At 43.9% G+C, this 1,063,180-nt stretch overlaps 3 protein-coding genes, 2 long non-coding RNA genes, 4 other non-coding genes and 4 pseudogenes across 17 annotated transcripts; 5 read left to right on the forward strand and 8 right to left on the reverse strand.

Moving 5' to 3' along the window:
- Positions 1-141,391: 141,391 nt before the first annotated feature.
- Positions 141,392-645,633, reverse strand: LOC141579999 (uncharacterized). Of its 2 annotated transcripts, XR_012511983.1 has the most exons (7): positions 644,408-645,633; positions 643,029-643,192; positions 593,674-593,803; positions 589,581-589,783; positions 503,376-503,450; positions 297,470-297,536; positions 141,392-141,592 (listed from the first exon to the last, which is right to left on the reverse strand). It is a non-coding gene; the product is annotated as an uncharacterized LOC141579999 (long non-coding RNA). The 2 variants fall into 2 exon arrangements; XR_012511984.1 differs by lacking the exons at positions 141,392-141,592; positions 297,470-297,536 and adding an exon at positions 313,604-313,737.
- A 397-nt stretch (positions 645,634-646,030) lies between these two features.
- Positions 646,031-749,970, reverse strand: ACTR3B (actin related protein 3B). 7 transcript variants are annotated; one of them, XM_039472908.2, is made up of 12 exons: positions 749,893-749,970; positions 725,165-725,220; positions 707,403-707,527; positions 706,092-706,202; positions 690,027-690,122; positions 688,082-688,189; positions 684,558-684,701; positions 681,565-681,738; positions 679,976-680,068; positions 648,334-648,459; positions 647,326-647,409; positions 646,032-646,441 (listed from the first exon to the last, which is right to left on the reverse strand). In XM_039472908.2, the coding sequence occupies exons 1-12, from the start codon at positions 749,934-749,936 to the stop codon at positions 646,346-646,348; spliced, it is 1,257 nt and encodes a 418-aa protein (XP_039328842.2). In that variant the 5' UTR covers positions 749,937-749,970; the 3' UTR covers positions 646,032-646,345. The 7 variants fall into 7 exon arrangements, with proteins under 7 accessions (XP_074234967.1, XP_074234969.1, XP_039328842.2 ...); XM_074378867.1 differs by lacking the exon at positions 749,893-749,970 and adding an exon at positions 724,615-724,712; XM_074378866.1 differs by lacking the exon at positions 690,027-690,122 and having other exon boundaries at positions 646,031-646,441.
- Positions 745,295-745,926, forward strand: LOC101044846 (large ribosomal subunit protein eL29 pseudogene; annotated as a pseudogene).
- A 40,980-nt stretch (positions 749,971-790,950) lies between the features above and the next one.
- On the forward strand, positions 790,951-792,715 carry LOC101050440 (keratin, type II cytoskeletal 8-like; annotated as a pseudogene).
- Positions 792,716-803,396: 10,681 nt separating this feature from the next.
- LOC120365424 (U6 spliceosomal RNA) lies at positions 803,397-803,503 on the forward strand. Its single transcript, XR_005580365.1, has one exon. It is a non-coding gene; the product is annotated as a U6 spliceosomal RNA (small nuclear RNA).
- Positions 803,504-829,295: 25,792 nt separating this feature from the next.
- XRCC2 (X-ray repair cross complementing 2) lies at positions 829,296-876,030 on the forward strand. 2 transcript variants are annotated; one of them, XM_074378873.1, is made up of 4 exons: positions 829,296-829,439; positions 854,854-854,935; positions 865,090-865,205; positions 868,225-868,297. In XM_074378873.1, the coding sequence occupies exons 1-4, from the start codon at positions 829,401-829,403 to the stop codon at positions 868,285-868,287; spliced, it is 300 nt and encodes a 99-aa protein (XP_074234974.1). In that variant the 5' UTR covers positions 829,296-829,400; the 3' UTR covers positions 868,288-868,297. The 2 variants fall into 2 exon arrangements, with proteins under 2 accessions (XP_074234974.1, XP_003929940.1); XM_003929891.3 differs by lacking the exon at positions 865,090-865,205 and having other exon boundaries at positions 868,225-876,030.
- Positions 847,425-851,362, reverse strand: LOC120365354 (zinc finger protein 273-like; annotated as a pseudogene).
- LOC101050115 (large ribosomal subunit protein eL6 pseudogene) lies at positions 873,541-874,408 on the reverse strand (annotated as a pseudogene).
- A 26,048-nt stretch (positions 876,031-902,078) lies between the features above and the next one.
- Positions 902,079-902,200, reverse strand: LOC120365500 (small nucleolar RNA SNORA26). Its single transcript, XR_005580424.2, has one exon. It is a non-coding gene; the product is annotated as a small nucleolar RNA SNORA26 (small nucleolar RNA).
- Positions 902,201-918,964: 16,764 nt separating this feature from the next.
- Positions 918,965-919,065, reverse strand: LOC120365518 (small nucleolar RNA U13). Its single transcript, XR_005580439.2, has one exon. It is a non-coding gene; the product is annotated as a small nucleolar RNA U13 (small nucleolar RNA).
- A 21,652-nt stretch (positions 919,066-940,717) lies between these two features.
- Positions 940,718-940,824, reverse strand: LOC120365435 (U6 spliceosomal RNA). Its single transcript, XR_005580376.2, has one exon. It is a non-coding gene; the product is annotated as a U6 spliceosomal RNA (small nuclear RNA).
- Positions 940,825-1,037,766: 96,942 nt separating this feature from the next.
- LOC141580000 (uncharacterized) lies at positions 1,037,767-1,053,652 on the forward strand. The gene is made up of 3 exons (XR_012511985.1): positions 1,037,767-1,039,046; positions 1,044,095-1,044,232; positions 1,052,966-1,053,652. It is a non-coding gene; the product is annotated as an uncharacterized LOC141580000 (long non-coding RNA).
- Positions 1,053,653-1,057,251: 3,599 nt separating this feature from the next.
- On the reverse strand, positions 1,057,252-1,059,328 carry CCT8L2 (chaperonin containing TCP1 subunit 8 like 2). The gene has a single exon (XM_003929890.4). It carries the CDS (start codon positions 1,059,056-1,059,058, stop codon positions 1,057,394-1,057,396), a length of 1,665 nt encoding a protein of 554 aa, XP_003929939.1. The 5' UTR covers positions 1,059,059-1,059,328; the 3' UTR covers positions 1,057,252-1,057,393.
- Between the last annotated feature and the right edge of the window lie 3,852 nt (positions 1,059,329-1,063,180).

The raw sequence follows: 1,063,180 nt of genomic DNA on the forward strand, positions 1-1,063,180 counted from the left end.
CTGAGTGTCAGTCAGTGCCTCAGTCAGCTTAGCTGCATAACAAGGGGTCCTGAGCTGGGTCTTAAGCAATGGACATTTATCCTCACATAAGGCAGGAAGTCTGAGACCAGGGAGCCAGCGCGGTTGGGTTCTGGTGTGCACCCCTTCCAGCCCGCAGACTTCTGACTTCTCATGGTGGCAAGAGGAGGAACTAGCTCTCTGGCCTCTTCTTAAAATGTCACTAATTTCATTCACTTGGGCCCCACCTTCCTGACCTAATTATCTCCCAGAGGCCCCACCTCCTAATACCATTATACTGGGGATTGGATTTCAACTAAGAAGTTTGGGATATAAAAACTTGAGACCACAACTGTCAGTGTATCTTATTTCTCTTTGTAGACTCAGTACTTTGCCCAGAGTATGGGACACAGTACATGCTCAATGTATATTAAATTGGTTATAATATAAAGTAAGTTATATTATAGCAATGAGTTTCTTAGTACATCAAATAACGTGCAAGAATGCTCACAAGATGTATTAAAAATGGGAGGACAAAGCCAGATCACATCATCTCCCTTCCCTAAGTACCTAGTAAATAAATAAATACCCAGTAAAAAAATTCTATTATAATAAGCAAACAAGGAAAGGGTTCTAACCTAATGTACCATGTTATACCTATAAAAAATGCCTCTTACATAAGATACATAAGCAAACGAAAGAGGTTATAATACAGTTCAGTGTGGCGCCACATCTTTTCCCATCGCCCCTCTTCCCAGAGGCAGTAATGACAAAAGCTGAATCACCAACATCCTTAAAATTCTCCCTAATAACTTACAATTTGGAGCACATTTTTAACACATTCAAGGAGAAAATTAAAACTCCTATTTATCACCCAGACAGCTACAAGAGAAGAGAAGGGCCTCTGGGATGTACCACTTTACAGAATGCTACAGATATTTTTTTTATTCTGGTTAAAAAAAACACCCAACATTAAATTGGCCATTGTAGTTATTTTAAATATGCAGTTGCGTGATGTTAAGTATATTCACATGTTGTGAAACAGATATCTAGAATTTCTTCATCTTTCAAAACTGAAACTTCATACTCATGAACACTCATTCCCCAGTCCCTGACAATCCCCTTTCTACTTTCCATTTCTATGATTTTTATGAATTTCGATATTTCATATGGACTCGGACAGCATCTCTCCCTTTGTAGCTGACTTATTTTGCTTAGAATAATGCCCTAGAGGTCCATCTATGCAGTATCCTGTGAAACAAATTTCTCTTTTTTAAGGCTGCATAATATTCCATTATATGTACACAAGGATTCCAATATCTCCATTTTCAATTCTTTTGATGGGTGCCATTCCAGTGAGTATGAAGTAGTATCTCATTGCGGTGTTGATTTGCATTTCTCTCATAATTAGTGGTGCTGAACATCTTTTCATATGCTTGTGGGCCATTGTATGTTTTTTGTGAAAATGTGTATTCAAGTATTTTGTCCACTTTTAAATCAAGTTATTTGCATTTCTCTCATTGAGTTGCAGAAGTTTCATATATATGGACATATATATTAACCTTTTATCAGATAGATGGTTTTCAAATATTTTATTTCTCTCCACAGATTGCCTTTTCACTTTCTTGATTGTTTCCTTTGATGTGCAGATATCTGTAAGTTTGATACGGTCCTGTTTGTCTATTTTGGCTTTCATTGCCTGTGATATCGTATCATATCCAAGAAATTTTTGTCAAATTCAATGTCCTGAAGCTTTACCCCTATATTTTCTTCTAGGATTTTCATAGTTTTTGATCTTATATTTAGGTCTGTCATCCATTTATAGTTAATGTTTTGCATATGGTTCACAAAAAAACTTCACCTTTATGCACATGAATATCCGCTTTTCCCAGTATCATCTGTTGAAGAGACTGTCCTTTCTTCAGTGAGTAGTCTTGGCACCCTTGTTGAAAACCATTTGGCAATAAAGGCAAAGTTTCTCAGTTCTCTATTCTGTTTCATTGGTCAACACATCTATCTTTATGCCAGTACTATACCATCTTGATTATTGTTGCTTCATAGTTGTTTTCAAATAAAGAAATGTTAGGCCTCCAACTTTATTATAATTTTTTAAGATTGTAAGACTGGCTATTTGAGGTCCCTTGAGATACCATATTTAAGTTTTTTATCTACTTCTGTAAAAACTGTCATTGGGATTTTGATAGGAATTGCATGGAATCTGTTGAGCACTGTGGATTTGTAATTTTTAATTTTTGTGAGTATATAATATGGTAGGTGTATATATTTATAAGGTACATGAGATATCTTGCTATAGGCATGTAATGTATATCAATTACATCAGAGTAAATGTGGTATCCAACATATTTCAAGCATTTATCCTTTGAGGTATAAGAAATCAAATTATATGATTTTAGTTATTTTTAAATGTACAATTAAATTAACTGTTAGGCAAAATAAGCCAGGCACAGAAAGACAAACACTTAACAGTTTTGTTCTGTTTGCTTAGGATAATTGGCTTTTTGGTCTTCTGTGGTTCCATATAAATTTTAGAATTGCTTTTCTATTTACATGAAGAATGTCATTAGTATTTTGATAGGAATTGCATAGAATCTGTAGATTGCATTGGATAGTATGGGCATTTTAACAATATTGATTCTTTTAATCCATCAACATAGAATATCTTTCAATTTTTTGTATCCTTTTCAATTTCATCAATGTTTGAGAATTTTCATTGCAGAGACCTTTCACTTCTGCAGTCAAGTTAATTCTTAGGTATTTAATTTTATTTGTGGTTATTGTATTTCTTGAATTCTTGTTCACTGTTGGCATATAGAAATGCTGCTAATTTTTGTGTGTGTTGATTTTGTATCCTGCCACTTTACTGAATTTTTTTAAAAAACAGTTCTAATAGTTTTCTGGTAGAGTTGTGATGTTTTTCCCAATAAAAGATTATGTCAGCAAACAAGGACAATTTGACACCTTCCTTTCCAATTTGGATGACTTTTATTTTTTTTTTCTCTTGTCTGATTGATCTGGCTAGGACTTGCACTCCTGTGTTGAATAACTGTGGTGACATGGCATCGTTCTTATGTTCCAGATCTTAGAGGAAAAGCTTTTAGTTTTTCCCCATGAAGTATGATACTGGCTGTGAGTCTGTCATATATGCCTTTTCTTATGTTAAGGTATATTTTTTTCTATAACCTGATTTTTGAGGGTTATCATGAAGGAATATTGAATTTTATCAAATTCTTTTTCACATCAATTTATCATATGGATCACATGGTTGTCCCACTTGGTCGTGATGAATGATTGTTCTGACGTATTTTTGAATTTGTTTGCTAGCATTTTCTTGAGGGTTTTTGCATAAATATCCATCAGGGATACTGGCTAATAATCTTATTTTGATGTGTCTTTGGTTTTAGTATTCGGGTAATACTGGCTTCACAGAATTAGTTTGGAAGTATTCTTTCCTCTATTTTTTGGAACAGTTTGAGTAGGATTGGTATAGGTTTTTTTAAATGTTTGGTAAATTCAGCAGTGAAGCTATCAAGTCATGAGCTTTTCTTTGCTGGGAGACATTTTATTACAGTTTTGATCTTGTTACTTGTTACTGATCTGTTTGAGTTTTGAATTTCTTCATGGTTCAATCTTGGTAGACTGTATGTGTCTAGGAATTTGTCAGTTTCCTTTTTTTCCAATTTATTGGCATAGAGTTGCTCATCGTAGCCATCAATAATGATCTCTGAATTTCTGTGGTATCAGTTATAATGTCTCCTTTTACAGCTCTGATTTTACTTATTTGGGCCTTCTCCCTTTTTTCTTTGTTAGTCTGGCTAAAGGTTTGTAAACCTTCTTTATCTTTAAAAAAGAAGACTTTCTGTTTTGTTGATCTTTTGTGTTTTTTAATATCAATTTTTATTTTTGTTCTGATTTTTATTATTTCACTTCTTCTACTAATTTTGTGTTTGACTTGCTCTTGTTTTTCTGGTTCTTGAAGATGCAGCATTTGGTTATTAGAAGTTTTTCTTCTTTTCTGATGCAGGCACTTGGTTTCCATCGTACTACTGCTTTCATTGTATTCCATACATTTTGGTATGTTGTGTTTGCATTATCATTTGTTTCAAGAAATTTTTTTCTTTCTTCTTAATTTCTTCATTGACCCATTGGTCATTTAGGAGTATGTTATTTAATTTCCAGGTGTTTGAATAGTTTCTAAAAACTTCTGTTATTGTTGATTTCTAGTTTTGTTCATTGTGGTCAGAGAAGGTGCTTGATATTTCAATTTTTTGAATGTTTTAAGATTTATTTTTATGTGTGCCCTAAAAAATGGTCTATACTTGAGAATGATTCATGTGCTGAAGAGAAGAATATGTACTCTGTGGCCTTTGGATAAAATGTTTTGTAAATGTCTACTGGGTCCATTTGTTCTATAGTTCAGATTAAGTCCAATGTTTATTTATTCATTTTCTGTCTGGGAGACCTGTATAATGCTGAAAGTGGAGTGCTGAAGTCTCCAGCTATTATGTATTAATATCTACCTCTCTCTTTAGCTCTGAAAAATTTTTGTTTTATTTGATATATCTGGGCAGTTCAGTATCGGGTGCATATATACTTATAATTATTATATTCTGTTGCAGCATTGATCCCTTTATCATTATATAATAACCTTTTTTTTAATCTCGTCTTACAGTTTTTGTCTTGATATCTATTTTGTCTGATATAAGTATACCTACTACTGCTTTTTGGTTTTAATTGGCATGGAATATTTTTTTCTATCCTCTTAAGTGTATGTGTATCTTTATAGTTGAAATGTGTTTCTTGTAGGCAACAGATCATTGGATCCTGTTTTTTCTATTCATTCAACAAGTCTATGTCTTTTGACTGAAGTGTTTAGTCCATTTACATTCAATGTTATCATTGATAAGTAGAGACTTACTCCTGCCATCTTATTATTTGTTTCTTGGTTGTTTTGTCATTTCTCTTCTTTCCTTCCTTCCCATCTTCCTTTTAGTGAAGTTGATTTTCTCTGGTGCTATTATTTAACTTCTTTCTTTTAATATTTTGTGTATCTTTTTTGTGTTGTTCAATTTGTGGTTATTGTGAGTGTTGCAAATAACCAGTTATTTAAAATTGATGACAACACTGATAACATAAGCAAACACAGATGCAAACAGAAAACTAATGACAACTCTATACTTTAACTTCATTTCCCTACTTTTTAACTCTTCGTTGTTTGTATTTATGTCTTATTATATACTCTCTATGTCTTGAAAAGTTGTTGTAGTTATTGACTTTGATTCATTCATTATTTAATCTTTCTACCTAAGAGCAGTTTACACATTACAATTACACCATTATAATATTCTCTGTTTTTGTATGGGCTTACTACTACCAGTGAGTTTTGTACCTTCAGATAATTTCTTATTGCTCGTTAATCTCCTTTTCTTTCTGCTTGAAAAATTCCCTTTAGCATTTATTGTAGAACTGGTCTGATGTTGATGAAATCCCTCAGCTTTTGTTTGTCCAAGAAGGTATGTATTTCTCCTTCATGCTTGAAGGACATTTTTGCTGAATATACTATTCTAGGGTAGAAGTCTTTTTCCATCAACACTTTAAACAGTCATGTCACTCTCTCCTGGCCTGCTCTAAAAAGTCTGCTGCCAGACCTACTGGAGCACCATTGTATGTTATTTGTTCATTGTCTCTTCCTGCTTTTAGGATCCTTTCTTTGACTTTTTAGAGTTCAATTATTAAATACCTTGAGATAGTCTTCTCATATTAAATTGATGTGGTGTTCTATAACCTTCTTGTACTTGAATATTGGTATCTTTCTCTAGGTTTAGGAAGTTGTCTGTTGTTATTTATTTGAGTAAACTTTCTACCCCTATCTCTTTCTCTACCTTTTCTTTAATGTCAATACCTTTTTTTTTTTTAAGGCAATAACTTCAAGGCCACTAACTCTTTCTTTAAGGCCAATAATTTGCCATTGGAAGCTATTTTCTACATCTTATAGGTATGCTTTATTCTTTTTATTCTTCTTTCTTTTGTTGTTTCTGATTGTGTATTTTCAAATAACCTGTCTTCATGCTCACTAATTCTTTCTTCTATTTGATCAATTCTGCCATTAAGAGACTCTGATGCTGTGGTGAAATCAAGTATTCTTAGGTGAAGCCTTTGCTTCAGGTGAAGTTGGGCCTTCTTCAGGCAAGGAGAGGCTACCCTTCTCCAACAAAAAAGAGAGTGCTGCTCTTACATCCTAAAAAGAATTTGTGGTTTAAAGAAACTCAGGCTTATCTAGTGTATTAGTCTGTTCTCATGCTGCTGATAAAGACATACCCAAGACTGGGTAATTTACAAAGAAAAAGGTTTGATGGACCTATAGTTCCACTTAGCTGGGGAGGCCTCGCAATCATGGTAGAAAGCAGAAGGTATGTCTTACATGGTGACAAGCAAGAAAGAATGAGAGACAATTGAAAGAAGAAAACCTCTTACAAAACCATCAGATCTGATGAGACTTATTCACTACCACAAGAACAGTATGGGAGAAACTGCCTCCATGATTCAACTATCTCCCACCAGGTTCCTTTCACTACACATGGGAGTTAGGAGAGCTACAGTTCAAGATGAGACTTGGGTGAGAACACAGCCACACCATATAATTCCACCGATGATGGCCTCTCCCAAGTCTCACATCCCCACATTTCAAAATCAATCATGCCTTCCCAACAGTTCCCCAATGTCTTAACTCACTTCAGCATTAGCTCGAAAGTCAAAAGTCCAAGTCTCATCTGGCACAAGTCAAATCCCTTCTGCCTATGAGTCTGTAAAATCAAAAGCAAGTTAGTTACTTTCTAGATACAATGGGGGTGGAGGCATTAGATAAATACAGCCATTCCAAATGGGAGAAATTTGCCAAAACAAAAGGGCTACAGGCCAGATGCAAGTCCAAAATCTAGTGGGGCAGTGAAATCTTAAAGCTCAAAAATGATCCCTTTGAATCCATGTTTCACATCCAGGTTACACTGATGCAAGAGGTGGGTTCCCATGGTCTTGGGTAGCTCCTCCTTTGTGGCTTTACAGGCTACAGTCTCCCTCGCAGCTGCTTTCATGGACTGGTGTAGAGTGTCTATGGCTTTTCCAGGTGCACAGTGTAAGCTGTCAATGGATATATCATTTTGGGGTTTGGAGGTTGCTCGCCCTCTTCTCACAGCTCCACTAGGCAGTGCCCCAGTGGGGACTCTGTGTGGGCGCTTCAATCCCACATTTTCTGTCTGCACTTCCCTAGCAGAAGTTTTCCATGAGAGCCCCATCCCTGCAGCAAACTTCTGCCTGGACATTCAGTCATTTCTATACATCTTCTGAAATCTAGAGGGAGATTCCCAGATGGCAATTCATGACTTCTGTATACTCACAGACTCAATACCATGTGGAAGCTGCCAAGGCTTGGGGCTTGCACCCTCTGAATCCATGGGCTGAGTTATACCTTGGCCCCTTTTAGCCATGGCTGGGAGGCTGGGATGCAGGGCATCAAGTCCCTAGCCTGCACACAAGAGGGAAGCCCTGGGCCCAGCTTACAAAACCAATTTTCCCTCCTAGACCTCCAGGCCTGTGATGGGATGGGCTGTCTTAAAGATCTCTGACATGCCCTTGAGACATGTTTCCCATTGTCTTGGCATTAACATTTGGTTCCTCATTTCTTATGTGAATTTCTGCAGCCGGCTTAAATTTCTCCTAAGAAAATGTGATTTTCTTTTCTATCACATCATCAGGCTGCAAATTTTCCAAAGAAAAAGTTTTTTGAGATGGAGTCTTGCTCTGTCACTCAGGCTGGAGTGCACTGGCATGATCTCCTGCCTCAGTCTCCCGAGTAGCTGAGACTATAGGTGCATGCCACCACTCCCAGCTAATTTTTGTATCTTTAGTAGAGATGGTGTTTCACCATATTGGCCAGGCTGGTCTTGAACTTCTGATCTCGTGATCCACCAACCTCAATCTCCCAAAGTGCTGGATTACATGTGTGAGCCACCGTGGTCAGCCAAATTTTCCAAACTTTCATGCCCTGTTTCTCTTTTAAAACAGAATGCTTTTAACAGCACCCAAGTCATGAATGCTTTGCTGCTTAGAAATTTCTTCTGCCAGATATCCTAAATCATCTTCCTCAAGTTCAGAGTTCCACAAATCTATAGGGCACAGGCAAAATGCCACCAGTCTCTTTGTTTAAACATAGCAAGAATCACCTTTATTCCATTTTCCAACAAGTTTCTCATCTCCATCTGAGACCACCTCAGCCTGGATTTCATTGTCCATATCATTATCAGCATTTTGGTCAAAGCCATTTAACAGGTCTTTCGGGAGTTCCAAACTTTCCCACATTTTCTTGTCTTCTTGTGAGCCCTCCAAACTGTTCCAATCTCTGCCTGTTACCCAGTTTCAAAGTAGCTTCCACATTTCCAGGCAGCTTTACAGCAGCCCTCCAATCTACCAGGATCAATTTACTGCATTAGTCCATTTTCACATCGCTGATAAAAACATACCTGAGGCTGGATAATTCATAAAGAAAAAGAGGTTTCAAGGACTCACAATTGCATGTGGCTGGGAAGGCCTCACGATCATGGCGGAAGGCGAAAGCTATGTCTTACATGGTGACAGTCAAGAGAGAATGAGAGCCAAGTGATAGAGAAAACTTCTTATAAAACCACTGGGTTTCATGAGACTTATTCACTACTACAAAAATAGTATAGGGGAAACTGCCCCCATGATTCAATTATCTCCCACCAGGTCCCTCCCACAATATGTGAGAGTTCTACAGCTACAGTTCAAGAAAAGATTTCAGTGTTGACACAGCCAAACCGTATCATTCAGTGTCACCATCTGAGGCCTCTGCCTCCCATGATTTTTCTAATTAGTGACCTGTCTGGGCTGCATTCTGTCTTTTTTTCAGCCCAACACTTTATGGTGTGATTGTGAACTTCATCTTCAAAGTTTATCCTAAAGCTACGAGAGGTGAAAATCCTCCAGACGAATGCTGTCAAGGCCCTTTGGCTTTTACAGAGTGTCTTAAGTTCACATTCTGATGCCCTCAGCCTACTATTTATTTTTTGAAATGTTTCCAATGTCATTAATGAGGCTGAACCACTCCACAGTCCTTATAAACATTAGCTTCCCCAATACTACGCATTACAATCCCGACACACCCCGATGCCAACTGTATCTTATTCCAATTAACCACAGGCAATTTCATGGATGACAGGGATTGTGAACACCATTCCTCTTACCACCAGCACTGGGATTCCTATTGCCAGTAATGAGTCCAAAAATACCAAAACATCATTTTGACAGGCTATTTTCCTAACAATCTAAAGATTTTGAGGAGTGCCATTTTTAGTGCCAATATTTTAGAATAAATTCAATGAATTGTTTAGAATGAATTCAGTGAATTTTAGAGCATAAAAATGAAGGTAGGGCCAATGTGCTAATACTATTTGAGGAAGTACAATTCCAGAGGCCGGACTAAGGAATGCAAGTGGAGGGGGCAAGGTAGGAGGAGGCCGTATAGAGGTGAGTTGTCAGGTGAGCCACTGCTAAGTGTGAATGCTTGCTTGATTCATGGAAATGTGACCCCAAGAAGCATGAAAATTGCATCTTAAGATCACACTGCTTGAGACTGTGGAGGAAGTGGGAACAATTTAACTCCAATTTTCCATTAGTTAAAATGTCTTATCCTGGGTGTTACCTCCTCTGCACGTTGGGGTCAACTCGGTGCTAAGTGGGTTCCTATAGTGAAAGCCACAGGGAAACCCAGAGTGGGAGAAGAAATGCCCAGCATAGCACGTTGCATCTTTATAAAACTGCTGTGAGACAATGGAAGCCTGCAACAGGGGACAAGCGAGGCCATGAAGATCTGAGTGGTGTGTAAGAGGTATTTGATTCTCTAATCTTTCTTAGGCTTTGAACAAATGTATGGAAACGAGTTTCTAAGGGAGGAATAAATATTAATCTGAATTTCAACTCTTCCTTAACTTTTTCTCTCTTGGATAGAATTAAGAGCTATTACATGTAATACTTTTAAAATTTAAAGTAATATGTATGGACTGAATCTATACTGAGAAATTTCTTTCTCTTGCTCTTTGTCCTTCTATTATTTACCTGTGAAGAGAAATACCTGAGATGACACTTACCAAATAACAATATTAATTTTGAGGATTTGAGAAAATTTATTATTTTTAATTTTCTGAATTGTCTATTTTATAGTGAGCATGTATCATTTGTATAAATATAATAAAGTGGCCATTCAAATAATAATGTTGGCACCATAGTCTTTGATGTCACTATGGGAGAGACTTTGCCCAGTTTCTCTACAACATGTAAATTCACCTAACTTCACCCAGATCAGGAGAAATTCACCTCATATTTATATTAAAAGGTGATGTTGTCATGTAAATCCTCCTTTACAGATGAGCAAACTATGTACTGAAGTGCCACTGTAGCTTCTTCAGTGTTGCAAAGCTAGTTAGTGACATCAGCAGAATTATAACCCACTTACTCCATTTCTGTATTAACCCCAACAGAAGACAAAATTTTATCATTTTACCCAAAACACGTAGGAAGTGCACAAAACCCTCAACAACAAGCAGGACAAAGAAGGATATTTGATACGGTCTGGCTGGGTCTCCACCCAACTCTCATCTTGAATTGTAGTTTCCATATTCCCCACTTGTCATGGGAGGAAACCAGTGGTAGGTAATTGAATCATGGGGGCAGCTACCCCCATGCAGTTCTCAGGACAGTGAGTGAGTGAGTTCTCACCGGATCTAGCAGTGGAATTGCTGGATCATATGGCAGTTCTATCTACAAAGAACTGAAACAAATTTACAAGAAAAAACGACCACGTCAAAAAGTGGATGAAAAATATGAACAGATAATTTTCAAAAGGAGACATTTATGCAGCCAACAAACATGAAGAAAAGCCCATCATCAGTGGTCATTAGAGACGCAAATCAAAACCACAATGAGATACCATCTTATACTGGTTAGGATGGCGATTATTAAAAAGTCAGGAAACAACAGATGCTGGAGAGGATGTGAAAAAATAGGAATGCTTTTATACTGTTGGTAGGAGTAAAAATACATTCTTCAACAGCCAATGAGTCAAAGAAGAAATCGGAAACAGTTTGAGATAAATACAAATGAAAACACAACTTATCTAAACTTACAGGACGTAGCAAAAGCAGTACGAAGGGGAAGTTCACAGAAATAAATGCCTATGTTTTTTAAAAAAGAAAGACTGCAAAAAACAACCTAACCTTACCTCTCACGGAACCCAAACAAGAAGAAACGAAGCCCAAAGTTAGCCTTTATAATCTCCAGTAAGGTGAAGTGGTTAGTGCTTCTCACCTCTTGGGTGGCTCATTTGCTCTTTGGCCCTGGTCCCCTGGAGGTCTCACTTTTGCCCAATAACTGCAGAGTTACTGCCTCTCCCCACAGGCATTACGGCCACTTACAACTGATCAATAATGACCTTCTTAATCAATGTTTATTTCTCCCTTCCTCTGTTTCCTTGGGACCCTGTTTTATGTGTGAATTGGTAATAACGTTGAGGATTTCTGCTGTTCCTGCGAGGATTGCAGGTGGTGAGTGGTCTGCAGGATGCCTGTGGTGAGAGGCTGCCGACTCATACCCCGTGAGGTGTGAGCAGGCAGCAACCTCTGTACTAGGATTGACAGAACCATTCTGGAGGACATAGTTCTGTAGTGGAAGGTGGAAGAATGGAAAAAGGAAACAAAATTTGGGGTGAGAAAAGGAGGAAGAGATTTAGAGGAAGCTTGAAGAGACCGTAGATATTATTTCCGTGTATTAATACAACACCTTTTCATATCAATAGCAAGCAAATCCAGAATTTGATAATTTTAGTATAGTTACCCATTTGAATAACAATATTTTTGCTTAGATTTACCTTTTTTGGCTTAAGAGTTACCTTTTATTTTATGGAAAATGTTTTAATTAATAATCATAATTATCATAATTACATTTTTCACAAATACATAATTTTTGTGTATTTTGGGGGTGCACGTAATATTTTGATACGAGCATACAATATGCGAGATCACATCAGGGCAATTGGGGGATCTATCACCTCAAGAGCATTTATTATTTATGTTTATTACAAACATTCCAATTCCACTCTTCAGTTGTTTTGAAATGTACCATAAATTACCATCATAGTCATCTTATTGTGATGGCCTATACTCATCCAAACACTAAATTTTATTTTTTCTAACTGTATTTTTGCACCCATTAATGCACCCATTAACCATCTTATTTTTATCACTCTCTCCTCACCACCCTTCCTAGCCTCTGGTATTCATCATTCCATTCTTTATCTTCATGAGTTCATTTTTTTTTTAATCTCCCACTTATTAGCAACAGTATGCAACATTTGTTTTTTCACGCCTGACTCATTTCACTTATCATAATGTCCTCCAGTTTCATTCATGTTGCAGATGACAAGACTTCATTTGTTTTTATGGCTGAATAAAAAAATAACATTCCATTGTGTACATGTACCACATGGTCTTTATCCATTCATTCAGTTAGGCTGATTCCATGTCTTGGTTGTTGTGAATAGTGCTGCAGTATACAAGGGAGTGCAGATATCGCCTTAATATACTGATTCCCTTTATTTTGGATATGCACACAGCAGTAGAATTGCTGGATCAGATGGTAGTTCTATTTATAACTTTTTTGAGGAACCACCATCCTGTTCTCCAGAGTGGCTATACTAAATATTCATTGTGTTTTTTATTTGGAATTCCTTTTTTTCTAACGGTAGGTTTGATAGTGATTTATATACCTACTATTAAAAGGGTAATTGATATAATTTTTAAAAAGCAGTGCATTCTAATGCAAATTAAAATGTGTTGAGGCTACAGGTCTTACAAAGGAAAAATGTTTCAGAGAATTCAAAAATTAATTTCCTATTTTGCAAACGTTTGGCCATGGCTTCTGTAAGCCCCACTGGCTGGCTGGCCACCCAGATAGACAGAGGAAGGCTTTCCACTCTGTGAGCCTCCTTGAGAATCAAGAGAAATTCCTCTCTACTCAGGAAAATATGTAGAAGAGGAAACCACCTCTCCTTCCCCAAGAGACTCCTCCCACCCCAGGGCGGTCCTTTTTGCTTCGCCTAGTGCCCTTGCTCTGAGTTCAGCAAAAGCAAACAAACAGAAAGCAAAGGAGTGACTCTCTTCATTCTATAGACAAATGGCTCACAATCAAACTACAAGTGAAAGAATGAGGACGATATTCAAAAACGATTTATTGTGTGTGTCTGCGCACCAGGGATCTTAGGTATTAGCAAATACAATACACCCCTACTCTCCCAAACTTAGGTTCTAGTGAGGAAAGAGATAGTATGAAAACATAAACAAAAGCTCCATGTTATAATGCCAGATAGTGATAATACTATTAAGAACAAACACAGCAGAAAAGGAGAGGGAGGGTTATAGACACGGTCTCAGTGCGCTGTGCAGGGCTCTGCCGCTCACGGGGTGTTGCTCACAGGCCTGCCTAGAGACAGAAAAAGAAGCCGTTCTTTTCCCAAGCTCTCTGTAGTGAGGCTTTTACAGCGACTTCCCTCTTCTCAGAGACAAATGGACATCAGAGGTGTGGTAGGAAAGAAAGAAACCTTCTCGTAATGTGGCCATTCCCTCCAAAAGGCTGTGCCTCCACTTAGAATCCTGGATCATGTCCATTTCCTTCCTGGGAAAACTGAGTCAAAGGGCGGACAAGATGTCCAAGTGCGTGGAGGGGGTTCCTGGCAGCAGAGCTCCTGTGGTTGGTCGTCTTCCCAAGCTCTTCAGTGGCGGTGATTCACATCCTTAACATCTTCATCATGCTTTTGTGCAGAACAAAAATACCTGCCACGCATTTGTGCAGGACTAGAAAAGATGAAAAACCTCTAGCATCTCACTCTTGGTGTCAGTGACTTTTGCTAACATTTTGGAACTTCACTGGATTGCTCCCAAGTTTAATTAGTGCACCAGTGACTCACAGGTTACGATCTCTTGCAAAAGTGACTAACAATGACAAAAAACCTTCTGCGATTTCTGTGCAAACCTCAGAGAACACACCCAAAATCAAAGGGCTTACATCTTCATTCACTTCATACTCCTGAAACACAGGTTGCTGGTCCTAAAGGCTCCATTGCAAAGAGCTTCCAAGTGATCACATATCTTAGTCATGTGTCTCACTTAAAATTAAGCATGTTTGCTTCTCTTAGCCTGTAGGCAGATCCCATGAAAGGAATGGAATAAACGTCTGGTTAAATCTATTTGTTACCTTAAAATGTGTACATAAAATTTTAAGAATGTTAATTTGAAGGTAACATTTTACTTCATATGTAACCATTCATTTTATTATTCATGTGTAACCACTGGTAATTTTAAATAATTTCAAACTTTTGAGATTTTGAAACTCAGGAGTTTCCAGAGGGTATAGTCTCTCTATCAAATTGTGTTTTTACTGCATCTCACATAATGACCTATGCTGTCTGGAGCTTCTGTTTGGTTGAAATGTCTATCTCTCTTCCCTCCTTCATAACAATGAAAATTTATTGAGCACCTATTCTGGTTGAGACACTTCCTATTTTTTTCATGAGAAATCTCAAGTAACCCTGCCTCTTCATCTTGTCTGCAAGATGGGCACAGAGAAGTGGGGTAACTTGCAAGATCTCACTGTGTTTAAGTGGCAGAGCTGGCCACAAAATATGGCAGCCCCTCTCTTGAACCCATGCCCTCACAGGTCTCTCACAGTTCTCCAAAGCTAGACCAGTGGATTAAGTCATGCTCAGGGTGAACCTCCCAAAACCCCTCCAAGAAACTGAGAACATGATAGGATCATGGCCACAGATACAGAGAGCTTTAGGCATCAGCAAACAAAAAGAGAGCTGCTTTTATCAATGTCTCCTAAAATTTAATTTGAAGGATGCTGCAGGGACTAAAGGCAACAATAAAAAAATTTGGAAAAAGTTTGAAATGGCTAAAGACTTGCGTTTTCTCTAACAATCCTTGCTTATGCCACTGTCTGTGGTGACTACATGTAATTTTAAGTTGTGTTAAATTTATCAGTTGAATCGTTACAATTTATGTCTCTGAAAATAAACCACAATAATTATGTCAACATAAAATGCTATTTTTTTCTGTATTGTGCTGTGCTGTGAGATGTGATAATTTCTAGTTAGCACGAGGCTCTGCTGGAGATGTTAGACTCCTATTGTTCAAAACCAAAGACAGCTGTGGTATGTGGAAACAAGGGTCTGAGTAGGTGGACCTTCTGGTTAAGTGAATGTTTTGGTTGATCTAGCCTTTAGACAAAGATTCTTGTTGACAGTGTTCGAATCTTCTGTGTTGGGACATCAAAGCCAAAATCCAGTGACCCTTTGGGACACTGGCATCGCTGCCCTAAACATGGTGGTAGTTGTCACAGGTGGGAATTGGGCTGAATAAATGAGAGGAGGCCAAGCCCCAGGACATGTCCTGGAACTTAATAGGGCCAGTTATTTGCTGCATGGAAATGCCTGCTATTTGTTGCCTTACCAAGTGCTTTCAGTATAAGGAGAATTCATCTTTGGGGAAAACATCCTTTGGCTCAGTGGCTGGGTCTGCCAAGTCTTTGCACATCGACTTTATTTCTGTTTATTTTGTGTGTTTGGTTTTGGGGGCGTTTTGTTGCTTGCTTGCTCATCAATCCCTTCCTTGTTCCTGGCCTGGAGCTGACCCACACGTGAGGATCAAGAAACAGATTTGGAAGCTGTGTCCGAATCGCCTTGCCCTCACACTCACAGAAACCCATGTCCCTGTTGCATGTTGTACATTAGATCATAAGCCAGATGCCGGCAGCAGACGTGGCCTCTCAGCAGGAGATGCCAACGGTAAGCAGGGGGCACAGGGTAATGCCTCAGGGGTGCCTCAGAGGGACCCTGAGAATCTTGACAAAGCCATTCTCCTAGTGGTAGGGTGGTTCAGCTTAAAAGGAGTATATTTTCCACCTGAACTGAAAATAGTGGCTTAGATCTTAGAAATTTGATCAAGACAGAAAATTTGTTCAGAAACAAGAGAGAAATGTCTAGTTGTGGTGGCCACACACTCTGTGAAGAGGGTTCCGTCTCTCACAGGAGATGCTCGCTCCCCACCAACAGAAACAACCAGGTTCTATCACCAGAGGATCACACATCTCACTGTTAACCTCCACTTTATCCTTCATCTGGCACCCCATGCAGTAGGTGCTTGGCTAATGTCTTGTGTTAAATGGGTCTGATGTCACACTAGGGTTTTTCCACGGTCACTATCTTTTCTTGGTTAAAATCCTTTCTCTTAAGAAAAAGACCTGAAAGAAATGCCAAATATTATTGCCATTATTCCCTTTAATAAACCTATTAACCAAAAAAACCACTGTTTCTTATATAGAAAGGGGGAAGGTTATTACGGAAATTGTTTCACTTGCTAAGTTCCGCAGAAATATTATTATCCATGACACAATTTAAGAGAAACAAGAAAACAATAGCTACATACTTCTTGGGAATGCTGTGTTTAGACATGTTTTTTCAGAGGATTCTTGTTGACACTGACATTATACTTGCAGTTACAATTGTAGGGAGTTGGAAATTGTAGGCGATGGAAAGTGATTTCGTCGCTTTTGTGTTTAGCAAGGAAAGGTGGCCACTCTGCCATCAGGTGCTCTTTCCTGGATGGAAGATGGACCCAAACAAAATGTACAGAAGCTGACTTTGAAAGTGAGCTTCTACCACGTGACTCCGAAAAGTCTAATGAGCAGTCTAGTTGTCTTGCCTTTTCTTTTCATGTTCTTTTTGGGAGTTTTCTTTTATTAAATACTTGGAAGCACAGCAAGGGGTCTGATACGGTTTGGCTCTGTGTCTTCACCAAAATCTCATCTTGAATTGTACACCCATAATTTTCATGTGTTGTCGAAAGGATCTGGTGGGTGATAATTGAATCATGGGGGTGACTTCCCCCAGACTGTCCTCATGATAGTGAATAAGTCTCATGAGAACTGATGGTTTTTATCAGGTGTTTCCATATTTGCATCTTCTCCACTTTTCTCTTGTTGCCACCATGTAAGAAGTGCCTTTCACCTCCCACCATGATTCTGAAGCCTCACCAGCCAGGTGAACTGTAAGTCCAATTAAACGTCTTCTTCTTCCCAGTCTTGGGTATGTCATTATCAGCAGTGTGAAAATGAACTACTACAGTAAATTTGTACCAGTAGAGTGGGGTGCTGCTGAAAAAAATATCCAAAAATGTGGAAACGACTTTGGAACTAGGTAACAGGCAGAGATTAGAACAGTTTGGAAGGCCCAGAAGAAGACAGGAAAATGTGGGAAAGTTTAGAACTTTCTAGACTTGTTAAATGGCTTTGGCCAAAATGCTGATGATATGGATGAGGAAATCCAGGCTAAGGTGGTCTCAGATGGAAATGAGGAATTTGTTGGGAACTGGAGCAAAGGTGACTTTTTTTATGGTTTAGTAAAGATACTGGCAGTATTTTGGCCCTGCCCTAGAGATTTGTAAAATTTTGAACTTAGAGAGATAATTTAGGGTGTCTAGTAAAAGAAATTTCTAAGCAGCAAAGCATTCAAGAGGTGATGTCGGTGCTGTTAAAAGCATTTGGTTTTAAAAGAGAAACAGAACATAGAAGTTCAGAAAATTTGCAGCCTGACAACGGAGTAGAAAAGAAAAATCCATCTTTTTGAGGAGAAACTCAAGCTGGCTATAGAAATTTGTGTAAGTAACAAGAAGCTGAATGGTAATCCCCAAGACAATGGAAAAACATTCTCAAGGCCATGACAGAGGTCTTCATGGCAATCCCTTATCATAGATTCAGAAGCCTAGAAGGAAAAAATGGTTTTGTGAGCTGATCCCAGGGTCCCCACGCTGTGTGCAGCCTAGGGACTTGGTGCCCCGCATCCCAGCTGCTCTAGCCATTGCTAAAATGGGCCAAGGTTCAGCTCAGCCCATGGTTTCAGAGGGTGCAAGCCCCAGCCTTGGCAGCTTCCACGTAGTGTTGAGCCTGTGGGTGCACAGAAGTCAAGCACTGAGGATTAGAAAGCTCCGTTTAGATTTCAGAAGATGTATGGAAAACGACTGTATGCCCAGGCAAAAGTTTGCTGCAGGGGCGGGGCCCCCATGGAGAATCTCTGACAGGGCAGTGTGGAAGGGAAATGTGAGGTTGGAGGCTCCACACAGAGCCCTTACTGGGGTACCGCCTAGTGGAGCTGTGAGAACCACTGTTCTCCAGACTCCAGAGTGGTAGATCCACCAACAACTTGCACTGTGCATCTGGAAAAGCCACAGACACTCAATGCCAGCCCATGAAAGCAGCTGGGTTGGTGGAGGGGGCGGGGGGCTATACTCTGCAAAGTCACAGGGGTAGAGCTTCCCGAGACTATAGGAGCCAACCTCTTGCATCAGCATGATGTGAATGTGAGACATGGAGTCAAAGGACATCATTTTGGAGCTTTAAAATTTGACTGCCCCGCTAGATTTTGACTTGCATGGGGCCTGTAACTACTTTGGTTTGGCCAATTTCCCCCATTTGGAACAGCCATTTTTAGCCTATAGCTGTGCTCCCATTGTGTCTAGGAGGTGACTAGCTTGCTTTTGATTTTCCAGGTTCACAGGCAAAAGGGACTCAGATGAGGCTTTGGACTGTGGACTTTGAGCTAATGCTGAAATGAGTTAAGACTTTAGGGGTCTGTCGGGAAGGCATGATTGGTTTTGACATGAGATTTGGAGGGGCCAGGGGCAGAACGATATGGTTTGGTTCTGTGTCTCCACCCAAATCTCATCTTGAATTTTACTCCCATACTTCACACGTGTTGTGGGAGGAAACTTGTAGGAGACCATTTGAATTGTGGGGGCAGTTTTTCCTATATTGTTCCCGTCGTAGTGAATAAGTCTCACGAGATTTGATGGGTTCATCAGGGGTTTCTACTTTCACATCTTCCTCATATTTCTCTTGCCACTGCCATGTGAGAAGTGCCTTTCACCTCCTGCAGTGATTCTGAGGCCTCCCCAGCCATATGAACTGTAAGTCCAATTAAACGTCTTTTTCTTCCCAATCTCAGGTATGTCTTTACCGTCAGTGTGAAAACAGATGAATACATGGTCTCATTATGAACTACAGGAGACATCACGTGGGTGGTTGTCTTCATTAGCCACAGAACAAGTTCCATTTGAACCTCTACTTTGTGAGGGTGACTCTGAGGTGTGAGCTGAAGGCTTTCCCTTGTACCTCTCACAGGCCAATGTCAACATCTGTACCTTCTAGTATTTCATAATACTGATGTTCATAAACATCAGTACCTTCTAGCACTATTCATAATAGCAAAGACATGAAATTAACACAAGCTCCCATCAACAGTGGATTAGATAAAGAAAATATGGTACATATACACCATGGAATACTATGTAGCTATAAAAAAGAAAATAATCATGTCCTTTGCAGCAACATAAATGTAGCTGGAGGTTGTTATCCTAAGCAAATTAATGTAGAAACAGAAAACCAAATACTGCATATTCTCACTCATAAGTAAGAGCTAAACATCAGGTACATATGAACATAAAGATGGAAACAGTGGACACTGTGGACCACTAAGGGAAGAGAGAGGGGGCAAGGGGGAAGGGCTGAAAAACTACCTACTGGGTATTAATACTCACTACCTGGGTGACAGAATCATTTGTACCCCAAACCTCAGTATCATGCAGTATTATTACAGTCATATAACAAACTTGCCCTTGTCCTCCCTGAATGTAAGGTAAAAGTTGAAATTTAAAAAGAAAAACAGTTAAACAAATACAAATGATCTTGTCTGTGCCTTAATAAATTATGGGAATGAGCTGTAACACAGTGAAAATGTTTCCTACAGGGTTATTGGTGGCCTGTGACCATGAGCACCTCAGTTTCCCCATATACAGAATAGCGACCGTCATGCCTGCATGCTACACTCCTCCAGGTGACAATGAGCTGCCAACGAGGTAGGCAGTGTTAAAGGGTTTCCACTGCCACATGTCTCACCGATGTTACGCCACTCTCAGAAATAGGCCATGTTGACTCTGGGAGGGTAACACAGACAGCTGCTTAGGCCTCACCTTGAAGTGGTTTCATCAGATACTCTCCTGTTGACTACTGGATTACAGAAGCAGAAGGTGCTGGTGTCTGGGGATGCAGCAATATGGGACATGCAGGGGAGCCCACTGGAAAGAGCTTCAAGGAGCTTTGCACTTCGGGTCAGCTTTGCTCACTGCCCCTGTGACCAGGACCAGTAACACACCAGGGGCCCACAAAATCAACAGAGTAAACTACTTAGTCTATTAGGAGGACATTAGAACAGGAAATGGGAAAATCAACCCTTGCCCATAGCTCTGCTCTCCTCCCTCCTGGCCTCACCCCCACCTTACTCTTCTGGTTCCCAAATGTCCTGAGAGTTTCCTTTCTTCTCAGGACAGGATTCCTTAACTGGCTGAAGAACACATCCTGAGGTCTTAACAGAGGGAGGCTAGGATGGTGAGCTGGAGGCCTGCCTGCAATTGCACTTGAGTTCATGACTGCAGAGGCTCAGATGCCCAGCAGGCTGACAAGGTCCTTCCCAGGGAGACTACTGTGAATTTGTGCTGATGGCTTCCCTCTTATTGTCCCCATGGTAGGACAGATATGATGAGGTTTTAAGAACTTTGTCTTAGTGCAGCGACAAGTCTGTTTTTTTTTTGTTTTTTTTTGACTGAAGACAGTTTCCCCTGATGTTTAAAATCAAGAACCCACATTTCATAGGAAAGCACCTTGCCTACTACCATGCATTTTCTATAAATTTTTTTTAACATCTGGTTAACAGGGAATCATTTCATCAGCCACAAAGCCCAGCTCCGACAGTTGGAGATGGAGTCACCCATTATCCTGTCATCTGCCACAGCAGATTCGCCTCATGGCCACGGCATGTGCTCTTACTCTGTCAGGAAGTTGCAAGGTGCACTGAGTTTTCTCAGATGCTTCTGACTCTCCAGTGTTGTGTGAACTTCCTGAGGGTGGGAGCCATGGGTCTGCTTCAGTATCTATTCCAAAGAAATATTTTCTGACTTAAAATCAATTGGCTAGAATAGTAACCATTAAAAGAATATTCCAAAAATGCTTGAAACTATGCTGAAGATTTTCATTTGAAATAAATTACATAAAACATAAATAACCAATCTAAGAGACTAAGTGCCCTAAGAATGTGCAATTACCCAACTCATGAGAATATCTCATGTGGTTTGAAATTATTCTTCCTTTGATATTTGATGGATGTGCCCATTTTAGGTGCCAAGTCCTGGATTGAAAGAAATCGCACGGCCAGATAACAAATCACTTTGAAATTCCCCAAACAGATGCTGGAACAGATACACTGTAAGGGGGAGTAATGCTCTTGGGAAAAGCATCATTTCTACCCATCTTTTTGAAGGCGGGCATAAGTGCTCTTCTCACTGCATTTTCAGTGGTCAGAATAAAATGCATGGTAAAGAGCATGCATGCATGCTTGTAAAGCATCAGGTCAAGGTTTTGCTAAATGCTTGCTATCAATCAATGGGCCAGCCACTCAGCCCACATTAATTAAGTGCCTAATGTGGATAAGGCATCAGGTGGTGGGCATGAGGAGGTCACTGTGGTGTGAGGCATGGTGTACCACTATTTGCATGTAACAACCATAAATAATCGAAGTCAGAATATAATTAGGTGCTAAAATCTACAACAAAGATTCAAGAGCTGTAGAGAATTTGAAGGGAGGAAGGGTCAAGGAAGGGCTTCATTTTCGACACAGAGCTGAAGCTGAGTCTTGAAGAAGGAGTTGGGCTTGAAGAGGAAGAAAGGAAAATGAACGAGAGCCCTGGGCTGGTGAGGGCAAGGTGGGTGAGGGGAAGACAGCGTGAGGTGGGGGAGGATGCTGGCCAGAGTGCTGGGCCACAGTGAGGAACCTGAGAGCGTCAAGAAGAGGAATCCATGTTCTCAGAAAGAATCATGATACGTATACTGATGAATTTAAAAATTTGGCACATTGATAAACTAGAAATAAAGTTGGAGGTTACATATATATATATGAAATTTGATTACAGGCAGGGCATGGTGTCTCATGCCTGTAATCCCAGCACTTTGGGAGGCTGAGGTGGGCAAATCACCTGAGGTCAGGAGTTCAAGACCAGCCTGACCAACATGGTGAAACCCTGTCTCAACTGAAAATACAAAAATTAGCTGGGTTTGGTGGAAGGTACCTGCAATCCCAGCTACTCAGGAGGCTGAGGCAAGAGAATCGCTTGAACTCAGGAGATGGAGATTCTAGTGAGCTGAAATCACACCACTGCACTGCAGCCTGGGTGACAAGAGCAAAACTCCATCTCAGAAATTAAAAAGATTATATATATATATATATATATGAAACCATGCAGCCCATTGCGAAAGCTCCAAGCAGTGTGCTCAGAAAGAAGTTAAGAGAAACTTATGACCTGTCCGTGACCCCTCTGTGACTCAGTCATTTGCTCTCAGTAGCCTTGGCCTGAAGGGCAAGGCCAGGCTCACTCACTTAACAACTAGAGTTTTCCTCCCTGAGGAAGGTGGTTCCAAAAGAAATCTAATCGTGGAAGCAGAGGCCAGGACACAGGTAGCCGAATATTCATCCCGTTTACATCAGTTTTTAGTTCTCAGAGTTTAAACTGCAGTAAGCCACCTCCGTCCCTCCCTGAGAGTTTTCTCACTGGAGCTGGAATATGCTTCTCTGCTCTTTTGTGGACATCAGCCCTAACGGGTCCGCTCAGACCTCCTGCTTGCAAGAGGACGAGTGCCAGTCATTCCAGGAGGGTTTGATGTCCCATGCACTGCTGGTGGCACTGCAATGCTTTTCCCCAAGCCTGTGTTTGGAAGGTACACTCAGGGAAGAGTCATCTGGAAATAACCAAGGAGGTGAGGAACTTGAGCTACCTGAATAACCCTTTGCTGGTCAGAATTTCCAGGAACCATAGAGGAAAACAGCAAAAGACGACCATGCAACTTACTTGTGCTAAAAAATTAGATACTACATGGACTGGGCACAGTTATATTAATGAAAACCATGCAGCCCATTGCGAAAGCTCCAAGCAGTGTGCTCAGACAGAAGTTATGAGAAACTTACGACCTGTCCGTGACCCCTCTGTGATTCAGTCATTTGCTCTCAGTAGCCTTGGCCTGAAGGGCAAAGCCAGGCTCACTCACTTAACAACTAGAGCAGCTACTGTGTGCCAACCCCGCACTGGCCAAAATGTAGAGGTGTGGGGAGAAAAGCGACAATCACCGGTGCTCCTGTGTGGTAGGCACCACGCTGGAGATCTGGTTGGGTTTTTACCTTTTATATTTTAATTTTATTTTTATTTATTTGTTTATTAATTTATTTATTTTATTTATTTTTGAGACAGAGTTTGGCTCTTGTTCCCCAGGCTGGAGTGCAGTGGTGTGATCTCGGCTCACCGCAACCTCCGCCTCCCAGGTTCAAGCAATTCTCCTCCCTCAGCCTCCCGAGTAGCTGAGATTACAGGCACACGCCACCATGCCCAGCTAATTTTTGTATTTTTAGTAGAGACAGGGTTTCACCTGTTGGCCAGGCTGGTCTCAAACTCCTGGCCTCAAGTGATCCACCCACCTCGGCCTCCCAAAGCGCTGGGATTACAGGTGTGAGCCACTATGACCGGTTTCTGATTGGGTTTTTAATATTCATCTTTACTCATTTAATCCTGATTTCTTCTTAAAGAAATAGTAAATAACAAATATGTTGGCCTTCCTGTGATAAGAGCCCATGAGAATTTTGACTACATGAGTAGTCAGACACCCTACAGGTGAGTGACCAAGAATTATTACTTTTCTCTGCTCACATGGGGAAAGGAGGCAGCAATTCCTCTCCCCTCCTGCAAGGCTCTCCTTGGAAATATGGTCCTTATGCCAACCCTTCAGTACATAAAGATACCTTTGCAAGGGCCTGAGGATCCCTCGGGTGCTGTGGTTTATTCCTCCTGAAATGTGAAGGCCTAGGGAGACAGCTCAGTGCCCTTGGCACATAAAAGCTTAACTCAGGGCTGAGTTAGAGCTTTAACCATTTGGCCTTCCTGGGCTATAAAATAAAAATTGGAGTCATGAAATAGCTACAGCTCTCAATCACATGGGAACTAGGAGAACTGGTCTCACGCAGAGACTCTCAAGCATCTCCAGAGGCCAGGAAGAAACCTATGGAAGCGTGATTTCCCCACCGGTGTGCGAATGATTTCGTTCCTCTTAGCATCTCTGTGAGGAAGGTCGTACTATGCCCCAGCACTGGTGGTGCCTCCCCTAACACGGTTTCCTGCTAGGAACACAGACGCAAGAAACACACTCTTAGTCACAGTCCAGCTCTAACAGATTAGGGAGGAAGAGACCAAGAGCCTGTGACTCTCCCAAAATGGCACAGCTAAAGAATGACAGAGCCGGGACCAGACTCCAAATCTGCTGACTACACCGAGAGCCATCCCCGTAACACTGCACGTCTCCAGCGCCCCTGTGCGTATGTGTAAACAGCTGTCACGCAAACAGATGGGACGGCCGGTTTTTGCGTGTGAGTGGAGTTGGGGGCGGGGTGGTATTTAACTCTTTTAAAGCTCAATGTGTTTCTTGGTGATTACTGATGTGAAAACAAATAATTGAAAAAACACAAATCATAATTCAAATGCCTTAGTCTTCATCATTGAATCATATCTGACCTTTCTCCACTTCCTTTCTCTGCTCACAGATTTGGACAGAGGCCACCTGCAAAACCAATTTTGGCCCCACATGCAAACTTGTCTTGCCCAGGAAAACATTAGATGCTAAATTGGCAACCTACTCTAACATACAAAAGACTTAAAAAGCAATATGTACAAACATTGTAAACGTTGCCTAAGATATAAGTACCATGTGAAGATAATTTGCGACCATGATTACTATTTGCGGATTGGGGAAAACTCTCAGCCTACTACCTCAATTCAGTATATTGTGTCCTCTGTATACGTAAGAAATATCTTAAAGACAGTAGAGTGGAAGTGATTTGTTAGTATCAGGATTCAGAGCACTCCCTACACAGTCAATTAACACACTAGTATTTTAATGAAATAAGGGCTTAGTCAAAAACTGTGAGTAATTGGTTTATTCTATGGACATAACTGAAGCAGCTGCTATGAGCTAGTGATACAGTTTGGATGTGGTTCCTTCCCAAATCTCATGTCACCATGTGATCCTCAGTGTTGGAGGTGAAGCCTGGTAGGAGGTGTGATTGGATTGTGGCAGGGAATTTGCCACGTGGTGCCATCTTCCCCACAGTAAGTGACTTCTGGCAAGGTCTGGTCATTTAAAAGTGTGTGGCACCTCCCTCCACTACATGCTTCTCTCTCTTGCTCCTGTGATGTGTCTGCTCCCTCTTTGTCTTCTGCCATAATTGGAAGCTTCCTGAGGTCTCCCCAGAAGCAGGTGTCACTATGCTTCCTATACAGCCTGCATAACCATGAGCCAATTAAACCTAGTTTCTTTATAAATTACCCGGTCTCAGGTTTTTTCTTATAGCAATACAAGAATGGAGTAATATACTAGGTACTTCCTACTAATCCATGTAGAACATGAGCCAAGTCCTGAGGATTCAGCTATGAATAAAACTCAAAGTCTGCCCGCAACAGACTTACCATGCAATTGGGGAGATTGGTTAATAAAGCGCTTATTTATTCAACAGTGAAGCAGGTGCTACATGAAGTGAAGCCCAAGCCGATCCCTGGAGATGATGGTTGAGGGATAGGAATGATAGGACCTGGGGCTTAACTACTGGATTTGGGAAATGAGAAAAGGAGACAGAGAAATGTTACTTGCACTGGGGAGCTGGGTGGTTGGTGCTGTTTCATACTAAAAGAAGTAGTCTTTCTGTGTCTCTGTTCCATATAACTGGCAGTAGAAGTGGGACAAGGTGGGTTTCCAGGAACTGTTTATATCATTCCATGAAGGCAGCCTTCACTCTGCTTATCCTTACACCTAGCCCTAAAGCAGGCTCACATAATTGCCTTCCCTGCCAGTGTCAGCTAATCAAGGCCCCAAACAGCCCAGAGCTAGCAGTCTCCCTCTTTTTTACCAAAATGGTGGGGTCATGTCTGGTTTCTGTAAAACATTCTTAGCAAATAACTAATGGTTTCAGCAATGGAAGTTTAGACACTGTCACACTGTGGCTCTCGGTGCTGGGAGGACACTGGCTTAGGACGGAATGTAGACTTATCTGGATGATCACAATGACCTGAGCTCATGACGTAAACCAGCACTGAGCTACAAAGGCTCCTTGACTTCTCTCTTGCCTCAAATAATAAATGAAGAGACAATAGACTTCCCATCTATCTCTAAAGAAAATAAAATGTCCAACCTTAACAATAACAACAACAAAAGACAATTTCAGTAGATAAAGAAATGAATGGGGATGAAAATGTATCAGATGCCTAATATGTGCTAGTGGCTATGTTCATGTAGATTTCATCTTCAAAATAAGCCTGGTGTTATTCCCACATTTACATATAGAAAAACTAAGGCTCACAGAAATAAATCATTTATCCATGCATCATACAACTAATTATTCAAGGATTCAAATCTCATTTTGTCTCTTCTGAAATCTTTAATTTCCCCCTGCAGTATCACAGGTCTTTAAGAATAAATACATTAAGTAAAGATTGCAGGCTTGGAACGGGTTTGGGCAAGTTCCTACCTGCTTAGGGGAAGTCATTGGTGCTTTGCTTTATAGATTCCTGGCTGCGCCAGGCTTATTGGGTCAGTACTTAGGGCTGATGTAGAACTGTCCAAATCCCAGCCTTCCTGGAAAAATAATCCTTCTGAAAGTAAGATGTACCGGAAAAATAATCCTTCTGAAAGAAAGATGGAGTCATTCCTATGACTTCTTTGCTTGAAAATGCAGAAAGAGTAGGGAAGAGTCAAGATATCAGCACATGTATCCCTAGAGCACCCATACTGTCTCCACGTTTGATATCAACACTTCTAACACAAGGTAGTCACTAGGATGGCTTTGCTTAGATTATTTCACCTACATATAATTTAAGTGTCATAACTTGTTGACAAAAATATCTTTGCAACAGGTGGTAGAGTGAAAAGTCGCAGCAATGATTCCCCTTTCTGTACCCATGCCCTGTGCAGCGTGACTTTCTTATGATTTCATCAAAAGGTGGCATTGATTTTCCCATCCACTGAGTCTGAGATGGCCTCGTGACTTAGCTTGCCAGTCAGAATGTGACAAGAGAGAGGATGGTGTGACGGTGCCTAGGAACTTTGCATATTTCCACTTTCTTCCCATCCCTTGGAGGAACAACCTTCTGGCAGAACAGAACTGACCACAGACACGTGAGGAAGCCCAGCCAAGACCAAGTGAGCTGCTCAGCTGAGCTCAGCCCCCAGATTGCCGGCCCACTGGATCGAGAGCTAAATAAACCTCTGGTTTTTGAAGTAAGTGTTTGGGTGGATTGCTAGGTGGCAAAAGGTGACCAATATGTACATCAGACTAGTATCATCTTTTGTCCCCCTCACAGTTAAACTGGGGCTGAGGGATATTTGAACAAGGATAGAAGGAGGTAAAAAGCAAAACCGAGTCTTCCCTGAAGTAGCGTAACATCTAGTTAATAATAACAATTCACACTCCCATAAATAATGAACTAAGCAAAACAGCAGTTAATTACATGATCAGCTGTGTGTCCCGAAGAGCCCAGAGAAGGCAGAGATAAGCAGACAGGATGAGTCAGCTGCTTCTTACCCACAAGTTTTTCCATTTCTGCCAACTTGGACCGTCCCAGCAGCTAATTTTCTTTGGAGAACACTTGGCCAATAATTACATTCATGACCAGCTCAGTGAAATCCAGTGCCCTGTGATAGTGGTCTGGTTTCATTTCCTTAGGTCTGGCAAGAATAGATCTACTCAAATTACCTAGGTTAATAAATATTAATATGGAGAAATTTTAATCCATTATTTATTTCTCATCATCTGCAAAATATCCTCTCAGGTAAAGCTAATAAAAGCTTTACAAGATTTGGAATTCAACAGCATCTCCAAACAGAAATGCAGTGAAAACAGGATGGAGTCTAACTGTTAGGAGAAACACTTTTTTTTTTTTTTTTTTTAAGAAAACTTCAAAACATGTTTCATGAGATGTGACTTAGGCATCTGAGTCTCAGAAATCCATCCACTTTCATAATGCGGAAATCCTAAGACAGGAGCATTCCCTCTTCTTCTGTGAGATGTTCCTTCTTTCTCACTCCCCAAAAGCAGAGTTGTGGCAAAGGTGTGTTGCTGGCCCCATCCATACCCCCAAACTCATGGGACATTCCAGGAGGACACAACCAGGAAAATAATATAAGCCAACAAGCTAGAAATCATTAAACGAGGATTCATTTATCAACCCCAGCAGACCCACAGTGGTTTTGTTATAGAATAAACTTACAGAGAAGATCAACTCCACAAGACCAGGGAGCTTGTCTGAAACCCCAATGTGTCCATAGTCCCTAAAACAGTACGAGGCGCATCCTCGGCACCCAGTGAGCACATATTTACTAACTGAGCACTGCAAGGACCGCCACACCCTCTGCAGCCACTGGGTTGCTACTTATTTCTCTCTATGAGTGGTGGGAGTCCAGAATATTTAGAAGTGGAATCTCAAATACCTAACTAGATGACACATTATTTTAACAACTGTTCCTGTCGAAGTCATCTATAAAAATCCCCTGATACATAGTTCTGTTTGGTCCTAATATATAATGGGTATTTAGTGTACGGAAAAGATAGTTTTCCAAGGAATGGGGTTAAAAAAAATAAAGATGAATTATTAATAAATAGTCTTAAAACTAGCTGGCATTGGCAAAGAAAAATAAAGCTCTATCTCTACTTTATTCCTTACATAAAAATAAAGTATTGAAGGATCAAATAGTAAAATGTAAAATAAATGCAGAATACAAAAATTGATCATCTATTTATAAATGTGGTTATTTAATTAAATCTGAATTATATGATCCAGTTTTTTCTCATAACAAAGAAAACATTTTTAAGAATAACAAATTTTAGCATGAAAAAACTGTAAATGTACAGAAAGCTACAATAAACAAGATTCAAATGCAAAAACCAATCTGAGAAAACTTATATTTTATATTTTCTGATGTACTGTCTATTGTAATATGTTTTTATATATCAATTATGAAATAAAAGATGTGGCCAGGCGCAGTGGCTCATGCCTGTGATCCCAGCACTTTGGAATGTGGAGGCAGGAGGATTGCCTGAAGCCAAGAGTTCCAGACCAGCCTGGGCAACATAGATAGACCCTGTCTCTACAAATAAAAAATAAATAAATTAGCTGGGTGTGGTGGTGTACACTCTTAGTCCAAGCTTTGTGAGAGGCTGAGGCAGGAAGATTGAGTCCAGGAGTTTGAGGTTGTCACGAGCCATGATTGTACCACAGACCTCCAGCCTGGGTGATAGAGTGAGACTCTCAATCAATCAATCAATCAATAGAAGATGAAGTTGCAAAGTTGAAAGTGGGCAAAGGGCAAATTTATCATAGAATTACAAATGATGAATAGACATATTTGGTTTAAGTATTGTTAAGGCTGAAAATTGCAATAACAATATTCTGTCTATCAGATTTGCAAATATTTTTAAAACTGACAAAATCTAGAATTGGCAAAGATACAGGGATGAACACACACCTACACTGGTTTGGGGAGCATTACAGATAATCTTTCTAAGTTATTCAATGGCTAAGAACAGTTTACAGCCATACAGTGATGCATACAAACACATATACCACCCACCTCCTGCACACATACACACCTGCATACATATTTCAAACCTCTCAAAGGCAAGCATTAATTATCAGAGATCCATAAAGAGGAAAAAGAAATATATGTCTAAGTGCCTCGCAATCTGCACAGAGCCCATTGCTCAGAGCAGTCTAGTTATTTCACGTCTTGCAAACAGAATTGGCTTTTTTCTTTCATCTCCTTCTTAAAGGTTGTACCCTAAGATCCAGAAGGAATAAGCAAGTGGGCCCATTGGAGTCGCACTCACATGGCCCTCTCCCCTTAACTACACAAAATCTCAGCCTGAGTTTTGGAATGACCATTTATAAAGACTCAGTGAATTTTTTTAGCTTTTTGCATTTCATGTAAGACAATGGGATGTTTTATTTTTCCCAGTGACCTCTCATGTATACCTTCACACAGATGTTAACAGAGGCACATAGGCCTAGAGAGATATCTGGGAGAATACTCACCAAAATGTTAACAAGAGTTTCTTCTTTATGGTGGAATTTCTGTAATTTTGAATTTAGTCTTTACAAAAAAGTCTTTACTGAAATTTTAAATTTAGTCTATTTAATTTTTATTTTATTTGAGATAGAGTCTCGTTTCTTACTTCCTTCTACCTTGTTCAAATATCCCTAAGAACAAGTTTAACTCAGAGTGGGACAGAAGAGAGGATGGTGTGACAGTGCCTAGCCAAGTCCTCAGGAACCTTGCATATTTCCACTTTCTTCCAAGCCCCTGAAACGACAACCTCCTGGCAGAACAGAGCTGACCACAGACCCATGAAGAAGCCTGGCTGAGACAAGGAAAGATGCTCAGCTGAGCTCATCCCCCAAATTGCCAGCCCATTGGATCTGGAGCTAAATAAATTGCTGGTTTTTGAAGTAAATGTTTGGGTGGATTGCTAAGTGGCCAAAGCTGACCAATTTGTACAACAAACTAATGATCTGGAGTGCAGTGACGCAATCTCAGCTAACTGCAATCTCCACCTCCCAGGTTCAAGTGATTCCCCTGCCTCAGCCTCCTGAGTAGCTGGGACTACAGGTGGGCACCACCATTCCCAGCTAATTTTTGTATTTTTAGTAGAGATGGGGTTTGGCCATGTTGGCCAGGTTGGTCTTGAACTCCTGACCTCAAGTGATTCACCCTCCTCAACCTCCCAAAGTTGCTGGGATTACAGGCATGGGCCACCGTACCCAGCAATTTTATTTTTTAATATACATCATTTTAGTTTCTTAAGACTGCAATCACAAGGTGTCACAAAGTGGATGGCTGAAAACCATGGAAATTCACTCACAGTTTTGAAGGGCAGGAGTCTGAAATCAAGGCGTCAGCAGGCCAGGCTCCCTCTGAGGCTGTAGAATCCCCTCTTGCCTCTTCCCGGCTTCTGATGATAGCTGCGCCACTCCCATCTGTGCCTCTGCTGCTACATGGCCTTCTATGTGATCCTAGTCCAGGCGTCCCCAGACTTTTTACATAGGGGGTCAGTTCACTGTCCCTCAGACCGTTGGAGGGCCGCTACATACTGTGCTCCTCTCACTGACCACCAATGAAAGAGGTGCCCCTTCCTGAAGTGCGGCGTGGGGCCAGATAAATGGCCTCAGGGGGCCGCATGTGGCCCGTGGGCCGTAGTTTGGGGACGCCTGTCTAGTTATTTGGGATTAGGGGCACATCCCACTCTCATATGACCTCATCTTAACTTATTATATCTGAAGCACAGTATGTCCAAATAAAGTCACATTCGGAGGACTTCGACATATATTTTGGGGAGACACAATTCAACCCATAACATGCAGTGTTCTTGTAATCAGAAAATAATATTTCCCAAACTATCTGCCTGAGATGCCACAAATGAAAAGATTGAAGAGAATAACGAAAAAAACAGACGAGCTATCAGAATTCCTCTTAACATGGTGCAAGACCTTCAGGAATTATCCAGGAAAGAAAGTAGCTAAGAGTTGCAGGTTTGATATGGTTTGACTTACCAAAGTAGGGAATAAACTAGGTTAAACCAAGCAAAGCATTTGGCAAGTAATAAGGAAAAGCAGAGCAAATAAATAGGTGAGACGATGATTTTATGTCTGTATTAGTCCATTCTCACACTGCTAATAAAGACATACCCCAAACTGGGTAATTTGTAAAGGAAAGAGGTTTAATTGACTCACAGTTCAGCACGGCTGGGGAGGCCTCAGGAATCTTACAATCATGGTTGAAGGGGAAGCAAACATGTCCTTCTTCACAGGGTGGCAGTAAGGAGAAATGCCTAGCAAGAGTGGGGAAAGCGTCTTATAAAACCATCATATCTCATGAGAACTCACTCACTTCCACAAGAACCACATGGGGAAAACCAAGCCCATGATCCCAAGGATCTCCACCTGGTCCCTCCCACAACACCTGGGGATTATGGGAACTACAATTCAAGATAGATTTTGGTAGTGACACAGTCAAATCATATCAATTTTTGGTCACAATCAGAAGATACTGTTTTCCCAAGACTGAGTTTTCAGCAAATGCTGCGGGACTCATGGAGCAGGAAAGTGAGGTGTTTTCAGTGGAGAAACCTGGGCCCGAAGATCAAACCTTGGAGTTTAATTGCTGTGTTTGTGATCAACTATATCTGTTAAGGCTCTTCCCACTGTGGCTCTGAAGTTTTCACTAGCATGCAAAGTCAACTGGTGATGGGTCATGCAGTGAGGTCTGTGGAGTATGGATCTGTTTACTGTAAGTTAGGGCTACAATAATTTAGCCATTTCAGCAGGTTAGAAACCTGAAGGTACAATAGGAGAGGAACACCTGGTAACTAAATCATGAGGTGACAGCCTACATTGTGCCGAGAGGAAGAATGTATAGCCAGGAGAACTAAAGAAAGAATCTTAGGCAAGGTAAATCAGGACTTTCTCTGAATAACATGGCCAGAGGATGTCATTCACTCCTTCGGTTTTCCCCCAGAGGACTCTGGTTGGTGTGGAATGTGCAGCTTTTGAGTCAAAGGCGGAGATTTTAGAGTCTCTTAAAAACAGTTCCTATGGCATGATTCTTTCTGTCACTGGAGAAGAAAGATGGAATAACTGGAAACACAACGTCTAGAAAAATATTTTACTATTGCCACAGTAGTCGCTTCTCCAAGAAATACTTTGCTCACTGGGAAACAGCTATAAAATAAATAGTCAATAACATAGTCCATTTTCATGGCTGAAGCAGCGGAAGGCAATTCATCTGTGGTTATTTAAATGTGACTTGAGACAATGCTTCTCATCTCTGCCCCACTTTTAGAGTTTTGCCAGTTTACAAGTTTGACAGATGAGACAAGTGCCAGGAACAGCCTTAGAATTTGAGTGAAGTCTTCTTACCAAAGACTGAGCACCTCTGGATAATGTATCACAGTGATCAAGGCAAAATATTCAGCTAATTCTTACGTATGTAGACAAAGGGAATAAAAACAGTGAGAGCACAGGGAACATTGTCAAACTTATATCAAGTGCACCATGATCACCTCAGATCGTATCTAATTGATAAAGGCTTCGAAACCCAAGCACAAAAGTCAATCCGCAGTTATTGTACCAGTCTACGGAACAATATTAAAATAGTCTTTGTACTTGAATTCTGCCTTTAAAATATATTTTGAAACATATATATGAACACATTTTACTTCTATCACATAAAACAGAAAAGACTGAACTCTTCCTTTAATTTGTCAGAATTTTCCCCATTTAATCTTAAGTTTGGTAAAATAGAAAAGAATTCTCCCAATAGTTAACCATAGTTTGAATGTCAGGTCAACTCTAATTGTTTTAATTGTCCTTCTTTTATAAACTAAAACCACAGATCTTTGTGTTACTTTTTGCACATTCCAACAAACACAAAGATAGTTTTAAACATTTTTAAAAATCACATTTTCATTACTCTGATTTAGGACTTGAATTCAGAAAAGGCAAAAGTAAGAACTGTCAGGGGAACAAGTCATGAATATAAGTTGTATTTTTTCTGGGACTGAAAAATAGTTCTAGGAAAACTAAAGGAACGGAAAATAATGATTATTTTAACCTTTCCAAAATTGAGAACCTTTTTTAGATGATCCAAGAATATGCCTTAAGTACAGGGAATTAGCAGAATATTCTTGATCCTTCCAAAAAACGTTCTTTCTTATAACCCTACTGGTCTCAATACCTAGAGGTTGTTTTAGTGTTGTCAGCCAGTACCACATATTTAAAAGTGTGTGGGTTGTAGTGGAAGCTGTGCTTAGAAAGAAATGCAAAGCTTTAAAGTCCATGTTAAAAGAAAGAATAAGGAGGGCACAGTGGCTCAGGCCTGTAATCCCAGTGCTATGGAAGCTGAACAAGGTGGATTGCTTGAGCCCTAAAGTTCAAGGCCAGCCAGGGAAATGTGGCAAAACCTCATCTCTACAAAAAAAAAAAAACACACACACACAAAAATTGACCAGGTGTAATGGCACATGCTTATAGTCCCAGATACTTGGGAGGCTGAAGTGGAAGGATCAATTGAGCCTGGGACATTGAGGCCGCAGTGAGCTCTGATCACACCACTGTGCTCCAGTCTGGTTGACAGAGAGAAAAACTGTCTCAAAAACAAATAAATAATTAAAAGTGAATGAGATAATCAGTCAACACCAACAACATTGAAGCTGAGAGCCAAATCAGAAATGCAATCTCATTCACAATTGCCACACAAATAATGAAATACCTACAAATACAGCTAACCAGGAAGGTGAAAGATCTCTACCATGAGAATTATAAAACACTTCTCAAAGAAATCAGAGGTGACACAAACAAATGGAAAAACATTCCATCCTCACAAATAGAAAGAATCAATATCATTATAATGGCCATACCACCCAAAGCAATTTACACATTCAATGCTATTCCCATTAAGCAACCAGTGACATTCTTCACAAAACTAAAAGAAACTGTTTTAAAATTCATATGGAGCCCCAAAAAGAGCTCAAATAGCCATGGCAATCTTAAGCAAAAAGAACAAAGCTGTAGGCATCATGTTACCCAATTTCACACTATACTGCAAAGCTATTGTAATCAAAACAGCATGGTACTGGTGCTAAAACAGACACATAGACCAATGGAATATAATAGAGAACCCAGAAATAAGACCACACACCTTCAACTATCAGGTCTTTGACAAACCTGACAAAAACAAGCAATGGGGACAGGATTCCCTATTCAATAAATGGTGCTGGGATGACTGGCTGGTCATATGAAGAAAATTGAAACTGACCCCTTCCTTACTGTATACAAAAATTAACTCAAGATGTATTAAAGACTTGAATGTAAAACCCAAAACTATAAAAACCCTGGAAGGCAACACAGACAATACCATTCAGGACATAGGCACAGGCAAAGATTTCATGACAAAGATCCCGAAAGCAATTGCAACAAAAGCAAAAATGGACAAATGATATCTTATTAAACTAACAAGCTTCTGCACAGCAAAAGAAACTGTCAACAAAGTAAACAGATGACCTACAGAATGGGAGGAAATACTTGCAAACTATCCATCTGACAAAAGTCTAATATGCAGCATCTTTGAAGAACTTGAACAAATTTACAAGAAACAAACAAACAACCCCATTAAAAAGTGGACCAAAGACATGAACCCTTTGCAAAATAAGACACAGATGCAGCCAACAAGCACATGAAAAAAATAGCTCAACATCACTGATGGTTAGAGAAATGCAAGTCAAAAACACAATGAGATACCATCTCACACCAGTCAGAATGGATGTTATTAAAAAGTCAAAAAATAGCAGACCCTAGCAAGGCATGGAGAAAAGGGAATGCTTATATCCTGTTGGTAGGAGTGTAAATTAGTTCAACCATTCTGAAAAGCACTGTGGCAATTTCTCAAAGAGCTAAAAAAACAGAAGTACCATTCAACTCAGCTATCCCATTACTGGATATACATCCAGAAGACTTCAAATCATTCTACCATAGAGACACATGCACGCAAATGTTCGCTGCAGCACTATTCACAATAGCAAAGACGTGGAATCAACCTAAGTGCCTATCAATGGCAGACTGAATAAAGAAAATGTGGTACATATATCCCATGGAATACTATGCAGCCATAAAAAAGAACAAGATCATGTCCTTTGTGGGAACATGGCTGGAACTAGAAGCCATTATCCTTAACAAACTAGCACCAGAACAGAAAACCAAAACCACATGTTCTCATTTATAAGTGGGAACTAAATGATGAGACCACATGGCCACAGAGAGGGGAACAATGTACACTGGGGCATTCTTGAGAGCAGGATGTAGGTAGAGGAAGAGGATCAGAAAACACAAGTAGTGGGTAGTAGGCTTAGTACCTAGGTGACAAAATAATCTGTACAAAACTCCATGACACAAGTTTACCTGTATAACAAACCTCCACGTATGCCCCTGAACCTAAAAGTTTTTAAAATTTTTTAAAAAGTGACCAAAAAAATGCTATGATTAAATTTTAAAACATAGTTTTTTTAAGTTCTGAGGGTTTCATCAGGGTTTTATACTTTTGTGTCTTCCTCATTCTCTCTTGGCCTGCTGCCATCCATGGAAGGTGTGACTTGCTCCTCCTTGCCTTCTGCCATGATTGTGAGGCTGCCCCAGCCAGGTGGAACTATCAATTAAATTATTAATTTAATAAATCCAATTAAACCTCTTTCTTTTGTAAATTGCCCAGTCTCGGGTATGTCTTTATCAGCAGCATGAAAACAGATTAACACACCAGGCAACAGCCCAGGCATCCGGCAGACAGAGTGCCGTGCTTTGAAAGGGTGGTTTGTACGGGGATCTGGGAAGCTCACCATAGTTCAATCATAGCAAGTAATTAAAGCGGTTTCCTTCTGCTTTGAAGCACCCTTGTATACCCCTCTGCTTTGCGCTGGGGCTGAAATTCTGGAAACCACATTTTCTCTTTGCCAATTGATTTCTTGTCAAGCTCTAACAATAAGAGTCTCTCTCTAGAGATTGGGGAACTGGAGGAGGAAGAAAGGCATCGTCTTGCCTGTCTACTTCCTGTTGGTTTCCTCTCCTTGTCAGGATCACCTGACACTTAAGTGCAATTACTCTGACATCAGCCTCATGGCACCCCTGAGGACACCAGCAGGATGGGACCCCTTCTCAGAGATCCGGGTCTCAGCCCATGGAGCACCTCCTCTGAGCCCAGAGCCCCCAGCTACAACCAGGCAGCATCCCTTTCCAGAATTCTTGCACTCCCACTGTAACAAATATTTGTATACTGCAATAAGCTTCTCACAGTCTTATTGCTAATTTTTGGTGTAATTAATGCTCATCTACTAAAATTACTTTTTATAAAAGCACCTTGCAGAATGTGCAATACACCATTTTAACAGCTTAATTTATACTAAAGGCCCTGGTTGTCATGTTGTTTAGGTTCTGAAATGGTTTCCTTTTTGAGCGTTACCAGGTGTCTCACTGCTTTCTTCCTTTGCCTGGATTAGAATGTAACAGGCACATGAAGCCGGAGTGGATGGTGTGTGCATGTTCTGAGATTTAATAGAAATAGTTACAAGGGTAACTTATAATTCTTACAATAATAATATGAGTTTAGAATTCTTTGTGATTTTTTGTTGTTGTTTTTGAGACAAAGTCTCACTCTATTGCCCAGGCTGGAGTGCAATGGTGCAATCCCAGATCATTGCAACCTCCACCTCCCGAATTCAAGTAATTCTCCTGCCTCAGCCTCCTGAGTAGCTGTGATTAAAGGCACACACCACTGCGCCTGGCTAATTTTTGTATTTTAGTAGAGACAGGGTTTCACCATGTTGGCCAGGCTCTTCTCAAACTCCTGACCTTGTGATCTGCCCGCCTCAACCTCCCAAAGTTCTGGGATTACAGGCGTGAGCTGCCACACCCAGCCAAATTAGAATTTTTTAAATGTCAGGTTCTTATTAAAATGTAGATTATAGGCTGGGCACAGTGGCTCACACCTGTAATCTCAGCACTTTGAGAGGCCAAGGTGGACAGATTGCCTGAGATCAGGAGTTCGAGACCAGCCTGGCCAACATGGTGAAACTCCGTCTCTACTAAAATTACAAAAATTAGCTGGGCGTGGTGGCAGGCACCTGTAGTCCCAGCTACTTGGGAGGCTGAGGAAGGAGAATCGCTTGAACCCAGGCGGTGGAGGTTGCAGTGAGCCAACATCGCACCATTGCACTCCAGCCTGGGTGACAAGAGCAAGACTTCATCTCAAAAAAAAAAAGTAGATTATATTTTAATAACTGCAGGCAATTACAGTTTGGCTCATATGCCAATTCAAATCTAAAGAGGCAATTTAAATATCAATAGGAAATGAATGTGGAAAACCTATATTCTTTTGGTGGCATGGATCATTTATGCAATCTATTTAGACAATAGACAATAAATATCTATTAAGGGCCTTCTGCATACCAGAATAACATTTTAATAAAAGTTTTCAGAGAGTTATTCTCCCAACCATTTTTTCTAACCATTTTATTGAGATACAATGAAGTATAAAGAGCTGCTCAAGTTTAACATGTACAGCTCAATGAGTTTGGGGTTAAGTATAGACCTGTGAAACTTTCACCACCATCAAGGCCAGTTTTCTCCTGCTCCCTTTATTTTCATTATTGGTAAGAACACAAGATCTACCCTCTTAGCAAATTTTAGGTACATAATACAGAATTGTTAGCTATCGGGACATGGGGTACAGTAGGTCTTCAGAGCTTGTTAACTGCATAACTAAAACTTTGCACCTTTTAACCATCATCTCCCTGTTTCCTCTTCTCCTTGGTCCCTGGTAACTACTAATCTACTCTTTGCTTCTGTGAGTTTGATGATTTTAGATTCTACATGTAAGTGAAATCATACAGTATTTGCTTTCTGTCCAATCTTTTCTTAAACATATGACCTCTTGTGATAAATATAAAATGCCCACTTCCATCTCCTCTCCAAGATCTTATTATAGTCTCTATCTCTTGAGAACAGCTAATATAAAGTCAGGTACTGGCCAGGCCTGGTGGCTCGTGCCTAAAATCCCACCACTTTGGGAGGCCAAGGTGGGTGAATCACTTGAGGTCAGGAGCTCAAGACCAGCCTGACCAACATGGTGAACCCCATCTCTACTGAAAATACAAAAATTAGCAAGGCGTGCTGGTGTGCACCTGTCATCCCAGTTACTCAGGCGGCTGAGGCAGGAGAATTGCTTGAACTCAGGGGTCAGGAGACAATGGTTTTAGGGAGCCAAAATTGAGCTGCTGCACTCCAGCCTGGGTGACAGAGTGAGACTCCAACTCAAAAAATAAATTAACAGTCATGCACACTTGGTCATTTGAAAACAATGGTTGTGTGGTCCTCTGAATAAAAGAATCACTTAGCTATCTTCATAATATGTACGACTTAAGCTCACAAATAATCCCAGTGGATTCCATTCAGACATTCAAAGCTGATGAAATCATATTAGGTAGTGCCTGGCACTTGGGACTTAGCGTCTGAGGGGTGAATGCTTTACATCAACTCGATTATTTAATCCTAACCACAGCCTTGCAGAATCACCATTATTATTCCCATATTCACAGATGAGAAAATCAAGACTAACAGACAGGATAGTCATTTGTTCATAATCAAACAATGAGGGTGGTCATTTGCCTTCTATGCCCAGGCAAGGGTGGCATGGCAGCGTTCCCCACATATAATAATGGCAACAGCACATAGGCACACTCAAAGCCAGAATGTCCAAGAAAATAGTTCCTACCAGTTTATCCCTGCATTTCTAACTTCTGCTTCCTACACCACCCCAGTTACTATGTGTAATGGACACTCTCTTCTATACATAACCTAATTGGAGAGTTCACATCACATTCATGACTACTTACGTTCCAAACCAGCCCTATTTTTCCCTTGAGATACCTCGGTAAAAAAGTGAAACGGCCACTGGAATTTGGAAATAAGAGAAAAAGCCAATCTATTTGAATTTTAAAGTCCACACATAATAGATTAGAATTAGGATATGCTTACATAATCTTCAAGCTGACAAACTCTTGGGCTGACAAGACAATAGAATAATCTAAATATATGAATTAAATCTAAATAATCTGTGAATTAGAATGGAAAAATCATTTTAGGCAAAGGTTAGGTTCCCCCAAAGGCACCAAGCAGAAGAGAGGAGATTCACACGGCAGGTTGTATATTTTGTATACCTATGTCTATCTGGAACTCCATGAATACCTGCATATTGATTACACAGTTATGTTGTCATTGATTATCTCACTACCAAGCTTTGCCTACGTGATGAAGTTGTCTGAAGTCACTTTAGTTGAAGAACAGACTTTTAATAAATAATTTTTATTAAAGTAATACTTGAACAAATATTTAAAAACCATGTAACACAAGTATTAGAAGTCCTATAACAGTCCCTCAGTCCCTTTCCAGGAGATAACCATTTCTAAGGCTTTGCAGCTTTAATTCTTCTGATGGTTATTTCCGCATTGTTAAATTATATGTTGTCTCCCTATTTCCTGATTGTTTATTAAATTCTATCTGTAAGAGCAAAGGATTCAGCAATCCTATCTTGATTTCTGCCTTCTGTTCATTGCAAGTTGTTACAATTACATCACTGACTTTCGGTTCCTCGAATTGGTCCTATTTCAAATTAAGTACATATTTGAAGTCTGTCTCTTTTTTTGTCAGCCTTCATAAGTATCTTTTGAACCCACACTTTTTAGAGAGTGAATTTGTACCCCTCTGTTCTCAAAATCTGTACTCTATATTTTATCAACAATATTAATATTTACACTCTTTTCATATCCATAATGAAGCCTTCTAGGCTTTGTTTATAACTTGAAAATTTGAAAAACCAGCAATGTAATCACTTCCTTTCTAGAATTTCAGTGACACAATTCTTATGACTGAAGACCATTAACTGTAGGCTTGTGGTGAAATGCAATCTTCATTTTTTTATTTCCAGAATCGATTGAGGGTCCTATGCTCTGCTTTAGTTTTCTTGATATCTAGACAATAATTTCCTTACACAGCTTTTTTCCTAGAGTTTCAAAAGGACTTTATTTTGGTAGGGAGGGGAGCTGAAACTTACATCATCTTCACGCTATTCCCTATTCTTGCTCTGTACACCGTCTACACCCCAGTCCACTTTCCTCAGAAAGGCACTGTCCTTGAAGCTCACTGACTTCCTGCTCTAATTTGGACACATGGTTTGCATACTCTGCAACCAGACGATCATCCTAGGATGTCTTTTCGGTAAACTCTTGGGTTCGTTTCTCTGTTTCTGATACCCACATCTTCCCTTTCCTTCATTTTTAGGAGTATTTTGCTAGAGTATGAATTCAAGAGACTTCATCAGGAAGGCTTTAGAAAGTACAATTTTTTCCTCTTTTGGCTGCAAGTGATGTGATTTTGCTTTTAGGCATGATTGAGAGTCTTTCTGGTACAGATTCTAAGTTCAGAATAATTTTCCGAAAACATTCTGAGAGTACTTGACTGTGTTCCGCTGATGGAATGTCTGACACCAGCTAAAGCCTCAGTTCTTTGTAAGTAACCTGTTTTGTGTGTGTGTGCTCTCAAAGCTTTTTATGATCGTCTCCTTAATCTGGCATTGTATCATTTCCTAAGTGCATATCCGGCTATGGGCATCTTTGCATTCATCCCTCCTGACACCTGAAGGCCCCTTGCAATGTGAAGACTCAGTTACCACTTGGGGCTGGATAATTTTCTGTAGTCTTTGATTATCAGCTGTTTGTATTCCTGTTGGTCACTCTTTCTGAAAGTTGTATTCATTAAATGTTAGAGCTTCTGGATTAAAATTCTGGCCCCCTTGTCTTTCTTCATGGTTTCCCACGCTCTATTTTTGTGCTCTAAATTCTAGATGACTTCCTTAGTCTTCCCTTTGAACCCTTACACGGAATTATTAATTAACACTCTCCTCCGAAATATAATCAGATTTTATCTTCCAAGAACGAATTCTTGCTTTCTAATTGAGTCTTCTTCACACCATGTTTTGTTTGTTTTTGTAAACTGATACGTGTTTCTTCATTTTCTTATGGAAGATGCTAAATTTTTCTTTTATGTCTTTGTCTGTTTCTGCTGGTTGTTCTGCTTATCTCCATCTTTCTTTTTCATGCTACAGGATTTCTTCAAATATCAAGTTGTTCTTTTTTGCCTCTTCCTCTGTAGAATGAGGCACACAGAAGGCACATATCAAACCAAGGTATGCCAAGCTTGTGAAGAAATTGCTAAATGCAGAAGCAGGAAGGAGAGGTGAAAGACGTTGATGGTACTCCTGTGTGTGGCCGCACATTTTATGGGAAGGCCACATCTTAGCCCACTTCTGATGAGAGACCAGCAGCCTGACCTGCATGAACCTATCAGGATGGAATTCTCAGGATCCCGCAATGGTGCAGTGACATCAACTGAGTTTAAGTGAATCTAAATGCCATCACCTCATTTCCTGCATCCCTTCTCTAGCTATGATTTCTTCCCTTCATGCATGCTTCAAAAGAATCTTCTCTACATGATGATGGGGATCTTGTTTTACTCACCTTTAGTACCCACCCACCCCTAGTATAGTGCTTTGTACAGAGGGGATCCTCAGTTAATAGATGTTGGGTGAAAAAATGAATGAATGAATGAATGAATGAATGAATGATAAGGCAGGACCAGGAAGAATTCCATGTTTACTAGTCATTTTACTGAGATGAACGAACATAAAATGACATATTTTACTTAAGTAGAAGGCAGAGAAATTAATGGTTGGAGATATTACTGTTGATGGAAGATAGCCTCTTCGAAAGAAAGGGATGGCATTAAAATAATTGCCACAAGCATTCCTGGTTTTTGTTTGTTTGTTTTGATTTTGTTTTTTGGTTTAGTTTTTTGAGATGGCATCTCACTTTGTTGTCTAGGCTGGAGTGCAGTGACATGGTCTTGGCTCACTGCAACCTCTGCCTCCTGGGTTCAAGTGACTCTCCTGCCTCAGACTCCCAAGTAGCTGGGACTACAGTCTCCCATCACCATGCCCAGCTAATTTTTGTATTTTTTGGTAGAGACAGGGTTTTACTGTGTTGCCCAGGCTGGTCTTGAACTCCTGAGCTCAAGTGATCCGCCCACCTAGGCCATCCAAACTGCTGGGATTACTGGCATGAGCCATGGTGCCCAGCCATTCCTGTTTATTTAAACAAAAAACTAAACTCTCTTTAGGTTTCTTATTCAATGACTAAATTTAGTAAAGGCAGAAGAAGATAAGGAGGTATCAATGAATGACTACAATTTTACTTTGTTTAAAACAACAGAAAGTCTGAAAACAAAATTTAAATACTGTGACAGTCAACCTATTGAGACTCAGTTATCAAGTGCACTTTAAGTCTGGGCAATATGAAGAGTAAATTCAGGAAAAAAAATCGTGCATTTAAAATAGCACACCTTTGTGCTATCTGGTTTTCAAAACACATTCTATTGGATCACTTTAAAAGCTGGGAGGAAATATGACTGAGAATTAAAAGAAGTGAAGAAAAGAAGCTTTTGCTGAGCTGTCTTTAAAGTCCTTGCAGCACAAGACGTGGAGTCCCTGCTCCCTGAGTGCGCTGGAGCTCCGGGGCCATGTGACTGGGAGGGAAGCCACTGGGAAGAGCGCATGCCCTCAGACATCACAGGGAACCTGCACGCATTCCTATCTGCACTGCTTCTCCGCTCCTCATGTGCTCCCAGTGCTGTGACTCCTGTCAGGAGGGGCAGGCTCCAGGCCAGCCTTCGAGGAGCCCTTTCAAAGCCATTCCTGTCTCTTGTCTGCTTTTTAAACAGTAGGGCCTAGGGTGGGGTGGAATCCAATCCTTCCCACGAACTCGTAAATTTCTGCTGAATGGAATCACAAAGTTCCCTAACCACGAAAAAGCACAGCAAGGAGATGAGTTTTGCATCCCAATTCCAAACAGAAGGGAGCATCTGGAGAGGAGGCCGAGGCAGGTGGATCACCTGAGGTCAGGAGTTTGAGACCAGCCTGGCCAACATGGTGAAACCCCATCTCTACTAAAAATACAAAAATTAGCCAGATGTGGTGGCACACACCTGTAATCCTAGCTACTGGGAAGTCTGAAAGAGGAGAATCGCTTGAACCTGAGAGTGGGAGGTTACAGTGAGTCCACTGCACTCTAGCTGGGAGACAGAGCAAGACTCCGTCTCAAAATAAAAAATAAAAAAAGAAGACTGCAGTGAAGACATTCCATTAACAGCAGTGCTGAAAGCAAGGCAAGCCCATAGGCAGCCAAGCTCTGTGGGGCATGTAGACGCCAGGCCACAGATGCAAGGGTGGCCCAGAGAGTGACTGCGCTCCTGGTTTCCTGCTGGCCAGCTTCCCCACTTGTTCCATCTGTGGATCCCACAGCCAAGAACCCTGATCTGTAGCAAAATGACTGCTTTCGCAGCCACTTTATCGGGGGCTGGCTGAGTCTGATAAGAGTGAAGGTGTCTGGAATCTCATAGGTGCCCTAAAACCCTGGTTCCTGACCTTCCGGTCGGTCTGATTCCACCAGATCATTCTTGTTCTTGGAAGCACAGATAATACAATTTCTATCATAGAAGGGTTTTTTTTTCCCCCATTGGCTTAAAACACTATCTCTAGGAGAGTCCCTAAATTACACACCCGCAGCTATGACAGATGACTTCAGTATTGATAACCGTCCTAGGAAATCTACATTTCTCAGCTGGTTAATTACTCAAAAAGAGAACTTGGCTGGGTGTGGTGGCTCACGCCTATAATCCTAGCACTTTGAGAAGTGAGGTGGGCGGATCATTTGAAGTCAAGAGTTCGAAACCAGCCTGGTCAACATGGTGTAACCCCATCTCTACTAAAACTGCAAAACCCTGTGTGTGGTGGGTGCCTATAATCCCAGCTACTCAGGAGGCTGAGGCAGGGGAATTGCTTGAACCTGGGAGGCAGAGGTTGCAGTGAGCCAAGATCACAGCATTGCACCCCAGTCTGGGCGACAGAGCAAGACTCTGTCTCAAAAGAAAGAAAGAGAGAGAGAGAGAGAGAGAGAACCTGGAGAAGAAGTGCCTGATCTTAGGAGTCACACGGGGGTAAGGATGGGAGTTCTGTGGTTAGAAAGGTATTGTGTTGTTTGGTTTCTCTAGATGGACAGGACTCATAGAACAGACATATATATGAAAAGGAGTTTATTAAGGAATATTGACTCAGATGATCACAAGGTGAAGTCCCACAATAGGCCGTCTGCATGGAAGCCAGTCCAAGCCCCAAAACCTCAAAAGTAGGGAAGCCGACAGCACAGCCTTCAGTCTCAGGCAGAAAGCCTGAGAGCCCCTGGCAAAGCGCGGCTGCATGTCCAAGAATCCAAAAGCTGAAGAACTTGGAGTCTGACGTTCGAGGGCAGGAAGGTTCCAGCATGGGAGAAAGATGAAGCTGGAAGACTCAGCAAGTCAAGTCCTCCCATGCTCCTCTGCCTGCTTTTATCCTACCCACCCTGGTAGCTGATTAGATTGTGCCCCCCAGACAGAGGGTGGGTCTGCCTTTCTGGGTCTGCTGACCCAAGTGTTAATCTCCTTTGGTGACACCCTTGCAGACGCACCCAGGAACAATACTTTGCATCCTGCATTCCAATCAAGTTGACACTCAGGGTTAACCATCACAGGTATGAAGCACAAAATTAACAGAAAGGAAGCAAGCCTGGGTCCGGAACTGCAGGGGAAACAGTGAGAGCCAGGGAAATGAGGATGGGCGTATCAAACAAGCAGGTCTTAACTTAGCAGTTTGGGGACCACATCTGGTACCCCACCAGCCTCTAAATCACTTCTACATAGCCATTGTGGTTACAGGGCATTAGAAAAGGCAATGACTCCAATGGGACCATTTCTTCCTGCCAGGCAATGCCAGAATTCACTGCTGATTGGGAGCAGCACTCTGTCTCTCCTTTCTGCAGCTCTCTGACCACAATTAAGTAAGCCACTTCATCTCTCCAGGGTACAGTTTTATCAATCTTTATCTCACATGGCGACTGTGAGAATCAAATAAGATAATATAGAGTAAAGGAACTTGTATACATACAAGTATAAACACTTACTGTGCAAAACTTCATCTGCAATGGCTTTGTATTGCTTTTGTCATCCGGCACCCTCTCTCTGTGGGGGACTATTCTTGCATGGTTTCGTTGGGACCATCAACAAGTGACCCACCTACTGCTGCCTGATGACAGAGTCAACGATGGTATTTTGTCCCCCTGTCTACAGGGAGTGGCCTACAGGGTTGACATGCACCAAACACAGCCAGACATGATCCTTAAACGAGATTAAGTAAATGAAAGCTAAAAGATGGAGAGTAGGTCGGGCGCACGCGGTGCTCACACCTGTAATCCCAGCACTTTGCGAGGCCGAGGCGGGTGGATCACAAGGTCAAGAGATCGAGACCATCCTGGTCAACATGGTGAAATCCCGTCTCTACTAAAAATACAAAAAATTAGCTGGGCATGGTAGCGCATGCCTGTAATCCCAGCTACTCAGGAGGCTGAGGCAGGAGAATTGCCTGAACTCAGGAGGCAGAGGTTGCAGTGAGCCGAGATTGCGCCATTGCACTCCAGCCTGGGTAATAAGAGCGAAACTCTTGTCTCAAAAAAAAAAAAAAAAAAAGATGGAGAGTAGAGATGGTTAATTTTATGTGTCAACTATGACTAGGACATGGGGTCCCACATGCTTAGTCTAACGTCACCCTGGGTCTGTCTGTGAGGATGATGCTGGGTGCGATCAGCATGTGAAGTGATGGGTTGAGTAAAGCAGGGGGCCCCCTGATGTAGGTGGGTCTCATCCAATCACTTGGAGGTCTAAACAGAACCAAAATGGCAGCCTTCTCCAGAGGAAGAGGAGTGCCTCCTGCCTGACCATTGGAGCTGGGATATCGGCCCTTTCTTGCTTTTGGACTTGAACTGAACCTTGACTCTTGGGTATCTAGCCTGCTGGCTTTCAGATTAAAACTTAGACCATAGGTTCTCCTGGTTCTATGGCCTTTGGACTCAGCCTGGAATGACATCATCATTTCTCATGGGTCCTCATCTTTCCAATTGCAGGTCTGGGGACATCTCAGCCTCCAAAATTTGTGAGCAAATTCCTTATAATAAATCTCTTAATATATAGAATAGATTATACATATATATATTCATGTGTGTGTGTATATATATATAAACAAAACATGCATATCTACTATACACATACACAGAATATATATATCTATAGATAGATGATAGATGATAGAGATAGATAAATGATGGAGACAGATGATAGACAGATAGACAGTTTCCCCAGAAAACTCTAACTCATACAAGTCTCTCTTTTACAGCAGTTGGGAGACACCCAAAAGTTCATATTGTCAGCTATAACCAGAAACGTTTCTTCTGAAAACCCTAGAGAAGCAAACTCGTCTTTGCTCACTCTCCTCTGAATCAGCAAAGTGCCCATCACCATCTCTGTCTCCATGAGGCTCCCATGGCCTTGAGCAAACTCAGTGGCCCAGGCTGGCTGGCTCTTCCTGGGAGAAGCTGTTCTCCCTCTTCCTCAGCCACTCCAGGTATGTCCTACCCCGGGACCCTTGAGCTAGCGATTCCCTCGGCCTAAGACACTCTGCCAGAGATGTCCATGTGGCTCTCTCTCCCCTTCTTCAAGTGCTTGCTGAGGTAACAGCTTCTGGTGACATCTTCCCCGATGCCCAGTTCCAAACTGCAACCTCCCCTGATCCCTATGCAGGAGCTCCTGATCACCCATTCCCTTCCTTCAGTCACTTATCCCATGTCATTTATCACCTTCTAACATATGACATTTTAAATATGTGCACATATATGTGAAATGTATGTACACATATGTATGCACACAGAGATACATACACTGCTCTGCACACATTATATATATAATCCTTTTATGTTTGCGGCATATTGCCTGTGTCTCCCGGTAGAACATAAGCCCCCTAATGCAGGCAGATTTTGGCTTGCTTTTTTACTGCTCCATCCCAGCCCTAATTCTGTGCCTAATGCAGAGTGACCATTCAATCAATATTTCTTGGCTGAATGATCAAATATAGTCTTTAGGTATTTAACCATCTATGTCACTAAATGACATCTCTTAATGTGTATTTCTCCCTTATGGAGCTGCAACATCCCTGACTGTTTCCCATTTTTTGATTAATAGCTTCCAAGAAATGAATAAAATATTAACACTGGTACTACTGTTCCTGACTCTTGTGACTGCAAGGCAACTGATCAGAGGGCTATTGTCAACATTTAGAAATGTAAGCTCCTCACCACCAGTCAATCATTCTGTTATCCATTCGCTAATTCCATCTTCATTCAGTCAGTCAGCAAACATTTGCATTCGTACTATGTTCTAGGGCTGCACAAAGCATGATTATTTTATACCAATCACATGTAACACGGTATCAAACGGGTGAAACCCTCAAGCTTTATATTAAAACATTTACTGAAAAATTAAGAAATAATAAAATTATAGTATTAATTCTCATTGTTTTGCAATCATCTTTGGAAAATAAAACATTTTTAGTCTTCCAAAGACAGCTCAGCCATCTGTGCAGAGCCTGGAGTTGAGGAACGTTTCCCCATTTCAGTCTCAGGTTCACTGTCCTGTTTAGACAAGTCACCTGGCAGGGCTTCCAGCTCCCCAGTACGTGTTCCCCATCCATCACTTCTCAGTAAGATGTCTAAAAAGTAGATGCACTTGGAATTCTTTGAAAGAATAGTCGAGGTGGATTTATGGCTGGCTGTCAGATGCAGATACTGAGGGGGAATGGGGCAAGGGGGATGCTCAGGTTTCTGGCTTGAACAGTGGGGGCTGGAGGTCCTGTTTACTGAGATGGAGAAGACTTGAGAAGGAGCGGGATTCAGGTGGGTTTCACCAGAGAAGCAATAAATAAGAATCCCCAGAACAGACTTCCTATTCAATGTGTACTCAAATTACTTCCCCAAAGAGGCAGCACATTCTCAGTATAAGACACCCGCATCTGTGCTGCTTCGCTGGAGTAATATTTTCTCCCCAAATATTGGATGGAAATTGCTTTCACATAACTAAAAATCCCATGGGAAAATGAAGTATGTTGGAGTGGGTGGTGTTGATGAGTTACACTCTGTGTTCATTGTATTTCATATCTGTTTTTATTTCCTCAGTAGGACAAAAGAGGAGGGATAACAAGCAACACTTGTACCAAGAAAATGTTAACGTTTTTATGGGGTCTCACTCTGTTGCCCAGGCTGGAGTGCAGTGGCACAGTCTCCTCTCATGGCATCCTCCACCTCTCGGGCTCAAGTGATCCCCCAACCTCAGCCTCCCAAGTAGCTGGTACCACAGGTGTGCACCACCATGCCAGGCGAATTTTTTTTTTTTGTAGAGACAGGGATTTGCCATGTTGCCCAAGCTGGTCTTGAACTCTGGAGCTCTGGTGATCCACCTGCCTCAGCCTCCCAAAGTGCTGGAATTACAGGAGTGAGCCACTGCACTTGATCAGAATGTGAATTTCTCTGTGATGTGGGCAAAGCTGAAGAAGGGAAAGAGAGCCCAAGACAGCATAAAAAGCCCCAGTGGAAATGAAAATGTTTAAGAAAATGCTATTGCATATTCAACTTTATCAGATTAGCTTCAGACACCTGGCTGAAGTCCTAAATTAGGTGTCTGCTAAGCCTAGACGTGCAGGAAAACAGACTCTGTGCAAAGCAACATGAAGGGCTATGTGTGCATGCTGCTTGTGTAGTGTGTATATGATGTGTGTTCAGTGGGTGTAGTGTGTGGGGATAGTGTTGTGTTCAGTGTGTGTAGTGTGTGTGTGAAGCATGTCATATGTGTAGCATGTTCTGTGTGTGGTACACAATAGACTGGTTAGTATGTGTAGTGTGTTGTGTGTGTGGAGTGTGTTGTGTCTGTAGCATGCTGTGTGTGTAGTGTGCTGTGTGTTGTTTGGTGTGTATCTAGCATGTGGTGTGTAGTGCTTGCTGTGTGCAGTGTGTGTGTTGTATGTTGTGTGTGCATGTGAACGAACGTGACCAAGTGGGAGCAGCTGAAACGGGACCTGCTGCTCTACTTTCTGCCCCGATCTGGCCTCATAGCGACGCAGCTCCCAGGTGGAGAGTCTCCTGGCTCCAGCCCTTGGTAACAGGCTGTGGCCTGCACTCCTGTTGTGGGGGGGTGGGGGGGAGCGGGTGTCAGAGGCTGCAGGCCTTTGTGGGTACACAGATGGACTCACAGGTGGTAATTAGTATAACACTTTGCAAAACAAGCTTACAAGGAGGCATCGAGCCGAGGCGTGGGCAGTCGGAACAAACCAGCGACAGGAACATGGAGCTCCTCCAGCCTCCGTCCCAGGCGCACCAGCTCGTGGTGACACCTGGTCTCCATGCCCCACCTGCCTTCCAAGGCCCTTGATGTCTGTCCACCCTTCATACTTCCCTGTCTTAAGTAACACCCTGAGCTCTGCTCCTTCTGCAGAACGTTTGTGTTCGTTCTATTTGGGAATTTCTATTATATTGTTCTCTTCCAGCAATCCTTAATCCTTTCCCCCAAATCACCTGTGTTCAAGGCCAAGCCCAGAGTCCCCTTAGTGTGAAATCTATCCTAATACCCCCGGAAGCCTCTGCGCTGGGAGAGCTTTGCGTGCTGACGACTGTGCGTCTTGCTTTTCTGATTAGCAGGCACCTGCACGCTCCCAACATGTCTGCTGTTAGATTCATGTGTCAGGCTCCATGATTAGACAATAAACGTTCAGGAAAGGAGCTAAATCTCAAGCTGTGTTCGTGGCCCGGTAACACCCTGCAGCCCAATGCTGAGCCCACAGTTTCTACGGGGAGCGTGGAGAGGTGTCGAATGCCCGTTAAAGTGCATTTCAGCTCTGATGAGTGGGACCAATTCAATCGGCGAGGAAGGTCGTCTCTGGGGTCTTGCCTCTGGGGCCTTGACGGGCTTCACCGCCAGGGCTGCCACCCCAGTCAGTCTCAAGAGCCCTGGCCCGTGGGTGACCATCTTCCCAAAGGGGCCTGGGGAGGGTGCCGCTCTGGGCTTGTCTCTACCTCTTGCTGAGAAATGTGAATGTGAAGGAACACACATCTGGAAGGCTCATGTTCTTGGTCCTGAAAAGCTAAGATCAAGGAAACAAGAATAAACAGACGGATGAAAGGAGAAGTATGTCCTAGAAGACTAGGAGATGCACACCTCCGTGTGACTTGAGGGGCGACCAGACAGAGGCTCCACCTTCAGCAAGCGTCATTCACAGAGGGACTGTCAGGGAAGGGGCTTTTGGAAGGAAAGGGGACGCTTCCTGTGGGTAACAGTCACGACCAGAAGCAAGGCCAGGGCTGGGCAACTGCAGCCAGCCATACCGGAACCATGAAATGCGCAGCCAAGTAAAACTCTTCCCTCGAGGGAAGACATCGTGGACCCTCTGCGAGAGTTGTTTCAAGGAGACCTCTGTTCCATGGGCGAGGGGTTGAACTTGGATTAGTGATTCTGTGGCTGAGCCAGGTGCCACAGTGGGTGCCCTGAGCCACAACAGCCATGGATACCCGAGGCAGCGCCGAGGGGGATGCCTGGGATCAGCAAACCCACCTCTCCATTTTGACCCAGGGCTGCCCCTGATCCTGGGGGTCCCAGACATGCATCCATGTACTCGGGGCTTGTGGGAATTCATAGGGGTCCCTCTGGAGGCCTTAAATACTCAAGGGAAATATGACAATCCTGCACCCCTGCTATACAACACGCACGGCTCACTCTGTAACAGACACCCCAGCAGCAGACGGCACTGCCTTATCTTTGCAAAGCTGGGTTTTGGTGGCTGCTGTGATTAAAACAAAAAACAAAAAACACCACATGGAAACCAACGTGGAAGAGGAAATGAGAGCCCAATTTACCTCCACCGTGCAGCGCCAGCACTGCACGGGAAAGTGATTATGACAAGGACTAATACAAAACTATTTAGATTAATGTATTCCTCTAAGAAGTTAAGTATTAAGCTATTAAGTCATAAGGGTTTGGTAAGTCGTTTGGACCGAACTCCTTCATAAGCTGTTGGTAACTTCTTTTGGCCTAAAAAAAGGGGGAGGGAAGGTGCCTTCTCCCCAGAGTTTGGGAAACACTCCCATAACATTTCACGGAGAGGGGCCGTGACTCATATTCTTCTAGGCCGGATGACAAATTCTTTCCAATGGTGCCTCTTCTCAGAAAAGCCCCACTGGAGAAGCTGGAGGTGTATCAGTCAGGTGTTATAGCTTGGATTTTTGTCTCCGCCCAAACCTCATATTGAAATATAATCCCCAGTGTTGGAAGTGAGACCTGGTGGGAGGTCATTGGGTCATTGGGGCAGTTTCTCATGAATGGCTTAACATCATCCCTCTTGGCACTGTCCTCTCAATAGTGGGTGAGTTCTTGCAAGATCTGGCCATTTAAAAGTGTGTGGCAGCCCCGCCTCTCCCTGTGGCTCCTGTTCCCAGCCTGCCCCAACTTCACCTTCTGCCATGACTGGAAGCTTCCTGAGTGACAGAGCAGACGCATCACCATCTTAGACAAACACCACCATTTTAAGTTCCCCTTGATTAAAAAACTACCTAAACCCAGCCCCAAAAGATCAGCCTAATGACCAATGTCAGCATAACCAGAAACATTCCAACCCTAAGGTAAACTCCCCTCCACACCAAAAATATGCCAATTCTGCAATAAACCTTCTCTCACATAGAAACATTCTAAGCCTGTGATAAGTTCCCCACTTCCTAAACCCTTAAATACCCTTAGACTGTAAGAGAGAATGCTCCTGACTGAAATTGGCCAGAAGCCCCTCTCAGGTTTAGTCTCCAAAATAAACCTGCCTTTGATTGTTAAGCTGCTTTTCATGTTTCTTTCCTCTTTCCCAGAAGCAGATGCTGGTGTCATGCTTTCCATACAGCCTGCAGAACCGTGAGCCAATTAAACATCCTTTCTTTATAAATTACCTAGTCTCAGGTATTTCTTCATAGCAATGTAAGAATGTCCTAAGATAGCAGGGGCAGTGTGGCTTGAGTACAGGAAAAGGAAGGCAAAGTGATCCCATCCTAAAAGAAGCAAAGGGTGTCAGCCACTGACTCCCAAGCCTTCCAGCTTAGGCCCTTGTCTACCCTACAAGTGGGAGCCTCTTCACTCCTTTCCAGCCCCAACCACCTTAATTCTCTAGCTCTATCCTTCTCCATCCTTGGATTAATCCAGTGAATTGAGTACAGGTTGAGTATCCCTAATACAGAAATTTGAAATTCAAAATTCCTCAAAGCCACAACTTTCTGAGGACCAACATGATGACACAATTGAAAATTTCACATCTGACTTCATGTCATGGGTCTCAGTAAAAATACACTTAAAACTTTCTATGGACTAAAAATATTATCAAAATGTCCTTTCAGGCAATGTGTTTAAGGTGTATTTGAAACATTAATGGATTTTCCATTTAGACCTGCTGTCCCAAACGCAGATGTTCCAAAATTCAAAAAGCGTTTTGGAAAAGGGAGAGTCGACCTGATTCTCCATGCTGGATGCGATGAGCTGGGTTTCGGGGACACAGGGAACAACCCAGCACATTCACATGCAGAGCTGGAGTGAGAAGAGGCCCTGGGTCTGTGACAGCAGGAGCGTCACATGCGATTGTGGCCCTGCCATGGCTCTGGATTGCACTCCAAGGTCAAATGGGGGCTTATCTGTCTCCGGAATTCCCCAGGCAGTATTCATGTCAAGTGAGGTCACACACTCAGCAGGCTGTGCTTTCCCCATGCCAGGCCTTCTGTCAGGGCTTCCACGGCAGACGAGCTCCCACTCAGCCATTCATCCTGTTTCTGTCCTGCACGAAGCCCCCACCGCAGTAGGACTTCTCTATTCCCTCCCACACCCCAGTTATATTCTTTGTGGGTCCCACCTCCACAGCTTTGCCTATCTGCCCCACCACCCTCTCTGCACCATCCGAGCCAGGGGCTCTCATCCTGGGCAGATCCCACTCATCCGTGGGGAGCCACGGCTCGACCTTTCCCATGTCCTGAGTTCCCAGTCTATGTCGTCAGGGGTGGGGAGGTTCTTCAGCGTTTAGCACAAGACTTCCGGGTTCTCTTATCGTTTCACTGGTACACATCTCAGCTACCAACATGATTGTAATCCTGGAGGTTAATTTAGTTTGTGGTTTAAATCCCACAGCAAAAGACCTCCACGGGTCTTTTTTATGCATCTTTGAGATGATGAATAAATATCCATATATAATGGAAAGCAAAAAATACTCAAGATTATAACAGTTAACATTAGAATAGTAGCTGATACGCAGTACGCAGTATAAAAGTAATTTATACAAATTAACCTATTTAATTTTCATAATCCTATGGGATATGCACAGATAGGAAAATGACGACACCAGCGTGATGGGTTAAGTGGCGAATGTCAAGACTACTAGAAAGTGGCGGAGCTGGGATTTGAACTCAAGCAGGCTGGCTCCAAAATCTATACTATTTACCACTATGTTCTCCTGCTCTCTTGATTTTTCATCTCGGGTGCAGCCCAAATAAATATATATGAGACATATGTTGGTTGCCATAGAGTTTAGAACTAAGTATTACTTATAAATGAAGGAACTTTCTTCCACTAGAATCTCTGGCTGTAATGTTCCCTTTCTTTCCCTGTTAAAACTCTTTTTAAATGAACTATTCTGTGTTAACATTATTTTATTAAAAAGACCAAACGTGCATATATCTGTGGAATCTGATTTCCAATGAATATATTTGTTTATTCATCTTTTCAACTGTTATTTACTGAACATTTACTACGTAACACTCACTCTGCTGGACACTAGGGATATGAGCAAAGTGCTGTTTTCTGTTTTTTTTGTGAGTCTTTTTTTAACCGTAAGGATGTCCAGTTTAGCCTGAAGGATATTCATAGCAATTATACAGCACTTACTGAGTCAAATTTTGTGCATGCCTCATCTTGTTTAATCCTCATAACGACGCTGAGGGAGAGTTACTATTATTATTATTACTGTTATTATGTATTATTTCATTAACAACAAATGAGAAGACCAAAAATCAGAGGAACTAAGGAGCCTGCCCAGGATTGCAGAGATAATAGTTGCAAGGTTGAGACTGGGCCCCACGTGTGACCAACAGCAGCACTGGTACCCCTCACCCCTTCTCTGCGTCCTGAGAGGCGGTGCCCCTAGAGAGAGGTCTGTGACTGCATCGTGCCTGGGGCACACAGTGCTGTGGAGAAAGTGCTCTGAGGACCTGGAGGGTGGAGTGAGGCATTCCGCCAGGAAGACACGCTAGTTTCTTTCATTTGGGATCAGTACTCACCAAGGCTCCCATGTCTCATCGGTGAAATAACATTGGTATCTTGGATATTCAAACCACATTCTCACAGGGTCTCGGTGTGCACAGGCGCTGTACCTGCCACTGTCAATTCCATCCTTCTACTCCCAAGTCCACACCCAGCATGCAAACAGTGGGCATGGAGGACTAACCTTGTAAAAAATATTTCACAAATTGCAATCTAAATAGGATGGTTCTGCCTGAACACTGTGCCACCTTCCCCAACAGGGAAACTAGCTAGTTCTCGAAGCAATGCCTTATTAAGTTATAGTCTATGCCATTTCATTGAAAAGAAGTTATATCCTACTCCAAGTCACCTTCTGAACCGTCAGGGCCATGTGGACTGAGACCAAGTGCAGAGGGTGGCCCTCAGCTCAGCTCCAATTTGCGTGGGCTGGCCAGGGAGGCCACCATGTCTACAGCAGAGCTCCCCCACCAGGGCGCAGCTGAGGCTGTGGATGGAGTTGCTGCTCCAGAAGCTCAAGTTGGGAGACACCCTGGAGCAGGAGCACTGAAAGTGAGGGCCAAAGACCTTCTCAGATGACAGGGCCTCTGCAGGTCTGCAACGCCAGCCATCTTTGTGATTCTGTTTCACTAAGTCAGAATGGTGGCTTCCTCAGATTTGCCACATGGTTCATCAGAAGGCACTAGAGGGGTTCTCTAGGAAAAAAGTGTTCCCCCAAAAACATGAAACTGGAACACCACCCTAGTAGGATCTGAGGAAATAATAAGCCAAAGGGTGAAATCATGTATTAATTTACATTTGACATTTCCTAACTTTGTTTTTTTTGCTATTTGAATGCTTCCTCCTGGGGACTTTTAATGTGACTTTGTTTAACCTTTGACTACTGTTGGTCTCTAAACGCACCGAGAACCAGGATGGCATCTTCCCACTCCTTTCTCTGTCATTCTAGGATGTGACCTTGTACGACGGGGCTGTGCCTGGGCAGATGATTCATAAACAGATCTACAGGACCAGCCACAACTTCTCTCCCTCCACCTCCTCCTTGGAGAAGCTCCAAAAAGCTCCCTCCCTCCCTGTGAACACCTAGTACACAGGCAACTGTTCTTTTTCTTCGGAAATTGCATAAACAGCATCTCCCTAACAGGCAAAGCTCTCCTTAGCAGAGTGTCCCTGTCAGCTGCCTGAAGTGAGAACATAAACACGGTCACCAAAACAAACGCCACCCCGCTGGCCTCAGCCCCTGGTCTCTGCAAAGGTGGGCTGGGGAGACCAAGAACAGGCTTAAAAGGAAAGGAATGCTCCGTTTCAAGGCACGGGGCCTGCCTTTGGCAAGCAGACCTTGAGGCTGTTCAATTCATTTCTCCCTGTCTTGCTCCCTGGCACTCGGCTCCCACCCTCTCTTAGCACAGAGGTGGCTGCTGTAGGGAGCTCTGCCAAGGTCTCCCGAGGCCATGCCGGGGTCACAGCACAGCCAGGGAGGGCAGAGACGAGGGCACCTGGGTGATCAGCTCTGACTGAAGAGCCATCGAGGCTCTCATCACAGGTGTGTGAGAAAGGCCCCGTTATGCCACGAATGGTTTGTCTACCCAAAATGCATGTGCTGAAGCCCCAGCCCCCAGCACCTCAGAGTGGGATTGTACACACAGACACGGTCTTTTAAAGAGTAGCTGAAACACAATGAGGCCATAGGGATGGGCCCTCATCCGACCTGACTGCTGTCATGATAGGACAAAGATGAGGACACGGGCACACACGGAGGAACGGCCACGTGAAGACTCAGAGAGAGGACGGCCTTCTGCAAACCAGCAGCGAGGCCCGGGAGAAACCGATGTCTCGATCTTGGACTTTCAGCTTCTAGGACTCTGAAAAAACACGTTTCTGTTATACCAGCTGTCTATCTGCGGGACCCGGTCACGGCAGCTCCGGGAGGGGTGGGAAGAGGGCTTTCCAGCGCGGACAGTCCTGCTCACCCCTCCTTCCACTGGCACTCACACTGGCATGCACGTTCCTCCCACGCCCAGGCTCCCGATGGACCCAAGCCAGCTTGTCTGCCAAGCAAATCAAGCTCCACTTGAAATTCTTAAATTGGTGAAACCGAACAGACTTCAAGGAGGGCCCAAGACAATTCTTCTCACTCCTGTGGTTTCAGCATAACGACCACTGCATCTTTTCTCTCCTTAATCATATTTTGTGTGATAAATTATTTATAATTGTGTCTATATACTTTTACCTATGCCTGCTCCTAGGTGTCAGAATACTAAGTAATTAATAAAAGAGAATAAATTATTCTACTCATTTTTTGAATACCAACATCTAGTTCCTTTTCAGTGGGTTAGGAAATATGACATTAATCACAGTATGTTGAAATTATTTTTTTCAACATTCACTAGATCTACTGTCGGAGTTCAGTTTCATGTAACTAAGAAGACAATTCCCTCTTTCCTAGGAGATTCTTGGATAAAAATGAGTCTCTGTTCAGTCTTTGGGTCTTGCCTAAGGTCACACAGTAGCAGAGTCAAAACTAAAATGTTTGTGTTTACCTCATTTGTGGGCCAGAGTTCAAGATTATTTTTATCTTTTGGAGGGTGTGGCTGGGAGGCGGAGAGGATGAGTATTTTTTTTTCTGTTTGTTAATTTCTTTGATTTGTTGGTTTTGGCCGAATATTTGAAAATAAAGATAACAGATCTCACCCTGATAGGCTCAAGCATGGAAAGAACATTTCTCTTCTTTTATACAAAAGAAAGGAAAGAAAACGTTTGAGCTGCTCCTGAGCATAAGCCCAGAGACAGGCTTTGCCAGTTTTTTTCTTTCGTCTTTTCTCTTGCCTCCTGTTTTACTTCGTGATGATCTGTGGACCATTTGTCTGTGCAGAATCCTGTTGGAGATTTGAAACCCATTAAAAGGTTCTGTGCTGTCCTTGTTCTTCTGTTTCAAATTGCAGAGGGAGGAGTGAGGTCAGGTTTATATTAGCTCTGAGTCAGAAAAGCGGCTCTGAGCACAAGCATTGGGGACAGGGAGGCAGGCACAGGACTCCGATTCCCCTTTGCTTTATAAAGCAGCGAACGCAGGAGCACGAGGCAGACATTGCTCCTCAGTGATGGATGGTCCAAGGGCGCACAGAGATTCGTAGCCAGCTGGCATGAAGGGTGGCCTTGACGAGCGTGCTTGATAATTGCTTGAAGGAAAGCAGTTTTCAGAATGAAGAACATCATGTTCTAATGAGGTATTTAGTACCTGTGAACTTAACTAGAAATGGAACAACAAAGCTGTCCAGGAATGAGTGGAAAAGCTTCAGGAGCAACTCACAGAATGGGAGAGCTAGAACAGGAGAGAAAACGTAGCTATGTTGATGGAAGAAGTGGAGTCTATGTTATTGCAACAAGATATATTATATGCAACTTTTTTTTATTTTTTTTGAGATAGAGTCTTGCTCTTGTGGCCCAGGATGGAGTGGAGTGGTGTGATCTTGGCTCACTGAAACCTCTGCCTCCGGGGTTCGAGTGATTCTCCTCCCTCAGCCTCCCGAGTATCTGGGATTACAGGCACCTGCCACCATGACTAGCTAATTTTAGTATTTTTAGTAGAGACGGGGTTTCACCATATTGGCTAGGCTGGTCTCGAACTCCTGACCTCAGGTGATCCACTCACCTCAGCCTCCCAAATGACTGAGATTATGGGTGTGGGCCACCATGCCCAGCCCCTATTTGCATTTTTTTTTTAGATGGAAGTCTGGCTTTGTCAACCAGGCTGGAGTGCAGTGGCACGATCTCGGCTCACTGCAACCTCTGCCTCCCAGGTTCAAGCGATTATCCTGCCCCAGCCTCCCGAGTAGCTGGGACTACAAGCACGCGCCACCATGCCCAGCTAATTTTTGTATTTTTGTTAGAGATGGGGTTTCACCGTGTTGGTCAGACTGGTCTATGTGCATTTTTTCACAACTGTTTTGGGATATAATTTAACCCCACTCCACCCACTGTAAGGGCACAATCCAGTGATCTCCAGTAAATGTGTGCAGCTGAGTCATCCCTACGATCCCGTTTGCAGCATTTCCATCACCCCAAAAACTTCCCATCACCCTATTTGCAGTCAGCCAATGCTTCCATCACCTGCCTCAGACAATCACCAGTCTGCCCTCTGGCTCCATAACCTTCTACTGAGTAAGGATTCTTTGTGTCTGGCTCACTTCACTTAGCATGTTCTGGAGGTCTGTCCACGGTGTAGCAGGTGTCAGTAACTCTTCTGTTATTGCTGAATAATAATACATTGCATGGAGATACCAGACTCTGAATTCACCAGGTGACAGACATGTGGGTTGTTTCCAGTTTGGACTGCCTTTAAGAATGCTGCCATGAACATTCACATACAAGTCTCTTTCAGGATATGTGTTTTTATTTCCCTCAAGTAGATTCCTAGAAGTATAATAACAAGTTCTTATGGGAATCTTATATTTACCTTTTAAAGAAACTGCCAAACACAGTGGCTGTTTCATTTGACATTGTCACTAGCAATGTACGAGGGTCCGGGTTTTCTTCTTTTTTTTCTTGAGATGGAGTTTCACTCTCGTTGCCCAGGCTGGTGTGCAATGACATGATCTCGGCTCACTGCAACCTCCATCTCCTGGGTTCAAGCGATTCTCCTGCTTCAGCCTCCCGAGTAGCTGGGGTTACAAGTGCCTGCCACCACACAGCTAATTTTTTGTATTTTTAGTAGAGACAGAGTTTCATCGTGTCGGCCAGACTAGTCTCGAACTCCTGACCGCACGTGCTACACCTGCCTTCGCCTCCCAGTGTTCTGGAGTTACAGGCATAAGTCACTGCGCCCAGCCCAGGTTCCAGGTTTTCAAATCCTAGAAGTGTCAACTTTGTATTGTGCATCTTTTTAAAAATTATAGACATCTTTAGTGTGTGTGAAGTGGTTTTAATTTCATTTCTTTAATGTTTATTGCTGTTTAACACATTTCTAAGTGCTTAGTAACCATTTGTATATCTTCTTTGATAAAATGTCACTCAAGTCTTTTGCCCATTTTTAAGTCAAGTTGCTTGTTATTATTATTGTTGTTTATAATAATATATGTGTTCTTTATGTATTTGGTATATCAATCCCTTATCAGAGATATGATTTGCAAATACTACCTAACAGCCTGTAACTTGTGTTTAAATTTTCTTATGGTGTACCTTTGAAGAGCAAAAAACCTCTGACACTTAAGAACTTGAGTTTAGGAGCAGCTGCCTGTGGTTGCTAATCTGTTTTGCATCATAAGTTCACTTCCTCGGTTTCTTAGATTTCCCTTTATCAACGTAAGCAATTTCCTCCCAAATTTCTTCTGGTTTAAGAACTACGGGTAGTTTCTGTTTTCCTTGTTGAACCTTGACTAATATAACTATAAAGTTCTGATGTTTTATTTCCTTCTAATCATGCATCTTTCTCCACGTGGTCTTTCCCTCCAGAATGGTCTCTCTAATTTCTTACTCCTTCCATCCAGGGATCCCCACACACATACATTTAACCAAGAAAACTTTAATTCATGATTTGGACCTCAGCTCACAGGTCATTTCCCTTATACGTCTTCCCTGACCCCTGGTCTAGGCAGCTTTCTTCTCTTCCACAAGTGTCCACTGCATGAGAACGGGTGTCCCTTCTACTCACTGCCATGACTCCCGTCAGTCAGCATGATGCCTGGCACACAGTGGGAGCTCACTGAACAGGTCTGAACAAATGAAGGTGATAATCATTCAGCGTGTTTTGTTTGTTTGTTTGTTTGAGACAGAGTCTTGCTCTGTCACCCAGGCTGGAGTGCAGTGGCGTGACCCTGGCTCACCGCAGCCTCTGCCTCCTGGGTTCAACAGATTATCCTGCCATAGCCTCCTGAGTAGATGGGACTACAGGCATGTGCCACCATGCCCAGCTAATGTTTTTTGTATTTCTAGTAGAGACAGGTTTTCACTGTGTTAGGATGGTCTCCATCTCCTGACCTCATGATCTGCCTGCCTCAGCCTCCCAAAGTGCTGGGATCACAGGCCGCCCATTCAGTGGGTTTCTAAGCCTGATGTCTCATATCCTGAAAAGATTAGAGTAAGGTAAAGAGCTATTGAAACAGGGAGAGCTGAATAGCAATCCTTGATTTGTAAAAGTTACCCACGGGGCCAGAAGCGATTCTCATATTAATGCATTAACAGCCTCTGGAAAGCCTGGGTGACAGAAGAGGTGAAGGGCCAACCCGAGCCGGAAACGAGGGGACCCGGGACTCTGGCAACAAGAGCAGCTGCTCAAAACAATGAGTGTGAGTCTTGCTTGCATTGGATTGAGGAGAGAATGAGATACCAGGGGCCCTCCCAGCAGCAAGAACCACAAAAAGCCTGGAACGAGGATGCCTGACATGGGCTTTGTTTTCCTTTGAGACAGAGTCTTGCTCTGTCACCCAGGCTGGAGTTCAGTCACTCGCTCAGCTCACTGCAACCTCCACCTCCTGGGTTTAAGCAATTCTCATGCCTCAGCCTCCCAAGTAGCTGGAATTACAGATACAGACCACACACCTGGCTAATTTTTGTATTTTTAGTAGAGATGGAGTTTTGCCATGTTGGCCAGGTTGATTTCAAACTCCTGACCTCAAGTGATCTGCCTGCCTTGGCCTCCCAAAGTGCTGGGATTACAGGCATGAGTCACTGTACCCAGACGATATGTACTTTTATGTTCGTTCTCTCTCTTTAAAGCATGTCTCTGTTGCAGACTGGAATATATGTTCCCAGAGAATTCTTGTGAAAGTTCTAACTTCCAGTGTGGCTGTATTTGGAGTAAGAAGTAACTAACATTAAACGGGGTCATAAGATTGAAGCCCCGATCCGATGGGATTATTGTGTTCACAAGAGACACCAGAGAGCTTGATCTCTTCCTACAAGACCATGTAAGATAAAAACACAGCAAGAAGATGACTCCCTGAAAGCCAAGAAGAGAGCCCTCACCCAAAACGGAATCAGCTGGATCCCTGATCTTGAACTTCTAACCTCCAGAACTGAAAGAAAAGAAATTTTATTTGTTTAAGGCACCTGTCTGTGGCATTTTGTTATGGCAGTCAAAGTAAGTAATACAGCCCTACCTTTTCTCCAACCGTTAGTAAATTACATTATATACAATGCTTGATTCAAGCAGGAAGGGAGTCACTGTCTTTGCTTGAATGACAAAGTGAGGAGAATAAACAGCCCCTGCAGAATGATGAGAACGGTGCTTATACTCACAGAGGACTTACTGAGCTGGCCAGGAGTGAGTGCATCCGAGGAACCCATCGTTTCACTCCCACCACGCCCCCAGAGACGGAACCAGGAGCCCAAGGCACAACGTGATTCATCTTGTTACTCAAAGTTGCACAGCTCATCTATGGAGCTTCACTTCAAACCAAGCTATTCAAGTTCCAGAGCTTATGCCCTACAAGGACCCTCAGAAGCACAGGCCAGAATGGGGCAGGTCAGATGACAGAGGAGAAAAAAGGAGCGGGACTCGGGCGCTGGAGGAGACAAGTGGCTGAGTCTGTCTCACTTTGATCCTGCTGCTTGCTGAGGCAGGATTGAGAAGAGTAGAAAGGTAAGCATCGAATCTTCATGGCATATTGAAAGTCTGTTCCCTCCTACCCACATGCTTATCCTGCACTCAGCTCATCTTCAGCAGCAGGCTGGGGACAAAGACCAACCAAACCAGAACAAGAAAGGCTGTTTACTCAGCGCCTGCTGTAGCAAGGGAGTCAACCAGCATCGCTCCTATATTGACAGAGACTCAAAGGCAGGCATGGCAGTGGGAAAGCCTTATGGTGGCAGAAGGGGTGCCCCCGCTTGGGGCTCTTGGCATCAAGAAGCTGGGGTTGGCTAATTAGAAACAGGGTATCCTGAGCAATTGGTTAGGGGACCATATTTGTCCTTCTCTAGATTGGTCTTAAGTTAGAAGTGGAAATAAAAATCTGGGAACCTGTCAGTGATTAACCAAGCCCTGGCCATTTCAACCCAGTTGTTAGAAGGGTTATGGTTTGGGTTCCTGAGCTGGTTGCTGGAGAAAGTGGTCTGACTGCCTGTAAGTCTGATCTGTAGATAGCAAGCTGACTTTCGGGACTGGTTACTGGAGTCAGGGGGTGTCCAGTCTTTTGGCTTCCCTGGGATACACTGGAAGAAGAGGAATTGTCTGGAGCCACACATGAAATCGTGAACCCTGAAAATCTGAGACAGGGTCTCAGTTAATTTAGAAAGTTAATTTTGCCAAGGTTAAGGACACAGCCTCAGGAGGTCCTGATGACATCAGAACTCAGTTTTGTTTTATACATTTTAGGGGGACGTGAGACATCAATCAACCTATGTAAGAGGAATGTTGATTCGGTCTGGAAAAGCAGGACAAGTCAAAATGGGGAGGGGGCTTCTAGGTTGTAGGTAGACAAGAGACAAATGGTTGCATTCTTTTGAGTTTTAGATTAGCCTCTCCAAAGGAGGCAACCAGATATGCATTTATCTAAGTGAGCAGAGGGGCGACTTTTAACAGAATGGGAGGCGGGTTTGCCCTAAGCAGTTCCCAGCTGGGCTTTTCCCTTTAGCTTAGTGATTTTGGGGCTCCAAGATATTTTCCTTTCACAAAATACACTAAGGATAACTGATCAACTAAAAAAAAAGGCAAAAAGAAGAATCTCGTAATGTTTTAAGAAAGTTTATGAATTTGTGTTGGGCAGCAATCAAAGCCATCCTTGGCCACATACAGCCTGCGGGTGGCAGGTTGGATAAGGTCTCTGTAGAGCATGGGCTGGCCTCCCAGGCTGATTGCTGAGGATTGTGGGTCAGAGTTCTATTTTTTTTGTTTGTTTTTTTTTTTTTAATATATCTGGCCATATATTCAGTCTGTTAATGCTAAAGGAAGATATATGTCATTGGAGACATCAATTTATTTCAGTATATTTTGCCTTAGGTGGGAAAACTCTTCTTAAATCGGTAGTGCAAAGCAAAGATATTATAATCACTTGGGAGTTGAAAGAAAATCACCAGTTCCCAGAGCCTACCCCAAGGCCAATGAAGTCAAAATCTTCAGAGTAGGGTTTAAACATCAGTATTTTCTAAAACCTGCTCAAGTGATTCTAATCTACAACCAGGACCAAGAACCAGTATTGTAAAGGCTGGAAACAGCCTGAGGCTGAGCCAGGAAAGAGTTCCTCAAACATTAATGTGCAAACAAATCCCTGGAGGATTCTGTTTAAAATGCTCGTTCTGATGAGGGATGAAGGCTGCTCCTCTGCGTTTTTACAAGCTCCCAGAAGGTGCCAATGGCTGCCGTTGCTCTGGCCACCGTTTTCATAGTAAGAACGCAGCATTAGGCTCGGGGAAGGCGTAATTGAAGGACCACTATGGAGGGATTTCCCATTCACCAGGACTATTGACCTAGATGCTACAGAAAAATCAGCAGCGACAAGGCAAGAGGTCTCAGTTTTATTGCTAATGAAATAAAAAATAAAAAATAAAAAATAAAAAAACTGTGTATGATCTCAGGTAAGCAGCATATACTTTGCAAGCCTCAATCCCCTAACTTACTACCTAGGTAGTTTGTACTAGGTCATCTTTATAGAATGAAAATGGTAATTAATATTTTAATGCTTACTCTATCCACACAATATGCTGGCATTTGATGATGGAACTATTTAGGATGATAAATGAAACCTTGTTAGGGTTGTCAGATTAAACACAGAATGCCCAATTCCATTCAAATGTCAAATAAACAACAAATATATAGTATCATTAGGCCCCATGCAATATTTGGGACAGAGTTGTACAAAAAAGGATTTGTATTTTATCTACAATACTAATTTAACAGTGTGTCCCGTATTTTTATTTTCTAAATCTAGCAAGCCAAAGAGGTCTTCATTATTTTTTTACTTTTATTGAGATTCAGGGGTACATGTACAGGTCTGTTATATAAACAAATTGCACGTTGCCAGGGTTTGATGTACAGATTATTTTGTCACTTGGGTGATAAGCATAGTACCTGATAGGTAGTTTTTGATCCTCACCCTCCTCCCACCCCCCACCCTCAAGTAGGCTCTGATGTCACCCAGGTGATAAGCATAGTACCTGATAGGTAGTTTTCTGATCCTCACCCTCCTTCTACCCTCCACCCTCAAGTAGTCGCCAATGTCTGTGGTTCCCTTCTTTGTATCCATATGTACTCGGTGTTTAGCTCTCACTTCTAAATAAGAACATGCATTATTTGGTTTTCTGTTCCTGCATTGGTTCACTTAGGATAATGGTCTCCATCCGTGTTGCTGCAAAGGATACAACTTTATTCTTTTTCATGGCTGCATAGTAGTCCATGGTGTACATGTACCACATTTCTTTACCCAGTCTACTGTTAGTGGGCATTTAGGTTGATTTCGTGTCTTTACTGTTGTGAATAATGCTGCTTTGAACATACCTGTGTATGTATCTTTATAACAGAATAATTTATAGTCCTTTGGGTATAGCCCAAGAATAGGGTTGCTGAGTTGAATGGTAATTCTGTTTTAAGTTCTTTGACAAATCTCCAGACTGCTTTCCACAGTGGCTGACCTAATTTACATTCCCCGAGGCACTGTATCAACATTCCTTTATCTCTGCAACCTTGTCAGCGTCTGTTAATTTTTGACTTTTTAACAATAGCCATTCTGACTTCTGCGAGCTGGTTTCTCATTGTGGTTTTGATTTGCATTCTCTAATAATTAGCAATACCGAGCATTTTTCATATGCTTATTGTCCACACATATGTCTTCTTTTGAAAAGTGTCCTTTTGGCTAGGCATTGTGGCTCATGCCTGTAATCCCAACACTTTGGGAGGCCGAGGTGGGTGGATCACTTGAGGTCAGAAGTTTGAGACCAGCCTGGCCAACATGGTAAAACCCCATCTCTACTAAAAATACAAAAATTAGCCGGGCATGGTGGTAGGCGCCTATAATCCGAGCTACCTGGGAGGCTGAGGGAGGAGAATCACTTGAATCTGGCAGGCAGAGGTTGCAGTGAACCAAGATTGCACCATTGCACTCCAGCCTGGGCAACAGAGTGAGACTCAGTCTCAAAAAAAAGAACAACAAAGAAATGTGTCTTTTCATGTCCTTTGCCTATTTTTTATGGGTTGTTTTTTGCTTATATTCATTTTAGAGATGAAGGCATGTTTCCAAGATGTCAAGTAACCTGCCCATAGGGGCCCAGCTAAGTCCGTGGAGGGGTTGGTAAATGAAGACTCGGTCTCCCTGTAACGCTCAGATTTCTAGTTGCTTTACTCTCTTAGATTGCCACAACTAGTTGAGAGAGCGTTACATTAACAAGACAGGGTCATTAGCATGTAGATGAAAATAGGGAAACCGTCACCTGTGTGAAGGCATTTCATGTAGATTTATTTTGTTCCTGAATTTGTTTCTTGCTCTTTCCTGTGTGCGATGGGGCGATGGCAATGCCTTGCTTCCTCAGCAATGGTTAGGACGCGCCCCAAAGATGAAGCCTCTTTTCTCTTCTGACTAAATCCAGGTGCTCCTATTGCTCCATCCGCAGTTTCAGAAGGAGGGCCCTTCTTCTCCTGAAACTGAGTTTTGTTGCATGCTGAGCAGCGTAGGAGCCTTTGAGCTTGGGAATATTTGCATTCACAGGTTGGAATGCACGGTTTCTCTTGGATTTATTTCCTCCAGGCGATGAGCATCACTTAGGGTCTAAAAGAAATGTGAGGATTTGCCTTTGTGAGCCCATACCCGTCATCCTTTGCTTGCATTCAGTGCTCCATCCCTCACACCAGACTGAACCAAACTGCATCCTCTCCTCCCAGAAGAACTGCGGAGAGAACCCTGTCTTCCCCTTCCTCTTCTCCACACTGCACTGCTCACCTGGGCGCCAGCTTATACTTTTACCTGATGCTCAGGTCTCCACTTTCTTCCTGCTAAAAATAACAGGTATGAGACTCACAGTCTGGGAGTGGGGAGGATCCAACCCCCTTTTGAGAAGCTTCTCTCTTCTCGGAGCTTGCTCAGGCTGATCCCTTCAAAGAAACCCCAGGCTAGAATGCCTTCTCCACTTCTTTACTCGAGAGGAGGCTCCCAGGGGAATGTGAGTTGCTTTGGGAGTGGTGTCTCTTTCTGATAATCTCCAACCATCTCCAAGTCTGCTTGGGCTGGAATAATATCCTCAGTCAGCCTTGGACCAGGACCCAGGGTCTTAACACCACTGCTCTCTGATTTGACTTTGCTTATTGCTGCTAATACTGTGCCTTATCCCTTGTGTGGGAGGCTTCCACATGTTTATGAATGTGTTTTTTAAACTCTGAAACACCCTTAAATCCAAGTCCTTCTGTTTGCCGGGTCACTGTCTCACTGGTTTCATCCGTTGCCGGAAGCCTGCCAAGCACCCGGGTCAATGAGACTGGGATCCTGCCACAGCTCTAACACTCACGTCAGGAATGAGAGACATCCCCCTCACCTCGGTCCTGCCAACTCGCCAGGCCCCCACCACAGAGACACTAAGGAACCTTACCTACGCCATCACCCAGTGACAAGGTGAACTCCCCTAGAGAAAATCTCTTGCTTCCAGAATTATTTGGCGATGATTGGAGCCCACTTTTCTGGACAGGATATGAACTCTCACTTGTGAAGTTAATAGAGAAAGCATTTGTGAAGAGTAGATTTAAAAGGTGACCTTTATCCTCAAACACCGAAAATTAATCATTAACCAGTTTTTCTCCTGACCACTTCCTCTAACGATGCCAGCTTTTCATTGCATATTAGGTGAGCAGGAAATGGAGACATTTAGCTTAACGGAATAAGGCTAACGGAGAAGAGAGGTGACACCTCGATTTATCACGGGGTGAGGGAGGGAGACAGACAGGGGTGCTGGCCAGGAGGCAGCTGTACGATCATCACAGAGAAAGGCGCCTTAGAGGGTTGGTGGTTGTTTAGAAAGGCAAAGCACAGAAGGGAAATCCTGTAAGTGGACGGTATCCCAGCAGGGGAATGGAGAAGAACTGCACAGATCCCAAGCAAATGGGTGGTTTAAGTTGGGGATTTGGGACTGCTAGGAGATGCCAGCTACCGGATTTGGGATTCAGAGGCAAGATTCCAAACCCCAGGAGGAAGGCAGCGTCGAGCCCCAGTGTAGAGCCTCAGAAATCAGAATGAGGCCACTGGCCACATGAAAACAGGACACAAAGACCCGTGCCCCCAATCATGATTTCACAGTTACAGAAACTATTTTCGTTTCATTCTGCAAAGCAGCTTTTATTTTCATCAGAGAAATATTCTTCTGAATTAGTAATCATTTTCTTCTCGGGTGTGTGTGTGTGTGTGTGTGTGTGTGTGTGTGTAAGAAAATAGCAAGGGATGACTATTAAAACTTCAATTCCTTCAACAGCAGTACAACTTTACAAATAGATAAATGGCAACAGTTTTATATATTTTGTATTTACTTATTAAACACACACAATTTTTTGGTGTTATGGTGGCACTGCAAATTTTGGTAGAACAGAGTGTTGTAAAAACGACATTTTACTGATGAGGAAAACTATGGTAAGTTCTACTTTGATTGTAAAATTGCACAATTTGTTTAAATGTGCATGTGTGTACGTATGAAAAGAGAGCAAGAGAGAGAAACTGAACTACAACATTTTGTTTTAAAAAAAAACCTGATGTTGAATCCAATCAAATACATGAGCACAGTGGCGCCCGTTTTCTGTCTTCGGGCCTTTCCTCAACCCAGTAGGAGAAACGCAGGGGCCTTTGAAGTATTTCACTATAAATCAACCTCAGGGGCCTGCCATGGTATTAAACTCAGTCTGTAGTAAATTCATCCTCAAAATTTGGATCACATGATCTCAAAAGTCAGGTGCAAGTCTTTTCAAACCATTTTATTTTTAATTGACAAATAATAGTTGGCTGTATTTGTGGGGTGGATGTAATATTTTGATGTATGCTTACACTGTGGAATGAGTAAAGCAAGCTCACTGACCTCTCAATCACCTAGGACACTTACGCATTTGGTGGTTTGCAGAGGCAGGAGGGGAGTGGATGGGAAAGGGGAGATGTTGATCAAAGGTTACAAAATTTTGGCTAGCCAGGAGGAATAAGCCTTAGTGATCTACTGCACGGAATGGTGACTATAATTAATAATAATGCGTTGTATATTTCAAAATTGCTTCAAGATTAGATTTTAAATGTTCTCAGCTGCAAATCATTTTATTCAATATTTTCAACAACCAATATGACAAGAATAACTTTAGATTTTATAGCTTTTAGTAAATTGTAATTTAAAGTAAACCATATAAGGAGAAGGGGCCGAGATTTATTTCTTTGAAAACAAGAAACCTGATAAATTAAATGGAGCCCCCTCAAATACTGTAAAAATGTAATTTTGAAATTTTGTAACTGTACTTTTGAATATCTTAACATTTTTAATGGATACATTTATTTTCTGCAGTGGAATAGAATAACGTGGAAATGTCAATGATCTGTAGCATACGAATTTATCTACTGCAGAATTTTATGTTTTATTTCGTAAAAAAAATTTTAGAAAATCTAGTATAAATTAAGCAAAAATAAGTACCTGTGAACATATCTGGACTGATATTTTAGCCATTTTAAAATAAAAGAAAATAGAGAATATTGTTCACTTAGCAGAATTTGTTCTGTGATCACTAGGACCTCAGTACCCAGGGAAGAAGTGAGTATATTCCAGACATAATTATTCTGCCCATGTTACTTTTAAAATATGTATAAAAACAATATGAAGAATGTTTACTGAATCTTAATACATACTGATGGCTCATTTTAAATTTTGAAGATGATTTTGTTTCTGAAAATGGTTTTGGAATTTAGCTAATTTATAGTAATTTGTCAGACAGTTGATACAAACTCAAGCATTGCTCTATTTATAGGGCCTTTCCTGTTTCTCCAGAATAAAGTTCAGCATTGAGGCTTCTCAGAGATTGTTTACTTCTTTGTAGGAACATCTGAGGAGGCAGGATTCCTAGAGCACAGGAAGATGGAAAGAGACAGATTCAACAGCAAAAGCCACCTCGATAAAGGAGGTGGTCGCTAGTATCTATAGCCCTGGTTTCTGCATCAAATTCATTTCTTACGACATAAGCAATTGAAAGAAAGAAAGAAAGGAAATATTTAAACAAACTACCCCAATAAAGCAGCTTTGTGAATCATTTTCTTGAGAAGAAATGACCCTCCAATCAGCACCCTCCCTAGGAGTTCCAAAACACTCTGACTCCTCCCACGGAGAAATGCCTGCCCCTGCCCTGTGTTCCCTTTGGTCTGGAGTTGAAGGGAAGAATAAACAGCTTTTTATCAAAGCCATAGATTTGTTCTCCCTTTCAGAGAAAATATATTGGCTGTAATAACTATTTTAAAATTCACAGCCAGTACAGTTTGAATTAAGCTTCACAGACTCAAATAGATAAAAATTAAATTGTTGTAGTTGGATATACTAAAAGACTGAAATAGACAATAGTCCCAGGAAATGTATTAGATTGTTCGGCTATGAATTTAATATATAACTCATTCTTGTGAGCCACTAAAATACAATCGTGTTCACACTAAGTAAATTCAGTAAAAGGAATTAGTGAGAATTTGATTTGCACTTTGCCTTGGCTGAAGCACGTGTTTTGACAGTCTGGATTTCTGTGTCCTGTAATATAGAGGAGACTATTTTAGTTTGGAAAGTGAGAGCCCATTACTTCTACTTCCTGTCCTGGAGATTTCCCTGCAGCTCCCTGTGCTAAATTTTAGTCTTACACATCAGAATGACCGCTCTTCCTCATACATGACTGGTGTCTAACATATAAGACTCCCTTATATTAATGAACCTCGAAGAATTTCTGTGCGGCAGGCTGGGCTGGAGAATTCATACATGGATAAATGACAATCAAGCACCTGGTGAAGTTCCATTTGAGATATCTGATATTTCAAAGGGGCTATCTAATGCACACATTCTGACAGTACAATGGATATTTAATGATTTTTTGCTAGAAGAAGCCAGAACATTAGATCACAATGAACACACGCTGTATTATAACATAGTAAAAATAATTTTGCAGGCAACTAATGTCACTGAGAGGTATACCCTCTTCCATTTGGACAACATGTCTGCGTGTTTTAAAAACGTGTATTTAAATGCATTGTCTATTATGTTACCTGGTTTTTCTAACTGCATTCTCACTTGTATTCAGTAACAGGATAAAGCTGATACATAAAGCAGAAAGTTTGTCTTCAGAAAGTAGCAGAAATGTAAGTTAATGATTTTTCTCTTTTGCCTTGGCAACAAGGAAGCGAAGAAGAATAAAATCAATTAGCTGAAATCAAGCAATAGGTTTTTACTTGGCATTAGAAGGGTTACTATAATTAAAATTTTTTTGTGATGGGGAGGAAGGCAGCAAATCACACTGCCACGTGTGTACCTATGCAACAATCTTGCATGTTCTTCACATGTACCCCAAAACCTAAAATGCAATAAAAAAAATTTTTTCTTATTCCTAATTATGCTTAATTTTTAAGATGTCTCAAAACTCTGTTAGTGCCTGATGGAGGATAAATTCTAGTTGAGATCCATGAAATAAACCAAATAATGGGCTACTTTGTTCTGGTTGTTACGTATAGGTATTGAAGGCTTAGGGGACTCTAAGAAATGTTTACCTCCTTAAATCTTTTCTCTTCTTTCCAAATTTTCTTTAATGGATCTATTTCTCCATATGTCTATCTCAAGTAAGAATAAGCTTTAAAACTGAATATTTCTTCAAGATCCATTTCAAGTTTTAGGCCTTCCACAAAAATGCTCAATCAACTTCAGCACACAGTGTTTCTTCTGGCTTAGGACATTCTACAGTAGATTTTGTCTATATCTCAAATTATGTCACTTAGCTGTAGTCTGTATTTTATGCCTTATAAGCTATTTGAGAGTATAAATTATACATTATTTATGTATTTATTGCTCAGGTATTTTCTCTTTGTTATTTTATTTTATTTGATACAGAGGCTCGCTCTGTCACCCAGGCTGGAGTGCAGTGGTGCGGTCTCAGCTCACTGCAACCTCTGCCTCCCTGTTCAAGTGATTATCCTGCCTCAGCCTCCCGAGTAGCTAGGACTACAGGTGTGTGCCACCACACCCTGCTATTTTTAATACTCTTAGAAGAGATGGGGTTTCACCATGCTGGCCAGGCTGGTCTTGAACTCCTGGTCTCAAGTAATCCTCCCTCTTTGGCCTCCCAAAGTGCAGGGATTACAGGTGTAAGCTACCGTGTCTAGCCTACTCAGGCAGGCTGGATAGAGCAGGCCAGATAGAGAGCCTAGTAGACTGGATAGGGCAGTTGAAGAGTTTGGAGAGACAATTTGATGTAAATTAATGATGGTGGTGAGAGTTTCCCTTTAATTAAGAACTGCCTATACAGATTAGCCCGAGTCTCAATTAATGGTTGTAGAGGCTCTAACTCCCATCCTGTGGTTTTCTGATTCTATCCAAGCATGGTGGTGCGTGCCTGTAGTTCCAGCTACTCAGGAGGTGAAGGCAGGAAAATCACTTGAACCTGGGAGGCGGAGGTTGCAGTGAGCCAAGATTGCACCACTGCACTCCAGCCTGGGCAATAGAGCAAGACTCTGTCTCCAGAAAAAAAAGAAAGAAAGAAAGAAAGAAAGAAAGGAAAGAAAGAAAGAAAGAAAGAAAGAAAGAAAGGAAGAAAGGAAGAAAGGAAGAAAGGAAGAAAGGAAGAAAGGAAGAAAGGAAGAAAGGAAGAAAGGAAGAAAGGAAGAAAGGAAGAAAGAAAGAAAGAAAGAAAGAAAGAAAGTGAGGGAAGACACAGCAATGACACTCCCCAGGCAGAGTGTGCATGTCTTGGGAGCTGGGACCTTAGTGGGAGGCTTAGTACCTTAACACCAGGGTCATAGAGGGAGGTACTACCTGGCAGGAGTGGGAATCTGTGGCAGGAGTCACTGCCAGAGACCCTGCCTGTAACAGAGAGAGGGGGATGTTCCCTGGCATGAGTCTCCCACTGGCCAAATCAAGCCAGAAAACAGCTGGCAAAAGAACCCAGGAAAGCCAGGTTTCAAAAGACAGAACCTCCAAACGGAGAAGAGCAGGAAGAGAAAAGAAAGCAAAACACGCCGGAAAGGTCAGCAAAGCAGGGAAAGCGTTTAGGGGTGCACTCTGCTAAACTTTGATGTGGGAGAGAAGGGACAGGGACACTCAGGGCGGAAGGAAAGGCTGCCTCCCCCTTCGTATGAGTTCACAGTGCAGCCACTCTCCCAGAAACCACAGCACAGACGACTCGGTGGGTGAGAGCACCGTCCACAGGGGCCACGCGTCTATCAAGCCCAAGAGCTGAAGGGAGATTGGAGGGCGAGGCCATGGACGGATGAAGCCACTTCCTACACATGGGGAGTAGATCGGATTGCTAAAGGATGGGTTTTGGGGGCAGTCAGAACAAACCTGAGAAAGACAAAGACAGCCACACTAAGGTGAGTATAAAAGCCAGCAGTGGCTTTTCCTGAAGACGGGGTTCAGGAATTAGAAAGAGCACACTCAAGCACGTGGCAGGAATCCACCCGGCAGCAGGAAGGCTTGGGAGGTACAGAGGATGAATCCACCTGGCCAGGGAGTCACACCGAGGATCATCAGTGTTGGCTCAGCCATGTGGGGTTCTGTTTCCAGGCACTAAAACCAAAGCATGGGTGCAGAAAGGGCTTCCGCATCGTGAGCAGAGGCCAGGGCAGCCCTGGATCCTACGGAGCCAGAGAGAGTGGCCAGCCAGCTTCCCAAACCACTGGCTCCATGGAGACCTGCAGGGAGTGGGTAGACTAACGTGTGAGAACTTGGGCCAGAGATGGGAGACAATGTGAGAATCCAGCACCAGGCCCCTTGAGCAGAAAATCCAGCAGGCCCTGCAAGGCAGACTCAGGGATCAGCTGCAGAATGCCTGGTGGATCCTGGGTTCTTTACCCTGCTCTGTGCTCTGGTCCAGGCCGCTGTCATGAACTCCAGAGGCCAAGTTTCAGATGGACCCAGGAGTAGCAGTTAAGCACGCACTACTTCCAGGGTTACAGGATACAGACACAGGGGCAGGGTTATGGAAACTTAGGCAAGAGGTCACACATCTCAATCTCATTTGTAGAAGGAAGGTGTTGGAGATATCTGGACTGTTTGGAAAGACTATTTCTAAGATCAGTTCAACAACAGCTAAGCACTGCTTTGTAGCAGTGATGGCTAACTGGAATTATATGCAGTGTGAGTGGCCGGTACTGTTTGTCGGGAGCCCGAGTGGTCAAGTGTCATTGCATTTGTCAAATTCTTCCTCCGTGTTTCCAACTCAGACTTCAAACAGTCCCTTCTATGGTTTGCTGCTGGCCTCTGCCTTCCTGCTTCACCAAACACACCATCTGCATGGAGATCTACTCATAAATGTAAATAAGGAGAGGAGCACCAGCTATATCTCTATACATAATTCATTTGCACAATAATGGAATGAAAAGCACATAATATTTCACCATTAAAGTTTTATGGTATGATGGCGAATAGGCATTTCTGATTAAAAAAAAATACATTCTCATCATTTAAATGGCTTTTTAAAATTAATAATTGCTTGAAGCATTTGGAAGTTTCCCTGATAAATAATTTTCAATTTTTCTTTTATTTTTAATAAACCCAACTATTCAATTGAAAATTTAATAAGAAGAAACATTAGACTGTATAATGAAGTTTAATTTGGAGATTATTTCTTAATCCCGCTGTACTGGAACAAAGTTTTAGGTGGTTCATATCATCAGCAGATTACTTCTTGTAGGGTTTAAGATGAATTCATTTAAACATTTGATAACAGTTTTTCCAGGAAAACCTCTGTTTTCAGAAGAAATGAAACGATGACAAATTAAATATAGGAACATGGACATGTTTGGCTTCCCAAACAGTGTACAAGCATACTGCAGGTTCAGTTCCTGACCACACACTACGGTGAATATTGCAATAAAGCAAGGCACGTGCATTTCTTGGTTTCTTGCATATAAAAGTTATGTTTACACTATAATTTAGTCTATTAAGTGTGCAATAGCATTATGTCTAAAACACAAGGTGTCTACCTTAATTTTAAAATATTCTGCTTGCTAAAAATGCTATCAGCTTAGACGTCAGCAAGTTGTAGTCATTTTGCTGGTGGAGGGTCTTGCCTCAATGTTATGGCTGCTAAGTGATCAGGGTGGTGCGGTGGGGTGACTGTGGCAGTTTAAAAAAATAAGACAACAGGCCAGGCACGGTGGCTCATGCCTGTAATCCTAGCACTTTGGGAGGCCTAGGTGGGTGGATAACTTGGTTAAGAGTTCGAGACCAGCCTAGCCAACATGGTGAAAACCCATCTCAACTGAAAATACAAAAATTACCCTGGTATGGTGGTGGAAGCCTGTAATCTCCACTGTGCAGGAGGCTGAGGCATGAGAATCACTTGAACCCTGGGAGGAGGAGGTTACAGTGAGCCGAGATCGCACTGCACTCCAGCCTAGGCAAGAGAGCAAGACTCAGCCTCAAAAAAAAAAAAAAAAAAAAACAAAAAAAAAAACAACGAAGCTTGCCAAATGGATTGATTTTTACACTTTCATGAAAAATTTCTCTGCAGCATTTGATGCTGTTTGATAGCATTTTACCCACACTACAGACATGAACAGAACTTATTTGAAATTGGAGTCAATCCTCTCAAACCCAGCCACTGGTTTATCAGCTAAGTTAATATAATAAATAAATCTCTTGCTGTCATTTCCGCAATGTTCACAGCATCCTCACCAGGAGTAGATTCCATCTCAGGGAGCCACTGTCTTTGTTCCTCCCTAAGAAGCAACTTCTCATCCATTCAGGTTTTGCCATGGCACTGCAGCAATTCAGTGATATCTTCAGGCTCCATTCACATTCTCATTCCCTTGCCATTTCCTTCACGTCTGCAGTTATTTCCTCCACTGAAGTCTTGAACCTCTTAAAATCATCCGTCCGTTTTGGAATCAACTTCTTCTTCTTCCAGGCTCCTGGTAATACTCTTTTTTGTTTTAAACCTCTTCCCATGAATGACAAATCTTCCTAATTTCACCTAAAAATCTTTTCCAGAAGGTTTTCAATTTACCTTGCCCAGCCAGATCCATAGAGGAATCACTATCTGTGGCAGCTGTAGCCTTACAAAATATACTTCTCATATAATAAGACTTGAGAGACAAAATCAGTACCATGCCGTTTTGGTTATTGTTGCCTTGTAAGTATAGTCTGAAGTCCAGTAGCATGATACCTCCAGCTTTCTTCTTTTTGCTTAGGATTGTCTTGGCTATAGGGGCTCTCTTCTTGTTTCATATAAATTTTAAAACAGTCTTTTTCTGATTCTGAGAAGAATGTCAATGGTAGTTTAGTGGGAATAGCATTGAATCTATTACTTGGGCAGTATGGCCATTTACATGATATTGATTCTTCCTATCCATGAGCCTGGAATATTCTTCCATTTATTTGTGTCCTCTCTGATTTCCTTGAGCAGTGGTTTGTAGTTCTCCTTGAAGAGATCCTTCACATCTCTTGTTAGCTGTATTCCTAGATATTTTATTATCTTTGTAGCAATTGTCCATGGCAGTTCATTCATGATTTGGCTCTCTGTTTTCCTGTTGGTGTAAATGAATGCTTGTGACTTCTGCACATCAATTTTGTATCCTGAAATTTTTCTGAAGTTGCTTATCAGCTTAAGAAACTTTTGGGCTGAGACAATAGGGTTTTCCAGACATAGGATTATGCCATATGCAAACAAAGACATTTTTACTTCCTCCCTTACTATTATTTGATTATTTACCTTTAATTATTTCTCTTGCCTGATTTCCCTGGCCAGAACTTCTAATACTATATTGAATAGGAGAGGTGAGAGAGAGCATTTTCTATTTAATAATTTAATAAGCAGTACTGTGAGAACTGGCTATCCATTTGCAGAAAATTGAAACTGGACCCCTTCTTCACACCTTGTACAAAAATTAAATCAAGATGGATCACAGACTTAAATGTAAAACCCAAAACTGTAAAAACCCTAGATGAAAATCTAGGTAATAGTATTCAAGACATAGGCATGGGCAAAGATTTAATGATGAAACCACCAAAAGCAATTGCAACAAAAGCAAAATTGATAAATGGGATCTATTTAAACTAAAGAGCTTCTGCACAGCAAAATAAACTGTCATCAGAATGAACGGGCAACATACAGAATAGGAGGACATTTTTGCAATCTATCCATCTGACAGAGACCTAATATTCAGAATCTACAAGAAATCAAACAAAGTCACATGGAAAAAAAAACAAACAACCTCATCAAAAAGTGGGCAAAGGATATGAACAGACACTTCTCAAAAGAACACATTCATGCAGCCCACAAACATATGAGAAAAAGCTCAACATCACTGATCATTAGAGAAATGCAAATCAAAACCACAATGAGATACCATTTTACACCAGTCAGAATAGTGATTATTAAGAAGTCAAGAAACAACAGATGCTGGTGAGGTTATGGGGAAATAGGAATGCTTTTACACTGTTGGTGGGAATGTGAGTTAGTTCAACCATTGTGGAAGACAGTGTGGTGATTTCTCAAAGATCTAGAACCAGAAATACCATTTGACCCAGCAATCCCATTACTGGAGATATACCCAAAGGCATATAAGTCATCTTATTGCAAAGATACATGCACACATATGTTCATTTCAGTAGTATTTACAATAGCAAGGACATGGAAGCAACCCAAATGCCCATCAACTATAGACTGGATAAAGAAAATATGGCACAGACACACGATGAAATACTATTCAGCCATAAAAAGAAATGAGATCATGTCCTCATGGAGCTAGAAGCCATTAACCTCAGAAAACTAAGGCAGGAATAGAAAAGCAAACACTGCATGTTCCCACTTATAAGTGGAAGGTGAACAATGAGAACACATGGACACAGGGAGGGGAACAGCACACACTGGTGCCAGTCTGGAGGCTGCAGTGGGGGGTGAGGGGAATGTTGGGCAAAATAGCTTATGCATCCTGGGCTTCATACTAGATGAGGGGTTGATAGGTACAGCAAACCACTATGGCATACATCTACCTAAGTAACAAAACTTCACATCCTGTACATGTAGCCCAGACCCAAAAATCAAAAAAAGAAAGTCAAAAATCACTCTCTTTAATGCGTGGACTGCAGAGTAGATATTGTGTTAGCAGGCATGAAAACAATATTCATCGCCTTGGACACCTCCATCAGAGCGCTTGGCTGACTAGGTCTATTGTCAATGAGCAGTGTGCTTTAAAAAGAAACTTTTCTTCTGAGCTGTGGGTCTCACCAGTGGGCTTAAAATATTCAGTAAATTATGTTATAAAATAAATGAATGTACTGTTATCCAGGTTTTGTTTTTTCCTTTGTAGAGCACAGGTAGTGTAGATTTAGCATAATTTTAAGGGCCCTAGGAGTCTTGAAATAGTACATGAGCACTGTCTTTAACTTAAAGTCACCAGCTGCGTTATCTCCTGACAAGAGAGTCAGGCTGCCTTTTGAAGTTTTGAAGCCAGGCCTTGAATTCTCTCTAGCTAGGAAGGTTCTAGATGGCATATTTTTCCAGAAGGCTGTTTGACTGACATTCAAAATGTATGGTTTAGTGTAGCCACCTTCATCAGGGATCGTAGCTAGACCCTCTGGATAACTTGCTGCAGCCATTGCATCAGCACTTGCTGCTTGACCTTCCACTTGTATGTTGTGGAGATGGCTTTTCCCCCTTAAACTTCATGAACCAACCCTATGCTACCTTCCAACTTTTCTCCTACACTCTACTCACCTCTCTCAGCCCCCAAAGAATTGAAGAGAGTTAAGGATTTGTTCTAGATTAAGTTTTGGCTCAAGGGGATGTCATGGCTGGTTTGATCTTTTATTCAGACACTAAAACTGTCACCCTCTCAGCAAGGCTGTTTTACTTTCACATCATTCATGTGTTCACTGGAGTAGCACTTTTTACATTTCTTTCAAGACATATTCCTTTGCATTTACAACTTGGCTAGCTGTTGGTGCAAAAGGTCTAGCTTTTCCATCTCAGCATTTTACATGCCTTCCTCACCAAGCTTAATCATCTTAGCTTTTGATTTAAAGTGCGATATGTGACTCTTCCTTTTACTTGAACACTTAGTGACCATTGAAGGGTTATTAATTGGGCTAATTTCAATATTATTGTGCTTCAGGGAGCAGAGAGGCCCAAGGAGAGGGAGAGAGACAGGGAATGGATGGTCAGTGGAACAGTCAGAACATACACAGCATTGATGGATTAAGTTTGCCATCATACATTGCCACAGTTTCTGAAGCATCAAAAGAATAACAATAGTAACTTCAAGGGTCACTGATTACAGATCACCATAACACACGTAATCATAATGAAAAAGTTGAAACATTGTGAAAATGACCTCAGTGTGACACAGAGACATGAAGTGAGCTCATGCTGTTGGAAAAGTGGTGCTGGTAGACTTGCTCCATGCAGTGCTGCCACAGACCTCCAACGTGTGAAAAAAAATGCAGCATCTGTGAAGCGCAGTACAGCGAGGCTCAATGCAATGAGGTGTGCCCATGTGCCGCCTCGTCTACGCCACTTAAAATCCCTGTGAAGTAGGAAAGAACGTCTCACCATTTACAGCACAGACCCCTTTCATCTACCCACTGTCCACCTCACAGTCAAAGAAGCTGAATATTCAAAAGACCTTGTCAGTGCCTTATGCAGGGTCTTATAACAGGGTAAGAGGACAGAGGTCATTCTGGATTTCAGTCTAAGCCTCATCACAGCTACTGTTGTCTGAAGACCGGTGTCCCCCCAAAATTCATATGTCGAAATCCTAAGCCCTCAGGTGATGAGGTTACGTTGTTGCAGGAGCGGCCGCGGGAAACAGATCTCTTGGACACCGAATATTAGAGGAAGGAGTTTATTCGGCTGGGAGCTAGGTGGCATATTTGCTTAATATCCAAGCTCCCTTAACAAAAGAAGTTTTCTTCTTTATATAGGGTTATACTTTAGATAGTATACGTGGAAAAATCTTAGGTTCATAGCTTAACATATGAAAAGGGTCTTAGTTTACAGTCTTAGGAATTACATATGAGAAGGGCTTCGGTTTACAGTCTTAGGAATTACACATGAAAAGGGCTTCAGTTTACAGTCTTAGGAATAAGAAGGGGAAGTTTACAGTCTTAGGAAAAGGGAAGTTGACCTAAGATGCCTGGGTCTCCCTCTTCAAGGTAAGGCCTTCAGGGGTGCTTAGGCCATGAGGGTGGAGTCCTTGTGAATGAGATTGATGCCCTGATAAAAGACACATGGGAGAGATTGTTTATCCTTTACATCAGGTGACATAGCACCATCTATGAACCAGAAAGCAAGCCCTCACCACATTCCAAATCTGCCTGATCTTGGACTTCCCAGCCTCCAGAAATGGAAGAAATAAATTTCTGTTGTTTATTAGCCACTCAGTCTATGGCATTTTGTGGTAGCAGCCCTAATGAACTGAGACAACACCTTACTCCCCTTCTAGTGCCTTTAGAAAGTTGCACCTCCTTTAGAGATCTGCATCAAATTCCTGAGAATAAGCCATCTTCAAGGTCCCTAGCTTGTTCTCTGGAGAATGGACTCGATTCACCTCATTTAGAGTCAGTCACATCAACGTAAGAACACCCTCTAATTGACTGCTGCTTTTTCCCATACCTGAAGCTGCACACACAAAAGAACCCACAGAAAACACACTCTGATTCCAAATGATTGCCAGTGGGGTCCAACATCTGTCCCGTTTTTTTTTTTAACCAGCCTGATTCTACTTTGGACAAGTCATTTCAATGAGGGTCTGGTCCCCTGGCAAAGACATGGTCTGAGCTGCCTGGAGAGGTCCTAGGAGAGTGAAGGATGTCCATCTGTGCCCCTCCACAGCTCCTCTGCTCCCTAAGGTCACTAGCCCATCACTTGCCACCAGTGCTGATCAGCTCACTCCAGAAATACAAATTCCCTCTCATTTCTAGGGAATGAGGAGGCAGTGGTGTTTTCACAAATGATTATTTTTATTGTCTTTTGATATTTATTTTGTTTTTTGTCTGAAATCACTCAAAAGCCCATGGTGGTAATTAGCCAAGGTCAAGGAACATCAGATGTATAAGCAAAGTCTAAGCCACTAATCACTGTAGCAGTTTTCAATGCAAGGGCCTATGCCCAATAACTCTTGGTTTCCTTTGCTTCCTGGCATGTCCCTTGGCACCACCTACAAGGAATAAGCAACTTCTGGCACAGAAGGTAATTTTAAAAAGCTGGACTGCAATGCTCTTTTTTCTTTTTCTTTTCTTTTCTTTTTTTTTTTTTTTTTTTTTTGAGATGGAGTTTTACTCTGTTGCCCAGGCTGGAGTGGAGTGCAATGAATGGCACGATCTCGGCTGACCACAAGCTCCACCTCCCAGGTTGAAGCCATTCTCCTGCCTCAGCCTCCTGAGTAGCTGGGATTACAGGTGCACGCCACCATGCTTGGCTAATTTCCTATTTTTAGTAGAGACAGGGTTTCTCCATGTTGGTCAGGCTGGTCTCAAACTCCCAACCTTAGGTGATCCACCTGCCTCAGCCTCCCAAAATGCTAGGATTACAAGCATGAGCCACCCACTGTGCCTGGCTTGGACTGCAACTTTCTATCAGTTTCTAGATCTATTCCTGCCACTGGTGAAGCTGCTTCCGATTAACCAGTGTTTTGATTCTTAGAAACACAAAGAAGAGGCAGATGCAGGGCACCAGAAATGAGAGTGCTTCAAAATGAAGGAATGTCGAGACAGTGAACTCAGAGACACCTAGGGCAAATTCTCACACGATATGTCCTAGCATGGCCCCTCACAGTGCCTGGAAGGAATACCACTTCCATTTTCAAAATTATGAATGATTTCAAGCATGCTGAGTGTACTAGTCCACTCTCATACTGCTAATAAAGACATACCTAAGATTAGGTAATTTATAAAGGAAAGAGGATTAACTGACTCATGGTTCCACAGGGCTGGGAAGCATCAGGAAACTTAGAGTCATGGTGGAAGATGAAGAAAACACATCCCTCTTCACAGCGCAGCAGTAAGAAGTGCTGAGCGAAGTGGGGGAATCCTCTTATGAAACCATTAGGTCTCATGAGAACTCACTATCGTGAGAACAGCATGAGGGGACCACCCCCATGATTTAATCACCTCCCATGAGGTCCCTCCCCCAACACATGGGGGATTACAATTCAGATTGCAATTCAAGATGAGATTGGGTTGGGACACAGAGCCAGACCATATCATTCTGCTCCTGGCCCCTCCCTAATCTCATATTTTAAAATGCAATTATGACTTCTCAACAGTTCTCCAAAGTCTTAACTCATTTCGGCATTAACCCAAATTCCAAGTCCAAAGTCTCATCTGAGACAAGGCAAGTCCTTTCTGCCTATGGGCCTGTAAAATCAAAAGCAAGTTATTTACTTCCTAGATACAATGGGGGTACAGGCATGGGGTAAATATACCCATTCCAAATGGAGAAATTGGCCAAAACAAAGGAGCTATATGCCCCATGCAAGTCCAAAATACAATAGGGCACTTGTTAAACCTTAAAATTCCAAAATGATCTCCTTTGCCTCCATGTCTCACATCCAGGTCACACTGATATAAGAAGTGGGCTCCCATGGCTTTGGCCAACTCTGTCCTTGTGGCTTTGCAGGGGACAGCACCCCTTCTGGCTGCTTTCGTGGGCTGGCATTGTCTGTGGCTTTTCCAGGGGCACAGTGCAAGCTGTTAGTGGATTACCATTCTGGGGTCTAGAGGCTGGTGGCCCTCTTCTCACAGCTCTACTAGGCAGTGCCTCGGTGGGAACTCTGTTTGGGGGCTCCCACTCTCCATTTGCCTTCCACAGTGCCCCAGCAGAGGTTATCCACGTGGGCTCCACCCCTGCAGCAAACTTCTGCCTGGATATTCAGGCATTTCCATACATCCCCTGAAATCTAGGCCGAGTTTCCGCAATCTCAGTTGTTGAATTCTATGCACTCACACCACACATAAGCCACCAAGCTTGGGGCTTGCACCCTCCAAAGTAAAGGTCTGAGCTGTACCTTGGCCCCTTTTAGCCATGGCTGGAGCTGAAGCAGCTGGGACACACGGCACCATGTCCTGAGGCTGCATAGAGCAGGGGGGCCCTGATCCCAGCCAACGAAATCATTTTTCCCTCCAAGGCCTCTTGGCCTGTGATGGGAGGGGCTGCTGCGTAGGTCTCCGACATGCCCTGGAGACACTTTCCCCATCATCTTGGTGATTAATATTTGGCTTTTGGTTACTTATGCAAATTTCTGCCAACAGGCTTGAATTTCTCCATAGAAAATAGGATTTTCTTTTCTATTGCATAGTCAGGTTGCAATTTTTCTTTTAAACAGAGTCATACTCTTTCACCAGGCTGGAGTACAGTGGTATGATCTTGGCTCACTGCAACCTCTGACTCCCTGGTTCAAGTGATTTTCCTACCTCAGCCTCCCGTAGCTAGGATTACAAGCATATGCCACCACACCCAGATAATTTTTGCATGTTAGTAGAGACAGGGTTTCACCAGGTTGGCCAGGATGGTCTCAATCTCCTGACCTCATGATCTGCCCACCTTGACCTCCCCAAGTGCTGAGAGTATAAGCTTGAGCCACTGCGCCTGGCCGAGGCTGCAAATTTTCTAAATATTTATGCTCTGCTTCCTCTTGAACACTTCACTACTTAGAAATTTCTTCCACCAGATACACTAAATCATCTCTCTCAAGTTCAAAGTTCTACAGATCTCTAGGGCAGGGTCAAAATGCTACCAGTCTCTTTGCTAAAGCATAACAAGAATCACCTTCATTCTAGTTCCCAACATGTTCTTCATCTCCATCTGAGACCAACTCAGCCTGGACTTCATTGTCCATATAATGATCAGCATTTTGTTCAAAGCCATTCGACAAGTCTCTAGGGAGTTACAAATTTTTCCACATTTTCCTGTCTTCTCCTGAGCCCTCCAAACTGTTCAAACCTCTGCCTGTTACCCAGTTTCAAAGTCACTTCCACATTTTTGGGCATCTTTACAGAAGCACCCCACTACCTGGTATTATTCTCATGCTGATGATAGGAATTCCCCATGACTGGGTAATTTATAAAAGAAAGAGATTTAACTGACTCTTAGTTCTGCAGGGCTTCAGAGGCCCAGGAAACTTACAATCATGGCAGAAAGGGAAGCAAGTACATCCTTCTTCACAGGGCAGCAGGAAGAGAAGAGCAGGGTGAAGGTGAGAAAAACCGTTATAAAACCATCAGATCTCATGAGAACTCACTCACTATCATGAGAACAGCATGAGGGGACCCCCCCGCAATGATCTAATCATCTCCCACAAGTTTCCTCCCCCAACACACGAGGATTACAATTTGGATCACAATTCAAGATGATATTTGGATGGGGACACAAAGCCAGATCATATCACCAAGGATCATCAAAGAAGTTTCCATCTGGTTCCTATGCTGCGCTATGATGTGGTGGACACTTCCACAAGACTTGGCCCTCAGCTCCAGCAACCGTCACAGTTATGCTGAGAAAAGGGATTTATCATATGACGTTTAAACATAAGACAACACAGTCAACTCAGCCTTTGGGTTACTACTTACAGTTTCCTGTGATTTTAACTGATTTTAATTACTTGAAATGGATATAACTAATAAAACACATTAAACATCCTCAAATAGCAGTTAAGGAGGGAAGAAAATACATAGGTATATAGCTATGCCTAGTGACCTGAGTAAAGACATGCATTTTACATTATGAGCTCATGCACATGTGTGCACACACACACACTACACACACACATATGCACATGATACAAGACTTAATAATCATCTTGTTTTCTAATGCTTTCTAGTCTTCACTATTCTATTTAATATTTAAAAATCTTATTGTGAACTGTGAATTGATTTTACAACCTATTAATGAATAATGTCTCATAGTTTGAAAAACTATGATTTAGTTGATCCCTATTACCTGTTACAGATCAGATCTAATGAGCAGAAGCCACTAGAGAGGCGCCTGATATGAAGATGAAGTTGGGGGGAACCTGTCCAAAGCACTGGGTTGTCTGTTCACTCTGATGCTAGTTTCTTTTGCTGCGCAGAAGCTCTTTAATTTAATTAGATCCCGCTGTCAATTTTTGCTTTTGTTGCAATTGAAAAAAGCATTTTTCAAACACAGGATGGCACAAGGAAAAGCCCTGCTAACAAGTTGCCATCTCCTCCGACAGGGGATGAGGCATGTACTTGGTTTCACACCTAATATTAATCAAAGGAAAATAGAGCTAAAGTAGATACAGTCTTCTCAACAAGCACATGTTTGCAGGTTCTTTTGAATTAGGAGGGATGGATCGATATCATTATTGGAATCAATGGACTCCAGTTGATTAAAAGGCATTGAGCCTTCAGGGCATACTGCAGAGTTGTCTATTTCAGATGTCATCATTAGCTTTTCTTAAGGAAGAAGGGAATCCTAAAACCTAATCTGGTTACAAAGAACAAATTTCATCAATGTACCAAGTAACTCAGAAGTTGTTCCTCGAGGGCCTTCTGTGTGCTTGGCATTGCTTAGCTACTGTGGGGAATTTCAGATAAAACCCGAGTCACCAAAATCTCTACCACTGCCAAGTGAGACAGCAGAGACAAGTGCTCTGAGGTTGTCTGAACCTTAATTCTTGAACATACAGAGTTAGTACAAAAGGGGTTTTAGTTTTATATTTGTTTCTAGTGTTTATCAATCTAAGAATTTTCCATTTATTTAGCCACCAATTTATTCAGTAAATATTTATTGAAGATGTTCTAACTGTCAAACACTGTGCTAAGCAGTGAGATAAAATGGTGAATGAAAATAGTCTCTCTGTTTATGTCTAGCATGGAAGAGAAATATTATCAGAATTAGAAAACTGCAAATGTGAAAATGCTACACAGGAAATGCAAGAGACACGTGGTGCTACAGGAATGCAACAAATAAAATTTCCTTGAGAAACTGCACTGGATTCTAAAGTGAAATAATGAGTAGAAGTAAATTTTGAATGGCAGAGAGAATTTTTTAGGCAGTATATGCAAAGGCTCTGTAACAAGAGGAAGTATAGTGAGTTTGAGCAACCACTGGCCTTCTTTCAGTTTGAGGAGAGTGCTAGGAAATTAAAAAAAAAGAAAGAATAGACTGGGGAAAATACAGAGGCCATATTATGTTGAATTTATTGGCTATGTTAAGGGATTTTTTTCTCTCTCTCTTTATTCAAAGACTATTAATAAGTTCTTAACTGGGTTAAAACATCTTATTTAGTTTTCAAAAAGTGCACTCTGACAAAAATTTCAGAATGTTTTTAGGAAGCATAGACTGATTAGATGAGGAAATTCAGGTTTATACAAGTGAGAAGTAATATCTTCTAAGGAGGCTGCAGTGGAGACAGAAGCACTCTAGACAAAGTTAAGAAGTATAGAATCAGTTGGTGAATGTTTCGTGTGAGTCAGGGGACTCAGTTATTTCCTTCTTTTTTCTCCCTCCCTCGCTCCCTGCCTTCTTGCCTTCTTGCCTGCCTGCCTTCTCTCTGCTGTTTTTTTTATATGGAGGTACAATTATTTCAGAAACATTCATTTAAAATTTCTGGTTTTTTATGCATTAAATAATAAATGCATCATTGCCGAAGGTTAACTATCCAGAAAGATAAGAACTTACATCCAGACTTATCGTTTTGTTCTATTGATCTCAGTGTGGATTTTCACACCAATGCTACGTGTTTTAATAACTGCAGCTGATTTTCTGTAACAACTGTAGCTTTATTAATATTATGCTGTGGAGGCCCTAAAACTGTTTGTTTACAAAATTATTTTGGCCATCCTAGGTAATTTGTACTTCCATACAAATTTTAAAATAAGCTTGCCAGTTTCCACAAAAACAACTAAAAGAATTTTGATAACAATTGCACTGAATCTATAGGACAATGTTGAAAAAATGTCCATTAACAAATTGAGTCTTTTAATCTTTGAACACAATCATCTCTCCATTTATTTGCATTTTTATTTTCTCTCAACAATGTTTTGTAATTTCAGTGTTCAGTTCTTACTTCAGTATTTTTGACGCTATTGTAAATGGAATTCTTTTCTTATTTGCATTATAGGACTTTGTGTTGCTAGCCTATAAAAACGTAATTAATTCACTATGTTGACCTTGCATCCTGCAAACTTGCTAAATGTGCATATCAGATCTTCCTTCTTTGTAGATTGCATTGGATTTTCTGCAAACAAGATTATTTCATCTACAAAGACAGTTATACTTCTTTCTTTCCAATATGATGCCTTTAATTATTATACTTGCCTTCAAACTTCCTGTACCAGCCCAGTATCTACTAGTAGAAACAGTGGGAACAGGATTATCTATGTCTACTATTAAGTGGACAACATGCATGCTTTCAACATTATGTGTGATATTAGCTGACATTTTTTTCCTTTTTTTTCCACAGATGCCCTTTATCAGGCTAAATTCCCTTCCATTTCTAGATTGATGAGAATTTATTTTTTAAAATCATGAATGAATGTTGAATTGTATCAAATATTTGCTGTATGTCTCTGAAATAATTATCCGATAATTTGATATGCTGCATTAATTGACTTTCACACGTTAATCAAACTTGTGTTCTGGAAATACATTCCACAAGGTCATAATGTATAATCTTATTCTGATACTGATTTGATTTGTTCATATTTTATTTGAGATTTGTTGTGTCTATATCTATAGAGGATATTTAAATAGCATTTTATTTTCTTGAGATGTTTGGCTTGTGGTATCAGTGCAAAACTGGGCTCACAGAATTAGGAAGTGTTTCCTCTATTTTTTGAAAGGTGTTTGTACAATCAGTGTTATATTATTCCAGAGTTGTCTGATAGAAATAATAAATGAAGCCCTCTGAACTTGAACTTTTCTTTATGAAAGTATTTTGAAATTACTAATGCAATTTATTTACTTATTATCAGTCTATTTGAGTTTTGTGTTTCTCCTTAAGTCAGTTTTACTTGTCTTTTTGTAAAATTGCCCATTTCATCCAAATTTTTAAATGTTTTTGCACAAAGTTGCTCATCATATCCCCCAATACCCTGTTAATTCCTGCGAAGTCTGAGAGACATTCCTATCTTATTACTCATTTTAGTAATTTGTATCTTCTTTTATTTTTGGTAGCTCTTGCTAAAAGTTTATCCATTTTGTTGGTATTTACAAGCAATCAACTTATGTTTCATTAATATTCTCTATTGTTTTTCTGTTTTCTATTTTATTTCCTCTTTGATTTGTATCATTTATTTTCTTTTATATACTTATTTTGGACTCAATTTTTTTCTAACTTGTTGGGTTGGAAGTTTAGATTATTAATTTTAGAACTTCTATTACAAGAATTTAAAGCTATACATTTCCCCATAAGCACTCCTTTAGCTGACTTCCATGCATATCAGTTAGGATTCAAGCAGGAAATGGAAAACATGGATTAATTTTAACGAGGGCTTAACACTGAAAATTATTAACAGGGGATTTGAACAAGAGGAACTGTCTAATAAGCATAAAAGAGGACTCCAAATAATACAGGAATAATGGATTAAAGATCAACCATAAACAACACCTGAAGAAAAATCACACACACTCCAAACTCCAAGACTTCATTGGAAAAGTCACACTCACAGCTTACTGGATGACTGACAAGTTGCTGAGATTGAATTTGTGGAAATTGCTTAAATACGTCATTTGAGGTGCCAGAGAAAGCCATCTGCAGGGATGTCCCACACTTTAGAACTTGTAGTCTGCCGATAGGGTTCTAAGAGAGGCCATTTATCGACAGATGTCTTGGCCACGGAACTTCACTGTACAGCATCTGGAGGAGATGCCAGTAGAAGTTATTGGCTGCTGGAAGCTTCTGGATACCACAGAATCAGAAACTAGATCCTGGAGGAGTAATCTTCTGCAAGAGTCAGATGTAGAGAGAAACAGCCCCTGCAGAACTAGATAGTGATGGCAACTTCACCCTGGAGGAGTTTGGCACAGGAAAAAAGTTTTGTAAAAGCTGACTGTTAGAGAAAACCACATCCTGCAGAAGTGTAGCACAAGAAAAACTGCAATTCAGGGGTCTAGAACTAGACAAAATCTTCTTTACAGGACACTAGCAAGCAGGACGTACTGTAACCAGAAATATAAGAACTATTCCTCCATAGCATCCTTTACTGACAGCCTTAACATTGGCTAACTGGCGGTGGTGAAATAGTTACAGCCCACCTCCATTATCACACAGCTAAACAAGGATGGCTATGACTTTCTATGTAATACATTAGAAACTAACACACAAGACATTTTGATGTATTTGTTTTTATTTTTATTCAACTAATTTCCAGTTTTCCATTTTTTTCTTGACTAATATATTATTTGAAAGTGTGAATTGGGGTGGTGAGAGAGAACAACCTTGCCTTGTATCAGTTTTCAAGGAGAATTCTTTCAGCTTTTGCCCATTCAGTGTGATATTGGCTATGGGTTTATCGTATATTCAACATAGTATTGGAAGTTCTGACCAGGCAAATCAGGTAAGAGAAAGGAATAAAGGGTATTTAAATAGGAAGACAGGAAGTCAAATTATCTTTGCAGATGACATGATCCTATATCTAGAAATCCCCATTGTCTCATCCCCAAAGCTTCTTAAACTAATAAGCAACTTCAGCAAAGTCTCAGGGTACAAAATCAATGTGCAAACATCACTAGCATTCCTATATACCAACAGGCACGCAGAGAGCCACATCATGAATGAACTCCCATTGATAATTGCTACAAAGAGAATAAAACACCTAGGAATACAGCTAACAAGGGAAGCGAAGGACCTCTTCAAGAAGAACTACAAACCGCTGCTCGAGGAAATCAGAGAAGACACAAATAAACAGAAAATCATTCCACGCTCCTGAATAGGAAAAATCAGTATCATGAAAATGGCCATACTGCTCAAAGTGATTTATAGATTCAATGTTATTCCCTTTAAACTACCATTGATGTTCTTCATGGAATTAGAAAAAAACTATTTAAAAATTCATAGGGAGTCAAATAGCCAAGACATATAGCCAAGAGTCCATATAGCCAAGACAATCCTTGAAGTCAGGTAAAAGCATCATGCTACCTGACTTCAAACTATGCTACAAGGCTATAGTAACTAAAACAGCATGGTACTGGTAGAAAAACAGACACAAAGACCAGTAGAACAGAATAGAGAACCCAAAAATAAGACTACACATCTATAACCATCTGATCGTCAACAAACCTGACAAAAACAAGCAATGAGGAATGGATTCCCTATTCAATAAATGGTGCCAGTAGAACTGGTTACCCATATGCAGAAAATTGAAACTGGACCCCTTCCTTACACCATATATAAAAATTAACTCAAGATGGATTAAAGACTAAAGTGTGAAACCCAAAACTATAAAAACCCTAGAAGAATATCTAGGCAATACCATTCAGGACATAGGCACAGGCAAAGATTTCATGATGAAATACCAAAAGAAATTGCAACAAAAGAAAAAATTGACAAATGGGACCTAATTAAGCTAAAGAGCTTATGCACAGCAAAAGAAACTATCATCAGAGTGAACAGACAACCTACAGAATGGGAGAACACTTTTGTAATCGACCCATCTGGCAAAGGTCTAATACCTAGAGTCTACAAAGAGCTTGAACAAATTTACAAGAGAAAAAAAAAATAACCTCATTAAAAAGTGGGCCAAGGACATGAACAGCTACTTCTCAAACGAATACATTTATGCAGCCAACAAACATATGAAAACAAGCTCAAAATCACTGATGAAAGAAATGCAAATCAAAACCACAACGAAATACTATTTTATACCAATCAGAATGGTGATTATTAAAAATTCAAGAAACAACAGTTGTTAGTGAGGTTGTAGAAAAAAAGGAACTCTTTACACCATTGGTGGGAATGTAAATTAGTTCAACCATTGTGGAAGACAGTGTGGGGATTCCTCAAAAACCTAAAAGCAGAAAATACTATTTAACCTAGCAATTTCATTACTGGCTATTTACTCAAAGGAACATAAATCCTTCTATTATAAAGATACATGCACACACATGTTTTGCAGCACTATTCACAATAGCAAAGGCATGGAATCAACCCAAATGCTCATCATCGATAGACTAGATAAAGAAAATGTGGTACATATACACCATGAAATACTAGGCAGCCACGAAAAGGAATGAGATCCTTTCCAGGGACATGGATGGAGCTGGAAGCCATTATCCTTAGCAAACTCATGCAGGAACAGAACACCAAACACTGCATGTTCTCACTTATAAGTGGGAACTGAACAATGAGAACACATAGACATAGGGAGAGGAATAACAGAGAGTGAGACTCCATCTCAAAAAAAAAAAAAGACTCCATGAAGACACAGGAAATTATAAGAAGATATTTAAGCTATAGTTAAGGACTTACACCTATAATCCTAGCACTTTGGGAGGCTGAGGCAGGCGGATCACTTGAGGTCAGGAGTTCGAAACCAGTTTGGCCAACATGATGAAACCTCTTCTGTACTACAAATGCAAAAAAAATTATACCGGCATGGTGGTGAGTGCCTGTAATCCCAGCTACTTGGGAGGCTGAGGCAGGAGAATCACTTGAATCAGCTTGCTGCAACTTCTGCCTCCCGGGTTCAAGCAATTCTCCTGCCTCAGCCTCCTGAGTAGCTAGGACTATAAGTGTGTGCCACCACACCTGGCTCATTTTTTGTTTTTTAGTAGAAACAGTGTTTCACCGTGTTTAGCCAGGATGGTCTCGATCTCCTGACCTCATGATCCCCCCTCCTCAGCCTCCCAAAGTGCTAGGAGCCTTTTAATGGTAGCATCTGTTTTAGCGACAATATTTGCCTCCTGCCTTTTCCCATCTTTCCAGGCGACAGTAATGTGAGTTCCCCAAAGTAAAACTTGCAGTAGTGTGGCTGGGGCCTCCAGGCAGGCCAAGTGTCCAAGCTGGCACGAGCCGCGTGTACAAGCCCGTGGCTCATGTGGATGTGAGCAGACATGACTGCACAGACAAGAAGGCCAAGAAGGAAGCAGACGGGGCTGGCGGAGCCCAGGAACAGGGCCGAGAAGCCAGGCCATGGAGAGAACAGACAGAAGCTTTTTCAACTACAGTTTCACAAACCAAGTTCCACACATGACTTTACACCGACAATCCTCACAAAGGGGATGAGATGGGAATTATCATCCCCATGCCACAGGTGAGAAAGCAGATCCTCCCGGGGGAATCCCTTTGCCCAGGAGCTAGCTTCTGACAGAACCCGAACTAGAGCTCAGGTCCCCAGACTCCTCAGCTGGTGTTTTCCCCGTTAGCACACGCTACGTTCTTCATGACTGCCATCTCCTACCATTTCTCTCTTGGGGTAACTCCGAGTCCAGGCTGTCTCTAGATCGGTTGTGTTTTGTTTTGTTTTGTTTTGCTTTGCTTTGCTTTGAGACAGAGTCTCACTCTGTCACCGGGCTGGAGTGCAGTGGTGGGATATCTGTTCACTGCAACTTCCACTCCCAGGCTAGAACCAGTTTTGCACCAGCCTGAGACACAGGACGTCCCCTCTGCTAGTCTGTGTCTCAGAGTCCAGTTGGCTTTCCCTGCCTGTCCACCGCCCCCTTAGAGGCAAGGCCCACTTCACAGAGTCTAGTGAGGAAATGGCCTTTTGGACGTGACGAACAGATGGCATTTGAAAGACACAGAGGTTTTCTCTCTCTGTTAATTAATTTGGAGGTAACCAAGTCTGAACGATATGCCCTACAAGAATTAGCTATGAGTCATGTCTCTGCCTCTGACCTCAAGCTGTGTGTGAGAAGCAAAAGAAACAAAAGTGGTCAACGGAGGCCTCCAGGTACGCAGACACCGTCGGGAGGCACGGCCCCTCCCCTCTGCCAGTGGATGCCCTTGACCTCATTAAAAATAAAAAGGCAGAAATCAGACCAGCCGTGGCCTCAGCCCTAGAGTCTGGTAACATTAGCAGGAGCTCCAAAAGCCACTCCATTTCTTGGCCATAGACTCCTGGGGAGGGGCCAGAGACAGCACGCTACATTAAAAATGCATCAGCCACAGAAATTATTTTTAGCAAACTGACGACTTCATGGAGCGCTGGGAATACTACACAGAGGGCCGCAAAGGTGACAGGCACAACCAGGTCAAATGGATGTCAGTCATTTTACCTGGCAAGCTGAGAAGTGCACTCAAGAGAGCCTGCATTCACGTCCCAGCTGTGCAGAGTGTCGGCAAGCTATCCAACTTCTCCATGCTTTAGGCCCCACATCTGCACAACTACATTGCAAGGGTCTGAAGAATATGAATAAAATATGGAAAATGCTTAGGATCGTATCCAGCTCTTCAAAGGCGCCCAGTACACGGTAGGCAAGAATTGTAAACTATGAATCAATGTAAACATTCTCTGTGCTTCCTTACTGGTCTCCGTAAAATATCTGACCTAGGTGTGGAATGTTACTAGTCCTATATTAGGACTCTGTTTTTAGGATTTTCTCAGCTCCTGTACTCAGGACACATGGTCTGTCTTTAGTAGCCTGGTGGGGAAAAGTACATAGCCCAAGTGTCTCTTGTAGGAGTGTACACGTGTGGGCACTCTGAAACATTTGGTGGAAACAGGGGTAGGAAATGGAAGACTGTGAGGAGAGGAGGAGGCTGACATCTTTTATTCGCAAGCATCCCTGGTCCCACAGAGTCAGAACAAGGTTCCAGTTGAAGACAGTGTCTCCACCCTCTCACTGTCTCAGTTCATTAACCAGGATTGATTTGGCTGTAAAAGTAGTCAACAGAGTAGCTGGGGACCCCTTATACGAAGCTGCTACTTTGATTTTCCAATTGGTTTTAAATCTCGAAGGCAGAGAAGCCTTGGCTAGGCAGGACCCAGAAACATGGTGCAGTTGCTACAGTCATTTGGGAAGTTAGGAGGGTTTAGAGCCCTCTCATTGTGCTCTGACGCCCTCCCACCGCGAGTGCTGACTGCTACTGCCGTGTGTAGAGAGCACGAGTATTTGCTCACTCTGTGGGGTCCTGCACTGTTCACTGTTGCAAAATGGCAAGGAATTCGATTATAGCAGTTTCCTCTTATCCAAGTGGGAGACGTTCCTAGATCCCCAGTGGTTGCCTCAAATTGCAGAAAGTAACAAACTCTCTATCTACTGTTTCTCTCTCTTTTTTTTTTTTTTTTTTTTTTTTGAGACGGAGTTTCGCTCTTGTTACCCAGGCTGGAGTGCAATGATGCAATCTCGGCTCACCGCAACCTCCACCTCCTGGGTTTAAGCAATTCTCCTGCCTCAGCCTCTTGAGTAGCTGGGATTACAGGCATGCACCACCACACCCAGCTAATTTTGTGTTTTTAGGAGAGACGGCGTTTCGCCATGTTGGTCAGGCTGGTCTCGAACTCCTGACCTCGTGATCTTCCCACCTCAGCCTCCCAAAGTGCTGGGATTACAGGCATGAGCCACCATGCCTGGCTTCTACTGTTTTTCTTACACATACATACTTATACTGAAGTTTAATTTACGAATTAGGCACAATAAGAGATTCACAGCAATAAATAATAATAAAAGAGAACAAATATAACAACCTACTTGGATAAAAGTTATATGAACATGGCCTCTTTATCTCTGAAAAATATTTTAATATTTAATATTTTAATATTTTCAGATCATGGTTAACTGCAAGTAACAGAAAGTGAGGAAAGTGAAACAATGGATGGAGGGGGGACTCCTGTACTTGGAAACAGAAAGGAGGGGCGCAGATGTTTTGTTATTTATTTACGTTTACTGCTTTAGAAAAAAATACAAGATGATATCGTAACAACCTTCACTATTTATTGTGCTAAGCATCATGGCGGCTAAAAAGAGATACAGTTTCTTCCCTCAATGCTCTTAGGATTTACAGAGCGGGAGAATGGGGTCATTTGTTTTGTTCGTCCACATCTTCAGCAGTTCACTCACCTGACCTGCACTTGGACATACTCAGTTGACAAGATTGTGAGGCTAATCCCAGAACAGATAAGACACGTGGGATCTCGAGAGGGGGTAAGAGAGTGGGAGAAATGTAAATAATCTGGCCAGAGAGTGGAGAGGTGCTTGGAGAACGCGTGTGCAAGTTTTTGCTATTTCTTCCATGAACAAGGAACTCTCATTTCCCTTTCTTTGAATACAGATCATCTTACTGACTCACTCCTAATCAGAGAACCTGGCAGAAGAAACCCTAAGCGACTTCCAAGGTCAGGTCTTAAAATGATACGGGCTTCTGGCGGGTTCCCTCTCCCTTTTTGGACACTTGTCCTTGGAACCTGGCAGCTGCTGAGCAGACTTCCACCAGGCAAAACTGTTGGGGGTTCTGTCTAATCCCAAAATAAGATGTGTTAGTCAGGGCTCTCAAGGGGAACAGAAGCCAACAGGAGAGGGAGGGAGGGAGGGAGACAGACAGACAGACCCAGACACATGGACAGCGGATGGAGGTTGGGAAGTCCAAACTCTGCAGAGTGCATGGTCCGGTCTGAGTCTGAAGAGCAGCAGCTGCTGTAGAACCAGGAAGAGCTGATGCCTCACACTGAAGGTACCAGGCAGGGAGAATTCTCTCCTACTAGTGGGGAGGGTCAACCTTTTGTTCTGTTCAGGCAACTGACTGAATGAAGTCCATCCTCATTACAGACGACAACCTGCTTCAGTTAGTCTACTTGTTAAAATGTTAATCTCACCCCAAAGCCATCAAAGCTCACCCAGAAGAATGTTTGACCAAATATCTGGGGACCGTGGATTAGCCAACTGGACACAAATAGTTAACCATCGCCCAAGACGTGTCTGGTTACTCTGCTGACCACCAGATCCACAAAGACTCAAGACAAATCCAGCTGTCTCAGACTTCTGTGCCAAGCAAGGCACCTTTTCTCCTGGATCCTTTCTCGGGTCACATTTTGTATGTGGTCTCCCTACCGTGACTTTGCTGTCAGTGCGTAACCCTGCCTGATCCACACCACTGAACCCTTCCAGCTGGCACCGCTGACTGGCCAACATGAAAGCAACACAAACAGAACTGAGTTTCCCAGGACAGCAGTTCCTGAATGGAGAGGAAAGCCCTGTCCTTATAAGTGGCATTCTCTATGGTGGTGCTTTGTTTCTGGCTGATTCCCACGGTATCACTCACAGTGAAACTTTGCTGTGGCTGTTCTTGGGTCAGTGCCCCAGTAACTGTTTGCTCTTTGCAGATGGAAGCACTTAACCATCAGCCTCAGACTCAGGGTCTAATCCTTTCGTTGAAGAGTAACATCTCAGCATCCTGGGCCATAGTATCAGGGACTTATGTCAACTATGGTGCTTTCTCCCTTTTGATAACACATCCCTTAAACTGCCTTTCTGCCATATCCCTAGAGAGGAGGCCAAATGAAACACCTGTTTCTGTAGGTTCTTAACTTGCCTTCTGGGCACTGAGGCTCTCTCTTTCCTTTAAACACTGGTCATCACCTTTTCCTTAAGGCCTGAGGTCTTACACTGCTGTTTTTTTCCCCAACACATTTTTTTTTTTTTGAGACAGAGTCTCTCTCTGTCACCTAGGCTGCAGTGCAGTGGTGCGATTTCGGCCCACTGCAACCTCTGCCCCCTGGTTCAAGTGATTCTCATGCCTCAGCCTCCTGAGTAGCTGGGATTACAGGCACCCACCACCAAACCCGGCTGATTTTTGTATTTTTAGAAGAGATGGAGTTTCGCCATGCTGGCCAGATTGGTCTCAAACTCCTGACCTCAGGTGATCTACCTGCCTCAACCTCCCAAAGTGCTGGGATTACAGGCATACCCAAGACATTTTTAACGCTTGGAATTCTGTTTGTGAAATTCATTCTTTGTGAATCGATGCATATTCTCTTCCAGATGCTACAGACCTCTTTGATGGAATTGCTCCTTTTTTTCCTAATATTGAGACACATTGCTCCTATCTGCCCTGCCCTCACGGCTCTCCACCATCCACACCACAGAATCCACTCATCTGACCTTGCACCATGGGCTGAACCCTTCTCCTGGGAGCAGCGAGCGCCCCTAGGACTTGTCCTGGCTCATAGTACCCACTCTAAATGCTGCCGAGTGAACCAGTTAGAGGATAGTGTGAAAAGCTTTTCCTGCATGAGAAAAGGCCAGGTGGCTCCTCTGCCCTACAGACCGACCCTTCCTGACCTTGGCTTAAGGTCAGCATTGCCCGTCTCTACCAACTGCCCATCTGAGTGGATGCACGAGAGCCGACCTCCCTCTGAACCACACGTCTTCCCCTGAATCAATGCCTGCCAGAGCTGATGGGCATGAGCGCCTCCAAATCCTTCATGAAGGCTGTTAGGAGCAAATGGCATTTATTTCCTTGGTTACAACCTTGGAGACGTGGTAATTTTAAGGTTCAGCCTGCTTCAGTTACCTGACAGTACCCAGATGCTATGAGCAGGGAAATCATGAGATGCCAGGTCACCTGGAAACGAGAAAGTGGCATTGTTATCTATCAGTTATTCAGACCAGAAACACAGGCATCATCTTCGAATGTCTTTTTCCCTCACTCCCACATTCAATCCGGAAGAAAATTCTGCTGGCCTCATCCTCGAAACAGATTCCAAATCTAACCACTCTCACCGCCTCCATGATTGCCACTGAGCCTCAGCCTCAAGTGTACATGTGTTCCTGCCTGGACGCCAGCAGCCTCCTGGCTGCCCTTGCTGCATCCACACTTGCTTCTGATGTTCTGTTTTCCACAGATGCCATGGCACACAGGCCACGCTTCTGCTCCCTTCCCTTCACGTACATCTGTGGTCAATGGGACCACAAGGGATAGAGCCCCTGCCTCTCTGACGTCAGCTCCGCCAGCCCTTCCCTTAGCCGATTCCCTCCGCACGCAAGCATTTTGCTGTTACTCAAACTCTAAGATCCTTCCCTCTCAGCAAAGCATCCTCACCTCCGTACCTTCTACCTGCATGCACCTTCTCTTCCCTGGGCTCCTCCCTCCACTTCAGTCAAGTCACGCACATTACAGAGCACAGCCCTGATCCCACTGCACTGCTCTTCTTACTGAAGTCCATGCCACCTGCTGTGCCATGACCTTGCATCTCTGCTTTTTTATTTACTGCTGGTGTCCACAACCGTGCTCTGTGCTCCCAGGGGACTTTGTTTTTGCTGTGCCTGTGCTTATCACAGTATGCCTGTCACACAGTGCTGTCACCCAGTGCCTGTCACACAGCAGCTACTCAAGGAGACAGGGCTGAAGGAATCGTGTATGTTTCAGGGAGATAGCGTGTCTTGTTCGCTTCTACAGATACCTGTAACTCCAGAAGCTCTTACTGATGTTCACTGTGTTCTCATGTCTGAGTTTGCTGCTGTGAGGTTACCTGAGATTGAAGAGCAGAGCTGCTACCTTCAAGGGCTTTACCATTTATGAAAGGCAATCGCACTAACATGAGTGAAACAATTCACATGGCGCCTGAGGATCTTCTGGGATGCTTTGTCCTCTGTGGCAAAGAACACTAGCCTCAGGAGTGCAGAACATGGGCCGGGCTGAGGTCTGCAGCACACAGAGAACAGGTAGAGCCCCAGCCAGGCCTGAAAGCCCTTGAGGAGTTTAGATTTAGGCAGCAGGGCCGGGCCCATGTGAAACATTGAAACAAAACGTTACATCTTCTTTCAGGTATATGTCTGCCCCCACCCCCCACCAAAGTTATCCAAGGCCTAAGAGGAGTTTCGACAACTGGAGAGCAATTCTGAAAAAGGCAAAATTAAATCTGTTTCTCATACCATGCACAAAAATAAACTCCAGATACATCAGAGATATGAAAGTGAAAAAAATAAAAGTATACACACGGAATCCCTCCACACCTTGAGTATCCCTTCACGTACATCTTTGGTCACTGGGGCCACAAGGCATGAAGCCCCTGCCTCTCTCTCTGACGTCAGCTCCGCCAGCCCTTCCCTTTGCTTATTCCCTCCACATGCAAGCATTTCAGTGTTATTCAACTTTTTTTTTTTTGAGGCAGAGTCTTGCTCTATCCCCCAGGCTGGAGTGCGGTGGCACGATCTATCACCTTCCTCCTTGAGTATGGAGGAAGGCTTTCTAATTATTAACAATCCCCATACAGAAAACCAAAAGATAAATGTGACCACATAAAAATAAAACTTTTGCATATCAAAAGCAAAAAAACTAAAAATAAGCAAATACACAAACTACTCAAAGGGTAAACACCGTAAGCAAAGGAGTTAAAGGCAAATGACCACCGGGAGAAAATATTTTTAGGATTCATCACCCATCACTAATACTCCTAAGTTGAAATATCTTTTAAAAACTATGAGAAAAAAATGAAAAAAAAATTAAACAAATTAGCAAAGACACAGAGCAACAATGCACAAAAGATAACATATGAAAAGATGTTCAGATTTCTCATTAGAAGAGAAATGCAGGCTAAAACACCAACACGATTTCTCATCCATCAGATTGGCAAACTTAAAAGTCTGCCAGTGCCCTCTGTTTGTGAGGCTGTGGGGAAACAGGCTCTCTCCTACACTGCTGTTGGAAATAGCAAAGGTACCGTCTCTGTGAAGGAGGATTCGGCAATATGCAACAAAATTACATATGCATTTGGTTTCTATCCTGGAAATCCCACTTCTAAGAATTTACTCTGAAGACAAATCTTCCCCTCACATAGTTATTCAAGGCTTAAGAGGGACACTATTTTCTTCATGACCTATTGTATGCACAAAGGCCAAATTCAGTTGGCTCATCTAAGACTCAAAGACAAGATGGGATAACAGAATCTCAGAGAGGAAACCAAAGCACAGCATTGATTCCCACGCTGTGTCCGATGCTGAAACTTTCTCTACTATGACCTCAGGAGGATACACCAGCTTCTGCCCATGTACGGACAATAACTCACAGCTCCACTCTGCTTTTAGAAACTTCCCATTATTAATAACACTATTCTGAACATGAAATCCAAACCTATCTCTCTGTAAATTATACTTTGCTCCTTGAGGTCAAACAAATTAACTTTCATCAACTTAGCAGCCTATAATATAGGCCTACAAATATTTGAATGTAAGTCATGTTTTTTATGATTCTCTAGGACCCAGTTCCTTCACCTAATCATTTATTTGAATCTCTACTTTCAGGGCTTCCAGAAATGAACACAATATTCCAAGATATGGTAGAGTGGTCATCTTCTATAGTCTAGAATCACAAGACAGTTTGGGACTAGATTTACTTGTATAATCAGGACAACATGTTGACCACATGAGTGAATAGGTCACATGAGTGAATCACAGCCCCATGATTTTCTCAGGTATTTAGCCGTTAAGCCATGACTCCCATTTCTGTTCAAACAGGTGATCGAAGTAGCCTTTATCCCTCTGCCTTCAGTGAAGCCTAACACCTAACTTCCAACCCATGCTGATCACCTGTGATGAGCAAAGCATCACACTTAACATCATGAATGGGAAGAATGAGGAGGAGTGGAAACAAAGGTTGAGGGGATGCAGAAAAGCTGGTAGCAGGAAACCCAGCAGGAGAACCTTCAGGAGACTCATGTAGGAGAGCTTACAGTTGACCCATCCAGAAGACCTATGCAAAGGAGCATGCAGAAGAGCCCATGCAGAGAACCCATTCAACCCATACCTGACAGTGTTGTGAGAAATACAGTCTTTTATCAGTACCACATCATATCAATTTAGAAGTTTAAATGAAATCTCGGTTGGCTCCTTGTTTGTTATTCTCTTCCCTCATTTTCTTTCATGTCTCCATTATTAAGGACAATTATAGGCATACCCATATTTAGACTGCATTCTAGCCTGGGCAATAAAGCAATACCCCCATCCTCTCTCCCTCTTCCTCTTTCTCTTTCTTCCTCTTCTTTAAAAAAAAAATGCAGAATCTCAGGCCGTGACCCAGACTTACCGAATCTTTCACAAGATTCCCTGAGTGAAATGCACAAAAAAAAAAAAAAAAAGAGAAATACAGTCTTTACCCATCAAAGGGTTGAGATTCCAGGGCTTTTGTAACCACAGCATATCTATTCTATTCCCATGAATACAGTGGGGAATCACAGAATGGGGACTGTATTAGTTCATTTTTATGCTGCTGATAAAGACATACCCAAAGTGGGATGAAAAAGAGGTTTAATTGGACTTACAGTTCCACATGGCTGGGGAGGCCTCAGAATCATGGAAGGAGGCAAGAGGTACTTCTTACACGGTGGTGGCAAGAGAAAATGAGGAAGAAGCAAAAACAGAAACCCCTGATAAGCCCATCAGATCTCGTGAGACTCATTCACTACCATGAGAACGGGATGAGCGAAACTGCCTCCATTGATTCAATTATCTCCCACTAGGTCCCCCGCACAACACATGGAAATTCTGGGAGTAAAATTCAAGATGAGATTTGGGTGGGGACACAGAGCTAAACCATACAATTTCACCCACGGCCCCTCTGAATCTCTGTCCTCACATTTCAAAACCAATCATGCCTTCCCAACAGTCCCGCAAAGTCTTAACGCATTTCATGGTTAACCCAAAAGTCCACAGTCCAAAGTGAGACAAGGCAAGTCTCTTCCACCTATGAGCCAGTAAAATCAAAAGCAAGCAATTTACTTCCTAGAAACAATGGGGGTACAGGTATTGGGTAAATACAGCCATTCCAAATGGAGAAATCGGCCAAAACAAAGGGATTACAGGGCCTGTGCAAGTCCGAAATCCAGCAGGGCAGTCACATTTTAAAGCTCCAAAATCATCTCCTTTGACTCCAGGTCTCACATCCAGGTCACACTGATGCAAGAGGTGGGTTCCCATGGTCTTGGGCAGCTCTACCCCTGTGGCTTTGCAGGGTACAGCCTCCCTCCCGGCTTCTTTCACCCGCTGGCATTGAGTGTCTGTGGCTTTTCCAGGTACGCAATGCAAGCTGTAGGTGAAGCTCCCATTCTGGGGTCTGGACGATGGTGGTCCTCTTCTCACAGCTCCAATAGGCAGTGCCCCAGAGGGAATCTGTGTGGGGGCTCCAATCCCACATTTCCCAAACTTCTGCCTGGGCATCCAGGCATTTCCATATACCTCCTAAAATCTAGGCAGAGGTTCCTATACCCCAATTCTTGACTCCTGTGCACCTGCAGCTTCAACACCACTTGGAAGCTGCCCAGGCTTGCAGCATACACCTTTTGAAGCCATAGCCTAAGCTCTACGATGGTCCCTTTCAGCCACAGCTGGAGCAGCTGGAATGCAGTGAACCAAGTCCCTAAGCTTCACACAACGTAGGGACCCTGGACACCCCCCCCCCACCACCACACACACACACAAAACCAGTTTTTCCTCCTAGGCCTCTAGGTCTGTGATGCAAGAGGCTGCCATGACGATCTCTGACATGACCTGGAGACATTTTCCTCATTGTCTCGGGGATTAACACCTGGCTTCTCATCACCTATGCAAATTTCTGCAGCCAGCTTAGATTTCTCCTCAGAAAATGGGATTTTCTTTTCCATTGCATTGTCAGGCTGCAAATTTTCCAAACCTTTATGCTCTGTTTCCCTTTCAAAACTGAATGTCTTTGACAGCATCCCAGTCACATCTTGAATGCTTTGCCGCTTAGAAATTTCTTCTGCCAGATACCCTACACATCAGCTCTCTCAAGTTCAAAGTTCTACAAATCTCTGGGGCAGGGGCAAAATGCCACCACTCTTTTTGCTAAAACATAACAAGAGTCACCTTTGCTCCAGTTCCCAACAAGTTCCTCATCTCCATCTGCGACCATCTCAGCCTGGATTTCATTGTCCATATCACTATCAGCATTTGGTTCAAAGCCATTCAACAAATCTCTAAAAAGTTCCAAACTTTTCCACATTTTCCTGTCTTCTTCTGAGCCCTCCAAACTGTTCCAGCCTCTGCCTGTTACTCAGTTCCAAAGTCACTTCCATATTTTGGAGTATCTTTTCAGCAGCACCCCGCTTTACTGGTACCAATCTACCATACTAGTCCATTTTCATGCTGCTGATAAAGACATACCTGAGACTGGGGAGAACAAAAGGTTTAATTGGACTGACAGTTCCACATGGTTGGGGAAGCTTCCGAATCATGGTGGGAGGTGAAAGGTACTTCTTCCATGGCAGCAGCAAGAGAAAATGAGGAAGAGTCAAAGCGGAAACCCCTGATAAAGCCACCAGGTCTCGTGAGACTTATTCACTACCATGAGAACAATATTGGGGAAACTACCCCCACGATTCAAATTATCTCCCACCAGGTCCCTTCCACAACACATGAGAATTCTGGGATTACAATTGAAGATGAGATTTGGGTGGGGACACAGAGCCAAACAATAGCATGGACCAAATGGGGAGAAATGAGTGAGAAGGCTATTCCAGAGGCAGAAAATAACATGTGCAAAGAACTCAAAAGTAGAGCAAGTCAAAAAGAAAGAGGAGAAATGTAAGCCTCTCCTCTGAAGTCACCCAGAACACTTTTCTTTAACACTGAATCTTCAATTACAAGCTGGAAATCATTTTTGCATTAGTAGTTTTGATGTTTTTCAGTTCAATGTGACGTATTTCAGGCATCTCAATCAAATATCAATAAATAAAATGTCAAATTTATGCTGACTTACTTTGCATACTAAATAGCAATGAAAGGTCATTGTTTGCAAAACCTGCTAACTTGGACAGGGCTTTGGACTGGGAGCTGGGCTACTGATTCTAATTCCAGCTCTGGTCTAAGGTCATTAACACATAACCATTGAGCCATTAATGTGAACAATCAAGTTGGAAAATATCATGTTAATGGTTTCCGATAATTTCGACAGTGTGTACTTTTATGATTCTGACAAGGCTTCGTATTTCCTAAAGGTTTTCACACTGTAATTGTCTCACGAAAGCTTAACAAACCAAGCTTGTCCAGCACTTCCACAACTTCCTTGTGGTAGTAATCGTTTAGATCCTTATCAAATTTAACGAAGAGCTATACAGGCAGGAGGATAGATGGACAGATGGAAAGTGTTCTTTCTAAAATCAAACTTAACTCTACTTACTACGGATATACAGAATGCCTTGTGATATTATAAGAAGGTATGACTCATGCCAAAACATTATTTGAATTGTTTGCAATCTATCCTTTGCTATACCATATGGAACGAGTTCTCTAACTTCTGTATCTGCTGTCCAACGTATTTTTTTCTCGTTATTTTGTCTTTAGGCTTCCCCATAGCTCCTGTTGTGCTATTTTTGGATTTTAAGACATTCGTGTTCATTCTTTCCATCGACTTCATGACTGTATACAGACTTTGATCACCTTCACTCCTCAGCCTGGTTTTTCTGGCTTGGAAACTTCTGTTCTTTGTAGTTTATCCTTATAAGACAGCTTTCTTATCCCCTTGATCATTTGAAATTCTCTTCTCTGGATCATCTCCAGTACCATTAAGGATTGTCAGCCTGTCAGCTTAAAAGACATAGAGGATGGGAGGGAGAGTAAACAGAGGAAAGTAGCATCAGTCATGAGACTGATGTTCTGAAAATATGAACATGTGTTAATTGCCGGTTGAGGGATAGACCCTCTAATGTGCTTCCCCTAACCCTTCATATTCTGATAGAGTATTAGAGTTGGGAGCTCGCTTCGAGAGCACCTAGACTACTCTCTCCACACCTGCTCCATCATAACAGCCACCTGGGCCCTTTGTTAAATGTAGATTCCAAGGCCTCAGGCACTGTCCAATATGCTGGCCACTGGCCACCAGTCGCTGCTGAGCACATGACATGTGGCTACTTTGAATTGAGTTGTGCTATAAGTGTAGGATACACAATAGATTTTGAAGACTAAACACATAAAAAAGAAGGCAAAATAACTTGTTACTACTTTAAATTGGTTCTATGTTGAAATGTTGAGATTTCAACTATAGTAGATTAAATATGATATTATAATTAATTTCATCTACTTATTTTTTCTTTTCAAAAACTATAGCTGCTAGAAAATTTGAAATTCAATGTGAAACTCACATTATGTTTCCATTGGACGAAGTTGGTCCAGACATTCTGAATCAGAGCCTCTAGGGAGCTGCTTCTGCTCACCAAGTATTCCTTGGGATTCTTATAATGAAGGATTTTTTTTTATCTGTTTTTTGAGACAAGGTCTCACTCTGTCACCTAGGCTGGAGTGCAGTGGTGAGATCTCAGCTCACTGCAAAACCTGCCTCCCAGGCTCAAGCCTTCCTCCCACCTCAGCCTCCTGAGTAGCTGGGACCACAGATGTGTGCCACCACACCAGGCTAATTTTTTTGTATCTTTGATAGAGGTGAAGTTTCACCATGTTGGCCAGGCTGGTCTCGAACTCCTGAGCTCAAGTGATCTGCCCACCGCAGCCTCCCAAAATGCTGGCACTATAGGCATGAGCCACTGCTCCTGGCAGTGAGGAGGAAGTTTTCAGAAACACTCATAACACAATAAACTCATTTGATAAGTTAGAAAATTCAGGTTCAAGAAGTTTTGTCACGTCTCCCAAAGTCATACCCAAACCACTAATGGAAGGGCCCTGGAATCAAACTCTAACCTTATCACAGAAATGTATTGCTGTTTTGCTCACAGCTGTATCCCCAGGGCTTAGAACAATGTCTGGCATCAAGTTTTTTATCAACATGTGGAATGAATGAATGAATACACGAATGAATGAATGACAGGGCCATTTAGCCACAACACTTGTGAAGCTAACTGCATAATTTCAGTACTACAACACGCTGACCTGCTTTGTTCTGTTCTTGAGGTTGTAAATAGCAGCATTGAGCAAGGGAGAGAATAATACAATATAGGTCATCTAGAAACCACCCATTCCTTGAAAAAACACAACGAAGGCCACATGAACATCTACTAGAGGGCATCTTTTTTGTTTGCAAACCTGGCATCCAAGTCATTCCTTCAGTGAGTGTCTGAGAAATGATTTGTGCCACTAACAAACAATCTCTACAGTTTTTTTTTTTTAATTTGTTTTTTTTAAGTCTACCTTGGGCATACTGCCTTCGCTACTAAAAATAGAGGAGAAAGGTTGGTTTGTTTGTTTTAAACTACTTAAGCTGTTCAGCACCCAGGGGTTCTGCTCCCCACTCCCTCTGGGGCTAATGGTTTCTATTTTTAATCTCTTCTGTGTGCAGAAAGAAAAACAGCTTTGAAAGAAGTTACTTTTCAGATAAACTGTAAACATCCTCTGGCTTCCACATGTGGATGTGTCAGACCAGTGCACTTTCCAGAAATCAGGAATGACAAGAAAACAACTGCGTTTGAATCACTCAACAATAACAAAAAACGAAACCTAATTACTTGCCTCATCATCGGTGTCCTGTAAGTTACTCAGCAGGCAGTGCCAAGGAGGAAGCACGCTTTCATAGCATCATTAAGAAGTGATGGAGCGAACCTTCCATGTGGGCAAACATTTAGTTAGACGGGAGAGTGACTCACAGACCTTTCTGCCCTTGTTAGAATTAGTCCCCACCTGCCTCTCTGAGGGCTGAAATAATCCGTTGTCATGCTACTGCAGAAAAGTCTAATTACAACCTCCATCCCCCAGCCCCTCTTGAGTTGCTCACAGGCTTAGCTTTAATTACATAACACTGGGAGGGAGCAGCAGAAAAGGCAAAGTCTGTGTTCAGCCTCCAGGAAAATGGAAATTGGTGGGAGTTCCGTCACATACCTGAGGGCTCTGGGAAACATGTATCGTGTTACCTGGAAAAATTCCAGTACATATTTCCAGGGCCCACCCTAAAGTCGAATCACAGTGTGAGTTCCAATAATCAGCATATTTTTATCAGTTCTGGGTACATGTGCAAAACACACAGGATTGTTACATAGGTACACACACACCTTCGTGCTTTGCTGCATCCATCCCCCCGCCCCTGTCATCTACATTAGGTATTTCTCCTAATGTTCCCCCCCAATCCCCCCACCCCCTGCTATGCCTCTCCTAGCCCTCCTACCCTCTGACAGTCCCCAGTGTGTGATGTTTCCTTCCCTGTGTCCCTTTGTTCTCATTGTTCAACACCCACTTATAAGTGAGAACATGCAGTATTTGGTTTTCTGTTCTTGTGTCAGTTTGCTGAGAATGATGGTTTCCAGCATCATCCGTGTCCCTGCAAAGGACATGAACTCATCCTTAACATTCAATTATGAAGACACATGCACATGTATGTTTATTGCGGCACTGTCTACAATAACAAAGACTTGGAATAATCAGGATATTAATAAGGTCCCCCAAGTGATGCACATAAATGTTTCAAAACCATGAGTCCAGAATCATGTCAACCACACCTAATTTTTTTTTAAAGTAGAACTGAATTATATGGATGAATAAATAAAAGTGTCACTTTCTTTATCCATTCCAGTACACAGAGCTCTTTCTCCCAGCATAAGGCTCTCCTGCTGACACCCAGCCTGGCAGGACATGCTATGTAGTAGCAAGTCCCAGTCAACAGCCCAACGGAAGACCCCAAATCCCCAGATTCCTTATCTGCACCAGAACTCTGCAGTATTCATTTGAGATTCTGCTTCCGCCAACCTCTGAATTAAATACAGCTTGTGTGCTACTTGGACGTCTTCCCCACCTGGCAGACCCTCCACAGACCACTTTAGCTTCTGCCACGGGCACACCTTCCCCTGTCCTGCACGGGCTGCTACCACACCCATGCGCCTTGTGTCCCGCCCTTAGCCATGTTAGTGCCCACCATGGGTGAAGAGTTTCAGAGACAGAAACCGTCCAGGAGTAAAATCATATTACATGTGTGCCTCAGCTGGGTTCAGAAGGTTGGGGGTGGCAGTGGTAAGGAGAGGAAAAGGCATTCAGGGTGTAGGATTCAGAAAAGAGCTGGACATCCATCAGGGGGCAAACTAGATATGGAAGAGCAGAGGAGCCCGTGCTTCAGCACTGGGCAGGGAAGGCCATGAAGGAACACGTGGTCTGTTGCTACTTTGTCTTCAACTTCATCCCTGCCTCACCAGCTCCTATGGCTGACGCCTTCAAGACTGGATGTAGGTCCAAGGGCATCAGGAGAGAAGGTGCCTTTTACATTTACAGGGAGGTAGAGGGAAGGTACAGCCCTCCCTCCTCTGTCTCCCCTCCTTTTCTGTGTCTCTGTCTATCTCTGTCTCTCCATCTTTGTGTTTCTGTCTTTCTCTGTCTCTATCTCTGTCTCTCCCTCCTCTTGTGTTTCTGCGTTTTCTGTATTTCTTAAGATTCTGCATCCTTCCAACTGAGCAACGCGTCATCCCAGCTCTCCCCCCAACTCCCCGCTTTGCCCCTAAGTGTCTGTGGACCATCTCCCTCTCAGGATTCCTCTCCCCCAGGGTGATCTTCCTGAAAGGGATCATTTGAAGACATTCCCCAGGCATCTCCGAAAAGAAGAATGTTCAGAAGCTGCGCAGCTCTGTGCTGCTGTCTGTGGAGACGACACTTGCTCACAAGAACCGCTCCTCTTGGCTTTGCTGCCGGCCATGGAGCTCAGCCACATCCTCTCTCCTGGAGCTCTTCTCCTCGAGCCTACCTGGGGGTCAGACGCCAGGCCACGGATTCTGCACACTCCACGGGAAACGTGTGCAGCCTCCACGTGGTTTTCTTGAGTCACCTTTCACTCATCATGAGGCAAAAACAGCACATCCCATTTTCCACCTCCCTGTGGCGGTGGTGAGGCAGCCACATGGAGGGAAGTGTCTGATTATTCTGAAAACCCTCCTCAAAGGAATTTCCTTCCTCAGCCTCCTCAACTGCACCTTCCCATAGGGGATGGAGCTGAAAAATTAATGGATGCATGACGCAGCCAGCTTTAGTTCATTCTGCAAGCAATGTCTGTATAACCACCCAGCTCCTCTCCATAAAATGAGGCAATACAGTATTTTTGTTTCCGGGACAAACTCTTCAGTCTCAATTTACTAACTTGTTTCTCATCTAGAGTTATAATTCAAGGTGATATTTATTTTAAGAGAACCATGTATATATTGCCATAGAATTATGATGTAATCGAGGAGAAAAAATAGGAGGGAGCGTCTCACCTTGTCTGGGACAATTAAGGAAATCTTTTCAAAGGAAGTGACACTTGAGCTGAGTTTGAAGGTTGGGCTTCTGGGTGGAGACAGGGAGGGACAGGTGCTATTCTCGGTTGAATGTCACCAGCTACTTCCCTGTCATGTTCTTTAGCTCGGATGAGAATTCAAAAATGGTTTCTAGAGCTGCCACATACTGGATGTCAAATTATTTGTAGGGGGGCAAAAAAAAGGGAGAATGGGAAGAGTGAGGACAGGATTTAATAAATGAATTAGAGAGAAGCCAGCCCTGTCCCCAGACTGCAAATATGCTTCACTGATGCCTGGGAGACTGTAGGACTCCAAGACAGTGACGTATTCCCACTGTGCTCTCTCCCTCTCCCTCCATTCCCCAACCCATGTGTGTGTGTGGGGGGTGTGTGTGTATGTGGGGTGTGCATGTATGTGTATGTGGGGCATGTATGTGTATGTAGTGTGCGTGTGTGTGTGTGTTATGTGGGGTGTGTGGGTATGTGGGGTGTGCACATATATGTATGTGGGGTATGTGTGTATGTAGTGTGTGTGTGTGTGAGGGGTGTGTGTGTGTGTATGTGGGGTGTGCGTGTATGTGTATGTGGGGCATGTGTGTATGTAGTGTGTGTGTGTGTGTGTATGCGGGGTGTGTGGGTATGTGTATGTGGAGTATGTGTGTGTGTATGTAGTGTGTGTGTATGTGGGGTGTGTGTGTACGTGTATGTGGGGTGTGTGTATGTAGTGTGTATGTGTGTGTGTATGTATGTGTATATGGGGACTGTGTGTGGTGTGTGTGTATGTATGTGAGCGGGCGTGTGTGCATGTGGTGTGTGCATGTATGTGTATGTGTGTGGTGTATGTGGTGTGTGCGTGTATGTGTATGTGGGGTGTGTGTGTGTGGTGTGTGTGTCTATGTGGGGTATATGTGTATGTGGTGTATATGGGGTGTGTATGTGGGGTGTGTATGTGGGGTGTGTGTGTGTGGTGTGTGTCTATGTGGGGTATGTGTGTATGTGGTGTATATGGGGTGTGCATGTGGGGTGTGTGTGTATGTGGGGTGTGCATGTGGGGTGCGTGTGTATGTGGGGTGTGTATGTGGGGTGTGTATGTGGGGTGTGTATGTGGGGTGCGTGTGTGTGTGGTGTGTGTCTCTGTGGGGTGTGTGTGTATGTATGTGGGTGTGTGTCTATGTGGGGTGTATGTGTGCGGTGCGTGTGGTGTGTATGTGAGGTGTGTGTGTGGTGTGTATGTAGTGTGTGTGCACGTGCAAACAGGCCATGGTTTTAGGGTCCATTTTTTGACCCATCTATCCAAATCCATGTTAGACAATAAGTAATCCTAGAAAAAGGAAAACAGTGACTGTAGCAGCCCAGGAGTTTCTATAAAATCGAAGGCTGATGTCCCACAAAGCTTTCTGAAGGTGCCACAGGAGAGAAACTATCTAGAGAGACAAAAACACGCTGAATGTGAAAGGTTCCTGCAGAGTGAATACACGCTGTCTCCAGGGCCCGAGCAGATGGAAGCCTCATCCATCAGGCATTTCCTGGGAGGCCGTGCACAACGTGGTCTCCCTAAACCAAAGCATTCATCAGAGTCTGCCATTAGATACTGAGCACTAGTGGCTTCTGTGAGTTTCTCCGAGGGCCAAAGGTGGAGGTTAGATGATCAATCGCGCTTTAGAGCGAGGAGGGATCTCAGAGACCAATTCACACAGCTAATTTTACAGATGAGGAAATCAAGGCTCTGAGGCATGTGTTGTCTTTCGCCAGATCTCATTAATCACAAGTTACAAATAATGAAAGCTCAGGGTTCGGGCTTTTTATGAGAGCATGTATGAGACAAAGAAAACGCTAAGACCCGAGATGAGGATGGCATAGAAGATGCGTGTGTATCTCCGGACTGTCCCTCTGGAAGGCCCCGTGAAAAGAAGGCGAATGCGTAACGGAAAGCCATGAACCACAAGGGCAGCAAGAACAGCTGAGATGAGATGAGAGACGCCAACGAGATGTTAGAAGAGGCAGCGCGGATGCATGGGTGGTAAATAATATATCGCAGTGGAAAAAGCTGAAACCTCATCTCTTGCGGAGAAAGCAAGCAGTAAGAAGCAAGGCGATTCACACGCTGAACCTAGAGAAAGCCTCAGGATTGAGCTGAAAGCAGGACTGTGGGGTGGGGCTAAAAACAGGAGATGCGGGAACGTTTGCCTGCAGAATGCTGACAACCTCAGAGGGCTCTGTCCCCTTCCCCGGCCACGTGGCCACCCAGCTCTTGAAAGCTATGCCTCTAGGCAGATACCCACCTCTTCATTCACATGCCCTGAAGGGCCGAAGGGCAGGACTTGAGCTAAGGACTTAGGTGTGAGTTGTTTATCTAGGAATGTGATCCCAAGAGGCACAAGGAAAGGAACCACAGAAATGAAAAGTGAAAGGGCCAGGGTCATGATCATATTGGCCAGGGTGGTGGGTGACAGTTGCTCCATCCGATGGGACTCTCTAAGGCGGCTTGGGAAATGAGGCTCAGAACCATCTTCCCTGGGTGAGGAAAGAGGAGTGCACTCTCCTCTCCGTCTACCACTGACCTCCATCCACCGTCTTCCCTGCCCTGCCAGGTTGCCCTGTGCCAGCGCCCACTGGGTTTCTACTTCTAGGCCCCAGAAAGCTCAGGGGCAGGAGTTGGGGTCCAAGTGCTGCCTGGGGCCCCTGCGTGAGACTAGCCACAGCTGCGTGGGATTCGTCACCACAGCAGTGGCTGGAATAAGAGGTGGATAGAGAGGATTTAAAGTGCAAAAGGTGTCTGTAATAATACAATTACGGAACTGGAGGCTCTGGGTTTGGAAGTTTCAGATTCAGTGGGAGTTTTTAGCAAGGGGCTGGGAGGTCATAGCAAGGGGCTGAAAACAAAGGCTTTAATATAAAGCCCAGAGACTGAAAAGAGGCTATCCCAGCCCACTTACCTTGCTTTGGTCTCAGGATACTGGTGGCCAGACACTTTAGGCAGGAGGCTGCAGGAGCTTCCCAAGAGAAATAATCTAGCCCAGGACGAAAGACCTATAAATACTGATACTTTGGGATCTCTCTAACAAAATAGTCAGGTCCCAGTCCAACAACCCTAAGTGGAATCTTAGCATTCAGTGACCACGGACACATGGCTTCCAATAACTTTCATCTCTCACTCTGAAATAATGGACAGCCAGAAGCCATCAAAAAATTGAAGCAAGCCTGTAACATCAAAGACAGCTTTTGTTTGTAAATTGTTCTCTTATATACATTGACTCTCTTCCCTTCAAGGGCATTTTCATGTTTGTTTGTTTTTGATTATTAGTAATAGCCTCAGAGAGACAGAAGGATCTTGACATTCAAGAGGCAGCACTGAACTCGAGTGCTTACAAACACTGGGATCAAAATCTGGTTCCATTACCAATAGCAATGTGAAATCAGGAAAGTCACTGGACTCATCTGTACCTCAACTGCCTCATCAGTAAAATGAGGAACAATAGACCCCACATGCCCCTGGTGTCACTCACCTATAAAGAAAGAGCTACCATTGTACAGGGTACCATTCACCTCAAATGAATGTAAACAGCTTCCTCTGGAGTTGTGCAGCATCCAATACGCCCAGCTGCATGAGGGAGCCCTGTTTGGCAAAGCTACCAGGGAGTGCCCACAAAGCTCGGCATGCCACTGCCTCTCCCAGACGTCACACCACCATCAGAGCAATGGCACTGCAGATGCAGAGACGCTCCCGTCTTTTAAAACACTGGAAGAAAAGTACCTCCCTTGAACTCACGTGCCTCTCTAGCTTCTTGTCCGCTTGTCTTCTTCCCTTTATAGCAGGACTCATCAAAAGCATCGGCAATCCCTGAATCCATCTTGTTTCCGTCATTATTATACGCCTGGCTCTGGGGAAACCTTCTCCTCCGCACCCCCAGAATGCATACCCTCGCCACCACATAAATGAAATAATCTTATCAGCCTTTCAGCCCGTATACCTTAGTCACCAATTCACAAGTCATTCCTTATCAGCCAGAAACTCGCCCCATTTCATGTGGTACATCCCTCCACAGAGCCCAAGTCCCCAACTCCTTCCACCTGGCCTTCTAGAGCTCAAGGTCATTAGCAAAATAATCTGTATGCCCATCACCTCTCTGAGCTTTCCCTCCTCCTTTCTCTACTAGCTGAAACCTGCCGGACCCTTGAGGGGACTGCGCCTCCTCCAGCCTGTTCTTTTAAAGCCCTTGAACCAGCGAGCATGGAAGTGGTGTAGGCGTTCTCCCAACTCTTCATCGGGCTTCTAGATCATGATCACTTCCTGTTAATAAAATAAACCTAGTTCTTGCATGTAGACAATATTATTAGCTATCCATCATTGTTACAGTCTTCCATAAGTCAGTCGGCCAATTCCCTCTTTTCTTGAAGATCATTGTTTTGATAGCATCTGTTTACCTGTATGTAAGGACAATCCCTCCTTTTGCTGGTGTCCTGAATTTAATCCCCTCTAGTCTACTCAAAGATATCAGTGCCCTTATTTTCCATCCTCTCTCGCAAAACGTTTTCCTCTCTGCGGCTCATTTCCATGGTCATGAAAAGATGCTCCCATCCTGAAAACAGTGAAAGAAAAGAACCTCCCTTGAACTCACGTGCCTCTCTAGCTTCCTGCCCAGACGTCCTCTTCCCTTTATAGTGGGACTCATCAAAAGCATCTACAATCCCTGAACTCCATCTTTTTTCCATCATTATCTTTTGAAATCACTTCCATTGGACTGACAATAAAAGGGAAATCACCCTCGGCAAAGTCAACCCCAGGTCATCAAATCTAATGGTCATTTTTCCAGGGTGATCTTAAGTCATCATTTGATGCCAACGATGCCTCTCATTTCCACAACACGTTGCCTTCACTTGACCTCCAAAAACCCATTCTCTCCATTTTCTCACTTCTCCTCCTGCCACCCTACTCCTTCCCAGCCTCTTACTCAGTTCCCTGACCAAAACATAGCATTGCATGAAGACTCAGTTTCCAAATGCCTCCTGTCATTATTACATTTATCTGCAAGCTCACCTCATCTGTTCAACTGGCTCTAACTTCCATCCATAGGCAGGGGTGGTCAAACATATGTGGCCTCTCCCCTGAGTTCTGCATAAATCCTCTCTCCTGGATGTCTGATAGGTATCTCAAACAGAACACTCAAAACTGAACTAGATTTTGCCTCCCAAATATGCCACTCCCATACTCTTCCAAAAACCAACTACTGGTAAGTGCGTTCTCTCATTTAATCAGGCCAAAATGACTATTTCTTTTTTCTCTAAGAGTGACTCCCACATGCTACATCCATTCTATCTGTATGGACAGGTGACGGATAGATGAGAGAGAGAGAGAGAGAAAGATGCCTGTACCTACCTTAAATATTTGTAAAACCCTTTCCGTTCTATGAGTCAGAAGTCACCTTTCACTACACATTTTCCAGTGGTTTCTGCATTGCTTGTGTCTCTGTTAAGCCAGATGAGGGAAAATGTTCTTATCAAACACAGCCCTAAAGAATAATCAAAGACCCTAAATAAATGGCCTGCTTCAACCTATACTGTACCACATAGGTAGAAGAGGGTAAGTAGTTGAGCTTTTACCACCTCTACTCAAGCAAACATCAAGAAGCTTCTGCTGTCCACAGTGAGTGATGACCTTGGAGTCCTTCGGGTCAGGGGCTCTTCCAGGGCATTTCTGCAGTCCCAGAGCCCGCAGAGGAGTCCATGGAAAGAGCCAGCACAGGAGTCTACCTGTCTGGCCCTTTAAAATTTGGGACAAATCCTAGGATTAAAATAGGCAGAGTATCTTTTCTACATTTTTCATTGCACTTCAATTCAATAAATACTTCCTAAGCACGCGAATTTGCTGTCTTACATTGTGTGGCTGCAAAGATGTCTAGAAAGAAGACATCCTCATTTGGAAAAGCACTCATATTCCCTTTCTCCCTCTGCACAAGCCTGCTTCTCCTGACTGCCCTCAAATGTCCAGCACGTCTTTTCCCAGTATCTAAAATCACATCTTTTCTGCCCACTATCAAACATTCCTCAGCTGTCTTAGGGATAAAAATTGCTGATTACACTCATTCATTCTCAGGCAGAAATGACTGGGAGTTCCCTTTAAACTCTCACATTTTTTAATATACAATTCTTCATGTTTAAAACAAGAATCAATATTTTACAGCCTAATAAACTTTATATGTATACCCAATGCATATACTAAGAATAAAATTAAATCAAATAATAGGCTGTTCATTCTCATAGATCTATTTCTCTTTAATAAAAAAAAAAAAACTTAAATTCTTTCATACTTGAAAGAGGTAGCATGAACCAGAGTTTGAACATTTGCAAGTTTTACTTGCATTTTCCCCTTGTATTTTTTTTCCAGACCACAGCACCTGACACTGTTTCTGTAAATTGTATAAGTATACAAGGTATTGACAAGTTTTCTAACTGAGAAATAGTTCTTTCTCCCCTCCGACTTCTGAGTCACTGTCTGGGAAAGCAATTGGTTACATGTTGGGCTTTATTGGTGCTGTCATTCCCATGTCCTGAATTCCAAAAAGTCATAGCAATGTAAGTAGTAAATAATTTATTGGTAATCCCAGAATAGTTTTATTTGAGAAAATGCCATTCCGCTGGAGTTTTATAAAAGATCAAAATAGTTACTAAAAAAAAAAAAAAAAAAAAAAAAAAAAGACCTAGAATTTTTGCTGAGGTACTATTTGAAATAGAAGGGCATGAATACAGCATCATCTAAAGTTCTCCTCATTCTCCATAACCCCCACCTTTTTTATTTGATTTAAAACATGTTTATCTTTCAAAATCCAATCCTCAACTGATGACATCCCAGGGGATGTATACTGGAGGAGGTGAATGCCCTGGGTTGGGATTCACACTGTGTAAGAATTCCCGGCTGCTGCCCTCCAGCCCTTCTCATCTCCAGGAACAGACTGCTCAACCCTGGAAACTGGGAGTCATTTCCTCTTCCTGCCATCAATAACCTTCACACCCAATCCCTCCCTAGGTCTTGTCATTTGCTTCCACACAAGGGATCTCAGCTCTGTCAGTTTACCTCCGCCATCTCTACCAGCTACCATTTCAAGGCGGCCATCATCTTTCACCTGAACTAGAACAATAGGCTCCTAATTGCTATCCTTTTCTGATGGATTCAAACCCATTTCATACCTAGCAACTAAAGTGCTCACCCTAAAGTGCTATTTGTATATCACTTCTTGTTCAAAATATGTAATAGGTTACATACATGAATGGGCCGTTGTGGAGAATCTGCATCAAGGTCCAAGAAACCCTGCAGGATCTGGCTATAAGGAACCCCTTCCCTTGACTCACTTGCTCTGGTCACCTTGCTCTTCCTTCCGTTCCCATGAAGGTCTTTTCTGACTCAGGACCCCTGCGCATACTCCTTCTTGGACAGATACTAAGTTAGCACACACTTTGTAAATTATAACTCTAAATTGTAGAATCAGAGAAATCTTTACTGAGCCCTAAAGAGTGAGTAGGTCATCCATCCTGTTATATTGTCTCATAGCTGTCCCCTTGAATATATTAAAGTCATTAATTACATAATTATAACTATTGACTGTAAGCCTCATGAGGGCAGAGATATGGCCATATTCCTGTTAAAGACATCTCCTTTGCAGGAAGCGCCCTCAAAAATAATTGCTTACTCAAATATTTGTTAAAAATTAAGTAAAATAAGCCATGCATAGAAAGACAAGTACTTCCTGTTCTCACTCATATCTGGGAGCTAAAAAAGTTGATCTCAAGGAGGTAGAGAGTGGAATGGAACCTGAGTTGATTCATGAGTACAAAACTACAGTTCGATGGAATACATTCTAGTGTTTGATAGCACAGTTGGGTGATTGTAGTTATCAATAATTTATTATATGTTTCAAAAAATAACTAGAAGAGAAGATTTGGAATGTTTCCAACACAAAAAAATGATAAATAAGGCAACGGACACCCGACAATCCAACTTGCTTATGACACATTGTATGCGTGTATCAAAATATCACACCCCATAGATGTGCACAATTATTACTTATCAATAAAAATAATAAAATCTGGCCTGCCTCAGAATGGGTTTTTTTTTTTTAACCTAGATTCATTTTTGCTATTTTTAACGAAAAATGGTCTTCCCGAGAAACAGGGAGCTCTCTCAAGTCCATTTGTTGCTATAACAAATAAATTGTGTTTGAGCTATGGCACATTTTCGGATTTATTCCTCACTCATGTAATACTCGACACGAGTGCTCCTGACCTGCAGACAGCTCTCCTTGTCAACAAGGAGACCCAAACTCTTCCCATCCAGAGAAGCCACCATGTCCAACACACAGCTGTCAAGGCTGCATCATGCATTTTTTTTTTTAACTATATTTTAGGTTCTGGGATACATGTGCATATCATGCAGGATTGTTGCATGGGTACATACATGGCAAAGTGGTTTGCTGCCTTCATCCCCCCATTGCTTATATCTGGTATTTCTCCCCACGTCATCCTTCCCCATCCCCCACTGTCCCTCCCCTAGCCCCCCACAACTGACTGCAGTGTGTGATGCTCCCCTCCCTGTGTCCACATGTTCTCATTGTTCAACACCCGCCTATGAGTGAGAATATGCAGCATTTGGTTTTCTGTTCTTGTGTCAGTTTGCCGACAATGATGGTTTCCAGATTCATCCATGTGCCTATGAAGGACATGAACTCATCATGTTTTTATGGCTGCGTAGTATTCCATGATGTATATGTGCCACGTTTTCTTTGTCCAGTCTACCGTTGATGGACATTTGGGTTGGTTCCAGGTCTTTGCTATTGTAAACAGTGCTGCAATGAACATACGTGTGCATGTGTCTTTTTAACAGAACAATTTATAATTCTTTGGGTATATACCCAGTAATGGGATTGCTGGGTTGAATAGTATTTCTATTTCTCGGCCCTTGAGGAATCACCACACTGTCTTCCACAATGGTTGATCTAGTTTACACTCCCACCAACAGTGTAAAAGTGTTCCTATTCCTCCACATCCTCTCCAGCATATGTTGTCTCCTGATTTTTTAATGATCGCCATTCCAACTGGTGTGAGATGGTGTCTCAATGTGGTTTTGATTTGCATTTCTCTAATGACCAGTGATGGTGAGCATTTTTTCAAATGTTTTTTGGCCTCATAGATGTCTTCTTTTGTAAAGTGTCTGTTCATAGAAAATCAAACACCACATGTTCTCACTCATAGATGGGTGTTGAACAATGAGAACACATGGACACAGGGAGGGGAGCATCACACACTGGGGTCTGTTGGGGGGAAATAGGGGAGGGACAGTGAGAGTGGGGAGTTGGGAAGGGATAGCACGGGGAGAAATGCCAGATATAGGTGATGGGAGGAAGGCAGCAAATCATGCTGCCATGTATGTACCTATGCAACAATCCTGCATGTTCTTCACATGTACCCCAAAACCTAAAATGCAATTTAAAAAAGTGTCTGTTCATATCCTTCGACCGCTTTTGAATGGGTTTGTTTGTTTCTTGTAAATCTGTTTTAGTTCTTTGTAGATTCTGGATATTAGCCCTTTATCAGATAGGTAGATTGCAAAAAAAATTTTCCCATTCTTTTGGTTGCTGGTTCACACTAATGATTGTTTCTTTTGCTGTGCAGAAGCTCTAGAGTTTAATTAGATCCCATTTGTCTATTTTGGCTTTTGTTGCCAATGCTTTTGGTGTTTTAGTCATGAAGTCCTTGCTTATGCCTATGTCCTGAATGGTTTTACCTAAGTTTTCTTCTAGGGTTTTATGGTGTTAGGTCTTATGTTTAAGTCTGTAATCCGTCTGGAGTTAATTTTAATGTAAGGTGTCAGGAAGGAGTACAGTTTCTGCTTTCTGCACGTGGCTAGCCAGTTTTCCCAACACCATTTATTAAACAGGGAATCCTTTCACCATTGCTTGTTTCTGTCAGGTTTGTCAAAGATCAGGTGATTGTAGATGTGTGGTGTTGCTTCTGAGGTCTCTGATCTGTTCCGTCGGTCTATATCTCTGTTTTGGTACCAGTGCCATGCTGTTTTGATTATCAGGACGGGGAGCAGGGAGGAGCAGAGAGGTCCTACCTTGGGAAGTAGGGAAGCAGTGCACCTGAGGACGCTCATATTCCATCACCCAAAACTCTGTACCTGGCCACAGCCTGAATGAGAAATGACTTCATGATCAGTTCAAAGGCATTTCCCAACTGATGAAGGTATTCCTCTCTTAAGGCCGTTGTTTAGGATGTAGAAAGCACTTTTTTATTCCCAGCACCACTGTGGTGCTGAGGTCTTGACGCCAGCACACAGGACCCTATAAACCCATAAGGATCACAGCTGAGGCCATCTCTCTCTTTCTTTGGCCCATATCACACTCTCTTCTTTTGCACAGGCACTTCCCAACCTGCAGGACTCCCCCAGGTCTCTAAGTCACCACCAGCCTCTGGGCCTTGGAATCAGCAGCATTGAAACAAGTCCTGACAAAAGGAGGCACTCAGAGCTTTGGAAAGGAACAGCCTGCAGTGGGGAGACGTGGAAGGGAAATGGCAGCATGGATTGAGGCCGTGACTCCTAGCCGCACACACCTGGTTTTGCTGAGAGCCACCGGCGACCTGAAACCCCAGTGACCTCCCCTTCCCGCCATCACCACTGGGCTTTCTCTCTTCCTCCATCACCTTCTAACTTCTGACTGAAACACAGCTTGTTTTCCTCTCAAGTGTTTTGTTTCAAATTAAACTGTCAGTGAAAAATTCTCTGCGTCTTAAGGGTCTTGTTATGCTGTGAGTTTCCATACAAGGACTCAGTAAAAAAAAGAGGGAGGATTGGCCTGCCTAAGTGGAAAATTCTGTATTTATTGTCTTTCCTGAGATGTCCTACAATTTGAAGCAAAAGTGACTGGCTTGCTTCATGGACCATAAAATATAAAGTAAAAAATATGCCACAGTGGACCAAAGGCGAGATGTCTACATTGGAAGGAATAAGTTAGGAGAGAAAAGACTACAGATACTCCCCTACCCCTAGGTGAATCAAATAGAAGGAAGGGGCTGAGGAGCTGCTTGAGACAGCTGAGTGTCCATGAAGGATTAGGCAGGCCTATAGCAGTCACCCCAATTCCCAGAAGAGGCGAATTACCACCTGGTTTTGTGGGGCTTTGGCACAGGAGGGACACCTGAAAGAGGTATGTGTCTTCTCAATAACAGCTCCACTCCCTTTCTCAGAAGAAAGGGAGCAAAGACATGCAAAGTTGACAAAATAAACCCACAGTCTATGTACCTAGTATTCTTGTTCAGCAAAGTTATCCAGAGCTTTTATTTGCAAGACACACATTTAATTTATGAACTGCCCAATTGGACCCATTTCTTTTTTTTTTTTTTTTTTTTTTTTTGAGATGAAGTTTCACTCTTGTCACCCAGGCTGGAGTGTAGTAGCACAATCTAGGCTCACCGTAACCTCTGCCACCTGGGTTCAAGCGAATCTCCTGCCTTGGCCTCCCGAGTAGCTGGGATTACAGGTACCGATCACCATGCCCAGCTAATTTTTGTATTTTTAGTATAGATGAGGTTTCACCATATTGTCTAGGCTGATCTCGAACTCCTGACCTCAAGGGATCCGCCCTCCTCTGCCTCACCTGGCCTGGGCCTATTTCTTTACTTCAATATGAATGCATAAGAAAACCATTACCTGGGAACAGTGTGGTCTTAAGTACCCAAAGTCAAATTTTCTAAGGCTTCACACTCGATTCCTTTAGCTGCCTCTGCTTTTCCTCCACTTTCTCAGCTCTTTCTGCTTTATCTTCTCTGCTTTTCTCCGATTTCTCCTTCCTTCCGTTCTGTACGGCTTCTGTTTCCCTGTCTCCTCTCCCAAGGTCAGTCTCAGCACTGCCATGATCTCGGAGGCTCTGGTCCAGCTAATTTCCTTCTCATGCTGGGCTGCAGATGCTCTATTTCCACCCTCATTCCACTTGTGATGAATCAATCCAAAAATTCTTTCTGAGTGCTTAGCATGTGCCAAGTATAGAGGTAAGATTGTGGGGCAGGGACTTTCGTTCCCAGAATGTCAGAAAGTCTCCAAACTTAGTGAAATTCTTAGGCGTGTTGTCAGCTTTGCTGTTATCCTGGAACTACCATTTATTAGCTCTGAAGCTTTATAAAAAGTGTTTGCATTTTCCAGACTGCTTTCTCAGTCATAAAGCAGGCATTATAAGAATGTCTACTTTTGAAGGTGCCAGTGAAGATCAAATAAGATAATCTACGTGAAACATTTGTCACAGTATGGGATGCACAGCACGAACGACAAATACCTACTGAGATCTCATCACCCCTCATATTAATGTTGAGTTGGCAAAATGACAACATGAATCACCCTGACATCTGCAGGACACTTGACCATTCTGACAGCTGAGCCTCAAGGGTGGGTATGTCCCCATCCATCATGCAAAGACTGATGTAAAGACTGGTCATTCCCACAGCTACATCTGCCCCAACGCCTCCCTGCCTTCAGTCCCACATCTGCTGGCCTCTGGCTGGGAAAGGCATGGGGAAGGAGGATCAAGCTGCCAGCAAGATGGCGCAGGAGCCCCATGCCCTCATGCAAGGTCTTCCTATCTGAAAGCCACACATGCCGGTGTGCAACAGCGCTCTCAGCTCTCATATGGGGCTTGGAAGTTAGAGTGTTCTGGAAGCCTGAACCCCAAAAGTCAGCAGTGGAGCGAGCGCTTTGCCCAAGTGATCATGCAGACTGTGGCTTTATCTGGTACTTTACGTTTATTACGGCCAGGGAAAACTTCCTCCCACAGCAGGGGAACTAGGGATAGTGCTCACGTACTGCATATGGTTATGCCTCAATTATGATTTTTATGAGAATCATGTCTTTCGGAGACAAGCTCAGGAGAGATTGCTCATTTTTATTGTTTTGCCTGGAAATAGGAAATTCCCTTCCTGCAGTGATGCAAAGCAGTCTCTTGATCTCCCTCCAGACACAGACATACGCTAGCACAATGCGTGTCCTCCAACTCCCTTCAGTTGGGCATGGCTTGCAAAATTAATGAATCGGAAAGATACCAGTTGCACAGTAATATTAATGATGATAATTGTTTCAGTGATATTTTTGACTTTTCAAAATGCTTTCATATCCATTCTCATTTCATTCTCAAGTGCACTTGAGAAGGAAGGCCGCATTTTATCGGTATTGGCTCACCTATGATTAAATGGTAGCCTCAAGGAAGTCACCCAGCTTTCCTAGGTCATGGGGCTAGCTGGTTAAAGAAGACGTTGTACCAGAACAGCAGGCTCCAGGTTTCTGGCCACATCCTGTTTCTACCTTACTCCATTGCCTTGTACCGACAATGCTTCCTCTCCATTCTTCTTTCCATATTCAGCAAATAACAGTCTTATCCAAGCTTTCATGGCGACCTGTCTTCTAACCTTCCTATCCTATTGCAATTGCCATCAGATAAAACTGACCTTAAATGCTTACAATAGCCCTCCATAAGTTCTTCACTTCTAGAAGTAAAGCACCCTGACATGTATCCATTCCTACATCATCGCAACATCACGCCTCCGAAACACAGTCTTTGTCACTCTATTATCTGTCAAATAAAACTCTTTTCTCAGGCATGTGAGACCCCCATGTATCCTCAAGCTTATTTCCAGGGAGAATCCTTCTCTCCAAGGCAGCTGCATTGGCCCACTGGTCTCAGAACCCACCTCGGATGCTCTGATCTGAGACCTTGTCCCCATCCCTCCCTTCCCCTAGAACACACCCCTGCTCCACCCCGCCCCACCTCCCGCGGAGCCCTGTGGAGTCCGTGCTGCCTGTCCATGAAGCCTTTTCTGACCACTCGAGCCAGCAGGACACAGTCTGCTTGCGCTCCTTCAACACGATCTTTTTTGTTCACTATCCCCACCGAACTCCAGGAAACTTGAATGCAGCACTTTAAGCTCTCAACCCCGGGACAGCCTTCTGTACATCACAGGCGAAAGGCATAATCCCTGTGCACCTCCGAGCACTTGGAGAGAAGAGGCAAAAGGGATGTCAAAAATAATTTTGAAGACAAGCCAAGGATCTACAGCGTAGACACCCAAATACCCTTGGCAATGGCAGCTAAGAAGGGCTCTAGAGTGGATGTGAATAATTTAGTCTCCAAGTAGACCGAGGTTTTGACTTAAGTTCAAAAAAAAAAAAAAATGTCTGTGAAGCACTCTGAAACTACAGGGGAAGAGCAAAAGTTCCCTATGGATCTTTTTGAAGGATGTTTTTTCAAAGGCATTCAGTGCGGTTACAAGTTTACAGAGAGGTCTGCTTCAGAAAAGAATGCTGGGGGAGTCTCTGCATCTACACTCATTTCTGATGAAGATATTATGTTTCCTGCAGCCGGTTACTCTCAAAGACTTTGCAGTGCCCCATGACATAGCCTAAGTGAGCTCAGGCGTAAATGCAGCAAAAAAAGACAAAGCAGCAGCCAGATGCCCGATGTTCTCCACTGACTCGGTTGGGGTCCTGCATTACTGGGAAGAATGGCACACGGAAGAGGTACCCTCCTCAGTGTGTCCTGTGGGGTGACACTGTGTGCTGCACACAGACACTAGCCTGGACCATGTGGCAGGAGCACTTCCCCCTGGCCTCCCCCAAGCCCAGTTCTCCTCTCTCTTGGCACTGGGTCATGGCACTTCCCCTTGAATAGCCCCAAGCAAGTATCTATTATTTACTACCCACCTTGGGTATGTCTCTCCTGAGATTGTTAAGTGAAGTGTTCCAGTTAATATTGCTATTACCTAATCAGCATTTCCCAGGGTTTCTTCTTACTAAAAGTTTTATCCACAAGACAGAGGGTCAAGGCTTTATCTAATATGACTTGCCTGTTCAGTTTAGATAAGTGTGTTAGTCCATTCTCACACTGCTGTGAAGAAATACTCAAGAATGGATAATTCAAAAGGGAAGGAAGTTTAATTGACTCACAGTTCCCCATTGCTGGGGAGGCCTCAGGAAACTTGCAATCGTGGTGGAAGGCAAAGGAGAAGTAGGTACCTTCTTCACCGGCGGCAGGACAGAGTGAGTGCAGGCAGGGAAAATGACAGACACTTATAAAACCATCAGATCCCGTGAGACTCACTCACTATTATGAGAACAGCATGGGAGAAACCACCCCCCTGATCCAATACCTCCACCTGGTCCCACCCTAGACATATGGGGATTATGGTGATTACAATTCAAGGTGAGATTTGGGTGAGGACACAGAGCCAATCCATTTCAGTAACTCAATGTCACTTGCGGCAGTTGATTGACAACCTGATGGGCAATGCAGCTCGATCCTACTTTCAATGAGACCTCAATCATTTTGTAATAATTAACATTTATGCTCAATAGAGGATACTGGCTTGAGGAGGGTCTGGAGATTCCCAAATAAACCATAATTATCAACAGGTAACACTTAGGGCTGTTTACTATGTGTCTGGCATTGTGTGTGCACTGTCTCTCTCTCTCTGACATACGATTCTCACTTAACAGACTAAGAAACATTACCTCTCTTTCTCCCACACTTGCTAGTACCACAGTCAAACCCAAAGCCCACAGTCAACATCCAAACCCAAGGCTTACACTCAGCACTCCTGTACTGCCTGGCCCTTTCTGGAAGGGTTTCTGTTCTGCTGCAAAAGACAGTTTACAAAGCATTGCTTTAGAGACTGAGGAACTTGAAGTTTGGGTGGGTCTTTGCTGTTCAAGTTTCCAAAAATTCCTAAAGAATGAAGCAGGAAATATGAATTTTAACTTTACTCAGCCACTAATCATTAAGATCATCTTAGGAAAACCACTAGTACGTCAACAAACACAGCAGAGGAAGATTATTGTGCCTTTCTTGCGTTTCTCACACCGTTCTTGAGTGCAGAGCCCTCATGAATGAGATAGGGCCCTTATTAAAGGGACTCCAGCGAGCTCACTTGCCCCGTCCACCATGTGAGGACACAGCTAGAAGGTGCCGACTCTGAACCATGGAGTGGGGCCAACAGGATTATGTCTTGAGTGTGCCCTGTGTCCTCCAGCTCTCCGAAAAGCATTGGGAAATCTAGGCTAGAACAGTACAGCATGATACAGTCACAAAACTCACACAGGAAATCATTACGGAATGCTTCTATGGAGGTGACCACGAGCTCAGGGTTCACGGAGCACTCAGAGAAGGATTCATGTTGCGGACAGGACCAGAGACGGACCTGAAGGGAGGACTCGGATGAGTGGGGACAAAGAAAAGTGAGCTTTCTAGGCAGGGTACATGGCCAGGGAGCAGTTGAACAAGGCACATGTGGGTGTGCTGGGGAGACAGTGTCATTGCACCTGAGTGTGGGTTGTTACCGGGGAGGCAGGGAGGAGCTCCTTCAGGCGGGATGGCTTGGACTTGAGAGCGACATTGTGGAAGCCACCCCACTCCTCCCCTCAGCCTGCTGAGTGCACTAAACCCCTTATGGGGTCCTGAACTCTCCTTGCCTACTGCTCTTAAGCCTCTTCCTGCACCAGGACTCTTAGGTACCTTGCTAATTTCAAGTTATTTCTGTGTGAGTTATTATTATGCCAATTCGTTCTCAGGTGAACCAGTGAGATCATCAGAATGATTAAGTCCAGGATGTAAAGGATACACCGTCTCTAAGGAAGGGTTTTTAAAATGCATGGGAGCTTCCTTCCTGTCTGCATCCCTGACTCCGCCTCCAAGGCATTCATCCCTTTCACTCCCTCCTCATTTCCTCTCTTGCCCTCTCTGGGCTCTGGCTCTCCTCCTCCACATTCCATTTTGTCTTCTGTTGTTAGAGAAAGATAAAACTTGAGTGACCCCCCCGGTGCCCAGCATGTCTCGTCTCTCATAAAGAATGTCCTTGCTGCTCTACTCACGCTGCTCGTCCCCATCTCTGACATCCAAGAGCACTGGCCCCAGGTCATAACAGCAGCAGCAGCAGGGGCCACTCCTTGAGCATGGGCCACGTGCAGGGCACTGGGCGGAGAGGCCTGGTGAGGAGCAGGTGGAGACACAGGAGGCAGCCAGCACCACTGTCCAGCCTCCTCGCTGAGGCCCTAGCAGCCAGCAGTCTTCATGCTTCATGGGGAAGGAAATCACAGGGGTTATTAAACGCCTTCCAAAAACTGCTGTGTGGTCAGACCCTCCCTGGTTTCGTCTCTGTACGGACAGCAGCTGTGTCTGCCTTCTGTGAGCAGAATTCAGTGGCAAAGTCTCTTCCCTACTTAACACTCAGCCTAGGCTGGGCTGCGGATCCAGCTGCCTACAGTTTTCGTTAAGCAGCTGACCTTCCAGGTCATTCCTGTTGTAGCCCAAACACAGGAGGAAGCGGGCTGCTCCCAGGAAGTCCCCTGGGCCTTCCATTCCAGGCCTAGAATGAGAGTCTTTTCAATGGGACTCAGCCCTGTGAGGACCCTCAGGGACACAAGGCTTCATTGAGTCAGATGGAACCGACCTTCTTCCCCGGGGAGCTTCTCTCTTGGGAGGTCCTTTTCTTCCAACAGTCCTTCCAGAATCTACTTCACCTCATCAGGGGCGAATTCCCTGTTGTCCCTGATCTCTGGTGACTGTCTTAGTCCATTCAGGTGGCTGTAATAAAGTGCCATAGATTGAAGGCTTATACACAACGGAAATGTATTTCTCACAGTTTTGGAGGCAGGAAGTCTGAGATGGAGATGCTGCAGATTTGGGGTCCGGGGAGGGCTGGCTCTGGGGTTCAGTCAGCACCCTCTCCTTGTGTTCTCACACGGTGGAAGAGGCAGGTGATCTCTCTGGGGTCCCTTTAATTAGGGCCCTTTCTCACTCATGAGGGCTCTGCACTCACGATGTAATCCCCTCCCAAAAGGCCCCACCTCCTAAAACCGTCACTTTGGGGGTTAGGATTTCAACATACAAATGTGGGGTCTGTGGGAGGGAACAACATCCAGACCATAGCAGCGACCCATGGTTTGCAGACGAGAAGTTGCTCTTTGTCATTCCCATGCTGTTTCTCTCTGCAGCCAGCCTGACTTCACTCAGTGGTTCATCATGCCTAGCACCTGGCTGGGGCTTGGGAAGGCTTACAAAACGCAGGAAAGTCACCTATTTCAGCCAGAGGGGTTCTAGCAGTCATCTGCTCCAGGCCCTCCACACACACAGGAGGAACCCAGCTTCCAGGCTGCTGAGATCACCTGTCCCAGATTACACAGGCTCCGAGTGATACAGCCAAGGAAGGCACTTTCTCATCCTCCCTGAGTCTCTCCAATTCAGACTGTGAGACCAGGTGAGAAGTTTATTAGAAATAAATCTAAACGAAAAAAGAATAAGAGATGTGATAAAGGCCCGAGAAACTCTGTTATGAGTGAAGCATAGATAGATCACACTCAGTCCACTGAATTATTTTAGGATCATTTCTTTTCACTAAGCAGGTGGTCTTGCTTGGTGCTGATCACGCCCACCTGAGGATCCCGAGGTCTCTGCTCACTGATGCTGCCCCTCAGTGGAATTTGTGTCTCTTTCCAGGAGCCATTGGGTGGTGTGTAGATTGCAGGTGCAATAAATATTTTACACCTTCCAGAGGATGGATGAAGATGAGCTGCCACCCCTAAGGGAGCAGTAAGGAGAGTCAACAGCGGCCGATCCTCTTTCCCACCGCAGAGAGAGGGAAGGGGTGAGCGGGATCTCACAAACACCTCTAACCTGCCTGCCTCCTCGCTCATTACCAGCCCGGCATGGCGTGACAGCTGCATTAACATTCTCCAGCTGAGGTGTTTATAGGGCAACCCTGAGCAGGCAGATACAGAGACGGAAAGTCATCCCACAAACGTCATCGTTAGGCTCGACGAAACCACCAGCCAACAGCAAAGCAGAAGCACTGGGTGAATAAATGACAAATTAGTATGAATCGATGTGAAAAACTTACACCCAAGGGTTAAGTGAGACCTGGGTGGATGTCTGAGCTCTCAGCTACGAGAACAGGGGCTAAAAATGGGAAACCTGTAACCCACGGAGCCTGGAGTCAGTAAACTCATTAAGCCTGGGTCTTCACAGACCAGCGTGGGAAGGTCCGGGTACTCACAGCTGTGAAGAATTCCAGTTTCTCCATTTCAACTTTCCGCTGAAAAACTGAGTGCAATGTTGGCTTTTAATGATCAACACTTTTTAGTATTATTTTCTAAATACTAAAAAGCCTTCAATTTGGGAGTTCAGACTGCGTTTCCTGTGGAGTTTCTTTTATTTCTGTTTTCACTATTATAGCTGCCATACTATTTAAGGTGTGGATTAATGAGCGTATGGGCCCGAGAGTGCATTTTCATATTTGCCCTCAGGAGTTTATAAAAACATAAGAAACACAAAATACTTCGATATTCTTGAAGTGTTTATCATTTCCTGATGAATGCACTGTTAATTGGAAGCCCCTCTCTCATACAAATTACCAAAATAATGACTCATCTGGAACTCATGAGAAATTAGGAATATTTTTCCTGTGCTAAATCACCAGACATTCCTTTAGATTTGTCGTGTACTAAAAATTCTCAAGGTCATCTAACTTCAAAACAGAATTTTAAATAGCATGGAAGTGAAGAGAATCTCCCAGAAATGTCATTACTGGTTTTGAAAGAAATTCTGTATTTCCATCATGCTTCATCTTTAAAAGAAAATAAGAGACATGTAAAGAGAAGGTAGGGTTAGAAAGCGAGGCACTTGGGAAGGGGGAGAAAGAGAAATGAGTTAGTGTGAGGAAAACACAATAAGGGAATCTCCAAGAAGCAACGTCCACAATGTCCAAGAGAACAAAGAACACACCGGCCCTGCCCCACTGCCAGAGACCAAACAAGAGCCTTTACTACAGCCTTGCTAAAGAGGGCAAGGCTCAGGGGCAGCACAGCACGGAGGAACAGGAACACAGGCTGAAGGAGCAAAAGCAGGATGTTAAAAAGACACGTGTACTGTAGAAGCCAATCACCAGTCCCTGGAGATTATAATCTGAAAATAATCACGTTGAAGACTGAAAGAAGCAAAAACCTAAATTGACTGAGAAAAGATAAAGAATCCTCACGGGCTGTGAATAAAAGGAAAGTCACAGGAGTTAGGAATTCTGAAACTATTTTGTTCTGTGTTCTGGGGTTGAATAAATAAATACAAGTAATTTAAAAAATCTCTCGTTGTTGAAGGAAGACTTAAATTCTTCAAGAAAAGGGAGAGACTGGGAAGGACTCTGTGGTGCTGGATTTGGAATCGGAGCAATACAGATTTACAGTGTAATACATGTGCTGAAAACTAAAGGAATAAACACAGATGTGTATTTGCATGTGTTAAATAAATAAATATATTCCTAGCTCTATGCATTGAGGACCCCTAGAAGCAGCAACAAGACCCTGGTATCAATGAGCACAATTATCACACGCATCTTGGTTTCTATATATCATTCTATATTAACAATAATAATAATAATGTCAGGGCTCCTTAGTGAAATGACTGATTCAGGGACTGGAACAAAGAACATGTAAGATGATCCTGGACCATACTGTGGAGCTAGAAAATAAGAAAACGCTGAACAAAACAGCACACATACTGAAAGGAGATGGGAACCAACCTCCCAATGGCCAGAGTCAGAACAACTTGAGGAAACAATTACATAAAATAAATAACAACAGTGATGGATTATAACCCAAAGAATACAATAAATATCCATGAGTCCATACTGAAAGAAAGAACTGAATAAATAAGTCAAGGGAAGACGTGGTAACCCTTCCTTACAGAAGAATTCCAGTGAATAAATGTAGAAGGAAGGAGAAAAATCCAAAATTACCATTAGAACCACAGAGTAATATCAGTGCAGGCAAGATCCACTGATAAATGTTAAAATTAGGGGGTAAAACTTTATGTAGAGATAGGATATTGTATTTGTCAGTTCTCACGCTGCTATGAAGAAATATGTGGGACTGGGTAATTTATAAAGATAAGAGGTTTAATTCACTCACAGTTCTGCATGGCTGGGGAGGCCTCAGGAAACTTGCAATCATAGCAGAAGGCAGCTCTCCACGGGGCAGCAGGAACGAATGAGTGCAAGAGGGGAAATGCCAGGTGCTTATAAAACCATCAGGTCTCGTGAGACTCACTCATTATCACGAGAACATCGTGGGGGAAACTGCCTCCATGATTCAATTACCTCCACCTGGTCCCACCCTTGACACTGGGAATTATGGGGATTACAATTCAAGGTGAGATTTGGATAGGTGCATGAAGCCAAACCATATCAGATATCTTCATAATCTCAAGGTATCCTTCCCAAAATAGAATAAAAATCAGCTCCACAGCAGAGAGGCCCCTTAGTCACATGATCAAGGCCACTATCACCAAAACATACAAATTGAAAGGTGGTACCATTTGATAAGATGCCCTGAGAGAGACGTGCCATCTCTGCTTTCTAGTAACATATAGTCTTGATCTGATCACTAGAAACATCAAACTCAACTTAAGGGTTGTTCCATAAAATGCCTCGCCAATATTCTTCAAATGTGTCAAGGTCATGAAAGTCAAGGAAAGACTGAGGAACGGTCACAAATTGCAGGAGACTAAAGAGACAAGGTGACAAAATGTAACAGGGAATCTTGGAGCAGAAAAAGGACATTATTGGAAAAAGAAAAACTGGTGAAATCAAAATAAGGTCTGTACTTTATTGAACAGCATTATATAAAGGTTAATGTCTCAGTTTTGAATGACTATTCTATGATCATATAAGACAGTGACTAAAAAGAGATAGGATGTTGGATGTATGGAAACTCTGTACTATTTTTGAAGCTCTTCTTTAAGTCTAAAATTATTTCAAAAGAAAAAGATTAAGAGAAAGTCCCACTGATACAAATAATAACAAAATGGCAGTGGTTAGTAAATGAATGGCATCATGCAGCAGACACTAACTTGATTTAATGTTACCTGATAGAATCCATTGGTTCTTTTTTAAGAAAAGTGCTTATACAGGAAAATGAGAAAAGGCGCTGTTTTGCTGATTAAATATGCTTCTTGTACTTTGTTGATCTTCACTGCACTTGGGCCAGCCCTCTCGACATTCCCGATACAGGGTTCTACCGCCCATCACTCATCCATTCCCCTGGTTTCAAATCGGGAGACTCAAGAACTCATGCCAAATCCCTTCTCTTTTAATTATTTCCAAAAGAGAGAGAATCAGAACATGATCTAGTCTGCGGGGACTTTCCTGATTCTTAATTATAACTGCAGCTGAGCTGAGACTGTCTTCCAAGGAGAACCCAGTAATCCGGTCTGTGGTGGGCCGCTGGATCCTAACATGATGGAAGAAAGAGGAAGATGTTTCCCCATGAGCCCAGAAGGCCAGCAAGAAGGAAGCTGCTCCATGTCCTTGGCAGGTCTCCTGTTCTTGGCTCTGGGACAAGCAATGGCGTTAAGTTTCTCACTCCAAGAACACTAGACCCTCAACATCAGGCCTTCTGGAGAGGTGAACAAGTGAAGGGAAATGTTCCATTTTTGTGCCCCTTTGTTCTCTACTGAAAAATCGCAGAAGACCTGAAGAAGCAGCCGATAAAGGAGCAGAGAGGCTTCTCATCGTGTGAATGCCCAGGCATCCTCCAATGTGAATATTGCTTCTGACACCATTGCATGTTCAATATTTCCAAGCACTCACATCTGTCTTCTGACTGCAGGCCACTTACAGGTGAGGAAATGGGCACTTCATGCACATAACATCGTCTGCTGCAGCCAGGTCGTGCGCTAGGGGCTCACTAGAGGCACGGGGTGAACAGATTAGACACTGTCTCCGGCCTCATCGATCCCAGCAGGTGCGGCAGAGGCTGACGACATACATCTATCTGCATGTGGGTTTTATGATTCACTTTTGTAGCCTAACAAACTCCCATTCCCCCTCAAAGTGTGATAATACATGGGCCTGGCATAGACTTGGGGTTCAGGGAAGGCCTGTCAGGGGGAGATGATGGCTACACAAAGAAGGAAGATAACCAGGAGGTGCCCAGCCTGGGTGAAGAGAAGGAAGAGTCCCGGAAGAAGGGAAACAGGAAGGGCTAATAAAACCCATGCCGAAACCTGACAAATGGTGAGTCACACAAGAGGAGCCCAGAACAAGCTCAAGCTGGATGACGCAGTTTCAAAAGCCACTGTAAGGATTTGGGGTTTAGCGCTCGAGCCCTGGGAAGCTAGAGAAGGGCTTTGCAGGGGCGAGATGCGAGCTCAGGGAGACGTTAAGTGGTGCCAGAGAAAAGCTGTGTGACACAGACGGGACACCCTGACGTCATTCTTACCGAGGGTTCTCACCACAAAGCAGGACAGGGAGGCAGTGGGGTGAGACCCCGTTTCCTGACCTCTAGCTCCATGCTCTTTGCCTGTTACTTCCCTGCCCAAGAGTTAAAGAACTCACAAAAATCCAGGCAGAACTTTTCATTTAAACATGTTGGATTGGCATGCATTTGTTTTGCCCTGCCCCAGAAATGTCTGTGCAGAAGTAAAAATATAACAAATTCGCAGAGGAAAAAAATAGAACATAAAAGTTTTTTTAAAGAGAAAATAAATAAAATAAAATTTTTGATAATGAAAAATGGATGAGAGAAAGTAACTTGGCTGGCAGAATGGAGGAAGAGGAAATGCATGTGCCCAGCGAAAGAAAAACGAAGTGGGAGGCTGAAGAATAGCAAGCTGATGTCCCCCAACAGGCTCTTGGAAACGCTCCAAACTGACCGTAGAGGTCTCTGGTTAAAAAGAGTGGGATCACCTCAAAGTCTGTATAAGGAAAAGTTCGATCCCAGGTTGCCCTCTCTCCACTAAATGGCAGGTGGAAGGTTCCTTCTCAGGAGAAATTGGAGTGGCAGATGCCATAGATGGGAGGAGGAGGTGCCATCTGAAGCCATCAGTTAGCAGGTGAGTCCCAGCCACCTTCCCCAGTGATGCTAGAGTCAAGAAGAAATTACTTAGGCAGATAGTGAGGGTACGGACGTCCTCAGTAAGGTTTTCCTTTTAATGAAAAGCAGCCCCAAACCCTTTTCCTTTCTAACGAAGACCAGCCTGTAAAATCAAGCTGCAGACATAGATGCTGGCAGTTGTGCCAATCATGTTCAAAATGGCAGCCCCATCTTCCCTTGTCTCTATCAGCCATGTGCATAATAAGATTAGGGTGGGGCTGCCAGCCTTCCCTGATGTAAATGTCATACCTGATTGAACCAATCTGTGAGCCCTGTGTAAATCAGACACTGCCTCCTCAAACCTGACTATAAAATCTGGCACATCCACCACCTATGGGTCCTTTCTGCTGGGAGACCCTGTCTCTGTAGAAAGAGCTGTTTTTCAGCTGGGTGTGGTGGCTCACACCTATAATCCCAGCACTTTGGGAGGCCTAGGCGGGTGAATCACGAGGTCAGGAGTACAAGACCAACCTGGCCAACATGATGAAACCTTGTCTCTTCTAAAAATGCAGAAATTAGCCGGGCATGGTGGCATGCACCTGTAGTCCCAGCTACTTGGGAGGCTGAGGCAGGAGAATCGCTTGAACCTGGGAGGCGGAGGTTGCAGTGAGCCAAGATCATGCCACTGCACTCCAGCTTGGGTGACAGAGTGAGACTTCGTCTCAAAAAAAAGCGGGGGGTGCTGTTTCTCTTTCTCTTCTCTTCTGCCTATTAAACTTCCACTCCTAAACTCCTGGCATGTGTCCCTGTCCTAAATTTTCCTGGCACACAATAATGAACTCCAGGATATATACCTCAGGCAATGTAGCAGCTTCTTCAGCAGTGGGATCAGTAGAGAACAGCCTGGGAAATGGCCCGTGGATTGGACTTTAGGGGAGAAAATTATTCCGAAGGGGATAGCCTGAAAACGCTCTATCATTTGAATGTTTTCCAATGAAACGAAAAATACTTGTGATGGGCAGAATAATGGCCCCTAAAGATATCCAGGTTCGAATCCCCAGAACCTGTGAATACATCACCTCTCATAGCAAAAGGGACTTTGCAGCTGTGATTAAATTAAACATCTTGAGACAGGAAGATGATCCTGAATTAGCCAGGTGGGCCCTGAGGCAGGAGAATAGGGCCTGGAAGCAGGGAACCTAAGGACTTCCCAGAACTAAATCAAATGGAAACACTTCAGGGCCTCTTCATGTACATACACCGAGTAAGAGACTTTCTAACTTTACTTCAACCTCTTCACTGTATACAGCGTATACCAAGTAACCAATGAAAACCTCTAGAAGGTATTTAAACCCCAGAAAATTCCGTAACCAGTCCCTTGAGCCACTTGCCCAGGTCTGCTCCCACCCTGTGGAGTGTGCTTTCATTTTCAATAATTTTCTGCTTTGATTGCTCCATTCTTTCTTTGCTTTGTTGGTGCATTCTGTCCAATTCTTTGTTCAAAGCACCAACAGCCTGGTCACCCTCCACGGGTAATAGGCCCTAACAAACTACCTGGGTCCTTACAAGGGAAGAATCTGTCCGAGTACCTGTTGCTGAAGAAGGGCCAGGAGAAGGCAATGTCGCTGACTTGGAAGATGAAAGTAGGGGGGCTATGGGTAAGGAATGAGGGCAGCAACTAGAAGTTAGAAAAAGCAAGGAAATAGCTTCTCCCCTACAGCCCCAGAAGGAGCCAGTCCAGCAGATGCTTTCACTTTAACCTAATGAGACCCGCCTGGAACTGATAATGGCTCCAACCAGCTAGGAACATCAGGGTTCTTGACTCACGCCGAATTAAAGAAGATGACGTGGACACACGTGGAGCAGTTTTAAGGAGTAGAGAGTGGAAGTTTAATAAGCAAGAAAGAAAGAAGAAAGAGGGAAAGAAGCTCCCCTAAACAGAGACAGAGCTGAGAAAGGCTCCAGAGCTGAGAGACCTGCTGAACCACGGAAAAGTGGCTGCTTACATAGGTAGGCTGAAAGAGGTGGCATCTGATTTGCACAGGGCTCAGGGGATTGGTTTGACCAAGCATGTCACTCATGCAGCCCGCAAATAAAAGTGGCCCTCCCACCCCAGCCTTTTAATATGCAAATACAGGGCGCCATGATGTTCTATACACGTGGGGATATGTGGGGGCAGCCATGTTGCCAGGCACATGTTGGGGCAAGGACAAGAACCCTGTGGGAATCACCATGTTGAGTGTAGCCAGTTTCTAAAGGCTTGTATTTGCTTATGAAAGATGACTGGCCTGGGTGGACCCAGCTCCTAATGGCTTGCATTTGAATAACAAAGTTTGCCTGGGGTGGGGGGGGGGTAGGATCTAAGAGCCAAGGCTTTTCTGCTAGACAAGAAACGTTTTTGGAGCTTCTTTAAAAGAGACAAAAACTTTCTAAGGACCCCCGTTTCCTCTGTATGTGCCTAAAATAATTTCGTAATAACTCCTACCACAGGACTTCAGACCTGTAAAATGAAGAATTTGTATGGTTTCAAGCCATTCAGAATTCCGTAGGTGATAACTTGCTGCAGCAATAATAGAAAATGAATACAGCATCTTTCCCAAAAGTTACTAAGAAGCAACAGCGAAGAGTGTGAATGTCCCTGTTGATCGTGTAAACCATAAGGCCTCAATCGATTTAGAAAGTTTATTTTGCCAAGGTTAAGAACATGCCCATGACAGCCTCAGGAGGTCCTGACGACCTGTACCCAACGTAGTTAGGGTACAGCTTGCTTTTAGACATTTTAGGAAGACATGAGACTTCGATCAATACATTTAAGATTTACAGTGGTTCGATCTGGAAGGGTAGGACAACCTGAAGCCGGGGCAGGGTTGGGGGATTGGAGGGGAGCTTCCCAGGTCCCAGGTAAATTTAAACATATTCTGATTGGCAATTGGTTGAAAGAGTTATTATCTATAAGAAGCAATGTCTGGGTTATGTTAAGGGGTTGTGGAGAGTGGGTTTTATCATGCAGATGAAGCCTCCCAGTAGGGGCTTTAGGGAGAACAGACTGTAGATATTTCTTATTAGACTTAAGGTCTGGGTTGATGTTGATGCTGGAGGGGAATAGTGAGGCATCTCCAAGCTCCATTTCCCATCATGGCCTGAACTTGTCTTCCAGGTTAAATTTCAGGGTGCCTTGGATGAAGAGGGAGTCCATTCAGATGGTTGGGGGCCCCTTGAATTTTATTTGGGGCTTACAATTGCAAGGAGTAGACTGAGCAGCGGCTGCCCGAGCTCTGCTCTTCATCAGCAAAGGTGCTCCTTCCTGATGTCTCTGCTCTCGGCCCCTTAGGATTAAAAAACAAACAAACAAACAAAATACCAACAACAAAAATGGCCTTTTCCATTCTATCCAGAGGGCACAGTTGCTCTCCTCACCACCCAGTAGGAATAAAAGTCCCCTGGGATTCATGACTAGGCCATAGTTTTGTGGCCCAGCCCAGAGAAAGAAAGAAAATTAATTTACACTTGCTCCCCTCAGGATGAGGGACTCTGCCTCTCGCTCTGGCTCAAGTTCTTTCTTTCCAGTTGGAATCTTGCACGATTTACAGTTATCAAAGGGGTTAGACACAAGGCCTAGGCAGAAATCACGCTGCCCTGGCTCTGACTTTGCAGCCTGTAAATCTGACCTGTGTTGCTTCCCTTACCTCTTCTGACTTGAAAGATGTTAAAACATGTGCTCTGAATCAAGAGACCCCCACTCCCGCCTCCAAACAGGCTTTGTGTGAGCATCATGGCTGTTCATTCACTTGGGTGCGGATGGGCTGAGTTTGAAAAGAGAGTCAGTGGAGGGCAGTGAGATGGGCATTGGTTTTATGGGTTTGAAGTAGGCAGTGGAAGGTTACAGAAGTTACAGTTTAGGGCAAGCTGGGAGGAGGGTCATAGGATCTGGAGTCGCGAGGTTGACTAAGGTTGGTTATAAAGTTCAATTGCCTTATCAATTGAGGCAAGAACGAGGAACAATAGAGAATGCCCTCAAAGTTAGTTAGGCACCTCAGGGGTTGATCATTCTCCCTTTTCTCATGGTCTTCCGATTACTTCAGATTTTCTAATTCCAGGAGGCCATCCAGAGGTGTACGTGCAGGTCACGGGGTTGCCATGGTATCCATGGTGCCATCAGTCAGCCTAAAAGACCTTACAAAAGAATCATGTCACTCTCTAGCAAAAAAGACTACCATCTTGTAGGACAATCATTCAATAGACTTGCATTAATTATCTATTGCTGCATAACCAAGTACCCCAAAACTTAGATTTGAAGCAGTAAACATTTATTTTCTCACAGTTTCTGGAGGTTGAAAATCCAGAAGTTTACAGGAAATTTGTGGCATAAACCCCGTCATGAGGCTGAGGCTGCAGTTGTTTGAAGGTTGGACCGAGGCCAGAGGGTCCACTTCTAAGAGGCTCACTCTCATGCCTGGCAGGATAGCTCCAGCTGTGGGCAGGAGGCTTTAGTTTCTCCCTGTGTGGACCTCTCTCTAGGACTTCTTAAGGGTCTTCACAACGTTGTGGCTGGTTTCCCCACAGTAATGAACTACCAGGCAACCAAGCATCAGCCATGATGCCTTTTGTGGCCTAACCGTGGAAATCACACGATGTGTTACCGGTCACATAGTCATCCCTCTTCAACGTGGGAAGGACTATGCCAGGAGGTGATGGATACTAGTGAATGAGCATGGTTGGAGATTATCTTGGAACCTCACTACTTTTTCTACAATTTTAGAAAAAGAAAAGAATAATGAAGCCAGGATTCTGTGGTTTATAAGATGCTCACGAATCTGCATTTCATGTGGACTTGTCGCAAGAACTTCATCATCTGAGACCCGCAAGGAGCCAGTCACACTAGCTGAGCCATTCCATTCTCCCGGCAATGTCTTGACAATTTCCCCCCACCCCAACCCTCCTCTTTGCGTGTGGCTCAGAGATTAGAATCCATTGATTGGAGCCATTCTTGATTAATTGGCAGGTGAGGAGAGGAGGCAATGAAAGGCAGTGTTAGTGAAGAATGTCAATCATTGCTGAGAAAACTTCTTTAAGCCCCATGTTTCTTCTGCTACTCAGGGGGATGGCGCTGCCCTTCAGACTTTCTGAGAGATCAGAAGAGGGCTATGTGATTCACACAGAGCAGATTTCAGTGCTGCAGACAGGTCGAAGGCCTACCACAAATTTGACTTTAATGCATCACTTTGACTTTATTACTGAGTTTACTCATCTATTGAACAAGAGTAGAACAGATCAGTGGTTCTTGAATTTGACTGATTATCTCCTTCTTCTGTGCTAAAGTCAGATCGCCAAGCCCCACCTATGAGCACTATGCGTCAGTCAGAATATGTTATTTCCCAGAACCTACGTCTGATACAGGCTACTTCAGATGATCTGAAGGTTTAGGGACTAGCTCAGACTTTCTTCACTAGAGACGGCAGATCCTCTTACTTTGAGGAAAGAGGTGCCATGAGATAGTTTTCCCCTTAAATTAATTTTTACATCATTTGACATGGACTAGATCAGGGGTCCCCAACCCCTAGGCCACAGATAGTTACTAGTTCGTGGCCTGTCGAGACCAGGCCACACAGCAAGAGGTGAACTGCTCATGCGAGGATCTAGATTGTACAGTCCTTATGGGAATCTAACTAATGCCTGATGATCTGAGGTGGAACAGTTTCATCCCAAAATCATCCCCTCTGCCCTCCTGCCCTGTCTATGGAAAAACTGCCTTCCACAAAACTGACCTGTGGTGCCAAAACTGTTGGGGACCACTGGACTAAATAATTGGCAGATGGTGTTCCAGCTATAAATTTCTAAAACCGTGTGCTTCCACACAGGAAAAGAAAACTTGTGTATGGTGGTGCAAAATCTTTTTACAGATTTGGCACAGTATTGATTTATTTATAAGTTTGTAATGATTATTACTTTTCTCTGGAACAGTCATTCTAGAACTCTAGTGTCAAGAAAAATCACCTAGGTCACATGTTACAGTGCAGAATCTTGGGCTCCACCTCGAGACGTTGTATAATTCGATGTGGAGAACATGTTGAATTGAAAGTTATGCAGTACCAACACTGCCTTCCCACATGACTGGTGGGAAACACAACACTCCCCCAAAAAACAAATTCACCTAAAGTATACATTTAAAGGCATGTTAACTCTTGGTCACACCCGGGAGCACATGACCCTGTCTTCAGGTTTCTGAATATAAGCCTAGAATTATCCTCCTAGACTAGGGTCTCCAAAACTTCCTTGATGATAAGAACGTGGTGGTGGTACTTGTTCAACGCAATGCATAGAGACTCTTCCCTGATTCAAATTTGAAATACCTAGGTTGTTTTGTAAACAAGTATTCTAGGCAGGTTTGGGAGATTCTGTTCTTAGAAGCTGTAGGTGAAGGAAATCTAGATATCACATAGCCCCATCCTGTCCTTGTGCGGAGGAGGTGAGGGAGCCCACCCACTTGGCCAAGCCTCACAGCTGGCTCATCTCCACTTGAACTGCATATTGTCTGAAAGCTTTTTTAATATTTAGGTTTAAGAAGTAGTGTAGGCTTGTCAAGTTTGGTTGGTCTCACCAGAGGGAGATTAAAGTAATAAGATAATGCAAGTCAGGAAGGAAAAACTGATTAGCAAATTCATTTTATGCCCTGTCAAAATAAAAAAGGGAAAAAGAAAAGACAATGAAGACTCTGAAAAAATGTTATTTAACCCATGAACCAGAGAACTCCTGGAGTCCAGGAACTGACAGTTGCAGGAGGAATTAGAAGACAAATAAGCTATTCAAATTATAAATGGGAAACACGCTTTTAAACCACTGACTACTCGCTCTATATTATTGTAAGGGTTGCCAATTCCAGTAATAATCACAGGAATACGTAATTTGTATACATCATTTCTTATGACAACAGAAACAGGCACTCTTTAGATCAGGCGTCCCCAAACTTTTTACACAGGGGGCCAGTTCACTGTCCCTCAGACCGTTGGAGGGCCGCCACATACTGTGCTCCTCTCACTGACCACCAATAAAAGAGGCGCCCCTTCCTGAAGTGCGGCGGGGGGCCGGATAAATGGCCTCAGGGGGCCGCATGTGGCCCGTGAGCCGTAGTCTGGGGACGCCTGCTTTAGATAGTTCCAGGGAGACTATATTACAGAACAAGAAGATATTGAAAAGTGTTTATGAAGACCAGTAAGGAAATTTACTTTCTTGATTCCAGACCGCCGCAGGGGCTTCCTGTTGAGAGGTGCTAAAATGAGAGCCCCTGCCCACTCTGGATGGGTAACAAGCTCCTGGGCCCTACCTTGCTGCTGACATGGGGCAGCCTAAACAGAGTCCAGGAGGGTGGAACACAGCCTTTGGATCCCACATCCCACCTACCTCATTCTCTTCTCCCCTGCAGATTTCTGGCTGCTGTTGAAGTATAAATACAAACAACTGAGTCAAATTGGAAAGAGGACAACAGCCGAATCGAGAGCAAAGTAGTGTGGAGAACAAAGTTGGGGACTGAGACTGAAACAAAAAGGAGTGACAACTTCTTTGCTCCGTGAACTGAAGCCAGGGTCGCAGAACAGAACCGGCCTACGGGCAGGCTGTCCATTTCACCTGGGAGCTCCCAAGCCCCATGCGAGGGTCCAACAAGGTGAGGTGGGGGCACTTGCAATGCAATAGCCCTTTCTCTTTTTTCTTTTCTTTTTCTTTTTTTCTTTTTTTTTTTTTTTTTTTTTTTTGAGATGGAGTTTTGCTCTTGTTGCCCAGACTGAAGTGCAATAGTTTGATCTTGGCTCACCGCAACCTCTGCCTCCCGGGTTCAAGTGATTCTCTTGCCTCAGCCTCCCGAGTAGCTGGGATTACCAGGCATGCCCCACCATGCCCGGCTAATTTTGTATTTTTAGTAGAGACAGGGTTTCACCATGTTGGTCAGGCTGGTCTCAAACTCCCAACCTCAGGTGATCTGCCCACCTCGGACCAAAGTGCTGGGATTACAGGCATGAGCCACCACGCCCAGCCCATCTCCCTTTCTTAACAGACTGTGTCTCATAAGAGGGAAAACAGTCTTCTTCCAAACCTTGAAACATTATGCTCTCATTGTTCTGAGTGCTTTTGCTGGGAAAGTCTGATGTCATGGTATTTCAACTTTTATTTCTGAAGTTAAGCACCGTACTTACCAAAGACGCCATCATTGCTTTGTTAACGTCTTGATTATTTCTTGTACACAGTGGCATCGATATTGATCAGACCCAGTGCATTCATTACACAAATTTTGCTCGTGGGTGCCGTGAAGCGTGAAGGACAGTTGGAAGGAAATGATAACCAACCAGGTTTTTTCTCTGGAACAGGAAGAATAACCAAATGCATTATTAAAATTTAAGTAGATACCTTTTCTACTTTCTCTATAGAAGCACTTTCTAATATTTAGAATTCTTCAGCCCAAGACAACGTGTTACGGTGCAGTGAAAGAAATAGAAGTCCTGAAATGAGAACCAAAGAACTACTGGTTGTCTACTTACACCAGGTATTTTAATACAAGCTCTCCATTAAACCTCCCAATAATCGCATAATGTAAATAGTATTTGCCACCTTTATAAACAAGAGAACTGGAGGTTTCTCATGGCCAGTAAATCAAAGAGCTGCATTTGAACAGGGGTTTCTCTAGAACCCATATCCTATTTTACCACTGTTTCCCGATTGCATCAATACATAGTTCACCACTCTCAGCACAGACATGAAAGAAAAGTTGCAACTCAGGAAAAAAGTCTCTATGCTACACCAGAATATCTCAAATCACATGTGAGAAATCCAGCTTAGAAAGCACATCCGAAATATAATGCGACACTGCATGCTCCTCATTAGCAGAGCCCAAAAGGTAGCCGATTTGCATTTCCCTCCCCAGCACTTCACATCGTGCCCCAGCACCTTGCCAGTCCTCCAGAAAGAGTTTGAAAGGTCATTTTTCAGACTCCCTCAATCCTAGCAAATGTCAGTGTGAGCCACTGCTCTGCTCACCGTAGTTTCCCAAGACTACCCAAAAGAAATCGACTTATTGGAGGGAAAATGCAGTCTAGAGATCCTTGTGTTGAAATACAAATGAGGTATCTCTGTCATATTACAGGGCACAATTATACGATATGTTCAGAAAACCTACAGAGCTGTTCTACTGTCAATAAAAGGAATCGGGACACAACAGGCCAGTTCCTAAGTCTTTCTTGTGCACTCACCATTTCTCCAGGTTGTTTTACCGTCAACATGACAGTTGCAGGAGAATTGTGGCGTGCAGCCGCTGCACCAGAGATGATGATCTTTCACTTCCATATGTGGACAGGATTTATACCCACTTGGAAACAAGCCAGCGTGAACAGGCTTGGAGTGTGTCCATGCCATTCTCAGTGAACTCTTTGTATGAAGGCCTGTGTCGATCCATGATCTAAGTAAGCACTTAAGAGGCTTTACTATCATCCCCACTCCAGGTGTTGTGTGCCCCTGCTTTACAGTATAATAAATGGCAGGACATTCTGGGCCTAGAGAGAATTAAAGGGACAGAACCAGTGACTTCCTTTCAAATTCTATAGTTTTAGAGAGTCTTTCCTAATCGCCCAACCAGCAACACTTTCACTCCGTTTCTTGTTGCTCAGAAACATGAGGATTCCAAAATCCCCAGATATCAATCTCGGCCTCCAAATTAAAAAAATGATTCCTTTGTCTTTTGTTAAAATGTTTCACCCTTAGGTTCTAAAACCTCTAACCCAGCAAAGTCCAAAGTTAGTGGAAACAGAAATAAAAACTAGTTGCACATGGGTCCGTCACATGAGAGATTAAACAAAAGCAGACAAGCCATCAACCAAGGTCCTCAGGGAGGGAGGGGCCCTGGGCTTCAGCATCTCTTGGGTGCTGGTGTGAGACCCAGTGCTCCGGGCCTGGCTGTGCTGAGGGGTGTCAGTTACACGACCCACAGGGGCCCGGAGCTGCAATCTCGGGGCCTGAGCAGGGAGCACCCAAGTGCGCCCATTTTCACTCTGAAGACCACTCCAGCCCGTGCGGTGACCTGGACCAGGAAAAGCAGATCAAGTAGGGACCAGCCCCACAGGTCTGACTGCACAGGGCATAGTTTCAACACAACCCTGGTGAGGCCGCGGCTATAGCAGGCCACCCAGACCCCAGGCCCTTTCCAGCTGGGTGTGAAGGTCAGAGGGACCCCGGCTCCCCCATGGGACCCTGGAAGCTCTGGGACACCTTTTGTTTTTTATTGTCACTTAGTTTTATTTATTTATTTAAGACAGAGTCTCCATCCATTGCCCAGGCTGGAGGGCAGTGGCACGATCTCGGCTCACTCCAACCTCCGCCTCCTGGGTTCAAACGATTCTCCTGCCTCAGCCTCCCAATTAGCTGGGACTACAGGCGTGAGCCACCATGCCTGGCTAATTTTTGTATTTTTAATAGACAGGGGTTTTGCCGTGTTGGTCAGGCTGGTCTTGAACTTCTGGCCCTTAACATTCACTATTTGGTTTCTAGACCAACATAGTCTGGCTGTGATAGAAAAATAACTATGGATTATTCACTACTTCACCGTATCTGAGTTTATCTGACTTTTTTTTTTTTTTTTCAGCAGAGTTTTGCTCTTTTTGCCCTGGCTGGAGTGCAATGGCACAATCTCGGCTCATTGCAACCTCTGCTTCCTGGGTTCAAGTGATTCTCCTGACTCAGCATCCTGAGTAGCTAGGATTACAAGTATACACCACCACACTCAGCTAATTTTGTATTTTCAGTAGAGACAGGGTTTCAACATGTTGGCCAGGCTGGTCTCGAACTCCTGACCTCAGGTGATCTCCCCACCTCAGCCACCCAAAGTGCTAGGATTACAGGCATAAGCCACCACACCCAGCCTTATGTGACATTCTAAATATTTAACAGTCGTTCTATTACTGTAAGCTTAACAGTTTCTGAATGCTAAGCTGTTTGATAAGATCAGGGAATCCCATGAGCGTCTGCTCACTGCCTCACTTCTTTTGCCATGAAGAAAACTTCTAAACAAAAACCAAAACAATCTGCAATTAGAAGATAGGTGTAAGATATCAGGTCCACAAATGACAGTGAAGGCATAAGAGGACACCACCTTCCACGCCCCAGTTCTTTGGAGATTTACAATGCCACAGCATGTAAATCAGCATGCTGATATCAGCACGCTGTGTAGAGCTGTTTCAAAACTTGGCTTCACTTGATCCTTTTCAGCCCATGTCCATGAATAATTTCTCACCGATGTGCAGGCGCAGGTGTTGCTGAGGGAGGAGCAGCAGTGCATCAGGACCAGCCACTCTGTTTATGAGAGGTATTCTCACAAACCGCCTGAACCCTTAGATTCTACTCCCAAAGGTGCCACATCCCATTTCTGTTTGATCAAAGAGAGCTACTGGGCAAACTCAACATCTGGAAGCCTCGGATGTCAACTCAGTTCTTTCTGATGTTCACAGTCAGCTTAGTGGCAAGCTAAGCTGTTTCTCCAAGGAAGAGTGCTGTTTGCCAACGAAGGGATAGATTTGCTCCACAGTCCTAGGCTCTTGCTACAGACTCACACAGCATCCCGCTATGTCTCTGACACATTAAATGTCATTGGATCTGCTGCTGCAGTGGCTGAAGAAAAAAATTTTGCACTGCAGCCATGCAGCAATCAATCATGCAGCTAATTGCATGGCTTTCCCCTGCTCTGGGCTCTACTCAGCGCTAATAGCTTTCCCAGTTACCTATCAAAGTGCTTTGACTAACACACTATAATTTCACAAATACTGTCCTATTTTCCTTATGGGAAAAGGAGACAGAAGATATTACAAAGAGGATATTACAATTCTTCAGGCTCAACTTTTTCTTTTTCTTTTCTTTTTCTTTTTTTTTTTTTTTTTTTTTTGAGACAGAGTCTTGCTCTGTCACCCAGGCTGGAGTATAGTGGCATGATCTTGGCTCACTGCAACCTCTGCCTCCAGATTCAAGTGATTCTCCTGCCTCAGCCTCCGCAGTTGCTGGGATTACTGGCACCTGCCACGATGCCTAGCTAATTTTTGTATTTTTAGTAGAGATGGGGTTTTGCCATGTTGGCCAGGCTTGTCTTGAACTCCTGACACACAGTTTTAAAACTACCATATCTACAAGCTAAACCAAAAGGCACAATGTTTGTTTTAACCAGAAAAATGCTTCTTTCACTGTATACATTCTTTTTTCTCTTTGAGACAGAGTCTGACTCTATTGCTCAGACTGGAATGCAGTGGCATGATCGCGGCTCACTGCAACCTCCCAGGTTCAAGTGATTCTCCTGCCTCAGCCTCCTAAGTAGCTGGGATGGTGGCACATGCCACCAGGCCTGGCTAATTTTTATATTTTTAGTAGAGACAGGGTTTTGCCATGTTGACCAGGCTGGTCTCGAACTCATGACCTCAGGTGATCCACCCACCTCGGCCTCCGAAAGTGCTGGGATTATAGGTGTGAGCCACTGCACTTGACCATCATATACAATCATTATTTGTAGATTGCAAACTCTCAAACATCTGCCACAGCCTTCTGTCAGGATGCCTGCATGAAAACTAGTGGACAGTAATTTAAACTTCAGAATTTTAGGCCAAGACTGTGGGGAAAAAACTATCTACTGAACACTGAGGTAATATCCAAGAATCTGGATTTTAAAAGTTTAGATATAATGATCTTTTAATATGTCCATTGGCTAGACTGACGATCTCAGCTACTTAGTCAAGTACCAATCTAGGTGTTGCTGTGAAGATATTCACTGATGAGATTAAAGTCCATAATCACTTGACTTTAAGTAAGGGATATTATTCTGAATAAACTGGATGTACCTGATCCAACCAACTCAATGGGACAGCTGATAATTTTCTGTGAAAGAAGAAACCCCTCCCTTAAAGAGTAGCTCCAGCGCATGCGTGAGAGCTCCTGATGGGCCACCCTATGGAGCTGGAGTTGCCTAGATAGCCCCGCAGTCATGAAAGCCAATTCACTGCGATAAAGCCCCCCACACAGGTCTCCTGCTGGTTCTTCTTCCTGGTTAAACCCTAATACAGCTTTTGGTACTGGCGATGGTGCTAGAGGAAGGTTATTTTAAGCACGAGTTTTCTAAAAATCTCATGCTTAAAATAATCTGGTTCCAGATTTTCTGGGATTGGTTCTCGAATCTGATTAGAGTGAAAGGCACTAATGACTACATCCAATGGGGAAGAGAATTGGTAGCTCATAGCTGGATGCTCAAAATATCACATGGGATATCCGTAATCAAATATTTACAGAAGACAAGGTCGGTGAGCATGTATTTGCTACCTTAGAATATTTTAGTCAAACTAAGGGGTAGATAGGGTTGGCTGGTTGCTCCTGGCTGCACTGGAAAAATGAAGAAGAAAAAGGATGAACTTGGCCAGGCACGGTGGCTCACACCTGTAATCCCAGCACTTTGGGAACCTGAGGCAGGCAGATCACAAGGTCACGAGTTCAAGACCAGCCTGGCCAATATGGGGAAACCCATTTCTACTCAAAATACAAAAATTAGCCGGGCATGGTGGCAAATGCCTCTAGTCCCAGCTACTCTGGAGGCTGAGGCAGGAGAATTGCTTGAACCCAGGAGGCGGAGGTGGCAGTGAGCCAAGATCGTGCCACTGCACTCCAGCCTGGGTAACAGAGTGAGACTGTCTCAAAAAAAAAAAAAGAAGAAGAAGAAAAGAAAAGAAAAAAGAAAGAAAAAAGAGAAGGATGAACTTGGTGATCTGAATTTCCAAATGATGTAGTGCATAGAATACCTGAAATCTGTATTTTGAGTAAAGAAACCTGTATCTCCTAGAACTACAGAGTCCAGATTTCTGAAAATCCTACTGAAACTCTCAATCTGAGAGTGGCTGAATTACAATATAAATTCGATTCTCAGCCTCACAGAACATCTTCTGCTAAAGTGAGAGCACTGATTGGGAAGAAACTGGATCCTGAATATTGGAATGATGCCAACGGGCAGGTCCTAATGAAGCCGGAAGCATGGAGTCCCTAAATCCTGCTGAGACTTCTTTGCCAATAGAAGCAGCCCTTCCACCCCTGTCAGGGAAGGTCAAACCTTGTATGTCGAGGAAACTGTAATGGCCTCCTCTGAGGTAGTTGCCTTGCAGAGCTCTGCTAATTCTCCTCAGAGCCTATCCCACCACCCCCTTTGCATCTATATCCATAACTAGACTGAAGTCCCAGCTTCAAAAGGTGAGGTACGAAGTGATTCCTGAGAAGAGGTACCGTGCTCCAAAATAACTAGATGACTTTTCCAATTTATACAAACAGAAATCCCAGGAATGGGGATGGGGATGGCTATTAACAATGTGAGATAGTGAAGAAAGGAACATGAAGTTGAATCACGTGAAATTTCTTGATATGTGCCTACCAAGCGGTGATCCTGGACTTCACATTGTAGCTGAAGGAGTGAGAAGGAGCTCTGGTCATTAGTTTGGCTGGTGGGTTGGTTGGTTGGCTGAAATATGAACCCAAAGGTAGCTCAACTAGATGACATTGAAATGCCAGAACTGTTTTAGCACGCTGTACAGGAAGGGGCCCAAATGCTCAGGGAGATTGCAATGTCCGAATGGACTTCACCCAAAAACTCTGTGTTCCTTTCTGGTGAAAAGGTGAGCTTGTATTTGTTCTAAGCAGGATAGCTGTGTCACGCTGGGTGGAAATATGACTTTATTATTGACTTTTCAGTTAAAGATGACGTATGGTTTGTGGAGTTATGTCTGGTGTTGAGTTCACAGGGGACAGACTGCGATGGGCTAATGATATCTATGTAGCTTAGCTACAATCCCCAGCTTTTCACTAAAACACCAATCTGTGGAGATGTTTTGGCCACATGATTGTAGCTGGTATTTATAACTACCTTCTCCCATGACAAGAAATGTAAGAAACTTAAAAAATAACTTTTCAAAACACTTTCATATTCATCATCACAATAATTCCACAGTTTAGATAAATTGTGAATGGTCATGCACAATTGACAGGCATGTAAACGGGAAGGAGAAATTAGTTTTTCAGAACCACAGAGACCCAGATTTAAAGCAGTAAATATATCCGTCTGCATTATTTTGTTCATTCTGCTCATTAGCAACTTAACTAAACTTGAGGGAAACACGAGGCTCCTTTTCCCTTTATGATTCTTCGTCAAGCCCCCAAACCTCACTACAGGGGGTAGTTTATCTTGACATTGACTATCCTTCCAGAAACATTTTTGTATAATTAATAACCTTTACTATTTCTGTCACCTACAAAATCAGATGACTGTCATTCTTAACATTTAATCGCATCAATTTTGACATTCTCTGAGAATTAGATTTCTGTAAATGCCTGCTGACACAATAGCATTAGATGGAGAAAATTTATGTAACCAAGGAACCAAGCCTGAGATCATCGTGAAACTGACATTGCTGAAGATAAGAGTAAAAACTTCCTGTTGATTAAAAAGTGGAATTAAAAGAAAGCCACCCCCACCAAAAGCAGGAAAGCCAAATGGAAAATACAAGATGATTTGGAGAGGTGTTTTCAGCTCATTCTAACCTGGGGAAATAGATTGATGCAGGAAATCAGGAGATAATAGTAGACCATTTAAGGGATAATACTAGACCCAGTAAAGAGGAGAAAATTCAAAGTTCAAGCTGCTGCTCTTCCAACTGAAGAGACAGACCAGCCTGACAGCTTGTCAGCTTCATTACCTGTACCTGAGAAAGTCAGGTGAGCTATTAAAATTTTCCCAGCAGTATACGTGTACTTCCAGCCGTAATAAATAGCAGCTCTCATATTTCTCTTTCCACTAAAATCAAGTCAAAAACTGGATGAATATATGTGAAATAATAACCTTCAGGCACTAAACACTGACAGTATAAGAATATGAACCATAAAAAAGGGGGGAAAAATGAGATAACCCTGCCCATGACCTTAGATTATAGCCTGAAGCAGTTTCAGGTCCCAGCACAGCAGGGAAAGCTAAAGAGAGCCCCCACTGTGATGGTGGTTACTCTGGCCCATAAATGTGATGAAACCTCTGAGAACACTATGCGCCCGGAAGCAAGTGCATGTAAAAATGGGTGAAATCCAAATTAAGTTGTTAGTTTGTAGTACAGCTGTAATGTCAGTTTTCTGATTTTGATATATGTGCTATGTTTATATAGGATGTTATCATGGGGGAAACTGGATAAAGGGTATATGGGAAATCTTGGCATTAAATTACCTTCTATGAGTTTTAAATTAGTTTCAAATGAAAAGATTTTTTTCTTAAACTAAAGCCTAAATACTTTTTTAGAGGATGAAACTGAGATAAAATTTATCTCCACCAAATTTTTACTATAAGAAATATCAAAGAAATTTCTTCAAGTAGAAGAAAAATAACACTAGATAAGAATTTTCATATACAGAAAGGAATGAGACCATTGGAAAAATGGAAAATATGTATTAAATATGAAATATATTTATAATCTCTTAAAAGATGATTGACTGCTTGAACAAAAATGATAGCAATGAAAGTTAGTTTGCATTCACTATTTGTTGATGCATAACAAAATACACTAATCAGTGGCTTACTACAACGAACATTTGTTATGTCACAGCTATTGAGGGTCAGGGTTTAGAAATGGCTTCACTGAGTGGTTCTGGCTCAGAGTCTTTTATGACGTTGTAGTCATGGTGTCAGTGAAGGAGGTCATCATCTGGAAGCCCAACCAGGGCTGGAGAATCTGCTTCCAAGATGGTCCCTTGCTGGCTCTTGGCGGGAGGCCTGGATCCCTGGCTGGCTGTGGGCAGCAGGCCTGTTTCTCTCCACATGGACTACGTGAGTGGCCTCATGACATTGCAGCTGGCTTCCCCCGAGTGAGGAATCCAAGATAGAAAACAGGGCCAAGGCTGAAGTGCCCCTTAGGATGTACTCAGAAGTCGCACGCTGTCATTCCTATCACGTTCTAAACTCTAGACGAGGCGTCCCCAAACGACGGCCCGTGGGCCACATGCGGCCCCCCCTTAGGCCATTTATCCGGCCCCCCGCCGCACTTCGGGAAGGGGCACCTCTTTCATTGGTGGTCAGTGAGAGGAGCACAGTATGTGGCGGCCCTCCAACGGTCTGAGGGACAGTGAACTGGCCCCCTGTGTAAAAAGTTTGGGGACGCCTGCCTCTAGCAGAAAGTTACTAAGTCCAGCCAGGCCACCCTGCAGGGGAGGTGAATTACACTCCATTTTTTTGAGAGGACATACTTCAGAGCCACCACATATAGAAGCAAGATGTCTAACAACGGGGGCACAGGGACAGGAGGTGGAAAGTGGGAGTCTATGATCCCAAGTGTCTCATGCTGCAGGTGCAGTGGATGATGCTAACTGAAGGTAGACTGTGATACCTGCAAATCAAATAAGATGTCAGAAACTCTAGGGAAAACACTAAATGAACCATATATTGCTAATAAATCAATACGAGGAATAAAATGAATCCGTAAAAAAGTACTCAAGTAATCAAATAAAAGGAGAAAAAAGAATAAAGAACAGATAGAACAAACAGAAAAAAACAGCCAAACGGTACATTTAAACTAATCAACAATTACATTAAATGTAAGTTGCTGAACACCAAAAATTCAAAGATTATTAGCTTGGTTTAAAAAATAAAACTATGTTCTGCATACAAGAAACATACTTTAAATTGTAGCTATATTAAATGTAAGACGGTGGGAAAATAAATATCATAAAAAGATGAATCAGAAGAAAGCTGGAGTAGCTATATTAACAGACAAAGTAGATTTCAAAACAAGGAATACAACTAAGAAGAAAAATTGAATCTTAGGATAAAGGTGTTAATTCATTAAAAAGACATAATTTTAGATGAGTATGTACCTAATAACAGATTATTTGAAATATGTGAAGCAAAATCTAGTAGAACCACAAAGAATAAATAAATAAGTCAGAAAAAGTTGAATTAGATACACACATGCATGTGCACGTGCGCGCACACACACACACACACACACACAAACACACACTATCAATGGGATTTTAATGCCCCCCTCAGGAATTGCTAGTACAAGGAGACAAACGCACAAAAACAAACAATAAAAAAACCCCACACATATCAAGCACATGAAAAGGTTGAACAACGCCATACCTTAGCTGACCTCATTAACACTTATAGAACACTCCAACAGTGTACTAAACATTTTTCACATGTAATGAGAGCATGTATGAAAGGAGACTATTGTAAGTGTTATTTAATGAGTACCAATACATTCATGAGCAGGAATTTGCAAGCTATAGCCCACTGGCTGAATTCAGCCCACCACCTGCTGCTGTAACGAAGCTTTGCTGGGTCACAACCATCCGTGCTGCTTGTGCATTATCTGTGGCTGTTTTTGTGCTACGATGACAGAGCTAAGCAGTGGCTACAAAGAATAGGAATGGGCCACCAAGTCTACATTCTATCTACCTTCTGGCCCTTTACAGAAAAAGTTTACTGAAAGCTGGGCACAGTGGTTCAGACCTGTAATCCCAGCACTTTGGGAGGCCAAGGAGGGAGAATCACTTGAGACCAGGAGTTCTAGAGCAGCCTTGGCAACATGGCAAAACCCTGTCTCTACTAAAAAGACAAAAATTAGCCAGGCATGGTAGCACTTGCCTGTAGTCTCAACTACTAGGGAGGGTGAGGCACAAGAATCACCTAAGCCTGGCAGGCAGAAGTTGCAGTGAGCTGCGATTATGCCACTGCACTCCATCCTGGGCATAAGAGTAAGGCTCTGTGTCAAACAAACAAACAAAAAAAATTAAATTAAATTTTTAAAAAAGGAAAAGTTTACTGACCAGTGTTTAAAAAGATGAGAAAATAAAGATCATAAAGTTTGATAACAACAGAATTAAACCAGACATCGGGAACAGAAAGATTCCTAGAAAATCCCCAAACAGTGAAAAATTAGATAACATGGCCAGGCACGGTGGCTCATACCTGTAATCCCAGCACTTTGGTAGGCCAAGACAGGCAAATCACCTGAGGTTGGGAGTTCGAGACCAGCCTGACAAACACGGAGAAACCTATTCTCTACTAAAAATACAAAATTAGCCAGGTGTGGTTGCACATGCCTGTAATCCCAGAAACTAGGGGGGCTGAGGCAGGAGAATTGCTTGAACCTGGTAGACAGAGGTTGTGGTAAGCCAAGATTGCACCATTGCACTCGAGCCTGGGCAACAAGAGCAAAATTCTGTCTCAAAAAAGAAACAAACAAACCAAAAATTAGGTAACACATTTCTATATAATGCATGAGACAAAAAAAGAAATCACATTTTAAACTAGAAAGTATTTTGAACTAAATTAAAATAAAAACACAACGTATAAACATGTATAAAGTGCAAATAAAGTGGTTCTTGAAGCAAATTTAAAACATTCAATCCGTACATTAGAAAAGAGGAAAAAAATTTCAACTTCAGAGCATTGAGTCTACCTTAAGAAATTAGAAGAAGAGAAAAATTCAAAATAAGCAGAAAGAAGGAAATAGCAAGAGTAAGAATCAAAATCAATGCAATAAAAGAAAAGAAATGTGATACAAAATATCAGTAAAAGCCAAAGCTGGTTTTTTTAACTAAGCCATAAGTTTGATAAAAGTTTGGTCAAATTGTTCAGGAAAAAGAGAGAAGAAACAAATTGTCAATGTCAGAAATGAAAAAGCAGGTGCCACTGCATACTCGGTATTCATTAGAGGAATCAGTGACTATTGCAAACACCTCGAATAAAACTTAGAAACTAGTTTCTAAGATAAAGTAGACCAATTTCTCACACAATCAACACCTATTAAAGCTTGATCAGAAAGAAATGGATAATATGAATAGCATTGTGTATATAAAAGACATTAAATTTGTACTTCCAAACCTTATAGAAAGAGAATCCAAAGCCCAGATGGTGTCATAGATCAATTCTCCCAAACACTTAGGGAAGAACTAATAAATCTACTGAAACTCTTTTAGAAAATAAAAGAGAAAAAAAGCTTTTTAGATAACATTATAAATAATGAAAACTACAGACTAATATCATACCTCATAAACACAAATAGTCTCAAAACATTTTTAGCAAACTGAATCCAGCAATATGTTAGAAAGAGGATAATACATAATGATCAAGAGGAAATTATTATAGGATGCAAGACACGTTCGAAAATCAATCCATGTACTTCACCATATTCACAAGCTTACAGTGAATAAAGTAAACGTAGATGCAAAAAAGGCATTTAACAAAATTTTTAATCTATTTATAATAAGGACTCAGAGTAAATTAGTAAGAAGGCCACAGAGTCATTTTGATAAAACGCAACTGTGAAAAAGTTATTGCATATGTTTGACTTAATAGCATAAGACTTGGTATGTTCCCGTTCAGTTCAGGCACGAGGCAATGATGCCTGCTCCCACCACTCCTATGCCACATTGCACTGAAGGTCTAAGTCAGCACAATACAGCAATGAAAAGAAATAAAATACATACAGAACGGAGAGGCAGAAGTAATTTCTCCCTATTCACAGATGACACAAATGTCTCTGAGGATAATCCAAAGGAACCTACAAAAAAGTTAGTAGAAACACTAATTGAATTTAGCAAGAGCTCAGTATATAGGATACAGAATAAAATATACTAAGGATGCAATAAACTGATAATTATGTTTCTATATTCTTACTGTGAACATGATATAGTAATAAATTTAACCAAATGTGTTCAGTTAAAACAACAAACTATAACTGAGAGAAATCAAAGATATAAGCGTATGGGAAAACACAACATGGTCATGTATTAGAAGACTCTATAGTATTAGGATGTAAATTCTCTCACAATCGATCTATGAATTTATTGCAACTCTAGGCAAATTCTCAGTGAACTTTGTTATTGGAATTGATACGTTGATTCTAAAATTTATGTAGAAATGCAAAAACTGAAATTGTCAAATTAACTTTGAAGAGGGGACAAGTCAGAGGAATGACACTAAAACCACAGTGATAAAGATGCTATGTTACTGGAACATATTGGAAGATGCTATGCTATATCAATGGAACAGGATAAATGTTCCAGAAATATGCCCTCATATATATGGTCAGATTTTAAACAATGATGTGAAGGCAATTTAATGGGGTAAAGATAATCTTTGGGGTGCTGGGAAAACTGGTTTTCTGCATGCAAAACATAATGAGCCCTAGCCGTTACATCATACCATATCCTAGAATCAACTCAAAAATAAATGATAGGACAACATCTATGAGTTTATAACTACACAAATAAAGGTGAAAATATTAGTAACCTTGAGTTTTGTAGAGATTTCTCAGAAAGATCACAAAAAACATGAACCACACAAAAAAGTTAAGAAACTGGATTTCTTCAAATTCCAAATCAGAGCTTTTAACCCAAATGCCCATCAATGATAGACTGGATAAAGAAAATGTGGTACATATATACCATGGAATACTATGCAGCCACACAAAAAAAGCAATGAATTCATGTCCTTTGCAGGGACATGGATGAAGCTGGAAACCATCATTCTCAGCAAACTGACACAAGAACAGAAAATCAAACCCCGCATGTTCTCACTCATGAGTGGATGTTGAACAATGAGAATACATGGACACAGGGAGGGGAATATCACACACCAGGGCCTTTCAAGGGGTGGAGAGGACTAGAGGAGGGATAGCAGCAGGTGAGGGGATTGGGGAGGGATAACATTAGGAGAAATACCCAATGTAGGGGGTGGGGGGGATGGATGCAGCAAACCACCATGGCACGTGTATACCTATTTAACAAACCTGCATGATCTGCACATGTACCACAGAACTTAAAGTATATAAAATAAAGAATATATTATGCAAACAAAAACATGAAAAAAAATAAGCCATAGGCTGGAAAAAAAATGTTTGCAAATTATATATCTGAAAAAGGATTTGTACCAGAATATTTAACGAACTCTTAACATTCAATTATAAGAAGACAAATAATCATATTTTTAATGGTAAAATATTTCAACAGGTACTTCACAAAAGAAGCCATACAGATCAACAGCAAGCACATGGAAAGATGCTCAACATTATTACTCATTAGAGAAGTGCAAATTAAAGCCACAGTACCCACTAGAATGTTCAAAACTAAAAAGACTGACACCATCAAGTGTTGGTGAAGATGTGGGGCAACTGATACTCTCAAACATTGTTGGTAAAATTGCAAAATTATACAACTGCTTTAAATATTTTTCTGGCAGTTTTGTAAAACATAAACCAAATACTTGCTGTATGGTCCAGCAATCATACTTCTAGGCATTTACCCAGAAGAAATGAAACTTTCTATCTCCGTATAAAGACTTGCATGCGAATATTCATCTCAGCCTTATTCATTATAGCCAAACTGGAAAAATTCAAGCGTTAATTCATTGGTGAATTAATAGGGTGTTATCTATTCACATAGTGAAATAATACTCTGCAATAAAGAGGAATAAACTACAGATACGGTTCCATTATTAGAAAATTATAGAAAAAGTAGAAAAAGTAAATTGTAGGATAGAAAGCATATCAGAGGTTTCTAGGGAGTAGGTGGTAAGGGGAGAGAAGTGACTGCATAATAACATAAAAGGAATTTTTGGAGCATGACGATTCTGGGGGAAGTTAGACAGTCATGCACATCCCAGTGGGGCCCTTCCTCTGGCCAGCATGAAGGGAGGGGAACGCTGGGCACTAAAGACTAAAAGAAGCCACAGGAGAGCTGAAGCTTTATAAGCCACTGGAGAATATCTTACATGTATCACAATGTTTAAATCCTGCTAGAAAAGGGTGGCACAACTCAGTAATTAATCAACAAATAAAAATTTACAAATAGTCATTTTATCATATCAAGAATATATATTCCTTGCAAAGATATATTATTTGGGATCCTGTTTCAGAGACAACTGGAGACACTTGACTACCTCTAAATGCTACTGAACACACAACATCTACTCTGAATGCAGATACTACTCCCATAAGCTCTGAAAAGAAATTCTCAAAGGTGGAAGGGGTTGGTGCAGAATGTTCTCATGCTGGTAGGTTCCTTTCAAGGGCAGCCTTTTTCAGTCTCCCTGGGGAATTGTTGCTACGGAAAATGCTGATATTTATGGAATTAATCTTATCTCCCTCAGACACAGAATAAGAAAAATAAACGTGAACCCCTGTCCTTTGCAGCGTCCGATCCTATATATTGACGTGTAGTCACTGATACAAATGTCACACCTCTTGTCCAGCGTGCACACGTCACGATGTAGCCCTTTCTGCACCTGAGTACTCTCATGCATGCACAAAGCCAGAGTGTTTTTTCAAAATGCTAATTTGGTCATGAGCCAGAAGCCAGAAGACTTGATGAAGAATAATTTGACAGAGATCTTGAGCACAGAAGTAAACAAATTAAAGTAAAAGAGAGAAGTAAGAAACTGAGTGAGCAAGGCTTAGGAAAAGAACTAGGAGAGGTTCCAATGGGAATCAAAGGAGCTGAGAAAATCACTGAGTCCTAAACCTGGAGCACATCCGGAAAGCTCCCGGGCCAACTTCCTGTTCCCATTCATTTATTCCTTCATTCATCCATTTGCCAAATATGCTGTTCAGTGTGAGTGGTGGTACAGGAGTTGGGGCAGAGGGCCCCTTTCCTCTTAGCATGCACAGTTAGCAGGGAAGGTAGACGCTAAATAGATATATATAATAACATGTCATGATTGTCACGGTGGTGAGCACAGGCTGCTGGGATGCTCAGGGTAGAAGTCCTGACACAGACAGTGGGCCCAGGAGGCCTCCCTGGAAAGCTGGCATTTACACTGAGATTTCAGTAATGGGTATTAGCCGCTGGGTGGAGGCAAACAAAAGTGTACAATTCCAGGGCAGGCACAGTGCCTCACACCTGTAATCCCAGCATTTTGGAGGACAAGGTGGGTGGATCACTGAGGTCAGGAGTTTGAGGCCAGCCTGGCCAACATGGCAAAACCCCATTTCTACCAAAAAAATTAAAAATTAGCCAGGCATGGTGGTAGGCGCCTGTAATCCCAGCTCCCGGGAGGCTGAGGCAGAATTGCTTGTACCTGGGAGGCAGACACTGCAGTGAGCCAAGATTGCACCATTGCATTCCAGCCTGGGCAACAGAGTGAGACTCTATCTCAAAAAAAAAAAAAAAAAAAAAAAAAAAAAGCATGCAGTTCCAGGTAAAAGATCTCCATGTGCAAAAGCTCAAAGAGACAATGAATCTTGCCTAAGAACAGGAACGAAGTCGGCATGGTCAGAGTCCACCATATAAGGAAGTGAGAAGAGGGGAGGTGAGGTAGTTAAAGACCTTAACTACCTAAGGAGTCTACACTTTACAGGTATTGATCGCCTTACGACCTAGGCAACTTACGACCATTCGACTTTATGACCACAATCGCTGGCCACGACTGCTCCGCGTCTGGCAGCGCAAACGTTGCCCAGCTGGGCGTTCGACAGTGCGGACCAGATTCCGGCAGCACTACCATCTCCTCGTGCACCATTTCAACTGTACATACAGCCGACTCAACTTACCACCAAATCGTGTTACGACTGTCCCGCGGTCCCGACCGTGGTCATAAGTCAAGCAGTAGCTGTATCCTCAGGAAAATGGAATGTCATCGAAGCATTTGAAAAAAAGGAGGGAGGTGATCAGATTTGTAATTTTCAAAGATTTCCTGAGATGCCGTGGATTTTACAGAAAAGGCAACTGAGAGGCAAAACCCATGCTCACATCACGATTGAGTCTCCTAACTCGGACAAAGCAATCAGCAAATTCTAAGACCAAATTCTGGCAGCCCTGACTCCGAAGGTAAGCCTGTAGATCCACTGCTGGCAAGTGGGGCTGAAGATGACTGTACACAGTTTTCAGGAATATCAGAAATAATCGCTGGAACATTAGAAATAATCACATCTTTGACAACATCCTTTCATAGGAGACTTAGGCAATGCCGCTGGAGAGTGCCTGCTATCTCAGAAGGAGGGTGAGGGCTTCAGAAAGAAATATCAACCCGAGCCTAAGCATCATCTTGAGTGTTTGCCAGGAAGGCCCTGTGGGCCATAGAAGTGGGTGCTGGAAAGGCAGCCTGCCATTGTGGAGTGCTATAAGAGATCGGGGAGCCAATGGTGTGGACACTGTCAAGCTGCCACGTGCCCGAAACCTGCCTCCCTCAGGTGTGACAGCTGCGGCCTCCATACTGTGGCCACAAATGGGGTTCGGCTACCTCTCCTTCAGCTCAGGTGATAGCAGGTTTGGAAAGCCTCATCCAACCCCACACTGTGTCAGGGACTCGGGGTCTAGCAATGACTGAAACGTGGGCCTGGCCCACTGGTAGCTTACATTTCCATACAAAAATGCAGTGCTAATCAAAACCAAGTGAATAAGCCAAGTCACCTCAGGTTACATTAAGTGCTATGAAATTTATAAAAGGGGCGTAAAATCGTGAGTAACCAGCGAAAGCCAGTGTAGACTGTGCGCACAGCAGGCATCCCACAGCTAAGGGCTGAGAGGAGAACAAGGCCTCTACAGGGTACGCACAGCCCGGGCAAAGGAGCAGGAGCCTCTGCCTCCAATAGCAGGAACCTCTTCCCTGATTTTTAAATGGTAGAGTTTCTGCCAGAGCCTCGTTTTTACACAATCTGCTGCAACCCTACCAGGGTTTCAACTGAGTGCCTCAGCGCCCATAGAACACTCTTCCTACTCTGAGGTGCTACCCAAATTCCACTTTTTCTAAGAGAGTGGAACTAGCCAGCCAAATCAAAGTTGATCTTTTCTTTCTCAAAATTCCAATATTCAGCAAATATGTGAGTCTACAATATACCATGCCCTGGAATTTATACAGACGTAGCCTTCTTTTTTTGGAAGATCTCTGATCTCTCAGGTCACTGGTAGGAGGGTGTGGCCTCACACCGGTAATCCAAACACTTTGGAGGCTGAGGCCTGTGGATCACTTGAGATCAGGAGTTTGAGTCCAGCCTGGCCAACATGGCGAAACCCCATCTCTACCAAAAAATATAAAAATAAGCCAGGCATGGCGGCTGGTGCCTGTAATCCCAGCTACATAATCGTCTTGCATAAGCTCCTATGCAAGACGATGTTGTCAAATGTGGCAATAACCCATCAAAATTGATCTTTCCTTTCTCAAAACTCCAATATTCAGCAAACATTTCAGTCTACAATATACTGTGCCCTGGGATTTATAAGGACGAGGCCCTTTTTTGGAAGATCTCTAATCTTTTGGGTCATTGTGCCCTAAAACAGGTTAACATAATGTCCCCCAGTCACATGAGGGTACGTGACATAGAGCCTCCAACTCCCGACCTCAAGTGATCCATCTGCCTTGGCCTCCAAAGTGTTGGGATTACAGGAATGAAGCAGAACACCCTGCTACCAACAACCTGAAAGATTCGAGATCATGCAAAAAAGGCCACATCTTTATAAGTGACTTGGTCTTCAAAAATGATTCCATCTTATACTTCAAAAGGCATCATGCCAGCAGGGACCAGATAACAGAGTACGTAATCAATAGAGATGACACGCAACCAGATGAGGGTGTGACCCTTTACTGTCACCCTCACCAGTGGACTATGGGCTATCAAAGAGCAGGACCTCACCTGCTTTATACAGCCAGCTCCATACACCTCGTCTTGCTGTTACTTGTGATCAGCACCAAAGGAAGTGTCCACCAGAAAGACCCTCCCTTGCAAGACGTTGAGGACCCTCAGGATCCACCCATGAGGGGCTCCTTGTCCATACCACTCTCCTTGTACTGGTTTGCTTGCTATCCCCTTTTCTTCTGATGGTGAATGTTACTCTGTTTGCTGCGAAAACTGTCATCGATAACCTTTATAGATTGATTAAGTATACTATCATGCATGGCTTGCAGTACTGACTGCCCTGTGCAGCGGCTTCAGCCTGCATGCCACGGTGGCCCTGACTCCTGAGTGCATGGGAAGCTTAAGACAACTGGCTTCTCAGGAACTCCACAGAGCGTGTGGTTTTTATAACTGGAATAACATCGGTCAAGTCTGACCATCTGCAGAGACACAAACGTGTGTGGGTTTGGCTGTGCCTGGCCTTATGGGTTCATGACATACCTTACCCACCATTTTCAGCACTTTCTTCCTTTTACTTTGAGTTATAAATAAAGACACAAATAAATACGCTCTGTATTGTTTTTCTCGACTGGTGCCCTTTGGCACCCATTGCCCCTGTAGTTGTGGCATAAATAAAGTAGCTGGTATTAGGGACATCAAAAATATCCTTTGAAGTCAAATCTTTGGAGACAAGGAGGGCAAGAATGGCCTTTTTTTTCGAGGGAGGAGAGAAGACTTTGCCATGAGCAGTTTAAAATGCTGCAGAGAAAACTGCTGTGAAAGGCTCAGCTGTACCCCCGCTCTGTTTCATGCCTGGGGAGGAGCCGGCTGCAGACGTGGGAAAGAAGGATGCCAGGTGAGCCAGGGGCCAGCACCCCATAGGACGAGGCTGCCAAGGATGTAACCCACAGGCCCAGCCAGCGCCGTTCATTCTTGGCGATGGAAGGAGACCCTCCCAGCATGACTCTGAGCACCTCTGAGCTTCATCTAGCAAGGACAAGGCAGCCAGCAGCCTGGCTTTGCCAAGATGAGGGAAGCCTGCAGACTGCAGGGGCCTCTGTGGGTTTACGGGGAGCGCTCTGGGATCCTCTGCCCTGTGGGGTGTGAGGCTGGGAGGCAATGGCCACATGCCAAGGAGGCAGAAGCAAGTTCAAGGGCAGAAAACTTGTGGGCAAAAGTCTCAAGAGAGCCTCACTGGCCACAAGACTGAGCTCGGTGCTGAGCTCATGGGGTTGCGGTAAAGCCTAATGGCATCGTCATTTTCTCCACAATAGCAATAAAAAAGGCAGAGCTCAAAGAGGTCAAGGCAAACTTGAGGACGCACAGTTCACTGAGGGGTGCGATCAGAGGCTAGGTCCTGTGTGGCTGGCAAGGACGCCACTGTGAAAATGACGGAAAGGAACTCAGGCAGGAGACACACGACACACACGGGAGACACACAGCAGGTGCAGCAAACACACACATGGGACCACAGCAAGCATGGAGCTAGATAGGGGAGCCCCAGAAAGGAACACAGAACCAGCTTCATTTTACAGGAGCCAGGGAATCCATGGTCTGTGAAGATAAATTGTATCCATTCAGTTTTTCATGCGATATAATTGAGTGTCTTCATAGGCATAGGAAACACACAAATGGAAATAAGTCACAGACTACCCTGAAGGCATTTGGGTGTTTTCCAGGCTCTGTGGTTGTTCCTAAGATGATAAATATGAAGGAAAAAAAAAAAGATTCGTACAAACTGCCCTCAGGTCCTTCCAGCTTTTAGGTAGAGAAATAGAGGCAAGACGCACCCGCTGTGAATATTCTGTCCAACCGAACAGTGACTTCCACGTTATTAGGTCATTTGGCTCACTTGGTAAATTCTGTCATTTCCAGCTCCCAGGGAAAATAAACTAACTGAGACTAGTTTTTTAATATGAAACATGCTGAAAATCATGAAAAGTAGTACCAATTCCACCATTTTCTAAAAAAATACTGAAAGGGTTATTAAATTGAATATCCAATTAGCAACTGAAATAGATATGAAATTGCATAAAGAGAGAAGCCAAATCAAAATGTCTAAGTTTTAAAGGGCATTATCCAAGACTTCAAACATTCAAAGAGTTATGAGAGAGAAAGGAGGATTTGGAGAGATTGCCGCTTCATTTGCATGCTCAGCAACACCTCACTGGGCACTTGACGTTTTGAGTCACCGCTCTGATCACCCAGCACCCAACAGTGAGCAGTACAGACCAACACCCCTGCCCTCTCAAGCTTGCATCCTCATGGGAGCAGGTGCATCAGCAGTGTACATATAATAAACGGGTAATTGTATAGTAGGTTGGAAAGTAATAAGCATCATGGGAAAAAATAGCGCAGACTCAGGGGTACAGGACTGGAGGCATGGCAGGAGAAAGTTGAATAAGGTGGCTGGATTAGGACTTGCTAAAAGGGTGACTTTTGAACAAACAAGAGGAAAGGGATTCGCTACGTGGGCAACCGAGGGAAATGCTTTTCCAGCACAAGGTAGAGTCAGCGCCAAAGCCCTGAGACGAGGTTCTGTGGGGTCAGCATGGATCGGCAGTGCAGCCAGAGCCAAGGAGCTGGGCAGGAGCGGAAGGTGAGGTGGCAGGAGCTGGAGGGCGGATGGCTTCCACCTGTGGTCCTGGGAGAGAAGGAGGCCAGGTTTCCCAACCGTGCAGAGACAGTGAACTGGGGTTGGACTCCTCACCACCCCCGACGCTGAGGCTCACCCCCTGCAGTCACACTCAGGAAGCAGAAGCGGAGTGCAATTATAGAAGGGTCATCTCACATGCCTGGAGTTCATCGAGTGAGGGGTGAGTATAGGAGGCAGAGAGCTGGGTGGAGTCCTCTGGGGTCTGATCCACTGGATTGCGCCTAAGGGCTGAAGAGGTCTCAGAAAGTGTAAGCTCAAGAGGACAAAAGAGGATTCTGCAGCCTCCAAGAGTCACTGTCAGCATGACACACCTTCAGCCCTTCCGCCTTCTCTCCCCTCCATCTCAGCTTCTGAGTGTGGACGGAGGTGAACGGGGAAAAGTAGAAGGGACAAAAGTCACATCCCCTCCCTACAGACCCATACTGGGGAAGGGCGGAAGATTTACCTTAGAGTCAAGCTCAGAATTTTGATTAACATCTTGGCACACACATTTGCATTTCTGAATTGAGACTTGGCCATAAAAAATGACTATACCCTTGTATATTACCTGAACTGAGCAGTAAAAAAAAAAAGTCATGGTCCTCCTGGGACTTTTATTCAGAGACAGGAACCCTGAACAGGTAGGAGAAAGGGGATGTTGAGAAAGAGACAAAGGCACGTGGAGATACATGCTGACCGCCAGGTGGACGTCCATGAAACCCAGCACTGGCCCTGGGTCCACATGCCTTTGCTATTACCCCAATACATTTTCTTCTGCAGAGCAAGCAACAGAACACATGCAGACCTCAATAAATACCATTAGGTAATGTGACAATGGCCAAATTCTCTTCACGGGGGTAGTGTCACCCAGTTTTGCTCCCTTTTAATTCCCAGGGCTCATAAGTAAATAGCTCTAAGGCTTTCCTCTACAGGGTTGATGCATATGACACCAATGTTTCCCCTAAGCAGTAATAATGCCAGGATATATATGCTATCTTAACGTCAATATACATGCTTAATGTCAGTATATGTTTCCCCCTAAGCGGTATAATGTCAAAATATATATGCGATGCTTCTGGGTTTGGTTTTTCAGTGTTGGGGTGAGTGGGTTTTATATTTTCTGAAACAAGAGTTCATCACCAAAGGGAAAATGATGTCCATCCCACCCTCATTTGAAAGAAAAGGCTCAGGCCATAATTCTCCAGATGAAGGACATGTTCCCGATCAGCTATTTCTTATCACTTGATTGGATGCTGACAATGGAGGTAGACGCACTGCTAATTGCGGCCGCACAGCAGGAAACCTAATTCGCTTTGCTGCAGAAACACCCACACAGAGAAAGCGGGAGACGCCTGCGCAAGAGGCCCCACGGGGAGGCAAACGCTCACTGCAGTTTCTTTCCCAAACATTTCCAAGTAGACCAGATAAATGTGAATTTGCTCACTAGTTTTTTTTTTCCCAAATGAAAATGAATTTCACCCGGCTCCACAGGTGTAGGCATTCCACACCCTTGTCCACACTGGTCCCAGGGGAAGAAGCTCCAGGCTGGACGGCCTGGGCCTTCCAGGGCCTCTGGCCAGAGGTCTCGATGTCTTCACACGTGCAAACTCTCCTGGACAAGGGCTTCCTACCACATTCCCGCGGGCTCTTCCCTCCACTCCTTGACCTCCATTTCTCTACCTTCCCTCTCCCAGTCCTCCACGGGACTACGCGGTTAGTTACAGAAGTACAAGCTAGCACACAGCTACCGTAGACTGGGCCCTCCAGGGTGGCCAGGCGACTGTCTCACAGATCAGTCTATGGCCCTCACAGAAACTAGAACTTGCTTGGGCAATGAGTATCAAGAGCATTAGAAATATTTACACTTTTCCATTCGGTCATGGTATAAACTGAATCTGGGCTGAGATTCTAAGAATATTGAGCTGTATGAGAATGCACACGGCTCTTTATTACACTTTTTTAAAGTAATGGAAAAATTGGCTAGAATTTACGTACCAGCAGGGCAGATGTTTAATAAACTATGATTTATCCACCTTCCAGGATTACCATGCAGCCACAAAATGATGGTTATTCTCATTATTTTTGCCATGCTTTATCTTTTAATATTCTGATACAATTCTATCTCATTTCGTCTGGCTTTTTTAAGAAAAGTAAATATAATACTAACTATAATTACCAGTGGTTGCTTTTACTACCTTTCTGAGTTTTCCTAATTTTTATGATCACCATGAATTTCTGTACTGGGGAAAGAAGCAAACTTATAAGGTGTTAGAACAGCTAAAGGACATTTCCAGAATGCTCTGCAAAGTCCTGGCTCCTCAACTGAAAAAAACTGTGTTTTCTCAGGCCTCAGCCTGCTGGAGACCCAGACTGGAGGCACTGTGGTTAATATCTGTAAGGTGGGTTTTCTGTTCTTCTCAGGTTCTCCATTGAAGCTCATACACACACACACACGCACACACACACACACACACACACACACACTACACACTGATGTTTATAACACACCTGGCCCTGTGTTATTAAGTAGCCTGGTGTAAACTCGGGAAACAGAAGGAAAAAGCCCGCAATGGGATGCACAGTGTGGCTGAGACCCCTTCCAGGAGAAGAGAGTGAGTGAGAGGGAGGGTGGAAGACAGATGGAGAGGGCAGAAGGAAGTCTCAGTGTCTGGCAAGCACAGAGCCAGCTACACAGAGTCCTTTCTACCAGATGAAGACAGGGAATGGTCACAGTCAGAGCCTCGATGTGCAGTTTCTCTGGTGACCTCAGAGTTTCTGCATCTGCCACCCCAGCCTGGTTAACACAGCACTCTGTAATAAAAAAAAAAAATGTCTAAAATTCTAAATGATAGCAAAGAGCCGCTCGCCAGCTTGCATCATCTTTTCTCCCTAGAGGGTAAATAGGATCCACGGCATCTAGTTGTTTGTAGGTAAGAGATGCTGGCAAGAGTCAGGACAGGCGGGACCCTGTAAAGGTTAGAAAGAAAACCATTCCTTCCGCACACACAGCATGTCCCCAAGCCCAGCCAGCTCTGCCTCCCCTCTAGAACCTGCCACCAACACCAAGCTTCCCTGGAGAAGCCCTTCCCCAAGTCTTCCCATCAGTGAGTCTCGATCCTCACTGACGTCTTGGTTCAAAAGTCACATCCTCAGGAAGTCCTTTCTGAGCTAGCCTCAGTAACTAACCTGATTCACCTGATTCCCCTCCATATGACGTCTCCAACTTGCACTTTCTCCAGAGCACTCACCGTGTCTCACATTATCTAGTTGGCTTATTTTATTTATGTTAAAGTCTCCACTAAAAAGTAAATTTACTGAGGGCAGGGAACCGACAGTTCATGTCCACATTCCTGAGTCTGGCCCATAATGGGACCTGAACAAATATTTCTTGTGGAGGGAGACTTCAGCAGCAGAATGTGCCATGCACGCAGGTCTGCTCTGTGTCCTCCACTCTGGCCTTTAATATTCCCGTGCCTCAGTTTCTTCTGGTCTCAACCCTTGCACTCTCTGAGGGGAGACGGGCCTCTTCACTGTTTTCTGTCTTGAAGATTATGAGACTACACAGAAGCAGGCTGAGTACTAGGAGACCCAGGATCTGATTTCAGTTTTTCTATATCTCATTCTAACTGTATGGGTCTGCAGCGACTCAGTTCTTGCCTCTTCAGAAGAAAGAATTCAACCAAGAGGCATAAGGCAGAGTGAGAGACCAAGGCAAGTTTTAGAGCTAAAAGTTTATTAAAAAGTTTTAGAGCAGGAACAACAGAAAGTAAGGTACACTGAAAAGAGAGCCAAGCAGGTGACCTGAGAGAGTCAAGTGTGCTGTTTGACCTTTAACTTGGAGTGTTATACAGTGAGATGCTTCTGCAGTTGGTGATTTCTCCCCTGATTCTTCTCTTGGAGTAGGCTGTCTGCATGCTTGGTGGCCTGCCAGCAACTGGGAGGGGCTGCAAGCACAGGGTGTTGACTGAAGTTGTACACATGCTTGTTTGAGGCATTTTCCCCATACCTGTCAAGTATTTCTTCTTCTAAGAAAGTCATATACCTGTTAACGCTGCCATTTAGCTCTTAGTGCGCATGCTTGAGCCCACTCACCCAACTGCTGAGATCTTGTTGGGAAGCTGCTGGTCATCAGCTTCAGCTGTTTCTCATCTGTTGAGAGCGCGCCTTTCCTTGGCACCAACTGCAACCAATTATTATTTTAAAGAGCCAGTTAACAACCACTTGTCCATAACCTGATAGTCACCTGACATTCTTGAGTTGGGCTGGGACCTCTCCTGCACTGCTCATATCTACCTAACTACCTGTTCTAACATTTCCACTCTCAAGAGTTCAAGACCCAATTTTCTGGGAAAGATCAGTCTTCTGTAACTGCTTCCTGCTGACAGAGAGGTGGTTGTGGTTGTCCTATGGGTCTTACTCTCTTGCTGGCTGTTAGGGCACGGTGGCTTCATGGGCTGGTGAAAGCAGTATCCAGCCAGGTCTAAGAGAGATAGGGGCAGGATTTTGCCTCTGTCATGTCCCACAGATGGGCAGTTGAGGGGTCCTCTGTAAAGGGTGACTCGAATATTGAGAAGATGTTATTTCTCACTGAGGATCATCTGGTGCTTGATGGCCCACCCCTCTTGCTTCTGAGCTTCAGCCATAGATCACTGATTGGTTCACAGTAATAAGGAGAGTCAGTCTAAACTGCAGGGAAAAAAACTCTCAAAAACAACTAGGGAAACTAGAATATAATAACAGGTGTAACATAATTCTGGAGACACAATTTTTCTCTTTGCCGTCCTCTTTCTTATTAATCTTTCACAAACCTTCCAGAACTTGCTTATACCTTCAGCTTTATGCTTTCTAACTTCAGACAATCCTTTAAGCCTCTAAACTAGGTCAAAAATCGACATTCCCCATGCCTTCATATCATCTTTTACCAAAAACACATTCTACTTTCCTTTCACACCTTGCACGTAAAAGTGTTTTCCCAGTTGTGTCAAGTACATGTTACACTGTTATCTCTTAACGACTTTCACTCTTGGTGAAAAGCCTTGTAAATAAGCCATTCTAATTATGTATTCACTCTGGAGCCTAGGACACCAGACAAAAGTGAAAATCAGGTTTGACTCTGTCCAGCATAGTTAGAGGGCACAGATAGCTCTGTATGTCCCCAAGCCTTACCCAGAATTTAACAGCTTTAAAACAGTAAAGTTGTAAAGTTAAAAGTTAGAGTAGCAGTTTATGAAGCATTTAATAGGCCAAATAAACTTTAAAATTGTATAACATTTCTTTAATTCCCTTTGATGAATCTTTTTCACAACTTTCACAGAGCATCTATGACATGCTTGAAATGTCTGACCAGTCCTAAATATTGCTCTCTTAAACAACTAGTAATTTTGCTTTAGGACAAGAATTTACATACAAGATCCCTTCTCATATAAAATATCTTTTCTGTCTACCTTTCTTACGAAAAATACCTATTTACCTTAATAATGCTTGAATTAAACAAAAGTCCTTTTCCTTCTATTAGGAAGTTAAGGTTTGTACTGCATGTTGCCGTGCAACTCCTGTGAAGGGAGAGAGATGAGGAAGTTATCAATATGCTGTAGAAGTTAGCCCTCAACAAGAGATTTCTTGGTTGGATTTTTGCTAGGGCTTATCTGAATAAGTACGGGCTATTTATAAACCCCTTAGGTAGGACTTCCCAGGTTGAAGGTATTGGTTAAAGATTTAAGTGACATTCCCAGGAGAAATAGGGCTATGAGAGAGAGAACTGATCAGAGGTTGGGTAAATTTTACACAGGCACCCATCTTGGAAAGTATATTTTTGCCACAAAGAGATGCAGGGTAGTTAGACATTACCAGAGACTGGTAGGAGAATGGTAATTGATCCCTTGAGTAATATAAAGGAGCATTAATGTTTTCTTTTGGAGGAAGGGAGTACCATTTGCCGCAATTATGAAACAGTATTTGAAGGAGAGTTACTCAGAGAAGGAGATTAGCACACAGTAGGGAGATATTGAACCCCAAAGGGAAATTTATAATTTTATTTGCTGACTCCAAAGTCACCCTTGGCTTTGTCTTATAGATTACAATGTCTGATTTGGAAGCCAACTGGAGCAAAGAGCCATTTCAGCTCAAGGCCATCAGGGTTTGGGATTCTGTCCTGGGGGCACTGGAAATGGGATTACCCTGAGAATCAAAGGGCCCCCAGGAGGGTCTCTGCACAAAAATTCACACAAATCTGGGCAGCCATTTCAACTGGTGCCTGGAACACCTGGGAAACATAGCCACCCATTCGACTGAAAAAAAAGGGGGCTGAAACAGGGAGCCAGGTGATCTGGCTTGGTGGGTCCCACCCCACAAAGACCAGCAATCTGAAATACTCTGGATTGAGAGTTTCACATCAAGTGCAGTGGGACCCAGGATGGTTCAGCTTTGTGGGGGGAACAGTGTCTGCCATTACCAAGGCAGTCCACCACTACTGAGGCAATCCGTCATTACCGAGGCAATCTGCAATTACAGAGGCAGTCCGCTATTACTGAGGCAGACCACCATTACCAAGGAAGTTCTAGCAATACCTCTATAAATAAAACTACAAGGAAGTTCACACATTAGCTGGTCAGAGCCCACGGCAGCTCAGCAATGCCTCTGCTGGCACATTGTGATTAGGCTACCTCCTGGCTGGGCAGGGCATCTCTGAAAAAAGGCAGCAGTATGTCAGGAATTTATAAATAAATCCCCACTTTCCCAGGACAGAGCACCTGGGAAAAAAGGCAGTTATGAGTTCCACTGCAGCAGACATAAACGTACCTGCCCAGCAGCTCTGAATGGAGCAACAGAGCTCACAGCTCAGCCCTTGAGCTCCTATAAGGGTCAGACTATCTCCTTAAGCAGCTCCCTGACCCCCATATATCCCAAGGGACATCTCATAAAGGAGAGCTTAGGCTGACATCTGGCAGGTATCCTTTTGGGACTAAGGTAACAAAAGAAGAAGCTGACAGAAACCATTTCTATTCTACAGCTACCACAGGTGATCCCCAGGCAAGCAGGGTCTGGAGTGGACCTCCAGCAGTCCTACAGCAGAGGGGCATGACTGTTAGAAGGAAAACTAAAAAACAGAAAGAAATAACTTTATCATCAACAAAAAGAACATCCACTCAGAGACTCCATCCAAAAGTCACCAACTACAAAGACCACAGGTAGATAAATCCCCAAAGACGGGAAGAAACCAGCACAAAAAGGATGAAAACATGTAAAACCAGAATGCCTCTCTTCCTCCAAAGGATTACAACTCCTCACCAGCAAGGGAACAAAGCTCGATGGAGAATGAGTCTGATGAATTGACAGAAACAGGCTTCGGAAAGTGGATAATAACAAACTTCTCTGAGCTAAAAGAACATGTCCTAACCAAAGGCAAAGAAACTAAGAACTTTGAAAAAAAGTTTTGATGAAATGCTAATGAGAATAAACAGCTTAGAGAAGAATATAAATGACCTGATGGAACTGAAAAACACAACATGGAAACTTCGAGAAGTTGCAATAGCCAAATTGACCAAACAGAAGAAATCACAGATTGAAGATCAACTCATTGAAATAAAATGAGAAGGCAAGATTACAGAAAAAAGAGTGAAAAGAAATGAACAGAGCCTCCAAAAAATACAGGACTATGTGAAAAAACCTAATCTACATTTCATAGGTATATCTGAATGTGATGGAGAGAATGAATCCAACCTGGAAAATACTCTTCAGGATATCATCCAGGAGAACTTCCCCAACCTTGCAAGGCAGGCCAATATTAAAGTCTAGCAAATACAGAGAACACCACAAATATATTTCTCAAGAAGAGCAACCCCAAGGCACATAATCATCAGATTCACCAGGGTTGAAATGAAGGAAAAAATGCTAAGCACAGCCAGAAAGAAAAGTCTGGTTACCCACAAAGGGAAACCCATCAGATTCACAGCAGATCTCTCAGTGGAAACCCTACAAGGCAGAAGAGAGTGGGGGCCAATATTCAACATCCTTAAAGAAAAGAACTTTCAACCTAGAATTTCATATCCAGCCAAACTAAGCTTCATAAACGAAGGAGAAATAAAATCCTTTACAAACAAGCAATTGCTGAGAGATTTTGTCGCAACCAGGACTGCCTTACAAGAGCTCCTGTAAGAAGCACTAAACATAGAAAGGAACCAGTATCAGCCACTCCAAAAACATACCAAATGGTGAAGAACATCGACACAATGAAGAAACTGTGTCGACTAATGGACAAAACAACCAGCTAGCATCAAAAGAGCAGGATCAAATTCACACGTAACAATATTAACCTGAAATGTAAATAGGCTAAATGCCCCAATCAAAAGACACAGACTAGAAAATTGGTGGGTGTTGAACAATGAGAACACATGGACACAGGGAGGGGAACACTACACACAGGGGTCCGTTGGGGGGAAATGGGGGAGGGATGGGGGGTGGGGAGGTGGGAAGAGATAGCATGGGGAGAAATGACAGATACAGGTGAGGGGACGGAAGACAGCAAACCACACTGCCATGTGTGTACCTATGCAACAATCTTGCATGTTCTTCACATGTACCCCAAAACCTAAAATGCAATTAAAAAAATATTTAAAAAAATAAAAATTAATTTAAAAAAAAAAAAAAGAAGTCAAAACCCATCATGTATCCAGGAAACCCATCTCATATGCAAGGACACACATAGGCTCAAAATAAAGGGATGAAGGAAGATTTACCAAGCAAATGGAGAGAAAAAAAAACAACAGGAGTTGCAGTCCTAGTCTCTGATAAAATAGACTTTAAACCAACAAAGATCAAAAGAGACAAAGAAGGACATTACATAATGGTAAAAGGATCAATGCAAGAAGAAGAGCTAATGATCCTAAATATATACACACCCAATACAGGAATACCCAGATACATAAAGAAAGTTCTTAATGACCTACAAAGAGAACTAGAATCCCACGCAATAATAGTGGGAGATTTTAGCACTGCACTGACAATATTAGACAGATTAACAAGACAGAAAATTAACAAAGATATCCAGGACTTGAACTCAGATCTGGAACAAGCAAACCTAATAGACATCTACAGAACTCTCCAGTCCAAATCCACAGAATATATACATTCTTCTCAGCACTACATCATACCTACTCTAAAACTGACCACATAATTGGAAGTAAATCACTCCTCAGCATATGCAAAAGAACAGAAATCCTAACAGTCTCTCAGACCAAAGTGCAATCAAATTAGAACTCAGGATTAAGAAACTAACTCAGAATCACACAACTTCATGGAAACTGAACAACTGGCTCTTGAATGTTTACTGGATAAACAATGAAATGAAGGCAGAAATAAAGATGTTCTTGGAAACCAACAAGAATGAAGAAACAAAGTACCTGAATCCCTGGGACACATTTAAAGCAGTGTCTGGAGGAAAATTTATAGCAATAAATGCCCACATGAGAAGCAAGGAAAGATCTAAAATCGACACCTTATCATCAAAATTGAAAGAGCTAGAGGAGCAAGATAAAAAAAACTCAAAAGCTAGCAGAAGACAAGAAATAACTAAGATCAGAGCAGAAGTGAAGAAGACAGAGACACAAAAAAACCCTCCAAAAAATCAATAAATCCAGGAGCTGGTTTTTTGAAAAGCTCAACAAAATAGACCACTAGCCAGATTAATAAAAAAGAAAAGAGAGAAGAATCAAATAGATGCAATAAAAATGATAAAGGGGATATTGCACTGATTCCACAGGAATACAAACTACCATAGAGATTACTACTAACAACTCTATGCATATAAACCAGTAAACCTGGAAGAAATGGATAACTCCTGGACACTTGCACCCTGCCAAGCCTAAACCAGGAAGAATCTGAAACCCTGAATAGATCAATAACAAAGGCTGAAGTTGAGGCAGCAATTAATAGCCTACCAACCAAAAAAAGCCCGGGTCCAGATGGCTTCACAGCCAAATTCTACCAGACATACAAAGAGAAGCTGGTACCACTGCTTCTGAAACTATTCCAAACAATACAAAAAGAGGGAATCCTTCCCAAATCATTTTATGAGACCAACATCATCCTGATACCAAAACCTAGAAGAGACTTAACAAAAAAAGAAAACTTCAGGCCAATATCCATAATTAATACAGATGCAAAAATCTTTAATAAAATACTGGCAAACCAATTGCAACAGCACATCAAAAAGCTTATCCATCACGATCACATAGGCTTCATACCAGGGATGCAAGGCTGGTTCAACATACGCAAGTCTATAAACGCAATCCACCACATAAACAGAACCAAAGACAAAAACCACATGATTATCTCACTAGATGCAGAGGCCTTCAACAAAATTCAACAGCCCTTTATGCTAAAAATTCTCAATAAACTAGGTATTGACAGAACATATCTTTAAATAATAAAGGCTATTTATGACAAACCCACAGCCAATATCATACTGAATGGGCAAAAACTGGAAGTATTCCCTTTGAAATCTGGCACTAGACAAGGATGCTCTCTCTCAGCACTCCTATTCAATGTAGTACTGGAAGTTCTATCCAGAGGAATCAGGCAAGAAAAAGAAATAGAGGGTATTCAATTAGGAAAGGAGGAAATCAAACTGTCTCTATTTGCAGATGACATGATTGTATATTTAGAAGACCCCATCGTCTCAGCCCAAAATCTCCTTAAACTGATAAGCAACTCCAGCAAAGTCTCAGGATACAAAATCAATGTGCAGAAATCACAAGCATTCCTATACACCAATAACAGACTTAAAGAAAACCAAATGAAGAACAAACTGCCATTCACAATTGCTACAAAGAGAATAAAATACCTAGGAATACAACTAACAAGGAACGTAAAGGACCTCCTCAAAGAGAACTACAAACCACTGCTCCAGGAAATAAGAGAGGACACAAACAGATGGAAAAACATTCCATGTTCATGGTTAGGAAGAATCAATAACGTGATAATGGCCATACTGCCCAAAGTAATTTATAGATTCAACGCGATCCCCATCAAGCTACCAATGACCCTCTTCACAGAACTGGAAAAAAACACCTTAAACTTTGTATGGAACTAAAAAAGAGCCAGCATAGCCAAGACAATTCTAAGCAAAAAGAACAAAGCTGGAGGCATCACATTACCGGGCTTCAAACTATACTACAAGGCTACAGTAATCAAAACAGCATGGTACTGGTACCAAAACAGAGATACAGATTAATGGAACAGAACAGATGCCTTGGAGGCAACATCACACATCTACAACCATCGAATCTTTGACAAACCTGACAAAAAACAAGCAATGGGGAAAGGATTCCCTGTTTAATAAATGGTACTGGGAAATGTGGTTAGCCATGTGCAGAAAGCAGAAACTGGACCCCTTCCTGACACCTTACACGAAAATTAACTCCAGATGGATTAAAGACTTAAACATAAGACCTAACACCATAAAATTCCTAGAAGAAAACCTAGGCAAAACCATTCAGGACATAGGCATAGGCAAGGACTTCATGACTAAAACACCAAAAGCATTGGCAACAGAAGCCAAAACAGACAAATGGGACCTAATCAAACTCCAGAGCTTCTGTACAGCGAAAGAAACAATCATTATTGTGAACCAGCAACCAACAGAATGGGAAAAAATTTTTGCAATCTACCCATCTGACAAATGGCTAATATATAGAATCTACAAAGAAGTAAAACAGATTTACAAAACAAACAAACAAACAAACCCATTCAAAAGTGGGCAAAGGATATGAACAGACACTTTTCAAAAGAAGACATTTATGTGGCCATCAAACATATGAAAAAATGCTCATCATCACTGGTCATTAGAGAAATGCAAATCAAAACCACATTGAGATACTATCTCATGCCATTTAGAATGGTGATCATTTAAAAATTTGGAGACAACAGATGCTGGAGAGGATGTGAAGAAACAGGAACACTTTTACACTGTTGGTGGGAGTGTAAATTAGTTCAACCATTGTGGAAGACAGTGTGGCAATTCCTCAAGGACCTAGAAATAGAAATTCCATTTGACCCAGCAATCCCATTACTGGGTATATATCCAAAGGGTTATAAATATTTCTATTATAAAGACACATGCACATGTATGTTCATTGCGGTACTGTTTACAATAGCAAAGACCTGAAACCAACCCAAATGCCTATCAATGATAAACTGGACAAGGAAAATGTGGTACATATATACCATGAAATATTATGCAGCCATAAAAAACGATGAGTTCGGGTCCTTTGTAGGGACATGGATGAAGCTGGAAACCATCATTCTCAGCAAACTGACACAAGAACAGAAAATCAAACACCGCATGTTCTCACTCATAGACGGGTGTTGAACAATGAGAACACATGGACACAGGGAAGGGAGCACTACACACTGGGGTCTGTTGGGGGGGCATATGGGAGGGACAGCAGGGGGTGGGGAGTTGGGGAGAGATAGCATGGGGAGAAATACCAGATACAGGTGGCTGGGGGAGGGAGGCAGCAAACCACATTGCCATGTGTGTACCTATGCAACAATCCTGCATGATCTGCACATGTACCCCAGAACCTAAACTACAATAAAACATATATTTTTAAAATAAATAAATAAAAGTTAATAAATAAAAAGTAAAGGTCAAAATTTATCATTTCTAAATCGTAAAATTTGTATGGTAAATGCCTAAATTTTACCTTGATGCTTTTTTTCACCAAAAAAAAGGGGAAAATAATTTCCTTCAGACCACCTTTTTCTTAACAGCAGCTCTCACACTGACAGAGAGGACATTTTCTACCCTATTCAGGAAGAATGAAAAAGTCAATGGCTTTCTCAATGAAGGAGGAAATAGAACCTTTGGAAAATTGCCTTAGTAGCTGGCTCTGAAAGTGGATGATGATGAAGGGTGACCTCAGCCTCCCGGAGCTGCTGGTCCCGCCACCCTCACCCTCCCACCCAGCTCCAATGTCACCACACGACTCCTGCTCCCCAAATACTCTGCACTCTACCTGCCTTTTCTCCAGTTTCAGGAGGGCTGAGATTGTTACAAGTGGAACATACCTGCTGTTTCTCACCCTGTGAATTTGGTTGATGATAAAGGGTGACCTCAGCCTCCCTGACGTGCTGGTCCTGCCACCCTCACCCTCCCTCCCAGCTCCAATTTCACCACACGACTCATGCTCCCAAAAATGTTGGCAAACAGAGCATAGGAATCAAAGGTGAGGGGCAGGAAATTCAACCCCCTCTTCTGTCTCCCACAGCCCTGCCTGTGTCTGAACCAAGCGGTCCAGCCTTAGAGTAAGAAAGCACACTGATGCATCTCTCTAAGCCAGGTCCCCTCTCCCCACCCCCACACACATGCAGAAAGGACTCAGAAGGCAGAAACGGGAGGAGGGTAGAGGAATAAAGAAATATCAGCACAAACTTATTTTAGAAACTATGATCGACAGGAAAGCCTGCCTCCTATTCTGTTTCTCAATCTGCCATGCTTCTAAAAAATCTGAGCTTTCAGAATAAAGGGAAAAGGCAAATGCACCAGTATTTACTTACTGGAATCAACACCTGCACCAGGAGTCAAGCATTGACGTTTTCTATGGAAAAGACTGTGAAGCAGCAACAGCATGCAAGTCATACACAACGGTGACAGGTGGGGCAGGGAGAAAGTGGGGAGAGAGATGATAGATACAAAGATGCAAAATGAGAGGGAGAGCACAGTAAATGCTGACAAAACAGAGCATACCCAACCATTTTCTCACATCCAAACTTCGCTGTTTACATTTCCTTGGCAAAGCCCTGAGTTAACACCCGATCTCTGTTTTAAAGCCCTCTTATGAGAAACACATAACTTCCATTGGGTTAAAGCTATTTAAATGCAGCAGGGTTATTTTTGATAACGAATGTTTAAATAAATGCAGCAATTCTGATTGCCTCCCCCTGGGAGGAATATAGTCCTGGAAGGCTTAGTTATGTCAAATTCCCAGCTAGAAAGGTAATTGCAGGATCCTGCCCCTGTTTCACAAACATCTCCAGTCCATGAGAAATGAGCTGTATCTTACGGTGAATAGATAGAGACAGAGTCTTGCTCTGTCGCCCAGGCTGGAGTGCAGTTACACGACCTCAGCTCACTGCAGGCTTCACCTCCTAAGTTCAAGCAATTCTCCTGCCTCAGCCTCCCAAGTAGCTGGGATTACAGGCGCCCGGCACGATATCCAGCTAATTTTTTTGTATTTTTAGTAGAGATGGGGTTTTACCATGTTGGCCAGGCTGATCTCAAACTCCTGACTTCATTTGATCCTCCCTTCTCAGCCTCCCAAAGTGAATCTTGATATAGTCTCCACTCTCATGATGTCACACGCTCCTGGTATCATTTTCCATTTTCTCCAGTAGAATGTAAGCCCCACAAGGGCCCAGATTTTTATTTCTTTTGTTCCCTGCTACATTTCTACACCTAGAACAGTGCCTGGCACATAAAACAAATTTAAAAACTATTCACTCAGTGAATGAAGAAATGAAGGACACAAGCAGGCAGACTTCAAGGTCTAAGTAAGATCCATGGTTTATCAGACATTCGGAGCTCATTTCCCAGACTGCCAATGTTGACTTCCCCAGAATTCTGTCTTTTGATTAATATTACCAAAATCACTCTCCTTCTCACATGAGTCCGACCTTAGCTCATCATTAGACCCAAGAGCTAACAGAATCAGGCAGTACTAGCTTTCTATGAATGGGACTCCCCAGCACCTCCCCCATCACCCACCACCAGACTGTGGACAAATGCATCATTATCTGCTCCCTCACATGCACATAACTTAAATTTAATAAAGATGATGTTGCAAGCATTTTAATAAGAAAAATTCACTCAACAGTCACTGAGCAGATATCTCCTATGTGCAAAGCTCTGTGTTTCCTGCTGGCCCACCTGCCAGCCTCACTCGGGAGAAGAAACAGGAAAAATATATATAATTTTACCACAATAGAAGAATGAAGAGTGCAATAATGATCGTGACGGACTGGCAAACAGATTCTGCACGTTGTATTCTAATCTTCTGCAGCCCACACATGCACAAAATGAGGCAGATTTTTACCCTTCTCCTATCTAATTTGTCTAATATACTTTACATCAATATATCAACAAGAAAATAATAAGACATACCAATATGTTCCTTTGCAAATATAATTATGGAAACTTCTGGAAAACAAATAAACTCCTAGCTAACGCAAAGCTTGCTTTCAAAATATTTCTTCTCTTTTTCTGCCCAGAGCAGGCTTACAAATAAATATTGAATGTGCCAGGAAATTGCTCAATTATTCATGTAATAAACTTTTTAAGTGTAGCTGGGAAAGACAATCTCCTTGAATTTACCTACTTGCCCCAAACCAATGTGTTATTCATTGGCAGAAGAGGTTTCTCCATATTCATTCTATTTACTTGTCTGTAATTCACGTCTAGGTGAAGTATCTCAAAATGCATTTTAAGCCACTTAACTTTACCAGTTAGCATTTGTCTTCCCTAAGCTCCAATTCAAAGCATTCTGCCCAATTATTGGGGCAGAAGTCAGAGGCACACATTATAAGCATCTATGAGCCTGTATCCATCAATCTTTCACTCCACCAGTCATGAGACGCGAGGCACAGTGGAGAAAAGACAACGCACTTGAAGCTGAGAGATGCAATTTTCTGCGCAACACAATCACGTGTCAGCTACGTGACCCTGGCCATCACTTAACTCCTCTAAGGCTCAATTTTCTCATCTTGCAACTAAACCCTTAGAAATGTACTATTTGCTCTGCCTACCTGCAAGGCTGAGATTATGTTCATTAAAATTTCGTACGGATTAAGAGGTGATTTCACAGAAGCATGTGCTCATAAAAATATCTGTGTTCCCTAAAGTAGGCATTTGCATGCATCTCCCAGAAAACAAAACTGCACGCGTCTCCCTGACTGAGCTGGTTTTCATGGGTGGGAATCTTATCCTTGGCTGCAGGGCTTTCAGGCCGTTCCTATATCTAATTATTTCACAAACGTTTATTGGAGTGTTCTACGTATCACATGATGAAAGACGCTGGCCATACCAAGATATTTCAGTGAGCTCAGAACTGTGGAGGAGTTAGGAAAGTCATAATAGAGAGTGATAAAATGGCTTATAAGCAATTCCAACATTCCAGATCCCCCATAAAATGAAGATATTAAACTACTAAAATAGTCACAGTGGAGCAGAAAATGGAGTGGAGTCCCAGAGTCCCAGGGTACACTTGGTGGTGTTTGTGACGTGGATGGAGTAACTCGATCAGGGGCTGCTAGAGAAAGAACAGACGAAGATTAAATAAAAATATAAGATTCATGTTTGGTGACGCAAACTCATAAATTTTATTGTGTATGGAGAGGTTGCCGTGGCGTCCTTACCCAGAGGACACGTCTCCAGAGAATCTTAGGCAAGTGTACAGGGAATTTGCAGAGGATTGTGCCAGAGCTGCTGGCTAGATGAAATATAGGATCCACCTCCAGGATTCTTACCATCTAGCATTGCAATGGCCGGAGGTCTGTCGTGGAGAATATGGAGGTTCAATAGCAAAACCAGCTTCTCATAATACTGTCCTTCTGATGGGTCGGCAGGAGAATTTCCTCATGAACATGAAGGCAGCTGTCCAGGGCATAAGTCAAGTTGACAGGCTCTCTAGCTGTTTTGTGTCCCTTGCTCAGACAACAGTTATTTTAACCCACCCCTCACCCAACCCCTTGGAGTGCCTTAGGCAAATCTCTAAGAGCTTCCACATACGAAATTTACTTGTCCCTAAGAAGTCTAAAAGAGCAAAAGAAGAAACCGTATTTCTTTTTCATAACCATCTTATCCATTCAAAAACACATATCCGTAACTGCAGCCTAGCATTCGGGAGAATTCAATTTTATATCTGTGCATGATATTAATACACAGAGTGTCGAGGCTCAGACAGAAGAAATTATTTCTCAAGGGCACCCAGCTAAGGTGGCAGGACTGATACGAAGACCTGGGCTCTGTGCCTTCAAATATACCGTCTCCACAAGGGTCAGAAGCTTATTCAATCATTTATTTCACAGACCTTCTTGGAAGCTGGACACACACTGGGTGCTGGAAGAAAGATGGAGGCGGTGGCCCCTGCCCGATGGAACGCACTGGACAAAGCCACTGAACGTCAGACGTTTTCTGGTAAATCAGCCTTTTGAGGTAGAGTCCCTCCCAGGCCTGTCTGACAGGGGATCATGCAGTGTCTGCTAAAGTCTAGTGGACATGGGAATTCACTAGTGCTGGAGGTGACTGTCCATCAGAACTCTTGAAACCCCTGATTCCATTGGTCTCTGTCTTGCTCTGTCTTCACACTTCCCACAGGGCCTTACCTCACCTCCTATCCTAGTTCCCTGGCCCTTTTCTTCCCCTTTTTTGAAAACTATCTCACATCCCAGGCTTCCCTCCCTGTTCTCACGGTGAGACCTTCTCACCTTGGGCAGCCAAGTTCGAGAGGCAGACAACACTGCCTCCTGGTGGCCACTCCGAGGCTCTACAGAAGGGTGAACCTGTCCATGCCACTCTCTTTATCAACCCAGAAAAAGGGAAAAAAAGATATTTCTCCCCGTTTTTTGGCAAGTAAAAGTGGAGGGAAGACAATCCATCAGCATAACAGAGACGTCTGCAGCGATTGGCCCTGGAACGCAGCATCGTTTTTCTGATCATCGCTTTCACTTGGTGATGCTGAGCTGCCCATTCCCCAGTGAGTGCCCGCCTCGGACCCCTCCCTCCAGCACAGAGACGTGTCTCTAGGAGGGCCCGGGGTCAGGAGCTTATGGATCCCGACTGAAGCCGCAATCCATTCGATTCACACCACAAGAGCTCCAGCACAGGCCACGTTTAAGGCATGGTCCAAACAGGAGAAAAATTAATTAAAACAGAATTTCACTTTTTACTGGCAAATCTCAAAGGCTATTATGGACAGGCTAACATCTAATACCTAATAACATGTCTCACACTCCCTGTTACCTGCTCCAAAATTAGCCCTTACCTTTTCCCCCAGGATACTGTTCTCTTTCATTCCTCTCCTACCTTCTAAAACAAGCGGAATAACACCTGTTCTTTCTCCTTATTCCCCACCTCCCCCAAGTCTCTACCTACCCCAGCCTTTCTTTTTCTCAGCTCTTTATTCTGAACACAGCTCCTCTCCCTGTTCTTTCTTTCTTCTTCTTGCTCTAGTCCTGTTCATCTCTCTCCTTGCCCACCTGTTCTCATAAACGTCCAAAGCACCTGCATGTGGCTGGCAGATCCTTTTTTCAGTGCAGGGAACAGGAATCCCCCTGAAATGACAGACCCCTTTGCTGCAGTAGTAAAGTGCAGGGCTGGGAACGCTGATAGCTGAGCTATTGGGTTAAGCCACATGCACTCCTGGGCCTCTCCGTTGCCTCCCTTGGCCTCAGACGTGTTTGTGGTCAAAGGAATATACCGGGAATTCCACCCCCCCACCCACAACCTGCAACACCACTGCCACCACCGCAAGCCTTACGAACGGAATTTAAAACCATTTGATGGGAATGGCAGTTTAGTGACCAAAAGAAAAGACAAGAGAGCCTTCTGAAGGTGATCAGATTCTGGCTCTGAACTAACACTAATTCTCAGATAAGCGGAAAATAATGTTCCCACAGAGGGGCTTATGGAAGCCAGGCCACAGATATTCTCAGCTTGACTCTGTTACAGGGAACCCAGTGGAAGAAGAGGCACATTTTTGTTTATTTCCCCAGCCCCAGAACATGTATAGAAAGCAGGTTATGCTTAGTACCTGGTGGGAGCCCTCCACTGAACTGAGGAGTGAAGGCTATCGTGGTAGAAAAAGCCACAAGACAGCCCCCCTAGGACCGCATCCTCTCCACCAAAATAATAAACCAAAAGCAATACCACATCCCTGGGGGAACTTTAGAGACTGATGCTAGCAGAACCTGTAGAGTAAAGATGATCGCACATCCGCAGCTGCCTGACCTGTTTAGATGATGCGAAAACCAGTTGAATCTTGGGGAATGACCGCAGGTTACTGCACACGTAATTAGGTGGTGATATCTGTGTAGCTGCGACTCCACGTGTGGAGTCTTTACTGAAACAAATCCACATTGCCCTGCCACCCCGCATGCAGCTGTTGATTTGCTGTTTAATGTTTCCCCATTTCTATCAGGAAAGATTCTCAGAAACCATTTGCCCTCGCTCGGCAGGAGCATCAGTACGCACATCTTCATGAGCTCATCTTGTGGTTACGCCAACTCCCTTGTTTTGATCGTAGGCAAATCAGAGCGAACTGGAATAGCTTATCCTACCAAGCACCCCATTATGTCAATAATATTTTGCTAAATGAATCTGATGAGAGGAAGGGGCAAGTGTCAAAGAAGGTGACATGGTTCACAAATTTTGGGGGATCTACCACAGTGATAAAGTTTTCCAGAGGCCCAGTGATCTGAAATATGTTAGAATACCTCCTCTGAAGTGAGAGATATGTTGGAATACTTTGTGGCATGGATGTAAAACATACACGTAACCCTTGATAGACGATGCATTTTGAAGGACACACGGAGGCTATTTCAGCATGCTTCTACTTTACAGGTATTGATCGACTTACGACCTAGGCAACTTACGACCATTCGACTTTACAACCACAATCGCTAGTGACGACTGCTCCGCGTCTGGCAGCGCAAACGTTGCCCAGCTGGGCGTACGACAGTGTGGACCAGCTTCCAGCAGCACTACCATCTCCGCGTGCACCATTTCAACTGTACATATAGCCGACTCAACTTACCACCAAATCGTGTTACGACCGTCCCGGGGTCCCGACCGTGGTCGTAAGTCCAGCACTAGCTGTATAATGATTGCCTCACCTCCAAGATTGCAGTGTGGAAAGTGGAGGGAGTAAAGAGAAAGAAGAGCCCTGTATCAGGTTCGGGAAGTAGTTCAAGCTGTCTTGTCCCCTAGGGCTTGTGCTTATTTGCTTATTTTTAAATTTTTTTTAACACCCTGACTTTGTTTCCTTCGGATATATACCCAGTAGTGGGATTGTTGGAGCATATGGTAGTTCTATTTCTAATTTTTTGAGCACCTCCATACCGTTTTTTATTAGTAGTATACTCCAAGTTTTGGGATACATGTGCAGAATGTGCAGGTTTGTTACATAGGTATACACATCATGGTGGTTTGCTGCATCCATCACCCCGTCATCTACATCAGGTATTTCTCCTAATGCTATCTCTCCCCTAAGCTCCCACCCCCTGACAGGCCTCGGTGTGTGATGTTCCCCTCCCTGTGTCATGTGTTCTCATTGTTCAACTCCCACTTATCAGTGAGAACATGCCGTGTTTGATATTTTATTACTGTGTTAGTTTGCTGAGAATGATGGTTTCTGGCTTCATCCATGTCTCTGCAAAGAACATGAGCTCATCCTTTTTTATGGCTGCATAGTATTCCATGGTGTATGTGTGCCACATTTTCTTTATCCAGTCTGTCACTGATGGGCATTTGGGTTAGTTCCAAGTCTTCGCTATCGTGAATATTCCTGCAATAAACATACATGTGCATGCGTCTTTATAGTAGAATGATTTATAATCCTTTGGGTATATACCCAGTAATGGGATTGCTGGATCAAATGGTATTTCTGTTTCTAGATCCTTGAGGAGTCACCACACTACCTTCCACAATGGATGAACTAATTTATACTCCCACCGACATTGTAAAAGTGTTCCTGTTTCTCCACATCCTCTCCAGCATCTGCTGTCTCCAGATTTTTTAATGGTTGCCATTCTAACTGGTGTGAGATGGTATCTCAATGTGGTTTTGATTTGCATTTCTCTGATGACCAGTGATGATGAGCTGGGCTTGTGCTTTAACACGTGCGATAGCATTTCCTGTGTGTAAGACAGATAAGATACTATAGAGACTTTGGCAAATCACTGCATAGATCCCCTGGGCTCTGGAATGAAGCCATGCCGTCTTCTGCCAGCAACTATCCTCCATTTGATAAGCAGGTCCTGGCCTCCTCCTGAGCCTGGCAGAAACTTAATGCTTGGCCATGACTGTGCAATTCAAACTTGCCCATCGACTATGTTTTTTCTGATCTACCAAGTCATAAAATCAGATATTAATTGTAGTATTCACATAAACATTGGAAACAAGATGTATCAGGACAGGTACAAGTAAATTACACAAGCAGTTGGGTAGTTCACTCATCTGGTACCAGTGCCTGTTGCTGTGTCTGTATGTTGTCCTTAACACATGTCTGTGACCTTGTTTCTTATGAAAAGTCAACCAAAAGTATAGTACTAATTACAGATGGCTTTGCATAATAAACACAAAACCAGCCTAAAAGATTGTAGTAGAGAAAAATCCTCCCAAGAGGCAGATGCCAAGAAATCAGTCAGATTGTGCATTTCAGTAGAATGAGAAATGGCCTGAGTTATCCAAAGGGATCTTGATTCATTCGCTTAGACAATCATATTGGACCACTGCTCAAAAACTTAAAAATAGCAATCCCATTACTGGGTATATATCCAAAGGATTACAAATCATTCTATTATAAGGACACATGCACACGAATGTTGACTGCAGCACTGTTTACAATAGCAAAGACTTGGAACCAACCCAAATGCCCATCAATGATAGACTGGACAGGGAAAATGTGGCACATATACACCATGGAGTACTACGCAGCCATAAAAAATGATGACTTTGTGTCCTTTGTAGGGACATGGATGAACCTGGAAACCATCATTCTCAGCAAACTGACACAAGTACAGAAAACCAAACACCGCATGTTCTCACTCACAGGCGGGTGTTGAACAATCAGAACACATGGACACAGAGAGGGGAGCATCACACACTGGGGTGTGTGGGCAGAAATAGGGGAGGGACAGTGGTGGGGGGGAGTTGGGGAGGGATAACATGGGGGAGAAATGCCAGATCTAGGTGATGGGGAGGAAGGCAGCAAATCACGCCGCCACGTGTGTACCTATGCAACAATCTTGCATGTTCTTCACATGTACCCCAAAACCTAAAATGCAATGAAACAAAAATTTAAAAATTAGCAAGTTTGGAAGGATGACAAAGTAGCCTGAAAAAGAAGTATGTAGATAACTAACTCTTAGAGTTGTCATAATGAAGAAGATACTTGTCTCCCATGCAACTGCTCCCCATCCAGCCAAAGACCATCCAGTGAGATGTAGGCTCCCAGTAACCAAGTGGAAAAGATAGCCCATCCTACAAATATTAGTGTCTCCTTCTCTGGCCACCTGTGCATTGGTCTAAAGCAGGGGCCCCCAACCCCCAGGCCATGGACCAGTACTGGTCTGTGGCCTATTAGGAGCCAGGTCCCACAGCAGGAGGTGAGAGGTGGGCACATGAGCAAAGCTTCATCTGTATTTACAGCCACTCCCCATTGCTCATGTTACCTTCTGAGCTCCACGTCCTTTCAGATCAGTGGCGGCAGCAGATTCTCATAGGAGCGCGAACCTTGTTGCGAACTGTGCATGTGAAGGATCCAGGTTGCGTGCTCCTTATGAGAATCTAATGTCTGATGATCTGTCAGTGTCTCCCATCACCCCCAGATGGAACCATCTAGTTTCAGGAAAACAGGCTCAGAGCTCCTGGTGAGTCTGCATTATGGTGAGTTGTGTAGTTATTTTAGTGCATATTGCAATGTAATAATAACAGAAACAATGTGCAACAATAAATGAATGCCCTTGAATCATCCTGAAACCAACCCCCTGACCCCCTGATCTGGGGAAAAACTGTTTTCCATGAAGTCGGCCCCTGGTGCCGAAAAGGTTGGAGACTGCTGGTCTAAAACAGCAGTTGTGACAGCAGCATTGAATAGCATGCATATGTGCAAAACAGGGGCTTCTTTCCACCAGGCATGCCCCTGCTAACCATCCAATCTTCAAAGAGCAGAGGCCAGCGCTGAGCCTCTGATTTGGCACCATTTTCAACAGAACCAGGCAGCACCTGGGGGCAGGCTAATTATTCCAGCCTCTCCATCACGGCAGGTGTTGCTCTGTGCCATCCCAGGGAAAGGCCCCAACTCTGGACATGGATTGGCCTTTGCTACCCACAACGTACCTACACCATCATCATTGGTGAGCTTAGCAAATGTCTTCTTCATGGCAATGGAATTCACAAGATTTCACCTCTAAAAAGGCCTCCTTATTACACCAAAGGAAGTATAGCCAGAGGTTTCTGCCCATGGAAACTGTTGATCTTATTACATGTGTTCCAGCACCCAGAAGCAGGTGTTTCATAAAAATAAAAATAAAAAGTGGGTTGGACCCTTTTATTATTACCACGAGTAAACCCCTCAAGATGTTGTTTCTTGCCTTTGGGGGAAGTTGATCCTACTGTCAAGGGAGAAAGAATTCTGATGAAGTGAAATTTGAGCAATATAACCTTGATGAAAGAGGGACCCTGGATGTTGTGGACTAGAAGGATTAGCAAGCCTAGACAGAAGGACTGCCAGGCCAAGCCACTGCCACCTAACAGGAGTGAGGATGACTGGGCCTGAATTCAGGAGAGTCACTGGGTGACTCTTAACTCCCTTACCCCATAGTTCAGGTCAACAGAAAACTGCAACAGCCCAATAAAACTGGGAACACCAAAGATTTGGATAATCTATTAAAGAAAGTTTGAAACAACCCGTAGGATAAGAACCCAGTCCAGCTAAGCTGCTGTAAAAGCACAAAGGGAATATGAAAGGAATCCTGGAAAGTGGCCATTGCAATGATCAACTCAGGGATCATTAGCAACTAAAGAATCCGGGATGTATTTGCTATGCGGTATGCAGCTTCATCACTCATTTTCTCCCTGTCCACCCCCCACTCTCTGGAGAAGACTGTGGTGGCTAATATTTGAGGTTTCAGGTACCGACAGCACTCCACAATGGCAAGGCAGCTCATGAGGCGTCACTGTCTCCTGCACTGAGAACGCTTTTTGTTGTTGTTGTTTTCAACTTGAGCAAAAGACAGAGAGATTTGAGGGGACAATAGGAATGAACTGTTCTGGACACTTCCAATATACCATCCAAATCCATCCTCTGGCTTTCTTTAGTCTGCTTTGTACCCGAGGAGGCTGAAGTTTACGGACTTCCTGATGGCTTCCTTGCCAGCCATCTTCTTGTTGAGTTACATTCATGGGAATTATTGGCAGGAGATTGGCTTGGGGAAGAGGATGAAACCAAGTAATTATTCCCTGGATTCTTCCACGATGGATTGTCATAGGTTAAATAAGTTTCATTTTTAATGCCACAACATCTTTCCCACCACAACAGCTACTATCTCTGAGTTCTGGTGTACTTTTCTTCCCTCTAACCCTTCAGTCCTAAAGATGGTAATGGCTCCAACCATTGGTAGTTTTGAGAGTGCTTCATCCCTTCTTGGTCGCCTGTAACCCTGCTGACACATTTGTAAAGAGCCACTTCATTAAACTTTCCTTAATTACCCCATTTGAATGTAGCATCTGTTTTCTGTTAGGACTGTAAGTGATACACATTAAGATCAGATTCTCAGGGCAAGAATTCCAATGATTAGAAATCAGCAACAAGCATAGGCTTAAAAATGGGCTGTCTTAAATTACTCATGAATTAATAAGTTATTCACATAGGAAACTATGAGACGTGTACAACTGGATAACAAGAAGTGTACCACATCATAACCATTTAAAATAGGACAAAAAAGGGAAATTTGTGTATTAATAAAAGAGAAAGATTGAAAAGAAGTTTCTCAAGAAGACAAAAACTTACCAAAAATAGAGAAGACACACAGACAATAAACTAATAACATTTAAAAAGAAACAAGTGAGCTTTAACGAAACAAAAACTATGCTTTTTCAATGAAATCAAAAGAGAAGAAATTGAACAAAAAAAAAGTATGGCTGGGTGCGGTGGCTCACGCCTGTAATCCCAGCACTTTGGGAGGCTATGGTGGGTGGATCACAAGGTCAAGAGATCAAGACCATACTGGCCAATATGATGAAACCCCATCTCTACTAAAAAAATATATAAAAATTAGCTGGGCATGGTGGTGCGTGCCTGTGGTCCCAGCTACTTGGGAGGCTGAGGCAGGAGCATTGCTTGAACCTGGGAGGTGGAGATTGCAGTGAGCCGAGATCGTGCCACTGCACTCCAGCCAACCAACAGAGTGAGACTCCGTCTCAAAAAAAAAAAAAAGTATGACCAATTATACAGATTTACTATAAAACTGTAGCAATTAAAACAATGGTTTTAATGCAAACATAGAAAGTAGAAAAGATCTATTTGTATACAGAGCATTGAAAAATGACATTACCAATTGGAGAATAAATGCTAAACTATTCCACAAATAGTGCTGAAGAAATTAATTATGCACATGGAAAAAATTGATACCATGTCACACCATAAATAATAATCATTTATTGATGAACTAAGTATCAATCTGTAAAAAGGAAACCCTAAAACCTTAGAAGAAAAATGGAGGACAATTAATTCTTTTGTATAAAGAGGGAATTATTTAAAAAGACACAAAAATTACAATCAATAAAAAAGATAGATAAGTTTGAATATATGTGTGGGTATACATGCTTTATGTTTGCAGAGCTGTACATGTATTGGATAATCAACAACAAAAAAAATCTTGTTCATTCAACAATCCTTACTGAGCAACTACAATGTGACAATAACTTTCCAGAGTGCTGGAGATTATGCAACAAGCAAAACAGATAAAATCTCTGCCCTATATAATATAGTGAGAGATAAGCAAACAAGTTCTATTTAGTATGGTAAGGCAATGATAGATAAATGCAGGGTACCATTAGCACACAGAAGAGCACTATCGAAGTCTGACTGGGGATGGTTGGGAAGGACAGGCCTCAGGAAAAGCTTTTCAGAAGATGCGGCATCAAAGTTGAACAAGCTGCACTTGATAGCACAACAAAAACACTGCAATGAAAATGTTATCAAGTCCATCGTAAGACAGCATTATTTCCAGACGATTTATTAATCAATGATGCGTTGTGGTTTTGGTGAGATATGGCAGACCAGAAGATGACTGTCTCTCCTGAGGCATTTGGCCTATTTGTTCAGTCATTCAGTAAATATTTATTGACTGATTCTTGAATCCCAGACACTATAATAAGCACTGGGATACAAGATGAATAAGAAATCACTTCTCTACCCACAAGCAGAAAAGCTTTGAGACTAAAGATGGATGGAGGCAGACCCACAAATAGAAAAGTACTGTATGATGTGATGGGCATTATGATCCTGGGAAGCTTGTGGTGCCCTAGGAGCATATTAAAGCACCTGCTTCCGACCCTGGGGTAGGGGAAGGGTGTGGGGTATGATGGTGCCCCAAATGCCCGATGAAGGCAAAGAAAATATTTTAACTTGGATGACTGAGTGAATCTGACCTAGGTCAGAATTCCAATTGCATAAATTGCAGTAAAAATATCATCATGTGTTAAAAGCTGTCATTTCAATGTTGAGCCACCAAGGTTCAGGGGTTCCATACAAAATGGGTAAATCAGAGATCTCAGCAGCAAGTTACCCACAGATGGAGTTTTCTGAGATAAGGATTATGTAACAATGAAGCAACTGTTGTTTCTTGGGAAAGCATTAAACTAAGAGGCAACAGACTTGAGTGAGTTTCAGTCTTGCTTTTGACACACACTAGTTATCTAAAGCCTAGAGTTTACTTATTCTCTCAGTTTGGGAATAATATCACAATGTGATATATTTATTGTGAAAATTAAGTGGAAACATTAACATGAAAGTGCTTAATAAAGCACTATTCGTAGGTCATTATTAAATGGCATGTGCTTATAAAGACTGTACTAACATTTCTTGTTGTTGAAAATTACATCATTTTCATAATTGCTTCATTCTGCTTTATTGAGGCATAATTTTCACATATTAAAATGCACACATCTTAAGTATATTGTCCATTGAGTCTGGCAATTGTATAAATCTGTGTAACCACCAAGAAAATTAAAATGCAGAACTTTACCAGAATCTCAAAAAGATTCTCTTCCCATAAATTCACACCACCAAAGAAAACAACTGTCCTATTTATATCATCATAGATTTTTATCCCTTTATTAGCTTCACATAAATGAAATCTTACAATAAATATTCCTATGAACCTAGCTTCCTTAACTCAATGCTCTTAAGATTGTTCCATATTGTCACACGTTTTAGCAATGAGTCCTTTTAAATTGCAGAGTCGTCTTTTTTTCCGGTATAGACTGCAATGTGTTTCTTCACTTTCCTCTTCTTGCTACCAGCATTTTTATGACATAAAAATTCATTTTCTTTGTGTTAAAACCTAAGAGCAGAGTTATTTAGTCATAGAATAGAAGTATGTTTATAGGAAACTCTCAAATTTTTTTTCAAGGTAGTTGTACTATTTCATTCTAGAGTTCCAATTTTTGTTTTTGTCAGACATTTTAATTTCCGCCATTATACTGGGTATAGATATCCAACTGGTTGTTTTAATTTGGCTTCTCTAAATGGCTACTGATGTACATACTGGACATTCATATAACTTCTTTGATAATCTGTTCAAATCTTTTGTGCATTGTTTCTTTGGTTCATTGTTTTATAAATTATGGACTTGTAGAAGTTTTTACATAATCTGGGTACAAGTCATTGTTCAGAGATATGTAATGTGAACATTTTCTTCCAGTTTGTGGCATCTCTATTCATTTTCTTTAAATGTTTTTATGATGATAAGTTGACAAGCGTCAACTTAATACATTCTTATTTGTCAGGTTAGTGTTTTTGATATACACCTTATGTATGAAATCCTTGCCTACCCTAAGGTTGCAAAGATTTTTTTCCTAATGTTTTTCTCCTAAAAATTTATAGTTATAACTATTGATTTCATGTTTATAATCCATATTGTATTAATTTTTGCATGTGGAGCAATGTAACTACCAAGGTTCATCTTTTCTGCATATTACTATAGAGCATTTCCAACACAATTCGTTGAAAGACTTTTCTTAGGGCATTAATTGCATTGGCTCAGTGGGATATTTCTGAACTTCCTAACTGTTCCATTAATGCATCCTATATTCTTAAGTCAAAACAAAACTGTCTTTATTATTTTCCATTTATAATAAATGTTGAAATCAGGTAGGTAAGTCCAATTTTCATATTATTTTCAGAAATAGTTCACAGTTACATAAAAATTTTAGAATCATGTCATGAATTTCTACCAAAACAAAAAGCCTTCTGAAATGTTGATATAGATTGTATCAAACCTATATATCAATTTTGGGGGTATTACTCTCTTAGCAATATTAAATCCCTCAATCTATGGTCTATTACTCCTATATTGAGATGACTTTAATTTTTCTCAGCAATTTTTGTAGTTTTCAGTATGTAATATTTGAACATCTTTCATTAAATGCATTCCAGGGTATTTGCATTGAAGGTTTTAAATGCTGTGAAAAAATGGTGTTTTTAAATTCTATCATCAAATTTTTCATTGCTGGTATATATTTATTGATTTGTATATGCCGACTACATATACAGTAAACTTCCTAAAATTAGTAGACATCATTTTTTAAATTCCTTAAGGTAATATGGGAACACAGTCATTTTGTCTGCAAATACAGAATTTTCCTGTAACTTTTATCTATTTATTTATCTTGCTTTATTGCACTGGCTAGAATATTCGGTATGATGTTGGTTCAAAGTGGTAAGAGTTAAAGTCTTGTTTCTGATCTGAGACAGAAACTCAAATGTCTTATAACTAAATTTGATTTTAGCTGTAGGTTTAGCATAGGTGCCTTTTATCTGGTTGAGGAAATTTCTTTCTACTGCTGATTTGCTGGGGATCTTTATGAAGATTGAGTGTTGAATTTTTCAAATGAATTTTCTGCAGCCATTTAATTATCATCAAAAGATTATTTTCCTTGTTTACATCTTGAGTTTTGTTGATTAATTTTCAAACATTTAATTAGCTTTGTATTCTCAGGATAACCTTCATGTGATCATATCATGTTGTCTTTTCATATAATGCTAATGTTGATTTGCTAATACTTTTGGTAAGAAGTCTTCCTCTATGTTTATAAAGGATCTAAATCTGTAAATTTTTTTCTAGTAATATCCCTGACAGATATCTGATCTCAGGATTATGCTGGACTTATAAAAACATTTAGAAGTACCTCCTACTCTCTTTTCTCAAAGAAAAATGGGCAAGAATTGTAATATTTCTTTAATTGTTTGATGGACTTCACTAGGGAAGTCAACTAGATCAAACTATCCTTGATACATTTCTTTTTAAAATTTAAATATAGTTTTATATTTAATACATATCTATTTACATATGTCCACGTTGGGATCTATCAATTTTATAAACCTTTTGAACATTTGAGTTTTTTGATCTCTGTTTTTTGTCTGGAGTCTATTTTATTGATTTCTGCTCTATATAATATTCCCTATTATATTTTGGGGGGGTTTAAAAATTTTTTTCTTTCCTTAGCTTCCAAACATGGAAGTTTATATGAGAAAAAGATAAAAGTTAAAAATCAATGACCTAGGTCAAATGGGATTTCTATTTTTAGGTCATTGAGGAATCGCCACACTGTCTTCCACAATGGTTGAATTAATTTACACTCCCACCAACAGTGTAAAAGTGTTCCTATTTCTCCACATCCTCTCCAGCATCTGTTGTCTCCAGATTTTTTAATGATCGCCATTCTAACTGGCGTGAGATGGTATCTCAATGTGGTTTTGATTTGCATTTCTCTAATGACCAGTGATGATGAGCATTTTTTCATATGTTTGTTTGGCCTCCTGTATGTCTTCTTTTGTAAGGTGTCTGTTGATATACTGGATATATATCCAAAGGATTATAAATCATTCTACTATAAGGACACATGCACACGAATGTTCATTGCAGCACTGTTTACAATAGCAAAGACCTGGAACCAACCCAAATGCCCATTGATGATAGACTGGATAGGGAAAATGTGGTACATATACACCATGGAATATTATGCAGCCATCAAAAACAAAGAGTGTGTGTCCTTTGTAGGGACATGGATGAACCTGGAAACCATCATTCTCAGCAAACTGACACAAGAGCAGAAAATCAAACACCGCATGTTCTCACTCATAGGCGGGTGTTGAACAATGAGAACACATGGACACAGGGAGGGGAGCACTACACACTGGGGTCCATTGGGGGGAAATGGGGGAGGGATGGGGGGTGGGGAGGTGGGAAGAGATAGCATGGGGAGAATTGACAGATACAGGTGAGGGGAAGGAAGGCAGCAAACCACACTGCCATGTGTGTACCTATGCAACAATCTTGCATGTTCTTCACATGTACCCCAAAACCTAAAATGCAATTTAAAAAATAATAAAATAAAATTTAAAAAAAAGAATAACTGAGGGAGTACAACTGGAATGTTTGTAACAAATAAATGGTGAATGCTTGAGGTGGTGGATACCCCATTTACCCTGATTTGATTATTACACATTGTATGTCTGTATCAACATATCTCACATATAAATATATACACCTACAATGTGCCTATAAAAATTTAATAAATTTTTTAAACCCCCCCCAAGAAAATCAATGACCTAAACATATAAAACTATAACTTTTATTTTTAGCACTGCTTTAGCTGCATGTCATAAATTTCTATATATTGAATTTTCATTATAATTCAGCTCAAAATGTTTTTAATTCCCTTTGTAATATTTTCTTTGTCCTGCAAATTTTTTATTGCATAATTTCCTGGTATCTGGCCCTTTCTAAATAAAGTATTAGAAATGTTTATTTTTCACATTTATCGTCAGAGATATACTTTTACAATTTCATTTCTTTGAAACTAATTAAAAATTATTTTGGAGCACAGTATGTGGTTAGTTGTCGTAAGTATTTACAAATACATGTTTTTGTGTATACTGCTCTATTCATGTAAGTTAGGTTACGTTGGTTGATAGCAACATTCAAAGGCTCTATATCTTTATTATTGTTTTATTTTTTGAAATGTGATCTCATGTTGTCACTCAGGCTGGAGTGCAATAGTACAATCATGGCTCACTGTAGCCTCTATGACCCAGGGCTCAGGAGATCCACCTGCTTTAGCCTCCTTAGTACCTGGAACCACAAGTGTGTACCACCATACCTGGATAAATTTTTAAAATTATTTCTAGAGATGGGGTCTTGCTATGTTGCCCTGGCTGGCCTCAAACTCCTAAACTCAAGCCGTCCTCACACCTCGGCCCCCACAAAGTGCTGGGATTACAGACGTGAGCCACTATGCCCAGCCTATTATTTTTTAATGAGTTGTTTTATTCCTTACTGAGAGGGGCATTAAAAATCTTCAACTCAGATTATAAATTTTTATATTTCCTTTTTACTTCCACCAGTATCTGCTTCATATATTTTGAAGCTCTTATTAAGTACATACAAATATAAACTGCCATATCTTATTTTAATTCTGAAATTGTCATCGTTTCTTTTTATGGTTTTTATTTGTCTGTTGACATTTTTTATCTGCTTACACATATTGTTCACCTTTTCCATTAATCCTTTAAGATATTTATGATTGTTGTTTTATAGCGTATCTCTGCTAACTCTCTAAGCTGCATCTTTGGATCCGATTCTTCTGACAATTTTTTTTATCTTGAAAATGGGTCACATTTTGTTGCCTCTTTGTCTCTTTAATTTAAAAAACTACATTCTGTAAGTTCCATGTAAAAGAGCAATTGAGAATTAAATGTTACAGATACTATTGGCTTCAAAAAGAGTAAGAAGCTGAATCAATGATATCTGCAACTGGGCTGGGTCTGGGCCTTGTTGCAGCTTTTATGATGTTCATTGCTCCTCTGGCTTTGAGGGAAAGAAAAATGCTTTTATGTCCTAAGGAAAATTTACAGCTTGAGGATTGGTGAGATTCTGAGGGTCTCTCTAAGCACGAGAGCTGGCCTCAGGAGATCGCGCCATCCTGCTGTAATAGGGACAGCCTTTGGCTTGCTGCAACTCTGCATTCAGTAACGGCCCACTGTACCTTAGGATCTCATGCAGCTTCCCTGCACTCCCCAGGCCTTCAGCAGGGCCCTGCCACGTCATCAGTAAAGGTTCTGTGCACCTTGGCTGCTGACTCAGTCCTCCTGCCCCACCCTCAGTCTTTGTTGCTGCTACTGTGCACACTGTGAAGGGCTAGGGAAAAGATTTGGTGGGTAGGTATAGGTTTGCTGTGTGACTGGAGATCCTCAGAATTCCAGACTCTCATGTCAGCTTGCATATGGCATATAAGAGTTCTTTTATTTAAGTTTGACCACATCAATCCTACCATACATTGGGATAAAGAGAAACTTGTCAAGGATAAAAGTAGCCACAGGCCCTTCTCTTCCTGGAAGGGCTTGTCTCTTACTGAAATTTAATTCATTTAAATGATTCTCAATTGCTTTTAAAAATATCTATGATTGGCTGAGTGTCGTGGCTTATGCCTGTAATCCCAGCATTTTGGGAGACTGAGGCAGGTGGATCACCTGAGGTCAGAAGTTTGAGACCAGCCTAGCCAACATGGTGAAACCCTGTCTCTACTAAAATACAAAAAAATTAGCTGGGCATGGTGGCATACTCTTGTGTCCCAGCTACTCAAGAGGCTGAGGCAGAAAAATCGCTTGGACCTGGGAGGCAGAGGTTGCAGTGAGCTGAGATCACGCCACTGCACTGCAGCCTGGGCAACAGAGTGAGACTCTGTCTCAAAAAAATAAAAATAAAAATAAAAATAAGCCTATAATTATAGAACTTATCTAGACTGTGCTTATTTTTAGGGCAGGAACAATCTAAAAGAGACCGTTGTTTCTCTGGCCATTTACTATATCCTGATGACATGTTTATGAAATCCTTTCTTAGTATCTAAGATATGGATGTAAATAAATAATTCCATGATGAGAATGGAATAATAATGGATTTACATAGTTATCCAGGTAAATGTTTAATTTCAATCAGTTTTACAAACCTTTAAGAATAAAATTGTCTTTGCTACGTAACATGTGCCCCTTCCTAAGGGCTTCCATGTGAAGCAACGTGGATGCTGTACTGTTCCAAGTTTCCAAGCCAAAGGGGAGAGATGGGACTTGAAATACAGCCACAGCTTTGTTTTCCAATTTAACTTCTCAAAGGATCATCTGTTCCTTATTCACACAATGGTCCCATGTACAAGGGCTTGCTATGACCCCCAAGTTTTTGCCATCTTCTGTGGGTAAGTAAATCCCCACCAGCAAGCAATAAGTATGCACTATCCGTCTTCCTCTCTCGTACTGTTTCTCTCTTTTTAACATAAAGAATATAAATTGTGCTGTACAAATTAATAATGACATCCAGTACAGTCTACTGTTACCATACCGTGCACTCATTACTTGACACTTCCTTTCTCAAGTAAGGAAAGTTCTCCAAACTCAGAAACAAAGTAGAAGGTGCCTGAAATATTCTGGCTTGAGTTTTCAAAAAACAGAAACTGTAGAGAAATCCCTAATGTAGATGACAGGGTGATGGATGCAGCAAACCACCATGCCACAGGGATACCTGTATAACAAACCTGCATGTTCTGCACATGTACCCCAGAACTTAAAGTAAAATAAACAAACAAATAAATAAATAAATAAATGAGTGAGTTGGGTTAAATGAAGGGAGTGATGATGAGGAATGGATCATTTAAATAAAAGTTGCTCCTCATGAGTCTCTTTAATTAAAAAGAATGTGGCCAGGTGTGAAGCTCACAGCTGTAATCCTAGCATGTTAGGAGGCTGAGGCGGGAGAATCACTTGAGCCCAGGAGTTCGAGATCAGCCTGGGCAACATGGTGAAACCTCGCCTCTACTAAAAAAAAAAAAAAAAAAAAAAAAAAAAAAAAAAAAAAAAAAAAAATACTGAAACTTTTAAACTCAATGTTAACATTCATCTCTTCCTTCAAATAGAAAATTTCTGCTGATTTTCTTGATTGTGATATACCTCAGCACTTGACTTGCTGAATAAGACACACAACTGTGGCAATTATTACTCCCCACAAGAATATTGTGCAAATTATCTGAATAAATTGTTATATATCCAGGCCAGATATATATGAAAGAAAATTGACAAGGTGGAGCAAGTATCCCAGCTGTTAATGTATAAGTCACTGGTGTCTTTAAGGAAGTTCATGCAACATAGTAGAAGAAATGTTTTAAAGCAAGAGTTTTTTTCATGCACTTTGCAGGCTCATTCCTCTGACAAGTGTGAGTTTGTCTTACTTATACATTATTTGAAGTCTGAGTCCAAATAAGTATGAAATGATACCTGATCCAAAATTTACTTAAGGCCTTTTGTTCATCTGTGTACAAATATATGATACAAAAACTTGTAACTTTTTAATTTAATTTGTTATAGCAATAAATTTGTATTGAGGTTTTACTTTTTAAAAATTCACTGTTGTCTTCTGAGTTCTTACATAAATGCCTACCAGAAAATTTCTGTTCTTTACATTCTAGTGAAACTAATGTAAGAAGAATATGAAAAAAAAATCAATAAATATGATCATTTCTGGAAGTGATTTGTACACAGCCAGGAATAGCTGCCGGCACTCAACACCAGCTCATTAAAGCAACCACACAGGCTGAACCCTGCAAAGTCACAGGGGCGGAGCTGCCCAAAGTCTTGGGAGCCTAACCCTCACACCAGTGGGCCCTGGGCATAGCCATGGAGTCTTACAGATTATTTTGGAGGCCCCACACTGAGTCCCCACTGGGGCACTTCCTAGTGAAACTATTGAAAGGGAGCCACCATTCTTCAGTCCCCGGAGTGAGTAGAATTGACCAGCAACTTGCACCCTGCACCTAGAAAAGCTGCAAGCACTCAACAGACTCTGAGAGCAGGCACAGGGGCTTTACCCTGAAAAGCCACAGAGGCAAAGCTGCCCAGCACCTTGGGAACCCACACCTCGCACCAATGTGCCCTGGATGTGGGATGTAAATTCGAAAGAGATTATTTTGGAAGTGTAGGATTTCATGACTGCCCTGCTGGGGTTTGGACCTGCATGGGGCCTGAATCCACTTTCTTTTGACTGATTTCTCCCTTTTGTAATGAGAGTATTTACCCAGTGCCTATAGCGCCATTGTATCTTGGGAGTAACTAACTTGTTTTTTTTTATTTTACAGGCTCATAAGGGGAAGGCGTTTGCATTGTCTCAGATGAGAACTTGGACTCTGGACTTCTGAGTTCATCCTGGAATAATGAGTTAAGGCTTTGAGGGACTATTGGGAAGGCATGGTTGTATATTGCAATGTGAGGAGAATATGAGATTTGAGCCCCAGAGGAAGAATGATATGGTCTGCATTTCTGTCCCCACCAAATCTCATGTCAAATTTGAATCCCCACTGCTGGAGGTGGAGCCTGGTGGGTGGTGGCTGGATCACAGGGGCGATTTCTCATGACTTAGCACCACCCTCTTGGTGCTGTTCTTCTGATAGTGAGTGAGTTCTTACGAGGTCTGGTTGTTTAAAAGTGTGTGTCTCTTCCCTCCTTCCTCCTCTTCTGGCCATGTGATGGGCCTACTTCTTCTTTGCCTTCTGCCATGATTATAAGTTTCATGAGACCTCCCCAGAAGCCAAGCAGATGTTAGCATCATGCATCCTGCACAGCCTGCAGAACTGAGAGCCAACTAACCTCTCTTCTTTTTCTTTCTTTGTTTTTTTTTTTGTTTTGTTTTGTTTTTTGTTTTTTTTTTTTTTGAGATGGAGTCCTACTCTGTTACCCAGGCTGCAGCAGTGCAATGGCACACTCTTGGCTCACCACAACCTCTGCCTCCCGGGTTCAAGTGATTCTCCTGTGTCAGCCTCCTTAGTAGGTGGGACTACAGGCGCACCGCACCAAGGCCGGCTGATTTTTGTATTTTTAGTAGAGACAGGGTTTCACCATGTTGGTCAGGCTGGTCACGAACTCCTGACCTCATGATCCACCTGCCTTGGCCTGCCAATGTGCTGGGATAACAGGTGTGAGCCACTGCGGCTGGCTTAAACCTCTTTTCTCTATAAATTACCCAGGCTTAGGTATTTCTTTACAGCCATGCAACAGTGGAGTAACACAATGTGTTAACTTGCTGTTTCAACAAATGGTCAAGATGAGGGTTTTTTCACCAAAGTGTATTCCTTTACAAAGTGAATAATGTCTTACTTCTGTAAAAGGTCTTACAAAGTGAATAATGTCTTACTTTTTGTAAAACTTCAAGTACGCATATGTTGGTTATGTGTAGTACATCTTTGTTTTCTGTGTGTAAAGCATCATACTAGAAGATAATAAGTCTTGGGAATGACATTAAGGGGTTATTTCAGTTTTCTAGGTCCAGGGCGAGTTCAGAATAGAATAGCATGAGTGATTGTAAGGTAGGTGTTGTTACAAGTGAGTGGAGTCATGACCGGTTTCCACAGGTCAAAAAGCATTTTGCTTACTAATAGAAAGTCCTGCATTGTTCAAAAAAATCCATTGCAGAACGTAATAGAGGAAAATATAGCTTGACAACAGAGTTAACTAAAACCTCCAACTACTTTGGCAGTAAAAAAAAAAAAAATCATTATGTGACAATGTTACTTAAATGTTAACACAGTTTTAGAATTCAGTCATGGATATATCATTTCCAAATAATGGAAGGAGGTCATGCACTCTATTTTGCTCAGATCACATCTGGAGTAAAGACTAATTAGAAAATCTGAGGAGCGAGAAGGCTGGAAACCATGCCACTAGGGAAAGGTGAAGGGAACTGGCTTCACTTTGAACTCACGAAGAGAAGGCCAGAGGAAATTGGATTGTTGGCTTCAGACTTAAACAGGGCAGCTGTGTATATTGCACCTTTTTGACTTGCTCTAAACCAGTCTTGACATACTTGACCCAAAGGTTACATGTGAGTCTTCAGCTTCGATGTACCTCCTATAATCTTGTTTCAGAATAAAATATTAGAAATGGACTTCTATAGTGCTACTTCTCAAAAGCACATTGCTGATAGGTGGGAATGACTGGGAAAGGGCCTTTGGTAAAAGGAGAGTTGACTGGCCGGTGCCCTCCCTCTGGTCTGACCAGCACTTTTCACTTTTAAAACAACAATGTTGGGACACAGGGTGTATCTTAAAGGAACACTCCTACGGTATTTGTCAGTTTTCACATTGCTATAAAGATACTACCTGAGACTGGGTAATTTATAAACAAAACAGGTTCAATTGACTCATAGTTCTGCATGGCTGGGGAGGGGCCTTGGGAAAATTACAATCATGGTGGAAGGGGAAGAGGAAGCAGCACCTTCTTCACAAGGTGATAGGAGAGAGAGAGCAAGAGGGGGAAGTGCCAGACACTTATCAAACAGCCAGATCTTGAGAAAACTCCCTCACTATCACTACAACAGCAGGGAGGAAATCTACCCCATAAACCAGTCACTTCCCACCAGGTCCCTCCCTCCACATGTGGGAAGTACAATTCAAAATGAGATTTGGGTGGGAACACAGAGCCAAACTACACCACTCATGAAAAAGGTGTCTTCTTCAGGCCCTGGACAGCAGCCACCAGGAACCTTCTCAGTGTCTGCTCTGAGCTGCACCTAAAATAGGGTGTCCAAGTGAAACGCTGGGTCCTCCAGCTGCCAGGAATTCCAAGAACTGAAAAAACCTAATCAAAGACAGGTTTTGAGACACGAAAAAACACCAGGATAATGATAATGAAATAAAATGAATAAGGATAGCGGCTGCCAAGTAGTTTCTAATGTTATTGAACTCTTAATGGGTACCACGCGTGGAGCTAAGTGTTTTATGCTATCACATATCCTCGAATAAATCTATATGGCGACTCCAATGATTATGCCCTTTTATAGATAAAGAGACTGAGGCTGAGGGAAGTTACAGACATGGCTGATAAATGGGGAACTGAAGATTCGAATCTAAGCTGTCTCACACCCAAGTCTGAACTATTCTTCACTACCAAACAGAGACTGCTCTGCCTCCCAAGGAATGGAAGACGACAAGGGTCACAATGGCAAGAACAGAGGAGAGCGTCCCTCAGACTCCGAAGAGGCCAGAGTGAACCTACACATCCATGTGTCTTCTGCTCCCATTTCTTGTCTTCCCTCTAAGGCCCAAGGAGATGTTTAAATCATTTTGTATTTCTCACTAAGAAGGCAGATACAACGGTTTCCCTTCACAGAAATCCTCCTGGATCTGGAAGCGCATAGATGGTAACTAGGACTTAACTCAAACACAACAGCCTGTAATGAATTCTGAAGATCTGTGCAAAAGAAAAGATACTTCATATATATTTCATAACATAGCCATCAAACCAATAGTTCACAAAATGTAAAAGCTGTTCCTTTAATAATGTGGTCTCAGCTGTGTTTTAAATAAACATTAAAAATAAATGTAGAAAAGAAAGCCTGCAAGAAGCTGTAATCAAAAGATTCTTAAAAATTAGTAGGTGCTAATTATGAAAGAATAGAAAATACACAAAGGATAAATAAGAATTGCAACTTCTGAGGCAATGACTAAGCCATTAAATGGTAGCATAGGTGGAGTGTGATGGTTAATACTGAGTGTCAACTTGATTGGATTGAAGGATGCAAAGTATTGTTCTTGGATGTGTCTCAGGATGTTACCAAAGGAGATTAGCATTTGAGTCAGTGGGCTGGGAGAGGCAGACCCATCCTCAATCTGGGTGGGCATAATCTAATCAGCTTCCAGTGTGGCTAGAATAAAGCAGGCAGGGCTGGATGCAGTGGCTTGTGCTATAATACTAGCACTTTGGGAGTCCAAGGCGGGCAGATCACTTGAGGTCAGGAGTTCGAGACCAGATTGGCCAACATAGTGAAACCCTGTCTCTACTAAAAAAAAAATTACAAGAAAATTAGCCAGGCATGGTAGCATATGTCTGTAATCCCAGCAACTCAGGAGGCTGAGGCAGGAGAATTGCTTGAACCTGGAGGCAGAGGTAGCAGTGAGCCAAATCACGCCACTGCACTGCACTCCACTCAAAAAAAAAAAAAAAAAAAAAAAAAACAAAGGCAGACAGGAGAAGCTGGAAGAGCAGACTTGCCGAGTCTTCTGGCCTTTATCTCTCTCTCATGCTTGATGCTTCCTGCCCTTGAACATCAGACTCCAGGTTCTTCAGCTTCTGGACTCTTGGACCACAGATTTGTCAGGGGCTCTCGGGCCTTCAACCACAGACTGGAAGCTGTGCCGTCGGCTTCCCTGCTTTTGAGGTTTTGGGTCTTGGACTGGCTTCCTTGCTCCTCAACTTGCAGATGGCCTCTTGTGGGACTTCACCTTGTGATCGTGTGAGTCAATACACCTTAATAAACTCTCCTACATAGATACATCTATTCTATTAGTTCTGTCCCTCTAGAGAACCCTGACTGATACAGTGGAGAGACTATGTGTTCTGAAGATGGTTGAAAAAGTAGCTCTGATTCTAAATGTCTCCTGGCACCTTGCCACATCCACATGAAGAGGTGGGGTCTACTTCTTCTCAGCCCTGATGCTGGGAAGGCTTGTGACTCATATGGAACAAGGAGGCTTGCCTGTGGGCAGAGGATGCTGTGGGAGATTTGGGGTGATTTTTTACCCTACAATAGATGACTAGAACTGCAGGTGTAATCCTCACTTCACAGATGTTACCAAGAAATAAAGTAACTTTCCTGAGAAACACAGTTAGATTACATACTAGATTAGATGCTAGATTAGAGGTCGGATCTGGAGCTGCCTACTCCAGGGTTATTTCCACAACAGCTTTCACTGCCATCAGAAATTTTCTGATTTTGCCAATGTTTAGTACTGAATTAATTGGAATTTAAATTAAGCTCCTAGGTTGTTTTAGCAATATATTACCTTTTCTTATGTTGCTAGCCAATATGTTGTACCATAAGAATCTCTTCTAAAAGGTGATGTTTAAAAAAATACATTGTGGCCAGGTATGGTGGCTCGCACCTGTAATCCCAGACTTTGGGAGGCTGAGGTGGGCAGATCACCTGAGGTCAGAAGTTGGAGACCAGCCTGGCAACATGGTGAAACCCTGTCTTTACTAAAAGTACAAAAACATTAGCTAGGCGTGGTGGCATGCACCTGTAATTTTAGCTACTCGGGAGGCTGAGGCAGGAGAATAACTTGAATCTGGGTAGCAGAGGCTGCAGTGAGCTGAGATCATGCCACTGCACTCCAGCCTGGGTGACAGAGCGAGACTCTGTCTCAAAAAGAAAAAAAAAATACATTATCTTAGTTTTTTTGTACATTTTCCCCAAAAGAGATTTATGCCAGCAATTCATAACTCTCCATTTTGCATTTACTGTAATTCCAATTATTATAATAGTTGCTATTAATTTTTTAAAAGCAAGAAATTAGCTTCACCTTTTCTTTAATGGAAAAAATGAGAAGAAATTTCCAGATTGAAAATGATCTCAACAGAATATATTAAATAGGATATGAGGAGGCTGGACTTTAACAAACACAATTAAAAGAAACCTATTGACCAGAATGTATAATTTTGCTCTGTTGATTTCTTCCTTTCTTGCCTCCCTCTTTAGCAAAAGAAAAGGAAAAGGAGTCGCATGAATCAAAGTTTAAAAGGAGGACTAACTTTAAGTAAAGTGAAGCAGTTTTGTTATGACAGTGAGATGAACCTCAGCAGAGGTAAAGCAGGAAAAAAATGTGGAAAAATGAGAAGGAAATGCAGCAGACCCAAAAGAAAAGGTGAGAGAGTTCAACCATATATTCTGACTTCGTATTTATAATCATAGACCAAATAAACACACACGGGTACATTGTATGTATGTGTATGTATGTGCGTGGTAGAATTTTGGAGCAGAATTCACTCTTTACATTATCTTTAAGGCCCTTCATCTGCTGAATGAGAACACTGAGCCTGGAGGTAACTTTAAGCATCTTTCCCAAATCACACTACTAATCCTTGGCAATAAGGGGGAAAATCCCATCCTTAGACTAGTGTTCTCTACATAACCAACATCTGGCTCATTTCTACTACTAGAAAATGCTCTGCCAGCCTAGAAAACATGGTAAAACCCCATCTCTACAAAAAAATACAAAACATTAGCTGTGCATGTGGTTGCAGGGGGAACTGTAGTCCCAGCTACTCCAGAGGCTGAGGTGGGAGAATCACTGGAACCCAGGAGGTGAAGGCTGCAGTGAGCTGTGATTGTGCCTCTGTACTTCAGCTGGGCAACAGACCCTGCCTGCAAGAAAAAGAAAGAAAATGCTCTAGCTCTGTTTGTGATCCTGGAAAGGTGACTGGGGACACCCAAGAGTCTCTCAAGGCAAGGCTCTCAGGCTGCCTCAAGCCCTGTTTTGTGACTGACTGTTCTTACCCACATTGGTTAGGTTTCTGTCCATTTCTTCCTCTGCACCAGTAGCTAGCATAGAGTCCAGCATAGTAGAATTTTGATAAATATTTGCTTAAAATTTTAAAAAGTAAGACAGATCTGTCATATATATTAATGTTTGGCTGGATATTGGATACCAAGCATAGGTGAAGAAATAAAGTTATGACCAAGGCTGGGTTGTTTAAGTTGCAGCCCAGAAATGCTATCTTCTGCCCTTCTGGACTTCCTGTTTCTCCAGCTCTGAGCCTCTCCACATGCATTTAGAGGAGAAGACTGAAACTCAGTGATATTAGAAAAAGAATATTAAGATGCTGCAGTTGTAGCCCAAGAAGCAAATGCCAACTCCAAATGTGAAAACTGCTTGAGAAGCCCTGAGGACTTGCGGACTTGGGAGTGGGGAAGGGTTCGGGAGGGGATAAAAGCTGATGTACTGGGCACAGCGTACCCTGCTCAGGTGACAACTGCTGTGAATTCTCAGAAATCACCACTGAGGAACTTATTCAGGTCACCAAAAACCACCTGTACCCCCAAAACTATTGAAATTTTTTAAAATTTAAAAAAGAACACCTCATGTTCTTACTCATAATTGGGATTTGAACATTGAGAAGACATGGATGGACACACAGAGGTGAGCACCAAACGTCAGGGCCTGTTGAGGGGTCGGGATGAGAGGAGAAAATTCAGAGGATTGGTCAATAGGTGCAGCAAACCCTCATGGTACATGTATACCTAAGTAACGAACCCTCGTGGTACACGTATACCTAAGTAACACACCTGCATGTTCTGCACATGTATCCCAATTTTCTTAGAAGAAATTTCAAAAAGAAACAGTCCTCAAAATAATGGCTTAACTAGGACAAAAGTTTTTCACACCTGTAAAAACTCCAAGTCCATTCCAAGGTGGCATGTTACTCTGCTCTATAAAGATACTGGGGCCCACTCATTTTCTTGTGGTTCCGCCATCCCTGTGGTATTCTCTTTATCCCCCATGGTTCAAGATAGCCACAGTAGAATTAAAGTCAGTGGGGAGAAGACAAAAGGAGGGCTGGCCCTTTTTACCTTAAGAATACTACTCTGAAGTTTCACACATTGTTTTTTCCCATGATATTGTCAAGAACCTAGTCACATGACCACATCAGTATTTAAAGAAGTCCGGAAAACCATCTTTTTATTTTCCTTGAGTTGCCATATACCTGCTTAACATGTCTACTTTTATAGAAAGGGAGAACAATTATTGGGCGATAAGCAGCAGTCTCTGTCACAGTTTTGTAGAAACTGAATTTAGAGAAGCTGTAATTAATCTTATAATTAATCATTTATCCACTTCTTCAAAAAACATTCACTGAATATCTAACATCTCACTACCAAAAGTAGATCAGGACCTCCTGTTCCATTCTTACAGATTCTAACACCTTTCATTTGTAACATTAAATAGTTAATAATGATTTTGAAATTTGATTAAAACTTATTTCTACCACAAGACTTTAGGCCCCATGAAAGTAAAAACAAAAGTGTGTAGCTCCATATACACCATGGAATACTATGAAGCCATAAAAAAGATGAGTTCATCTCCTTTGCAGGGACATGGATGAAGCTGGAAACCATCATTCTCAGCAAACTGACACAAGAACAGAAAACCAAACACTGCATGTTCTCACTTACAAGTGGGTGTTAAACAATGAGAACACACGGACACAGGGAGGAGAACATCACACACTGGGGCCTTTTGGTGGGGTGGAGGGGCCAGGGGAGGGATAGCAGGGGGTGGGGGGATTGGGGAGGGCTAGATTAGAAGAAATACCTCATGTAGATGATGGGGCAGATGGATGCAGCAAACCACCAAGGCGTGTGTGTACCTGCACGTTCTGCACATGTACCCCAGAACTTAAAGTATAATAAATAAATAAATAAGTGTGCAGCTCACTGAAGATACGTAAACATAATGAGAATATGTGAAAGTCATTGATGCAGAAGAGAGGAAAAGGGGTATTCTATTGTTTCCTCCAGCTGATCGTGTGTCAAACAGATGGAAATAAGGCTAAGCTCTTATCTACCCTATATGGCCCTCTGATCTCTCTCTCCTCTGTCAGCATTAATTATCTAGAGTGGATAACCTAGAGTTCCTACCTAAGAAAAGAGGCACCACAGAAAAAGCAACCCTGATAACACAAATAGATTCTCAGTTTTACTCTAAAAACAATTGCATTTTTTCCTGGATTATCTTGACTTTATATTTATACTCATAATGAACACATCGTCATGTGCAGTTAGTTGAAGAAGATGAGAAAGTGGTTTTCCTAAATCTAATATATAAAACTTAACATTTTCCATCAAGTTATTGCAGAAAGAAAGATTACTTATAACAACCTGCATCATATCAAATTAATGCATTCTGCAACACCTCCAAGTAGGAGAAAAAAAGTCTTTAGGGAAAAGGTGAAAGTAAAAATGCATGATGGAATAGCCACAGTGCTTACATTTCCAGGAGAAAACGTTTTCCTTTCCTTGAGTCGATAGAAGCAAGATTATGTGTTTCTAGGAGGAATGAAGCTCTTTTTCACCTGCCACGGCTTACCTAAACAGAGTAAATCTTTTTACATACCTTAAGTCCCCACAGTCACATGGCTACATCATTAAGCCGGGAGAAATGTCCCAGTGGATCAGAGCCAGGTACAAGATTAAGGTAGTTCTGAACAAAGTCGCTGCACAGGAATGCCTGGCTGGCTTTACTGTGCTGTTTTGCCTTGACCCTGACTTCCATGCCCACTTCTTGTCTTTTTCCTGTCCATCGTGCCTAGTCCTAGCCTTCATTTTCCAAGTTTGAGCTTATTCTTCATCGCCTTGTTCATGAGCCCATGGCTACTGAGTCTAGTATCTCTGAAAGAGGCTACAAGAGACAATTTATTTGAAACATTCTTTTATTCACTAATGTCAATGTCCACTATCTGAGTTGTTAGCCCCCTCCATTCCTATCCCCCTTAAGGAAATGCAGCAAATCCTTCCTTCTACTGAGGCAGACTCACTCCCCAGGAACTTCTAACCGCCCCAGCTACTTCACAATATTACTAAGGTGACTTGTCAATCAAGAAGAGGGAATGATTCAGGTTGAGGTTAAATCACCGTCTCTCCCAGGTGCTTGAGAAAGCTTCTAACAGTGGAAAACATATGGGAGTGCACAACCTCTAGGGACGACCTATTTCTTGCACTATGGTCCTAATTGTTTTATAAATCTCTGCTTTTATCTAAATCCTATGTCTATATTTACCTCATAGCCACACTTGGGAGGCTTAATATCTACATTATTTTAGGGTCTGAGGCAAAAGTTGACTCTAAAATGAGAAAGAAATTATGAGTTGGGGGGTGTGCAAAAGGAAGTCACTTCAGAGAATGCCATGGAGAAGAGCTGGCTCAAAGACTATACCCCAAATTGTCCAACCCATCCAATGAGGGCCTCTCCTGCCACACCCCACAGGCTAACTCATTTTCAGGCTTACTGCCTGGAGGAGTTGAAAGAAGCATAATTATGGCCCAATAAAGAGGAACAACATGTCTAGTTCAAGCAGGTGTCTTCTCTTCTCCAGGTATCTTTTGTATGTCAGGCTATAGATGAGGAAAGCGAGTCCATCTCTAGCTCCCAGGCTTTGATCATAGGATGATAAGGACTTGAGTGGTTTTACTAAGAGCACATCTCTGGGAGGCTTTGACATCATTACCTAATACAATGCCTTAGCTGGGTCATTAATACTGAAACATCTTGCTGCATCACGTTTCTCTTGGTTAGCATTGCCCTTCTTTAGTTTGTAATTTCAATTGACACATGTATGTTAGCTCATTCTTAGAAGGTGCTGAGTATTGAAGCACCAATCTTCAGGCAGACACAGACCTGTCACCCTTCATAACCTGCACACATCCATTCTCTCCACGTGCCCTTTCTAAGTGATTTCTTCTGAAAGACAATGTCTGTGGTATTGTCATAGGAGCAACACAAACAAGGCTTTGTTCCCAAGGTCTAGGACCTCACAGTGTAGGAGGGAAGACAGATCACTCAGAAAAGATAGGATGACACCGTCAGTAATAAATGCCATGGCTATGGTACTTGGAAGAGTTAACAGTCTTGTCATTCTTAAATGAAAAAGGGAACTCTTTGTGAGGATTTGTAAATCACAAGGTGAAATTATTTTCATTTTTAAATAGGAATCTTGGTCCCATATTACTCCCTAGCTTCATGTCACATGATAGTTCCTGTCCCGTCAAACAATACTTCTCATTTTGCTAACTCTGCTTTTCATAAAACATCTAAAGTATACTTTCTCCTTCAACTAAGAGTCTTATCCTGTATACAGAATATATTCTAAAAATAACTTGTATACATTTAGCACGTGTTGTTTCCCTCTCCTTTCAATTATATATATCACTTAGTAAGTGCAGCATCATATACACTAAACTAAAAAGAATTTTATTGTTTTCTGTTTTGTAGGAAGAATACGATATTTTTTTTCAGATGGAAACTGGCTGTGTTGCACAACCTAGAGGGCAGTGGCATTATCTTGGCTCATTGCAACCTCTGTCTCCTGGGATCAAGTGATTCTCCTGCCTCGGCCTCCCAAGTAGCTGGGATTACAGGTACCTGCCACGATGCCTGGCTAATTTTTTGTATTTTTAGTGAAGACAGGGTTTCACCATGTTGGCCACGTAGGTTTCGAACTCCCGACCTCAAGTGATCTGCCTGCCTTGGCCTCAGAAACCTCTGCCCAAATTCTGGAGAAACAGATAGAGAGTCACAACTGAAATCTTTTACCTGGAGCAGAAGTTGCTGGAGCCACAAACTGGCAAAAACACTTAAATTCAACACTTAAGTATTTTGATGAATCCATTGAATCAAGCTGGGCACTGAGTAGGACAAGCACAAGAATAATAAACATCCTGAGACCACACTATTGGAGGTGGAATACAGCCACACTTCCTGGAGCTTTACTTCCAAGAACCTCACCAAGCTTACATGATGAAGATCTGAGAAAAATGCACATATGGCTCTGGCAGAGAGATAAACTATAAAATGTCCCCAGAGCAGTTTCCACAACAGAAGCCTGCTTTCTATAGGAAAATATTTTGTCAGAGATTTATCCAGCAGGTAAAAGGGATCTTCTTCCACTCCAACACCCTCTAGTCTCCTTTCTCACCTACTAGAGAAAAAATACATGTAAGTGGAATACCAGAGGAAGAAGAGAGATCTGAGCAGAAGAAATAGTTGAAGTAATAATGGCACAGAACTTTCCAAAGTTAGTGGAAGACATCAAATCACAGCTCCTGAAGCTCAAAGACCACAAACAAGAATAAGTACAACAAATTAAACTAAACTAAAAACAAAACAAAAATAGGTATATAATAATCAAAATTGTTTAATTGAGAACTGAAAATCTTGTGAAAAGTCAGAGAGGGATAAAAGATGTTACCTGTATAGGAACAAGGATAAGAATTACAGCAGACTTCTTGTTAGAAACCATGCAAGCAAGAAGAGAGTGGAGTGAAATTCTTAAAGAATTGAAAGGAAAAGCTACAAACCCAGAATTACAATGCTATATTTGTTGTAACTATCTTTCAAATGTGAAGAAGAAATGAACAATTTCTCAGATGAACAAAAACAGGGGGAAAAAAACCACCAGCAGACCTGCCTTGAAAGAATTGATCAAAGTTTTTCAGGCAGAAGAAAACTGATATAGGTTGAAGAAACATGGATATACATAAAGAATAAAAAGCAACAGAGGGGAAATAAATAAAGGTAATGAAGTAATTAATTCATCTTAATTCAATATGAAAGATAACAGTTTATCCAAAGCATTATTAACAATGATGTATTGAGTTATTCAGCATGTGGATTAATAAAATGAATAAGAACAATATCTCAGTGGATAAGAAATTGAAAATACTCTCTTGTAAGGCACCTGTACTACATGAGGAGTCATATAACATTATTGGAAGGAGGTCAAAGAAGGATAAATATTAGTTACAAATTACATTACAACCTCTAGGACAATCACCAAAATTTGTAAAAAGACATATAACTGACATTCTAACAAAGTAACTAAAATGGCCTCATATGAAACATTTAATTAAAAATCAGAAGGCAGAAAAAGGAGGAAATAAAACACAGAACAAAGGCATCAAATATGAAGTTTAAAAAATGGGACATATTAATCCAAGTATGTCAATAATGAATTTAACATGGTCTAAATATACCAATCAATAGGTTTTCAGCCACTTAAAAAGCAAACAACAAACTAAATAATATCTATAAGAAACCCATTTCAAATATGGCAGCTCAGGTTAAAAACAAAGAAATAGAATAACATTTGCCATGCTAATATTAACAAAAGGAAGGTAGAGTGGGTATATTAATTATAGACAATGCAGACTTCAAAACAAGGGCTACTACTAGGGATAAAGGAGGCCATGACTTAATGATAAAGAGGTGAATTCTCCAAGAAGATATAACAATCCTTAACAAGGATGCATCTAATAAAAAAGCATCAAAACACATGACTCACAAATACTGACGCACCTGAAAGGAGAGATAGACAAACCCACCATGATAATCGGATACTGCATAAAGACAATCTCACACTGCTATAAAGACATAATTGACTCACAGTTCCACAGGCTATACAGGAAGCTTGTCTGGGAAGGCCTGAGAAAACTTACAACCATGGCAGAAGGCAAAGAGGAAGTCAGCAGGTCCTACACAGCTGGAGCAGGAGAAAGAGAGTGTGAAGGGGGAAGTGTTACATACTTGCAAACAACCAGACTTGTGAGAACAGCAAGGGGAAATTCAGTCCCCATGATTCAATCACCTTCCACCAAACCCCTCCTTCAACACACGGGGATTACAATTTGACACAAGATTTGGGTGGGGACACAGAGCCAAACCATATCAGAGATTAAATAAACCTCTGTCAGTTTGATAGATGGAGCAGACAGAAAACCAATGAGAATACAGATGACCTGAATAACACTATCAATCAAGTTAAACTAATTTATATTTATAGGATACACCATCTAAAATGGTTTATCTCATGCTTGGATGAAACATTCACCAAGATAGACCATAGACTGGGCCATAAAAAACAGTTAGCAAGTTTAAAAGAATAGAAATCATACAAAGTACAGGTATACATTGGAGATATTGTGGGTCTGGTTTCAGACCACCACAATAAAGTGAATACTGCAATAATATGAGTCACGCAAATTTCTTGGTTTCTAGTACATATAAAAATTGTATTTATACCGTACTGTAATTTATTAAGTGTGTAATATCATTATGTCTGAAAAAAGTATATATATTAATTTAAAAATATTTTCTTGCTAAAAAAAAATCCTAATGATCATCTTAGCTTTCAGAAAGTCATAATCTTTTAGATAGTGAAAGGTTTGCCTTGATGTTGATGGCTCCTGACTAATCAGAGTGGTAGCTGCTGAAGTGGCTGTGGAAATTCCTTAAAATAAGACAATAATAAAGGTTATTGTGTCAACTGACCCTGCCTTTCACAAATGATTTCTCTGTAGCATGCAGTGTTATCGGATAGCACTTTACACATAGTAAAACTTCTTTCAAAATTAGAATCAATCTTCTCAAACCCTGCTGCTGCTTTATCAACTAAGTTTATGGTGTCATTTCACCAACGTTCACCATATCCTCACCAGAAGTAGTTTCCATCTCAAGAAACCGTTTTCTTTTCTCATGTCTAGGAAGCAACTCCTCATCTGTTAAAGTTTTGCTATGAGATCACAGCAATTCAGTAACATCTTCAGACGCCACTTATAATTCTAATTCTCTTGCTATTTCCACCACATTTGAAGTGACTTCCTCCACTAAAGTCTTTGGTCACTCCAAGTGATTCACAAGGGCTGGAATCAACTTCTTCCAAACTCCCGTTAATATTGATATATTGACTTCCTCTTATGAATTATGAATGTTCTTAATGACGTCTCAAATGATGAATCCTTTTCAGAAGGATTTTACTTTACTTTGCCCAGATCCACCAGGAAATCACTATTTATGGCATCTATAGCCTTATGCAATGTATTTCTTTTTTTTTTTCTTTTTTTTTTTTACTTTTTTTACTTTAGGTTCCAGGTTGTATGTGCAGGTCATGCAGGGTTGTTGCATAGGTGCATACTATATTCAGCATTTCTCCCCATGTAATCCCTCTCCAGCCTTCCTACCCCTCACTGTCCCTTCCCTAGTCTCCCCACAACAGACCCCAGTATGTGATACTCCTCTCCCTGAGTCCACATGTTCTCATTGTTCAACACTCACCTATGAGTGAGAACATGCAGTATTTGGTTTTCTGTTCTTGTGTCAGTTTGTTGAGAGTGATGGTTTCCAGATTCATCCAAGTCCCTATGAAGGACACGAACTCATTGTTTTTTATGACTGCTTAGTATTCCATGATGTATATGTGCCACATTTTCCCTGTCTGGTCTATCATTGATGGGCATTTGTGTTGGTTCCAGTTCTTTGCTGTTGTAAACAGGGCTGCAATGAACATACGTGTGCATGTGTCTTTACAGTAGAATGATTTATCATCCTTTGGGTATATGCCCAGTAATGGGATTGCTGGGTCAAATGGAATTTCTATTTCTAGATCCTTGAGAAATCACCACACTGTCTTCATGCAACATATTTCTTAATAAGACTTGAAAGTTGAAATTAGTCCTTGGTCCGTGGGTTGTAGAATGGATGTTGTGACAGCAGGCTAAAAACAACATTCATCTCCTTGTACATCTCCAGCAAAGCTATTGGGTAACCAGGCGCATTGTTAATAAGCAGTAATATTTTAGAAGAAATCTTTCTGAACAGTAGATCTCAATACTGAATCTTAAAATATTCAGCAAACCATGCTGTAAACAGATGTGCAGTCATCTAGGCTTTGTTTTTCCATGTAGAGAACACAGAAAGAGTACACTTACCATCATTGTTAAGGAAACTAGGATTTATGAGATGGTAAATGAACATTGTTTTCAGCTTAAAGTAATCAGCTGTATTGGCCCCTACAAAAAGAGTCAGCTTTTCCATTGAAGCTTAGAAGCCAGGCACAGACTCCTCTCTAGATGTAAAATTCCCAGAGGGCATCTTCCAAAGTAAGTCTGTTTCATCAACGTGGAAAAATCTGTTGTTTGGTGCAGCCTCATTCACCAGTTGTTAGCCAGATCTTCTGGATAACTTGTGCAGCTTCTAAATCAGCACTTGCTGCTTCCCCGTCCACTTTTATGTTATGGAGACAGCATCTTTCCTCATGAACCAGCCTCTACTCAATTCCAACTTTTCTTCTGCAGCTTCTTCACCTCTGTCAGTCTTCATAGAATCCAAGAGAGTTAGTGCCTTGCTCTGGATTAGGCTTTGCCTTAAGGGACTGTTGTGGTTGCTCTGATCTTCTATCCAAACCACTCAAACTTTCTCCATATCAGCAATTAGGCTGTGTCACTTCTTTATCATTCGTGTGTTCACTAGTGTCGTACTTCTAATTTCCTTCAAGAACTTTTCTTTTTCCATTTACAACCTGGCTAACTGTTTGGCACAGTGGCCCAGCTTCTGGCCCATCTCAGCTTTCGACATGTCTTCTTCATTAAGCTTAATCATTTCTAGCTTTTTATTTAAAGTGGCAGATGTGTGACTCCACTTTCACTTGAACAATTAGAGGTCATTGCAGGGTTATTAATTGGCATAATTTTAATATTATTGTGTCTCAGAGAATAGCAAGGCCCAAAGAGATAGAGAGAAAAAATGAGGCAGAAAAATGGTTGGTCAGTAAAGCAGTCAGAATACATACAGCATCTATCAATTAAGTTTGACATCTTATATGGACAGAGCTCATGACACCCCAAAATAACTACAATAGTAACTTCAAAGATCAGTGATCACAGATCACCATAACAGATACAATAGTAATGAAAACAGTGTAAGAATTACTAAATATTTCAACATAAGCATCCGCTGTTGAAAGAATGGTGCCAACAGTCTTGCTCAATGCAGGATTGTCACAAACCTTCAATTTGTTAAAAACAAACAAACAAAAAAAAACACTAAACTCAGTATCTGCAAAGTGCCATCAAGTAAGATATACCTGTATGTTCTCAGAACACAATGAAATTAAACTAAATATCATTAACAGAAAGATACCAGAAAATCCCCAAATATTTGGAAATTAAACAGTATGCTTCTAAATCATCTGTGAGTAAGAGATGTCTCAAGAGAAATCTAAATTTATTTGAAACTAAATAAAAGTTAAAATATAAATTAAACTTTGTGGAAAGCAATGCTTGGAAGGAAAGTTATAGCATTAAATTCATATGTTATTAAATAAGAAATATCTCTTAAAAAAATTTTTTATATAGATGAGGTTTCACCATGTTGCCCAGGCTAGTCTTGAATGCCTGACCTCAGGTGACCTACCCACCTCAGCTTCCCAAAGTGCTGGGATTACAGGTGTGAGCCACCATGCCTGGCCTAAAGAAGAAATATCTCAAACCAATAATCTAAGCTTTCACCTTAAGAAACTGAGATCAAACATAAGCCTAAGTAAGCAGAAAAAAATAATAATAAAAATTAGATCAATGAATTTTTGCTTCCAAAGAAGATAAAGTTAGTGTACTTTCCCCTATTTTTCCACCAGGTATATCTAAAAAGCCAAGAAGACTCTGAAGGTAGAGGGGAGAAGGCAGCCTGGCTAAGGATGCGCTCTGTGGAATAACTTGGTGCTGGGTTCCCTGGATTTTCTTTGTGTTTCATAAATTCCAGACTAGAAGCTAAAGAAACTGACAACTCAAACATGCCAAAGGACAAAGGGAAAGTCTTCCTGGAAAAACAGGAAGTTTGTTGCTCTACTCTAGCCAACACACAGAAAATCTGTGGCCTCACCTCTAATCAATACCAGCAGAGGTTGGGTCGGGAAGCCTAAATCGCTACCCTTGCAAAGATGTTACAAGACGCAACAACATTCCCACTAGGGTAATGTCAGAGGAGATCGTATAGGCAGCCAGTACTTCACCCCACCATCTGGTAGGGAGTGTCCACTCACTATCACTGTCAGTGGAGACCAAATGGAGAATCCGGACTTATACTCACACCTGGCAGTAAACAGGAGTCCCTCTTCCTCTCTACTGGGTTGGTGTCAAGCAGACCTAGTGAAAGTCAGGACTTTCCCCATCACCCAGTAGTAACTAGGTATTCCCACAGCAGTGTCAGGGAAGACCACGCAGGGAGCCATCCCCTACCCACAAGGCAGGAAAGAGGGGCTCACCTTTGGTCACCAGTGGAGGCCAAGTTAGAAACCACAAACTTCACCCCTACTTAGCAACAAGGAGGTGGTGTCCCTGTCCCACCCTCTATCAGAGAAATGTCAAAGAAAGCCAGATAAAACAGAAGGCTTAAAGAAGATCCATAGTCTCAGAATGTAATACAGAAATGTTCAAGTTTCAAAGGAAAATTACTCATTACACTGAGAATCAGGGTCATCTTAAACTGAATGCAAAAATAAAATCAATAGATGCAAACATGAGATGACAGAGATGTTAGAATTATGTCATTCTAATGCAGTGTAATAAAAATGTTTCAAAGGACAATTACAAACATGCTTAGAACAAATTTAAAACTAGAAAGCCTAAACAAAAATATAAAGTCTCAGCAAAGAAATAGATGGCATAAATAAGGGGAAAAAACCCTAAAATTTTAGAATTGAATACTGCAGTAATTAACTACGAAGCTCAATAAATGATGTATATGGACAAAACAACCGAGTTGCAAAATATGTGAAGCAAAACTGATACACTCAGAAAGAGAAATAAACAAATCCACAATTATAGTTGAAGGCTTTGACACCTCTTTCTTAACAACTGACAGAACTGGACAGAAAATCAACAAGGATATAGCAGAACTCAACAATACTATCAACCAACAGGATTCAATCAACATTTATAAGACACTCTAACTAACAACAGCAGAATACATCTTCTTTTCAAGTTCTCTCTCTCTCTCTCACACACACACACACACACACACAAACACACACACACACACTACAAAAATAGACTACATCCCTGGGCATGAAATAAACCTCAATAAAATCTAAAAAATTGAAATCATAGAGTATGTTCCTGACTCCAATTAAACTAGAAAAAACAAAAACAAAAACAAAACAGAAAGATAATAGGAAAATCTCCAAATACTTAAAACTAAAGGACACACTTCTAAATAATCCATGAATAAAATAATAAGTCTCAATAACAAAAAAAAATGCATTCACTGAAGAAAAATCATAGTGGAACAAATCAAAAATTTTGAAACACAACCAAAGCAATGTTGAAAGGAAAATTTATGGCACCAAAATGCCTACATTAGAAATAAGGAAAAGTCTTAAATCAGTCACATAACTTTCTGCCCATAGAACCTATAAAAAAGGACAAAATATACTCAAAGCAGCAAAGGAAGCATGTAATAATTATCAGAGCAGAAATCAATGCAATTGAAAACAGGAAAGCAAAAGTGAGAATAAATTAAACAAAAAGCTGATAAGGACATGGAGTGACAGTAACTCTCATCATTGCTGCTGGAAATGCAAAATGGTGCAGCCATGTTGAGAGACTGGCAGTTTCTTACAAAGCTAAACACAGTCCTGCCCATTATGATCGAGCAATGACTCTCCTCAGTATTTACTCAACCAATTTGAAAATATATGTCCACCAAAGAAAAAAAAAACCCTGAACATGAATATATATACTGTAGCACATGTCCATTCATAATCACCAAAACCTGGAAGTAATCGAGATGTCCTTCAATAGGTAAATCAACAAACTGTGCCCCATTCACACTGGGACTGTTATTCACTGCTATAAAGAGATGAGGTATCGGGCCGGGCGCGGTGGCTCAAGCCTGTAATCCCAGCACTTTGGGAGGCCGAGGCGGGTGGATCACGAGGTCAAGAGATCGAGACCATCCTGGTCAACATGGTGAAACCCCGTCTCTACTAAAAATACAAAAAATTGGCTGGGCATGGTGGCGCGTGCCTGTAATCCCAGCTACTCAGGAGGCTGAGGCAGGAGAATTGCCTGAACCCAGGAGGTGGAGGTTGCGGTGAGCCGAGATCGCGCCATTGCACTCCAGCCTGGGTAACAAGAGCGAAACTCCGTCTCAAAAAAAAAAAAAAAAGAGATGAGGTATCAATCTAGGAAAAGACATGGATAGATTTCAAATGCATATTGTCAAGGTCTGCCTATGATAAGATTCCATTTATATAGCATCTGGAAAACTACTGACAATGCAGATCAATGACTCTAGAGGATCTGAGGTGGCCCTTAAAAATATGAAGCATAGGGTATTTTTTTAGAATGATGAAACTATTCTCTATGATACTGTAATGGTGGCTACATGACAATATGCATTTATCAAAACCCATAGGCAGCACAAAAAGTCAACCTTAATGCATCTACAATTATAGAAAGCCATTAAGGAAGTTATATTTCCCAGGATGGAATGCAGATTGTGAGAAAATGATCTACCTGCATTATTCTCCCATACCTGGCATTACAGAAGTATGAATACACTTTACTGAAGGGGTTGGGATAAATGTGTAGACAAGTAACTTTGGAAATGAGTGGAGTCCATAAGACTAAAGGCAAAAGGGCCTGCACATAAGCACGATTCCCTAGTTGATACAGTTGTTTCATATGGGGATATGGGCTCACAGTTCTGAAACTGTCAAACATTTATACTCTAATCAAACTATTAAGTAAATGATAATCTGATTTCTTACTATTGAAGTGAGAGGTTATAGTTAAGCAAGGAGCAGAGGCTAAAATGATCACCATGGTAATGGATTAAAGTTGGAGACCTCAGGATGAACTAATGTTTAACTTTATCTAGATACAGATGGTAGCATATAGAATATATATGTTAGCATTAACACTATATTTTATGTTGCCATATGAGAATGGCTGAAAGAAATGACACCCCAGGAGCAGTGAACACGTATAGCACATAGATCTTGGTTTCTATTACCAATCTTCAACAAAAGAAACCAGAGGTCCCTGGAGAAATGCCTGATTGTAGGATTGGAGCAGAAGATATATGTAAGATGATGCTGGAGCACCTTGTAGTGCCAAAAAGTAAGAAAGAACCCCCATAAAAAACCCACACGAATAGGGGCATGTCAAAAGGACACAGAAACCAACTGAAAGAGCTTCCACTGGCCAAAGCTGGAGTGATTTGAACAAGATAAAGTTGCATTATATTATACCCAAAGTATAAAGTAATTATACAGAAATCCATGCTGGTATAAATAAATGATCCAATCAATAGATAGTGGAGGAAAAGAGACATCTCCTATGTGGAAGAATTCCAAATAATTTATGTAGCTTCTTATGTAGTTACTCAAGGAAGACAGTACATAACTCTCTACTTCATAAGAGTGGACTATACCTAGGGACTTCCTTCCAAAGAGTACATTAGGTGAAGTGAGGAAAAAGAGCCAATCTACCATGGAAAACCCTGACCAACACTACCTCAGCAAGATCAATGTTGAGGTGAACATTGACAGTCATGAATCATATTAACAGTATGTATCCTTCACAATATGAGGAAAACAGCACTTTACCTCTGTGGTCCTCCTCCACGAAACCCACTATGATAGTCTAATTATGAGAAAATTATCAGGTAAATTTTAATTGAGGGACATGCTACAAAATATCTGACCAATACTCCTCAAAACTGTCAAGGTCATCAAGAACAGGGAGTCTGAGACACTGTTGCAACTGACAGAAGCTGAAGGAAATGGGACTACTCCACGTAATGTGGCATCCTTCATGTGATCCTAGAGCAAAAAAGGTGGGGTATTAGGTAAATCTAAGGAAATGTGAATAAAGCATGGGCTTCAGCTAGTCATATTGTTTCAATGTCAGTTCAATTATGAAAAATATACCACAGTAATACAAAACAGTCATCACCCAACCTGGGTATCTGTTATATGGGAATTCTGTGCTCTCTTCACAAATTTTCTGTAAACCTAAAACTATTGTATAATTTCAGAATGCATATATACATAATTTAAAAATTATAAATATATGTAATGGGAAAAGGTAAAGGAAACCAACGTGGGTCTAACCAGAATTTAAGCTTAGGGTTTCATAAACTTACACATTTAACCATTATTTTTCCAAAATTAACACATCCTGTTTTGAATAAAGGAATTGAAAAGGACATGTGCATAATTTCAAAATCAGAGTCATACATTGCTTGCAAATAAATTCTGCATTGGTATCTTTAAGTCCGCATAGAGCTGAGAGCTGGTGAGCAAAATGCAGGCATTTACTTCTTCATGTAGGAATCTCTTGAAAATCAGACATCTGTACAAAAACCGGGATTTTAATTTCTGCTATATTTAAGGCAGATCATATAAACACAAACTCTCCCACTAGTTTCCTTGAAGATCACTAAAACACAGCAAAACACCCACATGTAAATAACAAACTGTCAGGTTGAAACTGTCACCACCAACATGATTGTTACCCGTTGTTCTGGATGCAGCAAAGGATCTTAGTTAAAAGCAAGAACATTTGAGATGCACAATGCCTTTGCTGACACACAGGTGCTTTTTAACAACATCCACAAGTGATTCCCACATTCTACCAATTACATTTGGAATGTAATTGAGGCTTTTGCTGCACGTTTTGTTAAAATATATATTGAGTTTTAGGGATATAAATAGATAGTTTTTTCTACATAAACACTGGCCAAAAAAAAAAAAAACCTTCAATACTGAGAGATGTATGTTCTCTGAGGCTTGTAATAGATAATTTTTTCTACATAAACATTGGCCAAAAACAAACAAACAAACAAACAAACCTTCAATAATGAGAGATGTATGTTCTCTGAGATTTGTGCATTAAAAACCAAAGGAAACAGTCCAGAGTACACCCAAGTACACATGCACATTCACCTGATTTATGACCAAGATGAGGCTGCAGCGCAGTGAGGCAAAACATGATGTGTTCAATATGCAGTGCTAAGCCAATTTTATATCCATGTACAAGATATACACACCCCCATCACACAATACCAAAATATCAATACCAGATGGGTTGCATGTCTAAATGCAAATGATGTAACAAACTTTTAGAGAAAACTATAGAGAACATCTTAATGACCTTGGCGCAAGCAAGATTTCTTTAAAAGGACAAACAAAAAACTAAGGATTAAAAAAAATGTCATAAAGAAAATCATATTAAAATTAAGAACTTCTGGCTAGGCGTGGTGACTCATGCCTGTAATCCCAGCACTTTGGAAAGCCAAGGCAGGTGGATCATGAGGTCAGGAGTTCAAGACCAGCCTGGCCAACACGGTGAAACCCCATCTCTACTAAGAATACAAAAATTAGCTGGGCATGGTGGCAGGCGCCTGTAATCCCAGCTACTCAGGAGTTTGAGGCAGGAGAATCGTTTGAACCTGGAAGGCAGAGGTTGCAGTGAGCCAAGATCACACATTGCACTCTAGCCTGGGCAACAGGGCGAGACTCCGTCTCAAAAAAAAAAAAAAAAAAAAAAAAAAAATTAAGAACTTCCGTTCATCAAAAGACCCCAGCAAGAGAGTAAAATGTAATCCAAAGGGTGGGAGAAGATAATCATAATTATATCCAACAAAGAACTCATATATAGAATATATAAAGGACTCTTAGAAATCATTAAGAAAAAGATGGAGCATGTGATAAAAACTGACAAATGTCTTGAGCAGATACTGCACAAAAGAAGAGCTCTAAATAACAATGAACATAAAAATGTGCCAACATCACTAGCCATTAACGTTCAATACCACAGCTTTGCTGCTAGAAACAACTAAAAATACCAAATGTTAAGGACATCAAGAAAACAAAAATCTTACATATTGCTGGTTAGAGTGTAAATTGCTACAAACACTTTGGAAAACCATTTGCTATTGTCCATTAAAACTAAAACTCTGGGCCAGGTGTGGTGGCTCACACCTATAACCCCAGCACTTTGGAAGGACAAGGTAAGGGGACCACTGGCGCCCAGATGTTCAAGACCACCCTGTGCAACATAGTGATACAGGTGCATGCCACCATGGCTGGCTAAATTTTTTTATTTTTATTTTTTGTCTCTACAAAAAATGAATTCTACCAACCATTCTCCTCTAGAAAGAAGTAGGGTTCCCTGGAGAAGTGGCCAAATCCAGGACTGGAACAGGGAAGCAAAAGGTGAGACTGGAACATTGTATTGTACTGGCATGTGAGAAAGTCCCAGTATCACAGAATGCTGGGGACATGCCAGATGGACACAGAAGCCAACCCAGGGGAGCCCTGACTATCTGGACCTAGGACAATACTGGGACAACGTGATCAAGAAAAAAAGTAAAAATAATAACAGATCATAATTCTATTTTATACAAATAGGATGAGTCCCTATGAATGCAAGTGAATAAATGAATAAATACATGTAGAGAAAAGAAATCTTTTCCCTAGAGTAGAATGCCACCTAATAAATGTAAATGTTAGTCAAGTGCAATCATACAGTATTTATCTTTCTGCAGTGATACAGAATTTTGACCTGCACCATTAATCGTGTCGCTAACTTGATCATTTAAGTTTTCTGCTGTAAAGTTTACTTTATGTCCCTTTGTCTTTAACAAACTTTTCTGAGGAGGTACTTCAAGACTGCAAATATCTTATTCCTTATCAAACATTCACCACCAGCACTATAGCATTCATTGATATTTCTCGCTGAACTGTTACTACCATTTTCTAATTATAATGGTTTTCTAATTTCTCATTTCATTTACATTTGTTAGGTGACATTCTACTCTACGGAAAATCTTTCTTTTCTCTACATTTATTTATTCATTTACTTACTTACATCCATAGGGACTCATTCCTATTTGTGTAAAACAGGGTTATGATCTGTTACTGCCTTTACTTATTTTTCTTGATCCTATTGTCTGAGCATTGTCCCAGGTCCAGCCAGTCAGGGTTCCCCTGGGTTGACTTCTATGTCCATCTGGCAAGTCCCCAGCATTCTGTGATGATGGAGACTTTCTCATATGCTAGCACAATACAATGTTGCAGTCTCATCTTTGGCTTTCCTGTTCCATTCCTGGATTTGGCCATTTCCCCAGGGAGCCCTACATCTTTCTAGTGGAGAAGGGTTTAGAGGAGCCACGATCTGAGTGCCTGGTATGCTCCTTGCTATTTAGGTTTCCTGCTGTCACACCCTCTCAGGGTCACACCAATACCTTCAGTTCCAGTCCGGCACCACAGGGCCAGCTCAAGCATTCTCCCTTCCCATTTGTGTAGCTGCCTTCTCTGGTACTGAGACTCATGGCTCCTCTTGTCCTCCATATGTTGACTTATCAAATCCACACCTGTAGGTAGCGACCTGCCACCACTTGGGAGCTTCTTACCTCCCCAGAGCTCAAATACCCAACCCTGAGATATGGAACATGGTGAGGGAAAAAGAGCAGAATATAAAGAAGGCAGGATGAATAGACTTCGAAATAACAAAGAGAATCTCCCAAAATTGCCCCCAAAAGAGAAAGCTGAAATTAAGAAAGCACCTGAGTTGGGAGAGATGAGGCTCCAGAGCTCCCTGAGCAATGTGCCCTCCTCAGAGGCTAGGTCCTCAGGGGCTTTTCCCCCGTCACGGTGAGTCTGTGGCTCAGCTTTGTCAAGAGCTGCATTTTTCTGTTCTGCATTATCCACAGAAGTCAATATTACTGTGCTGCTCATCCTCATCTAACACTGATGCCCAATTATTCTAAAAGTCCAGGGATTTTGCTTCTGTGTCATTGAGGCTCAGCCCCACTCACTCACTTCAATGGTTATCTGGTTGCCCTTAGCAAATAAGCCTCTGTCTTTAAAAAAGATCAAAAAGAGAATAAAATACCTCAGAATACAACTAATAAAGGATGTAAAGGATCTCTTTAAGGAGAACTACAAACCACTGCTCAAGGAAAGAAGAGAGGACACAGATGGAAAAACATTCCATGCTCATGCTTAGGAAGAAACGGTAACGTGAAAATGGCCATACTGCCTAAAGTAATTTATAGATTCAGTGCTATCCCCATCAAGCTACCATTGACCTTCTTCACAGAACTGGAAAAAAAAAACACTTTAAACTTCATATGGAACCAAAAGAGAGCCTGCATAGCCAAGACAATCCTGAGCAAAAAGAACAAAGCTGGAGGCATCATGCTACCTGACTTCAAACAAGGCTACAGTAATCAAAATAACATGGTACTGGTACCAAAACAGAGATATAGATCAATGGAAGAGAACAGAGGCCTCAGAAGCAAGACCACACATCTACAACCATCTGATCTTTGACAAACCTGACAAAAACAAGCAATGGGGAAAGGATTCCCTGTTTAATAAATGGTGTTGGGAAAACTGGCTAGCAATATGCCAGAAGCTGAAACTGGACCCCTTCTTCACACCTTACACTAAAATTAACTCCAGATGGATTAAAGACTTAAACATAAGACCTAACACCATAAAAACCCTAGAGGAAAACCGAGGAAATACCATTAAGGACCTAGGCATAGGCAAGGACTTTATGACTGAAACACCAAAAGCAATGGCAACAAAAGCCAAAATAGACAAATGGGGTCTAATTAAACTCCAGAGCTTCTGCACAGCAAAAGAAACAACCATTAGAGGGAACTGGCAACCAACAGCATGGGAAAAAAATTTTGCAATCTACCCATCTCATATATGGCTAATATCCAGGATCTACAGAGAACTAAAACAGATTTACAAGAATAAAACAAACAAATCCATTCAAAAGAGGGCTAAGGATATGAACAGACACTTTTCAAAAGAAGACATTTATGCGGCCAACAAACCTATGAAAAAATGTTCATTGTCACTAGTCATTAGAGAAATGCAAATCAAAACCACACTGAGACACCATCTCACACCAATTAGAATGGCAATCATTAAAAAATCTGGAGACAACAGATGCTGGAGAGGATGTGGAGAAACAGGAACACTTTTACACTGTTAGTGGGAGTTTAAACTCGTTCAACCATTGTGGAAGACAGTGTGGCAATTCCTCAAGGATCCAGAAATAGAAATTCCATTTGACCCAGCAATCCCATTACTGGGTATATACCCAAAGGATTATAAATAGTTCTATCATAAAGACACATGCACACGTATATTCATTGTGGCACTGTTTACAATAGCAAAGACCTGGAACCAACCCAAATGCACATCAATCATAGACTGGACAAAGAAAATGTGGCATATATACACCATGGAATACTATGCAGCCATAAAAACTGATTAAGTTCGTATTCTATGCAGGGACATGGATGAATCCAGAAACCATCATTCTCAGCAAACTGACACAAGAACAGAAAACCAAACACCACATGTTCTCACTCATTGGTGAGTGTTGAACAATGAGAACACATGGGCACAGGGAGGGGAACATCACACACTGGGGTCTGTTGGAGGGTAGGAGGCTAGGGGATGGACGGCAGTGGGTGGGAAGGTTGGGGAAGGATAGCACTGGGAGAAATGCCTGACGTAGGTGATGAGGGGATGGAGACAGCAAACCACCATGGCATGCATGTACCCATGCAACAAACCTGCAAGATCTGCACATGTACCCCAGAACTTAAAGTACAATTTAAAAAATGGATTAAAGACTTAAACATAAGACCTAACATCATAAAAACCCTAGAAGAAAACCTAGGCAAAACCATTCAAGACATAGGCATAGGCAAGGACTTCATGACTAAAACATCAAAAGCATTCACAACAAAAGCCAAAATAGGCAAATGGGACCTAATTAAACTCCAGAGCTTCTGTACAGCAAAAGAAACAGTCATTAGAGTGAACCAGCAACCAACAGAATGGGGGAAAAAATTTGCGATCTATCCATCTGACAAAGACCTAATATCCAGAATCTACAAAGAACTAAAACAGATTTACAAGAAAAAAAAAACAACAATCAAACCCATTCAAAAGTAGGTGAAGAACATGAACACTTTTCAGAGGAAGACATTTATGAGGCCAACAAACATATGTAAAAATGCTCATCATCACTGGTCATTAGAGAAATGCAAACCAAAATCACATTGAGATACCATCTCACACCAGTTAGAATGGCGATCATTAAAAAATCTGGAGATGGTGTGGAGAAATAGGAACACTTTTACACTGTTGGTGGGAGTGTAAATTAGTTCAACCATTGTGGAAGACAGTGTGGCGATTCCTCAAGGATCTAGAAATAGAAATTCCATTTGACCCAGCAATCCCATTACTGGGTATCTACTCAAAAAATGATAAATCATTCTGTTATAAAGACACATGCAGAGGTATGTTCATTGCAGCACGGTTTACAATAGCAAAGACCTGGAACCAACCCAAATTCATATCAATGATACACTGGACAAGGAAAATGTGGCACACATGCACCATGGAATACTATGCAGCCATAAAATTGATGAGTTTGTGTCCTTTGTAGGGACATGGATGCATCTGGAAACCATTATTCTCAGCAAACTAACACAAGAACAGAAAATCAAGCACCACATGTTCTCACTCATAGGCGGGTATTGAACGATGAGAACACATGGACACAGGGAGGGGAGCATCACACACTAGGGTCTGTCGGGGGGGACTAGGGGAGGGACAGTGGGGGGTGGGGATGTCGAGGAGGGATAACATGGGGAGAAATGCCAGATACAGGTGATGGGCAGACAGAGGCAGCAAACCACATTGCCATGTATGTTCCTATGCAATAATCCTGCATGATCTGCCCATGTGCCCCAGAACCTAAAGTACAATTAAAAATATACATATAAATGGCAGAAGCTCATTCTACTTATAAATTTACTTTTGTCTTCTAAAGCAAAGTGCATTTTTGAGAGGCCCAGGATTCTTCCTTCTCTGAGCACATAACCTGACAAGTCTTGCCAAATGGAGGATTTACAAAGTGCCCCACATTAGAAGATACAGGATTAACCAGGGATCAATAGACTTCTGATTCAATGCACCTTCTAAGTGTGGGCCAAAAGGAAAAATGCTGTGGGCTGTGGATCAAAAATGTTTCTCCTCTTGGGTGGGGAACTAAAAAATAATAAAGAAATAATAGAGATCCTTTAGAAAGTAAACATTGTGAAGTTCAGAATTAATAAGAGAACAGATATCTCAGCTATTTCTACAAAAGGCTTCCAGGATTTTCAGAAGAGCAAAGAATAGATGTTCTGCTTTCTGTGCAAATACCTGGGCTCCAAAGGAGGATAAGTCAAAAAATGTTCCAGTGGCATAGGTAAGGCTGACGGAGTTTACAGCAGCTCCTTCTTTAAAAGATATTCCATTAATGATACTGCCCATACTTTCAGAGATGATGAATCAAGGACATTTCAGCAAACTATAATTCTTCTAATTTTTTGACTGAAGTGCAGCATACATAGAAAAAATATACATGCCTGATTGAGGTTCTGAGCTCAATAATTGGTTATAATTCATAAAACTAGCATGAACCTGGGAAAAACAATTTAATTTGCTTCCACAATCTTCACCTCGGCCATTCTGCTATCTCTTCCTGTCACCGTGCCACGTGTGACATATCCAGGAACCATTTCCAAGAAAACAGATGCTCAAAATGATCCTTATTTTTTAAAATTAAAAACGAAAGTGAGAAAGTACCGTTAAGTGTTAGATGAACAAAGAACCTTGATCTCCTAGGAAACGATCTTTATTATTAGGGAGGCTACCTTAGTCATATATCGAGACGTTTTACTGGCATCTACATCCTCTCTCCTGACACTAACTGTCACTCCCCAAATATTTGCAAAATACCAATTGCCAGAAATTTCTGGCTACCGTCCTGTAGACTGTAGCTATTTTTAGGGACGGCAGGCACAGAAACCTTATTTAAACAATCACCTCCCTACTTCACCTACTTCCAACAAGCGTTCACACTTCAGGAAGACTCGGTATGACTGAGGCTTCTCCAAGACAGAGTTAGATGGCAGGTGCAAATAAGACTGAGCATTTGCCTATAACAGAACAACTCAGTCCGCTGCAAGGATAACAGGGAAGCTTCTCAAGGCAAGCTTTGACCTTCTCTATCCAAATAGAGCTAAAGAGTCACAAAGTGAACAATCAATATTCTGAATGTGAGCCTATTTCTAAACATACCTTACAAAAAGAATGTGTGTAATAGAGACTCTAGGTTACAGCAGGGCACTCCTTACACTTATCAATAATTGAGATGTTCGGGCCTTGGTCACACAACAGCATCCTGGGGAGTGAATTGAAAACCAGGGTTTATTGTGACTAACAATAAACATTTATAACATTTGCTGTTTACGTTTTCAATCAACTACTGAGGTGTCACCAAAGCACAACATCCAGATGCAATAATTCTGGTATGACTAACATAAATCCTAAGATATAGTCCCTTAATACCTTTGTAGCACAGCACAAATGCTTTTTGATGATGAGATGCCTGGCTGTCATGCTGAGTAAGGATGCCTTCACTGGTAGCTAAGTGGGCAATGAGAGCAGTGTTGATTAAAGTCAATATTCCAGGTGCTTTCTGGGTGCTGTAGATTGTTTTGTCTGACCCCTTAAAATTGCCTGTTGAAATTTGAGCCCCAGTGTTGGGGCTGGGGCTTAGTGGGAGGTGTTTGGGTCCTGGGGCAGATCTCTCATGAACAGATTACTGCCCTCCTTTGTGGGGGGTGTGACTGAGTTCTCATTACAGCTACTTTGAGAACCGGCTGTTAAGAAGAGCCTGGCGCACCCCTCCTTGGTCTCTCTTGCTTCCTCTCTTGCCAGGTGACCTCTGTACACGTGGGTTTCCCTTTGCCTTCCACCATGAGTGGAAGCAGACTGAGGGGCTCACCAGAAGCAGGGACTGGCACCATGCTTCTTGTACAGACTGCAAAACCGTGAGCCAAATGAGCCTCTTTTCTTTATAAATGACCCAGCTTCTGGTATTTATTTTCTAGAAATGCAAACAGACTAAGACACTGGATTTTCTGAATCAGAATCCACCGTGAACGTGCACAGAGCCGAGAGTAGCACTGGCAATAATCGGAGAACTGTGTTGTTGAAGGTGCTTTGGCATCGTATGTATTTTTCATATTTCATATCTGTGCTCCTTCAGTACAGATCACAAGCCCACCTCCTTCACTGGGATGCTAAATACATTGCTGTACCTCCCTCACTGGGGTGTGATCTCCCTCCCTCCTGGGTATGATAGACTGAATTCTGTCTCTCCTCCCTATCCCTAAATTCGAATGTTGAAGCCCTAACCCCTAGTACCTCAAAATACGACTGTATTTGGAGATAAGGCCTTTGGAAAGGTGATGAAGGTAAAAATGATGCCTCTGGTGTGAGCCTTAATTTGTTCCAGCAACCGGAGCAAACTCATGCACTGGGGTTTCATTCCTGGAGAGAATAAGCAGAGACTTTCACCTTGACATCTCATTAAAATTACCCTGATGCTCTCCAGCGAGCCTGAGCCTTTTCTCCTGAACTCATTTCAAGACTAAATTCTACTTTTCAGGAGCACCGAAGCTGTCCTCAAGGACCTTATGACTCCGGTTTTCCATTTACCAGCTTCCCTTGATGTGGCCCTGTTCCCCAGCCTCTCCCCAACTTCCTTTGGCCATCTTTCTCCACTCTTCACTTTCTTTCTACTGTACCTCTCATTCCGACGTGTGGCTGAATTTTTTAGTTTGATTATAAAGATACCGTTTAACTGGTAACCAAATGGGCTAAAATAATGTTTTTATACCTTGCATATCTTTAGCTTTCCATAAATGGCATTTTCTCCTCATGGATTCATGAATATTGTTAAGGGATTTTGTTCACGGCTTTCGCTGACCTCTCTCATGGCCAGATTGAGTCATAAATGTCTCCACTCTCCTCTTCCAAAGTCCCAGATATTGACGCTGTGTAGAAATGACAGCCCCTTTCTTCTCCAGCCTGAGAATGGTCTCTGCCTGTGCCAAGCCCTCGATGTACCACACACCTCGCGAGCCACCTACGGTTCCCCAGCAGAGCCTTGCTTCCCACACACAGCCCACTGCTACCTTCCTCCCAACACGCAGGCCTGTCTTACCCAGGAATCCACATTTGACCTCTACATCAATCGCGCCACGTAAGCATGTGCATCCAGAATAACCCTTTGCCTAGAACGTGTACCAAAAGCTGCTGTGATGTGCCCAAGTTTGCACCACCAAAGGGTGGCTGAACCTGGAGTACATCCCAGGTCAAACTTCAAAAATACCAATCTGTTCTCTGCGTGTATGTGCCTGACCTTTTCATTAGCAGTGCCCATCAAGCCCTAAGGAAGTGTAGGATTTTTGTTAAAGATTTAAGAGAAACACTTATCCTCCACTCCAAAATCAAATGTGATGTCTTTCTTCACATTGTTCCCCTCCATTCCATCACAAAATAGCTGAGAAAGCTGAAAGCAGCCCAAGCGTCTGGCGGCTGTTGATACCTGCCTGCAAAACAGGAATCCTAGCAGGTGCAGTGGGACAAAAGTCACCTTTCAGAATTAAGTTTCTGGGCATCACTTTTTATATCAAATGTTAAAAAGAACTAACCTGGCTGAGATTTGCGTGGAAAAGCAGCCTAGTTCTCTCTTTCCATAATGCTTTGAATAGTTAAAACACATAAGATAAATACATTAACATTTCTTAAATCCTCCAGGCACCAATGAGTGTGGAGAAATGATTATTTTTTGAGATCCTCAAAGGATTTGAAAATTATTCCTAACAAGTCACTTTAGAACTGATACACAGTTAAACCTTGATTTGTTATTGATCACTGACCTAAGATCTGTCTTTCCCGATGGAGATAGCATAGCTCATTGATGATCCGTGATAAGGGCACACCATCAAGGGGTGGTGGCACTATGGGAAGGTAGGGGGGACATGGACATTGGAGTCAGATCGGCTTATGCTCTCGTCAGGCACAGCCACTCACACACTCTGTGACCTTGGGCAAGTTACAACCTCTTTCAGTTTCCCCTGCTGTGAAGTAAGGATAACAGTATCACTGACTTCACAGAGCTAATCATTGCTGCCATGGTGCCTGGCGCCAATTTTAGTGCTGCACGTCTTTGTTTAATGAAATAAATACACACATACAGCTTCTCTGAGTCTATTTTAAATACTTCATATGAATGGAATCATGCAGTTATCATCCTCTGTGCCTGGCTTATTTCACTTAGCACGTCTTCCAGGTTCATCCATGTTGTGGCAATTCATAGAATCTCCTTCTTTCTAAGTCTAAAATAATAATGCATTGTATGCATACCACACATTTTCCAAGGCATCTAAAATAGTCATGAGCAGAATGATGGTTGCCGGGGGCTGAGGGGAGGAGGAAGTGAGACGTTGTCACTTGATGAGTATGACGTTTCAGTTATGCTAGACACATGAGTTCCTGAGATTTGCGGTATAACATAGCATAATAATATGGTATCATGCACTTCAAAATATGTTGAGTTCTCATGTTAAGTGCCCCTATCATGCACAAACAAAACAAAACACCAAAAAAGAACACAAGAAAATTTCTGAAGGTGACAAATACATTCAGTTCCTAAATAGTGGTGACGGTATATATATATATATATATATATATATATACCCACACACACACACACACACACATACATACCCATGATATATGTGTGTGTATATATATATATATACATATATATGTGTGTATATATATATATACACACATGCACATGCATACGTACCCATGATATATATATGTATATACACACACACATATATATATCTATACACACACACACATACATACATACCCATATGTGTGTGTATATATATATACACACACACACACACACACATACATACCCATGATATATATATATATCTATATACACACACATACATATATCTATATACACACACACATACACACACATACATACCCATGTATGTGTATAGATATATACATATATATGTATATATCTATACACACACACACTCATAAATACCCATGATATATATATATATATATCTATATACACACATATATATATCTATATACACACATACACACACATGCATACCCATGTGTATATATCTATATATATACACACATATATATGTATATATCTATATACACACATATATATGTATACATCTATATACACACACACACACACATACCCATGATATATATATATGTACGCACACATATATACACACACACACATACCCATGTGTACATATATATGTATACACACACACACATATATATATGTGGTATGTGTTGTGTGTGCATGTGTGTATATATCCAAGTTCATGAAAATATATATATTAAATATGTGTAAGTTTTTATATTCATTATACCTCAGTAAAACTTGAAAAGCATACAGCAGTAACACATATGAAAAGAAAGCAGGAATGAGATTAAGGAGAGTCACTTCCTAGTCTCAGCTTTTTTGGGAGCAAATGGAGTAGCCTGCCTACAGGTCACCGTATTCTTTGTACCTCACTTTTCTCATCTAGCAAATGAGGAACTTAAACCAGGAAGTGTTGGTAATTTCTTTCTGCTCATCAAAAGAGGTGATGCCAATGACTATAATGGATGGTGTCACAGGAACTTTTAAATGGCATGTCTAAAATATTGCAGGAGGTTAATCAGCCCACACACCTTCTGATGAGATGAAATTTAGATGGAGAGCTGAGGACTAATAAAACACAAGTGGATATAGAGAAGACAAGACATTAAACTGAGATGTAGTTACTTATTTTTCTTGGCTTCTTGGTGAAATTCCATAAATAAAGAAAGAAATGGTTGTGGCAGAAGTAACTTCAGCTGCCTTATTGAGCACCAAATGTCTTTGCCATCAATCAAAGATGGGGCAGGCTCATCTAGAGACTGATGGATTGAGTCTTCCTGGTAGTAATTTCTGCTTTTGGAGAAATGAAAATATCCTGTGTCTGCTTTTAACCCTAGCATTCCATTATAACCCCATACCTCATTTGAACACACTAGAAGTGTGCTTCTGGTGAGGCAGGTATACAGGGAAGGGAAGGACTAGACTGACCCATCAGATGGTAAATGAAATCCAACTCAAAGGAAATATAGGGGTATGGTGGAGATTTGCTTCCTTCAGCATTTCCTTTAGCACTGAGTTAGGAAGGACACCAGGCTTTAGAGGAGTCCAACCCTCTGCTCTCTCCTGCACTTAGAGTCCAATGGAAGATGTGTAACCATGGCCTGGGGCAAGTGCTGGGATCAGAGGAAGAGAGGCACTTGACTCTATATCACATTGAGATTTCAATCTATCATCTGTTCTCTCTCAGTGAAAAACTCTGGTCCTTAACAAGAACCAGTGAAAACCCCTTCAAGAAAAAAGGTCATAAAAGTGAAGGTCATGCTCAACATGGAAAAGCCATCAGGTGACAATGCCCATTCCCGGGGCATGTATCTAAAGGCACCATCATCTTTTTCCACTTTATCATTTCTAGCAAAGCCTTTGCATGAGGAGAAACATTTCTTCTGAAGTCACGCAGTCACAAAAAGGGAGTTTCATGTCCACTAACATAAAAACTGAATTTCTACCACTCCTGGCTTTTAGCAACGTCAAACCCTATCTGTGTGTTCTTAAAAGAAGAGGCTGTGCACAGACCACTTTTGATATGTGAATGATGGAGTTACCAATCAGAAGCCACTCCAAATCATCACTGAAATGAAGTAAGTACTGCTGCTTCTCCAAATAAAGGCTATTAAAAAAAAAAAGACGTAGAGAAAAATTCAATGCATATTACTAAGACCCCCAAAAAGCTATATATTGTATGATCCTATGAAAAAGCTATATACTGTATTGTATGTCACCATGGGACATTCTGGAAAAAAGCAAACCCATAGAGTCAGTAAGAGATCAGCGGTCGCCAGTGGGTAGGAGGGAGGGAGGGATACATAGGTGACGCACAGAGGATGTTTAGGGTGAAACTAGTCTGTGTGTGCTCTCGTGGTGAATACATGTCCTTACACATTTGTCCAAACAAATAGAATGTCCAACAGCAAGAGTGAATCCTAATGTAAACTGTGGACTTTGGTGATTATGCTGTGTCAATGTAAGTTCATGGATTGTGGCAAATGTACCACTCTCATACAGGAAGTCGATCATGGAGAAATCTATGCATGTGTGGGACCGAGAGGTTTTGGAAACTCTGTACTTTCTGCTCAGTTTTTCTGTGAATCTAAGATAAAATCTATAAAAAAATTTTTCAAGTAAATATCATGGTAGTTAATCCCAGTTTCTATAAGAGATGGTAAAATACCTGATTAGTAAAACACAAAATTGTTCTGGTTTTGATCAGGGCATATGCTGAATTCTCTATTTTGTATTTGGATATAATTCCTCCTTAAGGGTATTATTATCTTAAAAAAATTATTGTTGTTTTGTTTCCATAAAAATACTTTTTCTTAATATCATGGCCTCTGATTTAATGCCGATTGAAAATGTATTCAGTGGTGAATGTTTCTGATGGTTAAGCAAGGTCTGAGGCCAGATGGAAGTGAGAAAGGAAATGAATTCCCTCCACAATAAAGTGAGCTATATCTAGAGGGGTGGGCTAGGGGGAAGATTTAAGATTTGGCCTTATTGCTAAATAAGAGGACCAGCAAGCCACCAATTAAATGTCATGAATTAAAATATATATATATATTTGCAAATTGTACTAATAGAACATTTTATTTTAGCACATTCCGAATGACTGGTTCATAAAAGCATCAGAAACTTTGCTTTTGGGAAGGCATCAAAGGACTCTCCCATTTGGGGTGCCCATGCAGCTGATCCAGTCCTTGCACAGATGCCTGCTTCACTGGTTATATAGGCTTCTTGGGCTGTTTCACTTTAAATCCCAAGTTTTCAAACAACTGTAAGCCTCAAGTCCAACCTTAATTAAACCTCTGAAGAGCAAACGACAATAAGCTTTAAAGATCCCGTTTGGCTCATAAAATCTCAGCACAACAAACCAGGAAATATTCAATTATTCCTAGGACGCCATAAACAGTTTATGGCTCTGTCCTATTATTCCTCTTAAGTCGCTTTACAGCAGGGATGGTTGGTCTGTCTCACGCCTCTCCTCCTCTCCCCTTGCATTTGATCTATTTTATGTGCTTGAAGGCTGGGTTTGCTTTTCAATTTACACTCTCTCCCTTCACTCCAGTTCTTTTGGGAGGAGAGGCAGGGAGGGGAGAAAAATGCTCCTGGAAGCAGAGAGTAGCAGCCATGTTTATGTTTCTCTCACCAGCCTACAAAGACATAGGAAACCCAGCAGCTCCCTAAGTCATACACGAGGTGAGACTGGAATTAATGCAAGCTGCACCAACTTACAAATGGAGGTACCCAGTGCACCAGAAACGTTGCTCTGAAAGTGGCATTGCTCTCCACCCACTTCACACTCCAGCTGCCACATCTGCACCAAGTCCTCTGAGTCTACATATCTTTGCTCCCCAGCCTGCAGTCTCCTGCCAGCCAGTCTTTCTTCAACGCTTTGGACTAAGTTCATTCACAGCAAAGATTAATGGAAATCAAGCTTAACATTTAAGCAGCAAGACCAAGTCAAGCTTGCGGCTAAATTAGCCTAACTGACCTTGGCCTTGATTCTAACTGCTGGGCTACTGCTTTGTTCTCATGTAAAAATGTCTAACGTCTGTGGGTCAGCTGATGTTTGCTGCTGTCCTAAACACTCTACGTGTATCACCTCATTTAATCCTCATGAGCCCTACGGTGTGGTTGTTCCGTGATCCCCATTTTACCGGGACACTACTGGAAAAGGAGAGATTAAACCATTTGCCCACGATGAGAGAGCCAGAGAGTGGAGGAACCAGGATTACAGGGCAGGAAGCCGGAACCGAGATTGGCCACTGGGTGTTTTACAAGGTGGTCCCTCGACAGTATCCCAGTTCTGGTAACAGGGTCCTGGCTTCCTTCCAATCCCCTAACTTGAGTCCTTTTCTAAACTGTCTCAAGACCCCATGCCTCCCTAAGGTTGGCCTCCTGCATGACATTTCTCTTTTGGGGATGAAGTTTTTGCCTTGAGTTTCACCCATTCATCCATTACTCACTGGCCCTGAGGCCAGCTCCCTTCCTGTCTCATTCTCCAAATACCACATGCTCCTTGGTTTCATACAATCGAATCTCCCACTGTTAGATGTCCCCAGGTGATGCGTTCAGCTTTCCTGCATAAACTTCATCCGAAGCCAAGAAGATGAATTAGGACTGAATTGAAAAATGCCCCCATCCAAGGAGAGCTTTCAGTTTACTGTTCTAAAAGACACACGGCATTTTTCTAGATGCCTAGATAGACCCTAAGGGACCCCCCAGACCCGTGCCAAGTAACCCTGGTGTCCCTGTAGTGTCAGTATGGTACTCAATAGAATTCTGTAAGCTAGACTGGTCTCTGCCTTCTCTATGAACCTGACACCTTCCCACACAAGGGAGTCAATGGTGAAGTGCTTTATACCACCAGATGTCAACACAATGTGAAGAAGCTGTCTGTATCAAATTAAAGCCGTAGGAAAAACAATTCCCTCTTCTGCCTTTCTTGGTGGTAGTCCTCATTACTTGTTACGAGATGTCTGATATAGTTCAGATATTTGTCCCCGCCCAAATGTCATGTTGAATTGCAATCCCCAATGCTGGAGGTGGGCGCCGGTGGAAGGTGCTAGGATCACAGGGGCAGATCTCTTATGGCTTGGTGCTTTCTGTGTAACACAGAGTCCTCAGGAGATCTGGTCATTCTAAAAGTGTGAGGCACCTCCCTCCCCACTGTCTCTCTCTCTGCCTCTCTTGCTCCTGCTCCAGCCATGTGACATGTCTGCTCCCCCTTTGCCTTCTGCCATGATTGGAAGCTTCCCGAGGCCTCCTGAGAAGCTGAGCAGATGCCAGCACCATGCTTCCCGAACAGCCTGCAGAACGCTGAGCCAATTAAACCTCTTTTCTTTATAAATTACTGAGTCTTGGGTATTTCTTTACAGCTATGTGAGACAGGGAGAAGGTGCTACATAAATATTACAGATCTTTTAAAAGCGAAAACAAGCACAGTTTATAGAAACTGCAAGTTTATGAGACTTAGTTGGGCCTGAAGCCCTGCATTCCTGTGTACAGAAAGATGCATGATTCTGGTTTCGATCTTTTGTTTCCGAAACTTTTTAAACTAAATTTTCCAGAACTGAGTTCTAAGAAGTTTCCTTCCTTAGAGTGAGTCTTTCTGTGTCCCCATAAATAAGGTCAGACAATCAGAGTCTTAAGAGGGGACTGGGTGTGTGAGGAATTCTCTCTGGGGGCATTTGGGGCTCACAGAGAAAGGCCAACCCCCAGCTCCTTGTGAAGGGGAGTGGTGTTGAAACAATTCTCCTCCCTGGAGCTGAGGAAGGAGAAGCCCACAGAGCACGTGGTGACTGAGTATCTTGGGGATGTCTGTTCAGTCCCAGCTCACTGAGCTACGGGGCGGAGCCACTGCTGATGATCTGTCCACTTGGGAGGGGAAACATAAATCTGCAGCCACAAAAAGAGGGCAGAGGCCCCTCAGGCTCTGGTGTCATGGGGTCCAGGAGGTCATTCTGCCCACGTACAGGCTCAGAACTGGGGCTCCTTGCGTCCCAGCAGGGGTCCCTGTAGGACAAAGAGCATGAGTCTTCTTGGGTACAGCAATGCCTAGATGTGCCATTGGAACTGAATCCCCTCAGGAGAGCACACACCCTAAAGACCCAACATGATATGTATACATATAGGAGGTTTAAATTAAGGAGGTGGCTCACATGATTATGGGAGCTGGAAAATCCAAATTCTGCAGGGTGGGTCAGCAGACTGGAGATCCAGAGAAGAGCTGATTCTGCAGTTAAACTCCAAAGGTCATCTGCGGCAGAATTCTCTCTTACTCCAGGGATGTCAGTCTTTTGTTCTACGCTGACCTTCAACTGATTAGATGAGGCCCACCCAGATTAGGGAGAGCCATCCGCTTCACTCAAAGTTCATGGATTCAAGCGTTACTCTCACCCAAAAGCACCCTCACAGAAATATTCACAATGATGTTCACCCACATACCTGAGCACCATGTCCCAGGCACGTGGACACACAAATGTAACCATCACACATACAAATACCCCAGCTAGGATCACAAACAACCTGAAAGCAGAAACTCACTACTGGCAGACCGCTAAGAAAACACCTTTTCCCTTTCCCTCTCCTTGCCCCAACTGCAGGGCAGTGAGCACAGAGAATCGGGGGGTGTAGAGAGAGAAGGCTAAGGGTGCTCCAGGCCTCCAGGGTCCTCACTTTAATCCTCTTGGCCTCTGGCTGGCTTCAGCCACAGCTGGGCGGACCATCCCACACAGCGTGTCACTTCTACAGGAATCCATCTGTAGATACACAGAGAGATTCCTATAGAAATGATGAATGTTTGCAGTGATGGATGCCCCAATTACCCTAATTTGCTCATTGTATGCATGTATCAAAATATCACACGAACCCCATAAATATGTACAATTATTATGTACCAATAAAATGCAATTAAACAATTGGAAACATCATTTATAAATAAGCAAGACTATATCCCAAGAAATGGCACACAGCTGTTTTAATGATGAAGGTGACTGAAATGTGTGAACCGAGTTAGGTGTTCAAGGGAGCCCCTGTGCAGAAGTAGACGGCATTCCCCAGCACGGCATTAGCAAGGATGGGAAGGTAAACACCGTTCCTGTTTGTGTCCATATTCAGGGTTGCACGGTCAAACCCAATCACGCTTTTCTGGAATCCTAGCGCTGTCCCCTGGCTTGCACTCTGCCTGGTTTGCTTTGCAAAGTAAATGTTTTGTCTCCTACCTTTACCTGTAATTCCAGGATGAGGCTAAATGCAGCCTGTGCCTCGCTGTGAGGTCTGTGCCAGGACAGCTGAGGCTGCCATGGGTCTGTGTGTGGGCTGCCCCTAGAGCGCCCTGAGTCAGCCCCACAACACCCACAGCTGCCCCAGCTGCCCCATGGGCATTGTCACCAAACCTGCACTTGACGTGGATACCACAGAGTCAGGTAAATAATTAGAGCAGCAGTCATAAGAGTAACAAATCAAGGTGGTTGTACAAAGGGATATCCACAGGAAAGGGAACACGTGACCATCAAGAGAAGGATCATGAGGGTTCCACATGAGGGGAACGTGTCATGGCAGCAGACATCCCAGCTTGGTGGCTGATGATTTGTATAGACCTTGGCCAGATCACAAGTTGCTCCAGAAGTCTGTATGCCCTAAAATTCTGCAAGCTTAAAAGTTCTAAAATATTCTTCAAAAATGATGTTCTCTTGCATATATGTTTTATTTTTTGTCTTATTTTTAAATCTCAAAATTCTTTTAAGCTCTACTGTCATTTAAAAAAAAAAAAAATCAGGCCAGGCGCGGTGGCTCAAGCCTGTAATCCCAGCACTTTGGGGGCCGAGGAGGGTGGATCACGAGGTCGAGAGATCAAGACCATCCTGGTCAACATGGTGAAACCCCGTCTCTACTAAAAATACAAAAAATTAGCTGGGCATGGTGGCACGTGCCTGCAATCCCAGCTACTCAGGAGGCTGAGGCAGGAGAATTGCTTGAACCCAGGAGGCAGAGGTTGCGGTGAGCCGAGATCGCGCCATTGCACTCCAGCCTCGGTAACAAGAGCGAAACTCCATCTCAAAAAAAAAAAAAAAAAAAATTAGCCTAATTCACTGAAACCCAGAAAAAACACAAGCAGAATTGTAAATTAGACATTTTATGAAAGAAGAGACACCTTCTGAGAAACACCGCCATGCCATACAAAGACTATGATTTCCCCCAAACAACTGTTTAACACATTAAACTGAACACCGAAAGAATAGAGTTTCCAATTAATCTTCTGAGTACATAGAAGATAACACTTTGATTTTTATCTGCCCTGCATTTTCAAGACAACACAAACCAATGCTCATTTAATTTGGTCTTGATAGATCAATATGATAAATAAATCACATTGACTTTATTGGTATTTGGCTGAATATTAACAGACTTATTCGGCCTGCTTCGTGCAGACCGTTAGTATACACCAAGCAGAATTCACTGGCGATAAGCTGTCAGGCAGAGGCCACAAGCTTATTTCACGTAAGAGCATTGAGTCAACGCTTTCCCAAAGTTATTGTGAGCAGATAATGCTCAGGGTATTATTTGAGGATAAATGGCAGTACCAATTTCCAATACGTGAATGAAGCTTAAATAGGACTTCTTCCATTTAAATTGGCTCATCTTTCATTTTTCCATCTACACTAATGATTCCCAGCCTTTTTTTTTTTATCTGGCTGGTCACACTCGACAGGCACAGCTCACTACGGCAGGAACCCTCAATGGAGAACGCAAGGGCTAGGGAGGGGGTCAATCCCTCAATAAGAAGCCTTTGCCAACGCTGAACTAAGATGCCTGAGGCTATTTGGATTTGTGTTTCATGCCTTTTTCTCCTCAGAGTCCCCCGAGAAGGGGCCCCCCGACACTGCAGGGCTCTGCGGCAGCGTGACAGTAGTCTAATGTGTCTCCACATAACAGGCAGTCTGGGAGAGGAAGAGGCTGCCGCTCGTCTTGTGCCCTTTGGCTCAGCGTCCGCCCCAATCAAACGCTCAATCAAGTTTGCTGAATGAGTTGGTGAGAGGGAGGGGAAAAACAAAAGCAAAGTCCCTGTAATGTCTGAATATCTACACCAAGACAAGGTATACACTGCCCAGGTTTTCTTACACACTGCCTCGAAATGCATCAAGCCTTCCCAGGTGAAGGGGCCACCCTCACTGACCCAGAAGGTTAGTCTTGGTGTGTCTGCCACATTTTCTAAGCAACCACCTCTGCTTAAGTATGGAGATGGACTGTGGTACCCATACCAGACTCATCCAACAAACATGTATGGTGGCTTTTCCTAGGTATGATTTTAAATTTCCAAAAGATGTAGTCATTATGTATGACATGGACACAGTGTTATCATTGGAACTCATTTTTTCCTTTGTCATCCAAGCAAGACAGGGATCATCGTATGTCAGAATCACAAACTCGGTTCAGAAAGGCTGGTCAGGTAAGACCAGTAGACACAATCTGAACACGTTACTTGGCACCTTTAAACCACGATTTCTTCATTTGTAAAGTGAAAATAATTAAACAAATATATAGAGAATGAGTTTATTAAATGTTAATAAAGCACCAAACATTGGCTCTTAATCATTACTACCCCAAGAAATGGACTTCTGGTTCTTCCAGTAAACAACACTGGAATAAATACCAAGCTTTACCCATTCACCACAGCTAGCCACTCTCTTATCTGTATTTCAGAGCTTGATACTCAGACATACGGAAACATCAAAGGCAGGCAGGCCATACCTTCTGAATGCAACAGGGGGCAAGAAAAGTGCTGAGCTGAGCATCGGGGCACCCGAGTCCCAGGCTCTGTTCTGTTACTGCTGACCTCAGGCAAGTCACTCCTCCTCCCAGCCTCATTTCTCCCAACTGTCAACGAAAAAAATATCTTCCCTTAAAATCTTGGCAATCAAATGCAAATTATTCAGATAGGATTAGGCTTTCCAAAGCATGATTAAAAGGGGTTCCTATAGCACTGTCCTGGCAGACACAGCCACGTCTGGAGGTGGGGAGAGAGCTTGGGGTCAGAATGGCCTTCTGCAGAGAGAAGTCTTGGGAAGGTATGGCATTCCTGATTGGGGGGCTCACACCCACACACAAGGGCTTGAAGGGTTGCAAAGCAGTCATCTCCCCATGTCCCAATGGCTGCTGGAGGCACCTGATTCAGAGCATTCTCACTGGGTTGAGGCAGTGTGCCCCCTGCAAGAAGTAAGTTTAACTATTGCATATGGATGTTTTAATCCCATTATCATCTAGCAGACAGAACGCTACACTATGGAACAAAATAGAGGCGTTTCTGAGGGAGAAGAGGAAAGATGAAGCATCCTGAGACACGGTCGGATGCATGGAGGACCAGCAGGTGAAGAACCCTCGGGAAGGTCACTGAGTCCTGACCTGGAGGAGAACTTTGTGTCAAGAATTGAAGATGCCCCAGCAATTGGGTGGGGGGCCATGAAATTGTTAGGGACTGTTCTTGTCAGACAGAAGAGGCAGATAGAGATCTCTATTGGGGAATATCTGTCTAAGACCCAACTTGAGTTCACTCTGCAGGCCTGAGCTTCTCAGACACCTGCCCCACTTTGCCTCTGGTCTCGTGTGACCGTTAGTGTTATTTGCAATTTCATATGTGTGTCAGTCTAATCCCTCAATCTAGATGACACATTAATGGGAACGAGGTCGATCACATTTGCTTCCTGGCCAATGTCTTGCTTCCAATGCCTGGAGACTTGGCCTGCCTGACATGACCAGATTCCATCTCTGCAATGTGCAGAGTGGAATCAAAGACTTCCTCTGCCCAGCAGCTAAATATAAGGTGGGCCAAAGCCACCTAGCTAAAGGGCTAGTTACCTTTAGCCTCTAAAGTTCATTGAAAGACTCTAACTTTTCATTTCTTTTCCACACTTGACCTTAAAAAGGGAGAGAGAAGAAGAGAGAGAAAGTGTGTGGTCATTGCCCATTTCCACTAAGCTCTGCCTTAATGTGTCAGCAGGAGGAGAGCCCGACACTACTGTACGAAACAGCAAAGCAAGATTTATTCACTCGTAACTCCATTCCTATTATATCACTCGCCCAATATGTTTGTCTTACTGAGCTATAACACACGTAGGGAGTGAAAAACCCACAGAACATATAGCAAAGTGCCATTCATGACAATGTAAATTAAGTAAGCATAATTTACCAGTTCTAATAAAATCACTTTTATGTATGTGCCAGTCCTAATTCATTCGGACATACTCTTAATTTCTGTTTTGTTATTTGTGAAATAGAAACCTGACAATTCACTAAATCACCTCAAGCAGTTCCTTTTAAAATCTATTCCATTTGCAGGACACAAAGTATTTTTTATTTAAGCATTGCACTGGGTTTCAGCAATTCAAAGTTTGCAATAAGGAATAAATAAGTCAGATGATGGCCTAATGATATAAACAAAAGGGGCTTCACCAAAAATATGAGTCTGCCCTGACTGTCGTGGTGCCTGAAATCCCACCATTTGTTCTTGTTTCTTTAGGTTAAAGAATTTAACAAGAAAGTCCTTGTACCTGGCGGGGTCCCTGTCAAAATCAGAACAATGAATCTTGGGAAACGTGAAGAGTGTTTATTTGCAAAGGGACTAATTACAAAGGCATGGACAGACTGCAGGGAAAGCAGAAGAGGCAGAAGCCCAGGGCTGGCAGCTGTGGATCGGTTCTCATCCTGAGCCAGCTGGGACAAGTCGAAGAAAAGGTTACTCAGTTCCAGAAGGCACGAAATACTGCAGGGAAAACTCTCATGAAAGGACAGAATATTTTAGTGAAGGGACACAGCTAGACCTCAGAGAGGGAGCCGATGGGATACAGAGCCGGACCTCACCGCCTCCTACCTCTGATCTCTTTCCAAGGGCTTTTGATTCTTGGACTGATAAGTCCTGAACAAGTATCACAGGAAGCTAGAAAGGGAACACCTGCAGCAAAGGGACTGAAACAGGCCCAATGCCAGAGAGCGCAGGCTCTGCTGGGGAATTACAGGGCAGGATCCCTGAGGAATGATGAAAGGGGAACCTCACAGCACTATTTACAGTAGCAAAGACTTGGAACCAGCCCAAATGCCTGTCAATGATAGACTGAAAATATGGTACATATACACCATGGACTACTACACAGTCATAAAAAAGGATGAGTTCCTGTCCTTTGCAGGGACAAGTACCACCATGCCTGGCTAATTTTTGTATTTTTCATAGAAACAGGGTTCCACCATGTTTGTTGGGCTGGTTTCAAACTCCTGACAAGTGATTCACCTGCCTTGGCCTCCCAAAGTGCTGGGATTACAGGCATGAGCCACCATACCCTGCCTATGTGTGAATTTAATCCTGTCATCATGATGCTATTTGCTAGTTCTGCACACTAGTTGATGCAGTTTCTTTGTACTGTCATTGGTTGGTGTTTTTTGGATGGATGGATGAAGCTGGAAGCCATCATTCTCAGCAGACTAACACAGAAACAGAAAATCTAACACCGCATGTTCACACTCATAAGTGGGAGTTGAACAATCAAAACACATGGACTCAGGGAGGGGAACATCACACACTAGGGCCTGTCATGGGGTGAGGGGTACAAGGGAAAGGAGAGCATAAAAACAAATACCCAATGCATGCAGGGCTTCAAACCTAGATGACAGCCTGATGGGTGCAGCAAACCACCATGGCCCATGTATACCTATGAAACAAACCCGCATGTCCTGCACATGTATCCCAGAACTTAAAGTAAAATAAAAAATAGTAATAATAAAAGGGAAAGCTCACAGACTTCTAGGTGGAAAGAATCTCGGGTGGGAACCAGGAAGGCTGGTCTTTCCACCTGTCATTCACATGTCAGAGTTGTGAAAAAAGCACTACTGGGAGAAGGCACCTGGATTCTCTATTTTCCTTCAGTTGTTTGCAGGGAGTAAGTTAACCCTGGTCCCTCCTAAGCAGGGTAGAAACCAAGCGCTCATTCTCCTTTACACTGTCTTTTATTGGTAGCCGTATTTCGCATGTAAATACATACGACGTCACTTTCCTTCAGCCATACTTTAATCTCCTTAGGGCAAACTTTGTTCTACCTCTTCCATTCCCCAAAGAGTACAATCCTAGCAGAACTTTATCTCAGTAAATATCGGCTCATTGGTTAAGGGGTTTAGAGCAAGTGTCATTCTAAGTAACAACAACAAAAACTACAAACGATTTTAAAGGAGAAGTAATGTTACCTTTTACCACATTGAATAAGGTAACCCATTATTAAGGAAGGTGACAATTTAGAGGGATTCTTTGCATGCATTTTGGAAGAGATAAGAGTTTGGGGGTTTCTATAGTTCTGGGGTTTAAAAAGAATAAGTATGGACATTTCTTTTTTTTTTTTTTTTTTTTTTTTTTTTGGTGTTCCAAAGAGAATGTTTACAAAATCAAGAGACAATAGATGCTGGAGAGGATGTGGAGAAATAGGAGTGCTTTTACACCGTTGGGGGGAGTGTAAATTAGTTCAACCATTGTGGAAGACAGTGAGGTGATTCCTCAAGGATCTAGAACTAGAAATACCATTTGACTCAGCAATCCCATTACTGGGTATATGCCCAAAGGATTATAAATCATTCTGTTATAAAGACACACGCACACATACACTTATTGAGGCACTGTTCACAATAGCAAAGACTTGGAACCAACCCAAATGCCCATCAATGATAGACTGGATAAAGAATATGTGGCATATATATATACCATGGAGTACTATGCAGCCATAAAAATGATGAGTTCATGTCCTTTGCAGGGACATGGATGAAGCCAGAAACCATCATTCTCAGCAAATTGACACCAGAACAGAAAACCAAACACTGCATGTTCTCACTCAGAAGTGGGTGTTGAACAATGAGAACACATGGACACAGGGAGGGGAACATCACACACCAGCACCTGTCAGCAGGAGGGGAGCTAGAGGAGGAATAGCAATGGGTGGGCGGATAGGAGAGGGATAGCATTAGGAGAAATACCTAATGTAGATGATGGAGTGATGGATGCAGCAAACTACCATGGCATGTGTACACCTATGTAACAAACCTGCACGTTCTGCACATGTACCCAGAACTTAAAGCATGATAATACTTTTTAAAAAGAAATTTACCATGACCTTTTCAGTTTACTTCATCGAATAAGCTGAGCAGGCCTTGTGTAGTCTCAATTTGAGTATTAACTGGCTTTTCATAGCTCCTTCTTCAGAAGAAACAAAGGTAAGCCCCAGCCTAGCTTCTAGTCTATGAATCAGAAATAAGGAGATTCTGAAGAATGAGGGAACACGCTTGCAAAAAGGATTTAAAGCAACTGGTCTGAATGATGAGATTATACTGCAATTTTTAACACAAGGGAATTAAGTCAAACAATGAAGAATAAAGTTTTATAATCAGCTTTCCTCTCTAAAACTGCTGGGAGGATGAGTTCTGTGAATGAAACAAATATTGGAATTTAACAAAATGGGGCAGATTCAATCATGATGACTCATACAGGCGAAATGTGCAGAATCTGAGTCCACATCTTTTCACATCCCAGATACGCAGTCTCTTCGGAAGCTCTCCCTCCCTGACTCTTGCATGTATTCCAGAGCTACAGAAAGACAGTTCCGGCTCGTTATTTCCTCTCCGTCACCCTTCCTTTCCCATAGAGTAGGAAAATTTTGCAAACTCTCTCTCCCGATTTCATGTCACTTTCGTTCTCCCTCAATTGATGGACTAGAAGAAAGTCAGGATAATTTGTTTTCATCTCCTCAGGCTCTCCAGGACCTAACACAAGTCCATTTAAAAAACAGACATGCAGCAGCCGCTTTAGGAAAGCAACGGAAGGTTTCCATTAAATGTGTAGATGGAGTCATGTAAAGTCAGAGGTACAGGATCCTTAGAAACCATCTCATTAAACTATGTACTAGGAGCATTAAACAGAAGACTCAGAGCCTCAACACTTCCTGCCAACGTCACTGTTCTCTTGTTCATTTCACAGCTCCACATTCTAGCGCGGTTCCTCAGGCTGCTGTCTTCCTGTGACCTGTGGTCCTGCTTCCTTCTGGGTTCCAGTGGGTCAGCTTTTTAAAAACTCTGGGCCATGTGATACTGACTTCAGACTCCCTCTTTCACTCTCAGTGTAAACCAAACTCACAATTTACTTCATATAGTCATGGGATTTAAAGCAGGAATCTCCTGCCAAGGGTGCTTCTGATTATCTGAGCTATCTCAGAATAGTCTAGGCCTTCCAATACTTCCCCGACAGCTCTTCAGTCCCTTCCTTCCCTTAAGGTTTATTGTTCTAGGCCATTAAATCTCCATCAGCTTGTCCTAGTTTCATCCTCTATTACAGAAAATCAAGATGTGTAGAAATCCACATACAGCTGGGATTGCAGCACGGGGCTGGGACTCTGAGAGCCCTGGGCATAGCTAGACGCTGGTGAAGTAGCCTTTCAGAGGTGTCCTCACACCTCCCAGAGGTGTGCTAAGGAGATTCCTAGCAAAGAACTGATCTGGAGAAGAAAGTCAAATTTCTCACATTAAGTACAGAGATGGGGCATTGCCAGAGACTGGGGAAGAAGAATCCAACCACAACGCCATGTCTATCTCTTCAATTATTCATCACAGCCCTGATTGACATAAAGAATCCCAGGATGAAATGACCCATGAATCTCCAAGTGAGAAGTGGAAGAACAGTTTGTTTAAAAAAAAAAGCAAAGGATGTCTGCAGAATTGATTGTAGCAGGTTTGGCAATGACAAGAGGAAGTGCCCTCAGTGTAGACATGAGCCCCTTGGCGTCTAGCATAGGCAGCCTCCTTTGAACGATGGCATCAGCACCCTTAATGATCATTGGTGGCACAGACACTGATGTGGCAATTCAGCAATGGGAAGCGTGACCACAGCAAGCCGGAGCAGCAAAAAGACAATTGGTAATGACGTGAGACAGCCAAGGAAACTTTGTAAAACACCCGAGAATCCCAGGGATGGAGAACTGATTTGTGTCATAACATACCTGGGACAGCTGACAATGGCCTCTTTAGAGAAGTTCCTTCTTTGTTCCTGTATTTTTTATTAGGTTGGTACAAAAGAAATTGTGGTTTTGCTACTTTTGACGGCAAAAAGCTCAAATCCATTTGCACCAAGCTAATAGCTATAAAAGGCTTTCCAATGATTTCAGAACTAAAATGACAGTTCTTGTCAGTAAAGACCAACAATGCATTACCCATATGCTTATCTCAAAACTTAATCTTTTTAATATCATGCTGATATTAACTTTAATCTGATTAACTTTAATTTGAAAGGTGTATTAGTCAGCTATCACTGCACTAGTACTGCGTAACAAACCACTGCAAAACTTAAGTGCTTGCAACATGCATTATGTTTTTTCTTGCTTATGAGATAATTGGCCACCTAGAGCAGCTCTGCTTCTGGCCATGAGTCAACTGAACATGGCTCTAGGCTTTTTACTGAGTTTGGTTATATCCTAACTTGTCTCCACATTCTCTTTGGACCAGCAGCTATCTGGGTCATGTTCTTCTAATGACAGACCACAGAAATGCAAGAGGCCAAGTCAAACTACTCAAGCATGTTGATTTCCTGGATCCTGAAGTTTTATTGCATTCGTTTATCAAATCTAAGAGTCTTTTGGAGGGGTCTTTTGGGTTTTCTAGGTAGTAGATCACAACATAACATGATATATCTGTGTAACAAAAATTCCGTAAATAAATAGAGAGAGAGAAGAATAAAAAAAAAATCCACTCAAGCACATTGAAGGTCTCACAGCAAGTTCATTAAAATTTTATTGGCCAAGCCAAGTCACATGGTCAAGCCCAACCCTTTTAGAACAAAGAAATATACTCTCCCCACTCAAGCTCACAGAAGGCTACTTGCCATGAGAAGAGAGTGAAGAAATTAGGACAAGCCAGTCTGCTGCACAACATCTAATTAACGTTTACCACTTCAGTGGAAATAGAAACAATTGCTTTCATTAGCCCTTTTTTCTAAAGCACTGGCATAAACCAGTGCCTTGCCTGGCATAAACCCAGCTTAATAAATTAAGCTTTGTTAAATAAATACAAGTATTAGAGAAAACTACTATCACTGATTTTATTTTTTCCAGTGTTTCTTTGCTTCCTCTTATTTGGTTATTTCAAAAACGCCCTGCTTTCTGTGTCTGGCTTATAGCACTTAATGCCCTCCAGGTTTACCCATGTTTTTACAAATTATTTCTATAATAAAGGATTTTTACAATAAAGGATTTTATTCTTTTTATGGCTAAGTAGCATTCTGTTGTGTAGACATACCACGTTTTCTTTATTCACCCATCCATTGACGGACACTTAGGTTGACACCATTTCTTGGCCATAGTGAATAGTACTACAATAAACATAGGAATGTAAATATCTCTTTAACATACTGATTTCATTTCCTTTGGATATATACCAGCAGTGGGATAGGTGGAGTAGAAGAAGATAAATGGGGAAGGGTTTCTAATGGTTATGAAATTACTGTTTTGGGTGATGAAAATGTTCTAAAAATGCTTGTGGTAATGATTGTACAACTCTGAACATACTCAAAACCATCAAATTGTTATGATTTAAAACTGTATATTGTATGATATATGACATAACTCGATAAGGCTATTTTTTAAAAATGCCCTGCTTTATTTCCAAACTTCAACCTAACTTTTCTCATACTAACTTGGAAAATAACAGTTTATTTATAAATAAGACTAGTTCCAACTAACCCTACATGACATTCAAGATCAGTTTCCAATAGACCATGTTTCTGCTTCTCAAATCCATAATACCTTCACACTTGTTAATCTCAGGAGAAGTCTCTCAAAAGGCTTTGTTTATCATAGCTGACTCTCTGCTCTCAATATACAGAAGCCAGGTGGCATAAGTGACATTGCTAAATAGGCTATGCAGAGCTAGTGACTCTAGGAAACCTACGGGAAGACGATAGGCCCAGCAATGGCCCCCATCATCAGGGACTCGTGCCATCCCATGGGGAAAACAATGGGCGTAGCAGAGAAGCCAGGCATCCACAAGGCAAGTGCATTCATCCTCTCTCAATAGCTGCCTGGTCTCTCCCTTGTGGGAAAGAAAATAGATTTAGTAAAAGACAGAAAATCTATATCCACTATTTTTTTAGGTGGCTTATTATATCCACATGATATGTCTGTATTTATTAGCAGCCTTCACCTCTTGTCCTGTTAGCATCACACCATGACACTGTTTGCATTTGCTTATCGGGCGCGGATTAGGAGATGATTGCTTTGACTTGTTTGAGTGCAGAGAGGAACTAATTTGATTAGATAGAAACCTGGAGCTGCCAAGGCTGCCGTGGAAGGAGCTGTCACCTATTCGCTCCGCGGCAGTCAAATGTGCCAATTGTTCTCTGAAAGGATGCCCAGCGATGTTGTCAGATGTCTTGGTCTTAACTGAACACAATTAAAGACTGATTACACTAAGCATTTTCTTTCTGTTATGCAATTTCCCAGGGTATGATATTTATTTATCCTGGGATCCTAAAAAGCTAAAAAATAAATAAATAAAAATTAAATTAAAGGAGGTGGGAATGGAGGAGAAAGAAGTAAAAGCACAAATAAATTAAATATTTAGATACAGCCTTACCCATCCATGACACAAAAGCAGGCAAGGACTGGCCCCTGCCCATCAGACACTGGATACCGGTTATTTTAATGCCCCTTTTCCTTCTGGACCCAGCTGCCCACCTTCAGTTTACAAGGCTCTCCAACTCAGTCTTCTCTATCCTGCCCTCAAAGAGGTATCCAAATCATTAGCCTGAGAAGATGAGAAGTCAGAGAGGTTCACCAACACTAAACACACACACACACACATACACACACACACACACACACACACACACACAGAGAGAGGCTGAGGAACAGCAAGGGGTCTTTTCATCTGGAAAAAAAGCAGGTGAGGAAAACAGATCTTGGTTCTAACTGTGTGAATCTCAGAGAGCCTTTTTATGGGAAGTCAGATCAAGTGTAATCTCACTTCTTGACTTCCACAATGTATATGCCCAGTGATGCTTCTATGCCAGTTGTGACACACAGCAGTGTGCACTGGCTTTAGTGATGTTTTGTAATCATCTATTTGAAATCGACTTTCCACAGGCAGTCATTTCTCAAGCTGTAACGGCAGCCAGTGGCTGACTTTTCCTGCTCCTTGAAGATGGCTCTGGTTCCCTTAATACCCGACTGTACCACCCCTTTCTCATTTGTTACCAATGAAAGAAACATCATTTCGCTGCTGAAGATAACCAAGGGGTGTTGGGCAAACCTTTTGGCAGGCATTTCCTAGTAGTGCAGGGGTTTTAAAGTGTGACAAGAAAGCATCTAATTAGGACGTCTGAAATGCATGTGTTTTCACAAGCACAATTACACCTCCGAAACCTCTCTGACCACAGACTAAAAGAAAAATAAGTCCAAATCCCTTCTACAGCAATAAAAATAAAGGAAGGCAGGGGAAGGGCAACATCTGCACCAGGAAACAGTGTAATCATTGCCTCTTGTCCAAGAAATTCCAAAATTCCTTCTTTTCTGCAATTAACTTCAATGATGAGCTCCCATCTTTCTGGAACGATATGAAACACCATTCAACTTCAGCCATTCTTGCTCACCTCTGCCCAGGATCACTTCACAGTTCTGCGATCTGGGCGGGGCCTCGGCGTGAGACGGCCAGCATCTGTTCCGGTGGCTTCCTCCAGAGATGGCCATTGCTCCTGTCGGCACCAAATTGTCTTTCCCCATCCCGTCATTCCAAAGCTATAGCAGCAGCCAGAGGCTGACTTTTCTTGCCCCTGGATGATGGCTCAAGCTCCCCTAGCATGGACCAGGCCTGGGTGTGAAAGTCTTTGACAAGAATGGCAAGCCGGCACCTGCAGCGCCTCCTCCTCCTCCTCTTCTCCGAAGGCAGAGTCCAACCAGAGCACTGGCTTTCCCCTTACCTCAGGACTCCAGATCTCTCTATCCCCCGCTTTTCCAAGCATATTTGTAGCCACGAAACCCTATCCTCTCTATGCCCATTCTTTCACAGTAGACTCTGATGGCTTAGCAACCCTGGAACTAGAAAAAAAAAAAAAAAAAAAAAAAACCTAGGCTATTTTTTCTCCAAATCAGAAAGGCCTTAGGGTTCAGGCCACCTCAGGAGGCAAAAGAAGATGTTTGCATTCTATTTTTCTGATGCCACAAAGGGAGGAGGACACCCCAAAATGTCCATATTACCATATTAAAACATTTATATCTTCCATATATTATTTCAATAAGTCTAATGGATCTCCTGTATAAGAACAAAGATTGGGGGATTGGTACTTTTGTTTCTGTCTACTGCAAAGACAACCCACAATGCCTGGGAGCAGAGTATAAGCCTTTGCTTTTTTTTTTTTTTGAGACAGTCTCACTTTGTCACCCCGGCTAGAACACAGTGGTACAATCTCAGCTCACTGCAACCTCCACCTCCCTGGTCCAAACCAAACCGATTCTCCTACCTCAGCCTCCCGAGAAGCTGGGATGACAGGTGCATGCCACCACATCTGGCTGATTTTTGTATTTTTAATAAAGATGGGCTTTCACCATGTTGGCCAGGTTGGTCTCAAACTTCTGACCTCAGGTGGTCCACCTGCCTCAGCCTCCCAAAACGCTGGGATTACAAGAGTGAGCCATTGCACCTGGCCCAGAGTATAAGCCTTTTCAAAAGATGGTGCTCTCACAGCTCAATGGCCAGACCAGAACTGTTCCAGGAGCCTGCTGACCACCTGGCAGCATCCAGCCCCAGCCACCTCACTTCGGTTTCTCCCCACTGCCCGTGTTCCACTCCCTGCCTGGGTTCTCCCCACTGCCCTGGTCCCCCCACTGTCTGGGTTCTCCCTGCTGCTCAGGGTCCCCCCACTACTCAGGTTCTCCCTCTGCCCGGGTTCTCCCCTCTGCCAGGATTCTCCCTGCTGCTTGGATCCCCTGCTCAGCTTCTCCTGGCTGTTCAGGTTCTCCCTCCTCCTCCGTTTCTCCATCCTGCACAGGTTCTCCCCCTGCTCGGGTTCTCCCCACTCCTCAGGTTGCCCCCACTGCTCGGATCCCCCCACTGCCCGGGTTCCCCTCACTGTTCAGGTTCTCCCTGTTGCCATGCTCCACCTGTGGATTCATCTCTTTCTGATATCAGCACCTACCTGGATCATAGCTGAGTTTGCCTTTACTTCAGATGCTGTTCACTGGGCTGCCTAACTGTGCGTCCTGGGATTAGACCTGCAACCGGGTTAGTTTCCCCGTCCCCATCCTATTCCACACCAGCCAGGTTGCTGAGGTCTCAGACCCAAGACCTGTACTAGGTTGCCCAGTTATTGCCACATGCAGATACCATGCATACTAACCTACCAGCGGTCCTTGAGTTTCTCATTGACTGGCTTTGAGCTGGAGGTCAAAAACAGATCTCATTTGTTCTAAGATTGCGTTGAGTTGAACTGAATTGAATTGAAGACTCCTGGTTTCAATGTTAAAGGCCCTGGGCTATTTGTTGATGGGGTTGAAAGCAAGTGATTCGGGATAAATAGAAGACAGAATGACTTGGTAACTACACTCTTCCACATCACTGTACTTCTGCTCCCCTTATTAAAGCTGCTGTAAGGAAAGTTGCTCACATTTCATCCTCCTCTCTCTCCGTTTACCTATTCTTTGTCATGTTTCATGACAGTCGGCAAGCTGGAAGCTCACTAACCTGAAAAACTAGTTAGTTTCTCAACTAAGCTGTTAGAGGGCAAAACGGTAACTGAGGTCACCACACTCAGATTAGCATGCCTTCTGGTGACAGGATGATGTAAGTGAAATGGGATAGAAGAAAATCTCTGAAGCACCTTGCACTGGTGGGGCACAACTCAGTGTCCCCCATATCACCAGGACACCAGCTCTAGACACAAAGGTGCCCATCTGCCATGATGGTACACTTGACTTTCCTTCGCCTCACTTCTTCCTACTGGAGAATCTCTGCCCAAGTCAACAGGGGCTCCCTGGGAAGCACCAGGGGCCTGGCAGAGGAAACAGTGCTACTGACCTCCTAAATGGTGCTGTGATGGCAGGACTGTGACCATCTGCCTCCCTCTGAAGGGCCAGCTTTATAAGGAAGATCAAGGGGTGACTGACAGGTATATTTCATTTATAGAAAAGCCAGTCAGCAAGAATCCTATGATCAAAAATATCAGTCTTTATCATTTTTCAACAAATACTGAGAAAAGTTGGGAGAAAAGAAAACTTTCTCCTACTGTGAAACCTAAAGGGTGATATTTCCTCTCTCCCATACCATGCTCACTTTCCCTACTCCCTCTTCCTTCATTCCTTCTCTTGCACAGATACACACACACACACACACACACACACACAAACACATACACTCACTCACGGTTACACATACACTCACACACAAACATGCACACATGTGGTGAGTGTCACATCAGGTCTCCTCACACAGGGCACCACCTGTGACCTCAATCACGTCGGGGTCACCACCTGAGACACTGATCACCACCTGCAGATGTCTGTCCTGCAGACCCTGACTCAATGACAGATGAATAAATGCACCCTCACACCCATTACCGTGATTCAAGTGGGTAGGGACAGTCATCGGCTGCTTTCAGAAGGCAATTGCAGCCAGCCAAGACTCCCCGTACATCCTCACATTTATTCAGTGTAAGTTTCATAACAGAGGCTCTAAGTCAACATGCTTGTGGATAATTAACATGGTTAAAAGAGTGGTTTTATGAATGATAAAAGCTTTAGGTTCTAGAGCCCAGAGTAAAGACTATTAACAGGTAATTTCCCTTTGACCTCCCACTGAGAGGACCGTCCAGCACAAAGTTTACATGAGCAAACAAATCAGGGTAGAGGCAAAGCAAAGTGGAGTAAACAGACTTAACCGGGAAAGCCTTGACTCTCCGTCTTTTTCCCTATGCTAAGATAAGGAAGTGGCTGCCTTCAGCCTGTCTTAAAACCTTTCAGCCTTCCAAAACGTTTGAGACTATAACCTTCCAAAACGTTTGAGACTATAACTATAACTTTCCCTAATATTTTTCTAATATTTTACCAGCCACCCCGAGTGATCTCAATGCACACACACACAAACATACACACAAACACACACAGAGACACACACACACATGCACACACACACTCACACACTCACACATTCACACAAAGGTACTGCTTCCACACAGTGGACTTATCAAGATACATTCTCAACTGAAGTCAGTCTTTTTCATTAAAGAAATTTTCCTGCAAATACTTAAAAACATAGCATCTTCATACACACACACACACACACACACACACACACACACACACACACACATTTTCCTTTTCAGAGGCGCATTTGAGGCTTCAATGCTGAGGACAGGTCCAACTGGATGAGTCTGGAGGGAGAAAGATGAATTAGTCACTCTGAAGAAGAATCCAAGAGGAGACAGTGCTGGTGTTAGGAAAGGAATATGCAGATTCCCCAGCCTCACAAACCTGCAGGTCCACTGAAGATCATGAGCATTTATACCCACAGTCCGCAGTCCATGGCACTACTTAGATTATGTGAGATCTCAGTAATGTCAGAGCTCTTGGGTCACCTGCCTAAGTATTTCAGGTAGTTCTCAGGGTATCTCATACATTTGATTATCAATCAAGCCCCAATCCTGCAGCTCTCAGGTCAAGCCAAGTGTATGGTCACAGGTACTTCAAAGGATGTGTCTTCATCCAGACTGGCAAAGCCTGGAGCTATCAGAACTGCCATGTGTTTTGATTTGTGCCCAGGGCCATTCTCTCCATGTTCAGTGCATGATGGAGAACACGTCTCACATTCATGGGTGGAGGAGCCAGGTACCCTGCCATCTTGACCTCGCTCTTTTTCTTGTCATTTGTCTGGTCTCAAAGAACAAAAATGCTTCTTTTTCACAGGCCCTCTACTGCCTTGCCAGTTACTTCCTGCAAGATAAGTAAGCTTTTCTGCTTCTAAATATCCAGTATCAGTGAACACTGACTTCTGCAACATCCACGATATTATAGATGAATGTTCTGAAGACCCAAAGAAATATTTTTGTTATAATAATACATGCATATAGTGAAAATTCCAACAGTAGAGAAAAGTTAAAGGATCAGTATCCTCTGCCATAGACCCCCACTTTCCCCATCTGCCTTTCATATTTTAAAAGTAATTGCTCAAATAATTACTATTTGACATTATAAAGATTATGTGCCATTAGACTGCCTCTGGCAGTAATCTTTATAATGCTACTTAATAATAGCAAACATTTATTAAATATATTATGTGTATTACATATAACATGTGTATTTATATACAGTAGTATATTAGTTCTCACAAAAAACCCTGGAAGGTGGCACAATAATCAGTGGGTAGGGTAGAACTCAAACCCAGGAAGTCTGGCTCCAGAGTCTGTGCCTGGAACTACTTTGTCTATAACCTCTCAGTATGTGGTCATCATAGATTTATAATTTATACTTCATTTCCCCTTCCTGTTTCTTCTCATTTTTACCGTCTTACTAGTTTTCTGTTCTATTACCGATGACCTCTAAAGCTTCAAAAAAACATTTAAACTTCTATTTTGAAGCACCTCAATTTGATTGTCTCTTGCCTTTATTTTGCCTTATCACTGGCTGTTTTGACTGGTAAAGGATTTTATATTTTAAATTATTTCCCTTAGGCTTAAAAGTATTTGTCTAAAATTACAGCTAGATGATAGGCATAAATTCTAGTATTCAGTAGCACTGTTTGGGGAATATGATTAATAATAACTTCCTGAATATTTTCAAAAACTAGAAGAAAGGATTTTGAATGTTCATAACACAAAGAAATGGTAAGTGCTCCAGATGAAGGATATACTAATTATCTTAATTTGATCATTTCACACTGTATACATGTATCAAAATAGCAGTCTGTTTCTCATAAATAAGAACAATTATTATCAGTCAACTAAAAAATTTTTAAAAAGAATGTTCACAGCCAAGAGCAGAGGCCAGAAATCTATACCTTAATGGGCAAATGTGGCCCTCTGCCTGTTGTAAATAAAGTTTTATTGTATCAGAAAAAAAAAAAAGCCCATTCAAAAGTGGGTGAAGGATATTAACAGACACTTTTCAAAAGAAGACATACATGAGGCCAACAAACATATGAAAAAATGCTCATCATCACTGGTCATTAGAGAAATGCAAATCAAAACTACATTGAGATACCATCTCACGCCAGTTCGAATGGCGATCATTAAAAATCTGGAGACAACAGATGCTGGAGAGGATGTGGAGAAATAGGAACACTTTTACACTGTTGGTGGGAGTGTAAATTAGTTCAACCATTGTGGAAGACAGTGTGGCAATTGCTCAAGGACCTAGAAATAGAAATTCCATTTGACTCAGCAATCCCATTACTGGGTATATATCCAAAGGTTTATAAATTGCTCTACTATAAGGATACATGCACATGAATGTTCATTGCAGCACAGTTTACAATAGCAAAGACCTGGAACCAACCCAAATGCCCATCAATGATAGACTGGACAGGGAAAATGGGGCACATATACACCATGGAATACCATGTAGCCATAAAAACGGTGAGTTCGTGTCCTTTGTAGGGACATGGATGAACCTAGAAATCATCATTATCAGCAAACTGACACAAGAACAGAAAATCAAACACCGCATGTTCTCACTCATATGTGGGTGTTGACCAATGAGGACACAGGGAGGGGAGCATCACACATTGGGGTCTGTTGGGGGGAAATAGGTGTGGGACAGCAGGGGGTGGGGAGTTGGGGAGAGATAGCATGGGGAGAAATGCCAGGTATAGGTGATGGGGAGGAAGGCAGCAAATCACACTGCCACATGAGTACCTATGCAACAATCTTGCATGTTCTTTGCATGTACCCCAAAATCTAAAATGCAATTTTAAAAAAGAGCAAAAAGAAGTATTTGTCTTGTTTTCTCACAATACTTCTGATAATCATATTGTAATTCACTGCAGAAAAATGATGTGTGTGCTTAATTTTATTCTCTCTGGAGCTTTTAGGATGTTTTATTTGTGCCTTGTTTCTTACATTTTAATTAGGGTATATCTAGCTATCAGATTCTTTTCCATTCACATTGATAGCATCTATGGATCCTTTGAATAAAGCCTTTCACCTTTTCTTGACGTAGAGAAGTTTGATTGTTTTACATTTCCCCTTCTATATTCATTCTCTTCTCTCTTTCTTGAACTCCCATCGTATGATTGATCCCATTGATTAGTTTCACAAGAATTTGACTCTTGTATCATATCCTCCATCTCTCAGCCTTTTCTGCTCTATGATCTGAAAATTTTTCATCACTTTCTTTCACCTCTTGCTCTGAATTGCTCATTTTGGCAATCATATTTATACAATACAAAAGATTTTCCCTTTTTCGTAGGAAGTCTTTTGTTCCAAACACAATATTTCATCGAAGCAAATTCAAACAATAAACATTTAAAAATATTTTTTTCAATAGTGTCCTCCAAAAGGTTAATTTTGCCTGTAGTTAATTGTTCTCTTTGAGTAAAATAAGCATCACAAAAGAAATGAAGATTGTCTGCTCATACGTATTAACTGCAGACCTTATCAGTTAGTGCTATAGTCTGGATATTTGTTCCCCATCAAAACCTCACATTGAAATGTTGACTCCCAGTGTTGGACATGGGTCTTAATAAGAGGTGTTTGGGTCATAGGGGTAGACCACTCATGAATGTCTTGGTGCTTTCCAAGTCATGAGTGGGTTCTCACTCATCAGTTCTTCCAAGAGCTTGTAGTTAAGAAGAGCCTGACACCTTCCCCTCTGTGTCCTCTCTCGCCACGGATCTCTGTATATGCTGCATCCTCTTCATCTTCTACCATGATTGTGAGCTTCCTGAGGCCCTCACCAGAAGCAGAAGCTGGTGCCATGCTTCTTGTACAGCCTGCAGAACCATGAGCCAAATAAACCTCTTTTTTTAAATAATCTGCTCAGCCTCAGATGTTCCTTTATAGCAACACTAAGTAGGCTAAGACAGCTCACATAGGTAACTGGAGCAGATTCCATCTGCTGCTTATCTTTGCCTTAATGAGAGTGCCTGAGCTTTGCATGGTACCACTGAGGCATGTTAGATGGCAGGTTCCACTTTAAGGCACCAGGCAAATAAGATAATCTCACTGTCAATGGCAAAAAAAAAGAGCACTTTACACTGAGATGCCAACACCATCCTAGGAACTCTAGGAAGAGTTTCTCTGTCTTCAGCAATGGTGTCACTGGTTTGTGCCTGAATCTAAGTGCTTACTACCATGTCTCAATGGGTTCGGGGTAAGCCAATAGCACAGCTGCTCTTCAGGAGGAAGTCTGACTATTCAGTGTGACTCTCCCCTTCCCACTCACCTCTACATGCCTGTAGATTCCATGCTTATAACATTCCCAGAGTCCTCCTAGAGGGATTAGCTCCCTCCTTCCCTGTGGCTTTCTCCAGCTTGCTAATACTGGAGCTTCCTCGGCCTTGTTTACCGACCAGTAGGATCCCATCCTCTTCTCACCTTTAAGAAATTTCCCCAAATTTCTGATCTTCTGATAAGGCTTCCATTAGAAACTACTTTTGTACTTCTTTATGGTAACTTTAAAGTGATTTTTGTGGAGAAAGGAGACAAAGAGGTGAACTCAAGTGGCCACTGTGAATAAGAAACACTAAAGAACACCGTAGGTTGAGATGCCAACACCTGTCCTAGGAACTTCGCGTTCATACAAAAAGGCAAATACATCAAGATATGAGTCCGAGAGTTGTAACCACTTGCAGCCTTTTTGTGCTGGTATCTTAGTTAACACCGGGGCAAGTAAGGAAAGAATAGGACATGGGAAACAAGCTTTTATGCAATGGCCATTGAGAGGGAAAGAAAGGCAGTGGGCTTGGAGAAAAGAAAGCAAATAAGGACCTGGCTAAGATCAGATTTACTCTTCTTGATGGATATTGGGTTATTTCCACCTTTTGGCCACTGTGAATGGTTCTGCTATGATCATTCACATACAAGTGTTATCTGAATAATTCTTTTCAGTAAGTTTGGTCACATATCTAGGAGTGGGATTTCTTGGTCATATAGAAATTCAGAAAATGTTTACTTATTTATTTATTTTTATTTTATTTTGTTTTTTGAGATAGAAGTCTCGCCCCATTGCCCAGGCTGGAGTGCAGTGGCACTGTCTCAGCTCACTGCAACCTCCACCTCCCAAGCGATTCTTCTGCCTCAGCCTCCTGAGTAGCTGGGATTACAGGCGCACCCCCATGCCCGGCTCATTTTTTGTATTTTTAGTAGAGACAGAGTTTCGGGATGCAGCAAACCACCATGGCATGTGTATACCTATTTAACAGTCCTGAACAATCTGCACATGTACCCCAGAACTGAAAATATAATTTTAAAAATTCAGAAAACAGCTCATTGGTGTGGAGAAATCTGGCAGAAACTCACACCTCAGAACCTGACCTCTCCTTTCCTTTTCATATCCCTCAACTATAAAATGGATAGGACGTAAGAATAAAATGAGATTATATATATCAAAATGTTTTTTAAAGTAACAATGGCTTTATAGTTGTATATGTTTCACAATGTCCATTTTGTCAAATCTGTCCCTTTAACTAAAACCTTTAAGTGTCAGTCTCATTGGAACACTACAGAGAATGCCACTCAGATAAAATCTCAGTCCTTTCAACAGCTATAGGAGTAGGTTTAGAATAATTAGGTTAACCAAAACGCTTGAATGATTGAGCTGCTCTGTGCTACAGTTCATATTTTTTAAGAGAAGAATAGTGCTAGGCAGGGTAAGACAAATTAAAATTACTGCCCTCATTCAGACCCCCTGACATTGGGGAAGAAAAGAGAAGCAGAGGCTAATAGATGTGTGTAGAGGACTTTCGGACTTTCATTCCTTATTCCTATTTTTTTTTTTTTTTTAGACAGTTTTACTCTTGTTATCCAGGCTGGAGTACAATGGCGTGATCTTGGCTCACCACAATATCCACCTCCCAGGTTCAAGCAATTCTCCTGCCTCAGCCTCCCAAGTAGCTGGGATTACGGGTATGTACCACCCTGTCTGGCTAATTTTTTTGTGCTTTTAGTAGAGATGAGGTTTCACTAGGTTGGCCGGGCTGGTCTCAAACACCTGACCTCATGATCCATCCACCCTGGCCTCCCAAGGTGCTGGGATTACAGGCATGAGCTACCATGCCTGGCCTCCTGTTCTTTTTCTTAGGAGCCTGAGACTTAAATCTTTCCTGTGGAAACTCATTTTGAGTCTAGTACATGGTTTATTTTTCACATTCCCTTCAACATTGCTCATCCTTAATTTGGATTTTCAATTGCTTTAACATAAAAACTCAAAACCATTCCTTATTTTGAAACTTGAGGATTCTTTGGTCTCTTGGCTATGTCACATTATACATTTTATTAAACAGTAAGAAATCTATAACTTTTACTTGGTATCCTTAAAGATAATATTTATTTCAATTATTTTTTCTTTTGCTTAGGTCTCCTGATATAATCATTCTTCAGACTTCTCCTTGATTAGTCGATTCTGTACATATATATTTGAAATGATTTTCTGTATTTATTTTGAAGCCTCAAAGCTATTTCTTACTAGTGATTCCTTTACTTTACCTAATCCCATTTCTAGAGCACTTGCATAGGCTAGACACCGATTGTACCGGGTGCTTTGATCTCTTATTGGTCATCCTCATAACAAATGCAGTAGACGTCATTACCCTCATTTAACAGATGAAGAGCATGTGGGCAAGTTAAATATCTGCCTGGGCTCCTACAGCTACCAATGGCAGAGCCAGGACTCCAGTCCAAGGCGGCCCCCTTCGGGCTTGCTGCTCCTTCTGCCACACTGCAGAGCCACTGCAGCAAACAGCTCTATAATTCTATTTAATTATTTATTTATTTATGAGACGGAGTTTCTGTCGCCCAGGCTGGAGTGCTGTGGCACTATCTTGGCTCACTACAACCTCCACCTCCCGGGTTCAAGTAATTCTCCCACCTCAGCCTCCCGAGTAGCTGGAACTACAGGTGTGCACCACCACGATCGGCTAATTTTTGCATCTGTAGTAGAGACAAGGTTTTATCATGTTGGCCACGATGGTCTCGATCTCTTGACCTCGTGATCTGCCCGCCTCAGCCTCCCAAAGTGCTGGGATTACAGGCGTGAGCCACCGTGCCCGGCCTATAATTCTAAAACATACTGCAACGCCTTTTGTTCCCATACAGGAAATTATCATTTCATCCAAAATGACCTTTAACATTTACAAAGTCACTGATTAGTCTCGAACATCCATTTTGGCCCTAACATTTGATATACATGTCTCTTGGTTTGGCACCATTTTAGAAATGTTACGTGAGGGAATGATCTTCAAAAATGATTCAGTCCTGGGACTAGAAAACAGTATTTCTCATTTTCAGCTTCCTGCCTTTTCAAACCCATACCCACCTTATTAAATGTCAGAAATCTATGACCACATCTCACATTTAAAAAATTCTAGAGAGTTATGTGGAGCCATTTCCTAAAAAAGTCTAAAACACTCTGTAATGAAGCATTTGAGAGTTTGATTTGATGGACAGAAAACATAAGTGAATCACAGAAATATATTTGAGCTCACACAATTTGATGTGACAGGAAGGATATATCTTATTTAAACCAGTTTTTAAAATTTCAACTCACATTTGGTATTGCAAGAATTTAGACACAAGAGAGCTAAGTTATCCACCAACTAATCAAAACAGAATAGTCTCCAAGTATAGACAAACAGCAATATATTTCGAGAGAGAGAGGGGAATGTCAGAAATTGTCTACCAACAACCTGTAAATTAGAAGAATGTATTTGTTGTCACTTGATATTCTACCCAGCGGTTTGTCTGCTGATAGCTGACACTGGCATGTGTTGAGTTGGACTAAGTGAAAAACAGTTGCCAATATTTTCATACTTAGTTTTAAATCTCCTTGGTATAAAAAGACACTATGATGAATTTAGTTTAATAAACAAAATATAAGGCTGAGATTAGAAGTGTCAAAACAGACACAATTTCTTGACTGACAGGTCACAAGGAGCAGTGCCCTGGACACACTAGATAGCATCTTCCCTTCAGTTGGCAAATGCACCCTTTCATGTGGCTGGATGTTTTCTATGCAATCTATAAAAGAGGCAGGATCTCAAGGGAAACCCGAGCAGAATCCCAAAGAAACTGCTCTGTTCTACATGATGAGATCTGAGGTTAATATAATCACAACAAAAAAATCTGTTTTTGAGATAACAGCACAGTCCTTGCACTGATATTTCCAGTTTCTGCTGAATTGGGGGTGAGGGTGAGACTCTGTTCTCCTAGTGTGGCCAGGGAAAGAAAGTGTTGGGGGTGGACCACTCACAGGAGTGGACGTCAGACAGAAAGCCCCCAGGAAGAGCACAGATAGTGCGGCCCTTCCTCCCCCTCCCCGTACCCCCACCCCACTTCAGGACTGCTAACTCCCTCCAGGCCTCCCGCTGTCAGATACTTCCATAGCAGAAATGTAGAGACGGGCTCGCAGAATCCCAGACCCAGTATCAGGGAAGAGACTGGTGCACAGCTGGGAGAGAATGACCTAATAACCAGCGCAGGGCCTGTCACAGCTGTGAGCAAGAAGGACATGGAAGCATGGACCAGAGGCCAAAGGTGGTCGAAGAAACTGTCCCCCAGCGCCAGAGGTTCTGAACCACCGAGCTAGTTCTTCCTGTTGTCTCGCATCTGGTGTCTGCATCACTGAAATTAGGGGTGCCAAGGACCAACCTGGAGGTTCAGAGGTAAAACTACCACCCAAGGCGGCCTTCACAGCCCCTCAGCTGGCCACAACTTCAGAAGACTTCTTCCTGACCCTTGCCCCTGACCTTCCTTTACTGACAGCATTTATTTTGGAGAAATTGTAATTGTAAGTTATTTCTCTGCCCTTTTGAGATGCAAATCTTTTTAAAAGGTCTCCGGCCAGTTCTACAACCCAGGACTGTCTTTTTCAAGGACCTGGGAGCTGTCCCTTTGAGATGTAATCATCAAGGAAGATGGTGCTCCATCTCCCGGTCTCCATGGGAGGGCAGGCGTCTAATGTGCTCCAAGCTGTAAAACTGGCTGCTGTGATGAGTACAGGAGAAAGTTTACTTCCCCTTCCAGCGAAGCAAACTAGAAACACAGATGGCCTACAACCCCCACCCCAGCTCTTAAAACCTCCCCTGCCCTTTGTATCAGCAAATCTGAGTATCTGGGCTTGGTCCTCGTTCTCTTTCCTACTGCTCTTGATAGTGTGGGAAGAAAACCAACTTCAATTTGCTTATCTTGTCCAGTGCAGTTTTTATTTAACAACAGATTGAGGGTTTCTTAGAACCAGCAATAGTCTTACAGCCGAAGGAATATTTTGCAGAATGTCATTTTAATCTGATGCCCAATGTATTTACTAAAACAAAAGGGGAGAGATTAAAATTCATTTAAAATATTTTTAAAATAAGGTTTATCTAATGCCGAAACATACACTGTATGAAGGTTTCATAAAAATGCTTGCATCATTGTCAAACCTTTACTTTTAACTTCAATTACCTGCTTTGCACTTACAGCAATAGCCAGAATTTAGCACACAAAAGTGAAGGAAACACACTGTTGCTGTCAATATGAAATTCCATTTTACTCGCCGTAGAGATTTGCATCCCACGCTTGGAATTAGAACTCATTCAATATATTTACATCAGGTCATTGTCTCAAACTTTATGCGTTCTGCTAAATAACTTTACAGATAATTTTAAATTCAACCTACAATTTCTACGATTGTATTAAGAAATATATAAAGACTTAATGAAACTCCTACAAAATAAATCAGAAACAGCCAAACATTCACTTAGCAGCTCAGGTAATGAGGAAGAATACAATGAATTTTGAAAATACAAGCACTGATAGGAAAGCAAGTTGTTTTGCATTCGCACAGGGGCAGATGACAGAGATCCTTATAGGACATTCGCCAAGCTCTTCTTCTGTAATGCCCAAGTGGATCTGCTTTGAGCAAAACGAAGTCTGCAGTCACAACAGAATAATATCTTGCAGTGTTCCTCAAAACAATTATCTATGTATAAGCACTTTTCTTAAAAAATGCCATAGTTACATATTCAAAGTCAAATATGTAACAATCGAGAGATTCAAATCCCTTCATACAGCCAGGGAAGCAAGACATCGCAAAGCGTGGCGTCAGGGAGCCGGGCTTCTGACATCACTTGAAAAATGTAAACATATAATAAACTTCTGCCTCCAAAAAGAAAAAAGGAAGCAAAAACGAAACAAGATGACTTCGTACACTTAAAGTTGTAAGCCGTCTAGCTTTTGTGATTCTCCCTCATCTGAAGCCACCGAGGCTAAAGAACAGAGAACTTCTAGACATTGCAGTTCTTCCATTTGGTGGCAGGGCTGCACGCAAGAAGAGGTCCGATAAGTCAACAGAGCAATCACCTTCCCACTGGGCCCATGCTCTACCCATTCCCCTCAGAACTCTCAGGGAGGAGGCAGTAGGTCTCCATGGCATAGAATACAAAGGGCATGAAGGGGAGGAGAGTCACAGTAAACGAACAGCCTCAAGAGGGGATCGCATACCTGAGGGTCGTCCAGCGTTTGCTTTGACTTAATTTACAGGAGTTACCATTTCAGAATTCTAGTTCTTAAGCTTTTTACATTTAACTTCTATATCTTGTCATTCTAAGTCTAGAAATACTAAAAAATTACTTCCAAGAGGGCCTCTGAATAATGTTCACTCCTATTTGCAAACATTTATTAACACCTTTGAACATTTAAAAGTGCATTCATAAACTTTTATGTATTCCAGTTGTCTGACAAACCTCCCAGTTCTTAAGTAATTCTTAAAATTTCAATTAAATAAGCTTAAAACCACAATGAAGACAATATTTTCCTAATTATTCTAATGTAATTTATATTCTTGTGAGATTTTCAATAGCATACTTTAGACTACCACCCTAAAGACCAGCTTCTCCAAAACAAGTGAAAACAAATTTAAACATGAAGTTTCCTTAATATGAAATAGTATAATCTGTTCATAGTATTTGAAAAATCATTATACTTAATACCAAATCTTTGAGAGGTGAAAGATGTTGACCCATAGAGGATGACCATGACCTTCTCAAGGTTGCATAAGGACAAGGGGGTTTGAGAAAAGGTCAATTTAATTCTCACCTGTTTGGAGTTTTATTAAATGACTCAGTTACTTCAAGAGGGAGACATAGTTCAATACCACAGAGCTTCTTCCTGGTTAACATTTCCCATCAGTTAACCTTTGGCTCCTAACACCCAGACAGCACAGAATGTAAAGTACCTGTTGAGAAAGACTGTCCTGCACAGCCTGGGGACCCGATACAGCTGCATCGGGGTGTGCCTTGGACCTGGAACATTCCCTTACGTGGAGAGCAGGAGACCTCAGCCCACGTGCTGTGCACATGGCCTTGTTTGGGAATGACTTGCCCTGTTCCAGGAGTGATGTGTACTTTGCTCTGTTTGAACATGTGTGTGTCATACAGAGAGCAGTTGGGGGTGGGGGACAGGGGACGGGTCTTGTGCCTGCTGCACAAGATGGGTGTAATGCATGCTGACCATCTCCTGCACAGGCCGTGGGGTGACACCTGTGGGCCTTGGGAGACCAATACTCACTATTAAAACTGATCTTGCTCTGATTTTTCCCCATGTGGGCAAAGTGTTGTTACATTCAGTGCCTGTGTGAGTTGTATCTCTCTTGATGCCCCTGACACCTGCAAATCACGTCGTGGGCCAACCTGGGACTGCTGCTCCTGATCCCCAGCCTTATTAGGCTCTGGCTATCCTCCCTGCCTCAGGACTTCTGCCCGGGAGGTGGTAACCTGTGTCATTTGCTCAACAATATCTCTTAATACAAAGTTTGGGGGCCTAGATTTACATAAGAAACATTAACACGTATATAACCAAAACCCAATATGATATTTTTATCAAATGAGTTTTGGGAACAGTTTCAAGTTTCACCGCAAATACAGTGGATAGAAGATTGGAATCGCATATGGATGTTTTGGAAAGGAATACATGCTTCAGATTATTTTGTTACTATTAGAAGTTCCAATAAGCAGTTCTTTGAAGATAACTGTATGAATTCATAATCTGGTAGCAATGTTTTTCTTTCTACATAATAGTCTGTTCCTTATATATAATTATTTGACTATGTTTTAGCTATATATTGGAGTTGACTAATAATGTGTTTTAATTTTGTACATTGTTTGGGAGCTTATTTCTCATTATTTGACATTTTGCCACAGAAACTCTGATGTTCAGAAACTGACGACTTGTAGAAAGGAGCTGCCTGTCCATTCACCTGCTCACAGAAGGCTGCACTTTCCATCTACGTCTATCATTTAATTATATTTTACATTCCTTTGGCTGCTCATATGAAACTATCTTCCCAAGGTCTTTGAATTTGAAGGAAATTATATTTTTTTCTTGTTCAGACCATACAACTCCTACATATATTAAAATAATACCAAGTTGAAATTTGGATTTCTCTAGTGATTTTATCTAATTTGCAAGTATAACCTGTAGCCTAATTCCACTGACATAAATGAAAACAGCCTTTTACAAAGAGCTTACAACAACCTAATAACACAGCTTCTGACAAGCAGCTTGGCCTGAATCTGCCCTGATCGCAGAGCATAAATGTGATATTACAGGGTGGAGGAGAGAATGTGGTAGGCTTTCTGGAAGAAGCATTATGAGTTCCCCATGTTACAAGATTCTCCATGCACTGCCATTCTGCTTCCAACGTATTGTATATCTGTGATGTTCTGGGCATGGAACAGGTGTTGGGGAATGCAGCAATGACCCAAACGGACAAAGACCTATACTCTATTTAGCCTACTTTTTTGTTTTGAGACAGAGTCTCGCTCTGTCCCTAGGCTGGAGTGCAGTGGCATGATCTTGGGTCAATGCAACATCTGCCTCCCAGGTTCAAGTGATTCTCCTGCCTCAGCCTCCCAAGTGGCTAGCACAGTCCACCATGCCCAGCTATTTTTTGCATTTTTAGTACAGATAGGGTTTCACCATGTTAGCCAGGACAGTCTCAGTCTCTTGACTTTGTGATCCACCTGCCTTGGCCTCCCAAAGTGCCGGGATTACAGGCATGAGCCACCACGCTGGCCCAGCCTACATTCTTATGGGGCAGAGGAAGCAAGCAATAAATTACACAAAAATGAAATGCATCATGCGTGAGGTGGTGGTAGGTACCAGAGAGGAAGATGTGGGAGATGCAGAGAATGACACACAGTCGCTGCCAGGGTGCTCAGGGAACCACGGTAGCTCACCTGTTCCTCCCCCTATGCCACTAGCCCAGCCAACGGCTCCTCTCACCACTCTCAGTAACCCTAACCTACCCAATCAATGACTGCTAGCCCACAAGAACGATGCCTTCCTCCTCTGAATAACTGTTTTTAACCAACTACTGTCCTGAAGGTTACAGAACTTTGGCTAGCATTTCTTGCTAAAGCTCTATAAAAACTCCATGTCCCCCTGCCCAACATGGAATATTTCATCAGAATTGTTTTGTACCCCACAAGCAAAATTTTAAATCAAGACTTACAAATAGTGATGTCCTGGTCAATCTCCTGAAAAACTCTTGGTACCATTACTCAGATGGGGATGGAAACCCCTGCTCCGCATCCCAGGCCACATTCAAGTATTGAGCACCCTAAAGAGCCTCTGACACCTCACCTCCCCAGAGTCCCAGTGATTGGTCCGCCAAGTGAGTCCCACATGACCAATTCTGTTCCCTTATGCTGAAGGGACATCTAAACCGTTCACCTTTCCTCAGTAGGAAACTTTGATTTCTGAGACATGATATAGAGGTTTAGTGTGAGATTCTCAGGGTCTGATTTTTGTCTATTGTTCATCCTTATCATTTGAATACGTGACCTGGTGATCACGAGTGGTCCATTGAAGTGCCAGGTCATTTTCCGGCTTTTTGTATGTACAAATGTCATGGTACCAGTGATACCACATACTGAAGATTTGGCAAAAGTTTTACCAAAGACAGTCTAGAATTTCAGTGGATTGTCTGTATAACTTGAATTATTAAGAAAATAATTCAGCTGGGCACAGTGGCTCAAGCCTGTAATCCCAGCACTTTAGGAGGCTGCGGATCACTTGAGGTCAGGAGTTCAAGACAAGCCTGGTCAACATGGTGAAACCCAGTGTCTACTAAAAATACAAAAATCAGCCGCATGTGGTGGCAAGCACCTGCAATCCAAGCTACTCAGGAGGTTGAGGCAGGAGAATGGCTTAAATCCAGGAAGCAGAAGTTGCAGTGAGCAGAGATCATGCCACTGCATTCTAGCCTAGACAACAGAGCAAGACTCCATCTAAAAAGAAAAAAAAAAAATCAATAAAAAAAGAAAATAATTCACCTACCTGGATCTTTACAAGAAGAAAGGAGTTTACATTGGAACAACAGAATTGAACATTGCAATAATGTAAATTAAGAAGCATATAAATGGGTGTAATAAGAGATTAGACATAGGGAGGAGGTTATCTAACTGAAGGATAGGTCAGTAGAGTATATAGTGTGGAGAATAAAGGTTGGAGAAAATAAAAGGAGGACCAAGACAGAAGAAAAGCATAAGTAATGTACAAAGCACATGGTAAAAGAAAAAATGACACCATACTTGTAATTAGGGTCTCAGGAGAAAAAAGAGAGAAGGGGACACAATGTTAGAAGAGATAAAAACAAGAATTTTTAGAAACTAACAAAATACACCACTGATTTAAGAAGCACTGCAGATCTCAAGCAGGATACAGATGTAGATATAGATCCATCTCTACAACGCTTAGTTCCATTTGAGTAAACACCTGAAAATCAAAGATAAAAAAAAAATTTTTAAGAAGCAAGAGAAGTAAGCGCATTTCCTTCGACAGAGCAGCAGTAAGATTGGCGGCTGACATCTCGGAAGAAACCCTGGATGACCACAGGGTCGAGAGCTAGACAATGCTGCAGAGGCGAAGCCCCTAAGTGGAGAAGCCCTGCTGGTTGCCTCAGGCTCAGCTGAGAACAGAAAATCCACACCCCAGGAGGAAGAACCCTGTATTAGGACAGCTCTGGAAATTTAAAAAAAAAAAAAAAGGATATAAATCATTCTATACACTATCTGCCTAATGAAGGGAAACTTAACCTTCTTAAGAGAAAAATAGCATTATCCTGAATTTCTACTGATTTTATTTCACAATGTCTCACATCAATCACGCATTTATGGAATTTGATTACAAAGACTAAAAACCAGGTATAAAAACATGACAGTGGCAATAGACACACAGGTGATACAGACATCACAGTTCTCAAACGGGCTCTTTAATGTAAACAAAACTATTATGTTTAATAAAATAGAGGAAAGGATGGAGAATTTCACCAGAAACTTGGGGTCTAAAATTGATTAAATAAAGAAATAGTCGAATGGAAATTCTAGTACTGAAAAGTACTATAATTAATTAAAACACAATAGACGGTCATATACATAGATAGATAGTGTGTGTGTGTGTGTGTGTGTGTGTGTGTGTGTGTGTGTATAATGTAATCTATATCGACAATATAGCCATATGTAGATTATATACATATATAGATTATATATAGTATATATGTATAGATGGATATAGATTATATATAATGAGTATATATACTTTATATGTATATATTAGAAAAGCATATTTTCTACTTTTACTAGAAAACATATGCCAAAGCACAAAAAGATAAAGGGATTGGGGGAAATGGGGAGATGTTGGTCAAAGGGTAAATAATTTCATTTATGCAGGGTGAATAAACCCTGCAGATCTGATGTACAGCATGGTGGCAATAGTTAATAATCCTCTACTGAATACATGAAATTTTTAAGAGAATAGATCTTAAATATCCTCATCAGAAAAAAATAATAACTATGTGAAGTAATTGATATGTTAATTAGCTTGATTGTGGTCATCACTTCACAATGTATATGTATATCACATCATCACCTCGCACACTATAAATAGATATAATTTTTATTTGTCAATTTTACCTCGTTAAAGTTGGAGGGAGAAAGGAATTGAAAAGACATAAATGGCCATATGATACATATGGGATGTGATCCAAATCTCTAACGTAAGTATAACCAAAGCTCCAGAAAGAAAATATATCCAAATAGAAACCTTTTTTTGGAAGAGACTCTGTTTTGCTGGAGGCATGAATACTGTTGTAGAGAGCGATTCCCCTCTGACAACCTAAAAAAGAAAGGTGACAGAAGCTTAAGACGACAGCCAAGGGTGCTCTGTGTCATCAGGGAGATGATGGTTCCCTCTTTGAAGAGAACTGGATGAAAAATAGATGAAAAGCAGCCACTCATAAGCAGACTGGATGACACACGGCAGTCTAAGCTATGCCACGTACATACCCAGGCATGACAAGTAACACTCCTGGTAATGAAAGAAGACAGCTTGGAAATGTCTCTCAAAAAGTCCATACTGGGGAGGAGCCAGCGGTAGTAGTAAGGACCCACTGGAGATTCAGAAACCCACTGGGACATAAGACAACCAGGTATGTCTGTGCCATCTGGAAACTTCGCACAGTATAAACTGTCTCCTGAAAACATCCGCTGAAGGCTTACGCTGAAGCCAGACATAGTGCAGTTCTGAGGACAGTGAAGATCAAAACAATGCAGGGAGAGAGCTCAGGCTAGAAATGACATATCAATTCCCTGTATGTCCCATATTATTTGGGGTACATAGAAAGGATTCCAAGACCATCCTAGGCCAGTCAGAAGTCTCCTCATGTAAAGATATAATTTTAGACGTGTTCATAATTTTCAGTTATAAGCCATGCGTATTTGTAAAGCTGTCATTGCACCAAGACTTAAATTGAACAAAATCTCACGGTGTAAAAACCTTTTGAAGAAATATTTCATTTTTTAATGAATGAGTTTGAGGTCAGCAATATGATAATGAATAGAAAATCTTGATCTGTCCCTTCAATTTGTATGGTCCAGGAAAGGAACCTGATCTTCAATATTTTAGAGAGAGTAAAAGGACAGGTTTAACTAAAACTTGTGAAAACTTGCAGGATGAATAAGGGGGCTGATTGTATTTTAACTTAGGAAAACCAAACACAAGATGAGAAACGGCAACAACACAGAAATCTATGATTAAGGAAACTAAAATCAGAGGGGAATCATCATCTGGACTCACAGAGTCGTCAGAACATACCTAATCAAGGATACTTAACCACACCTCACCTTCCTTTCTATTGTAAACTTCCATCTGAGACTCTAAGGAGATTTGGAAAATAATCTCTTCACTCGCAGATGGCTAACCTAACACCACCTAAAGATAATGCAGTACCCCACTTGAATATAATTAAGCCTATCTACTCACCTGCTTCTCTCTTATATATGAAAAATCCTACAAACTTTTAAAGAATTCTGGCTAGGAAGTTCATCTTCTCTAAGTTTGCTTCATAAAACACTGTAATCATTTTCAGAGATTCAGAGCTCTCCAACCAGTTCTATTAGTACTTTTACAATTTAAAAACATGGTTTTCATCACAGCTAGACATTTCAGGGCCATGTGCAATTGAGAGCTGAGGCCAACATGCTTTCCTGTCCATATTATAGGATTTAATACACAAACGACAACGGCCAGTCTTTATAGTTGTAGAAGTTTTACCCGCAACCTCTGCAGCAATTGATCCACAATGGTCAGGACTTGCTGGGTGACTGTCACCTTCCCTATTTTTTGCTCCTGATTCCTGTTCCAGACCAACCAGAGAAAGCCAAATATGGTCCCAAAACTAATTACCTAAGACACCATGTTTCTAAGTGAATCAACTCTCAGCTTTTTCAGGCCAACAGCCTCCTATCAGAACATTCCTGAAGCTGTCTCTTCTTTTACTATAAATCTTTCCTGCTCCATTGCCTGCCCTTGCATCTGAGGCAGGTGGAAGTGATGATGGTTGACTTCCTTGCTGTACCAAGCCCTGAATAAGTAGCCTCTGTTCTCATTAAGGTGGTCTTTGTTTATTTCTGCAATGTGCTAAACAATTCTGGGAAAAGGCATCTTTTCCTACTCTGTGTTAAACAATACTTATATGAGGCATAAATAACTTATCTTCCAGAGCAAGTATTTGCTGAGAAAAATAGCTAAGGCTCAGAACCAACTCAGACTGCTTAATAATTGAAACAAATACCTCACTCACCAATGTTCACTTTAAGAATTCCATCCTACAGTGCCCACCTATCCAAAGCTATCATAGCTTCCCCAACACCAAACAGTTGCCCTCCTTAAGTCATTCAGCCCTGGCTGCAGCCCCGTAAATATACACCCAGCTTTCCTCTGCTGAGATACTTTCAAGACTGTAAACATGGCATTCTCCCTTCCTTCAGTAAGTCTAATAAATTTGTTTTGCTTATTCAACACATTGCATGGTAGTCTTTTGGGGAAATTGAGAGCTGATAATCTTGCAGATTTTGCCAAGATTAATCAAGACCCCCTTGCTACTGTGGCTCAATAAACACAACTCAGAACTGCATAGAGCTCCTCCGAGGACCCCTGAACTGCACACTCAAAGGTCTGAACTGTGATCCCTTTTTGTCAAGCTCCCAAACACCAAGTTTACTTTGTTGCCTAGGGATGAGTAACCCTCTTTTGGAATCCTTAGAGTACCTGGTCAAAATTTGTTAGAAATATATATATATATTAATATATATATTAATTTAGAAATATATATAATCAATTACATATAGTATATATATTATTGATTATATATAATAGTAAATATATATATTTCTAAATCATATATATATACTTGTAATTGTTATATCTTCCTGATAGATTTTATTCATTTTTCATTATAAAACGTTCCTTTTTATCTCTAGTAACATATTTTGTCTTAAAATCCTTTTCATCTCACATTAGTATAGCCATTCTAGCTTTCCTATCATTTCTGTTTGCATGATATATCTTTTCTTATCCTTTAATTTTAGCCTCTTTGTATCTTTAAATTAAATTGTCTCCTGTGCACAGCATATAATTCAGTCTTGTCTTTGTAGTCAGTGTGAGGGTCTCTGTCTTTTAATTGGATTGCTTTATCCACTTACATTTAATGTTATTATGGGTGTAATTGGATTTATATCCAATTAACTTTTTTTGATATGTCTCAAGTCTTTTCTTTTTCTTTTTTTTTTTCTGAGATGGAATCTCACTTTGTCACCCAGCTGTAGTGCATTGGTATGATCTCAGCCCCCTGCAACCTCCAACCCCCTGGTTTAAGTGATTCTCCTGCCTCAGCCTCCTGAGTAGCTGTGATTACAGGCATGTGCCACCAGGCCCAGATAATATTTTTTTTTCAATAGAGATAGAGTTTCACCATGTAGGCAAGATGGTCTCAATCTCCTGACCTCATGATCTGCCGGCCTCAGCCTCCCAAAGTTCTGGGATTATAGACATGAGCCACCATGCTTGACCTCTTTTTGTTTCTATATACTTCTTTCATGTATTTTTTAATGTAAAATGAATATAGCCAAATGTAACATTGTAATTCCTTCAATAATTTTTTAACTATATTCTTTGAATTATTTTCTTAGTGGTTACTTACTGTAGGGTTTACCATGTACATCTTAACTGGGCAGAATATACTTCAAATTTATACTAACTTAATTCCAGTGAGATATAGAAATATCACTGCTATATAGCTCTATTTCTTTCTTCCCTTTTCTGTGCTACTATTGTTGAACATTATATTATACCTAATATGTATTAATATATACTTCATATATTATCAACAGTTACTACTTTATATTAGATATTTATTTGGGGTAGATACTTTATATCTCAAAAATAAATATGTAATATTTATTGGGATATGTTATTACATGCCAAAAATAAATATATTATGCACTAATGTATATATTACATAATATATTTCTCGACAACAAATATATAATATATAAATACATTTATAGAATATACAAATATATATTAACATACATACATAGGTATATCCTAACAATTCATTGTTATAAATATCATTTCATATAATTTTGTGTATATTAAAGAAGCTGAGAGAAGAAAGAGAAGAAAATATGTAAACAGCTTGTCATATTAATTTTGTTTACAATTTCTGGTACTCCTCATCTAGCTTTCCTCATCTGTCCCTGTGGTTTAGAATTGCCATATGGTGTCATTTTCTTACTCTAATATAGCTTTGCTCTTACCCACTACCAACTTCTTTCCTACTACTATTGCCGAATTTGTTACATTTCTATACAATATAGGCTCAACAATACAATTACATGCATTTGTATTATATAATTGCTTTTTAAATTCAGTTAGGAGGAAAGAGACATGTATTTAGTATTTATAGTGTCATTTACAATTACATAACTGCTTTTATCATTGGGGTGTGTGTGTGTGTGTGTGTGTGTGTGTGTGTGTGTGTGTGTGAATTACTGCCTGGGGTCACTTGCTTTTAACCTGAAAAACTCCAGTTTTATTTATTCTAAAGTAGGTCTACTAACAACAAATTCTGTTTTTTAAAAATCAGGAAATGTTTATTTTACCTTCATTATTGAAAGATAGTTTTGCTAACTATAAGATTCTTGGTTGACAGATTTTTCTTCTACCACTTTAAATTTGTCATTCCATTGTTTTCTGGCCTCCATTGTTTCTAATGATAACACAGCTTTTAATCTTATTGGGGTTCTCTTATAAATTACAAGTCATTCTTTTGTTGGTTTCAAGATTCTCTTTTTTTAATTTGGCTTTGGACACTTTGACTCTCACATGTCAAGGTGTAGATCTTTCTGAGTTTTTCCTGCTTGGAGTTTGTTGAGTTTCTTGAATGTATAAATTCATATTTTTCATCAAATTGGGGAAATATTTTGCCATTATTTCTCTGAATAAATTTTTGTTCCACTCCCTCTCTCCCCTTCTTCTGGTATGAATATGTTGGTGTACTTACGATATTCTACATTTATCTGAGGCTCTGTTTGTATTTTACTGTTCTTTTCCTCTTGTTCTTCAGATTTTATCATTGCTAGCAGTCTATCTTCAACTTTGGTAATTCTTTCATTGGCCAGTTGAAATAGATTGTTTAGCCCATTTGTGAATTTTTCATTTCAGTTATTGTACATTTCAACTACTGAATTTTTATTTGGTTTTCTTTTATAATTTCTAGTTATTGATATTCTCTATTTTATTAAGCATTTTCATTATACATTATCTCATCAGTTCTTTAAATATATTTGTAATGGCTGATTTTAAATCTTTGTTAAATCTGACATCTTGTCCCTTTCACAGGCAGCTTCTGTTACCTGTTTTTTTCCATGTGTATGGGACATACATTTCTTTTTCTCTGCATGTGTCATAATTTTGTGGATTTTTTAAATTAAAAATGGGTATTTAAATAATATATTTCATCAACTCAGGATTCTTGTTCCTTTCTTCCTCTCCAGTAGTTGTTATTGTTGTTTGACCTAATTTATTTGGTAAACGACTGGCTTAAATCATACAAAATTACAGCAAGGACAAATTGGCCACTGTATTCAATCAACATTGGTGATCATTTGTAGTGTATCTCACTTATCACTACCATTAACCAGACAAACCTATGAAAAACAGGACAAGAATAAGAGTCTAAGAATCAGGGTGTCTGAATATGTTTAAATGTCTTTCATACAGCCATTTTCCACAGTGGGTCTTAACCATTTTCTAGTGATTATTTACTTATTAGTGGAATGGACTGATGCTTTTCCTTGCCAAAGAGCTATACTTCTGAAAGTAGCAGAAGTATTGCTTAATTCTTTGTTTACAACCTGGGGAATTCCAAACTAGCAATAATGAAAATCCTTCAAAATGTGTGCCCCTGTCACTGGAAAGGTTTTGTAAAGCCTTACCACTTACTCAGAAATTTCACTGCCCATACTACCCTCTAATCTTAAGAAAATATTGAAAGAACAAATAGTGTTCTTCAGCTAAAATTAGCATAGTTTTCAGAGATCTTTGGCTTCTATTGCCTAAGGTATTATCTTGGTTTTAATAACAATGCAATCAACTTCTTCTGGGATTCACTAACTCTCCCACTATAAGTTAGTAGCATGCCACCCATGGCTGTAGTAATTGCATCTCTGATTCTAAATTGTGCCCTCTGGTAAGTGGAGTTGGAAAAATACTGCAAGGGACTAATACAACAGATACAGCCTGAGCATCTGTTGGCATGAGCAGCCTTTGCTCAACATCCTCCTAAGCAGCCTTGTATAACCTATAACCTGGAAAAATAACTTTCTTTTCTAGATAGATAGATAGATAGATAGATAGATAGATAGTTGCATTTTAGGTTTTGGGGTACATGTGAAGAACATGCAAGATTGTTGCATAGGTACATAAGTACATACATGGCAGTGTGGTTTGCTGCCTTCCAGCCCATCACCTATAACTGTCATTTCTCCCCATGTTATCCCTCCCCAACTTCCCACCCCTCACTGTCCCTCCCCTAGTTCCCTCCCACAGACCCCAGTGTGTGATGCTCCCCTCCCTGTGTCCATGTGTTCTCATTGTTCAACACCAGCCTAAGTGAGAAGATGTGGTGTTTTTCTGTTCTTGTGTTAGTTTGCTGAGAATGATGGTTTCCAGGTTCATCCATGTCCCTACAAAGGACACAAACTCATCATTTTTTATGGCTGCATAGTATTCCATGGTATATACAAAGAGACTTCTGAGAAAGATGGCCCCCAAAACATGACAGGCATGATCTTATCAGAAACTGTTAAGTTGCACAGTAGGAAAATCTGATGAGTTCTGTCCTTAGATACACACTCCCCACCTGCTACTCCAACCAACACCCTAAATACATAAAGGCACATTTTAATCATTGAAATTTTGTCCTGGATGGAAACCTGAAGCTAAAAATTGGTATTCCCCAAAAGTGAACAATTATTGGAAGAAAGCAGTTCTCATCAAAGGCTTTCAGAGCAAGTAGACATCTGCATGAGTAGAGAAATTCAACCCACAACCCACAGAACATTATATAGATAATTGGAGTCACAGATTCTCATGCTTTAATTTGCATGCTTTGTTTTCTGCATTCTTACGTAACTTCTTATCTCTTTACTTGCTGTAAGGTTCTGGGTTATTAAGAAATATTTTTATCTATTAGTTATGGTACTCATACTGTCCTTATGATTAAAATATAATTTTTTATTCTTAGATACTTCTTGGCATGAGTCCAATATCAAAATGTAATTTATTATTAATGACTTGGGAAAATAAATAAACAAATGAACCATTTTCTGCATTCATTTTCCTTTGTGTGCCACTTTGCTTTCTTCGATAACACATTCTTTTAATAAGTCAGTTGGATTCCTTGGTAATTAGACTCTAGTAGCAAGCAGTTTTTAGGTTGAAAGCCACTCAACAGGAGAGCCAGCCAGAAATCAAAAACCCCCTATCAGACTGTATACAGAAAGGGGGTTTTCTACCTCCACAGAAACAGTATTCAAGTGCCCTTCATAGGAGATGCCTTTTGTAACAGAAGTCTCTGGTAAGAAAGTTTCTAAAAGAGTTAGAAAAACTGTTACTGTATATTTGGAAGTTGTCTCATTTTTACTGACATTGTAAGAAAGAAGAGCTACTTAGGCTTAATGCTAAGCTCTCCTGCTTTAAATCTACCCGACGATCTCTATTCTAAACCAATCATCGCTTGGCACAGAACCACATTTGATGAGTGAGATCAAAACCTTACTGTATTATACCATGGCAACATATTGTCAGACCTGCTTGGGCTAAAGTTTAATTAGATTATACCTAATAACTGATTTTGGATTTGTGATGCAACAGGCTATTGCCTATGACCTGAAAATTGGGCAGCAATCTATTTTCTCTGTACATTACCTGTCTTCAAATAGTCCTCACTTGAGAGAGATTCTATGAAAGGGGGCAGGTGGTGATTTAGAACAGAGCTAAGTACGTAAGGTACACCCTTCTCAAGGTGGAGCATACACTGCCTTCTGGGAAGAATATTGTACTCAAATACCTACAGATCTCTCAGGATACAAAATCAATGTGCAAAAATCACAAGCATTCCTATACAACAGTAACAGACAAACAGAGAGCCAAATCATGAGTGAACTCCCATTTGTAATTGCTACAAAGACAATAAAACACCTAAGAATACGACTTACAAAGAATGTGAAGAAAAATGCTCTCTTCATGAATACCTCTTCAAGAAGAACTACAAACCACTGCTCAAGGAAATAAGAGAGGACACAAACAAATGGAAAAACATTCCATGTTTATGACTAGGAAGAATCAATATCGTGAAAATGGCCATATTGTCCAAAGTAATTTATAGATTCAATGCTATCCCTACGAAGCTGTCACGAACTTTCTTCACAGAATTAGAAAAAAACTTCTTTAAATTTCATATGGAACCAAAAAAGAGCCCATATAGCCAAGACAATCCTAAGCAAAAGAACAAAGCTGAAAGCATCACACTACTGACTTCAAACTATACTACCAGGTTACAGTAACCAAAACAGCATGATACCGGTACTGAAACAGATACATAGACCAATGGAACAGAACAGAGGCCTCAGAAATAACACGACACATCTACAACCATCTGATCTTTGATAAACATGACAAAAACAAGCAATAGGGAAAGGATTCCCTATTTAATAAATGGTGTTGGGAAAACTGGCTAGCCATATGTAGAAAACAGAAACTAAACTCCTTCCTTACACCTTACACAGAAATTAACTCAAGATGGATTAAAGTCTTAAAGGAAGATGAAAACCTAGGCAATACCATTCAGGACATAGGCAAACACCAAAAGCGATGGCAACAAAAGCCAAAATTGACATGGGATCTAATTAAACTAAAGAGCTTCTGTACAGCAAAAGAAACTATCATCAGAGTGAACAGGCAACCTACAGTATAGGAGAAAATTTTTGCAATCTATCCACCTGACCAAGGGCTAATATCCAGAATCTATGAGGAACTTAAACAAACTTACAAGAAAACAAAACAAAAAAAAAAACATCAAAAAGTGGGCAAAGGATATTAACAGACACTTCTCAGAAGAAGATATTTATGTGGCCAAAAAACATTTAAAAAGCTCCTCATCACTGGTTATTAGAGAAATGCAAATCAAACCACAATGAGATACTATCTCATGCCAGTTAGAATGGCAAACATTAAAAAGTCAGGAAATGACAGATGCTGGAGAGGATGTGGAGAAACAGGAATGCTTTTACACTTTTGGTGGGAGTATAAATTAGTTCAACCATTGTAGAAGACAGTGTGCTAATTCCTCAAGGATCTAGAACTAGAAATACCATTTAACCCAGCAATCCCATAACTGGGTATACCCAAAGCATTATAAATCACTCTATTACAAAGATACATGCACACATATGTTTATGGCGGCACTGTTCAACAATAGCAAAGACTTGGAACCAACCCAAATGCCCATCAATGATAGACTGGATAAAGAAAATATGGCACATATAAACCATGGAATACTATGCAGCCATAAGAAAGGATGAGTTTATGTCCAAGGACGATAGGTTGATGGGTGCAGCAAACCACCATGGCATCTGCACACCTATGTAACAAACCTGCATGTTCTGCATATGTATCCCAGAACTTAAAATTTTTTTAAGTATTGATTTTTTTAAAAAAGGTAAATATATTTTGAGAGGTATCTTTTATTTTAATTTTTCTTTCTTGATTTGAGATTCTGAGACAAATTATGATTCTGTATCAAGACCAGAAATAGATGTATGGGCATTGCTCAAAAAAAAAAATGACCAAAAAACCTGGGGAAAAAAAGATAACATGAAAGTAGATAATTGAGCTAATACCCTTATGTAGCTCTTCAGTTTGTGGGTGACACATTATATTTCTGTTTAATGTGGATGTTTTTATTTAATTTGGCTTAGCTGTGGACTATAAACTTGGACCATAATTCTTCTCATAATATTTTTCTGTATTGTACTGCTCAAATGTGTCATCTCCACTGTTAGTGCTGCTGTACAGCCCCTGTTCCATCAAAAGACCTAACAATCTTCCAACAGAAAGCACAAGAAACTCTGACATGTATAATAAAGGTTGGAATAATAACATCAGAAACTCTGCATGTGACCATAGACAGTAAACAGTGGTGAAGATCAGAATTGATCACGTCCCCGGAAGGCAATGGTCTATCCTTTAATGTGGTTGAAGAATTATCAAGGGAAGTTGGCAATAACTGAAACCAATATGCTCTCCTAACCTTATATTAATTCTGAAATCAAACATATCTTACTTTCCATGGCCTAAAAACTTTGGGACAAACATCTTTTCCTGTTCTTTGCCAAATAATTTATTGGGGTCAAGCAAAAAAAATCTCAGATACTTGCTCCAAGGAATCATTGCTCCAGAAAGCTAACACCATAAACCAATGAAAGAAAAAAAAAAAAAAAACTATACCTCTAAAGACTTACAACTTACTCATTAATACTCTCCAAGATCTTCCTCTCTCTGTGCCCACCAGTTAAAACTATTATAATATAAACTTTTCCCAAAGCCAGTTATTATCTGCATACTAGGCCCACCTTAAAGTCATCTATCCAAGGTACTAAAATTTCATAAACAGCCTCTCCTGACTTTTTCCTTCTGAGACACTAATATTGTGTCAAGGTGGTGCTTTCTCTTACTGCCATAAATCTAATAAACTTAGCTTTTCCTGGTCAGCATGTTTTACCAATGGTCTTTTCAGGGATTTGACAGTGGTTAAGATCACTAGTCCCTTCAACATAAGGCATCTGAAATCATATCTACCATAGAGGTGTGATTCCCATTCTTGAAACCCTCTCTCAAAGTATGAATTCTCTCTCTGAAGGTCAAATAATAATTTATTCATTTTTCAATGGGAATTTGGATTGTTTCCAGTTTTTTCAAATTATAAATAGAATGCTGTAAATATTATTGGTTATGTCTCCTGGTGCACATGTCAAATATTTTTTCTTGAATATATACCTAGAAGTGGGATAGCTTCTGATCACAAGGTATGCAAATGTTCAACTTACATGAAAACATGACTTTCTTTTTAAAAACAATTATCCCAGTTAGTGTTCCCATCAGCAATGAGTACAAGTACTTCCTGTGATCATCCTTTCCACATTTAATTTTATCAAGTTCCTTAATTCTTCCAAGAATCAGTGATGAAATGGAATATATAATCATATATTTATTGGCCATTTAGTTTTTCAATCTATAGTAAAATGTCCACTTACATCTCATGCCCATTTTTATATTTTTCTCTTATTGTTTTGCAGACATTTTAAAACATATTTTAATAATACTTTATTAGTTACATGTGGTCTGTTTATCTTCTCTCCATTTTGAATTTTTATTTTTATGATGTCTTTTCATTAATAAAAATTCTTTTTAAATTATTTTTACTGCATAAATTTAAAATACATAACAATGTTTTGATATGCATATACATAGGGAAATTATTACAACGGTCAAACAAATGATCATATGCATCATCTTTTATAGTTATCTTTTTGTGGATAAATTCTGTATGTTAAAATAATTAAATGTACTATTATTTTATTTTATGGTGAACATTTTTTTCTTTGTTCAAAAAAAATCCTTTCTCGAGGATATGCCTTCCTCTTTCAAAAAGATACTACATACTTTCTTTTTGAAATTTTTGAACAGTGCTGCAGTAAGTCCTTAATTCATTTATATTTGATGGGTAGAGGAGGGAACGGGTCAGACAGGAAGCAAGAACGCTCGTGTCTGCGTGGAGCCCACAGGGAAGTCTCATTATTGTCACTTTCAGAAGAAGCGTGTAGATAGAACTTGCTTTAGTCCAACACAGACCTGAGTGGGGATCCTGACAAGAGTAGGCAGTCTCCTTTAGGATCCTCCTCACTAGGAGTTTATTGTGCAATTCCACTTTAATCAAACATGACATAATTTACAGTGCATGAAAAAAAACAAAATAAATCGGCCAAATCTTCTCCCTTCTGATCTGCACCTGGAAATTGAAATTCCTTCATAACTAATGTATGAGTTGTAAGAGAATCAAATGTCAAATGCTCATGCTACAGCTTTACGTTCAAGACAGCACAAACAGACAAAAGAAATGCTAAAAATATTGCATGGCATATAATAGTAAGATGTAGAACCAAGTGCAAAAGAAGACTAGAAGATTTCATATAACATGTATTAATTTGTCCAGTGTTTATTGTGCGTATACCAGGAACTATGCTAAAGGGCAGGGAAGATATCACTGTCCATAGAATCTTTGGCATAAATGAGTAAATCAGGATTGTAGGAAATTGAAAGAGCCAAGAAGATAGAACAATTGTATTTGACATATCCACTAACTTCTGACCTATGTCCCTTAAACTTCATATTAGGTATAGCTTACCAGGCTGCCACTAACATTTCCAGGACCTGGGCATAAGTAAAAATGGAGGCCCACATACCACATGCCCCAGGGTAACGTATTTACAAATATATTTCATTGATTTATATCTTTGTCTCATTGGCAAACTGAAATTTCATTTCACTGGCAACTTAAAATTTCATTTCATCATTTTCATTGACAAATGTATCTCCATAACAGCCTAGAACTCCAGGTTTAAATTTTGAATTCTCCAAATCATTAAAATTCTGTGCTGGCATTAAAATTCTCCTCACAAGGAGAGTCTCAAGTTCATCTGTGTAGCAATCTCAAGCTGCTCATCCCAGCTCAGTCCCTACTCCTTCCACAACCCCACAATGTATAGCATCTGCCTAGTCACTGCTTGTGCCTAAGGCTGTTCACTCCAGAGGCATCATCTGTCTTCAAGAGAATCACCTGGAAAGAAGAGCCTTGCAGGTGCTGAACCCTGCCTTGGGGCAGGTGTGCAGAGAATGCCAACGCCCTGAGTGCCTGGAACATGGCATAAAAATAGGCAGATGGGGTACAAGCTCTGAGTGGACACATACCCTGGGCCCAGGGACCCCTCACCTCCATGGACAGAGCAACTAGATGATCAGAGTCAAGTGCTCCCAGACATGGGGGCCAGGGCAGAAGACACTCTTGTCTCAGGTCAGGACTGCAACTCACCCCAATTGTTTTGTTGTGGGAAGATTTTTTAAATGGGGCAAATCAGAGAATAAAACCTAATTAAAAAGTTGAAATAGTGCCCTGCTGTTAGAAAAGCCATTATCAAACAATAAAATAAATTACAAGTGTCTTTGAAGATGTGGAGAAATTGGAACCCCTATATGTAGATACATTGGAATATTATTCAGCCTTAGAAAATGCCCTGCCTTATGCAACAACATTGATGAACCTTGAAGGCATTATACTAAGTGAAATAAACCAGTAACAAGTAGAACAAATACTTCATGACTCTACTTACATGAAGAATCTAAAATAGTCAAACAGAGAATCAGAGATACAATGGTGGTGCTAGGGACTTAGGGAAGGGAAAATAGGGTTTAAAAGGCAAAAAGGCTCAGCTATGCAAGTACATAACAAGATAGAGATCTGCTGTACAAGATTGTCCCTATAGTCAAAAATACCATATTCTGCAGTATTATGAAGTGTTATCATGATAATTTTAAAAATCTGTGTGTGTATGTATAAAGCAGAGGAGGTAACATGCAAAATTGCCTATTAAATGGCAATGCACCAGTAACAAGACATAAAAAGACAAATAGTAAGGATCAATTTGCCATGTCAATGGTTTTATGGCCCTAAATTTCAGTGAGGTATCCTGGTGGGAGGTTAAGATTTATTTTCATTTTCAGGTCAGAAAGGGACCAGAACTCAGCTCTGCCCTTGCATGAAAATTTTATTTTAGTTTCTATGTGATACTCTTCTTGAATTATCTTCAAATCTTTAATTTTTATTACAGTTTATAACTAAGATTCAATTTTGCTATAGGAAATTAAAGGAGAACTTATGAGTGATACAACAGAGTCATAAGGTAGCAAGGTACCCCTCCCCCAAACCAGAAAACGATAATAATTATAGTCACCAGCAGAGGACAGCTGTATTAACAGCAAGATCATCAATGGGTGAGGCAGCCTAGGGATAAATGACTAAACAAGAGCAGAAAATCTCAAGATGCTGGTCTGAATATATGTGAGACAGGCTCACAGGGACCTTTCCTATATACCTGAGAGACATTTTAATGGGCATCTTCCTGGGACCTGAAGGAGGAGCTCCATATAATTAGCATACTGAAAAACCAACCTCATCAAAGATCAGAAAAATATATGGGCTATCAGATTTTAACCTATTAGATTGTCAAGAAGTTGAATGATAGTATCCAGAATATGAACAGAGAAGTCGTTTGACATCATTACTGGTGGAAATGTAAACCGAAATAATATTTTTAAAGGGAATTTGACAGTAGTATTAGCAACTAAAAATCAAAGACTTTTAATACAAAAGTCAGCTTCCAGAAGTATGTAATGATATATAGACAAAGATGATCAACAAAGTACGGCTTTCTGGTAAGAAAAACTAAAGAAAAAAGTGAATATTCATAAACAAAAGAATCATCACAGAAGTTAGAGAAAATCCATGCAAATTGATATAGTTTGGCCGTGTCCCCACCCAAATCTCATCTTGAATTTTAGCTCCCATAATTCCATGTGTGGTAGGAGGGACCCAGTGGGAGGTAATTGAATCATGGGGGCAGGTCTTTCCCATGCTGTTCCCATGATAGTGAATAAGTCTCACAAGATCTGGTGGTTTTATAAAAGGGAGTCCCCCTGCACACTCTTTCTTGCCTGCCACCATGTAAGACGTGTCTTTGCTCCTCCTTTGCCTTTAGCAATGATTGTGAGGCCCCCTAGCCACGTGGAAATGTGAGTCAATTAAACCTTTTTCCTTTATGAATTACTCCGTCTGAGGTATGTCTTTATTAGCAGTGTGAGAACAGATTTATTAGCAGTGTGTGAACAACTTACTGTATTAGTAAATTGGTACAAGTAGAGTAGCTTGCTGCTGTAAAGATACCCAAAAATGTAGAAGTGACTTTGGCACTGGGTAACAGGCAGAGGTTGGAACAATTTGGAGGGCTCAGAAGAAAACAGAAAAATGTGAGAAAGTTTGGAACTTCCTAGAGACTTGGAGGGCTCACAAGACAGGAAGATATGGGAAAGTTTGGAATTCCCTAGAGACTCATTGAATAGCTTTGACCAAAATGTTGATAGTGATATGGACAATAAACTCCAGGCTAAGGTAGTCACAGATGGAGATGAGAAACTTGTTGGGAACTGGAGCAAAGGTGACTCTTGTTGTGCTTTAGCAAAGAGACTGGTGGCTTTTTGTCCCTGCCCTAGAGGTATGTAAAACTTTGAACTTGACAAAGATGCTCTGGGATATCAGGAAGAAGAAATTTCTAAGCGGCAAAGCATTCAAGAGGAAACAGCATAAAAGTTTGGAAAATTTGCAGCCTGGCAATGTGATAGAAAAAAAGAAACCTATTTTCTGGGAAGAAATTCAAGCCAGTTGCAGTAATCTGCATAAGTAACAAGGAGTCCAATGTTAATCACCAAGGCAATGGGGAAAGTATCTCCAGAGCATGTCAGAGACCTTCAAGGCAGCCCCTCCTATCACAGGCCTGGAGGCCTAGATGGGAAAAATGGTTTCCTGGGCCAGGTCCAGGACCTCCCTGCTGTGTGCAGGTTAGGGAGACTTGGTGCCCTGCATTCCAGCTGTTCCAGCCATGGAAAAAAAGGCCCAAGGTACAGCTCAGGCAGTTGCTTCAAAAGATGCAAGCCCTGAGCGTTAGTGGCTTCCACATGGTGTTGAGCATGTGGTGCACAGAAGTCAAGAACTGAGGTTTGGGAACCCTGCCTAAATTTCAAAGGATATATGGAAACACCTGGATGTTCAGGAATAAGTTTGCAGCAGTGGTGGGGCCCTCATGAAGAACCTCTGCTAGGATACCGTGGAAGGAAAATGTGGGGTTGGAGCCCCTGCCAGAATCCTCACCAGGACACTGCCTAGTGAGCTGTGAGAAGGGGACCACCATCCTCTAGACCCCAGAATGGTAGATCCACCAACAGTTTGTATTGCATGCCTCGAAAAACTGAGATACTCCACACCAGCCCATGAAAGCAGCCAGGAGGGAGGCTATACCCTGTAAAGCCACAGGGGTGGAGCTGCCTAGGACCATGGGAACCCACCTCTTGCATCATCATGACTTGGATATGAGACATAAAAAAAAGGAGATCATTTTTTAGCTTTAAGATTTGACTGTTCCACTGGATTTTGGACGTGCATGGGGCCTTTAGTCCTCTCATTTTGGCCAGTTTCTCCCATTTGTAACAGGTGTATTTATCAATGCCTGTACCCCCATTGTATATAGGAAGTAACAAAATTGCTTTCGATTTTACAGTCTCAGAGGCAGAAGGGACTTGCCTTGTCTCAAATGAGACTTTGAACTGTGACTTTTGAGTTAGTGTTGAAATGAGTTAAGACTTTGGGGGACTGTTAGGAAGGCATGATTGGTTTTGAAATGTGAAGACATGACATAGGGAAGAACCAGGGGTGTAATGATACAGTTTGGCTATCTCCCCACCCAAATTTCATCTTGAATTACAGCTCCCATAATGACCATCGTGGTAGGAGGGGTGCAGTGGGAGGTAATGAATCATGGAGGTAGGTCTTTCCGAGGCTGTTCTCATGATAGTGAATAAGTCTCATGAGATCTGATGGTTTTCCAGAGGGGAGTTCCTTTGCACACATTCTCTCTTGCCTGCTACTATGTAAGATGTGACTTTGCTCCTCATTCACCTTCCGCCATGATAGTGAGGGCTTCCTAGCCATGTAGAACTGTGAGTCCATTAAACCTCTTTCTTTTATAAGTTACTCAGTCTTGGGTGTCTTTATTTGCAGTGTGAGAAAAGACTAATACACAAATATAACACAAAATTGCTGTTTCAGAAAAAATAGGCTAACTTCATATGTACAGGTGATCCCTAAACAATGCAGGTGTTCACAGATCCAACTTGTATTCAGTCAAAAATCCAAGTATAACTTTTGACTTCACCAAAACTCAACTACTAATAGCCTACTGTTGACCAGAAGCCTTACTAATAACATAAACAGTTAACACATATTTTGTATCTTCTATGTATTGTGTACTATGTTTTTACAATAAAGTAAGCTGGAGAAAGGAAAAGGTTATTAAAACATCATAAGGAAGAGAAAATATATTTACTATTCCTTAAGTAGAAGTGAATCATTTTGAAGGTCTTTATCCTTGCCCTCTTCACAATGAGTAGGCTGGGGAGGAGGAGAAAGAAGAGGGGGAGTTGATCATGCTGTCGCAGGGGTGGCAGAGGCAGAAGACGTGAAGGTGGGAGAAGAGGCAGGCACAATTGGTGCAACTTTTATAAAAAAAAAATCTGTGTATAAGTGGACCTGCACAATTCAAACCCATGTTGTTCAAGGGCCAATTGTATTGATTTTCATCACTGCCACTTTAGCCTGGATCCCTTAAAAAACAGAACCTGAACCAATGTATTCAATGGGAGGTGCAAACCCAGGGCAGCAAGAGTGTAGGAAAGGAGACACGTTGTGTAAGTGAGCCAAAGGCAGCAAGAGTGAAGGAAAGGCCATGAGACAGTGTTGTATAAATGATCCAAGGTCAGCTCCTGTGAATTGACCTCCAGGCTGTTTACTTCTTCACAGCAGGTTGAGACCCATTTGTTCAAAATCCTCCTAGCACCAAACAAAATTTTTCATATTCAACCGTTTAATCACAGATCAAATAAGCATATTTTTAGCCATTTAGAGCCTACCTGCTTTGCATGCCCCACAAAACTGTGCCTGATATGTGCTAACCATATGCAAGATAAACTCAGGGCTATAAAGATGCCAACCACTGCTGCCCTTTGGAGCTCTCTGACCCAGACTCCCCACCAGGCTGCTGAGCAACCTCACCTGCACACCTGAGCCCCTTTCTAACCCCCTCACCCCCTGGGATTCCCTTCCAGCCTTTCCTTCTGAGTGGTGGCCACATCCTGCAGCTCTGGAAGGTCTCCTGCTATAGAAGACTTCCTTCCTTTTCATGTGAACCCATCAAAACATCACCCATCACCTAAATAAAGCTGCATGTGTCACCTTGTGGTCACACTTTTATGCTAAGCCCCCATATCTCTTGGGCTCTCTACAGGTAACAGGGGATGGGAAACCATACCAGGTGCAACATTACTTCACTGTGCACTGTCTCATAACAAGTGATGAAGTGACACAGCAGGTTGCTTGCCATGACAGTCTGCCGAGCCATAGGCCATGTTCCTGGGACCAGCAGGCCACATATACTATGTCTTTGATCAGGAGAGGAAGAAAGAAAAACCTAGCCTCCTGGTTTCCTTATATCCCGTTTCCAACTGGTGGAAATTCATCTACTGGGGAGTTAAAACCTCTGCATACACTTGTTCATTATCTGCTCTCTTCTGCATACACTCGAGATACTAGAAATGACAGGAAGAGTCAGAAATTCTGGGCATGCCGTGCTTGGCCCAGCTCCCTGGCAGCTGCCACAGGGGAGGGTAACTGGCCAGCCCACACAGCAGAACCATACGGGTCCAAATTGGTGGGTAGTGAAGTGTGGTAAACATCTGTGGATTCAGGAAGCAAACAAGGAAATCTAAGAAGATCCAGCAAATATATCAGGTACATTTTTATGATATACAGTTACAGCAAATTGCCAGAAAAAAACAAATTGCATTTCATATGTGTGTAAAATCATTATCTTGATTTTGGTATATATCCTTTCATCCATGCCTTTTCAAAGGATGTGAAAACTGCTTATAGCTATTTTCTCTGGAGGCTAGGGAGTTTTCCTTTGTCATTTTCTTTATTAGAAAAAGTAATGTATATTTACCAAATTTTAAAAATGTGAATGTGTATAAAGTAAAAAGTGACTGTAATCAGTTTTTAGGTACTAGATATTGAGTTCTATCAAATATGGGGGTATGCCGTGATTTTTTGGAAGGTAGCATTTAGAGAACTCCTCCCTTGACCTCCCAGAATGGTCTACTCTAAAGTCAGAAATTAAAGGATATGACAGATGGTACAATTCCTAATGAAGGAACCACATTCACTGCCTATAATTTTGCAATGTCCCTCCTCATGTAAGTCTCTGGAAAACTACAGGGCTTCACCCCTTAAAATCAGTAATCCACAAACTCCCCTAAACTAGCACAATATTCAGTTGCAATCCCTCATCCGCAGAATGGGCCAGGCCAGGACAATGGGCAGAAAAATCTCTCAAATAAAGCATATACAACTCATTAAGAAGTTTTCTAGACAGTCAAAAGGACCAAGTGCAGATCTGTGAGTGGTTTATTTTTCTGTTTGTTTTCCAGAAATATAGCTGAAAAACACTCCTTAACTCAGAAATAAATCTTGTAGGAAAAAACCCTGGAGTCACAGAACGCAATGGAAAACTCACACAGGAGCAGGCTATTTGGATCTTCGTTTCTGAAAGAGTAAAGGAATCCAGGCTCCCTGATAAGGGGTCATGTTGATGAACATTGGCAAATGAAATACTGGAGACATGGACTTGGGGTGGGGAAGGGAGGACAAGAAGAAAGCATCAATCCAAAGGGAATACCTCAACCAAACCAGGATTCTGAGCAATTTCTCTGATCTGCGTGCCTTGGGGACCCAACCTAGCAGGCAGCCAGTAAACCTGGCCATAATCCACACTCCATACTCCTTCCCCAACAATTTACACCTGAAAATACTAGGTTCAATAATACGATGTTTCTCACCCAAGATTATCCAATTGCTACATGGAAGATGAGTATGAAGGAAGACTCAACTCAACACAGGTGCTGTGGTCTGAATGTGTCCCCATAAGTTCATCTGTTGGAAACTTTATCTCCAATGCAGTAGTGTTGAGAGGTGGGACTTTTAGGAAATAACTGCGTCAAGAGGGCTCCGCCATGAATGGATAAATCCATTCATGGATTAAATGATTAATGGATTAATGAGTTATCATGGTAGGGGTTACTTATCACAAGAGCAAGTCTATTATAAAAGCCAGCTTGGCTGTCTCTCATGAGTGCCCGCACCATGTGATGCCCTGTCCTGCCTTGGGACTCCATCAGCAAGATGGCTGTCCCAGATGCAACCCCTCAACCTTGAACTTCTTCCCAGCCTCCAGCAATGAAAGAAGTAAATTTATTTTCTTTATAAATTACCCAGTCTCAAACATTCAGTTACAACAACAGAAAATGGCTAAAACAACAGGGATAGGGTACTGCTACCAGCAATTAGTAAATGAGCAAGACCAATGAAAGGGGGATGGGTGCTCAGAGGCACAGCCCATCCCTCCAGACTGGAGCAGACACAACGGCTCATAGAGAAAAGGACGTGAAACCTAGGTATGAAAAGAGGTGAAAGAGGGCACTGCAGATGAAGCACAGTGTGGGCAGGAACATCTAGAAGAAAATGTGCATATGCACAAGACAAGAGGTTACTTTAGATACACCCTGATATTTGTGTAGAGGAATAGCAGAGGACAAAGCTGGAAAGATGCATGGGTCAGAACTTGGCAAACATAGAATGTCAGCTTGAATTTTATATTTTGAATGACGTTTCAATGCACACATTAGTCATCTTTTTTTTTACAAAGTATTGTATGGAGAAACTCCAAGAGTGGCTGTGTTGTTGATGTGCCTCTCAGGTTTTCTTGCTTGAATCATCTTTAACGCCTCTTTGATTCCATCTCAAGTCTCCAGGATCCCAGATGGCTGGGATTCTGATATACTCATGATCACAGAGGCTTAATTAAATGCCCTCAGATTGCAAAGTACAGAATTGTAAGTCAGTCACCAAAGTACGTACTCCAAGAGTGTCCTCAGTTTGTAGAAGTATGAGGGTCACTGCATGGGCCACCATTGTGTGAAAAAGAAAACAGAAGCCCACATTAGTTATTGTTATGCATATCAGGGAAGAGAGGAAAGAAACTGTTCTGACTGAGAGATGTTTAGATATTCAACACTTAAGGCACGAATGTTTTGGAGACAGTGCTGTAAGAACATTTTCAGACAGAGTTCTGTTTTGATGTTTTCAAAGCTTTCCTTGAAGCCAGTCAAGACACAGAGCTATTTGCATATGAATGTAAAACAACAATGTACCCTCATACTCCCTGAATACACAGTTGCTGGAAAATGACCTTAACTCCCTCCCTTGTTCTCTTGCTAGTTCTCTCCTTCTGCCAAGGTCGCTTCTTGTACGTGCTCCGAAAAAGGAGACGCTTATGCTCTTTGAAGCCACAAGTAAAGATAATGAACAATTAAGTCATAGGAAATAACCATATCCTGAAAACTGGGCCAGAGAAAAGTTTTGATTTTTTTAAAAAACGAACAGTTTTGGCCAGGCACAGTGGCTCATGCCTGTAACCCCAGCACTTGGGGAGGCCACAGCGGGTGGATCACCTGAGGTCAGGAGTTCAAGACCAGCCTAACCAACAAAGAGAAACCCTGTCTCTACTAAAAATACAAAACTTAGCTAGGCATGGTGGTGCATGCCTGTAATCCCAGCTACTCGAGAGGCTGAGGCAGAAGAATAATTTGAACCCTGGGGGCTGAGGTTGTAGTGAGTCAGGATCTCACCTTTGTACTCTAGCCTGGGCAATAAGGGTGAAAACTTCCATCTCTAAAAAAAAAAAACAAAAAACAAAAAACAAACAAAAAAAAAAAACAGTTTTATTGAAATATAATTTGATGGTTTGACATACATATACATTGGGAAATGATTACTACAGTCAAGGAATTCAACATATCCATCACCTCACATAGTTCCCGATTTTTATTTAAAGTTTTGATCTTCTGCAAACTCAGAGCCATGTGTCCTCAGCTGAAGGTCTGGGAAAGAGATACAAAAAAACACTTTCTGTCAAAATCAGGAACTGAACTCAGAGTCAAAGACAGAGTGAAAAGTCATGGCCAGCCTTGCATTTGTGGATAGGACCAGGAACAGAAGACAAGGATATTTAATTAGAATATTCGAGCCTACAGTGGTTTCCCATTTCCTAGCAGAAAGGATGACCAAATAATTTGTTGGAGACACTTCTACAGGTCAAAGGGATACTAACTACCCCAGAACAGAACCTGTCCAGGACAAATCTAGACACATGTCACCCTACTGTTTGATCATATCCGAGTCACTTTTCTTGTCATTCGGGGTCTGATATCACCTCACCTCACATGCTGGGTCCTCAATATGGTCAGTTCTCAGGTTGGTTATCTATTAGTCCTGAGAGCTACCTCTACCTGGTTTTCCCAGCCTGCAAAACACATGCACACACACTCACACATGTGCACGATACCCATGCAGGGACACACATGCACACTCACACATATGTGTACACAGGCACATGCACACACAAGCATGTGCTAGGCACACCCTTCTGACCCTAGAGCCTTCCATTCTCTGGAGTTCTGTGTTCTCCCATCTGACCCACTCCAAATTTCCCTTACTCCTTACAGTAGATCAAATCAATCCCACCCCCACTCCCTTATCCATCTTCATTTGATTTCACTCAGAGATTTCTGTGAGATTTCAACAAATGCTACAGAATTAGAGGCCCTTGGTCTTCAACATCCAAACAAACTAATAGGGTGGAAAGAAAGCAAGTGAGGGAGAAAACCATCAGGAGTTGGTGACAGTGACTGTGTCCTGCTCTGTTGCTTGCCAAAAACAATTTGAATTCCCCTGAATGCCATTCTGACTCTCAGAAAACCTTTTCTTTATTGCAGCTGCATATAGCTGAGTGAGAACACAGCACACAGACTACCTCCTCCCCCTCTGACCAGTTCTGCTTCACACACATCCTGGCAGTTGTGAGGTCTTTTCCACACTCTCTGCCTCCTGTTTTGCTATCAACTGAACTGGAAATCAGGAGCTCTGTTAGCAGTTCCTGTGGCTGTCCAGCCATCTCGCATGGACACATCTGACCCTGGCCCACTCTCCTCCCCTGTAAAATGAGCACAATCGACCACCTAGACCTCCCTCTAAAGGTTGTTAGAACTATACAGAAGCAGTGCATCGGTAAGTGCACAGAATCTCCTACGCTGAGCTGCGGACTCCTCCCCTACCCCTCCCTCTCCACCCTGTCCTGCCCGTTTCCCTTGCTAGCTGGGTCTGGTTGACAGCTCCCTTCCAGCTGCCCTCCTACCCCAGGCAGAGACCACTGCCCTCCTAACCACAGCTCCTGCCAGAAGCCCCTTCAGGGTTGCAGCCCCACCTGGTTCAGGTAACATCACCATTTCCTCCCCACTCAGCAGCAAAGCCTCCTGCAATGTGTAGCTAGCTTCACTCTCCCTGCTGTATTCCTAAACCTTAAAGCATAGTCCTCTGTAATCAATGCCTTTGCCGGGTTTCTGCAGCTACAACCTCTGAGCACAATTGTATTTTCTGACAGATCTTACCTGATGAAGCACAAAATGTACTATAAAAGAGAAACACTGTACTGGGAGCTCCAATGATACTAACTGATATGATGAAAACAGTGTGAAGGGGACCTACAACTAAATTGGAAGAGAAAGATTTCAGTGTGAACAGTGTCCTAACCGGTTTCTTGAGAACACTCAGAGTTTACACCTGTCACTCCTGCAAAATGATTAACAGTGATGCAGGATTTTTCTCAGTCACTTTGCCAGCTGGGGACCTCTGGCCGATGATGCCCCCACTGAATCCTCACTCAGGCATGCTACCTGCTGCAGGAGGCACATGAGTTAAGTCTGGCTTGCACACGAGCTCAGCCCACACTGGGCCAGGTGTGGAGCCCCAGCCCACCTGTGTTTATACTTTGTACCTATATTCAGTGGTTTCCAAGCTCTTGTCCCACATCCAAGAAGAATGAGGATATGCTGACAATTGAAGGGTGAGGAGGGCAGAGATGAATTTTATTGAGCAATGGAACAGCCTTAGCAGAGAGGGGACAGCCAGTTGTTTTCTCAGTGTGGCTGAATCGAGGGATTCTATGAACTCAGAATAGGAGAGTGCATGATGATTGGTTGGTGAGTATCCAAAGAAAGGCTAAATCAAAGGCACCACTTAAAGCTGGGCACAGCAGTATAGGAAACCAATTAAGAAAGGGTAGGTATATGTAAAATAAGTGAAGGGTGAGGATCAATCAGAGGAAAGCATGTCAAATGGGAAGACAGGTTCTCAATCCAGCCCATGGATTTGACTTGTAGCTTGGCTTTCAGACTTTAAGCTGTCTTCGGCTTGGAGGTGGAGTTTCACTGGAGACCAGCCCCATCTGCCTAGGCATTTGTCAGCCTCCTGCTGCTATCAATGGCACCTGCCTTCACTCTTAAAGTGTCCCAATTTGGATAGTAAGTTCAATGGTGAGAAGGAGAAAGCAGCTCCAGGAGCCAGCCTCGTGTCCTGCTGCAATTTACACAACATCAACACTAGGCAAGGCCACTCTGTGATCATGATGGATCAAGACAAAACCAAGACCCTCTGTAATCATGTCTGAACACAGAGCATCATTGTGAGCAAACATACCACCATTCTAACTGATGGGAGTTCCTGCCACTTCTTCATTGGTTAGAATAATTGGCCTCAGTCTAGTCTTCCTCTCTTCTCAGTGAGGTCTATAAAGCTACTGAACTAGAGAATTAGCCCTGCCTCCTGATAATAACCAGTATATAGCAAAGCTCTACTTCCTGGGACCTTCCTCTAGGTCACCTCACAGAGATTCAAGCTCCTGTAATAATTCCTTTCTAACACTCTCCAACAGAGATGCTGGCACTCTGCAGTTCTCCATCATAGGCTTCTTTTTTTCAGGAGATTCAGCTCATTTAACAGAGTGAACTCCAACTCATTCAATTCAGATATGTACCTGGTGGTTTTTGGCTGGAGGGCTTTGACTGTGGTCAGCCTAGACTTGGAAAACAGAGAATGGAAGCAGGGCTTCTAAGCCAGAATGAACACTTGAAATTAAAAATAAGCAAGGCAGGTCCCAAGAACTTTGAAAATTGCTATGAAATTGCTTAAATTTATCACTGTTGACCTACAGGTTATTTTCCGTTCCAGATCATCATCTCCCAAATGATTACAAATCAATTTTAAGTTTCTACAATCCTGACTGCAATTCCTGAAAGAAAAACCACAAGTGAATTGTCATGTCCCACAGAACGCCCAGATGAGCTCTTGGCTTATTCAACCCAGAAACAGCAGCAAGCACACTTATATATAGTGATGAGTATTAAATAATATGTGTCCCCTCATGATTACTTTCCATTTGCAAATTAGATCTAAAAGACTGCTAAAATGCTGATCACTTCTGAGGGCTATTGAGTCCCTGTGGCTGAATCATTCCATTTTCCAAAATACTTAACATAATTAAGTTTTGTCAATGAGTAGCTTAGTTACCCACATGGGATCATTTATGACTCATCTTAAAGCCAGGAAGCTAAAGGTTTGTGTTTTTGTTTCTAGAATCATCTTGTATGTATAGCAGTAGGTCAACATAATTGAATAATCTGGCCTGTTTTTTTTTCAGCCCTGGCTATTGAAGTTACTAATATCTCTGTGTTTTTTTTTTTTTTTTTTTCAACAAAGGCCTGGATTCTTGAAAGGCTGTCCAGTCTAGTCAGTGAAGAGCAGAATAGTGAAGAATGGCCTGGTGAAAAGAGCTCTTATGTGCAGAATAAGGAACAAAGTAAATTTGCCACTGTGTTGGTACTGATCCTCTTTCTGCTATCATGCCTCAGAGGTAAGTGATGACATCCTCACCCAGCTCCTGCCATGAACTGCCCCTTACCCTCCACCTCAGATATCCACAGCACACTCTCAGAGAGGCTATTCTGCTCTGCTGCTATGCTACTGCACATCCCCTCCCTCTTCCTCCACACCAGACACCTCAGTAGTCACCTGCTCCTGTCTCCTTTCCTCAGCATCCTACTTTCTGAATCACGGCCATGGATGGGGTCATTTGTGCTAACTGTGTTCCTTCCAGATAGCCCAATGTGCATTGTTTTGTGATGGACACCCTAAAAATTCTGATTTGGCTGCTATGAAATCTATGCATACAACAAAATTGCATATGTACCTCATAAATTTATACAAATAAAAATAAATAAACATTGGAATCCAGGTACTATCGTGAAGCTTGGGGAGAAGGAGTAGAAGTGTTTATAGACAAGATATTAAGAAGAAAACAGAAATACTAACAAAGAAATTGAGAGAAAAGAAAAATGAATGTAGGAAAAGAAAACTAAGGTCAAGCCAGAAATAAAGTTAGAAGACAAAAGGCCTTTCCTGCTATCCTGTTGCTAGAATCCTCAGAGGGATTTCACAAATTGACTTTAACAGCTAATGCCAGTGGGGGACTATGACCCACATGGATTTTTAGTTGGAGCTATGACAGCCTCCCAGGGATTGGGGATTGAATGAAACACACAGTTGCCCACTAATCCGTGTGCAGCCCATGCTACTCATGTATATCAAAGGAAAGGCCCTGGGAGGCACAGCAGGGTAGCCAACTGTGGCAATGCAGGGATGAGAGGGGAGCACGGTACTGTCTACCTGGGACAGGCACACAGAGCACTGCAGAAGTGCATTGCATTTGTCAGTATCCTCCAGAGAAACAAAGCAAAACAAATACATTCACGAATGTGTACGTCTCTCTCTTTGTATATGCGTGCATGTGTGTGTGTGTGTAGACAGAGAGTGGGAGGGTAAGGTATTAAAAGGTATTGTCTCATATGATTATGGAGACTAAGAAATCCCGCAATCTGCCCTTTGCAGGCTGGAGACCTGGGAAGGTCAGTAGTGTCACTCAAAGGCCTGAGAGGCAATGGCATACATCCCAGTCTAAGCCTGAAGGCCTAGGAACCAGGACTTCCCAGGGAAGAAGAAGAATGCCTCAGCTCAAGCAGTCACACAGAGGGAGAGTGAATTCCTCCTGCTTTTTGCTGTATTCCAGCCTTGAATGGACAGGATGACACGCACCCATGCTGGGGAGTGCCATGGGTTTTACTGAGTCCAGCAATTCAAATGCTCATCTCTTTTGAAAACAGCCTCACAGAAACGCTCGGAAATGGTGTTTAACCAGCTATCATCTGGGCATCCTGTGGCCCGACCAAACTGACATATACAATTAACCATCACACACATCAAACAAATTTAAGATCCAATATGTCTATCAATAACATCCCCAGGAGACTCGTCGGTGTGAGAGATGGAAGAAGAGTGAAAACAATGAGTTTTGAAACATGCTGCTCAGAAAGCCAGAACTTCTGTGATCCAATCATACAATGTCAGAAATAATCTGAATTAGCTAGTCCATACTTTTTGTTTATCTAAGAAATAAAAATATATAGAATGATACCTGGGAAGGCAAATCAGACTTTATCCCAGGCCATCCATAGATAGCTCTTGATCTCAGCTCAGTACAGACCCCCTCGAGAGCTTTATTCCATTTTCTTACTTGCTATCTTTTGGATAATTAAGTCAATCAAGACACTGGAAATTACTATTAGGACAAAATCCTCCCTAATTCCCTACCTCAGTCAGATGAAGCCTTATTATCCAGATGAAAATGTATTTGCTCTCAAATGTAAACACATAATAACTGAATAAACAAATAAATTAAGATACGTGCACTCTGATCCCGTGGTTAATCTGTCTCACCCCAGCACTGCCATGTTGATTTTACCTAACGAATGATTATATTCTCTTCTATAAACAGAAACACAGCACACGTACCTGCGTATGTCCCACGCGCCAGCCACTGAGTTAAGGATTGTGGGTTTTCCCGCTAGACTGCAAGGACCTGGAAAGATAAATTTTTAATTACTTTTCAAAACAATAATCTACAAATACATATTGAATACTGCAAGACTACAAGACAAAAATGTGTAATGTCGCTTACGTGGTGGTGCTGGGGGTAGGGTTGTGCCTGGAGCTGCTAAGCCCACCTCTGTACAGGTAAGTACTGCTTTTGCCTTCTTCCAGAAATGTGCGGCATCTTTCTGACAGAGCAACAAGCTTTCTCCCACCAACCAAGAGAACCCCTAGATTGAAGTGAAGATCCTGTCCAGGCCACCTAGAAGCCCATCTCCCCTCCCACCATGAGAGCAAGTTTTACCTTCCTATCCCTTCCCAGCTCTTCTGGGGATTCTGGCTATGATTCTGCCTGCACATCCTGGGAAAGCTATGGGTAGTAACCCCAGCACATCAGTTTCGGAGGGTTTTGTTTTCATTTTCCAGCTTTGCTGAGCTATGATTGGCAAATAAAAATTGACTATATTTAGGGTCTGCAACATGATGTTTTGATATACCTATACATTGTGAAATGATTCCCACAGTCAAGCTAATGACCATATTAGCTTGACCCCCTTACTTTGTTACCATTTTGTGTGTGTGTGATAAGAACTCCTGAGAACTACTTTCTAAGCAAACTTCACACACACATTATCACTAACTATAGTCACTGTGCCACATAATAGACTCCCACAACTTACTTATCTTACAACTGAAGGTTTGGACTCTGTGACCAACATCTTCCAGTTTCTCCCAACCCCCAGAACCTGGTAACCATCGTTCTGTTCTGCTACTATGAATTTGACTTTTTTTGACTCTACCTATCAGTCAGATCACAAGGTGTTTGTCTTTCTCTGCCTGGCTTATTTCACTTAGTATAATGCCTTCCAGGTTCATCCATGTTGCAAATGGCAGTCTCTTCTTTTTAAGGCTGAATAGTATTCCATTGTGTCTATATACCACATTTTCTTCATCGGTTCATATTCAGGCACACATTTCAGTTGTTTCCACATCTTAGCTATTATAAACAATGCTTTACATGGCTTAGTATTTATTGTGAGGCCAGGTGAAGGTCAGGGTATCAGATCAGTACTCAGCAGGAAATGGTCTGTATACTCATAAAAGATAATTGAATTGGGGAAAGTTAAATGAAGGTGTCCATTAGTACCAAATTGAGGAAAGGTCATACAACAAAAACCATGGCAACGCTGAGATAAGTTAGATTAACCACGGGATCAGAGTGCGAGGTATCTTGATTTTTTTTGCATTTCTGTTTGAGATAATTTTTTTTTAAGACAGGGTCTCACTGTGTCACTGGGCTGTTGTACAGTGGTGCAATCTCGGCTCACTGCAACCTCTGCCTCCCAAGTTCAAGCGATTCTCCTGCCTCAGCCTCCGGAGTAGCTAGAACTACAGGTATGCACTGCCACACCCAGCTAATTTTTGTATTTTTTAGTAGAGACGAGGTTTCACCATGTTGGCCAGGGTAGTTGCAATCTCTTGACCTTGTGATCTGCCCTTCTCAGCCTCCCAAAGTGCTGGGATTACAGGCATGAGCCACCACGCCTGGCCCAATTTTTTACTGGAGAGTGAGATAATCTGATGGAATGGTGATTGCCAAGGATTTGGGGCTGAAAGAAACCAGTAAAAGTTCTATTTCAAGAGCTCCAAGGATCTTGAATCTTTCGCCACTTCAGGATGGAGATCCTAAGTGAATGTATTCAGCAAGCTAATGGCATAGATCAGTCTCCAAAGAGGAAACAGCGGAAGTGAGTCATTTTCCCAAATTACACCTGCTCTACTACCCGCAGAGCCAGACGAGGTTCTCAAAGACAGGAGGAAACACTTCTGACTCCCAGGGGGACATCTGGCAACGTCTGTAAATATTTTGCTTGTTTTTAAAATTGTATGTATTTATGTGGGAGAAGTGATGTTTTGGTATGTGTATGCAATGTAGAATGATTAAATTAAGCTCAAATAATATATCTATCACCTCACTTATTTTTTGTGCTGAGACATTCAAAATTTACTAGCATTAGTTTTGAAATATACAATACATAATTATTAACTAAGAGAACAATGTCTAAAACAAATAAGGAGTTCAAACAACTCAACAGCAAGAAAACAAATAACCCAATTTGAAAACAGGCACAGGATCTGAACAGATATTCCTCAAAAGAAGATATATAAATGGCCAACAGTTTCATGAAGAAAAGTTCAACATCATTAATCACTGGGAAAATGCAAGTTAAAACCACAGTGAGATATCACCTTACACCTGTTAGAATGGCTACTACCTATAAACATTTTGGTTGTCATACCCTGGGAAGAAGGGCTGGGGTGCTACTGGTGTCTGGTGGGTAGAAGTCAGTGATGCTGCTACACAATGTACAATGCACAGGACAGCCCCTCACAGCAAAGAATTATCTACGAAAAATGTCAGCAGTTCTGGGTCCGAGGACATCTCTTGCTGCTGCAGAGAATCATTGTGAGTTATGAGAAATGGTGTGAAGGGTATGTCTTTGGCACATGAATGAGGTAAAGGGTAGAGGCACAAAAAGGAATGGAAAACTTCGCAAGAAAAAGTTAGAAAAGGCCCTTGTTAGACTCAAGCCATGGGGCAGTTAAGTAGTGAGTTGGAGAACCTGAAAAGGTTGAAATGTAATTTGGAGTCATCCCCTTCTCAACTGCTGCTCTTTCTCCATATTCCACAAAAGTTCCAATAAACCTTCCATAAAGGGAGAAAGTTTGGGAACAGAAAATTTTTCTTTTTACATCTTCTTAATTCATAGTTTTCCCTACAGGTTGAATGAATGCTGCCATATACTCCATCTATAAGTAACTGAATATTGATATTTTTAAAAAGCAGCTCAAATATGATTCTGTTTGAAATGACATCTGATCTCTGAGTAGAGATAAAATATTGAAATAAATAGGGATGACTGTAAGTTCTATGGGAATACTTACCAAGTACCTCCTGTATTCATTTCATTATTCATAACAAAAACATGATTCATAGCAGCTTAAATAATAAAGTTACTTTGATTGGTTCTTGAAATTGCAAAGTCCATGGGCATGCCTTTATCTCGTGGTTTAATGATGCTCTCTCTCTACTCTGTAAAAAGCTCAGGCTATTTAAATAAGATTAACATTCATGAAATAGTGTGAGAACAATACAGAAAAGAAGCATTTATGTGCCAGCATGCACAGAACAGACTGAAAATGTTAGGAATTCTGAAAAGAATACTCTGACTTCCAAGAGGAGAAGAGATTAAAGTTAGCCTCAAAAGACAGATATGGTTTGCATCAAACGCAGAGGGAAATGGGGGCATGCCAAACAAGAACAAGAAGTGAATGAACTGGAGACATACCTGCCTGGAGCAGAGAGTGAGAAACCAACCCGAACCTCCAGACTGATTTCCTCTACTGAGTACCTGGGTTTACAATCCACAGTGATCATGCTTGCTTATTTATTTTGACAAGCTCATTTAATTTGAGCAAAAAGAACATCTCATTGAAATGGAAAAGATTTGGGTAGTCAATTGCTTTTATCAGTTTTCCTTTCCAGGAGAAGCATTCTACCTATCACTTTTCTTCTTCAAAACCATTAGTCAATCAGCAAGAAACAGAATCCTTGCTTTTGCTGTGCTGGCTGGTGACAAATGAGGGTGGTAATTTCCCTGAACAGGCACTTTGGTTTACCATTTGCCTAACCAGCATCAGACTAATACAGTGTCTGGATAGTGTCTTTAAGATTGCAATGGCCTTTTATAAGCGATAACTCAAGAGTGATTCGAAATGCTACAACTGCAGACTTAAAGAATGCAGCTCAGCTGTGAAGGATTGCTTCTGTATGGACCCATATACTTATTGCAGGCACAAAGGTGATAAATTCTTTCTAATTATTCTGCTTAGTATGAAGGACAGCCAAAATATGTCTTCTAAGTTTCTTACAGAACGCCTTTGTCCCATTCAAGAACATGTATGTGGCTCACTGGTCTTTTTTGGAATGCCAACAGAAGATTTCAGTTAAGATATATGTTATAAGGATCACCACAGGCTGACATCACTATAAAACTCATAAGCTTTCACTTGCCAATATTCATGCAGTTCTTTACACAAGGCCAACCGCCTCACCATTGCTGCCTACAGAGCCCATCTATAAATTCAAATAGTACAACATACAAAACATTGATTCACAGCAAGTGAGAGTAACAGTAGCAATAACGGCACCAATATTGATATGTTCTTTGAAATTCTGCAGTGTAAACACAGCAAAGATTATTGATAGCTTCTTTTGTTTGTTTTGTTGGTTTTTTGAGATGGAGTCTTGCTCTGTCACCCAGGCTGGAGTGCAGTGGCACTATCTTGGCTCACTGCAACCTTTGCCTCCTGGGTTCAAGCAATTCTCGCCTCAGCCTCCCAAGTAGCTGGGATTACAGGTGCATGCCACCACACCCAGATAATTTTTGAATTTCTAGTAGAGACAGAGTTTCACCAAATTGGCCAGGCTGGTCTCGAACTCCTGGCCTCAAGCAATCCACCTGCCTCGGCCTCCCAAAGTGCTGGGATTACAGGCATGGCCACCATGCCTAGCCTAATAGCTTCTTAAGCCTAGAATTTCAATTGTTTTTAACGATTTTATGCAGAAGTCACTGGTCAGTGCTTTAGTCCATTTAGGCAGCTGTAACAAAATACCTTAGGCTGGGTAATTTATAAACACCATAAATGTATTGCTCCTAGTTATACATTTGGAACTGGAAAGTCCAAGAGCAAGACACCAGCAGATTCAGTGTCTGGTGAGGGCTCACCCTCTGCTTCGAAGAGGGTGCTTTCTAGTTGTGTCCTCACATGGCAGAAGGGGCTAATGAAATCCCTTGGGCCTCATTTATAACGGCATGTATCCCATTCATGAGGCCTACACCTCATAAGTCATCACCTCCTGAAGCGCCACCTCTTAATAGTATTGTATTGGAGACTAGGTTCTAACATGCTCATTTCGTGGGGACACAAACATTTTCACTTTATCTGTAGAGAAAAAGTCATAAAATTTCCAACCACATTTGTTAAGGCCTTGATGTTTAGTCCCTTTTTCATCAGCATTTCTTTAAGAATAGCAGTCAATGTTTTATTTCATCATGTTTAATAAAACTTTATAGTTTATGGACCTCAGTAGACTTCTTGATGAAGGCTGATGCTGGTAACATTGCCAAAAGTCCCAGGACATAGGCAAGATACATGATTCCTCCCCAGTGTGTCCAGGAAACTATTCCTAGACCAGTATTATTAATCCTTACGTAGGCAAGAAATCTTGGAAGTATGGAAATATGAAAGAAAATGCCTGTGAATTCCATTTTCCCTGGAGAAAATGTTGCAGCTGCATGCTTCCTACCTGGAGAGAGCCTAAGAGGCAGGATCAGTACAACTGCCCAACAGAATGAGACAAGAATGGATATTTTTACAAGTATTGATTGATACTACCATGTGCATTTAAGATTAGGAACTAGTTTTGGAACCAGTGATTAAACTGCATATGAGAAGCCGATACAAGGTGGCCAGAGTTAAGGAAGTGTGGTTCACTTTTATTTGTGCTACCACTCAACCCATATTAGCCAAACTGTATTACATGAAACCTTAGTCATGCAAAATGCTTCTGAAAAGATAACTCTACCATCAATAAAGTTTTAGAAACTGTGAATTAGTCAAGGGCGCAGCAGGAAACAGATAGAATGGGGAAATTAGGCATTTCAAAATGAATGCCAGAAGGTGTAGACAATGCCCATGAAAATCGCAAGATAGTGCAGTCTGTGGGTGCTGCAGCCTGTGGGTGCTGTTTGCACTTTGCTGAAAGAAGAGTGAGCAGTCACCAAAACAGATAGAAGGCTGTGCAAAGAAGGCCCTGACAACAGCTGTGACTGTCAGTCAAGGTATACAATCAGCCGTCAGCCACCCACAGGAGGGAGCCAGGGGAGGAAATATCTGACTATTCTCTATTCTTTCCCTCTTACCTACTGAGTCCCCACTGGCTAAACCCAACTGGAAACTGGAGAGCAAGGGGGCTTGTTATGGAATCAGAAGCTGCCAGTAACAGAGCAGGGTGGAGAGTGGTGGAGAGTGAGTCTGGAAGGGCAAACAGAAGCCCGGTTCACCTTGCTTGCTACCCCTGCATTTTGGAGAACAACAGGGCATGTCAGCTTGTTAAAGGCTTGAGAGGTTCTCTTAAACAGAAAACTAATTAGTAATGTTTTGCCTATTGTTTCCCTGAATCATTTGACCTCAGCCTGTTTTCTTTCACTTAACATGCTGTTCTATGGAACCCATTGGGGAAAATGTTGTTCTTAACTGACCAATTCTATGTGAACCTACTTATGCATTTACTCATGCCTTCCCAAAGTGTCAATAGAGCATCCCAATGGGTGAGGCAGCGTTGGATACAGATGTGAACAAGATGGTTATGATGGCCTCACTTTCCATATTTACCCAGCACAGATCTGATGTTATTACAATTGTAGCATGGCCACCTGGATTACCATAATTGCACCCTACTGATCTCCTTGCTTCTAGTCTTGCTCCCTGCGACTCTCCACCTATGGGTAAAAATGCAAATCAGATTCTGCCACTCCCCCCATTAACACTCTTCAACGATGTTCCATTGACTGTAAGATAAAATGAAAACATAATACACTAGTGTGGCTTCCAACGCCCTTCAAGAGCTGGCCAGTTCACCTGTACAGCTCAATTTTTTTTTTATGTCATTCTCTTCAATCATACGGAACTGATCATTTTCAGTTCCCTAAATATATTTTATTCTTCCCTGGACTTTTCCTACCCTTCTCTCCGTTACCTTGTTGAGTACTCTAAGAATTCTCTGATGACTCTCCTACATCTGATTCCAGTGCCCTTCTTTGTGCTCCCATAATATTCTGTTGTTTCTCCATTTAATAGGTTTTGCCCTTCATTGAAATTGCCTTTTCCATGTCTAAATCTCCTTCCAGATAGAAAGTGATGTCTAATTTTATTCCAAAATTGTGTTCAATATAATCATATTTATATCTCTGGTATCTGGCACATAATAGATGGTCTATGAATATTTGTTGAATAAATACATATAGGATTAGTTATTGCCTTTTCATTGTAACAACTTTCAATATATAAGCACAACAAATCATGGAAGGCACAACAAATTATGGGAGACACAACAAATCACATCCCATGCCCTTTCATGAAATTCCATTATCATCTCCTTTTTCCCTAGAAGACACGGCTATGGGTACAGCAAGATGAAAGTAAGGTAAAATTTTAAAAGAGGACTTTGCCTTTTAAAAAGTGCTATGTGCAATGTTCACTAATTTTATAATCTTGCCTGAGATTTGAACTTGTTTTCAAGTTCAAATTGTAAGAGAATTGTGATAAAAGTTTTTGTCTAATTACATAGCTCGTCAACAATTACTCTGTAACCTGAGAAGAAATAAGAGAGAATAAGAAATGTCACATCCACCCCTCAGTTAACAAAGATATTCGCCCAGAGGTCTATAGAAAATTAAGATCCAAAAAAGAGAAACCAGTGGAATGCTTTGGAAACTTACCAAAAGCAGTGAGGCATCCACAAACTATGGGGTGGACACCTCTCACTGAAATGTGCAGCCAGGTGCATGTTAAACATGATTGTAAAAGCAAAAGGGATGAAGAAGGAGAGGAAAAGCATTGAAAGGCACCTGAGGACAACGTGGAAGAAACAGAATTCACAGGCAACCAGAAGTAAATAGAAAGAAAAGGTAAATCTAATAATGAATAAAATCCAAATTGCTACAAAATAGTTATCTAATTTTCTTTTCTGTTTTTTCTTTATTTTTTAAAATTGACCCATCTGAAGTCCTAGCCAAAGCAATCAGACAATAGAAAAAAAATAAAGATCATCCAAATCTGTAAAGAGGAAGTCAAATAATAGATGGTCTATGAATATTTGTTGAATATTTGTCACTGTTTGCTGATGATATGATCATATACTTAGAAAACTCTAAAGACTCATCCAAAAAGCTCCTAGAACTGGCAAATAAATTCAGCACAGTTTCAGGATATAAAATTAATGTACACAAATCAGTATCTCTGCTATACACCACAAGCAACCAAGCTGAGAACCAAATCAAGAAATCAACTCCTTTCACAATCGCTGCCAAAAAAAAAAAAAAAAACTTAGTAATATACCGAACCAAGGACATGAAAGACCTCTACAAGGGAAACTACAAAACACTGCTGAAAGAAATCATCGATGACACAAACAAATGGAAATACATCCCATGTTTATAGATATAGAAACAATATTGTAAAAATAATATAGATATAGAAACAATATTGCAAAAACAATCTACAAATGCAATTCCCATTAAAATATCATCATCATTCTTCACAGAACTAAAAAAAGCAATTCTAAAATTCATATGAAATGAAAAAGAGCCCACATAGCCAAAGCAAGACTAAGCAAAAAGAACAAATCTGGAAGTATCACATTAACCAACTTCAAACTGTACTATAAGATCGTATTCACCAAAACAGGTATTGGTATAAAAATGGGCACACAGACCAATGGAACAGCATAGAGAACTCAGAAATTAAGCCAAACACTTACAGTCAACTGATCTTTGGCAAAGTAAACAAAATTATAAAGTGGGGAAAGTACACCCTATTCAATAAAGGGTGCTGGGATAAGTGACAAGCCACATGTAGAAGACTAAAACAGGATCTTCACCTCCCACCTTACACAAAAATAAACTGAAGATGGATCAAAGACTTAAAGCTAAGACCTAAAACCATAAAGGTTCTAAAAGATAACATCAAAGAAACCCTTCTAGATATCGGCTTAGGCAAAGACTTCATGACCAAGAACCCAAAAGCAAATGCAACAAAATCAAAGATAAATAGATGGGACTTAATTAACTAAAAAGCTTCTGCATAGCAAAAGAAATAATCAGCAGAGTTAACAGACACACAATGGGAGAAAATCTACACAATCTACATATCTGAAAAAGGACTAATATCCAGAATCTGCAAAGAAGTCAAACAAATCAGCAAGAATAAAACAAACAATCCCACCAAAATGTGTGCTAAAGTTATGAATATATAATTCTCAAAAGAAAATATACAAATGGCCAACAAACATATGAAAAAAAATGTTCAACATCACTAATAATTCAGTGAAATGTAAGTCAAAACCACAGTGCGTACCACCTCACTCCTGCAGGAATGGCCATAATCAAAATATCAAAAAATTATAGATGTTGGCATGGATGTGGTGAAAAAGAAGACTTTTACACTGTTGGTGGGATGTAAACTAGTACAACCATGATGAAAAACAGTGTGGAGATTCCTTAAAGAGCTAAAAGTAGGTCTACTGTTTTATCCAGCGATCCCACTACTAGTTCCCTACTAGAGGAAAAGAAGTCATTATATGAAAAAGATTCTTGTGCATGCATGTTTCCAGCAGCACAATTTGCAATTGCAAAAATATGGAACCAGCCCAAACGCCCATCAATCAAGAACTGGATAAAGAGAAATAAGTATACCATGAAATACTACTCAGCCATAAAAAGGAATGAAATCATAGCATTTGCAGTGACCTTGATGCAACTGGAGACCATTATTTTAAGTGAAGTAACTCGGGAATGGAAAACCAAACATCGTATGCTTTCACTCTGATATGGTTTGGCTGTGTCCCCACAAAATCTGATCTTGAATTGTAGCTCCCGTAATTCCCATGTGTTGTGGTCAGGACCTGGTGGGAGATAACTGAATCATGGAGCAGTTTCCCCCATAACGTTCTCATGGTAGTGAATAAGCCTCACAAGATCTGTCAGTCTTTTATGGGGAAACCCCTTTCACTTGATTCTCATTCTATCTTGACTGCCATCATGTAAGACATGCCTTTCGCCTTCCGCCATGATTGTGAGGCCTCCCCAGCCATGTGGAGCTGTGAGTCAATTAAACCTCTTTCCTTTATAAATGACACAGTATTGGGTACGTCTTTATCAGCAGTGTGAGAACAAACTAATTCACACGCATAAGTGGCAGCTAAGCATAGGACGCAAAGGCATGAAAATGATACATTGGACTCTGAGGACTTGGGGGAAAGGGCGGGGGCAGCAAGGGATAAAAGACTACACATTGGCTACCGTTCAGGTGATGGGTGCATCAAAAACTTGGAAATTAACTAAAGAACCTATTCGTGTAACCAAACACCACCTGTGCCCCAAAAAACTCCTGAAATTTTAAAAAATTTTAAAAGGTCATATTATTTAATATTTTAATGAAGACAAAAATCCTTGCTATTAACTAAAATAAAAAATAAATATGTCTTAGTTACTCTTTATTAAATAAATAAATAAAATCAGCCCATCCAATAGAAACCTGATGTTGGTGACCAGAGTCTAGTGAATCAGCTGGGTTGAGCCACAGTCAGGGTGTGAGAGAGAATAGTCAGGAAATCTTATTTCTAGTCTTGGCTCACTACTCATTGCAGTTTTTCCCAGGAAGGTTTCTGTGCCTCAGTTTTCTTCTCTGTAAAATGAGAAAATATTGCCTGGATTACTCACGAATTAATCATTTCAAGGGAAACTTGGAAAATAAGGCAATATGCAAACCTAAAAAAATATGTGTTTGAAGGCAGATGCTCTATGCCATGAGTTAATAAACTACACCATTGGGCCCAGTCCAGCTCCATCAGCTCATGCAGGTAGTCTTGAAGCACAACCGTGCCCATTTGTTTACTATTGTTCATGGCTGCCTTTGTATAACAACAGCAGAGCTGAGTAATCAGAGACCATATGGCCCACAAAGCCTAAAATATTTACTATTTAGCTCTGTACTAAAAAAAACTTGCCAACCCAGATCTATCATGCAATTTTGAACCTGATAAACAAATGCACAAAGGCGATTTTCATGAATTATTTTATACTATGTCTACTGCATGTACCTTTGTCTTCCTTCTAAGTAGTCATGACCCCAAATCTCCTTCCTGATTACCAAGTGACATGGTAGAAAGTTTCCTTTAGATTTTGTGGCTTTTTAATTTGACTATAGTTCCCTGAAGAGACTATACAACGTTCACTGTATTTTAGGGATTCCCTCCCCAGGATTTACATGTGGAGTGCGTTCACTGGAATGGCAAGTATTCCTTTAGTTAGAGTGGATTTGAATGCTGGAAACACCTACATAGGTGGACTCAAATGTGAAAAAGAAACAATTTCAAGTGTTGCTTTGTCATCTTTGAGGCCGCCAGGTCCCAAAGGAGCCCCATGAGTTCCCCTGCTCCTTGTCTTACCTGCTCCCCTGTTGGCTGGACCAGTGTCCCCATCAGTCCCCAACCTCACGAGCTGCCTTCATCCCTTGCCAGCCCATGAAGCAAACAAGCCAATCACATCCTCCCACAGGCACTGGAGCCACCACACTCCCTTGTTGCTACGAGCCTGCCTCCACGCCCCCCTGGTTCACACTGTTCCTAAGTGCACCCCTCGTGTGGTCCTGCCTGGCATTCAGTGTCCTCCTCCCCAGGCTGTGGGTATATGTAACTCACAAACCACTGCTGATCACATCTGCCCAGTGCAAGGTGTCATGTGTTCAGCTACCTTGTGTGACGGAAGGCTAGAGGCATTCTTCCTCCACCAACATGGTGAATAATGATGATAGAACAGTGTGCAGCTGGGAGCTACCAGCAGCCAGGCTATGGGAAAATCATCTCTAAAGAAATGATCTTGGCAAAGCACCACAGTATTCACTAAAGTTAATCCCTTCCACTCCACAGATCAACTTGCTTTTTACATTAAGTTTGTCTCATTTGAGAAAAGCACTGGGATCACTGAGCACCAGATTCTTCCCTATGCCAGCTGTGTGGCAGAAGGCTTATTTCCCACGGGTAACCAGAGTCAATTTTCCCTACAGGTGGTGACTTTTCTCTTCTGGATGGTTTCTGGGCACCAGATGATCAAGCAGCAGCCATAGCAGAGGTCAATGAGACTCTTAATGTGCCCACTGGTGGAAGCCAGGACCTCTTAACATGTAGAGCTTGAAATTGCAGGGACCAGAGCATAAATTTCAAGTGAGTCAGAGAGCCATGAAGAGCATGGTGTCATCTCTATTTTCCATCCCTTACAGCAAGTGAAGACACAGCTGTGTCATGTAACAGTCATTGATTTAGGGTGTCAATGCTATCCTAGAAAATGGCACCTGTGGTAAATTTAAGATGGCTTCAGATTTTTTGCTACTGGTCCCACTGAGATGTCATTGGGAGGGAGAGTCTATTTCCCCTTCTCCTGAATCTGGGCCATGTCTGTGACTCGTGTGCTTAATAATGTGCTACAGAAATGATACCCCATGATTTTCAAGGCTGGGTCATAAGAAACCTTGCAGCTAGTCCTGGAATGTTTGCACTTGGGATCATCCTTCTTGGAATAAGCCATGAGGCTGTGAGAAGCCCAAGCCACATGGAGAAGCCACCAGTGACGGCTACAGTTGATCACCCCTGTTGAACTCCCAGCCAATAACCAGCACCAACTTTAAGCCACTGTGGCTGGAGGGATGAGTTGGAGGAGTGGTACCAACATGATAATAGAAGACATGTGGTCTGGGCCACCAGCTCATGTAGCTTACTTATACCTGCTGGATTTGTTCTTGCCTAAACCCACATGCACCATTTCTGTTTAATGATGAATTTCTTCCAGGCTCACTTGCCTATGTCTTTGAGGGTATGACGCGATGCAGCGCATGATGTGGCACTGGTCAGTTGGTCACTTGATGCTCCTTGGTCAAACACTGTGCCTCTACCAGAGCCCAGGAAAGGCAGGACAGGAACCACTTTTGGAATGCTTTATATTTATCTGCTGTGGTTGGTAATGTCCTTGCTCCCAGTGAATCCTAAAGGAATACATTCTGATTATCCAGTTGAAGCTTGCCAAATGTTCCACACAGCATCTTTTCCCATCTTTATGATAACCACAGGGTCATACATCTGTCAGGTGAAATGGCAAAAATGGGAGGACCAGCTGTGCTGCAGCCTGGAAATGATACAATCCCTGCCTGGGCTCCAGTTCCACTCAAAAATGCATTCCCTCCATGTCTCCTCTAAATGGGTACAATAAGTATTCCCAAGTGTCAAGGATGTTGACTCCATAATCCAGAGTGCCTGTCAAATTTTTCTCTTCTTTCTTGCTGTGAGCAATACTAGATTCAACAATTCAACCTTTACTTAGAGGGGATGTCCCAGCAAGTCCAAGACTTCTAGACACCTACAAATTTTATGAATATGACAAAACCTTCACAACATTTGATCCCAGAACCTTCATAATATTTGTTTTTCCATCCTCTGAAGAATGTAAACATATACCTTGCCAAGTTCGCTAACATATGTCATAGGCTGTTCGTCCAGCCTAATTCACAGTATATCAAAGATAGAGTGCACCCATATAGTATCATATACAATTTCTAGATGGTCCAGGTATCTTCAGACTATAAAATGACAGATGGAGGAAGAGTTAACATAACTGCTGAGCAAGACTCTAAATGTTTACTCTTGTGCTTTGCACATAAATTGTTTTTGATCCGCCTACCTGATAAAGATGTTAAAAATGTATTTGCCATCTCATCAGCTGCATACCTAGTACAGGAAACTGTGTTAATCATGGCTTAGTATGTGCAATTATCTGGTCCTTTTGATCCTTCCTTCTACCATCTGTCACAAGAACTCTGGAATATCTGCTTCATGTAGTGTGGGCCACTGATTTTCTCAAGAATTTCAGAAGCCATCCTGGCAACATATCAGCACAATTCCCATGGCCCTTGACAGTTGTTATATCTTCTATCACGGGGTATCACTTCCACGTCCATCAATTCTCCTTCACCCAATTCTATGTTCTGCCCTCCTTCATCCAGCACCTTTGGGATGTACTCCCATGTCTACTAGCAGACCCTGGAGTATTTTGGATTATGAGCCTCCTCCTCACTTGGCAGCTCAGCATGAGCCTTTCTGGGCTCTGCTGGGATTTGACACTTGTTAATAGATTGCTGCCAGGAACACCCTGACGGGGAAGGCACTGTCTTTTAAGAAACCTGACTCTTTTGAGTCCTCTGCATAATCTTCAAGAGGAGCCATCTTTTAACAAGATGGAGAATGCCACTTCTTTAGAATGAGCAATATGGGAGACACTTGGATGCTCAAGTTTCTCAAGAGCATCTACTCACCTGCCCTCATCTCTGACCTCTGTTATGGGGTTGATTTGTGTCTCCCCCAAAATATGTTGAAATCCCAATCTATAAAACCTGGAAAAGTGATCTTATTTGGAAATGAATCTTTACTGAGGTAATCAAGTTAAAATAAGATCACTATGGTGGGTCGTAAACCAATATAATTGTTGTTCTTATACAAAGGGGAAATCTGGACACAGAGACAGACACGACACAGGGAGAAGGCCATATGAAGATGAAGGCAAGGATTAGGGTGATGTGTATACATGCCAAAAAACACCAAAGATAGAAAACCACTAGAAGATAGGGAAGAGGAACAAAACAGATTCTCCCTCACAGTCCCCAGAAGGAATCAATCCTACCAACACTCCTGTCTGGGACCTCCAGCCTGCAGAACCAAAAGACAACCAATTCCCATGGTTGAGCCACTCAGTGTGCAGTGCTTTGTCACCAGAACCCAAGGACACTGATACAAACTCCTTCCCTTCTGGGGTTCCCAGGCTGAGAGGAACTGTGCTTTTATGTGGGTGTCTCTCTTCCCCACTTGGATTGCCTATTCTGGGGGAAGTTCTGTCATCAGCAGCCCCACGGAGAGGCACACGTGGTGAGGAAATGAAGTCCTGCCAAGTCATATGAGTGAGCTTGGGCACAGGACCTCCATCCTCCATTGAGATGGCCACAGCCCTGCCAACGGTTTGACTGCAACCTCAAGAGAGACCTTGAGTCAGATCCACCCAGCTAAGTCAAGCCTGTTCATAACTTTTTGTTTTTTTTTGAGACAGAGTTTTGCTCTTGTTGCCCAGGCTGGAGTGCAATGGCATGATCTCAACTCACTACAATTTCTGATCAACACAGAAGGCAAGTGATTTCTGCATTTCCAACTGAGGTACCCGGCTCATCTCACTGGGACTGGTTACACAGTGGGTGCAGCCCATGGACGGTGAGCCAAAGTAGGGTGGGGTATTGCCTCATCTGGGAAGCACAAGGGGTCAGGGAACTCCCTCCCCTAGCCAAGGGAAGCTGTGAGGGACTATGCCATGTGGAACTGTGCATTCCGGCCCAGATACTACACTTTTCTTATGGTCTTCATGACCTGCAGACCAGGAGATTCCCTCAGGTGCCTATGCGACCAGGGCCCTGAGTTTCAAGCATAAAAATGGGTGGCCATTTGGGCAGACACTGAGCCAGCTGCAGGAGTTTTTTTCATACCCCAGTGGCACCGGGCAAGTGAGATTAAATCACTCCCCTGGAAAGGGGGCTGAAGCCAGGGAACTAAGTGGTCTAGCTCAATGGATTCCACTGCCACAGAACCCAGAAAGCTAAGATCCCCAGGCTTGAAATTCTCACTGCCAGCACAGAGTCTGAAGTTGATCTGGCATGCTGGAGATTGGTGGTGGGAGAGGAGAGTCCACCATCACTGAGGTTTGAGTAGGCAGTTTTTCTCTCGCATTATAAACAAAGCCACTGGGAAGTTCAAACTGGGTAGAGCCCACTGCAGCTCGGCAAAGCTGCTGTGGTCAGATAGCCTTTCTAGATTCCTCCTCTCTGGGCAGGGCATCTCTGAAAAAAAGGCAGCAGCCCCAGTCAGGGGCTTATAGATAAAACTCCCATATCCCTGGGACATCACACTTGGGGGAAGGGACAGCTATAGGTGCAGCTTCAGCAGACTTAAACTTGTTCCTGCCCCCTGGCTCTGAAGAGATCAGTGGATCTCTTATCACAGCACTCAAACTCTGTTAAGGGACAGACTGTCTCCTCAAGTGGGTCACTGATCCCCATGCCTCTTCACTGGGAGACACCTCCCAGCAGGGACTGACACACACCTCATACAGGAGAGCTCCAGCTGGCATCTGGTAAGTGCTCCTCTGGGATGAAACTTCCAGAGGAAGGAGCAGGCAGCAAGCTTTGCTGTTCTGCAGCCTCCACTGGTGATACCCAGGCAAACAGAGTGTGGAGTGGACCTCCAGCAATCTCCAGCAGACCTGAAGCACAAAAAAAAAAAAAAAAAAAAAGCCAATCAAAAAAAGCCCAGGACCAGACAGATTCACAGTCAAATTTTATGTGAGGTACAAAGAAGAGTTGTTGCCATTTTTTCTGAAACTACTCATTTTATGAGGCCAGCATCATCCTGATACCAAAACCTGGCAGACATACAACAAAAAAAGAAACTTTCAGGCAATATCCCTGATGAACATCAATGCGAAAATCCTCAATAAAATACTGGCAAACCGAATCCAGCAGCACATCAAAAAGCTTATCCACCACTATCAAATCAGCTTCATCCCTGGGATGCAAGGCTGGTTCAACATATGCAAATCAATAAACATAATCCATCACATAAACAGAACCAAAGACAACATGATTATTTCAATAGATCAGAAAAGACCTTCCATAAAATTCAACACCCTTTATACTAAAAACTCTCAATAAACTAGGTATTGATGAAAGGTATCTCAAAATAATAGGAGCTATTTATGACAAACCCACAGCCAGTACCATACTGAATAGGCAAAAGCTGGAAGCATTCCCTTTGAAAACCGGCACAAGACAAGGATGTCCTCTCTCACCACTCCTATTCAACATAATATGGAAGCTCTGGCCAAGGCAATCAGGCAAGAGAAAGAAATAAAGGGTATTCAAATAGGAAGAGAGGAAGTCAAATTGTCTCTATTTGCAGATGGCGTGATTGTATATTTAGAAAACCCTATACTCTCAGCTGAAATCTCCTTAAGCTGATAAGCAACTTCAGCAAAGCCTTAGGATACAAAATCAATGTGCGAAAATCACAAGCATTCCTATACACCAGTAATAGATAATCAGAGAGCCAAATCATGAGTGAACTCCCATTCACAACTGATACAAAGAAAATTAAAAACCTAGGAATACAACTTACAAGAGATATGAAGGACCTCTTCAAGGAAAACTACAAACCATTGCTCAAGGAAACAAGAGAGGCCCCAAACAAATGGAAAAACATTCCATGCTCATTGATAGGAAGAATCAGTATTGTGAAAATGGCCATACTGCCCAAGGTAATTTTTTGCATTATACTTTAAGTTCTGTGGTACATGTGCAGATTGTGCAGATTTGTTACATAGGTATACACGTGCCATGGTAGTGATTTGCTGCCTCCATTGCCCTATCATCTACATTAGGTATTTCTCCTAATGCTATCCCTCCCTAACCCCCACCCCCTGCTATTCCTCCCCTAGCCCCCCACCCCCCAGGCCCCAGTGTGTGATGTTCCCCTCCCTGTGTCCGTGTGTTCTCATTGTTCAACACCCACTTACGAGTGAGTACATGCATGCAGTGTTTGGTTTTCTGTTCTGTGTCAGTTTGCTGAGAATGAAACTACCCAAGATAATTGATAGATTCAGTGCTATCCCCATCCATGTACCATTGACTTTCTTCACAGAATTAGAAAAAAACTACTTTAAATTTCATATGGAACCAAAAATGAACCTGTATAGCCAAGACAATCCTAAGCAAAAAGTACAAAACTGGAGGTATCACACTAACTGACCTCAAAATATACTACAAGGTTATAGTAACCAAAACAGCATGGTTCAGGTAACAAAACAAATATATAGAACAATGGAACAGAACAGAGGCCTCAGAAATAATGCCACACATCAACAACCATCTGATCTTTGTCAAACCTGACCAAAAACAAAACAAGCAATGGGGCAAGGATTCCCTATTTAATAAATGGTGTTGGGAAAACTGGCTGGCTATATTCCGAAAACTGAAACTGGACTCCTTTCTTACACCTTATACAAAAATTAATTCAAGATGGTGGATTAAAGACTTAAACATAAGACCTAAAACCATACAAACCCCAGAAGAAAACCTAGGCAATACCATTCAGGATATAGGCATGGGCAAAGACCTCATGACTAAAACACCAAAAGCAATTACAACAAATGTCAAAGTTGACAAATGGGATCTAATTAAACTAAAGAGCTTCTGCACAGCAAAAGAAACTATCATCATAGTGAGCAGGCAACCTACGGAATAGGAGAAAATTTTTACAATCTACACATCTGACAAAGGGCGTATATCCAGAATCTACAAAGAACTTAAACAAATTTACAATTTAAAAAAAAAAAAATTAAAAAGGTGGGCAAAGGATATGAACAGACACTTCTCAAAAGAAGAACTTTATGCAGCCAAGAAACACATGAAAAAAACTCATCATCACTGTTCATTAGAGAAATGCAAATCAAAGCCGCAATGAGATAATGTCTCATGCCAGTTAGAAGGGCAATTATTAAAAAGTTAGGAAACAACAGATGCTGAAAAGGATGTGGAGAAATAGGAACACATTTACACTGTTGGTGGGAGTGTAAATTAGTTCAACCATTGTGGAAGACAGTATGGCAATTCCTCAGGGTTCCAGTAACAGAAATACCATTTGACCCAGCAATCCCATTACTGGGTATATACCCAAAGTATTATAAATCATTCTACTATAAAGACACATTCATATGTATGTTTACTACAGCACTATTCACAATAACAGACTTGGAACCAACCCAAATGCCAACAATGATTAATTGGATAATGAAAAGATGACACATATACACCATGGAGTATTATGCAGCCATAAAAAATGATGAGCTCATGTCTTTTGCAGGGACATGGATGAAGCTGGAAACCATGATTCTCAGCAAACTAACATAGGAACAGAAAACCAAACATCACATGTTCTCACTCAGAAGTGAGATAGCACATGGACACAAGCAGGGAAACATCACACACTGGGGCCTGTCAGGGTGGGGACCTAGGAGAAGGATAGCATTAAGAGAAATAACTAATGTAGATGACAGGTTGATGGGTGTAGCAAACCACCATGTTATGTGTATACCTATGTAACTAACCTGCACATTCTGCACATGTACCCCAGAACTTAAAGTATAATAATAATAATGATAATAAAAAGAAATTTCTCAAATCAGTCATTCAACATTTGGAAGCTACATTTTCAAAATATATTGCTGTGAAGCATTAAAAATAAAAGTTATATCATAAAATAAAAATTAATGTGCTTGAGAACTAGAGAGTGAAGATTCAGTCCTTTAACACAAAGATAATTATAGATTACTGTGCTCACCAACACCCCCTTCTCAGGGCCATTGCACTCAAACCACGCTGCTAAAAATATGGACTGAGAGTTCACACTGCATTTCCCACTGGAATTATCCTCAGCCACGTGGAACTGCGTCAGTCAGAGTTATGACCTTCCAGGACTTATTGATTCAGTGATACAAAGGATGAGCTTCTTGCTTCAAACTGGAAGAAATATGAAGATATATCTGCGCTCCAGGTAGAACTGGCTGGAGCCACAGCTGCAATCACACTGCAGTTCATTTTTCCCTCTGGCCAATCCTGCATACCTTACTTCCTCGCCATTTCAGTGGTTAGTCCACCTTGTCATTTATTTCATATATTGTGCTATCTTTTTTCCTCGACCAAAGGAACTGGTGCTTTGTGATGTTTTTTAACTTCCAAAAAGAAAAAAGGAAAGAAGTTTTCAATTTACATATTTGGTACATTCTTTTCTACATTCTCATGCTCTGCTTTTTAATTTCCTTCTGTGTGCTTTCTTTTAGTTTGCTTTGTTTCCTTTGGATCCCCAGTTTTTTGAACTGATATTTGATTCATTTATTTTCATTCTAATTGATCAGTGTTTAGTCATATGAATTTTCTTCTAATCACTGCTATAAATACATCACATAGATTTGATAGGTCATTTTCCATTATCATTAGTTTTTAGAAATTTTTTAAACCAATTTGCATTTCCCCTTTTCCTCGTGTTATTTAATAAAATTTTACTAGATGGGGGAACCTTTTTTCTTTCAAGATTTTGTTAATAATCTCTAGTTTTATTGTATTTTAAAACAAAACTTTGTTTATAGTATTTTACTTTTTGGAACTTTCTGTTTATTAATATTTATTAATATACAGTTAATTTTTTAAATATTCCATGTAAACTTGAGAAGAAGGTATATTCTCTGTTATGAAAATGTCTAGTTTGGTATGTATCCACAGATATCTTTGTGACATTATTTAGGTCTTCCATATCCTCACTGACTTTTGTCAAGATGATCTGTCCTGTACTGAAACTGATATGTTGATACCTCCTTTTTCTTTCTGTTACATCTCCTTGCATCTCCTGTAATTTTCATTTCACAAACATGGTTATCGTGTGAATTGGTATATACAAGTTTATTACCATTATATCTCCATTACAAATTATGTTTAGCATTTTAAAATATCCTTATTTGTCACATTTAATACTTTTAGAATTCAATTATGATATGTATTAGCCATCTCTTCTCTCATTGTTTTCACTTGCCTGGTATACTTTTGTTCATCTCTTTATATTTAACCTTTCTGAAGTATTTCATTGCAGGTGTGTTACATGTAAATTTTCAGTGTTGAAAAGAAAAATCAGTACTGGGACAAAGGATCTCTCAGCAAAGCAGTATTTTTACTTCCTGCAGAAAGGGTACCCACGTTAGCAATCTTGCCACAACAGTACCACGAACAAAGGAAAGCAGACATATTTATCCCTTATGCATTTGGGGTTGTTTTAACTGCTGTATCTGATCTCCAATGGCTGGAGCCAGACTTTGCAATCTCAACTAAAACCCATTTGCCTAACAACTTAAAATTTTTCTAAACAGGTAAGAGCAATGGAGAACAAAAAGGAAGTCCAAATAAGAAAAAGGCATAGGCTGCAAGCTGGGACACGCCTGTGAGCATGTCCAGCACAGACATCTTGGTTAAAGTACAAGGACATAGAATGTACTACCTGCCTGTGAGCAGGTCTAACAGCTACATAGAATAGGGCTTAACAAAAAGTTATTAGCAAAAAGCAAGAAGGCTTTGAAGAAAGTGTTTAAAACAAACAATTATTTCTAACACTTATGATTTTTCTTAAACAAGAAAGGAAACTTTGAAGAGAAACTTTTCTACTTCCCACAGGTGTATTTCTTGTTAGATAATAAGTCTTTGATTGTATAACAAATTAAAATCTTTGTATTTTAACAGTACATTCATAATTATCAATATGACTAATCGAATTGTAACTTAGTCATAATATTTTAAATATTTTGTTATTTACTATCTTCTTTTCTCTGCATGACAAGTATATTTTGCTCTTTATTTTTAAAACCTTTACTCTTTTATATTTGGGAATTTTGTATTTTTGTTATAGTGTTTGTCTTTGTATCTGTTTTTTTTTTTCAGTACCACCATTTCTCTGTTTTCTTATTGCACTTTTTACTCTCTGATATATCAATATTTAGTAATATACTACATCTCCCACCTACTTTCTAAAAGACAACAAATGGTTCTATTTTCCTTTTCTATCTTTTCCTCGTACTGTTAAAGTCATCTTATTTCTATTTTTCATAATATGTAACATTTGTATGCTAGTTTTCTTCCTTGCCTTTGCCTTTGTTTTGGCCTTGTATGTACAATCCTATTGCTATGCAGATGACTGGTTGTTTTGCTGAAATTTTTATAGTCATCCCCTGTTTCACTGGAGCTCACCCTCTGTTAGATTCCTCAGGAGGGGTCATAGATACACAATTCCCTATATTGCTCTATGTCTAAAATGCCTTTCTGTATTCTTGGCACCTAGACAGTTTGACTGGAAATAAAGATCCTTTTCACATTTCCTTTCACATGCATTTTTTAAATTCTGCTCCATTTTTGCTTTTCCTTTCTTTTTATGTTGTTTTTGAAAATTCTAATTACAATTTAATATTTTTCTCTCATATGTTACTTAATGTTTTTGCTGAAAGTCTTGGGATTAGACTTATGCTCTAAATTTACAACTTAGTTAATAAGAAGACATTTATAAAGCAGTGAATTTTAAGACACAATAAATAACTAAATTCTAAAACTGGTCTAATAAAAAAGTGCTACTCACTTTGGGAGGCCAAGGTGGGCAGATCACAAGGTCAGGAGATTGAGACCATCCTGGCTAACACAATGAAACCCCATCTTTACTAAAAATACAAAAAATTAGTCAGGCGTGGTGACACACACCTATAATCCCAGCTACTCCGGAGGCTGAGGCAGGAGAATCACTTGAATCCTAGAGGCGGAAGTTGTAGTAAGCTGAGCTCACATCAGTGCATTCCAACCTGGGTGACAGAGTGAGACTCCATCTCAAAAAAAAAAAAACAAAAAGTTCTCATTTTACCTTGGAAGTCTAATGGTTTTACTAGGATACATCTGGAAGTTCATCAGTCATTCCTGCTTTATTTTCCCAGGTATTCAGTGACCTCCTTCATTATGTACATTTGGGTCATTTTATTACTGGAAAGTATTTTGGATTCAATTTAAATATTAATTCTGTTCTATTGTTTGGTTTTCTATATCAATCACTTCAATTTTATTTATGTTGTTTCTTATGTATCTTCCAGTCAAACACTTTCTCTTGGGTCTTTTTACATCTTCCTTTACCTTATTTTCATTTGCAGATTATTTTCTTGCCTTTCATCAATTCATTCTATTATCTTCCATCTGAGTCTTCTTCACTCTGAGATGATTTTGTCTTTTCTCTTTTTTTTAATTTCTTTGCTAAGTTCAATCAACTCTTTTTTCATTTTTTTCTGATTTTTTCTGTCTATTTTTGCTTTTAGTTTTTGGATTTCTGATTCAAAGTGGTTCTTTAGATTTGAGTTTTCTGTTTTAGCATATTTAACTCATTTTGAATCATTTCTTACATTTTTATTTTGCTTCATGGTTGTTTCTGGAGAGAAGTTTCATCCAGCTGAAATGTGTTAATTCTTACTTTTGGGGTCTTTGTGGTAACTTTGCATAGACTTACCCCATTTCACATGTTTGTGGTGGTTTACAAGATTTCTAGTTTAATGGCTTGGTGTCCTCCTGTCTGTATAGCATAGTCCAGATTTTTTAAGGGATTAGCTTTCTGTTGATGTGGGAAGTAGTTCTGGACCCTCCAATGTTCATGTTACCCTTTGCCTTGTAAGACTGTAACTTTTCCTTCCACTTCTTTTGTTTTTTACCACCCAGTCACCGAAGTTTCCCTTAGTTTTTTTGTCTTTTTCTCTCAGAAGCTATATCTTTTGAAGAATGCCACCTCAAATCACATGCACTATAAGTCTCTTCTCTGTAATCAGTGCTGTGATGGAGTAATTTTTTTTTTTTTTTTTTAGTGTTTTCACAAATAGGATAACTATCATCCTGGTGGTTGTTTTAGAAAGATTTTAGATCTGCTGCTCACTCCCTTCTCTCTTCTATGCAAGTTTATTTTTTTAGTTTTTATTAGACTGCCTTTGCCTACAACAAAGGCTTGCAGCACAGCCTGAGTTCTGTGTGGTTGTGTAAGTTCTTCCCATGTGTGGTCTTCTGTATTGTGGTGAGGTGGATTTAGGCAGCTATCATTGTCCCCAAGTACATAGAAGAAAACACGTTTTCTTAGAGATCTGGATAGTCTTAACTTACGCTCTAAATTTACAACTTAATTAAAAAGAAGACATTTATAAAGCAGTGAATGTTAAGTGATGATAAATAACTAAATTCTAAAACTGGTCTAATAAAACCTTTACAGGAAGGTATACTTTACAGGAATACGAGAATGAATTTTGAGAGATAAGGTATAGCATAGTGTTTAAGAAGGCAGGCTCGGGAGTCGGACCGCAGTGAGTTTGAATCATAGCCCTGCTGCTCACCAGCTGTGCTGTCTCTGGTAAGGATTTTTATGCTCATTTTACAGATCAGGAGGCTGAGGTCTAGAGAGTTAATCACACACCCGCTATCACTGAATACTAATAACTATGTGAAATAATGCGTAAAACGGGCTTTCGTGAGAGTTTATGAAGCATAGCAAATGTTCACTAAGTGTTAGCCATTATTATTAACAAAATAATGAAAGAAATTAGGAAAGGCTTCATAGAGTATAGGGCTTAATGCATACATTATAACCTAGGTAATAATGTGGAGAGGGATTCCTAGGAGAGTCACAGCATGAATAAAGACCTAGGAATGATCTGGGGGCCCAACACATGTGCAAAAAGATGGTGACGGGGGAGTTGCAGGAAGTTAAGACAATCCTTTCCCCCATCTAATGATTTATTTGGAAAAGCAGAGGTAGAGAAGATTAGGTTGACTTGTGCGCCTGATTGTGGATGGAATTGAATGAGTTTGAGGACTTAGGATTTACCTAATCCAGTGCTACTGGAAAAACTGGTCCAGATAAAATTAACAATCTGCCCTAATACAAATGTGTTCTGAGTCTATATACATTTGGAATGATAATATTAAGTAAAGCTAAAGTAACTTCCCTATGTTAAAAACACTCCGAGCTTCAGTAAGCTGGTTCGCACAGTGAATCTTCAAAGTGTAAATAATGTATTCAGCAATATTTCTGAAACTTGAGTACCGTCTGTGACCCTTTTAAGGGAAAAATAAAACATAGAGGTGCCAGTTTGACTAGGGCAGAAATAGAACTCAGATCAGGGCTGGGCAGAGTGACCCACACTTGTAATCCCAGCACATTGGGAGGCTCAGGTGGGCAGATCACAAGGTCAGGAATTGGAGACCAGCCTGGCCGACATGGTGAAACCCCATCTCTGCTAAAAATACAAAAATTAGCTGGACATGGTGATGGGCATCTATAATCCCAGCTATTCAGGAGGCTGAGGCAGGAACATGCCTTGAACCTGGGAGGTAGAGGTTGCAGTGAACCAAGATTGTGCCACTGCACTCCAGCCTGGACAACAGAGTGACAGATTCTGTCAAAAAAAATAATAATTTAAAGGTAAGAACTCAGATCAACCTGAAATTGGCCTATTAAGGGATGCTGTTGGGAAACTGACCATTGCCACTTCACCCAGAAGCAACTGAAAGACCTAGAGGACATTGACATCTCATTATAAAGGCGGAGTTCTTTACCTGACACAATCCTTCTTCCACATGACAGGCATTGTTGATTTGCCCTCAATCTACATGGTGAGCTCTGAGGATACAGACAGCCATCAATTCATCTGCTTCCCCCAGTTATCTTCACACATCTCTGAACCATTTTCATTCAAGTCATGTTGCATCCTAAGATGGTTATGGGCACCTTCCCGTCAGTCATGTGACCCTCTGCTCTGATTTCAATGTGGTCCCTGCAGGTTCACGTGCTGGAAACTTGGTTGCTACTGTGACGGTGTGGAGAGGTAAGGCTTTGGGTCATGAGGGCCCACCCTTGTGAGTGGGTTAACTCTGTTATCACAGGAGTGCTGTTTCTGCCACATGCAATGTCTTGGCCTCCCTGCTAGGAAGCAGGGAAGGCTCCTCTGTTCTTGGGAACCTGCAGTGGAATGAATGCCAACTTTTTTTTAATTTTTAGTTTTTAAATGTTGTGGGTACATAGCATGTGCACATGTTTACGGGATATATGAGATACTTGCTATGGGCATGCATCATGGAGAATGGGATATCCATCCCCTCAAGCATTTATCCTTTGTGTTACAAACAATTCAATTATACTCTTTTAGTTATTTTTAAATGTGTAAGTAAATTATTTTGACTACAGTCACCCTATGGTGCTATCAAATACTAGTTTTATTCATTCTTCCTAACTTTTTTTTGTACTCATTTAACCATCCCCACCTGCCCAACATTCCCTTCTGCCCTTCCCAGCCTGTGGTAACCATTATCTTTCTCTCTGTCTCCACGAATTCAATTGTTCTGGTTTTTACATCCTACAAAGTCCTGTGTCTGGCTTATTTCACTTAACATGATGATCTCTAGTTCCATCCATGTCATTCCAAATGACAGGCTGTCATTCTTTTTATGGCTGACTAGTACTCCATTGTGTACATGTACCACATTTTCTTTATTCATTCATCAGTTGATGGACACTCTTCCAAATGTTGGCTATTGTGAACAGTGCTGCAATAAACATGGGAGTGCAGATACTCTTCAATTTATTGTTTTCCCTTCTTTCCCCAGCTATTTTCCTGGTATATACCCAGCAGTGGGATTCCTGGATCCTATAGTAGCTCTATTTTTAGTTCTGGAGGAACCTCCAACTGTTCTCCATAGTGGTTGTACTAACTTACATTCTCACCAACTGTGTACAAGAGTTCCCCTTTCTCCACATCCTCTCCAGGACTTGTTATTACTTGTCTTTTATATTCTTTTTTTTTTTTTTTTTGAAATGGAGTTTCGCTCTTGTTACCCAGTCTGGAGTGCAATGGTGCAATCTCGGCTCACCGCAACCTCCGCCTCCTGGGTTCAGGCAATTCTCCTGCCTCAGCCTCCTGAGTAGCTGGGATTACAGGCACGCGCCACCATGCCCAGCTAATTTTTTGTATTTTTAGTAGAGACGGGGTTTCACCATGTTGACCAAGATGGTCTCGATCTCTTGACCTCATGATCCGCCTGCCTCGGCCTCCCAAAGTGCTGGGATTACAGGCTTGAGCCACTGTGCCCAGCTCATTACTTGTCTTTTGGATAAAAGCAAATGCTGACTCTTGCAAAACCAAATGGACGCTATTCTCTCATTCCTCTGTCTCCTGTCATGCTTGCACCCATCCCACCTTTATACTTGCCCTACCATGCTTCCAATATACCTTGGATTCTGCATTACTAGGAGCGTGGTTTTTTGGGGGATGAATCTATCATAAAACAGTCATATTGCCTCAAAGAAAAACTAAAATACTGAAGATGCGAGCTTGTGTAATCTTTTAGTGGTGACTTTAGAAATAGTCCCATATCAAGGCTTGAAAGAGCCCATCTCTTTTGAAGTCTGCAATTCTCCAAGGCACAACTCTTCTCTGTCTGGTCTCTACTGAGGGGCAGGCCCATCTGGAGGGGCTCCCGCAGGTTTTTGCCTTGTCTCAGTGCCTGCAGAAATGACTCACTGGTCTTCCCAAAACCCGATGATGCATCAGCCATGCCTTCAAGCTGCTGTGATGGCCCTTGCTTATCCTGGATAGACAGCAGAGTTTGAGTTGGCGCTACTGGATTCACCTTCACTCTCTAGGAATAGCTTCCACTCTCACAAACTCAGAGTCCACCATAAGGGTCTTAAACAGCACGATAAGCCTCTCCTGAAATCTGTAGATAATCTAATTTTATCAGCCAAGGCTAACAAGGCTGCACCTGCCCTCTTTCTCCCTCTCTCTTCTCCTTTTTGATCACCAGGTGTCTGTCCAGGATCTGGGCAGCACATCAAAGTATTCTTCAACTCGGTGCTGGAAACCAAAAGGCATCTGAGACCGGTCTCAATCAATGTAGTTTATTTTGACAAGGTTAAAGACATGCCTGAGAGGGAGCTCATTGCCTTTCTTTAAAGATGATTTTGAGAACTTCAGTAACCAATGGGGCAAAGCAGGCTGGAGAGAAAAGAGGGAAGATATGATTACATTACTGAATCCATACAATGAAAAAAAAAAAAAAAAGCAGCAGGTAGGGGAACTGTGTGCGTTCATCTTCTCACACTCAGTACATCAGCACTTTACACAAGATAAGGTGAACATATAGTAGCTACTTGGAGAGATATTTCACTTTTTATTTGTAGCTCTTTGCTTCAGAACAAAAAGGCAAGGCAGTTTTTTTGTTTGTTTTTGTTTTTTTTGTTTTGTTTTGTTTTGTTTTGTTTTTTGCATGACTCAGCTTTCAGCTTAATTTTTTCTTTTGGCAGAGTGAATTGGAAATCCCAAGTCTTTATTTTCTTTTCACGGTGCCATCAGAGGCTACTGGCATTTCCTAATTCAACAGGAATTCTGAGAAGACAACTCCTCTCACCATCCATTTTCTGAGTATTATTGGTATTGTTTTGAAAAAGAGTTGGCCTAGATTCAAAGGGCTGTACTCTATCCATGTTATAAGCACTTCACAAGTATGTTTGTTGATTCTGGACTTGGTCACCTCCTATGATAACTGTGATTCTCAGCCCCAAAATTCAAGAGAGCAAAACAACAGCAACAACAGTATTTCTTTTGTCCACCAGCTTCATTACTTACTGAGGTCCCCATTCCACCAGAAGACTGATCTGATTAGGATTTTCCCATCTCCAGAGTGCCCAGGCATTTGCGGAGGAGAATCCGTCCTCAGCCACCAGCCCACACAGCTTGCTCCCAAGGTGTCCCCAGGGCCCTCAGTCCTGTCTCCCTGCTGTACACAGGCCACTGGCATCTTCAGAAAGTCAGTCCCATCCTCCTGGAGGCTCCATGCAGCTCCCTCTGGGCTCTGGCTGCCTCTGTAGCAGAAATTCTGAGTATCAGGAGCCAAAAGGCAGTTTTGGTCTCAGGACTGGTCCCTCCCCTGCTTCTGCAAGATTTTTCTAATTTGCCCCAAATTGTTTTAAGCTCTGGGCAGGGAGGATGGGTTGTACACACCACTTTACCTTAAACTCTCCCACACACTTAACTTCTTGACATGAAATATTAAGCCTGCTCCCTGCTCATATGGGTGAATAGATAAGGGGAAATTGTGGGATGCAAAGGGAATGAGTCATAAATTAATGTTGCAAAACACCATTTTGCTGTATGTATAAAATATACTGATGAAAGAGGAGAGAAAACAAAATTATTCCCACACAGGGACAACCATCACCACTGCAGTGAAGCATCCTTTCATGGTGAGATTGGGGAAAAAATTATCAGCAAAGCTTGCCTTTGAAATTCAGTAGAACTGTCCCAGATGGACTCCTGACAATTACCCATCAACAGGCATGAGGTTGTTTTATTGCAGAAGTAAGGAAAGATGACAAAGAGTATCCTTTATTGCTGGGAAGGAAGAAAGTGTTCCTGTAGTGATGGTGCCTGCTGAACCTTAGAAGTTGGTGAATCTGACAAGGCCCAGTTCCTAACAGGCTGCTCCAGTCATGCAGCATTTGATGACCCACAGTCACAGCATCCCACATCTCCTAGGAGCTGGGGAGTGAGACGCAGAAGACAGCAAAGGCAGTGACGACGCATTCATGAGTGGTTTGTTACTGTGATAAGATGAAAACCCAACAGCCCTCTGAACTTTCCCATTGAGGGGCAAGGCTGCACATTTGTCCATCATCTCCTCTCCTTACAGACTGAGACTTGTTCAAGGGCATTAACTCTCCAACACTTCTAGCCTACCCTGCTCACATGCAGCAGAGGCAGAGGCACATGGAGTCTTTGTCACACAGGACCTTTCCCTGGGCCTCTGGGGCAGATCAGGGCATCTGAGTAGGACACAAAGTGGCAGTCAGGGCACAGACATGTGACAAGAAAAACTGGAAAGAAGACAGAGAAAGAGGAAAAGAATCACATGTAAGGGCAAAGCTGAGGCTGCCTCTGTCCCAAATTAAAGAGTCAAATTCAAGGGTCCCCTAAAGGTTGCTCTCCTTCAACACACAGTCACGCCACAAACAATCTCAATACTTTCACAATTGCATGTTCAGTACAAAGAAAACAACAAAGGCATAAGCTCTAATTGAGCTCCCTATCAACACAGCATCTGAGACATGTCTCAATCAATGTAGAAGTTTGACTCCAACAGCCTCCGTGCACATTAGGTATGAGCAGAAGCCGGGGGCCACTCTGCCGGCATCCAAAGTCCTGCTCTGACTTTGGGCAAGGTTTGGTACCTCTGGTTGCTTCAGGTTCCTCTTCTGTAGACCAGTGACACTAACACAGGTCTTAAAATGGTAAATTTTAAGCGTTAGTCTGACTGGATGAAAGAGTGGCCAGGTAGCTGGTAAGATGTTATTTCCAATGTGCCTGTGAAGGTGCTTACAGAAGAGATTAGCATTGGAATCAGCAGACTGTGTAAGGGAGATCTCCCCTCACCGACATGGGTGGGCACCAACCCATCCCTCAAATGCCCAAATAGAACCAAAAGGCAGCAGAAGTGTGAATTTGCTCTCTCTTCTGGACCTGGGACATCCATCTTCTCCTGCCCTCGGACACCAGCACTCCTGCTCTCAAGCCTTCAGACCCAAACTGAGCTACACCACTGGCTTTTCTGGTTCCCCAGGTATTTTTGTTTGTTTGGTTGGTTGATTGGTTGGTTGGTTGGTTGGTTTTGAGGCGGGGCCTATCTCTGTTGCACAGGCTGGTGTGCAGTGGCACATTCTCAGCTCACTACAACCTCAGCCTCCCAGGCTCAACTGATGCTCCCACCTCAGTGGGATACCCTCTCTCAAGTTGCTGGGACTACAGGTGTGCACCACTGTGCCCAGCTGATTTTTGTATTGTTAGTAGAGACAGTGTTTTGCCATGTGGCCCAGACTGTTGACAAACTCCTGGACTCAAGCAATCTGCTGGCCTCAGTCTTCCAAAGTGCTGGGATTATAGGCAAGAGCCACCATACCTGGCAGGGTTATCCAGTTCACAGAAAGCAGATTGTGGGACTTCTTAGCCTAAACATTCTCATGACTCAATTCCTATCGTGTGTGTGTGTGTGTGTGTGTGTGTGTGTGTGTGTGATGTTTCTCTGGAGAACTGTGGGAGTTCAGTCGGGGTAGTGGCAAAAATATTAAGGAAAAATATTAGAGAAAGTTATATAGTCATAAACATTCTTGGAAGGCTGAAAAGTTTGCATAGTTTTAGTAGAAGTTTCACCTGAAGGCAGCCTTATCTCCTTTACTTTTAGTTGATAAGAAAAGCAAATAGCTAGGAAATGTGGGGCAGTTTATCTGAATAACTTGTTTACTCGTGTGGTCCTATAAACTAACCTTTAATCATTCCAGTGGGGGAGGCTCTTTCAGTACAGGAGGTCAACCAGGGATATTACCCACTAATGGTGTTTACTTTAGGCCTCAGAAACTGTCCTTTAATCTCTTCACTCTAATGGTGTTGACTCAAAGCTTTTTTCATTTAATGTGTGCTGAATAAAGGCCAGAGAGGCCAGGATGTAGGGGGCCAGTAGCTGCTATCTCTTTACAGCACTCTCCTCAAGTATCTGGTAGTGGCCTGGACACACCAGCCCACTCATTCACTGTATTCTGTGTGTGAGTGAATTTATTCATCCATCATTGAGTCAGAGTCTGGAGGATAGACCCCCACAGGTGATGACCCCAACACAGAACCTTGACTAATACAGGTCTATAATCCCATATTCACAATTCCAAAACACAAGAAATTCTGAGAAATTTGTTTTCATAACTTTTTGGCAGCACTTTGATCTGAATTAAAATGAGGTGACTTATAGTCTACGTTTTCCCCACTAATCATAAATATTCATATATTGCTCTGAGAAAATGGTAACATGTTTAGTAATGGGGTGCTGCTAAGGATGTAACACTATATGTGGCATAGGCACCATAAAAAGATAGTGAGGAAAAGACTTTTACTCAAACCACATCTGGTCTGAAGGGCTTTAGACGGGGAGTGTGTGGAACCTGTCCACCTGTGTTGTGATTGCAGAGATCCCCCATTAGTGTTGATTCCAGATGCAAACCATGATACATTACATACACCCATAGTGCTTACCACGGATCAGGCGCTGTTTCCAGCCATTTATATGTAATAACTTACTTATGTATTGCTTATAACCCCCTAATATTTGCATCTGAAATCATCACCAATATTGAAACTTTCCAGTTACAATCACAAGGAACTTCCAACATTGTGGGCAGGAAAATCTTCATGAGTTACAGGTTTTGTAAAAATTTAAAACTGGACTTGTGAAGCCAGCACCTTTGTGATGAACGGGGAGTAGAGTCACTGCACTGAGAGTGAGTCCAGGCCGGAGAGAGCCAGCTTCCTTGTGGATGCAGCTGCTCATGATGTTTCATCAGCAGCACAGAAAGCTGGCTCCACAGGTAACCATGCGTGACAGCTGTCCAGGGCCGACTTCCAACCAGATGAGAAACCATTAGGCACAGAGTGAGAAGAGTTGGGTGTGGGCAGAGGAAGACAGATGGCCAAGCAGGATGGAGGTTGCAGCTTGGAAAGTTTGCCTGACTTTTTTAGTTTTTTATTTTTATTTTATTTTCTCAGACAGTCTCACTCTTCCACCAGGCTGGAGTGCAGTGGCGTGATCTTGACTCACTGCAACCTCCACCTCCTGGACTCAAGTGATTCTCCTGCCTCAGCCTCTCGGGTAGCTGGGATTACACACACCCACGATGATGCCTGGCTAATTTTTGTATTTTTAGTAGAGACAGGGTTTTGCCATGTTGGTCAGACTGATCCCAAAGCACTGATCTGCCCGCCTCAGCCTCCCAAAGTGCTGGGATTACAGGCATAAGCCACTGTGCCCTGCTGGCTTTTTTATTTAAGATGACACTCCTTAGTCACTGGTGAGGTGCAGTGCTAATAATTCCGTGTCAGCACTCACTGTCAGCACTCACTCAGGAGGCTGGACAGGGAAGGCACCAAAGCAAGATTTAAGAGCCGACAAAGCGATGGCATCTAGCTTCTGAAGGTCTCACACTGTCAGTAGATTGCCAAGTCCTCCCCATAATGTTCATTACTGATATTCTTACTGCTAAATAATTGAACCAAAAGATGGATACTGAGGGAAAGCAAATCCATACTGACTCAGCTTGCAGGTTGAATGTCCCCCAATTGAGATGACCTGCCCAAACACTGGAATCATAATATGCTGGAAAGAAAAAGGGCGATGTAGCCACACGCAGAGAGGCAGGGCAGGAAAGCACAGGGTTGATTTACCAACAACAGGGCCAGGTGCCAGCTCAGATGTTTCTCATTTTGTTTTTAATGGCTAAATCACTCGCATCATGTTTTCTGTAGTGGAACAAATACAGAAGGAACTGGCAGGACACTAGGATCATCTTACAGTTGTCAAAGCTAGAATCGGTATTTTTTTTCTGGATATTCTGAGCACGTATGAAGTGAGTTGCTACTAGATGAGTAATGGAGGAGGTGGTAATGGCAAAAAATAGTAACAGTAACAATAGTATACCTCATTCACATACTGTTTAAAACATACAAGGAACTTTAATGTGCAATTAATCCTAATAATACCAGGAAATAATTAGAATATTATCCAATTTTACAGAGGTAAACCTTAGGAAGAGTAAATAATTACTCCCAACTGGAAGTGGCAAAGCATGAAATAGGAGTCACAGTCTTCTGGCCCTTAGAAAATGCTCAAGAATAAATGTTTGAGTTGAATTCACGTAAAAAGTCAGCATACCCTATAAGAAGTGTAGTTTATACCTGGTTGAGTATAGAGGAAGGAACAGGAAAGAAAGCATAGAAATAGGGCTACAAATTAGAACACTTTTCATACAGTTGTGCTGTTCTGACCTGAAGAATTCACTAGAGTAATTTAACAATAAAAAGATCTAAATGGACTTTATAAGAAAAATATAGGTCAAATGGAAATATTTAGATATTCACCTATCTTGCCCCTAAATTTATGCTTCACTCATTGAATTCAACCCAGTTTTCACAGCAGGCTTAAACAAAATGTTTGTATCAGTTGCCTGCTGAATCCATATGGAACATGTAATATAGTAAATTAGCTTGACTGATACTTGCATTCATGTAACTGAGTTTTGGTCAATTCAGAGTAAGCCCTCTGAAAGACTCTACACATGTGTTTGATGCTACTGCAGCATACATCAGTTTTTAAACTTCTCTTTCAGAAGAGCCATCAATCCAATTAGCATCTTTTATCTTTAGCATCTTTCCAAGTGCTACATCCTGAAGCTTGGAGGGAAAATTTAATATTTAGAAGTAGCCAAAATCATTATAAGTCCAGTTTTAAGGTAAACTATTACCATTTTTGGTCAAAAGCTAACCTAGTAAAGCTAATTTAGCTTAAATTGCTTCTTAAGAGAATTCTTAGAGTTTTTAAAAGGTAACACCATTTTTTTGCCATATGTTTAGAAATGTAGTGCCCTCCCCCAGCCAAGAGAACACTTTTAAAACTAGCATTTATTTTAGCACATAGATCTGATAGGCAGCTAGAAGCCCTGTTACTTTATGTCTTCTCACTAATGTTAGCACAATGTCTTCGACCATGCATAAGCTCCTCATTCTATAGTTCTCATGTTCAGGGCAGCTTCCATCAAAAGGCTCTTGGGGATTCCAGGAAGATGATGAAATAAGAAGCACCAGGAATTCATCTCCTCACCTAGACAACAATTGCAATGGAAGAATCTGTCTCGTGTAACTATCTTAGAGATCAGGAATCACTTTGAGGCTCGCCTTGGAGGCTCCAGGGGAAGGGTTGGATGGTAATTTTGGTCAATTTCAGCTCTTAGTATACTAGCAGTTACCCATCCTTTGCCCTCTACCCCATGGCAGGCAGTTGGGCATGTTTTCTTGGAGGAGTTTGCACACCGTGTGTGGGTGGGCAAGAAGCACCCTGTCCTCCAAATATCAGAGATCTGTGCTCTGATCACTAATTACTATTTCTGATCATGGAGTTGCAGTCAGAGGGTCTGGCAGCCATTGTTGTTCTACCTCCCCATGCTGGTATTGCCAGCCCCCTCCCTCTGACTGAAGTGACTTCCAGGGAATTTAAACAGCCGGTGCCCTTTTTCCCTTGATTAATGTTTTTCTTGTTCCCCTGTAAGAGCCAACCATTAAATACCAGGTCATTCAAAAGCATCCACCTATACAGGAAAACAAAGAGACTGTCTGCACATGCCCAGAGAAAGATATAGGCTCAGAAAAGACCTAAGGAAACTTTAGGTTTATACCTTAGGCTGACCCTTGGCATAGAGACAGACTACAATAGTTAAAAAATGAAAACAACAAACAAAAATAATAACAAAACCAGCAGACTCTAAAGTAGGAGAATCTGCTTTCCAGAGCTCCCACATTATTAGATTCAAATGTCCAGACTTCAACACAATAAAAAACTGTAAAGCATATGAAGAAACAGCAAAGCATGGCACATTCAAATGAAAAAATTATCCAGCAGACACTGTCCCTGAAAAAATATCTGATGACTGATCTGCTAGACAAAAAGTTTTAAATAACCATCTTGTAGAAGTTTGAAGAACTAAAGGAAGACATAGGAAGTCAAGAAAATGATGTCTGAACAAAAAGAAAATATCAATAAAGAGAAAGAAAGCTTAAAAACACACAAACAAAAACTCAGAGTTGAAAAGTACAATAACTAAAATTTAAATTTAAATCCCTAGAGAGGGATTCAAAGTCAGATTTGAGCAGGGAGAATAAAGAATCAGAGAACTTGAAAATAGGACAATAGGAATTATCAAGTCTGAGAAATAGAAAGAAAAAATAATTGGATAAAAGCAAACAGAGCCAAAGATACATGTAAGACTTCACCATGGGAACCAACACATGCATTGTATTGTGGGAACAGCAGAAGGAAAAGAGAGAGAGAAAGGAGAAGAGAAAATATTTTTTAAACAATCACTGAAAATTTCCCAAACTTGATAGAAGACATGAATGTAAACATTCAAGAAGATCAACAAATTTCAAGTAAGAAAAACTCAGAAAGACCCATACAATATAATGAAATGTTTAAAAACAGAGCCTCAAAAACAGCAAGAGATAGAAAACTCATCACATATAAGTGACTGTCAATAAGATTAACAATAGATTTATCATGAGAAACTTTGGAAGCCATGAGGTAGTGGGCCAATACCTGCAAAGTGCTTTAAAAAAAAAAAAAAAAAAAAAAACTTATCAACCAAGAATCCTATATCCAGCAAAACTATGTTTTCAAAAGTGAGGGAGAAATTAAGATATCCACAGATGAACAAAAGCTGAGGGGTTCATAACCACTAGACCTGTCCTACAAGAAATACTCTAACAGAGTTCTGCAGGGTGAAATGAAAACTAGACAGTAACTCAAATATATATGAAAAAATAATGCCAGACATGATGGCTCATACCTGTAGTCCAAGTACTTTAAAAGGTTGAGACAAGTGGATGATGAGGTCAGGAGTTCAGGAAAAAATAGATTCTAACAATGGTAAGCACATGGACAATTTAAAAAGCTAGTTTTGTTGGAATGATAGTCTGTTCTCTACATGATTTAAGAGAAATCAGTAACAGGAGAAATATTGGAAAACTCACAAATACATGGAAATTAAACAGCTTGCTTCTGAAAAACCAAAAGGTCAAGCAAGAAATTAAAAGAGAAATTTAAAAATATTTTGAGACAAGCTAAAATAAAAAGGCAACATACAGAAATTTGTGGGATGCAGCAAAAGCAATTCTGAGAGGGAATTTTATAGTAATAAACACCTACATCAAAAAGAAGACTATCTCAAATAAGCAACCTAAAGTTAAACCTCAAGGAAGCAGAAAAAGATCAAAGTAAGGCCAAACAGCAGAAGGAAAAAAATGAAGATTAGAGCATAGACTAATACATTGAAAGAATAGCAATTATTAGTCTAAAAGCTAGTATGATTACAACTTTGTTTTGTAACTCATTTGTTTTCTACATAATTTAAGAGACTAATGCATTTTAAAGAATTATTAGTTTATGTTTTGAGACACACCACGTACAGACCTACATCAGAAATATTGTGGGTTCAGGTCCAGACTACCACAATAAAGCAAATGTCATAATAAAGAAAGTCACACAAATTTTTTGGTTTCCCAGTGCATATAAAAGTTATGTTAATATTATTCGGTTGTCTATTATGTATAAAATAGCATTACGTCTTTAAAATGTGCATACTTCAACTTAAAAATACTATATTTCTAAAACTGCTAATGAGGTGAGCACATGCTGTTGAAAAAGAATCATGCTAATAGACTTGCTTGACACAGGGTTCCTGCAAACCATCAATTAGTAAAAAATTCAAGATTTCCAAAGTGCAGTAAAGTGAGGTACAATAAAATAAGGTATGCTTATAAGAGGATATAATTTTATGACATCAACAACCAAAAGGAGTGGGGATGGAACTGTAAAAAAGCGGAGTATTTGTATGTTGTTAAAGTTAAATAATATAAATTTAAATTAGAGTATTACAACATTAGGATGTTAAATGTAGTCCCTATGATAACCATAAAGAAAATAGCTATAGAACATACACAAAAGGAAATGATAAAGCATTTCAATATTTCAATACAAAAAAAATAACTAGACACACAAAAAAAGACAATGCAAGAAATAAAAAAGCTATAAGATGTATAGAAAACAAACAGTAAAATGACAAAAGTGAGTTCTTTCTTATCAGTGTCCAATTAAAAGACACAGAGTAGCAGAATGCATAAACATACATGATCTAATTATATGCTGACTACAAGAGGGTCACTTTAAATCCAAAGATACAAATAGGATGAAAGTGAAGGAATGGAAAAAGATTGAAGAACTTACGTAAACAGTCACCCAAAGAGAGCAGGGATGGCTATAAAGGGTCAGTGTCTCTTATCTAAAATATTTGGGACCAGAAGTGTTTTAAATTTTAGATTTTAAAAAATATTTGCATTACACTTACTAGCTGAGTATCCCAAATTCAAAAGTTCAGCATCAATAAAGAGAAAGAAAGCTTCAATGCTCACTGGAGCATTGCCTTAGAGCATATGATTGCCTAAAAAGTTGCAATTTTTTTAGATTTTTAAATAGATTTTTTATAGATTTTAAAAAATGTTTACAAAAGACAAAGAAGGATATATGTTAACAAACATTTCAATAGAGTAAGAAGTTATAACAACTATAGGCCAGGTGTAGTGGCTCAAGCCCATAATCTCAGCACTTTGGGAGACCAGTGAGAGAGAATCACTTGAGCTCAGAAGTTCCAGACCACTCTGGACAATGTGGTAAGGCCCCATCTCTACCAAAACTTTTAAAAAATAGCCAGGTGTGGTGGTGCATGCCAGTAGTCAGAAATATTTGGGAGACTAAGGGAGGAGGACTGTTTGAGCTTTGGAGGTGGAGACTGCAGTGAGCTATAATCATGCCACTGTACTCCAGCCTGGGCAGCAGAGTGAGATCCTGTCTCAAAAAGCAAGAAGTTAAAACAGTTATAAACATTTACACACTTAATAACAGACCATTAAAATATACAAAGCAAAACTGACAGAACTGAAGAGAAAATAGTTCTATAGTAATAGTTGAAGGCTTCAGTGCCCCCTGCTTCAGTAATGTATAGAACAACATACAGAGAATAAATAAGAAAACAAGGGACTTAAACAACACAATAAACCAACTAGATTTTTTCAGACATACATAGAACGTTCTGCCCAATAGCAACAATATACACATTTTTTGAAAGTGCACATGGGACATTTTCCAGGATATGCCATATGCTAGCTCACCAATTAAGTCTCAGTAGATTTTAAAAGATAGATGTCATGCAACGTATCTTCTCTAACCACAATAGAGGAAGTTAAAAATAAAAGAAAAATGTGGTACATATATACCATGGAATACCATGCAGCCATAAAAAATGATGAGTTCATGTCCTTTGTGGGGACATGGATGAATCTGGAAACCAGCATTCTCAGCAAACTGACACAAGAACAGAAAATCAAACACCGCATGTTCTCACTCATAGGCGGGTGTTGAACAATGACAATACATGGACACAGGGAGGGGAGCATCACACACTGGGGTATGTTGGTGGGGCTAGGGAGGGACAGCCAGTGAGGGTGGGGAGGTCAGGGAGAGATAACATGGGGAAAAATGCCAAATGTTGGTGACAAGGGTATGGAGGCAGCAAACCACCTTGCCATGTATATACCTATGCAAGAATCCTGCATGATCTGCACATGTATCCCAGAACCTACAGTACAATTTAAAAAAAAAAAAGGATGGGGTGCTGGGTGTGGTGGCTCAAGCCTGTAATCCCAGCACTTTGGGAGGCTGAGGCGAGTGGATCACGAGGTCAAGAGATCGAGACCATCCTGGTCAACATGGTGAAACCCCATCTCTACTAAAAACACAAAAAATTAGCTGGGCATGGTGGCGTGTGCCTATAATCCCAGCTACTCGGGAGGCTGAGGCAGGAGAATTGCCTGAACCCAGGAGGCGGAGGTTGCGGTGAGCCGAGATCGTGCCATTGCACTCCAGCCTGGGTAACAAGAATGAAACTCCATCTCAAAAAAAAATAAAATAAAATAAAACGCAAGTCAAACCCCTACAATAAAAAATAAATAAATAACAGGAATAAAACTAAAAACTCACAAATTTGTGGAAATTAAATAACACACCCTTAAACAACCAATAGCTCAAAGAAGATATTACAAAGGACACTAGCTTATTGAGAGTATTTCGCATAAAGGGCAGTTGAATTTTGTCAAAGGCCTTCTCTGCATCTATTGAGATGATCATGTGGTTTTTGTCTTTGGTTCTGTTTATGTGGTGGATTATGTTTATAGACTTGCACATGCTGAACCAGCCTTGCATCTCCCAGATGAAGCCTACTTGATTGTGATGGATAAGCTTTCTGATGTGCTGTTACAATCAGTTTGCCAATATTTTATTGAAGATTTTTGCATCTAAGTTCATCATGGATATTGGTCTGAAGTTTTCTTTCTTTGTTGAGTCTCTGCCAGATTTTGGTATCAGAATGATGTTGGTCTCATAAAATGATTTGGAAAGGATTCCCTCTTTTTGGATCATTTGGAATAGTTTAGAAGGAGGGGTACCAGCTCCTCTTTGTATGTCTGGTAGAATTCAGCTGTGAACCCATCTAGACCTGGACTTTTTTTGGTGGGTGGGCTCTTAATTGCTGCCTAAACTTTAGCCCTTGCTATTGGTCTATTCAGGGTTTTAATTTCTTCCTGGTTTAGGCTTGGGAGGGTGCAAGAGACTAGAAAATAATTCTTAGACATGAATGAAAACAAAAACACAGCATACCAAAATTTATGGAATGCAATGAAAGCACTGCTAAGAATAAATTTTATAGCTATAAACACATATATTTAAAAAGCAAAAAAGATTTCAAATTAACGATCTAACTTTGCAACTTAAGAAACCAGAAAAAGAACAAACTAAACCCAAATTTAGCAGAAGGAAGGTAATAATAAAGATTAGGGTAGAGGTAAGTGAAATAGAGAATAGAAAAACAATAAAACCAAAGCTGGTTTTTTGAAAAGATCAACAAAATTGAGAAACTTTTAGCTAGATGGATTTAAATTTAAAAAGAGAGAAGACTCAAAATATTAATGAAAGCAGGGACATTGCTACTGGTTCTACAGAAATAAAAATAATTATAAGAGAGTACTATGTATGATAGCAAAACAAAAATTGAACAACCTAGATAATATGAACAAATTTCTAGAAAAAGAAAGGCCTACCAAGACTAAATTGCAAAGAAATAGAAAATCTGACTAGACCTATAGCAGCCATAAAAAATGATGAGTTCCTGTCCTTTGTGGGGACATGGATAAAGCTGGAAACCATCATTCTCAGCAAACTGACACAAGAACAGAAAACCAAACACCACATGTTCTCACTCATAAGTGGGTGTTGAACAATGAGAACACATGGACACAGGGAGGGGAACATCACACACCAGGGCCTTTCAGGGTGTGGGGGAGCCAGAGGAAGGACAGCAGAGGGTGGGGGAATTAGGAAGGGATAACAGGAGAAATACCTAATGTAGATGACAGGGTGATTGATGAATGCAGCAAACGACCATGGCATGTGTGTACCTATGTAACAATCCTGCATGATCCACACATGTACCCCAGAACTTAAAGTATAACTTAAAAAATGAAAATAAAAATAAAAGAGATTGAATTAGCAATCAAAAATCTCCTTAAAAAAAAAATGTTCTGGACCTAATGGCTTCACTGGTGAATTTTACCAAACATGTAAAGAACTAATACCTATCTTTCTCAAACTTTTCCATAAAACTGAAGAGGTAATAATACTTCCTAGCTCATCCTATGAGGCCAGCATTACTCTGAACTCAAAGCCAAAGATACCATTGAAAATAAAACTGTATCTCTTACGCACGTTGATATAAAAATCCTCAAAAAAGTACTAGTAAATCAAATTCAAAAGCATATTAAAAGAATAATATACTATGACAAAGTAGGATTTCTTCCTAAGTTGTGAGTATGGTGTAACACACAAAAGTTGATCAGTGTAACACATTCCTTTAATAGAATGAAGGAAAAAGCCAAGTGATCATCTTAATAGATACAGAAAAAGCATTTGACAAAATTACACTCAAGATACCAGAAATAGAAGGAAATTACCTCAACATAATAAAAAGCCACATATGAAAACCCACAGCAAACATTGTATACTTAATGGATGAAAGACTGAAAGCTTTTCCTCCAAGATCAGAAACAAGGAAAAGATGTTCACTTGCATCATTTCTATTCAACATCATACTGGGTATTCTATCAAGAGAAATTAGGCATAAACAATATATAAAATGTATTTAAACTAAGGAAGAAGTAAAATGATCTCTGTTCACAGATAATATGATCTTATATATAGAAAACTCTAAAGTTTCCCCCCCCCAAAAAAAAAAAAAAGCTGTTAGAATTAATAGGTTTAGCAAAGTAGCAAGGTACAGAGTCAACACATAAAAATAAGTTGCATTTCTATTCACTAACAATTAACAATATGAAAAGGAATTTACAGAAACAATTCCACTTAAAATAACATCTAAAAGAATAAAATAATCAGAAATTAATTTGACCAAGGAGGTGAAAGACTTGTATAATGAGCACAATAAAACATTGCTAATACAAAGAAACTAAAGAAGACATAAACAAATGCAAACACACCCCATGTTCATGGATTGGAAGGCAATACTGTTAAGATGTCACTATTACACAAAGCAATTTACAGATTTATGCAATTCCTATCAAAACCACAATGATTTTTTGCAGAGATAGAAAAATCTATTCTAGAATAAATATGAAATCTCAAGGAACCCTAACTAAACAGTCTTTCAAAGAAAGCGAAGTTGGGAGATTCACACTTTCTGATCTCAAAACTTACTACAGAGTTACAATAATCAAAACAGTCTAATACTGGCATAAAGACAGACATATAAACCACTAGAATCGAATAGAAAGCCCAGAAATACATACTTAAATAATATGATCCTATGACTTTTAACAAGGCTGCCAAGACCATATAATGGGGAAAAGATCATTTTTTCAACATACGATACTGGGAAAACTAAATATCCACATGCAAAAGAATAAAGTTGGATCCTAACCTAACACCATATACAAAGTCAAAATGGATCAAAGACTTAAACATAAGACCTAAAAGTAGAAGCTTCACAGCATCTCACCTGGCAATGATTTTTTTATTATAACACCAAAAGCACAGGCAACAAAATAAAGAATAGACAAATTGGACTTCATGAAATTACAAATTTTGTGCATCTAAATACAATATCAACTAAGTAAAAGTGCAACTCACTAAATGGGAGAAAATATTGCCAATAATATATCTATTAAGAGATTAATATCCAGAATATATAAAGAACTCCTAAAACTCAACAACAATTCAATTCAAAAATGAGCAAAGGACTTAAATAGACATATCTCCAAATAAGATATAAAATGGCCAATAAGCACATGAGAAAATGTTCATCACTGCTAATTATTAGGGAAATGCACATCAAAACTACAATGAGATACCACTTCACATTTATTAGGATGGCTTCTATAAGATAAAATTTAAAAAGAGAACAACATCCTTGGCAAAGATGTGAAGACACTGGAACCCTTTTACATGGTTGGTGTAAATGTAAACTGCTGCAGCCACTGTAGAAAACAGTATGTTGTTTCCTGAAAAAATTAAAAATATATTACTATGTGATCCAGCAATTACACTTCTGGGTATATACTTAAAAGAATGAAAAACAGAGTCTCCAAAAGTTATGTGTACACCCTTGTTTATAGCAGTATTACCCCAATATCTACATGTGGAAGTAACCCAAGTATCCATCAACAGATGAATGGATAAGCAAAACGTGGTCTACACAGACAATGGATTGTCAGACCTATAAAGAAAGAAAATCCTGTTACAACTTGAAGACATTATGCTACGTGCAATAAGCCAATCACAAAAAGACAAATGCTTCATGATTTCACTTACATGAGATACTTACCATTAGTCAAAATCAGAGACAGAAAGTAGAATGGTGGTTACCCAGGGCTGGGGTAGAAGGGAATGGAGAGTTATTGTTTAATGGGTACAGAGTTTCAGTTTTGCAAGATGAAAAGAGACGTGGAGACAGATGGTGGTGATGGTTGTGCAACATTATAAATGTATTTAATGCCACTGAACTGTAAATTTAAAGTGGCTCAGATAATAAACTTTATGTTATGTGGTATTTTACAACAATTAAAAAAAAAACTGTGGGGAATAAAAGTTCTTGGGTACAGGCTTGCATCGCAGTCTTCACTCTTCTGACAGAAAAAAAAAAAAAAGAAAAGAAACAAGATCCTCAGGTTTGCCTAAGTTTTCTCTCTTCTGATTCCATTTTTATTTGAGCAGAAAATGAAAACATATACTTACATTTTTCAAGAGAATACCATGCCACTCATTTCCATAAGCCCCTTACGATTTTTAACCAGAATAGAATATCTTCACTCCACCTAAGAGGCCAAGTTGCTCTACTCTTTTATAACTAACAGCTTAAAATTTATGGGAAATGCTTAAGCTTGCTTACTAAACTCTGAGAGCTAAGCTTCTATTCAATGTTTATACCTGGTAGCTAATTCCACTCGTATTAGCAAGGAAGCTTTGGGTTATGACCTAACAAGACTTGCTTTAAATGTATTTGTTTTCAGACAAAGCCTTGAAGCAAAGATATAAGGTATATTCTCCACATCCAAGTATAACACCAGAACAGACATGGCCTCACACTAACATTTTGTAGTAGCTGTGTTTACATCTGAAGGTAGTCTGTTGCTGAAATAGTAATATTTCCCTCTTTAACGTGCTTTGATTTACTGTTTTGCTGCGTTTCAGACAAAACTCTTAGTAGAAGATGTGTATCAGAGGACAGGAAGATAAGCAAGGGTTTACCTTGCTTGTTGTCTACTTTAGTTAGGGATATCGTTATTTTCCATTAAGTGTGAGTCTCTTGGCTACAGCCTAGGAGGGAATTTAGCACTTTGGGAAATTATATTTACTCCTGCAAGCAACTAAGGCACTATTTAGTCAATTACTGATCCAAAGCAATAAAGTTAGCACACGATAGTTTTCAAACTTCATCAGAATAATAAAGTTCTACCCAAGTTAAAAATCTGCACTGACACACCTCTTATTTATCACCACAGGTGCCTCCTCACTCCCATCCTCATCCTGTGATGGCTTGTATTCGAAAGTAAGAGAGAAACAACCTCAACGTCTAACATCTACTAAACTCCGAGCACTTAATCATAACCTGACACTTAGTAGGTGCTCAGAAAACAAAGAGTCAAATGAAATACTACCAGTCACTGTCCTAGACAAAGACAATGGAAGGAGGCCAGAGGGAAAGGCAGGTTTGTTGGAGACAGCATTACATTGGGTCTTTGCGCTCAAGGAGCTGGTAATCTGATTCAGATAAGGCATCATAATGTGAAAATTCACTAATTTGTGTCACATTTTCTCTATCCCAAAGAAAGACAAGAGCCTCAGATGTTTAAAAAATAGAAAATCACTGAGCCTAGCTATGACATAGTGGAGAAAGTGAGGGTACGAGACAGGGAGTCAATGAAGGGCCACAGACGGCAAGGAGCCTATTCATTCTGATAATCTGAATCCCCTGATAGGTTTTAGGAGGCAAACAACAGCTTGAAGAGTCACTGTAGTTGCCAGTGGAAGAATAACAGGAATGGATGAAAGAGGAAGCAGAGAGACCCTTGAGGAAGCTATTGCCTTACACCGGATGAAAAGCAAAGGCAGTGAGGCCTACAGTAACAAAAATGGAGAAAGCCAATGCAGTGGTGATCTCTGCTGGAGATGAAGCTCTGACTGCATTTTCCGATGAAACAGTTGGTCAAGGTAAGGTAAAAGATATCACGTGAAGGGTGGTCTGTAAATATTTAGCCAGCAACCTGTCACCTCTCCACTTGAACCCCAGATGGTTTTCTTCCAGCCTCTCCCACTTCAAAAAAAAAATAGCAGCCATGAACTTCATTTGGATAAATGAATTTTGAGATGTGTATTCACCCACATAGCAGTTTCAAGCAAGTGGCTGAATGCCTGAGTCAGAACTTAGCTTAGTGGTCAGGGCTAGCATCATCAGCATCCAGGAGATTTTCACAGCAGTAGAACTGGATGTAACCATTGAAAGAATAAGTGAAGACAGGGATGAAATAAGATCTCAGGTCAAAGCCCTGGGACACCCCAGCATTTATGATGCAGGCAGTTGAGGAGAAGCCTACAAAGGAGGCGTCTACATCAATGCTGCCAAGCTGTCAAAGAAGAGGAAGAATAAAATATCAGGTTTGGAAAGACTGGGGTTGTGGATAAATTTGGCAAGACTGGTTTCTATGCAGTGACAGAAATGGAAGCCACAGGACAATGTTTGCAATAAAATAGCAAAATAAAAAACAGACATCACCTAGCTATACCACAAAGGAGAAAAGTCTCAGGCCTTTTGCCCAAGCACAAACTTTGACTTGCTGTGACCATGAACACACAGCCTTTGTCACCTCTCCAGTATCAGTGGAATGTATGCTTCAAAAGGCCAGAAGGAGGTTATGGAACTGCCTGCATCATATGACTCACCTCTTAGACACAGGGTGCCTATCAGTTCCTCTAACATGCATTATTGTTCATATTCTATATTCATAATTATTCATCTGCAGCCCCTGAATTTAAGGATTTAAGAAGGACTATATGCAAGATTATGTGCAAATGCATTTTTCTAGTGAAAGAGTCTAAAGCTTTTATCATATTTTCAAGGAGTCTATGACACCCCCTCAAAAAATGAAATATTAAGAACTTTGCCCTACACCAAAGAAATTACACAGCTCACCAAACAGAGAGACTTTCTCTGAGATCAAGCTCCTATGAGAGCATCATTTATCATCATCCAGGGCACTAAGCAACATTTGCTCCACAGTCAAAGAAACTCCAAATAGCCCAGCAACCTAATAAATCACCCACCCATCTCATCAGGCACTCCTCTAAGCTTTTAAAGGCTTTGAATCCAGGGAAATGTCACTTCTGGGCATGGAGCTTCAGAGGTTGATAAATGCTAAACAATCCATCAAATTGCATGAGGACAGTGCAAAGCTTGAGTGGGAAGCCACAGTGTGCTATGCCTAAAGAATCGTAGCTCAAGCACAAAGCCCTATCTGATGAGGGTCCTCCTAATTCAATTTCTGAAATCAGTTCCCATCAGGAACTCCTTCTGTGGGTAAGATATGGTGGCTGCCTTGTAAGTGGTACTCAGCATTCTGATTGGGTCAGTGCTATCTCAAGGGTTTCATTCCACTTTGAATACTTGGGCAAAGGCTGCTAGAAATGTTTGGCAATGATAGTTGCCAGAGGTGAAGCATAAATTGAGTCTCTATCCCCACAGAGAAACAATGTGCTACTTACAAGGCACCATGAAACAGTCAGATGTGAAATTTCAACCTCAACTAAAATTCAGGTTTAACTCCTCAGCTGCCACCACCCTATTTGGTCACTACAGAGTCAGAGCTCACGTCCAATCAAGAACATGACATTTAACTACTAGTGGAAACACAGCTGTCTATACTCTGAAATATCCTTCCTTAGGAGTAGTCTCAGTCTTCAGTCAAAACACACAAATGTACCAAACATTCAGTGCCCAAGGGCATGGCAGGGGCTCAAACAGGGATGATGCCTCTCACTTTTTTTCCAGTCATCAAATTTCAAGACAACAGCTGCTTATCCAGTTACTTCTCTTTTATTTTCCAATCCATGGTATCCAGCACAGTGTCTGACATGTAGAAGCAGCACAATTGTTTTTAATCAATAAATAGAGTGTTGAGAGATTAAATGAATGCTCTATCAGTCAGGGTCTGGTCAGAAAACGGAAAGCAGGCTAGGATTTCAAACAAAGGGAATTTAATATGAGGAACTGTTTACGCAGGTATCAGAAGATTGGGATGCCTAGAAAGACAATGTGGCAAACTAGATTCTAGTAACAGCAGGTGTCATTCCCAGTCCCAGGTATGAGGCAGGTCTCCCAGGGCTGAGAGCTGGATAAGCACAGTGGGGCTGCCTGGCCACAGTCAGGAGTACAGAGGGAAGGGGAAGGGTTGCCCCCAGAAGAACCGAGCACTGAGGAGATGCTGTCTGAGATAGAAAGCAGGTGTAAAAGCCTTGACTTCCCTCCTTCCAGTCTTGCACTAGAGTGTCCATCAGCAGAGGGCAAGGGAGGCTGACAGATGTAGCTGTTATCCACAGCAGAGCAGACAAAGATGGTGAATAGGTAACTAACTCCCACAAACACTCCTTCCTTAAGATACAAAAAGCATATGATGGTTTCCCAAGGAACTGATTAGTATTAATTAGTGACAGCATCAAGGAATACATGAGACACGCACGCTTTAAAGGATGCAGTAAGCCTGTTCAAGTGTGAAAAGAGCAGCAGAACACCAAGGCCTAAAGCCATCCCCAAGAAGGAGAGATGCATATGCTCCTCAGAAGACAGGCTGGGGTGTGCCCCTCTGCATCTCAGCACACAAAAGGTTTTGATTCAAAAGACATGGACTGGACTGATTTCCACTGTTGACAAGAATGGTCTGAAAGGGTTTCCACGGAGCACATGAATGGGTTCCTGTTTTTGAAGGAGGGGAAGAATTAAGCTGAAAAGGAGAATACAGGAATTCTAGAATGGCAGCCATAGGTGTGCAGAGGCTGAAATGAAGAACAGAGACGTAGCGTTGTGCCAGAGCACGGCTTGCCTCTGGGCAGCACTTCTGCTCTGGGTCTCTCTAATGACTCCAGAGTTAATGTTGTCTCCACCTCAAAATTACAAAATCTTTGAAGGTAGGAATGGCTCTACTTCCTCTTGTCCCAAGCCTCTCAGTTCTGAAAATGTTGTTCAGCTGTTGGTTTCGTGTCCTCTGTCTCCCCTTGACCTCTCCCTGGAATCCTTCTCCTCACCCACCTGTCACCTTTCAAGAAGGTAGATAAGCTCCACGTGTTTATATCTCCTCCTCCTCCTCCCTAAATTTCCACTGAAACGAAAGGGACAAGAACAATCTATAGGTCATCGGAATATTAAAATGGTGCAAGCAGGAAAAATAAGACTTGGAGAACTTCTGGGTCCGTGATGGATGTGGACAACTGGGGGGCACTGATTGGAGCTATGAGGATGCAGACAACCAGCCAGCACCGCAGCAGCAGAAGGCAGTGAAGAAGGGCTCTGCCCTTCCAGCGCTTTTTCTTTGCCTCTCTCGGGTGAGATTCTCATTCTTCCCACTCTCTCCAGCTAGAGCTTACTTAAGTCTTTTCTGTTTCCTTTCCAAGGGAGGAAGATGCAATCCTGTAACTGGTCAGGACCTGAGGCTCCTATTTCACTGGGTCTCAAAAGCAAGAATGGGCCAGGTGCTTGCCCCCTGTGCAGATGTGACGGATGCCTCTGCCACCTCCACTCCCTGCCCCCTCTGCTTCTGCCCAGGTGCACAGGCCACCTGGAGGGAGCATTTCTCTCTTCCAGCACCTCTGCTTGTAACAAAGACAGATTTATCAAATCAGGATGCATCAACTCCAAGGACAGATTTATCAGATTAAGTCTTGAGTTTCAGGCGGGTCCCAGCTACCTCGAAGGCAAGTGCCAATCTTCAATCCAGTTTTGTCCTTAATGAAAATATTATTATTCAGCAAAGTACACATTTCAAAACAGTTTTAATCAGCAGGAATTGCCTTCTAGGGCTTACAAGACACTCCCGTCGCTTTAGATAATAGATAAAGTTCTCTCTGTTCTGCTAGCTTTTTCTCTGCACATAAGGTGCATCAGCTAAGACCCAGGCAGGATAAAGGGAGGCATGCACCCTCGAATCCTCAACAGGAACCATTCCCTAAGTATTCTTGAGGGGAAGGCCTCTCATATGTATATCCTCCTGCTTAGGGATACGCTAAGGAAAGAGAAGGCTGACCCTTAGAGTTCTCAGATAATTCACTCCCATTGATTAACTTGGACCTGCCATAAAGTGTAAAGAAGCATTAAAAGGCAATGAATAATCACCAGCTATTAGAATAAACAGCCATAAACAGGGAAGTAATTTCAAAAATTTTACAAATTTCAAAAAATTTCTTCATCGCCTAGATGATTTGCTTCCATCCCCTAGAAAACTGTGAAATACAGAAGTCCACCATGATGGCAGTGCAAACAGTGCAACATCACAGCAACAGCACGGCGAGCAGTTTCACTGCTGTATCTGGGACCTTTTACTTTCTAGGCAGAGCCAGCAAATTTTCACTTAAGTGAATACCATCATTACCTTTAATGCAATATTGAAGAACTGACTTCTAATTAAGGTTAATAAAAGAAAAAGTCATCAATAACTAAAATTCAACATGAGTCATAAAAATCTTTACGGAGTGGCTGGGGAGAATGGAGAGAATGCAGAAGGCCGTGACGGGGTAGCTGGGGATGTTGCTCATAAGCTGCCTTCTGTGTAGCTGATTGCTCCTCTCTAGTCTTCTTTAGTTGGTAGAAACCTTCGCCTTTTTTCCCTGTAGTAATTTAGTTTTATATCTTATTTCCTTTGACAAGTGGTTTTCCTTGAAAATTTAAAGACGAAAATTTAAAGAGAATTTAAATTTACTATCTCAATTGCCATAACTTGAGATATATTAGTAATCTCAGTGGGTTAAAGTCTCTATTAAAAGGCATATTATGATAGTTTAAGTGCATGCTGTTTACAACAGACTTACCCAAAATCAGACGGCACAAGAAAAACATAACAAATTAAGTAATAGATGAGACACATGAATAAAATGCTAACAAATGAATCAGGTGTAGCAATACTAATATGATTTCAAAGCAAACATTCTGAGATGGCAGAAAGAAATAATTTCATATTGATTAAAGAGATAATTCACAAAGAAAATATAATAGTCATGAATCTTCAAGCACATAACAAACCACCAAAATATCTACAGCAAAAGGCACATAAATTCAAGGAGAAACTGGAAAAGGAAAAACACATTTCTCAAAAACAGATTCAATTTTTAAAATGAGATATTAGAATTTCACCAATAAGACTAACAAATTTGGTATAATATTGAATAACTGTAAAACTTTACACCCAAAACTAAAATGAGCATTTTAAAAGACTAATAGAATGTTTAATAAGCATTTTATTAGTTTATAAACATAATCTTCACACGTTCTTCCTAGAGATCATACAGAACATATTTTTGAACATTACTCAATGAAACTAGAAAAGAACGAAGAATAGGATAGTCAAAATAAATCTAAGCACATAGAAAATAAAAACACTCAAATTTTTTGGACAAAAGAAATACAAACAAAAATTGCCAATCTCAGGTGAGTTTTTTTTAAAAAAAAAGATGCTTTCAGGCCAAAATCAACAGCTTTCCACAGTGGACAACTGTGTGCACTTGTCTGTAACTTGCCTGACAGTTAATTGCCTGTACCCCTTTTCGACTCAGTGGTCGTCTTCTCATCTGTATGTGGAGGGAAATCCACCCTTTGTTATCTGTACTGCCCCGGCTTTCTTTCAAACTTTCACTCCTGTTTAGATTTTCTTTTCTGATATCTTTACAAATAAAGATATTTTAATTTGTATGTGGCTAGGAATGTTAGTCTTTTTCTTTCTGTGTTTCTAGTCTTACTCAAGCAGATACGCCTCCGCAGCCCACATTACCAAACTATTATCTTCAAATTTCTTGTTTTAAGTCACCTGTATTTTTATATCTAATACGTTTGAAATTTATTTCATGTATGATTGGTATAAGAGGTCTAGTTGCTTCTTGCAAAAAGCCAGTTATGCCAAATCAATCAAGTGGGGTTCCTTTCCCCTTTGATGTGGACAGCAACCTTGATAGCATATTTAATTCTGTAGTGACAACTCCCGCTGGCTCATTCTCTCTCCTTCATCCACTTTTAAGGACTCTTGTAATTACACTAGGCCCACCCAGGTAATCCAGGATCATCTCTATTTTAGTATGTATGTGTGTATTATTGTTGTTAGTAGGGGCATCATTTATTCTTTATTCTTTATTTTTTATTTCATAGGTTTTGGGGGAACAGGTGGTGTTTGGTTACATAAATAGGTTCTTTAGTGGTGATTTCTGAGATTTTAGTGCACCCATCACCTGAGCAGTATGCACTGTACCCAACGTGTAGTTTTTTATCCCTTACCCCCTCCCACCTTTCTCCCTGAGTCTTCAAAATCCACTGTATCGTTCCTACACCTTTGCATTCTCATAGCTCCCACTTATGAGTGAGAACATACGATGTTTGGTTTTCCATTCCTGAGTTTCTTCACTTAGAATAATGGTCTCCAATTCCATCCAGGTCACTGTGAACGCAATTATTTCATTCATTTTTAGAGCTGAGTAGTATTGCATGTTACATATATATACCACAATTTATTTCTTCACTCATTGATTGAGGCACATTTGGGCTGGTTTCACATTTTTGCAATTGAAGTTGTGCTGCTATAAACATGCATGTGCAAGAATCTTTTTCGTATAATGACTTATTTTCCTCAGTGGGGATACCGAGGAGTGGGATTTCTGGATCAAATGGTAGATCTACTTTTAGTTCTTTAAGGAATCTCCACACTGTTTTGCATAATGGTTGTACTAGTTCACATTCCCACAGCAGTGTAGAAATGTTCCCTTTTCACCACATCCATGCCAACATCTATTATTTTTTGATTTTTTGATTATGGCTATTCCTGCAGGAGTAGTCTCACATGGTAGTTTTGATTTGCATTTCCCTGATAATTAGTGACGTTGGGCATTTTATCATATATTTGTTGGCCATTTATATATTTTCTTTTGAGAATTTTCTATTCATGTCATTAGCTAACTTTTTGATGAAATTGTTTTTGTCTTGCTAAGTTGTTTGAGTTCCTTCTGGATTCTTTATATTAGTCCTTTGTTGGATGTATAGATTGGCAAGATTTTCTCCCACTCTGCAGGTTGTCTGTTTATTCTGCTGATTGTTTCTTTTGCTATACGGAAGCTTTTTAGTTTAATTAAGTCCCATCTATTTATCTTTGTTTTAGTTGCATTTGCTTTTGAGTTCTTGGTCATGAAGTCTTTGTCAGGCTCAGGCCAATGTCTAGAAGGGTTTTTCTGATATTATCTTCTAGAACTTTTATGGTTTCAGGTCTTAAATGTAAGTCCTTGATCCACATTAAGTTGATTTTTATATAAGGTGAGACATGAGGATCCAGTTTCATTCTTCTACTTGTGGCTAGCCAATTCCATGATCATCTCTATTTTAAAATCAGCTAAGAAACAACTCAATTTCATCTGCATCCTGAATTCCCCTTTTCCATGTAACCACAGGTTCCAAGAGTAAGGACATGGACATTATCTTGCTACAACAGATTATATGACTGGAACTTTCACCTCCCTCTCTGAAGCTAAAAGTCTGGGGCTGCGTGTCCCTGACTGCATGAGATCATGAGGGTGCCCCGCCTGGGATTATAAACTCAGAGCTTGTATGCCCGTTTGCTACACAGGCATGAAAAGACTTAAGAAGCAAGAGAGGTGGGGAGCAAAGGGCCCTGCTCCTGCTAACCAGAGTTCAATAGGCCAGATCAAACCAGTTTAGTCATGCTTAACAAACCAGTTACGCTTCCTTACATGGGCAGATGAGAGTGAACTAGTGGCCAATCAGACCAGACAGTCCTTCCCCCAGGGAAGCATTCATTGATCACGTGCCTCCTTGCTCTCATATCCATTACCTTCACTTCCCCTATTTGCTCTGTGGTCAGGTCATTCCATTTTCCCGGCTCCTGTGCCAACTGGCTTTCTGTCAATTTTGACCAATAAAAGGTGCATGAGAAGGAAGGAAAGGAGGAGGGGAGCCAGGCTTTTGTCTCTCCCTCGTGCTGCCTCAGGCCGTATCTCCAACCTCTCCGTCCTGAAAATATGTCTCACCAAAGTCTTCTCCCTAGATCTTCCAGAACCTGGCAAAGGGCCCCAGACCCTGGATTGTGGCCACACTACCTCCTTCAAGTGTCCCCTCACACACAAATAAGCCAGTGTCTTCCTGTTGTTCCTAATCCATCTATTGCCTTAGTGTCCTACTTGACTTTTCCAGTCTTTTGTCATCAATGGACACAGTTCCCTATATTGAATTCCCTCTGTCCAAAGACCTAGAGCGGTTTTTGCTTCCATGGGTTTGAACTAACACATGACAGTAAATTCTCTCCTGAAAACATGAATGTAATAGAATCAGGACTCAGATACCCAAAACAGCTATCATTAGAGTCAAAAGTAAGTAGGAATTCACAGGGGCACATAAGTACCTCCAACTGCAAAAGTAGATGACCAAAGACAAAAATTATCAAAACACTTTCAGGCCTGAGTTTTTCAGATAGAAAATATTGCTGCCACTGTCTCCATTTCCAGACCGATTCACTTACACAATGCAATCCTTGTGCATAAGCAGAGCGTGGGAGTGTCAAGAAGTAGCGATGCTGTAACACATAATAATCTAACTTTGGGGTTTACACAAACAACCTAGTGAGCCAGTTAAAAAAATTAAATGTATGTGCCCCAACTTCAAACATTTAGAAGTTCTAGGTGAGGCCCCTAATCTGTACTTCAGTACACCAAGTGATTCTGACACACATCTTCCATGGGTTACATGCTGAGAAACTCAGTATGGTCAGTAATCTCAGAAGATTATTTCAGTGTTCTTGGCCTCAGTTTCCCCATCTGTCACATAGGAATGGATACAACAACCTCAAAAATATACCACAGGATTAAATAACCTCCTATAATATAAAGCATCTGATCTATGCAGGGTAAGGATAGCAAAAGAAGAAACGAGGTTGCAAGCCTCCTACACGTTAATTTTTGCTGAATATTCAGGACAAGTATCTTTCTTTGATATTCTTATTTTAACAACACATTTTTATATTTTGGGGTATTCATATTGTTGATGCAGATCTAGACTCAGAATGTGTCCCAAATTTCTTGAGCTGATACAGAATAGAAACAGTTCATCCAAGCCCAACATCAATTTAAGTTAGGAAATCTCTACTTTTAGTATAACTTAAAAAGCTATCTGACAGATAAGAGACATCAGACGTATTTTAAAAATGCTTATTAACTTTACAATCTGGTACACTAAATTTTTTTTAAAAGACCAAAACCTCAGTTAGAATATTTAATTAAGAGCAGTTGAATTATTTATGTTAAGGGAATCCATTCATAAGGCCCAATAATCTTTCAAAAGTTACCTCTTATGAATGTCGTTATAAAATGTTAAAAACTACTGTTAACAACTCTTCCAAAGCTAAACCTCACCAGCTCCTGCCTTCCTTCCCTACCCTCAGAAATTAGCCAGTTGAAGAATTAGCCAACATACACAGCAATTTAGAGATCCCTTGATAATGCCCCATCCAATTGTTACTTAATCATGAATAAAATGGTTTTAAAGTGAGTTAACATGCTAATAGCATCACCATTAACAGCCCCATTTATTTTTCACATTATGTGAATAATTTGTGGGTAGAGCTCTCTATCTGAATGGAGCTTTGTTGTCTCACTGGGTAAACATCCCACAAATACCACCCATTGCACAATCTGCTGCACAGATATGTGTATACACTTCTGTCAAGTATTAGGGTGGGAATGAGGGTCACACAGAGAAAGTAAAAACTCATGCAAATGAGTATGGAGGTTTAAAAAGGAGCAGTAGAGAACTGGAGGGAATTCTAGAACAATGAAGAGCAAATCAATGGTCTTTGTTTGGAATCTGTGACTTTCAAAATCTTTTACAACCAGGAAATGTTTCCACTGGGAGGAAAAAGGGGAATAGCTCAGCGTCTCAGAGGAGGTTGGATTCAAAAGTACCAAGAAAGCCTTGGGATGGCCGCCACGCCACAGGTTTAGAAACAGAGAATTTCACAGCTATAGGCAGCTACAGACATCTATGAGTAGGGGAGAGGGATTGCAGTAATCAAGTGTCCCAAGTCCAGTGCTTTCCACAAAGAACACTGGGAATAGAGGTCCACACGTAATGGAGCAGCCTTTGGGTCCACATCTGCATCCTTAGTCAGTGAAGACGTAGTAACAAGGCAGATCTTCCTTCCCTCTGCCCTTCCTCAGAATGGAAGGCTGTTCTACAAATATATGGAAGCTTCTATTATTCTGAGACTCTGCATGAGTCCAGAATTCCAAAGACACATTCAAAATGAGAACGTGGCTTAAATAAGAAATGTAAGGAAAACCATGCTACAACTAGATCCGGTAAGTCAATGGAGCAGGAAAATTAAACGTCAAAGAAATACCCATCCAACCACTAGCCCACTATCCACCCAAATAACTGGAAAGGCAGAACTAATGAAAACTGAGTTTGGATCTGCAGAGCGTAAGTCATTTCTGTATATCCCATAAAAGACAAAGAGAACCAAGATTAGGGTCCTCACTAGCTATTTTTCAGAAACCCTTTAACAACAGGCCGATACTCAACACAGTAGCCAGTTAATGTTTGATATGCAGTGGAAACCACACCATCAACATATCCGTCTAATTGTTTAAACAGTATTATCAAGACAATCACAAATGATATGACAAAGTTATTAAAGGCTATTGCTCAATTAAGAATTTGCTGGAAATTTGTTCACTGGTAGCCTGTGAGTAAAGCAAATAAGTTCTATTAAAATGGTCACTTAGTGACCTGGAAGAATCCCTGATGTTGCTGGGTTCCCTGCAGGAAACAGACCTCAGAGACAGGAAGCTGCAAATTGCCTTTGGTCTAACTACTCATAAGGCAAATTCAAACTCATAATTATTTTTCCTGTATTTAGCAGTGCGCATACATACAGACACACAAATACCTTTGCCAATAGACTCTAGGAACACAATTACAGTTGGATAGTGGTCTTCCAAACAGTCTGTCAACTATCAAACCTGAAGACACAGCCAGCTTCTCTGCAAAGACAATCAGTATTTTCCATTCCATTTGCACATACTTAATATAATGATTATAACATATACTATTAAAACAACTAACATTTATTTAGTACTTACTATGTTTTAGGCACTATGAAAAGTGTTTTATGTATAATGTCTCATTGAATCCTTACGATAACCTTTTGAAATAAGCAGAGCACCTCCTATAATTCCCACAGTATCAACAGGCAATCAAAACTCCTAAGTCTTGAGGGCACTGACCCAGGATCACCACGCTAGCAAGGATAAAACAAGACCTGAATCCAGCCTTTTAGGTCAACACCAGTGTTCTTTCTGCTATCGCACAAATCTTTTTGGTAAACATTACTTATTTCCATTTTTGTCTCCATTGTACCTTAGAGTACATTATTTTTTAAACTTTCTATTTTGAAAAAAGATTCACAGGTCAAAGGGTACAAAGTTGAGTTATCATCAGTGAATAAGTCCAAACATCTAATGCACAACAGCATGAAGACTGTAGTTAATAATATTGTATACTGATAATTTGCAAAGAGAGTAGCTTTTAGGTGCTCTTACCACACACAAACACAAATTAACTATGTGAAATGATGAATATGTTAATTGGCTTGAGTGTAATAATCATTTCACTATACTACATATATATAAAAATATATATATAAATATATATATATATATATAAACATCATGTTGTATGACTTGAAAATATACAACTGAAAAAAAGATTCACAGAAAGTTCTAAGAAATATACAGGGAAGTCCTACATACCCTTCACCCAGTTTCCCCCAAGGATAACATCTTGCCTAACTGCCCTAGAAAATCATGAAGCTGACATTGATATAATCCACAGAGTTTATTCAGATTTCACCAATTATGCATGCTCTCATTTGTGTATGTTCACATAACTCAGTGACATTTTATCACACATGTGACTCCATGTGGCCACCACCACAATCAGGATTTCCAACATCATCACAATGCTCCTTCATTGTAGCCCTTTTATAGCCACAGCTACTCCCTGCCCTTCATCCCTAACCCCCTGACAACCACTAATTTAATCTCTGTTTCCATAATTATGTTTCTCAGCATTTGCTATTCATTTCACTATTCATAATTACATGGCCACTATGATATTTTAAATGTCATGCAGCATATACCCTTTTGAGGTTGACATTTTTCACTCAGCATCGTTCCCTGGAAATTCATCCAAGTTACCATACGGATCAATAGCTCACTCCCATTTGTTGCTGAATAGCATTTCATGGTACGGTTGTGCCAGTTGGTTTAGCCATACATCCATGAAAGAACAATTGGTGGTTTTCAGCCTGGGGCTCTTGAACATAAAGCTGCTGTCAACATTCATGTACAAGTCTCTGCATGAAAATAAGTTTTCATTCCTCTGAAATAAACGGCCAAGCATGCAACTGCTAGGTTGTGTGGCAAGTTCATTTTATGAAGGTTTATGAAGAACTGACAAATAATTTTCAGAGCAGCTCTACCCGCTTACAGTCCTAGCAGCAATATGCAAGTGATCCAGTATCTCTGCACCCTTGACCAGCATTTGGTGTTATTAAGTTTCACTTTATCCTTTCTGATAGACATGTGGTAATGTCTCACTATGGAGGTTTTTTGTTTGTTTCTTTTTTTTCTTTTTTTAAATGGAGTCATGCTCTGTCACCCAGGCTGGAGGGCAGTGGCACAATCTCGGCTCACTGCAACCTCTGCCTCCCAGGTTTAAGCAATTCTCCTGCCTCAGCCTCCTGAGTAGCTGGAATTACAGGCACCCACCACCATGCCTGGCTAATTTTTGTATTTTTAGTAGAGGCGAGGTTTCGCCATGTTAGCCAGGCTGGTCTCACACACCTGACCTCAGGTGATCCACCTGCCTTGGCCTCCCAAAATGCTGGGATTACAGGTGTGAGCCACTGGGTCTGGCCTCATTGTGGTTTTAGTTTGCATTCTCTAATGATTAATGAAGTTGGATATCTTCTCATGTCATGAAATCTCATTTCTGTGTTTTGTCCATTTTCTAATAGAATGATTTATTTTTTTCGTGTGGAGAGTTTCCTATATATTCTAGATTCAAATCCTTTGTAGAACACGTGATTGCCCACAGACTTGAATACCTGCCTGTAATACCTGGAGCAGGTAAGGGCTTTGAAAATGAAATTCCATCATGCTGTAGCTCACAGAATTAAATGTATCAGGAATGTAAACACTCACCATGTGCTTCATCAGGGAAGCGGCAGAAAGCCCGGGCCGGGCTTTCAAAGAAGCAAAAACTAGAGACAGACATTAGACCAAGGATATTCAAGTACAGAACCCTGAGGAGTGGCCGGCACCTGCAAGGAGGGTGTGGCCTGAGGGAGACACTCCAGGCTGGGCTCCAGGGCTCCTCCTCGCCATCTCTGCGGCTCACGCGCCACCTTGTGGTCCCTGCGAGCTCGGCAGGGCCCTGTGGAGAGCAGGCTCACGCTTGGAAAGCACCTGGAGTGTTCTCACCCAGGCTCATCCCCAGGAACGATCTATACACCACACCGTGTCTACCCTTGCGACATTCATCTCCTACAACGGCTTCCAAGAGGAAAGCTAGATCAGGCAGTCATCGATGCTTTATTCTTTGTGATTGATGAACCACCAGAAGGGTGGGAGATGGCTGAGAGGCCCCGAATGCAGGGAATCCCATAACTACACATACCCAGGCCTACGGGGCTCCTCCTGTGGCTGCATGCTCACCCTACAGAGCGCTGCTTCGCAGATGGAGCTCACCTGCTCAGCACGACATTCACCTTGAGGAAGGGGACCTCAGGGCGGCCTTTCTTGGACTACCAGTATAGAGGCTGCAATGGGCTTTTCTCCTGGTATTGCCACTGATGTGTGCTGTGCTGGGAGAGCTTGCACCAGGAAAGGCCAGGCTCAGCTCCTGTCTCATTTTAAACAATCAGAATGTAAGAACCCAGGGAAACAGTGACTGCATTTTTTTCTTTTGAATGAAAAATAAAGATTTGTCTCTGACACAGGCTTAACCAATAGCACAAAGACTCAAAAGCTGTCATCATAATTAGATCATCTAGCCCAGAATCTTTGCTTTAAATAGAAGCTTATATTGCAACCCAAACATGTAAGGAACATACATGTGGTGGAAAGCAGGAACAGAGGAAGGAAGTATGAGCCTAGGGGGCCCCAAGATCGCTCAATGGCAGATCCAGAAGCACTGAGAAACCCACTGCCATGTTGTAAATGGGAAAGGGGGTCGAGAAATAATGACCTCCCAAAAGACACATGACTAGTTAGGGCAAAACCAGGATTAGAATCCACGTTACTTACCTGGCTCCTCATGAAACCTCTGTCCTAAATATTTGGTGTCTCCATACCTTGTTTCAATGGACTCTTCATGCCAGAGATTTTTTTCTTTATGGGGCATGAAACGGCACTGTCACTTTCTCCAAGTTAAGCTAAAAGCTGAAGCCATCACAGGAGAAATCATGCCATGCAGGAAAGTACCCACAGGTCTTCTTTCTAAGGTCTTCAGAAACCCAGCCTGGGTACTTACTGCCGCACCCTCCCAGACTCAGAAAAGGAAACTGTTACAGACAGTCCTTCCGTTTGGTCTTTGCCTTTGGTGAGTCTATGGAGAAAAGCCTCTGCCACCTGACCACAGCCCCACATTTTCCTATTCTTCTCCATCACTGAATCACTTTGGAGACGCTGAAACAGCTGAGCACAAACTACAGCTCTAGGGGAAGGGCTCAGAGGGGTAATTCTGAGGGTGAAGGAGGGAAGTCAACTACCCAGAGGCAGACAGAGGGATAAGAGGTTACGCAGGAGAGGGGCTTCAATGAGCAATGATGGGAAGGCACAGGAGTCCTGCTTCCCAGGATGGAAGAGAACAGATAGTTAGAAAAGGGATGAACACTGCACAGTGACAGCTGAGTTCCAGGTCTTTACCTTTTGCTGACAGCCAGGCCTGGGGGAGCAAGCCGTATCTTGGGAGGAAATCAGATCTCTACCTTCTGGCCATTTTCCTGTGACCCAGAGAATTAATATCAGACAATTGCATTTTAGCAGATTTTTGCAAACTCTGCCAAATTGACAGATACGAATTTCATTTCTTCAGGATTGTCATTTCTAACCCAATCAAAAGAAGATGATGAGTCATGGCAGAACTTGAATCGCAGCATTTGCAGAGAGGAGCACAAAGCAGAGCACGTGGACCATCACACAAAGTGGACGCCAACCCTGATCTGAAAGTCCTGTGTAAAGAGGGCTTTCAAGCCCTTGTCATTACGTGCAGTTGGAACCAATTGACCAATTATATTTCACCTGGCCCCAGAGGTACCTATATTACTTAAGACAACAGCAGTTGCTAAACAGTTCGCCCATGAAACCTCAGTGGTCTAACTCCATAAAAGTTTCTCACCCAAGTAAAGCCCAAAAAGAATGCTGCTGATCATTGAGTGATGTTGCTTGAAGTGATACTCTAGAAATCAAGATTCCTTCCATTCTATGTCACTTTCAGTTACCATCCACAGTTTCAGAGTTCACCTGGGAAGGCAAAAGAACATGAATAATTGCCTGGGGGATGCTTAGATGGGCCAGGCCTGGAAGTGGCGCGTGTCAATTTTACTCAAATTCTATTGGCTATACATCAGTCACATGACCAGATCTAACTGCAAGCGATGCTGGGAGATGCAGTCCAACTGCCGAGGAAGAGCGAACCAACAAAGGCAGTCTCAGAAGACGTCACATGGTCATTTTGGTATAATTTTCCCTGGCAACTTTTTCTGAGGCCACTATGGATATCCTGGACTTCTGTGCAGAAAAATGTGTAGGAGTACTTCCATAAAGCCTTTCCAAAACCTGCCTGTGATGTTATATAAAATATTTTATTTTAGAGACCAGAGGAATATATCAGTAAACTATTTTAATGTGTAGTACTTTAGTACTTTCAAAATGATTTCTCAAACGTTATTTTATTTGATTTTCTTATCACTCTTCCTCTCAGTGTCTACAAGCTTCATTCAATCAGGAAATGCTGACTGATTTCCCATTTTGCCAGGCTCTGGTCTGGGCACTAGGGATGTAGTGGTGAACAGATAAAAGACCCCTGCACTCATTTTTCCTGCATCCAAGGAAAAGCAGCTTATATTTGCAAAGCTCAGGTGCTAAGAGTCCCAAAGAACAAAACTATGGTGAAATGATTGAGGATAAGGCCACCTGGGGTAAAGTATGTGTTAAAATGTTCTTGGGATTTTGTTTTAATCAGTTGAGGTAAGATGACAGACACAAAGACAGCTGCCTTGAAAAAAGATTTTATTACTCACAGTTCCCTGCAGGAGGGGGATGCCACACCACACAGTGCCACACAGGAAAGTACCAGGGTTGGCCAGGAGGCAGTGCAAGCAACGAGAAAGCGTGGGCAAGAGCCATTATTTTAGATTTCACAGGAAAGAATGAGGGTGGAAGGCTGGGCAGGCTGAGCAAGTTTAGGATTGTATACATTGAATAATTTCAGTGGGCTTTTGACTATAGCAATAGTCCTGAGTTTCTGGTACCTGCCCCTGGGATGATTTAGGGCAGGAAGAATATTGGCTTGGTGTATGAGTGACATAAAGGAAGTAGTTGAGTCATGGGCTTTGGATTGGTTGGTTTGCATATAAAAGCCATGCTTAACATGGTGAAACCCTGTCTCTACTAAAAATACAAAAATTAGGCAAGCATGGTAGCAAAACATGCCTGTAATCCCAGCTACTCGGGAGTCTGAGGCATGGGAATTTCTTGAGCCCAGGAGGTAGAGTTTGCAGTGATCCAAGATCAAGGTTGTGCTACTGCATTCCAGCCTGGACAACAGAGCAAGACTCCATCTTGAAAAGAAAGAAAGAGAGAAAGAGAGAAGGAGGAGGAGGAGGAGGGGGACAGGGATGGGGAGAAAGGAAAAGAAAAGAAAAAGGCATTCTTACAAGCAAGTTCTTTCCTATTCCTAGGAGCCAGCCCTGGAACCAGCCCTGGAGGGTCAGTCTCTCCAGGATGACCAAAACCCCAAAATGTCAAAACATCATAAAGCACAGAAAATAAAAACATGATTAATACAATGCAGCAGTGGGCACACAAATTGAGAATAGAGGCTCAACAAAGTCTTCCCTGAGGAGTCGATATTGGAGATAAGATTAGAACCACATGAAGGTGCCAGCCACACAAAGATCCAGGGGGAGAATACGACAGGCAAAAGCACAAGGCAAGCACAAGCTTAGCCCAGACCAAGAGAAGGGAAGTGACCAGCATGGCTGGAGTACGGAGTGAAGAGAGGGTAGGAGGAGATGAGGCCAGATTGGTAGGACCCTGGAGGCCACGGCAGGACTTCGGATTTTATTAGGACTGCAGTAGGAAGCTATTAAAGGGTTTTTGCACAGAGCAATGTCATCTGATTTGCATTTTTAAAAGGTCACTCTGACTGGTAAGGAGAAGAGATTGCATGCAGGCACCAGTGGGAAGCAGTGCGATGAGTCATGCAGGGGGTGCACTAAAACATCACTTGAGAAGTCAGACACAGCTCCCTCTCCCGCTTTGTCTGTCTAACCCTGACACTCTGGCATGCCTGCACTTTATGTGACTTGGCTCAGATGTGACCTTTGTTTGAAACTGAGATCATTTGTTTATCACTTTTTTTCACAAATCTAAGTATTCCCATTCTCAAAGTGATCCTCCCACACTTTTCTTACCTGTCATGCTATCGATGACAAGAAGGACCCCAGTTGAGAACTCTCTATGGATTGTCTAGTATGTGCCCCCAAGTGTTTGGTAACTCCGGAAATATAGTTTATTGAATAATAATGGTCCTAACCTGTAAAGAACTGAAAAATTCTACTGTAAACCCAAGAGAATATGCATAACGCAAAAGGAAGAGAGACTACCCCTAAGATGGAGAGCTCCATTCTAGACGACTCAGAGCAGGATTCACAAGGAGATGAGACATAAACTGATCTCTAAAGCATAGGCATTGTTCTTTTTGAATCTCAGAGCACTGAAGATAGGCAGAATATTCCAGAGCCCACTTACCACCAACTCACACTGCAGTAGAAAAACATTTTTTCATAAAGAACTGAAAGGAGCATAACAGGAAAAAAAAATGCTATTATAAACTGTCGAGTTCCAATTTGATGACTTGCTTATGATTTATTTAATAATAGAAAAGCATAACGGGGTATAAACCATAGTACATGTTAAAAATAATTCTGTGATTTTAAAACACTTATCTTGATCATAAGTTGCAGGTTATTTAAATATCACAGGTTTGCAGGTCCTCAAAGTTGAAAATGTATTATACTCAAAAATCGCAGACTGGGGCATTCTATGCATCTATTACGCAATAGGAGAATGGAAAATTCCTTTTGTATCACAGTACAAACACATTTTAAATTTTAGATTGTGGAAAAGCATAGGTCAAAAAAATACTGTTGACTCAAATACACATCAGTCACTCTACTTTGAAGAGGTAACCAATCAGTTGAAGCTAAACAAATTGTAATTTATGATCAAACAGCAGCAATTAAAGCCCATGACCAACTCAAGGCAACACAAACGCGACACCAATAACATATCTGCTTGCAGAGAAAGGATGTGTCTGTGTGGGCACACACACAGAAGCATGTGGTAACCTTGCAACTCTGCCATTACTCCTGCAGATACTGTCACTATTGCAGAACCTAAGATTGGCCTTTGGAGTTGTCTTTTCAGGTATTTGCATTTCAGTGGCTCCACCTAGACCTGCCAAACCTCTGCTGACCAGGCCTTTGGCCACTTCCAGATATACAACCTCTACCCTGGTCTCAGACTTCCTCCAAGTTCTGCAAAGGAAAGAGTGGCTCCTGCAGCACCAGCTTCAGCCAAGGCACTGAAATCCCAACTTCCGCCAAATGACACACCCATTAAACTGCCATTTATATTTAAGGCCTGGGAACGCACAGAGAGGTTGTGCTTGGTGAAGGGCAAGCCCTTCCAGTTAGAAAGCGCTGCCCAAGTACAGAGGGAGAGGATTTCCAGGAGTGCCCCCGAGGCCCTGTAGCTGTGTCATGGTTAGCTTAGAAATCCCATAGATTTGCATTGGTTGGGAACGGCATAATTTCCCCAAGTTCTAGAGAAGGTCAGAGGCAGCAAGAAGACTCTGGCTCGGGAGGGACACTGGGAGAGGACCAGTGAGGACTGATACTCAGCAATGTGCCTGGAGGGATGGCAGGGAAGAGCGACCCTAATCAGTGCTTGCCCCCAGAAATCGGATGTAATCCTAAGGAAAGGAAGAAAGGGAAACCAAATTATTGAGACTGGCAGAACGAGGGCTTGGATACAAATTAAGGTCAGATATTTTTAAAATGTATGGTCTGCGACTCACATTTACTATCAAAGACTATAATTTTTAAGCATAAATTATACTTCGCAATGTAAGTAAAACCTAATTCCCTATACACAAACGTATTTGTTGCCAATGGTAGCAACAAGCACTAATTTTGTACATGTCCTTAATATTGATATGTAAATAACCTCAATAACAAATCCCTCAAGAAAAAAAAAATCCCTGCCCAACAATGTCTTTGCTCCCCATCCAGGCATTGCCATATTTGTTACCTTTATTCTGGCCTCTCATTCTCTAGGCAGTTTGGCCTGGATTCTTTCACCAATAAGTCTGTTAGTTGATGTTGCTATTTGGTATTCTACACACTGAAACCAATGTTCCTGGATCGACCACACCTGATTTCATAGCCCTGCTTTGGCTAAAGCTCTTTTGACACGGTTTGGCCAAAATTGCATCATGAATTGTAATCGCCCATAACCCCCATAATCCTCATGCATCAAGAGCAGGCCCAGGTGGAAGTAATTGGATCATGGGGGCAGTTTCCCCCATGCTGTTCTCATGATAATGAGTGAGTTCTCACGAGATCTGATGTTTATAAGGGCTCTTTCCCCTTCACCCAACACTCTTCTTTCCTGTCACCTTGTGAAGAAGGTGCCCTAATTTCCCTTCATCTTCTGCCATGATTGTAAGTTTCCTGAAGCCTCCCCAGCCATGTGGAACTGTGAGTCAATTAAGCCTCTTTCCTTTATGAATTTCCCAGTCACAGACAGTTCTTTACAGAAGTATGAACGCAGACTAATACATCTTGGAGCTTTATTTCTGGACAATTGGTTATAGCATCTACCAGTCCAAACTCATGCCCATCCCTCAACCCAGCCCAGATCCCTGCCACAAGATGGTCTGTAGGATTCAGACACAGAAGAACTCTAGGAAGCCACCAGCCTCCCCCCGAGCCCCCAAAAATAGACATGCAAAGAGGACAAGGCCAAAGGGCAATAAGACCCTAAAGAACAGAAGGTAAAACTGTGAAGCCTGAGATGAGATTTCCACATTTCACACCAAACTCAATGAACATATCATGGTTGCCAAGGTACAAACACGTATTTATTCAGAGTGGGCAACATAGGTAATTTGCAGTTTCAAAGCAATGAAAAGAGTTGATATGAATAATACATTTTTATCTATGCCAATATTTTAAAACAAAGCAGCAATATCTTATTTATACAAATGTATCTCTTTCACATTATGTTCTAGTATGAGTGTTTTTGTAGAAATTCCATTTGAAATGTGAAACTGTTTATGCTACTGACACAAATTCAAAACAATCCACCATCTATGGATTTACCATAGTAATGGATTTTTAAACATGTTTATTATTATAGAATCACTGTGGAAGAGAGAGCCCACAGATGCAGCACAAGTGTGATTCTCTTCATGACATTCCCCAAGGGTATTTCTCTTGCAGAGATTGAAAGTCTGTGAGCAATAGAGACACCCTAAGGAGATATACGTTCAGCCATGGAAAAGAAGGAACTCTAGCTCAAAGCTAAAATGTAGGAAATGCAGACCAGTTTCTTTGCTTCACCTCTGTTGGCTTCAAAAGTTTCCAGAATAACAATGGAAATGAAAAGGAAATATATTGGCAGCTTGAACACAAGAAAAAGAATTTAGAATTCTAAGCTGTTGATTCTAGTGGTATTTCCAAATCACTACCAGAATCACAAAGCATTAAATGTTGCAAATCATGTCATGTCTAGATGTCCTGGATGTACTCTGGCCAGTTGCTGGGACTCACCACCTTGCCACAATGGTGAAGTTTTATATGTCCCGTGGTCCAGAGCACATCAACATATGTTTTCATGGAGCAGGGAGGCCAGGGGCTTTTATGTGCCTGAAAGATACTGCAGCCATGGTATGGAGCAGCAGCAGACTATGCCCCATACAACAGCCTGCCCTGCAGCTCCCTGCTAAACAGGGACTGCCTTCTTCTGGATGAGGTCCACAGTGCAGCCACCATGCCCTCGAATATGCATTTTAGCTACAGCCAAGGCTCTTCTTAGCACCCAACCCACAGAGGCTGGTGACCTTCTCTTTGACTCCCACAACCGTGGCTGCTGCTACCACTGCCACTGTGACCCCTGACATCCCAGGGCCAGGGAAGGAGTGAAGAAACCAGGCACCTTAACTTGCCCCTAACAGCAAAATCTGGTGCTGCTTCAGTAGGAGGGAAGTGTCAGCAAGTCACATGTCCCCAGCTGCCATCCTCCATTGCTCCAGGTGAAGGGCCTGCCTTCCCCAGTGAAAAGCCCGCAGCCCAGCCACCCTGCTCCCACGCAGCCATTCCAGCTGCCACTCAGAACCCTTTTGAGATTCCAGCTCCACAAGCCTATGATCTGCCTTGGGGCTCCCACTGCCTGCGCGTCAGCCCCTGCCTGTGTGTTCTGCCTGTCCCTGCCTGAGAGTTCTGCTTGATGACCTCCATACCAGACCACCCCTCCCCTCCAATGGTCAGCACCTGAATTCTGGGGACCTGAGAAGAAGCCCATTGGCCCAGTCTTGGTCCCAGTTCAGTCCCTTCAGGACTCATACAGGCCATCCAGTGGGCCACCTAGGGGTCTGGGAGTTGGAGCTTTACCTAGCTTCAGCTACTACTGTAGGCACCTGATCACTTCCTACCAGCCAATACCACCACAGCTGACACTCACTTGCACATGCTGAAAAGTGGAGTTCCCCCACTCCTGTCTCACAAAGCAGCAGCATTACCACATTGGAGAACCGGTAGGCCACAAAGCTTTCTATAGCAGGCTGAGTGAGGAGCTTCCACCCAGAAACCACTCCTACAAAGAACCACAAAACTGACAACTTTCATGGCTGCCAGCTACACTGTGGCTTAGAGACAGACAAGAGTGCATGTCTGAACTGAGTCATGAGCCCCAGGACAGAGTGTGACAGGGAAACAGATCGTATTCCTGCCTATCTATGACATGGAACCAGTGCAGCCCTCCTCACCCCTTGCAGGGACCTTGGTGTGTTCCACTGGAGCTCCCCCAACCCCTCCTATCAGAGTGGGTACCCACGCTCATCATTAAGGTATTTGTGGGCAAGCCAGGTAGTCAAGCTGTGGTCAAGCTGTGTCCAGTTATGTCCCCTTCTCACCCTATCACTGAACAGGAAGTTCAGGGCACTGGAAATTCCACTGTCCAACCCATTACTTGAAAAAAACAGAGAGCATCTCACAGTAAACAAAGGTCAAGTACATACCCATCTGCTATCGCCACAGCTGGCTCTTACCTTGAAGCACATCCTATTGGCCTGTACCTCAAACTGCAGAACCCAATAGAACTCAATAGAAAACACGACAACAGAAGTTCTCAGGGTGATAAAAGCAAAGCAAAAAGAACATATTCAACATTCTGTATAGTTACATCCTTGGGGTGGGGGGGACATCCCACCCAAACAAAAGTAAATTCAAAAATAAGCAGTGGTAGCTTCTATAGATGAGAAGGAATCAGCACAAGAACTCCAGCACCAAGAAGAAACAGAATGTTGTGACCACTCCAAAGGGCCACACTATCTCTCTTGCAATGAATCATAACGAAAATGAAAATTTTGCAATGACAGATAAATAATTCAAAATGTGGATTGTCTGAAAGTTCAATGAGATCCAAGAGAAAGTTGAAAAATCAACACAAAGAAACCAGAAAAACAGTTCAGGAAATGAAAGATGAGAGAAATACTAAAACAATGACAACAAACAAGTAAAGAGAATGTATTAGGGTTCTCAAGAGGGATAGAACTAATTGGATTGACATATATATAAAGTGGAGTTTATTAGGTGTTAATTCACATGATCACAAGGTCCTACAATAGGCCATCTGCAAGCTGAGAAGCAAGTAGAGCCAGTCTGAGTCCCAAAACTGAAAAACTTGAAATCTAATGTTCTCAGGCAGAAAGCATCCAGCACAGGAGAAAGATGTAGGATGGGAGGCTAGGCAAGTAAAGTATTTTTATGTTTTTCTGACTGCTTTATACTCTAGCTGCACTGGCAGCTGATTAGAGGGTACCTACCCAGATTAAGGGTGGGTCTGCCTTTCCCACCCCACTGACTCAAATGTTAATCTCCTTTGGCAAAACCCTCACAGACACACCCAGGATCAATGCTTTGCATCCTTCCATCCATCAACCATCACACAGAACTTCCGAAAATGAGAATTTCACTAAAGAAATTTTAAAACCCAGGAACAGCTCTGGAGTGCAGTTTCCAGCAAGAACAATGCAGAGGGTGAGTGAACACCACATTTCCAAATGAGTTATTATTGCCCACAGACCAGGATATTCCCAGGCTGAAAAGCACCATGAGTTTCCAGCACAGCTGCTTCAGCCGGCGCAGCAGGTCTCTGCACAAAAATTTACACAGATCTGGACAGATGTTTCAACTGGCTCCTGGAATGCCTGGGAGACAGAGCTGCCCATTCAACTGAAAAAAAAAGCGGGCTGAAACAGGGAGCCAGGTGATCTGGCTTGGTGTGTCCCATGCCCACAAAGACCAGCAATCTGAAACACTCTGGATTTACAGTTTTGCAGGAAGCACAGCTGAACTCAGGATGGTCCAGCTCTGTTGAGGGAAGGGCGTTCGCCATTACAAAGGCAGTCCACCACTACCAGAGCAGTCTGCCATTACCAAGGCAGTCCACCATTACCAAGGCAATCTGCCATTACAGAGGCAGTCCACCATTACTGAGGCAGTTCTAACTATACCACCGTAAACAAAACCTCATGGAAGTTCACACAGCAGCTGGGCAGAGCCCATGGCAGCTCAGCAACACCTCTGCTGGCAGACTGTGACTAGGCTACCTCCTTACTGGGCACAGCAGCTGTGAACAAAGGCAGCAGCATGTCAAGAACGTATAAATAAAGCCCCACCTTCCCAGGAGAAAGCACCTGGGGAAAAAAGGCAGTTATGAGTTCCTCTGCAGCAGACTTAAATGTGCCAGCCCAGCAGCTCTGAACAGAACCATAGAGCTCACAGCTCAGAACCTGAGCTCCTATAAGGGACAGACTGTCTCCTCAAGCAGCTCTCTGACCCCTATATGTCCAAAGAGTCACCTCATAAAGGAGAGCTCAGGCTGATGTCTGGCAGGTATCCATCTGGGACAAAGATAACAGAAGAAGAAACTGGCAGCAACACTTACTGTTCTGCAGCCACAACAGGTGATCCACAGGCAAGCAGGGTCTGGAGTGGACCTCCAGAAGTCCTAAAGCAGAGGGGCCTGTTAGAAGGAAAACTAAAAAACAGAAAGAAATAACTTCATCATCAACAAAAAAGGGCATCCACTCAGAGACCCCATCCAAAAGTCACCAACTACAAAGACCACAGGTAGATAAATGAGTGAACACCACATTTCCAAATGGGAAGAAACCAGTGCAAAAAGGATGAAGACACCCAAAACCAGAACTCCTCTCCTCCTGCAAGGAATCACAACTCCTCAAAAGCAAAGGAACAAAGCTGGATGGAGAAGAAGTCTGATGAATTGACAGAAACAGGCTTCAGAAGGTGGGTAATAACAAACTTCTCTGAGCTAAAAGAACATGTCCTAACCTAATGCAAAGAACCTAAGAACCTTGAAAAAAGGTTTGACAAAATGTTAAAAAGAATAAACAGCTTAGAGAAGAATATAAATGAATTAATGGAGCTGGAAAACACAACATGAAAACTTCACTAGGCATACATAAGTTTCAATTCCCAAATCAACCAGGCAGAAGAAAGGAAATCAGAGATTGAAGATACATTCAACGAAATAAAATGAGAAGGCAAAATTAGAGAAAAAGAAGTGAAAAAAAATGAAGAAAGCCTCCAAGAAATATGGGATTATTTGAAAAAAACTAATCTATGTTTGATAGGGTGTACCTGAATGTGATGGAGAGAATGAATCTAAGCTGGAAAACACTCTTCAGGATATTAACCAGGAGAACTTCCCAATCTAGCAAGGCAGGCCACCATTCAAGTCCAGGAAATACGGAGAACACCACAAAGATATTCCTCAAGAAGAACAACCCCAAGGCCAGGGTTGAAATGAAGGAAAAAATACTAGGGGCAGACAGAGAGAAAAGGTCGGGTTACCCACAAAGGGAAGCCCATCAGACTCACAGCGGATCTCTAGTAGAAATCCTACAAGCCAGAAGAGAGTGGGGGCCAATATTCAATATCCTTAAAGAAAAGAACTTTTAACCTAGAATTTCACCAGCCAAACTAAGCTTCATAAGCGAAGGAGAAATAAAATCCTTCATGAACAAGCAATTGCTGAGAGATTTTGTCACCACAAGGTCTGCCCTACAAGAGCTCCTGAAAGAAGCACAAAACATAGAAAGGAACAACCAGAACCAACCACTCCAAAAATGTACCAAATGGTAAAAAGCGTCAACGTAATGAAGAAACTACAACAACTAATGGGCAAAACAACCAGCTAGATTCAAAATGGCAGAATCAAATTCAAATATAACAATACTAACCTTAAATGTAAATGGGCTAAATGACCCCAAAGACACAGACTGGCAAATTGGATAAGAAGTCAAAACCAATTGGTGTGCTGTATCCAGGAAACACATCTCACATGCAAGGACACACAAAGGCTCAGAACAAAGGGATGAATGAAGATTTACAAAGCAAATGGAGAGCCAAAAAAAGCAGGAGTTGCAATCCTAGTCTCTGATAAAATAGACTTTAAACCAACAAATATCAAAAGAGACAAAGAAGGGCATTGCATAATGGTAAAAGGATCAATGCAGCAAGAGGATCTAATGATCCTAAATATATATGCACCCAATACAGGAGCACCCAGATACATAAAGCAAGTTCTTAATGACCTACAAAGAGACTTAGACTCCCACACAATAATAGTGAGAGATTTTAGCACTCCACTGTCAATATTAGACAAATCAAAGAGACCGCAAATTAACAAGGATATCCAGGACTTGAACTCAGACCTGGATCAAGCAAACCTAATAGACATCTACAGAACTCTCCACCCCAAATCCACAGAATATACATTCTTCTAAGCACCACAGCATACCTACTCTAAAACTGACCACTTAATTGGAAGTAAATCACTCCTCAGCAAATGCAAAAGAATGGAAATCATAACAAACAGTCTCTCAGAACACAGTGCAATCAAATTAGAACTTAGGATTACGAAACTAACTCAGAACCCCACGACTTCACAGAAACAGACAACTAGCTCTTGAAAGTTGACTGGATAAACAATGAAATGAAGGTAGAAATAAAGATGGTCTTCAAAACCAATGAGAACAAAGACACAATGTACCAGAATCTCTGGGACACATTTAAAGCAGTGTCTGTAGGAAAATTTATAAAAATAAATGCCCACATGGGAAGCAAGATCTAAAATTGACACCCTATCATCAAAATTGAAAGAGCTAAAGGAGTAAGATAAAAAAAACTCAAAAGCAAGCAGAAGACAAGAAATAACTAAGATCAGAGCAGAACTGAAGGAGATAGAGACACAAAAAAACCCTTCAAAAAATCAATAAATCCAGGAGCTAGTTTTTAAAAAAGATCAACAAAATAGACAGACCGCTAGCCAGATTAATAAAAAAGAAAAGAGAGAAGAATCAAATAGATGCAATAAAGAACGATAAAGGGGATACCACCACCGATTCCACTGAAATGCAAACTACCATCACAGATTACTACAAACAACTCTATACACACAAACCAGTAAACCTGAAAGAAATTGATAAATTCCTGAACACTTGCACTCTCCCAAGCCTACACTGGGAAGAAGTCAAAACCCTGAATAGACCAATAAAAATGGCTAAAGTTGAGGCAGCAATTAATAGCCTACTAACCAAAAAAAGCCCAGGTCCAGATGGCTTCACAGCCAAATTCTACCAGACATACAAAGAGGAGCTGATACCACTCCTTCTGAAACCATTCCAAACAATTCAAAGAGAGGGAATCCTTCCCAAATCATTTTACGAGACCAATATCATCCTGATACTAAAACCCAGCAGAGACTTAACAAAAAAAGAAAACTTCAGGCCAATATCCATGATGAACATAGATGCAAAAATCTTCAATAAAATACTGGCAAACCAATTGCAACAGCACATCAAAAAGTTTATCCATCACTATCAAGTAGGCTTCATACCAGGGATGCAAGGCTGGTTCAACATATGCAAGTCTATTAACATAATCCACCACATAAACCGGAACAAAGACGAAAAACACATGATTATCTCAACAGATGCAGAGAAGGCCTTCAAAAAAATTCAGCAGCCCTTTATGCTAAAAACTCTCAATAAACTAGGTATAGATGGAATGTATCTCAAAACAATAAAAGCCATTTAAGACAAACCCACAGCCAATATCATACTGAATGGGCAAAAACTGGAAGAATTCCCTTTCAAATCTGACACTAGACAAGGATGTCCTCTTTCAGCATTCCTATTCAATATAATATTGGAAATTCTAGTCAGAACAATCAGGCAAGAAAAAAATAAAGGGTATTAAATTAGGAAAGTAGAACATCAAATTGTCTCTATTTGCAGACGAAATGATTGTATATTTAGAAGACCCCATTTTCTCAGCCCCAAAACTTCTTAAACTGATAAGCAACTTCAGCAAAGTATCAGGATACAAAATTAATGTGCAGAAATCTCAAGCATTCCAATACACCAATAACAGACTTAATTAGAGCCAAATCAAGAACGAACTGTCATTCACAATTGCTACAAAGAATATAAAATACCTAGGAATATATAACTAACAAAAGAGAGAAAGGACCTCTTCAAGGAGAACTACAAACCACTGCTCAAGGAAATAAAAGAGGACACAAACAGATGGAGAAACATTCCATGCTCATGGTTAGGAAGAATCAATATTGTGAAAATGGCCATACTGCTCAAACGAATTTATAGATTCAATGCCATCCCCATCAAGCTACCTATGACCCTCTTCACAGAACTGGAAAAAAAACACCTTAAACTTTATATGGAACCAAAACAGAGCTGGCATAGCCAAGACAATTCTAAACAAAATGAACAAAGCTGGAGGCATCACACTACCTGACTTTATACTACAAGGCTACAGTAATCAAAACAGCATAGTACTGGCACCAAAGCAGAGATGTAAACCAATGGAACACAATAGAGATGTCAGAGGCAACGCCACACATCTACAACCATCTGATCTTTGACAAATCTGACAAAAACAAGCAATCGGAAAAGGATTCCCTGTTTAATAATGGTGTTGGGAAAACTGGCTAGCCATGTGCAGAAAGCAGAAACTGGACCCCTTCCTGACACCTTACATCCAGATGGATTAAAGACTTAAACATAAAGTGCAACACCATAAAAACTCTAGAAGAAAACCTAGGCAAAACCATTCAGGACATAGGCATAGGCAAGGACTTCACGACTAAAACACCAAAAGCATTGACAACAAAAGCCAAAGTAGACAAATGGGAACTAACTAAACTCCAGAGCTTCTGTACAGCAAAAGAAACAATCATTAGTGTGAACTGGCAACCAACAGAATGGGAAAAAAATTTTGCAATCTATCCATCTGACAAAGGGCTAATATCCAGAATCTACAAAGAACTAAAATAGATTTACAAGAAAAAAAATACAAACAAACACATTCAAAAGTGGGCAAAGGATATGAACAGACACTTTTGAAAAGAAGACATTTATGAAGCCAACAAACATATGAAAAAATGCTCATCATCACTGGTCATTAGAGAAATGCATATCAAAACCACATTGAGATACCATCTCACGCCAGTTAGAATGGCGATCATTAAAAAATCTGGAGACAACAGATGCTGGAGAGGATATGGAGAAACAGGAACACTTTTACACTGTTGGTGGGAGTATAAATTAGTTCAACCATTGTGGAAGACAGTGTGGCAATTCCTCAAGGATCTAGAAATAGAAATTCCATTTGACCCAGCAATCCCATTACTGGGTATATATCCAAAGGATTATAAATCGTTCTATCATAAAGACACACACACATATATTCATTGTGTTACTGTTTACAATAGCAAAGACCTGAAACCAACCCAAATACCCATCAATGATAGACTGGACAAGGAAATGTGGCACATATACATCGTGGAATACTATCCAGCCATAAAAAGTGATGAGTTTGTGTCCTTTGTAGGGACATGGATGAATCCTGAAACCATCATTCTCAGCAAACTGACACAACAGAAAATCAAACACCACATGTTCTCACTTATAGGTGGGTGTTGAACAGAACACGGGGACACAGGGAGGGAGCACCATACACTGGGGTCTGTTGGAGGGGAATAGGGGAGGGACAGTGGGGGGTAGGGAAGTTGGGAAGGTTGGGGAGGGATAATGGGAGAGAAATGCCAGATATAGGTGACAGCAGGGGATGGAGGCAGGAAACCACATTGTCATGTATGTACCTATGCAACAATCCTGCATGTTTTGCACATGTACCCCAGAACTTAAAGTGCAATAAAATATATATTTTAAAAAAGAAAGAAAACATATTTAAACTAAAAAAAAAAGAAATTTTAAAACCCAATTAATAGCTTTAACAATAGACTAGACCAAGCAGAAGAAAGAATTTCTAAGCTTGACAAATTTCAGAGCTTGAAGACTGGTCTTTTAAATTAACCCAATCAGATAAAAATAAAAAGAAAATTTTTTAAATGAACAAAGCTCTCAAGAAATATAGGATTATGTAAGGCAAACAAACCTACAACTTACTGGCATTCCTGAGAGAGAATAAGAAAAAGTAGGAAGTCTGGAAATATATTTGAGGAATTAATTCAGGAAATTTTTCCTGTATTTGTTAGACACATAAACATACGAATACAAGAAATTCAGAAAACACCTGAAAGATACCAAACAAATGAACATCACCAAGGCATGTAGATACCAGACTATACAAAGTCAATGTGAAAGTATAAATGTTAAAAGTAGCTAAAGAGACATGTAAAATCACCAATAAAGGAAATCCCATCTGACTAACAACAGGCTTCTCAGAAGAAACTTTACAAGCCAAAAGAGATTGGGGACCTATTTTTAGACTCCTTAAAGAAAAAATATGCCAGTGAAGAATTTTATATGCTGCCAAACTAAGCTTCATAAATAAAAGGGAAATAAAATATTTCCTAGACAAGCCAATCCTAAGGGAACTCATTGCCACTAGACTGGTCCTTCAAGAAATGCTCAGAGCAGTTCTAAGAAATGGAAATGAATAGCTAATACTCACCATCATAAAAGCACATTTAACTAGAAGGCTCAAAGATACTATAAAGCAATTACGCAATTGAGACTGTAAGGCAACTAGCTAACAAAACGATGACAGAAACAAAACCTCACATATCAATGTTAACCTTGAAAATAAAAGGCCTAAACGCTTCAATTAAAAGATATAGACTGGCAAATTGGAATTAGGGAAAAAAAAAAAAAGCACAACCATCTGCTGCCTGCAAGAGACACCTAATGGCTAGAGACACTGACAATCTCAAAATAAAGAGGTGAAAAAAGACATATTACACAAATGAAAAACATAATAAAGCAGGCATAGCCTTTCTTATATCATGTAAAACAGACTTTAAACCAACAACAAAAAAAGGCAAAGGTCATTATCTAATAATGAAGGGTTTCATATAACAAGTTTTAACTATCCTAAATAGACACATACCAACACTAGAGCACCTAGATTTATCAAACAAATACTACCAGACTTGGGAAAAGAGATTCACAGCAACACAGTAATAGTTGGGGAGTTCAACACCCCACAACAGTACTAAACAGAACTTCAAATCAGAAAGCCAACAAAGGAACTCTGGACTTAAATTGTACTATATATCAAAAAGACCTAATAGACATTTACAGAACATTCTACCCAACAACTGCATAATATACATTTTTCTCATCTGTACATGGAACATTTTAAAACTGACCATATTCTTGGCCATAAAGCAAATCTCAATAAACTCAAAAAATAGTGAAATCATATTGTCTTCTCAGACCTCTGTGGACTAAAGTTAGAAAGCAGTACCAAGAGGAACTCTCAAAACTACACAAGTAAAGGGATCCTAAACAACTTGCTCCTGAGTGATTTTTGAGTAAACAATAAAATTAAAGAAGAATTTAAAAACATTGAAATGAATGAAAATAGAGACACAACATACCAAACCTCTGGGATACAGCAAAAGCAATGCTAAGAGGAAAGTTTATAGCATTAAATGATCATGTCAAAAAGATAGAAAGAACTCAAATTAACAAACTGATGTCACAACTTAAGGAACTAGAAAGACAAGAGGAAACCAAATCCAAAGCTAGCAGAAGAAAAGAAACAACAAAGATCAGGGCAGAACTAAATAAGATGAGACTTTAAACATTCCCTGTTTAATAAATGATGTTGGAAAAACTGGCTAGCCATGGGCAGAAAGCAGAAACTGAACCCCTTCCTGACATCTTACACTAAAATTAACTCCAGATGGATTAAAGATCTAAACATAAGACGTAACACCATAAAAACCCTAGAAGAAAACCTAGGCAAAACCATTCAGGACATAGGCATAGGCAAGGACTTCATGGCTGAAACACCAAAAGGAATGGTTAAAAAAAAAAAAAAAAGACAAAATAAACAAATGGGATCTAATTAAACTCCAGAGCTTCAGTACAGCAAAGAAAACAATCATTAGAGTGAACTGGCAACCAACAGAATGGAAAAAAATTTTGCAATCTACCCACCTGACAAAGGGCTAATATCCAGAATCTACAAAGAACTAAAACAGATTTACAAATGAAAAACAAACAAACCCATTCAAAAGTGGGCAAATGATATGAACAGACACTTTTGAAAAAAAGACATTTATGAGGCCAACAAACATATGAAAAAATGCTCATCATCACTGGTCATTAGAGAAATGCAAATCAAAGCCACATTGAGATACCATCTCATGCCAGTTAGAATGGCTATCATTAAAAAATCTGGAGACAGGCCGGGCGCGGTGGCTCAAGCCTGTAATCCCAGCACTTTGGGAGGCCGAGGCGGGCGGATCACGAGGTCAAGAGATCGAGACCATCCCGGTCAACATGGTGAAACCCCGTCTCTACTAAAAATAACAAAAAATTAGCTGGGCATGGTGGCGCGTGCCTGTAGTCCCAGCTACTCAGGAGGCTGAGGCAGGAGAATTGCCTGAACCCAGGAGGCGGAGGTTGCGGTGAGCCGAGATCGCGCCATTGCACTCCAGCCTGGGTAACAAGAGCGAAACTCCGTCTCCAAAAAAAAAAAAAAAAAAAAAAAAAAAAAATCTGGAGACAACAGATGCTAGAGAGGATGTGGAGAAATAGGAACACTTTTACACTGTTGGTGGAAGGGTAAATTAGCTCAACCATTCTGGAAGACTGTGGCGATTCCTCAAGGACTGAGAAATAGAAATACTATTTGACCCAGCAATCTCATTACTGAGTATATACCCAAAGAATTATAAATCATTCTATTATAAAGACACATGCACATGTATGTTCATTGTGGCACAGTTTACAATAGCAAAGACCTGGAATCAACTCAAATTTCCATGATTGATAGACTAGATAGAGAAAATATAGCACATATACACCATGGAATACTGTACAGCCTTAAAAAACAATGAGTTCATGTACTTCATGGGGACATGGATGAATCCTGAAACCATCATTCTCAGCAAACTGACACAAGAACAGAAAACCAAACACCGCATGTTATCATTCATAGGCAGGTAGGTGTTGAACAATCAGAACACATGGACACTGGGAGGGGAGCATCACAAACTGGGGTCAGTGTGGGGGGTTAGGGGAGGGACAGCGGGGAATGGAAAGGTTAGGGAGGGATAACGAGGGGAGAAATACCAGATATAGGTAATGGGGAGATGAAGGCAGCAAACCACATTGCCATGTATGTACCTATGCAACAATCCTGCATGATCTGCACATGTACCCCAGAACCTACAGTACAATAAAAATAATAAAAAATAAAATAATTATACTAATACAAAGCATCAATGAAAACGAGTTGGATTTTAAAAAGGATAAACAAAGTTGGCTAGTTTAACCAAGAAAAACACCAGAAGATTCAAGTAAGCACAATCAGAAAATGATAAATTACAACTGATATCACAAAAATACAAAAGAAAATCAGAGATTATTATGAATGTCTATATACACAAACTAGAAAATCTTCAGGAAATGAATAAATTCCTGGAAACATACAACCTCCCAAGATTGAACCAGGAAGAAATAAGAATTCTGAATAGACCAATAATGACTAATAAAATTGAATCAGTAATAAAAAAAATCTTGCAACAACAACAAAATCCCAGGACCAGATGGATTTATGGCTGAATCTCACCAGATGTAAGAAGAATAGACGATACCAATATTACTTAAATTATTCCAAAATATTGAGAAGAGGGATGCCTCCCTAACTCATTATATTAAACCAGTATCACCCTGATACCAAAATCAGGCAAAGACACAACAAATAAGGAAAACTACAGACCAGTATCCTTAATGAACACAGATGCAAAAGTCCTCAACAAAATACTGGCAAACCAAATCCAAGAGCACATCAAACAGATAATTCAACACAATCAAGTGGGTTTTATTCCAGAGATTCAAGAATGGTTCAACATTTGCAAATGAATAAATGCAATCCACCACATAAACAGAATAACAAAATTAAAACCAAAATGATTTGACCATCTCAATAGATGCAGAGAAAACATTTTATAAAATTCAACATCCCTTCATAATAAAGACCCTCAACAAACTAGGCTTTGAAGGAACATTCCTCAAAATAATAAAAACCATCTATGACAAGCCATCTATGAATTAGGTTTGCTAGCATTTTGTTGAGGATTTTTTCATCTATGTTCATCAGGGATACTGGTCTGTAGTTTTCTTTATTTGTTGTGCCTTTGCCTGAATTTGCTATTGGGGTGATACTGGTTTAATAGAATTGTTCACAATAGCAAAGACTTGGAACCAACCCAAAAGTCCATCAGTGATAGACCAGATAAAGAAAATGTGACACATACACAGCATGGAATACTACACAGCCATAAAAAAGGATGAGTTCATGTCTTTTGCAGGGACATGGATGAAGCTGGAAACCATAATTCTCAGCAAACTGACACAAGAACAGAAAACCAAACACCAAATATTCCACTCATAAGTGGGTGTTGAACAATGAGAACACATGGACACAGGGAGGGGAACATCACACACCGGGGCCTGGGGGTGAGGGAATAGGGGAGGAATAGCAGGGGCTTTGGGGATTGGGGAGGGATAGCATTAGAAGAAATATCTAATGTAGTTGACAGGGTGATGGATGCAGCAAACCACTATCATGACACATATATACCTATGTAACAAACCTGCACAATCTGCACATGTACCCCAGAACTTAAAGTGTAATCAATACATTTTTAAAAAAAGAATTAGCCAACATCATACAGAATAGAAAAAAACTGAAAGTATTCCCCTAAGAACTGGAACAAGAGAAGGATATTCATTCTCATCATTCCTATTCAACATAGTACTGGCAGTCCTAGCTAGTACAGTTAGGCAAGAAAAGGAAATTTTTTAAAAATCCAAATTGGAAAAGAGGAAGTCGAAATATCTGTGTTTGCAAATAACATGATCTTATACCCAGAAAACCCAAAAGACTCCTGGACCTGATAAACAACTTCAGTAAAGTTTTGGGATATAAAACCAACATAAAATAATTAGTAGCATTTTTATACACCAACAACATTCAAACTTAGAACCAAATCAAGAACTCAATCCCACGTCCAGTAGCCACATCAAAATTAACATGCATAGAAATACAAGTAACCAAGGAGGTAAATGATCTCCATAAGGAGAACTACAAAACAAACACTGATGAAAGAAATTGCAGATGACACAAACAAATGGAAAAAAAAATTATATGCTCATAGATTGGAAGAATCAATACCATTAAAATAACCATACTTCCCTAATCAATTTATAGATTCAATACAACACCTATCAAATTACCAACACCATTGTTCACAGAATTAGAAAAAGAAAAATCCTAAAGTTCATATGAAACCAAAAAAGAGCCCAAATAACCAAAGCAATCCTACGCAAAAAGAACAAAGCTGGAGGCATCACATTACCTGACTCCAAATTATACTACAAGGCTGTAGTGACTAAACAGCATAGTACTAGTACAGAGTAAACAGACAACCTACAAAATGGAAGGAAACATTTGCATGTTGTGCCTCTGACAAATGACTAATAGAATCTACAAGGAACTCAAAACAACTCAATAAGAAACAAACAACCCCTTTAAAGAGTGAGCAAAGATCATTGTCAAGATTTTTTCTTGTGAACAGACATTTTTCAAATGAAGACAAGTGGTCAACAAACTTACAAAGAAACGCTCCACATCACTAATCATCAGAGAAATAAGATAAGTATTAAAACCACAATAAGACACCATCTTACACCAGTCAGATGGCTAATATTACTGTCAAAACACAACAGATGTTGGCAACAATGTGAAGAAAAGGAAACATTTATACACTATTGATGAGAATGTAAATTAATACAACCTCTATGGACAACAGTATGGTGCTTTCTCAAACAATTAAAAATAGACCTACCATTCAACCCAGGAATTTCAGTTCGGCGCATCTACCCAAAGAAAAAGAAATCATCATATAAAAAAGATATCTGCACTTGTGTTTATTGCAGCACTATTCACAATATCAAAGTCATGGAATCAACCTATGTGTTCATCAACAGTTAATTGGAAAGAAAATGTGGTATATATTCAGCATGGAATATTATGCAGTCATGAAAAAGAATGAGATCACATTCTTTACAGCAACATGGAAGAAGCTGGAGGCCATCATCGTATACAAAATAACCAAAGAAATGAAATCAAACACCACATATTCTCACTCATAAGTGGGAGATAAACAGTGGGTACACATGGACATAAAGATGGAAATAATGGACACTGGGGACTCCAAAAGAAGAAAAGTGAGAGGGAGATATGGATTTTAAAATTACCTCGTAGGTACACTGTGGATTACCTCTTGGGTACAATGTTCACTGTTTGGGTATGGGTACACTAGAAGCTCAAATCCCAACATTATACATTATATTCATGTAACAAACCTGCACATCTACCACAAATCTAAATTTTTAAAAATAAAAATGAATAATAAATAAATACCCACTATAGTGAAGGATAAGTTGTTGTACCTTGTATTCCCACCACTAAAAAGATCCACTTCTTAGTGGGCCCCTTCAGCAGCCCTCCAAGTCAACAGACGGTATGTAGAGTAATATTCTCAAGCATACTATGCGCTATTTCCAAAATCTAGTTTCGAGTATGTTCCAGAGCATAAGAGAGTTTTGCAGCAAACCCAACTGCCTCCCGGTTGGTCTGTATGCCCAGCAGATCCAAGACACTGGGTGTATAAAAGTAAGTCTCTGAAAAACCCCAATAGGAGAGTCTCAGTATAGACCCCTGATGTTTCAGAGTAAGACTGTGTCTTCTGCTGCATAGAATTTCTAGATTTGAAAATCAACGCCAGAATTTTAGCAGAGATAAAATATTTGACCATGCATGGAGAGCTCTGGAGTGAGAATTGCCCATCCTAAGATCTCATATTGGACCAAAATATCTGGGTCTTAGAGGCTGCCTCATACCTCACTCAAGATGTGAATTGCCCTAGGGAGGTTGTGACTTTGCTTCAAGCAGGTCTCTAGACTTAAGGCAGGCCCTGGAGGGGCAGACCTGGGAGTCCATTCACTGACGACACTCCTCCCAGCTGGGCAGCAGGTCCTTCTTTGGAGGGAGATCTGGGTAAACATCTCCATATCTAAGATTTTCCTCTTGATGAACTGATACTTTATTATTATGAAATGTTCTTATTTCTGGTTATATTGCTTGTTCCAAAGTCTAATTTCTTTGATATCAATATAGCCCTTCCAGGCATATTAGTCTGCTTGGGCTGCCATAGGAGAATACCATAGTGTGAGTAGCTTAAACAACAGAAATTAATTTTCTTACAGTGCTGAAGGCTAGAAGTTCAAGGCCACAGTGCAGCATAACTAACTTCCGGCCATGCCTCTCTTCCTGGCTCACAAATGGCCCCCTTCTTACTGTGCCCTCACATGGCCTTTTCTCTGGGCAGGCAGGGAAGGAGAGAGAGAGAGAGAGCATGCTGGTTTCTCTTCCTCTTGTTATAAGGACAGCAGTCCTATTAGATCACAGCCTGATACAGCTTTGATGCTTGTGGCCTACAAATCCAATGTTGAAATGTGATCCCCAGTGTTGGAGGTATTTGGGTCATGGGGGCAGATCCTTCATGAATGGCTTGGTGCCATCCCCACAGAAATAAATGAGTTCTTGCTTTATCAGGTCATACAAGAGCTGATTGTTAAAAAGAGTGTGGGATCTTGCCCCTCTCTCTGTAGCTGTCTGTCTTATCACATGACTTTCCTGCTTCCCATCTGCCTTCCACCGTGAGTAAAAGCTTCCTGAGGCCCCCACCAGAAGCTGGGCAAACACCAGTATCATGCTTCTTGTATAGCCTGCAGAACCACAAGTCAAATAAACCTTTTTTTCCTTATAAATTACTAAGCCTCAGGTATTCCTTTATAGGAATGCAAAGGGAACAAATGCAGGACCCCACCCTTATGGCCTCATTTAACCTAAATACCTTTTATAAGCCTCTGTCTCCAAATATAGGCACAATGTGGAAGTGTATTTTTAACTTATCACAGTCTAACTTCAAATCAAACCACTTCACATGTAATGTAAGAAATCATTCCTTCAGGATGAATAACTTTTAAAAATATTTCTTATAGTATGGGCTGCTATAGACAACTTTTGTCAGCCTTTATTTATCTAAACGTATTTTTATTAAAACTTCATTTGTGAAGGATATTTTTCCTGGACATATAATTCTACATTGACAATTTTTTTCCCTTTAAGTTCTTTAAAACCATTCCATTTTCTTCTGTCTTGCATTGTTTAACTTAAGAAGTCAGTAGAATTATTATCACAGTTGTCCTTTGTCTAACGTGCTCTTTTTCTTTAGATGCTTCCAAATTTTTAGTTCCATCATTTGCTTTTAGAATCTGATTATGATATGCTTTTATGTGATTTCTTTATTCTGCTTGAATTATTTTGAGCTTCTTGGGTCCATGAACATATATTTCTCATCAAATATTGAAAATTTCCAGCTATTGTTACTTCAAATATTCCTTGGGCCCTCAAAATCTTTTTTCTTCTTTTGCAACTCAAATGACACATGCTATTCTACTTGATATTGTCTCACAGGACACTGAGGCTCTGTCCAATTCTTTTCCAGTAAATTTCCTCTCAGTGTTTTATTTTGGATAGTTTTTATTATCCAGTTTTCTACTTTACTGACCATTTTTTCTGTAGTGTCTAATCGATTGTTAAGAGCAGTTGGCAAATTTTTTATTTTATATATTATGTCTTTCAGTTTATCATCACCATTTGGTTCATGTTTATAGCTTTTATTTCTCTATTAAGATTTTTCCTCATTATACTCCTGTTTTCCTTTATATCCTTGAGCATATTTATGACTGCTGTTTTGAAACATGTTTCCTCTAATTACTGTCATTTCTGTTTCTGTTCTATTGACTAATTTTCCCTTGATTCTTGGTTACAGGTTCCTGCTTTTTCACAGATCTAATGGCTTTTTTCTTGTGTTGCACATTGAATTCCCTTGAAATATGCCTCTGAGATGGAGATTATAATGTAGCACATTTATTAAGGAGTACTTTAGAACCTACAGAAAGGAGGAAAAGAACGTAAGAACGGGTAGAAGGAGAAACTGAGCTGCCATATGATCCCAAAGAAAGTACCAGTTGACCCCCTGAGAAGCTCTGGAGTCAGTGTGGCTTTGCAGAGATTTCCCAGCGTGAAGCAGGAAATCAGGCCTTTACACCCCTCTGTCAGTCAGTCACTGGGTGAGGCGTAGGCTACTCCAGCAAGGAGGTGGGGCCTGAGACAAGGCAACTCTTTTTACTGGGGCGAACCCTTAAGGAGCCTAACAACTGAAGGCTGCCTGCCAAAAGCAATCACAACAACCAGGGACATGAGAGCTTTATTAAGCAATCTGTGCCACATGCACAGTGTTCACTGTGGTTTGCATCCTGAGCGTTATGAATTCAGCTGAACATTATGAATTCAACCTTGCTTGCAGTATGATTTTGTGACCATTCTTTCAAGAATATCCAGATTTGCTTTGCCAGACTATTAACGTACTTACATATCATCCTGATCTTTTTGAAGTTTATTATGAGTTTTGTTATGAAGGATCTATAGCATGGTTTTAACTGGGTGTCAATTTTTTTAAATTTTCACAACTGAAACTTGCTAGTGGCTCACAGTGGGTAGAAAGCAGGGACGCTGCTAAATATACTACATTGCATGGTACAGACCCCTCTCTGACAAAGAGATCAGACCCAGAATGTTAATAATGCCCAGGCTGAGAAACCATGATCTGCAGTAGCCTTTACTGCAGGGCTAAGTAAGGCCTACTCCTAAATCACGGCATTCCAGAGGTGACAGTGGAGTGTCCAGAGTGCTCAACATGATATCTCTGCTCCAGGTGGTCAGAAGTTCCATACCTTCTCAGCCTATAAAAGAGCCAGCAGCTCCGTAGGCCACATCCCCCTAGCAGTGGTTCATTGCTAGGGCACATCAAATCTCACCTAGTGCAAATACAGCTTAGTATTCAGATAAGAGAACCCCTTTGCAGATTTGCGGAGCTCTTTTCCTGTGTAGATTCCTCCTCCCCAGCACTCTACCCTGCAAAGTCCATGAACCCTCAGCAGCCCTAAACCCCCAACTCTGTCCACAGTTCAGCAAGACGGGTGTGTTCAATTTGTCTCCCTTTCCCTACATCATGGCTCAGACATGAAGGAAACCAAAACAGTTCTCTCCAAAATATTGAGAATTACTAAGTGAAAGACACCGAAAACAGGGAGCTCTCCTCCTCTGGCCCTGTTTGCCCTACATCAGGACATCCATCCTTTCTTCCTGGGGAGGACCCCAACCCGTACCAGGGGAATCTGGGGGCAGATCACACTGCCTTTCCACAGGTCCCCTCCTTTAAAAGAAGTGAGCTGCTCTCCTTGGCACTGTCACTGTGTAGGATTTATGACTGTTTGTTATCGAACTACTTAAGCAAAGCCCCTAAGCCTTAAGAGAGAAATACTTTTGAACTGAGGCCAGGTACAAACTTGTACTTGTTTTTCTTGTGATAATCTGATTTTTGTTTTCAAGAGAGTGTCTCAACTAAGAACCTAAAAAAGGAAAGAAAAGACATTGTTTTCTCTTCCCTACAGACACTGCTTCCAGTCAGAGAGCAACGCGAATGCAGGGTTCTCCTTGGTTCTTCCCTCTTTCTGGGGTTGCAGGCGGGTGCTGCTAACATTCAGAAACGGTTGTTTTATAGATTGTGTCCAGCCTCATAGCAAACAGGGGAGGTTAATCTAATACCTGATGCTTCATCATGAGCACAAACAAAAGGCCCTTACAATCACGTCTTGGTAAATTTCCTTTTTTTATTTCTCTTCCTTCTCCTACCCTCGTTTCCCCTTCAATCTTCTATGTATTTATCTATGTGCATACATGTGTTTGACACACATAAATCACAGATAAATTGAACACAGACAAATCCCTCAGGAATGTTAAAATCACTCTCATCATTAAATACAATTCACCTGTCCTCAAATCCATAAATGGCACTCACAAAACAGACCTACAAAACCAGTCAGAAATGTTTTATCCTTTCTGCTTAACGTTCCGGACTTCATTTAAAAAATAGCTCCTGAGTCACGGAGCCTCCCCTGTTGCTCAAAACTGGAAGGGCATGAGGCCTTGGCTGCCTTGAAGCCTCATTGGTGGAGGCCCTTCTTTGAAAACTGTGCAAGTGATGCAGAATGGGCATGGCTCAAAACTGAGGTATAGCAGGGAGGATTCTTGACTTCAGCTAGGGAAGGACTTTAGTTGAAGCAGCGGGGTACGGCAGCAGAGGTCTGCTCCTTGCAGAGTAGGGCTCCCCCACAGGCAGCGAGCCCAGAGTAGTAGCTCAGAGGCAGTTCTGCACTCATATTTATGCCCACTTTTATCTACATGCAAATTAAGGGAGGTTTATGCAGAAATTTCTACAATGAGGGTGGTGATATGGGTTGGTTCTGTGTCCCCACCCAAATCTCATCTCGATTGTACTCCCATAATTCCCATGTGTTGTGGGAGGGGCCTAGTGGTAGATAATTTGAATCATGGGGGCTTCTCATGGTAGTGATTAAGTCTCATGAGATCTGATGGTTTTATCAGGAGTTTCTGCTTTTGCATCTTCCTTATTTTCTCTTGTTGCTGCCATGTAAGAAGTGCCTTTCACCTCCTGCCATGATTTTGAGGCTTCCCCAGCCATGTGGAACTGTAAGTCCAATTAAACCTGTTTTTCTTCCCAGTCTTGGGTATGTTTTTATCAGCAGTGTGAAAATGGACTAATACAGGTGGTAATTTACAGGCTGTCAGGTAGTTGCCATGGAAAGGAGTGGTGACTTCCATATGTTGCCATGGCAATGGCAGACTGACATGGCACAGTGATGGGCATGTCTTATGGGTAGGGGCTTCTGCCCTGGACCCGTTTTAGCTAGTGGGATTGGCCCTTTGTCCAATCCCACCTCTGGAGTCAAGTTCCGCCTCCTACCTCACAAGGTTTGGTATATCCTGAAAGATGTCCTCCCAGGCTCCTCCAGCAGTCCTGCGGCTCTGGAGGAAATACGTCTACACGGATGGGAACAGTCTCTCCTCCTACTTGCCTAGGGGACAGGATGGGTTGAATAATGATGTCGATGACTTCATCGACTGTAGGGTCATAGGATTCTTTGCACAAACTCCTGGGGGTTGTAGAGGGTCACAGAATTGTTTGCGCAAACTTCTAGGGGTTCCACCAAATCATTCCAATTTCACATGAGAGGAACTTATTCTGTTCCTCTCTGTACATCTCTGAACTGCCAGTTAACCACCATTTTCAGCTCTCATCAAAATTTATTTTCACTTAAACAATTTTTGCACTGCCTAGAATACTCACAGCAATTTCTCAAATGGCTTGTTCTTATTTACACACAAACACAAAATGTATGGCAGCCTCAGCCGCATCACACTTTAAAGTCATTATTGAATTTGGCATTCTGCACTTTTGAAGTTTGAGTTAAATCCTCTAAGAACCATTGCCTTTTTTAACTGTTTCGTTTTTATCAGCTGCACTAGCAGTTGTTGTCCTTGGTGGGAGGGGCACGTTTTCTATGGAAATCGAATTGATCATAAGTCAGTGAGCACCTGAAAGTAAAAGACAGCAATCTGTGAGGCCACGGCAATGTCCAGACCCAGTGGCCGCTGGCTTTCCCTTCATCCAAGTGGCCACCCTTCCCTGTGGAATAGACTCAGAGGCTGAGGATAGAAGTATCTCCCCCTGTAACATGACAATATGGCTGGACTCTCAGCATTACTCATGAAGAGCTGGAACCATGAATACTAAAATACCCCATACACAGCTGACAAGGGACTTGAGAACCCAAATGCCTACTGAACAGAGAGAAGGCCTTTGGCCTGAGATTGCATCAATCTGAAATTCCACAACAGTACTTTCTGCTTATTGTGAGCATTTCCCAAAGTCATTATAGACAGTAAGTACTTGTCTGGCAACTTAACTAATGGTTTTAAAATATTCCATTATATAGATGTGCCATGTGTCAACCATTCCTCTATTCTTGGGACATTTCTGTTGCTTGATTCTTTCTAATTTGGTACCCATTTGCCAAAATGGAGATAATAAGCAGGAATGTTCTACCTCTGCCACCTCAGAGATGAGGCGGGGACAATCCCAGGTGGAAAGGCTTTAAAGAAACACCACTATTAAGCTGGGCATAGGCCCCACACCCATAATTCCAGCATTTTGGGAGGCTGAGGCAGGTGGATCACCTGAGGTCAGAAGTTCAAGACCAGCCTAGCCAACATTGTGAAACCTCGTCTCTACTAAAAAATACAAAAATTAGCCAGGCATGGTGGCGTGCACCTGTAATCCCAGCTACTCAGGAGACTGAGGCAGGAGAATCACTTGAACCCAGGAGGCAGAGGTTGCAGTGAGCCAAGATCATGCCACTACACTCCAGCCTGGGTGACAGAGTGAGACTCTGTCTCAAAAAAGAAAAAGAAAAAGAAACACCAGTATTACAGAGAGATAGTTTTCAGGCTTCTGGAACATGTTAGAACTCACCATATAGTGCATTGTGCTATCTGCAAATTAAATAATCAGGTATACATATACTTAAATAAGTTACGAATTGGGGTCCTTAGTAGATGAACCCATTGAGGAAAAGTAAAACAGATTGTGGGTAAGAAATAAAGAATATGGAAATGGAAGAGGTAAGAATAGATCATAGGAACACAGGGAGGCATTTGCCCTTGACTCCAGGAAGGGTACAGCTGAAACGGGCATCTCTTATCAAGCCCCACACAAAGTGACTTTGAGTGACCATATACAGCTCAGCAGGATCAGTGTGCAATCACCTTTGCAAAAATTATAACAGTGAGAAAATTATAATAGTGAAAGGCATCTGATCCGACCAGTCCCCATCTTGTATGTAACCTGCAAACTGCCCTTAATCCTTCCTGAACTTGAGCCAAGCTAACATCAGGAGATATTTAGTCTATAGTTTAAATGATAATAGCCCTTCCCCAGACTAAACCATGTTTGTAAAACTGAGGGAAGACCAACAGGTTTGGAGAATAAGGAGCCTGAATTCTGGTAAGGTGTAATCATAAATGATAATCAGCCATTATTCTGGAGGTCACAGGATTTGCAACTTTCCCAATAACTCCTGCAAATAGCATCACGCCTGTAGAAGCTAAGGTTGGCCTTTTGAGATGTCTTTTTAGGTTTTTGCATTTCTGATGACTGATGGTTCCACCCAGAAGCAGACTGAACCCACAAGAGGACCATTTTCCACACCCCTGTGATTGCACCCCCAGCCAATCAGCAGCATCCGTTCCCTAGCCTACCAAACTACCCTTTGAAAACTCTAGCCTCCAAATTTTCGTGGAAACTGATTTGAGTATTAAGATGACTCCAGCCTCCGATTCAGCCAACTCCATGTGAATTAAATTCTTTCTCTATTGCAATTCCTCTGTCTTGATAAGTTGGCTCTATCTGGGCAGTGGGCCAAATGAATTCATTGGGTGTTTACAGGTAATAGGATATTTGGAAGCCCAGATGCAGTATAAGCTGCCATTCATGCTGTGAAAGGAAAATAAACCTTTGGTCCCCAAGATCACTAAGCTAAAGAGGTAAGTCAAGCCAGGAACTGCTTAGGGCAAACCTCCCTCCCATTCTATTCAGTCATCCCTCTGCTCACTGCGATAAATGCGTATCTGATTGCCTTTTCTGGAAAGGTGAATCAGAAACTCACAAAGAATGCAACTGTTTGTCTCTCTATACTACCTATAACCTGGAAACCCCTCCCTGCTTCAAGTTGTCCCGCCTTTCCGGACCAAACCAGTGTTCATTTTAGACATGTTGATTGAGGTCTCACGTCTCCCTAAAATGTATAATGATGCAACCTTACACGAAGGCCTTCTCTTTGTTCAGTAGGGGTTTGGATCCTCAAGTTCCCTTCCAGCTGTCTATCCCTTATAGAGGATTGGCCCTGTTATTACCCATCTCCACCAACAATTACACACAGCCTCTGTATGAGCAGACAACTTGAAGAATAAGTAAAAACAGCTTTACTAGTTCAATTTAAATATAGAAACCAAAGATTCAAAGCCATGTGTGTGTTCTTGAAAAAAACATGAATAATTTTCACTTCTGGCTGAATCTATATCACAGGAAAATAGGAGAACAAAATAATTTCTTTACCAAAAAGTTAATTATTCAAATCAGAGTTGACATTTACAGTTCTCACTTTCTAGAATTATACCGTCCAAAGTCACAAGAGAGAAATGAAATCCAAGTTCTTAATAGGCAAGTACAGTCTTGGTACAGCATCAAAGGAACAGCAGGTGTCTGCCGTGTTTTAATAGTCAGTGTCCTTAGATGTCACATCCCCACACATGATTGCATCAGAAGAGAGGGGAGTGGCAGGTCATTCATCTGACAGGTTGTTCAGCCCAAATCCCTGCATATTTGTTTCTCTAAACTCAATTATTCTACAGGCCCATATTATATTGAATTACACATCTCACAATATTCGAAATAGCTCATTTGTTCTGGGAATTACATGCCTCTAATTGTATCATGAAATTGCTGACAACCAGCAGAATGGTAATGAAACACAGCCTACCAGCAGGAGCGGTGGCAAGAATGTGAAGCAATCAGGCATGCTTAAACATTGCTACTGTGCCATTCAAGTGCAAAATGTATGGAAGCAAATGCTATTAGGTACAATAATGATTTGTATTTATGCCATTCACCCCTCCAGAGAGTTGTACTGTAAACCTTACAGCCTATGGGTTTGCTTCCTGTCTTACAGATTAAAAGACTACTCAATTATTCTTTCAACAGTACCTAACCACTTCCAAATAACCATTTTGCCACTAACAATAGGTTGCATAGGAAAAAACAGTGACCTCCCATAATGAAAGTCATGATGTGCCACCCGGATTCTCCCCAGGGCTGAAGAATTTTTCCTCAGCTGCTGAGACTGTTCGAGAGCCAAGGGAAGCCAAAACCTAAGATTGTCCAATATGGGATAAAAAGGCCAGGTCCCATCAGGGCACCATGGAAGGACCCTAAAAGCCCACCCAGCTTCAGAGTTCCCAGTGGAACTGGCTGAGGCCTTTTTGAGACTGAATCAATGCCATGCCTTCCTCTGTTCAATACTGCTTTCCACAGGTGCCAGTCCAGAAAACACTTCCTGCTAAACTTCCTGCACTCCAGTCTCCATCTCAGAGTGTGCCTGAATCTATTATCCCTTTTCATTCACATTTAAACTGGCTTTTTTTTTTTTTTTTTTTTGAGATGGAGTCTCTCTTTGTCACCCAGACTGGAGTGCAGTGGCATCGCAGCTCACTGCAACCTCCACCCCTTGGGTTCAAACAATTCTCGTGCCTCAGCCTCCCAAGTAGCTGGAATTACAGGCATGCACCACCACATTCAGCTAATTTTTATTAAAGACGGCTTTTCACCATATTGGCAAGGCTGGTTTTGAACTCCTACCTGATGTGATCTGCCCACCTTGGCCTCCCAAAGTGCTCAGATTACAGGCGTGAGTCACTGCACCTGGCCTTAAACTGGCTTTCGAGGTCCCTAGAATTTAGTCCTACCTCCTTCAATAAGGGCAGACTTATCCCTCTGCCATTCACACTGTGAAAGGAAAATAAGTCTTTGGTCCCCAAGATCACTAAACTAAAGAGGTAAGTCAAGCCAGGAACTGCTTAGGGCAAACCTCCCTCCCATTCTATTCAGTCATCCCTCTGCTCACTGAGATAAATGCGTATCTGATTGTGTTTCCTGGAAAGGTGAATCAGAAACTCAAAAAGAATGCAACTGTTTGTCTCTCTATACTACCTATAACCTGGAAACCCCTCCCTGCTTCAAGTTGTCCCGCCTTTCCGGACCAAACCAATGTTCATTTTAGACATGTTGATTGAGGTTTCATGTCTCCCTAAAATGGATAAGACCAAACTGTGCTCTGACCACCTTGGGCACATGTCTTCGGGACCGCCTGGGGCTGTGTCATGGGTACATGTCCTCAATCTTGGCAAAATAAACTTTCTGCATTAACTGAGGCCTGTATCAGATTTGGGGATTCACCATGCCATATTCATTTCTGCAGCTGTGTCTTTTCATTCTCTTCCAAGTTGGGGGATTATTTTACCCGAAATATTAATTGCTAAGCAGGAGAACTATATCCTCAATAAAGAATGACAGTTCAAAGGTTTCTCAGAGATTGGCATAGATGAGAACAAAACAAACATATAAATGTGGCAGCCAATTTTGATGGAAGAAAACAACTATCACCATATCCACTTCAGGAGTGATCCAGGTGCCATGGGAATTTCACAGTGCCTAGCCATGAGCTTCACAGCAGGACTAGGGGAGAGTGGTAAGAAAGGAAAAAAGATGGTCAGACACTGGAGAAGAAGAAAATGTGAATCTTCACACAGGCAACACTGCTTACTCCAAATTTACCAATCTAGCCCATCAAGGGCCAGTTCTAGAGAAAAACTGGGTATCTACATTCCTGAGAAATGTTCCACTTCTGACGTCTAACAATGGATTCACTTTTTTGTTAGGATGGGGCAGGGGGGAACATAGAGAAGAGATATTGTAAAATCCTAGTTCTAACTCTACATTCACTCAGAGAGGCCAGATGCCTCAGCTAAGATCACAAAGTTAATAAAAGCAAATCTTACCATTTTAACTGCAGTACCCTTCTTACTACCTCGAAATACCTCTAAGGTATAATAGACCAATGACACCAAACAGCACTTTTACTGTGACAGACACACCACAGGCCATGATTTATTAAAGAATTAAATCGATAATGGTGACACTTCAGGCAACTTGCAGAATTTTAGTTCATATTAAACAAATGCAAATCCTTCATAATCCTTTTTTAAAAGTACTTAAAACTGATTTTTACTCTAACAAAAGCCAAGTTTCCAAAATCAATGAATATAATCCAAAACTCTCAATTACACTTTCTTGAGTAGGTTCACTCTTTGAGATCGTTTTTCCTGGGGCCTGAAAATCTTTTTAGTACAGGGTTGAGCAAGCACATGAGGGGCACTCTAGGCTGTATTCATCCAACCAGAATTCTATCAATAATAATTATTGAACCATGTTATAGAATACCTAAGTTTCAGGGAACAAAATCTGTTAACATTATTTAGCCTACTGTGGAATTGATAAATTGTGTTGTTAAGCAGAATTATTAATTTCTACTTGAAACTCTAGTAAGTTACACCAAGCTTTACTGTCCTTTGCAATTTACAATGAAAGAAAACAATTCAGAAAAAAAAGAAACTCATCAATAGACTCACCAATGTTCATGGCAAAAGTGTTCAGTGGCTCTTTGAAAATTACTGTAACAGAATACATGTGGTTGATATGGTTTGGATGTTTTGTCCCCTCCAAATCTGATGTTAAAATGTAATCCCCAGTGTTGGCCATGGGGCCAACTGGGAGATATTGGATCATGGGGTAGATTCCTTGTGAATGGCTTCGTGTCATCCTCATGGCAATGAGTGAGTTCTCAGTCTGTGAGTTCATGTGAGATCTGGTTGAGATTCACCTGGGGTGGCTGGAAAAATATTATAGAAATATTAGGGAAAGTTATAGATTAGTCTCAAACCTTTCAGAAGGCCGAAAGGCTTTATTGACACAGGCTGAAGGAAGCCGGGTCCATCACTAGCAAAGAGATAGGGACGTTAAAAGGCTTTCCCAGTTTAAGTCTGTTTATCCCACATCCCTTTGCCTCTACTCTGTTTATGAATGTAAACTTTGTGCTGGATGGCCCTCTTAGATGGAGATCAAAGGGGAATTACCCATTAACAGTGTTTACTCTGGGCCCAAAATCTAAAGTTTTCATCATTTGTATAACCACTCTTTTAACCATGCAAATTATCCACACGTGTGTTGACTTAGAATCTCTGTTATGAAATCTTGACCAAATAAATGTGTGGATGTATGGGGGGTGTTGGTCTATTGGCTGCATTTTGCCTTCTAAAAGCAGCCAACGACCATCCCTATCCCACTTGAATCAGTGAACCAAGTATGAGAGTGCATTTATTCATCCATCGGTGAGCCAGGGTCCACAGGACAGACCTCAGCAGGTAGTGGTAAATGTCTCATTTGGGTCATGGGGTTGGATCCCTTATGAATGGCTTGGTGTCATCCTTCTGGTCATGACTGAGTTCTCACTCTGTAGTTCATGTGAGATCTGGTTGTTGAAAAGAGCCTGGCATCTTTCTTGCTCCCTCTCTTATCATGTGATGCTTTGCTTCCCCTTCACCTTCTGCCATGGTTGCAAGCTTCCTGAGGCCCTCACCAGAAGCATATGTAGGCACTAGGCTTTGTGTACAGCCTGCAGAACTATAAGCCACATAAATCTTTTCTCTTTATAAACTACCCAGGCCCAGGAATTCCTTTATAGAAATGCAAATGGAGTAACACAATAGTTTACTTGCAAATATAGTGTGTATATCAGGATTTTCTGAGGAGCTTATTAAAAAATGCCTGAGCCCACCATAGGCAGATATAACAGACTCCCCAGGGTTGGGTGCAGGCATCTGCTTTCTAACAAGTTCTCTAGGTAAGTCTGCTAAAGACTCAAGCTTGAGATATACCCTAACCCCATTATAATAGACAAATATCATAGTCCTAACCCTGGAAGATATTCCTTTTCCTGGTATGTTTTTCTTGTCCTAAAAACTCTGGAAAGTTTACTTTTTCCATGAAGATTTCTTTTATTTGTGGGGGGCAAGGGGAGAATGGCAGTTTCTAAAACCACATGTAACTATCCAAAACGTAAGAAATATCCTAACACACCCCCGCTCAGCAAATGATCTACACATGAAAGCACTTAGGAGAGTTTTGCCAATGAGAAAATCTCAACTTTAATGCTATGTTATATGCTCTAGGTATATCTTGAGGTTGGATAACTTAAATCATAGTTCAACACATTACTGGCTCTCACAGCAATATTAACCTTTTTTCTCTTTCTTATAAATTAAAAATCACTCAAAAGTGAAGTCATTGCTTTATAAACAAAATTTACAATACAAATCTTTGAGTCATTGTTACTTATTTTAATTATTGTAATAAATAGGAAGGCTCACAACATAGGGATTCTTCAGTTTTTTTATGATAATTTGATCATTAGTGGCTAAGTGCCTGCCACTCTTGTAACTTTGTAACACCTAGCCATTAATAATTTATTTTTTAACATTCTGATTGGAAAGAAGATCTTTCTATGACATTAGTTTCTATTTGCATACATAGTTTGATCTCTCCAACAAAATAGACGCCAAGCAAGCATCTTCAAATTCCTTCAAAAGTTATAGAAATAAGAGACCAAATAAATCCTACTAAATATTATAAGGTTATGAAATTAATTGGCTCTCTCAAAATGTTGCTGCTAATCAAATATAAATTCTCAACAAAAACTCAAACGGAATCAATGATACTGTGTTCTCCTCTTTCTCTCTCTCTCTCTCTCCCCCTCCCTCCCTCCCTCTCTCTATCTCTCTCTCTCTCTCTCTACTTCTCTCTCTCTATCTCTCTCTCTCCCTCTCTCCATGTCCATGTCTTTTCTGGCATCAAGACACAGGTGAGAAGGAGAAAATCTTGGACCTGAAACACATTGACACTCTCTGGCCATGGATTCATGGATTCCCAAGGGAATGATAAGCCAAAAATGAGACACTGCCCATGTCTGTGCTGAGGGTAGGGTCACTATTTGTATGGTCATTCCCAACACCATGTCTATTCATCAAGCCCTCTACCTTAGGCTTTGCCTCTGAGTATAAGTTCTCTTCCTGATTTTTTTTCCTGTCTCCTTAAGTTAAAAGGCAAGCTACCACTCCAGGTTTCCATAACAGATCCTAGGTTGCCATGTGTGTATCTTGTTCAACAGTAGTTTTCTCCAATTCCAATTTCACCTCAAATTTGAAGCATTTAGCTCTAGCTTGTGGGGAAGTCTGACTACAGTTTAGATCACTGTCCCTCCTCATTCAGGGTCCAGCAGGTTACATAAGTTGATGTCACACTCTGTTTTGTGCTTCTACAACAGAATTCCTGAGACTGAGTATTTTATTTTATTTTTTTTTTATTTTTTTTTAGGTATAATTTTTTTATTGCATTTTAGGTTTTGGGGTACATGTGATGAAAATGCAAGATTGTTACATAGGTACACACATGGCAGTGTGCTTTGCTGCCTTCCGTCCCCTCACCTGTATCTGTCATTTCTCCCCATGCTATCTCTTCCCACCTCCCCACCCCCCTGCCCCTCACCCATTTCCCCCCAACGGACCCCAGTGTGTAGTGCTCCCCTCCCTGTATCCATGTGTTCTCATTGTTCAACACCCGCCTATGAGTGAGAATATACGGTGTTTGATTTTCTGCTCTTGTGTCAGTTTGCTGAGAATCGGGAAACAACAGATGCTGGAGAGGATGTGGAGAAATAGGAACAGTTTTACACTGTTGGTGGGAATGTAAATTAATTCAACCATTGTGGAAGACAGTGTGGCGATTCCTCAAGGACCTAAAAATAGAAATCCCATTTGACCCAGCAATCCCATTACTGGGTATATATCCAAAGGATTATAAATCATTCTACTACAAGGAGACTGAGTATTTTATAAAGAACAGAACTATATTTTCTCACAGTTTTGGAGACTGGGAAGTCCAAAATCAAGACGCTGGCATTTGGCGAGGGCCTTCTTGCTGCATCATCCCATGGCAGAAGGCAGAGGGGAAAGAGACAGCAGGGGATGTAATTCACCCTCATAATGATATTCATCCCATGAGAGAGGAGTCCCCACTCTTAAAAGTCTCATCTTTTCATACTATAACAATGGCAACTAAATTTTAACATGATTTTGGAGGGGATGAGCACTGAAACCATAGCAGTTGGCATATGCTTAATCTAAAATTTGAACCCCATGTCCTCTGTTTTGATGAGTGATCATCTGTACCTGGCTTCATTCTTTCCAATGTTCTAAGGCTGGGTTCCCCTGTCCCTATCTTGGCAAAGATCATTGACATTAAGCACCCATCTAAGTTACCCATCAAAATTTAAAAATTAATTTTTACAATTATTTAGTTCATTTTCTTTTCTCTTGTAGAAATATCTGTAACTCAAACCTTAACTTTAAAAGCATATCAGTGGTTTCAGACTTACCTCTTAACTGATAGGGGAGGAGCTAGTCTCATTCTCTCACAAATATACATGATATAGAAGTGGTAGACATTAGATCTGCTTCACATAGAAGTACAGTAGACATCAAGCTTCATCCTAGGAGTTTACAATCACAAGGATGGCCTTTGGGTCCCTATATAGTCTATCTTCTCCCTGGCTTTTCAAAAATCTCATAATAAAGGGCAGAGCCTTTTCTTAAAACTCACATATTCAGGATGTCAGCTTGCACATACAGCACCTTCACAAGACTTAGTCAAAGGCACTCCATGAAGCACAGAGTTATAAATGTCACCCTTATTTTCTTAAATCATCCACAGTCTCGGGAAATGGCAAGTGGAGAGTGACCTGGATTCAGCCCAACCAGTTGCCCTCATGGCCATGTACTCCTGCACAGGGCACTGCCAGTACAAAACATAAGTGCTGGCTCCACCAATTCCTTCAGGAGACGGAGACATCACCTAGATTCATGCAGTAAGCATGCCCTTCTAAATCAGTGTTTGAAAGCATGGAAAGAAGAGTAAGAAAAGAGGGCAGATAATGCTTGATAAAAGAAAGAGGTAATTCAATAGAAAAGGAAAGGGAAATTCAGAAACACAACAACAAACTTTTATTTACTTAATAATTTTTAACACGTGCAACTTAGCCTGCCTGGGACAGTTATCCCTCCAGGCAAAGCTTAGGTTAATCTTTCTACGTATCCCTACGATATCACTTGGAGTATAACCTACAGTAAGTCTTCAACGAGCTTGTTGGTTTATGGAGGAAAGGTGAGGAGTGAATAGCTGGCTTCTTATGAGCCTAAATGATTAAATTAAAACCTGCTTAAAAGCTACAGCCCTACATGAATGTGTTTCAGCAGACCACTTACTTAGTAAGTATAGTTTCAATAGATCATCCATAAGTTTCAACGATTCAGAGATTATATGGGAAATATACACCCAGTGTGGTATGTTAAATATGTGAAAGATACTAAACAATGTATATAAATAATCTTTAAAAGGCCAAGGGAAAAATATATTCCTGCTCCACTCAATTTCAGCAAAGATCAAAGAATATAGCACAGCATAAAGGTAACTTGGCTCCTAGCCTTGGTTTCTTTCAGTTATTGGTTTCCCATTAACAGTGGGGATAAAAAAGATTAGAGAAATGCAATCAAAAACACACTGAGATACTATCTCATGCCATTTAGAATGGCGATCATTAAACAATCTGGAGACAACAGATAAATTATCCAGCAAACATAAAAATCTTAAAATATTTGAATAGAATACACACATGACTAAGTATTGAAGGAGCTACACAGCTTTGTTGTCTTGTCATAAAACCCCTGATATACTCTAGCTAGGCTAAATTTCCCTTTAGGGAACAAATACAAAATAATAAATTTGTCTCTAAGACTAAATTGAGAGTTTAAATTTATTACAAGACTATTGGTCCAAAGGCATTTTGTTAATAACAACTCACAAACGATTGAGCTAACTATTCACGGAACAAGAACTGCAGCCATATAACATACTTCTGAATCAAGAAGGTATAACAAAAATGTAGAATTCCAACAAATATTTAATAATATCAAGGGACTCAGTATCATTTGTCAAAAATAAAGCTGTATCAGCTAGAACTTTACTTTGGATAAAAAACATAATGTTTAGCTCTCATAACAGGGCAGGCAATTGAAAAAAAATGCTTTATTCTAAATAGTTTAGTTTTGTCTTAGAGGTGGAATTCTAGAATGGCAGCTTAAAGAGCATAGTACCTCTCTCCCCAGAAAAATGAAATAAACCACTTAATTCATGAAAATTATTTCTTAAACAATTAGCTAAACTACAAATTGTTCTAAGAGGCATTTGGCAAATGGAGAAATATTTACTTAAGAAACCTACGAAATCTCAGTAAGAACAGCAACAGTGTGCAGCATTTAAGCTGCTCACCCAAACCAGTTTTGTGTAACTTTTCTGGCCTGGCAGGTGCAGACAAGACAGGTGCTCTCTCTCTACCTTGCTTTCAGTCTAGGGTTACAGTTTCACTTTGAGAGGGGTAGGCCACTGGCCCTTCGTGTACTCCCTGGAGTTTCAGGCAGGCATGGTTCAAAGGATGAAGTTCCATTCCCCCACGGCTCTTCTGTGCAGGGCAGAATGTCTAAATGTCTACTCCAGGCACAGCAGGCTAACAATACTGAGGCTCTGATTGATTTCAACAAAACTTGCTGATAGGATGGAGGTTCCACATGAGGAGAGACAAGCCCAGAAGATCAAGTGCTACACTTGCAGAGCAGCTACGGTATTCCAAGAGAAGCAAAGTAGAATAAGAATGAATTAAATAAGCATTTGGTTTAGTTCCAAGTCTTTGCTATTGCAAACAGTGCTGCAATGAACATTCGTGTGCATGTGTCCTTATGGTAGAATAATTGATAATCCTTTGGATACATACCCAGTAATGGATTACTGGGTCAAATGGAATTTCTATTTCTAGGTCCTTGAGGAATCGCCACACTGCCTTCCACAATGGCTGAACTAATTTACACTCCCACCAACAATGTAAAAGTGTTCCTATGCCCATCAATGATAGACTAAAACAGGGAAAATGTGGCACATATACACCATGGAATACTATGCAGCCATAAAAAACGATGAGTTCATGTCCTTTGTAGAGACATGGATGAACCTGGAAACCATCATTCTCAGCAAACTGTCACAAGAACAGAAAATCAAACTGCATGTTCTCACTCATAGGCAGGTGTTGAACAATGAGAACACATGGACACAGGGAGGGGAGCATCACACACTGGGGTCTGTTGGGGGAAAATAGGGGAGGGACAGCAGGGGGTGGGGAGTTGGGAAGAGATAGCATGGGGAGAAATGCCAGATATAGGTGATGGGGAGGAAGACAGCAAATCACACTGCCACGTGTGTACCTATGCAACAATCTTGCATGTTCTTCACATATACCCCAAAACCTAAAATGCAATAAAAAATAAATAAAAATAAAAAAGAATGAATTAAATAAGCCAATCAAAAACTGAGATTATCAGACTGAAATATATATATATATATATATTTTTTTTTTTTATTGTACTTTAGGTTCTAGAGTACATGAGCAGATCACGCAGGATTGTTGCATAGGTACATATATGGCAATGTGGTTTGCTGCCTCCATCCCTCCATCATCTATATCTGGCATTTCTACCCACGTTATCCCTCATCCAACCTCTCTAATCCCCCACTGTCTCTCCCCTAGACCCCCCCAACAGACCCCAGTGTGTGATGTTCCCCTCCCTGTGGCCATGTGTTCCACTGTTCAACACCTGTCTATGAGTGAGAACATGTGGTGTTTGATTTTGTTCTTGTGTCAGTTTGCTGAGAATGATGGTTTCCAAATTCATCCATGTCCCTGCAAAGAACACATACTCATCATTTTTTATGGCTGCATAGTATTCCATGGTGTATATGTGCCACATTTTCCGTGTCCAGTCTATCATTGATAGGCATTGGGGTTGGTCCCAGCTCTTTGCTATTGTAAACAGTGCCACAATAAACATACATGTACATGAGTCTTTATAATAGAATGATTTATCATCCTTTGGGTATATACCCAGTAACGGGATTGCTGGGTCAGATGGAATTTCTATTTCTAGGTCCTTGAGGAATTGCCACACTGTCTTCCACCATGGTTGAACTAATTTGCACTTCCACCAACAGTGTAAAAGTGTTCCTATTTCTCCACATCCTCTCCAGCATCTGTTGTCTCCAGATTTTTTAATGATCGCCATTCTAACTGGCATGAGGTGGTACCTCAATGTGGTTTTGATTTGCATTTCTTTAATGACCAGTGATGATGAGCATTTTTTCATATGTTAGTTGGCCTCATATATGGCTTCTTTTGAAAAGTGTCTTTTCATATCTTTCACCCACTTTTGAATGGGTTTGTTTGTTTCTTGTAAATCTGTTTTAGTTCTTTGTAGATTCTGGATATTAGCCCTTTGTCCGATGGGTAGATTGCAAAAAATTTTTTCCCATTCTGTTGGTGGCTGCTTCACTCTATTGATTGTTTCTTTTGCTGTACAGAAGATCTGGAGTTTAATTAGATTACATTTGTCTACGTTGGCTTTTGGTGCCAATGCTTTTGGTGTTTTAGTCATGAAGTCCTTGCCTATGCCTATGTCCTGCATGGTTTTGCCTAGGTTTTCTTCTAGGGTTTTTATGGTATTAGGTCTTAAGTCTTCAATCCATCTGGAGTTAATTTTAGTGTAAAGTATCAGGAAGGGGTCCAGTTTCTGCTTTCTGCACATGGCTAGCCAGTTTTCCCATCACCATTTATTAAATAGGGAACCCTTTCCCTATTGCTTGTTTTTGTGAGGTTTGTCAAAGATCAAATGGTTGTAGATGTGTGGTGTTCCCTCCAAGGCCTCTGTTCTGTTCCATTGGTCTATATGTCTGTTTTGGTACCACTACCATGCTGTTTTGATTACTGTAGGCTTGTAGTACAGTTTTAAATCAGGTAGTGTGATGCCTCCAGCTTTTTCTTTTTGCTTAGGATTGTCTTGGCTATGTGGGCTCTCTTTTGGTTCCATATGAAGTTTAAGGTGGTTTTTTCCAGTTCTGTGAAGAGGGTCATAGGTAGCTTGATGGGGATAGCATTGAATCTATAAATTACTTTGGACAGTATGGTCATTTTAACAATATTGATTCTTCCTAACCATGAGCATGGAATGTTTTTCTATCTGTTTGTGTCCTCTCTTACTTCCTTAAGCAGTGCTTCATAATTCTCCTTGAAGAGGTCCTTTATATCCTTTGTTAGTTGTGTTCCTAGGCATTTTATTCTCTTTGTAGCAACTGTGAGTGGGAGTTCCCTTGTGATTTGGTTCTCTGTTAGTCTGTTATTGGTGTATAGGAATGTTTGAGATTTCTGTACACTGATTTTGTATCCTGAGACTTTGCTGAAGCTGCTTATCAGTTACAGGAGATTCGGGGCTGAGATGATGGGGTCTTCTAAATATACAATCATGTTGTATGCAAATAGAGACAATTTGACTTCCTCCTTTCCAAATTGAATACCCTTTATTTCTTTTTATTACCTCATTGCTCTGGCTAGAATTTCCAATACTATATAGACTAGGAGTGCTGAGAGAGGGCATACTTGTCTAGTGCCAGATTTCAAAGGGAATGCTTCCAGGTTTAACCCATTCAGTATATTGGCTGTGGGTTTATCGTTAATAGCTTTTATTATTTTGAGATATGTTCTGTCGATACCTAGTTTATTGAGAGTTTTTAACATAAAGCGCTGTTGAATTTTGTCGAAGGCCTTCTCTGCATCTATTGAGATAACCATGTGGTTTTTGTCTTTGGTTCTGTTTATGTGGTGGATTACGTTTATAGACTCGCATATGTTGAACCAGTCTTGCATCCCTGGAGCCTACTCCATCATGATGGATAACCTTTCTGATGTGCTGTTGCAATCGGTTTGCCAGTATTTTATTGAAGATTTTTCCATCTATGTTCATCATGGATATTGGCCCAAAGTTTTCTTTTCTGTTGAGTCTCTGTCAGATTTTGGTATCAACATGATGTTGGTCTCATAAAATGATTTGGGAAAGATTCCCTATTTTTGAATTGTTTAGAATGGTTTCAGAAGGAGTGGTACCAACTCCTCTTTGTACATCTGGTAGAATTCAGCTGTGAATCCATCTGGACCTGGATTTTTTTTGGTTGGTAGGCTATTAATTGTTGCCTCAACTTCAGCCCTTGTTATTGGTCTGTTCAGGGTTTTGACTTCTTCCTGGTTTAGGCTTGGGAGGGTGCAAGTGTCCAGGAATGTATCCATTTCTTCCAGGTTTACTGGTGTATGTGCATAGAGTTGTTTGTAGTAATCTCTGATGGTAGTTTGTATTTCTGTGGAATCAGTGGTGATATCCCCTTTATCATTTTTTATTGCATCCATTTGATTCTTTTCTTTTTTATTAGTCTGGCTAGTGGTCTATTTTGTTGATATTTTCAAAAAACCAGCTCCTGGATTTGTTGGTTTTTTGAAGGGTTTTTTGTGTCTCTATCTCCTTCAGTTCTGCTCTTAGTTATTTCTTGTCTTCTGCTAGCTTTTGAGTTTTTTTGATCATGCTCCTCTAGCTCTTTCGATTTTGATTATAGGGTGTTGATTTTAGATCTTTTCATGCTTCTCATGTGGGCATTTATTGCTATAAATTTTCCTCTAGACACTGCTTTAAATGTGTCCCAGAGATTCTGGTACATTGTGTCTTTGTTCTCGTTGGTTTTGAAGAACATCTTTATTTCTGCCTTCATTTCATCATTTATCCAATCAACATTCAAGAGCCATGTTGTTCAGTTTCCATGAAGTTGTGTGGTTCTGAGTTAGTTTCTTAATCCTGAGTTCTAATTTGATTGCACTGTGGTCTGAGAGACTGTTCGTTATGATTTCCTTTCTTTTGCATTTGCTGAGGAGTGATATATTTCCAATTAAGTGGTGAGTTTTAGAGTAGGTATGATGTGGTGCTGAAAAGAATGTATATTCTGTGGATTTAGGGTGGAGAGTTCTGTAGATGTCTATTAGGTTTCCTTGGTCCAGATCTGAGTTCAAGTCCTAGATATCCTTGTTAATACTCTGTCTCAATGATCTAATATTGACAGTGGAGTGTTAAAGTCTCCCACTATTATTACGTGGGAGTCTAAGTCTCTTTGTAGGTCATTAAGAACTTACTTTATATATCTGGGTTCTCCTGTATTGGGTGTGTATATATTTAGGATTGTTAGCTCTTCTTGTTGCACTGATCCTTTTACCATTATGTAATGCCCTTCTTTGTTTCTTTTGATATTTGTTGGTTTAAAGCCTATTTTATCAGAGACTAGGATTGTAACTGCTGCTTTTTTCTGTTTCTCTCTCCATTTGCTTTGTAAATCTTCCTCCATCCCTTTGTTTTGAGCCTATGTGTGTCCTTGCTTGTGAGATGTGTTTCCTGGATACAGCACACCAATTGGTTTTGACTTCTTATCCAATTTGCCAGTCTGTGTCTTTGGGGTCATTTAGCCCATTTACATTTAAGGTTAGTATTGTTATATTTGAATTCGATTCTGCCATTTTGAATCTAGCTGGTTGTTTTGCCCATTAGTTGTTGTAGTTTCTTCATTACGTTGATGCTTTTTACCATTTGGTACATTTTTGGAGTGGTTGGTTCTGGTTGTTCCTTTCTATGTTTTGTGCTTCTTTCAGGAGCTCTGGTAAGGCAGACCTGGTGGTGACAAAATCTCTCAGCAATTGCTTGTTCATGAAAGAATTTATTTCTCCTTCGCTTATGAAGCTTAGTTCGGCTGGATATGAAATTCTAGGTTAAAAGTTCTTTTCTTTAAGGATATTGAATATTGGACCCCACTCTTCTTCTGGCTTGTAGGGTTTCTACTGAGAGATCCACTGTGAGTCTGATGGGCTTTCCTTTGTGGGTAACCCGACCTTTTCTCTCTGTCTGCCCCTAGTATTTTTTTCTTCATTTCAACCCTGGCAAATCTGATGATTATGTGCCTTGGGGTTGTTCTTCTTGAGGAATATCTTTGTGGTGTTCTCTGTATTTCCTGGACTTGAATGGTGGCCTGCCTTGCTAGATTGGGGAAGTTCTCCCAGATAATATCCTGAAGAGTGTTTTCCAGCTTGGATTCATTCTCTCCATCACATTCAGGTACACCCTATCAAACATAGATTAGGTTTTTTCAAATAATCCCATATTTCTTGGAGGCTTTGTTCCTTTCTTTTCACTCCTTTTTCTCTACTCTTGCCTTTTCATTTTATTTCATTGAGTTGATCTTCAATCTCTGATATCCTTTATTTTGCTTGGTCTATTCAGCTATTGAAACTTGTGATGTTCCGTGAAGTTCTCATGTTGTGTTTTTCAACTCCATCAAGTCATTTATATTCTTCTCTAAGCTGTTTATTCTCATTATCATGTCATCTAACCTTTTTTGAAGGTTCTTAGTTTCTTGCATTGGGTTAGAACATGTTCTCTTAGCTCAGAGAAGTTTGTTATTACCCACCTTTTGAAGCCTATTTCTGTCAATTCATCAGACTCATTCTCCATTCAGCTTTTCTTCCCTTGCTGGTGAGGAGTCGTGATCCCTTGGAGGAAAAGAAGAGTTCTGGTTTTGGGTGTTTTCATCCTTTTTGTGCTGGTTTCTTCCCATCTTTGTGGATTTATCTACCTGTGGTCTTTGTAGTTGGTGACTTTTGGTTGATGTCTCTGAGTGAACATCCTTTTTGTTGACATTGAAGTTATTTCTGTTTTTTAGTTTTCCTTCTAACAGTCAGCCCCCTCTGCTGCAGGACTGCTGGAGGTCCACTCCCAACCCTGCTTGCCTGCGGATCTCCTGCAATAGCTGCAGAACAGTAAGAGTTGCTGCCAGTTTCTTCTTCTGTTATCTTCATCTGCCAGATGTCAGCCTGAGCTCTCCTTTATGAGGTTTCTGTTTGGATATATGGGGGTCAGGTAGCTGCTTGAGAAGATAGTCTGTCCCTTATAGGAGCTCAAGTGCTGAGCTGAGAGCTCTGTTGTTCCATTCGGAGCTGTTGGGCAGATACATTTAAGTCTGCTTCAGCAGAACTCATAACTGCCTTTTTCCCCAGGTGCTCTGTCCTGGGAAGTTGGGGCTTTATTTATAAGTTCCTGATGTACTGCTGCCTTTTTTCAGAGATGCCCTGCCAAGCAAGGAGGTAGTCTAGTCACAGCCTGCCAGCAGAGGCATTGCTGAGCTGCTGTGGACTCTGCCCAGCTGCTGTGTGAACTTCCTTGTGGTTTTATTTACAGAGGTACAGTTAGAACTGCCTTGGTAATGGCGGTCTGCCTTAGTAATGGCAGACTGCCTTGGTAATGATGGACTGTCTCAGTAGAGGCAATTGCCTCGGTAATGGTGTACTGCCTCCATAATGGTGTACTGCCTCAGTAATGGCAGACTGCCTCAGTAGTGGTGGGCGTCCTCGGTAATGGTGAACGCCCTTCCCCTCACCGACTTGGACCATCCTGGGTCCAGCTGTGCTTGCTGCAAAACTCTCAATCCAGTGTGTTTCAGATTGCTGGTCTTTGTGGGGGGTGGGACCCACAGAGCCAGATAACCTGGCTCCCTGTTCCAGCCCCCTTTTTTTCAGTTGAATGGGTGGCTCTGTCTCCCAAGTGTTCCAGGCACCAATTGAAATAGCTACCCAGATTTTTGTGAGTTTTTGTGTGGAGACCCACGATGCTGGCTATAACAGCCGTGATGGAAACTCATGGTGCTTTTGAGCCCAGGAATCTTCTGGTCTGTGGGCAGTGAAAATTTGTTTGGAAATTCAGTGATCACTCACCCTCTGCATTGTTCTCACTGGGAACTACACTCCAGAGCTGCTCCTATTTGGCCATTTTGGATTGCGGATCTAAAACCAGACTGAATTTTTTAAAAAGATCAAATGATATGCTATCTACAAGAGAAACACTTTAGATTCAGTGATACACAAGGGTTAAAATGAAAGGATGAAAAAATAGTGTGCTAACAGCATTCATGAGAGAGGTGAAGTGCTTATATTAGTATCAGACTAAATAGACATTAAAACAAAAATGATTATTAGAAATTAAGGACATTTTATAATAATGAAAGGGTTCATCTATCAGGAAATTATAACCATTATAAACATATATGACTGCTGCTGCTGGTGCTACTTGTGTGCTTGTTCAGGGAGGACCTGGTACCTCTTCTGTGAAGCAGCAGCTGTGGAGACTCTGGCACTAACCATGGTCAACAAAAAGCCCAACAAAGGAGTTAAGACTGAGAACAATGATCATATTAATTTTAAGGTGGTGGGGCAGATGGTTCTCTGGTGCACTTGAGAGGCATACACCACTCAGTAAACTAATGAAAGCCTATTATGAATGACAGGGGTTATAAATGAGGCAGATCAGATTCCAGTTTGATGGGTAACCAATCAATGAAGCACACACAACTGCACAGTTGGAAATGCAGGATGAAGACACAATTGATGTGTTCAACAGCTCGCAGACAAGCACGTCTACCAAAAAGGAAGCCTACTTCTTTACTCCAGAACTCTGTTCTTTACAGACCAAGATGACATTCTCAGTTAGAAAACAACTGAGTCTCCTCAGCTGTCACTTCACAAAAGAGGTACCAAACCCTCACTGAAGGAACACACAAGTAGCACCAGCAGGTGCAGCCATATATGTTTATAATGGTTATTATTTCCTGATAGTTGGAACCTTTTATTATTATAAAATGTCCTTCATTTCTAATAACCATTTTTGTTTTGTTTATTTAGTCTGATACATCCTGACTACTACAGTATAATTTCCTCTATTCTTTCATTTCCCCCTTCTCCATTTCTTTGTTGTAAATAAAGTAGCTGGTACATGTGCACAAGAATATCGCATTTTTTAAAATTAAACAGCCAATTTTGATTAACATCAAGTGGAGACAGGATGGGGAAAAATACTGATTCTCTGAAAATGCCCCCTTTCTTTATTAGTGGCATGCTCATTCAGCTCTTATCTTTATATTCCAGTAAGTTATTTTGCGCTCACTGTTTTAACAACAAAAAAAGCCAAAAAAAAATTCTGCATACCTTGTTCAATTGAATAATTTTAATGATTTTCATTTATCATTGTAAAACCAATGACAATTTTATAACTTTTTTGCATGTAGCTGTTACACGTAGGTCAATCTGTCTTTAGGTAGGGATAAATTACTCTAAAAAAAAAAGGGATCCTTGTTAGTTTTCCCTTCGAGTCAAACATCTTGTTTAAATAAGCTTCTTTTTTAAAATAAAATATATATATACACATCATATATATATATACACATATATATATATATATATATATATATATATGCACCTAACGACAAAGCTGCAAAATATGTGAAACTGACAGAATTGAAAGAAGAAATAATGCAGTAAAGAACTTGAACAACACTATAAACCAGCTAGGCCTAATAGACCTCTACAGAACACTACCCAAACATAGCAGAATACATATTTTTTTAAGTCTACATGGAATGTTCTCCAACGCAGACTATATTTTATGTTATAACAAGTTTTCAGAAAGTTAAGGCTGGGTGCAGTGGTTCCTGTCTGCAATCCCAATCCTTTGGGAGGCCAAGGTAAGTGGATCACCTGAGGTCAAGAGTTTGGGACCAGGCTGGCCAACATGGTGAAACCCTGTCTCTACTAAAACTACAAAAAAATTATCCTGACATTGTGGCATGTGCCTGTAGTCTCAGCTATTTGAGAGGCTGAGGCAGGAGAAGAGCTTCAGCCCAGAAGGCATAGTTTGCAATGAGCTGAGATCATGCCACTGCACTCCAGCCTGGTCAACAGAGCAAGATTTCATCTCAGGAAAAAAAAAAAAAAAAGGAAGTTAAAAGCATTGAAGTTGTATAAAGTATGTTCTTTGACCACAAATGAATAAGGACATACCTTGACATAAATAAAAACAAAATATGTCATACCAAAATTTAGGGGATGCAGCTAAAGCCATGCTCAGAGGCAAACTTATAGCTGTAAACATCTATATTAAAAATAAAGATTTCAAATGAAAACCTAGCCACCTCCTACCTTAACAAACTAGAAAAAGAAGAGTAATCCAAACCCAAAGAAAATTGAAAAAACTGTAAAGATTAAAAGGACATAAGCTTTATAAAGAATAGAAAATGACAGAAAAAGTGGACAAAACTAAAAGTTCTGTGAAAAGATAAACAAACTTAACAAACTTTTATCTAGACTAACCAAGAAAATGAGGGAAATCTCAAATTACTACAGTCAATCAAACATGAGAGTAGGAACATGACTACTGACCTTAGGTTCAAATTACTACCATCAGGAATTAAAGTAATGTGTTTTAAAATACCTCCATTTTGAGTTCAAACTGGTGATTCAACATCTTCCTCACTGCTTCTCTAATTGTGAACCTACACCCATTGATACTCTTTGATAACAAACCCAGCTGCTATACTCTGTTCTCCTTTCTCCATGGGCTTGGTTTCCTTTCAAACTACCCAGGGAAATTCCCTGGTGCCGATAAGTCACAACCACGCTTCAGATGACTTCAATAAAGATTTTGGCCCACAAGTGCTCTCTCACTTACTCTCTGTGTTACCCTCTTTCCCCCTCCCCTTCCTTCCCATTTTTCTTTTTTTTTACCACACTACTGGTTGTATTCCTGTGTAGCTCTGCATCCTATAGAGTCGCTCCCTCTCTGGGAGCCATGTGTATAATAAACTTTTTTCTTTCAAGCCTTGTTCTCATTTTCTCCTGCAGTTACACCAGCTTTGCCATACCATATCAAACATACACACTTAAACAAGTGAGAACATCATGCTAATATTTCAAAAATAAAAAGGATCATAAAGAAATACTGTAAATAATCGTATGCCAACTAATCAGAGAATTTAGATGAAATGAACATACATCTGAAGAGACAAACTAATCAAACTGACTCAAAAATAAAAAATCTACATAGTCCTATAACAGGTAAAGACACTAAATTAGTAATTTTTTAAATTTCCTCTCAGAAAAGCTCAGATGGCTTTCTTAGTGAATTCCACCAAATATTTAAAAAATACTTAATGGTCATTATTCACAAACCCTTCCAAATAATAAAGATGAAATAATACTTTTCATCTCATTCCATTATTACCCTGATATCAAAACCAAATAAAGATATCACAAGTAAACTATACACTAATACATTTTATCATTATAAATGCAAAAATTCTCAACAAAATACTGGAAAACCAAATCCAGCAACATATATAAAGAATTATACACAATTATACACTAAAAGTGGGATTTATCCCAGGCATTTAATGTCAGTTTAACATCCAAAAACTAATTAATATAATACCATATTAATAGAACAAAGAACAAAAAAAGCATGATCACCTCAACAGACACAAACAAGTTTGACAAAATTCAATATATTTTCATATTAAAAAATAATAAACTAGGAATGAAAGTAAATTTTGTTAAGCTGATAAAGAGCATCTGTAAAAAGCCTACAGATAACATCCTACTTAATTGTTATAGACTGAATGCTTCCTAAGATTGGGAATAAGACACAGATATTCATTATTACCACTTCAATTCATTATTGTTCTGGAGGTTCTAGCCAGGGACCAAAAAAAAAAAAAAAAAAAAAAAAAAAAACTAAGTGGTTTCTAGATTGGAAAGGAAGAATTAAAATTATCTTTACTTGTAGATGACATGATCTTATACATAGAAAACCATATGGAAGGCACAAAAATTACCAGAATTAATAAATCAGTTCAGCAAAGTTTTAGGATCTGAAGTCAGTATTTAAAAATCAGTTGTATCTATAAATTACTTTGGGCAGTATAGTCATTTTCACAATATTGATTCTTCCTATCCATGAGCATGGAATGTTTTTCCATTTGTTTGTGTCCTTTTTGATTTCCTTGAGCAGTGGTTTATAGTTCTCCTTGAAGAGGTCCTTCACTTCCCTATTGACAATCTTCACAGAATCAGAAAAAAACTATTTGAAAATTCATATGGAGCAAAAAAAGAGCCCCTATAGCCAAGATAATCCTAAGCAAAAAGGACAAAGCTGGAGGCATCATGCTACCCAACCTCAAATTACACTAAAAGGTTACAGTAACCAATTATAAACAGCATTGTACTGGTACTAAAACAGACATATAGACCAATGGAACAGAATAGAGAACTCAGAAATAAGACTGCACATCAACAACCATCTGATCTTTGACAAACCTGACAAAAACAAGCAATGGAGAAAGGATTCCCTATTTAATAAACGGCACTGGGAGAACTGGCTAGCCATATGCAGAAAATAGAAAATGGACTGCTTCTTTACTCCTTATATAAAAATTAACCCAAGATGGGTTAAAGTCTTAAATGTAAAACCCAAAGCTACAAAAAACCCTACAAGAAAATCTAGGCAATATCATTCAGGACATAGTCATGAGCAACAATTCCTTTTTTTTTTTTTAAGTATTAACACAATTTATTAGGCCATATGAAAAAATAATCAGACTTTTTAAAATCAACGCCAATATTATCAGATAAGTATTTACATATTGAAAGGGCATCAAGTCACAGTGGTAGACATAGGATTTCAAAAGTTCTAATTTTCTCTTGATAGCTCAAATTTGATTGCTGTCAACAATTTCATGATGAAAACACCATAGGCAATTGCAACAAAAGCAAAAATTGACAAATGGGATCTAATTAAACTAAATAGCTTCTACACAGCAAAAGAAACTATCAACAAATCAAACAACCTATAGAATGGGAGAAAAATTTTGCAATCTATCCATCAGACAAAGGTCTAATATCTGGTGTCTACAAGGAACTTAAATTGACAAGGAAAAAAAAATGAGCAACTCGATTAAAAAGTGGGCAAAGTGGGTAGAAGGCAGGACTAGATTGCAGCTCCCACTCAGACAGACAGAGCAGCATGTGGAAACTCATATCATAAACTTTCGCTCCAGAACTATTACAGGAATATATCAGGAAAGCCAAGAGAATCCACAGACCCTCTGAAGGAAGCAGATTGCTCCTGCAGGACTGAGAAGACACCCCAAAAAATGTGAGTGTCCAAGCTGTGAAAGTGGGAAAGGGGCATCATTGTCCCTGAACAGACACCCTCACTGGGGACCCTGGAGGTCCAGATCACAGGAGAAGGATTGGACCTTACCTGGAGATGAGTCAAATTAGAGAATCAAGAGAAATACGGGGGGAGAGGAAGCAGCAGGAAAAGCCCCTAGGAAGCTATTTCTGCCTTGTTTCACAGGGGTCTTTGGGGAGGGCTGCCAGAGGAACTGAAAAAAGACCACAAGGAAAAGAAAACCTCCAGCTGAATTTTGTAACAATTCCAACTGAATATGAAGTCTCCTGGCCCGATCATGGGGGAGGGTGTGAATTCAGTGTGCAGGCTCGACAGGTGGAGAGGCACAAAAGGCCTGCTTGCTTTCTCAGGAGATGGGTGGTAGCCAGGGGCAAATTCTCAGCTCCATTCACCCACTGCCTGGAAATAAACGCAGTGCTGCTAGCAGTGGTGGGCATGGTGGGAATGAGACCAGCCTTCTGGTTTGCATGGGAGCTGGGTGAAGCCTGTAACTGCTGACTTTCCCCCACATCCCTGACAACCTGCAGGACACAGCAGAGGTAGCCATAATCCTCCTGGGAACATAACTTCATTGACCAGGAAACCACACCTCCAGCCACCACAGCAGCCACAGCATGTGCCTCCCAAGGAAAGGCTGAGCTCAGACATGCCTAACCCTACCACCACCTGATGGTCCTTCCCTACCCACCCTAGTAACTGAAGACAAAGGGCATATTCTCTTGGTAGGTATAGTGCCCCACCTACTTCATGATCCTCCCTACACACCACAACTGATGCTCTCTTGAAAGTGCCACCTCCTGGCAGGAGATCAAAAAAATAGCACATTAAACAACCCAAACCAAGGACCCTCAGAGTCCATTTAACTCCCCTGCCACTTTCACTGCAGCAAGTACTGGCATCCATAGCTAAGAGATCTGAAGACAGTTCACATCAAAGGACTCTGCAGATAACCCCTAGTACCAGCCTAGAGGCTGGTAGCCCTGATGGGTGGCTAGATCCAGAAGAGCAGTAACAATCACTATATCTGGGCTTTCAGGAAGCTACATCCCTAGGAAAAGAGGTAGAGTCAAAGGAACACCCCACGGGACAACTGAATCTGAACAGTAGTCTTGAGCCCCAGATCTTCCCTCTGACATAGCCTACCAAAATGAGAAGGAACCAGAAAAACAATTCTGGTAACATGACAAAATATGTTTCTTTAGCAACAGCCAAAAGTCACACTAGCTCACCAGCAATGGATCCAACACAAGAAGAAATCCCTGATTACCTGAAAAAGAATTCAGAAGGTTGATTATTAAGTGCTAATCAAGGAGGCACAAAAGAAAGGTGAGGTCTAATTTAAGGACATTTAAAAAATGATAAAATAAATGAGGTAAGAAATATTCAGTGAAATAGACAGCATAAATAAAAAACAATCACAGTTTCAGGAAATAATAAACACACTTAGAGAAATTCTAAGTGTTCTGGAAAGTCTTAGCAATAGAATCAAACAAGCAGAAGAAAGAACTTCAGAGCTCAAAGACAAGGTTTTTAACCCAATCCAACAAAGACAAAGAAAAAAAGAATTTAAAAATGAACAAAGCCTCTAAGAAATTTGAGATTATGTTAAGTGACCAAACCTAAGAATAACTGGTGTTCCTGAGAAAGAAAAGAAATCTAAAAGTATGGAAAACACATTCATGGTAATAATCAAGGAAAGCTTCCATATCCTTACTAGAAACCTAGAAATCCAAATACAAGAAGCTCAAAGAACACCTGGGAAATTCATCACAAAAAGATTATTGCCTAGGCACACTGTCATCCGGTTATCTAAAGTTAAGATTAAGGAAAGAATCAGTAACCTATAAAGGAAAACCTATCAGATTAACAGCAGATTTCTTAGCAGAAACCCTGCAAGCCAGAAGGTATTGGAGCCCTATCATCAGCCTCCTTATACAAAACAATTATCAGCCAAGAATTTTGTATCCAGTGAAACTAAGCTTCATCAATGAAGAAAAAGAAACAGTCTTTTTCAGACAAACAAATGCTGAGAGAATTCAGCATTACCAAGCCAGCACTACAAGAACTATTAAAAGGAGCTCTTAATCTTGAAACAAATTCTGGAAACACATCAAAACAGAACCTCCTTAAAGCATAAATCTCACAGAACCTAAAAAAAAAAAAATTAAAAACCCAAGCTATACAGCAACAAATAGCAGGATTAGTATGGATTAGTAATGGAATAGCAGTACCTCACATCTCAATACTAATGTTGAATGTAAATCTCCTAAATGTTCCACTTAAGATACAGAATTGCAGAAAGATTAAGAATTCACCAACCAAATATTTGCTGCCTTCAATAGATTCACCTAACATATAAGAACTCACAAAAACTTAAGGTAAAGGGGCGGAAAAAGACATTCCATGTAAATGGCCATTAAAAGCAAGCAGGAGTAGCTATTCTTTCATCAGACAAAACAATCTTTAAAGCAAGAGCAGTTAAAAAAGACAAAGACAGACATTACATAATGATAAAAGGCCTTGTCCAACAAGAAAATATCACAGTCTTACATATATTTGCACCTAACACTGGAACTCCCAAATTTATAAAATGATTACTACTAGACCTAAGTAATTAGATAGACAGCAACACAATAATAGTGGGGGACTTCATTACTTCACTGACAGCACTAGACAGGTCATCAAGGCAGAAATTTCACAAAGAAACAATAGATTTAAACTATGCCATGGAACAAATGAACTTAACAGATATTTACAGAACATTCTAACCTGCAACCGCAGAATATATATCCTATTTATCAGCACATGGAACCTTCTCCAAGATAGACCATATGATAGGCCACAAAATAAGTCTCAATAAATTTAAGAAAAATGAAATTATATCAAGTACTCTCTCAGACCACAATGGAATAAAACTGGAAGTCCACTCCAAAAAGAGCCTTCAAAACCATGCAAATACATGGAAATTAAATAACCTGCTCCTGAATAATCACTGGATCAACAATGAAATCAAGATGGAAATTTATAAATTCCTTGAACTGAGCAATAATAGTGACACAATCTATCAAAACCTCAGAGAGACAGCAAAGATAGTGCTAAGAGGAAAGTTCATAGCCTTAAATGCCTACATCAAAAAGTCTGAAAGAGCACAAATAGACAATCTAAGATTGCACCTCAAGGAACTAGAGAAACATGAACAAACCAAACCCAAACCCAGCCAAAGAAAGGAAATAACCAAGATCAGAACAAAACTAAATGAAATTGAAACAAAAAAATATATAATAGATAAATGAAACAAAAGCTGGTTCTTTGAAAAGATAAATAAAATTGATAGACCATTAGCAAGATTAATCAAGAAGAGAGAAGATCCAAATAAACCCAATTAGAAATGAAATAGGAGATACCACAACTGCCACCTCAGAAATACAAAAGATCATTCAAAGCTTCTATGAACACCTTTATATGCATAAACTAGAAAACCTAGAGGAGATGGATAAACTCCTGGAAAGATTCAACCCTCCTAGCTTAAATCAGGAAGAATAAGATTCCCTGAACAGGCCAATAACAAGGTAGCAAGATTGAAATGGTGATTTAAAAATTAACAACAAGAAACAGTCCAAGACCAGATGGATTCACAGCTGAATCCCACCAGACATTCAAAGAATGATATCAATCCTGTTGACAGTATTCCACAAGATAGAGAAAGAGGAAATCCTCCCTAAATCATTCTATGGAGCCAGTATCATCCTAATATCAAAACCAGTAAAGGACATAACCAAAACAGAAAACTACAGACCAATATCCCTGATGAACATAGATGCAAAAATCCTTAAGAAAATACTAGCTAACCAAATCCAACGTGTATCAAAAAGATAACCCATCGTGATCAAGTAGGTTTCATACCAAAGATGCAGGAATGGTTTAACATATGCAAGCCAATAAATGTGGTACACCGCATAAACAGAATTAAAAACAAAAACTGCATGATCATCTCAATAGATGCAGAAAAAAAATCTGACAAAATCTAGCGTCCCTTTATGATTTAAACCCTCAGCAAAATTGGCATACAAGGAACATACCTTAATGTAATAAAAGCCATCTGTGATAAACCCACAGCCAATATAATACTGAAGAGGGAAAAGTTGAAAGCATTCCCTCTGAGAACTGGAACAAGACAAGGATACCCACTCTCACCACTCTTCTTCAGCATAGTCCTGTAAGTCCCAGCCAGAGCAATCAGAGAAAGAAAGGGCATCCAAATCAGTAAAAAGGAAGTCAAACTGTCACTATTTACTGATGGTATGATGGTATACCTATGTAACTGTAAAGACTCATCCAGAAAGCTCCTAAAACTGATCAATATTCAGCAAAGTTTCAGAATCCAAAATTAATTACACAAATCAGTAGTTCTGCTATACACCAACAGTGACCAAGCTGAGAATCAAATCAAGAACTCAACCACTTTTGCAATAGCTGCAAAAAAAAAAAAATAATTAATTAATTAAAATACTTAGGAATATACCTAACCAAGGAAGTGAAAGACCTCTACGAGGAAAACTACAAACCCCTGCTTAAAGAAATTATCAACAAACAAATGGAAACACATTCCGTGATTATGGATAAGTAGAATCAATATTGTAAAAATGACCATACTGCCAAAAGCAATCGACAAATTCAACACAATTTCCATCAAAATACCACCATTATTCTTCACAGAACTTGAAAAAAAAAATCCTAAAATTTATATGAAACCAAATAAAAGCCCACATAGCCAAAGCAAGACTAAACAAAAAGAACAAATCTGGAAGCAACACATTACCTGATTTCAAACTATAATATAAGGTCACAGTCTCCAAAACAGCATGGTACGGGTACAAAAATAGGTACACGGACCAATGGAAAAGAACAGAGAACCCAGAAATAAACCCAAATACTTACAGCCAACTGATCTTTGAGGAAGCAAGCAAAAACAAAAACAAAGTGGAAAAAGGTCGCCCTATCCAACAAATGGTGCTAGGATAATTGGCTAGCCACACGTAGGAGAAGGAAGCTGGATCCTTATCTCTCACCGTATACTCCAGATGGATAGATGAGTCAAGGACTTAAATCTAAGAAGTGAAACCACAAAAATTCTGGAAAATAACATCAGAAAAACCCTTCTAGACATTGGCTTAGACAAAGACTTTATAACCAAGAACCAAAAAGCAAATACAACAAAAACAGAGATAAATAGCTTGGACTTAATTAAACTAAAAAAAAATCTTTTGCATGGCAAAAGGAATAGTCAGCAGAGTGAACAGAAAACCCGCAGAGTGGGAAAAAATCTTCACAATCTATACATCTGACAAGGGACTAATGTCCAGACTCTACAATGAACTCAAACAAATCAGTAAAAAAAAAAAAAAAAAAAAAAACAATCCCATCAAAAAGTGGGCTAAGCACATGAATAGACCATTTTCAAAAGAATATAAACAAATGGCCAACAAACATATAAAATGCTCAACATCATTAATGATCAGGGAAATGCAAATCAAAACCATAATGCAATACCATCTTACTCCCAGCAAGAATGACCATTATCAAAAAATCAAAAAATAATAGACATTGGGGTGGATGCAGTGAAAAGGGAACGCTTCTATACTGCTGGTGGTAACGTAAACTAGCACAGCCACTGTGGAAAACAGTGTGGAGCTTCCTTAAAAAACTAAAAGTAGATCTACCATTTGATCCAGCAGATCCACTACTGGGTATCTACCCAGAGAAAAAGAAGTCATTATACAAAAAAGATACTTGTACACACATATTTGCAGCAGCACCATTCACAATTGCAAAAATGTGGAAACAGCTCAAATGCCCATCAATCAATGAGTGGATAAAGAAACCGTGATATATATAGACATATCTTGTATATCACCTCCCTTTCCCTCTCTGGCTTCCTCCCTCACCACGTAATGTCTGCACATGCTGGTTCCCTTCCCCTTCCACCGTGAGGGCAAGCGGCCTGAAGCCCTCACCAGAAGCAAATGCTGGTTCCATGCTTCTTGTACAGCCTGCAGAACTGTGAGCCAAATAAACCTCTTTCTGTATTAAAAATTAAAATAAAAATCAAGTGTGCTTCTATACACTGAGAGTGAACAATCTCAAAATTAAATTAGGAAAACAGTTTCATTTTAATAGCATCGTTAACGGTACTTTAAAAGGTGCACTTAAAACGGTGGTTGAGAGAAATGATCTCAGGTTAAGTGTTCTTACCACAAAAAGGGAGGTGGGGCAGGAAGATACTGCAGAGGTGATGGATATTTTTATTACTTTGATTGCAGTGATGGTTTCACAAGCGTATGCATATATTCAAACCATCAAATTGTGTACATTAAATAGGTACAGTTTTTTATATATCACTCACACCGCAACAAAGCTATTTTTAAAATACACTGGCCTCAAGAAAAGAGTGGGATGTTGGACGCTGGAGGAAGATCACCAGAATCATAGTTTAAAAAAAAAAAATAGGTTATTCAAGCAAACCTGCCTTAACAGCATTATTACGAGCACCTTGGGAGGCGGAGTGAAGACAGCAGGGTTGCGGGAGGCAGACGTGTCCCAGAGAAAGTGAGCCTGGAGATGGAACAGCAAGACATAGCGTCATGAAACAGGGCAAGCACGTGGGAGATTACCCGAGCAAGTGTCTAGGTAAAGTCAAAGACAGCTTCTAGGAAGAGGAGGAACTGGGACCAGGGAGACAGCATCAGGATTGGGACGTCAGAGATGGCAGAGGAACAGTTATGCACACAGGGGCAGCGAGAGGCTGCGCGGTCACTACATTTCCATCTGTGCAGCACTCTGGCTTTCAGCAGCTGTAGCCCGGCAGGCAGGACCTGCTCCCACCATGTTCCACATGTTCGGATCAGCAGGGCTGCTGGGAACAGCGGTGCCGGTTGTACAAGGCACGGTGTGGGGGACCACGGTTCACCCCACGGGGCACTGTCCGCAGCCATGCCCTGTCTGATTTACAACACTGCAAACCCAGTGAGGGCTCCAATTACAGTTAGTGACCAAGAAAAGATCAGCAATGGGAGTATAAGCCAGCGAAAACTGTCAGGAAGAAAACATTGGACTAGGTGAACAAGAATGTTAAAACTTTTGAGCCAGCAATTCCTCTGCCTCTGGGAATTTCACTTTATGAAATAACCGTGGGCCTGCACAGAGAGTTAGCACAAAGGACAGTCGTGGCTCAGTGCTCCCAGTAAGAAACAACCTTCATATCCAAAATCTGGGGATCAGTTAAAATCATTCTAAATGTTTTAGATAGAGGACATGCATTACGACAAATAGGTTTTCAGCAAGTCCATCTCTTAGGTAATTTACGGGAATGGTGAGGCAACCCAAAGGCTCACAACAGCAGGCAAAGCCCGTGGCTCCATGGTAGTGGGCTGTTCTGAGAGGCCAAGAGGTGGAGTGGGAAGCTCCAGACCTCAGAGCAGGTGCCACTGCCTGTGCCAGAGCGAGGAAGAACAGTACCTTGCAGCCTCCTTTCCTCCTGCCCTCCAGTCTTCCACCGTGTCTCCCAGTGGCCTAACCTGGATGAAGACCCTAAAGGTATCCTGGAAACTGTGGTCCCCATGACAGAGCGGAGCAGAAGGGTGGGAAGAGCGTGCGTACAGATGGAGAATCAGGTGGGAGGACTGAATATATATACAGCGTGCACATGGGGAGAGATAATAGGCAAAATATGCCTCTCTCTAGCTGTTGGGATTAGGCATGGAATCGTATTCTTGTCTATGTTTCCCAAGTTATCTACATAAACAAGTGAAGTGAATGCAGGGAGCACCGGCCAGCATCCCTCCCAGATGCTCCCTCCAGGGAGGCCAGGTAAAGTTGCTCTTCAAACCCTCTGCCCTCGGCTGGAGAAAGCCACTGGCCCAATGCCATGCTGCCTCCTGAGGGTGGCCCAATTTCTGGGTATCTCATGCCCGATCTTTGAAGGAAAATTAAGGCCTGCCTTCACCCCATTTCACGGTCACTCCGAGAGCCATCCCAGACCAAGAGCTGCTTTTAGAACCAGGGAAGGTAACCAGGGCTGCTGGGAATGGGGCGAGCACAGGTGGGAGCACTCCAGAGGTTGCTGGATCCAGGAAGCAAGTGTGTTTGTTGTCATAGAAATGCTTTCCCATGACATGGTCCCATCCAAATGATATACACTCTACCCAGCTGTCGCTGATTTTCCAAAAGCAGCTTTCGCTATATGAGGTTCTGGTGATCTTCCCCTCCCCTCCCAGCTCTGACCTAAGGTTGGTAACAGCTCTTTCCATTGCTGCCCTCTTTCATCAGCCCAGAACTTTATAAACGGTCCTGTGATTACATCCCCCTCAAATCATCCTGCTTCCAGTCTGTCACCTCTCTCCTGTGAGAACCCTGATGGATGCAGCAGCCCATTCCACCCTCGGCAGGGGCTTTCAGTGAACTTCCAAATTAGTGGGCATGGCCATGGGCATGGGCTGAGCCAGCAATGGAACCAGGCTTGTGCTGTCATTCACCTGTCTCTCTTCTCACTCCTCCTGAAGTTCTAGCCATCCTTTTTCATTCTGCAGGAACTTCAGGCTCTAAAGTCCCAGTGATTACAAAGAGACGTCTTTGTAGTGGGATTGACTGGAAGTCGTTCATCCAGTTTTATGTAAGAGAATACCAATAACAATATAAAGCATTACTTTTAATTAACAAAAGCAATTAGCACTAATTTAAAAGCTCTCACATTTGTCAAAGAGCCCATTTCACCTTAATTGCTAGGTGTGTTAAATAGGCAATTAAAAACAAATTAAAATGAAGACCATAGATAAAAGGGGCAGGCACACACATCTGTGACAGCGAGCAGGCGGAAATGCTCCTCTGCTTCAAAATGCAAAACCGCGCCTCATAGCCATTATACCAACCCCTGGTCCCGGATGCTTAAGAGGACAGTATCTTAGATATGTATTAAGGGAGTCATTTAAAAAACAAAGTAAGCAAACTTGAATTTTGGCACGGAAAGGTAGAATTCTTTCCGAAATTTCACACAATCCTCACGAGTCCTTTGCATCTCCTTTTCAAGGTCTGCAAAGAATATGGAAACAAATTTCCATCTACCCTCCAGCTGCTTAGACGGATGCTGCCTTGTTAGACACTGTTTTAAGTGCTCAAGTAGATGGAAATGATGGTAAATGTAGTAAATACACTCAGGAAAATAGCTTGTTAGAGGGTGTCATAATCAGACAGGGTTTAATGAGAGAAATAGAATTTGAGTCAGACCTTGAAATATGAGTTGAAAATATTTTAAATAAGAAAGAAGAAACAAGAGCATTCTAGGCAAGAATACCCTAAACTAGGCTCAGAGGTCATTCTATGTACTTGCTAACGGGTAAGTTGTGTTGTACACATATCTGTAAGATATGTTGGTTAGAAATATGTCTTTTGGAGTGACTCGTGCCCTAGGAGAGCAAGTGAGTATTTTTCAATCGAGTAAGTTATATGATAATCCTGGCGTACTGCCCCCATGGCCCAGTGACGAGCCGGCTGTTCTGTGAGAAGCAATAAGGGAACTGTCTAATTCTCCAAGAGTCATCTGGCTGCCAAAGGGCAAGGTAAGAGTCAGCGTTTAACTCTAGCCCTAATGCAAATGCGTGACCTTCTGTAAGTTACTTCATCTCAAGGTAGTTCTGTCCACAGAAGGTGAGAGTGACACACTATCAGGTTAGCCAAGGACAGGAAGGCATGAGCACGTAAAGTTCTTTCTAGGCCTCACAGAAATGAATTAATAGATATTCAGTATTATTGACTTGCTATAACCTCACTGACAAAAAGACAAAGTTTGGAGATATTACATGCTGTTTCAGTGGTTGGTTTTAAGGAAAGCGAAAACATTCTAGATTTCATTACTTTGAAAGCATTCATATTACAAAAGGTCTTGAGTCAATGTCACCATCCCAGATGAAAAACGTCTCCCCTCGGGGATTTCTGAATATTTCAAGACCGTTGCAATTAAAAGCAAATGTGAGGCACAGACATTTGTTTGGGGGCAGGTGGGGTGGTGTGGGGATGAATAATAAAATGGTAGGTATCTCAAGATTTAAAGTCCAGATTTAACAATTTCTAACTCCAAAAGATGGAGCAAAGTCAGCGTATGGCCAGATCACTTGTAATCCTAAGGCAAACTCAGTGACCCAGGCGCATAGAAGAGGGAGCCACACACAGTCTCAAAACTCTGATCCCAAAAAATAGACGTGTGTGTGTGTTTGTGTGTGTGTGTGTGAGTGATATCACATCCCAAGCTCAGGAGTATCTTGTAGAGGTTGATATAAAGGACTTGTCAGGCAATGGTACCAACCCCCAAAGGACATGTGGAAATTATTAGAGTATTGCTGTGGAGCCAATGTGTGGGGAAAACCTTGATGTCAGGAGAAAGAGAGGCAGAGATCCCTAACACTTTGAAATACACGGGGTAGACCAACCCAATGAGAGTCATCTCTCCCAAAATGCAACAGCATCCCATTGACAGACACCAGGATAGCCTTGCAGCCACTCCCACTCAACTCAGCCAAGTAGTCTTCTGGCCACATGATCTACTTCCTGCTTGCTTGGACCTAAATGAAGACAAAAGCTCTATCATCCAAGAAAAAGGACAGATGAGGAGGCCACCATTATGGGTGTTGTTTTACCCATAATACTAGTTGTGACAAGTTTCTCTTAGCAGAGTTTCAGGAAACAGAAAATATTATTAGAATTTTACACAGCCCTTTTTAATCTAAGCCCAATCATCAAACAACACTCAGATCAGAGTTCCAAATCAATTGTTCCCAAACTATAGACTACATCTAGTAGTATGACGGCTAAAGGATGAAAGGTTCCCCTTTGAGATCATGAAACCCTCTAAAATTGACAGTGGTGATGGTTGCACATATTTGTGAATATCCTAAAACCTGTCAAATGTTATGCATTTAGTGGGGAAACTGGGGGATATGTGAAATATATATCAATAAAGCTGCTTTTAAAGTGGAGGGAAAATTAAGACATTCCCCCCCAAAGAAAGTTAATGAGTCTGTTGCTATCAGATCCGCCCTTCAAGATAATGTGAGTCCCTCAGGCTGAAAGAAAAGGACATTAACAGTAACTGGAATCCACACAAAGAAATAAAGAGAACCAGTTAGATAGCCACACAAGTGAACATAAAAGTTGGTATTCATGTAGTTTTTTTGTTCATGATTCCTTTTTTAAAATCTATTTTTAAACACTACATAATGCAATAGTTACAAATCTAAGTTGATAGGCATCTGATATATTAAAGTGCAATTTGTGAAAATAACAACATAAACGAATGTATGGAGTTAAATAGGAGGAAAGTATTATGTGCTATTGATGTAAAATTGGTATTAACCTGAACTATGTTGTTACAAATTAAGAGATTAATGATAATTCCCAGGGCAATCACTAAGAAAATGTCTCAAAAAATGTATAGTAAAGGAAATGGCGATATAATTAAAATTCTACACTAGAAAAATTCTACACTTGCTTATTTAACACAAGAGAATGCAATAGTGAGAGAACTGAATAAGAAAAGAGACATACTACATTTAGAAAAAAAATATTAATTTCCAGAAAAGAAATAGAAAACGTTATCTAAAAGTTATATCCCTCAAAACACTAGGCCAAATGATTTCACAGAGAAATCTACAAAACTACATTATCCTAATGCCTATTAAATTATTTCAGAGCACAACAGAAAAAGGAAGAAAACTAAAAATTCCTTAAGAACTGCACGTACCTTTGATATTTCATTCTCATAAAGATTGAACAAAAAAAATTCTACAGATCAATCTCATCTATAGCTATCAGTGTAAAAACCATAAATAAAATAATGGCAAAAAAAATCAATGACATTCCTAATACAAAGAAATCATGACTATATAGGATCTATATTTCAGGAATGGAAGGACGTCTCTATAATGAGAAATTTATATGTATAAATTCACCTTTTAAAAAGATCTAAGAAGAAATATATCATGTGATTACTTTTAATAGCTATAGAAAAGATCAAATGCCCAAAAACGCCCACAAAATCAACATTTACTCCTGGTAAATACATCAATAAAATAGGAATCAATAGATACCTCCTTCACATGGAAATGTATATACACCTCAATCCAAAAGCCAGCATTTTACGTAATCCAGAAACACTAGGTACATCTCCCTTAACAGAGAAGAGGGGGAAAGATGCCCATATCTTCCCTATTACTTAATATTTAACTTTGCATTGGATATTGTTATAGTTTAGATGTTTGTCCCCTCCAACTCTCATATTGAAATGTGATCCCAGTGTTAAAGTTGGAGCCTGGGGGAAATATTGGGCCATCAACTTGGATCCGTCATGAATGGCTTGGTGTCCTCCCTGCCATCAGGAGTTTACATTTTCCTAAGCTATCTTTAGAATTATCAAGTCTACCCTTATTTTTACTTTCTAGTAAATGAGAAAAGTTGCTACTTGAAAAACATTTCTTATTTTATATTTTCATTTTAATACAGAAAAACAATTCAACTCATGACCAAAAAAATATTTTATGCAAACAGCATGAGTGAACTTGTTGGGAAATGAAAATATTCTAAGCCTAGATGGTAGTGATGATGCCAGTACAATTCTATAACAGTATTAAGAATCAGTGAATTGTACATTTACAGTGGGCAAATTTTGTGATATGCAAATTACTTTATTAAAGCTGTTTTATTTTTTAAAAATTAACTTAAAAAACGTTTTAGCAAGAATAGAACTTCCCTAACCTGAAATCTCTGAAAAATATACTTACTGAGTATATTCCTATCAAATATCTCCAATAAAGTCCAGTAAAAGAAATTGGCAGTCTTTTATGCCAAATCTTATGGCAAGTGCAATAAGAAAAAAGAAATTAGAGATATACATTGTTCGTAGATGGACAGATAAAATGTACTACTTACATTAATTCCTTTCAAATTAATGCATAAATTCAATGTAATTTCCATAAGAATAGATAAATGGAATATAAGAGAGATCAGTGCTCAGACGTTCCTCTTTCTCATCTGTTATAAAAGATGAGGCCAGGCGCCGTGGCTCACACCTGTAATCCCAGCACTTTGGGAGGCCGAGGTGGGTGGATCACGAGGTCAAGAGATCGAGACCATCCTGGTCAACATGGTGAAACCCCGTCTCTACTAAAAATATAAAAAATTAGCTGGGCATGGTGGCGCGTGCCTGTAATCCCAGCTACTCAGGAGGCTGAGGCAGAAGAATTGCCTGAACCCAGGAGGCGGAGGTTGTGGTGAGCCGAGATCATGCCATTGCACTCCAGCCTGGGTAACAAGAGCGAAACTCCGTCTCAAAAAAATAATAAATAAAAAAAGAGATGAACACCTCCCCTACCTAGAGTCAATCCTTTCACTGGCAAAGGTAATGAATCACATCCCGAACTTTAGTCCTGAAACTATTCCCTTTTTCTTCTTTCTTATCAAATTCTCTCTATTGATTGGATATTTCTTATCAACATACAAACATCAAAGCTCATAAGGGGACCAAGGACTTGCCCACTGAAGACTATGAAAGAAGCCACTGCAGGTCCAGATTCCCTCGTCTCTAAGTATACTTAGGTGCTGGGTGACGTCACCGAGTCCTATGGTTTTCATTACTATCTGTATACAACCACGTTTATATCTGCAAGCCTAACTTTCTTCCTGAGTTCCTGGAACTTATTCATTAGTGCTTACCAGACATCTCCATGTCTAACAAGCATGTCAAACTTAACATTTTTTAAGATAACAAATTATTCTTTTTTTTTTCTTTTTTTTATTGCATTTTAGGTTTTGGGGTACATGTGAAGAACATGCAAGATTGTTGCATAGGTACACACATGGCAATGTGATTTGCTGCCTTCCTCCCCTTCACCTGTATCTGGCATTTCTCCCCATGCTATCTCTCCCCACCTCCCCATCCCCTGCTGTCCCTCCTCTGTTTCCCCCTGACAGACCCCAGTGTGTGATGCTCCCCTCCCTGTGTCCATGTGTTCTCATTGTTCAACACCCACCTGTGAGTGAGAACATACAGTGTTTGATTTTCTATTCTTGTGTCAGTTTGCTGAGAATAATGGTTTCCAGGTTCATCCATGTCCCTACAAACGACAAATTATTTCTTTATATTGCAAAAAAATACATCATATGATACTGTGTTCACAAGAATGTGAAGAAATAAGCATACTGTAGACAAAAAAGTAAGCCGGTATATTTTCTAAGAAAATAAATCTGGTAGGATTTGTTAAACTTGCAAATGAAAATTTCTTTTACCTGAAAACTGCATTTCTAGAAATTTATCCTTACACTTGTGTGGAATTATATATTAATAACTATGTCTTTTAGCTATACAATGTTTGGAAAAATTGAAATAATCTATGGGGCTAGTTAAATAAATTATATACAACCATGCTATGTGTGATTTTCTTCCTTCTGGGTTTAAAAAAAAGTTATTGAAATTTTATACATTTATGGCACATAATGGCATCTTTTCCCCTCTTCTCTGCTAAGGGAGATGTACCTAGTATTTCTGGATTATGTAAGATACTGACTTTTGGACTGAGGTGTATATACATATCCATGTATACAATTATGAAATTGTATACATTTATAGTAAACTGATTACTATAGTCAAGCTCATTAACATAACCATCTCTTCACATAATAACCACTTGTGTGTATGTATGTGTGTGTATAGTGAGAACACAAGTTCTAAATGCAAATTTTTTGCACAGTATTGTTAAATATAGTTGGAAAGCATTGTCATATCACATAAATGTAATAATAGAATGGGGGAAAATATGACCTTTTCTACTTCCCCTGTTCTGACCGGCTCTTTGAAGCATTCATATATTCAATTTTAAGGTTTTCTTGCATGAAAACACCAAAAGGTAATTAAGCCTGATTAGAATACTAGCATGGTGGCTTTTGGATACTGGTATGTGCTCTGCATGTATCCTAAGCATTTTCTCTCATTTCCCACTTTCTTCTTTGAATGATTATATCCTCTCTGGGTGGTCATGTGTGTTTCTTTCAATCAGGAAGTGTTCAATTTGTGTTAATTCTTTTTCTCTATCCTTTCCAGCAGCCAGCATTCCTGTCTTCAAAGAGTTTACAGAAACGGTATGAAGATAATGCTAATACACAAAGCCAATGGAAAACAATAGTTCTGGTATCCACGTGTTTCTGCTAGAATCAGGAGCCTCACCGTCACTGACATAGCCAAGGAACCTCCTCGCATGTAGTATTCTTTGGCACACTGGGAGGATATGAATTCTATCATTCAACCTGAATGAACAAGGAAGTCACAGAGTTCGGCTTCTCATCTGGAGGTGCTGCCTCCATCCATCGGGTTTACTCTGGTTAAGTTATGACTCAGCACTTTTGGTGACCACTTAGTTGTCATTTAACAAACCCATCACATTAAATTCAGAGTGAGTCTTTTCTATATGAATCATGCAAGTCAGTAACTCACTATGATGAGCAAGATTATCCAGAAACTGAGCGTGAGAGTCCACTAAAAAAAAGAGACATCACCTATCTGCAAAGTGAAAGGGGAAGGATCCCACCAGCAACAACACTCTGTGATCTTGGACCACCTGCTACTTCACTAGGAAGTGACACCAACAGGCCAGGTCGTATTTCTGAAACGCTGGGGAACCGAGGGAGGGATCCTGTTCCATGAACCAGCCAGAAAGTGTTTGTTTAGCCTCTCCTAAGCTTTTAGGCAGACTGTCCTGCAGGGAATACAGACAGGAAAAGATATGGTCCCGGTTGGAGATAAGAGAATAATTCCAATAACAAAAACAATAATAAGATCTTGACAAACACTGTTCCATACATTCCCTCCCTCCTTACAACTTCACGATGTAAAAGAGAGAGAGATTCAAATTAGACCAAGGATGCTGAGCAGGTCAAGGGTGAAGCCAGAACTCAACCAATGTTTCCTGACACCAAATGCCAAACTCTTCCCATGATAAAAATCTACCGTGTCAGTCTGGAAAAAAGACTACAAAAGCAGGAAGCCTGCAACCCATCATCAAAAAGCCTACACTAAAACCCGGATGTGAAAGCTGGTTGTTCATGCCTCAGTCTTCCTGAAGAGGATTTCCCCATCACCAGGTGCCAAACCCTTCTCTGCTGCCCCCTATCTCTGCCAACCCACACACTGCTTCCTGAGTGTCCATCTTCTTTTCCCATCAAATATTCCTCATCCAGCCAGGCACAGTAGCTCATGCCTGTAATCCCAGCACTTTGGGAGGCCAAGGTGGATGGATTACCTGGGGTCAGGAGTTCAAGACCAGCCTGGCCAACATGGTGAAACCCCATCTCTATTAAAAATACAAAAATGAGCTGGGCATAGTGGCGCATGCCTATAATCCCACCTACTCAGAAGGCTGAAGCAAGAGAATCACTTGAACCAGGAGGAGAAGGTTTCAATGAGCTGAGATCATACTACTTCACCCCAGCCTGAGTGATAGAGTGAGACTCTCTCAAAAAAAATATATGTATATATAATAAATTATGTACTATATAAACTATACTATAATTTATATCATAATTATAATATATATTATATTATAAATAATAATGTATAATATACATATGTAATATATATAAATTATATAATATATAATACATATATTTTATGTATGTGTGTATATATATGTGTGTGTGTATATGTATGTGTGTATATATATATATACATATACACATCTGGAGTCTCATGCTAACCTTACAGCCCACTGACACTGCCGATAACCAAGTTGGAGTTTCGCAGAAACAAGGACCACATGTCACGTGCCTTTGTATCTACCTTGCCATGGCCAGTGTCTAGTGCAGCACCTCAAGTATAAGACATTACATTTTAAATCAAAGGAAGGCCATACACTGCCCAATGGCACCTGCTCCAGATACCAGGAGAGGTGTTTTTGGAACTCCAGAGGGTGGATGAGAAAGCTGTTTAATAAAGGGCATGCTTTGGCCCAGCTTTCCACATGTCGTGTGAGTCTGACTATGCGTATAGCCCAGTCACAGACTGCATGTGACCTTAGCAGCTCCTTTCCCCGCTCTCAAACATGCCAGAGTACTTTTTTTTAGCCTTTTAAAAGTTACTTTAAAGCACAGACATCAGATGCCTGAGACTTGAAGCTAGAACTCTCTGGCTGTCTCAAGGACAGGATTTTTACTCGCTGGTCTGAGTCTTATCAGGCAGCATTAGGATATGGTGTATCTGACACTCACTGATGCCAGTGGAATCCCTTAGGAAGCTTGAAAGGTGAGCCTTGGGCAGCTCTTAGATTCCCTCTGTCCTCTGGATCCCAAGCCACTTACCTGTCTTACCTAACACCTTGGCCTAACGACACTGAGGGCTGGTACACACTGCACCTCATCCCTTCTTCCTGTTCAATGCCCTCCTCAGAGGGGACAGGGTTTTGGCCAAAACCAGCGCATCTTCCCAGCCACTAGCAGAACACTCGGAGTCCCTGACTATCATTCACTTCCACAATGCAAGTGAAACACCACATCACAGGATCTGACCTTCCCTCTGGCAGCTGAAGAGGCAGCTGATACCCCAGGAGGCAGGGCAGGTCAATATCTTGAGGCCAAGGGCAGACAGGGCAGAAAACCTTGCTTTCCCTTCTCCCAAACTGACTGTTGCAAAGCGTGAGTTTTCTTCCACATGGCCAAGCCGGGATACGAGCACAGTGACCCAGTGTGTCTCCCAGCAGCTCCCATGAAAGCAGGGCCAATTCCCTCACATGGACCCGAACTTCTTCCCCACCCCTGCCCCCTGCAGTCTCCATCACTTTTTGCCCTGGGATTGCACAGCCTGTAGCACCTGCAGATAGAAGCTTGCCCGAGGCTCCGCTGTCTTGAAACTGGCTGTCACCTGGTTTTCTCTTCTGATCATTAAATGAAACCCAGCAGCAGCCTCCCTCCTGAGCACCAGATGTGTGAGGCCCATGCTGGTGTGGGCTGGAAAGAGTTCACATCCAGACAGAGTTCAGCTAGATGCTGACTTTGCCGCTAACCAGCTATGCAGCCATAAACAAAGTACTTCCTCTCTGAATTTTCTCTAGCAGGAACTTCACAAAACTCTTGCAAGGTGATTAAACAGAAATTGGCCCATTTGACAGATAAATACTCAAACAAAATTGAGTAACTTTCCCAGGTTCACACAATGAGTGGCTGTCTTACAAATCTTCCTCTTGGCTGGGTGCAATGGCTCACGCCTGTAATCCCAGCCCTTTGGGAGGCTAAGGTGGGCAGGTCACTTAAGGTCAGGAGCTTGAGACCAGCCTGGCCAACGTAGTGAAACGCCATCTCTACTAAAAACACAAAACTTACCCGGGCGTGGTGGCGGGTGCCTGTAAGCCCAGCTGCTTAAGAAGTTGAGGCACAAGAATCACTTGAACCTGGGAGGCAGAGGTTGCAGTGATCCAAGATTGTACTACTGCACTCCAGCCTGGGCGATACATTGAGACTCTGTCTCAGAAAGAAGAAAGAAATCTGCTTCTCATTTATTTCTCCAAAAATGTTTGCATTTTATTTGATGTGCTCAACAATTACTACAGCCAGCTATGATGTTTTACTCTCCCTTATTCAAAAAAAAAGAGATTAATACGCACACTGACATTATCTCTATGACACTAAAGCAACCTCTTTAAATTATTTTGGGAAACAAGGATGTGGCATCATGAAGGCCAGAATAAAAGTTTCATAAACTAGTTTTGTAAATTGAGTGTCACACACTGTAAACATCCACACTGCAATCATCCACACCGCCAAAAAAAAAAAATCATTTGATGACTAAAATTTTTGCCAGCCTTATGCTAACATCAAAAGTCAATCCTGTAGGCTGCTGTAGGGTTTGTACTGTGTTTCAGGGGACCCACATCTCCAAGGCACTGCTGAGAGCCACAACCTGTGCCCTCCACAACCACACACAGCCTCAGCACTCCAGCTGACACTGTGCTAGTCCATGCCCAGGCGGTGTCCACAGAAGCATCCACAGAAGTCTGGATGCCAAGAACAATCATGGAATGTACAACCCATGCTTGTGGGAGTCCCATTCCTGACAGTGTTGGGAAATAGTTTCCTATAGGAAGCTCTGACTATTAAGCTAGAATGCATAACAATGGCAGTGTTATGGATAGAGCCACAGCTGCCCATATACACTTGCTCCAATGCTGGCATCTGTGCCCACCAGGGGCTTTTGCTTTACTGGGGAAGACAAAGCAAGCAATAACAAAGACATAATCATTAAAGCATTGTATTGTAGAGTGTGATTAATGAAATTCAGAAAGCACGGTGATTGAAGCATGAGTAAAGGGAAGAGGCATACTATTTTGATGTGGAGGGTAAGGTGAGACCTCTCAAAAGTGGGATGTCACTTGGTTAGACCTCGAGGAGAAGAATGAAGGAAAGGGGTTTCTGCACCCAGAACGAGCAGGAGCATATGCTGGCCGAGGCTGTGTTTTCACAGAAAGCTGGTTCTGAGGCAGAATACCTCAGGGTTTATTCAGGGTTTGGGGGCAGAACACCTCAGCAGGTTTGAAATAGAAAGTGGGGCCAGGCATGGAGGTTCACACCTGCAATCCCAGCACTTTAGGAAGCCAAGGCATGTGGATGACTTGAGTCCAGGAGTTTGAGACCAGCCTGGGAAACATAGTGAGATCCCATCTCTACATAAAGTACAAAAAAATTAGCCAGGCTAGTGGCGGGTGCCTATAGTTCCAGCTCCTCAGGAGGCTGAGGTGAGAGGATCACTTGAGCCCGGGAGGCAGAGGTTACAGTGAGCAGAGTTATGCCACTGCACTCCAGCCTGTGCAACAGAGCTGATCGTCTCAAAAACAATTTTTAAAAATACATTAAAAAATAAAATGGGCTGATGTGACTGGGGTGGCCACGTGGGGCCAGCAGGATGCTAAACAGATTTCACTCAGTGAGCAGGGCAGCCAGGGAAAGTTTCTAAGTAGGGGCATGTCATGCTCTCAGTGACTCCTAAGAAGAAGGTAGGAGCTTACTTATTTTATATCCACTACCTATCCGAAGCTAAGAATGCACCACTCTCCTGTCACACAGCAAATTCATGGTTTGTCTAAAATTGTTAGCTCAAGATTCAGGGAGAGCTAAATAGCACTGAAGTCTCCCATGAGGAGACTGAACAGGATGCAGCGTCATGCCACGGTCTGCATTCGGAGTTCTCTTTATTGAAGCAATATCACGGGCAGCTCAAGGGACCCCAACTTCATTACTCTGCACAGCTGTGCCCAGCTCTATCCTAAGCATACCCCTATTTGGAAGGATACTAGATATACAAAGAGCCAGAGAAAATAATGCGTGAACTTTAGAAAAGCTAGGATTTTCTGCTCAGTGCACAATAGTGTTTTCAAAGCAGCCTGCCCCGCGAGAGGTCAGCAGGGTGGAAGTAGAGGAGGACATGAGAGCGTGGGTCTTTTATTTTCAGCCATCCCATCCCACCCTTGTCCTATGTCTACTTACAGGCTATGGTAGCGGGGGAGCACAAATTCAACAAAGCTTCCCCTACCATAGCCTGTAAGTAAACCACAGCCTGTCTACTTACAGGCTATGGTAGGGGAGGCTCTGTTGAATTTCTCAACTCCTGAAAATATGTCCTAAAATGGTTACAAGATGATGAAATATCTTTGGTTAAAAATTTACATTCAGAAGATTTACAAACAGCCAATAACATGTGAAGACAGGTTCAACACCATTAGTCACTAGAGAAATGCAAATCAAAGTCACGCCGAGATGCCGCTTCATACCCACTGGGACGGCAATAACAAAAAATCAGAAAACAACAGTGTTGGCAAGGATGTGCAGAAACCAGAGCCCTCAGACGTCACTGGTGGGAATTTGAAGTGGTGCAGCTGCTGTGGGAAACACTTTAGCACTTCCTCAAAAAGCTAACTATACAATTGTCATATGAGCCAGCAATTCTGCTCCTAATGTGTACCCCAAAGAATTGAAAACAGGGATGCAAACAAATGTATGGGTGTGCATGGTGGCACTCTTCAGAATAGTCGAAGGGTGGAACCAACCCAAATATTTATCAATGCATGAATGGATGAGCAAATTGTGTATATTTATACAATGAAATATTAGCCATAAAAAGGAATAAAGTTCAGATACAGGCCACCATGAACAACTCATATATGATTCCATTTATATGAAATATCCAAAATGGATTAATCATAGGAACAGAAAACAAATTGGCATTTCCCAGGAGCTAGGAGGTTGTGGGGGATGGGAGTAGCTGCTTCATGGATACAGGATTTTCTCTGGGGGTGATGAAAATGTTTTGGAACTACATAGAGTTGGTGGGTGCACAACATTTGAATGTACTAAATGCCAGTGAATTTTACTGAGTTTTACACTTAAAGGAGTTAATTTTATGCTATATGAATTTCCCCTTAATAAAAAATAACCTATGTTCAGCCAACACTCTCTGAAATAGAAATCTCCCCAGTTCAGCCCTCCACAGCCCACTGTGTTGAACTTCCCTAGGCCAAATGGGTTCCAGCATTCTCCAGCAGCCTCTGGTCTCCTCTCCCTCCCAAACATTGCCATGGGAGTGATGGAGCCAGGAGAAAGGAAATGGTCATACATTATTAGTTTCTGTTCTAGCTTATTGTTTTAAGACAGAGTCTCACTCTGTTGCCCAGGCTGGAATGTAATGGTGCAATCTTGGCTCACTGCAACATCCACCTCCTGGGTTCAAGCAATTCTTCTGCCTCAGCCTCCTGAGTAGCTGGGATTACAGGTATGCGCAACCACACCCAGCTAATTTTTGTATTTTTAGGACCAGTATTCATGTAGGGGAATCTTTGAGGCCAAAATACTGAAAGTGTAAGTAGTGTAATCTTAGTCACTGAATGAACTTGAATTTGAACTAGGTAATATCTCTGGGTGTAAAGAACAATACCATGTCTTCTTATCTAACTTATAGAGGTTTTGTGATAAGCCAATGCAATTTTATAAGTGAAAGTTCTGGATAGAATAAAGCATTTTGTAATAACATTTTTTAAAGTTATTGTACTTTTATGCATAGCATCGCTTTTTCCTACCTGCAGTTAGGATGTTTAAAGAGGGAGACATTGTTGGAAATTAAATATTCTGACTGATATCAAATTGCCATACACATTCATTACAAATGTACCAGAAAAAGACAAATAAATATCTTATTTCCCACTGATAAATTACTGGACAGTGATAAAATTTATCTTTGAAGATTGAGCAGGCACTTTGCGGTCAGTATTTATGTCCCCAACACCCAAGCAGCAGTTGCAAATAAAGCCAGTGGAGATTTGAACTAAAAGGATGCCAGATATCGACATGCTTAGACACGTGCTGGCTTATACGAAAGGACAAGTAACAGAGGGAATGGGCAGATGCAACACAAAGCCGACTTCTGGCACAAATGTGTGGGTTTCAGGGACTTGGATAAGAGCCACAGCCGCTCACTGGCTGGCCCCAGTTCTAAATCATTCTCTTCCTGCTTCTTATCAGCAAGGGAAGGGTGATGACACCCAGCTGGAGGAGGCTTCAGGAGAGACTGATTCAAGAGGAAAGCAATGTTCTGCCTCATGTATGCAAACATCTTGAGAGATCTGCACAACATGGAGAGCCCTGGGGATTGAATTAGTAATCAGGACCTAGAACACTAAGGAAAGAAGAACAAGAGGAGAAGTGTGGAGGAGGGGGAGAACCAGGTGGAGGGAAAAGAAAGGAAAAGAGAGAGGAGGGGAAGGGAGGGGGAAGGGAAGGGAAGGAGGGGGGAAGGGAAGGAAGGGGAGAGGGAGGGGAGAAAAAAGGGAGGAAGAAAGTAGGGAAGAAAGGAAAGCAGCTATGCTGTATCAGAAAGAAAATAAACCATAGTGTGCTACAGGCCCCCGCTCTGATGAGATTTACATGGTCATAGTAATGTAAACACTAACATGTGATCTAACTAAAATTATACTAATAGCACACTGGGAAGGTACAGAGTAGTGGAGAAATGGGGTGAAAAAAAGGCTAAATCCTCCGCTTTCTTAATGGGAAAACAAGATAATGCCTAAAGCTTAAACATTTAGAAAGCAGAAATATAGGCATGATAATTGGAGTAATCGATGTAAATACCAATAAAATATGCTAGAAGGGTTCAAAGTGATAGCTTCTGGGGAGAATACTGGAGGAGGAGAAATATTCTCTTTCACAACCAGCTTTGGAAAATAATTTCACTCTTGAAAACATGTGTCCATATCTTTGTTCAAAAATAAAAACTACACTTTAAGAGTGCAATGGATGGCATGAATCCTGTAGATCAGGGAAGTCAAGAGTCGTAAATTTAGAGGCTTCCCACTTGACACTATTCTGCACTCAGGAAGTGTAGCCCCAGGTAGGAACTGAGCTCTGTCCCTCACAGCACGCTGCTATGGTGAGGTCATTGTGGACTGCGATAGGCTTGGAGTCAGCCCAGAAGTCAAGTCCAAGTCCTGCTGATGACTTGCTAAGTGAATTCAGGCAAGTTACAACCTCCAAGTTCCACTTGTTAATCAGAAAATGGAGGGTACTACCTAGTTCTCAGTTCGGCTTGGTGTCAGGGGACTCCAGAAAAATGTGGGAATGTGCCCCACAATCTGTACTTACCTTTCCTGTTAAGGACTTTGGCTGGATTCTTGGAGAATAATTAGGAAAATACTCAGCTAGAGACCTTACCTGAGCCCAGAGTTCCTTAAACAGCCACGGGTGCCACAGGGAGAGGAGCAATCATTGCCCAGCAGAGGAGGAGCATTTGTGCACCCTCCCAGTTGCACACGCTTGACTTGTTATAGCTGGATTTAGAAACAGAGATAACAACACGAAGAGGCTCAGCCTCCTGGGGAGTCACTGTCTTCTTTTCACAGCTCTAGTGTACAGCTGGCTCAGATCAATCCCAACCCTCACTCAACAGGCACATTCTCTTTCTGCAAACAATTTATCTCAGGTTAGGTAGGAACCTACTTACCAACCCCCCACCCCCCACCCCCCGCCGTGTCCCATGCTCGCAGATATATGGTACTCATCTTAGATCAAGAGTCACACTGTCCAAGTCTCAATATCCTAGTGGAAGACACGCACTGAACAACACTGAGCCTCGCCTGGTTCTCCCATGTCAACCCCACAGCATTTAGGTTCAGGACAATCAAATTAAGTTCCCACCATAACTTGACGCAAGGCAGTGCTTCCCACTCTCGGGGAACCTTCAGTATCCCTACACATTAGGTACTGCCCCCACTTCACTAATAAGTCAATGAACATTCACAGATTTTAAATTTCTTACAAGCAAGTTATTAAGAGGTCACTCTGATTCAAGCCCAGCACAGCTTCCTTAAGGCAGCCACTGGGCAGCTTCATGTTCACAGAACAACAGAATGAAAAGGAATGGAGGCAGAACAAAACTACATTCAGGTGGAACTTGCCCCTAATTGCTTTAAATCATTGATTGAAGGCTTACCAGGAAATTGGACCTAAAAAGCCCCCAGCCACATACAGTCACTCAGATATTAACAAGGCAGTACCAAGTGGAAAGCTTTTGAGCACCTGCTTTAATGAAAAGAATTATTATTAGCAAACTAATTTGTGTCAAAAACTCCTCCCTGAATGCAGTTTTATTAAGATGAGCACCCCCCACCCCAGGTCTTGTTATTAATTTGCCTTCTTAACTGTACTGCTCTCATCAGGGGCTGCCGGTAGTAGACAATCTCGGCTCACTGCAACCTCTGCATCCCAGGTTCCAGCGATTCTCCTGCCTAGCTGGGATTACAGGCATACGCCACTGTGCCTGGCTAATTTTTGTAATTTTAGTAGAGACAGGATGTTGCTGTGTTGGCCAGGCTAGTCTCAAACTCCCGACCTTAGGTGATCTGCCCGCCTCAGCCTCCCAAAGTGCTGGGATTACAGGTGTGAGCCACTGTGCCTGGCCCACGCTTACTTTTGCACCAACTTAATACTAGCATGTTGGTAACCAAACCAACTGTTTCAAAACCTCACCCGTCTAGAACAGAATTAACATTCACCACAATGTCAGCATATTCTGTCTTCTACAAGATTTGCTTTATGGCTCCAGGATTTTATCTCTGCATTAAACTCGTATTCACACTAAACAGACATTAATAAAAACAGAAGTGTAATTCTTCATTCCTTCTAGGCAGGTTTGTATCCAAGGAAAGAAAATTCTTGACTAGGATAGTTCCCCCAGGGACATATGTTTGCAAAGTAATCATTTCAAGCAATGCTTAGGATGTGTTTGAACTTCATGTTTATATCACGCGGACTTCTGCCTGCTCTGCCTTCAGTGGTCGTAAACTTCAGCTGATCATTGAATTTAGTGGGGCATCTTTCCATATCATGGGACGTAGGATCCCAAGTAGACAGAATCGAGAGAGGGAAATGAGAGCCGCCTGACTGAAGAGACGCAGGGAAGAGGTTTGCATATCCAGAGACGGAAACTGGGAGGGAAATAGGAGCATCATGTGAAGCAGGCAGCTCCATCTCCACCCCAGCCCGTCAGTCTCACCTGACACACTGTCATGCTTGTGCCCTCGAGTAGCACATGCCGAGATGGAGGCAGGAGTGACAGAGATTTATGGAGGGGTGAGGAGCGGAGAGTGCCTGTGAAAGATAAAGAGAAGAAGAAAGATGGAATATCATCTCATACTGTGGAACGGCACTGATAAAGTCTCTGCAAACTCAATGGGAGCTTCGGGGCAAAAATTACCCCCTGGAGGTCCTGGGCAGAAGCGATGAGCCTGCACTCCTCTCACTGCGTGCTCAGCAATGGCCCGGGGCCCCTCAGGTTGAGCCCAGCCTCATTTGAAAGTGAGGTGGCCTCTGAAGGGGCTGAGAGCGGGACGTCGTGAGCTGCCTGCACTTCTTGCTGAACAAGAAGTGATAGCTGAGGTCTGTGTGGGGCTCACCTCCGTGGTGGCTGAGGTCTGTGTGGGGTTCTCTTCCGTGGTGGCTGAGGTCTATGTGTGGGGTTCTCCTCAGTGGTGGCTGAGGTCTGTGTGGGGCTCACCTCCATGGTGGCTCTGTCCACCCAATGCACCTCCATACATGTACATGGAGAAGATTTCCTGAAGTTCCCCTGAGCCTCCCTTTCTGAGGGGAGATACAGAAATGGGGGCCAATGGCACAAGCTGTGGCGGGTCATGCAATTGCAACTGGCCCTCATTACCTTCCTTCCTCACTGTACTTCATAATTTCCCCTCTCCTTGGTCCACGTCCCCTCTCCTGCTCTCAATGGCTTACCTGGTGTTTTGGTTTGCCCTGTGTCCTCCAGAAAGGTATGCTGAGGTTCTAACCTGGGCTTCTGTGAACGTGACTTTATTTAGAAATAGGGTCTTTGCAGATGTGGTTAGTTACGATGATGCCAAACTGGAGGAGAGGAGGCTCCGATTCCAAGTGACTGGTGTCCACATGAGAACAGAAGACACAGACACGCAGAGGGAAGACGGCAGGTGTGAAGGCAGAGACAGCGCTTGCAGAGATGCATCTGTAAGTCAAGGATTTCCAGGAACTCCCCGAGACACGAAGAAACAAGAACGGACTCTCTCCAGCATGTTTCATAGGGAGTGTGGCCCTGCTGATGGCGTGTTTTCAGACTTCTAGAGAAAATGAATTTCTATGGTCTGAGTACTTTGTTACAGCCGCCCAAGGAACCTAAACATGATCCCATCCTGCTTAAAGGGGTCTGGGCCCCTGAGGACTGTACATACGTTAGGCCAGGGTTGCTATTCTTGTTGATTTACAATTGCAATCAGGCAAGGGAGTACCCATGGGTGCCAAGTGAATGGCTGGCGTCCCATTTTCCCTTCCTGGTCTTATACAACAGCAACTCGATCTTCCCCTGCTAATCAGGGCCACTTATCCCCACTAAGACAGCAACCCCTCTTCTCGTCTGCTGGCCCCTGGGCACAAGGAGTCCAAAGCACCCAGCCAGAAACGAAAATTCAAAGCTCACTGGGACCTTTACTGAGTCTGCTAGAAAGAATATGCACCCTTTGGGGACCACAGTCTCTAACACTGCAAAGCCCAGAGTTGTGGGGATGGGAAATAAAATGCCCCCCACCCAGTGGTGAGAATCTGTGCAGGTGACCTGCCACTGACCTGAAAATATATACATATCTTCTTGGGCCACTTCTCCTTCCACACAAGTGGACAACCAGCCAACACTTTGCCCCTTGGGAAGACTTTCCCTGGCAACTGTCTTCAAGGCCACCTCCAAATGCAGTTACAATGCCGCTGCATCTATTTGTGGTTTGTACCCAATACTGGGCCAACTTACCAGTAAACCAAACACTGGTTTTTCTTCTCCTTCAGCTTGTCATCTGGGATCCCTTTGTATGGCCACAGGGACCAGCTGAAGGAGCAGCCAGTGCAGCCATAAGGGGTGGTATGAGTGTCTGGGGTCCCTGTCATGCAGCTTCCACATGGCTCAGGCCACCCTAGGATGTACCGTTTCCAGCTTATGCTGGACTGCTGCTGGGCCCTTCTGACTTCGTAATTTGGTGGGTCTGACAATCCGCTCATGATAGGCCATTTCTGGTGCATGGTCCTTTGGCGCTCCACAGCCACGCATTCTGTCTTTCCTTTTTTTTTTTTTTTTTCTTTGAGACACACTTTCACTCTGTCACCAGGCTGGAGTGCAGTGGCACAATCTTGGCTCACTACAGCCTTCACCTCCCAGATTCAGGCGATTCCCCTACCTCAGGCTCCCAAGTAGCCGGGATTACAGGAGCATGCCACCACTCCCAGCTAATTTTTTTGTATTTTAGTAGAGATGGAGTTTCACCATGTTGGCCAGGATGGTCTAGATTTCCTGACCTCATGATCTGGCCCCCTCGGCCTCCCAAAGTGCTGGCATTACAGGTGTGAGCCACTGCGTTCAGCCTACCACATATTCTGGCTCTACCAGAGCCCAGTAACACATCAGAAGCTGTTTGTGAAGATCTGCAGCTCCGTACTGCAAGTGGCACATCAAGCTCTGGAGCCCCAGTGGATGTCTGACCTCGTGGAAGAGGAAACCAGGGCAAATGCCAGGTCAGTAAACTGGTGCTGCTGGATTAAACCCAGTGCTCCTGATTCTGCAGCCTGAGCTCTGAACTTCTGAGTATTGATGACCATTTGGTTTGCTCAGGGACCAGGAGAGTTTCTCAGCTGTCAGAGAAGGAGAGATGAGCACAAATGTAAAAAAAAGTTCTCATGAGAGTCACAGCGATGCCACACCATCTTCAGGCCCAAGCCTGGATGTAGGAACAAGGATGAAATGGGTTTTAATATAATTCTTCTTTCGTTCTCAGGGGCTGGACATGTGTGTGCACAGAGACGGGGAAGAGGTCTGACGGACCCCATGCTATGAACTCAGGTGTTTTCCCCCTGATGCATGCCACCTGTTGAGTTCCCAGAGGATGAGAGGATGAGTGTCTTTCAGCAGACTTCTTACTCCTCTCTGCACTGTGCAGATAGGCTCCTGATAGTCCAGCCTACAGACCAGTTCTGCGGACACGCATGGTCATGTTCAACTCCTAGCAGTGTACAGATGAGGCTCAACCTGGGACCATTGCTAAACCAGAAAATGGTCATGTCCTCAAAATATGAAGAGGCTAAGGGCCAAGGCACTACCACTTCTCCATCAAACTTCATCTTCCCTTCCTCTTTTTCTCTTTCTTTCAGTCAAAAAGTGTTTCCTCCTATAAATACTTTAGAAACTTCTTGGGATTTTTCTTTTCCTGTAGTGTAATTTTATTCATGCTGTGCTTACCTTAAACATAAGCATATTGGAAGAGCTCCCAGACATTCTGCGTATTTTTAAAACATTTCGAGCTGATTTTCTTTAGTAAAAACAATCTTCCTTCTTCCTGGAAGTTTCTTTAGCAGCTGGTACTTCCTTTGAGGACCACCTTCTACTGCATGCAAAGACTTGAAAGGGGGAATGCTTTAGCTGGCACTGAGCAGAAGGATAAAAAGCTCTGAGTAATCATTGTTCGCACTTCCATAGAGGATAAACAAAATGGATTTTCAATGGTAAAGAAATACTTCTAAGGTAATTTTCACAGGGGCTTTCTCTGATTCTAAGCTCCTAACTCTTCAGTTTACTGCAGAACTCTCTTGTCTAGTAAGCAAGACAAGTCTGCCTAAAGTCTTAGAATGCCTGCATGCATTACAGGTAGCTACCTGTAATGAAGTCATAGCATGCAGGCATTCTAAGACTTTAGAATTAAGTGAAGACTATTGAAATTCGTTGGGTGGTGCACATCACCTCCTAGCTCCAAATTACATGTGACTCCATCATGACATCTTAGGCACAGCATTCAATTTAAATTTATTTCAGTAGCCACTGAGGACCATTAATCAAGTTCAATGTTCTTCACAGTCTGGCCCAGGGATGACCTATATCAGAATCACTTGGATTGCTTATTTAAAAAACAAACAAACAAACAAAAAACAAACAAACAAAAAAGATTTCCTCCTTCTTACTCCAAAACTACTGAATCAGAATCTCTGAGGGATAACTACAAATATGCATTTTAAACAGGTTCCCTGCATGACTTATAAACACAGAAAAGTGTGAGTGCCATCACCCCACAGTGATTACTCTTCCGTATCTTCTTCTAGCCTGGTCCTTGGGAGTATCCCTTGGACTGAGAGTAAAGAAAATGCAGTTAGAAGTAATGGGTATGGAGTTATGAGACACGGGATCAAGATCTGACTTTGCCTGGAATGTGCCACTTGTCTGACTTCTTCATGAATCCTCTTTTCTCATGTCTGAAACAATCATGATTATATTTTTTGCCAAAAGAGTTGTTGCAAAAATTCAAAGACATAATAAATGTAAAGCTTTAATGGACTTAAATTCTCCTTTTTATTTTTTTTTTAAACCATCTAAACCGTACAGAAAGTTCACAATACAAACTTTTGGTACTGAAACACAGTAGCAAAAAATCCTTTTTCTTCTCTGAGCCATTTGAGAGTAAGTTGCCATCCTGATGTTTTAGTGGATATTTTCTACCATCTAGGATGGTCTCTTACATAACCATAATTCAACCAACAAAACCTACAGTGATACCTCACCAACATCTAGTTATTTGACTACCTTCAACTTTTGCCGGTTGCCTCGGTAAATTTTTTACAGCAAGATAAATCTCGTTCAAAATCACACATTGTATTTAGTTATCACTGATCTTTATGTATGCTTAATTAAAACAGTTCTCAGGTCTTTCCTTGACTTTCATGACCTGGATCCTTTTGAAGATTGCAGGCTAATTATTTGGTAGAGTGGCCCTCAATTTGGATTTGTCTGGCATTTTCTTGTGACTACATCCTGGTAGCACACTGTGGCCACAGTAGCTCAAGTGACCCTGTGCTCTCCTCATTGTACCCCTCACATGCCACATGACTTGGATTTCTCCCATTACTGGAGATGTTCACTCTGACCATGTGGCCAGGATGTTGTCTTCCAGGCTTCTGCATGTAAAGTTATTCTTTCCTGTTTTTGTAATTAATAAACATTTCATGGGGAGATACTCTGAAACTGTGGAAATATCCATGCCTCATCAAACTTTTAATCTATTTGTCTGTTTATACTGGTATGAGCTCTTGGCTTTCTATTTTACTCAATGGTTCAAAATCTGTCACTGTCACTACCTATTTGACCCTAGATCCCCTCTGATGTGGGCAGTGGGAGGTCCTCTATGTGGCTTCTGTGTTCCGTTGGGTTATCCCCATCATTCTTTGAGCACTTTCTTGTTTGCTGGCCAAAGAGGAAGGTCCATTCTCACCATTACTTTCTCTTCTCCAGTCCTGGCATCAGCCATTTCTCCAAAAAGCCATAGTTCATTGTCATGGAGAATAACATTTAGAGGCCAAATGTGGGCACGTGAAGTGCTCATTGCAGTAGGAGTATCACTGCTCCCAGTTACTGTCAGTGGACAGAGCTAGGGAATATCTGTGTGTGCATGTGCACAACACACACATTTATATCTGTATTTATTCCTTTAATTATTTATATGTCCCTGTTTTCATAGATATGTATAGGTTATATATTCTTAATGTAAATAAAATCATTTCATATATACAAAATTATTTGTTTTCATAAATACCTCCAATGTCAATCCAACATTGCAGTGTCCATCCCAGCTATTTCCTTTCTGATATGGTTTGGCTGCGCCACCACCTAAATACCACCTTCAACTGTAGCTCCAGTAATTCCCACTTGTGGGAGGGACCCAGTGGGAGATAACTGACTCATGGGGTTGGTCCTCCCATACTGTTTTCATGGTAGTGAATAACTCTCACAAGATTTGATTATTTTATCCATGGTTTCCCCTTCTGCTTGGCTCTCATTTTCTCTCTTGCCTGCCATCATGTAAGATGTGACTTTTGCCTTCTGCCATTATTGTGAGGCCTCCCCAGCCACGTGGAACGTGAGTCCATTAAACCTCTTTTTCGGTGTAATTCAGCCAGTCTTGGGCACATCTTTATCAGAAGCATGAAAATGAACTAACACACCTTCCCACATCTGTAACTCCATTTTGGCAACTCCCTTCTCCAATAAGAAATCTGGCTTCTCGTGTCTTTAATGTATTTACTTCACCCATCAGTCCCCTTGCACGCAATCAGTCTCCCACATCAGCCTCTACTCCCTCCTCTGGCTAGACACAGTCCTCAACCCCTCAAGTTCTAACACCCCATGCCAGGCCACTCACAAGGATGTCCCACCCTGCTAGGACACCATGTTCTGTGCTACTGTAGCCCACTACCTCACTGCCAACATGGATACCAGTGTGCTCCACCTCACCAGTGCCTTAAAGATTAAGGTGTTCAGAAAAAAGGAAGGGGAAAAGTGATTTTTAGGATCTTTTTTAAATGTTTACATTTAGTCCAAAGGCATGTGTCATTTATCAAAAACAGTAAGAAGGTCTTTAGGTTCAGAGGGAGATCTTTTTAGGTTAGGAGATCTTTTAGGTTAGGAGGGAGATCTTTTAGGTTAGGAAGGAAACCTTTTAGGTATAATCAGTCTCAAGAGATTTGTTTCCCATGTTCATCATCTGGGAGTTCAGTTCTCTATGACACTAAAGGGCTAGGGGTACCTGTGTCACTGATCCCCATTCATGCTGAGGAAGACGTAACCCACAAGGTGACCTTCAAGTGTCTGAGCACAGTGAGGAACTGCCTATGTGCCTGACTCTAGACTGCATTCCAGGGACAGTGTGATGAAAATAAACAGCATCTGCACTAGAGAGGTTTAGTATCCAGAAGAAGGATTCAGACACATAAACAAGAGCAGTAACACGTAGCCACACTATGATGGGAGCTTACAAAGGGACCACTGGGGACCAAAGAAGGCTCTGTAGTTTATCTGATGGGATCTGAAAAGGGCTACATTAGAGAAAGTAGTGCTTGTGACATATTTTAGGCAGCAGGATCATGCATATAGGTTAGGAGAACCATTATTAAAAGTCAGATGTAAGCACATTTGAGAGTGATGGGGAAAGTCTTGTATCTGCCATGCTGCAGTAATTGGGGGACCACTGTCCCGTCTTTTAACAAACTAAGTGTATGTAGAGCAGGTTAGAGAATACTGTATAACCTGCTTCTAAAACTGGATGTTGAGGAATTAACAGGAAGAAGACTGGAACTCCTTTATAACACTTTATTTTCTTATTTTATTCATTTGTTTATATTTGAGACAGAGTCTCACTCTGTCACCCAGGCTGGAGTGCAATGGTATGATATCAACTCACCTCAGTGTCTGCCTCCCAGGTTTAAGCGATTCTCATGCCTCAGCCTCCCAAGTAGCTGGGATGACAGATGCCACCACTACACCCAGTTAATTTTTGTATTTTTAGTAGAGACAGGGTTTTACCTTGTTGGCCAGGCTGGTCTCAAACTTCTGACCACAGGTGACCCACCAGCCTTGGCCTTCCATACTGCTATGATTACAGGAATGAGCCACTGCACCTGGCCCTAAAATTTTATATCTGATGAAATCTGTTTGGAAGTAGCATTCCAGACCAAAGGGTACCATGATGTATGTGGAATCTAGGACTCTAAGCAAAGTCTCATGAACAGCATAGGCACTGGCAAGATCAGAGAAGAATCACACTGGGGACAGTGTTGACTGGAGGCTGATAGGAAATGAGCCTACTCTCCATTGACCAGGAAAAACAGCTGTAAGAATCCAAAACCCACTCTGTTGCCAGGTGCCTTGTCCCTGATGTAATCGAAGCAGTGAGAAGCTCATTTCCTGGGTGTACTCCTTTATCTCCATCTCAAATTTCCCTCTGTCTCTAGGACCTGATTACCCTACAAAAACCTTAATCCCAACTTTTTCCTCTTCTTCCTAAATGCTTTGTTTTCATTTCATGTATTATAAGATCAAAAAATTTGTATTTACTATTAAAAGCTAAATACAGGTTTCCATCTGTCAAAGACATATACGGAGGACAACACATGAATGACCTATTCTCAGCTGAACCCAAGATGTAACTGTCATTGCTGAACTCCTGCAGCACCTCTGCTTTTATTATTTTTTGGTAGTCTTCAAAAATATTAAATATTTTTATTCTTTGCATAGCTTAATTATTTCTGAATATAGTAATATTTACAATATTGGGGAATTAAAGGATTTGTACAATCTAATATATTGGTTAAACAAGAATACAACTTTAATCACATTTTCTGACACATACATTCTGACATTTCATTCACTCTTCACACCCCTACTTGTAATGGAAAATCCTTTCTTGAATCTGAGAGACGAATGGCACCAAGCCCACACCATCCAGATCACCCACATCGTTGCTGTAATAGATGCCACATCTCTCATTCACATTGTGCTTCCTGAGCGATACATATAGAAGAAAAGATTGACAGAAAGGCCATATGTACAGGGAGCTTTCTTGCTTTGATTGAATTTTGGATTAAAGCCTTCTTCAGGGACTTATGATTAAGCAGTAATTCCAAATTTTAAGAGTTTCTGCCATGGATCTGCAAATAAACACTATCAGAATCGAACATGGCCATTCTTTGTTTTGTATACAATAAGAGATTAAAGGAAATCTAAGCGTGAAGCTCCTTTCAAATATGCTTTTGACAAAAGTCAGCATCCATGGAAAAACTTCCATTTTAGACTCTGCCCTAAGTCTGGAGTAAGAGTTAGTGAGGGGAGAGGAGCTTGCTGGACACAGGTAACGACCACGCGGGCTGTAGCATTCGCATGTGGTTTTACTTGCCCTCGTAGCCCACAGGCCACTAGGGAGGGGGGCAGTCTGCATCTTTCAGCATGCAGGACCTGGTAGGGGCTGGTCTGTGCTGAGAGTGTAGCGATTCCCCCAATCCCATCCCACAGGCTCTGCTAGCCTCAGGAAGCTGTCTTCCCTGAGTCGAACAGGCTCTTGCTGGTTCTCCTTTCTGTATTCGCAGTGGGGCCAACCAACTGCATAATTATGTCACTTGTGCCCCCAGCTCTATGGCTGAAATTACCACTGAGATCAATTCATCACATGCTTCCGTGCAGGGGAGCAGGAAGTCAGAGCCTGCAATGGCAGCAAATTCCAGAAAGAACCATGCAGCGGTCTTGAGTCATCTCCTGCCTTGCTCAGCCCCTGCTCTCTCACATCTGCACTGCTGTTTCAGGAGCATCTAAAATGTTTAAAATGCTGCTTGCATTTTTCAGAATTGCAGCTATCCACTCTTGGACTCTGCAAGAAGAAAATGAAACAATATGATCTCCCCGTCTTTAGAAGCAGTCACAGGAAAATCCAATTTTACCTTCACAGAGACTCGTTCCTTCTGCCACATTGACTTGGATTATCCACAGGAGGAAGAGTCTGTGCCCTAGAAAGAATGACCATGTGTGGCTTTGATAGCTTCCAAATCTGCTTTTTATTCTATAAATTAATATATTCAATAGAGAAGTCTATAGGAAGGCAAAGGGCTTTATGAAATTAACTAGGCCACTATCTGTTTTCAAATCATTGCCAGATATTCCCAACATTTTAGGGTTTGCAAAAGCCCTCATTTCAGTTGCACGGATGTTTATGAGATGACGCCTAAATCCTTCTCTGTCTCTATGTCTTCATCCCTCCTAGTTTTAATTTAGAGGTTTTAATATTGCTTCTGAAACTACTGGTGGAAATGTAACAGTCAGGGCTGTTAATAGTTTCATCCAGTATTTTGAAAGACCTTCAATGACACCACTAAAAACATAATGATTCCTCCTTTTTTCCCCAATCCAGAGGGATTTTAATTTTCTTTTCCTGTTGTTCCTAGCAAGGACATGTAATTAGAGAGCTCTTGTGCCTCCCTGTGGCTGGTCATTTATATTATGTCTAATTCTGTATGAGGTTCTGGGAAGTGAATGAAAAGATACACACTATCATTTATTCTTCTGTGCCTTTCACATGACACAGAAAATAAGTGTTTTTACAGTATCTTAGGTAGAAAGCACAAAAATACTACTGATTTCTTGAACGGGGCGATGGACATTAGTATACTTTTGACTGTAAATAGAATTTAATTCAAATAGCATTTAATTCAAACTGAATTAAAATGAAAGCAACAATAAGAAAATCATTTAGCCCTCTAACTGGATGTCTACAGGTAGGGCAGGTCTCCAAACTGGTTAATTCAGCAGCTCAGTGATGGTATCAAAAACACTGGTTCTCTGTTTCTCCCACTTACAAGGAAGAGACTGGTTCCCACACAGACACGTGTGCTCAGGGCTTCTTCAGAATAGCTATAATGAGAGTTTGGTGGCTTCCAGCACCTTTTCCAAGACAAGAGAGGGACTTCCTTTTTCAGAAGGCGCTCCCCTCCCCCCCCCCCCGGGTGATGGGAAATTTTATTCAAGCAGGGACAATTTCCTCCTCGACTCATTTAAGGAGCTACTCTGGAGTCCATGGATAGACTTGTTTTCTCTATGTGTCTAACTGATGTCCTACAGCTTCTACTAAAGCTAGGACTTCTTGTCTTTTTAGAAAACCCCAATCTGCTTACCTTTCTGGTCCTATCGTCCCTGCCCAGTGACCTCTCCAGGTTGAGTCCTTCCTTTTCCTTCCCAACACAGTCAGCTGCCCACCCACTCCTCCTTCATAACACTGGATACACTCATCCGGTCTCTTGAGGCCTTAACTTGAGCATTCAGTGAATATATATAGCACAGTGACTGTGCTGAGCTGATTTATTATTCATATCCTCAAGAGGTCTATAATACAGTATAATCTTTTTGTCTTTCCATTCTTCTGCACACTTTAAAGTTACCTAAAGTCATTCTCTGCCTTCTACTTCGACTGTGTCACCCTCATTAGGAAGGGTTTCCTCATGTCCCATTGGCCAGAATTAGGTCACATGTCCTTTTCTCAACCAATCATGGGCAAGGAGGAGGAGCATAATCAGGCATAGCTTAATAAGGTCCCATCTCTAGAGTGGGGGCCATGGTTCCCTGGTACACATGGACTGTAAGAGGAAGGGGTAAAAACGCCTGAACAAAACCTGAGTTTCTTTTAGGAATGAAAAAGGGAAAGTTATTGCTGGGACCAGCCAATAATGTCCACTACAGGTGCTGAGGCAGAAATCAAATGATAACAAGAGGGGAATCTTCCATAGCTGTACAAATACATTACTAGACTGGAATTTAGAGCCAGATGCCTTCAGGGGCCAAGCAGGTAAAAATGAATGAACAGGCTGGTGTCCTTTCATACCAATGGCAGGATTCTGGCCAGCTAAGTGCACATGCCTTCCTAAATAAAGCATTCCTACCTTATTCAATTACACAAAACCCTATTCCAATCCAATCAAAATACTTTTGTGGGTGAAATCTCCTCAGAGGGCGGCAGTTTCCTGACCTCTCCAGGAAAACTGGCAGATTTTGCAGAATTGTCATTTGGAATTAGAATGGGAAAACAGTCACAATCCCAAGTTATCTAATTTTGTGAACCATGAATACCAAGTTGAAATAAGCCATTAATAATATCAATCAAGTCATAACACAAAGTGTGAAAGTCATCAGAATCAAAATGAAGTCACTAATGTGAGGAAAAACCTGACAAGCAGAGACGGGGAAGGCCACGAAGACAGGCTTCTCATGCTTGCATGCCTGATAGCAAAAACCATCACAAAAGACTGCAAAAACCACAACCTTGCACATCACAACCTTACACAAAAAAAACACTTCTAGTTGAACAATGAGAACACATGGACCAAGGAGGACAACATGGGGCTGGGGCCTGTCAGGGGGTGGGGGATTAGGGGAGGGAGAGCATTAGGAGAAACACCTAATGTAGATGACGGGTTGATGGGTGCAGCAAACCACCATGGCACATGTATACCTATGTAACAAACCTTCACATTCTGCACATGCATCCCAGAACTTAAAGCATGATTTAAAAACACACACACTTCTGCAGGACCACCTGCCCAGCAACTGCCTGTCCTACCTCAGACCGGTGTCGTCCTTACTGATCATTGCAGCCAAGGGTAATTATTTCAAAACCATTATGGAATCTCATTTTCTCCTTTAAAAATGTTTATCTTCCTTTACCTTTACTCCCTGAATACACACATGGTTTACTGTGGCATGAGGATTCCCATAGCAATGCTCTCTCTATTCCCAAACAAGTTTACTTTAGAGAGCTTCTGTCTGTTGTTTAGGCTGACAAAACACTACACTGTTATTTATTTTTTAATCCTTCTTTTATCATTTTAAGATCCAGACTTTTTTTTTTTTTTTTGAGACAGAATCTCACTCTGTTGCCCAGGCTGGAGTGCAGTGGCATAACCTCAGCTCACTGCAGCCTCCACCTCCCAGGTTCAAGGGATTCTCATGCCTCAGCCTCCCAATTAGCTGGGACTATAGGTGCATGCCACCACGCCCAGCTAATTTTTGTATTTTTAGTAGAAATGGGGTTTGGCCATATTGGCCAGGCTAATCTGCAACTCCTGGCCTCAAGTGATCCGCCCACCTTGGCCTCCCAAAGTGCTGGGATTACAGGTGTGAGCCACCATGCCTGGCCAACATCCAGACTTTTTAAAGCTTCCATTTCATTTAATGGACAACCTTTCTTCTAGCCTTGAAACCCCAGAGGGCTCTCTGCTCCACCCCCTTTACTCTCAGGATTGGATGAAGGACCACAAGTCCTGCAGATGCACCTGCGCACCACCACTCAACACCTTCCCCTTTGGGCCTGACTCACGTCTGCTCAGGGCTGCTGCATGGCCTCCTGTCTGGTTCCCCTTATCTTCGTCTTTCTCTGAAATATCCTCAATCTGCTCTCAGGGGGATTTTCCTGGAATCACTTACCTGTACCAGGTAAAGGCTCAGTATCTCCAGTGGTTCCTCTTTGTCTGTAGGTCAGAAGCCAAACCCGGGGCTCTGTCTGACCATGTCTCATGCAATCTGCCTCCAGTCCTGCCTGCCGCCTGCCCACTGTGGACTGTGGGCCTCCTCACCTGTCCTCATCCCTAAGTCACCCCTCCCTTTTGTCTGTGTATGTCCCACTCCCTCCCTGCTCAGCCTAAACCCCGCCCCCCACCCTCTCGACTTTTGCCCACACACGCTTCCTTCCAACAGCACCCATCGATTCAGAGCCACACAGCTCCCGGGGGCAGTACTGGGCAATGTCTGCATGATCTCAGGTGGCCTGCTCCCTCGCAGGCCTGGTGTCTCCTGGATGAATTCTCTACGTCCATACCCACAGCACGTGGCAGGGCACTTAGCAAAGCCTAGCAACATGGCTGCTGCTCCAGATGCACTTGATTACCTCAGGCAGCCCCGCCACTCCGGATGATCCTGCCCTTTTCCTACCTCCACTTCCCCACCTGCTCTTTCTCTGCGTGACACTGTGGCTTTGAGGACCACAAGAGGCCTTATATGAGCTTTGAAAGCGGCTAGTGCTGTTGTGCTCACCTCCACCCCAGCCCCTTTCTTCACCTGCCCTGCCTCTTGGTGATGGCTGAAGGTGGCTGGGTCTGGACCAATGATTGATTCTTTATAAAACTGGAGAAGTCACCGCATGTTCAGGGAGCACAGCATCAAGGTGTTGAGCCCAGAGAGCCAGGAGGGACGCAGGAGGGTGCAGCCCATGCGCCTGCCACATTGGCCTTCCTCCCGCTCGCCCCAAGCCGTTCACCCCCACTTCTCCTCCAAACCTGCACTGACCCTCCATGACCAGGTCCCCCAAAACCTCTGCCATGGCTGGTCCTTTTCCTCCCTTCTCCTCTTGGTCCTGGGTATCCCCCGGTGCAGAGTGTAAATCCCATCCACTGGCCAGTGTGAGTTTCCCAATAGGCAGGCTGTGCCAAAGTGCAGAAACCTAAGACTGCACGTTAATAAGTTGGTCCTAAAAATTATGAAATTATGAATAAGAATCTTGCTTTTTTTTTTTTTTTTTTTTTTTGAGACAGAGTTTCGCTCCTGTTACCCAGGCTGGAGTGCAATGGCGCGATCTCGGCTCAATGCAACCTCCGCCTCCTGGGTTCAAGCAATTCTCCTGCCTCAGCCTCCCAAGTAGCTGGGACTACAGGCTGCACCACCATGCCCAGCTAATTTTTGTATTTTTAGTAGATACAGGGTTTCACCATGTTGGCCAGGATGGTCTTGATCTCTTGACCTCGTGATCCACTCACCTCGGCCTCCCAAAGTGCTAGGATTATAGGTGTGAGCCACCGCACCTGCCAGAATCTTGCTTTTTAATGTTATTATCAGTGGGTTCCATATCCAAAGATTCAACCAACCAAGGATTAAAAATACTGAGAAAGGCCAGGCATGCTGGCTAATAACTGTAATCCCAGCACTTTGGGAGGCCGAGGAGGACGGATCATGACCTCAGGAGTTTAAGACCAGCCTGGCTAACATGGTGAAACCCCATCTCTACTAAAATACAAAAATTAGTCAGGCGTGGTGGTGCATGCCTGTAATCCCAGCTACTCAGGCTGAGGCAGAGAACCGCTTGAACCCGGGAGGCAGACGTTGCGGTGAGCCGAGATTGCGCCACTGCACTCCACCCTGGGTGACAGAGCGAGACTCTATCTCAAACAAAACGAACAAAAAAATACTGGGGGAAAATGGATGGTTGCACCTGTACTAAATACCTACATTTTTTTTCTAGTCATTATTCCCTAAACAATACAGCATAACAATTATTTCCACAGCACTTACATTGCATTAGGTGTTATAAGTAATCTAGAGATGATTTAAAGGGCATGGAAGAACGTGCATAGGTTACGCACGAACGCTACACCCATTTTCTAGAAAGGACTTGAGCACCAGTGGATTCTGGTGTTCATGGGGGTCCTGGAACGCATCCCCCATGAACACAGAGGGATAACAGTTCTTTACATTGCCCAGTGCCCTGCCCCAAGCTTATATTCATCTCTTGAATTCAAGCTTCTGAATAGAGTTAAAAGAGCTGGACAGGCCTCATCTCTCTTTAAATTCACATCCATACAGACTCAAAGATTAACATCCATTCCAAAGGTATTTGGGTGATCCCACATGGACTTACGTTAGTCATAAAGCCCTAGCCTCATATGCTTGAGAATTATCCCCCAAGCCCGAATCCTCAAGTTCAGGCAGAAGTCTTGAATTGTTCTGGTTTTTTTCCTAAAACTATTGAGTCACATTTCTCACCTAAGATTCTAGGCTCTTACCTGATCTTGCTTTGTTTGAATGTTCTGCAGCACAGGGCTGGGTGAGCTCTGGGTAACACTTGCAGTGTGGACTTTTTTTTAACCCTTCTTACAGAATCCCCTCTCTAAGGCTAACATTGCCTCTGGGTCTAAACTACCCAGGCCCCTTCACACGTACAGTTTAATTTGAAATTACGTGTTAGTTGCTGACTTTTGCCTTATCTGATTTGCTGGCATGAATCTTCAGCGGGGCTCTGTTATTTTACTTCTACTCAAATATTCAGAAAAACCTCCAGTGCCTGTCACAGCCTTTCAACATTTTCATTTATTCCCATCAAATGTCAGCATCATGCTCTAGGGATAACTGGCATTCCAACAGCGTGGGCTCATCCTCCAGGCCACTGGCCGCCTCCCACCCTCGGGGCCGGGTGAGGAGGTAAGGCCGCCAGTGCAGGGCTGGAGGAAACGAGGCTGCACAAGGTCAGCGGAGCCGGCCAAAGTCACAGCCCCAGCATCCTCAGCTCCTTCCTGCCCAGTGACAGGTCAGGGGCCCCTGGCCACGCTTTCCTTTCCCCTCACCACCCTGTTTAAAATGCCATCCTCCCATCTCTGCCACGCTCCCTCTCTCTTCCCCGAGCAGTTCTTCTCTATAACACTTATCACTAACCAAAATCCATCGCGTTTACTTTTTTAATTTTTTATCATCTACACCACAAAGTCACTTTGTCTGTTTTGCCCGCTGCTGTGTTTACAGTGCCCAAAATGGTACCTGCACACCCTTGTAAGTGCACAGGTATTTCAATGAATGAATGTATGAATAAACAAATAACTGGGCATTTCCCGCCCGGGATCGGCACAGCATGCTTTTTGGCTCCCCACATCCGTCCCTGCTGTCACAGAGCTCACCCCGGCTGTCTCCATTATTGTACGTCACCGTATGCCAATTTGCAAACACAGCAATGACTCTTTGTGGACCAAATGAACACAAACCTATTTCTGAATGAATCCCATATTCAACCCACGGTACCACAGTGATCATTTAATAAAACTAAGACCTTGGGTTAACTTAACCCTGCTAGCCTTATCCTTGAAGCTAGGAGAGACTGAAAATCCAGTATCCCAGCACCGGAGTTACCACTCCTGACTCCAAGTGTTCATAGCTCAGGTGTGGGCAAGTCAGCAGACTCATTCAGAAACTCCTTCCCTTTTTCTTTCTTATTTTGTTTTTTGTTTGTTTGTTTGTTTGAGATGGAGTCTCACTCTGTAGCCCAGGCTGGAGTGCAATGGTGCCATCTCGGCTCACTGTAACCTCCGTCTCCCGGGTCCCAGTTCAAGCAATTCTCCTGCCTCAGCTTCCTGAGTAGTTGGGATCACAGGCATGTGTCACCACGTCCAGCTAATTTTTGTATTTTTAGTAGAGTCGGGGTTTCACCATATTGTCCAGGCTAGTCTTGAACTCCTGACCTCGTGATCCATCCACCTTGGCCTCCCAAAGTTCTGGGATTACAGGCATGAGCCACCACGTCCAGCCTTTTCTTCTCATTTTCTTAGCACCATGTAATCACTAGGAAGATGAAGCCTAGCCAGTCTCGGACAAGCTGACATTATGACTTGTTTCTCTGCCTTTCTGCTCCCCTGAACACTTTCACACTGCAGTCACCTGTGCGCCTTCTCTCCCTTCTCAATGCCCTTAGTTTTTAGAAACCTAGGTGTGTAACTTGGGGGTTTGTGCCACCCAGAAGGTTCTGTTAAAACGCTACGTAACATCTTCCTTTGCCTGAAGATAACTTTTTCTTTCCATTTTGATTTCTTGTTTGACCCATTGGTTGTGGTTTGAACCATTGGTTATGAAGGAGTGTATTGTTTCATTTCATATATTTGTGAATTTTCCAAAATTCCTCCTGATACTGATTTCTAGTTTCATACCATTGCGGTCAAAAAAGATACTCAATGTAACTTTAGTCTTCTTAAATTTACTAAGACTGGTTTTGTGGCTTAACATTTGATCTGCCCTGGAGACTGCTGCTGGATGGAGCCCCAAAATACACATTCATCACAAGTGCACATGGGACAGTCTACAAATATTCTGCAAACATCTGTTAGATCCATGAGGTCTACTGCAGTGTCGTTCAAGGCTGCTGTTATCACAAAAAGTAATAACATCAATAATAAAAATAATTAAGGGACCAGGAGGAACCTCGGGGAGGTGATGGATACGTTTATGGCCTTGATGGTGGTGATGGTTTCACAGCTGTGTCCTCATCCCCAGATGCACTGAGTTGTGTGCCTAGAGACACACAGCTTTTCACATGTCAGTCACTCAGTAAAGAAGATACCAAACAAATAAGAGTGCCAAGCCCGTGGCATGCAGGCTATTTTGCAAAACCTAACAACTGTGTTGACTGCATGTGCTTTAAGATGGGGATTGAGTGGGGGGATGGCTCCGGACTGTGCAGGGATGCCATGCCCTGCGGGGAGAGCCATCCCCAAGCCCACACAGGCCATCACCCCATCAAAACCCCTTAGGCAGCTCCACTTCACTGGACCCCACTGCTGCTGACATTTCAGAAAGGAAAATCCAGACACAAATCCTTGCTCTGCGTCCCTCTGAAGAAACAGCTCTCCAGGGAGGCCCTTGTCCAACAGAGAAGAACACCAGGGGCTGCAGAAGGGGTGCAGACACCTTCCCCCCTCACCTGGCTGTGGACGGGGAGGGTTCAGGCACCTGGGGAGTCTCTTTGTCAACATGAGGCCATTCTCAAGCTTAGCTTTGAGCCCACAGCCCTGCTCAGAGCTCCGTAAATGGGGGGAGTGATGTAGTTTGGATATTTGTCCTCCTAAGTCTCGTGCTGAACTGTAATCCCCAGCACTGAAGATGGGGCCTGGTGGGAGGTGATGGCATCCTGGGGATGGGTTTCTCATGGATGGTTAGCACCATCCCCCTGGGGCTGCCCTCTCCATAGTGAATTCTCACAGGATCTGGCTGTATAAAAGCGTGCGGCCTCTTTCTGCTCTGTGCTTGCTCCTGCTCTTGCTGTGTGATCCACCAGCTTTCCCTTTGCCTCCCGCCATGACTGTAAGCTTCCTGAGGCACCCCTAGAAGCACAGCAGATGCTGGCACCACACTCCCTTTACAGCCTGCAGAACTGTGAGCCAATTAAACCTCCTTTCTTTATAAATTACACAGCCTCAGATATTTCTTTGTAGCAAGGCAAGGATAGACTCCTATACGATAGTAATAAATATTTTCCAGGTGAATCTCCATTGTGGCTGCTGCATATCCCATGCCAGTGCACTTTGGAGAAAGTGCTGACCCCACTACTCAAAGACAGCTCCAGCAGCAGCTTAACCTCCTCCCCGTGAGCAATGCCAGCTCCCAACACACCCATGAGCACTTGGCAGTGGCACACGGTGCTATTGGAGATCAACCCAGGGAGCTGATTCACAGCTGCCTTGACCAGGCAAGGCCGCCTCAGGGGAACTGACCTGGGGACCTCTTTCCTAGCAGCATGAGCTGTACCTCAGCTTCCTAGGGGAACCATAGCTCCCTGCCTGGCAGGAAGGGCTTTGGACAGCTGTTTCTACCAGATTTCTCCTGTAAACATCCATCATTTAATCCAGCTGCTGAATGGCCACCTTGTCATTCTTTCCTCCTACATATGAGGCTGCTCTGACACTGCGCTGTAAGAAGGGACAGCAGAGGCAGCTCCTCTCTGAAAAGCTGCTCACAGCATGTTCAGGTTGAGGTTGGGGTCGTGGTTAGGGTTAGGGGTTTTTTTTTGTTTGTGGTTTTTTTTTTCTTTTCAATCAGAAAAAAGAGTAAGCTGCCTCACATCTCTTACCCCTGGACAGAAGCATTCCCCTGGTCTGGAGATTCCCCTGACCTCTGCACAGGGGAAAGAGACGTGAGGCAGCTTACCTTCTCTCTGGCTACCCTTGTTTATCAACTCCCCAAAAAGCCCAGCTCCTTAATCTATAATGTGTGCTGCAGGAATCAGCTCCACCCCGCGCACAGCAGTGTGGTTGAGTGTTCTCCGCCTGCCTCCTCCTCCGTGTCCACTTCCAGTTTCTTTAGAAAAAGAATTCAGTTTGGTGATGTGTCGATGTTGGATACTCTTTAGGCTGAGAAATCTAAAACATATGCTTCACATCCCTCCCCAGATTCTCAAATGAATGGAACTCCCATCTCTCAAACTACTACAACTACCATGGAGGATAATAAAACAAAAAGTAGATAATGCAGTACAGTTCTTAAAACAATATTTTTTTTGGCTGGGCGCGGTGGCTCACGCCTGTAATCCTAGCACTTTGGGAGGCTGAGGTGGGTGGATCACCTGAGGTCAGGAGTTCAAGACCAGCCTGGCCAACATGGTGAAACCCCATCTTTATAAAAAAGATTTAAATCTATATTTAAAAAAAAAAAAACTATTTTAAAAAAACAATATTTTTTCTTACCTTGTATCATTTGACCCTCTCAATCGAGTGAGATTAATAGGGATTCTCTACTAATATCAAATAACAATGTACCCATTTCATAAGTAAAGAAACTATGGGCTGGGCACAGTGGCTCATGCCCATAATTCCAGCACTTTGGGAGGCCAAAGGGAGCAGATCACCTGAGGTCAGGAGTTCAAGTTTAAAACCAGCCTGACCAACATGGTGAAACCCCTTCTCTGCTAAAAACACAAAATTAGTCGGGCATGGTGGTACACACCTGTAGTCTCAGCTACTCAGGAGGCTGAGGCAAGAGAATCACTTGAACTCGAGAGGCAGAGGTGCAGCGAGCCAAGATCATGCCACTGCATTCCAGCCTAGGTGACAAGAGCAAAACTCCATCTCAAAAAAAAAAAAAAAAAAAAGGAAAGAAAAGAAAAGAAAGAGAAAGAAACTAAGGCTCAAGAAGGATAAAGAACCAGCTTAAATTTGCACAGTTAATTATTGATGAAGTCAGGACTGAAATCCAAGCCTTGTGACCACGGCCTAAAGTTTTTTTTCCATTTTGTATTCTGCTCTGTGCCCTCATCTACAAATCCATAAAGCATTGCTTCATGGCTTCTTTCCTTAATCTCCCTTTATAAATCAAGAGTAAAGATTTCACCCAAAGCTCTGAACTGCTTCTCTTTCAGCCCAAATAAAATGCTCCACCAGCGCTTCCATTTCACATCCCCGTGCTCCTCCACCTGGGTAGATTCCTCCCATTACACCCAGCAAGTCGACCATGTAATTGATCGCGGCTATTACTCTCCAGAGGGTTATGAGTGCCATCAGATCTGGGGAGTAGACTCACACTTTAGTTTTCATTTGAAATGTTTAAATAAGAAAAAGAGTTGTGGCAGTTGAACCTAAAAATGATCTTTTAATTAAAAGCTGATATTCTATTCTATTTTCCCCCCAGTTCTTTGGGAAGGTTTGGGGGAAGGTTTTTTTTGTTTGTTTGTTTATTTGGGGATTTTTTTTTTTCTTTTAATGAAGAGAACAACCTAAGTATGAAATTCTCTTTCACACTGTCAGGAGCTCAGCCTGGCCTAGCTTGGCATGTAGGCAGCAGGACACAGCTAAATTACAGATGAGCAATAACCCTGGAGGTTTCTGCTTCACCCACACTCTCAGTGGCAGACTTAAAACACTAACGTATAGCTGCAAAGCAAAATTAAAATTTCAGATTTGAATAACTCCACGAAGGTATGAAAAGAAAGCAAGTTATCCCTGAAAGCTTCCAGCTCTCCTCCTTACAACATGCTATGTTCATGAAGTGCTTTCTGATTTTACATTGTGATCCCATCTCTGTCATTATCACAACCTCTGGGGAGGGGATGGCAGTAATTTAAGGTCTGAAATGAAGACTCAAGATTAGGTGCTGACGGGGCACCTGGTCAAATTGGGAGGCCCCAAATGGCCTGGCTTCAGGTTCTTCACACACTCTACTCCTACAGCTAAGATCCCAGAGCCAAACAACCCTCCCTGTTGCAAGGGCCTGACACAGGCCCTACCTATCCAGGAGTGGCAGATGTCAGTTCCCTGTCAGCCTGTGCAATTACTCAGACAAGCCAGCCTCAGCCTCCTGTAGGGGCCAGGCATACCTCACCCTCTTGTGACCACAAAGCCTTCCTCCTACAGCCCCTGTTTGTACATTCTGTTCCCAAGCACAATCACTGTGTGTTCCTCACGGCATGTGGCACCGTCCTCCCATGGGTTGTGAGTCTATGTGACTGATAATCTGCTGTCAATATCATCTGTCCAGTATTGGGTGCTGTGTGTTTCACCATCTCCATAACCCTAGAGGAAGAACCCCTGCCTCACCACAGTGTGAAAACGAGGTGATTAAAACAATGGATATATTAGCCTTATTTCAAAAATGTTCAGAAATATCAGCCCGACATATGGTTATTAAATAATGGAGCATCTTGGATCTTCAGACTTTAATCCCAAAGCTCTTTCCTGCTGCACTCTGCTATGTTTTAGTTGCGTTTCCCCAGAAGCAGACCCTGAGCTGGGGACTTTGGCACACGTGATTTATTAAGGAAGTGTCTGCAGGAGAGACCACTAAGCAGGTGGAACAAGGAGAGAAATAAATGGGAACCAGCCAGGCCATGGGGGAAATTTCCAGGGAAAGTCACAGCCTCCATCTGACCCCGTAGGGAGCCCTCATGTATTAATGCAACTCATATTTTTCCCATCTTGAATTTAATTAAACTAAAAAGCTCTCCACCACCAAAGAAATAACCAACAGAGTGAACAGAAAACCTGAGAAATGGGAGAAAATATTTGCAAACCCCACGTCAAATACAGAATTAGTATCCAGAATTTACAAGGAACTCAAACAACTCAACCGAAAAAATAACAATTATCATCTCATTTAAAAGTGGGCAAAGAACAGGAATAGGCATTTTTCCAAATAAGACACAAAAATAGCCAATAGACATATGAAAAAACGGTCAACATCATTAATCATCAGAGAAACAAATTAAAAATACACTAGTTAGAATGGCTTTTATTAAAAAGACAAAACGTAACAGATATAGGTGTGAATGTAGAAAAAAGGGGAACTCTTCTACATTGTTGGTGAGAATGAAAATAAATACAACCTCTGTGGAAAACGGTACAGCAATTTCCCTAAGAACTATAGAACTGCCTTTCGAACCAGCACTCCCACTACTGGGTATCTGCCCAAAGGAAAAGAAATTGGCATGTAAAAAAGCTACCTACACCCATGCATTGGTTGCAGCACTGTTCTAATAGCAAAGATATTGTGAATAGCTTTATGAATATCAACCTACACACCCATCATCGGAAGACTGGATAAAGAAAATGTGGCATATAATACTATTCAGCCAGAAAAAAGAATGAAATCATATATTTTGCAACAACATGGATAGAACTGAAGGCCATTATTTTAAGTGAAACAGGTCAGACACAGACAAATGCTACATGTTCTCACTTATAAGTGGGAGCTAAATAATGTGTACACATGGACATAGAGTATGGAATAATAGACACTGGAGTCTCAGAAGTAGGGGTGCTGGGGGTGGATGATGAGAGATTACTTAATTGGGGTACATTATGGATGGATGATGGATACCCTAAAAGCCCCGAAATCTCTGCATGTAACAAAATTATACTTGTACCTCATCAATTAATATAAACAAAAAAGAAACTTGTTTAAGTTAGTTAACTACCTTAACACGGAAAAAAAAAAAAAAAGATTTGCCCCATTTCGAAGCCATGCTAAGTTTTAGTACTTGCCTTACCAGTGAGTCACTGGCTCTGGCTGAAGCCAGGGGATGCAAATTCTCAGACACCTCTGCTATCTACAGGCCCAGGCAGCAGGGACCCCCGACCCTGAGAACCAACCTCATAAGGGGGTCACAGCTGTGGGTGTTGACAGCGAGAATGCCAGATAAAATGCAGGGTGCCTAGTAAATGTGATTTTCAGATAAACAATGAATAATGTTTTCATATATACATGTTCCAAATACTGGATGGAACATACTTATTCTGAAATGTCTTTATTATCTCTCTGAAATTTAAATTTCAGTGGGCCGCCCATGCTTGTATTTGCTAACCGTGGCAGCCCTATTTGCTGTAAACCGAACACACACAGGTGATGCACACACAGCCCTGGCGAAGAGAATGGGGTCGGAAGGGCGTCCGGACGGAGCACCAAGACGGCCCACCACCGTGCTGCTCTTCGGAACTCCACCCTGCCTGGCAATGCCAAATTATTTCATCTCTCAATGCTCTCCAGCCTCTACAGACTCTCCAGGCTGAATGTCAAAAACTAGAACATGCCCTTGTTTTGCTTCTTCCATGGACAGAACCTCCTAACACTCAATTCCTTTCTTCCCACGTGACCACCCTCCCCATTCTTCCAGCAGAACTCGCTCAGCCCCCATGCTTTCCGCACGGCTCCTCCTGTCCGCGTCAGCTGGCAAGGATGTCTATCTCCACTGAAGCACCCATTCAACTTCTTACCCAACAACCATTTAGTGACCGCCTGCTAGACACGGGGATATACTTGGAGAGAAGTCCATGTGCCCAGGCACGATGGCTCACATCTGTAATCCCAGCACTTTAAGAGGCCAAGGCAGGCGGATCGCCGAAGGTCAGGAGCTCAAGACCAGCCTGGCCAACATGGTGAAACCCCATCTTTACTAAAAAATACAAAAATTAGCTCAGCGTGGTGGTGCATGCTTATAGTCTCAGCTACTAAGGAGGCTGAAGCAGAAGAATCACTTGAATCCAGGAGGCAAAAGTTGCAGTTAGCCAAGATCATGCCACTGCCCTCGGCCTGGGTGACAGAGCGAGACTCCGTCTCCATAAAAAAAATAAACAAACAAACAAACAAATAAATAAATAAATAAATAAATAAGTCCATGTGGTGCAGCCCAATCCCCTAGAAAGGTTTTGCAAGATGCAATGGGAAGGTGGATGAGAGCTGTCTACACCTGAGCAGGGCATCAGTTCACTCTGTAGAGGTATGATGTGCCCCTGAGTTGAGGTTTGAAGGAAGAGAGGAAGTTAGACATAAAAGGAAGCAGGAGGATATCACTGGGGTAGGAGTGCGAAAATAAACTAATGAAGAAGTGAAGGAGAGATGGGATGGAGTGGCCCTGGGGATGGCTGTGCCTCAAGCACTCTGGGATGGCAGGCTCTGCAGGGTGGACTTTTTTGGGGTTGGTACATAGAAGGGCAGTAAATAAAAAGGACTCATCTACCACAGTGGTTCTCACACTTGTCTGAGCACTAAAACCCGCCAAGAATACTTTTTAAAAGTACACATTCTGGGATCTTGTGGTCAGCAGGTTCAGGACTGATGACATAAGATGACAGCCATATTTGTCTGCATGTTGGTAGAGGGGTAGAGGAGGAAGAGTGTGCGGGAAATGACCAGTCTCAGACATGAGCAACTCCATAAGCACCAATCAGCTATGAGTGTCTCGGGGAGACCCCTTGCCCTTTGGGCCACCCCTTCACTGCCCTGAACCCCAGCCCTTAATCTCACAGGGGCTGGGCCTGTTCTTTCCCCTCCAGCCATGCCAAGCACTGCTCACATATCCTACTTCAAGTGATATGCTCCCAGAGAGCTATATAGCAGTTGTATAAACTTTTAAATTTAGGTTAGCTTTTCTTAAAAAAAAAAAAAAAAAAAAAAAAAAACTGAATTCTGTGAAAAATACTTCTATTGAAATCAGAATCATCATCTCATTTCGTTTACATACATAGTGAAGACATACAATTATTCTTCTATTTACCGAACAGTTCCATTCTGAAAAACTCTGTTGTTCTGAAGTTAAAATGATCCAAGTGACCAAGCCATAAAAGTCTATGTGATGATGAGCCGCTGAGTAGTTCAGCCTTGGTCTGGTTTCGGTTTTCAATTCTCCGTTACGTTTTCACCTTCTTTACAAGGAGGTGCAGTGCCATAGTGCGTCCTTTCAATCTGACTTGTCCCAACGTGGTGTTTGGTTCCAGCTGCCCCCTCTCCTGGCTTCCCCTGCCAGCCTAGGCTTTATCAAAACATGAGCTGGACTTTGATCTAAAGGAAGATTATTGCACTTGATAACATGTCGTTTGATTCTAATTAAATGCCAATCATAAGCTCAGATGCCTTCTTGTAATACAGTTTATTAATTTTTTTTTTTTTTTTTTTTTTGAGACGGAGTTTCACTCTTGTTATCCAGGCTGGAGTGCAATGGCGCGATCTCAGCTCACCGCAACCTCCGCCTCCTGGGTTCAGGCAATTCTCCTGCCTCAGCCTCCTGAGTAGCGGGGATTACAGGCACACGCCACCATGCCCAGCTAATTTTTTGTATTTTTAGTAGAGACGGGGTTTCACCTTGTTGACCAGGATGGTCTCGATCTCTCGACCTCGTGATCCACCCACCTCGGCCTCCCAAAGTGCTGGGATTACAAGCTTGAGCCACCGCGCCCGGCCTATTAATTTTTTTAAGTGACTACAGAATTCACTCTTTTCGGTTGAAATTGTACCAAAGCTATTAAACCTTCAAAAACTTTAAATCTTCCAGGTTTCCATTTAGTATAGTACAACAATGTTTACTGCCACCCTTTCTGTCCTAAAATCCATGCAATCCAAGGAGAATATACATGAGAAATGCAAAGTTCATCCTTAATGAAACTAAGACTCTCTGTGCCTACCATCCCACATGAAGGAGGCTGCCACGGTCAGGGCAAACTGGGCCAGAGAATGAGATGACCCAGTCACTAGTACCTATATTATCAGACTTCAATGTGGCAGATAATTTTCCAAAATAGAAGGTATACACTCTAAGAGGCAGAGACAATAACCGCTGATTCAGAGACAAAAGTGTTGGACTGGCTCCAAGAGCCTTCCTGGATCCATTTTAACACCAGAGAATCAGAATAATTAAGGATGAATGAGGAAATGCATCAGCGCCCACTTGCTCCTGTGGTGCGGTAAAGGGGAGGCTGCAGGAGCCTGGTAGCCCCGTGCAGCTGGACAGTGTTCCACGCACATCTACGCACTCCCACTCAGCAAGGCAGGAGGGAAGCCAGTGCGCGGCCGCGGAGGTCACCACTCCCACAGACCACCAGTCCACAGGACTGGCACCCAATTCAGGTCCAGCGTCCCTTATCACCACAGGTCACCAACCACCTCCACGACCTATAAAATCCTTCCCCCACTCCCACATCCTAAACCCACTGCAGAAAAGAGCTTCTGGATACCATAGGTCACCTCCTTTACCCTGTCCACACGCTTTCTCTGGAATCATCGGTTCTCACCAGTTCTCACCATCACACATTATCTGATGGACACCAAGTCTCAGCAACTGTTTTTTGTTTTGTTTTGTTTCACTTGTGTGCCCAGGCTGGAGTGCAATGACACCTTCTCGACTCACTGCAACCTCCACCTCCTGGGTTCAAGCAGTTCTCCTGCCTCAGCCTCCCAAGTAGCTGGGATTACAGGTATGTGCCACCACGTCCAGCTAATTTTGTATTTTTAGTAGAGATAGGATTTCTCCATGTTGGTCAGGCTGGTCTCAAACTTCTGACCTCAGGTGATCCTCCCACCTCGGCCTCCCAAAGTGCTGGGATTACAGGCTCAAGCCACCGCACCCAGCCACATCTTTTCTAAGCCTCTCAGCTTCCTCCGGTAACAACCATCACTGCCATGACTTATTACAGAAAGAAGACATTTTGTATAATGGGCTCAACCAAAGAAACTCACCTGTACGAAACCAAATTAATAAATTCAAGAGTATAGTAACAGAAGCTCGTGGAGAAGCTTATGCTTAACTGCCAATTATTGACCACAAATCTACAGTTTTGAAAACATTTCATAGAGCCCCAGATTTCAAAAAAGATGCTTCCATGGATGGTGGCAATCAGGCCAAAGGGCTCTGGGTCAGCCATTCCCAGTGCATACATGCCTGCATGCTTGCACATGTGCACGTACACACACACACACACACACACACACACAGAGGGACATACAACTTAATACATGTGAACTTAAAATTTAAGGCACTAAACAAATTTGAAGAATCTGATGGCAAAACTAATACTATAAGTAGAAAAATAATTTACAAAATAGGCATTTTGAAGGGAAAAATTCAAAAATGAAACAAAACCAGGGAGATAGCTAGAAAGCACCTCAGTAGCAGAAAAACACAAGGAAAGAAGAAAGGAATTAAAAATAATTCACTGAAGTTGTAGCAACAGAAATTGATGAAATCAAAAGCCCGGATAGATTCTCTTTGGTTTGTAGCCATCACGCTGCGAGTCTCAGCTTAAGCACCGTCTCCTGGGAGGGGCCTTCAAGCCCCACCCTCCCAATTTCTCCCCCAGGGCATTGTTCTCTTCCTTAAAACATAGTCGCCGTTTATTTTTTCTTTCATTTGCCTCGATGTTCATTGTAAATGTCTCTGCAGTGTGAGTGCCCGTGGACAGGGACCACAGCTGTTTCGTTCAGCCGCGAGTTCCCAGGGAGAATGCAGGCCATGGCGGCCACCAAGGAAACAGAGGAACAGAGTTGAGGCCTTGGGTGGACGGGAAGTGGACACACTGGGGGCAGCTGGACAGCGGTCCACACACATCCACACACACCTGCCCAGCAAAGCAGGAGGGAAGCCAGGGCACAGCCGCGGAGGTCCCCGCTCCCACAGACTGGCACCAACTCAGGTACAGCATCCCTTATCACCACCAGTCACCAAATACTTCCACAGCCTATGAATCGGTTGAAAAATGAATTTAAAACAATTCATTGAATTAATGAATTACAAACAACACAATGGGTGGACAAGAAGTGGAGGTGTGTGCCGAGAGGAGGACCAGCCCCAGAGCGGACCACACGGAAGTCAACAGGCCTCACAGACCCTTCCGTCTCCTCTCCTTTTTAATGCTCATTCATTCCCTTATCTCTGTTTGTTTTGTTTTGTTTTTAACAAAGTAAACATTTCTTTTGCTGTTCCTGAAAAAGCTGCTCACTGTGTCACGGCTGCCCAGGAAATCTTGGAATTAGCCTTCCAAAGCTAATTCCTCAGGGAACAGCGCCTCCTTCTCCTACCTCCCACCTGGCTTCTTCGTCATTCTCCCAAACCTCAGAACTTCACTCTAATTCCACATAATGAGAAATGTTGGTAAGTGTCTTATACTGGGTAATCATAGAGCTGCTCTTGGGTGTGAGGCAGAGATGTTTGATTTATCTCCAATATGTATTGACACAACCCCATGTAGACAGTCAGCAGGCTGATGCCCAAACACTGTAGCTATTTATACCAGGGCTGCAAATCATTGTGTAAGCACCGTAGGTCCAGCCACAGACTAACCCAGCACCCTCTACTCTCTTCTGCGTGCCTTGCTTTCTTTTCAATAGTCATCACCCCTGGCATTTTATAACTATGTATCTGTTCATTATCTCTACCTCAACTAGAAAATGTAAAATCTATTAGAGTGTGAACATTCTTTTCACTGTTACATGAAAAGCACTATGAATAAAGGAGGAATAGAAATTGAGCGTGGAGAAAAACAAACACCAGAGTCTTCTCTGACAGAGTGATCATCCAGCAGGCAAGGCAGACAAGTAATTAAATAATTATTTGTGTGCTCATAATTGGGATAATTATCTTGATTTCTCCTTTGGAAGCAATGTGTTCAAATGAACAGCTATTTAAATGTCTAGCAGTATGTTTCGTTTTATTTAAGAGATAATTGTTTAATGACTGTCAGAAATTGCACTTCGCAGAGAAAAAAAACAGAATACCCTCCAGGCTCTGACAGACTATTACCTTAAAATCCTGCATAAAATAGAATTAATATTATAATCTTTGTCATCTAAAAGCAAATTATGGAGGGAGAATGCAGGAGAAATATTTAGCAGTGGTGGAGAGACATGCTTTTAAAATGTGTAACCGTTAGAGAAGAGCCAGAAATACCAAAAGGAGACAGACTTGGAAAAGGTCAGTGATCTGGGGTCATTGAGAAGAAGAATATCTAATCTACGTGTCTCCACAGCTTGGGAGAGCACCAGGTGTTCCACAAGTCTTCAGGCCCCAGGGAAGATCCTGAATCTTCAAGACTGCTTGAAGTTCAATATATTTTGTATAATACTTCTTCACTTATGAGAACTTTTCCATTCTAAATTACAGGTAGAAGTTTAGATGTGTAAAGGCTTTGGTCATTATTTTTACATACCAAGCGCCAATACATTTATTCCTAATAATCTGCTGTAAATGAAGAGGTTAGGAAAACCCAAACAACATAACAACGACAGGACATCTAGTCTCCGAGGCAGAGCTCTGAGCCCCTCTCGTCTGAAGAGCAGTGCTCTCCTTCAGCAATTGGTAGGAGAGCTGGGTGTCAGGAAGGAGGTCAGGGCATTAGCCAAGACGCACTTCCTCACCTTCAGATGCCTACAGGAAAAGCGATTCAGGAATAGACAAATTACCACGTTTATTTTTCTTCCAGACATATATCTTCTGGTTTGTCTCTTTCCAAAGAATCCTCAGGCACAGATTACAGCTCCTATTGATCCTACAATCCCCTTATTAATGTGAAAGCTCATCCACTCTCTGGCCAGGCAATCTCAGCTCTTGGACATTTTTGTCTTTTCCTAACAGTCTGTCCTCGCTGATCATTCTTTTCTTCCATCACCAATCATTCATCACTTTCGCCCACTTTTCTTTTTCTAACCATTCTTATTTCTTCCTGTTTTACTATCTACTGCTTTCTTTTCTTGCATAATGAGAATTCTATTCAGTTTGCCGAACCACCACACGCTCAGACGTTTATGGATTCTCACACACACACATTGTATCACCTGACTTCCAAAGAAAATTACAGGAGGCCCTCTGCAAGTCCCCTGTTTGGTCTTTCTTTCTCCAGCAGAGTGGTTAAGAACAGAAGGTTTCAATCAGAAGACCTAGGATAAACCCCTAACTCCTGCTCACCAGTAATATCATCTTGGTCAAAATATTAAACCTCTCTGGGTCTCAGTTCTCTCATGTATGAGGATAATAATGCCTATTAAATTACAGTGAAGATTTTCCAAGATTGTGCACTTATAAACTTAGCACAAGGCTTGGCATGGCTTCCATTCAAGTGCTTTACCGCTTACGGCAATCCCATCGCCTCTGGCTTTACATCCCTTTCCCAAGGCTTGAGTTAACCTCCCACTGATGACGCTCAGTACACTTGGCTCTTCACATCCAGGTTCCTTCCTTCTATGGGTTAAGAAAGGAGTAACCCATCCATGATTTCAAATCTAGATGAACATACAAATCACCTGTAGCATTAAAGATATGCAGATACTGAAACTTCACTCCAGACTTACATAGTCATGATCTTTAAGAACGGTGATGTGCAACCAGGTCAAAGACCAGCCCAGTCCACGTTCATGTTAGCTCCAACTTCCCCTGAGTCTGTGATTCTAGACTCACTCTGTTTCCTTCTGATTACCTGAAATCCAGTCATTTCATGCTCAACAATGTGAAAGCCAAGGCCATGTACAAGAAAATGATTAAATTCTGCCTAGCAAACTTGAACATGATTCTCAAGACTATTTCCCTGACTGGAAATAAAACACTTGGACTGAAAAGTGGGTTTTTAACTCAGTTAAAGGCGAGGAAAAGAAACTGTTTGTGAAAGACCATTACAGATTCCTGAACTCTCCTTCCGAGACCCCAGAGAGAAAACTTAGAAAAGCAAGTTCTTACTTATTAAGATGCTTTCTGTAATAATTGTATAACATTTGTCTCATGCAAAAAGACACTGAAAAGATAGCCAAGTTATTTGTGGTCCCTGCTGTGTGGGAGGAATATAGATACCTATAAATCTTCTAGACATGACCAGACAGCATCAATACACTTGAATGATGGCCCAGCACTAACATAATTAAGAAGAATTAATCCTACAGACTCTTCAATGATAGGTGAGTTGTCCATAAGAGCCTTGTCAGCACTTCAAATATTTCTCAACTGACAAAGATTAGACATTCGGGAAAAGCAAATATATGTAGTCAGACACAATCTGACAAGATCTACTAAGATGAATCAACCTCCCAACCCTGGGGGAGAAAAAGGAAAAGGTCTGTTAGGAAAGCAGACAGTAAGCAAAGTTTTCTCTCTCAGACTCTGGAAGTCGGGGGAAGGTTAACTTCACAAACGTAGCTGATAAGGAAATGACCCAGAGTGATTTTACTACAGGACAGGAACATAGGCTGTAGCAGAACTACTCAAAGCGTGGCTTGCTGACTGGTGCCAGTCTGCAAACTGTCCCAGTTCACAAGCCATTAATGCTGGAGTTTAAGTTAGTGCCATTAAGCACACATTCAGTTTCACCTTCTTTTTGTTTATCGCAAGACTCAATGAAGGAGGCATTGTGTTGCTTTACACTTTGATGCAAGCTCTTAATCTCATCATGGACTTGTAATAATCTGCCATCATCTAGAGTGGCACCCATCTAGAGTAGCCTCTTGGCTCTGATAATTTCAGCCCTGCAGTGCGTGCTGCCCAGATCCCTCTTTGAGAACAAGGCACTCATTCCTCCAGCTGGACGTATCACAGCTCCAGGAGTTACTCTAGACTAGAGGGAGATGACCCACCTAAGGTCATTTCTTCTTCTTGGAGAGAGCTTGCATCCAATGATGGTTTGATGTAGAAGTACAAAGACCTGTCCACCATGCCTCAATGTGGACAATTCTTAGTCCATCTGAGGCCTCTGCTGAGAAATCCTGTTCCCTTCACAACTCACAGGTATTGTTCACAATAGACCATCACCTCCCCTCACTGAACTTCCTTAATGCAAATCTCAGCACCTGTTTTCCAAAGGACTCAACCTGTGACATTGTACTACTCATGGAAAACATTATAAAGGATTCCCATGGTCTGAAGATAAGGCAGGAACAACGTGAAAAGGTCTTCAAGGTTCTCCATGATATGGCTTCACCCATCTTTCTACCGTATCCCAAAGTGCCGGGATTACGGGCATGACCCATCACGTCCATTTCTTTTAATTGCTAGAGTTGTTGCATAAATCAATGCCCTCACTTTCACCTGGACCTCATCCAAATCTTCCCCAGTTGAGAGTCTTGGTTATTGTAATACAACAGGTCAGGGCTGATAACCAGCCCACTGATTTCCAATGGCAGGATTTTTATATTCATATAACCATGAAGCAATCCAATTTCAGAATCCTATCTTGAAGGTCTGCTTCATAGGGTCACTTCCAAGATAAATTGTGTCAATCTGATTCCCAAGAAAGCAGACTCTGATTCAAAGAATTTTTCACAGAGAGTTTACTTTGGATGGTGATGCCAAGAAGCAAAAAGTGATTCGTGGAATAAAATTCGAGTTATTAATCTACCATAGACAACTGGAGATCAAACCTAATGGGAATCATCTAGGAACCATGTAGAATTGCTCTATCACAGGTTGGAGAGGTCGGTTATTTATCCACCAACTCCCACCCACTGTTGGCTGAGCTTTCCCTGGAGGCATTGACTTCACTGTGCTTTGTGTTGTACGTATGCATGGCTGAGCAGCTTTGAGCAGCGTCTGAGAAAGCTGATGAGCAAAGAGCAGCAGTCTCATTTGCAGTTTGTAATGGAGGCATCGGTGTGTGGAGCTGTCCACATCGCAGTGCTGAAATCAAGTCCAGGGGCGGTCATACAGAAGAACATCACCAGTGCCTGTCATGTATTTGCACTTCCTAGCAGCACTGTCCAATAGAACTCTACATTGATAGAAATGTCCTATGGAAGGGCTATCCCACACAGTAGCCTCTGACCATGCGTGACTCTTGAATGTCTCTGACATGTGGCTAGTGTGATTAGGGGACTAAATTTCTATTTTATTTCATTTATATTTTAATATCACGATGTGGTTAATGATTACTGTATCAAACTAGACAGTTCTAGAGTACCAGTAATCTGAAGCATGTCAGGATATCCTTTCTAGGATAAAAGACAAGTTATTATATCTTGCACTGCTCATATAAAAAGAGATCCATGGTGCTTGGTGAACCTCTTGGTATCTGGGAGCACCTATTTACTGGGGGAATTCTATTCCTATCTGTGTAAGGAGTAACAGATAATAAGGCTTCCAGTTTTAAGGAGGGCCTAGCCCTAGAGCAATAAAAGTCACTACATTGATTTCAGCTGCAGTCCAAGCTGCCTCACTATTGACACTTATAACCTGGCAGAACCAATTATATCGGATGTGTCTGCAGCAGAAAGAGATGACAGATGGGCCTCTGGCCACCCCTAGTAGCAGAATCCTGGGGTCCCAGAGAAAGGCTGTGTCCTCTAGCAGCGGTGCATGGAGCTGTCCACATAGCAGTGCTGAAATCAGGTCCAGGGGCCGTCATACAGAGCATCACAAGCATCAGCTACTATGCCTAGGAAGTCATGTGAGTGCCAGAGAGTGCAAGATAAACCCCACAAAGTTCAGGAGCCTGCTATGTGGTTGTACTTTCTAGCAGCACTGTTTGATAGAATTTTCTGCACTGACAGAAATGTCTCATAGATGGGCTATCCCACACAGTAGCCTCTGGCCACATGTGACTCTTGAGTGTCTCTAACATGTGGCTAGTGTGATTGGGGAACTAAATTTCTATTTTATTTTATTTTATTTATATTTTAATATCCCTGTGTGGTTAATAATTACAGTACCAAACCATACAGTTCTAGAGTTCCAGTAATCTGAAGCATGTCAGGATATCCTTTCTAGGATACGAGACAAGTCATTACACCTTGCACTGCTCATGTAAAGAGAGATGCATGGTGCTTGGTGAACCTCTTGGTATTTGGGAGCACATATTCACTTTGGGGAATTCTATTCCTATCTATGTAAGGAGTAGCAGGTAATAAGGCTTCCAGTTTTAAGGAGGGCCTAGAGCAATAAAAGTCACTACAGCAGATTCCAGCTGCGGTCCAAGCTGCCTCACTATTGACAGTTATGATCTAGAAGAACCAATTATATTATGTGTCTGCAGCATAAAGCGATGATAGATGGGCATCTGGCCACCCCTAGTAGCAGAGTCCTGGGGTCTTGGAGAAAGGCTATGTGTCCTCTGGAAACAACTATTCTCCATTTGAAAAGACACCCATGACCTGTTTCAGTCTGAGCAGCTGATAATGGGAGGTCAGATGACTGAGTATCTCAAGCTGCCACTTCTACATGCACCATGGAGAGTCAATGCCAGAACTGCATGAACTGGGTATTTTCCAGTCCACTAAACCACAAAGTTGTACATGCACAGCAGCACTTTGACTAACAGAATGCTTCACCCAACACAGTATGGCCACAGTCCATGGTATACATGATGTGGCAATGAGAGGGCCACTGAGTATCACACCCACGGAATTTACTGATCTTCTGAGTGCCTAGCACCTGGCGGCAGCTAGTGATATGAGAAGGTCTAAGGAGGGCCTGTTACAGGCCAGCTAGAAGCTACACTCTGAAAGGCTAGGTGCTTCCTGCAGGATTCAGTCTGTGCTCTGCCTGTGACCAGCAGGTAATGCCTTCTCCCCCATAAACAGAAGTCCGTGAACAAACAAGTAGAACTGGGAGGACCCTCCCACCATACTACCAAATAACCCATGGGAATAATTTGTGCTTTCAGACACCACTCCCACCTCCAAGCTTAGGCTGAGGGTATGAGGTGCTCAAGGGAGGAATGCTGCCAGCAGAGAACATTGTCATGGATGGGATGAGCTGAAGTCTGAGATCATCCCCTAATCATTTGGGGAGCTTAATGCTATTGAGCCAGCAGGAAGAGAAAGAGATCACAGAACTAGTCAGGATGTTTGATCCCAATTATCTAAGGGAACTTGGGTTGCTGTAACACATCTGGGCAAGGAAGACGAGGTGCGGGTCCTTCAGAGCTCACTGAGGCACTCTCAGTTCTCCCTTTTCCAGCAGCACTTATAAATGGAAATGTGCATCACCTAATAAAGACAAGACTACCAATCATTAAATTCTATAGGAATGAAAGTTTGGGTCACCCCATTAAGTGAAGAACCGTGTCCATCTGAAGTGCTAATGGATATCAAGGAGAATGTGGACGGGTGGTAGGAGAAGTCAGCCACAGTTATTAACATCAGTCTTTTTTTGGGTGGGGGGGGACAGACTCTAGCTCTATCCCCCAGGCTGGAGTGCAGTGGCACCATCTCAGCTCATTGCAACGTCCACCTCCCGGGTTCAGGCGATTCTTATGCCTCAGCCTCCAGAGTAGCTGGGATTACAGGTGCCCACCACCACGCCTGGCTAACTTTTGTGTTTTTAATAGGGATGGGGTTTTGCCATGTTGGCCAAGTTGGTCTTGAACTCCTGACCTCAGGTGATCCATCTGCCTTAGCCTCTCAAAGTGCTGGGGTTACAAGCTTGAGCCACTGCACCCAGCCAACATCAGCCTTTTAACCAGCTACAGAAAGGAAGCTTTGCAAGCCACATCTCAGGTAAATTAATATTTCTTTCCCCTGGCCTTTTCCAATGCAGCATTCCATGAAAAACTCTGGTGGCAGCACAGGTAGACATTAGGTGGGAGTGATGGAATGTGACACTCCATGATGGCACAGCAGCCAATTCACACTTGTGTGTCCCCATGTCCATATTAGGGACATGACGTTTTCACCTGGATAAAAACGAGAGTGGCTGCTGTATGGCAAAAGGGGTGAACAGCTTCTCTTTGCCCTTCCACATCCACACCCCACTGACCTCCCTGCCTGTGTCCCAGGATGCTGACCTTGGTAGAAAGTCTCCTGGTTGTAGTTTTGATGTGGCCAGTGGGCATCATTGTCAGATTGGAGAGAACAGGGAGATTGGGGGTACTTATTTTCTCAGCTTCCCCTCTCCTGGGTCACCATGGACTTGCCGTCTCTCTCTCTATCAAAGACTACAACTTTGTCAGCGTCCCTCTACACACAGCCACATGCTCTGGATTCATCTGCCCAATCTCCTTGAGGGTCCAGGAGTAGTAATGGGCCTACGGCTGCTAAACCCAGGTTCCTACTACTCCTTCTAAGCTTCCTAAAACCTGCCCAGGACTCCTACACATAGTCTTTTTGCTGAATTCCCCTCCATTTCCCAGTATGAATTTGCCATCCGTTTCCTGCCGGGATCTCACCAGTATGCCACTGTCATTTACATTTTTATGTAAATAAAATCTCATAACAAAATATTTGTTCTCTAAGTTACAACTGAGAGAGTCACTTAGTGGTTGAAAAACATCTTAATGTCTAATGAAGTTGGACACTGTACCAGGCACTGGGCCAGCCCCTAGGGACATAAAAATGCATGAAGAAATCACTTCTACAAGGGAAGCCCACAGTTTGCAGGAAGAAAGTCACACTGATATCAGTTATGGCAGTGCACAGGATGTTTTGAAGTCTGAGAGTTTGCACTGATAGAAACGTCCTATGGGAGAAATGGCCCAGTGGTCCCCAGCAGCAGAGGGAAAGGGGCATCTACCCAGAGGAACAGGGTAGGGTTGTGGAAAGCAGGTAAAAACTGAATAGCTTTAGGGAACAAGGATCCCAGGGAATGAGCAAGAAATCTGAGAATGGCAGATCCCTGAAGGGCCAAAGGAAGGTAGGAGTGACATGTGTCCTTCACAAAGTACCCATGTCATCCAGAGCTGGATGGGCACTCTTTTGGAGCACAAAATGCATCCAGTTTCTCTGCTAAGCAAAACAACTAAAGGGTAGATGCATTAGCTAAGTCACCCACTGTAACTCTTTCCCTAAACATCAAGCATGAGTAGGGAATATCCCCAAATGTGCCTCTTAATACTCAACTTTTTGTGTCTTTCAAGCCTTTGCTGAAAACTTTAATTCTTATGCTTTTCAATTGAACCCAGAATATGAGAAATTGGTCACTAAGAGCAATTACATGCCTGCTTCTATGTGGCAAGAAATTGTCTTAAGTGTATTACATGGCTTTTCCCTGTGAAATGTAATCTGTTACTAGGCTGAGAAAATGGGCTGGGAACAGATAGATCAACAAGATAATAATTCTCAGTGTAGCCCCCCAAAGCCAACTCAGTGGCTGAAGAGAGATAACATGCAAGGTGTGTGTGATCATTCTCCAGGTGTCACAGGCTCATGGGTGGACAGCAAGGAACAAAGACCAGGTGATGTATTCCCAGCAGGTGGGAATGCAGGTGCTGATTATGTGCAGCAGTGCCCAGCAAGGGTGCCAGCATTTGAGAGACAGTCATTTGTCAACGGACCTGTTTAATCTCCCTGTCAGCCCATTATCATAGCTAAACAGTTTGAATCTGGTTTCATCACTCTGATTAAAACTGCTGACAAAGAAAGCATTGCTTTAAAAGATCAAGCACAGCGAACGGTGTGTATATCAATTGGTTTATTGTACGGCAGACGGGAGTGTCCAGAATCAGAGAGCCAAACCACATTTCCTCCCCAGGTGAGGAACCACAGAGCCAGATCTGTGTCACATTGACAGTCCAGCACTCCTACGCGCACCATGGAGAGTCAATGCCAGATCCACGGCACATTGACAGTCAAGCACTTCCAAGTCCACCACTGAGGGTCAATGCCAGACCTGCATCACATTGAGAATCATGTACTTCTACATGAAACGTGGAGAGTCAATGCCAGATCTGAATCTCACTGAGAATCAAGTGCTCCTATGTGCACTGTTCGAATCAGTGCCAGATCTGAGTCACACTGAGAGTCAATGCCTCCTAAGCACTTCCACATGCACCATTCCACCTGTACCTATTGCACAGGCCCCTCCTTGAAAATGCTACATGATTTACAGATACATAACGTTTTTACTTAATAATCATGCCTCTGAGTTTAGTGCACTTCATGGTTTTTGAGATCCTTCATCATACATTATTTCACTCTATCTTCAAAAAAAAGTGATGCATTAGCTAATTGCAGTAGACACATTTGATTAATCAGGGAACAGAGGCTTTAAAAAGCAGTGACTTCCCCAAGTTCAAATATCACCTTCCCTTCCCATTCCTCCTCCTCATTCTCTTCCTCCTTCATTTTTTATGATCATTATCTTCACTATTATTTCCTTCTCTCTTTAATTAAATGGCTACAACATACAGATTGAGCATCCCAAATCTGAAAATCCAAAATCTGAAGTGCTCTAATATCTGAAATTTTTTTTTTGAGACAAAGTCTCACTCTGGCACCCAGGCTGAAGTGCAGTGGCACAATCTTGGCTCACAGCAACCTCTGCCTCCTGGGTTCAAGCAATTCTCCTGCCTCAGCCTCCCCAGTAGCTTGGATTATAGGCACCTACCACCACACCTGGCTAATTTTTGTATTTTTAGTAGAGACAGCATTTCCCCATGTTGGCCAGGCTGGTCTCAAACTCCTGACCTCAGGTGATTCACCTGCCTTGTACTCCCAAAGTGCTGGGATTACAGGCATGAGCCACCATGCCCAGCCCAAAATCTGAAGCTTTTTGAGTGCTGAAACAATGCTCAAAGGAAATGCTCATTGGAGAAGCTCAGATTTTTGACTTTGAGATTGGGGATGCTCACCTAGTAAGCAAAATGCAAATATTCCAAAATCTGAAAAAGTCCGAAACATTTCCAATCCCACGCATTTCAAATAAGGGATACTCGACATGGCTATTTCTTTTTTCAATATACTCAGATGTGCATATTTTTTATCCCTTTTCATATAAATGATGGATACGGCCATAAAAAATTAAATGCGATGGTTAATTTTCTGTGTCAACTTGACTGGGCTAAGGGATGCCCAGACAGCTGGTGAAATATGATTTCTGGTGTATCTGTCAGGGTGCTTGGGGAAGAAATTAGCATTTGAATTGATAAACTGAGTAAAGAATATCTGCCCTCCCCAATGTGGCTGGGGATCATCCAATCCTCTGAGGCCCTGAATAGGTCAAAAAGGCAAGGAACGGTGAATTCTCTCTCCCTCCCTTCTCGAGCTGGCACATCCATCTTCTCCTTCCTCAGACCTTAGTGCTCTTGGTTCTGGAGCCTTGGACCCCGGACTTATACCAGCAATCCCCTCCTCACCTCTAATCCCTGACTCTCAGAACTTCAGACTCCAACTGAATTACATCATCAGTTCTGGTTCTGCAGCTCGCAGATGTCAAATCAGCAGACTGCGGGGTTTCTCAATTTCTATATTCACATGAGCTACTTCTCATATTAAGCCTCCTCTTACACATCTGTGTATACACTATTGGCTCTGTTTCTCCAGAAAAACCTTTGCTAATGCCATGCTGGACCTAGCTAGTCACACACATATCTAGGAAAAGGCAGAACCATGGTTAGAATCTAGCTTTTGCTGATACCAGAGAGTAAGCTAATAGTTTCCTGCACACGACTAAAAACTGTCATTTCTGTTTTTTAAAACATTTTTATCTAAATGTACCACCTTCTCTCTCTTCCACTCTTATTTTTATAGTCATTATCGTCCTCAATCTCTCCCTAAAGAGGTGGATTGAGGAGCTGTGTTTTCATCTCCTTGTGAGGGCTGGAAAGATCAAGCAGAGGCCTGAGGAGCAGCAGATATGTGGGAGTCAGGAGTGGATCTTGGTGTGTTCTCATGGAAAGCCCAGCATTGGCCTCACCAGCCCCTACTATCTCAAGTCTACCACCTTTCCTCAAAATACAGATAAATGGAGAAAGGGAAGCAGAAGAAGGAGTCTGGAGATATACTGTTGGGGACACAAGGAACAAAACAGAGGTAGTCCCTGCCCTTGGGGACAAAAGTGTTCCCTGGAAGGGACAGAGGATCGTGAAAAGTACTTCTAAACGGTTATTAATTTAAGAGAATCCAAAACTAACTTCAGAGGCAATGAGATACTTGCAAAGTGAAATTCACACAAAGAGTAGGAAATGCAAAGTGAAATTTGTGCAGAGTAGGAGATTTGCAAAGTGAAATGTATGGAAAGAGTAGCTTCGTGGTTATATCACTTAAGAGGTAATTGGGAAGAAGTGGAGTAGGTGGAACAGATCAGCAGACACATCTCCTCACGGTCTAACCCAATACTAGTCAATACCCACTGACTGCTATTTGTCCTCCAGAAAAAAGCTAGGGGAATAAATCAACAACAGCCAAATGAGCTACAGCTGGTCCTAGAAACCCTGGGAAGAAACGGACATATCTTTAGCCTTCACTCCCTCTGCCAGCTCCTCCTCCCAGGCCAACAGTGCAGCCCTGTGGTCTCACTCCCCTCCTCCTTTGCCATATCCAAACTTGTCCTCAGAAAAACATGACCACATGATGAGAAGACCACAGGACAAGAGCCCAAACTCTCAACGTCGTTCACAGCTCCTCCAGTTACCAGTTGGGTTCATTCATTCATCCTCTCGGATCCTTAGTGGTGGTTGTTATTTTCAAATGTGTTAATACTTTCCGTATCTTCATCACAGTTTATAATGATAATCAAACATGACGATAACTTTCAAAAGTACACTCATAAAGTGCTGAGATAGCTTGCATGTGAATATTTGTAACAGCATCTGGCATGTAGTACACATGTCGTATGTGGTAGAATGCTTTAATCAAGTGAGCCTTAAGTCCCTTTACGTCTCTCAAACACTACAGTTGTATGACTTAAGGCATTTCCTTCCCTTAGTAACAATTACATGGGAGAGATGAGCCCTTTGGGTGAGCTCAGGCTTCCTTGGTGGTAACAAGAGAAAGGGAAAGCACTCGGGGAATGAGCTGCCACCATTTCTGATAACTTGTCAATCATAAAGGCGAACATACTAAGAGGATGAATTCTACCATCCTTGAGTCCTTGGAATCCTTCTATGCAGTACTGGTGACGCAGTACTGATTTACAAACATTTAAATTACTTATGCTGACTACAGTAATAGCAGAAAAATGGGATCTGCATGCTCCAACAAACTCCAAAGCTTCTTCAGAAATTGCATAATCATTCTTATTTGCAACACAAGACTCTATTTGAGCTGTGTTATTCATTTTCCAGTGTGCCTACCTCTTCCAACGCCCCTCTGACTTTCCTCCAAGAAGAAACAAGGAGATGTGTATTCAGTCCTTGAAATGTCTCCTAAATGTCCAAGTAGGACCCATGAAATGGGCATTCACCCCTTCAATGAACTTTAGGAGGGTCTCACTCTCTGTTGCTATCATAAATTGTTAACTTGTGGAGGATGCCCAGTGACTGGAGTTGCCAGGTGAAGTCTTGCTCAGCTGAGCTACAAATGGAGATTCAGCTCCATGTGGTCACATTCTTAGAAAGCAGCAGCAGAGCAGGTGTTTGAGCCAAGGAAATGTGGCTTGAGAATCCTTTATTGGGTGAGGAATGGGTAGTTGGTCAAAGGGCACAAAATTTCAGTTAGGATAGGTAACTTCTGGAGATCTATTGTACCATTGATGACTACAGTTAATAATACTGTATTGCATACAGATGCTTATGTGGGGGCTGCACATCATAAGATAAAAATATGTAGCCAAAAATGTATTTAATATACCTAAACTACCAACATCATAGCTTAGCCTAGCCTACCTTAAATGTACTCAGAAAACTTACATTAGCCTACAACTGGGCAAAGTTATCTAACACAAAGCCTATTTTATAACAAAGCATTAAATAGCTCAAGTAATTTATTGATGTTCTGAATGCATGTGGCTTTCACACCACTGCAAAGGCAAAATGTTGCAAATTCAAGATCATTGAGAGAGTGCTTCTTAAATCTCCTAACCACACACACAATTAGCATGTGAGGTGATCAATATGTTAATTAGCCTGATTTAATCATTTTATTATCATGCAAATCCAAACCACAATCCATTTTATATCAGAATGGTGATCATTACAAAGTCGAGAAACAACAGATGCTGGAGAGGATGTGGAGAAACAGGAATGCTTTTACACTGTTGGTGAGAGTGTAAATTAGTTCAACTATTGTGGAAGACAGGGTGATGACTTCTCAAGGATTTAGAACCAAAACTACAATTTGACCCAGCAATCCCATTACTGGGTATATGCCCAAAGGATTATAAATCATTCTATTATAATGACATATGTACACATATGTTTATTGCAGCACCATCCACAATAGCGAAGACTTGGAACCAACAATGATGCCCATCAATGATAGACTGGATAAGGAAAATGTGGTACATATATGCCATGGAATACTATGCAGCCACGAAAAAGTATGAGTTTGTGTCCTTTGCAGGGACATGGATGAAGCTGGAAACCATCATTCTCAGCAAACTAGCACAGGAACAGAAAACCAAACACCACATGTTCTCACTCATAAGTGGGAGCTGAACAATGAGAACACATGGACACAGGGAGGGAAATATCACACACAAGGGCCTGTCAGGAGGTTGGGAGGGATAGCATTAGGAGAAATACCTAATATAGATGAGGAGCTGATAGGTGCAGCCAACCACCGTGGCATGTGTATTCCTATGTAACAAACCTGCATGCTCTACACATGTATTCCAGAACTTAAAGTATAATTTTTAAAAAGTTTCATTTTATATATATATATATAAACATCATATTATATACTGTAAATATATACAATTTTAGTATATTCATTATACCTCAATAAAGCTGAGAGAGGGAAGAGAAATAAAAACCAAAATTAAAAGAAGATGTAATAACGCACTAGATGAATTGCTATCAGACTTCTCAAGCCAGCCATTTCTTCTAACTTATCATTAGTCAAGAAATGCCCTGTACTACAATTGTTTCTGTCAATATTATGTTAGTTTACAGTAACAACGTAATAAACAAATAAACCTTTTGGGGACTTAAAGTTATTGGACAAATTAGGTACCGTACAAAACCATTTCTAAGGATAAAGCTGTTAATTCACGATGTAATTGTAGCTTAAAAATAAAATTCTTTTCATCAGTCATCCCTCCCCTCTCAGTCTCCCGGCAAAGAAAGACTATCCTACTAACTGCAACACTATAACCACAGGAGCAATATAGCTTCTGGTGGAAGGGAAGTGGGGATTTTTCCCAAAGCATGACAGAGGTAAGAAAGTGGACAGAACACCTTCACCATCCATGGCACTTGGCTGGGAAACAGCCCTGGATATTTTCAGGGATGAAAATGTCTGTTTCATTTTGTTGTGTCTTTGAGAATAGGATGAAACTTCCAGGAAAGTTGAGCCCTTATCTTCTTTCATTATTTCTCTTCTTGAGGGAAGATTTTTCCTTTTGAGAAAAGTGACTCTAAAGACATCAGATGAAGACAAAGACTGTTTAATGCAGAGTCCCCCAGAGTTTCCACACATACTAAGACTCTGTCCTTTTATGAGAGGCAGTAGATGAAAAGGAGAAGGCAGGGAAAGCAGGGGCTTTTTGTAGACAGAGCTAGCATAGCATCATGGCTCTTCCTTTCTGAGCTATTTGACCTTGAGCCTCCTTTTATTTACTTGTAAAGGAAGGCAAATTCCTTTTTTTTTTTTTTTTGGCACAAAATGAATATTTATTAAGAAGAAGAAAGAAATTACAAACCATAACAAATATTTTTAAATTACATGTAACATCTATAAAACTTATTTCTCTACATGTTATAACTATAAATTCCTTGATTCTTCATGATATGCTTTATAATATTTGATACAGAGATATTAGAAAGACTTGTTTCCCCCTATAGTATGGTTGATGAAACTTTTTAATTTGAAAAAATGAGATTTTATAAACAGACATATTGTTTGATATTGTTACTACAAGCTTGTGTTCTATAATCAAAGGAATTCTGATAAGGTCTATTTCTTGCAATTTTCATAAAAATGTATGTTGCTTTTATAATTTTATACCTTACATTATTAAATATATTCCTCAAACCAGAGAATTTCCATTTTGATCGGGAATTTTAAAGAAGTGAATCTTCCATTTGAAATTATGCATATCTAACAACCAGGAATAATTTTCAAGAGAACTAGTCTCTTTTCCCTCCACTACCTACATTCTTCCAATCTCTGTGCATGGAGCATGTTTATAATGGAAACACCTTTATGTCAAGACTTGGGTAAGTCTACCCAACAGGAAGTAGGAGTATTCCTGGTTTTCCTGCACCAGGACAGATAGGAAGAACTTAACTATAGACAGAAATGACAACTATGTCTCACTAAAGCCAAATTCTATGTACCTTGCAGTGTTTTGAGAAGTAAACAGTAGGCATTCAGGTAATGCAATTTTCCCTTTTTATTCTGCCATGTTTTCTTTCTTCTGTCTGCCTTTCTCCCATACATCCCTGGTCTCTCTTTCACTTCTGCTCAGCCTTGTCTCTCAGATCCCTCATGCATCCAATGTTCTTCCTTCCAGCTCCTTGTATTCATGTCTCCTGATGACAGTCCTTCGCTCCAGCCAGGTAACCTTCTTACTCTACTCTGCATCCACCTAACAGAGCATCCCCACACTTACTTGATCACCAGACTTCTGGGACTTCAAAAGCTCACCTCTCTTCTTCCTGCAGAATGACCAACATCCCTTCCTCACTCAATCTTGCTTTGGTGCATTAGTTCATGCCATTTCCCATGCAGACTTCTCAGACTTCTAAGCTTGGTTCCTTAACCAAGGAGCTTTCTATGACAATGCATCATTAGCTGAATTATCAGGGACATGTCTTTGCTGAAGTTGGCAGACCCTGGATAGGAAATAGTTAAGGATGATGGCGTGGGCTGCAGGCCCAGCACTTGGCAAATCAGGAGGGGGTTTGCTTGGAGCAACTGAGCTGAGGAACTGGACATCTGTCTTTGAGATTGGGAACATAGCAGAGCAGGATCCTGGCTCTTCAAGGATAGAGCTAATAGGCAGGGAACTAGAGCTGGGGACCAGACAGGAACCCTGTAATACTCATAGAACTATGAGAAGGACAGAGAAAGACCAGCTGGAAACTTGGACACTGATGCCAAGCCTTTGACCTGCTACTGGCGTGTGTAGGTTCTGAGCTGTCCTGAAGACTGTGGGGACTGTGATTCATTATCTATTGTGGCCATAACTAATTACTACAGGCTCAGCAGTTTAAGAAAATACAAATTTATTATCTTGCCATTTCTGTGGGTCAGAAGTTCAACACAAGTCTCGCCAGCTTAAAATCAAGGTGTCTATAGGCCACATTCCTTTCTGGAAGCTCTGGGAAAGAACCCATTTCCAAGCTCACTCCAGTTATTGGCTGAATTCAATTTCTTGTGGTTGTAAGACTGAGGTCCCCATTTCCTTGCTGGCCACCAGCTAAGGGTCGCCCTCGGCTCCTAGGAACACCTCTCGAGTCCTTACACATGGGTCCCTGCATGTCAGAGCCTGCAGTGGTGTGGTGATTCCTCTTCAAGCTTGCAGTCTCTCGTGCCCATCTGCTACATCTCTCTGACTTCAGCTGGGCAAAGTTCTCTGTTTTCAAGGGCTCATGTGATAACAGTGGCCCATAGAAATTTTAATCCAGGATAAGTTTCCTCTATTAAGGTCCATGATTTTAATCACATCTGCAAAGTTTCCTTTCCATGTAAGGTAACACATTCACAGGTTCCAGGGATTAGGGTGATGACATCTTTGTGAGAGGTACCATTCAGCTACCACAGGGGCCGTGAGCCCAGTGATAAGCACTTAGCAGTTCTATCTGTGATTATTAGAAGGTCGTGGTGGGGGCAGAAAGTTCAATGGGTCATTATAACCAGCTTTACTCTATGCTGGTTTCTTCTCTGCTCCATGTTGCCTTGACACTAGAGCCTAGAGTTTATTTTGAATTAAATTATATTTGTTTCTCTACTTGGTTACAATGTGTGTGTTTTGGAGGCTGTGTCTAGACTGTAGTGTGTGCGTGCACAAAGGAGGAATCGCTGCTGTCAGATATGATTTAAGGAGCTCTGCAAAACTTCCTTCTCTCATGACCTGATGGTGCCTGAAATTTTATTATTTAAGAATAATCCCTTTGGTTTCCTAGAGGCATTATAGCTCCATGAAGTCTCTCTGAACATGTAAATTCTTCTTGGAAGGTTAAGGTCTATGTCAAGGCCTTGTGAGCATGGAAACTTGGATACCTTGTCCGGGAGAGACTGGATTTGCCCAAGTTCCCACACAAAGTTAGAAGCTGGAATTGCAGCAAAGTCCTTCCTGGCTGGACTTGCTACTGCTCAACCTCCCTACCAGGAAGTACAGGTTGTCCAGTCCTGTTTCCCAGCATTCTTTATGGCCACTTTCTGATGGTCAGTCTTATGCGTCAACTTTGCCATACCACAGCACCTGGTTATTTAATCAAACCCTAATTCATGTTCCTGTAGTTGTGATTAACATCTACAGTCTATTGTCCTTAAATAAAGGAGATTATCTTCTATAATGTGGGCGAGGATCATCCAATCAGACGGCCTTAAGAGCATGTCTTGTTCTGCTCAAGCTGCCATAATAAAATTCCATATATGGGGCAGCTTAAACAACAGAAATTTATCCCACAGTTCTGGAGGCTGAGAGGTCCAAGATCATGGTACCAGCTGATTCCATTTCTGGTGAGGGTCCTCTTCCTGGCTTGCAGATGGCAGTCTTCTTGCTGTATTCTCTCTGGTGTCTCTTCCTATAATGCCACTGATCACACCATGAAGGCCCCACCCTCTTGACCTCATCTAACTCTAATTACCTCACGAAGGTTCTATTTCCATGTGAATTTTCTGAAGGATGCATTCAGTTCATTACTGAGCAAAAACTAAGGCTTCCCTGAAAAGGAATTCTGCCTCAAGACTCCAAGACTGCTGTGTTTTCTGCCCTACAGATTTTGGATTTTCCAGCCCCCACAATAATGGAGCCAGCTCCATAAAATCTCAAAATTTTTATCTGTTCTCATCCTCATTGTCATTCATTCTCATTCTCATTCTCTCTCTCTCTCTCTCTCTCTCTCTCTCTCTCTCTCTCTGCCTGTCTCTCTCTCTTTCTCTTTCTTTCTCTCTCCCCTGCTTTTGCTGCTAGCTAGCTACACACAGCCCTCTGTATTATTAAGTAATCCAGAGATGGTTTATAGTATACAGGGGGAGGTGCATGGGTTATTTACAAATACTACGCCATTTTATATCAGGGACTTAAGCATCCACAGGTTTTGGTCTTCTCAGGGAGTCCTAGAACCAATTCCTCATGAATACCAAGGGACGACTGTATGTCCTATTGGCTCTATTTCTGTGGAGATCCTCAACTGTAACAGGCTTAGAAGTTGATTTTCAGTAAATAATTTTCTGCCCTTCATATTCAGGCCAGGATTAGTTTAAATTAGCCAGAATAAAGAAATTTAAAATACAGTCTACCCTTGGGAAAACAGGGATCCTAATTCAGTAGGAGCAAGAAAATCTCATTTTCCTGTGAGATCAAACTCCAAACTCTCTACCATCCACTATTCCTATTTTCTCAACAGAGCCTTCTCAGTGGAGTTTTTATTGGTGAGGTTCACTGAGAACTACTTTTGTCAATAGTAACTGCCACTTGATACTCTAAAAAATAATATAACAGAATAGTCAACACTTTATTAAGCATATTTCTTTATTCTCAATCCCTGCATTTTTAGAAATTTAGAAAAATAAGTTAGAAAACAGAGAAAGATTATTGCAGCATAATTCGTAATAACCAAGATATAAAATCAACCTAAGTGTCCATCAACGGAGGAAGGAATAGAGAAGATGAGTACTTGTATCCAATGGAGTACTATTCAGCCATACAAAGAAGGAAGTCCTGTTGTTCATGGCAACAAGGATGAAACTGGAGGACATTCTATTAAATGAATAAGCCAGGCACAGAAAAACAAATCACGGATGGTCTCACTGGTATGTACAGTCTAAAAAGGTTGAGTTCACAGAAATGGAAACAGTGTTTACCAGAAGCTGGGCAGTTGAAGGGTGGGGGATGGGGAAGAGGTTGGTTAAAAGATACAAAATTTCACTTGAACAGGAGGAATAAGCTCAATAGACTTGTGCAACATGGTGACTATTGTTAAAAACATTATATTCTTGAAAAAACGCTAGAAGAGTGCATATTGTGTTCTCACTACAAAAATTGTAACTGTGAGGTAATGTATATTTTAGATTTATTCATTCACAATGTATATATATAGCAAAACATCATGTTATACATGATAAATACATATAACTTTATCTGTCAATTTAAAAAAGAAAATAATAAATTAAAAGGAGATAAAAGGCACGTGACGGGTGCATAGTGCACCTCTGAGGGATTTATTTTCTTTCATCTTCTCCAATTTATATCTCTTTCTTCAGGTTTTTTTTTTTTTTTTTTTTTTTTGAGATGGAATTTCACTCTTGTCACCCAGGCTCAAGTGCAATGGTGCGATCTTAGCTCACTGCAACCTCCACCTCCCAGGTTCAAGCAATTCTCCTGCCTCAACCTACCAAGTAGCTGGGATTACAGGCGTGCACCACCATGCCCAGATAATTTTGGTATTTTTAGAAGAGACAGGGTTTCACCATGTTGGCCAGGCTGGTCTCGAACTCCTGACCTCAGGTGATCCACCCACCTCAGCCTCTCAAAGTGCTCAGATTACAGATGTGAGCCACCATTCCTGGCCTGTTTCTTCAGACAGTAATTCTCTATCAGTCTTCTTACTGTTAACATGGACTGTTTGATTGATGTTTCATCTTGCTGATGTGTTTAGATACCACTTTTGAAGAGATGAGGGGCAAATTATTATTAATAATATTACTGATGCATTGCAGTGGTGCAGCTTTGTATCTCAGACAGCATTTTTACATGCTTTATTTCAGCTCATCCTTTTCTTTTTTTTTTTTTTTTTTTTTTGAAACAGAGTTTTGCTCTTATCACCCAGGCTGGAGTGCAATGGCGCAATCTTGGTTCACTGCAACCTCTGCCTCCTGGGTTCAAACAATCTCCTGCCTCTGCCTCCCAAGTAGCTGGAATTACAGGCGCACACTACCACATCCAGCTAATTTTTGTATTTTTAATAGAAACGAGGTTTCATCATGTTGGCCAGGCTGGTCTCAAACTCCTGGCCTCAGGTGATCCATCCAGCTTGGCCTCCCAAAGTGCTGGAATTATAGGAGTGAGCCACCACAGCCGGCCACTCAGTTCATTCAGTTCATGCTTTAAACATTTCTGTACTGTACAGAAGGCTTTCTACAATATACTCTCCACATTTATGAGTGATTTTTTCCAGAGGCCTTCTCAGATCTTCAAAAAGCAGTGATTTCCCCCATAAAATGGAACAAAATGTCCCTGAAAGGCTTAAAGAATAACTTCAGACTTGATAAAAAGAGAACAACAATGTCTTATGATGAGGAAGAAGCTAGAGTCCCAGACACTGAGCTCAGAGCTACGTTTCCAGCCCAAGGCCTCGGAGAACTTCCCGCCTGTGACCAGCGGCCCTCACTCAGCCTCTCAGCCCATTTCAGCCATTGTCTCTTCCTGGCCATGTTATGGGCCATCAATCACCTGTGATGGTGGAAACTCAGGAAGCTGAATTTTCCAGGGTCTACTGCAGGGATGGTGAGCTGTCATGGTTCACTGTCAACATTTCCCTACACCACCCTCTTCGGCAGATGTCCCTCATTATTTATGGAAACACTTCCCAGTCACCTCAGAACTTGGCCTCCAATCCTTCTTTGGCACAGTGTTCTAAGCAGCCATGACCAATCACTTAGAATTGGTGCGAAGCTTGCTCTCTCATCACTCTGGTGCTGTATTAGTATTCTGCCATCTAATGTAACCAGAAGGATTCTACCAACTTAACCAGGCTCAGAGAACTGTGGAATATCAGAATGGGAAGTGTCCTTCAAGACTGAGAACAATCCTTTATATAATAGATGGAAATAAAGAAGCAGTGTGGATCACCCAGGGGAATCTATGGAACAAGATCAGACCTACATTTCCTGCCCAGTCACCTAGGAACACTATTAACAGGCTTTCCAAAGAAGAGGTCGGGTGTGGTGGCTCACGCCTATAATCCTAGTACTTTGTGGGGGCTGAGGTGGATGGATCACTTGAGGCCAAGAGTTTGAGACCAGCCTGGTCAACATGGAGAAACCTTGTCTCTACTCAAATTACAAAAATTAGCCAGGCTTGGTGGCACCCACCCGTAATCCCAGCTACTCAGGTGGCTGAGGCAGGAGAATCACTTGAACCCAGGAGGCAGAGGTTTCAGTGAGCTGAGATGGAGCCACTGCACTCCAGTTTGGGTGACAGAGTGAGACTCCAGCTCAAAAAAAAAAAGAAGAAAAGAGAATCCCCTTGTGCTCGCCATTCTTCATTATAAAATTATAGATCATCTGAGTCAAAAGGAACCCTAGTGCCCACCTGACCCCACTTCCCATCCACTACAGCCATCGTCAGAATGCATCCAGCATCAGGGAGTCTTTTGTCAAGGATCCTTTCCATTTTGGGTCCTAAGTGAATTAAAATCTTCCTCCCTAGAGCTCTCCACATTTGGCCCTAGTTTTTCCCTTTACAAGAGCCCCACAAACTGGTGAATGTATGTCTTTCCCTGGGAGGACAGAAGTTTAATTTAGTTAAATGTACCGATCTCCAGATGGCTCCTACGACGTAAATCAAAGGGTGACCATCCTGAGCACAATTCTGGGTGGATGGGAAATATTTTTAGATGAACTGATGTTCTATGGGGACTTCAACACAGCTTCTAGACAGCTGTTTTCTCCTGCAGAAAGGGCTGGGCCTGGGCTCCCAGGAGCACCAGCTCTGAGTGGGGCACCTGCAGCCAGAAAGCCGCAGGCAGGCTGCTGTCACTCAGGCTGCCCTGGAGGGTCCCTGTCTGTCCGTCATCCAGATGTCACCTTAAAAGTACTTTCTGAGGGTGAAAATGGCTTCCTCTAGGCATGTGAGCTTCTCCCCATCGGCATTTTGACGGATGGCAATTTTTTTCCACAATGTAAGCCGTTTGACATGAAGAGTGTGCTTTTCCAAGGTACATTTGAACTGATCGTTCGCCATCAGCTTTTGACAAAGCTACATATTATCAGAAATACCAAAGGCGCAGCTCTCCTCTCCGCTATAACTCACCAAGCATATTAGGCCCTGAAATTCTAATACCTCATTTTCATGACAAACGATGCAACAAGAGCCCACAATGGCTGCCATGAATCTCCGTGGCTGGCTGGGATCGCCCTCGGAGAAGGAAAGTGTCGAACACTTAACCTTTGCCCCAGCACGTGGCTGCCTGAGCCCCCAGGGACAGCGCGCCGCGCGTTCAGGCTGCTGTTAGCACGGCTCTGGCACCCTGGGAACTTGGAGCGGACTGAATTCTGAAGCACAGCAAGGAGCACGTGAGCACACAGGAGGGGAGCAGTCGCCCCACGCGGCCCTGAACCCGGGACCTTGGTGCAGAGCTGACTGACAGGTGCAGGAGTGAAGGCTTCCCATTGAAGCAGCACATTCGTCCCGGCTGAAGATGCCTCTCCAGGGCCCCGTAAGAGCATCGGACGGTTTCCAACGCATTGCTAAGCGTTCATGTTACTCACTTGGTATGCGAACGGAATGCAGGCCAGTGCTTCTAGCAACCCTGGGGTCCCCACGTACACACTCAGCCTTAGTTATGACACTCTTCCCTGCGGAGCAGAACTCAGAAGTAGAGAATGGGCTAACTTGACCCTCCTGTAGGAGACTCAGGCAACTAAAATACAAAGGGCTTGCATGAGTCAGGGTTCTCTGGAGAAACAGAACCTGTATGCATATACATACAAACACATACATACACATATATACACACATGCCAATATATATATATGGAGAAACAGAACATACATCTATGTACACATGAGCCAATTCCAAACATATATATGAGTAAATCTCTCTCTCTCTCTCTCCATATACATGTGGAAAAACATCATGTATGTGTGTGTGTGTGTGTGTGTGTATATATATATGTGTGTGTGTGTGTGTGTATATATATATATATATATATATATATATATATATATATATATGTTTAGGTGAACTGACATTCTATGGTGAACTCTGTGTGTGTGTGTGTGTGTGTGTGTGTGTGTTTAGATATGCCAATTCCCTACTGTAAATCTCTCTCCCTCTCCATATGGAAAGAAAGAGTGAGAGATTTACTACCGTAGGGAATTGCTCATATGATTATGGAGGATGAAAAGTCCCAAGATCTCAGGCTGAGCCTGCAAGCTGGAGACCCAGGAGAAGGACCGTGTAGCTGCAGGGTTGAGACCCAAAAATAGTTGATGTTTTGGCTTGAGTGTGAAGGCGGGAAAGCATGGAGGTCCCAGCTCAAAGGCAGGCAGGCAGGAGGAACTCATGCTTTCTTAGCTCTCTTTGTCCTATTTAGGCCTTGGCCTGATCAGATGAAGCCTACCCACATTAGGGAGGGCACTGGGCCTTACGCGGGGGTACCCATTCAAATGTTAATCTCATCCAGAATCACCCTCACTGACACATACACAACAATTTTTGACCAAAGGTCTGGGCCGTCTGTAGCTCAAACAATACATGAAATTAACCATCACAGCACTTTCTAATCAGAAGCACTGGTGTAAGACATGTCAGTGGCCCCAAGATCTCTGATGTAAAACATCGGAGGAGATGGAGAAAATATTTTCTAGAAGAAAATACATTCTTTTTTTTTTTTTTTTTTTTGAGATGGAGTTTCGCTCTTGTTACCCAGGCTGGAGTGCAATGGCGCGATCTCGGCTCACTGCAACCTCCGCCTCCTGGGTTCAGGCAATTCTCCTGCCTCAGCCTCCTGAGTAGCTGGGATTACAGGCACATGCCACCATGCCCAGCTAATTTTTTGGATTTTTAGTAGAGATGGGGTTTCACCATGTTTACCAGGATGGTCTCGATCTCTTGACCTCGTGATCCACCCGCCTCGGCCTCCCAAAGTGCTGGGATTACAGGCTTGAGCCACCGCGCCTGGCCGAAAATACATTCTTGAGAGGCAGCAATGAATTTATAGAGAGATAAAGAGAGACAGAGGTAAACCAAATTTGTATCTATTTTTAAAGACTAATTTAGAGTGATTTTGGGATTTGGGGGTCTTTTTCATTTTGTTTTTCGAATGGGGAATTTCTCTTACAAAACGGTCAAAATGTGCTCCCAAATGACTTATTAAGTAGGCTAAAACAGAAGCTATGAATTTGAGATTTTGGAACTCTTTGTCTAAGCAGCACAGAAGGTCACATTATAGAAGCAGAAAGATTTGCCTTTCCTCATTAGAAAGTCCTAAATCTGTGACAGCCGGGAAGTGATGCCATCAACCCTGTGCACGCACAATACAGTGCTGTTCCTGCTCTGGGGAGCCTGATCTCCTGTCTTAGAAGAGGGGCATCAGAGCAGAAGAGCCACCCAGGCTACCAACTGGACCAGGATGAAGGGCACATGCTCCTCTGCTTCCCAGACCTTTTGAGAACCCATCCAGAGTTCTGGTTGGGGTTTCCCAGAACAGAGGCACCTCCAAGCTGCAACTGACCATGCTTTGTCTTATAAAAAACACGAACTTTTTTTTAGCACATATGATGTGTCATACACTGTCTTAAGCTCTATCAAGTGCATTACCTAATTTATTCCTCCTGACAACCTCATGAGCTAGATACTATGGTAAGATCCATTTTACAGGTAACAAAGACAAGTTCCAGAAGTAAACAATGACCCCCCGGCAAAAAAAAAAAAAAAAAAGTTAATAGTATCACACATTTGATTTGCATTTCCTAGTGGATGTTATCTTATATGACTGGGGATGCAGGCAGGTGGTGTGAACCAGGGTTGCTGGTATAAAGGTTGGTACGGTTTGCTCAGATAGCTCACTGGTTTTTTTTTCAAGGAAGAAATGAAAGGTTTTATTGAAAATGAAAGTACACTCCACAGTATGGACCTGAGCACAGGGGATCAAAGGCCCTATTACAGAGTTTTTGTAAGTTTAAATATTCTCTACTTGGGGTGTGCCCTGTGAAAATGAAGAAGATGAATTAAAGTTACCAAGTCATTCACTTGGCATATGCCCTACGGAGAAGACATTTCCTGTTATAGCTGACATGTGAATAGGCCTTATGTTCCCTGTGTCCAGCCTCTATTTTCCTGCCTCATCTCCCCACTTAGAGATGTGATCCTCATAAATCTTTATGGGAGACAGAGGGACCAATGGTCTTTTTTTCTGTAACTGCTTCATGCTGACTTGGGGCACAGTGTCTACATATTGAGGATCATGGAACTCTTGCCCTGCTCTATCTAGTGGAGGCAGGGTAGTATCTTGATGGCCAAGGGTGGTGTCTTCACTGGCTGGAGGCTTTGTCGATGGCCAAGGGTGGCGTCTTCACTGGTTGGAGCCTTTGTCGATGGCCAAGGGTGGCGTCTTCACTGGCTGGAGCCTTTGTCGATGGCCAAGGGTGGCGTCTTCACTGGCTGGAGCCTTTGTCGATGGCCAAGGGTGGCGTCTTCACTGGCTGGAGCCTTTGTCGATGGCCAAGGGTGGCGTCTTCACTGGCTGGAGCCTTTGTCGATGGCCAAGGGTGGTGTCTTCACTGGCTGGAGCCTTTGTCGATGGCCAAGGGTGGCGTCTTCACTGCCTGGAGCCTTTGTCGATGGCCAAGGGTGGCGTCTTCACTGCCTGGAGCCTTTGTCGATGGCCAAGGGTGGCGTCTTCGCTGGCTGGAGCCTTTGTCGATGGCCAAGGGTGGTGTCTTCGCTGGCTGAAGCCTTTTGTTGATGGCCAAGGGTGGTGACTTCACTGGCTGGAGCCTTTATTGCATGATCATCTGAAGCTTAATGGTCTCTCAAGGGTTCCAATGGGTGCACAGTTCCAAAAGTGTGGAGGGACCAATCTTAGTTGCAAGACCATGAACCCAAAGTTTGAGATCTTGAAGCATTGTGGTAGTGTGGAATAGCAAGGACAGTCTTTCTCTGATGTTTCCAGAAGATTCAAACCATAAAAAGCTTTCTTTACTCTTTTGCCAGCATGCCAGGCTTCTGGTTTCTTTCTCCCTGAGCAGCCCTAGCGAACCTGCTCAGCTCTTCCTCCTGGCTGGCTCACCAAAATATGTTAACAGTGGAAGGTGTCCAAGTTTTGGCATCTTGAACAAAGAACTGGACAAAATGCACAAACAAAGCAAGGAAGAAATGAAGGGTTTTATTGAAAATGAAAGTACACTCCACAGTCTCGTAGCAGGCCTGAGAAGAGGGGGCTCAAAGGCTCAAAGAGCTCACTTTTTAGAGAAATATAGCATTAGAATTCTCCTCCCTTAGTCTTCTTCTTATGAGTTCCCTTTAAACGGCAAATACCTTGGAAAGGTAACATATTCAGTCCTCTGGGGAGGGGCATACAGATGGACCTATGACAGTGGGCATGAAGATCTTTCTCACATGACGATGCTCGTCAGACAGAAGTTACTTCAGAAGGCTCACCAAGCAACTGAGTGTACAGAAGGACTTTCCTGGTTGAAGCTGGCCAGGCTTTGTCATTGGCCACCCCAGGGCTGGCACCTAGGCACCAAAATAAGGTGGCCACCATGGGTGAGATGAAGGCCACATTGGGTCCCAAGAGCATGGCCTCCCACTTTCCAAGGCTGAGCTGGCTACCACCTGGTGAATGCCCATCCTGTCAGCAACAGAGACAGGTGCTGAGCCCCAGTAGGAGCCCACCCCTCGAGGAGACCAAACAGATCGCTGGCTGCAAGTTGGCTACCCTAGACCCCTTCACCATTCAGCAGGGAGTAACTAATCTCACTACAAATGACATAGATTCCAGATGCATTTTCTTTTCTTGCATGCATGAAAATGACCACCCATCTTACAGCATTTTGTTATAGCAGCCTGAACAGAAAGGTGGACTTCACCGTGGCTGAGCTGGTTCCTCTCTTTGATGATCTTTCTGAAGCTGATGTGGGACCCCCAGGTAGGCGGAGCCTCAGCTGAGTGCACTTTGGGGGCACCTGAGAGCTGAGGACACTTTTCCTGTGTGACAACTTGTGATCTGAGTACGCAGTGGAACTCTCTCAATTCTGGCTTAGCTATCCCTGCCTGCAGCAGAAACATCATTGGTGGCTTCATGTCCCAGAGGGAACACAGAGCCAAGGACAGTCTTGAGAAGGGCTTGCATTTAGTACTCTTCAGCTCTGCACCTTGGCTTGGTAGACTGCAAGCTACCGGCAGGCATGTCTTTGTGGTTTCTTGCTGCCTGTACTTACTGCTGCACCACTAGAAGGGGGCCTCTGTGCTGGCATGAAGCTGAGGCAGTGGGCAGGGAGAGAAGTGGACAGACGACAGTAGTGTCATGGAGGTAGAATCCATGCATTTGGTGATTGATTGGAAGCTGAGGGGTGGAGGAAAGTGGTCAGGGAAGACTTCTGGGCTTTTAGCTCATACACTTGGATGGATGAAAGAGTTTGGTGTGTGTAGATGTTCAAAGGGGTGAAAGAGAGGGCGAGGGAGGAAGTGAACGATGGTTTAAAATTAAGATCCAGTTTGGAGTAATCCTGCCTCTGGCTGGGCCCTGGGTCTGAGTGCACCCCCTGCTGGCATCTGGGTTCCTATTCATCATCACCTCCTACATGGTCCCCGCAGCCAATCCCCACCTCAGCTGCTTGGCCTCCTCACCTGGGCCCTGGCAGCCAGCCCCGAGGTCCCACCTGCATATACCTCAACCCCTCCCTCTGAACGTTCAGTAAGATAAGCCCCAGTCCCGGGAGAGATGAGGATGCCCCCTTGCCAGCATTGCTCAAGTGGCACCACACTGTCATCACCGCCTCAGCTCTCTCCTAATTCGCATTAGCTTTTCTCTGTCACTGTCATTCCTGGCATCACCTGGGAACAGGTTTATAACAAAGACCAAGTGAATAAATCTGGAAGGACAGAAAACACACTAGGCATTTCCCAGCTCCATTCCAAAGCTTAGCTAAGCTTATCAGATTTGATTAAAGGATTTCGAGTTTAGCTTGTTGGGAGATAAGGATTAAGCAATAAGGAGCTTTCCCTTCCTAGGATCTCCAAACTCATCACCACAGAATAGCAGTGCACTAGCTTCTTGGATGTTCTTCCCAAACTGCCAGGGTCTCTTCCTTCATTTGTATTAATGAAATGAGTCAAAACTGATTAAGCCTTCTGTGGCTTTGTAACTCATAAATTATTATTTTTTTAATTTTATTGCATTTTAGGTTTTGGGGTACATGTGAAGAACATGCAAGATTGTTGCATAGGTATGTAACTCATAAATTATTGAACATAAAAGCTGGAAAGAAGTTTAGAAGAAATCTAAGTCTAAAACCTCATTTCACAAATATGAGAACCAGAGAAGTTAACTGACTTGCCCAAGGTCACATAGCAAGTTCCAGGCAGAGCACTGAGGAGAACCCAGGTCTGTTGTCTCCTGAATTTGCTCTGCTTTCTGTATTCCCTCACCCCTAGAAGCAGAGACTGAACCACACAGGGACTAGAAGATGAGGGGGGAGTGCCCACTCGAGCTGATCATTTTCATTGCAGTGTCTCTGCTCTGTGTCTGTCAAACAAGATGCATGGATTTTGAGCAGCAAGCAGCTCTGACATTTCACTAGAGACTGCCGAGGGAGTGGTGTGCCAGGAAAGCTACAGGGCTATAAAACCAGAGAGAAGAGAAAAGGCGGCATAGAAACACAATGGAGAAAATGCTCCTTGGTGATCAGTGCTGCAGACAACGCAACTCCTGTGTGTTGCATTTATGGCCACCATAAAACCACAGCTTGGACAGTGAGACTCCCCTGGACAGGAGAGCCCTCTGCTGAGCTGGCCGGGCACCCTTCCTCCAAAGAGCAGTGAGGTGTGGAATTCAGGAGCTTCAGGGCTGGAAAAGACGGAAGGCCTTCTCACATCAGGGTCATAGCAGGTCAGGGTCAAAGCCAGGACTAGAACATATCCTACCACACTCTAATCAGCGACCCCAAAGGTACCCACCCTACAATGACGAGCAGGTCTAGGGTGAGGGAATGGTTAGAGTGTCATGGAAGGGTGACAGTGGCTCCATCCTGGAGGGCCACACTCCAGAGAGGCCAACAGCACCCACACATAGGTGGTGGCTGGAGCCAGAGTGCCTGCCACAAGGCCTTGTGATTACATGGCATCATGCAGCCCACAGAGAGGTGATTTCCTGGTTACCTGGCACATGTTGACCACCTGCCTGTGAGCAACTCTGTGCCAGATATTTCAGGGATTCAGAAGACACTGAGAACAGACGTCACTCTTCTCTGTCTCAAGGTCCTTCCTGCCCCTGCTGAAATGGTATCTGGCTCTAGATCTTTGTTCTCAGCTGGCCACATCCTTCTACTCTTCCCTTGCCATGTGACCATCGTTGCCTTGAGTTCTTGTTTCAGAATCTGTCAATTTAGTTGTGGTGCCTACATTTCCCTGACATCCCTTCCCTTTTGGTATTGGGTCAGGACTTCCCAGAGAGCTCTAAGAGACTTGGAGGGGGCATGCCAGTGCAGCTGCTGTCATGCTCTGCAAGGGAGCTCAGGGCAGGTCCTGCTGGGGCTCACGCCCATCATCTCTGGCCCTCTGGCTAGCCTGCCACTGGGGCAGCTCACAGCAGGGCTGCACCTTCAGCCTGTGGATCTGAGGCTTGGGACACGTACAGCCCCTCCTGCAGGTGTTCATCACTATGAGACGGGTGAGAGGCAGATGTGGTTCCAGGCTTCCCAGCCTCCCTGACCATCTTTTTTTCCTACTGGGAAGCCTCAGCCCCAGCAGCAGATGCAGAGGCAGCAGCCTCCCCCAGGTGGCCTAACGAGCTCCACAGTCACACCAGATCCACCTTCTGTACTAAGTTCCTTCCTCCAGGCCAGTTGCATTTCCGATTGAACACTAACCAACACTTGCAATTGTTAAGAGCTTTTACAGCTTGAGCCACTCATGAAAACTTTATTTTGCTATGTATGGTATGATTTTTCCCTACCTTAGAGGTCACTTGTCCAGGCTTATGGCTGAAGCATGATCCCCTAGTCCCTGCCCCATTGCTTTTATTTATATATTTATTTTTTGAGTGTTGAAGGAGGAAGGCTCTGTGATCTGTCTTCTTCTGTCCTTTTTTTTTCTGATTCAGAAGCCCCATCAGGAATTTCTCAAGGATATGCCACCCTGTTCTTTTCTGTATGCCCCACACAGCCCAGGTACCCAAGAAGTGCTTGCTGCATTGAATTGGACTCTCCAAGGCAAGCCATGCCATCTTCCATACCAACTGGCTGTGGGCACAAATGCAGGCACCCCAAGGCTCAGCCAACTATAGGTTCTGAGCAAATGCTGTCCATAGAGAGCAGGATCATAGGACCCCCTTCTCCCCAGCAAGTAGGTGCCTGAATTTTCCTGGTTTTTTGTTTTGTTTTGTTTTGTTTTGTTTTTTGAGACAGAGTTTTGCTCTTGTTGCCCAGGTTGGAGTGCAATGGCACAGACTCAAGCTATTCTCCTTGGCCTTTTGAATAGCTGGGATTACAGGCACACACCACCATACCTGGCTAATTTTTTGTACTTTTAGTAGAGATGGGGGGTTCACCATATTGGCCAGGCCGATCTCAAACTTCTGATCTCAGGTGATCCACCTGCCTCAGCTTCCCAAAGTGCTGGGATTACAGGCATGAGCCACTGTGCCTGGCCAAATTTTCCTTTCTCTCTTGGGTCCAACATTCAGTCTGCCTGGGGTGACTGAATTCTTGGCTGGAGCCCATGCAGACAGTCTGGAATTGCACTAAAAGATCATCCATTTAACCTTAAAATATTGCCACTAATCTAAAAAAATACCCTATTCTGTGTCCTTTTTATCATATTGGGCTCCCTGGACATAATGCCTGTCTCAACTGGGCCTGAGTTGCCCAGGCTCTAAAAGACACTGGACAGTGGTCCTCTCTGAGCAGAGTTTGGGGAGAGGATTCATCCTGTGGCCACATAATCACCCTGGCCCTTCCACAGCTCTCCTTGTATTCAGTCATCCACATGCATGGCATAGAAACAGGCACTGGGGCAGGAGCTTCCAAGGACTCTGGATCACACATAACAGAACATTCAACTCCAACTCACTTAGGTGATTTAACTGATTTATTGAGCCATGTAAACCCAGAAGCAGATAGGATTTGAGGTATGGTTCAGTGAGATTTCTGTCTCTCCTGCTCTGTGATCACCTTGGCTTTGCCCCCTCTGAGTGCTGTTCTTTCCGTGGATGGGCTTGCCTTGCGGACACAAAATATATTCAGAAGGAGGGAGTGCAGCCTCCCAACTTGTTGAACAAAATTCCTGACCTATGCTCTGACTGGATCACACCTGAACCAGGGCCTGTGGTGGGAAAACATCACGTGGTAATAGTCTAGGTCCATGTTTGGTCCCCAGTACTCCAGCAGGGAAGATGCTATTAACACACAGGGAGACCAGTCCAGGCCCCCCGGGCAGGGGCTGGGTGTAAAGGCCATGATTCCCAAATGGCAGCAAGTAAACAATGGAGGAGCTGGAATGAAAGCTGGGGAAGCAATCATGACTTCTATTCAATCAGGCGAGAGCCTTGAGTTGCATCTTCAAGAATGGATAGGACTAGGATATGGTACAGTACAAAGTAATCCCAGATCCACCTGTCTTGCCCAGCAAGAACCCAAGGGCCAACAAATGTCCATCAAATCTATTTCCCCCTAATGTTGTGTGGGCACTGCATAACTGTGAGCAAGTCAAAACTAAGCGAAAGCCAAGGTGAAGGCGAGCAGCTGGTGAAGGCACGGGGAGGGAAAATATGACAAAAATCATAGGGCTCTTCAGCCGAAAAAAATCCACAGTTTTTTTTTTCCTTCAGAACATTATTTTGATTGGCCAATTACATGCTATAAGATCAGATTGAATTCCATGAAGAAACACTTGGATGGAAATAATTGTAGGTAGAGTCATTTTGTTAGCATTCCTAAAGACCTCTGATGAGGAATAATGATGGTAAATCATTAATAGATATTTTCAGCTGCTTTAAAAATTAAATCTGTTCCACAACATGTTTCACAATTTTATAGCCATTATACGGAGCCCTCTGGGATAGTCTCAGGAAAGGCATTCCATAAATTTGATCTGTCCTTGTACTGCATTACATTTTACAGCAATAATCTGACATTTTAAAAAGCTCCAAGGCATCATCTCCTTCGGAAGAAGCAATGAAGGAAAGAGCAGGAGAATGGAAAATGGGAGGTTCTGCAGAAGGCACCCCCATCCTTTACTCAGGACCCAACAAGGAAATGGGTCAGGCTTGATCAACATTTACTGGAGAATTAATTCCACTATTCCCTGAGGCCTCTTGGGAAATGTTACTGAACATGTCTCTTCAATTGTCCTTTTAAAAAGATCCCCACACAAAGATGTGCTCTCTAGGACAGTCTCCAGCATGCATCACTCCTGCCTCCTCGCAGTGGGTCTAAATGGATTCTGCAGAGATGAGCCCAGCCTAGAAGGTGGAGGAGTAACTCTTCCTGTTTTCTCAGCCTGCTGCATGGTGGCCAGCTCACAACCCAAACTCTCCTTCTGTAGTGACTGAGAGGCTCTGCAAACCTCCCTAGGAATTGAAATTCCAGATACAAAACTCACAAAACACTCAAGAAGGGAAGGGAAAGGATCTCCCTAATCTGCAGTGGTACTGCATTGTTTCAGACAGCTAGGCACTGCTTTAAGTTGGAAAGTCTAAGGGGCGTGCAGGAATGATCTTGAAGTCAACAGCATCACACGGCTCTAACCAGAGGGTCCTGACAACAGTGCACACAAAGCTTGCAGCTGAAGTAATTTCAGCTCAGAGTCTGATTCTTATCCACCAGTTCATGGGGCTACAATTGCTGCATGAGGAACCCAGACTCTACCCAGAGACCTGCCCAACATTCCTGTGGCTGAAACGAATAGAATCAGAAATTAAAGAAAATGGGAGAGGCAAAGCTTTTGTGTGAAGAAGAGGTTCATTTCAGGGGTCACAGACACTTCATGGAACAAGGTCTGGGCCCTACGACGGGCATGAGGGTTCACCTTGCTCAGTGTCATGGGTGGCAGCAAACCACCTGTAACTAGTGGATTTTATACGACATGGTGCGCATCATGCAGGCCATGCCAATGTCTGGAGCTTGATGGACAACATGGCTGTCGTAGCCAATACTGCTAGCCATCAGTATCCAATTCTCTCCCCACTAGGTTCCTAGGAGACTCTACTTCCCAGACCCCTTGCCATTTACTAAGCAGGGCCATGGGACCACTTCCAGCCAGTGAACCGTGAGCTGCAGTGACACGTGTGGCTTCCAACTGACACTATGCCTCTTGAGCCTTCTTGTCATCCCCTCAACCAGGAACAAGGGGCCCCATGCCGCATGGGCGCAGCAAGGTCGCAGCCCCAGAGGACAGCTACCCCGGGCTGTCTCCCACTCTCATGGCGAATTTTTTAGGAAAGGCAAATACATCTGTGTTGTGTTGAGCAATGAGATTTTGGAATTTGTTTTTGTTACTCCAGCAGAGCCTCACTTATGTAGACCAATAGTATAACTGGGCATCATTTAAGGTGAACATTAAAAAGGATCACGATTCTCAACCTACTGTATAAAGCAGCTTTGTGAAAACTTAACCGAAGTAATAACCAGTTCGTGGCCACTGCAAAGGCTTCTGAGAGCAACAAGAAAGGGACCTCGGCATCCCTGGGTGACATGCCCACCTCATGGCACCCTGCTGGCCTGCGCAGATGTTCCCAGGATGGTCCTGATTTCCACGGCAAGAATGAACTGTGCCCACAGGAGCGTGGCCCTCGCTGCCAGTGCCATCGGTTAATGGGGAGACGGATGACACTGCTGGCCTCTGTGGTCAGCTCAAGCTGTACACATATAAGGGGTGTGGCAGGGGCTCTAGAGCCCAGAGCAAAGGAACCCTTGGCAGCAGGTGGGACCCCTCTGAGGGCCTCACTGCATGAGTCAGTGCCCAAGATAGCAGCCCACAAACAAATGATGAAGGCACAAAACCAAACAAAAGGACTCAGAGGATATTACTGCAGGACAGGCTTTACAGTGAGGACAGCGTCCCTAGCGGGCAGTTTTGGCCGGGCTGTGACTGGGACTTCATGAAGTCCTGGCACAGACACAAAGAGCACCTCACAGTGACGTCCTTGCCAGGCTCTGCTGGCCCCTGCCGCCCTGGGCTGGGATCCGCCCTCCCCCCAATCTCCTCAAGGAGTAGAAAGTGGTCATCTGTGCTCCTGGCAACTTTTGTTCCTGGGAACGAATCCTGTTCTTCTCCATTCCCCTCCTCACGTCCTTAGCTTACGATGGATTTCATTAGAAGCAGCAAGAACTTCTCAGGGGGAAAAAAAATCCCTTTATGTATGATAATATTGATCAACTCCAGGGCCCTAGTGGAGATCATAGTCAATGAAATATCTTTTCTGGCCTGAGGGTGACTCATGCCTGTAATCCCAGCTCTATGGAAGACCAAGCCAGGAGGATTGCTTGAGCCCAGAAGTACAAGACCAGCCTGAACAACATAGCAAGACCCTATTTCTACAAAAAAAAAAACTTTAAAAATTAGCCAAATGTGGTAGTGCATGCCTGTAGTCCCATTTACTGGAGAGGCTAAGATGGGAGGATCACTTGAGCCCAGGAGGCAGATGCTTCAATAAGCCAAGATCACACCACTGCAATCCAGCCTGGGTGATAGAGCAAGTCCCATCTCCAAAAAAAAACAAAAAATACTGAGCTCACAGTCAACAGCCAGTGGACAGAATCCCGTGCTTACTGGGTGTAACTAAATTGTAATCTTGAAGCATCTGTGAGCTCACTTCCTTTATGGAATGAGGTGGCCTATTACTCAGTCTTTTTATTTTTATTAAGTGATCAGATGCAAAGTAAATGTTTTTCTTTCCATGTGCTTCTAGACTGCAATACTCTTATTAATATTATAGAAAAATTATAGCTTCCTGGAGTACATTTAGGACTGAATAGAAGGTACTTCTCTTAGAGTATTGCACAGCAAGAAACCTCTCCAATGCACCTGACTGGCAGCAAAGACACCACTGCAGTTGAACGAGGGGTGGGAAATTATGGTCCTATCAATAAATGGGAGGGATCAATGGGGTATTTGTATGGAAAAAAGATGAATCTTGACCACTCTCTCATGCCATCTCAAAAACTGAGTACACGTGGATCACAGACATGTGAAAGGTGAAATAAATACAACTTTTAGATGAATGCATAGACTAGATTCATGACACAAGAGAAACAAATTCTTCAACATAGCAAAAAGGCACCAGACAGAAATTCAGAGCTGATCAATTGACTTCACGACCATTTGGAACTGCTGTCCATAAAGAGGCATGATTAAGGTTGTGAAAGGAGACCGGGCCTGGTGGCTCACACCTGTAATCCCAGCATATTTGGAGGCTGAGACAGATGGATCACCTGAGGTCAGGAGTTTGAGACCAGCCTGACCAAATGGTGAAATCCCACCTCTACTAAAATACAAAAATTAGCAGGGCATGGTGGCAGGTGCCTGTAATCCCAGCTACTTGGGAGGCTGAGGCAGGAGAATCGCTTGAACCTGGGAGGTGGAGGTTGCAGTGAGCTGAGATTGTACCCCTGCACACCAGCCTGGGTGAGAGAGTGTTGACTGGATAAACAATGAAATTAAGGCAGAAATAAAGATGTTCTTTGAAACCAACAAGAACGAACACACAACATACCAGAATCTCTGGGACACATTTAAAGCAGGTCTGGAGGAAAATTTATAGCAATAAATGCCTACATGAGAAGTGATGCAAGATCGAAAATCGACACCCTATCATCATATTTGAAAGAGCTAGAGGAGCAAGATCAAAATAACTTAAAAGCTAGCAGAAGACAGGAAGTAACTAAGAGCAGAGCAGAACTGAAGGAGATAGAGACACAAAATACCCTTCAAAAAATTAATAAATCCAGGAGCTGGTTTTTTGAAAAGACCAACAAAATAGACAGACCACTAGCCAGATTAATAAAAAAGAAGAGAGAACAATCAAATATATGCAATAAAAAACAATAAAGGGGATATTACCACAGATTCCACAGAAATACAAACTACCATCAGAAATTACTACAAAAAACGCTATGCACATAAACCAGTAAACCTCAAAGAAATAGATAAATTCGTGGACACTTTTACCCTCCCAAGCCTAAACCAGGAAGAAGTTGAAACTTTGAACAGACCAATAACAAAGGCTGAAGTTGAGGCAGCAATTAATAACCTACCAAGCAAAAAAAATCAGGTCCAGATGGGTTCACAGCCAAATTCTACCAAACATAAAAAGAGGAGCTGGTACCATTCCTTCTGAAACTATTCCAAACAACACAAACAGAGGGAATCCTCCCCAAAACATTTTATGAGACCAACATCATCCTGGTACCAAAACCCGGCAGACTCAACAAAAAAAGAAAACATCAGGCCAATATCCATAATGAACATAGATGCAAAAATCTTCAACAAAATACTGGCCAACCGATTGCAACGGCACCTCAAAAAGCTTATCCATCACGATCAGGTAGGCTTCATCCTGGGGATGCAAGGATGGTTCAACATATGCAAGTCTATAAACATAATTCACCACATAAACAGAACCAAAGACAAAAACCACATGGTTATCTCAATAGATGCAGAGAAGGTCTTGGACAAAATTCAATAGCCCTTTATGCTAAAAACTCTCAATAAAGTAGGTATCAACGAAACACATCTCAAAATAATAAAATCTAATATCATACTGAATGGGCAAAAACTGGAAGCATTCCCTTTGAAATCTGGCACTAGACAACGATGCCCTCTCTCACCATTCCTATTCAAAATAGTATTGGAAGTTCTAGCCAGAGAAATTAGGCAAGAAAAAAAAATAAAGGGTATTCAATTAGGAAAGGAGGAAGTCAAATAGTCTCTGTTTGCAGACAACATGATTGTATATTTAGAAGACCCCATCGTCTCAGCCCAAAATCTCCTTAAACTGATAAGCAACTTCAGCAAAGCCTCAGGATACAAAATCAATGTGCAGAAATCACAAGCATTCCTATACACCAATAATAGGCTAACAGAGCCAAATCATGAGCAAACTCCTTTTCACAATTTCTGCAAAGAGAATAAAATACCTGGAATACAACTAACAAAGGATGTAAAGGACCTCTTCAAGGAGAACTACAAACCACTGCTCAATGAAATAAGAGAGGACACAAAGAGATGGAGAAACATTCCATGCTCATGGTTAGAAAAGATCAATATCATGAAAATGGCCATACTGCCCAAAGTAATTTATAGATTCAATGCTATCCTCATCAAGCTACCAATGACCTTCTTCACAGAACTGGAAAAAACCACCTTAAACTTCATATGGAACCAAAAGAGAGTCCTATAGCCAAGACAATCCTAAGCAAAAAAAAAAAAAAAAAAAAAAAAAAAAAAAAAAAACACAGCTGGAGGCATCATGCTACCTGACTTCAAACTATACTACAAGGCTACAGTAATCAAAACAGCATGGTGCTGGGACCAAAATAGAGATATAGACCAATGGAACAGAACAGAGGCCTCAGAGGCAATGCCACACATCTACAACCATCTAATCTTTGACAAAAAGGACAAAAACAAGCAATGGGGAAAGGATTCTCTGTTTAATAAATGTTGGGAGAACTGGCTAGCCATGTGCAGAAAGCAGAAACAGGATCTCTTCCTGACACCTTACACTAAAATTAACTCCAGATGGATTAAAGATCTAAACATAAGACCTAACACCATAAAAACCCTAGAAAAAAAACCTAGGCAAAACCATTCAGGACATAGGCATAGGCAAGGATGTCATGACTAAAACACCAAAGGCATTGACAACAAAAGCCAAAATAGACAAATGGGAACTAATTAAACTCTAGAGCTTCTGTACAGCAAAAGAAACAATCATTAGCAGGAACCAGCAACCAACAGAATGGGAAAAGATTTTTGCAATCTACCCATTGGACAAAGGCTAACATCCAGAATCTACAAAGAACTAAAATGGATTGACAAGAAAATAACAAACAAACCTATCCAAAAGTGGGCAAAGGATATGAACAGACACTTTTCAAAAGAACACATACATGAGGTCAACAAACATATGAAAAAATGCTCATTATCACTGGTCATTAGAGAAATGCAAATCAAAACCACATTGAGATACCACCTCACACTAGTTAGAATGACGATCATTAAAAAATATGGAGACAACAGATGCTGGAGAGGATGTGGAGAAATAGGAACACTTTTACACTGTTGGTGGGAGTGTAAATTAGTTCAACCATTGTGGAAGACAGTGTGGTGATTCCTTGAGGACCTAGAAATAGAAACTCCATTTGACCCAGCAATCCCATTGCCGGGTATATACCCAAAGGATGATAAATCATTCTGTTATAAAGATACATGCACACATATGTTGATTGCAACATTGTTTACAATAGCAAAGACGTGGAACCAACCCAAATGCCCATCGATGATAGACTAGACAAGGAAAATGTGGCACACATACACTATGAATACTATGCAGCCATAAAAAAATGATGAGTCCGTGTCCTTTGTAGGGACTTGGATGAATCTGGAAACCATCATTCTCAGCAAACTGACACAAGAACAGAAAATCAAATACTGCATGTTCTCACTCATAGGCAAGTGTTGAACAATGAGAACACATGGACACAGAGAGGGAGCATCACACACTGAGGTCTTTTGGGGAGGGGTGCAGTGGAGGGACAGCAGGGGGTGAGGAGGTTGGGGAGGGATAACATGGGGAGAAATGCCAGATATAGGTGATGGGGGGAGGGAAGCAACAAACCACATTGCCATGTATGCACCTATGCAACAATCCTGCATGATCTGCACATGTAACCCAGAACCTAAACTACAATAAAATGAAAAAATTATGAACATTACCTAACAGTAATTTAGAAAAAAAAAAGCTTGTGAAAGGGCAAATCACAGTAGCAAGGCAAGTAGCCTCTCACACAATCCTACAAGTTCCTAAGATGCTAAGACAGGTAGAATTTTCCAAATTAATAAAGGCATTTCAATCCAGCAGCAAAAGGAGATAACAAACCGGAACATACTTACTTTGCAGAAAAGGAGGAGATATTCATAATACACAGACCCAACAGAGAACTCATATCCCAAATACGTCAAGAACTCCTGCAAATTGATGAGACAAAGACAAGCCAGTTAGAAACGGGCAATAGACTCAAGTGGATAGTTCATATAAAGAGGACATGCAAATGACAATCATATGGGCAAAGGCGAAACATCACTACTCATCATGAAAATGCAACCAAAAGCATCAAAGAGGCTTCTGCTACACACCCATCATAATGGCTAAAATTAGACAGGCTCTGGTGGCTCACATGTGTCATCCATGAGGGGCCAAGGCAGGAAGATTAATTGAGGCCAAGAATTTGAGACTAGCCTGGGCAACAAAGCAAGACCCCATCTCTACAAAAAATTATTATTATAGCTAAAATTAGAAAACTAATAATACCAAGTGTTGGTGAGCTTGGGGAGAAAGTAGATGTTGCATACATTCCTGAGGGAAATTAAAACTGATGGTATTTACAAGAGCCTCAGAGGCAATTACCCTATGACCCAGCAATTCGACTGCTAGGTATGTACCCCAATCATTATTGCATATGTCCACCAAAAGACACAGCCCAATGCTAGCAGCTATATTTATAAAGGCCAAAAGCAGAAACTCCTTAAATGCCCATCAATAGCAGAAAGGACAATACATGCCATAGATGGACACAATGGTGGCTCTGTGAAAATGAACTACTGCTGTACACAACCACCTGCATGAATCTCAGAGACATAATCATGGGACAAAGAAGCCAGACACAAGAGTACACACGATAAGATTCCACTTATTCAAAGTTTCAAGAACAGAGAAGACTACTCTACAGGAGTAGAATTCAGAATAATGGTTAATTTTGTGGGAATATATTACCCTGGGAAAGGCATGAAGGGGCCTTTTGAAGCTCTGGAAGTATTTTTGAATGTTGACCTGGGTGGTGAACACACACACACACACACACACACACACACACACATGCAAAATTCATAATCTGTCTCTTGTAGACAGGTTATCTCTCATACATAATAATCCGTCTAATAGAAAGACAGACAAATAAAATCTATTGTTCTGCCTATTAGCTTCATGTTTACATTCCTTCCTTGTTAGATTGTACTGAAATAAAGGACAATCTATTCTATTAGAAGAAGAACATATATTTAACTATTAGAGCTGTTAAGTCATGAATTCGGCGGGGTGGGCAGTGGGAAAAACAAGACGACATAAGGAGATGCCATCAGTTCTCACCCCCTTAGAATTGGGGCAGCGTGTGTGTGATGCACCTACTATTATAGACAGAGCGGTGGCAGATTGGGAGATTCAGGAGTGGGAAAGCACAGGTAGTGATATCCCATGGTGTCCTCCAAACACAGCCATTGCTTGTCGTGATCCTTCCTCCTCACTTTTCACCCATTTTTTTCAATAAGGCTGAGAGATATCAGCCGAGTTGTGGCACAAAGATTCCAGATCTAAAGCCAAGACATTGCTATCAAATTTTAGATGGTTGCAGAGATGAGGAAAGTCAGGTCCAGCAAGGTGGAAATGGCGCATCCGAGATCACACAGCTAGTGACCACATAGGGAGGTCGGTGGCTTAGAAACCACGTCTACCAACTTCCAGTCCACTCTTCAGTGCATTCCTGCGTCAGGCTGAGCCCCCGTGCTGGGTCACAGCTGGACAGTGAGGGAAAATGTGGGATGGATGTGACTTAAAATGCTGATGAACAGGACGGGACAGCCACGCTGTTTCCCATCACGTTTGTGGACAGAATATTGCAGCAAGAGGATTTTGGTTAAATCTGAACGGAAGAAACTGCTTTTTCCTGGGCACCTGTTATTTTGACTCCAGTCCAGCACTACAAAAGACGGATGCAGACGCACAAGTCCCAGAGCCACAGTTCTGGGCTGTTTTAAGGAACAGACATGTGCTTATCCAGGTGGCTCCCTCGACCCCACTGCTGGGAGTGACATAAGAGTACATTATTGTCACATCATCATTCTCACAGTTAGCTAACGTTCTCCCTCAGAACTAGCCAAAAGGACTCCCAGGAAGCCATGTACCCACGTGTTAATGCCTAGAGGAAACCAGCCCTGTCACCTCCCGGCAGCGGCTTCATGGGAGGCAGCAGAGGTATCAACGCCACGTAGATAACAATGTGGCTGCCTCCCCACCTGCCCCTGACTGTGGATGGGGACCATTGCTCTGTGCTAGATGTCCCAAGGGTCCTTCTGCATGACCCTGTTCACTTCCCCACCACACCACTGAAAGGTTCCTGCCAAAAACTACCATCTCTCTGGGCTGCCACAATACCTAAGTTCCTATCATTAAACTCACCAAGTTAATAGGTCTTTGGAGATGTATATTTTTGCTGAATAAAAACTTAGTATATCTTGGCTGGGCACAGTGGGCCATGCCTATAATCCCAGCACTTTGGGAGGCCGAGGTGAGCAGATCACTTGAGGTCAGGAGTTCAAGACTAGCCTGGCCAACATGGTGAAACTCTGTCTCTACTAAAAAAAAAAAAAAAAATTAGTCAGGCGTTGTGGCACACACCTATAATCCCAGCTACTCAGGAAGCTGAGGCAAGAGAATTGCTTGAACCAGGGAGATGGAGGTTGCAGTGAGCTGAGATGACACCACTGCACTCCAGCCTGGGCAACAGAGGGAGACTCCATCTCAAAAACAGACAAAAAACTCAGTATATCCTAAGAAGAGTGTAACACACTGAAAACTAGCTAGAAAGCAAGGATTAATTAACCTAATTAACTTTTTCAGGTTCCTTTCTATTTTGGAAAAAAAAAGAAAAGAAAAGAAAACTATGTGTAAATTCAAAATTACCCTTCTCCTCCTGCCTCTCATTGCTCTCCTTCCCTCCCCAGAGACCAGTACCATGACGAATTTGTGTATTTCTTTCTAGCCAGTGTTTTTATATATTTCTTTCTTTCTTTTTTTTTTTTTTTTTTTTTTTTTTGAGACGGAGTTTCGCTCTTGTTACCCAGGCTGGAGTGCCATGGCGCGATCTCGGCTCACCGCAACCTCCGCCTCCTGGGTTCAGGCAATTCTCCTGCCTCAGCCTCCTGAGTAGCTGGGATTACAGGCACGCACCACCACGCCCAGCTGATTTTTTGTATTTTTAGTAGAGACGGGGTTTCACCACATTGACCAGGATGGTCTCGATCTTTTGACCTCGTGATCCACCCGCCTCGGCCTCCCAAAGTGCTGGGATTACAGGCTTGAGCCACCGCGCCCGGCCTATATTTCTTTCTTAAATTACATATCAGTTGTCACAACTGGGAGGATAAAAAATAAGTACATTACATAAGTTTTATCAACTGCACATATTACTCTGCAATTTGATACATGTTAACCTAGCTCATAGCTATCTTCTAACCCATATGAATGTTTTTACTACGTGGATTAAACATTTCCTTTTTATTGTGAGTATTCAATATTTGGACCTGTTATTGCCATGCTTACTTTTTTCCACCTCTCCTACCCTGAATTGTTCTACTACTAATTAGAAGTTTAGAAAGAATAGATTCCATTTTTATTCTGTCAGTGGTTCCTTTACAAGTTTAATATGTACACCTAAAGGCTAAAACCAGGCAATTCCTCTAGCTTCCCCCAAGTATCAACATCTTAGAACTCATCTTTAATCTTCTGCTTGCTACCTGCCATGGTTTTGTTCAATATTTTAGTACTACCTTTTTTATTCCCAAATAATCCTATTTTAAAAAATAAATTCTTAATGATATTATCCTTAGCAAACTAACACAGGAACAGAAAATCAAATACTGCATGTTCTCACTTATGAGTGGGAGCTAAATGATGAGAACACATGGACACACAGAGGGGACAGCAAACACCGGGGCCTGTCAGAGGGTGGAGGGAGGGAGGAGGGAGAGGATCAGGCAAAATGACTAATGAGTACTGGGCTTAATACCTGGGTGATGAAATAATCTGTACAACGAACCCCCATAACACAAGTTTACCTGTGTCACAAACCTGCACGTGTACCCCTGAACTGAAAAGGTTAAAAAAAAAAAAAAAAAAAAAAAAAAACCATTGCATTTACTCAAATTGTTTTGGCACACCTTATTCCTTTTTAATGAATCGTCTTGTTGACGGACATCCTTTAGTCGCTTTTTTTATTTCTGAGACAAAGTCTGGCTCCGTCGCCCAGGCTGGAGTGCAGTGGCACAATCTCAGCTCACTGCAACCTCCGCCTCCTAGGTTCAAATGATTCTTCTGCCTCAGCCTCCCAAGTAGCCGGGATTACAGGCATGCACACCACCACACCCAGCTAATTTTTGTATTTTTGGTAGAGACAGGGTTTCACCATGTTGGCCAGGCTGATCTTGAACTCCTGACCTCAAGTGATCCACCCACCTCAGCCTCCCAAAGTGCTGGGATTACAGGTGTGAGCCACCACACCTGACTCTTTAGTTGCTTTTTAGCAAGAATTTAGGAAAGGTAAACTGTTGCTTACATATCTGAAAACGCCTTCATTTGCCCTCACTCTTGAACGGTGGGTGAGCTGAGTATAGAATCCTGATTGAAAGATGTTATCATTCAGCATGTTAGTGTTGCTCTTCTATTTTCACCTTGCATCTACAGTTGCTGATAAGAATTCTGCTCATAATCTAGCTGTTCTTCTTTTGTAGAAGGCTTTCCAATTCTTCCATCTCCTTGTAGGTTCTGCAGTGTTACTATGATATGCTTCAGTGTGGATTCTTCTTTATCCCGTTCTGGACTCAGTGAACTTCATCAATCTTTAACTTAGATATGGCTTCTATTCCAAAAAATGCCCAGCAATTATCTTTTCAAATATTTCTTCTCCCTCATTCTTTGTGTTCACGCCTTTGGAACTACGATTACACATGGAATACAGCTTTCCCTGTCTCCTCCACTCCTCTCTTCTTATTTGAAGTGTTCATTAATAGATAACTGTGCTATGTGATGGGTGGTTTCCTCAGATCTATTTTCTAATTTATACATTCTCTCTTCAGCTGTCTATTACTCATTGTTTAGTTTAGCTGTCTCCTATTCCATCAAGCATTTTTGACATTAAGATTTTTTTGTTTCCAGAATCACTTTTTGGTTATGTTTAAAATAAGCCTATTGTGTTTTATAATATCTTGCTTTACGGTTTTATTCATTTCTTTTAACATTTTGAATATATATGATAAAGATTCTGTTACCTTCCCTTTTTAGGCAGCAAATTGTCATCTGTGTTTGCTTTTCTTCCTTAAAAAAAAAAAAAAAAAAAAAAAAAAAGATTGAATTTGTTTTTAGCTATTTGTTTAAAGTCATATTCAGTGCTGACCATTCCGTGAGTGCCTTGCGTGCCCTGGTGCATGGACACGCCCACACAGAGGAGCCCACGCTGCCTGCTCCAAGGGATCCATGGGTTTCACCCACCCAGGACCAGCGCTCCTGACTGTCTCCACGCGAGGTCCCTGATCCGTGTACTTGGCATGAGTCCAGATCGCCACACCTGTGAAGTACAGTGAAGTGCCGAGTTTCTTCACCCTTGACCTCACCAAATGTCTGGGTTCCCTGTGGCTTCTCCAGGTGAGTAGACAACAGCTTTTCATGCGTTCACATATGGGGCAGCTTTTTGTGACCTGTGGATTTATGCAGCTACCTATCTTCCAGCCCTAATGCACACTGACCATGGCCCCAGCTACCTTCTGCACAGATGTTAAAATCCACCCCACCACAGTCAAGCATCATTCTGATTTTGTTTCATCTTTTTGCCTGAGGATTTCTCTGTCTTAAGAAACTCAGCTGTATAAATAAACCTTAGTTGTTATCGTTGTAGTTGTTGTTGCCCCGTGTGATCTCTCTCCATGCATGTTAGAAAAGGAGGGAGGCCTTTCGTGTATCAGCTCAGCCTGCCGCACTGACCTCAAGTCACTCTGATTAACTCTCCACACCCACTGTTATCAACAGCGAGCAAAGTCCTTGGGCGTGGAACACACAGAATGACAAATCCTTTATTAGAATAAGGGCAGTAGGAAAAGCTGGGACAAGAATATCTCATTCGTGTAATGGGTTTAATCAACAGGATTTTACATTTTAGGCGATAAAATTTCAAGTCAATTAGCTACCTCGATAGCCTTTTGCTGACATTTCCATCCAACATGATTCAGGAACATGCACTGAGTGTGTAATGTGTGTGCAATACCTGTTGTGGCAGATAAATAAACCAAATAAGCTGAGGAGGTACCTACTACCTGTGAGTGATAAGGTAGTCCACAAGTAATTAAAGCCTAAGATTAAATGTATTAAATACTCAAAGCAAGAAACTCTGTGTTATATGAGTCCAAGGAGGGAGACGGCGTTTCTGTCTGAGGAATTAGAGACAGTTTCGTGGCCGATGGCAAGCTACCTTCATGGCTGTTTGGATTGTAACTCCTGGAAATGCAGGGAAGGCCACATTTATGAAATATCATATAAAATGATAAAACATAAAATAAGATTTTATAAATGAAGTAAAATAAAATATGAGCAAAGGGATGGAGATGAAAGTGGATGGGATGTTCAGGGAGCAGAGGGCAGTTTGCTTTGATAAAAACAAAGGGCCTTCAATAAGAAGAAAATATAACATGAGCTTTAAAAAGCAGACCCATTTTTAACTGCAGAAACACTTCACGGGATGGTAATTGTGTTTTTAGCTTCTGTTGATTAAATATACATAATGATAAAGAACTGGGCTCAGTAAATAATTTAGAGTTGACTAATCCCTAATCCTCGTGCATCTTTGCACATGTTTTAATAACTGGGTAAATACGGGCAAGACAATGATTCAGAGTAAGATAAGCCCAGAACCCATGCAGTAACCCCTCACCCTGAAAGTTGGGAATACTGTTTTAGGACGTCCCACGATCCACCATCAGGTTCCAATGTACCCTGTCAGAGGAACTGGCCACGTAAATCAGTGGCTAGAATTTCAGGCAACCACGTAGAGCAATTTTTAAGCAAAGAGTCTTCTTCTTATCCTAAAATTTGGCATGTCCTGCCAAGATTTGCAGCCGCCACCCTGTCCTCTTCAGGTCAGGGACTGAAGGAAGAAAAACAAAAGTAAGAAAATGGGAAAGTGTTTTAAGGATGCAAAGCAGAGAGGTGGGCAGGTGGAAGAGGGGAGAGAAACAACTGTAGCTGAGTCCTCAGAAGGAACACTTCCTGCCCCATCCCACCATTAGAGGTCAAGGCCACAGACACAGATCGCCTTCCCATCTACCCGTGACTTACCACCTCTCCAAATGACCCTTTCCCATCCTCTCTTCTCCCTCCAGCACACACATGCACCCACATGCGCACACACACAGCACTCCCCACTGACCCCGGAGAGGCCCAGAGAGGCTGCATCAAAGTGAAACTAATCACAGTCACTTGAGAGCTGCTTAACAGTCATGTCTAATTCCCTAGTCCCAGAATCACCATGGTGCATGTAATTGATTACATGTTTGATTCACTTTATTGTAAGTTTTCTTTAATATCAATACTGAACTCTGTTCTGTGAGCTCAGCCTTCGCTGTCCAGGTTACTGGAAGGGGAAGGAAGGGCCAAGGCTCAAGAACTGCCTGGAAACAAACCAGCCACGCTGCATTTAATTGATGGAACCACAGGGTAAAGGGCAGTCCTGGAGACAGGGAGCAAAGCCAGGGTTTCGGAAAGCACATAGGGACCGGGCCAGGGAGGGGCGGGAAGATGGCAGAGCAGGATGGAAACCCTTTCACAGCAGGGGCAGAGCAGGAGCAAAGGTGAGGTGGAGGTGAGGCCCAAGCTGACTCCAGGTAGGGCACCTGGGTGGGGGTATGTACTTACAGAAGTGAAATAATGCTGTATCTGTGGGACAGATGCAGTCTATTTGAAAAGATTTGGATGTGACAAGTGCGCTCTTCAATGACTAGAACTGAAGGAAATGAACCCATGTCCATGGCAGTCTTAACATGGCGGCTGAAGGGTAGAAGCAAGCACAGTACCCATCAGTGGATGACGGATGAACAAAATGTGGTCCATCCGTGCAATGGAACATGGTTCAGCCTTCGCGGGGAAGAAAATTCTGGCGTACACTTCAACATGCTTCACATGCGTTGAGGACACCATGCCAAGTGGAAAAAGCCAGTCACAGAAAGACAAATACCGCATACGAGGTCCCTGGGGTCATCAAATCCACAGAAGCAGAAAACAGAACAGTGTGTGCCTAGGGCTGGTGGCAGGGGAGAGGGGCAATGGGGACAGGGTTTCAGTTTTGCAGGTGACCAAGTTTGGAAAATGGATGCTGGTGGTGCCTACACAACCGTGAGAATGCGCTTAAACTTAAAACCACTAAACTATACCTTTAAAAGTGGCTACGATGGTTACATTAATGTTGTCTGTATTTCACCATAATAAAAAAAAAAAATCTAGAGAGAGGTTGGGATGCTGGGGAGGAGGAGTGGCTAACACCCTTTACAGGGCTTCACAGAGGTTCAAGTTGGGAGCGTGGGTGGAGGACATCTGTACCCGAGTGGACCTCACGTCCTCCCCCCATTCCGGCAGGAATTTCGGCTTTGTTCCTCCACCATCCCTCCCCTCCCTCCGCATCCCCTCCTCCGCCGGTTCTAATCACCGCAGCCTGATCTCCCAAGAAAGCACAAGGCAGGCCAGGAAGCTGGAGCTCAGAATCAGCTGGTAAAGGGTAAAAGAAAATGTAGCAGAAAGGGCACCACGTTGAACCTGAAAAACAAATGTCTTTGGGATATTTACCTAAAGAACCATTTTCTTAAATGTCTACCATGTGCTATTCTGAACTGCTTTGGTTTAAAAACACTGTATTGTTATAAAAAGGTGAACATTTAAAAATACCTAGCATTACAGCCTGGCCCCTTGGTGTATTATCTCACTTGAGGCTCGCAGAAGTTCGTTGGAGAGGTCAAAGCCTGTCGGTCGCGGCTGGCCTGAGCTGAGCTGGCACCAGAGAACCACAGAGCCCTCGAGTGACGGGAGCCCCCACCGTGCGGAGGCCCTGGCGTCCAGGCCTGCGTAGCACTGATCCACGTCTCTCCCCGACACTTGCAGCTGCTGAGTGGGTTCAGACAGCAGTGGTGAGAGTGATTCATCATCCCAGCGCACCTTTGATCACATTTTAATAAAATCATAAATCAACACCTGACAGTGAGCTAAGCCCTCAGAAGTCATGGGCAGTGGCACCAGAGGAAGTGCCAAGCCAGACATACATCGGAGCAGTCAGGGACGCCTGGGTGTAGAGCAGGGTCTAGCAGATGAGGCCCCACCAGAGTGCCTGGAATTCGTAATGACATAGCCCATCCCTCACCCCAGTTTCGCTGGAGAGCTCAGTGCTATATTTGGTATTACCATCTGGGCTTGGGGTTCGATTCCACCTGTATGCACCTGTACAACCACCCTGTTGATAAGACGTTGAAACCTTTCCATGCCAATGATAAACACCCACAGCCGCAAATCCCTAAGTGGCCTTTCCACCTGGCCACTCAACCCCTTACCTCACCACCATAGACCTCACCACTGTCCAGCAACTAAAAACTTAAGCTCGGGCCTAGCAGGGGCTTTGGGAACCTTCTTTCCTGTACTGGAGGGCTCCTGTCTGGAGCAGCTGCCCAGCTGTCCTGAGAGCTGGGTATTTTAGTATCATCCCACCCGGGCTGCTGTAATTTAAATAATGCAAATGAAAGCAGATTAGGCTAAAAGGATGCAGACAGGAATAAAAAAGTTACTTCTGATGTATGAGTATTCCCATACAAGAATTTTCTTTGCAACGCTTAGACAAGTCCATTTATCAGGTCTAGAAATATGCTCTTTTGAACAAATGTGCAGTTTTTTTTTTTTTATGTCTCTAGCATCGGTCTGGCTTTGCTTTGGAGCTGCAATGTTCGTAGAAGAGACGAATGATCATTTTCTGTCTGTCCCTTGGCATTTGACATTCGAAGGTCCTGTCTTCTGTCCTCTCAAGAAAATTCAAAAATATTCAAAGATAATATAAGTACATAATTCCAAAAAATAAACGTAATGTCTTACTTTACTAAAGGAGCTATAAATAATTTATAATAAAACGATATCTGTTTCATGTTCGGGCACGGCTATCCCCAAAATAATAAACTATATTGTCTGGCCATACATATAGGGAGTACGTATAGATTCTGGAAAAATGAGACTAGAAGCTACTTCATACAAGTACAGAAAAGCAAATGAGAAAGGTAAGCATGGCCACCAGAATAAAAGCCACTGAAGTTGGCATCTAATAAAACCATGCAAAAATACTCTGTACTTATATATAAAACAGAATTGGGCTCTAGGCTCCAATGTTATAAACAAATTTTTGCACAAATTTTACACCCTTGCATAATATTTTAATGTCAGCCTGAATAAGAACAATCCTCTTGGATGGTGCCGTTCCGCACATGGAGGGACATCCTTGGATTTTATCCTCTTAATGCCCCCAATGATCCCTTAGTGTGACAATAAGGAAAGCTTCCACCAATTGCTCAAACCCCATTAGGGGGTGTTATTAGCCCCAGTGTGAATCCCTCATCCAAAGGGACACTGTGGAGACTAAGACCTCACCTCCTAGTGACATGTTTGCATGAGTGTGTCATGACTCTCCGCGGGGCTTGGGAGGGAGAGAAAGCAAGCCCCGCCTTCTCTCCTGATGCTGGATGCTAGAAGAAAAGGGAAAACGAAGAGAATCGACGTTGAAGGTTAGGTTTTCAGTTTGAGTGACCGCGTTAGTGGGACAGCCAGCAGTCGGCTGAAGTCAGCTCACACCAGCTCACTAGAGCCAATGGTGTGCCGCTCCTCCCAATGTCGCCTTCAGTGACAACACGTGACACCCTTAGAATCAGCCTTGGTGGAAGTATTTACACCAAAGAAATCAGGCAGGGTACGTTTTTCACGAGCCTGTTGACATGAGGAGGAAACTCGCTTCATCTACAGTCCCTTTCCCCCTCTCCCCACCCAGCTGCCTCCCAGACACCTCTTCCAGCTACAAGAGCAGAGCCAGGAGACCTCCAGCAGCAACGTTTGAAGCTACACCTTAGCCAGCACACCATGGGAATAGCCATCATTATGAATGAATAAGAGAAGAAGGAGAGAATGTTTTAGGAGATGATGAATTCACCTTTAGACATTTTTTAAGACACAGGCTGCAACTGTGTCACCCATGCTGGAGTGCAGTGGCACGATCACAGCTCACTGTAACCTCAAACTGTTGGGCTCAGCCTCCCAAGTAGCTCCAGCCTCCCAAACAGCTGGGAATGCCAGCATTCCCCACCATGCCCAGCTTAGTATTTTGTAGGGACAAGGTCTTGCTCTGTTGCCCAGGCTGGTCTCAAACTCCTGGCCTCAAACGATTCTCCTGCCTTGGCCTCCCCAAGTGCTAGGATTACAGGCAAGAGCCACTGCGCCTGGCCAGCTTTAGACATCTTGAGTTTAGGGATGAGAGTGTTTAACAACTAGGTAGTCTACAATTCACTTAGGAAAACAGAAATTCTAGACAATTCTCATTTTTTTTCTGTCCTAGATAATGGGATGACTACCGTGGTCCAAAGCTTCCAACACTGCTGCCGGAGGTCTGCCTCCAGCTCCACCCTTGTAGCTGGAAGAAGTGTCTGGGAGGCAGCTGGGTGGGAGAGAGAGAGGGAAAGGGACTGTAGATGAAGGAAAACCCCTCCTCGTGCTAATGGGAATTGACAAGACCCTCCTCTTGACCAAACTCAAGTCCAGCTCCTCTGAACCCTCTTTTTAACCAAGTTTCAACTTTGGCTATAAAAGCAGCAGACTCTCAGCACATATGATTTCAGCCACATCCCCACTCCATGCTAAAAGACTTAATCAGCTCTAACACTGTTTCTAATCGCTGAGGGTGGAATTCCTAACGCGTCCCTAGCCTGCGAAAGTGCCTGCCTGAGAAGGCACAAAGTGACCTGGAGGGTTACTGTCTGTTCCCGCCGATATCTGGTGGCAGACAGGCCCCAGGAAGCCCTTGCAGCAGCTACTCCAGAAAGTCTGCAGTTGCGTGTCCTTTCTCTCCTGCTTTGTGACGGTCTCCACCACCCAGAAGGTCTTCTCAGGGACCTAGGAGGCTTCTCTCGGAAATGCACACATGCAGAATAACTCCCACTCTCCACCTCCAGCCAGTCAGCACAACCACCTTCTGTCACAGAATTGAGGAGGTTGCTTCTCCTTTCAGACAAACACCAGGGAACAACCCCAGTCTCTGCTGGAGCCCAGCTCACTTGCTCCCTTTTCCTTTAAGGCGCTCCATTGCCTCTGCACAAATCTGTTGGGTTCTAACTTCACTGGGCACCTGCCGCCTTGCAATAGTTATTACGGAATCAAGCCCATGCTCACCCCTTTGACCAGCGCCTGGCTCTATCTTGCATGGCATACCTGTCCTCTCCCAAAATGCCACACTCCACACTCCAGGGTTCTTATCTTGTGGTTTTTATTCTTTCATTGCTGTCCTTAAAGAGTGCCTGGAACGCTGTAGGCTCTTTAGTCCTTTTAGGCTGGGCACGGTGGCTCACGCTTCTAATTCCAACACTTTGGGAGGCCAAGGCAGGCGGATCACAAGGTCAAGAGATTGAGACCACCTTGCCAACATAATGAAACCCCATCTCTACTAAAAATACAAAAATCAGCTGGCGTAGTGGCGCCTGCAGTCCCAGCTACTCGGGAGGCTGAGACCGGAGAATCACTTGAAGCTGGGAAGCAGAGGTTGCAATGAGCCAAGATCATGCCACTGCACTCCAGCCTGACAACAGAGTGAGACTCCGTCTCAAAAAAAAAAAAAAAAAAAAAAAGCCAGCACAATGGCTCATGCCTGTAATCCCAGCACTTGGGTTGGAAGGCCAAGGCAGGTGGATCACGAGGTCAGGAGTTTGAGACCAGCCTGGCCAAAATGATGAAACCCCATCTCTACTAAAAATACCAAAAGATTAGCCAGGCGTGGTGGCATGTGCCCATAGTCCCAGCTACTCAGATGGCTTAAACCTGGGAGGCGGAGTTTGCAGTAAGTCAAGATTATGCCACTGCACTCCAGCTTGGGCGACAGAGTGAGACTTCATCTCAAAAAAAAAAAAAAAAAGAAAAGAAAAAAAAGAAACAAACAAAAAAGAAGAAGCCCTTTTAAATGACTGAATGTACGAAGTTTTATGTCCTGCAGAGTCCATGGATAGAGAAAAGGGAGGGGTGATACAGACATACCCTGTGCTCCACCAGCTCAGCTGCCCCGGTCAGACCAGGCAGTGCCCCGGGAGCAGGAAGATCCCCCCGGATGCATCTGGAAGTGTGCAGGACACCAAGCCCAGAGTGGCCCCACATGGGAGCTGCCCGGTGTTTCCATTCATCACCGTCTGGGACCGGCCTGCACTCACCACCAGGAGAATATTAAGTTAACAGGGACACATTAAACGCTGGTGTAAATTAAAAGCCAAATCATTCTATAATCAAATAGTCATTATTCCAAAAGGAATGACTCACTGGGAACACTTTTATCAGTATTTATTGCCCCATTATATTATAATGGGCTATTTAATAATAAAAAAAAATACATTATATTGATTAGAACTGAGCATTGCATTCAGACAAAATCGTAGAGGTCCTGTGTATATTTTCATTTATCCTATAATTTATGGCTCACCGCTCTACTTTTATTTTTCCCTGATCTGCAGGAACAGTTAAGGACACACAGATCTATTATCCTCCCCACGAGGGAGCCATACATGGTGACTCAATGAACCAGTTCTGAATTGGGCATTATTCTTCGCTGTACTTACGGAAATCAAGTACTGCTACTCAAATACACCTCCTGTTTTCTGGGGACACACAGCTCTACTTGCTGCACAGTGGGGAGGAAACAGAGTATTCAGGCCACCCACCGTGATTGCAGAAGGAGTCATGGGAAGTGGAGACAGGAAAGGCTGGGAGGAGGTGAGGAGAAAGGCGGGGCAGGAAAAAGGGGAAGAATGAAAGAGAAACCAACAGGGAGAAAGAGAACAACCGGCAGAGGGAAAAGGAAATAAGATTGCTGGATTCTAGATTAAGAAACTGGTGAATGTCCTATCAGCCAATAAAACCGTAAACTTTGAGGTTATCTTTGCTACTAGTTGAAAAAAAATAAGAACCTTTGCCAGATTTCTGCAAGTTAACCTCTAATTTTACAGGGTTGTAAAACACCAGGGTCTCCATCAATTGCTAGCGAAACACAATTGCCTTCCCCATGAGTCAGATGACCTTCAAGTGGGCTTTCCAGAAAACACTGGGGCACAATATTCTAAGGTGATGATACTGTGTTTTGCCTTTTTTCAAAGGTTAGGCTACTTTTTCCTGAAAATCCTCTGCGTGGAAAATTCACCGCCCTCAGTGGGTCTCACACAAGGACAACTTCCACCAGAGCTGTGTTCAGCCTGGCCTCCGAGTTCCCATCCTTACAGAGGGACCCATCCTCTGCTTCCCAAATCACCAACCCTCTTTTCCATCACCCAGAAAGCATCCCCGCTGCCCCGTGAAGAATTAACTTTACCCAAAGAGAGGCCTGGCCTCTGCCCCAGGTCCTGAGAATTCCTAGAATGTCCTAGAATGTCCCAAGTGACAGATGTGTCTGTTCACGGTGGGCCCCTCAGACCATCTGACAGTTTATACCCATGAAGTGACTCAGGGTGGGGCCAGCCAGAAAGAACAGCCACATCATTCAAGGGTTGGAGCTTTGAGACATGTGACATCAGCTGATGTGGTCTGGATATTTGTCAACACCCAATCTCATGTTGAGTTGTAATCCCCAGTGTTGGAGGTAGGGCCTGGTGGGAGGTGGACCATGGGGGCAGATTTCTCATGGATGGTTTAGCACCATCCCCTTGCTGCTGTCCTCGTGATAGTGAGTTCTTGTGAGATCTGGTTGTTTAGAAGTGTGTGGCACCTTCCTCTCCCTCTCTTCTGCTCCCGCTCCAGCCCTGTGAAGTGCCTACTCCACGAGTAAAAGCTTCCTGAGGCCTCCCCAGAAGCAGCTGCCATTATGCTTCCTGTAAGAACCATGAGCCAATGAAAGACACAACATGTGCACACGTGTGTTTATCACAGCACTATACACAACAGCAAAGACTTGGAACCAACCCAAATGTCCATCAATGATAGACTGGATAAAGAAAATGTGGCACATATACACCATGGAATACGGTGCAGCTGTTAAAAAGAATGAGTTCATGTCCTTTGCAGGGACATGGATGAAGCTGGAAGCCATCATCCTCAGCAAACTAACACAGGAAACCAAACACATGTTTTCTTTCAAAAGTGGGAATTGAACAATGAGAACACATGGACACAGGGAGGGAAAAACATCACACACTGGGGCCTGTCGGGGGGTCAGGGCCAAGGGGAGGGATAGCATTAAGACAAATACCCAATGCATGCAGGGCTTAAAACCTAGATGAGGGGTCAGTAGGTGCAGCAAACCACCATGGCACATGTATAACTACACAACAAACCCGCACATTCTACACGTCTCCCAGAACTTAAAGTAAAATAAAAAATAATAAAATAAATTACCCAGTCTCAGGTATTTCTTTATAGCAATGCAACAACGGCCTAATACATCAGTTCAAACTCGAAAGAGAAGCGAAAACGGAGGGGGAGTTTACTGCAGAAGCGACAATTCAATCAACCATGCCAAGGTGATGAAGCCTCCATCAAATCCCTGGACTCAAGCACAGGCGAGCTCCTGGGGGCAGAGACTCTGCTGTCACACGTCCACGCTGACAGTGTGATGGGAGCCCCCAGACTTCCTCCTCTGCACCTCTTCCTTCAGCCACATCTAATTTGTATCCTTTTGCTATAATGAAAGTGTGATTTTAAGTCAGGCCCTTTCCTGAGTTCTGTGAATTATTCTAGTGAATTAATGAACCTGAAGGTGGTCATGGGAACCCCATATTCCTAGCCAGGTGGTCTGAAGTGACGGTGGTCCCTGATATCCCCAATCTTGTGACTGTTTTCATAGACTTAGGCCAACATGACAGTCTTTTTTTTTTTTTTTTTTTTAAGATGGAGTCTAGCTCTGTCACCAGGCTGGAGTGCAGTGGCACAATCTTGGCTCACTGCAACCTCCACCTCCCAGGTTAAAGCAATTCTCCTGCCTCAGCCTCCTGAGTAGCTGGGATTACAGACACACGCCACCATGCTCAGCTAATTTTTGTATTTTTAGTAGAGACGGGGTTTCACCGTGTTGGCCAGGATGGTCTCAAACTCCTAAACTCGTGGTCCACCCACCTCGGCTGGGATTACAGGCGTGAGCCCCCACGCCCTGCCAACATGGCAGCCTTAAAGGTTGTGCTCTGAATCTTGAGTGTAGCTAACTCTGGGAACCTTCTTTACTAGTTATCTTTAGCTACAGAACTAATCAGCACACACTCGGTAGCTTAAAACAATACACATTTGTTATGACCCAGTTTCTATCAGGAATCCAGGCACGACTTAGCAGGCTCCTCCGCAGCACCAGCGTCTCTCACTGGGTTACACTCAAGGCATCAGCTGGACCTGGAGTCTCGTCTGAGGTGTCACCTCTGAGCTCACAGGACTGAGAGCGAGATTCCACTCCTTGTGAGGTGGGGTGAGATATCTGCTCCCTGCTGGCTCTTGGCTGGAGGCCACCTGGACCTCCCTGTCCTGCAGGTGTCTGCATATGGCAGTGTGCACCACTAAAGCCAGCAAAGAGCTCGGGTGTGGCAGCTCACACCCATCATCCCAACACTTTGGGAGGCTGAGGCAGCAGATTGCTTGAGCTCAGGAATTTGAGACCAGCCTGGGCAACATGGCAAAACTCATCTCTACAAAAAATACAAAAATTATCTGGCAGGACATGCATCACTGGTCCCAGCTGAGGCTGGAGGATTGCTCAAGCACAGGAGGTCAAGGTTGCAGTGAGTGGCGATCGTGCCATTGCACTCCAGCCTGGGTGACAGAGTGAAACCCTGTCTTAAAACAAAAAATCCAGCAAGGGAGAGGCAAGAGAGTCAGCCAGCGGGACAAAACACATAACACCTTCCAATCGTACGTGGCATAACCATGGAAGTGACATTTGATTGTTGTGTGGAGGGCAGGGGCTTCCACAAGATGAGATACTGGAAAGTGGGGATCAGGGTCCCTCCGCATCTGACTGCTACACCTCCCATCGGGGAGCTCCCAGGTAGAAACCATTTTACTTATTTTAATTTAAACCACGGAGGACCCAGAAGCAAGCCTGAGTCTGCAGAAAGTCTGCTCACTCGGCAGCATCCCAGCCTCTCTCTCCTTCCTACATTCTGCCCTTGGTTTGAGGCCCAGGGATCTGTGAGGAGGATGGACCGGGACTTGAGTCTCAAGACAGCCGAGCCTCGGCCATCAGAGCTCACGTGAGGTCCTGCTCTAAGTTCTGAGGATGAGTAAAACACAGCGTCTGTCCTTAACGGCCCAAAATGCAAACCTGAGGCCAAGGGACGCGTCAGCCGATAGACACCTGGGGAGTAGAGATTTGTTTTAGAAACAGTGCAGGCCGGGCGCGGTGGCTCATGCTTGTCATCCCAGCACTTTGGGAGCCGAGGCAGGCGGATTGCCTGAGCTCAGGAGTTCAAGACCAGCCTGGGCAACGTGGCAAAACTCCATCTCTACTAAAAATACAAAAAAAATTAGCCGGACATGGTGGCAGGTGCCTGTAATCCCAGCTATTCGGGAGGCTGAGGCACAAGAATCACTTGAACCTTGGAGGTGGAGGTTGCAGTGAGCCGAGATTATGCCAATGCACTCCAGCCTAAGTGACAGAGCGAGACTCGGTCTCAAAAAGAAAGAAAAAAAGTAAAAGAAAAAAGAAAGAGAATGTGGGTGGCAATGTGTAGGAGGGGACTACTGCATTTTCATCTTTCTGAAAGTATTGAGAATTTCATTTCTGTCTTCAAGCCAAAGTCCCTGAAGTCCCTGAGGCCAGGAGATCCTCCAGAAGGATCAGACAGGTGGGAAGACCGAGGCTTCATTCCCCACGTTGCCCCAGTCGTGTCGCCTCCCCTGGTGCCACTGTCCCACCCAGCATGACCGCTGGCCAAAGCTGACGTCCATGCAGGGTACAGGCTCTCTGCAAAGACACATTCTAACTAACCGTAATGACTTGGCATCAGACTGGGTGCCCGGAGACACGCGATCCATCCCTCTCTCTGAAGACGACTTTAATAAAAGTTTTGGAACCGAAGGGGCAAGAGGAGGCCCCGGAGTTCACCTCTTCGCGTACAGATGAGAGATAGAGGCTCACACAGGGGAAGTGATTTGCCCATGGTCACCCGGCTTTTACGGCCAAGATCTGTCTATAAGCCAGTCGGTCTGCAGGGCACCTGCCGCGTTTTTATGACCGTAGAGGAGGACTCGCCCTTGGCTTGGCCCTGACTTTGGTCATCTAGATTAATGGCAGCGTTCTGCTGGACGCCTCAGACACTCGGTTCCACGTGTGGTGCCACAGAGAAATCAACGCTGTGGCTGCACGGCAGCCTGCCTGCTGGGGACATTCCTGCCACTCAGGGCCAAGCCTCCGGTCTCTCCCGGCCCCAGGCATCCCGTACCAGCCGCCCTGCGGATCCCCGCGGCCTCTTGTTTCTCTGACAAGGGGGTTTTTCTCTCCTGATGTCCCTTCCCCCTCCTTTCCCTCTGCTTCTTCCCTCCCTCCTGTTTCTCTACACTACAGAAAGGAAAGCTGATTTTAGTTGTTTTTATACTCAATGCTATAATTCCACTTTGTAATGCTGAAAACAGAGGAAAACAACTCAGATGTATCTTTTTAAAACACTTTTATTTTTACATATGTAATCACTTCATTTGTATTACAAAGGATGTTCTCAATTTATTATTTATTCCCTGAGGTTTAATCAGCCTCAACCACAAGAAGTCTCCCATTCAGCTCCCGAAAATCAGTGCGAAGGTGCTTATTACTGAAGATTAATGCATTAATCAGATACTTTCCTAGAATTTATTCAGCCCACAACGATATACTGATTGCCTGCTATTGAGGTCAAAGCTTATTAAGTGGATAAGTCTTATTTCCAGGAAACAATTTGCCTCTGTTGCAGCAGAAAAGAGTCTAGAAGACCCCTCACATCTCCAGGAAAGTCTAACTCATTTAATAAGAACTAATACTAAATAAGTTAAACAAAGATGCTGTTAGAAAAAGGCAGGAAATGAGTGATCAAATGTACTAACAGAAAAATAACACCCAAAAATAAGTTCCCTTAAAACAATTTAAAATAGTGACCTGATATTTCATGTGCATTTTTTTTTAATCTTAAGAATTGCCTTGGGCCTTGAACAATGGCTCACACCTGTAATCCCAGCACTTTGGGAAGCCAAGGCGGTGAATCATGAGGTCAAGAGTTCAAGACCAGCCTGGCCAACATTATGGAACCCCATCTCTACTAAAAATACAAAAAGTTAGCTGGGTTTAGTAGCAGGTGCCTGTAATCCCAGCTACCTGGTAGGCTGAGGCAGGAGAATCACTTGCACCCGGGAGGCAGAAATTGCAGTGAGCCAAGATCACGTCACTGCACTCCAACCTGGGCCACAGAGTAAGACTCTGTCTCAAAAAATAAAATAAAATAAAATAATAGCCTCTACTAAGGAAAAACCTCAGGCAGACGCTCAGTTCCTCAGGGAAGAAAGCGTGAGACGGTAAGATGATGAAGCAGCAGTAGGCAAACTGGAGAAGTAAACTGGAGAAGAAAATGAAATCGTTGCAGAAATTAAAATGAAATTGGCATGAGACCAGGGCACACCACAGGCAGAGATACTGGCACAGCCACTAAGTGATACCGGGGACAAAAAGTCCACAAGTGAACGAGTGAAAACAAAGACTGAATTCCAAACGACTTGACAGAATGGCATGTATGAAGGAAACAAGTAAAAGCAAGCTGATGCATGCATGATGAAATGTTTTTTTACAAAAAAAGGAAATAAAAATGATGGAACAAATTAAATTTATAATTGAAGAACACTTTCATAAAATAAAGATTTGTATGTACACATTTAAAACAAATACAATGTACCAGGGAAAATTAACCCAGAATTGCTGACCTTACAACGTGGGCTATTAAAGTTATTGAACTTGAAAGATTAAAAAGGAATCCTTTGTGCAGCCAGACAAAAAAAAGCCACTTCTAAGGGAAGAAATCAGCCTCAGCAAAATTCAAAGCCAGAAGACAATGTAATGATGCATACTAGGCCTTCAAGTACAGAGTGTAAGCCAAGTATTTTGTATCCAGGCAAATGGTTCTTCATTTATAGATGCCAAACACAAGTTTTTAACAGGAAAGAATTCAAATGATATTGCTTTTATGAGTTTCCTTGAGGAAAGTGCTGGAGTATGAATTTCCGCTAAATTTGAGATTAGTTAGGAAGCTATACCAGACAGGCCAGACACAGTGACTCACACCTGTAATCCCAGCACTTCGGGAGGCCGAGGTGGAAGAATCACTTAAGTTCAGGAGTTCAAGACCAGCCTGGCCAACACAGTGAGACCCCCCATTTCTACTAAATAAAAATAATTTAAAAAATATATATATTCAAAGGAAAACTAAACCAGACAGACAAACAGAGCCTTGGCTGCATTTAATTGTAAAATAAAGGCTAAAACTTACATGAGGGTAATGACAGAACAGAATATAAATATTATGGACCCAGCAGTGTAGAAATCATACAGGGAAAAAATGGGAGAGGAAGAGGAAAGAAGGTAAACGACAGAAAAGCTATACTGGCCAGGCATGGTGGCTCACACCTGGAATCCCAGCGGTTTAGGAGACAAGGCAGATGGATCACTTGAGGTCAGGTGTTCGAGACCAGCATGGCCAACATGGTAAAACCTCATCTCTACTGAAAATACAAAAATTAGCTGGGTGTGGTGGCACACACCTGTAATCCTAGCTACTCGGGAGACTGAGGCAGGAGACTCACTCGAACCCTGGAGGCAGAGGTATCAGTGAGCCAAGTAACAGCTGTGATTTGAAACTCCCAGGTCAAGTAAAAAAAGAACAAAGTTAACACTAAGAAAAATAACACTAGCTACGATTAGGTGTGGGTGGGTGGGAGAGAAAGAAGAACTACGATCCTCCCGTTATGGCTTTACAAGGGGACAGGGAGCTAAAGGACTGTTATATGCAGTTATCATGATACAGACAAATAAAAAATCCTCCTGTCAGAACTTCACAAAATACAGACAACACAATAAAAGACATAAAAACAAACAGCGCAATGTCCATCAGCAGGAAAATGGATAAACTAACTGAAGTGTGTTCACGTAGCGGAATATACTTGATACTAAAAGTCTACACATGCAACAAATGGGTGATGCTCTCAGCCACTACGCTGAGCGGAAGAAGCCAGACACGAAGGGGTGTATGCTCTATGATTCTACTCACGTGAAGTTCTGCAGCAGACCAACTAATCAAAGGTAAAAAAAAAGATAAGAATAGCAACTCACTCACTGTGGGAGAAATCAGGGCTGACTGTGAAAGGCCAAGGGTGAACTTTTGGAGAAGACAGAGATTATTTACATCACTCTATCACCCAGGCTGGAGTCAGTGGCATGATCACCACTCACTGCAACCTTGACCTCCCGGGCTCAAGCAACCCTCAGCCTCCTGAGTAGCTGGGACCTTGCCATGGGTGACTGAATCATTGCTCCTGGGGTAAACTCCCCCTCCACTTTCCCTTCTTGTCTGAGTTTGTGCAATAAACGAACGTATCATTCCAGTAAACGAATATGTCACTAATATATCAGTTTGTTCTTGCACTGCTGTAAAGAAATACCTGAGCCTGGGTAATTTGTAAGAAAAGAGGCTTAACTGGCTCACGGCTCTGCAGGCTGCACAGGAAGCATAGCAGTGTCTGCTTCTGGGAAGGCCTCAGGAAGCTTTTACACGTGGCAGAAGGTGAAGCACCAGGCGGGGCTTCACATGGCAGGAGCAAAAGCAAGAGAGGGGGACGAAGGCGCCATGCACTTTCAAACAAGCAGATCTCACAAGAACTCGCTCACTATTGCAAGGACAGCACCAGAGGATGTAATAGGGCTGTGGCTTCATGGATGTGCACATTTCTAAAAGTTGCAGATTAAGTCTTGGTGTAACTGGCATGATAGGAGGAATATATTTCCCAACCTACCGCCTTCACAACCTCATCCCCCGGACAGGGAGCCACCTTTCATTCACCACAGCCCCACAGGAGGGTGGCACAGAGACCACTGGCGGTCATCTACCTCCTAGGATGGGGCACGTGATGAACTTCCTGATGGAAAACATGGTCCAGGCCGGGAACAGCGGCTCACACCTGTAATCCCAGCACGTTGGGATGCTGAGGCGGAAGGATCAGAAGGTCAGGAGTTCGAGACCAGCCTGACCATCATGGTGAAACCCCATCTTTACTAAAAATACAAAAAATAGCTGGGCATGATGGTGGGGGCCTGTAATCCCAGCTACTCGGGTGGCTGAGGCAGGAGAATCACTTGAACCTGTGAGGCAGAGGTTGCAGCAAGCTGAGATCATGCCATTGCACTCCAGCCTGGGCAACAGGGCAAGACTCTGTCTCAAAAAAAAAAAAAAAAAAAAAAAAAAAAAACAAAGAAATAGAAAAGAAAACATTGTCCGAAGGCAGATTCTGAAAGGAGAGGATGGGGGGCAGGGAATTTTCAGAGATAAGGGCGAAACAAAAGAGGTGGGAAGCCCTGGAGCAGTCTCCAGCTTCCTCGCAGCTTGTTCAGCCCCGTAATGAGGGATTTGAATATTTAGGCCGAATGTGTCACATCCACAGTCCATTCCTTTATTCACTATTCAATCTTGTGTTCATTCACAGTTTTGTTCACCTACAAATAACTGTGTACCTGCTATGTGCAGGGAATGGTCATAACTAATGAAAACAGATGGTAACAGCCTCACACAGCTGTCCCGATGGAGCTCACAACTGTGTGGGGGTGGGGTGTCAGGGCAGCAGGGAGACCTCCGTCACCCAATAATCATAAAAATAAGTAGAAGATTGCAGTTGCGGTACAAGTGATTAAAACAGGTGCCCAGGGCTCTTAGAAGAAGAATGAATTATGCCCAGCCACAGAGGGCACAGCGCAGGCCTCACTAAGCAGATCCCTTTAGGCCATGTTGTGCCAAAGGATAGTGCGTCCAGCACATTTTTTTAAATTTTACTTTAAGCAATGGGATACATGTGCAGAACGTGCAGGTTTGTCACATAGGCATACCTGTGTCATGGTGGTTTGCTGCACCTGTCAACCCGTCATCTAGGTTTTAAGCCCTGCATGCATTAGGGATTTGTCCTAATGCCCTCCCTCCCTTTAGCCCTGACCCCTGTCAGGTCCCAGTGTGTGATGTTCCCCTCCCTGTGTCCATGGGTTCTCATTTTCAACTCCCACTTATGAGTGAGAACATGTGGTGTTTGGTTTTCTGTTCCTGTGTTAGTTTGCTGAGCCTGACGGCTTTCAGCTTCACCCATGTCCCCGCAAAGGACATGAACTCATTCTCTTTTACAGCTGCACAGTATTCCATGGTGTGTATGTGCCACATTTTCTTCATCCAGTCTATCATTGATGGACATTTGGGTTGGTTCCAAGTCTTTGCTATTGTGAATAGTGCTACAATAAACACACGTGTCCAGCACAGATTTGTCAACTACTCACACCTGAGAGGGTGACCGCAGTGGCTCATGTAAAAGGAAAGCCAAAGGACAGGGAGAGAAGATGCTCTGGAGTCACAACACCTGGGAGACACCTGGATTCCCGCCCAGGCTCCGCCCTTCATCACCCTCTGACCATGTACAAGTCACTTAGCATCTGAGCTCCGACCCTGTCATCTCCAGGCCTGGTCTATGCACCTCACGGGGTTTTGGGTAAATTAAACTGCATAGTGTGAGAACACTCAGGCCAGCCTCTGAGACAAGGGAGGAACACAATGACTGTTGGTGAATCTGAACAGCGTCCTCCCACCCCAGTGGAACAGGTCACTTTTCCTATGCCACTGCCATTTCCTCCATGCCACTTCCTTCATCAGATGTCACCGTCTCTGCGGAGGCTCATTACAATGAGTGGCTCTGTGCGCATTTTGAAGACTCACATCTGGGACGGGTTCCTCGTCCTGACACCCGATGCCCGCCACAGTCTGGTCTGACTTCCTTAGAAAATGAGTCTTTATCTTGACGAAGAGCCAGGATCTCAAGATGCCTCGCTCCTTCCCACCTCTGCTGAGTAAGATGCCACTGAGCACCTAAAGGTGTGTGACTCTGCGTTCAGCATGGAGGGGTAGAAAGGAAAGGTCAGAATGAGTCCATGCCTCAAGGGAGCAGAAACACACCAGAAACTCTGGGTAATGGACTGAACGTCACAGTGCTGGGCCTGACTGATCCCACAGCACCGGAACGAGAGCGCCAAAGAAGGGGGACAAAGAAGTCTTCACGGAGAGGAGACTGAGCTGCACCGTGATGTTGAGGTGAGATCGGGGAGGAGGTAACAGAAGGACGTGAAGACAGTTTCGATGCAGCAAAGGCATAGGGGTGTGCACGAGCTTCTGTCGCTGTTCGGGATGTGCCTGACAGGTGCTGGGATCCAGGCCCCAGTGGGAATGAGGACCCACTGGGGGCGTCTCCCAGGCCAGTCAGAAACATGCTGCCTTCCTCTCCACCACCCCGAAATAAAAGGGAAGAAACAGAAAGTGACTCTCACAAGCTCGAGCTGGATGCATTTCAGAGGAGCTGAGTAAGTAGCAAATTTGAGGGAAGCCACAGGAAGCCGGGGACTAGACAGTCCTGGCGCAGCTCCCAGCACTCTGCACAATCTCCACGGCCCCAGCTCCAGTCTGCGGGGCCACCACTCGCCATTCCTGTTCCCAGGAGGACAAATGTGATAGGCCTGAAATGGAAACGATGCTGTCCCCAAATCAATCAGTAACCACAAGTAAGTGCATGGGGAGGACAAGAAGCCTCAGAAACCATGAGCGTCTCCTGTGTACTGGGACCATTTCCAGAGAATAAGTCATTGTTGGCTAAGGAGACCCCCCAGGGGGGTCTGCTGCACGCCAGGCCAAGGCTTAGCTGAAGCCCTGCCTTCTAGCCAGGAGCATTTTTTACCATTAGGACATATCACCATCTCCCCATACAGAATGACTCAAGAGGGAAGAGTGTGGCCTTGGGTGATGAGTGTGGAGGGACTGATTTGATGGACAGGCTAAATCTGGACCTTTGGAAATAAAGCCCCTCTTTCTGCAGACTCATCAGTGGTCTCTGGGAACCCTTGGATACCTGCCATCCACAGAAGGCACCGAGACTTTGTGCAAACTGGGCACAGGGGCTTAGACCTGTAGTCCGAGAACTTTGGGAGGCTGAGGTGGGAGGATTGCTTGAATCCAGGAGTTCAAGGCCAGCCTGAGCAACGTAGCAAGACTCTGTCTCTACAAAAAAAAATCTACTCTGAAAAAGAAGGCTATTTTAAAATCGTACCTGTGGCAGCATTTAGTTAGGAAAGCTCATCTTATTTAAGTAATATTTAATTTGATTGTGAAAAAGCTTACTTATATGTTGTTTCTTTTCCTATATACTCAATATGGGTTTTTAAAAAGATAAACTTAGGCATGTCAAAATCTTAATGAGGCTAGGCGCAGTGGCTCATACCTATAATCCCAACACTTTGGGAGGCCAAGGTGGGCAGCTTGAGCCCAGGAGTTTGAGACCAGCCTGGACAACACAATGAACAAGATTTTAACAAAAATTAGCCAGGACTGGTGGCATGCGCCTGTGGTCCCAGCTACTTGGGAGACTGAAACAGGAGTACCACTCGAGCCCAGACGGTGAGGCTGCAGTCAGCCATGATTGTGCCACTGCACTCCAGCCTGGGCAACACAGTGAGATCCTGTCTCAAATGTTAAAAAAAGACTTCATGCAGTTAGCCAGGACACAGCCTCTTCCCCGCTGCGTTCTCTCTGGGCTGGTGAGGCTGTCTCCTAGTGTCAGCGAGTCACTTGGCTGGGGATGGAGCTCAGAGCCCTGCTGGCTTCTCACGCCGAATAACCATCACTGCCAGAGCGCCCAGTCCACACGTCTGCACGGAGACGGCCAGCAGCATTTCCGGTACTTCCTCATTCTCTAACAGCATTGCTTCCAATAAGCCATAAAAAGCTTTTGAAATACATCTTTGGAAATACTGAGAAAAAGCTACTTTCTAAGTAAGGCAGTAGCAACGAGAGGAGAGAGAGAGGAACGTAAAAATAAAAACAACCAGCATTCACATAGACTCATGTGTCATTCAGAGTGCCAGAACGGAGTAAGTTTCCCCAGGTCACAGAGGAAATGATGAGAAGAAATGGAACGGGAGCTCTCTTTTCCCAACCAGATGCCCCCGTGGAAGTGCTAAACTTGGCTCACTGAGAATCAATGAAACAAGACCTTTTTATCGTCCCTCCTTGCTTTCCGTCCTGTTTCCCGAATTCCTCTTTGAAAATCACAGGCTTGGGAATCCTAGGACACAGTGCCCCCATTGAAGTCACCCTTCTCATGCAATCAGCCGAGGTCTCACCTTCTACTTAAAGCCATTTTCTCACCATGAGGAAAACGATCTGTGCATTCATCCAGGATGTGAGCACACAGTCCCGGGGGCCATCAGGATAGTTATCCAAGTAGCCCTGAACTGACCCATTTCTCTCCTTTTTTCCAGCATGTAGCTCTCAGAATAACCATAAGATGTGCTGAGGATGGAACATCCTGAGATGGGAGGAGCTGCCTGCAGCAGCCAGGCCTCGTCCCGTCCCTCCTCAACAGTATCACATCTCGAGTAAGAGAGGGGCTGCCCGGGACAGCCCAGGCTCCGTGTCTGCCTCCCCTGGGAGCAGGATGTCCTTCAAAGCTCTGCCCAGCCCTGAGCTATATGACCCAGGGTGGGCTGGTCTTCAGGGTCCCTTGGCCATAGTACAAATGGGGCACATACAGGTGAGACTCCATCCACCCCGGAACAGCCTTCCTGAGCCCGGGGGGACCAGCTCACAATGGATGAGACATCTTCTGCCCCTGGCTGCCAATCTCTAAGGAATCCCCACCTCATAGAGCTTGTTTTGTGTGCGTATGTTCTGTTTCATGAACTCTGGCAGCTGGTAAATCTGTAGCCCAAGATGCCATGGGCAGAAATGACTGGACTCCTACTCCTGGAAGCTGGCACGGCGACCATCTTTGCTTTTGCCTCACCAGGATAATACAAATCTCCAATATTACTGGAAAAAATAATAACAAGATTGAATGAGTGGAGTCCTTGCCTATAGCACGAGACCCAGGTTGTCGCCCTGGCCTCAAAGGACTGTGTAATGTGCAAGCCAAAATATCCTGTGTGAGTCTGTCCTACGCAGCCTGACACGGTACACTCTCCCTGAGCCAAAGCCAGCTCAGCCCTCACAAAGCAGCCTCGCCTCCAAAGGTAACTGGCTCATTCCCTTGCTCTTCGTCCCCACTTTTTCTTGTCATTTATAAGGATTTTTTTAAGCTGCTTTTACAACTCTGTTTTGAGAGTCCCACTTTCCCCAGAACCTTGTCTTTATATAGTGTAAAAAGCCCGATTTCTTTGCACTTTAAAAATATTGTAGCTGCATCACTTTGAGTCAAATTTTAGATCTGTTATCCCCCAAACCAGATGTAAAGAGAACATGAAGAAGCATGTTCTTTCGCATTAGCATTTCTGGCTCACTAGATAGGAGAAGCAACTTAAAGAATAGATGGAAGCCGAGCGCGGCGGCTCACACCTGTAGTCCCAGCACTTTGGGAGGCTGAGGTTGGTGAATCACTTGAGACCTGGAGTTCAAGACCAGGCTGGTCATTACGGTGAAACCCTGTCTCTACCAAAAATATTAAAAATCACCGGGAGTGGTGGTAGGCACCTGTAATCCCAGCTACTCGGGAGGCTGAGACAGGAGAATTGCTTGAACCTGGGAGGCAGAGGTTGCAGTGAGCTGAGATCATGCCACTGTGCTCCAGCCTGGGTGACAGAGTGAGACTCCCTCAAAAAAAAAAAAAAAAAAAAAAAATGGATGGGGCTTACAATCCTAAATCAGCATGGATTAGAGAGGTGGGTGTGGCAGAGGGGCCAGATCCACTCAAGATGCCTGAGTCTTAGAGGAACTGGTGAAGACCCTGAGTTCCCAGAGAATGTTTGCTCATTGTAAGTATGTCCCTGGGAAGGATGAAGTGTCCTCCACAATGATCATGCAATAAAAGTTGGCTGAACAGAAATGCATCTGTTGAAATGGGTAGAAACCCACAGTTCAAGGTTAAGGACTGTCCTGGGCAATCCCTGCCACCTCTAGCTGGGCCCATGTGACAGTGAGAGGTGAGGGAGAGAGTTCTGACTCTAGAACAGGAGACATTTACACCCTGGCACTTCAGCTTTGGATAATCTTCCTGTGGAGTGGAAACCCTGCACCAAGTGCCCAGATTGGCCCCAGCTGTCTCTGTGAGGGCACCTGCACAATCTGGGGGTCTAGAGCCCCAGTCCCCTCTGAGAGTTTTGCTCTCCCCCGAACCCCTAGACTTGTTGCCTTGTAGAAAGATATTAGATGGCCCGGCTCCAGACGCTGAGGGAAAGGCGGGTATTTGTGCAGTAGCCACCTCAGCAACGTTGGCTATAACCAGCCCAGCCCAGCTCGTAGGACATGAATCTGAGGTAGCCAGTCAAATGAAAGGTACATCGTAATTACCGTTTGGTTACTTTGCCACAGCCTGAACTTCTGAAGCTGTGACTCTCGCCTTGGGGTGACGCTGGAGGCAATGAGGTGATTTAGAGGAAAGATATTCTGGTTCCCAAATTCCTACTGCAAATGCCTGAAATTCCTTCTTTTCAGTTTCAGCCCTTTGGCTGAGGGCTAGAACAGTAAATATCTTTGAATAATGTTTGTCTTCCATTAGAGGCTTAAAAAGTCTTTCAGTACTCCTCTCCCTGTGTCCACGTGTTCTCATTGTTCAACACCCACCTATGAGTGAGAACATGCAGTGATTTTCTGTTGCTGTGTCAGTTTGCTGAGAATGATGGTTTCCAGATTCATCCGTGTCCCTACAAAGGACACGAACTCATTGTTTTTTATGGCTGCATAGTATTCCATGGTGTATGCAGGGGCTAAGGGAGGGATGGCAGGGGGAGGGGAGGTTGGGGTGCGATAACATGGGGAGAAATGCCAGATATAGGTGATGGGGGGAGGGAGGCAGCAAACCACCTTGCCATGGACCTGTGCAACAATCCTGCATGATCTGCACATGTACCCCAGAACCTAAAGTACAATTAAGAAAAAAACATGTTTCTAGATGGGAATTAGATTTGGAAAATTTAGCAACCAATGAAAATAAGCATTTCACAGGGTGAAGGCTGTTCTTTCTCTCTGAGTCATTTCTGTTTTTACTGAATGTCTTGCTGCGCCACCTGCTGATTTCATTGGTGTCTGTCCTTTTGTGTAAAGTATGGCGGGGTGAACTGAACAGAGGCTGAAGCTGTTCTGAGACACACAGCGAGCTACAGTCGTCCTTGCAAAGGGCTGCTGGCATTTCCAGTGAAGACGAGGGCCTTGCGGTGTGAGATGGGGGGCCCACTGCGGTGCAGCCACAGGCAGCAGGAAGGGACCCCAGGAGCTTCTGACCTCAACAACAGCAGTGCTGCCCAGACTTGGAGCAAAGGGCGCAAGTCAGGGCATCTACGGAGAGACCTCAGAGCCCCGGGGCTTTCTGACCTCCAGAATTGAAGCAAGGACCCTGAAACCCTGTGGAATCATCCACTGCATTTCTGCTGAAGCAGTAATTTAAACCTTTTACACCAAGAAGCTGCAGCCAGAGGAAAGAGGGTGGCAGCGGGGGGCTAGGCCCCACTGCCTGCCAGCTTCCACACTGCATTGACAGGCGGCCGCAGGTCTCCAAGGATTGTCAAAAAAGTGCATTTTGTGAGAAAAGTTGTCTGATCAAACTATTTAAGGATTGAGAGGGTTGGCAGAGTACTTCTAAATGTGTCTGCAATGAGTATATTTTGCTCAAATTCAACCCACATATTCTAAAATTTATTAGGAATTCTCTTACCAACTTATAAGCAGCCCCAACCTAGAAAAGCCACCAACATCCAGGCTGGATTCCCTGACGAGAGCAGCCCTGGGTGGCTGACCGTCTGGCTGTTAGGAGGACCACAAGAAGAAAGCAAAGGAGATGCAGCTGCTGACCTAGAGAACAGAAACATAGCCCTGGAGAGTGGAGAACTAGGTTCTTTGAAGTCTGAAAAGACGCAACTTTTTCTGTTTGTTTACTGTAAGTTCTGGGATACATGTGCAGAACGTGCAGGTTTGTTACTTAGGGATACAGACACCGTGGTGGTCTGCTGCACCCATCAACCTGTCATCTAGGTTTTAAGCCCTTCATGTATTAGGTATTGATAAATGAATCTTTTTTTTTTTTTTTTTTTTTTTTGAGACGGAGTTTCGCTCTCGTTACCCAGGCTGGAGTGCAATGACACGATCTTGGCTCACCGCAACCTCCGCCTCCTGGGTTCAGGCAATTCTCCTGCCTCAGCCTCCTGAGTAGCTGGGATTACAGGCACGCGCCACCATGCCCAGCTAATTTTTTGTATTTTTAGTAGAGACGGGGTTTCACCATGTTGACCAGGATGGTCTCGATCTCTTGACCTCGTGATCCACCCACCTCAGCCTCCCAAAGTGCTGGGATTACAGGCTTGAGCCACCGCGCCCAGCCGATAAATGAATCTTTTAAGAACCAAAACCTAACAGCCGATGAATTGTGGGCCCCCGGCACCAGCCAAACACTGTTTTGCAGGGTCAGCAGTGCCACAGAGAGTGGGACTGGGCCCTACTCTTGTGGCACCAGATAAAAGCTCAAGAAGCGTTTCCTGGGGGATGAGGAAGTGTGGGGGATGAGAGAGAGACTCAGGGAAGGAGGGAGTCTTTACTAACACACGTTTACCTTATAAAATCTATAGCCATAGTCTATAAACTTTCTCATCTATGATGTATATTCAATTCGTTAATTCTTGGGAATGCATATGTGCACAAGGGTATGTGTTTTGAGAATAAAATTCAAGCCTCCTAATTTTAACCTCAGCATCAACTTTAACCCAAGGAAAGGCCAGGTAAGGCACGGCCACTATCTGCATGTAAATGCCTGCCCTGTTTGTGTTCTTCATTAGTCAAAACAAGGTTGTGCAAAGGCCTTCATGGTGGGCTCACACGGTGAAGACTTGGTGGTTTAGGATCTTCACTGAGATTTGCTGCCAAGTGCAACATCAACCACTGCATCTGATATGGGTTGGCTCTGCGTCCCCACCCAAATCTCATCTCAAATTGAAATCCCAACATATCCGGACCTGGTGGGAGGTGATTCGATTTTTTTCATGCTGTTCTGGTGATAGTGAGAGTGTACTCACAAGGTCTGATGCTTTAAAAGTGGTGGTCTCCCCTGATCTCTGTCGCTCTCCTGCTGCCATATGAGATGTACCATGTTTCCCCTTCACCTCCCACCATAAGTTTCCCGAGGCCTCCCCAGCCATGCAGAACTGTGAGCCAGTGAAACCTTTTTTCTTTATAAATTAACCAGACTCAGGTAGTTCTTTGTGGCAGTGTAAATGGACTAATACAGAAAACTGGCACTGGCAGTGGAACACTGCTCTGAAGATACCTGAAAATGTGGCAGCAACTTTGGAACTGGGCAACAGGCAGAGATTGGAACAGTTTGGAGGGCTCAGAAGAAGACAGGAAAATGTGGGAAACTTTGAAACTTTCTAAGGACTTGTTGAATGGTTTTCGGTCAAAATTCTGATAATGTTATGGACAATAAAGTCCAGGCTAAGGTGGTCTCAGACAGAGATGATGAACTGGTTGGGAACTGGAATGAAGGTGACTCTTGCTACACTTTAGCAAAGATACTGGATGCATTTTACCCCTGCCCCAGAGATCTGTGGAACTTTAAACTTGGGAGAGATTATTGAAGGTACCTGGCAAAAGAAATTTCTAAGAAGCAAAGCGTTTGAGATGTAACCTGGCTGTTTCCAAAAGCATATAGTCATATACATTTGCAAAGAGATGATCTAAAATTGGAACTTCTGTTTAAAAGGGAAGCAGAGCATAAAAGTTTGGAAATTTTACAGCCTGAGTATGTGGTAGAAAAGGAAAACCAATTTTTTCTGGAAAAAAAATTCAAGCTGTCTGCAGAAATTTGCATTAAGTAATGGAAAGCCAAATGTTAATAGCCAAGATAATAGGCACAGTGCCTCCAGGGCTCTTCAGAGATTCTTTTTTTTTTATTGCATTTTAGGTTTGGGGGTACATATGAAGAACATGCAAGATTGTTGCATAGGTACACACATGGCAGTATGATTTGCTGCCTTCCTCCCCTTCACCTATATCTGGCATTTCTCCCCATGCTATCTCTCCCCACCTCCCCACCCCCCCATTCCTCCATTTCCCCCCAACAGACCCCAGTGTGTAGTGCTCCCCTCCCTGTGTCCATGTGTTCTCATTGTTCAACATCCGCCTATGAGTGAGAACATGTGGTGTTTGATTTTCTGCTCTTGTGTCAGTTTGCTGAGAATGATGGTTTCCAGGTTCATCCACATCCCTTGGAATACTTCAGAGATTTTCACAGCAGCCCCTCCTATCACAGGCCCAGAGACCCAGGGAACAAAAATCGTTTAGTGATCTGGGCCTAGGGCCCCTCTGCTCTGTGCAGCCTCAGGACATGGTACCCTGCATCCCAATTACTCCAGCTCAAGCCATGGCTAAAAGGGACCAAGGTACAGCTGGGGCCACTGATTCAGAGGGTGCAAGCCCCAAGCATTGGTGGCTTCCACATAGTATTGGACCTGCAGGTATGCAGAAGACAAGAGTTGAGGTTTGCAACCCTCTGCCTAGATTTTAAAGGATGTATGGAAATGCCTGGATCTCCAGGCAAAAGACTGCTGCAGGGGTGGCGCCCCCATGGAGAGCCTCTAGTAGGGCAATGCAGAAGGGAAATGTAGGGTTGGACCTCCACACACAGTCCCCACTGGGGCACTGCCTAGTAGAGCTGTGAGAAGAGGGCCACCATACCTCCAGACCCCAAAATGGTAGATCCACTGACAGTTTGCACCATACACCTGGAAAAGCCTCAGGCACTCAATACCAGCCCTAAACGCAGCCATAGGGACTGAACACTGCAGAGCCACGGGGACAGAGCTTCCCAAGGCCATGGGAGCCCATCCCTTGCATCAGCATGCCCTGGATGTGAGACATGGGGTCCAAAGAGATTATTTCAGAGCTTTGAGATTTCATGGCTGCCCTGCTGGTTTCCGGACTTGCATGGGGCCTGTAACCCCTTTGTTTTGGACAGTTTCTCCTATTTGGACTAGGAACACGTGTACTCCCATTGTCTCTTGGAAGTAAGTGACTTATTTTTTACTTTACAGGCTAATAGGTGGAAGGCACTTGCCTTATCTCAGATAACACTTTGGTCTTGGACTTTTGAGTTAATGCTGGAATGAGTTAAGACTTTGGGGTACTACTAGGAAGACATGATTGGTTTTGAAATGTGAGAAGGACGTGAGATTTGGGAGAAGCCAGGGACAAAATGAAATGGTTTGGTTCTGTGTCCCCACCCAAATCTCATTTTGAATTGTAATCTCCACATGTCAGAGAAGGGACCTGGTGGGAGGTGACTGGATCATAAGGGCAGTTTTCCCCATGCTGTTCTCATGGTAGTGAGGGAGTTCTCATGAGATCTGGTGGTTCAAAAGTGTGGCACTTCCCCCTTGGCTCTCTCTCTCTTTCTCTCCTGCGACCATGCAAGATGTACCTTGTTTCCCCTTTGCCTTCTACCAGGATTGTAAGTTTCCTGAGGCCTCCCAAGCCCTGTGTAATGGTGAGTCAATTAAACTTCTTTTCTATATAAATTACACAGTCTCAGATTCTTGATAGCAGTGCAAAAGCAGACAAACACAGTACCTTTCCAAGCCCTTCCAAGCCTCAGCCCTGGATCAGATTAAGCCCAGCCTCGTCACTGGGACATTGAAATCTTGCATGACTCCCGTTCCACCCATGTTGTCCCCAGAAGACCTGACACCACCTTTCTGGGCTTTGTGTAATAGACTGATTGACCGATGGGTTGATCGATTCAGTTAGAATCAGAGACCCCACGAGGAAAGCACCAATCCCCAAGCACACTCATGTGTCACAATTTAAAGATTGACAGAAAAATGGACCCAAATGTAATTTTCAAGAGCTTTCACCTTTGAAAGCAAACAGCCTATAAAAGCGGGTTTATTTTGCCAACTCCAGTAACAGACACCGCATCAGCAGTCCATCGGGGGAAGAGGCTATTTTCTTGTGACCTTGTTCAAGACCCTGTTAAATTGGTGGCAAGTACACAGATATTAAAGCATAGGGGTTTAGAACTGTCCTGACTGCTCCTGCCAGGACGATGTTGTTTCCTTCAAGTCATCGCCCTTTCAGCGACTGTGACGGAAAACAATCCAAACCCAGGATCCAGATCTGGGAGAAGGGAGTCGGGTTAGTGCAACCAACTGAGCCTTGTCCCTGTGTCCAGCCCTTCGGTTCTCCCAACACTTTTTCCTAACCACGTGGCTTCCTCATGTAATGTCTCCACTGGACCCTTCCTGTGGCACTCAAAGGCCCCACAACCTGGTCGCCATCTGGCTTTGAGCCCCTCCTGTGACAGAGGCAGCCTCAGTTCCCCGTGGGCCTGCCCTCAGGCCTGTGCCCCACGCTGTCTTTCAGTCACACCACCTGCCCGTCTAGAATCTCTCCCTCCCTTTCCTTCGCCTCCTGAAATCGCATATAAACCAGGGATGTGTTGGACGTTGCTCTTGATCCTCAGCAGCCTTCACCCCTACACTGGAAATAATATTTCCCAGATTCTTTTCCAGCCAGATCCCAATTTAATTTCTTCCAACAAGAAACTTGTGCAGGATTTTGCAGGTAGGATAAAAGGAGGATGCTATTATTCTCAGTGGCTTAGAACTTGCCAGATAAACAACAATGGGGTCTCAGTTCACCTCTGTCGGTGCTGTATTGAGAGCACTGATTGGCATCTTTAACATCTCTGAGTGTCCTCCCAAGAATCTCCCACCTTGGATATTAAAGGTATGAATTCCAGCAATCTCTACACTTCCAGATTTCCTGAAAAGAACCTCCCTGGTATTCACTTACTCAGCTTTCCGATGGTAGTTTAATCCCACAGTTCTCAATATCAAGTCTCTTCCTACTTTATATATCAGAGTTGCTTCTCTCTCCTATCTGATCCTAACTGAGAAAGTGGAGAAATGTGAACATTTTTAACAGCTGGCTTTAGAAATGCTTCTAGGAAAGAAACTTTATTTGCTGGGAAGGCCTCTTGAAAAGTACTTAGAGTAGAAGATGAGACATCAGGGTCAAATGTGTAGATGGAACCTTTTCTCTAGAGGGTCAGAGGGTGATGGAAGAGGAGACAGTCTGGACCCAGAAGATGGCACCACGTCCCCAGAATCTTCAAATCTTCAGTGAACCAGAGCTTAAGAACAGCATGCCATGAATATATTTCTTGTAGATAGTAATTTTAGAAGTACCTCTGTACACAGGAGGCCCAGTGGAGCTGGGAGAGCCTGAGCCTGGGAGATCAGCAAGAATCCTGGAGGAGGATGTTCTGCCCAACTCGCTCCCTTAAGTGCCAGGGTCCTTCTGCTGTGCCAAGTTCCTGGGGGGCTCACTTCCCACCTGCCCGCAAGTTCCCATTCTTTTCCTTCAAGGAGCTCTGCATGACCTTGGACCCTGCCTGTTGTCTAGCCTACTCTGGTCAGTTATTCCCGGGGAAATGCTGCCAACAGTGTGTGCACAGTTCAATGTGTTTTAATTTGCATTCCCTGATGGCCAGTAATGCTGAACATCTTTTCATGTGCTTGTTGGCCATTCCTGTATCTTCTTTAAAGTCCACAAAAAAAACCTTTTGTTCATTTTATTTGATTGACTTTTATTATTGAGTTGTAGAGTTTTTTAAATATATATACGGTACTAAAGCCTAAAAGAGGGTTTTTTTTAAATATCTTCTGTACACTTTTTCTCCCAATTTTTGATTTGCATTTTTCTTTTTTTTTTTTTTTTTTGGTGAGACAGAGTCTTGCTCTTTTGCCAGGCTGGAGTGCAACGGCACGATCTCAGCTCACAGCAACCTCCATCTCCCAGATTCAAGCGATTCCCCTGCCTCAGCCTCCTGAGTAGCTGGGACTATAGGCATGCGCCACCACATCCAGATAATTTTTTGTATTTTGGTAGAGATGGGGTTTCACCATGGCCAGGATGGTCTCGATATCCTGACCTCATGATCTGCCCGCCTTGGTCTCCCAAAGTGCTGGGATTACAGGCATGACCCACTGTGCCCAGCCTGTCTTTTCATTTTCTTAACTGTGCCTTTCTATGCAGCAGGCCATATGAATTTTCCCCCTTTTTAGTTAATGTTTTTTATGGTTGTTCTCTTTGACAGTGTCCAATCCAGGGTAACAAAGATTTTTTCCTGTTTTTTTTTCTAGAGATCGTATAGCTTTTACTCCTACAACTAGGACTCAGTCAACCACTTTTAGCTCTCGTCAGCCATTCACATGTGAGCACAAACATGTACATCCTGAGATCTGACTGTTATGGAGAAAAAGACTTAGGAATGACTTATTCACATATTATACTTGGCCTGATCACAAAGACCCACTGACCGCAGCTACTGAGGCACAGATCTGCAGCATGTTCTGCCAAGAACATAATTTTTTTCCTCTTTTGAGTATCTCTTCCATCTGGATGGATGGATGGATGGATGGATGGACAGACAGACGGGCAGGCAGGCAGGCAGACAGATAATATAAACCTCAAAGCACCTGGTGTCTCAATCAGGTCTCAGGCTAGAGGTTTACTTTGGCAAGGTTGAGAACACGCCCAGGAAAAAGAGACACAACTCACAATAGGATCTGTGGCCTGTCCTTTCTCCAAAGAGGATTTCGAGCACTTCATTATTTAAGGGGGAAAGAATGGGCAGGAGGAGCAAGAGGACCAATCAATTATTCATTCACTTCACGCTCAGTAAATCTGCATTTTACAGAAAATGGAAACTGCACCCTTTCCTTACACCTTATGCAAAAATTAACTGAAAATGAATTAAAGACTTAAATGTAAAACCCAAAACTATAAAACCTGTAGAAGAAAATCTAGGCAATACCATTCAGAAAATCTAGGCATGGGGAAAAATTTTATGATGAAATCACCAAAACCAATTGCAACAAAAGCAAAAACTAATAAATAGGATCTAATTAAAGAGCTTCTGCACAGCCAAAGAAACCATCATCAGAACAAACAGGCAACCTACAGAATGGGAAAAAAAAAATTGCCATCTACCCATGTGACAAAGGTCTAATATACAGAATTTACAAGGATAAATTTTTTATTAATTTGCTTAAACATTTTTTTAACACAAAACATAGAAGATCTTCTCTTTGCTCTCTATTTCAGTCTAGCCATGAACACCAAAGCATGGACCAGCCCTGAAGATAGGCTCTTAGGGGATCCGTAAGTACCTTGAAGGCTGCAGTGAAAGTTCACAGTAAGACCAAGTCATTAGCAAGTAGCAAGTGCCTGATCCCACTCACAACAGAAGATACTATTACAGTTTTGCCAGAAGCCTTGAGATTTAAGAAGTCTGCAGAAGAGAGGCCCGGGAATACTGGTCTCCTTTACAGCTGAAAATTATGTCCCAGGTAACAAACCTGTACACGTACCCCTTGAAACTAACATCAAAGTTGAAATGATTTAAATAAATAAGTAAAATTGTAAAAATAAAAAATGTATAGTTGCTAGGGTGTAACTACAGTTTTATCATCCCCAGCAAGAGGAAGATTTCCAGGACCCAAGAAGTTAGATGGTGCAAAAAGCAACCAGTCAACGGTACCAGCTGGCCTGTCAGGATGGTCCATATTGTCTCCAGGAGGCACCAATAACGAAATCACGGCCCACCCCAACCCAAGTGAGATGCTTTCCTGCTTTGATCTCAGGACAGAGAGCAGGACAAGTACCCTAAGGTCCTCCACGGTGCATACCCAGCATTTCTTCCTCTTGTGCTGCCTCTAACTATTTAACGTGCCTATGGTGTTGCCCATAGACCAGCAGCAGCATCACCCGGGAGCTTATTACAGATGCAGAAACTCAAGCTAAACTGAATTTAGCCAAACTCAGTGCCAGAGAAAAATTGCACTGGGCAGAGGTTAAACAGGCTAGGTATTCAAAAGTATTCAAAAGTATTGCAATCAGGGCCAAGACAACTGTAATAGGGGAGAGAGAATAAACCCCACTCTGCTGAAACAGAAGGCAGGGACTTCTGAGTGCTGGATGAGTAGTGGAGACATCTTGGAGGATGTTATGGGAGACTGGCCAATGTGACTAGGCATCTGTGTTTGCTAATTGGAGTTTGTCAAAGTTAGGCTCCCACCGTCCCACAGAGACTGTACAGCAACTGGAGACCTGTCTTCCTTGATGATTATCTCTCAAAGAGATGGCTCTGGGTATTTGAGAAAGTTGCTCCTGGATTGTCAAACTGGGAAGAGGCTGGAAGAAGATTTGTATCTCGAAGAATTTACAATTCCAAGTTTTCCAAAGTAAACATTTTAAGGAAAGGGAGGTCAGGGGCCTAGAGTAGGAAGAAACCTGTCTAAAGGTCAGTCCAGCTGAGGGAACATGAAGGCTGCTGTGGTCAGAGCTACAGACCTACTGAATCAAATTCTGTGGAGGCAGGGCCCAGGCATCCGTGTTCTGGCAAGCTATCTGATTGTTGCAAATGGCGCCAACTTCCAATTACTAAATACAATAACCAAAGTAAACAGAAACGTTCTTTCCCATTATTCTCATCAGAGTAAGTCTCACGAGATCTGATGGGTTCCTCAGGGGTTTACACTTTTGCTTCTTCATCCTTTTTCTCTTGCCGCTGCCATGTGAGAAGTGCCTTCCGCCTCCCGCCATGATTCTGAGACCTCCCCAGCCATGGGAAGCTGTAAGTCCAATTAAACCTCTTTTTCTTCCCAGTTTCAGGTATGTCTTCCTCAGCAGCGTGAAAACGAGCTAACACAAAGATCCTTTGCCCGTTTCTTAATCGGGTCGTTCGGTTTTTTTGGAGGTAACACAAAAGCGCTGGCAATAAAAGCTGAAAAAAACCAGTGGAACTACATCAAATTAAAAACCTTCCGCAGAGCAAAGAAAACAGCTAACAAAATAAAAAGGCAACCTACGGAATTGGGAAGAAATATTTGCAAACTATGTATCTGATAAGGAGTTAATAGCCAAAATATGTAAGAAACTCATACAACTCAACAACAAATGTCATTTTGGTGAACCATCTTCCCCCACAAAATAAAGCAGGCCAGTGGGAAAACCTCGGTGATGATATTTCCATATTAAGGAACAATTCTGAAGCTGGAATTTGGAGAGGCCTGTTTTTTGTGTGTGTTTCATTTCATTTCAATGAGAACTCACCCAAGAAAATTTACTATCATCCAAACAGGAATTTTCCTTGGGACTCTGGACACCCATACCTTGGTAAAGGCAATTCTTTTTCTTTGATGTTCTGTATTGCTTTTAGTACATTAAGGGTATTACTTTCCAAGTGCTACTGGGAGATGTTCTTTATAGGTTCAGTAAATCACAGGATAAGAACTAATTGAAACTTGCTTGCTATACCTTTGTGGGCTAAGTCTTGCAACAGGAAAGCAATCAGCCAGCAATTAAAATGCTAATACAGGGCTCACCCCAGTTGGGTGCTCTTGCCAAAATACAATGGGCAGTTCCAGCAGAATTCATAACAGCCAGCTTGGACTGGACTTAATTTAGAAGACATCGATTTATCAGAGTTGCAAATAACACACTGCAGGAGCATTTTGCCAATGAAAAATAAAGACAACAACAACGATAATAATAAAAGAACCATTTGTTATGATGCAAACCAAATAAATTATTGTCAATGAGCTGAGCCTCGTCAGCTCAACTCAGTTGTTGAGGATTTAGTACAAATAAAACCAGCATCTTGGGTTTATCCCCAAAGGCTTGCTCTCGTAGGGCCCAGCCCCTGAGCAAAGCTGCAGGTACCACATTCGAATATTCCAGAAGTGACAGAGGCGTTTTGAAGTGGGTCCATCTTATGAACTCTGGGGTTCAACTGACCTCAGTTCAAATCCTGAATCTGCCACTTGCTAGCTCTTGGTCTTTGGCAAGTTATTTCTATGCCATCTGCCTCAGTTTCCCCATCTGTATAATGAGGATCTTAACAATACCTGCCTCATAAAGTTATGGTGAGAGTTAAATATGCGCATGTACAGCAGTTAACACAGTCCTGGTGCAGAACGAGTGTCTGTAAAATGAGTTCTCGTTGCCACTGTCATTATTCACCTCTCTGGACACTGCCCTTTCTCAGGTCCTCACCCTCACATGCTCTGTGCCCCTGCTTAGCTGCTGCCCTTTGCTTTGTACCCGTGATTGGGTTTTCTTCCCAAAGCCTTCCATGGCTGCTTCATTGGGAATCAATATTCACCTCACTGCTGTTTGGGAGTGACCCCTCGGCACTGTGCTCCACCGCCTGGGCCGGATCCAAATGGCCCCATAGGCAGCCTGGCCTTAAGAGTCTCTGCAAGGCCAGGTTTTCCAAGCAGGGAGCTTAACAGGTTCCTACCAAATTTCCCTCTTACTGAGGATAACTTTAAGAGCAACTAATTTACATAAATTCCAGTTCAATTCAACAAAAAATAAACAGAGGCACCCTACTGGGTAGGCTGTTGCTGCCCTCTGTCACCCTCCACTCTGAAATCAGATGGTGCAGTCAACAGAGCAATGTCCTTCACACACGCACACGAAGGTGGTCACATCCTAACTCCCAGGACCTGTCACTATGTTACCTTTGGCGACAAAGAGAGCTTTGCAGATGGGATTAATTAAGGATCTTGAGGTGGGGAGATTATCTTGGATTATTCAGATAGAAATAAAAGGGGATTTGGAACCAATTCATTGGTACAGCTGCTTTAACCTGTGCAGTCACATTTTAAATGACAGTTAATAAAAATTGATTTGTGATTCAAGAGTTTTCCTGGAGAAATTCTCAAGAGCAAAAAACTGAAGAATAAACTATGTTCAACTGACACAAATACATAGAAACTCACACCCCCTCCCTGCTTTTTTTTCTGTTGCTTACTATTGTGAGTTAAATTGTGTCCTCTATAAAGATATGTTGACATCCTAAACTTCGCATCACGTATGCACGTGACCTTATTTGGAACTACAGTTTTGCAGAGTCATCAAGCTAAAATGAGAGCATACTGGATTAGGCAGGCCCTAAACCAGCCTGACTAGTGTCCTCATTAAGAGAGAAACGATTGGAGGCAGAGAAAATACACAGGAAAGCAAGCTGTGTGACAACAGGGGCTGAGACTGGAGCAATCCATCTACGAGCCGAGAGCAAGGACTGCCAGCCACATCAGAGCATGACCCTGCTGAAACCTCGATCTCACACTGCTGGCTCCAGAACTATGACAGAATCAGTGTCTGCTGTCTTCAGCCATGAAGCCTGCAGTATTTTGTTATAGTAAGACCCTTACCAGCTGGAGGCGTTAAAGAATGCAAGTCCCTTAAGTTATCTTGGCTAATTCAAGCTGAAAGCTTCAATGTCAACTTCGCCCTGGGTAGGAAGAACAGCAGCAATAACAGCCGTCAAGTGTCCAAGCCGTCCTACAAGCCGAGAGACCTCCTAGGTTGTGCTGTCACAATAAGAACAGCCAGAAAATACTGTCTGCTCAGCAAGTTGCCCCTCCTAGTTCAAGAGAAATAACTCACGGGAAAGGAGCTTAATGATGCTGAGACCCAGGGGATGGCTTTTCCTCAATACTTTCCAGCCCCATCCCACTCCACTGCTTATTAAGAAACTAAAATTGTCGAGATTCTTGGAGCTGAGGGTTAAGTGGCACATATTTGTATTTGTCACCGACTGTTAGCCTGACGCACTGTTCCTAACCTCTTTCTCCTGGATGTCTTCACCCATAAAGTGAAACCATCGCAATGGCTCTTCCAACATACAGCTTTGTTATAAAAATCAAATGGGCGTGCTATTTTTACATAGCCATTAGCTTTGGAGTTACATCCCATCTACTCTGGAAGGTCCTGAGAGGGGGACAAATAAGAACATTCAGAGTCAGTGCCGGATCTATCATGGATCTGTGCCCTAACGAAGAAAGCTCTGTGTGATTTTCAGCCCAGGCCTGTGATTTGATTCACCAGGTTTCTCCATTTTCTTCTGCCTCAGCCAGCCACCTTAATGTTTTCTTCCTTTGGGGATCTATAAAGCCAGTAATATTTTAATCGCTATGATGGTGAGAGGTGATGTGGGGGATATGTCGGAGTTGACAGCAGCCAGTGGAACAGGCTTTCTGCAAAACAAAGACAGGAACTACCCACCAGCACCTTCTCATCTTCCCTTCCTCCAGGGGCCTCCGTGTTTACCCCACCGTATTCCCAGACACATATCCTAATACTCTATCTACTTAAAGTAGTATATAAGCAATTACTCTTGACTAACATCTTACTTGATAACACGGTATAACTCCCCCCACTCTTCTTAGCTCAAGAAAGTTCCTCTGAGAAGCCAAATACCCTCTGTTCTTCTTTAAATTGACATATAATAATTATACATATTTATGGGTTCGTGTTTTTTATACATATAATGTATAATGATAAGATCAGGGTAATGTACTCTATCCATCATTGCAAATATGTATTGTTTGTGTTGGGAGCATTCCATATCCTCCTTCTAGCCATTTGAAACTATATCATATATTATTAACAGTAGTCATCCTACAGTGGAATAGAACACAAGAAATTCCCCTTATTTAGCTGGAATTTTGTATGCTTTAACAAATCTCTTCCTTCTTCCCCAGCCTGAAGTGCTCTCTGTTCTACTTCTTCTTACTTCTATGAGATCAACTTGTTTTTAGCTTCCACATGTAAGTGAGAACGTGTGGTGTTTACCTTTCTGTTCCTGGCTTACTTCACTTAATGTCCTCCAGTTTCGTGCTTAGTGCCACAAATGACAGGATTTTGTTCTTTTTGATGCCTGAGTAGTATCTTACTGTGTATATATACCACATGTCTTTACCATTCATCTGCTGTTGGACACCTAGGTTCACACCATATCTTGGCTTTTTTGTGAATAGGACTGCAATAAACATGGGGCTGCAGGTGTCTCTTCAATAGACTCATTTCCTTTCCATTGGATAAATGCCCAGTAATGGAATTGTTGGATCATACGGTAGTTCTATTTTTAGTTCTTTAAGCAATCGCCATATCATTTTCCACAGAAGCTATACTGGTTTACACTCTCACCAACAGTGGATAGGAGTTTCCTTTTCCTCCATATTCTTGCTAGCACTTGTTATTTTTTGTCTTTCGTTTTTAGTAGCCATCCTAACTTGGATGAAATGATACCTCAAGGTGGTTTTGATGTGCGTTTCCCTGAGGATTAGTGATGCTAAGCACTTTTTCATATATTTGTGGGCCACTTGTATGTCTTCTTTTGAAAAATGTCTATTTAGGAAATTTGCCCGTTTTTGCTTTCTTGCTGTTGAGACACTTGAGTTATTTCTATATTCTGGATATTGATCGCTTTTGGATGAATACTTCGAAATATTTTGTCCCATTCTGTATGTTGTCTTTTATGTGCAAAAGCTTTTCAGTTTAATGTAATCCCATTATTTTTGTTTCTGTTGCCTGTGCTTTTGATGTCTTACTCATAAAATCTTTTTCCAGACCAATGTCCTGAAGCATTTTTTGTTTTCTTCTAGTAGTTTTATAGTTTCAGGTCTTATCATTTACATCTTCGATTCATGTTTTTTCCCAAGAGAGAGTTCTTGAATCTCACACAAGGCAGAATTCAAGGTGAATCCATAAAGTGAGAGCAAGTTTATTAAGAAAGCAAAGGAATAAAAAATGCCTACTCAATAGGCAGAGCAGCCTGATTCACTTTGAGCTGATTTTTACATAGGGTGAGAGGTAGTTTTATTCTTCTGCATATGGACTTCTGTTCTTTCACCTGGGCCTTATGAAAAACATTGTCAAATCCCTTCTTCTTGATAATAATCTGTTGGGTCAGCTTTCCTTGTACAGTGATAGGTGGGATTCAACCCCTGAGCAGGCAGACACGTCACTCTGCTGACTCATTGAACTTCTAGTCAACAAAACACAAAATCTACATGTTTTTCACATCGGATGTTGGCTCAGCTCTCTCTCTCCTATTCTCTAATTGTACAGTTGGAATTTTTCAACACAGAAACAAAACTTGGCCAATTGTTAAAGCCAACTAGAATCTGTTAGGATCTTGATTCTGTCATTTACCCTATTAGCTACCCTCAAGAAAATTTATATATTCAAAATATTTCATCAGCCAGCCATTAACACCTATGCCTAAATTGCCATAAAAGACAAAAGGCAGGAGAAACCCTATCATTTGGTTCTAGGGACAGCTCTGCATACTATTACAGCTCCATTAAGCAGTACTCCTTCAGCATGCTTGTAACTTTGAACACCCCTAATTCTGCCATAATTAAGCCTATGTTTTGCAGGGGAAGTTCTGGACATGCTGAATTTCTGAGAGGTTAGAGAGGTTGTACATGCAAGTTTAGAGATCAGGAAATAAACTAAGACTGGGAATCAATCTCTCTTTCTCTCTCCCTGCCCGCTAAGAGTGTGTGTGTGTATGTGATCAATATAAAGACATTAGTATTAGTTGAAACCATCATAAAGAAGACAATCAAACAAAGAGAGGACTGGAAAGCAGAGAAAAGGGCCAGAGGTATAAGCATTAAGGATAAAGTAGAGAAAGAAGCCTGAGAGAAATAGGCAGCAGAGAGGTTAGAGTGAGATTCAGCTAAGAGTGGTATAACAGAATCCACCATCGAGTTTAAATCATAAATGAATAAAGTTATAAGCGCTCCTATTTGTCACTATCAGTGCTGCAGAGAGTTAAGTAAGAGAAAGACTTTAGTCTCAACTTGCTAACTAAAATCTTCCAGAAACTAGTCTTGATTTTTAGTAAGTGCTTAATAAATGTTTAAATGAATGAATGAACAAAACCACGCGCATGTTACATATATATGACTATGGAGTAGCTCATCAAAGTATAAGGATTTCTACCATTATTAATGGGGGCTCAACTGTCTGGGATCCTGTATCATTAGCAGAGCTAGAAATTGTTTTCCTATCCACCCAATCAAAAAAACATAAATAGAAGGGCCCTGGGATGAAATGGTGAAAAGTATCTTTAGTCCCAAATAAGTAGGGATATTCCTCATGTAATCAACAACCTCCTCAAAGCATCTGTCTCCAGGAAAGTGTCTTTCAAAACTGCATACCCCTCCTCCAATACTCTGCAGTGGTATAATCTCAGCTCACTGCAACCTCCACCTCCTAGTTTCAAGCAATTCTCATGCCTTAGCTGGGATTACAGCTGTGCCACCACAGCTGGCTAATTTTTGTATTTTTAGTAGAGACGGGGTTTTACCATGTTGGCCAGGATGGTCTTGAACTCCTGGCCTCAAGTGACCCACCAGCCTCAACCTCCCAAAGTGCTGGGATTACAGGCATGAGCCACAGTGCCCGGCATAGGTAGAAAATAATTCTATATCCTTATGTGTAACAGTTTCAAGTGGAAATGATAAAAATGAGAGGAGAGGAAATGTCTGGCAACAAAGAAAACACATGTGAACCAAATTTTAAGATAAATAATTTAGAAAAGCGGAAGGATCTTGGAGACCAGCATGTCAAGGATTAATTCATGAGAGGGGGAATCTGGGGTCATATCAGGTCTTATGGAAAGCCCTATCCCCAATCTCCCAAAGTCCTTCCCTATAGCCGCTCTTCCCAGGAATTTGCTACCAAGAGAATGCCTGAGTTTGATGCATAAGGTTATCTACACCAGCTGGGATGCACTCTCCTCATGGTGCCCCCTCCCCCTTCTACGCCCTGCTGTTTGAACTAACGCTGTTTGTTGTTAATCTGCCTCTGGTACCATGGTGCCCCCTCCACCTTCTACGCCCTGCTGTTTGAACTAACGCTGTTTGTTGTTAATCTGCCTCTGGTACCAACGGGCAAGCATGCCAGGCGCAGGAAAACCACGTTTTTCATCCTTGTCTCTCCAGTCCTCATCATCATGTCAGACAGTCTCTATAGATGCTTGAGTAGAATTAAGAGAACAAATAGCAGCAGCTCCTCCTGCCCCCGAACAAAAATCATATCTTTATGATTTCATTTTAGCTTTTGAAGTCAAAATGATCAACTCACTGGCTAAACAGTATCCTATCCTGTGACACCATCTTTTCTAAATTTCACATATTTCTGTGCTTATTTCTGTGGCTTCTGTAGCAGTCAGGCAAACTGTGGACCATACTGGTTGAATCCAGACAGAAAAACAGAGTAGCCTTCACCGGGAGACCTTAACTGAACTGTTCACAGAGCTGATAAACTCTCCGTCCACCACAACTCCCACTTCTCTACTTCCAGAAGAGAACACAGAGACTCCAGTAATCCAACAAATGACCTCAGGCTAATTAAATCGATAGACCCTGCAAATGAGGTTTTTAAATGAAAGTATTTTAAAGACCTTTTAAGAACTGGGATTTATTCCCACCGGAGCTAACATTTGAGGATAAACATGCAAGCAGGAGAGAGGAAAGGAAGGAGGCAGAATCATCTTCAGACCTCTAAAAAGTCAACTGCCATTTGAAAATGTGAAACAGAGTATGGAGAGATTCTCTTCTGTTCCACGGAACATGCATAAATGCTTTCTTGATAGTTACCAACCATGCAGGAATCAACAGTGAAAGCAAACAAGAGTATCTGTCTTCCTATAGTACATATGTATGCACATGTTTTGTTTCTCAGATAACTATTATGTCAAGACTATCTGGTTATAAAGGAAAAAAAAAAACTATAAAGACTATGCTGTATTGCTTCTTATTGCCACAAAAAGAAAAAAAAATAGGTTGACTGCCTTACTGACTCTGGGCCAAGGCTATCAACGTCCTTGAACGCGTCCGACCTTGAGCAAATCCCTTACCCTTTCTAAGCTGCAATTTATTCATAACGTGGAAATAGCATGTTATTAGTTGTAGTAGACAGTTCACGGAAATATAATACATGGATTTAAAACTGCACAACCTTACACAAAGGTGATACATTTTAGGGATTCCAAAGGCATTTTTTTTCCCATCTTAACATCTCTAAAATCAGGATGTCTTATAGTCCTGCAATCACTGTCAGCTGAGGGATGGTGCAATGGTTTGAATGTACATGTTCTTCCAAAATTCATATATTGGAACTTAATCCCAGAAGTGATTATATTAAGCGATAGGCCTCTGAAAGATGATTAAGGGCCGGGCGCGGTGGCTCATGCCTATAATCCCAGCACTTTGGGAGGCCGAGGTGGGTAGATCACAAGGTCAAGAGATCGAGACCATCCTGGTCAACATGGTGAAACCCCATCTCTACTAAAAATACAAAAATTAGCTGGGCGTGGTGATGCGCGCCTGTAGTCCCAGCTACTTGGGAGGCTGGGGCAGGAGAATTGCTTGAACCCAGGAGGTGAAGGTTGTGGTGAGCTGAGATCGCACCATTGCACTCCAACCTGGGTAACAAGAGTGAAACTCTATCCTGGAGGGGCAGGGGAGGTGATTAGGCCATGAGGACTCCACTCTCATGAACGAGATGAAGACTCTTTAAAAAGGGGCTTCAGGGAGCTGCCTGGCCCATCCATGTCTTCTCCATGTGAATACACAGCGTCTGCCCCTGTCCTGCCCTTCCTCCAGGTAAGCAGACAGCAAGAGGCTCCATCTATGAAGCAGAGAGTGAGCTTCATGAAGCAACAGATGCCAGGTCTGCTGGCACCTTGGTCATGGACCTCCCAGGCTGCAGAACTGTGAGAAATAAATTCCTCTTCTGCATAAATTATCCAGACTAAGATGTTCTGTTACAGCAGCACAAAGGGACTAAGACAGATGGTCACACCATGGTTGTCATTGGGGTTTGTGGATGTGTAAACCTTACTTCACCCTGTCTTCACTTCTGTTGATCGTGTGCCATGTTTGTACCACTTGTGTTAAGTCCTAATAAAATGAAAACGCCTTTGCAAAATTATGACAGTAAGAGAAATCTGACATAGTTGACTCCATCTTGCTTCCGACTTCCAAGCTGTTCTTGGACATTCCTGGACATAGGCCAAGCTAATTTTGGAAGAAATTTAGTTTATAGTTTAAATCTTAAGGTAAGGATAGTAACAGCCCTCCCCAAAACAAAATCACCTTTCTAAAACTAATGAAAGACCACAAGGTTAGGATTTTAATAGGGACTTGAATTCTGCTAAGAGGTATGCCTAGTTAAATGATAACCAGCCATTGTTCCAAGGTCACAAGATTTGTAACACAATTTGTCACCCAATTCGTAACTTCTCCAATTATTCCTGTAAATAACATCACTATTCTAGAACCTAAGATTGGCCTTTGAGATTTCTTTTAAGACTTGTTTATTCCTGAAGACCAGGTGACTCCACCTGGACCTGGGACTCCTGACAACCAGTCCTGTGGCCCCAGAGGCAGACTCAGCATCCAAGGACTGTTTTCCACACCCCTATGATTTCCTCCCCAACCAATCAACAGTCCTCATTCACTAGTCCCCTGCTCACCAAAATATCCTTGAGAAACCACATCCCAGCCTTCAGGGGGACTAATTTGAGTGATAATTCCAGTTCTCCCACATGGGCCAGGCACACATCAATTAAACTCTTTACTGCAATATCATGGTCTCAGTGAATTGATTCTGTCTGTGCAGCAGGCAAGAGGAAGCCATCAGGTGATTACAAAATGTCTTCAAAAAGATAACAGGTGGGAAGATGGGGGAACACAGGAATTCTGTGTACTTCTTGCTCAATTTTTCTGTAAACCTAAAAATCCTCTGAAAATGTGTCTAAACATCCTGCATATACCACAAAAAGAAAAAAAAATCCTCTGAAAAATAGCCTAGTGACTAAAAAACTACTGCCTTAAGAAAAAGTGACATGGTTCCACATTAAACAGAATGTTATTGGGTATTCAGAAAGGCATGGAAGCAGAGCAGCCAGAAACAGATGTGATATTAGCAAGACAAATATTCATCCTCAGAGGAGGAGCAACCAACCTCAAAACACACACTATGGGTGAGAGAGACATGGAGAAAGTCTAAGAGAATCAAGGGGAGCAATCCTTCTAAAATGTTTTTTTGGTTTTGTTTTTTTTGAGATGGAGTCTTACTCTGGCACCCAGGCTGGAGTGCAGTGACACAATTTCAGCTCATTGCAACATTTACCTCCCGTGTTCAAGCAATTTTCCCACCTCAGCCTCCTGATTAGCTGGGATTATGGGTGCCTGCTACTCTGTGCAGGTAATTTTTGTATTTTTAGTAGAGACGGGGTTTCACCAGAAACCAGACTGGTCTTGAACCCCTGACCTCAGATGATCTTCCCACCTCGGCCTCCCAAAGTGCTGGGATTACAGGCATGAGCCACTATGCCCAGTCTAGAATGCATCTTTCCAGATGCTCTTCAGGGCACAGAAGACATTACTGTGTCGGCAGCCCTGGATATTAGTGACACTAAGTCAAAAAACGATTTTGAAGCATCAAATACTAAATAAGAAGACATTTCAGGACTATCCCAACCAATTTTGCTTTTTTATTTTTCAGACCTGCACAGAGTGATAATTTTTTTAATTTGTCTAAAGCTAAAATATGTCTTTTAATAAAAATAAAATTCTAGTAAAGAATTATGTTATTGTTTAATTGCCACATTACTTTTTTTAGTGAGACAAAAAATAAAAAGCTTCTTACAGCAAAAAATGTCCTGATTACACAGGCAAACAGAGACAGATGGAAACGAAACTCAGTTTTTATTCCAGTCACCAAATTTGGTGTAGGGTTTTGTTTGTATGTGTGAAGTAGTTTGCCTTTAATCAAAACAGTAATAAGTATCATACTCCACATAATCAATGGATCTGGAAGAATATTCATGTTTATTTAGGAAATCAGATTCTCCTTTACATGGTAGAGTTGATACCATAGCGAATATTCAAAGGCTCTAAAAGAAAAAATATCTAACTTATTTCTAAGCAATGGCAATACCATTAAAGTTATCACACAACATCCCACATGGACATGTGTCAGGAAAAAAAATTTGTTTGGATGCCTATATTTCAATCTATCTACTTTTTTAAAACAATCTTATGACCTCATTCATGTCTCAAAATAAAGCGGTATCTTAAATGAGTCTCTTTAAATCTCCTCTCCTTCTCCATGCCATTATTAAAGCCTTCTAGCAAGAGCATTGACAAAGAGGCCAAAATTCTACACCCATGGGTATTTCCTTGTTGACTACTGAACAGATCCTAAAGCCAAAGAAATAAGCAGTAAAAAAAATTTTTTATTTATCATATGTTCAGTGATAAAAATTTTCAGAAAGGCAGTTGGACTTTGCTTAAAATTACATCTTAGCAGATACAGATATCTACTAAGTCTAAACTCCTGTATCAGCTTCCCATGGCTGCTCTAACAAATTATCACAAAATCAATGGCTTACAACAATACAAATTTATTATCTTATAGGTCTGGAGGGCAGAAGTCTAAACTGGGTTTCACTAGGCTAAAAATCAAGGTGCCAGCAGGGTCAGGCTCTCGTTTCTGAGTTCTGGAGCCGTGTTCCTTGTGCCCTTTGACTCATGGCCTCTTCCTTCATCTTCAAAGCCCAGCAGTGCAGCATCTTGCTTCAAGCATCACATGGCCTTCTTCTTCTGTAGCCAAGTCTCTCTCTGCTTCCCTCTTAAAAGGACATTTGTGATTGTGGTTAGGGCCCACCCAGATTATCCAGGCTACTCTCTCCAACTCAAGACCCATCACTTCATTACATCTGCAAATGCTTTTTGCTATAGAAGTTATCATTGACAAGTCCAGGGATTAGGACATAAATACTTTTGGGGACCATTCTTCAGCCAGCCAAACTCCCCTACAAGTGCGTATGAACTTCTAAGTTTCCCCTATGAACGTATAAGGGGAAAAGTCTGCCTTTCCAGCTCCATCCACAGGACCTTGTACAGTGCCCGGTAACGCTACTGGTGCTCAACCAAGTTTGCCAGATGAATGAATTCACTTACCTACCCATCCTTCTACAATCACCACCTTACCTTTTGAGTTTCCATGGCTAGTCTTTGACCTTTTTTATATAAATATACACTTGCTTTATGACATATTTTGCAAATGTACTTTAAAAAATATTGGGGAGGCCATGGGTGGTGGCTCAAACCTGTAATTCCAATATTTGGAGAGCCTGAGGCAGGAGGATCACTTGAGCCCAGGAGTTTGGGACCAGCCTGGACAACATAGCAAAACTCCATCTTTATTTAGAGAGAGAGAGAGAGAAGAAGAAGAAAAGAAAGAAAGAGAAAGAAAGCAAGAAAGAGAAAGAAAGAAAGAATCACTGAGTCATTCATTTTTATCTCAGAGTTTCCTTTAAACTCTCTGGCTTTCGGTGATTTCAGAATGGGGATTTATTTTTCCCATTTCCATCTATCTTCTTTGTTTTTCCATTCATGCTATAAATTTTTCTCAAAACATCTGGCCCAGGGTCTCCAGACCCTCCTGGAGAAGCCTAGTCATGTGGCTTCACCCAATCAGGACTACCTTGTATCATATTTCAATTGCCAGCCAGTTTAATCATCCCTTCTGTCGGGAAAGTTAGGCTTATGGATAAATCAAAGCAGCTTTGCAACAAAAGTCAGGGACAAGCTAACTTGCTGGGAAGAACTTTGCCTGGCAAATATATTGCTTTCTCCATCATAAACAAGGTCACCAACACTACCTTTCACCTTGATGAGAAATTCAAATTTTCAAAAGAAAAAATTGCCCTACAGGTAGAGGAATTTTAAACAGTCTTAGAATCTTTTAAAAATAAAAAGATCATAATTTCTTCATCATAAATTTGTTCTGGTTAACCCAAGAATTCCTGCAGTGTTTAATTTGTGTGATCAAACATCTTAAATCTCACTGCTAACTACAAGTCCCTAAATCTAACTGTTTTTGCTGACAAGAAAGGAAAATATGGAAGGTCCAGATTTTGCAGACATTTTTCTTGGCTTTGGCATTCATCACCAGTGGCTGCCAAGCTGATGCTGTCACCTTTGATCACTTTGTTTAGACAAGAGACTATGAAAAAGTATAACTTGCACCCCATTCATCCTATGAGTCTGAGCCCTGGTCAGCCATGCACGAAGGCAGGCAGGCAGCAAGGGCCCGGAGGGGCAGGGTGCAGGCTGGGGGAATCACTGCACCACAAACACATGTGTGGCAGAATGCATTGCCCAAAAGTGTCCACAGAATAAAAATGTCCCCCAGGCTCTTCTAGGCTCTTACCCCTCCCCATCAAGAGAGGAAGTCTATTTACCTTGAAGATGCAAGGGACTTTAAGTGCCTCAATGAATAGAATCCAGGAGGAATTATGCTGGGTGACTTCCAGAGCAGGGTCATTAAGGTAATGTGTTCTCACAAGCACAGGTTGTCTGTGCCCCTGGAGCCCAGTCACTCTGTTGTTCTAAATCCAAGTTCACATGGAGTCTTTTCCATCTGAGAGTCCCAGCTGAGGGGTCAGGCAACATCCAGAAGTAACTACCAGAGTGTGTGAGGCTTCCAAAGATTCCAGCTCTGGTCTTCAGCCTGCCCTCACTGATGGTGAATGGAGCAAACACAAGCTATCCCCACCGAGTCCTGCACAAACTGCAGATGTATGAGTGGCATGGCTTGAATCTGTGTCCCCACCCAAATCTCATGTCAAATTACAATCCCTAGTATTCGAGGCGGGGCCTGGTGGGAGATGATTGGATCAGGAAGGCAGTTTTTCATGGTTTAACACCATCCCTCTAGAGTTGTGCTCACGACAGAGTTGTCGGGAGATCTGGTTATTTAAAAGTGTGTAGCACCTCCCCACTATCTCTCTTCCTTCTGTTTCAGCCACACAAGACATGCCTGCTTCCTCCTTTGCCTTCTGCCATGATTGTAGGTTTCCTGAGGCCTCCCGAGAGGAAGCAGATGCTGACATCATGCTTCCTGTACAGCCTGCAGAATTGTGAGCCAATTAGACCTCCTTGCTTTATATACTACCCATTATCAGACATTTATTTATAGCAATGTGAGAATGGACTGATACAATGAGCAATATAAATGGCTGCTTTTTAAGCCACTAAGTTTGGGATAGTTTGCTACACAGCCACAGTAAATGGAACAATGTGGAGGCTGGAGACCAAGACAGATCAAAGCAAGGCCCATGGGCAGAAGACAAGGGCCAGCAGAATAAGCCGGCAGGCAAAACACATCAGGAAACAGCATAGTGAGCCAACACTGATTTTGAAAGATTGTGGGAACTGGAAAGAACATGAGGCCAAGACTCTTTTTCTATTTCTTCAACTTTATGAAAAATCATTTTCATGCTAAAAGGCTGTTTTTGTAATCAGTGACCATCTATACATGGGTTAAGAAATTTTAGGCTGGGTGCAGTGGCTTACAACTGTAATCCCAACGTTTGGGGAGGCCAAGGCAGGAGGACTACTTGAGCCCAGGAGTTCAAGACCAGCCTTGGCAACATAGCAAGAACCTCCTCTCCACAAAAAATTAAAAATTAGCCAGGCATGATGGCATGTGCCTGTACTTCCAGCTACTCTGGAGGCTTAGGTAGAAGAATCACTTGAGCCCAGGAGTTTGAAATTAGGCTGGGCAATATAGTGAGACCATCATCTCTAAAAAAAAAAAAAAAAAATTAAAAATTATCTGGGCATGGTTGTGCACACCAGTAGTTCCAGCCACTTGGAAGGCCTAAGCCCTGGAAATGGAAGCTACAGGGAGCTATGACCACTCCACTCCACTCCAGCCTGGATAACAGAGTAAGGCCCTGTCTCAAAAAAGAAAAAAGATTTTAAGTCTCCAAAGTTAAGTTTCTATTTTGTATGATAAAACAGCTAAGTCTTTGCAAAGGTCAAGATTACATTACCAGTGCATTGTTATATTCCACTTCTCGCTCCTAAGCTCCAGGTGATACCTGCCTCTGCCTGACCCACAGGTACCTCAAATTTAGCATCTGAGAATAAGCTGATCTTCCTACCTCCCCCGACAAGTACTCCTCCTTCTGAATTCCCTATCTCGATTAATGGCACCGCCATGCATTCATTTCTTAGGCCAGAAAACCAGGGCATCCTAATTTCCTCCCTCTCTTTCTTTCCAAATGTTACCAACCGTTAAGTCCCAGAGAGGCGCCTCTTCACCTCCTGTTTGCCTCTCCTCCCCATTCACAGTCCCAGGGCCGGCTCAGGCATTCACTTTCACAGAACGTGCTGAACTTTCTCTTTTCCCTGGTGTTCCTGCCTCCACCCTTTCCTCTTTTGGGCCCATTGGTCATTTCAGTGCAGAATGACCGTCCTGCACAGAAATTAGATCAGTCATCTTCTCGTCGAAAGTCTTTCCTGAGTCCCTATGAGTATCAACATAAGATGGAAGAATGGCAGGCAGGACCTTTCCAAGGTGGGTGAGTCCTAGCTCCATCCCGAGTCCCATCCCTGCCTCTCCTGTCTCAGGCTTCTCCAGCTCTCTCATCCTTCCTGCCTCTGTACTCAGGCTGTGGTCTCCAAGAACAGAGGATGTTCCTTCTCTGACTCTCCAGTCCTTCCCTGGCTCAGTGCTTGGCTGCAGCTCTGCTGGGTGCCCTCCCTGCACATCCCCTCCAGGCAAGCTCAGTCTCACAGCAAGTCCCATCCCAAATGCCCCCCTCATCAACCTCGGCTTGACTCTCTTCATTGTACTTGCGTGAGTTGCCTTCCTATGATCTTGCTATCATCTGAGCATCCATTTTCTTCTAGTACATGTGCAATCAGATTTCAGTTGTCTGCCTGCATGCCTGTTTTCCAACAAGACCTTGAGCTTTGACTGTTTGGGGACTGTGTATGTTTATCTGTGTCTCCAGTACTTAGCATAGCACTTCTTCACATACAATAGACCCTTAAAACTACTTGATGCTTGAAGGAAATATCAAAAAATAAAAAACTGCCGTTGAGTTCTTTACAACCTGGACTCTGTTTCCTTTCTCTAGGCCTTAGGTCCTACGTCTTACAGCAAGAAACTGGGGGTAACTTGCTCTCAAATTCCCTTCCATTTCTCACTTCATAGGGGCAATGAGAACCCCCTCAGCTGGACCAGAGAGCGCTGCCCACTGAAGCGTTTCCAAACAGCTCACCATTGGAATCACCTGGGAAGCTTGTGAACACTTGAGACCCCTAACCGCACCGCAGACCCTCTGAAGCTCAGCCTCACAGAGGGGAGGAGAGTATTTTGAAAAAGCTCCATGGATAACCCTGAGGCTCAGCCAGACTGGAGAAGCCCTAACCAGCAAGCACAGAAGGGTGTCTCAGACACGATCCCTTGCAGACCCCAGAGAAAAGGCTGGATCAACTCTACATTGAAAGTTAAACAAATAAAGAGACCAGTGGAACAGGACAAAGAGTCTAAAAGACCCACAGGGACTCCCTGAAAACACTGGTGTATTTAGAATGATTGTTAGCTGAGAGCTTCTATCTCACTGCAGTAAGGCAGGGCAGTGCGTGGACGGCCATGTCTGTGGGATGAATGTTTGGTGACAGAGCCCAGCCAAAAGCAGCAACATAAAATGGCTTCAGTAGGAATTACAATTGAGAAAAAGGTTTTTTAGGGATCTTTAATAAAAAGTTGACTTAGTTAAGACTAATGTTTTGTCTGTGTGTGTGTGTGCGTGTGTGTGTGTCTTTTATATATAAACAGCATATATATATAGTGTCTATATGTATAGCGCATATATATATATATGGTCTTAAGGCCTCTATTCTCTCTTTGTAAAATTTCTCCATTGACTGGATCGTGACTGGATCCTGTTCCTTCATTTGCTTCTGCTTGTTCCTCATTTCTCTTACCACCCTCAATGTCACAGGTAGCAACTATCTGAGCCAACTGCACAAGCAGTAAAGGAATCTACCAAGACAGTCGTTGGTTTAAAAAAAAAAAAAAAGGTAGACTTCTTAGAGAAAGTACAAAGTTACAAGAAAGCAATGGGCAGATCAGCAGGAGAGAAGCTGAGTTCCAGGAGACAGAGGCTTGCTGGGGATTTTATAGGATGGTGTTTGTGCTGGAGATGGCTACATGCAGTACTGATAACACCAAAGTTGCAACGAGCTAGCTTGCATTTTTCTGTCAGCGAGGTGTCTGATGGTAAGTCTAGGTGTGGGAAGATCATGGGTCATGTGAGCTATCTGTGCAGGAGGGCTACGTGTCTTGGACCATAAAGAAAGGCAGACTCACAGCTCATCTGCTTTTTCTTTTTGCTTTCCCCTGCTCCCACCAGCCTGACACCTCTTCCCTAATTAGGACTGCACACTCACTGCCACATGAGGGACCTAAAAATGGAAATTTCTGATAGCCTGGGATCCCTTGGGGAAAAGGGAACAGGTCCCAGCCTCTTTCTAGGAGGATCACTGGTTTTTATTCATGGAACTCCAAGAGTCGTAAGTGGACAGGTAAGAGTCTACTGCCTTTTGTACTGCTTTTCCAGATCTCTTTGGCTTTGAGGATACCAAGAATTGCATGGTACCATGAGTGGATTTGACCTCAGTGCATGTGTGGTATCTGGCACTGTGATGGCAAGAAGAGATTCGGAGTTAGTGGCTGAGGACCGTTGTTTGCAGGAGATGGGCATTGCTGCTGGAGGATTCTTGGTTCTTTGGACATTTAGGTAAGAAAAGCATGGTGTGGGCCCTAAAAACTGCATGCCTTCTTGGCCCTGTTCCTTAAAGGATTTCACTATGAAGCTATAATCTAATTAAGAGACAAGCTAAGTTGAAAACCACTTACCAAACTAAATCAGCCTTTGAAACTCTTTGTAGAAGAAATTTACATCTTTAAAGGAAATCTACATTTGTAAGATTTGCACTTAAGCCACGAGGAACTTTAAGAAGACAATGGCTTAGAGTTTACATGAGAAGCCTTGCTTTGGTTTAGATCTGAGTCCTGTGTCTTGAGTTGTAAATTTTTTACCTTGTTTCTCCTGAGTCCTGTCTTTGGAGATGAATGAAACAGGTATCCAAGAGATTAATAGTCTAAGATGCGGAAGACATCTTTTGAAAACTAGCGAATGAAGAAGTCTTATAAATGTATAAAATCTGCTTCTGTGCATCCGTCATGTCTATATGCTTACATGTGTCGTGAATGTAAAATCTTTTAGGCTGACTGACACCACCATGGACACCACGGTAACCTCTGTGACCTGCATGGACACTCCAGATGACTCCCTAGAAAATGTTAACCAGAAGACTATGAAAGGGGGAAGAAGGATCAACCCTTACAGCACCTAATTAACTTGAGACATTATTCTGTTGTTCCTTATTTCCACCTCAATTGATAAGGCAATTGGACTTTGTAACCAACCGTGGTCAACCTCGTGACTCCAGACCCTAAGACCCCCCACTCCCAGCTTGCAAACACCACCTGAACTGTAACTTCTATAACTTTCCACTGTGTACCCCAAACCTATAAAACCAACGCCTATCCCACTGCCCTCCACTGACTCTCTTTTCAGACTCAGCCCACCCACACTCAGGTGAATAAATAGCCATGTTGCTCACACAAAGCCTGTTTGGGGTTCTCTTCATTCAGAGCACGCAATTTAACAATGAACATGTGATACTTCACTACCAAAATATATGAAAGCACTCTCATCAGTTGGCTTAAAGAAAAATCAAGTGCTTAAAACAAATTTTTATTTTAAAAATTAGAAGCTAGCTCAAATGTCTTTTAGTTTACATGACTTCAGTAATCTTTGGTAAATAAACTAGTTTCAATATTCTCTTGACTAATCTGAAGTCTTAAACTCATGTTAAGTAAACTGAGTGGTTTTTCACTAGAAATTTGAGTTATCAAGATTTAAAATCATAACATACATAATTAAAATTAGTAGATAGAAATAATTCTATATGCTAACTGTGTAAAGAAAGATGCATTTTTTATAAACATGCTTACAAAAAAGGATTTGATTTTTGCTAAAGAAAAGCTAATTTTGCCTATTTTAAAGACTACAGAAAGGTTGCTTCAAAATGAAAGAAAAAATGATACAGATAAAACTAAAGGGATAGAAAGGGAAAGGGTAAAAGAATGGGAAATGAGACACTTGTGTCCTGGGTGTCCACATGGTCACCCATGGTATGCAGCTGTAGCTATGGTACACTCAATTACTAAAGTAAAAGTTACCAGTGGAATTCAGAGAGAAATCAAACTCCTGGGGTGTTGGTTCACTGGATGTATAAGGAGATGAAAATTAATAAGCAAAAAGCAAGGATTCATTCCCTCGGTTATTGTTACGTTTAATAGCTAAAGCAAAAGTAAAACAATGCTACATTAGGCTTTGAGGCTGGACCAAGCTCAGCTATGGAGCTGTCTGAGCTCAAATCATAGGCCTCAAAATTACGCAAAATGGGGAAAATTGTATAATTATCACATGGGTTTTTCCTGTGTGCTGCACAGACAAAATCAATCTACTGAGACCACAGCATTGCAGTAGAGAAAGTTTAACTGACAGAAAGCCAACCCACACAAGAGAACTGGGTTACCACTCAAATCAGTTTCGCTGAAAGCCCAGAAGTTAGGATTTTTATGAACAATTGGTGGGCAAGGGGCTAGGGAAATGGATGTTGCTGATTGACTGGACATGAAATCACAGGGGTGTGAAAAACAGTTCTCATGTGTTGAGTCCATATTTGGGCGGGGCCACAGGACAAGTTGAGTCATGAATCATGAATCATGGATGGGGTCCATCTGAAAAATATCTCAAAAAGCAATCTTAGGGTCTATAGTAGTGACATTATCCATAGGAACAATTGGGAAAGTCACAAATCTTGTGACATCTGGCCACATGACTCCCGAGCAGTAGGGATTCTTGAAACAATACCTACATTTATCAGAGCTCAGGCCCCTTCCATAATTCTATTCTTGTAGCCTTGTATTCGTCTCATGAAGGTGACTTTCAGTGTCTAAGCCAGGAGGGGATTAGTTTGAGTGGGGGACTAGCCATCCTTGCTTTCAAGTTAAACTATGGTTAGCAGTGGTGAATCCACATGGGTCTTTGCAACATGATTCTTGCCTCCTCAGAAGAAATAATTTGATTGAGGGGCATAAGTCAGAGTGAGAAACCAAGGCAAGTTTTAGTGGAAGAGTGAACATTTATCAAAAAGTTTTAGAGCAGGAATGAAAGGAAGTAGAGGACACTTAGAAGAGAGCCAAGCAAACAACTGGAGAGTCAAGTGCTGGGTTTGACCTTTGACTTGAGGTTTTATATGTTGGCATGCTCCCAGGATTGCACTACTTCTCCCTTGATTTTTCCTTGGAGCACGCTGCCCACATGCACAGTGGCCTGCCAGCACTTGGGAGGGGCCACAAGCTCAGCGTGTTCACTGAAGTTGTGCACATGCTCATTTGAGGCTGCCTTCCCTTACCAGCCGAGCATTTCTAGAGAAAAGACATATACTGGTTAAACCCCGCCACTTTGCCTCTTAGTACACATGCTTGAGCCCACTTACCTGTTCCTGAGCTCTTACTGGGAAGCTGTTATCACCAGCTTCAGGCTTTTTCTATCAGGAGACTGTCTTTCTCTGGCACCAGCTGCCACCAATTATTATTTTGGTGGCCAGCTTAGCAACTGGCTGACATCACCTAAAGGCGTGGGGGGGAAGGGGCCTCTCCTGCCCTGCTCATGTCTGCCTGACTACCTACTGTAACACCATTCCCACTACAAACGCCAAGTGGAGCACCCTAGCTGATGCAGTTGATTTGTTTTGTATGCAAGGCATGGGGGATTTGCTTTATGATGACAGGGACATTCACCCAGGGAATATGCCTGTTACTCAGGTCATGGTAAGTGCTGTGGTTAAAAGGGCCCCTTCTGTATCAACATCCCATGTGATTTCGGCAGAATCTAACACTCGGAGAAGCCTTATGTTACGGATGCTAATAAAAATATTAGGTTAATTAACAGGAGAGGGAAGAGTCGTGGGACCTACCCCAAGAGGGTGGAAGTATGTAGAAGGTTATTAAGAAATGAAATGAATAAAATACAAACTGATGAGATTAAACCAACAACCTTCCATATTGTTGTTAATGGAATTAACAATTATTAATGCAACAATATGGAAGATTAATTAATACAACAATTATGGAAGATTAATGGAATTAACAATTCTTGTTAATACAATGATATGGAAGATTGGGCGAACCAAAGGGAGCCCCTGTTGGCCTCCCAACATTAAGGGTCCCCAAACAAGTTTCCTGTATTTACCCACAGATTAGAGACTGATTTTAACTAGAGGGCAAAGACTGCAATGAGAAAGCTGACTAACAATTGTCTGGGGTAATGTTGAGGTCAAGCTAAGATTGACAAAAGGGTCCTCAAGTCCTTTGGCTCAACCACATGAACCCTGAGTATGAAGGGATGATAAAAACTATGCTTGCATCTTAGCAGAATTCTAAGAGTTGCTATACACACACACACACACACACACACACACACACACACACCCCTTCTCATTTAAGATTTGTGCATTTCACTATATGTATGTTTTACTTCAACATAAATATTTTGAAGTTACATCTTGTCAATTTAGCACATCACTTGGGCTCAATATTAGCATCAACTCAAATTTAGGCAAATTCAGGTACCAAAGTTGCACAGCAGTACATAGTTACACAGTGTAACCCAGGGACCAAGAACATGCTCACGTCTTTTAAAATTACAATTAAAATGAAACCACAAACCCATTTGCTTTATAAAATGCACAGGCCCCTGAGAACACAGCCACATACTGCCGGGATGCTGTCCATTCTGGCTTTGGAAATATTTAGCAACATGGCCTAGCATTCAAACCACTGTGGTCAGCCGCTTCTGAGATCATCAGTGCGCCCTCCCAGCCTTTGTCTTTGAGGGTGCCGTCAGGGGTCATTTTGAAGATAATGAGCAACTTAAGTTTAGTCCCAAACTTTATTCTCTATTGTTAAAATTTAACCCTGGAAATACATTACTTTTTCTCAGTAGTCCTTGTGGTTCATTAATTTACCTAAACCCATGGAGCAAAAGAGAAGTGATAGAAGAAAAGGAGCATGTCTAGGCTGTGATTCCTGGCCATCTGACTGCACGGCTTGCCCCAGACTCTCCCAGACCCTGCCAGCTTAGTCGGAATACTTCCTCAACTGGATGTCAGGAAACATGCATTCAAACCCAGTCTTTCTGCTCACCCTCAGTAGGTTTTTGCTTCCGGACCTGGAAGACAGGGATGACAGCACTGGGCCCTACTGACCGCAGTTTGAAGCAATGATGAAACACGAGACATCTTTTTAGAAGGAAGGTTGCTTAGGGTGATAATACCATCTTCACTGTCATCTCCACAAGGGAGGAGTTGGTGAGATTGATACAGATTGGACGTCAGTAGTACACCACTGTAAGAAACCACGTTTAAATGCTGTAAGTAACTTGCCCCCAAAATAATGATTGTCTTTTACTTAATCCCCAATGTGATAGTAAAAATAATGATTATTTTACTGGTAAAAAAATAAATTTTACTTTTAAAAGAAGCATTTTCAACACTGATGCTCCCCCAAGTTTTTTCAATTATCCCATTGACAAAAACTGCATCTTCCCGCTTCTCACCATCCAATACTCCCCAGTGCAATGGATGCAGTTGGTGCCTAATCAATAGCACTTAAATGAGAGTGCTGATGGCTTCACTGACTGCAGCTAACTGCCACTGCCGTAAAGTTACCTAAGCCCAGTTTGCTTAAAAAGACTCTAAGTCACTTGTCTCAAAGCAAGTGTTGGGGACTTTAGTACCTCAAAGTGTTCTGAGGAAGAAAACAAAAAGGTACCAGCAACTATAATCTGATACATAAATCCCCCCGAAGGGTGCAAAGCCTGACGTAGAAGAAGGTACATTGCGGTGCGGCCCTCCTACTGTCACTGCGCATCTGTTCATCCTTCCTTTTATCCTCAAAGTTTTGGCAACACACATATTGTGAGTTACATGTACATTTAGTGATTTTGTCCACCAGAAACACAAAATGTATGCAGAAATCTGCTCCCAGCTTAAGTAAGCACCAGACACACACCCAGGACATGCACGTGTGCGCACACACATACCCCTCAAGCATCTCCTGGCTTCCTCAGCTCACCTCATGTCAGGGGCTCCATCCATCCACATTGGGTGTCACAATTATCCTTCCACGTCAGATGACCCTCCTTTCACCACTTCAGTCATTCACCACTTCCACCTCCTTCCACCACTTCGATCATTCACAAACTGAAATCTTTCTGACATGTGTGTCCAAAAACAAAATACAAACTTTACTTTTTTGAGACAGGGTCTCATTCTGTTACCCAGGCTGGAGTGCAGTGCTGCAATCTCGGCTCATGGCATCCTCAACCTCTCAGGCTCAAGCAATGCTCCCGCCTCCGCCTCTCAAGTCGCTGGGATTATAGGCATCCACCACCACACCCAGTTAACTTCTGTATTTTTTGTAGAGATGGGGTTTTGCCATGTCGGCCAGGCTGATCTCAAAGTCTTGGGCTCAAGTGATCTGCCTGCCTTGGCCTCTAAAGTGCTGGGATTACAGGCATGTGCTACTATGCCCAACCCAACATTTGAACTTTTTAAAAGTGCCATATTGATCGTAGTATGTATGTATATCTAAACCATTTCACATGTAGACAATTGAGCTACTGTTTTTATTAAGAGCTGTATCTTAACATGTCGCTATTTTTGAGTGTTATTCCTAACTCATTTTTTCATAGAAGCCCTGTAGCTTTTACTATACAATTTGGCATAACATGGCAACTTTTAGGAATGCTTTTACTACTTCCCAGAAAGGAAAAAATATGCTTAAGATTACCATTGGAGAATCCAAGATGGCCCAAAAGGAACAGCTCCAGAGTGCAGTTCCCAGAAAGAACAACACAGAGGGCGACTGTGCACCACATTTCCAAACAAGTTTCCACTGCCCCCAGATCAGGAGATTGCCAGGCCAAAAAGCGCCACAAGCTTCCAGCATGGCTGCTTCAGCCGCTGCCACAGGTTGGTGCACAGAAACTCACACAAATCTGGGTGGCAGTTTCAACTTGCACCTGGAATGCCTGGGAGACAGAGCTGCCCATTCAACTGAAAGAGACGGGGCTGAGACAGGGAGCAAGGTGATCTGGCTCAGCGGGTACTACCCCCACAAAACAAGTAATCTGAAATGCTCTGGATTGAGAGTTTTGCAGCAAGTGCAGCCGGACCCAGGATGGTTCTGTTCAGTGGGGGGAAGGGCGTCCGCCAATACCGAGGCAGTTCTAACTGCCTCAAGAAGTTCACACAGCCCATGGCAGCTCAGCAACACCTCTGCTGGCAGACTGTGACTAGAGTATCTCCATGCAGAGCAGGGCATCTATGAAAACAGGCAGAACCCCATCAGGAACATATAAATAAATCCGACCTTCCTAGGATAGAGCACCTGGGAAAAGAGGCGGTTATGAGTTCCGCTGCAGCAGACTTAAATGTATCCGCCCAGCAGCTCTGCATGGAACAATGGAGCTCCCAACACAGCACTTGAGCTCCTATAAGGGACATAATGTCTCCTCAAGCAGCTCCCTGACCCCAGTATACCCAAAGAGATACCTCATAAAGGAGAGCTCAGGCCAACATCTGGCAGGTACCCTTCTGGGATGAAAATAACAGAAGAAACCAGCAGCAACCCTTACTGTTCTGCAGCTGCCACAGGTGATCCCCAGGCAAGCAGGGTCTGGAATGGACCTCCAGCAGTCCTACAGCAGAGGGGACTGACTGTTGGAAGGAAAACTAAGAAACAGAAAGAAATAAATAGCTTCAACATCAATGAAAAGGATGTCCTCTCAGAGACCCCATTCGAAAGTCACCAAACACAAAGACCACAGGTAGATAAAGCCACAAAGATGGGAAGAAACCAGTGCAAAAAGGATGAAAACACCAAAAACCAGAACAACTCTCTTATTCCAAGGGATCACAACTCTCCAGGATATTATCCAGGAGAACTTCCCCAACCTAGCAAGGCAGGCCAATATTCAAGTCCAGGAAATACAGAGAACACCACAAAGATATTCCTCAAGAAGAGCAACCCCAAAGCACATAATCATCAGATTTACCAGGATTGAAATGAAGGGAAAAATGCTAAGGGCGGCCAGAGAGAAAGGTCGGGTTACCCACAAAGGGAAGCTGATCAGACTCACTGCAAATCTCTCGGCAGAAACCCTACAAGCCAGAAGAGAGTGGGGGCCAATATTCAACATCATTAAAGAAAAGAACTTTCAACCTAGAATTTCATATCCAGCCAAACTACCCTTCAGAAGTGAAAAAGAAATAAAATCCTTTATGGACAAGCAATTGCTGAGAGATTTTGTCTCCACCAGACCTGCCTTATAAGAGCTCCTGAAAGAAGCACTAAACAAGGAAAGGAACCACCAGTACCAGCCACTCCAAAAACATACCAAATGGTGAAGACCATCGACACAATGAAGAAAATGCATCAACTAATGAGCAAGTCATCCAGCTAGCTTCAAAATGGCAGGATCAAATTCACACATAACTATTAATCTTAAATGTAAATGGGCTAAATGCCCCAATCAAAAGACATGGACTGGCAAATTGGATAAAAAGTGAAGACCCATCGGTGTGCTGCATTCAGAAAACCCATCTCACGTGCAAGGACGCACATAGGCTCAAAATAAAGGGATGGAGGAAGATTTATCAAGCAAATGGAGATCAAAAAAAGCAGTAGTTGCAAACTTAGTCTCTGATAAAATGGACTTTAAACTAACAAAGATCAAAAGAGACAAAGAAGGACATTACATAATGGTAAAAAGATCAAGGCAACAGGAAGAACTAACAATCCTAAATATATATGAACCCCATACAGGAACACCCAGATACATAAAGCAAGTTCTAAATGACCTACACAGAGACTTAGACTCCCACACAATAATAGTGGGAGACTTTAACAGTCCACTGTCAATATTAGACAGATCAACGAGATAGAAAATTAATAAGGATATCCAGGACTTGAACTCAGATCTGTACCAAGTGGACCTAATAGGCATCTAGAGAACTCTCCACCACAAATCCACAGAATATACATTCTTCTGAGCACCACACTGTACCTACTCCAAAACTGATCACATAACTGGAAGTAAATCACTCCTCAGCAAATGCAAAAGAACAGAAATCATAACAAACAGTCTCTCAGACCACAGGGCAATCAAATTAGAACTCAGGATTAAGAAACTAACTCAGAACCAGACAACTTCATAGAAACTGAACAACTGGCTCTTGAATGTTGACTGGATAAACAATGAAATGAAGCCAGAAATAAACATGTTCTCTGAAACCAACGAGAACAAAGACACAACATACCAGAATCTCTGAGACACATTTAAAGCAGTGTCTAGAGAGAAATTTATCGCAATAAATGCCCACATGAGAAGCATGAAAAGATCTAAAATCAACACCCTATCATCAAAATTGAAAGAGCTAGAGGAGCATGATCAAAAAAACTCAAAAGCTAGCAGCAGACAAGAAATAACTACAATCAGAGCAGAACTGAAGGAGATAGAGACACAAAAAACCCTTCAAAAAAATCAATAAATCCAGGAGCTGGTTTTTTGAAAAGATCGACAAAATAGACAGACCACTAGACAGATTAATAAAAAAGAAAAGGGAGAAAAATCAAATAGATGCAATAAAAAATGATAAAGGGGATATCACCACCGATTTCACTGAAATGCAAACTACCATCAGAGATTACTACAAACAACTCTACGCACATAAACCAGCAAACCTAGAAGAAAAGGATAAATTCCTAGACACTTGCACCCTCCCAAAGCCTAAACCAGGAAGAAGTTACAACCTTGAACAGACCAATAACAAGGGCTGAAGTTGAGGCAGCAATTAATAGGCTACCAAGCGAAAAAAACCCAGGTCCAGATGGCTTCACAGCCAAATTCCACCAGGCATACAAAGAAAAGCTGGTACCACTGCTTCTGAAACTATTCCAAACAACACAAAAAGAGGGATTCCTCCCCAAAATTTTTTATGAGAACAACATCGTCCTGATACCAAAACCCAGCAGACACGCAACAAAAAAAGAAAACTTCAGGCCAATATCCATGATGAACATAGATGCAAAAATCTTCAATAAAATACTGGCAAACCGATTGCAACAGCGCATCAGAAAGCTTATCCATCACAATCAAGTAGGCTTAATCCCAGGGATGCAAGGCTGGTTCAACATACTCAGGTCTATAAACGTAATCCACCACATAAACGGAACCAAAGACAAAAACCACATGATTATCTCAATAGATGCAGAGAAGGCCTTTGACAAATTCAACAGCCCTTTATGCTAAAAACTCTCAATAAACTAGGTATTGAAGGAACATATCTCAAAATAACAAAAGCTATTTACGACAAACCTACAGCCAATATCATACCAAATGGGCAAAAACTGGAAGCATTCTCTTTGGAATCTGGCACTAGGCAAGGATGCCCTCTCACACCACTCCTATTCAATATGGTATTGGAAGTTCTACCCAGAGCAATCAAGCAAGCAATAAAAATAAAGGGTATACGATTAGGAAAGGAGGAAGTCAAATTGTCTCTGTTTGTAGATGACATGATTGTATATTTAGAAGACTCCATCATCTCAGCCCAAAATCTCCTGAAACTGATAAGCAACTTCAGCAAAGTCTCAGCATACAAAATCAATGTGCAGAAATCACCAGCATTCCTATACACCAATCACAGACTAACCAAGAGCCAAATCATAAGCAAATTCCCATTCACAACTGCTACAAAGAGAATAAAATACCTAGGAATACAAAGGATGTTAAGGACCTCTTCAAGGAGAACTACAAACTACTGCTCAAGGAAATAAGAGAGGACACAAACAGATGGAGAAACATTCCATGCTCATGGTTAGGAAGAATCATTATCATGAAAATGGCCATACTGCCTAAAGTAATTTACAGATTCAATGCTATCCCCATCAAGCTACCAATGACCTTCTTCACAGAACTGGAAAAAACCACCTCAAACTTCATATGGAACCAAAAGAGAGCCAGCATAGCCAAGACAATCCTAAGCAAAAAGAACACAGCTGGAGGCATCATGCTACCTGACCTTCAAACTATACTACAAGGCTACAGTAATCAAAACAGCATGGTACTGGTGCCAAAACAAAGATATAGACCAATGGAACAGAATAGAGGCCTCAGAGGCAATGCCACACATCTACAACCATCTGATCTTTTACAAAAAGGACAATGGGGAAAGGATTCCCTGTTTAATAAATGGTATTGGGAAAACTGGCTAGCCATGCGCAGAAAGCAGAAACTGGACCCCTCCCTGACACTTTACACTAAAATTAACTCCAGATGTATTAAAGACGTAAATGTAAGATCTAACACCATAAAAACCCTAGAAGAAAACCTGGGCAAAACCATTCAGGACATAGGCATAGGCAAGGACTTCATGACTAAAACACCAAAAGCATTGGCAACAAAAGCCAAAACAGACAAATGGGATCTAATTAAACTCCAGAGCTTCTGCACAGCAAAAGAAACAATCATTAGAGTGAACTGGCAACTAACAGAATGGGAAAAAATTTTTGCAATCACCCATCTGACAAAGAGCTAATATCCAGAATCTGCAAAGAACTAAAACAGATTTACGAGAAAAAAACAAACCCACCCAAAAGTGGGTGAAGGATATGAATAGTCACTTTTCAAAAGAAGACATACATGAGGCCAAGAAACACATGAAAACAAGCTCATCATCACTGGTCATTAGAGAAATGCAAATCAAAACCACATTAGATACCATCTCACACCAGTTAGAATGGCAATCATTAAAAAATCTGGAGAAAACAGATGCTGGAGAGGATGTGGAGAAATAGGAACACTTTTACACTGTTGGTGGGAGTGTAAATTAGTTCAACCATTGTGGAAGACAGTGTGGCGATTCCTCAAGGATCTACAAATAGAAATTCCATTTGACCCAGCAATCCCATTACTGGGTATAAATCCAAAGGATTATAAATCGCTCTACTATAAGGACACATGCACATGAATGTTCATTGCAGCACAGTTTACAATAGCAAAGACCTGGAACCAACCTAAATGCCCATCGATGATAGACTGGACAAGGAAAATGAGGCACATATACACCATGGAATACTATGCAGCCATAAAGATGAATTTGTGTCCTTCATAGGGACACGGATGAATCTGGAAACCATCATTCTCAGCAAACTGATACAAGAACAGAAAATCAAACACTGCATGTTCTCACTCATAGACGGGTGTCGAACAACGAGGACACCTGGACACAGGGAGGGGAGCATCACACACTGGGGTCTGTTGGGGCGTGGCCAGGGGAGGCACAGCTGGGGGATGGGGAGGTTGGGGAGGGATAACATGAGGAGAAATGCCAGATATAGGTGACGGGGGGAGGGAGGCAGCAAACCACATTGCCATGTATGCACCTATGCAACAATCCTGCATGATCTGCACATGTACCCCAGAACCTAAAGTATAACAAAAAAAAATTATTATAGTATGCTTACAATGTACCAGGACACTGTTCTGAGTTACAAATATCATTTTTAATATTCACATCAACCTAAGAGATTTCTCATTACTATCAACATTTTACAGATGAGAAAACATGAAAACAGAGAGAGTAAGTAATTTACCCTGGGTCACATAGCTTACAAGCAGCAGAGACTCACACCTAGGCAGTCTGGCTCCAGAGCCTGGACTCTGAACTCCACTCCACTCTCCCTCCTCAATAACTTCTGGTATTTATTCCAACTGATCAGTTATCTCACACAAAGAAGACATGTTGGTTTTGTTTTTATTACTCAGGAGAAAAAGAAAAAACATATTATTTCCAGGCATCAGCCAGGCCATTAGAAAAAAAAATCCATCTGTCTGTGCCTCAATCAGCCAGAAAGTAACAAAAAAAGAAATTCAAAAAAGAAAAAACACTTAAAATGTTTGATTGCCAACAATTCAACATGCCTTAAGAAGGCCTCCAGCTAGAAATCATCTTTGGATCGAATCTTCAATTACAAAGGGATAAATTAATTCCCTCCAGATGGCAGCAAAACTTAAAAGTATCCCCACTTGCCCCATTATTTTTCAATCTAACTGAAAACAAACCAAAACCCTACAAGAAAATAATTTCAAATGTCTTACTACCGTGAAATCTAACTGCATGACGGGAGCCACATCTCTTCCATCTGATTATAAACAGCATTTCTTCTTCCCCTCACTGCCAGGTCAGAGTAGGGGTGTGGGTCTCCTGACACCTGGTGTCCAGGTGAGACAGTGAGCAGAGATGGACAGAACAAAGCTTCCAGGGCACACAGGCAAGGCCAGGCATTGGTTGTCTTGGGACTCATGCAGAAATTCTAAGGATGACTGTAGCCAGGACGCTGTGGGAGCCATAGGGCCAGAGCAGCGTAAACACACAACACGAGTGGGTGAAGGTGGAGAAGGGCCGACGGGAATCGGTTTCATTAGCCCAACCCAAGAGCAACGGCCAGAGATTCTGTTAAAGTCAGCTTAGAACAAGGATTCAGGTGAGTTCATTCATTCATTACAAACTATTATTTGTTAGAACAGATGACCTTAACTTTGAACTTATTTCAGTGTGGGGATGAATTTTTCATCATAAGCACTCACAGGGTTACCACCTCACTTTGTAATCTACCTGGTCATGATTTTATTTCTGTCTGGTTTGTTCTAAGAACTGCCTGCAGTGTTTACATACCCATACAGAAACACACTGAGAGTGCAATGCCACGAAAGTTGGTCAGGTTTTACAGAGCCTTTATTCTAGGTGTGTTGTGAGCCTCCCAGGTAATGACAGGGAATGCCTCTACAGTCTGCTATCATACAGGGAAAGAGGCTACTTTCCAGCACCAACTACGTTCGTTGGAAAGCTCGCATCGTTTGCCTTGAAAAAAGGTTTCTGACAATGCATACGCTTTCTTTTAAAACATGCTAACTCATACTATTTTATTTCAGAGACTTAGGTTGTATTTTGTGTTTCTGAAAGCTAGCACCTCTGCCTAGTTGGAAATAATGAGACATCTTTCACTGGATTTTGGAAAATTGTTCCCCATGTGTATTCATCCATTCTCACACAACTATAAGAACATACCTGAGATTGGGTAATCCATAAAGGAAAGGAGGTTTAATGAACGCACAGTTCCACATGGCTGGGCAGGGGGGCTCACAAACATGATGGAAGGCAGAGGAGGACCAGAGTCACATCTTACATGGCGGCAGGCGAGAGGCCGTGTGCAGGGTAACTACCCTTTATAAAACCATAGGATCTCATGAGACTTACTCACTATTACAAGAAAACACAAGAAAGTTCGCCCTTATGATTCAATTACCTCCCATGGGGTCCCTCCCATGACACGTGGGGAGCTATAATTCAAGATGAGATTTGGGTGGGGACCCAGCAAACAGCAAATCATATCACCATGGGATTCCAACCTCACTACAAAATGAGCAAACACTTGCTTAAGAATCATTCCATTCACTACACTCCTTTAGAAGTGAATGGTGATGGGAAGGAAAGAAAGAACTGTTTTAAAAGGAGACTAAAGGAGAAAAACAAAATTATTGTTAGTTTCTTCACAATTCCAGTTGTTAGAACAAGGTTAAACCCCTACAATCTTCAAAAGAAAATCCTTGGAGCTTTTAAGTAAACATTTTACACATTTAAAGTCTTGCAATGGTGCTTTAAGTGTCCGTGTAGCCTGTGAATGGCATGGTACAGATAAAATTTTCATTTTGGAATGATGAAATGTGATAACACCTCTTGATCTTTCACTTGAAATCAAAACGATCACATTTTTAAATATAATTTAAGGATGATGAACTTAGGAGGCTAGAAGACTTCTAAACTGGCTTCTACACACCCAGTGATTTAAATGTAACTATTCTGTCGGGATTTTTAGCTGAAATTATATTTGTGTATATAACTAATCTATAAATTTCAATAAGTATGTTTGCAATTATTTAAATGTTAAATATTTCTGTACACCTTTTTTTAAAATCAGATAAAAAATGACACTTGTTAATATGCTTTATGTTCCAGGCACATAAAGTTCATATGGTTTATCTCCACCTCCCAGCTCCAGAACTCCAGAGCTAGGAGAGGATTCAATCAGCAAATCCATGGGAGAGATAAGGACAGGGAGGCAGCAAGGAAAACTGGAATCCCAGAAGGTCATGAAAAATTCAGTCACTGGGAGAAATCGGTTTCTTCAAAAGGCCAGAGTGCAAAGCAGGACAGGCAGTTCCAAGGAGCAGAGAGGTGTGCCACCCTTACTTACACTCTCACTGTGGTCACCGTGGTCATTGTCCTGACGGCTTCGTCCCCAGGAGACTTTCTCCAGACTAAGGCTCATCGTGAGCTGACAGAGCCTAGCACCTGAGAGATGTCCTGTCAGTCCTAGAGGATGGATGGGGAGTGGATGGAGGAAGAAATGAGTTTCCAAGCTAAGGACCGAAGGAAACTGGCCAAGGGGTAAGACAGCGAGTCAGCTACTGGGTACCAGAGTCAACGTGGATGATTGTCAGAGACATGCAAATCAAAACCACACTGAAATGCCATCTCACATCCATCAGAATGGTTTTTATTAAAGTCAGAAAACAGCAGATGTGGGCATGGATGCAGAGAAAAGGGAACCCTCACACACTGCTGGCAAGGATGTAAGTTAGTACAACCCCTGGGAGAAACAGTATAAAGATTTCTCAAAGAACTGAAAAGAGAACTCCCATTTGACCCAGCAATCCCACTACTGGGCATCTCCCCAACGGGAAAGAAATCATTATATAAAAAAGATACCTGCACCTGTGTGCTTACTGCAGCACCAGTCACAATAGCAAAGTCATGAAACCAATCTAAGTGTCCATCAATAGTTGACTGGATAAAGAAAATGTAATATATATACACCGTAAAACACTACACAGCCATTAAAAAAAAAATGCAATCATGTCCTTTGCAGCAACACAGATGGAGCTGCAGGCCATTACTGTAAAAAGTGAGCTATCACAGAAACAGAAAATCAAGTATCACAAGTTTCTCACCTCTAAGTGGGAGCTAAACAGAAGGTACACATGGACATAAAAGTGGAGAAAATAGACACTGGGCAGAAATAGAGTGAGCGGGGTGGGGGCTGAAAAGGTACTGCTGGGCACAATGTCCAATATTTGGTGAAGAATGCACTAGAAGGCCAACCCCCACCATTATGCATGGAGAATCCATGTAACAAGCAAGCACGTGTGCCCCTGAATCTAAAACAAAAATCACTTTAAGATTCAGAGTGGAGCCAACAGCGGTGCTGATTTGATGCTGAACTCAGGAATCCTTGAAACCTCAGGTTCCTCATCTGTAACCCGGAAATGATCATTTGCTGCAGAGTTGCCATGAGGAGCACCTGTGACCGGATAACTGCAAATGTTCAGCAGAGTGTCTGACTCACAGCAAACGCTCATGGTAGTTACGCTGGTGTGAGGAGTGATCACGTTGACAGGTAATGGCAGCAGCCACGGGAGCAGTGGCAGCAGTGGCAGTGGTAGCTGTGGTGATCGTGGTAACAGTGGTGGTGGTGACAGCTGCAGTAGTAGTGACAGTAATGGTAGGAGTAGTGACGGTGGAAATGGTGGTGGTAAGAGTTGTTATGGGTGGCAGTGATGGCAGCAGTGACTGTGGTGAGTAGCAGCAGTGGTGGTGAGAGTAATGGTAACAGTGGCAGTAGCAGGAGTGATGAAGGGGAGCGCCTAAGCTGGGGCAGCCCACGGATGGGAGTAAAGAATGTGGAGAAGGTAAGTAACGGTACTCGGAAGTCTTGTACCGACCCACTACCGTAATTAATAAACAACAAAGAATTCTACGTACAAAGACATTTATTTCAATATTATTTGAGTTTCTTTTAACTGTGTAATCACAGGTGTGCCTTCTCTCCCTTACTCTCTAGTCTCCATCTCTGGAAATTGGGAATGGGGGAGGAAAGCCCTTTTCCATCCTATGGGGGAAGAGAACCCGTTCCAATCTAAGTGCTGACGAAGATGCAGAGAAACTGGAAGCACCCTCATTGCTGGTGGGAACGTAACCAAACAGCCACTCGGGAAAACGTTCAGGCCATATCTTATCAAACTAAACATGCACATATCATATAACCCAAAAAACATACTCTTGGGCATTTATCCCAGAGAAACGAAAACGTGTTCACACAAAGAAACTTGTACAGAAGTGTTCATAGCAGTGTTACTGATAACAGCCAAAACCCAAAACGGAGGGAGCATGGCAGACGGGAGGCAGGACTAGATTGCAGCTCTGACTCAGACAGACAGAGCAGCACGTGGAGGCTCGCACTGTGAATTTTTACAACAGAACAACTGCAGGAATAAATCAGGAGACCCAAGAGGACCCACAGACCCTTTGAAGAAGTGGATTGCTCCCGCAGGATTGGGGAGACACTCCAAATACAGTGACCGCCCAAACTGTGGAAGTGGGAGAGGGAGATCACCTGCCCCAAAACACACCCCCCAGTGGGGAAACTGAAGGTCTAGATTACAGGAGAAGGTTCTGACCTCACATGGAGCTGAGTCAATTGAGAGAGCCCAGCAAAATACAGCGGCAGTAGAAGCAGCGGCAAAAGCCCTGTGAGCTCGCTGGGTCCCTAGCAAACCATTTCTGCCCAGCATCACTGAGGTTCTTCAGGAGGGTGGTCGGAAGCACTAGAAAAAGGCTACAGGGAAACGGAAATCTCCAGCTGAACTTTGTAACAATTTGAACTGATCAAGAAGTGTCCTGGCCAGAACTTGGAGGACGGTGTAAATCCGGTGTGCAGACTCCACGGGCAGGGGGAGAAGGAAAGCCATACTTGCTTTCACAGCAGCGAGTGGGTAGCCTGGGCAAGTTCTCAGTCCCGTTTGCCCATTGTCTGGAAACAGGCTCAGTGCTCCCGGCGGAGGCACAGTGGGAGTGAGACTGGCCCTTCGGGTTCTGTGGGAGCTGGATGAGGCCGGTGACTGTGGCTTTCCCCCACTTCTCTGCCAACCTTCATGACACAGGAAGGGAGACATAATAATCCTAGGAACACGACTCTGTTGACCTGGGCACCTCACCCCATCCCCCACAGCAGCCACAGCAACACCCGCCCAAGGGGAGTCTGAGCTCAGACGTGCCTATCCCAACCCAAGAAGAAATCACTAATTTACCTGAAAAAATAATGCAGGAGATTAGTTGTTAAGCTAATCAGGGAGGCACCAGAGAAAGGCAAAGCCCAATGTAAGGAAATCCAAAAAAATGACACAAGAAGTGAAGGGAGAAATACTGAATGAAATAGGTGTCATCAATTAAAAAAACAGTCAAAACTTCAGGAAACAATGGCCACACTGACAGAAATGCAAAATGCGCTGGAAAGTCTCAGCAATACAATCAAACGAGTAGAAGAAAGAAATTCAGAGCTCGAAGACAAGGTCTTTGAATTAACCCAATCTAAGAAAAAGAAAAAAAAAATAATAATGCAAACAAAGTCTCCAAGAAGTCTGGGATGATGTTAAGTGACCAAACCTAATTGGCATTCCTGAGGAAGAAGAGAAATCTAAAAGTTTGGAAAACGTATTTGGGGCAATCACTGAGGAAAACTTCCCCAACCTTGCTAGAGACCTAGACATCCAAATACAAACAGCACAAAGAACACCTGGGGAATCCATCACAAAAAGATCACTGCCAAGGCACATTGTCATCGGGTTATCTAAAGACAAAGGGACAATTGTAAGAGCCGTGAGACAGAAGCACCAGGATGGAGAAGAGGTACACTTGCCCAGTGCTGGCTCTGGCTAGTGTGTCATGGTGGTTTGGTACATTTCTGCCCTCCAGAGGGAGGACCTGGGTCGGGCAGGCTCCAAGAGTCTCACTGCCTTATCTGTGTGAATTGGTAGGCATGTAGGGAGGAGACATGGCAGAGAAATAGACATTAAATTTGCCTAGAAGATGGCACAGTGTGGGATTGAAAGACACAACATACACACAAACCCAGACATTTTGCCTAGGAAATTGTGTTGAGTTTGAGAACACTGTTAACACTGTCTGTAAGAGATCAGGACGCTTTGCAAGTCATGCAACAAAGTCCCCTTGGTGCATGACTGGAGAAGAAGAAACTTATTACGAACATTTTTTTCTGTTAATTCTTCTACATAATATAATTGATAACACGCCAAGCTTTTCCTTTAAAACATTCATCTTATCCATGTGCTTAATAGTAAGATATTCTTAGCCTGCTCAACTTCAGCCTGCAGCAAAGCAATTATTTATTTCAACATTTGCATTTAAACCAAACGGTATTAAAATTCATCAAGGCGAGATCACTAATATCACAAAACTGAGGGCAATGCTATCTCTGCCCAGCTCTTTGAGGCAATCTATCCTCCAAATAATGAGACAGTCTAAGCTCAACACAAATTATAGCTGACTTTATTGTATTTTCCATTTAGATATGATTGCAACACCATTAATGAAAAAAAAATCCAGCAGTTGGCTTTCTATCAACAATGAAGTCAACCTCAAGCAATTGTGAACCAAGAAAATTCCCTTTGCTATAAGGACACTGTGTCCATTTTATTAGATCAAATGATTTTTGAACTCTAAGTAAGGCAGCAATGTTCAATTTTGACAACGTTGCTCACAAAATGCATTGTGCGGCCGGGCGCGGTGGCTCAAGCCTGTAATCCCAGCACTTTGGGAGGCCGAGGCGGGTGGATCACGAGGTCGAGAGATCAAGACCATCCTGGTCAACCTGGTGAAACCCCGTCCCCACTAAAAATACAAAAAATTAGCTGGGCATGGTGGCGCGTGCCTGTAATCCCAGCTACTCAGGAGGCTGAGGCAGGAGAATTGCCTGAACCCAGGAGGCAGAGGTTGCGGTGAGCCGAGATCGCGCCATTGCACTCCAGCCTGGGTAACAAGAGCGAAACTCCGTCTCAAAAAAAAAAAAAAAGAAAAGAAAAAAAAAATGCATTGTGCATGGGGCCTGTAGCACCAGAGAGCTTCAGTTGCAAAAGGTCCTCCTCCTCTTTCAGCAAAGCAACTGTTTCTTGAAGCACCCAGAGTCCAAGAGCTCTTTATATTCAAGGGAACACTCCCTGGGTGACCTTTAATTAGTGGTGAAATATAATCCCAGATAAGTCAAAGAAGATGACAATTTATTCTTATAGGACTTGAATCAATATCCCTGGAGCTCCCGAAGAGCCAGTAATTCGTATTTATTGTTTAATTGCTTCTATTTGATTTCAACCACAGAAGCGCCTCTGGGAGGAGGGGAGGCCACCGCAGCCCCCGCTGTGCAGAGGGCAGTAGGAAAACCATTTGGTGGGTGTGTGACTTTGTCAGATAATGGTCCTCTCTACCCTGCTTCTATGGGACTCAGCTGGGCTGCGCGTGCATAACATGTTACCAGCAGGAACTCATTACTGTCTTTAAACTGCACACTGGCTTTGGCAGCTTTCGTTTTTCCTCCAGCACACTGGAATAGATGGGAGAGCAAGATAAAGGTACTTCATTAAGACCACTAATGTTGTTTTTACGTGCCGGGTCACTGTTACAAAACCCAAAATGAAGATAACAAGCCCTGAGGTCAGCCTCACACTGAGCTTATGCAATCCAGGAGGCACCAGGCTGTTTGAGAACTTGCTTCCTGGAAGGACCCTTATGACCCATTTTCACATAAATTCATAGACCTGCAACACAGCGGGCGATCATCAGACCTTCTCAGTATAGAAGCGGGGAAGCCACCCAGACCCACGATGCAGGACACACTACTGGAAGCCAAATGTTCTGAATTCCCACGTGGGGCTGTTTTTCCTAGGACCAGGGTTGGAAAATTAAGCTCTCGTTTCTCAGACACTACTTACTTGGAACGGGCATCCATTGAGCTAAGGTCTTGATATGATTTGGTTCTGTGTCCCCATTAAATCTCATGTCAAGTTGTATCCTCGGTGTTGGAGTTGGGGCCTGGTGAAAGGTGATTGGATCATAGGGATGGTCCTTCAGGAAATGCTTAGACTATCCCCTTGGTGCTGTTCTCCCGATAGTGAGTGGGTGCTCATTAATGACTTGGTTGTTTAAAAGCGTGTAAACCTCCCCCCACCACTCTTCTGCCACATAAGGCATGCCTGTTTCCCCTTCACCTTCTGCCATGACTGTAAGCTTCCTGTGGCCTCTCCAGAAGCAGAAGCCACTATGCTTCCTGTACAGCCTGCAGAATGGTGAGCCAATTAAAACTCTTCTTTATAAATTACCCAGTCTCGGGTATTTCTTTATAACAGTGCAAGAACAGACTAATACACGTCTGGATGTTAAAAAAAAAAAATCCCAAAATCTATTTTTAAATGAAATATAAAACTTGGCTCTGAATTCCCTGTGAGCTGTAAGTATAATATAAATAAATATATAAGAAATGTTTGCTATCATACAGTCCAGCAATCCCTTAATCCAAAGGAAAAGAAATGAGTAGGTAGAAGGGATACTCATACTCACATGTTTATCAAAACACTGATCTCATAGCAAAGATGTGGAATCCACCTACGTGCCCATCCACAAATGAATAGACAAAGGAAATGTGGTACTTAGTGCACAATGGAATCCTGCTTGGCCATAAGAAAGAATGAAAACATGTCATTTGCAGCAACATGGATGAAATTTAAGGCCATTATCTTAAGTGAAATAAGCTAAGCACAGAAAGACAAATATCACACGTTCTCACTCATGAGAGCTAACAGAAACTTGACTTCATGGGTGTGGAACATGGAACAGATACCAGAGACTGGGAAGACTGTGAGGGATGGTGGGGGATGAAAGAAGGTTAGTAATGAGTATAAACAGACAGATAGAAGCAGTTCAAATGTTTGATAGCAGACTAGGGTGACTATACTCAGAAACAATATTATATGTATATTTCAGAGTAACTGGAAGAGAGGACTTGGAATGACACAACACATGAAAATGAGCACTCAAGGTGACTGACATGGTTAGGATCCATGTCCCCACCCAAATCCCAGGTTGAAATATAATCCCCAGTGTTGGAGGTAAGGCCTGGTGAGGGGTGCATCAGTCCATTTTCATGCTGCTGATAAAGACATACCCAAGACTGGGAAGAAAAAGAGGTTTCATGCACTTACAGTTGCCTCGCACTTGTGGTGGAAGATGAGGAGGGGCAAGTCATGTCTTACATGGATGGTGGCAGGCAAAGAGAGAGAGAGCTTGAGCAGGAAAACTCCCATTTTTAAAACCATCAGATCTCATAAGACTTATTCACTGTCAGGAGAACAGCATGGGAAAGACCTGCCCCCATGATTCAACTACCTCCCACTGGGTTCCTCTCACAACACATGGTAATTGTGGGAGTTACAATTCAAGATGAGATTTGGGCGGGAACACAACAAAACCATATCAGGAGGTGACTGGATCATGGGGGTGGATTTCTCATGGATGGCTTAGCACCATCTTGTTGCTTCTGTTCTTCTGATAGTGAGTTATCATGAGACCTGGTTGTTTCAAAGTGTGTAGCACCTCCCTCTTCTCTCTCCCCCACCTCCACCAACGATTTGGAGTGCTGCTCCCCATTCACCTTCCACCATGATTGTAAGTTTCCGGATGTCTCCCCAAAGCCCAGCAGATGTCAGCATCATGCAACCTGTACAGCCTGCAAAACCATGAGTCAAACCTCTTTTCTTTATAAATTATTCAGTCTCACGTATTTCTTTATAGCAGTGCAAGAATATACTAAAAGTGATGGGTACCCCAAATATTTAATTTAATCATTAAATATTCTATGCATGTAATGAACACACATACTCCACAAATATGTAAAATATTACGTATCGATAAAGGAGAAAAAAGAAATCTGTTTGCTAATAGTGTGAGGAGACTGCAGGTTACCAAATTTAATAGAATGAACTATTTTTTCATACAGAGAAGGACTCGCTAATATACAGTAAGACAAAATCAAATATAAACTCTTGTTAAGGATCCATTCATTCATTAAAACAGAATCTTGGAGTTTGCATGATGAATACATTGCTAATCTCACTAGTGTTTCGTGTAAACATGGTGACACAACTGTTTGAATAAATGCGATCACTCAGACTCGGCACAGCTTCCTTCTGACTTTGCCCCAATTTGCTTGAGTAAGAAGTCTCAGCTATATTTACACATACCTTTACCTATAATCATCCTCCTTACAAAAGACGATGCCATGTTCCTCCAGGAGTGTGTAAGTTCGCTCAGACGGGCACATTTGGAAACAGTTGAAAACATTATGAAGGCCTGTAGCTAATTCAAGCAAACAAAGCTATTACAAAGCTATACATGCGTGTGGATCAGAAGTGCAGGTGGGAGAGTAAGTGCTTTAGTTTTCAGAGGCAGCGCCAGTCACTCAGGGCTACCTTAAAAGGGGAAACCTTCACAGAGGATGAGGAATTTGAAGAAAATGGGAAGGCTTTAATATCAGAAAAGAATGAAGACAGCACCCCAGATGAGTACAAAGATAAAAAGATAAAAAGGCATATTTAGGAAAGATACAATAGTCTGGCTAGATCAGAATGTTCACATAATAGGACTTACACCAAAAAAAGTTCTTTGTAGTGCCTTTTTAGAAAGGACATGAGGCCGGGCGTGGTGGCTCATGCCTGTAATCCCAGCACTTTGGGAGGCCGAGGAGGGTGAATCACAAGGTCAAGAGATTGAGACCATCCTGGCCAACATGGTGAAACCCCGTCTCTACTAAAAATACAAAAATTAGCTAGGCGCAGTGATGCGCACCTGTAGTCCCAGCTACTCAGGAGGCTGAGGCAGGTGAATCACTTGAACCCAGGAAGCGGAGACTGAAGTGAGCCGAGATCACACCACTGCACTCTAGCCTGGAGACAGAGCAAAACTCCATCTCAAAAAAAAAAAAAGGACATGAAGACAGTGAAAATCATTAAAATATGGGTAAAATGGCAAGTCTATTCAATGAAGGAGGAAGAAAAAAATCATTTTACCAGAAAACTTACACTTAGTCTATTTAAACTGTGGTGATAATGATAGGAGTCACCAGTACACACCTATGTCCCAACTCTAACTCACCACGTCATCTACATTAATTACGTGCAGTTTTGGGATACCCACTACTCAGTAAAGCTGGGCGTGGTGGGGAGAGAAGCACATATAGGAATTCAGATTTATCAAGATGAATTGGCAAGACACTAGTACCTTTATAAAAGGTTTAATTATTTTTTAATTGACAAATTGTATACCCTTATGATGTACATCATGTTTTGATACATTTTTGAATGGTTTAATAGAGCTATCTCACATGTATTACCTCATATATATATAGATAGATTTAAAAAAAATTTTTTTGAGACGAAGTCTTGCTCTGTCACCCAGGCTGGAGTGCAGTGGCGCAATCTCAGTTCACTGCAATTTCTGCTTCCCAAGTTCAAGAGATCCTCCCACCTCAGCCTCCCAAATAGCTGCAATTACAGGCATGTGCCAACATGCTTGGTTAATTTTTGTATTTTTAGCAGAGATGGGGTTTCGCCATGTTGGCCAGCTGGTCTCGAACTCCTGACCTCAAGTGATCCACCCACCTCAGCCACCCACAGTTGCTGGGATTACAGCTGTTGAGGCCACCACACCCAGCCTCACATACTTGTATTTTTTTTGTGTGGTGAGAACATTTGAAACCTACTCTCTGAGCAATTTTCAAGTACACAATTGTACACAATTCATTACTATTAACAGTTGTCACCATGTTGAACAATTTCCTGAACTATTCCTAACTGAAAATTTGTATTCCTACAAAATGTTTTAAAAGTTCTTGAAATACCAAAGAAAAATAAATTTAAAAATTAAAATAATGACGTAGATGTCTAATTGACATAAAATAGTGATATATAAAAAAAAAATTACAAACCATCTACAGTATAAGCCATGTATGCATTGAATATTAATAGAAAATATTTATATGGCTGGCCATCTGTATAGTGGTATGTCAGGACTTTTCACTTTTGTTTTGTTTTGTTTTGGAGACAGGGTCTTACTCTATCACACAGGCTGGAATGCAGTGGCATAATCTCACTCGGCTCACTGTAACCTCCATCTCCCAGGTTCAAGGGATTCTCCTGTCTCAGCCTCCCAAGTAGCTGCGATTACAGGCGTGCACCACCACACCAGCTAATTTTTGTTTTTTGTACAGAAGGGGTTTCACCACATTGACCAGGCTGGCCTGGAACTCCTGACCTCAAGTGATTAGCCCGCCTCGGCCTCCCAAAGTGCTGAGATTACAGACGTGAGCCACTGCGCCCAGCCATAGCAGTCTTTAATAACTTTTGTGGGCCGGGCGCGGTGGCTCAAGCCTGTAATCCCAGCACTTTGGGAGGCCGAGGCGGGTGGATCACAAGATCGAGACCATCCTGGTCAACATGGTGAAACCCCGTCTCTACTAAAAATACAAAAAATTAGCTGGGCATGGTGGCGCGTGCCTGTAATCCCAGCTACTCAGGAGGCTGAGGCAGGAGAATTGCCTGAACCCAGGAGGCGGAGGTTGCGGTGAGCCGAGATCGCGCCATTGCACTCCAGCCTGGGTAACAAGAGCGAAACTCCGCCTCAAAAAAAAAAAAAAAACAAAAAAAAAAAAACAAAAAAAAAAAACTTTTGTGAATGTTCAGAAATTCCACAGGATAAGCAGCTATTCCTTCCTAAATCAGCTATATATATATACACACACACACACATATAAAGTTCCCGAATCAGCTATATATATGTTATATATATATATATATATATATATATATACACTAATTTTGTTTTTAATTAAAAACATTAAATCGCAAAATTTAGCCCCGAGTTTGTTGCAGGAGCTCAATGTCTCCCTTTACAGTTTGGCTGCAAGGACAGGAAACTGCGCTGGTGGCTGGCGCCGTGCTCGGCAGGGCTGCGGTTCGGATGCCACCCGCCCACCCTTCTTCCCAGCCCAGCCGCACGTCCCTCCCCGCCGGGGAGCCCCTGCGCTCTGCCCCTCCCTCCCGCGAAACCGCGGAAGTCTGCTAGCGGGTCCGGGGGCTGTTCCCACGCACGTCCGCGTGGCGCCGCCGTCGTCCGTGCCCGCAGTGAAACGGCTGAACGCTCTGGCCTGGGAGCGCAGGGCGCAGGCCCGGCCGCCAGTCCGCGGTGGAGATGGACCCGAGCGGAGGGCGGGAAAATCGCCCCCGTGGGGCTGCTGGGGCAAGAGCGGGCCCGGGGCCCTGACTCGCCTCCGCCTGCGGGAAGCTGGAGCGCCCCCAGCGCCGGGAGGGAGCGGGCCCTGCCGACCCCGAGCCCCGTCTCCCTGCTGGGGCCTTCGCAGTCTCCAGCCGCGCCGGCATTTGCCTCGGAACCTCCAGCCCGGGCGGCTCCTTCCAAGCCCCGCGGATCGCGCGCTCCGGGTTCCGCTCGGATTCAGCGCCCGGGGAACCTCCGCTGGGGCTCAGACCGCGCCCTCCTCGCAGGGTCCCTAAATGCCCGGCGGGGCCCTGGCGAAGGGAGCGGAGACCGGCGACCTCCTCCAGGCCCGCGCGCTCTCCGCAGACCCCGGCCCCTCCCCGGCGCGCGCCCCGCTCCTCGGCCCCGCGATCCCCGCCTCCCCAGCAGAGGCCGCGCCCTGGAGAACGCGGCCTCCGCCCCCCGCTCTCCGCGAGAGGCCGCGAGGCGCCCCCACCCGCCCCTCTGCAGGCGAGGCTCCGGCCCCGGCCCCCCACGCCCAGGGCGAGCCCCTGAGCCACGCGACACAGGAAACCAGGTCGTGAGCGTCCTTACCCCGAACGTTCTAGAATCAAGGGGAGGGAGTCCCGGCTTATGAGTTGGCCCCTAAAACCAGCATTTCATATAAATGAGAATCACCATTGCCAGATGACTCACATCCCGAAGCATTTCCCTACCGCACATCACCAAACACCCCCTGGAAAGGCCGCGCAGCCCCTTCCGCTAAGAACCAGAGGAACGCGGCGCCGGCAGCCAAGCCAAGTGAATGCGGCTGGCGGGAAACGGGGTCTCACCTCAAGGGGGGCAGGAATTAGGACGTCTGGGCCCAGCAGAGGGACTCGGTGTCCGTGAGTCCTCGGGGCATCCATGCGTGCAGGAGGGACACCCCCACCCAGCAGCCTCTGGCACTCACCGCAGCGCGGGCAGCTACCCCCGTCTGAAGGGCTCCATCGGAGTGCGAATCCCAGCCACTCTGGAACCGCCTTCACCTGGAACTTAGTCTCGTCTCTAACCGTCTCCGAAATTAACCTAACTGCTTGCCAGGCCCTCACCTGCGCCGTATCTGAATCCGAGGCGCGGCAAGTGGCCAGCCTTTCAGCTGCACACAACACGCAGGTGTGAGCTCCTCCACCCTGCCGGGGACCATGTTCCTCTGGGTTTTACTTGATTCGGGTACTGCCGTCTCTCCCAAGTTCTGCTTCCCCTCGCCGGGGTTACATGTAAAGGCCTTCCAGAAGGTAGAGACTCATCCATCCCAGGCCCGAACCCCCCAGGGGCACTGGCACCCCGGAAGTCTCGCACGGGAAGCAGCCGGGCCTGCGAGCGGCTCACAGCTCACTGGCGTCACACCCCTGAGCCTGGTGTTGGAGACCAGAGAATTACCACTCTGTTGATGCCACAGACAATAGCTATTTGTTACAGGACACCGCTTGGGAATTGTTGCTCTACGTATCTTGCTGCCATTAGTCTTCTGAAACTCATATAGGTCATTTATCAATTAAATAACTTGCCCATGTGGATGGACCTCATTGGTCACGCTGTATGCAGAAAGCTTTCGGGATCCGGAGATGCCTCCCACGTGCGCACATTTATGATTCTGTCATTCTGGTCCTGGGGTGTGAGTGCTTCTTCCTGACCGTCTCTGAAGCTTTGGCTCAGCTTTGGGTGAAGAGGAGTTGAGAATGCACGAAAAGACACACTCAAGCTTCAGCAAGCACCAGCCTTGGGCGACACGCAGCACCTGCAGGGCCAAGCAGCTCCTGGGGACTGGCTGCTGCCACACATCCCGACGTGGCGCCTGGAGGAGCTGCTGGGATGGACCCACAACTCACATCACTCCTGTTAGGGTTATTCCAGTCACATGTCCAGGCCACTCTGTGATGGGTCTCCACCGATGAGGACCCGGCCCCAGATAGTCCAGTTCCTGCCCTCCTCCCAGGATCCTGCAGCAAGGTGGGCGTGCGAGGCCCGGGGCGCTTTGAGTGCCTCGTGGAACTCCAGTTGTCAGTGTCTGTGGATGCATAAGCCTGGCCCAAGGACACTCAAGAAATACAGGTACTCACCCAGGTGACACAACAGCAGAGATGCTAGAGAGGACTCGTGCTTACTACCCCAGAGCCTGGAGCATAAAGAACACGCTGGAAAGCCCTAACTGACCTCCGCCTCATTCTGTGTCCGAAGCCACAGCCTCCCCATATCCTTACAGCACCAAGCCACTAAGAGCTGCTCTGCTCAGCCTTTATTGGCCCCAGAGCTCTAAAACCACAAGCTTTAATACGGCCCCGTGCAACGCTTCAATTTAGCAGCCTTCTCCAGTGCCAGCAGACAACCATAAAACTCAGAGGTCAGCTTAGGGTTGGCAGCAGGTGAGTTATAAGCCAGCGTTGGAGGGAGGGAAATAGGTAGGTCTCTGCCCTCTGAGACCTTTCTAGACATTGCTGCTCTTATTCACCTGCAGCCTTAGCAGTACAAGGTGTGGGGGTGAGAGGGGAGAATGAGAGGCAAACCACTTAAGCCCAAATCGTCTGGTGGGGAACAGCAGTCTTTGCAAACCATCACCTCCCCTCCCTCCCCTCAATAAAATAAATCTGATTCACGTTGAGTCATTCACGGATTCTCTGAATTCATCTCTCCAGATAAGTTGCAGAGACAGACGGGGTGGTGTCGGCTCCGCATAGAGTACGTTGAGTTGACGCAGCGGGAGCAAGGAATGGCTCTAATTGATACCCACAGGGCAGATGGGATGGAGCAGAGTCAAAATGTTTCATCGGGAAACTTTAGGCCACCACCCTCCCTGGTAACCTGATTATTTGAAATTGCATGGAGCAGAAAGAAGAGTAGAGTTTGCCAAATTGTGCTTTCCAGAAGTCAGTTTTGCAGGATATCTATTGTAGTAACATGGGGGGAAAGGGTTTGTTGTGGTTCTCGTCATTGTTACGTGGACGCTTGTGGACGCTGTTAAGATACAAATGTGCATGGGGAAGCTCCAGGAAAGGCATTAAGCGGTCAGCACCCTTCCACAGCCTCTGAGCCTGCAGCTCTGACCTGCAGTACGCGTGGGCCCCCAGTGGCCTCTCGCCTGACCTGACTGTGGTCTGCTCTCTTCCGCCACCACACCAGCCCAGTGATGCCGTCCGATCAGAAGGGCAATGAGCTCACTCTTCTGTTCCAAACCCTCCAGAACTTTCTCAAGCCACTTGGGAAAAGAACTAAAAACTTTACCTTGGCCTGGAACACCTACACACTTTGCCCTCCCTCTTCTTTTTTGTTTTCTTGTTAATTGTTGTTGAGACCAGGTCCCACTATATTGCCCAGGCTGGTCTCAAGCTCCTGGGCTTAAGTGGTCTGCCCGCCTCAGCCTCCAAACATGCTGGGATTACAACTATGAGCCATCGTGCCTGGCCCTTGCTCTTCCTCTTGCTGTTTCTCAAACCCGGTTGACTTGCTCACCAGGTCCTTCGTCCGGTCCCTCAACCTGGACGCTCATCCGCACGTTGTCCACCTGCTTATCCCTCACCTGCGTCAGCGCTTCCGAGAGACCTCCCTGTGCCGACCAGCCCCGCTCCCATGCCCATCTCCCACCATGCTTTCTTTTTCTTACCGCCAACTGCTGCTTAATAGAACATGATCTGTCTCTCTCCACCAGAACGTGAGCCCCTGCCCCGGACCAGGGTCTTGGTCTTGCTCACGTTGTATTTCCAGCGCCCACCAGTGCACATATGAGGGATCCAGTCGAGGCATATTTGCCCACAGTGTCCATATCACAGGTTCTTTCGGGAGGCTGACGTTCCATCTCCACTCTTCCTGGAAGTTAGAAAAATCTTAGCTCTTGCCCCTGCCATGCTAACCCCTTGTGGCTTTGGGTCAGTGACTGCACCTCTCTCTAAAGTCAGAGGATTGGGCTCAATCCGGAGTCACCAGCTGAATGTCCTCAGGGGCCAGAAAGAAATGACATTGTGATGTAGACAAGGGGTTAAGAGGGAGTGGCAGGGATTGGGGTGAACTGGAGAGTCTACATGGATACCTAAAAATATTTAAAATTGGTCAAATGCCATCAAGAAATACTTCCGCAGGCCAAAAATCAGTCATGTGAGGGCCGCACACTCTCTAAAGCCCACTTCACACAAGACTTCTCAATTCCGAGATCTATATGAACTGGCACAAATCATTCCCCCAAAGAAATCTGTTTTTATTTGGTTGTCTGGAAAATAAGTTATTGTAGGGTACAGGTTTCAGGGATCCCCAAAGTATCTGGAAACATAGGCACAGGGGTCCCTCCAGGGACCTCAGCCAAAGGATTCTGTTCCCTTCAGCCTAGGGACTCCAGTTATGAGACGCGCGATCCTGCGAGCACAGGCTCCTCTGTTCCTCCACTCTTGGCTCAGTCTCTAAGTGCCTGCTTTCAAATTCCAATGGGAGGAGCCTTTGGGCCTGTCTCAGAGCCAGCTCCGGAGCAGCAATGGCCCAAGAAGGGCCAGGACATGTGGTCCAATCCCAGCCGTATGAGCACACTTAGTGTGATAGAGTTTGGCTGTGTCCCCACCCAAATCTCATCCTGAACTGTAGCTCCTTAATTCCCATGTGTCGTGGGAGGGACCCGGTGGGAGATAATTGAATCATGGGGGCAGTTTCTCCATACTGTTCTCGTGGTACTGAATAAGTCTCACGGATCTGATGGTTTCATAAGGAGAAACCCCTTTCACTTGGTTCTCATTCTCTCTTGCCTGCCACCATGATTTTGAGGCCTCCCCAGCCACATGGAACTGTGAGTCCACTAAACTTCTTTTTCTTTATAAACAACTACCCTGTCTCGGGTACACCTGAATCAGCAGCGCCAAAACAGACCAATACACACTAGATGGGGGTGAGCAACAGAACTTCCCAGTGCAAGATCAAAATGGACAGTTTCAAGTTTCCCAGTTATATTTTCTCTGGACATTTCTGGTTTTCCATCTTTCCAGTGGTACCCGCAGGCTATGGCTGCTGCTTTCTTCCCGTCCTGGCTCCTGGATGTGTCCAAAGCAATAGCCTCCCCATATCCTCACAGCACTAAGCCACTAAGAGCTGCTCTGCTCAGCCCTTATTGGCCCCAAAGCTCTAAAACCACAGCTTTAATATTAACCAGTGCAACACTTCAAAGTCCTGGCACCCCTCTGGTGGGTGTGGCTTCCCACCAGCACCCAAGGGGCTGCCTGCCTCTGTCTGCCTGGCATTTTTCTGTTGGGTGGGAAGGGAGCCTTGGCCACTGAGCACGTGGACACGGCATTCTCCTGTGACCAGCAGTGTTGCTTCTTTGTCATTCATTCTCCACACATATGAGATGTCATGGGACTTTATGAGTGCTAAATCAGTTTTATTGGCCATATGATTTGATTGATCTTGTTAGACCTGACAAGAAATCAATTGGAAAAAAATATATGTACCTTCCCGGAATATGCTCTCCACTTTAAGGTAAAAGAACAATCTAACACACAAGAGGAAGATCCAAGAAGCAGCCTTGGTGAAATATCACCACACCTGTGACCTGGAAAGAGGCTACTTTATGACCTGCAGAACCCAGAAGGAAATGAGGAGGGAGACAGATGAAAGGGACTCCATAAATTTAGGAATGTCACCTGCGGAGGGCCCTGAGAGCTTCAGAAAACAGGAGCTGCACTGGGCCCAGATGTTCTCCAAGCTCCTACCACAAACACCAGAGATGATGGCACAGCCACGGAAGTCACATGAGACAGATTTGAGACCCCTGGAGAGGTGGCAATGTCAGCGTCCACCCACTGCCCCATCTGATAAAAAGAGGAAGGTCGTCTTGAATCACAGTCATGCTGACTCTGCCATTCTCTGGCTGGGTGACCCAGAGCCAATAATTTTTCCTTCTCTGGCCCTCAACATGCTCATACATAAAATAGGGGCAGTGAAAATACCACACCAGACAACGCCGCAGCATGGCACGAGGCTGACGTGAGATCACATGTGCAGAGCACCGCATAGCCAGGAACATACCAAGCTCCATGCATGCTCGTGTGTGTGTGTGTGTGTGTGTGTGTGTGTGTGTGAGAAACAGAGTCTTGCTGTGTCGCCCAGGCTGGAGTGCAGTGACGCAATCTTGGCTCACTGCAACCTCCGCCTCCCAGGTTCAAGTGATTCTCTTGCCTCAGCCTCCTGAGTAGCTAGGATTACAGGCATGCACCACCACGCCTGGCTAATTTTTGTATTTTTAGTAGATACAGGGTTTTACCAGGTTGGCCAGGCTGGTCACGAACTACTGACCTCAAGTGAGGTCACCCACCTTGGCTTCCCAAAGTGCTGGGATTACAGGTGTGAGCCACCGCGCCTGGCCTCCATACATGCTTCTTGCTTCCTTGAGTTGCCGATTATGAAGGTAAGTCCAGTGTTGATTCAACAGAGAGGCAGAATGACCCAGTGGACAGAACCAGGCTGTGGAACTTAACAGACCAAGGTTCAAATGCGGATTCTCACAGCATGACCAGCTGTGACTCCCTAGGCCACTATTTCACCTTTGTTTCTTCGTCCATAAATAGGCCCAGTATCAGAATCGCCTGTATTGCTTGGTAAAAGTTCCCATTTCTGAGGCTGGGTGTCTGTAATCCCAGCACTTTGGGAAACTGAGAAGGAGGGATTGTTTGAGCTCAGGAGTTTGAGACCAGCCTGGGCAACACAGCAAAACCCTATCTCTACAAAAAATTAAAATTAAAATTAAGCAGGCATGGTGGAGTATGCCTGTAGTCCTAGCTACTCAGGTGCTAAGGTGCAGGGATCGCTTGAGGCCACGGAGGTCGAGGCTGCAGTGAGCCATGATTGTGCCACTGCACTCCAGCCTAGATGACACAGAACCTGTCTCAAAAAAAAAAAAAAAAAAGAGTCCCAATATCTGGGCCCTAGGCTCACAGAATCAGACCCTCTGAGGGTGAGACCCTACCCACTAAATTTCTAACCAGCTGCCTCCACCCCACTTCAGGTGGCTGGATTGCACCATGGATTTGAGAACTGCCGGGCATGTTGCAGGCAGGCTGGGACTGATGTCACTGGCTCTCCAGTGGAGCCTTTCACAAGAGGGGCTGAATTACCAAAGGTCCCTTATAAGCCCCAAGTTACCACCAGACACCTACGCAGGGGCTGCAGTCACCTCTGTGCCCTTCCCATCACTAGGCCTTCCTATCCTGCTGCTTGGGAGACTCTGTGGGCACGAAAACAAAATTCGGAGGAGTTTTTCGAGACTCTAACATTTCAGAAGTGAAAGGTGCGAAGAAATTGGAAAGCAAGAACGATCTCCTCCCTCTCTGGCCGACGCTCACCGCCTGACCACTGCCAACACTGTTCTCTCCATTCCATTTTCTTTCTCACTTTTAATCATTTTGGTCAGATAAGACTTTAGAAATTCATCCTTAGAGTCTGATAGGGTCATTTTACAAGTGAAGAAGTGGAAATTAAGAGATCTAGGAATTCTGGTTTTAAATTAATTTGGGTCTTTAGCAGCAAAATTCAGAACAAATGAGAAATTGGTATTTTCAAAATGCAAATATCTAAAGAATTCAGGGGTTGTGAGTCAATCTCACATTGCTGTTAATTGGATAAATTAATTCTGTTAATTGGATAAATTAACCTTTTCTCTAAGCCCCGCCCCCAACAACTGTGACGATGGGGTGAAGGGGGAGGTGGGAGGGAGAAGTAGCTACCTGGAACATGGGCCACGTCTCATGCCAGCCTGGGTGGAGAGCCACAGTGGGATGGATGGATGCTTGAGGTTCCCTGAGGGTCCTAGGATGGCGTTGGGTAGGAGAAGCGTGGGCTACAACATGAGACAGGCTGTGAGGAAAGGAGTAAAAGGATTAGAGTGAGAACTTCACCTAGATTCTTTGGCAACAATGAGACACTGCTGTACACCTAGCAAAAAAGCCAAAATTCAGAACACTGACATTACCAGATGCTGGGGAGGGTGTGGAGGAACAGGAACTCGCATTCACTGTTGAGGGGATTGCAAAATGGTACAGCCACTTTGGAAGACAGTTGGACAGTTAAGTATAAAACCAAACATACCCTTACCATAAGATCCAGCAGTCTCACTCATTGGTACTTGCCCAGGTGAGGTAAAAACTTAAGCCCACAAAAACTTGTGCATGAACATTTTAGCAGCTTTATTCATAATTGCCAATACTTGGAAGCAATCAAGATGACCCGTGGTGGGTGAATGGATAAATACACTGTGATGCATCCACACAGCAGAATATTATTCTGCAGTAAAACAAAAGAGAGTTGTGGGCTGGGTGAGGTGACTCACACCTGTAATCCCAGCATTCTGGGAGGCTGAGGCAAGTGGATCACAAGGTCAGGAGTTTGAGACCAGCCTGGCCAACATGGTGAAACCCCACTGCCACTAAAATATAAAACTTAACCAGGTGTGGTGGTGCATGCCTACACTCTGAGCTACTCAGGAGGCTGAGGCAGGAGAATCACTTGAACCTGGGGAGGCAGAGATTGCAGTGAGCCTAGATCGTACCACTGCACTCTAGCCTGTCTTTAAAAAAAAAGAAAAAGTGAGCTGTCAACACATGAAAATACATGGAGGAAAATTAAATGCATATTGCCAAGTGAAGGAGGCCATACACATACACACACATACACACCAGACATACGCATTAACCACACACAGCCCAGATACACACACTAACACACACACTGCCATCACCATGACCTCACACACAGACACAGCCCCTTCATTAACCACACAGACACCTGTGCACATACACACATCCCCCTGGAAATCAGATGGTAACCAAGGATGGCCTGGGAGGAAGAAGGCGTTGGAGAGCAACCCTAGGCAAGATGCAGAAGGGCAGCTCTCTACCCCTCCTACACCCCACAAAGAATGGTGCCTGAAGGTTAAAGGAGTCACATAGGCTCAGCTCGTCATCAAGACACACGGTGAAACCTGCTCCTCTCTGCAGCTGCCTCCTGCCCTTGGGCCCCGCAGCCAGCACGGGAGCCACCCTGGTCTGCAGGGGGAGGCAATCAGCTCTGAGGCGGCCTGATCCACGGTCCCGGGAGATACCTGCAGGGAGCTAGGCTCCACCCGTGCCAGACACCATTGCTGACCGACTTCTGAACTGGGGCCACCTCTCCCCACACCACAACCAGCCTCCTGCCAGGGCCCCGAGAGCCAGGCCAGGCAACAGCCCCCCACTTGTTCCAGGCAACGCCGGCTGTGCTAAACACACTGTACAGAGGATTTAGCTTTCAGCCAGGATGCTTTGTCACAAAGATATTTGTCACTAGGTGACAATATGCGCCAGTCAAAGGGTGGTCGCCGGCTGAGCATATTGGTGCTGTGGATCTGAATCAGTTGCTGTGTGTCTGGGTGGGATGGCGACGTGTCAGAGTCGATGGGTGCTAGATCCGGTTCAGTGGGTGATGTATGTGAGTCCGGGTGATGAATCTGGTCTAGCGGGTTATCCATTTCTCTTTCCAGCTGGTAATTACACTTTAATGTGTGATGTATCCTTCTCAGGGCGAGGTGTATTAAATCCCTAACCACTGCGTATTTACCTCCTGTGTTAGGTATGCACACGGCCATTAACATGCATTTCCAAGTTTAAAGCGCCCACTTTCGCATGCCAAAGTTCCCTGGCTCTTTCTGAAGTTCGGGACTGAATGGTACCTCATAAAATGCCACTTCATTAAGAATCAACAGGAATAACCCGACCAGAAACATTTTTTATTGATGAAGGTTGAACAGAGAAATATCAAGTTCACTCATCACTTTTCACAGGGGAAGGAGACAATGAAATCTTTATTGGAAAGTTCTGTGTGTCAGGAACGCACTTCATCTTGTCGGGGAAGCACAGCCAGGAACTATATGGCCTGATATGAATCATGAGCCCAGGAGGAAGCCCCAAGCAAACACGCCATGTCAGCAGCTTCTGGGGCCCGGTGTCCGATGGCTTCGACGTTTTCATTCCTTAGTGGCTTCTTTATGTCAGCCAGTCTGACATTCCAGTCCTTTCCAAAAGCCCCTGGACAACGAGAGGGTTGAGCCTCTCAAGTACCCTATTCCCTGCCCCACCCATGGAGGGGTTGAAAGGAGAGGCAGGCCCTGTGGAGGGACGCCTGGGGCGATGTGATGCCACAGAGTCCTCTTGCACCTGCAATTAGCCCTGGGAGGTGGCCACCCCAGGGAGGGGTGACTGCAGCTGCAGAGACAGAGCCGGACACTCTACCCCTAGCAGTTAGAGCAGCAGTGTATTTTGTGTGGGGGGTGCTGGGTGTCTCGTCTCCACACCCCACTACAAAATACATAAAATACAGGCCACTAGCTCTGATGAGGCTCTTGGCCGTTTTCCAGCAATGCTCACTTCATTCGACCTCCAGAATGTGCAGAAATCACGCTGTCAATGTGTTCCTAGCGAGAAGGATATAGATCAAGGTCAAGCACATTCACAAAGCCAGTGAGGTCAGTTTCCAGCACCCCCATTCCCCCTGTGTTTTCCACGTGGCTCCCCCAAAACCTCACCCTTCCCATGAGCCCCTAGTCCTGCTTGTCACCAAAGAAAGATGTAAACACGAACAGCAGCGGAGAAATGAAGAGAGACCTTTCCTGAAAGCAAGCACAGCCTTGGGAGCAGATGGGAGGACTGCAGTGGGTGGCTGGGTGGGAGCTGGCCACAGCCAGTAATTATGCTCGGTAATTATCATTAGTACATTCCTGACACACAGGATTCCCCAGTAAAGATGTCACTCTCTCCTTCCCCTGTGGAAAGTGGTGGCCATCCGAACCTCCATCTTTCCTTGACGTTCTCAATGCACGCATGTATGTATGTATGTAGGAAGTATGTATGTAGTGTGTATTTTTAGGGACAGAGTCTCTCTGTCACCCAGGCTGGAGTGCAGTGCTGAAATCATGGCTCAGTGCAGCCTCGAACTCCTGCGTTCAAGCAATCCTCCCACCTTGGCTTCTCAAAGCACTAGGATTCTAGGTGTGAGCCACTGCACCCGGCCTACATTTTGATTTTCCAAGGTTATCAGTTATCTGAGTAGAAACACCCTGCTCCTCCTAAAAAGCTGACACAGGAAGAGAAAAAAAGCAAAGAACCCATTCTTCTTTTTTCTCTTAGGCCAGGGCGCCTCACTGCAGGCTCTACTGGCATTGGAGTCCTGAAATTCCTTGTGTGGGGCTGTCCTGTGCGTCACAGGACATTGAGTGGGTCCCAGGTATCTGCCCACTAGATGCCAGTCACACCATCAAAACTGTCCCCAGACATGAGCTACATGTCCCCTGAGAAGCAGAACTGTCCCTAGTTGAGAACCACTGCCTTAAGCTAATTATTTCCTAATGGAATGTAACTAAAAACTAACGAAGGGCAAAAATGACAATTAGGGAAAACATGAACAGAGCGAGAAGAATCACTCTGAAGTCTAAGTTTACTTTCCAAGAATCTCATTCAGATCCTCAAAGAAGTTCATGGCATCCGAACCCCCTCACTACGGGTGGCTGCGACGCGGCTCCAGTAGCCCAGGCTGCCTGGCGTCCCCACCCCTGTGCCATCTCTTCACATGGGAGCAGAGTCCCTGCGCTCTTCTCCACACTGTCAAAACACAATCCACGCTCCCCAGTTTGGAAAAATGTTCTTTGAAAAGGCGGAGGAGGAGAAAAGAAAAAAGGAAGGAGGAGGAAACTGTTACAAACATTTCAAAGATTTCAAAGACATTTCAGAGGCAAAATTGTTTTCTCTTTAATAACTCGTAATTACCGCTATGCAGCTATAAAAAAGAAGGCGTTCCGGTCCCTTGCAGGGACATGGATGAAGCTGGAAGCCATCATCCTCAGCAAACTAACATGGGAACAGAAAACCAAACACTGCATGTTCTCACTCGTGAGTGGGAGCTGAACGATGAGAACACATGGACACAGGGAGGGAACATCACACACCGGGGCCTGTCGGGGGTTGGAGGGCAAGGGGAGGGAGAGCATTAGGACAAATTCTTAATGTACATGGGGCTTAAACCCTAGATGACGGGTTGATAGGTGCAGCAGACCACCATGACACAGGATATCTATGTAACAAACCTGCACGTTCTGCACATGCAGCCCAGAACTTGAAGGAAAATTAAATTAAACTAAAATTTTTTAAAACTTCCCATCAGTTTAATACAAGTATTTTCATTTTTGTATATTCCTATCCAGCATGTGCCCAAGGGCAAGTATATTTTTACGTAAGCATACATCGAATACAAGCAATGTCGTAGCCTGCTTTTCTCACTTCACCTGGTATTATCAGCATTTTCCCATGATGCTATACAATTTTGGGGATTATAACTTTTATCAGTTGAGCAGTATCTCAACAATGGCAAATCCGTTCAGCTAAGCTGGGTTTTGCTGAGATGACCATCAGTGCTGGGCTGGCCGGTGAGGTCTATCTTGTGCTCACACAGAGCCCGCTGGGTCTGGGAGACTGTCCCGGCACTGTACCACAGGGTGACTGCTCGCAACAGAAATCGCTTGGGTCTCGTGGTCCCTCCCTCTGAATGTGACTTCCAGGCTCACTGCAGGGGAGAGCAAGGCATAGAAAACTACACATCAGGCCTACCTGCTTCCCCCTGGACGACACAGTCACTTCCGCTCCCAGTCTGTTGGCCAGAATTTGCCACCTCCATGGGGCTGGAAAATAGCCTTCCATGTATCCAGGAAAGGAAAAAAGACTGGAGAGTCCACGAACCCTGATGCTGCCTGACGAACTTTAGCTTTACCATAAATGAACTCTTCGTTCCCAGTGCTGACCTTCGTTTTCCAAAGTCAGACTCTGATGAGCCAAACTCCCCATTCCCTGTAGGAGACTCTCAGTGACTTAAATCGTGTTGGTCCTCAGAACAGCCAGGGCGAAACTCTGAACGGACAGGGTGAAGCCGGGGAATCAGCATGTTTAAAGGGCTCGGTGATTCTGCTAACCGGCCAGGTCTGGGAACCACGACTTGAACCCAAGTTGTCTTCAAGGAAACGGTCACTGTGCCTCTCCACCCTGATCTCCAGTGATCCATGACATGGATTCCCAGGCTCAGGGCTTTGGATTCCTGATGGAGCGACCTGACCTAGGCATTGATTGAGCAGGGAGTACACAGGATAAACTGTGCATACAATTTCAGAAATATACATAATGCCTTTGTAACCTATAAAATATAGATTCACTGAGCACATTCCTAAAACTATGGTGTAGTTCTGATCTTATGAATTATTTTAATATAGACTGTATCAGTCGGCGTCCCAGGAGGTGGTAAATGGGACCCTCAAATAGGGAGATTGAAGAGTTTCATGAGGGACTATTCGTAAAGGTGTGGGCAGGTTAAGGGACGGCAAGAACAGACAGCGAGGCTCCCAGAGCCAGTGTCAGTGGAGAATCTTACCATCCCCAGTCAGAAGGGGTGAGAGGGAACAGTCACCACAGCCCACAGAACAGTTCTGAAGGCTTTTTATCAGAAACACATCACTGATTTCATCAAATATTCTTTCCATGAAGGTTTTTTTTCTAATCAGAAATACATCACTGATTTCATCAAATATTCTTTCTGTGAAGGTTTTTTTTTTTTATCAGAAAGAGATCATTGGATTTCATCAAATATTCTTCTGTATCATTGAGATCATCATATTTTTTTCTTTTTTAATTTGTGAATATGGTGAGTTACAATGATTTTGGAATGTTAAACCAACTTTACATTCCTGGGATAAACTCTTCTTGGTTGTTGTATTAGGGTCCTCCAGAGAAACAGAATGAAAAGAGAGAGTAGCTGATCAATCAATAAACAGATAATTGGTAGATGATAGACAATTGACAGAGATAATAGAGAGATGACATATAGATAGTAGGTGATAGGTAGTTAGATAGATGATAGATAGATAGACAGATAGATCGATGAAGAGGGGATTTGCTATGGGAATTAGCTCACAAAATTATGGAGACCCAGAAGTCCCACACTATGCCATCTGCAAGCCAGAGACCAGAAAAGTAGGTGATAAAAATCAGCCTTGAGTCCTAAAGCCTGAGGGGGAGGGGAGGGGTTGCTGGTATAAACATCAGAGTCCAAAGGCTAGAGAAACTGGAGTTCTGCTGTCCACGGCCAGAACAGAGGGTGAATTTGCCCTGCTTCTACCCCGTCCCCCATCAGACTGGACGGTGCCTTACGCCGTCCCCCGTCAGGCTGGACGGTGCCTCCCACATGGGTGAGGCGGTTCTTCCTTACTCAGCCCAGCGATCCAAACAGTAATCTCTTCTGCAAACGCCCTCACGGGCACACCCAGAAAACGTGTTTCACCAGCCCACTGAGTGTCCCCTAACCCAGTCGAGGGAACACCTAAAATTAACCACCATGGTCGCAGTGGGGATATGTAAATGTACACATATAATTAACACGTAACTGGATAAACATATTTTTATATATCTTTAGATTCACATCACTAACATTTGAAAGCATATGTGCCTCAGAGCTCATGATGGATAATGACCGACAGCTCCACATTCTCATGAAGTCTCTTTCTGGTGTGGGAATCCATGCAATGCTTGTAATGCTGGCCTTAGAGAGTGAACCAGAAGCTGTTCCTTCCTCTTCATTTTTCTGAGTTTGTGCAGAATTCATATCATTTCTTCTTTAAGTTTTGGTATAATTCACAAATTGAGCTATAGTTTTCTTTACGTGAAGACTGTTCATTACAAATTCAATTGTTTAATAGATGCAGGAATATTCAGTAGATCTAACCCTTCCTGAGTCCACTCTGATAGTTTGTGTCTTCCAAGGAATTTTTCAATTTTATCTAGATTATAGAATCTTTTGGCATAAAGTCGTTCACAATATTCTCTTACCGTCCTTGTAACGTCAGCTGAACCTGCAAGGTATTACCCTCTTGTTCTGACAGTGGTCACGTGGACCTTATCTCTTCATTCCCCAGTCAGTCGATCCCACGATGGATCAACTGTGTTCATCTCCAAGAACCAACTTTTGGTTTCACTGATTTTCTTACTGTTGGTCTGCTCCCTATTTCACTGCTTTCTGCTCTTATCTTGATTAGTCCTTTCCTCTGCTTAGTGAATTTCATCTGCTCTTCTTTTATTAGTTTGTTAGGAAAAATCACCTGTGAAAATGTAACTTGTACATTACACTGAAAACATTCTATTTGCCACTTGCATGTGGCTAATTCATGTTGTAGCAACATGCACTGTGGCAAAACAAAACATTTTCTCTGCCCAGGGGCATGAGGTTTTCCTGAAGATTAAATTGAGCATGCTCTGTGTCCGATGGGTGTAATTGCAAGCCCTGTGGAGGACATGCAGCCTCCGTCCTCAGGGAGCATGTCCTTGTTACCTACCCATGACCTTCCATCTACCTTAACTCAAGCTGCCCTTAAACGTTAGTGACAAGAAATTGTGTATGTTAGAATATGTTTGTGACAGCAGACCATGTCATTCTCTTTGAGTCATGAACAATGTTTGCCATAGAAAAGTGAAATCATTTGTTAATTGTAACCTTGTTACAAACCAATCTCTTGAGAGTGAAATTACCTTTATGTAAACTAAATACATTATCTTGCTGGCTTGCAAACTATCTTGGATTACGGGCCTAGGCCTTTCTTATTGAAAACTAAACAAGTAAGGTTTAAATGGAGGTACGAGCGTTCATTTCAGAAAACGATGTGAAATCTGGTTCTCCACCATCCGCACCTCGCAAACAGGCACCCAGTGAAAGTGTCTTGATCTGATGGTGACAGCAGCTCTCCTCTCTTTAGGAAATTTTCTCTAAAGCCTTGGAATTCTCCGGCACCCAGGCGTGCGGGCTGGCCCACAGACAGGAGCATGAGCTGCAGCTCGTGGGGGTGCAGTAACCCCTGCCTGCCCACGTACCTCCTGTTCTTTAGGTTGCCGGGGCTCTGCTGGGTTTCCTGCACTGCCCAGGAGGACTGGCTTCTTCCTGTCAAGCCACTTGCCTGACAACAAGTCAGATCATCTTCAGGAGACTCTGGTGCCAGGAACCACACAAGGCTTTCTCTTTGCGAGTAGGTTTGATGTGATGAGGAGACATAAAAAAAGAGAAACGGTGGAACCATCGGGCAGGCTTTGCTAGCCTGAGGGCAGAGGAGGTATGTGGAGAGAAGGCTTGGGCCATCTCTGTTCTGAAGGCATCAAGTTTCAGCCTCAGGAAGCTGCAGCATCGGCTCCTTTTCAACGCCGTTGTCTCTGTGATGTCGTCACGATGACCCTTCTCTGCTTCTGTTCCCCATTCCTTCCTCTGTGCCTTTTCCCTTTATCCACTGCCAATTGACACCACCATGTTTTCAGAAATGAAAGACATCATTTGTGTCTCTCCAGCAAGCCCTCCAGACCTGTGAAGGCAAAGGAAGCTGCACACATATTTCTTCTCTCTACCATCCTACAGGGAACATCTTAAAGCGATGAAGCATTTATAGTGAGCCAGACACTGCTGAGCGTGGAAGCGCATTTCATTCTCACAAGAACCATATGAAGTACCTTACCGTCTCCATTTTATAGGAGAAGAAACTGAGGCACACAGGAGGTGATGTAACTTGCCAAAGGTCTCCTGCCTGGCAAGAAACAGAGCTGGGATTGGATCTCAGTCTCTCTCCAGAGCGCCTACTCAGCTCCCACACTACAGGTTACATTTTTTAATGTCACTTTAATGTATGTTATTATTGTATCTAATTGTCAAAAATATTATGTTGATAGATGGTGGAAAGCCCCAGAAGGACACACCTATGAATGCCGTCATTTTCCATGGCAGAATCTGTGCTGACCCATGTGGCCTCCCAGGAACTCATGTCTGTCACATGAAGCGAGAACCGCCGGTGCCTTCCAGTTCTGCTGCCAGCTCTCGGGAGCAGGGCCAGTGGCCTCCGTGACCTCGGATTCTTGCTGCCACCGCAGACTGCAGGCAGCGTGGTTTTGGTCATGGCAGGTCCACTGCCACAGCGCATGCCCACGGGAATTGACAAACCAGAGCCAAGCTCCCAGCCAGGCTGCTTCACACAGGCCACCCATCCCATCTGTCGTAATGCCAACCTCATAAGGTCAGCACCACCATCATCTGTCACGCTGGCCTGTTCTCACCTAACGAGGTGCTGCAGTGAACGGGTGACAGGCGGGTGTGTGTGGAAGGAAAGCACTGGGATAGGCAACACAGGACGAACACGGCTCGGGGCGTGGGGCCCGAGCAGGAAGGTGTGGGGCGCACTCCATGCCATCCGTAACGGGACGGAAAGGCTTCCTTAGGGTGTGGTGGCCGCCCCGCCTGATGCAGCAGGGACTCTATTTTAGGACAGAGACTCCACCTCTGATTCAGATGCGACCTCCTGGAATACACAAACAAGCACGTGGGCCAGGCCCCGACAGCGCGGGTGTGATGCACGGACCCACCCCACGACTACCACAGGCCCGAGTACCCCTGAGGCCAGCGCGGGGCACACACAGCCAGGGCAAAGCTCAGAGACATCCTCTCCCTTCCTCTGCCCCAGTGTCAGACCCCTGAGCCCATCCTCCATCCCTTCACCAGCCACTCACCACCCTGCCCTCAGTCTCCAAGACCCACGTCACTCCCAAGACGTGTGGGCATGTAGCTCTCCCAGGGCGTGCCCTGACCTCTACTCCCTGCAGGAGTGTGCCCTGCCTGGGCACCCAACCTGCTCTGATCGCCCACTCAGCTGCCCCCTACCGCCCTGCCCTCCACTCCCAGCACCATCCCTCACAGAGCCTGGCCACTGTCCAGCTACCCGGGACCCCGCCTTCGGCCCAGGCCAGACCCCACAGCCACCGTGAGCCTGGGACGCCTTCCCCATTCCCGTCAGCCCCGCTTTTGGGTTCCACAAAACAGACGGCCACTCACTCCGGACCCCCACAGCCCTGCCCTCCCCAACCACACATCCATCCGCCTCTCCACCCCTCTCCAAGCACAGCAGTGAACAGAGTGGGTGATGATGATTCCGGGAACCTGGTGGCCATTTTTAGGGACACAAATAAAATAACAAGCCCAAAAGCAGTGGGGAGTGGGAACACGGAGCAGTGGCTGGGGGGTCGGGGGACAGGGACAGCGGGAGGCCGCCCAGCGGAGCAGTCCTGTGAGTGACGCGGCCAGACCTGATTATCTTTCCTGAATCCGAGGTACCTTGTGGTGAGGGAGGGCAGGCACAGGCCCGGGAGGGCCCTTGCACGCCTAAGCTGTTAGCTGTTAGAGTCGCTTCAGAGGTTCCCAACAGAACACTCTAGAAGCACATAGCTCTACAAGGGAGCTGCAGCATGCTCTTGTTCAGGGGCTGCTCAGATCAGAAACGTGAACACTTTGAGCTTCTCTGACTAGTCCCGGGCTCCAGGACCCAGTGGGCAGTGGCTCCGCTCCGGAGAAGACAGCGGAGTAAACCAGGCTGATTTCCTTCCTACGTGTGGCCCAGGCCTGCTCCAGCTGCTCAGAGCTGGTCCTTACAGACCCGGTTCTAAATAAATCATCCTGCAAAACAGCTTGAAACCAAAACAGCTTCTGCAGCTCTAAGCTGGAATGTCTGGACAGGTCATTTAATTTTTTAAGAACAGTCCGGGTAGCACTGCCAGGTGCTTTCCAGACTGCGGGAAGAACATTTGCAAACATATTCCTAAAGCCACACAGTCTCCTTTCCTTTCACCCTGGAAGTCACTCTCCCATGGGGAAAAAACTGCCCAGGAAGGCACTGAGTCCTCGCTGGGTCCCTGCTGTGGGCCCAGCTCTGAGACAGGCGTGGAGGGGGAACACGATCTGACTGTGTTCCACACAGTGCAGGCCAGAACTGCAAATGTCAGATGTAGTTTACATTTTGCCACCTGAGAAAATGTTGTGAGCTCCAAGCATGACTGAGAAAGTTTTCTCGTGTAGGAAAGGACACGAGAGAGGCAGCTGGAGTCCCGGTTCGGGACGGGGCCACTGAGCTCAGCACCTCCAGCTCCTCCCTGCCTCACCCAGAGAAGTCCAGGGAAGAGATGCTGCGGAGACGCTGGAGGCCACGGGCTGGGGTGGGCAGGTGTCTGCGGACAAGGAGATGGACCCGCATCACACAAAACCACCCACCAAAGGAGTGAGTGCCGGACACACCTGCCCCACGTCCCTCTCCGCATGGATCCCCCGACACCAAGCTGGTTATGGAATGAATGACTCACATGGTCTCGGGAGGTCTGCTTTCCTTTTTGCAAATTACACACATATAGACATGAGAGACAAATCTCACCTTGAATTGTAGCTCCCATAATTCCCTCACGTTGTGGGGGCAACCCAGTGGGAGATAACTGAATCATGGGGGCGGTTTGTTCTACACTGTTCTCCTGGCAGCTAATAAGTCTCGCGAGATCTGACGGTTTAGAAGACCCCTTTCGCTTGGCTCTCACTCTCTCGCTTGCCCCCGCCGTGTAAGATGTGCCTTTCACCTTCTGCCATGATCGTGAGGACTTCCCGGCCACGTGGAACTGAGTCTACTAAACCTCTTCTCCTTGGTAAATTACTCAGTCTCGGGTGTTTCTGTATCAGCCGTGTGAAACGGACTAATACAGATGTCAATATCGACATCATTACAGATATGAACAGAGACATCAGCATAGGCAGGGGTGTAAATAGATACAGGCGTAGACCAAGTAAAGGTGACGTCCTTTTCCGTTTTACTGTGTGTGCGTCTGTCTGTCCCCACAACCCCCAGCCCCACAATCATCCATCCTTCTCTGCACCCTCCCCAGTGTACAAGTGAATACAGTGATGACAACTTGCAGGGAGCTGGTGGCTGTTTCTCGGGACACAAATAAAATAACAAATGCAAAAGAATGGGGGAGCAGGAAACAGTGATGGCTGGAGAGGGAGCAGGAGCTGAACCCACCTTCTGAGCAGTGGCGGGGAGGGGTCCCCCAGCGCTGGGGCACAGTAACGCAGCCTGGCAGAGAGACACACAGCACAAGGGAAAAGAACGCCACACCTTGTCAACAATTGCAGGTTAAACTGCGTCCCCCCAGCCCCCAAAATTCCTGTGTTGAAGCCCTAACCCCCAGCACCTCAGGATGGGACCTTATTTGTAGACAGGGTCTTTACAGAAGTCAAAACGACAGCAGGCCCTACTCCAATAGGACTGGCATCCTTTATAAAATGGGGGAGGCTGGGCATAGACACCCAGCAGGGAGGGTGTCGGGCAGAGAGGAAGACGGCGTCCACAAGCCCAGGAGAGAGGCCTCGGAAGGAACCGGCCCTGCCCACAGCTCGGTCTTGGGAGTCGGGAACTGCCAGACAAGAAATCTCTGTTGTTGAAGCATCCAGACTGTGGTGCTCTGATGTGGCAGCCACGCCAAAGTCAAATGCAGGCAGATAACAGGCCTCCTACTAATACCTGAAGGACCAACAGATCACGTAATTCCTTGGGTTGCTCCTTGGGAAAACTCCCAAAGGGGACAGAAGCGCATGGTGCTTGTGACAGCCTTTTCCTGTCTTCGGGAGCAAGTGGGCCTCACCTTCTGACCCTGGCTCTGAAGCAGGGCCCGCACCCAGTCCGGTGCCAGCATCCTCACAGGACAGGCCCCGCACTGCGCTCAGGAGGAACGCGGAACACCCGCACGTCCCGAGCTGTCCTCCCCCTGGCAGGGGTCCCTGCCTGCTTGTTCGTTCTCGTGGGTGCTGCTAAAAGAAAAACTTCAGCAGAATTAAATGTAAAGGAGTTTAATTGAGCAATGAACAGTTCATGAATTGGGCAGCCCCAGAATCACAGCAGATTCAGAGAGACTCCAGGGATGCCTCACGGTCAGAACAAATGTATAGACAAAAAAGTGACCTACAGAAATTGGAGGGGAGGTACAGAAACAGCTGGATCAGTTAGGGCTCGGCGACTGGCTTATTTGGACAATCCGCACTCTCAGCGGCCTACGGGTGGTTGAGGTGCGGCCACTCGGATCGGCCAAGCCTCAGCGACTGTTACAGCCGCACGCCCCCAGTCAGGGTTTCAGTCTTCTCTACCTAATAAGTTAGGTCACAGTTTCTCCACTAGGACTCAAGTACAGAAGCACAGAGTCCTTCTCAGGCCATGTTTCGTCTGCTTTAACGGTACAGATTGGAGAGAAAGCAAGCTGTAACTGGATTTCCCTAAGGTGGACAACCTCTGCCCTGAGAAAAGTAATAAATTAGGGAGAAACGCATCCTTGGCATTCCAAAAAAAGCAAAAGGAAGTTGTCCTTGGTTTTTGCCTCGCATCTTCGGTTGTTTGAAAATGCCTATTTGCCATCACTGGAAAGGCGGCCAGGCTTCCCTCTGCCTGTGGCCCTGTGCTGAGCTCCAGCACCTCCAGACAGGGCACTGCTCAGACACCTTGAGGTCCCCACCTCATGCAGGGCCGAGCGTCGCACTCCATGGCACATCAAGGGCACCCACAGGCTGCCAGCTTCTGTATCTTGGTTTCTTGAAGCATCTTTCTTATTGTGATTAAAAGAAGCCAACATTGGATTGGATCTACCCAGGAAGCACAGGCAGCCAAAAAGATGGCACAGCCTGTGGCTGAGGACTCTACAGGGACTGCAGGAGACGCCACAGGACACACCACAGGATGGGCTGTGGACGCACGGGATCCCGAGAGCTAGGCTGGGTGCGGCACGCCGGGAAGTCTGGTGGAGTCTACGAAGGAAGAAATCCATGCAAAGGAGATGGGAGCCAGGTGCATCCTAAAGGCCCAGGAGCATTTAAATAGGCAGAGAGGAGAAATCGAGGCGTCCAGCCATCAGTGGAGACTTTGCTTCCCATCCCCCAGTTCATGAACTGCCTGGTCCGAGTGGTCTTTCTTAAGATGCTCATCACGCTCCAATGCTTGAACGCCTTCCTTCCCCAGCTGCCCCCCACCCCCCGCCACTGGCTACAGAGCAAAATCACCGCTCCTGAGCGCGGCACTCAGGGTCTCGACAATCTGTCCCCAACCTCCACCTTCCCTGCTCTTCTCTCCACCTTCCCTCACCACCATCCCACTCTCTGGCTACAGCAAGCAGCTTCCTCTTGCCCGGCACCTCTGTGTCTTTGCCTCTCCATACAAGGCCATCTGGGAAACTCCTACATCCTCAGAAGTCCTTAAAGCCTCACCGTCGATGTGGCCCCCAGAGTGGATGCTCCGAAGCCCACAGAAGCTCCTCTGGATTCTCCGGCGCTCCAGGCGTGCACACCTCTGGGCTGCCAGCTGTGGGGCCATCACCCGGCTGCGTCTGCCTCCTTTCCAAAACTGTGAGCTCCAGTGTCAGGAAGGTTCCAGGAAGCCGACTCTGAGATGCAGATGAGCTTACAGGGGGTGTACTGGGGGCTGCTCCTGGGATCTGCAGGAAGGGAAGGGGAAGGGAAGGGAAGGGAAGGGGGCCACACGGGGCCAAGGGAGAAGCTGTGGCTGTGACGCAGTCCGAATGGAGGCCGCAGCTGACGCTGGGCGGCAGGCATCAAGTCAGAGGCAACATTTCAGAACTGTCCCAGCCTGAAGCAGGAGGTGGTGATCTTACTGCCCCTTCTCCCCACACTCAACTAGTCACTGAATCCAGGAAACTAGTTGTGGTGAGGGGTGGGGGTTAGGGTTAGGTGTGGTGAGGGGTGGGGGTTAGGGTTAGGTGTGGTGAGGGTGGGGGTTAGGGTTAGGGTTAGGGTTGGCTCTCTGCAGCCCAGGCAGTCCCAGAGGGAGCCAGCAGCTGAGTGCTGTCTGCTGGGGACCGGTCCTTTATTCTGGACAATCCAGGCAGCACATCGAAGCATCTGACGCTCGCGAGGGTAGAGTCTGACTCACTCAACTTTGAATTCTCATCACTTAGGCACAATATCTTCACAAAGAATGAAACATGACAAAATTTTTGTTGCCTTAAATTAAATATCCTCCTATCAAGGGATTTTTTCCTCCCATCGTCTTCAGGAAAGCAGACCCTGCACAGCTACCTCAGGTGTCCCCCCAGAGGCCCATGCTCTGCTCTCCAGGGTCTGATCTCCAAGTGCCCAGCTAAAAAGGAGCAGCGGATTTCATCTGCTGCCTGAAGCCTCTGGCTGTGGAGCCTGTCAGGGACGAAGCGCGCCCACACCCCTCAGATCTTGCAGGGTGCAGGGCAGGCAACACTGCACGCTTTTTCCGAGCCGGAACTCCACGCCCAAGACGTGCAGACGGCATGAAAGTCAGAAGAACGTATCCACCCAATATTCTGGCTTTGGTGTTTAACACCCGACCAACACAGATTACATGCTCTTTTGAAAAGAACTTCAGTTAAATTTACTGTCTGTTTTAGACTCCTGCGGAGGCAAAGTGAAAAAGATGTGTCCAGTGTAACAGCCCAGTACTTTGTCAATCTACAGAGGATCAACGCGCTAAGCCTGAGGCGGCGGAGCTTTAAATCTTAAGTCTGGGGCAGATGCTGGCCTGGAGGAGCCAGCCTGGAGGAGGAGGTGCGATTGGTGTGCACCTGGCCTGCATCTGTGGAAGCTTCTGGAATGCTGGGCCTTTGACCTGCAGCTACCACTCCGGCAAGAACCCTGCAGTCTTAGGAGCTGGTCACCTCCTTGGAGCCCCCAGCCGCTGTCATCCCATGCTCTGCTCTTGATAACACGTATATGTGCACGTGTATTTAGAGACAAACATGTCATTGGCGCTCTGAGGGAGGAGCTGTGTTTTTTCCAGCTCTCCCATTGGCTGAAAAGTGCCTGAAGTCACGAGTGTCATTCCTCTACATCATCACACTAATGGGGCACACCACCACATCCCCCCTGAGTCCTGCAAACTGAGAACCATGCCAGGCAGCCCCAGGCTACACCTCCCAAAGCTTCTACCCAATATCGAAAGCCCTGCCCAATACCATCTTTTCCTTCTCTTCTCTGAAATTCTACAGCATTTACAGAGAGATCAGAGCCCTCAACCTGGATTGCCTGTTGATTTTTACAGTTTCCTTCCTGTGAACTATTTCCTTCATCATTAAAATTACAGAATCCTCCAGGAAGAGAATGTGCCAAATGTTTTCTTGTCTCCCATGGTGGCTAGCACAAAACGCTGGGTGTCTTGGCACTCGACAAAGGGGGCTGTCAGCTTTGCATCCGATCAGCTGATGGAGATGGGGCAGCAGGCCCCGTCGGTGTGAAGTGGGGTGCCCCTTGGGTGATGTCCAGCCAAGGATGCAGCTGCCTTACCCCAGGCTGGCACACTGTGGTGCAGAGCCAACATCAGAAACACGGGATGGCGGCAGCCATGGGGATGAGAAGTTAGTGTTGCCATGGAAGGCAGGAGGGGCTTACTAGGTGGACATACCTGAGCCTCAAAGTGGGGGCCCCTCCCTCCACTCATGTCGTTTCCTGAAACTCTGTGCTAGAGTCCCTCAGGTACACCCTGGAGACCACGCTGAGCTAGGGGTGGGTACAGTCCAGGTAGCTTAAACCGGGAAAGACCCAGGGCACAACGTTAGATAGCAAGCCCCACCTCCTCAGCCTCTTTCCTCAGTCGTGTGACACATCGGAACCATCCACCCATCTCTGGCATCATCCCCGGTGGGCAGAGCTTCCCGAGAGCTGCATGCAGATGTCCCAAACGCTGCTCACCTTCCAGCCCCCAAGCCTGTGGCCACTCACCCTTCCTCCCCTCCTACCTGGGAATCTCAGTGTCGCTGGGTGTTGACAGCACCCAGGAAGACCTCCACCGCCACTCCCCGGAGTCACCCCTGTGCCTCTCTCAGCCCCAACCCCACACACAAGTGCCCACTCACTAATAATCAAAGGCGTTGGAGAAATTTTTACTTTGTTTTTGAGATGGCGTTTCGCTCTTGTTGCCCAGGCTGGAGTGCAATGGCACGATCGCAGCTCACTGTAACCTCCACCTCCCGGGTTCAAGCAATTCTAACTCAGCCTCCCAAGTAGCCAGGACTATAGGCATGTACCACCACACCCAGCTAATTTTGTATTTTTGGTAGAGACTGGGTTTCTCCATGTTGGTCAGGCTGGTCTCGAACTCCCAACCTCAGATGATCCGACCACCTTGGCCTCCCAAAGTGCTGGGATTGCAGGCGTGTGCCATTGCGCCCGGCCAGAGAAATGTTTTTAAAATCATTACCCTCCACGTAAGCATTCAACGTCTGACACGCTGCACGGCATAGAGAATCTTCATGGGAACACAGTTGCTGCGAGTCAGCACGGCAAGTTCATTTTCAGATCTCCAGAGGTCTGCAATAGTGCCACTTGTTCATTCACCACAGCCATACTTTAACCCATTCACGCAAAAGCTTTCGGAGACCCCCACACACCTTCATGCCTTCTGAAACGGTGAGTCCTGCTCAGCTTTCGGCCTCACCATCAGCCACACCACGAATACCAAGGCCGTGCTGAGCTTCTAGGCTTCTTCCTCATCATCAGTAGTTTTGTTTTGTTTTTCGACACAGGGTCTGGCTCTGTCACCCTGACCGGAGTGCAGAGGCACCATCTCAGCTCACTGCAACCTCCACTTCCCGGGCTCAAGGGATGCTCCCACCTCAGCCTCCCAAAGTGCTGAGATTACAGGCCTGAGCCTCTGAGCCTGGCCCCAGTGGCTGTTTCTGTAGCTGGTGGGCAGCCACCTCCTCCCCCTTCTCACCTGTGGATCTGGTGTGTGAGGAGAGAGACGCTGGGGGCTGTAAGAGATCACAGACTCTGAGAGAGGGAGGCCTGATCTCACAGCAGGGAGCCTGGCAGCAGCCTGGCACCACAGCCTCATCCAAGGCATTTGGGGGCCACTTCTCAGCACGGTCCTAACAGCTGAGGGCTGCTGGATTCGTAGCTAACAGATGGGTACAGCGCCCAGGGTCTGCATCTGGGTTCTTGTTTCCAAAGAGCGCGGAGGGTTTATGGGCACATTTACCCTAAAGACAAAACCACAAAATCCTTTGCTCTCCCTCACCCAAATCCTGCGTGTTTCACCCCTACTGCACGTTGAAAAGATTTCAACATCACTTGATAGGGTCGCTGCAGGCCGATTTTGTTCCATTCCTTCGGATTTCAACTCGAGGGACCTCTGAGAATGAATGGGCACGCATGGGTTCAGGACTTTTTACCCCCAGCGCGCTGCAGGCAAAGGCGGCCCTGGCAGGCAGGCGGGCGGGCAGGCGCGGGGGGCGCGCGCCCCCTGGTGTCCATCTCGGGGACGGGCGGGCCCGGAGGCCACGGCCTAGGTCAGAGGCGCCCACCAAGGGTGAGGGGGGCAAGGGGCGCGCCCCGGCCTGCAGTCCCCGCCCTCCAGAATCCTGTTGGGCAGAGCACAGAGCAGAAGGCACCGGCACCCAGAGGGCTCCCCTCGCCGCGCCTCCTACCAACAACCTCAAGTCACGGGCTCCACTTGGAGGCCTGGAAACCAGGCTAAGAACGCTGCTGAGGTCCACCCGATCCGGAATCCACGCCCCTCTCCGACTCGCCGGGCAGGGTTCACACGCACAGCTCTGAACTGGTCACGAGGAGAGCGCATGGAAGGCCGAGCGGGGGTGAGGAGGGCAGGATGCGGGGGCCAGGTGCGCTCGGTGAGGCTGCTGGGTGAGGCCGCGTCAGGGGAAGCGTTCTGTAAGCGGGCGTCATGTTCATATCCTGATCACTCATAAAACCGTTCAATTGCAAACCGAAGATTAACCTACCCAATCAGTAATTCATACAACTCTGCAACATACACGTTTTTCTTTTTTTTTTTTTTTTTTTCCCCCCCCTTCTTTGAGACAGGGTCTGGCTCTGTCACCCAGGCTAGAGTGCAATGGTACCAACTCGGCTCACTGTTGCCTCACTGTCCTGGACTCAAGCAATCCTCCTACCTCAGCCTCCCGAGTAGCTGGAACTACAGGTGCATGCCACCACCCCCAGCTAACTTTTTGTATTTTTTGGTAAAAACATGGTCTCTGTAGGTTGCCCAGGCTGGTCTTGAACACCTGGATCCACCTGCCTCGCCCTCCCAAAGTGCTAGGATTGCTGGTGTGAGCCACCACACCCCGCCAAACATTTTCTTCCGAAAAATTGCTTAAATCCACTCACATCATCTGCCTTTGCAAGTATGGTGTCCAGATTTAACAAAGAAAAATATGAGACACCCATGGAGTTTGGAATTTCACATAAACAATGAATAATGTTTTAATATAAGCATGTCCCGTGCAACATTTGTGCCATAAATATCATATGCAACATGCTCATGCTAAAAAAAATGACATCAGAAATCTAAGTTGCTGCTGGGTGTCCTGTCCTTTATCCGAAGTTCTATTTGCAAAGTGGCTCCGGCAGCGTCCCGGTCTCAGGAGTGACTTTAGGGTGCTGCTGTACTTGAGGACTGGAATGTGGGAGGGGTATCGGGGGCGGGGAAGCAAACGTGAGAGAAACAGGAGAAGCACCCCAGAAAGTTAGTAGCAAAGTGCCCCTTCAGCGCCAGTCTTTAAATATTTGACCAGTACAGGGAGGAATACCTGAGTTTTCTATTCACAAACACGTAACAGCTCTTTGTATTCCAAATAAGACCTGCATTCAGGACCCTGCATGCAATACAATGTTTTGCCCTATTTGGAGCTGCTAGTGATGAATGATTTTAAAGACGGTCTCTGAGATGTGTGAGACTACTGCTTTGTTCATCATGGACGAATAAACACGGGAAAACGAGAGGCAACTGGCCTGTGTTTCAGATGATTCACGTATGGTCTCAACATGCAGCAGCACCTCAGGCAGCTTCCTGGCCAGCCCAGCCCTTAATCCACTATGAACAACATCTCATTACATAGAGAGGAGCTTATATCTTTGCCTGGACAATGTACTGAATAACATCAATAAGGCACATTATTTGAGCTGGCTTTGATGAGGTCCTTCTCTCTTTCTTTTTCTTTCTTTCCTTCCTTTCTTTTTCCTTCTTTCTTTCTTTCTACTACTTTATCCCTCTCTGTGTCTCGCTTTCCTCATCTGTAAAAACAGGGCATGACTACAGGAATTCACCGCATTTTGTGAGAAGTAGCATCACTGATACATGTGAAGCACTTAGAGCCATGCCTAGCACAGCAGGCACTCCAACGAGCCGGTCTCGTTATTATGGTTTAAGCAGACAACAATCAAAAAAGCTCCCGACGTATGAACTGTCAGACCTCCAAGCCACTGTCCACTTCTCCAGTGCCAGGCTCCCCCTTGTTTCCAGACCCCTCAGTCCTTCCCTCCCTTCCAAGCCTGCAGTGGCCTTGCTCAGCGGCCTCCAGCCACCATCCACAAGGTCAGGCACATCCCAGGAGCATCAGAGCAATGCAGACCCAACGCACGACCACCTGCCCTTTGATGCACCCTGGGTGAGATGGGATGGAGGGCTGGGTGGACAGGGTAGGACCCCGGCCCAGCATCACCTCAGCTGCAAGGGCTGCTGACCAGTCCTACATTGCCTTTCTTGGCACGTTCCCTAAGGTATTTCAAAGATGACTACTTGGGTTCAAAAAGTGAGCACGCCAATTCCCCGAATGCCTGAGAGGCATGCATCTGAGCCTGCTGCTTCAGACCCACTAAGAAATCCCTTATCTGCCTTTGGCAATAAGCTATTCTTCCAAGGTCTTCATTACTTCCTAATTGTTGGAATTCATTTGCTTCATTTTTCTTAAGAAACATTTAAAAAATTAATCTCCAATCTTGGGCTGCTGTTAATTTCAAAGCTCCTCCACACTTATTAATGGCATCATCTGTTATTTCAGTCTTATGCCACAACCATCAGGGCCGCCCATGTGCACGCACGCCCACACACACACATGCACACACACGCATGCACACACACACATGCGCGCACACACACGTGCACACACACACGCGTGCACACATACACACACGTGCACACACACGTTCCTGCACGCATGCGCACACACACATGCATGCACACACGCACATGCATGCACACACGCACACTGATTTCAAAGTCCTTCCTTTGCACTCGTTCTGGTTAAAAATTTGATTCTTTCCTCCATCCTATGACCACTGTCACTGTAATATCTACTTGACTTTTATTTTTTAGCTATTTATTTATTTATTTTGAGATAGAGTCTCTCTGTGGCCCAGGCTGGAGTGCAGTGGCGCCATCTCAACTCACTGCAATCTCTGCCTCCCAGGTTCAATGATTCTCCTGCCTCAGCCTCCTGAGTAGCTGGGACTACAGGTGCACATCTCCACGCCTGGCTAATTTTTGTCTTTTTTTTTTTTTTTTTTTAGTAGAGACAGGGTTTCACCATATTGGCCAGGCTGGTCTCGAACTCCTGATCTCGTGATCCGCCCTCCTCGGCCTCCCAAAGTACTGGGATTACAGGTATGCGATACTGCCCCCAGCCACTATTTCTTTTTTTCTGTTTAGGAGGGAGGAGTGCAGATTTCTTGCTTATATGTATTGTATACTAGTGGAATCTGGGCTTTTAGTAGATCCATCTCTCAAAGAGTGAACACTGACATTTCGGAGATCACTTTGTGAACACCAGCATTGAAAAAGGACATGTGGGCATGGCCTCCCTTTTGAAGAAACCTGGGCGGAGTTCACAGGCGGCACGTGGTCCACTCCCAGCTTCCCTCCTCCCCACAAGGGGTGCCGGCCTTGCCTCCTTCATCTCTCTACAGTTCCTGGAAAGCCATCAATGGCTTATCTGTCATCAAATCCACCTAACACTAAACACAGCACTTGGGCATCAAAAGCCCACAAACATTTGTTGAAAAATGAACTAGATGATATCTAACATGAGAATGTCCATTTGTTGTATTAGTCAACATCCACGAAGAAGATCCACTAGAATGAGAACAGCAAGCAGTTTCCTCTCAAGTGCTCACTCCAAGTCATCACGGTCCCCACAACTTGCGGATGATGCTGAAGCTGCATCTGGGATCAGAGGAAAGAGCAGCAGCAGCTACCTTCAGACAGTGCTGATGACATCCATCCAACAGGCTCACAGTGACACCACCTCTTCATGGAATATGGAATTAACAAAGCTGATCTTGGTTGTAGAATTTAGAAGCCTTGGGGACTTTCAGAATTCAATCAGAAAGTTCCTTGAGGACCAAAGACATGCCAGTGCATGTGAGTTTATCCCCACTTCCTGGGAAGCCTCCCATTCACAGCCATCTAAGTGGACAGCTTCCTCCCCCACAACAGAGAAAGAGGAAGTGGGAGAGAAATTTAAAGAAAAGGGGGAAGTTCATATCCGATGGGCACTAATGGTTTAATATGCCAAAATAAATTGATTTTCTGTTAAAAGCCAACAGGCAGCAGTTAGACTAAAGCTGCCTTCCCTTGCTTATGGGTTGTGTGTGTGGTAAGGTATGGACGCAATACGAGTTAATTGATTTTGTTGGGGCTGCACCAAAGAAAAAAAGGCAGAATCCAATTGCTACCACTAATTAGAATTTCTGAGAGCACCATTGTAAAAACTGATTATCCACTTCCTCAGTCATTTTCTAATCTTCCTAATCAAATTTATGCACTTGGTCTCTCTCGTGAGCCTCTAATACAGCCTTCTGTCAAATCTGTGTAATGAGCGTAGCCTGTAGATAGCCGCAGACTTTCTGCCAGCTGTTAGCCACAGCTGGGAACCAGTGAGCGTCTCCGTTTGCTCTGCTTTCTTTTTCCAACCTAGGACCACTCCTGTAAGTCTCACACCCTCTGTAAACTTTGCCCGGTCATGGAGACCACGTGGCCTCACTAGTTTTGGCCCTCGGAGCCCATAGCCTCATTCGACACTGATACGTTGTGTTGTTCAGCATGTCATGACAGTAACTTCTCTCTGCACCAGAATTGCAGAGTTTTAGAACAGCTGCCATATCTTCTATCCCAATATTTTGGTCAACAAAGGCTCCGAGAATGACGCCCCTTTACAGGGACATGTGCCACACTCTAAATCATCATAACAGCAGTCATTTGGCAGATACCTGGGCTTGAACTTCAGCTCTGACCTTCAGCACACACTCTGCTCCGGCCCAGCGAGGGCTGGGATCTCCTCCAAGTTCCAGGGGCACGGCAGGTGCCAGAGCCATCCTCCAGCCTCCCAAGCCACGGCTTCCACATTGTGGAGAGTCGGAAGTAAACAGATGGGACCACCACGTACCCCTGGCTGCCGGCCTCCCCTCCCCCAGCCTCCGCCCTCAGGCACCTTCTGCCTCCTGCTCCGCTGGTTCCTCTAGTCACTTTACTCCACTGCTTCAAGGAGCTCATTGTCTCCACTGAACATTTGCATAAGTGAGTAACTGTAAAAGTTAAAACCTCCATCTATTAAAAGTCCACTCACTCAACTGGGTAGGTAGTAAAATTTATGATGTGTCAATTGGTGAATGGGGGAGGGGTAGAGACCAGCACACAACATTCAGCACCCTGTGGACTTTGCACCCCCTGCCTCTCCTGGCGCACCCCCTGCCTCTCCTGACGCATCCCTGCCTCTCCTGGCGCACCCCTGCCTCTCCTGGAGCACCCCTGCCTCTCCTGGCGCACCCCCTGCCTCTCCTGACGCACCCCTGCCTCTCCTGGCGCACCCCTGCCTCTCCTGGCGCACCCCTGCCTCTCCTGACGCACCCCCTGCCTCTCCTGGTGCACCCCTCCCTGCCCATGCACACCCCTTTAGCCAGCTCCTCCATGCTGGAAAGGAACTCGCGGTGAAACATGACGGCCTCATCCTCTTCCTGCAGCTCTTCCAATGACCCCTGCAATCAGCCCCGGTCACACACGGCTCTGTCCCTCATCACCTACCCTGCCAGCCTTTTCCAGTCTCTTCCCAGTGAGAGACCCTCACCCATCAGACCAACAGCACTTCTGGATTTAACAGCAGTCAGGCCTTGCTCAAGCTATCAGAGCGCTTCAGCATCAAGCCCCAGGGCCTGCGGTGGCTCTCCTCCTTCCTCCACCCTCCAGTCCAGAGTTTCTCAAACGTCACATGCACACAAGTCATCCTGCAGCCTATAACATGGGGAGCTGTATGCAGTAGGACTGGCGGGGCCCGAGAGCCCTCATTTCCAGCAAGTTCCCAGGAGAAATCAATGCATCGGCTCCACACAGCACACTCAGAGCAGCAAGGATCCAGTCTCCGCGAAGATTGTGCTGATGGCCAGCGCTTCCCAGCCGCGTAACCAAGAGTCTTGGGAAGATTTAGGTCTTTTTCTTTCTTTTCCTCCCCACCCTTCAAGATCCTATGCTACTGGGACCAGTAGAAGAGTTAAAAGATCAAGCGCAGGCTGGACACAGTGGCTCACGCCTTTGGGAGGCTGAGGCAGCAGATCACATGAGATCACATGAAGTTGAGAGTTCGAGCCAGCCTGGCCAACATAGTGAAACCCTGTCTCTACTAAAAATACAAAAATTAGCCAGATGTGGTGGCACACACCTGTAATTCCAGCTACTCGGGAAGCTGAGGAAAGAGAATCACTTGAACCCAGGAGGCAAAGGTTGCAGTGAGCCAAGATTGAGCCACTGCACTCCAGCCTGGGCGACAGAGTGAGACTCCATCTCAAATAAAAGATCAAGGGCATGCACACGGATGCCAGCAGGTGCCATCCATCAGCCAGCAGCCCCGCCAGCGAGGGGTGGCTCAACACCAGCCTCGGGCATGCATGTGTGCTGCTGTGGGTTGAACTGCATTACCCCTAGAAAGATACGAGGAGGTCCTAAACCCCGCAACCTGAGAATGTGACGCTATGTGGAAATACGTTCTTTGTGGATGTTATTAACATATATGGTGAGGGCAGACTGGAGTGGAGTAGGCCTTTCACCGATATGACTGTTCCCTGCTAAGAAGAGAAGGCACACAGAGAGAAGGACCCACGAACATGGACGCACAGAGGCAAGACAGCACGAGACCACGGAGGCAGAGGTGGCAGCCGTGCAGCCGCAGCCAAGGAGCGCCAAGGAGGCCACGGCCCCGCAGACCAGGAGGTGCAGCCCTGCCCACATCCGGACCTCAGGCTTCTGACTCCAGGACTTGAGAGAAGAAGTTTCTAATGTGTTAAGTCCCCCAGTTGCGGTAGTTTATTGCAGCCACTCTAGGAACTAATACAGGTGCTTCGTGCTGTTGGCCATGGGAAGGGTGATGAGGAAGGAGACGGTACTGTGAGGCTACAGTGAAGTTTCTTCCAGTTATTTCACCCCCTTGCTCTACTCTCAAAGGGACGGAGGAGACAGAATTGGCTGTGTTCACAGGGAATCAAAAGCCAGCAACGAGCATCACCCAGGAAAGCATCCTGTTTCCTTAAGACCAAATCGAGGAATCTCAGAAATCCATCAGAGAGGCAGGGACGTGTCCCTTCAGCCACAGAGGCTGCAGAAAATGGAGCTTCACACGGCACATGTGACCTGCAGGCAGAGGTGCAGGGCCCGGGGCCTCAGAGGGGAGGCCCCGCCCTCTTGCACTTTAAAGAAAGAAGTCTGGAAAGATGGGCCCTTCCGTTCGGTTGAGCCGTGGCGGAGGCTGCTCATTACCGCCCAGTGTCCACTCTTCTTCCTTCATGACAAACACTGATCCTTCACTGCGCCATTGAACTAGCTCATGACTGCATTTACCACCATTCCCAACGACGAGATGCTGCATGTGACCAGCTCTAGCAAGTGTCGTGTCTGTGAAGTGCCCCACATGTCACAATGGTCAGTGACTACATTTCCCATCCGTGCCAGCGAGTTGCTGCCACATGGCCAGCTCTAGCAAGGACGCATCTGTGGAGTACCCTAAAGGGGAGGACGCAGGCCTCTTCTGCTACTTCATCCTGCTGGCCAGAAAGCGGGCGTGTCGGCTGGAGTTCCAGCTGTCATCTTGCGCTACAAGGACCAGGACCACAATCTAGGGTTGGTAGGCCAGGGCACTGGAAGGAGAAGGGGACCCTGAGGTGCATGGAAGCACTGGTGCATCCCTGGATAGCCCACCCAGAGGAAAAAAACAGAACCTTATGGATTGAAACCACTGTCGCCAGGCACCATGGCTCGTGTCTGCCATCTCAGCACTTTGGGAGGCTGAGGCGGGAGAATCACTTGAGCTTAGGAGTTCAAGACCAGCCTGGGCAATGGCAACACTCTGTCACTACAAAAAAATTTAAAACTCACCTGGGTGTGGTGGCACACATCTGTGGTCCCAGCTACTGGGGAGGCTGAAGTGGGAGGACCACTTGAGCCCAAAAGGTCGAGGCTGCAGTGAGACCTATTTGCACCATCACACCGCAGCCTAGGCAACAGAACAAGATCCTGACTGAAAAAATAATAATAGTAGCCATTCTGGCTGGGGTAACGTGGCATCTCATTGTGGTTTTAATATCCCTGATGATTCCACTCTGGCTGCGGTAACGTGGCATCTCATTGTGGATTCAATAGCCCTGATGATTCCATTCTGGCCAGGGTAACGTGGCATCTCATTGTGGTTTCAGTATCCCTGATGATTCCATTCTGGCTGGGTAGCGTGGCATCTCACTGTGGTTTTAATATCCCTGGTGATTAGTGTTGTTGAACATGCTATATGTTTGTGTATTGGCCAATTGTGAATCTTTTTTATTATTATTTTTTTAATACAGACCAGGTCTCACTCTCTTGCCCAGGCTGGTCTTGAACTTCTCCTGGGCTTAAGCAATCCCCTTACCTCAGCCTCCCAAAGTGCTGAGATTACAGGTATGAGCCGTCACACCTGGCCCTGTATATCTTCTTTAGAGAAATATCTATTCCTGTCGTTTGCCCACTTTCTAGTGGGAATGATTCTGGTGTCAACAATGAAATCAAGATGGAAATCTTAAAATTTTTCAAGATGGATGATAATAGTCACAAGTTATCAAAAACCCTCTGGGGTAAAGCAAAAGCCGAGCTACAAGGAAAGTGTATACTACTAAAAGCCCACCTCAAAAAAGACAGAAAGATCACAAATTGATAGCCTAAGCACCATTTCTTTTTCGGTTTTTGTTTTTGGTTTTTTTTGGTTTTGGTTTTGTTTTTGTTTTGAGACTGAGTCTCGCTCTGTCGCCCAGACTGGAGTGCAGTGGCACAATCTCGGCTCACTGAAATCTTCACCTCCTGGGTTCAAACGATTCTCATGCCTCAGCCTCCTAAGTAGCTGGGATCACAGGCACGCACCATGAAGCCCTGCTAATTTTTTGTATTTTTAGTAGAGACAGAGTTTCACCATGTTGGCCAGGCTGGTCTCAAACTCCTGGCTTCAAGTGATCCACCCGCCTCAGCCTCCCAAAGCGCTGGGATTACAGGATTAAGCCACTGTGCCCGGCCCTAACGCACTGTTTCAATTACGTGCTGTGGATGGCAACTGCCTCTTAACTTCCTCAAGCAAGTCACCGAGGTTGCAAAGGTCAATGGGAAGATGGTCAAAATAAGTGAATTAGTTTCTTTACAAATGAAACAGCATTCTTATACCAGCACAATACATACACAGAGAAAAGAAAATTAGGCCTCTATACCCAGTATTTTTTTTTTTTTTTGAGACAAGGTCTCACTGTTGCCCAGGCTGGAGGGCAGTGGTGCAATCTCAGCTCACTGCAACCTCCACCTCCTGGGCTCAAGGGATCCTACCACCTCAGCCTCACAAGCAGCTGGACTACAGATGTGCATCACCATACTCAGCTAAGTTTTACGTTTTTCGGAGGGATGAGGTCTCGCCATGTTGCCCAGGTTGGTCTTAAACTGCTGGCCTCAGGTGATCCTCCTGCCTCAGCCTCCCCAAGTGCTGGGATTACAGGCATGAGCCACCACACCTGGCCTGCACCCAGTATTTTTAACCAACCTCCTCCACCTCAGAAAGCTTGTTTGTAGATAATTAGATTCATGAAATGGGAATATTTTCTTATTTGCTTGACAGCAACCATTACTCACCCTGAAGGAGAGGTTATAGAACTATGCAACAAGACCAGTTTATGTTATTTCTTTCTGGGTTTTCACTGCTTTAATACTTGAATACGTCTCATCTTTCAATCTAATAGTAAAATTGAGCCTCTGTCTTCCATTGGCCTGGGCTGTTTCTGCTCCTGGCTCTTACTCACTGGATAGCATTTTGATTTCTAAAATTATTTTAAAATTTGATCCTATAAAGAGTATAATTTAACTAAATTTGGAACTAGAGTGTACATCTCCATGTATCTCATGACAAAAGGGACAGGTGGGCCCCACTATTTTCTTCCCACGCGATCATGTTCCTTTTTCCTTGAGTCCTCCCATCTCTTTCTGCATTCCTCTGACTGCCCTTCGGTTCAGCCTCTTTTGTGCCTGTGCTGCTTCCTGGGAGGAACTCAATTTGCTTTTAACTGTATTAAAGACAATGTGCAGGTCTTTTAAATAAACACAGGAATAAGTAGCATAAAGCAGAACCAGAGTACTGGCAAAGGAAGGTGGAAAAAGAGCAGGGGTCAGAGGCAAATTAAAGATAACTGGAATTTCTATTTCTTTCTACAAGAGGCAGCAACATGGGCAACCCACCAAGAGAGCACCATCTACCTAAGAAGGCACCATGCACCCAAGAAAGCAGCCATCTACCCAAGAGAGTAGCCATCTACCCAAGAGAGCAGGCACCTACCCAAGAGAGCAGCCATCTACCAAAGGGGATACTATCTACCCAAGAGGACACCATCTACCCAAGAGGGCACCATGTACCCAAGAGAGCAGCCATCTACCCAAGAGGACACCATCTACCCAAGAAAGCAGCCATCTACCAAAGGGGATACTATCTACCCAAGAGGACACCATCTACCCAAGAGGGTACCATGTACCCAAGAGAGCAGCCATCTACCCAAGAGGACACCACCTACCCAAGAGAGAAGGCATCTACCCAAGAGAGCATCATCTACCCAAGAGAGAAGCCATCTACCCAAGAGGACACCACCTACCCAAAGAGAGCAGCCATCTACCCAAGAAAGCAGCCATCTACCAAAGGGGATACTATCTACCCAAGAGGACACCATCTACCCAAGAGAGAAGCCATCTACCCAAGAGGGCACCATGTACTCAAGAGAGCAGCCATCTACCCAAGAAAGCAGCCATCTACCAAAGGGGATACTATCTACCCAAGAGGACACCATCTACCCAAGAGGGTACCATGTACCCAAGAGAGCAGCCATCTACCCAAGAGGACACCACCTACCCAAGAGAGAAGGCATCTACCCAAGAGAGCATCATCTACCCAAGAGAGAAGCCATCTACCCAAGAGGACACCACCTACCCAAGAGAGCATCCATCTACCCAAGAAAGCAGCCATCTACCAAAGGGGCATCTACCCAAGAGGACACCATCTACCCAAGAGAGAAGTCATCTACCCAAGAGGGCACCATCTACTCAAGAGAGAAGCCATCTACCCAAGATGATGCCATGTACCCAAGAGGATAGCCATCTACTCCACAGAGCAGCATTCTACTCAGAGGGCAGGTAGAGGCAGCATCTTTCTGACACATTCAGAAGCACAGGTTGACAACAGAAGCACCTGTTCCAGGCCACAACCAAATACTTTTAATAAGTATAGAAATATAATGAGATGGAAATTTACACTCAACAGAATTCCAGGGAGTTTCTCCTCACAAGAGAAAAACTGTACAGGCATGAGACTGCCCTTCCCAGGGGTTGTGGGCTGCAGCAGGGAGACCCACGTGTCTGCAGCTGAAGGCAGGTAGGTGTGCAGTGATGTGCAGATGTGGGAGAGGACAGCCAGGGCACTGGGTGGGAATGAGGGGAAGTACAGAAGGCAGAAAGAGGAGAGACTTGGGTGCCATGCCGTGGACATCATCGCATTTGGCAAGCTCAGCTCCCAGCCCAGGTACGTGCCTGTGGTTCTTGTACAATCTGGATAGGAAGGCCAAAGTCACTTCCCAGATGCTTCGCAGCTACCGTTCCACGTGTGGCCAGGGCCCTCCAGGCAGAAGTCAGTGTGGGAGGTGGAAGCCCACACAGGAAAATCAGATCTCGAGGCAGGCATGGGTAGGACACCTGGAGCTCTCCTCTGGCAGCTCTGGAGGCACTGGGAAGTGGGGAGCCCAGTGGGGGATGAGGTGAGGGTTCTGCATTTCTGGGTGGACACACCTCCCGCCTGGTTTGCCCCTGGCTCGGTGGCATATATGCCATGTCCCTGCCCTCCCAGGTATGCTGAAGCCCCTAATACTCTCTTCCTTAAAAAGCTAACTTGGGCAGCACTATTTACAATTGCGAAGACATGGTACCAACCCAAATGCCCGTCAATAGTAGACTTGATAAAGAAAATGTGGTACATATACACCACAGAACACTATGCAGCCATAAGAAAGGATGAGATCAGCCGGGTGCGATGGCTCACGCAGCACTTTGGGAGGCTGAGGTGGATGGATCACGAGGTCAGGAGTTCAAGAACAGCCTGGCCAAGATGGTGAAACCCCTACTCTACTAAAAATACAAAAACCAGCCAGGCATGGTGGCAGGTGCCTGTAATCCCAGCTACTCAGGAGGCTGAGGCAGGAGAATTGCTTGAATCAGGGAGGTGGAGGTTGCAGTGAGCCAAGATCACACTAATGCACTCAAGTCTGAACAACAGAGCGAGACTCCATCTCAAAAAAAAAAAAAGAATGAGTTCATGTTCTTTGCAGGGACATGGATGAAGTTGGAAACCATCATTCTCAGCAAACTAACACAGGAACAGAAAACCAAACACCACATGTTCTCACTCATAAGTGGGAGTCGAAAATGAGGACACATGGACACAGGGAGGGGAACATCACACACTGTGACCTGACCGGGGGTCAGGGCTAAGGGGAGGGAGAGCATTAGGACAAATCCCTAATGCATGCAGGGCTTAAAAATTAGATGACGGGTTGATAGGTGCAGCAAACCACCATGGCACAGGTATGCCTATGTGACAAACCTGCACATTCTGCACATGTATCCTAGAACTTAAAGTAAAATTTGAAAAATTAAAAAATTTTAAAAGCTAACTTGGATTCCGTAGTCTGTAACTAAAACCCTGAGTTAGTACAAAAATTGAACATTTAAAATGCTGTCTTTTATATGCAAACTCCTGCCCTGCTCCTTCAGGAATTCTAAACTAAATCTCTGTATTCAAGCTTTCTGGAGTTGGATCATATTTAAATTTGAAAAATCAAGAACAGAAGCAAGCTTCAATGCAGATATTCCTTAAAATCCCCTTACTACCTAATTCTTGAGTTAACATATTCTGTTTTCAATGCATTCTATCTGTAGACAAGCAACATGCTTTGCGAATGGAAAGTGAGAAAAATACATTGTGAAGGATAATCTCAGTCTTTGCCAAAGCACTGAGACGAAACAACAACTAATAGAAGACTCTTCGGAGAAAATGATACAATCTATAAAAGTAAAAGGTAGATAAATGCTGTGTGAATTCATCAAGAGTTTATAAAAATCCTTGCCTAAATCCAGGTGTGGTAGCTCATACCTGTAATCCCAGCACTTTGGGAGGCTGAGGTGGGTGGATCACTAGGTCAAGAGTTCAAGACCATCCTGGCCAGCATGGTGAAACCCCTTCTCTACTAAAAAGAAAATACAAAAATTAGCTGGGCATGGCAGCATGCACCTGTAGTCCCAGCTACTTGGGAGGCTGAGGCAGGAGAATCACTTGAACCCAGGAGGCAGAAGTTACAGTTAGCTGAGATGGCACCATTGCACTCCAGCCCACAGCAACAGAAAGAGACTCCATCTAAAAAAAAAAAAAAAAAAAACACTCCTTGCCTAAGGTCTGTGAACACAGTCACTCTTGAAATTCCGTCTTCACCTGACTGACCCTCCAATGTCCAATATGACCAATGTCCAGAGCATGATTTCTTCTTTCCCTTACTGAAGCCAGATCCTGAAGCTGGGGAGGACAGAAGACCTTTGCAGGACAGAAAGACACCATCTTTCCAGGAAACCATCTTGCTAAGCTATGCTGGCAGGGCATCCCAGGAGCACACACCTTTTAGGTACCACAGCAGACTTAAATGGCCTCACCTGTCCCCTCCCCCAGCACCGCTGCAGCACCCAGCTTCCTGCAGGTGCACCTGCCAGATTCTGCCCCTGGCTGTCCCATGCACCTTCACTGCCACCTAGCCTCCCTGATTATGTGCAGGAGAGCACATCACAGGGACCTGCTGGGCAAGTTCCTGGCATGTGTGAGATGAGACATGGGAAAAACCTTGAGCAGGGGGCAGGAAGAATGGATAACACTCCCTTCTCTCTCCCCAGCAAAGGGGTGACTGAGACACAGTCCACATGACTTCCAGACAGTCACAGCACAGACCCAGACTGGTCACAGTATAGACAGATAGGTAGGCAGGTCAGAGCCAGTGCCCTAGGTGGCCACTCAACTGTCCCTCCTGCGCAGCCACCGGACCAACCTTCCTGCGAGGCCACTGGACTGTCTCAAACCAGCCCTCCTGCACGGCCACTCAAACAACCCTCCTGTGGAGCCACCAGACCGCCCATCCTGCGCGGCCGCTCAGCACTGCCCTCCTCCCCGCCCACCCCATTCCCTGTGACCACATCCACAGCAAATCCCTGCATGTCAGTCATCATCTCACGCGCTGCATTCTGAGGAACCTGGGCTGCGATCGTCTGGCCCCCAGAGCCACCGCTGAGAGGCAGCAGGTAACACAACCCCACACATACGAAAGTCACGGCTGCCACAGGCTGCCCAGGGGTCTGTCACTGTGGGATGCAGCTCTAGAAGGAGAACCTGGCCCAAAGAGGATCTGGAGAATTCCTGAATTCCCAAGAATCTGAGCTAGCATTTCCATCAGCAGCGAGTACTGGAGTGACGACTTGCTAATTAGGCCCCGCTGTGTCCATCCTCCGCCTCTTGGTAACTGTACCCTGATTTTCAGGCTCCTCAAGGGGCTCATGGGCATCAGGGGAAGTAGGCCGACCGCCTCAGCTACAAGAGTGGGACCTGCTGAGCTTGGGCCCTGGCTCTGGGGATTGGTTCCATGATGAGTCATGAGTGATACAGAGGTGATTTCTGGGGCATCTAGGTAAGAAGTCTGGCTGCACTTTGACACAGTGAAAGGACGGCCTCTCTCCCTGAGTGTGTGGTGTGTGGCTACGAGGCCTGGAGCTACAGCAGCCATTTTGCTGCCACGAGGGCATCTATCCTGAGGATCAGTCAATCCCTGGAAAAGCAGAGCCCTGGGATCTTCAGCCATCCCCAGCTTGGAAGGCTGCTGAGCACTCTCCCTCTCAGCTATGCTTGGGACAGAAGCAGTGGCAGCAGCAGGAGAGATCCTGGAGCTGGCTCTGTGCTGGGCCTCACAGAGACAGGCTCAACTCCCCGGCTCACAGAGCCCTCCCATCAGGGTGGAAGCAGGTGGCTGGATGCAAGCCCACAGGGTGCAGTATCCCCCAGGTGGCCCCCAGAGTCAGCAAGTGCACTTGCCCAAAGGGTGAGGCACCACCTGCATCCCAACTCAAGAAACCGAACCTGCTCCAGGGTCGTCTGAGAGACCCTCTGCTGACGAGGCTGGCGCTGCTTTTCTAGAGCCTGGGCCCTTCGCTGCTTGACAGGAGCTGCACGTTAGGTTGGGGAAATCAGGGTACGACCTGGAAGACAAGGCAGGGAGGAAGGATCTGGTGGAGGAGGACACAAACACTGGTGTCCTTGGATCTCAGGAGCACAAGATGTGACCACTGGGAGTCACCGTAGGAAGACAGAGCCTGGCTCTCCCCAGAGGCTGGTGGTGCCGGCTTTCCTCCCTCCTCCTGCAGACACATCCCTAGATCCTCCTGCAGACTCCTCAGATCCTCCTGCAGACTCCTCAGATCCTCCTGCAGACTCCCCCAGATCCTCCTGCAGAGACTCCCCAGATCCTCCTGCAGACCCCCCAGATCCTCCTGCAGAGACCCTCCCAGATCCTCCTGCAGACACATCCCTAGATCCTCCTGCAGACTCCCCAGATCCTCCTGCAGACCCCCCAGATCCTCCTGCAGAGACTCCCCTGATCCTCCTGAAGACTCCCCCAGATCCTCCTGCAGACTCCCCAGATCCTCCTGCAGACCCCCCAGATCCTCCTGCAGAGACTCCCCAGATCCTCCTGAAGACTCCCCCAGATCCTCCTACAGACTCACCAGATCCTCCTACAGACTCACCAGATCCTCCTGCAGACCCCCCAGATCCTCCTGCAGAAACTCCCCAGATCCTGCAGACCCCCCGGACTCTCCTGCAGAGACTCCCCAGATCCTCCTGCAGAGACTCCCCAGATCCTCCTGCAGACTCCCCCAGATCCTCCTGCAGACTCATCAGATCCTCCTGCAGACTCCCCAGATCCTCCTACAGAGACTCCCCAGATCCTGCAGACCCCCCGGACTCTCCTGCAGAGACTCCCCAGATCCTCCTGCAGAGACTCCCCCAGATCATCCTGCAGAAACCACCCAGATCCCCCTACAGACTCCCCCAGATCCTCCTATAGAGACCCTCCCAGATCCTGCTGCAGACCCCCCCAGATCCTCCTGCAGAGACCTTCCCCCACCCCCAGCCCCGCTAGATGCATGCTCCCCTTGCCTGGACCTTTTCTTCAAAACAGAGCTTTCCATCATTCCTTTCTCCATCAGACACTTGCTGAGCGCTTCCATGCTGGGCCTTGTACTAAAGCTGCAGAAGAGAACTTGTTCTCTAGCAGGACTGACAGGTAATTGGAGGTCCCCAGGATCACCTCACTTCTGACCCCAACTGTGAAGCTTGAGGGTCCCAAGACTACCTCACGTCTGAAACCAACTTTGGGGTTTGGGGGTCCCAAGACCACATCACTTCTGAAACCAACTGTGAAGACTGGGGGTCCCCAGAACAACCTCACTTCTGACCCCAACTTCAGGGCTTGGGGGTCCCCAAGACCACCTCACTTCTGACCCCGGCTGCCTTCTATGTCCAGCCCTGGGAGGTCAAGCCAACAGAGTATGGCCCAAGGTCCCCACTTTAAACACCATTGTCAGCGGACACTATCTGGGGGCAGGGCTAAGGTGTTCAGTAACAAGGATGCTCCCATCAGACCGGACACCCAGCGGCCTGGAGGCCATCTCCCAGGGATCGAAAGCCCACTCTGTGTCAGCAGGGCTAAGCACCTACTGCATGGTCTGTGAGCAGTCACCACGGTGCAGCGTGCCAGACAGTTAGAGGTAGGTGCAAGAGAACGGCTCACCCCTGAACCTGAGGACCCCTGAGCAGTGCAGCAAGAGAAGCAAAAGGCCCTTCCAGGCAGCCCTGCTGTGCTCTAATTCAAGCCTAAGAGATCACTTAAAAAATTAACTTATGGCCAGGCACGGTGACTCACCCCTGTAATCCCAGCACTTTGGGAGGCTGAGGCGGGCGGATCACCTGAGGTCAGGAGTTCAAGACCAGCCTGGCTAACATGGTGAAACCCCATCTCTACTAAAAATACAAAATTAGCCGGCCATTGTTGCACATGCCTGTAATCCCAGGTACTCAGGAGGCTGAGGCAGGAGAATTGCTAGAACCCAGGAGGTGAAGGTTGCAGTGAGCCGAGATCGCACCATTGCACTCCAGCCTGGGCAACAAGAGTAAAACTGTCTCAAAAAAAAAAATTAAATCATGTTTTCAGCACATCACCATGTCTGTCCTCTGCTTTACAGGGAGGCTCAGGAATGGATAATATCACAACCCAGCACACAGGCGTATTTATCCCAAGCCCTCTGTCTCAACCACTTCTCCAAGAGGAACATGGCGCTGTTCATAACAGCCATCAGCCAGAAGGCCAGAGAGGTACTGAGGGGCTTTGCGGCTTTGCACGGGTCCTCACGCTCAGGAGGGATCCGATTTCATCGGTGATGAAGGGACAGGGTGGGCTGTGTCAGGCCTGGTCCCCTCCCCTGTGCGCTCCTCTGCACCCCGGGATGGCACTGCATTTTCAACAATATGTGCTTCCAGGAGACTGTGGCTTATCTGGCACCTGCCTGGGCTTCATGGGTGTCCAACCGATGCAGTCACGCTGAACGCCTGCTCTACCATCTTGAAATTCTGAACCATTTGTAACAAGGGGCCCCGAGTGTTCCTTTTGTAGATAACGTGCCCACCCTGAGACCTGTCAAGGAGGAGCTGCGGGGAGGCCTTGCCATGGGGTGCATGGTGCCGAGTGCACAGAGGACACCTCGGAGCAAGGCCCTGCCCGAGAGGGGCAGCACCACAGGGTGGGCTGGACGGGGCACAAAGGCACCACTGCGAGGCTGCGCACCAGAAGCCACAGACGAGTGTGGGGCACGCTGCTGGCCCTCAGCAGGCCTGGGCGATCTGGAGGGGAGCACCGCCTGTGCTGCGCCTTCCATACCTGCAAGGTGCTGAGACGCTGGGAGGAGTGGGCTGGGCCCGCCCTGGGGGTGCGTGGAAAAGGAAGTGCTCCCCAGAGCAAGACGCCCAGATCCCTTGGGGAAAGAAATGTGTGTCCCTCTGTCCCCGCTCTGCACGCAGCCCTGCAGACCAGCGTCCCGGTCACGTTCCAAGGGGCTAACGACAAAAAGGCCACCGGGCTCTGGGAACTGCACCAAGCCCTTTCCATGTGTCTCCCCTGCTAATCCCTCCAGCCACAAGAAGTGCACATCCCTACTCTCCTTCGAGTAAGGACAGAGAGTCAGAGTGACAGCGATTGGGTCACTTGCCCGGAATTGACTCAAGTCAACCCCAGGAGCACAGAGGGTACCCGTCAGTTCCCAGGAAACAGGGAGACTTGTGTGCTTGATACTAACAATGTGGTTTAAGGATGCTGTGGGTTGGAGTGCATCCCCCCAAAACTCACACGCTGAAGTCCTCATCCCCAGGCCCTCGGAATGTGACCTTATCTGGAAGCAGAATCACTGCAGATGAAAGTAACTGAGATGAGGTCACAGTGAAGTAGGGTGGGACCTGATTCCATATGACTGTGTCCTCAGAACAAGAGAAATCTGGACGCAGAAACAGGCACACAGGGAGAACACCACATGCAGAGAAAGCGGGCGATGCTGCCACAGGCCAGGGGACCACTGAAGCCAGGAGGGGCCGGAGACTGAGCCTCCCGCAGTGCCCTGAGGGGGAGTCCGACCCTGCCTACATCTTCACCTTAGACTTCTCACCTCCAAACTGTGACAAAATTGATTTCTGTTGTTTAAGCCACCTAGTTTGTATACTTTATTGCAATAGTCCCAGAAAACTAATACAGGTCTCCTCAACTATGTTCAAAATGTTCACAGTATCATCACATGTTCCAGGAGGGTCATGAGCATGGACCTCCCCATTCCCACCTTAAAAGCCATCTCAGGCCAGGCACAGTGGCTCACATCTGCAATACCAGCCCGTTGGGAGGCCCAGGCAGGTGCATCACTTGAAGTCAGGAGTTCAAGGCCAACCTGGCCAACGTGGTGAAACACCGTCTCTACATAAAAATACAGAAATTAGTCCAGCAGTCGCACCTATAATCCCAGCTACTCAGGAGGCTGAGGCACGAGAATCGCTGGCACCTGGGAGGCAGAGGTTGCAGTGAGCCAAGGTCGTGCCCCTGCACTCCAGCCTGGGCAACAGAGTGAGACTCTGTCTCAAATAAATAATTAAACAAATAAATAAGTAAATAAAAATAAAAGCCATCTCAGGCCCAGGGCAGTGATATAATTTACCCAGACCAGAGAACATGTCAGGCGCACAGTCAGGATGAGAACACAGGCCTCTGCCTTAATCTGAGGCTCTTTTCACAAACCCACAAGGCCACATTCGGGAACCTAAATTCTGTTAAAGAAAAATGTGTGGTATGGTAGACAGGCATTGAAGGTTTTATTTCAGTAGAGTAAACAGCAGTACCACAGCAAAGATTCAGGATTGAGGCCAGCATCTTTTGCACTGTGAGTCACAGAAAAACGTGGAGTGGACCGGCCACACCTTATTCAAACTTCCACTTTTCCAGTTGAGACCAAAGACAATGCTAGAGTGTATGTAATTCTGACACACAGTCTGCAACCCAGGAGGAGAAACTGTGACCTCTGCACCAATTGAACCCAAATGGCTGGGACTCAATCAGTGTCTGCCCGCTCCCCTCCTTCAGCCACCGCTTTCAATTTGGGACCCATGAGAGAAAGGTGCTCTCCTGACCCATCACACGAGGAGCCTGACGCTGGCGAGCCAGCCTTCAGCTCATGTCCCTACAGCCCCCTTCGGCACCCCCAAGCTTCCCTCTTCTCCATGACGCCTCCTGCTCCTGTGCCCCCAGGAGGCTGTGCCATGCAGCAGGACGGCACCCAGACCCTTGCAGAGCGGGCTCAGAGGAACAGCTTCTGCCCGTGTGTCCATTTATTCCCACACAACCATATTTCATCTTCTTTAGAACATATTACTTTTCCCAGAACTAAAAGGAAAGCCGTTTTCGTTAATTTCCCTCTGTGATCTCTGAAGAGGTGCTGCCATGAAGCAAAATAGACAAGGCGAGGCAAGATCACCATAGTCCCCTCCCGCAGGAAAGCAGCGGCCCAGGAGGCTGGGAACAAGGCAGTCACCCAAGTTCCAAATCGAAACAGTAATGATACAGAGAAACTGTCCACAAACACGATGCCCACTACAACTGCTCACAAGACCAGAGTCCAGATGGCAACATAACGAATCTGCTTGTATCATATGCACAGAGGAGCTTGTTTTCTGTAAGCAACTGACACTTAAGCTGGGCACAGCCGTGCACACCTGCAGTCCCAGCCACTTCGGAGCCTGAAGCAGGAGGATCGCTTGAGTTCAAGAGCAACCTGGGCAGCACAGGGAGATCACAAAGAAAGAGGAGGGAAAAAGCAACGGGGTGGGGAGGGGAAGGAAGGGAAACTGGAAGTGGGAGGGGAAAGAAGAGAAGGGAGGCTGGCTGTGGTGGTTCACACCTGTAATCCCAGCACTTTGGGAGGCTGAGGCAGGCAGACCACTTGAGGTCAGGAGTTCCAGACCAGCCTGATCAACATGGTGAAACCCCCTCTCTACTAAAAATGCAAAATTAGCCTTGCGTGGTGGTGGGCACCTGTAATTCCAGCTACTCGGGAGGCTGAGGCAGGAGAATCACTTGAACTTGGCAGGCAGAGGTGGTAGTGAGCCGAGATCAGGCCATTGTACTCCAGCCTGAGTGACAGAGAGTCCATGGGAAAAGAAAAAAAAAAAAAAGGAAGGAAGGGAAGGAAGAAGGAAAAGGAAAATCTGATGTCACCGTGATCACAACCATGCTTACAACCTCCCATTGGTTAATGCTGTCACAGTCACCAGCATCTGTACCTCCTTTCCCTTCGGGGTGTTTTGTTTCTATTTGAAATGGAATTCCAGTAGATGAAAATTATATCCTTTTCTAAAAGAGGTTGCTTAAGTGCATTCTGAAGAGAGTAACAGATTGAATTTCTCCATTATCTTAGATGAGTATGAGCATAAAAAAGAAATGAAAAATAACAAAAAGAAATGCCAAACAGTCCATTTTGTTAATTATAATCTTTCTGCTAAGTACCAAAGTACCCTCTGAAACATAAATTCTCCTTATTTATCACCAACCACTATCAAAAGCACAATGGTCCCTTCTCCTCAGACCACAACCAAATATCTCAAAGTTTAAAAAAAATTCCTTTTTAGAAACCAACTTCCCTCTCTCACTAAACACAGTCCACACAAGGAGTTCCTCCACAGATGCCCCATCTGAAGGCAGCATTTCATGGAGAACCCCATGTGATGGCTCCCTGACTCTGAGGTTCGGTCTGGAGGTGTGGTGGCCCCGACTCTGAGGTTCGGTCTGGAGGTGTGGTGGCCCCGACTCTGAGGTCTGGTCTGGAGGTGTGGTGGCCCCGACTCTGAGGTCTGGTCTGGAGGTGTGGTACCCCCAACTCTGAGATCTGGTCTGGAGATGTGGTGGCCCCAATTCTGAGGTCTGGTCTGGAGGTGTGGTACCCCTGACTCTGAGATCTGGTCTGGAGGTATGGTGGCCCCAACTCTGAGATCTGGTCTGGAGGTGTGGTGGCCCCAATTCTGAGGTCTGGTCTGGAGGTGTGGTGGCCCCGACTCTGAGGTCTGGTCTGGAGGTGTGGTACCCCTGACTCTGAGATCTGGTCTGGAGGTATGGTGGCCCCAACTCTGAGATCTGGTCTGGAGATGTGGTGGCCCCAATTCTGAGGTCTGGTCTGGAGGTGTGGTGGCCCCGACTCTGAGGTCTGGTCTGGAGGTGTGGTACCCCTGACTCTGAGATCTGGTCTGGAGGTATGGTGGCCCCAACTCTGAGATCTGGTCTGGAGATGTGGTGGCCCCAATTCTGAGGTCTGGTCTGGAGGTGTGGTACCCCTGACTCTGAGATCTGGTCTGGAGGTATGGTGGCCCCGACTCTGAGATCTGGTCTGGAGGTGTGGTGGCCCCAATTCTGAGGTCTGGTCTGGAGGTGTGGTGGCCCCGACTCTGAGGTCTGGTCTGGAGGTGTGGTACCCCTGACTCTGAGATCTGGTCTGGAGGTATGGTGGCCCCAACTCTGAGATCTGGTCTGGAGATGTGGTGGCCCCAATTCTGAGGTCTGGTCTGGAGGTGTGGTACCCCTGACTCTGAGATCTGGTCTGGAGGTATGGTGGCCCCGACTCTGAGATCTGGTCTGGAGGTGTGGTGGCCCCGATTCTGAGGTCTGGTCTGGAGGTGTGGTGGCCCTGACTCTGAGGTCTGGTGTGGAGATGTGGTACCCCCGACTGAGGTCTGGTCTGGAGGTGTGGTACCCCCGACTCTGAGGTCTGGTGTGGAGGTGTGGTACCACCGACTCTGAGGTCTGGTCTGGAGGTGTGGTGGCCCCGACTCTGAGGTCTGGTCTGGAGGTGTGGTACCCCCAACTCTGAGATCTGGTCTGGAGGTGTGGTGGCCCTGACTCTGAAATCTGGTCTGGAGGTGTGGTGGCCCCGATTCTGAGGTCTGGTCTGGAGGTGTGGTGGCCCCGACTCTGAGGTCTGGTCTGGAGGTGTGGTACCCCCGACTCTGAGGTCTGGTGTGGAGGTGTGGTACCCCCCGACTCTGAGGTCTGGTGTGGAGGTGTGGTACCACCGACTCTGAGGTCTGGTCTGGAGGTGTGGTGGCCCCGACTCTGAGGTCTGGTCTGGAGGTGTGGTACCCCCAACTCTGAGATCTGGTCTGGAGGTGTGGTAGCCCTGACTCTGAAATCTGGTCTGGAGGTGTGGTGGCCCCGACTCTGAGGTCTGGTCTGGAGGTGTGGTACCCCCGACTATGAGCTCTGGTCTGGAGGTGTGGTGGCCCCGATTCTGAGGTCTGGTCTAGATATTTGGCAGCTCCCACTCTGCAGTCTGGTCTGGAGGTGCGGTGGGGCGCATGGTCCAGGTCAGAGCCCCTGGGAAAGGCTCTGTGCCAAGTGCCCACAGGCCCCTGCTCAGGACACAGTGTGGCCCAGCATATGAACAGCTCTCAGGGCCCTGAGGAGGCAAATGTTTCCCTCTGCTAGCCGGAAGTGCCCTAAACACATCTCACCTTGGGGCCAGGTTTCCACTTCTCTGCTTTCCTGAGGGAAGGCGGGGGCAGCTGCTCGATAGGAAGCCACAGTCCTCGCTGGCCAGAAGCGAGCCATCGGTGTTGTTCCCCTCCGTGGGGCCACCTGTTTGACTCGTGTGTAACAGTGGCCTCGACTCTGTCTTATGAACACAGACTGGATTCTGATCCCATCAGCCCTTTCTCATCACAGGCATCAATCGCCTGCCTGGTAAAACGGGAGGATGGCAGAGGTGAACTTGTCAGTTGAGCGGTCTGTCTTTCTGCCCTCCCCACAAACTCATCTCTAATACTGGGGAATGGACACCAAGTCCAGTTCTTGATTCATTCAAGCTGGTCACACACATCACTGCGGGGTAGGGATGGAGCAGGCACAATTCCAGTGTTCACAGCCCCAGGCTTTCCAGAGCAATCTGCTGTAATGGTAAAGTTTAAATTAAATTACTTATATAAACACACAAGATGCATACCTCTTTGTGTGAATGCATCAGTGGTTTTATTTTTAAGAAAAGGGGGAAAAAACTGAAAATCTGTCCCTGGGTGTGGTTACTAAGCCCGATCCACACTACTGTGATTTCACCTCCAAGCGAAATCAAGCACCTACTTCACTCTGTCACAAATATACAACTTCTCAGAGCACTGGCACAATAAACAGTACACACATGATTACTAGTGGTTCAGTGATTAGCACTAAATTACAGGGGACACTCCCCACTGGAAACGATGCTGTTTATACAATCTCAGCACAAGGGCTGTCAGCTCTTTAAAAGTTACCCAACTGTAAATCAACCCGGATGAGAACTGCACATTACCAGAAAGTTTATAATGCTATTAATCTTTGCCATTAGGGGACATTAAGTTACACAGAGTATGGCAATCACATTCTTAAACTCTAATTCAGGAGAGTTCTAATTATATCATGCAATAATGTTTTGATTACCTATAAAGTTTAATTTATCATGGACATAAGACCTAATGAATAAATATGTAAGACATGCTAATTCAGCTCAAGAAAATGATTGCATAATCAGAACTGCCCATTCAGTATACCAACCTAATTAAGATAAAAGATGTCAGGGTAAAATATCAATTAGTCATTTGCACCTTTACAGCTCACAAAGTTGCTTCTCCAGCCAGCTTACTCCTAATGAGTATCTTTGTGTCTAGCTCCTTCTCTATGCTGTGCTATATCACAAGTTCTTTAATAGTTCCCAAATACCCCTGATCCTAGACAAATCACAGAAGCTTTTTTCCTACTAAACAAATAAAGCAGAGTAGGGGGTCGGGAGCGAAGACAAACTACTTCTAAATTTCACAGGAGAAATGGTCTTAATGGTACTTTCCTTTTTTTTTTTTTTTTTTGAGATGGAGTCTCACTCTGTCACCTAGGATGGAGTGCAGTGGCACGATCTCGGCTCACTGCAACCTCCACCTCCCAGGTACAAGCAATTCTCCTGCCTCAGCCTCCCAAGTAGCTGGGATTACAGGCGTGTGCCACCACGCCCAGCTAATTTTTGTATTTTTAGTAGAGACAGGTTTCACCATGTTGGCCAGGCTGGTCTTGAACTCCTGACCTTGTGATCCACCTGCCTCAGCCTCCCAAAGTGCTGGGATTACAGGCGTGAGCCAGTGCGCCCGGCAGGTACTTTCCATTTTAAAACTAAAAATGAGCCACATCCACTTGCTACATATTTTGGTACACTAAACTTCAAATGCTTGTTCCCTGCCCAGAGGGTGACATACAATTCCTCGATGGCTCCCCTGCTGCATCTACCAAACCTTGCGTCCTGTGTGCTGAGGTCATCTTTCTGGAACTGCTGTTAGAAAGCACAAGAGCTGTCCGGGCACAGTGGGTCATGCCTGTAATTCCAGCATTTTGGGAGGCCAAGGTGGGTGGATCATTTGAGGTCAGGAGACCAAGACTAGCCTGACCAACATAGTGAAATCCCATCTCTACTAAAGATAAAAAAAAAATTAACCAGGCATGGTGGCACACGCCTGTAGTTTCAGCTCCTCGGGAGGCTCAGGCAGGAGAATCACTTGAACCTGGAAGACAGAGGATGAAGTGCGCCAAGATCGTGCCACTGCACCAGACTGGGAGACAGAGTGCAACTCTGTCTCAAAAAAATAAACGAATGCACAAGATCAGCATTCTCAGGCAGCCCACCTCACCTCTCTCTTCCTCTGGGTCCGCTCCGCGACTCCAGAGAATCTAAGCTCCATCTCTTGGTAAAGCCTTCCAGGCGTTGCTGCTTTTGATGCAGCACACATTGAGGCACCCCCTCTTCTGTTAAAAATCTTGTGTGTCCCAGGACTTTGTTCTTAGGATAAAGACCAAAATGTGTAGCCCAGCCCCATTTGACAACTTTACCTCTTTTCTTGAACACCCCGCACACCCAGCCTTGTTTGTTTCTTAAAAAGCCAGGCTTCCTTCTGCTCCAGACATTTATCTTAGTGACTCACTAGATGTTGTGAACATTTTGCTATATCTGACCTACAGCAACAGTTAATTCTTTTTTTTTTTTTTCATTTTTTCTGATTATGGGATAATTCATTCTCCTGGTATTGTTCTCTGTAGTTGTTTAATTATAGAGAAAACGTTCATCACAATGGCCCTATATGCTGAGACAAAAATGTCAACTCAAGAGAAAAAATCAGTAGTAGAACAAGACTCCTCAGACTCGAAGTCCCAGTTGTGAAGGAAGATCAATTCTGAGACATAAAGAATATTATATATAAAATATCTAATTTATTTTATAGACTAATATACTTCATTATGTATACTGATTTACTTCTTTGAATTGAATTGATCTTGTTAAAATACACTATCTAGAGATAAGCACAATTTGGAAGCTAATGAACTTTGTAATACACACACACAGGCACACCAAAAACACAGTGGTTTAGAGCTATGCTACCCAGACTTTACTGTGCAGAGAAATAATCTGGGGATTTAATTAAAAATGCAAATTCTGACTCAGTCAGAATAGAACTGGTATGAGGAATGAGATTCTAGTTCTAACAAGCTATTTCAAGCTGTTAGGTTGCTACAAAAGTAATTGCATTTTTGCCATTAAATATAATTGCAAAAAACGCAATTACTTTTGCACCAACCTAATAGTATGTGCCTCTCCCCGCACTGCTCTCCCTTCACCCCGTGGCCTGGCAGCCTCTGTTCCTCTGGTGCTCTCAGCTCCGCCTCCCCTCAGGTGCCTCCCTCACACCCCTCACTCATGCCCCACTCCCGGCCTGCAGTGAGTTTCATGGCACCCTTTACCTCCTCTCCCGGGGCTTTGCAGTTTGCGATGATAATAGTGTGACTATGGGACCAATGTCCCTCTCTTCTGCTAGAATGGAAGCTCCACATCATCAGGATTGCAACCTCAGATGGGCGCTTAATAAATACGCGACCCAGAGCCCAGCAAGCATTCCTTCCACACATGCTCAGCACACATGGAAGGCCCCGGAACCTGCTATGGCCGCAGTTCCATACCCGCACATCCAGCCCCTCACATCAGCTTCCTGTGGCCCCTCACAGCTCATCTTTCTACCACATTCTCAGTCTGAGCAGCTGAGAAATGTGGGATCCTGGGACCATGAACTCCATTACTGCCTGCTACCATCATCTCAGTGGGTGAGGGGAAGACACAGACAGAGATGGAATGACTGACGTGAACACAAACGGAGGACCAACCAGTGGCAATGCCAGGGTCTGCACTCAGGATTCTGGGTGTCCCACTCTCTGCTCAATACCCCCAGCTCCTACAGTACTATTATAAAAATGGTGTACAGCTTACCACGTCAAAAACACCTCATCGTACAGTCACTATCGCCAGTCACAAATGAGAAGCAGAAAAAAGATGACTCAAGGTCAATGTACATCTGACCCCTAAATATTAAAAATACAGCCAATGTCATATCATTTGAATTTTGCAGGCCAGGCACAGTGGCTCACCCGCGTAATCCCAACACTTTGGGAGGCTGTGGTGGGAGGATCACATAAGGCCAAGAGTTTGGGCCACACAGCAAGACCCCTATCTCTACAAAAAATCAATTGGCCAGGCGTGGTAGTGTGTGATTGTAGTCCCAGCTACTTCGAAGTCTGGCAGGAGAATTGCCTGGACCCAGGAGGTTGAGGCTACAGTGAGCCATGATCATACCACCACACTCCAGCCTGGGTGACAGGGTGAGACCTCATCTCAATAAATAAATAAATTTTGCTTCACATCATAAACCCTTAGGTTTATTTTTTTTAATAATTTAAAGCTCTATTCCTCTCTTATTGATTAAAACTTTTTTTTTTTTTTTTGAGACAGAGTCTCACTCTGTCACCAGGCTGGAGTGCAGTGGTGCAATCTTGGTTCACTGCAACCTCCGCCTCCCAGGCTCAAGCTATTCTCCTGTCTCTGGGGTTACAGGTCTCCCAAGTAGCTGGGATTACCGGCATGTACCACCATGCCCAGCTGATTGTGTGTGTGTGTGTGTGTATGTGTGTGTGTGTGTGTGTGTGTTTAATACAGACGGGGTTTCATGGTGTTGGCCAGGCCGGTCTTGATCTGCTGACCTCGTGATCCACCTGCCTCGGCCTCCCAAAGTGCTGGGATTACGGCCATAATCCACCGTGCCCGGCCTGATTAAAATATTTAAAAATTTGAAATTCCTAGCAACAATATGATATTAATGACTATATGCATATATGATTATACACACATATAAAAAAAATCCAAAGCACCCAAAACTAAAAACGAAAAAATAAAACCTGAGAAGTCAACCTGCAGAGAATGAACCACTGCTTACTTTTGAGAAACCAATAGAGGGTCAACAGAGCTAATATTTTAAAACCAAAAAAAACTTTCGCGGTAACACTAAGATCAAGCTATAGTTTCTTTTCCTCTTTTTAAAAAGATTTATTTCTGTCTGACCAAGTGAAATTGATGTAATTGCCAATTAGAGCCCCCATGCAATTATTTTGCCAATCAATTTATATTTCTATATAATAAGGCTGACAGTTACTTTTAAAGGAAACATTATGAAATATCCTTCAATGAAGTAAAGAATTATTTAACAGATAAATATTCTTAATGGGCCTCTCTTACGGTTTTCAATAAGCTGTGCACTTGATTAACCCCACAAGCCTGTCTGGCACAATCGTAATTTCTACAAATGAGATAGAAAGGAGGGATCATAAAGAATGAATTAATCACCAAACGAGCTGCACTTCAGTCACATGAGAGCTCATTATTCATATGAGTAAAGTTGAGGAATGAGCTACGACCACCATAAAACACAGCCACGTCTTCAAGGATTCTGCAGGGTGATTGCTCCACCAGCCTCTGGCTGAGGGCACCACAGACATTGGCCAGAGTGCAGGGAAACCCACTACAGGGCGGGCTGTAGCCTCAGACAGGCTTGATCCTCCACTCTTCAGGTTCCTGAAACCCTCCTGGAGTCCAAGCCCGGGAGTCAAGAGTTTATGATACCGTTAAACTCTTTTTTTTTTAGCCAGAGTCTCACTCGGTCACCCAGGCTGGAGTGCGGTGGCACAATCTCAGCTCACTGCATCTTCCACCTCCCAGGTTCAAGCAATTCTCCTGCCTCAGCCTCCCAAGTAGCTGGGATTACAGGCATGCACCACCATGTCCCGCTGATTTTTGTATTTTTAGTAGAGACAGGGTTTCACCATGTTGGCCAAGCTGGTCTTGAACTCCTGATTTCATGATCCGCCTGCCCTGGCCTCCCAAAGTGCTGGGATTACAGGCGTGAGTCACCGCACCCAGCCCCCACTAAACTCTTAAGGTAACGATAACAACATCTGAGGCACTCAAACTCTTTCTACTCCACTATCTGATAAAATCATGGCACAGACTCGTGTCACTGGGTTTCACCACCTGGCCTCTCACCAGTTGCTATGACCTACCTCTACAAGACTGGTGAAAATACATTAAATATGACTCCTCGGCTTCCTGGCTGTGTGGTTTTGGCATGTTGTTGAATTTCTTTCAGCCACAGCTTTCCCATCTGGAAAACGGGAATAGCAATACCAGCTTCACAGGGTTGTGGGTCAGATGAGAGGGGGCTGTGCAGCACCACGCCCAGCACAGAGCATTCCGGCACAGTGCCCAGCTCACATTCGGTGCTCAGCTCCTGCCACCCCCCAGACTGAGGCAGGACTTCAGCAGCTGAACCAGTCTGGCTCTCGTCTCCACCCCCACAGCCTCCTGCATGGGCCAGCACCCACCATACAATCCATCCAATGCCCTTCTCTGCAAATTCCCTATATTCTTCCATTTCCAGTGAATTCAATCTCTGCACAATGACCACTCCGATGACTCTCCACCTCCGAAATCTTAATCCAGCATCGTTCTTCAGGACCACAAGCTCCTAATCTTGAAGCCCAGGGCCTCCAGTTCTCAGATGCCTCCATTCCTCCCAATCTCTCGTCTCCCTCTGCTCCCCGCCCTACTTGGGAGTTTGTGGTCAATCATGTTAGCAACAGAGAACCCCGTCTACACCTGCCCCCATGACACCTGCTCCATCCACCATCACACTTGCCTGGCAAAACCTGAGCCCCAACCCCTAAGAAAGCCTCTACCTTCTTCCCTCCTGCATTTGGGTTACATGGAAGTGGAAACTCAACAGGAGAGAGTCCGCCAGCCACCTGCAGTTGGTCAGTGCAAGCACTGGGTACCTTCTGTGTTTCTCCTTCCTCCCTCCGTCAGGGATGCGGTCACCTCCCCCTCCTCAGCAGCTCTGATAAGAGTCCCTTTCTACCGCTCCCACTTCAGTAGCCTCCACCTCTCTCGCTGTGATTTCTCCCCAACCCTCACCAGATGCAGAAAGAAACTCATAAGCTTCGTGTTCCTTAAGCCCATCTTGGATTAAAAGTTCATAAAACTGAAGCTAAAGCCCTCAGGAGCAGCTGATGAGTATCCCCAAAGAAGTGAGAGGCTGTTCCCACAGGGGTTTTGTGCTGGAAAGAGCAGCTCTAAGCCAGCCATCATCTTGTTAGAAAGGTAACGTTTGTCAAATATTCACATACTATTTGCCAGATTTTTTAAACTTAAGGCCATTCGTATAATATTCTCACCATCATAAAGCTGAGTTTACGTCTAAATCTATTAAATATGGGAAAGCAACTTCCTGCGCCTTTTAAGGTCTCGCTCTGCAGCCCAGGCTGGAGTATGTGGCACGACCCTGGCTCCTGCAGCCTTGAACACCTGTGCTCAATGGATTCTCCCACCTCTGCCTCCCCAGTAGCAGGATTACAGGTACTCGTCACCACACCTGGCTTCTGCACTATTGAAAGTGTTAATAGTCCTAAAGACTGTAGACTTGTAATTTTACAATTTAACGAATATATTTGGTGAAATGTTTTTTATAAAGAACTGCTCATTTGGAGTTATAATTCTGTCATGGGAGGTCGACTCTACCCATTAACTATAGGAATGCTGACTCATTTCTATATTATGATCTAGAGCTAATTCATTCAACCTGAAAAAAAGGTATGTGCAGATTTTATCAAAATTACTAACTTAACTGTCAACGTTTTTCTTCCCTATAAAGTGACTGATGCACATTGCAGAATCACAGTTCATTTCTATATAAGGTATCTGCCAGGCTTACTGAATAAACAAAAAATTGTAACTCACCTCTATTAACAGCAAAAGGACCACTGCAATTCTCCCGCAGATGAGCAAACAGAAAATAGGATCTTATTTGCTTAAGGAACAGCAGAATTCATATTCAGATCTTCCGGAGTCAAAAACCCTTCCTTCTGCTCACTGCCTTTCACATCCAGCTACACTGGCATTGCCTAAGGGGTTTAAAAACAAAAAGCAAAAACTGAATGCTCTCCCTGGGGTCCCTATTCTGATCCTCTTAATCTGGGATGGATCTTGGTTGAGGTTGGGAACCACAGCACCATACCTGTCACATTCTAATGGATCATTCTATCCTGTCAATGTAGGTTTAAAACAAAATATTCTCCTACAGTCCTTTAAGCTGACAAGCAGAAGTACAATCTCCAAGATCACCTTGTTCCAAACAAGGAACGTGGAAGCTTTGGGTGTCCGGTGGTGGAAGGGCAGGTTACCCAGCTCTAGCTTAGCCGGCTGACACAGCACTGACGTGCAGAGTGCTGTTATTCCCAGGATTTGGAAAAGGTGTAGCAAAGCGCCTGCCCGTGCACAAATGCAGAGCAGAGGCGGAATAGCAGCGCCCACTGTGAGATGTGTGGAAAGCATGCTGAACTGAGTGGGGTGGGCTGAAGGTGGGAGCATCAGGTGGGTCCCTGAATAACACAGACCTAAGAGGAAAATGGTGTTAGAAGGAATAACTGTCACTGCCATGTTCAGGGTGCAAAGGTGTGACCAAAGGCAGGCAGACCCATAGGGAACTTGATGGAATAAAATGGCTGGAAGATCACGAGAAGCCAATGGTCCAGCAACCCCAAGAAGCAGCAAATCCCCAAGGGAATGCAGAGAAACACTGGATGAGGGGAGAACTAGGTGGTACCAGACTCGACGGGGGAGACTGAGGACCTAGCACAGTGACAATAGAAGAGACTTGGTAAACTGAGGTTTGGTAAACTCAGATTTTACCACACTGAGTTCAATATTAAACTTATTTCTAAACTCAAATAATAACATCACATTTTTTGTGCCTGTTTTTGTTTTAAGAAATGGGTCCTCACTCTGTCACCCAGGCTGAATGCAGTGGCTCAACCCTAGCCTGCTGCAGCCTTGGCCTCCTGGACTCAAGTGATCCTCCTGCCTCAGACTTCTGAGGAGCTGGGATTTCAGGCACACACCACTGCACCTGGCTACACTTCTTTATGGAGGAAAATTTTGTGAGAACAAAACATACTTCATTCATTGCCTTTGAGAGTGAAAGTAAGGAAAAAAAAAACATAAAAAAACATACTTCACAACTTAGAATACCGTAAGTAACAATTTTTCAAGTAACATAATTATAAGAATTATATGAAGAGTGAAATAAATCTAAATCATCTATTAATTGAGCAAATTACCTTTCAAGCTAGAAATCCATTCGGCAAACATCAGAGTAGTTACTGAAAGCTTACAGCCATGAATCCTGAATTTCTAGGAAAGAACATCAGAAATCATTAGGCACTCCTTCCCACTATACCCCAGATACAAAAACCATCTCTGACGGGTTATCCAGACCCACACCACTGCAGAGCAGGCCATCCACATCACTCAGAAAAAGAAATTTCCTGGCCAGGTGCAGTGGCTCACGCCTGTAGTACCAGCCCTTTGGGAGGCCGAGGCGGGCAGATCACCTGAGGTCGGGAGTTCAAGACCAGCCTGACAAACATGGAGAAACCCCATCTCTACTAAAAGTACAAAATTAGTTAGGTGTGCTGACGGGCACCCATAATCCCAGCTGCTCGGGAGGCTGAGGCAGGAGAATCACTTGAACACAGGAGGCAGAAGTTGCAGTGAGCCAAGATCGTTCCATTGCACTCCAGCCTGGGCAACAGGAGTGAATCTCCATCCACCCTCCCAACCAAAAAAAAAACAAATTTCCTTCCACAAACTTGGTGTTAATCAAATCCTCCAATGATGTAAAACAGAAGCACAGCAACAAGGGAGAAAACCAAAAGACCACCACACTACAGCAGAAAGATATTTATAAATATTCTAACAGCTTTTATTACAATGGTGCAAGGGAGTATTTCATCCAACACTCACCGACAACAAACCATCATCTTCTATAAAACAGCTCCAGAAAGTTCAAACAAAAAAACTAAAAGATACATGATCCGTAGTAATTCTCATACAATACAGTTTAGTGTTCAAACTTCATGTCACTCCAATAAAGTATAATCATTTTCTAGCAAACGTGGCAAAAAAGTTTGCTGTTTTATTTGTTTGCCTATAAACATATCAGAACATGCCTCACAATTAAAAACTTTGGATTACAGCACTCCATGACATCAATATCTATTCGTGCTTAGTATCAGCCAGTTGTACCAAATACCATAAAATACAAAATGATAGGAAATATAAACATCGATTTGTATTTCAAGTTTAAACATTTTATTTACAAAAATAGGCTGGGAGGAAAAGGGTTTGTGCCCCCACATTCTCTCCTGGTGCACAATGATTTTGTGCCATTTTCTAAGGTTGTTTTCTCTGACGATTTCCAAAGTCACATTTGGAATCCTTCAGAATTGTATTTGTCAGCTAGCAGCTCGGAGGAGGAGGGCGGGGGAGGAGGGCGGAGGAGGAGGGGGAGGGCGGAGGAGGAGGGAGGAGGAGGAGGAGGAGGAGGGGGAGGGCGGAGGAGGGGGGAGGAGGGGGGGGAGGAGGAGGCGGAGGCGGAGGAGGAGGAGGGGGAGGGGGGAGGGCGGAGGAGGAGGGAGGAGGAGGAGGAGGAGGAGGAGGAGGGGGAGGGCGGGGGAGGGGGAGGGGGGAGGGGGGAGGGGGGAGGGGGGAGGAGGAGGAGGGGGGGAGGAGGGGGGGGAGGAGGAGGGGGGGAGGAGGAGGCGGAGGCGGAGGAGGAGGAGGGGGAGGGAGGAGGAGGAGGAGGGGGAGGGAGGAGGAGGAGGGAGGAGGAGGAGGAGGAGGAGGGGGAGGGAGGAGGAGGAGGAGGGAGGAGGAGGAGGAGGAGGGGGAGGGAGGAGGAGGAGGGAGGAGGAGGGGAAGGGCGGGGGAGGGCGGAGGAGGGGGGAGGAGGAGGAGGAGGAGGAGGAGAGGAAGAAGAGGGGGAGGAAGAGGAGGAGGAAGAGGGCGGGCGAGGGAGGAGGCTGGCAGACAGCGTCGGCACACGGATAAATGGCTTTGACGGAAGGACCCGCGCCGCGCCTCATGCACCGGCAATGCAAGCGGGCTGCTCGGCAGCAACGCCGACGTCACTATTTACAGAACGGCGGCCTTCTCTGGGTTCTGAAGGACACTTGTTCCCCAACGTGACACCATCAGACGACGCTTTCAGGCAGACACTAGGACATGACTCCGAAGACGGGGTTGTGGCGGCAGATGCTGGGCCCGTACTCTTCATAGTCCTTCTTGGTGTGGCAGACCTGAAAGAACTCCGGCTAGCAGAGGCAACAGGCAGAAGGAGAGAACGCACTTCAGAGGAGACTCGACGGAAAGCTGCCACCACGCAGGCAAGACACTCTTCTCACCCCAGCCTCCACCCTGCCCGCGGGACCACTGCTGTAAGACTTACCTCTTTGATGAACTGAACTACTAAACGGGGGGTTATTTTACTTTTTAAAAGTTGTGTCAGCCTCTATCTTCTTAGGACCAACCAAATGCTGCTCTCCCACTAACAACGTGTGAGCTATTCACAAATTTGAGGGGGGAAAATAATAATTATTTGGAAAAGTCACCGGAATTAATGATTAATGCGGGTTTTTTTTAGATTATGTTTGGATTCCACTTATCTTGTTATCTGTAACCCCTAATTACCAAGGATACTTGATAAATGTGTTGTGTGATTATTAAGATATAGTTTATTCAGGGCCAGGCACACTGGTTCACGCCTGTAATCCCAGCACTTTAAGAGGCCAATGCGGGTGGATCACCTGAGGTCAGGAGTACGAGACCAGCCTGGCCAACATGGTGAAACTCCATCTCTACTAAAAATACAACCAAAAAAATCAGCCAGACATGGTGGTAGGCGCCTATAATCCCAGCTACCTGGGAGGCTGAGGCAGGAGAATTGCTTAAACTCAGGAGGCAGAGGTTGCAGTGAGGCAAGACCACACCACTGCACTCCAGCCTAGGCGACAGAGTGAGACAGAGTGAGACTCTGTCTCAAAAAGAAAAATAAATAAATAAATTATATTTATATAGTTTATATCTACAGAATTGTCTGTTTAGAGCACACACTATGTCACCTTCATAGACAATATTTGCCCAAACTCAACAGCGAGCACGGGAATGGAAACACAGAGCCCTTGAGAGAGGGACTTACAGTTGAGGCCAGCATGGAGCCTCCGAACCATACGGCATAGCGCTGCATGTGATGCGTGACCACCTGCACCTCCACAGGCTTCGGCTGGAAGAGAAAGCAGCTCTCACTTACTGCACACGCGCAGACACATCTGTGATCCAGTCACCCTCCAGCTGACCCGACCACGGCTTCGCCCGGGGTCACCCCCAACTCAGTGGCACAAGTACAACCTCACACCTAGCACTCAGTGACCCTCTGCCTCTGCTGCCAAATCCCCTGCCAGATCTAGCACAATTCCAGCCCCGGGGGCGCAAAGGAACACGGTACGCCAGGCCAGCAGAACCGCCCTCTCACAACACTGAGGGCATAAAGTACAAAAGCACAAAATCCAAGCAACTAACCTCACTGTTTTTTTTTTTGACCAAACATTTCAGATGTTCTGCCACTGCAGGGTTCATCCCAAATAAGACTGACCGTCCCCAAAATACGAAAAGCAGTGGTGCTTTCCCAGCAGTGGACTCGTGCACTCTCTTCCTGGCCCCCAGCTCTCCTATCCAAGCCTGCTCTTGGTTAGAAGCCCAAGATAATCACCAGCTGCCTGAGAATTACTATCTTGGAGAGACGCCTTGTAACTCCCTGCTAACATTAGTTATTTTCGTTTAATGAGAACATTTCCGGAGGACATGAGAACATCCTTACCATAAATTAGTACTATCTCCTGGGGACACTGGTCATTACGCCCCACGTCGTGGAGTACGACACATAAGGCAACTGCTGGCAGGTATGACCAGGGAGACTGTGAAGCTGCTATGGCTGTGTCACCAGGATCATAGGTCTGAACCACCAGCCTGGAAGAAGCTCCGGCAGCAAACCTCCGTGGTAATGTCACAGTGCAGCTCAGAAAGTGACACACATTTGTTTTTCTTCCACGTGGCCCAGATAAACTCTTGCGTCAGGAAGGCCCAAGTCAGGCCCAGCACAGAAACCACCCTCCTCCCCCGGCACTGCTTGGAGGCCCCTGGCTCCTACCTTGATCCTCCCGCCGCTGAGCTCCTCACTGAGCCTCAGCCTGGCATCCACTACTCTCTTCAAATCTCTCTGCAGTCGGCGTCCGAAATCCCTGAACATGGTGGAGCCTCCTGAGAGAACGACATTCTACAAGACACAAAGTAGAGGGAGACTTGGGTAAAATCACCCACCCACAACAGAACCCCACAGGCCCAATCGCTTGTGGGCGTGACACACTGGCCCTATGAAACACGAACAGAAGCAAAGTTAATGCCATTGGAAAAATGTAGATTTCTTTTTTTATGGTGACAGCAATGTGTCACAAACGGCTCCTGAATCCTTTCCTCCATTACAGCAAAGCAAAAACAAGGCGATTCTGCTCCCTCACGCTCCCCCTGCCTACCCCTCACAAGGACCAGGAAGCCACAAGTAACAACAGAAACTGTCCAGCTGACTTGAGCCACATGACCACTGGCTCTCCCTTTGCTTTGCCTTAACCATCACCAGGGGAAAGTCTTCTAATTGATGCTTGAAGCCTCTTAGAAGGACGATCTTGGAAGAAAGCATCCAAGTTACCCAAAGAAACGTTCTCCGGTGAGCCACCCAGCCAGCACTGCCCTCCAGTGGCAGGACTCGCTCAGTGGCCACACAGAAGCTCGGTGTGGGCCGAGGAAGGGGAAGCACCTGCCTGCCCCACTCCCTCTGCCCAGAACTTCAGCCAGCCCTCTGTCCAGTGTTGTCCATGCTGCCCGCCTGTCAGTCATCCACACTATCAGCTCCTGACCTGCAGCCACTGCCATCCTCATGGCTTGATGGCCCAGGTCACCCAAGCAGCCAGTCCTCTTCTGATGCATGTCAGAGGCTACAGTGGCCTAACCTACGTCACTCACCTCTCGCTCTCTCACCACGGGCTCTGCATCATCTCTCACCCTCACAAGACCAGGAAGGGTGAGCATGTACAGTAAGATATTTAGACAGAGAGAGAGAGACCACATTTACATAACTGTTCCTATAGTATATTGTTATAGTAATTATTCTATTTCATTATTAGTTATTGCTGTTCAAAATCTCTTACTATGCCTAATTTCTAAATTAAACGTTATCATGGGTATGTATGTACAAGAAATATAGGATTTGGTACTAGCTGCAGTTTCAGGCACCCACTGGGGGATCTTGAACCGTATCCCCCACTGACAAGGGGGAATTACATATCTCCTGATTGAATTTTCTTAGAGAAAACACCAAATGAGAAAACTACATAAGGAAATTAATCCTTCAAGGAGTCAAAAAGCCCTACTTGCCTTAAGACCCTCTAAATATGTTAGCTCTTCCCAAGTTCCTGACCAACTGTAGAACTCTGTTTTCAGGCACTCCTCCCACTCACTGTGTGCGTGAACAGTGAGTCCCTCACCAAGTTTACAGGTAAGCAGAAGTCACAAGGAATCAGTATGGGAAAAAATGCACTTTTCTGTCCCCAGCAACCCAGGTTCTAAGTTGTATGGTGTGAAAGCAGTCCACTCCTGCTTACAGCTGTCTGGGGGAAAGACAGCCAGGACAGACTGGACAGGGATCATTTTTCTCTCATGCCAACTCCTAGAACTGCTGTGACAACACTCACGTATACTCAGGATTAGACAGTTGAAGTCAGAGCAGGAAGAATAAAAGGGGGCAGGACCCATGGGAAGCCACCAGGGATCTGGCCTTCCACCTGGAAAAGTGACCAGGGATCTGACCTTCCACCTGGGAAAGCCACCAGGGACCTGGCCTTCCACCTGGAAAAGCGACCAGGGATCTGGCCTTCCACCTGGGGAAGCCACCAGGGACCTGGCCTTCCACCTGGGGAAGCCACCAGGGATCTGGCCTTCCACCTGGAAAAGCGACCAGGGATCTGGCCTTCCACCTGGGGAAGCCACCAGGGACCTGGCCTTCCACCTGGAAAAGCGACCAGGGATCTGGCCTTCCACCTGGGGAAGCCACCAGGGACCTGGCCTTCCACCTGGGGAAGCCACCAGGGATCTGGCCTTCCACCTGGAAAAGCGACCAGGGATCTGGCCTTCCACCTGGGGAAGCCACCAGGGACCTGGCCTTCCACCTGGAAAAGCGACCAGGGATCTGGCCTTCCACCTGGGGAAGCCACCAGGGACCTGGCCTTCCACCTGGGGAAGCCACCAGGGATCTGGCCTTCCACCTGGCGAAGTGACCAGGGATCTGGCCTTCCACCTGAAGAAGCCACCAGGGACCTGGCCTTCCACCTGGCGAAGTGACCAGGGATCTGGCCTTCCACCTGAAGAAGCCACCAGGGACCTGGCCGTCCACCTGGGGAAGTCACCAGGGACCTGGCCTTCCACCTGGGATCTGCTCCAATTCTACCCTGAGTGTCTGTAAAAGAGAAATTTCACCTCTGATTACCTACCAACAGCAGATGTTTCATAAATCATCTAACATGCTGTAGCTGCTCAGCTTCTAAGATGAAAAGGTCGTCAGGGGCTAAAGAAGCTGTGTCCAACCCCTTGAATCCAACAACATTTTTGTTTAACTGTAGTGAATGCCAAAAAAATTATGCACAGGACCTTTTTATTAGCTTGCCAGCTATCAATAGCGTTAGTGTATTTTATGTGTAGCCCAAGACAATTCTTCTTCTAATGTGGCCTAGGAAAGCTAAAAGGTTGGACACCCCTGAGCTAAAGCTTCTACAGTGGCTTGGCCAGGGACAGAGCCATGGGAAACCATCAACAAGTGGCTACCTCTGGTCTCACAAAACTGTGCCACAATATTTTTTCTATCAGCTTCAAGAATCTTAAGTCATATATATATGTATGTATTTCAAGACAGAGTCTCACACTGTCATCAAGGCTGGAGTGCAGTGGCGTGATCTCGCCTCACTACAACCTCTGCCTCCCAAGTTCAAGTGATTCTCCTGCCTCAGCCTCCCAAGTAGCTGGCATTACAGGCGCCCGCCACTATGCCCAGCTAATTTTTTGTACTTTTAGTAGAGAAGGAGTTTCACCATGTTGGCCAGGCTGGTCTCAAACTCCTAACCTCATGATTCATTCGCTTCAGCCTCCCAAAGTGCTAGGATTACAGGCGTGAGCCACCACACCTGGCCAAGTGTAATATGTTTACGGGAAGATCTGGCTTGGCCTTCAAGGACAGGAACCAAGGTGGTTCTGAGGCCACCTTTCCAGGGCTCTCTGCAGTGGTGAGAGATCTCCTGGAACCTACCACCCCACCCCACTCCTGGTGCCTGCCCCCAACTTCTCACAGGGAACAGCCCTGAACACAGCAGACCCTCTGAGGGGGTACCCCCGCCTTACAGAGACTATCTGATAATGAACACACTGGATAAAATTCCTGGCAACGGTTCTCTGCCGCCAGAATTGTGCAGTCTGTCCTCATCTAGGGGTTTCACTGCTACAAGCTTGTTTGCTTTCTTAAAACTCCGTGGGCATGGCCAACTGAGGAAACTGCTGTCACGTCCATTTCTCAAGAGGCAACCCCGACACCCCTCGCCACATGGATACTGTGAGGTAACTGAGCACCTGTCTTCTTGATAAATTTTAAGTCTAGTTTTCAAGCCAACATCTTGTCCCAGGATCAGCATCATGAATAATCACTGTTGCCCTCTATCACCTGATAGAGTGGAGAAATCTCTTGTGACCAACCTGAGAGTGCCTGGCTCCTGTCAGAGTCTAAGGACCATCAACCATAGCTGCAGCTGTGGGAACGCTGAACTCAAGGGAGCCCCTGGTTAACAACACTCGGGTAACATGTCACCAAAAGGTGAGGACTGGCGGGAACAAGTCCCTGGCAGATAGAGTGGCAGCTTGAAATTACGTAAAGAGGGTTATATTCTGATCCCTGGCTTCCTTCAGATGGGTCTCATGGCCTGGTGACTCTTTCAGACACACTGCATACCTAGTTACCATCATATTAAGAAACATAACTTAAAAGTATTCTTAATATTTTGATCATCTCATCTTAGAATAAGCCTCGACTGACCCCTGCTCCTGCTCTCTAGTTACTGGCAACACTGGCTGATGATGTCTGGAGAAGACAGACCCTGGCCTATATCCAATAAGAATTAAATGCGGAGTGAGGAAGAGCAAGGATGGGGCAGTGCTTGAAATCAGACATTCTAAGGGTACTTTTGCTGAGGTTTCTGGTTTCACCTTTTTGTTCTTTTGCTATTGTTTTTCATTTGCTTTTTAAAGCCCACTGCAGAAACTCCTTTAAAACTTTTCCAGGCTAAGATTCCCACAGCCTCGCTCTCTTGCTTGGTCTCCTCATAGCCCATATGTCAGGCGATCCCAGTGTTCCAAGGAAGCCAGGGGTGTCAGAACTCTACCTTGGCCCAGCACAGTGCAGCAGAGGAGCCCCGGGCCAGGTTCCTTGACTGTCACCCTAGACTTAGTGAGCTTATCCTTCCCTCAGACAATGGTCAAAGGAACGAGTCTGCTTCTAACTGTGACACCCAATGCCCAACACAGCACCATGGGCCCACCTGCTGCCTCATCTCAAAATTCTGTGCTATTGCTATTTGGAAGGATAATCGGAGGGGTACGTAGTCCATTCACACCTCTAAGTCTTCTAAATGATCTGAAAGTACCAGGGGAATGCTCCCTGTCTGCTCGGCGTTCTTTCCGTATTCACCCAGAGGACTGTCTCCCCTCTGAACTTGCACCTCAAGCCATTGGAAGACACAAGAGAAGGAAACGCACATCATTATCCACATGAGGATGGGTGGGAAGGTATTCTCAGTGAGGGTCTAAAAAATTTCTCTCAGCTCTCAGCGTCAGAAAAAGCTGGGCCTCTGGGAAAACCCACTGGCCTTAATCATACGTCCCCTAAGCCCTGTGCCTTCCATTACAGATTGGGTTCCCCTCTTCTCCCTGGCTGCTGAGAAGCTGAGAGCCAGGAGGGGCCTCTCCCATGGCTAGGCACGACCACAGAATGGTGTGCAAGGGCTCTGTCCTCGTCCGACCCTGCTGCGCTATCTCCCACCCTCACTTCTCCTTAGCAAGTTTCCTTCAGCTACTTCATCCTTGTGTATTGGATATACTTTCCTGCCTGCTTCGTATTTTCTACACTAGAAGGCAGGCAGGCATGCAGGCATGCAGGCAGCAGGGGGCAGGGGTGTGAGGTTCTAAGGACAGGCAAATAGGAGAGCTGAAGCCCAGCTGCGCTATCTTCAGGCAAAATACAGTTAATCATTCAAGGAGTTTAAGAAAGGATGCTGGCTCCTCATTTTGAATTCCTTTCTTCCTTCGGTAATTGAAGGACAAACCTCAAAAGCCTAAGTATCCCTGTGATTGGCAGCAAACATCCCGCTGCATTCAGCAAGCACTTGAGTTAAAAGCGCTGAACTGGCAGGGTGGCTCATGCCTGTCATCCCAGCACTGTGGGAGGCCGAGGCAGGCGGATCACCTGAGGGCAGGAGTTCAAGACCAGCCTGGCCAACATGAAGAAACCCCATCTCTACTACTAAACATACAAAATTAGCCAGGTATAGTGGCGCATGCCCATAATCCCAGTTACTTGGGAGGCTGAGGCAGGAGAATCACTTGAACCTGGGAGGTGGAGGTTGCGGTGAGTCATGATCATGCCACTGCACTCCATCCTGGGCAACAAGAGCAAAACTCCATCTTGAAAAAAAAAAAGGGCACTGAACTACAAACGTGAAGAAAACATACTGGTGAACCCTGCAGAGTAGAGACTGTCTGGGCACTGGAGCTCACAGGGAGTCTTGAAGAGGAAGCCTCAACCTCCCAAACCTAGAGATTCTTAAAAATTAAGAAATGTAAACAGGAAACTTTAAAACACATAGTTTGTCATTCTGAGGATCTGCATTTTTAAAACAATCGTTTCAATGTTATAAATGCATTCATTTCAGATTTTTCTTCTAAAGAGCAGTTCTATTTGTTTCCTACATTAAAAATAAGTAAAACAAAAATCGTTTCACTTAAGAAAACGCCCAGGAAGACAGCTGCAGGTGGAAGCTAAGACTGTGCTGCGCTCTCAGCGGGGTCTCAGGCAGGCATGGCCCTGGCCAACGGCAGTCCCTCAGGTGCCCATGTGCTCCGCTTTTGCCAAGAGCACCGGGAGAACTGCACACACCACCCCACGCATAGGCCCCTAAAACAGAGCCAAGTCACTTCAGGAGTGGCATCCATCTCAGGAGATTCTGTAAGGGGAGGTCACAACCCAGCAACAGACAGGGGCCCAACAGCCCTCATTCACGCTGCTCCTTTGCAATTCTAATCCCTGCTTCCTCACCGTGAAATATCACATGAGCCCCAAGTGTCTAGATCAGCACAGACCAGAGCACCTCGCGGTCAGCACTCTGCATGGGCACAGTTAACGTAGCCACAGACGGTAAACTTTCAAACTAGGCAACACAATGAAACCTGAAGACAGCACTGCATGAATACTGGAAATATTCAGGACGGCCCGTGCCATCAAGGTGCTTCTGGAGAAAACTCAAGAAAGAAGCATCATGAGCGCAGAAAGTATTCAGCAAACAAAAAGAATCTGAAACAGGACAGACTTTGAAAAAAAGGGCAAAAAATGAAAACACTACCTGAGGGGTGCTGTGAATCCAAGTTATAATGTGTATGATGTTACCCGGCATACATTGTATATAAATGGATACAAAAACTTCAACGCGGCCAGGCGTGGTGGCTCACGCCTGTAATCCTAGCACTTTGGGAGGCTGAGGCGTGCAGATCACAAGGTCAGTAGTTCAAGACCAGCCTGACCAACATGGTGAAACCCCATCTCTACTAATAATACAAAAATTAGCCAGGCACGGTGCGGGCACCTGTAATCCCAGCTACTCAGGAGGCTGAAGCAGGAGAATTACTTGAACCCAGGAGGCAGAAGCTGCAGTGAGCCGAGATCACGCCACTGCACTACAGCCTGGGCAACAGAGTAAGACTCTGTCTCAAAAACAAAAAACAAAAAAACTTCAAAGCATGGCTAGAGTTTAAGAAAACGAAAGTCCCTAAACTCAGTCAATTAAGACACTCAAGTTGCAAGTGGTGGATAAAACAGCAAGGGTCCCATTGGGACATGGCAAGGGGACGGGATGGTCTCACCGACCAGGTCAACTAAGCACCACTGTTATGAGAGATCACCAGCTATACTAATTTCCTCTAAATCCTCTCAGATTTCTGGCCTAGAAGTAGATAATGTGTATCTGGTGGCATTACAGGCTCTTTCTGTTGACCTTGCGGTGTTAGAAAATAGACCAAATACAAAAGAAGACTTAACATACAATCAGATTCACATTAAATCCTTGGAGTGATACCTGAACTGAACAGTAATTCCACCTTCTTAAGACATACATGGGCTCTTGTGCAGAAGGCTCTGTAATAATTTTAACCACTCTAATCAAACTAGGTAACAAAAAAGATAGTGACAGATAAAATTTATCCTTAGAAAACTTCAAACAGGCCAATTTACCCAGCAAAACTGGGAGCTGGATTTCAGAGAATGAGAATTTGTAAATCACTATTAATGTATTTTAATACATTTAAATTCTACGTTTATGTAAAAGGCAAATATTAAGACAACAAATTAATGCAAGAGTTTTTTTTAGGCCTGGCGTGGTAGGCTGGGATCACGCCTGTAATTCCAGCACTTTGGGAGGCCAAGGAGGGTGGATCACCTGAGGTCAAGAGTTTGAGACCAGCCTGACCACCTTGGTGAAACCCCGTCTCTACTAAAAATACAGAATTAGCTGGGTGTGGTGGTACATGCCTATAATCCCAGCTACTTGGGAGGCTGAGGCAGAAGAATCACCTGAACCCAGGAGGCAGAGGCTGTAGTGAGCCAAAATCGCACCATTACACTCCAACCTGGGCAACAGGAGCGAAACTCCATCTCAAAAAAATAAAAATTAATAAAATAATTTTTTAATTTAGAAAACATTTCAAGCTTAGCACAAGTAGTACACTCTTTATTCAGATTTGCCTACTGTTAACGTTTACAGTAGTGTTTTTCTTTATCATTTGCATGCATTTAATCTATCCCCTCCCACACACACACATACGGGGGCAGGGAGCATCTGACAGTAACTCATATGCATCATGGCCCTTTACTACTCAATACTTTAGTGTGTATTTACTAAAACTGAGAACATCCTTTACGTTACCGCAGTGCAACTGCCAACTCCATAAACTTAACATTAATACAAAACTTTAATCTGCTGTTCCTATTCCCATTTTGTCACTAGACTTATTAATATTCTTTACAGCATTTTTTTCTCTCCAGTCCAGAGTCCAGTGCAGGGTCAGACTGTGCAATTACTTGTCATGTCTCTGTAATAGGTTTTTTAATTTAAAAATTATTCACTAGGGTATGAAAGTAAATGTTCATTATAATACTTGAGAAGCATTACATGATCTTGAGTTGCCTTCAAAGGCGTAGCATATAAATTCATTTCTTTCATGTAATCACATAACCATACAAACAGTGCTATGACTATGCAGTCAAATGATTTTGGACAAAGTCACCAAGATACTTCAATAGGGAAATAATCATCTTTTTCAACAAACTATGTTGGAAAAATTGATATCCATGGAATGAGAGGATGAACATTTATTTACTTTTTCATTTAATATACACAAATTAATTCAAAATTTATCACTTGTTTAAATGTAAGGGCTAAAAGTACAAAATTTCTTCTAAAAACCAGTTTTTAAAACTTCGTAATTTTGTGGTAGGCAAAAATTTCTTAGCTAGAACATAAAAAAGCATGAAACAAAAAAGAAAAAAGTTGATAAATGAGTTTCCATACATTTCTGTTCTTCAGAAGACACCACTAAGAAAATGAAAAGACAAGCCACAGACTAGACAAAACATCTGCAACACATAAACCTGACAAAGGATTTGTATCCAGGATAGCTGAAGAATTCTTATTGAGTTGTAACTCAATAAAGAAGAAATCAATTAAAAATGGGCAAAAGCCGGGCGCGGTGGCTCAAGCCTGTAATCCCAGCACTTTGGGAGGCCGAGGAGGGTGGATCACGAGGTCGAGAGATCGAGACCATCCTGGTCAACATGGTGAAACCCCGTCTCTACTAAAAATACAAAAAATTAGCTGGGCATGGTGGCACATGCCTGTAATCCCAGCTACTCGGGAGGCTGAGACAAGAGAATTGCCTGAACCCAGGAAGCGGAGGTTGCGGTGAGCCGAGATCGCGCCATTGCACTCCAGCCTGGGTAACAAGAGCGAAACTCCGTCTCAAAAGAAAAAAAAAAAATGGGCAAAAGATTCAAATAGACATTTCACAAAAAAAAAATACCAATGACCAATAAGTACAGGGAAAAACATCAACAACATCTGTAATCCAGACTGTACAGCTGAGATCCATCACACACCACATTCAGGTTAAGAAGAACACTGGGAAGATGCTAGAAGTACTTTGGAAAAAGTCGAGCAATTTCCATAAAGAGAAAACTACGCACACTTCCCATACAACAAAGCAACTGCATTCCCAGGTATTTCCCAAGGGGAATAAAACATATCCAGCAAACACTGAGTGTACTTCCAAATGTCCGTAGCAGGGCTTTTGGTAATAGCCCAAAGAACTCAAATGTCCGTCAGCAGGAGATGGCTGACTTGTGACACAGCCATTCGCTGAGGTGCTCCCAGCAGTTAAGAAAGGACAGATGACATGCACGTGTGCCTCAAAAGCATCAGCTGAGTGAAGGAAGCCAGAAACAGAGCACGTGGAGCAACTCCATTTCCAGCAGCCCCCATTGTCTGCAGTTCACGGTCCATGGTGTCAATTACCCATGGTCAACCACATTTAATCTTTTCAGTCTGAAAAGATTAAATGGAAAACTCCAGAAATAAACACTTTGTAAGTTTTAAACTGTGCACCATTCTGAGAAGCATGATGAAATATGGAGCTGTCCCACTCTGTCCTGCCTGGGGCACGAGTCATCTCTTTGTCCAGCATGTCCACACCGTGTATGCTACGTGCCCTGAGTTACTCAGCAGCCACCCCGGTGATCAGATGGACTACTGCGGCATCACACTGCTGGAGTTCAGGTAACCCTCATTTTATTAACAGCCCCAAAGCATAAGAGTGGTGATGCTAACATACTGTTATAACTCTTCCATTTTATTGTTAGTTATTGCTGTTAATCTCTTCCTGTGCCTTAATTTATAAACTTCATCAAAAGTATGTATATATTCAGGGAAAAAAACATAGTACACAGAGGGTTTGGTACCATCTACACTTTCAGCCATCCACTGGGGGTCTTGGGACATATCCCCCATGGGTAAGAAGGGACTCCTGTATACGAAACTCTGGAAAGTCAAATCCCCTCTACAGTGATAGCAGATCGGGGCCTTCCTAGAGCAGGGCCCGAGGAACTTCCGCAAGTGATGGTTCCCTTCTTACCTTAACTGTGGTGACTATCACATAAGTATGCAAACTTGTCAAATCTTTTAAAGCCGTACACTTAAAATGGGTTCATTCTACTCTATGTAAATTGTACCTCAAAGTCGAACTTTTAAAAACAGCAACGGAAGAGAAAGTGATGGCGAGGGGCCACTCTAGTTGAGAGAGCAGGAAAGACCTTGCTGAAAAGGTGGCGTCTGAGACTTAAATGGCAAGAAAGAAGCCTAGAGAGGGCGCAGACGTTCAGCCGAGGTACACCGTCTCTAACTCTTCATTTTCTCAGTGTCCTGTAACAGGGTGAGGATGGAAGACTGAGCCAAGTCACCCAATTTTATTTTAACATTTTTAACATTTAATCCCCAATAGTTGCTATGGACAACAGGAAAACAACATGCACTGTACTTCGAGGCCTTTCCGAAATGCCAACTTCAGCTCTCACCCTAGTTCCGCACCTTTCTTTGTGTTCAGAAATTCCAGTGTGAACCAGTAATCTCAACACAGCCTTTAGTATTCAAGAAGGAACAGCCCTAGATCTCTACTCACTCCTCCCCAAAGTAACTGTCCATCCTGCTCCTTCCGCCCTCTGCAGACACTCCTGTCACCCCCACTCTCTAACCCTACTCCTCCTCACTGGCAAACATCCTCTTTCACACAGACACACTTCAGAGAGAACTCCAGGAGAAGGCAAGAGCCTCTGGGTCCCAGACCAAATAACAGCTTTATCTCATGTTTTGCTCCCGACTGAGCTTCTGAACATGACAACTAACAGCAGATACATCCCCACGTCCACTGTCTACCCGGATGTGACACATGCAGCAGGTTCCAGATCTGTAACAACACAGAGATGGTCAGATCTCCTGCACACGTGTCACCAGACAGGCTGCCATCCTAAATGTCTTCCACTAACTCTGCCCAGATACTGTTTCTAAGCTAATGCTGCAAAGTACTCTTGTTTTCATCACATTGACCTTCAGCCTACAATTACTGATCTGAACTGGAGCTCTATACACAGAAGAACAACAGCCTCCGGGTTAGAAAGGTCCCAGTGTGGGCACATCCTGGGGAGGCTGGCCAGAGCAGAGCTGCCCCGGATGGTGCCTCCCACGGACAAGGTGGAAGGAGCTGGCTCGTACTTCAGCAGCCCCTGACCAGCCTCACCCTAAGCCACCTGCACCACCCATGGGACTGACTCCCGGCTGCAACTCACCCCATGCCCTGCAGCCAATAGCAGAAGTTTCAGGGGACAAGGGGACCCTGCCAGAAGGAGACTGGAGGGTAAAATACAGTCTAAAAGGAACATACAAGTGCTAAGCAATAGGTTCTATGGAGCTGTCAGCCTGACAGGAACACCAGATGAGAGCAGAGCCCAGCAGAAGACAGGAGTTTAGAAAGGCAAAGCAGTACTGGCCCCAAATCCAGGTTTCCTGACAGCTGTTTGAAGCCCTTCACCATCTGACCCCAGCCAGCTCCCTGCAGCCAAGTGGGAATGCCCAAAGGCTCCCTGCAGCCAGGTGGGAACGCCAAAAGGCCTCACACTCCCCTGGGGCCTGAAGCAAGCAGCAAACCCGCTTACGCATGAGCTGCCCTGCCCTCATCTGTGAAGACATCACCAGGCCGCTCACAGGTCTCTGAGGAAATTAGATGGTAATGATGTCAGCACTGGCCCAGAAAAGGCAGGACTGTGACACGCATGGCGGGTTCTCTTGCTTGAGCCTCTCCGCCCTGGGCCACGCAGAGGCCTGAGCAGGGTCAGGTCTACGCCCCGTCTGTCCACTCCTCCCTGAAGCCGGCACTGCACACAGCGCTCAGTAAGCATGGAATGAACGATGAGCATTTCATTCGCTCTACCCTCTGGAATAAAGGGGGTTCAGTACAGGAAAAAGACTCCAGCAAGTAACTCAAGAACCAGAAACAATAACTGACAGTTTCTGGGAAGTCCTTGAACTGTGGTAACCTCCTGATGTTTCTCCCTAGTGTCCAGGTTCTCAGTCAGGGACAACTGTGCTTCCAGGGGACATTAAGCAACATCTGGAGACTATTTTGATTGTCAGGCCTGGGTGAGGGTGGGTGGGTGTCACTGACACTTTTTGGGTAGAGGCCAGAGATGCTTAAACATCCTACAAGGAAAATGTCAATAGCACCCAGGCTAAGAAACCCTGCCCTAGTTAGCATCAAGCACTAAAACCAAAGGTGCCTGCACACCCGCAAAGAGGGCCACCGGGGAAGTGGTGTGCTACTCTGCAGCTAATCCGAGGTGTGCAGGAGTCCCCAAAGGCAGAGGTGGCTCAGGGGGAAAAAGCAAAGGAAACCAGGAAAATCTCTGGGAACTTTAAAAATAGAAGAGTCAATCGGCTAGAGCAGGCATCCCCAAACTATGGCCTGCGAGCCGCATGCGGCCCCCTGAGGCCATTTATCCAGCTCCCTGCCGCACTTCAGGAAGGGGCACCTCTTTGGTGGTCAGTGAGAGGAGCACAGTTATGTGGCGGCCCTCCAACGGTCTGAGGGACAGTGAACTGGCCCCCTGTGTAAAAAGTTTGGGGATGCCTGGGCTAGGGGCTGCAGCAGGTGAGGAATCTGCCGCTCTGGCCTGGATGTGGGATGTGGAGCGCCATTCCAGGATATCACTTGAAGTCATTTCATGGAATACAACAACAGTGCTTACTACCTGCCTGACTCAGCTGAAGGCAATTCCACACACCAGCTCCTTTTACCTTGCCAGTAATGGGATAAAGCAGGTTCTACTCCTATCCCTGTCCTGCCGAGAAGGACGCCGAGGCACAGTGAGATCCAGTAACCTGCCAAAGTCACACAACTGAGCAAGCGGTAGGTAGGCAGAGCAGAACACACACCTGGCAGTCTAGGAGCTCACCGCCACATGGCATCCACACCTGCAGGCCACACACTCACCACACGTGAGTGCCACCATCCCCCTCAGCCCATGCACTCAGCACGGCACTCTAACCATCAGCCCACACTGCCTCCCTTTCCGTGACACAGAATTCAGACCCCACCTTGTATAAAACAATCTGTAAAGTAGCTCTCCCTGCGCTGAGCTGAAATCGGCCCTGGTCTCCCTCTTTCCTTGGCACTGCTCACCTTCCAGCCAGCTGCCCATCAAATATCCCAAGACAGCCTACTGCTCCCTGCCAAATCGCAAGTCAAACAATGCTACTTCTCTCAACCATGTCTCACAGGCCATCACTTCAGGACCTCTTGCTGTTCTGGGACCCCTCCTCTGGATAAATGTCAAAATCCAACAACAAGCCTCTCATAATGTGGACCCTCCTCCCAAGCAGAACACAACACCATCAACACAGCATGTCTCCCCAGGACAAACAGAAATAAACTCTGAAGCAGTGAGGCGGAACTCTGACCCTGAGGGCCATCCAAGGTCAAATGACTTACCATCTCTTAATAGAGCAAAAAGTGGTCTGTGGCTGTAAAAACCTCTGTGCGGCTATAAAAACCTCTGCGTCCGAAGCAGTGGGAACTAGAGGAAGTATTGCTACTTTTAAAGTCCCTTTGGAGGAGAAATGAACCTATTCTTACCACCACCAACCATGCAGCATATGACAAACAGGAAATCAAAAATGAAGTGTTATAGTAACTGAAACCAAGGAAAACATTTCTTAACAAATTCAGCTTTACAAAAGCCTACCCGCCCCGATTAAATGAAAACACTTTAATGGAAGAGTTATTTCCATTCTAAACAGAGAAGTGTTTTCTTTTTCCTACACGAGGAAAAGGAAAAAGCCCTAGATCCAACTCTGCAGCCCTCCCAGCCCCTCACACTGCCATCCCTTCCAAGCATCCCTTTCCCGGTGCTTGAAAACACAGAAATAAATTAAAGCACAAATCTCAACAAAGCGGGTCTGAAGCTTCTCAGCCATGCCTACAACAAACGATTTCTCAGTGTGACAGGTACTGTTATTACCAATACACAATCCAATTTTCTCTGAGAAAATGACATGGTTGAGAGCCTGCCTCTCATTCCTAAAATGTATTCAGGAGTCTTGATGGGAGATTAAATACAAGGAGATGTCCCGGAGCAGCAGAGGGGCGGGATCAGGAGAAAACAGACTGTCTCCACTCATTTTCCTAGTACCCCTTCTCTAACTTTAGCTAGCCTGCTTGCATCAAGGTAAAACTGGTTTTCTAACTCGTCTTTTATGAGGATTAAAATGTTGCCTGGGCTTATTATTTTTCAACCTAAGGGATTATCCAGATTTATGTACTCTGATGGCTTAAATGTGGCTTACAGGCATCATTTGCTTTGGGTTTTTTATTACCTATGCTTGTTTCACCTTCAGAGTGGGGAAAAAGCAGAAAAAAAGAGAGAAGTGAAATTACCAATAAATTTATTCTTTTCATTTCATCTCAAAGTAACGTAACAGTGCTTATTCTAATAATTATGCACCTCAGAAATATAAACATTTAGCCTAATAGGTTTCTTTTTTGTTCTTCGATTTTGGGGGCTTTTTTTTTTTGAGACAAGGTCTCACTCTGTCACCCAGGTGGAGTGCAATGGTGCAATCCCAGTGCCCTGCAGCCTCAACCTTCCAGGCTCAAGCAATCCTCCTGCCTCAACCTCCCACCTGTAGCTGGAACTACAGGTGCATACTACCACATCCAGCTAATTTTTTAGTTTTTTCTTTTGTAGAGATGGGGGCTTGCTATGTTAACTAGGCTGGTTTCGAGCTCCTGGTCTTAAGCAATCCTCCTGCCTCAGCCCCCTAAAGTGGCAGGATTACACACATGAGCCATCACATCTGGCCTGCATTCTTAGTCAATTTCCACAAGGAAGAGTAAGTAAACATTTTTCTAAGGGAGTCTTTAAGAAAAGATGTCACAAATAATAAAATTTTAATATTCTAAAATCAAACCCCTTTACTTTTAGAAAAGCAGCAGATTATCCCATACAACAGTCTAGACAGAAAGCTGTCAGCAGCCAAACTAGCACAGACAAAACATTTTTAAATGCCCTATTCATCTAATATTGTTTTCAAAGTAATGAATGAAACAGCATATATCACTACTTTATTTCACTGCTTATACAGCAAGAGCAACATGACTTTTTTTTTTTTTTTTTTTTTTTTTTTTTTGGCAACAGGGTCTCCCTGTATTGTCAAGGCTGGAGTGCAATGGTGCAATCACAGCTCACTGCAGCCTCAACCTTCTGGGCTCAAGTGATCCTCCCACCTCAGCCTCCCAAGTAGCTGGGGTCACAGGTACATTCCACCACAACTGGCAATTTTTTTTTTTTTTTTTTTTTTTTTTGTAGAGATGGAGTCTCCCTATATTCCCCAGGCTGGTCTCGAACTCCTGGGCTCAAGAAATCCTCCTGCCTTGGCCTCCCTCAAAGTGATGGGATTACAGAGGCGTGAGCCCCTGCACCTAGCTTAACATGACTTCCTAAGATTCTGAACTCCAGGTTTGTTTACTTTAGCAGCTTAACAAACATTTACTGAGTGTATCTTTTGAAATACTTCTTTCAGTAAGCTTACAGAGTTGGTCTTCAAATCTAAAGTCAAACTCCCCAGACAGCAGACAAAGGCCCCTCAGGTTTCACCCCAACCCACATCCCCGCCCTCCAGCCTCCACATCTCTGTGGTCTTGCAGACTCTGAGCATCTCTAGGGGATGTTCAGCACCTGGAAAGCCCCCGCTCACCACCTTGCGATCCTGGCAACCCCTCCTTCCCTGACTCCTCACTGAGAGCGCAAAGCCCACAGGCCCCATAGTGCACTGTGCATCTCATTCGCCAGTACAGCAGCATTTACTGAGCAGCCACACGGGCCAGGGGTGTTGTGAGCACTGCGGGTCAGCAATGAGTCTGCATATCAAAATGGTTGCCCTCTTGAGATGCGTTTTGGGTAGGGAGACAGTACTATTAAGTATAAATAAGTAAAATATGTAGCAAATTAGGAGATAAATGTTACAGGGAAAACAACAAAGCAAGGCAGGGCAAAATGGTGTGGGGGAAAGTGCCAAGGTACGGTCTGAAACAGGGTGGTCAGGGCGCCTCACGAGAAGACGGTATTTGAAGGCAGTGAGGAAGTGTGCCACACCGGGAAGAATTTTCCAGGCAGAAGGCGCAGCAGATACAAAAGCCCTTGTAGCAGAAGGGCCTAAGCCACGGCAAGGAGGGAACCAGTCAGGCTGGCATGGAGTGGGGCAGACAGGAGGAGCAGGAGATGAGTTCAGTGAGGTCACAGGGCCAGATCACACAGGGCCTGGTAGCCCCTGGCAGGATGAGCTTTAAGTCTGGGTGAGCAGAGGGCTCTGGGGTTTCCTCGGACTGACCTGATTTAGGGTAATTAAGATGGTAACAGCATCACTCTGGCTTGTGTTGGAAAAGGGGAGACCATTTAGGAGGCCACTGCAGTAATACCAGCAAGAACTGAGATGGGCTTGGCCAGGACAGCAATGGATTTGGTCATGAGAAATGGTGGCTTCTAGGTATGTTTTGGGAACGGAGCCAACAGAACTCACTGACAGGGATGAGGTCCAGTGAAAGAGAAAAATGGAGGCCAGAAGACAATTCTAAAGTTACTGGTCTAAATAACTAACTGAAAGGCTGGAGCCTCTGCTAACGAGAGGTGGAGCAGGTTTACAGGGTGGGCTCCGCTCACACCATTGCATCTGAGGGTCTATTTGACACCTCAATGGTTATAGAAAGACTACTGGATGGACGAGGCTGGTGTCTGGGCTACAGATACAGATTCTGGAGTTATCAGAGACAAACAGTACTCAATGAACTGGATGACATCAACAAGGGGGCAGACGCAGACACGGAGGAGAACAGGGCCAGGGCCGAGTCCCGACGAGTCCACGGGAAAGGGGGGCAGGGAAGGAGCCCACAGTGCAGTGGGACCGGCAGGACACCAGGCACATGCTGTCCTCCAGGCCAGCAGGAGCGTGCTTCAGGGACGAGGGACCCAGGGAGCCACAGGTGCCACAGGGCGGGTGGGTGGAGGCCTGAGGACCGGCCAGGAGTGGGCCATGAGCAGGCTCCACCGTACACACAGGAGCAGCTGGGCCAGGCCATGGGGAGGAAGCCATGCGAAGAGGCCATGACTGGAATGTGCTGAAGCAAGGACGTGAGGAGAGGAAGGGGGCAAAGAATAGCTGCGGCAGGTGGAACAGGAAGTGGCGTCGAGAGAGGGCTTTTTAAGAAGGGAGAAATGATGACTTGCTCTAGCCCCCCTGGAAAGACCCCACAGGGAAGGGAATGAGCAGTGGGAGAGAGGGAAGACCTGCAGGAGTACTATGCAGGGCAGTCAGGGCAGAGACGTCCTCAGATATCCTCAGGGACAGCTTGGCCTCCCGAGAGGCTGGAGGTCCTGACTCTGGTCATGCAGTGTGCCTTTTGGACAGTGGGGAGGCCGGTAAGTCTCTTCCCAGAATATTTTTAAGTGCATAAAATAAGCAGATTACAAAGGAAACCAATTATGCTGAAATGCAATTATCAAAATTCAAAAGTATCAAAAGACTTTTCTAACAAGAGACAGTAACTCACAGCTTCATATTTTAAGCAACAAGATCTTGCAGCAGGTCTTTGGAAGAAGCGATGAGCGTCGACACTTCAAGGACTTGCACCCATGACTGTGCCTTGGACCTACCTGGGTTCCACGTGGTGATGAAGCCAGAGGTACCAGGTCCAGCTCCACTCTGTCCCTTGCCATTTACTCCTTCAGAAAATCTATTTGGTAGAAATGGAACCAAAGCCTGACTGTCCTCACACCCTCCACTGTGAAGCCCTGCGGTCTACGGAAACAGCCTCCTCACAGGCTCCCTACTTGCATGCTGTGCCCCAGAATCTACTTGCAACACAGCAGCCGTGATCATCACATCAACACACATCCCATCGATGCCAGTCCCACCCTCAAGCCCCTCAAGAGTCTTCTATGCCAAATCCTGCCCACAGCACACACGCCCCAGGGCTTCCAGGCGGCCCACTGCTCAGGCAGCAACTGGGCCCATGGGCCACACCTGGACCACCACCTGCTTCAGTGCAAGGCGTGAGCTAAGACTGACGTTTACACTGCTAAAAGGTTGGAAAAAAATCAACAGACTAACAGTATTTCATGACATATGGACAGTACATAAAATCCACGTGTCAGCAGCCATAATAAAGCTTTATTTGAAGACAGCCCTGCTCAGCTGTTCATGTCTACAGCAGCTTTCATGCCATGATACAGAGCTGAATCCCTGTGACAGCGACCACACAGCTCAAGAAAGCTACAGCATGTATCCCGACCCTTCCGCCTGGGACCAGGACTCTCACAGGAATGCCCCTCTCAGGCTGAGAGGCAAGGTTCTCTCGCTGCCTCCCACCCTCACCCTGCCCCTCTCCACCTCCTGGCAGTTCTGCTCACTCTCCATCCTTGCTCTTGCCTGCCCCTGCCTCAGGGCCTCACTGCTAGACAGGCTCCGCCCTAGACTCCCGCCTGGAGCCCCTCCTCAACTGGCTCCGGGAGGCCTTCCCTCACTAGCTAGAGGAGGCTGAACCTCACCACCCACCAATCCCAGACTCTTGTCTCCTCTGCTCTATTTCTCCTCCTTGGCACTCGCACTATGTATTTCACTCATGCACTTGACTACTGTGTCTCCTTCCCCCGCAAGAGTGCCACGTTAACAATGGCAGGGATTTGTCTCCTGTTTTGGTCACAGCTGATCCTGTAGGTCCCCTATAAATAGTGCTCAGTGAATAAATGAATGAAGGCTGGGCGCGGTGGCTCAAGCCTATAATCCCAGCACTTTGGGAGGCCAAGGCAGGTGCATCTCCTGAGGTCAGGAGTTCAATGCCAGCCTGGCCAACACGGTAAAACTCCATCTCTACTAAAAATACAAAAAAAAATTAGCTGCATGTGGTGATGCATACCTATAATCCCAGCTACTGCTGAGGCAGGAGAATAGAATCACTTGAACCCAGGAAGTGGAGGTTGCAGTGTGCCAAGATTGCGCCATGTCACTCCACCCTTGGCAACAAGAGCGAAACTCTGTCTCAAAAATAAAATAAAATAAAACAAAACAGAAATAAACGAATGAATGGGTCCTGCAGGGACAGCACAGCCACCTGCTCACTCTGCCTCAGAATCTCACCTCGCACCTCCACAGGGCCAAAGCCTAGCCTTCCACTCTGCATCCTGGATAAAGCGGCTTCTCTCCGCATGTTCTCATAATGTATAACACATATCATTAGTGTCTTGTAACAAGAAGAGAAAACTCAAAACGCACTAACCTGCTGCGAGTCAAATCGAGTCTGGGTACTGCTCTACAAAATCACAAAACGGAAGTTCTCCCTTCCCCAAACTGAACCAATTCAAAAATGTATTTCATACAACCACTGTGTTGGAATAAACCTGCAGCATTTTCTCTGAATTAAATCAAAACTAAATTGGTATTCTCATGTTATTTCTGATTCCCCACGCAATCATGTGTCTGTTCTACACGACCTGGCGTCAGCCCCCGGGCATCTTATTTCTGCAGGTCTTGTGTCATAGCACGTAAGGGCTCAGGGCTCGTGCACCACTTCTCATCAGCATTAACAGTAATAACAGGAGAAACATGCTCAGCATGCGCTGGTTACATGTTGTCACAGTCACTGGCCACTTACGCCTGCCTCCCCATGATGAAGCAGGTGTTACTACCCATTTTCAGATTAAAGTACCAGCAGTCAGAAGCTAAGTAACTGGCCCAAAGCCACACAGCCAGGGAGCTGCAGATGTGCCTGACTCCAAAGCCCGTGCTCACGGCCATGGGATTAAGAGAGCACTATAAAAAAAACCAATCATGGCATTTATTCGGTACTTAGTTATTAGTAAGAATAACATTTACTCGGGAAACACAGGCGCACCTTGTTTTCTTGTGCTTTGCTTTCTCGAACTTGGCCGACCGTGTGTTTGTTACCGACGTAAGGTTGGAGAAAACTGCATCAAGCAGGTCTGCCAGCGCCATTTCCCAACCGCACGCGCTCACTTCATGTCTCTGTATCAGCATCTTTTAGCAATAACACATCTTTTAAATGAAGGAAGGTACACTGGTTTTTTATAAATCATACTATGATACACTTCAACCATAATATAGTACAAATAGCCTTCGGGTGCACTGGGAAACCAAAAAATGTGTGTGACTCACTTCATTGTGCCACTCACGTTACTGGGATGGCCTGAAACTGAACCCACAAAATCTCCAAGGTACACCTGTAACAACTTTTATCACAGATCAAGCACTATACTTCACCCTCTGTAAGGAGGATCTAATAATCCTATGAGAACTCAGACCATGGCCATCCTGCGCCAGGGGACACAGAGGCTGGGGATGAGTGCAGTCACGATGCTGGGATGGCTCGGCCCATGAGGAGACCCACGCGGCTTAGCCATGCAGCCTATGCTCTTAACCACGACAACCTAAAAATAATACTGCTCAAAACACTTCCCAAAAAAGCCAAAATTCAAAATGACTGATTCCAAAAAACCATTTAATTCAGAAAACAAAGTGATCCCTTATCACTTCTGATACACTGTGAGAAATCAGCAAATCTCCTGGGTTATGTTCCAGTGATCAGCAGTCTTCTGGACACTTTCCTGACACCAGCCCACTGTCATTCCCTCCCACAGCCCATGCAGAACTGCGACTGGAAATCCAAACACATTCAAAGACCGGCTGAGCCAAGTCAGCATTTTAGCTGGAAAGTATCTGCCCCATTCAAGGCAGCAGATTCTCAAATCACAATCATTCGACTAGAAGAGCACACCATTAGTTACAGCCTCCTGTGTATGCCAGATTAGGCCAGAAAAATACACATATCTTGGTAATAAAATTGTCTTGACCTAAGCTAGAAAAGTATCAAAAACCTAAATGCAGAAAAAAGAGTTGGTATTGAAACAGACATAGCATGAAGCATCAGGCCTCATTACAAATCAGATTTTTAAAGAATTTCAGTCACTTAAGAAAGTGCTCACAACATAATGCTACTAATACATAGCATATGAAACAGAAATATAACAGGATATATCGATCTACCTATTCACAGTTCATGAAAAGGGAAAGATGAAGTAACAACATAAACAGTGAATCCAAAAGGAGTAACTTCCGCTTTGTAAATATGCTTTATGCATCTAAATTTTCTAATTTCAACATGAATTTTGCATTGGAAATCATACACTCTGCTCATCTGTAGAGTCTAAGTTTTCTTTGGTAAACCTGGGTGGTTACAACACGGGTCCTCTGATCGGCCCCAACCCCGTCTCTACAGTACACCTTTCACTTCTCACCCGGTGTCAGATGCTATTTATTTATTCCGTTCACTGTGTCGACTGGATAAATGTATACTTCATGATGCCAAATAAAAGTCTCCATTTTAAACCACCCCTGCAGATGGAAAGGCCTTGTCTTTACGCTGGTAAAAGAATATCATAGCGCATACCGTTATAAACACCACACATAACCCATTAACCTCCTGAAATTTATGTCAGAAAGGTTGGAAATAAAACCCATATTAACAGCAAGTTCTTAATATCTAATGTAGTATGAAAAATAACAAAAATTCTCCTTCCTTAATACTAAGAGGCTCTCTTCTTTACCTGGTTTTGCAGACACACAGTGCCACCTATCAGCCGTCCTCTGTAACTGCAGGTGCAACATAACAGCTCACAGGCACGCTTTCCCCTCTCCCTGGTATTTAGCTGCCCATGATCACGACAGGTTAAGAAGACAGCTCTGTGGATTTTGCATTTTGTATCCATTTTGATAACTGAAAATTGCCAATTGTTTTGCAGTACTTTATTATATTGGGTGTCTTGTCTTTTTTGGGCTTTTAGTTAGCTAATGAATGAATACATTAGACACTTTGGGTTTTAGTTGGGATTTTACATAGCTTGCATTTTAATTCTTTGGTTCTTTGCTGTTTCTATTAACCCATAGCATTATTTTAATAAATGTTATAATACCAAAAAAGAAAAAAGAAAAAAAAGAAAAAGAAGACAGCTCTGTTAGAAGCCCCTGCTATTTCTATATTGCATTCTTTAAAAGTTTTACTTCCTTAGGAACTGGAGCTTTTTACTGTCGAACTGAACCCAGAATCTGCAATCCCAGAGGTGTCTGAACATACCGTCTAAAATATAAACTATTACGAAATCATGCTGCCATGTGTGTACCTATGCAACAATCTTGCATGTTCTTCACATGTACCCCGAAACCTAAAATGCAGTAAAAATTTAAAAAAAAAAACTATTATGATACCCAACAGTGTCCCAGGAGAAATCCAGGCAAGTCTCTGGTTCCAGCTCTAAACAGCTGCCTGATGAGAAGGGACATAACAACTAATGGCAAATTTCTTACCAGGACTACCCACACATCTTTCCTATAACCAACCCTTCCTGCAACTGCTGTGATTTGGCCGCTACCTAGCTCCTCTCACAAGGCTGCTCACTGCTGCATGGTGAACTCAAGGGCTACCTCTTGACTCTCATCCTGTGTGACCTCTCAGTGCCACTTAAAGGGCCCCCTGGCTTCTAGAGTTTTCCTTCTCTTCTCAGACAACTCTTTCTTGACTTCTGTGACTGTTAATTCTGTGTGGCCACTTGGGCAGGGCACTGCACCCAGTGATTTAACCAGACACTAACCGAGGGGTTGCTGTGAGGGTATTTTGCGGATGTCATCAACATTAAGGAAAGATTACCTTCTCTAATGTGGCTGGGCCTCAGCTGAAGGTCTCAAGACAAAAACTGAGACTTCCCCGAGAAGGAATTCTGCCTGAGTTTCCAGCTTGCCAGCCTTCCTACAAATGTTGAACTTGCCAGCCTGAAAGCAAGCCAATTCCTTAAAATAAATTTTATAGATAATATAGAGATAAAGATAGAGATAGTGGCCGGGTGTGGTAGCTCACACCTGTAATTCCATCACTTTGGGAGGCTGAGATGAGCAGACCACTTGAGCCCAGGAAGGCACTGATGATGAGACCAGCCTGATAACATAGCAAGACCCCATCTCTTCAAAGAAAAAGATAGAGATAGTGAGATACCTGCTATTGGTTCTGTTTCTGAGGAGCCCTGACTGACAATATCTCTGGCCTCCTTTCTCTGCTCATCTTAAAAGCCTGACCTTTCTGCTGGTTCAGGCTAAGGCCATCTTGTCCTCACCTGCTGCTCTCCTTCGATGACATCCATCTGCAGATCATTTATTTCTATTAGCACACCGACGGTCCTCAAATCTCTGTGTCTGGCCTGGACCCGCAAAGCCTCCAGCCTACATATGCAACTCAGCATCTCCACCAGCCTAGACCTAGTCTTCCGCTGCCTGAAAAGGGCTCCCTGCCGCTGTGTCTCCTCTGCTGGTAAATGACACCCCCACCCTCCTAGATATGCAAGCAAGAACCCTGAACCTTTTCCTCCCTTTTCCTCCCACTTGTCAAGCTCTCGCCTATGCTCTGGAGCCTCTCTCCTCTCCCTGCTTCCTCCACGTGCCACCTACAGCCACTTCCCAATCCAGTGCTGTCCTGCCTCCCCGTGGTTCTATAGTGGCCTTCTGCCTGGTCTTCTTGAATCCTAACCCCGTCTCCAATCCATGTCCCCTGGTGCAGCCCAAGCACTTTTCTGGAACTGAAGTTGGGTCACATCACATTCTGCATAGAATCGTCAGTGCCCTCAAGATAAAATCTAACTCCACGTGAGGTCCCTCCAGGTGGGTATGCCCGTCTTTCCTTGGAGCCCCAGTTGGTAATGGTGGCCCCCGTGCCCTCCCCCTAGGCCCTGTGTAGTCTGGCCCCAAGCACATCCCAGGCCTCACACTCCCCATTCCCATCTTCAAATTTGAGGTCCAAGGAGACCCAATTCCCTCCAGACCCACAGGCTCACACTACTTTCCTTCACCCCAGTGCCGCACACAGATCCCACTGCCTGAAAAATCCTTCCCTCCCATGCTGCATTCCCTGCTCTGACCAAGTCATATCAGCCTTCACTCCGATCTGAGCTGTCCCACAGAGTAGCTGTTAACCACATAAGACAAGTTCTAATTCATAGTTAAACCAAGTTTAAAGCGTTGTTCCTCAGCAGCACCAGTCACATTTCAAGGGCTCAGTGGCCATCCTGGGCAGCACAGAGGCAGATACTGCCATCACCATCTAGCACCACTGGAGAGCACAGACCCGGATCTTCACACGCCTGTCTACAAAGACGCCCAGCCCAGGCCCCCATGGCTCTCCCAGCACAGGCCTGACACACCCCAGCTGCTTAGCGCCTGCAGTGTAGCCTGGCGCTCTGCGAGTGCTCATGATATGATTGGATGTTGCCAGAGCAGCAGAGCTCCACCATCTACCTCTCCAGCAGCCTCCCACAGCAACAGGCGTCTTCATGTTTCTCTGAGTTGGGCAAGTCAGTGTCCAATTTCCAGTCGTTAACATCAGCCTTCCCTTCCCGGTAAGACAAGACTGCCGTTTTGGGATGTATCAACAGGAAGCATGAAAAGAAGTGATGAGGGATATTAGTGTGGAACTGGGGCTAAAAGAACAGAGCTCTAGAACCTTCCCTGCCTACTACCGTGACCACACCAGAGCAGCTACCTTTTTATTTGTTCACATATTACACTTCAACCAGGACTTCATCTGAATAAAAGACCTATTTGAAAAACGATTAAAAACCAATGATATGTATTTTTTTCTGACTTTCTCTCTTCAAATATTAAAGGTATTTAAACATACTCAACATTAAAAACTAATAATAGAGCCAGCGCAGGGTTCACACCTATAATCCCAGCACTTTGAGGGGCTGAGGCAAGATGACGGCTTGAGGCCAGGAGTTTAAGACCAGCCTGGGCAACAGAGCAAAACCTCAACTCCACAAAAAAAATATTTTTAGTTAGCTGCATGTGGTAGCCCATGCCTGTAGTTCCAGGGGGGCTGAGGTGGGAGGACTGAGCCCAGGAGGTGGAGCCTGCAGTGAGTTGTGATCACATCACTGCACTTCAGCGTGGGTGACAGAGCAAGACTCTGTTTCTAAATAAGAATAAAACGTATATATATATATATATATATATATATATATAAAAAACTCATTTACTCTGCAACATGCTTCTCTAGTTTAAAAGGCATTAGCATAATTATTATATATATATACTCATTTCAAGCAATTTGTTACAGAAAAATTAGTCCCTTTGCTATATCAAGATGTATTCACATCTGCTTCACCAACTTCATGAAGAGGAATTTTTAAACTCCCAACCCACTGCTGGAGCAGGTTAAAGATATTTTATTGCGGGCCCCAGTCTCCCTCCGAGGTCTGCTTCCCACTACCCTCCCCTCTGCCGTAGGCTGTGCCCAACACAAGCACCTCAAGCATCTGCCCACTCTCCTTCTATCTGCGCTCATTATCTTCCCTCCACCTGGCCGGTCCACCCACCCCAGCTCTGCAGGCCAAGCTCTCAGACTCAGCTCAGATGGCAGCTTCTCAAAGCCATTCTTGATCCCCTCTAATTAAATGCAATCTGCCCCTTCTCTCGATTACCATAATTTGCATGATTCACTTTAATGACATTTGGTTTGTAGTGGTTCCCATTAGAGTTATTTCAGTATTTTTAGCTTCTTTATAAGCTCTTGAAGACGAGAACCATATCTCGTACATACTTAAATCCCCTAATTTAACAATAGTATCTTGTACTACAGGTACTCAAGTACCTCCTGAATAGAACTAAGTAGAAAGACATCTATCACATGACAAAGCAATTCAAATTGGCTTCCCCCTCAAGTAAAGCGTTCAAGTTACTAAACACTGGCGGATATAGGAGTGGGCTGGTGCTGACGGTGGTTCTCAGGTTGGCTGCACATTACAGTCACCTGGAAAGCTTTTAAGACCCAGGTGCCCAGGCTCCCCTCAGCCCAAGCCCAATGACATCAGAATCCCCAAGGGTGGGACCCAGACTCTGGTCTACTTTACAGCTCCTGGATGAAGAGGGTGGGTGAAGCTTGTTTTCACCTGCTCTCACACAGAGGCTTCCCCCAGGCCCCCGATCCTGTCATTCCTGGGGGCGGAACAGATAAAACAGATTAAATACCCTTCTCATCTACAAGTCAGACTGAAATAAAAATCAGACAGATGATGGCTACTTTCATCTAAAAATACTGTTTTGCTTGTTTAAAGATTCTGAATTTTTAGTCAAACTCATAGAAGCAGAGAGTAGAATGGTAGTGACCAGGCACTGCAGAGTAGGGGGATGCTGGTCAAAGGGAACAAACTTAGAAGTTTGTTAGAAGATGGGCTAGCTCAGGCCAAGCGCGGTGGCTCAAGCCTGTAATCCCAGCACTATGGGAGGCCGAGGCAGGTGGATCACAAGGTCAAGAGATCGAGACCATCCTGGTCAACATGCTGAAACCCCATCTCTACTAAAAATACAAAAAATTAGCTGGGCATGGTGGTGCGGCCTGTAGTCCCAGCTACTCAGGAGGCTGCAGCAGGAGAATTGCCTGAACCCAGGAGGCGGAGGTTGCGGTGAGCCGAGATCGTGCCATTGCACTCCAGCCTGGGTAACAAGAGTGAAACTCCATCTCAAAAAAAAAAAAAAAAAAGAAGATAGGCTAGCTCTGCAGGCCTAATCACAGCATGCTGAATACAGCGAGAAGTGTGTACAGTGTGGTGGAAATCTGCTCAGAGAGTAACCTTACACATTCTCACTGCTCGCATTTAAAAAGGTAGCTGTGTGTGGTGATGGATGTCTGCATTAACTTGATTGTGGTAAACATTCCTCGATGTATATACTGTACCAAATCATCACACTGTGTACCTTAAATCTACACAATTTTCCTACTCTTAAAGTTTATATATATGTGTGTGTATATATATATATATATATATATACACACATCTATATACACACACACACATTTTACTTGTCAATATACCTCAATAATATACCTACTAAGTATTCATAAAAATTAAAAATTATATTTCAATAAAGCTGGGGGGAAAAAAGATTCTAAATTTTCCAAACCATCTTTCATTCTCACTCTCTATGTTCCTGTCCTCTCCTCGTCTGTCATTCTGAGTAACATGTTAACGCAGTGGCCAGGAGGGTTTCAGCAGAAGCTGAAGTGTGCACCTCCTACTTGCTTCACAGTGCTCAATCCCAAAAACGGTCCAGGAAATATAAACAGCCCCGCCCCACTGGTCCAGTCGAGCACCTCGAGGCGCAGGTGTGGCAGAGGGAGAGCAACCACCTCCTCTGACGACAAAGGCACATCTTCAGGGCACCCACTCTGCTGGTCAATGTGGCCAGCACAGCTGCCCAAAGAAGCTGTGGAACCAGGCAGCTGAGGTCAGGAATCGGCCCCATCGCTCCTGGAGAGAGGGCGTCCCACCCGGCAAGAGTGGCCCAGCATGTGGGAAGCAACATCAAGGAGAGAGAAGGGAAGGACGAGGCATAGTAAGACAAAGAGGAAAAGTACACCCCTAGGACACAGGGATGCTCAGCTGTCAGAGAAAGGCGACTGTGCGTATCTGTAGCATGTCTTCTAACCAGAAGTATCTGTAGCATGTCTTCTAACCAGAAGAGTGTTTTAGAATTATTTTTAAAAACCCACAAACCTACAGATCTGTGCATTTGCTGCCACAGACGATGCTTTTAGGGCACTTAGGAGTAGAAGGAGTTAGAGAAGGGAGCAGAGGAGGCAGTGCACTGAGCAGGAGCAAACCCTGGCAGTGCGGCTTCACTGCTCCAAGAGGCTGCTTCTGGAAGGACCCTCCCCCATCCCACACAGTGAGAGTCCATCTGGGGGTGCTGAGAGCTTCCAGAAACCGAGTCAGCAGAAGCCCTGGCCAGCCGTGTGTGACTCCACCCTGAGCTGTGAGCAGAGCTCCGCAGTGACCCCCCGACAGTCTTTCCTAAACACAGCAAGGAACTCCTGAGGAACTAGCAAAGGCCGTGCCTCGACACGCACAGCCCGAGGGGAGTCCGCAGGTGATGACCCCAGGCCGACCCGGACAGTATTAGAATGAGGCTCTCATAAGGAACTCCTTACATGTCTCCAACAGGCTCTCTCCAGCTTTTGTAAATAAAACTTTATAGGAACCAGCCACGCCTAGTTGTTCAACACGGTCTTCGGCTGCTCTGGCAGAATTGAATAAATGCAGCACAGACCATACGGCTTGCAGAGCCAAAATGATTCACCATCTGGCCCTTTACAGAAAAAGTTGGCCAACTCCTGGTCTGATATCACCACAGGGGAAAAAAAACACTACATCAGCTGTTACCTGGCAGGCTAACGCACAGAAATGGGCATTCTTTTTTTTTTTTTTTTTTCTTTTTTTTTTTTGAGACGGAGTTTCGCTCTTGTTGCCCAGGCTGGAGTGCAATGGCGCGATCTCGGCTCACCGCAACCTCCGCCTCCTGGGTTCAGGCAATTCTCCTGCCTCAGCCTCCTGAGTAGCTGGGATTACAGGCACGTGCCACCATGCCCAGCTAATTTTTAGTATTTTAGTAGAGACGGGGTTTCACCATGTTGAACAGGTTGGTCTCGATCTCTCGACCTTGTGATCCACCCGCCTCGGCCTCCCAAAGTGCTGGGAATACAGGCTTGAGCCACCGCGCCCGGCTGAAATGGGCATTCTTAAGCCTCAATATTAAGCTTCTATCTAGTCATCAATACTTTAGAAGGAGGCCCCTTTCTCGGGGGCTATGGGAGAGGCAGTGGTGCCCACCAAACACTACCCTCGTGGCTTCCAGTGCTGGTGGGAGGCTGGACCACATGACAGCCATGGAGGAGGGGTGGAGCAGGCCGCCAGCTGAATGGTGATGTGTTCCAGAAGGGCAGCCACAACATAGTGGCAGAGCCTACTGCTGACCACACCAGCTAGGAACCACGTGCAAAGAAATAAACCTCTGCGGCTAAACATTGAGATTCTGGCTTAATTTTTCCAGTTAACATATTCTGGTCTACTCTGACTGTAACTTAGAAAGGTGGCAAAGGAGGTGGTCTCCTTCGTGTCTCTCATTTCCCTCCACGGGGTACACAGCTCAGCTACATGACAAAGGAGGAAGCATGGCCAACACTAGGACATTCAGTCCTTCCACCTCTCAACCCTACTTGAATTTCAAATCACTTGCAAGGCAGTCGTAACACTGGAGAGGTCCTATACAAAAAACCAAGATGGCTGATGGAGGACAGGATTTATTCTGCACAAACTTGACAGCCAGGGCCAAGCTGTACCCTCCTGAAAGCCACAGAGAAGAAATGATTATCCTGGTGACAAAGTGGTCAGGGACAGGGTTTCCCTCTTTGAAGAATAATATTGCTGGCTGCGGTGGCATGTGCCTGTGATGCTGAAGCAGGAGGATCGCTTGAGCCTGAGAGGTTGAGGCTGCAGTAAGCTGTGATGATGCCACTGCACTCCAGCGTGGGCGACAAAAGGAAGAATCCTCTTCCCTCCACATTTCACATAATTTTCAGTGTGATATGGTGGGAAAAGCATGAGTTTTCAAAGACATGGAAAATTGACTTAAAAGGCAACCATGCTACTCTGCAGCCTTGTGATCTCACCAGCACGTAACCCAGGTATCTTTCGCCACCTTTTCCCCAACTCTAGGGCTCAGTGTCATTATCTACTAAATAAGGGGCTCCATCCACATGGTCTCCGAGACCACTGCTACTCCAAAACTTCTGTGAAGTCCAGGGAAGTAAACTGTCAAACAAGAAAATTTCCACCCCATCAGGAGCAATCTTTAACTGCTGGCAGTTTCCTCTGCTTTATGATGGGATTAAGATTGAACAGTGCTCGCCTGGTGCTTGCTTTCACTGATGAGAAGACCCAGTTAATGTCAGGCAGGATTTAAGAAGTGGAGAGGACGTAACATGCTATCTTTCTTAACTTTCATACCCCAGTCTCTTTTCAGTTTCCCTTTCTTTGTACTTTTTATTAGAAAAGTATTTTAAAATATGCAGTAAAAACTGACCTATAATTCGTTTACAACCACAAAAGTTACCTAAACAGAAAAAAATTTTAACAATAAAATTTCAAACTTTAAAACACACAAAAAAGAAAGTAAAAGTTATCCATCATTCCACCCCAAAGATATTTAAGAGTTTAGCATACATAATTCAAAAACCACGCAAACTATATTTTATATAAAATGAAATATATGTAAATTTTACAAGTTGCTTTTTTACTTAATATATAACTGTAGCTATCTTTTCATGTGAATTTATATTGAGTCACCTAATCTTTTATAAAGCTATATAGTATTCCAGGGTACAGGTGAAGTAATACTGATGCTCTCTGTTGAGCCTGATTCCCTCCTCTTTACAATTCAGCTACCTAAGTCTGAATAAGGTGAGTGAAGTCATGACAGTGAGAGCTGCTGGCATGACTCACTCAAGCAAAGGTTAATTAATTAAAGATGAAGGAAGCCTAAATGGCCATCTCCTTCTGCTCACAATCTCTGGCTGTCAGTGAGATTTCTTTTTACTCAATAATCAAATAGACTAGATTTTTCTCATTCCAGGTTTCAAAATTCCCTGCAATCAAAGAACTCTGAAAAAAAATACATGAGCATATTCTGTTTAACTGTCCCATTTTGGGCTCTACTTCTATCTGACAACAGCACATCTGCACTAAACCCAAATATGCATGAAACAAAACCAATGGAGCTTACAGGCAGCATGGGGGAGGGTATCACTCTTACTTTCAATCAATATGTGTGGCTGAAACTGTCCAGCTTAAAATATATCTTGTCAGAAAATATGTTTACAATACTTAAATACTTCTAGTTGGCCAGGTGCAGTGGCTCACGCCTATAATTCCAACACTTTGGGCGGCCAAGGCGGGTGGATTGCCTGAGCTCAGGAGTTCAAGACCAGCCTGGGCAACATGGTGAAACCCTGTCTCTACTAAAATAAAAATTAAAAAAAAAAATTTATCCAGGCATAGCAACATGCGTGTATTGTCCCAGCTAGCTACTCAGGAGGCTGAGGCAGGAGAATTGCTTAAACTCAGGAGGTGGAGGTTGTAGTAAGCCAAGATCTCTCCACTGTACTCCAGCCTCGGCGACAGAGCAAGACTCCATCTCAAAAAAAAAAAAAAAAACTTCTAGTTAATTGAGTCATTTTCCGTTTTCTCTTATAATTATACTGTCTTGAATAAATCCTATAAAACAGAAGGTAAAATAGGAACATCTACTAGTAATAGACAGTAATACCCTCTTCTAAGAATTATGGGCCTTTAGCTGTGGAATGAGATGGAAGTACCTTACCCAGGCAGCTTATACCTTATACAGTGGACGCCGCACATCGATGGGGCAGTTCTGTATTACTTCATCAACAACATCCGAGATGGATTCCATGAAGTCTGGGTTGGCAAACTGAATTGTGTATCAATATAAAGAAACATTACACATTTCTCTCAAATAGAACATGAAAACTTCTGTAAAGTAACTTTAACAAATACACAATTTATTAAAACAAACAATTCACATTGGAATGAAGGCTATGTCAAATGAGTCCCACGTGACTATGTGTGCGTGGGGTGCTGATGACAAATTTCTCCTCCTGAGGTGAAATGTGTGGACTTAGTGAAGAAAAAATATCCAGCAATAACAAAGACAGACCATCCCCACATCATGAATACACAGTGACTCAGCCTAATAAGAGAAGTGGGAAGCATGTGCATGATCTGTGTGAAGTGCAGCAGGAAACATGAGTGTATATCATTTGACAATAGTGTTAGGAGAAAATTAGGATATAAGGAAAAAAGAAACAGGTTCAATGAAAAATTAATTAAACTTGGTCTAGAAGATGGGGGAAATGTTTTGTTCAATGAGAAGTGTTTGTTTAAAATGAAACGAGCCACATGATAATCATGTTATTTAATACAAAGCCTTAGATTCAATTCTGTAAGTTAAATAAGCTAAAGTATAACTAATTCGGCTCAATTACATTTCCTTTGAAATATTTTAAAAATCAAGGAAAACTTCAAGTGCCATCTCAGAGGAAGGAGGAAGACATTAAGGTGCTCACCAGCTGTTCTCTGGACATTTGACACATTTTAAATCAATACTATTAAAAGTGAGCATTCACTAGATTATCACAGTTATTATTTTATTCATCAGATTACTAGTGAGGTATACATTCTGTGCTGTTTCTCTGTACAAAATAGTCACACACACATCTAAAAATAAGAAGCAGTTTATAACCTACCTTCTGAATAGAAACTGAATTAGCCAGGAAAATATACCAAAATATAAATAAAATGCATTATATGTAAATCTTAAAATGTGCCTCTTAATTACTGCTTTCTGCAAAAGTACTAATAATTCCTTATGACTGCTAGTTAAAATTAACATTTCTAATTCATAAGATCATCTAAATAACAGAAATGCTGGCCTTAGACAGAAGCTTTACCTAACCTGCAGCAGGGAACAGAGCAGGACCCACTGTCCAGGGTTAAAATTAGAAGTTAGGAAGGGCAATCACCAAAGACAAAAAGGTTATAGATTATCCCACTCTTATGCACAGGCAACCTCCATATAGTCCTTGAGATTAGCTACTTGTAATACTAGCATGTGACCACCCACAACCTTTGGAGATTACTTTCAATTCTATCATCTTCTACTGCTCCTGAACGTCTTCCTATACCTGGTAAAACCCATCCTTTACTATTAAAGCAGATAACCAAGTCTATGAAGAGGCAAACTGAACAATCTGTCAAGCAGACAATCTGTGCGGGGGACACAGGGAGAAGACCGAATGGCAGTCACCCTGCTCGCGGGCCCTTTCCTGGGAACCACTCTTTCTGCACTCTGGGTGGCAGTATCGCTCCATCCACACACTTCGGCACACAAAAAAAGAAACATCTTACCTCTGGATGAAAGAATATTTCAGGTCCCAGGAACCTTTCATAACCAACGTCTATAACGAACTTCTTCTGGTTGATCGCATTAATGCCCGTGTACTGTTTGATCCACTTCCGGGGATCCACATCATACTTGGCAAACTCCTTGACTATATCAGGGCAAATGTAACAGTATTTCTCCTGCATACACATACAAAGACGTTGCCAGGCATTAACAACTGCCCAGTGTCTCTGCCCTCAGACAAATAACCAGGAACCCCAGGCAGTAAGCACACCCCTGGAATCAGATCTCTACCCCCACTGTAACTCTAGTGTGGATGTGCTGTCAAGCCTCACATTCCACATGACTACACTTGGACTTTGGACAGTTAAGTCTGCTTTCTTGGCAACTGAGCTATTAATCTCAGCCTTGGTCTACCCAATTTTACTGCGATCCTATCTGACATGACATCTACAGGTGTCTATGAGCACCCTGTCTTGCCTTGTTCCTCTCAGGCGCCCCGTAAGGCCCGCCCTTGGCACCTCTCTGTTGTCCACACTGGACCAGGAGGTGCGTGCTACAGCCTCATCTACCAAGTGCAGCACCGTCCACACCCTCACGCCTGACTGCAGCGGCTTCTTTGGGTCCCGGCAGGCCACAAGCCAGGTGGCCACTATCAACCTGCTGGCTGTTACCCTGCTGTGGAGTCGGCCGCAGCACTTTCATCAGCTCCTCCGACACTACTATCGCTTTCAGGTACCGCACCTGGTTGATGGGGTATTCTAAGTCCCTCAATCAACACATATTTATTTTCTAGGCACTTCAGATACACACGTGAGTGAAACACACACAGATCCCTGCCGGGATGACACTCTAGCTGGGAGTCAGACAACAATACGCAACCATAACAAGTAAATGACATGGTAGGTTATAGAGTGACAGGTTCCGGGAAACAAAGGAAAAGCAAAGTCAGGCGGGAGGCCTGAAGCCGCGCTGCTGCGAGAGAACTCGCTGATGGTTCTCAGCAACAGGCAGCCTGAGGTATACACCATGTCTCCCGGTGTGACTGATGCTCTCGGACACCTCTGTGTTGATCATGTGTCCTTAAAGCTGACCTCAGCAAAGCTGCAGGTGACCCCCAGGTACTAGATGCTGAAAGTACGCTGCCTACAGGAAGAACCCGGCAGGCTGCCCAGCTGGCCCTCGACACACTGGAAGGAATGGCTCTCTCGGGGACCTCCGAAGATGTTCTTGAGGTATGAAGTTTAAAGTTTCCTAGCATCCCTGAAACATACTCTAATGCCATCTTCTGGGTATCTTTGATATACTCTAGCGGAATTTTAAGAAGACCGACAGGCAAAAAGTGTTACGCAACCCTGTGTTCCTTGATGACACAGACAGAGACAGGGCCAGCTGATTACAACCTCAAATCTACCAAGACTGGAGACAAAAGCATTTGGTTGTCCGCAGAGGCCTGGTCAACATCCTACGGCATCTCAATTTACGTAACTGAAATGCTTCCCTTGAAATGCTTCCAAATAGGTGGGTACAGAGTAGCAGGCTTAATGTTAAGGTTCAGGATTCATGCTGCAAGGGTGGTATGTTCACATTACACACTCCCTCAGGCCTGCTCAAGACCACAGAAGGCCATGCAGTAAGGGGAGGCAGTGGGACTCTAAACCACGCCTTTCAGGATCTGTTCCTTTAAAGACAGAAGTGAGGCAACAGGACTACCCCACACAGCAGGGACAAGGCAGCTGATTTGGAGGCTATAAGCAGAGTCTCTTTTACTCTCAGCCCTCACAGGGGGGTAACACACAGTCACATCAGGGACACCAGCTCAGATTTCAGGGTCCAAATGGGAACTCAGACAGCCCATGAGGAGAGGTAAGGCCCAACATGAGGACCGCTCAGCATTCCCAGTGGAAATAGGGAGGACTCAGACTCACTGAGGGCATCAATAACAGAAGGATCAATTCTTTCCCTTTTTTTTTTTTTTTTTTTTCTTTTTTGAAATAGAGACGAGATCTCACTATGTTGCCTGGGCTGGTCTTGAACTTCAGGCTCCAAGCAATCCTCCTGCCTCTGCCTGCCAAAGTGCTAGGATTATAGGTGTGAGCCACTATGAAGGGGCTCAATTCTGACTTAGATTTCTAACAGATTTGAAGAAGCAAGGGAGCTTCAAATAGCCAAATGTTCTACCATTGAGGAAAGGCAAAGAAAGGAGAAGGTAATCCCTTAGAAGATATTTTAGTCTAAAAAAGAATGTTTAATGATGCCTCAGGAAAGCTTCCCCCGAGATGGAAGGGACCACGTCTTCCCCCCACATCACCTTTTCAGCACTGAGAGCCCGCTCCCAGGAATCTCTGGTCACAGGTAAAGCAGGGCAGGTGGTACCCGACTGCAGAGCCTGCCCCATGCCAGTGCCTCCTGGCCTAAAAACACCTCGGGAATCATCTCTGATGCTTCCTTTCCTTCAACCAGCCTCAGTTATGAGGTGCTGAGATGGGAGGAAGGCAGTGAGGAGAAGGGTGGGTGTCAGGCTCACCCCGCTCAAGCTCCGCTACACTCAGAAACTGTGCAATATGGCCAGAAATCACACCCACACCTGTGGGAATTTTGTGTAACAGCTCTGGAGCCTAGCGTGGCAGTGTTCTGCTGCTGTGGTTGCCTCCTAATTCTAGAGCAAAGCATGGAGGCAGTGTGGGAGGAGCGCTCTGGTAGCTGAGGGCTCTTGCAGCAAGGCTCCAGCTGAAGATGTTGCCTCTGCACACTGGCGCGCTGCACCAGCTACCAAGCTGCTCTCAGTGACAGATGGAAACCTCAGAGCATCAGTTTGGAAGAAGTTAAGCTTTACATCTTCAGCCCACTTAACTCAAGGGGTAAAACAAATCAAGCCCCACACTCATGGGAAGGGGAAAGGAAGGAGAGGAGGAGCAGGGACGATGGCACCTAGGGGAAGTGTCCAGAACACCACCTCTCTCACCCCCAAACCAGCCGGTTTCCCGTCTGTTTTTACCTTAATGGCTTTTGCGGTCTCCAGTGACTGCTCAGGAGGGATTCCCACCTCCCTCTCCCTTAGCAGCTGTTGAATGAAATACGTAATATCTCTACCTGCAATCGGGATGTGTTTGATGCAGCTTCCAATTACATAACCTTCTGCCTAGGGAAGAAGAGGAGGCGGAACAGCTATGTTAGTGATTCCGTGGTGGAGAGCGGCCTGGACGCATCAGGTTTCCTGTCTCAGCCTCCCTGTCTGCCCTCATGGCACTAACAAGCATTTATGGAATCCCCACCCTCTGCAACCTCAGTACTGGAGGTGTTTCAAAATGACTGCGTATGCAATTCCATTAATAGTCAAATTTCTAGATTATTCCAATAACCTGACACTCTCCAAAAGCAACCAAAATGATGTGTTCATTAGGAATATGAAAACAAAAACCACATAGGATAGTTCACTTCCAAAAAGTAACACTGTCTGTGAGAACAGTAAACCCAATAGAATTTTTCCCTAACAAAAAGGAAGTTTTATTTCTATAAATTGTTACGCCAACTATAAATCTACTTATGTTTAAAAGTCACAATTTGGTTAATACACAGGGCTTAGATTGTAACAACCTAGATTCAAATCCCGGCTGCACATCTGCAAGTTTCACACGCTTCAGGCTCAACACATTTGTCCATAATATGAGGCAAACAATACCCTGCAGGGGCCAGTAACACAGTTCAGGTACAACTGTGTGTGTCCAGCACATAGCACTGGTTTTGGGGGTTCACAGCTTGTCACTCCACTGCCTCCCTGAGCCAGTGAAGGCATGTCTGTGAGGGGCCAGGAAAGGAGGGTGACCACCACCTGGGTCAATCAATGGCAGGGCCAGTGTCAAGTGTCCTCGGGCCCACAGCAATGATAGGCCCAAAGCTCCCTCATCAGCCTTCCTGTGGGCACACACCTGCCACAGGAGCCACAGGCTTGGACACACATCCCGCTTGTTGTACAGGGGAGGAGCAGGATGCTGACCATCAGAGTGGACAATGCCTACCACTGGATCATCCAGTAAGAGACACCCAGGTTTCACATTACAGCACATCACAGCTTCTATGCCATAATCCCCAAGTGAGACAGAAGGGAACACAGAAGTGACATGCTGACTTCATTTTACAGACGTATTCATTCTAATAATGGCACATAGTCACCAGTTAAGTTGCAAGGACAACTTACTGAATTCCTCCTATGCTTTTTTTCTGATGTACCTAACTTCTAGAAGCAAAAAAAGACTTAGCCTTTCTGCAGAGTCCAAGTATTCGCAAAGCATTTTAAGATGGAGATAAAAGATATGTACAATTAAAAATCAACTTAAACCCATAAAAATAACATTAGCTTTCTAACACATAAACTATTCACAGTTACAATATTCTATGCATTACATGTCGTATTTTCTAAAATACTGTTAAATATCAGCTCATGACAGTAGTAAAAATACTAAAACAAGATACATGTCCAACAACAGAAAAATAAATTATGTACTTCCTCAACATATTTTCACGGAATATTTAACCACAAGATAAAAAAATTAGGGTTAAATTAATATGCAAAATATAACTTTAGGATTGTATTGTTAGAATCCCAAACGAGACATGAGACATTCCAAATGTGTTTAAAATGTGTGGCTATGCGTGTGCACACACCTGTCTTAGAAAAAGAGCTTAAAGACTATAGAACTGGGGCCGGGCATGGTGGCTCACGCCTGTAATCCCAGCACTTTGGGAGGCCGAGGCAGGTGGATCATGAGGTCAAGAGATCGGGTTTTCATCCTGGTCAACAAGGTGAAACCCCGTCTCTACTAAAAATACAAAAATTAGCTGGGCATGGTGGTGCATGTCTGTAGTGCCAGCTACTCAGGAGGCTGAGGCAGGAGAATTGCTTGAACCCAGAAGGCTGAGGTTGCAGTGAGCCGAGATCACGCCATTGCACTCCAGCCTGGGTAACAAGAGCGAAACTCCGTCTCAAAAAAAAAAAAAAGACTATAGAACTAAAAGTATAATATGGGTTTCTGGATGGGTTTAGGGGTAATTTAATTTCTTCAAATTTTTCTATTTTATCCAAATTTTTAATGACAGATGTAATATTTATAACTGAGGGAAAAACTGAACTAAGATACAATTAAAAATCTTTTCAAACAACTTTCTTAGTAGGCCTGGACACACTGTGAAATATATTTTTTATCCTAAGTCAGACATAAGAAATAGGCAAAGAACCAAAGGGGATGCAGGCCAGGGGCCCACAGGAGCCTCATCTTGGATCTCGAGCCCTGCTCTCTGAGGAAGCCGGTGGCCTGAGTTCGTGGGATGCTCCACACCCAGGGCACTGACTCTTCCCGAGTTCCATGGAAAGAAGTGCTGAGACTGGCTTCAAGGGGGCTCAAGTCAAGTGCACACTTCGCAGGGCAGAGTATACACCTCTCCTCCCACGGGAAGGGTACACAGGCAGGAGCACAAGCTATGGGGATGGGAGGTTGGCTTTTTTCTTCCTGACCGTAGGCACATTGATCATTAAGCCTGTCCACTGTAATGATTCCTAACCTTTAAGGAATTAAAGCATGAGTATATTAGTACAGCATCCCATCACCTTCTCAAAATGAAATGGTGACTATTTTTCCAACTAAAGTAAATAGGTTTTTTTAAATCCTAATTTGCATTTTAAAAGAGCTGTATGTATATGTGAATATATACACATACCCATAAGCGTATGCAGAAACATATCTGTAACATACAGAAGTAACTAGCAATGGTGGTTCCTAAAGAGGAGACCTCACAGGAGGAAGACAGGATGAGTCTGACTTTTCTCTGAATACCCTCTTCAGACAGTTCCGATACATTTTCCAAATAAATAAATTTTAAATAATTCCTTTAAATAGCCCATTGGACCAAAAGAACAATTCAGAGATCTCTTGAAACCCAAATTAGTAATCACTTCTCTAATATTTTGAAAATTAAAACTAAAAACTGGTATTGCAGAGCCTTCTGCACGCCAAAATTACACTCTCCCCTTCTTGGTTTTTAAATAAATGTTTAAAACAAGAAGCAATTCTTCCAAGCCTGAGCTTGTTAAAGCCATTCCCATCTTTTCGCAGACACAGATGTGCTCCTTCAAATGGACACACGCTGCACCAAACGGGACATCCAAAATGTCACCTATCTCCGAACATGGAAGAATCATAAGCCAGGAAAATGTTCTTGTTGATGTTAAACCCACAGGGATCAAGCAGAGGCTCTGAAGATCCAGAGACATCCTGGACATTCTTGACATTCTGACAGTAGAAATATGCCACTGAATTTAAAATTCCTCAAGCCAGAAATACTGGCCATCTTTTTCATTCTTTCCCATACAATTGGGTTTTTAAGACTTTTATTACCTTTTCTAAGTAAAACTATCATCTAAAATGTATTTTCATTACAGAAGGGTTTTTTTTTTAATTATTTCCGTCCTTACCTCAAATCAGGTGTTAAGCCTATAGAGAGTTACATATTAACTATCCTGCTTACCACTGGGATAACATGGGTGACTCCATCTCCGCTGTCAATGACTATCCCCGTTAACGTACGTTCACCCACTTGTCGAGATGTCCAAGACGCCGCCAAGGCCAGCACTGCCTGGGGAAAAAGACATGGAAACCACTTACTCGCACACGGGAACTCTTTCTCAAGCATCTGCCTGCTCCTACCAGATCCAGTCAACAAACTCTCTTAATATGTCTGAGTAGCTCTTTCCGTTTCCTATCCATCCTCTAACCCCTATCCCTCAAATTCCAGTTCCAACTTGGACAACTAACATGAAAACTTTGAATACTTAAAACTGTAGGAGTCAAGTTTTCAATAAAGAAAGCTGGCCGAGTGTGGTGGCTCATGCCTGTAATCCCAATACTTTAGTAGGCCAATGCAGGCAGATCACTTGAGCCAAAAGTTCAAGACCAGCCTGGGCAACATGGCAAAACTCCATCTCAACAAAAAACACAAAAATTTGCCAGACATGGTGGCCTGCATCTGCACCCCGAGCTACTTGGGAGGCTGAGGTGGGAGGATCCCTTGAGCCCAGAAGGTCGAGGCTGCAGTGAGCCATATGCACCACTGCACTCCACCCTGGACAACACAATGAGATCTTGTCTCAAAAAAAAAAAAAGAAAGAAAAAAGAAACCTAAAGCTTTACAAAGAAAAGCCAGTGAGAAAAATGTTTCATTATAGAATCACAAGATTTTAATTTCTAATTCACTGGTTTCCAGTGTGGACCACAGATTGGCAATGAGGTCACTTGTAGAGTTGTTTAAAATACAGATTACCAGGCCTCACACCCAGAAATTCTAATCTGGATGGTACAGGGCAATTTTTCAACCAAATAAAATTTTGCCCCGAAAGGGACATCTGGCAAAGTCTGGTACCATTTTCTTTGTTGGGGCAGGGAGGCTCAAGGTGGGGCTGCTGTCTTCTACTGGGCAGAGGCCAGGGATGCTGCTAAACACCCTGCAATGCACAGTGCACCACCCACAACAAAGGACTACCCAGCCCAAAGCACTGAGGGTGGAAAACCCTGGCCATAGATGAAGCCCGAAATCTGTACTTTAAAAAACATTCTCCAGGTAAACTTGATGCACAGACCACTCTGAGAACCACCAGTCTTATGTCTCCAATTCCATGGAATATAAATAACTTGGGCAGGGGAAGATTTGGGGTTAAATGCATTTGGAAGTGCTAGAATACATAGATTTCAACACCGGAAACCTCAGAGCCTGGACTATGCTGACAGGCACTGTGAATCAGCACAAGAAAGCTGCAGGATGTAGCACCACCCAAATTCATTTCTCTGTGGAACTCTTCCTCCACCTCCTCCTTAGAAGTGACTAGTATTATGCAGAAAACATTGGGGCAACACGCATTTTATTTATCCCATAAATTTCAGTCAATTCCCTTACATAAGGTGGCAGGCAAATAATGACCAAATGCAACCAAAAAACATCACACCAAAAACCCGCAGCTTCAGAACAAGCTCTGCAAGCTCATGAAAACACAAGGTCCCTCAGAAGCAAGACAGTACACCAGGACGAATAGGAGCCCAAAACCCAAAAATCAGATAGGGGAAACCTCTAAAGGCATTTGTTTTTCTGATCAAAGTAAGTCAAAGATGCCAAAAGAAACAGCACCCATATCTTGTCACTCTATCAGATAAAAATGCATTAGACTTTAATGCATGTAAAAAGAGCCAGATGACGTCTATACCAATGACATAAATATAAAAAGAGAAGTCATGGGACATGTCCTCTATGGTCCTGGATGGCGTGGGGGGGGGGGGGGCGGGGTGGTGCGAGGAGCAGGCGGAGGGAGTGAGAAAAGGAAGAGCGCACAGCACAGTCTTCCGGCAGAGAACCTTGGGAGTCACCATCTCTTCCACTACTAGACAGCTCAGGGGCTTTGAGAATCACAAAAATATCTTTTTACCTGAACTGCAATGTAGAGTCCTGGTACATTAAATGATTCAAACATAATTTCTGCAAGATACTCTCTGTTTTCTGGTGTATTGAGTGGAGGTTCTGTCTGTAAGAAAACATTCACTATATTTAGTGTTTACCCAAATTTCATGTAAATACATCAGAACCATAAACAGGTTAACCTGAAAGTATGTTAGCAAGGACATTATACACTTCCCTAATTTTACAGCTAGAGGATGCCTGAAGTGATTAAAGAAATCTGGCTGTGAGCCTTAAAAGCTTTGAGGCAGCAGAGTAAATATCTCTCTGAAGGCTTCTGTTCTTATTACCCACCCAAAATAAGAACAAGTTACAGAAAAAGAAACTCTATCTTTGATAACATAACACCTAAACACCCTGAAACTGAATATCCCAGAAGCAAGCTGCCAAGGGTTGTGAAAACACAGCCAAGACAAATGAGGACACCAAAGGCGAACTGGTGACTTCAGGTCTCAGCACAGGAGAGCTGGAGGAGCAGCAAGCCTTGGCTCGGGACAGGCCTGGGGTGAGAAGCCACAGGGTGGCAGAGCAGGCAAGGTCAGGCCAAGCACCCTTCAGTCCAGTGGCAAAGGAAGAGGCCAGGGCAGAGCACAGCTTCCCCCAGACACTACCCAGGACCTCCCCAGCCTACCCACACGCCATTAGTCCAGGAAGAACTCTGCTCATTCAAAGACGAGTAAGCGGCACAAAGAAGCCAGTCAACAGTCATATAAAAATACTCAAAGAAAAGGGACAAAGAAAATAGGAAAAACAAATGGCAGACAAAAAAACACATACCTAGGGCCAGGCGTGGTACCTCACACCTATAATCCTAGCATTTTAGAAGGCTGAGGAGGGAGGATGACTTGAGCCCAGGAGTTTGAGACCAGCCTGGGCAATACAGAAAGACACCACCTCCATGAAAATATTTAAAACTCAGCCAAATGCCTGTGATCCTAGCTACTGGGGAGGCTGAGGTGAGAACATTTGAGCCTCGGAAGTGAAGGCTACAGTGAGCCAAGACTGTACCACTACACTCCAACTTGGGTGACACAGCAAGACCAGAAAGGGAGGGGAGGAGGGGAGGAGGGGAGAGAATATCCGGAAAAATATTAAAACAAAGCAGATAAAAATTCCCAAGAATTTCTAAAGACATTTCCAAGAGCCGGACACGGTGGCTCAAGCCTGTAATCCCAGCACTTTGGGAGGCCGAGGCAGGTGGATCACAAGGTCAAGAGATCGAGACCATCCTGGTCAACATGGTGAAACCCCGTCTCTACTAAAAATACAAAAAATTAGCTGGGCATGGTGGCGCGTGCCTGTAATCCCAGCTACTCAGGAGGCTGAGGCAGGAGAATTGCCTGAACCCAGGAGGCGGAGGTTGCGGTGAGCCGAGATCACGCCATTGCACTCCAGCCTGGGTAACAAGAGGGAAACTCCATCTCAAAAAAAAAAAAAAAAAAAAAAAAAGACATTTCCAAGAATCCAAGTATCTATTTTAAAACAATAACCATCATCAAACAGGAGGAAATGACAGTATAACAGAAATATAAAAAGAATAAACCTGATTTTTGTCATTCAACAATATACTATGAACATTTTTCCACATTAACAAACATGGGTCTATATCTCATATTTAAAACTGAAAAAACAGAAGGTCTCTGGACCTTGTGGCAAAACATCTACATTATCCTTTATTATGAATGAACTGCACACCCCCCCACCTCTAATTCATATATTAAGCCCTAACTCCCAATGTACTGTAAATGGAAATAGGGCCTCTCAAGAGGTAATCATGGTTACCTGAGGTCATAAGGGTGGGGCCCGAATTTGATAGGATTGGAGGATGGTCTTATAAGAAGAGGAAGAGACACCAGAAATCAGTCTCTCTCCTGTTCTCTCCCCTCTCTATGCTCACACAGGGGAAAGGCATGTGAGAACACAGCAGGAAAGGTGACCAAGAAGAGGGCCGCGCCAGGAGCCAAACCCGACGGCACCTCCATCTTGGGCTACTAACACTCCAGAACTGTGAGAAAATAACTTAACAGTCTGCTGTTTAAGCCACCCAACCTGTGGTATAAGAAAATTACAGCAGCCGAGTAGACTAATGTACCACTGAGACAGGAAAAGTACAGTCAGCCTCAACCTTCAACACAGCTACATTTAACACTAGGACACATGAGGCCACACTTAGAGAGTCCTCAAGGGAAGAAGGTACAATCCAAGAATTCTACATCTGACCACATTGTCAATCAAATATGCTACAAAATCAAAATATCTAATGTTTGAGATGATGGATATGCTAATTACCCTGATCCGATACCCACACATTATATGTATCAAAACATCACTGTACCCCATAAATATGCACAATTATTATGTGTCAATTAAAAAAATATAAAATAAAATACTAAGGAGTACCAAACTATAGATCCTTAAACATACAAGAACTTAGAAAATTTCATTCCCATGAGTCAAAATTTATGGGTTCATGAACTATTAGAGGATAAACTTTATCCAATCAAGAAGAATCCACAAAGTCCAGCAAAAGACTTATAGTGAGCAATGAAGCCATTTAAGATGTAGAACTAAAGACTTTTCTTCGGCCAGGTACAGTGGCTCACGCCTGTAATCCCAGCACTTTGGGGGACTAAGGCAGGTGGATCACTTGAGGTCAGGAGTTGGAAAGCAGCCTGGTCAACATGGTGAAACCCCATCTCTACTAAAAATATAAAAATTAGCTGGGCATGGTGGTGCGCACCTGTAGTCTTAGCTACTCGGGAGGCTGAGGCAGGAGAACTGCTTGAACCCAAGAGGCGGAGGTTGCAACGAGCTGATAATAGCACCACTGCACTCCAGCCTGGGCAACGGAGTGAGACTCGGTCTCAAAAAAATAAAAGACTTTCCTTTTCTGGGAATTACAGAACAGAATGTAAATGTTATAAATTTTAACAGAAAAAAATAATATCAATTTGAGCAGTGTACAAGGAAAGGAGAGAGTATAAAGACACTTGCCTCTTACAGTGGAATCAAAAGGTGTTTTTTAAAACTGACAAAGTATCAGAGGCATTAGTAAACATATAGTTAAAACGTTAACATTGGAATAAGTTTAGTAACATAATTAATCAAAAGCAAGTGGTGAAGGGAAGAAAGGGGAGGCAAGAATATGTGGCAATACCAACCTGGTCACTGATTACAGCAAGAAGGAGACAGTTACCCCTAAACAAATACAGGGTAAATGTATCAAATTATACTAAAATATGTAAAAATAAGACCTTTTAATTATTACTAAGAACACACACCTAATAGAAAGCAAAGAGAAAAACAAGTCTGCAGTTAAAAAATACTAAAACATAAATAAAACACATTAACATGAAGCATAACATTTTTTTTAAATAGTTAAATTAAGACCAAACATATCTGTCACACAGTAGCATGCCATACCAGTCTGGTTAAGAGATCTGAAGTCGGCCGGGCGCGGTGGCTCAAGCCTGTAATCCCAGCACTTTGGGAGGCCAAGGCGGGTGGATCACAAGGTCGAGAGATCGAGACCAACCTGGTCAACATGGTGAAACCCCGTCTCTACTAAAAATACTAAAAATTAGCTGGGCATGGTGGCGTGTGCCTGTAATCCCAGCTACTCAGGAGGCTGAGGCAGGAGAATTGCCTGAACCCAGGAGGCGGAGGTTGCGGTGAGCCGAGATCGCGCCATTGCACTCCAGCCTGGGCAACAAGAGCGAAACTCCGTCTCAAGAAAAAAAAAAAAAAAAAAAAAAAGAGATCTGAAGTCAAACGGACTGGGGTCAAATCCCAGACTTCCACTTTACTAGGCTTAGGAAGTTATTTCCTCTCGCTCTCTCTCTCCCTGAATCTCCTCATGGGTAAAGTGGTGGTAATTAGTACCTAATTCATAGAGTTGGAAAGATTAAAGGCAGTCTAAATAATGTGCTTAGAGCGGTACTGGGCACACAGATGTGTTCAATGGAAGTGAGCTGCTATTACTAAAATTAATAAATGAGAAATTCCACTACTAAAAGTCTTTCAGTTAAAAACAAAATCAAATTACATTCTGAGGTTGAGACCCAACTAAAACAAAGTAGCTCAGAAAGGTAAAAAGTCAACACTGTATCAGAAGATCAATAACAACCTAAATACCCATCACTAAGGAACTAATAAATTATGCTACATTTAGAAAAGGTAACACTTTGCAACAATTTAAAAAAAGAAGTCTATGAAGAAACGATCTCTATGATGAATTGTTAAATGAAAAAGAGAAAGGTATCTCCATTCCATATACATTCTTAAACATCCTTCTGCATCAGCAATTTTCAATAAAAACTTTTTTATTTTGAGACAGATTCTCACTCTGTTACCCAGCCTCGAGTGCAATGGTGCAACCTCAGCTGTCTAGGAGACTCCACCTCCCAGAATTCATGCATTCTCCTGCCTCTGCCTCTGGAGTAGCTAGGATTACAGTCAGGTACTGTCACGCTCAGTTAAATTTTGTATTTTTAATAGAGACAGGGTTCCACTATGTTGGCCAGGCTGGTCTTGAACTCCAGACCTCAAGTGATCCACTCACCTCAACCTCCCAAAGTGCTGGGATTACAGGCATGAGCAACCATGACATGACTAAAACTATTTTTAAACAAGGTGTGGTAGCCGGGTATGTGCCTGTAGTCCCAGCTACTCAAGGAGGCTGAGGCAGGAGGATCACTCCAGCCCAGGAGTTCGAGGCTGTATGACTGCACCTGTGAACAGCCACTGTACTCCAGCCTCGACAACATAGAGCAGGGGTCCCCAAACTTTTTACACAGGGGGCCAGTTCACTGTCCCTCAGACCATTGGAGGGCCGGACTATGCAAGGTGTGACACCCTTCACAGCCAGCGCTGCTGCCTCCACTATCCCAGACAGCGGTATACAGTGTCACAGGCCCAGCACCGCCTCCAGTGCTGTATACAGGGATGGCAGTGAGCAGCCTGTGACACTGTATATACAGCATCCTGGACATCTGCAGCAGCGGTGGGCCTCTTCCGTGGGAAGCCCACTGCTGCATGTTTCCCCTATTATAAGACACCTCCTAAAAATAAGACAGCCCCCGTCTTTTGGGGGTAAAATTAATATAAGATAGGGTCTTATAATAGGGGAAACATGGTGTGTAGTAATGTTGGGGGAGACTTTTGGGCAAGGGGAGGTTATAGGGGCCATTATGTTGTTGTACATTTGAGGGAGTATGGGGGCCACCATACTGTGCAGTAATTGTTACAGTGCTTTGCCTTTCTTCCTACTTCTGCTGTTATTTCACACTGCTTCCGGTGATGTGGTGCGCTGCAGCCACAGACCGGATGTGCGTCATATGACGTGCTTCCGGAGTCGTGACGCGTGCGTCCTGCATCACTGGAAGTAGTACTGTACGTGAGCATGCCGCGCTTTGCGGTGCCACCACATACTGTGCTCCTCTCACTGACCACCAATGAAAGAGGTGCCCCTTCCTGAAGTGTGGCGGCGGCGGGATAAATGGCCTCATGCGGCCCACGGGCCGTAGTTTGGGAACCCCTGACATAGAGATTCCCTCTCAAAAATAAAAATAAAAATAAAAAACAGTCCAGGCACAGTGGCTCACTCCTGTAACACCAGGGCTTTGGTGGGAGGCTGAGGTGGGTGGAGGAGTTTGAGACCAGCCTGGTCAACATGGGGAAACCTCCTCTCTACTAAAAATACAAACATTAGCTGAGGATGGTGGTGTGTGCCTTTAATTCCAGCAACTCATGAGGCGGAGCAGGAGAAACACTTAAAACCGGGGAGGTGGAGGCTGCAGTGAGCCAAGATGGTGCCACTGCACTCCAGCCTAGGCAACAAGAGCTACACTCTGTCTCAAAAAAAAAAACAACAAAATGTGGGGAGAAGGGAAGTAATGTGGAGTTGTTCAATGAGTGTAGAGCAGGCGTCCCCAAACTTTTTGCACAGGGGGCCAGTTCACTGTCCCTCAGACCGTTGGAGGGCCGCCACATACTGTGCTCCTCTCACTGACCACCAATGAAAGAGGTGCCCCTTCCTGAAGTATGGCGGAGGGCCGCATGCGGCCCGCGGGCCGTAGTTTGGGGACGCCTGGTGTAGAGTTTCAGTTCTGCAAGATGAAAAGTTCTAGAATCTCTTACACAACAGTTAACATTATTAAACTATACACTTAAAAATGGCTAATAGGGTACAAATAGTAACAGGTATTCTTTTTACAATTTAAACCAAAACACACAAACACACACACACACACACACACACACACACATTTAATTAAAAATCCAAGATGTGGCCGGGCGCGGTGGCTCAAGCCTGTAATCCCAGCACTTTGGGAGGCCGAGGCGGGTGGATCACGAGGTCAAGAGATCGAGACCATCCTGGTCAACATGGTGAAATCCCGTCTCTACTAAAAATACAAAAATTAGCTGGGCGTGGTGGTGCATGCCTGTAATCCCAGCTACTCAGGAGGCTGAGGCAGGAGAATTGCCTGAACCCAGGAGGCGGAGGTTGCGGTGAGCCGAGATCGCGCCATTGCACTCCAGCCTGGGTAACAAGAGCGAAACTCCGTCTCAAAAAAAAAAAAAAAAAAAATCCAAGATGTGTAACAGTATATATATTGTGTTACCATTTGTGTAAAATAAGTGTGTGCTAACCCATATGCCTACACACAATCACCCCTGGCTAAGAACTGGTAAGGGCGGCTTCCCCCAAGCAGGAAAGAGGCAAGGGGGCACGCTTCCTAGAAATCCTCCAGCACCTTCTCAGCTCTGCACTGTCTGTATCACTTCTTCAAACAACAAGCAAGCAAATCTACCTATCAACCAGCCTGGCACTTTAAACTCTGGCACAGAAGCTGGTGCAAAGTTCAAACATGCTGCCCCAAGTAAGTTTTAGTCACTGCAATTAGTATCCATCAATTCCTGGATGGGAGAGAGGAAAGCATCTCAAAACGTGGAAGAAAGAATAACGAAGTCATACTTGATCAAATACAGCCTGCAAACAGGGAACCTAAAAAGCACTCCACAGCATGTTACTGATTTCAGTGTGCCTACTCAGGGGCTGAGGAGATTAAATTTGCTAATAGCAGTGAATTCCCCAGAACACAGTCCATAATATAACTATGGGTGACTACTACTTTAGATCTCCTTCATTTAAAGCACATGAGTAAGAGCTGCAGCTTCCAACAGTAGTTTGTACAATCTCTCTCTTACGGTACCGCCTATCAATCTGAAAAATGGGCCTAATAACATTACCTATCTAAGAGGGTTGCTGGTGGGATTAAAAAATGAGTTAATACTTGTAAACACTTAGAATGGGATCAGGCACGTATAAGTACTCAATAGGTCGGGCACGGTGGCTCACGCCTGTAATCTCAGCAATTTGGGAGGCCGAGGTGGGGGGATCATGACATCAGATCGAGAACATCCTGGCCAACAGGGTAAAACTCCGTCTCTAATAAAAATACAAAAAATTAACCGGGCCTGGTGGCATGCGCCTGTAGTCCCAGCTACTGGGGAGGCTGAGGCAGGAGAATCGCTTGAACCCAGGAGGCAGAGGTGGCAGTGAATCGGGATAACACCACTGCACTCCAGCCTGGCGACAGAGCAGGACTCCATCTCACCAAAAAAAAAAAAAAAAAAAAAAAGTACTCAATAAATGGCCATAATTGCCAATATTGTATCTCATTCCAGAAGAAATAACTTATTAACTAAAGAAATCCCTATAAAGTTATTTCTCATCTTAAATAGGAACCCAAGCATAATTATAAGTGAAATAAAGCATTAAAACTGAGTAGACTAGGAACCCAAGCATAATTATAAGTGAAACAAACAAAGCATTGAAACTGAGAAGAGGTGGAGAAGCATCAGGAGAGAAAGGTTAAGAAGGGATGAAGAGTTATGAGTACAGCTGGGGAACGTTTCTTGCCTCCTAGCAAAGAGCTGCCTATTTAACCTGAAGCAAAAAGAGAACAGCAGGAAGACACCACCAACAGCAATGACATTAACCCTGGCTCCCTGCATTCTCCCTGGGTCTAAGTTCAGGGTGAAATGATGATCCAAATAAATCCCTGGATGGATGACGATTAAATAGAAATATCAAAGGAAAATGGGTTTTACTACATACAAATTTAAACTTATGTATGTCCAACAAAAGAGAAAGGCAAAAAATTAACTGAGAAAAGTAACCTGCTGCAAATATAACAACAAAAGCAGCTTTCTATCTTGATTATACAAAAGCGTCCAGAGAATAAGCAGAATGTGGCATTTACGCACAATGGAATATTATTCAGACTTAGAAAGGAAGGAAACGTTGACACACACTTCAACATGGATGAACCTTGAAGACTCTAGCTAAGTGAAATAAGCTAGTCACAAAAGGACAAACACTATATGATTCCATTTATATGTGGGCCCTAGAGAGACAGGAAGCAAAATGGGCACTCCAGGGGCAGATAAAGGAGTAACAGAATTTGTGTTCAACGGAGACAAGAGTTTGAGTTTGAAAAGATGAAAAGGCTTCTGGAGACAGACAGTGGCAATATTGTGTGAATGTGCTAATGCCACCAGGCTGTACATTAAAAAATGGTTCAAATGGTAAATTCTGTTGTGTATATTTTAGAATAAAAAAATTTTAAAAACAAAGTTCACAGAAATCACAGCAACAAGAAAAGCAATAAAACAATGATATGTAAAAGAGCACAGGGCATGAGTGGACAACTCGCGAAAGAGGACATACGACTAACATGCAGAAAAATGTATAAGGTCAAAGCTATCAAAAATGCAAATTTAAAGCATAAGGTAAATTTTAATCCATTAAATAATAAAAAATGATACTAACGCTGACAAGAGTACAAAGAAAGCAAGCCTCTTGTTCAGTGCTGATGGCGGTCTAACATGGCACACTGTGCACAGACTAAGACAATTATTAACATCGCTGAACTCCATAATCAAACACTGCTCGTTCTTTTTAAATTAAAAAAAATACCCAAAATATAGGAAAACTGTATGCACAAAGATTGTTTCTTACAAAACCAAGAAAATATCCAAAAATAGTGGAACCGCTACGCAGGAAATACCTATTAGATAATAACATAGCTGTTAAAATGAGGGCTATGAAAACTGTAAGAAAATGAGGAGTACAATATTGAGTGTAAAAATCATTTTTAAAACGGGTAAAAAGATTAAATGAAAATATACTAAATGTCAACAGTACCTATGTTAATGTGCTAAGACTATAAAAAGTCCCATAGATATCTTCCAAATTTTCTATCTCATACTTACAATTCTACTATAATGAAGAGGGGAAATAATCTCTACATTTAGTGTTAAACTCTAAGTTATGGCTGCGGGGCAAGATCACACAAACTCCCAATATAACTTCCTAATGTATTTTATCCACAGACAGAGACTTACAGCAGCAAGATGGCAATGCCAAGCAGCAGACACAGCACATCTTGCCACAGCTTCCTCCCAGCCAGCGGCTCCCTAACGTGGATGACACTCCAGATAGGTAAAATCCAGCCAGAGTGGCTGAATCTTTGCTTTGCCGCTGTCTTCACACCTGCGAGTGACACCATTATGGCAGGCATTGTGAGATACATTTACCAACACTGCAAGTTCGTTACTGACAGACCACTGATCTATTATGGGAAATGTCAACAGGCCCAGAAAAAAAGCATTTCCCAGACTTCCCTGTGGACAGGGATGACTAAGTAAGCTCTGGCCAGTAAGACACACAAGCTGGAGTATGGTTGCCAGGAAAGCTCCTTACAAAGCTGAGGTAGACTCAAGTAGTAGACTTGCCTCCTGCCCTTAACACCCTCTTCCTTCCTGGGACATAGAGGTGATAGCTGGAGCTGCAGTAATCAACTTGTGATTATAAGGCATCCTTAGAATGAAAGCCATGTATTAAAGACACTAGAGTAGAGAGACCCTTAGCAACACCAGAGAGCTGCCATATCAGCACTGGACTCTGCTGCAAATTTATTTTATTTAAGAAAAATAAAGCCTTAACTTTTTAAAACTATTGTTTTTTATACTTCTATTACTTGCTGCCAAAAACAATTCACCATCTTTAAAGAATGCAAACCTATGTATTTCCATTTAAGGGAATATTTACAATATAATGATGTTCTCTTGGTTCTTGAATCAAAATTGGCGTTATTAAGGGCCATATCCTTATGGGTTCTGAGTACCACAATCACAAACCCTTCATCTCCCTCAACCTCCGATTTCAGCTCTATCCACCAGCACTGATGGTATAATTATTCCTTTAGGAGACAAATGTAATCAAAAGTGTCTCAAACTATTATTTATAACAAGATCTAAACTGGGGATGTCCAGTTTTTCTGGGGTTTTTCCTCTTGTTTTTAAGACTAGATAAGTGCAGCAGTGAGAAGAGGAGAAAAAGAATAATCTGGGTTTTTTTCTTTATTTTCTTTTTATTGGCATTTTCACAACATAGAGGATAATCTGTTTTGGTTTTTTTTTAACTATAGAAGCATATGACCAAAGCATCAATGAATGCAAGCTACATAAACATTTTTATTCATAACAGTGGTAAAATTATCACCTGGTATTGATTTAAAAATGAATAATTCATGACTATCATAAAACCAACCCATATTTCAGGATAAAGACAAAAAACTGAACACATGTATCTAATACTACTCCACCTCCATGCCCCTCTTTAACTACAGTAAAGAAACATTTTTTAAAATACAAATCCTCAAGGAAGAGAGAATAGGAGAGGAGGCGACAATATACTGGAAGCTGAAAAGGACGTGCAAGAGGTCACTTAGCAAATCGAAGAAAGCTGACCTCTACAATGGCTAGGTCTACACGAGTGAATGAAGCGCACGAGGCAGGTGTAACCATCCTCAAGAATTCAGGAAGGAAACTACAGTAAGTCAGGAGAGGACACAACTGTGATTCGGATGTAGGACACTGCTATGTCTAGCATTTTTAATTTCACCAGGTTCATGAAGAAAATGATTTCACACAGCTCGAACCTGAGCTTTACCTAGAGGTTTCACAAAAATCATGTATTCATACATTCATCTCTAAAATACCAAGGATGGTATGTTTTATTTTTAGTCATCAGCGTTGATTCTCCATCAACAATCAACACGTAAATGCTACCGACTCTCAACATCAACATCTGCAGCCTGGAGCCGGCTGCTCCTCGGCTTTTTTACCCATGCAGCCCAGTGACACCCTTAGACCTCAGCATGTACAAAACCAAACTGTCCTCCTTCATCTGCTCTTCCCCAAGTGAGTTTCTTCTCAAGTTTCCCATCTCAACCAATCACATTATCACCCATGCACTACCCAAACTCAAAATCTGCGTCATCCTAGATTTCTCTCTTAACCACTACCAACTCTCATCACTAGGACCCATCAGTTCTACCTCCTGTATATCTCTACTAACTATCTGTAACTTACCCCAACCAACTGTATGTGCTCCAAGAAAGCAATGGCATACAAAAGCTAGGGAGGGTACAAGCCAGAACAATGAGGTCAAATATGAGAGCAGGCGACATAACTACCTGAGTAATACAATGTCTGCCCCGGCTCCTTAATGAGTACTGGCTCCGGGAGTCTGATTTCTCTCAGGTGGCCTCAGCTTCAACATACAGGGACTGGGAGCAGAGTCCTGGGCCGAGGGCAACCTAATAAACAATGTGTGTTCCCAGGCACCTAACGGTACTCCTAAACGGAAGTCACCACCCAGCATCCCTGCACTGTACTCCTAAACGGAAGTCACCACCCCAGCTTCCTTGCACTGTACTCCTAAACGGAAGTCACCACCCAGCATCCCTGCACTGTAATCCTAAACGGAAGTCACCACCCTAGCTTCACCGCACTGTACTCCTAAACGGAAGTCACCACCCCAGCTTCCCTGCACTGTACTCCTAAACGGAAGTCACCACCCCAGCTTCACCACACTGTACTCCTAAATGGAAGTCACCACCCAGCATCCCTGCACTGTACTCCTAAACGGAAGTCACCACCCCAGCTTCCTTGCACTGTACTCCTAAACGGAAGTCACCACCCCAGCTGCACCGCACTGTACTCCTAAACGGAAGTCACCACCCAACATCCCTGCACTGTAATCCTAAACGGAAGTCACCACCCCAGCTGCACCGCACTGTACTCCTAAACGGAAGTCACCACCCCAGCTGCACCGCACTGTACTCCTAAACGGAAGTCACCACCCCAGCTTCCCTGCACTGTAATCCTAAACGGAAGTCACCACCCCAGCTGGTACAGAAGAAAGTTCCTTCACGCTGAAAGAATATCCATTTCCTTCCACTGATTAAGAGCTGTATAAACGGGCCCTTCCTGAGGGATTTTTTTCTTTTTTTTTTTTTTTTTTTGGAGACAGAAACTTGCTCTGTCTCCAGGTTGAAGTGCAGTGGCGCAATCTCAGCTCACGGCAACCTCCGACTCCCTTCCTGAGGGACTTTCCTGGGTGGTTCTGACTATACATGTTCCCTTATATAATTTTAAGAACCTCGAAAAAGAACTCCCCTATGCCCTCCTTGGAGCACCCGTCACCTCACACAGGGTCCTCTTCAAGACTGTGTGCCAGCGGTGTCTGCTCATGAAGTCTCCCTAGAACAGAAAACTGGCCAGCGGCTCACTGTCTACACCGTGCCAAGGCTTCCTGACCTCCTCTCTCCAACTCCCCTACTCTCATCACCCTAACATAGTCAGTCCTCAGAGTCACCACGCCCTCTTACTGCTGGTTGTCTGCATGTGCTAGTTGTTTGCTCTTGCAGGATTTATATTCAAAAAGTTTGAAAATCCCTTCTGAAGTTCTAATTCAATTTCCACTCGAGAGCCCTGCATCTCTTTGAAATCTCGAGTCCATCCTGAGCTCTGGGCAATGCAGTACTGGGGAAGAATGGAGTTCCCAGATGCTGTCTACTCAGTCCACATAACCAGTGTAACCTGAGTCTCTGCACCGCCATGAAAACAGGGGCCAGAAGCTCATTCTCTCTGCAGATTCAAACTGAGCGCAGCCGTCAGAAAGGGTAATTCTGTGAGCTCCTAGGGGACCATCATTTGGGCCTCTTACGACTCTCTTAAGCCAAGAAGCCTTTACCTGACGTGCCAGTTCAGTTAACGTCTTCAATTCACCTTGATGGCTTAGCCTTAAATCTTTCCTACCTGGTTCACGCCCCTTTAACTGTTCCATCAACGCACAGTTAAGGACACAGACCTGAAGGAGATTACCATTCTTATCACTTCCTCAACCACATCACGCAACAAAATGTCTTGCAGAATTCAAAGCACAGCATATGTAATACAATATTTTCTTATTTTTTTAATAATAAACAATTGGCTTTGCACATTCATTGCAGGTACCCATTTTTAGCAAATGGCCTTTTCCATGTTCACACCAAACCCTTCCAATTCCATCCTGGCAAGTGGTTACATTTTACTATATTATATATGCCAGCTAAATAAAAAAAAAAAAAAAATTTCCTCTTTAATAAAAATGTCCTGTGCACTGTGTCCTGGTGGTCCATATTTGCACCACATGCCTAAGATTAGATGTCCCTCTAAGTAAAGCAAGAAGAACTCCTGGCACAGCAAGCTGAAGTAGACAGAAGGAAGCAGCTGGGCTCACTGCCTTCTCCTAAAATCCTCTCCAACAGGTAGTTTATGTGATATGCTAGAGAAGGAAAAATGCCAAATCTGACAGGTGGGAATCTGTGATTTGTTTTGGCTGCAAAGACAAAGGCACTCACACACAGTCAGTTTCTTGGCTCCATGTGTTCCACATAAACCACTGGGAGCCAGGCATGGTGGCTCATGCCTGCAATCTCAACACTTTGGGAGGCTGAAATGAGAGGATCACTTAAGCCCAGGAGTTTGAGGCCAGCCTGGGCAACACAGCAAGACCCCATCTCCACAAAAATTTTTTAAAACTTAGCCAGGCTAATGGCTTCTATCTGTGGTACCAGCTACTTAAGAGGGTGAGGTGGGAGGATCAATTGAGCCCAGAGTCCAAGCCTGCAGCAAGCTAGAACTGTGCCACTGAACTCCAGCCTGGACAAGACAGCAAGATCCCATTTCTAGAAAAATAAAATACAAAGTAAAACAGTAAAATAAAATAAACCAGTGTGGATGTACAGAGCGAAAACACAGTGGCCTGTGAAATGCAGTAGCCATACTTGGCAATTTCAGTTGTGAAGACACAGCCAGGGAAAAAAGATCAAAGACTGGCTTTAATATACATTGAATATATATTGGTTATAGAGTTACTCCATAATTAACAGTTATTCCATTAACTATCAGCCTCATAGTTAAAATATTTCTTATACCAGATAATTCTTTCTTTTTTTTTTTTTTTTTTTTTTGAGACGGAGTTTTGCTCTTGTTACCCAGGCTGGAGTGCAATGGCGCGATCTCGGCTCACCGCAACCTCCGCCTCCCAGGTTCAGGCCATTCTCCTGCCTCAGCCTCCTGAGTAGCTGGGATTACAGGCACGCGCCACCATGCCCAGCTAATTTTTTGTATTTTTAGTAGAGACGGGGTTTCACCATGTTGACCGGGATGGTCTCGATCTCTCGACCTCGTGATCCACCCGCCTCAGCCTCCCAAAGTGCTGGGATTACAGGCTTGAGCCACCGCGCCCGGCTATACCAGATAATTCTTAAAAACACTTCATGTTCTAACATTAGAAAGAATTTTATAATTCAATCTGGGACCATTTGACAATGTACTTGTAAGAAGAAAAAGCCCAAACCTAGATTATGTAGGTTTACTATCCAGCTTATGTTACATGAAACTGCTCTCCATAAAGCAAGCATTCTGTACATGCAATTAATTTTAACTTGAAAAAAACATCTCATGGAAGAAAACATGTAACGTTGAGTAGAACCATCAGAGAACCAAAAGGTATTTCTTCTCGTTTATCTGTGATCTTTTATTTCATTTGAACAAAATCAATTAAGTATCATAATTAGGGCCCAGAACTCAGTTCGGTTTTATTTAACAGTAACATTTAAACCCTAAAAAAAAATAACATCTTGACCTGCTTCCTCTGCTGTAAGTGGCAATAATTATAATCATCTTGCCATGTCTCAAGGAAACGGAAGTAGGCAGTTGGTTTACCCAAATCCATTCCTCCTTCTATTGTCCTTGCTTTTGGAGGCCTGTTTAGTTCCTTACCCTCCTCCAGGGTTCAGGTCATCAGACATGTTCTCCCCATCCCCTGCTCCAAGGAGAAAGTCTTGATGAATCTAAGCCAAAGTAATTTCATTCCTCTTGCTCTAACCAGGTTAGGCATAGGCAGATGGGGAAAATCTGCTGGGAAGGTTTCTGGGAAGTGACGTGCAAGGAAAACCTTCTACCTCTGTATGGAAATATCCAAAGAGGTGATCTAGGAATTAAGTGGCCACCCTGGGGCCGAGGGGAACAAATAGAAGAGTTCAAGCTAATGCCCTAGGCTGCATGCCCAGTTCCATTGCTGAGCTGCTAAAATAACCAGCCCTGGAACTGCCTCACCTTGGCTTTCTGTTTGGTGAGATAACAAGCCCCTTTTTGTTCTGAACAATTTTTTTTTTTTTTTTTTTTGAGACAGAGTCTCTCTCTGTCACCCAGGCTAGAATGCAGTGGCACAATCTCGGCTCACTGCAACCTCTGCCTGACGGGTTCAAACGATTCTCTGCCTCAGCCTCCCAAGTAGCTAGGATTACAGGCGCCCGCACCACATCCAGCTAATTTTTGTATTTTCAGTAGAGATGGGGTTTCACCATAGTGGCCAGGCTGGTCTCGAACCCCTGACCTCGAGATCCGCCCACCTCAGACTCCCAAAGTGCTGGAATTACAGGCATGAGCCACCGCGCCCAACCTGTTCTGAACATTTTTATTGAGCTTTCCACTATTTTCAAAAAAGCAGCCTGATTCATGCACATATCTTTAGAAGGAATTTAAAACACCCTAGAAAAGAATAATCTTCAGTTTAAAATCTAAGCAATTTGGAATTTACCGGAATATGTTCCTTTTAGTTCCAGTTACTCACCATTAAAAAATAATGGTCCTCAGGTTCAGCTCGAAGATATTTAAAAACCACTTGCTCCATGAACCTTTCCATAAGATCCCAGTCTTCAATGATTCCATGTCTTATTGGCCACTGGAGGATGAGAAACCAGAGTTGTCAAGCCTCAGTTCATGACAATAAGAGCAACTGTTTAACAGTGGTTCAGAAGAAACTGCAATATTACAGAATAAAGGTCTCCTTTTTGTTGCGGTTTTTGTTAATTCTTGTAAAGAAATGACAGCATTAAAAAAAAAAAAAAGATTAAGTTACATTATTGCTCATATTCTCCTCCACTCATTTCTACAAACAAAGAATCAGGCTCACGCCTCTAATCCAACACTGTGGGAAGTCAAGGCAGGAGTATCACTTAAGCCCAGGAGTTCGAGAACAGCCTGAGCAACATGGCAAGACCCTGACTCTACAAAAAATTACAAGATTAGCCAACCATGGTGGTACGTGCCTGTTGTCCCATCTACTTGGGAAGTTGAGGTGAGAGGCTGAGGCTACAGCAAGCCAAGATGGCACCACAGCACTCCAGCCTGGGTGACAAAGTAAGACCTATCACTAAAATAACAACAACAACAACGAAAATGAGAAACAGAAAACTGCAGCTACTGGATCTGGAGCTTAAAAAAAAAAAAAAATGTCTGACAAGTTAGTCAACCTGCAATTTTCCAGAGGAGGGGATCTTGCTTTCATGTGTGACCTGGTGTTTCCTGATTCATGCAGCCTGATTCATGCACATACCTTTAGAAGGAATTTAAAACACCCTAGAAAAGAATTCTGCATTCCAGGGATCTGTTAATTCCCTTCATTCTCCAATCAAAAATACCCCTCTTCCAAAACAACCACCAGCACCACCTCTATTCAAACATAAGAATATAAACACATTCCAGCTGGGCACAGTGGCTCACACCTGTAATCCCAGCACTTTGGGAGGCCAAGGTGGGTGGATCACAAGGTCAAGAGGTCGAGATCAACCGGGGCAACATGGTGAAATCCCGTCTCTACTAAAAATACAAAAATTAGCTGGGTGTGGTGGTGTGTGCCTGTAATCCCAGCTACTCAGGAGGCTGAGGCAGCAGAATCACTTGAACCAGGAAGTCGGAGTTGCAGTGAGCTGAGAATACGCCACTGTACTGCACTCCAACCTGGCGACAGAGACTCCAACTCAAAAAAAAAAAGAACATAAACACATTCTACAACTCACAAACGCAACTTCTAGATGACTATTTTGCATTACTCATCCTGCTGCTCTACACGTAGAGAAGCAAATTCCTGTCCAAAGTTTACCTTTGTAGCATATGTAGGTTTATCGATGGCTTCATCTCCTATGAAAAAGTCAAGGTCATCAACTCCCCTCAACACTCTCCTTTGGGCTTGGTCAACTACCTTTGCTGACTCTCTGATGGCAATACCTTAAAAAAAAAAAAAAAAAAAACCACAGATTTCTATCACTACCCATATCTATTTAAATGATCAAAAGGGATAACATCCCTACATACATACGAGTAAATTTCCACTGTTAGGGTTCCATGTGGAGTCAAGGGTGCTCACAGAAATGACAATGTCAACAAGCACATAAAATAATACAGAAACTAATACAGAAACAGGCTGTTCTATTCTGGTATGATTTTCAGAATGTACAAAAAAACTAAGCTGCTCTGCTTTTATGTTGACAGAAGCTACATTACTAAATTTCTCAGTTTTATCTGGAAAAATCCCTCAAGATTGTAAGTGAAATGTCTATACATCAGTAGCTTCCAAATTTAAAATACAATATAGAAGGGGAGGAAATTCTGTATGATACAGAAGAGGAGAATAAACTGAAAAATAATGTCTACAATAAAACTCTACATCACATAGCCTTCAAATGTATTTTTAGTTTTGTTACGGGGAGGTGGGAAAAGCCGCGACTTCCCATTAAAAGGATAAATTAGAATGTTATTGGTTAATATCTGTAACCCAAAAAAAGGACCATAATCAAGTAACTATTATATTAAAATTCCAAATATTAATGACTTCATAATACATTATTTTAATGATCTTAACCTTAAATATTTGAGGATACATTTAATAGTAAATAATCATATTAAACTGCATTCCAGAATTTAACATCTAATGAAATGTGGAAGGCATCACAAAGATTCCATTTTCCACTTAAATTCCTAACCCCTGGTCACACTCTGAGCTCTTCCAAGAGCGTATTTTCATCTATCAGGTCTCTACATAAACACCATCTCATCCCTTGAAGGCTTCCTTGTCAACCTGTAGTTCTGCACATGTGTTTGATGCTTACACTGGCCCTTCTATACTTACATTATGGCATTTTTCAGGATGAATTACGATTGTTAAAGATTAGTCTACCAAACTAGACTGTAGATCCCTTGCAGTCAGATAACATACATCTTTTACTGTTTCTCCAGTGGGAGGCTCAGATGTCATTAATAATAATAATTGACATTTACTGAACACTGCTAACTGTTTCCTTTTGCACACTATTTTATTTAAGCCTCATAGTAGCTTTTGAGAAAGGTACTATTATCTGCATTTTACAGAAATGGAGGCCTAACAATATATCAAGGTCACACAGCTTCTAGGAGACACAGATAGGATTTGCACCTAAGCAGGTTCCTATTAGAATAGGCATTAGAGAAACATTTGTTAAATTAACATACTACTCCACTAAAATATTCATTGTGAGTTTGAGAAATGGTAAAACTATACCTAAATAATTCTAACATAAACCTAATTCCATAAATATACTAATGACATCTCACTATCTTTAATGTATTTCTGATGAAAGAACAGCTCTCTAGCTATACATATGTAAGTGCTAGATAAAATTTCTCTGAATTAAAACATCAAAATATTTGTGACTTACTACTTAAAGTGATATATAGAATAAGTATGTTTCTTACCAAAATACCAATGGCATACTTCACAGAAATAGAAAAAATAAACCTATGTTCACACACACACACACAAAGTATACTTCTTTTAACTACTTTACAGGAAGCAGCTGTATCCATGCAAGAGCATAAAAGTATATAGGGCTTTTATTTCAAATATTTTGTCTATACCTATGGAAACCAAGATGTGGCCCAATCAGTTCTTATGAACACAATGAAGAAATGTGTCTAAATAATCTATGTTCCCCAAGCTATCTCTAATACACCACAACATACCACAGTCCCCCACCTCTACCACGACCCAGCAGTAACACGGAGCTCCTCCCCAAGTGAGGGCCAACAAAGGCCAATAGGAGAACCCGAACTCTGATCCCCAAACTGGCAATAATGAAGTGGTATCCCCATTCCCCTGCTGAAGCAGTGTAAGAAAAGACTTGCTAAAACACAAAATTAAAATAAGAAGTTCTTAATCTAATATCCAGAGTATGTAGGTTTCCATTTTAAAACTCTCACCACAGCAAAAACCAGTAACACCTCAACTGAAAAGAGAAAAGACAATGAATAGACAATGCCACCGAGATGACAGAGACATACAATTATCAAACAAGGATTTAAGGAGCCATCATAAAATGCCTCAATGAGCAATCTCAAATACTCTTGACTCCTTCCTGCTGTAATCAGTGACCAGGTTGGTATTGCCACATATTCTTGCCTCCCCTTTCTTCCCTTCACCACTTGCTTTTGATTAATTATGTTATTAAACTTATTCCAATGTTAACATTTTAACTATATGTTTACTAATGCCTCTGATACTTTGTCAGTTTTAAAAAACACCTTTTGATTCCACTGTAAGAGGCAAGTGTCTTTATACTCTCTCCTTTCCTTGTACACTGCTCAAATTGATATTATTTTTTTCTGTTAAAATTTATAACATTTACATTCTGTTCTGTAATTCCCAGAAAAGGAAAGTCTTTTATTTTTTTGAGACCGAGTCTCACTCCGTTGCCCAGGCTGGAGTGCAGTGGTGCTATTATCAGCTCGTTGCAACCTCCGCCTCTTGGGTTCAAGCAGTTCTCCTGCCTCAGCCTCCCGAGTAGCTAAGACTACAGGTGCGCACCACCATGCCCAGCTAGGAACAAATGGAAAATAAAAGGAAGTCTCAGCTAGGAAATGCAAAGACACAGCAAAGAAACAAGATATAAAGACAAAACCATATTTAAAAATTGCAATAACCAAAATAAAAATCTCAAGAGACACCCTCAACAAAAGAAAAGGACACAGGAAAGAAACACTGAACTTGAAAGAGTAACAAATTACCCAGTCCTAACAAAAGAGAGAAAATAGACTGGAAAAGCCAGCGCAGCGGCTCACGCATGTAATCTCAGCTCTTTGGGAGGCCAAGGTGGGCAATCACCTGAGGTCGGGAGTTCAAGACCAGCCTGACCACTATGGAGAAACCCCATCGCCACTAAAAATACAAAATTAGCCGATTGTGGTGGCGCATGCCTATAATCCCAGCTACTTGAGAGGCTGAGGCAGGAAAATCACTTGAACCCGGGAGGCAGAGGTTGTGGTGAGCCGAGTTCATGCCACTGCACTCCAGCCTGGGCAACAAGAGTATAAAACTCTATCTCAGAAATAAAAAACAGACTGAAGGAAAAAAAAAAAAAAAAAAAAACAGAGCCCAGAGTCTCAAGGATATCGAGGATATACAAGAAAAGATTTAGCATTCATGGGCCAGGCATGGTGGCTCATGCCTGTAATCCCAGCACTCTGGGAGGCTGAGGCGGGCAGAGCACAAGGTCAGGAGTTTGAGACCAGCCTGTCCAACATAGTGAAACCCAGTCTCTACTAAAAATACAAAAAAAAAATTAGCCAGGCATGGTAGCTGATGCCTGTAATCCCAGCTACTCAGGAGGCTGAGGCAGGAGAATCGCTTGAACCTGGGAGGCAGAAGTTGCAGTGAGCCAAGATTGCACCACTGCACTCCAGCCTGGGTGACAGAGCAAGACTCTGACATACATACATACATAGATACATACATACATACATAAGCATTCATGGATTACAAGTTCCAGAAGGAAAAGAGAAAGAAGAAAAGCAGGCAAAACCAGAAAGTATGCAAAGAAATAATGCCTAAAACTGCCAAATGTGGCAAGAAAAAAAAGGGGGGAAGAAAAAAATAATAAAGAAACCAACAGATTCAATACTGAAAAAACCGCAAATAAGACAGCAAAAAAAAAAAAAAATCCAAAACATATTATACTCAAACTTCTAAAAACTAAAGTTAAAAAAAAGATCACCTTCCAAGGACATTTCTCATCAGAAATCATGGCACAAAAAAAAAAAGGGAGGTAGCATGACAGTTTTGTGCTAAAACAACTGTCCATCCAGAATTCTACGTTCAGCAAAAATACCCCCTGAGAATAAAGAGCAAATCAAGACTTTCAGTTGAAAGAAAACTAATAGAATTTGTAACCAGCATACCTACTTTGAAAGAATGGCTTGGGATAGTAAGGCAGTTCAGATTCTTTTAATCAAGAAAAAAATAAATAAATATTTAAAAGAATGGCTAAAGGAAGTTTTCTAAAGATAAATGATAAAAGAAGGAATCTGGGTATATCAACAATAAAGAAAGAACAATGGAAAGAGCAAAAATGTGGATAATTATTATTTTCCTTTTCCTCTTGAGTTTTCTAAATTATGTCCGGCAGTTAAAGCAAAAATTATAACTGATGTAAATCTACTGAGATTCAATATACATCAAGGACAGATTTAAGACAATTATATTAGAAATGGGGAGCTGGGGCCGGTGGCTCATGCCTGTAATCCCAGGACTTTGGGAGGCTGAGGCGGGGGGATCACCTGACATCAGGAGTTAGCAACAGCCTGGCCAACATGGTGAAACCCCTGTCTCTACCAAAATCACAAAAATCAGCCAGGTGTGGTGGTGCACCCGTGTAATCCCAGCTTCTTGGGAGGCTGAGGTAGGAGAATCTCTTGAACCCAGGAGGCAGAAAGTGCAGTCAGCCAAGATCCCAACCCAGCCTGGGTGACAGAGTAAGACTCCGTCAGAAAGGAAGGGAAGAAAGAGGAAAGAAAGAAAAGAAAGGAAAGAAAGAAAGAAAAGAAAAGAAAGAAAGAAAAAGGAAGGAAGGAAGGAAGGAAAGAAAAGAAAGAAAGAAAGAAAGAGAAGGAAGGAAGGAAGGAAGGAAAAAAAAAAAGTGGAGGGTAAAGGTACCTACAGGGAGGCAGGGTTTCTACATTTTATTCCAACTGGTAAACTGTTGATTCCAGTAGACCAAGAAAAAAATATATGTATATGTATATAATTTTTAATAATATATAATGTAATAACTAGAACAATCACTTGAAAAATTATACGTAGAGATGTACTCAAAAACACGACAGGGCCAGGTGCAGTGGCTTGTGTGTCTAATTCCAGCACTTAGGGAGGCCAAGGTGGGAGGATCACGAGGTCAGGAGATCAAGGCCATCCTGGCTAACACAGTGAAACTCTGTCTCCACTAAAAATCAAAAAATTAGCTGGGTGTGGTGGCACATGCCTTAGTCCCAGCTACTCAGGAGGCTGAGGCAGGAGAATCACTTGAACCTGGGAGGCAGAAGTTGCAGTGGGCCAAGATCACGCCACTGCACTCCAGGCTGGGTGACACAGAAAGATTCCACCTCAAAAATAAAAATAAAAACACAATAGACAGGCCATACACAGTGCCTCATACCTGTAATCTCAGCACTTTGGGAGGCCAAGGTGGGCAAATCACCTGAGGTCAGGAGTTCCGAGACCAGCCTAGCCAACATGGCAAAACCCTGTCTCTACTAAAATATTTACATATATATATAGATATAGATATATAGATATATATGCAATTCTAAATATATAATTTCTATAAATTATATATTTACATATATAAATTATATCTATATATTATATAATTTATATATATAAATTAGCTGGGGATGGTGGCACATGCCTGTAATCCCAGCTACTTGGGAGGCTGAGGTACAAGAATAGCTTTAACCTGGAAGGCAAGAGGTTGCAAGGAACTGAGATGGTGCCACTGCACTGCAGCCTGGGTGACAGAGCAAAACTCTGTCTCAAACAAAAAAACTACAGATAAATCGAAATGCAATTCTAAAACAAATGTACAAATAACCCATAAAAGTTAGGCAAGACAAAACAGAAAAATAAACAAAAGGAATAAAAAGAAAAGCACTAATCAATAATTACAATAAATGTAAATGGTCTAAACATACCAATTAAAAATAGATACTGAGCGAGTACATTAAAAAAATACCTGAATTCTGCTATCTACAAGAAACTCTCTTCAAATGATATCAATAGGCTGAAAGCAGAAAGATGAAAAAAGATATTCCATGCAAACACTAATCAAAAGAAAGCGCAAGCAGCTATACTGCTATAAGAAAACATAGTCTTTCCAGCAAAGAAAATTACCACTTATAGACAGGGACATTACATATGATAAAGAGTCAATCCATCAAGAAGACAAAAGAAATCCTAAATGGGTATGCACCAAAAAAACAGAGCTGCAAAATATGTGAAGCAAAAACTGATGGGAAAAAAAAAATACACAAATCCACAATTATAATTGTAAACTTCAATGCCTCTCTCTCAATTGATAGAACAAGTATACAGAAAATAAACAAGAATATCAAAGAATTCAACAATGCCATCAACCTACAGGATCTAACATTTTATAGGACACTCTGCCAAACAAGAAGAGAAAGCACATTGCTTTCAAGTGCCCATGCAGCTTATACCAAAATAAACCTTATGTTGGACCATAAAACAAACCTCAACAAATGTAAAAGAATTTAAGTCATACAGAGTATATTTTCTGACTACAATAAAATTAACCAGAAACAGTAACAAAAAGATAATGAGAAATCTCCTACACACTTGGAAATTTTAAAACACAGTTGTAAGAATCCACAGTCAAAGAGGAAGCTTCAGAGAAACTAAAAAAATACATAAGATGAAATGAAAATATAACATTAAAATTGGGGGGAATGACACAGCTAACACAGTGCTAATAAGGAAAATTTTAGCATTAAATGCTTATATGAGAAAAGAAGAGTCTCAAACTAATAATCTAGAAAAAAAAAAAGCAAAATAAACCCAAGGCAAGCAAAAGGAATGAAATAATGAAGATAACAGCAAAAATCAATGACATTTAAAACAGGAAATTTGAGAAAAATCAATGAATCAAAAAGCTGGCTCATCAAAATTAAAAATTTTCACTTTGTGAAAAACTATGTGAAGGTAAAAAACCAAGGTACAGACTGGAAGAAATTTTTTTTTTTTTTGAGACGGAGTTTCGCTCTTGTTGCCCAGGCTGGAGTGCAATGGCGTGATCTCGGCTCACCGCACCTCCGACTCCTGGGTTCAGGCAATTCTCCTGCCTCAGCCTCCTGAGTAGCTGGGATTACAGGCACGCGCCACCATGCCCAGCTAATTTTTTGTATTTTTAGTAGAGACGGGGTTTCACCATGTTGACCAGGATGGTCTCGATCTCTCGACCTCGTGATCCACCCGCCTCGGCCTCCCAAAGTGCTGGGATTACAGGCTTGAGCCACCGCGCCCGGCCGGAAGAAATTATTTTAAACTACATATTGGACCAGTGAACGTATTATCTAGTGTACATAAACAACACAGTGAGATATCATATCTACAAAATTTTAAAAATTTAAAAATTAGCCAGGTGTGGTGGCATACATCTGTAGTCTCAGCTACTCAGGAGGCTGAGGCAAGAGGATCACTTGAGCCCAGGAGTTCAAGGCCATAGTGGGCTGCAATTACACCACCGCAGTCCAGCCTAGAAAGAGAGAGATCCTCTTTCTAACAAATATAAATTTTAAAACAAAATTAAGCCGGGCGCGGTGGCTCAAGCCTGTAATCCCAGCACTTTGGGAGGCTGAGGCGGGTGGATCACGAGGTCGAGAGATCAAGACCATTCTGGTCAACATGGTGAAACCCCGTCTCTACTAAAAATACAAAAAATTAGCTGGGCATGGTGGCACGTGCCTGTAATCCCAGCTACTCAGGAGGCTGAGGCTGGAGAATTGCCTGAGCCCAGGAGGCGGAGGTTGCGGTGAGCCGAGATCGTGCCATTGCACTCCAGCCTGGGTAACAAGAGCGAAACTCCGTCTCAAAAAAAAAAAAAAAAAAATTAAAAATAAAGAATTCTCAAAACACAACAGTAAGAATATAAATAGTCAAATTTAAAAATGAACAAAATACATGAAAAGGCATTTCAAGGAAGATGACATTCAGGTGGCAAACAAGCACGTGAAAAGATGTTCAACATCACTAGCCATGAGGGAAATGAAAATGATGAGAAATCATTACATTTACTTGATCAGCTAAAGTAAAAAATAGTGGCCTGGCACGGTGGTTCACACTGGTAATCCCAGCACTTTGGAAGGCCAGACGGGTGGATCACTTGGTATCAGGAGTTCGAGACCAGCCTGGCCAACATGGTGATACCCTATCTCTATTAAAAATACAAAAATTAGCCGGGCGCGGTGGCTCAAGCCTGTAATCCCAGCACTTTGGGAGGCTGAGGTGGGTGGATCACGAGGTCGAGAGATAGAGACCATCCTGGTCAACATGGTGAAACCACGTCTCTACTAAAAATACAAAAAACTAGCTGGGCGTGGTGGCGCGTGCCTGTGATCCCAGCTACTCAGGAGGCTGAGGCAGGAGAATTGCCTGAGCCCAGGAGGCGGAGGTTGCGGTGAGCCGAGATCACGCCATTGTACTCCAGCCTGCGTAACAAGAGCGAAACTCCGTCTCAAAAAAAAAAAAAAAAAAAAAAAAAATACAAAAATTAGCCAGGCATGGTGGTGAGCACCTGTAATCCCAGTTACTCAGGAGGCTACGGCAGGAGAATGACTTGAACCCAGGAAACAGAGGTCTCAGTGATCCAAGATGGCGCCGCTGCAGTCCAGCCTGGCAACAGAGCAAGACTTGTCTAAAAAAAAAAAAAAATTAGATGGGCAAGGTGGTGCTTGCCTGTAGTCCCAGCTACTTGGGAAGCTGAAGCAAGAGAATTACTTGGAACCTGGAGGAAGAGGTTGCAATAAGCCTGGATCACATCACTGCACTCCAGACTTGTCTTAAAAAAAAAAAAAAAAATTAGATGGGCATGGTGGTGCATGCCTGTAGTCCCAGCTTCTTGGGAAGCTGAAGCAGGAGAATCACTTGGAACCTGGAGGAAGAGGTTGGAATGAGCCCAGATCACACCATTGCACTCCAGCCTAGGTGACAGAGCAAGACTCTGTCTCTCAAAAAGTAAAAAAAAGGGATCTACTGTACAAGGAGTACTATGTTTGCTGAATAGTATTCAGTGTATGATGTACCACCATCTGTTTAAATATTAATATACTGAGGAACATACATTATGGAGATAATAAAATTATAGAGATAGAAACTGAGTAGTGGTTAAGAATAGTGGAGGGAGAGGAGTAAGTGTTATTATATAGGAATAGCACCACAGAGATCTTGGTAGTGAGAAAATAATTCTGTAACTTAATTACAGTGGTAGTTCAAAGAATCTACAGGTCGAATTACAAAAACATAGACCTATACACACACAGTGTACCAAAGTCTGTTTCCTGGGGCGGTCTGTTTTTGTTTTTTAGAGACAGGGTCTCACTTCTGGTTGTAATACTGCACTACAATTTGTAAGATGTAACCTTTGGGAGAAAATAGGAAAAGTACCCAGGATCTCACTAAACTATCTTTGCGACTTCCTATTAATCTATAATTATTTCAAAATAAAATATTTTAAAGACAGAGTTTATAAATGACTTAAACAAACTAGAAAATAAAACACTTCAGCTGTAATGATGAATCAAAACTAACAAGATTAAACTTAATAATAAAGAACACTGGGCCAGGCACAGTGGCTCTCGCCTATAATCACTTTTGGAGACCAAGGCAGGTGGACAGCTTGAGCCCGGAAGTTCAAGACCAGACTAGCAACACAGTGAAACCATGTCTCCGTTAAAATTATAAAAATTAGCCAGGCATGGTGGCACACATCTGTAATCCCAGGTACTTGCGAGGCTGAGGCAAGAGAATTGCTTAAACCCAGGAGGTGAAAGTTGCAGTGAGCTGAGATTGTGCCACTGTACTCCAGCCTGAGTGACAGAGCAAGATTCTGTATCGAAAAGAAAAAAGAACAAAGAACAATGTAAAAGCTCTGCAGTTAAAAAAAAAAAAAAAGTTGTTTGGGTATAGGATTATACAATGTAGGTAACCAAGGAAAGGCATGACTACTTTCCTAAATGCCAAAAAAAAGTCATCTGACGTCAATCTAAGGCAGATTATTAAGAGAGTATCTCAGGACGTAAGACACAGATACTTCAGAACATTTGCTACAGCAGTTGAGAGACACGACAACAGTAATTTTTTTTAATCCAGTATATTTCTGAAAAGACTGTTACATATTTTTACTAAAGCTTGAAGGAATAAACAATTCCTGTCTTATGCAAATTGTTCCAGAGAATAAAAAAAGAAGCTAACAAACTTATTTTATGAAGCCCACATAATACTGATACATGACCAGGCAAAAACAATACCAGAAATCAAAATTACAGTCTAATCTCACTTTTGAATATTGCTGCAAAGTTCCCAAATATTTGCAATTACAGTTCAGCATGTATTTCACATTTCATAACCAAGTAGGATTTATCCCAAATATGAAATAACTGTTCAAGCTGGACATAGTTGCTCACTCCTATAATCCCAGTCTTCTGAGAGGCTGAGGCAAGAGGATCACTTGAGGCCAAGAGTGTGAAACCAGCCTGGGCAACAAAGAGAGACCCCCATCTCTACAAAAAGAAAAACAAAGAAAATAACTGCTCAATATTTGAAAATGTATTAAAGCAATTTCTCCTATTAAGAGCAGGTGGGCTGCCAGGCACAGTGGTTCACACCTGTAATCCTGCACTTTGGGAAGCCAAGCAAGGTAGGTAGATCATGAGGTCAGGAGATCCAGACCATCCTTGCTAATACAGCAAAACCCCATCTCTCCTACAAATACAAAAAGTTAGACAGGCTTGGTAGCACACACCAGGAATCCCACCTACTCAGGAGGGTGAGGAAGGAGAATTGCTTGAACCTGAGGATTCTCCTTGAACCTGAGGCAGAGGTTGCAGTGAGTCAAGACTGCACCCATGCACTCCAGCCTGGGTGACACAGCGAGACTCCATCTCAAAAAAAAAAAAAAAAAGACCAGGTGGGGTTGCTCATACCTGTAATTTGAGCACTTTGAGAGGCCAAGGTGAGAGGACTGCTTGAGCCCAGGAAGTTCGAGACCAGCACAGGCAACATACTGAGACCACATCTCTATGAAAAATTTAAAAATTAGCCAGATGTGATGGCTCCCACGTGTGATCCCAGCTACTTGGGAAACTGAGGTGGCAGGACCTCTTGAACCTGGAAAGTCAAGTTGCAGCGAATCATGATCATGCCACTACACTCCAGTCTTACAGCGTCTCAAAAAAACAAAGAAAGAAAAAGCACAAATGTTCAAAACCATCTGATCATCTCAATAACAGAAGAGCCTTGACTAGATGTCAATACTTACTGTCATTCATAATTTTTTAAATTAAAAAAAAAAACCATCAGATTAAACTAGGAAGAGAAGAGCACTGTTTTAACCTGAAAAAGCATTTCCATAAAAACCTGCAGTAATCACTAGTAGAACACTATAATAAAATCTCATTCTCTTTAAGTCAGACAGTCAAAAAAGCACCTGCTGCCTCCAGTTCTGGTCACTGTTTTTTTGTTTTTGTTTTTGTTTTTGTTTTTGTTTTTGTTTTTGTTTTTGGAGATGGAGTTTCGCTCTTGTTACCCAGGCTGGAGTGCAATGGCGCGATCTCGGCTCACCCCAACCTCCGCCTCCTGGGTTCAGGCAATTCTCCTGCTTCAGCCTCCTGAGTAGCTGAGACTACAGGTGTGCACCACCATGCCCAGTTAATTTTTCGTATTTTTAGTAGAGACGGGGTTTCACCATGTTGATCAGAATGGTCTCAATCCCTTGACCTCGTGATCCACCCTCCTCGGCCTCCCAAAGTGCTGGGATTACAGGCTTGAGCCACCACGCCAGGCCCTCTGGTCACTGTTTTAAGAGAAGTTCTGGCCAACACAACAATACCAAGAAAAAAAACATGAAGTGCTAGGATTGGAAGAGACAAAGTAACCATTACTTGAAGGCAATACAATGGTCTGCATAAAGAAACTTAAAATAATCCACAGACTATTAAAACAAATAAGAAAGGTCAGCAAGGTTGCTGCATTAAAAAAATTAAAAACTTACAAACCTCAGTAGCATTCCCATATGCTGGCCATAATGAATTAGAAAATATAATTTTTAAAATATTTTGATGACAGCAACAAAAACATAAAGATACCAAAAATTAAGCTAACAAAAACTATGTGAAAGTTATTTTCGGGTTTTGTTTGTTTTTAAGACAAAGTCTCATTATGTCACCCAGGCAGGAGTGGAATGGTGCAATCACACAACTCACTGCAGCCTCGATCTCTGGGGTTGAAGCAATGCTCCCACCTCAGCCTCCCAAGTAGCTGGGACCACAGGTCAGTGTCACTATACCTGGCTAATTTATTTTTAGTTTTTGTAAAGACAGGGTCTCACTACGTTGCCAAGGCTGGTCTCAAACTCCTGGGCTCAAGCAATTCTCCCACCTCAGCCTCCCAAAGTGCTGCAATTACAGGCGCTCTGAGCCAATGTGCCCAGACTTCTGTGTAAGAGCTTTTTTTTTTTTTTTTTTTTTTTTTTTTGAGACAGCGTCTAGCTCTGTCAGTCAGGCTGGAATGCAATGGCATGATCTCAGTTCATCACAATCTCCACCTCCAAGGCTCAAGCGATTCTCGTGCCTCAGCCTTCCAAGTAGCTGGGATTACAGGCATGAGCCACCACGCCCGGCTAATTTTTGTATTTTTTAGCAGAGACAGGGTTTCACCATGCTGGCTGGGCTGGTCTCGAACTCCTGGCCTCAAGTGATCTGCCTGCCTTGGCCTCCCAAAGTGCTGGGATTACAGATGTGAGCCACCACGCCCAGCCTGTAAGAGCTTTGTAAAGGATGCTTTAGAACATTACTTGGAAAAACATGAATAAACAATAAGACACATATACCATATTCAAGGATAGGATTACTCAATTCCTATCCGTAAAAGTCAAATTTGATGTCAAATTGTTCCCAAATTAATCTATAAATAATCAAAACCCCATTATAACTTTCATGGAACTTAAGCTGACTGTAAAATGTACACTACAGAGCAAGAGCCAAAGCTATTCTGAGAAAAAAAATGAGTAAGAATCGAACCCACTAGATTAAAACATACGATAAAGTAGTAATGTTTAACACGGTGAGTATGGAACATAGAAAAATACATCAATGAAACAAAATAAAGACACCGAAAATATTCCCAAGCATAAATGGTACCTCAATATTACCAAAGATGTGTGCCAAATGGGAACATATTCTTCAATAAATAGTGCTGGGAAAACTAGCCTGTCACATGGAAAACAAAATTTCCTATCTCTTTCACACCATACTCACAAATTAACTTAAATTTTTCTTAGAGAAAAAAAAAATAGAAAGTCTTTATGACTTTGGAGTAGAAATGCATTTTTTTTTTTAAGACAAAATCTCTCTCTGTCGCCCAGGATGAAATGCTGTGGCACAATCTTGGCTCCCCGAAACCTCTGCCTCCTGGGTTCAAGAAATTCTACCTCAGCCTCCCGAGTAGCTGGGACTACAGGCACACACCACCATGCCCAGCTAATTTTTGTATTTTGGTAGAGGCGGGATTTCACTATGTTGGCCAGGGTGGTCTCAAACTCTTGACCTCATGATCCGCCCCCCTCGGCTTCCCAGAGTGCTGGGATTACAGGCGTGAGCCACCGCACCCAGCCCAGAAATGCATTTTTTAAACAGAAACAAATTATAAAAGACTGAGAAGTGTTACTATATCAAAATTTTAAATTTCTGGATAAAAAATAATTTTTTACAATGTCACAGAATAAAAAAGTATCTACAAAAAATTCATATTTAACCTCTACGAAGAGTTCCTATGATTACATTAAAAAGACAAAATAGAAAAATGGGTAAAAGAAAAATGGGCAAAGATATGAACAGGCAATGAAAGGTGCTCAACCTTACCATTAATCAGAAAAATGGAAAGTTTTTGAATGATCCATTGTTTTACATTCATTAGACCGACGGAAATGTAAGTAAAACAATACCAATTGTCAAGGCTGTACGAAGCAGAAATTCTCCCCCACTGCTGATGGGATATACATCAGCCTCCTGGAGGAGCAATGTGGCAATGCCTAATAAGGATGAAGAGGTGTACAGCCTGTGACAAAACAATTCCATTTCTCATTATTTCCTCCCAGGAAACTAGCACATATGCATAAGGAGATTGTTACTGTAGCATTTTATTTAACAGAGAAATGTGGGAAACACCCAAAAGGGAAAAAAACTGTTGTGGCAGGGCACAGTGGCTCATGCCTATAATCCCAGCACTTTAGGAGGCCAAGGCGGGTGGATCACAAGGTCATGAGTTCAAGACCAGACTGGCCAACATGGTGAAACCCCGTCTCTACTGAGAAATACAAAATTTAGCTGGGCATGGTGGCTCGGGCCTGTAATCCCAGCTACTTGGGAAACTGAGGTAGGAGAACTGCTTGAACCGGGACCCAGGAGGCGAAGGTTGCACTGAGCCGAGATCACGCCACTGCACTCCAGCTTGGGTTACAGAGACTCCACCTCAAAAAAAAAAAAAAAAAAAAAAAACCTGTTGTATATTCACATTAGAATTCTGATGCAGATCTGTATTGGCACTGATAAATGATAAAAACATAATATTGAGGGTTTTTCTTTTTAAAGACCATGCAGAAAGTTAGTTACAGTATGATACCATTTTGAAAATGTCTGAACTCACAAACTAATGTATCCTTGTACATGTAATATACAGCTAAAAATGGAGTAGAAAGTCAACCAGAAAACATCCACCAGAAGAAAGAAAGAAGGAAAAAAGAGGGGACTGATACTCAACCTGTAATACGTCATTTATTCATTCACTCTGATACAAAGATGAAATATGCAATAATGCTGATGTGTTCATTCTTGGTGGTAAGTCCATTGGGGTGGGGTGGGTGAGTGGGTATGTGTGTGTGTGTGTGTTTTAGAGACAGAGCCTTATTCTGTTGCCCAGCCTACGGTGCAGTGGTGCAATTTCCGCTCACTGCAATCTCTACCTCCCAGGTTCAAATGATTCTCCTGCCTCAGCCACCCGAGTAGCTGAAATTAAACACACACCACCATGCCCAGTTAATTTTTGTATTTTTAGTAGAGATGAGGTTTTGCCCTTGTGGCCAGGGCTGGTCTCAAACTCCTGACCTCAGGTGATCCACCCTTCTTGGCCTTCTAAAGTGCTGGGATTACAGGCGTGAGCCACCACGCCTGCCCGCTGTTATACTTGTTATACTTTCTATCTCCAGCCTAACTCTCTTCCCTGGGCGTTAAATCTCTTCACACCTGAACTCTTCCAACGTTGAATGTCTAAAAGTGCGCCCTTTCTCTCAGCCCCTCCCTGCTCCTCCTCCAGCCTCTTTCTACTGCTGTGATCACCACACATTCTCCTCCTAAAGCTGTGGCGGGACCACGGATATCCTCCAACAACTTAAGAAAAAAAAGCAGGGAAAAACTTTCTTCAAACAACCAAGCAAATTCTGCACAGAAGCTCAAACAAACCAGACACATGCAGAGCTGCCCCCTACCTCAAACAAATCAGACACATGCAGGGACAGGGCTTGGGACTTCTCTAGCAGAGTGGGCCAGGCCCCAGAGAGAAGCCTCAAAAACAGTCTGAAAATCCCTGGTATGCAAAATGAAAGCAGAATTCCTTAAGAGGACACTTGCAAGTCCTTCACCACCCAGCCTTTCTCCACAGGTCATCCCCACCTTCTGGCGCTCTCCCCACCTTCCTGCAGCACCCCTGCTTCTCCACACCCCCACAGTGCCTAGCCTCCGTGCCCAGCAGAGCGAGAAAGTCTCGCTCTAGCACTCACCGCACATCCACACACTTGCACACAACAGTTCCACTCCCAGCACCAAGACACATAGCAGGCCAACTGTCCACGCTAACCCAGGCCCTCACTTCCACATCTCAGTATGCTCACTTCTGCCCCATCATCTTCTAACCTTGACTCCTGGGGCCTCTCTATCCTTGCAACAAATTCAGCCCAACAATACAACTGTTCTTTCACTCCCACCTCTTTGACAACTGTATTCTCCTCCTAGCTTCTGCAACTGCTAAGGTTCTGACAGCGGCAGTCTGAGAGCTCTCCTGCTCTTTGACAGTGAATGAAATCCTGCTAATAACTGTCTTCGCTTCCCTTCTCTATTAATAATGACAGGTTAAATAGGGCAGCCAACTGCATGCTACTGACAGTTTTAAATGGCAACACATTAAAGCAAAAGGTGCAAGGTCAGCCTTTTATAGCTGTTGCACTTAACAAGGTTAAAATCTAATCTTCTGCTTTGAAAAGTCAGGAAGTTCAATTTATCAACTCAGCATGGACTGATCGCATTCTGGGGCATTCACATTAATGAAATTCACAAAAGACTGATTCATCCTACAGAACACCAATTGTTATGGACTGAACCATGTCCCCACAGAATTCACTACGCTGAAGCCCTAACCCTCAATGTGACTGCATTTGGAGATGGAGCTTTTAGGGAGGCGATTAGAGTAAATGAGGGATTCCCATCAATAAGAGTGGTGGCCTTATAGGAAGAGAAAGAGACATCAGAGAGGTCCCCCCGCACTGAGACAGAGATCAGACCATGCGAGGGCACAGAGAGAAGGTGGCCACATGGCAGGCCAAGGAGAGAGATCTCACCAGAAACCAACTCTGACAGCACCTTGATCTTGGACTTCCAACCTCCAGGACTATGATAACAGTAATTTCTCCAGTCCTTAGTATTTTACTATGGTGCCCCAAGCACACTAAGAATCTCATTTATGAACTCAAAATGAGAACACAGCAGACTAATCACACCTGTCTTCAAGGATAACCCATTCATGGCAGCAGAGCATTAAGATCTAGAAAATCATATTGATGGCCAGTTATTCAGCAAGCAAGGAACTGGAATGAGGTGATTTAAATGCTCTCAAAGAATCTGGAGTCCACTTCCCAGTTATGTGAATACCCACATTCACCTAATACAGCTTTAGCCCTCCCCTGAATAAACACCCATGAAGCATCTTCTCTCCAACTGTTTTTCCCTGTCCATGTTCTGCACTGTTCACAAAGCCTGTTATTAAAACATCATGGACCCCTAACAACTTACAATTTCTAAAATCACAACTTATCCTACAAGAACTACATGTAGGGAGCAGAGTTTCACTTACTCTTGATTAATACATCTTACTCTTTAGCTAACTGTTTCCAAATAATAACCTGAAATGTAGACAGTTCCAGAGAATCCTATCCTTTAAACAGCTGACTAACCTTGGGAAGACTCCTACAGGAAATAAAGAGTGAGCAGACACCCCGTGCCAAACTGCAAGGACACGTCCGTGAAACTTATCATTCTCTACTGATTAAAACTGAAATGAAACAAAAACAGAACACTTCTAAACACAATGAAAACAGTTATCAGGCCTATCACTTCCACCCCCTTAAAAAAAAAACCTTTCAATAGAGTGAATAGTGTAATACAAGAGATACTCAGTCCATTAAGTTGCTAAGCTAACCGACTGTATGTATTTAAGACTACAAATTAACCTTAAAGACCAGATATACTTTTTTCTAAGCAGTTCAGGCATTTATAATTGAATAAATGGACTCTGCTGACCACCCAAGCTGAGATTCCAATGACAGTGATGAGGGGCTTTATCAGAATGGAACAAAAGAAATAGAAAATTGTGGGGTAACCAGAACAGTCTTCTAAATGAAGACGGTAAGTACATTAATACACCTTGAAAAACAGAATCAGAACACTTAGAACAATTCTGAGAAACACAAACCTTTATAAACCCAAGGATAGAGCTTTACTTACATGAAGGAATAATGAACTGGGGCTCAGTGTTGCCTGCGTAGCCAAGCTTGGTATACCTAAAAGCACAAAGTCATCAACACATGTTTAGATAATAATGCTCTCATCTACATTGAATTTATGTCTTTTATCATAAGCTCTCCAAGTCCTAAAATATCAAGCCTCAGAATACTCCTTGAAATTAAAAAAATAAAACTTGTGACCACTGAGAATCAAACACTAATTTCAAATAAGAAAGCAGTTTTACAAAAACTTTAAATAGTATGCTTGTTTCTACTAGAAAAAAAAGAAACACATATATACTAACATATAAATTACATTTTGTGTATCCCTAATAACTTTAAAAGTGCTTTGACTCTATCTTTACAAAAACTCTGTGAAGAAAGTAGAAATTATCCCTGTTTTGCAGATGAGAAAAGGGAGGCACTGAGAAGTGGATTAAACTGCCCACACTAATGAACTGCAGAAAAAGAACTCCAATCTCCATATGCAGGCTAATTCCAGCGCTGGCTCTCCAAGAAGTATACTTACTTCCTAGAACTTTTATACAAACTTCCTGAACTTTGGGGGTGGGGGGTGGTTAGAAAATGATTATGTAATTTTCTTAAAATGTCATGGCATATGTCTAAGAAACAGCTACTGCCATCTCCTGAGAAGCATCTGACAAGAGCATCTCTTTATCATCTCATTTCAGAAGGAGCCCATTTTCTGTCAAGACACTGCATGATAGATTCCAAAAGTCTCAACTAAAACAAATGCCAAAATACTACTATCTGTTCCAAAAGCATTTGCTAATCTCCTAAATATAAAAGGGGGGGGTGGTGGAAAAAAAAAACCACCACTCAGAACCATCTGCTGGAAATAAAGTTGAGAAGCGGTGAGTAAATTGAGAAGACTCATCAGCACGTCCCTTCTTATTAGGACTACTCTAATTAACAGTAAAACAGTAACGTCTGGACAACCAAGCAGTCATTCTGTAATAATACTTACAGTGAATAAAAATACTAGCAGTGTTGGCCAGGCTCAGTGGCTCATACCTGTAATCCCAGCACTCTGGGAGGCCAAGGCGGGCGGATCACCAGGTCAGGAGATCGAGACCATCCTGGCTAACACAGTGAAACCCCGTCTCTACTAAAAATACAGAAAATTAGCCGGGTGTGGTGGTGGCGTGCACCTGTAGTCCCGGCTACTCGGGAGACACTTGAATCTGGGAGGCGGAGGTTGCCTTGAGCCAAGATCATCCCACTGCACCCCAGCCTGGGTGACAGAGGGAGGCTCTCTCAAAAAAAAAAAAAAAAAACACTAGCAGTGTTAAAACTAACTTTATTAATTCGCTGTATTTTTAAAATTATTTCGAGATGCTTGCTATTACATTTTTGATCTGGTAATACTTCTAAATTCTAAATTAATTTTGTAATTTTTAAATCTATTTTACTATATGCTAGTTTTACTACGTTTGAACACATGGCGAATGGGTAAGGTCTAAGGACACAAAAAACACATCAGCTCCCCTTAAATCACACATTACTGCTCAGCTTCCACAAGATCTGAGATCTTCATGCCACAGGAGACAGGGCAATGCCAAGCCCTGGGACTCCTCAGGCCTGAGTCCTGAGCTTCTGGAGGCAAGACCCACGTGAAGCCTGCTCCAGTTCCACAACTAGAGAGCTGGAAACAGAGTACAAGGCCGAGTGGACCCACAACAACCCCACTGCAGGGTTCACAGGCCTACAAGGGGGATTTCAGAGCCAACTCAGGATGGAGGCAACAGAGACTGGCCTTTAGAATTCCAGATCCTCCCTCATTTGAACATCATTCTGGAATTATATTCCAGAAAATAAATATAAATAAGTGAATTACTAACCCAAGGCTAAACGTGCCTATGGAATCCAACAAGCAGATCTGAAATCATCAAATCTGTGTCTTTAACAAATTACATCAGCTACTTCCCACAAAAAGTATGCACCTTATGCTTAAATAAATCCACCTTCCCACACCGTTAGACTATGAGTTCCACACGCTGCCCAGAACAGGGTCCTTCCTCATGGCTCTATCTACACCCCCGGCACAGTGCCTGGCACATGGCAGATACTCCAGAAATATCTGCTGAATGTATTCTTACCAGTTGCAACAAAGGTAATCATTGTCAAACTGCTAGGGGAAAACCGATATTTGAAAAAGGGATGCTGGAAGTCAGAATCTAATGGAACCAGAAAAAAATCACAGACATCATCTACCACAATCTCCTACCTAAAAAGGAGCAGTGACCAATGTCTAACGGGTTTTAGGAAAAAACAATAAACACTGAAACCAATATGGTAAAATGTTAACATTTATTAAAATTAGGTGCTAAGTATCATTCAGGTTGTTATATCATCTTCATATTCTGAGTACACTGTATTGGTTAAGACCATGCACTTTGGCACCATACTGAGTTCAAATCCCAGCCCCACTATTTGACAAATGTGTATCTTTGGGCAAGTTACTTTACCTATCTGTATGTCAGTTACTGTAAAATAGGGTTAATACAACCTATCTTTTATTTTAGGGTTAATATAACAATTGAGTGAGTTAGTATATATAAAAATACTAGAATACTATCTATACAAGTATTCATTATTATTTTTACTATTATTTTTCTACATGTTTAAATGTTCCCCAATTTAAAATTTTGAAAAGTTAGTGTGAGCACAGTGGCTCACACCTTTAATTCCAGCACTTTGGAAGGCTGAGACAGGAGGACTGCTTGAGCCCGGAAGTTTAAGACCAGCTTGGGCAACAAAGCAAGACCCCATGTCTACAGAAAACTTTTAAAGTGGCTGGACTGGTGATGCATGCCTGTAGTCCCAGCTACTTAAGAGACTGAGGCAAGAGGACCCCTTAAGCCCAGCAGTTCAAGGTTGCCTCAGCCTCCTGGGCTCAACTATGACTGTGCTAACCATACTCTAGCCTGGGTGACAGGGCAAGACCCTGTCTCAAAAAAAAAAAAAAAAAAAAAAAAAATTCTGAAAAGTTAAAAAAAAAAAAAAAAGCAATGTGTTCTGTGTCCCAAGTGACAGCATTCACTCTTTCCACTGTACACCATGGACAGTTTAATTTGTATAGTGGTGAGAATGAAGTGTATGAAACCAATAGTAAATCTAGGATATACCTGGTAAGTCTTCAACAATTATGTCTCATTTCCACCCCAAAGTTTTGTACCCTAAAATCGTAACTATGACCCACAGCAGAAAAAGGTCAGACTACAAAAACAGACTTGAGCACTGTTAGGCCCACAGCTCTTGAACTAAACACAGATGCCACTCAGCAACAGCTGCTGGAATGTTCAGATTCCGGAGCTAAAACGTTCTTTTAGACAGTAAAGCCTTGGAAGGAGGCCTCTATCAGAGTCACACTAAGCATTAAGTATCAATGACATTAAGCCAAGAATGATTTTCATGACTGAGGCAAACCAACATGAAGATATATTAATATTCTTACGTGTTAACAACTTACTGTGAGAGCTTCCCTTACCCTCCTAGCAGAACTGAAGTTATTTTTAAAAACACTGACGAAAGCACAAATTATTCAGATCACTTAATTCTAATGCAATATCTTTCCATTTTCCTGGGCTATTCCTTATATATTAATAGTATCAAATACACTTAAAAGTTTTGTGACTTTGAGTAATCATAATGTAGCAAACATCAAACAAATTTTTTAAGAGACATTCAAATTTAAAATTTTAATAATATCTCCACCAACATAGGCTCACCCATCCCAAACTTCAACGGCAATCTATCAAATATAACTCAGTAGATGTCATCTAAAAAGTGCACATCCTCAAATTCTTCCCTAAGAGAACTCAATGCTAGACTGGCCTGCCCCATTAGAGATGACAACATTACAGCTCAATGCCATGAAGAGTAGGATCAAAAAAGCAAAAGTAAGACACAATTCCTAAATATGCAGAGTGCTCAAGACACCATTTACCAGAAAAAGAAACATTCCCTATTTCAACCAATTTACTAACTAGAAACAATGTAGCAGGCACTGTACTAGTCACTAAAACATATAGACTGAGGATAGGGATGAGGGTGGACATGGCCCAGGTCCTCAAAGTGTTCCTCAAAATGTTTACCTATTCAACAGAGGACTTCAGATTGAGTTTTCCAGTTTTTCCAGTTGTAATATGGCTTACTTTACCTGGAAGGCAAGTTTAAGATCATCTGGGTAGGCACTGAGAAAAAATAAGCCACGTGAGGCTTATGAGGCTTGACCAGATCACCTGGGAAACTCCTGAAACAGATTCCCAGGGTCTGTGCAAATTTCACTGAATAGGAATCTCCAGAAAAGATTGGGCATGTGTTCTTAACAGGCTTCCCTCACACACATGGTTCTGGTGAACCATCTTAGAACACTGACCTTGACTACACCACATGAAGTCACCTTTGGCATTTTTATATGATGCAAGCTCCCCAACTTCACAGTCACATTCTACCAAAACCTCCTTCCACCCACCACATTTAGCAAAATATATCTATAATATTAAAGTTTAGGCCGGGCATGATGGCTCACGCCTGTAATCCAAGTACTTTGGAGGCCAAGGTACTTTGGAGGCCAAGGTGGGCGGATCACCTGAGGTGGGGAGTTCAAGACCAGCCTGACGAACATGGTGAAATCCTCATCTTAAAAAAAAAAAAATAGTTTAATACTGGTCAGAAGTTCAAAAGAAACAACTCATACGTCCTTTTTTTTTTTTTTTTTTTTTTGAAACCAGTCTCACTCTATTGCCTAGGCTGGAGTGCAGTGGTGTGATCACGGCTCACTGCAGCCTCTCAACCTCCCGGGCTCAAGTGATCCTCCCACTTCAGCCTCCCAAGTAGCTGGGACCACAAGCACATGGCATCACGCCCAGCCAAGTGTTTTTTTGTTTTTTTTTTTGTTTGTTTGTTTTGTAGAGATCTGGGCAATATTCCTGTGTTACCCAGATTGGTCTCAAACTCTTTGGCTCAAGGGATCCTCCCACCTCAGCCTCCCAAAGTGCTAGGATTATAGGCATGAGCCACCAAGCCCCAGCTACCAAACGTACCAATTTTGTCTTATTTAAAACACTGTAAACACCATGTGTTCAGGTATTCTATGAAAAAAAAAAGCGGGGGAAGGGGGAAGGAGGAAATGCTTTTCAATTCAAACTATGCAATTAAGAAGTAGTAAAAAGGCCGGGCGCAGTAGCTCACACTTGTTATCACAGCACGTTGGGAGGCCGAAGCAGGCAGATCACGATGTCAGGAGATTGAGACCACCCTGGCTAAAATGGTGAAACCCTATCTCTACTAAAAATACAAAAATTAGCCGAGTATAGTGGCAAGTGTCTGTAGTCCCAGTTACTCAGGAGGCTGAGACAGGAGAACTGCTTGAACCCAGGTAGCAAAAGTTGCAGTGAGCCAAGATCGCACCACTGCACTCTATCCTGGGCGACAGAGACTCCATCTCAAAATTAAAAAAAAAAAAAAAAAAAAAGGAAATAGTGAAAAAAGACCAGGCACAGTGGCTCATGCCTGTAATCTCAGCACTTTGGGAGGCTGACACGAGCAGATCACCTGAGCTCAGAAGTTCGAGACCACCTGAGCAACAAGGTGAAACCCCCGACTCTACTAAAATACAAAAATTAGCCAGGCATGGTGGCACTTGCCTGCAGTTCCAGCTACTCAGGAGGCTGAGGCATGAGAATCACTTGAGCCCCAGCATCACTGTACTCCAGCCTGAGCGACAGAGTGAGACTCCATCTTAAAAAAAAAAAAAAAACACGCTGGATGCAGTGGCTCACACCTATAATCCCAGCACTTTCAGAGGCCAAGGCAGGCAGATCATGAGGTCGTGAGATTAAGACCATCTTGGCCAACATGGAGAAACCCTGTCTCTACTAAAAATACAAAAACATTAGCTGGGAATGGTGGCATACGCCTGTAGTCCCAGCTACTCAGCAGGCTAAGGCAGAAGAATCATTTGAACCCAGGAGGTGGAGGTTGCAGTGAGCTGAGATAGCACCACTGCACTCCAGCCTGGTGACAGAGTGAAACGCAGTCTCAAAAATAAAAAAAATAAAAGTAGCAGGCTCACTATGAAAGTAAAATCTAGGCTCAATCTATGAAAGTAAAAAACTTAAGATAAAAAGAGAATATTCCTTAGGAACAAATGATGGGGGGGGGGAATCTCAAACCAAAATAAAATGAAACACTGGAAGAATCCTTATTAAAGCCAGAACTAAGCTAAGGAGATCTACTACCATTATTCTGATTTTACACTGTTTAGGAAGAACCAGATATTACAAATCAAAAAGAACTAAGTAAAGGAAAAGATTCTGGGAATATGGAGGAGATTAAAATTTAATTCTTTTTTTGAAACAGAGTCTCACTCTGTTGCTCAGGATGGAGTACAGTAGTGTGATCTCAGCTCACTGCAACCTCCACCTCCCAGGTTTTAGCGGTTCTCCTGCCTCAGCCTCCCAAGTAGCTGGGACCTACAGGCATGCACCACCACGCCTGGCTAATATTTTTTTAACACAGATGGGGTTTCACCATGTTGGCCAAGCTGGTCTCGAACTTCTGGCCTCAGGCAATCCACCTTGGCCTCCCAAAGTACTGAGATTACAGGTGTAAGCCGCTGCACCTGGCAAATTTAATTCTTTATAGATGATAACTGTTTACCTGGAATAACTAAGGAAATTAAGAGAAAAACTAAAAGCCATAAGGGAATTCAAAAAGACGACCAGTTACTAAATGAATAGGCAAAAAACAACAACTTCCCTAACAATAACAAATAAGAACATATAATAAATGAGCCGGGCATGGTGGCTCACGCCTGTAATCCCAGCACTTTGGGAGTCTGAGGTGGGTGGATCACGAGGTCAAGAGATCGAGATCATCCTGGTCAACATGGTGAAACCCTGTCTCTACTAAAAATACAAAAAATTAGCTGGGCATGGTGGCACATGCCTGTAATCTCAGCTACTCAGGAAGCTGAGGCAGGAGAATTGCCTGAACCCAGGAGGCGGAGGTTGCAGCAAACCAAGACCGCGCCATTGCACTCCAGCCTGGGTAACAAGAGCGAAACTCCACCTCAAAAAATAAAAAATAAATAAATATAAATAAATAAATAAATAAATAAATAAATAAATAAAAACATCCCATTCAGAAAGGCAACAACAGACTACTACCCTTAAGAATAAACTACAGGTCGGGCGCAGTGGCTCATGCCTGTAATCCTAGCACTTTGGGAGGCCGAGATGGGTGGATCACCTGAGGTCAGGCGTTCGAGACCAGCCTGACCAACATGGTGAAACCCCATCTGTATTCATAAAATTAAAAATAAATTAATTTTTTAAAAAAAGAATAAACTATATAGCCAAGCTATATCTGTTTGAGAAGGGAGAAAAAACAGTAGTTGACATCCATATCTGCTTCTCCAGGTGGGTGGTGCTGGAGAGTTATGTAGGACTTTATGTGGCCAGCCACACACACACACACAAAAAGAATAAACTACATAACATAACTATATGACCAAGCTATTACTCCTAGCCCTAAAATATTACCCTTCAAATAAATTCTCCATATACAAGCAGACAAATAGAGATATACCTTAATCTTATACAGGAAGAGTCCTTTTTTCTGTTGTTGTTTAAGTTTCTGGTCAATTGGTTCAGGATAAGGAAGAGTCAAATTTTTTTTTTTTGAGTCAATATTTTTAAAAGGAACACTGAATATCACTACATCTACTTATAAATTTAATGCAAAGCCATTCAAAATTGGTGCCAATACTGAAGGTGGTCGTAGAGGGTTCAAGAGCCATTATAAAGGGTCACATTATCTAACAAAAATTGTAATGCATACACTCTATTAGCCAAATAGTGCCTTTCTAGGAATATACTCCACGTAAGTATTTTTACATGTATGCAAAGATATACACACAAAAAAAAGTTCAGTGAAGCACTGTAATAGCAAAACAACTACTAGAACCTGGAAACACTCAAAATAGAGGATATGTTAAATAAATTATATAAATTATGTATCAATTAGATATTATATATATAAATTACATATCCATCCAACAAAATTCCATACAACCATCAAAAATGAAGATGTATAGTTACTGCCATAAACAGATGCATAATATAGCTTGAAAGTGCTTGCAAACAGTATATATTTATAATGTGAGGCCAGCTTAATATGGCCACAATGCTAGGTTCGAATCCCAGTACCAGCTATGTGATTTGAGGCACGTAAATTAATCCTTTCATTCGTTGGTTTCTTCATCTCTAAAACGTGGGTAATCTCTACCTCAGTGTTAAATGTTGCCATTTTTGGATAATATTTTGCAATTCAAAAGAAGTAGGATTTCATTGTGCAATAATTTTATTTACTTACTACTGAATATTAATTTTTATATACTAGGGATCTCTATTTCTCTCATGAAGTGTCCTTAGACAACTTTTCTACTAGAGTTTTAGTGTTCTTATCAATTTGTGTGAACACTTATATACTGAGGATATTTGTGCTTGCTCATATACACTGCTATTTTTTCCCAGTTTGTTTACCTTGTTTACCTTGTTATATATTTTCTGAAATGTAAGTATTTAAACAGCCTAGGTGGTCAAATATACCAATTACTTTCCTGAATAATTTCCTTCATTTTGTTTCTACTTTAAAAGTCCCTCTAGCCAGGTGCCGTGGCTCAAGCCTGTAATCCCAGCACTTTGGGAGGCCGAGGCGGGTAGATCACGAGGTTAAGAGATCAAGACCATCCTGGTCAACAAGGTGAAACCCTGTCTCTACTAAAAATACAAAAAAATTAGGCCGGGCGTGGTGGCTCAAGGCAGGGCGTGGTGGCTCAAGCCTGTAATCCCAGCACTTTGGGAGGCCGAGGCGGGTGGATCACAAGGTCAAAAGATCGAGACCATCCTGGTCAACATGGTGAAACCCCGTCTCTACTAAAAATACAAAACATTAGCTGGGCATGGTGGTGCGTGCCTGTAATCCCAGCTACTCAGGAGGCTGAGGCAGGAGAATTGCCTGAGCCCAGGAGGCGGAGGTTGCGGTGAGCCGAGATCGCGCCATTGCACTCCAGCCTGGGTAACAAGAGCGAAACTCCGTCTCAAAAAAAAAAAAAAAAAAAAAAAAAAAATTAGCTGGGCATGGTGGCGCATGCCTGTAATCCCAGCTACTCAGGAGGCTGAGACAGGAGAATTGCCTGAACCCAGGAGGCAGAGGTTGCGGTGAGCCGAGATCGCTCCATTGCACTCCAGCCTGGGTAACAAGAGCGAAAACTCCATCTCAAAAAAAAGTCCCTCTATAGGCCGGGCGTGGTGGCTCATGCCTATAATCCAAGCACTTTGGAGGCCAAGGCAGGCGGATCACCTGAGGTCAGGAGTTCAAGATCAGCCTGACCAACTTGGTGAAGCCCCATCTTTTAAAAAAAAAAAAAAAAAGTCCCTCCATATACTAAAATTTCTTATCATTTCTCTTCCAGTTTTAGATATATATCTATCTCCATCCCAAATGAGAACTACACTAATCCAATTTTCCCAAACATATGTAAACATTCAAGACCACCAACTTTACATTAAAATCCCTTGGGGTTTTTTTTAAACACTACCTTCCAAAAGCTAGCATGATAGACGTAAGTACTACTCTCAAAAACACATAAAACTGGTCAGGCACAGTGGCTCACACCTGTCATCCCAGCACTTCGGGAGGCCAAGGCGGGTGGATCACCTGAGGTCGGGAGTTCCAGACCAGCCTGACCAACATAGTGAAACCACGTCTTAAAAAAAAAAAGATTTCATATCATCTCTATTCCAGTTATATATATCTCCATCCCAAATGAGAACTACACTAATCCAATTTTCCCAAATATATGTAAGCATTCAAGACCGTCAACTTTACATTAAAATGCCTTGAGTTTTTTTTTTTTAAACACTACCTTCCAAAAGCTAGCATGATGGAGGTAAGCACTACTCTCAAATACACATAAAACTGGCCAGGCATAGTGGCTCACACCTGTAATCCCAGCACTTCGGGAGGCCAAGGTGGGCAGATCACGAGGTTGGGAAACTGAGACCATCCCGGCCAACATAGTGAAACCCCGTCTCTACTAAAAATACAAAAAAAAAAAAAAAAAAAAAAATAGCTGGGCATGGTTGCGCATGCCAGCTACTCGGGAGGCTGAGGCAGAGAACTGCTGGAACCCAGGAGGCAGAGATTGCAGTGAGCCGAGATCACACCACTGCACAACAGCCTGGGCAAGTGTGAGACTCTGTCTCAAAAGAAAAAAAAAAATAGGTAAAACTATACCTACAGATTGCCAGCCAAGTTATCAAACTCAGTATATCACCTTCCATGTGTCCCTTAACTTGTCTGAGACCTTTTCTCATACGGATATGAGAATTGGAACTGGAATTGGAGGGCTGAGGGCTGTGGATGGCCCCAAATACTCAGGCCATGGTGAGCCCTCCTCTCCTGCCCCACACTGCTGGGCACTTGCTCCTCCTTAGCTTCAGCCTTCTCTAGAAGTTGATTTTCTGGAACGTGTAAAGCAAAGGGTCTTTGCACTCACAGTTAACTGGCAGAGCCAGAGTACAATGATAAACATAAAACAATTTTAAATAATCCAAAAAGATAACAAATCCTTGTTTCATTTAAAATGTTTTGCTTTGCATTCAAATAATACTCATGCTTTTACTGTGCATTTGTTTGGCATATTTTTGAACTACAGTTTTGTTTGTTTGTTTGGAGACAGAGTCTCACTCTGTCACCCAGGCTGGAGTACACTGTCATGATCTCCACTCACTGCAGCCTTCACCTCCTGGGTTCAAGCAATTCTCCTGCCTCAGCCTCCTGAGTAGCTTGGATTACAGGCGCACCCCCATCATGCCGGCTAATTTGTGTTTTTTTTAGTAGAAATGGGCTTTCACCATGTTGGCCAGGCTAGTCTTGAACTCCTAACCTCAAGTGATCCACCTGCCACAGCCTTCCAAAGTGGTGGGATTACAGGCATGAGCCACCACATCTGGCCCCTTTTATGAACTTTTTTGAATTTTTTTTATCCCTTTACTTTCTGAGTGACTAACTTATGTGTACAGTTTTAGTTCAGTACAGAAAGCAGACTTAGCTGAGTCCAGGCCAGATGAGGTCGTCTCATGTGCAACAAACAGTCCTATCCTTGCTTAACTTCTGTACTATTCCTCATTGTTGCCTGTTCCCTTTCACTCCACCATCTATTTTATTTTATTGCTTTTCTTCCCTCAATTTGTACATTTCAAAGGAATACAAAGCCTGTTTTTAGCATAATAGCCTTCTCAATTTACCAATTTCAAAAAATAAAACAGTATTCCTTAACTACATATTCTGAAAGATAGAACAGTTAGCACAAAGGTATCTCCTGCTCCCACTCCCCATCCCCAGCCCAATCCTAACCTAATCCCCCAGGATGTTGTTGACTTTCAGGAAATGTTGCTATGGCGTGTTATCGTTATGCTGACATTTTTAAGGTTGAGTCAGTATTTATTCAATTTTTTTGGCCTTCTGGCTTATTTCTTCAAGGAAGATTATTCAAATATTCAAGCTGGTATCTTTATACTTCAAACTCTCCATTTGTGGAGTCCTCACTGACTCATCTTTCAGTTGGTTGAGTTATATCTGCAAATAGATTTTTAGAGAGGTTTATGAATGCCATTAATTCCTGAGCTTTTGCGCATTTGTAAATGTCATATTATGCTGAATTTTAATGACATTTCAATCTAATCATATTGTCTCCTTCTTGCCCTAACTCCCCTACTTTTGATTTTTCTTTTGTCAGTCTTGTTTTGTTACCCAGGCTGGAGAGCAGTGGCACAATCATAGCTCACTGTAACCTCAAACTCCTAGATTTACACCATCCTCCCACCTCAGCCTCCCAGGTTACTGAGACTACAGGCATGCATCACCATACCTGGCTGCTTTTTTTTGGGTAGGGGAAGGGGTAGAAACAGGGTCTTGCTATGTTCCCCAGACTCAAACAATCCTCCTGCCTTGGCCTCCCAAAGTGCTGGGATTACAGGCATGAGCCACTGTGCCCAGTCTCCCTACATTCTTAAGCATTGCTTCATCATCTTTTGGCACATTACACTGCTGAACACCCCAAAACTAAGGTGATTTTATTTTTTCCATTATAGGTGGCCTGGATGCTTTTCTCCTGCTTAAATATGTATAGGATTCTTTTATCATTCAGGTTTTATAAATTCACCAGGATATGCTTCCATTTTAATGACTCAGTGAATTTCTTCCAGTTCACAGTGAGTCCTTATATTAATATTACATGATCTTTCATTATACTCCAGGAAAACTTTGTCTTTTACTTATTAATGTTACATCTGTTCCACACACTCTGTTCTCTTCTTCAGGAACACTAGGTCTGACTACAGCAGATTCCTTCTGGACTGTCTCCCACAGCTTCCAATCACCATTACCTCTTTGTTCTTCCCTACCGTAGTCTATGTAGTTTCAGGAAGTTGATCCTCCATGTCAGAGATTTCAGAAGCACTGGTACTACACCAACATGCTTTTCATTCCTGAAATGATCCGTTTTCTATTTCTTTCCTTATGGATGTCAGCCAACCTTCATGTCCTCCTTTTAGCTTTCTTTAATCTTTTAAAATTACTTCTTTGCTCTTTTGTTTTATTGAGCCCATATTGTCTAAACTTAAGAGTAAACTTGTTTTATCTAAAATACCATTCTAGCCAGGCACAATGGCTCACACCTGTAATCCCAGCACTTTGGGAGGCTGAGATGGGTGGATCACCTGAGATCAGGGGTTCAAGACCAGCCTGGCCAACATGGTAAAACGCTGTCTCTACTAAAAATACAAAAATTAGCCGGGCATGGTAGCGGGCACCTATAATCCTACCTACTCAGAAGGCTGAGACAGAAGAATGGCTTGAGCCCGGGAGGCAGAGGTTGCAGTAAGCCGAGATTGAGCCTGGGCAACAGGGCAAGACTCTGTCTCAAAAAATAAAAATAAAATAAAACTCCATTCTAATTACTGAAATACTCTTTCCAAAGTATCCTTTTTCATCTATCTTTACTTGTTATGTTTCTTTCCTTATTTTCTGTGCGTAAGTCCCATGATGGGTCCTTTCTGCTTCACACTCAGCTTTGAATGGGAGCACATCTCCCTGGACCTGCTTGATCAACAACAACAACTTTTCCCCCTGCTTACAGTGATACTGAATACACTGTCTTGAAATCGCTGTGTAGTCCTTTGGTTGTTTAGAAGAATAATTCGCTGAACAGTGAGCAATCAGAGCCTGAATTTGGGTATACTTTCTCACTAATTCTACTAAATCCTTTGTTCTGAAGATATATCTAATTCCAAAGTTCATTGTGGAGGACAGGTGGGTTTAAGGGGAAACGCCTTATCTTACATATTAGCAATTTCTGATCAGATTTCTGGTCAGATTCCTGATCACATTCCTGGTCATCCTCACAGGTTTTCTCCTTTAGTGGCCCAAAGTCAAAGACCATAATGACACTGTTACTACATGATCCCTCTTTCAGCCCAGCATGCCCTGCTATATTTTAGGATGGAAAGGGGCTGCGGCAAGAAAACGCTTCTTTGGCAACGATCTATTCATCAATCAGCTCCTAGCTCTGCCGTAAGGACTTTGAGTGGTACCTTCAGAAACTTATGCTTAGATGCCTGCAACCAACCAGAGATGGGCAGGAATGCCACATCTCAGTATCCTCCTGCAAATGGATCCACACTTCACTGTAAATTTCATAAAATGTGATATGAATTTTAGCTGTTTTCTTCTCCATTTTTGGCTAGTTTTGTTCATTTTAAGGAGGTTCCAGGAAGTAGTGCTACGTGAGTATGTATTTATAGCACCATATGTCCAATAAACTATTAAAGAATCTTTTAGTGTGAAAAGGATATAAGACATATGGTAAAATCAATGCTACAGAGAACTTTTCCTAAATGAAGCTTTTATGGCAGTTCTAAGGGAAAAAGTATAGTAATTTATGGCTCTGTCCTCTGTCAATACACACAACATGAAAAGAATGCACATAAAGTATAATAAACTTGTTGATTGCTAATAATTTTTATTTATTAGAAGTAAAGGCTTTTTTTTTTTTTTTTTCCAAATCAGATGCTAGAAGGGAGAAAGGAAGACAGGAAAAAGAAATGCAAGCTAATTTCATGATTACTCATAGTTGGGAGCCAACAGAAAACAGCCACAAATAAAAGGACTATATATAAGGATAACCAGTAGACAAAAATACAGTCTGCCCTAAAGTCTACCAAAAAAGACATAAATCAAATAAAACTGACTACCTGGCAAAAGATTATGTTTAAATATATATGTCAATATTGCAAAACTGAGGCCAAATATAACAATTATATTAATACATACAAATATGCTTAACTCACCTATCTATGATTATAAATGAGCTTAAGTCACCCAATAAAAGCCAACATTTTCAAACTGACTAAAAAGCAAAATCAAACAATATTTTGGGTATACACAATTCAGAAAGGATAATAAAAGGATGAACAAATATATATATTTATCTGATATATATATATATATCAGATAAACACAATGAGAAGCAAGCAGGGATCACACACCTTGATATCTGACAAAGCAGATCTCAGCTGAGAAAACAATTAGAAAGCTACTTGATATGCTAAATCAACAACACTAGGGAAGAGACAAGTTATAACCAATAGTTGGATAACCAATATGGCAGCAACAGAACCCATGAAAAATGCAAGGAGACCTTAATAGGACGCTAATAACAGGAGACTTTAATATACCATTCCTAGTCCAAGACAGACTAGGTAGACAAAAAAAAAATTTTTTTAATGGAACCCCTAAATATCATTAATAAGGTAGTTCACATAGATATATTAAACTTTGAACTTACGAAGATTGTATCTCCTAGCCAGGCGTGGTGGCTCATGCCTGTAATCCCAGAACTTTGGAAGGCCAAGGCAGGTGGATCACTTGAGGTAAGGAGTTCAAGACCAGCCTGGCCAACATGGTGAAACCCCATCTCTACTAAAAACCCAAAAATTAGCCACACATGACATTGGACACCTGTAATCCCAGCTACTAGGGAGGCTGAGGCATGAGAATCACTTGAACCCAGGCGGCAGAGTTTGCAGTGAGCTGAGATTGCACCACTGCACTCCAGCCTGGGTGACAAGAGTGAAACTCCACCTCAAAAAAAAACAAATAAATAAAGATTCTATCTTCTTTCTAAGAATACAAAGAGGCCAGGCGCAATAGCTCAAGCCTGTAATCCCAGCACTTTGGGAGGCCAAGGCAGGTGGATCACCTGAGGTCAGGAGTTTGAGACCAGCCTGGCCAACATGGTGAAACCCCTACTAAATACACAAAAATCAGCTGGGTGTGGTGGCAAGCACCTGTAATCGCAGCTACTTAGGAGGCTGAGGCAGGAGAATCGCTTGAACACAGGAGGCGGAGGTTGTAGTTAGCCAAGATCACGCTACTGCACTCCAGCCTGGGCAACAAGAGCAAAACTCCATCTCAAAAAACAAACAAACAAAGAACATTCACAAACCCTCTTAGACCATAATAAATGGGGGGAAAAAAAAAAAAAAGGAAAGAAAGAAACCCACACCAGAACTATCCCACGAAAATCAGGGATAAAACAATAATGTTCACTAACCCACTCTGATTTAAATTAACATTGTTTTGGAGGTACTGGCCCCTGCACTGTGTCAATATAAAGCAGAGTCCCTAAAATGGAAAGGAAGAGGAAAAACAATCTCTATTTGCCAATGACAGATTTTTGTTTTTGTTTTTGTTTTTGAGACAGAGTCTGGCTCTATTGCCCAGGCTGGACTACAGTGGCTAGATCTTGGCTCACTGCAACCTCTGCCTCCAGTTTCAAATGATTCTCCTGCCTCAGCCTCCCAAGTAGCTGGGATTACAGGTGTGTGTGTCACCACGCCCAGATAATGTTTTTGTATTTTTAGAAGAGACAGGGTTTTGCCATGTTGGCCAAGCTGATCTCAAATTCCTGGCTTCAAGTGATCTGCCCACCTCGGCCTCCCAAAGTGCTTGGGGTTACAAGTATAAGCCACTGCGCCAGGCCCCAGGACAAGTTTTTATATCTGAAAATCCCTATAGATCAAGAGAAAAATTCATACAAATAACGTGAGCATTCTATAAAGCAGAAGGTTATAAAATGAGTAACTACCATGAAAAACCAGCATGTAGTCTAGGAATGAAAAACCTAACAGTCTTCATATATTCAAGAACAACAGAAGATAAAATGAAAGAGAAGGCACCATTTATGATAGCAAAAAAAAAAAAAATCAAATACATAGATATAAATAAAGTTAACAAGAAATCTACCTACAGAAACACCACAATATTACGTACTAAAAGACACAACATAGACTTGAACGAATGGAGAGATGAAGCATGTTCTTTGATGGAAAGACTCAGTATCATAAAGAAGATGATAGTCATTAAACTAACTTTTAAGTTTAATACAATGCCAGTAAAAATGCCATCAGGCTTTCTCCCCCAGAACTTGAGAAGCTGATTATAAAGACCACTTGGAGGAACAACCAGCAAGAATATATGGGATAGCCCTAAAAAAGAATTAGATGGGTAGGGGAAGCCAGCATCATTAAAAATGAAATCATTCTAAATAGTCTAATTAAAACTGTGTAGTGCGCTATTATGAACAGACCAATAGACTAACACAACACATTACAAAATCCATCCAGAAATAAACACGATTGCATAGACAAATGTAGCACATGAAAAAGGCAGCATCTCCAGTCACTGGGTTTTTTCCATAATATGTTGATAAACAGGAGAGCCATAGCCACATATGCACAAAAACTGATTCAACTGGGTTCTTTCTTCATACCTTATCTCAGAATAATTTCCAAATGAATTAGAGATTTAAATTTAAAAAATGAAACCATTAAAAAAAAACTACCAGTCAGGCACAGTGGCTCACATCTGTAATCCCAGAACTTTGAGAAGCCAAGGCAGGGGGATCACCCAAGGTCAGGAGTTCGAGATCAGCCTGACCAACATGGTGAAACCACGTTTCTACTAAAAATACAAAAATTACTGCAATGTGGTGGCATGTACCCATAGTCCCAACTACTAGGGAGGCTGAGGCAAGAGAACTGCTTGAACCTGGGAGGTGGAGGTTCCAGTGAGTGGAGATTGCACCACTGCACTCTAGCATGGGCAACAGAATGAGACCCTGGCTCAAAAAAAAAAAAAAAAAGAACAGAAACCACCATGTAACCTGGAAATAAAAAAAAAACCTTTCTTAACTATGACTCAAAATCTAGAAACAATAAAGATGGATAAATCCAACTGTCTAAAGAAAACAAACTCTACATGGTAAAAGACAAATGATAAATAGGCGAAATATACTTGTAACGTATACCGAGGGTTAATATTCTCCATGTGCAAAAGAGTTAATGGACCTGAGACTGCTGTCCCTTAGAAAGTCCTGCTTAGAGGAATGGCCTTTAGCTGGCATCTAGGATCTTGGAGTTTGGGGGTTCCCACCATTCCCTAAATGCTAACAGTTCACTGTCCCTAGAGTGGCAAACAACGTGGTTTATGCCAATGCCTTGCTTTCCTTCTGGGACACGGAGAGACACTGTCTCTGATTGGCACGTGCTATGCACAGGCTGCCTGCATGACAAGCCCCCAGTGAAAACCTTGGACAGTGAGTCTCTGAGGAGCTTCCCTGGTGCAGAGCATTGCACAAGAGGTGTCACAACCTGATGCTGGAGGAATTATGTGCAACTTGGGTGCCTGCACTGGGAGAGGACTCAGGGAGCTTGCCTCGGTTTCCTCCAAGCTCCACCCCATGTCTTTTCCCTTGGCTGTTTTTGCTTTGTACATTTTCACTGTAGTCCTGTCATTCCTCCTAGGAAATCACTGTAACTGGGAGTGGTCTGCAAAACCCCAACAGACCCTAATATATGAAGAACTTCTAAAAAAAAAAGAAGCAAAAGACCAAACCCTAGAGAAAAGTTAGAGAAATGAAGAGACAGAAAAAAATAAATGCAAGGATTCTTACCATAATCGTGAAAGTGGATTGTTAAAACATGAAGTTCAGCCCTCTCTCATGCTCTCTCACCCGCTCTTGCCCATCCATCTGCCACCATGAGATGACACAGCACGTAGGGCCTCATTAGATGCTGGCACCATGCCCTAAGACTCCCCAGCCTCCAGAACTGTGAACCAAATAAACTTTTTTTTTCTTTAAGGTGTGCACTTTTACTGAACTGGTCTCAAGTCAGTATACAGGTATGCCCTGGCTCCTCCCTACCTTCACCCACTTCCAGGGAAACCAAAAGCCTTCATACATCTCAAGCCAGGGACAAAAATGGGAACCATGATGGCTGATCATTCACTAAAAAAAAAAAAAAAAAAAAAAAATTATCTTAAAAATATTTTTGGGGAGTGGGGGAAGAAAAAAAAAGAAAAAAATTAAAAATACATTTTTTTAAAAAAAAGCATTAAGGAGATTTTTTCAAATTCTGCATTATATAATTTACATGAAAGCAATGCTGTCACCTCTGCTTTGTGGACTTGGGAGAGAACTGGGCCATTCTCCTGAGAGAGAAGTAGGGTGGCTTTTGGGAGGGCAAGGGACTTCCTGTAACAATGAACCTCACAATATCTGGAATGACTATTAAAAAAAAAAAAAAAGGCCAGGCACGATGGCTTTCACATGTAATCCCAGCACTTTGGGAAGCCGAGACGGGTGGGTCACCTGAGGACAGGATTTCAAGACCAGCCTGACCAACATGGAGAAAATCCACCTCTACTAAAAATACAAAATTAGCCAGGCATGGTAGCTCAGGTGGCGCATGCCTGTAATCCCAACTACTGGGGAGGCTGAGGCAGGAGAATCGATTGAGCTGAAATCACACCACTGCAGTACAGCCTGGGCAACAGAGCGAGACTCCATCTCAAAAAATAAATAAATAAATAATAAAGATCATAGGAGCCAGCCTGAATGAGTGTCACTTGGCCAAATCTAGGACAATTTAAGCATCAAAACAAATCGTGGCAATAACAGCTGAGATCTCGCCATTGCACTCCAGCCAGGCAACAAGAGCAAAACTCCATCTGAAGGGGGCGGGGAGGGGAAATGGGGTCAGGGTAAGACTCTGTCTCAAAATAAAAATAAAGAAGTTAAATCAAACAAATACCAATGTACAATCAAAGTCCTCAGCCATTCTGTAGAACTTTGGGGGATGCTCGCTCCAATGAACTACTGTCACCTTCACTATTCCACTTGTAATCTCAGCACTCTGAGAGGCCGAGGTGGGAGGATCACCTGAGGTCAGCAGTTCGAGACCAGCCTGGCCAACATGGTGAAACCCCGTCTCTACAAAAATACAAAAGTTAGCCAGGCGTGGTGGCTCATACCTGTAATCCCAGCTACTGGGGAATGAGGGGAGGCAGGGACTGAGACGGGAGAATCACTTGAACCTGGGAGGCAGAGGCTGCAGCACGCTAAGATCACACCACTGCACTCCAGGCTGGGCAAGTGGGCAAGACTCCATCTCAAAAGACAATAATAATAATAAAATAAATTATCTAGTGTGTGGTATTCTGGTAAAGCAACAGAAAACAGAAATACTAAGTTATCATTTCTTCTACACTGGTAAATTTACAAAATGGCAATAGGTTCTATTGGTGAGTCTGTAAGACAGAAGTATCCTCACACATTACTGGTGAGAATGCACACTAACAAGTGGAATTTGACATTGCCTAGCAAAATTACATATGCATTTGTCCTCTAACCCAGAAATCCCATTTCTAAAAATCTAACCCACAGATACTCAGGCAAAAAATACAAACAGATATCCTTGCATTCTCTTGATAACAGCGGAATGCTCAAAAAATGAAGACATGTCTAAAGAACATGGAAGGCCAGGTGCAGTGGCTCATGTCTATAATCTCAGCACTTTAGGAGGCCAAGGTGGGTGGATCACCTGAGGTCAGGAGGTCAAGACCAGCCTAGCCAACATGGCGAAACCCCATCTCTACTAAAAATACAAAAAAAACAGCCGCTCTTCCGGTCTTAGGCACTTCGGGAAGCTCAGCTTAGGTGCAGACATGGCCAAGTCCAAGAACCACACCACACACAACCAGTCCCAAAAACGGCACAGAAATGGTATCAAGAAACCCCGATCACAAAGATACGAATCTCTTGAGGGGGTGGACCCCAAGTTCCCGAGGAACATGCGCTTTGCCAAGAAGCACAGCAGGAAGGGCCTAAAGAAGACACAGGCCAGCAAGGCCAAGGCCATGCGTGCACGTGCCGAGGCCGTCACGGCCCTCGGAAAGCCAAAGGAGGTTAAGCCCAAGATCCCAAAGGGGGGTGTCAGCCAAAAGCTCGATCGACTTGCCTACATTGCCCACCCCAAGCTTGGGAAGCGTGCTGGTGCTCGCATTGCCAAGGGGCTCAGGCTCTGCCGGCCAAAGGCCAAGGCCAAGGCCAAGGATCAAAACAAGGCCCAGGCTGCACCTCCAGCTTCAGTTCCAGCTCAGTCTCCCAAAGGTGCCCAGGCCCCTACAAAGGCTTCAGAGTAGATATCTCTGCCAATGTGAGCACAGAAGGACTGGTGCGACCCCCCAGGGGCTGCCATCTGCATGGGGCTGGGGTCCCCCTGTGCTATTTGTACAAATAAACCTGAGGGAGGATTTGTTAAAAAAAAAAAAAAAAAAACAGCCAGGTATGGCGGTATGCCCCTGTAAGCTACTCAGGAAGCTGAGGCAGGAAAATTCACTTGAACCTGGAAGGCAGAGGTTGCAGTGAGCCAAGATCACACCACTGCACTACAGCCTGTGCAACAGAATAAGACTCATCTCAAAAAATAAACAAAAAATAAAGAACATGGAAGCCAGCCTGAATAAGCTTCACATGGCCAAATCTGGGACAATTAAAGCATCAAAACAAATCGTGGCGATAACAGATAATAACCCACTGACAACAATACGGATGGCATAATGGATAACTCTGAACAGAACGCCAACTCACACAGACAATAAACAAACAAATGAGGGCTAGGAAAAGCTCTCCCTTAAGATAGAATGTTAACTAATAAATGGAGACAGAATACTAGAGTTTAAAAATCACCCATTTTGCAACCATCGGCATAATAAGCAATTCAGGCAAGAATCACCAACGGGCCAGGCACAGTGGCTCACACCTGTAATTACAGCACTTTGGGAGACCAAGGTGGGTGGTTCATGAGGTCAGGAGATTGAGACCATCCTGCCTAAGATGGTGAAACCCCGTACCTACTAAAAATACAAAAAAATAGCCAGGCATGGTGGTATGCGCCTGTAGTCCAGCTACTTGGGAGGCTGAGGCAGGAGAATCGCTTGAACTCAGGAGGTGGAGGTTGCAGTGAGCCGAAATCATGCCACTGCACTCCAGCCTTGGCAACAGAGTCAAAAAAAAAGAATAGAGTATGTATATAAACTATTTCCCCACAAATGGGAGAATTAATTACAAAGGAAAACAGTAACTGAACAGTGAAGAAACCTTATTAATTACAAAGTAAAACAGTAACTGAACAGTGAAGAAACTTCGTGGACATCGAAATGATCCAAGTGAGTGAGGCGAGTCCCTATCCTTTGCCTTTTGATGGGATGCACTAAGAAGGATCAAGAGGACTTCTTTGGTAGTCCTGACAAATACGCATATCCTGTATCTATCACAGGGAAACACCAGGTAACAACTGGCTGTCAAAAATGTCAACATCTTGAAAGACAAAAGAAAAGGTTAAGGAATTATTCCAGATTAGATGAGATTTAAAAGACACAATAAACACAAGATACATGTGATGCTCAATGGGAGAGGTCTTTTATGGGTGACATTCCATAAAAGACATAAATGGGACTATTCACATGACTCTGTAATGTATATAGGATATTACTGTATATATGTTAACATATATGTTATATATACATGTTATATATACATATGTTATATACACATATATTTTTATATATAACATATATGTTAACATATATACAGTAGTATCCTATATACTGATTTTGATGATTGTTATGTGATTCTAGAAGAGAAAATGCGTCCTCAGAAAGTACACTTTGAAGTATTTCGGTATAAAAGGATATGATGTCTGCAACTTACTGTCAAACAGTTCAGGCAAGTAATAACACGTATGGACATACAGAGAGTGACAAAGCAAATGTTAACAGTTGGTAAAACTGGAAGAAGAGTACATAGTAGTTTTTTGTTCTCTTCCAGCTTTCAGTAGATTTGAAATTATTTCAAAATAAGTTGAAAAATGCAAAAGACTTCATTTAAAAAGTCTGGCTCAGAGAAGTGAGACTGGAGTTGTGAAATACTCTCTCAAAACTCACAGCCTAGTCATCCCTTTAAATAGACGAAGCTTTATTTTTGGATCCAGCAGATCCTTCTGTCCATATTATCCTGGCCCCCAGCACACCAGTGCTCAGTTTGTTCCAGGGTTTACCAGAGGAGAATTCAAAGATACTGGGGTGAAATTTATTTGTAAAAAATACTGTTCATCATGCTGTCCAATAAATCATTAGTGCCCAAGATGATTAATGTTTCTTTTACAATTCGGTACTGCAAAAAAGGCTTTTTTCACCCAAGAAACAGGTATTTCTCTTGATTTCTGATGACAGGAATTACATAACTGTGATGCTGTCAGAAAGACTAAGGTCAAATGTAGGGTGACTTTACAGGTTCGTTCTTTTCCTTTGGCTTATTTTTATCTGAATTTTACCACTTTTTGTCCTATTTGGAGGCAAAACTCAATCCAAAAATCATTTTAGCTCTCTGGGAAACATAAGAACTATTGATGTGCTCAAGCTGGTAACCTCGGGCTCTTTCAGGCTCCTTCTGGGCATACACTGGATATGGGGAATTCATGAGGATTCCCTGCCACTGTTTCTAAGTCTTAACACCAACGTCTGAAGCACAACTTTGGGCCACAAAATAAATGATCTATAGACGCTGACTCTCCAAGTTAGCCAAGTAACATCAATCACTTACCTCAAAAGGTCAAAACTGAGCACCACATTTTGGGTATTTATAGCAAGAATGATGAGTAACGTCCATGATTTAACTAATATTAAAAGAATGACAACTATGTGAGCATTATTTTATTTCTTCTACCAAGAAATCCTTTATATTTCCACGCTCTGCAAGACCAATAATACAAAGCAAAAATCTCATATGCAAATGTGGAAATGAAAAATATTTTCACATGCTGGTCTCACCCTTGACAAAACCAGATCTGAGGAGACATGGGGTGAACCCATGGGGGGAGGGCATGAGTTAAGGGAGCCAATAACTGGGAGAGGGAAGTTGTATTAACAACGCTGATTGTGGCTTGTGTTTTAGGTTAGAAAAGCACGTTCTAAAATAAAGAGCTATAGAGCTTGACACGATGCGATTTTAAAAAGAATTCACACAAGCAAACAGGCAGATTTTTCCCAGCCTGCATCCAATTCTGGTCGCTTCAGCAGCAAAAGGAAAGAACTATCAGTAGGAGATGGACTGTAGCAAATTAAAGAAAGCACCCCCACAAGGTTGTCAAGGAAACCAAACCAAGTGGATTTTTCTGTAGAAAAGAATCAAGGGTAAGGTGAACAAGCCATGGAACATTTTGTGGCAAAAACGATTAAAATCCCTTCTCGGAAAAAAAAAAAAAAAAAAATCTGTAAGAGACCAAATTTACTTCCAGGCTATTTCACTAAGCACTACATCCAAAATGCAAGCAGGCAAGCTTGTATTCCCAAACTGCCAGCTAAATGGATTCAGCCATCACCTTACTACAACCAGCTAACTTGTGCCACTGATATTTCAGGCCATTTCCTAAGGTCTCTCTTTAACATCTTCACGGCATCGAAAGAGGTCACGTTCAAAAAGTTAAAAACAAAAACCTCTACCCCAATTCCACAAACATGCTTTCCCAAATTTAGGGTGTTTTTTTCAAAATGGAGTCTTTTTAAACACATCATTTTTAAGCGAAAAGGCAAATCTATGCAAACCAAAGCGACAGCTTGTTCGGAGGGTGCCATTTCATACTGGAAAAGAGCAGAGAGGGCAGTAAGAAAGGTGTCAAGTTGGGAGATCGATGCGATTCTCTCCACAAGCAGGTGGTAAAGAACCAGCAGCCAGGGGGGAATGACACGCACACGCGGGCACAGAACCAGGGCCAGCGCTGAGCACGCCGGAGGGCAGGGACACCGTTCGCAGCAGGTGAGTGACGTGAAAGGATCTGCAGCGTGCGCCTCGCGCTGGCGACTATTCCCAGGGGGTCCCGCGCTCCCCGTGCCCCTCAGGGTGGCCACCACGGCGGCGGCCGGAGCCGGGCTGCGGATCCAGGGGCCCGGGCACGCGGGGGGGAGGCGAGGAGCGCCGGGCTCCCTCAGAGTGGGCACCGCGTCCCTCCCCTCCGTGCTTCTCCTCTCGTGGCCCTTCCCGGCGGAGAACAAGGGGTTTTACGACGTCAAGGCAAGGCTAGGACGGAAGCCGCGGCCGGCGCCCCACCTGCCCGGGTGGTCGCGGGACTCAAGCCCGGGGCGACAACGCAGGTCGACCTCCAGGTGAGGTGGACGCCGGGAGCCGGGAGCGGGGCCGCGGAGGAGCGGGGGTGGGCGCCGAGCGGCTCTTACCCGGTGCCACAGTCCACCACGCAGGGAGGCAGGGAGCCCGCCATGCTCGGGACGCGCGGCGCTCGGCCCCGCCGGCCGCCCGAGAGCGCCCAGCCGCTGTCCGCTCGGCCGCCCGCTCGCCCCGCGCGCCGCGTCTCCCGCGAGCCTCCGCAGCGCCGCCGCCAGGAGCCCGGATGTTCGGCGGCCAGCCCGTGACGTCACGCCCCGGTCGGCCAATCAGGACGCGCAAAGGCCCCGCCCACACCCTCCCCGGCGCGCCATCTTTAGTGCTGGCAGCTAGGCTTCTTGGCCCCACACGTCCATCCTTGCTGCTGGAGATACTGGGATTTATTTTTAACTGACTTACATGAACGTAACCCCATTTCTGATGCTTGGCGCCTTTCTCATCCTTTAAGTCTTGACTCGAATGTCACCTTGCAGGGAAGTTGTTCCTGATCACGCTGACTAGGTTCCCTACCGGTACTTTATCCTCTGTCTCAACAATCTGTTGGTTTCATTCCTATCCCTTAAAGCAAAGTGTTTATATTTTTATATTTATGTATTTGTAGTCTGTCTCCCCTCCTAAACTATAAAATCTTGTAGGATAGGGCTTGAGTCTGTCCCTGCCTCCCTGCGTGGCGGACTGTGGCACTGGGTAAGAGCAGCAGCTGCTTAGCATGGTATTTGGTGTATATGTGGAAGTGCTCAAATGTTTGTGGAATGACTAACCTTCCCCATATAGAAAAAAAATTAGTTGGAATTATTATACTTAACACTGCCTAAATTTTTCTAAGAAGAAAATCTGCAAAACAAATGCTTGGCCAGCCTTAAGGAATGAATGACCTTAGACTGAGTAAACCACATGAAGAACACTCCTGGAAAATGTTTTCAAGTATCAAAGATGGAATAATCGCCCAAAAGTTCTTACTGAAACCAAAGAAGGCAAAAGCCGCCTACTCTATTATAAAGGTACTAAGAGTCTCACTTGCCCCTTGCTTCCTGCTTCCTGCTCGATTGTAAATTCTTGGTACTAATTTTTTAGGGGCTTTCTGGAAACATGTTGGCTTTACAGGTACTTAAAACATTGTGTTTTTTCCCTAGAAGTAATAGACCACTTGACCACTCACCGCAACCTCCGCCTCCTGGGTTCAGGCAATTCTCCTGCCTCAGCCTCCTGAGTAGCTGAGATTACAGGCACGCGCCACCATACCCAGCTGACATTTTGTATTTTTAGTAGAGACGGGGTTTCACCGTGTTGACCAGGATGGTCTCGATCTCTTGACCTTGTGATCCACCCGCCTCGGCCTCCCAAAGTGCTGGGATTACAGGCAAGAGCCACCGCGCCTGGCCCCATTTCTTTTTTTTAACTGGTAAGTACCCATTAAGGCCCAGACCTAAAGAATGTTCAGGAGAATTGAAAAGAGAAGTAAATGGGAGGAAAATAAAAATAAATGTACAAGAATCCCAGTTTAGGAGCCCGAGGCCAGGGTCAAAGATTATCTGGCTTGCTTTGTGTTTTGCCAAAGCCTTGCCTAGCTCCCTTTTCTTTTTATTTTCTTTTTGTTTCTTAGAGACAGCATCTCACTACGTTGCCCAGGCTGGATGGCTGCAACTATTCACAGGCACAATCCCAATAGTGATCAGCATGAGAGTTTTGATCTGCTCCGTCTCTGACCTGGGCCAGTTCACCCTTCCTTAGGCAACCTGGTGTTTCCCTGCTCCTTGGGAGGGTACCATATTGATGCCAAACAGTGCAGATTCGTCAGTCTGGGTGGCACAGAACTCTTGGGTTCAAGGGATCCTTCCACCTCAGCCTCCCAAGCACTGGGACTACAAGCAAGTGCCACTGCTCCCAGCCCAGCTCCCATTTTTTCGTGGCCCTAGCCTAAATATAGATCAATTCTAAATTACAGACTGTTGACACTGCCATGTCTTTTTATTTTATTCCCTTAACAGACATATATCAAGTGCCTACTGTGAGTCAGGCTTTGTATTAGACTGAGCATGTGACAGTAGAGAGGACGTTCAGAATATCTGCCCTCAAGAGTCTAGTGGAGACAGCAACAGTAAACAGGCAATTACAATACAGTGTAGTAAATGCTAAGACAGGGCAAGTCCAAGGTGCCCAGAAAGCCATTAGAGGGGCGGGCTTGGGAATCAGTAGAGACTTCTCAAGGCAATGGTATTGAAGCTGAAACCTAGAGGGTGGGCAGAGAGTAGCTAGGTGGAGGAGACTGTAGCGAGGGGAAAGTGTTTCTGGGATGGATAACATGTACAAAGCCCAGTAAGACCACAGGGCTTGTGTGGGACCCAGCTATTTCACCAGGTAAGAAGCCTTTAAAGGAATTTGGGACTGGCTAGTAATAAAGGGTGTGCATTTTCAGAAAGCATCTTCTCCGCATAGGACTTATTGGGATCGATGGCCATGGTCAGCAGCTGGTAGAAGACAAAAGATTTCCTGACCTCAGTGATTTCCTGTAGACACCACTAACCCTTGATGTATTAAAGATGTTTTGTAGGCAGGTAACAGAAAACCTAACTGAAAGTGGTACAAGAAAAGAGCCAACGTATTATCTCACACAATAGCAAATCCGGTGACTCCAGGATAATTTGACGGCTCAATGGCATCATCATGATCCTGTACATTCAGTTCTACCAGGGCCCTGCATGTTGGCGTTTGTCCTCAGCCTTGTCCCCTTGCAGTTTTGAGATGGCTGCAGCCACTCCATGCACCAAAATCATAATGGACAAAAACAGTGGAAGAAATGCCCCATCGTGATGCCCTTTCTAAAAGGGAGTGGAAGGAAATGTTTCCAAAAGTTCCCAGCTGCTTCTCTTCTTGTGTCATTAACCAGCTCTTTTTTTATTCTTTTTCTGGGGTGGCCATGAAAAAATAGCATGGCCTCAACAAGAGATATGTATGCTCTCACAGTTCTGGAGGCCAGAAGGCCAAATCCAGGTGTTGGCAAAGACATGCTCTCTCTGAAGACTCTAGGGGAGGCTCTGTTCCATAGCTTTCTCCCGACTTCTGACGGCTGCTGGCGACCCTTGGCATTCCTTGGCTTGTGGGTGCAGCACTCCAGTCTCTGCCTCCATGATCACGTAGCATTGTCCCTGTGTCTGCATCTTCACATGGCATTTTCCTCTTCTTATGAGGACACCAGTCATGTTGGATTAGGGCCCACTCTAATGACCTCATCTCAACTTAATTACACTTGCAAATATCCTGTTTCCAAATATCACATTCACTGGTGCTAAAGGTTAGGATTTCAGCATGTTTTTGTAGGAGAGACAATTCAACTCAATTCCAACCTATGCCAAAAGCAGTCACTGAATGGCTTCTTCATATTCCTAAATCTATAGCATTGCCAGAATCAAATGATGTTTATTACAAGTTCATTTGAGAGTGGTGTTGGGACGAGGCAGTACTCAGAATAGGAGCTATGAAATAGTCACATATGATTGTTAGATGTAGTGAACTCCAAGTTTCTCTTCAAAGAATCAGTGCATCAGTATGCTCAGCTCTCTTAGTCTTTAATATTCTGTTTTAAAGTTTAACTTCCTTGTAGTTTCAGTAAGGAACCTTTTCCACCAGTTCTAATCAGTGGTTCACATCTGTTCCCTCGGACCCCTGCCCTGACCTAACTCATCCCGGTCACCTGCTGCGGTCACCTGCTCTGGTCACCTTCTCCAGTCACCTGCTCCAGTCACCTGCTGTGGTCACCTGCTCCGGTCACCTGCTCTGGTCACCTGCTCCGGTCACCTGCTCTGATCACCTGCTTTTGACCCCAGTTACATGCTCTGACCTGCCCGTATAACCATCCTTCCCACCAAACTACCCACCCCGCCACTCTGGCTCGTACCTCTGGTCCCAATCAGAATTTGACTAGACTGTGCGATCTAACCCTAGCCAACAGCAGTAGGAGTGACCTCCATCAGGAATAAGCACACCTCGTCAAGGTGCGTACTTGCCACTGTTCCATCTGTGAGCCCACACCCTTCTATAAGAGTAAATTGCCTTCTACAGAGGAAATTTATATTTGAGTGCTACTTCTTTTGCGGCACTGAAAATTTTACATATAACATGAAATACTGAGTTGACATAGATTATTGAAGAAGACCCCCTTGTGCCGGAGGGAGGCCTCATTTCCTCTGAAACATATGGCTGCCAATACTGGGCTGAAATTGGGTTTGATCAACAAGAAGAGGAATGTCCATTGTGTGAAGACACAGCACTGTCTTGTGAAAACACAAGAAGGCAGCTGTCTACAAGCCAAGAGGAGAGACCTTGCCAGAACCCAACTCTGCTGGCACCCTGATCTCAGACTTCTAGCCTCCAGAGATGTGAAAAAATAAATGTCTGTTGTTTAAGCCACCCAGTCAATGGTATTTTGTCATGTCAGCCTGAACAGTCTAAGACAATTCTCTGTATATTCTTCTGTCTTATTCTTAGATTGTAAACTGCTACAGATCAGAAACTGATTGCATCTGTTTTGACAGTGCCTAGGGCAAAATACTCACAGAGATATAAATCTCATATTCTATAAGAAGCACTTCAAGTACTGCCTTTATTCATTATATTGCTATGGAGGTTTCTCCTCTCCAATATACTTTGCAAAATTCCTGCTACTAAATGCATGTTATCCTAGGAATCTTTTATCTTTGAGTAGCTCAGCCTACTTTTTGATTTGTGCCTTAAATTCAACTTGTAATGAGAAAAGCGTTTTTGTTGGCTTTTGTCAGCAGGAAGAAGCATCTCTTTATTGAGCTTTTACCTAACAATGACCTCCTACTCTACCTGCTCCCAAAAGTCAGAAACATGGAAACCAGAACACCTCCCATATAGAATTCAGCATCTCCTCTGTAGCAGACAATGTGACTGCTTCATATCAGCACCACTCTCAAATGAGCTTGTAATAAACACCATTCAATTCTGGCAGTGCTGTGTATTTATGCATGAAGACAGCTTAAGAACAAAGTAATCAGGGCTTAGAGATAGTCTATCTAATGGGATTTAGTGCATGAGTACTCGGATGATTTGATCTTAATTTCCTGCATTTAACTAGTTGTTCTGGGCCAAGAAGGAAAAAGAACACAAAAACTAAAGGCTGTCTTCAAAAACTGCCCACCCAGCAGCTCCGAGAATCTTAAATCTCAGAGCTGTAGGCAAGAGCAAGCTGTGTGTTCCCCGTTGCCATGAGGATGCAAATGAGAAAGGAGTACCCAAAAAATTAGAACCCCATTCCTTTGAAAGTAGCTGGCATTCTCTTTTAAGAGGAAGGGCCTGTCACTGGACTCAGTGGGCCTTGCTGATGTCTTAGCAACAGCAGGAGAAAAAGGTCCACGCAAGAGTTGATTCGCCAGAGCATGATGAGTGTGTTCAGAGTTAGTGACAGACCCCAAACCACAAGACTTCAGAAAATCACCTAGAGAACCGAACATATTCAGACCAACTCTGCTATGTTTTTCTCTCTGCCCAGGGCAGTTACTCAGACTGTGACCCTCCCTGCCCGCTTCTCTTCTTGCTTCCCTCCTATACCACACAGCTGCCAAGCCCTGGTCATGCAACCCCACCACGTCCCAGTGTCTCTGTCCCCTGCCTTTTATTCCAACTGTCGCTCTTGCTCAACTGCTCAATAGCCTCCCACTAGCCAGCCTGTCTCCAGGCTTTTGTCTCTCCAAGATATCTTTCCAGGAAAATTATACTGCTATGAAGGACATCATGAGAGAATTCCAAAATCCAAACCTTTTTTATGGCATTCAAGATTCTCTAAGATCAGACTCTAAATTACCTTTGCAATCTCATCTCCCATTATGCCCCTTGGCACATGAGGACACACCAGGCCACACACTGTTCTTCAAACCCTCTGTATTGTGAGGGGTTTGTGCACGCCTCTGAGTCTAGAACATGCCTCACCTACCTCCTTCTCATCATCCTTTGAAATTGTTCAAAGCCTCGCTCATCCTTCCAATTTCAATTCATATCCACTTCATTTCATTCAACAAACTAGGCTGAGTGCTTCCAAGTGCCTCTCATCAGAATCAGTCACTGATTCTATGCCTACTACTCAATCTAGAGGTGAAATCTGGGGATCTGCATTTTAAAAAGTTCCTCTGTTCTACCAGACAATATTTAGGGTTTATTCTGAGAGATAAACATAAAATTCTAAGTCCCACGACTGACTGAACAGACTCCCTGTTGGCCAAGAACCTTCAAAGCTGAGTTCCTGGCCATAATGGGGTGAGATATGGCTTGGCCCTGTGGCCCCACTAAATCTCATCTTGAATTGTACTCCTGTAATTCCCACGTGTGGTGGGAGGGACCCGGTGGGAGATAACTGAATCATGGGGCGGTTTCCCTTCCACACCGTTCTCATGGTAGTGAATAAGTCTCACAAGATTTGATACTTTTATAAGGGGAAACCCCGTTCGCTTGGCTCTCATTCTTTCTTGCCCCTGCCATGTAAGAAGCACTTTTCACCTTCTGCCATGATTTCAAGGCTTCACTAAACCTACTTACCAGTTGGGTGCGGTGGCTCACACCTGTAATCCCAGCACTTTGGGAGGTCAATGCAGGTGAATCACCAGAGGTCGGGAGTCTGAGACCAGCCGCCTAGCCAACATGGCGAAACCTGTCTCTACTAAAAATACAAAAATTAGCCAGGCATGGTGGCACATGCCTGTAATCTCAGCTAATTGGGAGGCTCAGGTGGAAGGATCCCTTGATCCCGGGAGGCAAAGGTTGCATGCAATGAGCTAAGATCGCACCACTTCATTCCACCCTGGATGAAAGAGCAAAACTCCATCTCAAAATAAATAAATAAATAAATAAAGACCTATTTATCTTCCCAGTCTCGGGTATGTATTTATCTTCAGCCTAAAAACTGACTAACACAGGGTGAGAGGCTGGACATGCCTGGTTACACCCCCTCCCTCTCTAACTGCCATTTGGTTTTCTTCCCTAGGGGTAAACAGAAACCAGGCCTTTCAAAGACACCACCGAGTTCAACCAAAGGTGGGACTGCTGCCCCTCGCTTTGTACGGTTTGTACACAGCTGAACAACATCACTTCCTAATAAGCGACCACTGACCACGGAGTCCACGGAAGATGCACCGTGAGTCCACTGTCCTCTGCTTCACCTTTTGACATCAGAATCCTGAAAACTCCACCTGGAGTTCACACTTTCAGTGCCACCGTTTTTTGAGCATGGAACCCATGGGGAAGCATGAGGCTCAATTGCACATGCGCACGTTTCCCACCTCGTAAATAGTCGGCTGTAGCTTATTGAATATGTATATTCTGCCACTCTGTTCGGCATAAATCCCTGTCTCTTCTAACCTCCAAAGTGCCTGTTTCCAGCTTCTCACCAGGGGCTACGCTTCCATGGCCCCCCGAAGGCTGTAGCCCTTTTTGAAAAATAAAGCTCTCCCTTCCAAATTTATGAACCTCATCATTCTTCAGTTGATAGTTTGTAGCAATTTCCTATCCAATTCTTATGGAGAACTGAGTTACAATAATATCTTCATTTACAAAGCATTTTCCGCACACCATTATATTTAATCTTCATCACATTCCCATGAGGTAGATATTATAAATACCTCTCTTAATCAAATAAGAAAACTGAGGCTCATACTTTGAAAATTAGCATAGATTAAAATTTAATTTTGTTCTGAGCACCTTCTTTAGGCTCTCTTCAGAAAACAGGAACCACTGAGGCATTGCAAAACCAGCATCTGGTAAGCATAGGTATGACGGACGTCAGAGCCAGAAGGAATCTCAGCCATCAGTCCTTCACACTGACCCAGGCCTTTTATCATTTTAAATATACTTTTCTACTTTTAAGCTCTTTACCTCGAACGTTGTCTATGTTCAGTAACAAATGGCCATGAACTGCCATCAGGCAATCACTATATGTCCTAAAGCCTGACTGGTATCCAATAAAAATTAAATTCTTTTGCCAATAGGGAGTGAACCTGCTGAGTAGCATAAATTGGACTCCAGGCAATCTGGACACAGTGTACTGCCAAAAGCTAGGTCCAAATGTTTCTTGCCATTGTGCAATCTCACAAGCAACAGGTTTTGGAGGTGTTGGCTTTGCAAAGGTCTCTCCTCTTCTTATTGATGTTCATTCTAGAACATTATCAGAAGCAGGACAGCAGGAATTCTCATGTAATTATAGTTGAATGAATTAAGCAAGACTATGCCATTGAAAAAAATATCTTCACCAGATATTAACTTGGTCTTTTCAAGCAGAAGTTGTGCTGGGAAACAAGGAGGTCACAGTGAATGCGGTGGGGCAACAGGGCAGGAACAGGAAGGAGGGAGGTAAATGGGAACCCACACTTGCTACATTTAACTATGTGTCATTCAGCAGAAACTCTAGTTATAACAATGTGTATCTGAAAACTGGGTGCAAAGTTACAATATGTTTCTGAGAAAAGAAGACTTTTTATCAGAGGAATGCCAGTCTTTTTAAACTATCAGGCCCAGAGAGGCACTGAAATGAGACCCCAATCAGGTCCTACTCTCCCTTTTTCGAGCTGCCTATTCATGTCTTGAAACTGCTTACTATTGCCATAAGTAGCTATAAATTAATCTAATACTGCCACACTGGACTCTATAACCCAAAACCTACAGCTTAACAATGTAGCGCCCATCAATAGTTTATTTGATATTAATGTAAATTGTTGGTAACAACTCAGGAATTGCTTTTTTTTTTTTTTTTTGGGACAGAGTTTCGCTCTTGTTACCCACGCTGGAGTGCAATGGCGCGATCTCGGCTCACCGCAACCTCCGCCTCCTGGGTTCAGACAATTCTCCTGCCTCAGCCTCCTGAGTAGCTGGGATTACAGGCACGTGCCACCATGCCCAGCTAATTTTTGTATTTTTAGTAGAGACACGGTTTCACCATGTTGACCAGGATGGTCTCGATCTCTTGACCTCGTGATCCACCCGCCTCGGCCTCCCAAAGTACTGGGATTACAGGCTTGAGCCACCCACCGCGCCCGGCCTTTTTTTTTTTTTTTTTGAGACAGAGTCTTGCTCTGTCACCCAGGCTGGAGTGCAATGGCTCCATCTTGGCTCACTGCAACCTCCCCCTCCTGGGTTCAAGCAATTCTCCTGCCTCAGCCTCCTGAGTAGCTGAGATTACAGGTTCATGACACCATGCCCAGCTAATTTGTTTGTTTGTTTGTTTGTTTGTTTGTTTGTTTGTTTGTTTTAATTAGAGATAAGTTTTCACCATGTTGGCCAGGCTGGTCTTGAACTCCTGACCTCAGGTAATTCACCCACCTCGGCCTCCCAAAGTGCTGGGATTACAGGCGTGAGCCACCACACCCAGCCTGTTTGTTTTTTAGTAGAGACGGGGTTTCACCATGTTGGCCAAGCTGGTCTCAAACTGCTGACCGCGTGATCCATCCACCTCGACCTCTCAAAATGCTGGGATTACAGGCGTGAGCCACAGCACCCAGCCAGGAATTGCTTCTTTTTCCCCTTTAAAAATCCACTTGTGGAAAAAAAATAAATAAATAAAATTCTGTAAGTAAGTAACTAAAAAAAATAAAAAATAAAAAAAATAAAAAAATCCACCTGTGGCCAGCTACAGGGATTACAGGCATGCATCACCACGCTCAGCTAATTTTTATATTATTTTTAATAGAGACAGGTTTCTGCATGTTGGCCAGGCTGGTCTCCAACTCCCCACCGCAGGTATCTGTCCGTTTCCGCCACTCAAAGTGCTGGGATTACAGACGTGAACCACCACACACAGCTGGTTTTCATTCTTAAAGAATCCATGGGGCCGGGCACGGTGGCTTACCTCTGTAATCCAGATCACAAGGTCGTAAGTTCAAGACAGCCCGTCCAACATGGTGAAACCCTGTCTCTACTAAAAATTCAAAAACATAGCCAGGCGTGGTGGCCGGTGCCTGTAATCCCACCTACTTGAGAGGCTGCAGCAGGAGAATCACTTGAACCCACGAGGCGGAGGCTGCAGTGAGCCGAGATCACGCCTTTGCACTCCAGCCCAGGCGACAGTGCAAGACTCCATCTCAACAACGACAACCACCAAAAAAAAAGAATGAAAACCAGAGGCCTTTCCTGGGTGGCTATTGAGAATGTGAGGCTCCGATCACTTCACTGCCACTACCTGCTTCCTCCCCTTCTCTTCCTAACGCTTCCTCCTGCCTCCCCGCTCCTTCCATCCCACCACTAGACAGGAACGTGGTGCCCCACAGGGCTGGCTTTCACAGTCTGTCACCTATGCAGATGACAAGGGCCTCATGTTTGGCTCTGTTTTGTGTTTTAATTGTATTGTTAATAATGCTGTGTATAGTTATGGGGTACAATGCAATGCGTTTTTTTGTTTGTTTGTTTTTTGTTTTTAAAGACGGGGTTTCACCGTATTGGTGAGGCTGGTCTTGCACTCCTGACCTCAGGTGATCCGCCCGCCTCAGCCTCCCAAAGTGCTAGGATTACAGGCGTGAGCCACCGCGCCTGGCTACAAATGCGATGTTGCTACGTATGTAGACACTGTGGAGTTATTAAATCAAGCTAATGAACATAGGCATCACCTCACCTTCCGACAATTTCTTTGTGATAAGAACATTTAAAATCTACTGTTTTCGCCACTTAGAGATATAACAATACATTATTATTAACTACAGTTGCCACACTCTGCAACAGATCACTGGAACCCCACGCTTAGTTTAATCTCTGTAATGGCCATCTGGGGTCCTGCATTTCTGTTTTGCACCGGATGCTGCCAATTTTGTAGCTCGTCCTAGTGCCCGGTCTTACGGGGATGAAAGTGTAGGACAACCACCCTGACCTGCTCCCTCACCAGGAGGGGAGAAGCGAAGTTTGGGCTGTAGGGCACAGAGCAGTGATCTGATCCCACCTTGTTCATCCCTGGTGAATCCCCAGCATCCAGCACAGAGCCGGGCACAGGGATATGATCAGTGTCTGTTTGTGGAAGGAAAAGGAAGGAGAGATAATGAGGGGCGTTAGGGTTAACACGAGCACTGTTTCAGCTGCACACCCCCCAGAAGAAAACCACTATCCTTGTCCCTCTGCCCCCTTGGCTGTGTGAAATGAAGAAGGGACTGTGCCTTCTCCACCAGGGACAAGACTCCAAAGTAAACGAACAGTGTATACTTGACCTCAAGTCCTTCCTCATTGGCACAGAGTGAATTATCCCTTAACAAGTGGACTTAAATGGCCAGTATTTGGGTTACTGTGAGCAAAGGTAGCCACACACTTAGAGAACAGGCACCCTGTATAAGACCTCCTTCCACGGTCACCCAGCCAGACAGAGAAGCCCCTTTTCCCTCCCACCGCACGGTCACACAGAGACTCTGTTTCACACGGCCTTCCCTTGGCTGCCTTTAAGACTCCCTTCCCGCCGGGCGCGGTGGCTCAAGCCTGTAATCCCAGCACTTTGGGAGGCCGAGGCGGGTGGATCACGAGGTCGAGAGATCGAGACCAACCATGGTCAACATGGTGAAACCCCGTCTCTACTAAAAATACAAAAAATTAGCTGGGCGTGGTGGCGCGTGCCTGTAATCCCAGCTACTCAGGAGGCTGAGGCAGGAGAATTGCCTGAACCCAGGAGGCGGAGGTTGCGGTGAGCCGAGATCGCGCCATTGCACTCCAGCCTGGGTAACAAGAGCGAAACTCCGTCTCAAAAAAAAAAAAAAAAAAAAAAAGACTCCCTTCCCAAGTGAGGTCCTCCCAGAAGCTTCTGTGCCTCTCCCTGCCCACAGCCACCTTCCTCGGCCCCTCTACACCTCCTCTGCATGAAGGAGCAGTTGCTGCTTCTACTTGCTGTGACCTCCCTGAGGACAACTGGGACTTCCTCATCCCTCTTGCCCCAGCACTAACCCTGCCCTCTCCTCTCCAGTATCCAAAATGACTCTAGTGCTCAAATGTCACCATTCTTGTACGTTTCATTAAGAAACAAGTTTTTGGCAGGGTGTGGTGGCTCACACCTATAATCACAGCACTTTGGGAGGCTCAGATGGGCAGACCACTTAAGGCCAGAAGTTCGAGACCAGCCTGGCCAACAGGGCGAAACCCCATCTCTACTAAAAATACAAAAATTAGCCAGGCACGGTGGTACACGCCTATAGTCCCAGGCACTCGGGAAGCTGAGGCAGGAGAATCACTTGAACCCAGGAGGCAGAGGTAGCAGTGAGCCAAGATCATGCCGCCACACTCTAGCCTGGCCAACAGAGCAACTCCATCTAAAAAAAAAAACAGACAAATGGGCCAGACAAGGGGGCTCACGCCTGTAATCCCAGTACTTTGAGAGGCCAAGGATGGTGGATCACACAAGGCCAGGACTTGGAAACCAGCCTGGCTAACGTGGTGAAACCCTGTGTCTACTAAAAATACAAAAATTATCCAGGCATGATGGCACACACCTGTAATCCCAGCTACTCCAGAGGCTGAGGCAGGAGAATCACTTGAACACGGGAACCAGAGGTTGCAATGAGTTGATATCAAGCCACTGCACTTCAGGCTGGGAGACAGAGCAAGACTCCATCTCAAACACAAACACATAAACGCAAAAACACAAGTTTTTTCCAAGTCTGCAATTTGAGTACAAATCTGTTGGGAGAGATGACACATTGAATCCACCATCCACTCCAATAACTGAGTGGGAATCAGCGTGAACTGAATCACTTAGTAAATGGAAATAACACAGTGAGGGGAGAAAGGAGAACAAGGGGAAGCTAAAGAGTGGGCTCCACGCCATCCAGGAACCTGCAGCAAGTGAGGGGCTGCCGCCAGGCACTGGGAAGGGAAAAGTGACACTTCCCAGACATGGAAGACATTTGTCCATGTGGTTGGAGGAGTGAAAGAAGATGACCCCAAAATGCGGTTGTCCTCTGCCAAAATAAGATTTTTTTTTTTTTTTTTTTGAGATGGAATCTCTCTGTGTCACCCAGGCTGGAGTGCAGTGGCACGATCTCAGCTCACTGCAACCTCTGCCTCCGGGGTTCAAGCAATTCTGCCTCAGCCTCCTGAGTAGCTGCGATGACAGGTGTCCGCCACCATGCCGGGCTAATTTTTGTATTTTTTGTAGAGATGGGGTTTCACCCTGCTGGCCAGGCTGGTCTCAAACTCCTGACCTCAGGTGATCCACCTGCCTCAGCCTCCCAAAGTGCTAGGATTACAGGTGTGAGCCACCGCACTTGGCCCCAAATAAGATTTTGAACACATCCTATAAACACTTATTGTGACGTACCTTCAGGTGCTGGCAGTGGAAAGGGCCTGGGGTCTGGAGGTGAAGAATTACAAGGCTGTGTGGAGGAGGAGGAGCAGAGCAGCGTGCTCAGGGTGGTACAGAGGCAAGAACCACTACCTCTGATTGGAGGAACTGGGACAAGCTCCACAGAGGGAGAAACATTTTAAAAATCAGATAATGTGACACACGCCTGTAATCCCAGCTACTCGGGAGGCTGAGGCAGGAGAATGGCTTGAGCCCAGGAGTTTAAGATCAGCCTGGACAACATAGTGAGACCCCATCTCTACCAAAAAAAAAAAAAGAAAGAAAAATTAATCAGCAGGGTGTGGTGGTGATACCCATAGTCCCAGCTACTCAGAAGGCTGAGGAGGGAGGATCGCTTGAGCCCAGGAGGTCAAGGCTGCAGTGAGCCATGATGGCGCCACTGCATTCCAACGGCAACAGAGCAAGACCTTGTCTCAAAAAAAAAGGAAAAGAAAAAAGTGGGAGAAAGAGAACAGCACCTGCGGAGGCACAGAGGCTGATTTCAGGAGGTGGCTGGCAGCTCAGTGAGCTGCAGAAGGCTGTGTTGGATGAGATTAGGTCAGAAAGAAAGGCTTGAGGCCAGGCTGGTGGCTCCCGCCTGTAATCCCAGCACTGTGGGAGGCCGAGGTGGGCAGATCACCTGAGGCTGGAAGTTGGAGACCAGCCTGACCAACATGGAGAAAACTCGTCTCTACTAAAAATACAAAAATTAGCCAGGGTGGTGGTGGGCACCTGCAATCCCAGCTACTCCAGAGACAGAGGCAAGAGAATCACTTGAACCCTGGAGGCAGGGTTTGCAGTGAACCAAGATCATGCCACTGCACTCCAGCCTGGGTGACAGAGCAAGACTCTGTCGAAAGAGAGAGAGAGAAAGGAAGGAAAGTTTCAAATCAAATTGGGAACAAATTAGGAAAACCCGTCAATATTATTCTATGACATTTGTACTTATTATTCTATGAAAAGACCAGGCATGGTGGCTCACATCTGTAATCCCAATAGTTTGGGAGGCCGAGGCAGGAGGATCACTTGAGCCCAGGAGTTTAAGACTAGACTAGGCAACATAGTAAGACGCTGTCTCTATGAAAAAATTTTAAAACTCTCCAGCCTGGGCAGCACGCTGCAACCCCATCTCTACTAAAAATACAAAAATTAGCTGAGCATGGTGGTGTGTGCCTATAATCCCAGCTATTTAAAGGGCTGAGGCAGGAGGATCAGGGGTATCACGCCACTGCACTCCAGACTGGGTGACAGAGACCCCATATCAAAAAAAAAAAAAAAAAAATTAGCCAGGTGTGGTGACGCAAGCCTGTAGTCCCAGCTACTTGGGACTGAGGCTGAGGTGAGAGGATCCATCAAGCTCAGGTGGTCGAGGCTGCAATGAACTGAGATGGGGCCATTGTACTCCAGCCTGGGAGGCAAAGCAAGGCCCTGTCTCAATTAACAATCAGGGCCAGGTGCAGTGGCTTATGCCTATAATCCCAGCACTCTGGAAGGCCGAGGCAGGCAGATCACCTAAGGTGGAGAGGTCCAGATCAGCCTGACCAACATGGAGAAACCCCATCTCTACTAAAAATACAAAATTAGCCAGGCATGGTGGCGCATGCCTGTAATCCCAGCTACTCAGGAGGCAGAGGCAGGAAAATTGCTTAAATCCAGGAGGCGGAGGTTGCAGTGAGCTGAGATCTCGCCACTGTACTCCAGCCTGGGCAGCAAAGCAAGACTCCATCTAATACATATATATAAAGTGATGGCAGAAACAAAAGGTCTCGGCCAAGCATGATGGCTCACACTTGTGATCCCAGCACTTCGGGAGGCCGAGGCTTGCAGATCACAAGGTCAAGAGATCAAGACCATCCTGGCCAACATGGTGAAACCCTGTCTCTACTAAAAATACAAAAAATTAGCTGGGCATTGTGGCGCATGCCTGTAATCCCAGCTACTTGGGAGGCTGAGGCAGAGAGTTGCTTGAACCTCGGAGGTGGAGGCTGCAGTGAACCAAGATTGCACCATTGCACTCCAGCCCGGGTGACAGAGCGAGACTCTGGTCTCAAAAGAAAATAAATAAATAAAATAAGGAGAGAAAACAATTGCCAGCTGTAGCTCAGATGGCTCTGTGCGTGGCAGAGCTATGAGCTGAAATGAAAGAAGGATCAGACGGACCTGCCCTTCGAGGCGCTGCTGGGATGTGCCTGGGGAGATGCTCAAGAGGCGGCTGGAGACAGCTGTGGAGCCAAGGGCCGGTGCTCTCCACCGTGGACGATGACAGGCCTTGCTGATCCTCGCTAGCTCCTGGAAGGGGCCTGGGGAGTCCAGGTGATTCGTCTATGTCTCTGTCCCTGACACAGGGATATAGAAATGTCAGAACTCGTCCCCTCTCCCCAGTGCTCTGCCCAGCTCTGGCAGCTGTGTGACTTTGGCTTTCATCCCGGTTTCAATTATTCGGTCCCATTGTCCCCATAAATTTATTTGTACTTGTCAGAACATGCGTCGCAGTTTTTGGCTTGGACAATGCACGCACCTTAGTCATCAGTTGTCCATAACCCACACGTTCTGTCACTGGTTTGAAGATGCCCTTGAGTCCCACAAAGACGCAGACAACCTTGACTGAGTCCTGAGCAAGCCTAGACCCTACCAGAGGTCCCCACACACTCCCAGTTTTTCTAAGAGCCCTTTTATCTTTCTTTGAGGGGCTCCTAAAAAAAAAAAAATCCAGAGGACTTTTTTATTAGAAAAACTGGCTCAAGAAATGGAAGACGGAAAGCACAGACGAAGAAAGTCCAGCTTAAGAGCGCTGATCCCAGCTGACCCTCCAGGGATAGCTGGTCTTTCTCAAAGCACCTTCCAGCAGCAAAACATCACATGAGCAAATAGCAGAAGCAGGGAACCTGCCTGAGGAACCCGGCATTGTCATAGCAGCTCTATAAGAAGAGCGTGGCTGGCTGGGCATGGCGGCTCATGCCTGTAATCTCAACACTTTGGGAGGCCGAGGTGGGCAGATCACCTGAGGTCAGGAGTTCAAGACCAGCCTGGCCAACATGGTGAAACCCATCTCTACTAAAAATACAAAAAGTAGCCATGTGTGGCCAGGCACAGTGGCTCATGCCTGCAATCCCAGCACTTTGGGAGGCCAAGGCAGGCGGATCATGAGGTCAAGAAACCAAGACCATCCTGGCCAACATGGTGAAAACCCGTCTCTACTAAAAATACAAAAATTAGCATAGTGGCACATGCCTGTAGTCCCAGCTATTCAGAAGGCTGAGGCCAAAGAATTGCTTGAGCTGGGGAGACGAAGGTCTCAGTGAACCGAGATCGCACCACTGCACTCTCGCCTGGCCAGCAGAGAGAGACTCTGTCTTAAATAAATAAATAAAATAAAAAGAAGGGCATGGCTAACATCCCGCACTGCAGATGCTGAAACTGCTCTCTATGTCCTGCCTGAAACTCTGGCTCCCACTCCTTTATAAATCTAAACAACCTTGGGAAGATTAGGGGGCACAGGGCATTCCCAGATCACCATAAATTAGTGATGGCTTCCCTGAGCCAAGGACTGAGGAAATGAGAGTTTTGATGCAAGCCATGGAGGGTGAGGGGTTGTTTATATTTTTTAAGGTTTGAACAACCGCCAGAGGCACTGAATATTTAATTACTACTGCAGGAAGAGGATAATTTTTGCAGCAGAAAATCTTCAGAACCAAGGGCTTGAGGCAGCCGGAGGGCTCTTGGACTCGGCCTCCGAAGGAGAAACGTCCTGGTATACAGCTGGTTCCAGCCCACCCTCCCCACCCAGCACCGCCCAGCTTCTAGGACGCATGTGCAGGTCAATCAGCACCCTGTGAGCTACATTATCCTAGTACTTATGGGTAACTAAACAGGGTGTGTAGCATTCTTTACATGGGTAAATGTGTTCTGAGTTCAAACAACCCAATGTAAAATGAACTTTTGGAACTCAATGCACATTCAAGTTGGGAGCTTAATAATAATAATAACAGGGCCAGGCACAGTGGCTCATGCCTGTAATCCCAGTACTTTGGGAGGCTGAGGCGTGTGGATCACAAGGGCAGGAGTTTGAGACCATCCTGGCCAACATGGTGAAGCCCCGTCTCACATGTCAGACCATGCCCGGCCGAGACCTTTTATTTCTACCTCTGACATGTGAGATGGGACTTCACACATCTCTACTAAAATACAAAAAAAAATAGCCAGGGGTGGTGGCACACGCCTGTAGTCCCAGCTACTCGGGAGGCTGAAGCAGGATAATTGCTTGAACCCGGGAGGCGGAGGTTGCAGTGAGCTGAGATCGTGCCACTGCACTCCAGCCTGGATGACAGAGCGAGACTCCATCTCAAAATAATAATAAGAGTAGTCTAATAATAACAGCTGTGAGCTTTTCAACACTTATTCATCAAAGTGTGCCAAATGCTTTATGACGTGGCTAATTTAATCCCCACAACAGCTCTATGAGACTGCTACTGTCATTACATTCATTTTATAGATAGAGGAACCAGGTTTCAAAAGCAAGCAGTGGATCCAGATTCAAATGCAGCAGCCAGACTCAAACGACATATTGGTCAGTGGCAGTGACTTGTGCTCACCCCAGGAAGAAGCAAAGGATGTCACTCCCCAAGGTGATTCTGGGTGCTGGACTCTTGGGGGCACCCTGAGTGGTGACTAAGCAGGGACCTTGAGCCAAATAGCCACAGGCTCAGGTTCGAATTCTGCCACTCACCAGCTGAGTCACCTGGGGCAGGTTCCTCATTCTCCCTGAAACCTTACACATCCATCTGTAAAACAGGAAAAGTAACGCTGACGTCATAGAAATGGCATGAAGACGAAGTAACATGGAGGTAAAGCATGCCTGGCACTTAACAAGCACACGGTAAATGGCAGCCACCCCTGTGTGTGCCACCCCTGTGTTAGATGATGACATGTAATCCCTGGAGGGAGTTCTTGGAAAAATGCAAAATCCAACAAGAAACTGGGAGGGTTTCACCAAAGCAGCAGACATGGATAATGCCTTCTATTTCTTCCCTTGATCCTCAGCTTTTTTTTTTTTTTTTTTTTTTTTCGAGACGGAGTTTCACCCTTTTTGCTCAGGCTGGAGTGAATTAGTGTGACCTTATTTTACTGCAACCTCTGCCTCCCGGGTTCAAGCGATTCTCCTGTCTCAGCCTCCTGAGTAGCTGGGATTATAGGCACCCACCACCACACCTGGCTAATTTTTTTTTTTTTTTTTTGAGTTGGAGTTTCACTCTTGTTACCCAGGCTGGAGTGCAATGGCGCGATCTCGGCTCACCACAACCTCCGCCTCCTGGGCTCAGGCAATTCTCCTGCCTCAGCCTCCTGAGTAGCTGGGATTACAGGCACGCGCCACCACGCCCAGCTAATTTTTTGTATTTTTAGTAGAGACGGGGTTTCACCATGTTGACCAGGATGGTCTCGATCTCTTGACCTTGTGATCCACCAGCCTTGGCCTCCCAAAGTGCTGGGATTACAGGCTTGAGCCACCACACCCGGCGCCTGGCTAATTTTTGTATTTTACTAGAGACAGTATTTCACCATGTTGGTGAGGCTGATCTTGAACTCCAGACCTCAGGTGATCCGCCCCCATTGGCTTCTCAAAGTGCTGGGGTTATAGGCATGAGCCACTGCGCCCAGCAGATTCTCAGCATTTCATCATGGTATATATATATTTTTTTTCTTTTTTTTTTTTTTTTTTTTTTGAGATGGAGTCTTGCTCTATCACCAGGCTGGAGTGCAATGGTGCAATCTTGGCTCACTGCAATCTCCACCTCCCAGGTTCAAGCAATTCTCCTACCTCAGTGTCTTAAGTAGCTGAGACTACAGGGTGCATGCCAGCACATCCAGCTAATTTTTGTGTTTTTAGTAGACAGGGTTTCAGCATGTTGGCCAGGATAGTCTCAATCTCTTGACCTCGTGATCTGCCCCCATCGGCCTCCCAAAGTGCTGGGGTTATAGGCATGAGCCACCGTGGCCAGCCGATTTTCAGCATTTCCTCATGGGATATTAACAGGATTTCCCCCCAAGCCATATACAGGCAGACACATCATCCAAAGTATTTCCACACAGCCTATAGCAGCAGCCCACTTCATAGTAATTCAGTGACATTTATAGTCCTCACTGGGATCACCTACTGTTGACAAGAGAAAAACAGTGAAAGTGGCTGGATGTGGTGGCTCACGCCCATAATTCCAGCACTTTGGGAGGCCAAGGCAGGCAGATCGCTTGAGCCCAGGAGTTCAAAGCAGCCTGGGCAATGTCAGCTAGACCTCGTCTCTACCAGAAATTAAATAAAATATTAGCCAGTCATGGTGGCATGAGCTCGTAGTCTTAGCTACTTAGGAAGCTGATGCAAAGGATCACGTGAGCCCAGGAGGTCAAGGCTGCGCTGAGCTGTGATAGCACCACTGCACTCCAGCCTGGGTGACAAAGCAAGACCTTGTCCCACCAACTCCCCTCACCCCCAAAAAAGAGATTGCCCAAGATCAAAAGGCTGGTAAGCAACACAGTAGGAATTTAGACAGATCCCTCTGATCCCACCTGCATAATGTAACACATTTAGCAGACATAAATAAGTTAAACTGTTATTACTCATCAGGGATATTTTTGCATTTTTTTCCAGATTGGCATTTTGACATTGATATGGTTTGGCTCTGTGTCCTCATCCAAGCCTCAAGTTGAACTGTAATTCCCAATGTTGGGGGAGGAACCTGATGGGAGGTGATTACATCACGGGGGCAGATTTACCCTTTGCCGTTCTCATCATAGTGAGTGAGTTCTCAAGAGATCTGGTTGTATGAAAGTGTGAGGACGTCCCCCTTCTCTCTCCTGCTGGGCATGTGAAGATGTGCTTGCTTCCCCTTTGTCTTTGACCATAATTATGTTTCCTGAGGCCTCCCAAGCCTATGGTACCATGAGCCAATTAAACTTGTTCTCTTCGTAAATTACCCCGTCTCAGGTAGTTTTCTTTTTTTTTTTTTTCTTTTTCTTTTTTTTTTTCTTTTTCTTTTTTTTCTTTTTCTTTTTCTTTTTTTTTTTCTTTTTTCTTTTTTTCTTGTTCTTTTTTTTTTCTTTTTCTTTTTCTTTTTTCTTTTTTTTCTTTTTTTTCTTTTTCTTTTTTCTTTTTTTTTTCTTTTTTCTTTTTTTTTTGAGACGGAGTTTCGCTCTTGTTACCCAGGCTGGAGTGCAATGGCGCGATCTCGGCTCACCACAACCTCCGCCTCCTGGGCTCAGGCAATTCTCCTGCCTCAGCCTCCTGAGTAGCTGGGATTACAGGCACGTGCCACCACGCCCAGCTAATTTTTTGTATTTTTAGTAGAGACGGGGTTTCACCATGTTGACCAGGATGGTCTCGATCTCTCGACCTCGTGATCCACCGGCCTCGGCCTCCCAAAGTGCTGGGATTACAGGCTTGAGCCACCGCGCCCGTCTCAGGTAGTTTTCTACAGCAGTGTAAGAACGGACTCATGCAGGCATTCATAACCCAAGTGTTCAATCCCACTGTAGTGATTCAGAGTCAGATGTCATCATTCCAAGGCAAGATGAGTTCAGAGCCAGGGACACCAGTTGAAGACACAGGGCAGGAGCTGGACCTAGGGCACCAGTCTTCAAATGCTGGATTGCACACTCCTATTTTTTAAAAGTTGGATTGTGGCCGGGCGCGGTGGCTCAAGCCTGTAATCCCAGCACTTTGGGAGGCCGAGGCGGGTGGATCACGAGGTCGAGAGATCGAGACCATCCTGGTCAACATGGTGAAACCCCGTCTCTACTAAAAGCGCAAAACATTAGCTGGGCATGGTGGCGCGTGCCTGTAATCCCAGCTACTCAGGAGGCTGAGGCAGGAGAATTGCCTGAGCCCAGGAGGCGGAGGTTGTGGTGAGCCGAGATCGCGCCATTGCACTCCAGCCTGGGTAACAAGGGCGAAACTCCGTCTCAAAAAAAAAAAAAAAAAAAAAAAAAAAAAAAAAAAAAAAAGTTGGATTGTACTATAACACGGAAATTTTTTTAAAAAAATTTTAACTTTTTAAAGTTTTAATTGCATTATATATACATATATGTATGTATAGGTCATACATACACATATAGTTACATATATATGCTACTGCACTAATATTGTTTTAAAACATACATAAATGGGCCAGGCATGGTGGCTCATGCCTGTAATCCCAGCACTTTGGGAGACCTAGACAGGCAGATCATCTGAGGTCAGGAGTTTGAGACCAGTCTGGTTAACATGGTGAAACCTCATCTCTACTAAAAAATACAAAAATTAGCCAGGCATAGTGGTGTGTTCCTGTAATCCCTGCTACTTGGGAGGCTGAGGCAGGGGAATCTCTTGAACCTGGGAAGCAGAGGTTGCAGTGAGCAAAGATCGTGCCACTGTACTCCAGACTTAGTGACAGAGCGAGACCCTGACTCAAAATAAATAAACAAACAAGCAAATAAATGATAAAATGTAAAAGATTGAAACAAAGATTACTTTAAATTCTCATTCCATTGCCTATATTAATGAAACAAACAAACAAACAAACAAAAAAACTGTTGGCCGGGCGCGGTGGCTCATGCCTGTAATCCCAGCACTTTGGGAGGCCGAGGAGGGTGGATCATGAGGTCAAGAGATCGAGACCATCCTGGTCAACATGGTGAAACCACGTCTTTACTAAAAATACAAAAAAAATTAGTGGGGCATGGTGGCACATGCCTGTAATCCCAGCTGCTCAGGAGGCTGAGGCAGGAGAATTGCCTGAACCCAGGAGGCGGAGGTTGCGGTGAGCCGAGATCGCGCCATTGCGCGATCCAGCCTGGGTAACAAGAGCGAAACTCCGTCTCAAAAAAAAAAAATTGTTTTGTGATTGATTATGCTTCACTGTTTCATAAGATCTTTATTTGCCAAGGTGGCACAGTTATTTGAAGGCTGGTATCAACTTCAGTTACTTCTGCACTTGCTCTCATTACTGAACTTTGCTGACAGCGCTAGAAAAGACACTTCACAAAAGGGGAGAAATAAATGGTTTATTCCTGAATACCAAGACCCTTGGAAGTACCTTCCAGTGAAGTACCCAGCGAACTCATGCACAGATATTCAAGGTCGTTTCCCAACTCCTCACAAACCTTTGTAAAGATCACACAACTTAAGGTTGTACAATACACGTAAAAGGTAGACCCCTGACCAGTGTGACGTGCCGAAAGCAACCCATCCTTTGTGACTTTACATCGGTGGCACATGGCCAAGGGAGAGTACCCGTGTCCGTTTGTCAGTTAGAAATCAGCAAAGCTGGGCCGGGCGCGGTGGCTCAAGCCTGTCATCCCAGCACTTTGGGAGGCCGAGGCGGGTGGATCACGAGGTCGAGAGATCGAGACCATCCTGGTCAACATGGTGAAACCCCGTCTCTACTAAAAGTGCAAAAAACTAGCTGGGTGTGGTGGCGCGTGCCTGTAATCCCAGCTACTCAGGAGGCTGAGGCAGGAGAATTGCCTGAACCCAGGAGGCGGAGGTTGCGGTGAGCCGAGATCGCGCCATTGCACTCCAGCCTGGGTAACAAGAGCGAAACTCCGTCTCAAAAAAAAAAAAAAAAAAAAAAAGAAATCAGCAAAGCTTTGTTTCATTTCTGTTTATAGATGCAAGCATTATTCTTGGGGTTTTTTGTTTTTTTTTTGTTGTTTTTGAGATGGAGTCTCAATCTGTCGCCCAGGCTAGAGTACAGTGGTACAATCTAGGCTTACTGCAACCTCCGCCTCCTGGATCTGAGGGATTCTCCTGCCTCAGCCTCCTGAATAGGGCAACACCATGCCTGGCTAATTTTTTGTATTTTTAGTAGAGACGGGGTTTTACCATGTGGGCCAGGCTGGTCTCAAACTCCTGACCTCAAATGATCTGCCAGCCTCAGCCTCCCAAAGTGCTGGGATTGCAGATGTGAGCCACCATGCCCTTCCACAAGAATTATTCTTTGTTTTACCTGCAACCTCTGTTAATTGTTTACAAAAACTCCACTTTGGAGACCAGTGCTTCGGGGGCAGGAAGATGCCAGGCACTGGTCAGGTTGTAAAGCTCCCACGTGACCCAAGCTCAGGCAAGAACCAAGCACACTGCAGAGCCAGGGTCCCCTGAGAAGGGGCTGCTCTGTGGGCTGCTGAACCTCAGCCCCAACCACAGTACAAAAGCCCCAGGAGTAAGGATGACAAAACAAATTCCTCGTAATAAATAAATAAATCCTTTCGTACCTACAGGGTGAAGGGAATCCTGATTGTTCTTTCTCTTTATTTTTACTCAGGAATTAGGCAGACTGCACTTAAAAGCTACAATTTTTGTATCTGCAGTTGGACAGGGCTATTTATAGGTAGGGACTTGTGAAAAATAAGTCACCGAGTAAAATCATTCTGAAGTTTTTTTGTTCTGCATCAATTTCAAAATATGGGAGCTTCAGCCAATCACATAGTCTCCCTAGATCTCAGCTACCACATTTGTAACATGAAAGGGTTGAGACTGGGTAAGGTGGCTCACGCCTGTAATTCCAGCATTTTGGGAGGCTGAGGCAGGCGGATCACGAGGTCAAGAGACTGAGACCATCTGGCCAACATGGTGAAACCCTGTCTTTACTAAAAATATAAAAGTAGGCCGGGCTCGGTGGCTCAAGCCTGTAATCCCAGCACTTTGGGAGGCCGAGGCGGGTGGATCACGAGGTCAAGAGATCGAGACCGTCCTGGTCAACATGGTGAAACCCTGTCTCTACTAAAAATACAAAAAATAAGCTGGGCGTGGTGGCGTGTGCCTGTAATCCCAGCTACTCAGGAGGCTGAGGCAGGAGAATTGCTTGAACCGAGGAGGCGGAGGTTGCGGTGAGCCGAGATGGCGCCATTGCACTCCAGCCTGGGTAACAAGAGCGAAACTCCGTCTATAAAAAAAAATATATATATATATATATATATATATATATATATATATATATATATATAAAAGTAGCTGGGCATGGTGGTATGCACCTGTAGTCCCAGGTACTCGGGAGGCTGAGGCAGGAGAATTGCTTGAACCCAGGAGGTGGAGGTTACAGTGAGCTGACATCACTCCACTGCACTCCAGCCTGGTGACAGAGTGAGATTCTGTCTAAAAAAAAAAAAACTGGCGTGGTGGCTCACACCTATAATCCCAGTACTTTGGGAGGCTGAGGCAGGTGGATCACCTGAGGTCAGGAGTTTAACACCAGCCTGACCAACATGGAGAAACCCCGTCTCTACTAAAAATACAAAAAATTAGCCAGGCATGGTGGCACGTGCCTGTAATCCCAGCCACTCAGGAGGCTGAGGCAGGAGAATCCACCCAGGAGGCAGAGGTTTTGGTGAGCCGAAATCACGCCATTGCACTCCAGCCTGGGCAACAAGAGCGAAACGCTGTCTCAAAAAAAAGAAGAAGAAGAAGAAGGGGTTGCACTAGATTCTAGTTAAAAAATCTTTTAATTCTCTGGGCTGGGTGTGGTGACTCACATCTGTAATCCCAGCCCTTTGAGAGGATGAGGCAGGAGGGTCCCTTGAGCCCAGGAGTTCAGACAAGTCGAGCCTGGGCAGAAAGCAAGACCTCGTCTCTACAAAAAAAAAATTTTTTTTAATTTGCCAGGTATGGTGGCACATGCCTGTAGTCCCAGCCACTCAGGAGGCTGAGGTGAGAGGATCACTTGGGACCAGGAGTTTGAGGCTACCGTGAGCCATAATTGTGCCGCAGCACTGTAGCCTCAGCATCAGTGAGACCCAGCCTTAAATAATAATAATAATATAAATCCTTTAATTCTATTAAGTGAAAAGGAGGTACATACTAATCCACCTCTAGAAACTTAGTGTTATTCATAAATTTTATTTGTGCTTTCTAATTCTTTATTTAAAAAAAAAAAAAGGGCCGGGCGCAGTGGCTCAAGCCTGTAATCCCAGTACTTTGGGAGGCCAAGGTGGGTGGGTCACAAAGTCAAGAGATCGAGACCATCCTGGTCAACATGGTGAAACCCTGTCTCTACTAAAAATACAAAATATCAGCTGGGTATGGTGGTGCATGCCTGTAATCTCAGCTACTCAGGAGGCTGAGGCAGGAGAATTGCCTGAACCCAGGAGGTGGAGGTTGCAGTGAGCCGAGATCGCGCCATTGCACCCCAACCTGGGTAACAAGAGCGAAACTCCGTCTCAAAAAAAAATTTTTTTTTAATTAAAAAAAAAAAAAACCAGTCTGGGCACCATGGCTCATGCCTATAACCCCAGCCCTTTGGGAAGCCAAGGCAAGAGGATCGCTTGAACCCAGGAGTTCAAGACTAGACTGGACAACATAGTGAGACTGAAAAATGAACACAATACCATCTCTACCCAAAAATAAATGCAATAACAATTAAAATAAAGTAAAAGAAAAATATTTAATACTTTTCTACAACCCTTCGTCCACACCCTTTGGTAGTTTGCATTTCAGAATTCAGAATGGTTTGAACTTCAGAAAGGAAACACAGAGAGTATCCAGACCTTTACATAACATCAGCAAGGTCTGCAGTGGCACCTTATAATCAATCATGCTCAGACTTTTGCAGTGAAACACATGGGTTTTCACACTAAGTAGGATAAAGACTAAAATAGTCTCATATCAGTTCAAGCCAAGTTTTGTAGCCAAAAAGTTTGCCACATGCTGAGCAAAAACTTTCTCTTTTGGACTTCAAAAGGGAAAGTTTTCAGATCTCTTTTGGACTTCAGAATTTCTGCAAGGGATGTGTGTACTTACACAGGCTAAACCCTAGGTAATAAAATTTCATGGTATGTATTCGTCTAATATCAGTAAGTTCTAAATATTTCACAACCTGCTGGGCACAGTGGTTCATGCCTATAATCCCAGCACTTTGGGAAGCTGAGGTGGGCGGATCACGAGGTTGGGAGATTGAGACCATCCTGGCCAACGTGGTGAAACCTCGTCGCTACTAAAAATATGAAAAAGTAACTGGGCATGGTGGCACCCACCTGCAGTACCAGCTACTTGGGAGGCTGAGGCAGGAGAATCGCTTGAACCCGGGAAGCAGAGGTTGCAGTGAGGTGAGATGGCACCACTGCACTCCAGCCTGGGCGACAGAGCAAGACTCCATCTCAATCAATCAATCAATCACAACCTACAGTAATTATATTATTATTGCGAATATAAAGGCAAAAATTCACTGAAATTGAATTGCCTCATACCTATTGCAAGCCCTTCCAGTAATTAACTGTCATTATGGAAGAAAAGTGGGATTGGTCTGATTAAGTGTGTCCCTTACAAAACCAACATTTGAGGCCAGGCATGGTGGCTCATTCCTGTAATTCCAGCACTTGGATCACTTGAGATCAGGAGTTTGAGATCAATCTGGCCAATATGGTGAAACCCTGCCTCTACCAAAAATTACAAAACTTAGCTGCACATGGTGGCACACACCTGTAGTCCAAGCTATTGGAAAGGCTGAAGTGGGAAAATCACTTTGACCCAAGAGGTGGAAGTTGCAATGAGCCGAGATCACACCACCACCAGGGCAACGTCTCAAAAAAAAAAAAAAAAAAAAAAAAAAAAAAAATCTGAGATATCTGAATGTGGTTTTTTGGACATTTTACAAATTAAAATTAAGTGGAGTGGACTGTAATCTCTGGTTACATCCCTTCTCCTTGTTTTCTAAATGTAAGCAGTGCATTTGCCTGTTGGCATTAACTCTTCCCCTTTGCCATCTCAATAACTAGGCTTCTCCAACATCTCACATTCTAGAAGCTTCCAGCGTGCAGCTAATGCAGAAATGCCACCAGCAATGCACCACATTGACAGGAAGAACGGGGATCTTACTCTGATGGACAAAAAACAACCTGGGGAAAATGTGGACAAAGATCTTCAAGAAGTATCTTTTTTTTTTTTTTTCTTTTTTTTGAGACTGGGTTTCACTCTTGTTGCCCACGCTGGAGTGCAATAGTACCATCTCAGCTCACCACAACCTCCGCCTCCTGGGTTCAAGCAATTCTCCTGCCTCAGCCTCCCAAGTAGCTGGGATTACAGGCGCCCGCCACCACGCCCAGCTAATTTTTGTATTTTTAGTAGAGATGGGGTTTCACCATGTTGGCCAGGCTGCTCTCGAACCTTGACCTCAGGCGTTCTGCCTGCCTCCACCTCCCAAAGTGCCAGGATTGCCGGTGTCAGCCACCATGGCCAGCCTTCAAGAAGTATCTTACGCCAGGTGCGGTGGCTCAAGCCTGTAATCCCAGCACTTTGGGAGGCCGAGGCGGGTGGATCACAAGGTCGAGAGATCGAGACCATCCTGGTCAACATGGTGAAACCCTGTCTCTACTAAAAACACAAAAATTAGCTGGGCATGGTGGTGTGTGCCTGTAATCCCAGCTACTCAGGAGGCTGAGGCAGGAGAATTGCCTGAACCCAGGAGGCGGAGGTTGCGGTGAGCCGAGATCTGCCATTGCACTCCAGCCTGGGTAACAAGAGCAAAACTCCGTCTCAAAAAAAAAAAAGAAGTATCTTACTTATCTGTTTCTCCTGAAAGAGACCTCCCACAGTTTCTGGTTTCATCACTGCCTGTAAATAGTGAATATGAAATTGTAAGTCTTTGCTCAAATGATTTTTTTCCACCAGGAATGCATTTGCTCGCACATATAGAGCCTTTCAGCTCACTTTCAGTTATTAATTGTAATGAGGGAGAAATCATTTATTTTAACTGGCCATTTATTATAATGATTTATACTCTGAAATATTAAAAAGCAGAAAAATAAACCAGGTTAATTTTTAACTTCTTTTATTGCATTTTTCTCAGCTTACCTTCAAGTGAAAGTCCTAATGATTTTTAAAATGTCACTCCATTAGGGGCCGGGCGCGGTGGCTTAAGCCTGTAATCCCAGCACTTTGGGAGGCCGAGGCGGGTGGATCCCGAGGTCAAGAGATAGAGAGCATCCTGGTCAACATGGTGAAACCCCGTCTCTACTAAAAATACAAAAAATTAGCTGGGCATGGTGGCGTGTGCCTGTAATCCCAGCCACTCAGGAGGCTGAGGCAGGAGAATTGCCTGAACCCAGGAGGCGGAGGTTGCAGTGAGCCGAGATCGCGCCATTGCACTCCAGCCAGGGTAACAAGAGTGAAACTCCGCCTCAAAAAAAAAAAAAAAAAAAAGTCACTCCATTAGAAGAAAATCAGCTAAGTAACCCTGAAAATTGAGATACAGAACTCTCAAGGGACCGAGCACTCACTCTACTTCATGATGTCATAACATCATATGTACAATGATATGTACCCCAAGACATTTAATGCTTTAAAAATAATTTTTTGGCCAGGCGCAGTGGCTCACGCCTGTAATCCCAGCACTTTGGGAGGCCAAGGCAGGCAGATCACAAGGTCAAGAGACCGAGACCATCCTGGCCAACATGGTGAAAACCCGTCTCTACTAAAAATACAAAAATTAGCTGGACGTGGTGGCGGGCGCCTGTAGTCCCAGCTACTCAGGAGGCTGAGGCAGGAGAATTGCTTGAACCCGGGAGGCAGAGGTTGCGGTGAACCGAGATCACACCACTGCACTCCAGCCTGGCGCCTGGCAACAGAGCAAGACTCTGTCGCAAAGCAAAAAAAAAAAAAAATTTTTGTTTTTTGCTTTGAGACAAGAGTGTCACTATGCTGCCCATATTGGTCTTGAACTCCTGGCCTCAAGTGATCCCTTCCACCTCAACCTCCCAAGTACTAATAGCTGAGATTACAAGTGTGAGCCACCATGCTTAGCCAAAAAAAAAATGTTTTTTTTTTTGTTTTTTTTTTGAGACAGAGTCTCACTCTGTCACCCAGGCTGGAGTGCAGTGGCACGATCTCAGCTCACTGCAACCGCTGCCTCCTGGGTTCAAGTGATTCTCCTGTCTCAGCCTCCCTAGTAGCTGGGATTACAGGCACCCACTACCACGCCTGGCTAATTTTTGTATTTTTAGTACAAATGGGGTTTCACCATGTTAGCCAGGCTGGCCTCAAACTCCTGACATTAAGTGGTCTGCCCTCCTCAGCCTCCCAAAGTGCTGGTATTACAGGCATGAGCCAATGCACCCAGCCTAAAAAACAATTTTTCGGCGGGGGGATGGAGTTTTGCTCTTGTTGCCCAGGCTGGAGGGCAGTGGCAGGATCTCAGCTCACTGCAACCTCTGCCTCCAGAAGGGTTCAAGTGATTCTCCTGCCTCAGCCTCCCGGGTAGCTGGGATTACAGGCATGAGCCACCACACCTGGCTAAATGTTTTTGTATGTTTAGTAGAGACAGGGCTTCTCCATGTTGATTAGGCTGGTCTCGAACTCCTGACCTCAGGTAGTCTGCCCACCTCGGCCTCCCAAAGTGATGGGATTACAAGCTTAAGCCACCGTGCCCAGCCAAAAATTTTTGTTTAAGTAATAGCTGCACAGCCTGGGCAACATGGAGAGACTCTGTTTCTACAAAAAAATTTTAAAAACAAATTAGCTGGGTGTGCTGGTGCACACCTGTAGTCCTAACTACACAGGAGGCTGAGGGAGGAGGATCGTGTTAGCCAGGAAGATAGAGGTTATAGGGAGCTGTGAACGCACTGTTGTACTCCAGCCTCAGGGATGAAGCGAGAGACACTTTGTATCAAAAAAAATTAATAGTGTGCCTGTGTTATTCAAAATACGAAATTTAAATGTTCGAATAAAATTACAGTATTATATGTCTTTTGCTTCACTCAACCTAGCAATCAAAACACTCACTCCATTGGAGAAGAAAATTAAAAAGAATTGACAAGCTTTATTCTCATAATTGTGCTTTTCAGTTGATTGATTGACTGCTGTCAGCTATTGAAACCACTCTAGTGTTGGTCAGTGTCTTAAGTGGGTAAATGGAAAATTAGAAGATTTGCTTATTTAATATAAATTCTAACAAAGATATAAATAAAGCTCAACTGAAATTACGACATTTCCTAATCACAATTTAAACCATCAATCCACAATCACTTTTTAAGAAAAAAAAAAAACCTGCCTTTAATACAGACTTCTTAGAAATTTTAACAAGGACAGGCATGGCGGCTCATGCCTGTAATCCCAGTACTTTGGGAGGATGAGGCGGGTGAATCACTCGAAGTCAGGTGTTCAAGACCAGCCTAGCCAACATGGCCAAACCCCATGTCTATTAAAAATACAAATAGTCAGCCGGGCGCGGTGGCTCAAGCCTGTAATCCCAGCACTTTGGGAGGCCGAGGCGGGTGGATCACGAGGTCGAGAGATAGAGACCAACCTGGTCAACAGGGTGAAACCCCGTCTCTACTAAAAATACAAAAAAAAATTAGCTGGGCATGGTGGTGCGTGCCTGTAATCCCAGCTATTCAGGAGGCTGAGGCAGGAGAATTGCCTGAACCCAGGAGGCGGAGGTTGCGGTGAGCCGAGATCGCGCCATTGCACTCCAGCCTGGGTAACAAGAGCGAAACTCCGTCTCAAAAAAAAAAAAAAAAAAAAAAAAAAAAATACAAATAGCCCAGCGTGGTGGTGCACATCTACAGTCCCAGCTACTCTGGAGGCTGAGGCAAGAGAATTGCTTGAACCTGGGAGGCGGAGGTTGCAGCGAGCCGGGATCATGCTACTGCACTCCAGCCTGGACAACAAGAGCAAAATTCCATCTTGAAAAATAAAAACAGAAACTTTGGCCGGGCACGGTGGCTCACGCCTATAATCCCAGCACTTTGGGAGGCCGAGGCGGGTGGATCACGAGGTCAAGAGATCAAGACCATCCTGGTCAACATGGTGAAACCCCGTCTCTACTAAAAATACAAAACATTAGCTGGGCATGGTGGCGCGTGCCTGTAATCCCAGCTACTCAGGAGGCTGAGGCAGGAGAATTGCCTGAGCCCAGGAGGCGGAGGTTGCGGTGAGCCGAGATCGCGCCATTGCACTCCAGCCTGGGTAACAAGAGCGAAACTCCGTCTCAAAAAAAAAAAAAAAAAAAAAAAAGAAGAAGAAGAAGGCTTTGGTTTGCTGGGTTCAGTAATAAATATGTATATGTAAGACCTTTCACTTCTTAAAAAAAGAAAAAAGATATCTTAAAATTGAAGAAAACCTTGGAGTATATATTCCCGCAAGGTGCTGCAAGTTGACGATAGTGCCCTGAGCTCCAGTGTGCTCAGTAGTAGAGAATGAGCCAGCATTCCCCTGGGCAAGCCCTGGGTGAGCTTTTGCCCTAGTGCAGCTTTGAAAGGACCGTCACACACCTTTCGTACCTATTTCCAGATTTTGGATAATTTTTTAAATCGTCTCCCCACCTTGTGAACATTAAAAAAGATTCGTTTTTATCATAAACGAAGACTAACAGGCTTAGGTTTGGTTTATCACACAGTTACAGCAAGAGTGTTAAATTAACTTGTCTAGTGCAAGCCCAAAAATATCTGTGGGTTGAGAGTCATTATTGTGTTGTTTAATTTGACTTAAAAATTGCTTGGGTCCAGGCTCAGTGGCTTACGCCTATAATCCTAGCACTTTGGGAGGCCAAGGCAGGAGGATCACTTGAGCCCAGCTCAAGCCCAGCAACACGGCTAAACCTCATCTCTACAAAAATACAGAAAATAGCCAGTAGTCCCCAGCTACTTGGGGGAGTGATGCAGGAGGATGGGGTGAGCACAGAAGCAACAAGGACTGGAATGTAGACTCTGGAGAAGGGTAAGAAGATGGTAAGAAAAATTACCCAAAATTGAAAGCAAGGTGGAAAGGCAAGCTATAAGCAACACAGCTCCTCAGTGACATACGAGGACAAAGGCTCACTCTCAAGGGATTGTCTGGGAAGGTACTTTGCTCAGCCATTAGGTGTTTGCGTTTTTTTGAGAGAGACTCACTTTATCACCCAGGCTGGAGTATAGCCGTGTGATCTCAGCTCACTGCAACCACCAGCTCCTGATTGAACTGATGCTCATGCCTCAGCCTCCTTAGTAGCGGGGATTACAGGCATGCGCCACCACGCCTGGTTAATTTTTGTATTTTTAATAGAGACAGTTTCACTACGTTGACCAGGCTGGTCTCAAACTCCTGACCTCAAGTGATCCACCCTTCTCAGCCTCCCAAAGTGCTGGGATTACAGATGTGAGCCATCATGCCCAGCCCACTAGGTACTATTGATTAAAGTTCCCAGACCTAGATAAATAGCCTGTTAACTTACAGATTTTTGTCTGGTAGAAATGCAGGCTGGGCGGAGAGGTCAAGGTGCAGTGAGCCCTGCTCATGCCACTGCGCTCCAGCCTGGTGACAGAGTGAGACCTTATCTCAAAATCAATCAATCAATAATAAATGCTTGGGAGACCCTCCATCTGAGTGCATGAAACTTGAGGATCACTCCATTTTTAGGATAAAACATTTTCCAATGAGCAGTAGTTGCATTCTGCAGTGCATATGTACATACAGTGAACTTGCAGGGGGTTCTAGAAGGCCTTGGCTTGGAACGCTCCATGACTTATTGAGAGCCCCTGAGTTTCTTTTTTTTTTCTTTTTTCTTTTTTGTTTTGAGACGAGTTTCGCTCTTGTTACCCAGGCTGGAGTGCAATGGTGCGATCTCGGCTCACCACAACCTCCACCGGGTTCAGGCAATTCTCCTGCCTCAGCCTCCTGAGTAGCTGGGATTACAGGCACGCGCCACCATGCCCAACTAATTTTTTGTATTTTTAGTAGAGACGGGGTTTCACCATGTTGACCAGGATGGTCTCGATCTCTTGACCTCGTGATCCACCCGCCTCGGCCTCCCAAAGTGCTGGGATTACAGGCTTGAGCCACCGCGCCCGGCCCTGAGAGCCCCTGAGTTTCTAAACTGCTGCAGCCTCTCCCTAAGATCTTTCCTCTCTCCATTAGGAGGTTCAGTAGATATGTGTCTGTGGATGTCCACAGGTTACCTCAAGTTCAAGCATGTACAAAGAGAGATTATTATCGACTTTGGGAGGGCGAGGCAGGTGGATTAAAAAAGAAGAAGAAGAAAGGTTATTATCTTTGCCAACGAACTAGATCGCTCTGGGAAAATCATCACTATTCACATGGTCCAAAGCCAGATACCCAAACCATGCACACGCTCTACTCAAGTGTAATTTTTCAGTAGGATAAAATCATGATTTTTTTTTTTAGGAGTAACCCTATTAACTGGAAAATCATGATTTTTGAGTAAATATAAAATGAACATTTGGCTGGGCACAGTGGCTCACACCTGTAATCCCAGCATTTTGGGAGGCTGAGGTGGGCTGATCGCTTGAGCTCAGGAGTTCAAGACCAGCCTAGCCAACATGGTGAAATCCTATCTCTACTTAAAATATAAAAATTAGCTGGGTGTGATGGTGCACACTTGTAAGCCCAGCTACTCAGGGGGCTGAGGTAGGAGAATTGCTTGGACCCGGGGGCAGAGGCTGCAGTGAGCTGAGATCACATCACTACACTCCAGCCTGGGTGACAAAGTGAGACTCCACCTCAAAAAATAAAAAAGAGCAGAGAAGTCCACAACCCTGGCAAAAGCTCTCGCACTGAGGTTCAGATGAAGCCAATATGGAAGAAGTGAATCCATGAATAATTCAAATACAGGTGGTGACTTTTAAGCTGTGTAAACCAATTCACTAGGATTCTGTAGAAGGAAGCTTGGTGAGGGTCCATGGGAGTATTTTATTTTATTTTTATTTATTTATTTATTTATTTTTTGAGACGGAGTTTCGCTCTTGTTACCCAGGCTGGAGTGCAGTGGTGCGATCTCGGCTCACCGCAACCTCCGCCTCCTGGGTTCAGGCAATTCTCCTTCCTCAGCCTCCTGAGTAGCTTGGATTACAGGCATATGCCACCATGCCCAGCTACTTTTTTTGTATTTTTAGTAGAGACGGGGTTTCACCATGTTGACCAGGATGGTCTCGATCTCTTGACCTTGTGATCCACCCGCCTCGGCCTCCCAAAGTGCTGGGATTACAGGCTTGAGCCACCGCGCCCGGCCGGGAGTATTTTATAAAATTGTGCAATACATGCGTATTTTCATGTTTCTTAGCTCGTAAGAGGATTTCTGAATCCAGAGCCATTTCCCTCCTACTTCATCTATAGCCTGCATCTCAAGTCACGAATATGTTCCAAATGAGTCCTTAAGAACCATATCACGAAGCAAACATTACAACTGCCACCATGCATGGCCGGAAAATAAATAGGCAGGATAAAAAGCCGAGAGTTTCACAGCTGCACAGAATGCTGCTAGTAGTGGTAGGCTGTCACTTCTACTGCAAGACCTAGATTAAAGGAAAAATTACTAAATAATTTTTTTTTTTTTTTTTTTTTTTTTTTGAGACAGAGTCTCACTCCATCACCAGGCACCAGGCTGGAGTGCAGTGGCGCAACCTCGGCTCACTGCAACCTCCGCCGCCCAGGTTCAAGCAATTCTCCTGCCTCCCCTCCCCAGTAGCTGGGACTACAGGCATGCACCACCACACCCAGCTAATTTTTTGTATTTTTAGTGGAGACGGGGTTTCACCATGTTGGCCAGGATGGTCTCAATCTCCCGACCTCATGATCCACCCGCCTTGACCTCCCAAAGTGCTAGGATTACAGATGGGAGACACTGCACCCTACCCCAGCTAATCTTTTTTTTTTTTTTCTAGACAGAGTCTCGGTCTGTCATGCAGGCTGGAGTGCAGTGGTACAATCTTGACTCACTGCAACCTTTGCCTCCCAGGTTCAAGCAATTCTGCCTCTGGGGTTGCAGACATGAGCCACTGCACCCAGCCACCCAGCTAATTTTTGTATTTTTTGTAGAGATGAGTTCTCGCTATGTTGCCAAGGCTGGTCTCCAGCTCCTGAACTCAACCAATCCACCCACCTCAAACTCTCAAAATGCTGGGATTACAAGGCATAAGACACTGTGCCCAGCCCCAGACAGAGTTTTTGTATGTCCAAATCCCCACATAAAAACTAACAGAGCAACTTATATAGTGAAACCAAAACTTTTTGGGAAAATTTACAACAATAACAAAATAAAGAACAGAGTAGAAGTCACACTGGAAAGACAAAGGCTGGCACAGTAGTTGACAGCTGTAGTTCCAGCTCTGTGGGAGTCTGAGGTGAGAGGACCACTTGAGCCCAGGAGTTCAAGACCAGCCTAGGCAACATAGTGAGACCCTGTCTCTACAAAAAAATAGATTTAAAAAAAATTAGCTGGACATGGCTAGGCGCGGTGGCTTATTCCTATAATTCCAGCACTTTGGGAGGCTGGTCATCTGAGGGCGGATCACCTGAGGTCAAGGGTTTGATACCAGCCTGGCCAACACGGTGAAACCCTGTCTCTACTAAAAATACAAAAATTAGTTGTGTGTGGTGGTGGGCGCCTGTAGTCCCAGCTACTCAGGAGGCTGAGGCAGGAAAATTGCTTGAACCCAGGATCCTGGCAGAGTTTGCAGTGAGCCAAAATTGTGCCATTGCATTCCAGCCTGAGTGACAACAGCAAGATTCCACCTCAAAAAAAAAAAAAAAAAAAAAAAAAAAAAGCCAGGTATGGGAGGCTGAGGTGGGTAGATCATGAGGTCAGGAGTTCCAGACCAGCCTGGCCAAAATGGTGAAATCCAGTCTGTACTAAAAATACCAACAAACAAAACAAAAAATAGCTGGGCATGGTGCCAGGCACACCTGTAATCCCAGCTACTCAGGAGGCTGAGGCAGAGAATTACTTGAACCGAGAGGCAGAGGTTGCAGTGAGCCCAGATTGCCCGACTGCACTCCAGCCTGGGCGACTGAGTGAGACTCTGTCTCAAAGGAAAAAAAAAAAAATTAGCTGCACACGATAGGGCGTGCCTATAGTCCTAGCTCCTTGGGAGGCTGAGGTGGGAGGATCACTTGACTCCAGGTGTTTGAGACCATCTTGGGCAACACAGGGAGACTCTGTCTCTATTAAAAATAAAAATTTTGGCTGGGCGCGGTGGCTCATGCCTGTAATTTCAGCACTCTGGAAGGCTGACGCAGGTGGATCACTTGAGGCCAGGAGTTCGAGACCAGCCTGGCCAACATGGCAAAGCCTCATCTCTACTAAAAATACAAAAAATTAGCCAGGTGTGGTGGTGCGTGCGCCTGTAGTACCAGCTACTCAGGAGGCTGAGGCAGGAGAATCGCTTAAAACCAGGAGGTGGAGGTTGCAGTGAGCTGAAATCACACAATTACACTCCATCTGGGCAATAAAGCAAGACTCCATCTCAAAAAAAACTATATATTATTGTTATATCGACTGTGTTGTGTTTAGTTCTGGACTATTTTAATTCCATGAGTAAGTCTGGGCTGTTCTAATTCCATCATTCCTTTGAAAATAAATATTCTCTCTGTAGAAGAAATAAGATACAAATGCAATATAAAAGAGGTTAAGGAAAAACGCTACAGTCGAGAATTTTGATTTTAAATATTAATATGAGCTCATGAGGTATTTTCGTCTTTAAAAATATAATTTTGAGTTCTAGCCAATATAAAAGTCAAGAAACAATGAACGACCCAGTAGGAAAAAGCCTGCTCCTTCTTAGATCACAGTCTTACAGACCATTTCATGGAAATAAATCAGAGCAAGTCCAGGTGTGGGAGCTCACACATATCATCTCAGCATTTTGGGAGTCCAGAGTGAGAGGATTGCTTGAAGCCAGAAGTTTGAGACCACCCTGGTCAACACCATGAGACCCTATCTCATTTTATAAATAAATAAATCAGAGCATCTTTGAGAAATGGCTAGTTCCAGATCTGGGGTTAGGAAATGTACAAGATAAGCTTGGAACATCTTGACATAACAAAAAGCAAGGACACTATCAAAGACCACTAAGGTTATGGCAAAAGGACCCAAAGACGCCCATGCTGGCCAGAGACCAGACCATTTGAGTTTCAGGAAAAATAAGAATTGAAATGAATTAAAACCCAACAAGTAGGCCAGGCATGGTGGCTCACACCTGTAATCCCAGTACTTTGGAAAGCCGAGGCAAGAGGAGTGCTGGAGTCCAGGAGTTTGACATCACAATGAATTATAATCCTGCCAACTGCACTCCAGCCGGGGAACCAGAGCGAGAACGTCTCCGAAAACAAAAAACAACCAACAACTATACTTAAATAAATAAATTCACAATAATGTATGTTTTTATTTATTTATTTATTTATTTATTTATTTGGAGACTGAGTCTCACTCTGTCGCCCAGGCTGGAGTTCTGCGGTACGATCTTGGCTCACTGCAACCTCCGCCTCACAGGTTGAAGCAGGTCTCCTGTTTCAGCCTCCCAAGTAGATGGAATTACAGGCACAAGCTACCACACCTGGCTAATTTTTGTATTTTAGCAGAGACAGAGTTTCATCGTGTTGGTCACTGCACTCCAGCCCGGCGACAGAGTGAGATTCTGACTCAAAAAATTAATAATAAATAAATTATTTCAGTTTACAGATTTAATAATTAGAAAATCACCATTTTGCAACCTTTAATGAACTAATAGATATAGACACTGGGTCTCAGTAGCTGCTAACATGAAAGAAGAGAGAAAAGCAGATATTGTGTGTGGCCTGATGAAGCAACAAAATACCATTTCTAGTTCTGCCAAAGGGATCCCACCAAGATCAAACCAAGCCTCCGGATCCAGGAACAAGTGTTCCTGAGGCCAAAATCTGAGATGTTGCTGGTGTAAGTCAACATAGGCACTTTGGAAAACTGTTTGATAGTAATGACTAAAGGTTAACATATGGCCGGGCATGGTGGCTCAAGCCTGTAATCCCAGCACTTTGGGAGGCCGAGGCGGGTGGATCATGAGGTCAAGAGATCGAGACCATCCTCGTCAACATGGTGAAACCCCGTCTCTACTAAAAGTGCAAAAAATTAGCTGGGCATGGTGGCACGTGCCTGTAATCCCAGCTACTCAGGAGGCTGAGGCAGGAGAATTGCCTGAGCCCAGGAGGCGGAGGTTGCGGTGAGCCGAGATCGCGCCATTGCACTCCAGCCTGGGTAACAAGGGTGAAACTCCGTCTCAAAAAAAAAAAAAAGGTTAACATATGCCTACTCTGTGACCCAGCAGTTCCAATCCTAAGTATATATCCAAGATTAGGGAAACATGCATGCTTCAAAAGACGTGTATGAAAATGTTCACAGTGAAAGAACGAATAAGACCTAGTATTAGCACAACAGGATAACTATAGTCAGTAGTAATTTAATTGTACATTTAAAAATGACTAAAAGAGTGTAACTGGATTGTTTCCAACACAAAGGATAAACACTTGAGGGATGGAAACCCCATTTTCCATGACGTGATTATTATGCATTGCATGCCTGTATAAAAATATCTCATGGGCCAGGCACTGCAGCTCATGCCTGTAATCCCAGCACTTTGGGAGGCCAAGGAGGGCATTTCCCTTGAGGTCAGGAGTTTGAGACCAGCCTGGCCAACATGGTGAAACCCTGTCTCTACTAAAAATACAAAAATTAGCAGGGCTTGGTGGCAGGCACCTGTAGTCCCAGCTACTCGGGAGGCTGAGGCACGAGAATTGCTTGAACCCAAGAGGTAGAGGTTGCAGTAAACTGAGATCACATCACTGCACTCTAGCCTGGGTAACAAAGTGAGACTCTGGCTCAAACAAACAAACAAAAACATCATATCATGTGCCCCACAAATATAATATATACATCTACTACGTACCTACAAAAATTAAAATTCAAATATCAAAAAAAATTTTTTTTAACCCTCAAACATCTTCACAGTCGCTTTATTATAAAAACCCAGGGCTGGAAATAACTCAAATGTGTATTCACAGTAAAATGGATAGATAAATAATGGCATAGTCATTTAATGAAACACCACGTAACAATTAAAAATGACTGTTAAAGCCGGGCGCGGTGGCTCAAGCCTGTAATCCCAGCACTTTGGGAGGCCGAGGCGGGTGGATCACGAGGTCAAGAGATCGAGACCATCCTGGTCAACATGGTGAAACTCCGTCTCTACTAAAACTACAAAAAATTAGCTGGGCATGGTGGGGCGTGCCTGTAATCCCAGCTACTCGGGAGGCTGAGGCAGGAGAATTGCCTGAACCCAGGAGGCGGAGGTTGCGGTGAGCCGAGATTGTGCCATTGCACTCCAGCCTGGGTAACAAGAGCGAAACTCCATCTCAAAAAAAAAAAAAAAAAAAAAAAAAATGACTGCTATGGCCAGTCACCTTGATTCATGCCTGTAATCCCAGCACGTTGGGAGGCCAAGGCAGGCAGATCAGCAGAGGTCAGGAGTTCGAGATCAGCCTGACCATGATGGAGAAACCCCCATCTCTACTAAAATTACAAAATTAGTGGGCATGATGACGCATGCCTGCAATCCCAGCTACTCGTGAAGTTGAGTCAGGAGAATCACTTGAACCCAGGAGGCGGAGGTTGCTGTGATCCAAGATCGTGCCATTGCACTCCAGGTTGGGCAACAAGAGCAAAACTCCATCTCAAAAAAAAATGATGGCTACATCCAACAAGATGAATCTTACAGATACGATGTTGAGCAAAAGACACAGACACAAAAAGTAGGGATTGTCTGGTTCCATTTATCTGAGGTCTAAGAATAGGTAGGCAATGCTAATACGTAGTTACAGAATTCTGAATTGCTCTTAGCTGTGGGTAGGGAGAGTAGATACTGTAGATATTGACTGGGAAGAAAATAAGAGATATTCTCGGGTGCTGGAAATATATATATATATATATATATATATATATATATATGTATGTATATATATATATATATATATACACATTATATACATACATATATATGTTTTTTTTGAGATGGAGTCTTGTTCTGTCACCCATGCAGTGGCACAATCTCAGTTCACTGCAACCTCTACCTCCTGGGTTCAAGTGATTCTCCTGTCTCAGCCTTCCCAGTAGCTGGGATTACAGGTGTGCACCACCACACCTGGCTATTTTTGTAATTTTTTTAGTAGAGACAAGGTTTCACCATATTGGCCAGGCTGGTCTCGAACTCCTGACCTCAGGTGATTTGCTCACCTTGGCCTCCCAAAGTGCTAGAATTACAGGCATGAGCCACTGCGCCCATCTGGAAATATTCTATAACTTGTTTTGGATGGTGATTACCTCACTGTATACATATATAAAAATTCATTGAACCAAAACTACTAAATGCATGGTCTATTCCAGGCGTCCCCAAACTTTTTACACATGGGGCCAGTTCACTGTCCCTCAGACCGTTGGAGGGCCGCCACATACTGTGCTCCTCTCACTGACCACCAATGAAAGAGGTGTCCCTTCCTGAAGTGTGGTGGGGGGCTGGATAAATGGCCTCAGGGGGCCACATGCGGAACGCAACGCGGGCCGTAGTTTGGGGACGCCTCGTCTATTCCCTAAAAAAGTGTAAATAAAAAAGACTGAAGTTATATATAAACTCCTGTCATTTAGTTACCATGCTAATATATCTTGTATATGCATCACACCTGTAATCCCAGCACTTGGAGAAGCTGAGGCAGGGGCAGGTGGATCACGACGTCAGGAGTTCCAGACCAGCCTGGCCAACGTGGTGAAACCCTGTCTCGACTAAAAATAGAAAAAAATAGCCCAGTGTAGTGGTGGACGCCTGTAATCCTGGCTACTCAGGAGGCTGAGGCAGGAGAATGGCTTGAACCCAGGAGGTGCAGGTTACAGTGAGCCGAGACTGTGCCAGTGCACTCCAGCCTGGCTGACAGAGCCAGACTCTTTCTCAAGAACAACAACCAAAATCAAGAGTCTGCAGTTCCCTCCCCAAACGTGTTAGGTATAACGATTCCATAGCTACCAAGCAGCAGCTTCTCTGCTCCTTCTGAATCCCCGCCTGGTTCGGCCCACCTGCCTTCACTTACGCCTTCACCGTGTCCGTCAGGATGAGCCAGAAGTCCTGCAAAGTGTCCACCTCTGGCCCCTGGGTCTTTGGCAGCCGCTCCTACACAAGTGGGCCCAGTGCCTGCATCAGCTCCTCGAGCTTCTCCTGAGTGGGCAGCAGCAGCTTCCAGAGTGGCCTGGGTGGAGGCTATGGTGGGGCCAGCATCACTGACTTCACAGTCAACCAGAGCCTGAGTCAACCAGAGCTGAGACCCCTTAACATGGGGGTGGACCTCAATATCCAGGCTGTGTGCCCCCAGGAGAAGGAGCAGATCAAGATTTTAACAAGTTTGCCTCCTTCATCGACAAGGTGCGGTTCCTGCAGCAGCAGAACAAGATGCTGGAGACCACGTGGAGCCTCCTGCAGCCACAGAAGATGGCTCGGAGCAACATGGGCAACACATTCAAGAGCTCCATCAACAACAATCTTAGGTGGCAGCGGAGACTCTGGGCCAGGAGAAGCTGCAGCTGGAGGCGGAGCTCGGCAACATGCAGGCGCTGGTGGAGGACTTCAAGAACAAGTATGAGGATGAGATCAACAAGCTACAGAGATGGAGAATGAATTTGTCCTCATCAAGAAGGATGTGGATGGCGGGCGCGGCGGCTCAAGCCTGTAATCCCAGCACTTCGGGAGGCCGAGGCGGGTGGATCACGAGGTCGAGAGATCGAGACCATCCTGGTCAACATGGTGAAACCCCGTCTCTACTAAAAATACAAAAAATTAGCTGGGCATGGTGGCGCGTGCCTGTAATCCCAGCTACTCAGGAGGCTGAGGCAGGAGAATTGCCTGAACCCAGGAGGCGGAGGTTGCGGTGAGCCGAGATTGCGCCATTGCACTCCAGCCTGGGTAACAAGAGCGAAACTCCGTCTCAAAAAAAAAAAAAAAAGAAGGATGTGGATGGAGCTGACATGAACACGGTAGAGCTGGAGCCTCTCCTGGAAGGGCTGACTGACTAGATCAGCTTCCTCAGGCAGCTGTAGGAAGAGGAGACCAGGAGGGGCAGTCCAGATCTCAGACACGTGTGTGGTGCTGTCCATGGACAGCAGCCGCTCCCTGGGCATGGACGGCACCATCACTGAGGTCAAGGCGCAGTAGAGGTCGCCAGTCGCAGCCGGGCTGAGGCTGAGAGCACGTACCAGATCAAGTAGGAGGAGCTGCAGATGCTGCGGCGTTCAAAGACTGAGGTCTCTGAGATGAACCGGCACATCAGCTGGCTCCAGGCTGAGATTGAGGGCCTCAAAGGCCAGAGGGCTTCCCCAGAGGCCGCCATCACAGATGCCGAGCAGCGTGGGGAGCTGGTCGTAAAGGATGCCAACGCCAAGCTGTCTGAGCTGGAGGCTGCCCTGCAGCAGGCCAGGCAGGACAGGGCGAGGCAGCCATGTGAGTGCCAGGAGCTGATGAACGTCAAGCTGGCCCTGGACATTGAGATTGCCACCTACAGGAAGCTGCTGGAGGGTGAGGAGAGCCGGCTGCAATCTGGTATGCAGAACATGAGTATCCACACGACGACCACCAGTGGCTATGCAGGTGGCCTGAGCTTGGCCTATGGGGGCCTCACAAGCCCTGGCCTCAGCTATGGCCTGAGTTCCAGTTTTGGCTCTGGCACAGGCTCCAGCTCCTTCAGCCGCACCAGCTCCACCAGGGCCATGGATGTGAAGAAGATCAAGACCTGTGATAGGAAGCTGGCGTCCAAGTCCTCTGAGGTCCTGCACAAGTGAACAGCTCCAGCATCCCCCACAGCCCGGCCCTCACTGCCTGCCACTCCTGGGGCTGCTCCAGAGCCAGGAGGGAGGTTGCTGTGCAGGGTAGTACAGGGAATGGGAGACCCACCTGAGGCTCAGCCCTAGCCCTCAGCCCACCCGAGGGAGAATTTACTGCCTGGGGACCCCCTTGCCCATGCCTCCAATTCAATTGCTGTTTTTTTCCACCAAAATAAAACCTCAGCTAGCTCTGTCAACTGAAATAAATAAATAAATAAAATAAAATAAAGATTCCATAGCTAACAAATAAACAAAAATGAAACAACACTAAACTTTCTAAGTGAAATATCTAGGCAATGGGAGTCAATAGAAATGGTCATATCTGGGCTGGCCGTGGTGGCTCACACCTGTAATCCCAGCACTTTGAGAGGCTGAGGCAGGGAGATCACTTGAGGTCAAGAGTTCGAGAATAGCCTGGTCAACATGGTGAAATCCTGTTTCTACTAAAAATACAAAAATTAGCTGGGTATATAGGTACACACCTATAGTCTCAGCTACTCGGGAGGCTGAGGTAGGAGAATCACTTCAGCCCAGGAGGTGGAGATTGCAGTGAGCCAAGATCACACCTCTGCACTCTAGCCTGGGTGGCAGAGCAAGACTTTGTCTCAAACAAAACAAAACTAAACAAAAATAGGTCATATCTGGCTGGGTGCAGTGGCTCATGGCTGTAATCCCAGCATTTTGGGAAGTCAAGGCAGGAGGATAGCCTGAGCCCAGGAGATTGAGGCTACAATGAGCTCTGATCACACCACTGCACTCCCACCTGGTAGACAGAATGAGACTCTGCCAGAAAGAAAGAAAGATAGGTAGGTAGTGTTGGAAATAAATCTTAATGTCCAGTGTCAAGCAAAATAACTGACATTCAAAAAGGAAAAGTTTCTCAGCAAGGCAAATTTATTTCTGCAGAAGGGTGTTTCTTGCATACAGAGCAGTGGCAAGAGCACACCAAACAAAGGAGAGCAGGGTTCTTATTTCCTAACACATCCCTGTTTCCGTGTCCTCCCACTGTGGGCCGGGGTCAGACCCCATAATTTAAACTTATCCTGCTTGGCTAGATTTAACATTTTTCCTAAATAAGGGAGAGATGGTGGGTACAGGCATAGAACAGGACAAAGAACCAGGAAGTTAACTGCTTGTACCTAATGACTTAAAGCAGGGCAGTGTGGGTCAGTGACAAGCTTGGCAGGTCAGGCAGGAAAGATTACTTACAGAATACGACAAAGGACAAGGGAGTCAAACCTGAAGAGGAACTGTTTGTTCCTAACGATTTCCCCCTCTTGAATTTATACACCTTCCTCTTCAGATCTTTTCAGCATATCTTGACTTTGCTGTTCTGCTTGGTTTTCTAAAAGTAGGAACTTATCTGAGTAAGGCGGAGGAGAACTGAAGAAGGTTTTGGTGAGAGCTGTCTCTATGAGTCGCTGTATGAGTCTTCAAGCACAGGGTATGATGCATGCAGCACCTAGCAAGAATAAGTATACTATGATAATTGCAAGAGAATTAAATATGGAAGTCATGAATCTTTTATATTTACTGAACCATTTTTCTTTTTTTTTTATTTTTTTTTTGAGACGGAGTTTCGCTCTTGTTACCCAGGCTGGAGTGCAATGGTGCGATCTCGGCTCACCGCAACCTCCGCCTCCTGGATTCAAGCAATTCTCCTGCCTCAGCCTCCTGAGTAGCTGGGATTACAGGCACGCGCCACCATGCCCGGCTAATTTTTTGTGTTTTTAGTAGAGACGGGGTTCCACCATGTTGACCAGGATGGTCTCGATCTCTTGACCTCGTGATCCACCCGCCTCGGCCTCCCAAAGGGCTGGGATTACAGGCTTGAGCCACCGCGCCCGGCCCTGAACCGTTTTTCTATGAGGCCTGTAAAGGAGTCATCTATTCCAGAGTTTTAGCTAACTCACCTGACAGGGAGGTAAGGCCTCATCAGGCCTTTGTTAATTGTCTCATTGGGGGCTGCGTTGTTAGGAATGAAGGTGCAATACTGGGTTCCTATCATGACACAAACTCTGCCATTTTTGCTAGCATCATATCTAATGCTATTCTGTTCTCCCAGGCCATTTGACTGGTGGGTCTTAATTGTTCAGCTATTCTTTTTTTTTTTTTTTTTTTTTTTGAGACAGAATTTCACTCTGTTGCCAGGCTGGAGTATGGAGGTGCAATCTTGGCTCACTGCTACCTCCACCTTCCGGGTCCAAGCAATTCTCCTGCCTCAGCCTCCTAAGTAGCTGGGATTACAGGCACCCTCCACCACACCCAGTTAATTTTTGTATTTTTAGTAGAGACGGGGTTTCACTAAATTGGCCAAGATGGTCTTGATCTCTTGACTGCTCTAGCTACTTGTCAGCATGTCCAGTAAGGGCCCACCACGATACCACCATACTGGGGATGAAAAAGGGCAGACTGATTGGTAAGCTCTTGGAAGGGCTTAAGCTCACTGTGCCCCTTTAGGTCTCCAGGAAATACTAAGTTTTCCCCCTGTTGTGAGAGACAGGAGGTAAACTTGGCATGGGAAGGCAGAAGCTGGATGACTCCCAGGTATTTCAAACCAAGGCAAATGAGCCCACATACCCTCAAGCTTTATTTATTTATTTATTTATTTATTTATTTATTTATTTATTTTGAGACAGAGTCTCACTCTGTCGCCCAGGCTGGAGTGCAGTGGTTCGATCTCAGCTCCCTGCAACCTCTGCCTACTGGTTTCAAGTGATTCTTCCACCTCAGCCTCCGGGTAGTTGGGATCACAGGCACCTGCCACCATGCTCAGCTAATTTTTTTGAATTTTTAGTAGAGACGGGGTTTCACCGTGTTAGCCAGGATGGTCTCAATCTTCCAACCTTGTGATCCACCCACCTCGGCCTCCCAAAGTGCTAGGACTACAGGTGTGAGCCACCACGCCCAGCCGTTCCCCTTGAGCTTTTTTTTTTTTTTTTTTTTTTTTTTTAAGACGGAGTTTCGCTCTTGTTACCCAGGCTGGAGTGCAATGGCGCGATCTCGGCTCACCGCAACCTCCGCCTCCTGGGTTCAGGCAATTCTACTGCCTCAGCCTCCTGAGTAGCTGGGATTACAGGCACGTGCCACCATGCCCAGCTAATTTTTTGTGTTTTTAGTAGAGACGGGGTTTCACCATGTTGACCAGGACGGTCTCGATCTCTTGACCTCGTGATCCACCTGCCTCGGCCTCCCAAAGTGCTGGGATTACAGGCTTGAGCCACCTCGCCCGGCCTCCCCTTGAGCTTTTTACAACTTACTACACGACTTCAGGCTGAGCCTCTCTCACCTCCTTTCACACTTGTGAAATGTCTGGAACAGCCAGACATTTTACTTGAAGACAAAACTACTTTTTTTCTCTCTTTTTTTCTTTTAACTCATTACCAATAATTGGCTCAAAAACAGTATGGCTTAGTTTCACTTGGTGAAGTTTATACACACACATACACACACACACACACACACACACACACACACACACTTTTAATTAGGAAGAAAAATACATTTTTAATTAGGAAGAAAAAAAAGACCTGCCGATTGGAAAAGGCAGCAAAGAAAGAAAAATAATAATAACACTTTACAATTTAAAAATTAATCAGCAGGTTAAATGAATATAAAATGAGGAATGTACAGTGAAAAGCAAACTCATACAAAGCATTTCGGATGTTAAAATTAAAAACCTACTCAGGTTTATAGTTTGTTTTCTAAGGAAGTTATGTTTCTATGTAAATTTGAAATACTCCAACATACATTCTATATAGATTTTTGAGTGCCAATGTTAAAATTTCAAATTTTGTACACAAGGTTTATCAAAGAAACACTGAATTCCAGTATTTTCAATATTCTAAGTTTTGGTGAATACTGTAAATATTACCATTGGAATTAGAAAGTCATGATGAAGGCCAGGCGAGGTCACTCATGCCTATAATCCTAGCATTTTGGGAAGCCAAGACGGGTAGATGACCTGAGGTCAGGAGTTCAAGACCAGCCTGGCCAACATGGCAAAACCCTGTCTCTACTAAAAGTACAAAAATTAATTAGCCAGGCATGGTGGTGGGCGCCGGTAATCCCAACTACCCAGGAGGCTGAGGCAGGGGAATCGCTTGAACACAGGACACGAAGTTTGCAGTGAGCTGAGATCACAGCATTGCACTCCAGCGTGGGTGACAGAGCAAGACCTCACCTCACAAAAATAAAAAAATACAAAATACAAAAATTAGCCAGGTTTGGTGGCTGGTACCTCTAATCCCAGCTACTCGGGTGGTGGAGGCAGGAGAATTGCTTGAACCTAGGGGCAGAGGTTGCAATGAGCTGAGATCGCACCATTACACTTCAGCCTGGGCAATAGGGCAAGACTCCATCTCAAAAAGAAAAATAATAATAATAATAATAATAAGATGGGGGCCACTACAGATACTGTAAAATACAAGGATGAGAACTTAGAGAGCAGAGGAGTCGTCTCTTAAGGTCAACTGAACTCTGGCTGTTGCACAGACATGCTTTTCCTATGCTCATGTCCTTTGATTTTATAGTTCTGAGCTTTTATTTATTTATTTTTTGAGACCACATCATAAGACTGGCTAATTTTTGTACTTTTGGTAGAGATGTGGTTTCGTGTTGCCCAGGCTGGTCTCGAACTTCTAGGCTCAAGTGACTCACCCACCTCAGTCTCCCAAAGTGCTGGGAATTACAGGAGTGAGTCTTATAAAAGGGAATTAAATGTTATATGTATGTATATATATATATATATATATATATATATATATATATATATAAAATAACATAACTTCCTTAGAAAACAAACTATCAGCCTGAGTAGGTTTTTAATTTTTTTTTTCTTTTTTTTTTTTTTTCTTTTCTTTTTTTTTTTTTTTGAGACGGAGTTTCGCTCTTGTTACCCAGGCTGGAGTGCAATGGCGCGATCTCGGCTCACCGCAACCTCCGCCTCCTGGGCTCAGGCAATTCTCCTGTCTCGGCCTCCTGAGTAGCTGGGATTACAGGCACGCGCCACCATGCCCAGCTAATTTTTTGTATTTTTAGTAGAGACGGGGTTTCACTATGTTGACCAGGATGGTCTCGATCTCTTGACCTCGTGATCCACCCGCCTCGGCCTCCCAAAGTGCTGGGATTACAGGCTTGAGCCACGGCGCCCGGCCGGTTTTTAATTTTAACAACTGAAATGCTTTGTATTAGTTTTTCACTGTACATTCCTCATTTTATATTCATTTAACCTGCTGATTTATTTTTGTTTGTTTTTTTTTTTTTTGCTGCTGATTTATTTTTAAAGTGTTTTTATTATTTTTCTTTCTTTGCTGCCTTTTCAAATCAGCAGGTGTTTTTTTTTCCTAATTAAAAATGTATTTTTCTTCCTAATTAAAAGTGTATGTGTGTGTGTGTGTGTGTGTGTGTGTGTGTGTAAACTTCACCAAGTGAAACTCATATATATATGAGTAAGTCACCACGCCCAGACACAGTTCTGAGTTTTTAAAATATCCCCACCATTCAAATTCTAGCTGCTCTCAGTGGTGATGTCGAACAGCCCAGAAATTTTCTATAAAAAGAGGAAGCTGTCATTTTAAAACTACTGATACTCATTGTTTTGTTTATTTATTATTTTTGAGATGGAGTCTTACTCTGTCACCCAGACTGGAGTGCAGTGGCATGATCTCTGCTCACTGCAACCTCCGCCTCCTGGGTTCAAGCGATTCTTCTGCCTCTGCTTCCTGAGTAGCTGGGATTACAGGTGCCTGCCACTGTGCCTGGCTAATTTTTTGTAGTTTTTTAGTAGAGACGGGGTTTTACCATCTTGGCCAGGCTGGTCTTGAACCCCTGGCCTCGTGACCCACCCGCCTCGTCCTTCCAAAGTGCTGGGATTACAGGGGTGAGCCACCGCACCTGGCTTGATACCCATTAATTTAAAAAAAAAAAAAAAAAGACTAATATGTTTCCCTTCAGGTTTGGAGAGTTGAGATTTAATGTCCATTAATTGAAATTTTTCTCCCTTTTTCCTTCCCTTTTCCCTCTTTCCTGCTTCCCTCTGTCCCCATTTCCTCGATCACCAGCCCATTTTTTTTTTTTTTTTAATTTTAAGGCATTACTTGCTGATTTTGAGAAAGATTTCTTAGCATGTACCTCTTGCCGAATGCGGTGTTCTCCACCACTCACCAGCAGCTGGCTGGTCCTTGCCGGGACTGTGCCTTCCCCATCGTCTGAAAGGCGCATGGCAAGGTCAGATGAGATAATAAATGAGAAAGTGCTTTGAATGAAGGGAGAAGAGAAAGACAAATGTCAGGTGTTATTATGAATAATTCATGAACTGGAACACTGACTAATATTCTCTAACAGAGCAAGTTGGTTCTTGGATTTTTTGATTCCACTTAGTCTTATAAGAAGATAGCTTTTACTAAAAACTAGAACCGAAGGGGTGGCTCCTTCTCAACGAGTTGTTTGTATGCAAGACACTAAACATTAAAGATTTCATATGTCAACAGAGACAATTGACCCCAGGCTTAAGCCTATTGTACAATGTCCAAAAAAAAAGAAGTCAGAACAAAAGGCTTTTAAGACTCTTCTCTGCTGAAGCTTTTGGGAAGGTACTGATTGCCACAGGGAATTAGCAGTCGTTTAACGGGAGTTGATGACATCAGGCTGAGTCACACTCATCTGTGACACTAGTATGAGGTCATTTTGAACTAATCAAATGGGTGCTGGAGAAAGGTGCCATTTACCATTTATTACCTCAACTACCAACAAAAGGCTGGATTTAGTTCGTGGAAACCAAGGGCTTAATGAATCTGAGTAAATCAGGAGGGCGGTGGTAATTGTGTCATTAAGACCCTAATACTGAGAACCTGTCTGCTTCTAAAATTGGCCCTAAGGCCACTTTTCCAAAGGTGATTCTATGGTCATTTAAAAAGCTTTCTGCTTTTTATGGAGCTTTTCTTCTTGCAGTCACTGAAAAGTGGTTTCTGGGTTACTGGGGGTTTGTTCTGGGTCACTGGGAACGTTCATTACTGGTCTGCAGAAGTGTTGGTAATGCCTCGCAAATTGCCTCCCTCTACAGATGTCTAATCAGCTAGTTGGTGAGACTGTATTAAAAGAAGAAAACCTGAGGCTGATTCTAATGAATGGCTTCTGGAAACCAGTCTCATTTTCTTTTCTCTTTTTTTCTGAGAGACAGTTTTGCTCTTGTTGTCCAGGCTGCAGTGCCACTGCACCGGCTCGGCTCACTGCAACCTCCGCCTCCTGGGTTCAAGAGATTCTCCTGCCTCAGCCTCCTCAGTAGCTGGGATTACAGACGCCCACCACCATGTCCAGTTAATTTTTTTTTTGTATTTTTAGTATAGACAGGGTTTCACCATGTTGACCAGGGTGGTCTCAAACTCCTGACCTCGGGTGATCCGCCCACCTTGGCCTCCCGAAGTGCTGGGATTACAAGTGTGAGCCACTGCGCCCGACCCAGTCTCATTTTCTTACCGGGCCATCACATCAAACGAGCGCTCAAGTGATTATAACTCAAGGAAGGTGCTGTAAAAGATGCAGAAAGGGCTGTGGGGGAGGGGAAGACCCAAGAACTGGCATTTTTTTTTATCTTATGATGGGCTCAGAACCTGCTCTGTAGAAAGATGACTCTTAAAGTTGCGAGTGGGATAGGTTTGACAGAGACAAGAGGGAGATAGTGAGAAGGTGGGGACCTGAGAATACTGTGAGATCAAGGCTGGACAAGTCAGGATAAATGAGATTTCTTGTTGTTCTTGTTGTTTTGAGACAGAGTTTCACTCTTGTCACCCAGGCTGGAGTGCAATGGCACGATCTCAGCTCACTGCAACTGCCAGCTCCCAGGTTCAAGTGATTCTCCTGCTTCAGCCTCCCAAGTAGCTGGGATTACAGGCATGTGCCACCACACCCGGCTAATGTTTGGATTTTTAGCAGAGATGGGGTTCCACCATGTTGGCCAGGCTGGTCTTGAATCCCTGACCTCAGGTGATCTGCCTGCCTTGGCCTGCCAGAGTACTGGGATTACAGGCGTGCACCACTGCCCTGGCCCTAGAATTTGCATTTCGTTTGTTTGTTTTTGTTTTGAGACAGAATCTCTCTGTCATCCAGGCTGGAGTGCCCTGGCACAGCCTCAGCTCACTGCAATCTCCATCTCCTGGGTTCAAGTGAGTCTCCTGCCTCAGCCTCCCAAGTAGCTGAGATTACAGACATGCACCACCATGCCTGGCTAATTTTTGTATTTTTAGTAGAGACAAGGTTTGCCATGTTGGCCAGCCTGGTCTCAAACTCCTGACCTCAGGTGATCTGCTCACCTCAGCCTCCCAACATGCTGGGATTACAGGCACAAGCCTCTCAGCCTGGCCCTAGAATTTGCATTTCAAAGCAGTTCCCAGGTGCTGGTCTGGAAACCACAGTCTGAGAACCATTGGTGCAGAGGAAGAAGTATGAGCTTTGGCTTCAGAAGAACCTGAGATTGATTTCCAGTTCAGCCAATTTAGCTAACCTCTCTACAAAGTTCAGTTTCCTCAAGCGAAAAATGCAGAAATAAACTACTAACCTTGTTTGTGGTGAAGATTCGAGGGTATGGATGTAGAGAACCTATTCATGGTGTCCGGCACACAGGTGGTATTCCGGTGTGCTCTGATAGGCAGGTAGGCAGGTGGAAGATTAGATGAGGAGGTGGGGGGAAGTAAGGGGGGGGCAAGGAGGCCGGATAGGCAGGCAGGTCCACAGGGAAGCAGGCGCCTGCCAGAGGTGGGCAGGGAGAGAAAGGGCGATGAGTAGTGCAAGGACATGTGTGGTCTTGAGATGGGTCATGATTGCTCCTCCAGCCAAAGAGTTGTCAGCCCCAGGTGCCTTTGTGCCAGATACCTGTGTTTGCCAGTAAAGTCACTGACTGGTAAAGATAGTGCTGGATGGCTGGGCGAGGTGTCTCGCACCCGTAATCCCAGCACTTTGGGAAGCTAAGGCAGGCAGATCATTTGAGATCAGGAGTTCGAGACCAGCCTGGCAAATATGGTGAAACCCTGTCTCTACCAAAAAAGACAAAAATTGGCTGGCATGGTATTGCATGCCTGTAGTCTCGCTCTGTCGCCAAGGCTGGAATGCAGTGGTGTGATCTTGGCTCACTGCAACCTCCGCCTCCCCGTTCAGGGGATTCTCCTGCCTCAGCCTCCTGAGTAGCTGGGATTACAGATGCCTACTACCACACCCAGTTAATTTTTGTACTTTTAGCAAAGACAGGGTTTCACCATGTTGGCCAAGCTGGTCTCGAACTCCTGACCTCAGGTGATACACCCGCCTCGGCTTCCCAGAGTTGCTGGGATTACAGGCATAAACCACCACGCCCGGCCATGATTAAACTTTTTCATCCATAGCTTGTGCTGGCCAGTTAATAGATACACATACTTCAAAACCTCCCCCGCTAACCGCCCACAGCTTCACATCCAATCCCTCTGGCAGCGTCTGCCTTAGACACTAGGAGGCAGCGTTGGCTAGTTGTCTGTTTGCGAGGCCCCAAGTCAAGGAATTTTCTCTCTCACCCAGTCCCATTTGCTGTGGTCCTTTATTGTAAAAAGGTGAAGGGCCATGCTTAATAGTCTATCTCACAACAATTTAAATATGTCAGCTTTATGGGAGGACTGCAAAAGAAAAATGCAAAGGGACTTTTCACTGCTTAATTAAGCAGTCAAAACCGAATGATTAATTCAGTTGCCTAAACCATTCAACCTAAACCCACTGTGTCAGATTTTAGTTTCAAGGCAGGATGGAAGAGATGCTGGGAAATGACTGCCTAAATACTGAATGTCTAAATAATGACTGTCTAAATACTGAATAAGAGCTCAAAATTTTTTCCCCCGGTAAACTTGCAGTGCAATGAAGCCCAAAGCACGGGCTTTGACTAGAAGGCAGGGACATTTCCATTTGATTCCTTTGGCCTCAGGCTTAACAGCTTTCTTTTGTTAGCAAAACAAAGTAGAAATGATAACGAAAGAAGCTAGGAATAATCTAGCTTCCGCTGGGGCTTCGGGGATTCCATACTCACTCTCCCCTTCCCTCCCGGCCATCCACCAGGGTCCACACATCTCTGTAGGTCCCATTTCTGGGAAAAGCCAGAATGGCTTCTGGAAATAGTCCCTGAACTCCTAAGATGAGTTTGGAAAGAGCTATACATAGGTCTTTTTATACATTAATCTCTATCTTCTTACAGGATATTAAAAGAGATAATTCATGCACAAAAATAACTATATGCAATACTGTATTTAAGGAAATAATTTCACTGTCCTTGCCTTAGGATTTCCATTTAGGTAGGCAGAGATCCCTTCTGACAGGAATAATCTGGTTTCACAAAAGGGTGATACCTGGTGGGGCGCCGTGGCTCTCACCTGTAATCCCAGCACTTTGGGAAACCAAGGCCATCACCTGAGGTTGGGAGTTTGAAACTGGCTGGATCAACATGGAGAAACCCTGTCTCTATAAAAAAAAATAATAATAAAATTAGCCAGGCGTTTTGGCGCATGCCTGTAATCTCAGCCACTCGGGAGGCCGAGGCTGGAGAATCGGAGGTGGAGGAGGCGGTGAGCCAAGATCGCCTGAGCAACAAGAGCAAAACTCCATCCAAAAAAAAAAAAAAATAGCCAGAGTGTTCGCTTCGGCAGCACATATACTAAAATCGGGACGATACAGAGAAGATTAGCATGGCCCCTGCACAAGGATGACACGCAAATCTGTGAAGCGCTCCATATTTTAAAAAATAAAAATAAATTAGCCGGAAGTCGTGGCAGGCACCTGTAATCACAGTTACTTGGGAGGCTGAGGCAGGAGAATCGCTTGAACCCGGGAGGTGGAGGTTGCAGTGAGCCCAGATAGCGCCACTGCACCCCAGCCTGGGCAACAAGAGGGAAACTCTGTCTCAAAAAAAAAAAAAAAAAAGTTATCTTGATTTTTAAAGTTTACTTTTCCAGCTTAAAAAAAAAAAATCAGCCGGGCGCGGTGGCTCAAGCCTGTAATCCTAGCACTTTGGGAGGCTGAGGCGGGTGGATCACAAGGTCAAGAGATCGAGACCATCCCGGTCAACATGGTGAAACACCGTCTCTACTAAAAATACAAAAAATTAGCTGGGCATGGTGGCGCGTGCCTCTAATCCCAGCTACTCAGGAGGCTGAGACAGGAGAATTGCCTGAACCCAGGAGGCGGAGGTTGCGGTGAGCCGAGATCGCGCCATTGCACTCCAGCCTGGGTAACAAGAGCGAAACTCCGTCTCAAAAAAAAAAAAAAAAAAAAAAAAAAAAAAAAAAAATCAGCCAGGTGCGGTGGCTCACACAGGTAGATCACGAGATCAGGAGTTTGAAACCAGTTTGGCCAACAGAGTGAAACCCCGCCTCTACTAAAAATAGAAAAAATTAGCCAAGTGTGGTCATGTTTGCCTATAATCCCAGCTGCTCGGTAGGCTGAGGCAGGAGAATTATGTGAACCTAGGAGGTGGAGGTTGCAGTGAGCTGAGATGGTACCATTCCACTCCAGTCCAGGCGACAGTGGGAGACTCTGACTCAGGAAAAAAAAAATTCACTTGAGTATCTGATTATCTTATTCACACAGGTGAAATACAGATAATTCAGATATGGAAAGTCTTTGCTCTCTAACCTAGTGTTACAGCGTAATATATGCTATATAATAGCCTAATGATGCTATAATAGCGAAAACAAACCAACCTTTCACCAGAAGTAATTAATTTGTTTTATCTAACTCAAAGCAAACTTTCTATTTAAGAAATGAAATATTTTGGATGGCAGTGAATCACGTGGTACAGGGATGGGAGAAGTAGATATTACAGGAGAAAGGCAATAGCTGTCTTGAAAATCTTACAGAGCCAGGCCGGGCGCGGTGGCTCAAGCCTGTAATCCCAGCACTTTGGGAGGCCGAGGCGGGTGGATCACAAGGTCAAGAGATCGAGACCAACCTTGGTCAACAAGGTGAAACCCCGTCTCTACTAAAAATACAAAAAATTAGCTGGGCATGGTGGTGCATGCCTGTAATCCCAGCTACCCAGGAGGCTGAGGTAGGAGAATTGCCTGAACCCAGGAGGCAGAGGTTGCGGTGAGCCAAGATCGTGCCATTACACTCCAGGCTGGGTAACAAGAGCGAAACTCCGCCTCAAAAAAAAAAAACAAAAAAAAAAACAAGGTGAAACCCCGTCTCCACTAAAAAAAATACAAAAAATCAGCTGGGCATGGTGGTGCGTGCCTATAATCCCAGCTACTCAGGAGGCTGAGGCAGGAGAATTGCTTGAACCCAGGAGGCAGAGGTTGCGGTGAGCCGAGATCGCGCCATTGCACTCCAGCCTGGGTAACAACAGCGAAACTAAGTCTCAAAAAAAAAGACAAGGAAAGAAAGAAAATCTTGCAGAGCCATCACTGCATAGAGGAGCTCAACTCATTCTGTGATGTTCTAGAAGCCAGAGCAAAGACAAACCACCTGAAATCCACCAAGATTTCAGTTCAGTTTTAGGTACAACTTTCTGTCAATTTGAGTGCTCCAAATGGGATTTAATACTAGCCTGGACAACATGATGAAACCATCTCTCTATAAAAAAAAAACAAACAGGCCGGGTGCGGTGACTCATGTCTGTAATCCCAGCACTTTGGGAGGCTGAGGTGGGTGGATCACAAGGTCAAGAGATTGAGACCACCCTAGTCAACATGGTGAAACCCCGTCTCTCCAAAAAATTAGCTGGGCATGGTGGCGTGTGCCTATAATCCCAGCTACTCAGGAGGCTGAGGCAGGAGAATTGCCTGAACCCAGGAGGCAGAGGTTGTGATGAGCCAAGACCACGCCATTGCACTCCAGCCTGGGTAACAAGAGTGAAACTCCGTCTCAAAAAAAAAAAAAAAAAAAAAATTAGCTAAGCATGGTGGCACACAGCTGTAGTCCCAGCTACTCAGATGGCTGAGATGGGAAGATCACCTGAGCCTGGGGAGGTCGAGGCTGCAGTGAACTGAGATTACACCACTGCACTCCAGCCTGGGTGGCAGAGTGAGACCCTATCTCAAAAAAAGGAAAAAAAAAAGAACTTAATACACAATTATGCTGTCATTTTGTTGTTGTTGTTTGGGACAGGGTCTTGAACTGCCACCCAGGCTGGAGGGCAGTGGTGCAATCATAGCTCACTGCAGCCTTGAACTCCTGGCCTGAAGCCATCCTCAGTCTCCTGGGTAGCTGAGATTACAGATGCATGACACCATGCCTGGCTAACTTCTTTTTTTTTTGTAGAGAGGGGGTCTTGTTATGTTGCCCAGGCTGGTACGACCTTCTGGCCTCAAGTGATCCTCCCTCGTCAGCCTCCTGAAGTACTGGGATTATAGGCGTGAGTCACCATGCCCAGCCTGTTGTCATTTGTGTATAAAAATATATGTGTGGTGCTGGTTGAAAGAAGGGTGCTTTATCATACGCCACATGTACAAAACACTCCTATAAAAACACATAAATACCCTACAATGGGCCAGCCACGGTGGCTTACTCCTATAATCCCAGCATTTTGGGAGGCCCAGGTGGGTGAATCACGAGGTCAGGAGATCAAGACCATCCTGGCCATGGTGAAACCCTGTCTCTACTAAAATACAAAAAATCTAGGCGTGATGGTGGACACCTGTAGTCCCAACTACTCAGGAGGCTGAGGCAGAGGAATTGCTTGAACCCAGGAGACGGAGGCTGCAGTGAGCCAAGACTGCACCACTGCACTCCAGCCTAGCAACGGAGCAAGACTCTGTCTCAGAAAAAAAGAAAACTGGCAATGGTTACCACAGCAGGAGGGGAAAGGGGAAGAACGGCCTGTCCAGCACACTCTTTTGTTCTGCATGTATTTTATTTATTTACATTTTATTTATTTATTTATTTATTTATTGAGATGGAGTCTCACTCTGTAGCCCAGGCTGGAGTGCAGTGGAGTAATCTCGGCTCACAGCAACCTGCACCTCCCGGATTCCGGTTCAAGCAATTCTTCTACCTCAGCCTCCCAAGTAGCTGGGATTACAGGCACGAGCCACCATGCCCAGCTAATTTTCGTATTTTTTAGTAGAGACGGGGTTTCACCATGTTGGCCAGTCTGGTCTTGAACTCCTGACCTCATGATCCATCCACCTTGGCCTCCCAAAGTGCCAGGATTAAGGTGTGAGTCACTAAGCCTGGCCAATTTTTCTATTTTAAGTAGAGATGGGGTTTCATTGTGTTGGCCAGGCTGGTCTGGAATTCCTGACCTTGTGATCTGCCCACCTCAGCCTCCCAAAGTGCTGTAATTAACAGGCATGAGCCACCATGCCAGGCCTTTTGTTTGTTTTTTTTTTTTTTTGAGACGGAGTTTCGCTCTTATTACCCAGGCTGGAGTGCAATGGCGCGATCTTGGCTCACCGCAACCTCCGCCTCCTGGGTTCAGGCAATTCTCCTGCCTCAGCCTCCTGAGTAGCTGGGATTACAGGCACGCGCCACCACGCCCAGCTAGTTTTTAGTATTTTTAGTAGAGACGGGGTTTCACCATGTTGACCAGGGTGGTCTCGATCTCTCGACCTTGTGATCCACCAGCCTCGGCCTCCCAAAGTGCTGGGATTACAGGCTTGAGCCACCGCGCCCGGCTCCAGGCCTTATTTATTTATGTATTTATTTTGAGACAGAGTCTCACTCCGTCACCCAGGCTGGATTGCAGTGGCTCAATTTCGGCACACTGCAACCTCCACCTCCCAAGTTTAAGCGATTCTCCTGCCTCAGCCTCCCAAGTTGCTGGGACTACAGGCATGTGCACTATACCTGGCTAATTTTTTTTTATTTTTAGTGGAGAAGGGGTTTCACCATGTAGGCCAGGCTGGTCTTGAACTTTTGACCTCAACTGATCCGCCCACCTCAGTCTCCCAAAGTGCTGGGATGACTGGCATGAGCCACCACGCCCCGCCCTGCATGTATTTTGGTATACAATAAAACATAAATAAAGGAATGTCCTAACAAGTTTTCTGACTTTGACAGCACTTAAGCAGGGTCTTGTCAACCAGGAGACACCAATGTTTTAAAAGGAATTCCACTTTCAGTAAGGACGGGTTCCTGACGGTGTCACTAAGTTTCCCTATGAATTTAGAGATGCTATTTGTAGGTTATTAGGTGGTCGTAGAAGAAGCAGGAGAGGCAGGGGAAGTGAGGTCATCTTGTTCTGCCGCATTTCCTTCCAAGCAGAGGGGAGAATGGGGCCTTCGCCCCTCGGGAGCACAGCAATGCAGGGTGAGCAGTGCTTGCCGCACCGAGGCTGGAGAGGAGGCTCCACCCTGTCTTGGTTTTTTCTGCTTGTGCACTTAATCCCCTTTTCCGTTTCAAATCAGCGCCACGGCAGATCTTCTCAACGGACATTCTCCCTGTCCTGACGTAGTTGTCAAGCAAGGGAGAGAAGTAGGATCAACTCTGGGGAAATAGCACCCTGGCTTTGGCTTCTGGAGGCTGTAGTTGCCTGTTAGGAGAGCTGTTCAATTGCACTTCCCTCTCTGCCCACAGAAGCCAGTGTGAAATACCTTTCCCTTGCATTCCTTTGGGCTGGTCCCAGCGGGAAAGAGGCTGGCACTAGACAAGGAGGTGAAAGCACAGGCACAGGGTCTTACCCAGGCACAGGGTCTTACCCAGGCACAGTGTCTCACCAGCTCCTTCCAGCTGCTGTGGCCCTGTCCAGTTCTGCTCACCTCTGGTGACAACAGCCAATGCCGTCTTGCCTCCTTAGCCCAGGTCCACTGTGGCTGTGTTACTCTGGCCCAGGCTTAGAGTGCTGTGTTTTGTCTTGATGCCTGACTCCGCATAATCCTTTTGCTAAGGTCACCTGCCTTGCTTGAACCTTCACCTTGCTGCTGCTGACACCCCTGGTGTGACATATGGTGTGCACAACCCCAGGTCATGGAGGAAGCAGAAAACGAGTTCTCTCCTACCTGATGAAATACCTGATTACTTTATGCTTTGCATAAAGAGAGATTTGCCTCAGGGAACAAATAAGACATAAATACTGAAAATGGGATTGCCTTTTACAAAGGAGGATGTCTGCTCAGCCTAATTCCCGGCATGCCGCTTTTATCTCCATTGTTCAGGCTGACTATACAGTTTGTGAATTAACTTGATCTTTTCCTCTATCTTGTTTGACCATCTGCCTTGCTTCTCAGTTATTTAGAAAGAACTTTAATAGCATCTTCACCAATGACTAAAGAAACAGACATTAAAGAAAAAGCAACCCTGTATTTTGTTTACTACTAGCTTGTCTGGTAAGAATAAGATTTTTTTTTTTTTTTTTTTTTAGGCAGAGTTTCGCTGTTGTTACCCAGGCTGGAGTGCAATGGCATGATCTCGGCTCACCGCAACCTCCGCCTCCTGAGTTCAAGCAATTCTCCTGCTTCAGCCTCCTGAGTAGCTGGGACTACAGGCGTGCACCACCACGCCCGGCTAATTTTTGTATTTTTAGTAGAGGTGGAGTTTCATCTTGTTGACCAAGATGGTCTCTTGACCTCGTGATCCACCCGCCTTGGCCTCCCAAAGTGCTGGGATTATAGGCGTGAGCCACCGCGCCCCGCAAGAATAAGATTTTTTTTTTTTTTTTTTGAGACGGAGTTTCACTCTCGTTACCCAGGCTGGAGTGCGATGGCGCGATCTCGGCTCACCACAACCTCTGCCTCCTGGGTTCAGGCAATTCTCCTGCCTCAGCCTCCTGAGTAGCTGGGATTACAGGCACACGCCACCATGTCCAGCTAATTTTTTGTATTTTTAGTAGAGATGGGGTTTCACCATGTTGACCAAGATGGTCTCGATCTCTTGACCTCGTGATCCACCCGCCTCGGCCTCCCAAAGTGCTGGGATTACAGGCTTGAGCCACCGAGCCCAGCAAGAATAAGATTTTAATAAGGATTGAGTTGGATATCTTCTGGAAGACTGGGTGACAGAGCGAAACTCCATCTCAAAAACAAAAAAAAAAGATTGAAAAGCTGAATAGATGTTGTGAAGTCCTGGTGAGGAGGATCTACAAATGAGAGGAAATCTTGGGGGCAAAATCATGCCTTGGGATTGGAAACTCAACGGCTAAACCCTAGGAATAAGGATAAACTAGAGCCCAGCTTCCAATCATCTCAAGGCCGATATTAATTGGAAATCCCAGTGCCCCAGGCTCCTGCCGAAACCATATGTAGAACTTCTCCAGCAAAAGATAACATCATAGCAGACTCAAATCATTTCTTCAATAAATCAGGCAATGATTACTTCTACTTATTTGACTCCTCATGAGCCTATTTATTTTTTACTTTTACATTTTTACAGAATGTCTTACACACAGTAAGAAAGTAAATAGACTTGGCCAGGCGCCCGCCCGTAATCCCAGCACTTTGGGAGGCCAAGGCGGGTGGATCACTTGAGATCAGGAGTTTCAGAACAGCCTTGGCAACAAGGCGAAATCCCATCTCTGCTAAAAATACAAACATTAGCCGGGCGCGGTGGCTCAAGCCTGTAATCCCAGCACTTTGGGAGGCCGAGGCGGGTGGATCACGAGGTCGAGAGATCGAGACCATCCTGGTCAACATGGTGAAACCCCGTCTCTACTAAAAGTGCAAAAAATTAGCTGGGCATGGTGGCACGTGCCTGTAATCCCAGCTACTCAGGAGGCTGAGGCAGGAGAATTGCCTGAGCCCAGGAGGCGGAGGTTGCGGTGAGCCGAGATCGCGCCATTGCACTCCAGCCTGGGTAACAAGGGCGAAACTCCGCCTCAAAAAAAAAAAAAAAAAAAAAATACAAACATTAGCTGGGCGTGGTGATGCGTACGTGTAGTCCCAGGTACTCGGGAGGCTGAGGCAGGAGAAATCACTTGAACTCGGGAGGTGGAGTTTGCAGTGAGCCGAGACTGCCCCATTACATTCCAGCCTGGGGGACAGAGCGAGACTCTGTCTCAAAAATAAATAAATAAATAAATAAGTTCATGAGGCGTCAAGTAAGTAGAAATAATAATTGTCTTAATTATCGAAGAAATCACTTGAGTCTACTATGATGTTATCTTTTGCTAGAGAAGATCTACATATGGTTTTGGCAGGAACCTAGGGACACTGGCAATTCCAGTGTTGATTTAATATAGGCCTTGAGATGGTTGGAAGCTGGGCTCTAGTTCATTCTTACTCCATTCAATATTCAACACAGTCTTTTTTTTTTTTTTTTTGAGATTGACTTTTTGCTCTTGTTGCCCAGGCTGGAGTGCAATAGCACGATCTAGGCTCACTGCATCCTCTGCCTCCTGGGTTCAAGCGATTCTCCTGCCTCAGCCTCCTGCTAATTTTTGTATTTTTAGTAGAGATAGAATTTCACCATGTTGGCCAGGCTGGTCTCAAACTCCTGACCTCATGATCCGCCCGCCTTGGTTTACCAAAGTGCTGGGATTACAGGTGTGAGCCACCACGCCCGGCCTCATTTTTGTATTTTTAGCTGAAACTGTGTGTTTTGTTTTGTTTTGTTTGGTTGGTTTTTTGAGACAGAGTTTCATTTTGTTGCCCAGGCTGGAGTTGCAGTGAGCCAAGATCGTGCCATTACACTCCCGCCTGGGAGACAAGAGCGGAAACTTTGTCTCAAAACAAAACAAAAAAGAAAATCTCCTTTAGATCTGAGTTCATGTCCCATATGCTTTGTGAAACCAGGTTATTTGCTATGTTTTCACTTTGCTATTGAATTGTAGGCATTCTTTATATATTTTAGAAATCAATGTCTTATCCAGTGCCCACTGTAGCATTATTCACAATAAAAATGCTATGGAAGCAACATAAATGTCCGAGGATGGATGAGCAGATAAAGCAAGTGTCCTATATATGTACAACGCAATACCACAGAGCCTTCAAACAAAAGGAAATCCTGCAATATGCAAGGACATGTACAAAACTGGAGAATATTATGCTGAGTGAACTAAGCTAGTCACAGAAGGCCAAATACTGCAGGAGTGCCTGCAAATGAGGTATCTAAAATAGTTGAACTCAAAGATCAGAGAGTAGAGTGATGGCTGCCAAGAGCTGGAGGAGGGAGAATGGGAGCAGCTAATTAAGAGACATAAAGTTTCAATGATGGGAGCTGAGTGAGCTCCAGAGATCTGTGCACCACTGCCCCTATAGTTAACACGACCATAAATGTCTTAGAAGGGTAGACCTCGTGTTAAGTGATCTTATCATGTTATACATTTTTAAAAATTTTACTTTTTCTTAAATTCATTTTTAAGTTTCTGCTTTTTTTTTTTTTCCTTTTTGAGAGAGTCTCACTCTTGTCATCCAGGCTGGAGTGTCGTGGCACAATCTCGGCTCACCACAACCTCTGCTTCCTGGGTTGAAGTGATTCTCCTGCCTCAGCCTCCCCACTAGCTAGGATTACAGGCATGCACCACCATGCCTAGCTAATTTTGGTACTTTTAGTAGAGACGGGGTTTTACCATGTTGGCCAGGCTGGTCTCAAACTACTGACCTCAAATGATCCACCTGCCTCGGCCTCCCAAAGTGCTGAGATTATAGGCTCAAACCACTGCGTCTGGCCTGAAGTTTCTGCTTTCATGCAGATTTTGTGAAATTAGAAGATTCTGCCCTCGAAGAGGTTACACTCTTATCAGAGAGACATTTAAGGAATTTTTTTCTGAGACAGAGTCTTGCTCTGTAGCCCAGGCTAGAGCTCAATGGCATGATCTCTGCTCACTGCAACCTCTGCCTCCCTCATTCAAGCGATTCTCCTGCCTCAGCCTCCCAAGTAGCTGGGATTATAGGCACCTGTCACTACGCCAGGCTAATTTTTATATTTTTAATGGAGATGGAGTTTCATTATGTTAGTCAACTGATCTCCAACTCCTGACTTCAGGTGATCCCCCTGCCTTGGCCTCCCAAAGTGCTAGGAGTACAGGCATAAGCCACTGTGCCTGGCCCATTTAAGCAATTTTTTAAAATACAGCAAGGTAGACTCTTTAAGTTGTGGTGAAACTGACAACTGCTATTCCTCTCATTGCATTTCACATGTTATAATTCTAATCTATACTGTCACTTCACTTCCCAATTTCCAATTGACATCCTTTGGATGTACATTTTGGGTTGATGCCTAAGGACATTTAAAAATAGCTTAGTGCTGAGCATAAGCTAAATATATTCCCGTAATTCCTATGCTAATCAATTATTTATCCCTTACAAATGCAAAGATCAAAAATGAAAAAAAATTTATATATGTCAGTTTGACAAGGGGTCTTGGGAGACTAGGAAGAATAAAAAAAACCTTCAGTTTTCTAGATAGAGAATCACGTCTGCAAAAAAAAAAATAAAGTAGAAAAAAACCCTTTTAAGTCTAAAGTGAGTAAAATGGGTAAAAATGAGCTTTCCTACTCAGTTATACTTTAAACAAGGCAAATAATACTCTTTTGCCACCAGTAGTTAAAAATAAAGTTATAAATTATGAGAAATTTATAATCTATATGAAATATTTTAGTCTTTTTTTTTTTAATTTATTTTAATTTTATTTATTTATTTATTTATTTATTTTTTTGAGACGGAGTTTCGCTCTTGTTACCCAGGCTGGAGTGCAATGGCGCAATCTCAGCTCACCACAACCTGCGACTCCTGGGTTCAGGCAATTCTCCTGCCTCAGCCTCCTGAGTAGCTGGGATTATAGGCACGCGCCACCATGCCCAGCTAATTTTTCGTATTTTTAGTAGAGACGGGGTTTCACCATGTTGACCAGGATGGTCTCGATCTCTTGACCTCGTGATCCACCCACCTCGGCCTCCCAAAGTGCTGGGATTACAGGCTTGAGCCACCGCGCCCGGCATATTTTAGTCTTTTAACATGAGAATCATTGGGATTCTCTACTGTAACTGGTAAATATATTGTGATATCTGTCACACTTTACCCTTCATTTTTGCTTTCACACAAAAGGCGATAAAATACACTAAATTACCGCTTTAAAAAGAATCTTTTTATCCTTAAACATCTCATTTGTACTCATATATGTATACATATATGAGTAAAAAAAATATATATATATATAATTTTTTTAGAGACGGTCTTGCTCTGTCGCCCTGGCAGGAGTGCAGTAGCACGATCTCGGCTCACTGCAACCTCCTCCTCCTGGGTTCAAGCAATTCTCCTGCCTCAGCCTCCGGAGTAGGTGGGATTACAGGCGCCCACCACCACACCCAGCTAATTTTTTTTTTTTTGTTTTTGTTTTTTTTTTTGAGACGGAGTTTCACTCTTGTCACCCAGGCTGGAGTGCAATGGTGCGATCTCAGCTCACCTCAACCTCCGCCTCCTGGGTTCAGGCAATTCTCCTGCCTCAGCCTCCTGAGTAGCTGGGATTGCAGGCACACGCCACCATGCCCAGCTAATTTTTTTTGTATTTTTAGTAGAGACGGGGTTTCACCATGTTGACCAGGATGGTCTCGATCTCTTGACCTTGTGATCCACCCGCCTCGGCCTCCCAAAGTGTTGGGATTACAGGCTTGAGCCACCGCGCCCGGCTAATTTTTGTATTTTTGTAGAGACAGGGTTGCATCATGTTGGCCACGATGGTCTCGATCTCTTGACCTTGTGATCCGCCCGCCTTGGCCTCCCAAAGTGCTGGTACTCCAGGCCTGAGCCACCACACCCAGCCTTATTTATTTATTATTTTCTGAGACAGAGTCTTGCTGTGTTGCTCAGGCTGGAGTGCAGAGGCATGGTCTGGGCTCACTGTGCCCTCTGCCTCCCATGTTCAAGCAATTCTCCTGCCTCAGCCTCCCAAAGTGCTGGGATTACGGGCATGAGCCACCAGGCCTGGCCTTTCCTGAACAATATTCTGTCCATACCTTTTTTATAGATTTACATCCTCTATGAGAGCTATGCACTATTTTGTTACATGGAATCACCATAATTCATTAAGCTAAGCATTTTACAGACATTTATATTATTTCACTTTTTTCTTTTTTTTTTTTTTTTTTTTTTTTTTTTTCTTGAGATGGAGTTTCGTTCTTGTTACCCAGGCTGGAGTGCAATGGCACGATCTCAGCTCACTGCAACCTCCGCCTCCTGGGTTCAGGCAAATCTCCTGCCTCAGCCTCCCGAGTAGCTGGGATTACAGGCACGCACCACCATGCCCAGCTAATTTTTTGTATTTTTAGTAGAGACGGGGTTTCACCATGTTGACCAGGATGGTCTCGATCTCTTGACCTCGTGATCCACCCGCCTCGGCCTCCCAAAGTGCTGGGATTACAGGCTTGAGCCACCGCGCCCGGCACATTATTTCACTTTTTTCTATTATGAGGTTACAGTATACATCTTTACAAATAATTGTTTATGTATGTGTGCCATTATTTCTTCATTTTATTTGATTTTTTCCTGTATAGATGGGGTCTCACTATGTTGTCCAGGCTGGTCTTGAACTCCTGGGCTCAAGCAGTCCTCCTGTTCAAGTCCCCAAAGCACTGGGATTATAGGCATGAGCCACTGCACCTGGCTAGTGTGCTAGTATTTCTGATAGATGGAAACTTAGAGGAGCATTAAGGAGTCTAAGGATATTGGCTGTAGTCTTTTTAGCCTTCTAGAAATAAAAATTTTGCAACAGTGAATCTGGTTTGTTGTCAGTCTTATTTCTCCATCTTATTCACAAACTATTAAATGCTTGGTTTAATAAAAATATATCATGTCTAGGACAATTGCATGCTATAAGGACTGACTCATTTTTAGACTTATCTTTCTTTGGCCCTATTCTTTTTTAAATTATCTACCCACACAGTTTCAGTTCTATTTTTTTTTTTTTTCCTTCTCTGTAATTCTACTATTCTTAGGTCTAGGACATATCTGACAGGACCCCATGCTTCCTCTAAGATAGCAAGCTTATTTTCCACTGCCCTTTCAACTCTGCCAGAATTAAATTGTTGCTGCTGTTTTTGTTTTGCTTTGCTTTGTTTTGTTTTGTTTTGAGATGAAGTCTTGCTCTGTCGCCCAGCTGGAGTTCAGTGGCACAATCTCTGCTCACTGCAACTTCCACCTGAATTCAAGTGATTCTCCTGCCTCAGCCTCCTGAGTAGCTGAGACTACAGGCATGCGCCACCACGCCCAGCTAATTTTTTTGTATTTTTAGTAGAGAAGGGTTTTTTCGCTATGTTGGCTAGGCTGGTCTCGCATTCTTGGACTCAAGTGATCCACCCTCCTCAGCCTCCCAAAGTGTTGGGATTATGGGCATGAACCACGGATCCCGGCCCAGAATTAAGTTTTATATAACAATTCCTCTCATTTAACATACTTTTGAACAGTTTTTAAATTTTGTTACATCAAAGTAAAGTTTGTATCCAATGCTCTGGTTCCAGCAGACTAAGCCATCCAGCAATGAGCAGACAGCTGCAGCCCCTGCGTGCGCCCGCGCTGGCCGTGCCTCTCATTTCCGCCATGGGTCTGGCAGTCGCTGGCCAGCTAGCTCTCCCACACTCACCTCGCTTCCCCATTTCTGCTTCCCTAAGCTTCCCACTGCCTTCTCCACCAGGATGTATGTTCCCATAATAGGTACACATGTTCTTTAAATTTTTTTCTTTTACTTTCTTAAAACAATTATTGCTATTTTATTTTCATAGGTGTTTGGGGGAACAGGTAGTATTTAGTTACATGGGTAGTTATTTAGTGGTGATTTGTGAGACTTGGGAGTACCCGTCACCTGAGCAAGTACACACTGAACCCAATTTGTAGCCTTTTTGGTGGTGGTGTTGTTGAGATGGAGTCTCACTCTGTCTCCCAGGCTGGAGTGCAGTGGTGTAATCTCAGCTCACTGCAACCTCTGCCTCCCAGGTTCAAGCAATTCTTCTGCCTCAGCCTCCCGAGTAGCTGGAACTACAGGTGCCTGCTGCCACACCCAGCTAATTTTTTGTATTTTAGTAGAGATGGGGCTTCACTGTGTTGGCCAGGCTGGTATCAAACTCCTGAGCCCAGGTAATCTGCCAGACTCGGCCTCCCAAAGTGCTGGGATTACAGATGTGAGCCACCATGCCCAGCTTTAACCAGTGGTTTTAAAAGTATGATCTAGTCAGGCTTGGTGACTCAGGCCTGTAATCCCAGCTCTGAGAGAGGCAGAGGCAAGAGGATAGCTTGAGGCCAGGAGTTGGAGACTTGCCTGGGCAATATAGTGAGGGCCCATTCTCCACAAAAAGGGGGGAAAAAAGGGTAAAAGTAAGATCTAAAGACCCCTGGAATCTGGGAGGTGGAAGTTGCAGTGAGCTGAGATTGTACCACTGCACTCCAGCCTGGGCAACACAGTGAGACTTCATTTCAAATAATGAAAGAAAAAATAACCCCTAGAGATCCATGACTTTTCAGGGGGTTCACAAGATCAAAGCTATGTTCATAAAAATACTGAGAGGTCATTTTCTTTTTCTGTTGCATTGGCATTTGCATTGTCTAGGTGCCACAACAGATTGAATTCGGAAGCTGACATGAACATGCAGCTAACCATTCACATAAGCCAGCCATTAAAGAGAATTGCAAAAATGTAAAGCAATGCTACTCTTCCCAATATTTTATTCCAGAAAATAATGTTATTAACAAAGTAAGTTTTTTATGTATACATGTAATGGGTTGAATAAATAAAGAAAATTTTGATTTCTCCATTTTATTTGTAGTATGGTAAATATCAGTTGATATAAACTTCATGGACAAAAGCCCTATTGGAGTCCTTAATAATTTTTTTTTTTGAGATGGAGTCTTGCTTTGTCATCAGGCTGGAGTGCAGTGGCGTGATCTGGGTTCACTGCAACCTCCAGCTCCCTGGTTCAAGCTATTCTCCTGCCTCAGCCTCCCAAGTAATTGGGATTAAAGGACATACCACCATGCCCATCTAATTTTTGTATTTTTAGTACAGACCGGGTTTCACCATATTGGCCAGAATGGTCTCGATCTCCTGATCTCCTGATTCACCTGCCTCACCTCCCAAAGTGCTGGGATTACAGGCATGAGCCACCGAGCCCAGCCCTTTAACTACTTTTAAAATAGAATTTAGGGTGTACATGGGGGCTCACATATATAATCCCAGGATCTTGAGAGGTCAAGACAGGAGGACTGCTTCGAGGCCAGAAGTTAGAGATCAGCCATACCCCTACCTCTACCAAAAAACAAACAAACAAACAAACAAAAACCCTTCAAATAGAGGGAGTTTCATACAGGGAATTTAGCCAGGTGCAGTGGCTCACGCCTATAATCCCAGCACTTTGGGAGGCTGAGGTGGGTGGATCACCTGAGATCAGGAGTTCAAAATCAGCCTGGCCAACATGGTGAAACCCTGTCTCTACTTAAAATACAAAAATTAACTGGGCATGGGCACCTGTAATCCCAGCTACTTGGGAGGCTGAGGCAGGAGAATTGCTTGAATTTGGGAGGCGGAGGTTGCAGTGAGCAGAGTTCATGCCATTGCTCTCCAGCCTGGGCCACAGAGCAAGACTCTGTCTTTAAAAAAAGTGGGGGGCATTGAAGGAAAATAGAGGTTACACAAGTGGGGAAATATTTTGCCAGGCACAATGGCTCATGCCTGTAAATCTCACCACTTTAGGGAGGTCTAGGTGGGTGGATGACCTGAGGTCAGGAGTTTGAGACCAGTCTGGTCAACATGGTGAAATCGTTTCTACTAAAAATATAATAAGTTAGCCAGATTATCCGGGCATGGTGGTGGGCACCTGTAATCCTAGCTACTCGGTAGGCTGAGGCAGGAAAATCGCTTGAACCCTGAAGGCGGAGGTTGTAGTGAGCCAAGATTGCGCCACCGCACTCCAGCCTGGATGACAGAGCAAAATTCTGTCCCCAACCCCCCCAAAAATTAGCCAGGCTTGGTGGCTCGTGCATGTAGTTCCAGCTACTTGGGAGGCTGAGACAGAAGAATCGCTTGGACCCGGGACGCTGAGGGTGTAGAGAGCCAAATGGGAGACAGATGGCCTAGACATTTGCCAACAGCAGAAAGTTGTCACCAGCCAGAGGCTGGAGCGATCAGGGAAGGAAGGGATGTGACCTGCGTTCATGGGCAGAAGCCAGAACTGTGGCATGGTTAGTGAGTGGAGACGGGCTGAGAAGAAGGAGCGCTGCGGGAGAGCCTGAGCAGAGAGACGGAGAGGGAGCACCTGCAGCCTTCCTCCTCCTTCCTCCCTCAGGCTCCCTATGGTGCTGCCCACTGGCTAAGCTCAGCCAGAAACTCACCTGGAAACTTGGAAAAGTTAGCCCACACCTCCCCTCCCCCACCCCCCCGCCCTCTCCTGTGATACGAAGCAGAGTAGGAAAATAAGAGAATCTGAGAGTAAAGGTACCAGCCTGCACAACGAATGATCACAACTCTTCATACAAATTACATATAAGTATGTATTCAAAACAAAACTACTTTTTTTTTAAACAAGGAAGTTACAAACACAAGTAAATATTTAAAATACATTAGAGTAATCGCCTATACAGGGATGAGATAGGGAGTAAGAAACGGGACTAAAAGGGAATAAATAAATGAAGAAGAGTAGGGCGCGCAGGAGCAGAGAGCTGGCCACAAACTGAAAAGCGCAATTAACTAACCCCAAGATACATACAAGAGAAAAGAAGTGTCGGGGCGCGGTGGCTCACACCTGTAATACCAGTACTTTGGAAGGCCCAGGTGGGTGGATCACCTGAGGTCAGGAGTTCGAGACCAGCCTGGCCAACATGGTGACACCCCATCTCTATTTAAAAAAAAAAAAAAAGAAGGAAAAAAGAAAAGTGCAGTGAGGATGGCTTTTGCATAAGGGAACATTCGTTTAGCTGATACTTGCTTAGCTGTAGTTATTCCCGTGGGAAAAGGGAATGAAAATGTAGGTTATGACCTACTGGTACCTTAATGAACATGTCCATTTTCTCTATCTTCTTGCTTCTTCATATTAAAGAATCACAGACTCTAGCCTTGTAAACAGCCTTAGTTCCTTGGAACCATCTGGAAGCAACTTAACATTTTACAAAGACCAAAGGCCTTATAGTCATGAGGGAAGATCAATCATTTGTCCAAATCCCTGACTTCACCAAGAGGGAAATGGAGGCCATTGTGTCTCAGAGGCCAGGCCCAGGATCAGGCAGGGAGAGCAGAGTTGATTACAGATAGTGAATCTCTTGACCCTCATTCCAGAATCATTCCACCCTGCTATCCTGCTTCTATTTGTCTACTTGACCCTGAATTGTATCGATTGAAAAGCTAACAATTGAATGACTCTTTAGGCATAGGTGTTTTTGGTTTTTGTTTTTTTATATATAGATGGAGTCTTACTCTGTCACTCAGGCTGGAGTATAATGGCATGATCTCAGTTCACTGCAACCTCCACCTCCTGGATTCAAGCGATTCTCCTGCCTCAGCCTCCCAAGTAGTTGGGATTACAGATGCTCACCACCACACCTGGCTCATTTTTGTATTTTTAGTAGCGATGGGGCCGTGTTGGTCAAGCTGATCTGGAACTCCTGACCTCAGGTGATTTGCTCCCCTCGGCCTAGCAAAGTGCTGGGATTACAGGTGTGAGTCACCATGCCCGACCCTGGTTTTTTTTTTTGGTGTTTTTTTTTTGGACAGAGTTTTGCTCTTGTTACCCAGGCTGGAGTGCAATGGCGCAATCTCGGCTCACCGCAACCTCCGTCTCCTGGGTTCAGGCAATTCTCCTGCCTCCGCCTCCTGAGTAGCTGGGATTACAGGCACACGCCACCATGCCCAGCTAATTTTTTGTATTTTTAGTAGAGACGGGGTTTCACCATGTCGACCAGGATGGTCTCGATCTCTTGACCTCGTGATCCACCCGCCTCAGCCTCCCAAAGTGCTGGGATTACAGGCTTGAGCCACCGCGCCCGGCCTGTTTTGTTTTTTTTAAGTAAAGACAAGATCTCATTGTGTTGCCCAGGCTGGTCTCAAACTTCTAAGTGCAAACAATCCTCCTGTAAAGTTTATTCTCCAAAGGTTCATTGCTGAGATAAAAACGAGGAAACTGAGGCCAGCTCAAGAAAATTAGATGCCAAATCCAATTTATTCAGCTCCCGGGGGAGGTTCTGTGATCCCAGGGAAAGGGGCCAGGAAGTCTCGCTGCTTCCTCTTAGGAGTGGGGTTTTATAGGGAGTGAAGACGTTCGATTGGATTTGGAGAAACAGGATGTGGATGGGGTGAGCTGCTATTGGTAGGGAGGTAGGACTTTCGGTGAGTGGGCTAAGTGCTGAGTGCAGAGGAGATTTCCAAGGCAGAGCTAAATGATTGACATAATGTTAATTTTCAAGCCGGAGAGGCAACCAGCCTTACGCCTCCCACCTTGGCCTCCCAAATTGCTAGGATTAAAGGGACGAGCCACCATGCCTAGCCAGGCATAACTTTGTAGACTGACTTTCTCTTTGTTTCTGATGATTTTAAATAAGTGAATTTGAAATTAGTTCATACCAATAGAAACATCTTTAGGAAAAAATCTCTAAAGATATCAGTGTTTATTTTCTTGAAACAAGGGCTTTCTCTTATAACATTAGAGTATAATTTCAAAATTATGAAATTAACGTTGATAAAAATATATCTAAATTCATACATGGCCAAGTCCAGTGGCTCACACCTGTAATCTCAGCACTTTGGAAGGCCAAGACGGAAGGGTCACTTGAGCCCTGGATTTCGAGACCAGCCTGGGCAACATAGCAGGGCCCAGTCTCTACAAAAATACCAAAACTAGCCAGGTGTGGTGGTGCATGTCTATAGTCCCAGCTACTTAGGAGGCTGAGGCCTGAGGATCAGTTGAGCCCAGGACACGGAGGTTGCAGTGAGCATAGATGGTGCCACTGCACTCCAACCTGGGTAACAGAGAAAGATCCTGTCTCCAATAAATAAATAAACAAATAACATATGTATTCAAATTTTACCAACTGTCTCTTTTTTTTTTTTTTTTTTTTGAGATGGAGTTTCGCTCTTGTTACCCAGGCTGGAGTGCAATGGCATGATCTCAGCTCACCGCAACCTCCGCCTCCTGGGTTCAGGCAATTCTCCTGCCTCAGCCTCCTGAGTAGCTGGGATTACAGGCACGCACCACCATGCCCAGCTAATTTTTTGTATTTTTAGTAGAGACGGGGTTTCACCATGTTGACCAGGTTGGTCTCGATCTCTCGACCTCGTGATCCACCCGCCTCGGCCTCCCAAAGTGCTGGGATTACAGGCTTGAGCCACCTCGCCCGGCCCCAACTGTCTCTTAATGTGTTTTTCTGGCTCAGAATCCAGCTCAGGATTACATATTATATAAATATATAGGTGTCATGCCTCTTTAGTCACCCTTAATCTGGAATAGTTCCTCAGTCTTTGTTGTTTTGTTTTGTTTTGTTTAGTTTGAGATGGAGTCTTGCTCTGTTGCCCATGCTGGAGGGCAGTGACATAATCTTGGCTCGCTTAAACTTCTGCCTCCAGGGTTCAAGCAATTCTCCTTTCTCAGCCTCCCAAGTAGCTGGAATTACAGGCACCCACCACTACTGGCTAATGTTTATGTTTTCTTTTCTTTTTTTTTCAAGCATATCTCTGAACAGTTCACTGCTAATGTTTGTGTTTTTACTAGAGATGGGGTTTCACCATGTTGGCCAGGCTGATCTTAAACTCCTGACCTCAGTTGATCCACCTGCCTTGGCCTCCCAAAGTGCTGGGCTTACAGGTGTGAGCCACTGTGCCCACCTGCATTAAAAAAAAAAAAAATCTAGATGTTTAAAAGAATACTGGTTGGTGATGTTCTAGAATACAATGTACCTCAGTTTGGTTTTGTGTACTGTTTGTGCATTAGATTTGGGTTATGCATTTTTGGTGGGAATACCACAGAAGGGATGCTGTGTTCTTCCCAGTGCACTGTATTAGGAGGCACGTGATATTTATTTTTCTCATTACAAGTGATGTTAACTTGGATCACTTGGTTAAGGTGATGTTTAATACGTTTCTCGATGGTTCAGGGCGTGGTGGTTCACGCCTGCAATCCCAGCACTTTGGGAGGCTGAAGCAGGCAGATCACCTGAAGTCAGGAGTTCAAGACCAGCCTGGCCAACATGGTAAAACCCCATCTCTACTAAAAATGCAAAAAAAAAAAAAAAAAAAAAAATTAGCCAGGCGTGGTGGCAGGTGCTTGTAATCCCAGCCATTCAGGAGGCTGAGGCAGGAGAACTGCTTGAACCCGGGGAGCAGAGGTTGCAATGAGCCAAGATTGCACCACTGCACTCCAGCCTGGGCAATAAAGTGCAACTCTGTCTCAAAAAACAAACAAAATAAAAGGTTTCTTCATGGCACACTCTTTTCTTTTCTTTTTTCTTTTTTTTTTTGAGACGGAGTTTCGCTCTTGTTACCCAGGCTGGAGTGCAATGGCGCGATCTCGGCTCACCGCAACCTCCGCCTCCTGGGTTCAGGCAATTCTCCTGCCTCAGCCTCCTGAGTAGCTGGGATTACAGGCATGAGCCACCATGCCCAGATAATTTTTTTTGTATTTTTAGTAGAGACGGGGTTTCACCATGTTGACCAGGACGGTCTCGATCTCTCGACCTCGTGATCCACCCGCCTCGGCCTCCCAAAGTGCTGGGATTACAGGCTTGAGCCACCGTGCCCGGCCTCTTTTTTTTTTTTTTTTTTTTGAGACAGAGTTTCACTCTTGTTACCCAGGCTGGAGTGCAATGGCACGATCTTGGCTCACCGCAACCTCTGCCTCCTGTGTTCAGGCAATTCTCCTGCCTCAGCCTCCTGAGTAGCTGGGACTACAGGCACGCACCACCATGCCCAGCTAATTTTTTGTATTTTTAGTAGAGACGGGGTTTCACCATGTTGACCAGGATGGTCTCGATCTCTTGACCTCATGATCCACCCGCCTTGGCCTCCCAAAGTGCTGGGATTACAGGCTTGAGCCACCGCGCCCGGCCCCACTCTTTTCTTTTTAAGTAACAAGTATTTTGTTGTAGGGAGACACTTTAAAGCTATAGTCTGCCTTTAATTATACTTTTGGCCACTAATTTTAGTATCAATCAATTATCATTAATCTCCTCTTCCAAACTATTACTTTGGTATTGCCAATTGGCAATTTTTTTAACTTTTATTTTAGGCTCAGGGGTACATGGGCAGGTTTGTTACATAGGTAAAGTCGTATCATGGGGGTTTGTTGTAGGAATTGTTTTGTCACCCAGGAACTAAGCCTAGTATCCAATAGTTATTTTTTCTGCTTCTCTCCCTCCAACCCTCCACTCCCAAGCAAGCCCCAGTGTGTATTGTTCCTTTCTTTGTGTGCATGAGTTCTCATCATTTAGCTCCCAATTATAAGTGACAACGTGCGGTATTTGGTTTTCTGTTCTTGTATTAGTTTGCCAAGGATAATGGTCTCCAGCTCGTCCATGTTCCTGCAAAGGACATGATCTTGGTTTTTTGTTTTTGTTTCTAAGACAGAGTTTTGCAGCCGGGTGCAGTGGCTCACATCTATAATCCCAGCACTTTGGGAGGCCGAGGTGGGTGGATGACGAGGTCAAGAGATCGAGACCATCTTGGTCAACGTGGTGAAACCCCGTCTCTACTAAAAATACAAAAATTAGCCGGGCATGGTGGTGCACGCCTGTAGCCCCAGCTACTCAGGAGGCTGAGGCAGGAGAATTGCTTGAACCCAGGAGGTGGAGCTTGTGGTGAGCCGAGATCGTGCCATTGCACTCCAGTCTGGGTAACAACAGCAAAACTCCGTCTCAAAAAAAAAAAAAAAAAAAAAAAAGTTTTGCTATGTCACCCATACTGGAGTGCAATGGCATGATTTCGGCTCACTGCAACCTCCAACTCTCGGGTTCAAGCGATTCTCCTGCCTCAGCCTCCCAAGTAGCTGGGATTATAGGTGTCTACCACCACCTCTGGCTAATTTTTTTGAAGTTTTTTTTTTTTTTTTTTTTGAGACAGAGTTTCACTCTTGTTACCCAGGCTGGAGTGCAATGGCGCGATCTCGGCTCACTGCAACCTCTGCCTCCTGGGTTCGGGCAATTCTCCTGCCTCAGCCTCCTGAGTAGCTGGGATTACAGGCACGCGCCACCATGCCCAGCTAATTTTTTTGTATTTTTAGTAGAGACGGGGTTTCACCATGTTGACCAGGATGGTCTCGATCTCTTGACCTTGTGATCCACCCACCTCGGCCTCCCAAGGTGCTGGGATTACAGGCGTGAGCCACCGCGCCCGGCTTTTTTGAAGTTTTGAGTAAAGACGGGGTTTCACCATGTTTACTAGGCCGGTCTTGAACCCCTGACCTCAGGTAATCCTCCCGCCTTGGCCTTCCAAAGTGTTGGGATTACAGGCATGAGCCGCTGCACCTGGCCAATCTTGTTTTTCTGTTTTTCCTTTTTGAGAGGCAGTCTTATTCTGTCACCCGGGCTGGAGTGCAATGGCAGGATCTCAGCTCCCTGCAACTTCCACCTCCTGGGTTCAAGTGATTCTCCTGGCTCAGTCTCCTGAGTAGCTGGGATTAAAGGTTTGTGCCACCACAGCTGGCTAATTTCTGTATTTTTAGTAGAGAAGGGATTTCACCATGTCGGTCAGGCTGGTCTTGAACTCCTGACCTCAGGTGATCCACTTGCCTTGGCCTCCCAAAGTGTTGAGATTACAGGCATGAGCCACCATGCCTGGCCAATCTTGTTTTTTTAAAAAATTTTTTAATGTTTAATTTTTTTTATTACTGCATAGTATTTCATGGTATATATGTACCACATTTAAAAAATACAATTTGTCATTAATGGGCATTTAGGTTAAGTTCATGTCTTTGCTGTTGTGAATAGTGCTGCAGTGAACTTTCACGTGCATGTGTCTTTATGGTAGAATGATTTATATTCTTCTGGGTATATACTCAGTAATGGGATTGCTGGGTAAAATAGTAGATATGTTTTTAGCTCTTTGAGGAATCACCACACTGGTTTCCATAATGATTGAACTAATTTACACTCCTGCCAACAGTGTATAAGTGTTCCCTTTACCATTTCGCCAACACCTGTTATTTTATTTATTTATTTATTTATTTATGAGACAGAGTTTCGCTCTTGTTGCCCAGGCTGGAGTGTAGTGGTGTGATCTCAGCTTACTGCAATCTCTGTCATCCTGGTTCAAGCAATTCTTCTGCCTCAGCCTCCCAAGTAGCTGGGACTACAGGTGCTTGCCACCACATCCAGCTAATTTTTGTATTTTTAGTAGAGACAGGGTTTCACCGTGTTGGCCAGGATGGTCTCCATCTCTTGACTCATGATCTGCCCTCCTTGGCCTCCCAAAGTGCTGAGATTACCGATGTGAGTCACCATACCCCACTTTTCCAACCTATTTGTTGTTGTTGTTTCTGAGACAGAGTTTCACTCTTGTTTTCCGGGCTGGAGTGAAATAGCACAATCTCGGCTCACTGCAACCTCCACCATCCCAGGTTCAAACGATTCTCCTGCCAAAGCCTCCTGAGTAGCTGGGATTATAGGCAGGTGCCACCATGCCTGGCTAATTTTTGTATTTTTAGTAAAGACCGGGTTTTGCCATGTTGACTAGGCTGGTCTCAAACTCCTGACCTCAGGTGATCCACCCGCCTCAGCCTCCCAAAGTGCTGGGATTACAGGCCTGAGCCACCTTGCCTGGCCCCAATCTATTTTTATCTACCCTCTCTAGATAAAGAATGCCGTCGTTTCTTATGTATGCTTCCTGTGTTTCTTTTAGCCCAAATGAGCAGAAACATGTGTGTCTCCTTCTTTCTCCACCGATTGTTACAGGAAAGCTGGCAAACTGTGGACACCCCATGCCCCTTTGCCTTTTTCATTTAATGCCGTATCCTGGAACTCATTCCTTACAGATGCACAGAGATCTCGGCCGTTCTTTGTTGCAGCTGCACAGTGCTCCATTTTGCGGCAGTGGTGTATTGTTTTCAACCACTCTCCTATGTATAAGCATTTAGGCCGTTTCCAGGATTTTGCAATTACAAACCATGTTGCAATATGCTTTTTTGCATATATGTTTTTGCAGTGTTGGAAGTATGACTTCAAGCTAAATCCTAGAATTAGGACTGCTCAGTCAGAAAGTTAATACATGCGTCATTTGGTTAGTTACTGCCAAAGTCGGCCAGGTGCGGTGGCTCAGGCCTGTAATCCCAGCACTTTAGAAGACCGAGGCAGTAGGATCACTTGAGCCCGGGAGTTGGAAACCAGCCTAGGCAACGTGGCGAAACCCTGTCTCTATTAATTTTTTTAAAATGATATTGCCAAATTCTTATCCAAAAAGACCGTATGTCTTCATGACCACGAGCAATTTGTGAGAGTGCTTCAAGTATCCTTTTAAACAAGAAGTGATGTTTCCAGAGCGTTAAAACTGAAGTAATTTCAAAACCATGTTGTGCAAGATGGCTCACACAAACAGGTGTGCACTTAATGGACTAAGCTAGTTCGGCTGACATGCTGACTTCATTAGGAACTGTGTGGATACTGAAAAACTAATTTAGCCTAGAGCAGCTATTCAATTGTAAATTCTTCTTTCTCAAATATTGATTTACCATGTGAGGAAGCATTTACTTTGTATAGAAGCGCATGCAATGGATGCAGGGGTTGACCCACATATGTGTTTTGGTGGACACATATCCTCATCACAGAGGGTGTAATGAAGATAGTGGTTCAGCAACATGAGAAAGGGGAAAAAGAAAGACAGAGGTGGCCTCCCAAGCATCCACTCCCACTCCTCTTGTTAACGATTCACAATTTGTTGTTACTGTCATTTACTGTTCTCCACACCTTTCCGCAGAGCCTATATGCTTTGAAAGAATTTGTCCCTACTCCGGATAGACATGGGCACATGGCTCAGGCCTAAGATAACCAGACCAATCTCATTCCCTGAAGCTTGTTAATGTTCCACATGTGGACCCGTTGCCATAGGTAGAGAAGAGGCCAAGGTAGAGAATATGAATCTGACAAGTGAAAAGAAATTAGGTACGCGGTTGCCTAATCAAGCCTCTGCAGTAAACTAACCTTGAAGCCTGTCTTGCCTTTGGACTTCTAGTGATGTCACCCGGTAAAGCCCATTTATTGTTTCAGTAAACAAGAGTTGGGTATTCTGTGACTTGCAACCAAAACCATTCTAATTTACAAAATGAGCAACTTTAGTGTTACCCATAAGAAATATTTTATTGGTTCATGCTCTTTTCTAGTGCTTTTTTTTTTTTTTTTTTTTTTTTTTTTTGAGACAGAGTCTTGTTCTATCACCCAGGCGGGAGTGTCTGTCACCCAGGCGGGAGTGTGGTGGTGTGATCTTGACTCACTGCAACCTCTGCTTCCCAGATTCAAGCGATTCTCCTGTCTCAGCCTCCCGAATAGCTGGAATTACAGGCATGTGCCACCACACCTGGCTAATTGTTGTATTTTTAGTAGAGACAAGGTTTCACCATGTTGGCCAGGCTGGTCTCGAACTTCTGACTTCAAGAGATCTGTCCACCTTGGCCTCCCAAAGTGCTGGGACTCCAGGCCTGAGCCACTGTGTCCAGCCCAAATTTTTATCTCTTAAAGCCCAAAGATGGACATTATCATTGCCAGCTCTAATATTTTAGTTCTTCAAATCCTAAAACTAAGATCCAAACCTTTATCAAGAAAGTTTAACAAAGTTGGGCATGATGGCTCTCACCTGTAATCCCAGTAATTTGGGAGAGTGAGGTTGGAGGATCACTTGCGGTCAGGAGTTCGAGACCAGCCTGGCCAACATAGTGAAACCCCTTTCTCTACCCAAAATACAAAAATTAGCCAGTCATGGTGGCATGTACTTGTAATCTCAGATATGCTGGAGGCTGAGGCCTGAGAACTGCTTGAAGCTGAAAGGTGGAAGCTGCCAACAAGAAATAAATAGTACAAAGGTCTTTAGGTCAGATGAAAGACATATTCATCTATTTTGAATCTTTCTCCCTTTCTTTTTTCTTTTTTTTTTTTGAGACGAGTTTAGCTCTTGCTACCCAGGCTGGAGTGCAATGGCGCGATCTCGGCTCACCGCAACCTCCGCCTCCTGGGTTCAGGCAATTCTCCTGTCTCAGCCTCCTGAGTAGCTGGGATTACAGGCACGCGCCACCATGCCCAGCTAATTTTTGTATTTTTAGTAGAGACGGGGTTTCACCATGTTAACCAGGATGGTCTCGATCTCTTGACCTCGTGATCCCCCCTCCTCGGCCTCCCAAAGTGCTGGGATTACAGGCGTGAACCACCGCGCCCGGCCTAAATTTAGTATACTTTTATCTTTTTTTTTTTTTTTTTTTCCCAGAATTAACCATGAATCGCACTCGCCCGAGAACGGACAAAAAGGCCTGCTTGTGCAGTACATGTATTTTAATGGGTAAACAAAGGACGTGCGGCCAGTTTTACCTAATGCAATAGTAACGAACCGAAGTTGACGACAGAGAAGAAAAGCACCAATGGTCCCCCGACCGCCACCCCTGCCCAGTCCCCAGGGAGACGCCGGAGAGCGCCGCTGGGGACGCGGGAGTCTGACGTCACCAGAGCACGCGCACCCCATTGCGCATGCTCCCGCCTTGGCGCCGCGTCCTGTCTCGGTGCGCACGCGCGCGGGTGGGCGGGTTTGACTGGCTGTAGGGTCCGCGCCGTCGGTGAATGGCGTTGGTGGCGGGAAAGTTGAGTTCCTGGTGCGCCGAGCCTACGGGGCGATGTGTAGTGACTTCCATAGGACTGAGTCTGGGACCGAGGTGAGAGCCGCCGGGTGGCGAGCGAGGGAGATGGGAACGAGGCCACCGGTGGGTGAGGGGAGCCGAGGGACCCCGGGGGCTGGGAGGCTCGGGGCGGCTTGGCCTGGCCGGGCGGGGACCGGGCGCTCGGCCTGGAGGCCGGCGATGCTGGCACCCTCCGCGGCCCCAGAGGTCCGCCCCTGGGCAGCCTGGAGTCCTCCTAAGTGGGAGGACCGAGCGGAGATGGAGAGAGTCTACCGCTATGCAAGGAAAGCTACAAAAGGGCGGCCGCCCGTTGGAGCATTTGGAGCGTTTCTGGAATAGGTGGTGTTTGAGGAGGTTGCTTCACCTCCCTGCAGCCCACGTGTCTGCTTAGTGCATCTGGCCTCGCCACCCCGAGATGCGTTTCCAGCCCGAGTACCTCCAGAGCCACACATAGCCGTTGGATGCCCCTCAAGAATTGAACCAAGTGTCCAGCGCCTACTGGGTATCAGCTACGGGTTAAGGGATAGGAGTAGGCAACAAAAGACGTAAGTTCTGCTGTTAAAGAACTCGTAAGGGCGGCCGCTGTGAGAATTACAGTATATGCAGAAAAGTTCGTATCCGTTAGAGGGGCAGGCGTCATGGAAGACGCAGGGGGAGACGAGTGAAGTTTCAAGGACCGTGGAGGTGCTTTGTTAAGGAGAGGATGACATTCAAAGCAGAGACAGTGGAGAGTACCTGGGCTCTGAATTAAGCAAGAGCGTGGCTCATTTAGGGAACTGCAAAGGAGTTATGTAAGACTGGAACAAACCGAGTGAGTGAGGGGCAACAGGTTGGGAAGTCAGCGCTGAGCAACAGGCAGGGTATGCAGGATCTTTGACGCAGATGAGAGCGAGGAAGCAATCTCAAAAGAGTCAGCAGACTGCTTTGTGGAAGTCCGTGTCGTTAATATTTAGGCTTTGCAGGCCATGCTGTTTGTGTCACAGCCACTCAGCTCTGCTGTTCTAGTGGGAATGCAGTCATAGCTAATAAACAAAGGCACATGGCAGTGTTCCAATAAAACTTTGTGTTTTGGATTTGGCCTGCTGGCCATAGTTTGACTATCCCTGTTCCTAAAGAGGAGATCCACTGTTTAGTATAAGAATGGCTACAGTTAAAACCATATATATATTTAAAAATACATATAATATATACAATACATAGTATATAATATATATTCAAACATATATATATATATATATTTTTTTTTTTTTTTTTTTTGAGATGAAATCTCACTCTGTCACCCAGTCTGGAGATTCCCCTGTCTCACCTTCCCAAATAGCTAGGATTACAGGTATGCCCCACCTCACTCGGCTAGTATTTGTAATTTTAGTAGAGACAGGATTTCGTCGTGTTGGCCAGGCTAGTTTTGAACTCCTGACCTCGGGTGATCCACCTGCCTCAGCCTCCCAAAATGCTGGGATTACAGGCGTGAGCCACCGCTCCCCACCAAAACCTTATATTTAAATGATTATTTGAAACCAGGTTAAGGTCCAATGATTTTTGCCGTCGGAACAAGCCTAGCATCCAAAAAATGGGAATCTAGCACAGTCACGTCATGGAACAAAGAATTTAACACCATGTCCTTTGCCTCCCTTGTCTGTGTGGCAATCCAGAGCCTAGCTCATATTGCTCTGGAGTAGAGTGGGGTGGAATGGAGAATAGGAAGCTAGGGAATTGGCACTGCTCTGTTTTCCTTGCATTAACAAAACCAGTTAAGCCAGCCTCTTTCCCTTCAAGTATCTTGGGGAATTATATGGCCACTGTCAAACTTGTTTGAACACTAGCTTCTTTGGACATTCATCTACTCTGAGGTTACTTGGAGGCATTGTGTTGAGGAATATATCTGAAGTCATAAGCTAACCCAAGAAACTGAAATAACCTATTTTAATTTTTTTTTTGAGACAGTCTTGCTCTGTTGCCCAGGCTGGAGTGCAGTGGTGTGATCTCAGCTCACTGCAACCTTCGGCTCACTGCAGCCTCCGCCGCCGCCCGGGTTCAAGCAGTTCTGCCTCAACCTCCTGAGTAGCTGGGACTACAGGTGCGTGCCACCAGGCCTGGCTAATTTTTGTTTGTTTGTTTCTTTAGTAGAGGTGGAGTTTCACTGTGTTGGCCAGGCTGGTCTTGAATTCCTGACCTTGTGATCCACCTGCCTTGGCTTCCCAAAGTGCTGGGGATTACAGGTGTGAGCCACTGCTCCCTGCCTACTTTAAAATTTTAATTCACTAGAATTAGAACCTAATAAAATAGTTAACCTTTCTTGTGAGCAGCAGGGAAAAGACATTTCATACGGGGTCAAAGTTGTAAGAATATTTTTTTAGGTTGGGCATGGTGGCTCACTCCCGTAATCCTAGCACTTTGGGAGGCCGAGGCAGGCGGATCACTTAAGGTCAGGAGTTCAAGACCAGCCTGGTCAACATGGTGAAACCCTCTGTCTACTAAAAATAAAAAAAAATTAGCTGGGCATGGTAGTGGGTGCCTGTAATCCCGGCTACCTAGGAGGCTGAGGGAGGAGAATCTCTTGAACCTGGGAGGCAGAGGTTTCAGTGAGCTGACATCATGCCACTGCACTCCAGCCTGAGTGACAGAGCAAGACTCCGTCTCAAAAAAACAAACAAAAAATATATTTTTAGCAGATTCTAAGGATGAAGTTTATGATAAGCCAGGTGGAGAGTGGAAAACACATGTGATCTTGATTTTAAAAAGGCAAGCATTTGACTACAGTTCACAATAGAACAATCCATTTTTACCTTGTCTTTGCACAGTAGCAGTGGAATTTTTACTTCTAAATCTCACTGAAATTGTGAGAAATGATTCAGCGATTTGGGCAGTATTTTGGTATCATCTACCAAATGGCCTCATTTGCTTATAGTTGTTAAAAAATGGTGTACTTTGCATTTTTTCAAGAATGCTAATATGCCTTGCATTTAAAAATAGTAAAAAATTGGAAGTGTCTGTCCAGTTTTGGTTGCTATGCACGGGGTACCATGCTTTCTTTAAAAAAAAAAACTAACCCCATTATATTTATTATTAAAGCAGTTCGTGTACATGGCAGAAAATTCCAATAGCACTGAAGTGAAAAGTAGGAAATGTCTCCAGTCTTGTTACCATTTCCCAAGAATAGCCCTGTGAATATTTGTACATTCTTCCAGGAATTTTTTTTTTTTTTGAGACGGAGTTTCGCTCTTGTTACCCAGGCTGGAGTGCAATGGCGCGATCTGGGCTCACGGCAACCTCCGCCTCCTGGGTTCAGGCAATTCTCCTGCCTCAGCCTCCCTAGTAGCTGGGATTACAGGCACGTGCCACCATGCCCAGCTAATTTTTGTATTTTTAGTAGAGACGGGGTTTCACCATGTTGACCGGGATGGTCTCGATCTCTTGACCTCGTGATCCACCCGCCTCGGCCTCCCAAAGTGCTGGGATTACAGGCGTGAGCCACCGCGCCCAGCCTCTTCCAGGAATTTTCTAATGACATATTTTGGAGGCTTAGATTCGGAGAATGCTGGACTGGAAGTTCAGAAACCTTGGTTCTGCTAGGAGCAAGCATTGTCATTTTGGATATCATTTAACCTTTGCTAAACCTTTGTGAAATGAGGGGTGGTAGACCAATTTCTCAGTTCCTTTACATTTCTACCTTAAGGAAGTGGATTCATATACTTCTTTGTATTCTTTGAACCAAACACAGTGTCTGCCTTAGTAAACTTAAAATTTTAGTGATAATAACGATTGGTTTTCATTTTTTATTTTTTTTGAGATGGAGTTTTGCTCTTGTTGTCCAGGCTGGAGTGCAATAGTGCGATCTCGGCTCACTGCAGCCTCCGTCTCCCAGGTTCAAACGATTCTCCTGCCTCAGCCTCCTGAGTAGCTGGCATGCACCACCACACCCGGCTAATTTTTGTATTTTTAGTAGAGATGGGGTTTCTCCATGTTGGTCAGGCTGGTCTTGAACTCCCGACCTCATGTGATCCTCCAGCCTCCGCCTCCCAAAGTGCTGGGATTATAGGCATGAGCCACTGTGCTGGCCTGGTTTTCTTAAAAAGAAAAGCTACAGGGTGATCTTTTTGCTAGAGGCGAATTTTTTTTTTTTTTTTTGAGACAGAGTTTCGCTCTTGTTACCCAGGCTGGAGTGCAATGGCGCGATCTCGGCTCACCGCAACCTCTGCCTCCTGGGTTCAGGCAATTCTGCCTCAGCCTCCTGAGTAGCTGGGATTGCAGGCACGTGCCACCACACCCAGCTAATTTTTTGTATTTTTAGTAGAAACGGGGTTTCACCATGTTGACCAGGATGGTCTCGATCTCTTGACCTCGTGATCCACCTGCCTCGGCTTCCCAAAGTGCTGGGATTACAGGCTTGAGCCACCGCGCCCGACACTAGAGGCAAATATTACCTAAGATAAATATTTAATATTTCTTTTAAAATAATAATTGGTGTTGTGTAATCACAGACTTTTAGAATAATGCTTATCACCTTTTATCTTTGCATCCTTTTTACCCCTCCATGTTCCTTCATTACAATTATTCCATTATAATTCTCATCAAATTACTTGCCTCTTAACACTTCTAACCTATTTACCTCACCATGGTGAAACCCAACTGTCTACTTCCACTCAGCTGAATATTACTAGAGAAAATCACAACTAGGCTGACTGATTTTAAATTTATATATTTTCATTTTTTTGAGAAAGGGTCTCACTCTGTCACCCAGGCTAGATGGCAGTGGCACTATTACAGCTCCCTGCAGCCTTGATGTCCTGGCTCACGTGATTTTCCCACCTCAGCCCCTCGAGTAGCTGGGACTGCAGGGACACAGTACCACATCTGGCTAATCTTTGTATTTTTTGTAGTGATGGGGTTTTGCCATGTTGCCCAAGCTGGTCTCAACTCCTGGACTCAAGAGATCTACCTCCCTTGGCCTCCCAAAGTGCTGGGATTACAAGTGTGAGCCACTGCGCCTGGCTCCATTTTAAATTTATAATCATCAGTCTTTTTTTTTTTTTTTTTTTTTTGAGACGGAGTTTCGCTCTTGTTGCCCAGGCTGGAGTGCAATGGCGCGATCTCGGCTCACCACAACCTCCGCCTCCTAGGTTCAGGCAATTCTCCTGCCTCAGCCTCCTGAGTAGCTGGGATTACAGGCACACGCCACCATGCCCAGCTAATTTTTAGTATTTTTAGTAGAGACGGGGTTTCACCATGTTGACCAGGATGGTCTCGATCTCTTGACCTCGTGATCCACCCGCCTCGGCCTCCCAAAGTGCTGGGATTACAAGCTTGAGCCACTGCGCCCGGCCAATCATCAGTCTTAAAAGGGCATCCAGTCTAACTGTATTTCCCTACTAATTCACTTTTCTCACAACAAAACATCCAACCTTCTTGCAGAATTCCAGACTTATGTTCTATCATCTTGACAGAACCATGTATACATTTAATAGGCATCCCAGATTTAACACGATTCAGGATAAATCCTCAATTGCATCTAGATCCAAGGAAAATACACTAAAGAGTTTATATATTAGAGAAGAGTATTGTGTGTATCGATGTTAAATTTATGATTGTGATTGTAATGTGATTATGCAGAAGAATACCTTTTTTCTCTCTCTTTTTTAAAAAAATTTATTTATTTATTTATTTATTTAAATATGGGGTTTCACCATGATGTCCAGGCTGGTCTTAAACTCCTGACCTAAGGTGATCCACCTACCTCGGCCTCCCAAAGTGCTAGGATTACAAGTGTGAGCCACCGTGCCCGACCTTTTTTTCTCTTTTTTGAGTTTATTTTGGTTTTATTTTTTGTTTTTGTTTCTTTGCTAGGAATATCTTTTTGCTTGGGAGATATATATATTAAAGCATATGAGGTGAAGTTGTTCTGCAAAAGAAAAAGTTAACGCAAATTTGGCAAAATGTTAGCAATTGGTGGATCTAGGTGAAGGTATTTGGTGTTCGCTATAGTGTTCTTAAATTTTCTCTGTAGGTTTTTTCACCATTTTGGCCAGGATAGTCTCCATCTCTTGACCTCATGATCTGCCTGCCTCAGCTTCCAAAAGTTCTGGGATAACAGGTATTAGCCGTGGCCTGCAGCCAAATTTTTGAATTTTTTTTTTTTTTTTTTTTTTTGATATAGTGTCTCTATTGCCCAGGCTGGAATGCCATGGCGCAATCTTAGCTTACTGTAACTTCCACCTCCCTGGTTCAAGCCATTCTCCTGCCTTAGCCTCCCTGAGTAGCTGGGAGTACAGGCACCCATTACCACACCCAGCTAATTTTTTTTTTTTTTTTAAGACAGAGTTTCATTCTTGTTGCCCAGGCTGGAGTGCAATGGTGTAATCTTGGCTCACTGCAGCTGCCTCCTCCCGGGTTCAAACGATTCTCCTGCCTCAGCCTCCCTAGTAGCTGGGATTACAGGCATGTGCCACCACACCTGGCTAATTTTGTATTTTTAGTAGAGATGGGGTTTTCTCCATTTTGGTCAGGCTGGTCTCGAACTCCCAACCTCAGGTGATTCGCCTGCCTCAGCCTCCCAAAGTGCTGGGAGGCTGGGTTTACAGGCGTGAGCTTCTATACCTGGCCAATTTTTGTATTTTTAGTAGAGTAGGAGTTTTACCATGTTGGGCAGGCTGGTCTTGAACTCCTGACGTCAAGTGATTTGCCTGCCTCCACCTCCCAATGTGTTGGGATTACAGGTGTGAGCCACCACAACCATCTAAATTTTTCAAAATTTAAAAATGGGGCTCAAAAACGTAATGTGTCTCAAAGTGAAGTCTTGAGTCATTCTACCTGGTGCATAAGCCAGACACCTTGGAGTCCTCCTTGACTCTGCTTGTTCTCACATATCCTGTCAGTGCACTTGATTCCTAAGCAAATCCTGTCTCCTGTACGTTCAGTATACATGGTGAATTTGACCGCTTTCCGCTATCGTTACGGCAACTGTCATTCCTGCTTGTCCATCATTCCTGCTGCTGTCGCCAAGCACCTCCTTTTATTGCAGTAACCTAAATAGTCTCTGCTTCCAGCCTTTCCACACTTACTCCAGGCTATTTTCTACCGAATATCCAGATTGATTCATTTTAAACATAAGCTGACTCTTCTGCTGGAAAGCTTCCCAGAGGCTCCCATATTGTTTACAGTAAAATCCAGAATCCTTATCCTCTCCTACATGGGTACAGGAGTTGCCCTGTAGCCCCACCCATACCCTTTGTTTCAGTCTTCTGCTCTTTTGTTCTCATCTCCTGCCTCCCCAGTCTTCTCCAGACATGTCCCTTGAATATGCCAAACATGGTTCCATGTCAGAGCGGTTTGTGCTTTCTGGTCATTCTGCCTCGATTGTGCTCCCCTCAGAAATTCACATGGCTTACTTCTTCATGTGCTTCTTAGTTTCCACTCAGATATCAACAAACAGGAGAAACCTTTCCTGCTCATCCAGTATAAAGCAGCCCTCCTCCTCTCAGCCCTGACTCCTTTACCCTGTTTGTTTGTTTATTTAGTTATTTATTTGGAGACTGAGTCTCGCTCTACTGCCCAGGCTGGAGTGCAGTGGCCCGATCTCGGCTCACTGCAACCTCCGCCTCCCAGGTTCAAACGATTCTTCTGCCTTAGCCTCCCGAGTAGCTGAGACTACAGGCATGTGCGCCACCATGCCCAGATAAGTTTTGTATTTTCAGTGGAGACCAGATTTCGCTATGTTAGCCAGACTGGTCTCAAACTCCTGACTTCAGGTGATCCTCCTGCCTCGGCCTCCCAAAGTGCTGGGATTACAGGCGTGAGCCACTGCACACGTCCTTCAGTTCTAAATTTGTTTGTTTATTTGTTTGTTTATTTTCTCCTGGGTTCAAGCGATTCTCCTGCCTTAGCCTCCCGAGTAGCCGGGACACAGGCACGCGTCACCACACCCAGCTTATTTTTATTAATTTATTTTTTTTGAGACGGAGTTTTGCTCTTGTTACCCAGGCTGGAGTGCAATGACTCGATCTCGGCTCACCGCAACCTCTGCCGCCTGGGTTCAAGCAGTTCTCCTGCTTCAGCCTCCCAAGTAGCTGGGACTACAGGTGTGTGCCACCACGCCCAGCTAATTTTTGTATTTTTAGTAGAGACGGGGTTTCACCAGGTTGACCAGGATGATCTCCATCTCTTGACCTCGTGATCCACCTGCCTCAGCCTCCCAAAGTGCTGGGATTATAGGCATGAGCCACCGCGCCCGGCCTATTTTTGTATTTTTAGTAGACAGGGTTTCACCATGTTGACCAGGCTGGTCTCAATCCCCTTACCTTGTGAGCCACCTGTCTCAGTCTTCCAAACTGCTGGGATTACAGATGTGAGCCACCGTGCCAAGCCTTCAGTTCTAAATTTCTTTTTTTTTTTAAAAAAAACTTTTTATTTTTTGAAGATGGAGTCTCGCTCTGTCGCCCAGGCTGGAGTGCAGTGACGCAATCTTGGCTCACTGCAGCCTCAGCCTCCTGAGTAGCTGGGACTTCAGGCGCACGGTGCCATGCCTGGCTAATTTTTTTTTTTTTTTTTGATAGAGACGAGGTTTCCCCGTGTTACCCTGGCTGGTCTCAAACTCCTGATCTCAGGTGATCCACCCGCCTTGGCCTCCCAAAGTGTTGGGATTACAGGCGTGAGCCACCGTGCCCGGCCCTAAATTTCTTGAATTTTGTTTTACAGCTCAGGATATGGTCTGTCTTGAATGTTCCATGGGTGCTTGAAAAAATTGGGTGTTCTGCTGCTGTCAGGAGGCGTCTTCTTAACATGTAAATTAGAGCTTGCCGTTTGAGTGTGGTGTTTGCGTCTTCTATATCCTTGCTGGGTTTCTGTCTAGTAGTTCTATCAGTTGTTGAGAGGTGGGTGTTGAAGTCCTAAAGATAAGTGGATGTATTGGTTTCTCTTTTCAGCTTTATTAATTTTGCTTCATGTATTTTGAGGGCACTGTTTGATTTCACTCACTTAGGATTGCTGTGTCTTCCTGGTGGATTGATAACTTCATTTTGTAATGTGCCTCATTGTCTCTGGTAATTTTATTGCTTAGAAGTCTACTTTATCACATATTAGTATGGCAATTCCTGCTTTTTCATCAAATCTATATTAATAACATACTGATTTGTTTTTCAGAATTTCCTCCTCCTAAAATAGAATAATAATTTTTTCTTGGGCCAAAAGAAAGAAAAAAATAAATAAATAATAGAGTGATAACTTTTGCTCCTAAGAAAGGGCAACTTCTGCACTTGTGAGATGCATTCCATCCATCCCCATGCTGCCGCTTCAAGGAAATCACACCTGTCGTTCCTCCCCCTTCCATCATTTTCTCTGCTTTCTGCATCATTTCTCCCAGTCTTTTTCATCAATATCCCAACCTAAAACAATGAAAACAAAACAAACGAAAGACCTCCCTCTCCACCACACTCCCCCTGCCAGCCCCAGTTCTGTACCCTCATCACAGCCATGAGTTGTGCTATCTGCCCCCACTTCCTTCTCTTACGGTAACCTTCCCACTGTGTTCTGGCTTCCCTCTCCACCCTGTTCACTGAAGTGCTCCCATCAGAGTTATGTGCGACCAGTTGCCAGTGCAGCGGTCATTTCTATGTCCTCATACTGGACCTGGCAGTTGATCACGTGTCACCATTTCCTCTCCTCAGGACTCTTAAGGGCCTGACTCTGTCAAACTTAAGGCCTGAAGGAACATAGGAAAATGTGTGCTTCCTGCAGGCAAGCTGTCTGAGGAAGGGACAGACATGTCTAGTTTCTGCTCTTAAAATTACCCATAGAGCAATGTCTCTCCTGGAAGAAGAGAGAAGGAAAGTATCGGAGAAGATACCAGAAGTATTTTTCCAGCCTAGTTCTTCCCATACAAATGGGGTAATGAGTGTTTCACCATCAGAAAGCTCCTGCAGTTTTGATTTTGTGCTTTCCTGCCTCTTGCTATGATCTGGTATATAGATTATTTTTATGCCTTAAGTGAAATTTTGAAGCACAGTCTGATAAAATTTTCTAATTTTAAGCATTCATTTAATGCAATTAATAATTTGGGAAACTTCTTAAGTTTAAAATTTAGTACTACAGTTAGATGATAAACCGTCCATGAAAAAAAACTTTTTAAAAAATGCAGTGCTTACGGCTGGGCGTGGTGGCTTATGCCCGTAATCCTAGCGCTTTGGGAGGCCGAGGTGGGCGGACCACAAGGTCAACAGATTGAGACCATCCTGGCCAACATGGTGAAACCCCATGTCTACTAATACAAAAATTAGCTGGGCAAGGTTGCGTGTGCCTGTAATCCCAGCTACTCGGGAGGCTGAGGCAGGAGAATTGCTTGAACCCGGGAGGCAGAGGTTGCAGTGAGCCAAGATCACACCACTGCACTCCAGCCTGGGTGACAGAGCTAGACTTCGTCTCAAAAAAAAAAAAAAATTTATTGCTTACAAATTCTTAGCAATTGATGCTGCTTAAATAGTCATGTATATGTAACTTTTGCTTGGCTTTTTTGTTTGTTTGTTTGTTTTAAAGATGGGGTTTCACCATGATGGCCAGGCTGGTCTTGAACTCCTGACCTCCGGTGATCCACCCACCTCAGCCTCCCAAAGTGCTAGGATTACAGGCGTGGGCCACCGCCCCCAGCTTTTGCTTGACTTTTTATGTATTCTTCTATTTTCCCTTTCCTCTTACTGGATGATCACTTTTTAAAAGTATTTATAAAAGCAGTGGCCCTTCAGGGAATATACTTTGAAACAATGGCATTTAACTGTATAGTATTTGAGGAATAGTTCTTTTCCATAAAATTTAGACAAATGCTTTATTGAAGAGCCACTACCATGCCCTGAAGGACAACTGAATTTTGAAAGTGGCAGAGAAGTCTGCTTTCACATGTGAAGTAGAATTAGCCCTCTGATTCTAGGGAGTGTGGTGAGAAGGGCTAAGCTTTATCTTGATCCCACACGTCTTCACATCGCTGCTGCTCTCTGCCTCCTACTCTTTCCACCTGCTCTCCGCTTTCCCTGTGTTACCAGGTTACACGTACATTTTCACTTGAAGTAAATCTCCTCCTCATATCAGTAGTACAACTATTAAGGATTGTATTCGGCCAGGCTTGGTGGCTCACAGTTGAGAGAAGAAAGAGGAGTCTAAAGAGCCTCCAGCCGGGCGCGGTGGCTCACGTCTGTAATCCCAGCAGTTTGGGAGGCCGAGGCAGGCAGATCGCTTGAGGTCAGGAGTTCAAGACCAGCCTGGCCAACATGGTGAAACCCCATCTCTACTAAAAATAGAACAAGTAGCCGGGTGTGGTGGTGGGCACCTGTAATTCCATCTACTCAGGAGGCTAAGGCGGGAGAGTCACTTGAACCCAGGATGTTGCAGTGAGCTGAGATTGCACCACTGCACTCTAGCCGGGGCGACAGAGTTAAGACTCCATAAAATGTTTACCATTGGCCGGGCGCGGTGGCTCAAGCCTGTAATCCCAGCACTTTGGGAGGCCGAGGCGGGTGGATCATGAGGTCAAGAGATCGAGACCATCCTGGTCAACATGGTGAAACCCCGTCTCTACTAAACATACAAAAAATTAGCTGGGCATGGTGGCGCGTGCCTGTAATCCCAGCTACTCAGGAGGCTGAGGCAGGAGAATTGCCTGAACCCAGGAGGCAGAGGTTGCGGTGAGCCGAGATCGTGCCATTGCACTCCAGCCTGGGTAACAAGAGTGAAACTCCGTCTCAAAAAAAAAAAAGAAATGTTTACCATTAAATGTCTGAGCAGTATCCCTTTTTTAGACTACATGCTTGTTCCAGTAATGCTGCTGCTGCGAAAAACATTTGGGACACCTTGTTAGCATTTGAGTTTCAACTAAAGAAATGGTTGAAAGAAGTCAGATAGTCAGATAGTCAGGTGTAGTGGCTCACGCCTGTAATCCCAAGACTTTGGGAGGCTGAGGTGGGTGGACCAGCCTGGCCTACATGGTGAAACCCCATCCTTACCAAACATACAAAGATTAGCTGGGCATGGTGGCATGTGCCTGTAATCCCAGCTACTCAGGAGGCTGAGGCAGGAGAATTGCCTGAACCCAGGAGGCAGAGGTTGCGGTGAGCCGAGATCGTGCCATTGCACTCCAGCCTGGGTAACAAGAGTGAAACTCCGTCTCAAAAAAAAAAAAGAAATGTTTACCATTAAATGTCTGAGCAGTATCCCTTTTTTAGACTACATGCTTGTTCCAGTAATGCTGCTGCTGCGAAAAACATTTGGGACACCTTGTTAGCATTTGAGTTTCAACTAAAGAAATGGTTGAAAGAAGTCAGATAGTCAGATAGTCAGGTGTAGTGGCTCACGCCTGTAATCCCAAGACTTTGGGAGGCTGAGGTGGGTGGACCAGCCTGGCCTACATGGTGAAACCCCATCCTTACCAAACATACAAAGATTAGCTGGGCATGGTGGCATGTGCCTGTAATCCCAGCTACTTGGGAGACTGAAGCAGGAGAATTGCTTGAACCGGGACCCAGGAGGTGGAGGTTGCAGTGAGCTGAGATTGCGCCACTGCACTCCAGCCTGGGCTCAGAGTGAGACTCCAGTCTTAAAAAGAAAAAAAAAATCAGATAATTGCCCAGACAGGACATCAGATATGGCTTTCCTCCTGTTTGTAAATTTTATTTTTCTATAGGGATGGGATCTCACTATGTTGCCCAGGCTGGTCTTGAACTTTTGGCCTCAAATACTACTCCTGTCTCAGCTTCTCAGAGTGCTTGGATGACAGGTGTGAACCACTGCACCTGACCTGATCTTCAGTTTAATAGGTCCAAAAACTCAGTTTAATCCTTGCACTCGTTTGATTAGTCTCAGTGATACTGAGGTTGTATAGGGTAGTAGAAAAATTCCAGGCTTTGAGAATCAGATCTTGATTAAATCCTGGCTCTGGCATTTACACCAGTTTTCTCATGTGAAAAATAGAATAGTAACAAATAGGGTTGATGTAACAATTGAAGGATATAATATAAAGAATGTACTGCTGATACCACAGTAAGCTCAAATAACTGTTATTAGATAGCTATTGTTATAATAATAGAATTTAACCGATACTGATTTACAATCCAAATGTCAAATCTATTGATTCACAATATTAGTGAAACTGTCAAATAGATTAAAATTGTGTCCACTGTGTATTCTTTTCTAGTTAGGAAATTTTGCCTTGGAAAGGTTGCTTAGAGAATTAAGAGAAACAGTTTGCCATAATGGCTACTCTACCATCACCAAGGTCTGATTGCCTGATGTGTTAATCTTCCCTAAGAGGATTAAACTGTCAAGCAAAATTTACTAGGGTTCCCTTTACCGTGGACACTTAAATTCTTTTTTCACTTCTGAAACTGCAGGTTAACCATACTTTGCTTCTATTGACTCTTTACTTGAATCTGGACATCATTAATTTTAATTTTCTTTTTTTTTTTAAGATGGGGTTTCACCATTATGGCCAGGCTGGTCTTGAACTACTGACCTCAGGTGATCCACCCACCTCGGCCTCCCAAAGTGCTAGGATTACAGGCATGAGCCACCGCGCCTGGCCAATTTTAATTTTCTATAATAGGCCTATGTCAGATTTTGGAGTACATCTTTTCTTATCCATGGAGGATGTGTTCCAAGACCCCCAGTAGATGCTGAAACCACAGATATTAGTAAACCTTACATACACTATATGTTTTTTGTATACAGAAACAAACACGTAGTATATATAGCATGGATATGCTGGACAAAGGGATGATTCATGTCCCAGGGGGTACAGAATTGGGATGGTGTGATATTTTATTATGCTACTCAGAATGACATGCAATTTAAAACTTGTATATTTATTTCTAGAATTTTCTGTTTAATAGTTACGAACTGTGGTTGGCTATAACTGAAACAGGAAGTGAAACTGCAGATAAGGGGGGACACGGTGTATCTTCTGCTTACGTTTGGAAGTTTCTTTCCTTTTTTTGAGATGGAATCTCGCTCTGTCACCCAGGCTAGAGGGCAGTGGCGCTATCTCAGGTCACTACACCTCCCCTTCCCAGGCTCAAGCTATTCTCCTGCCTCAGCCTTCTGAGTAGCTGGGATTACAGGTGCCCACCACCATGCCTGGTTAATTTTTTGTATTTTTAGTAGATACGGGGTTTCACCATGTTGGCCAGGCTGGTCTGGAACTCCTGACCTCAGGTGATCCACCCGCCTTGGCCTCCCAAAGTCCTGGGATTACAGGCAAGAGCCACTGTGCCCAGCCTTTGAATGGTAGGTGGATCACCTGAACTCGGGAGTTCCAGATCAGCCTGACCAACATGGAGAAACTCCATCTCTACTAAAAATACAAAATTAGCTGGGTGTGGTGGCACATGCCTGTAATCCCAGCTATTCTGGAAACTGAGGCAGGAGAACTGCTTAAATCCGAGAGGTGGAGGTTACAATGAGCCAAGATCATGCCATTGCACTCCAGACTGGGCAACAAGAGCAAAACTCCGTCTCAAAAAAAATCCACTACTTGTAAATTTAAATCTATTTCCTATTTCTGAGAGGTTCTTTTACCCCTCTATAACTCAGCATATTTTGCTTCGACATTGTAAAACATTGATTTGGATATTCTCAATGTTGTACAGTTTTTATCCTTTGAAAACAAATTTGATTTTCTAAATAATAGTGGAAAGTCTGATGCAGGTTGCCTAATTCATGTGGTAACTAAGAGGAGTAATATATTCGGGCAAAAGAGTTCTGTCGATAACATTGTAATACTTTCTTGAATACTGTTTTGCCAGGAATTCTCATGGGCGAGGATTTTAAAGTGTTTTGAGTAGTAACAGTAAGAGTAAAAAACTGGAGTGTCTTCCTAAGTTAATCTAATGAGCATGTCACTCATTCATATGCATGCCTTTTAAGATACTGGATAGTTTCATGTGCTCTATCTTGTCCATGAAAGTCTCTGTTTTTTTCTTTGAGTTATACTCCAATCTTGCAGCACAGCACAGTGGTTCTTACACTTATTAGTCTTAGGACTATATAACACATTTAAAAATTGGAGATTCCACTGGGCACGGTGGCTTATGTTTGTAATCCCAGCACTTTGGGAGGCTAAGGTGGGAGGATTGCTTGAGTCCAGGAGTTTAAGACCAGCCTGGACAACAGGGAGACCTTGTCTCTACACAAAGTAAAAAAAATTAGCTGGGTGTGGTGGCACATACTTGTGGTCTCAGCTGCTCAGGAGTCTTATGGGAGGATCACATGGGTCCAAGAGGTCAAGGTTGTAGTGAGCCTGGGTGACAGCAAGACCCTGTCTCAAAAATTATTGAAGAATCTAAAGAGCTTTTGTTTATGTTATATGTGTCCATGAAACTGAGAAATTTAAAATTTTAAAATACTTACATTCATGTACAGTGACATACACATTGAGTATTTTCATAAATACATATTTTTATGAAAAATAGCTTTGTTTTTCTTTTTTTTTTTTTGAGACGGAGTTTCGCTCTTGTTACCCAGGCTGGAGTGCAATGGCGCGATCTCGGCTCACTGCAACCTCCGCCTCCTGGGTTCAGGCAATTCTCCTGCCTCAGCCTCCTGAGTAGCTGGGATTACAGGCACGCACCACCATGCCCAGCTGATTTTTTGTATTTTTTTTAGTAGAGACGGGGTTTCACCTTGTTGACCAGGATGGTCTCGATCTCTTGACATCGTGATCCACCCACCTTGGCCTCCCAAAGTGCTGGGATTACAGGCTTGAGCCACCACACCCGGCCTTTCTTTTTTTTTTAATTGTACTTTAGGTTCTGGGGTACATGTGCAGATTGTGCAGGATTGTTACGTAGGTGTACACATGCCATGGTGGTTTGCTGTATCCATCCCCACCGCCGTCACCTATATTAGGTATTTCTCCTAATGTTATCCCTCCCCAATTCCCCCACCCTCTGCTGTCCCTACTCTGTCCCCCACAACCCCCCAACAGATCCCAGTGTGTGATGTTCCCCTCCCTGTGTCCATGTGTTCTCATTGTTCAACATCCACTCATGAGTGAGAACATGCGGTGTTTGGTTTTCTGTTCTTGTGTCAGTTTCCTGAAAACGATGGTTTCCAGCTTTATCCATGTCCCTGCAAAGGATGTGAACTCATCCTTTTGTATGGCTGCATAGTATTCCATGGTGTATGTGTGCCACATTTTCTTTATCCAGTCTATCATTGATGGGCATTTGGGTTGGTTCCAAGTCTTTGCTATTGTAAACAGTGCCGCAGTGAACATACGTGTGCATGTGACTTTATAATAGAACGATTTGTAATCCTCTGGGTATATACCCAGTAATGGGATTGCTGGGTCAAATGGTATTCCTATTTCTAGATCCTTGAGGAATCGCCGTACTGTCTTCCACAATGGTTGAACTAATTTACACTCCCACCAACAGTGTAAAAGTGTTCCTGTTTCTTCACATCCTCTCCAGCATCTGCTGTCTCCAGATTTAATCATTGCCATTTTAACTGATGTGAAATGGTATCTCAGTGTGGTTTTGATTTGCATTTCTCTAATGACCAGTGATGATGAGCATTTTTTAATATGTTTGTTGGCTGCATACATGTCTTTTTAAAAAATTTTTATTTCTTTTTATTTTTTTATTCTGTACATGTCAAGGAAAGATGTCTTCTTTTGAAAGTGTCTGTTCATATCCTTTGCTCACTTTTTGATGTGGTTTTTTCCTTGTAAATTTGTTTTAATTTTTTTTTATTTTTTTTTTGCATAGCAAAATTTTACAGGCTTTATTTTTTTCACAGGCATATAGATGTAACAAAAACATACAGACCAAATTACATTTGTAAAAAATTAGGTGTATGCAATGCCCCAGGTGAGCCCAATGCAAAGAGCCACATAGAACAAGAAAAAGTCTGTTACATTTACCCAACACAGATTTTCCTGCTTCCCGATATAACATAGTGACTTTAGAAATAAATTGCCAACTACTGGTTTCTTTTTTAAAAGACAAGTAAAATACTGCCTTATACATCTTTATTTCTGGGTGATAGGGTCTTTTGCAGACACTAGTTTTTGTCTCTCATTACACAAAGTTCTAATAAATAGTGGTATTCTTTCAAATGACAGTTTGAGTCTGCTGACACAAAAGGTAAGTTTTACAGCAGCAGAAAGACTGTGGTATCACAGACAGGAAACAGTCGTAGCAAGTGATTATTGGTTATTTACAAGAAACATAAGTAGACTGAGTTTGGTGGTTCACACAAATAATCATAGCACTTTGGGAGGCCAAGATGGATGGATCACCTGAAGTCAGGAGTTTAAGAACAGCCTGGGCAACATAGTAAAACCCTGTCTCTACTAAAAATACAAAATTAGCTGAGCATGGAGATACATGCCTGTAATCCCAGCTATGTGGGAGGCTGAGACAGGAGAATCACTTGAACTTGGAAGTTGGAGGCTGCAGTGAGCTAAGACCATGCCATTGTACTCCAGCCTGGGTGACAGGAGCAAAACTCTGTCTCAAAAAAAAAAAAGGAGGAGGAGACAACAGAAACTTCTTTAATTAGGAACTAAACACAAAATTTTAGACAAGGCATATCCTAGAAACATGTTTGAGAGACTCCCAGAATCTCTAGTCAAGATAATTGTTTTCAGACAGTGTCAGAAAGAAAACTACATTTTAAAGATTGTGACAGATAGTTTTTTTAATGTCCAAATATCAATCAAAGATTACAGTGTATACATAACAGGGCAATATAATTTCATCAAAAATATTATATAATTTTCAGAAAGAAACCATAAAGTACACATTAATTTTAAACACTGATAATACATTGAATAATATTTAATGAGTGAAGCAGGAACACAGACCACTATAGAAAATCAAAAAAATAATAATTTTTTTAAAATCTGAAAGATTTTTTAAATTGTGAAGGTAAAAATTAAAAAAAATAAATAACTGGAGAATCATAAAAGTAAGAAAAATGATGTGAAAATGAAGTTCAACAAACAGAATACACACAAATGATAACAATACATATATAAGCACATTTTCAGAAATCACAGACAAGAAGAAAGTCTTGGAAGCTGCAAGATAAATGTAATGTGTCATTTACAAACACAGTCTTAATGATAAAACCAGTGAATTATCAGCATAAATTTAGTGGGCCAGAAAGAAACCGTGTGACTTATTCAAAGTCATTAAGAAAAAAAAAGCTATCAAGTGAGAATAATAACCATCATCAAATCTATCCTGCCAAGTAAAAAGAAAAAAATCTTCCAGACCAGGCGTGGTGGCTCACACCTGTATGTAATCACAGCACTTTGGGAGGCCGAGGCAGGCAAATCATGATATCAGGAGATTGAGACAAGCCAGGCCAACATGGTGAAACCCCGTCTCTACTAAAAATACAGAAATTAGATGAGTGTGGTAGCCTGTGCCTGTAGTTCCAGCCACTCAGGAGGCTGAGGCAGGAGAATCACTTAAACCCAAGGAGGTGGATGTTGCAGTGAGCTGAGATTGCACCACTGCACTCCAGTCTGGTGACAAAGTGAGACTCTGTCAAAACAAAAACAAACAAAAACTGCTGAAACAACCAAATCCTGAAAACGTATATTGGCACTGCATATGCCCTATATATAAAAGATGCTGAAAGCAGTTTCTTAAACTGAAAATAAAAGGATTCAAGAAAACAACACATAATCAAATAAAAATACATTATGTGCTGGGAAAGATAGGCATATACACAAAAATAGAATCTGTGGCATTATCATGATAGTGCAGAAAGCATTCTAAATTCTCAAATTTGAAAAAAGCACAGAAATTATAAACATGTTAATAAATATACAATATAAAACATCATTAGCAACATCAATGACAAATTTCAGGGCAGATGTAATGAGGAAACATTTTTTATTCAACTGAAGTTAATTTTGTACCAGATTAAAATACACCGTTGTTTCTTTTTCTTTTTTTCTTTTTTTTTGAGACGGAGTTTCGCTCTTGTTACCCAGGCTGGAGTGCAATGACTGGATCTCAGCTCACCGCAACCTCCGCCTCCTGGGTTCAGGCAATTCTCCTGCCTCAGCCTTCTGAGTAGCTGGGATTACAGGCACGCGCCACCATGCCCAGCTGATTTTTTGTATTTTTAGTAGAGACGGGGTTTCACCATGTTGACCAGGGTGATCTCGATCTCTTGACCTCATGATCCACTCGCCTCGGCCTCCCAAAGTGATGGGATTACAGGTGTGAGCCACCGCTCCTGGCCCACACTGTTGTTTCTTATAGAGGTTTTATGTAACCCCCAAGATGACACACACACACACACACACACACCCCCCTATGTAGATACTTGAAAGTGCATTAGAAATAAGTAAAAGCATATCAATATGAAAATCTAAAGACTCAAAGAAAGGTGGACAGAAAATGAGAAACAAAGTTGTAAAAATCAAAATACTTAGGCCAGGGGCACTGGCTTACACCGGTAATCCCAGAACTTTGGGAGGCTGAGGTAGGGAGATACTTGAGGTCAGGAGATCAAGACCAGCCTGGCCAACATGGTGAAGCCCCGTCTCTACTAAAAACACAAAACTTAGCCAGGCAGGGTGGTAGATACCTGTAATCCTAACTATTTGGTGGAGGCAGAAGAATTGCCTGAATCTGAGAAGCAGAAGTTGCAGTGAGCCGAGATCACACCACTGCCCTCCAGCCTGGGCAACAGAGGGAGACTCTGGGGGTTCAGCTACCAGCTCACGGCTCTTCACATTCCAGGGTTCTTTTCCTTGCTCCAGACAGGTGATCAGGTGTGGCTCAGAGGAAGCAATACCCAGGAAGGCTAGGTTTTTGTAGTTCTCTAACATCACATTCCTATATAAATTCTGCTGTGCAGTGTCCAGGCATTGCCACTCCTCCAGACAGTATTCTATGGCCATATCCGTAAATGTCAACACTCCTGTTTCTAAGCTTCCAGGGGATCTTGGTGTCTTAAGCTGTGGCTCTCCAGTACCACCAGGTCAGAAGCCCACAGAGGCTGGGCCTCTAGGAGCAGAGGACACAGAACAGCAAAGACCTGTTTTAATTCTTTTTAGATTCTGGATATTAGCCCTTTGTCAGATGGGTAGCATGCAAAAATTTTTTCCCATTCTTGGTTGCCAGCTCACTCTAATGATTGTTTCTTTTGTTGTGCAGAAGCTCTTAAGTTTGAGTAGATCCCATTTGTTTATTTTAGCTAAAAATAGCTGTATTTTTCTGACGGTAAAAATGTAGTGAGAAAAGTAACATTGTTTTACATATTTGCAGATATTTTAAATATCTGGCTTAATAGAAGTTAACTGGTTCTTTTTTTTTTTTTTTTTTTTTCTTTTTGAGACGGAGTTTCGCTCTTGTTACCCAGGCTGGAGTGCAATGGCGCGATCTCGGCTCACCGCAACCTCCGCCTCCTGGGTTCAGGCAGTTCTCCTGCCTCAGCCTCCTGAGTAGCTGGGATTACAGGCACGCGCCACCATGCCCAGCTAATTTTTTTGTATTTTTAGTAGAGACGGGGTTTCACCATGTTGACCAGGATGGTCTCGATCTCTTGACCTCGTGATCCACCCGCCTCGGCCTCCCAAAGTGCTGGGATTACAAGCTTGAGCCACCGCGCCTGGCCAGAAGTTAACTGGTTCTTATCCAGTCTGCTATAATATGTTGGTCTGGTTAAAGTATATGAAGAACATCTTTCCTCTCAGAGAAAATTACGTTGGAAAAGGGAGGAGTATTTTAAGACCTTTCAAAGAATTTATAGATATTCTTCTTTGTGGGATATAAAATCTTATCAGTGAACTTTTCTAAAAAGGTCTGGCCTCAGCCAGGTGCAGTAGCTCACACCTGTAATCTCAGCACTTTGGGAGGTCAAGGCGGATGGATTACTTAAGCCCAGGAGTTTGGGACCAGCCTGGGCAACATAATGAGACCCGTCTCCTGAAATAAAAAATTAGGGGGACGTAGTGGCACGAGCCTGTAGTCTAGTTACTTGGGAGGCCAAGGTGGGAGGATCACTTGGGCTTGGGAGGTTGAGGCTCATCGTGCCATTGTACTCCAGTCTGGGTGAGGGGAGTAAGACCCCCCCCAAAAAAAAGTCAGGGTTTGAGTGAAATCATTTACCCAGGAATGATTTCATATCATGCATCTTTTGGAAATATGGTTCACTGAGTCCTATATTAGGCACAGTTCTCCAGAGGAGAAACAGAACCAATAGGATACATGTAGACATCTAAGAGGAAATTTATTATGGATATTGGCTTACATTGTTACCGGGGTCGGCGGGGCAAGTCCGGTTGGGGTCCACAGTCTTTAGTTCTTGTTGGAAGAAACAATTCAGCCAAGAGAGAGAAGTAGATTCAAGGCAGAAGTGAAGGTTTTTTTGAAGTAAAGTTTACTTGGAAGGGGCCAACTGGGCAACTTCAAATATTGAATGCCCCTATTTCCTGATTGTTCCTGGTCTCCTCTCATCCTCCTTGGGTGGGTTGCTGGCTAATTGCCACATGTGCGGTGACTTGCCAGCATCTGAAGGGGCCACAGTGCCATTTTGTAGTTGGAGTTCTATGCATGCTCTCATAGGGCAATTTTCCCTTACTGCTCTAGTGTTCCCAGAGGAAGGTCATATACCGGTCACACTCCACCATTTTGCTCCTTACTACACATTCCTGGACATGTTTGCTCAGTTCCTAGGATCTTATCAGGAAGTTGTTCTCCATAAGCTTAAGATGTTTCCTGTTAGGAAATTTTCCCCTCCCTGGTGCCAGCTGCAACCAGTTATCATTCCTGAAGAGGCCACCAGGACATTGCTTGGGGCCTGTGCTGCCCTGCTCACACCTGCCTCTCTACCTACTCTAACAATGTGATTATGGAGGCCAGTAAGTCCCAGACATGCCATCTGCAAGCTGGAGAACCAGAAAAGCCTGTGATGTCATTCAGTCTGAGTCTGAAGGCCTGAGAGCCAGGACAGCCCATGGTGGAACCCAGTCCAAGGCTCTAAAGGCTCGAGAACAGTGCAGGGTTGGGAGACAGGCAGCACTGGTGTAAGTCCCAGAATCAGGGACTCCAGTATCTGAGGGCAAGAGGAGATGGGTGTCCCAGCTCAAGAAAAGAGGGACTGGAGGATGCCCATCCACATGGGTGAAGATGGATCCTCTTTATTCAGTCTGCTGATTGAAATGCTCATGTTCTCCAGAAACCCCCTCATTGAGAAACCCAAAAATAATGCTTTACCAGCTGTTTGGGCATCTCTTAACCTAATTTGGTTGATGCATACAATTAACCAACACAGCCACCTTCAGATTTAATAAGTTCCTAGAAGGACTCAGAACTCAATGAAAGCTGTTGTGTTCATAGTTATGGTTTACAACAGGAAAAGGATAGAGATTAAAATCAGCCAAGGGAAGAAACACAATAGGACAAAGTCCAGGAAGTTCCAAGCACAGAGCTTCCAGCGGTCCTCTCCCAGTGGAGTCATCAACAGTGCTAAATTCTCCCAGCAACAATGTGTGACAATAGACAGATTATTGCCAAACAGGGTATCTCAACTAGGCTCTGGTGTCCAAAGGTTTTATTGGGGCTCTGCCATGTGGACATGGTCAGCTGCCCACATAGCTGACCTTAGCTTCCAGCACCTCCAGGTTGGCCTGACACTGCATGACCCAAAGCCCCCACCATAAATCACATTCTTACCTGGTGTGGCTCAAGGTTCCCATGTAAACAGACACTTTCTTTTGCGGGGGTGGGGAGGAGGGGGCGGAACGACAGCGTCTTGCTCTGTTGCCCAGGCTGGATTGCAGTGCCACATCTTGGCTCACTGCAGCCTCAACCTGGATTCAAGCAGTTCTTCTCTGTGGGCCTTCTGAGTAGCTGGGACTACAGGTGTATGCCACCACACCTAGCCAATTTTTGTATTTTTTGTAGAGATGGGGTTTCACCATGTTTTCCAGGCTGATCTTAAACTCCTGGGTTCAACCGATCCTCCCACCTTGGCCTCCCAAAGTATTAGGATTACAGGTGTGAGCCACTGTGCCCTGCCCAAAGATACTTTATCAGTCAAGACATTCCAAGGGTTTAGAATTACCTCTCAGGAGCCAAGGCCAAAAACTAGACCTCCCTTTGGGCAAGGTTAAATTATTCACTACACAGTATGTTTCTCATGTCATCACAAAGAATATTTTTTAAAGTGTACTCAAGGGTCATGATTTAATAAAACCAGTCTTTTTATTTATTTATTTTTTTACTTCACCAAAGACATTCTTACGTAAAGCTGGGTTTTGTTTGTTCTGCCTGAGTGCAGGTAGTGCTTGGCGAGTGTGTGGTGAGGCGGTGTGTGCTAATACATTTCCACGCCACTGCCTTCATTACGCTAGCTGTCAGCAGGTTACCCACTATTGCTTTTATGACCTCAGTGTCAAACTAGTCAAAAAGGCAAATAACATCTTAATTTTTACTTTTCATGATTATGAGAATAGTTTCGGCCATGGGTATGCCCTCAAATCTCTGCGTAACTACGCACCCTGTATCTTTACCTTGCTTTATGAGTCTCATCTAGAGGACCCGGACTGCACATTTTTTGAGGATAGGTTTCGTCTTCATCTTTGTAGTCTCCATTTTACCCGGCACAGTGATTCATATGCAACAGAAATTCAACCAACGCCTGTTAAAGTATAGAACTTTTTCATCACTTCAGGAAGTCTTTCTGTAACTTGATTTGGCTTTAAAAAAAAATGCAAATAAAAGGTGACTTTTTCTTCCCATTTGTGATAGGTTTTTTTCTTTTGTCATATAGAAGGGTTGTCAGATCTGCTGATTCCCAACAAACTTGAGAATCAGTTTTGATTATGTCTCCCGTGCGACAGTGGAGTCCTTCACCGAGGTTGCCCCTGTGATCCTAATGACTTCTGTCATGGTGCAGATACTCCTCCTCCAGACTAGGGTGACAGACTCCGTCCTCTCTCCACATACGGTTTCACTCTCCTCACATCTGTCCCCTAGTAACCACCAAGATGATCCCTTTGAAATGCAGATGGACTGGGCCCAGTGGCTCACACCTATAATCCCACCACTTTGGGAGGCTGAAGTGGGGGGCGTCATTTGAGGTCAGGAGTTCAAAACCAGCCTGGCCACCATGATGAAACCCGTCTCCACCAAAAACATAGAAATTAGCTTGGTGTGGTGGTGGATGCCTGATTCCAGTTACTCAGGAGGCTGAGGTAGAATCACTTGAGCTTAGGCAGAGGTTACAGTGAGCAGAGATTGTGCCACTGCACTCCAGCCTGGGCGACAGAGCAAGACTCCATCTCCAAAAAAAAAAAAAAAGGCAGATAATATGCCAGGTACTCTTCACATATTTAATCCTCATCAACCTTATGAGAGAGGTGCTGTTTGTGATCCTCACTTTACGGATGAGAAGCCTAAGGCCCTGGGTGACCTAGCAGGACTGGCTCTGGGGTCCCAAATGTCTGCTCTTAACAATGCTAAATGCTTCTCACTGGTTAGTGTCATACCTGTTGCTATTGTCTACAGCCAAAGATAAGCTCCCAAACATGACATCTGAGCCCTTCTATGCTCTGACCTGTGCATTCTTTCAGGGCTTCACCGTGTCCTGCTGTTTGGTGCTGCTATGAGCTCTAGGGTTAAATCTGCTCCTAGTGTCCCTGTGCACCTTGCTGTTTATAGCCTCTGCCCTGTGGCTGCTCCTGTTCCTGCTGGTAGGCCTGCTAGACCTGTCTGTTCCCCATCCCCTGGCAGAGTCTTAGGGGGAGAGAGCTCAGGTGGTGGCTCCTCAAGGAAGTTTTCCTCCACCTTTCTCCCCTTCTGCAATGAAATAAAGAGCTCATAATGAATGGGGCAGACAAATGAAGGCAGATAACTGTATAACAGCTGGGTTAACAATTATAGTGCTAAAGTTAAGGAAGGTGAAAACTTTGCCCTAGTAGTTTGTCCTGTATCCTAAACTAGACTATCCATTTCTTTAAGGGAACAGACTCACTTTATACTGTCAGTATCTGGTAGATAAGCAAAAAGTGAAATAAGTAAACACAGATTTTTCCTAAACTATATTTCCTATTTCTTCCAAATCCACAAAATTATGAAAAAAAATTTTGAGACAGGGTCTCACTCTGTCACCCAGGCTGCAACCTCTGCCTCTTAGGCTCAGGCGATCTTCCCACCTCAGCCTCCCGAGTAGCTGGGATTACAATGTGTGCCACCATGCCCGGCTAATTTTTGTATTTTTTTGTAGTCAGGGATTTTGCCATGTCACCCAGGCTGGTCTTAAACTCCTGGACTCAAGGGATCTGCCCACCTTGGCCTCCCAAAGTGTTGGGATTACAGGTGTAAACCACAGCACCAGGTCTAAAGTTATGAAATCTTACAGACTTTCAGAAAATTGTATTAATACCAATGTCTGGGATTTTATATTTTTAAATAATGAGTTTTCCTTCTCTCTTTTCTTTTGTAAGCTCCTTGCCCGACTTGAAGGTAGAAGTTCTTTGAAAGAAATAGAACCAAGTCTGTTTGCTGATGAAGATTCTCCTGTGCATGGTAAAACCACAACCTCAAATACAAATACAGTGTTGTAAACAAAGCTTTAGAAAAGGATTTTTTTCACATAAGCTCACATGTATACACATACTCCTCGCAAGAAGTTATATCGGTTAAACCGTAAGTGGAAAAATGAGACCGAGGTTGTGACAGAAAGCTCTTCAGCCTTCCTTATCAGTGTCAGGCAAGATGAAGTTTGCTCATCTGCAGTCAGTCTTCAGAATATGCCTTGACCTCTGTCTTACCCAACATGCAATACTCATGCAAGTCTTGCTATTATAATTTGTTTTGAAGTTCTTTTTTAGAAGTTTGTAGCGTTGTAGGGAAGTCCTTAGGTATCTACTTGTTCTCTTAGTATTTCTACAACAGGGAAAACTTACAAAGGGCATGTGCTTAAGTTGATTTTTTTGTTTCTTTTAATGTAGTGGCTTCATAGAGATAAAATTCACCCACTTAAGTTTGCAGTTAAGTGATTTTTAATACATTACACAGTTGTGCAACCGTTACCACAACTGACTGCAGAACATTGTGTCTCCCCATAAAGAAGCTCATTTCTAGTCATTGTCATCTCCCATGTTCCCCGGCCATAGGCAACTACTAACCTACTTTCTAACTCTAGATTTGCCTTTTCTGGACATTTCATATCGTTGGAATCATGCAATATGTGGTCTTCTGTGACTGGCCTCTTTGAATAATCTTCATTGAATTGTATAATTCAGTTTTCATCACATCATAGCATGTATCAGTTCATTTTTTTTGTTGTTAAATATTTCATTGCATGGGTGTACATGTTACTTATCCATTTGTTAGCTGAGGACATTGGGTTATTTGTTGGCAGCTATCGGTAATGCTGCTTTGGTTATCTGTGTACATATTTTTCTGTGGATAGATGTTTTCAGTTCTGTTGGGTAATACCTAGGATAGGCATTGCTAGGTTGTATGGCAATCCTATATCTAACCTTTTCAGAAACTGCCAGACCATTTTCTGGCCGGGCGTGGTAGCTCACGCCTGTAATCCCGACACTTTGGGAGGCCGAGGCGGGCGGACCATGATGTCGGGGGTTCAAGGCCAACCTGGCCAATATGGTGTTACCCCGTATTTTTGGTGTTACCAAAAATACCAAAAAAAAAAAAAAAATTAGCCACGTGTGGTGGCCGATGCCTGTAGTCCCAGCTACTCAGGAGCCTGAGGCATGAGAATCGCTTGAACCTGGGAGGTGGAGGTTGCAGTGAGCCGAGATTATGCAGCTGCACTCTGGCCAGGGTGACAGAGCAAGACTCCATCTCAAAAAAAAAAAAAAAAAAAAAAGGGAGAGAGAGAGAAACTGCCAGACTGTTTTCCAAAGTAGCTTCACATTTTACTTGCCACCAGCAATGCAATGATGGTTCCAATTCCCATATTCTAGGAATAATTTTTATTGTCTGTCTGTTTGATAATAGCCATCCTAGTCAGTATGAAGTATTATCTCTTTGTGGTTTTTGATTTATGTTTTCCTCACAGCCAGTGATGTAGAGTATCTTTGCAAAGGCTTATTGGCAAATTTTATGTCTTTGGGAAAATATCAGATTCTTTGCTCATTTAAAAAATCAGGTTTTTGTCCTTTTATTATTGAGTTGCAAGAGTCCTTTGTATAATCCAGATGTAAGTCCCTTATCAAATAAGTTATTTTGCAAATATGGTCATCCATCCTTTAGGTTGTTTTTTCATTGTCTTGATGGTATCCATCGAAAGTATGCAGGGTATTAATTTTGGTGAAATCTAGTTTACCTGTTTTTTTCTTTGTGGCTCATGCTTTACAAGCCACGGCCTATTCCAGGTTAAGAAGATTTATAGCTTTTTGTTGTTGTTACTGGTTTCTGTTTTCAGTGCTTTCTGATTGGATAACGTGCTTCTGTGATTTCAGTCTTTCAAAATTTATTGAGACTTGTTTTATGGCTTAACATATGGTTTATTCTAGAGGATGTTCCATGTGTATTTGAGAATATCGTGTATGCTCCATTGGTTGAGATGCCTGTTAGTTCAAGTTGGCTTTTGATATTCAAGTCCTTGTTGATCTTTTTCGTAGTTCTATACATTTGAAAGTAAGGTTTTTGAAGTTTCCAACTGTTAATTAGCTGGGTATGGTGGTACACACCTGTAATCCCAGCTACTTGAGAGGCTGAGGCAGGAGAATTGCTTGAACCCTGGAGGCAGAGGTTGCAGTTTGCAGTGAGCCAACTCCATCTCAAAAATAAATAAAAATTTTATTTTATTTATTTTTATTTTTTATTTTTGTCTTTTTTTTTTTTTTTTCTTTTTCCTTTTTGTGGAGAACGGGGTCTCGCTATATTGCCCAGGCAGGTCTCGAACTCCTGGGCTCAAGCTATCCTCCCGCCTCTGCCTCCCTAAGAGCTGGGATTACAGGCGTGAGCCACAGCGCCCGGCAACAAAAATTTTTAAATGAAGTTTCCAACTATTATTGTTGAATTGTTTGTTTCTCTCCTGAGTTTTGTCATGTTTTTGCTTTTGTATTTTGGGGTTTTGTGCATTGTTGAGCACATGTAACTTTTTATTTTGTCTTATTGCTGATTGACCCATGTATAAACTGTTCTTTGTCACTTCACATCCATTAGGAAGGCTACTATCAATAAAAAGGAAGTAGCAAGTGTTAGCAGGAATGTGGAGAAATTGTAACTCTTTTGCACTGTTGGTAAGATTGTGAAGTGGTGTGACCATTACGGAAAACAGTATGGAGGTTACTCAGACAATTAAAAATAGAACCACCATATGATCCCATAATCTCACTTCTGGGTATACATCCAAAAGAATTGAAAGCAGGATCTTGGAGAGATACTTGCACACTCTTGTTTATAGCAGCATTATTCACAATAGCTAAGAGGTAAAACCAACCTAAGTGTCCATCATGTGCTTATAACAGAATCCCTTGGGGAAGAACATCCATCAGTGGTTGAGTGGTTGATATATACAAAATGTGATATATACATGCAATGGATATATTATTCAGCCTTACAAAGGAGGGACATGCTGTCACGTGCTACAATATGGATGAACCTTGAGGACACTGTGCTAAGTGAAACAGGCCAGAAACAAAAAGACAAACTGCTTGATTCCACTTATATGGAGTTTCTAAGGTAATTAAATTCATAAAAAGAAAGTAAAATGGTAGTTACCAGGAGCTGAGGAGGTGGGAAAGGGAGTCGTTTAATGGGTACAAAATGTGAGTTTTGCAAGATGGAAAAGTTGCAGAGTTCTGCTTCACAGCAGTGTGAATGTACTTCACACTACTGAGCTGTACACTTAAAAATGGTTAAAGTAGGCGCCAGGCCCTGTGGCTTATGCCTGTAATCCCAGCACTTTGGGAGGCCGAGGTGGGCAGGTCAATCACCCTGAGGTCTGGAATTTGAGACCAGCCTGGCCAACATGGTGAAACCCCATCTCTACTAAAAACACAAAAATTAGCCAAGTGTGGTGGGATGTGCCTATAATCCCAGGTACTCAGGAGGCTGAGGCAGGAGAATTGCTTGAACCCAGGATATTGCAGTGAGCTGAGATCGTGCCACTGCACCCCAGCCTGAGCAACAGAGCAAGACTCTGTCTCAAAAAAAAAAAAAATCATTAAAGTAGCAAGTTTTGTGTCATGTGTTTTTACCACACACACAAAGTCCTCTGTCTCTAATAACATGTTTGTCTTAAACATCTATTTTGTCTGATACTAGTGTAGCCAATTCAGGTCTCTTTTGATTACTGTTTGTATTGTGTATATGTTTTTTTATCTTTTTGCTTTCAACCTATTTGTGACTTGTAAAGTGTGTTCATTATAAACAGCCTATAGTTCGAGTCTGATTTTTGTATTCCATTCTGCCAGTTTTACCTTTTGGACTATTTAGTCCATTTATAATTAGTGTAATTACTGATAAGAGTTTATGACTGCCAGGCATGGTGGCTCACGCCTGTAATCCCAGCACTTTGGGAGGCCGAGGAGGGTGGATCACCTGAGGTCGGGAGTTTGCCTGGCCAATATGGTGAAACCCCGTCTCTACTAAAAATGGAAAGATTAGCTGTGTGTGGTGGCACATACCTGTAATCCCAGCTACTGGGAGGCCCTTGCAGTGAGCCAGAATCACACCGCTTCACTCCAGCCTGGGTGACAGCAGGACTCCATCTCAAAAAGAAAAAAACAACAATGAAAAACGAGAAGAGTTTGTGACTATCATTTTGCTGTCTCTTTTTTATATATGTCTTATGTCTTTCTGTTTCTCTTTCTCCTTTGCTGTTTTCTTTTGTGTTAAATCATTATTTTCTGCTGTACCATTTTAATCCCCTTGTCATTATTTTCACTGTATTTTTCTGAATTATTTTTCTAGTAATTGCCCTGGGATTACAACTAACATCTTAATTTCTAACAATCTAGTTTGGATTAATACAAACTTAATTTCATTACTTTGTAAAAAGCTTTGTTACTATAGAGCTATTCCCTGCATCTTTATACATTGTATGCTCATCAACACATTCAATATTGTTACTGAATTAAAGTAATTAAAATGATCACTTAAGAATACTTTCTGGCCAGGCACAGTGGCTCACACCTGTAATCCCTGCACTTTGGAAGGCTGAGGCTTGTAGATCACCTGATGTCAGAAGTTCAAGACCCGCCTGGCCAACATGGTGAAACTTCGTGTCTACAAAAATTAGCCTGGCATGATGGTGGGTGCCTGTAATCCCAGCTACTCAGGAGGCTGAGACAGGAGAATTGCTTGAACCCTGAAGACAGAGGTTGCAGTGAGCCGAGATTGTACCATCCATTGCACTCCAGCCTGGACAATAGAGCAAGAATCAGTCTCCAAAAAAGAAAAAAAAAAAGCTTCCTTCAGTTACAAATATAGAAACACATTTATACTGTCTTTTATAGTTACTTAGTTATATTTACCTGTACTCTTTATTTTCTCATTTGGACTTCAGGTACTGTCTAGTGTCCTTTCATTCAGCCCAAAGGACTCCTCTTAGTATTTCTTGTATGGCAGATTTACTAACCAAAATTCTCTATAACAAAACAAATTTTGATAAAATATATTAGACAAAAAGTGGAATGATCTTTGTATTCTCTCTATAGGGAAGGATAATATTAAGGTGAACCTTATGAAACTGATATTAATATGTTAACATGGGTTTGTGGAACAACTTCTAGATTAGAATATTATAGAAACATTGAAAAACACCATCATGTTTAGTCACTAACAAAAAAGTACTATTGAAGATCCTATAGCTGTGAAACTGGTTAGATGACTACTCCATTGGAACAATAGCAGATAGAGGCCTGGGATTATAAAGATTATTTATCAACAGTAGAAGTTGTTACAGAAAAGCTGAAGTTGACGTAGTAAGAGGTTTAGGGGTTAGAGAGTCTCGATGCCATTGTAAACTTTTTTTTTTTTTTTTTTTTTTTTTTGGGGAGAGAGTCTTGCTCTGCCTCATCTCTATTTTTAGTAGAGATGGGGTTTCATCTGGTCTGGAACACCCGAACAGGCCTCAGGTGATCCGCCTCCCAGAATGCTGGGATTACAGGTGTGAGCCACTGCACCCATCCAAACTTTTTTTTAAAATTTAATTTAATTTAATTTTACTTTAAATTCCTGGATACATATACAGAACGTGCAGGTTTGTTACATACATAAACGTGTGATGTGATAGTTTGCTGTACCTCTCATCCCATTGCCTAGGTTACTTGTTCTAGCTATTTGTCCTGATGTTCTCCCTCCCCTCATGCCTTCTACAGGCCCTGGTGTGTGTTGTTCCCCTCCCTGTGTCAATATGTTCCCATCCAAATCTTTCTTTTATTTTTGTTCTTGTTGTTGTTGTTCTTGAGACAGTCTCTCTCTCTGTCACCCAGGCTGGAGGGCAGTGGCTCGATCTTGGCTCACTGCAACCTCAGCCTCCCAAGTACCTGGAATTACAGGTACACGCCACCATGCCCAGCTAATTTTTTGTATTTTTAGTAGAGACAGAGTTTCAACATGTGGTCCAGGCTGGTCTTGAACTCCTGACCTCAAGTTATCCACCCGCCTCAGCCTCCCAAAGTGTTGGGATTTCAGGAGTGAGCCACTGCGCCCAGTGCTAAACTTTCTTTTGAGATAGGGTTTCACTCTTGTGTCTCAGGCTGGAGTGCAGTGATGCATTGACGGCTCACTGCAGCCTCGAACTCCCCAGGCTCAGGTGGTCCTCCCACCTCTGCGCCACCACGTCCAACTAATTTTTGTATGTTTTGTACAGATGGAGTTTTGCCATGTTGCCCAGGCTGGTCTTGAACACCTGGGCTCAAGCAGTCTCCCCATCTCAGCCTCCCAAAGTGCTGGGATTATAGGCATGAACCTCCACCCTCAACCTGTAAACATTTTTAATGCTTTTTTGAATAGGAGTTATTCAGTACCATGTACCAATTCATTACTTATTTTGTTTTATTTTATTTATATATTTTTTAAAGACGGGGTTTCACCATGTTGGTCAGGCTGGTCTTGAACTCCCGACCTCAGGTGATCCGCCCACCTTGGCCTCCAAAGTACTTGGATTACAGACGTGAGCCACCATGCCCGGCCCAATTCATTACTTCCTTACTTCTGAAATGATTATAATCCGCAAATTCAACATATTTGTTACATAGTTGATAGGTTGGTACCAACATGATAGATTTTTTGGCTTTTCCTTTCTTTTCCTTATTTTGAAGGATCTTTAGATTCATAAATTCTTTCTGACAATCTGTTACCCAAACTCCTTAACAGCATTCTGTTTGTAAGAGTAACTGTCAAGGCCAAATCATCCAGATTTTCTGATTTAGTTTAATATCTTCAAGTGCCAAACCTAGGGGATTTTTTTACTGCAGGTTGTAACGTTCCATACTTTGGCTGGACAAGGATGCTGTAGCAGCCACCGAAACATATGAGACGGTGACTTCAAGTACATCAAAAACTTGTATGATGTCCCCTCTGTAGGACATAATATTTGATTACAAGTTTTTATCTTGACGAGCAAACGGTAAATGTTTATAAAATCAGTAAAACTGCAGGGCGGTGGCTCAAGCCTGTCATCCCAGCACTTTGGGAGGCCGACGCAGGTGGATCACAAGGTCAAGAGATTGAGACCATCCTGGTCAACATGGTGAAACCCCGTCTCTACTAAAAATACAAAAAATTAGCTGGGCATGGTGGCGCGTGCCTGTAATCCCAGCTACTCAGGAGGCTGAGGCAGGAGAACTGCCTGAACCCAGGAGGCGGAGGTTGCGATGAGCCGAGATCGCGCCATTGCACTCCAGCCTGGGTAACAAGAGTGAAACTCCGTCTCAAAAAAAAAAAGATCAGCTGGGCGCGGTGGCTCATGCGTGTAATCCCAGCACTTTGGGAGGCCGAGGCAGGTGGATCACGAGGTCAAGAGATCGAGACCATTCTGTTCAACATGGTGAAACCCCGTCTCTACTAAAAATACAAAAAATTAGCTGGGCATGGTGGTGCGTGCCTGTAGTCCCAGCTACTCGGGAGGCTGAGGCAGGAGAATTGCTTGAACTCAGGAGGCGGAGGTTGCCGTGAGCCGAGATCGCGCCATTGCACTCCAGCCTGGGTAGCAAGAGTGAAACTCCATCTCAAAAAAAAAAAAAAAAAAAAAAGATCAGTAAAACTGATTTCAATTCATCATTAAACATATTTGTGGGGAATAGTTCAGGGACCTTAATGATAATTAATTCATTTGTATCTTGCAAGTTTGCAGCATCTTCCCCAGTTGTTACAAATACCTTTTTAAAATACCTGCTTTGCTATTAATGTGTAAAAGAAAAGAATGTTATCTATCTATTAATCTCTTAGCCAGGGATTTTACCTTGAACTTCTTTGCCTCAGTTTCATTCAGGTCGGCGGGAATCCTTGCCGTCACCCTAGAAGCAGTGAATGCCTCGTCTAGTGCCATTTCCTCCTGTCTTCTGAGTATCTCAGGTTTTTTTTTGTTTGTTTTGTTTTGTTTTGTTTTTTTTGAGACGGAGTTTCGCTTTTGTTACCCAGGCTGGAGTGCAATGGCACGATCTCGGCTCACCGCAACCTCCGCCTCCTGGGTTCAAGCAATTCTCCTGCCTCAGCCTCCTGAGTAGCTGGGATTACAGGCATGCGCCACCATATCCAGCTAATTTTTTGTATTTTTAGTAGAGACGGGGTTCCACCATGTTGACCAGGATGGTCTTGATCTCTTGACCTCGTGATCCACCCGCTTCAGCCTCCCAAAGTGCTGGGATTACAGGCTTGAGCCACCGCGCCCAGCCGAGTATCTCAGTTTTAAAAGTTTGGTTCACAGAGTAAGATGTTAAATAGAATTTTGCAAACTATGTATGCTCCAGGGTCACTATTTTGGACAAACTCAGTGATCTTTTCCCTGCCGTTTTTCATTGTCCTGACTTTTCTGCTGCGTTTATTATTTAGTACTGTTTCATTTTCTTGAAACATTCCCTTTTGCCCTGTAATGTTTTTCTTCCTGGTAATTCTATTTGTTTTAGCTGTCTTCTAATGCCTCTTGTAACTGTGGCTATATCTCAGAAATTTAGTTTTGGCCTTAATTTAAGGTTTATACCCACCCTTCAAAGAGATTTTTCTGTTTTTTTCTCTATTATTTCTGTGTAGATTACTCCCAGACTACTATATCCAGCCCCTATTACCATCTTGAATTCTTTTTTTTGTTTTGTTTTGAGATGGAGTTTTATTCTTGTTGCCTAGGCTGGAGGGCAATGGTTCAATCTCAGCTCACTGTAGCCTCCGCCTCCCAGGTTCAAGCAATTCTTCTCCCTCAGCCTCCCAAGTAGCTGCATTACAGGCATGTGCCACTATGCCTGGATAATTTTGGTATTTTTAGTAGAGAGAGTTTCGTCATGTTGGCCAGGCTGGTCTTGAACTCCTGACCTCAGGTGTTCCACCCACCTCAGCCTCCCAAAGTGTTGGGATTACAGGCGTGAGCCACTCCTCCCAGTTTACCATCTTGAATCTTAAACCTTGAATCTTGGCTGTAGGACATTTTCATTTGTGATACCTAGAGATACGTTTGAAAAACCATACCATTTTGAAAGCTAAACTTTTGCTAGAATACTCAATGTGAATTATGTGAATTAAAATTTTCTACTTTGGGCTGGCTGTGGTGGTACATACTTGTAATTCTAGCACTTTGGGAGGCTGAGGTGGATGAATCAGTTGAGCCCAGGAATTTGAGACCAGCCTGGGCAACTTAGCAAGACCCTATCTCTACGAAAAAATGCAAAAGAAGTTAGCCACGCATAGTGGCACACACCTGTGGTCCCAGCTACTCAGGAGGCTGAGGTGGGAGCATGGCTTGAGGCTGGGAGGCAGAAGTTGTAGTGAGCTGAGGTCATGCCACTGTACTCTTGCCTGGATGACAGAGTGAGATCCTTTCTCAAAGAAAAAAGAAAAGTCTACTTTGTGTCTGTATTTGATTTGTGCAGATGCTTCCAAACCCATCTGTGGGAAGAACTTTAAAATCACCACCTTAGGTTTTCCTGCTGTATTAGTCCATTTTCATGCTGCTGATAAAGATGTCCCCAAGACTGGGCAATTTGCAAAAGAAAGAGTTTAATTAGACCTACAGTTCCACATGGCTGGGGAGGCCTCACCATCACGGCAGAGGCAAGTCACATCTTACCTGGATGGCAGCAAGCAGAGAGAGCTTGTGCAGATAAACTCTCCCTTAATGATAACCATCAGATCTTGTGAGACTTGGTATCACAAGAACAGCACAGGAAAGACCTGCCCCGATGATTTGATTACCACCCCCTTGGTCCCTCCCACAGTATGTGGGAATTCAAATTAGATCTGGGTGGGTACACAGCCAAACCATATTGCCTGCAGGACTGAGGCCCTCACCATGCTAAGTGTGAGCACCCTGTAGTCTCTGGGCAGCAGGCGCCACAACAGGCAGTTTGCTCCTCTTGCTTTGCCTCCTGTGTTGGTCACTTTGTCAGGCCTGGTCTCGGATTTTTCTACCTCGTGAACTCTGCCACCAAAGCCACACGCCCCACCTGTCGCTCCCTACCAGAGCTGCTTCCTTTCAAAATGCCAGTTCCACAATTGGCTTTTAGGCCCTTAACCCTCACAAACCGACTTACATTTTTATTCTTTAGCTGTCTCTCAAGAGGAGCTCAAGAAGATGGTAACTGATGAAGCACACTCAGAAGTTCCTGGGTTTTGTGCTGGAAACAATACTCAAGTCCCAGCCTTCGAGAAGCTAACAGGAAATGTAATCAAGTAAATTGTCAGTGATTATGTAGTGTGATCCATGTGGTGATGGGAGATGATAGAGTTCGCTTTTGTTTCCTCAGTGTTATTAGGACCAAATAAGATACATATGAGGCAGCCTCTTTGAAGCATGCATTACTCTAGGAAGCTTGGTTGCTGAGGGTCAGCCTGTCTGGCTACTTCTCTGCAAGCAGGAGAGGGAGGATTCTCTGAGCAAGAGAGGGAGCATTTGCTGTGGTCTGCTTATTGGTTTCGCCATCTGTGCTTCTGCATGGTCCATAGTTCTCTACCACATATGGCAGTAAAAGACGCTTGGTAGGAATGGGGGGGTTCAGCTTAGCTCCTCAGTAGCATAGTAGGAAAGGGCGCACTGAACATCTGGGTGGAATACAGGTTTAGTTGCTATGTTAACTTTTAATTATATGGACAGTTGTTAATAGCAAAATAGTTCTCCTTGAGGCTGGAATCTTTTTTTTTTTTTTTTTTTTTTTAAAGAGACGAAGTCTTCCTCTGTTGCCTGGGCTAGAGTGCAGTGGCATGATCACGGCTGACTGTAGCCTCAACCTCAGGGGCTCCCACTTCAGTCTCTTCAGTAGCTGAGACTGGTACTATAGTCACATGCCACCACACCCAGCTATTTCCTTTTTCAAATTTTTTGTAGAGGCAGGATCTCCCTATGTTGCCCAGGTTTGTCATGAACTCCTGGGTCCAAGTGATCCTCCTACTTCACCCTCCCAAAGTGCTGGATTACAGATGTGAGCCACTGTGCCCAGGCCTGTGTAGAAATCTTAAATGCAAAAGAGAAGTCTGTGAAAACTGATAACATACTATGCTATAAGAAAGCCTAAGCCAGGCATGGTGGCTCATGCTTGTAATCCCAGCACTTTGGGAGGCTGAGGCAGGCAGATCACTTGAGCCCAGGATTTCAGTGCCAGCTTTTGCAACATGGTGGAACCCAGTCTCTACAAGAAATACAAAAATTTGCTGGGCATGATGACACTTCCCTGTAGTCTCAACTACTTCAGAGGGTGAGGTGTAATCATTTTTTAAAGTTCTTCTTAAGGTAAATTTAGAATTCCAAGTTGTATGTAAGATTATGGTGGAAATTTGGTGCAGTCTTGGCTCACTGTAGCCTCTACCTCCTGGGCTGAACTGATTCTCCAACCTCAGCCTCCCAGTTAGCTGGGACTACTGATGCAGATCACCACGGCTGGCTTTTTTTTTTTTTAATTGTAGAGTCAGGGTTTCACTATATTGACCAGGCTGACATCAAACTCTTGGGCTCAAGTGATCCTCCTGCCTTGGCCTTCCTAAGTGCTGGGAATTAAAGGTGTGAGCTACTGTACCCAGCCTAGATTTCTTACATATCATTTATGAATATTCCAATATACAACGGTTTGTTCATAATAAGAAGGCCGGGTGCAGTGGCTCACATCTGTAATCCCAGCACTTTGGGAGGCCAAGCCAGGTAGATCACCTGAGGTTAAGAGTTCAAGACTAGCCTGGCCAACATAGTGAAACCCCATCTGTACCAAAAATACAAAAACTAGCTGGGTGTGTTAGCGCACACCTGTAATCCCAGCTACCGGAGAGGCAGAGGCTGGAGAATTGCTGGAACCTAGGAGGCGGAGGTTGCAGTGAGCCAAGATCAGGCCACTGTACTCCACTGTACTCCACTGTACTCCACTGTACTCCACTGTACTCCACTGTACTCCACTGTACTCTGGGCAACAGAGCAAGACTTTATGTCAAAATAATAAGAAAATTAAGTAATTGAATTCTTATATAGACCATCATTTGGTTGGGGCTAATAATCTGCATTTTAACATTGTGTTTCCAGTCAGGTAGTTCAGCCATAAATTAATTACAAGCAAGAGTCAAATGCCACTGTTGAGTGGATTTTGAAAGGCTCGAAAAGCAAGGCAACTTCCACAGTGTCATTTGATTTAACTTGCACTGTCCTCAGTGAGTTCTTTGAACCAATATAGAAGGAGGGTTGGAGTCTTTAAAGTTCAGAGTAGTCGACTTTGATATTTAATGCTAGGAAAATGATTTGGAATGCAGCTGGACATAGTTTTAAGAGATAATACAAGTAGCAAAGAATAACTGAAGAGGCAGTTTGGGAACGTGTAAGGGCGTTTTCAGTTGGATGAAGGAAGCTGTTGGCATTTAGGGCCTGAGAGCCACGGGCTGCCTCAATAATATGTGAAACCACAAAATCCAGAATTGTTCCCCCCATAACATCAGTAACTTGAGAAGCCCCTCATTAGAGAGTGCTTTCTCCTGCATGTCAGAGGAGTCCAGCTTAGTGGCTTGGCCAGGTGGAGGCTTGTTTTCCTCACATCCTGAGCGGCACAGAGAGAGAGAGAGGCTGTGCTTGGCTGTGAGGGACGCCGTATGCCCAGAGTAGAGTCCTAGGTAGTTCTGTCTTCTGTGCCATCCTGAGGGTGGGCTTTCATCTGCTTCCAGATGGCTGCTCCACCTCCACAGGAGGGCGCGGCAAGGCAGAAGTGGCCCCTGGATAGGAAAGCAAAACTTACAAATCATCAACAGTGAGCAGCCTACATCTCATTGGCAACAGCTGTGTTACCTGGTAACCTTTCTTTTCAAAGGAGACTAAGAAAAATAGTTTTAAAGTGGACACATTTCCCTCCCCATCAAATTAGGGTTTTATACTAGGAAGAGGGGAAGAATGGATATGGTGTAATCAACTACCAGAAATGGTGTGTACTCCAGGAATCAGATTTTGGAAAGGCCCTACGTCTGTGAAATCTCGCAAGTTTAAATGGGAGTGCGTGTGAACCTGGCCGGAGGAGTGTCCTCTAGCTCCTTCCAGCCTCAGCAGTGGGCTTTCATTTCCTTAGCTATTGCATTTGCTTATATGGATCAGTTTAGCAAGTGAATTTAAATTTTCTTTCACATTCCAGTAAATGTCTTGTTAAACTTTTTTGCAGACTTTGCATTTTGTAGCCTACTCTTGAGCTGCTGCATTTTGACTGAGATTTTAAAATTTTACACAGGTGATATTCTTGAATTTCATGGCCCAGAAGGGACAGGAAAAACAGAAATGCTTTATCACTTAACAGCACGATGTATACTTCCCAAATCAGAAGGAGGCCTGGAAGTAGAGGTCGTATTTGTTGATACAGATTACCACTTTGATATGCTCCGTCTTGTTACAATCCTCGAGCACAGACTATCCCAGAGCTCTGAAGAAAGGATCAAGTGCTGCCTGGGAAGACTGTTTCTGGTGTACTGCAGTAGCAGCACCCACTTACTTCTCACGCTTTACTCACTAGAAAATATGTTCTGTAGTCGCCCGTCTCTTTGCCTTTTGATTTTGGATAGCTTGTCAGCTTTTTACTGGATTGACCGCGCCAATGGAGGAGAAAGTGTTAACTTACAGGAGTCTACTCTGAAGAAATGTTCTCAGTTCTTAGAGAAACTTGTAAATGACTATCGCCTGGTTCTTTTTGCAACCACTCAAACTCTAATGCAGAAAGCCTCAAACTCGGTGGAAGAACCTTCTCATGCCTCCCAACGCCTGTGTGACGTGGACATAGACTACAGACCCTATCTCTGTAAAGCATGGCAGCAAGTGGTAAAGCACAGGATATTTTTCTCCAAACAAGATGATTCAAAAAGCAGAAACCAATTTTCATTAGTTTCACGCTGTTTAAAAAGTAAGAGTTTAAAGAAACATTTTTTTATTATTGGAGAAAGTGGGGTTGAATTTTGTTGATATATATCATAAAGTAGTCTTTTGCAGGGTATTATGCAAGTCTTAAAGTTTTTCTTTTTTAAGACAACATCTCGCTCTATATTCCAGGCTGGAGTATAGTGGCACAATCATGGCTCACTGCAGCCTTGAACTCCTGGCCTCAAGGGATCCTCCTATGTGTGCCTCCCAGAGTGCAGGGATTACAGGCGTGTGCCACTGCACCCGGCCAAAAGTTTTCTCTTTTTTTTTGAGACAGAGTCTCACTCTGTCACTCAGGCAGGAGTGCCGTGGCGCGATCTTGGCTCACTGCAACCGCTGCCTGCTGGGTTCAAGTGATTTTCCTGCCTTAGTCTCCCAAGTAGCTGAGATTACAGGCGCCCACCACCATGCCCGGCTGACTTTTGTATTTTTAATGGCGACTGGGTTTCACTATGTTGGCCAGGCTGGTCTCGAACTCCTGACCTCAAGTGATCCACCTGCCATGGCCTGCCAAAGTGCTGGGATTATAGGCGTGAGCCTCCGCGCCGGCCCTAAAGTTTTAAACTCTAGGGTAATTAACAGTATTTCTTTACAGAATGGATTTGTTAAAACTAGTACAATAAAACTAAAGACTATTCTGTTTCTAGGCTGTTGAATCAAAGTGGTATTAACAATTAAACTTTGTGTTAAGCTTGCTTTAAAAGCAAATAAATAATGTATACATATACTACATATATCTGCCTAAATAAGCTGGACATTTACAACTTGGTGTCACATTTTTGGAATTTCGTTAAGTACTTTTTTTTGTTTAAGAAACTTTACAGGCCAGGTGCAGTGGCACACGCCTATCATCCCAGCACTTTTGGAGGCCAAGGCGGGCAGATCATGAGGTCGAGAGATGGAGACCATCCTGGCCAACACAGAGAAACCCTGTCTCTACTAAAATATAAAAATTAGCTGGGCATGGTGGCACGTGTCCAGTCCCAGCTACTTGGGAGGCTGAGGCTGAGGAGAATTGCTTGATCCCAGGAGGCAGAGGTTTCAGTGAGCCGAGATCGAGCCACTGCACTCCAGCCTGGCGCCTGGCGACAAAGGGATACTATGTCTCAAAAAAAAAAGAAAAGAAAAGAAACTTTACATAAATGCATTTCTTTCTTCTTCTTCTTTTTTTTTGAGACGGAGTCTTACTCCGTTGCCCAGGCTGGAGTGCAGTCTAAGTAGCATGACACATGCCTCTAGTCCCAGCTACTGTTAGCTACTATTAGCTGGGACTAGAGGCATGTGTCACAACACCCAGCTAAGTTTTGTATCTGGTTTCACCATGTTGGCCAGGCTGGTCTTGAACTCCTGGCCTGAAGTGATCCACCTGCCTCAGCATCCCAAAGTTCTGGGATTACAGGTATGAGCCATCGTGCCTGGCATCTTTTCTTTTCTCTCCTTTTCTCTCTCACTTTTTTTTTTTTTTTAAAACAGGATCTCACTCTGTTTCCCAGGCTAGAGTGCAATGGTGCAGTCACAGCTTGCTGCAGCCTCAACCTCCTGGGTTCAAATGACCCTCCTACCTCGGCCTCTTGAGTAGCTCGGACTATAGGCATGGGCCACCACATCCTGCTAATTTTTGTATTTTTTGGTAGAGACAGGCTTCACCATGTTGGCCAGGCTTGTCTCAAATTCCTGTGCTCAAGCAATCCATCTAGCTCAGCCTCCCAATGTGCTGAAATTACAGGTGTGAGCCACCATGCACAGCCAATTACTAGTATTCTCTTACCTATTTAGAACAGTCAGGCATACCTCTAAGTGGATGGAATCATTTCCAGCTGAGAGCTGGACAGGCACTTTTTTTGTTGTTTGTTTTTGAGATGGACTCTCTCCCTCTGCTGCCTAGGCTAGAGTGTGGTGGTGTAATCTTGGCTCACTGCAACCTCCACCTCCTAGGTTCAAGTGATTCTCCTGCCTCAGCCTCCCGAGTAGCTAGAATTACAGGCATGTGCCACCATGCCCAGCTAATTTTTGTATTTTTAAAAGTACAGATGGGGTTTCACCATGTTGGTCAGGCTGGCCTCAAACTCCTGACCTCAAGTGATCGACTGCCTTGGCCTCCCAAAGTGCTGGGATTACAGGTGTGAGCCATCATGCCCGGCCTGGACAGGAACTTCAGTGCAGAGATGGCCCAAATGGGTGTGTGCACCTCAAGGGGTATACAAGGAGATGTGTCGTGGTGGAGGAAGAAAATTTTAGAAATTCTCTTAACATATTTAATTCAAGAAGAGATCAATTTGTATCAGTTTGATATTTAGATTGACCTCAGCAGTCTCCTTCAATCTGTATGTCAGAATGTCATATGTCACATATGTATCTGAGTTACTCCGTGGGAAAAGTGGAAGGATTTGGAGTAGTGTCCTCATGGGCTTGTTCATTTCTAGGTTACCTATTCAGTTAAAACTATTTATCTGTAAATGCACTTACCTAATGGAAGTTTCTTTCTTCTTTCTTTATTTCTTTTTTTTTTGAAACGGAGTCTCATTCTGTTGCCCAGGCTGGAGTGCAGTGGCGTGATCTTGGCTCACTGCAACCTCCGCCTCCCAGACTCAAGCAATTCTCCTGCCTCAGCCTTCTGAGTAGCTGGGATTACAGGCGCCCACCACTACACCTGGCTAATTTTTGTATTTTTAGTGGAGACGGGTTTCACCATGTTGGCAATGCTGGTCTTGAACTTGTGACCTCAGGTGATCCACCCACATTGGCCTCCCAAAGTGCTGGGATTACAGGCTTGAGCCCCTACACGTGGCCATGAATATGTTTAACATTTTATTTTATAGTTCATCTTTCTAAATTGTGTATACTTTTATTATATGCAATACATATTAGACATAATTTTTGTTTTTAGGCGGAGTTTCCCTCGTGTTGCCCAGGTTAGAGTGCTATGGCACAATTTCGACTTATGGCAACCTCTACCTCCTGGGTTCAAGCAATTCTCCTGCCTCAGCCTCCCAAGTAGCTGGAATTACATGCATGTGCCACCATGCCCAGCTATTTTTTTGTATTTTTAGTAGAGATGGGGTTTCTCCATGTTTGTTAGACTAGTCTCGAATTCCTGACCTAACTGCCTCAGGTTCGCAAAGTGCTGGAATTACAGGCGTGAGCCACTGTGCCTGGCCATACATAAGTAATTTATAAACATTTCTAAGTTGGGGAAATATGCTAATTTCGCCCCATCAGTGTGTATGGTCAGGGCAATTCAGAATCCTCCTCTACTCTAGAGTACTACTTTCAGCTCTCAAGAAAAATGTGAATATTCAGTTACCTTCCCTTTCAGGCTCTGTAAAGGGTGTGCCAAGTGTGTATGAAAAACTCAGCAACTCTCAGCAGAATTCTAGCCTTAAATATGATAGGATTTTCCATTTCCCCTTTCTGTAAATGAGTTAATTTAACGGACTGTTATTCACTGATTTATAACTTACTCTTTAGGAAAATGATTAAAAAATAATGACCTTTCATATTAACTTAAATTATCAATTATATAATAATGTATCAGACTAAAGACTGCATTATCTTAAAATGATTTGTTATTTGACATGTCGGAAAGAATTAATACTGGTTAGGCTGGGTGCGGTGGCTTACACCTGTAATGCCAGCTCTTTGGGAGGCCGAGATGGGTGGATCACTTGAGGTCGGGATGTCAAAACCAACCTGGCCAACATGGTGAAACCCTGTCTCTACTAAAAGTACAAAAATTAGCTGGGCGTGGTGACGCACACCTACAGTCTAAGCTACCAGGGAGGCTGAGGCAAGAAAATTGCTTGAGCCCTGGCAGCCAAAGTTGCAGTGAGCTAAGATCATGCCACTGCACTCCAGCCTGGGCCACATAGCAAGACTCCATCTCAAAAAGAATATTCATTAACAACAAAAAAAATTTTAAACTAAAAGTTATACACTACAGAAAATTTAAGGCTGCCATGGTGGCTCACATCTATAATCCCAGCACTTTGGGAGGCTGAGGCAGATGGATCATTTGAGGTCAAGAGTTTGAGACCAGCCTGGCCAATATGGTGAAAACCTGTCTCTACTAAAAATACAAAAAAAAAAAAAATAGATTAGCCAGGCAGTAGTGGCACATGCCTGTAATCCCAGCTACTCGGGAGGCTGAGGCAGGAGAATTGTTTGAGCCTGGGAGGCAGAGGTTGCAGTGAGCTGAGATTGCATAACTGCATTCCAGTCTGTGCGACAGAGTGAGACCCTGTCTCAAACAAAAAAAAAGAGAAGAAACTTCAGTACTTGTAAAGAGTACTTTGTAAAGAGAAAGAGATAGAGACACCACACTGTAAGTTACATATGTAGCAGACACCAGGGATGCTGGATGAAACCAGAATAATAATAGAAGTACATGATTACAAATCTTATAATATTTATCCCATTTATTTATCTTACCTGCAAAAGAAACATGGGGATCATAAAATACTTTTCGTCGGGGTCATTGTGAGACTCTGGTAGAAAAGAAATGCATGTGAAAATTAGTTCAGACATTCATTTAATATATACTATACAAAGTTAATATGGTAGTTACCTTATCACTTGCTTCAAATATATAGTTTTCTACTTTTTTTTAAAAAAGGTAATCAGTTATTTAAGTAGATTATTAGAACATTTTAAACAGCGATTTGTGAGGATAAATTCCATTTGTCAGGGCAAACACAGATCGCAGGTAGCTGTGGAGCTGAGGAATAGCTTTGATTTTTGGTAAAATTTGTGAGTCCACAGCTTTCTGATCAATCTTGCGCTGCTCTGTAATCTTGTGTTTCTCTTTTTCTGTGTCGAAGATCTCACCTTCCTGGTGTCTGGGCTTCCACAACTTCTTGTTCTTGAAGTAAGCATCAGTAAGATGTTTTGGGATTTTTACGTTGCTGATACCAATTTTGGTTGAGGCGGCAATGACAAATTTCTGGTGCGTTCTTCGCAGAGAAACTCGATTGAGGACCAGAGGTCCAGTCACAAGTAACAGGCTACTGGCCAGCTGCTTCAGGAAAACCACCCTCTTGCCCTGTGGCGTCCAGTGAGGATGATCAGAATGGTCCCGGGGTGATGCTGGCTCGCAGTTTGCTCACGTGCTGACTAAAGGGTTTTTTGCCTTGGCTCAGCAGCTTTCGAGGCACATCTTCGGTAGGATAATACCTAGGCATTTTGCGAAGTTTAACCACTCGGGTACCGCCGTTTTTGTCACCACCACGTTTTGTAACAGCTGCAAGAACCTTCTCCTTTTTCTTTTCAACCTTGGATTTAGCCTCTGAGCACTTCCTCTCGTACACGGCCTTTCTGGAATACGTGGCAGATCGGGAACACCTGCCGATTCCTCTGACAAGGACAGGATTGCGGCTGCAATGGGGCTTCCCCTTCTTGGGCTTTTTGGCCTTGAGGTTACCCTTTTTCACTTTGCTACCCTCATCAGCCTTCTTGGCTTCAGGTTTCTTCTCTTTAGTATCTGACTTCTCAACTTTTTCACCCGCCATCTTGCAAGATGGGAAGGAGTAGTTTTCTACTTTTAACCACAAGATGCTGTATTATTTCCTTCAAGGCTTAGCTTAAAAAAAAAAAAAAAAAAAAAAAAGCTGTATTATTAATATCATTAATTTTTTATGTAGACTACTCAGTTATTTATGGATTTTCTAAGAATGAAAGTGAAATAGACATTTTCAGATAAAGAAAAACAGAATTTACTGCCAAAATTTCTTCAGTAAACGAACTTCGAAAAGTTATACTTCAAGGAAAGTAAATCTGAGATGTAAGAACTAATGATGAGTAAATGGTAAGCACTTGAGTAAATCTAAAGAAATACTGATAGTAAGGCAATCCTAAGCAAAAATAACAAAGCTGGAGGCATCACACTACCCAGCTTCAAACTATATTGCGAGGCTACAGTAACCAAAACAGCATAGTACTGGTACAAAAACAGACACATAGAGCAATGGAACAGAAGAGGTAATTCAGAAATGAGACCGCACACCTATAATTTTCTGATCTTTGACAAACCTGACAAAAGCAATGGGCAATGAATTCTCTGTTCGATAAATGGTGCTGGGATAACTGACCAGCCAGTTATGCAGAAGATTTAAAATGGGCCCCTTCCTTACACCATATACAAAAATTAAACTCAAGATGGATTAAAGACTTAATGTAAAACCCCAAACAATAAAAATCCTGGAAGATACTCCAGGCAATACCATTCAGGACATAGGCACAGTCAAAGATTTCATGATGAAGATGCCAAAACCAGTTGTAACAAAAGCAAAAATTAACAAATGGGATTTAATTTTAAACTATAGAGCTTCTGCACAGCAAAAGAAACCATCAACAGTAAACAAACAACTTACAGAATGGGAGAAAATTGTTGCAAACTATGCATCTGAGAAAGGTTTGATATCCAGCATCTATAAGAAACTTAAACAAATTTAGAAGAAAAAAACACTCCATTAAAAAGAGGGCAAAGGACATGAATAGACACTTTTCAAAAGAAGACATTTGTGGCCAAGAATCCTATGGAAAAAAAGCTCAACATCACTGAGCATTAGAGAAATGCAAATCAAAGCCACAGTGAGATATCATCTCACATCAGTCAGAATGGCTATCATAAAAATGTAAAAAAAATAGCATGCTAGCGAGGTTGTGGAGAAAAAGATATGATTGTACACTGTTGGTGGAAGTGTAAACTTGTTCAACTATTGTGGAAGGCAGTGTGGCGATAAAGGGAGATACCATTCGACCCAGCAATCTCATTACTGGGTATACACCCAAAGGAATAGAAATGATTCTGTTATAAAGACACGTGCACACATATGTTCATTGCAGCACTGTTCACAATAGCAACAGCATAAAACCAACTTAGATGCCCATCAGTGATAGACTGGATTAAAAAAACGAGGTACATACACACTGTGGAATACTATGCAGCCGTAAGATCCTTCTTAAGCCATAAGATCACTTAAGCCCAGGGTCATGTCCTTTGTCAGGGACATGGATGGGGCTGGAGGCTATTTTCCTTAGCAAACTAACAGGAACAGAAAACCAGGTACTGCATGTTCTCACTTATGAGTGGGAGCTAAATGATGAGAACACATGGACATAAAGAAGGGAACCACACACATTGAGGCCAACATGAGGGTGGAGGGTTGGAGGGAGAAGAGCAGAAAGAATAACTGTTGGGTACCTGGGTGACAAAATAATCTGTACAACAAACCCCCATGACACGTTTACCTATATAACCTGCCCATGTACCCTTGAAATTAAACAGTTTTACAAAGTTGATAGTATAAAACTATTTGATTTGTGAGGAAAAAAACGTAAAGTTAAAATTCAGAATAACCTATTGCCTCCTGTAATCCTGTATATGTAAGGTAAGTAATTGAACTTATTCAACCTGATCATCTTGCATTACTCTTTTTTGTTGCTGTTTTGAGGCAGGCTCTTTGTCACCCAGGCTGGAGTGTAGTAGCATGATCTTGGCTCACTGCAGCCTACACCTTCTGGGCTGAAGTGATCCTTCCACCTTAGCTGCCTGAGGAGCTAAAACTACAGGTGTGCACCATCACACCTGGCTATTTTGGGGGCAGGGTTAGAGACGGGTCTCCCTGTGTTGTCCAGGCTGGTCTGAAACTCCTGGGCACAAGCAATCCTCCTGCCTAAGCCTTTCAAGCTGGTAGAATTTCTTTTATAGGCAGCCCTTCAAATTTTCAACTTCAATATCAAGGCTAAATTTGGTCCATATCTTTACTGCCCTTCAGAATGATACAAGGTTAGCCTGTCTCTACAAAAAATGCAAAATTTAGCCAGGCATGGTGGCAGCGGCTTATAGTCCCAACTACTCTGGAGGCTGAGGTGGGAGGATCACTTGAGCCCAGGAAGCTGAGGCTACAGAGAGCCATGATAATGCCATTGTACTCCAGCCTGGACCACAGAGTGACACCTTGTCTCAAGAGAAAAAAAATGGGCTTGATGTGGTGGTTCACGCTTGTGATTTCAGCACTTTGGGAGGCTGAGGAGGGCGGATCACCTGAGGTCAGGAGTTTGAGACCAACCTGGCCAATATGGTGAGACCCCATCTCTACTAAAAAATACAAGTTAGCTGGGTGTGGTGGCAGGTACCTGTAACCCCAGCTACTTGGGAGGCTGAGGTAGGAAAATCACTTGAGCCCAAAAGTCTGAGGTTCCAGTGAGCCTGGATTGTGCCACTGTACTCCAGCCTGGGCTACAGAGACTCCATCTCAAAAAAAAAAAAAAAAAAGTCAACAATAGGATTACTGTATTAGATTCCAAATTTAGACCAAAACCAAAACAAAAAACTTTCTAACAAATAGGTCAAATAGGAAATCATACTCGGCCGGGCACGGTGTCTCACGCCTGTAATCCCAGCACTTTGGGAGGCCGAGGCGGGTTCATCACAAGGTCAAGAGATCGAGACCATCCTGGTCAACATGGTGAAACCCTGTCTCTACCAAAAATACAAAAAGTTAGCTGGGTATGGTGGTGCATCCCTGTAATCCCAGCTACTCAGGAGGCTAAGGCAGGAGAATTGCTTGCACCCAGGAGTCAGAGGTTACAGTGAGCTGAGATTGCGCCACTGCATTCCAGCCTGGGCAACAGAGCAAAACTCCATCTCAAAAAAAAGAAAAATATTCAAAATTTAAAAATACTAATATACAACTTAAGTTATAAAAAGAAAAACAAAATAGAGGACACTGAAGGAGGAAATAATAGCAGAAACTGATTAAATAGAAAACCAAGTAGGAACAACCAGGTGAAAGCTGGTTCTATTCATGGATGATTAGGAAGAGTAAGCTTTTAACAAGTTCAAAACAGTAGGAGGCGTGAGTAAGAAGACAACTATAGAGAGAGCAGAGATTTTAGAATATTTATATCAGTAAATTTGAAAACACAATAGACACATCTTACTAAAACTATCTCCAAGAAAACACAAAAACTCTCTCTAAAATTGACCTTTTTAAAAGCAACTGTAATTTCACGACTTGAATCAGTAATTTGAGCTCTCCCCAGAAATTTAGGGAGACTTACATTTTCAGTGATAAAATATGTAATTTAGACAAACCCACTAAAATGAAGAAACTGGATAAAATACAAACATATTTGATACTTCAAAGAGTAGCTAACCAGTTGGTGAAGAATTGCGGGTCAAGGTCCTGAGAGGGTGGAAGGCCATATGCCACTTGCAGTAGCTGAGAGTGAGCTGTGCCCTTGGTGGTGTCTCTGGGGAGCAGTAAACCACAGCCCACTGTCACCAGAACACTGAAAAGTGGTGCCCAAGGGTTGAGGGTGAAATGGAAGTAAACCAGCCTCTTACCCAGACTGCGCTCAGTCTTGCATAATTTAAGTGGCATAAAAAGTCACAGGCCAGGTGCGGTGGCTCATGCCTGTAATCCCAGCACTTTGGGAGGCCCAGGTGTGTGTAACAGCTGAGGTCAAGAGTTCGAGACCAGCCTGGGCAACGTGATGAAACCCTGTCTCTACTAAAAATTTAAAAATTAGCTGGATGTGGTGGTGGGTGCCTGTAATTCCAGCTACTTGGGAGGCTGAGGCAGGAGAATCATTTGAACCTGGGAGGTTGAGGTTGCAGTGAGTGGAGATTATGCCATTGCACTCCAGCCGAGATGACAAGAGTGAAACTCTGTCTCAAAAAAAAAAAAAAAAAGTTAATAGGCCAAGCTATGATAGCACTGCCGCACTCCAACCCGTGTGAGGGAGTGAGACCACGTCACACACACAAATCACAAACCTTAATATTTTTAAAAATTTTGGTTGAGTGTAGTGGCTCACAGCTATAATCCCAGCACTTTGAGAGGCCAAGGCAGAAGGATTACTTGGGGCCAGGAGTTCCCGAGCATCCTGGGCAACATAGAGAGACCCCCGTCTCTACAAAAATATTTTTAAAATAAAATTGGGGATAGAGAGATGAAAGGAAAATGGCAAAATATTGGTAACTGTTAAGAGTATGATACTAACTGAGGTGATCTCTGATTTTTAGCTGGTCGTGGAGTCCTCATTGCATGTAAAGGGACTGAGGACTCCAGTTACAGTGACAGAGCTCGCTCTGTCACCCAGGCTGGAGTGCAGTGGTGCGATCTCGGCTCACTGCAACCTCCGCCTCCTGGGTTAAAGCGATTCTTTTGCCTGAGCCTCCCGAGTAGCTGGGACTACAGGCACTCCTCACCATGCCTGGCTAGTTTTTTGTGTTTTTAGTAGAGATGGGGTTTCACTGTGTTACCCTGGATGGAGACTGGTTCTTAAAATATGTATTTGCTGTTTTATTTTTAGAGAGAAGGTCTTGCTCTGTCGCTGAGGCTAGAGTGCAGTGGCACCGTCACAACTTACTGCAGCCTCAAACTTCTGGGTTCCAGTGAACCTCCCGCCTCAGCCTCCAAAGTAGCTGTGCCTACGGGCATGTGCCACCTCGCCCAGCTGATTCCCTTGAATTAGTAAAAGGTATATATAAAAATCCCGCAGTAAACATTACTTAATAGTGAAATATTAGAAGTATCTCTTAAGATCAAGAACAAGACAAGAGTGCCTGCTATCGTTACTTATATTCAGCATTGTACTGAAAGTGTCAACACAGGCAAGGAAAATGAAAAAAAAAAAAAAAAGCGTATGGAAGAAACAAAACTGTCATTCTTTAAAGGTTAGATGATTATATGTATGGAAACCCAATATCATTTATGAGCAGATTATTAGAACTAAGAGTTTAGCAAATTTGCAAGCTGAAAGATGAACATTTAAGTTTTTCTAAGTACCAGCCACAGAATTAGAAAATGGAATTTTAGGTCGAGCAGTGGCTCACAACTATAATCCTAGCACTTTGGGAGGCCAAGGAGGGAGGATTGCTTGAGTCCAGGAGTTCAAGACCAGCCTGGGCAACCTAGTGTGAGACCCTGTCTCTATAAAAATAAATTTTAAAAAAGAAAATGGAATTTTAAATGTATATAATTTTTAATCATAACTAAAAATATAAAGTTCCTAGAAATCTAGCAAGAATATGCAAGACCTTTTTGGAGAAAATTACAAAGCTATATTGTAAGCTGAATTTAACCCTTTTCTCATTTAGAAAAAAAAAGTGCAGCTCACTGCCAGCATTCATTTAATTTTACATAAACACACTCTTGGAGGCTGAAGCAAATCTTACTGATTTTCAACGTGAAAATAAAATATAAAAACTGTTCCTGGAGTTATTTCTAAACAGAACTAACATCAGAATCATCTGAATCATCAAAATCATCTATTTCAGAAAACGGATTCATTGAATGAATCTTCAGCCAACTGTTGAGAACGAGGTTAACATCACATGTAGGAATGATACATTTTCTAGGATTTGACATTTTCAGGAATCGAGAATTACTATGTTTTGTAAATGGAAATGCCACTACTAAAAGCAGAATGATGTCTTTTGTTTCTAAAGTCGATATACTAGAGCAGTGTGAAAATAATAAAAGCAAGATATTTCGTGACAAAGTTATCTCGGGTAAATGCTGCAACTGCAAGCACTGCCGATGAGTATTCTTGGGGCAGATGGGAGGAAAGAAACTCCTAAATAAATGGAGAGAATGGCAGGGCATGGTGGCTCACGCCTGTAATCTCAGCACTTTTGAAGGCCAAGGTGGGTGGATCACCTGAGGTCAGGCGTTCGAGACCAGCCTGACCAATATGGTGAAACCCATCTTAAGCCGGGTGCAGTGGCTCAAGCCTGTAATCCCAGCACTTTGGGAGGCCAAGGCGGGTGGATCACGAGGTCGAGAGATCGAGACCATCCTGGTCAACATGGTGAAACCCCGTCTCTACTAAAAATACAAAAAACTAGCTGGGCGTGGTGGCGCATGCCTGTAATCCCAGCTACTTAGGAGGCTGAGGCAGGAGAATTGCCTGAGCCTAGGAGGCGGAGGTTGCGGTGAGCCGAGATCACACACCATTGCACTCCAGCCTGGGCAACAAGAGCGAAACTCCGTCTCAAAAAAAAAAAAAAAAAAAAACATCTTAAAAAAAAATGGAGAGAAGTAGCATGTTCGTGATTGAGAGACTCACTGTCATAAAGATGTCAGTTCTGCAATTGACCAGTTGATCCCATGTAACTCCTGTCAAAATCCCAACAAAACTATTTTTGTTTTGCTTCATTGGGAACTGATTCTTAAATTTAGTACAGTGAGGAGCCAGGAGTCCTGGAGCCCCTTGTATCCATTCAGGTTCGCAGGAGGCAGCTGCCAAAATGATGTCAGAAGCATAAGAGATGAAAAGACAAGAGTGGGCAGAATGAAGCAGAGAAAGCCTTCAGGCCTGCCACCTGTGAATGAAGAAGGCAGGAAGAACTGGCAGGAGAACTTGAGACCGCAGCTTAGAGAGGCTTGGCCTGTCCACCAGGGAACTCCTATGCAAAGATTGTCTGGAGGACACCCTCACTGGGCGGAAATATCCCGGCCCTTCTGCCTTGTCCAGGCATTCATGGGCTGCCTGTGGAGACCATGACCTCAGCTCAGATACTGTGGTGGAGCCCAAAGGCACTTTAGCTGGGGGCTGCCAGATAACTCACTTTCAAAAGGAGATGGAGCAGTGCAATTCTATGGCTGCTAAGTGTTCTTAAAGGAGGCTGAGGTAGGGGAACTTACCCTACCAGATGTAAAGATACATAGCTAAAGTGAGAATATGCTGTTAGCACAGGATACACAAATAGAACAGAATATAGAGCTTTGGAACAAACCCACGTATGTATGGACTTTAATATATTTCAGAAGCAGCAAATCAGTGTGGAAAGGTTAGGCTATTCAAATTCTTGTAGCAAGGATGGGTGACACATAATAGAAAAAGATGAAACTGAAAATTGGGTTACATTAGTACTTAGAATTTTTACTCATCAAAGATATCATAAAGCAAAAAAAGCTACAAACGGTAGCTTCAACATGCAAACACATTTAATATTAAAAACAATGTAGTGTGTACATACGTGCACACAAATATGTGTGTATACATAAATCAAGGAAAAATAAATAGAAAAATGTGCAAAGGATATTCCAAGGGATTTCACAGAAAAAGAAACAGGACTGGTCAAAAAACATGAAATGATATTCAATCTCATTGGTAACTGCAAATACAAACTAAGAGCTCAGTAAGGTGTCATTTCTTGCACACTTGGATGACAGAAATTAAAAGGCTGACGTTACCAAGTACCAAAGAAGATGTGCAACAAAGAACTCCAACTCCGTGCTGCTGGTGGCAAAGATCGCGCCACTGCATTCCAGCCTTGACAACAGAGCAAGACTCTGTCTCAAAAAAAAAAAAAAAAAAAAAAAAAAATGCGGTATGGTCAGATGCATAAGCATTCAAAAAATCCTGGAAACATAATGCTGATTTTCCCCTCCCCCAGAGGCTATGGAAGGGATGGGGTTGGGCAGGGAGGGGCGGGTGCTGGGGTGGAGTCTGCTGCATTTTCTTTTCTTTTTTTTTTTTTTTTTGAGACGGAGTTTCGCTCTTGTTACCCAGGCTGGAGTGCAATGGCGCGATCTCGGCTCACCGCAACCTCCGCCTCCTGGGTTCAGGCAATTCTCCTGCCTCAGCCTCCTGAGTAGCTGGGATTAGAGGCACGCGCCACCATGCCCAGCTAATTTTTTGCACTTTTAGTAGAGACGGGGTTTCACCATGTTGACCAGGATGGTCTCGATCTCTCGACCTCGTGATCCACCCGCCTCGGCCTCCCAAAGTGCTGGGATTACAGGCTTGAGCCACCGCGCCCGGCCTTTTTTTTTTTTTTATAATAGAGATGGGGGTTTCTCCGTGTTGGCCAGGCTGGTCTCGTGCTCCTGACCTCAGGTGATCCGCCCACCTTGGCCTCCTTGCATTTTCTTTTTTTTTTTTTTTTTGAGACGGAGTTTCGCTCTTGTTACCCAGGCTGGAGTGCAATGGCGCGATCTCGGCTCACTGCAACCTCCGCCTCCTGGGTTCAGGCAATTCTCCTGCCTCAGCCTCCTGAGTAGCTGGGACTACAGGCACGTGCCACCACGCCCAGGTAATTTTTTTTATTTTTAGTAGAGACGGGTTTTCACCATGTTGACCAGGATGGTCTCGATCTCTTGACCTCGTGATCCACCGCACCCGGCCCCCCAGACAAGTCTCTATACATTCATATACATTGTTCTTTTTTTTTTTTTTTTTTTTGAGATAGGATGTCATTCTGTCACCTACGCTGGAGTGCGGTGGCGCAGTCATGGCTCACTGAAGCCTCAGCCAGCCAGGCTCAAGCTGTCCTTCCACCTCATTCTCCCAAGTACTAGCATATAGGCATGAGCCACTGCATGTGGCCCATATTGTTCTTGAGGGAGTGTTTTGGCTTTTTGTTGCCTTTTTTCTTGCTGGACATACTGCTTTTTTGTTGTGTTTTGTTTGTTTGTTTGTATTTGTTTTTTGAGACAGTCTCACACGGTTGCCTTGGGCTGGAGTGCAGTGGCACAATGTCAGCTCACTGCAGCCTCCACCTCCTGGGTTCAAAGGATTCTCCCTCCTCAGCCTCCCGAGTAGCTGGGATTACAGGAGCCTGCCACCACATCTAGCTAATTTATTGTATTTTTAGTAGAGATGGGATTTCACTATGTTGGCCAGGCTGGTCCTGGACCCCTGACCTTATGATCCACCCACCTCAGCCTCCCAAAGTACTGGGTTTATGGGCATGAGCCACCGCAACTGGCCTCATACTGTTTTTCACTTGCTTTGTTTACTTAACAATGGGTTTTGGACATCTTTCCTTATCAATATATTGATCCAATCATTTTCAAAGCTCTGTACATCATACTTTTTGTAACCCACTCCTATTGATGGGCATTTAAATTGTTTATATTTTTTTCCTAAATCCTTATATACATAATTTGGCAGTTACCCGGTTATTTCCTTTAGACAAATAAAGAGATACACTTCTTAGTCATAGGATGTTTACTGTTTTGAGTTTTCTTTCTTTTTTTTTTTTTTTTTTTTGAGACGGAGTTTCGCTCTTGTTACCCAGGTTGGAGTGCAATGGCGCGATCTCGGCTCACCGCAACCTCCGCCTCCTGGGTTCAGGCAATTCTCCTGCCTCAGCCTCCTGAGTAGCTGGGATTACAGGCACGCGCCACCATGCCCAGCTAATGTTTTGAGTTTTCAACACGTCAATATGTACCACTAAAGGTAGCAAAAAGCGAGGCCATTGAAAATGCAGGTCTTGGGCAGAATCATTTGATCTGCAAAACTCAGTTCTTGAATTTTTAATTTATATGAAGTAATGAATTTACATTTTGCCTACTCTGGCAAAAAAGTTGACATTTGTAATTTCAAATTCTTTCTAAAATGAGACAGTCACTTGACTATACCTATATTAGTATTTCAGTAACATAAGGCTCAGATTTCAGCTGTGATGGGAACTGTAAAATGGTATGATTCATATGAGTGCTAACAAATCATTCAGAATTTAGGAAGTTTGCATCTGTTGTATGTAGATGTATCTAAATTGTGAATATGGGTTACTATTTGGAGTATTCTTAGCCTAATATATTGCATCTGAAGGCTTGAATTGACATGAATTAACTTATACATCTTTAAATATTTGCAAAATTACATTTTATATGAGCCAGTAATAAATGACCATGTTACATTTCAGAAGCTGAAAAGTGTAGTGAGGGTTGCCATGGGAACCTTAATGTGATATTCCCTTGCTTTCATTTAAATTTCATTTTTAATATTGCATTAACATTTTTGCATTTAATGGATAGATATTTAAATTAATATTGAAGTGCTCTTTCTAATATAAATAAAATATAAGAAATGAAAATGTGATTTTTCTTCCAGTGAACAAATGGACATATAATCCAAGATCTTGTAGAAATAACAGCACTTGAGTCTTAAATTATTGGATTCCATTCATTTATCTTGAAGTTTCTTAAAGGATCTTTTTTAAAAATTCAGAAATATTTATGGATATCCACATAATTCATGCCTTTAACATTTCAAATATTCCAAATTTCCTGAAGGCTTTTTGGGGGTAATTCACTGTGCCAAAGTTTATTCTGTATTTCTGATTGGCTGACCTCTCAGGTCACTTCTGCCTCTCTAAGCACATATTGGGGTAATGATCATTTACAGGGTGAAACACTTAATCTTACTTAAAATACAGATTAACAAATACCTGTTTGTCTATTTAAATCTAGTATATAAAAATCTAATATATGCCAGAGATAAATTATAGGGTATCATAGATTCTTGACTATAAAGAGGATTCATACATAAGGTTATATGTGAATAGTGCACTGGAAATCAAAATAAATATATAAAATGTATGGACAACAGAATCTGTGATTGCAGATCTCTCATGTGTGGGGAGCCTTGGGGTCTTACTGCTGTGGTGCAACCCACTAGACGTGACTGTGTGCAAGGCGCTTAATCTCATGGATAAAACCCGGAGTCTGAATTAGGATCATTAACTTCTTCTTTTTTTTGAAACAGAGTTTCACTCTTATTGCCCAGGCTGGAGTGCAATGGCTCAGTCAGCTCACTGCAACCTCCGCCTCCTGGGTTCAAGCAATTCTCTTGCTTCAGCCTCCTAAGTAGCTGAGATTACAGGCATGCACCACTATGCCTGGCTAATTTTGTATTTTTAGTAGAGACAAGGTTTCTCCATGTTGGTCAGGCTGGTCTTGAACTCTTGACCTCTGCCTGTATTAGCCTCCCAATGTGCTGGTATTACAGGCATGAGCCACCACACCCAGCTACTAACTTCTTTTCTACTAATGTATTTGCTAAAAAAAATTTGGAAAATTATGTATCCCCTTACATGTTTTGACTTAACAATTCAAACTTTCTTTCATAAGTATTTAATTTATGGCATATTCACATTTTAAAATAAAACATTTATTTCAAATATCCACTAAAATCTACACTCACAGCAGTTTGATATCCACCATACTTTTTTTTTTTTTTTTTTTTTTTGGGGGGGGTAGAGTCTCGCTTTGTCACCCAGGCTGGAATGCAGTGGTGTGATCTCGGCTCATTGCAACCTCCGCCTCCCGGGTTCAGGTGATTCTCTCCCAGCGACTCTCCTTAGTAGCTGGGACTACAGGCATGCATCACCACATCCAGCTAATTTTTGTATGTTTTGGTAGAGGCAGGGTTTCACCATATTGGCCAGGATGGTCTCAAACTGCTTACCTCAAGGGATCTGCCCACCTCAGCCTCCCAAAGTGCTGAGATTATTGGCATGCGCCACCACACCCAGCTAATTTTTGTATTTTTAGTAGAGACAGGGTTTCACCATGTTGGCCAGGATAGTCTTGATCTTTTGACCTCGTGATCCACCTGCCTCAGCCTTCCAAAGTGCTAGTATTACAGGCATGAGCCACCGTACCCAGCCTCTAATGCTTTTTATATTTGAAAGTCCTGTATTGAGTTTGTTGGCCCAAACACAGGTCTCTGCAACAAATATATACATATCAATTTAAATTAGAAACTGTTTTCTCCCCAGCCTGGGCAAGATAGCAAAACCCTATCTCTAGAAATTTTTTTAAAAAATTAGCTGGATGGCCAGGCGCGGTGGCTGACGCCTGTAATCCCAGCACTTTGGGAGGCCGAGGCAGGTGGATCGCGAGGTCAAGAGATCGAGACCATTCTGGTCAACATCGCGAAACCTCGTCTCTACTAAAAATACAAAAATTAGCTGGGCATGGTGGCGCACACCTGTAGTCCCAGCTACTCAGGAGGCTGAGGCAGGAGAATTGCCTGAACCCAGGAGACGGAGGTTGCGGTGAGCTGAGATCGCGCCATTGCACTCCAGCCTGGGTAACAAGAGTGAAACTCCGTCTCAAAAAAAAAAAAAAAAATTAGCTGGGTGCAGTGGCACATGCCTGGAGTCCCTACTAGTCAGGAGGCTGAGATGGGAGGCTTGCGTGAGCCCAGGAAGTCCAGGCTGCAGTGAGCTATGATTGCAACATTGGACGTCAGCCTGAAGACAGAGCCAATTCCTTGTTTCAGAAACAAAAAAAGAAAGGAACTGTTTCCTCCATTGAACTTAAGACTCCAAATATTAAGTAACTGAGTAATTGTAATAGCTATTAGTAGGACACAGTTTGTCAAAACAACCTAAATATTTCAGATATTGATAAATAATGGGTAACACAAAGCAAAATGTGTCAGAAACATATTTCTTTTTTTTTTTTTTGAGACGGAGTTTTGCTCTTGTTAACCAGGCTGGAGTGCAATGGCGCGATCTTGGCTCACCACACCCTCTGCCTCCTGGGTTCAGGCAATTCTGCCTCAGCCTCCTGAGTAGCTGGGACTACAAGCACGAGCCACCATGCCCAGCTAATTTTTTTTGTATTTTTAGTAGAGGCGGGGTTTCACCATCTTGACCAGGATGGTCTCAATCTCTTGACCTCGTGATCCACCCGCCTCGGCCTCCCAAAGTCTGGGATTACAGGCTTGAGCCACTGCGCCCGGCCCAGAAACATATTTCTTAATAAGATCCGTAAGTTAGGTCTAAATATAGTTAAGTACATAATAGGACTGAATAAATGAACATAATTAGCTGATCTGTAACATCAGGAAAGACACTTGCCTCAGTTCAAAACTAAATATGGATTTTAATATTACACAATCTAAAAGTTAATGAAACCGTAACATTAACATAGAACATTAACTTACCTTGAGTGTATATTCCTTTCACTTGAAATGGTAAAGTTCATCTGTCAAAAGAAAACATGGACATTTTCACGATTCTTCCTTGTAGTCAGGCAAAATATGCAACTGAGACACAAGTGAATGACCATAATCCTCAAGTTCTTTCCCGTTGGCAGGAACTCTGAAATTACAGAGAAAATAGCATTTCCCAAAATGTTATCTATACCTCTTGAATATTTTAATTATTGGATGGATAAATGCTTGAATGGATGGGTGGGTTGGGTGGATGGAATACTGTAAATAGCTGGGTGAGGATAGATAGATAAGTAGATGATAGATAGATAGATAGATAGTAGATATATAGATGATAGATACGCAGATGATAGATGATAGACATTCTGTCCTACTAATAGCTTACCATGCTATTGCCTGGATGAGGCGAGCCTCCACTGCCCTCGGTGATTGCTACCCCTGCCTCTTTGCACACAGTATTCTCCCATAAGCGATGCATTCTAAATAACCAGAGATGTTAGGTCATTAAGAGAACTGTTCTTTACTCCACTGGCCCACTGTAAAGATAGCCCACCCTTAACATATGAGAGGGGAAATCATGAATCTCTACTATGGGTTCGTGGTTCTTTGACCATAGGAATCCTCAGACGTCAGTGTTTCAAGTTGATCCCCTTCTCCCTGCCACTCCCTTTTTTTCTGGTGCTTGAAAGATTCCACCTCCAGCAGCAGTGTACCATAATCAGGTTTGGTGTGGGTGGGAAGAATGCCTCTCGGGTAAAATAAGACTCTCTATGACACTCCCATGCCCATGGATAGCTGTCAGTGAGGAACTGAAGCAGCCGTGCCAGAGAAGGGCAAGGCAATGAAGGGCTTCAGACCCCTTGCAGATGAAAGAATGGATCCCCTAGGCTGGTAAACGAGCCAGACAGGCCAAAATGTTTGGCAGAAAGTGGGGGCAACCTGGAATGGATGGTGGTGGGAGGGAGGTAACAGACAGTCACAGGCTGGGAACCCTACCAGCCACAGGGTTGGGACTGGATCTTGTTATGCCTGGCCTATTGGCATACCTTTTTTTTTTTTTTTTAAATTTTTATTGAGACAGAGTCTCACTCTTGCCCAGGCTGGAATGCAATGGCCCTATCTTGGCTCACTGTAACCTCCACCTCCTGAGTTCAAGTGATTCTCCTGCCTCAGCCTCCTGAGTAACTGTGATTACAGTGCATACTTTTAAAGTAGGGTTTACTGAACAACAGTTTACTATTTTTAGTAATTGACATGAGTATACAAAGATAATGGATAGGATTCTATAAGATGCTGGTTTACGGCCGGGCGCGTTGGCTCACGCCTGTAATCCCAGCACTTTGGGAGGCCGAGGCGGGTGGATCACGAGGTCAAGAGATTGAGACCGTCCTGGTCAATATGGTGAAACCCTGTCTCTACTAAAAATACAAAAAAAAAAAGTAGCTGGGCATGGTGGCACATGCCTGTAATCCGAGCTACTCAGGAGGCTGAGGCAGGAGAATTGCCTGAACCCAGGAGGCGGAGGTTGCGGTGAGCCGAGACCGCGCCATTGCACTCCAGCCTGGGTAATAAGAGCGAAACTCCGTCTCAAAAAAAAAAAAAAAGAGATCTTGGCTCACTGAAACTTCTGCCTCCTGGGTTGAAGCAATTCTCTGCCTCAGCCTCCCAGGTAACTGGGATTACAGACACCTGCCACCACGCCCAGGTAATTTTTTTATTTTTAGTAGAAATGCGGTTTCACCATCTTGGCAAGGCTAGTCTTGAAACCCTATGTCTACTAAAAATACAAAAATTAGCCAGGCATGGTAACACACATCTGTAGTCCCAGCTACTTGGGAGGTATGAGAATTGCTTGAGCCCATGAGGCAGAGGTTGTAGTAAGCTGAGATCGCACCACTGCACTCGAGCCTGGGAAACAGAGCAAGACCCTGTTTCCAAGAGAAATAAAAAATAAAAATAAGGCCAGGTATGATGGCTGACTCCTGTAATCCCAGCACTTTGGGAGGCCAGGGCAGGCGGATCATGAAATCAGGAGTTCAAGACCAGCTTGGCCAACATGGTGAAACCCTGTCTCTACTGAAAATACAAAAATCAGCTGGGTGTGGTGGTGTGCACCTGTAGTCTCAGCTACTTGGGAGGCTGAGGCAAGAGAATCGCTTGAACCTGGGAGGTGGAGGTTACAGTGAGCTGAGATTGCGCCACTGCACGCCAGCCTGGCGACAGAGTGAGACTCTGTCTAAAAAAAAAAAAAAAATTCCATTTATAATAACATCAAAAAGAGCAAAATACTTACTTAGAAGTGAATTTAACAAAAGAAGTAAAGAATGCATACTCTCAAAACGACAGACATTTTTCATTTTTAGCAGAAATTAAGGAAGACCTACATAAGTGGAAAGACATCCTATAGAGCAAAAGATGTGATAGTGCTAAGTAGTGAGGCTCCCCAAATTCATTTACAGGTTAAACACAATTTCTATGCATATTTTAGAATTCAGTTACAGATTAAACACAATTTCTGCGAATATTTTAGTTACGTTTTTGCAGAATTTTTTGCAGAAGTTGACAGTTGAGCCTAAAACTTACGTGGAAATTCCAGGAACCAACACCTGAAAAACAACACAATTGGAGGACTCGCACTTCCCAATTTTACAACTTACTACAAAGCCACAGCAATAAAAAGAGTTACCAACGCGTTAGACAGGTAGGCATCTGAGAGTCCAGATATAAACCTCCACCTTTATGGTCAAATGCTATTTGACAGAGAATTCTCCAAGATAATTCGCTGGAGAAAGAATAGTCTTTCAACAAATAGTGCTAGGACAACTGGATAGCCACATGTAAAAGAATGAAGCTGGACCCCTCTCTCACATCATATACGAAAATTAACTCAAAATACATTGTAGACCTAAATGTAAGATTAAAACTGTAAAATCCTTAGAAGAGGCCTGGAGCAGTGGCTCACACCTTCGGAGGCTGCATAGGTGGATCATCTGAGGTCAGGAGTTTAAGACCAGCCTGACCAACATGGTGAAACCGTATCTCTACTAAAAATGCAAAAACTAGCTGGGCATGGTGACGCATGCCTGCAGTCCCAGCTACTCAGGAGGCTGAGGCAGGAGAATCACTTGTACTTGGGAGGTGGAGGCTGCAGTGGGCAGAGAGTGCGCCACTGCACTCCGGCCTGGGCGACAGAGCAAGACTCTGTCTCAAAAAAAAAGTAATAATACTAAAATAAATAAATAAAATTCTTTGAAGAAAACATGCCATAAATCTTTGTGACCTTGGACTAGGCAATGAGTTTTTTGTGGGGTGTTTTGTTTTTTTGTTTTTTTTTTGAGACAGAGTTTTACTCTTGTTGCCCAGGCTGGAGTGCAGTGACACAATCTTGGCCCACCACAACCTCTGCCTCTGGGTTCAAGTGATTCTCCTGCCTCAGCCTCCCTAGTAGCTGGGATTACAGGCATGTGCCACTACGCCTGGCTAATTTTGTATTTTTAGTAGAGACGGGGTTTCTCCATGTTGGTCAGGCTGCTCTTGAACTCCCGACCTCAGATGATCCGCCTGCCTCACCTTCCCAAACTGCTGGGATTATAGGCGTGAGCCACTGCACCTGGCTGGCAATGGGTTTTTTATATATGACACCAAATGTACAAATATCAAGAAAAAATAGACAAAGTGGACTTTATCAACATTGAGACTTTTTGTGCTTCAATAGACACCATCAGGAAAATTCAAGGAAAACCCTCTGAATGGGAGAAATATTTGCAAATTATATATTTGATAAGCAAGTTATATCTAGAATATATAAAGGAACTTTATAATTCAATAATAAAAACATAAAAAACATTTTTTTTAAGTGGGCAAAGGATCTAAACAGACACTTCTTCAAAGAGAATATGCAAATTGCCAATACGCCCATGAAAAGATCAGCTACTTGTTGTAATCCTAGCTACCCTTGTTGCCAGCCTGGGCAACAGGAGTGAAACTCTGTCTCAAACAAAGAAGAAAAATAAAAAAGATGCTCAATATCGCTTGTTGTCAGGGAAATACCGATTGGAAGTATGAGCTGCAATTTCATATTTCTTTAAAAACAACAAAAACAAAAGCAGGTGTTATGGAAGATGTAGAGAAGTTGGAATCCTCATGTATTTAGGGTGGCAATGGAAAATGGGGCAGCTGTTTTAGTAAACAGACTGGCAGTTCCCCAAAAGGTTAAACAAGAGGGTTGCCACATTAGCCAGCAATTCCACTCCTAGGTGTCCTATCATTAGCCAAAAAGTGACTAAGGCAGGTCTCCAGCCATAAAGTTTACTTAGCCAAGGTTGAGCATGAGCCGGGAGGGGAAAAAACACAAATCACAGGAGTGTCTGTGACCTGTGCTTCTTCCAAAGGGGCTTTTGGGAACTTCAGTGTTTAAATGGGAAAGAGCAAGCTGGAGAGAAAAGAAGGGCGGGGAGGCGGCGAGTCAGACAGTCACATTGTTGTGAGGCTCTGAATGGCTTCAGAGCAGCTTCATTTTATATGCAAAAGGAGAGAGTGGGGAGAAAAGTGAACTATGCATTGTTTTACACTCAGCAAATCGACACTTTACATAAGATAAACATGTGAGAAGCGGGGATAGAGGGAAGAGCCGAGGATGCATTCATCTCAGGGTGGGCAGCGGGATGATTTCAGGTCCCACCCTTGTCTTCTACCTGTGAAGATAATAAGCTGGTAACTGACATTGGGAGGGTGAGATTCCGCAGAACTTGGTTTTAGGGCCAGTTTCTAGGGGGATTCTGTATCCTGAAAGATTTAGGGGCTCGTAAGGAATGTGGGAGGCCACCTGGGGAGGTACGTGGCGTTCTAGCATTGTGAGAATGCTGTGGCTCATGGACGAGGCCTAGACCGAGGGTTGTGAAATCAGAGCTGTTTGGGAACAAAAGGAAGGTGGTACTGTAAGACTCAGCTCCCAAGCCTCACTTTATGTTTGGCATGCTGAGTTCTGGGGTCCTGATATTTTATTTTTCTTCACACTGTCCAAGAGGAATAGATCCACACAAAACCTTGTACACTAAGATTCATAGCAAGGATTATTTGTAAAAGCCAAAAAAGTAGAAACAATACAAATGTGCATCAGCTGATGAATGGATAAATGAAGTGTTGCATGCATGTCTGTGTGTGTAAGATAGAGAGGGTAATACTATTTGACAAGGAGAATGAATGAACTACTGATACATGCTACAACCTGGATGAACCTTGAAAACATCACACTAAGTGCAAGAATCCAGTCACAAGAGGCCACATATTATATAACTCCATTTATATGAAATGTCCAGAATGGAAAAATCAATAGAGGTATAAAGTAGATTAATGACTGACTAGGGGCGCGGGCTAGGGAAGAAATGGGGAGTCAGTGCTGATGGGTATGGGGTTTCTTTTTGGGGTGATACAAATGTTGCAAAATTAATTGTGATGGTTGCACAATTTGCACAATTCTGAGAATACATTAAAGCCCACTGACTTGTGTATATATATATATTTTTTTGAGTCAGAGTCTCACTCTGTTGCCAGGCTGGAGTGCAGTGGCGTGATCTCAGCTTATTGCAACCTCTGCCTCCTAGGTTCAAGCAATTCTCCTGCCTCAGCCTCCTGAGTAGCTGGGATTACAGGCAGGCACCACCACGCCCAGCTAATTTTTATATTTTAAGTAGAGACAAGGTTTCACCATGTTGCCCAACCTGGTCTCGAACTCCTGACCTCGTGATCCGCCCACCTCGGCATCCCAAAGTGCTAGGATTATAGCATGAGCCACCACACCCGGCCTTCTATATATATATATGTTTTTTGACAGAGTCTCCATCTGTTGCCCAGGCTGGAGTGCAGTGGCATGATCTTGGCTTACTGCAACCTTCACCTCACGAGTTCAAGCAATTCTTCTGTTTTGGCCTCCCGAGTAGCTGAGACTACAGGAGCATGCCACCATACCCAGCTAATTTTTATATTTTTAGTAGAGATGGGGTTTCGCCATATTGGTCAGGCTGGTCTTGAACTTCTGACCTCAGGTGATCCACCCACTTCAGTCTCCCAAAGTGCTGGGATTACAGGCATGAACTATTGTACCCGACCTACTTTTTTTTTTTGAGAGAGAGAAGGTCTCATTCTCACCCAGCCTGGAGTGCAGTGGCATGCGTGGTCACAGCTCACTACAGCCTCCACCTCCCAGGTGCAAGCATTTCGCCCACCTCAGCCTCTCAAGTGACTGGGAACGCAGGTGTGCACCACCATGCCCAGATAATTTTCTTTTTTTTTTGTAGAGCTGGGGCCTTACTGTGTTGCCCAGGCTGGACTAGAACTCCTGGGCTCAAGCCGTCCTCCTGCCTCAGCATCCCAAAATGCTGAAATTATAGGCATGAGCCACTCTGTGCCTGAACTGAATTGTATCCTTTAAATGGGTGAATTCTATCTCTATAAAGCTATTAAAAAAATAAAATACATATATCATGTGAGAACGTTTAAACAAAAAATGGAAATATGTTAGCTAATTTATATTTTTTTAATTAATTGATTAATTATTTTTTTAAAAAGCGGGGGAAAGGACTTCCTGTGGGGCTAGAGTGGGGGACTTGGGAGGGTGTGGTGGAACCTTCCTCCTGGCACAGTTCGTGGGACGAGGTAACGGGTGTGGGCTGTGCCTGGCAGCTGGCTCTGGTGTTGGGGGAAGCCGTAGGCCAGGGCTTGGGGCGTGGCCAGAATGTTAGCTAATTTTTAAACGGTATTTCACTTTATTCAAATGTGATAGGTAGTGTTTTGCCAAGATTTCAAATTTTGGGTTTTGAAGTTGCCTTTGCCACAACAGTCAGGTGCTCTTTGGATTCATCCGGGAGCACTCCGGACTTTCTCCCAAGCTCTTTCCTTTGCCACTGAAACCAGCTGCCTTTAATCCTTGGTTTCCCATTAACTCTTCACCTCATCCAGCAGATTGAAAGTCTGGAAATCTAGACTCTTATTTGCTTAAACTTTAGGGAAGAGTTTGGGCTCCTCCGATGGAACAGCAGGAGTTCCGGTAAGGACAGTGGAATCAAAGCAAAACGGTGAGTGGCCGGCAAGCCCTGCTCTGCTAAGCGAGGTGAAGAACTCCTTCTAAAGGTGAGCGATGTAAGCGTCTCCTAGAATTTCAGAGTTCTTCCCTTTATACCAACCTAGATTGCTAGGACTCTCAAAATACAAGGACTTCTGTTAAAGTTACATTAAAAAAGAAAGTGAAAGTTTAAAATCAAGACCGCTTAGGATCTGGGTTCTTATTTTAGACTTGTTCCTTGTTAACCGCATAAAACTTAAGCACACAATCAAATATACTGAGTTTGAGTGGTATTCGGTACTAGTAAGGGATCCTAGTTACCAAATAGTGCATTTGTCCTTTAATTTGGGAGTAACAAAGTTTCTAATATCTGCCCGATACCTTTGTCAAAGCCTCCTCACATCCAGATTTCCACATGGAGAAATGACCTCAGTTACTCCTAGATTACAGGAAATTTACATAATTAACAGAAATAAGAAAATGTAGAAGGAAGAAACCAAAAGCATCCCACTAGAAAAAAAAAATAAATTCAAGAAAAGGAAATAAAGAATAAAGAGATCCTTGAGGAAAAAAATTGCAAAGTCAAAATAATAGTAAAGGAAGGCCGGGTGCGTTGGTTCACACCTGTAATCTCAGCACTTTGGGAGGTCAAGGCAGGTGGATCACAAGGTTAGGAGTTCGAGACCAGCCTGGCCAAAATGGTGAGACCCCCCCCCAGTCTCTACTAAAAATTAGCCAGGCTCGGTGGCAGGCACCTGTAATCCCAGCTACTCAGGAGGCTGAGGCAGGAGAATTGCTTGAACCCGGGAGGTGGAGGTTGCAGTGAATCTGAATGGAGAGAATCAGGTTATCGAACCAGCCCTGCTGTTCATCACCTGCCTCATCTCCAGCAGGTCACTTTCTCTTCCTTCTTCCCCTCTTATTGATCAGCACAGTAGTAAGTAATACATGTCTTCCTTTGGATCAAATGACACAGTGGAGAAAGTATTGGGTTTTGAGCATAGAACAAGGAGATTCGTTTTCCTTTGAAGTTTGTAAAACCAGTCTCCTTACTTTATAATCAGGCTATTTTATGAAAGCACTAAAAAAAATTATACTTTAAACAAGTGAATTTGCAAGTCACTAGCAAGGTCTATTCTGATGGCTTCCTGAGCTCTGTCGCTGAAATTCATTTATCCTTTTGGCTTCCTGCATGATCTCACCCCCATTCAGCAGTATGGAAGAATAGTAAGAATTTACTCCCAGCCGGACACAGTGGCTCACGCCTGTAATGCCAGCACTTTGGGAGACGGAGGCAGGAGGATCACGAGGTCAAGTGATCAAGACCATCCTGGCCAAAATGGTGAAACCCTGTCTCTACTAAAAATACAAAAAATTAGCCGGGCGTGGTGGTGCGTGCCTGTAGTCCCAGCTGCTAGGGAGGCTGAGGCAGGAGAATTGCTTGAAACCAGAAAATGGAAGTTGCAGTGAGCCAGGATCGCACCACTGCGCTCCAGCCTGGCAATAGAGCGAGACTGTCTCAAACAAACAAACAAACAAAAGAATTTACTCCCATTAAATAATCTTCTAAACGAAAAGAGGTTTGATAGGCAATAACTGTAGAGACATAACTGTGCAGCGAAATCCAGATCAGTTCCACAGGCGTCTCTTCTGTGCCCGTCTGCAGCACTCACTCTAAAAGACAACACTGTCAACATCTTAAGAATTTCTCTATAATGTGGTAATTGGCGTTTGAAATTGTCTTAAGCCTACATTGAAAAGTCATACTATACTACTTTGGAAAAATAGTACCCAAATTTTAACAGAAATGCAGTTTCATTATTCCTTTAATACATACGTACAACTTAAATGAGTTTCTTGATGCCGGACCTTCTTTTAATGAATGGATCATTTGTAATCGACCTGATTGTGAAGCCAGTGCCTTACAAAGCAAATGCTTTATGTGCTTAAAGAGGTTGTTCTAGATTGTATTTGAGGTCAATAACAAGAACACATTTTACTTTTTTTTTACTTTACAATAGTTTTAGTTCAGTCCCGTTCAGAATTCTTTTTTGCTTTGTGTTTGAGAGGGAGCCTCTCTCTGTCACCCAGGCTGGAGTGCAGTGGCGCAGTCTCTGCTCACTGCAACCTCCCCCTCCCAGGCACAAGCAGTTCTCCTGCTTCAGCCTCCCATGTATCTGGGATTACAGGCACTCAGCACCACATCCAACTAATTTTTGTATTTTTTTTTTTTTTTTGAGACGGAGTTTCGCTCTTGTTACCCAGGCTGGAGTGCAGTGGCGCGATCTCGGCTCACCGCAACCTCCGCCTCCTGGGTTCAGGCAATTCTCCTGCCTCAGCCTCCTGAGTAGCTGGGATTACAGGCACACGCCACCATGCCCAGCTAATTTTTTGTATTTTTAGTAGAGACAGGGTTTCACCAGGTTGACCAGGATGGTCTCGATCTCTCGACCTCGTGATCCACCCGCCTCAGCCTCCCAAAGTGCTGGGATTACAGGCTTGAGCCACCGCGCCCGGCCTAATTTTTGTATTTTTAGTAGAGACAGGTTTTCGCCGTGTTGCCCAGGGTGGTCTCGAACTCCTGAGCTCAGGCCATCCATCCACCTTGGCCTCCCAAAGTGCTGGGATTATAGGCATGAGCCACCGTGATGTCCCGGTTCAGAATTCCTGCACTTGTAGTTCAAGAGGGACAAGAATCTGCCTCTGCACAAAGTTGCAACATAATAGTCATAATACTGTGGTTCTTCTCTTGCCTAATTTTCATAAACTCTTAACAACAAGCATGTTATTTCTGGAGAAACAAAATCACGGTTTGAATTGAATACAATCTTTATGTATAATCTTACAGAGGAACTTTTTGTTCCTGAACTCCTGATGAGAAAGAACTTTTTATATGACCTGTGTCCTACTTGTGCAACTTATCTAAAGTAAGCTCCCAAATGTATTTTCTCAAATATCACAATACATACTTCATTGTGATAGCCTTGCATTTCCAAATAGGCTGAAAACAAAACTGTTTGTGTGGGGGAGGGGTAGTTTTAACAAAAAAAATCAATTAAGTGAGAAAATTTGGTGGTGGGGGTGGGATTATAAATCCTCATTTTGTTTTATTTTGTTCTAATAAGTTTAAATCGTCCCTCTGTAATCACGTTGTGTTTGAACTTGCATGGATGGTAGATTCTTCTAAGGTAAGGACCAGATCTTCCTCATCTTTGTATTCTCAGAAACCAGCATATCATTGGTTGAAATGATTCCCATGAAAACTGCCATTCTCTCTGGTGTGCGGTCACAAATTTCTAACTGACAGGGATCTGAAGTAGGTATTTTCAGTGGCTGCCTCCGAGTCCACTGAGTCTGCTTATTACAGAAAACTGCCCGACCCAAAGCTCAGCTAAGCCCATGCATTTCCACGGAGGCTTGCAGACCATCCCAGCCTGCACTGACCTTGCCCCCTGCCTCTCTCCCAGGACACGTGGTTTGTATCTCTAGGAAACAACTATCATAATGCTACGTTGGCCAGGAACAGGCTTCTTCAGGTATAGACCATAATCAGGAGGAGAAGAACACTCTCCGAGGACAGCGTTTCACCGGTGGTTTTTCAGGGACCATGTGTTGGCGGCACCCACGGTGGGGTGTGTTGGCAGCGCCCACCCTGGCTGGGTCTGTGCCTCTGCAGGCCTGGGGCCTCCCCAGAAGCCAGTGCCTCTCACTAGCCTTTCCCTAATGGATTTCCATTTCTATCGATTGGGGACTTAGATGCTGGCAAGCAATTAGTCCTCATCAGGCAGCAGGAGTTTCCTAAGGGGACTGCCAGCTAGTCTAATTGCTGGCAGCTGTGGGGACGCTCAGCTGCCAGGGACAGGCTGTTAACCCCCAGTGTCCCGGGCTCCAGACAGCCTCCCAACCTAGCGCAGTTCCTCAGGCACGGCAGGAGTTTGGAGATGGCTGTTCTTTATCTTAGAAACCTGTGTTGAGAGATTTGCTTTACTCTTCAAAGACACTTTGAGATAAAGTGTGTAGTGCTCAACCCTTAGCAAGAAAATACCTCAGAGAGGAAAAAACAAAGCAGCATTTACAAATGGTTTCTAGGCCAGCTTTGTGGCTCACCTTATAATCCCAGCACTTTGGGAGGCCCCTTGGACCACCTGAGGTTGGAAGTTCAAGAACAGCCTGGCCAACATGGTGAAACCCTATCTCTACTAAAAATACAAAAATTAGTCTGGACGCCCATAATCACAGCTACTCAAGAGGCTGAGGCACGAGAATTACTTGAACCTGGTAGATGAAGGTTTATTTTTTTGAGGTGGAGTGTTGCTCTGTCACCCACGCTAGAGTGTAATGGTATGAACTTGGCTCACTGCAACCTCTGCCTCCCAGTTCAAGTAATTCTCCTGCCTCAGCCTTCTGAGTAGCTGAGATTACAGATACCTGCCACCACATCAGCTCATTTTTTAATGTATTTTTAGTAGAGATGGGGTTTCACCATGTTGACCAGGCTGGTCTCAAACTCCTGACCTCATGTGATCTGCCTGCCTGGGCTTCCCAAAGTGCTAGAATGACAGGCATGAGCACCGTGCCCAGCCTTATATATTTTAAATAGTTAAAAGAGTATAATTTTCCCTGTTCCTAACAGAGAAATGATAAAGGTTCAAGGTGATGGATACTCCACTTACTCTGATGTGATTATTACACAAAGTCTGCCTTAATCTTGTGCCCATGAACATATACACCTATTATGTACTCATAAAGATTAAAAATTAGGCCAGGTGTGGTGGCTGACACATGCAGTCTCAGCACTGAGACTGCATGAAGCCAGAAGTTCCAGACCAGCCTGGGCAACATAGGGAGATGCTGTCTCCACAAAAAATAAAAAATTAGCCAGGAGTGGTGGCGTGCGCCTGTAGCCTCAGGAACTCAGGAGGCTAAGGCCCAGGAATTCAAGGCTGCAGTGAGCTATGATCATACCACCGCACTTCACCCTGGGCAACAGAGCCAGACTCTGTTTCTAAAAATAAAAAACCAAATAACTAAAATGTAAGTTTGTTTTGTTTTCTGGGGGATGGAGTCTCGTTCTGTTGCCCAGGCAGGTGTATGTGGCATGATCTTGGCTCACTGCAACCTCTGCCCCCAGGTTCAAGTGCATCTCCTGCTTCAGCCTCCTGAGTAGCTGGGATTACAGGTGGCTGCCACCACACCTGGCTAATATTTTTGTGTTTTTAGTAGAGACGAGGGTCTTACCACATTGGCCAGGCTGGTCTTGAACTCCTGAGCTCAGGTATCGGCCCATCTTGGCCTCCCAAAGTGCTGGGATTACAGGCATAAGTCACTGTGCCCGGCCTTTTCAGTTTATTTGAATCAGGATCAAATCAAGGTCACCCTGAACTTAGTTGTGATTGAATGACGAGGTCATCATTTGTCCTATACAACTTTACAGTCTCAATGTGGCAGGTTGTATCCTCTGTTCTTTTTCTCCTTTTTTTTTTTTTTTTTTTTTTTTTTGTTGTTGTTGAGACAGAATCTCTCTGTCTCCCAGGCTAGAGTGCAGTGGCGCAATCTCGGCTCACTGCAACCTCCACTTCTCAGGTTCAAGTGATCCTTGTGCTTCAGTTTCCCAAGTAGCTGCGATTACAGGTGTCTGCCACCACACCTAGCTAATTTTTGTATTTTTAGTTGAGGTGGAAGTTCACCATATTGGTCAGGCTGGTCTCGAACTCCTGACTTAAAGTGATCCACCCGCCTTGGCCTCCCTTAGTGTTAGGATTACAGGCATGAGCCACTGCACTCAGCCACCTCACAGTGTTCTTTTATGTGTTCCTTTACCCTCCGTATTTTCTGTCAACGCGTAGAAAAATTTAGACCATTCATGAGAATTAAGTTTGATTGTTTGTTTGTTTGTTTTTAAGTATACCCTGGGGCCGGGCGCGGTGGCTCACGCCTGTAATCCCAGCACTTTGGGAGGCCGAGGCGGGTGGATCACAAGGTCAAGAGATCGAGACCATCCTGGTCAACATGGTGAAACCCCGTCTCTACTAAAAATACAAAAAATTAGCCGGGCGTGGTGGCGCGTGCCTGTAATCCCAGCTACTCAGGAGACTGAGGCAGGAGAATTGCCTGAACCCAGGAGGCGGAGGTTGGGGTGAGCCGAGATCGCGCCATTGCACTCCAGCCTGGGTAACAGGAGCAAAACTCCGTCTCAAAAAAAAAAAAAAAAAGAATACCTTGGGCTGGGCACAGTGGTTCACACGTGTAATTTGAACACTTTGGGAGGCCAAGATGAAAGGATCACTTGAGCCCCGGAGTTCAAAACCAACCTGGGGAATAAGATAAAACCCTATCTCTACACAAAATACAAAACATTAGCTGGGCCTGGTGGCATGCACCTGTGGTCCCAGCTACTCAGGAGGCTGAAGTGAGGGAATCACTTGAGCCCATGAGGTGGGGATTGCAGTGAGCCAAGATAGTGCCAGTGCACTCCAGACTGAGCAATGCAGTGACACGCGGTCCCAAAGAAATGCAGCAAACAAAAACCCAAGAATACTTTCTAGGTGGTGCTGTGGTGCTGTGAACGTCCTTTTGCCTTTTATTCAGGAGACACAAAATGTCTCACTATCCAATAATGTTAAAACTGATCACTGAGTTCAAATGTTGTCAGCTTGATCCGTCTATTCTAAAGTTCCCTGTTAACATTTCACCCAGTAATTTTAGCAGATATTGGTAATCATTGGCTAGAATGATTATTTTGTTAGGGTTTACCAAATGGTAGTATTCTAATGTTTACATTCCTTGGGCAGGTATTAGCCATAGTTCTTCCATATTGAAGAATTCTCCTCTCATGTTTGGAAAGACAGGATAAATACTTGATTCCTTCCCTTTATCGATATTGAATTAATGAGTTGATTCCTTAAGCACCTTTATGAAAAAATGTTTGGGCTATCGTGATGAACGCATGGATTTTTGTATGTTTTATGCATTTCAATCTTTACAGTCCTTTTCTAATGCTAAAGTTATCCCAAGTTTAATCAATAGCCTTTTCCACCGGGCATGACGGCTTGAGCCTGTAATCCCAGCACTGTAGGAGGCCAAGGTGGGCAGATCACCTGAGGCCAGAAGTTTGAGAACAGCCTGGGCAACATGACAAAACCCCATCTCTACTAAAAATAAAAAAAGTTAGCGAGGCGTGGTGGCGTGCGTGCCTGTAGTTCCAGCTACTCAGGAGGACGAGGCAGATGAACCACTTGAACCCAGGAAGTGGAGGTTGCAGTGAGCCAAGATCGTGCCACTGCACTCCAGCCTGGGTGACAGAGTGAGACTCTGTCTCAATAATAATAATAATAATAATAATAATAATAATAAAAAAAAAATAGCCTTTTCAGATTTGTTCTCTTAGCACCACCACTCCTTTTTTTTTCAGCTGCGATTCCAGACAGGATCCAAAGTGACGTTTTATAATCTCTGCTTTGGGTTTTAAGGAGACTGGCTTTACCCTTCTGTGTTAGCCTCTTAAAGCATTACATCAGCCTTAAAGGGGCCAGGAAAGGGTCGTGGTCGTGTACCCTTCTGAGTTGCCCTATAGTCTTTGACATTTTTCTGTCCCGTGCTTGGAATAACAATTTTCCAAGGCGCTGCGTTCCTTTCAGTAGAACTCGGAATTACGGTGACCCTTGCTAACAGATTGTCATTGCTTCTTGCCCAGTGCCTTATGTTTAAGGAGACAAAGTGAACCTGTGTTAAATTCAGTCTGGCATCAGTATCCTACAAATGTAAATACATCTGTACCCATCTTAAACTTCTTCCTTCCTGCCTCAAAGAAACCAGAGTCTAATTATGCTTTTGATGTCTTTACTTCCATGACTACCTCGCTCTCTCCAGCCTTCAACCTCATCCCCTCTGTGGGTTAATCAGAGATGCCCACCACTGCCTCCTGGTCCCCTATCTTGTCTCCTAAACTGGATTGAAAGCTTTGGAACAGCAAGAATGACCTTTCTGACTCATTCTGAATCTTCCACAATGCTGAACACAGAGCGCCTCTTGGCCAAGGCTGCAACTGGATCATCACAAGTCTCTGCCCATGCCACATACTTGGTGGTGACATGATTCCCCTGCTCTTCATCAGTCCCTCATCCAGGCACTTCTTCTCCAGCACCAAAGAAGTTTCATCCCATAACCGATTTATAGGAACAGAATGAAATAAAACTCTGATTGGTTCTGTTCTGAAGAAGCCATGCATTAAGGAAGAAAACTCGTGCCTGGAAGAGCTGTCAGCTTCGTTACAGGCTCTGCAGCAGCCACGTGGGAGGGCGGTCGAATCCTGGAGAAGGAGCGGGTTAATGACCAAAACCCCTCCCGTGGCACACTTGAGCCCCAACACGCACGTGGCGTTCTCAGTAGCCACATGATGGGGGAAATCTTTTCTCAGTTCCTTAATATTTCAGAAACAGTGTGCCACTAGCGATTTCTCGTCTTTTCTAACTCTCTAAGGAAGATTATTTCAGAGAACCAAATAAGAGGTCCATATAGTAAGGCAGAGTGAGCCCAAGAAAAACCCTCTGCACACCCAGATGGTTGTGGATGCTGTCTCAGCAGTGGGCAGAAGTGGGTAGAAACAGTACTGGTCCTCCACACGGGAGGTGTGGACCCCAGAGAGGAGCTCCAGAACTAACCCCCATTCTTGCTTCTTCAATGAGTTTCTACTCATGCTTTGCCCATTGGCTATCTTGGTCTGCCTTTGTTCTCCATAGTTGAAATACTTGAAATATTTACCTACTAAGAATATTCTATCCGTCTAGCCAGGATGTTTGTGGTTCTTAAGGTCAAATAAACCATCCAAATTAGCTTAAGAGGGAACTTGGCCAGGCATGGTGGCTCATGCCTGTAATCCCAGCACTTTGGGAGGCTGAGGCAGGTGGATTACCTGAAGCCAGAACTTGAGACCAGCCTGATCAACATGGTGAAACCCTGTCTCTACTAAAAATACAAAAATTAACTGGGCATGGTGGCAGGTGCCTGTAATCCCAGCTACTCGAGAGACTGAGGCAGGAAAATCACTTGGACCTGGGAGGGAGCGGTTGCAGTGAACCAAGTTTGCACCACTGCACTCCAGCCTGGGTGATGGTGCAAGACTCTGTCAAAAAAGAAAAAAAAGAAAAGCAAGAAAGAAGGAATGAAAGAAGGAGGGAGAAAGGGAGGGAGGGAAGGAAGGAAGGGAGGGAGGGAGGGAGGGAAGGAAGGAAGGAAGGAAGGAGAAAAGAGGAAACTCATTGACTCTGTAACTGGAAGCCCAAGAGCGGATCTACATTCAGGTGCAACAGGATCCAGGGACCCTAACAGTAACTCGAACCTTTCTCCCCGGTTACCTCTGTTTGCCTTGATTCCATCCTTCTGCAGTAGCGTTTCCTTCTGTAGCCAGAATCATCAGCAGCCACAGGACACCTCAGTCCTTCAAGCTTTCTACACCCAAAGGTAAGGTCCACTCTCTTGAGCTCCAAAGCCAAAAAGAGACTCTCCTTAGGGAAAGGGGATGCTCAACAACCCACAACAGCAGATGCTCAGTAGACTACTAACCCTTTTAGCATCTATGTGAACTTGCTAGGCCTCATTCTCCATCTGTAAAATGGAACAATAATAATACCTACCAGTCGTAAAATGCTTAGCCCCATTCCAGCACATCATAACCCCTATATTCATGCTGGCCCTTGTTATTACATATGCCTTTCCTAGATGGTCATCTTTTAATTCTGCTTATGATATCTCCTACTGAATAGAATTTATAATTTTTCCTGTGACTAAATCTAAAAATATTTTATTTATGGGTTCTGGATGATGTCTTATATAGGGGAGACTTCCCCACACCAACGTTATAAAAACATCCTCTTACATCTCCTGGTATTTTTGTAGTTTTATTTACTTATTTATTTATATAGACAGAGTCTTGCTCTGTCATCCAGGCTGAAGTACAGTGGCGCAATCACAGCTCACTGCAGCCTTGACCTCCCCAGGCTCAGGTGATCCTCCCACCTCTTTTTTTGTGTTTTTAGTAGAGAGAGTTTCACCATGTTGCCCAGGCTGGTGTTGACCTCCTGGGCTCAAGCAATCTGCTCACCTCAGCCTCCCGAAGTGCTAGGATTACAAGTGTGAGCCACCGCGCCTGGCCTGTAGTTTTATTTTTAACTTTCAAATCTTTACCATCTGGCCAGGCACAGCGGCTCAAGCCTGAAACCCCAGCACTTTGGGAAGCCAAGGCAGGTGGATCACTTGAAGTCAGGAGTTTGAGACCAGCCTGACCAACATGGTGAAATACTGTCTCTACTAAAAAAAATACAAAATTAGACCGGGTGTGGTGGCTCACGCCTGTAATCTCAGCACTTCGGGAGGCCGAGGTGGGGGGATCACCTGAGGTCAGGAGTTCAAGACCAGCCTGTCCAACATGGTGAAACCCTGTCTTAAAAAAAAAGAAAAAGAAAAATACAAAATTAGCTGGGTGTGGTGGCACATCCCTGTAATCCCAGCTACTTTGGAGGCTGAGGCAGGAGAATCACTTGAACCCAGCAGATGGAGGTTGCAGTGAGCCAAGATCGCACCATTACACACCAGCCTGGCCAATAAGAGCAAAACTCCGACGCAAAAATAAAATAATTAAAAATAAATCTTCACCTTTTCCTCAGAAATTTAAAAATTAATATCTATCAAATGTTAAGTTCCTACTATGAACTGACTTGTTTCTAGAATTTTTTTTCTGTCTCATTCTTTACTCCTATGCTAGTTTTAATTATTACAACTGCATAGTAAATTTTGGTATTGCCGAGGGTAAGTTTCCCCACCATCATTCTTTATTTTCTTTTATTATTTTTTTTGAGACGGAGACTCACTCTATATCCCAGGCTGGAGAGCAGTGGCGCGATCTCGGCTCACTGCAACCTCTGCCTCCGGGTCCTGGTTTAAGCAGTTCTGCCTCAGCCTCCCAAGTAGCTGGGATTACAGGCACAAGCCACTACACCCAGCTAATTTTTGTATTTTTAGTAGAGACGGGGTCCCACCATGTTGGCCAGGCTGGTCTTGAACTCCTGACCTCGTGATCAGCCTGCCTCAGCCAGCCTCCAAATAAACTTTTTTTTTTTTTTTTTAAGAGACGGAGTTTTCGCTCTTGTTACCCAGGCTGGAGTGCAATGGCACGATCTCGGCTCACCGCAGCCTCCGCCTCCTGGGTTCAGGCAATTCTCCTGCCTCAGCCTCCTGAGTAGCTGGGATTATAGGCACGCGCCACCATGCCCAGCTAATTTTTTGTATTTCTAGTAGAGACGGGGTTTCACCATGTTGACCAGGATGGTCTCGATCTCTTGACCTCGTGATCCACCCGCCTTGGCCTCCCAAAGTGCTGGGATTACAGGCTTGAGCCACCGCTCCCGGCCCCAAATAAACTTTTAAATCAACTTATAAAGGTACAATTTTAAATGAGTCAGATTTCATCTTAAAATTGCATTGAATTTATGGATCAATGTAGAAAGAATTCACATCTTCATAAGAATGAGCATTCTTGACTAGGAACCAATGTAGAGCTCCATTGATTCAGATATTCTTCGTGTTCCTGAGTTTTAGACAATAAACGTAACAGGAAAAATAAACTTAACACATTCATTGTTATGCTTAGTCCTAAATATTTTATGTGGTGGACTTTTGTTTTGCTATTGAATAAAATTATTTTTTGCCATTAAGTTTTCTAATTTATTGTAATTGCCAATGTTGTTATTATTATTATTATTATTATTATTATTATTTGTGTGTGTGTGTGTGTGTGACGGAGTTTCGCTCTTGTTATCCAGGCTGGAGTGCAATGGCGCGATCTCGGCTCACCGCAACCTCCGCTTCCTGGGTTCAGGCAATTCTCCTGCCTCAGCCTCCTGAGTAGCTGGGATTACAGGCATGAGCCACCATGCCCAGCTAATTTTTTGTATTTTTAGTAGAGACGGGGTTTCACCATGTTGACCAGGATGGTCTCGATCTCTCGACCTTGTGATCCACCCTCCTCGGCCTCCCAAAGTGCTGGGATTACAGACTTGAGCCACCGCGCCCGGCCGTTATTATTTTTTTGAGACAGTCTCATTCTCCCAAAGTGCTGGGATAACAGGTCTGAGCCACTGCACTCAGCCTGCCAGTGCTATTAATATTTGTGTTTTGCTCATAACTGATTATCCTATTGTGCTCTTTTTATCTGAAAAATCTTCAGTTTTTTAGTTGAGTTATTCTTTTTTCTTTTCTTTTTTTTTTCTGTGGCCCAGGCTGGAAGGCAGTGGCATGATCATGGTCACTGCAGCCTTGACCTCCTGGGCTCAAGTGATCTCCCACCTCACCCTTCCAAGTAGCTGGGACTACAGGCATGCGTCACCATGCCCAGCAATTTTTTTTTTTTTTTTTTTTTTTTTGAGACAGTGTCTAACTGTGTTGCCCAGGCTGGTCTCAAACTCCTAGGCTCAAGTGATCTGCCCACTTGGGCTCCCAAAGTGCTGGGATTGCAGGTGTGAGCCTCTGCACCTGGCTAGTTGATTGTTATGATTTCATACATAACAATCATATCATCTGTAAGCAATAAGTTTGTCACTTCCTTTTATAAACTTGCTTTGCTCTCCTTATCTTCTTGCAGTGTCTAGGGTCTACAGTAAGATTTGATTCGTGGTAGTGTGACGCAGCATCTTCATCCTATTCTTGACTTTAAGGAGATTGGTTTGGTGTTTTCACCTTTAAGTGTGGTTGTTGCTGTTGACTTCAAAGTGAAAAAGTTTCCTTGTATTCCTTTTTTTTTTTTGAGCTGGAGTCTCCCTCTGTCACCCAGGCTGGAGTGCAGTGGCATGATCTTGACTTGCTGCAACCTCCGCCTCCCGGGTTCAAGTGATTCTCCTGTCTCAGCCTCCTGAGTAGCTGGGATTACAGGCATGCATCACCACGCCCAACTAATTTTTGTGTTTTTAGTAGAGACGGGATTTCAGCATCTTGGTCAGACTGGTCTTGAACTCCTGACCTGAGGTGATTCACCTGCCTTGGCCTCCCAAAGTGCTGGGATTATAGGCGTGAGCCACTGAGCCTGGTCCCTTGTATTCTGAGGTTACTAAGAATTTTTCAGGACTGATTGTTGCATCTATTGAAATAATTTTGTTCTTCTATGCTTATCTATTAATATAGTCAATTACATTGGTAGTAGATTTCACAATTACATTGGTAATAGATTTACTACCAATTACATTGGTAGAAGATTTTATGTCTCCCTACATGTTACATGTTAATTGATTTCTGTATTTGATTTACTAATATACTATCTGGCATTTTAAATCAATGTTTATAAGTTTCTTTTTAGTGTATCTTTGCCCAATTTTGTTATCAAGGTTATGCTAACCTTGTAGAATGAATTGAAATTCTTTTCATTTTTCCTCCTATTCTCTGGAGCAGCTGAATAACAAAAAAACTATGTTACCTATAACTTTTTGGAAGTTTCGATAGAATGTACCTATTTAACATGAAATTTGCTTGGAATATTTTGGGGAATAAATCTGACTACATTTCAGTTTTTTTCTATAATTGTTGATCAATTTATGTTTTCCAAACGAAGTTGTTTCAAACTATCATCTGTATTTTCAAATTTATTATTAAACTTACAATTTCTTTTCCTTATTTACTTGATCTTTTAACTTTTAACTTTTTTTTTTTTAAATTCTTTAGCTAAGACAGTGGAAGAAGTGATTTATTGTATGGTCGTTACACTCAGCCACAAGTAAACACAGAAATAGTCCAGAATGTCACAGGTCCAGGGCAAAGGACCAACATGGGCAGTTTTGGTTATGAGCAAGGTGGGTCTCAGAGGTGATCGGCGACCAGATGGCGATCAAATTGTAGATGCGTTGAAACAAGCTCTAGGCAGTAGCGTACAGTCCCACAACTTGTCCCAGCATCCCCAGCGTCTGGCATTCCACGTTTCTGCTCCTGTGGCCTCCACGGTGCGGCAAGCTAGCGGTTTACGTGGACCTCTGCCTCATCTTCTTTTCGCTTCAGCCTGCGCATTCGCTCCTTCCTCCGCTTGGCTCTCACGGCGCAGAGGTTTCCAAAAAAAATGGCGCTAAGGGCAAGAGCGATCTTTTAACTTTTTAAAAGTGTTTAATGGGCCGGGCGCGGTGGCTCAAGCCTGTAATCCCAGCACTTTGGGAGGCCGAGGCGGGTGGATCACAAGGTCAAGAGATCGAGACCATCCTGGTCAACATGGTGAAACCCCGTCTCTACTAAAAATACAAAAAATTAGCTGGGCATGGTGGCGCGTGCCTGTAATCCCAGCTACTCAGGAGGCTGAGGCAGGAGAATTGCCTGAACCCAGGAGACGGAGGTTGCAGTGAGCCGAGATCGCGCCATTGCACTCCAGCCTGGGTAACAAGAGCAAAACTCCGTCTCAAAAAAAAAAAAAAAAAAAAAAAGTGTTTAATGTCTCTATTTGTCATTGCCTTGTTAAATTCTAGTATTTCCAACAGCATTTACCTTATTATTTTAAAGCTATACTGCTCAATTCATAAAGAATTATTATATCTTAATATCTTTTATTAATATAAATATTAATTTTAGTCCCATTAATGCGTTTGCCACATCTAATGCCACATCTAAAGCAAATCTTGCTTTCCTTATTTTTCCTTGTCTTTGTCCATCCTGTATTTTCAGCCCTTCTGTGAAATTTTTCTTTTGGATGTACTTCATGTAAAGAGTATAACTTTTTAAATGCGATGTAGGTTTCTTTGTATTTTAATAGAATTTGGTCTAATTAACTGCTTTATTTAGCCTATTTAATTTTTTTTTTTTAACTCTTAAGTGAGAAAGTGCCTGCGGAAGCCTATTTAAATTTTTAATGCTCCTTGATAAGGCTGCTGTAATTTTTAATATCTTCATGTTTTCTGTTTAGATGTATGTCTTGTAAAAAAACTTAAAACTTTTTAATGCAATCTGAGATTGTTTGTACTTTAATAGAATTTAGTCTATTTAAAACGTTAATGATCCTTGCTGTGGCCGGTCTAATTTTTAATATCCTCATATTCTCCGTTTATCTAGCTTTTTATGGTTGGGCTTTCCCCGCCTTCTGTGTTTTGCCGCTTCGATTGAGTTTTCTTTATTCCTTTGCCCCTCAATTTAGTGGTTCCACTCGATCTTGCTATTCTACTGACTGTATTAGTTTAACGTGTTTTTTGTAGCTACCCAGAAAATCCTGTCTACCAATTAAGTACCTAACAAATTTTCTTGCTGAAAATGATACAATTGCAACGACATCCACAAAATGATCAAAATCTTCTCACTGCTACATTCTCTGGCATCATCTAAAGTCGAATGAAAAGCTCAGTTCCTAGTTTCAAAGTTCCCCAAGTTTCGCTCTCCATTCTCTTCTGCCCACTCACTTCAACTCTGCCATCTTGCTTAACCTTCTTCCCACACGCTGCCCACAACATTCCACATTTGGATGCTTTCCTTTGAAATGAAATTCTCCCATTATCCACCTTATCACCTAGGTCACTCCAAAGTCGAGACAGTCTTTATCCACTGAGATTTAAAGGTAGAAAACATAAAAGTGGACTCAAAAATTCATTCTACTCTCACATTTGATAGTAAGAAAAAATTTACCTTCTATGCCAATAGAGCTCCCGCAAACATGGCGAAGGTTCCTAAAACCTGCAGGACCTTTTTTTTTTTTTTTTTTTTTGAGACAAAGTCTCATTTTGTTTTGTTTGTTTATTTGCTTGTTTTTTGAGACAGAGTCTCGCTCTGTCACCCACACTGGAGGGCAGTGGTGAGATCTCAGCTCACTGCAACTTCCTGCCTCCTGGATTCAAGCGATTCTCCTGCCTCAGCCTCCTGAGTAGCTGGGATTACAGGTGTGCGCCCCCACACCCTGCTAAATTTTGTATTTTTAGTAGAGATGGGGTTTCATCATTTTGGCCAGGCTGGTCTCAAACTCGTGACCTCAAGTGATCTGCCCACCTCGGCCTCCCAAAGTGCTGGGATTATAGGTGTCAGCCACTACACTTGGCCAACCCACGAGACTTTCTGTAGGAAGTGTGGCAAACACCATCCCCACAAAGCAACAGTACAAGAAGGGCGAGGATTCTCTGTTTACCCAGGGAAAGCGGCATTATGACAGGAAGCAGAGTGGCTGTGGTGGGCTGACTAAGCCAATTTTCTGGAACAAGGCTAAAACTACAAAGAAGATTGTGCAGAGGCTTGAGTACATTGAGCCCAGCTTCAGGTCTAAGAGAATGCCGGCTATGAAAAGATGCAAGCCTTTTGAACTGGGTGGTTGTAAGAGAAAGGCCCAAGGGATCCAGTTCTAAGTGCCATCTTTTATTATGAAGACATAATAAAATTTTGAGTGTATGTTAAAAAAAAAAAAGGGAAAACAATTCACTCATTCAACTAATATTGAACTGAGCACGTACTATGGCCAGCTCCAGTTCTTGGTAGTGGGGTACAACAGTGAACAAGATGGGAGTAGAGGAGTACACAGATAGTAACAAGTACATCAGCAGACAGGTGTATAATCTAACAGGTGGGGACGGGTGCTAGGAGGAAAAAGAGAGGTGGCAGGTGGTGATGGGGGTGCTGTTTTAGATGAGGTGGTGAGGGAAGGCATGTCTGAGGAGGGAGCATTCAAGCAAAGCCCAGATATTTGCAAGGCGCTTGGATGGGAGGGGACTTGACCTCCTCAAGGGCTAGCAGAGACTCGGGAGCAACAGGGAAGGCTGGGAGGCAAATTCAAGGGGAATCAAGGCCAGCGCAGGGATAAGCTGGGAAGCTGTGGTAAAGACTTTGAATTTTCTTTTTAATTTAATACAAGTCGTTGGAAAGTTTTGTCCTGGGCACCGCCATTCCCTGACTCATGCTTTAGAAGGATCATTCTGGCTGCTGTGCATAGAGTCGGTTGCCAGGGCCTGAGTGGACACAGAAGAGCCAGTTAGGATGCAATTTCTGCAGAGGAAATGCATGGGCTTGCTGGCTTAGACAGCCAGAGCGTGGAGGGGAGGCATGGCGGCATATGGCAGACGCACAGTTCACGTTAGGCTGATGGCATGGATGTAGAATGGGACAGAAACAGTTAGGGGTGATTGCATCAGTTAGGGATGACCACAAAGGCTTTCGCCCCAGTAAAAGGAGGGTAGCATTTACTCAAGAAAAAAGGTGGCAAGAAAAACTGGCTGCATGGAAACTGAGTTACTGTGTGTAGAGTTTGCCTCTGCCCAAAGAGGGTGGTGACAGGAAAGGTCACAAAAGGCAGTGTGAAGGCATCTTCCATTTGTGCACAACTAGCAACCACAAGCTCACTCGGGTAAACGTGGGGAAGACTTGAGAACCAGTCCGCAACCAACTCCGACTGGCTCCTGGAGCTGGCTAGTCAATGAGGCTCTGCTACTCAAGACTAAGCTTGTGCTTTTCCTACGGCCTTTCTTAAAAATCAGTTTTATGGGCCAGGTGCAGTGGCCCATGCCTGTAATCCCAGCACTTTGGCAGGCCAAGGTGGGTGGATCACCTGAGGTCAGGAGTTCAAGACCAGCCTGGCCAACATGGTGAAACCCCATCTTTATATTTATTTATTTATTATTATTATTATTTTTTGAGACAGAGTTTATCCCTTGTTACCCAGGCTGGAGTGCAATGGCGCGATCTCGGCTCACTGCAAACTCCGCCTCCTGGGTTCAGGCAATTCTCCTGCCTCAGCCTCCTGAGTAGCTGGGATTACAGGCACACGCCACCACGCCCAGCTAATTTTTTGTATTTTTAGTAGAGACAGGGTTTCACCTGTAGACCAGGATGGTCTCGATCTGTTGACCTCGTGGTCCATCCGCCTCGGCCTCCCAAAGTACTGGGATTATAAGCGTGAGCCACCGTGCCCTGCCTCAAACCCCATCTTTATAAAAATTAGCCAGGCATGGAGGCACATGGCCTGTAATCCCAGCTACTAGTGGGGGCTGAGGCAGGAGAATCACTTGAACCCAGAAGGCAGAGGTTGCACTGAGCCGAGATTATACTACTGCACTCCAGCGAGATTCTGTCTCAAAAAAAAAAAAAAAAATCAAATTTCAATAGATCATTGTTTGAATGCAGAAATAGTTGTTTTTGTATACTGATGTTGACTCCTCCACTCTTACTAATTAGCCTTTGTGTAGATTCATTTGATTTTCCACACAGCTGATCATGTTACCTGTGAGTGTAGTTTTACTTTTTCCTTTATGACTTCCTTCCTTTTATTTGTATTTATATTTCAGGCCTTATTGCTCCATTGGAGCATCCAGTGCACTGTTGAATAGAAGCGGTGAGAGTGGATATCCTTGCCTCGTTCCTGATCTTAGCGGGAAAGCATTCATCTCTCACTGTGAAGTATGATGTTGTTAGTTGTGTGTTTTTCATAGATGCCCTTTTTCAGGTTGAGGAAGTACCCTTCTATTCTTAGTCTGCTGAGAGTTTCTTAGGAATGGATGATGGATTTTGTCAAATGCCTTTTCTATGTCTATTGAGATAACAGTTTGTTTTTTTGTTGTTTTTTTTTTTTTTTTGAGACGGAGTTTCGCTCTTGTTACCCAGGCTGGAGTGCAATGGCGTGATCTTGGCTCACTGCAACCTCCGCCTCCTGGGTTCAGGCAATTCTCCTGCCTCAGCCTCCTGAGTAGCTGGGACTATAGGCACGTGCCACCATGCCCAGCTAATTTTTTGTATTTTTAGTAGAGGCGGGGTTTCACCGTGTTGACCACGATGGTCTCCATCTTTTGACCTCGTGATCCACCCGCCTCGGCCTCCCAAAGTGCTGGGATTACAGGCTTGAGCCACCACGCCCGGCCGAGATAATGTTTTTTGAGTCTATGAATAGAGTTAACTACATTGATTGATCTGCAAATGTTAAACCAACTTTGCATTTATGGGATAAACCTCACTTGGTGATGATGTCTGATCTTTTTTACGTATTGGTGTATTCAGCTGAGAGCTTTTGCATCTATGTTCGTGAGAAATATTGGTCAATGGTCTTCTTTGGATGTCCTTGTCTGTTTTCATAGCAGTGTGATGCTTGCCTCATAGAATGAGGGAATGGGAAGTGGTTCTTCCTATTTTCAATCCTCTGGAAGAGTTTGTGTAGAATTACTATTATTTATTTCTTCAGTATTTGTGGAATTCAAGAATGAATTCTTACTAGCATAGGAAAAAACTGCAATACTGGAATGGACTGAAAAGATGAGAAAGTATATCTGTCTAGCTCAGCTCCTAAGCTGTCTCAGCCTGTCTTTGTCTTAGGGCCGCCTACAACTCTGTGAATTGTAGAAAATTGATTCTTGTCCATAGAAATGCAAACTAATTGTGTCTGGTGGGATGCAATTTATTTTTGCCCTGTGGATAGACCTATCTTACATGTATTGTAAAATCATTTTACATTATTGCCTGTCGTTTGAATTTCTTTTGAATCAGTTGTAACATTTTACTCGTTCTCTCATTAGATAATCAGCTAAATGAAGTCCCTGACGTGAGTACATTTTATATTTGCACAGCAATTATAATTTTACCTTTAAAATTATCTTTTGGTTGGACGCAGTGAAATCCCGGCACTTTGGGAGACTTGAGGTGGGAGGATCACATGAGCCCAGGAATGTGAGGTTACAGTGAGAAGATTGCAGCACTGCATTCCAGCCTGGGTGACACAGGAATGACGAAAACTCTCAGTACAGGCTTCATTTATTCTAAGCGATGTTAGGTTGGTTAGTTGCTAATGACACACAAGGTCATTTATTGTAGATGACAAAAATAATGATATCCAGAGAAAAGGTATATTAGAGTTATTTTGAGATTAAAGAGTGGATTGAAAATTGTTTTCTTGGCTAGGTGCGGTGGCTCACGCCTGTAATCCCAGCACTTTGGGAGGCCAAGGTGGGAGGATCACCTGAGGTCAGGAGTTTGTGATCAGCCTGGCCAACATGGTAAAACCCTGTTTCTACTAAAAATACAAACATTAGCCAGGCATAGTGGTGTGCACCTGTAATCTCAGCTACTCGGGAGGCTGAGGCAGGAGAATTGCATGAATCCAGGAGGCAGAGGTTGCAGTGAACCCAGATCGTACCATTGCACTCTAGCCTGGATGACAAGAGCAAAACTCTGTCTCCAAAGAAAAAAAAAAAAAAAAAAAAAAAAATGAAAATTGTTTTCTCATCTTCAAAAAGACGTATTTGGATAGATACTTTATTTATTTTTATTTGTTGAGATGGAGTCTTGCTGTGTTGCTGAGGCTGGAGTGCAGTGGCACGATCTTGGCTCACTGCTCAGTACTGATGGAGTCATCTGCTGAGCAATCTCAGAAGGACGGTGCAAGTCAATGAGTGGCTTATGGATTCTCCTCTGGAAATGATCCCATGTCTTGGAACCTTCACCACAAGGAGTTTTTTTGCAGTGATTCTCAAAGTCTTGGTGGGCATTCCAACCTATCCCTTCACTTCGAGATTCTTTTCCTTTGCTCCTCTGATAAGTCGGCTCACACCTCCTCCAGGGATTTCACCTTGTGGCTCGTTAGAGTGATACGAATTTGGTGAATTTCCACCTTGGCTCCACGGGTGTTTTTCTGGTATCTTTAAAAGCCACGGCTGCTGTGGGGCCTCCTGACCGACTTGTTGCTGGGCGAGAGCGAGCAGCGGTGAGTGAGGAGCAGGAGCAGGCGAATTCGAGCTGCTCGCCAACCTTCAACTGCGTCCTTCTCAAAGAGGGAATTTTTTCCTTTTTGAGACGGAGACTTGCTCTGTTGCCCAGGCTGGAGTGCAGTGGTGCAATCTCAGGTTACTGCAACCGTTGTCTTCTGGGTTCAAGCAATTCTCCTGTGTCAGCCTCCCGAGTAGCTGGGATTACAGGTGCCTGCCACCACACCTGGCTAGTTATTTTTTTATTTTTAGGAGAGACAGATTTTTGCCATTATTGACCAGGCTGATCTCTAACTCCTGGCCTCAAGTGATCCACCCACCTCAGCCACCCAAAGTGCTGGGACTACAGGCGCACCTGGCCTGTTTCCTTATCCTTAAAATGAAATTAGGTTGGATAATATTTAAATTCTCTTCTGACCTAAGTTTAGAAAAAAATTGCATAATGTGAGAGAAAAATAGGAAATGAAGGCCGGGCACAGTGGCTCACGCCTGTAATCCCAGCACTTTTGGAGGCTGAGGAGGGTGGATCATGAGGTCAGGAGTTTGAGACCAGCCTGGCCAACATGATGAAACCCCATCTCTACCAAAAATATACATAATTAGCTAGGTATGGTGGCATGCACCTGTAATCCCAGCTACTCAGGAAGCTGAGACAGGGAGAATTGCTTCAACCCAGGAGGCGAAGGTTACGGTCACCTGAGATTGCACCACTGCACTCCAGCATGGGCAACAGAGCAAGACTCCATCTCAAAAAATAAATAAATAAATAGGAACAAAAAGATAAGGAAACAGGCCCACAAAGATTAAAAGGATGTATACATGGCTGGGCGCAGTGGCTCACACCTGTAATCCCAGCACTTTGGGAGACTGAGGCAGGAAGATCACGAGGTCAAGAGATTGAGACCATCCTCGCCAACATGGTAAAACCCCATCTCTTAAAAAAAAAAAAAAAAAAAGGATGGATACATGTGCTCGGCTATTAAGAACACAGACAACCAGACGCAGTGGCTCCTGCCTGGCCGAGGCAGGAGAATTGCTTGAACCTGGGAGGCGGAGGTTGCAGTGAGCCAAGATTGCACCACTGTACTCCAGCCTGGGCAACTGAGTGAGACTTCATCCCAGTAAAAAAAAAAAGAAAAATAGGAATTATATCATACGTTTTCATATCTATCAATCTTTTTTTTTCCTAGTCTGCTCAGCAGGATCATATCTATCAATCTATCCACCAATCTTCCACCCATTTACTCTATAAATCTTTTCTGTGTGCAGGGTGCCATGTGAGCTAGAGAAACAATGTCCAAGGTATCGCCCTACTTTGAAGGATGCTATGGAAATCCTTCTACCAGGGTGTGTGGAGGTGGGGAGAGGGGAGAACTGGGGAGAATTCCTTGAAGGGGACTTTACTAGCCAGTGCTAGAGCAAGCTGCTAATCAATCAATTAATTAATTAACAATCCACAAATGGCAGTCAGTGGGGAAGTGTGGCTTAGCTTCCAAATGCTAATTACTGGCCCCTTTATGGAGCTGAGACGGTTAGAGCAAATCGTTGCAGGATCCCAGATGAGCTGGCACACAGACATTGGGAGGAGCTGCGATTCTCTTTTGTACCAGCATGCTTGCCAGCTTGCATCTAGTGAGATTCATTAGAAGTTTTAGAAGTGCAAGTTAGGGCCATCAAATATTAACATTCGTGTCACTGGTCATCTGTAAGTGTACTGAGGGAGCCCACAGCGATTTTAGGGTATGGTCGCTTGGACGGGGATCTGGAGTTTTGTTTCCACTCTTTTCCGGTGAAGGTGAAGGTTTTTGTTTTTTTTTTTTAATTTTAATTTTAATTTAATTTAATTTTATTTTATTTTATTTATTTATTTATATTTTTTTGAGACGGAGTTTTGCTCTTGTTATCCAGGCTGGAGTGCAATGGCGCGATCTCAGCTCACCGCAACCTCCGCCTCCTGGGTTCAGGCAATTCTCCTGCCTCAGCCTCCTGAGTAGCTGGGACTAAAGCACGAGCCACCATGCCCAGCTAATTTTTTTGTATTTTTAGTAGAGACAGGGTTTCACCATGTTGACCAGGATGGTCTCGATCTCTTGACCTCGTGATCTACCCGCCTCGGCCTCCCAAAGTGCTGGGATTACAGGCTTGAGCCACCGAGCCCAGCAATTTTTTTTTTTTATTTTAAAAAGACGGGGTTTCACCATGTTGGTCAGGCTGGTCTTGAACTCCCGACCTCAGGTGATCTGCCCGCCTTGGCCTCCAAAGTGCTTGGATTACAGGCGTGAGCCACCACGCGTGGCCTTCGGTGAAGGTTTCTTAGTGGCTGCTCTGTGGCTCTGGATCCTCACCAAACTGACCCCTGCCACTGAATGTCCCTTGCTTCTGTGAGGTCATGCATTCATCTCTCTCATCCCTTTCATGCTTCCCAGAAACTGTAATGTCATGAAGGCACATGTGACATATGCCTACAGTTGGAATCCCGGCTGTGGGTCTCCAGGAAGCTTCCTGGCTCAGTGTTCCGGGTTGTTCCCCCGTCATTCTCCTGACCTTGGATGCCCCATCGACGGAAACTCCCATAACTAAATGCTCCATGAAGGTGACGCTAATAATGGACAGGGTAGTTTGCTTTTCTTTCTTTTCTTTTCTTTTCCCTCCCCCTTCCCCTCTCCTCCCCCTTCCCCTCCCCGTACCCCTACCCTTTCCCTTCCCCCTTCCCTTCTTTCCTCTCGCTCTTGCCACCCAGGCTGGAGTGCAATGGCGCAATCTCGGCTCACCGCAACCTCCTCCTCCTGGGTTCAGGCAATTCTCCTGCCTCAGCCTCCTGAGTAGCTGGGATTACAGGCACGCGCCACCATGCCCAGCTAATTTTTGTATTTTTAGTGGAGACGGGGTTTCACCATGTTGACCTGGATGGTCTCAATCTCTTGACCTTGTGATCCACCCGGCTCAGCCTCCCAAAGTGCTGGGATTACAAGCTTGAGCCACCACGCCCGGCCCGTATTTTTTTTTTAAGACAGAGTTTCATTCTTGTCACCCAGGCTGGAGTGCAATGGCACGATCTCAGCTCACTCCAACCTCCACCTCCCGGGGTTCAAGTGATTCTTCTGCCTCAGCCTCTCAAGTAGTTGGGATTACAGGCATGTGCCACCATGCCCAGCTAATTTTGTATTTTTAGTAGAGGCAGGGTTTCATCACGTTGGTCAGGCTGGTCTTGAACTCCTGACCTCAGGTTATTCCCCCACCTCAGCCTCCCAAAGTGCTGAGATTACAAGCACGAACCACTGCACTTGGCTGTATTTTTTTTTTTTTTTTTTTTTTTGAGACAGAGTCTCACTCTGTGCCCTGGAGTCCAATGGTGCGATCTCGGCTCACTGCAACCTCCGCCTCCTGGGTTCAAGCAATTCTCCTGTCTCAGACACCCGAGTAGCTGGGATTCCAGGCACCTGCCACCACACCCAACTAATTTTTATATTTTCAATAGAGATGGAATTTAACCATGTTGGCCAGGCTGGTCTCAAACTGCTGACCTCAAGTGATCTGCCTGCCTTGTCTTCCCAAAGTGCTGGGATTACAGGCATGGGCCACTGTACCTGGCCTCCAGTGTATTTATTTATTTATTTTTCCAAGATCAGGTCCAGGATATGCCAACATTGTAACAAAGTCAGAGGGTGGCACATCCCACACATGTGCGTGAACACCTAATCATCATGTTCGTGAGCTACAGGACCTCCAATGTATTTAAAAGCAGCCAGACAACCCAGCAAGTTTAACCTGCTTGCTTCCATCATATTCCAGGGCTGTAGCCTTTCACTGCCCACAAAGCCTTGCCTTCAATGGATGTGACAGTCCAGGTAACAACAAAACCCTTATTGAAGTAACAGTTTTTGCCCCGGGTGCACCCCCTTCCACACGAAATGCATTCTCTCTGTCGTCAGACCCACTCTTTGCAGAGAATAAACTTCAGATCCCGCTTTTCCTGAAGGTCTGTTGCTGGGCACCACTCCTGGTACCAATGTGTAAGGGTCAGGATTTTTAGTGAACAAAACCAAAAACTCAAAACAGAATTGACCATGTCTAATTTAAGCAGAAAAAGACAGACACACAAAGGATTTGCTAAAGACCTCAGGTAACTCACAGGCTCAGCCCTCCTCGAGAGGGGTCAGAGGAAAGGCGTTGAGGCTGAGCTTCCTGCGGCCACCCTCAAGGCCACACCACAGCCACAGCCACAGCCTCTCCTGAGACCTGAACCCGGGTGCGTGACTTTCCTGCAAGCATAGCTGAACCCCACATTCGCCCTCGGGGACTCACTCTTGCCACTGCTGCCGATCCCAGGAGCCAGGTGTCACTGCCATCACCAGCACCAGCAGAGCGGGGTCCTCGAGTAGAGCCTCTCCCATCAACCAGTCCCTGCCATGCCAAAGCTTACACAGGTGCATCTGAGGGGTGTGAGCTGGGAAGCTAGGAATCTGGGTTCACACGTTTTTTGTTTTTTTTTTTTTTTGAGAAGGAGTCTTGCTGTCGCCCAGGCTGGAGTGGAGTGGCACAATCTTGGCTCACTGCAATCTCTGCCTCCGGGGTTCAAGCAATTCTCCTGCCTTAGCCTCCCAAGTAGCTGGGATTACAGGCACCTGCCACCATGCCTAGCGAACGTTTGTATTTTTAGTAGAGACAGGGTTTCGCCATGCTGGCCAGGCTGGTGTCAAACTCCTGACCTCAAGTGATCTGCCTGCCTCAGCCTCCCAAAGTGCTGGGATTACAGGTGTGAGCCACTGCACCCGGCCCTGAATTCACACTTCTTGGTAAGGGCGACATAGTTGATAACATGGAAATTTAACTGAAAAAAGGCACCCAGAGGGTGATGGGAAACCTCACATGTGACAAATACCTACTGGCGTGATAGAGCTGAAATGGTCACGTTAGTCTACTGGGTCTAGTTGTGTCAGGTGTTGTCATCCCTCAGAAAATAGCATGTGGGAGGGAGATAGCTAAGGGGTCGGGCATCTTCCAAGCAGTGCATTGTGAGAGTTCTGCGTCTGAGACAATTCATCTGTACCTGAGAATTCTTTTCTTTTTTTTTTTTTTTGGAGACAGAGTTTCGCTCTTGTTACCCAGGCTGGAGTGAAATGGCGCGATCTCGGCTCACCGCAACCTCCGCCTCCTGGGTTCAAGCAATTCTCCTGCCTCAGCCTTCCGAGTAGCTGGGATTACAGGCGTGCGCCACCATGCCCAGCTAATTTTTGTATTTTTAGTAGAGACGGGATTTCACCATGTTGACCAGGATGGTCTCGATCTCTTGACCTCGTGATCCACCCGCCTCGGCCTCCCAAAGTGCTGGGATTACAGGCGTGAGCCACCGCGCCCGGCCCTAGAATTCTTAACTAATGCATCTCAAAGTCCCAGAGTTCTAATACTATATATTTCTTTTCATGTAAATGCATGATCCTGAAGTCAGGTGTGGTGGCTCACACCTGTAATCCTAGCACTTTGGGAGACTGAGGTGGGAGAATCACCTGAGATCAGGTGTTCAAGACCAGCCTGGCCAACATGGTGAAACCCTGTCTCTAATAAAAATACAAAAATTAGCTGGGCGTGGTGGCACATGCCTGTAATCCCAGTTACTCGGGAGGCTGAGGCAGAAGGATCGCTTGAATCCAGGAGGCAGAGGTTGCAGTGAGCCGAGATTGTGCCATTGCACTCCAGCCTGGGTGGGTGAGCAGATTCCAGGCTCTCTCTTTTTTTTTTTTTAAGATGGGGTTTCACCATGTTGGTCAAGCTGGTGTTGAACTCCCGACCCCAGGTGATCCTCCCGCCTTGGCCTCTGAAGTGCTTGGATTACAGGCGTGAGCCACCACACCCGGCCTCCAGGCTGTCTCTTACTGAGCTGGTGTTATTACTTGCCCCCAGAGTCTAACTAACAGAGTTGCCTCTTCAGGCTCCTGTTGTAACATCAGTTCCGCTGTCAACACAGAACATAACAAAACCGGCTGGGCATGGTGGCTGATGCCCATAATCCCAGCACTTTGGGCGGCCAAGGTGGATGGATTACTTGAGGCCAGGAGTTGGAGGCCAGCCTGGCCAAGTTGGTGAAATCCCATCTCTACAAAAAATACAAAAATTAGGCCGGGCGCACTGGCTCACACCTGTAATCCCAGCTACTCGGGAGGCTGAGGCAGGAGAATCGCTTGAAGCCAGGAGGTGGAAGTTTCAGTGAGCTGAGATCTCACCGTTTACACTCTAGCCTGACAAACAAGAGCAAGACTGAGTCTTAAAAAAAAAAAAAAAATTAGCCGGATGTGGTGGCATGTGCCTGTAATCCCAGCTACTTGGGAGGCTGAGACAGGGGGATCACTTGAACCCAGGAGGCAGAGGTTGCAGTGAGCCGAGATGGCACCCCTGCACTCCAGCCTGGGCACACAGTGAGACTCTGTGTCAGAACAAAAAAAGAACACAGCCAAACCCAGCCTGCTCCCTCACCACTGTCACCTCCCTCCTTGGCCCTCCTGGTTTGGATTAGTGACAGTGGTGGAGGGTCCAGAAGAGCAATTGGCTCCAACGACAAACACACCAACCAAAAGTACATGCAGGGCTACGAGGCTGTCACTGTGCTGTCCCGCCCGGGCCCACACTGCATTATCCCGTCTGCTGTCTGTTCTCTGCATCTTCAGCTAGGCCTGGGCGTTTGTTACTCTACTCCTGGACAAAACTTGTGTTTGCTCCTTGTCCCCTGTGGCAAGCCTGCCTGCACACGCCTGGGATGGATTTCTCCTCCCAGGAGCAAATAAGCTTGTCCCTGAGCAATTTCTGCATTTGTTTGTGGAGACTTTAGGGAAGATAAACATGAAAATGTTGATACAAATTTGAAGTCCTGGGAGTTGTGATAATGAACGTGGCTGTGAACGTTGCTTCCAGTTCTGGAAGGCCCTGTGTGGGTGTGGCTCTCAGCAGGCTTGTGGGACTGGCGTGGGGACCCAGCTGCTCTCAACGAGGTCCCCAGGCCAGAATTGCTTTGAAGCTGTCTTTCAAGATGTTTCTTGGTCTTTAGTGTACATCTGAATATCCACAGAAATGCTTGCTTGAGTGCTGTTTTAAAGGGAAAAACCTTGGAAATACCCTAAATTTTGTCTGCAGCAGGAGAAAGTCTGAACTGATCACGGTACACCTATAGACAGGAAATCTAGGTATTAGGTCGATGTCGGAAAGTTGGAGAACTAAGTTTCAAAAGAGTTTGTGTCAAAAGCAAGATGGCTCAAGGGCGTCACTTTAAACAGCTGCATCTTAAATGAAAGTTGCCAGGTGGGAAAAAAAGAGCTGCATCATATTTGATTATATAGATATACAGGACCGTAACTTCTTTATTCAATTTCCTAAAGCTGTCTTCAGTTGTATTTGCTATTATAAATAACTTGATGGTCTTTATTAATATAAAATTTTCTATTGCTTAAAACTTTCCTTAAAATAGATTCCTAGAAGGGAAATGTCTAGATCAAAGGTTATGGATTTTAAGGATTTCCAAAGTGCTTTTCACATTTGTGCTGATTTGCCCACCTCCTACCGTGCATGAAAATCGAATTCTACTCTCCCAGACATTATTATCATTAATTAGAATGCCCAAATGCTGTTTCATATTGTTTTAGCTTGCATTTCTGGATTATCACTTCGGCTGACCATTTGTATTTTATTTACATTTCATTTTTGTTTTTTTGAGACAAGGTCTCGCTCTGTCACCCAGGCTGGAGTTCGGTGACACAATCATGATTCACTGCAGCCTTGAGCTCCTAGGCTTAAGCAATTCTTCTGCCTCAGCCTCTCAAGTAGCTAGGACTGCAGGTGTGTACCACCATGCCCAGTTGATCTTTGTATTTTTTGTAGAGACGGGGTTTCACCATGCTTGCTGGTGTTGACCTCCTGGGCTCAAGTGATCCTCCCACCTCAGCCTCTCAAAGGGCTGGCCTTAGAGCCACCATGCTTGGCCCAGCTGACCATTTTTAATGATTTTTAAAGTTACTTGTGTACTTTCTGGGAATTACCTGTTTACACGCTGGGCCCATTTTTCTACTGAATTTTAGTGTTTTTCCTATTACTTTATACAAACTGTTAACTAGGGCAGTTCATGGTATTGCGAGCTGCCTACCTGCAGCGCTGGCCTTTGAGACGCCTTTACTTCAGTAATAACGAACGTCCGCTGCCTTGTGCCAAAGAATTCTTCTGCTAATTCCAAAGTAAAGAGCTTATGTCTTATCCAGGCGAAAGGAGACATCCCATGCAGATTATTTGTATGCAACAAGAGTGTGGGTTTTTGTTGTTTTTTTTTTCTGAGACGGAGTTTCGCTCTTGTTACCCAGGCTGGAGTGCAATGGCGCGATCTCGGCTCACCGCAACCTCCGCCTTCTGGGTCCAAGCAATTCTCCTGCCTCAGCCTCCTGAGCAGCTGGGATTACAGACACGTGCCACCATGCCCAGCTAATTTTTTTTTTTTTTTGTATTTTTAGTAGAGACGGGGTTTCACCATGTTGACCAGGATGGTCTCGATCTCTTGACCTCGTGATCCACCTGCCTCGGCCTCCCAAAGTGCTGGGATTACAGGCTTGAGCCACCGTACCCGGCCTGAGTGTGTTTTTAAAACCATGTGAATAACTCAAATTACAATTCATTTAAAATATGATCCTCTTGCATGGCTCATTAAGTGAAACCTGAAGGAATCAATAGCTTAGATTTATTTATGTGTTCATTGATTTTGAGACAGACTCTCTCTCTGTTGCTCAGGCTGGAGTGCAGTAGCGCATTCTCGGCTCATTGCAACCTCCCCCTCCTGGGTTCAGGGGATTCTTGTGCCTCAGCCTCCGAAGCTGGGACTACAGATAGTACCTCTCACACCCAGCTAACTTTTTTTGTATTTTTAGTAGAGGCGGGATTTTGCCATGTGAGGCAGGCTGGTCTGAAACTCCTGGCCTCAAGTGATTTGCCCACCTCAGCCTCCCAAAGTGTTGGGATTACAGGCATGAGCCACTGCACCTGGCCAACTTAGATGTATGTGTATGCAGTGAGTAACCAATCTATTTTATTTAGGCCATGACATTGTAAGTGATTTATTGCCTTTGGAAAGTGACAGTCCCAAAGCTGCTGTATTAGTCATTTTGTTAAATTTGACAGCAGTGGAATATGTTGAGGATATTCGTTTGTGATAAACCACCAAAAGGGAGGGCAAGTAGGAGCCTGGACTGAAGGTCCCGAGTGAGCACGTGTGCGCTGCTACACACATGGACGTTCATCTGGGATCCCAGCAGCCGCTCCAAGGCACTGGGATAGATAAGAGGTTTAAACTGACCTGCAAGAAAAACCTTCTTACTAAGAGGCGACTTTTAAAACAAAAAATAATGTGGCATTGTTAGACACTGTTTCAAAGGACATAAAACTGATTTTAATTTTTTTTTTTTTATTATTGGAGACGGAGTTTCACTCCTGTCGCCCAGGCTAGAGTGCAAGGGCACGATCTCGGCTCACTGCAACCTCTGCCTCCTGGGTTCAAGCGATTCTCCTGCCTCAGCCCCCTGATAGCTGGTTTTACAGACGTACGCCACCACATCCAGCTAATTTTGTATTTTTTAGTAGACACAGGGTTTCTCCATGTTGGTCAGGCTGGTCTTGAACTCCTGACCTGATGCCTGGCCTAAATTTTATAAATAATAACACAATAACATTAAAACACATGGAACATTTGGGGTAAATCTAACAAAGGATGAACAAAGGACATACACTGAAACCTAACAAAACATTGCTGCAAGAAATGAAATGCTGGCTGGGCGCGGTGGCTCACGCCTGTAATCCAAACACTTTGGAGGCCAAGGTGGGTGGATCACCTGAGGTCAGGGTTCAAGACCAGCCTGACCAACATGGTGAAACCCTGTCTTTAAAAAAAAAAAACAAATAAGGCCGGGCGCGGTGGCTCAAGCCTGTAATCCCAGCACTTTGGGAGGCCGAGGCGGGTGGATCATGAGGTCAAGAGATCGAGACCATCCTGGTCAACATGGTGAAACCCCGTCTCTACTAAAAATACAAAAAAATTAGTTGGGCATGGTGGCACGTGCCTGTAATCCCAGCTACTCGGGAGGCTGAGGCAGGAGAATTGCCTGAACTCAGGAGGCGGAAGTTGCCGTGAGCTGAGATCGCGCCATTGCACTCCAGCCTGGGTAACAAGAGCGAAACTCGGTCTCAAAAAAAAACACAAATAAATAAAAAAGAAATCAAATGCCTAAATTGAGAAACGTGTATTTTTTTTGTTCAGTTTTTTTTTTTTATTTTTTACTTTTTTTTTTTTTGTAGGCACAGGGTCTTATTGTGTTGCCCAGGCTGGTTGTTGGAAACGGGCTTATAACGTTGGGAAGAATCCACGCTGAGACAACGGATGGCTCAGCAAGGCCAGCTCACCTCCTGCAGGAAGCGGGCAGCTCACCGGCAGGCTTGCCAGGAGCGCACACCTGAGCAAGGAGACAGGGACGTTTGTAACTTTCATAACCTGACGCAGTCACCCCACTGCTGTGTCCAGTTTCCATTGGCCGGAACAGGACCTCACATTCTATGCTTGACCCGATTGGCTAAAAACTTGGGAATTTCCTGAACAGGTAAGGGGAAAGAAGACATGGAAGAAGAGGAAGCTAGTCAGGAGAAGGTCAGGAGGGTTTCCAAATGAGGAATGGCATGCACCAGGGTTTGGAGCTTGCCCCGTTCTGGTCAGACATGCTGGAGTGAGTCAAGGTAGCTGATTTAAGATGTAGCTGCTTTAGAGAATATACACATGGGTATATGTTTATGCTAATAGCAGATAATGGCCATAGAGCAAAAGATTGTAACCCCTTTTGACAAAATCTCTCTCTGTCGCCCAGGCTGGAGTACAGTGTCACAATCTCAGCTCACTGTAACCTCCGCCTCCCAGGTTCAAGCAATTCTCCTGCCTCAGCCTTCTGAGTAGCTGGAATTACAGGCACCCACCACCATGCCTGGCTAATTTTTTGTATTTTTAGTAGAGACAGGGTTTCACTATGTTGGCCAGGCTGGTCTCAAACTCCTGATCTCTTGATCCACACGCCTCAGCCTCCCAAAGTGCTGAGATTGCAGATGTGAGCCACTGCATCCAGCCTACAGCTCATTATAATGTAGTCTAAGACATAAACTTTGAAGAAGAACTTCCCATCTCTCACACTGGTCTCTAACTCCTGGCCTCCAGTGATCCTCCTTCCTCAGCTTCCCAAAGTGCTGGGATTACAGGTCTGGGCACCATGCCCAGACAAGAAATATATTTATTCATCATTTAGAAGACTTGATGGCCAGGCACAGTGGCTCACACCTGTAATCCTAGCACTTTGGGAGGCCGATGCAGGTGGGTTACTATCACTCGACATCAGGAGTTCATGGCCAGCCTGGCCAATATGGTGAAATACCATCTTTACTAAAAATACAAAAATTGCCAGGCGCGGTGGCTCAAGCCTGTAATCCCAGCACTTTGGGAGGCCAAGGCAGGTGGATCACGAGGTCAAGAGATCGAGACCATCCTGGTCAACATGGTGAAACCCCGTCTCTACTAAAAATACAAAAAATTAGCTGGGCACGGTGGCACGTGCCTGTAATCCCAGCTACTCAGGAGGCTGAGGCAGGAGAATTGCCTGAACCCAGGAGGCGGAGGTTGCGGTGAGCCGAGATCGCGCCATTGCACTCCAGCCTGGGTAACAAGAGTGAAACCCCGCCTCAAAAAAAAAAAATACAAAAATTAGTCAAGTGTGGTGGCTTGTGCCTGTAATCCCAGCTACTTGGGAGGCTGAGGCAGGAGAATGGCTTGAACCCAGGAGGTGGTGGTTACAGTGAGCTGAGATTGTGCCACTGCATTTCAGCCTGGGCAACAGAGCAAGACTCAGCCTCAAAAAAAAAAAAAGGTGGGTGGGGGGTGCTGGGCATCGTGGCTCATGCCTGTAATCCCAGCACCTTGGGAGGCTGAGACAGGTGGATCACCTGAGGTCAGGAGTTTAACACCAGCCTGGTCAACATGGTGAAACCCCATCTCTTCTAAAATTACAAAAAAATTAGCTGGGCATGGTGGTGGATACCTTTAATCCCAGCTACTTTGGGAGGCTGAGGCAGGAGAATCACTTGAATTTAGGAGGCAGAGGTTGCAATGAGCTGAGATTGTGCCATTGCACTCCAGCCTGGGCGATAAGAGTGAAACTCTGTCATGGCCGGGCGCGGTGGCTCAAGCCTGTAATCCCAGCACTTTGGGAGGCTGAGGCGGGTGGATCACGAGGTCAAGAGATCAAGACCATCCTGGTCAACATGGTGAAACCCCGTCTCTACTAAAAATACAAAAAAATTAGCTGGGCATGGTGGCTCGTGCCTGTAATCCCAGCTACTCAGGAGGCTGAGACAGGAGAATTACCTGAACCCAGGAGGCGGAGGTTGCGGTGAGCCGAGATTGCACCATTGCACTCCAGCCTGGGTAACAAGAGCGAAACTCCGTCTCAAAAAAAAAAAAAAAAAAGAGTGAAACTCTGTCTCAAAAAAAAAAAAAAAAAGAAAGAAAGACTCAATATTGCTAGATCCCACACAATCCCACTTAAATTTTCAGCAGGTTTTTTTGTAGAAATTGACAAGCTGATTTTAAAATTCATATGGAAATGACTTCAAGACTTATTACAAAGCTTCAGTAATCAAAGTAATGTGATAGTGCTATAAAAACAAACATTAATAGAACAGAATAAAAGTGTAACAATAGATCCATGCATATATATGAACATCAATTGATTTTCAGGAGATATGCAAAGGCAGCTAAGGGAAAGAATCATCTTTTCAACAACGGTACTGTAACACTTGGATATCCACATTCAAAAAATTATTTAAGGCTGGGTGCAGTGGCTTATGCCTATAATCTCCACACTTTGGGAGGCCAAGGTAGGCAGATTGAGCTTAGGAGTTTGAGACCAGCCAGGGCAACATAGCCAAACCCTATCTCTAACTTAAAATACATATTTTTTAAATAATTTAGATCCCTGCCTCACATCATATATAAAAATTAACTCTAAATGTTAAACCTAAAACTATAAAAGTTCTAGAAGAAAAATCTATTGATCCTAAATCAAAGATTTCTTAGACAGAAAACCAAAACTACAATCCATAAATGAAAAAAAAAATTATAAACTGTACTTCAAAAAAGTTAACAATTTTTGCCTTTCTTTTTTTTTTTTCTTGAGACGGAGTTTTGCTCTTGTTACCCAGGCTGGAGTGCAATGGCGCAATCTCGGCTCGGCGCGATCTCGGCTCACCGCAACCTCTGCCTCCTGGGTTCAGGCAATTCTCCTGCCTCAGCCTCCTGAGTAGCTGGGATTACAGGCACGTGCCACCGTGCCCAGCTAATTTTTTGTATTTTTAGTAGAGACGGAGTTTCACCATGTTGACCAGGATGGTCTCGATCTCTCGACCTCGTGATCCACCCGCCTCGGCCTCCCAAAGTGCTGGGATTACAGGCGTGAGCCACCGCGCCCGGTCCATTTTTGCCTTTCAAATGGCATATTAGAGAATGAGGGCCAAGCATGGTGGCTCACACTTGTAATCTCAGCACTACAGGAGGCTGAGGCAGATAGATCATCTGAGCTCAGAAATTCAAGACCAGCCTGAGCAACATGATAAACATGTTAAATCTCAACCCTACAAAAAATACAAACAATTAGCCAGGTGTGGTGGCGCATGCCTGTGGTCCCAAGTACTCAGGAGGCTGAGGTGGGAGGATTGCTTAACTCCAAGGGGTGGAGGTTGCAGTGAGCTAAAATCATGCCACTGCACTCCAGCCTGGGTGACAGAGCAAGACTCTGTCTCAATAATGAATAGTGATTATTAATGATTATTAATACTCTCAATAATTAATAGTAAATAAGTATGGAAGTAAATAACCTAATTTTTTAAAACAAGGTGTAAGATTTGGACAGACACTTCACCAAAGAACATAGTTGGATGGTAATAGCACATGAAAAAATGTTCAAGTCATTGGCCATCAGGGAAATGCAAATTAAAACCACAATGAGATACCACAATACATTTATTAGAATGGCTAAAAAACTGATTGCATCAGGCATTAATGAGGCTAATAGAGAACTGGAATTCTCATACACTGCTGTTGGCAATGTAAAATAAAACAACCACTTTGGAAGTCAGTTGGGTGGGTTTTTTAAAGTTAAACATACTCTGAGTAGATGTGCCATCAACCCAAGAGAAATGAAAACATGTCCACACAAAGACCTGTATACAAATATTCATAGCCACGCTCCTCAAAATTGCCAAAATTTGGAAACAACCCAAATGTCCTTCAACAGTTAATGGGTAAACTAGTACATTCCTACCGTGAAATTCAGGCAACAGCATGGATTAATTTCAAAATAACTATTGTGCGGGGAAAAAAAAAACAGATGTAAGAGAATCTATATTGCATGGTTCTAGTTATACAAACTCCTAGCAAATGCCAACTCATCTATAAGAGCCTGTGGGGACATGGCTGAGAGCATGGTGGTGGGAGCGGGGAGGGAAAAGGCCGGATGGATGGGTTACAAAAGGCCACAAGGAAACTTTTGGGAGTGATGAGCGTGTTCATTTTCTTGGTGGTGTCCACAGTTTCATGAGTATATGCATATGTCAAAATTTATCCAATTGTACCCTTAAGTATGTGTAATTTATCATCCATCAATCGTAACTCAATAAAGCCATTTTTATGTAAAACTTGATGGAATGGTAGGGTTCTGAGCAATTTCAGTTGCCATTTCAACCTATGCACTGTCTGGGCGTCTTGCTTTGGAATTTTAACCTGAATGTAAGTTGACAGCCGTATACCAATGCCATGACTATTTCCCACCTTTGAGACTAAATTCACGCTACTCCCCCAAACCCTGCCCTCAAGCATGAAGTATTCTTGGTGTGATTCTCCAGGACAGGGTACTTCCGCTTCCATGGAAGGCCTGAGCACAAGCTCAGCTCCCATATGGACCTTTCACTGGATGGATGTATTTAGCAGACATTGCTGGTGGGGCACAGTAACTCTCCTGAGCATTTGTCTACAGAGAACAATCTTCCTTGATTGAGGAAGGATGTTTTTCCATCAAGAGTGTAAGTCAATTTCAGGGAGTCCCTGAGGAGGCTACCACCACAGTCCAAATGGAGATTGCTGGGAGACTTGTGGGTGCAGCAGCAGGATGAGGCTCAAGGCCCAAGCCTGGGAGGCCTCCTGGATTCCCCACGCTGGGAAGTGGCTAATGATACCAGTTGGCAAGGGTGAAGAATGGGCTCAGCTGGGTTGTTTTAACAAATGACTTCTTCAACATAAAATCAGTCTGGAATATTTGCACTGTCCCCAGGGTTAAAGAGCGGCACACTCTTACTTCCTTTTCACATATACCTATCAGGCTGAATTGTTCTTTTTCAATTTTGGCTCCTTTTATATATATTTTAACACTTAGCTCCTGTTTCCACATGTACATTTTAACCCCTAGTACATGTAACCCATGTACATGTTTCCCCCTAGTGAAAAGGGAGCAAATGAGCTGACACCCACACAGTCTATCCCTGGAATGACGTTTCTTCCTCCTCCCTGACCCCCGTGCATATCCACGTAAAATGTGGAGAGGCAGAGAGCAGCCTAATCACCCTTCCAGTTGTCTGGGACATTCATGAACAGGAAAAAGTACACAGAACAGATACCCAAGTGGCTACTTTAGATTTTAAAGAAATCAGTGAAGATAGATTTGAATGTCCAAAATGGAGTGAATGGCTGGGTGCAGTGGCTCACACCTGTGATCCCAGCACTTTGGGAGGTCAAGGTGGGCAAATCATTTGAGGTCAGGAGTTCCAGACCCTCCTGGCCAACATGGTGAAACACCTATCTCAACAAAAAAATACAAAAAATTAGTCAGGCATGGAGGTACATGCCTGTAGTCCCAGCTACTCAGGAGGCTGTGGCAGGAGGATCACTTGAGCCCAGGAGGTCAAGCATGTAGTAAGCTGTGATTGTGCCACTGCATTCCAGTCTGGGCCACAGAGTGAGATTCTGTCTCCAAAAAAAAAAAAAAAAAAAAAATTGAAAATGAAGACAGAGACATTGGGCATTATTACCTGAGATGGTGAAGTTAGATCACTGCAAAGAGTGGGGCTGGATGGTGTTTATTAGCAGCTAGCAAGTCCCTTAAGCTCAAGAGACTTCTTCCCAGGAGGGATGGTGGCATTGTGAAGCTGTTGGGACAGTGCTTTCTCTACCAGCTCTACGCAGGAACAGAGAGTCTGGGAACCTAGCAAACAGCCTCCCTGGCAAACATGTTTCGTATCCCAAGGATGACCAGGGTCCTGGAGAGGAGCCAAAACAAAATTGCCAGCACACCTCATCAATCACAACAATAAGAGCAGCATTTACTGAGCACATGGTACAGGCCAGATGTGATGCCAAATACTGCAAAGATATCTTTGACCTAATCTTAACCATCTATGGAGTGGGCATTGATGGAAGGGCATTGCCAGCTCTGTTCCTGAATGAAGAACAAGACACCCAAGAATGGTGCTTCGGGTTTTTTTTAACTCTGATTCCAGAGAAATTAAGGAAAATAACCTGGCCTGGTCATATAATAATAATATCACACATTTTTTTTAGAGTGTTGCAGGCACTTAAAGGCAAATAAACATCTCACCCTGACACGTAGACTGGGTTGGCTTTCTGACCTGCCTGAGGCTCTCAAAATCTTAGTTTCTCTTCTCACCTTCTGGATTCAGAGGTATAGACTGTTGCCTCGGCCTCTCCAAACCAAAAATCATGATAGGCACAGACGTCTAATTACACATCCCAAATTAATTCAGTCAACAAACACATATCGAGGCTGGGCGCGATGGCTCAAGCCTGTAATCCCAGCACTTTGGGAGGCTGAGATGGGTGGATCACCTGGGGTCAGGAGTTCGACACCAGCCTGGCCAACACAGTGTCACCCCATCTCTATAAAAAAAAACAAAAACAAAAAAACCGAACACATACTGAGGGCTTACTTTAATTCAAACCTATCCATGCCTGGCACTGGAGTTAAAAATAAGAGTTAAAAATAGGCCGGGCGCGGTGGCTCACGCCTGTAATCCCAGCACTTTGGGAGGCCGAGGCGGGTGGATCACGAGGTCAAGAGATCGAGACCATCCTGGTCAACATGGTAAAACCCCGTCTCTACTAAAAAAAAAAATACAAAAAAATGAGCTGGGCATGGTGGCACGTGCCTGTAATCCCAGCTACTCAGGAGGCTGAGGCAGGAGAATTGCCTGAACCCGGGAGGCGGAGGTTGCGGTGAGCCGAGATCGCGCCATTGCACTCCAGCCTGGGTGACAAGAGTGAAACTCCGTCTCAAAAAAAAAAAAAAAAAAAAAAAATAAGCCGGGCGCGGTGGCTCAAGCCTGTAATCCCAGCACTTTGGGAGGCCGAGGCGGGTGGATCATGAGGTCGAGAGATCAAGACCATCCTGGTCAACATGGTGAAACCCCGTCTCTACTAAAAGTGCAAAAAATTAGCTGGGCATGGTGGCACGTGCCTGTAATCCCAGCTACTCAGGAGGCTGAGGCAGGAGAATTGCCTGAGCCCAGGAGGCGGAGGTTGCAGTGAGCCGAGATCGCGCCATTGCACTCCAGCCTGGGTAATAAGGGCGAAACTCCGTCTCAAAAAAAAAAAAAAAAAAAAAAAAAAAAAGAGTTAAAAATAGGCTGCAAGGAGTGGCAAAGACACAAAAATAAGCATATAATTGGCATGCAGTAGGGTGAGACGGGCAGAAGTATGCGGAAAGTGGGTTAATAAGGTCGGAGCAAGACCGCCTTTGCAAAATTATGAGAGAGAAATCTGACATAGTTAACGCCATCTTGCTTCTGACTTCCAAGCGTCCTTGGTCATTCCGAGGCCTGAGCCAGGCTAACTTTGGGAGAAATTTTGTTTATAGCTTAACCTTGAAGCAAGAGTGATGCTAGGCCCTTCCTAAAATGAATCCCTTCCCCGTTCTGGGCTGCTGGAACTGGCTTTATAAGACTAGTGAAAGGCCATAAGATAGATGTGGTTTCCTTTTTTAAAAAAATTTCTATTTAATCTTTTTTTTTTTTTTTTTTTTGAGACGGAGTTTCGCTCTTGTTACCCAGGCTGGAGTGCAATGGCGCGATCTCGGCTCACCACAACCTCCGCCTCCTGGGCTCAGGCAATTCTCCTGCCTCAGCCTCCTGAGTAGCTGAGATTATAGGCACACGCCACCATGCCCAGCTAATTTTTTATATTTTTAGTAGAGACGGGGTTTCACCATGTTGACCAGGATGGTCTCGATCTCTCGACCTCGTGATCCACCCGCCTCGGCCTCCCAAAGTGCTGGGATTACAGGCTTGAGCCACCGCGCCCGGCTTTTTTTTTTTTTTTTTTTTTGAGACGGAGTTTCGCTCTTGTTACCCAGGCTGGAGTGCAATGGCGCGATCTCGGCTCACCGCAACCTCCGCCTCCTGGGTTCAGGCAATTCCCCTGCCTCAGCCTCCCTAGTAGCTGGGACTACAGGCATGCGCCACCATGCCCAGCTAATTTTTGTATTTTTAGTAGAGACGGGGTTTCACAATGTTGACCAGGATGGTCTCGTTCTCTTGACCTCGTGATCCACCGCCTCGGCCTCCCAAAGTGCTGGGATTACAGGCGTGAGCCACCGCGCCCCGCCTTTTTTTTTTTTTTTTTTTTTTTAAGACAAGCTGTGGCTCTGTTGCCGAGGCTGGAGTGCAGTGGCACAATCACAGTTCACTGCAGCCTAAGAACCCCTTGATCTCCCTGGGCTCAAGTGATCCTCCCACCTCAGCCTCCTAGTAGCTGGGACTACAGGTGTGCCCCACCATGCCTAGCTAATTTTTTGACTTTTTGTAGAGATGGGATCTCGTTGTCTTTAAACTGATCTTGAACTGCTGATCTCCCAAAGTGCTGGGATTACAGGCCCAGGTCGTGCAGCCCTGTCAGGTAGCTGTTTCCATAATCCCTTAATGCTCAGGGATTATGCAGCCACGTAACATCACTACTGTAAACCTCAGGTTGGTTTGTTGAATGTTTTTCAGCCTGACCCCACCTGGACTTGGGAGTCATGACTTACGTAGTCCTGTGTCCCTATGCAGAGGCAGACTCAGCACGCAGGACTATTTTCCACACCACTGTGATTCCATCACCAACCAATCAGCAGCAACCATTCCCTAATCCCCTGCCCAACAAATTGCCCGTAAAAGCACTAAGGTTAGAGCCTTCAGGGGAGAGTCAGTTGAATGACACAGCTCCAGCTCCCTCATGGCGTGGCCAGCTTTGATTAGACTTAAGAGACTGGGGCTCTCGTGTTGCCCAGGCTGGTCTCCAACACCTGAGTCCAAGCAGCCCTCCCACCTTGGCCTCCCCAAGTGCCAGGATGACAGGTGTGAGCCATAGTACCAGGCCTCCAATTAAAATCTCTCTGCAGCAATGCCACAGTCTGGTCTCAGGGCATTGGTTTAGTCTGTGCAGCGGGCAGGAAGGACCCACCAGGTGATAGCAGGAGCAGCTTTCTGAAGAACTGGAAAATCCTGGAGGATAAGGATGTCTTAGCCAGGCTTTCTGCTGGTCGTGGTGGTTTGGGAGGGGCGGTTGGGAGAGGGGCCTCAGCATAGTGGGGAAGAGCGGCAGGAATGGCTCATAGTCTGGTTATCAGAGGAACACGCAGGAAGCAGGGAGCAGGGCAGGGTGGCTGGGAGCCGGCTGCAACCCCCGTGTGCTGGGCCTCCGACGCCTGTGTGGAAATCCTGTTTGCCTTTTTCGGCAGGAGAGACCCAAGAAAAGCAAGGAAGAGCTTTAGGTAGATTCTCACTTTCAAGTGATCACCCTATTGGTTGTAAGAAAGACAAACTGGAGGGTCACAGGGGAGGTGGCGGCAGCCTAAGAACCCCTTAGAATTTTGGGTGTTTGGCTGGGTGTGGTGGCTCATGCCTGTAATCCCAGCACTTCGGGAGGCTGAGGCAGGCAGATCGCCCAAAGTCAGAAGTTCCAGGCCAGCTGGCCAACATGGTAAAACCCCATCTCTACTAAATATGCAAAAGTTAGCTGGGCATGGTGGCACGCACCTCCCGGCTACTTGTGATGCTGAGGAAAGAAAATCACTTGAATCCAGGAGGCCAAGGTTGCAGTGAGCCGAGATTGCACCACTGCACTCCAGCCTGCAGAGCAAGACTCTGTCTCAAAAAAAAACAAAAAAAAAAAAACAAAAAAAAACAGCTGGGCACGGTGACTCATGCCTGTAATCACAGCACTTTAGGAGGCCAAGGTGAGTGGATCACGAGGTCAAGAGATCAAGACCACCCCAGCCAACATGGTGAAAGCCCATCCCTATGGAAAATACAAAAATCAGCTGGGCATGCACCTGTAGTTCCAGTTACTCAGAAGGCTGAGGCAGGAGAATTGCTTGAACCCGGGAGGTGGGGGTTTCAGTGAGCTGAGATAGCACCACTGCACTCCAGCCTGGGCGACAGAGTGAGACTCCATCTCAAAAAAAAAAAAAAAATTACGGGGGCTGGGTGCAGTGGCTCAAGCCTGTAATCCCAGCACTTTGGGAGGCCGAGGCGGGTGGATCACGAGGTCAAGAGATCGAGACCATCCTGGTCAACATGGTGAAACCCCGTCTCTACTGAAAATACAAAAAAATTAGCCGGGCATGGTGGCGCGTGCCTGTAATCCCAGCTACTCAGGAGGCTGAGGCAGGAGAATTGCCTGAACCCAGGAGGCAGAGGTTGCGGTGAGCCGAGATCGCGCCATTGCACTCCAGCCTGGGTAACGAGGGCCAAACTCCGTCTCAAAAAAAAAAAAAAAAATTACGGTGTTCGGGGTGAGAGGCTGGGTGCTCAGGCAGGCCCCAGTCCCCAGGTTGGCTCCAGGCCGACTTGCAAATGTGTCTCTGTCATCAGTCCAGATCGCTTTCCTCACAAGCCTCCTGGCTCTCGCTGTTCAGACCCTCCAACAATACAGGGGCATATGGTAAACACTCACAAATGCTTTTGAATAGTTCAGTGAATGGAATAATTGATTAATCACTCTGCTGAGTAAATTGCAGCTGAACGTAAGTACAATTCTCTTTTTCTTTTCTTTCCTTTTTTTTTTTTAAAAAAACAGGGTCTCTCTGTTGCTCAGGCTGGAGTGCCGTAGCAAGATCTCAACTCACTGCAACCTCTGCCTCCCAGGTTCAAGTGATTCTCATGCCTCGGCCTCCCAAGTGGCTGGGATTACAGGCACGCATCACCATTCCCAGATAATTTTTGTGTTTTTTTGTAGAGACAGGGTCTTGCCATGTTGACCAGGCTGGTCTTGAACTCCTGGCCTCAGGTGATCCACCTGCCTCAGCCTCCCAAAGTGCTGGGATGACAGGCGTGAGCCTCTTCTTGTTTTATTTCTGTTGGAGCAGGGTGTAGGGGGAAGACGCTGAGAGTCTGTTTCAGGTTGTTGTGACTGATAATTAAACACGGAGGGCGCTCTCTGAGGTTGCAGAAAGGGGTTGGTCCTGGGCTTCACAGAGGTGTGGCAGGGATTTGCTCTCCCTATTGTAAGGAGCCACAGAGACTTGCCCCGGGCAGTGTGACCCAGCCTGTAAGAGGCCCGGAGCCTGGGAGGTGCATTTAAACCCCCCAGGGCAGATGCCGGTGGGTGGTCCGAGGATGATTCTGGAGACAAAGGGTGGTGCTTAGGGGTCTAAGACTATTTTTCAACTTGGCCTCAGGTGACAGTGAATCATATAACCATTAAGAGAGGCCCAGAGGTTGATGTGCCCCAGGTCACACAGCTGGTTAGTGAGGGGAAGCCCAGACTCTGGGGTCCAAGGTACAAAGACTTTTCATCGACCAAGAGACAAGCTTTCCAGCTTAGTGAAAGCGGCTCTGAGTAATAAAAAACGACAGGACCCCGTTTGCACTTTATTCTGTGAACCATGCAAAACTCACAACAGTCCCCAGCTGCCTGGAGGGGCGAAGCCCAGGCCGAGCACAGCACAGCTGCGGCTGCCGTCGGGCGCCGGACCTTCCACCCGCTTCCCGCTCCAGCGGGGTTTACTGCAGTTCTGCTCTCCCACTGAGCTAATTACAGGCACTCTGGAAAGTTCCTTCGGGAAGAAGACCTAATGGAAGAAGCGAAGCCACCCGCACCCAGCGCCTTTGTGAGCCTTCGCCTGGCCTCTGCTGTCTTTCCATGGCTTCTGCTTTTACATCTCTGAGATAGCATGAACAAACATGCTACTTTTACAGACAAGGAAACTGAGGCCTAAATAAGTAAATGACCAGGCCACGGTCACTTGTCATAATGGCCAGCAAAGACCAGATCATAGCACCTTGGGGTGAGAAGACGTGGGATTAGGTTTTACCGTCTTCCTAACGCAGGAATGCCCAAGTCCAGCAAGGACCAAATTATGGCTGCTCTCCTTGGGAGTACTGGTTGGGAAGGTTCCTGTCTCCGCCAGGGTCTGTGTTAGGGATGGAGTGGGTAGACGGGGCTCAGTCCCCACTTGTCAGGTCAAACATGCCATGAGCTCTCCCTTCACCTTCAACACAGACAAAAAAAAAAAAAAGTTAAAGCTACCCCTCTCTCACACACACAAAAATACATATGACAGCATTTGTTCTCGACAGACTATTTCTGTAGCTTTGCAAAAATATTTACCAGGAGGTGGAGGTTGCAGTGAGCCGAGATCATGCCACTGCACTCCAGCCTGGGCGACAGAGTGAGACTCCATCTCAAATAAAAATCTAAAAAAAAAACAAAAAAACTAAAAAAGGCTGGGCGAGGTGGCTCATGCCTGTTAGCCATTGCACTCCAGCCTGGGTGACAGACTTCCCACTCAAAAAAAAAAAAAAAAAAAAAAAATTAGAAAATAAAAGTAATATTTAGTAAACACAGAGGAGATTCAATAGATTATTGGAAAGAGAGTTTAGTAACAATCAGAGAAAACTGCTTGAACCATAACATAGCAAATGAAAAACACATTGACTGACTTCCTTATGACTTTTGTTCAACAGAAAGAGTATTTAAAGCAACTTTGCTCCAATTGTGAGGCTCTTCAAATACATTTTACAATCAACACAACTTTAATCAAAACAGCTTTAAACAGTGAATAGGCCAGGCGCGGTGGCTCAAGCCTGTAATCCCACCACTTTGGGAGGCCGAGGTGGGTGGATCACGAGGTCAAGAGATCGAGACCATCCTGGTCAACATGGTGAAACCCCGTCTCTACTAAAAATACAAAAAATTAGCTGGGCATGGTGGTACATGTAATCCCAGCTACTCAGGAGGCTGAGGCAGGAGAACTGCCTGAACCCAGGAAGCGGAGGTTGCAGTGAGCCGAGATCGCGCCATTGCACTCTAGCCTGGGTAATGAGAGTGAAACTCCGTCTCAAAAAAAAAAATAAATAAAAATAAATAAATAAACAGTAAATAGAGAGTCACACAAGAAAAAATGTAGTATACACACCTGGAAAAAAAAAATTTCTTTTTTATTCCAAGCCCCTCATTAAAATTTCCTTGGAAAGACACACTAACGTTGTTAGCAAGCAGCAGGTGGTAAAGATAAGTTAATTGTGCATTAGCCACCGTTAGTAATTTAAGAAGTAGAAAACGTCACTTATATACTGTTTATTTAAAAATGTTTCCTTTAGGCCATGGGTGGTGGCTCACCCCTGTAATCCCAGCACTTTGGGAAGCCTAGAAGGGTGGATCACCTGAGGTCAGGAGTTTGAGACCAGCCTGGCTAACATGGTGAAACCCCATCTCTACTAAAAATACAAATTAGCTGAGCATGGTGGCGTGTGCATGTAATCCTGACTACCACAGCTACTCAGGAGGTTGAGGCAGGAGAATCACTTGAATTCAGGAGGTGGAGGTTGCAGTGAGCCAAAACCACACCCACTGCACTCCAGCCTGAGCAACAGAGCGAGATTCTATCTCAAAAAAATTAAAAATAGCCGGGCACGGTGGCTCAAGCCTGTAATCCCAGCACTTTGGGAGGCCAAGGCGGGTGGATCACGAGGTCAAGAGATCGAGACCATCCTGGTCAACATGGTGAAACCCCGTCTCTACTAAAAATACAAAAAATTAGATGGGCGTGGTGGCGTGTGCCTGTAATCCCAGCTACTCAGGAGGCTGCAGCAGGAGAATTGCCTGAACCCAGGAGGCGGAGGTTGCGGTGAGCCGAGATCGCGCCATTGCACTCCAGCCTGGGTAACAAGAGCGAAACTCCGTCTAAAAAAAATAGATAAATAAATAAAAAATAAAAATAAAATGCTTCCTTTAGTGTCTTATTTTAATGACAGTAGAAAAGATTCATAGTTTTATATATGTTCATTCAAAGTTTACATCCTCCCCCTCCTAATTTTAGCTCTAGTTTTTTTATTTTTGTTTTGTTCTTGAGACAGAGTCTTGCTCTGTCACCCAGTCTGGAGTTCAGTGGTGCGATCCCGGCTCATTGCAACCTCTGCCTCTTGGGTTCAAATGATTCTCCTGCCTCATCCTGTCGAGTAGCTGGGATTACAGGTGCACACCACCATGCCCAGCAGCTCTGGATTTCTTTTGTTTGCTTTTTGAGTTGGGATCCTTGCTCTGTCGCCCAGGCTGGACTGCACTGACACATTCCTAGCTCGCTGCAACCTCAAACTCCTGACCTCAAGTCATCCTCCCTCCTCAGCCTCCTGATTAGTGGGGACTACAGTCCCGATTAGCAGGGACCACTGCAAGCTGGAGAAGTTATGGAAGGGATATTCTGCAAGATGAAGACAACTGATTATCAGAAGGAATGAGAACATTGTTAAAACGCGTGCTCTCAGGCCGGGCGCGGTGGCTCACACCTGTAATCCCAGCACTTTGGGAGGCTGAGGCAGGCAAATCACGAGGTCAAGAGATCAAGACCATCCTGGCCAACATGGTAAAACCCCGTCTCAAGGGAAAAAAAAAAAAACAAAAAACCTGGCGCTCTGAATGAAGAGACCCCCGCCCCCGCAAACAGGCTTTGTGTGAGCAATACGGCTGTTTGTTCACCTGGGTGCAGGTGGGCTGAGGCCAAAATGAGTGGTGGGATAGGAGTTGGTTTTATAGGTTTGGGGGTGGGCAGTGGAAAGTTACAAAAGTTAAATTTAGGGAGGTTTTTTGCAAGCTGGCAAGTGGGTTTGCAAGCTGGGAGGGGGTCGTAGGGTGTGGCATCAAGGCTGGCCCAGGTCAGTTACAAAGTCCAGTGGCCTTGTCATGAGGCGGGAATAAGAAACAGTAGAGAGTGTCTCAGAGTTAAGCAGGCTCTGCTGGGGTTCATCATTTCTTCCTCTTTCTTCTTCTTTTTCTTATTTTTTAAAATATGGAACGCTTCACGAATTTGTGTGTCATCCTTGTGCAGAGGCCATGCTAACCTTCTCCGTATCGTTCCAATTTTAGTATACGTGCTGCCGAAGCGAGCATCATTTCTTCCTCTTTCTAGGATCTTACAGCCATTTCAGGTTTTCTCATTCCGGAAGGCCCTCCAGAGGTGTACCTGTGATTCACGGAAGTCGCCATGCCGTCCACGGCGCGGTCACACCTTACAAACATGATCTTGCTCCTCTAGGGAACAGGAATGTTTCCAGTAGGCAATGGAAGGATTAAAGTAATACTTCAGGAAGTTGTAATGTGGCCTTGGTCTGTAGAATGGACATCATGGGGAGGAGGAAGGCGGGAGGTGGGCACATCCGTATTGAGGGAGGTGGCTTTGCTACAACTAAGAGACGATAGGTCACCAGAGTGGGAAAGACGAGCTTTGAGACCAAATCGCGTGAGTTCCAGTCCCACCTGTGCCTCTTGCTAATCCCATGACTTTGAATAAATGACTTAACCTTGTGCTTTGGTTTTCTGCTTCATAAAATATGGATAGGAAAGTCTAAAACCCATCTCATAGGGTTTCTATGAGAATCAGAAAATGTGTGTTAAAAGCCCTAGCACTGTACTTGGAACATGGTAAACTCCCAAATAAACCGGAGATTTTTATTACCACTGTTGTGTCATTTGTGACACTACATAAAACCCAAGAAAAGTCTTTTAATGTTAACAGCAATAACAAAAAGTTCCCAAAAGTCACCCACCTACAATCTATTTTTTTCTTTTCTTTTCTTTTTTTTTTTTTTTTTTAGACAGAGTCTCAGTCTGTTGCCAGGCGCCAGGCACCAGGCTGGAGGGCAGTGGCACGATCTCGGCTCACTGCAACCTCCGCCTCCTGGGTTCAAGCAGTTTTCCTGCCTCAGCCTCCCGAGTAGCTGGGACTACAGGCGCACGCCACCACGCCCAGCTAATTTTTGTATTTTTAGTAGAGATGGGGACTCACCATGTTGGCCTGGATGGTCTCTATCTCTTGACCTTGTGATCCTCCCGCCTTGGCCTCCCAAAGTGCTGGGATCACAGGCGTGAGCCACTGCACCCGGCCTCAATCTATTTTTTTTTTTAGCAGCGACTTAAAGAATCAGTTGAGGCTGAACACACAGTGGCTCACGAATCTCAGCACTCTGGGAGGCTGAGGCAGGCTGGTCAGGAGTTCGAGACCAGCCTGGCCAACATGGTGAAACCCCATCTCTACTAAAAATACAAAAATTAGTTGGGCGTAGTGGCAGGCGCCTGTGAGTCTGAGGCAGGAGAATGACTTGATCCCAGGAGGTGGAGGTTGCAGTGAGCCAAGACTGTGTCACTATATTCCAACCTGGCTGACAGAGTGAGAATCTGTCTCAAAAAATAAAAGAATCGATTGGTCTTGGTTTTGAGCTGGTCGTTGCTGACTACAGTGGGTGCAGCTTCCGAAAGAGGAAAAAACAGGATCTCGCATTAAGCGCCGACACTTCTACCCACACGACTCAGTCCTCCCCACCTCTGCAAGCCTGTCCTGGAAAACGCTGAAACAGCCAGAGCAGCTCCCTGCAGCGGCTGAAGACCAGCCGACCTGAAACACAGGGTCCCTGAAGCCGGACTCGGGCCTGGAACCCCAGCTGCTGCCTGAGTGTCCCAGTGGCTCCCAGGGGAACCTTGTTCAGCTGTGGCAGCTACGGAAACTCAACAGGAGGGGTGGGTTTTCAAGTCTGGGAAGGAGAAGGATGAAATCATTGGTTTCACAAACATTTGAGTGTTTTATGTCCATTCTCTTCCTGAATCTCAGCGCCATGGATGGATACATCAGAGTCAGCTCCATCAAATATAGATCAGATATCGTAATCAGCACCTCAATGAATATTCCCAAGGCCGAAAAACAATCATTTCTAATTCCATAGGACAATTTTATACTTGCAGGCCAAGCTGTCTAACCTACAGCTTGCAGGCTGCAGGCACGCTCTGAATTCTGCCCAACACACATTCATAAACTTTCTTAAAACCTTGTGAGATTTTTTTTGTGATTGTTTTTCTTTTGTAGCTCATAAGCCATCGTTAGTGTTTGTGTATTTTATGTGTGGCCCAAGACAGCCTTCTTCTTCCAGTGTGGCCTGGGGAAGCCAAAAGATTGGATGCCCTGGTAATTACGTATTCAGATAAAAAACAGAAAGAAATCAGCAAGAATCCAAATATTAAGTCAGTTAAACCTGAATATCAAAACATTTAGGAACCTAAACCCCAAATCACAGTAATGTTTATAGGGTAAATAATCCCCCAAAGTGATTAGAATTTGTTTACTTATTTTTTTTTTTTTTTTTTTTTTTTTTTTGAGACGGAGTTTTCGCTCTTGTTACCCAGGCTGGAGTGCAGTGGCGCGATCTCGGCTCACCGCAACCTCCGCCTCCTGGGTTCAGGCAATTCTCCTGCCTCAGCCTCCTGAGTAGCTGGGATTACAGGCACGCGCCACCACGCCCAGCTAGTTTTTTGTATTTTTAGTAGAGACGGGGTTTCACCATGTTGACCAGGATGGTCTCGATCTCTTGACCTCGTGATCCACCCGCCTCGGCCTCCCAAAGTGCTGGGATTACAGGCTTGAGCCACCGCGCCCGGCTGTTTACTTATTTTTAAAAATATGTTAGAAGCCAGACGCATTGGCTCACTCCTGTATTCCCAACACTTAGGGAAGCAGAGACGGGAGGACCTTCCTGAGCAGTGTAATAAGACCCCATTCTCCCCAAAAATGAAAACCACCAACATCTGCTCAGAAATGCCCAAGGAACAAATGGAAGAGCTGGCAGACCCATGGTCAGGAGGAAGATGCCCTAGAGAAGAGAAATACGCGGGCCCGGTCACCTCAGGGTTTGGTTAATGCAGTTTGACTCAAAGCTATCTGGGGGCAGTCACTCGGTACTGGTTCAAGTCTAAGATAATCCCAGAGCCCAGATATAAGGACGTGGCATCTTTTGCGGAAGGCACATTCTGGTTTTCTCTAATCGTTGTTGGTGGATGCCCGGCACGGACTGATCTAGGACTGTAAAAAGAGCTGTGTGGCCGGGCGCGGGGGCTCACGCCTGTAACCTCAGCACTTTGGGAGGCCAAGGTGGGCGGGTCACTTGAGGTCAGGAGTTTGAGACCAGCCTGGCCAACATGGTGAAATCCTGTCTCTACTAAAAATACAAAAATTAGCCAGGTGTGGTGGCCCATGCCTGTAATCTCAGCTACTCAGGAGGCTGAGGCAGGAGAATTTGCTTGAACCCAGGAGGCAGAGGATGGAGTGAGCCAAGATCACACCACTGCACTCCAGCCTGAGCAACAGAGCAAGACTCCATTTCACCAAAAAAGAAAGAAAATTAATTTAAAAAATAAAATAAATAAATACAAATACAAAAATCTGGGCGTGGTGGCACACACCTGTAATCCCAGCTACCCAGGAGGCTGAGGCAAGAGAATCACTTGAACCTGGGAGGTGGAACTTGCAGTGAGCCAAGACTGCACCACCCCACTCCAGCCTGGGCCACCGAACGAGACCCTGTTTCAAAAAAAAAAAAAGACCTGTGGGTAAAGTCAAGTATTTATTGATCCCCAATCATTCATTTAGTAGCAACCATCTGGAAAGGCTCTGGGAGTGCAGAAATCAACACAGCACGATCTTTGCACTTTCCAAGGGCTCAGGGTATGAGATCAGTCCCTCTAGCAGGACAGGTGACTTGAGGGTGGGGTGCCACAGCCACAAGGCGCACTCTACAGTCTTCAGGGACCCTGTACCTTTTCTTAAGCTCAGGTCCTTAAATTCTGAACTTCAGGCCCTCATCTGTGAAGACGGTGATAAGATACCTAATGGGCCAAGTCACAGTGAGTTCCGAAATGTGTCTAACAGATGGCGGCCCCTCTAGAAACAGTAACTGTTATCCATAATTTATGATGATTATTATGACAACAAAGGGGTGGATGAGGCCCGCCAGGGGAAGGAGTGCTTTCTCCTGCCCAGCGCGGGCCAGAGAAGCTTAGCAGAGAAGGTGACATTTGAACCGAATCTCAAGTGAGAGTTTTAATCTGGGTTCATGAGCCTCCATAGGTTCAGGTTATGGGCATCAGAGAGCATATGAGGTCTCTTCAGTTGTATTCCAAACCTTATGTTGTATGCATATGGACGGCCCTTACTTTCCAATATACTCTTTTTCTCTCTCTCTCTCTCTTTTTTTTTTTTTTTTGAGATGGAGTTTTGCTCTTGTTACCCAGGCTGGAGTGCAATGGCACAATCTCGGCTCACCGCAACCTCCACCTCCTGGGTTCAGGCAATTCTCCTGCCTCAGCCTCCTGAGTAGCTGGGATTACAGGCACGCGCCACCATGCCCAGCTAATTTTTTGTATTTTTAGTAGAGACGGGGTTTCACCATGTTGACCAGGATGGTCTCGATCTCTCGACCTTGTGATCCACCCTCCCTCTCTCTCTTTTTGAGACACTGCCTCACTCTGTTGCCAGGCTGGTGTACAGTGGTGCTATACTGGCTCTGAACCTCTTGGGCTCAAGCGATCCTTCAACTTCACCCTCCCAAGTAGCTGGGACTACAGGCATGTGCCACCATCCCCAGCTAATTTTCTGTGTATTGTTTTGTAGAAACGGGGTTTTGCCCAGGTTGGTCTTGAACTCCTGGCCTCAAGCGATCCGCCTGCCTCGACCTCCTGAAGTGTTGGGACTATGGGCATGAGTCGCTGTGCCCAGCCCCAACACATTCTGTGAGGGTTAGTGACTACCTCAAACAGGTAAGAGCTCCCTATGCTGGTCCAGAAGTGTAACTAAAAGTTTGCCAGGTAGACAACATAGGAAAGGTCCTTTCCAGCACGGCAAACAGTTTAGAAAGAAGCAGAGGGGCTTCCTGGGCATGTGAGCTGTGCCGCCACAGCGTCCAATACTCAGAGGGACTGTGCTCCCTTTAATATGCTACTGTCACCGTCGAACTTTTTGATGATTTCTTTTTCTTTTTTTTTTTTTTTTAGATGGAGTCTCACTCTGTCGCTAGGCTGGAATGCAGTGTTGCGATCTCAGCTCACTGCAACCTCTGCCTCCCTGGTTCAAGTGATTCTCCTGCCTCAGCCTCCTGAGTAGCTGGGATTACAGGCACGCACCACCACGCCTAGCTAATTTTTGTATTTTTAGTAGAGATGGGGTTTCGCCATGTTGACCAGGCTGGTCTCGAACTCCTGACCTTGTGATCCACCCACCTCGGCCTCCCATGGTGCTGGATTTACAGGCGTAAGCCACTGCACCTGGCCGATGATTTTTTTTTTTTTTTTTTTTTGAGCCGGAGTTTCGCTCTTGTTACCCAGGCTGGAGTGCAATGGCGCGACTTCGGCTCACCGCAGCCTCCGCCTCCTGGATTCAAGCAATTCTCCTGCCTCATCCTCCTGAGTAGCTGGGATTACAGGCACGCGCCGCCATGCCCAGCTAATTTTTAGTATTTTTAGTAGAGATGGGGGTTTCACCATGTTGACCAGGTTGGTCTCGATCTCTCGACCTTGTGATCCACCCACCTCGGCCTCCCATGGTGCTGGATTTACAGGCTAAGCCACTGCACCTGGCCGATGATTTCTTAACAAGAATCAAAGAAGCAAGCCCAGGAACCTGGGAACAGCAGCACAGGTGAAGGGGCAGAGCTTGAGAGTGGCCGTGCGTGCGGTTGGCTTCAGTCTCCAGGGAAGCCAGAGGTACATCGAGTCCTGAAAGTGAGCAAAGCACTTCTCACAGAAACGGGGCTCACTTGCCCGAAAGCTGAGATAAGAGCCTCGCCAGTTATGGCGCCTGTGCTTCTAAGAAGCGTGGCATTTTCAGAAAATTCCCAACAGGTGGTGGGCACAGGTGTTTGGTGGGAGCTCGTAGGAGATGAGGTTAGAAAAGACAGACCAGGTGAAAGAGGTAAAGATTCTAGCCTGGCTAATTTTTGTATTTCTGTAGAGATGGGGTTTCACCATGTTGGCCAGGCTGGTCTTAAACTCCTGACCTCAGGTGATTCCCCTGCCTCGGCCTCCCAAAGTGCTGGGATTACAGGCGTGAGCCACTCCACGGGCCTTCTCTTCCGCACGTGCCACTTCCCGAACTCTGTTGGCTCCTTCAGCTCATCTTAGGAACTTGCCAAGTGGCTCCCAAATCTAAGAACCAGCAGCTGCTTCCTGCCCTCCCTTCGCGCCCTCCGAGCTGAGTCTCCACGCCCTTGCCTCTCACTCCTGGGTTCGTCTTCCCTGCAGCCATTCCTAATCCTCACCGGTAACCTTCTAATAAATGGACACATGGGACTCTTTCTCTCCTCTTATTTCAGCTCCCCAGCAAGTTAGCCCAAAGAAGGGCTTTGCTGACTTTGGGACCGCTGTGCACCTCTGGCTTCCCCCGAGCCCGGAGCCGGCTGGCTGCCACTCCCAAGCTCTGCCCTGCAATCCCAGCTATTTGGGAGGCTGAGGCTGGAGAATCGCTTGAACCCAAGAGGCAGAGGTTGCAGTGAGCCGAGATCGTGCCATTGCACTCTAGCCTGGGTGACAGCGTGAGACTCTTTAAATTTAAATTAAAAAATAACTTTAAATTTAAAAATAAAAATTTTTTATTAAAAAAAAAAAAGAGGAGGCCCCTTGGAGGAGCAGCAGCTCAGATGACATCAGCAAGAGGGGCCTGGACCTGGGTGGGGGCTGGAGAGGAGCCTCCCAGGGAGTGCCTCTGAGCCTGAAAACATGGAATCAAGGTTCCCAGTGGAGGGTGCACGGGGCACGAAGTGGAGCATGACCTCACAGGTGAGTGGAATCCTTTTACTCTACAGAAGCTGCAAGCTAACGCCTGGTGGGAAGAGGGCAGAGGCAGTATAGAAGGCTTTCGGGGAGAATGTGCTGAGAGTGTCCTGAGCAGGGCCAGGAGGAAACATGCCAGCGTTACCGAGAAGTTAGTGGAGAATGAGACCAGCCCGTGAGTTTCTGTAGCTGCACTCAGAGGCCTTCGTGTGCTGTGTGTTCCAAATCGATTCTCACTGTCTCCAATGCTAACAGTACCCCAGGCAAACGAGAACTTTTCTTTTCTTTCTTTCTTTTTTTTTAAGATGGGGTTTCACCATGATGGCCAGGCTGGTCTTGAACCCCTGACCTCAGGTGATCCACCCACCTCGGCCTTCCAAAGTGCTAGGATTACAGGCATGAGCCACAGCGCCCAGCCGAGAACTTTTCTTAAGGTGACTGCATGGTCCCCCACCCCGCTCTCCAGCCCACCCCTCTACAGACAGCGTGATCTTTCTCCACAACCCTCCTTAAGATCATCCAGTTACCCTCACATGTAGAGCAAAGTCCTCAGAGTAAAATTGACAGGCCCGCGTGATCGGGGCACTCACCCCTCCTCCCTACACTTTCTCCCTCATGTGCTGTGCCCCGGCCACTTTGCTGTCCCCTCCATCCTCAGAGGCGCCGCGTGCTTCCTGTCTCGGGACTCGTGTGGTTGCCGTTCCCATGCTTAGAAGATTTTCCCCCTGGCTCGCCACGTGGCTGCTTTCATCACCCACATCTTCGTCCTGGTATTTGCTAGTACCTGAAATCATTCCATGGATGTATCTGTTTACACATTTATTGTTTGTTTTCCGCCACTGAAATGTAAGCTCCTTGGATGCGGGATCTGTTTGCGGTCTTTATTGTCCAACGCTGATTGGCTCACTTTAGGAACTTGATAAATATTTGCTGGCTGGCTGGTGGCTGTGTAGAAACGGAGAGGGCTGGTGGCTGGTGGATGCAGGAACACGGCTGGAAAAGTAGCAATGCAACTATGTATAGTTGCTACAAGGCTGCATTCAGGTAACGCTCGTTTAATTAAAAGTGAGTAAATGGCCAGGGGAGACTAGGAAATCACTGCAGCCAAAATAACGGTGAATTGTACAATTTTAGGCCTAGAAAGAACTTTAAAGATGGAGTCACAATGGTCTCCATTGATTAGAAAAGGGAGTCCTCTCCCGAAAGGTAGGCGCCAAGGCTGTTCACACTGGCAGTCCGTGACCAAGCCAGGTCACATCTCCTATTTGTCTTGCCCTTGGTTTGAACTTTTCTGGAAACTCAATTGTTGTGTTAGACGTGAGTTGGGGTGTTCAAGACCTCTCTCCACCCTTTCTAAAATATTATCACGATCTCTCCCTGGGAAATAATGTTTGGAGTTTGCCCTCCCTGTGGCCATATTTCATCCCAATGTTAGAAAAAGGTGAGTAACTTCATTTTTTTTGCCTTGCCTTGAAACACATCTCTGCGTCGGGAATAAATGGCATTTAAGAGCATCCTCTAGTTTCTAAGTCATTATGTATTTATGGAGGCCCAGGCTCGGAGCCAGAATTAAATGGGGTCAGGAAATATTGCAACGTAGACTTTTGATTCATTGCTGGGTTTTTTCCCCCATAGGTCAAGAAGTAGGCTTGCACATAGGGGTGGCCTATTTGTTTTGCCAGGAATCTAGACGTGCTCTGGAATAAGTAGAAGTTAGCCCACCTGGCACGCAGGGAACAGGAAGTGTGTGCTCTCCAGACGTGTGGCTCCCCTCCTGCCCTCTCACTAAGCTGCTATTTGTTCAGAGGGTTCTTGGCCTTGGGCGGAAGGGCAGAGCTGCCAGCAGAGAGGCATTTTTCCCAGAAGCCCTTGGAAGGAGCACAATCCAAACTTGTTTCTAGAAGAGTCTGCAGCAAAGCCCTCCTGGCTGCGTGCGTCCCCATTCATGGCTACAGGGACCTCAGTGGACTCACAGAAGTGGCAAATCTCATTCTGAAAATGGCAGCATTCTGGAAAAGATGTATGCTGATAGCAGTGTTCATGAGTCTGTTCGTCGTTCCTGCAGCACGTGGCTGCAAAGAGCTTGTTTTGTGCTGGGCCCTGGGCTGGACACTGAGGAACTAGGTCTGCAAACCAAGTGGCTGAGGCCGGGCGCCATGGCTCACATCTGCAGTCCCAGCACGTTGGGAGGCAGAGGTGGGCAGATCACCTGAGCTCAGGAGTTCGGGAGCAGCCTGAGCAGCATAGTGAAACCAGGTCTCTTCTGAAAATACAAAATCAGCTGGGGGTGGTGGCATGCACCTGCAGTCCTGGCTACTCAAGAGGCAAAGGTGGGAGGACCAACTTGAGCCTGTGAGGTGGGTATCGCAGTGAGCTGAGATGACATCACTGCACTCCAGCCTGGGTGACAGAGTGAGACTCTCTAAAAAAAAAGAAAAAAAAAAAAAAAAAAAAAAAAAGAAAAACAAGTGGTTAAAAGTTTTGGCTCTGGGAGAGCTGCTTTTCTTCTAAGTCCCTTCTAGCTACAGATTACAATTTTTTTTTTTTTTTGAGACAGAGTCTTGCTCTGTCACCCGCCCAGGCTGGAGTGCAATGGCACAATCTGGGCTCACTGCAGCCCCTGCCTCCCGGTTCAAGCAATTCTCCTGCCTCAGCCTCCTGAGTAGCTGGGATTATAGGCACATGCCACCATGCCCAGTGAATTTTTGTATTTTAAGTAGAGACAGGGTTTCACCATGTTGGTCAGGCTGATATCAAACTCCTGACCTCGTGATCTGCCTGCCTCAGCCTCCCAAAGTGCTGGGATTACAGGAATGAGCCACCACACCCAGCCCTGTGTTTTTTAAAAACAGAGGTGAGGGCCTCACTATGTTGCCCAGGTTAGTCTTGAACTCCTGAACGCAAGTGATCCACCTACCTTGGCCTCCCAAAGTGCTGAGATTACAGGCGTGAGCCACCGCACCAAGCCTGCTAACTTCTTTGCACACGTTGGTTTCTTGCGATCCATGATATCTTCCAATGTTCATTCCTGTTGTTGGAGAATGTCCTTTATTCATTGTTTCAGAGAGGGTTTGTAGGTCCTGAAGTGTCTTACTCTTAGAAGATCCAAAAACGTCATATTTTACTCCGAATATTGGCTAGGAGATTGATGGAGAATAAAATTCTAAGATCAAGGATATTTTCCTCAGCACTTTGATGGTGTCACTAAAATCTTCTTAGAGACCAGGTGGCTGATGTCAGTCTCACTCGTATTCTTTGGTAGGTAGCCTGCCTGATTGTCTCTGACAGCTGTTAGGATTTTCTCTTTATTCTTAACTACCCCCTATTTGAGGTGTGGGGGTTTTTTATTATTTTGATTCTTCTCAGGACTCAGTGAGATCCTTAATATAAGAACTATGTTCTAGGAAATTCTGTGATTGCTATGTCATTACTCCTCTCTACTCCAGCCTCTTTCTGGTATTCCTTTTAAAGGATTATGTCTGTTTTTTTTTTTTTTTTTTTTTTTTTTTTTTTTTTTTTTTTTTTAAGATGGAGTTTTGCTCTGTGGCCCAGGAGTGGTGAGCAAAGGGAAATTAAAAGATTGCTCAATCACCCAGTAGTGCTGAGGCCACCAAACGAAGCTGGTCTTCAGCTTAGTGATAACATTGCTTGGCAATGACATTCGTCTGCTTGGCTCTGATTTTCCGCCCACAGGGTTGAAGAGTCCTGGAATAAAACTGAACAAAGCAGATGGCTTATTTCTTCACTTGTAAAACATTAAGTGTTAAAGTATTATAGATAACCTTTGCAGACTATCCCACCGTGAAATCAGTGAGGATTCAAATAACTTGGAAAACCAGGTATTTGTAAAAATCTGCTGTAAAGGCAAAGAGCCTTTTCAGCCTTAGCCCACCTGTACCCAGGTGAATTAAAAATAAATAAATAAATAAATAATCAGTGACTCCCTATCTATTCTCCTAAAGTTCTGAGTTTTGGGCCAGGTGTGGTGGCTCATGCCTGTAACCCCAGCACTTTGGAAGGCTGAGATGGGTGAATCACTTGAGGTCAGGAGTTTGAGACCAGCCTGGCCAATATGGTGAAACCCCATCTCTACTAAAAATACAAAAATTAGCTGGGTGTGGTGGCACCCGCTTGTAGTCCCAGCTACTCAGGAGGCTGAGGCAGAAGAATCACTTGAAATCGAGAGACAGATGTTGCAGTGAGGCGAGATCACGCCACTGCACTGCAGTCTGGGAGGCAGAGAAAGACTCCCTCTCACACACAAAAAAGTTGCTTGAACCTGGGAGGCGGAGGTTGCAGTGAGCCAAGATTGTGCCACTACATTCTAGCCTGGATGACAGAGCAAGACTCCACCTCAGAAAAAAAAAAGTTTCAAGTTTTGTACATTTCCTGGATAGCACATCCCTTTCATTGCTTTTCCACTCCTGGGTATAGGTGTTTAGATGTTTTCACATGCATTCTAAGCAAAGGTTGGCTTAGTCATGCCTGCATATTTCATTTTGATTTAGCATGAATACGCCTTGTTTTTTTCTATACAGTGTAAATTCCTGAAAGGTGTATTTGTTTGAATTGTTTTTTATCAACCTTCCCTTTATCACAGAACAATGCTACTCTGAGGATTGATACTCAATAAAAAGAGGCTTGGCCAGGTGTGGTGGCTCATGCTTGTAATCCCAGCACTTTGGGAGGCCAAAGAGGGTGGATCACCTGAGTTCAAGATTTCAAGACCAGACTGGCCCACATGGGGAAACCCCATCTCTACTAAAAATACAAAAATTAGCTGGGTGTAGTGGTACATGCCTGTAATCCCAGCTACTCAGGAGGCTGAGGCAGGAGAATCAGTTGGACCCTGGAGGCGGAGGTTTCAGTGAGCCAAGATCGTGCCATTGCCCTCCAGCCTTGGCTACAGAGTGAGACTCCATCTCCAAAAAAAAAAAAAAAAAAAAAAAAAGGCTGATGTCAGACTCCATTTGGAGAAGTGGTACAAGGGATGAGGGCACAAGGAAATTCTGGTGCATTACAAACAGGTGTTCTCTAGCACAGAGAAGTTTAAAGTTGCAAATTAAGAGATGGCATTCAGGAGTGGTGCTGGACAGCAGTCTGAACCGGGCTTCTGATTCAGACTTAAAAATACCAGGCAGGCCAGGTGCGGTAGCTCACACCTGTCATCCCAGCACTTTGGGAGGCTGAGGCAGGCAGATCACTGGAGGTCAGGAGTTCGAGACCAGCCTGACCAACATTCTGAAACCCTGTCACTACTAAAAATACAAAAATTAGCTGGGCATGGTGGTGCACACCTATAGTCCCAGGTACTCAGGAGGCTGAGGCAGAAGAATCACTTGAACCCAGGAGGTGGAGGTAGCAGTGAGTCAGGATCACACTACTGCACCCTAGCCTGGGCGACAAAGCAAGACTCCATCTCAAAAAAAAAAAAAGCAGATGTGTATTATACATTTATGCAGAACTTTTCTAGTTTTCATTCGTGTTGTGCGTGTGTATAATCTTATACTTTTCACTGATTCCTTTAATTCAATATTTACTAAACATCTGTATATGTTAGATGCTGGTAAGGGCTACAGTGAGTACAAATGAATGAAAAACAAATCCTGCTTTCCAAAAGCAAAAACTAGCAGGAGAAAGAAAGCTACACCAGTAACCAGCACGCACACTGGGACACAATGTGCTTTGAAAGTTCCAGTGAGGGAAGGCCACTTCTGGTTAGAGAAGAACGTCAAGGACTACTTCATGGAGAAGGGCGTTTGCATTGAGACCTAGGAGAGGGGTAAGCTTCTGAAAAACAGGGATGGAGAGCTGGAGATGCTATTGCAGGACATCAGCGATGGAAGACTGTTCCATAGAAAAGAGCTTGGACTTTTCATGAGGGTCACTACAGTGGGCACATCAGGATGCATGGTTGGAAATATTAAACTTTAGTGCCAAGCCTTTCTGACAGATGGTTATGGAGCCCCTTATGTTTCAGAAGCATTTCTGCAGCAGAGGAAATATTGGATGAGATCAGTGTTCTCAAGCTGAGGGATGTATGGAGCCACTTTTTAAAAATCAAATTATTTGGCCGGGTGCGGTGGCTCAAGCCTGTAATCCCAGCACTTTGGGAGGCCGAGGCGGGTGGATCACAAGGTCGAGAGATCGAGACCAACCTGGTCAACATGGTGACACCCCGTCTCTACTAAAAATACAAAAAATTAGCTGGGCATGGTGGCGCGTGCCTATAATCCCAGCTACTCAGGAGGCTGAGGCAGGAGAATTGCCTGAACCCAGGAGGCGGAGGTTGCGGTGAGCCAAGATCGCGCCATTGCACTCCAGCCTGGGTAACAAGAGCGAAACTCCATCTCAAAAAAAAAAAAAGAAAAATCAAATTATTTTATTATAGTATAATGGTGCACTATGCTGACCAGGTGTCCGCACTAAGTTCAGCATCAATATGGTGACTTCCCAGGAGGAGGGACCACCAGCTTGCCTAAGGAGGGGTGAACCAGCCCAGGTTGGAGATGGAGCAGGTCGAAACTCCCTTGCTGATCAGTAGTGGGATTGCACCTGTGAATAGTCACTGCACTCCAGCCTGGGCAACATAGCAAGAACTTGTCTTTAAAAAAAAAAAAAAAAAAAAAGTAAGACACATGGACAGGGTGCAGTGGCTCACGCCTATAATCCCAGCACTTTGGGAGGCCAAGATAGGTGGATTACCTCAGGTCAGGAGATCGAGACCAGCCTGACCAACATGGTGAAACCCCATCTCTACTAAAAACACAAAATTAGCTGGAGGTAGTATCCGAGCCACTCGGGAGATTGAGGCAGGAGAATTGCTTGAACCCAGGAGGCGGAGGTTGCAGTGAGCTGAGATCGCACCACTGCACTCCAACCTGGGCAACAATAGCGGGGGAAAAAAAGTAATAAACATGAATCTAGGTATAAACTCTTAAAATTATGAATTTTATAACAAAACCAATTTGCAAATAATATATAAACCCAAGTAAAAGGCAAATAGAAGTTAAATCAACAGCTCTAATGGAATGTAACTGTTGATGTTTTGCTGAAATGGAATCACTGTTTGTACAAGAACACCGTACAGATTGCCACTGCCTGGCAGGCGCCGGCCACTGCTGGGTGAAGTCGGGTTTTCTCCTGCTTTTCTCCACGCAGAATGTTCAGTTTCTTCACGTGAACAGTGCGAGGCACAGGGCTGTTGAAGTCCTTGAACTTTCATTCCATTTGAATGAATCATTCCCAGATTCAGTCCAACTCTCTCGTAATTAATGTGGAAAAGTAAAAGTCACCCTACTTGGTGCCCGTCTCAGTCAGGATGCCAGTAGAAGGTGACGGGCTCAGCTGGGTGTGGTGGCTCAAGCCTGTAATCCCAGAACTTTGGGAGGCTGAGGCGGGTGGATCATGAGGTCAAGAGATCGAGACCATCCTGGTCAACATGGTGAAACCCTGTCTCTACTAAAAATACAAAAAATAGCTGGGCATGGTGGCACGTGCCTGTAATCCCAGCTACTCAGGAGGCTGAGGCAGGAGAATTGCCTGAACCCAGGAGGCGGAGGTTGTGGTGAGCCGGCAAAACTCCGTCTCAAAAAAAAAAAAAAAAAAAAAAAAAAAAATCATAGTATACATAATAAATACATACAACTTTTAGGCCATACAACTCTGTGGCTCACACCTGTAATCCCAGCAGTTTAGGAGGCCAAGGTGGGTGGATCTCCTACGTCCAGGAGTTTGAGACTAGCCTGGGCAACATAGCAAGACTCCATCTCTACAAAAAATAAAAGAGTTTGGCCAGGCACGGTGGCTCACGCCTGTAATCCCAGCACTTTGGGAGGCCAAGACAGGTGGATTACCTGAGGTCAGGAGTTCGAGACCAGCCTGAACAACATGGAGAAACCCTGTCTCTACTAAAAATGCAAAATTAGCTGGGCGTGGTAGTGCATGCTTGTAATCCCAGCTACTCTGGAGGCTGAGGAAGGAGAATCGCTTGAACCCGTGAGGCAGAGGTTGTGGTGAGCCAAGATTGCACCATTGCACTCTAGCCTGGACAACAGGAACAGAAACTCAGTCTCAAAAAATAAAAAATAAAAATAAATAAAAGATTTATGTGTGCATGGTGGTACACACCTATGGGTCCAGCTACTCGAGAGTTGTGGTGGAAGGATCACTTGACCCTGAGAGGTTGAGGCTGCAATGAGCCAAGATGGTGCCACTGCACTCCAGCCCTGTCTCAATAAGTAAATACACACACACACACACACACACACACACTCACACACTCACACACACATATACACACATACATACATACACATAATTTTTATTTGCCAAATAAAATAAAGTTTTAAATTAAAAAAAGTTAAAGTCATGTTTTTCAAAACTAAAATACAAAATTGCAAAATTCTCACAGAATGCTTTCAAACACCCAAGAACATATCTGCATTCCCCCAGAAGCTCACAGGCCTACACTGGGCCTGTCTAACCTAGAGCTCCTAGAATGTAAGCTCAGGGGTCCTTTGATTTCCTCAGAATCCTATATGATCGGGCCCCTGCCCACCTCTCTTCCTTCATATAGAGCCTCTCCCCATCCTATTCCCACCTGCCCCTTCCCACCACAATATCTCTCACACACACATTTCCCCTAAATGCCAGGACTTTTCCCTCACACACGCCATTCCCTCCACAGGAGGCCAGGGTTTGGGGGAGCACGTCCCCAGCAGGCTTCTCCCTTATGGTTACAAGGTGGCTGTATTAGTCTGTTCTCACAGTGCCATAGAGAACTACCTGGTACTGGGTAATTTATAAAGAAAAGAAGTTGAATTGATTCATGTGGCTGTGGAGGCCTCAGGAGGCTTCCAATCATGGCGGAAGGCAAATGGGAAGCAGGCACAGCCTACGTGACTGGGGAAGGAGAAAGAGTATGAAGCAGGAGGGACTACATGCTTTTAAACAACCAGATCTCTTGAGAACTCCCTCAATATCACAAGAATAGCCAGGGGGAAATCCACCCCCAAGATCCAATCAGGTCCCGCCAGGCCCCTTCTCCAACACTGGCAATTACAGTTCAACAGGAGATTTGGGTGGGGACACAGAGCCAAACCCTATCTGTGGCTATTTAGCTCCAGGCCTTAATGCTCAAATTAAGCCCCACAGGGAGGAGCACTTGCCATAATCCCAGCTCCCTCAGCAAAATTCTCCTGGTACCCTATCGGCTTTGTGGAGTCGTGTGACTATCCCTGAGCCACTTCTATCCTGGGGAGAGTGTGAGGCTGTCATCAGACAGGCAGGAGCCACAGGCCACCCCTGCACCCAGCTGTGGAGTCTCCTCCCAATAGGATGATGAAATGTCCCACTTTGCCAGGGACAATCCCGGCTTACACCATATGGAGCTGGCAGAATTATTTATAGGACATCTTTTACCCTCAAAAGTGTCCTAAGACCTGGCACAATGTCTTACGCCGGTAATCCCAGTACGTTGGGAGACCAGGGTGGGCGGATTGCTTGAGCTCAGGAGTTCAAGACCAACCTGGGCCACATGGCAAAAATCTATCTCTATAAAAACTAGAAATCATTAGCTGGGTATGGTGGAGCATGCTTGGGGTCCCAGCTACCCAGGAGGCTGAGATGGGAGGATCCCTTGAACCTGGGGAGGTTGAGGCTACAGTGAGCCGTGATCATGCCACTGTACTCCAGCCTGGGTGCCACAGTGAGACCCTGTCTCAAAAAATAAAATAAAATCATCCTAATTTGAACGATGAAATTTTGTTCTAGTTCTAAGGAACTCTATAGGCAAAGAAATGGAGGATTCCCAAATCCCAAATCTCAAACCAGGGTTTGTACCTGATAGAAGGAGAAATGGATTGGGGGCAGTCAAAAAAGAACTGATGTCTGCTACACTGGGTAAATTCCACAAGTTTACAGCTCTTGGCCAGGCGCAGTGGCTCACACCTGTAATCCCAAAGCTTTGGGAGGCCGAGGTGGGTGGGTCATGAGGTCAGGCATTTGAGACCAGCCTGGCCAGTACGGTGAAACACATCTCTACTAAAAATACAAAAAAAATAGCCAGGGCTGGTGGCGGGCGCCTGTAATTCCAGCTGTTCAAGAGGCTGAGGCAGGAGAATCGCTTGAACCCGGGAGGCAGAGGTTGCAGTGAGCTGAGACGTGCCACTATGCCACTGCACTCCAGCCTGGGTGACAGAGCAAGCCTCCGTCTCAAAAAAAAAAAAAAAAAAAAAGGTTTACAGCTCTTGGCTAAGCCATGTGTTGGGGTGGGGACAAGATGGGCTAGTGCCAGGTGTGGGTGGTGACCAGGACAGTGACAAAAACGAGCAGGTATGTGCACAGTCTGGAGCGGGTTCTTTTCCCCGCCGTCTCTATGCTGCAGGCTTGCTAAGTCTAGCTTTGTGTTAGGGGATTGGGGAATTAGAAGACCCATGGTCCCATCTGGCAGCCGGGGAATGGGGCTGAGGAAACAGGGCTAGCTTCCATGAACAACTGAAATAATGGAGCCGGGCACGGTGGCTTAAGCCTGTAATCCCAGCACTTTGGGAGGCTGAGGCGGGTGGATCACAAGGTCAAGAGATCGAGACCATCCTGGTCAACAAGGTGAAATCCCGTCTCTACTAAAAATACAAAAATTAGCTGGGCATGGTGGCGCGTGCCTGTAGTCCCAGCTACTCGGGAGGCTGAGGCAGGAGAATTGCTTGAACCCAGGAGGTGGAGGTTGCGGTGAGCCGAGATCGCGCCATTGCACTCCAACCTGGATAACAAGAGTGAAACTCCGTCTCAAAAAAAAAAAGAAATAATGGAAAATGGGGCGGTATATATGTTGGAAATATACAGCAAATTTTGCAGATCAAAGGAAGAAGGTAGAGGATTTCGGAAGACTTCAAAAGAAATGTGAACTGGAATTTGAAGCATGGGTTGGCCGTCCATAGAGAGAAGGAAAAGAAATAGCATCTTGGTGTTGAAGACACTGTGTGTGAAGGCAGAGAAGTCAGGCCAGTGTGGGGATGTGCTGAGAATGACAAAATGACTAGGCCGGCATGAACAGGAGCGTTTGCTGGAGAATAGTGCCAGATGCATTCATCCAACCGGTACCTCGGGGAAGGACTTGTCAGGGTTAATATATCTTATGTCAAAATGTGCATGAGACAAACTATGTGCTAGTAACTTACAGGTTTCCTTTTTTATTTTATTTATTTATTTTTTTAAAGATGGGGTTTCACCATGATGGCCAGGCTGGTCTTGAACTCCTGACCTCAGGTGATCCACCCACCTCGGCCTCCCAAAGTGCTAGGATTACAGGCGTGAAGGGTTTCCTTCTTTATATCCAGCCGTGTTGCTTGGCAGTTAAATTCGAAGATGAGTGGGAGGCCAGATGTGGTGGCTCAAACCTGTAATCCCAGCACTTTGGGAGGCTGAGACGAGTGGATCATGAGGTCAGGAGTTCGAGACCACTCTGGCCAACATGGTGAAACCCTGTCTCTACTGAAAATGCAAAAAAAAAATTTAGCCTGGCATGGTGGCAGGCACCTGTAATCCCAGCTACTCAGGAGGCTGAGGCAGGAGGATCCCTTGAACCCAGGAGGCAGAGGTTGCAGTGAGCCTGAAACCAGGCCTTAAATGAGTTGGAGAGGTGGACACATTCAGCAATGCATATCGAGCATGTATTGTTTGCAGGCAGTTCTAGATTCTGCCACCCAAGGTCTCTGCTTGCAGAGCACTGACATCCTTATTGAGAGAAACAGGCAGTAAACTGATAAACAACAAACTAACAGGGACGAGATATGAAATAGCCTGATGGATAGAGTGACTGGGCAGCTATTTCAAACTGAGGGGTCACATAGGGCTTCATGGAGGAGGTGGGCAAAAGTGCCAGCAATGCTTACGTCAGGGAGAGGGAGCAGCCAGGGCAAGGCCGCCTTATGTCACCTAATGCTTTTCTTAATGGCCCACTTCTTCCCCTTCCTCACCCCATAGGCTTTCCACCATTTCTGCACTTTTTTTTTTTTTTCCGGACTGAGTCCATGGCATTTCCCTGCCACCCTTGGCACCAAGTCCTCTGTTCTACCTTAAACTTTTTCAGCCACCCGACCTTCCGTACCTACCTGCCAAGCTGATTTCTTATCTTGAGCCTTTGTCTGCTTAAACACACAACCTAGAACAGGATCCTGCCACAATGAGACAAACACTTGTAAATTGCAATACACATTGACGTGGTCTTTTTATTTATTTTTATTATTTATTATTTTTTGTAGAGGTAGGGTCTTACGATGTTGCCCAAGCTGGTCTCAAAGCTCCTGGCCTCAAGCAATCCTCCCACCTTGGCCTCCCAAATGCTGGGAAGCATGAGCCACCACGCCAGGTCAACTGGTCATGTTTTTGTTTTTTTTTTTTGAGATGGAGTCTTGCTCTGTCACTCAGGCTGGAGTGCTGTGGCGTGATCTCAGCTCACTACAACCTCTGTCTCCCAGGTTCATGCAATTCTCCAGCCTCAGCCTCCCCGGAAGCTGGGATTACAGGCACCTGTCACCATGCCTGTCTAATCTTTTGTATTTTTAGTGGAGACAGACTTTCACCATGTCAGCCAGGCTGATCTCAAACTCCTGACATCATGATCCACCTGCCTTGGCCTCCCAAAGCGCTGGGATTACAGCTGTGAGCCACAGCGCCTGGCCTGAAGCAGTTTCTTTGTCCTCTGAGTTGGCCTTGAACCTTGTATTTTACAGGTGGATAAAACACAAACAAGAAAAGCAACGTCGGCATGAACATGGAGAAGGATGTCTTCGGGGGAGAGTTGGCAGGATGGGTTGCTGGGGGCAGAGCCTGGGATTGAGGACTGTGTAGTGTGATGCCTGCCGTGGAAATGAGCAATGAGCAGGCCTGAACCATCAGGGTGGAGAGAGTGGGAGGGAAGATCAGTGAAGAGATATACGACCTGATCGAGAAGCCCAAACCCCAAAGCCCAGGTGTCTTTTCTGCCCTTGCTATAGGCAAGTTCAAGAAACAGAACCATTCAGTGAAAAAGCACTTCTTGCACCAGCAGGTCCAGCACAGACCCCGTGTGTATCCTTAGTCTCAAGCTGTCCAGAAACCTGCCATCGGCCCTCCCTGGTGTGGGGTGCTGGCAGTCCGTGCTGAGCCACCAATGCCCAAGACACACCCTGGCCCAGAGTACGTCGCCTAGAGCCACTCGTGTTCTGCTTCCAGCAGGACCCAGGAGCAGAGACTGAAGCATTTGCCACCTTTATTAACAGAACCGATTTTTGTTCAGCTTAGGAGTCATCTGGTAAAGGAAAAAAACCATCTCATTAGAAAGTAGAATTTCCAGCCGGGTGTGGTGGCTCATGCCTGTAGTCCCAGCACTTTGGGAGACCCAGACGGGCAGATCACCTGAGGTCCAGAGTTTGAGACCAGACTGACCAACATGGAGAAACCCTGTCTCTACTAAGAAGACAAAATTAGCTGGGCACGGTGGCACATGACTGTAATCCCAGCTACTCAGGAGGCTGAGGCAGGAGAATCACTTGAACCCGGGAAGCGGAGCTTGCGGTGAGCCATGATGGCACCGTTGCCCTTCAGCCTGGGCAACAACAGCAAAACTCCGTCTCAAAAAAAAAAAAAAAAAAAAAACTGAAAGTAGAATTTATCTGGAGTCTCTCAGTCCGCATAAAGGTGGTGGTCCTAGGGGGCAGTAGAGACAGAAACTTCACCATCAGCATTTTGACCTCCTTCGGAAACCTAGTTGAGAGTCCATACTCTGGTATAAAACATTCACGGACAAATTTAAGAAAAATGGAAAACGATTTCTGCTTGTGGTTTGCTTACTGAGAACTTTCTCCATTACAAGAAAATGACTGCATTCTGATGGGATTTGTGTGTTCACAGCAAGACAAAAGTATCATCATCATTTTTCAGAGACCCCCTGTGGAATTCAAAACAAGGTCCCATGGGAGATGGACTATTTTTCTCAAAGTTGAGTCCCAATAGGTGCTTTATTTTGAAATGTTCTGCTTACTATATTTAATTTAAAATGTTTATTTTCCTATTACTAAATTTTTGTTTGTTGAATTAAAAAATAAAATAGACTCAAAAAAGAAAATCAAAATCACAATTACCTCATTAAGAAATAATCACTAGTTACAGCTTGGTATATATCTTTTTTTTTTTTGGAAACAGAGTCTTGCTCTGTCCCCAGGCTAGTGTGGAATGGCCTGTGGCTCACTGCAACCTCTGCCTCCTGGGTTCAAATGATTCTCCTGCCTCAGCCTCTGGGGTAGCTGGGACTACTGGAACCTCCCATCACACCTGGCTAATTTTTGTATTTTTAGTAGAGACAGGGCTTCACCATGTTGGCCAGTCTGGTTTCGAACTCCTGACCTCAGGTAATCTGCCCGCCTCAGCCTCCCAAGTGCTGACATTACAGGCATGAGCCACGGTGCCCAGCCTGGCACTTTGGAAGGCAAGGTCAGGAGGAAAAAAAAGGCTGGGCGCGGTGGCCCACACCCTGTAATCCCAGCACTTTGGGAGGCTGAAGTGGGCGGATCACAAGGTCAGAATTTTGAGACCATCCTCGCTAATATGGTGAAACTCCATCTCTACTAAAAAAAAAAAAAAAAAAAAATTAGCCAAGCATGATGGCACATGCCTGAGTAGCTGGGATTAGTAAAGTCATGTGCCACCACGCCCAGCATATATCTTTACAATCATTTCTCAGAACAATGAGAAAATAGTGGTTTATTCTTATATCCAAACTCAATTTTTTCCCACTTCTATCACAAACACGTTTGAAATTTTTTTTTTCAAGAGGGAGTTTCACTCTTGTTGCCCAAGCTGGAATGCAATGGTGCAATCTCGGCTCACTGCAACCTCTGTCTCCTGGGTTCAAGCGATTCTCCTACCTCAGCCTACCCAGTAACTGGTATTACAGGCATGAACCACCACACCCAGCTAATTTTTTTTATTTTTAGTAAAAATGGGGTTTTACCATGTTAGCCAGGCTGGTCTTGAACTCCTGACCTCAGGTGATCTGCCGGCCACAGCCTCACAAAGTGCTGGGATTACAGGCTTCAGCCACTGTGACCAGGTTTGAAAATAATTTTTTAAATTTATTTTTTGAGACAGTCTAGCTCTGTCGCCAGGCTAGAGTGCAGTGGTGCGATCTCGGCTCACTGCAACCTCCGACTCCCAGGTTCCATGGATTCTTGTGCCACAGCCTCCCCAGTAGCTGTCACCACACCCAGGTAATTTTAGTAGAGACAGGGTTTCACAATGCTGGCCAGGATGGTCTCTATCTCCTGACCTCCTGATCCTCCCTCCCCTGCCTTGGCCTCCCAGCCTGAAAAATTCTTTTGAAATTCTTTTTATTTACTTTGTAGCGATAACCCTTTGTTGTCTGGGCTGGTCTGGAACTCCTGGCCTCAAGCAATCCTCCCGCCCTTGCCTCCCAAAGTGCTGGGATTACAGGTATCAGCCACCACACCCGCCCGAGGTCTTTTGGAAATTCTTTTTTTTTTTTTTTTTGGGACAGAGTTTCACTCTTGCCCTGGCTGGAGTGCAGTGGCACCATCTCTGCTCACCACAACCTCTGCCTCCTGGGTTCAAGCAATTCTCCTGCCTCAGCCTCCTGAGTAGCTGGGATTACAGGCATGTGCCACCATGCCCAGCTACTTTTGTATTTTTAGCAGAGACAGGGGTCTCTCCATGTTTGTCAGGCTTGTCTCAAACTCCCAATCTCAAGTGATCCACCCACCTCAGCCTCACAAAGTCCTGGGATTACAGGCATGAGTCACCGCACCTGGTCCTGAAATTCTTGTTTGGCAAAATGTTAGCAACTTTAGTAGCCAGGCCTGGTGGCACGTGCCTGTAATACCAGCTCCTCGGGAGGCTGAGGCAGGAGAATCACTTGAACCCGGGAGGTAGAGGTTGCAGTGAGCCAAGATCACACCACTGCACTCCAGCCTGGGCAACAGAGCGAGACTCTGTCTCCAAATAAAAGTAAAAAATAAAAAATGTTAGGCCTTGAAAGGTGGCTCAGTCCTGTAATTCCAGCACTTTGGGAGGCTGAGGTGGGTGGATCACGAGGTCAGGAGTTCAAGACCAGCCTGGGCAAGATAGTGAAACCCGGTCTCTACTAAAAATATGAATTTAGCCGGGCGTGGTCCCATGCCGGTAATCCCAGCTACTCTGGAGGCTGTGGCACAAGAATGGCTTGAACCCCGGAGGCGGAGGTTGCAGTGAGCAGAGATGGTGCCACTGCACTCCAGCCTGGGCAACAAAAGTGAAACTCTGTCTCAAAGAAAAAATAAATAAAAATCTTAAAACAATTTGTATTTTTTTATTATTATTTGAGACAGAGTTTCACTCTGTCTCCCAGGCTGGAATACAGTGGTGCAATGTGGTTCACTGCAGCCTTGAACTCCCAGGCTCAAGTGATCCTCCCACCTCCGTCTCCCAAAGGGTTGGGATTACAGGTGTGAGCTGCTGCACCTGAAAAAAGGAAAGTCTTTTTTTTTTTTTTTTTTTATTGCATTTTAGGTTTTGGAGGAAAGTCTTAAAATAAGTTTTCCACACCGCTTCATTAAGAATAGTATACCTTTACCACATGCTTTGCAAATCATTGCCTTGGCTTTCTTTGTTAGAATTTTTCACAATATAACCTTTACTTGAGGGGTTTGACAAGAATAGAGAAGAAAAGACACTATTTTGTCCAAATGTTATCACCATTTGTCTCCTAAAGGCCCTGGCCAGCAGGGTGACCTCAGGAGGTTGGGATGCTGGGAGGGAGTGCAGACGGCCTCTTTCCTGCCTCTGGCTTCCCCTGCCTCTGAGAAGAGAGTGTTTACAGGGACTAGGGACTGTCTTCAATGATTAGGACAGCAATGGTGTAGAAGGAAAAAGGAATGGAGAGGCTCTTACTGCTCCAAAGGGTCAAAGTTACCAGGAAGTAAATGTAGGCCTAATCTGAGAAAGAACTTTTTATCACAAACTACAGCTGCCTGGGAGGGAGCGCCTCAACTCCTGAATAAATGCCTGCCAGCAGGGGTGGCGCAGGGGCAGAGTGCACCACACGGAAGCCTGGCCACATGAGTGCTATTGAATGCCATGGTTTTTTGTAACTTGTTTTCTTCTGAATTCCTTCTATGTTGATATTCTGGCTCTTCTCTTTTTTTTTTGAGTCAGAGTCACCCAGGCAGTGGTGTGATCTGGGCTCACTGCAACCTCCGCCTCCTGGGTTCAAGCGATTCTTGTGCCACAGCCTCCAGAGTAGCTGGGAATACCGGTTCGAGCCCCCATCCGTGGCTCTTCAGTTGCCCGATGAGAAGGTGTATCAGCTCTGCCTACTTCCCCGTCTTCTTTCTGCTGGACAAACAGCCTCTCCAGCTGAGGCAGTGGGTGTGCAAGCAGAAGAAATCCCTATTTTTCCCGCTGACATTTGTATTTGGCTGCATAGGGTTCCTGAGCTGTCGTATTTATAACTATCACTTTTTCTCCCTGTTATTACAAAGCCGACATTGAAGTGCCACGACTTCAGCGTTTGCCTGAAAAAACTGACCACAAATTAAGACGCCAAGGCCGGGCTTGGTGGCTCATGCCTGTAATCCTAGCACTTTGGGAGAGGCCTACGCAGGTGGATCACCAGAGGTCAGGAGTTCAAGACCAGCCTGGCCAACATGGCAAAACCCCATCTCTACTAAAAGCACAAAAATTAGCCAGGCATGTGCCTGTAATCTCAGTTACTGAGGGAGGCAGGAGGATCACTCGAAGTTTGCAGTGAGCCGAGATCATGCCACTGCAATCCAGCTTGGGCAACAGAGCGAGACTTGGTCTGAAAAAAAAGTTAAGAAGCCAAGTAATTTCTTTGCAGAAATATTCATAACAATTAATTGGAGTAATGGCATCCTCTGTACATGCACCCAGGTAACAATCTGTGTAAACATGGATGGTAGCCACGCCCTAAATGGAATTCTGTGCTTATCTCCATGGCTAGATTTGGAGTCCTGGCCAAACTCCTGAGAAGTCTAGGCAGGGTCCTGTTTTCCTGTAACCCACCGTGGCTTTCAGGGCCTGCCCGTTTTTTTGAGGAGGGGATGGAGGCTTGCTCTGTTGCCCAGGCTGGAGTGCAATGGTGCACTTGGCTCACCGGGAGTCTGAGGCAGGAGAATCACTTGGACCGAGGAGGTAGAGGTTGCAGGGAGGCAAGAACTGGGCAGTTGTTGGGCGAAGTGCTGACCTGCAAAAGAGTCTAAGGGATGAGAGAGTTAGAAACAGTCCACCCTGGGCCGGGCTCGGTGGCTCAAGCCTGTAATCCCAACACTTTGGGAGGCCGAGGCGGGTGGATCACGAGGTCAAGAGATCCAGACCATCCTGGTCAAAAAGGTGAAACCCCGTCTCTACTAAAAATACAAAAATTAGCTGGGCATGGTGGCACACGCCTGTAATCCCAGCTACTCAGGAGGCTGAGGCAGGAGAATTGCTTGAACCCAGGAGGCGGAGGTTGTGGTGAGCCGAGATTGTGCCACTGCACTCCAGCCTGGGTAACAAGAGCGAAACTCCGTCTCAAAAAAAAAAAAGAAACAGTCCATCCTCCCTACTCCCTTCACCAGCAGGTCCCTTTCACATTCTGTGAGTTTCTCTGTCCTTCATTTTAATCTAATCATCTAACACTAAAATGTAGTCAGAACACTCCTCCCCAGGCTGAGTCCTCTTGGGAGAACCATAGAAATGTACATTGTCACCCTCTACATGGCAATCATTACTGTAGCCCAGAGCCCAGAGGCCCCCCAGGGCCACCCTTCATCTGGTCAACAAGAGGATACAAACCCAGACACATTTTTTGCCTAATCAGAAACACTCAACAGAAAATGAAAAGTCCCCCCTCCCTGCAGTGGCATCCAGGCCTGGCGGTGGGCCTCCGGTCCTCCTCCACCGCTGTGTCTTCCTGGGACTCACGTCCCCACATGGAATACTTAGCCTTGGGTTAGCAATGGCTGCACTTCCATCAGCTTCATTTCCAAATGCCTGTAATTCCTACGTCATCCAATGAATATATTTTGGCCAGTTCTGTTCTAGCAGACTGGGGACAGAGACATCCTCCATACAGAAATGACAGCCTCATTGTTATATATCTATTATTTTTGAGACAGGGTCTTGCTCTGTCACCCAGGCTGAAGTGCATTGGCTCGATCTCGGCTCACTGCAAACTCGACCTCCTGAGCTCAAGATCCTCTCACCTCAGCCTCCCAAGTAGCTAGGGCTGCAGGTGCATGCCACCATGCCTGGATGAATTTTTTTTTTTTTTTTGAGACGGAGTTTCGCTCTTGTTACCCAGGCTGGAGTGCAATGGCGCGATCTCGGCTCACCACAACCTCTGCCTCCTGGGCTCGGGCAATTCTCCTGCCTCAGCCTCCTGAGTAGCTGGGATTACAGGCATGCGCCACCATGCCCAGCTAATTTTTTGTATTTTTAGTAGAGACGGGGTTTCACCATGTTGACCAGCATGGTCTCGATCTCTTGACCTCGTGATCCACCCGCCTCGGCCTCCCAAAGTGCTGGGATTACAGGCTTGAGCCACCGCGCCCGGCCTTTTTTTTTTTTTTTTTATAGAGGTGGGGTTTCACCGTGTTGCTCAAGTTGGCCTCAAACTCCTGGTCTCATGCAATCTGCCCACCTTATCCTGCCAAAGTTCCGGGCTTACAGGTGGAGCCACCGCACTCTGCCTGGCCTCATTGTTGATAAAGACCATGCCACTTGGTTAGGGTGAGACCCAGCCCCATTCTTTCTAAGGCTTTAATAATTAACTTTACTTCCTCTAATATTCCAATTCTGTCCTGAAATGGATGCCATCTCAAGGAAGAGACTACCTTCAAGCAAGTGTCTGAGAAGACAGCTTTGATAGAATCGCATTATTCTAGTTCTCTTAAGATGCTGGACAATATGAGCATGCATAGCTTTTCATTTAAGTTCCGGCTCCCTACCGCCCAACACGCTTACATTTTAAGAGGGCCTTCAGTAATCTGGCTGGGCTCGATGACTCACACCTGTAATCCCAGCACTTTGGGAGGCTGAGGATCACCTGAGGTCGGGAGTTTGAGACCAGCCTGAACAATATGGAGAAACCCCATCTCTACTAAAAATACAAAATCAGCCGGGTGTGGTGGCACATGCCTATAATCCCAGCTACTTGGGAGGCTGAGGCAGGAGAATCACTTGAACCTGGGAGGCTTGTGTTGAGCCAAGATCTCGCTGTTGTATTCCATCCTGGGCAACAAGAGTGAAACTCCATCTCAAAAACAAAACAGAAAAAACGGACCTTCAGTCATTTAACCCAAAATGTGTACTGCGAGGCACTGGTTCTGTGATCGCCCTCTCTGAAGTAAAGCCTCTATGGCAAGAAGTTCAGAAGGGCACAAGTCATATTGCATAATGAGCGTGAGAAGCCTCAGCTGGCTGTTGCCGATATTTCTCAGACACACTTGACCATGGAGATTTTTGTGAAGGCCACAGCCATGTACCCAGCAGGCCATTAGTGAGCCTCTGTGATGAAGAATGAGCCTCGAAGACTACGTACACACTGGGAAATGCTGCTGGAAGGCAGAGGATAGTCTATGATAATATTAAATGCAAAATACAGGAGACAATATTTTGCACTGATGGCCTCTTGCAACCCCTTCAAATCACAGACAGAGGTTAGCATGTCCGCGAAGTCAGCCCTGCTTTGGTATAGGGCCAGTTTCATTAGAATGGAAACTCCTTGAGGGAAGGGATTAATGAATGCTTAGTGGATGAATAAATTAACAAGTCAATCTCAGTTTTAGTATTATTTTAGTATTATTTTTAATTTTATTTATTTAAAAAATTACATCTTTCTGGCCAGGAGAGATGGCTCACACCTGTAATCCCAGCATTGTGGGAGGCTGAGGTGGGTAGATTACCTAAGGTCAGGAGTTCGAGATCAGCCTGGCAACATGGTAAAACCTCATCTCTAAAAAAAAATTAAATTTTAAAAAATTACGTCTTTCATGCTTTAACTTTTTTTTTTCCTTTCTTTCTTTCTTTTTTTTTTTTTTTTGATGGAGTTTTGCTCTTGTTGCCCAGCCTCTCCCGACTAGCTAGGACTACAGGTGTGCACCACCACACCTGGCTAATTTTTGTATTTTTAGTAGAGATTAGGTTTCGCTATATTAACCAGTAGGTCTTTAACTCCTGACCACAGGCAATCCACCAGGGCTGGCATCCCAAAGCCTTGGGATTACAGGCCTGAGCCACCGCCCCCAGCTCCAGCCAGTTGTTTTAAATTATATGCTAATACTATGTCACTTATAAAGCAATTTCTTCAAGCAAGCAAAAGCTGCATGCACGTGCCATTGTTAATCTATAATTAAAATATGAACAATCATATTACAAGTATACATTTAATATTATTACCTCCAAGAGCAGGAATGATCAAATGTTTGGGAGTTTTTTTAATTCGGTAAATCACTTTAACATTCAGATTAAGGCCGGGCGCGGTGGGTCACGCCTGTAATCCCAACACTTTGGGAGGCCGAGGCGGATGGATCACGAGATCAAGAGAACGAGACCATTTTGGTCAACATCGTGAAACCCCCGTCTCTACTAAAAATACAAAAATTAGCTGGGCATGGTGGCGCACGCCTGTAGTCTCAGCTACTCAGGAGGCTGAGGCAGGAGAATTGACTGAACCCAGGAGGCAGAGGTTGCGGTGAGCCGAGGTCGCGCCATTGCACTCCAGCATGGGTAACGATCGAAACTCCGTCAAAAAACAAACAAAAAAAAATTCAGATTAGCCAGAGACTTTTTTCCTTCATTATATGAAAGCTTTTTTTTTTTTTTTTTTTTTTTTTGCCTCTCTCTAAGTTATCTGAAAGCTCAGAAGAACTCACATCTTTTCTCTCCTGAAACTGTCTTGTTCTCCAGGGAGTGGTGGGAGGTTTGTTTGTTTTGCTGTAGAAGGTTAAACGATTCTTTTTTCTTTTTTTTTTTTTTTTTTTGAGACAGAGATTTGCTCTTGTTGCTCAGGCTGTAGTACAATGGTGTGATCTTGGCTCACTGCAACCTCCATCTCCCGAGTTCAAGCGATTTTCCTGCCTCAGCCTCCTGAGTAGCTGAGATTACAGGCATGCGCCACCATATCTGGTCAATTTTGTATTTTTAGTAGAGATGGAGTTTCTCCAGGTTGGTCAGTCTGGTCTTGAACTCCCGACCTCTTGTGATCCGCCGGTCTGGGCCTCCCAAAGTGCTGGGATTACAGGCATGAGCCACCGTGCCCAGCCAAGATGAATGATTCTTGACACACTTCTGGCCTTGTCCTGTTAAAAACTGACAAGGGGCATCACATCCTAGCCCTGGGTAAGGGCACGAACACAGACAGATTCTCTGCTGCAGTGGGGTTTGCCACTCCCACCTTGTAGAGTGTTCTGCGGTGGGCCCAGAATCCGAGGAAGCTGAGAGTCCAAAGAAAGAGGTTAACAAATCTGGTTTATTGGCCAGAATCATTTAATACAGACTTATAAACAAAAGCACCCGGGGCTTATGTTCCATAGGGGAAGGGTGGTTCAGAAGGGATTTGCAGGAACTGAAGTATGAGGACATCAAGGTCGTTTGCCCTAAGGGCAGGATTCTCTGCTCTTATACAAGGAACTATAGATAAACAGGAAAGCTCAGAAATCAACTTGGTGGGCCCAGCTCGATGGCTCAGACCTGTAATCCCAGCACTTGGGAGGCCAAGGAGGGTGGACCACGAAGTCAGGAGTTTGAGACCAGCCTGACCAAATGGTGAAACCCCACCTCTACTAAAGAGAAATACAAAAAGTTAGCTAGACGTGGTGGAGGGCAGCTGTAATCCCAGCTACTCGGCTGGGGCAGGAGTGCAGATGCCTTTAAGAGAGCAGAGCTATATGGGAGTGAATGAGGATGAGCACATCTTATCAGCTGGAATTTCGGAAAAGCAGGCTTTTTGCCCACCATGGACCTGTTTGATGGGTAGCCATGAGATTAGACATCAGTTCTTGCACACGCTGGACTGCTCCTACCCTTCCCGGGGAGAGACTTGCTTAGCAAACTAAGAGCTACTATCACCTTCACTGATACGGGCTCTGCCTCCGGCAGGGATTATCATGGGAGGAGGAGTGGAGACTCTTCCTGACTGAACCAGGATGAGAACTAACCCCTGCTCTAGCCAAACAATGGCCTAAGGTCTGGGCAGAGGAGAATCCACCAGGACTGGCAATCAACCAGGCCCCTGTGCTCACTGAGGTCAAGCCTGGGGCTCAGCTGGTTAGGTAAAAGCAATATCCAGTTCCCCGAGAAGCCCTAAAAGGCATTCAGGTCCACCTAAAATGCTTGAAAGACTATGGAATTGTAGTTCCTTGCCCGTCTCCATGGAACACGCCCCTCTTGCCTGTCCCTAAATGAGGGACCGAAGACTACAGGCCAGTGCAGGACTCGCGTTTGGTTAATCAGGCTACAGTGACTTTGCACCCAACTGTACCCAACCCGTACATGCTGGGATTATTGCCAGCAGAGGATGGTTGGTTCACCTGCTTATACTTAAAAGATGCTTTCTTTAGCATCAGGCTGGCCTCGGAGAGTCACAAACTATTTGCTTTTCAATGGGAAAATCCAGAAACTGGTGTAACCACCCAGTATACCTGGACCTGACTCCCCCAGGGGTTCAAAAACTCTCCCACCATCTTTTGGGAGGCACTAGCCCGTGACCTCCAGAAGTTTCCTGCTGGAGACTTAGGCTGCGTGTTTCTCCAATATGCGGATGAATTTTTATTGGGACACTGCACGGCAGTCAGGTGCGCAAAAGGAACAGATGGCTTACTTCAGCATCTAGGGGACTATGGGTATAAAGTGTCTAAAAGAAAAACCCAGATTTGCCGACAGCAAGTGCGATATCTGGGGTTCACCATCCAGCAGGGAGAGCACAGCCCAGGAGTAGAGAGGAAACAAGTCATTCTCAACGTGCCAGGACCCTAGACTAGAAGGCAGGTGAGAGGGTCCCTGGGAGCGTGGGTTTCTTTAGATCGTGGATTCCAAACTTCGCGGTACTGGCCAAACCCCTATATGAAGTTACTAAGCAGGGATCTCAGCAGTCGCAGGCCTTTCAGGAACTGAAAACGAAACTTACATCAGCCCCAGCTTTGGGGTTACCTGATTTAATAAAGCCCTTCACATTGTATGTGTCAGAAAGAGAAAAAGTGGCAGTTGGAATTCTAACACAAACACTGGGACCTTGGCCCAGGGCTGCAGCTTATCTCTCCAAGCAGCTGGACGGAGTTTCCAAGGGATGGCCCCCATGTTTAAGGGCCCTGGCAGCAGCTGCTCTGCTAGCGCAAGAGGCTGATGAGCAACTCTGGGGCAGAACTTAAATATCAAGGCACTCCACGCAGTAGTGACTCTAATGAATACCAAAAGACATCATTGGTTGACAAATGCCAGGCTAACCAAATACCAGAGCCTGCTATGTGAAAATCCCCGCATCACCATTGAGGTCTGCAGCACCTTAAACCCCATCACTTTGCTCCTGGTGTCGGAAGGCCTGGTTGAACACAACTGTGCTGAAGTATTGGACTCAGTTTATTCCAGCAGGCCAGATCTTCAGGATCAGCCATGGACGGTAGTAGACTGAGAGTTGTGTCTGGATGGAAGCGGTTCGGTTAATCCACGGGAGAAAGATGTGCAGGTTATGCAGTGGTAACTCTGGACACTAATCGGGACCAGGTAACTGCCTCAGGGTACTTTGGCTCAGAAGACTGAACTTACTGCTCTGACCTGAGCCCTAGAACAGAGTGAAGGTAAGGCTGTGAACATTTCTCTACTGATTCCTGGTATGCCTGCCTTTTTTTTTTTTTTTTTGAGACGGAGTTTTGCTCTTGTTACCCAGGCTGGAGTGCAATGGCGCGATCTTGGCTCACCGCAACCTCCGCCTCCTGGGTTCAGGCAATTCTCCTGCCTCAGCCTCCTGAGTAGCTGGGATTATAGGCACGTGCCACCATGCCCAGCTAATTTTTTGTATTTTTAGTAGAGACGGGGTTTCACCATGTTGACCGGGTTGGTCTCGATCTCTCGACCTTGTGATCCACCCCCCTCGGCCTCCCAAAGTGCTGGGATTACAGGCTTGAGCCACCGTGCCCAGCCCCCTGGTATGCCTTTCTAACTCAAGTACATGGGTGCTGTACAAAGAAAAAGGATTGCTAAATTCAGGAGGAAAAGAAAGAAAGTACTGACATGAAATCTCGCAGTTGTTAGAAGCAGTTTGGAAGCCCAGAAGGGTGGCAGTCCTGCACTGATGAGGACATCAGCGGGCCCACACCTCCGTCGCCCTGGGAGATGCCCCAGCTGACTCAGCAGCTCATAAGGCAGCATCTACTCCCAACTGAGCAGCAGTTACAGCCCCTCTAATTCCCCAGATATCTGACTTGGTGCCCACTTATTCTAAGGAGGAAAGAATTTTCTCCAAGCAGCAGGGGGGGCAAATAATTAAAGAGGGATGGATCCGGCCCCCAGATGGAAGAGTAGCGGTGCCACAGCTCTTAGGGGCCGTGGTCACACAGGCCGTACATGGAACCACTCATTTGGGCCAAGAGTCACTTGAGAAGTTGTTAGGCCGGTATTTTTTTTTTTTTTTTTTTTTTTTTGAGACGGAGTTTCGCTCTTGTTGCCCACTCTGGAGTGCAATGGCGCGATCTCGGCTCACCGCAACCTCCGCCTCCTGGGTTCAGGCAATTCTCCTGCCTCAGCCTCCTGAGTAGCTGGGATTACAGGCATGTGCCACCACGCCCAGCTAATTTTTTGTATTTTTTAGTAGAGACGGGGTTTCACCGTGTTGACCAGGATGGTCTCGATCTCCCGACCTCGTGATCCACCCGCCTCAGCCTCCCAAAGTGCTGGGATTACAGGCTTGAGCCACCGCGCCCGGCTTAGGCCGGTATTTTTACGTCTCACATTTGTCCGCCCTGACCAAAACTGTGGCACAGCGATGCATTCCATGTCGGCAGCACAAGCAGGGCAAGATCCAGCTATCCCTCTGGCATTCAGCTTATGGAGCAGCTCCGTTTGAAGATCTCTAGGTAGATTTCACTGAAATGCCCAAGTGTGGAGGGCGTAAGTATTTGTTGATCCTGGTGTGCACATACTCTGAGTGGGTAGAGACCTTCCCGACTAGAACTGGAAAGGCCCATGAAGTAACCTGTATGCTTCTTGGAGATCTTGTCCCCAGGTTTGGATTGCCATTGCACAGGTGCTCAGACAACGGACCAGCATTTGAGGCTGATTTGATCCAGAAAATGACAATGGCACTGAGTGTCACTTGGAAGCTGCACGCCATCTACCAATCACAGAGTTTTGGAAAGGTGATCACGTGTGGAAAAAGGACTGGAATGTAGTCCTTCTGAAGCCACCCTGGAAAGGACCCGGGACCACAATCCTGACCACTCCCACAGCCGTAAAGGTAGAGGTGAAGAGGGAGACCCAGGCATCTCAGGTCAACTTCCCTTTTCCTAAGACTGTAAGCTTCCCCTTTTCATTCCTAAGACTGTAAACCAAAGCCCTTTTGATATGTAATTCCTAAGACTGTAAACTGAGACCCTTTTCATATGTTAAGCTATGAACCTAAGATTCTTCCACCTGTAACATCTAAAGTATAAGCCTATATAAAGAAGGAACCTTCCTTTGTTAGGGGAGCTTGGATATTAGGCAAATATGCCACCTTGCTTCCGGCCAAATAGACTCCTTTCTCCAATATTCTGTGTCGGAGAGATCTGTTTCCCGCAGCTGCTCCTGCAGCAGAGGGACTCCCAGTGTGGATCCACCACAGCCATGTAAAGCCTGCAGCAGCTGAAACGGGAAGCTAGACCAGACCCAGACAAAGACTACAAAATCACCTTGAGAAGGACCACGGTTGGGCTTGGTGGCTCATGCAATCCTAGCACTTTGGGAGGCCAAGGTGGGTGGATCACCTGAGGTCAGGAGTTCAAGACCAGCCTGGCCACCCATCTTTTTTTTTTTTTTTTTTTTTTTTTTTTGAGACAGAGTTTCGCTCTTGTTACCCAGGCTGGAGTGCAATGGTGCGATCTCGGCTCACTGCAACCTCCGCCTCCTGGGCTCAGGCAATTCTCCTGCCTCAGCCTCTTGAGTAGCTGAGATTACAGGCACGCGCCACCATGCCCAGCTAATTTTTTGTATTTTTAGTAGAGACGGGGTTTCACCGTGTTGACCAGGTTGGTCTCAGTCTCTCGACCTTGTGATCCACCCGCCTCGGCCTCCCAAAGTGCTGGGATTACAGGCTTGAGCCACAGCGCCCGGCAGCCATCTTTATTCTTTTTTTTTTTTTTTTTTTTTTTTTTTTTGAGACTGAGTTTTGCTCTTGTTACCCAGGCTGGAGTGCAATGGCGTTATCTCGGCTCACTGCAACCTCCACCTCCTGGGTTCAGGCAATTCTCCTGCCTCAGCCTCCTGAGTACCTGGGATCACAGGCACGCGCCACCATGCCCAGCTAATTTTTTGTATTTTTAGTAGAGATGGGGTTTCACCATGTTGACCAGGATGTTCTCGATCTCTTGACCTCGTGATTCACCCACCTCTGCCTCCCAAAGTGCTGGGATTACAGGCTTGAGCCACCACACCCGGCAACCCCATCTTTATTCTAAAACAAAAACAAAAACAAAAGCAGAGAGAGAAAGACCACAACAAGCCTTGTTCCAGCCACATCCTGGGAGCTGGCTGGTCCATGCACGGCCGAAGCATGAGGAAACTCACTGTGGGACTTTTTCTTCTTAAAATTTGGACTTATACAGTAGGGACATTAACTGATTTTGGAGAATGCTTTGTGTGGTGCCCCAGGTTACTGAGGTAGGACGGAAAGCTCTGCCATTCTTTTGTTCTGCCGTTATTATGAATGTATAGGGACACAGAAGGAACCTGTTTATGTCATGTGCTCAGTATAAGGTGTGTCACCCAGGGGATGGACACCCCGATGTCTGCTACAATCTGTCAGAACCCCCTTTGCATACAACTTTTGAAATTAAATTCCTAGCAGGGCAATGGAATAGCCCTACTAAGTTAATAGCTAAAGCAGAGGAAAAGGGAAGCCCAAAACAGGCCACCCTAAGGTTTGATGCCTGTGCAGCCATCATACCTACCCTTCCAGTGAGGGGAGCTGTGGTTCCCTTGGATACCAACAAAGTTAAGCAAAAGAGCAGAAGTGTATCTGCTAGAAACCTACTGGTGCAGTGAATGCACTTACTGGTCATGCATCATCTGGGCCACTTGGAAAGAGGATAAAAATGATCCCGTTCACCTTGTAAAAGGGAGGGACACCATTCCATGGGGTAATGTCCCCTGTATCTCAGGACATTATAATCCAGTAGAATTAATAATCATAAACCCCCTCCTGAAATCCCCCAAATTACGGGATGCTTGGAACCATCCTAGGTATCAGCGAGACTGGACGGCCCCAGCTGGGTTAGATTGGATACGTGGACATAGAACATATGTACAACTGCCTGAAAGATGGACTGGTAGCTGTGCAATAGGCACCATTACTTCTTCTCTCTCTCTCTCTTTTTTTTTTTTTTTTCCTATTACCTGTTAAGACAGGTGAGCTGTTAGGATATCTGGTCTACTCTGCCAGGGAGAAAATAAGTCTAAAGATAGACGAAAGGAAAGATGATGAGTGGCCACTGGGGAGAATTATTGAGTCTTCTGGGCCGGCCACATGGGTGCAGGATGGCTCATGGGGACACCAGACTCCTATTTACAGGCTCGATCGGATCGTCCGGTTGCTGGCTGTCTGGAAATACTCAGTAATGAAATGGGCAAAGCTCTGTCCATTTGGCCCGACAAGAAACTCAAATGAGAAATGAGATTTGTCAGAACCAGTTGGCCTGAAGGAGGAGTCTGTGGAAAATCCCATCTAACCAACTGCTGCCTACACATAGACCCTACCAGGGTCAAGCAGTGGAGGATATTGTAAGACGTGACCAAACTGGCACACGTGCTGTGCAGGTATGGCATGGATTTAACCCCCAGTCCTTATTTGGAGGTTGGTTCTCATCCTTGGGAGGATTCAAGACTCTCATCGTAGGTGTTGTGATAATAATAGGTGTTTGCTGGCTGCTCCCTTGTTTGCGCCCCCGGTTCCTTCCGATGATTACAGGATCCGTCACTGCTGTGGCCAACCAGAGAACCACATCACAAGTATATTATATGAATCATTATCAATCAGTTTCTTTAGAGGATCAGGAGGATGAAAATGAGAATGAGAGTGAGAACTGTCACCAGTGTTATAGGTGAGGTTCTCAAAGCGGGGAGTGACGAAGGAGACCCCTTCCTCTTAAGCTTCTAAGACCACTTCCCCTTAGCTTTGCATTTCAAAAGGAGAAGTAAAAGTTGCAAATAGAAGCACAAGGTCAGCAGAGGAGACAGAACAGGTGCCACTAGCCGGACCTGGAGGTTACAGATGAAACCCCTTCCCCAGTTCCTGTCCTATCTACAGATCGCTGGCGTGGTATGAAGGAATCTTCCCCGGAAGGTGGTGTTCTTGCTTAATCACGATTAGACCCCCACCTAAGTCATGTACCCTCGCTTACCTCATCGATCACGACTCTCTCACATGTACCCTTTAAGACTGTGAGCCTTTAAAAGAGGCCAGGATTGGCCAGGCCTGGTAGCTCAAGCCTGTAATCCCAGGACTTTGGGAGGCCGAGACGGGTGGATCACGAGGTCAAGAGATTGAGACCATCCTGGTCAACATGGTGAAACCCCGTCTCTACTAAAAATACAAAAATTAACTGGGCATGGTGGCATGTGCCTGTAATCCCAGCTACTCAGGAGGCTGAGGCAGGAGAATTGCCTGAACCCAGGAGGCGGAGGTTGCAGTGAGCCGAGATCACATCATTGCACTCCAGCCTGGGTAATAAGAGAGAAACTCTGTCTAAAAAAAAAAAAAAAAAAAAAAAGAGGCTGGGATTTTCTAGTCGGAGAGCTCTGTTCTCAAGACATGAGTCTGCCAAACTCCCGGCCGAATAAAAAGCCCCTTCCTTCCCAGTTCGGTGTTCAACAGGTTTGTTCCTGGCTGCTCCTGCTTCCGACCAACAAAAACATACATTAATAAAATAGAAAACAAAGATAAAATAGAGAAAATCAGTAAAGCATAAAATTGGTTCTTTTTTCCCCCCCCGAGACAGGGTTTCACTGTGTTACCCAGGCAGGACTGCAGTGGCATAATCACGGCTCCCAGCAGACTCAACTTCCCAGGCTCCGAGGATCAACTCATCTTCCCTCTTAGCCTGCCAAGAAGCTGGAGCTATAGGCTCACACTACCACATCCAGTTAAGTTTTCTATTTTTGGTAGAGAACAGGTCTTACTATGTTGCCCAGGCTGGTCTTGAACTCCTGGATTGAAGTGATCTTTCCACCTTGGCTTCCCAAAGTGCTGGGATTACAGGTGTGAGCCACTGCACCTGGACAAAAATTGATTCTTTAAAAAAATAATAATAATTGGCTGGGTGTGGTGGCTCAAGCCTATAATCCCGGCACTTTGGGAGGCCAGGGTGGACAGATCACCAAGTCAGGAATTCGAGATGACCCTGGCCAACATGGTGAAACCTGTCTCTACTAAAAATACAAATATTAGCCAGGCATGGTGGGGGGGGCCTGTAGTCCCAGCTATTCAGGAGGCTGAGGCAGGAGAATTGCTTGAACCTGGGAGGCGGAGATTGCGGTGAGCCGAGATCGCACCACTGCACTCCATCTCAAAAAAAAAAATAAAAAAATAAAATAAAATGGATAAATCTATGATGAGACAGCTTAAGAAAAAGGGAGAATAGGAACCAAAAAAAAATATGTTTGGAATGAAAAACAGACATCACTACAGATCTTGCAGATATTAAAAATATATATGGGCATATACTTTCTTTTTTTTTTTTTTTGAGACGGAGTTTCGCTCTTGTTACCCAGGCTGGAGTGCAATGGCGTGATCTCGGCTCACAGCAACCTCCGCCTCCTGGGTTCAGGCAATTCTCCTGCCTCAGCCTCCCGAGTAGCTGGGATTACAGGCACGTGCCACCATGCCCAGCTAATGTTTTGTATTTTTAGTAGATACGGGGTTTCACCATGTTGACCAGGATGGTCTCGATCTGATGACCTCGTGATCCACCCGCCTTGGCCTCCCAAAGTGCTGGGATTACTCGGCCTCCCAAAGTGCTAGGATTACAGACTTTATCTCAAAAAAAAAAAAATATATATATATATATATATATATGTATATATTTATAAATATATCTATATAGATTTTGAGATAGTCTCACGTGACCTCTACTCACTGCAACCTCTGCCCCCAGGTTCAAGTGATTCTCCTGCCTCAGCCTCCCACGTAGCTGGGATTATAGGCAGACACCACCATGCCCAGCTAATTTTTGTATTTTTAGTAGAGACAGAGTTTCACCATATTGGTTAGGCTGGTCTCAAACTTCTGACCTCAGGTGATCCACCCACCTCAGCCTCCCAACGTGCTGGGATTACAGGTGTGAGCCACTGTACCCAGCTGCCCTTTCAGACGGGCATTCTCACCATGTTAACCAGGCTGGTCTCAAACTCCTGGCCTTCGCCCACCTCAGGACCTGCCCACCTCAGCCTCCCAAAGTACTGATTACAGGTAAGACACCACGCCCGGCCTCAAAAAAGGTTTTGCATCAGATAACATGCGCTGAGCCCCCAGCATAGGGCTTGGCACAGGGGAGGTGGTGGGTGTTACCCAGAAGGCTCTGTGGAAAGAGAGGAGGGGGTCCTGACAGGAAGCGTGTCAAGGGAAGGGAAGTGACACCAGCAGGAGACAGAGAGGGGCTCACATTCTGGATGGAGGAGACGGCAGGGATGGGAAATGCAGTGTTACTTGAACCTGGGAGGTGGAGGTTGCAGTGAGCTGAGATTACGCCATGCACTCCAGCCTGGGCCACAGAGCGAGACCCCACCCAAAAAAAAAGAAGAGAAAATGTTCTACTTTTTCTTTTTCTTTTTCTTTTTTTTTTTTTTTTTGTTTCTCTCTTGTTGCCCAGGCTGGAGTACATGGCGTAATCTCAGCTCACTGCAACCTCCACCTCCCAGGTTCAATCGATTCTTCTGCCTCAGCCTCCCGAGTAGCTGGGATTATAGAATTAGGGCAGTTCTCACGCTGGACTTGTGGTCTAAATGAGAATTCCCCGGGAGATTTAGTGGAAATCCATTTATCCCTTTCAATACTTTTTTTTTTTTTCTTTCTCTTTGAGACGTATTCTTGCTCTGCTAATTTTGTGTTTTTATTAGAGGCACAGTGACTCACACCTGTAATCCTAGCACTCTGGGAGACCAAGGCAGGCGGATTGCTTGAGCTCATGTGTTCAAGACCAACCTGGCCAACATGGCAAAACCCCATCTCTACCATAAATACAAAAAATTAGCCAGGAGTGGTGGCACACACCTGTGGTTCCAGCTATGTGGGAGACTGAGGTGGGAGGCTCGCTTGAGCTGGGGAGGCAGAGGTTGTAGTGAACTGAGCTCACACCACTGCACTCCAGCCTGAGCAACAGAGACTCCGTCTCAAAAAAAAAAAAAAAAAAGAAAAAAGAAAAAGATATATTTTGTTTGTTTCCTCTGCAATATTTTTCACGAAAGCATAAATAATTTTTAATGAATGCCTGCCCTCTAAATGTTATGTGATTTTGTTTCTGCAATAAACCTGAGAGGCTGGTTTCCTTATTCTCATTTTTACAAATGAGGAAATCACGGCTTCGACTAAAGCCGTCAGCCAGGGTCACCCTGCCCGAAGTGGCAGAGGTGAGGGTGCTGCCCGCTGTGTTTCACTCCAGACTCACTGTTGCCTGGGAAAGCATGAATCCTGCTTCTGCCGGGTAACTGATTTATGCTGTGGTTAAGTCAGAGACCATGTGGCATTTACACGATTAAGCCAGTGGCTCTTTTCAAAACATTCCCCTCAGGTGTGTATTTACCCTCTTGAAGACAAGTGAATTAGAGCAGTTCTCACCCTGGACTTGTGGTCTAAATGAGAACTCCCCAGGGGATGTAGTGGAATGCCATTTAGCCCTTTCGATTCTTTTTTTTTTTTTCCTCTCTCTTTTTTTTTTTTTTTTTTTTTTTTTTGAGGAGGAGTTTCGCTCTTGTTACCCAGGCTGGAGTGCAATGGCGCGATCTCGGCTCACCGCAACCTCCGCCTCCTGGGTTCGGGCAATTCTCCTGCCTCAGCCTCCTGAGTAGCTGGGATTATAGGCACGCGCCACAATGCCCAGCTAATTTTTGTATTTTTACTAGAGACGGGGTTTCACCATGTTGACCAGGATGGTCTCGATCTCTTGACCTCGTGATCCACCCGCCTCGGCCTCCCAAAGTGCTGGGATTACAGGCTTGAGCCACCGCGCCCGGCCTCTCTCTCTCTCTCTCTCTCTCTTTTTGAGATGTATTCTTGCTCTGTCACCCAGGCTGGAGTGCAGTGTTGAGATCGTGGCTCACTGCACCCTCTGCCTTCCCAGGTTCAAGCGATTTTCCTGTCTTATCCTCCGGAGTAGCTGGGACTACAGGCGCATGCCACCACACCCGGCTAACTTTTGTATTTTTAGTAGAGACAGGGTTTCACCATATTGGTCAGGCTGATCTTGAACTCCTAACCTCAGGTGATCCAGCTGCCTCAGCCTCCCAAAGTGCTGGGATTACAGACGTGAGCTATAGCGCCCAGTCACCCTTTTAATTCTTTCACCACCATTTTCTTTGTCATCATGTGATAGGGTCTTTTGAAAGAGATCTCTTTCTGAATCTTTGCAAAAGGAAGAATTTTAGCACAGCCAAAAAAGTATAAAGGGAAACCATTTTAATTTTTTAATTCATGCCATTATTAGCTCTCCTCGCATCAGCTTCTAATTATGCAGAAGTGCGTACATCTGACAGAGTGCCTGGCCCTGACTCATGACTTACTAATGAGATCATATTTTTCATTACAATTCCAAAATCCCATCAATCTTTTTTTAATTATTTTTAAGTGAATTTGCTGCCTTAGAAAGAAGAGGGCGTATGTGGCACTAGCAGGAGGAACTAGGAAAGTTTCATGCGATTTCAATTTCAGAAAGTTTGTTGGCAAGATGGCCTGTATCTGTTGCCAAAGTTAATAAATCAAATTTCGATGTCTAGGAACGGGTTTCATGCCATGGCCCCCCCCCCTCCCATGTACCAGAACTCACTCTCAGATTCAGTGGATCAGGCTTCAAGCATTGCCACAGCAAAGCTCCTTCCAGATGCCTCTGCCAACACATATTACAGTCATTGGTATAAGCGGGGGCAATATTCAAAATGTCTAACAACGGATACCAGATTTAACTCTGAAACAAAGTCCTGGACCCCAGCTATGCCAGACTTAGCCCTTTAGCAGCTGGATTTTAAGAAGCTCCAGGAGGTCCCTAGAAGGGGGCCAGAAGAGACAGATTTTGGGGTGTGGGGAGAGATGGAGCAGCGTCTATTTAAAGACTGGTAGAGATGTCGTTAAATACTCTTGTATGCCGTATAGCGCAGTGCTCACTTGCAACGGCCTCACCTCCAGCCGCCCAGGCATCCCGGAACGGCCATCTCCTAAACTGGGATTACAATCACCTTTCTCATCCCAAGGCAGGTGATGGTGGCGGTGGTGTTTTTTGTTTTTGGTTTTTGTTTTGTTTTTTGGTTGGTTTGTTTTTGAGACGGAGTCTCTGTCTCCCAGGCTGGAGTGCAGTGGCGAGATCTCAGCTCACTACAACCTCAGCCTCCTGGTTCAAGCAATTCTCCTGCCTCAGCCTCCTGAGTAGCTGGGACTACAGGCGCCCACCACCATGCCAGGCTAATTTTCGTATTTTTAGTAGAGATGGGGTTTCACGATGTTGGTTAGGCTGGTCTCAAACGCCTGACCTCAAGTGATCTGCCCACCTCAGCCTCCAAAAGTGTTGGGATTACAGGTGTGAGCCACTGTGCCTGATGGTGTTTTTCAGTTGTGCCCAACATTCTGGATGAGTTTTAGAGCATCATACCTAGTCCTCAGGTGATGTACCCTGCAAATATTCACAAGTACATAAATGAGGGGGAAAAGAAGGTGGTAGCAAAAGTTGTTCTGGCTGATCTTGGTTGTCCCTGTTAGCCTTTTGCATTTTCTCCCTGAAATCAGGACCTCAGAAAGGAAGCCCCAGTTTTCTCTCTTTTTTTTTTTTGACTTTTTTTTTTTTTTTTTTTAAGATAGAGTTTCACTCTGTCTCCAGGCTGGAGTGCAGTGACTCGATCTCAGCTCACTGCAACCTCCACTTCTTCCAATTCTCCTGCCTCAGCCTCCTGTGTAGCTGGGACTACAGGTGCCTGCCACCACGCCAGCTAATTTTTTTGTATTTTTAGTAGAAACAGGGTTTCACCATGTTGGCCTGGATGGTCTCAATCTCCTGACCTCATGATCTGCCCATCTCGGCCTCCCAAAGTGCTGGGATTACAGCTGTGAGCCACATTGCACCAGGCCCCGAAACCCCAGTTTTTGAATTACAAACTTAAAAAGCTTAATTAAAAAATTAAAAAAAAAAAAAAATTGAAAGCAGATGTTTCACATCAACACCACCCTTTGTAGCTCTTGGAAGTTCTGGTAATGCCTTGTAAACAAGAGGAAAGGAGGAAGTCAATTCTCTAGGTTGAAAGGGGCCTGGATCAGTCTTACCTCCAGGCTCCTGGTGGTCCAGGCAGGATGGTAACACCTCTGGCTGGTCAATCCCATGCACAGACAGAAAGTTTGCAAGTTCCTGATGGTGGCAGCTTTGTGTTCATCTACTCCAACATCAACTGCTTCTCTTTATTTTATTATTCATTATTGTTATTTTTTTAAAAGTTACTTTATTTAATTAATTAATTTATTTTTTTTGAGATGGTGTCTCACTCTGTCGCCCAGACTGGAGTGCAGTGGCCTGATCTCGGCTCACAGCAACCTCTGCCTCCTGGGTTCAAGCGATTCTTCTGCCTCAGCCTCTCAAGTAGCTGAGGCTACAGGTGCTCACCGACACACCTGGTTAATTTTTTTTTTTTTTTTTTAGTAGAGATGGGGCTTCACCATGTTGGTCAGGCTGGTCTTGAACTCCTGGCCTCAAGTATCTGCCCACTTTGGCCTCCCAAAGTGCTGGATTACAGGAGTGGGCCACTGTGTCCAGTTATTGTTGTGCTTTGTGGTTTTTTTTTGGAAATGGATTCTCACTCTGTCTTCCAGTCACCCAAGCTGGAGTGCAGTGGTGCAATCTTGCTCGGCTTACAGCAACCTCCACCTCCCTGATTCAAGTGATTCTTCTGCCTCAGCCTCCCAAGTAACTGGGACTACAGGTGTGTTTCACTACATCTGGGTAATTTTTGTTTTTAGTTTTTTAAAGACAGATTTTCAGTCTCGTCACCCAGGCTGGAGCGTAATGGCACAATCTCGGCTCACTGCAACATCAGCCTCCCAGGTTCATGCAATTCTCCTGACTCAACCTCCCAAGTAGCTGGGATTAAAGGTGTACGACACCACGCCCAGATAATTTTTTTGTATTTTTAGTAAAGACAGGGTTCCACCATGTCAGTCAGGTTGGTATCAAACTCCTGACCTCAGGTGATCCACCCGCCTCTGCCTCCCAAAGTGCTGGGATTACAGGCGTGAGTGATTGCGCCTGGCCTAATTTTTTTTTTTTTTTTTTTTTTTTTTCAGTAGAGACAGGGTTTTACCATGTTGGCAAGGCTGGTCTCGAACTCTTGACCTCAGGTGATGTTGTTTTTTAATAGACAGGGTTCTCACTATGTTGCCCAAGCTAGTCTCAAACTCCTGGGCTCAAGCAGTCCTCAGGCCATGGCCTCCCAAAGTGTTAGGATTACAGATGTGAGCCACCATACCCAGCTTCAAGCCCTTCCTTTTAACTGGAGCCATTTTCTTTTTTAAATGTGTCAATCTTATTTATTATTGTTGTTATTATTTTTGAGACGGGGTCTCACTTTGTCACCCAGGCTGGAGTGCAATGACACAATCTCAGCTCACTGCAACCTCTGCCTCCTGAGTTCAAGGAGTTCTCCTGCCTCACTGCAACCTCAGCCTCCTGAGTAGCTGGGATTACAAGCATTCACCACCACACCCAACTAATTTTTGTATTTTTAGTAGAGATGGGGTTTCACCATATTGGCTAGGCTGGTCTTGAACTCCTGACTTCGGGTGATTCCCCACCTCAGCCTACCAAAGTGATGAGATTACAGGCATGAGCCACTGCTCCCGGCCGTCAATCTTCTTTATTACACTTCGTCCTAACCTGAAGTTGAGAAACGATGGCCTCACCCACTTACCACTCAGTTCTGTTTGTGGAAATGTTCTAGGCCGGCAGGGGCCAGGACCCTACAGGGAAGCTGGCTGTCAGGAGACAAGCCCTGCCTCTGTCCCCAGCCAGGAAAGCAAAGCGAGCCCAGGGCCTTGTGTGGAGGAATGTGACCGATCACCTCCTGTAGCTCCATGGCATGGCCAGGGAGCCACCCTTGCTCTCAGACTCTGTGTCCCACGGCCAGGATCCGGAGCTTTCCTCCCCAGCCTATGTACTGTAATAACTAAGTCAACTGGAAAAAAAATACTGAAGAAAAGAGTAAGGAAAAACAGGGCATGGGGGCAGCTGGGGCCAGGAAAGAGCTCACAGCGAGGTATAAAGGACCATTGTGCCGGGTGCAGGACTTGGCACTCCGGGACTCGAAGGAGCCGGCAATGATCCGCTTTCTCTGGAGGGAGATCCTTGGATCCCAGCTGAATAAAGAACAACTTGGAACTTGGCGAGGGAGACTGGGGGGCACCCAGCAGGGGGAGGGGCGGGCAGAGACAAAAACAGGGGCTGCGGCAGGATCGGAGAGAATCAAAGATGAAGACCAAGCTCTCCTATCTCTTTCTTTCTTTCTTTTTTCTTTTTTTTTTTTTTTTTTGATAATGGAGTTTTGCTCTTGCCCAGGCTGGAGTGCAATGGCTCAATCTCAGCTCACTGCAACCTCCGCCTGTCAGGTTCAAGCGATTCTCCTGCCTCAGCTTCTCTCTTTTTTGGTGCTGTGACTCCGATACGAACCGAGGTTGCTGCGGCCACAACGCAGAGTACTCCTCAGCTTCTCAAGTAGCTGGAATTGCAGGCATGCGCCACCACACCCGGCTAATTTTGTATTTTTAGTAGAGACGGGGTTTCTCCATGTTGGTCACGCTGGTCTCCAACTCCCGCCCTCCTTGGCTTCCCACAGTGCTGGGATTACAGGTATGAGCCACTGCGCCCGGCCTCTCCTATCTTTTTACTGCTTCTCTATCACCCCAAATATCCAAGGTCCAATCAGAAGCTCACTTTGTTCCAACAGGAACAGCAGCTTAGGGGGCTGAGGTGGGACGATTGCTTGAACCTGGGAGGTGGAGGCTTCAGTGAGCCAAGATCACGGCACTGCACTCCAGCCTGGGTGACAAAGTGAGACCTTGTCTTAACAAACGAACAAGAAACAGGAAGAGCAATCTTTCAAAAGGCTAATCAATGCATATTAAAAGCTTGTTCTTGAAGGAAGGAGAAGAATAGAAAAGAAACTGAGAATCCATGGCAGTGATGGCGAAAATTATGAGGCCATGATTTTGAGGTTTTGCTGCTCCCCCGTGTAACACTGGGAGGTATGGGAGAAGATGACAAGGAACGGAGGAAATATGACTAACCTCTGCAGGGGGTGTTGGCTGTAGAACTATTATTACTATTATTTATTATTGTTATTTATATAGAGACAGGGTTTCCCCATGCTAGCCAGGATGGTCTTGATCTCCTGACCTCATGATCTGCCTGCCTTGGCCTCCCAAAGTGCTGGGATTACAGGCGTGAGCCACCACACCCAACCTATTATTGTTATTATTACGTCTTGAATAACAGCAATTCCTCCTTAATTTCTTGGTCGAGTTGCTTGCTCCCTGCCTTCTTCCTGACCATTTCAGGGGAAAGTAGAATAGAGCCAAGAACTGTGCCCCAAATTGAGAATATTTGTCCAGACTGAAATTTATTTATTTATTTTTACCTTTATTTATTTATTTATTTATTTATTTATTTATTTTTTGAGGCAGGGTTTTGCTCTTGTGACCCAGGCTGGAGCGCAATGGCGTGATCTCGGCTCACCGCAACCTCCGCCTCCTGGGTTCAGGCAATTCTCCTGCCTCAGCCTCCTGAGTAGTTGGGATTACAGGTGTGTGCCACCATGCCCAGCTAATTTTTGTATTTTTAGTAGAGACGGGGTTTCACCATGTTGACCAGGATGGTCTCGATCTCTTGACCTTGTGATCCACCCGCCTCGGCCTCCCAAAGTGCTCGATCTCTTGACCTCGTGATCCACCCGCCTCGGCCTCCCAAAGTGCTGACCTCTTGAGCCACCGCGCCCGGCCTTTATTTATTTTTTTAAAGACGAAGTTTCACCATGTTGGTCAGGCTGGTCTTGAACTCCTGACCTCAGGTGACCCGCCCACCTTGGCCTCCAAGTGCTTGGATTACAGGCGTGAGCCACCATGCCCAGCCTATTTTTTTTTTTTTTTCTAACTAATAAAAATAGAGACGGGGTTTTACCATGTTGGCCAGGCTGGTCTCGAACTCTTGACCTCAAGCAATCCACCCACCTCAGCCTCCCAAAGTGCTGGGATTACAGGTGTGAGCCATGGCACCCAACCCAGACTGAAATTTACTAAGGAAGACAAGAGAAGCTGAGAATCAGGGGTTCAGGGAGGCTTTTGAGCCTGAGCTCTCCTCAGCGCAACTGTGGCCTCCTCTGTCCTCAGCTCCTTTCTCAGGGAGGAGTCCGTGGGGTGCCTCCAGCCTCTTGAGGCCGTCCAGGGGAAAACCAGTTCATCCTAGACCGATGGTTTGTCCCAAGAACAAATTGGGGGTGGGAGAGACTGAGACTAGAAAAAGAAAGTGTTAAGAGGAGGAGAGAGCTGGCACTGCTAAATGGAGAAAGGTTCCAGCAGCTTAATCCATCTTGAACAGAATCATTAATCAGGTGCAAAACTCCTCAAAGGCGCAAAACTAGGACCAGCTCCTTCCGAGGGCAGCGTGCCAACCTCCCCACTTGCACTTTCATTTCCAAATCCGTGGTGTCTTTGTATCAGGGCAGATCCCAGCCAGCCTCGTCAGGAGCCACCTGTTCATGTCCCCTCCTATCTCCCTGACCTCGGAAGTGAGAGGAGAAATGACGGGAAACCCAGACAGCTGCTGCGACGCCCCCCCTCCTCCTCCCCCTCCCCCACAAACTAAGCAGCCCTGTTCTAGGAACTGGGCCAGACCCTGGCAGATGAGTTACTCTCTGTGAGAAGTGCTTCTTTGGGCATGTTAACTCTTTCATTCTACGCATCACTCTTGCTTAATGGAAGGTAAAGTCAGGCCCAGGCCGGCCCTCGCAGGTCAGGCCTCGTCTATCCTAATTGTTCCAGCCTGGAGAGTTCCAGTGATGGGCCCAAGGTCACAGCACAGCTTAGGAGCAAGGTCATGCAGCCAGCCTCCAAGATATCCCCCAGTGACTCCTGCCTCTGTGCCCACACCTTTGGAGTCCCTCCCACATGGGAATAGAATCTATGAAATCAACAGGACGCTGCGGAAGTGACCCTGCCGGACTCCCAAGGCTGGGTCGTGAAAGACTCTGCAGCGCCGGGCGCGGTGGCTTAAGCCTGTAATCCCAGCACTTTGGGAGGCCGAGGCAGGTGGATCACGAGGTCAAGAGATCGAGACCATCCTGGTCAACATGGTGAAACCCCGTCTCTACTAAAAATACAAAAAAATTAGCTGGGCATGGTGGCACGTGCCTGTAATCCCAGCTACTCAGTAGGCTGAGGCAGGAGAATTGCCTGAACCCAGGAGGTGGAGGTTGCGGTGAGCCGAGATCGCGCCATTGCACTCCAGCCTGGGTAACAAGAGCGAAACTCCGTCTCAAAAAAAAAAAAAAAAAAAAAAAAAGAAAGACTCTGCAGCTTGCTCTCCTCTCTTCACTCTTGGGGGGAGCCAGCTGCCATGTCACTAGGACACTCAAACTGCCTTGTGGCAAGGCCCATGTGGTGGAAACCGAGGCCAGCTGCCAATAGCCAGCACCAAGTGATCAGCCATGTGACTGTGCCACCTTGGAGGCAGATCCTCCAGCCCAAGACAAGCCTTCAGATGAGCACAGCCCTGGTCCACATCTTCAGAGACCCTGAGCCAGAACCACCCAGCTAAGGCTCTCCTGAATTCCTGGCCCACTGAAACTGTGTGAGTTAATAAGTATTTATTGCAGTGTCAAAGAGAAACAGAGCCAGACACTTATTAAAGACAGCAGGTTGGACTTTACTGAGACTACTGCAATAAGGGAGAGAGATGTCAGCAAAGGCTGAGCTCAACTCTGAGCCATGAAGGTGCCTGTGCATTTTTTTTTTTGGAGATGGAGTCTCACCTCCAGGTCAGGCTGGAGTGCAGTGGAGCAATCTCTGCTTACTGCAAACTCTGCCTCCCAGGTTCAAGCAATTCTCCTGCCTCGGCCTCCCGAAGTGCTGAGATTACAGGCGTGAGCCACCACACCTGGCAGTGACTGGGCATTCTTAAGTGGAGGATGAGGGAGGATGGAGGAGGAACAAGCAGGAGGAGCTCAGGTGGAGTCAGGTGGAGTCGGGTAAGTGGAAACTTACAAAGAGTGGGTGGGGGGCTCTTTTCAGAGAAATGTTAGATAAGGCAGTCGTGGGGTCCATGCAAATCTCAAACAGTAAATTCTTCTGGCAGCCCTGAGCTTTTCCAGTCAGGAACTCAAGAGGAGCTGGGTCATGCCAGGGACATTACCTTGAGCTGTTAGAAAGAAGGCTAGTGTGTTTTCAAGTCTCTTAGTGTGGGGGTGGATAGAATTGCTCTGTCAAGATTTTGCGTTTTTCAAAGGCAAGGTTAAAGCCTCATTGAAGAGAAGATTGAGGGAACCCTGACTCAAGTTTGGTCAAAGAGAAGGTCTGTGTCAATAGTTCTAAGCCACTGTGTTGGGGTTGTTTGTTTTGCAGCAATAGATATCTGTGCACAGTAAAGACGTAGAAGCAGATTCTTAGAGTCCGTGTCTATGCTTTTCTTCTTTTCTTTTTTTGAGACAGAGTCTCAGTCTGTTGCCCAGGCTAGAGTGCAGTGGCTTGATCTCAGCTCACTACAGCCTCTGCCTCCTGAGTTCAAGCAATGCTTCCCACTCAGCCTCCTGAATATCTATGATTACAGGTGTGAGCCACCATCCCCCAACTACTTTTTGTAACTTTAATAGAGACAGGGTTTTACCATGTTGGCCAGGCCTGTCTTGAACTCCTGGCCTCAAGCAGTCCACCCAGCATAGCCTCCCAAAGTGCTGGGATTACAGGTGTGAGCCACCACGTCTGGCCCTCCATGTCTCATGCTTTTCCCACCACACTACTGGGCCCTCCTTTAGAAGACAAGGCTGCCAGACATCCCTTGTTACAATAACAGAGCTTTGAGGCCAGGCGTGGTGGCTCACACCTGTAATCCCAGGTGTGATTGGAGGCCAAGGCAGGCAGATCATCTGAAGTTAGGAGTTCGAGACCAGCATAACCAACATGGCGAAACCTCCTTTTCTACTAAAAATACAAAATTAGCTGGGCATGGTGGCACGTGCCTGTAATCCCAGCTACTTGGGAGGCTGAGGCAGGAAAATTGCTTGAAGCCGGGAGGCAGAGGTCATGGTGAGTGGAGATCATGCCATTGCACTCCAGCCTGGGCAACAAGAGCGAAACCGCTTCAGGAAAAAACAAAAACAAACAAAACAATAGAGTTTCAGCCATCGTCCAGGACAGCTAGAACCCTCACCTGTCCACATACTTATTCCCATGGACACTCAAGGCTGAGCACACAGCAGATAGATTTCTTGACTTAACAGGCATGAAGCTTCCTCTCTCACTACAAATAGCTCTGCAGGAGAAATCCTTGCAACTTGGCACATCTTGCTGTAAATGGAAGCAGTGGCTTGTTCATGTCAGGCATGAAAGCCATTCATAAAACCACCTTGCTGAGCACTTCCTGTGTGTCAGGCAGATCTGAAGACACAGAAATAAACTTGCTTATCTCTGTCCTCCAGGAACGGAGTTCTAGAAACCCAGTGAAAAATCTCTTATTTAGGTGAAGTTTTAGGGAGGAGCTTAGGTTTGTCAAATGCAACATGAATTCCTTTACCTACTTTTGAAGCCATTTTGTCCCAGTTAAGCTGAGGGTCCTCAAGAGTGCACCGATAATCAGAAATGTTTATTTAATGCATTTAACTGTGGAGCAAAGCAGAGGCCAACAACATCATAATCATCAACAATTGAGGCAAAGCCTTCATCAATGAGATGTTCACAACATGGCCACCCTAATGACTTTATCTTTTTAATCTCAGGATGTAGAGAAGTGTGCCCTGCTATTTAAAACCAACCAGGGTCAGGCATGGTGGCTCACGCCTGTAATCCCAGCACTTTGGGAGGCTGAGGTGGGTAAATCACCTGAAGTCAGGAGTTTTACATCAGCCTGGCCAACATGGTAAAACCCCATCTCTGTTACAAATACAAAAATTAGCCGGGCATGGTGGTGCACGCCTGTAATCCTAGCTACTCCGGAGGCTGGGGCAGGAGAATCACTTGAACCCAGGAGGGTGGGGGTTGCAGTGGGCAGAGATCATGCCACTTCACTCTAGCCTGGGCAGCCAAGTGAGACTCCGTCTCAAAAAAAAAAAAAAAAAAAAGGCCGGGCATGGTGGCTCAAGCCTGTAATCCCAGCACTTTGGGAGGCCGAGGCGGGTGGATCACGAGGTCAAGAGATCGAGACCATCCTGGTCAACATGGTGAAACCCCGTCTCTACTAAAAAAATACAAAAAATTAGCTGGGCATGGTGGCATGTGCCTGTAATCCCAGCTACTCAGGAGGTTGAGGCAGGAGAATTGCCTGAACCCAGGAGGCGGAGGTTGCAGTGAGCCGAGATCGTGCCATTGCACTCCAGCCTGGGTAACAAGAGTGAAACTCCGTCTCAAAAAAAAAAAAAAAAAAAAAAGACCAACCAGACAACTAATCAGTACTGTTGAGATAGTAGTCAACACCAGACGTGGCCATTTTTCTCAAAATTATATCCTATACATCTCTCTGTAGATATTGTGCTATAACCTTATGAATTTTTTTTTTTTTTTTTTTGAGATGGAGTCTTGCTCTGCTGCCCAGGCTGGAGTGCAGTGGCATGATCTCCACTCACTGCGACCTCTGCTCCCTGTTTCAAGTGATTCTCTTTCCTCAGCCTCCCAAGTAACTGGGATTACAGGCATGCGCCACCACGTTGAGCTAATTTTTGTATTTTTAGTAGAGACAGGGTTTCACCATGTTGGTCAGGCTGTTTTGTTTTTTCTGAGATGAAGTGTTATTCTCATTGCCCAGACTAGAGTGCAATGGCGCCGTGTCAGCTCACTGCAACCTCCACCTCCCAGATTCAAGGGATTCCCCTGCCTCAGCTCTCAAGTAGCTGGGATTATAGGCATGTGACACCATGTGCGGCTAATTTTGTAGAAATGAAGTTTTTAAGGGCCGGGCGCGGTGGCTCAAGCCTGTAATCCCAGCACTTTGGGAGGCCAAGGCGGGTGGATCACGAGGTCGACAGATTGGGACCATCCTGGTCAACATGGTGAAACCCTGTCTCCACTAAAAAAAAAAAAAAAAAAAAAAAAAAAAAAATACAAAAAATGAGCTGGGCATGGTGGCACGTGCCTGTAATCCCAGCTACTCGGGAGGCTGTGGCAGGAGAATTGCTTGCTTGAACCCAGGAGGCGGAGGTTGCAGTGAGCCGAGATCGCGCCATTGCACTCCAGCCTGGGTAACAAGAGCGAAACTCTGTCTCAAACAAAAGAAAAAAGAAATGAGGTTTTTAGTAGAAATGAGGTTTCTTGGCCAGGTGCGGTGGCTCACATCTGTAATCCCAGCAATTTGGGAGGCTGAGGTGGGTGGATCACCTGAGGTCAGGAGTTTTAGACCAGTCTGACCAATATGGTGAAACCCTGTCTTTATTAAAAAAAAAAAAAAAAAAAAAAGTTTCTTTTTTTTCCCTGACTCAGGTTTATTTGTACAAATAGCACAGGAGGACCCCAGCCCCATGCAGATAGCAGCCTGGGGGGCAGAGGGTGGCACCAGTCTGTCTGTCCCCACGTTGGCAGACAGAGATATCCACTCTGAAGCCTTTGTAGGAGCCTGGGCACCTTTGGGAGCCCGAGCTGGAACTGCAGCTGAAGCTGCATCCTGGGCCTTGGTTTGCTCCTTGGCCTTGGCCTTGGCCTTTGGCCGGCAGATCCTGAGCCCCTTGGCAATGCAAGCACGAGCATGCTTCCCAAGCTTGGGGTGGGTAATGTAGGCAAGTTGATCGAGCTTGCGGCTGACACCCTTTGGGATCTTGGGCTTAACCTCCTTGGGCTTTACGAGGGCCTCGATGGCCTCGGCACGTGCACTCACGGCCTTGGCCTTGCTGGCCTGCGTCTTCTTTAGGCCCTTCTTGCGCTTCTTGGCAAAGCGCATGTTCCTCAGGAACTTGGGGTCCACCCCCTCAAGAGGTTCGTATCTCTGTGTTCGGGGTTTCTTGATAGCATTTCTGAGCCATTTTTGGGACTGGTTGTGTGTGGTGTGGTTCATGGACTTGGCCATGTCTGCACCTAAGCCGCGCTTCCCCAGAAATGAGGTTTCTTCATATTGATCAGGCTGGTCTCCAACTCCCGACCTCAGGTGATCCGCCCTCCTTGGCCTCTTAAAATATTGGGATTACAGGCATGAGCCACCGCGCCCGGCTTCCCATAAACATTCTTAACCGCCCATATTCAAGGCAGAGAGACAGGGGTGGTGACCAAGTGCCAGGAGAACGCAGGGCCTTCAACAGGACTCGCTTCAAGTACCACTTTCTCCTGGAAGTGCCTGAAAAAGGGAGATGTGAAAATAGAGGACAGTGCTGGGAATTCTGGTCCAAAGCCCTGGCAGGAGAAACCGAGGAACGAATATTCCAGATCCTTCTCATTTCAACTTTCCTGCACCTTTATTTTAGGTGCGAATTACCCGAGTGATTGGCAATTTTCTTCATAAGCCATAGATAATATGCCAGAAGTGGAAGAATTAAACTTCAAAGACAAAAGATTTAATTAATTTTTTAAGCTCTCCAAATGAGCTCTTAAAAATGAAATGGCTCAAAAATACATTTAAATCAAAATTAGATTTCAAAAGTAATTGAGTTCTGGAAGGTAGTGATGGGTACTTTCAAATTGGAGGCTCGCTGTTTAGAGTTGGGCTCAGTTGCACCATCCAGAGACTATACAGCTGTCAATTCAGCCATTCTGGTCTCTCTCCCAAAAATAAAAATGTCCAATTTCATTGTGAAAAAGTATACACAGACACATATTTATGTAAGAAATTTATATATGTTAAAAATCATGGCTTCTTCTGTGTCAAATGGAACACTAATGGTGTCTATTGAAAAGAATTGTTGTGAAGATTAAAAATATGCCTGGCATATAATAAACATACAGTAAATATTAGCAATAATAATATCACAAAGGCATCTCAATCTTGTTTCTTTTTTTTTTTTTTTTTTTTAACTTTTTTTTTTTAATAGAGATGGGGTTTCACCATGATGGCCAGGCTGGACTTGAACTCCTGACCTCAGGTGATCCACCCACCTCGGCCTCCCAAAGTGCTAGGATTACAGGCATGAGCCACCACACCCGGCCCAATCTTGTTTCTTTCTTTTTTTTTTTTTGAGACAGAGTTTCACTCTTGTTACCCAGGCTGGAGTGCAATGGCACGATCTCGGCTCACTGCAACCTCCGCCTCCTGGGTTCAGGCAATTCTCCTTCCTCAGCCTCCTGAGTAGCTGGAACTACAGGCACGTGCCACCATGCCCAGCTAATTTTTAGTATTTTTAGTAGAGACGGGGTTTCACCATGTTGACCAGGATGGTCTCGATCTCTTGACCTCGTGATGCACCCGCCTCGGCCTCCCAAAGTGCTGGGATTACAGGCTCGAGCCACCGTGCCCGGCCCCAATCTTGTTTCTTAAATACCTCATTAATCCAGCAGTTCTCAAAGTTTGACCTGGGTCCCTTGAATGGGGGAAAAGGGATCCTGAGATCCTCTCAAGAAGTCCAAAGGGTCAAAACTATTCACACAAATACTAAGGAGTCGTTTGTCCTTTCCATTCTGATTCTCTCACAAACGCATAGCAGAGCTTCCCAGAAGCTGCATGACTATGATACAGCAACCAATTAAATGAAGAACCAGATACAAGAACCCAACACCTGCTAAGCCAGACATTAAAGACATGCAGAGCATTCATCTTACTACATTTTTCTTTCTCTTGGAAAACACAGATCTCAGATCTTTTATTTTTTTTTGTGACAGAGTTTCATCCTTGTCACCCAGGTTGGAGTGCAATAGCACAATCTTTTTTTTTTTTTTTTTTTTTTTTTTTTAATTTTTAAAATTTAGGACGGTCAGTTTGAGCAATGGTACAATCTTGGCTTACCACAACCTCTGCGTCCCAGGTTCAAGCAATTCTCCTGCCTCAGACTCCTGAGTATCTGGGATTACAGGCCCCTAATACCACACCCAGCTAATTTTTGTGTTTTTAGTAGAGACAGGATTTCACCATATTGGCCGGGCTGGTCTCAAACTCCTGACCTCAGGTGAAGACCCACCCCCACCCCACCTCACCTCCCAAGTGGTGGGATTACAGGTGTGAGCCATTGTGTCCGGTCGTCCTCAATAATTTTTTTTTTTTTTGAGATGGAGTTTCGCTCTTGTTACCCAGGCTGGAGTGCAATGGCGCGATCTCGGCTCACCGCAACCTCTGCCTCCTGGGCTCAGGCAATTCTCCTGCCTCAGCCTCCTGAGTAGCTGGGATCCTCAATAATTTTTAAGAGTGAAAAGGGCTGCTTGAGTCCAGCCTCTTCTCGCTGTTTCTACCACAGTCAACCTACAACCCATCATCACTCCCGCCCTCCCAGAGGGACTCCTGCCAGGCACCCACTTGACCCACTGTCACTCATTCCTGCTGCCCCAACGTCTTTACCATCTACCCGGTCCCAGTCACTGTCCCAGGTAAAGGGGATGCAAGGCAGTTATGGTTCTTTCCCTCCTGAAGCTTGTATGAGGCAGAATTAGAAACAAACACAAACAGCTGAGCACAGGGGCGCACACCTGTAATCCCACCACTTTGGGAGGCCCTGGTGGGCACATCACTGAGGTCACGAGTTTGAGATCAGCCTGATCAACACAGAGAAACCCCATCTCTACTAAAAATAAAAAATTAGCCGGCCAAGGCAGTCGGATTGCCTGAGCTCAGGAGTTTGAAACTATCATGAGCAACATGGCAAAACCCTATCTCTACTAAAAATACAAAAAAAAATTAGTGGGTATGGTGGTGCATGCCTATAATCTCAGCTACTCGGGAGGCTGAGGCAGGAGAATTGCTTGAACCCAGGAGGCAGAGCTTGCAGTGAGCCGAGATTGTACCACTGCACTCCCACCCGGGCAACACAGGGAGACTCTGTCTCAAAAAAAAATAAAATAAAAAATAACTGGATTGTAATCCCAGCTACTTGTGAGGCTCAGGCATTAGATTCACTTGAACCCAGGAAACAGAGGTTGCAGCAAGCCAAGATCACGCCATAGCACTCCAACCTGGGTAACAGAGCAAGACTCCATCTAAAAAAAAAAAAAAAAAAATTCTTGAATTCTTTTTTGTATGTTAGTAGAGTACGGGGTTTCACCACATTGGCTAGGTTGGTCTCAAACTCCAGACCTCAGGTGATCCACCCACCTCGATCTCCCAAAGTGTTAGGATTACAGGCATGAGCCATCATGCTTGGACGGTTTGGACTTTCTGATTGCAAAATAACACATACATCCACACTTTTTAAAAAAATGGAATCTCAGTCCGTTGCCCAGGCTGGAGTGCAGTGGCACAATCTCGGCTCACTCTGCCTCCCAGGTTCAAGTGATCCTCCTACCTCAGCCTCCTGAGTAGCTGGGACTACAAGCACGTGCCACCATATCCAGCTAATGTTTGTATTTTTAGTAGAGATGGGGTTTCACCATGTTGGCCAGGCTGGTCTTGAACTCTTGGCCTTGTGATCAGCCACCATGCCTGGCCCACACATTCTTACTGTAGAAAATTCAAGCATACCACAGCCTACAGGAAAATTGGGGCTGTCCCCTTGCCACCTTTGCCTTTACCGTGTCCCCTTCCTCCTAAGTGAGCAAATCACATGCCTCACTTAGTGTGCCCCTTGCAAGCTACTTTCTGTGCCCTTACACAAAGATACATTTTTTTTTTTTTTTGAGACGGAGTTTCGCTCTTGTTACCCAGGCTGGAGTGCAATGGCGCGATCTCGGCTCACCGCAACCTCCGCCTCCTGGGTTCAAGCAATTCTCCTGCCTCAGCCTCCTGAGTAGCTGGGATTACAGGCACGTGCCACCATGCCCAGCTAATTTTTTGTATTTTTAGTAGAGATGGGGTTTCACCATGTTGACCAGGATGGTCTCGATCTCTTGACCTCGTGATCCACCCGCCTCGGACTCCCAAAGTGCTGGGATTACAGGCTTGAGCCACCGCGCCCGGCCCAAAGATACATTTTCTTCAATAGATAAAGCTATCTGTTTGCTGTTTTTTTCAACTTGCTTTTTCCACTTATATATATCATATACAGCCTTGCATACCTATCAGGTTATAGATATTTATGCACACACATATATTTCACTCCTTTTAACAATTACTAATGATTTAGCAATTATTGCTTTAACGACCTCTCAATCCATAGACATTTGTTTCCAATTTTTGTTACTGTAAACAATCCTGCAAGAAATATTACCTGTGGCCAGGCATGGTGGCTCACACCTGTAATCCAAGCACTTTGGAGGCCAAGGCGGGCGGATCACCTGAGGTTGGGAGTTCAAAACCAGCCTGACCAACATGGTGAAACTCCGTCTTTACAAAAAAAAAAAAAAGAAAAGAAATATTATATGCCTATATATTTGCACCATTATGCTTTAAATTTTATTTATTTATACCATGCTTACTACTAAAAAGGACTTAAAATAGCTAAAAATTATTTTTTCAGTTGAATCCAAATCTAAAAGATGCCAGTTGTGACTTCAGATAACAAAAAGGAAGGGGAGAAGAATCAAGCTAATGTCAGAAAATTCATAAGTGATTTAAGCTAAAATGCTAATTTTGAGAGGATGAAACAGATGGGCTTTGTAATATGTGATCCAAAGGTTTCTGGAGACACTTATGTTTGAATTAGAAGATACCGCATGAGCTTTCTTGGCAGCAGAAATTGAAAGCAAAGTGACGTTAAATTGATTTTTTCCCCAAACAATTACTCCCACCAAATCATCCTCCATCATTCTATTTTTAAATACCAACAAGCATGTTGTACACATTTAAAATCAATGAATGCTATTTAATAAAATTTGTATTTATGTACTTTTTTTTTGCGATTTCATACATTTTCTATATTCTCATTTCTAATGGCAACACTCTCGTCGATGTTAGAAATTTTAGGAAAACTTTGCCCTTGTCTTCCACACTGGCTAATTTAGAATAAGGAATAGTCCCCACCATGAGGTTCTTCCTGGCAGAGAGATATGTGCCCATGGAAAATCTCTCCACAGGCCCATGGATTGCAGTCAATCAAATGTGTCCCTTGTACCCACCTGTTACTGAATGAAGAAATATTTCGGCCGGGCGTGGTGGCTCACACCCATAATCCCAGCACTTTGGGAAGCCGAGGTGGGCAGATCACTTGAGGTCAGGAATTTGAGACCAGCGTGACCAACATGGTGAAACCCCATCTCTACCAAAAAATACAAATAATAGCTGAATGTGGTGGTGTACGCCTGTAATCCCAGCTACTTGGGAGGCTGAGGCACAAGAAGCGCTTGAACCCAGGAGGCCGAGGTTGCAGTGAGCCCAGACAGCACCACTGCACTCCAGCCTGGGTGACAGAGTGAGATCATCTCAAAAGAAAAAATGGTATTTGACAGTGATGTTGCCCTAATGGAAAATGGAAACTTTGTAAGAGCTAGCAAGGCCAAGTTTGATTAAAGAAAACTCTGAGAATATATACAATAAATAATGGTAACGATGGTGATACTGGTAAGAATATTGGAGGAGGGATGGCAGGAGAAAAACTCAAGGGAAATCCAGCTAGCCGTCAAATGTGAGTTATTTATGCATTTGTTTTTATTTTCTTGAGACAAAGTCTCACTCTGTTGCCTAGGCTGGAGTGCAGTTGTTCGATCTTGCAACCTCTGCCTCCCGGGTTCAAGAAATTTTCATGCCTCAGCCTCCCAAGTAGCTGGGATTACAGGCATGCCCCACCACACCCGGCTAACTTTTGTATTTTTAGTAAAGACGAGGTTTCACCATGTTGGGCAGGCTGGTCTTGAACTCCTGAAATCACGTGATCTGCCCGCCTCAGCTTCCCAAAGTGCTGGGATTACATGGGTAAGCAACAGCATGCCACCAAACGTGATTTAAATACCGAGGGGCAAATAGACTCTTTATGGGTCAATGCTTTTTCTACAACTAAATGAAACTGTTGAAGTTCTTGGTTCTTTTTGCCATCCTCCCCATGTTATCGCTCCTGAGTATCGGGGAGAGTCCTAGAGGATCTATCCCTCCTCGGGGAATTTCTCAGCATCTTTCAGACCACACGGTGCAGGCCAGGTGCGATAGCTGATGCCTGTAATTCCAGCGCTTTGGGAGGCCAAGGCAGGAAGATCACTTGAACTCAGGAGTTTGAGACCAGGCTGAACAACACAGTGAGACCTCATCTCTATTAAAAAATAAAAAACGAAAAATTATCTGGTCATGGTGGTACACACCTGTGGTCCCAGCTACTCTGGAGGCTGAGATGGGAGAATCGCTTGAGCCCAGGAGATCGAGGCTGCAGTGAGCCATGATCATGCCACTGCACTCCAGTCTGGATGACAGAGCAAGACCTTGTCTCAAAAACAATGGCCAGGAGTGGTGGCTCACGCCTGTAATCCCAGCACTTTGGGAGACCAAGAGGGGTGGGTCACTTGAGGTCAGGAGTTTGAGACCAGCCTGGCCAACATGATGAAACCCCATCTCTTCTAAAAAGACAAAAAATGAGCCGAGCGCAGTAGTGGGAGCCCGTAATCCCAGCTACTTGGGAGGCTGAGATGGGAGAATTACTTGAACCCGGGAGACAGAGGTTGAGCTGAGATCAGGCCACTGCACTCCAACCTAGGTGACAGAATAAGACTCTGCCTCAAACAAAAACAAAAAAACAGAAGAAGAAAAGAAAAGAAAAAAGTATTCTGCCCAGCTCAGTGGCTCATGCCTATCATCTCAGGAGGCAGGGAGGTGGGACCACACTCTGGGTCCATGATGCATGCACGCACCATTGCCCCATGGGAACAGAAATTCAAAGACAAAATCATTAAGAATTTCAGGACTTCCAGCTGAGGAACAAATAAATAAATAATAAATAAAAAAGAATTTCAGGCTCTGTGCGGTGGCTCACACCTGTGATCCCAACACTTTGGGAAGCTGAGGCAGATCTCCTGAGGTCAGGAGTTCAAGATCAGCCTGTTCAACATGGTGAAACCCCATCTCTACTAAAAATAGAAAAACTGGCTGGTCATGGTGGCGGGTGCCTGTAATCCCAGCTACTCAGGAGGCTGGGGCAGGAGAATTGCTTGAACCTGGGAGGCAGAGGTTGCAGTGAGCCAAGATCACACTACTGCACTCCAGCCTGGGCAACAAGAACAAAACTCCATCTCAAAAAAATAAAAAATATAGAATTCCAAGATGATGACTGCAGAGCATTTAGTCCCAAGCGTGGGACCCTTTTAAGCATGGAGATCCTGTGTCATGGCACTGGCCACATGCCCCTGAAACCAGCCTCGTTCTGAGACTTTTGTGGGACTTACTTGATCTCCACAACAACCCTGTAAGCGTAGGTATTACTATGTCCCCACAGGGAACATACATACTAGTGCAAAATGAAAATATGGGGCTCCTTGTTCGAAAAGCAGAGAAAAGTGCTGTTAAAGGTACCAAGCGCAGGCCGGGAGCAGTGGCTCACGCCTGTAATCTCAGCACTCTAAGAGGCTGAGGCGGGAGGATTTTGTGAGCTCAGGAGTTTGAGACCAGCTTGGGCAACGTGGTGAGACCTCATCTCTACTTTAAAAAAAAAAAAAAAAATTAGCTAGGCCTCCCAGAGTGTTGAGATTACAGGCATGAGCCACCGCGCCCAGCCATGCTTGGTACCTTTAACAGCACTTTTCTCTGCTTTTCGAACAAGGAGCCCCATATTTTCATTTTGCACTAGGCCCTGCAAATTATGCAGCTAGTCCTGCTGAGAACATTACCTGGCACACAATAGGTGCTCAATCAAAGTTAGCTATTATAATTATTATGACAATATAGATGTTCCCTGTGGAGTCATGTACCTAACAGGACATTCCACATCTTCACATGCAAGGATAAGGGTCATATCTATTCAGCATCACATGCGTCTTGATACAGCATCTTGTGCTAATGTAAGCATCTGGCTGGGCATGGTGGTCCACACCTGTAATTGCAGCACTTTGGGAGGCCGAGGTGGGCAGATCCCATGTGTCCAGGAGTTTGAGACCAGCTTGGGCAACATAGTGAAACCCTATCTTTACTAAAATACAAAACTTAGTCGGGCCTGCAGTCCCTGCTACTTGGGAGGCTGAAGCTTGAGAATAGTTTGAACCTGGGAGGCAAAGGTTGCAGTGAGCCAAGATCACACCACTCCATTCCAGCCTGGGTGACAGAGCGAGACTCCTTCTCAATGATAATAACAAACATTCACAGCAACAGAAGATGACATCGATTGCTGGGGTGACCTTTAGCATTCAATTTTTTTTTTTTTTTTTTTTGAGCTGGAGTCTTACTCTGTTGCCCAGGCTGGAGTGTAGTGGCACAATCTCGGCTCACTGCACCACTGCCTCCGGGTTCAAGCAATTCTCCTACTTCAGCCTCCCAAGTAGCTGGGATTACAGCTGTGCACCACCACATCCAGCTAATTTTTGTATTTTTAGTAGAGACAGAGTTTCACCAGTATTGGTCAGGCTGATCTCCAACTCCTGACCTCAGGTGATCCACCCGCCTTGGCTTCCTAAAGTGCTGGGATTATAGATATGAAACACTGTGCCTGGACTAGTATTCAGTTCTGAAAGGTTAAATCACCATCTTCTTTCTTTTCTTTTTTTTTTTTTTTTTGAGATGGAGTCTCACTCTGTCGCCCAGGCTGGAGCACAATCTTAGCTCACTGCAATCCCCTGCCTCCTGGGTTCAAGTGATTCTCCTGCTTCAGCCTCCAAGTAGCTGGGACTACAGGAGCCCACCACCACATCCAGCTAATTTTTGTATTTTTAGTAGAGATGGGGTTTCACCATATTGGTCAGGCTGCTCTCGAACTCCCAACTTTGTGATCCGCCAGCCTCAGCCTCCAAAAAGTGCTGGGATCACAGGGATGAGCCACCGCCTCCGGCCACCACCTTCTTTCAAAGAGCCAAGCACTAAATGTTTATTGAATATCTGCCTGGGGGAGCAGACGACCTACCTGGATCTAGAGAAGTCTACTATACGAATTCTTTAAAACGGGATTCAGCTCCAGGTGATGTACTGTGAACCATATGTGGCATGGGAACCCAGAGAAGGGAGGGATCAGTATAGTTTTTTTTTTGTTTGTTTGTTTGTTTTTTTTGAGACGGAGTTTCGCTCTTGTTACCCAGGCTGGAGTGCAATGGCGTGATCTCGGCTCACTGCAACCTCCGCCTCCTGGGTTCAGGCAATTCTCCTGCCTCAGCCTCCTGAGTAGCTGGGATTACAGGCATGCGCCACCATGCCCAGCTAATTTTTTGTATTTTTAGTAGAGACGGGGTTTCACCATGTTGACCAGGATGGTCTCGATCTCTTGACCTTGTGATCCACCCACCTCGGCCTCCCAAAGTGCTGGGATTACAGGCGTGAGCCACCGCACCCAGCAATCAGTATAGTCTTAGAGCAGAGACAAGCCAGTCTGAATCACATGAAAATCACACACAGTGCTGGGCCCACTGGGGTTGCCAGCTCCATGGGTCTGGGTCAGGGGTTGCAGGAGTTCGTTTCCGGTCCCGGGTGATGCTGCTTCTACTGTTCTGTGCTTTGAGAACTACTGGTGTAGACTAGAGCAATCCAGGAAAGTTTCATGGAGGAGAAGACTGAGACTTGGTAAACAGACAGTTGATTGGTGGGAAAGAGCGACTGCAAACAGAGGGCATGAAACGAACAAAGGCACAAACCAAAATGAGAGTGTGTGGTGTGTGTGCAGGGAAAGGTTTTAGGCAGACAAGGGTGACTTGCCTCCTGGAAAGGTATTCTCTCCTAATGAGCTATGATCCTGTATGTAAGTCTCTCCAAAAATAAAATTAAAACAAATTTTCAGGCCGGGCGCGGTGGCTCAAGCCTGTAATCCCAGCACTTTGGGAGGCCGAGGCGGGTGGATCACAAGGTTAAGAGATCGAGACCATCCTAGTCAACATGGTGAAACCCCGTCTCTACTAAAAATACAAAAAAATTAGCTGGGCATGGTGGCGTGTGCCTGTAATCCCAGCTACTCAGGAGGCTGAGGCAGGAGAATTGCCTGAACCCAGGAGGCGGAGGTTGCGGTGAGCCGAGATCGCGCCATTGCACTCCAGCCTGGGTAACAAGAGTGAAACTCCGCCTCAAAAAAAAAAAAAAAAAAAAATTTCAGCCGGGCGCGGTGGCTCAAGCCTGTAAACCCAGCACTTTGGGAGGCCGAGGCGGGTGGATCACGAGGTCAAGAGATCGAGACCATCCTGGTCAACATGGTGAAACCCCGTCTCTACTAAAAATACAAAACATTAGCTGAGCATGGAGGCGCGTGCCTGTAATCCCAGCTACTCAGGAGGCTGAGGCAGGAGAATTGCCTGAACCCAGGAGGCGGAGGTTGCGGTGAGCCGAGATCATGCCATTGCACTCCAGCCTGGGTAACAAGAGCGAAACTCCGTCTCAAAAAAAAAAAAAAGCAAAAACAAAAAAACAACAAATTCTCAAAAACTGGCAAAGAGCCGGGTGTGGTGGCAGGTGCCTGTAGTCCCAGTGAATTGGGAAGCTGAGGTGGGAGGATCGCTTGAGCCCAGGAGTTCTGGTCTGTTGTGCTCTATGCCGATCGGGTGTCCACACTAAGTTCCGCATCAATATGGTGACCTCCTGGGAGCGGGGGACCACCAGTTTGTCTAAGGAGAGGTGGACCTGCCCAGCTCGGAAACAGCAGGTCAAAACTCCCATGCTGATCAGTAGTGGGATCGGGCCTGTGAATAGCCACTGCACTCCATCCTGGGCAACATAGCGAGACCCCGTCTTTTTTTTTTTTTTTTTTTTTTTAAGATGGGGTTTCACCATGATGGCCAGGCTGGTCTTGAACTCCTGACCTCAGGTGATCCACCCACCTAGGCCTCCCAAAGTGCAAGGATTGCAGGCATGAGCCACCGTGCTCAGCCCACCCAGTCTCTTAATTTTTTTTTTTTTTTTTTTACTTCCATTGTAAAACCAGAGTTGTAAGCATTGGAAGTAAATGTTATTTTTCTCTAACCCTGTCACCAAAAGTCTGTGTGTTTGTATGTGTGTGTATGTGTGTGTGTGTACTGTCAATCCAAAATATCGGAGACAGGTCTCAATCCATTCAGAAAGTTGATTTTGCCAAGGCTACTGACCACTCTTGACACAGCCTCAGCACACCCTGGCGATGTGTACCCACGGTGGTCAGGATACAGCTTGCCTTCATACATTTTAGGGAGACATGGGACATCAATCAGTATGTGTAAGATGTACATTGGTTTGGTCCAAAAAGGCAGGAAAACTCGAAATGGGGGCTTCCAGGTTCTGGGTAGATGAGAGACAAAGATTGCCTCCTAGGCCAGGCACAATGGCTCATGCCTGTAATCCCAGCACTTTGGGAAGCTGAGGCAGGGGAAATCACTTGAGGAGCAGGAGTTTGAGGCTAACCTGGCTAACAGGGAAACCACATCTCTACCAAAAAATACAAAAATTAGCTGGGCATTGTGGTGCATGCCTTTAGTCCCAGCTACTCAGGAGGCTGAGGCAGGAGAATTGCTTGAACCTGGGAGGCAGAGGCTGCAGTAAGCCCAGATCTCCTCACTGCACTCCAGCCCGGGCAGCTGAGGCAGGAGAATTGCTTGAACCTGGGAGCCAGAGGCTGCAGTAAGCCCAGATCTCCTCACTGCACTCCAGCCTGGACAACTAAGCCAGACTCCGTCACAAAAAAATTTAAAAAGGTTGCATTCTTTGGAGTACTTGACCAGCCTTCCACTGAATACATAGCTGAGTCTGACTCAATGAATCTGCATTTTGACATAACCAACAGGGCAGAGGAAGCAATCAGATACGCATTTGTCTCAGGTGAGCAGAGGGGTGACTTTGGGTCCGGGATCTGTGAAGATAAGCTACCGATTTACTTTGCCAGTGTGAAATTCAACAGGACGGTTTCAGGACAAAGATCTTGTGGCCCACAAGGAATTGCCTTATGGGCAGATTGTGAGGAAGGTAGGTAGCTTTTTTCTAATGTACTTTTTTTTAAACACCATAATCATGACTACATAAGGTATGTGGCTTTTTTATCCTTGTAACTATCTTATTTAGGAATAAAATGAGAAACAGGTTTGCCTGACACTTCCCAGTTTGACTTTTCCTTTGGTTTTAGTAATTTTGGGGTCCCAAGGTTTATTTTCCTTTCACACTATATAGAAAATGCCATGTTACAAAGGGCAAGAACACTCCTGAAATGAAAGTATCGGTCCCTTGGAGAGCTTTCTTTTACATTTTCTGTTTGTTTGTTTTTCCAAAATTCAGTTTACAATACTATTCCAATGTAAATATCCCCTTTAAAACTCCTAGGTCTCCAAATATTTATTTACCTGAGAGCTTCAGTTAAAGCTGTCAGCGGCTGTTATTTTGACTCCATATCCTCTGCAAAACTTTAATAGTGTACAGCTGTCATTTTTCTAAACATTAATGGCAAGAAGAATTTACTGAAAATAACGAAGTTTTAGAGAAAACAGACTTGGTTCATATCCAAAGTTTGCCATGTCTTAGGAATTTGCCCAATGCTTTTAGAAAGTAGATAATGACAACCTGCTCGTATTAATGAAGATAAGGTTCAGCGGCAAGTAATGCAAATGCTTGAGCAGAGAGAAGCCCATCTCTGCCTTAGATAAAATCCCAGGTAGGTGGCTCAAAGCTGGGACTGCCGTCTGTGGGTGTGGGACCCTGACTCCTCTGTCAGGCGTCAGCTTTCTCCGTCGGCCTCAGTGGTCTACACCAGCTGCCTCAGCCCCAGCCTGCTCCTCGGCATGCTGGCCAGGAGAAAGGAGAGGAAGGGGAGGATGATTTCCAGAAGCCTCACACTCCAACTGTAAGAGGGGCTGAGCATTGTCGTTTTCACAGCCAGGTGCCCTGCAAAAAAAAAACCAGGAATCCTGTTTCTAGAAAAGAAAAAAAGGCAAGGAACGATGGTTCATGCCTGTAATCTCAACACTTTGGGAGGCCAAGGCGGGAGGATTGCTCGAGCCCAGGAGTTCAAGACCAACCTGGGCAACATACCAAGACTTCATCCTACTAAAAAAAAAAAAAAGCCAGGTGCAGTGTTCACGACTGTAATTCCAGCACTCTGGGAGACTGAGGCAGGTGGATCACCTGAGGTCAGGAGTCCAAGACCAGCCTGACGAACATGGTGAAACCCTGTCTCTACTAAAAATACAAAAATTATCTGGATGTGGTGGTGGGCACCAGTAACCCCAGCTACACAGGAGGTTGAGGCAGGAGAATCGATTGAGTCTGGGAGGCAGAGGTTGCAGTGAGCCAAGATCGTGCCATTGCACTCCAACCTGGACAACAAGAGTGAAAGTCTGTCTCAGATATTTATAGATATTATCAGGTTGCAGTGGCATGTTCTCACAGTCCCAACTGATACAGGAGGATCACTTGAGCTATGATCGAGCCACTGCTCTCCAGCCTCGGTAACAGGGTGAAATCTTACATAAAAATAAAAATAAGGCCGGGCGCGGTGGCTCAAACCTGTAATCCCAGCACTTTGGGAGGCCGAGGCAGGTGGATCACGAGGTCGAGAGATCGAGACCATCCTGATCAATATGGTGAAACCCCGTCTCTACTAAAAATACAAGAATTAGCTGGGCATGGTGGCACGTGCCTGTAATCCCAGCTACTCAGGAGGCTGAGGCAGGAGAATTGCCTGAACCCAGGAGGTGGAGGTTGTGGTGAGCCGAGATTGCGCCATTGCACTCCAGCCTGGGTAACAAGAGCGAAACTCGTTCTCAAAAAAAAAAAAAAAAAAAAAAAAAAAAAAAAAAAATCTAAAATTCTAAAATTTCTCCATCACCTCTGAAATCTGATGTAGACTTCTGGCATCAGGCTAAGAAGATGTCCAAGAGAAAGAAATCTCAAACTTTCTTCTCTGGGCTACTCCTGTAATATAAAAATAAGAATTCAACAGAGATAATAACACCTTAAACTTTTTAAAGGATTACTATTTGGAGCTTTGCTTACTTTTCTCAAGTATATATTCCTTTTTTTTTTTTTTTTGAGACAGAGTTTCCCTCTTGTTACCCAGGCTGGAGTACAATGGCGCGATCTCGGCTCACCGCAACCTCCGCCTCCTGGGTTCAGGCAATTCTCCTGCCTCAGCCTCCTGAGTGGGTGGGATTACAGGCACGCGCCACCATGCCCAGCTAATTTTTTTTTGTATTTTTAGTAGAGACGGGGTTTCACCATGTTGACCAGGACGGTCTCAATCTCTCGACCTCGTGATCCACCCGCCTCGGCCTCCCAAAGTGTTGGGATTACAGGCTTGAGCCACCGCGCCCGGCCTCAAGTATATATTCTTTACTATAATATCTGTTTGGTTTTCAGTAAATTGATGAGTTTTCCTTTATAGACTACTGCAAATGTATCGATACATTTCTAGCTGCTGAACCACATATGATGGCTGATGCCTGGAGTCTCAGCTACTCAGGAGGCTGAGGTAGGAGGATTGCTTGAGGCTGGGAATGCAAGGCTGTACTATTGCTATAATCACGCCTGTGAATAGCCTCTGCACTCCAGCCTAGGCAATGCAGCAAGACTCTATCTCAAAAAAACAGTTCCTAATGGGAAAAAGACAAGAAATATACAAAGTTGTGGAGGAGATTTCAGTTAATATTTTCTTTTTTTTTTGAGACAGAGTGTCGCTCTTGTTACCCAGGCTGGAGTGCAATGGCGCGATCTCGGCTCACCGCAACCTCCGCCTCCTGGGTTCAGGCAATTCTCCTGCCTCAGCCTCCTGAGTAGCTGGGATTACAGGCACGCGCCACCATCCCCAGCTAGTTTTTTGTATTTTTAGTAGAGACGGGGTTTCACCATGTCGACCAGGATGGTCTCGAACTCTCGACCTCGTGATCCACCCGCCTCGGCCTCCCAAAGTGCTGGGATTACAGGCTTGAGCCACCGCGCCCGGCCTTGAAACCCCATCTCTACTAAAAATACAAAAAAAAAAAAAAAAAAATAGCCAGACATGGTGGCACACGCCTGTAGTCCCAGTGCTCAGGAGGCTGAGAAAGGAGAATTGCTTGAACCTGGGAGGTGGAGGCTGTGGTGAGCTGAGATCATGCCACTGCAGACCAAGAATCCATCTCAAAAAAACAAGCAAACAAACAAATGAAAATCGTTAAAAGCTCTAACTAGTAAACCTTTTAAAAAGCTTTTTTTTTTTTTTTAATTTGAGATGGAGTCCTGCTCTGTCGCCAGGTTGGAGTGCAGTGGCACGATCTTGGCTCACTACAACCTTCGCCTCCAGATTCAAGCAATTCTCCTGCCTCAGCCTCCCGAGTAGCTGGAACTATAGGTGTCCACCAACATGCCCGGCTAATTTTTGTATTTTTAGTACAGATGGGGTTTCACCATGTAGGCCAGGCTGGTCTTGATCTCTTGACCTTGTGATCCTCACGGCTTGGCCTCCCAAAGTGCTGGAATTATAGGCGGGAGCCACTGTGCCTAGCCCTAAAATGTTTTAAATAATAATAATAATAATAATAATAATCACTTTCATCTGGGTCTACAGACACGTGACACCACACCAGGCAATTTTTTTTCTTTTTTGTTTTTGAGACAGAGTCTTGCTCTGTTTTCCAGGCTGGAGTGCAGTAACACAATCTCGGCTCACTGCAACCTCTGTCTCCAGGGTTCAAGCAATTTTCCCAGCTGAGTAGCTGGGATTTTGGCTCCCTGATAATTTTTGTATTTTTAGGAGAGACGGGGTTTTACCATGTTGGTCAGCCTGGTCTTGAACTCCTGACCTCGTGATCCACCCACCTTGGCCTCCCAAAGTGCTGGGATTACAGGCATGAGCTACCGTGCCAGGCCTAATTTTTGTATTTTTAGTAGAGAAGGGTTTCACTATGTTGGCCAGGCTGGTCTCAAACTCCTGACCTTGTGATATGCCCACCTCATCATCCCAAAGTGCTGGGATTACAGGCGTAAAACACCATGTCCCGCCCCTTTAAAAAGGTTTAAGGCATTACTATCTCTGTTAAATTATTTTTTTGGGGAGTGGCGGGGACAGAGTTTTGTTGTCCCCTCTTGTTACCCAGGCTGGAGTGCAATGGCGTGATCTCAGCTCACCGCAGCCTCCACCTCCTGGGTTCAAGTGATTCTCCTAGCTCAGCCTCCTGAGTAGCTGGGATTACAGGCATGTGCCACCATGCCCGGCTAATTTTGTAGTTTTAGTAGAGATGGGGTTTCTCCATTTTGGTCAGGCTGGTCTTGAACTCCCAGCCACAGGTGATCCACCCGCCTCAGCCTCCCGAGGTGCCAAGATTACAGGTGTGAGCCACCGTGCCTGGCAAATTCTTGTTTTTATATTATAGTGGTAGCCCAGAGAAAGAAGTTTAATGTTTCTTCCTCTTGAAAAAATTCTTAATTACCTGTTTTAGCCCCAGGGACACCTTGGAAGAAAGTAATTTTAGTGTGAGAGAAATAGAACGGTACCTTGCAGTGGGATGAGAAGGGATGACTTTCCTAGCACCAGCAGGGTGGCCGGGAGGGGCAGAGTGGAGGGTGAGTGTGGGGAAATTCCACAGAGCTCTAAGTCTCCCAGGGGAGTCACCCAGCATGGGTTTATTTTATTTGAAGTATTATCATGGTCCCTAAACTTCAGATAGATCCAAATTCTCCGGTAATTCCAAAGAACACCTTATAAGCCAATTATAAATAATTGTAGGAGTAGCTGATACTTTGGGTTTACTTTGTAGCTGCTGTAAACACTGCAATAAGATAGAGGCCAAGATTTTATTTTATTTTACTTTATTTTTGAGACAGAGTCTTGCTCTGTCCCCCAGGCTGGAGTGCAGGGGCAATCTCGGCTCCCTGCGGCCACCACTTCCTGGGTTTAAGCAATTCTCCCGCCTTGCCCCCTGAGTAGCTAGGACTACAGGCATCATGTCCCACTAAATTTTGTAGTTTTAGTAGAGACGGATTTTACCATGTTGACCATGCTGGTCTTGAACTCCTGACCTCAGGTGAGCCAAATTGGCTGGCGAGGTGGCTCACACCTGTAATTCCAGCAATTTTGGAGGCCGAGGCAGGTGGATCACGTGAGGTTAGGAGTTTGAGACCAGCCTGGCCGGCATGGTGAAACCCGGTCTCTACTAAAAGCACACACATTAGGCAGCTGTGGTGTCCGGTGCCTGCCGTCCCAGCTACTTGGTGGGCTGAGGGGGAGAGTCGCTTGAACCCAGGAGGCCGAGGTTGCAGTGAGCCGAGATCACCCCACTGCACTCCAGTGAAACTTAAAAAAAAAAAAAATAGATGCCAAGATTTGTCATTGGATGTTCTGAATACCAACCCCATTATAAACACTTAAAGTTAGGCAGTAGCAACAGCAACAGATAACAACCCAGGGACCTTTGCTCCATTGCCTTTAATTCCCGATGAAATGATGGCAGCTTTAAGCAGAGGGGTAGGCAAAAGGTTTAGAAGAGAAGGTTCTACTTTGCTATTAGTCTCCATTCCCCAGTTCCCATCTTGTTGAGTTCAGAAAGATAGAAAAAAATACTTGCAAGGAAAGACAAAAAGATAGGAGCATTTTTAAAAGACATAAATTGTAAAGGAAAAGCCACAAGATTAATTTTTTTGTTTTTTGAGACAGGGTCTCACTCTGTCGCCCAGGCTGGAGTGTGATCATGGCTTACTGTAATCTCTGCCTCCTTGGTCTCAAGTGATCCTCCCACCTTAGACTCCCAAGTAACTGAGAATACAGGTGCATGCCACCACACCCAGCTAATTTTTGTATGTTTTGTAGAGATAAGGTTTCACCACATTCCCTAGACTGGTCTTGAAATCCTGGGCTCCGTGGCCGGGCGCGGTGGCTCAAGCCTGTAATCCCAGCACTTTGGGAGGCCGAGAAGGGTGGATCACGAGGTCAAGAGATCGAGACCATCCTGGTCAACATGGTGAAACCCCGTCTCTACTAAAAATACAAAAAATTAGCTGGGCATGGTGGCGCGTGCCTATAATCCCAGCTACTCAGGAGGCTGAGGCAGGAGAATTGCCTGAGCCCAGGAGGCGCAGGTTGCGGTGAGCCGAGATCGTGCCATTGCACTCCAGCCTGGGTAACAAGAGCGAAACTCCGTCTCAAAAAAAAAAAAAAGAAATCCTGGGCTCAAGTGATCCACCCACTTTGGCCTCCCAAAGTGCTGGGATTACAGGCATGAGCCACTGGGCCCAGCCCCAGTGGATTAATCTTCTTCCTGGTTTATTCAGTTACTAACTCTCTTAGTTACTAACCTGTGAACCTGAGTTTCTTCAACTTTTTTTTTTGGAGAAACAAGGTCACTATGTTCCCCAGGCAAGTCTAGAACCCCTGGCCTCAAGGTCACTATGTTCCCCAGGCAAGTCTAGAACCCCTGGCCTCAAGGCAGGAGGATGACTCTCAAAGGGTTAGGATTATAGGCGTGAGCCACTTCCCCCAGCCTGTTTTTGTGTTAAAAAAAAAAAAAAAGAAAGAAATACGGCTGGGTACAGTGGCTCACACCTGTAATCCCAGCAGTTTGGGAGGTCGAGGAAGGCAGATCATGAGGACAGGAATTCAAGACCAGCTGGCCAACATGGAGAAATCCCATCTCTACTAAAAATACAAAAATTAGCCAGGCACTGTGGCACATGCCTGTAGTCCCAGCTACTCAGGAGGCTGAGGAAAGAGAATTGCTTGAACCCGGGAGGAATAGTTTGCAGTAATCTGAGATCACGCCATTGCACTCCAACCTGGGTGACAGAGTGGGACTCCATCTCAAAAGAAAAAATAAATAAAAATATTATTTTAAAATTGAAATGAAAACAAGAAACACAAATTTCCCAGAAGGGACGTCTTGCTGGGTATGAGGCTGCTTTGGTTTTCTCAGCTGTCACTCCACTGGTTACCTAGAGAGCCTTGATCTATCTGAAGAGACAGAAATTCCCCCTTCTCCTTCCATGTTTATCTTCATCATCAAGAATCTATGAATGGTCTAGTCTTCTCTAAAAATGTCCACTGCGGTCCGGGCACAGTGGCTCATGCCTGTAATTCCAGCACTTTGGGAGGCTAAGGTGGGCAGATCACTTGAGCTCGGGAGTTCGAGACCAGTCTGGCCAAGATGGTAAGACCCCCGTCTCTACTAAAAATGCAAAAATTAGCTGGACATGATGGCAGGGACCTATAGTCCCAGCTACTCTGGAGGCTGAGGCAGAAGAATTGCTCGAATTCCAGAGGCTAAGATTGCAGTGAGCTGAGATTGGGTCACTGCACTCCAGCCTGGTGACAGAGCAAGACTCCATCTCAAAACAAGAAGAAAAATCATTATCTTGTGGTGTATTACACGGTTGATCTAGGCTAGTGTACATTTTCCTTTTTTTTTTTTTTTTTTTTTTTCATTTTTCTGAAATGGAGTCTCACTCTGTTGAGCAGGCTAGAGTGCAATGGCAGGATCTTGGCTCACCACAACCTCAGCCCCCTGGGTTCAAGTATTTCTTCTGGGGTTACAGGTGCCTGCCACTCTGCCCAGCTAATTTTGTATTTTTAGTAGAGGTGGTTTTTCGCCATGTTGGCCAGGCTGGTCTCGAACTCCTTACCTCAGGTGATCCGCCCGCCTCAGCCTCCCAAAGTGCTGGGATTATAGGCGTGAGTCACCACTCTTCGTCGGTTTCAGGACACTTATATGCTCCTAAAAATTACAAAGAACTTGCCCCCCCCGCGCCAGGAGGTTAGTTTTTTTGGATTGTATTTATTGATATTTACCATATTAGAAACTAAAGTTGAGAAAATTTAAAAACATTTCTTTATTAATTCATATTAAAAGAACAATAAACCCATATCATGCTCATGTAAAAAATATATTTTTTGTTTCTGGAGAGATGGAGTCTCGCTCTGCTACCCAGGCTGGAGTGCAATGGCGAGATCTTGGCTCACTGCAACTTCGGCCTCCTGGGTTCAACCAATTCTCCTGCCTCAGTCTCCTGGGTAGCTGGGACTACAGGTGCATACTGCCACACCTGGCTAATTTCTTTTGTATTTTAGTAGAGACGAGGTTTCTCCATGTTGGTCAGGCTAGTCTGGAGCTGACCGCAGGCAATCCGCCCACCTCAGCCTCCCAAAGTGTTAGGATTACAGGCGTAAGCCACCACGCCTGGCCAAATAACACATTTTTATTTAAAATAATTATATTCTCCAAAACAAAAAACACTGTAAAGAGTGGCATTTACGGCCGGGCGTGGTGGCTCATGCCTGTAATCCCAGCACTTTGGGAGGCCGAGGCGGGTGGATCACAAGGTCAAGAGATCGAGACCATCCTGGTCAACATGATGAAACCCCGTCTCTACTAAAAATACAAAAATTAGCTGGGCATGGTGGCACGTGCCTGTAATCCCAGCTACTCAGGAGGCTGAGGCAGGAGAATTGCCTGAACCCAGGAGGCGGAGGTTGCGGTGAGCCGAGATCGCGCCATTGCACTCCAGTCTGGGTAACAAGAGCGAAACTCTGTCTCAAAAAAAAAAAAAAAAAAAAAGAGTGGCATTTACAGTTTTATAAATCTCTTTGCTATCTGGCTTAATAGAGGACAGCTGGTTCTCATATCTGCATTCAATCTATTGCAGTATGATGTTTTGGTTGAATTACATGAACAGAATCTGGCCTCACACAAGTATGAAGCTGGAAAATAAAGGGCCTCACAGACCCACTGAAAGGGTCTCCAGGATCCTGGGGCCCTCAGACCACACGGTGAGAACTGCTGCACTGGAGCAATACACATCATAATAAAGATAGGACCGTGGTGGGAGTAAAAAGGCTTATTCTGAGGTCTTGGTATTAATGTGAAAAATCTGTTTACAATTCTGACATTTTCAGGATCCTACAGTTGGGGGTTGGGAAATTCTATACTTGTCAATTCTTCCCCATTTCCAGCACAGCACAGAAGTGTGACTCATGGCCGGACACGGTGGCTCACACCTGTACTCCCAGCACTTTGAGAGGCCAAGACAGGCAGATCACCTGAGGTCAAAAGTTTGAGACCAGCCGGGCGCGGTGGCTCAAGCCTGTATTCCCAGCACTTTGGGAGGCTGAGGCGGGTGGATCACGAGGTCGAGGGATCGAGACCATCCTGGTCAACATGGTGAAACCCCGTCTCTACTAAAGATACAAAAAATTAGCTGGGCATGGTGGCGCGTGCCTGTAATCCCAGCTGCTCAGGAGGCTGAGGCAGGAGAATTGCCTGAACCCAGGAGGCGGAGGTTGCGGTGAGCCGAGATCGCGCCATTGCACTCCAGCCTGGGTAACAAGAGCGAAACTCCGTCTCAAAAAAAAATAAAAAAAAAAAAAAAAAAAAAAAAAAGTTTGAGACCAGCCTGGCCACCATGATGAAACCCCATCTCTACTAAAAATACAAAAAACAAAATTAGTTGGGCACAGTGGTGCGCGCCTGTAGTCCCAGCTACTCAGGGAGGCTGAGGCAGGTGGAAGAGGTTGCAGTGAGCCAAGATCGCGCCACTGCAGTATAGCCTGGGTGACAGAGCAAAACTCCATCTCAAAAAAAAAAAAAAAAAAAAAAAAAAGGTATGACACACATCTCTTTTTTTTTTTTTTTTTTTTTTTTTTTTTTTTTTTTTGAGACGGAGTTTCGCTCTTGTTACCCAGGCTGGAGTGCAATGGCGATCGCAACCTCCGCCTCCTGGGTTCAGGCAATTCTCCTGCCTCAGCCTCCTGAGTAGCTGGGATTACAGGCACGTGCCACCATGCCCAGCTAATTTTTGTATTTTTAGTAGAGACGGGGTTTCACCATGTTGACCAGGATGGTCTTGATCTCTCGACCTCGTGATCCACCCACCTCGGCCTCCCAAAGTGCTGGGATTACAGGCTTGTGCCACCGCGCCCGGCCGACACACATCTCTTAAATAGCAAAATGAAACAAAGGGCTACATTTATAATTTAAAATACAGTTGTCGGCTGGTCCGAGTGCAGTGGTGTTTGCAACTAATTGAGCACAACCAGTTACAGATTTCTTTGTTCCTTCTCCACTCCCACTGCTTCACTTGACTGGCCTTAAAAATAAATAAATACCAGCCGGGCATGGTGGCTTACGCCTATAGTCCAAGCACTTTGGAGGCCAAGGCAGGCGGATCACCTGAGGTCGGGAGTTCAAGACCAGCCTGACTAACATGGTGAAACCCTGTCTTAAAAATAATAATAATAATAAATAATAAAATAAATAAATAAATAAAAATAATAAAATATAGTTGTTAACTAACTGATTTATTTTTTATTTTTTGTAGAGACAAGGTCTCACTATGTTGCCTAGGCTGGCCGCAAACTCCTGGTTCCAAGTGACCCTCCTTCCTTGGGCTCACAAAGTGCTGGGATTACAGGTGTGAGCCACCAGCCACAGTTGTTGATTTTTATTTTATTTTTTAGACACAGCCTCACTGTGTTGCCCAGGCTGGAGTGTAGTGGCACCATCATAGCTCCCTGCAGCCTAAAACTCCTGGGTTTAAACCATCTTCCCACCTGGCTTCACAAGCAGCCGGGACTACAGGCGTGCACCACCATGACTGGCTTATTTTTAAATTGTTTGTAGAGGGCCAGGCATGGTAGCTCACATCTGTAATCCAAGCACTTTGGAGGCCAAGGCGGGCGGATCACCTGAGGTCAGAAGTTCAAGACCAGCCTGACCAACATGGTGAAACCCCATCTTTAAAAAAAAAAAAGAAAAAAGAAATTGTTTTGTAGAGATGAAGTCTTCCTATGTTGCACAGGCTGGTCTTAAACTGTTGGCCTCAAGTGATCCTCCTGCCTCAGCCTCCCAAAATGTAGGGATTACAGGCATGAGCCACTGTACCTGGCCCACAGTTGTTGACTTTATAGAAGAGAGACACTGTAACTACTCATCCATCTCTGAGTACTAAAAATATGAAAAGATGTATATTTTAGATCTCTAGGCCAGGCAAAATGACTCATTCCTGTAATCCCAGCACTTTGGGAGGCCGAGGTAGGTGGAACACCTGAAGTCAGGAGTTTTTTGTTTGTTTGTTTTTGTTTTTGTTTCTGGTTCCTTTTTTTTTTTTTTTTTTCTAGACACTCTTGCTCTGTTGTGCCAGGCTGGAGTTCAGTGGTGTGATCTTGGCTCACTGCAACCTCTGCCTGCCTGGTTCAAGCCATTCTCCTGCCTCTGCCACCCAAGTAGCTTGGACTACAGGCGCACACCACCACACCCAGCTAATTTTTGTATTTTTAGTAGAGACAGGGTTTGACCATGTTGGCCAAGTTGGTCTTGATCTCTTGACCTCATGATCTGCCTGCCTCAGCCTCCCAAAGTGCTAGGATTACAGGCATAAATCATCACACCCAGCTGATGTCAGGACTTTGAGACCAGCCTGGCCAACATGGCGAAACCCCATCCCTTGTCCGGGCGCGGTGGCTCAAGCCTGTAATCCCAGCACTTTGGGAGGCCGAGGCGGGTGGATCACGAGGTCAAGAAATCGAGACCATCCTGGTCAACATGGTGAAACCCCGTCTCTACTAAAAATACAAAAAATTGGCCGGGCGCGGTGGCTCAAGCGTGTAATCCCAGCACTTTGGGAGGCCGAGGCGGGTGGATCACGATGTCGAGAGATCGAGACCATCCTGGTCAACATGGTGAAACCCCATCTCTACTAAAAATACAAAAAACTAGCTGGGCGTGGTGGCGCGTGCCTGTAATCCCAGCTACTTAGGAGGCTGAGGCAGGAGAATTGCCTGAACCCAGGAGGCGGAGGTTGCAGTGAGCCGAGATCGCACCATTGCACTCCAGCCTGGGTAACAAGAGCGAAACTCCGTCTCAAAAAAAAAAAAAAAAAAAGAAATTATAAAACTAAAGGAATCTTTTATCATAAAGGCTATTCTCTTACATACGTACACACATGCACACTTTATTATTTAAAACAATTTTTGGTCCCAGCAAAATCAGATGCAAAGAACAGAAAAAAAAAATCTTAAAAATGAAATAGGGCAACTTCTTTAACAGATAAGTAAGGGTTCAAATGCTTGTCCAAGTTAGTCTACAAGTTAGTTGAAACCCAGTTTATTTCAGGACTGTAGTCTTTTTTTTTTTTTTTTTTTTTTGAGGTGGAGTTTCACTCTTGTTACCCAGGCTGGAGTGCAATGGCGCGATCTCGGCTCACCGCAACCTCCGCCTCCTGGGCTCAGGCAATTCTCCTGCCTCAGCCTCCTGAGTGGCTGGGATTACAGGCACACGCCACCATACCCAGCTAATTTTTTGTATTTTTAGTAGAGACGGTGTTTTACCATGTTGACCAGGATGGTCTCGATCTCTTGACCTCGTGATCCACCCGCCTCGGCCTCCCAAAGTGCTGGGATTACAGGCTTGAGCCACCGTGCCCGGCAGGACTGTAGTCTTAATGAAAATCATTCCATTGGCCGGGCGCGGTGGCTCAAGCCTGTAATCCCAGCACTTTGGGAGGCCGAGGCGGGTGGATCACGAGGTCAAGAGATCGAGACCGTCCTGGTCAACATGGTGAAACCCCGTCTCTACTAAAAATACAAAAAAAAGTAGCTGGGCATGGTGGCACGTGCCTGTAATCCGAGCTACTCAGGAGGCTGAGGCAGGAGAATTGCCTGAACCCAGGAGGCGGAGGTTGCGGTGAGCCGAGATCGCGCCATTGCACTCCAGCCTGGGTAACAAGAGCGAAACTCCGTCTCAAAAAAAAAAAAAAAAAAAAAAAAAAACAAAAAAAAAAAAGAAAAGAAAATCATTCCATTAAATAAAGGCTGAGGTAGATAGAGCCACTGGGGAAAAGTTGAAGTGAAAGGGTTGTTGTATAAGGCTAATTTTGAACTCAAAAACAGTAATAGCTAATATTTAGTGGTTCAAGGATTTTTTTTTTTTTTTTTTTTTGAGACTGAGTCTCGCTCTGTCACTCAGGCTGCAGTGCAGTGGAGTGATCTCAGCTGACTGCAACCTCTGTCCCCCAAATTCAAGTGATTCTCCTGCCTCAGCCTCCCAAGTAGCTGAGATTACAGATGCCTGTCACCATGCCCTCTAATTTTTGTATTTTTAGTAGAGGTGGTTTTTCGCCATGTTGGCCAGGCTGGTCTTGAACTCCTAACCTCAGGTGATCTTCCTGCCTCAGCCTCCCACAGTGCTAGGATTATAGGCATGAGTTACCGTGCCCAGCCAAGAATCTTTCATACAACATATTATTTCGTTTTCACAAGAACCCAATTAATATTTTATATTTATCCAATGTCATGGGTCATAGAGTAAGTTTAAATAAGGCATCTTCCCTACACAACCAGAAAAGAAAGAAGTCTCTCTGACTGCAAAGCTGATAATCCTTGTGTAATACTCCACTGCCTCTCAACCAAAGTGCAAGTTAGTTTCACATTTTGAAAATCATGTAACACCTCTTAGCTTTTCTGGACCTCAGTTTACACTTCTGTAAATTGAGACGGTAGATTCAAAAAAAACTTGATGATTTTGACTGGGTATGGTAGCTCATGTCTATAATCTCAGCACTGGGAGGCCGAGGCAGGAAGAACACTTGAGGTCAGGAGTATCAGCCTGGCCAACATGGTGAAACCCTGTCTCTACTAAAAATACAAAAATTAGCCAGGCGTGGTGACGCATGCCTGTAGTCCCAGCTACTTGGAGGCTGAGGCAGGAGAATCGCTTGAACCCAGGATGTGGAGGCTGCACCACTGCACTCCAGGCTGAGCAATAGAGTGAGACTCAAAAGAAAGAAAAGAAAGAAATTAACCGGGCATGGTGGTGGGCACCTGTAATTTCAGCTATTCAGGAGGCTGTGGCAGGAGAATTGCTTGAACCCGGGAGGCAGAGGTTGCTCTGAGCTCAGATCAGGCCCCTGGACAGGGGAAAAGAAAAAAGGAGAGGAGGGGAGGGGAAGGGAGAGGAGGGAAGGAATTTTTTAAAAATTAATGATTTTGCCGGGCGCGGTGGCTCAAGCCTGTAATCCCAGCACTTTGGGAGGCCAAGGCGGGCGGATCACGAGGTCAAGAGATCGAGAGCATCCTGGTCAACATGGTGAAACCCCGTCTCTACTAAAAATACAAAAAATTAGCTGGGCATGGTGGCGCGTGCCTGTAATCCCAGCTACTCAGGAGGCTGAGGCAGGAGAATTGCCTGAACCCAGGAGGCGGAGGTTGCGGTGAGCCGAGATCGCGCCATTGCACTCCAGCCTGGGTAACAAGAGCAAAACTCCGTCTCAAAAAAAAAAAAAAAAAAAAAAAATTAATGATTTTAGGAAATCCTAAAATGACCCTGTCTCTTCATTTTTGTGGATTTCATGTATCAATATATAGAAGAAATAATGTTTTATGCAATTTCTGCTGCAAAACAAACCAATATTTACTTCTATTTACACTTCAATTATGAAAGCTACTTGTTGGATTAAATCAGTGGCAACTGGGCTATATCCAACTTCACAAGTGCTGTTAAAACCTTAAATCACCATGTAATAATCTAGAAATGTCACCTAAAATTCTAAATTTCCAGCTTTCCGGGAAAATGGAAATTCCAGCAATACTTGCTCCAAATTCTCAGATGGAAATAGTCGCCGAGAGGTGAATAGCAGAGACGCTCCATGGTCCCTTGCAGTCCTACCACTTCCTGTGGTCCCCAACAGTGACCTCATCCTACCCCTCCTTACAGTCATTTGAGGGGTGCCTGGTATAAGAAAAACTTTATACTGTTTTCAGGACTGTTAATGGTTTGCTAGATTTACATCATGAAACTCCAACAAGTCAATGTATTCATGGGTCCACCTGACATGAAATTAAGAAAGAACCTCTTTCTCCTTCTCTTCCTTCTCCACCACCTGCTCCTTTCTCCTTCTCCTCTTCCTCCTTCTCCTTCTTTCTCTTTTTCCTTCTCCTTCTCCTTTTTGAAGCAGCCTCAACCTCCCAGGCTCAAGCGATGTTCCGGCCTCCCTCGGCCTCCCAAAGTGCTGGGATTACAGGCATGAGCCACCACGCCCTGCCTGGAGTATGCATTTGAAACAAGTTCTCCAAATGATTCTTATGTAAACTAAATTTTGAGAACCAGTGTCCTAAAGCAGAAAAGTAATTCATTAATTTGCAAATTGTTCTCCCTTTAGTGGTTTTTTGACAGAATATGTAAATACTAAAATAATTCAAAGGAAGAATTGACTCCTAGCTGGACAGATCAGGGAAGGCTGCCCTGGGAGATGGTCGAATTTGAGCCAGCCCCTGATGAAAACACAGGATGTAGACATGTACAGAATGTTTCCCAGGGGGCGGAGACTGTGTGAGCAAAGGCACAGAGGCAGGAAAAGGGCATGAGTTGGGAAGGGCAGGCAAATCCCCTTGGTACTCATGAACATTCATTCAAGGGAGTAGAAGCTGGCTCGGAGGCTCACACCTGTAATCCTAGCACTTTGGGAGGCCAAAGTGGGAGAATCACTTAAGCTCAGGAGTTTGAGACCAGCCTGGGCAACATAGTGAGGCCCTGACTCTATTTTTTTTTTTTCAATAGGGGAAGTAGACGGTGCTGGCCAAGCTTAGCAAAGAGGCAGGGGCCTTGACATAAACAGATATGATTGCCTGGCTAAGGCACATGGCAGGAAGGTTTTGAATTAAGGGCTAATAAGGGCTGGGTGCGGTGGCTCAAGCCTGTAATCCCAGCACTTTGGGAGGCCGAGGCGGGTGGATCACAAGGTCAAGAGATCGAGACCATCCTGGTCAACATGGTGAAACCCCGTCTCTACTAAAAATACAAAAAAATTAGCTGGGCATGGTGGCGCGTGCCTGTAATCCCAGCCTTTGAGAGACGGAGGCAGGCAGATCACTTGGGATCAGGAGTTTAAGAACAGCCTGGCCAACGTGGTGAAACCCCATCTCTACTAAAAATACAATTAGCTGGGTGCGGTGGTGCATGCCGTAATCTGAGCTACTCAGGAGAATCACTTGACCCTGGGAGGTGGAGGTTGCAGTGAGCCAAGGTTGTACCACTGTACTCCAGCCTGGGCAACAGAGCAACAGAGCGAGAGAAGGAAGGAGGGAAGGGAGGGAAGGGAGGGAAGAAAGAAAGACTTCAGAGCTACATTAGGGGTAAAGTCAGAGTTTGGGCTTGCAACTGTGAGCTTACAAAAGGCAGGGTAGGCCAGGTGCGGAGGCTCACACCTGTAATCCCAGCACTTTGGGAGGCTGAGGTGGGGGATTATGAGGTCAGGAGATCGAGACCATCCTGGCTAACAGGATGAAACCCCATCTCTACTAAAAATACAAAAAGTTAGCCAGACATGGTGGCACCCACCTATTGTCCCCACTACTCAGGAGACTGAGGCAAGATAATTGCTTGAACCTGGGAGGTGGAGATCTCACCACTGCACTCCAGCCTGGGTGACGCCGAGACTCCATCTAAAAAAAAAAAGTAATTCTCAACCCTGGCTGCACATTACAATCACCCGGGGAACTTTCAAAAATGTCCCCCTTGCTAATGTAGCGTGCAGCCAGGTTGAGACCCACTTACCTAGAGCCTGGGTGACCAGGTGCCTCTGAAGTCCCTCATGAACAGGAATAGGTAACACAGGAGATGTTAGGTTGGGAGGAAGCAGAAGGTCCTCCTGGGCCCAGCGAGGCCAAGGGTGGTGGCACTTCAGGTGGAGGTGTCCAGTAAGTGCTGGAAATGCAGACCCAGAGTTACTGACAAGCTTGAAATGGAGATGTGGATTTCAGAGTTCACCGCATACAGATGAGAATTGGAAACAGGTGCTCTGCACATTGTTCGAAAGTGGGCTGGGTGTTTGGCAAACAGTACCTAAGTTACAAACTCATCATGGAAGAGAAAGCGAGATGGGCCAGTGCTAGACCTTGAGGAATATCTGCAGGTTTTCTCATTTTGAGGGTCTGTATCTGCATGTTAGGAAAAGCAGAAAATGGTGACTTATGCGCTTAGATAAGTACATTCCCAACTTGGAGCACTTCAGCCTGTCTAATCCTGAGTGAGCTCTCCCAACTACAACACCACCCCTTAGAAAAAATATGAGCTGTCATAGGTGTGGAATTGACTTCGGAGATGGCCAGGTATGTTGGCCAGGAAAGGCTAGGACTCAGCTGGAAGTAATTAACTTCTCAGCGGCATAGAAAAAAAGAAAGGAGCATGTTCCTGGGCTTGATCATGGGGATAGAATTCATTTCTACTTGAGGGAACGCTGGCCTGCAAGTTGTCTTGTTAGCTCCACAGTCAGCTCTCTAAACACTAATGGAAAGAAGCCTTTCCCTTTCCTTTCTCAGCTAAGTTTTCTTTTTTTTGAGACGAAATCTTGCTCTTATCTCCCAGGCTGGAGTGCAGTGGTGAGGTCTCAGCTCACGGCAACCTCTGCCTCCCAGGTTCAAGCGATTCTCCTACCTAAGCCTCCCGAGTAACTGGGATTACAGGCGTGCGCCACCACACCTGGCTACTTTTTGTATTTTTAGTAGAGATGCAGTTTCACCATGTTGGCCAGGCTGGTCTCAGACTCCTGACCTCAAATGATCTGCCTGCCTTGGCCTCCGAAAATGCTGAGATTCACAGGCGTGAGCCACCCCCTCCCCCCACAGCCCCGCTCCTGCTAAGTTTTCTTTTACGGAATTGGAGAGTGTGCCCAGGCTCGGCCTCATCCTCACGCTCTTGTTACTTTTACAACGTGATTGCTCCATGGGCAAACACCTGAATTCAGATTCTGGTAGGGAAGTTTCTTTCTTTTGTGTTATTTTAATTTTTTTCAATGTTTTATAGAGAAGTGGGGGTAATCCTACTACATTGCCCAAGCTGACCTGGAACTCCTGACTTCAAGTGATCCTCTCTCGTTGGCCTCCCAAAATGCTGTGATTACAGGTACGAGTCACTGCGTCCAGCCCTGCTAAGGGGAGTCTCTGAAGGGAGCAGGTTCTACAGGGAGCATGCCATCTTCAGCCATGGAGAAAGTTTATCTGCCACCTTGGCACCCTCCTAAGGGGCAAAGGAGCACCTTCTGGCAAGTTGGATTGTAAGAAATTGAGACCAGGCTGGGCAACATGGCAAAACCGCATTCTACAAAAAAAAAAAAAAAAAAAAAAATTAGCTGGGCAGAGTGGCTTGTATCTGTAGTTCCAGCTCCTCAGGAGGCTGAGGCGGGAGAGGGGAGGGAGGGGAGGGGAGGGAGGGAGGCCAGGGAAAGAAAGGAGTAAATGCCTAGCCCAAGGCCACACAACTGCCAACAGCAACGCCCTATTGGAGGGCAAGTTCCCGATCCAAGCTCTGCCCTCTTTTCACAATGAACACTTAGCAAACTGTCACACACTCTGCTTGTTCACCATCATCATCGATTAACAAGTGGGACCTATAACCGAACCTTGAACAGATTCTCTTTTCTATTCAGTCTGAGCCTGTTTTGAATGAAGTACAGAATCGACTCAAGACAGCGGCATCGTATTGAGTCAATGGGTTAATAGCCTAGCCTGGGTTGGGAGTATCTTCCACTGGCCCCACTTAATTCATGTTCTTCATGAAAACTAAAGATGTCCTCAGGCCTGTTGGCTCACTCAGGCACCGCTGTGGATAAACAGAGCATTTCCGTGTACTGCGTGCCATCTGCCTTGAGAAGGGACCTGACACAGCAATAATACATGTCACAGAGACCCTCTCTTGCTCTTGAGGTGGCTCACGCCTGTAATCCCAGCACTTTGGGAGGCTGAGGCGGGCGGATCACAAGGTTAGGAGTTTAAAACCAGTGTGGCCAACATGGTAAAACTGTCTCTACTAAAACTACAAAAAGTAGCTGGGCATGGTGGTACATGCCTATAATTCCAGCTACGTGGGAAGCAGAGGCAGGAGAATTACTTGAACCAGGACCTGGGAAGCAGAGGTTGCAGTGAGCTGAGATCGTGCCACTGCACTCCAGCCTGGGCAACAGAGCCATACCCTGTCTGTAAATAAATAAATATACATTTATTTATCATGGCTGGGTGAGGTGGCTCACGCCTATAATCCTAGCACTTTGGGAGGCCAAGGTGGGTAGATCACCTGAGGTCAGGAGTTCAAGACAAGCCTGGCCATCATGGTGAAACCCCATCTTAAAAAAAAAGAAATAAAATAAAAATAAATAAAAAGTATTTATCATGATTCTGGAGATTAGAATGACCAAGATCAAAGCACCTGCAGCTGCGGCCTCTGGCAGGAGCGGCCTCCTGGTCTGTGGCTACCACCTTCTCTAAGTGTGCTCAAGTGGCAGAGAGAGGGGACTGGGGTCAGCGCTCCTCCCTTAACCTAATCACCTTCTAAAGATCCTGTCTCCAGATGCAGTGACATTGGGGTTAGGGGTCAAACACATGAATGGGTGGGGGAAAACAGTTCAGTCTACAGCATCATTTAAGTTTTCTGTGCCTTAGGTGTCTCCAAAATATAATTCCCGTGGAGTGTAAATAAAAAGAAGTATTGGCTGGATGCGGTGACTCATGTCTGTCATCCCAGCACTTTTTTTAAAAATTTTGTTTTTAGTAGACAGGGTTTCTCCAGGTTGGCCAAGCTGGTCTCCAACTCCTGATCTCAAGTGATCTGCTTACCTCAGCCTCCCAAAGTGCTGGGATTAAAGGCATGAGCCACCGTGCCTGGCCAATCCCAGCACTTTGGGAGGCCAAGGTGGGTGGATCACTTGAGTTCAAACCAGCTTGGGCAACACATTGAGACTCCATCTCTACTAAAAATACAAAAAATTGGCCAGGCGTGGTGGTTTGCACCGATAATCCTAGCACTTTGGGAGGCCAAAGCGGGTGGATTGCCCGAGTGTGGGAGTTCGAGACCAGCCTGGGCAACACGGTGAAACCCCATCTCTACTAAAATACAAAAAGAGGGGCCGGGCGCGGTGGCTCAAGCCTGTAATCCCAGCACTTTGGGAGGCCGAGGCGGGTGGATCACGAGGTCGAGAGATCGAGACCAACCTGGTCAACATGGTGAAACCCCGTCTCTATAAAAATACAAAAAATTAGCTGGGCATGGTGGCGCGTGCCTGTAATCCCAGCTACTCAGGAGGCTGAGGCAGGAGAATTGCCTGAACCCAGGAGGCGGAGGTTGCGGTGAGCCGAGATCGCGCCATTGCACTCCAGCCTGGGTAACAAGAGCGAAACTCCGTCTCAAAAAAAAAAAAAAAAAAAAAACAAAAAGATTAGCTAGGTGTGGCAGCGTGTAATCCCAGACACTGGAGAGGCTGAGACAGCAGAACTGCTTGAGGCCAGGAGGCAGAGATTACAGTGACCCGAGACTGCGCCACTGCTCTCCAGCCTGGGGGACAGAGCCAGACTCTGTCTCGAAAAAAAAAAAAAAGAAAAAATTAGCTGGGCATGGTGGCGGTGCATCCCAGCTACTTGGAAGGCTGAGGTGGGAGGACTGTTTGAGCTGGGGGCTGGAGGTTACCATGAGTGGTAATCACTCCACTACTCCCCTGCTCATCTGTGGTCTGCTCATCTCGGCCTCCCAAAGTGCTGGGATTACAGGTGTGAGCCACCACACCTGGCTTTTTTTTTTTTTTTTTTTAAATATAATCTATTGTCCTTTCAATGAACATACCTTCCTTCTTCCCTGGGTGATAGAGCCCAGTCTCAAAAAAAAAAAAAAAAAAAAAGAGAAAAAAGTCAGTAGACGAGAAAGTCAAAGTCAACGTTGACACAATGTCATTTGTTTATGCTGATTGATTTCCTTTGAATTTATGCTAACTGATACGAATGCCAAGCAGTTTTATACTTTTAAAGGTTTACTTTAGTCCAAGTAAGCAATTTAATATTGAAACAAGGAAAAGATTGTTGCTTGCACATGCAGATTTTTTTTCTGCCAATGCAAAATATGGTGATATTATTTATTCATTATATATACCCTCACCTTTCCCAAAAGGGACCAGAGATTGCTGCAAAATGAAATGGATAATTAGATGGTTCAAATCAAAATTTTCTTGCTGTAGAAAAAGTCAGTGCAGTTTGGAATTTGTTTTGCTGTTGTTATACTTGTCTCTCTCTCTCTTTTTTTTTTTGAGACAGAGTCTTGCTCTGTCACCCTGGCTGGAGTGCAATGGCGTGATCTCAGCCCATTCCAACCTCTGCCTCCCAGGGGTTCAAGAGATTCTCCTCCTCAGCCTCCCAAGTAGCTGGGATTATAGGTGCCCGCCACCATGTCCCGCTGATTTTTGTATTTTTAGTAGAGAGGGGGTTTCACCGTGTTGGCCAGGCTGGTCAGGCTGGTCTCAAACACCTGACCTCAGGTGATCCTCCCACCTCTGCCTCCCAAAGCACTGCGATTACAGATATGAGCCACTGAGCCGGGCCTAAAATTGTTTTCTTCAATCCTACAAAATTTCAGAGGAGACAACTGACCACAATTTTTCAGCTGGAAATCCCAGCTACCTAGAATAGTTCTAATCAGACCTTCCTTTTCTTTCTCTTTCTTTTTCTCTTTCTCCTTCCTTTCTCTTTTTTTTTTTTTTTTTTTTTTTTTTATAAAGATGGGGTTTCACCATGTTGGTCAGGCTGGTCTTGAACTCCCGAGCTCAGGTGATCCACCCGCCTTGGCCTCCAAAGTGCTTGGATTACAGGCGTGAGCCACCACGCCTGGCCTCCTTTCTTTCTTTTTTTTTTTTTCCTTGAGATGGAGTTTCGCTCTTGTTACCCAGGCTGGAGTGCAATGGCGCGATCTCGGCTCACCGCAACCTCCGCCTCCTGGTTTCAGACAATTCTCCTGCCTCAGCCTCCTGAGTAGCTGGGATTACAGGCACGCGCCACCATGCCCAGCTAATTTTTTGTACTTTTAGTAGAGACAGGGTTTCACCATGTTGACCAGGATGGTCTCGATCTCCTGACCTTGTGATCCACCCACCTTGGCCTCCCAAAGTGCTGGGATTACAGGCTTGAGCCACTGCGCCCGGCTCCCTTCCTTCCTTCCTTTCTTTCTTTTCTTTTCTTTTATTTTCTTTCTGACAGAGTGTCCCTCTGTCACCCATGCTGGAGTCCAATGGCACAATCTTGGTTCACTGCAACTTCCACCTCCTGGGTTGAAGTGATTTTCCTGCCTCAGCCTCCCGAGTAGCTGGGATTACAGGCAACCACCATGATGCCCAGCTTTTTGTATTTTTGTAGAGACAGGATTTCACCATGTTGGCCAGGGTGGTGTTGAACTCCAGACCTCAGGTGATCTGCTCATCTCGGCCTCCCAAAGCGCTGGGATTACAGGTATGAGCCACTACACCTGCCCCCTTTTTATATATGTATAATCCATTGTCCCTTACATGAACATACCTTCCTTCTTCCCTCCTGACATGGCTCACCTCTCTCCATGCCACCTCTCTTCCAGCTCTCCAGCAACCTAAATCCATTATTCTAAATCAAGGGGAAGCATTCAAGTGTCTTGTTAAGTATTACCACACTCAAAGAGCCACCTTCTCCAACTAGCCCTTGCCTTCTGTTACAGCTGCGTTGTGTCCACCACAAAGTTCACATGTTGAAGTCCTAACACCAGTAGTTTAGAATCTGACTATATTTGGAGATAGGAAAAGAGGTACTTACGTTAAAATGAGGTCATGGGTGGGCTAAATGGCTCACGCGTATAATCCCAGCACTTTGGGAGATTGGGCAGGAGGATCACTTGAGGACAGGAATATGAGACTAGCCTGGGCAACATAGGAAGACACCCATCTCTACCTACCAAGATATGTGTGTGTGTGTGTGTGTGTGTGTATTTTTTTTTTTTTTTTTTTTTTTGAGATGGAGTCTTGCTCCATTGCCCAGGCTGCAGTGCAGTGTTGCAATCTCAGTTCCACCTCCCAGGGTCAAGGAATTCTCCTGTCTCAGTCATCCAAGTAGCTGGGATTACAGGTGCCCACCATCATGCCTGGCTAAGTTTTGTATTTTTAGTAGAGATGGAGTTTTGCCATGTTGGCCAGGCTGGTCCCAAACTCCAGACCTCAGGTGATCCACCAGCCTCAGCCTCCCAAAGTGCTGGGATTATAGGCGTGAGTTACTGTGCCTGGCAAAACAAAACAAAAATTTTTTTGAGACAGAGTTTCACTCATTGCCCAGGCTGGAGTGCAACAGTGCAATCTCAGCTCACCACAGCATCTGCCTCCTGGGCTCAAGTGATTCTCCTGCCTCAGCCTCTCAAGTCGCTCTCAGCTTCTCAAGTAGGTATGTGCCACCACGCCTGGCTAATGTTATATTTTTAGTGAAGATGGGGTTTCCAATATTGATCAAGTTGGTCTCAAACTCCCGACCTCAGGTGATTCACCTGACTCGGCCTCCCAAAGTATTGGGATTACAGGCATGAGCCACCATGCCTGGCCAAAATTTTTTTTTTTTTTTTTTTTTTTTTAGACGGAGTTTTCGCTCTTGTTACCCAGGCTGGAGTGCAATGGTGCGATCTCGGCTCACCACAACCTCCGCCTCCTGGGTTCAGGCAATTCTCCTGCCTCAGCCTCCTGAGTAGCTGGGATTACAGGCACACGCCACCATGCCCAGCTAATTTTTTGTATTTTTAGTAGAGACGGGGTTTCACCATGTTGACCAGGATGGTCTCAATCCCTTGACCTTGTGATCCACCCGCCTCGGCCTCCCAAAGTGCTGGGATTACAGGCTTGAGCCACCGCGCCCGGCAAAAAAAAATTTTTTTTAATATTAGCCAGGTATTGCGACACACTTCTGTAGTCCCATCTACTTGAGAGGCTGAAGCAGAAGATTGCTTGAACTCAAGAGGTTGAGGCTGTAATCTGCAGTGACCCATGACAGATCCACTGCATTACAGCCTGGGCGACAGAGCCAGACCCTGTCTTAAAAGGCAAAAAAAAAAAAAAAAAAAAAAGGTCAGGCGCAATGGCTCATACCTGTAATCCCAGCACCTTGGGAGGCTGAGGCAGTGGATCACCTGAGGTCGGGAGTTCAAGACCAGACTGACCAACATGAAGAAACCCTGTGTCTACTAAAAACACAAAATTAGCCAGGCATGGTGGCATATGCCTGTAATCCGGGCTACTTGGGAAGCTGATGCAGAAGAATTGCTCGAACCCAGGAAGCGAAGGTTGCAGTGAGCCGAGATTGTGCCATTGCACTCCGGCCTGGACAACAAGGGCAAAACTCCTAAAAAAAAAAAAAAAGAAAAAAAAAAAAGAAAGTCATCAGGTGGGCCCTAATTCAATGGGACTGGTGTCCTTATAACCAGAGGAGATTAGGACACAGACACACACGTAAGGAAATCCACATGAAGACACAAGAAAAGACACAATCTACAAGCTGAGATGCCCCCAGGAGACCCCAACCTTCCTAATGTCTTGATATTGGACTCAGGCCTCTAGAGCAAAGAGAAAGTACATTTCTGTTGTTGAAGCTGCGCCCAGCCTGTGCTACTTTGTTACCGCAGCCCTAGCAAACTAACATCCTTTCTTACACGCAACAGATCATAGGTTCAGCCTTCCTCAAAGGAAGCTGGGGACAAGCAGGCTTTAAGGGTTAGAGTAGGGAAAAATATTTCATACCATCCTTTGCTGCTTAAAGCTGGTATTACTGAGGTAGCATCAGTATAAAACGCACTTTGATTTACTTCTCTAGCATTGGGAGTAGGTTATGCTCAGCCATCTGTTCTCTCTGGCCCAATCCCCTTGAGATGGTTGGAAAACATTTTTGAAATCTGGAGACAGTAACATCTGTAGCTGTAGTATAATTTTTTTGTTTCTTTTATGGAACTAAAACTCAATAAGAACATGCTCAGTTTGATTTTTAGTTTCTTCCCTGATTGTGTATGTACGATGTGTCACTAGAAAAATTTTTGGAAATTCATAACTACTCTCATTTTGCCATATTTTCATCTGCCTTTTTATTCTGTCCTTTTAAATGTGTTTTAATCAATTAAAAAACGAACACCAGCCAGGCATGGTGGCTCATGCCTGTTATCTCAGCACTTTGGGAGGCTGAGGCCAGTGGTTCACTTGAGGTCAGGAGTTAGAGACCAGCCTGACCAACATGGCAAAAACCCATTTCTACAAAAAATGCAAAAATTAGCTGGGCATGGTGGTGCATGCCTACAATCCCAGCTAGAGTGAAACTCTGTCTCAAAAAAATAAATAAATAAATAAATAAATAAATTTAAAAATAACACCATCTTTTAATTCCTAAATGAGCTTTTATATCTAATTTTATTTTATGCTTCTTTGTTCATCTACCATACAATATTAGGCCATTTTATTAAACCTTCTTGTGAACATTTCATTATATGAAGATAAACATTTTTTTTTTTTAAGACGGATTCTCCCTCTGTTGCCCAGGCTGGAGTGCAGTGGTGCGGTCTTGGCTCACTGCAATCTCTATATCCTGGGCTCAAGCAATTCTCCTGCCTCAGCCTCCCAATTAGCTGGGATTACAGGCGCCAGCCACCACCCGGCTAATTTTTTGTATTTTTAGTAGAGATGGAGTTTCACCATGCTGGCCAGGATGGTCTCAAAGTCCTGACCTCGTGATCTGCCTGCCTCAGCCTCCCAAAGCACTGGGATCACAGGCCTGAGCCACCGCGCCCCACTGTGGAAGGGAAACATGGGGTGGAAGCCACCACAGAGAGTCCCTACTACAGCAGTGCTGAGCGGAGCTGTGAGAAGAGGGCCACTGTCCTCCAGAGCCAGAATGGTAGATCCACTGACAGCCTGCATCGTGTGCCTGGTCTTTTGCCTGGGCATCCAGGCATTTCCATACATCTTCTGAAATCTAGGCGGAGGTTCTCAACACCGTGAGGAAGCTGCCAAGGCTTGGGGCTTCCACCCTCTGAAGCCACAGCCCAAGCTCTACATTGACCCCTTTCAGCCATGGCTGGAGTGGCTGGGACACAGGGCACTAAGTCCCTAGGCTGGACACAGCACGGGGACTCTGGGCCTGGCTCATTAAACCACTTTTTCCTCCTGGGCCTCCGCGCCTGTGATGGGAGGGGTGACTATGAAGGTCTCTGACATGAACTGGAGACATTCTCCCCATCGTGTTGGGGATTAACACTAGGCTCCTTGCTGTTTATGCAAATTTGTACAGCTGGCTTAAATTTCTCCTCAAAAAATGGGTTTTTCTGCCGGGCGCAGTGGCTCATGCCTGTAATCCAAGCACTTTGGAGGCCAAGGCGGGTAGATCACCTGAGGTCGGGAGTTCAAGACCAGCCTGACCAACACGGTGAAACCCTGTCTTAAGAAAAAAAAAAAATGGGTTTTTCTTTTCTATGCATCATCAGGCTGCAAATTTTCTGACTTTTACGCTCTGTTTCCCTGTTTTTGTTTTTGTTTGTTGTTGTTGTTTTGAGACAGTTTCAAAAATACCCTTGTTGCCCAGGCTGGAGTGCAATGTTGTGATCGTGGCTCACTGCAACCTCTCTGCCTCCTGGGTTCATCTCCCACCTCAGGCTCCAGAGTAGCTGGGATTACAGGCTCCCACCATCACTCCTGGCTATTTTTGGATTTTTCAGTAGAGATGGGGTTTCACCATGTTGGCCAGGTTGGTCCCAAACTCCTGACCTCAGGTGAGCTGTCCACCTTGGCCTTCAAAAGCGCTGGGGTTACAAGCATGAGCCACTGTGCCTGGCCTGTTTCCCTTTAAAACTGAATGCTTTTAACAATGCCCAAGTCATCTTTTGAATGCTTTGCTACTTAGAAAATTCTTCTGCCAGATATCCTAAATCATCTCTCTCAAGTTTAAAGTTCCACAAATTTCTAGGGCAGGGGCAAAATATTGCTAGTCTCTTTGCTAAAACATAACAAGAGTCACCTTTGCTCCAGTTTCCAACTAGCACCTTATTTCCATATGAGACAACTTCAGCCTGGATCTTATTGTTCATATGACTATCAGCATTTTTGTCAAAGCCAGTCAGCAAGTCTCGAGGAGGTTCCAAACTTTCCCACATTTTCCTGTCTTCTTCTGAGCCCTCCATGCTGTTTCAGCCTCTGCCTGTTACCCAGTTTCAAATTCGCTTCCACATTTTTGGGTATCTTTTCAGCAATGCTCCACTCTACTGGCATCAGTTTACTTTATTAGTTCATTTTCATGCTGCTGATAAAGACATAACTAAAACTGGGAACAAAATAGGTGGGTTTTTTTTTGGTTTTTTTTTTTTTGTATTTTTTAAAGATGGGGTTTCACCATGTTGGCCAGGATGGTCTTGAACTCCTGACTTCAGGTGATCCACCCACCTTGGCCTCCCAAAGTGCTAGGATTACAGGCGTGAGCCACCACGCCCAGCCAAAAAGAGGTTTTAATTGGACTTACAGTTCCACATGGCCAGGGAGGCCTCAGAATCACGGTGAGAGTTGAAAGGCACTTCTTACATGGCAGCAGCAAGAGAAAATGAGGAAGCAGCACAAGCAGAAACTCCTGATAAACCCTTCAGGTCTCGTGAGACTTATTCACTATCACAAGAAGAGCATGGGAAAGACTGGCCCCCATGATTCAGTCACCTTCCCCTGGGTCCCTCTCACAACACACAGGAATTCTGGGAGATAAATTCAAGATGAGATTTCGAGGGGTTGGGAGACAGAGCCAAACCATATCAGTATTCCAAACACATATCCCCGCAGTGGCCAGGTGGCAAAGATACGTGACTTCACTGAGCCTGATGTATGGGGTGTATACCCTGTCTAAAGAGGGCAGCAGCCAGTCAGCAACACCGTCTGTAATCAAGCAAGAAATGGACAGCTCTAATTTCCAAAAGAAGTTACAATTCTGTATTCTTTTTTATTTTTTTTTTACAATTCTGTATTCTTATTGGAAATCTTTTATTTTATTTATTTATTTATTTATTTACAGAATCTCACTCTGTCATCCAGGCTTCTAGTGGGGCCATCTTGGCTCACTGTAACCTCCACTGCCCAGGTTTAAATAATTCTCCTGCCTCAGCCTCCCGGCTAGCTGGGACTACAGGCACATGCCACCACACCCAGCTAATTTTTTTGTATTTTTAGCAAAGATGGGGTTTCACCATGTTGGCTGGGCCAGCCTTGAACTGCTGACATCAAGCGATCCACCTACCTTGGCCTCCCAAAGTGCTGGGATTATAGGCATGAGCCACCACGCCCCGTCCTGAAATCTCTTACTTTTTAAATCTCGGAAACTAATTTTAAAGTTTCTAAAGGTTGTGAGAGACGAACAATACACATCTGTGACCACTGATTTGTAACCTCTGACTCAAGGCATATTTGTTTTCCGTTCACAAAATATTCTACCCCTTTGAGTTTGAGCTGAATTTTCAACCACAGAATATAGGCTGAGCTGCCATAAGAATGTCCTTACCAGGGTAAAGCCACCCACCCTCCTCCCCAAAAGCAGTAAGAAGGTTTCCTGTTATTTCCTCCTAGTCTAGGAAACTCACTACCAATTGAGAACTAAAACTGTGCCCACACCTGTAATCCCAGCGCTTTGGGAGGCTGAGGTGTGCAGATCACCTGAGGTCGGGAGTTCGAGACCAGCCTGACCAACATGTAGAAACCCTGTCTCTACTAAAAATACAAAAATTAGCCAGGCATGGTGGCACATGCCTGTAATCCCAGCTACTCGGGAGACTGAGGCAGGAGAATCGCTTGAACCCGTAAGGCAGAGGTTGCGGTGAGCCAAGATCACGCCATTGCATTCCAGCCTAAGCAACAAGAGCAAAACTCCGTCTATAGAACTCCACTTATAAAGGAAATTAATTTACCAAATCTATTCCAAAAGTATGGTAGCAGGGGTTACAACAGAAGAAATAATTAGGGGCGCAGTGGCTCACACCTGTAATCCCAGCACTTTGGGAGGCCGAGGCAGGCAGATCTTGAGGTCAAGAGATCAAGACCATTCTGGCCAACATGGTGAAAACCCATCTCTACTAAAAATACAAAAATTAGCTGGGTATGGGTGGTTTGCGCCTGTAGTCCCAGCTACTTGGGAGGCTGAGGTAGGAGAATCACTTGAACCCAGGAACCAAGTTTGCCCCACTGCACTCAAGCCTGGCGACAGAGTAAGACTCCACCTCAAAAACAAAAAAGAAGAAAGAAGGCAGAATGTTTCTAATTTTCATCTTTAAGAGGAACGGAAAGAGTGAGCTTTCTTATGAAATTAGACGTTAAAAAAAGATGTGACACATCATATCAAAACTGTCTACACTCTGTTAAAGGAGTTAAAACTACTGAAATGTAGCAAGATGATTTTGCTGCTGTTTCCAGACAGGGTCTCGCTCTGTTACCCAGGCTGGAGTGCAGTGGTACCAGGATGGCTCACTGTAGCCTCGACCTCCGGTCTCACATGATCCTCCTGCCTCAACCTCCTGAGTAGCTGGGTCTACAGCTAAGTATCACTATGACCAGCTATTACTTTCTTCCTCTTTGTACAGATGAGGTTTTGCCATGTTGCCCATGCTAGTCTCCAACTTCTGGGCTCAAGTGATCCATCTGCTCTGGCCTGCCCAAATGCTGAACTACAGGTGTGAGCCATCATGCCTGGCCGCAACACAATTTAGGATTGCATTTTGTTTAAATTTTTAAATTCTTTAGTTTTTCTTATTATTGTAATATAATAGATCTAAGCTAAATGCTAGTATTCAGTTTTTGTACAATGATATGCAATTCATTCTCATGATTTGACAGTGTTGACTTTCTATTATTGACAATCCAGTGATTTGAAGAAAAGCACTTATAGATTTATTATCTTTTTAGTGGGTATTAACATTGAAATGATGAGCACACACAAAAAAGAGAAGAAAACAACCTTCAGCAGAAAAAGATTTAAAAAATTGGAAATAAGATATATATTTATATACCCAATAAGGGCTAAGAGGTTTCTAGCACTGTTTAGGCTCCCAATCAGGCAAAACAGAAAGCAACCACACCCTTTAGAAAATTAGCTGAGCATGAAAAGACAGTAACTGTATATGAAAGGTCTCTTTTTGTTGCTTGAAAAGACAGTAACTGTATATGAAAGGTCTCTTTTTGTTGCTTTCTTTGTATTTAATTTCCATTAAAAAAAGTTGGACCTCTATTCCTACGTTTTGTTGATAGTAGTTAATAGCATTTACTATTTATAAATGGTACTCGTAAAAATAATAAATATGGTAGTTCTTCAAGTGCAATAATACTACAGCTAATTATGAGTAAGTTGATTCTTTTTTAAGACGGGGTTTCACCATGTTTGTCAGGCTGGTCTTGAACTCCCGACATCAGGTGATCCGCCCGCCTTGGCCTCCAAAATGCTTAGATTTTGTCAGGCTGGTCTTGAACTCCGGACCTCAGGTGATCCGCCCGCCTTGGCCTCCAAAATGCTTAGATTACAGGCGTGAGCCACCACGCCCGGCCTGAGTAAGTTCATTCTTATGTTGAATTTAAAGAATATATATACACACACACACACACACACACACATATATATATATATAATTTTTTTTTTTTTTTTGAGACAGAGTTTCCCTCTCGTGGCCCAGGCTAGAGCGCAATGGCACGATCTCGGCTCACTGCAACCTCTGGGTTCAAGCGATTCTCCTGCCTTAGCCTCCGGAGTAGCTGGGATTACAGGCCTGTGCCACCAAGACGGGCTAATTTTGTATTTTTAGTAGAGATGGGGTTTCTCCCTGTTGGTCAGGATCATTCTCTAACTCCCGACCTCAGGTGATCTGCCTACCTGGGCTTTCCAAACTGCTGGGATTACAGGCATGAGCCACCGCGCCCGGCCATATTTTCTTTCTTAATGACTGTTTTTTTTAACTATAAAAACGTTATGTCTGTACATTCCGTACATAGTAGTATTTTCTTCCCAATATGGTAACTAAAACATAAATAAAGACCAGAATTTAAAACAAAATTCTTCTACTGATAAAATACATTTGCAAAAGTAATAAAAATGTTTTGAGCACATTGCTTTGCATATAAACATTCAAGAACTATTTGTTGAATAAAGAAATGTCTGAAAATTAGATATTTTTATTTGTTCCGAAATGCCATAATCATAATATTGCAAAGAAGCATTTCAAATTATTGTGTCAAATCTTCAAATTTAGCATTGAAATTTAAGCGTTTTTAGACATTTTACCCTTCAATTTATACAATTTGGAAGAAGAGTAGATGACCTGGTCATTGTTACTTAACGCGTCACCTTGTTCTGGAGAGAAATTAACATAATGGTCAAGGAGTGAAAATTAAACATTACATTTGCTATCTATCCAATGCTAAAGTTCTAAGCAAATCAGCATGAAGAAAAAAGGATGGGTAGAAATAACTGAACGGATTAGTCTGCCTCCACATCCACATTGCAGGCGTTGGACAGATCCAGCTTCACCGAGTCCCCGGTGCAGGGAAATGGACGCGCGGGCCAAGCGGAATCCCAGGGGCGCGATCCCACCGCCTGGCGTTCCAGCAAGCCCTGCACCCGGGGGATCCACGCTGCCTCCAGAGTCTCCGATTTCTTTCTGTTTGCCTGGAGACAGAACGCCGCGGTCCGCACGCCAGAGAGGAAAGTGCAGGAAGACCGCCGGCCCGGAAGACCCCAGCGCGCTGCGCCCTCCCAGGGACTCCACGGGCACAAAGCGGCGGCCCCGGTTGCGCGCGCGCCTTCCCCCGAGCGCGGCCGGGCTCCCGCGGGGAACAGGTGACCGCGGCGCGCGTGGGTGGGGCAGGCGGGGGCAGGCGCCAGGTTCCTCCCGGCTCCTCCCGGCTCCTCCCTGCGGCTTCCCCCACGGCCCAGGATCCCTCCGCCCGCCGCCGGCCCTTCCGCGCCAAGTAGTGCGCCCCTGGCCCCCGAGGCTTCCGCACACCGGGGCCCGCGGGGACAAGTCCATGGCCGCGCGCGGCAAGGAGCGGCGCGGGGACGGCCGGGGGCGCGGGGAGTCGCGAGGTTTTCCCGGCGAGGCCGCGGCGGGCTCCCGGAGACCAGGGAGAGAGCGCGGCCGGGCTTGCGGGACCCCGGCTCCTGCCGCCGAAAGCGGGCCGGGCGTGTGCGGCCGAGGCGGAGGCGCCCGGGAAGCCGCGCGGGGCCGGCGGCCGGCCGCGGAGGCAGGTGTCCGAGGCCCGCCCCGCCCCCACCGCCGCGGGCAGGAAGAGGAAGGAGCCCCGGCTAGGTCTCGCGGGCGGGGGCGCCCTGCTCGGGGAGCGCGTGACCTAGTTCGTCCTAAAGTGGATTTGACAGGTTGTCAGCTCCGCTCCCCGCCCCCACCGTTTTCCGGGTCTCCCTCTCCGCGCGGGGAGGCCCACCGCCCGCGGTCCCAGGCTCGGCCTCCCATTGGCTCTCTCGCTGCCTGGCGCCCCGCCCCCTCGTCATCACCCCCCCATTGGCTTGCGGCCCCGCCCCTGCCTCTAACTCGCCCTCCCATTGGCTTCCCTCCGCCTGGCGCCCCGCCTCAGTCCGGAGGACCCGGCCCGCCCTCCCATTGGCCTCGCACCGCCTAATGCCCCGCCTTCGCCCCTGCCGGCCCTCCCATTGGCCTCGTGCCGTCTAGCGCCCCGCCCTCACCCCGCCCGCTTCCCATTGGCCTCGCGCCGCCTGGCGCCCCGCCCATTTCGTGGGCCCTTCTCCCCGCCCAGTCCGGCTCGCAGCTCCGCTGCGGGTTCCTGCGGGCGTTCCTCGGTCTCGGCCTTCTTCCTTCCCTCCCTGAGTGCTGCTCCTCTTCCTCTCCTTTTCTGCATGTCTCTCCTTTTTCTGATCTCCTCCGGTCCCGGGAGCCCGAGAGCCCTTGCCCTGCTGCACCCCGCGGCCCGAGTTGGGCCCCAGGTGCCGGCCGCCTGCGCTCCACCTGTCCCGGGGCTCCCTGCAACCTTCCCACCGCTCCCCGAACCTGACCCCCTCCGTGCTTCGCTTCTCGGTTTTCTTTCTTCCTTGAAATAAGCGACAGCGAATCCGTTCTCCAGGTTTTCTCATGTGTTCAGTCTGCGAGGCTTCTCCCTTTCTCCACCCTGCGCCTCGGTTTCTCCCCCGCTTCCCCGCCCTCCCTAAACTCAGCCAAGTGGAACAGATCTCCCAGCCTAACAAGGCAGAGAGCGAGGATAAAAATGATAAATGTCAATATCAACATTTTTATTGCTTTAGGTTTTTGAAATGGAAAATTAGCTGGAATGCCCAGATCAACCCAGACCTAGGATCAAGATGGAGTTTCTTAAAGTACCAAGTGAGACTCCAGTGACAAAAGTCGATTATCCCAGCAATATAATAAGCTTTGCCTGGGGAATCTATTTCTACTTTGTTTATGCAGTATGTTCTACCACTTAAAATTTCTATGGTTTTTTTTTTTTGAGCTCATTTTGTAAATGGTTGCTCTTGAATGTAAGGATAAATTGACTGATGAAGCTGAGGTTTGGAGCTAATCCGCGCAAAAGGCATTTGGCATCAAACACGAGAAACCCTTGGTTATTCAAATGAGGAAACTCCAGTAACTTTCCCAGGGTCTTTAAAGTGGGAGACCCCAAACATGAACCCAGGTCAGACTCCAGAGGTCCACCGGGACGACCCATTATGACTCATTTAATATATCCAGCTGCCTTCCTGCCTATCGTGAGGGTCTTAACAGAGCTCCCCACCAGGGCCTTCAAGGCCTACCTTATAGGATCCCTGCCTTACAGAAGCAGCTTCTTTCTGCCAAGACCATTTGGCCAGAGGGTCTTTGCACTTGAATTTCTTTAGATTTCTCACCTAGCTTAGCTTATCTCTCACCTTGGCGAGGCATCCATCTTGCTTGCTTTCTCTCTCTCTTTCTTCCTTCCTTTTTTTTTTTTTGAGACAGGTCTCACTCTGTTGCCCAGTGCAGTAGTGCAATCTTGGCAGACTGCAGCCTCAACCTCCCGGGCTCAGAACTTCGGCCTCCCAAGTAGCAGGGACTACAGGTATGCACTACCACACCTGGCCAATTTTTAAATTTAACTTAATTTATTTTGACACGGAATCTCGCTCTTTTGCCCAGGCTGGTGTGCAGTGGTGAGATCTTGGCTCACTGCAACCTCTGCCTCTTGGTTTCAAGTGATTCTCCTGTTTTAGCCTCGCAGGTAGCTGGGATTACAGATGCCTACCACCGTGCCCAGCTAATTTTTATATTTTTAGTGGAGACAAGGTTTCACCATGTTGGCCAGGCTGGTCTCGAACTCCTGACCTCAGGTGATCCACTCACCTTGGCCTCCCAAAGTGCTGGGATGATTACAGGCATGAGCCACCGTGCCCAGCAGATTTATTTATTTATTTATTTATTTATTGTATTTTTGTAATTTATTTATTGTATTTTCACGATGTGAAACCCCAGGCTGGTCTCAAACTCCTAGGCTCAAGTGATCTGCCCACCTCAGGTTCCCAAAAGTGTTTGGATTACAGGTGTGAGCCACCTTGCCTTGGGGAGGCATTTCTGACACTGTAAAGTACTTTTCCCTGCTCCCTATCATATCACCCTGTTTTCCTCACAGCCCTTGGCACAGTCTGAAATCATTTTGTTTACTTACTTGTTATGGTCTGTTCCCTTCTCCTTCCTCCCACCATTAAGATGTGAGCTGCTGGACGCAGGGGCCTTTTTGATGTTTTTTTCAGAACTGTATCTCCAGGGCACAGGGTAGGTGATCAACAAATCTTTCATGAATAAATGAACCCGGTACATTTGCTGTGACAACCAGGGAGGGACTAACCAAACTGTCCTTCCCTTTGGATTCTGCCAAAATTGTATAGATACACCTATAAGTAAGAGTTGGGAAAATAGCTATTCTCTTTTTAAGTATTTTGTGTTTCTTTGTTTTGCTTTATTTCCTGCAATTTTTGAAAACAAATTAGTAGCAACTTTAATTTGTAACAAAAGGATTAAATAAATATCCTCCCCCTCTTTTTTTTTTTTTTTTTTTAATGCTGCTATTTTTTGACAAGGAGACTGGGAAGGTCACTGTGTTGTCCTGTCCACTTTTTTTTTCCAGCTGTTCACAGAATGTAGCCACTAGCCTTGCCCTCACGCTGGCCCCAGGTGGGCAGATACTTGGCAGGAAGCCCCTTCCTCCAGAGCAGTCTCAGAGGCTCTCTGCTTGGCAGAGGTTTAGAGTGGAGGAAGGGAAGGAGTCCTGGTTCAGTGCGACCACCCCTGGGCTCAGCTGCGGCCCTTGCAGTGCTTCACTGTCATGCCCTCAGGGCAAAAAAGCAGAACAGAAGGAGGCCTCTCCTACCCTCATCCTTCCTCCCCCTCAAACATACTTCTGGGTTCTATTCATCAGCTAGATCACAGTCTGATTTTTATCTGGAATCTTTGTACATGGGGCCCTCTGTACATGCTGAGGCCAAGAGGACCCTAGGTCAGTTGCTAGAGACTTGTAATTTAGGCCTAACTGCCCCCAGTAGGTAGCGTATGCTGGGCGAGGTCTAGTAACCTCTCTGGGTCTCAGTGACCTCATCTGTCTTTCCCTATGTTGTTTGTTCACAGTTTTAAGGATACAGTGTAGACATCTCAGATTTTAGCTACTAAAAATTACCAGTTTCAAACAAGAATCCTCAGCTTCCCCTCCGGGCCACAGAGAGGCTGCCAGTGGCAGTAGAAGCCAGTGCTTCCTAATGTATGTCCAGTGGGAGAGAGTGGACTTCTGGTCCTGCATTCCAGGCCAGAGCCCCCAACTCACCCAATGACCATGGCCAGAAGAGTGGAAAATGTCCATCAGAGGACATCCCTGGAGCAGGGGTGGTGTCAGCTTCTCCATTAAGAGTGTATGTAACTGAAATCTCAATACATTTAGGCAGTGGGGTGGAGGACGATGCTGAGTAGGTATTCAGCAATGCCCTGGCTGATCGTGGTGACTCACACCTGTAATCCCAGCACTTTGGGAAGCTAAGGCAGGCAGATCACCTGAGGTCAGGAGTTCGAGACCAGCCTGACTAACATGGTGAAAAACCCCATCTCTGCTAAAAATACAAAATACAAAATTAGCCAGGCATGGTGGCCCATGCCTGTAATCCCAGCTACTTGGGAGGCTGTGGCAGCAAAATTGCTTGAACCCGATAAGCAGAGGTTGCAGTGAGCCAAGATCGTGCCACTACACTCCAGCCTGGGCAACAAGAGTGAAACTATGTCTCAAAAAAATTAAATAAGATAAAAAACAATGGCTTGTAAGTAACTAGCACAGTGCAGGGCACATCGCACAGCTGACGTTAGCCATTACTATTGGCAGCAAAGATAACACGATGTGGGAGAATCAGCCTGGCACCAAGTCATTCTCTCAGCTCCCTAACTGCTACTAACTACTAGCTTAGTGATTTCAGACAAATTATGGAAATGATACAATTTTAGAAGTGGAAGAGCTGGGCGCAGTGGCTCATGCCTTTAATCCTAGCACTTTGGGAGACCGAGGTGGGTGGATCACCTGAGGTCAGGAGTTCAAGACCAGCCTGGCCAACGTGGTGAAACCCCATCTTTATTAAATTTAAAAATAAATAAATAAAAAATAAGTGGAAGAGTTCTTAGAGGTCACAGGGCTCAATCCTTCACTGGACAGACTTGGAAACTGATACCCAGAGACATCAGTCTGAGTCCCTCAGTTTCTTTCTTTGTGAAGTGAGGCTAATACTACTGGTCATGTCTACCCTTGATGTTATTATGAGGATCAAATGATGTAATGTGTATGTACAAGGCTTGGAAATTTTTTTATTTTTTGAGATAGAGTCTCACTTCTATTGCGCAGGCTGGAGTGCCGTGGTGTGGTGTGATCTCGGCTCACCGCAGCCTCCACCTCCTAGGTTCAAGCAATTCTCCTTCCTCAGCCTCCCAGGTAGCTGAGATTACAGGCATGCGCCACCACGCCTGGGTAATTTTTGTATTTTTAGTAGAGATGGGTTTTCGCCATGTTGGCCAGGCTGGTCTCAAACTCCCAGTCTCAGGTGATCTGCCCGCCTTGGCCTCCCAAAGTGCTAGGATTACAGGCGTGAGCCACCATGCCCAGCCAGAAATGCTGATCCTATGGGGAGCATTTTATTTGTGTTGTTGTTATTGTAGTAATTATGCCTCATTAAGGGGAGAAATGGAGAGTGCCTTCAAAGGATAAGCTTACTTGGTTCAAAATGAATAATAGCACTTGAGAAAGAATGTGTGGTATGTATGTGTGTGTTCATCTTCTTGTTAAAGTGAGCAGGGTATAGTCGAGGCGTGGCCCTTCCTGTACCTTTAAGGAGAGGCATAGGGAATGGTTCTCTTTATTTTATTTTTTTATTTTTGGGCTCTAGTACTTACCAAGGAATGGTTCTTAGGATGAAAGAGATTGGTGTGGTAGTTGGTTATAAATGAAGTGTCCCGGGATGGTGGCGTCGGTAAAAAGTAAATAAATAAATAAATGAAGCGTCTCTCCTATTTTTTAGACAGAGTCTTGCTCTGTTGCCAGGTGCCAGGCAGCTGGAGTGCAGTGGCACAATCTCGGCTAACTGCAACCTCTGCCTCCTAGGTTCAAGCAATTCTCCTGCCTCAGCCTCCTGGGTAGCTGGGACTACAGGCACATGCCACCATGCCCAGCTAATTTTTTTTGTATTTTTAGTAGAGGCGGGGTTTCACCATGTTGGCCAGGATGGTCTCGATCTCTTGACCTCGTGATCCGCCTGCCTCGGCCTCCCAAAGTGCTGGGATTACAGGCTTGAGCCACCGCGCCCAGCTGAAGTGTCTCTCCTTGACTGACATTTGAGGAGAGTTGCTGCCCTGAGAGGGCAAGTCATGTCCTAGGAAGAGGCAGCCAGTTAGTGAGAAATCACATTAGGGCATTCTTTGTGTTGCTATAAAGAAATACCTGAGACTGGGTAATTTATAAAGAAAAGAAGTTGGCGGGGCATGGTGGCTCACACCTGTAATCCCAGCACTTTGGGAAGCCGAGGCGGGTGGATCACCTGAGGTCAGGAGTTCAAGACCAGCCTGGCCAACATGGTAAAACCCCATCTCTAATATTAAAAAAAAGAAAGAAAGAAAAGAAAAGAGGTTTAGGCCAGGCACAGTGGCTAATGCCTGTAATTCTAACACTTTGAGAGGCCAAGGTGGGAAGATCACCTGAGGTCAGGAGTTTGAGACCAGCCTGATCAACATGGTGAAATCCCATCTCTACTAAAAATACAAAAATTAGCTGGGAGTGGTGGTGCATGACTGTGGTTCCAGCTACTCAAGAGGCTGACTTAGTAGAATCGCTTGAGCTCGGGAGACAGACGTTGCAGTGAGCCAAGATCATGCCACTGCACTCCAGCCTGGGCATCAGAATGAGACTGTCTCAAAAAAACAAAAAAAGGTCTGGCACAGTGGCTCATGCATGGTGGCTCCCAGCACTTTGGGAGGCCGAGGTGGGCGGATCATGAGGTCAGGAGATCGAGAGTATCTTGGCCAACATGGTGAAACCATGTCTCTACTAAAATAAAAAAAAATTAGCTGGGCATGGTGGCACGCACCTATAGTCCTAGCTACTTGAGAGACTGAGGCAGGAGAATCACTTGAACACAGGAGGCGGAAGTTGCAGTGAGCCGAGATCGAGCCATTGTACTCCAGCCTTAGCGACACAATCTTCTCAAAAAAAAAAAAAAAAAGAAAGAAAGAAAGAAAAAGGAAAAAAGAGGTTTAATTGGCTCATGGTTCTGCAGGCTCTGCAGAAAGCATGACAGCAGCATCTGTTGGCTTCTGGGGAGGCCTCAGGCAGCTTTTACTCATGGTAGAAGGAGAGGCTGGAGCATGGATGGGGGAGGTGCCATGCACTTTACAGCAAGCAGATCTCCTGAGAACTCATTGGCTCTCCAAGCCATGAGGGATCCATTCCCATGACCCAAGCACCTCCCACCAGGCCCCACCTCCAACACTGGGGGTTACATTTCAACATGAGATTTGGTCGGGGACAAATATCCAAACTATATCAGTAATTGTTTTTATGTTCTTAACTTTAATTTCTTTTTTTTTTTTCCCCAGATGTCTCAATTTGTTGCCCAGGCTGGGGTGCAATGGTGCTATCTTGGATCACTGCAACTTCTACCTCCTGGGGTCAAGCGATCCTCCCACCTCAGCCTCCTGAATAGCTGGGACCACAGGCATGCACCACAACACCAGGTAAATCAGTAGTTTTATGTTTATATTATTCCACCCTCTGTGGGTTCAGGTCCTTTGAAAAATAGGTGCCAGGAAGATTCTCATACAAGAGATTATGGGAGAAACACCAATGAGAGAAAAAAGTAGAGGGAGAAATGAGGAAAATTTTTTTTTTTTTTGAGATGGAGTCTTACTCTGTCACCCAGGCTGGAGTACAGTGGCAAGATCTTGTGTTGGAAACAGGTTTATAACGTCGGGAAGAATCCACACCGAGACAGTGGATGGCTCAGCAAGGCCAGCTCACCTCCTGCGGGAAGCGGGCAGCTCACCGGCAGGCTTGCCAGGAGCGCACACCTGAGCAAGGAGACAGGGACATTTGTAACTTTCATAACCTGACGCAGTCACCCCACTGCTGTGTCCAGTTTCCATTGGCCGGAACGGGACCTCACATTCTATGCTTGACCCGATTGGCTAAAAGCTTGTTGGTAATTTCCTGAACAGATAAGGGGAAAGAAGACATGGAAGAAGAGGAAGCTAGTCAGGAGAAGGTCAGGAGGGTTTCCAAATGAGGAATGGCATGCACCAGGTTTTGGAGCTTGCCCCATTCTGGTCAGACATGCTGGAGTGAGTCAAGGTAGCTGATTTAGAGAATATAGATATGTGGGTATTTGATTATGCTAATAGTGGATAATGGCCATAGAGCAAGAGAGTGTAACTCCTTATAATGTAATCTAACATATAACTTTTGAGGAATAACTTTCCCATCTCTCACCACAACCTCTGTCTCCCAGCTTCAAGCAATTCTCCTGGCTCAGCCTCCTGAGTCGCTGGGATGACAAGCATCCGCCACCATGCCCAGCTAATTTTTGTATTTTTAGTAGAGATGGGGTTTCACCATGTTGGCCAGGCTGGTCTCCAACTCCTAACCTCAGGTGATCTGCCCTCCTCCGCCTCCCAAAGTGCAGGGATTACAGGGGTGAGCCACCTTGCCCAGCCAGAATGAGGAAATTTGGCTCCTCCCCTGCCCCCGGAAGGAAAAGGGAACAGAGTAAGGGGGTTCCAGACTGCAATGCAGCTCGGAGATGCTTTTGGCCAGGCTGACCCAAGTCCCCATTAGAATCTGGCAGGAACTGACCTTATCCCATAGTCACTGGCTGGGGACAGCCCTCAGGAAGCACAACCTTGTTGTAAGTTCGGTGGTGGTAGATTCAGAGGATAGCCGCTGAGGTTGTCAGTCAGTGACACCTGCAGCAGGAGATCTGAGCAGGGTCTTTGCAAAATTGCCATCATGCCACCGGTTTCAAAACAGCTCCATTCATCCAGGGTCTGACCATCCAGGACATTTCTGTTACTGTGGCAAACAGAATCATGTGACCCTTGTCTTCTCCAGCCATCTTCCATGTAATTGTTCATGTTTCAAAATGGCGAGTTTGTCTGATCGAGACTCCTTGCCTGCTGACCAAGTTGAATTCTGGTTGCTGGGTAATTCTTTACATGGGTTGGCACTTAATAAATGTTCAAGTTGCAACAATAAACCCAACTGCACCCTTGGGTTTATTGACTTGAAATGTAAATAGTTACTTCCAGAACTCCACTGTTTCTATGCAGAATGAGAGGAGATTTTTAGCATTCAGCACTCTTGGAAGCTAATCATTTCGATAAGTCTAAAAAAGGAAAGTTTATGAGTATTCACTAGATAAAAGAAGAAAATTTTATTAAAAGCTGAAGTGCTTATTAGAGAGAGAAAAAAAATGAAAGAAGAGAAGTTTAAGAAAATCCAGGGCTGGGTGTTGTGGCTCTCACCTGTAGCACTTTGGGATGCCAAGGCGGTGGATCACTTGAGGTCAGGAGTTTGAAACCAGCCTGCGTTTCATCTCTATTTAAAATACAAAAATTGGCTGGGCATGGTGGCATGCACTTGTAGTCCTACTGGGCAGGCTGAGGTTTCAGTTACCCAAGATTGCGCCACTGCACTCCAGCCTGGGTGACAGAGCAAGACTCCATCTCAAAAGAAAAAGAAAATCCAAATCTCAGGGAGAAAATAGATATTTATCCTCCTGAAACTACCACGAAAAATACATTTATCTAAGATGGAAAAAAATGAGGCTGTGCAGGCATTTCAGAGCCATAGATAAAGTAAAAGGCAGACAAAATCAATTACTCACTGTAATGAAAACCAAGAGAAATTGATGTAAAACTAGAGACCATGGGCATAGATATAAGAAAATGGCTAAGAAACAATTAGAGTTTTGAAATAAACTGGTGAAGAAATGAAGAATATACAGAAAATAAATATGGCATGGAGGAGAAAAAGCAAATATACCTAGAGAATTTGCAAGATAACAGAAAATGAAGTAAAAGGTGACAAAAAGGGAAATAGGACTATTTTCTTTGATTAAATATTTATTGCATTAATATTTCTGTATTTAAATCATTGATGAAATTCTCATTCTGTACTAAATAGTGCTGAAGATAGCAGTGGGCAAAAGAAAAATCCACACAAAAATAGGAAAGCTTAGCTTCTGAGTGTGACTTTAGAACATTAGACTTTGGTCAGGTGTGGAGGCTCACACCTGTAATTCCAGCACTTTGGGAGGCCGAGGTGGGAGGATCACTTGAGGTAAAGAGTTCGAGACCAATCTGGCCAGCATGGTGAAATCTTGTCTCTACTAAAAAGAATACAAAAATTAGTCGAGCGTGGAGGCACTCACCTGTAATCCAAGCTACTTGGCAGGCTGAGGCAGGCAGGAGAATCGCGTGAACTGGGAGGCTGAGGTTGCAGTGAGTAGAGATGATGCCACTGCACTCTAGCAATGGTGACAGAGTGAGACTTTATCTAAAAAAAAAAAAAAAAAAAAAAAATTGGTTCGATTCATTCACACACAAAAAAGTCAGACTTTATAGATTGTATCTTTGTCGTATGATGCTGAACATCTGAATTAAGACTTTAAATTTCGGCTGGGCATGGTGGCTCAGGCCTGTAATGATGTATCTTTGTCATATGATGCTGAACATCTGAATTAAGACTTTAAATTTCGTCTGGGCATGGTGGCTCAAGCACTTTGGAGGCCAAGGCGGGTAGATCACCTGAGATCGGGAGTTCAAGACCAGCCCGACCAACATGGTGAAACTCCGTCTTTAAAAAAAAAAAAAAAAAAAAATTAAAACCCACTTTATCAATTGGAAACCGAAAAAAAAAAACCTAAAAAAAAAAGACTTTAAATTTCAGTAACATTTAGGTATATTTTGAAATGTTTCCTATTTAGTTTTAGGAATTAAGGCAAGTATAGATTCTTTTCAAAATCTAATGTAGAAAACATCACAAGTAGTTTTGGAAACTGTTTTCACTTGAAACGATATTTGAATCTTGGTTCATGGATTGTTATGCCTCTTATAAATAAAACTATGCCAGCGGGTCATGTGGCTCATGCCTGTAATCCCAGCAGTTTGGGAAGCCGAGACAGGTGGATCACCTGTGGTCAGGAGTTTGAGACCAGCCTGGCCAACATAGTGAAACCCTGTCTCTACGGAAAATTAAAAAAAAAAATTAGCTGGGTGTGGTGGCCAGTGCCTGTAATCCCAGCTACTTGGGAGGCTGAGGCCGGAGAATTGCTTGAACTTGGGAGGTGGAGGCTGTCGTGAGCCAAGATTGTGCCACTGTACTCCAGCCTGGGTGACAGAGCAAGACTCTGTCTCCTCCGCAAAAAAACAAACAACAAAAAAAAAACAGTAATAAAATTGACATAGAAGTAGGTTTGCAATCAAAATGACTAGGAATGAAATATGAAATACAATATTTTGCACCTACATAGGGAAATCTGAGATTGGCTGATAGAACTTGTTCTCTTCTGTAGGGATAATACTAGTCCAGAACTTAGGGTGCCTGCCAAGAGGGAAGCAGTCACAGTGTGGCGGGGGGTGCTCTGGAATGCTAGGGTTCTGGAGTCCATGGACACAGGAGGCAGAGGACATGTGTCAAGACGTTTTAAGAAATGAAGCAGGGCATGGTGTCTCATGCCTGCAATCCCAGCATTTTGGGAGGCTGAGTTGGGTGGATCACTTGAGGTCAGGAGTTCAAGACAAGCCTGACCAACGTGAAGAAATCCCAACTCTACTAAAAATACAAAATTAGGGCCGGGCATGGTAGTTCACTCCCATGAGCCCAGCACTTTGGGAGGCCGAGGCGGGCAGATCACAAAGTCAAGAGATTGAGACCATCCTGGCCAACATGGTGAAACTGTGTGTCTACTAAAAATACAAAAATTAGCTGGGCATGTTGGTGCACGCCTGTAATCTCAGCTACTCTAGAGGCTGAGGCAGGAGAATTGCTTAAACCCAGGAGGCAGAGGTTACAGTGAGCCAAGATCGCACCACTGCATTCCAGCTTGGGCAACAGAGCCAGACTCTGTTTGAGGGGGTTGGGGAGTAATGAAATGAAGGTTGATCTGGATATGAACAAATTTTCACTACAGAGAGGAATATGTCCCTTGAACTCGCTGGGATCCACCTTTCCTTTCTGATGCATTCTGTGAGTTAGAAGAAAACTTCTGAAGAGCCATTGTTTTCACCCTGTCTAACGTATAAAATTGCTTCTCAAACATGTGCCGCATTGCTAAAGATTACCATTATTTTGCTAACCAGAGTCTGGTCTCTCTTACGTGGCTCTGCAATTACTAGTGTCAAAACCTGTTGGTAATACCCAGAGGACAGTGTCTGAGGTCCTTATTCAATATTCACATTTGGCCGGGCGCAGTGGCTCACACCTGTAATCTCAGCACTTTGGGAGGCAGAGGTGGGTGGATCACCTGAGGTCAGGAGTTCGAGGCCAGCCTGGTCAACATAGTGAAAACCCCATCTCTATTAAAACTACAAAAATGAGCCGGGTATGGTGGCAGATTCCTGTAATCGCAGCTACTCAGGAGGCTGAGACAGGAGAATCGCTTGAACCCAGGAGGTGGAGGTTGCAGTGAGCCAACATTGTGCCACTGCACTCCAGCCTAGGTGAAAGAGCAACTCCATACCCTACCTCAAAAACAAGTCTGGGCGCGATGGCTCACTCCTGTAATCCCAAAACTTTGGGAGGCCGAGGTGGGCGGATCACCTGAGGTCAGGAGTTTGAGACCAGCCTGACTAACATGGAGAAACCCCATCTTGGCCAGGCATAGTGGCTCATGCCTATAATGCAAGCACTTTGGAGACCAAGGCGAGTGGATCACCTGAGGTTGGGAGTTCAAGACCAGCCTGACCAATATGGTGAAACCCAGTCTTTAAAAAAAAGAAAGAAAGAAAGAAAGAAACCCCATCTCTACTAAAAATACAAAATTAGCTGGGTATGGTGGCACATACCTGTAATCCCAGCTACCTCAGGAGGCTGAGGCAGGGGAATTGTTTGAACCTGGGAGGAAGAGGTTGCAGTAAACTGAGATCACGCCATTACACTCCAGCCTAGGCAACAAAAGTGAAACTCCATCTCACAAAAAAAGAAAAATTCACATTTGTAGATACAAGAGTTTAAATTCTTTTTTGATATGGAGTCTCATTCTGTTGCCCAGGCTGGAGTACAGTGGCATGGTCTCAACTCACTGCAACCTCCGCCTCCCAGGCTGAAGTGATTCTCCTGCCTCAGCCTCCTGAGCAGCTGGGATTACAGGCACCCACCACCATGCCAGGCTAATTTTTGTATTTTAAGTAGAGACAGGGTTTCACCGTGTTGGCCAGTCGGGTCTTGAACTCCTGACCTCAGGTTATCCACCTGCCTCAGCCTCCCTCAGTGCTGGGATTTCAGGTGTGAGCCACTGCATCTGGCTGAAAGTTTAAATTCTTTTTTTTTTTTTTTTTTTTTTGAGACAGAGTTTCGCTCTTGTTACCCAGGCTGGAGTGGAATGGCGCGATCTCGGCTCACCGCAACCTCCGCCTCCTCGGTTCAGGCAATTCTCCAGTCTCAGCCTCCTGAGTAGCTGGGATTACAGGCACGCACCACCATACCCAGCTAACTTTTTATATTTTTAGTAGAGACGGGGTTTCACCTTGTTGACCAGGATGGTCTCGATCTCTTGACCTCGTGATCCACCCGCCTCGGCCTCCCGAAGTGCTGGGATTACAGGCTTGAGCCACCGCGCCCGGCTAGTATTTCTATTTCTAGCCTCCTCTCTGCCTGATGGCAAAATATCTAGTCAATTCCAGGTAAATTTTGACTTTTCATGACTTTTCCTGATTAGGTCAAACCTCAACCAAGCTCTCTCTTGATCTCCTCGTCTACCTCCTTCTCTCATCACCCCACGACTACCTTCCAGTCTACAGGCTAATGCAGCATCTTGGTGTCCTGTGCTCTCAGGTCCTTTTCTGTCTTCCTCAAGCCTCAGCTAAAGTTTATAATCCTGCCTCTTCTCAGGATCTTGAAATGCCCTAAGGTTCAGGGGCTATGTCTGCAAATACCTGACACCCATTGCTGGGACATGGGGGCCTGGCTGCTCTCTGAGGCTGCTCAGCAAGGTAGAGCATCCCCTCGACTGCCTGGGGCCCATCTCCGCCCGAGGCCACGGCCATTCCTGCTCTACCACTCTGCTGTCCTGTTGGCACTCGGAACTCCTCGGGGCCCCAGGGTTCCAGCTTGGAAGCAGAGAATCTCCTCTGTTCTCAGAGCCCTCAAAGTTTGCTGGGGATGCTATTATCCTTTCCACCATCTTACTCCCTGGAACCCAGGGGGAGGTGAGTAGACTCCCTCTCAGAGATTCTACCACCATCTCCCTCATGCTCACCCTAACCTTCTTCTTCTTCCTCCCCAGTTAGCCTGCAGCAGGGGCCAGGGGGACGCTTGATGTTTCAGGGGAAAAGGTGACTCAGCTACTTTAGGAATATCTGTCATACCTCTCTACTGGAGGTTTGACATTTTAGCGCAACAGGGACAGCTTCCCTTTCGGCAGTGGCGCCCTTTCCACTAAGTACAAGGGAAAATTTGCAACAAATCACATGGGAAGTAGCCCATCAGTTAATATCAGTTAATGCTTAAGTGTTGATCCCTCACATGCATGGCTCGCATCATCGATAGCTGCTATTCCAGCAAGGTTCAGGTAGAAACGGGAGTGGTTTGGCCAACCTTAACCAAGTCCGTTCTTGATCTCCTCCTTCACCTCCTTCTCTCATTACCCCACGATTGGCCTCCGGTCCACTGCTGATGCAGCATCTTGGTGCAAACACAGCACAAGCCAGTCTTTTCACATTTGTTTTGCTTATTTACAGATCAAATGGCTGGGACCTCAAGCCTTGATATTCTCCTTCCCTACCATTCAGATGCCCCGGTTTTGACGTTTCTGTGTTTGCTCCTCTGTTGAATCTCCGCTTTCTCTCTCTCTCTGCCTCTGCACTACATAGCCTTCAGGTTTGTAGGCCTGGAAGGCAGAGTTCAGAAAAGAGTGCTGTAGCTCACTATAATCCCAGTACTTTGGGAGGCCAAGGCGGGTGGATCGCTTGAGGCCAGGAGTTCCAGGCCAGCCTGGCCAACATGGCAAAAGCCTGTCTCTACTGAAAATACAAAAATTAGCTGGGTGTGGTGGCGGGTGCCTATAACCCCAGCTACTCGGGAGGCTGAGGCAGGAGAATCCCTTGAACTCAGGACCAAGGTTGCAGTGAGCCAGGATCACACCTCTACACTCCAGCCTGAGGGACACAGCAAGACTCCATCTCAAAACAAACAAACAACACTATTGAGAAATAACTCAGTTTACAGGCAGGGCATGGTGGCTCACACATGTAATCCAAGCACTTTGGAGGCCAAGGTGGGTGGATCACCTGAGGTCGGGAGTTCAAGACCAGCCTGACCAACATGGTGAAACCCCATCTTTAAAAAAACAAAAAACAGGCCAGGCACGGTGGCTCACGCTTGTAATCCCAGCACTTTGGGAGGCTGAGGTGGGCGGATCACCTGAGGTCAGGAGTTCGAGACCAGCCTGACCAATATGGTGAAACCCCCATCTTAAAAAAACAAACAAACAAAAATAAATAAGAGAAACAACTCAGTGTACATGAGAAGAGGCTGGCCTATGCAGAGAAAGGATTGGCAAACTAGGACAACTCTTTTCTGTTTGGTTTTCAATCTTCTCTTCGCAGTTCTTTTTAAGGTTTGGAATCAATACCTTTTTATCTTCATCAGAATGTAGATTGAAGTCTTTTTTTTTCCCTTGAGAAAGGGTCTCACAGTCTGTCACCCAGATTGGAGTGCAGTGGCCCAATCACTGTTCACTGCAGCCCCACCTTAGCCCCCCAAGTAGCTGGGACTATAGGTGTGCACCACCATGCTTACTTTTTATTTTTTAATTCATTGTGATGGTGATTTTAAGAAGGAGTCTTGCTCTGTTGCCCAAGCTGAAGTGCAGTGGCATGATCTCAGCTCACTGCAGTCTTTGCCTCCTGGGTTCAAGCGATTCTCCCGAGTAGGTGGCACTACAGGTGCATGCCACCACACTTGGCTAATTTTTAACTTTTTTAGTAGAAAAGGATTATCACTGTGTTGTCCAGGCTCATCTTGGAACTCCTGACTTCAAGCGATCCACCTGCCTTGGCCTCCCAAAGTGCTGGGATTGCAGGCGTGAGCCACCATGACTGGCCTACATACAGCCTAAATGCATGAGCAGCTCCCACTCAGTCTCAGCCTCCACTTTTCGAGTCAGACTCTCATCTCCTTCCCTTCTCAGGACTCAGTTCTCATTTTCTTCCCCTGTTTTCTCCGGGTTGTGACTATTGCTCTCTGCTTGCTAGATCCACGTGGAGCACAGTAAAGCAGCGTCACAAAGCTGGATGGGATCTGGGATGAGTCCACCAGCTACAAGTTCTTACAGGAAATGTGCTCCAGGAATTGTCATTTCTGAAATTCAACTGCGTTTGGAATTGAAGCAAGCAGCTCATCTTGGAAGAGAAATATGTAGCCAACCCCAAAGCCAAAGCCTTTGGAGTCTGAGACCTAGCGTGCTAGGAGACCTTGACCCTATTACCTCAGAAGAAGAATCTGGATTTGACCAAATTGAGGTCAAATTCTGATCAACTTCTCCATAGTCAGTAGGAGAAACAACAACAACAACAACTTGCTGTTTGAGTTACATGTTTTAGCAAATGAAGAGGATACCGAGGCTGGGCGCGGTGGCTCATGCCTGTAATTCCAACACTTTGGGAGGCCAAGGTGGGTGAATCATTTTACGTCAGCGGTTCAAGACCAGCCTGGTCAACATGGTGAAACCCCATCTCTATTAAAAATTCAAAAAAAAATGAGCCAGGCATGGTGACGGGTGCCAGTAGTCCCAGCTATTCGGGAGGCTGAGGCAGGAGACTCACTTGAACCTGGGAGGTAGAGGTTGCAGTGAGCCAAGATTGTGCCATTGTACTCCAGCCTGGCTGACTGAGTAAGACTGTCTCAAAAAAAAAAAAAAAAAAAAAAAAAAAAAGACAAAAGACGACATTAAAGAGGATACTTAGAGTCTAGGCATAACAAAGGTGTAGCAAATTGGGTTGGGGCATAGCAGCTCAGGCCTGTAAATCCCAGTACTTTTGGAGGCTGAGGTGGGTGGATCACCTGAGGTCCAGAGTTTGAGACCAGCCTGGTCAACATGGCGAAACCCCATCTCTGCTAAAAATATAAAAATAGCCGGGTCTGGTAGTGGGCACCTGTAGTCCCAACTATTCAGGAGGCTATGGCAGGAGAATCACTCGGGCCCGGGAGGTGGAGGTTGCAGTGATCTGAGATCACACCATGGTACTCCAACCTGGCAACCCAAGTCACTGCACCTGGGCAACACAGCAAGCCTCTGTCTCAAAAAATAAATAAGTAAAAAAAATTTTTTTTGCTGTGTTGCAACTAATATACATGCTATAAGGTAATGGTTTCTTTCTTCTTTTTCTTTTTCTTTTTTTGAGACGGAGTCTCGCTCTGTCATCCAGGCTGGAGTGCAGTGGTGCAATCTCGGCTCAATGCAAACTCTGCCCCCTGGGTTCAAGTGATTCTCCTGCCTCAGCCTCCTGAGTAGCTGGGACTGCAGGCGCACACCACCACGCCCAGCTAATTTTTGCATTTTTAGTAGAGACCAGATTAAGCCACATTGGCCAGGATGATTTGGATCTCCTGACCTCGTGATCCACCACCTCCCAAAGTGCTGGAGTTACAGGCGTGAGCCACCATGCTAGGCCTAGGTTCTGATCATTTTTTTTTTTTTTTTTTTGAGACGGAGTTTCGCTCTTGTTACCCAGGCTGGAGTGCAATAGCGCGATCTTGGCTCACCGCAACCTCCGCCTCCTGGGTTCAGGCAATTCTCCTGCCTCAGCCTCCTGAGTAGCTGGGATTACAGGCACGCTCCACCATGCCCAGGTAATTTTTTGTATTTTTAGTAGAGATGGAGTTTCACCATGTTGACCAGGATGGTCTCGATCTCTTGACCTCGTGATCCACCCGCCTCGGCCTCCCAAAGTGCTGGGATTACAGGCGTGAGCCACCGCGCCCGGCCGGTTCTGATCTTTTTATATAGTAACTTGGATGGTTAAAGTGGAAAAGGCTTTGGGTATTAGGTGCTGAACCCACTCAGCTCTGCTCGGTCCCCTTCTTTAATGCCCAAGGCTGTCCAATCCTAGCCCTGCCCCCTACCCTCAGCTTCTCCGCCCCTACACAACAACCTTAGCACAGCCCTAAGGTATGTGTTCTTATCTTCTGTTATCTATGCCAAGGATGTTTGCTGGCTTTTGTTTTGTTTTGTTTTGTTCTGTTGAGACAGGGTCTTGCTCTGTCCCTTGGGCTGGAGTACAGTGGCGCAATCACAGCTCACTGTAACTTCGACCTCCTGGGCTCAAGTGATCCTCCCACCTCAGCCTCCTGAGTAGCTGGGACTACAGGTACATATCACCAAGCCTGGCTAATTTATTTTTATTTTTATTTTTGTAGAGACAAGGTCTCACTATGTTGTCCAGGCTGGTCTTGAACACCTGGACAGAAGCGATCTTCCAGTCTCAGCCCCCCAAAATACAAGAATTATAGACATGAGTCTCTCTCTTCTCTCTCTCCTTTCTCTCTCTCTCTCTCTCTCGTTCTCTCTCTCTCTGTCGTTTCTTTTTTTTTTTTTTTTTTTTTTTTTGAGATGGAATTTTGCTCTTGTTACCCAGGCTGGAGTGCAATGGCACGATCTCGGCTCACCGCAACCTCCGCCTCCTGGGTTCAGGCAATCCTCCTGCCTCAGCCTCCTGAGTAGCTGGGATTATAGGCACGTGCCACCATGCCCAGCTAATTTTTTGTATTTTTAGTAGAGACGAGGTTTCACCATGTTGACTAGGTTGGTCTCGATCTCTCAACCTTGTGATCCACCCGCCTCGGCCTCCCAAAGTGCTGGGATTACAGGCTTGAGCCACCGCGCCCGGCCTCTGTCTCTCGTTTCTCTCTCTCTCGTTTCTCTGTCTCTTGTGCTTTAAGATGATAGCCCCAGCCAGGCACAGTGGCTCACACCTGTAATCCCAGCACTTTGGGCGATGGAGGTGGGTGGATCACAAAGTCAAAAGATCAAGACCAGGCCGGGCGCGGTGGCTCAAGCCTGTAATCCCAGCACTTTGGGAGGCCGAGGCGGGTGGATCACGAGGTCAAGAGATCGAGACCATCCTGGTCAACATGGTGAAACCCCGTCTCTACTAAAAATACAAAAAATTAGCTGGGCATGGTGGCACGTGCCTGTAATCCCAGCTACTCAGGAGGCTGAGGCAGGAGAATTGCCTGAACCCAGGAGGCAGAGGTTGCGGTGAGCCGAGACCACACCATTGCACTCCAGCCTGGGTAACAAGAGCAAAACTCCGTCTCAAAAAAAAAGAAAAAAGAAAAAAAAAAAAATCAAGACCATCCTAGCCAACATGGTGAAACCCCATCTCTACTAAAAATACAAAAATTAGCCAGGCGCGGTGGCTCACACCTGTAATCTCAGCACTTTGGGAGGCTGAGGTGGGTGAATCATGAGGTCAAGAGATCAAGACCATCCTGGTCAACATGGTGAAACCCCATCTCTACTAAAAATACAAAAAATTAGCTGGGCATGGTGGCGTGTGCCTGTAGTCCCAGCTACTCAGGAGGCTGAGGCAGGAGAATTACCTGAACCCAGGAGGCGGAGGTTGCGGTGAGCTGAGATCGCGCCATTGCACTCCAGTCTGGGTAACAAGAGCGAAACTCTGTCTCAAAAAAAAAAAAAAAAAAAAAAATTAACTGAGCGTGGTGGCATGCACCTGTAGTCCTACTTAGGAGGCTAAGGCAGGAGAATCACTTGAACTCAGTAGGCAGAAGTTGCAGTGAGCCAAGATTGTGCCACTGCCCTCCAGCCTGGTGACAGAGTGAGACCCTTTCTCAAAAAAAAAAAAAAAAAAAAAAAAGATGATAGCCCCTTCTTTTTTTGAGACAAAGTTTAGCTCTTGTTTCGCAGCCTGGAGTGCAGTGTATCAAGGAAATAGCTGGGATTACAGGCATGCACCACCATGCCCTGCTAACTTTTTTATTTTTAGTAGAGACAGGATTTCTCCATGTTGGTCAGGCTGGTCTAGAGCTCCCAACCTCAGGTAATCCTCCCACCTCGGCCTCCCAAAGAACTGGGATAACAGGCATCAGCCATTGCACCGGGCCGTAGTCCCTTTTATTTTTTTCGAATAATTTTTGGAGGCTGAGGTGGGTGGATCACTTGAGGTCCAGAGTTTGAGACCAGCCTGGCCAACATGGCGAAACCCCATCTCTGATCAACTTCTGATCAACTTCTCCATAGTCAGTAGGAGCTCATTATTATAAGCTGCAACTAATGTTTTCAGACTCCTAAAGCGACATTTAGACGTAAGTTCATATATATCAGAATATCATGCAGTGAAAGCTCAAATAGTTAGGAAGAGATTGCTGCACTGTTTTTTGCATGCCCGAAGGCCAGATAGGTACTCAGTTAAAAAATCTTAATAGAATTGAATCCTGCTCTTATCATAGGAAAGGAACAGAATCTGATGGAAACAGGAAATGAAAAAGTCGAGAACTGGAAAGGACTAACTCTGTGCAAAGAACTTTTATGTTCCTTCATGTTGTTTTTATTTAAAGAAACGGAATCAAGTACCAAACATGGAATAAAGGCAAACATTCAGTTTTGGGGTGATTGTTCCCTTCTTGGCAATCCCTGTTTTATTGAGGGTGTCACTACTTATTCATTCCAAGGATTTTTTTTTTTCCACAGGAGGTGGGTGTTTCTTTGCCTTCTTAGAGTCAGGATTGAAGATCTGCGGATGTGTGGGACTTTTCTTGGCCACAAGGATTTCATCTACAGTCACGAGCTGCAGCACCACCTCAGCCACCGCTCGAAATCCTTGGGCTTTGGCCATTAGGGTGTCCCACACCCCTTCCTGGGCCACATTTATTATCCCTTCCGCTCCCACACCCATTAGAAGGTTCCCACGTTGGTGCACTCCACTCATTTCTGCCATCACATCTGAGACAGCTAAGCCTGCATTCTCTGCCAAGATTTTAGGAAGACACTTCAGGGCCTGGGCAAATGCTAGGAATGCAGGCCCACTGGGCCCTTCCAATCTGCTCCCTTTATCAGAGAGCATTTTTGCCAAAGCCATTTCTGTGGCCCCAGCTCCTGGAACCAGTCTGGGATCTTGACATAGCTGGAAATAGGCATCTATGCCGTGGTAGACGGCCTGCTCTGCGCTCCGCAGCCCCTGCGTGGTGGCTCCCCTGAGGACCACTGTGAGGGCAGGTGTGCCTGTACATTCCCACTCAAATACCACAGCCAAACCATCTCCCATCTCCTGCCTATAAACCCTCTGACACTTGCCTGGCTTCCGGGGAGGGATCAGATGAGGCAGCAGAGGTGTGTCCAGCACCTCACTCAGGTACACGATCTCCATCCGAGACCTAGCTTGAATCACCATGATACCATACTTGTCCGCCAGTGCAAGGGTCTCCCCATCGACGTCTCCCCACACCACTGCCACATTAATTTCCGCGGCTGCCAGCTGGCCTACTAGCTTTCCTAGTAATTGGTTGTTTCCTTTACTAAACTGAACTAGATCAGCAGGACTAGAGAGACGGGCTGTTGCTGGTGCATTTGGACTGGCAGGACCAAAGGGGCAAGCAAAGAGAGCCACGCTGGCACCGCTTAACACTGCGGCCATTTGCCCACAGAGCTTCCCAGAGATTGCTAACCCCGGGAGGAGGCAGGAATCCTCCAGTGTCCCCCCATGCAGCATGCACACTCCAACACGCTCAGGCTTGAAGCTGCCATCTAGCTCCTTGGTAGCGCAGCAGGCATGGGCCACCAGCTTGGTCAGGTAGTCCGTGGCGGACAGGGTGTGGGTATTCATCACAGGATGGAGGGCCCAGGATGGATCTTCCAAAGGCCCCAGAGACTGGATGGCCAGGGAGGGCAGCATGGTCAGCACCTCGGCAGTGGCCATGGCGTAGGCCTCCCGGAGCTGTGGGCGAGGCAGGCCGGCCTTCAGCAAGTGCCCTGCTTGTTCCAGCAGCGCTTCTGTCAGCAGAACCACGAAGGCTGTGCCGTCCCCACTGTTCTCTGCCTGGGTTTGGGCTGCTTCCCGGAGGAGCCACGCAGCGGGGTGCTCCAGCTCCAGTGCCCTGAGGATGGCAGCGGCACACCCTGTGCACACCGTTTCTCCTTTCATGGTCACCAGGAGCTTCTGCCGGCCGTGAGGGCCATAGCAAGGCCGGATGACACTGGCCAGGGTCTGGACTGCAGCCAAGCTGCTCAGCAGGTTCGGCTCCTCCTCTTCTGGACGCCGTGGGCTCTCCCTCGGGTTTGGTGCCAGCCGCTGGGGCAGCTGCAGGGCTGAAGGGACTGTGCTGTCCATTGCCTGCTGAGAGAGGAGAGACCACTGTGGGTTGTGGAGACGCTCTGGAAACAGCAGCAGGGGTGCCCTTGACACCGATCTTTGAAAGTACTCAAGAGGTCAGTGGAAGCAAGGAGCCAAATGCTCATCGACTGGTATCTGAAGATGTTAGCACGGACCGGTGCACCACTGTGGATCCAGGATGACCTGCAAGGAGCTCAGCCCTAAAGCCACCCCAGGGTTGATTCTGTAAAGGAATTGGGCTCTTTACAGAAGTTGGGGCCTCTCAACCTTGGTGGCTGAAATGGAATCTTTAACTGATGAAGTCACAGAGTGGAAAATGGAACCAGGGTAGAGAATGAGGTCACAGAAGGCTGGGTGGAAGTGACGGGGCCTGGCCAGCAGGCAAAAGCCAGGCCTTATCCAGCAGTGGAGGTATGTGTACCTCTGTACCAGGCCTGAGACCTGTTTAAATGTTAGCGACGACGAGGAGATCAGGTGAAAAGCCCGCCCACTTCACCCTGTCTGGAGTGCAGTGGTATGACCATGGTTCACTGCAGGTTCAACCTCCCGGTCTCAAGCAGTCCTCCGGTTCAGCCTCCCAAGTAGCTGGGATTACAGGTGCACACCGCCACACCTAGCTAATTTTTTGATTTTTTTTTGTAGAGACACGGTTTCTGTATGTTGTCCAGGCTGGACCCAAACTCCTGGTCTCTTAAGAGCCTTCTGCCTTGGCCTCCCAAAGTGCTAAGATTACAGGTATAAGACACCACCACACCCACCTTTTTTTTTTTTCTTTTTTCTTTTTTTTTTTTTTTTGTGACAGAATCTTGCTCTTGCCCCCAGGCTGGAGTGCAGTGGCGTGATCTTGGTTCACTGCAACCTGCCTCTCTTGGGTTCAAGTGATTCTCCTGTCTCAGCCTCTCGAGTAGCTGGGACTACACACGCGTGCCACCATGTCCAACTGAGTTTTTGTGTTTTTATCTTTTATTTTTGTATTTATTTTTGAGATGCAGTCTCACTCTGTTGCCCAGGCTGGAGTGCAGTGGTGCAATCTTGGCTCGCCACAATCTCTGCCTCCCAAGTTAAGTGATTCTCTTGCCTCAGCCTCCCAAGTAGCTGGGATTACAGGCACACACCACCATGCTCAGCTAATTTTTGTATTTTTAGTAGAGGCAGGATTTCATTATGTTGGTCATGCTAGTCTCCAACTCCTGACCTCGTAATCTACCCACCTCAGCCTCCCAAAGGAGTGAGCCACCGTTCCTGGCTTTTTTTTTTTTTTTCTTTTGAGACAGAGTTACACTGTCACCCAGGCTGGAGTGCACTGGCATGATCTCAGCTCACTGCAACCACTGCCTCCCAGGTTTAAGCGATACTCCTGCCTCAGCCTCCGAGTAGCTGGGATCACAGGTGTGATCCGCCCACCTCAGCCTCCCAAAATGCTGGAATTACAGGTGTTTTTTTTTAAAGGGAGGAACTGAGCGATGACATCTGTGTTTTGTTTTGTTTTGGTGTTACTTTCTCTTGCAGTACTATAAAATATTAGCCATGTTTTGCTATCTGTCCGCCTTTGCCTTTTTGCGTATCTTACCAGTTTTTGCTTGGGTATCAGGTTTCTTAGGGCGTCTGATGGTCTTTCAGGGTGCAGGTGTGGGAGGCTGCCCACTGTGCATGCCTGTGCCACAACTCCCAACTCTGCCTCTCTGGCGGAGGCAGGGCAGTGCAGTGGGGGAAAGATGGTGACAACTCACAGACAAATGAAAGTGAACCCTGATGGGTGAAAAGCCACCAGCCTCCCAGTGGTCAGGGAGGTAAAAGCCTCAATGGGGCCCTGAGGTTTGAATCTGAATCACCTTCCCATCCTTACCTTCAATGCTTGTAATTTAAGTCCCTTTTTAAATTCTCTCTCCTTTCCTCACTTCTCTCCTCTTTCCCGATATAAAGCCGCCTCGGGTAATGATGTTTCTGCTTTAGTTTAACACATATTTAGTCTGGGTGTAGTGGCTCATGCATGTGATCCCTGCAGTTTGGGAGGCTGAGGCAGAAGGATTGCTTAAGCTCAGGAAGTCGAGGCTGCAGTGAGCCATGATTGCGCCACTGCATTCCAGCCTGGGCGACAGAGTGAGACTTGTCTCAAAAAAAAAAAAAAAAAAGAAAAAAAAAAAAAAAAAAGGGAAAGGAAAGGTCATTTGGAATCCTAGCCCAGAGATAACCATTGTTTACAACTTGATGAACATGACTACTTTGCACATATTGTATGCATACATAATTATAGATTTATACCATTTTAGGTAAGATTATGATACATGTATGCTATTCTGTGATCATTTCCCCCTCAACATTATCTTGGCTCAGAGAACTGTTGCTAAGGAGATCTTACTTGGTCTGAAGATCATGGATGACTATTTTGACCACTTTTGATTCTGGAGACTCCATTTGGATCAGGCATGGTCCTCCACGTTTGGGCTTCTGAACACCTGTACCTCAGAGTGTTCCATAAAAGATGTTGGTTATGAGCGCAAAGCTGGCTTGCCTGTCTTGTTATACAATGTAAAATGTAACAACCAACAAAAATGTTGCAAATTATGCATGTATACATTTTCTACAAAGATACAGTTTCTTTTTAAATTTTTTTTTTTTTTATAAAGATGAGGTTTCACCATGTTGGTCAGGGTGGTCTTGAACTCCTGACCTCAGGTGATCTGCCTGCCTTGGCCTCCAAAGTGGCTGGATTACAGGCGTGAGCCACTATGCCTGGCTTTTTTTTTTTTTTTTTTTTAATAAAAATATTACCCAGGTGTGATGGTGGGCGCCTATTATCCCAGCTACTTGGGAGGCTAAGGCACGAGATTCTCTTGAACCTGGGAGGCAGTGAGCCAAGATTGCACCATTGTAATCCAGCCTGGGTGACAGAGCAAGACTCAATCTCAAAAAAACAAAATGAAACAAAAAAATAAATAAAATAAAACAAAAGCATTCCTGGCCAGTGGCTGTGGCTCATGCCTGTAATCCTAGCACTTTGGGAGGCTTGAGGCAGGTGGATGGCTTTGAGCTCAGGCGTTCAAGACCAGGCTGGGCTATATGACAAGACTCCTGTCTCTACTAAAAATACAAAAAAACAGCCGGACATGGTGGTGCGTGTCTCTAAGCAGCTACTTGGGAGGCTGAGGTGGGAGGATTGCATGAGCCCTGAGGGTGGAGGTTGCAGTGAGCTGAGATCATGCCACTGCACTCCAGCCTGGGTGACAGTGTGAGGCCCTGTCTTAAAAAATAAAATAGCTGGGCGTGGTGGCTCATGCCTGTAATCCTAGCATTTTGGGAGGCCGAGGTGCGTGGATCACCTGAGGTCTGGAGTTCAAGACCAGCCTGGCTATCATGGGGAAACCCCATCTTTTAAAAAATAATAATAATAGATAAATAAATACTAAAAAAAAAAATAAGCTGGATGTGGTGGTGTGCGCCTGTAGTCCCAGCTACTCAGGAGGCTGAGGCAGAAGAATTGCTTGAACCTGAAAGGTAGAGGCTGCAGTGAGCCGAGATCCTGTCGCTGCACTCCAGCCTGGGTGACAGAGCAAGAAACCGTCTAGAAAATAAAAATAAAAATAAACACTCCTATAAAAGATCCGCTTAGCTCTTTTTCTAACACCTAACCTATATTTTCATATTTATTTCAGTGACTCTACAACTGTTTATTGAGCTGGTGCTGAATAAGGGAAATAAGGCAGATAACACTGCCATGTCCGCTGGGCTTAGGGAGGATACAGACATTTATTTGGGCACTTTCATTTCAGGCAGTGAGAGCTGCGAGTGGGGAAAGCACGAGGTTTGCAGAAGCATTTAGGGAGACACAGCCATCCTCTCGGAGGGGAGAGGTTTAAAGCGAGAGCCGAAGAAAAAGTAGGAACTGGCCTTGTGAAAAAGGGAAGGGAGATGGGACAGCCTGGTGGTTTGCAGCCCACCAGAGTTCTGAAAACTGGAGGTCAGGTGAGAAGGAAGGTCAGGGAGGAGATGAGCACACTGGCCAGAGGGAAGCAAGGGCTCTCCAGGACCTAGTGAGCCAAGCCAAGGAATTTAGGCTTCAGCCTGCAGGGTGATGGATAGGGCTGTCTATTCCATTTATTTATTTATTAATTATCTGAG

The sequence above is a fragment of the Saimiri boliviensis genome, chromosome 10, assembly GCF_048565385.1.
Source record: "Saimiri boliviensis isolate mSaiBol1 chromosome 10, mSaiBol1.pri, whole genome shotgun sequence".
Classification (NCBI taxonomy): Eukaryota; Metazoa; Chordata; class Mammalia; order Primates; family Cebidae; genus Saimiri; species Saimiri boliviensis.

Bases quoted from the DNA above. Each gene is read 5' to 3' on its own strand.
- ACTR3B (XM_039472908.2), bottom strand. From the start codon at position 749,936: ATGGCGGGCTCCCTGCCTCCCTGCGTGGTGGACTGTGGCACCGG. The intron at 725,221-749,892 runs GTAAGAGCCGCT...TTGTGCTTTTAG, and splicing joins GTGGTGGACTGTGGCACCGG to GTATACCAAGCTTGGCTACG. The intron at 647,410-648,333 runs GTAGGAGCCAGG...TTTCTCTTCCAG, and splicing joins TCAGCGGCGGGAGGATCAAG to CCGAAGCCTGTGGAGGTGCA.
- XRCC2 (XM_003929891.3), top strand. From the start codon at position 829,401: ATGTGTAGTGACTTCCATAGGACTGAGTCTGGGACCGAG. The intron at 829,440-854,853 runs GTGAGAGCCGCC...TTCTTTTGTAAG, and splicing joins GGACTGAGTCTGGGACCGAG to CTCCTTGCCCGACTTGAAGG. The intron at 854,936-868,224 runs GTAAAACCACAA...AATTTTACACAG, and splicing joins TGAAGATTCTCCTGTGCATG to GTGATATTCTTGAATTTCAT.
- CCT8L2 (XM_003929890.4), bottom strand. From the start codon at position 1,059,058: ATGGACAGCACAGTCCCTTCAGCCCTGCAGCTGCCCCAGCGGCTGGCA.